Source organism: Anser brachyrhynchus (assembly GCF_964034855.1).
Source record: "Anser brachyrhynchus genome assembly, chromosome: 5".
Lineage (NCBI taxonomy): Eukaryota > Metazoa > Chordata > Aves > Anseriformes > Anatidae > Anser > Anser brachyrhynchus.
Window position 1 is genome coordinate 64,455,410 of NC_137699.1, and position 1,153,433 is coordinate 65,608,842.

Below are 1,153,433 nucleotides of genomic sequence, written 5' to 3' on the forward strand. Positions count from 1 at the left end.
GCTCGCACCAGGCTCGGCCTTGCTGTGCTGCTCCCCCAGCCCTGGTCCGTGGACACATGGCCCAATCCGGCATGAAGTCTCCTTGTAGGCCTCTGGCTGCCCTTTGCCTCGCTGGGGTGTCCTTGTGGCTTTGGGAGCAGTCCCCTGGCAGGGAGCAGAGGACAGCACCAAAACAGAACCTTGCTTTGGGGTTAGAGGTGACAGATGAGCTCGTGAGCCTTTTTGGTGATACGTGAAAGCTGGAGGGGAGCGTGCAGGCAGCCAGCAGGGACCTCCCTGGCGACACGCCTTCCCTCCCAGAGCAAAGCAGGGCCGGGGCTGATGGAGGCCTGGCCTCGGCAGCACCATGAGCGAGGGCAGCCGAGATCCACCTGGAAGAACTGCTGGCTGCCCTCCTTCTTGGCATATGTCTGATGTAAAACTGATTGAAATAAACACCAAGCGCTAACAGCACACAGCGAGAGGGGGGAGGAGACGGTGACCAGGGGACGCGTGGCACAGTGCTTGTTTCAGTCCCAGAGGGGGGCACAAGGGGCCCGTGAAGCCAAGCCCAGTGGGGACCAGCCCAGTACACAGTGCTCAGCCCCTGCCACCTGCCCATGGGGCCGCATCCTGCTTTGCTCCGCCACCCAGCGTCGATCCCCCAGGAGCAGCCCTCTCGCTGTTTGGTCTCGTAGAGAGCTATTTGGGACACTCAGCAAACCGGCTGTCAGGCAGCTCTGTCTGGGCGAGTTATTTTAATTCCTCCTTTTTCCTTCAGCAAGCTTCTATCTAGCATGATGGCCAGGTCTAGGTGTGCAGCTTGCCACCATCAAGCAGATCTTTGCAATAGTTGTAACATCAAGAACAAGATACTTCTAAAAAAAGCCGTGTCAGACGATACTATTCATATCATTTGGGCACTTAACCCACAGAGATTTAAGCGCCGGTTTAATTTCAGCCTCTGAGTTATTTCCACAAATTTCAGCCGCAGTGCTTTTGTGGGAAGGTTTACTGGGTGCTTGGCCTCCGCAGCACCGCAGCCCGAGCTTCCAAGGAAGCGTGCCAGTGATGTGCCAACAAAACGCTGCGTCCCCTCTGACGGCTGCTCCGCAGGGTACGGCAGCAGCCAGTTAACGATCTCAGGCTTGAAGATCAAATAATGCATCTGTGCGGTGATGATCTCGGAGTTAATCGTAGAAGGGCTGGAAACAGGGTAAGAAAGGACCACTCCTTTTGAGCTGTCCGACCCACAGCACAGCCGGCAAGGGACGTGAGGGAGGTCTGGCCCTCCTTCCTTCCAGCCCCAGCGAGATGGGGCAGGGCTGGGCCCCGAGCTGCTCCCACCAGGGCCTGCCATGAAGAAAACGTACGTCGTCCTCACAAGGTCACAACAGCTTCTGGAGCAGGCCCAGGTGCAGCGCTGGGAGTCTGTGGGCTGTAGGAGAAGGAAGACCAGGGGAGAAACAGCAGAAGGGGGGCAGAGCCCTGGGTGCAGGTCTGGGCTGGGCGGGCCAAAGCCCAGGAGTGGCAAAGCTAGTGCTTTGGGGACAGTTCTGCAGGCACATGGCAGCACGGAGAGGGCTGGAGGTTGGCTTCAGGTAGAGAAAAGAAAAAAGGCAACTGATGGCTGAATGTAATCTACTGAAGGCCACACTGCAAGTGCAACCTCTGCAGATCTACCGAGGCAGAATCCCCAAATTCTCCTTGCAATTGGAAGACAGGTAAAGAGGGCTCTCCACCCTCCGGCAGTGCCTGTGCTCCTGGATGGCCAGGCCTACTGAGCTGAGCCTCCCTGGGGTCTGCCAGGGAGGGACTCCCCTCATGCCCTGCCTCCTCATCACCGAGTGAGCCACGGCCAGGCCTTGGCAGTCCTTCACCTCCTCTGGGAGCCATGACCAGGCCTTGGCAGTCCTTCGCCTCCTCTGGGAGCCATGACCAGGCCTTGGCAGTCCTTCGCCTCCTCTGGGAGCCATGACCAGGCCTTGGCAGTCCTTCACCTCCTCTGGGAGCCACGGCCAGGCCTTGGCAGTCCTTCGCATCCTCTGGGTGAGTGGATCCTCCGCACCTGGAAGTCTTGGTGCAGGTGAAGCAGGAGGAAACCCACACTGTGTTGCGGCCATGTCCTGTAGCCAAGTACGAAGCTGCTTGGTGATGGTCTGCTGTTTGCTCCAGTGCGTCACCAGAGCAAGGAAGCTCTGGTGTCCTGCATAGAGCAACCTCTGCTGACGCCCACCTGGGAAGGGGCTGTACCCAAACAACCTGGCCTGAGGTGTGGGTGCGGCTGGAGGCTCCCCCTGCATTTGCCAGTGTTGCTGTCTGCCTGCCTTACCAGCAAAGCAACAACAACATGGATTTCAGTATGTGGCTACACACCAGGCTGGATCTCTGCAAGCCTCCCCAGCCTTCAACCAGCGCATGGAGAAGGGCTGCATCCTTCCCTCCTTCCACCTCCTGCCTTCTCACTGGGTGAGAAGAGGGAGCAACCCCTGCCAGAACCGAAATCTGGCATGGAACCGAAATCCGGCCCCTTGTGTCCGGCAGCATATTTCTAAATGATGGGTTGGACTGCTGTGAGAGCAGGATGGACGCTCTGGAGAGCAAGGCACTGGGTCATCTCAGAAGGGCAACACCAAGGAGCTCTGCCCCTGTCACCAGCAGCCAGGAGAGCCCCAAACACGCTGGAAGAGCCCAAGCATTGTTAACACTGTCCCACCTCATGCCAGTGGGGTCACAAGAAATCCTGACAGTGCAATTGCTTCTTCCAGAGCACATCACTTATTCCTGGCCTTGAGCACCAACCCTTAATTGATGCAGGCAGTGGAGGAAACAATGTAAGTGGACATGCCCAGATCACTGCGCTTCAAGACTGCAGGCTGAGCCCTGTTTTGCAGCTCATGGGTGTGTTAGTGTGACGGGGCAGATCCTGAACCTCCTTGCCCAGATTAAGCCTGGATTGCCTTGGGTTCTCCTGGTCTTGGTGCAATCTTTGTAGGGACCAAGCCAGAAGGAGAGAGCACAGAGGCAGCCACTTCCCAATGAGGCTTTGGCTTGCTCTGGTAAAGGGAGGCAAAGACAGACTTTCACCAGCACCCATGGGACCCCAAACTATACAGACATACTCAGGCAGCTGGAAAAGGTGCTGGGACCAGCGGAGTATCTCAGCGGCTTGATGGAGGCCAGGCACCAGCACTGGAGGGAGGTACAATGAGGTGGACAGAGGGCAGCAGCTGGGTGTGCTCAGCCTCCCCCTGGAACTTTGTCCCCTTTACACCCCCTCCCTGCGTTGCCTACAGGCACAGCAGGGTCTGGCACCCCCGGGCTGGTGACTGCCCCCCCCGTGCGCCTCGAGGACGCACGGAGCTGGGGAGTGCAGCGCTGCTGCTCCCGGGTCCCCAACGGTGGTGCGGAGCGGAGTGGGGCTGGGAGGATGCCCGGGGGTGCTCAGCCGGGGGGTGCCCAGCCGGGGGATGCCCAGCCGGGCGGTGCACAGCCCGGGGCTCTGCCCGGAGCCGGCGGGGGGTGCTCGGTGCCGCGGCCGTGCCATCCTTTCCCCCCCCTCTCCCGGTGCATCCCGGCGCGGGGCGCGCAGGCAGGGCGTGCTCAGGGCGCCCCGCACCGTCCGCACCGCGCAGCGGGGCCCCGCGGGGAGCGCCAGGAGCGCGGGGGCGCTCAGCCCCGCTCCGCACCGCCCCGCACCGCCCCGCACCGCCCCGCGCACCCCGGCTCCGAGCGGAGCGCCGCCCTGCGCGCCCGGCGGCGGCGGCGGCGGAGCGGCGGGGACCCGGGAGGCGGCGGCGGCGGCGGAGAAGGAGGAGGAGGAGGAGGAGGAGGCGGAGGAAGGCGCGCAGCAGCGAGCCACGCAGCTTTGACGTCGCCGGGCTGCGGCTCCCCGGCTCCGGCTGCCGGCACGTAGAGCACAACGTGACGGCCCCCGGCCGCCCTCCGCTCACACGCAGCGCTCCCGCACCCGCACCGCACCCCGCCATGGGCCCGGCCGCCGCTCCGCGGGCGCGCTGAGGGCTGCTGCGGGCGGGGAGAGGAGGAGAGCGGAGAGGAGCGGAGGAGAGGAGCGGAGAGGAGCGGAGCGGAGCGGAGCGGAGCAGGGCAGGAGCGCGGGGCGCAGCGCCCACCCCGCGCCCCATGCGGGCCCCGCGGCGCTGCGATGGCATCTGATGGCCGCGGGGCGCAGGCGGCTGCGGCGGCCCCGGGAGGCGCTCGGCGGCCCCGGGAGGCGGCGGCGGCCCCGGGAGGCGCCCTGAGGGGGCTGCCGCTCTGAGGGGGGGGCTCGCCCCGCGCCCCCCGCTGCGCAGGAGGAGGAGGAGGAGGAGGAGGAGGCGAGGCGGAGGAGGAGGAGAGGAGGAGGAGGAGGAGAGGAGGAGGAGGAGGAGGAGGACCGGAGCGGTGCCCGCCGCCTGCCCCCGCCGCCCTGCCTGCGCGGGCGTGCGCGGCTCGGCCGCAGCGGAGCGCGGGGCTCCGGCGGGCGCTGCTCGGCGCTGCCCCCCCCCCCCGCCCGGCGCCCCCCCCCCCCCCGGCGGGCTGGCTATGTGGATGCTCACGTGAAGATGGATGTGGCCATCGGGCTGCTGGGGCTGCTGACGGTTCTGCTGGAGGGCAGCTCCGGGCAGGGGGTGTACGGTGAGTGCGGGGCCGCGCCGTGACCTTGTCGCCGCGATCGTCGCCGAGATGGCGGGGGGGGGGGGGGGGGGAAGGGGGGAGCGGTCGGAGGGGTCTATGGGGCGGGGGGGGGGGTCCCCAGCGGCCGCGGGGGCGGCGGGGCCCCGCTGAGCGCCGCGGGAGGCGGCGGAGGCAGCGCCGTTGCCATGAGACGGCGGCACCGTGCGGCGAGAGCCGGGCCGGGGGCGCGGGGGTTTGGGGGGGGGGGGGGTCCGGGGGGGCGCCGCACTTGTTGGCGGCCAGGGCCAGGGGGCGAGCCGCAAACTTGCCGGTGCTCCGCCGGGTTGGGGGGGGGGGCCGCCCCCCCACCCCGCACCTTCCCGTTTTCCCCCCGGGCGGTGACTTGCAGATGGGGGGGGCGGGCTGCGCCGAGCCGGCCCGGGGCGCCCCCTGCCCCGCTTCCAGCGCCGGCCCGGGGGGGGGCGCAGCCGGGCTGGGAGGCTGCGGGGGTCTTGTGTGTATGTATGTATGTGTGTGTGTGTGTGTGTGTGTGTGTGTGTGTGTGTGTGTGCGTGCGTGCCCCCCCCCGACCCGCCGGGCTGGCCCCGTTTGGAGAAGCAGCGGGGATGGGGGCAGCGGGGGGAGCCGCTCGGTGCGCGGCCCCCAGCCCAGCCCCAGCCCCAGCCCCAGCCCCAGCCCCAGCCCAGCCCCGCGTTATGTAAGCGGCGGTGCGGGGCCGCGGGAGGCTCGGCGGTGCGGGGAGCCCACGGCTGCGGCTCTGAACGCACCGCGCGACGCCCGCACCCCCTGCCCGTGCGCCCCTCGCCGCGCCCAAACCCCTGCTGCCCACCCGGGTCGAGCCGTACTTTCTGCCCGCCCCCCTCCGCTTTATTTATTTATTTATTTATTTATTTATTATTTATTTATTTATTTTCCAAATTTCGGTGGGACTGAGGATGCCCGAGGGGCTGTATCACCGAGGGGCAGCTCGCGGCGCCGGGGCTCGCCGCCTCCCCCGGCACCCAGGCACAGGTTGTCGGAGGCGCTGGAACAGCGACTGCTGCCGCGGATAGCGGAGGGCTTGTTCGGGCAGCGCTGCTCCGGGGGGGGGGGGGGGGCTGCAGGAAAGGGGGCTCCTGCCCTAGGCTGGACGCCGGCCCCGAAGCCCAGCGGGGCCGTAGCGAGACTTTTCTTCGGCGTTGGTGCGTTTCCATCCCGCACGCCGCGGCGCCTTGCTTCGGTTGGGGACGGTGGCAGAAGGGCTGGTGGGAGGGCGGGGGGCAGCGCTGCGGGGTCGGGCGTTTGCGGCTGCACCGCGTTTGAAGCTGCTTCGCGTGAGTTTGTGTTCCCTCCGTGATCCCCACCAGGGCCGCTGTGATAAGGGGTGGTTGGAAGGTGGTGCCCCGAGGTGCGATAGCAAAAGCGAGCCCTGGCTTGGGAAAGGGAACGTGCTTAGTCCTCGTTGCTTTGGCAAAACAGGCTGGTGCTACCCGAGCAAGTGTCGCGTCCCTTATTGAAGACCCCAAGCCCTGAGGCTGTGTCTCAGCCGTGGGAGGAGCGGTGCCAGCTTTGGGCCCGGCTGGGATGCGCTGCCCACGCTCTGCCCGGCTGCTCCGGGGCTCCGCGAGCTGGGGCTGCCACTGTGGGAGGCGGGGAGCAGCCCTGGCACCGCTGTGTGCGCGTCCGCCCAGAGCAGCAGCCCTCGAGAGCTGGCTGGGGCCTTTCTGTATTGAAACGCAAACCCAAGGCACGCGTTTCTATCCCTAGCTCGTACAGAAATGGAATTAGCATCCCCCGATGTCCAGCTATACATCTCCCCGTAAACTTTCCTCTGTTGCTTCTGAGTAGTAAAGCTGTGATTGAAATTTGGCTGCTTTTACCGAGGAACCTGAGGGAGAATTTGACACACTGAAACCGGGAGCAGTGTCCCGAGGCTGCAGAGCAGGTCAGCGATGGAGCCAGGGCAGGCACAGCTCAGGCCACATCCTCTGCTCCTGCTTCTTCAGGGGCTGGGGGGGAGCAGAGCTGCTGAAATCCCCGGCGAGGCTTACAGCTCCTCAGCTCTGCTTCGCCCGGCTTGTTTTCTTGGCAAAATAAGCTTTAGAAAAGCCCAAGCGCTGTATGCACTTTTCCTCCCATTTAAATTATGCATGACTTGCATGGTTAATAAAGCAGAAAACATAAGTGTTCAGAACATGATGGTTATCCTTTCACCAAACTTCAAGTTACAAGAGAATAAATGCCTAAATGAGAAGGCCGACGTGGGCACAGAGTGTTTTTAAGCAGATAAGTGGCATCTCATCAAAGGTGTGGGAGTGCTGTGAGACTGGAGAGCAGATTTCCCCGGTGCCGAGCTGCCCTGGCTGGGAGCTCACCAGGTGCTGGGTTCAGATGCCGGCACGCGGTGTCCCCGGGGTCCCCGAGAGCTGCCACTGCCCCGGGGGGGTCCTGGGGAGCAGGATAGATCCTGCCAGCACTGCCGGAGTGACGGATTGGCACGGGGCCCTGCAGGGACTGATTGCTTCCCGCATCACAGCCGGCACCTTCTGACTCCGGGATGCTGCTCCCAAAGGCACGGGTCACCACAGTAATGGGGGAGCCGCCGCCGGGTGGCCCCCCCGAGCAGCCCCCTCTGCAGCACGGCTTCCCCTGGGCCCCCACCCCTTGCAGAGCTTTTTGTCATTTTTCCATGACTTTGCCTGCCTTCCTCCCCCGAGCAGGAAATGATGAGGGCAGGTTCTGTAAAACCCGGGCGTGTCGAAGTGTGGGCAGTGTCCGTCCGTCCGTGCACCCCTCGCTGTGCTCTGTCACAGCTCCTGGACTGGACAGGGCAGAACACCCCACCCGCAGGTGAGGATAGCATTAGGGGAGCTGTAAATGCCTCCTGGAGGCAAAAGATCCCACATGCAATGAGCATCCACGGTGCTCGGATGTGCCAGGAGCTCCCCGGGGCTCTGCCCCACATCGGGGTGTGGGGCACGGTGCTGGAAGGGGCCGTGGCTAGGGGAACGACCTGGCTTCTCCCTGCGAAGTAACGTGGAAGCATAGGTATTTATTACGTTAAATGTCAGGCAGGCTGTCCTGCTTCCTCGTGCCAATCTGGAGCTGTGATCCAGCGGCGTCGATTTTCAGGGCATTTGTGTTTTTTATAAGGAAGCAGGTTTGGGAACAGGGAAGCCGAAACCCAGAGCCGCGCCTTCCCTGCCCGCCGGCAGCTTGCTGCGGGTCTGAAGGGCTCCGCGGGTGCGTGGGGAGGGCGCACAGGGTCACACGGGGCCAGGGAAAGGTCTCCCGGCCCCTCCGGCTGCTGCTTCGTGATGAGGATGATTATTTGGTGGTGCGCTCGGCTCCCCGGGGGATTAGTGGCTGCTGGCTGCGGGGCGGGCACTGCCTGCACCGCTGCCGACCTCGCCTTTCCCTAACCCTCCCTGCTCCAACAAGTGGATTGGAAGGGTGAAAGAAGGGAGGGAGGGAGGGAAAAAAGAAAAAAAAAGAAAAAAAAAAGGAAAAAGCAGTTAGAGCAGGAGCATTTTCCCCGCTAGAAAGGACGGTTGGCCGGTCCTGCCGGCGAGGGCAGCGGCTGGGTCAGCAGCCCCAGATGTCACCAGCGGCGTGGGGACAGAGGGCATTTCCGCGGCGCTGCCCGGCTCAGCCGGCCGTGAATGGGGTCGTTGTGTGGGCCGCCCGAAGCCCGCACAATCCTGGACATTGTGCGAGGGAAGCGCGGCAGCCCCGGGAACAGGGGAGGAATTATGCGGTGCCGCAGGGGCCGGCGTTTCTGAGCAGCTGGGCGCTCCTGGCTGCCGGCTCCGGGAGGTTTTGCGGGAGCCAAGCGAGCGGTGAGAGCGTTAACTCTTCCCTGAGCCCCAGGGAGGCATCTCCTCCTCCCTCGCGCGCTGCAGATGTTTACGCTGGGATTTTGGGGCCGAGATGGGCTGGGAAGAACAGCGGAGCCAAGGCAAACCTCGGAGCTGGGGAGGCGTGGAAGTGGCCGTGCTTCCCTTGCCGGCGGCCGAGCGGTCGGGACTGAAGCTGTGCTCGCACGTCGTGGCCGTGCCACAGGTAAGGGGCTGGGCAGCATCCCGCAGTGCACGCCTGGGCCTCTGGGGCTCTGCTTTTGCCCTGGGATGCAACAAATTGGGGTCTAGGGGTGCGAATGGATAGAGGGGTAAAAATGGTCCATAGTAAACGCGTGCATTTAGATCGGCAATGGAGACTGAACCACACTGGGCCTGACTCCAGGTGTGTCCGGGTCTCCAGTGGAGAAATTTCCATCAGGTTTAGTGTGTCCCAGGACGTGTGACAGCCCTGAGTGTCCCCCCGGGCACACAGCGAGTTGTCTCTGTGCTGTGCTGGATGGCATCGCTGCCTCTCGCCCTCCCGGGAGCAGCTGGTGCTCTTGGCATATTTGGTCAGAACGTTACCTTTGAGTCCATGCGAGGGAGATTTGGAAGAAAGCTGGTGGCAAGGAAACAGTCTTTAAGCAAATAAAACAAACATTCTCCTGGCCCAGAAGAGCAAAATCCAGTTTAATTAGAAGCAGTAAGATGAAGTACTGGGGAGGAATGAAGCAGACGAATGATTAAAGCTCAGGTCAGTGCCGTTCAGCCTCCTCAACATTTTCTGGGTCCTCCTTTGGATGAGGGACGACCCGCTCTCTCCGCATGCATTGCGGTGCCAGCCTCTATAGGCACACATATGTACGTGCACCCTGCCTAAATACAGCAGCAAGCGGAGGGCGGTCACCCTGCTGCTCCCAGCCAGGGCTTTTCGGGAGGGAGGACGTCCTTGGGAGGCAGGCAGCAGACTGGCGGCCAAGCTGGGAGCTGCCTCCTCCCATCAGTGCTTCTCGCATCCCTGAAAGGCCGAAGGAGCACGTGGCTGCCTCGAACTTCGCCGTCCCGCATCGCTCTTGGCAGCATTCGGCTGGATGTTGGCACCCGTTTGCCCCCGTTGCTCCTTGCCAGCATCACTGGGTACTGGGAAGGTTTGTGGTGTGGAGAGCAGCGCCTGTGAGGAGGGACTGGAGCTGCTCCGGGCATTGAGACCGACTGAGGCAGTTAAAAAAGGAGATAAAGGAGATAAATGCACGGTGTAATTAGCTCAGGAAGGACGAGGCAGGCGTGGTGAAGCAGCTCCAAGCAGCCACCTAAGGTGCTGGAGGAGCCAGCTGCAATCATCTGAAGTTAGCAAAGCCCACAGTGGAAATAAAGCTTAGGGTTTTTAACAGCTGGGGTAATTAGCTGCTGGAGCAGCTCACCAAGAGATGTGCTGGGCTCCGTGGTGTTGAACGTCCTTAATGTACAGTCAGATGTTTCTTCTTAAACTGGTGAGCTTAATATAGGTGGGAATTGCTAAGGGGAATGTCAGGTCTGTGGATGTGTGGGAGGTCAACGCCGGTGAGAGCCGCTGCCTTTCCTGGCCCCGGGCTCTAGGAACCAGTTAATCTATTTTTAATATATCAAAGCAATGATCAGAGTAATATATGTTACTTAGCAAATGGCCTGGACTTTAATTATGTTATTAAGACGTTACATGATTAAAACACCGAGTACCCTTCAGAGAGCAGTGCATGAAACATGCTGGTGGGTAGCTCAGCGTGGGAAGGAGAGGGATGGGATCGGGGACGGGAGGGCCCCCTCCGCTCGCGCCTGTGCTGGTGACCCCTGCAGCACCGCTCTGCTCTCCCTGCGCTCTCTGCCTCTGTTTGGGGTGCTCGCCCCGATCCAGCCACGGCAGGCACTGTCCTGGAGGCAGCAGGCACTGTCCTGGAGGCTGCAGGCAGGTTTCTGCAGGCAGCCCCCGCGTGCCGGCGTGCCCCCGTGCTGCGGGCACCGCACCGCACATTGGGATTTCGTCTTCGGGTGTTTTTGTCCCTGGGGCCGGTGCCCATTTGCATGGCTGTGGGACATTTGTCATGGTTTCAGCTTCTTTATCGCAAAACGGCTCTGGCGTGGCTGTTTGCAGGCTGCGTAGCAAGTGTGGGAGCCCAGAGCGGCCGTACCCTGGCTATCGGTGTGTGCTTGCAGAAAGCTTGGTGTCACCCAGGTGGGACACGCTGGGGATGGCACCATCTCCATTTCAGCGTGAGCCGTTCCGAACTGGCGAGGTAAAAGCTGCCTGTCCTTGATGCGTCAGCCCGGGAGCCTTCAGCCCTCGGGAGGCAGCCAGGAAGGCTTTGCCATCACCTTGAACGCGAAGCTGCTGAGACTTTTATTGCTGGCATCGCTCCGCTGACTGGTTCTGGCTTGTGGGCTACAAGGGGTAGGGATCAGAGGGGGAGGGAGGTGAAAGCCCTGCACTGAGCCGACCAAGGAGCACCCATCCGGCTGTTCCAGCGGGGGTGCTGTGATGCTTAATTCAGGTCTGGGCACGGGCAGGAGCCGTGTCTGCTCCTCCTGCACTGGGCATGGTGCTGCTCTGCAGCACCGCTCCCGACGGCGTCCTTGCATCCACACAGCGGTGCTTGCTGTTAATTCCTGGGTTAATGTCCCACTTCCCTGTCTCATTTCTCAAAGCGGAGTTAAACCTTTTTGGTGCAATTCTTGTTTTATGAGTATTTGAGCCTGGGGAAGTTCAGTGTTGAACTTGAAAGTATTTCCCTACTAGCGAGATGACACGACATAAGACGTTACTGGAGCTATGATGCTTTGAAGTCCTTCGCAAGCAGTCTGGGAGGAGGGTTTTAGAAAAGTTGTTGATTTTAGGTATCTCCGTGCAATTTCTTGAGAAGTTTCTTTACTGCCTCCATGTCACGATGGTCAGTGCCTCCGCAGGAGTTAGGCAGCTTTGTTCCACCAGGGCTGCAGAAGACCCTGACCCTGCTGGGATGGGGACCTGGATGTCCACGTGGGGTGACTCCTTCCCTGGTCCACCCCTGCTTTCCTCAAATCTTTTTAGGTCTGGTGGGAGCCTGACAGGCTCCCAGGTCCCTCCTGCCACCGTCCCACTTTTTAAGCCGCCGTGATTGCATCTCCGTGGACTTGTGCTCTTGTTTTCTCCCGTGCCCGGAGTTGTCCTTTCCTGCTACACCCGCGATGATCTGCAGAGCTACCTTGACACAGTAGTACAATAACCTACTTCTGGGGAATAAAAATTCAGCTCAAGTGCTCCTTCTGCAGCGGCGTGTGGTCACCCTTCGTTCCCGGGATTGAGATTATGTGTTGGCTCAGCACAACTGCAAGGCTGTGGCAGCTGAAGTCGTTCTTTCCAATTGCTTGATCATTTACACACTGCTTCGCTCCAGCTCCAGCTCTTTGAACGCCGACCCGAGCATTTCACTAGCGTTGTACGCGGGTCGGTCGGAAAAGCACGTGCGGGGGTCGTGTGTTTCAGGTGGAACCGTGCCATCGGAGCAGCGTTTGGGGGCTCAGGAGGTCTGCTCCAACCCGTCCCCAAACCCCACCGTCGGGTCAGGCTGCTCAGGGCCCTGCCTGCTCCCGTTTTGAACATCTCTGCAGAGGCCCGTCCGCACCGCTCTGGGGCCTCGTCCCGCTGTTTGAGCAAGCCCCTTGTGAAACTGCTGTGCCCTGTACCCGGTAAGAAGCTCCCGTCCCGCAGCGTGGGCCTGTTGGTGTGGCCATTTTGCCGCGCAGCGCCGTGAAGGGGCCGGCTCGGCCTTCTTCGGGGCCATCCACGTGGCGTGTGGTGACAGCGAGTGGTGTCTGCGCCTTCCCTCCTGCAGGCTGGGTGTCCCGAGTCTTGCTGTCCGGGCTCCTGCTGCTGCAGCCCAGGACGTGGCAGGTTTTGTCACCACCGGGCCTTTTCTGTAGCGGTGCTTTCTCAGCCTGTCCTGTCCCGGGGGGTTCCTCTCTCCGAGCTGCATGGCTTTGCATTTGTCTGTGCTGAAATTCAGGAGGTTTTTCTCAGCCCGTTTCTCCAGCCTGTGGGGCTCCTGCTGCTTTTTATTTTTATTTATTTATTTATTTATTTTTCCCCATCCCTTCCCTGCGTGGCCAGGCCACGTCTCTGTGTTGTCCCCTCCTTCAGGGTGCCACCGTGCTCTGAACACCTCCCCTAGGAAGAGGTGACCCTCTGAGCACGAAGGGACAGAGCCCACGGGGCTGTGGCTCCTGCCCCATCCCTGGAAGCACAGCCTGTTCTGTTCTCCCAGCTCCCCAAGCTGGGAAAGGTGGAGGAAGGATGCCCGCTGCTCATGAACCCCATGAGGACAGCACATCTCAGAGCAGCTCGGGGGGCTCCTGGGGCCAGCAGCTGAGGAGCACAAGGGTGTTTCGATGGCAGGTTTTTCCCCTGAATGCCTGGCTCCGTAGTGCACCGCTGTCAAGCTGAAGATCCTTGTGAACGCACCCGCAGCACGATGGATGCTCTGACCGAATGTGCTTGGTGGGCGTGAAGCAACGGAGAGAACTGGGGCACTTTGCGTGCTGTGACTGGGCCAAGTCAGCTGTTTGGAAAGGTGAGCCAGACTGGTGGACTGGTTAAATGAATGTCATTGAGATAATGTCTGCAGCAACAATGCACACGCTTTGTCCAGCCCCTCCAGCCTTAACGGCCAGTCATCTTGTAAACGCAACCCCTTTAGGAAGACGGTTTGCAGTCCACGGTGGTATTTAATAAAAAAAGTGGCTAAGTACCTGAGAAAATAAAGGATTTACCTAAGAGTCATTTATTTCCTGGAGGGAAGGCTGAAGGAACTGGATGCTGCCTCCGGCTGCCCACCTGATTAGGGGCTGGTTTTCTGGAGGTGGAGGCACTCGGCTCTTCGGGGTGTTGGATTGGTTTTTTCTTTTTCCTTTTATTTTTAATTATGTTGATGGGATGCAAAGCACTAGGGCGGCATTGCTCTGCAAGGCTCAGTAGCTGTTCTGGCACAAGTTTTGCCCCAGCGTTCAGCCTCCTCAAGCGATGCAGTGAAGTCCCCCTTCCTTGCAAACCTGCTGCACTTCATCCAGCAGAGACACGAGATGCAGACATGGGGGAAACACCACGATTTGTGCAGCTGGCACCACACAGGCACTCAGTTGCCACTAACAGCTCGGTATTTCAGCGTTCCCCCCCCAAATCCCTGCCACTGGTGCTGGGGAGAACTTTGTGCATCAGCCACCTCCCTCAGCCTCCCCCCAGGTTTCGCAAAGCCTCGCTGTGAGCTGCCCAGGCACAAAGCTGCCAACGCAAAGCGGGTCGTGGGCCTGTTTCCAAGGGGCAGGTCTGCAGCCCCCCAGCTGTAATTAATTGTGGTCATTACTTAAAGCCAGGCTGCTTGTTGCTTTCTCTTCCTGTGGGGCTGAGAGCAGGCTTGGAGCGAGCTGGCAAAGCTTGGGTGCTGCGGTTGCTCTCCTCTTCCAAATGTGAGTTTTTCCTATTTTTTTCCTCTTCTTTCGTTAAAGTGACTACTTTCCTGTAGGGGAAGGAAAAGGCGCCGGGGGGCAGCTGGTGCGTTCCCAGCTGTGCTGTACGGGTGGGTAGAGACGTGGCTGGGAGGTGGCTTCTTTGTAGTGTGGCTTGGCCCTTCTGTGGGCCCTGGAGCAAAGCTCCTGGAGCTGCTTTGTGGGTCGGTGGAGGTGCCCTGGTCCCACCACTGGGCCTGTGCCTCCAGGTCTGATCTGCCCTGTGCTTCTGGGGGTTATCGTGTGTGGTGTTTGACTGAGCCCTGGCAAGGAGGAGGTGAAAATGATGCTTTAAGGAGAGGTGGCTCCCTGGGATGCTCCTGGTCTCACCTCGCTGAGCTTAGACCCAGAGCAAGGAGAAGTGTGCGTCTTCTGTAACTTCTGAGGGCTGTTGGAGCTACCCCAGGTGGTCTGTGTGTTTCCACAAAGTGGAAATGTGCCGGAGCTTGTTTTGACTTGTGGCTTTTTTTTTACCTGCACGAATGTTTTCACATCAAGCAGAAAGGAGTCCTGAAATAGGCATCTCACACCGAAAAACTTGAACTGTTTCACTTAGAAAATGTCAAAACATTTAAATGTTTTCCAATTATTCAAAAATGCTGTCAGGAATTTGTGGGATGTGTCAGGCTTTGGAATTTACATTTTTTGGTGAGGAAAAAGGTTTGTGTGGGGGATGGAGGAAGGAGCGTCCTACCTGAGCTTGCGTAGTGGTGAGCCACGGCTGGTGTGCTGTGTCCCATGTCTTAGGGCAATGGGAAACGAGCTGATCTCCAACCATATGCAAAAAAAAAAAAGTTTTTTTAAAGTAATTTCTCTTTTCTGAATGTCTGTACATGTACTGTTGTACTGACACACGAAGTGACCTATTTTAGATGAGTAATTCTCTTTTAACTACCAGGCTGCTCTTGCAGGTAGAGGTCAGATCTAATTCATGGCACCAGCTAAGTTTTGTGTAGCCCACAGGGTCCTGCTGTATTGCAACACCAATTAATTGATTATCGGTTAATCCACGGTACGTGGCTGTGAATGGTAATGGGGACGGTGGGTGAGCAAATGCTTTCAGTGACCCTTGGTGTTCAGGAGCTGGGCTGCCTGTGTCAGCAGAAAATGGGGCTGAAATGATCAGCGTGTACAAGTGATCGCTTCCCGTGTTCGTGGGGCATAACTTCACTCGTGTTGGCATTGCTGCCTTCTCTGTGACCATTCTGTGACCGTTCAGTGGTGCCTGCCCCAGCCAGGTGTGTCCATGCAGGATCTGCTTCGTCACCTGTGGTCAGCTGGGCCAGAGCTGTTCACCTGGGAGCTGTGAGTGCTTGTCTTCCTCTGGTGGGCAGAAGCTCTCACATTCCTAATTAGCTTAATGCATGTGTTTTGCCTTATAGGAAAGCTTAACTTTACCTCAGGCACCTGAACAAAGAAAGACTTCACCGTGGAGGCTAAATATACTCATAAAGGGAATGCTTTGTTGCCCACAGCTACTCCGTGCTCAAATAAGGAGAGTCCTCAAACTGCAGGGGCTTTTAAAATGTAAAACCAATACCCTGCAACTAAACTCTTACTAATGGGCTCTCCTCCCACCCAGCACTTGCGGGAGCCCCATGAGAGCCTTCTCCCTGGTGTAAAACAAGTTGGAAAGGAGGGAGTGGGTTGTCTGGGTATCCGTGCTGCAGGGGCTGTGGCGTGTTGTGGAAGGGGTGCACAAGCTGAGATCAAGTGTTAGAAATGAATGTGTTCAACTAAGGAAGACCTGTAAACCCATTTCTGTCTTGCTTATCAGGCAAGGTCTGGACTCCTTCACCCCCTGGGTGGTTCTGGATGCCTGTTGCAGCCGATGTTCTGGGCGTGTTGGTGCCTGTGCTCTGCCTGAGCTGCTCAGGTCGTGGTGGGTACGGGCAGGGAAGCCAGAGCTCGGTGCTCTGCTGGTGCGTGTGGATGGTGTTGTCTCCCTGGTGCTGGATGAGGCGGCTGGTGGACCCACAAAGGGAGCTGATGGGGACACGGTGATCTCTCACTCAGTGTGAAGCATGGCTGCACTGGTGTGGAGAGCAATTGTGGTTCTGGTGCAGGGAGCAGTGCTCAGATGGGCAGTTCTTGGGGGTGGTAAGTGCTGGGCCTGGGGCTGCACCTCAGCCCTTGTACTAGGCTGTATCCCCCCTGCCCCTGCTGCTAGAAGCACCCGGCAGCCTTGCTGTGCATCCCCCTGATGTCTCGGTGCGGTCACCTTTGGTCGATGTGCACCAAACCAGGAGGTGCTGTCCCTGGTCTGTGTAACTGCGTGGCTGCAGTGGGCTTGGAGCAGTGCTGACCTCCCCTCGGTGGTCTCCTCCTGCCTGGTATGGGGTGGCTGTGCAGGCAGGTGGGAGGCTGTGGTGATGGGGGCAGCTGGAGATGAATCTGGGGGTCAATCGCACTCCACTGTTGAGTTCCACAGCTGTAGCTAATACAGGAATAAATTAAATCCTAACAGTCAGGATTGGTGTTAAACCTGCTCCACAAACTGGCTATGCTGTGAAATATGGCCAGGCAGGGCCTTGTCTGGCACTGCCCCTATTTAAAGCCTAGCTTGTTCTTAGGGCCTTGTGTTTAAAAGGGGTTAAAAGTATCTTTAACTACTCCAGCCCCAGGAAGGGGGACAACTTAAGAGGCTGGACCAGACGATCTCCAGAGACCCCTTCCAGCCTTATCTGTTCTGTGGCTCTTCATCAGCACTGATCCCAATGGGAGCTGCAGTGCCTGCAAGGACAGCCCGGCTTTCCTGCTGCAGGAACCTGGATGTTTCTTCTTTTTCTGTTTCCTTCCTGTTTTTCTTCTGAAGTTGGCAAGTCCGGGTAATGTCCCTGTTCCAAGTGGAAGGCCAAGCAAAGCTAATGGAAGCGCATGTGTTGGCGTGTTCCCTAATGCAGTGTAGGATAAGAACTGAAAAAACTGGCTTTATTTCTTACCCTATCAAAACATTATGGTCAAAAGTGCCTTGGGAAACTAACTTTAGCCACATGCTGTTATGTACTCCTTGAGCAAGAACTGGGAAGCTGAAGTCTCCTTGTGAGTGTGCTTGTAGCTGCCACTGTCCCAGGGCAGCAGTGCTGAGCTGGTGCAGGGACACCTCTGCTGGGTGGGGAGGATAAGGCTTGGTGAGATAGTTTGTGTTGGTGTCAGCCAACCAGGTAGGGAAAAACTCATTTAAAAGCAGTAAATCTACTGGTGTGAAGTGCTCTGCTCCCACCAGGGCTCCGTAAGCTGGCATTCTGATGTAAAATCATGCGTTCCTAGAATTATTTGTCCATTTCAGAAGAGTGCTTTTCATGCTTTTTTCTTAATGTGAGATCCCTGGGAGCGTAGCTTAAGTGTTGGTGTGCTATCCCTAGGCTGGGAAACATGGCTCTGACATAGGTGTCTGTGTCAGTACTTGGATGTGCTCGCAGCACAGATCCTGCAGGGTTTGGTGCACAGGGGTGAGGCTGAGAGCCAGCTCGTGGTGTGGGGCTCTTCTTGCACACTTCCCGTCAAGTCTAAGAGGGGCCAAGGGCTGCACATTGAGGAATCCTGGTGTGGGCAGAACCCTCCAGGAGTTTTGCTTGTGTGCTTGGTTTCTTAGCCAAAATGGCCTCTCTCCCACACCTATGATCACTCACCAGTTGTTTTGCTTCTGTAGGAGTGACTGTGTGCTCCTTTCTTCTGGAGCTGTGTGCCTTGGTGGTGAGGGCTGCTCCCAGGTGAGCCCCTGTGTGGTGTAATGCTGCTCTTGGGTCCCTGCCTTCCAGGCATGTCTCGGGTGTTGGATGTTCCTTGCCCATGTTCTCTGGCTACGTATGCGATGCCATGGAAATCAGGAGTGTGTAAGAATGCGTGCCTGGGTCAGTCATACTACAGGTACATGGTTTGGCTGGTGGAGCAAGTGAAGTGTGGTAGATAACGTGGGTGATCTTGTGGGGTTTTTAGAGAAGTGACTTAAGCTCTTGCAGCCGTGGCTCCCTGATTTTTGGTAAACACAAGATGTTGATTAGAAAAGCTGTTGTGCTTATTTTGTGCACACAGAGGCTTACTATGGCCAGGTCTTATGTCCCTCACTGATTTCAAGGAGGTGGCTGTGTTGTGGAGGGAAGCATGCAGTGCCTGCCAGCTGTGGTCCCGCTGTGTAATGTGCTGGTGTTCAGCTCCTGGGGTTCATGCTGAGCCCAGGCAGAGCTTGGTGCTGCTGTGAGGACTGCAGACGAGAGGCCCCCATGTTACTTCAGCAAGACCTTACTCTTCTCTCTGCCTCCTGTCTTGGACGTATCTCAAACTCCGTCCTTGAGCTACCTGGTGGCCCTTTCTGTGTGCTCAGCACCAGAGGCTTAACCTGTGCTGCCCGAGGAGTTTGCTCGTGGTGTACCACCAGCACAGCATGCAGCTGAGATGCTGGTGTGCTAGAGAAGTTTTGAGTTTTAACTAGCTTGAAATCGCTGAAGGAAGAACAAAATCATATGCGGGATTAAGATCGCTTTGGCACTGATTTTTCTCAATTAAAATTTCAAGTTTACAGCTGCTCACTTATGGCAGGAAATGCATTTTACCACTTAAGAGCGTGGTTGTCATTAACTTCCTAATTGCAAGACTGTTATTACTCATTAAAATGTTAATAAAATCTACCTAAAGTGCTGGGGCTTAAAGCAAAACTCTTGAGAGCTGTGCAAACCTGGTGCTTTAATGGGTTGGACTCGTACTTGTGCCTGGACCTCAGGGCAGTGCTGTGGATGTGCCTGCAGAGGTGTCAGTCCTTGGGTGGCCCTGGGCAGGGGAAGCACCCTGTCCTGGAGAACTTGGGTGCCTGCAAGGAAGCCTGCTTACCTATCTAAAAGCCGCTTGGAGTGTGATGCACAGGTCAATGTAGGGTGGGAAGACCTTGAGAGAGATGGAAGTGGAGAGATGTGCAAGTAACAGGCTTTGGCAGGGGCAGAGAAACAGAGCTGTGCGTCTTTGAGGCAAACTTACTTGGCCTGCAGAGCCTTTAGGGTGGTGCTGTGCTGTTTGTGCATCGCCTGTCACAGTGGGATCACAGCTCCTGGCAGGATTTCCGGGTCTTTAGTGCAATGTAAATAATTAGCATGTCCTTATGAAACAGCCATGGTAGTATTTAGTGTGTGTGGGACAAAAAGCAGAAGTATTAATTAATGTAAGAAGCACTAAATGATCACCTTACTCTCTCAAAGCTGTGGCCATTGCAGGACATCTGACACCAGCAGCTCATTTTAGGGTGAATCCCATCAGCTCGGCTGCTCTGGCCCCATTCCTGTGGCTGGTGTAAGGAAAGGGGCAGGGACAGTGCAGCACCCTGCAGGGTGAGCCCTGGCTGTGGGTAACCCCTCAGCACCTTCAGGGTAGCTTTGAGAAGGTCCTAGGGAACACTTTCCACTGGCTGTATATTTAAAAAGATCAAAAAATTGGGAGGTTGGGAGTTATGGCAGGCTCTCGAGGCTTATCAGCCTGTCCTTTTTAAACAGGAAGGTGAAAATGAGGTTTGCAGAGGAAAGAAGTGGGAATCAAAGGAAGGATGGTGATGGCTTTCAGAATTGTCTTGGAGTATCTCCTAGATGCATCAAAGAAATGCAGAGCAAGTCCTCAAACTCTCAATGGAGTGAGAAGTGGGAAATGAGGGAGCAGTCTGGGCATCTGATTCAGGTGCTGGGGGGTTAGTGCTAAGCACATGCTCTAATTAGCTTATTGAAAAAGACTTTCTCATGCTCTTCCAGGGAAAAACGTGCTATGGACATGTGCTGACAGTGGAAAGGGCTCTGCTGAATTATTCTTTGCATTGGAAAAGCCCCTCTTTCAACTTATCTTCTGAGCATCTCTGTGAAAATGTTCTCTGTTGTGATTAGGGCAGTCTTGTGCCTTAGTGGTACGGTAATGTAATAATAAATCAGCATGGGCTGGGTAGAATATGGGGGATAAGGAAAGCAGTCCAGAAATGGCAATACTAAGCTTTAAGTTCTTGAAAGAGTTATGAAATGATGAAACCCAAATAAACCTAAATGTGAAGCTGTCATGTTGCACACCTCCAGGTATTGTGTTCCTCAGGGGATGAGCACATCTCTTATCCCTGCAATAGGGGGAGTTAACGTGGGTCAGGGGCGTCGATTCAGAGAAGTCATCTTCTTGGTTTGCTTGTATGTTTTCATTTTAAGATGAATCCTCAGGTTCATCTCTTCCTTAGTCTGAGGCTGTTTTCTGTGAGTATCAGCTCTTCTGCAAGCATTTCAGGGCTATTTCGTTGCATTGACTCATTTTGCTCTCTAGCCTGGCACAGGCTTACACTCCTATGCCATGCCCAGCTGAAATACCCCCTCGACTTCTCACCCTGCAGGAATTGCAGTGGTTTTTGGAAGAACCTGGTTCAGCCCTCTGACTTAAGAGAAAATTTAATTTTTCTTCCTGGTGCAGAGTTGCCAATGAAAGCTTTCAGGACAGAAATATGTCCTAACCTAGCAGGTAGTAGCAAATGTAGAGGCCTCCAGAGCATCATGATCTTCCTGGGAGCGTGCAAGGAGGCACAAACCAATGCAGTGCTTAGGTTTGGATGGAAAGCAGCACTTTGGGTTTTAGCACAGTTGTGGCTAGGTGATTTATTAGCTCAATGTCCTAGGAAAATGAGGCTTACTCAGCCATGCTGTCTGTTCCTCACCGCTGGCTCAGAGCTGGAAAGCTCTGACTCAGCTGGTGGTTGCCTCTAAGCACACAAACCTCAAAATGCCCAGTGCCCTCCTGCCCTGGGAACTCCTTCCTGCACAAGTACATGTGCACCTGGCTGCCTTGGATCTTAATGACAGTGACAGGTTGTAATAAAAAAGGCACTTGAATCTGTACTTCATCCGGAGACCATGGTTCATGGGAGCTGTGGGAGAAGCCCACTGCATGCTTGAATTGGCTGTGCTATTACAGTAGTTCTGGCTAGACCTGGTTTCACTAAAAGCTGTATTCCTTCTGCTGAAACTGAGTATGCTTTAAGTTGTCATCCCCACCTGCATGAGGGGATGGTCAGTGGTCTCATGTATTTTTTAGAAGCTACATGACTGAGTAAGAGTTATCACATTATGTGTAAGAGCTCTTAAAATGCCAGAATGACTTGACTAAAAAGTAAGTATAGGTGCTCCATTAAGAAATGTTGCCGTGGTTTGGTATTGTTGGTGAGGGTCTTGATGGAGGCAGAGGCACAGCAGGAGTTTCTCATGGCTCAGCCATGTTTTCTGCCCTGTCCAGCGTGCTGAAATACCTTGTTTGTCTTTAACCCAGATGTCTTCAGAGACCTTTCCAATGGTTCCTCACAAACAGCTGTTCTGGCTGAACTGAGGAGACCCGAATTACAGGGCAGGAGCGAAGATGCAGGTGGAAGCATCCCCACATGGGTCCCCTACCTTGCCCCCTGCAAAATGTGTTGCTACACCCTGTTACCTCTCCCTTACCGTCAGAAATAGTCACATGCAGTGCTTGGCCCTCTGTTGGTGCTCTGAGCTGGCTGTGGGTGGCAGCTCGGGTGCTGAGGGCTGCAGGGAGCACACCTGGGCACTTGCTCAGCACCACGGGCAGGATTTGTTCCCTGTGCCACCGCGGGGCTGTTCCAGATACAGGCCTGGGCAGGATGTGGCACAGAGCAATAAAGCAGCACCAGCACTGAGGGGAGCCGGAGCTGTTATTTTTGCCTCAGGCGCGTTGGTGGTTACTGCTGGTGAAGGGGGAGAAAGTGGTTTGTGGCCTAATTGAAAAGCGTGGCTCAGCGCCCTTCTGGAAACAAATAAGGGGGTTAACTTCCTGTGGAAAACACTTCTGGGTTTGCAGATATAAAGTAGCGAGAGCTCTGTCTCTGAGGCTTATTGTTAATTAGGGCTGTTGCAATGAGAGCCTCAGGCTGTGGAGGAAGCCAGGCCAGGGATTTACCTCATGTACACAGGGCGTTTGGGTGGGGTGCGGGTGCTTGGTGTCTGCTCAGCCCAGAGCCGGTCCCATGGGGCAGGCAGAGCAGGCCTCTGGGAGCAGCGCTGGGCCCGAGGGGCAGCACTTCAGGCTGCCTTTCCATGGCTCCCCATGCCACGTTCTCTGTTCATCTTGCTTATTTGGGTCACCCAGAAATTCACCTTGACCGAGCCAGCAGAGGTCTGTGCTGTGTTACTTGTGCCAGGCCTCACCTCGCGATTAACCCTGACGTTTCTGTGAGGCAGCCACCCTACTGGGCTACCACATGAACCCCTCAATACCCAGCAATACTGAAACTTGTAGAGCCGGTACAGGCATGAAAATGCCAGTCCCTGCACTACTACAGGGCTGGCACCGGACCATGTTCTTCCAGTGCTGGCCTAATGGCTGCGGGAGCTGGGGCTGTCCCCTGGGAGAGCAAAGGCAGCTGGCTCCCACCTCCTGTCCTCCCTGCAAGGGTCTGAAAGTCGCTGCTTGCTTCACCCAGCCATTGCAAGGCACATCTTGGGAGCCTCTACTCTGTTTGCACCATGTTTGGGGGTTAAGCTTAATCTAATAACAGCCCTGTCCTAAGTTATTAATACAAAAAATGTCCTTGAGACAAGTAATGCTGTGAAAGGTTTAAAAAAGTGTATTTTGATGGTCTATGACAAATGTGACTCAATCCATGGTGGAACTGAGGGATTAAAGCAAGGACCACGTGGTGCCTGTAATGAACAGTAACATTTATTTGGCTTTAGACTTCCCTGAACCCAAGTGGCACCTGTGGCAGTACTCATGTGCGCACCTTCTGTACTGCGCAGGCCACAAGGGATTAATTACTGGAGCAGGCACGAAGGCATCTTTGCAGGTCCTTTTCCTGCTCTCCCCCGCTTGTCCCTGCGCATGTGGAAAAGGAAGAAAAGCTTGCTGTGGAGCTGATGTGTGGATCTCCTCAGGCTGACCCCAAGGATCAGAGCCCTGCACTGGGGAGGCGGTGGATGTGGTACCTGCAGGGGTGCTGTGAAGCCATATTAAGTACACTGGGGCTGCCAGTGCCGAGTGAGCTCTCTCCCTGCTTGGCATCTCTGGCTACTCATCTGAGTCTGAGAGCCTGAATGAGCTTGGAATGGGTGCTGGGTCCGGCACAGAGCCCTGCTGCCGCACACCTTCACTTGCACTAGCAACAGTCCGTCTTCAGAGTCAGGGGAGCGCCTGCTCCCATTTGTCATGCATTTTTTTTGCAAGTGTATCCCAGTAGGCACAACTGATTGCTGCATTATAAATGTCTTGGCAAGCAATGCCGTAGTCCCTTTCTGTTGTGTAGCACAAGTCCTTGAAGACCTGGAGCAGGGAGAGCTGCACAATGTGCTGCCGCATGGGGCCCTTTTGTATGTAGATCCTCTTATTTGCTAATGGGATTTAGATTTAGACTTCCATCTAGCAAACCTGAACACTTGCCCTAAGGTAAAGCAGCCTTTTATACCTTGCAAAAGCAGTACATTAAATGAAGTGGCAAGCAGGTGGAGGCTTTACATACTGTGTTGTCTGTAGTGTCAATGCAGAGTACTGTAAAAATGGCATGTAGCCCTGCAGCAGGGACCGGCTTCTCCTTGAAAGGCTTCACTTAATCCGGTGACACTGGAAAACACGTTTTGTTCACTTGCAGCCTTCAAACTCGGCCTTAGTCTGTTCCTGCTCCTTGCTTCAAGGACTGAGGTGGGAGAGAAGCTACTTAGCTACTGAAGAGGAGCAGCATTCCCAGGAAGGTACTGACTGCTTGTACTGCTTGCTCAGCCTTGTGTCTAGGAGACTTACTCCTTCCCAAAATGCTGCCTGGTGAGCAGGCAGTGCCCCAAGTCCCTTGTACCTGCTCTCAGCCCAGTAAGATGAGCAGGGATCAGGTCCTGGCGGGGCTTGCTGAGCTGTCCCAGCATGTACCTGCCCCTGAGGAGCACTGGGAGGCTGCTGCTGTCTCTTGCTGCTGTTTTCCAGTGGCAAGTGGGCAGTGGGCTTTTCCTTGGGCTTTGCTAACTGAGGGTGGGATATGTATGGAGCAAGGCTCCTCCCTGTTCTTTCTCCATCTTATTGCACCAAATGTGTATCTACTTGCCTGAATTCCCTGGCAACAGTGGGCTGGGAAATCCTCACAGGTCCTCCATTTTCCCCAAGTTCTCAAACAATATTAAACCTAGAACCAAAAAAAAAAAAGGCAGCTTCTGGTGCCTGTAAGGCAAAGGGCAGTGTTACGTTGTCAGGGGTCCTCTGAACCTGTGTCCTTGTGAGCATTGCGTGGGCAGGCAGCAGTGGTGGTGAGCTGGAAGTCACAACATGACAGAGGAGTAAGGAGAGCTGAGGAGTAAGGCTAAATGTATACATGGTGTATGCAGTGTATGGAGAGTAACTGAGGCATTAGGTGTGTAGAACTGCATTGTTTGTGATGTAACTGGTGGTCGCACATGTAAAAGTTGGGTATGTATAGGATTGTGATGCTGAATGTTGGTTTGGAGGAGGTGCACCAGGACGTGGGGCTGTGCCCCCACTTAGTGCTGGAGGACACATGTCCCCCCGCAGCAAGAGGTGGGGGGCAGCACCCCAGGGACAGCACAGCTCGGCCTGCTGGCTGCAAAGGGCACCCCAGACATGCTTAGAGCATCCCCTGGGCTGGGGAGGCTGTGCAGTGATGTGCTGGCTGCATCTCTGGTATGGGTACAGTATGGAGGGAGGGGTGCTAATGTGCAAGGGCTCCTCACAAATGCGGTGGGGCTCCTTGCATCCTTATGAACTACATAGGGGTGTTGCCATAATGCCCTGAGCTGGACAGCTTAGGAGGAGGTTTTTCATGTGGGATCAAGCTCTGTATAAAGCTTAAAATGGGGAAAGGAGGCTGGAAACCTTGTTTCTGGTTTTCTGGGTTTTCACATTGAGAGTAGAATGGTTCGGTGTGGAGGGACCTTCAGGGATGTAGTGCAGTGGCCTGACCTCTTCAGGGCTAACCAAAAGTTAAAGGATGTTCTTGGGGGTGCTGTTCCCTTGTGCTCTGTCACTGGTTACCAGGGAGAGGAGACTTTTCCACCTTTTCCCTATCAGAAGAGACCTTTCTGATGAGCCTTTCAGAAGGAAAGGAGGGAGGATGGATTTTTCCCTTCTGAAAGACTTTTCAGGAATCCAGTGTTGTGTAAGGCTCTGTGCGATGTCTCATCTACTTCTCTGGGGCCTGGGGAGTCACAGGAGCCCTGCAGCTCTGCTCTTCATGTGTCAGGTGAGAGCTGTGAGAATCTTGTTAGGGTGCTTCATTAATTGTTTCCTCACTGACTTGTGGCATGGCAGAAGCTAGCCCTACACAGGCACATTATTTTTCCCCTGTATTCCTGGCAGTGGCAGCTAGGTTTTGTGGAGCTGTGACATGCTCCTTTATCACAGGGAAATAACTTTCATTTTGTGTGAATTGAATAAAAATGTGCGGGATGACATCATGCTGCTTAAGCAAATGGTAACAGGGAAAGTTGCACGAGTTCAGTGTGCTGGCTTTTTATAGTGCATGAATGAAATTGCTCACCAGAGCAGCTGCGAGTTGAAGACTGTTAACCATACATATTTCAGGTAGATCAGTTCTGAAAAGTCCTTTTTAAAGTCTCCAGGGAGAGAGCAAGAAAAAAGTCAAACCGAAGATTATTTTAAGGCACATTGTTTCTCGGTGAGGAGTGCAGGGCTCTGAAGCTCGGGAGACTGAACATTAAAATTACCCTCCTGTTACATAAGAGCTAAATAAAGAATACAATCAAGACTTTATAGGAAAATAGTTCAGATCATCAGGCGGCGTGTGAGTTACTTTGAGTTCTCACAGATCCTTGCCCGCCTCAACACAGCCTGGTTATTCCGGGTGCCTGTTCAGACCCCCTGCTCCCAGCGGGGCACCCGTCACCCTGTTGGAAAGCCACCTCTTTGTCCTGCCAGGGGCCCTCAGGAGCTTCTGCGGCTGCCAGCTTGTCTTTGGGGCTGTGGGTTTCCTTCAGCAGGGCTCCAGTGCCCCGGGCCCTGCCTGTGTTGGTGGTGCTGCTTTGGGCACAGCTGAGAGCCCCCCCGGGAGGGCTGCAGGTGGGGTTGTGGGCTCCTGTGGGTCTGCACCCCCAGCCCTACAGGGTCACCCACGGGTCCCAGCCCTTGGACCAGGGTCTGTGGTGGGGCCCGGATGCCTTCACCCAGAGGGGATGTCTGAGTTTGATACCTGGAGGTCAGGGCAGGGTGGGAGGCGTGCTGAACAGCTAGTGTGGCTGCTTTTCTGGCATCTCTCCTGGTGCTGTGTGGAGGTGCTGAGGCTGAAGGGCTTCAGACTGCTTTCTGTGATTGTTGCTCACGTATAACGATGGGATGTTGTGCCTGCGTGAGGGATCCCTTCCGTGCTATCGTGCAGCAGGTGGAGCAGAAGTTGTGACTTACCCCTGAACCAGGGCATGAACCAAGAATGGCCTGCCTTGGTCAGACCCGTGTCCTGTGTCATCCCTTCACGGGAGCTCTTGGCAGGTGGGAGAGGGCAAGCTCTGTTCTGGAAGCAGCACCTTCCCTGGGGGCTGCATACACATCCGTGCATTCAGGAGGCTGAAGTGAGCCTCTCCTCCTGCACGTCTTTGCAGTGCTTTTGAAGCGCTTTCTATTTCTGGCCTCCAAAATACTCTGAGAGCAGGCTGTACGACTTCATTGCGCGGCGTGAAGTAGCAGGCACACAATTTTGTTGCTGCCTCATAATTCTTGTGTTATGGAAAACAGCGCAAGCTCGCTCTGCCAAGTTCTCATGATATTAATGATTTTAAAAGACTCTGCTGCATCAGGTGAAGCTGAACGGAGGAACAACTTCTGGTGCTGCTGCTGGCGCTCTGCTTTGCAGTGTGCGCATAGCAGACCCGGTGCTGGTTCTTCCAGCAGGTGACAGAAGTGCTCGTGCAGCATACTGGGTGGTTTGCAGTCCTCTGTGTTTGAACGGGACTGTTCTTCAGCAAATCTGTGTTCTGGCAGGAAATTATGCATGGAGACCCATTGGGAGCAACTTGTGAAATCCTCTGATATCATTTCCAGTGCAATGTGAAGGCCTTAAAACGCGTGGTTGTTTGAGGAATTTCCCTGTGGTCAGAGTTGGAAAACCTGATAGGCAAAGTGATGCTCTTGGTACAGTTTTGTAGTTTATGGCATATTTCTGTTCTGGTTTTAAATGATCTATAAGGTTCTTTTGCTTTTTTAATTAGTTGTGTTCAGTCTCTTCATTTGAGGAAAGTAACGTGACTCCGAACTGCTCTCAGGCTTGGTGTCTGTGTGCATGTCCCACCTCTGAACCCAAATTCTGCAGTTGCTGATATTCTTTGCAAAGTGCTTTGAAACCCAGGCAGGAAAAAAAGAGTAGCTATAGCTGCTGCTAACTTCTAGGAATTTACTGAAGGGCTAGCAGTATTTTTCTCTTCTACTCAAGACCCTGTCAGCTCCATTTGAAAGGCTCGGGATGGTGGCGCAGATAGCATCGGGGCTTTCAGTTGCTTTTAAAGGAAATTTATGGTTCTCCTGATAGCACGGAAGAGCTTGACAATGTGACTCACGGGTTTGAAAAGCAATAACTTAAAATTTACTTCTAAGAGCTCTTGATGCATTGGCCCTTCCTGTGGGTTGAATACTGTCCGGGAAGCGTGGTATATCACATGCCCCCAGACCTGTCAGCTGGGACTTGATGGAGGTGGTGAGAGCTTGAGGTCAATGGAAATGACTGGGGGAAAAGCTGGAAATAAGAGCAAGGAGTAAGATCCCGAGAAGACTACAGAAGCAGGCACAGCACAGACCCTGCTCGGGCAGAGAGGGGTTGCTTGGCTCCTCCTTGGAGGTAAATGGATTTCAGGAAGGGCAGCGTGTGGGGAACCATGGGGAAGCAGCAGTGAGGTCAGGCTGGAGAGCTGATAAACTTGCTGAGTGAAATATTGGTCTCCAACACGGGTGGGGTATAAAAAGCCTGATGTTAGTGAATGAACAGAAAGTGCAAAAACAGCCCAAGTTTGACCCTTAATCCCTGGAAGCACCAGCACTATCTGGGATCTGAAAGATGGCAAAGGGCCTGCAAAGTACTCCGGGTGGGATGTGGTTGTCAGTAAGTGACTTGAGCTCTGAGGAGAGTCCACGACACTTACTGTGAGGCACAACATGCCAGCAGAAACCTGCTCTCCAGGGCCTCGCTGTGCAATGAGGATGCTCGTTGGGAACCCACTGTTAAGCCACTTGTCTCTTGAAACAAGGGGAGAGGGAGAGGAGATCCCTTCTCTGCCCCTGCCAGGAGGAGAGGGACATCTTGGTCTCACTGCACCTCCGTGTACCAGGCTGGCTCCTGCTCCCAAGCCCTTCCCAACGTGTGGTTTGCTGTCCTTAGGCACTTACCCAACACTGTGTCCTGCAGTGATCAAACCTGTGGTGCAGTCGTGCAAGTCCCCTGAGGAGAGGATGGAGTGCTGCTGTCAGCCCAGAGCAGCCTTCTGGCTCTTGAGTCAGGGTTTTTAGCTGCTGTGAAGGAAAAAAAGGCCGAGCCTACCAGTTTCTGCTTCGTGCGTTTGCTCTGTAAGACTCCTCTCCACACTGCGATGCGTTGTGGGCCTGTGCATTGGCAGTGGGCAAAGGTGCTGAATATTTTCCAGGAACCGTGGTATATCACATGCTCCACGTGGTCAGTGTGGCTTCTAGAGAGGTTTGAGGTGTAGCAGGGCAGGAAATGAGCACAGTGGGATGCAGGTGGGGAGACAAAGTTCAGCCCAAAGGAGAATGGGTTGCACAAGTGCATTACCCCAGCTCAGGTGCTTGGGTCCTTCACAACAGCATTTGGGCCCCACAGCCACTCTTGGTTTCCAGGCTCCATCACCAGCTGAGCTAGGTGTGCCCAGGAGTGCTGCTGGCATGGAGCAGCGTGGGTGACAACCCCCCTGTGCAGGTGAGGACCAAGGAATGTCCCCTGGTGATGCAGTGAATTGCCCAGCTGGTCCCTGCAGAGCTGCGCCAAAGCTTTGCCCGCAAAGATGCTGTGTCTGGGCTCGCTGTGCTCTCTGACCTGCTGAGCAGGAAAATGCAGCTTTGGGGTGTGATTTTGGTGTGGAAGCAATTATGCAATAAGCATTGAGACTGCTCTGGCAGCATTGCGTGGTTCCTCTAGCTCTAGTGCTGAAGAGAACTAATCAGAAAAGTAATTGTGACATTAAACGACCGGTGACGGAACTTATGTTTTCCCACCCACAAGCTTCTGTGGCTTTCCAAAGCCGCACTTCTCCTGAATATCTCAATGTGGGAGCTCTGATGCCATTTTTCAGCGTGTTATCTTCACTTTTTGAATCATTTCTAACTTTCAGGAGGGTACTGGCTTGTCTCCTGGCATATGGAATAAGTGGAGACATTTTGATAATCATGGGGGGCGGGGGGGATTATTTTCTTGAAATAGAAGTGTTGACATCTGCTTCAGAAAATAACAAATGTTCAACCAAAAACTCATTAAACACCCCTTGAGTGCAATGGCAAAACCATAATTGCACATCTCGCTTGACATCCTGAGCCTGCATGCAAGGATCACTAATTATTCCGTGGTTTTCCTTTTAGACGGGTGCCGCAGTAATGAATGGTTATCAAAAGGCTCCCATTGTTTTGTTTGAGGGGTTGATCCCAACAACCTTGCATTGCTGCTATGTGAAATGCTGCTGCTGTATTTGTGGAGATGCTGGTGGCTGCTTCAGCCCTGAAACAGGATGGTCGTGGGGCTGGTGTGAGTGCCCTAAAGGTATCAGCTGGGACTGGGGCACAAGCAGCTGCACCAATGCTTACAGCTATGGCAGTGTTTTCATTTATTTATATAAAATATGTAGCTTACCTACTAAAATACATAGCTGATATACCTAAAAGCATTAAAGCAAAAGGGTGAGAGGAAAACTCAGGAAACTTTGCCTTCATTTGGAGCTGGGCATCAGAACAGAGTTCAGCTCTCATTTTTTTCCCCATGAATAATTTATTCACACGAAAATTGCTCTTGGATATAGCTGCAGCTGAGAAATGGGAAAAGAATTTGGAATAGTACAAGAGTTCCCTCTTATTAAAAATGTTCTTTTTTTGCTGCAACTTTTATTTGGATTTTTCATATTTAATGGGGATTAAAGCAGAGCACAACAACATGAATATTTTGGGTCTGAGTAAATGGATCTGAAATTGTAGTGGTGGTGTTTCAACAACACCGAAGATCCAGCGGTGGTGATGACAAATACTGTTTCAGCTCAGCCCAGATCATTTTTTCCCAAGTTTGGCAAGTGAACCAAAAAGTCAATATTTGCCCAGCTCTAGAACTGGGTCAAAAAGATTAAATGATTTCTCTGACGTGCAGTTGGTGGCAGTGCTAGGAGCTGAACATGCACTGAGCACACCCAGCTCCTCCTGCGTAGCTAAACATTTATTTGTCTTGGTCCCTTGGATTGAAAGCTGAAAGTGGATGAGTTTTTTATGGCTGTATTAAATAATGCATTGACCACGTGTGTGTATACTCAAATCCTGGGTTTGTGTGAGGCTGTGGGTCAGAACAGGCACCTCCATCCCAGAGGTATTGGTGCCCAGCACCTGTGATGGGAAATGTGCTGGTGCATCCCCCCTGCTTATCTCTTACCTCATCTGCTCATTTCCATGGCTGTAATGCTTCTAGCTAAGTGCAGGGCTGTCTGTATGAATAACTTAGGGACTCTGCATCTTAATATTGCCTGATCCAAGTACGAGCTGTGGCAGCCTGGAAATGGGCGACCTTGTATTTGGCTTGGTGGGGGAAAACAGCACCGAGCTGTCGGGCCATTGAACAGACTTGTCTGCCTTGGTGGTCTGCACAGCGGCTTCGTAGGGGGCAGGAGGTGGCAGTTAAAATTAGGATCTTTAGGGACCGAACAGGGTAAGGCTGTGTCCATGTATCAGCGCTGCCCTAGCTGCTGGTTTGCTCAAAACCTGCACTATTCCTCTCGGATAACCCCATTTTGTCTTGCATCTAGGCAGGCTCTGCTAGGATGACATCTTCCCTATCTGGGACTTGTAAACAGGCTGTCTCTTAGGAAAAGATATTTTTGAGTGGTATTTTATGGGTTTAATTTGCACCGAGTGGCTTATGATAGCAGCAAAAATAAAACCCTCTCCCTCAGCTTGCAGAATAATGTAGATATGTGGATGTCAGCTTGGTCTGGTGCTTTCCCACCGTTTCTCAGCGGCAGACAGGACGTGGCCCAGCACTGCCTGCCCCCTGCATGTCACAACTGGGCCTGGGCGCTCTCGATGGGAGGCTGGGAGCCTTCACTTAGCACAGGTGTTGGCTGAAATGCCCCAAGTAATGTTGAATTACGTACACGTAAGCCATAAGGTGGGTCTGGTAAAAGCCTTATTGCTTAATGTGCCTTTATGTCTAAGCTGAGAGAAGTGCAGGTGTTTGTTTTCATCGTGGGTGCTGCTGGGTTGGCAGCTTGGTGGTGAGGGCCGGACGGTGTGCGCTGGAAGCAGCCGTACTGAGGGCTCCAGAAGGGGGAAACCCAATTCCCTTCTCTGCGTGTGAGTGTTTGGCCCTTCTCTGTGCAGTCTGAAGACTTCCGTGCCTGGAAGAAATAAAGCAAACAATTGTTCTCCTTCCGAGCTGGTGGCTTGGTTACGATAGAGGTGAAGAGTAGAGCCTGCCTGCTCCCTGAGCCACTGCTGCAACCTCCTGAGGCTACGCCTTCGCTTCTGGCTCTGTTGGGCTGTCTCATGCAATGCCTCGGGCTGGACCTTCTGCAGGTGGTTCAGAGCCCTGCTAAGAACCTCGTAGGTTCCTGGAGCTGCTCCTGCATCTCCTGTTGGCTCGGCAGAGCCCAGTGACAGGCACGCGTGTTTGGTATTCAGTGTTCGATTAGCAGTTGGAGTCCTTGCTTTTAAAGATGCTGGGATTTTTCAGACTTCTATTTTATTTTTGGCTGTGATAACAGTTGCTAAATATTATTGCTTTGACTTGTACTTCTGTGAGACATCAGTTCTCAGTATACATGGCAAACCACATACACAGTAAAAAAATTTTTGGCACTTTCAGAGACCCCAGACCTTATATTTGGGCTAACAGCAGCCTGTCCACAAACATGCTTAGACTGCAAGCGAGGCGAGTAGTGCTGGTTTGAGTGAATGCTCCTGTGTCCCCGCAGGTTATCTGTGCACATCCGCGGCCACTCCCTGTAATCTCATCTAATCTCTGCACATACAGAGTGGCATAAATTGAAATGATTGCCCAGCCTGTGACAAAGTCGGGATTTCCTCTAGAAATGAAAAATTAATTTCCATGGATTTTATGGTCTGCCGTTAAAACTGGCTCCAGCCTGTCGCGTGGGTGCCAGAAAGGCATCTTAAAGCTCTGAAATCAGCTTTCCAGAAACTCTCCTGCTCCGATGTAGGCTTTTGATATTAAATGCGGCCAGAGGTGGCCTCACTGCACAGCGTGTCCCGGCCCATAGTCCAGAAGGGTGATGCTGATGGTCCCCTAAGGAAGTGGGAGTCATCTCCTGCCAAGGCAGGGTTTGGGTTCTTTTCTGCTGTCTGTGCCCTTAGCGCTGTGGCCTTTTGGGCCCTGGGCAGGGCCCGGGCTCCCCCCAGCATCTTTCCGGGGTGGGGGAGCTGGAAATGGCTCTCCCAAGAGCTGCAAAGCTTCCTCCTGAAAGCCACAAAGTCTGCCCAAAAGGAGCACAGAAACCAATGTGCAGGCCTTGTAAAATTAGAATCAATCTGCACTGGTGGACGGATAATGGATTTTATATTTCAAAATGCAGGAGTAACATGTCTTGCCCATCCATCCATGTGAATACACTGAGCATGGCAAACCTGTTTGCTGGCCCAGCAGTTGCTTATAGCTGGGATAATGACAGGAGGTTCAGAATAATCTTGGCTGTTTGTTGCCACCTCTGCTTCCTCTGAGCCCTGGTGTGGGTTGGTGGCCACTGTTTGGGTGTGCTGGGGTGGGGGGGGGGAGCCTGATCTCATTTGGAAGCCTGGATGGCATATTGGAAATAAGTGGGGAGGAGGTGTGAGTGATTCCTGGACTTGTAATAGCCAGAAGCAGTCAGCATGAGGCATAAACCCTGTTCCCAGAGGGTTAATGGTAGGATGAGGGCTTTGGCTCGTTGCTGTGTGCTGTGCAGTGGAGCCCTGTGTGCTGGGTGGCTTCTGGTGCGGTCTCACCCCTGGGGCTAATGGGGAGCCCAGGCAGCCACGCAGCTGAACTCTTACAGTTGCACTGAAAAACCCAGAAACCAAAAGCAAAGCCCAAGCTGTAACTCAGACAGAAGTGGGAGGTTGACATCTTTCTGAGGCTGACTCAAAATTGCAAGTTTTTTTACATAACTCCAGACAACAACAAGCAAAAAGAAAAAAAACCAGCCTGCAAGTGCAGTCTTTCCATCTTTCCCTTAATGCACACTAATTTTTCCTCTAAGTGTGGCCTTTCCCCAGAGCTTATGTTGGTTGCTCCTTACATCTGGGATAAGGACAGCTTTAAAAGATGATGCTATGCAACCAGGCTGGGCTGGAAGGGGGAGCTGGGGGATGCCGTGGTGTTGGGGAATGCTGCCACGTGGCTGTGTTGGTGCGCCAGGAGCACTGACAGGGCCTGGGGAGCTGCAGGAGCCAGGCAGTGTGTGGGAGCATGTCCACGCGGTATGCAGCTCTGGCTACCAGGGGTCTGAAGGCTGGGGGTTGCTCATCTCTACTGCATTCAGCAGTAAGGTGCAGGAAGCTGAAAAATCCAGGTTATTAGATACAAGTTATTAGATCCATCTATATGAAGATGAGGGAGTTTTTCTATTCCTGTCATTCTTGGAAACAGCAGACAATTTTTGTTCAAATTTCCAGGAAGTGAAATGAAATTGGGTCTGGGAGAGACTGAATAAAAATGACTTGTGTGGATGCGTGTCATCGAAATCGTGTATATTTGTAAGTTGTAATTGTATAAAAATAAACACCAACCTGTTCATTATAAGCTATGTTTAGCAAGTATCTACACATCCATGCCTTATACAGCCATTAGGGAGTAGCCAGCCAGTGAAATGGTGAGAAAATGGAGGTGCAAGCACATGCCTCGTACGTACCTATAGATGCAACTTACATCATTTATTCGCACATTTACATACACTTAAGAAATATACTATCAAGGCCTCAGGAAGCTCTATGAGTCTCCGTAACACTTATCTGTTGTCTATTTTAAATACAGATTTGCATAGCTGAGTGCTGTGATTTAAATTGCAAATGGCAGATGCAGGAACAAAACCTGAGCTCTAAGAGCGTGCGAGGTGCATTTCAGCAGCATCAGCTTCGTGTTCCTGCCCCGTTGCGCTGAGCTCCAGCTGCCTGCGCCTCCTCTGCCTGCATCCCTTGCTGGCCTTCTGCAGGTTGCCCTTCGCACAACAACTTTCCAGCCCTGTGCTCATCTCCACTGCTCCTGCACTGGGAATATGTGGAACAGCAAAGGTTACCCTCCGAAGTTTGTCTCCCAAAATTTATGGAGTAGTGAAGCTGAATTAGACATGAGCCATAAAACTCTGGCATGGGATGGATGGATCAGCTCCAGTGTAAACTAAGGCTGGCTTAGTCAAACCGGCCATCTGCCTGCGCTGAATTCACCCGCTGGTGCCGCATGCTGCTGCTGCGCAGGGGCTGAGCTCTGCCTGGCTCAGATGGCTGCGAGGAGGACGTCTTCCTCCAAGCAGTCTTCTCCGTGGCTTTAACTTTTTCCATGGTGACCAAATTTTGTTCTCTAACTTGTTCTGGTGTCAGTGTGCTGGCCACAGCCTTCCCCCAAAGCTTAGCCTGCTAGGGCAATGGGTACTGGCTCCCCTTTCACATGGGGTTGGGTGGCTGCGGGGACGTGCTCGAAGCTCTGGAGCCAGCTCAGTGGGGATGTGCTGCTGCTGCTGGGGAGGGCTGGCTGGCTTCCTCGGGTGCGCTGAGCTCCGTGGTGCCTGTGGGTGGCTGCCTGTTTCTCATCTGCGGTGCTGAGCTGCCTCCTGCGCTGCTGGCAGAGGCACAGAACCCAGCCATGGCTTTGGTCCTCCCCGAGCATGTGTTCGCAGCTCTGGTGGCTGGTGCCATCCTCCAGCCGTGGCAGTGCTGCAGCCCTCAGTGCAGGTGGCAGTGGTTTAATGGTGTAGGGGGAGAGGATCCTTCTTGTTCGGGTGGTTTAAAGCTGCCTTGGCTCCTCCGTGCAGTGTGAGCGGGTGCCTGGGGATGTGCAGGAGGAGAAAGCTTCACAATGGGGGCATTTCTGTGTTTCTCTGTAGGAAGAGCACTGGAGAAACTTGGTCCTCACTGACCTGTGTCACCGCAGCAGGGCTGCTCTGGTTGTGCACCCCCTTCCCACTCTGGGCTGCGGGCTGCAGATGTTGGGCGCTCGTTTGCATTACAATGCCTGGTGGAGAAAGGGCTGGAGAAAATAATCCTCTAACCTTGAGCACGGGGGGCAACTCTAACGTTTTATTGGGTCACAAACCGATTCTAGTCTTATGGTTGCTTTCCCAGGTGAGATTTGCTCTGCTGGCACTTGAGCCTTGCGTTGCCCTCGGGGGGGGGGGGGGGGTGTCCTGGAGCTGGTGTTGGAGCCCATGAGTGGGGGAGCTGCTGGCTGCAGCCTCCCCCCCTGGGGGCGTCAGTGGAGCTGGTGGTGACGGGGCATGATGGGGCCTTGCTCAGAGCTGGGGTGTGTGGCTGGGTGCAGGGGTACAGCACCTGAACACCCCAGGACCTCCTGTCCAAAATCCCTCAAAGAGGGTGAGGGTGCAATGCAAGGCAGAATGACATTTGATTTGGGGAGATCATTTTAGTACTTCTTTGATGAAAAGCAGTGTACTGATGGCAATCTGAACCTGTTCCCTCTGTACAATAGCACCCAAATCCAATAGCTGCTCTCTTCAGGCTTTTCAACACCATGCTGACAACTGCAGATATGGGACACAGATGCCTTTGCTCATCTACAAATGCAAAATTTCAGCTGGAAGCATCTCTGGCATCCCTTGGTTGGCAGTGCCAAGCAGCACCAGAAGTTGGTGTTGGTGCAGGAGCAGACCTTGAGCAGAGGGTCCCAAGGACTCGCTCTTCCTGTTCAGAGCCCATATATTCAGGTTATTAACTATTCCATGCCTTTGCCATTCTTCTCAGCTTATGCTATGTAATTATTTTTGCTATAAAAATGTTTTGTTGTAGCGTTTGCAAACCTTCGGTCGCATCTCCTAATAACCCAAGCTTGAAGCTTTGCGCTTCACTCTGGTTTGAAGTGATAATAACATGTTTCTTCCCAAATGCGCTTTGTGTAACGAAGTTAGCGAAGTAGATATTTTACATTTGAAAGTATTTTCTTCTGGAGGCGAAGGGGAAAAAAATTAGACTGCATCTTTGTCCTTGACTTGTCCTCAAGTGTTACTGAAAAATGTTGTCAGTTCCACTGCGTGAGGATTGTTTTCAGGGAAATAAATGTTTCAGTGGTGGCATTATGTTCCCATTCGATACACCTCTCAGTCTGTAAGCTGCTGAAGGAAGAAACGGGGACGCTTCTATCTCATTTACAAAGCACAAAGCTGTTTCTAATGTGATGGGCTGTTACAGGGCTGGGGGTGGGATGGCTTTGTTCGGATCAGGTACTGAAGCCTCGATGTGCTCGGCTGCCTGGCTGCGGTGTCGGCAGAAGCGAAAGCAAGGCGGGTGGTGTGCTGGGGGCTTGCCCCAGCCCCATGTGGGCACCTCAGAGGTGGGAGATGCAGGCCCTGAGGGCTTCTCTTGCCTTCTGCCTCTGTTAACCTGCAACTTCACTGACGCTGTTTGCTGACAAATATACGTACGCTTGGCTTTTTTCAAGATCAGCACTCTGAGATGTTGTTGTCACCCAGCTCAGCACCGCCTGTGTGCTCGGTTCAGACCCGCTGGCACTGCTGATGCAGGCAGGTTTTCGCTGTGCCTCCACTGGCGGCGGCCTCGGCTGCCTGAGGAGCCCCTGGTGGAGCTGTGCTACCTCGGGGTGGCTGCAGAGCTCCGCAGGAAGGGCCCAGAGCTCTGCTGCAGGCCAGGTGAGGTCTGCTGGGACTACAGGTGAGAGAAAGCACTTGATTTTGATTAGGCTGAATGTTAGCTATGTGTTAAAGCCTGTTTATAACAAACAAGAAGGTCCTCAATGCAGTGAACTTTCAGGAAACCAGCACCCATCCAGAGCTTACTGCAGGCAGTGGAAGATTTCTGTGGGGTTAAGTATTTGAGGTTAATCTGCCCCCATCTAATTTTTTATCTCCATCTGAGCCTGCCAGCTGGGACTCCCTGGCACAGGTAACCTCTGTCCTGGCCAGCTGAGAACCTGGCCACCCAACATCTTCAGCTGGTCAGGTTGCCTTCCCTGCCTGGTCAGTGAAGGGATGCCTCCGAAGGCCTCCTCTAAAGGAATTTCCCACTGGAGACCTTCTTCAGCAGCACTTCTCCCTTTTTAAATTACCCAGATGAGGAACATCTTCATGAGCTACCAAAAATCGAAGTGCAAGTGAAGCGCAGGCTATGTATTATCCCCTTTGCTGTGGCCTGAAAAATCAGTTTGCTGCCCTAACTTGTGGGACCAGATGGCAATTTAGAAATACAGTAGGGCCACTTCTGGTAATTTGGCCAAATTTCAGTTTGGATCATTATATTCTGCTTACCTAAAATCTTCCTGTTGCTTTGTTTAACTTCAGCTGGCAGCCAAACCGCTCATCCTTGGCGGATGAGAAGGATGCCTCTGTCTGAGGGAGCAATACTGAAGTTTTAATCGCTTAATGTTCCATTGAGCAAAGTCAGAAGATTAATGAACGCTTGAGGTACAAACTGGGATTTGCTGCTCTTCAACAAAGGACAAAACAGATGCCAGTGGGCTAATGCAATGAGCGTGTGCTCTGTGTTTGTGGGGCTGCTTCTTTAGAAATTCCTGCCCTTTGTTAATGCAGTGGTATGATAAAACACAGCTTGATTTACTTTAACAGCAAATTAGTTAATGACCCAGGTTTTATTTTGGTTTGGATTTTGATTTGACAGAGTGCTAACCAATCATAATTCACAAGGGCATACATGTAGCAGGCTTTTTTCAAAGTCCACAAATCCCCTGGTCCTGACCTGCGTGAACAAATACTGCTGGGCCTGTTGATGAAGTCAGCTTTGGCCCAGAGTGGGTACACAGTGTGCCATAAAACTGTTTGCTGTTATTGCTAAATGTAATAAATTTCATAATCCAGAGAGTATATTTTAATTACCTCTGCGGTATCCCTTTTAGCTCGTGTCCATCTGATTGCATCCAGGTAGCAAATGCAGTTGTACCTCCTGGCGGCTGACAGGGGACAAAGTGCTTGGAAATGCAGTTCTCATCAGCCAGTGCTACCTGAGCTTGTTCATGGGACAGGAGTTAGCTTGTAATGCACAAGGATGCCCTTCTTCCTCCTACGTGTGAGGGTAGGGGATTGGGGAGGAGCGGTTACTGTACATAAAGAGCAAAACCGACTGCCCCAAACCGTGCTGCTCAGGGGCAGCCCTCGTCCCCAGAGCTCCTGAGCAGCTGCAGCTATCGATGGGCTCTGCCCTCAGGATGCTGCCTGAGCTTGGGTTTGCTCATTTCACTGAGGTATGGGGTGGCAGGAGGGGAAGGAGAGACGGATTTGGGGCAGTTCCAGCCACAAACGGGCTCAGTGTGACTTCTGTTCTTGTGGGAGGCGTTATCCACTTGTCTGCTGAGCTGTACCTGCGGGAGGTGACTTGTGTCTGTTGTGCATCATAAACATACCCATGAAGAGCAAATGTTTTGCCCCTCAAATAACTCGTGCAGCTCGGATCAAAGGTGTTTTGTGAATACCCTTCAGGGAGGGCAGATGCAGCCCACTGCCACCCGGTGTGCCCTAAGCACCGCTGTGTGCGTGCTTGGGCTGGCGCTGCATTCTGCAGGGATGGCAGCTGGGGCCCTTGGAGCTGCGCGGAGAGCTGTCCTGATGCTGCTCTGGCTGCTACAAATACCTGGGGAGCAGGGGGCGGCTGGAGGGGCTGTGGTCGCAGTGAGCAGGGCGACCAGCAGCGGTGTTGCTCCAGGAGCTGGCTGGCCATGCCTCCGCGGCTCCCACCCTTGAGCGGAGCCAGGATCGTGCCCCAGAGCTTGTACCCTGCGTGTCCTCCCCTGCTCCCCACAGCAACTGCTCCTCCACGGCACGATGGGGTGCCTTTGGGCTATTTTCACTTCTTTAAAATAACTTTAGCTCAGAGCAGAGGTGTGGATTTTTAATGATTTAGTGCCCTGTAATGGGTGTCCCTTAAGGAGACTTTCTGCAGGTAATTTCTCATATAGTTAATGGCTTTGCAAATAAGTCAGCCTGGGTTTGGGCTTGCCCTGAATTTGGGCCTTGGACAGGGTGCTGGAGATGGCAGAAGTGAGGAGCAATGGCAGTGCAGCATGGAGGTCACCTCTTTTGTTCGTGAGGTTATTTATGAAAAAATGAGCTTATTTAGTTTTCAGGGGAGCTTGGTGTTTGAGGTGAGCCGGGCTGGCGGTGCTGCTGTTGGAGACCAGTCCCTGTGGCTGGGGGTGCTGAGACTCAGGTCTCTGATGTCTGAAATGCCATCTTATGCTGGAAAAGGTGAAGTATTTCAGGAATGGCACCCGGCCAGCACAGACAAATATAGCATCGTGGTACTGTGGCACTGTTCGTCTGCATATGCCAAAATATTTTACGGAAGAAAATCAGTCACTTCCCCTCTTTGCAGAGGAGAAAATCGAGGTGGCAGTGTGTGTCCTGGGCTAGCGGCAGGTCAGAGCCGAGGCTGGGGCTGAGGCTGCTTTGCTCCCAGACAGGGTCATCTCTGAGGGACATCAAAACGTGTTGGACCTCAGCCTGGCATAGGCATTTTACCTGAATTAGGAGCTACAGCTTGTTGAGAATCTGATTTATTTTTCCCTTTTTTGATTTTCTTCTGCAAATCATTTTTTTGCCACTTTGGGAGGATTTTTAGCCTAGCTGGGGGGGCAGATGGAGTCAACTTACTGCTTCCCTGCAGAAGAAATACACCAAGCTTTGCTTGTACCTGGGAGAACTTTAATGACTTAATCATGAGATGAGCTTATGCCCATTAAACACATGTTTGAGGGCAAAGGATGGTTGTGTACTAGTTCTGTTTCTGTTTTAAATGAAAGCTATATAAAGGATGTTTTGTGGAATAATAAGGTTGCTAGAAGAATTGTCAAGGAAAAACGCATTTTCAATGTTTGAGTAAAATTTTAACGAATTTTAATTTAATGAATTAAATGAAATTTAATTTTTTGCTGGCGGTTTCAAATCCATTGCATGCCGAAACTGTGACAGAACCTCCTCAGGTGAGGAGTCCTTTGAGCAGGTCTCAGATTTAAACACATCAGTTTCCTTTCTTGCATTCCCCCCAAAGCATGACCAGTGCTAAATAATTTCTTCATTTTTCAGCCTCATAACTCCCTAGACAAGCTTGAGAAATGGGCCCACAGGAACCAAATGAGGCTCACCAAGTCCAAGCGCAAGGTGCTGCACCTGGGTTGGGGCCATCCCAGACGTGAGGACAGGCTGGGGGAAGAACTTCTTGGGAGCAGCAGCGTGGTGTCCCTGCCTCTGTGACATCCTTGCAGGGGGTTAGAGCTGGGGGATCTTTAAGGTCCTTTCCAACCCGAGCCATTCTGTGAACTCAGTTTGATTGTTGTGTTAATTTGGTGATTTGATCATTTAGAACTATTTAAATGTGTTGGTTTTTGTCTTGCTTATAACCACAATCGGATCATTGTTTTGTTGCATTAGCTTGGAATTGTGCTTGCTTGCTGTATATGTGCTTGTTCATCATTTCTTAAATAAAATCTATTAAAAGGAAACAAACAGGCTATTCTGTCAAATTGCAGTGTGGGTTACAACCTCCAGGGCACAGGCAACTTCGGCCAAGGAACCAGTAAGACGTTCAGCTGTTTCCCAAATAATGCTCGTGGGGCTGTCTCTATGATTTTTCTGCTGACCTCAGCCTCACTTCTGTGACCAAGCAGACCGGACAGGAACCAGCTCTGAGCCAGGAGCAGGGTGGTGGGGGGTGAGTGTGGGTGCTGGCTGAAGAGGAGCCACCTGCGTCTGTGGGACTCCAGTTAGTGCCTAGAAAATCATGGCCTGGGAGATGTGCCTGACGTGCTGCGTGAAAGCTCATGAGAAATCCTCTTGTATAGCTTCTATATAAAGCATTGAGCACCTGGGAAGATTACAGATGCTACTGGTTGTCCAGTTCTTGAGCACCGAGTCACATCTACTCTGAAGCAGTGGCTCAGCTGAACTTCACCATAAAACCTTCCAATGGCAGGGCAGCAGGCTTGGGTTTTCTCCACAGAGTTCTGGTCACATCAGATAGCTGAGAGCAGATGCAGAGTATGGGAGGGTGGTCTGCTGTCCATAAAATGGAATGGGTCAGCATCCCTTTAGTTGGCGGTGTCTGTAGCACCTGGACAGCATCCTCCGCAGCTGGCCATAGGACTAATGCACAGAGCATCTGCTAGAAGCACAGGATTTTCTCCTGACTTGATCCAAACTGTAATGTTGACAAATTAAGACTTACCCTTTTATGCAGAAGCCATGCATAACAATGAATGTTTTGAGTTGTAAATGAATATATACATTATCTGGAGAGCTGGTGGTGTGCTAGGTGCAGGAAGGTACTTGAATGATTTTATGGTTGTCATTCTTTGTAATTTTCTACTTGGTTATTAACGTGAGTGAAGCACATTTGTTCTGCTTGCTGATCTTTTTATTACGTCTCCACAAACGTACGCTACAAAATTAGCAGGGAGTCCAGCGCAGTTATTTTTGGTTTCTTTCTGACACAATTGGTCAAGGAAAACGAATAGCATTTCCCAATAAACTCTTGACGAAAGCAGAGGGCAACTCCTGCAGAAACCTGAACACTCATATTCCAGCAGTTCCTGGGAGCTGAGAATATTTCAGAATTACCAACTGGGGTACTTAAGTACTTAATTCCCATTAAACACATCAAATCAGTAGGTGTTACACCCCTTTACTTTAAAACTTAAACAACGTGGGTATGTTGTTTAAGCTGCAGCTGACACAACATACAAGCACGTTGCTAATAGGATTTGGAAAAGCAGATACCCAAACTGCTGATGGAGACTGGGCACGGTTTTTTAATTGAGTATGCACTCAGAACATCCCCTCAGAGCAGCTGTTTTGTGGAAAAAAATATATAGAAAAGGGATTTAATTACAGTGATAATGTCTCATTTGCGGAGGTGATGGAATAAATGGCATAGACTGCCCATAACTGCAGTTCTCCCCTGAGCTTCTCCATTACATCTCCTTTGCTACCTAGGGATGCTTTTTCTGTTTCTCTTGTGCTTTGGGATTATATATAGGACTAAAAAAGCACAAGATGAATGTCTGCATCTTTACCTTCAACGATTTCACCCATCATCCTCTGAGGGATGTTTCTGTGTTGTAATTTCCTTATGCATCTGCCAGGTGGTTTTTTACTTGACTTCTCTTGATTTTAATGACTGTTTGACTCCCACATCCCAGTCAGATTCTGTTATCTGTAAAATGCAGCTGCAGGCATGCTTTTTATATATAGTTATTTTTTATATATATATACACAGGCACATATATAGACACTTTTAATATGTGCTCTTAAGTCCTGTTCCAAATGAATTGCAATTGAGCTTTGATGTTTTCTCAGTCTGACAAGGAGTCAGCAGACATGCAATAAGAAAATATTTGTTGATGTTTGAAGATTATCTGCTGATATCTGAGCTGTGCTGATAGGTTGTGAGCACCCTGGTGGTGAATGTGCTCTGTTCCAGGTTTGTGTGTTGATGTCATCCACCATAAGGGAAAACTGGGATCCTTTTTCTGACAAAAGTGGGAATGAAGATATACTGCTAGACTGGCAGAAGTCAATAAAGGAACTCTATAGAGTGATTTATTTCAGCTGGGAAACTGGAATGGCAAGAGGTTGAAACATTGAGACTTCTCTCATGGAGTATAAATCAATCATCCCCTGTGGATGTGGGCACCAGCAAGGAGAGTCCCCTGGGCTCACCTGTACTGCTCTGTGGGTGTTGTCGTGTCCCTGCAGTGGGTATGTCACGTAACAGACACCCACAGTCCACCTTCTGCGTGTTGTGTACGTGCCAGTCATTGATTATTAGTATTATATAAATTTCTAAGTTCTTAGATTTGAACTGGTAACCTCCAGGTGTAGAAGTCCAGCATGCTGTAACAAAACGCAGGAGTCAAAATGCATGATAGCGGTAAAGATAGCGGTAAAGCCTGTGGTTTTGAGCAGTTCCTGGAAAAGCACGTGGGCAGTCTGACTTCCTTCAGCCCCTGGCATACTGAAGAGGGTGCTGGGGAGAGCATGAGGCCCTCACGATCATGCATCAGGTGAGGGTGCTAGCGGCCTTGGGTGGCCCAGTCAGATCTGTAGGTGCAGTTCACGTGGCCCTGATGGCCTTCAGGATGGCTGGGAAGTGAAAAGGAATGCGTTTGTCTAACGTTTCCTCCAGGAGCTATGCCTATAGGAGTCTGTCTCCTCACCATACAAGTGCACCACCACCACCCTGTATGGCTGTAACCATAAGCTGTCACCGAGGCTGTTCTGGAGATGTAGTGCTGTGAAATGAATAATCAGCTTTCGCTGAAGTCCCTGGGAAGAAAGAAGGGGGGAGCAAGGTGTTGTGCCTTGAGCACAGGACAGGGAGAAGCACAAGACAAACCTCGGAGGCTCCTGGCTCTTCTGTGGCAAAACGCAGAGGTTTGGGTTAAAGCCCAGAGCTAGGGAGAGAAGAGAACAACATCCTATAACCTCAAATTTTGTTTACTGTTTAAGACTCAAAGTTGAGCTTGGAGTTTTGGTGTGATTCAACTTTTTCATGATTGGCATGTTTGATTTAGATGCAGCAATACAACATCTCCACCCCATCGGCCATAGAGCGTAAGTAATAATGCACAGACAAGTGACCTCCTGCTGTCCTGATCTCGCAGCGGGTGGCTCCTGGGTGCCTGGAGGGGGACACAGGGCAGGTGGCAGCTGTCACCCCTCGGTCTGAGGTGTCACCCCTCGGTCCGAGGTGTCACCCCTTTCCATGGGCATCCTCGGAGTGCTGCCAGCAGCTGCCTGGTGCTGGGCTGCTGGGAGGAGAGGGGCTCGGGGTGCAACGGGGAAATGCACCCATGCGGCTCCTCTCAGGGCTGGTCTCTTCGCTAAATGCCGTCTGCTTCACACAGGCTGCGACTCACTTGTGCCTGATTATGTTCCCGAGTTACCCTTGAAATAGCTCTGCTTTAGTCATCCAAAATGTGAGTTACTGTTAGCGTTTTCTTCGGCGCTGCAGTAAAAGTGATTGCTCTTTCAAGCCTTGACTTAATCTGCATGCGTTCAGCTTGGGGTGGGGGAATCAGCGTGTCTAAGAAGTGTGGTGAAAGTTCTCAATTCCTGATTTCTTTGACCAGCTCGAAGTTGGCAGACTCCTGGTTCAGTTCCCCAGTCTTGGGGGCCTCACGTACCACGGACAGCCATCAATAATTTCAGCATCACGCTGCCATTTCCTGAGGGAGGCACTAGGCCGTAGGTCTGAACTAGTGTCCTCAGCTGAAATTCGCAGGCCTCTGTGTAGATGGAGAGAAGTTTGTTACATCCACAGAACAGTGAGTCCTCGTAAGTCACTTATTGTTGGCTCCTGAAAGGGTAGAGGCCACTGCGATAAGTAAAACTGTTGGTTTGATTGATATTTCTAGGTCCTTTTGTGTCACTGTTAGACTGTACATGGCCGTGTGTCCCACGCTGTGGTGGCTGGACTGGGCCTGTCGTGCGGCAGCAGTGGAGAGGACAGTGGTGGTTTTCAGGTGAGGGCAGCGGAGGTCTTCTGCTGTGTCTGACCTCAGATGTCTGTCACGCAGGTGCATGGCCTTTCACACGTGTCCTCCATCATGGCATAAGCTTTAGTTAGGAAGATATTTTGGGGTATTCTATGATAAGATGGGATTTGTTCATTTTTATGAAATCAGATAAGTCAGGCTCCAGTACAGTGTTTATCCTGTATAATTTTAAGCATGCTAGGAGGGTGATGTAGGGTATTTTGATTGATTTTGTTTTGAATTATTTCAAAACTCATTCTGAACTCTTTACCTGATTTTAAAAAGGAAGCACGTTTTTAATGGATTATTCCTAATAGAAACATTTTGACTTTGCTACTCAGAAATGAGGTTTTATTTCCTAACCCGTCTCTGTTTAGTATCTAGAAACGAAGAAAACCCCACATTTGCAAGTAAAGCCTCTCTGTCTGATCCATTTTTTCCCCTCTGGAAATTCTGCAGCTTCTCCCCTTTGCTCTGGCAGAGTTTGCTCAGCTGACAAGCATGAAGCCCATGTCCTGGCTCATGATCCCTCCTCCAGCATCGCTTCGTGCTCCTGCTTGCATTGTGCTGTGCAGACCAGCGTTGCTGTTATTTTAGGGAGAATGCACTTCACTTCGGGCCTTTGTAAGTGCAAGAAATCAGAGTGGGTCGGGGATATACTGCCTCTTGGTATGAGAACATGACACCTTCCCCACCCCCTCCCCACACTGAGTCCTGTTTTGGTGGAGGAGCGGTGACAACAGCAATTGGGGTCAGGGCTGTCATGCTGGCAGAAGTGCTCTGAATGCTGGAGAGAAGAGTGCTTTCCATGCCCTGCTCTCCCTCTCAGCTTTTCTGAGGGCTGCCAAAGAAAAATCTGCTTTCTGTGCTTTTTTCTCATGAGAGGAGCAAAGTCTGATGAAGATATAAGGCAAGAAAGAGGGTTGGGAGGAAGATCAGTCTCTAATTTGGTTGAACAGGGCTGCGTCATATATTTGATGTTAGAAAGGACTTTGGGAGTGGTGGTGAGCCTTCACAGAGCTGTGCCAGCATGTAGCATTATTGTTGCAAAAATGGGGAAATTGGAGGGTTTTGGGTGACCCTTGGGAAGAGGCCTCAGCTGGGGACACAGGGCTGCAGGTTCGGCTCACTTCTTGTTGGCCACATCCAAGGGCAAAGACAGCTCTGCAAGCTGCAGCATTTTTGGTGACAGTTTTGGTACGAAAAGAGTAAAAATAGTGTGTGACGCTTGGGAGCAAATGATGAGAGAAACTAAAATCAACATCAGTGATGTTGTGGGGCTAGCTAAAGTAGGCAGAAGCAAAGAAATTCAGAGGTAGCTGCTGTTCTTTGCTCTGCCTTTGCCTCCACATACAGGAGATGCACTTGGATGCTGGATGTAGTATGATACTGAACAGGGGAGATTTAAGGGCAGAAGAGCATCCTTGAACCTGAGCTGCCTTGTTTTTGTCAGATGCAGTTAAATCCTTAACAAGAATTTAACAGGCTTTTGTATTTAATTTCCTTTTCTCACTGGGGACAGGTATCAGTCTGTGTGACAGCAGCCCTTCTGCTGGAGCCCGGTTGGATGTGAAGCAGCTGCAAATTGCCCAAAATTGCAGATGTCAAAGGGATTTATTTTATACTGCTTTGTATATGTGGTACGAACAAGTCAATATTAATAAAAAATGGCATTCCCTGATAGCCAAGAAACCTGCTGCTGTCGGGCACCCCACTTTGTTAGGCACTGTGAACAGTTGTACATGTGCTGATGCTCTAAAATATGTTGTAGTGTCCCTCGTGTCTGGCTCCCAACAATCCTGTGTATCAGTAGCTTTGATTCGTCCTACTGGAGGGTAGGGAAGGGGGTTTCAAAACTCCTCCATCTAATGTAGTTCTGAGCAGCCATGGAGACCTGGCTTTGTAGTGAGATTGCCTCCAGGAGAATCAAGCGCTTCCCAAAGATGAGATCTCTGCTCATGAAGCTACACAGAAATCTGTTCTCTGGATGTTGGGTTCTTGTTCAGCCTGGTGCAGGCTCCTGGCCTTTTTTATTCTCCAAACCCTGGCAGTGGAAGGGGTCTCCTGTGAAGGCAACCAGCCCGTACCTGCTGATGGGTAGCCATGCTGCCTCGTGTGGGCTGAACCCCTGTGGCTGGGCAGCGATCCAGGAAGGCTGCCTGTAATTTTGGGACGAATGCTCTGGGTGTGTTTGTGCCTCTGGGGACAAACTCAGGTAGGAGCAGCAAATGTGAAGCTTTAATTGGAGGTCGTGAGGTTGCAACCTCTAAAGGCTGTGTCTAGCAGTGATGCTGTGAGTGCAGAGAGAAGCAACAAAGCCGGTGAAGGGACAGGAAAACAAGACTTAGTGACTGAGGGAATTGGTTGTTTAGTATGGAGAAGCAGAGGCTGAGGGGGGAGAACTCTGCAGTCTTCAGGGCTGCAAAGAGCCTAATCAGGGAGGCTGGGCAAACTTCAAGTGTCTTTACATACTAGAGGCCCAGTAAAGCTTGGTTTGAGGATTCAGGTGATGCTGTTCACAAGACATTCCAGGATCTTACTGCACTTGCTGCCTTTTGCTGTTGAACGGAAATAATACCAGGAGCCCCCTGTTGCTGTTTTTCTCCTCTTGCAGCAGAATGTTTGCCTTTAGCAGCAGTTAAAGGGGGGCTTAACCCTGCCCCCCGACATACGCTGCTGTGCTCTGGACAGCACTGGCTGGTGTATCACATCCACTAGAACAAAAAGTGATTCCCAGCAATATGACCCCAGGAAGCCAAACCAATCATTTTAATAGAACTCTTCAAGACACAAGCAAACTCCTGCTTGCACCTTTCTGATATGAGTCGTGTACATCTAGTGATAGCTGAGCAATTTTTAAACATGAACTATTTCCTACAAGGAGCTTTCAACATGAAAAGTAAAACAAATTACTCAAGTTCAGGTTACTTTCAGTAAATAGTAAGACAAAGGTAACATAGCAATTAAAAGCAAAATTTCTTGTTTCAAAGGGGAACGCATTCATTTTTCATGTCAAAATGAGCCTTTATTTTTAAGGAAACAAAGTAATCCCAGGAACAAAAGCAAAACATTCAGTCTGGGACTGTTGAACGCTTAATTTTGTCTGAAACTATTTTTACCACAGTCTATTTTGCTGAGAAGAGCAGACCAACTCGTTCCTGTGTCCCCAGTCCCTGCACGTGACAAACTGAAGCCAGCCCCAGCTATCCTGCTAGGTCTGTCAGTGGATGATGAAGCTTGCTACCAAAGGTCATCCCTTCTCTTGCTGCTCTAGGTCTTAATGCAGTTTTCTTCTTTGCCCTCAGACTATTCATGTTGTCCTTTTAATTTTCCTTCCTGTTCTTCATACGCTTGAAGATCCCTCTTTTGCTCAGCTGGAAGAGGCCTTGCACTTCCCATTTACTTTGTGGTGCTTTTGCACCAGGGCTGGGGGATCCCACAGTGCCTTGTCTAAACCCAGGAGGTGCTTTTATGTCTCTGGGAGATGGGTGGTAATAGGGCGAGAATGTCTCTGAAAGCGGGACAGACCTCCTTGTGTTTTGTGGTAGCTTTTTGTCTTTTTGTGAACTCATTGTAGAGGCAGTTTTCTGGCCAGGTTGTGGCCAGTTTGAGACTGAGCCAAGAAGGGCATCCAAGAACAAGGCTTGCTCCAAAATACTTTGAGATGTAAAAATATCCATGTACTTCATCGCAGTGATTAGCAGCCTGGTCCTGTGCCACTCGGACACTGGGTCGGCTAGCGCTGAACGGAGTGCTTCAATGCGTTACTTAGAACAGACAGCATTGTCTCCATTACTTATTACAAACAGCAGTTTTACTTGTAATTTCAAATTAAATTTTGGTTTGTTACATCAGACTTTTCATCATGCTAAATCACATTCTGGAAATTGTCTATTAGACTTCAAAGACATCTTTATTGGTTTACTCATAATCTTTTTTCTGGTGTGTGTGCAAAAAATGTTTCTTCAGTGTGGCCTGCCAGAAACTGCTGCTTCTTGTAGACATACAGAAGCATTTCTATGCATTGATTTGAATAAAAAAAATCCCTCTAACTTCCTTTAGGATATATAGAAACATAAGATAGTCTGTTAATAATATTTTTTTATAAATAGAAAGCTAAGGAAAACTCTAGGTATAGAACTTAAAAATATACATATTCTTTGAGGTTAGAGCAAGCACTTTGAATTGGGAGCTTTCACCTTTGGTCCCTTCTGCTGTGGGCTTACAGTAAGGTCTGTGTGCTTGGGATAAAATCCTGCTACAGCATGCTCCAGGAAGGGAGCTGTGCTCGCCAGCTAGGGAGCAGAGCTGGGCAGTGAGCACAAGTCCATGAATACCTTGGAGCAGCACAAGGTATTTTTACAGGCTGTAAAAAGCGGGGGGGGGGGGGGGGGGGACAACAAAACAAAATAAGGATTTCTGAACAGTTGCAACATGCTTGTAATAAAGCATATCTTCTACAAGAATTATCTAGGCTTTCAGTGTAAGTAAGCTGTTAAAAAGAAAAAAAGAGAAAAGACTTGCAAATAGGCTAATGTGACTCAAATGTGTTGTGTGTGATAGTCTGACAGTGCCAGCAGCCACCGGGTCGCTGTGGTGGAGCCAGGATGCAGCACCGAGTGTGAGGTGCCAGAGTGACAGGCGGTTCTTCCTTTATACCAAGTTAACAGTGTGCTTTGAATAAAATATTTCACAGAAATCTTGAACGATTCTGCAGGGAGGAGAATTTGACAGTTAATTTCCTTTTTTCCTGAGACATTTAAGAGTGTGGCTTCTCTTTTTTTTGTAAGCTTGTTTTGGGGGCCGCCTTTGCGTGTGCTGCTTCTGAAGCTTTTCCTCGTGATCACAAGTGCCAGGACTAGCTCTGTGCCGGCTGCTTGGAACTCGCTGTGTGTTCTTGGTGACTCCCACGTGGCTCTTGGGCTGCTGTCGGTAGCTGGGACCCAGCGTGGTGGGCTCCCGGGGGGGCCCTGTTCCAGCAGGGGGTTGTGAGCCCTGCGGCAGGGGCTTGCTGTGGTGTGCGTGTTACCTGGGGGCTGACCCCAGCAAACTCGGTGCGCAGCACTGTGAGACCCTTTATTAAGCACAAAACTGCAAACCTATTCACTTCAAATTGGCAATTGTATTTATAATACTAGATAACTAAAACCTGTGCACACAAATCAGACTATTTCACTCAGCAGTGGCATCACAGGGAGCTTGTATATCAAGTTTCATCTTCAGTATGATGCCAAAAAGCTTATTTTTCTGTGCTTGATTTTTTGATTAAAATGTTATTTCTTTGCACAAAGCCATCAACTTGCTAAGTCTTCTTAAAGTGATGACAAGTATGTAACACCAGTTGGTTGCTCCTTAGTCATGAGCCTTTTATAAGGCATTTGCCAACCCGGTGCGTAGTTCCACCTGAATCGATGTTTTGTAAACAAAATGAATTAGTTTTAAATAGTAATATTTGGCTAAGATATCTAAAATTGGGATGCTCTACTGGAGGAGGTCTCTGAAATAGCTTCCTGTATGTGTTTTATGATTGTTTTCAAGCCTGATACAAAACGTTGGGCTTCTCAAAAGGCCATCAATTTTTGGGTATCTCAGCAGAAGTCAGTGGTAGAGCTTCACCAAGGAAGCAATGGGTCTCTTGTAACTTCTGGGTTGTGGGAGCCCCCAGCACCTGTGAGAAACTCTTGGTCCTAATCGAGGCTTCTTAGAAGTGCCCCGAGGCCTGAAGAACCCCTCCACACCTGGCATGGAGGGCAGGGAGCTGGCAGCTCCGGGAGCAGCAGGAGGTGACCTGGTAGGCCTCGTGTCAGCAGCCCAGCACTGGGGAGAGGTGCTGTGCTCTCAGAGGTCCGTCTCCAGAGCCCAGAGCAGACATCTGCTGCTCCCCAGTGACTGCTGAGGGGTGCGGCCTCTGCTCCCTCCGCGATGGAGGCCTTCGTGGCTGTGAGGAGAGCCCGACCCGGCCTTTGGGTAGGGAGCAAGTTGCCTGTGGAAACCCTTACACCATGAGGGGAATGCGGTCGTGAATGTCCAGGGAAGAGCTTGCTTACATGCTTTCCTACCTGCTGTTTCTTTCCAGAGCTACGGCCTGGCAGATGGAGCCTGTATTAAGCCCCTGCCTCTCTGTTGCCTGGCTTGGAGGCAGCAAGGCAGCTGGCCCGCTCTCCATGTGTCCCTCTGCCTTTTGGCCACCCCACACAAACACACACTTGAACCTGGAGACCCATTCTAACCAACAGAAGAGGCTACCTCAGGGCTAAGGAAGACTTCTGGGACAACCCGCTGCTGTGTAAAGAGAAAACATGACCCCCATGTCAGCTGGGAAACTGTCAGCTCTCTTTTGGCAGCGACCAGGTGATGGATGTGCACGGCTCGGGGCTGCTGTGGCTGCGATGGTCTCAAGGTCAGCAAGGCTGGGACAGGGGCACTGCAGTGGGAGGAGGGCCAGGGGACAAGGCACGAGGACCTGGAGTTCAAGGCTTTGATAGTTTTGCTGCTTTTTTCACCTTGTGGTTTGGGGAGGTGTAATGGGTCCCTGGAAGTCTGTTCCAGCTGTGCTTTTGGTCTTTTTTTTTGGACAAGGAAGAAAAATGTTAGTATTACAGCAACAAGCAAAAGCTAGGTATGAGCTTTGCAGGGTGGTGCTGGTGCCCCTGCAGTGTGCTGGTGGCTCGTCTTCCCTGGCAGCACATAGAAGAGCATTGGAGGCTGTTGGTCTGGCAGGCGAGAACAAAATAATAATCATGGAAAGCTCTGTTAACCTGAAAGTTTTTTGACTGACATCACATGCGGCGGACTGCAATCCCTTCTGATATGCTCTGTATCTTAAAACAAGCAGAAAACCTTTATTTTTCCAGGAGGGCTTGAGTCCTTGAGACAGTGTGAAACACTGCGAAACCACTCTGCTCCTGATCTGATGTGAGCAATGTTGGAGTTCTCAGCTTGGCTCTGCTCTCCTGCCTGCATGTCTTTTCCTTGTGAAATGCGGGCTTTAGAGGCAGTAGGTGCCTCTTCTTGCCAAATCTTGCAGAAAAATCTTGTGTATTGAAAACTTGGTGGCATAATTTTGGCTTATGGGGTAGACGAGTCTCTCTGATATAAGAAATGGTGATTTTTTTCAGGGAAATACATTGTCTTCTGCACATATGTAGTTTTGGGGCGTAGAAAGGATTTGTGGTGATCTTCATTTAGTCCTAGCTGGAGTCACCCTGATGTTCCCAGGCAGTTGTCAGGGCTGGGAGCTCAGGGACCTCATGCATGCCTACCACACTGCTGAGATCAAAAACTAAAGAAGGAACAAGCAAGGTCTGGTCTAGTCTGGCTGATGAAAATGAGCTGGGTTCCCCATCCTGTGTCATCCTCCACTGGCATATACTTCAAAGGAGGAAAGTAGAGGTTCATGTGTCCTAGGGCTTTGCCTCCCCCCAGCTGCCAGGAGCCAATGTCTTGGTTAAACAATTGCAGATTCACAGTGATGGCTGCGGTACACTGGAGACAGGTATGCAAGGGGAATACTTTTGAAAGGTTTTCCAATATCCTCCTTCAACAATGATCAGCTTGATGTCATGGTGATGAGCAAGTGCCCAGAGTGTTGCAGAAAGTGCTTCTGTGCTTCCTTGCAAGAGAACCCTAGTAGTGTGCTGAATCACTGCATGAGAAGCAGCAGCTCTTCTCACCAGAAATAAGTGTAACGAGAAGTGTTACAGGATGAAAGAACCTTCCTCTGAGCAATAGGCAGAAGTCTTCATGTGATTCAGTCAGATGTGAAAATGGCATTACCAAAGAAGGGGGGAAAATACACATCCTACCAAACCCACTGAAGATGTTAAGGGAACTGTATCCAAAATTTTTGGGAAGAAAAATGTTTATTTTTGCCTTTACCTGTTGATTAAGTTTTTTGAGTGCAGGAAGAGTTGTGTTGAGAGCTGCATGGTGGGGTAGGCAAGGTGGTGAATTGCACCCCCTGCCTGTTTTAGAATGGGCAGTGGCCATGCGTTGCCCAGAAATGTGTGTGTGGGTGCCATCACCACTGACCTGCTGCAGTTTCAATGGGCTGGAGTAAATCCGGGTTCAGTCCCTGCATGAGTCCCCTGCTTATTGCTGAGGCACTGGCAGAGCACCTGTTGGATGGGAAGGGTGGTGGGGACGCCGCAGGGTGGGTGTGTGCTGTGGCACTTGCTGAAATTAGGGATGGACATCATGAGATAGGACCAGGGCTTGGGACCCAGCAGTGGGGAGTGCACGTGCTCACCATCTGCATCTTTCTCCGGTTCTGAATAGGAAGTAGTGGCAATTGCCCCAAAATGTGGTAATTGCAGAAATGACTTTGAATTCCAGTAAGCAAGGCAGGGGGTGGTCCCGTCTGCCCCCTAAAAATGCGTCGCGTCACCGAGTGCTTGTGGTCCTGAGAAGGCAGCAGGACAACTTCAGCCGATCCCATGGCTCGAGCAGTTGGCTCTGGGGGAGCGCCTCTCAGGAAGCGATCGGGGTGGCCTGGAGCCGCTTTAATTAGCTTCTCAGTGAAGAACTGAAGGTATTATAACCTGTTTTTAAATCATCTAAAAAGACAGCAGGTAGTAAATTTTGCAGTCTCTTGCACGTTTCAGTGGAAATTAGGAAGCTCTGGAGTCCAACCACCAGTGACTCGCAGAAGGCCAGCGCTTCCCTTCCGCTGTGCATTTTGCTCTGCCTCTCAGAGGTTCCCAGACAGACGGTGGGTGCCGCATGTGTCCCTCCCTGCCCTCCTCCCGCAGCATTTTGAGGGGCGGGTTTAGTAGCATTTACCAGGTTTTCCTGGGAAGGGGAAAAGTGCTGATGGAAGCCGGAGGAGAGGCGAGACACAGCGTCGGTTGGCTGAGGCGGCAGCAGCAGCACATCCCGCAGGTTTTGGTGCTGGATGGGCACCAGGGATTGTCCTTTGTGTGTGTCTGCCTGACTCAGCAGAGATCTTCAAGGGCTGGTCTGTCCCACTGACTCGCACCAGCTACCCCTTGGCAGCAGGACCTGTGTGCACGTGTGTGCGCGCGTGCCTGCAGGGCCTAGGATCATCTTAGAGAAGGCTTCTCTTAACATTGTTATGCCTCTTAAATAATGTTATCGCTCTGGAAATGGATTTAAGTCAAAGACTCACCCACCCCTCGGGGCTGCCTGCACCCGGAGGAGCACCCAGATCCCGACGGTGGCAGCACGGTGACTTGCCCCTCTGCTGGCAGCTGTTCTGGCAAAGGAATATTTTGTGACATTTCAATGCTTGTTCTTGTTGGCCCTCCTTGTGTGGTAGGCCGGACAGAGGATGGTGAATGAACCCTCAGGTTTAGCACCAGAGCAGTCCGTGGAAAGAACGAGCAGTACTGTTGTCCTGCCACACATCCCCTCTGCTGCAGCAAGGCAATGAAAGTGCTACACTGGGAATATTTCTCATTTAGGAAGCTGATAACAGGAGTTTGTGGCACAGGATAAGCTGCAGGCATCTGCTCTGCATCTCTGAGCTGCAGAAGGCGCGAGGGTGCAGAGCAGCTCTGGAAATAGTGAGCAAGGGAATTGCTGGAGCAGGTATTTTTACACCTGACACCTCAGCCTAGGCGGCTAGGAAAAATATGTTTTGGGTTAAATTTGTCAAGCCTCAGCAAATAACTCATTTCTCTCAACTCTGGAACAGGGCAAGTGTTTGAGGTGAGATGATTCTCTGAGTGCCCTTTCAGGTGAAGCTTTTCAGTGCTGCCTGGCTGAAGATTGGCACCCCACCGCTTTCCTATTGAAATTCAATCGGGAGAACCATGGGATGCCGGCACTTCTGTTCCTACCAGTGTCACCGGGCTGCCTTGTTTGCTGCGGGTTTGTTGCGGGGCCTGTGGGCTTGTCTTTGAAGCTATGGCAGAAAACTGCTGCTAGGGCCGTGCCTCCTCTGAAAGTGGTTCGTGGACTTTGGGGGCACGCGGGAGCGTGCAGATGTGTGGGGCTGTTCCTGGCTGGGCTGCAGGAGCAGCAGGGCATGTCCTGGCTCCCTTGGGGCTCATTGGGGCTCTGCTGAGCAGAGAACCTGGCTGGAGCTGATCCGAGATCATGGCCAGCAGTGAGATCCGATGTTGTTTACTCTGGGAAGGTTGTAACTGAGTAAGAGCCAAGTACACTGCGTTGTCTGCACTCGCATGCCTTTGTTACTGCTCTCTACTGGTATTGGTTACCCAAAGCTCCGTGTCTGGTGTGTCTGAGCCTGCTCTCAAGTCCTGCAAGTCCAAGAGGGCACAGCACGGCTGCGTACAGCAGCCCCTTCCCTGGGGAGGCTGCTGGCGTGGCTTCCCTCTTCAGCTTGAGGGCACCTCTAAACCAAGGGGCGGCTGTCGCACGGGAGCTGTGGACATACGGGTGACTCCGCAGATCCCACGAGTGCTCTGCTTCAGAGGTGAGCGAGGGCTGTGCCACCAGGCTGCAGGGCTGGGGGCAGCAGCTGGGCTGGCCGTGCTCCCAGTACCAGGAGCGGGGTGCCCCCCAAGCTGGGGCAGCTTGCACTGGGGCCAGCTTTTGGGTGGAAATAGGTGCTGAGCTTCCTGGCTCTGACCCGTTCTCAGGACTATTTTAACAAGTATTTTATAGTGCCATCACCGTTTGAATACTGAAACAGATAATTGCTTATCTGGATGTTGCAGATTTCTACTTCCATTAGCAGAAAGGAGCCTTTTATTAGCTCAACAATATAGGTTATTGCTCTTCTACCAGACAAACCGTACTGTGGTGAGTCTGTGTAGCAGTGCAGCCGTGTTCCTGGTGCCGATGGAGGTTACGTTTAACCCGTGGACACCCACGGACACGGACATTTAACCCATGGACATCACGTAATGCCCAGACATGGGCTGCAATATGTTGCAATGACTTCCTCATGCCAGGGAGCCACAGCAGCTGCTGTGTGCCTCTGCCTGATGTCCTTGGGTTCAGCTCCCTGTATGTACACACAGGTGTTCAGCAGCTTCTCCACAGTGCCCTGAGACCATGTGTGGGGGGAAAAAAAGGGAAATGAGAGGAGTCTGAGGTGCAGAGGACCCTGTGCATCCCCAAGGGGCTGGCTTTTGACTGGTGTTCTTGTGGTCAGCTGGATTGTAAGAGAAAAGTAATTCCCCAGCTGGTCCCAAGGGTGTAGATCAGGTGCAAGGCTGTAACTCATTCTGCAGCTTGCAACCACTTCTTCAGCAAGTTTCCTACCTGCATCTTCAGCTTCTCCAGGGTCACACTTGGAGCTGGCAGCCAGAAACTGGTGAACTCCTTGTCCATTGCATCAGGTGGCTGCTGGGGCACAGCTGTAGCAGACCAAAGGTGGGATGCTCCTGCTTGGGCCACTGCGGTCATCAGGTGAAATGCAAATCCATCACATGTAAGGTGGAACTTGAAGATCAAACATTTTTCCTCCCCCTGCATCCTGAAAAGGGGAATAATCATCTCAAACGTGTTCTTCCAGTAAATGTAGATTAGTTCATTATTTTTAGCCCCTTGAGACTTTTAAAGTTAATCTGTGGCTGACACAGTTTCTATTTTAACACAATTATTAAATGAAAGAAGCCGCTAGTTGTGAGTTAGAGCAGCTGTGTACCAAGGTTAATAGTCAATAACAAACTTTAACCAAACAGCCAGTTGTGGCTATATCAAAACAAATATTAATTATGCATGGAGATACTGCCACTTGACCTTTGTGATCTGCTTCATGAAAATGTGATTGAGTACAGAAGCATATGCACAATAATTTGCACCATGAAGCCTGGAACCTGCTATTTCTATCAAGAATTGTTCCTTTCCTGGAGCAATCTTCGATCCTTGAACTTGTCAGAGGGGTCCAGGATGGATTTGTAAAAACCAGTTCCCTTCGCAGCTGCAGTGCCTCAGTGATTTGAGCCACCACGCTTCTGTACAGGACAGCAACAAAGTTAGAGTGGTGTTTAAGGTATAGTTACACTGGGGTTGGAAAGATGCTATATGAGTAAACAAACGTGTTTTTGCACTCCTGCAACCTAGACCTTTTAAAGCACGTGTTTTTCATCACCATTTTGTTTTTTATCCTTGCCACAGTGGTCCCCAGGCTGGTGCTTTCAGAGTTGCGCAGCCCCCAGCAGGGCAGCGCCTTTGGGGTGGATGTGGGGGCCCCGCTGCCAAGTGAGGCGACAGTGGGGCACAGCCCGAAACCCAGCGCCGGGCGGGAGGACAGGGGCTGAGATGCTGCTGGTGGCACAACCAGGACACGCCGGGAGCACCTTCCTGGTGCAGAGGGCTCCTGGGGAAGAAGAGTTTTAAATGCCAGCTGTAACTTTTTTGTGTTTCTTAATAAAATCACAGCTTGGGGACCATTGCACCAGGGCTGAATACGGAAGCACCAGCAGGCTCCAGGTGGACATCTGCTGTGGAGATGCAGTGGCCCTGCCAAATCACCTTCTGTTTTGCAGAAAGGCTGTGCTGCTTGTGTTGTGCCTGGTATGAAACCCACCAAACCTGTGTGCGTTGCTGTATAACTTCCTTAAAAACAATTAACGAGGTCCTGATCTCATGTAAATGATCTCAACTTACTAGACTCCATGGATGAGCACCCAGAGGCCTCCTTAGCGTGATTTTGGTTGTGTGAGGCTTGGAGACTAAGGGCTTGAAACCTTTCTGGTATTGTGACCGCAGTGATTAATGTGTGTTCCTTTAAGAAGAGCTCTGAGCAGCTGAATTACGGTGTTCTGGAGCAGTGCTGTGAAGGGCTGTGCTGAGCTGTGCAGGTGTTTGCTGTAGCACAGTGACCTGGTTCAGAGGCATCCTGCTGCAGGATGGCAATGCTGGGAAGGCTTCCTGTGCTGCATTAGTCCTTTTACCCCAGGGGGAATTGTTAGAAATGCTTGCTGTGGGCTCGGCACTGAGTGCTGGCACCCCGGCTGGCGTGGGGAGCCTGTGGGTGCTGCTCCTTCCAGAGGTCGGGGGATGAAATCCGCTCTCCCTGCTGAAGGATGTGAGGCGGTGTTTTCAACTGATTTTAAGTATCATTTGGGATCGGTTTAATTTTGGCCTAAACTAGCATGCCTCATCAACATCAGAGCTGTAATAGTACTCATAAATCTTTTCCTGAAGAGGCCTCAAAGAGAAACTTATTCCTCTTGGCTCTGATTAAGGGCTTTCTGGCATGTGGGGACACAAATTGCTGTCAGGTGGCTGGGCTTGGGACTGGGGGTGGAGGGCACTGGCCCATGGAGCTGCATCTCCATCAGTGGCATCCTCACCACTGCATCCTCACCGTGAGCACAGATGTTGCTGCAGCCACTTTGATTTAGAAATCCCTCAGTGGGGAATGAGGGGATGAGGTTTTCAACCCCTTAAAGGTTCCCATTTCTCTTAGCCCTGCAGATGTAGGGAACAACTATAGTCATACTCAATGCTTTGTCCCTTGGCTGTGTATTTGTGTTCTCATTCTTGTGTCAGCAAGCACTGAGCCAGCGCCCTGGGTATCTCTGGGAACTGCTGCACCTTCCTGCACGTTGTGTGGAGCTGCATGCATGCTCCTGACAGCTGAAACCACACCTGGAAAAACACAGGCCATGGGAACAGTTCCTGACAGACTCAGGCATCAGCTCATACCACAGTTGGTGCTTGGCTCCTTCTGCACCAGTGCCATCCCCCTGCTTCAGCTTTCATGTTCCTGCTTTGCTCCACGGCCCCACAACTCGCCTTGGTGAAGAGCGAGGTCTTCGGGCAGCTCCTTTCCTCAGGGTTGCCCTAAGCACGGGTGTGCTGTGCAGTACCTTGTTGTACAGCCTTAATGTAGTGGCAATTTAGGATTGTCAAACTGCTGCCTTTGAAGGGCAGCGATGTGATTTACCCACTGAAGAGGAGCATGCTGCTGTTACCGAGCGGTGCTGAGGTCTTCACTTGGCCTGTTCCTGCTGCTGCCCTGCTTTGAGGCCTCACCGTGGTGCAACCTGCGCTTGGCTGCCTGCTTCCTTGGGCCTGGAGGGTTTTGCAGAGCACACCACCAAGGATTCACATTGCTGCATTTTTCCCTGGTTCTGCTCTGATTGCAAGGCTTATTTAAGCTTCTTGTGTATGTTATTTTGGGGTTCCAGTTCCCTCCTCCAAAGGAATTTGCAAGCCTGTTGCAGGTCTCTGTCTGCGTGGACCTGGCAGCAGGACTGTACTGATTTGTCTGGCCTGTTTGCTCTCTGCTTTGCCATTGGAGATGTGGCTGTTAATTAAAGATGCCCTCTGCCATCTGAGCAGATGTCTTGATCTCCTCCCCAGTGGTGGGGCTGAGCAGCAGCTCCCAGCACTGCCCAGGTCCTGATGTGGGGCAGGAGCGGGGCTTGCTGCGGCTGCTGCCTCTCTGCAGAATGAGAGGCTGGAAAACTCCCCTCGCACCCCATGCTAATGAGCATAATGAGCATTCAGATGTCTGAGTAATCCCAATCCCAGCTCTTGTTCTCTCTGGTGGAACAAACCCCAGCTTTCTTGTGCTGCTGCTGCTGGCCTGGAGCTGGGCCAGGGGCTGGGGGCTGCTCCCACCCCTGCATCCCATAATTGCTGCATTCACTGTGCCTGGTCTCATCCTGCTGGGGCTGCTCTGCGGCAGGGCAGGGCAGATCCTGCAATTGCACTTCTCTTGCTACTTCTCTCCCTGCTGCTTGCAGCTCTTCCTCTTCGTTTTGCGTGTCCTGTTGAAGAGGAACACAAACTGTTTTTTCCTCCTTCCAGTGTCCTCTTTTCTGTCCTGCATGGAACATTCTTCAACTTGGCTTTCTTAGCCATAAGCGGAATAAAACTTTTCTCCCTGCTTACCCCGTCACTTAGAATAACAGCATCCTCCTCGTGCTGTGCTAGCTTTGATTACGTGTATGGCATCGTGCTTGGGCCGGGCACGTGGCTTCTAATGGATATCTGTGAGACGTGCTTGTATGTGAGGAATAGCAAACTTGGCTCCTCATAAAGAAAAACAAAACAATTGCAATTTAAACTTGAGACAAAATCCAAAAAGAACAAGGGAGCTCACTCATGAGATCAAAAAAAAAAAATACCGGTACCCTAAATAATGATGCAGAAACCTCAAATACTGTGGATTGCAAAGCAAATTATTTTCTGCACAAAGAGCAATTCTTGTTCTCACTTCTCGCAATAAATCCCTGAAACATCAGTAAATCGATAGCATGGCGCTTGTATGAAGCAACAACGCTTTTTGTGAGATCAGCAATGGTGTGTCGGGGTGAGGGAGATGTAAAACAGGTCAGGAGCCACCGTGGCGTTAAACGTTCACAGGGGCATGTGGCTTTCAGTAGGTGGTGCCATGGATTCCTCTCCCCTGGAGCGAGGACGGAATGCTGAGAGGCTGGCCTGAAGCTGGTACTCCTTTTGATTAAAAAGCTTTGGTGTTTCTGTGACAAAGAAACGTCTGACTACGTAGTGGAATTGTACCGCGCATCCATTTAAAGCAAGACCTGCTCGGGTTTCTCCAGCTGTGCCGCACAGAGGATGCGGTCTCGCTTGGTATGCGGATCTCCCTGGAGGCCCAGCAGCACCGCTCCCTGGAGTTACGGGTATTTTAAAACGCAGGGAAGGGGAGCGCTGCTTGCTGCACGTGGGGGACCGCTCGGATCCCCGGCTAATCGTGGCGGTTTTGGATCCAGCGGTTTCTGATGGGAGCCGCAGAAGGGGCTGGTTCTCCATCAGCTGTGGCATCCCTGTGGGAGGTGGAATCGTTGGGAGAAATGCCCCAGCCAGCCTGTGCTGCTGCAGGAGCTGGGGCCGCGTGTTCGCTCGCCGCCTCTTCCATTTGTTTGCATCACGCAGCGCGATTTAAAGAGCGTGATCTTTCGTTTTGCGCACAGTCCCCGGTTGAAGACCTTTGGTTGCGCCTGGCATGAATACGTGCTGCACGAGGACAGTGCTGCTGGTGAGTACAAAGGAGAGGCAGTCTGAGTGCCGAAATTAACTCTGCTCAGCGAGATGGAGGGCAGGCAAGGGCAGAAAGGGCTGCTCGGATGGGGAGGCAGGGGGTTGAGAGAGGATGGGAAGAGGGAAGGGAAACCTCTCCTTGTCTGTGTGCTCTGAAGGGGATTTTGGAGCGTTCTGCATCCTATCCTGCACCACCGTCCCTGTGTATGGGGACGTCTCACCTTCCCCAGGGGCTGCAGGTTGGGGTTTCTGTGGCTGGGTCTGGCTCAGATGTGCCACGGCCCCATTGCCTGACCCCGTTCTGCAGCACATGTGCTTGCCTGGCCCCAAAGGGCAATGGTTAAGCGAGGTCACAGCGAGCACTGAGGGCAGTGTGAATGTGGCTCAGCATCAGGGCTCGGTAACTTCTTGAAGCACAGGATCCTGATGGTGTGTCAGGGCACCGGCTTGTCCTGGGACTTCCCATCCCTTGATGGGACGGTCTGCTTGGCAGCTCGGCTCGCCAGCCGGGGTTTGCTCACAGCTGCAGGTGAAGTGATGAGGAACATCCGTAGCAAATCAATGAACCACGTAGGAGCTATTTATGTGCCACCAGGATCTCAGAGCTGCTCCCATGCACTCCATCCTTTGGTGGGTGAGCAATAGATCAGTGGAACTAACCCTCATGGTCCCTACGTAGGAAGATGGTTTTGACTAAAGGGGTATGTTTTTTTTCCTGGTTAACTCACTACTCCTCGCTGTGTTCTAACTTCATTCCTGGGCACCCATCATTCCTCATTCTTGGGGTAAATTGGTCCGATATGTTGGTGATGAGTGCAGAAACAACTGTCTAGGGGCAGGCAGCACCTGGGTAGAAGCTGTTGATAGGAGAAAAGCTGTGGTCTGGAGAAACGGGTTGAGGAGCTGTGCAGATGGGGTCAGAAGAGCCCGTGGAAGTGACATGTGGGTGAAGCTCTTGCTGACAGATGTGTCGGCAGAGGGCACTACTAAAAAAGAAACACAATTGTGAAAATCAGAGGGTGGACTTGTTTGCAACCAGATGGAAATTTCAATAAGCCGTGGCAGTCCATCTGTCCGGCAGTGTTCACTTCAGCAGGAATTGGATCAGGTCACTGCTGGCCTTGCAGCTCTGCTAGAAGAAGCTGCACATCTCAAAGACGTACCAGAGCAGAGGTCTCGTTCCCTGGTGAGCTGCTGGCTTAGCATCCCCTGGGCTTCCACCTAGACACGGCAGCACGTTATAAAAGAATGCTGCTCTCCCTTAGAAACGTACCAAATTCTTGTGGTCTGCTCAGGTACATGAGGAATTCGAGGAGCTTGATCAAAGGTGACAGTTTTGTAGCTTCCTCTGAGGATGTTGAGACGAGACCTGTCAAACTAGAAGGTCACTGGAGGCACAGCTGATCACGCTCTGGCTCCTAAGAACTGGGTTATCCCAGAGGGCTGAAGTTGTCTTGGCACGCTGCTCGTTGGCATTATATCTTCAGATGCTCAAGGTGATAAGCCAGAAAATAGGAAATCTTCAGTGGAAGATAAATGAGATTGCAATGAAATTTAAATGAAAACAATTTTGGCAAAAGATGTCTGCGAATCCCTCAATATAATATGCAGCTCTCAGACTTAGGAGTCAATTTATTCTGAAAATATGGGAGTATAAGAAGTACATCCAAGCTTTAAATAAATAAATAAAGGAAATAATAAAGCATCCAATATGTGCTAGGAGGAAAAAATGGAAAAAATTGAAGGAACATTTGTTAACAGCTTCATTGCAGGTAATGCTAGGTAAACAGATAACAGCTTTTAGAAAGTGATACTAAGATCTTAAAGGAATGAGCAATTTGCACTGCAGAGCAACAAATTTTAATGGGTCCAGGAAAACCCAGCAGCATAAGGACATAATATTGAACTCTACCCATGAGTCCTTTTTTCTATCCCTGAAAACCACAGACGGTATCTAGATACAGACAAACAGATACAAAGCGCTCCTGTGCAGCCAACCCCTACTTCACCTCAGAACAGTTAACATTATCTGATATGTCTTGGCATCAAAGGAAAGAAGCAAGCAACCCATGGAGATGTAGATGGAGCTATAAGAAGCAGCAGCAGAAAAAAAAGGGTACAGACAAATTATTTCCCTTTTTGCAGAGAATAATTGAGCCTGGCCCTGTAGGAGACAGAGGTTATACCTGTAAAAGATGATGAAAAGCCAGGGTTGATGCTAACACCGCTGTTTCATACTTAGTGACCTAATCCATGATTGCAGCTGATTCGGGTCTCTTGGGATCACACAAATTACAGAAGCAAACCAGGAAACATCTCCCTGACCTGTGGAAGGGACTGCTTTCTCCCCGATCTGTAAGTTCACTTGATAATAGTTCTGTTAGGAAAAGGTTTATAAATGTCAGAAGGAAAATGTGAGCTGCTTCTTTCTGACAAGCACAAAGACTTTTAAAGGGATTCAGAACCGGCAGGACATGGGGGATTAAAATTAAGTCTAAAGAGGAAATAGTTGGGATCTCAATACAGAGCTGTGTATCGGCCCCTTTGGGCCATACTTACGGCATCAGAAATGCAGATACTCAACTGTGGGGAAACCCCAGTTAGCATGGTGAGGAGTGGCACCTCTGTCCTATGGAGGCTGTGGGTGCTGCTCGGGTAAAGGGAAGGGGCCAGGTGCGGCCATATCTTATTTTTCCTTTATGTTGCTCATGTTAAAATAATTGTTCCTTCTCTTTAGCGGGACACGGATCTCCCTTGAGCGTTTGCCAGTAAGATTTCCACTATCTCCAATTAAGCGCGTGTCCAGGTGTGAAGGGGTAAAGCCTTGACAGTAATCTCAGGCTACAGGGAGCACGTAGTTTCACTATGCTGATAGAGACAACTCGGCGTGTAGTTGGATACTTGAGAACTTGGAAGGTGCGTTATCAGTTGGTGCTTGATTTATTGATTGGCTACTCTGCACCTTGCTAATTGGAGACAACTGGCTTGTCAGCACTGCTAAACAAACATGGGGTCAAAGTCACTCGTCCTTCAAGGCAAAGATAAAGTTGCACTGTCAAGGGGTTTTGGTCCTTGACATTAAGGAAGTGAAGCTGGTAAAAGGCTTGCTCATAAATGATGGAAGAACCACTTTGCTAAGTGGGTAGCGATCAAAATGTACAGGGAGGGTTTTTTGAGAGATTGCTCAGGCTGTGCAGTCTCCTCCTTCCTTGGAGGTCTTCCAAAACTGCCCGGACACAGTCCTGGAAAACCTGCTCTGGGTGGCCCTGCTTGAGCAGGACTGGGCCAGGAGATGTCCAGAGGGTCCCTTCCAACCTCAACCGTTCTGTGCATTTGTCAGAAGTCACAAGATCCGTGTTTGCCTTATGATGGAGCATCTCGAGTTGTACTGACAGTAGTAGCAGTGTTCCTTGTGGGAGGCTGGGAAACTTTCCAGCCAGTCTCTGCAAAGGATACTTTTTTGATGGCTTTGTGGTGCTTATGGATCATTATTAGCTCCCTTAAATCCTTTTTTTTGTCAGAGTAGTGGTATAACAATCAAAATGATTTTGGTCCACTCAAAAGTTGGCAAATGGGAATCTTAAAACTGGAGCTGTGAAAATTAGGTCAAAATATGCAGTTTCATGTCAAATTCTGAAAGCAGAAAGACCGCTTTTCAGTCTTGAAGTAAATCAGGAATAATTTCACTTAAACTAGTGGGCTGACAGGTGCATGGAAATAATTCCACATAATATACACCGAAAATACGTGGTCTCCTGAGGCATTTTCTGAAGCATTTTCCCTTCAGCACCTTCCAGCTGCACATTGCTTTGGGTTCAATTTATTCAGTCTTAATGACTGACCTTCCCCACGCTGCTGATGGACTGTTTCCCTGCATCCCTCCAAGCTGAGCACTGCAGGCCTGTTTGTCACAACCGAACTTCTCTGCTCTGTGCTGGTGGAGCCCCCGTTCTGCTAATGAATCTTGGTTGTGTGGATTCAACTTTGTTCCACGTAAAACATAATAAATTAATATTACGTGGATAAGTGCCTAAGACTGTACTGACATAGCTACTTCTGGCTTAGGCACGTTACCAGACAACTGAGAAGTGCTGGTGGCAATAATTCTGTCTGGTCAGAGGATTGCTGGTCAGTCTGGGATCTATAATGAATTAGTTGTTGCGAGGGAGGTTTTTACTAGCGTTCAGAATGAGCAATCTAAGTGCGCTTAATTTTTGATCTAGGTCAGGCCTGGTTTGCAGAAGCCGGACAGTTCTCCCTGGGGAGCCGTGGTGGAGGTGGAACCAGACGTGCAGTCACTTCGTTAAGGGCCTGAAAGTTTTGGGACTGGGAGGTCCTACGTCGCCTGTCTATAATCACGTCCTCAGGGCATAACAGCATCCTGTTGGTCTTCTCTTTTCTCTTCTGTTTATCACGTACCTCCCTATTGCAGGATTAAGAGACTGAATTTCTTTTGACTCTTTATTGTTCCTATTTGTTTGCTTGCTGTTACAGCCACCTACAAGACACCACTCATTCCTGCCTCTCCTCCCCTTCCCTTCAGCGTTATTCTGGTGAAACAGCAGGTTTATATCTTAATGGAAGCTAAAGAATAATTATAGTTATGTAGTCTTGCGATGCTATTAAGTCATATGACAAAGGCAAAGAAATTCATAACAAAAACGTCAAGGGAGAAAAATCTGTCAGCTGCGTTTCTTAAACTGCCTTATCTGGTGTCACACAGTTTATTATTTATGTAAGACCAGAGCTGTGCCTGGCACTTCAAACATGAATGAAAAGACCCAGGTTATATTTAACATAAAACAGGGAGTGTGTGGATAGGCAGCAGTATGTACAGGGGAAAAACAGATGCCATTTTTCCTGAAGCAAAGGAAGGGGAACACACACACGCTTTTAGACTTTCTGGTGGATTTTGTTTTAAGACAGATCTGCAGGAGACCATTATTAAGGGCTTTGATTCTGTGCGTGTACCTTTAGACTAGGACTTGTATAGTGAGAGATGAGGAGTTCCTGAATTAGAGCCTGGGACCATTAGGCACGGAAGGGTCCGTCTGATGTCTATAAATATATCAGTGTGTCAATACGGAGTGGGAAAAAGCGCAGTCTAGGTAAAAAGGCAGCATCGGCACATGCACAAGTTGACCAGACTGGGTGTAGATAAATTTATGCTGGGACTTCCAGAGGTGCTGCCCAACCACCTCAGCCATGGGCTCTGGAAAGATACCCCAGTGGGTTTCAGGTGTCCCAGAAGCCTCAGGACTGCCCACGTGTCGTGTGGGACCTGCATGTGAAACCTCTGAAGGGTTTTGGTGTTGGACCAAGCAGTCGGTGTTGCTGCTGTATGCCGTAGGCTGATCCACCACCGCCGATCTGCTGTGAGGAGCAGTGACCGTGGCAAGATCTCGCCAACCCCATTTTAAATGTGAGCAGCTGGTGCAAAGCTAATCCTAAGAGAGGAGAGGCTTGTAGCCTTCAGACTACCATGCTGCCTTTTTTTCCTTCCTTTTTGTCCTTTTTTTCCTTTTCCATTACTTCTGTCTGCACATTTTTGAAATAGGAGAAGAGACTCCATCCTTTTCTCTTGGTGTGGGGCGCCCCCCTGTTCAGGATGGATTTAGTCCTTTGGAGCCTGGGCTCAGGCCCGTGCAGGAGCTCCCAAGGAGATGGGTTGCCTTTGGTCATGTCTCCTGATTTCAGGTTCCATCCCTTCCTCCTCAGGCGTGCTGCCAAGGAGAGATGGGGGCCTGGGGAAATAAGCCACTGATACGGTCATGTTCTGAGGTTTGTTTGAAGAGAAGTTCAAAATCCCTTCCTTTCTCAAAGAAATGCCCTAGACAACGTAACCTTCATTGAACTGGCATTGAATCAATCGAGGAAACATTAAAAACCAGGGTGAAGAAGCCGTTGATGTAGCTGATGAAGTTCCCTCAATACAGAGAGCCCTGAGGATCGATGCTGCGTTCGGATTGTGAGACTTGCCATTTTGTGCCATCTCTGAAATTCGCTGGCACCTCTTAATGGTGTCCGGTGGAAAGAAAAAAGAAATGCTGTTTCCATGAAGTGGTAGGCATTATGCTGTGGGTTTGCAAGCAGGTAGGACAAGTGACTGCCTGCTCGTACAGAGCAGAGGTGCAGTAAAAGCTTGTTTGTGTGTCCTTGGGAGCCAGTAGCTCCAAGAAAACCAGGCCTGTGTTGTTCACGTAACACTGTTTTCTGTTGTTTCACAAAATGGCTAGCTTCATTGTGAAACATCCTGTGGTACGTATGAGCAGGCTTGGGGGCAAGAGGAGGCAGAAATCATCTGTCAGAAACCACCAGGGATCCTGTGACAGAGCTCACATAATTTGGATCAAAGCTCGGGGACTGAGAGCAAGTAGCGGAGGTGTCTCGCCCCCCTCGGTCCTGCATCTGCAGCGTGGATCAGGCTGATGCCAGAGCCTGCGGCATCTTCTGATGCTTTTACTGATTTAATACTCTATCTTTCTAAAGTTACAAAAAAAAATTCTCGTCTGCCCTTGTCTTTGAAATAACTTTTCTCCCCTCTTCATTAATCAGGAAAGCTGTTACAGCTCTTGACAGCACTCTGGAGCAAAACAAAAAGGCCTAATTCACTAATAGGACCTAATGCATAGTTAAATTCTGCAGTGAGTCAGTCTATTTATCAAGACAATTCAACTTGAAAATTAGTCATCTAGAAAGATTTTGTTGGCGTTATGGAGTGGGCATATCTGCCTGGAAAAGGGGCGTAAGTGCTGCGAGGGCTTTGAGAAGAACAGTAACCTGACGCTTCTTGGTGAGATGGATTTATCTGAAAGTCAAGTCACTTTTCTGCTCAAACAGTTGAGGAGATCAAGGTGCGAAGTGTCCTCTGATATGTATTCAGATAAATTTCTCTCTGGTCCATGGGAAGAGCAAGGCATTCGCAGTGCCCAGGCAGTTTCCAGTGCTGCTGAAGCTCTCCTTGCAGCGTCCCTTTGGTAGCCCAGATTCTGGAAGGCTTCTGTCATTGCTGGTTAAAAAAGCACAGAATGTGTATTTTAGGTAATGTTTTGTGACAACTTTTTGTGTCCAAGTCTAGAGTTGCTTTCTGTATTGTTTAAACCCTTAAATTAAGTGTGCACGAGTGCTCTAGATCCATAAGAGGTCTCTGCCCGCACTGATGCAGACAGCCCAGGCTTTGCGTGCAGGCGCCTAGAGCAGGGGATGCTCTGAGGGGAGGGCATTCCTCGTGCTCTTGCAAAAGCAACAAAATGCCCAAGAATGGAGAAATAGCAGCTCTGTCTTCACCTGCTGGGAACCTCTGAGGAATGTCGTATTCCCCTGTGCCTCCAGAAAGTAGGGTTAAAAAATTTTGGTTAAAAAAAAAAAGGCTATTATTTTGTCTGCCCCACTGATGGACTCCATGCCAGCTGGAGACAGCTCAGCATGGAAGCTGATACTTGTATTGGGTGTGGTGTAAAGGACCGTAATGAGGTTTGCGTGAGTGCGGTTGGCATCCACCTGAGGGGGCTTCAAGATACAAGGGTGAGATGCGTGATGCAGGCTTCACAGGGCTGATAGAAGTCTGGTGAATGGTTAATATGCTGTGGTACTGTTACGACTCAGATATGGGGGCTTTCAGGAAGGAATTATCTGAAGGTTGAAGTCGATTCTGGCATGCAGTGACTACTTGTATGGCAGATGGGTACAAAAAAACACCCAGATGACCTTACAGCTCATCTTTATTCACGAGCATTTGAAAAAATGGTAGCTTGCATTTAATAGGGATGCTGCCCAGGTGAACGAAATGGTGTTACACGGTGATCCAGCTGGGATCTCTGCACCCAGCTCCCCAGCTGGGCTAGGCCAGAGCGGTTCCTCTGAAACAGCACTGAACTGATGCAGAGTGTGTGCTGGAGAAGTCATCTCCAGACCAATTGCTCGACTGCTTTATAATGGCCCAGGTGGTTGAGTTTGCCTGATACATCCCATTACAACATCTGAGTTTTGATAGCATGTAACTGAGTGACATTTTCAACTCTTCAGGCTTCAATTTTCCCTTTAGAGAGTCCTCCAAGGACTCAAGTTTTCAGTAATATTTCAGCTAATATGTTTCGGTCATTTGACAAAATGAGAGCAAGGAAAATGATGTCATTTTGTTCATCTTAAAAGATATTCTTACAGCCATTTTCCTGAGACAGCTCTCGTACCTCCAGGCTTCAGAGCAGTGCCGTGGTACTTAATGGAGGCGCATGAGGAATATGCTTTTCTTGTAAAAGATGCTTGTATTTGACCAAGTTACAAGCATCTGAAAATCTCAGTGTGATCAGGGGAGACTTATGAGAGATTTTTCCAATTCAAATCTAGAGAGAACAAGTGTTGGAAGAGTCATGGTGAGCCCATTGAGGATGAAGGGTAGGGTGGTAGGACCTGAGAAGAAGCTGGGAGGTGTTTGGAGGATGAGCCGATAAGGCACGGGCATTTGGAGCAAGGTTCCTGGCTATCTGTGAGCCAGGTACTGCAAAAACATGACGTTCGTCTTGGATTTGGGCCCAAAGGAGATGCACATCGGCACAGATGGGATTTGTTCAGAAGCACTTGGTTGTCTAATCTTTATTGATTTTTGAAGGAAAATTAGTTACTTGGATACATCTAGGTAAGTGTCTGCGCCTTTATGTGCCTTTAAAATTCCAGCTTTAATCTATCGCAGTGAGATGTTCTTACAAATAATATCAGGGATATTATAAAAAACATATCAGGGATATGAATACCTCTGTTGTGGAAAATAGGAGCGTGGAGAGGAAATACCAGCTAGGGCACAGGTGTGTGAAGGCAACATGGAGAAATGGGTGAGAAGTTCTCATTCCCTGAATGAGTGCTTGTGGAAGAGCAGCACGTGGGCATGTAATGGGAGGTTACTGTGATAGTTGTCCACAGCAACCAGGAGAAGCCAGCTCTTGCGTAATGCTCAGTTTGGAATAAGAACTCTTTTCTTCAAATGGATCCTGTTATTTTTGTTCACTTCTTTGGGGTGAATCTGAGAAAAGGATGGCCAAAGCCCAGGTATGAACTCCGTCTGAGTAAACGAGCCTTGGGATAGCATTCCAGCATTACAAAATAAACCATGTTACTGTTCAACAAGGCCCTGCCAAGCCCAGAGGAGGTAAACCCTGATGGATGGGCTCCTATGGGGCAGCTCCTTACGAAAGATGCCTGCTTGTGGTTGAGCTGGAGACATCCCTGAGCTGCTTGGGCCGTGCTGCCCCCCACTCAGATGATTTCTCCATCCAAATACTGTGCAACTGAATGCCAAAGGGCCAGGTTGAGGGGCGGACACAATGGGAACAGTAACGTGCCAGGTGCTTCTTGGAAGCTTCTGGGATTGCTGTAGCCCATGTGTTGGCTGCCTTCTCGCAGGCCTTGTTTTGTCAGCTCCAGCACTTCTTATTGTACGTTTCTGTTCTGGTTGTGTTCCTGATGGAGGATTAGGGCTGCTCTGTGCTAGATGCTGGATGAAGAGGTGATAATGGTCGGTGTCTTAGAGGCCCGATGAGCCATACGACCCAGAAGTAAAGCAATAGAGAGGCTGTGGGCTTTCTGCATGGGGTAACAGAAACCACGAGCCCAGTGCCCGCACTCCGCCTATCTCAGATTTGTTTAATTACACATTCCAGATACTTCTCTAACTTCTCTACTTTCCTTTTAATTATTGTTTCTACCAAGACTTCAAGTACCTGCACCTAAGAATAATTACATAGCAGCCCATTAGCTAATGCTCCCGCACTTTAAACACCATGAAAACTGCAATATAGCTGCTGCTTACCTGCAAGGCTGCTCGTTCTGCGATTTCCGTCTCTGGAAGACCATTACAAATCTGTTTGTTCCTCCTCTCCCCTTTCTCCTGTTGTTGTTGTGCTTTCTCGTTTTTCATCTGCATGGCTTTCTCTGTTGAAATGAAATCGTAATTGATGATCTGAGAAATGTTTTGGTAAAGTTAGGGCAGGATCAGGTGCGCTGCTGCCTTTGAGCATGGAGCAGACTCTGTGCTCCTGCACCTTGTTGCCTTGGGCTGAATGTCACCCATAGCAAATAATGAGAGAATAAATCTGGAAAGAAGACAATCTTCCCCTCCCCAAAAAGAAAACCCAACGTAATCAGTGTTTCTACTCTTCCCTCCACTCCTGTTGAACGTGCATGCTTTTACCTTTATCTCTGCGCCTCTGTGGCTTTATAGCAGTGCCCACCACTGAATTACCTGTGTACCTGGTTGAGCACTGTGTTTTTCTCTCCCAGAGCGTGAAATCTTTCAGCTTCCTTCCCTGCCCAGCCGTGATGCCTGCTTGCTGTTACGTTTACAGGGAAGCAGTTAAATGCAGGTGTGTAGATTCCAGACATGCTCAGCAGGGCGACCTACAATTTAATTTGTTTGAAGGAGGTATAAAACTTCTGGGATAAGCTTTGTTAATAGAAAGGTGCAATCATATCTTTAAAGGAAACACTTCTCCAAAAATCAATGTGATTGACCTCCTTTTCAGCTTTAATTAAGCCAAATCTTCCTTCGTGATAGCACACCAACCTGTTTCACTGCTTGCTGCAGACACAGGGGTTTAGCCAAAACCCTTCTATTGCAGCTGGAATATCTGATAAAGGCTCTCATCCAGTGTTATCTAGAGCAGCATGAGTCAGGAAGGTGCTTCCACTCCACAAGTTTTTACTTTTATTTTCTTTAAACAAATGCAGCTGCCTACAGGAGCAATATGTTGGCGGGCTTTGTAGCATTGGGATTTGGGCCAAAGCTGGAAAACCAGTCTGAGATATTTTTCCCTTGTAAAGCAATCAACTGAAGAGAACAAACTCTCCTTGAATAATTGCCATTGAGTGTGGAGTCATCATCGTAGGTGCACATGTCCTGGAACGCCGCTTCTCCTAGTGCAGAGGCCGAGTGCGTACCTTCAGGCAATTCTCCAGGCAAACTGGCAATTTTTATTGACCGTGGGTTATGAATTCCTGAAAGATGCGTTTCCCAAGAGTCTTGGAGAGTACTGCTTAAAGAGAAGTTAGCGTGCATTTACTCCGAGGCTCGGTAAGGGTTATAGGGGGGCTGCCTGGTACCACGCTTTGCTCAGCAGTGAAGAGCTGTGTTGGGCTGAAGTCTTCTGCTCTGTGGGGAAGGGGAATTTCAGGCTGTAAAACACGGCAGTGATGCAAGTTTAAACAAATGCTTGAAATCTGTGTGCTTGTGCAGGAATGGGATGTACTCAGGCTAGCAGTAGCTAATTTGGTTAAGTCTCAGAGAAACGCATGCAATAGTTCTTCCAGTTTCTCTGTATTTTATTGCAAAATGCTTGTGGGCCATTTTGCTAGAAGTTAGTTTTCAGTTTAAGGAAACTATATGTATTTACAGTGTGTGTGTGTATATAACACCCGTTACAGTACAGACGCTGTTGTTACATCCTCCACTGCTGTTGTTAATGGAGGGGACGAGCGATCCTCACCGTGCTGCAGCTGGAGCCGTGCCACCCTGGGCACTGCACCCAGTGGCTTTGGGGAGACTTCTGACCTCTAGCCGGTGGGTTACTTGGTCCTCTGCCAGATGAACCCAAACCAGTTTGGTTTCTCTGAGCGCTCGTGCATCCGAGTAGCTGGTGAATGCCAGGCTGTTTTAGCAAGAGCTCAGGAATCTCTTCTCAAACTGCGCGCCGGAGGCTGCCTGTCACAAGGGTACAGTGTTAGCTAATGTGTGGGGAATGGGAGATGTGATGGTAGAAAACACTTGGGAATATCTTTCTGGTAGTGTTCTAGTCTATATTTCACAAGAAACTTGATCGTTTGCACTTAGCCCAGTAGGAGAGCTTCCATAATTAGCGGCATGCCTGTTTTTCATATTTATATTTATTTCAAACTACAAAAATGTGTTTTGGAAGAAAAAAGCAGAAGAATAGCTGGCATCCTGAAGGGAAAGAAATCAATGTGAACCAGCCACTGAAGTAGGTCAGGTGCAGACTCCTGGGTGATCCCAGGTGTGTGTGAAGCTGGGAGGACTGGGGAGAGCCCAGCGAGCTGCAGCCCTCGGCTCGGGTAAGCCCCCGGCAGTCTCCTCCACCCGTGCCCTGCCTTGTGAGCAAGCTTCCAGGGTTGTGACCGATGTCCAGAATAGGAGACTGGTGGAAGGACCTCAGCCCAGGGCTGTCAGGGTTTTCAGGGCGCCCCTCGGGGCCTCAGGGCAGCCCCGTTCCCAGCAATGGTGCTGAGATGTGACCTGTGAGTATGCGGCGGAGTTTGGGGTCGAGGGGAAGGCCGGGTGATGAACAAGCCCCTGCTAGGGAAGAAGAAATGGTGAATTCTTAAAGTAATGACAGGTGCTGTTTATTTAGGAGATGACTGTGTGGAAGTGCAGCTGAATGTGAATTCCTGCCTGAGACCTGAGGGATGGCCGAGGTCATGCAACACATGTCGGCAGCTGCGGGGCGGCTGTCTGCAGGCTCTGCTAGCCCCACAACAACAGGATCGCTGTCAGATGCTTGTCTGTCATTCGCTGCAGTGACACAGCTCTCGGAAAGAAGAGAAGTAATTAAAACGTGACCTAAACCACCCTCAGGCTGCGTTAGCAGAGGCGTTATATGCTGGGGGATCTAAAGAACAGCTGAGATGCCCTGGAAAACAGGCTCAGGGTGCTGCCAGCTCTGCCTCCGTTCTCCATGGCTTGTGTTCCTTGAAGCAGCAAGGTGGGCAGGGCACGGGGACCATGGGGAGGGACTGGCACTGCAGGGGGTGTAGGAACGGGACCCATCCTTCTCAAGGTAACGCCTTCAGCAGTAACCCCAGGAGCTGGGTGACGTGGTGCGAGTCCCTCCTCGCATCCGTCAGCGTTCGGCTGCAAGGCTGCACGTGGGGAAAAGCAAAATTGTGCCTTGATTTGTGTAGCAAAACTGTTTCCGCAATCACTTTTTTTCAATGAAAGTTTCTGTTCTGCAGCCCCAGTCGCAGCACAATTGCACAGATGCCCGCAAAATCTCTGAATGTGCTTTTTCCTCAGTAAAAATAGTGGTGCCCTTCCTTTGCTCCTCTCTCAATTAGATACTACTTCGGAGAAAACAACAGACCAGCGCAGCAGAGCAGCAATGCTCAGTGTGAGCCCCCCTCCGCAGCTTCCTTACAGGAATGAAAGGTATTTCTTTATTAGAGACAGAAATCTCCAGCTTGCAGTGCTGTTCCTCCATAAAGCATGCTTTTGTCTTTTGAAAAATAGCTGCTCAGTGACACAGAGCTGAGGGGCTGCAACCCAGACCTGGCTGTTGTGACGCCTGGGAAGTTAAAGCTGCGGGAAGATTTGGCATTCAGGGCTGAGGGCTGTGGAGGATTGGAGGTGACACTGTCACTTACAGCCTTGTCCTCTGAAAAGTGAACAAAGCTATAGTCTTGCATGGCAAACATACCGGAGGGGGGTAATGAAACCATCTATTTGTTATTCAGAGCAGGGTCAGAGCTTTCTCTGCTTATTTAGGTCTCGTCTTGCTGGGGAGCAAGCTAATGCGTGCGCTAATGTAGAAATGTGCTGAAGCTCCGAACAGCATGAGAAAGGACAGGCTCAATGAATAGCTTATCAGTTGTCATTAAAGTTTGCTAATGTGGGAAACGGCGTGCTCACCGCACGTACCTCCCGTTATCCCGCACCTGCGGGCAGTGTCCCGGAAGCGAGGTTGTGACGGATGGGGGCTGTGTGCTGGGACGCTGCGAGGCAGGGGGCTGGCTGCAAGCTGGCTGTGCCCCGCTGCGTCTCTGGTGGCCTTATTTCAGCCTTAAATCACAAACCTCCCAGCTGTGCTTTTCCCTGCAGTAATACTGGTTAGCCATAATTCTGCCTCTTGGGTAGCTGGGCGAAGTCCCAGGCCCTGTGGTTAACTACCTATGAGCCTGGTTTTCCTTACTGATAGTATTCCTAACGGGGTCTTCTATCTTGTATCGCAGCCTGCATGCACCTCGCCCACTTGTACTGAGAATCTTTGAGGGGACCGCACGTGGTTTAGCCACAGGTAGGGCCGCCTGTGGTGAGATGGAGCTGGTCTTGCGCTAAATCTGCTCTCCTGCTGGCACTTGTCTGCTGACATCTGCCATCGCTAAATGCCAAAAGGGAGCTGAGCTTGTGGTGGGAGAAAAAGATGACTGGGAAGGCAAGGAGATGGGCTTTTTTTTTAAGCCTTTCTGTTCCTTGAGCTTGGCTGCTTCAGCTCAGCAAATTGCAAGGCGAGAGGAGATCCAGTGCTCGCAGCAGAAATGGCACTGAAGTGGTGGTGTAGACGTTTCAGCTGGAGGGCAACGCTTGCGTGAGAGCAAATCAATATAAAACAAAGCAGGAAGATGTTAGACTGCAATTAAGGAGGAGGCTTGTAATCAGGCTCTGGGGAAAAAAAAAAGGTGGTAGCATGGAGGTGAAAAACAGCTCTGAACTTGTATGATGTTTGTGTGCAGAAGGGGCTATGTATGGACACATCTGTAGCATTAACAGGTAGAGCCCAGGAGAGCGAGGTCCAAACAGCTTTTATTCCCATTGCCTTTGTATTTAGGTACTTGCACTGGAACTTGTCTTGTGCATCTGGTGTGCCCCAGTGTGGGTTTAGGCTTCTGCTCTTTCCAGCTCCAGCATTTCTGCTCAGAAGGCCCTAAACTGTGTCCTATATGAAGCTGCCAAGCCTGAGAGGCACTGCACATCAGCTCTCCCATTCCCCAGGAAGGGGATGCTGGGGTACTGCTGGTAGGTTTGAGTGTTCACAGTAATTCTGTCTCTCCTGTGTGCTCTTAGCTTGTGTTTCATTGGGAAACTTGTCTGGATTCCCATTGATCAGTGACTCCAGTTCTTTTACCCAAGTCTTCATCTGGAAAACTGTGAAGTTGCGCTGCTGTGAAATGAACCAAACAGGACATTGAAAGAGGATGTGTATGGTATTTTTAATGAGAACTGCCTTATTCCTGAGAGGAAAGGTTTTACCTTACTAGAGGAAAATACAAAGTCAGACTGTGTTTCTAGAGCCTCCCATGCAAGTCAGGTCATGAAAACCTGACCTCTGAGAGGTACATCTGTACCTCCTGGTCACCCATTGCTAATACACAGCTCAGAGTCCATTATGTTCAAAATAGCATCTTCTGGCATTAGCTTTAATCTCTGCTGTAGGGTAGATTTACTTTTGTTTGTACTTTTAACACAGCCTTCTCTAGCCCTGCCTGTTCCTCTACTTGAATTAGCCCCTAAATTAGTCTCATTCTCCTTTCCCTGGGAGTAGGATATTAAAGTTAGGAGATGGGGCTGAAGAGGCTGAGAAAAAGATTGGGTATTTTGCCTCCTGTGTCATTAGCTGGCCTTAGCAACAGGCTTGTAATCACCTGTTTTTTGTTTTTTTTCCTGCACCAGAAAGCAGCTGTAACCCTGCTGCTTTGTAGCCTGGCATCTGCTGATATCCACGAGGAAGCCCCTCCGACGAGGAGTGGTGCCGGTGCCTGCCCAGCGCGGAAACCTCGTGGGCACGCAGCAGGTCGGTGCGCTGGCAGGCACCTCGACTGCAGCCCCCCAGCACCAGCTCAGGGTTCGATCAGCAAACCAGGAGGTATTGCAGATAGTTCTCCTAAAACCCCGATTGCTCCCTGCTGTGCTGTTCCTTTGCTTTCAGCAGTTTCCCAGCTGCTGCTCCTCTTCGGCAGCATCGTTCCAAGCACTCCTGGGGCCCCTGCTTTATTTGCAGTAGAGGTTGTTTTGGCTTAAGTCGCCTGGAGGTTTGGGGGCATGCTAATAAAGCCTTGTGGGAGGTGGTCTCATTTTACTGCTTTGGTTATTGGTGCTCTGCTTAAAAGAATACCAACTCTCTGGTCTGCCAATGGAGATAAAATGAATTGAAAGGTCAACAGCAGCCTTGGTGTTCCCATTTCTGTCTGCAGAGATTTCTCTTGTAGAGAAAAGGCTGTGGTCTATTGTGTATTGCTTTGAGAAGTGCTGAGAGGGCTGTATTAGGAAGAGTGTAGAGAAAATGGTTTGACACACATGCATGCTCATGAGTTTGCTGGCATCTTGGAACAGGGAGGAACGAAGGCAGCTCCACGTGCTGGGGCATGTCTTGGCTGTTCGTCAAAAAGATGGTGCAAAGATTTTGGCCTTTTAGAAGTTTGTAAATGGCTTCTGTTATACGAATGATGAGCTGGAGCTTAGAATTTGTTTCTTTGGAGAAGATGAAGGGTTATGGAGAGTGAACACGGGGTGGTAACTGTGGTTATAGTGAGTGCACGTGGGGTGGTAACTGTGGCAGCTATGAAACGTCTGAAGCTAAGGACAAATCCCGAGTGCCCCCATATAGCTGAAGGTATCCTGGCTGCACAGCATGATTCTGCCTTCCACGCAGACGGGGGAGATGCAAGCATTGCACTGTGCTCCTTGTTTCTTCCATAACAGGGGGCTGAAAATGAGGAAATGGGTTTTCCAAGAAGCCCAAACTGAAGTCGGTGGGAGCTGCGTGTGCTCTGCACCTCTCATCTGTCTGGTATGACTTCTCACTCAGCCACTGTCTGGTCCTTCTGCAGGTTCAGAGCCCTTGGTGGGGTTCGGGTTGGTTGTAAGATTGCAACGAAGTGCCTGGGCTGAGCACTGCAACGTCCCCTGGAGACTCTCAGGTACTCTTAAACCTGTAACCAGCAGCAGCTCCCAAAATGACTCGTGTTGGAGCAGATCCACCAGCACCCTGCTCTCCGTGGCTGGGAAGCACACCGGCCACCAGTCTTCCCTTCCAGAGTACCCGCTCTGTTTCCTTCCCAAAGTCTGACCCCTTGGGGAGCACGGACCCGCAGCACTCAGAGCTGTACCTCCTGCATGTTGTGTGGGACATCGCTGCACAGCACGGACCCCAGCTGGAAATGGCTACTAACAGCAGAAAATCTCCCAGGGGGTTTAAACACGAAGGTGTGCAACAGCTGGAGCAGCCCCCGAGTGAGGAGTTCTCACCTTCCACCCTGCCGTAGTCCTGCCCTCACACCAGGACAGTCTCGCTGCTGTCTACTTGCCCATTTCTATGGCCGAGTTGTTTCTGAAGACGCTGTTAAAGAAGCAAATGACTACAAATTGTGCCCTTTGTGAGAGCAATGTAATTGCCTGGTTTGAGGCTACTTTGCTAGTCATCCGAGGGACTGAGGGTGGGAAATACAGCAAAGTACAGACCAAATTTCTCAGCCACGTATGGGTGGCATTTCAACGTAAGTGTAAATTGAATCTGAACTGAGCTGCATGAGGCAGGATGCATTTTTGTGACAGAAGTGGGCTAAGTGAATTTTAAGAATCAAAATGAGAGGAGAAAAACGTCTTGGGCATATGGTATTTGGATGATGGGCTAAAGCAAAAGGAAGGTTTCCAGGCAAACAGAGATGGTTATGTTGCTCTGTCACTGAGAACTTTCTGAGAAAGCCTTTCTACTCAGGAAAACATCAGTTGGGGAAGTTTTTGTGGTTTTCTCCAAGGCTTCACAGACCTCTTATTGAAACCGGGATTTGCTGAGCGATGTTTGTGTGTAGATCTAGAAGGCCAGTTGTGTTAGGTGAAGTGAATGCAGGTAGCTGAGCTAGCGTGCAAGAGCCACGAGCCTGTAGGTTGGGAATGTAGATTCTGGGTGTGGGAAGAGCATTACTAACTGAAGAAACCTCCCCCATGTTCCCCCAGAGCAGGTAGCACGGAGGTTGCAGAGGCTCCATCCTCAGACCTGGCGGCTTTGGAGCAGGGGCGCTGGGCCAGGTGGTCTGCAGGCGTGCTGCCAGCTTCAACCAGTCCGTGACCCAGGGGTCTATCCCCAGTTTGGTGAAAAGGGAAGGACAAGAGCCATGTGGTCTCCTTCATTTCCTTCTACCTTCTTGGCCTTCTTCCCTCCCAGTACGTGTGCTGCCACCCAAGCCGGGCAGCGCTTTCATTATAAGCTGGAAGGTGTCCCACGGAGAGACGCTGTTGGAGTAACTGACACAAAGGAGATATCAGCATAAAGAAACAAAGCATATATCTCTGCCAAGTGGGTTGCCAAGGCTGCAGGAACACAAAAAACGGGTGGCTTTATCCAATTTTTTTAGTGGCACAAAATAAATCAGAAGACAGAAATAAACAATTAAATGTGGATGAAAACATATACTGTGTGCCAGCGAGCAAAATGATACGTCAAGAAAAAATGTTGTGTGAATTCAAGCCCCTTGGAAAGTGTGAAACTGTTTTTGGGTAGCTGATCATTTGGTTTGCCTTATAGGATGGGAACAGAATGAGGAGCTAAGCTGCAGCTTTTGCATTTTCCCCACGATTTACAACAATGAGTGCCGGGGTGATGGCGTGCAGGCAGGCACAGCTGGGCTGGCATCGAGGCTTTTCCCCCGAGCGCAGGACCAAAGCCTTCCTTCAGCTCAGGGCACAGCGGTGTTAAAACTCCTTGCTACAGCTCCTTGTGTCCGAGCACAGATTCAAAGCGTGCCCTGAAGTCCCACATATTTTATCATCTTCCTGCGGCCTTCAGTGAGCCTCCCAAGCAATCGCAGGTACAATGCCACGTGGCTTCAGGGTGGGCTGTAACCCGATTAAAGGCAGCGGGCAGTCTGTGCCAGATACAACACTCCTTTAAGATCTATGAGAAGCAAGCAGCAACGTTGTACTCAATTTTGCATTAGTTCAATCTCCTTCCATCGTTGTCTCCTCCCTGCTTTCCTCAGCAAAGCGCAGCCGAAGCACACCTCGGTTTTCAGGGAGCTCTGCCTCTGCTCGCTGCTGCTTGCTGGTTTGACTCGGGCTGCGAGCTCTAAATCCTCTGTTTTCCTGCTTGGCAGAACTGGCTGCTCTGAAGACATTTAAATTTGGAAGCAATGCTAACAGTTGGCCTCAGTGTACCCAGTGATTAAAAAAAAAGTAAAATAATTATCTGGTGTTGTGGAAGAAGCCAAGCCGTAAGGAGGATGGGGGAGCATAACACAAACATGTTAGCATTCATTGTACTGTCTTGTTTCATGTTCAGGTAGCTGTGTAAAGTACTCTTGTTCATACAGAAATGTATCAAAAAAAAGAATCTCATGTAGCTTTTTGGGGGAAAAACATGAAATGTCTAAGCAGGAAGTTACTGCTGAAAATGCATTGCTGAAAAGTTGTGGTCTGTCTTCTGAGAGGTGACGCAGGCAGACTGCTAAACTTTGAAAATGCGAAATGCTCCATTTGAAAATGCAGCCTTGGATAAATACGAGGACGGTCTGAGCGCCCCAGCCCTACCTTGCAGCAGAGCGGAGCTGTCCTAGAGCACTCGCTGCGTATGCAGAGCCCTGGCACCTCCTGCAGGCTGGGCACTGCTCCTGGCAAGATTAGCTGGCAGATTAAGCTGCTTCCTGCCTTTTGGCATGGAAGCAGGAATACGCTGGGTACTTCACTCTCTCGAGATCAGAAGATTACCTTAATGCCGAATGCTGGAAGCAGGACAGATTGTTTTCTATCCAGCAAGTAGACTTGACCAAGGAACTGGTATTAAATCTAAACCCAGAGCCACACTGGCATTTTACCGTGAGCCTGCAGCTACTCATGTGTTTGTGCAAGCACGCGTGGATTTTGCATCAATATATATTGTATCACGATGCAATAACAAAGTGCACATGAATAAATGATTTATATTCCATATATATTCTTAATGCTGCATCATCTGATGCTTTCCCTTTATCTTTCCATTTCTTTTCTTTCAACCGCTGTTTTTCAAGACTTCTGTTTTTCTCAAGCTTTTTCTTGCTCCCTGGGATTTCTTTCTATGAGCCCTGCAGAAGTGCAGATCTTTGCCCAAATTTTGCACAAAGCATTCTCAGGGCGTTACTGAGCATTTGAGGAGTCTCATCGGCGTCTAGGAGATGGCTCCTCTGGCTTGCCCTTGGAAATGCTCCAGGAGAAGGCAGGCTTGATGTGCAAAGGGCAGCGTCAGAAGGGTTTCCAGCGATGATGGCAGGTCCCATGGCTCTGTGAGCTTTCTGCAGCTCAAAGCACGTGGACAGAGGAAGATTGAGATGCAGATCAGGAATAAACCATCCTGCGGCAGTTGTGGTTGGAGGTGGGAGAAGCAGGGGGGCAGTAAAACAGTGGCGGCTTCCAGCCTGAGGAAATGGCTCCTGCTTCCTCACAGGTTGTATCTGGGCACCGGCGGGGCAGGACTTTTATTGCTTTCAGGGCTTATTTGTTCATTTTGTTCATATATACATATATATGTACGTATACATATAGGATCAGGATGGTTTGACTTATCAAAAGATAATCCTGTAGATCAGTGCTAAGGTAAATTTGTTCTCTGTGGCTGTAAATTTTGGGGGCTTTTTTCAGAAATGCCAGTTCTCCATGTTAAAAAGAAAAAAAAAAAAAACCACTCAAATCACAGGTCTTTATGAGCTTCTAGGACCAAATGACTTTTGACATCTCCAGGAGTGCTTGCTTGTTTGTCTCCTACGAAACTTGAGGGCTACCACCCCCCATGTTACTTCTCAATGAGAAGTGGGGCCATTCTTCTTCCAGGGTGCTCTGCAGGAGCTTTCTCAGCACTGTGCAAAAACCAGTGTCAGTGCCAGCACCATGTCAAATTGTGCTATGGTAGTGATATTTTTTTGTCATTTTATGTGCACTAAAATTAAAAGAAAGTCCATAAATAAAGGGTTATGTAAGGTCTAATGACGTTATCTTTCTCATTTACCTTTGGCTTTATTCAGCATCTGTAGTGCTGCTGGGTTTTTATATGTCCGTGTGAATTTAAGTCAGGGCTGAACTTCATAAAATAAAATAATGGCCGAATGTTTAAAGGCACACGTGTGAAATGCACAATTACTTGTGGTTAGGGTGAAATAATTAATCTTTCCTGAAATGTGGGACAGCCTCTGTGGTATGGTGACTTTCCAAACAGCTGTTAATTGAGTGTTCACTTTATTCTTGAATTATTTCTCTTCTCAGTTCCTTCCTATCAGTGTGCAACCTTGTATTTTTTCAGGAAAAAGCGAGTTTTTTTTTCAGAGTGCAGTACTGGCTGTCAAAGTAGGTCTGACTTGAGGGTACAGGGTCAGAACTGTCTAAAATCAGGCCCCAAAACAAGCCGCCCTAGTTCCCTGTTTAGAGATGGAGCTGTGGTGGAGCAGCAGCTGGTCCTGAGGTTCTTTAGAAGTGGCGTTGGAGCCTGGTCTGGAAAGGATGCAGGAAAAGTTATCGGAGACCCAGCTTGGCCAGAGCTGCCTCCTGAGGGCCCTGCAGCGTCCATCCTGCAGCTGCTGTACGTGCAGGTGGAAGAGCAGCGGCTGCAGAAGGATGACTTGTGGCGTGGCGGTGTCTGTGCAACTCGGAGCACTTCTTCAGCGAGAACGTAGAAGGCTAACCGACAGCTGAGGACGTTCGTTGCACGCCTGTCCCCGTGTCAGTCCGTGGAGGAGAGGTGACCCACAGCCTGCTGTTGTGAGGCTTTGGCACAAACTGGAGCCCTTCACGCCTCGCACAAACGCACCACGCTCCCCGTGGAGCTCGGGCCGTGCTGCCTGTGCCGTGGAGGTCTGATGTGACCGCAGATCATCTGGATGCCAGTTGTTCCCCGTGCGCCTTCCCCTTGGAGAGACTGGAGACAGCTTCAGCTGACGTTCTTGGTGGGACGGAGCAGCGTTAGGAGAGCAACGGAAATGGTATGGAAGTTGAAATACAAGCCCCCCCAAATTGGTTATATTAGAAGGATGGATCTCAAGAGCTGGTTATTTTATGAATAAGAGGACTAAGCTGAAACTGTAGCCCAGTCCTCTTACAAGGCTTATCCTGACGTGCAGAGCTGCTCGGCTTCTTGATAAAGCACTGAATTGTAATGGCATCTGTATCCTGTAACTTTAGTGTACGTTTGCAACTGCTTCAGTGAGCATCTTGGGGGAGGCAGTAAACACACATAATTCACCACCACTTACGCTTGGACAGGAGGTATTGAAAAGTCGGGCCCCGAATTGGTCTGTCAAGTGCTGCTGCCAGAGCAGCAGTCAGGCCCTGACGTGTCCCCAGCAGAGGCTGGGGGGTGTCTGCCTCTGAAGTCAAATATTTGTTTTTATTTTTACTCTAGAGCTAAGCCAGATGCAGATTTGATAACAAACCACTAGTGCAGAGACCTGCTGGGGAAAAAAAAATCCTCTAATCCTCTTTTTAAAGCTAAGAGAAAACTTTCCAGGGTATGTGCTCTACAAACAAATGGGATGGCACGAAATGGTGCAGGTGTTACGGTGTCGTTAAATCTTCCCCACAAGCAAAGGGAGATCCTTGCTGAAGTACTACAAGAAGTCAATGCTTCGTTGTGTTTGAAGTTAGTGTTTTTACAGAGGCCTGTATTTTGGTTGTCTGAATCTGAAAGTGTGACCTGAACGGTGACACCTCTCTGCTTTTTTCGTGGCCTCAGCTAGGCCTGTGCTGTCTGCCTGCTTAAACACCGCCTCGGAGGGGGGAAAGGACTTCTTTTCATATGTGCTTCTCCTCACCCAAGGTATCTGAAGCGAAGTGAGCTCTGAGATGAGCGCCCCGCGGCCCCTCGGGGTGTCACGGAGCATTAGTCTTCCTGGACACCGTACCTGTGGAGCGGAGCTTAAAATAGGGCGAGGGCCAGGCTGCCTCCCGCCGCGTGGCGATGGGATGAGCGGGGAACGCAGCCCCTGGCTTCTCGTTGTGTTATTCACACAGGTCTGAGCAGCTCCGGCTCTGTTTGTCAGAATTTGGAAAGACAAAGACGCAAAGTCCAAGGGGAAGCTTTGGTGCTTTGGGAATTACACGGTGAAGGGGAATGAGGACATGGAAGGAGATTCAGGAACACTGGGGAGGCAGTACGAGAATAAAAAAGTCTGTGTGTGTCATTCAGGGTTAGGAGGAGCTGCAGGAACAAAGGGCAAATCGTCAGCAGATGTTCCTGGTTGATCTGGTAGCTTGGTTTTCTCTCATTTTTATAGTTGGACAATCTTTTGGGAGAGACTAGACATAGAATTGGTAAAAGCTGAAATTTGCCTTCCTGCTGTTTGCCCGAGCTCGTGGTCTTCTTGCACCCACCTGCCTGCACCCCACTCTGTCTCCCGGAACACCTCCCTGCAGACACGATTATCTCAGCCAGGTGTAAGGAACAGAAATCCTTACCCAGAGGGTTTCTCCCGATTCCTGAAAACAAGGCTTAAGCCTGCTTTCTCCTTCAGAGCTGAAGATGGCTTTGTGGGAGGTCTGAAATAAACTCTGAAATAAAAACCTCTGATGCTGGCCTTTACTTGGTTGATGGTCTTAAACCATTCTTACTACTGGGGTGCTACTATAGAAAATAAACACATTTAATTAGCCCAGAATTCAGCATATTTTTTTGTGTGCGTACTCTATCGTGCACATCTGGGATGGTCTGCACAGCTCCCTTGTGGTTTTGTAGGATGTAAGGAATAGAGATAGCCCAGGTTTGGCTGGAGAAGGTTACAAAATCCAGCACAACTGCTTGTTTTTCTCTTCCTGCACGGTCTGTGCCTCTCTGCTGTGCAGGAGTGCTAACCTCAGTGCTTTAGAAGCTGAAGACAAGCTGTGAAATAAACTATTTTTGCTCTCCATGCCAAGTCTCTAGGATCATCTAAAATAGGAGGCAGATAATTTTCTGCAATTATTAATCTAATGAGAAAGAACATTAATAGTTGAAATCTCTAAATGCTTTGTTTACCCTTCAGTTTCTCATGAATGCTGATTAGAAAAGATGTTTTTGGGGGTGTTTGGGAGAAAATCATTTTCCAGTGCTGATAATTTAATCCAGAGATTAAATTTGACCCACTTCTCTGCAAGCCATTATTTCATCTCAGGTATTTATAATCTAAAGCCCTTCCTCTATTGTGCTGTGTTTCAAATCCTTGGTGGATTATATGTAAATGTGACAGATGCATGGGGTGGAAAAGCTAAAAATGTATAATTTTTTTTTAACCTGCTGGGGCGTTTTACCTTTCTCAAATTAAGAGATTAGATAAGGAGAGCAGGTTCTGCTACTGACACGCTCGACAGGTGAGTATTTATTTATGGTAGTGCAGCTTCTTACGTGAGAGCCAGCACGTGCTGTGTGATGATGCTGGCAGGCCATGGGGCCAACGTTTGTTGAAGGTGCTCAGCACACCTTCAGCTGGCCCTAGCCATCGTGATGCTTTGGGGCACAGTGCGCTGCTAGGTATGTGTCTTACAGGGTATGTACAGCCTAGAAAGGATATTTGTTATTATGGAAAATGCCTAGGAAATGGTTAATGGGTCGTAATGGAAGAGTAAAGGAATAGAGTCCGGCTTGGTTTTAGCTAGCAAGTACTTAGAAAACTTAGAAATAGTCGCAAGAAAATTGTAAGCGATATTTTCCTGGAATGTTACTTTTGCCCAAGTATCATGAGTTTTATAAAGAAAATAGCAAAAAAAAAAAAAAAAATCATTTTTTAAAATTTTATTTCCTGTGACGTTATGAGTTTTGGAAACCAAATATGCTATTTCAGGTAAATACTGTCGTTTTAAAAAGTGCTTACGGGCCACTGTTTAATGTCTAAGCCCTCAAGAAACTGCGTTAGCAGTAATATGCAACACTTCTAAGAACAATATAGTCAAGATATAATCCTATAAATGCCACTAAAAGCCTTTTTTTGGGTAATATTCATTTTGTGTGAGACTGAAGAGTCATTTTACACTTCGAGTTTGACTTTGGGAGTATTAGAAAGATATATTTGATATTACAGCCATTTGAATAATGACAGGAAGGTGCACGCGTGTTTTTTTGTTCTATAGGATAACTTATTTCAATAAGATTTAAGCTATTTTTCGTTGTAAGAAGATGAACCACGTAAGAAAACAGCAGTCAGTGCCTGCTGTTCCTGGTGTCCATCCAGCTCATCCTCTGGAGAGATGAAGAGCAGTCCGTGCCTGCTGCTTTGCCCTGCTTGTCACTACGTCTGGCCCTGGCCCACAGCCCTCATTGCAAATAGCACAGTTTCGAAATGCTGTTTTCTGATGGTGCATAACCATTGCACGTGGTCTAACTTTTTGGCTGTGAATGAATCTATAAATACCCACACGTTATTTATACATAAAATAGAGCACAGGCTTGTATCCATGCACAAACAGAAGACATCTCTGGTTTTGAACCGCTGCTTACAGAACCGCCGCTTTCTCGGCTCTTCTGAACGGGCAGATAAGGTGTCGAAGAGTTTTTGAGTCTGAATGGGATCCCTGCGAGGTACAAGAAGCAGCACCTGCTGCTCTGAGCACTGGCAGAGCACACACGAGCAGCTCCGAGTGGCCGCCTGCGTCCAACGGAGCCGTGGCTGGGTGGGTGCTGGCAGGGCACCGCGCGGTGAGGGGGGGCCGCCCGAGATCCCTCCCCAGGTCTTAGCTGGGCTGGGTTGTTTTGTTTTATTTTTAAGCTTGTATCCTTCTTCTGCCTGTGTGTAATGTGCAACACTTTGCTTTATCCTTTGACGCGTGAGCTGTTTTGGTGCTACACGATCATACACATGTGCGGCCTTCATCTCACAGCTCCCTTGTTTTGTGGGTTTGATTCAGTTAACTGTTTTCTGACAATTTAGGGGTTCGTTTTTTCAAAGCTATGCTCTGGCTTCTCTGTAGATCTGTTTGAAGCTGTACAAGCACCCCTCATCCCAGCTTGCCCCCCATAGCTCGCTCCCCAGCAGAGGAGCAGCCCGGGAGCATGCCTCCGAGCACAGCCAACGCCTCGCCGTGCGAGTAGGGCACGTGGTTGTAACGCGGAAAGTAATAAAGCAGGAGAAAGGTAGGTTTAGATGAATTTCCTAATGCTGTTTTTTTTTTTTTTTTCAAACCAAAAATGAGTTTTTGCTGCAGGGCTGTGTGTATGGAACAGGGCCGGGTAGAGGTGAACCTCTTTGTGCAGCGTGGTATTTGGCTTAGAGCAAAAGTATTTCTATAAATCCATTGTTTTGGAACAGCACGATTATTATCCTTTTCTGCAAATTGTACAAGTTTTCGGTTTGCTTTCATTCTACAGATATTTCTTACTAAACATTATGACTAACTTATTGATAAAATTCTGTGTTTCTTGGAAAATACTGATTTTTTTGAAGGTGAAATCAAAGTTTGAGCATGTAGCTGTAGCGTGGCATTCGCTCGGTGCAGATGCACAGGTTAGGGGCATTATCCGTGGCATTTACCTGGCCACAGAGAAGCAGTCTTGTCACGCAAACCTGATTTCCTTCTTCCGCAGGGTTATGAATGTAACTAGCAAAGCTAAATTCACTGCGAGGCTGAACTCGGATTATTAGGAGTCGTTTGACCTAGAACTAAATATCACTCTAATTAAAAGCGATCCCTGCAGCCTACCGAAATGTGATGTACTGGGAGGCCAAAGGACTGGCAGTCAGCCTCTGTAGGTGCCCTCGTTGCTCTGCCCATGCTCAGTGGGTAAAACTACCCAAGGAAGCTGCTGCGCCAAAACCAGAGGGGGACGCAGACCATAAACTTTCAGGGAAGCAAATCAAAGTTTTCAGATTCACTGGCCTGGAAAGGGATGTGCTGACTCAGCTTTGTTTTACGTAACTGTAGCGTGTCACAGGCCTGGCTTTGGAGTGTAATGAGGTTCTTTTTTAAGATTTCAAGAAAATTAAATGGGAAGCTGTATATTTCCCCTAATATTTCCATTTTCAGTTGTCTGTAATCTCTCCTCCTTTCAAATAACGCTGGTATCCATGTGTTGAAGCGCAGGCTAGCCTTCTGGCCTGAATACGGGGCTTCACAAACAGGCATCCCCTTACCTGCAGACCTGGTGTTTCTTACAGCAGCGCATTGAAATGGCTTTCTGCATCCTTGTAGTAAAAGGCAAATATATTAGTAGAGGGGTCGCTAGTATTTGCTTAATGTATGGTGAACAGGGACCGCTCTGTGTGTGGGGATTTTCTTCAAACCCAGCAGAAGAGATGGAAGAAGCCACCGCTGAAGGTGTTCCTTCCTTGAGGCTCCTCCTTCCTTCGCTGGCTGTGGGGTTTGTGGATGTAACTGGGGCCAATACAATAATATTAATTATATATATTGATACATTAATATAATAGCAATATTAATTACTATCTGGTGGAAGGTGTCCCTGCCCGTGACCAGGGTTTGGAATTAGACCATCTTTAAGGTCTCTTCTAACCCAAACTGTTCTATCATTAATATATAATAATATACATAATTTTATATATCTTAATACTTTTATATAGTTTATATATAAAATAAATCTAAAGTTCAGGTCATGTAACACTTTCTTGCAGGACACTGACAAAGCCAGAGCAGAACAGGAGGAAGGTGTGACCGCTTGCACCCACAGAGGTACTTACAGGCAGGGGTCCCCTCCAGGGGCTGTTTGAAAAATAAGCAGTTCTGGTACAAATGGAAGCAGTGAGCAGGGCTGGTTGGAGCTCTCCTGTGAAGCAAAATGACTCTAAAATTATTTGCTTTTAGCGGGGTCTTCAAGGCAGACCTCGGTGCTTTTAAAGGCTGTTGGGGAAAGGGTGGGGAATGCTTGCAAAAACTGCCCTAAAGATTGGTCACCTACAGGTGTTGTGGGTGCACAGAGAAGTTGTTTGCATGTTGTGTCCTGCAGGAAGAGTTCCAGAGTCTGCTTAAAAAACAAAACAAAGGAAAAAAAAATGTTCAGAGCCACAGCTTAATTTGGTCATGCTCCCATTGACTTCAAGCCCCAAATGCTTAATGCGCATGTATTTCCTCTAAATAATCTTATGTGGGAAAAGCAAAACCAAGCCATCTCTGATAAACCTGAGATATTTAAATACCTGGGCAGATACTGGGGACCTCTTTAAAAATAAGCAAAACATTTCAGTCGTGTTTAATTTAAACATATTCAGCTTGAGAAATGTTCTTAGGGTAATCTGGTGCTCTGGAAGTTGCTCAGTTGTCAATAGCATTTTAAAATTACTTCTTGCTATTTGAAATAGGCCGAAATAGATAATCCCATTAGAAATGGTACCTTTTTGGTGTGAGTGCTATTTAAATGGGAGTAGTGCCCCCTTCTGAGGCTGGTGGCAGAGCAATATGGAAAATCCAGAAAGAAGGAATATGAGAATCCAGAAAAAAGGAGTATTTTCTTCTAAATTTGTGCTGGCAGTTGACCCTATCTGTCTGAACTGTAAATGGAGGTTGGATCCCAGCAGGATGGGAAGTCAGTAGTCAGGTTATGCCACGAGCAGAGCATTTCTGCACGTACCACTGGGCGGGAGCTGGGCCACTGCTGCCCTGTTTGCTAATGCTGTGCCTGGTCTCAGGCAGCAGTCTGATCTTCGGGAGGGTGCTACTGCAAATGTAATTTTTGTATCCATGGGAAATATCTATTGTTACCCTAACTCACCATCCAGATGCTATAACCACTCTAAATCCAAGTGTTTGTGATGAATTTCTCTGGACTGACTCCATAATGTGACCCCAGACCCTGGTGCAGGGGGGGCCACCAACACGGAGCCAGCTGCCCCTATAGACCCTGCCCTGATCAGAGTGTGGTGAGGTGTGGAGCGTGCTGAGCCCCTGCTGGGTGCTCTGAGATCTCTGTTCCAGAGACCTCATGGGCCCACGTCTTCCAGCTCCTAGAGACCGTCGGTGCTGACCCTCCCCAAGTTCAGGTGGCACATTTACCCCTAATAGCCCTCACTCGGACTTTCTTCCATTAATTTGATGCTACACGATAAGATGTGCATTAAAAAAACAATTCATCTAATACATCCCCCAAAAGCCCACAAGAAACAGTAATATATCAGTAAAATTTACTGAGGTAATAATTTGTGAAGCTCTTTATAGTCAATCTTGCATCTATTAATTATGTCAAGAATGTTTTCCCCTCGTATAAACCCTTATAACTTAGTCCTGCAAGAAACGCTTACGGAATCTGCTTCGCAGCCACGGTGCGGAATGACGTTACTCACTGCCTCCCATCACAGGCATGAAGGCATCGTTTGAGGTACAGGTTGGTATATTTGCCAGCAATAGTATTTTTGCTTAAAAGCTTGGAAAAGTACAATTACTGGTGATTAAAAAGGCCCAATAGCTCTTCTACAGGAATATTTTATTGATTAAAATGGCTAAATATTGCAATTTTTATATTTAATCTAATGAAGCATTAGATTAAAATTGGACACTGTAACCCCAAATCTTAATGTCCCTCTGTATAAAAGAAAGATTCTGTTTAGTACCAGTGTAAGTGCAAGGCAGCTTCATGCCGCTGAGAGCAGGCTGTAAGTCAGTGGAATTACTCCTGATTTATGCTGAGAGAACCTAGCTCAGTAATTCTTAACGATAAATTAATTGTATGCATTGTGCTTAAGCATACAAGCAAACATCTCTGTGATTAATTTGAATTTATGGTTCAGTAATACATTCAGAACATTATCATCTTTTCTCGTGATGGATCACCAGGATAAATTATCTCCTAGGTTTATATATGTGCATAGATATGTTTTGTTTGGATTGTGACAAGAAGCGGGATTAAACTCGGTTAAGTAATTGCACAGCAGGGTCCGGATTTGGAATGGGAGCGAAGTATCCCCTAGCATAAGTAAATAAGAGCCGTGCTACCCTTTGGAAATGGAAGTTTTATGTATGAGAGAGTAAAAAAAAAAAAAAAAATCAGGAATGACAGCTTATAAAAGTCAAAACAGTGTTTCTCTTCTATCCTGCCAAGTGAATGTAATCAGCCATCTTAGATGTTTTTTCCTTTTATTCCTTCTTTAAAGAGATGTAAATTTTTCTGTTGAATAAGAATTACCTTTGGAAGGGCGACAAAATACATTTCAACTTGCCACGATGGATAATAAGACCATTAGAGCAACAACAGAAAATCAGATTTAGGGTAACCTGCAGGCGAGCTGGGAGAGGCTCCAGGGGCGCGCGCCAAGCTGCCGCGGCCGGTGCCAGGCGGGAGGACGGGCCCTGCGGGAGGGCTCCGGCCCCTGGCGCGCCTTGGTGCGCACGCCGGGGAGGGCTGCTCGGAGGGGTGGGCTCTGGTCAGTAACGTATAACCCGGGGAGGATCAGGGGACGATAACGGTTGTGCTGATTCACCAAATCCAGTGTCATTGCAGGCAGCTTCTTCACAGAGCTGGCTTCGTCAACAGGCCGAGCTGCAGCCTGAAGGTTGTTGTTCTTCTGGCTCCGTTCCCGTTTCTGCCGTTGGGATGGGATTCCAGGACCTTCTGGGATGAGACCTTCCCATTTACTTCCTGAGCTAATTTCCAACTAATTTATTATAGTTTGTTCTTGCCCGGTGGAGGGAATTCCTCTTGGTATTCACCTCCTGTGCTAGTGGGCAATAACCCTATCCCTGCTCAGCTGTGGGTTGGGAAGCTCGACAAGTCGGAGCAGTCTTTACCTTTAAGATAGGCTGTCCCTTCTCTTGAGCATCCAGCTCAATTATTGTATCATATTATGTCTATTTAGTACCTGTTTTATAGCTTTTATCTCGGTCATTCTGGCTTCTAACTGGTTATCCTGAAGGATAAGGGTAATGTCAGGCATACGTTCTTGTTGACCTCTGGTAGAAACTGTGGGTTTTGTGCTTGTATTTTCTGCAAACAGTGGAAATTCCTAGCTGGGTCACTCAGAAATTTCACAGCAGTTGGATTATAATCCCTCTCTCCGTCAATAGTCCATGACAGTTGGGTTAGCTTTGGGATTATTGAAACGAAACACCAAAGCGAACTGAGCCAAAGTGAAAGATGTTTCAGAGAAGTTGTGGAAACTGGCAGGGAACAGTGCCACTGACCGGGGGCGGTGGTCTGAATATCATAAAGTAAATCCATCCCCCTTGGCGGTGGTGGGGAATCCAGTAACCATGTGGTGTTTCAAAGTATGTAGCACCTTGTGCGGTCGTTGTCAAACTTGATTGCCTCAAAGAAAATACGGAGATACATCAGCAATTCTTCACAATTTGATGGCATCGTTCCCACCCCATGCCACTTTCTACAGCACGTATATCAATATGAGGAATTAATGTTATTCAACTAAATTTTAATAACATGACCTTACTCTAATTCTGTTCTTTCATGAAAAGAAAGTTACTGGTTTTGCCAGGGGGAAAAAAAAAAAAAGCTTTAATATTACTAAGTCAATATTCTTATTTGCTTAAAGAGAAATTTCCTTGTTTTAGGTGAATATTCGATCTGTAGCTTTTGATTTCTTTTTTTTTTTTAATAATCCCAACACTTACCTTTGTGGTGGGGGGAAGGTGTTCCTCTGACGGAGTAAATGTTGGTTGGCTTCCCTCAGAGCTGGCTTGAAGGAAGGATGGCACCTCACGGGTGAGCAAAGCATCATTTCTGCACGCGGGTCCCCACCAGTGAGTAACTGTAGGGGCAAGAGCAAGGGTGGTTGAAAGCTGTGCTGCCTCCATTTTCTCCTTGTGGTTGTCTTCTGACAAAACAAATTAAGAGGAAGAAAAAAAGCACCGTTAGATTTGTATTCGTCAGCCTCATTTCAGCTGTTATTGTCTAATAAATTCCAACTGAGCTCTCATTCACAGATGTCACATTCTGTCTCGATGGCAGGTGATCTGACTATGGAGCACGCTTTATTTGTGACAGCTTTAACAGAAAAGACTAAAGGCTCCATTCATTGTTCCTGCACTCTTTCGTACGAAGCTGATTGCTTTTCTTCATTGAATTACCCTGCGTCTCTGGGTGAAATTCACAGCAGACACGATACAAGCCCTGGTTTCTCCGGAGCTGTGCCTGGTGGCACCTCCCTGGCGCAGCCGGTACGAGCGTGGTTCGAGAAGTGCTCGGAGGGAAGGCAGCGATGTGTAGCGCCGAGCAGCAGCCTGCTCCGTGGTGCTGCAAGCAGTGGGGCTGCCGAAGCTGCTGGGAGCTCTGTGAGGTCCTGGTTTACCTCCCACCCTCCTAATGATCCCTGAGAGAGGGTTATCAGCGTGTTGTCTGAAAGCGTAAACAGCGCTGGGTGAATAACTCTTGCAGTTAACTTTGTAATAACCAGCTCATTCACAAGGCCTGGTCTAGAGCCTATTGAAGTTAATGAGAGCCGTTCTGCTTGCTCTTCTTTTTCTGATTGCTAATTGTGTGTAAACAGCTTTCGGTCATCACAAGTTTGTTTATTTGAAATTATTTGCAGATTAATTTTGGTAATTCATTTCTCCTTGAGCATGCAGGGCATTCAGCGTTTGAAGCAGATGATTTCAGTCATTCACATTTGCAGCTTGCACCCGTGGTCTGCTCCTCTATCCTGCCTGAATTGAACTGTTGTGAATTTTCATTCACTTACTCAGAATTTTCTTTTCCTTCTGTTTGTGGCCAGGTTTATGGGATCTTTTGACCTGCTATGCTAAATCTGGTCAAAGCTCAGTCCTGCCCAGTGTGTCTCTTGTTTAAGCACCCACAGATGATCATCATCAACGAGCATGCAAAGCAAATGTAGGTTTCATATTCCTAAAAAACTGCAGCGTTACCAATGACTAACAGTTATCCTCTTTGCAGCATCAGGCAATGAGCATTGCTACATAGGGTGTGAGGTTCCCACTCCATGTAACGTGAGTGAAGAGCAGGCAATCTAGTTCAAGGCTTTTTAAAACTTTGTAAAGAATTTAAATATTTATCAATACGTATGTCTGCTTTATTTTAACATTATTCTGATATCAAACCGTGTTTTCTGGCTTCCCTTTCTCAAGTTCAAAGTGATGTGGAATAAACAAATGACACTGGGGATTCTGTTTTGTGCTATTCTAGTAAATATTTTGTGGGCCACAGTCATTTGAAGACAGGCAAACACTCAAATATTGATGCCAGTGAAAGGAGGAAGGGAGGGCTGAGCTGCTGGGTGGAAGCCCCCGTAGCACAGAGCGGAGCTGGAGGGCAGTGCTGTTCTTGCCATGGGGTACGGGGCCCAGCTGCTTGGCCCTCGTGGTCCCACCAGGGCTTTGCAGGACCCCGTGGAGCTGCACATGGAGGAGCCCCTTGCACAAGCGAGCTCTTCTGCTAAGGCACGTGCCTTGTGATTCTCAGCGGGGAGAGTGCTCTGGCTTGCAGAGCTGAGACGTGGGAAATTCTGCCACCGGCTTTGTAGCCAGAGCTGGTGGAGATCGTGGGTAACAGCCAGATGGAAGTTCTCTGGTGGACGCAGAAAGTTGTACTCCTGTAAATTTGCTTAACTCATCCTCAAAGGCAGTAATGGTCTAGCATTATGCAGCCCAAAGGGATTTCGTGCCATCTGGCTTCAGCTCATATCGAAGTATCTGGGCAGAAATCCTTCTAGACTGGGCTTGCCTATGCAAAGATGTACATCCTTATGCGTCATCTTATAAAATATGGATTTGGTGCTGGCGCCTGTACCATTCAGGTTTTTGAAGCTCTGTTTCTGAGGATAAGTTGAGTAGATTTCAGCAGTGACTTTGAGCATTTAGATGTCTGATGGGGAAGATGGGGTACAAACAGCTTCCAGGTACGCAGAATTGGTTCATAAACAGATCTGGTAGTATCAAGGTTGTCAGAAGAGAAACCCTGAACACACAAAGGTAAATATCGGCTATGCTGGCTGAAATACTGCTCAGAAGCACAATAGCATATTGCTGGATGGCTTCTGCAAGGTGAGGAGCGGAGGCATTGGAGAGCAGGGTCAGCCGGAGAGCAGGCTCCGTGTAGCGGCATTGCAGGACGAGGGATGGAAGGATGTGGGGCATCAGGGAAACGTAAGAAAGAGAAAGGACTCAGGTAATCTGGTATTTTAACAGAAAGAATGAATTTCCTGCTGTCAATAAGTACAAACAGAAATACTGTATCTGAGCATCTCAAGGTTTTTCTGTATTAACACCTAATATTTATGACTCCGGTCCTGAAGGGATCTATGCTCGTGCCGTATGTCACGTGCTGTTAATTGGCCTCCCTGCACCGAGGGAACTGAAACGAAGAAAGGCAGGAGTGGGAGCAGATCACAGCATAAGGACAGGTTGGCACCACGTTCGCACGTTTGTGCAGCCCGAGAACTGAGCTGTGCCATGGAAATCTGTCTTGCCTGGGTGGGAGTCAGGAGGCACTTTCCCAGCAGAGCAGGATGCAGCTCTGCAGCGCGTTGCAATGCTTGGAAAAATAAAACCCACGGAGATGGGGATCTTCCCTTTGTGAAGCTTTGATCCTGTAGCCGCTAGAAAGATGGAAAGACCGAGTTCTCTCCCTGCTGAGCCTTTCCTGAGGTCCCCCACTGTCTGTCTGGGGGAAGGCACGTGGACAGGCAGAGGGCAGAGTGGTTTTGGGGAGAGTTTGTCCTGCTGCTGCTGGCACGCTCCTTGGGATGGGCCTTGCCTCTTCCTGCCCACGCTACCAGCAAGGCTGTCCTGCTGCGGGATGTCATTTCTGTACTGTGCTGGGGTAACGTCCCTGCCAGCCCGGGGTGCCCGAGGACTGGCGTTAACAGTTTGATGGAGGAGGATTGCTTTTCTGAGAGCCTTTTTGAATGGCAACTTTATTGCAAATGTCAGGCGGGTTTTCCTTCTGGGGAGAAACACGGGCAAACACATGTTGAGATCACATTTGTTCATCATATTAAATTGTTCAGCGTTGCTGGGAAAATCAATACTGCCTTTTAATATAGAAAGCCCTGGACAAGTTGCCCCAGGTGAAAGTCCACGGAAAGGGTATTCCTTCGGAGAGGCGGCTGCCGGCAGGAACCAACGCAGGTTGTCTTCAGCTGGCGTGCAGAAGCTGCAGTTAAACAACCGGCGGCTTGATGGCTGAGTTTCCAGCTGCTCTGGCCAGTTTGGAGGCGTTGTGTCACCTCGGTTCTGCCTTTCAGCCTGCCTGGAACAGAACTGGGTCTGTTCACCCCAGGCTTTGGGCGTTGTAGGTCCTGTGGGAGAGCGGAGCCTGCAGAGCCACCTCCATCAGCCCCTTGGTTCTGGGTGGTTTCATGGTCTGAGCTTCCCAGGCACTGCGAATCTGAGCTTGGGAATCTCTTATATAACACTGTTATGTGATGTAGGAAGCTTCTGCATCACAAATACATCTTCCAGAATCTGAGCTGCTTTTTAGAATCTGAGTTGCTGGTTTGCAGCAGATGTCAGTCTGGACAATTTTTTTTTTTAATTTTTATTTTTAGTTTAAGAACAACTTCATTTAGTTTAGCTTAATTGATTCAGAGTTGAGTTCAGATGAACTACCGAAGTGTGGTTGTAGCCGCGTAGGTGCTTGGCACAGCTCAAAAGTCGATGCCTCTTCCCATCCCTTCCTTACCTGATTAATGGTCTCGCTGGAATATGGAGCATTTTCCAAAGCCTTTATTTTCATTTTATAGAAGGTTCATAAAAGCTGTGAGCCAGAAGCTGTGGACTGGATGCAGTCACTTTTCCATCTTGCTTTGGACAGGTTTGAGATGCTTCTTCCCCCGCTCCCTTAAGCGACAGCACGCGAGCGGCTCCCAGCTGAGCACCGGTGGTGATGCGGGGCAGGAGCGCGCTGCGGCCTCTTCCTGCCGGGGCCAGCTGCCAGGGGGATGTCTCGGGGGGGACCCTGCAATGTGCTTTAAAAGAACAACCACCTCCTGCTCTAGTCAGGTCTCATCTGAATACCAGCAAAACCATTAGTTTGTGGCGTGGTCTGCAACCGCAATCAGGCAGAGGACCCAAAGAGGGGCTTGCAGGTGGAGCAGGCCGAGTATCCTGTTGCCGTAAGCTGAGACCTCATTGAAATCCGATGGGAATGTACTCGTGGTGCAGGTGAACGGGGACTTTGTCCTGATGCTTATACTGCACGTACAAGGCTGTATTTCCTGCCTGTTTATGCCAGTTTTACTTCATTGGTGTTTATTTCCATTGTAAATCATGAAAGAGCAAGTCCTCTATTACTCGGTAATTTAAAATAGAGTATGTAGTATTGTCTGACCCTTACAGTAATTCTAACCTATTGCTTCGTCCCTGCTCTGTGTGCAAATAAAATGGTAAGGAGACGTTTATTAAAAAAAAAAAACAACCGAACAAAAAAACTTTGACTTAATTTTTTTGCTGTTAGTGTGGGCAGAAAATTCTGCTAAACAAAAATTTGCTAGAGCTGAATCTTTTCAGCTCGAGTTTCATTTAAATTAAACCAAAAAGGCTTTCCTTTTTTTTTCTTCTTTTTTTCCTCTTTGTCAGCAGAACTCTTTGATCTTCCCTACTTACATAAGCAACTTCCGAGCTGGGTTGGGGTGGGATCGGCGCGAAGGCTGCTCGTGCTCGCGTGCTGCCCTCGGCCCGGCCCTGTGGGTGCACCCGTAGGGACGTGCATGGCCCTCGGCCCGGGTGCTGTGAGCCCACCTGGGACAGCCCGCTCCCTCGGCCTCTCCTGTGAGCTCCTGGTCCTGGTCGGGGTTCAGCTCGTGGAGGACCAGCTGCCGAGTGTTTCAGCCTGGAGGTCTGCTTGTGCCGAGGTCTCCCAGAAGAACAGGGGCAAGGATCTCGTTTTGTTTCTCTGGGTTTGCGTGGGTCTTGAGTGGGGGCATCCAGTGCAAGGAGGAGTAGTTTCACCTTAGTATATGCACAGTGTGGGGGGATATACGTGTATTCAGTCTCCTAAGGTTTCCTCAATTTTATGAGGAACTCAAGTAGTCGCCAGTGGTGACGCATGAAGCAGTAGCAGTGAGGAGATGAAGGAACAAGAATGGATTATGGTTTCTGTGGATCTCGTTTGGATGCAGTTTTCTTACTCTGTGGTTGGAGCACGTGTGTTCTGGAGGCATCCACAGGACCCGTGTCACGGCGGGGGTCTCCGGCCCTGCCTGGCCCTCTCTGTCCCCCTGAGCCGCGCTGTCTGAAGGGTGTCAGCCTCTCCCCGCTGCAGAAAGCATGCCAGGAAAGTGATGGAGGCTGGCTGCCTTTGCCATGGGGTTTCTTTCGAGGCTTGGTACCAATGCAGCTAAACCTCATAGCATATTTAGGTTCTTAAGGTCTTGGCTCCCAGAGAGGAGTTGGGGTATGGAAATCCCTGGTTTCATTAAGCAGGGTTCCCCTGCTCCTTACCCAAGCCTTTCATCCTCGGACAGACCCTTGGCGTTGCTCCGAAGGGAAGCAAACCCCACAGCCCCCCTTATTTTTTGCCCCCTCTGCAGCTCTGTGCAAGGCGTGACCCGCCGGGACGTCCCCGTGTGCCGCCAGCTGGCGGCTCCCCCAGCGGGGCAGCAGCGCCCTTTGATGCATTATTTCACACCACGGTTTAACATCACTTGATCAAAGCCTTCGATGTTCCTCGAGCAACGTTTTAAACCTTGCTTTGCGTCTGCCTCTGTGTAGATCGGGTGCTCGCGTGTGTGCGGTGAGATGTGCAGCCCTTTGGATCTTGCTCTTAACATCAGACAGACGCTCAGGAAATCGGCTATAATTTAAGATATAAAGCTATGAAATGGTTTCATGACTTATGAGGACCTAGATAATGAGGAGGATATTAGGCTGCCATATTCGTTTTTTTAAGTTCGAAGAAGAATGTATGCGATCATTATTTTTTATTACAAACATTTTAAAGCATATGTGGATATTTTCATTACTGAGCGCTATCTTTAGCTCTTCCAATTAATTTCAGATTTCAGGAGTCCATATAATCTGACAGTTCGCTGTGCTGAGAAATGTATTAAGGACAGCTTATGATACACTAATTAGGAGTGCATTTAAATAGCCAATAATCTAATAGTTTTGAAGAAATCTGCTTATACTTTTTTCCATTTTCATCTTGTATTTCTCAAGCATTTTGTTTTCTGAGATCACAGCCACAGTCTAAGGGCAAGATTGTCAGCTGCTGTAAATCAAAGCACTCCCAGCCAAGTTGCTTCGGTGCTGCTGAGTTCCTCCAGCTGAGGATGCCGTCCCCAAAGCAGGGCCCTCCAGAACTCATCTGCTGCAGCTTCATGCTTCTTCTGTGAAGTTTTTCCACCGCCTGTGCATTGAAGTCGCTTCTGCAACCAGAATTTATTGCTTTGCCTGGGGAAATATGCAAAAAGAACTAGTAAACTCTTTTAACCAAGGCCTTGTTCACAAGAAAATACTTTGTGATAGATGTAAGGAGAGAGATGTGATGGAAACTACCATGCCTGTCACCAGAACCCGATTCCACTGGGAAGTTTCACATGGAGATACCAATTGGTATGTGACTCTGGAAATGATTTTGTGGTGATAAGATCCACATTAATAGCGTAATATAAAAGGATGCCGTCCGTATTTAGACAGCAAGAGAAGGGACTGGGCTGAAGATCTGGAAAAGCCTTCAGGTTTTCCCTGTGGCTGTTGCGGTGCTGGTGTCCTCAGAGGGATTCGCTCCCTCGCTGTTAGCGCCAGGTCTCTGTCCACACAAAAACCCTGGCAAGATGATGCTGCTTACCCGTAACTCATTTGCTGCAAATGTTTTAAGTTCTAGTTAAAAAGTAAGAAACGTTTTGATGGAATTCTTTAAGGGGGAAAAAATCAGTAAGCTGACAAAGTGTAAGGGTACTCGCAGTGTTTTGGATTTCTAAGTGAATTCAAAACTTTTATTTTGATGAAGGAAGGAAAGTTTAGAAAGCTTTTTGTTTTTCTGACACTCATATATATTTATTTATTTATTTATTTATTTTTCCTTCAGTGATGCTGAATGGTTTGCACTCAGGAGGAGGAACGAGGGGTCTGAAGTTGTGTATGACTGGGCTGAGTGACCAGAGGGGGAAATGCTGCGCGGCTGGGCTCCGCGGGCAGCCAGGCAGGACGAGAGGAGAGCACCCCTGCCTCCTGCGTCCGTCCACTCTGCTCCCCGTTAGGCGCACAGCTCCTGGCTGTCACTTACTGACCTTTGTTCCTCACCAGCTCAAATGTGAATCCTGTCCTCAGAAACCCTAAATCCTGCGTCTCAGTTTCTTTTTTTTTTTTTTTGCTTTCCGCATCTAAACTTGTCATCAGAGCGACTGCAAAGATTTTAAAGCAGAACAAACACAACTGCGCAGTGACTGAACATATGCAGCAGATATTTTTTTTTCCTCTTAAGAAACCCACACCCGGGAGGCATGGAGAAGTTACTCAGCTTCACCCTTTATAGGATCTGTCACTCTGCTTGGGCTGCATCTATCGGACATCTGGTGCTACAAGTAGACAACCTCATGAAAGAAATGGAAAATGTCCTTTTTCCATATGAGCTGAACCGAAGCTGGGGAGGGGACTGCTCGCAGGATTTGCAGACGCAGTCTGTAGTGAGGGCTGATGCTGGCTTCCCTCTGTTCATAAAGGACGGGGGCGTTGCTGCATGCTGCTCAGCAGAGCTCAGCTGTAAAAGGAGTTTTTAAACTTTTTGGTTTTGTTCTTTTAAGGTGCAGGAATGGGTAAAAGCATAAATTTCAATCTTACTGCAGAGGAGGTGTTTGAGTTTGTCGTGATGTTTTGGCACATAAGAGTTCATGAGTAACTTTCTAGTAATTTTTATGAATTATTTCTTCAAATAGTCTTTTGCAAATAGTCTAAACTGCTCTTGGGCCAAGACCTTTAGTGACAGTGAGTCTGAAAGAGTCGAGCAGTCCGAGCTGTGCGATGGTGGCTGCATTGCAGGTCATTACAGGCCGTAGACTTAAAGGTTTAAAAAATTGAGAGGTTTAAAATCGAGAGACAAAAGGTTTAAAAAATTGAGAAACGCTCAAAAAAATTGGGCGTTTAGGTATGTAACATACAGGAAAGCCACGTACCCAATGTGGCAGGGGGTATTACTGACAATACAGAAGCTGCAAGGAATACCCTCGTCTTTCCCTTATCTCCCTGCTTTTATTCCTATAGCCTGAGCCCCGATGCTGTAGTTTCACTGGGCTGAGCCTGTGGTGACTGAAGTAGAGCCGAGCTCTTCTGCCCGATAACGTTTTGCTGGCGTTCATCTGCACATGCCCACGCAGCAGAGTGGCTGGGGGCTCCTCCGAGCTGAGCGTTGGCCCCCTGCAAGTCGCTGTGAGATGGAGGCAGTGGATGCGGCGCTGCAGGAATGCGCTGCTGCTGCTACCGGGAGGGTTGTGTAACAGTCTGAGCAGCTCGGCACCGGTGATTAATTTTGGCTGGGAGAAATGAGATACGTTTCCCACTCTAAATGCTTTAACAGGCTTACGCAAATTTTGCATGAAAGGAGCGGTTCCATAATGAAACTTAATGGCTAATTGCACTCTGTTAATAAAATCGGAGATGTCATCAGCCACCGAAAAGGGACCGGTAAATCATATAAACAATAATACACAACCTAATGTTGCATGAGCACCAAGGTGGGAGTTTAATAATTTTCTTCGTTAATTTTTATTGATTTGTTGATCATTCATTGACTTTTATTGAAATAAATCAGAGAGGCTGACACCTAAGCGCTGACTTAACTCTGGGAACAAGCTGCACGTTCAGTGGCACGTTAATAGTGAGCTATCAGTTGGGCTTCCCGAGGAAAGGAGGCCTTCGGCGAGGTGATTTCTGTTTCTGCGGGTCTGTCTTTGAATTCGAGTCCCAGTTAGTATGTGAAGTCCTGGGCCAGTCTGAAGCACGTTTGATGGAGCAGCATCAGCCTCAGGCACTGCTGAGCTGCTGCGTCTTGTGCAAGGGGTGGCTGGGCTGGGAGGAGTGCCCTGACCGGGCTTCTGCCGGGAGAGCAGCAGGCACCAAGGAACCACAAGGCCGAGGAAGTAGGGACTGATGGACAGAGATGTTGGGAATCCTGCAGTACCAGGAGAGCTTCAGTCAGAGCTTGGCCCTGGGGGACAAGCCGCTGCAAACCGGGCTGCTTTAAACATCTGCTCCTTAGTTCCTTGTAGCTCCTCCACGCAGGCTTGTGGTGGGTCCAACAGTCCTGAGCCGCTGTCAGCTGAGACAGAAAGTGACAAGTGTCAAACAGCATCTGGGGAACTCGGCCCCTCTATTTCAAGCACTTCTCTGCATCTTGTCTTTGTGCCTGCGCAGCCAAAGGGAAGGAAGGAGAGCAGGTGCTCTCTTGCTGCCGCTTGCCTGGGCTGGTGGCACGCTTGGGCTGAAATTTGGAACCGCGCTGCTCTATGCTGCGAGGAGACAGGGTTTTCCCTGGGCTGCCTGGAAAGGCTTCCGAGCAGTCACAGCTTGGGGCTCCAGATTTTCTCCCTGGGAAGACGAGGCTCAGGGCTGGCAGGGCCCCAGTGCCGCTCGCCATGCAGGGACCCCAAGGGAGTGGGCGTGCTTAAGGGAAATCGCCTTGTCCACCCTGGAGGGATTGAAGCGGCTGTTACCGACGTGTTAAACGCTGCGTGGGGTTGGTACTGAGTGGGTGACCTGTGGGAGTTGGGCCAACGTGTTGGCACCTGAAGTGGGTGGTGGTGGTGGGTCCTTGGCCCGAGGGAGCAGTGCCTGGCTGACTCGGTGTCCCCAGGCAGGTGCCAGCCCTCTGGAGAGCTGCCCTATGTTAAATGTGCTTTTCCCCCCTTCTGTGCTTGTCTTCCAAGGAAACCCCAATACCATCGCTGGAGTGCAGAAGGTGGGGGCTCTGTGAGCTCTCGGTGACAAAATTACACCAAGGGCCAGTACAAGGCGCGCATGGAAAGGCACGGCGACGTGCCCATCTGCGCTCCCTTCTCAGAGCTGTCACTAATTTTAAACACTCTTTGGAGCTTGTTCAGCAGATGAGAACTGCAGCACATGGCTTACCTGCTGGATTTCTCCTCTCCACAGGCACGTTGTTTTCTCCCACCTGCTCCCATTTTGTGTCCCCCAGAAGCATTTTAATCCTGCTCCTGCTGTCAGGTTTCCTTGCTTTGCCCAGGGGAAACTCTGTCCCCTCTCTCAGGGAAGCTGAAAGAGTAGGTTGGTCAGGAATGAGGCTGTGCTTTGTTCCCTCCAGGAAAAGTCTGTGCTGCTGCTTCTAGTCCCTTGAGCTCAGCCTGCTCCTGGGTAGGCAATCTGGCACCCAGCTCGTGCAGCTCCGCAGCGCGATGGGCATGGATCAGTTCAGAGCAAACAGAGCCTCACAACAAAGCACGCAGGTGCCCTATAGACCGAGGCAGGGGCTGCTAAGCTCTGCGTATGCAGATTTCCTGAAAATCATTATAGTTATAAAAATACATGGTTTTGCTTAGTATGTTATACTAGTGAGAGAAACTCAACTTCCTTTATGCTTACCTTTAAGGGTGAAGGCTAAAACAACCCACTTAAACTCTATCAGTGGTACAGCTCGGGATGTGGAGGAGAAGCGCAGTCATGGACGTGCTGCTTGGAATGGGCTTGGGGATTTACGGTACAGGCTCCTGCCTGAAGTGGGACCGTTGGCAATGCTAGTTGAGAGCAGCAATGGCATGGCCTGGCCAAGGCTTCAGCCCCTGAGGGGGGCATTTCCACAGCCTGTCCGGCCCCTCTTCCCAGTTCCCACTCGCTTGCACACGCGAAACAAGCGTGCACAGAGCTCTGCTGTCTTTTTGCTGGCGTTGATGTATTCCTTGAGCAAGTAGAGATGGGCGCTTTCTGCCCGATGAGAAGTTCTCAACCAGAAACATTTCCAGAAGTCCCACCAGCAGAAACTACCACTTGTGACGTCCCCTTCCAGGCCATTTTGGGGAGCTGGTACCTTTGGTGGGGGGTTGCTGATGGTCAGGTAGCACCGCGAGCTCCTGGGCTTGCTGCGCTCGGGCACTGGGGAGCTCCTGGAGTACAGGAGGTGATAGAAAAATGAGTCACTTTCTGGGCTCTTACGCCAGCTGTATTTTTTTTAAACTGCATTACTCTTTCCTTACTGAAGCTAAAAGGAATGACACAAGTTGCGATAGTGCCTAGAATATACAAAACCTGGCGTAATAGGTTTCTTGCTTTATATAATGGAACATATTCCCGTCATTCAGCTGTTACTCCTACACCCAGTGTTTCAAAACAAAGATGTGAAAACTAGGTGTGAGACATTGAAGTACAGGAAACACCATTTTAATTCAAGAAGTCATATTTATCCTCCTGAAAGGAGATTTGTTTTCTTGGTAGTTGCTGCTCGCTGGGACAGATTTGTGCTATCTCACAAGAAATGCAAATTGTTGTTTAAAAGCTGTTTATTCTTGCTTAGCGCTATAGAGTGGCATTTTTTTGTTTGCATTCATGTTAAGGTTGTGCGTTTTCAAATTCCTCTTTCAACTGTCTTTCTTCAGTCAGCGAAGCCCTTCCTGAGGCCCGCGTTGCATTTAGGGAAACGTTCGTCCTGACGGCAGGGCTGAGCCAAGCCAGGACAGGCTCCCTTTGGGGAAACGTGATCCCTGCTCTTGGCAGTCGCGTGGGGTTGGTAGCACCTGCAGCACATCCCCCTGGTTTGGGGCATCCACAGAGGTATTTTTATTCCTTTTGCCTAGGTTGACTGATCAAGCATCGTGCATGGCTTTTAGAGGAGCAAGGGACCATGTTTGTCAGGGAGCGTAGTGATAGGACATGGAGCAATGGTTTTGAATTAAAAGAGGTGGGATTTACATTAGATGTAAGGAGGAAATTCTTCCCTATGAGGGCGGTGAGGCCCAGGCTGCCCCGAGGAGCTGTGGGTGCCCCATCCCAAGGCAGGCTGGATGCATTCTGCTGGGACAGACGGACTGATGCCTCCCTCAGCCAGTCCTCCCGGGCCGTCCCTTCCCCACAGCTGGTGGCTGAGGCAGCCAGCAGCTCCCACACAATCCCCATCCCGTGTCTTTGAGGTTAAGCCGTGCTCCGTGCCATTGAAATCTTTCCGTCCTTCTCCCACCGCCCACCCGCAGGTGGAGGAGGCCAGCTGCAGTCCTGCCGGTGAGGTGCCCTGGCTGGCCGCGTGGTGGCTGGGCATCGCTCTGCCAAGTGCCGGTGCTGCCAAGCTGTTTGCTGGTGGCCAGCCAGGACGGGATGAGCTCCAGCCTTAGCTGGCTCCAGGGAACCCGGGGCTTGGAGCTCGTCCACCCGCGCTCTGAGGACCTGCTCCTGGAGGTACGTACAGGCCTGCGGAGGAGCCAGCAAGTTTTGGTCTGCCAAGTCTTAGCGTTAAGTCAAAGTACAGACCTGGGGAAAGGCGTTTTAATGTTCTTACTGGATGCGAGCCCCAGTCTCGTTCTGCTCGGTTGTGCTCCATTGGTTCATCAGCAAATGGCCGGTTACAGATGGTCTGCGCTACGGACCTTGACGCGGCTTTGAGCAGCACATTGTGTGTGCGTGGCACTGAGCGATTAATAGGTCCCGGCACCTCTGTGGCACCTCTGTGCCCCAGAGGGCACGGATCTTCCTTCCCTCACTGCTCTGGCTGCAGAGGAGGTGGGAGGTGGAGGCTGGCTAATTCTCTGCTGTACCAGCAGCAAATGGAGCTTGAGCTGATAACAGCAGGGTAGGAGAAGGAATGTGGACGAGGGGAAGAAGGTCCAGAGTTGACCTCCTTTGATCATTCTTGGTCCTTGGCAAGGTCTGGTGCCTGCCTGGAGCTCCAGCCTCTGCTCTTGATCCCCTTCTGTCTGTAAGTGCAGTAATTATCACAACCTCAGCTTAATGAAACTTCCAGTTTCCTAACTGGAGCGCAGCCTTTGCCATGGTAGTGACGTGGTTTAGTGGAGGGCTTGTAAGTGTTAGGTCAGAGGTTGGACTCGGTGATCTTGAACGTCTCTTCCAGCCTAAATGATGCTGTGATTCTGTGTTGTTTTGGGACCCGTGGTTATTTTCTGTAGCGCTATACACGTGCAGTTTCTTTAGGGCTGACTCCATTTCTGTGGTGCTGTTTCTCTCAAACCGTCCTAACAGAGTTTTCTTGGTTAAATAGACATTTCTGAAAGATGCTTTGTCAAAGTATACAAATACGAGTAATCAGGATTCATCTTTAAGAGGTGATTTTTAATACATTTGATTTTCATGTGTATGTACCATTCACATTGGGTAAAGTCAACATATTGGCTGTTCTGAGCATGCAGTAATAAGTAAGACATGTTTACTGCTAGACGATAGTACTGTTGAAACAGGTCTGGCAATATCATCTGTTTTGTGATGCCAGGAACAACAAAGTGTTGCTTCAATTAAGCCCGTCACTTGCAGATCATTTCTCTTCTTATTTTGGAAGATTCGTTGAACCCACTGCTTGAAATCTGTAGGTTGCAAACTGCTCAAGAAGCAACTCAGGGAGGAGGATAGAGTGTGGGAAGGTTTCCCTCCACACTTGCCTTCACAGTTCCCCCCAAATCAGTGCGGTCTTGGAGTGATGCCACTTTTGTGAGCAAGAATGGAATCCACCTGGCGCGTTGTGAGCTAACCGAGACGTGGTGGTGGTGTCCTCCTCTGAGCGTGCTGGAATAAGAGGCTGGGAAATAAGAGATGACAAATGCAAGGGGCCACTGCTTTAACGTAGAAAGAGTGGAATGTGACGGAGGAAAAGTGGCCGCTGTGCTGAGCTTTAGTTGCCAGTGTAAGGATGTCAAGCAGAAGTAAGAATTGGAAGGCAGTGTGTCTCTGACATTTTATTTGCAGCCAGGACCCAGTTTAAAAACAAAACAACCCAAAAACTCCTCAGAAATCCCATCTGGAAGCCCTGTACCATTCTTAGTTCTGGCACTCAGGCAACTCAGTTTTAATTTCCAAGTTCAAGAGAGAGAGGCTGCTGCCACGAGTACGTCCCATGTGCTGCCTGGCCGAAGCAGAGTTGCCGACGTCGTCCTCAGACTTCTGGGAGAGGAGCCTCCAGCCAGGCGCCGTGGAGAAGAGCAGTCCGTCTGCTCGGATTGAATTAGCTGACCCCTTGAGGGGCGACAGAGGGAGCGAGAGTTCAGGCAGGAGATGAGTTCCTGCAAGAGCGTGGAGGAAATTATTCTTAATTCTTCGCCTGTGCAGAGACGCATGGTTGCAACCCCGCGGTAACCGTCGCATAGGTGGCCCTGTGCTCCTGCGGCAACGACAGCGGTGATGGTGCTGCGGGGAGGCCTGCCTGGTGGCTCGGCTCGGCTAAAAGGAGGAACAGTTACTGCAGGAGATGTGTGCGCATCGGGAGAAATGTTTTCTTCTCTGATATTCCAGGACGATCTGCAAAAATCCTGAATAAACGTTTAAGGCCAAGTAAGCGCTGGGCAAGAATTAGCTGTTGGATGGGCAGAGCTAGTCTATTACACATTTTAGGAATTATGCCCTTCTCTGAGTTTCGCAGAAAGCTTGCATTAAGAGATTTTTGTACAGAATGCTCCATATTTGTGCTCCCACAATTGACTGAAGGCTGAAGCAGCACCAGTGAGACTGGAACCCATCTGATTTGGGGCTGCTGCAAGGCACGGAGAGCCTCAGCGTTACCGTTCGTCCCAAATTTAAGTGTCTCTGGCCACAGTTACTCGCTGGTGAGCAGTTCCACGTCCATAAACAGGTTTGGTTGAGACCTTGCTGGAAAACAACAGCGAGAGAATTCTACTCTGAGCAATATCAGAACTCAGGCTCTTTAATCAGCAGCTCTTAATTATTTACTTCAGTCCTAGCAATGAGAAGTTCTTTGTGATTTGTGGAACTTGCAGGATTACTTAAAATGTAATTAAAAATGATACATGTGAAAGAGGAAACCCATAATGCTTCTGTTAGAAAAGTCTTTTTATCATGAGTAATCTGCTTTACCCCCTCCAGGAAAATATTTATCCCAGTCCTACGGCAGGATCCATGCAGCCACATCCCTGCGTGTGTGCAGAACTTGCTGGAGATCTGGGTGTGCTCCAGAGCTGGGACGTTAAATGGTCACTATATACGTGTGGAGGATGTCCTGCAGAGCATCAGGGCCAGCGTTAGTCCCCCAGTATGAGCTGCTGTTTTGTCAGCCCTGGCTGTGCCTAGGTGTAATTTGGTTATCCTGCCCATGGTTTTGCAGCGGTGCTTTGCATCATGAGCCTTTCCACGCAAAACCAATTAACAAGAAATTAACAGAGTGAAGTCCCCAGTGAATTTCATGCAGTTCTGCAGCATAATAAGGAGGAAATAATTTTTTATTTTTATTTTTAGAAAGAGAAGATTTAAAGTAACTGTAGATGTTCGCAACTCTCAAAATTGAGTTTTCCAATACTCATATCAGCTCTTAATTTTGCTAATTGCAAATAAAATGACTGGGAATCTCAGTGGTATTACCATGATGAATGTATTGCCCTGTGGCAATGGTTCTCATCAATGTAGAGTGTATTACTGCAGGTATCATGGGACTTGATGTGTCCTTTTCCAGCTGGAGGTTAGGTGATATTCACTTGGCGGATAAGTTTATTATCAGACCAGCTTTTTTTATGTTTAGAAGTGTAGTACTCTTTGTGGGAAATGGGAAATGTTAGACACCTAGCTTTAATTACATAAATATTCAGGGTATCAGCTGCATTCTTCATTTTGGGTCCTAGCTGAGATGAAGGCCAGGTACCTAATGCGGGAGGCCTTCCGCTAGAGGCTGCCTGCGTTGGTGCTGCTCTGTGCGGGGCCTTGCTCCGGTAAGGGGCATTAGAAATTGGTTGTGATGTTCCTGGTCTGCTCCGCATTGTGCTTAAAATATCATTTCTTTAGTATTTTCTAATAGCTTTATGGCTGCGTGTCACCTGCAGTACCCTTAGTAGAAAAGCGATAGCAGGGAGAGGTCCATAGTTTGAAAAGATGTGTCTATCAGTACGAAATACTTCCTACCTACTCTCACTTTATGCATGTGGTAGCATTTATCATGTATGTCCTGTTGCTGAGCTGGCCCTGATCTGTCCTTGCCCATCAGGCTTGCAAGAGAAGGATGAAGCCCACTTTTTTTTTTTTTCTCCTCTTGGATTGGACTGTTTTTGCCATGTTGCTTGATATTTGCCCATATCTCTGCGACTTAAACCACATTTCCAGAGTTCGGGAAGCCTTCTTGATTGATAGCACTACCATCAGAAGGCTCTGAGCTAATTAAATCACCCTGCCGCTTCCCAACACTACTGTCACAGACTGACCTAATTTTGACACTACAAAGCTTATCAGCAGAGTATCTATTGAGTTAGGGGAACCATAATGCTGTTTCTAGGAACAGATAGATTTTTTTCCCCTTACAACTCATTACAGTGCTGTTTATTGTTCCTCCTGGTGGGCAAGTATTAAAAACTTATGGTGTCTACCATATGGTCTCTGTCTGTTGGTATCTGTTTCTGGAACACTAGGTATGCTCTGGATGGGGATAGGGCCATGGTAATTCTCCAGACATGAATACAGGCTAAGATCTCCGTCTCTTTTAAAGGTTTCTTTCCTATGTAACATGATTTGGAATCATAACAATTTGTTGCATCCCACGAGCAAGCGTGCTGTGCTGCTGGTGGCAGCGAGCTGCCTGAGGCCACCTGAAGCTGGCAGCGCCCTGCTTTGTGCTGGGGACGTGCAGGGACAAACTCCTGCAAGGGTTTTGTCCCTATTTCTTTGTTGCTCTTGGTCTGGTGTGTGCATGTCCAGCGTTGTAGATCCAGGATGAATCCATAACTTGCCAAAACATGGAGGTGGCTGGGAGCATGTGAAAAAGGAGGAGGAGAAAGGCTTCGCGTTCTGCTTGTTGCTGAAAGACCAGGAAGGAAAGTGGGACAGGGAGCCCGGAGGGAAATGCATCATCAAGGGTGGGAAAGCAAATGATATAAAGTGAACGAAGGCAAGCAGACCAAGAGCCCTCTGGATCAGTGTTCAGCCACCACCCGTGGGCTCCCAGTCACCCCCAGCTTCCAGCAAAGCAGCAGTTTGGGGGCTCCCCGAGACAGTGCCGAAATGTCTCACCGATTCACCTCGCCGCGGAGGCCGGTCCCGTTTCCTGACGGTGAGGTCTGAGATTAAAACAATATTTTCCAATATGTGCCGCGATGACCATTTATTCATAAAATTCCAGCAGTTGAGCTTCTCCAGGAAATATACTGAAAATTTTGTGATTAAGGTCGGGAGAGGTGCTAGCACGTTGAACAAAAAGGCGGGCAGGGGCACTGCAGTCATCCGAGGTCTCCTGTTTGCACCACAGCAACAGAAACGTGCTGCCAGGCACAAAGCATCTCCTTTCTGTGCATTTTGCTAGCTCTCGCTTTTTATTTGCTTGGTTAGAAGAACACTTTTCTACTTGCTCCAATGCTTATTCAGAAAATAAATTTTATACTGCATGTTTCAGGTGGAAGTTGGCTGAGCTAACATTTCTCACAGCACCGGCTTTGTCCTTTTTTTTAATTTTATTAAATGTATCTAGATACCTGAGTATGTATTCAACTTCGGGAGTTTCTAATTTTGTCTTCACAGAAATTTTATGACACTTTTTTTTTTTTTCTTCCTGGCTCTTTACTGTCTGGGGAACCTGTTGCAAGTTGAAACCAAATTGCTTGTGTGGGCGTGTAAGTGTGTGCGGGAGAGATGGAAAGGGGGAATAAATTGAAATCGCTGGAAAAGAGCAGCTAATAATGGGGACCTACCCAACATCAATATATAATGAGACATGGAGAAAGGTCAGATTGGCACCATTTTTCATTTGGAAGAAGAACTCTCTCGGTGCCATACAACTTATTTGCAGCAAAAGCAAGGGGGTGTTCTTGGTTTGGTCGTTCAGCTTCTCCTTCCCACCTCCCGCTCAGCTCTGCGTCGTGCGCACGTAGCGCCAGGACAGCCGCGTGATGGATTCTTCCGTGCAATATTTACTGTGTATAATCACAAGACAAATTCTTCTAAAATGCCACAAACAAAATAAATGCCAAGTATATATTACTTTAATGTCTCGTCTGGTATTAAATCCTTGGAGGCATATTTCAGAAGCAGCTGTAATGAATATTCCCGTGGCATAGAGGAAGGTGACATTTCATAACGACTCAGTGTGTTCTGAACCATAGGACATTAAAACTTAAAGACGTAAGAATATTTTTGATTTTCCTTTATTCATTTGATCTCTTCTGAAAGAAAAGTATACTTTTGCCGTAGTCAGACCCAAGGGGATATCTTTTTTTGGTCTATATTGCCTTCCCGGTGGGTATGGGTATCCTAATGGATATGGAGCAGTGGCACAGACATTAAAACAAAGGACGCTCCAAATGTAATTTGAAGTAATATGAATATAATATGAATTAAAATGTAATATTAATGTAATATGAATTTAAAAGGCAGCAGGATGTTGGCATAATGTTGCTGACTCTTCTAATTTTATCACAAGTCTCACGATCCGTGCTGAACCTTGTTTTACCTTTCTGCTCATGGCTCTGCTTTCACGTTTCAGTATTTTACGATTTTTGTTGTGGGAGATTGTAAAAGCCCCCGCTGTGGACCAGGGCCCTGTTGTGCCATGGCTGTGTGCGGCAGGATGAGGAGGATGTTCCACGTCCTAGCGCACGGGATGCAGCTGGTGCCGGCTCTGCAGTAGGCTCTGAAGCACAATCCCCCGTTACAATGGCTCCAGGCACGTGGAGTGGGAGCAGCTCTCCTGGCACAGGGAAGACTGCCAACCGCTGGGCATCAGTGCTGCTGCTCTATCTAGGAAAATAAATTTAGACTCAGCGAAGTATTTTAAGGTCAGAGAACGACACAGGGGACTGACTCCTGACCCAGGACACTTCGGTCATTGCAGAGGGAGGGTCTGACGTCTGGTGGGTGACCAGGAGCACGGGGAAGCTTTCTGCTCCTGTGCTGGGTGAGCTCTGAGCGGTCCCCCCAGGCTGGGTCTGTGCTGCTCTGGCAGCCTTCTGGAGCTGTCGCTGTGTGCCCTTGGACTTGGGGGCACACCCGTGGTGCGGGAAGCACCCGTTCATTGCCTGCAAAAACTCTTCTGCCTGTGCCTGTGCTCTGCAGAGATGACAGGTTTCAGAAATGCTGAAGAGGTTAGCCTAGGCCAGCCTTACCAAAAAATGATCTAACTATGGTAGACTGAGATGGACAGGAGCAACGCGAGGTAGCTGGGAGTATCAGGCTTAGTCATAGTGGCCTGAAATAATTTTCTTCCTGTTCTGGAGCTGCCCTGATGCTGTCCTGCTCAGGATCCTGTGCCCGAGTCTCATTTTCTTCAGCTTCTGGAGAGCGAGGGTCAGAGATTTGAGTTACCCGCTGTCTTGCATCAAGCCTAGATGGGATTATGCCAATGGGGGCTTGGTGGGGTGCCGGAGCGATGCACCGCTGGGGTCCCGTGTGTGCCTGCCGCGGGTGTCAGGCGAGTGACTGCATGCCAAAGAGCCAGCAGGGCGGCGTGCTGGGCACCATGTGCAGCGCCGAGAGTGGCCCAGGGAGGCTGGAGCTGCGGTTCAGAGACCACGTGCGGAGTTTGCACCCACTGCCTGGTGGCGGGGGTGGCAAAGGGCACAGCGGAGGGGACATGTCTGTGGTCGGTCTGCTGAGGGGCTGGACGGGGCCAGGATCATGGGTGTAAAAGCACACGGTTGGTTTTCACGGCAGGAGCGTGCAGCTGGTGCGCGGGTGCTGGGGAGAAGCCCTGCCACCGGTGGCTCATGGCATCATTATTCCGGGTTGGTGCTTGCTCTGCTCTCTGGCTTTCTGTGGGTGGCTTCAGGGTTTGGTTAGGGCACCGGCATTTGTCCACCTTTACCAAGCAGGAGCAGCACATGGGCAAGGAGAGAGGGTGAAATGCCGGGCCTTCAAAACTTAGCAGAATCACAATTTCTCTCTTCTGCTGCTTAGCATTTGTTATTTCATTTGGCAGCAGGACAGTAACGGGATCTCGGCTTTCTTCTATTGATCCACACTCTGAAAAATATTAGAATTGGGAGTTTCATGTTTCAGAAATAAAGATAATCTTACAACCAGGAGACGTCCTTGGGAAAAATGCTAAAACAGAGCTGTAATTTGTACACGGAGTGTTAGGAACAGCATTGCTGTATTCATATGTGTACAACATGCAAACCAGCATACCTTGCTGTAGTTTGGTCTGTGTTTACAAGAAAATTAAAGTAAGGGGTCTGCAGGAACTTAAACTGCAAGCCCTGATCCCTCAGACAGCCACTGGATTTCAGGGTTGACTTAGAAAAGAAGCAGTACCAGCCCCACCGCTTCTCCTGCTTAACTTTAGTGGTTTAATTAAGGCATCTCATTTGCATAATGAGCGTGATAATACATTTAGAAAGATATATAATAAAAAGAACAATAACGGAGAGCTCTTTTGGAAATCGAAGCAAAAATAGCCCAACTGCAAATGAGCTCGTGAAGGCTTCGCCCAGGGGATCGCTGGCTGTTAATAAAACCCTGGCAACCTCCTCGGGCGCGGACGTGCGCTGGGGAGGCAGAGGCCTGTGCCGCGTGGTGGGGGTGCTGGGCTCCCACCCGCAGCTCCTGGCCAGGCCTCTGCTTCGTGGTCAGGGTGCTGGGCTCCGGCCAGGTCCCCGGGGGCCGGCGGTGCTCACCTGCTTTCTCTCTCTCTGGGTCTTGCAGCCCCCCCCACCGTGCGCATCGTGCACTCGGGCCTGGCGTGCAACATCGAGGAGGAGCGCTACTCGGAGCGGGTCTACACCATCCGCGAGGGCGAGACGCTGGAGCTGACCTGCCTGGTCACGGGCCATCCTCGGCCACAGGTGAGCCCCCGCCGCCGGTCCCTGCCTGTCCCGCAGCCTGCCCGGGCTGCCTCACCCGCTGCTCGGTGCTAGGCTGGAGCAGGGCTCGTCCGGGCTGTGGGTTGGGTGTTGGGGGGCTGCAGGAGAAGCATCAAGAGCTAAAAAGGTTACGGCCTTTTTTCTTTTAATTAATATCTGGGAACGTGTTAAACCCAGCAAACTGATGTTGTAACGCGGGGTCCCGGTGTGTGAGTGCTTGATATTTGTAGAGGTTGGTGGAAGGAAAGGAAATACAAACACGGGGGCAGGAACAGCTGAGCATAGATGGTGTGCACCGGAGCGAAGGGCTGGAGCTGGGGGGAGCTCGCCGTGCACCTGCATCGTGGCCATCGTCCGGACCATGGCATTGTGGTCCTGCAGAAAATGGAGGTTAATCAGAAAGCAACTACCTTTTCCCAGGCCTCACTGTTCTATAGCATCAAATTCAAAGCTAGAGAGTCTGGTCAACCTGTGGCACAGCTGCCTGGTGTCCCCCCATCACCGCCCCCCTCTTTGCCCTTGTGGGCACTTTGTGGGGTTATTTTATGTGAGGACCCTGGGCAAATGTAATGCTTAATTCACCTCTACTGTGCTTTTCTGTTTCCGTCTTTTCCTTCAGTCTTTTCCGTGAACCAAGCCTACTCTCTGCTCCCTTTGCTGCTGTGCCTTCTCATTTTGCTCTGCTGCTGAGCGAGCCCTGTTCTGAGAGCTGAGGGTGCACTGGTATTAGCTGGGAGAACCAAGTTTCATGGTGCACATTTTTGTGTGAGATTTTGAATGCTCGAATGCCTTGCAAGGGTTTTCCCTGTGCAGTGGCAAATTAAGCATCTCTGTTGCAACCCAAAGGACGGGGATGTTGAGCCCCAGCAGCAGGGAAATGCCGCTCGTCAGGGTGGGAGCTGGGGAAGGGGAATCCTCTGGAGACGAGTGGTGTTGCTCCAGGAAGCAGGGATGTGCTGATCCTCTGCCATGTGCTCCATAGCTGTTTCCATTTTAATGGGAAGATTTAAAAATAAAGGAGGTAAAAGTGCTTGCGGAAGTTGGGTGGGAGCACTTTCTTACAAAACAGAAGTTTTTTTACAGAGCTTTTTTCCAGCACCTCGCTCCCTTCACAACCCTCTGCCTTGAGGGGGTGGTCATGGTTAGGGAGCGAGGTGCTGCTCGGCGTGGGGAGGATGGGATCTGCCCAGGCTAAAGGATTGCTCCAGTCCCCTCTGAAACATTTGGCTTTCAGTGCCTTCGAGTTCTGTTGGATTCCTTCAGCCTGCCCAAACTTCTCTTATTCGGGCTTATTTAACTTCTTTTTTAGATGCGTAGCAGGTGCTTTTCCGTGGAGATAAATAGCACACTTATGTGCAGGCAGAAAAGACCAGAATAAAGGTAGATTGATATTTCAAGTGTGCTTCCTTGGAGAATGTTTCTTTCCCAGAGCATCTCCCCCGGCAAGGGGGAGCGCCTCGTGGAGCAGCAGACACCGAAGGCCCCTCTCCAGCCTGCAGGCCACAGGTGGCTTCAAAGCAAGCAGGGCCCTTATCTGTCAGTAAATGCTTTGGACCAGCCATGAAAGGTGCTGTCTTAAGCACTAACAAAGCTTATGATGCTGCTGCATCAAAAAAAAAATAAATGCAAAAAGCTGTACACCCAAAGCTTCTTATCAAGAAAGCAACCACATGGCTGCTTTTTCATAAAATCTCTATTTTCTCATCTGGGATTCAGGATAGAAAATTGATTTCTCTTCATTTTACCTGTTTATAGATTTTCTTCGTCATCCAGCACCTCAGTCGGCTCTCTTGTGCTCCCTTTCGTGTTACAGCTCTCTAAGACTTGCAATATTTTTTTTCAGATTAATTGCCTGAGAGCAGGGGGATAGTTTTGGTAGTCTCAGATGGGTGATTCTGCAGCAAAATACAGGAGGCTTGCCAGGGCTGCGTCTGAACATTAGCCTTTTTATCACCTTCCTATTAAATTTCCGTTCAATTTTAGTGCTCCAGAAAGTAACAACAACAACAAAAAAAGGCTGAGACACTATTGTTTCTTTGCATTGCTGTGTTTAAACTTTGGCACGCACCTTTATGGGTTCTGTAGCCCCTTGGATTCCCTTGGACTCGTTTCCCATAAAATCTGCCTGCTCTTAAACAAGCCCGTGATGAATCTCACCAATGTTTGTGTTGCTTTTGTCAATGGGGCTACTGGGGAAAAGCACCGATCAAGTTCAGGCAGGAGATGGGGATGGATGTAAAATCAGCACGCCGGAGCCCGCTGTTTCCAGCTGCCATAAAACTACTCTTACCTGTCAATAATTACTCCTGGGTATTTTAAATACAGCCAGTGTAAGGTATTTTTTTTATATTGCTTGTTGGATACATCCTGCTTTATGGGCCTGGATCTTCAGGGGAGCTCTGCAGCGTCTCCTTTGTGACCAAGAGGCAGCGGCTGGCTGGGAGGGATGGTGCAGCATTTATTCTTTAGCAGTCCTCTTTTATTTGAGCAGAATCGGTCTGGGAAACTTGACAAGATATAGTTTGATTATAGTTTGTAGAAATTATTTTCAAAATGATAAGTTACATTTTTATTTCATCAGACCCTAGGAAGTGAGGTAATAAAGCAGGTAATAATGTGTCTATTTTAAGAATACTCTTCAACTTGCGTGTGTTTCTCAGACTTTTTCAATTATTATTGGCAAACACAGAAACTCATTTGTTTTAAATGCTGTTAGTAAGCAACTCTGTGCCAGGCATTTATAAAATCCCCCATCAGTTTTCATCTACTCCTGTCAGGCTGTTGCTGTGAACGAGTATTAAACCCTCATGTGAATAGTAAATAAGGATCAAAAAAGTTATAAAGGAGTCTGAAGCAGTCCTCAGTGCAGCAGCAGGCTCCTTAGCCCAGCCTTGCCTCTTGGGCCCAGGGTGGGAGCACTGAGCTGCTCCACGCACCCTCGGGTGGGAGGATGTTTCTCTTCACCATCGGTGACGGGGAGCAAAAGACAGATGCTTCTCAGGGAAAATCTGGGCTGAGAAGGGAAGTGTCCCGAAGTGCGATGCTCTCAGTTGCTTTCAGCTGGTTTCTACAAGCAGCAGATGCAGTGACGCTGCACAGGATGGCTGCTAGAGGAGACGTGGCAGCACAAACACAGCGAGTGGAGAAGCTGAGCTGGGTAACCTGGTGCTGGGAGGAAGACCAAACTTTACCAAAGGTGCTTGAAAGCTCAACCGTCTCGTGGATTTGGCTCCCCATTGCTGGGGGGCGTCTGCCCAGCAGTTGTGCCCGTGCCATCAGGGCTTGGTCTTGCACATGCTTGTGGGCCTGCGAGGCAAAAACCGTGTGGTATGGAGAAAAGAGGAGAGAAAGCTTGTGAAGGGGTAAGGGTGTTGAGGTGAGATGGTCGGTTCATGGAGGAAGCTTCTTGTCCATCCTTTGGCAGAGAAAGCCAGGTGCTGGTGGAAGGAGAAGACAGAGGAGGAAGCTGAGGGGAGGGGAGACACCCCCTGTGTCACCCCGCGGGGTTACTCCTGGTGGAGAGGTCTTGTCTGAGGTTCCTTCAGGACCGCCACTGCATATGTGCACCGTGTGCAGTACCACTGCTAATACTGCCTCAAAGGCGTTGTTTTTGCCAGATGATTTGGACTGATTAATTGCCATCACCTGCTTTGCTCTTTTTCACCACCTGCCCGGGGCCCAGGAACATGCCCTGTGCTCAGTCTGTGCCCACCGCTGTCCACTGCTGCTCTTCACACTTCAGTGGCAGCTGGACAGGGACCACGGGGACTTCTTGCCTGAGATAAAGGCTGCTGGGTGTTGTGTGGAGCAGAAGCACCACGTCAGTGTGACAGGGACTCCTGGAGCAGGACCAGCACCTTTGCACCGGGCCAAGCAGCAACCTGGCGCACCTCAAGGTGCCTCCCGTGCGTGCCACCCGTTGTCCTGCCTGGTGTCTTCTGGTAGTGCTCAGGCCACTGCAGGCAGGGGCATTAAAGCTACATGGAGGTTGCCAAGTCCCGTCCTTAAACCCACGTGCAGTCCCCACTGCATGGAGATGGGAGGTGAATTTTGGGCTCCAGTCTGAACAAGCGTTGTTCTGGCTCACGAGCGGAGTGCCTGCTCCCGCCTGCTCCCAGTTCTGCTCCGCGAGGTACAGAAGCCAAGCAGCAGTGCTCGGACAAACCCACCACACTGAACGTAAGGCTTGTATCCGTAACAAGATTCCTTTAGGGTCCTCAAAGTGAAACTCCGGAACTGTCTTCTGCAAACCTCCAGGTCTAGGGACAGCATTTAACACTGGGTGCAAATGCTAAAGCAGAAAGTTCTGGTCCTGTTCAAAGCAGAGTTTGGTAACAGAGCATCTCAGAAACTAGAGGTTTGGAGCTACAGTCAACTACACCTGCAGTATTAGAGGGACTTTAAAATCATGCACTCTGCTTAACAAAGACTTTTTTTTTCTTGTTATTGGAACCAATTAGCATTATTCACCTTCTTTCCTGATCCTGAGCTCACAGTAGGTCTCCACAACTGCTGAGAGGCAGATTAAAAGCCAAGCATCTAATGGTTAGAAGAAGAAAATATGTGAACTTTCCTACTCTGGATCCCCTGAAGGTCTCAGCCAGATGGCAGGCAGGCAAGTGCCAGAGCTGGCGATGGGCTGAAGATGCCAGCACTACTTAGTGGATCTTCTCAAGAAGCCGAGCCTGGGGGAGGTTCAGCAGGACCCAGCTGAGCCCTCTGCCTGGCTGTAGAGGACGTCAGGCCTTCTCGCCTGACATTTGTCTTCTCGTTGCCTTCCTCTTGGCCCGAAAGGAGCGTGGCGACTGTGCGGCTTAGAGAGGTGCCTGTGGGTGAGCTTCCGACCGCTGCTGTAAATTGCTGGGAGCAGAGGTGTCTGCAAAGGCTGTGTGCTCGGCCATCGCAAGCACTGGCCACCTTTCTCCTCAACCCTCACCGTCCCGTGGACCGTCCCCAGGACTGCAGACCTTGCTGATGCTGGGGGACCGCTGTTACCAGCACAGTGCCCGTCTGGTTTTCCTTCCCACCGTGTTGCAGGTCCCCTTGGATACATAACGAGGGAAGACGAGTCTCTCAGAAGGCTGTAGATGTGGCTTTCATCTGTTTTGCAAGGTGGCCGCTGACCATCCAAGTCATCCAAGGGCTGGGAGGAGCAGCCCTATTTCTCTCCTTCGTGTCAGTGCTCCTGTGCGCTTTACGGGAGTGCACGGTTACTCCTTCTGTCTTTCCAGGCGTTGCTTTTACCTTTCCAACCAACCGATGTCGTTCTGTAGCGGGCTGACAGCTTGCGTGTGCCTCTGCCAGTGATGTGCCCCACGCCGGGGGGCAGTGCTGCTGCCCTGGGGGCTGTAACCCGTACGGTCGTGCCCGCTGCGCCTGCCCAGTGAGTGCACGGAACCCACACAGAGGTTTCTGAGGACCTTTTTGAAAGACCTTTTGAAAATACGCCTTCAGTTTACCCCGGTTTCCCACCTGCAGCATCCTCCGTACAGGTAGTTACAGGCAGGTGGAGATTCGGAGATGCGCACAGTGCTGGAGGCGCTAGGGGAAGCAGTTCTGTAATTTGGTTACATTTCTTCAGGTCTCATCAATATCAATGAGCCCACTGGAGAGAATAATAGAGGGCTGCAGTCAGCACTGCAGAGGGAGGGAATTACAGACGCTTGTGCACGGTGGTTCCCCAAAACATCGCCCGGCTCCTGCTCACCCTGACAGCTCTGAGCACCCCAGCACTCAGTGCGTGCCCACCGGTTATCTGTGCCGTGACTGCGCAGCGTTTGATACTGCTAGTCACAACCTGCAGCATTCTTATACACAGCGCTCATTACTTGATCTATTAAATGCACCATTAGTTGCCATAGAAACTAATTTTTCTTGATTAAGTTTTTAAAATGCCAGCAGCCACGCTCAGGTGAGGCTAATGGTGGGTGGGCAAATGCTATTTTGTCATCAGTTACTGTGTTCAGGATAGTACCCAGAGGTGGGTGGTTTCTTTAATTATTATTTTTATTATTATTATTATTTTTTTGTAACAGAATCCTGCAGTTCCCTTCCTGTTTGGGACGCGGGGCACTGTGAGCGATACGGCTGCGTGTCGGTGGGCTTGCTGGGGCTGTTTGTGTGTGCTGCAAGGCGAGGAGCCGCAGTTGATCCCCCCAGCCCCGTCCTTTCAGATGCCAGCCTAGGAACCGAGCTCTGTGCAGTGCTCGCCTGTCAGCTCTGCAGAGGCACCTGAGGCTGTGCTAAGGTTGCTTACCCCTGTGATGCAAGTAGAATATTTGCTGCTTTATCCAGCTGATAGCTGACATTTTATTTACTCCAGTGGGGCTTTCCCATATGTGGAGGGATGTGGCTTAGGCTCACCCTGCCCAGCGCCCCGTGGTCGGTGCAGCCCGTGCTGGGGGGGCAGCGACTGTGCCTGTCCCAGGGCAAGGAGGGACACGGGGCCGGGGAGGAAGCAGCACCTCCTGAAGGAGCAGGGGCTGCCTGTTAGTGGTTTTTTTTGTTTGTTTTTTGTTACTTAGTGATTTTTTCTGCGTCTTTCTGATCCGTGTGCTGTCAAACCTCGGCTTACGTGACCCCGTCACGTTCTGAGATGCACAATGTGCTGTGTGGGGGGAAGGGTCCCCGTGTCTGTTCCCCAGCCTGGGCTGGGGTTTTGGGGGCGGCTGGAGGCAGCGGCTGCTCCTGGGGGGTGGGAGGCACCCCACAGGCTCCTGCCCTATGGGGTCACCCATGTCTGCACCTGGGTCTCAGCGCGAGGGGTGCCCTAGGTGAGGCTGTCTCACAGGCCACCAGTGCTCCTGGCCCTGCTCGCCCTCCCTCTGCCTGCATCCGTGGGTATAGCTGTGCCGGGAGGGGAAGGGGAACCTTGGAAAGGGGCAGAAGCCGCGCAGGGCTTACTCTGTGAGCAGTTCAGTGTCGTGCCTTCCCTGCCACGCATAGCGGCTGGGTGAGACAGGCGTGCACGCCCTGCTCCCGGGGAGCTCGGGCATTTTTGCTGCGCAAGGTGTATTCGTGAGCACCGAGGTTCCTTCTGCAGCACCCTGGCCTCCAGGAAGAGCAGTGGTGGCTGCCAGGGGCCGTTCTCAGATCACGTGCAGGGTGTGGGTCCCTCGGGGCGAAGCCACATCCGGACTGGCTGGCTGTGCAGGGCTGGCCTGTCTCGCACCCATGCTGTCACAGCCGTTTTCCACAGTGGGCGGGTGACGGGGTTTGTATTGCAGGTCTGTACTGCAGACGAAGTAATCGATTGATTTTAATTATCCAGCACTGTGGTACAGTGGGGTTTGATTGAGCAAGCCTGTTGCTGAAGGAAGCAATAGGCAAGACAGGAGAACTGTGATATTTCAGGGCAGGGGATGTATTTTTTTTCCTCTCAAGCAAGGGGTAGGAATAAGCCAAACTTTGTGTTTATTCCCCCCCTCCAAAGACCAAATATTTTCCTTGCAGGTTATAAGCTGTTCCTTGTATATTCCTTGTTTGATTCCAAAAGCTGCTATTGCTGCAAAAAATAGCTCTTCAGTTGGCCCCAGCATCTGTGCAGAGGTTCACTGCACCCTTCACGCAGAGCAGCGCTGTCGGCGTGCCGGGCGCTCAGATAGCGACGCGCTCCGGTGCACGAGCACCTCTGTCCTGAGCAGCCCCGTGAAACGCCAAGGGGCTCCTGCTGGTTTGCCCTCCGATGTATTCCGGCTGTGGGGACGCTGTGATTTCTGTCCTAAATGTTTATTTCTCCTGTCAGAGCAGGGGAATGCTGTGGTGAGCACCGAGCGCGTGTGCAGTGCTCCACGGAGGTGTGGACTCAGGTGCGGCACTTCAGGAAGAAAGCATCAAATTAACCGGTCGTAGCATCAACGGCAAAAACGGCATGGAAATTTTAATCACGTTTCTTTTAGTGCTGAAGAATGATAGAAATACATGCCCTTCACAGCTAAACGTGAGGTTTATTGAGTCAAACGTTTAGGAGGGGGTTTTCAGCATAAAATGCAGGCTAATTTAGTCGTGAGTCAGGCTGGGTTTTGTCAGGTGTTCACTGAACATTTGTAAAGTCTTTCCGTGAACTGAGGAGTGTTGCATGAAATCATCATCAATTTCCCTAATAAGAGTGCAATTATTGTAATAATGATATGCAGAAGGCAATGGGAAAGCAGCTGTTCAGGGTAAGGAACCCCCTCCCCACAAATCGCTTTCTTTGGCCACATCAGCAGTTAGTTAATAAGAATTCCTACCAATTAAAACAGAAAAAGTAGTATCCACTTTGCCTCAAAGGAGCCTTTCATGTTTCACTTCCAGCCGATCAAAGAGAACATCACATGTTTTCCTTTTTTTCGTTTGTTTGTTTTCTGAAACGCTGCTCTTCACATTTTAATGGACGGAGAACCAGAAAACGTTAATTCTTTCTTTGCGCGCGCTAATAAGGTGAAGGTAGGATCCTGCTCTGAAACATTAGAGGAGGCTTCGCTCACCGCACTAAGTAATTGCTACGTCATGCATTTCAAATAATGGGGGTGTTCCCGTGAAGTGCCCCAGTTGCGTGCCTGCTGACGGAGCCGCCTGGCTGCTTGGCAAGCAAGAACTGTGCCTGGCGGAGCCGGGAGAAGGCGGCGGCAGCACCGCGCTCACCGACCTCCCGTGGGCAGCGGGAGTTTCAAAAGTTGCCTCAGCCTGCTGCTAAACTTCCTTGTTGATATCTTTGTGTTGTCTCAGTGCTAAATCTTGCAAAGCCTCAGCCGCGGGAGGAAAGTCTTTATTGATGATGGCTGGAAAACCTTGAAGCGGGAGCAGGCAGAGGCGGTGAAGTGAAAGGAGGGAGGTTCAGAGGTGCTGAGACCCAGCCGTTTCTGCTGACTGGGGCATCAACGGGGAAGGGTTTGTCTTCCTAAAAAAACAAGCTGGGAGAGAAAACAAACCACTTTCTCCAAATTATGCTTTGGACCTGAAGCCCTTGCCTAGAGCAATCTCACACTAAAAACTCAGTGAAGTCGTTGATCCCTGCTGGTGCCTGTGGACAGGAGAGTCACACAGAAAAGGGTGGGTGGAGTTGCCCTTGTAATGTGGGAGCTGTGCAGCCTCTTCTCCACCACGCCAAGGGGTGCAGAAGCGTTTGGTGGTGACAAGAAAGGCACAGCACCCTCACTGCCCCTGTGCACCCGGGCTCTGAGCCCCTGGGCTCGATGCTGCGGCAGCGCCTGCAGGCGGCGCGTGGCCTTCCCTGCGGGGCTGCGCTGCGCGCTCTCGTCCTCATGAAGACAACAATTGTTCCCTCTCTGGGAGTCCAGAAGCCTTCCCAGCTTCGTGGCAGGCCGTCCTTCTGAGCAGGCTTTCAACTTTAAATGGAGCTGCTTTTTGTTTTGTCTCGAGCTGGCTTTCCCCTGGAATGGAGCCTCCCTTGCTGCGGGCCTTGGCACCGGGAGGACCACCTGCTTCCACACGCAATTCTGCCAAACCTCTGACACCGGCACTTTCTGCTGGTGGGTTGTTAAAGTGGTTATTCACTCGGGTCTTGGGGCTGGGTCTTTGTTTTGAGAAAAATGTGACTCTTCTTCTTTCCTGTGTCTACATAAATGTTTGCCAAATGTCTGGCTATTCTTTTTTTGTTCCCACGAATTCACATCCAGACCTGAGGGCTTATTGTTCATTATTTTTTCTGCTTGTTTCATCCTTTACTGTGGCTAGTAATTATTAAAATGTAATCCTTTCTTGAATGACATCAATTTGATGTGGTAAATCAGTCGTATGCTGCAAACAGCACGTAGCCCCACTGAATATTTCGTGAATATGCCACAGGAAGAAATGTGTTTTAAAGCCATTCAACCTATCGTCTCCATGAAGCTGGATTAAAAGACATGTGGTTTGCAAGCTGATGAAGAAATTAAGCTCCTTGGTGGGTTTATTCTGAACAATTTGACCATTCGTATCTTGCAGATTCTCCTGGTTCCAGGAGGCTGCTGTCTCTTGACAAGAAATATGTTTGCAGGTTTCTAAAAAGGGCCTGGAACTGGTAGAGGAAAGAGGTCACTTTAAATCAAGATAAATGCAGCATCAGGGCAAGTGAAGTATAAATTTCAGTCACTCTCTCTTAGATGAGAATATTGAGCTTACGGCTGCTAAAGCACCAGCAATCACTGAAATGAGACTATCAGAGAATCACGCAGAGTTGGAAATGATATCCAGGCTGGTGATTTTTACCGTACCAGCTTCAGACTGACCCTTGTGGAAGCTTAAAAGCTGCCAAAAATCCCCTACAGAAAGTTTCTGAAGAACACAGAGCACGAATCTCCCATCGTCAGAATGAGAAGAGCAAAATTTTCCAGCTTACTGAAATATGAATGTTTCTCCTCTAAACGGATCGCCTCTTTCTTCTCTCCTTTCCTTGGGTCTTTCCCCCAGCCTGCTCTGCAACCATTGGTTTCTGGCTGTCCACCCTCAGCTTTTGTTTTCCTTTTTCTAAATGGCTCTCAAACAAAGGTAGGAAGTTGGCTGAAAGGATGGACAAATCGCCTTGGGAAGCTGCAGAAGTAGCTATTTTTTCCATGGCTGTTGAGCATACTAGTTTCATTGTCAAAAATGAGGCAGGTGGTTTTGGAATAAGGTCTGTTTCTGTGAGGTCTTGCTCACTGAAAAGCGGAGAAAGAATCTGTTTGTTGAACAAAGAGAGAATTTAGTAACCCGGGGGATCTGGCAGAGCGTGCAGATCTGCTGTGGCTGAAGCAGCAGCACGTTCTGGTAGCCGGTCTGTGGAAAGATAACTCCTAAAGAAACGCTTGAACATGATTTTTCTGGAGCAGAGGGGGAAATCGTTCCTGTTCCTTTGGATATCGTACAAGATGTGTTCTGTATCTGGGAATAAAACCTGGGAGCGGCGAGCTCCTGGTCTTTTCTCCCATAGCAGCCAGAAGTGTTCGTGGTTGGAGAAGGTGTTAGTTTTGCTGCCCATCTGAGTTCTTTCCCAGTAATGAAATATGTTTGACCCAAGAGTGCAGACACGTCGTGGTGCCCCCGAGGAGGCGCAGTGTGACTCCACGCTCACACTGGTGCCTTCTCTGCTCGACTCCAGCGTTTGGCTCTAGAGGCGATGCCCTTCAGGGGGACACTGCTGGAAGACCAGCCTGTACTTCTGTGACTGGCAGTTCGTTCCCTGAACATCCAAAGCTTAATTCCTCCTCAGAGCCTTTTCCTTATGTCCCTCTAAACTGAGTGCCTGTGTCTGGGTGCTCTGCGCAGTGCCAGCGAGCTTACCGGGGGGAGAAGCAGGCGCCTTGTGCCGAAGGATGCTCTGTAATCGTGGCCTGCTCCTCAGAGGAGCTGAAGAGCTGTTGTAGAGCTTCGTGCCCCCTCCCCAGCCTTTGTAGTCAGCTTAGGCACATGCATTTTTTGGGGGGGTTGTTGTTGTTTTTAAGAGACTGCTTTGTATCGTAATAAAGAAAAGAAATCTGAACCTGAAGAAGAGAAGCTGAACTTCAAATAAGCTTAACTGTTTAATCTGTGTGTAAATGTTTGCCTTTCCAGCCAAAAGCAATTACAAGAAGACTCAGCTGTCACTGTCCTAATTCATTTGGTATTTGCCAGGTACCAGGCCTCATACTGTACCGCAGGGTGCACAGCGTAAAAAAAGGTGGCAGCCACTGGGGGGGAACAAAACTAAAAATGTCATGGAGCTGTTAAGTGTGGCTACACCGATTAGGAAGCACCTTCCAGGTAATATTGCTAGACTTTGTATTAACCATCGTCAGAGCATTTCAGGTGCATGCGCAAGACTGTTCCTTGAAGCACCATGGAGCTCTTTGAACGGGAGGTGCCTGCAGCATTGATAACACCAAAATCTGGCACGATAGCAGGAAGGAGCTGCCATGGGGTATCTATCGTCAGTTGACATGCCGGCACCTTTCAAGTGCTAATTTAGATACAGAAAAGCTTAGACCAGAGATGCTGCACAAGACTGAACTTAATCACTTCAGGCAGGGCTGGGGTAGAAAAAGGAACTTCCACAATGGAGAGAATACGGAGATCGGGAAAAGGACGAAGGAATGGCACGTGAGGAAATGGGGGAGCGGAGGGGCAGGCGCTGAGCTCTGCTCTCTGGGGACAGCGACAGGACCCGAGGGAACGGCATGGGGCTGGGACAGGGGAGGGTCAGGCTGGGGGTTAGGGAAAGGTTCTGCACCCAGAGGTGGTCGGGCACTGGGCAGTGCTCTCAGACATGGGGTCTGATTTTTGGGTGGTGCTGTGTGGAGTTGGACTTGGCTGATCCCTGTGGGTCCCTTCTAATTTGGGATGTTCTGTGATTCTATAGTTGGTTGTCTTAGAGGTGGCTCAAAAGTACACAGCTTTAAAATTCCTTTCTAGGGTGCAAAAGCCATCCACCGAGACGAACAGGAACAACTTGTGTGCGTTTTGCTCTGTGCTGTCTCCGGTGCAGGCTGCTATTGTTCTGCGTAACAGCTTCATAATTAGGCACCAAAAAAAAGTGTTTCCCAGATTATTCTTGTTAGCATTTTTATTACAGAAGTTCTTCTACGCTGGGTGACTGCTCCTTCTTTCTGAGTGGGTTGACTCTTTCTACCTCTGCTTGGAAAGCAGAACCTTGGTGTAGTCTTGATAGGTCCTTGTAAATAATTACAGCAACATTACAGGCTGAATCCTCTTACTCTTGCAGATTTCAGGATCCAGGAGATAAAAATAACAAGTGAGTTTTTTTTTTCCTCCCTGTATGTCTATCAATCAAAATGATAAAGATATTTATGACTTGCACGTTTTAATGGTGTAATTAGATATAATTACATGTTCAAATGATTACACATATGAACACTAATTACATAATTGAAGACAATTATGCTAACTAGGTAAATACATAATTAACTAAAAATCTCTTGTAAAATCAAGGAAATTTGCACACGATCCAAAGAAAGTAAAATCACAATAAAAAACAAATAATAACCCTTCCAGGCTGACAACCCTGAGAGCCAGCCAGCCGTACAGTCAGAGAAGGCTTTGCCATGTAACTTTGGGTGGATGGCAGCTTAGTTCTGCTGCCTCCTCTGTTTTGTTGTTTCCTCGTAAAAAGATGTTGAAAATTAAAGCAACCCAAAAAGCTGTGCTATAATTGCTGTGGTTCTCTTGGTCTCTGGCAATGATTTTCTGAGCCCTTAGGGTAGCTTTTGGTGATTCATTGGGGTGTGGACTTTTTGGGGAGGAAATGTTTTATATTCATAATTGTGGTGGCTTAATATAGAAGGAAGGGAAAGCTCAGAGCTAATTGAGCTCAAAGCTTCTATTTTAATGCCGCAGTGCAACTTTAATAGACCAAGAACCACGCGCTCATGGTGGCAGCAGAGCCCTACTGGGGCTGCTGGGTGGGCTCATTGCAGCATCCCCACCAGCCTCCAGGCACCAGCTTGCCCTGCGCGCCCTTTCCAGCTCCAAAAGTGCATTAGGGCTTGAACAATAAACATGCAGTGCGATGTCCAAAGCCTCATTAAACTCCTCAGTGCAGAAGTGCTTTTGGGGATGGATCATGTCTGTGTACTGGGGAATGCTGAATAAATGGCTGTAGCACCTTTTCCTTGTGCTATCAACTTTTCCAGTTTTAAATACTCACTGGTTTGATGGTATCTTCCCTTTGGAAATCTCTGCTCATTGTTGCTTGATATTGGGGTGTTATCCTTAGCTTTTGCTGAACAAATTTGCTCCCTTACCCCTGTCCTTTTATTCTTCGTTGCAAGCTGAACTAGGTTCTTTTTTCAATTAATGTCTGTTCGCAGTTCTGTTGGTATGTGGGAACTGTTCCCGGATCCCTTTCCTTGGCACTTGTGGGAGTCATTTAAAGGTATGCCAAGAAAACTCAACTAGACATGAATGATGCTATTTGTGATTACTGGATTTTTGATCCATTTTCTCCTTGTTGGGTTCTGATTAGAAAATAAGACAAAATCTCAAAGTCAGTAGGATTCAAACACATGCTCGACTTCATTTCCCTGAGCAAAGGTCTTGCAGAAGCCTTATCAACTCTTCCAGGTGCAGGACTGCAGAGACTCAGTCCTTTCCTAATGTTGTTTAACGAATGTTTTTGAGACTCTTTCACTGGCTGAAGGAGACTTTGCCACTTCCTCATCCTATGAGACAAACACAAGTTATGTACACAGAATAGACATGGAAACACAGGTATTTTCTTGTGTCTGTCACTGGGGCTTTCAAACCGAAACCCAGGAACTTCCACGCTGGCTGAGCTGTCCCTTGTCCTGTCCTTGTCCAGCACCTAGGGTCTACGGGCAGGATGTGTTCAGTCTTCCAGCCTCTGGCAGTCTGATGGTTTGGGATTTCCTGATCGAAAGGTTGCAAACGATGACTGTCTTAACTAGGCATGGATACGTATAATTTCTGTGAGTGGATATCCTCTTTTCTTGAATCACTTTAGACCCCTGGCCTTTGTGCTGTCATGATGGTTAATAATTCGTGACTGCTACCCACGCACCAAAATGATAAGTTGGATGTGGAAAGAAAAATGTGTTCTTAAAAAAAAAAAATCCACTAAAAAAACCAAACTTGTTTGATAATTTCAGTCATTGCCTCCAATTTCTTATTTAATGAGAAATCATGGGCTTGATGCAGTATCTGTGGCTTTGCTCAGCATCTGCTGATCTTTTCTCCTCTTAAACTCTGTTGATAGCATTTCATACTAAGCCGTCTGCTCCACTGAGCTGCCAGCTCTCTCTTTTCAAGATTTCTTCTATTTTCCCTTCTCTCCCTGCTACCCACCTTTCTCCCAATTCTCCCACCTTTCAAATAAAATAAAATGTCATTTCCTTTCTTTGTCATCACAGCTAAAACAAGTCAAATCTCAGGATCTCACACTCAGTCTTAGCTCGATGAGTTTTCCAGGTGTCATTCAGCATGCGTGAGCGTTGGTTCCTGTGAAAAGAAAATGCGTTACGGCTAATGTTACTGGATCCTAGAGATTGTGGCTTAATTCAAAAAGCTGTCTGGAAATGAGGTGGGTGTTCATGTTTAATCTCAGAAGGATGCAATGCAGGCAGTGCTGTAGGAAACGCTGGTAAGGTCCAATGTGGTTGTAAAATTAGGACCTGCTGGTCATCAGCGTTTGGTATTTAGGCGGGATTTTCCTCAGTCTCTGCATGCACCAGGGCTACGTGTCGGTGGTGTTTGAAATACAGCACGACTTCCCTGGATTACAATTTATGAAGTTTTTAAAACGGGAACTAGTTTAAGTAAACAGACTGATATTGCATCGCAGGAAATCAATAACCTTGGTGCTATTTGCAGAAGACAATGCAGTGGAAAAAGAGCCATTTAGGCCCGGTGGTTTATGATGTTCAGTTAAGTGGATTTAATTTGCTAAAGCAGAGGTGGGCCAAAACCGTGCCTGGGTTGGCGCAGTAGTGGCTGGGGGCACTCCTGTTCCTGCAGACCCGAGCTGGGCTGGCGGAGGGGTGGCAGCGCCGTGCGTGCTCCCGCAGGAGGGGAATTGAGCACCCAGGACGCCGTGTGCTGAAACCCCGGGAGGCGCAGGCATGCTCTGGCTACAAGGCTGGCCGGCCGCTTCGCACACAGCAGGAAACGAGTGTGTTTTTCTGTCCTGTTGGCTCAGTCGTGCTGGAAGTATGTCGGTCTGTCTCGTGGCATTCTCCATCTGCACAGAAATAGCGTTCGATTGCAATTCTATTTTCGCCACGCGTGCAGCCGTGCTGGCGTCAGTAGCTGCTGCTTTTGTTTTCTTATTTGCATATATATTAATTTGTGACACTTGTCAGTCAGTTTCAAGGCTGCACGTCTGCCCAAAAATATCTCCCCTGATCATTGGCGCAGGCAGTAGTCAAGATTTGTATTACTGAAAGACGAGAAGAGAAACATTTCCTTCTGCCTTTATCGGTTTACTTGTAAGTCTGACAGCATCTGGGCTGCGCGCTGTAAAGCTGGCTCTCCTGGCTACCTGGGTTTCTCCCTGGGGTCTTGCAGGGAAGTAAAATGGACAGAGGTTAAGAGAAGAAGTGTAATAGTAATACCTGAAAGGATGGTTAAAAAAAGGGGGGGGGGGGAAAGCATCAATTTAAAAATGCCTGGATTTCCAGATGCCTTTGTCACTTTGAAATGCAATTCTGTTATGAAGACTGACTTTAAAGTAGAAAACCCCTGTTTCGTAGACAGTTTTCCCTTTCTCTGTTTAGACCCCAGTCTCCTGAGTTAATGACAAACATGTTTTTATGCCTTTTTGCTCTCGAGGGGGACGAGCAGTTCTGGGAACAGAGGGACTGGTGGCTTTTGGCTTCCCAGCACTTCCTCTGTCCCTAGACCTCCGTCCTCCACTAACAACCCCCACATCCCGTCCCCCTCTGGGCACCGGGAGCTGTGGGACATGTCACTTTGGGGCTGGCCTTGTGCCCATGCTCACTTGGGTGAAGCCCCTCACTGGGCTCCGAAAGGTCCTGCTGGGGAGACTAGCAGCCACCTAGCACTTAAGACTCTTTGCTTAAAAAGCTGGGCTAGAAGAAATTATTTAGGGTAAGGTTATAGGTTCCCATGTCTGTAGATGCTGTGAGGACGGTACACTGGTCCCAGTTGTGGCAGCTGAGCAGAAGTGCTGGGTGATGGAGGTCCAGCAGCAGGTGAAGTGGCTGGCGTGGGGCTACAGAGCTGGTTCCTGCCGGAGAACGGAGTTCACATCCCTGTGCTGAGACCCCAGCACTCCTGGAAGGGTCCTTGGGCACTGCTGACTTTGAGTGAAATGTCTTGGATAGAACATGCCTTGCATAAACACCTTAGGTTGGATGTGGGGGGATCTGTCTGATGCCATTACTGTCGGCTTGACTTTGCCTCTAATGGCGAAAACAGATCTGGTGTCAAAGTTCAGTCCCTCACGTATGTTCTCAAGATGTTGATTGCTTTTCCCTGACTTTTCACTTGATATTTAAAATGTCTGAGCTGATGTGGCACGCACTCTGGAGCACATTTCTGTGACTTTAATGAGTGCCGTGGCTTTCTCTGTACCCTTGCCTGTTCTTCAGCACCTTCCTGGCGGTCTGACCCTCAGAGTGGGGCCCTTGCCTTAGGCTGTATTCTGAGGGCAGTGGTAGCAGTTCCAGGTCGAGATAACGTAAACTCCTCATCCATCTGATTATTTCCTGCTTTGTAGCACCAGGTATCTCTCAGCTTTGCCGTCCAGCAGTTGGGAGCAGTGGTGGAGCTGGCACGGGGCAGGTGGCTGGGGGAGATCCCTGCTCCCTGCCCTCACGGACCCGGCTCCTTTCTCTGCAGCTCATCCAGGGACTGACCTCCAGACCGCCTGCCCTCTGCCCACAGCCTGCTTTGGTAGCTCCTGTGAGTTCGCTTACACCAGACTTTGGTTCGGAAAACCAAGTTTTGTTTGAAAACGAGGTCTGGGCCTAATTGAAAGTTGCCAAGTGTCTTGTGTTTATTTGCCTTCGAACCTTTGGGGAAGCACAGTGAATGAATTTCCGTGCATTGTAAGTTATGAGGCTGTATTTCTGGCTCTGGGTATTTAACATAGTATACCAGCGTTGGAAGGCCAGCATAAAAATTAATAACTGAGAATTCAAATGGGGCCGTCTGCCTCGTTCTGCCCTTAGATTATGTTCTTTATTATGAAGGTGAAGTTATATTTCATTTTGAAGCAAGTTAATGCTGCTGAATAAAAATCTTGAGAGAATAATGAAAAACATATCATTCACACATCTTTGGATCTTTTCATGAAACCCATTGAATAATTCATTTGATGGACAGTGAATAATTTCTCATCAGGAAGGCCTAACCGTGCAAGGCCCTTGTATGTCCTGCCACTGTTGACAATTTTAAGACGGTACCGACCTCAGTGGAAACAAGGCTCTGTGAAATTGATTGCACTCAGCCCTTCTCGGTTAATGCTAAAGGTGCTCCGTTGCCATGCAGGTTGGAAAAAGCTCCCTCTTTCAGTGAGATATTTATAGTAAAATGTACATTGATTATTCGGTATGAAAGTGCAAATTTTTTGAAGCAGTGAAAGCTCTTAAAATCATAAGGAAAAACATTATAGTCAAAGTAGGATAAATGGCTGCAATTAATCATTTACCAGGTTACTCAAAGATGTTCTGAGAAAGTATATCTAGATGTCTCCCCAGACACTACCTTTTCACAAAGAAACCCAGACTGCTATAGGATCTTGCTTTAGACAGCTCAAGCAGCATCTTATAGCTATCTATAGCACGTTGCTTTTACCAAGTAGTTGCAATATTCTTTTGTTCAGGATCCGCTCAATAATTTCCTATTAAATAGTTCACTTAAACTTTCTTCATTTATGTACAGTCAATCTTTAGGCTTTCAGCCTTTGAATGTAAGCCTTTGAATGTAAGCAATCCTTCCTCTACACATTAAAAGTCAGCATTCCTACTCTCGGTGTTGGGGCATGTTAGCTATGCTATACCTGGGTTTGGGTGTGACAACTTTGACATAAGCCTTTTCACAACAATGAAGTCAGCTTTGCTGCCTTGCAACTTGTAGCATTGGAACAACTGTGTCAAAAATGTCGTTTCTTTGAAAAATGTGATTTCTTTCGGCCTCTCTTTCCTTACCTTACTCCTCTGTGCAGGTCTGGAGTCCCCTGTCTGGGCTGTAGCACATCACTGCTGCCCTGTGGCCCGCCTGAAATGGGCCCTGCTCCTCAGTTCATGGGCGCTGAGCTGTGGTGCGGGAAGGCTCCGCAAATGCCTTTGCAGCATTTATGGTAGCATTTCTGCTTTCACCTCTGAGGGGAAAGGTGCAGCAAGTGTAACAGTGGGATCTTCTGTGCCAGAGCTTGGCTTTGCTGCCAGCTTTGGGCTTTATTGGGCGGCTATTCCTTCACATCTGGGAGCTTCCTATTAGTGCTAATAGCAATTAGAAATTAATTCAGACTGCTCAAGAGGTGTGTTATCCCATCGTTACACATATGATTTTTCTGTCCTCAGACTTAGCGGCAGCATTCCAACCTGCCGTTTTCCTCAGCGGCTGTTTGAGGCCTGTTGGCACCCTGTCCCACCACAGGCGGGTGGCTCGGCCTGCGGGGCCGGGAGGCGGTGGTGGTGTTAAACCATTGCTGGGGACGTTTCTCTGTGCGATGAGCTGAGTTTCTGTGCTGTTGGGGGAGCTGCATTTTGTTCCGTGTACCTGTGAGATGAATCGTTTCTGTACAGGAGGTCAGTTCATACAAAACTCCCAAGTTACACCGATGGGCCTTGGGAAGCTCCTGGGTAAGTTGGCTTCAGGTATAATATAGGAAATATCTGTCTTGCAGAAATGCAGGAAGTTCAGAGGTGAAGGGGTAGTTAGCCTACATATAGTTTTTCTCACATTATCAGATTTCAAGGTGTCTTCAGTTGTTCTCCACTCCTTGAGCATTGCAGGTTAGCATTTTAACGTCAGAAGCAGTCCTCAGTGCAGCCTCTAGTCACAGCATTGCCATGACTGCCATGGTTTGGGCTAAAGTAACCTATGGAAAACGTATGGAAATTCTTCTTGTAGGACCTGGTTGCTTATAATGTCATGGGTTTGGCACTTATGTTCTCTGTAATTAATAACCTCAATTTTTCCTGTGTTAGAAAATACTAGGAACTTACTTTTCCTCGTGTTATAGCAATTGAGCTGGAAAATAATTTCTTCTGTGATCTCAGGCACTGAATCAGAACTGATCACGTGCTGCATGTTAACAGTTGTTGTGATAGATGTTTTAGATGAGAAAAAAATCATGCTGCTTGATGTTAACCCAGTGAAGCGTTAGCGTGTATGTAAATATGAGCACCCAGGTTCTCCCCTGGAAGTCGCTGGTCACGTACCTGTTTCCTGTGGGCAGTGCTCAGCTTTTTCTCTGGTGTTGCCATGAACTTTGAGCAGTCCTGGTGCTTGATTTCCCCAGGTGTCTGCATCTCAGCTTCTGCAGATTTGAAGACATACATTTGGAAATCAAAGAATCTTCAGCCCTGTGTTTGGTTCCTCACTGCTTTCTGGCCCTGCCCAAGGCAGGGAGTTGTCGTTTCTGACAGGAAGGATGCGTGCTTGGGATCGGCTGTGGTGCCACTCTTAACATGGCGTGTAAGAAGTTTTGGACAATCAGCACCACTTTTACCTGAAGTCCTTTTCATGTCTGCTACTTCAGATATTGCCATATGAAACAAATAGGCAGAGAAGTTTTCATAGCACTGTAGCATACTGCTAGCCCATAGCGATGTCTATTCCAGTAAAGTGGGATGGTTTGTACCCTCTGTCTGGGCACGCTGCATCATGCTGCCCCTGTTTTACTATGAATCAAAACTCAACACCCCCCGCCCGTGTTATTTATCCGTATGTGTCGCTAATCCCGTAATTTAGGCATGCAGACGTGGTGAGGATGAGCTGGTGAATGCCTGGAAGATTTGCTGGAGTAAAAGTGGAGTCCTGCTGAGTAGTGGTGGGTTAGATCAGCACTGTGTCTCCTGCCTTGTGGGCCTGCTGCAGGGACAGCCGTGGTTTGCTTTAGGTGACCAGGGGCAGGACATCAGGGAGACCTGGGAGGTACAGATGTGGTCTGACTATCCCCAGAGTCATAAATTGTCCTTGCAGAAGTGTTTCCCCGGACACAAATGGGACAGCACCCATCCAAACCAGGTGCTGTTGGAGCAGCCTGGTGATTGATGGCCGTCATGCCAAGGACTTTGAGCAGTTCTGCGCAGAAACCGTGGAGCTGAACAAGTCAGAAGTAATCAAGCCTTTTGATGCCGAGCAAATTGCTCCTCCAATCTACACTGGCATAAACGTATAAATGCATAAACTAGACTCGCCTGCACGCAACCACCAGTAATCAGTACAGCCAGCTATTTAAGGCACAGGGCAGAGGGGAGGAAAAAAACCCTAAACTTTAAACGCTTCAAAAAAACTATTTCTCATGATTATCAAGAATCTGACTCTCAGGAGTTAGAAGAAATATGTTGGAAAGCAAAGACCCTCCAGTTCTGCATCTTGTTTCTCACCGATAACAGCTTTCTAGCCCTGTCCAAGGTAATCCAACTCTCAGGAGTCAGACTTGATGATCCTTGTGGGTCCTTTCCAAATTGGGGTAATCTGTGAGTCTAAATCACTCTCGGCTGTAAAACCTGTGCCATGTAAGTGTGGTACAAACCTCATCCCTGCTGCTCCCACGGTGGTGGCTGACATCTGCCTTGCAGTCATTTGGCTCTGCAACAGAAAGGAGGAGCTTGGTAGAAAAAAAGGGCAGTTTGGGGTTAAAGCATGTTCCATGTGCAGGGGGCTCATATCTCCACTGTGTAGATGGAAGAAGGTCAGGGAGTTTCATACACTGAAATCTGCTTCAGACAGTTTCTTTTAATTAAAGGGGCAGAAGTCACTTTCTCCTTCCCAGCCTAAAAAGGGCCGTCACATAATGTCCTCTCTGTTTATTGTGAAGGTGTGTGCTTCTTGCTTACAGTAGCTGCTGCCCCAACCATTGCTTTCCTGAGAACAAAATTAATCTGGTGAAAAAAAAGGCTGAAGGGATATTTTTTGCTCCTCTGGGGTTATTTTTAAGATGACTTTTTCCAAAGGCTCAGATATCTTTGGGCATGAAGAAATGCTGCACACATCCCAGTGAAGTTGTGCAAAGAGCTCTCTTACAGCTGTTGGCATACAAAGGAGGACTTTAATCTCAGACAGGGATTTGGGGATTTTAGCAGTGATCAGGAGATTCTCCTCATCCTTGTTTTCTCAGCAATGTCAGAGGGCAGTGACTGCAATCAACGGCAGTGCAGTGCAGTACGAGCCCCCAGCCCTGGCACTAGGTATATTTTAAGGCATGCATTTACTCACCCTTTCTGTGTTAGACATCAAGGTTGCAGTATATGAAAAAGACTGTTAAGACTTTGTTTTCCATCAGCTGTTTCCAAGGAAGAATGAAAAGATGCCTTGCTAAATCTATTGAAAATATTGAATGGTGACTTAAAAAGCAACCTCTAGTACTGCCAAAGCATCTCTGATTAAAACAGTGCTACCTTTGGGGCAAAGCGGTGTTTGAGCAGGTGCCTGCTGTGTATCGTGGCCTGGAAATCTCTCTCCTTTTAGGGTTACTTGTTGGAATATATATGTATGTGTGTATATATATATATACACATATATACATATGTATTTATATAAAGGATGATTCCCTTGCACTTGGTTCTGCAGCAGCACTGGCTGCTCCTCCCTTCACTCCCTGTGTCTAGCTGATGAAGGCAGTCACTCAGTATGTTCCAATCCAAACCCTAAAAAGACAGATATTTTTTTAGGAAATTGATGCTTGGTTGCCTTGATTGTAGTGCTGATTTTCTTTCTCTCTTTCTTTCTTTCCTTTTTTTAACCAAGAAAAATATTTTGTTTCAGAGTAAATAACTTTATAAATATTTTATTGTTTATTAATTAATATTTGCTAATTTAATGTATATATACAATAATACATATAAATGCTCTCTTGACAAAGACCATATTTAAAACGTGTTTCATTTTTTTAACGTCAAATGTGTTTTTCTTATCTGCTGCTTTCTTTTGGGGCAGGAGTAGTTGGTGGAAGCTGAGAAAAGTCAGGCACAATATTATTGAAGTATTTCAAATATGTATTTTTAGTCGAAAAATGTAAAGTCTGTGATTCCTACTCAAGTTGCAGGAAGGCTCAGTGAGAACATGGAAGCTGTACGGTGAAATATGGCTGAGTGTCCCAGGGCATCTGCTTAAGCCAGTAAAATACTGTCGAAGCTAGTGATGGTTCAGAGAACTTATGGGCATGTACAAATCAGACAAGTACATAGGTCATGGCATGACTAGATGGGTCATAACTTTGTCATTTTTTAAAGACTGAATAATTTTTAAATGAATTGCTCATAAATAGTCTTTGACTTACGCCTGTTTTACAAGAAAAGAGAAAAGGAAGGAGGGATTTGCTAACTAAAGACCAGGTTCATATGGCAGAGTAATGACAGCGGAGGGGTGGGATTTCCAGATCTGCAATAGTAACAGCGAGTGTCTGGGAAACTGCCTCCTCGGAAGCAAGTGAGTATCTGTGTGATGGATTATTGTGTATTAGTCATATTAGTTATTTGCGTATGCCATGGAGTGGTAGATGCAACTTTTCAATTAAAAGTTTGCATTATGAGTAGAAATGGCTTTGACTTCTTGGTGAAACAGCATTTATTGCCCTCCCGCATTATTCACACTGTGAGTAGACACATAGAGCACGCAGGGTTACTTCTGCACTGGAAACCAGGGGGTTCTGAGCAGAAGAGTAGGGTATGATTGTTAAACACTGATAAAATGCATCTGGATGAGCAGTTGTTTTGTGCCAACCTGTGTGAAAATATTGCACTATCTGAACTATGTAGACATTCACTTAATCTACTGCCTTTGAAAATACATTTTTTAATTTTATTATTTATTTTAAGATAATACAGAGGCTTTCTCAATCCTCTGCCATAAAGAAGCACAGATGCTTGTTTGGGATTTGAGGCCAATACCTGCCATAGGGTGTCCTATGAGCCCAGGGTCCCCCTTTGCCACCTCTCCCCGTGCTGAAAACAGGGGAATGGCGGTGCTGTGGCAGCAGTCGCCGTGAAGGTCATAGTGGTAAGCAGTGCTGAGGGCCTGGACAGCAGGTGCTTCGTCTCTAAGGATGGATTAGATAGATGGTCTCAGTCTCCTAAATTCACTAGAGGCCAGCCCAAAGCCTGCAGCGGAACCTGCAGTGGGTGAAACCACCGTGGACCTCTCCGTAAAAAGGTCTCGAGGCTCAGCCATCTGGCATTCCTGTGCTCGGCTGTTTGATTAATGCATTAGCATAGTGTCTGAGAGTCGTCTTCGGAGTTCATTCAATAAGTTACAATGCGGTATTGATCAGCGTGTTTTCATGTGTATGTTGAGTTAAAGCTAAGGTAAATAATGAAGTGAGTGAAATCAGACCAGTGACATTTCTGGGGAATATCTTTTAGGAGGAAATCGAGTCAACTATTCTTTTCATTCTTCAGGCATCTCTACATACACTCCAGAATGATTTACTTATTTATAATTACTCTTCCTGCCACTGAAACATACGTGTATTTGTATTTTTCAAGCTGAAAAGCCTACCTCTGTTTACAGCCAAACATGTTCCTGTTAAAATGCTTTCTAAAAAGGAGAAGATAACTACATCAATGCTAAAACTTTGGGGAGTGGAAGGCTTTTGTATTTATAAAAAAGATGAAAGTGATAGTACCTGAATAAATGCTTCTCTATATATTTAATAAATTACATAATTTTATCAGTTACATAGATGCTGATAATATAAAGCCTTATTTAGATTATATGGTCTATGACAGGACAAGCTGTATTCCACTTCTTGAAACGTTTTGTGTGACGGGAATGGGAGGAAGAGAGAAGTCTTGCCATTACTTTTTTTCCAGCTAAGAGTCAAACGGAGGTGTTTTTATAATTCTGATTACATATAGGGAAATACAGCATGCAAGAGATTCAGTGAGCATCTTAAATACTGTTTTATGATACTCAAGCATTTGAAAATATATGATGAAATTGTGTTCTGCAGCTCATGAAAACTGTTTGTTCCAAAATTATTCTGCAGCACATTTATATGGATTATTTAAAAAGCCCAAGAGCCAAGAGTTTATAATAGAAGTACAGACAGATTGGGACTGGTAAATATAGCAGTGCTAATAGCGTCTCTCTTGCATGCAGGCTGAGTGTTGTAATGTGGAGTTGAGCATATTTGCTTTATCCCAGAGCAGCAAAACCATGTGAGAGTTATACAGGTCACCTGGCAAGAGGGCAAAGCCACTCAGGCTTATGAATTTAGCAAGTCAGAAAGAGACGAAAACATTTCGGAATTATTATTTTTTAATTTCAGCCTCTGAAGCCCACACCTGCCTTCACTTCAAGGGGAGAAGAATTTACATAGGCTACGGCTGGTCATGATTTTTTTTTAATTTTGATGCCTTTTGTAGAAGACTTCTGTCCAGGAGAAGTTTCCGATGAGAGGAAGGCTGACCTCTTCCTCTTCAAGCTCCTGTGCAGGTTATGGGGTCCTGACCCCAGTCCTTGGGCCAGCACTGGCTACGATGCAACTTTAATGCCTGTGCACCCTGAGGGAATGCCCTCCCTCCAGCCAAGGCAACCCTGGCCACTGTCCGCCAAGGTGGACCAGACACCTTGGGGCCACCTTGGTATCCACATGGGCCACCCAACTTCGTGCACGCTCAGGAGGGCTGGAGGCACAGCGTGTCCAGCGTGGGTGCTTTGGAGGCTGCAACGCCTTGTACAAACTGGGCCAGTGTCAGCTCCAGGTGGCTTGGTAGGCAGCCTGCCTAGCAGATCCCATCAGAGCAGCGTGTAAATGTTTCTTGTATGATCATCTGATCATCTCTGGACAATCTTTGGGGACCACAGCTTGGGAACTAATAGCCAAATATTTATACTGTCTTGTGTCATTCTCATTTTTATGAATGATTGTAGAAGATTTGGCCTTCATCCTGGAACAGAATTAGCGGATGGGGGTGAGAAGAGACAGCTCTGAGAAGCTTCAGATGAGACATTAATTCATATTTATGCAAATATCCCATTTGTGGCCTCTATACGCGGGAAAAACCTACTGCTTAAAGCATAGGTTCTGGTCTGGAATCAAATATTGTTTGTCCTGGCCACCAAATCAGTGTGACCTGACAGAGCAGGAGGTACCTGGGGACTCTTTAGAGGTCTGGTGCACTGCACACGATAGCTTACTGCACCGAGTGCTACAGGCAGGGGCTCAGCGCATCCAGCCTGGGTGTTGGCACTGTCCGTATCCACCTAGCTGTCACCTCCCATCAGGTCTGTAAGCCTAACAAATGTAGCTGAAGGTGAGAATCGTTTGACAAAATGTGGGTACCACAGCAGTGCACAACCTAAATAAAGTGGGGTCTTTCAAATGAAGCCTTAAATTTGTTTCTGTGTATAAATGATCTGCCAGTGCTGATGGTTCCACATACTAATGTGGTTTGTCTGTAAGTTTATTTGCCATCTTCCTCTAATACAAATTATTTTTTTCTACTTCAATTCCTTTTTCCTATGACTCTTGACCCAGGCTTTTCTTCTATTCTAATTCCTTTGAAAAGACTCCCTTCCGCAGCAGCAGGGTGGTGGCGGTCTGAGCCTCAGCGGGAGGTGGAGGAGGAGGAATTCACTTTATTCCAGGGAGTTTCACCTGGGGCCTGTTTTTTGGTTAACATGACAAGTCACTGGTGTCTAATTTTTGCAGAGGGTTTGCATTCCCACTGGACGTAAAATGCAAAAGCCTTTCAGTCACTGCTGGTCAGCCCACATCACTGCCGGAAGCGGGGGGTTTAGCAGATTGGGTGGTGACAGTGGATATTATATTAGGCCCATTGCCTGGAGATTTCTTTACAGCCAAGTGTGTCCCTTGCAACCTTCTGGAATAGTTGAATTTTGCTTGTTCACTCAGTGGGGCTGTGCAGCATTTACCGAGTCAGTACCAGAGGGTCTTTGTGTTTCGCTGCGGGACCTGAGCCTCTTGTGCACGGCTGTGTTCGGAAGGCAGCTGTGGTTGTAGTGGGCTGGTGTGGGCACTTTGATGGCTCTGACATTGAAAAGCTCTCTTTAAAAGTCTTCACATTTCAAAAAAATAATTGTCAAAGAATTTGTAATTGCTGTAAAAGGCATTTAAGAAAACGTGAAGAAATAGGTGTTCGTCATTTGTGGTTTCAAGCGACTGCTTCAGATTGGATTTTATGGTTGCCAAGATAACCCATCAGCTGTTTCGAAGGTGCTTTCCAGTGTGCCCTCATCTTTCATGAATATGATTTCAGAAAAAACTATTTGTGTTCAGTGCAAGAGTACAGCAGGCTTTTTTGGTGAGCTTTCTTTGTTAACGGGGAATTTTTCTGCAGCCGTTCCAGCTGTGTCACTGAGGGCGGCTTGAGTTGTTCTCCCCATCTCTGCTAGTGGCATTTGCTTTGTGTGGTGTTTCCATCAAAAGTAATCAACTATTTCTAAGACAGGGTGATAAAGACAAGATTACAGTCTCAGGGCTCTTGGATGAAGTGTTTGATTGTAAGTGTGAGCTGTTCAGTTTTCCAGAGAGGTTCCCCAGGACCTCCAATGTAAAGCACTGGCTGCTGTGCGCACGGTTCCCAGGTCAGCGATGAGATCTAGACTCTGCTCTTTTTTCCAAATTGCAGACTTCAAGTAACAATCTTTTTTGGTGCTTGCTCAGATCAGGTGGACCAAAACAGCAGGAAGTGCCTCTGACAGATTTCAAGACTCGAGTGTCTTCAATGAAACCCTGAGGATAGCCAACATCCAGCGACACCAAGGAGGCCGCTACTACTGCAAGGCCGAGAACGGCTTGGGCTCGCCGGCCATAAAGTCCATACGGGTGGACGTGTACTGTAAGTAAACCGCTTGGGACCTTCTCACCATGCTCTTTTAGAAAGAAGTGACTAATTTTTCTGAAGTCTGGCCTAGAAACCAGAGAACTTCAGGGCAGATTCTGCAGCTTTTATGGTCAGAAGTCTTGTGGCCGCTCCCACTGAAGTCAGGTGGGGCTGCTCTTGTACAGACATATCTTAACAAACAAACAAATAAATCACAATGGTATGGTAAGAAAGAGGAAGCTGAGGTCCAACTCAGTCTGCCTCTATATCAGAGGAAGATTTGTCAGCAGCATGCATGGGGTGAAGATCTAGCACATAGCACAGCCCTTAATGTCGTGTATGTTGGCTGACCTTGCTGTCAAAACTAGTAAGAGAGCAAATACAGATGCTTTTTTGTTGCTTTGCTTTAATTGGTCACTAGGGCTGATAGAAAAATAGGAAACAAATGAAAACTTCATACTGCAATGAATGTATCCCATGTGCTTGAACAAAAGAAAATAAAAACGAAAAAAATGCCCACCTGACCTGCACAAACTCCAGGGTCAGATGAGGCACGGCTCCAGTTCATAGTCAGACAGCTTTTCACTATAGGTTTAATGGTAAACTTCACGTTTAACTGTAATTATGTGATTGGATTCAGCTGTGTGAAAGTGAAAAGATCTGAAAGCCCTCATGCAGCTGTGGTTTTGTGCACACTTCAAGTTAAGAGTCTAGTTAAAAGTCTGTTTGAAATACTTCAAGGTGGAAAATCTTTGCGATATGCGTTTGGAGACTCTCATATAAAGAAACATGTTCACATGCACACGCGTAGTTAAACTGAGTCCTTCAAAAAGAAGCTTGTCTGGTGACTAGATAAGCATTGGGCTTTTGTTTTTCCCAATATACCCTCTCTCTGTCGGATGAACTTCAAGATGTTTGCTACTTCAGAGACCCAACTGGTGGTGATTTCTGTGGTTCAGTTATGGGATGGTGGAGAAGGGCAGTTGCCTCTTGGGGGATTTTCTTGCCTTGCAGAAATTTTCATGAGGCTCCCTTAGCCTCATGATTTGCTTACCAAGCTGTAACTCATACTAGTGCCAAATTTCTACATCTTTTATAAACAATAACCAAATGAGTAATTGCTCATTAGGTTGTTGAAGTCCAATAAATACGCAGACAGACCTTGCTGACTGCATTCAAGCACACCAGGCAGAGCAGGTACAGCACTCGGCACTGGTAACAGGGCTGGCCTGAGGCTTGCAGTGTGGATGAGGAGGTGTTCAGGGCTCGGCGGGGTGCTTCGTGGTCCCACTGCTCTGGCTGACCCCGTCTTCAGGCTGCCTGGTGAGCCGCCACCTCCTCCAGGCACGCACAGCTGCTAAAAGTGTTCAGTAGGTTGGCTCCATGTAGCTGTTTGATTAAAGTCCTTAAGAACAAAAAAATTAAGTCTCTTCTGGATGGCGTTTAAGTACCTCTTTCTTGCCCCAGTGCCCATGGGTGAGATTGTCCTTCATCCTTAATTTTAGGTGTGGCTGTGAACTGGTGGTGGCAAGAAGCATGGTCTTGAGGCTGGGGTGCTGTGTGATCTGAACAGGAAGGGTTTAGAAAGGTTGTTTGGAAATTCTGGTTTTTCTCAGCTTAGATTGGGACTTCCTTCTGGTAGACATCTTTTTCCTCCCATCGTGTTTTGTTTAGCTATTAATCTGTGTTCTTGGATTTGCTGTCTGGGATTTATTATGTTTTTGTTGTTTTGTTTTGTTTTGAACATCATATGCTGCTTCTTAATGCACCTCAAATACAGATGTATTTCTGGAACATGACAGACTTCAGGTTCCAGCTGTGATTAAATCCTAGGTGATTTCCCATCATATGCAGGCTGATATTTCACCGGGTATTGTCATCTCTTAATGGTCAGATATTTGTAGGCAGGCATCGCTGGTGCAGTAAGCTCAAGGTACCGGTGTAGATTGGATCTAGCTGTGAAGAAGATAGGAGAGAAAACCCTGTACACCACAGAAGTCAGGCAAGTTAAAGCTCATAAGAAATCAAAGTATTGGAAAGTGCAGTGCTCCTGCTGAAATTTCCAAATAGCTTAAAATAATCATGTTTTATCAGTGGATATTTTGTTTTGATTTTCTGTTCATTTAAATACCTGCAGGAGGGAACCAAGAGGCCGGAGCCCTGGCACAGGCTGCCCAGAGGGGCTGGGGGCTCCTCGGGGACATCTCCAGCAGCCGCCTGGCCGTGGGGCTGGGCACCCTGCTCGGGGGCCCTGCTGGGGCTGGGGGGGCACCGGGGCACCCAGAGGTGCTCCAGCCCCAGTCGTGCGGTGATCGTGCAATGCTTTATAGACCGTACGTTGTGTCAGGGGCTCTCAGCAGGACTGTTGGGTGTGGGTGTGTTTTCTTGAATAATTGCCCGTGAGAAGCTTTTGCTTAGAGACCCTCCAAATGAACCAGAAAGGTCCAGAGTAGTCAGCCATTGTTTTGTATCAACATATCTTTTATTTTGTTGTTAATGAATGTTTAGCAGGATTATGTAGAGAGAGGCAATTTTCCTCGTGGATTTAGGTAACTTTCAAAAATAGACCTTTGAAACAAGACTATACTCACTTTTTGAACACAAAACTTCATCAATGGAGCAAGAAAAAATGCTTTTAATTTTGCGATAAAATCACAAAATCTCTTTAAGTAAACAAAATTTTTATTTCTGAAAAATCTATGGATGAAAAGTCGCCACAAAGAGAGAAAACCATATTATAGTTGTATTCCACATTAGTTTTGGATCCAAGAACACTTTTGAAGAGCTAATTTAAGTCTTCAGCCTCTAATTTAGGATTTGAAAAGGCGCTATATTTGTATAGCTTGGAAATGAATTGTTGAAAAAAAAATCCACAAAAAAGTCTTTGCCTCCTCATTCATCTCCATTACTGGTACGCTGGCTGGGTGGGAAATTTTAATATCCACACTGGGTTGGAAAATATCACTCTCCAGTAATTTCCTGGGTTTCATTTTCCCGTTAGCTCTGGCATTCAGCAGCACTGGTAACCCCGCTTGCTGCTGCTGCAGTAACTCATGGTACGGATAGAAATGGTGGCGGAGCCTGGCCTTGGTCAGTGTGAGGGGAGAGGGGAAGGTTACTTTATTTTTATGGACTTCTTGCAGTCTTGAAAATACTTTCAGGTTTGTTTTCACAGGAAGGCTCCATCAGAGGTCTGCCAGATGCTTTGCACAGATCTGCAAGTGTCGGGTGGCTTATCCGTTAAAGAAGTCTCAAAATATCGTTATCAATCACCAATGATTTCAGACTCCAACCAAACCTTCTGACCATTTGGTTTGTTGTATGGCTCCTCGGGCACTGGGGCCGCATTCCCAGTGTGCAGGGAGGTGCTGGCTGCAGAGCGGCCCCAGAAACCTGCCTGCAGTGGGGCACCAGCAGCTGGTGCTTGGACTCTTCCATGTGTTTTGGGTCTTACCCGTGACGTGCCTGGGAAATAAGGGCATAATAATGCCCATAATTCTGATTTACCGTTTTATAAAAACTATCCGGCTATTACTCTGAATTATATATGCTGCTTGAGGGCATTTCTTTTATTGCTGTTAGGCATTAAAAAACAAGAAACAACCCCCCCCAACATTTGATAACTACATTCACGGGTAAGGATCAGAAGTAAGGAGTTAAACTAAACACATACAATTGTTCTGAAAAATAGCTGGGGGTAGAATTCCTCTGCTGGACTGAAGGGAGAACATCTGCTTGGTGAAGAATGAGTAGTTCGCGTTGTTTACAGCCAAGCAGGCAACCGTGTGTCCCAGCGGGCTGGTTTTACTTGGTTCTCATCAGACATGCCTGCTAGATTGCTATATCTCAGAGAGCTCAAGGAACGTCCTACAGAGGCACCATTCCCATCGTGGTGCATTCAGTCGTGACACTGCTTTTAGTGACGTACCAAGGAAAGGGAGGAATTTTCTTGGCACTTCTGCAGGTGAAGGTGCTGGCACTGTGCCTACTTCATTTAAAGCTACCAAGAGTAACGCTAAACAAGGCTATGATCTCTTCTGTTCCTTTACCGTGCACAGATCTAAGTCAAACCTTCAAAAAATGGCAGTCCTGTTTGGTCTGCTGTCAAAATGTTTCAACGTTTAAAAGTGGAAGGAAGAAAAATGATGAATCCGAGTTGCCAAAGTTCTCATCTCATCTGCTGCTCTTGGAAACAGAGGAGCCCGTGCCTGTTCCTGGGCAGGCACAGAGCTTCCTTTGAACGCTTTCCAACTCCTCATCAACTTGGTTTTCTTTGCTAGTTTCTTCTAGAAAGATCTCCTTTCTGCTTTCTAGGCGGGGTGGGACTGGTAAATAAAAGAGTAACATTCACTTTCTTAGAAGACAACTTTCTATCCTTACCTTATCTGTCGAAGAAAAGAACATTTTGCTCTTCTGGCTTTGGCTGAAGATCCTCTTTTCTTGCTTCATGTTGAAAGCAAGGCACCTGCTCACCTCTGCAGTATATTCTCAGGAGGAAGGCGTCCATTCCTGCTTAGCCACCAGGAGAAGAAACTGCTGCAGACATCCAAGCTGTGTTCATCCTAGGCTTGAACTCTTTTTCTTCTTCTTTTTCTGGAAGTATCCCTTTAAAGTGTATCTTATCTTTCCTCTTTGAAGAAAAAGCTTTTGTACTTGACTCCTAGGAACATTTTTGCTTGAGTTTTGGAGGACACTTTCCCCTTTTATAAGGAAGGAAGCTTACTGTATAAATTAAGTCGTTTGATTTAAAGAAGCAGAGCTCTATCAGGGCTTTTATGCTTGTTCCTGAAGGACAATTTACCAGATTTTTAACAAAAAGGAAAAAAAAGTACTAATTGCTGCATTGAAAATGTATTTTTTTTAACCCTCTTACTTCACAGATCCTTGCTGGACACAAGGCCAGACTGCACAACCTGAGTAAAAGAAATTGAAAAGAATTTTAATTTATGTTGAAAGCTTTCTGAAATGAATTCGGAAGTCAGGATGAAGAATGTGTATCAAACAGATTCAGTGCACAGATATGGTGAGATTTTATTGTGCAGTATATGAGGGAGATACACTGGCAGTAAGCATTGCTTGTTGAGGAAGATCTGCAATTCCAGGATCAAGAGGTTGATCTGGGGCTTTAGGAGGAACAACCCTTACTTTTGTTCACAGATCCACTTAAATCCACTGCAGCTCTGTTTCCAGGACCCATCCCTTTACACCGGCTGAGTTAGATACGTGTTGGTGTGCGTGTAAACTCTCACTGTGCTTAATACGTGGGGTGGTCATAGGTATCTTGGGTCTCTGCTTACCATCTGAGAGGTTTCCCCCATTATTTCACCAGTTCAAATCTAACATTCCAGTTTTGTATGGTTTGCTCATGTGGCTTCTGCTTCTCTGACGGTTCTCAAGGTGTGTGGCCGCAGCAGTTGCTTGTGCTGTCCATCATCTCCATTGCCACAAGGAAGTTTTTATTGTAGACAAATTCAGTGTCTGCCCTAGGCTACCCATGAACATCACCAGACAGCCTCAAGACTTGTTAGCAAGGACCGGGGGTGCTCAGGAACATGTCCTAAGCTTGTGATGGCAGCGAGGATAAGATCAAAGCAAGATCAAGCCTTGGACTCAACTCCAGGCCCAGTCTTCATGCCCAGGATGCCTAGGGATCATCTCAATCTGAAGAGCACAGCTTTCAGAGGTGCATTTCCTTGCACCAGTGCTTGTCTGAGCCCAGAGGTTTTGTGTGACACAGCTCCTCCTGCGGCTGCAGCCGTCCCCCAGGGGTTTCTCTGCGGCCCCGCAGTCGGGGTGGCACCTCTGGGGCTGCAGGACTGAGACGTGCTCCGTGCTGACAGATTATTTCAGCAAACAGGGAGCATCACAGCTTCCCTGGCTTGGGACGACACAAAATGCTGCTGATAATGTGTGTCAAATGACACAAATATCAAACTGCTAATCTTCAGCATTGGAGTGCGTCTCCGAGTAGCGTGTGCCATCACAGCTCTGCGCCAGAAGTGTTATTCAGAGGGAGCGCGGGGCTGTAATTCAGAGCTCACGGCGCTGGCTTCCCTTCTCAGCCTGGAAGAAGGTATTTCAGGGAAACGCTGAGCTCTGTGCAGGGGGATGTAGTTGCATCGCCCTGTCTCTGTCATTAACGTTAATGGCAGTCATATTGCTCGGCCCCACACGCAGCAGTCCAGGTTCACCCCTAATTTCCTGCCCATGGCACAAATCTTGTTGTTAGCATGCAGAATCAAATTTTATGTCAATAATTATTTAATTCCTAACAATTTCTTTGCTGGGCCACTGCAGAAGTACTCTGCATCGTGCCCTAGCAGGTCACTACCAGAGCATTTGACGGAAAGCCTTAGCTTTGCTTTATTTCTTCCTTAATGGCATAGAGACACACACAGCTAGTATGATATGCTTATTTATGTAGAGCAAAACAGTCCAATTTATTCTTGTAAGGTCGTCTGCAGTGCTGTAGGAGTCAGAGGGGTGGGTGTGATGAAGGTAACCGAGGTGAGGGAGGTTACGAGAAGCTAATGAAGACGCAGGGCTGGGAACGGGGAAGGGACTTAACCGAAACTGCCAGCTGCTCCTCACGCCGCCCCTTGTGCTCCGTCCTTCAAGCCTTCCCTGTTCACCACGGTCCCAAGAAGCCAGAGAAACCGGATTTAAATTTGGTGAGATGAGGAGGAGGCGATGCTTTCTGCTGGAGTGCTATTTTTGTTCTGGATAAGATAATGATGTAGTCTTGTTGAATTACAAGGAGGCTGCCCTTCAATTCCCTCTTGCTACAGTGCTAGTATGTGGGCAAGTCCACCGGGCACCAGGAAGGAGAGAAAATGGGGAAACTTCTACAGAAAAATATCCAGAAGCAAGCTCTTTTACAGGAACTCTACTGAAGCAATTCCCGCATCAGTTCACAGGGGGGATTTGTAGCAAAACCCGTTGTATGCACACAGTGTCATTGGTGGTAAAAGCGAGTGTTGAAGATGGTGCTTTCTGGTGAGCCTTACAGTATGCCCTTATAATTGCCATGTTTGTCTTTTGGCATCCCATGTTTTCCAGTTTCTGTTGTATGAGTGTGCTAAAGAAATTGCTTTCACAAACCTGAGGCACTCCGCTTTCTCCATCCTAAATAACCCCCAGATTGTAAGTTATAGGCACTGGCAGCATCCCGTTCTCTAGATCTGCATGTTGTTGTTGCTGCTAGAATGCTTTTTAACGTGCAGAAATGTGCTTTTAGTGTGCAAAAAACTCACGTAGGGAGAAGAGATCATGCTTCCTGTAAAACAATAACACATGCATTCCTGTAAAGCAATAATACACACAGCTCTCCAAGACTTTGCAGAAAATCTGCAGTTGCCTCGGCTGTTTGGGGGGCTTTCAAACGTGGTCTCCTGCGCCTGCTCAGGGATCCCTGTTGCTGGCACAAGCGGCTGGCGCGGCACACGGTGGGCTCTGCAGCGGGGACGCTGCCCGCCGGGGCTTGGCTGGCACCTTCAGCCCACGCATTTGTGGAGCATCTCGTCTGCACTTTCCTCTGCAGATGTTTATATCAGTCTCCTGGTCACAGCAATTAAGATAAAATTCGGGGAATGAAAATATAGTTTGGCTGCTTCATTAGTTTCTGCGCTGCCTCTCTGACTTGTGTTTGCCTTGTTCTGGCTGCAATGAATCGTGTTCTTATTGCAGTGACATTTTTAATTTCCATCTCTGGTATCTGGTGATATTCATTGATATGTTGTTTGATCTTTCTTTCTGTCCTTTCATTTATTAGAAGCCCAGTGACATGCTTAAATCCTCATACACATGGTTGGATGACAGATCAGAAATAATGAATGCAAATTTTTTTTTAAAAAAAGGAGGAAAATTAATATAAGGCAATACCATCAGCATTGTCATATAAGGACAGCAAATATATTCATCTTTCATCACTTTTTTTGTATGATACAATAAAAGAAGATACTTGGAAATGAGATACACAAATGGAAAGCATTTAAAAGCTTTCCGATATTGATAATTTTAATCTTTCAACATGATAGAAATATAAATGTCATCTGTGGGGCTTTGCTTATGCCCGGTCTGAGGTCAAATTTGCGTGCTGTGATGCTGGGGCCTCTGGGGGGGCGGTGGGAGAGGGGCAGTGGCACAGTACTGGGGGTCTGGGCTTTGTCTGGTGCTGGATCTGCACAAGCCTCCTGACAGCTGAGGTATCTGACGGTGGAGGTATCTTCACCAGCCCCTGTTCACCTCCTACCTCGTAGGAAGCACGAAACAAAGACTTGGGTCCAATCCACACGCAATATGTGGATTTTGGAGCTGTGGACGTGTTCGGAAAGTGAGAGCAAGCTTCACTGTGAAGCAAGGCGAGGAGTGCTGCAGCCTGCTTCTGTCGAGCAGCTGCATCGCCACACTTGCACGCACAGTGCTCTTTGTGGGAGCAGCAGAGACGCTGCAGAAAGGTGGGTGGTGGTGTGGACCCGTCGGTGCTAAGGCACGTCGGGTGCTGGCAGGGCGGTTGGGGCTGTGCTGCTGCAACTCACCCAAGGAGGTGTCATTGGGGCATCAGGCAGCAAGCGGCCAGCCCTTTGCTTGGTCTCTGGGGCATGGTCGCAGCGGGGTTTCTGCACGGTGAGCAGCTCGTGTGAGCCAGGAGCAACTGTGAAAGCCGTGGGCAGACGTACTGGTGCCCAGCCTCACTACCTGCTGGTTTCTGCTCCCAGTCTTTTTGGCTTGGCAGCACCATTTTGAAACGCTCCTGCTCTAACAGACAAAAAGGCGTTGTGCAAGGTGCTTGGGCTCACTGAACCTGCTGCGGCCATGGATGCTCACCAACACCACAGGTACCTGTGCGGGCTGGCCACCACGCAACTGACCCAGCCACAGCTGGCATGGGAGCACGAGGGAGTGGTGGAGGAGGAAATCACTGACACCCAGTGCTGCTGAAGGATTTTTTTAATATATGTATGTATATAAATTAAATCATCCCCTTGGTGCAGAGTCACTGCTGCAGTGCTAGGGGGTGGCTGAGGACTCAAACCCCTTTCTGAGGACTTGGGCGGTGGCTGCAGCAACAGAGCGGTGTCAGCAGTCTTTGAGCACAAACCCAGGAGCAGGCCAAAGCGCAGGAGCACGGAGAGATGTGTCAGCTTGCCAGGACTGGGGCTAACATCACGCAAGAGCTCAGCACCTCTCATTTTAACTGGTGAGTAGTTAATCCATTTGGTACAGCCGCATAAACTGCCGACAGGGAGCTGGTGAGCTGAGGAGTCTCGTGTCACTCGCTGCGTTATTTGTGTCCTCGTGCATGGGACTCGAGATGGTGCTCACCCATAACTGCCACCAGCCCGTGGATCTTCTCACCACCACCTCTCTCAGTGCTGCTGTCTGGTGGGCCATGCTGGATGTTGGCATCTCAGGGAAATCATGGCTTTCCCTAAAACAAATTTGAAATGGGGAAGGTTTCTTCTCACTGTCGTTACTTTGGCCATTGCTTGTGCCTGCGTCTTCCATTCCCCTGGGAGAATCCGCCTGTCCCTCTCGATCTTGCTCATGAATCCTTGCTGGACAGTTGGATACAGAGGAGAGCTGCCTAATTATCGCCTGAGGAGGTACAAGATTGCAGCGGAGGATGCATCTGGGAGGCTGAAGGGCAGATGATGATATCTCACAAATAGATCAGAGGCCGCTTAGCGGTACTTGCCTGAAATTAGTTTCCTGCTATGTCTGTGCACGTTATCCATGAGGGTAGGGAAAAGCACCCAGGCAAGGGTGGGAGTGTTGCAGAATTTCAGTGAGAAATGAAAAAATCCATGATCTACCCTTTATTATCCAAAAAGCAGTTTGCCTGAGGCATACAAGAAGAAATGCCTTTTGTGAAGATTTGTCTTTTTTTTTTTTGTAATTTCAATGCACATGTAGACTTTAAGAAGTTTTCTGTAACTTTTTATCCTTTTTTCTTTCTTTTTTTTTTTTTTTTTCCCTGAAAAAGAACATGCCTGAAGATTGTACTTTTCTTTGCACAGGACCTGGTTCATTCTGCTTTCTATATAGCTGTCACCCATGCAGGTATAGAGGTTTCTGCTTCCCCTGGAAGGCAGTATGTTGTGTTTTCCAGTAATATGCTGTTGCTTGTTTCAATTGAGGTCTTGCTCCCTGGCATGGGAGAGCAGGCTGGGCTCCCTGCTGCGGGGTTCGGCTCTCGTGAAGTTGTTGTGAAACAAGATCTGGAATACATTTACATGGGAGCCAGGAGAGCTGACCCAAACCGGGCTGCCGCTGGGGTCTCCGAGGCCATCCCTGGTGGCGCTCATCGTGGCAGCTCAGACTGCTTGAGGTGCTACTGGTAGAAATCACGTTTGAACCTTTCCTGCTCAGCCTAGCAGTGAAAGATGTTTTCCTGATGGATACAAGAGGTAAGAAGCTGACAGTAAGCGTCTTTAGGAAGGTTAAGCAAAGCACAGCGTGGTGTCCGTGGACGTTATTGACCGTAGCGGGCTACGGCAGCAGCAAGGAAAAGCAAGGAAGGACGTAGCTGTGTATTGTGGAACAAGTGAGGCAGCTGTGCCATAAAATATTAATGCAAATGTGGAGCACTTACAGTAATTTCAATACCTTTTTACACCCCCAGCAGTCACACTATTCAGACTGAATTAAATAGCTTTGCAGTGACTGTTAAATGTTATCAGCTCCTTACTAGCTTGTGTGCATTTTTATTTTCTACTATGAAAATCTTTGTACAAGCAAAAGAAAAAAGAAAAAAGCAAGCCTGATGTTGTTCGTGCTGATGAAAGGTTGTATTTAATGCTTGTAAAATGCCAACAAAATACTTGCATGTTCAGAATTGAGCCAGAATGATAAAATGCTTTGCGTGCTTCATGCACTGCAAAATTCCTGATTCGTGGCACGCTTCTGATCAAACCCTTTATGGTAATTTTTTTTTTAAACTTACATAATTGTGCACATCTAATTTTTTCAGCTGTGTGGAAACCCCTGCTTTGCCCAGCCATGCAGTTTAACCTCTTGTTGCTCCTTTCATGCTTTGCCAGGCTCTGCACAATGGCCTGTTGCAACTTTCTGCTCATAACAAACACTTCTTCCTTTAAAACTTGGTGGGAAGTTGAAATACCAGGAAACAGCCCCAAGGCACAGCCCGAAAGCTGGCTGCTGCCCCAGGCACTGCGTCCCTTTGGGGTGTGTTTGAGCGGAGTCCCGAACAGAAAAGGAGGGAGATGTTTTGCCCCACGTGGTTCCGTTCTCCTTCTCTGAGTTTGTGCTCGTTTTTCTAAAAGCGTTTCGCTTCAGGGTGCTTGACAGAAAGTTGTTCCAAGTGTGCTAAGACCACGTTATTCAGAATGAGGGCAGCATTTAGATGGGTTTTTTTGTCCATTTCTGTAATGCAAATTGTCTATGTATCTTCTGTTTTCTGTTTGAAACATGCAATTGAAAATGCAGACCCCAACTGAGGTAGGTGGATATGGAGATCCCCCATCGGATGCTAATATGGGAGCTGCCTGGATGCTCCTGAGTGCTGGAACTTGCTGTGAACACTTAATGCTGGCCTGGGGAGATGGCACGGCAGGGTTGTTTGCGTGTGATTCTCACTGCCTTGTCCAGCCATTTCGGATCCCCTTGAGGCTGGAGGCCTGTGTCTGTGTGCTGCTCTGCAGGGCAGACAGAGCTGGTTAGTAGGGATGGAGGGAAAATGGTTATGGAGGGGAGGAGCCTCCCCAGAGTTTCTGAGATGGGAAAGCAGACGAGTACTATAGCCCAAGAACAAAGGTGGTGCAATCCCTGCAAGCCCCTGGGTCTCTGTGTGTGATTTTCTGGGCTTGTTACGTTTCCAGGAGGGCGCTGTTTGCAGGAACGGATTGCTGGTCTCGTTTTCTAAGAGCTGGGGACTCGCGCTGAGGAACGGCAGCTGGCAGTCAGGAGCCCCAGTAATGTGGCAGTCAGCGTCTGCATCCCACTGTAATAACAGAAGATGGAGTTTTCTGGGTGCTGGCAATGTAGAGCAAGCAGGAGCAATGCTCACATCTCCTGCACTTGGCTGCACCTGTGGGATGGAGCACGCGGTGAACGACACCTCTCCCGGCTCTGGTGGGAAGAGAGTGGGATCGGTACGAGTTTATCTGCGCTCCAGTACTTCTGTTGCCAGCCGTGCCCGGGGTGAGGCCTGCATTTTCCATCACCTGCTCGCTCAGGAAACACGAGCACCAGAGGAACACGAAACCGCGGCAGCTGCCGCGAGTGCCCTGGAGGCGCGCAGAGGAGCAGAGCGGTGGGATTTGGCTGACAAGCCAGACTCCAGGAAGGAAAGAAGAGAGAAGCAGCGGAGAGAAGCATTTCAGCAGGCTCTTGGAGTGCAGCCTCATTATTTCCTTTCATTGCCACAGCAAGCTGTTTCGGGTACTAATTGCAGCCCCATCAGCTGAGAAGACCACCGCGAGGCTTCGAGGTCCCGCTCCACCTGCCGTGCCTGGCAGCTCCGCTCACGGTCACCTTTTACAGGCCAGGGGCTGGGCTTCATCACAGCCCAATTTCCCGCTTCTCTTGTTTAAAAATCATTTAAAATGCAGCTGCTATTTTAAGCCTTGGCAGCCTGCTGATGGCCTGATCTGAAATGATGTTGGTTTGCCTAATAGCTTGGGATTTTTATGCAGTAGGTGTTGGGACTGCAGTGTCCCTAATAGCATATTTTAGAGTTCTGATGGATTTTTAAATAGCTTTCCAGTGTTAAGGCAGGCTTTCCTGTAATCTGCATTTTCCAGTAAAATAGGAGCCTGGTTACCTACTGATCCGTAGTTTTCAGGATATCTATTCATGCCCCTTCTTTTCCACTCTTTTTCACTATTTTTTGCCTTCATTACTCCATCAAGCTCCATTTCAGCCTGCACTGACAGAGACCCCTGTCAAAGTAAGCTTTGTTTAGAAAAAAAAATCTTTACTTAACCCTCTCTTTGAAATAAGGGAGAGTAAGGCCAGAGAGCAGCTATGGGTAAGCAAATGCGCCAAGGTATTAAGTGCTTTGTGGCTTGCTCACAGGATTTCGGGGGATGCTTTTTTTCCCCAGATCATTTTCAGTTCAGGCACACAAGTGTCAAGTAGGTCACTGGGGTACAATGTATAGGAAATTCTATTGCATGCAGGTTTCCAGAAAAAAATCCATTGCTGTTCACATTTCCTTTCCTTTCGTATTCACATTGCCTGTGTTTACTGAAAATGGGAACATGTGCTTCTGTGATGCCCTAACGCTGAGATGGGAAGGGGCACCACCCAGAACCTCTAATGGGAAGTAAGAGCGTGTGTAGTGTCCACATTTAATGTGTTCTGTTTTATCTTGCTCCAGTGTGCCGGAGGCACTTCTCATATATTAAACTGACAGTGGTTAGGGAAAAACTGTAACTCTGCATAACCAAAATTTCAACAGCTGATCTCAAATGGCTTCTCACTGCCTCTTGTGGTGGCCTGGATACTGCTTCCCACCCCGGAGTGCTGTCTTTCAGTACATTTCCATGCTTTAAGGCCTTCTTTGACCATTTGTTTTTTGCAAATCTGTAGGTGCAATTATGGTTTAGTTTGTAAAACATCAACAAAAATCCTGTATTGCTTTTGTGCTGGTGGGGCTCTGGGAGGCCTGCGGGAGTCTCAGCTGCAGGGCAGCTGGGAAAGCTATCTGAAACCAGAGCCAGGGCAGCCTGGGATTACCCGGCAGGATTTTGACACAGTGACCCATGATGACAATTTCATTAGTTAAAAACGGGTATGACCCCTTACTTGTGCTCTGGAGAGAGGTCTCCAGGAAACGGAGGTAGAAGGAGCTGGTTCCTACGGCCCCATTCCCCTCATGTTCAGCCTTGGCTCCGCTGCGCTCCCTCCTGGCGTGTTTGGCACTCACTGCCGGAGGTTGGTTGTTGAAATGGAGCAAGAGTGCCAGGCAGCTTTTCATGGTGGTGCCTCACGGGTTCGTTATGCGTGGTCTCCAGACCCTCTGGAGGCTGGCGTCCGTGCACGTCGAGGGGCACCAGGTGACACCAGACTGAGAAGGACCGCGGCTCTGGGAGGCGGCAGCTTGGCACTCGGAAATGGCCTGGACAGGTTTGAAGAGATCCAAAACACAGGCTGCAGTTGGGTAAGAAGACAATAGGATCTCCACTCTTACCTTTCGCAGAGGAAAATAGGCGGCAGTGGACTGCAGCAGGAGGGTCTGTGAGTTGCAGCGACTCTGAACGCAGCGATATTGTGCTTGGCAGGAGGCCTGGGGACGTTGCTGGTGTGGGGGAAGCAGCCCCATGGTGCTGGTGTGGCCTGGCCTGAGGGCAGGCCCAGGGGAGTGGGAAAGGCCGGAGGAGTGGCTGGTGGGCCGGGAAGGTTTCTGGTGAAGGAGTGAAATAATTTGTGAGGATCGCTCTGGGTGAAGAAGAGAAGCACAAGGAGGGGTAGGCAGAGTGCGGTTAGTAGGAGCCTTTGGATGGGCAAAAAAGAAGGGGAATATTTTTTCCAAGAGATCCCCAGAAGATAAGACAGGCAGATTGGCTTAAGTTGCAGTGAGAGATCTGGGTTAGACAGCAAGAAAAGCTGTCTGATGGCAGAGATGGACAGACAGGGGACAGGCAGGGCCCCGGGCAGAGCGCAGGAGCAGGCAGCATGGGCAGTGCCCGGCCTCCTCCGGACACCGGCGGGGGGGCCGGGGTGTGACGTGGTTTCCTCACAAGACCTTCAGTCCGAGGTGGCTTCTCTGCGAGTAGGAGAGCGCAGAAAGGCCATTGGAACACACATTAAGTAACTAAACTGGGAAAAAAATACATCCATCATATTGGTATTATGTTAAGTATTATTCTTTTTAAGAAATGTATCTCAAAAGAGTTGCAGATAGACTGCTGGTGTTAGTCTTTTTTTTTTTTCAGTGAAACAGCTGCTTTTCAAAGCAGAAAAATTCGAATCAACTCAGAGGCCACTTTATTTTTGCATACATTTGTCAATACTGAGAGGAATTTGCGTGTGTCGTTTAAGCTTGGACTTGAATTCTTATGTAGTTACAGTGCTGATTGTGTTCATGCTGGATCTGGGAAACCTGCTGAAATAAATTACCACAGAGTTGGGCCCACTGTGTTTATGGAACTGCACAGCCCAGCACCAGTGCAGTCTGCAAGGCTGAATGGCACGGGCTGATTTTAAATTAAACTGATGAAGATGAAATGTGTTAAAATATCCCAACAGAGGGCTTATTTGCCAGCTGTTTGATTGTTTTCCTCTGGCATTATCTGTGAAGCAATTACACATGAATAAAAACTTCTTGAGATGCTTTCAAGGAAATATTGACCACTAACATTTTAATTAAGGCACATTGAAGCAGAAACATTTGAATCAACAATATGGACAATAGCAAAGCAGGTTGGGTTTCAAAAAAGGAGGCTTGTTTACCACCCTCCTAATAACACATCCAGTCTGTACCCTTGACTGAAGTGTCACTGTAAGCTAGCTACATACATTCATTTTCCCCTCTTTGTCTTAAAAATAATAATAAAAATTGGAAGGAGAGACAATTTTGAAATAAGCTTAGCCAGTCATTTTCATCCATAAACAAAACGTGTCTGTGCATTGAACTGGTGCCTGGGTGCTCGTGGAGTGGCTTGGGATGGCTCTCAAGTGCGCCCACCTCCTCACTGGTCACAAGCTCAAGCTGGGGTCTCTGCCATCGCCTCGCTGTGCAGCATTTCTCTGGCACTGCTGCTGAAGGGAGGAGAGGTAAACTTGGTCTGCGTTCTGCTGGAGAGGGAAGGATGGGCACAACAGGGGTCTTGGGTGCATGTCCGAGGTGCTACTTCAGGCTGGTCCGTGCCTTTGCTTCGGTTTAGTCACAGCCCAGTAAACCTAAAGCCTTGGTCCTGGGTCTGGTGACTGTACTGAAGGGTTCAACAGGAAAATCAGCCCTTTACTGTGCAAGAAGGAGGATGTTTTTAATGCTCAGGAGTTGTCCTGTATCCACCTGTATTCCTCCTGAAAGCTGAATGCTGCTGCACACGGCAGGGTCACGGGGCTTGGCCTGGGGAATTTCATTGCCACTACATCTTACACTGATGTAGTTTGCCCCTCAAAAAGAAATATATCAGGAAGCCCTCAGGAAATTTTCTGCCCAGATGTTTTTTTCTAAGGTATATGTGTGATGGTGGGGAAGATAAATAGCCCTCATGCCTTCAGTCCTCTGTCGAAGTGCCGCTGAGCCTTGTGCTGCCCGTGCCTCACCCGGTGCCTGACTGCCCGGCCTGGCTGGCCGCACTCCCCCGGGGCTGGGTGACCCCATTTTGGTGAGGTGCTGCCCTCCCCTCCTGCAGCACCTCCAGGTTTGACTCCACAAGCCAAGGAGGGTGAAAGTGAAGCAAGTCTTGGATCAAGTACTTAGGCCTTCTGAATTAAATGGAGCAAGATGCTCTTCTAAGGTACGGTAGCATTTAGCTTCTCGGGTCACAGAAGATCTTTTGGAATTTACCCATGATAAACGTGGATATTTATAAAAGAAATCTTGAAGAGAATTTGGGACCTGCTGCTCACATGGGATGTTTCTCTTTCGTCAACAGGATCACGATGGTAAAGTTTTCTTGGGAGTGCTACAACCCCTGATCGTTTGTATGTGGTGGGATGTGCGCCCGGGTGCAAATGGCCTTGCCTGAGCCCCTGGCTCTCAGCAGCAGTGGGAAGGATCGGGCTCTTCAAGAGTGCAAGGAGTTCATCCTCCTGCAGACAGGGAGCACGGTTTGGTGGGTCGCACTCACCTGCCTTTCCCTGCTGTTGCGGCCCCAGCCTGCGTTAACCTGCGCGCGGTGCCGGCGCGGCCTGGAAAAGCCTCAGTGCGACAGCCTGTTAGCGTAAATGGCAGCTCAGCGTGTCGTGGATGGCATTTCCCTGCTTTTTTAATAACTCTACAGTAACTCTTATACTTAACAATTAGACACCTGGGTCTAAGAAGAGGAGTAATTTATGGTGCTTATACTTTTATGGAGTATTTAGAAGCAAAACAGCTGTTTATAGGCAATCTGCACTACCGCTGCTACTTGGCATGGCTTGCACCCTCCAGTGGGTTCAGCGAAGCAAGCATCGCTTCAGCTTAACTCTGTGTTGGAGAGATGGCAGCGTGCAAATGCAGGATTTGTTGTGGGGAGCTTAGGGGCATTAAGGAAAGAAGCAGTTTATTAACAGCACCTGGAGATCACCTTCCTGCTGGATAATTTATGCTGTAGCAGGAGCTCGGCTGGGTGGACAAGCCCCAAGGAGGCATGCTTTGCTGAAGGGTTCGTTTGCTACTTCTGGGAATTGGGGGGTTAGCTTTTTAGTAAGCAGCTCTCCAGAATAGACGAGACTTAAACCAGAGCTGGAGAGTCTTACAGCACTGGTCCCTTATTGAAATTTTTGCTGAAAATGGGCTTCTGGAGACATTGAGTAGAAGCGTGGAGTTAGCAGCACTGGCATGTAAACATCTCAAGGAAATCACTTCATAAAAGAGAGGCGGGGTATTTTTGTTCCTTTTTTGAAAGAAAGGACAGCTCTGGGCATGTGACAACGCTGCCCCTTTAAACACAGGAATTGCAAACTGCATCTTAAAGCTTCTTCAGTGGGTGCCATTTGAAATTCAGCCTACGTTTCCCCCCGTGCCTCTCCTTCAGTGTGTGCTGTTATCCACAGTATCTTCTTCCTTACTTGAGGAAATACTCCAGGGTGTCAATCATTTGGGAATAGCAAATGTTGAGCTTTAATAACCTACTTGAGGCTGTCCTCGGCGTGGAGATCAGCAAGGGGCTTGGAGTCCAATCAAAAGCATTCAACCACACCTGATTCTCATCTGCTTGTGATACGGGTGATTTGGTGATGACCTGATTTTTACAAGTATAGTCATTATTTTCTGGGCTAGACCGTCATTGAATTTAGCTTTTTAAATGAGCCATTATGCATTAGGTATGGGCAGCGTAGATAATAAAAAGCAGCTGAAAGTGATGATGTGTTTAGGGTTAATCAGTTAACTGGGATCTTCTGGAACCAAGCAGTGACCTTCCTTATTGCTTTTTTATGGGTTTTGTGGATAGGGAACACAGGCAAAATGCATAAGCCATCTTAAAATTACTTCTTTGGAAGTCTGGTCTAGAATATTAAGGAGTACGGGTGTTTTACAGGAAACATTAGCTTTGTTTGCATGACCACTTGATCTCTTACTTTGGTTAAAAAAATAAAAAAGGAACACTGTTATCAACATTTCTAATTTTGTTAAATAACATATATGAAAAATACTAGCCACGTGCTTGGGCTATGATTCTATTTATTTCCATAACTTAATTAAGGAGGAACTCAACACAAGCTGTCACCTTGAGGAAAGTCAATGCTAGTCAAAAACACTTTTTTCATAGGGTTGCTTTTTTAACCCTTATAACTCAATGAAATCGGTATATTGAAACTAAACTTTGGAATAATTCACCTGGCTGTGCATGTGAATTAACCCTTTATTAAAATGCATCCAGTGATACCTCTAAGTGCTGCTGCTTCAGCCTTTCCGCAAAGTGTTCTGTCGCCACCCTCACCTCCCACTCTTGAAGTTGTCAGTGGCTATACTTGCTCGTGCTACCGCACTCTCTCTCTCCTTAAACAGAAAAAGCTGAAGGAAACCTGAAATCCCATTGAAAATAATGCAACAGCTTCGTGAAGGTTCCGCTGCAGCCCATTGGTGTTTGCTGGACATTTTTAAGACTAATTACTATTCTCAAAGATTTTAAGCACATTTTTTGTTAGTTAATAGAGGAAAAATAAATCTAAAATACCTGATTAATTCTATGATTAGCTGACCTATTACTCAAAAGTATATCCAGGTCTGTATTTCTTTATTTTCAAGGATCTCTTGCAGATGGTCCCACAGAAAACTTCAGACATGGTACTGAGCAGCATGCATGTAGATGATTAGCTTTGGGCATGGGGCTCAGATAGGATGGTCACCAGGGATGCCTTCCAGCCTCAACTATTGTTTCTGACTTAACGCAGAGTATATATTGCACTTTGTAATCTATTATAAACTAGATTGAGCTGTAGATTGAGAAGAATGTGAGCTATCTTTGGAGATTTAAAATGATACCACGTGAAGCAAAGATCTTGTTGCTGTTTTTATACTGGATCAACAGCTTTCCTGTGTCTTTCTCTTCACCGATTACTCTGATCTCTCCAATTTCCTTGAATGGGAGGAAAATGAAAGGGCTGAGATACAGGGCAGAGCAGAATAATGAAAGCCAAACTCAGGTCACTTCTGCGAGGTACCCAAAAAATGTTATTCACAGCAGATCAAAGGGTTTATAGATAGCCTCCTGTCTTACACGTCTTGCATGTAGTAACATCAGCGGATCACACCTTAAGCAGCTGATGGACCAGATCCCCTGATTTTTGCATGGCATCAGAGAGGATCAGTCCTGTGACCTGGAGGGCTGGTGGGAGCATGACGTGTGCTATTCAGAGAGACAGACCATCTCTCAGGTTCACCCATGGAAATAAGAGGAATTGACATCGTGGCTTTCCATCTTCCCAGACATGTAATCACGCAGTACATCCATTGTCTGTGTAAGTGGAATGGGTGAAAGAAATAACTTTATAGTGCCTGCGTCCTTCCTGTCCTGAACAGGCAGAGATTGGGCATGCTAATGAAAATTTTCATTAAGTTTGATTCAGGAGTAAGTGAATGGAACTTGCTAAGTTCTAACTGTAAACCTCTTCCATGTACTGTACTTGCCTGTCAGGCACCTTTGCAAGCCTCCATGTGAAGCGTTTGCTCCATCCTGGCCTGCACCCTGCCTGGGGTTTATGTAAGCCTGGCCGAACTCACATGCAGAAAGCCCTAATAAAGATGCAATTGCTGTCTTCTTACCCAAAGGAGGCAGAGCAGAGCTGGAGCTGCTGCAGTTACTGTTGTTGTCACCGTACCCTTATCATCCGTGCTGGGGTGGTGGCACAGAGGAAGACAAATTAGGGCAGCACACCTTTTTCAAGGTAACCAGGCTGCTTCTGCTGATCTCACCATTTAAGGGAGCTCATGGCACGTGGAAATTGTTGCCTTGTGTGCTCAGGTGCAGCTCACCTTGCTCATCGAAGTGACCCTCTGGTTGTGTTAATTTGCCTGTTTCTGGCTCTGTGGGGTCAGAGCTCCCGGCCTGGTGCTTCGGTTGTGTGTGTACAAACCGATACCAAACGGTGGTGGTAGAGATAACAGCTGTAAGGAGAGCATGAATACAGATCTTTTTTCTTCAGCTTCAGTGAAGTCATTTGTCAACCACAAGGTCATTCCCTTTGGTTTCAAAACTCTTGCAAGGAAAAACTCAATTTCATTTTCTGAATGATCTTTGGCTAATTAGTATTGACTGGGTAGCTACATGTTAACAGACCAGCGTAGCTGGAGCTGCTAATGTCTGAGCTTGGACTTGTCCCTCTTTTTTTTTTTTTCTTTTTCTTTTTTCCTCTCTCTTCGAGCTATAAATGCACTTTGAAAGGATTAACATTCTTGGGAAGCAGTTTAGTAAATACTGCAAGCTGTTACAAACTGAGAAAAAATGGTTAAATATCAAATTTACCATCCTATGACTAGTCAAGCAGTCAAACATCTCAGAATAAGGTTCCAGATAAGTACTGGTTGGAATATAAGTTTTTCCTTAGTTTAAATCTCCATCCTCCGGTCTAATTTGCTTTACATGTGCCCATTTCCATGGGACATTAGCTGTTCCATGGCAGTTTCATAGCAAGGAACCACCTAATCTTTTATTCTCCCTTTGAAATTCTAGAATAATCTGGAAAAAAAGCCACAGGGTTTGTAGAGAGCAGCTGAAGACCCCTAAAGTTAGTTTGTCTTTGGCCAATATTAGTTTGGTAGGGCATCCCTGAAAGTCCCTTCCAACAGCTCATAGTTAAGTGATGGCACTCGGATCGATTTAGGCTCCGGTGCTGCTGGGGGTTCGTGTTGCACCACGGTAACCTTCCCTCTCATTGCCCTGCTCTCCTGCAGCTTTGGATTTCTGTTCTGCGGCGTCCAGAAAAACGAACCCCTTGGTGCAAGGGAGGAACCCTTGATACTATTGTGCGTGTTTTTTCTTTTTCTTTGCAAATCATAACTAAAACACTGAACAGCACAACTATTATCTTGATTTTCAGCTTTTTTATTTTGTTTAAAAAGATCGATCCTGGCTTTATAGAAGAATTTCCTATTCATCAAGTGAGTCCTAGTCTGTTCTGTAAACTCTGCAACGTTTGCACTGAACCTCTTGCTGTCTGTTCAACTCCTGGCGAGTGACAGAACAGCTTGGACCCAAAGCCTTGTCTCCCTCCCCTTCTCCGTAGCGTTTTACAATGCTGCCACTGCCCAGGAATGGAGCAGCAAAGTCACGATTTTCTTCATCAGCTTTAACAGCTGTGCAATAACTGCAAGGCTGCTGATGTGGCATAGCTTTGGGATATTTATGTACGTATTCCCTGGAAGAAATGAGATTCTCTTCGGGTCCATCCTGCACAAGTGCTGTGGCATTTCGGTGCTTCCCAGGACCGCGCTGAGGGATGTGACTGCCACGTGCAGTCTGCCTGCAGATCACCTGCACCAAATCAGCTGTCTGCAAGCCAGGGCTTGCTCTGCCACGCCTTCATTTGCAATCATTCCCTTACTAGAAGGCTCTGGTTTTAAGTGGCTGTGGATCTTGACTATAAATATGCTGCACTATTTGAATCTGCGGTTTGCTATCCTGAGCAGTGTGCTCGTTATCCAGAATTACAAACTGTTTCTTTTGTGTCTACTTGTTCCTTACAAAGTGAAGGATACAGGAAGGCATAAACCAAGAAGCAATAAGAACAAACATTCAAAATTATCAGATAATTCTATTAAAATTACAGCAATTTCAATAAAAGCAAGTGTAGCAGAAAGGAAATGCAAGGGGGGGAGCCTTTGGCTCCACAGAAGGTCTCTCAAACCCTCCTATTACCATTTGTCATTAGTCTGATTGCATCCCAGTGTGTTCCTGATACTTCTCTTTTTTTTTCTCTCCAGCAAATAACACATTTATCATGGGCTATTTACATGTTTGTAAGTGTAGGACTGCTGCCTGTTTACAGAAATTCAAACAAGCCTCACCAAACAAAATAGTGAGTGTGGTTCAATGGTAGGGCAGAAACTTGGTTTGTGGAAGCTCCCTGGGCAGCCAGCAGGAGCAGCTCAGAGTGCTAACCACTGATGCTTGCAAGTGATGTGGAAGACGTTGGTGCTGGTTTGTGCTGAGAACTTTGCGTGGCATTAGGGAAACCTCAGCAAGGATGGAAACGCGACCTCGAGGGACAGGCGCTGCACCAGCTGAAGGCCCCAGGAGCCCCAGGCACTCATCAGAGAGCAAAACCGACTGCAGAGCAGTAACGGTAATATTAATTCATTTGTTGATTTAAAAGCACGTGGTGTCATTAGGGCTCACTGGCTGCAAACCCATTTGTGCCACAGCATCTGCCAAACGCTGCCGCGTGAGCCCCTGCCACGGCCGCGGAGGCACGGAGCGCTGCGGTCTGCTGGAGGTGGCCGTGCCAGGCACCTGCTCCTCGGAGCCCACGTCAGGGAGAAAGGGCCCTACCTCATCCATCCAGAGCATCCGTGTTAGTGAGACGGGGCTAGCTGGTGGCAGCTTAACCAAAATAAACTCTTCAGGATAAATGACTGGAGGCTGAAAATGCTCCAGCCGCTGAGAGCTTTCTCATGATCCTGCCTGCACCTTGCCATTGCTTGCCCTCATCAGTTCATTGTAGGGCCCTTCTGAAATGTGGGATCGTTTGCAACAAGAGTCAGAGGCTGAGCGCTGTGGAGAGCTCCTGGCCTGGGCTGTCACCTGGTGCCAGCCTGCCTGGGACGAGGCTGGCTGACCAGAGCCGAGCTTTGGCCGGAGCTGAAGCCGATGTTGCATCGTGCTTTTGTCTGCGCTTCTGTTGAAGGTTTTGCTGGATTAGGGATGCTCTGAAAGGGGCAGTTTGTAAAAGATGCAGAAGTTGGATTATTTCTCAGTTAGGTTAACATGTGTACATGCACACGATCATGCCGGTTATTGGTGAACGCTGCCGTGAGAATAAATAAATTTTAGTTCTGTTACAGTACTGCCGCTATTCAGTTTGAGGATGTTTCAGCACAGAGAACCTACAGACGTAGTTTTAATTAAAAAGAGATAATTGATAGAAGAGGACAGATGGAAAACAAAGAATCACGGGAGCAGTGCTGGTCAGGTAGGAGCAGGAGTGGCTGCAGCACGCCCGCCTGCCTTGCTATTTCTGTGTGTGCCCAAAGACACGGACCTCTTGCAGTAAACACGCTATTATAGCTGACTAATATGTACTGACAACCTTGCTTGTGAAAATTAAGAAGTGGAGATTAAATAATCATGCATGCAGGAATGGAAATGCAAAATTTATATTAGGATCAGCCAAGGAAGATTTATATTTTCATGTTTAGCTCATTTCAATGATGTTTAATTAGCCCTGAATAGCTGCTGAGGAAGTACCTTGCGGAATTTGTTCAATATAATAATCCCGGCATCAGTATTTTTGAACCACGGAAAAAAAGCTTACAGTTAATTAGAGTATTAATTCTGTAGCATTACCTGGCTGCGTATGCAGATTTTGTTTTATTTTCATCCTTGAAAAAATCTAGCGAGAGTGCTGAAAGGTTATTTGAATGCCTTTTATGCTATTCCTTTTCTAAATTAAAACTGTCTCTAACACATGATAATAGCTGTAGTTAGATCAGTCTGAGATAAGTACATGTCAGATGAGGTTCAAGATAATTGATGCTGTAAATATCCCTCGAGTGGAAAGATAGACCACATTAATGGCTTGAACATTCAGTCTGTTTGCAGGAATCTGATTTGAGACTTAATAGAAATAGGCTGAGATTATACAAAGCGCTGAGTTTATGGCTTACGATGTCTTTCAAATTCGCTATTGCTATCTGTAAGTATTCTCCCTCTGCCAACTGCATGCATCTGGAAACTTCCCTGATGTATGGTTTCTTTTGTAAGCTCCTCCTCTGGAGGGTGAGGTTTTGTTGCTGTTCTAAAAAACCGTAATGTGGGTTGTTCTGTTATTACCAGAAATCTGCTCCTTTGTTTAATTTCTTTTACCTAAGGAACAAAATGCGTGGAGGAAAGCTCGCCCTTGGGAAGCTGTCCTGGGGAGTCGGCACCTGCAAGGTGACCAGGAGAGCTGCAGGAGGCACCTGAGCAGCTCCAGGTCCTCCACCTGCATAACCATGAATTATTTTGTATAAAAAGGGTAGCAAAACTAACGAATGAAAAAGCTTGGTTTCCTACAGATCCGCGTCCTTCCTCCCCACACCTCCATCTCCATTCCCTTTCTCTAGGAAACGCTGTTCCCCGTGGACTCCCCACGAGCTCCCTAATGATGGGCTGTGCAGAGGGCACCCATGGGTGCCTGGCTCCACGCCAGCTGGCCATGCCACGCTCACGGTGAGGTGTTTCTCTCAGCTACTCCGAGCCTTGCTCCACTGCCTGCTTCTCCCTATGTGCCTACCCCAATATTATGAAACATGCTGGAGGTTAATTATCTTTGGGATCTCAATCCCCACTCGAAATTTTGCTCAAAGAGGCTAAAAAGCTCAGAAGGTTTCAGGGAAAGGAGGTTTGGCAGATGGGCAGTCAAATGCAATTACCTCAGGAAGCAAATCTTAGCACCTCTTTGGGATTCAGCTGCATTTACATACGGTAATAACGTTTCGGTATTAATTTTTGCTGATGATGCAAAATTGATGGGCATCCTCAGTATGGAAAGAAGAAGACGTGGACTAGATGATCTCCTAAGGTCCCTCCCGAGGTGGATGGGATTTTTGCATGTACTCTGTACTCCTATAGCAGACAGGCTCTGGTGTTTCCTTCAAGTCATTGAAAAGGCTCCTCTTGTCTGGAGTCAGTTGTGGGCTCCAAACATTCTGGGCAGGTTCCTCTCCCTCTTCCTCTTTGCTGTAGGTTTGTTTGATTTGCCTCCAAGGATATTTTCCTGTGCCCTCCTTTCTTCATCATCCACTTCCCACTATTTATTTCCTCCAGTCCTGCTTTTCTTTTTTTTTTTTTTTTTTATTTCTCTTCTCCTAAAATGCATGTTTTGTGTTCTGTTCAAATAAAAATGGAAAAAAATGTAGGGTTGTCTTTAAGAATAGAGATTGCAAGGAAGTATGCAGAGCACTGCTGAGATTCCTAAACCGATGTTTTTTATGATAAAGAGTTTAAGGCTGGAAAATAAATGTGAACCTCAGAAGAGATTCCCACATATGCAGTGGGAACAAAATGACACTTCTGTTACATAGGTATGAACTGTCAGATATTTATAATTCTTTGGTTTAGCAAAATGTTTCTGTACCTGTTTCAGAACATATGAAATTCAGAGGAAGGCAGTAAAAGAGCAGTGGACTATTACCAGGAGCCCCTGCTTTCCAAGGGGCTGCTATTTGCACTCAGTGCTTCCAGGATGCAGTTTTTAACAGAGAGGTAAACTTTGTGAGTGGTCTTTGAAAGAGTTTTTCTAAAGCCGGCAGCTGGAGATGGATGCAGTCTAGAACTAGACCCTCCTAGCCCAGTTGATATTTATTACCTAAACAAATTTTAGCTTCCTTTCTTCAAAATAATGAAGGCACAAGCATTAATTCATTTTGAGATTATGCAGCCAATAATTACTTAACATATTAAAAAGTCATATTTGTGACAATTACTCCAAGTAATGGGTCATGCACGTCAGGAGGCCTTTAGCTTGAGCGTCTGTTTCTCCTGGCCTGGTTGGTAAATTGCTTTTTCTTCCATAATTTTCTGTTTCTTTAAAGGTACAGAGAGAATTAAAAAGCAAGGTTTCCTCTTTTAAAAACCAAATGGTTATTGCAGTTTTCCATCTCGAGCAATTGTATGTATTGGATACGAATTTGTGCTCCTTGGAGCAAAGTGTCCAACTCATGTTTATATGTTGCTCCAACTATGTTTATAGTTGAATCTTTGTTCAAAAAAAGGAAGGTTAATCACTGGGAAGCTAAAAATCCTGTAGCAGTCATACTTTGAGTTCTTACATAACTGATTTCCTGTTATCTACCTGTGCTTTCAATCCTTGTAGTGTAAGGGTGGCTTTAGCTGTTGTTTCTTACGTGCTTTGTGTGTGCATTTGGTTCATCAGCATCTTCCCCAGCCATGTCCTGCAGGATGGGGAACCGAATTGTGCCGACACGCGGGGATGGTCTAATGCAAGGGGAATGAAAGGATAGTGTAAATAACTCAATTTGTTGATTCAAACATGCTTGATTTAATAAAAATGTTAAGTAAATTTAAAAATTTACATTTTATAAGTAAAATGTTTGTAAGTTTTATACTTGTTTTTATAAGTACAAGGTCTTGATTCTTTTCCATACTGAATTTGGGTTTCCTTCTGTTTACAGCTCTTGCTGCTTGTTTTATATCTTACCAGTAGCCAAAAGAGCTCTTTTGTGCCTGCTGTTTTCCCACCAAGAGATGCTTACATCCTATAATAAAATTACCATTCAGTCTTCTTCCTGATAAATACATCTGTCTCTTTACATCTTTTACTGCAAGCCAAAGTAATGGGTACTTTCTCCAGTTCATAGGTACTTTTCTGCTGCTTTTCTCTTTGCCCTTTTATTTCTTAATGTTTCTTAGGATGGCTGACACCTGATTAGGATCCTGTTCTCAGGTCACCAATTCTCTATACAAAAGAAAATTGTATCCCTATATCTTCCTGCATGCAGTGAACCCAGCAGTCCCATCTATTTCAGGACTGTGCTGAGTGCGTATGTTTACTAGGTTTGATTCTTCTCACAGACCGTGCCAGGGTACAGTCTTGCAGTATTAGCCTTTATTATGGGTTCCTAGATGTATATTCTTCCATGTGAGCATCCCACTCTCATTATTTGCAAAAGCCACCAATCTTTATTTTGTGTAGGCCTGTGCATGTAGAAATTCAGTTTTGTAGCTGATGTTGCTTGTTTTCTGCTGCTTGTGCTAGAAATGCAAAACCCTCAGTGCCGATGTATCTGCTGTCCAGGGACTCCAGTGGTAATTTTGTCTCATAAATGCTGTACATTGGCTCAGTTTGGGGTCCTTGGATAAATAAAACCGGTGCTGCATTCTTGCAGGGCTGTGCATGCCATCCTTCTAGGGTCATCTGCACATGCTGGCATGAACAGTTCATCTAGCGGGCGTAGTTTATGCAAGTTTCATTGAGGTATATTTTTAATTTCATCAGAAGAATAATGTGTTTTCTCTATAAGACTCCATTAGCTAGTGTTCATTATATTTTTCCTCTCGGGTTCTTCGTGGCTGGACTCCAACCCTCAGCAGAGCATGGCAAGCAGAAATGGTCTCAGGCTGTGCAGGGTGCTGCTGACTGCTAAGGTCATTCTGTGTCTTGTTGTGTTGGAGGATGTTAGCACCCTTCCAGTCTTCTAGCATGTGTTTGATCTTCTCAAAATGCTATTGGAAGTCGATGTAAGCTCATCGGAGGTCTGCCAAGGTCACACTCTGGGTCTTTTTGGAGCAAGCAAGGAGGCTTGGCTTTCTTAGAGACTCTGGCCTTGTAAATGATGCTCACTTCCACTGTCGTAACTCTGCTGCACACGTAGTACAGCAATGCAGATGCGTAAGAAATCTCTTTTAAGGGGCTGGGGAAGGAAAAAATATCTCATGCAGAGCTCCGGGTAACTGAGCTCCCCTGTTTCTGGCATCCCGCCAGCTTGTTTGGAGCTCTGCTACCTGCTAATGGATGGCACGCACGACAGTTCATTACTCTTGCCACAAGTACGCAGGAATATACCCATTTGGTGCATTTTATGCATTTCCTGAGTCAGGTGTAACTGCTTTATATCATACAGTACTACCTAACACCACAAGCCTGAATACTTATTGATAAGTACTGATATGTTAGGTCAAAGAGGCTAAAGTAAGGAAAATAGGGGGAAGAACTTCATATTTTTATATTTCAGAATAACTTACAAGTTAGGCAGGTGGAATATATGCATCACTGTTGCCTCCTCTATGGGTGTCTTGATGAAGCAGTTTCAATCAGTTTACCAGAGGCGTGTTTTATTTATTATTATCTTGACTTCCAAATATCGCTTGCTTTGAAGACCTGAAGACAAAGGCAGCTAATTAACAAATGAAATCAGCAAGCCGTGTAGTCCCAGCAGCTGAAAAAAGATGGAATAGCAAATACAGGCTGTGATCCCGCTCCCATGGCTGTCCGTGTGAAACTCCCTGGAGCTCAGGTGAGGGCTGCAGGAGATGGTTGGTCTGCGTTTCCTGCCCACAGCCAGAACGATGCCTCCAGTGCTGTACAGTTCGGCATGCAATGGACATCAACAGCAGCTGCCACACTTCTGTGCACCTTCTACACCAAGGTCTCTGACAGTTGTGCTGCAATTCCTCGTGTGTTGAGATTAGGCCTATTCTGAACGTTTTATTCTGGGTTTTCGGTTTGGTTGAGAGCATAAGAATGTATGAAGGCAATTTTTCCAATACATCGTTGAGCATGCATTTGCCATCTGGGCTTCAGAAAGAGTTTGGTTCAATTCAAAGATTAAAGACTGAAAAATTGAACCTAATGGTGACATAAACCTCTGTGGAAAACATACTTCTGTAATTATTTTCATTTTGATTAATAGACTTTAACTGCATAACACCCATGACTTCAGTTTAATATGCAGAATTATTAGTCAGTTAACTCTTTATAAATTGATCAACCCCAAATGAAAACTTTAAGATTTTTTTTCCTTGTCAAGCACTTCAAAAATTCACCATGTTGAGCTTTCCAATGCTAAATCTTTCTCAGCTGCGTTAAGATCTCTGTCTCCGCCATGAACTCCTCTCTTTCCCAGGCAAATTGTGAGCAATATCTGAAGTCAATAGCTCCCCTACCCGACTGCAGAAGCCCTGATTGTTCAAATGCTTGTAGTGAAGAACGAACACCCACAGATACTTACACATATGCACAGAGATTTAAACAATGTATTCTAGCCTCTATTTGGAAATTTAAATATCAATTAGTAACAATTCAGTTGGACATTGAAGCTGGAGTTCTGGAGAGCTCCGACAAGTGGGCATTAATGCCACCGGGATCAGGTGACTTTAAAACAGCCCAAAGGCTATGAATTTGGCAGTTACCTGCCTCCATTGTAATAACTCCACAGAATGCCTTGGCAGTATTATAAAAAGCGTATTTTGTATTATGTTTGCAGCTCTCACACTGTCTGAGCAAAATACAGTCTTATATAACAACCTCCTAAAACATTCGTCTAACCCTGCACAGCAACAGGGCAGGCAGTTGAACGATCAGTGAAATCTCACAACAATTGCAAGCATTATTTTGTCTCCTATTAGTGCTTCTTTTGCTGTGATGCAGCTGTCAAGATCTTTCCAGCACTGCTGATGGAAAAATCAGTCATGTTCTGCAGTGCAAATTCTGTATTAATTGACCATTATGAAATGCTTTGGCAGAGGGCTTGCTACATTTGCGTTTCCAACTTCAACTTCTTTCAGCTTTCTTTATACTCCTGTCAAAGTCCATCCCCTGCCGTACTACAGGGCCATGTGGACAGAGGGTACCTGCTTTAGGGACCAGAGGGGGTTAATTCACATCAGCATGCACCCATTGCAAGAGAGCAGACAGCATGAGGAAGCGATGGCATCGCATCTCTTGGTATCTCAGAGTGATTTAGGTTGGAAAGGACCTCCAGTCCAACCCCCTACTCAAACCGGGGCCAACTCCGGGGCCAGTCAAGCTTCAAATGCCTCCATGGACGGGTACCCACAGTGTCTCTGGAGCCATGTCCAAGCACTTGTCTGATTGCACAGGGAATTTGCCTTCCCAGAACGGTTGAGGTTGGATGGGACCTCCAGCATCATCTAGTCCAACCCCCCTGCTCAAGCAGGGTCACCTAGAGCATGTTACTCAGGATCACATCCAGGTGGGTTTTGAATATCTTCAAAGAAGGAGACTCCATAACCTCTCTGGGCAGCCTGCTTCAGTGCTCCGTCACCTGAACCATGAAGAACTTCTTCCTTCTTACAGCGATGAAACCTCCTGTGGTTCAATTTGTACCCGTTGTCCCTTGTGCTATCAGTGGCCACCACTGAGAAGAGTTTGGCCCCGTCCTCTTAACATTGTCCCGTCAGGTAATTGTAGAGATTGATAAGATCCCCTCTCCATCTCCTCTTCTCTAGGTTAAACAGGCCCTGCTCATTTAGTCTTTCCTCGCAGAACGCATGCTCTAATCCTGTAATCGTCTTCATGGCTCTGTGCTGGACCCTCTTGAGAAGTTCTACGTCCCTCTTGTACCGGGGAGCCCACAGCCTTCACTTACAACCAGGAAGAATTTCTCTTGGTGCAACTTACTCATCATTTTTCTTTCTGCTCTGCACCTCTAAGAGGAATTTATCTGCTCTGGTCGTGTCGCAGTAGTCAGTCAAAGACAGACTTTAGATCGCTTTTTCACCTTTCCTTTTCGAGCCTGGCCAAACGCAGATCCTCAGCCTCTGTTTGTATGTCACCTGCTTCAGCCCCCAGTTGTCTTGGCGGCCTCCTCTGCGCTCACTCTCGTATGTCCGTGTCTTCTTCTTTGTAGAGATAGTCAAGACCTGGACACATTGCTCAGGACGTTGTCCCACAGGTGTGCATGGAGGGGCAGGATCACTTCCCTGGACATGCTGCTCTCTTGCTGTTGCAGCCTGGGAGGTGGCCTGCCTTCATGGGTGTAGAGACACCCACATCAGCTTTTCCACCAGGACCTCCCGGCCTCTTCTGCAGAGCTGTTTTCCGTCCAGTCAGCCTCATCCTGCCGTGTGTTGAGGTGTGGATTGCAGCCTTGCACTGTCAGGCTTCACAGCCACCTTGAAAACCCCATGTTTAGGCTTTAAGTGACTCAGTCTGTCTAGTCCCGAGTAACTTCATCAAAATGACACCGAGTCAAGACTTGAACCTCTGCATATTTCATCTAGGAGGATGCACCTTCATCCGAGGGGGAGAGATTCAAGGAGCTGTTCCACGGCTTAGGGCTGGAAGCCCTTTGCTAGCCACCATCCTTGTTTGGGGCATAAGGAGGTGCTTTAATAAGCAGACACTGCAAAGCATTCATGCGTGAAATGTTCTGTTGTTCATCAAAACGTAGGGAACAGGTGTTTGGGCCTAGGAATTGAAGCAAGCTAATTTCCTTCTTTGTATTTTCTATTGCATGAGTGGAAGATGGCGTTTCAGCAATCCCTTCCCTTTTCAAATGCTACTGTGATTTAAAATAACCTTTAAAACAAAAATGAAATCTCATTAGAAAATGCCATCCTAATTTGGAACAACAGTTTCATAATTTGTTTCTGTGATGTTAACTAAAATGTTTTGTAGGGTAGAATGAACGTAACATTTACTTAAAATCCATACACCATTATAAGGTATTATTACTTGAATTATTCCAAATTTTGGAATGTGTTTTGTTTCTAATTAATCAAGAGACTCTCAGGCTTTGTTCTTGTTATGCAAATCAAAATGTAAGCCTCTAAAGAATAATTTTAAGTGCAGACTGTTTTTCAATGTGGACATTTGAAACATGCTAATCTCTTCAAATTGTTAATGATGGGCTTCCTTTATTAATCTTTTTTTTTGTCTACCAGACCTCTAATTTTTCAAAACTATCAAAAATCTGAATGTTAAAAGAGCTGCTGCACTGATGGCCTGTCTGGCACAATATCCTCTGGTGGTTGCGGTTGCGTTCAGCTGGCACTTGGGGAAAGGACGTGGGAGCAAAATGCAGGTGATGCTTCCACCCCAACAACTGCCCTTGTTTTCAGCACCGTTGAAAAGGGACGGAGGGGTGGGTGCCTTCAGTCATGGCAGCGGTCCCGTTGGCGCTGGTGGTTATAAGGGTTGAGCACCCTGGTTCTGCATTTTGCTGAATTGTAGCCTCAAGTAAACCTGGTGAATTATACTTGGATAGGCACTCACCTGTATTCACCCTTGCAGAAATAGGGTTGCATTTGTGGATGAGTAATTAGTTAAGAACTGCTTAAGGTGTTACTTAGCCTTTATTTTGAGGAAAAAGCGCTGCTGGGGAGGTTCTGCAGGTGTTCCAGTCGAGGCTGAGTTGCATGTGGAAACACGCCGTAGCTGTGTGCCTGCAGGTGGGCTTGGTCCTCCTCTGTGGGTAACGGCACCGGTGCTGTGCTGTAACTGCTGGCTTTGGGCAGCAACCTGCGTTGGCTGCCAGCTTGCTGGGCGGTGGAACTCCTCCCGAAAGCTCGGTGAGGATCTGCTGACCCTGTTGGTTGGGGCCAAGTGTTTTTAGCTGGTGATGACAGCCGTTGTTGTTGTTGCTTTTTTTTCTTCTTGGGTGTAATCATTCCTTCAAACAAAGCTCATCGTAAACAACAGTAAACCCCCGCAAACAGGAATTTACTTGTGCCTGGTGGAATAAAGCCCAAATTAATTCATTAAGTGTACTCACATTCCAAGGGCTATCTCTATTTCTTCCCTATTTAAGATGAATGAGTTCTGTTGTGGGGATCTAATTTTCTCTGTGATGAAGCAGTGGGAGTAATTATATGATATCTGTATTTTAATCAAGAGAAGTGTGTTCCAAAGCCTAGGATGAATTTACCTGCCTGAAGTTAAATGCATGTAACTGAACGAAGGGAATGTGCGTTAAATTACTGTATTAAATTGCTGCTTTAAAGGAAAACAGATGCGTTCACATGATCGACATTCCAGTGGATCCTACCATTAGGATGCAAATGAGCCTGACTATTTATTATCAAAGCTTGATAAACTACTTTTTTTTCTAAGAGATGTTTAAATTAAAATCATACATAAAAAATCAGTAGTGGGGATGAAAACTAGGTGAAACCTAAATATTAATGGAAACATGTCAGAAATATGATTGATACTATCATAGTATCACGTGTATTGTAATAAGCCAGGGTGGTGAACAAAGATCCAGTTTTGCTAGGTGCCGTACGGATGAAAACAAACTCTAAAACTGGATTCTGCTCAGGAAGTTTTCAAACGTACATTTATGGGTTTTAGAGCTGCACTGCTTCTATTTTGCCATGACTTGTGTACAGGGCGGTACATGTGCTTCCCTGCTCACCGCTGGTGAATGGTAAGGATCGCGGTGTTGGTGGAGCCTGACTTTATCTCCGTTGTTTCTTCTGCCTCTCCAGATTTGGATGACCCGATAGTGACAGTCCACCAGAGCATCGGGGAAGCGAAGGAGCAGTTTTACTATGAGAGAACTGTGTTTCTCAGGTGCGTTGCCAACTCCAATCCGCCTGTTCGGTACAGCTGGAGACGCGGCCAGGAGGTACTGCTGCAAGGCTCTGATAAAGGAGTTGAGATCTACGAGCCCTTCTTTACACAGGTAGGAAATGAAGTTACAGTATTTATCCCTCCTTCAAGTGCTTGCACCAGGGACTTTGTAACTGGACGTAGAGCTTGTCTGTCTGCACATCCCTGCTGGGTTCGCGGGGTGCTTGGTGGGCATGCCCTCCAGAGAACCACAGCCTGGCACATCCACCCATGTAGTTTTTAAAGAGCTACTAATATAAAAGATGTCTTTTTATTTTTTGATAAAGAAATTTGGAAGTAGGAAGCTATGGGAAGATGCACAGTGAGTGCTGTCTGCAGGGGCCCCTTTGAAGTCATTTTGCTTGAGCCTGCAAGCCCAGTGCTCTGATTTGACTGCTATTTCCTAATCTTTTCCAATACAATGCAAAGTGATTCTGCACAGAAGTTACAGCCTAAAAAGCTTTTCATGAAGGCTAAACTCTAAGGCAACTCCCTGTTTTATTATTATTATTCCACCTTCCACATCTTTGAATATAAGGTTTTTGTTCCAGACTTACACACTTTAAAGATGATGTGGCAAAAATGGGAAGAAGTGCTTTTTATAAGTGTTCCTACTGTTACTCACAGCCACGAAAGCAGACTGCGCTATCAAAAGAGTCTGTCAGATTAGATCAGATTAATTTATTGTTAGCACACTTACACAGTCTCCGAATAAAAAGGTGACATATCCTATTGTCTATGGAGAAGTGTGTGTGATGGTACGAGAAAAAAAAAGAGAAAGAAGAAAAGAAAAAAAGAGAAGATGTTATTTTGGAAACTCTCAAGCAACAACAAGTAAAGACAAGTGAAAACTGCCTGGTAATTTGGTCTTCATAGCAGAAAGCAAGCTGCAAATTTCATAAATAATTTTCAGCTAATGATTTGAGAGCACCTTCAGTTTTTCTTATTATTGTGCTTGACAGCTTTATATTGCTACCATGGCTTGGTATTCTACTGAGAAATGTGTGCCTGGAACCTTGCAGAGATGAGAATTAGATTACATAGTCAAGTTATTGGTCTCCTAAAAGTGATGAAATTATTTTTAATTTAACGTGTATGGATTCAGTTTAGCAAATGTGTGGCTTGTTTCTTTGGATTCAAGTGTGTAAACGCAAGTATCCTTATGCTTTAATTAAAAAGCGAGGGACTCCCTTGAGGTGGTCCTTTTGGTCTTATAATATCTCAATATGGAAATGCTGATTAATACCTTTCCAATCATCTAACAAGAACATATCTAATAAAATGTGTCACAGGAAATTAGATTCAATATTAAAAAAAAAAAAAAAGATACCAAAAAAAGATACCTAGCTTACGGGGAGCGTTCTTCCTAGACCCTCTGTCTGGGCCCAATTAATCTGAATAAATCAGATTGTCATGTCGATAGTCCAAAGCTTATCCATAACCTTTTTATGTTTTTTGGAGGTCAGGTTGAATTAAGTATATCTTGTCTGTGTGCCTGCAAGGTCTGATATGTGTTTATAAGAGGAAAAGATGTAATTAAAGGTTTAAGAATCATAAATGTCTACTGCACGTCTCTGCAGAATTGGTTCTGCTTATGATATGGTAACAAATGGTAAGAGCTGGTGTGAAGAGGGATAGAGGGGATATATCTTCAGAGCACCAAGAGGTGAATTTGAGGTGACATTTGTTTGTTGGTTGCTTTAAAGATGGATTATCAATCTGAAAATCAAAAGAAATGTGAGGGAAAACAGTAGCACAAATAATTTTTCTAAGTTATTGTGCCCCAAAAGGCCAGTTTTTCTTTATGCTAGTTTCTTTGTTTTATCAAATCGCAGAAGTCACTTTAAAAACTGGGCAAATAAAAAAGAATTCTTGAACTTTAAGCACAGATTTTTTTTGATGAGTAAGGTAATGTCAGCTGCTTATTTTAGCTGCCATGAGGGGGTCGGGAAGGGGAAAGAACAAACGTGCAGTCTCATCTGTGGGAGTGTTTGAAATACTGAATTTTTCGAAACTGAAATCTTGATGCAGATTTTTTTCATAAGAGTTTGCATCATCCTCATTGCACATTGTAATTGCACAGTCTGAGCACAAGATTAAATTTGCTGTATTTACAATAATTATGCAATTAGACATAATTAGACTAATTATTCAAACCAATGAAGAAAATAGATATATATTTTTACAAATCTCTGCAATCTGGGAACATGATCCAGAATGCCATTGTGAGTTCAGCTCACAAGTTCCACGTGGAGTCCGCAGCTAAAGACCAAATCAGTGGGATGTAGCTGCTCTGTGTTTGAGTCTAATCCAGAACTTAATGGCTTTGGTATCTGCGTGTCCACTAACCAGGATCAGGCCCTTCTCCAGTCCAGATGAATCTCTTTTTAAAGTAGGATCTTTTTCTTTAGGAACACCCATTCAAGGCTTCAGCCGTGCAAACACTGAATCAGCATGAGCTTGATTTTAATCACATCATTTCTGTGGGACTGATTGTACATACAAAGCACTTCAGTTCCAATGCTCCAAACATCTACTGAGCTTGATTTAATGACTATTTCTTTTCTTTTCTTGCTAACTGTATCTTCTTCTCTTGTTTTTGTTCATTTGTTTTTGTTTTGTTTTGTTTTTGCTAGTGCTATGCGTGCATTTTCACAGGCGACCACATATTTCCCTATATGCGCTCATGATGTTATTAAAAAAGGCAATATGTTTCCCAAGCCGTGATGAAATTAGGAGTGGTAGCAGCTTTATAATAACATAATAATGAACATTTTTCATAGTTTCCTCTTTTGATGCCTTATGAGCTGGCTCAGTGTTTGCCTCCCAGGGCTGGGGTTGTGCCGCAGCCTGTCCCAAGCACAATACCTTTTTAGCTTATCAGCATAAACACAGGTGAAGACTTGAAAGTGGGCAGCTGGAGGAGGAGGTTGAAAATGCAGGGAAGTTTGTTATGTTAGTGCTAGGATGAATAATATGCATGTATAGCTAAATGGAGATGTATCTGATGTTTCTGCAGCCCTCCACTGTCGCTCTGTCATGTGCGATGCCCCGCTGTGCTCTGCTGTACTCACCTGCTTTCTTCTTGCCTTTTGTGCTCCGTGGCATCCCTGTGTGCTCAGTCTAAGAGGGGATGTTGTACCTAACAGTCCGTTCAGCTTTCTGTTACTGCTGTTGCTAACAATACTTCAAGATTTTGCATATGTATTTCAGCAACTTTTTCTCCCGAGTTCCCAGCTCTGCGGTGCCCATTTCACATAGAGCTGCTGTGGAAATCTCATGTTTGGACACTACAGTTTTCTCTTGATCACATCAGAAGGAACTCCTTCATTACACGTCCTATTCAGGTCCCTGCTCCATCATTTACACCCCTGGCTAAAAATAAAATCCATCAGGAGCTCATTTTCAAAGGAAAAGCAGCAGGATTTCTGTAGCTTATGATTCTTTTCATCAAGCAGATTGTACTTTACGACGTATTATCCAGAATAATGCTGTGACTTCAAAGACTGCCAAAACAATTTCCCCCCTTGCCACTCTCTTTTCTTCTGCCTTTAATATATAAGGTGGGCTATGGCTTTAGGCTATGCCAGCCACCATTCTTTCTGCTATTAAAAAAAAAAAAAAAAAAAAGAAAAAGGAAAAAAGGTTTTCTGGACCATTTCAACATCTTCTTACTAATTGGCCACATCTGCACCTCCCGCCTCCTGGAAGTCATCCTGAGTGCACCCTGCAGCTCTCCTCGCTCCTCTGCTTCAGGCTCTTCCTAATGCTGTCTCTTGCTCCTGCAGGGGGAAACGAAGATCCTGAAGCTGAAGAACCTCCGACCTCAGGACTACGCGAATTACAGCTGCATCGCCTCGGTGAGGAATGTCTGCAGCATTCCCGACAAGATGGTCTCCTTCCGACTCTCTAACAAAACAGGTGAGCCTCCAGCAGTGACTGTCCCTGCTCATTTAATGTTCCTTTGGTGGTCTTTTGGGTTGCATGGCTTAGTTGTGTCACTTACAATATGTGTCTGTATAGTAGGAGCTACTGCGGTTGGAACTATTTAGGACCAAGCTGTAGAAGTCAATTATTTCAGTTGTTTTTCCTTTTCTCAGCAAAGTTAAGATTTGAAGAAAATTTCGTTTATTGGTATCAATATTTATCACTTTCTAGGTTTTATATCACGATTTATATTTTCCTCCAGTGTCAGGAGGTTTTGTTGGTGTGAATAGACTTGACTTCAGAGAAGGGATTGCAGCGAGGTAAAAGGAAAGGGCTTCTCAACCAAGGCTGGCACAGAGTAGAACATTCCTTTACAAGTCCTCCAAACACTCTCAAATGCTTCTCGCAACATTTTGCTGGAAGCTACTTATTTGTAATCAACAAAACATTTTAGGAAAATAAATCAACCTTTTGATATTCTTACATTGGTTTAAACCATTGTTTTGATATATTGATTGATCTGATATATTCTTACAGTGAATGAAACATTGACTTCTTACATTGATTTAAATAAAAACATTTTTTTCAGATTTAATTGCTTCAAATGAAAATATTCAAGCAGTCAAGTGTTGAACTGCTTTGCAGCAGGTTACCTGGGCATTTATCTGTCTCTGACCAAGGTGTCTGCGTGTTATGGCATTTCTTGTGCCTTTGCTCTTTTCTTTGGACTTGGTCCTGGCTGAGCAAATGTCCAGTTGTGCATCTTCCTCTCTTCAGTGGTTGTGTCATTGTTGTGGATCTGGAGAGTCTCGCGCCAGCTGGTGATCGCAGGAAGTGGAAGCACACTTTTGAATGCTGGTTTCTGGCAGGATGGAAATTATAGATTTTGAATCTCTTAAAGGTTTTGCATCCAGGATCAGCAGATGATGTGTGTCTGAAGTGCTTTATAGACTTGAAGCCAAAGAGCAAAGTCCTTGGCTTAGGGTTTTAAGTAATTAGAGATTTCAGAGAAGTGTTTTCTGGAGAACTGTTCTGCAGGAAAGGATGTAACATTTGAAGACTTCAAGTTAGATTATGCTGGGCTGTGCCTTAATAGTGTGTGCCTCAAGGCACTGAAAACAGGTAGCAAATGAACAAAACAGTTGAGGTATTAACATGCTGAGTGCATCTAAGATGAACTATGAATTTTATTTGCACTTGCACATTTCACGTTATTTCTGCTCTCATGGATTTATTCTAAGGAGTTGCCTTCAGCCTTTTCTGAATTTCTGATTTGACAGCAGGGACTCCAGAACTGTGTTATGTACCGTTCCTGTGCACAACCCACTGCAAAGCAAATTAACAGCCCAGCATTAAAGCTGCCACTGGCAGTAAGGGAATTACAATCAGCTCCAATGGTACCTAGCAAAACGTATTGGAAGCACTCATTTTATTCTCCTACTAATTTTGCCAGGAAGAAAAAAAAAAAACAAAACATCAAAATGTGAGGTTTGGCTTTCTTTACTTGGACTGACTTCATACCAGGAGAGATATGAAATTTCATCTGCTGTGGAGTGGCATAGCTGATAGTTGAGAGCAACTTTCCTCTCCACACTAGTCATAACTTTTCCACTTTCTTGCATGAGAATGAAGGATGAGGGTTGTAACCTGCAGTCTGGTTGCTCAGCAGAAGTTGTAGGGCTCTTCTTTTTCCAGCTATAGAAGTTGTCTTGTCTAGTGCCTGCATATTGGCCATGACCATTATGTTCTCACAAGCAGGGCTCAGCCTCACTGAAGTATTTCCTTCACTCATTTGTAAGAGGGGATGATTTTATTGGTGGTGCCTGAGCAGTCTCTACCATGCTGGACCTCAGCTGCTACAGAAATTTGTTTACACTATGGTAATGGTGAAACTTGAAATAACATGGCCATTCCGAACTGAGTATAGGTGATCTTGATCTTATTTTGCCACAAAAATGAATTATTTCCACCTTGCAAATGTCATGCTTATTTTGGGAGAAAGTTTCTTCTCTGGGAGGTAGTAGCGGTACATTAACAGGAGGAGCTCTTCAGGAATAGTTGACAAGTAAATAAACCTGAAAATGCATATTCACACTTCTCGTGAAGAACCTCGTGGCAACTACCATCAAGAGCAAGATTAAATAGCTATAGTAATTACTGCAATAACTCATTAAAGATGATGACTGATATGTTGATGACTCTGGGACAGAACTTTCTCATTTGATATGACATCTGTTGTAGCTATTTGTTAGAACTTCACCTTGAGTAACTTCATAGAAGTTACGTAAATGATAAATGCAGAATAATCCAGCATAAATCCACCTTAATGAAAACCAGAACCCAAACCCGATACTCTGCTATAGAATAGTCCTAGCCTGTCCATCTGTTTTTAATTTAAGGCTGAAGGCACATTATGGAGATGTCTATATAATGGAAACAATAAGGACACAAACAGAAGCGTCTGTATGGTTTGCAAACATGCGTGATATTTCTGGTAATGGAGGTGACTCCAAGTGAGTTTAAGTTCAGCTACTAATTATGTGACGTCACAGTAAAATTGCTGGCAATTTCCTTGTTCTGCATTTACCGGGTCTGTGAGCAGAGCTGATGGGAGAGTTGTTGAACTTTAGTTGGCTGTTCTGTTTGAGAGAGGTGAGTAAGGAAGGTAGCTACGAATACAGCAGCTGTGGGTTTCCACCTTGTTTCGGCTGTGATTTGGCTCACTCAGTTCAGAATTCTGTTGCATGACGTGGAATTGCATTATTTGTCAAGCTCCCTTTGATTGACTGAGTTGAGGGTAAAGTTGGGAATGTCTTTCCTTGCCATGGATGCGTATTCCAGGTTGGGCTGCTCAGGGACATCGGCTGTCCCAGCAGGCAGATGGAGTTTGCGGGGGTCTGTGGACCATCTGCACAGAGCAGCTAACTCTTCGGGTGATGGACACGGTGGTGGGAGGCTGCGTGCTGCAGGGAGCACCTTGGCTCCCCACCGGCCCCGACTGATTGCCACGGCGTGCTTATGCGCGGCAGGATGTCGGCACGCTGCAAGGAGCGTTTGTCACATATGATGATTGTTGGCAGGCTGCGAGTGAGGAAGTGGCGCCCAACAGATGTGAAACAAAACCAACGTAGCAATTACTGTGTCCCGAGAAATTCTTAACACTTTTACGGTATCCTGCTACTACCCTAAGTGCTGTTTGCTTCCAGGCCACTGAGGCTTTCACAGATCAAGTCACCTGTTTAAACTTTTTGCTTGATAATCTTCCCGTAGTGTAAGAGAGTACGGTGTCAGAGATGCATGAACACATTTTGCCTGTTTCTTTCTCTGAAACGCTCGAGTGTCCCCACCCTCCCTTGCCAAGAACTGTAGGTGACATGGGGATGAATGTAGACATTCATTTCAAGGAAAGCATGCAAACCCGAGCGCTCTCCTGCTACTATTTATGCCACAGGCTCTTTCATACATCTATACTCCCGTTCACACACCAGAGTTAAGAGACTAATTTGAGGAACACCAGGCATGTCTTCGGGTGAGTAGTTGAGATTTCTGTTCAGTGCAGCCTGCTGGATTGTCCCTGTGACCTTTTTGTTTTCTGTGCTCACTCCGTCTTGCTGATTGTTTGATTGTGTGTCATGGCATCACCAGAATAACAATCAATTACTGCGATATAACCAACCCAAAGAAAACTTCCTGCCTACCTCTTGAATAATTAGAGAAGTAATTAAGCTGATGCCGTCAGATGAACACGTATTCATCAGTATACTTTGGACATGCTGTAGGTTTAAAGTGTTACACATAGGAATAATTAGGTACACTCACACCCCCTTCATTCAACAGCAGTGTCTTAATTACATCGGTTCTGCATGAGGATGTGGAGCCTTAGACACATCATCGTGTGCCTGTAGATACTGCCGGAGTTCGAGTGCGTCGGCATCGTTTTTCAGACACGTGGATTTCTTTGTTCCAGTGCAGACTGGTTTAAAATACAAAAATAAAATGGATGTTGTAATGAGAGAAGCTGAGATTATCTCAGAAGCATGTGACTATGCATATGCTGAAGCCCAAGAAGACAATTAGCACTAATATTGTACAGCAGCATGCAGAGGCACTTGTTGGGCCCAGACCCACTTTGTATCTAAAGACAGCTATTACTCTGCAAGAGTATTATCTAAATAGATGAGAAATTTGAAGGGAAGCAGAAACACTCCGAAATGATTCACCTGCTGTCAGATTGCTGGTGAGTGGCAGGAGCAGAAATAGAAGGCAAGATGTGAAGAAGAACAGCAAAGGGACTAATTTTGCAGCTCTCATTTGTTTTTAGTAGACTGAGTTCCTTTAAAATCAGCACATAGAAGTTAATTTGGGTAAGTTAATGCAAGAAGGAGTTCTTAAAAAAAATAGGAAGAAAAAGCAGAAAGGCAGCTGCTTTGCAACAAAATCAAGGGGTTATTCTGACAAGGAGGAGGAACCCTGACAACTTTCTCAGTGTATGTGCTTGAATTCAGGCTGTCGGAAGAGGAGCAGCTGCGAGAGTGGGTGTCACACTGAGTCATGACCTCCACACTTTCACAGTTTCTACGTTTCCAGTTTTTGTTGCCTCACTATGTTCCCTGCGTACCCAGGAAGACAGTCTGGCTGATCGGATTCTGGCTCCTACACCACCCTTGGGGCTTTTCTTGAGGTTGCTGCTGTCCCATCTCTCCCCTGAAGCCTCAGAGGGTTCTTGCAAGGTGCTGATGTGTCTCTTCCCCATTCAAGTTTTTGAGACATTCACGTGTCTCTTCCCCATTCAAGCTCTTAGAGCTCTTACTGTGTTTGTATTCCTGAAATCAGCGACATTTTCCCTCCAAATACTCCTCACAGTTTGGAACAGCAACAATCATGAAAAACAGCTGGCAGCAAATGTTTGTGGGGTGGGGGAGCACAGCGCTGCAGGTCCATTCTGCTCATAGGAATGGTTCCCTGGGACCTTTCTTATCACCTGCTCCCACTTACAGGTGGTTTGGGATCACCCCCGTGATTCCTTTGTCTACCTTTTCTTTCTCTTGCCTCTTTTGGGTAAAACCTTTGACGTGATCTCCTATAGTATCCTTATAGCCAGGCTGGTGAGAGGTGGATGATTAGTGGAAAATCGGAGGAGTCTTTGCGTTTGAAGGGTGGCATGGTGTCCAGCTGGTGGTCATTTACTCAAGTCCTCCCTTAGGGATCAAAACCGGAAACAACGTTGTACAATATTGTTATTAGTGACCAAAACAATGGGACCAAGTGCACTTTGAACCAGTTGTTGGATGATGCCAAGTCTGGGAGGGCGTGGGGCTAGAGAACATCACATATGGAAGAGTCTGAGGGATCAGGGTTTGTTCGGCTTGGGGAAAATGCTTGAAATTTGACCTTATAGGGCCTGGATAGCCTGGTGTGATCAGCATTGCTTGAAGCAGGAGTCAGAGCAGAGGCCTCCAGAAATCCCTTGTGATGGAGATGATCTATGGTTCTGTGAATAAAATAAGCACATTAAAAGGAAAAACTATGCTGTGGAAGTTGTAGCTTGAATTTAGCATTATCTCCTCTCCCCAGGACATCCCTGTCTGTGCAAGAACCAATGAAAGCCCAAAGGAGCCGTCACCCTGCCTGAGCCCTGCATTGGTACGGAGGCACTTGGTTTGATGATGCTCAGCAGGAGCAAGCACAACGTCCTTTAGAAATGTAGGGATTATATTAGTCCAAGCATTAATTATGCTCTATATCAAGCATGAATTATTGACAGATGATATTAAAATCTCTCTCCAGCTTGTATGTGACTCACTATTTAATCTATAGAGTGGGGAAAGGTGACTTGAAATACAGCAAACTCTGAATCTCGCATCGTAATGCTTGCATGTAATAGTAATTATGAATGGATCCTTTTAAGAGTGTTCATTGTTTCAAAGTGTTGAAGCATGATGCTTACCCATAAAACCAAACATCTAGCTTGAAAGGTTTATTTCAAACATCATTAGGATATGTAAAGAGTAGAAATAAATAGGCAGCTTTCAATATCAAAATTCTGGGCTTCCTATAATGTTTCTTCTAATTTGATTGAGTAAAAGCAAATAAAACATTGATCTTGAGCTACAAAGCAATTTCAGGGCCATTGATTCATTTGAAAATGTGTATTAGTTTGAATTAGACAGTTAAGGCTGTGTAGTACAGGTATCAGTACAGTATCATTAATGTTTAACGTTGAGGTTGATTTCTGGCAGCTTCTAACATAGAAATAATCCAAAACAGTAACTTTTTACCAAAAAGATGGGTATTTCAATATGTGATTTTTCAGTTGCATGACACAGTTCATTCACATAGCAGCAGAAGCTGGCACTCTGTCTGGGATTTGGTGGGAATCAAATTGAAAAAAGTTTAATTTACTTCTAATCCCTCCATTAAACAGTAGTCTGTCATGACAAATTTGCTTTGTTTCTCTTCATTCAGACAATACATCTTTAAGAGAATTATCTGACCTTAAAAAAATATTTCTCTTAGCATCCCCTGGCGTTCTAAAGATTGCTACAGTGACACATGGTCCTGCACTACAAAGGCCTGAAATCCTCGGATAAGAAATACAGCCAGCTGCATACTCAGAGCTGAATGCTGAAGGTAGATGGTATTAATGCTATAGTAAGAAGGAATAATAGAAAATAAAGCTGGTAATGACCCTAAGAGGTCATCTATTCCTATTCTTGATGGCAGAATGCACTGGATCTAAACCCTGTCCTACCAGTGTCTGTTGGACCTGTGTTGAGGAGCTGCCAGCAGCAGAGGTTTGGCATTATTGGCAGGCAGTCTGGCCCTGTGCTTGCACGTCCCAGCTGCTGAAAGCGTTATCGGATGTCCAGCCCAAACCTGCCTTTCCATAACTGCAGCCCATCACTCTGCTCCTGTCTGCTGTGGCATGGAGATTACCCTCTTCCTCCCCACAGCAATGTTTTGTGTACTGAAGGTGGTTATCTTGTCCTATCTCTTCTGTTGCGTAATGGACCGAGCTCCTTATTTTGTTCCCCATGAATAACATCCTCCGCGCCTCACACTGTTCCTGTTGATGTTCTCTGTCCACCTCCCTGGTGGAATTCAGTGTTTCAGGGCATGTAGGATGCTCTGCACCCAGCCTCATCAGCGTGGAGCTCGATGCAGGGCTCTTTTTGTACATTTCCCAGCAACGTTCCTCTTTATGCAGCTCCATACGATGGCTGCTGACTTGCTTATGGTGGATGGCAATCTGAACACAACACTGAGGGTCTTTTCTCTGCATCACCAGTTAGTCAATCACTCGTAATCCACTAATTGGATGATTGTTACTGTCGAAAGACAGGATTTGTCTCGCCTATCTAGCATGCTGAAAGCTTCAGTATCTGTACTGCGCTGGCTGTTCAAGGAGCACTATACTCAGTGGAGGGAAACATCTCCGAAGAGCAATTTGTCCCATCTATTTTTGGAGAGCAGGAACTGGGCTTTAGGGGTGCTTATGTCTCATCAAGATCCGTGACCTCGCATTGCACGCCTGACATTCCAGTGGTTTAAATTAGCAGAGATTTAAACCTACATTGGTTAAATGTAGGCTTGCATCTAAATATAGTGATGAAGGGGACAGTTTCATGAGCGGGTTAAGCTGATTTAACACTACTCTGCTGCTAAAGGGAGGATCCTGCCTTCCCTTCATACCCTCTTGATAAAATGTCCACAGAATGAATAGTTCATACAGTGTGGGAGCTGTGAGCTATTGTAGTTGTCTCCAGAGCGTAACCACCGAGGAAGTGCTCTGAATAGCAAACGTATCCGCCTCCCTTCCTCCCTGTTGGAGCTATCAATGCCACATCTGTGCGTGAACGGCAGCACGAGCAAAGTGCGAGTCATCAAAGTGCTGCTGCTGCTCGATGAAAAGCAGCCAGGCAAATTGGGAAGAAAGAAGATGAGTCATCAAAGCTGCGTCCCCATTGGTTAAAAAACAGAAGATTTCAGAAAAAGTTGGGGGAGGAAAAAAAAAAAAAAGCTATTTAGAATGGAAGGAGAGGAAAGGGTTACCTGCTCCCTCCCTGGGTCTGGCACTCCAGGCCAGCTTTTATTCACATATCTGCACCCAGGGGTGTTGTTATATCGGGTAAGGGCTGAGCCCAGCAGAAAATGGACCTCGCTAAATATAATCTGATTCTTTGCTTTATTTCTTTCCCGCAACTCTCCTTCCTGCTTCCCCTGCAACATCATAATTTTACATTCTTGATAGTATGTCTGTAACTGCATGTATAAAGTCAAAAAAAGTAATCTCTTCCCTTGAAAGTGCTAGAATTTTAAGGGGAATGATGAAATGAGAAAAATAGCAAGTAACAAAAAAATAAGATTGATCTGTATGCTGAAGAGGTGCCATATGTTTTATGTGTCTAAATGCAAAGTCGTTGAGAACTTGCAGGTTGTTAGAATGTTTTGCTACTCTTGCGCATGCAGATTGCCTGCAGCAGCTGAATGAGAAACTGCTGAAGTCCACAGCTCTAAGACCAGTCACTACTTGACACAACTTTATAAAACCACATTTTCACTGTGGGGATGACTGAGCACTTTCACAGCTTGCCCAGTGAGGTTGTGCAGTGTCCGTCCTTGCAGATCTTGAAAAGCTTGCTGGACACGGTCTTGGGCAACCTGCTCTGGGTGTCCCTGCTGGAGCAGAGAGCTTGGACCAAGTGGCCTCCAGAGGCCCTTCCAACCTGTGATTCTGTGATGAATTTCCATCCTACATCAGCAAGGAGCTCAGATTTACGTGTCTCTGCCTATTTTTCCCCCTTGACTTAGTTGAAGAACTCATTGCCAAGCCCAAGGTGAACCGACCCAAGAAGCCTTGCTTCTTCCTAGCGGAGTGTGGAGCTAAGTTTGCACAGGCTGAAAGTGCAGCTGAACTGCTGGCACGTGTAAGTGGATGTTTGCTTGACAGTTTGGCCCACTGGAGTATCTTATTCTGGCTGGGTCAATACACGCTGGCACGTTCTGCCAGCAGGATTTCTCTCATTTGGGAGACCAACAAGAGGAACTGTCAAACATAAGTCAGAAGATTATGGGTCTGTCGGTAAAAAGCAGGAAAGATAAAAGCAGAGAGGATGGGTGCATAAAAGCGGGTTTGGTTGGTTTTTTTTCTGAGAGGGTATTGATGAAAAGAAAGGACCTACAATATTGCAGCGTGCTGTGACAGTGTGGTCAATAAAAAGTGTATTTTTACCCAATAATTTAAAATCTTGACCTCAGCTGGGAATTAAATATATATATAGTTGAACTATACTGGGTAAGTAAATAAGAAATGATGCTCCTAGCACATTGGGGACCTCAGGTGTTCTCTCTTTTTGCTCTGACTTGCAAGGGACTGTTGGTAATGTGTATGTGTGTTATGAGCATATGCGTTGTATTCCTGCAGGAAATCAAGCCTGTAAATTAAACGGATGCACATGCACACATATATATGAGAAAGTGTAATTCAATTATGTTCTATTACTTTGGTTCTGCATATGGAATAATTCACAAAACTGGAGGAAATGATATCTTCTCATTTTTATTCATCATAGATGAGTGAGTTGTCAAGGACATAACTTTCTGCTCTACTTCGACATGGCTATTAAATTGTTAGTTTACTTTTGTATTTCCCAGTGATCCTCAGAGCCAACTGTGACACTTCCTCAGCTCTGTATACCCGCTCCAGATACATATATTTGCCTCATTGTAATTATAACACACCTTGGCATCAGATTTCTTCTGTGTGCTACATCAGCGTCAAATGTTTTTCTCCTCTCGGTGTAGACCTGTCTCAAATACCCAGCCCCGGCAGCAGTACAGACTTCTCTGCTTTCATGTTCAGTTAACATCAGTACTGGGTCAATAATTAGATGTTTCCAGTCTCTCTGCCAGTGATCCCATGGCGGCTCTCTTCAGTGTTGGAAACACTCTGCTGTAGAGCTAGGTTGTCATGTCAGAGGTGCTCAGTAGGCTGATGTTGTTAAGCACGTATATTAGGGTGCTAATGATAACTTAATGACTGCTAGCTTTGCGCTGGATCTGGCAAACTTTTGCTCAAGCCATTAATCAAAAGCAGTGCTTGCCGAGTGCTGTTTTATTACTCTGTGAGGATCGGTGTATGTCGTGGACACCTCTTGTAGTTAGTCTCTGTCTGCATGTCAACAGTGCCCAACTTGTCTTGTGTGCACATGTTAATACTAACCAAAAACAAATTGATTCAGTTCTGATTTTAATTCTCCACGGGACTGGTCTAGCTGGGCCTCGGTTTCTGCCCCGCTGTACTTGCAGTGGCGCTCTGTGACGCCCTGCCGTGCGCTGTGGCGTTCACAGCCAGGCTCTGCGGTGCTGTGAAGTACGCGGGGTGCAGAAGCAGTGCTTGCACGCGAAAGCCTCTGAACTGAAGTCCCTTTAAAAAGGCTGCAGCTGCAATATGAATAGGACCTGAGCGGCTTCCCTCGCCATGAGTAGTGCCTTGTTCTTCACAGGGAAGGGCTCGCAGCGGCACTGCGGCTCCCTTTGTGCCCTGGCAAACCAACCATGACTTGGAAATGTGGGACTGGCGCTCGGAAACCCCTGCTTCTAAAGCACGGCAAAGACGCAGAGCTCTTTTGAAAACGGAGCCGTTCTCATTACGGTGTCCAAATAGGATGTTTGGAAAGCTTGTTCCATGCGCTCCCCCGTGGAAATATTTACCAAAGCTTGCTATTGTTGCATTACAAAGTTTATTATTCCTATCAGAGAGTTGAAAGAAGGTTTCCGCTGGGCAGGTTGCCTGGCCGAGCCTGCGCTGGTGCCGGGATGAAGGCTCTGGCTGGGAGATGCTTTGCTTGCCACACCTGGCTGGCCCAGTGTTTGTCTCATGAGTGCGGATGGCTGGTGGTCCTCTAAGGGAGACCTAAGCCAGGGTGAAACCTTGGAAGTGGCTCTGGGCTGGTAACACACTCCACTTAGTAGGGACCGGTTTTTACGGGGACGTTTTTGCTGCATTAGAAATTCTGCACAAATTTGTGATTTCACACGTGAGCACCGTCGGTGTCTCCGCCGGTTTTGGTATTGGACAGTTGTGTTGGCCCCGATGCTGAACTTCCAAACCAGTGCTGGATATTGCTTAATTACACAAAACTGAGGAGGATATCAGCCCTGATCTGTGTGTCAGCATATCTCCATGACCCAAATGTGGTTTTGTGGTATGAAGGGATGGAGCTCTGGGGCTAGGAAGAAGGAGAAGAAAAATTTCAGACAGTTTGGAAAGATGAGCAAGAATGAGGATTAAAGTAGTAAATAAATGGCATAATGCATGATTAACCAAATTCAGTCATACAGCAGTGGAAAATAATAAAATACATCCCTAAATTAAACCTTCTAATGGAGTTTTGAGGGATCTCATCAAGATTTAAGCAGAAACTGAGGAACTTATTCCTAAGGCAGGAGGCAGCTGCTTCGCAGAGGGAACTTGTGGCTGGTGTAGTCAGGCATCTTTCCTTTTGATTGCACATCTACCTGCTGGGTTCTGGGGGCTTTGAAGCACTTCGATCTGAAAGTGCCTTTCATGTAAGAAGAGCCCTGTGTAAATGTGGCAAGCAGCCAAGTAGCCTGCTTGGTGAAACTAACTTTTTGCAAAACTTGTATAATAAAATGAAGATTGGAGGCATAAATCGCTGGCTTACTGGCATGGCAATATGCTTCTCTTCAAATGATCCCAGCCGAGACCATGTGGAAGCTTTTTAGTGAGGAGGTGAGGGTCTCCACCAGCCTCGACGCTTATCTCTTTGTGCCTATCTAAAACTGAACAGGCATGATGTCAGTACGGGCTCCAGCCTTGTGTCAGGAAAGCAGGGCGGTCTGTAGAAGTGGAAGGGAGCGTGGCTCACCCTCGTATTTCTGCTGCCACAGATGGTGTGGCTGCCGCTGGGTGAAACCACTTGTGCGCTGGAGGCTGAAGCGAAACTCCCCAAAGCAGCACCGAGAGCAAACACAGCTCCGGCATCTTTCAGGCTTGTGCCAGGAGCACACAACTGCACATAGCGGCTTTCTCAATCGTGTCATTTTAATATGAGTCAGATCTCTTGGAGAAGTCTTTATCTCCTCTTCCTTCTGACTCAGTTGCATGATTTCCTGCTATCTAAACAAATATCGCAGTTTGGGTTTGGGCTGGGGCTGCACCGTGGCTCTCCTGGCTGGGTTCAGTCATGCGAGATGCTTTACAAGCGCACAGGGTGCATAACCACGTGCAGAGCCCACTAGGATCACATCTCATTCTGTCCCTAACGAGAGCCGCTGAGAGACATTTCAGAAGAGTGTATAAAAGCAGTGCAACAGACAGATATGTGATAGTCTGTCCTCCTGCTTGACCAAAAAAAAAAAAAAAAAAAGCCCCGAAGCGTGAGTTTTAATAGTCCTTCAACAATATTTTGGTATAATCATCAACTATTATAATTGCTCTGGATCATCTTGTCATCTTTATAAATGCCTGCTCTATTTTTTAATCACGTTGGACTGAAAATGTAGCATGGCAATGAATTAAACAGTTCTGTTTTGTGCTGTATGCGTGTTTAGCCCCCAGAATTTACCAATAAATGAGACAAAAAAAAAAACATTTTAGAGAGAGGGTTATGCCAAAATTTCAGTCTCCTGAAGTGTGCAAGGATCTGAGAGGGTTTGCAGAAGCCCAGGATTGTCTTTTGGCAGTACTTCTTTCTGTCATGAAACTAGAACAGGGAGAGGTCCCACAGGGCAGCGAGCTCCATTTCCCCAGCCCAAAGCTGAGCTGATCCTAAACCTTTGGTCTAACAGATATTTGCTTGGGAAATCTGGGGGAGAGGGATGCGGTGGCAACCCTACGCAGCCCAGTTCAGGGCTTACTGTCCCTCCTGTTACATGTTTGTTTGTTTTGTTTTTTTCTGTGCCTTCACCGCTGCTGTCAGTGCCCCAGCTCTGCATTGCCCCTCTGTGGGAAGGGGCAGCTGCTTGCGGCTGTGTCGCTGCAGCATCCTGTGGGAGCAGGTGGAGGCGTTCCTGTGGTCTGGGAGGGGAAACACATCTGGGTGGAGTAATGCAGCAGAGCTACCCAGCGAAGAAGACCTGCAGAAAGCCTACATGCTGTTAATTAACCCAAGTTTATTAATACAGGTCATCCAGTGGGTGACTAAACCAGTGCTTTAGCCCTGTTCTTTTCCGCATCCACGTTTGGCACAAAAGCAGCTGCACGTTGACTCCCACCCCTGCCCGTCCCTGGCTGAAGGAGGAAAGGTCAGTGTTTGCTGCACCGAGAGCAGAAATGAGCTCTTGGAAATGGGAAGCGTTGGGCTGGCAGCAGCGCTCAGCACGGAGGGACACGGTCCAAGGGACCTCCAGGAGCCTTGCAGCCTCTCCATCCCCCAGCCGGAGTCTGGTAGCATGCGTGTGACATTCAGCCAGACCAAATTCTGTCACTGCTGCACCGCAAAGCTGAAAATAAGAGGTTCTGTGTTGTTGGTACGCTGCCATAAAGTGCTGATTGTCTGTAGGACTTCAAGCAAGGAAATATCAAAATAATAGATCATTGTTCCTGTGGTTTCATATTCTCTTTGCAATAGACATTTGACCCTTTATATGCTACAGTGAGTTTCATTTGCAGGAACCCTTAGTATCTCTTCTGAATTATTTAATATTCTCTGCTTTAAAGCAGGCTTTTCATGGTAGTCGTTGAACGTGTTGCTGGATTTTTGTTTGTGTTTGCCTGGTGGGGTAGGTTGTAGTTAAGTGAAATGTGTGGTGTAAGCAAGGAGAAATTGCTGTATGCAAACCATAATTTTCATGTACTTACTGTTTTGAGTGCTGTGATGAAAGGGATGTATCACAGCATTTTTATCAACATCAGCTGCTATCTTTGTCTCTCTACCTGAAGGATGGCAAAGGGCCCCCTTTCATCTGGAGGCTTATGAGGCTATTATGGTAAACAGCAGCACCAGGTTGGGTTGACATTGTTGGAGCTTTCATCTTTTGTTCGAAGTTTTGAAGCGTTATTTGTGGTTCTCTTGTTCCCCGTCTCAAGGCTGGATGTTCAGTGAGAGCAGAGAACAGCTTCTTGCCAGAGTTGTTAAAGAAAAGTCATTTACCAGGGTGGGGAGGGAAGGAGCAAGAGGGGCCAGCTGAGCTCTACCCAAGCCCCACGTTGGGTGACGACCCTGCAGGTCTGAGCTCGGCTCGAGCTGCACACCGGGTGCCTGGATCCCTGCCTCCGCCACTTTCTCCTGAACAAATACTGCTACAGCATGGCATAGGACGTGCCGCCCAGTCTCATATCTCTAATCCCCGAAGAGGAGTCCATCAGCTGGCGGATGCATCAGCTGATGGCAGAGATTCAGGTTGGGGGCTCACGCTCTGACACCTACACAGTTAGTGGCCGGTGCTGCTTGTTTGCTGACCATGTTTTTAGCCAAGCACCCAGCCTTGTTGCCTTTATGTCGGTTACACGAGCCCAGTAATTGACACTGGAAAGTGGCCGTGGGATCTTGAGCCTGGAGGAGCTGGAGGAGGAGGCTTTGCCCGTGGACCTCTGTGCTCCTGCTCTCCTGAAGTGTTTCCCTGGCTGGGGCATGGCCCGTTCCCGCTCTGCTGGGGGCGGGTGTAAAAGAAAGAAGTGCTTCCCCTTCGTGTGCTGCCGCTTGTGAATGCAGAGAGCCAGCTCCTCCTGGGCGAGTGCCCAGTAAAGAAAACTCTTATTTTGTAATCGACTTGTACTTGCCTTTAGTGATTATTATATGCTTTTAATATCAAAATAAGATTCACATATAAAGCAGAGCACACAGAAATATCTCTATAGTAACAGTGATCATATGTCATTTCCAGATGTAATATTTTTATTTCTTTTTATTTTTATTGTCACCTTTTCTGGTTTTCTTTCCCTAGATTTTACGCGAAATTTCCATCCTTCACCTTTACGCACACGTTTGCCTAGCGCTGCTGTTTTTCTGTGCTAGCAATGTGGGTGTAGGCTTTGGCTCATCCTTTATGCAGCTTGGAGTATTCCTTCAAGCAAAGTCCTAATCCGGTAAGGGTGGATCCCTCCATAGAAATTGCAGCTCAGCATCTAAAATGGAGTGCCCTGCCATGTCGCTTCCTACTGAGCATTTCTGTTGCTCCCCGTATGTGGTGTGCAGGTATTTCACGGAAAAGAAGAGGCAAGGAGAGAGAATTAAATTTAATCACCAGCTCCTCCCTTCTGAGAGCAGCGGTGTCTTGCCATTAGCCCATGCTGTGGTGTAGTTCAGCTGGCGCGGTGGTGGTGCTGCCCAAAGGCCCTCGGCCCCCTGCCCACTGCGTGGCAATTAGCGGGGGCCTAATTAGCCTGCACCTCTCCCACCTGCCAGCGAGGGAGGGGATGGAGCCAGGGCCGTGCTGTCTGCTGGGGCTGGGGCTGCCGGGCGCACAGCCCAAGCAGGATAAAAGGGTTCGAGCTGTGTTCTCCTGCTTCCAAGCGTGCCGGGGGTGTCCCATGGGGTGACCCCTGCCTCGGCAGACGCGACTCAAACTCTACAAATTCCTCTCAGTTCGCAGCCAGGTCCCAGGGAGTTCATCGGGGAGGCGGGCGGATTAAGAGGGCTGGTTTTCAATGGAGAGGATCTGACTTGAAGAGAACAACGTGGTTTCTGTGCCAAAGAAGATTGTTACTAATGCTTTTCTTCCAGGGTTGAAAATCCAGTGTGCTGGCACCTGTCCCATGCATTATACATTACTTCCCGAGCACGGCCGCGGGGCTGTCTGCACGTAAATCCTCGCCCGCTGTTTGACAGCGAGGGACAAGCAGGTGCCTGAGCAGGGTGCGGAGCAGGGGATGCGTGGAGCCAGGTGGAGCAGGAGGACGGGGAGCAGCCTTCTCGGAGGATGCGTGGTCCTCCTAGGAGCGCAGCAGCCGAAGCCTTTGCTGATCTTACTTGACTTGAGTGTGCTCGGCCGGACTGAGCAATGGCACAGGTATTGCCCCACTCCACCTTCCTTTTCCTCTTGTGTTTTGCAGCATCCCCTTCAATTAAGCTTCTTGTGGACGACCCGATAGTGGTGAACCCTGGGGAGGCGATCACCTTGGTCTGTGTGACAACAGGAGGGGAGCCAGCCCCCAGCCTGACGTGGGTGAGGTCTGCCGGCGTCCTGCCCGAGAAGACGGTCCTCAACGGCGGCACGCTGACGATACCTGCCATCACATCGGAAGATGCTGGCACATACAGTTGTGTCGCCAATAACAATGTTGGAAACCCTGCAAAAAAGTCCACCAACATCATTGTAAGAGGTAAGCTGAGCTGGCAAACCAGCAGCCTTTACGTTGGAGGGATAAATTGAACCCGAATCTGACGGGATGGCTGCATTCACATAGTGGCATCATACATTTCCAGACGTATTTCTGGTCAGTTCTAGTAATGCATGAAGTGAATTGGTGCTGGCTTCAGGTAGCCACTGGCTCTTGTGCTGGGTTCCAGCCCCCTGCTTGGGGCTGTGCCTGGGGTGAAGTGGTGCCTCTTTGTACCATGCAGATGCAGCAGCTCTCACTCAAATCAGGGACAAATGCTTGCCAAAGGACACCGTGTCGTTGCCCGTGAGTGGGAAGGCTTGCCCTTCCTCTGCACACACACTTTTAGCAGAGCCCTGAGAGCAGGGGCTGTGGCAGAGCTTCCCTTTAATGGGTCCTGGAGACATCATTTCCTACCTCATCCTTTTCTTCCTTCCCGTCAGCTGAGCATGTTACTGAAATTAAGGCTGTTGTGCATGCTGTGAATCTGCTGCCATCAGACGACAGCTCCCTGGGTAGGAGCTTCAGATTAGTATCTATGCTTTAATTATGCTAAATAGCAGGCTAAATGTCTGTCTTAGATAAAAGTAAGAGAAGAGTGCTTTCAGAGCAATTACTGCCAGGTGGAAAGAAACTCTCCCCACTTGTTTACCACTTTCTGGGTAACCCCAGGAACATGGCCAGTTGGTATGAAGGCGGAGTTCACTTGGCTGGTAGGCATCATCTGAGTGGATTAATCTACCTGAAGCAAACAGTTCATCTGAAACTAATTTTCTATAATCTAATCTATGAATGCTACTGAAACATAAACTCCCACGCTATAGGAACTTTAAATAATACCATGTGATTAATCATACTCAGGAGAAACTGCTGTATAAGGAGCCAGTGGTGTGAATGTTTTATGAGAGCCATAACCCCTGTTCAGTTCTTATTGCCCAACGTATTATGCTCTTCAGCAGGACGGTGAATTAGAAGCTATTTCTGTTCTGGGGGTCAGGGAGAGAGCATCACATCAGCTTAGGTCTGCAGGAGTTTATCAGAAGTCCACAGATTTATTTGTAATATTGTATTTCCATTTAAATTTTTGACATTTGGCTTAGGGGTTTTGTTGTCAAGAGGCAAAAGCAGTGTTGTTTCAAGAACACAGCATCAACATTAATTTGCTGTGATTTACAACGGTGATGAGGTTGTGATGGGAAGATGTGAGTGAAACACACGCTCAGAATAAGCAAAGGGAGAGGAAAGGCTTTGTGTGAAAGAAAATCTGAGTATTTTAATTGACCCAGCAGACAGCACCAGAGAGCCCAGAGGAAAAGCCAAGTCCCTAGCTCCCTGCAGATACAAATTCCATGAGTCATAGCATAATAATGATATGCCCTCACATTTTTATTTATAGAAGCCCATGCCTATGAGATGCCTAGGAGCTGCAAGATGTTGAACAAAATATCATTAAAACATTTGAGGAAGATTCTTTTTTTTCTTCTCTTCTGTGTGGCTGTTAATTCTGAGAAGCAACCACCACAAGGAACATCACCCCATCAAATCAGTGAAGTGCAGCCCCCCGGTACATGGCTGCATGCTGTGATTTTTCCCCTTCACTATTATTTCTGTTAAAGGGAAAGAATTGTCTTTAAAAAATCTTTTTACTCTGGCCTTATTTGAATTATTTTTACTAAAAGGGATGCGGAGTTTAGCAGTGAAATGTGAGAGAAATTTGCACCCAAGTTTGGATTTTACTTTGTGTATATGTTTCTTAGCATTTTGCCCGCAGCTCATTGCTTCTCTCTCTTTCATCTCTTTTTTTGTTGCTGTTTATCAGGATTTTCACACAGCAGCTGAGGAGAAAAGAGTATTTAGTTGAAATGGCAACTAAGCCTTGCAGGAGAAGCAGTTGGTAATTGGAGTTTGCAGCTTCTCTCAGGTTGGACTACCGATCCCAGGACTAGACAATAATCCCCTAATCTTACACAGATAGGAATGTAAAATTGTAAAAAGTGCCATCAGGGCTTGGATTAATTTGTTCCCCTTAAAACTTACTAAATTTCACCGTGCATTTATCCAAACATGCCTTTATTGTGTGTGCTTCATCCCATTGATGCTACCTTATCTTCCAGCAGCTCTTGATTTTTTTTAATTTTTTTTTTTTCTGGGCATTTTCTTGTCTTTGTGGCTGACTGCCCAAATTCGTAAATACCCACCACGCTTTCCTTTGAATCCAGTATGAATGATGCCATATGACTATCATACATTTAATAAAAGAAATCTAAAATCAGAGAGAATCCTTCAGAAAGAAATAAACATAAATACATAAGTGTCCAGGGTGCGAATAACTGGCTCCTGTGACTGCCATGCACTGCTCCAGCAGCAGTGGGATAGCAGGTGCCACTAGTGGTATTAATTTGCACCCTCTTAATATGCATAAGCATTTAATGTGTGATCTCTTTGGCTGTTACTCATTTTTCTCTTCTTCCAGTGAGCATTGGCATGGAAAATGTTCTGAAAGTAAAATAGACCAAAGCTGCCATTGCAGCAAGGAACCCATTTAGTCATAGACATCTTTGGATGTTGTTTTTTTCCTCTTTTTGCCTGTATATCTTACAAGGAACTGTAAGTCCTTCCAACAAAAACACGTTGCATGCTTGCTCGTTGGTTCACGTGAACGCAGGTCCCTTGCAAAACACCAGGCGTTGCACACATCTGCTGGGGAAGAGGCTCCCTCGTTCGCCACCTGCTCAGGCAGTCAAAGTACCACTTGCAGATGAAGTGAGGTACTTTATAGGTACCGCTTTCGTAAGCAAGTTGTGAGCCACAGTTGGCTTCCTTTGTCGCCATTCTGCTGAGCCATTGGGTCAGTGCCTTTCTCTTCCACCCATCAGATAATGTTAGCAAAAGTCTTGCTGAGATGAAGAGCAATGTGTGGAGTACCATCGTGTCATTTCTTAAGAGGCATAGATTTAATGTAATGTCTTCCATTTCCTCTGTTTGCTTTGAGCGGGAGCTCACCAGAGGCAGATAAACGACGTGGTGCATGGGGCTTTTCCAGCTGTCACAGCTGCCTCTGCAATGAGGCCACGTGTTGTTTACCTGGTGAAGTCCCCATCTAGTGAGAAAGTCTGCAAAACACAGCCATTTTGAAGAATGCCATTATCAGTTTAACTCTACCCAAAGTTATTGCAGAATACTCCATTCCATCAAATACGTTGTCATCTGTCAAGGTGTCCGGGTCAAAACAGAGAAGGAAGAAATACTACCTCATTTCAGCAGAGCTGGCTGCTCACCAATTCTAATTATGGAAGTTTCTCAGTATTTCCTTTAGATTAATGGGTTCTTTAGACGATTGCAAGTCTGCTAGCATTTGAGTGTTGGTGGGTATTCTCCTCAGTGGCATCTTCACTTCCTGCTCTCAGACTGATGAATAGAACAGCTTCCTTTACCATATTTCTAGACAAAACCATTACAAAGCAGAGGAAGCTCTAAGGGGATCTTGACTCCTCTCACTCAAGCGAGAAAAAGACTTTGCTTTTGGAGGTATTTCACTTCTTCAAAAATTTCTCTTAGGATCGTAGAAATTCTATTCTATTCTTCACTGCATATGTGAAGAAGATATCACAAGGCATTAGAGTAGAGAAAAGGTAATATTGACCTCATAATCTTTAAGACAGTGCATAAAACCACGATTGTCACAATACCATTCAGTTTTTGGGTGACAACTGAAAATGTCAAAAGAGGCAGGAATCAAGATAATCATATGCCAACGGCTTTTGGAAAATCGTACAGCTTCAACATGACTTGAATCAGTACTCAAAATTACGAGAACATGGAAGAAAAAATATTCCAAAGGCACTGTGAAGGGGAAAATGAAAAAAAAATAAAATCTCTCTATAAGTACCAGTACGGTACTGAAGAACTAAAGGCTTTTGCTAACAAAGGTTGTAAGGTGGCTCCTCCATCCAGGAAGAGAGCAAAAATGCTGGGTAGCATCTTTGAAGGACACCTATGCATCAAGTAGAAGCAGAGAGATGTCTTACAGGTCTTCAGATATGCAGCACTGATATTATTTGGAAGGGTGTCAATGTGCACAAGCTCAAATTTGTTGCCGCCTCAGCAAGTTCTTCCTTTACCTTCTTTAAAGAGACTCCTTTGTCTCTTCCGCTGCAACTGCAACTTATTTTAATGCCAGTTGACTCTGACTCTGTGACTTTTCCTTTCTGTGAAGTGGAAACATAATGTCTAGAGTTAATTTTTCAAAGGGGTGGGATTCCCTGTCAGTTTAAATATAAAATAATAATTTTAAGTGACCTATGCTCTACATTAACAGAAACGCTTTTGCTGAACAAAAAGCACTCTGGAGAAACACAATTTAAGGCTGAGATTGCTGGAAGTACCTATCTCATTATGTCTTGAAAAAAAAAAAAAAAGACCCAGATTGAGAAATAAATGATATTTTTCTTGCTTTTCTATTAGATTTAGCAGAAAAATATGCACTGAAATCTGGTATTTCTGGTGTCTATTCTTGTACTCCTGGTTTCTCTTCTGTTTGCCCACCACAGCTCTGTTTATCCCAGAGTTTTTTCTTTGGATTTTCCCTTCTTGGCTTAGAGCAATTGCGTGACATAAAGTCTAAAATGACGTCTGCGCGGTTATACATCAGCACCTTTGCTGTCACCCCTGGGAGATCCTCAGGTGCCGTTAATAACAGAAATGGGAGCAGGGCGCCCCACGGGCTGGTGGCCGGTGCCAGAACAGAGCTATTGCTCACAGGTTTTATGCAAAAGGTGGGATTTGGGTCTTGGCAGTGCATATAGACATATTAACGAGGGCATATTAAAGCATATTAACAGGGCGCTGTCCAAATGCCTCTTGAACACTGGCAGCCCTGGGGCACCAACCACCTCGCTAGGAAGCCTGTGCCAGTGTCTGACCATCCCCACGGTAAAGAAATGTTTCCTTATGCCCAGTCCGAACCTCCCCTGGTGCAGCTCTGTGCCATTCCCTCACGTCCCTGACTGCTTCCCCTCCCCAGGGAGCTGCAGAGAGCAAGGAGGTGGCCCCTGGGCCTCCTCTTCTCCAGGCTGGACAACCCAAGTGTCCCCAGCCTCTGTCCCTCCGGGGAGTCAGCAGCACCTCCCGGGTTGGTATCACCGGCAGGCTTGTGAGGATGCACTCCTCTCCTGCATCCAGATCGTGGATAACGTCGTTAAACACAACTGGCCTAGAACTGGGCCCCGGGGGACACCGCTGGTGACCATCCCCCAGCCGGGTATCGCCCCATTTACTACAACAAAACACTGCCAGCCAATTCTGATTCTTCAACCAAGAGATGTGCCCTGGGGTTGGAATCAGACAAGATTTTAGCCTAGAAAACCCGATCTCGTGGCACATCCCACGTGTTGCTACAGTCATAAGTTACTGGTGCGCTATCCTAAAAGTTTACAGCTCTGAGAATGAATGTGTGAAAAAGTCAGGCTTCAGAGTTTAATAAGTCCATTTATTTTTATTATCTGCAATAGTACTCTCAGGCATATGTGCTCTCTCCCAGGCTGGGCCGTATTGTGGACGAGTTCATAAAACGGTTCCATATAAAAATGTAGATGGTTTATTGATTCTTCTGCCCTTTCATTAGGACTTTTTGTGTGCAGAAATCTTATTTTTAAATAAGTTTGCTGCTCTGCCACATCCTGTGCTGCCTGTCAGGCACCACTTTTCTATGAAGGTACAAGAGTGATAGAAGTGACGTTGGTTTCATCTCTCTCCTTCTGGCCCTGGCAGTGGGGCTGCTCCAGGTGCCCGTGTTCTTTCTTCAGTAGAGAGCAAGGGAAAAGAGTTATCCTCACTGTCTCTTGGCTAGTAAATATGGACTGCTGATACACAGTAATTTCTTGTGCGTGGGTGTGGTGTTGTAGTTTAATATTGTATTAGACCTTGGCTGATTAATACATGATGAGGTCTGTGTAGTCTTAACAAAATCCGTATTTTGTTTTGACAGAAATAAGTGAGTTTTTCAAAATTTTGTCTCATCCTGAAGGGAAAGAGAGAAAAAAAAAAGGCACATTTTTTTTCTTCAATCTGACTTTTTGATGACCTTGAAATGCGTTTTAATGTACTTGCTTGTATCGCATCAGACAACTGTGAACGAGGCTGGTAGGTCTCTGACAAATAATTTTGGAAAGTTCTATAGGATCCTGATTCATTTTTTTGGGCATTGAACAGTGAAATAAAAGGGAAGCGTTGATGGGAAATGCATCCCGCCTTGGAACAAATCCAGGCTGTCATGAAGCCCTTCGGTAGAATAAAGCTCTCGGTGATGGGGACAAGGCAGTGCCGAAACCTTGGAACCTGGGCTTTGCTCTGGGTTTGCAGGAAAGGCAAGTACTGCGGGCTGGGTTTCATTTGCAGTGTGGGCAGAGAGAAGAGTGAAGATTTGCAATGGATTGCTTTTTGGCATCCAGGAAGGCTCAGCAAGGCTTTTTTTTTTATTATTATTTTTTATTTCATTTTTTGACAGCTTTGGCACAAGAACTAAACTTTATAAAGGCATTGGCCCTGGAAAACGCCCAGCTGTAATGTTCAGAGGATTTATAATTTGTTTGGCAAGTGCACAGCCCACTGGGGATTGTGTCAGCTTCTCTGAATTGTTTAATTTATATCCCAATTCTTCCCTGGCCTGCGATGAGACTTGCAAAGTTGCAGTTTGCCTGCGAGGTGGGCGGTCTGCGGGACGGGATAGCCCTGAGCGCACAGGTCGGGCTGTGACGGCACGCGGCTGTGCCTTGGCAGGCTCTAACACCATGTCATAGGAATGCTCTTGGTTTGTTTCGCTTTCTTCTGCTTGGGGTTTCAAATCCTCCCGAACGCCAGCTGCCAGTTTGTCACCGCTTTATCAATCGGCTCTGTAATGGTGTGACACCTCTGGGGCAGCTCCCAGGGGCCAGGAGTTTGTGCTGCCCCCATCCTCGGAGACCTTCCAGCTCTGAGCTCATCCATCCATCTGAGCCGTGCTTCGAGCAGGAGGATGGACTAGAGACCTCCTGAGCTGCCTCCTCACCTGAATATCTCTGGGGACCTGTACAGCTTTGGTCTACATCTCCTCTTGCTTCAAAAAGGAAAAGCAGTAAAAGAAACAGAAGCTAGTAACTGGAACACAGGTAAAAAAAGACATGGCATCTCCAAAATAATAAATCCTTTTCTTTTAAAAATTAAAAGCATTTATAAAAATAGAGACAAAACCTGAAATCTCTCCATTGTATTTGCATTTAAATTGGAAATGTGAATGCATCTGTTCTTGTAAGAGCCAAATAATTGCTTGATATTAAAAAGTTTGGAGATGCTCTAGTAGAAGACGCTTGACAACTTAATTGTTCTGATAGCTCCTGAAAGTTAAAGTTTTAAAAAAACTTTAAGCTAAAGCCATGTTGACAGAGGAAAAATAAGGTGTTGGTAAAATGCTGAGAATGTGTCTTTTTTTTTTTTTTTTAACAGAACTGTACTTCAGTCTTTCTTAGTATAGGAAGATAAATATAGGGAACATTCAGGCAGCATAATTTGGCCAAAATTATCTTGCAGAGTCTGAAATACCTTATTTAAGAAATTTGAATTTTGAGAAGAGAGGTCAGCATTGTTGCATACCCTGTAAAAGCTCTTTTCTGTACTCACGCTATTTTTTAAAGCTCTCCTTATGGCCCAAACAAGGTGCCCCTGCCTGCTCGCTCAGCAGGAATGGCTTCACCTGGGGAGAGTTCTCCTGTGTGAAAACATCAAACAGCACTCCTTGCAGCTAACGCAGGTGAGGCTAGCTCTCTGCAGAGCTTATGAGCGATTTTATTTGATGTTAGACTGTTTTTTTATTTTTTTTTTATTTTTTAGTTTTGAGTGAAATGTGCAGGCCTTCTTTCAGAATCAGGAAGTTTCCATATCTTGCTGAGATATGGACCCAGCAGTTGTGGGGTTGTACGGATGAACCATGAAGGTAAGGGAGTTTTCCCTGCTAGAGGAAAACTCAACCACCAGTGTGATGCTGACCTTGGCAGACCTGACGGTCCCCCGCCAGCCAAGACTGAATATGAATAATGGAGTACAAAATAGATGCAATTGCTGTGGAGGGAAGCTGGCAAGACTTTGAGTATTTTATTTCTAAAAAAGCTGCAGGCTGGTGCTGTGCAGAAAATGCTGAAGGATCTGCCCCATCCCCCTTCCTTTCAGCCAGTTTGGAATCTCTTTAGGAGGCAACGGGTGGAGCCCATGGTTAGAGAGACAGTTGTCGATCTAAGAGTTTCTAGGTCCTGTGAACTGGCAGAAGACAAAGCCAGTGTTGGTAGATTTATACCATATATATATATATATATATATATAATTTTTTCCTTTATCTTTTTTCCTGGGGCAAGCAGTTGTTTTTGTTAGCTTTGCTCTCAAGAATGACCAGGAGGAGTGACCTTTCTTTCTGCGAGTCACTGAAACGAGCACTGATTTGGTCCCTGTGGTGCAAGACCAGGCCATGTCTGCCATGAGTTATCTGAGACTCAGCTTAAAGACCCTGGGGAGAGGATGGCTCTTTGTGGGCGGCGGTGCAGGACGGTGTTCAAGATCTCCCAGAGACAAAAAGCTGGATGGAAAGAGGTGTCTGTTGCCGCACAATTATGCTTTATTTTTTTTAAAGGCAACGCTGGCATTGCGGTAGCTGAATGTCAGAATAGCACAAGAAATCAGAGGTGAAGAGTGGAAAGAGGAAACAGAAGGGCTTGTGGAAACCTGAGCATATCCGGAGGGAAAAGCTCAGCCACCAAAGGCTGCTGCTTGAGCAGCTCAATTTGCTGCCGGGGTGCTGTCTAATTAGAAGTGCTCAGCGCACAGTGACAGTGAGGAACTGCAGCTTTTCTCTTCCTCATCCATTATATTTAGTCGTCAGCAGATATACGAGCCTTTAACCATATATTTTAACCTTTCTTAATTGCATCTATTTTCTCCACTTGGCAGTGAGGTGGTTTGTAGAAACACAGCTGTGGCTGAGGATCCCATATCTTCTGAGACAGAGTTTGTTTCTTATGAGGTGGTGAGACTCCACTGCACAACTTCGTACAGCTTCAGACTGTTAAACGGTTCTGGCTTTTTCAGTGTCCTTTGCCCCTCTGTGGTGTAGAGGGGCACTGGAAGAGCCATGAATTGTTCATTACTGCCCCCGTTTCTGGTTTGTTAAATCTTAGGTTTGTTAGATTGTAGGTTGTGGACTCTCCCTGCCAGAATTTCAGAAACCACTTGGATGTGGTCCTGGGCAACCTGCTCTGGGTGTCCCTGATAGAGCTGGAGGATTGGACCCAGAGGTCCCTTCTAACCTAAGCCATTCTGTGGTGTTTTCTTTGTCTGATGACCAAAGAATGGCTTTACCCAAGGTAACCCTCGTTTTTGGTTTTAAAATTGTGTCATTTTAACCATATTGTACAATTCTTCTTTATTCAACTCTGAGTTTGGACTTAAATGTTTCTCTGCTCTTATTATTCCCCCAAATCCATTAATCTTACTGTCCTCGCTTTTTGGAAAATTGACTTCTTAAAGCACCAGCTGGACACAGAGGTTTTGTCCAACAAGCTTGCAATTTCAATAACTGAAGCCTGCTAGTAAAGGTTTGTATTCCTTATTGTCCAAAAGTTGTATTCTGCTCTAAACGCACAACCACCAACACATCATGAGGTCCATTTCATTAGACCAAATTTTCCTAGCCCTGACCTGACTACTTGCTCAAGGCCTTCATTGAAGCGAGGCATGAAGCTCGTGTTTATGTTGGGTTTTAGCTTTGTTCGACGTGAGGCAAAGCTGAGACATTGCTTTGCATCAGGGGTAGGTGTGGCTGTGATGGTCACAGCAGAATGGCATAGGCTTAAAAATGATTCAGTTTGCAGATGTTGTCTCCTGTTTGTTACTGAAATTTTTCATATATGGTTACATGCTCATAACAGCGCTGAGTATGATGGATGGGGGTCATCCATCAGAAAGAAGTGGAAGTGATTTTGTGCAAGACACTTCAGAGTAGGCTCCTCTGTGCACAGAATCAGTGTGCAGACTGAGCTGATGTGGCAACCTAGATTAACTTTCATTATGGAGAGCTGATATCCGCAAAGCTGATTTCAAGGAGTGTGTTTTTGGTCTTGTAGTTTAGAATTAGGCTAGAAAACCGTAATTCTGAATGCTTTCCTTTTTATGCTTTGAATCAGGACTTGAGTTTGCTTTCAAAAGTTTAGTTGTTTGGGGAAAAAATTTAAAAAATAGAAATAGTGTTTTCAGTGCTCCTTGTATGCACAATAATTTCAAAATGTATTTGAATGTGACAGAATGAAGTTTAACAGATTACAATGTGATATTCACCAGTGAGAAACAGCTTTTGGACAGTTGTTGAGCTGTCTCTACCCAGCTTAGCTGTTTGGTCATGCAGTTTAAGGCAATGTCCTGTAGAATACTAAAGACCATGAAACAATGCTGCCCGTGGCCAAAATGAACAGAAGGACTCTGTGCTTCTTTGGAGGTTATGGTAAGAACTTCCTTTTACTTTTATTGATTTGGTAGGGGTAGATGTGTTATTGAAGAAAGAAATATTAGAGAAAAATTTCCATGAGTCTATTTCTTCTGTGGGAATGACTTTTCATTTAGTAGAGGTTCATTTATGTCGAGCTTTCCATTTAAAAAACAAACCAGAGAATGCAGACTGTGCTGCAGTTTCCAAGGCGTAGTCAGGGTCCAGATTCCTTTGTTTCATATATATTTGTTCACTTAATCATTCAGACACACAAATCTGAGACCCATCCCAGTGGTGTAGATGTAGATGTTGGATGATAGCTTTGACAAATATGTATCTAAGAAAGCAGCCAGAGGTATTAATATTTATTGTTCACTTGAGTTGCAAGGGAGCGTGCTAGGATGGCTCCTATCTCACAGGACACCAGTGGTCCAGACCCCCGGTCAGCTGCTAATTACGTGGTCTCCCAACTTAAGCACGGATCTTTTTCCACCTGACAGAGAAGATCAGCATATTAGTCCAAGTTTGTGATTGCTTTGGAATTGGTTATTTGTATTGTAATACAACAAAGCTCAGGTCACAGAAACATTGCATCAGAGTAAGGTCGTAAGTTGAAATGTGCCATTTTCTCAGCTGTTTGGGGTCTGAAAGAGATTATTTCTGGGGAGGATAAATAATTCAGAATTACTGCAGGAAAACATCACTTCATTTACTATTATACATTAGTGTCTGCCTTTAACCACAGTGAGTCAAATTACTTTTTTTTTCCTTATTTCTCAGCAGTAAGATACCTAGTACTTTATAAAGATCATGCGTTAATGATGAGATCGACCAATACAGATCCAGGTGCTTACACCATTTATATTAAACACGTTAATTCTGTACGTTGAACTGTTGTGTTTAACCAAGTACTGTCTCTGTTCATTGCCAGAATTACAAAGCCATTGCCTTAAAGTTGGACAAGGGCAGGTAACTGTGTCTGTCACTGCCACAGCTCCATTCAAAATCAAACTGAGTTGCTCCTTGAGGGGAAGGAAGTTGAGTTTCTATTTTCCTCTGCAGAATCTGGGAACCAGCAGAGACTGAATATGTGAGCACTAAAGTGCAATGAGAAAAGTTGGCTTCTCAAGATGCCTTGACAGATTAGGGAAAAGGTTTAGGTTTACGAATGCATTTCACAAGTCTTTTAGGGACTATCTAAAATCTTTGTCATAAGGTTGTGAATCTTTTGAATTGCAGTCATATGAAAGCAGGATTGCTTTTCCCATCTGTAAGGCTCCAAGGAGATGAGGGGCCCGGTGTGATTGAAGCAAGAGCTGGCGATAAGGCTTGGCTTTCTTTACCCGCTGTCTGCCTCATATCTTTCTTTCAAGGACCAATGAATCATCCCAGTAATCATCTTTTGGTACAAAGATCACAGCAGTAACTTGTAGAGTTACATCTCAGTCTTTTAAAGCAAACAGCCAGTGTCTGGATTAACAGACTGGAGTTTCTAGAGAATGAAGCTGGGTTTGCAGCTCGCTTTCCAAACAAGCTGTTCCCCTGGTGCTTTTTGTGTCTTCCTGTCCTTTGTGGGGAAGCAGAAGCCGAGGCAAAAGGCTTAGTCCAGCACACAGAGGAGCCATGGAAGCGACCATCATTCACAGTGGTGAGCTTTGGGTCAGACCTTTGGCCTTTTTCTCACTGGCCTTAAAAATAAAGTGAAGAATTTTTCCAAGTAGCACAATCTATTTTTGCGCATGTGAGAGGGAAACATCAAAGGGTCAGTAACATCTGAGCACAGGAGAGGATTGCTGTGTTGCCTGACCCAGGGGATGCAGCTGAAATGCAGAACCCCGAGCAGTTTCAGAGGATCTCAGCAGTGAGTTGGATCTGGAGGTGCAGATATCGGCATTTGTTTGAAAAAATGCCAGCTCTGGGTGCTCAGAAACGAGTGGTGTACTGGGTACTGACTTCAGTAAACATCCAAATGTACTCGTGGTGCTTCAAGACCCAAGCAGGTCCTCACGTCTGCTTGACACGTTATCAGGAGACACTCCCATCTTGTTCACTGGGAAGAGTTTAAACCAAAAATTGCTTGCCAGCCTTAACGAAACGTGGAGGGGAACAGCGAGAATTAGTCAAAGCCACTTCTGGTCGGTGTGCCGAGACTGAACCTCGTGTGGAACCCAACTGTTCAGTCAAGGTTAAAATCAGTGATTTGCACCGTTCTGCTGCTTAATATTGCTGCACGCAGGCTGCACACAGACACAAACAGCAGCAAACGCAAAGCTGAGCGTTCCCCAGTGCCCCGTGTCAGCCTAGGAGGCAGTCAGTGGCCAACAGCTCTTCTGTCAAAGCCTGCAAATAGTGCAGCAGCTAATGTATTCAGGTACGGCGTTTGATGCTGTGCACATATCATGAAATGTGCATTTGCAAGATAGGAACGTTTTGATGGATTAATGGAGCATCTTGGGTTGATCGGGGTGGGGGTGGGGATATGGCTTAACCTGATGAATGCAAATAGGCCTTAGTTGAGATACCGAAATGAATTTTATTGCTTTGAAATGTAATTAATGAGGGAGGGCAAAGACAGTGAAGAGTTTTGTGAAGAGTTTGAGGATGAAAATTGTTTCATCTTTGTTTATTTGATCACATCATAGTTCCTTGGGGCCTCTTTGGAGAAAGACTGGCACTTTCCTGGGCACGTTCTGAGCCTCAAAGTGGAGTTACAGACCTATTTGCACATTTGCTGATGTTTTCTAGCCCTGTGTGTTGATTATGTTACGAAATCTCTGTCGGGATGCAGCTGTAGTTAGCATGCCTGCAGCATCACCTCCCACATTTTGCTGGTTAACCTTATCTCTCTTATTCATATATCTAACCCCGCATTTGTGACTGAAACCTTCCAGCAATGCTTCAAACATAACTGAGAATGCAGTGAAAACCTGGAGTCCAAGTCCGTTGTATGTTTTAATGTAGTTGATGTTATATAGGGAGATGCCTGCAAATTACAGTCCAAGAACCTACATAAGAGGAAAATCCAAACCTGTTCATTGACTACGAATGCAAACCCCTGTGGAGAATACAAACAGAAATGTGTTTTCTGTTACCTACTGGGCTTGTACCAGGCTCAGCTCAGGTGTTCCCAAGAGGTCAGTATATGATGCACAATATAAATTGATGAGGTCTGAAGTCTTTTTGGCAACCACATTCAGCTGGTGCAGATCTAAGACTCCACAGCATCCATCTGGAAGAAGCAGCTTTGGATTCCCAGGACTGCTGAAGGTGCGGTGACTCTGGAGGGGTCTGCTCACCCTGTGGCTTTTTTCCAAGGGCAACCCTGTTTGCTCTGGGCCTGGGGCTGGCTAACGGGGCCCTTCACTGCTGCAGTAACTTTTCATTCAAAGACAGGGTCATCCTGGCCCCTTCTGTCTCTGCCATCCAAGAGTACCCTGAACTCTGACTTACACAGTCCTCTTCTCCATCCCAGTGTACCTGAAAGTGGTTGATCCATTCGGAAGGGTTTCGGACCCGGTGGGTCAGGAAGCTTCCAGTATGCGGAGTGATTTGGAGTTTCACCAGTCTGGAGTAGGACATCCAGGTTCAATTTCCCCTTCCTAAGAAGGAGCTGTAGCTCCAAAGATGCAGTAGCACCGTGGCTGCTACGGCTGTTTTCAGGGCCTGGCGGGGAGGGAGGTTTGGCATTACCAGGAGGCAGTAGCAGTGCTGCACCTCGTGGTGCTTCCATCGTTGAAAATGAACGGTGGAACGGGCCTGCTGGGAATCCCTTTGAGAAGCACTCATTTTCAGTTGTTTCTGGCCCAAAAACTGAGCTACTTGGCACTACCATGTCTGGAGCTGTTCTGGCTGAATTCCCGGGTGCCTGTGCAGGGTCAGAGGGCTGTGGGCCCATCGTGGCACCACGCTGCTTCTGCTCCCCGTGCCCTCCGGCCCTGTGCCTGCAGCTGCCAGGTGCTGCTGGGCACCTGCGCTTGGCTTCCTGGTGACAGCTTCCAGATACGGATGGTGAATTTCACGTGCTTTGATGGCACGTCAGAAATTCCAGCATACACGGGTTAATTGTGGAGATCACTACGTTTGTTCTGGTGAGAAGTGAAATTAGGGACTTGCGGATGCGGGTTGTTAAACGATGCTGCTTAACTCTGTAAAGACACTCCATTGTAAAGTCAGATTTTCTGCCGTTTTTATTGGCATCAGAAGGAAATGCTGATTGCTGTGCAGGTTGTTGAGTCTTGGAGGATGCGGTTAGAAAAGCAGTGCTCTGACTTTCAGCTACAGGCGGTGTTACACAGTCAGATTGTTTGACGTGAGGAGCTCCTGGCTCTTCCTGATGAGCGTAGGGTGTATGTTGACGTGGCTTATGGGACTTTTTCCTCCAGTTCAGAATTTCTAGAAATTTCCTTAACTTTTTCCATGCAGTACACTGAGTCGTGGCCCTCCTCTAAACTCCTTGTATTTAGATGTACAAAAAATATTCAGGTTAGGTATGTGCTCTGCAGCAGTTCTTTGGTGTTTAGAGTTTGCTGTAATGAAGGGTCAATGAGTGTTAATGTGACTTTTCTATTAGACCTTGCTGATCCTTTACAGGAAGGAGAAACTGCAGCGAGGAGTGCATGAGCACCCAAAGCAAACAAGAAAAATCAGAAATAAAAATAGTTTGTTGAAGTTATTAGCAAATATTTCTGGTTGAAATGTGCTGTTCATCATGCCTAATATGAGTTGTTGTTTTTTTTCCAGTCTGCAAATTATTTGCATAATATATTTGCTGGATTTTGTGGATGTAAGCATTCTTTGTTCTTCTGTTTTCAAACAAAGAAGTTCAGTTTGTCTTCCAAAGTTATTTACCGTGACAGTTTCCAACTGTCATACAATGCGTGGTTCCTCCTCTTGAATCACAGTGTGTTAGTTCCCCGAGCCTGGGGAACGGGATGCAGCTTTTATAAGGGAGCGAGAGATGCGGAGTAAAGGCTAGTGCATTTTCTTGCAAATTTATTTTTGATACAATCTGTGCAATTTTCAAACTTCACAAATTCTCAAAAGCACATCAGCCACTTGGGTTTTTGAATGCACGGTTACATCTAAATAGCAGCAGTTAGGCAGACACGTTTCATGCCATACCTGATCATCACAGCCAGTGCAGAAGTCTCTTTGTTCTCTGATTGAGGGCTAGCTTCCTCAACAGAAGAAGTTCCTCACATCACGTGCAAGAGGGTGTCCACAGGTAGCCAGATGCTATGCTGGTTTTCCTGCGTTGAACAAAACAAGCCAACCAAACAAAAAAGAAACCACAACTAATTAATTAACTGTTAATTCCTTTCAGAGCTGTGGAAGTGCTAATTCAGCAAGGCATTTGTAAGCTCCAAAGAGTTGTTCTGTTCAAGGAGCTACTGAGCTAACAAAATTGAGTCTGAATTAGCGTTTTCACCACTTGCAGAGATGGAAGGAGCCAACACACCAGACTTTCTTCGCATGCTTGGTGCCTTGTACATCTGTTTGCGTTTGGTGCTGTTACGCTTCCTGCACGCAGCACGTGCAAACTGTGTATTACCCAAAGTATGGGATCCAGACACGGAAATTTTCAGCTTGTAGCCTTCACCATTTGTAACAACACCACACTTTACATTGGCTGTAAATGCATAAATACAGGAGAGTGCTGCTAGTATGTCCTGATCTCAGTCAAACACTTCTCACCTGGGGCACTGTCCATGGGAGGGCAGAGAGAGCAGGAGAGGAAAACAGGGCAACCTGGAAAACTTTTCGATAGACCATGAAGTCAGCACAATGAGAAGAAATTCTGGATTTAGACATTGGTCTTCCAGTACTTGTGTTCCACCTCGATACTTGCTTGTAACATTTCCAACTGTTATTTTGCTTGTGGGGCTTTCTGGTTGGAGACAGCATATAAACATGTACATAACAACATATACATGCATACATACTGAAGCACACATATATAGGGGGATAGGGGTCTTGGGATTACATAAGTAGCATTTTGTATTCAGTGCATCAAAACATATGTGTATTTGAAGAACTTAATGGCTGACTCTGAGGCACTCCTCCAAAAATAACTATTGAACCAGCTCTGCTTTATAGCAAACAATTTGCTGGTGTAAACGGTGATAGTTCTTAATAGCTTTATAGTCATTAAAAGGGTGACAAGAAAAATAAATAAGTGAGTAGCAGTATTATTTTGCTCTTGTATAGTAGATGAGGGGAATGCTAGTGAAAGATGCTTGTCTTGCCAGGACGATAGCGGGGAATTGTGTTCCCCGGGGAGGCTGTGCCCTAGGTTGGCATGGGGTCCTCAGCGCTGAACCTGCCTGTGAGATGGCCTCAAGAACCGTGCCTGCCTTAGGGCTCCCATCTGAAACGCTGAGACTGCCTCATTTCTGCTTTATGTGGGTTAGAGAATTAATTACATTCGTATGGTTAGCTTGAATAATCATGGATGGAAATAGAGGTCCTTGTAAGTGGTGATGATGTTCTCTGAGTTGCACGTGCAGCCTTCAGCCTCGGGTTGCTGCGGCGAGTACGGGATGGGCGTTCCTGTTCTGGCGAGACGCAGCCTGAGAAGCACGCCCGCGGTACTCACCATGGGCTCTCCCCTGAAGTTACATCCCAGAAGAGCATCTTTCTGCCTTTTGCCATTGACTGCCAGCTAGGACCTGAAGATGGACGCTCAGCCCTGTCACCTTTTGGAGCCGGCAGCAGTTTCAGCACCTGAACCAGCTGGTGCGGGCAGCAGCCCTGTGCTGCGCTGGGGTACGGCAGCCTGCCCCCGGGCAGCCGCAGGAGCAGAAGGAGCCCTCCAGGCTGCCCCGGGGGATGGCACGGCTGTGAGCCAGGGCAGGCTGTAGCCTCGGGCATGTGCTTACCTCTTCCCGTTTAACCAGCTGGCACAAAGCTGTTTTACATGGTCATGTTTGTTTCCAGATAGACTGGAGATGCTGCTGCTGGTTGTATTAGCGATGCCAGATGGACATCTCTATTTTCTCTGTGCTCCCATACCATAGGGGTGAAGAAGGGCTTATAAAGACATCCAGAAACAAAGATTCATGAATTATTTCAAGTCCCAATTTTTCATTTTGGAAATGACAAATATTTTAGCATTGTATGTTCTGTGATGATATTTGATTAAGATCTCATCCTACAAAAAAATAACCATGTGCTGAATGCGTGCACGGGAGTCTTTAGTGACTTCCTAACCATCATCTGTAGGTATAAAGTGACTCATGAACGTATGTCTTGGCAAAGTCTGAAGGTGCAAAATTGGTGCTTTATTAGACTAAACTGCTGGTTTTTTTTTTTTGTTTTGTTTTTGTTTTTTTTCATATTTCAGCCTTAAAAAAAGGACGTTTCTGGATCACCCCTGACCCATACCATAAAGACGACAATATCCAGATTGGGCGAGAGGTGAAAATCTCCTGCCAGGTGGAAGCCGTCCCTTCGGAAGAGCTGACGTTCAGCTGGTTCAAAAATGGACGCCCCTTGCGAAGCTCCGAACGGATGGTCATCACACAGACTGACCCCGACGTGTCGCCTGGCACCACGAACCTGGACATCATTGACTTGAAATTCACGGACTTTGGGACATACACGTGTGTGGCGTCTCTGAAAGGAGGCGGCATATCGGATATCAGCATTGATGTCAACATCTCCAGCAGTACAGGTAAGGAGGCGTTCTCTGATTTCGGTTTTAATTCTGTATAGCCAAGGGATGGCTTTGCTTGACCCATGGGAAAAAGAGGTGGATATGCAGAGCACTTCTTGTCGTGGGGATATTCAAGCAGGACCTAGGTCAGGGGCTGAGTTCTGTGATTAAAGGACAGAAACTGAGTAAGCGGCACGCGATGCTCTCTCCCAAGAGCACACTAAGGTCCAATTTACTCAGATATGCCTGCTCTTATTGTCAGAAAAATTATTGCTTCTAAAAAAGGACTTTGGCCTTTATTTTGGACTTTCAGGCATCCGGAGTCATGAAAAAATAGCTGGTAGGAAATTACAGGGAGAAGTAGGAGGGTGTTATGTTAACCGGGCTGAATCCATCCAGCTGCTCCCATCGAACAGCGAGTGCCAAGAACAGCGGAAGGAGCTCTCTTTTTTCTTAAAGATTACGCATTGCTTGGTGGTGAATCATGCTATTCCCAACAGGGAAAAAGTTTAAGATATCTATTATGCATATCTCCAGATCAGTGACTGAAACGTCTCTCTCTTGGATGAGCTAAAACCTTGGCTATTACCTTGACTGATAATAAATGTTTTGTTGTGGCTATCGAGTAGGAGTGTGTAACACAACACTAGTTGTCTGCTTTTCTTTATCACTTTGCTAATAGCTGGTTTGTAACCAATATATTTCTCAGACCCCCCACAGTTGAAATTAATTACTGAGGTAGTCCATGTTAAAATAATAAAATGAAAAACATTCTGAATGCTGGATTTTTTCCTGCCAAAAATTACTTGTAACCAAAAATAAGGGTTGCTGGTTGATTTCTACAGGGAAAAAACAACCGAGAAACTTCTGTTTTCAGAACACTATTTTATGTTAAAGCGCAGAGGCAGAGTGTTAGTATTACAGCTGCTATCCATCCTGTCTTTTATGTAAAGCATTGCTGTGCTTTTCTTCAGATTATGCATGTTATTCACTGGGGTAAGGCATGTGTTGTGTGCTGTTTAGAAGTGAGACAACAAAGAATGCATTGAAAAGCATTTTTATAGCATGGAAAGAAAATGTTTAATAGACATCTTCTGACCCCTTTTTACCAAACACATTCAAGTGTGTGCTTTCTACTTTCTCAGAGAGATTAATTGCACTCTATTTCATCAAACAATATATCCACGTTTCTATTTTCCAACTCTTACAGTATCAGTTATGCTTGACAAGTACATATCATGTCTAAACAATCTCTCACAACTGTCATGATAAATTACTGTTTAGATTTTAATACTTGAACCTGCCGCCCATCCTCAGTAAGATACTGGTGCTGGTAGGAGAAGTGGTTTGCTTGCTGGCGTTACATTTCAGTGAAGAGCTGGAACTGCAGTGTGCAGGGTTTCCTCAGGACCAACGAAGTTGCATAATTGCAAGCTGTCCTGTTTTGGTGCTGAGCAGAAAGCTTGGAAGACCTCGTTTACTCCATTTCTCCTCAGCTGACCTGTAGTTTACAAGTGTTTTGCATGCCCAGCTTTTTCAGTGGCATGTGATTGTGGTCCTTTTATGTGACAAATAACTGCGGTCCAAAACTATGCTATGGAGATTTAATTTAGCTCATATCCATCTCATGCTCAGTGATTACTTCTCCAAGTAAGCATAAAACTTGTGTGTATGTGCAAGCTGAGAGGTGCTCCTCCACATGGTGGCCTTGTAGTGGAGCAAGAGCTGCAGGGGTGTGTGGTCACAGGTCCTGCTTGAGCACCACGTTGCTTCTGACACGTGTCTGGGAGGTTTGCCTGCTGAAAGGTTTTCATTGAGAATATTACATACGATACGGAGCTGAGATAGCTTGACCTGTGATCGAGTTAGGGAACACGTAAGCAAAACGGACGTAGGTAGGTCCATGGGACTGGATAGGAGGTATCTAAGGGAGCTGAGCAGTGGCCCTTCAGGGCCACTTGATCATTTTGAAAGGTCATGGTGACTTAAAGACGTCCAACAGAGACTGGAAAAATGTACATTTTAGCCTGTCTTCACAAAGGCAAGACGAAGACCCAGGGAAGCACAGGGTGTCATCCCCACCTCAGTCCCTGGGAAGGTCAGGGAGCATGTCCTGAGACATGCAGAGAGTTGTGGTCATGGATGCAGAGTCCAATTTCGTGTGCATGTAAGTGAGCAAGCAGTCAGTGTTTACACAGCTCACACCTCTGCTGCGTTTCCCACCCTGAAACATAATGCAAACATATTTAAACCTCGAGAGACAGGAGGAAAAAAAAAAAAACAAACTCATTTAATTTAGTTTAGCTAGTCATTATTTTGTTATTTAATTGTTTATTTTGGATGTGGCTTATTTTTCAGACATCCTTGAATATTTTGCTTCTTTTTGCAAAAATTTATAAGTATAAATCAGAAGTATTTTTTCTTACTGCTCGACGACCCCTGAAATGTTCTTACCATGTTTCGTGGACTTTTAATTGACTTCCCAGCAGCTGTGCTGGAGCAGAGCAGGGAGTTGGGTGAGATCTGGGGAGGGCGATGCCCGTTGCAGCGCTCCAGGCTGGGGCTGCCTGGCGGAGGAGCAGCTCCGGGGGTCCCAGTAGGCAGTGGGGGGGATGTGAGCAGCACTGCTCCCTGCCAGCCATGGGGGCCAGTGGATACTGGGTCCGGTTTGGGGCCCCCGGTAACGGAAGGACTTCAGTAAACTGGAATGGGTCCAGCCGAGGCTGTGAAGATGGTCAGGGCTAGAGCCCTCAGCCTTTGGGGAACGACTTGGGGACCAGGACCTGCCCAGCCTGGAGAAGAGCCAGCCCTGGGGTACCTGACGGCAGCCGTGCCCTGCTGGTAAGGGAGGTGTTGAGGGAACGGAGCTGGGCTCTTTGCAGCAGTGGGGTGGGAAGGTCGGAGACAACGGGCAGGAGCTGGAATGGGAGGTTCAGAATGGATCTAAGGAGAACCTTCTTCCCTTTGAGGACAGCGAAGCATGAGACAACAGAGAGGTTGTGGGATCTCCATCCTGGAAGGCTTTGGAGACCTGACAAAGCAAGACCTGACCTTGCACCTGGACATGCTTTTTGCTGGTTTGTGGACTAGACACCTCCCGAGCTTCCGTCCCACCTCAGTTATCCCATGAAAACTAGGGGCAGAAACGCTAACCAGCAGGCTCACGGACAGGGGAACAGCCCGTCTCTTAGCTGGAAGGACCATTTTTTTCAGGCTTATTAATGCATATCTTGCTATCAGGTAAAGGACTGAGTAGCAAAGAGAGGATTGTTGTAGGGTAAGTGCCGAGTTTGCATGATGGATAGCGACTGCATGCAAAGTCTGCTGCCTGCTTGCTAGGGTGAAGTGGACAGCGATGTTTGTGCAGTCATGCATTTCCCATCTGGCAGAAAGTAACCGCCGTGTTATCTGTACTTGCTGGGGAGTCTTTGGGGAAATTGATGGGATTATTGGAAACATCCATTAGATGACGGTACCTGTAAGCCCTTCAAAATTTCCGTAGGCAGTGATGAATTATGTCAGCTCTTACACTCACTGTCCTGTAACACTCAAGAAAATCAGAAAAGGGGGGGAAAAACAGCATTTGGAATTCGCCTTGTTTAGCATCTTAAAAAATATTCTGCCTATCCGTGTGACTTCATTACCTGATTAAGTGGAAGCTGAAATAGTTTCAGTGTGCGTTTGAAGGTCATTGCTGATTCATCAGGAATCATTACTGCTGTGGTAATTATGAACATAAGGCCTAAGCACAAACACATTTTCCAAATGCCAGAACTTGCATGGACGTACTGAGTACTGTGCTGTGTGTCTGCTTTCTAGTCTCGCGAAGAACTGTCTCTCCCTGACATCCGCGAGTTCCTCCTGGAGCCACGAAGTCGGGCAGGGGAGGCTGCGTCACCTCCTGAGCAAGGAAGGAAGGAGGCAGCTGGGTCCCCTCTGCCTCCGGCAGGTTGGAAAGGGACATTTGGCTGTCCAAGGGAGCTGTCAGCCTCTTGGCGTGCTTGGTGTTACCCTTCTTTTAGCAGGAAGGTTTTCCCCTCTGATAGTTTGTACTTTCAGCAGGAAAGGCATATGAGTGCCTCGTATAAATGGACCTGAAGTAATCCCCTAGCAGTCTCCCGACTACATCGCTGTAAAGTAGGTCACTGAATAGTGGAAATGAAGACTCAAATGTTGTATCTTTCCCTGTAAAAGCCCTGTCATCCATAAAACCAACCCAGGGCAAATGTTACTGAGAGAAAGAATGGCTCTTCCGTGTGTGCATGTCATGGGAATCTAAGGGCTGTTAATACAGCAACAAAAACAAAAATAAAACACATAAAACGGTCCCAAGGTAACCAAAAAAGAGAGGTGGGTCAGAAGAGCCTGTTAGTCGTTGTATGTGATCTTTTTCTCTGCCTTAAATATCATATTAAAAGAAAGAAAAATAAGGCTTTAGGTCACGTATGGTGTGCTGTGTTCAGTGTGGGCTCTTAGTCTGTCTTCATCCCCCTAAATTCAGTATCAGTACAGTAGGAGATGTAACATCTGTCACTTCTGGCTTATTCTCTTCTCGCCATCCCCCTGGAGGCAGCACTGTGCAGTGAAGTGAGTTGTTCTTTCAGGGGGGTTATTTTACTTTATTCAAGGCTTCGCTGCTCAGCACTGCTGTTAGAAGGGCTGGATGGAGGAAATGGCTGATGCTTTTAGGCAGCAGGTAGCGGTGACCTTTCTCTTCCTAAGAGAATTCTTTCTGCTGTTTCAGTCCTACCCAGCGTGGGTACAATTAGATATTCGACGTGGTAAATCTGTCATCCCAATTCTTCGTCTCTGGGTGAATGTGAAGATGTGCAGAGTGCGTACCACCCTGGGTAGTCATGCCAAGAGACCGATTTTGTTTTGCATAAGTGCTTCCAGATAGGCAGAGTAATTCCTGGAGAACCGCTGTATATGAGGCCACGCATCTGCCCTGCAGCGCGGTGATTGGGGCTTCCCTGGTAAACTAATCGGCTGTTAAATAATGATTAATTAAGTGTCCAGGCTGATGCATTAGAACATGTGGCCTTAGTGAAGTGTGTGTCCTCTGGTCATCTTGCTCCTCCTCTGATGATACATAAAAGATCTTCATTTCAGTGCTAAATGTTTATTAAAATCAAAGTGCAGCCTCTTTGCATAATGAAAAATGCTTTCTGTGAGATAATTAGTGGTCCAATTAAGATATTTGTAAACCTTAAGCACTGTCCAGAGTGATCGTTCACGGGCAGCCCTGAGATATTTCAGGGGTACTACCAGCAAATAGGCAGACCTGGCATTATTGCAGCAAATTGATTGGTTTTGTGGGCCATTATCTTCGGAGTTTATCTTTGAAGGGAGTAGGTGAACAGAAGGGACAGATAAACGCCGGATTCTGTTAAAAAGCTTTTCTTTCATTGTTCTATTTTAGTACTTAATGTGCAGAGATTTTTCTCTTTAATCTCATCCCTGGGAGCCGCAGTCCCTTCCCGTAGCGCAACTTGCTGCACGGCCAGCCGAGCTCCTTGGCTGCGTGCTCCCGCGGGCTGCCTGCCGTGCTGCCGGCGTTTCCGAGCCTCGCGGTGCCAGCTCCCGGCTCCCCCGGGACACCCGATTTCTGTGGGATGTGCTCATCCACCGTGGACTCGCTCCAGCTCGGTTTCTGGAAGTAGGCGTCCTCCTCGGCGGCCGCACGTGGCAGAGTCTCCTCGCTCTCCTCCAGAGGTCAGCTCACCGCCTCGCCTTGCCTGTGGCTCACGGAGCTCCTCAGCACGACTCCCACGAGATCACTGAGAGCTAATTTTGGCTAATTTGCTGCTGGCTGGGTATGCTCTAGGCTTAAAGAGAGCCTCTTCAGAATCTGACTGCAGACTGAGGTGGTGCTTTAAGGTGTTAGAGATGTGCTGAGCTGAGTATTGATTCTGGAATTATTTTACTGTCTAAATAGATCTTTTGTGCAAGTGCCACCATGAAATCCGTGGTGGCTGCTCATGTCTTCACTTGCAATTGGAATTGGCTTGTGCCCAAGAAAGTGTGGGCCGTGGTACTTTCTCTTCTCCCTTGCATGGGTACAGGACAGCACACAGGCAACCGAAACAATGAGAAGAGAAAGCAACTTTGAAATCAAGGCACGATTTCCTTGCAGTTTGCCTTCCACATGAGTAACTGGTAGGTCCTCTTCCACTTTGCTCACCGCTGGAGAGCCTCTCAGCACGTGCTTCCTTCTTTTAAAAGAAATACGTGTCAGGGGCAGGCTGAGCACTTTTATTCTCTGTCCACAGAGATGTCCTGAGAATCTGAATAGCTGTCACTTGCTGCTCTGCAAAGGCTAAATGATCCTGCTCAAATACAGCTTGTGTACAGCTTGGTGTCCTGTAGCAAAGCTCAGGCTGTCCTTCGTACCCGCCTGCAAAACCCCTCCATCACACAAGGAGTGTGAATCGCGGGCAGGGACTGCAATGCATGTGTCTTGCAGAGGATGATTAATATTAGAGATTCAGACCTTCAAATTCATAAATATTAGAGAAGGAGGATATGCAAATAATTGCACCTTTATCTTCTAGCCAGTGTAGATTCTTCAATATTGGTTGTCCAGGCAGGTTTTAAATTACTTGAACAATGTGACTTCCAACACTTATTTTGAGAAATTATCTCCGAGTAATCCCCAGTATGGATTATTTCTTGATATGCAGCTCAAACCCTCCTTTGCTTTGCTTTATCCTGTAATTACTAGTTATTAGTCCATTTTAAGCAGCCCGATCACTCTAGCCCACAACTCCTACAAGCACAAGCAGCCACCACATCCCCGTCACTGCTTAGGCTGGCAGTCATCACTTCGGGGTTTCCCTTCTCCGTCCTGAGGCTCCCAAGGAAAGACAAAAATGAGGGTAACCCCTGCATCACCCGTGCCCGCTGTAACCCCAGTGAAGTGCTCAGTGACAGTCTGTCCTTCCCCAAGTCTGCCTCGGGTCATCTCTCCAAGGCCCTCCTGACCTTCTCACATTGTCTTCTGCACCTTCACATGGTTTCTTGTAAGCAAGTTCTGGCTTCTTCCTTCCCTTCTTTGTTGCTGCAGTCACAGGGCAGCTAATTAAGCTATCTGAAGGTTTAAAATAGGGGCAGTAACTGGGCTCATCAGGATGTCAGAGATCGAGATTAGACTACACCTAGATTTTATCTACCTGGAATACACAGTGAGTAAATATATTAAGTGTATACATTTTGGCTTTTTCTTTGAACAAGCTGCTTTGGTCCTGTCCCTGGGCTCCCATAGACGGTGACTGCTGGACCAAGGATCCGACAAAATTGCATTAGTACCACCACAGGTCAGACTGCAGGGTTTAGCCTGCTTTCCGATCCCTCGTTACAGGCAGCCAAATCTGCCTGGGGAGCAGTGAAAATTAAAAAAAAATGGAGAAAAAAAAGAAAAAAACGGGACAAGAATACAGCGATACTTCTGCCATCTGACCTTTGGTGAGTCAGCGACTTTCGGAGGCAAAGGTTGTCTGAGACCATTTTATTTAAAGGCCAAGAGGGGACATAGATCAGCAGTAGCTCTGATGTGTGTGCCTCTGCCCCTTCCAAAGGATACCGGTACGTGTTTTAAACTCAGTGGTACTTCAGAGTAACCAGCGCTTTTGTTTCTCAAGCGATAACCCTCTGCTTTAGGAAACAGGTTTAAGCGCTAAGAGCATTAACTTATTTAAGCCACTTGCTGCATGAATAAGGTGATGTTTGTTGTTTCAGATATCGGGTATAGCCAATTTATTATTCCGCGCAGGCAGGAACAGAATTGACCTTTATTTGCAGCAGGCTCTGGCTGGTGCTGCAGGAGACGTGCTGATGCCTCAGCCGAGGGCTGAGTCCCTGCCGGCCGCTGCTTGTGCCACAGCAGCACCTGCTGGGAGCGGGGTTTGGCACAGCCAGAGGCAGCCGGGCACCGCTGGCAGCCCCCAGCCCCTTGGTGGCACCTCTGCTGGCTCCTGCACCCTCGCTTGCACACCCGTCTCCTGCGCTTTTTGGCACCCCTCGCTCCTGCAGCTCCTGGCACCTCCCCGCTCCTGGGCCGTGGGCAGGGAAGCAACGCTGGACGTGATTATTTTCTCCTCTGGTCTCTACCTCTCACCATCTTTTTTATTTTTATTCCTTCCTTCTTTCTCTGTGGGCATTGCGTTGATGTGAGTTTCTTTTATGACTTTTTTTTATTTTTAGGCTTTATTGCTTGTGGGAAGCAGTCGTGCGTGGTCGGGCTGCCAGCGCCTGTCAGGCAGCAGGTGCTCAGCACGGCACCCCCCATTATTTTTTGACCCCGTAGATAATTTAAGCCAAATTTGACAGCGGAATAAAGACCTCAGACATAATTAAGTACCTGCAAGTTTGTGAAAATAAATAGGTGGGTATAAAAAGGGAAAGCCTACCAAACCCTGCGTGGAGGTTTGATGCCGTGCTTCCTCCTAATGAGGTGAGGCAGCAGGGGATCGGCAGGGGGGACCTGGGGCCACAGCGGTGCCGTGCGGCAGGGGAGCACCCCCGTGGGAGCTCAGTGTCCTGGGCACTGCCAGGCAAGTGCCGTACGTGAAAGCTGCAGCCGGGCTTCTGATTTACGGCACTGCCCCTGCGATGATTTGTTTTAATAGGTGGCCTTGCTTCGCCTCTCTCCTTCTTTGCTTCCAGTAACAAGAATGTTAACAAATACAGTAAACCATAACAGTCTGTTGGCTGGCTTATAACATGATGGCTGCTGATTGTGTTGCAAATGCCCCAGGAGGAGTCAGGTTATTCTGAGGTATCTTTCCGTGTTGGGTACTGATACAGCCTGCCTGCAAACCTCATGTTTGAGGTGGTAAAAAGGTACCACAGGTAAAAACCTGTGGTGTTTACCTTGGCAGCGTGCAGCTTTTGCAGTAGTCTTTTGCTCTCCAGAAAGGAAACTGCGTTGGAGAGGGTGAATGACTTGCTCACTGTTGCACAGGATCTTTTTTGCATGCATCGTGTTCCCCCCGCCCCAAAGACCCATGGCCTGCCATTCGCTCTCCTCCCTCTCAGAAGCCAGGAGCGATGTGTGACCACGTGAAACCATTTCTTCCTGGTGTCTTCTTTACATGAGTCATAGTTTGAGTGTCCAAACTTCTGAATTTCACCCGCCTCTACTTGTCAGCCTGTGTCCTGCATTTGGCAGGGTTCTGCAGCCAGAGCTCAAGGCCGTTGCCTTTCTACACCCATGCAGTGCAGCTGCGAGGGAGGCAAGTGTTTAGGAGCCCCCAGTTGCACTGACACACGTCTGCCCTCCTTCCTCTCTAGGTCCACCTCATGGACACCCTAAACCTGGCTATTTTCCTGCCCCAGGTCACTGTGACAAGCTTAGTGAATGAGTTTTTTAAACCAGAACGTTGTAGGTATTTGGGAAACAGCTCCTCGACCTATTTGTATCCCATTGCTGTTTCTGGGATTTGATCAGCTTCCACAGGTGAAGCTGGCTTTGCTGCCTCCTTTCTTTTTTACCTTCTGGTGTGCGTTGCCGTCAGAGGCAGTGTTCGCACAGGGGTGCTCGCTGTGCCAAGCCCTGCTCCTGGCCCGGCACCTGAGAAGAGAAGTTACAGCCCTTGCCCGGGTGTGTGATTTGAGGCTAAGACAGACTATGATTTTGTGTTGCAGACCCATTGCTCTTGTGGCAGTCTGGAACTTGCTGCCAGCATAACGCATCCAGAAACGGGCCTAGAAGGGCCTGGAGGGGCAGGGAGCAAGAGGAGAGCCAAGGAGGGGGCCTGCAGCATCCATACAACTGGGATGAGCTTTGCTCAAAGATCCAATCCCCGGGAGCAAAGTAAACGTTTTAGGGGCGGCCCGGACAGGACAGTGGGTATTTGGGCAGAATTGAGAAGCCACAAGCAGGTGAGCTGGGAAAAAAGTTCAGAAGGCGGCTCCTTGCGCCCTGCAGGGAGGCAGTACACAGTGTGCTTTCAGACCTCTTTAAACTGTACTTTCCTTCCCAGAACGGTGACTTTTTCCCAGAGTAGCCTGTGCATCAATTGCTTTAGAAAGTGGCCTTTCGGCATCTATTTGGTGTGCTCGCTTTCAGGAGGGAAGGCGGAGGCGCCCCCCCACAAGCACCCAGCCGATGCAGGCCCAGCACAAACACCGAGTACCTCAGCGCAGAAACGTGGGATGTAGAAATAAAGGTGAGGGAAGGGCAGGCTGGTGGGGAATCCCGGTCAGAACGGCTCGGAGAACCATAGCGCCTGTCCGAGAGCTGGCTGTGCTCATCGCGGGGTGAGCCCAAGCTGGCACAGCCAAGCAGCTCCAGCCCTTCTGCAGGGCCCGTGCCCAGGGGCCTTGCGCAGAAGCAGGTGGGAGCCCCACGGATGTATATTCACGTCGCCACCTCGATGCCCGGTACCGTGCGTGCTGACAGCTCCCAGACTTCTGCCTCCCACTTAACCCTGAGGAGTGCCGTCCCCAGCGGGGCACAGGCTGTGTCTGCACCACGTGGAGCCCAGCGAGGGAGCTGTATAGCTGGGCACATCGTGCTGTGCCTCCTCTTCTGGCAGCTGGCATGTGAGGGTCTGCAGGAAGGTCAAAGTTACTGCCACCAAGAATGATTCCAAAAGCTCCAGGACCCATTGTTTTTGTCCTGTCCCTCGCTGCCTTCATCATCCTCTTCCCTCTGTATTTTTTTCTGAGGCCTCTGCAAAGACTGCTTTCACGGCTTTGGACCTCCTTCGCTGGGGTTGGCCATCTTGTGTCCTGCAGCTCCTCCTCGCCAGCGGCATCTGCAAGGTGATCGCTCTCCAAGTGATCCGGGGCTCCTTGGGATCATAATAATCAAATAATGGATCTTGGGAATGTGGGAATGTTTTATTAAGCAGTTCTTTTATTCTTTCTTTTTTTTTTTTTAATATATATATATAAGATAATTTTTCCTTTACTCTCCTGTGGAAAACAGTTATTTCCACTAATGCATGTCCCATCAGATTCAGGTAGAGTTCTTAAAACCTTCAAAGCAGCTGAAAACAGCATTTTGAAGCCTACAAAAGTCTCTGATATAAACTCTGATTATTAGTGGCTTTGTCAGATGTGTTTCTCCAGCAGAGCTGTTTCTCGCTGGTACAAGTCTTTTATTTCTGTCTCTGGAGGCCTGAAAATCGCCGTTGGTTATTCTGCCTGCAGATGGGAGTCCTGGTGCAGGCTGCATTTTGTCAGCCCTGGCGTTCAGACAGGGTGCTCAAGGGCAGGACGGTGTGGGAGGCGATGCTCCCAGGAGGGGCTGGTTTTAAAACACATGGCTCTCCAAGTGACTCAGGACAGAAGACCTGTAAGAGTAGCCAGCTTTCAGAAGGCACAAAGGGAAATGGAGAGAAGGCAGTGTTCAAATCAGGCTTTTTCATATCTTCACCCCCCCATCCAAGCACCCACAGAGCCAAAGGCAGCGCGTGTGATCTGGAGGGCACGAACAGCTTCAGCGCCGGCACTTTGATTTGCGTTGTGCTAAAAGAGAGGAGGAAATTGGATACAAAACCAATATAGGTATGATGAGATGGTAACGATAATTGAACATGGCAAAACTGTTCTCATCAGGCCTGTGGAGCTTGCAGCACTCTGTAATTATTAAATGCAATCACCTAAAACCCAGCGGCAGAGGAGCCGCCTCTGAGGGGACCAACTGTGGGAACTCATTGGGATGCCCGGCGTGCAAACACTGGCTGCTTTGCAAGGGGTGACAAGCGATTTCTGTTCTGGTCGAGCTCCCTGCACTGCAGTGTCTCTCCTGTGGTGAGCAAGGCCTTCTCCTGGCTGCCAAGGGTTGGTCGTTCAAGGCCGGGAGTGGTAAATCAGTCGCTGGCGGCAATTAGGAAGCCTTGCTCTTGAGAGGCTGCCGGGGGTGGAAGGATGGATCCTTCGGCACGGCGGCGCCACGTGTTGTGCTCACAGAGTTACCTAACTCCTGTGGGATGCAGTTCTTCACATCTTCCTTCTGGGTTTGTTAAGGCAGATGTCTTAGGAAAAACACCGCTTTAACGAGCTTCCTGTGACAGAAACATGCCAACTGCCTTTTGCTTTCGGGCTGTGAATTCTGAGCTGGTTTCTGAATTGGCACGGCTCTTCCTCTGCCGTTATGAGCTGGGTAAAATCGGCAGCCAGGCTGTTAGAAAGAAGTGGTTTCAGTTGCAAATACCCATAAAAAGGAAAGCCGTAACTACTGGTGATAAAGGGCCGGTCTGCTGAGCACTGTTAGGGCATTTTGGCACGGGGGGCACACACGTGGTGGTGAGCGAGTTTCAGAGCTGGGGCAGTTAAATCTTACTTTACTTCAGGCAGCTGAGCACCTTGCCTCGTAAATATAGTAGGATTATAGTGGCTCCTGATATGTGCAATCGATGTGCATTGCTCTACGTGTATAAATGATTTCTTGATGTATGATTACAACTGCGTAAGCGAGAAAGCCATCTGATGCTTCCGTAACACTAATTGTCTGAACTGTCTCTTTTTCTCCTTTGAAGTCCCACCCAATTTGACTGTTCCTCAAGAAAAGTCCCCCCTGGTCACTCGGGAAGGGGACACGATCGAGCTGCAGTGCCAGGTGACGGGAAAGCCCAAGCCCATCATCCTGTGGTCCCGAGCCGACAAGGAGGTCGTGATGCCGGACGGGGCGATGCAGACGGAGAGCTACGATGGCATCCTGAGGATCGTGAACGTGTCCAGGGAGATGACGGGAACCTACAGGTGCCAGACCAGTCAGTACAACGGGTTTAATGTGAAACCCAGGGAAGCCTTGGTACAGCTCATCGTGCAGTGTGAGTAGACCCTTATTTTCTTTTCCTGTGGCTTTGCTGAGAAAAAGAAGTTGATTTATTTGTCCCCTAAGTAAACAGCAGCGAAAGTCTTATGGTTGTTACATTTTTGGTGCTGTGTTGTTTGGCTCTGCAGCTCCCTGAATTCATGGTTTTAATGTAAATACAGAAGTAAAAATGACATAGAAGTCCCATTTATACTAAAAAACCGTAGGGCCATGATTATTTCCCAATGCCTAGCGCTATATTTCTTGACACAGGAACGAGCACATGAGGTAGGAGGACATACTTCTAGAAATGTGGATCTGATACTGACCTCATTTGTTGGGAGTGTAAAACAAGGGGGAAAAAAGAGCAAGAGCTGTTCTGTCTTAGCTGATCTGCGTGCAGGTCTGCAGAGCTGCTTAAGACTCTAAATGTGAACTGTCAGCATCAGGAATGGGGGGGGAAAACTTAAGAGGAAATCAATTAATTTGGAAACGTTCAGTGTTTATTATTGGAAAATGAAAAGCCTGAGTTGATATGGCTTATGGGGAACAATGAGCTGTTGTTTGTTGCCGTGTAAAAGATGTTTACTTGCATTTGTCTGTGGAATTTTCAGTAGTTATATACTTGTGCAGCCTGCACTTGTTCCAGTTTCAGATGCCCAAATGTTATGGCAGATTTGCTTTAACAGCGCTCTGTGCTCAGCACAACTGACCTCGTTTGGGGCCTCCAGTGCTGAGGTACTGCAATATACGTAGTTATTGCTAGTAATCAACTGATTTGTTTTTTTCAAGGTCTGTTGTATAACAAAATATTAATGCACTTGATTACGTGTTGTGGTATCTGCCATGCTTTCATCGGAGCTGCTTACTGGTGCACGTTTAGCTTATCTTTTTGTCGGAGCACATCATCTCTTCTGTTTGTCTGTGCCGAGTCCGGCATGGCTGCAACATCCTGGTTCAGGCTGCTCGTGATGCTGGCTGCTGAAAGCTCCTTTGAGTAGTTCGGTTCATGTACCGATGCACATGTGGAGGGCATTCGTGTTAAAGTGAGGGCTCTGGGGGGAAAGCTCTGGAGGTAAATCTGCTCCAGCAGCTACAGACAGCAAAGCCACGAGCAGCGGCGTGGACAAGTCAGCTGCCCCATCCCCACTGCCTTCCTTTGCCACTCCTATGAGAGAACAGGGCTTTCTCCTCGCTGTCTTTAGGAGCATTATGAGTCAAGAGAAGCTCAGTAATTTTCAGCTTTGCTTTTTTTATTATTATTATTTTATCTGAAATCCTCAGAAGCTCAATTCAATGGAGGATACTGAACAGAAGCATTCAGAAGCACTCTTGACATGACTGTGTACAACAGCTGGGATGTGTCTCGTGGTTTGCCCTGGAAGGCTTTATTTCAAGTCTTTGAAAGTCATAGAAACTCTCCTGTTTATCCAGCAAGCTCTGCATCATTTATCCTGCTCCATTTCAAAGCTTTTAAGCAGATGCTATTATTTTCTTCAGCAAGGAGGTAATCGTGCATTTCATGTTAGAGGAAGGGACGGCTGGGTCTGGGTCCTGGGGACTGTTTCCCAGGATGCAGACCTCCCACCACCTCCTCCTCTTCAGGCCCTGAGCCAGGCCTCGGTGGACCCAGGGGACGACTGTTGCTGACTTCCAACAGCATCTGTCAGCTGGTGGATGCGGTGCTCGGGTTGCTGGTATTTTACTGCATTTTACTGGAGGAAGGAGCTCTGGCTTTATTTATTCTGAGCACTTGATTAGAAGCAACAGTTCCGGTATTCTGAAAGAAATGAGGGACAAATTGAAAATGGTTATAATAAATGGAAGCATAACAGGTATTTACATGAGAGTTTTCTTTAATCTGTCCTTGTTCAGATTCCTACATACTTTATTCAGATCCCAGTGAGTGACAATTTGGAGGCAAACGGACAAAGCAGATGTTGTGCAATGCTTTGATTATATTTCTTGTGGGAGAAAAGTATGTGTGTTCACATTGACTTCAGCATCATTTCCATAACTAGCATAGTATTTATTCGATTGTCATAAAAATCACTTTATTTTCAGTAATTTTATAGTATTTTTATATGCTTCTATTAGTTAGAAACAGGGAAAGATATTTAATGAAACATTTCCCTTTATATTCAACTCATTGATTTCAATTTGTGTATGGTACGTGGGTGTGTGAGCAGATGTGTTTGTGGACCTTTGTAGCTGCATACTGTCCCATCCTCTCTGGTGTAAGGAGAGTTTCTGCTGTGGGAGAAGGGCTTTCTTTCTAACCAGGGTGGCGTATCACTGTTCTGCTCCACAGGGCTAACCTCTCGGTAGAAATACTGCTCCCGGTCGGTTCAAACTTCAGAAAGATTGCTAAGGATAAATGCAAAGATAAAGATATTTTTAAATTTGACCCACTCTTAGTTCATCCTACCAATTTTAATAGGCAGAGTTTTGCTTTTTCTCTCTTCTCTCCTGTTTTGTTCCTCTCTCTTCCCCCGTTTCCCTTTAATACCATGCTGGGGCAACATGACGTTGGCATCCCAGACTGTGATTTTTCTACGAGAAATGGCTTTTTTCTCTGCCGTGTCATAGTTTGGCCTCAAGTCATGGTTAAAACATTTGATGTTTCCTGTTGGCCGTCAAATTATAAAAATTCTAATAGGGAAAAGCACACAAGAAACAAACAAAAGAAAACAAGAGGTAAAGGACAACGCAGCTCTCTTAGCCCCCGTCTGCTGGACAAGATGTGGTCGGTGTGCTGTGCAGTCCACTTCAAAATCTTTGTCACATCCTGAAGTGATTGTTCAACAGTAAAATACAGAAAAGGTGCTCAGTTTGAGGACTAATTGAGAAGGTTCACGAGAGGAATTTAATTGAAAATCATAATGATCCGGTTGTTAGGCACCTGTGCCCCCTGCATGGCTTTGGTGAGTGAAACACCCACAGAAGGCAGCGGAGCCTGTCCTAAGGAGGGTATCTGGGATGTTTTTTCTTGTCCAAGTTCCCCGTCTGTAAAATAGAGTTAACATTTTCCTACCCTAGAGGTTGCAGAGTTGAGATTCTGAGGACGCAGTAGTAATGAAAGACATGCCGTCCCTGACTTGATCAATAACTCCTGGATCTTTCGGTTATTGCTGTTATTGTCCTGTACTGCTTTCTCTCAGGTATGTTGTCACTCTCCCCAGGCTGTGGGGTTTGCTGAATTTGATCTTCATTGTTTGTTAGATTTTGTGAGTCCTGCTAGCTTTTCCGTGAGAGATTCATTAGGAACATGGAATACGGCACCAGGAGCAAGAAGAGCTAAGCCCAGAGGGGCGGGAGTGGATTTTTGTTGTTACTGCAATGTCCGCTGCCCACGAGGGAGTGGGAACAGCACAGCGGCGTTTGGTGCTGCAGGACGCTGCCTGCAGCAAAGTGCTCAGAGGTGGCCAAGGCTGCTCCAGACGGAGCTCTAGCTCCTGTTGAAGCTTGTGCCCGCTCTCAGGCGGCCCCACCAGGCGGGAGCCTTCCAGCCATGAGCCCAGGAAGGTCTCTGGGAGGTGGCTTCCGTGCCCTGAGTGGGACGGGCGAGGGGATGCTCCAGGCACGTGCTCCTCGGTGTGGCTGCTCCCAGCTCAGTTTGAGAAGGGCACGAAGGAACGAGCAGAAAGCAGGAGTTAGGTGCAGCGCTGGGGCTCGGAGCCCCGCGCCTGCCTGCAGCACTGACCATTTCCGTGTGTGCAAATTTAGATAAAATAAATAAATAAATAAATGCCTGCTGTTGGCAGACGGGATGCAATCCAGTAATAATTTAAATGCACCGCTTTTACTGCTGGAAGAAAACACTTGGGAAATAAAAATGCCATCAGGTACAATATAATCAAATGTTTACATCGTGTACCTTATCAAGTGATGATAGCAGGAAGGACAGAATCATTTTTCACAGTGGACATTGCTGCTTCTTGGGCTCGCGTTTTATATGCCGTGGTTTTACTTCGGTGCTACATAAAATATTGTTTATAATATAAACTGTTTTCCAAATGCATTGGTCTCCAAGTACTTGTAAAGCCTCTTAAAACATCAAATATATCTCCTGGTAACCTGGTTGGCAGAGCAGTCGACCACATTGTGATGCTCTGAATTTCCCTTTCAGTTTGGGTTCTGGTTTATGTATGTCATTCCTCCTCGGTAATAAATTCTGAGCAACTAATGAAATCACACTGAAGGGGAATGTCCTTCAGGGATTATATTTGAAATGGAACAGAGCTAATTAGCAAGAAATATGAGGCTGAATTATGATCTCAGGTGCATCATTCCAAATCTGGAGTGAATCAGTGGGGCATAAATTAGTTGTTCTGGTTTTACATCAGCAGGGACGGCTCAGAGTTGGGTCCTCTTTGTTTTGATTGTAGAAGTTATTTGCAGGTGAGGGTTGGAAAAATTGTTTTTATGCTTTAGGCAGGCAATTTCGCAGCTCAAAATTTGCCATATCTGTGGCTGTCTAAATATGTGCCTGATGAAATATGTATATGTAAATATATATTATATTAATAATGAAAAATATTTTTTATGGAAAACAAAAAAGAATTAAATGTTCTCCATCCCAAATAGAACTAGAAATAATGAGCTTAAAACTCACGGAGAGACGTGGAGATTTAGGAAGGGAACCATGAGAAGCTTTTTAAAAGACAGGGCAGCTGATGGTCACAGCCACCAGCCGGGAGACGTGCAGACGGGTCCATGGACGCCTTGCGGCCTTGGGAAGCCGGATAGGCAAAGCCCTGCAGGAGGCGGGGAAGGAAGGGGATGGGACTGGGGAAACGGCTCTGCTTTGGGGAAGTGCACGGCGAGCTTTAGCTCCAGGGAGCTGTGCCCCGTGTTACCAGGGCCACGGCAGCAGCTCACTACTTAGGAAGATTCTTGCATTCAAGTCCTTCATTCATATTGTTGGGCAGAGGTAAATGAGTTAAGGATGCTGTGTCACGAGTGAGAATCAGCACTGCAAGCCAAGCTTCCAGAGGGAAACCCTCTAGATTTTCAAGTTGGCCTATAAAATTTTGAAAATGTATTAAAAAGGGGGTTGTCAAGGAAATTCTGTAGGTGAGAAGCAACTGAGTAGGGACAATGTCTTTATTTTTGAATAACCACCGACACCTGTGTTTAAGCATGTTGAAATGACAAAGGAAATCCACATCTTATGTTTTACATTCATATTATTTACATATATACTTTATACTATACATTTATACTTTTTTTTTTCCCTTAATTCGTGATTGTACATTTGAGTAGAAGAAGCTGATTAATATTCAGGGCAAGTTTATATAGTCCAATATATTCCTAGACTGTTTGGTTTGTTACTTTCTGAAGTACTTCCTTTGCAGGTCACTGGCTAGTAGCTATCTCCATAGGTCGGGTTTGATTCTGATGGGAGACAGGACAAGCTAAAGGAGACTAGAATTGGACCTTGCTACTTACATCTTTCTGTGCCATTTTTAATGTTTTGGTTTTCTGCGTGTGTGGTTTTGTGGTTTTTGGTGCATGTTGCCTGTCTGCGCCTAAAAATTATCTGTCCTGTCATGGTACACGTTTAACGTATCAGATACGGCTAACACTGTCCTTACCATTAACCAGCCGGTAAGTCGGTACATTTTCCAGGTCCTTGGTTCTTAGACTAGAACATTTCCAGAGAACTCTCTTATGGAAAACTCTTTTTATATAAAACAATTGTCAATAACTCTTCGAGAAGGTTCTCAGTGAAAGATGATAGAGAACAATTTCAGCATAACACATAAGCAATTACGGCTTTGCGTGTAATTTATCTGAATGTTGCAAGGCAGGAAAAGTATGTGGAAATAATGGATGGCTTGATCAGCAAAGTGAAATACTGGGAGCTTTTTGACATTTAGCAAGGCCAAAGGCAATGACCTGGAGTGGTAATGAATATGCAAACACTGGCAACATGGAAATTGTAAATGCAAATGAGATCACTTGAATTTTCCCTTGTTTAATATTAAAGCTATATATAGAACCTCCTGAGATGTTCCTCCTTCTAAGAAATTCCAAAGGACAGAGCAGCAGTGAGTACCCCAGAAGTTAGAGCGTAAACATGGATGTTATTGGGAAAAAAAATGAATTACTCATTGATTCTTTTGAACAATTGGTCATGTAGAAGATGGTCTTATACACAAAGAATTTCGTAGGAGCGTCTGAGGGACACAACAACAAAAAGTTGTGTTTTTGTTTGTTTTTAAGAAAAGAGAATGAGAGGAGGAAGAGGGTTAGTTGTAAATATTGCATATCTAAATTTAGCATACATAGAATCAAAAAGGGGTGTCTTTGAATGCCCTACATCTCATGGATATGGCATCAAGGATCTGAGTAGTCAGACGGATAGTCTTGGGAGGACTTTAATCCTTTTAATCCATCAGTGCACAGTAGTTCTTTCAGGTCTGTTGACGGAAACTTGCTCTCTCTTAACCATGGTAGGTTTTTGCTGACACTGGCGTTATTGGTACTCCCAGCTGTTTTAAGTTAACCCCAGTAATGTAGGATGTCCCCCTGAAAGGCAGGAGAGGGAGGAACAGCATGAAGCAGAACAGCACCTGCGCTCCGTTAAGAGCCTTCAGCGTGCATAAGTGGTAGGCTGAAATGTGGTGGAGTCTGGGTGTGTTTAATGCTGATGGAAGAAGAAAGCTGTCCCCCCAGAGCACATGAGTGCTCTGCTCTTAAATGTCACCAAGCTGGGCAGGAACCATCCAGCAGGAATCATCCTTGGAAAGTCAGGGAACTCCTGTACGTGTCTTTGCCCTGTTGGACGCTGAGAGAGGCAGGCATCTTTCTGCGATGTTCCACCTTGCTTCTTCCCAACGTGGACTCTGGGGTTAGGACTGGTATTGGTTTTGTGATTCCTATGAGGACACACAAAACTGGAGCTTCCTTCCTAATCCTGCAGCAGCAAGGGCAGGGGGTGCTGCCTGACCAGGCAAGGTTGCCTTGCCTCGACAAGGCAAGCAGACGAGCAGCTGGTTCTGGTGGTGGTCCCCTCGCACAGACCCTGTTGCAGATAACAGGAGGGGGAAGCCGGCAGTGCCCACCTTCATTCCGATGTCAGCTTGCACAGCTGCCGGGCACGCAGCACCTCCCCGAAGAAATGACGGGCTTTCTGCTCCCTCCCCAGAATGTCTGTTTCTTAGGAGGGCTTTCTCGTGGGGTTTTGAGAGCAAGTGGGCTCAGCTGCATGGGGAGTGAACTGGGAGCTTTAGTGCCTGTGTGCGGTATTTGCAGGAGCAGTGAGGTTCTCTTCTGTCTTTGTATCGTGCATTGGGCCAGGTCCGATTCTGAAGGAGTTTTGTTGTGATATGAGGACAGAGAGAGCCCACCTCCACAATTAATAATGAATAGATAGGAAGGGCGGACATACACAGTGAGCTACAATGAAAACGGATTGAAGGAAATCTGTGAGTCTCTATGCTAGGACTTGTGGTCTTCAGTGAAATCATGAGAAATGGTCATGGGGAACAGGCGAACAGCAGAACAACGAATGTCACATATAGAAAATGCCACAAAGGTCAACAAATATTGCGAAAGGACTATAGCACCCACAGGAGGAGAGAAGGCAGGGAGGGCTCCCGAGCTCAGAGGGCAGTGCCAGGGCGCGCGTTGCCCTGCGCCCCCCAGCAGGGCCACGGCCTTCCCTGGGACCAGAGCGGGGACACACCTCCTGACACCAGGCACCACGTTTACAGGCAAATCTCCTTCTCACCCATTGTTTTCTAGGCCAAAAGTATTAATGGATTATACAATTGATTAAATGAATTCACGGAAGGAAAGCTACTAGGCACGCGCAACCCCAGCCTTGGGGCTGCCAGCCCGCAGGCGGCTGGAAGCAGGCTGTGCGTTGGGCGCTGCTCTCTGCCCTTCTGCTTTCCTCTTCTCTAAATGTTTGCTGCTGACCAGCAGCAAGTGGAGAAGAGTGCTCTAAGGGTTTTTTTTTGCTTTGATCTAATCTTAGGTTTTATCATGTCTTTAGCATCTTAAGCTATTTGCCTCCCTTGGTCCTCTTTACTGCTTTGTTAGTAATTTAGGACGCTCTCCAATAGCACTCTTGTTCTGTTTGTGAAAAGCGTTACACAAAGTTCAAGCACAAATATGTGCTTTCGCCAAATAAAATCCATAACAAAATCAACAACCAAGCAACAGAGAGGTGAAGCAGCATAATTCGGTTGCCCAATCAGCTTTTTTTTTTTTTTTGCCTTTTTTTTTCTGTTGGCTCTTTTTAACTGAAGAAGGTGCAAAGTAAATATACTCCTCTTTTTTTTTTTCTGTATAATTTAGGTGACTTATTCCCTTAATTAAATAAATCCGCATTTTAATTAAAACTATGATTGCAAAGTGAAGTATTTAAAGTTTAGGGTTTTTGGATTGATATATGTACCTAACTAATTTTGACTATGAATGCTGGTGTGTTAAATCAAGTATTTGGTTACATGATCATTTCTTTTGCTTGGTAAATAACTCCTCTAGTCTAACGTTTGAGTGTTTCTGGCTTTAACACTCTCATGACGTAAAGTCTTCCAAGGCAATTTACGTACTTAAGGACTGGTTGTTCCTTTCTGTGCATTCTCTTATGGCAGATTTTTTGTTATTATTATTCAGACGTTTTGTCCACTGCTGTTAAGTTGAAGTTTTGCAAATCATTTTGCCTGTGGAGAAAAAAATGGTGTCAGCAGGCACATTCCTTTCACTCAGCAGCAGGAACGAAATTAGACCTCAATTGTGCTGGTACATAATCAGTTTTTTTCGTGATGGAGCTAGTCCAGAGGATGCTGGACTCGCTACAGCAGTCACCGAGATGCTGTGAAAGCCAACGGGATCTTGGTTGCTGTGGGGCAGTGCTACTTTTTCAAAGAGCTTTCTTTGAGTCATTCCCATCAGGCTTTGGAAAAATCTGTGTTGAATGTTGTGTGTGAGATCTTCCTCTACTCTTCTCCTCCCGTCAAAAAATAAAAAATAATAAAAAAAAAAATGTTAGGAGTTAAATGACTGAGAACAGTAGGAGTTTTGCCAGCAGCATCAGTGAGTTAAAGGCTTCAAAGGAGAAGGGACATGTAGGTTGGACATCTGTGTCAGTGGCTTAGTAGGGTGTGGGTTTTACCCTCATGCTCCCTGCATGGCTCCCCAGCCCCACCACCTTCCTGGGGAGCCCCATTCTGCTGGTGCAGGGAGATGTAAATTGCACAAGCAGCAATGCACACACCTCTCTGACCTCAATTTCTTGCTGCGGGGACCACAGCCACCTGCGCTGGGCGTCTGTGCAGCCTGCCGGCAGCATTAGTAAGCTGCACAAGTTGCTTTTTGGGGAAAGTTTGTGATTGAAAATTCCCAGTAAAGGTATTTCTCATGCTCTCTTTCTTATATTCAGAAGCTTTCCACATAATAAAAGAGAAATTTCACACCTTTCATTTATTATTGGGTCGGTAAATAAAAATTCTTTAGAGTAAACAAAGAGGAGGCATACCATACTTTTTTTTTTTTTAGAGCAACTGTTATTTCTGAGTAGTCCAGGACCTTGAGAAGATACTCAATTACTCAAACCATTCACAATTAATACATATTTGTCACTTTTCCAGGGTCCTTTGTACCTATTTGCTCAGTCCATTCATACAGTTTCTTAGCAAGAAGGCTGTTTTTAGCCTCCCCCGTTTTAATCAACTGTTTCCCTCAAGGTATAGCTGCTTATTCAGATTTATTTCATCACTCATATTTATTATTGGCACAATTTCTCCTTTTGCTGTGTTAGCAACCACTAGTAGACTGGGTCTGTCCTCGTCCATCCTCCCCGACGGCAGTCCTCCCGTCCTGAAGCCTGGGCACAGCTGAGCCGCTCTCTGCCTGCCGCTGGGCGCAGCTTTGCTGTGCAGCCCTGGGCTTCCGTGGGAGGCAGGCACAGCAGTGCGGCACTGCTGATTCCCGTTCGGCTGGGGTCTGTTGCAAAGCCAAGGTGTTGTTTTGCAGACCTCCTTCCCACCCATCGCTTCTCCATGCTGGCTTTGTCACGCTCTTTTTCCTTGTCCAAGTACCCAGCCTGGACAGCGCCAGACACGACAGCTCCTGCCAGTGGCCTTCGCATCTGGTCACGAACCGTTGGTGAGGGCTCAGAGCTTGGCTGCCTGATGAGCTTTACAGCACCCTGTGCTCCTGGTTCCCCCCTGTACGGGGTCACGCTTCTCTGGCTCGTGTGGCAATGCCATGGCAAACAGCACCAGATGCCTAGCTCAGGCCAAGATGCAGGACATCAGCAATTTCTGCCCCCCCACCTCTCTCTTACACTCTCAAAGAAGGAAATCAGCTTACTTTGACATGATTTTCTGCTGACAAATCCCTCGTGACAGTTACTCATCTCCATGTTACCTTCCAGACACTCGCACATCAATGGATTGTTTGTTGCAGTGTTTGTGGGAACTGAAATGGAGCTGTCTGGGCCATAGCTTCCCAGCTCCTCCTCCCAGCCCCGTTTTCAAGGTAGGGGTTGGGTTTGTCATTGCATAGCTTTCTTGTACCTCCTGGTTCCCCCAGTTTTCTCTAGATGTTTCAGCGGTCCTTTCAGGCTCAAGCTTATTCAGGCCCTTCCAGTACGAATGTGCATGTAGTCTTTACATTCTCCTGAACTCAGTTCTTCCTGCTGGGGTGACTTACTTCTGACATCTGAGGAGAGTCAGCTCTTTTATAAAATCCTGATGTGCCAAGGCAATGAAAGAGTGTGATTCTTCTGTACCAAATGTTATTTGTATGACAGCTTGATTGAATTGTAAACCTCAAACAAAATAGTTGATCTTTCTAATTCACTGCAAAGAAAATGTTGATGTTGCAGAGTACCACCAGGAAAATGAGAGTAACCACAGAACTGACTTCATGTGTGCTTTTGTGTATGTCCTGCGTGCAGCCCTAGGCTGGCTTTTCACTTTCCAGATAGAGGTTATAGCCTCGATCCACTCTGATGCTGTTTTTCCTTTCATAAAAGGTAGTTGACTGCGATGTCAAGGTCAACTCAGTGGCAAGTTCTCTCTGTCCTATTCATTGCCTCAGCCTGATTTGAGGCTGTCGTAGCCTTTTGTCTTTAATCACATAGAGACTAAAATTCATTCCAGTCTTTCATGGAACCTGAAAGGCCCCAGTTTTGTGACTTCTCAGTCACTGACTGTCAAACAGCCAAGACACCTGGACTTGACCTTTCAGTTCCTGGAGGTGCTGATCATGGAAATTCTCACCATCTCCCTCCTTGCTCCTACCCTTCCTGTTTTGTTAGGCAATTTACAGGGATAAATTGCCTGAGGGTGAAGTTCAGCTTGTGGATGAGACCAGTTAATGTGCATTTTGTCATTTTAATCCTTAGTGTCTGACTGTATGGGCTGGAAATTCTCAAGAGATGTGTTGCGTTACAGCTTACAGCCCACACAACAGTTAGCCAACCAATTTCTTTTCCTAATTACTCGTGTAACAGACCTTTTCAAAGAAAACCACTCATTTTATTCACACAAATGCTCAAATGCTCTTTATTCAAATGATCTTGCTGCATTTTGAATACCAAAGCTCAACATGAAAGAGACCACGCTGGTGTGTGTTTTATTAATTGTATATTGTTTCAGCTTTGTTTGAAAAGCAAACTGTCTCCTGTTTGTATTGGATTGAAGGATAAAGAAGGCAACAGTACTTTATAATCTACTGAGACATCCCCAGAGGCCTCGTGTATTTTGGATGTATTTGATTCTAATATTGTCCCTGAATTTCTTTAGTGTATCCGTTGTTTAGTGCATCCACAATTATACTTGCATTTTTCTTTGGACCAGAAAATTTATATCAAAAAGAAGAAAGCAAAATAAATCCTGTCTTAAACAACAACAACAAAAACTTCATCTTATTAAATTTAATATCATCAACCTGGAATGAGTTTATTTTAAGCCATTTTCTGCTGTGCTGATGTGTACCTTTAAGACACAAAAACAGGTTTTAGACCTGTGACTAGCGGTGTTCCCCATGGGTCAGTGCTGGATCCAGTCTTGTTCAACATTTTCATCAATGACCTTGATGAGGGAATAGTGTCCGCCCTCAGCAAGTACGCCGCTGACACAAAGCTGGGAGGAGTGGCTGACACGCCAGAAGGCTGTGCTGCCATTCAGCGAGACCTGGACAGGCTGGAGAGATGGGCAGGAAGAAACCAAATGAGGTTTAACAAGAGCAAGTGTAGGGTCCTGCACCTGGGAAGGAACATCCAGATGTATCAGTACAGGCTGGGGGACGACCTGCTGGAGAGGAGCTCTGCGGAGAAGGACCTGGGGGTCCTGGTGGACGACAGGTTGACCATGAGCCACCAGTGGCCCTGGTAGCCAAGAAGGCCAATGGGATCCTGGCGTGCATTAAAAGGAGCGTGGCCAGCAGGTCAAGGGAGGTGATCCTCCCCCTCTACTCCGCTCTGGTCAGGCCTCACTTGGAGTACTGTGTCCAGTTCTGGGCTCCCCGGTACAAAAAAGACAGGGAACTCCTGGAGAGAGTCCAGCGGAGGGCCACAAAGATGATACGGGGCCTGGAGCATCTTCCCTATGAAGAAAGGCTGAGAGACCTGGGTCTGTTCAGCCTTGAGAATAGAAGACTGAGAGGGGATCTTATCAATGTGTATAAATACCTGAGGTGTGGGAGACAGAGGGATTTGGCCAACCTCTTTTCAGTGGTTTTTGGGGACGGGACAAGGGGCAATGGAAAAAAAATGGAGCCCAGGAAGTTCTGCACCAACATGCAAAAGAACTTCTTCACGGTGAAGGTGACGGAGCACTGGGACAGGCTGCCCAGGGAGGTTGTGGAGTCTCCTTCTCTGGAGATATTCAAGGCCCGTATGGACACCTACCTGTGTAGATTTCTGACTTGGATATTAATTAAGCAAGGTGTGATCAAATCTGTGACTCTCTTCAAAATATTACTTGGTTTGGTAATTTCTGATGTCACAATTTTGGATCCATCCAAGCATCCAATTTGCTGTCATACTTGTATTTGACCAGATTGAATTTGTTGATCAAAAAAATGAAGTGTAGGATCAGGAGCAAAAGCAGTCTTATCTTTTCTGGGCTCTGCACGCTGTCACCAGGACATGTCAGTTATGAGATGAAAAGTTTTTAGAAAGGTTGTTGGCCCTCTCCTTTGAAGTGATTCTCTTGCGTGCAGCTAGCAGTTGCTAAACCTTATGGAGCTCTAAGCCTAAGATCCTTCCATTGCTAATATTCCTCTTTTCTCTTTGACACACTTGGTCTAACCCATGAGAGTTTGATCCTGGATCAAAGCATCGATGTGTTACAGTGTGTAGGCAGCATGTAGACATCCTGACAGTGAAAAAGCCAACTGGAATAGGAACATTCATGTTAAATGTTACAAATAAATAAATGAGAAACATCTTCCCTGGTTCTGCCATTCATGCCATGTCATACAGTTACACAGAACATATCCATACATATCCAGTCATATCTCACTAATCCTCTATTCAAGCTCCTTCTCAGGAGCTCAGACAGCTTTGTTTCTGAAAATTGGTAATTAGCAGTTTATGTCTCCCGGATGCATTATTCATAATGATTGCCTAGACCCATCTCAAAACTTTGTGGCCCTTGGAATATTACTTAGTCTGGGACTGGTCCTTCAAAATGCCTCCTTGAAAAGAAATTTTGATAGTTGATTTTTTTTCTCCTTTTGTTAAGAGGGAATTAGCAGTTTATGGATACTCTAAGGGCCTTCTTGATTTTCTTTTCAAATCAAGAAGGGTTTCTCAAAAAAAAAAAAAAAAAGAAAGAAAAAAGAAATTATCCATGTCTGATATGTAATCAGTTCCTGTCAGACTAGAATTCAACAATGTATGCTTGCTGATTGCATCTAGCTAAAAAATGTCCCTCAAAGATCTCTGTATGCCAGTGCATGTATGTTCTCATAGCAAAAAATACCATCTTTTATCATGTGGCATACCCAAGGCCATATCTACGTGCACTTGCCCTGGGTGCTGTGCCATGCATTACAGTGCAGGATGAGTGCGTTTGGCACGCTGAGCTGGCATGCAGAGGCTGATGCTGTTGGCATTATAGGAGGTAGGAAAATGCCCAACTACCTGTCTCCATTTGCATTTTGAAGAAACGCTTTCTGTAATTTCCTTATGACTGATACATATGCAGTCTGATTTTGTCTTTCTTGTAAAAAAAAAAAAAAGTGGAAAAAAAAAGTGGGAAAAAAAGTATTTATATATATTATAGATCATAGAATCTATGATTCTTTATATATACACTCTTCTGCGTCTGGCTGCTGTATATCTGGATGCTATTGTTGTTCTTATTTTTCTCTCTCTATAAAACCTTTCTGTGTCTTGTAGGTAATTTTAACTAACTTATTGCTAGTGACAAAGAACCAAAAAGCTCAGGCATGCACATTACATTAAAATAATTGGACATACAGAATACAGAGACTTCATCTGTGTCCCCATTTGAAAACCACTGCAGAAGCTACATTGGGCATCAGCGAATCCATACAGAAGAGAGGAGAAGAAAGTGCAAGAGAAGCAGAGTTCATTAGTGCTGCTGCTTATGCAGTGACTTGCTTTGTCAGGGGGTTATTTTTAGGCTGAAGTCAAATTCTCAAGGGGTGTGGAGCAGCTTAGGCTTTCCACTGTAATGCAGATGAGTTGAGTGTATGCTGCTGGTGGTGTACCTTCGTGTTTCCAAAACTATTTTTGTGTCCAAAAGTAAGTCAATACTTGGAAATGGTCTTCAGTATTGGGTAAAGCTGTCTCAGGAAGGAAAAATCAGATGAGTGAGGTCAGTAAGGATGTGAAAGCAGAAATTACCAGAACAGGATTAAGGAAGCCTCACTTTCGGAGTTGAATCTTGCTTGGATGGGGGTTTGGGGTGTCCAGAATTCTGCAAGAACTGATTCATGAGGTCTCAGGTCCTGCAGCAAAGTTTTTTAACTTCTGACTGAGTCAGAAGCAGAAAATGGCAAAGGTAGTCACTATATTAAAGATTAAGTAAAATGAATATGATCCAAGCGAGAACAGGTTTGCACGCCTGACCTTGAGTTTATGCAAAACTTTCAAAGGAAAATCTAACTTAAGTGAGGAAGTTAAAGGAAAAGTAGGGTAAAACTGCAACATTGGCTTGACGAATATTAGTGATGTAAGAAGTGATGGTAAAATAACTGAATTTTGAGGTAAGGGAGATGTGCAATATCTATTTGCATTAACTCTGCAAAACTGTTTTATGTATTGGAAACTGTGATTTCAGTTATGTCTAACAAGTGACCAAAATGACTGGCTCAGAGAGAAACAGCAACAGATAGTGTTTGAAAGAGAAATATTACTCTGAAGGGGGGAGCTCCTCAAAAAGCAGCCCTGGGGACAATTACGTTTAACGTCTCAGTGATGGGGATGGCACAAAAGATGGGCATGTTTTGATGGATATTGCTGGTGCCGTGCAGTAAGGTCCACATGCCACAGGGCATTTCCAGGTACTCACTGAAGCTGTCCTGTGGTAGCCAGAAGCAATTTATCTGCACTGCTCTTGCACTTTGTCTGGGCTTTTATTTCTCATTCTCAAAAGTAAATTTGATCAAAGCCCAGCAGTAGACAAATGCCAAACTTGCATCATTCTCCTTTAACAGAAGTCTGCCTGCGAGGTATTGTTCATGAGGAGGAAAATAGAGTTACCATATAGAAAGGACCTTGGTGATTTCAGAAATGCAAGAAAGTTTTGTAGGTTAAAATGAAAGTTACTGTTCTTGGAGACCAAGACAGAGGTATTGCTTACATTGGTTGTTCGTTAGTGTTTGGAATGGATATAGAGGAGGGTTTGACGGGCTGCAGTAGTTAATCCAGAGATCAACAAAGTCTTGCTGGCACGGCAACCTGATCCTAGGGTGTGCTGGCAGGTATATACCCAGTGGAAAGAGAAGCATCTCTGATCCTGTCTGTAAGACAGCGTCAAGTCCTCATCTGTGTGTTTGAGTGTATGTTCGTGATGATTGGACTTGAAATGGAACATGTGCAAAGGAGGACTTGATGTTACAGGACAAGACTAAAATAATTTGTCAGGAAATACCAAGAGATGCAATTGCGCTGTGAATGTAGATAGCGGGGCTGACAGAAACGGAAAATAAGTGCTGAAAGCTATAAAATCCAATGTTGATGCAAGAAGATAGAGGTCTACCTATCGATCAAATGCATGAAGGTTTTTAATAATGACAGCAGTGAGATTTATCAGAGGGTTTGTACCTAGCTGACTATGATAGCTGGGCAGTGGATTGGTCAAACAAGATACTCTTGTGTTTGTGCATGCAGCACCTATTTGTGAAATTCTCACACGTGGTTACAGTCAGAAAGGACTACTGTTGGTGTGCACGAACACTGCAAGAAACCAGGGTTTCCTACAGAAGAGATCAGCAACACCAAAGACTTGGTTCCTTCTGCTTTGCTTCTGCAGTTGTGCAACACATTTGTGCATTGTAAAATGCATATAAAATCATAGAATCACAGGATCATAGAATATTGGAATTCCTGTATTGGAAGGGACCCACAAGGATCATCAAGTCCAACTCCTGGCTCCAAACAGGACCACCCAAAAATCAGACCATGTGTCCGAGAGCATTGTCCAAACACTCCTTGACCTCCGTCAGGCTCGGTGCCTTGACCACTGCCCTGGGCAGCCTGTGCCAGTGCCCGACCACCTCTGGGTGCAGAACCTTTCCCTAACCCCCAGCCTGACCCTCCCCTGTCCCAGCCCCATGCCGTCCCCTCGGGCCCTGTCGCTGTCCCCAGAGAGCAGAGCTCAGCGCCTGCCCCTCCGCTCCCCTCGTGAGGGAGCTGCAGGCCGCCATGAGGCCTCCCCTCGGCCTGCTCTGCTCGGGGCTGAACAAACCAGGGGACCTCGGCCCCTCCTCACACGTCTTGTCCTCCAGACCCTTCACCATTTTGAGATGGGACTTGTGAGTTACAGACCATGGAAGCTAGTCTGTATCTGCGTAATGGACTGGTGGTTTGGCTAACCCATATGTAGTGGGAAAGAGAGACAACACCTATGGGGTAAAGTGGTAGAAAAAAGGAAGAAACCACAGGGCATTCAGGAAGGACACGCCACTACGTTTTTCATAGCAATGAGGTAGAATAAACCCAGCAATGCTACTAACTATGCAGAGCTCCAATATACAGCTAACACAAGCCCTGGCGGAGTTCAGAAAGGAAATGAAAACAGAGAATAACATATTTCTTCAATAACCTTGAGAATTCAATTTTGGAGATAAAACAGAGCTTGATAAAATTGGTTGAGAGGCTAGATGAACTAGAACAGTAGAAGAAACAGCTAGAAGAAAGAGAATATCGATATATAGATTTACTGAAAACAAAAAGGCAATTATGTGTAAAACATTGGGAAAAAAAAAACTTGGAAGAAATAACATAAAATTTTATGGAATCCTAGGGGAGGAAGAAAACAATTAAATGTTGGACTTTATTCCCTTCTGCATAAAATTGCTGGACACAGGAGACAAATCTGGCTGCCCAAAACACAGCCTCAGAAACAGAGGCTATATTCTTTATTTATGCATTTGTTTATTTATTTGTGTATGTATTTGTTTATTCAAAATTGAATCTGAATACAAATCCTGGTCCAAGTTTCACAAGCAGAGCCCATTTCATTCAATAGGCAGTGTCTTATTAGCAGTCTTCCCGATGGGGATTAAATTATTCACAGCAATCATCCCTAGGAAAATACAAATGAACTCTTAAAAATATGTTCTCGTGCTGTTATATTAGTGCAGATCTTCTCACAGTGGTTTCATTTCAGAGCTAGTGTCTGTTTTAATGCTGGCCATTAAAGTGCAGATCATTTGGCCTCAGCCTCGTTTAAGACGTGGGATATTGTGTGCTTAGTGCTTTTTAGGAGCTTTTGGGCTCATTGCTCATGTGGGGCTTGCTCAGGGGTTGCCAGCAGGTGGAGGGAGGGCTGAGCCCTTCTGCTACCTCCTGTGTTAGGTGCTGGGGTTTGGGGTGATCATGCTCTGCTTTGGCAGCATCGCAGCTACCGTGTCATTTTTGGGGTCTGCAGGGAGGGAGTGACACACTGTGGTGTGAGCTGCGGCTGTACTGGGAGGATGCTGGTGGAGAAAAGGGGGGTGACTCATGCAGCAAGCTATACTAATGCAGTATTTGGATTTGAATGGTGTTTTTTGTTGTTGTTTCTCCTTGGCATCTGTTTTTTACCTGTCTCTTCCCAGTCTATTGACCCTGAGAGCCAAAGGTGGGTGGAAGGAGGAATCTCCTTTTTCCTCATGTCCCAGGTGCTGTTTGCTGGCCAGGTTGCAGATGCTTAGAGGAGGGGAGACCTGAAGGAGGCAGTATCCAGCAAACACTCTGGCCTTAACTTTGTGCAAGGACATTTTTCATCATGGGGAACAACCAAATAAGCCAACCCAAAGAGCTTACTGTACCGTCACCAAAAATTAATCCAGTGGTAAATACCTCCCAGCATTTGCACATGCGCCGAAATGGGGTGAAAGGATACGGGAGCCATGGGGGAAGGAGGAATGGGTCTCCCTTGTCTCTCACAGGAGGGAAGGCAGAGCTGGTGTGAGACTGATTGCTTTTAACAATCCTACCTCCTTCAGGGAGCAGGCTAAGGCAAAGGATTTTTAAAAATAAATGTGCGGAATTGTTTGAAGCCCATTTTTCAATCCATCTTTGAATCAGAGATACAGTAGGCACCGGCATACATAAATTTTCACCTACACCATTTATTCAGCTTGGTTTCTTTCGGATCTGATGCAGGACGGACCTGGTAGGCTCAGATTTGCATGTGAGGGGCTGGGGATGGTCATACTCAGCCCCCTGGGAGATCGGGGGCGGCTGGGTAGGGGCTGCGGGCACCAGCTGTGGCAGCAGTTTGCTGCACATGCTGTCGGGATCACCAGCGCTCCTCTCTCGGGGCTGCTACACCACGCTGCTGTCCCCAGTGAGCCTTGCTGCCTCCATCGGTGGGACCCTCTGTCAATGTTTCTTCATTTGAAATAGTTTATTCCCCTTTGAATCCCTGAGGTGAATAATGGAAAGGAGAACTTTGGGAGTTTTGTTGTGTTGGTGCTTTCTCTGGTGTCTGTATGTTCCAAAATAAATACACAGGTCAACAGCAGTGACCCGAATCCAGCAAATGGCTCTTTGTTGGGCAGACCTGCTAGATATACCACTCAGGACTGACTTATTTTCCTCTTGGTAGAAGTGATCCTTGATGGATACTGCAGGTTTTTAGGAATATCCAGTGTACGTATCCTGTCTGCATTTGCTTTGTTTTATTTTTAGGGAGCCTCACATTTCAGTAGAGGGGGTAGCAGATACATTTTCTGCAGTGCCCATTGTGTTTTCTTTCTCAATTGAATTATGGTATGTTCAAAATCACAAGCGGAGCTGTCATAGCCCCCAGCTCATTAGATGATCTAATATGATGTTTTCAGCGAGCTATCTTAACAAAGCAGACACTGTCTGTGGATTAAAGTGTCACAGAAGCTTTAGAAACTGATTTCTGTGCTGGATTTATTATTATTATTGTTTTGTGTTTTTGTTGTTACTGTTTTTCAATACAGTTCCAGGAAGTCCCAGCCCAAGCCATGGACTAATGGTCAGACTAATATTTTTAAGTCTGTGTTTTACAGAGTTCAGAGAAAGGATTTGATCTCATGCTAAAGTCCTTGTTCCTAGGGCACATTTCCTGACGGCTGTTTATACAAGTTATACACTTGTATATATGAGTGTTTATACAAGCAGGAACAAGCAGAAGCTCCTAGGATAGGATCTCAGCCCAGCAGCTTGCAGAACCTTGGCTTTTCCACTCCTGGTGTGTGCTTCCAGGCAGTGCCTGAGCCAAAATGGTTGTTTTGATAAGATCCTTTCAAAACAAGAAGAGCTATTCAAACCCAAATGGCTGGAGGTGGAAACAAGTGACTGACATCTTCTAAACCAAATTTTCAGAAATAAATGCCTAGATTTTGCTCTGAATTAGCATATAAGTATTAAAATGTTCTTAAAGCTTTGGGGGTCAAACTTGTTGTTTATTCGTGTGTTTCCCTAGGGCGTTATAACCTTAAAACTGTTAAAAGGCAACCATTCTGCAGTGTTTTTCATTCTGATATAGAGCAAAAAACAGCCTCAAAACATGGCATTTTTTCCGGATGGGAGCTGTTGTCTGCTGGGCAGGCCCATTAATTCGGCGCTATCTGCGAGGTCCAGCAGCCTGCACGGCAGCCTCGCCGAAAGCTGCCTAAGTGGCGTCACAAAGTTTTCTTTGTCCTTAAGAGAACGCAATTACATTAAGAAATTGCTTTGAGGAGTTAAACAGCAGTGAAATCTCGAGGTGACGATTTCCCCCCTTTCCGTAAATGCCGCCGTGGTAAGAATTAATTAGCGGGGACATTCCAGGAGTACGGAGATAACCGAACTGCTCCGTGCGAACCAAACCCAACCGTGCGGGGAGGAGCAGGGGCAGCACAGTGACAGGGTTCGCTCCGCCTTTGTGTCCCCATAGATGCCATGGGACTGAGGAGCTGCGGTTGGGAAACGGGGGGTCAGGAGAGCAGAAGAGGTGTAAGCTGGCTGTGGGTGGAGCAGGAGCTGCAGCCCTGGTCTGTCTTGGAGAGCTTGGGCATGGACTTTTGGTCTTGCCAACAAAGGCCGAGCAGTTATGGGCCTACATGAGAAAGTCTCTGGCTGTGAACTGAGGAGAAGCGAGGTGCAGGCAGGTAGAAAGGAAAGGAGGGGAAGGAGGGAAGGAAGGAAGGAAGGAAAAAGAAAGAAAGAAAAAGAAAGAAAGAAAGAAAGAAAGAAAAAGAAAGAAGGAAAGAAGGAAAGAAAGAAAGAAAGAAAGAAGTATACAGCTGAATTAAAAGTATGAGACAATTCCCAAGGAGGGAAACAAGCAGCACAGCTTCCATCGGGGGCATCTACAGCTTGTGTTTTCTTTATTAAAGTGGTGTGCTTATGGTAGGGTGTCAAGTCCGCCGTCGTGCCACATGCATCCTCCCGTGACTAACAAAGCCAAACTTGAAAGTCATTCTTTCTGTCAATGAGAACACCACTAAAATCCTGATTTATTTATTTACTTATTTATTTTAATTAATAGGATATGAACTTAATATCTTCCTTTCTGCCCTGCTTCTTTGACACTGGCTAATGGATTCAGCACTCCTGGCTGGGCTTCGTCCCTCTTGAACCCTCACCATCAACTATTTTATGCAGTTATTGATTGCAGCCCATCCTGGAGCAGTAATCTGGTTTACCACGGCAAATATCCACGTGTTAAAACCAATACATAAATTGGTATTGTTCATGGCACTTGCGAGAACTGAGCAAGTTTAAAAGTTGGTTTAAAGGCAGTTCTTTCCTCCACGTTGCCCAAAGGGGAAGCATTTCTCATGCTACCTGCTCTCTGTGGAAGGGCCACGTCATGCACACTGAGCCATCCAGACCTGTTCTGCGTCTTCCAGAGCAGGTGAAAAGAGTTGAGAGAAAGTGTTTAATTACAGAAGTAGTATGACTCCTGGTAGTCTGGTGCTCTATTCATACACAAAACATGAGTGGCTTTCCTAAAGGATGGACAGAGGCAGACACTGGCAGTCAGATGTAAGATACAGTGTGTGATGGGGAGGACAGCATCCATTTACTTTCAAGCTGGGGAATGACTTCAGCCCATCTTGTCCCTGGTGCTCATTCTTTTTTTCAGCACATCAATATTCTGGGCTGTTAGTAAGCAACTGCCGAGGCGCTTTGGTATCCATCTGCCGGGTCTGTAGAGCAGCAGGGAAGGAAACCAGCACGTGAACTGATGGTTTTGCTGGACTGAGGACAGACCCTGCCGTGCAGAGGATAGGTTTTAGCACTGATGCATGAGACCACAATTAGAAACATCTGCTGGGCTGCTTTGGCCCTTGCTGCAGGAGGTGCCCTCGGTTTCTCCTGTCCAGAGCTCTCTGCCATGCCCCAGTACGCTGCCGTTCGAGCGGTCTCCACTGTTCACTGGGGGTTGCTCCGGTATATCCCATAAGACCCAACAGGTCCCTGCTGCACATGCTGCTCTTCTGCATTCTCTTTATTTTTCAGTCACTTGTCCAGTGCTGGAGCAATGTAGGCAGCAATTACCCAGGTAGCACTGAATGTAGGGTTTGGATGGGGGAGGCAGATGTTTCACTACATCAGGAAGAAAATTGTAAATGTTGATACTCCCTTGAGGCTGGAAGTAGAAATGAATCCTGAATTTCCAGTGAAGGCACCAAAGAGCTTTGCCTCGGTAATAAATAAAAAAAATAAAGAAATCTGAACTAAATCTGCATGCTTATGGGAGGAAGTGATTTTCCCTTTCATCCTATAAAACTACGTCTGATGCCTTCATCTGCAATGGCATTTCCTCTTGTGTCCAAGGATTTTCACCCGTCACATACCTCCAGGAACAAGTGTGATCCACAAAGCAGATGGGATCTGGGGTACTTTTGAAGGAGTGAAAGAGGTTTGCTATGTCTTCTTCTGAAGAATTTCACTATATGAATATTTCCTGTACAACTGCTGCGACCCATGTAGGGTACGTTTTGGGGAGCCACCCTAAATATCAGTCCACAATGTGAGTCTGTGGAGCAGGAACTAACCTATTGTTTAATGCAGAGTCAAGTGGCATGACGGGAAGAGGCTGAGACCATCAGCACATAGCGCGTGCTTTGATCAGCACAGCCCAAATGCTCTGCACATGGCAAGAGGTGAAGGGATCACCAAAGCACCCTGAACAAGGCAGGTCAAAATATATTTGAGTATTTGCTGAGGTTCCTGAGCCATTTACATGATAGATCCTTGTCTCTCTCCCTACTTTACATGATGATTTTGATCTGTTTTCCACAATACGTTGATGTGATGGAGTGTAGGTGAGCTCTAGGTGGTTGCTGTTTTCACCCATTTTGAATATCGCAGGTGTAAATTACTATTTCTAAATGTGAAAGTCACAAATATAAAGCTGGGAAGTAGGGATGGGAGCTGTGCTCTTGCAAGTGAGAAACAGAGGGTGTTCAGGGTGCCCCTGGCCAATTCTCAAGGAATTTTGTTCCGCCAGCGTGTGGGAAAGTGATTCATTCGCCTTGTCCCTAAGATATGCTGCTGCAGTTAAATATCTTTCGGGCTCAGCAGTGCAATTCCCACAGTAGGATTGCAGAGATCAGATTTAAGCTTCTCTCCCATGAGCTATAGGCACCAAACACATTATTTCTCCACCTATTCCAATTTGTGTGCCACCATTTTAAGATTTACAAAACAGAGGGCAAACAATTCAAACGGAGTAAACGCACCCAAAGCTGGTCATTCTGCCTCAGCTGAGGGCACCTTGTCCTGCTCTTGTTGCTGAGGGCTTATTCTCCCCCTCTTGCTGTCTTCGTTGGCCATGAGGAATGGTCCAACGGAGAAATGGCTGCCTTGGCTCAGATTAGGCTTTCTTTATTAAACTCTGCTCTAATAAATTCCTTTTCTGAGCCCATCCTACAGGAGTATCTCTGAGCTGTTCTCTTCTGGCACTAATCTCTCACCAACTTATTTTCTTATACTTTCTTTTAAACTTTCCAAAAGTTGCCTTTGCAACCTGAAAGACAATTTGTCCTCTAGTTCAGAGCCTATTCCCTCTCATTTTCAGCGGCTGTAACCGTGTCCCAGGCTCAGACGGCTCCAGGGTTTGAATTCCTGACCTCGGAGTTTAAAAGCATTGACCTTGGCTGCTTAAGGAGCAGGGCCAGTTTAGTCAGCTTCAGCACGGTTCAGTCTCTGTTTGTTATATGTCCCAGCCTCTAAAGGAGATGAAAGCCAAACCTGGCCCAAAGGTACCAGCATAATGTGCCTTAATGCTGGGACATTCACCCGTGAAACCGCCCAAAGGCTCCCAAGGACAGAGCCGGCCTCGGCGCGTAAATAAATACATTTGCTTTCTTATGGGTAATTCTTTGCTGTAGTTCAACGAAAGAAAACCCTATTTGATTATAAAATGACCTTGTTCACAAGAGAAATAAAATGCTGAGGTGAAGAAACTGATATCTGTTTCCAGCCAAATAAAGGTTGCTGCAAACACTGAAACACTGTCTAGAGCAGCAGTAAAAAAAAAAAAAAGGGGGGGGGGGGATGGGGTTGTTTTAAGTCCATACACTTGTTTTATGTTCACATTTCTATATTTTCTGCTCTACCAGGAGCATCTATTTACCTCCCCTGTCCAGGTAAAAAATGCTTTTTATTGCCACCCATTGTGCAGAAACCTCCCCCAGGTGCTTATGGATGTACTCCGCTCCTCGCTTGGCGTGTCTGCTCTCTGCCTCCTCTCCTGGCGTGTCTTTTCAGATTTATCCCGGTTGCATTTTGTATTTGTGGAGTGCCAGCAAGGCAGCAGCATGGCTGGGGCGCTCCTGCCGCACGCTCCGGGGGTGAGGGGCGCCCTCGGCGGCTGTGCCTCGGCGCTGGGTGTGCGTGGTGCCATCGCCGTGGTTGTGGGACCTGGGCCTGCTGCTGGCTGGCTCTGATGGGATGCGCCTCCCGTGCCTCCAGCTGGAAAAATTGCAGAGATCTGTGTGAGCGGGCGGAGGAGCGAGGCACGGTGTTCAAAATGCACAGTTAAGTCTTTTAGTCAGGGCTCCCGTGCACTGCTGGCCTGGATGTCGCCGACTGATTGTGTTAATGCCGTATGTCAATAACTCAGCCCGATGGTAACGAGGAGCAGGGGATCCATCGCTTCCTCTCTTTGCTAGGCATTTGGTTATGTTTTGGTCTTCCTGTTAAAAACTGTGTCTTCTGCCTGCCTTGAATTTCCCATCTGCATATCTGGTCTGCTTGTTCCTGTTTCCCCTTCCCTTCCCGTGCATTTGAGCTCCCCCGTAGGACGCAGCATTTTCACACTGTGGGCGTGCTTACAGTGTGTGACCCCATCACTTCTTTATGTTTGCTTCAAGAAGCTAAACAGAGCAAACTCTTTGACTTTCTCCTTGGTAAGCCATTTTCTCTCTCCATCAGATTATTTTCTTGTCTCTTGCTCAGGCTCTCCACTTTTTAATGGCCTTTTAAGCACGTGGACAGTAGGAGCCATGCCGGCTGGTGTTGCTGGTGCTGCTCTCAGTGCTGCGCTCACCTCTTTTCTCCCACTGCCTCTTCCCCAGCTGCTCACTGCTGTGCTGGGAGCCCCTGAACTGCTTGCCCATGACGATTACTCCTTTCTCAATGTGACCTGCAGCTTTCAGAGGCACACGGAAACGTTCACTGGAGCAGCTCCAGTGTCAGACCAGTCACCACTGTTAGACCATGCCAGCCATGACTGCTTTGTTGTAATACTCACGTAATAATTGTGTGACGTGGCCTTTTCACCAAGGCAAGGCTCGTGACCTTCCTAGTCACAGATTAAACCACTCAGTACTAATATTCCTGGAAGTTAATTGTAATCAGCCCACGTACTACATCCCCAGTGACATCCCTCCGCAGTCCAGGTGTGTCCGTCAGCCGTGTGGGGCAACACTGGGGCTTTGACTGCAGAGGTGTGCAGTGTTAGGGTGTGCGTCCTGCAGGGATCTCTGCTTTCCGTTCAGGAGCTGGAAAAACTGCCCTGCCATGGGAGACTTGAGTAGCTCATCCTATTTAATTTAGTCAAGAAAATAAAATACGTGAATTAGTTGTATATGTAAACTTTTGAGTAGTCAGTTTCCGAAAGCAAGCAGAAGATCTCAAAATGAAATGTATTTTTTGAATCACTTGGGCGACTGAGATATGCTTATGGAGTCGGATTCATTGCCAGAAATCTCTATATTGAGCTGGGATGTCTTCTGAAAAAGTCTGTATCTTCCGGCACAGCACCGGGCTGTGGATCTGACACAGAAACGCTGGAGTTAAATTCTGGAGCCTGTCAGAGGCACGGGGTCACGGCAGCTACTTCTGATCGTCCCTTCTGTTGATAGACACCATGGACCTCAAACTGTATCCTGACAGTCTGTAGACTCAAGGGGTCCCAATATGTTTCACGCCTCTAAATATTTCACCCCCACAGGCAGCAGATGTGCTGATTTGTTAGCCACCGGAGTGACTCGGAAGCTGCCGGGGCCGTGCCTTGCGAGGGGGAACCCAGCGGGGCTCCCGCGGGGCGCCCGCGCAGCCAGCCGGGATTCAGCTCCACCACTGCGGTGCCACCTCTGCGCTAAGCCTCGCAAAGCAGTTAATATTCGCCCCGTTCTTGTGATTCTGGGTGTAGATGCCTCTGTATCATTCATTTCCTCTTTGTCAATATTAACTGATGTGTTAGTGATTAAGTTCAGCTAAGGCATTATTGCATCGTCATTAATCATGACTACATCTGTCATAGAAGTCATTAGAAAGAACCCGTCGCAGCTATTTTTATACCCCATTTAATTTTCATGCAGGGATCGCATTTTAATTCTTGCAATGTATCTTCACAATGATAAAAATTTGCATATCTTCATTCACTGAAGAGGATCTATTAGCGCAGGCACAAACAAAAACCCTGTTGCTACCACGGGGTTTCTGTAGGAACCGGATTCCAACGTCTACGTGTTTCTGCCTACACACATGTACTACATTAAAAGGAATCACTTCACAGGTAGAATTACTACCCTGGACAATTCTAATTTGTTGGAAATTAAACATAAGTGGTTGATTCTGGCTGCTACATGACATAAATTACTAGCAAATTGCTCTGTAAGATTTCATTATAAAGTACATGCTGTTGTGAATGATTTGCTGCTTTAGTCCCGAACTTTTATTTGTGTGCCAGTGCTTGAAGGACAATGGCAGAACTTAACTTTTGTTTAAAGCCACAAAAGTCTGGAATTGATGCTATTTACTTGTCTTACTTGACCTTTTAAATCTTCTTTTACTTTTATCCAAAAGCCAAGTGCAAGACACTTTTCAAAATGCACTTGTTGAAATGCATTAAGGCCTTGTATTAAAGCTGCACAGTATTTGTAGTAAACGCAAACCAAACTTGAATTAATGGAGCTTTTCCTCAGCTGGTGCAAAACGCTGAAGCGCTGCTGGCTTTTGCTGAGCAATAGCAGTGCTTAAATATAGCTCCTGTGAGAATAATAGTTCTGAAATGGGATGAGAGTTCCAAGGGGAAGAATTTATATTCATAAATTGTTAAGGCTAGAAAAAAACTTCATCGCTATCTTCATAAAAGTTCACTTGGCAAATCTTGTTTTAAATACCGTTCTGCTGTGCATGAAATAAGCCTGTGGCTAGCGAGTTGCACTGAAACTTGGAGGCTTTGCTCATCGCCCTAACATCACTGAGCCCCAGCCATTCTTCCAGTATCTGAGTGCAGGATAACTCAGACACCTCTCACGGGCACCTTTATATTTTTGAGACTTATCCAAAGCGCAGGAGCCATTTTTCCTACTCCATGTCCTGGTCCTTTGCTATCTCTTTCTTTGGCCCAGGGTGGTAAGGAGGAACTCAAGGGAGAAACAGAGCCACAATGGTCTGTCTGGTGAGATGGCCGCAGAGAGAATGGTAACAGACCTGGCATCACTGCTCTGAGCTCTCGGAGATATTTGGTCACAGAGGCAAAGCAGAAATAACCCGGTGCTACGCTGTCCCTTGGCTGTCCCTGGCATGGCAGCCTTGTGCTGGATTGGCCTCAAAGCCCGATGCTCTCGCTGTTACAGCAGCTTCCCAAGTTTTCTGTCCACCGTGGATCCTGAGCTGCTGGTAGGAGCTGGAGCTGGAGCTGCTGCTCCTGGCCCTGAGCAACCCCCTGGACTTCAGGCCTCCAGTAACGCAAGCAGCAAGGTCGGGGCGCATTCAACACGCTGCAGGCTGGAGAGACTGCGAAGCAAATCAATGCACCCGTTAGGTATGAGAGAAAGAGAACGAAGGGAGGCGCTGGGGCATGCAGGCCGTGCTGTGCACCCCGTGGGTCCCTGCAGAGCGTCGGGGTGCCCTGCGCCCACCCGCGAGGCTGCGGCACTGCTGGAGGCGGGTGGGCAGGGGCTGCCTGCCGCGGGGAGGGGGTGCTGTGTGCCGTGAGGGGTGAGGTGCTTACAGAGACAGGGCAGCCTTAAAACCCAGTTGGTTGTACGAGAGGGCGTGCGTCAGGACGGCTGTCTAAGCCTTGCCATCCCAAGGCTTTCTGGAGAATTTGTTGGCATTTCTGGCTTTGCGCGACGAGCTTTATCTACCAAAGGCAATCTGTTCTGCTGGGAGAATGGCTTTCTGCTTTTAATTTACTTTTGCTTACATAATGAGGCTAATAAAGAAGCACTGTTTTCCGCATCCAAGAGGAGTTCATTTTGTGGTCCTCTGAGGGAAGCAGCAAGAACTCGCTGCAGAAGCAGAAATTACCTTAGACGTGTCATTTGAAGCCAATGGTTTTGGTCGGGCTGTCTTTGGTAAGCAGTGCTGATCCCACTATGGGGTGTTGCAATGAAGCACCTTCATAATTTAGGTTCAGTACTAGGAAGAAGTGTTTCCAAAGGCTGTGGGTTCTGGTAGAAGCCTGGTTTTGTTGCAAGAACCGTAAGATCTTCTCCCATGAAAGACTTAGTCACCGGGAAATGACCTTTCTGCAGAAATGTGGTTTAAAGCAGGGTGCCTACCTGCTTATTATTTTGTCACCCGAGATTTCTGCTGAAGCATTTCTCCCCCCACCCCTTTTAATAGTGCTTGTTTATAGTGCCTGGTTATTTGGGGGTTTTGAGAATGAACAGCTGAACAACACCTAGCAGGGCTGCTCTTCCCTTTCAGTCATTAATATATATGTCATGTACCATCGTCGTCCTCCTTTATCTTAACCAGATTTACTCATTTTAATGCCACTTACCATGGCAGGCCTTTTCATGGCAAGGGAGCCGGGCTCCTCCAGCGCACGCTGCCCAGCACCACAGCCTCAGGCTGCTCTCGCTGCCTTCCCAGGCATTTTTTCCACTGATATGGGAAAAAGCAGGAAAAGTCTCCAGCTAGCGTCAGGTGTGAAATTAAGTGCCTACAGTGAAAGTAGGAATATATCTTTTTTTGGAGCTCTGAGGAGAAAGTTGCTCCTAATGAATGGAATGACACACCTTACCGAGCCAGGGAAAAGGGAAAAAGGTGCAAGAAACAGAGAGAGACCATGGGACTGCTGCTGAAATGATAATAACAGTTCCTGTGTCTAATCAGGCCGTTATGTTGGCGTTTTCTTTAAAGTCACATTGAATCTCTAGTTTCTCTCCAACCGAGGAGCTTGCATTCACTGAATAAATATCCGAGAGGCTGTGAAGAGATGTGAACGGGGACACATCGTTTCAGCAGCAGGGAAGGGGATGGTTTTATCAACAACCCTTTGGGTAGTGTGGGTCTGGCAGAAGGCGATGTGACGAGACCACCCCGAAACGCCGCGGAGTTACGCCGTGGTAGGACCCTGTTAGGTGATGGTAGGACCCTTTTAGGTCTGGCTTCGAGCTCATCTCCACGCACGTCAGCCCTTCGGTACCTGCGGGAAGTCTGCTCCGTGGAGAACAAGAGGCAGGCGGGGGAATCTTTCCCTCATGTCTGAACTTAAAATGAGTTTTCTGGGGTCTGACGGGTCTTCAGCGCGTTTTTTTCAGAAGCTGTGCCTCCACTTCTAAGCCACGTGTCCAAAGCTGGGGCACTCAGCTCCCGGTGCCTGCAGCCTGCCCAGCACCTCGGCCTCGTGAAACGGTGCCATCCAGCTTTTGTTCTGCACCGCCGCGTTGTGGTGGGATTGCAGTGTCTTTTATGGGTCCATAAAACACATGGAGACCAAGTGCATGGCTGGCAAAACTAAATACAGCACAGACCTGCCTGCAAAGCTGGCAGATTTTGTTTGTGTACAGTAACTTCTCGGCTTAAAATTGCTCCACAGCAAGCACAGAGCCATTCCCTTCCCATCTCTTGTCACCTGCCAGTTCTCTGCGAAAGGGCCACCAGTGCTGGCACCTGCTCTCCAGAGATGTCCTTGGTCCCGGGGAGGGGCAGGAGAAACTCTGGTGCCACGACTTGCCTGCACACAGCACCGAGGCAGGGACAAGCACACGTGGCTTAGGGAGATCTCCACTTGCGTTCTGAGTAGACTTGGCAAATGAAATAAAATGCCTTCAGTCAGTAACCTAACCGTACATGCATGCGGAGGAGGAAAGTGGTGGTGTTGCCAAAGAAATCACGGAGCCCATGCCTCTTAGGGCAGGTGCAGGACCCCTGTTAGATGCTTCCTGCTTGAAATCTTTAAAATGCGAAGGGTTGCTGTGGTATCATTCAAGATTTATTTTTTCAGACATTGCCATTTTTACTTCCTAAAATATAATGAATAGCAGCACAGCCCATAAAAGATCATCAGCCGAGTAGGCTTTGTTGAAAGACTGTGGATTATACCAGCTTCTTGGCTTTTTACAGAAACTCATCGTTATTCAACAGTCCCATTCTTGCGAGAGCTAGTCAAATAAAGCAAATAATGATTTGCAGATATGTGGGCAGATTAATGTTACAGCTTAACTCCTAAGTTATTTCGTGTTTGTTTACTCATTTGAATATTTTTCACTTGCAAAAGTTCCACGTGTTCTATCACAAATATTGAATCTTGTAAAACTCAGCGCCGCTGCGTGATCCTTGCTGCTCGCTCTGAAAATGCATTGTCCTGTCAAGGAGCCAAACCAGGACAGAGGCATCAGCCAGGAAAATCCCAGCCACTGTCTGCAACCAACAGATGCAACTGGAACCACAAAATCAGATTTGTCTAATTCTTGGGAGTGATGAGGAGGCTTCCATGAATGTAAATCCTTCTGCAAACCACCCGCTAACGTGCACTGCTGCAGCCGGTGCAAAAAAAAAGATAAAAATAAAAATAAATAAATAAAAGGAAAGGAAGAAAAAAATTTACAGCAAAATCTGCCTAACTCCAAGTCCACCTAATATGAAATTCAGCCCTTGTTAGACCTGAAATTTAGATTAGCTGGAAAGCTGCAAACTCCGTCTGAAGCTGAGCCTGGCCCACGCTGTCCCCTGCGTGGTGAGGTGTGAGAACCGATCTGCTCCCGCAGGCGAGGCAAGGCGAGGTGCACAGCCCTGCGTGCCAGGGGAGGAAAGCAGCTTGTGTCGTCTCCTGGCTTCATGCAGCTGCCGTCTGCACCCAGGAGGTGAGCTCGCTTCCCCCCACGCTAAGTGGAGCTAGCCAAACTCATCCGCACGCGGGTTTCTGTACTGATGTATTACCCGGCACGGCAAGACGTGGGTTTGGGGTGTCCCACCTCTGTCACAACCCAGTGGAAGACCTCAGCCCTCCTCTGGTTTTCCACCCTGTCTGTCCCTATCCTTTGAGCACCCCGTCACAGAGAGGGGTCTCAGCCTCCTTGCTCTTTGGAGTGCTGCAACAAATACTGCTCCCGAGCCTGTCTCACCAAGAAGTGCTGGAACACAATTGCTTTCCATCCAGCACCTCCTTGAAGCTTGCTTTAGGGTTTCCTGATGCTCTGGGGGAGTCATGGCTCACTAACACCTGAAACTCGGTTGTGCAGTTGGGCTTGACATCCCCTGTGAGATACCTCCTCCTGAACACTGGCCGGAAGTCAGGACAAGCTTGGGAAATGTCAGAGGTCCTTTTTTCTTGCTGGTTTTACCCTGTTACATCCTCTAGGATGTCAGACAAGTTTCCCGTGACACTGGTAGCAGTGCAGCTTCCCCACCACGCTCAGTTTTAGTATGGTAAAAGGAATATGGAAAGCACCTGGAGTGGTGCCTGCCAGTGCTTTGTGCCTCCTGCCACCTCTCCAGCTCTTGCAGAACGCCAGCTCGAGGTGCGTTGTCTGATTTATACTGCTAGGTGGCCTGGAGCACACAAACTGCAAGTTTTTTGCTGTGAGCATCTGTTGTTAGACCTGCTCCACAAGAGCATTCAAGTATTCGATTTCTTTTTTCCAAAGAAAACCACTATTGGTTTTACTAAGATCAGCTGAAGACTAATTAAAAACTGATGAGCTTTGGCTGATCTTGGCTAAGTAGAAAATAACAGTTTGATGGAAAATAAATCCTTAGGGAAAGTCAGTTTTCCATTCAGATGTGTTGAAGAGAGTTTTTGTTGACCACTAGCAGTAGAAACTGCTATAGAACATTAATTTTACAACAAATATGGGAAAAAAAAAAGATAGGTGATGTGTGCAGCAGAGTGTTTCTCTGGAAGGAGCTAGATTCAGAAGTTTTCCCATTTTGATATGTTATTTCCAACAAAGATGATTTTTCTACTTGAAATGTTTCACCCTTCTAATGAATTGCCATCGTTTTGTACTTAAATATTATTGTAGGAGTCTGGAGGGACTCACTGCGTCACCCTCAAACTGCACCTTGGGGCCGAGCGTTGCCCTTCCCTGGCCTCCTTCGCAGCGAGGAAATACCAAATCGGCCTCCCTGCCTCCAGAACTGCTGGAAAGGCGTTTGCTCAAAGGCTTAACCTATTTGTCAATTAAAGTGTCCTCTGCAGAAGTTCAGCTGCATTAGGACAAAAAGCTATTAAAAAAAAAAAAAAAAGCTAGGAAATGCAAGTAGATTTTTATTTGTCCGACCCTTTGTACAAGGGTAGGGCCGATAAATTTGGCAGTATGACCTAAAATAAATAGATCCAATTAACTTGGTGGCTGCAATGCAATCTTCAGCTTCCTCCTCCTGGCTCTCAGAGCGTGTGCGTGCTCAGGCGATGATGCACCTCCCGTTCTCCTGTTTCCAAAGCAATTACCACTTCTAAGCTGAATCTGGTAAGCACGGGGGATTGCCAGGCTCGGAGGAAAATATTTTTGCACTTGTTACTGCTGTCATACGTCATTTATGAGCATGTTAGCGGATAGTTGGGATCGCGGTTGTGGTGGTGCCACGACAGCCGTGTTACTCCGTGGAGCAGGTCCTGCCCTGCAGCGTGAACGTAACCGAGGCAGAGACATGGCGCTGGATGCGTTCGCCTGGGGAGATGGACCCAGCAGCACAGCGGGACTGCTGCCACGGTCAGCACGGGGCTTGGTGCACTCGCAGCCAAGTGGGTAGGATTTCAGTAGGATTCCAGTCATCCCCTTAGTTTTTTAACATATGTATTTATTTTTCAGAGTTTGAAAGTTGATTTATTTATTTTAAAATACTCCTATTTTCAGTTATTAGTCAGATCTTCTTGTAGAGAAAATATTCCTCAAGTAGTTCTGCCACTGACAAAGATGTTTCCTTTTACTTTTCCTTTTTATTTTTAAATAAATAATTTTTTAATATATTTTTATTAGTCTCACAACGAGAAAGGGATCTCTGAAAACTGCTTCAAAAGGATTTCTGGCACAAAAGACAGAAATTAAGCAAGAATTCTCAGTCAGATCTTCAGCTGACCATCTTCTTCTACCATCAGTAGTTGCATCTCTGATACAGTGGGTAGTTTTTGTGTGTTTTTTTTGTTTGTTTGTTTGTTTGTTTCCAGGGGTTTGTTGGTGTAGGGAAGATGCTGCCTATCCTAATAAGCTCTTACTATCAAAAATGTGATTCAGAAAGACACCTCATGGAATCACAGAATTGAATCATCGAATCATTAGGGTTGGAAAAGCCCTCCAGGATCACCTGGTCCAACCACCCCCTACCGCCAATATCAGCTACTGAACCACGTCCCTAAGCACCACGTCCAACCTCTCCTTGAACACCCCCAGGGATGGTGATGCTACCACGTCCCTGGGCAACCCATCCCAACGCCTGACTGCTCTTTCTGAGAAGAAACGGCTCCTTATTTCCAGCCTGAACCTCCCTCATTTACCACTGTTCCTCATGACTGCAGTGGTCCCAAGATAAAATACCTTGTCCCTCCGGTGCGTGGGAGTCTAATAAGCCCCTCTGGAAGCCTGGGCTGTGGCAGGTGCCGACGGCAAGCATGGTGTGTTGCAAGCTGGGTTTTGCTTCGAACAAAGCCTGGTCAGCAAGGGCCTGGCCAGGGTTTGGCCACTGCTTTGGGCCATGCTCCGTGCCAAAACGTGCCGGTTCCTGTGCCTGTGCTGGCTGCAATCCTGCGGTCTTTTCCCATACGCAAGCAGGAGCAGCCGGGATGCCCAGCAGCCACCTCCCAGCACCAGCACCACTCCCGCGGGAGCATGCTGAGGCTTGGTGTTCATCCCTTGGTCCAAACGGTTCAGGAAACTTCGGTGGTGTCACAGCTGGAAAGCAAATTTCCATGCAGATAGTGGCTTCCTTGGCATGCCACGGGTCTGTGCCCAGCACTGGTTTGGGAATGCACACCTTCAGGCTGGTTTTGCAATTCTGTTTTAATTCACATGTAGGAGTGCAAATGATTTTTTCCAAACATAACATTTTCATTTCGCTGAATTAAATCCATTACCTGAGGTTGTAATAGCCATCTCCCAGCTTCGGCTGGAAAATTGCTGTTGCCATTTTCACAGGGATCGCAACCATTACGTATGCACATGTCCTAAAGCTCTCTGGCCATCTGATCTTCTCGATGCCCTGGCCGTTAGGTTTCGCTCTGCCACCTCCACATTGAACTCAGGAGCTAAGTAAAACCACAGGTTAGACTATAGTGTATATTCCAGAAATATTATTTCTGGTCAAATTCATTGGAATTTTCTGTCTGGTTAATGGACAGACCCAGATCTGTCAGACGAGCATTGTGAGAAGTTTTCCATGGCATCAGATAAGTATATTCATGATTCTTTTTTGCCCAGCCCTTCAACATTTTTAGGATCTCTCATCTCCACAAAATTGAGCCTACGCTTTATGTCTTCATTTATTTAATGCATTTGCTTTCTGCAGGTCTGTGTGGGAATAAATGGAATATTACGTCAAGTAATCTCAATTCTGCCACCAAGCCCCACACTGGTCTGCTTTAAGCTGTACCACTATTTATTGTTCATAGGGATGATTGTTATTTTTTCAAATGGCTCGTATTTGATTTTTATCTATCCAGAAAAATACAGTGTTGGTTTAGCTTAAAAAAGTTACATGCTGGGTTTGAGATGCTCCATTATTCAGCTACTTCTGGAAGTTGTTGGAGGCATTTTCATGGAGATCATGCCCTGCCTGTGTAAAGGGATAACAGCGGCTGTAAATCATTCAGGAGTTATAAAGGCTGAATAATTTACCTGTCTAGTCTTGCGTAGTGCTTCCACCGTTCTCATATCTGAGAGCACTTTTATATGCTGCCGAGAAAGGACTGACCGCTGCAGGTGGATAATTATCCTTTGTTCCTCCCGCCCCAGATTGGCAGCACCACGAGAGGAGCAGGGCGCAGGACAGATGGGTGCGGGGTGCTCGGCATGGCACACGCCAGCAGGGTAGCGAACCTGGGTGTCAGAAGGGCTGAGGGCTGGCAGGGCAGGCACCAAGTGCTCTGATTTAGGTAGTCCTTGATGGGCCAAAGGCAAAGGCAATGCTGCGGAGGCTCCCAACAGAGCCGACGGGCAGCTGGAGGAGCTGCTCCCTCCCCTGCTTCCCAGGAGAGGGGCTCGGGGCCTGAGGACTCGGTGGTTTCACCGGGGGGTTGGTGGTTTCACCGGGGGGTTGGTGGTTTCACCGGGGGGTTGGTGGTTTCACCAAGCAGAGGCACAGCACAGCAGGGCAGGCAGGATGGGTGGTGCTGTGGCTGCCAGCTCCCAGCCACGCTGCGTGGCGTCTCCTTTGCCCCCGGGGAGATCGGTGGGCAGTGTTTTAGCAGAGCCGGGTCGAGAGCAGTTTGGTGGTCCCAGCTGAGCATTCATCCAAATCCCCCAAAAGCGAGCACTGCGCGAGCGGGTTTGCTCTCCAGCCCTTGACATCAGACTGGCGGCTTCTCCACGGTAGTCAGGAAGCTGATTTGAATTTATTTCTTGGTGTTGTTTTGTTTCCTGCCCTGTTAAATAAAACCAAGTCGGGACCTGGAAAGCTTAAAGCGCCATTTCATTTTAGCTTTCAATTGCATATGAAAATAATCCCCGGAACAGCTAGAGGCGCCCAGAAAGAACAGCTGGAGGATGGAGAGACGTGGGAATAACGACTGCGGAGGGGTGGAAATTGTGCAAGGCTTTGCCAGCATCATAATGAGCCCTGCAGTGCAGATGAATAGAGCGATCTTTCCCCAGCATGGCTCAGCATCCAGCGATCTGCTGGAGGCTGTGTTCCCACCACCGGCTCTAACAGCCGCTCGTAGGCGTATCGGCCCTGCCTGGGTCCGATCCTGCTCTGACTGCCTTCATGCCTTTAACTTCCAGTGCAAAGCATGGCAGTGAGCTGCCCGGATGGCTGCAGAGCTTTGCCTAGAGAAGTAGTTTCTGTTACTTGGCTAAACCTGCTGCACCAAAGGGGCTTCACCAGGCTTCACATATGCAACAAAACAGGACACCGGCTGAATTCCCAATGCTCTCGAGCCTTAGCACCAAGTCCGTGGAGCCTCTAGGAGCAGAGCTTCTCCGCGCAGCCTTGCCAGGGCAGTCTGCAGAGCTGTAAATCTACCACGAGCACACAGGCTTATTTTCTGCTTAGGTTCAGAACAAATGGTGCTGGAGAAGGGTAAAACCCATTAAAATATTTGACTAGGCATTATATATGATGTATTGACTCTGTTGGTCTATACAAGCACATTTCAGCTAGCAGACTTCCATGCATCTCATACTGATGTATTTACACATTTATTAATGAATCAGTGTTTGGTATAAAAGCACACAAGCCCCATTGCAAACAGCATAATGTGTAACATCTACTGTGTAATCTATGGAATACTTGCTGCCATGCCCAGATAACAGAATGCTGCCTCTGTTGGAAGTTAAAGAAATACCACAGACTTTTCCTGAGAGTAATCTTTGGAGCCTGGGAATAATATATCAGAGGCACGGGCGTAGACACAAAATAAAATTTAAAAAATTGACTGCTTAGTCCAGCCTTCATTACTAGGTACGATACAAATCCTTGCAAGTAACTTTCCCTCACAGGCAAGCACGCCCTCAATAGCTTAAAAAAATAAAAGAAAAGGAAGGAAGAAAGGCTGGCTTTTTAAGCCGGAATGACTCTGACTTTGCACCGCACATCCCTCAGGCGATGAAGTAATTTACAATATGTTTCAATCAGATATTGGAAGCGGCACTTGCTTAAATCGTCGCGGCTCCGCTGGCATTGTAAGCGCGCGGTGGCTGCAGCCTGCTCCAGCCCTGCTCCCGGGCTGGGACGGGCTGGTCTGCAGGCGAGGAGGACATGAGCAGTGCACGTATTTATTTGAAAGCTGTTCATCTTAATCAAAACGTGCCAGCTTTTTCTTTTCAGCAAAACGTTTACTTTTTACCCAGATCCAAATAAATACTGAAAAGCTGCTGATCTGATATATGAAACCCAGTAAGAGAAGCGGTGTTGGAGCCCGGCGACTGCTGCTGCAGGAAATTGTGAGCCACGGAAAAAGCTCAGTCCCGGTAGAGTGTTTCTATGCAGAGGCTAAGAAAAGGCTGATAACTTGTCTTTGGGTGGATTTGTTTTGTCGCTGTGTAATAAAAGACATGATGGGCATCACAGAGGCTTTTCCGGCCTCCCTGTCTGGGTTCGAGCGCTTCAGCAAGGAGCAGTGTCTCTCTGTCTTGGGGACAGACCGCGCAGAGGTGCTCCCACATCGCTTCCCCACGTCTGCCCCTGCCTCGTGTCCCTGCTCCCGTGGTCGCCCATCACCGCAGGCACCCTTCAGGGCTGGGTTCTCGCGCCCACAACACGAGGCCGGGTGAAGATTCCTTGCCCTGGGATAAGATGGTGCTACCTGAGCTGATTTCTCATTTTCTGGTCTTGTTCCCTCTGGTGCAAATCCTAGCCCAAGAGCATGTAAAGGTTGCTCCTTCTCTGTAGTGGACAGACACCATTGCTGGAATAGCATTCCTAGTGGGTGAGTTAAATAAAAAGTGGCCACCAAGGCGACAGAAACTGAAACAGAGGCATCAGGTTTTATTTATTCCTGTTCCTAGAGTTTGGAGAGAGAGACAAATTAATTTGCTTGCTTAGGCTAGAATACAAATTGGAGAAATGAAACTGGCAGGTGAAGTCTCTGCTCAAGGTCACGCCGTCTAAATAAATTCACTGAATTGCAGGTTTTCTCCTTAACACATCTTGCTGTACAGACCGTGCTATGATCCGCACCATGGAGAGCAGCTGTCCAGTCTGAAACAAACAAGCATCCGTGCTGCCATTTCTCTTGATAGCTGGGGAGACTTAATTTTCCGTTTTGTAATCCTTACGACATGAAAGTACTTGGGCTGAAAAATTCATTAAACTTTTATATAAAGCCAGTTTTAACTTCAGACTGTTTGCTTCCCAAAGATAATTGTTTAAGAGAATGAAGTGTACTCCCTTTGCGGATTTTCCATATATTTTTCAAAAACTAATACTGGAATTATGAAAGATAGGAATAAGTACAGCAAAGTAAATTAAATCAAATTGCCGAAGCCTTGGGGAAGAGCTAATGCAAATGAATTAAACACATACAAGTTCCAAACAGCTACGCAGTAAGTTTCCTTCTGAGTATCTTTATTCTCAGAAGAGATACCCAGGATGCTCCCACCTTCGCTAGCTGTGAAGTCACGATCTTGTAAAACCAAAAAAAAAAACCAAAAAACATAAAAATAAACTGTTAGCACTGCCTACAATCATATATTGTAGTTTTTATCCTTCCTTTCCTTTTCCATTAAAGTTATTACCTGTAAAAGTGTAACTCTGAAATGAGCAACCAAAGTTAATTTTCTTTTTCTGTCACTGGGTGTCATCTGCTCATGAATAGATGGAGAGTCTGTAGTTTAAAGACTGTTTTGACCTTAAAGGCAGGGGAAAGTTTTATTTAAAAGCTTTTTATAAGGCTAAAGTATCTTATGAGTAAATAAAGCAGGGGAGAAAGAAAGAGAGGACTGAATACCAATATGACAGAAGTCATTAAAGCAGAGCTGCCGTGGAGAGGTGAACAGAATTATTGTTCACTGAATAGGGTGCATCGAATGGAAATAGCAAAACAAATGAAAAGAGATGACATTATTATGAATTGTAGACAAGTTTTGAATGTTCAAACATGACAGAGGTTCCAAAAGCAATAGGAGAAAATGATAGCAAAATCATTCATTAAAAGCTATTTAACAGACACACAACTTTCAGAAAGTTCCTGTCCCCGAACTCCCCGGTGCTGGCTGTGCTCTGCCTCTTCCCCGGGATCAGCAGAGGATGCTGAGGCAGTCCTTGGATCAGAGAGTGTTTGACCACCCCTATGTTGTATTTATTTGTAGGATAATCTGCGTCTGGTTTGAAGGTGGTGAACATTTTACCGGCTTTTAAAAGAATATTATGTTGGCTCTGGGAGTAAAGGTAATAGGGCTGAAGAGATTTTGGGTATGGAAATCAGCATTATCACCACTGAAGCGGGAAGAAAACTTGGAGAGCCTAATTCTCCGGGAGGAGAAGGGACTGGACTGTAGTAAATATTGGGGAATTTGAGTAGTCATTTCTCTGGGATCTGTAAAATATCAAGATTCAGAAGATATTTGGAAAGAATAAGCAATAGTAAGGCAGAGTGGTTAGAGGGAAATCGAGGGAGAGTCCATGAACGGCAGGTTTGGCTTGATTAGCTGAATAGCTCTCCCTTGTAAGAAAGTTGAGATCTGGCACATCTTATTTCTGTAAAATAGCTCTTATCTTTAAGCCAACAATTCCCTGCAAAGCTCCTGCCGTGGGAAACTATTAGCGAAGCTGGATAAGGTGGAGGAATTGTAAAGCGAGGGCAGATGAAGGCACTATTGGGTCGTGTTGAAATGGCAAATGTCAGGCTGGAGAGAGAGGCTAGTGGAATTTCTCACGGATCGATCTTCCTTTGTATTCTTTATTCTGTACCTGGGCACAAAGAACAGTCACGCGCTGATGAAATTTTCTGATGACACAAAATCGGAGGGTATTACCAATGGGAAGAAGGCTTGCGGTACTGAAGATTTAGAATTTCGGTCTGTTATTTGCTGTTATCTGTAGCTGTACTGCAGCCCACGTACCAGCTAAGGATCTGGCCTAAGAATTACCCACACCCACGTGATACCTGACATGCAGTTTACCGCGTGAGCTGACCGCGTAAAACCACAAGAAGGGTCAGGCTGGGATCGACGGGGTTTGGGACTGGCAGTTTCCATATCACTATCTTCTTCATCAGCCGGGTGTTAACGGAGTGTCAGCTGGGGTGGTTGTCCTCAGGGCTGTTTGTCTGCCACTTCGTCACCCCGTACCAAGCTCTGTGTCCTGTCTCTGATGCTGTTCACCCCTTGTGCCTCTCTGCTCACTTTGGTCCAGAACTGTGGAATTGCTCTCCCAGTCATTCCACATACAGCTTAGATTATGTTACGAGATAAGTGGTAATTACTGTGGGGAGCTACAAGTACGGTAGCTGGATGTCGTGGGCTCTGAGCAGTGCTGTCTCCAAAGCTTACTTGAATCTCAAGCATTCTGTGTTCATCGGGACGTCTCCTCTAAGCGAGAGGTGATGAGCAGCAGTGCACGTGCAAGTGCGGTTTCTAAATTACAGGAGCTGAGGGAATCTGTTTACAGCGTCCATTATGTAGGGAATTAAGTATCAGGAGTCTGAAGGTTAGTGATATCTCTGGTGGAGATACCGATCAGTGAAGGACCTAAGGACAAGATGCTCTTGAAGCGATAACTGTAAGAGCTCTTTCTGAAGGGAGCGCCGCGTGAACTCTGTGCAGATCCTTCTCTTGCAGCGCTCATTGGGCATTTTACGTTTTCTGCCTGTGAGACACACCTTTTAACACGGATGCAAAGATCGCATGTATTTTACTGGCACAGGAAGCTTTCAGGATTTCTTCTTTTTCATAGGCTAAAAAGTGGGCCGTGTTTTTAAAGAGGCAAAATGTCATGTCGCTGCTTGCACCCACTTGCAGACGTGAGACGTGAGCGTGCTTCCCATGCACGTTGCCTGTTCGAATTAGCTGTGTGTGGTGGCTGTGGCTGGGATGGGGCTCACCTCTCCTTTGCTTATTTTTTTTTCTCTTTCTTTTCCCTTTAATTAAATTATCCTTGTCTCAACCCATGAGTCTTTTTCTTTCTCACCGTAGTTCTCCCCCCTCTCCCTTTGAGGAGGTGGAGTGAGAGAAGTGCTTGTGCTGGAGGTCAGCTGCCCAGCAGGGTGAAACCTCCACACCGTGCCAGCATTGTCCTCTGCAGGTTGCCCTTCTTTTTTTGCAATGATTAAGTTGTCGAAAGATAAATGAGATGGTGAAGTTAGGTTTTTGCATACACTGCATGGTATCTATATTTTATTTATTTTGTATTTTGCTAGAATCAAAAGTCTGTCAGAGTTTGTAACCACAAGTCTATATTATTTAAAATGCAGTTTAATTGAAGTCATGGGAAGATGGCCCGTTCTGTGCTTACTGGAACATCAAACCTACCACCTGAGTGGACAGCAGAGCTACCCATACGATTATATAGATCTGCTGAAGCCTGAAGGCAGCTGCTGAGGGAACTATGTTGCTTCAGCGATCCCTCTGCTCTCGCTGCAAAGTTGGATCCACCACTGAACACAGAATTACTGCCCTGAACCCAATGCCAGGGCAGTTGTTGCCTTGTACACTTTGCCTCCACTGAGTCAAGGTTTTTATTTCTTTTCCTCCCTCTTCTCCTGGCAGAAAGCCCCACGTCCCAGAGCTGGTGGCTCCCCTGTGAGGCTGAGCCTCGTGTGCACGCGCCTGGGACCTCCGAAGTGATGGCAGGGGTGAAGCAGCACAGTGTCTGCTGGACTGTTTGGGTTTCTCTTTAGGCACTCCGTAGAAAACATGAATAAGCAGAACACAGTGCCTTGGGTGCACACGTTGCTGTTACCTATTAAGTTTTGCATTGTCATTTCTGGGTTCCCCTCTTGTGAATGCGGTGCTGCAGCCTTCCCACAGTTAACACTGCTCCTCTCGCTAATACAAAGCTCCTGCCCCCCCCTCCTGTCTCCCGCAGACCCCCCCGCCGTGGAGCCGACCTTCCTGGAGATTCGGCAGGGCCAGGGCCGGAGCATCACCATGAGCTGCCGGGTGCTGAGGGCGTACCCGACGCGGGTGCTGACCTACGAGTGGCGGCTGGGCAGCAAGCTGCTGCGCACGGGCCAGTTCGACGTGCAGGACTCCACCGAGTACACCGTCAGCAGCCTCTCCCGCGACAGCTACGGCATCTACAACTGCAACATCATCAACGAGGCGGGTGCCGGCCGCTGCAGCTTCCTCGTCACAGGTAGGCTCGGCGGCATCGTGGTGCTGCAGCGCTGGCACGAGTGGGGGCCGTGGACTGAGTGCTCTGCGGCTTCGTGTGTTGTTGGGTGCTGCTGCTTCTGCTTCAACTCGTGCATTGCCTGAGATAAGTCTTTCAAAGCAGGTTCATAGCTGGAGGGCATCTGGTTTGGATTCCGGGGAGGTTGGTAACAAAATAGGAGATTTAGCTTATTTCGCTGGTTCAAGGATAACGTTTTTTACATGTGAAATGTAAATATCCTTCCTCTACGGGCATCTGTCAATATGCTTTTGAAATAGTCTTGAGAGAGTCATCAGGTAGCAAATTTCATCTGTTTGAAGTTTGCAATAAGGCATGAATTTCTTCTTCTCTGTTGGTACGCTCAGTGAGCAGGCAGACCCCAGTCCTGAGGAACTTCATGCAACCCAGGTACAGAAGGGTGTTGAAATGTGCTCCTTGCCTCAAAAAGCTAAAGTTCCGTGACCCTAATACACAAGATCACAGACTCGGGGCAGGTGTGCGGCCCCTGCCACGATCTACCCATGCACTGGATTTGGACATATTTTATGTCTTTTATCATCAATATCCCCTATTGGACCTGAAAGTTTAACTTGTTTTTTAGAAACACAGGTCTTAATTCTTCCTCTGTTGGATGTTAGTTTCCATGGCTTGAAGCCGCAGCTGCCTGGTCCTGCAAGCACCCCCTGCCTGCAGCAGGCACTGGGCCCAAGCTGAGGTCCTGCTGTAGCTGGAGCCACATCAGCTCGAGGCTCCCCATCCCTCTAGGCTCGTTGACCAGACTTTGTTTAGCATCACGGGAGGGAGAAAAGCTCTTACATGAGGCATCTCCTCCCAAGGTCTGAGGTGGGACAGGAACCCCTTGTTCATTTCCAGGCACCTGCTCAGCGTGGGCACTTTCCAGAGGCCGGCATGGGCAGCCCCAGCCTCCCTAGGGATGCCGGAGCAGTAGTCCCATTGCAGCGTAAAATCCCTCCCATCAGCTTCTTGGAAGGAATAGTAGGAAAAGAAGCCAACAAACAATGACTTCAGAATATGTAAAAGAGAGCTATCCTAGAAGAAAAGATGGCCCATCTCAGTAAGGATTTTATTCTTCTTTACTGACCTGGCTCCAGCTACAACCAGACCTGAGCACAGCTCCCTGAGCCCTGCGATTGTTTAGGGTGATGGGTGTTATTACCAGTTTCACTGCTAAAAGGGCAGCAGAAAGGTCATGGATTTAAGTGATGTGCCACAGGGTTCTTCAGCTCCCTGCCCCTGGGGAGTCTCTCAAACACCTCTCAGGGACCCTGCTCTGCTCAAGCCCTGGATGTCAGGGGAGAACCACTATACACATCTGTCCTGGGAGCAAAGAAAACATTCTTGATTCAGCTCCCCAGCATTTTTCAGTTAAACTTGGTTTTATTGGGGAAAAAAAAAAATTGTCCTGATTTAACGTGAATGCTTTTTTTCTCTTTTGGATGTAGTCGGTTGGCATCTTATTTGCAGGGATTACACCAGGGCCAGCAGTGTGCGGCACAACTGTGGTAGGAACAAGTAGAGCAAGTACCCGGTGACTGATGGCTCTACTTCTTTCTAAATGTAATCAAGCCTTTGGCTAAATTATCATTCAGAGCCTGCTTGGAGGTATTTTCACAGCCACCGGCTTCTCCAACTCTTTGGAGTTTAATCCAGAAGGTGGCTCTGAAGGAAACCAGAGAAAAAATCTTTTTCCTCAAACGAGTGAATGCAGTTCAATTTGCTGTTCATCACTCTTTGGACCCGATACTGTAGAAACCTATTCTAAGGCAATTATTTTGCCAAGACTGGGGCAATTTGAGTGGCTTTCTGTGATTTATTACCATGCCAAAGCAAGGCACATAACTGAAAATTAGTACTAAAATGGCTTTATGATACACTCTGTCTCTCATCCCTCCTGTGCTTTGCTCATTTTTAGTCCATACCATTATGCGAATTTATGCTGCGTCGTTGCGTTAAAGATGCTGAAAGTAACCCTTTGGGTTATGACTTCCGTGCTTTCCTCAGTCCTTTAAGGTTAAATCCCACACGCTCATATTTAGTAAATATATTCTCTGACACACGGAGTTGAAACTGCTCCCAGGGAACGGCAGCAAATGTGTTCTGCTCCCAAGTCTTATCAGGATAGATGAAACTAAAGCACTGGGGAATGGAGAAAGTGTAGAAGAAAAATGACGAAATGGTAAAAAGGAGGTTTACATTCACCGGGAATGTGATTACAGGAAAAAAATAGGGCACTTGTTTGACACACACACAGAGAAAAAAGCCAAATAAATAACCTGTGGCAGGAATCTGGCAGCAGTGGCGCACTTTGGGTGTAACCATGGGAGTCGTCGTAGCCCATTTTCCGCTGTTTTTATTTCCAGGTTTTCGTGTAGTAGCAGAGTGCTGCAATGCTTACGTTGCAAGGGCTGCGGAGAGGCATTGGTATGCTAAGAGAAGGCTTTTCAGCACAGAACTGAAAGCGCCTGCATGAAAAGATTTATGCCGGCCCTAGAATTTGCAAAACCTGTTTTTATTGCACTTGGATTCGGAGCCAAATTTGAGAAGATGCAAGCTAAATAAATCACATGTGGAAAAGGGAGTTGATTTATACCGGATGGGCCAACCTGAGGCAGATTTAACCTGCTACTGTCTTAAAAATAAATGAGAACATACAAGCAAAATTGTGGGAAAGCAAGGATGAGTTCACCCTGCTCGCAGCTCCACAATCTATGTGTTCTGTTCAGTGGTTGATGGGGCACATAATGCCCAAAGAGCGACAGAAAGAACATTTCAGTCAGTGTGTGATTAAAACCCTGCCAAGACTGGAAGCAAATTGAAAAGAAAAAAACCCTCGGATGCAGAAAATGTCATGAATGGCGCTGACTATTCGTAGGGCTTCGTGCCTGTGGAGGAAGGACCCGGGAGCAGGAGGGTGCTGGTGACGGAGGCAGTGTCACCTGCTGGATGCCGCACGGTGGGCACAGGACTTCTGTCCCCTGGGGAAGAGGAGTGTGGGAAGAGGCACGTTTTGGGATATAAAGCTGTCTTCACCTCCCCTGTGCTCTTCCCAGTGATGTAGTGGTGGGCTCCACCGCTCGGGGGCAGCCCTGGAGCCTGCCTGGGCCAGATCCTGCCCCTGGGCACCCCGGGGACACTTGTGGACGGGGACTTGGGCCTCCTCGAGCCAGGGGAGGCTGAACTCTTTATTTTCCAGACTCCTAAGCTCTCAAACACGCAGTGGTGTTGCTGGCGGAAGAGCTGGTTCTGCAGCAGGGGTCGTTTAGCAATACTCTGCGCACCCGGGGAGCTGTTTAGGATTAAGATTATCCATAATTGAAGTTACCTGACGAGTGTCAGCATCGCACTTTATCTTCAGCGGCTGATAACTTTGGCAAGCTTTAACCACTTGCACTGAAATCTGTCACGCTGCTGCCTGCCTCGGGCTGAATTGTTTACAAAAATTGCTGTCCAAAGAGTTGCTTTGAAGTACGGGAAGCAACATTTTGTTTCATCCAGGTTAAATTCTTGCAGCTGTTTAACTGCAGCTCAGCGTGTTTGAAAGGGCCAGAAACACACCCTTGTACGATCCTTCGCTCAGGTTGCATTGTGAAATATGCCTGTAGGTCTGGACTGACAGTGCTATATACGATATCCGTGATGCTGTCTAAATTAGGATTTATAGTGCTGGGTAGCACTAAAGAAAGCTGCTAATGTCATTGCATTGACATTGTTACTTTTAGGAACTGATTTCTGACCCCACAGTAGAGCTCCATCAGACTCATTTGCAAAGACAGTTTTGGATGCTTGTTTTGTGTTGTTCTGTTTTGGTTGCCCTTTGTTTTCCCCATTAAATGTTGCATTAATTAATGAGCCAATATTTAATTATTTACTTATCCAGTCCTACAGTCCTACTGCTCACTCTCAGTGCTTCTGGCCGACACTGATGTCGGGCCAGTCACGTAGGGTAGAACTGTCGGCTGCCAGCATGCCCACAGCTCTCCCTTCCTAGGGAGCATCCCTAGCGTGCTGACATTTCCTTGGAAACCACCGTCAGGGGCTCACGGGCCAGAAGCTCTTGCCGTTGTGTTATTGAGGCATGCAGCTTTTACCCACAACAGGGTCCAGCGTGGTGCCTTTGCCGTTTTGCAACCCTTTGGGGCCGCCCCTGTGCTCGGGTCGCCGCTGGGAGCTTTGCTGGTGTGAGCAGTGGTGAACGCTGCCGGTGCTGAGCTAAAGCACGCCGCGAGCAAAGCTGGGGCCGGCACCCTGCCCATATCCCCCAGCAGGGACACTGCGAGCTGGGGGTGTCCGCTCACGGATCCCCCATCTCCTGCCTCCCTTTCCCCCAGGCCACAGGGAACCTGAACGTGAACGGGCACTGACCCATCCCGTCTGCATGCCTGCGGCATCCGTTCCGGTAGGAGCTGCGTGGTTCCCAGGAGCCCCGTAGGGACATCCTCACTGGATGTGTGTGAGAGCTGGGAAGTTTCTGCCCTTGTGAGAGCTGGGAAGTTTCTGCCCTTGTGTTTCCTCTTTGCCGTCGGCACCACACGCGGTGCCGCTGGTCTCTGCGGCATCGTGCCGAAGTGGTATCAGCACTGCCGTCAGCCTTTCCTGAAAGGCAGGATACGCGAGGACATCATTCTAAATCAAATTGCAGGCACTTGGAATTGCAGGGTGTTGGGCTCTTCTCCGTGGCCCCATTAGCTGAATTAAACAGTGTTCTGCCGTGTAAAGTTTTATAGCTTCGCTAATCCTTTCTTGTTAAGGAAGGCCTTTGCTCTGAACTAAGGGACAGAAGTCTGTGTCGTTTGTAGCTTCCCATTTTATTTTTTTTTCTTAGAAATTCTTAGGGAATCATGAAGGAGCAAGGGATAGTTCCAGAGCTTATGTTTTAGGACACTGTCCTGTTTTACCTGCAGCACCAGCTCCTCACACGCCGTTTAAGGAGCAGTCCAGGGCACTCCATTACTCTAACCTAGGGACAAAACCAGGTCCCTGGCAGAAATACCTGCAAGTAAGGTTTTGACCCATTTGAGGTGTGTGCCATCCGTTTTATCCTAATTTCTGAATGAAAATATGGCCCAGAACTGAAGCAAACGCCCATGGCCTGAGTGCTTCTCCCTGCCAACGTCCTCCGTAAGTGCACGGGGACGCTGGCTGCGCGGCTGGCGCTGTGTGGTACATCAACGTCAGGTGCTGATGAAAAATGAAAACCAGAAAAATATTTTTCCTTTTCTCTCTTCCCATTCTACCACTGCTGAGTGTTTCTATATGAGTAATACTAAAGGCCATTTGGGACAAAAATGTGTGCTCCCCATTGGTAGTGTCCCTTTAGTTTCAAAACTCAAGGCAGGATGATCGGTGACAGTCACAGGCATGTTACCCGTGCTCTTTGAGGAAGCTGGCATGGGAGAGGCAAGTGCTGGAAATACGCTTGTTCTTTTCTTAGAATAACAAATATTCTCCTTGGTAGATACACTTCTGCTTCTCTTTTACACATCTCCCCCAGTGGGAATTAAGGAATTATATTTACTTTGTTCTTTTAAATATTTATCTTTTTTTTTTCTTTCTTTAATATGTGACATTTTTCCTCCAAACCACTTAGTGTTTTTATTTTTGGCAGGGTAAAACCCCGGCTTGACTGAAGCCTAAAGAAAACTGATCCACTTCGGTGGATTCAGAATTTCTCATCTAGAGTCAGCACCAGGGGGCTTGGGGGTTTTCATTTTTAAATCCAAATCTCCCCTGTTTATACCCTCTACATATCTGATACCGTGGTGTTTCCCCAATGTCTTCTTGTGCCTGTCCCCTGCGTCCCCGCTGCTCGAGCGAGTCCCCGCACGCACAGGTACGCGGGAGCCCTGCAGCAATGTGCTAGCGCCCGTTAGCAAGCTGCCATTAATTTTTAATCTCAAGATCTTCCCTTCAGTGTTGTCATTCCTCTTTGTTTATTTCGGCTTTTCTGTTTGTTTCCAAGTTTGGCTTCTGTCATTGTCTCACCCCGCTGAGCAGGGGCTCTCCTCGTGGCCGCAGCGCGGTGCTGGCAGAGCAGGTGCCCGCCGGCCGCCTGCCACGTTACCAGCGGGTTCAGTTCAGCCTTTTCTCTCCCGTAGAGCATCTCTTCGGCCCTTTATAGCCTTCTCGTCCAGATTAAGCCAGGGACACAGAATGGGGAGGACAGGAGGGGGCTGCAGAAGCTCACCCTCATCCCCCGGCTCTCACCACTCGCCCACGCCGCTCCCCACTGCGGTCTCACCGCCTGGCCCAGCCTGGCTTCAGAGCACAAATAACAGTCATGAGGTCAAAATGTCCAGACAAATATACCAACAGCACACTCAGACATCTCTTAAAATATCCCACTGTCAGGTCCTTGGATGGTCCTGTCCTCCCTGTACTACACTGCAGTTCTGTGCTCCATCTGCTCCCTACCTCAAAATCCTCTGGTTTGTCCTCTTAGATGGCTAGTCACATTAATTATTTGGCTAATTCATTATAACTTTGTAGATATTAATTTAAATAAGACAATTTCATGTCATTAAAGTCCAAACCGTCTTGGAGCTTGCACATGTTGCCTGGGGACTTTTCGGTAAATAAAGCGGTCTTTGGACTCTCATCCCCTGGCACACTCACATCTGATTTCGCGTGGCTTGGGAACATGCGGCACTAACCTACTTATTGCTTTTAGATACTTCATCTGCCTCGAGATTAGCCATGACATTTTCCTGAACTGCTGAGATACTTCTGGTAGTTTGGCCCTGGGTCGCTCAGCGGCGCGTTCCCGTCTGTCAGGAGGCACTCAGATACTTTGCTTTAATGGGCAATTTTCTGATGGTTATCCTTTTGAAATCTGCTGGAGTGCAAGGCTGAGGCTAAGGTCCGATTCCCTTTGCTCTTTATCATCTTCTCTTGGGTAGTGTTATTGAGAGCCTCGGATTGAATTTTCATCTCCTTACTGCTGATTTACAGCCTGAACAAAGATGCTATCACACTGATGTCTGTTTTTGAAAATTGCTTTTAAACCATGCAAAAGTAGAGAACAGTGCTTCCCCCCCCCCACCTTTTTTTTTTTTTCGTTTTTCTTTTCTTAACATTTCAGCATCAGCAAGACCAGCCGTCTTACTTTCCCGTTGTCTTCAGCAGGGTGCACGAGCGCTCGACAGCACCGGGAGGTGAAGCAGCTGCTGGTGCCCCAGCAGGGACTCCCTGGGGGACACCCGTGTAGCACCGGTTGGAGTTTTGCTGTGCTCTGCACGGGGTGAGCACACTGCTGTAGCGACTGCATCGCTGCCCAAGCCTTGTGCCTGGAGGAGAATCCCACGGACATGATCGTTTTTGATTACCACCCTGGTTTGGGATGTATCTGTTCCCCAGAAAGTAAATGTCCTTTTAGCAACACCGTAGTGACGGAGGGATGATTTCTTCCGTGGGCTTTGCAGAAGAGGAGAGCCCTGGGCATGGTCAAACCACGCCACTTCGGTGTGTGCCGACCTGGCAAGGTGGCAGCAGATCGCGGCTGTCTGCAGTGCAGCCGGGCTGGGTTACAGCAGCGGTGACAAAGGTTCAGCCTCTCCCCACATACTTAAAACAAGCATTTGTACCACTCTGTTCGGCTTGGTTATTACTTGAACTGGCCCAGTTCTTCCCTCTTGCCTTGCAGGGGCATTTGTGTCTTGGAGGAAAACTAAGAGCCAATGCTGCTCTGCTTTTATGCATGATTGAGGAGGAAGCTTTACTGAAAACTCACCTGTATTTAGTGGTGCCACTTTCTCCAGAAAACCAAATTAAAAAATCAAACCTGATTTAAAAAATTAAAAAAAAAAAAAAAAGACTAAAAAAAATCTGTGCTATTTTTCTGGGAAAATACTGTGTTAGCACAGCTAGAGAATTTCTGTCTGCTCTTTGAGGACTCCATGTAAATGAGCGTGTTGTCAAGAGCACGACTCATGGCTGATCTGCTAAAAAGGAATCAGTAATGTTGGGCAATCCCTAAATGCCGAATAAAGAGGGAGGATGTCAGGCAGAGCACGGCCCCTTCTCCTCGGCAGGGACCGAGGGCTTTGCCCAGGCTGCCCGGCGCCTGGCCAAGGGTCAGGCTGCACAGCCCTGCTGCTTGGGTCTAAAGGCTGTTGGTTTTCCAGAAGATGCTCTTTTCACAGGTGAAGCTACAGGAGCATTTTCACCATGAATATTTATTTCCCAGAGCCTGCACATCTTTCAGAAGGAAAAAAAAAATCAGTTTTTACAGTCAAAAAGAGCTACCTTTGATATTTGCCATCCTGAAAAACTTAAGATGCTAGTGAAAGAGAAACTTTTTTATTTTTTTAATATAATCCAACCAAGTCACTGTTTGGCACACAGCAGAAATGGCTTTTTAACAGAATTAAGAAGAAATGGGGGCCTTCAAAGATAAGTGAAGAGAGGTTAAACCCAGTAAAATGGAATATGTTTTCTGAAACGTTGCGTAGTTCAAAGAAAACCTAATCAAACTTCAAAACAGCTTCTTTAGCGCAGGAAAACATCAAGGCTTTTTTCCTCAACTGCAGAATTCGTGTCTGCACTAATCTAAATAATGTGTATGTGTCCAGCAATGAGGTCCCATTAAACCCTTTAACAAAGGGTATTTTTTCCCTCAATCAGTTTTGTGCCCCGTGAGACCACACGAGTGGCAGGGCCCTCTGGACACAGGAATGCACTTGCTGGAGTGGCTGGGGTTGGTATTTGGAAATTCAGCATGAAATATGCCGAAGGACTGTGGACAAAACATAGCTAAATTAAATACAGAGCTCGATCCAGGGCAGTCACCAGGTTGGTGGTTTCCTTGTAGGAAGGACGTGGCCATGGGCCCCCCTGCTGCGAGAAGCAAACCAGCCGTACGAGGGGCACACTGATTGCACTGAAACACACGGGTACAGAGGAGAAAATTACATCGCCTTCAGCCTGCCTTCTCCCCAAAGCCAACATGGAATTAATTGGTACAGGATTCTTTCTTTTTTAAGAGCAAAAGCTGAGGAAAAATATTTTTGTTTGATTTCAGTCAAAATTTGCTTTCCGTTTTCCATTAAAATCATAATCAATATCATAATCAAACTTATAACAACATTATTCACTTAATCCTTACAATGAATTATGTGCATCTCTTTTCCTTATTGCATCTTTTATCCTGCTCTGACTCCACTGCTGGCTTCTGTGGGGTGGTATCGTGGGGGGTGGAGACAGGAGGCGCCCCGAGAGCCCTCCGGCTGCGTTGCTCGCCCCGCAGAAAGCCCCGGGCTCCGCCGTGCCCCGACTGTGCCGCCCTTTGTCCCAGCAGCAGGGCAGGGTGCCAGATCTCGCTCTCCCTGAAGCCCTGCACAACGCTGATGGCATTTGCTGCTTCCCATAACGTGACCGTTTTCCTGTTTCCTTTCAGGTTGGATGTTGTGGTGCCAAAAAAGAAACAAAACTGTTTAAAATACCTTTTTTTTTTTTTTTAAGTATCAGAAAAAAAGGGTGGTAAAGATACTGCACTTGTGCTGAAGATTTCCCCCCAATGTAACAATATTGCCGTATAAAACCATTCCAAGCCTCTGACAGATTATGATTAATCAATGTAGGAGATTATCTCCATAGAGCAGAACTTTTTTGGCACTAAGAAGGTATTGATAAAACATCTTCAAGCCTGAGTGTGTCCCAGTATAGACAAGCCGTAAGAGCACGCACCATTAATGAGGCTGTGTTCTGTCCAAGTAAGGGATTTTATGTCCCTTCTGAAACCTTCAGACGATTTTTTACAGTTAGAACTGGAGAATTACTTTAAAAGTTGCATTTATGTATGAATATGCAGCGGAGTTGGCTAAATGCATGGTACCGGTGTTCCAGACTGCCAAAGTGACTGGGGTCAGCAACTCAAGGACAAGTTACACGCTTGAAACAGGCAGGGCACAGCGTGACACCGAAACGTGGCAAGGGAGAGGTAATAGAAAAAAAAAAAAGCAAGAGAGGGTTTAAGTTGGAGAGCCATGACCTAAAATCCTGTCTGAAGGCAGACTTCACCTCTGGATAATGCGCTTCGCTCTTCTTGAATAGAGCGCAGTCCTGAGCACTGCTGCAGCTCGGCTGTTTCAGAGGAGTAACAGACAGGTTAAATTAACTGAAATCCTCGAAGACCTTTCATCCACGCCATATCGCTGGCTTCCTCATGGCAGCAGGATGCAGCATCACTCTAACAGTCACCTGTTTTATTAAATCAGGAGCTCTCATCTCGGGGAGATGCTCCTGCCCATCATCCGGAGCACAAAATCCAAGCATAAACCGCCTGGTTTTGGAGCCCTGTTCCTTGAGTGCAGGGCGTTCCTTCCCGAGGCCAGGCGTAGCCGATCGTTTGCTCACAGGCAAGGTCCAGGGCTTTAGCTGAAAAAAAAATCAGTACCTGAGGATCCGTGCTTCTGGGGGGCTGGCTGTTGGCCCTCTGGGCCTGGCGGGGGCACCTGGGCCTCGCTGTGCTGCAGGCGAGCCACGTGAACACGTGCCGAGGCCTCTTCATTGTTGATATAAAATAGTATAGACATCTAATGTCGTCTTGCAAATTCACCTCGGTTCTGTTTCGCCGTAAAACAAAAGTGAGAATAATTTTGTGTGGAAGGGCAATGCAAAACACAGTGAAAAAAATACTGGTATGGTTACACCTCTTTCTGCATTAATTACACGGTGTAGCATGTAATATTATAATTACATTCAGCCAGTTAAATTCTGGGTCTGTGCAAGTCCCACTGAATAGACTGAAAATCCGTGGGGAGGCACTGTAACATCTTTCCTTTGCCACTTTTCCTTTTTGGGAGCCCCAGGTGCAGCAATGCCTTTGCATTTGGCTCATTCTCACTCAGGCTCATCTGGAATCACTTGCCTCTGTTTTAATCTCCAGGTCAACCCCTACCTTGTAATTCGTTTTCTAGGTGACTGGTCCTACCATTTTCTAACAGTACAATGACATCCAGTTCTTGCCAAGACTTTCTTTACAGATCTTTGAAGATGATGCAGGTTTATAAATGGAGAAGATTTGTTGCAACTCCATATTTTGAAAACATGTTAGCAGCTCATGGTCTCATTTCTGGAATCAGCTTTACTGATACCTGGTCTGAAAGTTGTGTTTCTTGAGTGGGCAGAACGTTATACAAGGTTGCTTTAACCTCATTGGGTTTGAAATCAATGATTTTGCATTTGCAAATGTTTTTTTTGTATTCTTGCTTTGTGAGCACACAGTTTCCTTTTGTGAGAGCTCCTGCACATACACAGAACTTATTTGGTGCTAATTGGCTACCAAGAAGGCTGTGCAATAATTCCAAACAATTTAACCAGTCCTGTTTCCTTCTGACTTCTGGGACCATATCGAAACCCAGAGTGGGACTGGAGTACCCAAGCTCCACTGCGTTGCATCGCACGCTCTGTGCTGCCAAGTCTTAGCCAGCAGTTCAGCCATGGTGTTAAAACTAATTCAATTAGGAGTGAAGGGGCATTAATGGAGTAATTACCGGGCTGCAATGCCCAAAGCAAGGGGAAGCCCTGTCTGCACACATGCCCTTGGGGAGTCCAGAGGTGGCCGTATTTTTGTCCTTGGCCATGGCAAGCGCAGCTCTGCTGTCTCTGTTGCTCTGGGGTGCAGCAGCTTGCCAAGCAGCGAGTCTTACGCAGGGGCCACGCATGAGCCAGTGCAAAGGTGCCCAAACCACTGCCAGACAGGACTGTTTCTTCCAAATCCTCCTCTCTTAGAAGGAATTAGTGTCCAAAACAGTGTCTGGAGCTAACTTGATCCACCCACTTCCTCTCTGCTTTAAAAGCAGACGGGCTTTGTGGTGTCAGATAAATGCGCCGTGATAGTATCACTTAGGTGCTCTTACAGAGATAGCAGTGATAGCGAGCTGGAACAGAGGTATGTTTGTTAACTGATGCCAGATTACACATGCAAGCCATTACATTATTTGCATTTTCATGCTTCTTTTTTTTTTTCGTGTCACTGTGTGCAGACGTGTTCATAACTGCTGTTCTACTGAGTTTTTTTCCTGCATGCAAATAGCTTATAATTTGCCAGGCCCGCTTACATCAAAGCTGCGGATGCCTGGATACAGCAGGGATGTGCAGGGCAGCAGCGACTGAGGGCAGAGGCACAAATTCAGCAGCGCTAGAAGCAGGCAGAGGCCGTCTCCATCTTGCAGACAAGTGCCTGTGCACAGCTGGGGAGCTGAGCACCCTCGGACCCATTTCTTCTGGGCTTTTGTACTGGTGGCTTTGTTACGATGGGCACAGGCGGGTGTGCTGCCTGCTGAGCTCCCCGCGTGCACCAGAGGTGTCCCAGGTGCTCTGCGGGTTGTGTGGGTGCTTTGCAGTTCTTGGCATTGGAAATAAGCACAGATACATACCATGGGCAGGATCCTTCGAGCTTGGGCAGAAAAGCTCTCAGTTTTGGTGAGCAGACATGAGTTTGAGGTAGGGCCTGGATGGGCTGAGCTCCGTTAGCAGCCGTGAGCTGTTAGATTTCAGGATGGAGAGAGCTGCCTTTTGGTATGGCAGAGTGAGTGGGTTGACTTACTGTTAGAATTAATTTATTTCCTCGTGAAGACATCCATACAAACTACCTCTAAATCCTCACTGTCTGTAGCACTGCTTCTCTAAGGAAGATTTGATTACAAGCTGACTATAAGTTATTAGCTTTCCAGTAAGTCTAAATGAATGTTACAGGCTATAAACTGACTGTATAAGTTATAATCTCTCATGTAAAGCTTAATGATGGTTGCAGTAACATTTTTATCTTTCTCAAGGACAGGAGAAAATTTCTTACTGTGTCACTGATTGCAATAGCCTCCTATCCCAGTTCCACGTCTCAAGTCAAACTGGCAGTGTGGTATTTTATTTCTGTTCCCCACCCAGTCTGTGTTTTCCAGCGTAGTCTGTTTTCCAGCATAGGAACAGTCATGGATGGTTGGGAACTTCAGGAAACAGTAGAAGACCATATGCCACTTTATATTCTTGCCTGTGTGGTCTTAAAATTCCTTCTGAAGTATCAGTGCCATTTAAAAAATTATTTGTCATTCATCTGCTGGGCACAGCAGGTATTTGATTTTAATTAAAGACCTTGGAGACCGTGGAGAATGTAACAGCGCTACTGAGCCCAGAGTGGCTCCGAAAAATGTGCAACAGGAAAGACAATTTCCAGAGCACACGGAGGATCGGTGTTGTTTTGTTTCCTGCTGAACTCGCTCCTGCTGGTGGGGAACGCGAATGAACAGGAGCTTTGCCAGCCCCCCGGCAGCACGTTGTGGCACTGCCCCAGAGCAACCCGCCCCGGGCAGGCTGAACAGCAGGCGTGCAGATAAGAAAGACAGTTCTCACTGTGCTCACAGGGGTTTTTGCCCATCTCCTGGTCCAAAGCCCATTAAAGGCAGTGGGTGCTGAGCCGGTGACTGCCTTCTTGACAATTAATTTCCCGACCCAGCTGAAGCAGGGTTGTGAAGTTTGGGATGTTTATTTCTCACAGGTCGGCAGTGTGGCAAGTGGTGCCAAACGTGACCTTTTACCAAAGGTGGCGAGGCGCTGTCGCTGGGTCTCCAGCATGCTTTTGCTGTCAGGTAGGAAGAGGCAAAAAACGACGTTAATTAATTACAATCTGAGGCCAAAGTCTCACCTTTAAGGAGCGGAGGGAGGGGCCATTGAGGTTCTCACAGTGGTGCGGATTTATTTATTTTTGATCCAAGACTTCCCTAGGGGAAGAAGAAGAGAAAGAAGTGAGTCACCCAAGAAGGGCAAGGAGGGTGAATGCAGCCGGGGGTTGCCCCATGGGACAGACTTCTGCCGGCACGTGCTGCTTGGTTTTAGGTGTGCTTCTGGGAGCTGCGGCTTGAAAGCTGCATTAGCTAGGCTGCCCAAAGAAGCAGGAAAACAGTGCAAGTCATTTTGCCAAGCAGCACTACCACTGCACCGAGTGTTTAGTCCCATGGGAAGAGAGGGGAGGTGCGGGAGAGCATCGTCCCCATGCTCATGGTGTTGGGAGCAGCGGGCACGTGGTCTTCTGTTCCTGCAGGAAGGAATTCCCCACAGCAGCAGCCTCACCCGCCTGCGTAGTGGGGATTATTTATTGCTAATGCTCTTCATTGGCTTTAGAACTACTCCACACTTAGATGCTCTTCAGGCCTCGCCTTCCTGCCCTCTCTGCCCCGTTCCTGTCAGACCAGCAGGTTTCTGTGTTAGTTTTCTCATACAAGGACAAATCCCTACTTCAGAGGTCAGCTGGAGCTGCAGGTACAGGTGGTAGCACCGAGACTCCCAGGCTCTGTATTTGCCTCCAAACAATACCTGTCCCTGGACGTGGCTCTTTAGGATGGCTAAGGGAAGGCCACATCTGTGCTTTTTGCCATCAATCCACAAGTTTTGGCCGTGCGATATCTCAGAGACGTTGTGCAGACAAAACTCTCTATGTAGTAGTACAAATGGAAAGATCTGAGGCTTTACAGAAGGTCCCAACTGAGAAATATTGTCCCCAGGTAAGTGATGTGAGGATGATGGTGGCTGCAAGCAGGGAAGAGGGCGTCTGTAGCTGCATCACTGGAGAAAGAAATCAGCCAAGCTTTTGGTTTTTAGCTTTAGGTTTTGGTTTTAGTTTTTAGTTTCATTAGGGAGAGACTGCCGTGGAAGAGAGGGATGTGAAGTGGTGTGACTTCTGGTGTGAAGCAGGTAGCGTATGAAATGCAGAATACAGAAGAAGACTGCAGAGGGAGCCTGTACATGGTGTGACAGAACAGAGGACCGCAGAAAGCCACAGCGGGGGCCGATCTGCAAAGCAGAATGGGCGCTCAGGAAGGGGGAAGTTGATTTTGTTAAAGCTGTCTTGAAATTTGAGGAGAAAAAGTGGAGGCAGCTGGTCACAGGCTGGTTTACATGTGACCTTGAATAGGAGGGGTTCCCACAGGGACTGAGGTGATTGGAAAATGTGTTTTCACTTCTAAGAGCAGTTTTGGGAAAAAAATAATGTATATATATATTTATATATCATAAAGAGACACTTTTCCAAATGTTGAAAGCCATTCCTTTGTGCTGTGCATCCTGAGCTGCTTGTGACTCAGGCACCTGTCGGGTTGGGATGGATGGGGACGGGCAGGAGGGGCAGTGGCAGTGGGAAATCCGAAATGGGGCTGTGGGGAGCGGGAGGGATGAGCCTGTGGTGGGGCACAAAGCAGCTGCAGGGGCTGCTGAGGGCGAGCAGGTCAGGAAGGTGAAGACGTATATTCCCTTTCATGTATGCAAATAATGAACAAAGTATCTCTTCTTTCTTATTGAAAATCCTTCATAAAATATATATCCTGCAATAAAACAGCACAGTAATGGGCAGCATTTTTCATAAACTTTGTTTCTTGTAGTGTTTTACACAGTTAAATATATTGTTTTGTTTAGGATTTATACTCTTCATGCATTTTAAAGATAGAAAGGTCTGGAGCTGAATTTGCCAGATGGGGAAGCATTTGTAAATCTCTGATTTTATTTTATTTTTCCCTAAACATTTATAGCTGCTGTTATAAAGTGCAAGACACCCTGATCATCGCTTATATTGAACTCCTTGTCATGTTAAGTTAAAGTGCATATGTGCTACCAATATGGAACAGAGATGGCAAAGATGCTGCATTCACAAACCGTCTAACGCCAAGCAAATTAGCAGAAATAGATATGAAGATAGGGGGAACATAAACAGACAACGCAAGGAAATGATTCCTTCAGTGCTGTCTGCGTGTCTACTAAAGCTGTCACTGCTACTGGTGCTGTGCCTGCACAGTTACTACTGTTTGTTTCTGCATGACAAGCCAGCATAAACACTAACCCGGCACTCTGAGACTCCATCTGGGGTATGTAGTCAGCTGCTATAATTAGGGAGAGAATGTCGTTGTTCATTTTATTGCCATTGCTTGAAATCAGTGGGTTGTGTTTGCATTCATTACAATTTAGATTTGCAATGCATGTTCTTGATTTCTTATTTTACTTTGGAAGGCATGTATTGGCAAGTGAAATAAAATAATTCGTTTGGGAGCTTATTTCATTTTTCTAAGGGATAAATGACCGAGTGAGGTGAAAACAGCCAGGGAAAGGTCTCCTGTGACCTGTCAAGGAATTTCTCTAGAAGGTACCAGCTCAGGACCCATGTAAGTGAGTGCATCAGTTCCCTTCTTAGGACAGCACTTTGGCTTTTGCTAAGATCTCAGTGATGCAGAGGGACGTAGCATGACTTCAGCAGTAAGCAGCGACAAAGAAGAGGCTTTTCTGTTCTCGTTTGTTTTCTATGAATCAGTTCCCTATTGTCTTCCATACTATTTTTGGCCTTATGCTAGCAGAGAGGTAGATAATATTTGAGATGTACTGCCTGGAGGAATTGAAATGCTGTGTGCAACAAGCTGCACAAGAAATGCTGGTGACTGCAAAAGGGCTCTGAGTGAGAGGGGCTGTTCCTGGGGAAGAGCTGTGCATTTGTTTGCCACGCTGGGACTGCTGACAGATGATGCTTGTTCCTCCTCCTGATCCAGCCTCGGATTCATTATGAAATAAGTAATTACTGAAACTAAGCATGTAACTTGATGACTCATATCCATCAGAAGTTAATGATGTTTTAACACTGTCTGTTACAGTAACTTCTTTAATATTGATTAGCTGCTGTCACCGAATCCATACATTAAAAAACATGCATGTCTTCTGCTGGTTTGGTCAGCGTGTATGTGTGCAGCTATTGCACATGGGTTGAAAAACTGAAGATTGTCTAGAAATATGGCTAAATGCATCAGTGCAGCTATGTTCTAGCGGTCTGCAACCTCTTCTGAATTAATGAGCTCCTGGGGAAATCCTGCTGTAACCCACACCGGGCTGGCAAGTAGGAGGAGGGGCCGAGGTCCCCTGGTTTGTTCAGCCCCGAGCAGAGCAGGCCGAGGGGAGGCCTCATGGCGGCCTGCAGCTCCCTCACGAGGGGAGCGGAGGGGCAGGCGCTGAGCTCTGCTCTCTGGGGACAGCGACAGGACCCGAGGGGACGGCATGGGGCTGGGACAGGGGAGGGTCAGGCTGGGGGTTAGGGAAAGGTTCTGCACCCAGAGGTGGTCGGGCACTGGGACAGGCCTCCCAGGGCACTGGTCACCGCACCGAGCCTGCCAGAGGTCAAGGAGTGTTTGGACAATGCTCTCAGACATGGGGTCTGATTTTTGGATGGTGCTGTGTGGAGCCAGGAGTGGGACTTGGTGATCCTTGTGACCCTGCGGGTCCCCTCCAAGTCGGGATATTCCATGGTTCTGTGACTCCAATCATTTCTGTGAGTCAAGCAGCAGTGCTTAGGGCTCTAAGTGATGATGGTGCTGGAGCTGCTGAGGTGTTTTTGCAGATTGCTTTGTGCCCTGTTCTCCAGCTCCGTCTCAGGGACGCTGCTGTTTGTCGTGGTGAGGATCCATGCTGCACTGCCCCCAGTACTGATGTGGCCTCAATAGAAGGTGGCTCAGATAACTGCTCAGTGCAGAGAGATACAGTCTGCAGGCAGCAAGTTTGTTTTCCCTATGAATATTCTAGTTTAAGTTTTCCCTAGATGGTTACCCATTATACGAAGAACACCTCAACTGAGTCAGTGCTCACACTCAATGCATCTTAGAAGTGAGTGTATTCTTGTCCCACCCAGATGTTTAGGAACAACTGCTCAGAAAGGGCCTTGAGATGTGTTCCTTTGTGCAACACTAATTAATCACAGTCACATCCTCAGATCAATACTTTTTGAGACCTGGTATCACATCTCCCTGAAGTCCCGTTTCAGACTTTCATACAATCTAATGCGTAGCAAGTTGTGGCCAAAGATATTATCCAGTGGCAGGGGACAGAGCAGGATACTGTCTTAGAAAGCCTGCCACCATCCATAGCTGCTGCCTGGAGGTGGCTCTGCAGGTAGGATATTCCCCTGGGTGCTATCTGCCTGGGATGAAGGAGAGATGCAATAACGCCCAGTAAAAAGCCATTTGGCCCCTTGAAAGTAGACACAAGAAGGAAAAACTGCTGTTCACCAGAAATAATCACAGCCCTCCACAGTGTTTCTGCACTTCGGAGGTTTCGGTAGGACTGGGATGCGCTCTTGAAATCCAGATGAAGGCGATGGTGAACAGGGTGCTGGGGCTTTTTTCTTCACCCTGTGCTAACCTGAGGAAGGAGGTGGCTAAAATCCTGACCCACCCAGTGCCCAGGAGGGCAGTTTGCTGTAACTGGTAACTGTCAGCTTCGTAGGCAGATGCATTCGGGTTGATGGAACAGCAGCAGCGAATGCAGCAGGATGTGTAATTGTGCTGGGTGGCCTCTGCCAGCGTGCTGGGGAGGAATTCACACTTCTTGTAGCCATGTAGCCTTCAAACACAAACAGTCGATCTGTTTGTGCATCGTTGTCTCACGCAGGTGCCAGCCCAGATGAGCAAAACCACACTCGGCATTACTGCTCCTTCCCCTGCTCCAGCCCTCTGCCATACACAGCCACAACCTGCTGTATTGTGCACATGCAACACACTCAGAAGGTAAAAAAAATAAAAGTTTTGTTAGTGGTGGGAAGGAAAACAAATATTATACTCTGCATTAAACTGTGCCGTGCCTCCTCTGCCTGGCAGAGCCCCAAGCATCACAGTTACTCGCACTCCAGCAGTGCGAGCACAGAGGGAGGGATTAATTAAAGCTAGTGCATGTTAATGGAGCTCTAAACCTGACTGCAGATTGCCTTAACAGACACAAAAAAGTGCAATGGCATAAACCTTCCTCCTTCGGGACCCCCAGGAACAGCGGGGCAGTGAGAGGCTGCCCTGCCCAGGGACGAGGCCCTCCTGGCTCTGCTGTGCAGAGCTCTCCTTAGGACCAAGGACGGTTCTCGCTGTTTTTCCCCAATATAACTCAATTGATGAAGATCTGGGGGTCCCTTCCTGGGCTGCAGGAGGCCAGTGTGCATCAAAATTGCATTCAGATGGTCAGTTTGTCACAGGTACGGCCAGTGAGCTGGAGCCTGGTGAGGTTTGGTCTCAGAGGCAGGCTGAGCCCTGCCTGCCTGTCCTGAAAAGTTGTAATAAATCCAGCTGCAAAGGCTGAAGGGAGCGAGGGGAGGGTGACTTCTGCTGCCCGTGCTTGAAAAGGGCAAATGATATGAGCCAGGCAAATGTTTCCTATACTCTGAACAAAACAAGGGCGGTTGCTTTTGGAAGTTCAGGCTGGTGTGACTGGAAGAAGAAGGGCAGATGGAGTTGGAGCTGGCAGCTCCAAGGGATGCCCAGATGGGCTATAAGCAGCAGCAACCCCACACTCTGCGTGCTTGAGACATCTCTGCTGTCAGGACATACATGATAGCCTCTGGCAAGCACAACCAGGGCTTGGAGCTGGCTGCTGAGCTAATCCATAATGCAGGTGGTTTCCTCTAGGTGACCTGCTGTCTCCACACACCCAAGTCATGCTGAGCCAGGGGCTGTTGCTAGCTCTGTCACACCCTTCATCATCACTTTATTTCTGTGGTGAGGGAGAATCTTTGCTGGATGACATCTGCTCTGGAAATGGAACAGTTGGATGGTGGTGGGTCTTGGTGACGTGAGCTCTTCCATGGCCAGGTACACTGCCTGCGTGCCTCGTAGCTCCTGCACCATCAAAAGCAACATCTGATTTCTGCACACGCTAAAACTCTGCCCAGCTTTCTTGTACTTCTGAAGTGTGCAAGTTAAGGACTTAATGTTGTGTTGTTAAATTTTCAGCATCTCCATTCACACCAGAAATCTCTTCTGTTAGGAGGGATTTAGAATAATGCAACTCTTCATGAGCCCTCATTATTTCTCAAAAGGTGACTATGTTGTTCAAGTGCCTGTATTGTGACAAGCGTCTAATTATGGATCCTTTTTGTAGACCCCCAGAGATGCCATTATGTCCACCTGCAGTAGAAGGGGGAAGATTATCATTTGCATTCAGCGTGAGGTTTTTTTCTATTATTTCCACTGCACATAAATAAGGAAAACAAATCTTACCAACCAGTGATCCTCTTTTCATTTATCTTACATTTCATTTTTGAAAGCAGCAGTTTAGCTTTGCTTCTTTTCCTTGGAGTATTGTTGCTTGCTACTTCAGCACTAACATATCTGCTCTAATCTGCTCTAATTGAATGTGCAGCCTCATTGGGCAATCTGGCTAAACTAGCTTGGCTAAAAGGGCCTTTCATCCTCTGGAAAGAAAGGCATGGCTGGAGAGGATAACACAGCCAAAGGTAAAAGATTACTCAGTAACCACAAGATATTGACAATCCTTTTCCTTTCTCTTTTCCCTTTTCTCAGTACCTTTCTGATGATTGAAGTTTTGAGACATCTAGGGCAAACGCTTCCCATCCATCTCTAATAATACCTTGTGTATTTTGGCATACACTCCTAATACCCGAATTTAAGGAGCTGAGTAGTGAATGCATACACCTTTCCTAGGTCTACATGAGCAGGCAACTCACATCTCCTGAGGCCATCCTGTGTCTTTCGTTGCATTTCATAATTACTTCCACTGGCAAAATCCCCACAGAAAAAGAACAGAGGTATGAGCTTTGGGATGTGGAAAGACCTCATTCTGCTTCTGGTTTTGTCTAATGCCAAGTCTCTTGTAGACCTTCATGGGAGGACACAATCTGCAAATGTTTCTGTTTTCCATGCTTCATCTCCTTTTTGCATTACTCAGGTGATAAAATGCCACATTTAACACAGCAGAACCTGGTTTGTGTTTGCCATGTCCTGTTCCCAACAGTGGTGCTCTCAAATCATAGAAAGTTCAAAGAAGGCAGAGCCATGCAGGACAAGGATGGACCTGTGCCATGAATGAGTCAGTTTTGACTTGGGGCTTTGATCCAGTTGTATCTGTCAGGACAAAAACTGGTGATTAATCAAGCTTCCTACAAGTCCAGCTGTTAAAACTTGTTTTGAGTCAATCCAAACTTTTTTTACTTTAAGAAACTGAAGCAACATTGTGGTGGTGGTGTGATGAGCTATAAAGAGATCAATGAAAAATGACTTAAAAAGCTAATGAGTGTCTCTCTGGAATGTGTGTGCTCTTTCACTTCTGAAACACGTTGTTCCTTTAGGCCAAATCCACTGAGAGTTCTGGGGTATGCTGTAACTGTGAATTTTAAGGAACCATTGTCCCCTCAAAGGTTTTTGGGGCAGCTCTAATTGCCCCTAACCCTACCAAGTCTTCTGGGAGCCTCTGTGGACTCCACTGACTTGCCTGTGCAGCGGTGCCCGGTGGTACAGGCTCAAGGATGGTGCCTGCAGCTCCAGCTGTGGCTCTAGCAAATCCTGTGTCTCTAACAGTTCCTGTGTTACATCTGCCACCCTGGTTAGACATCTCAGGTACCCCTGTGCACCTCAGATGCCACTACATGCCTATGGTTGGGCAACCAGATTGGGCACTCAGTGTCAGTTTTGCTGTTTTGCACAAATCACTCTTTATGGGACACCCTAGAGGCCACAAAGGTACTTTACCTGTGAAGGTGTCACTGGTATTCATGGGTTTAAAAGAAACTCAAATTTAATGAATTCAAATAATGTTTTGTCATATGTGTGGGGAATCGTGCTTAGGTTTTTCACCTTTATAAAGAAAGAAGGCTATAACAGTATTCGGTGAAATGCTCGTGGAACCAAGGATGCACTGTGAGATGTCATTTTCCCCTTTGTATCTGTTGTGCAGATTGGTACGTTCTGCTAAATAACAAACATAATGCTGTAAGTCTGCACATCTGCACTGTTACAAAAGATGGCTTATGTACATTTTCACTTGGGAGGTGGGAGAGGAGAAGATGCGATGAAGGCAGCAGTCGCTGGAAATATCCATCTTGTATTTCCCAGCTCACGGAAGTCATTCTGTATTATTTGTGCCAGGTACAGCAGCTGTCACTGAGTCTTTCCCTGCTCAGTGCAGTGCAGCCTGTTTTGATATCTCTATTTTAATCAGCTGGGCCATGAAAAATTAGTGCAGAGACGTGTTACATTGCTCCAGCTTGGCTTTGTTAGAAGCTCAGTGATTTTTTCCCCTTTCCTGCTCACACCTGGGCCAAGAATGCCATTGAGGAATCAGTCAATGATAAAGGCAAACCATTGCCATGAATCTTTTAAAAAAGAATAGAGGCTGATAATTCCAAAATATGTTTCTGGAAGAAGATGTTTAACAGAATGACTCAAAATGCAGGGAGATGAGGGCGGTTACAGGCCGGGTATCAACACTTGGCTCCAAAACTGCCTGTCTGATCATTTTGGTTTCTTTCTTTTCCCTTTTTTGTTGCTGTCTCCTGCAGGCAAAGCCTATGCCCCCGAGTTCTACTACGACACTTACAACCCCCTGTGGCAGAACAGACCCCGTGTTTACTCCTACAGCCTCCAGTGGACCCAGATGAACCCCGACGCTGTGGACCGCATCCTTGCCTATCGCCTAGGGATCAGGCAGGTGAGGAGAGAAATTGGTTCATGCGGGAAGTGCCTTTTGATGTGCTGACCTCTGTGAGGGCTGCCTGGCCTTATTTTACTTTATTCATTTTTGTTTATTTTATTTTACTTTATGTTATTTATTCATTTTCCTCCCTCTTTTCACGTTCTGTGAATCGGAGTTGTCTCTCCTCCTTCTGGAAGATCTGCTGCCGTCTTCCAGGAGTAGTCCTCTGCCGTGTGCAGATCCTGGAAACTAATTTGCGCGTTTCCAGTGTGAAACTCAGAGATTAAAAAGCAGTTCCTCAGGTTTGCAGAGGCTGCAGCTCAAGATACACTGGAAAGATTGCATAAAAGAAGCTTGCAATGAAATCAAACTTTTTTATCTTTATGTATCTATATATCTTATATTAGATCTTCCATGTAAATTAATACATACAGGAATAGCTGTAGCTTTGCTACCAAAACGTGTAGTGATCCTTGAGAACCGACATCTTCCTTGACCACATTAAAGCTGATCACAGATGGGTCTTTGTAGATTCGCTATGAACTTATCAGTGGGATTTGGCTCCCTTAAGGATGTGTGGGACCAACCTGCTTGCAGAGGAATTGATAGTCATCACCATTAATTCACCACTTCACAATTTTAAAAGAAAAATATCATCTCTTCTTTTAAAGTCATCACTACAAAGCTTGAGTTTTAATAGTCAATTAAATTGAAAGAACCAATTTGTGCATTGCTTAAACTCATTTACTAAATTGGAACACCTCTCCCTTACTCTGCTTCATGGGGCACCTAATGTTTGTTCACGCTTGCGCTTTCCTCCAGATAAGTCCATACAAAATCTCACAAGTCTATGCTCTGAAAAGCAAAAAATGTTGGTGCCATACCATTTATCCGTGATCCTGTCCAGGGTCTGTCCATGCGAAACTCTGCAGATATGCCAGACGCTGATGTTGCCAGCTTGATTTTGGGCATTGCTAGGCTTTCTCAATGAAAATATGCATTGTTTGAAATGATGCTTCTTGCTATGGATGCCTCCCTGGCCACCAAGCTCACCTCTGCATCGCCTGTTACCCACTGGGCTGCCAGCCTTTGGCAGAGCGAGGTGAGCACAGAGAGGAAGCCGTGCCGAGACGTGCTGTGCCGTGCCGTGCCGTGCCGTGCCATGTCACGCACGTCCCCAGCTCCCAGCCCGGGCCTGCTGCCATTAAATGAAGATGTTTCACTACACAGCTGGGACAATCCACCAGATATTGTTTGGGTCTTGTTTTGTACCCTCCTGTTGAGCTTGCCTTTCTTAAATAATACCTGAATTGATTGATTGAGAAAGTACACGTTTGGGTGTTCAATGCCTGAGATAATAGTCTGTGCGGGGAGAATAGAAAGCAGGGATTAAGACCAATTCTTGAAGATGTATACAGATATTGAAAATCTGAGTGCAGAACGTATTTTGTTATCCCACAGATCTCCTGCTGGGATGAGCTTAGCAAGCAGCAAACCAAATACCCAAGTTGAGCACATTGTTGATGCTGAGCGGATGGGGCTTTGCACGGTGCAGTGGTGGAGCTGGCTGGGACAGGTCCTGGAGCAGCTCTGACACCTGGCGGGTGCCGTCTCAGAGTCTGCTTCCGCCTGAATCTGACTCATTTGGAATGAAAATCAGTGACTTTTAATAAATATTTATGCAACTCTTTGCATCATTGGGTACAAATCAGTTCTGTTACTCCCGGTTCCCAAGAGGAATTATTAAATTTAAAAAAGAATTTGCTGAAGTAAAAAAAAAAATATATATATAATGAAATTAGTGACATTAGGTTTTTTAGCTTCTTCTTCTTTTTTTTTTTTTTTTTCCATTTCATTTTAACTTACTTTTAATTATCTATTTTTGGTGCTTAAAATTAGTAGTTACTTTAATTACCGCAACAATCCACTCTCAGGTTAATCAAAATATGTTCCTTTCCTCTGTCTGAAGCCACATTTAAAATTTGGGTAATTTAGAAACTAGTGAGCCATCCGGACACACGTCCATTACTGCAGTAATTCCTCCTAAAACACGGGTGATAATTAAAGTTGTTACCTCTTCTGACACCTGCCGCTACTTGTTACCAGCACATTGCCCTCTGAAACGTCTGCGTTTAGATAATTTATTTGAGTTAGCAGTGCATTTTTGACAGGGTTTTGCTATTCTTATTTGACTGCATTTCTAAATATTTTTATTTTCTAATGCATTGCAAACACTGCCGGTGGGCTACGTCAGGTTGGTGTGTTGGCGTCTGCTTGTGGTTAGCTGAATGGCATTGCCTTTATCTCATCAGTAAATTGTTTTTGTATTAAGAATGATAACATCTGAGTCCAAGCGCCTGTTTCTTTTTACCTGACTTGTATATCGCTGCTTCACTGAAGAAAGGATCCAGGCAGTATTTGGGGAATACTTGTAGGATCTGTGGGATTTTCGAGGGACTGGGATGGATGAGGTACAGAGCTGTGCTGTCTCCTGGCCAGTGGAGCCAGATGTGCTTGAGGGCCCCAGGCCCTATGAAAGCACACAGACAGCGGCTTTTACACTCACTCAACAAGGAAACTCTATGGCCGTTTAGTTGGTGCCTCATTTTTTAGCAGTTACTACGGTTGAGGTAAGGAGGATCAGAACCGTGCACGCCAGTCGGCGGCTGGATGCTGTGGCACCGCAGGTGGGGCAGATTCTGCAGCTCAGCGTCCTCAAAGCCAAGTAAAGCCCAGCACCGAGAGGCCACTGTCCATGGGCTGTGTCAACTGGAAAAGCAGACAAGAGCCTGTGCTTCTTAAAAAGTACTGTTACAGAAAGAATTCCCCAAATGCAACAACAGAAGACAAAAGAAAGCAAAGTGCTCTAAAATAATTGCTGCTCCTCCTGGATCCTCCCAGGAGGAGCATCCACCACACGCTGCCATGCCATCAGGACACACTCGACATAGAAACTGCCACTATCACTGTGTTTCGTGGGCAGTTTGTAGCTGTAAATAAAGACATGGGAGGAGACCTATAAAATTCTCTTAATGGAAGACATACAGGTACCTTAGCTCTGCACAGCTTGCCTGTCTTCCCCGCCTTGCTGGAGAGAGGCAAAGAGAACAAAATTATTTTCATCACATACCCTTCCCTGAGCTCAGCATGGCCCAGCTCCTTTGCTTCAGCTCTGTTCCCCTTGCTTTCTGCCCGTGTTGCACCTTTGGCACTGGAAGCTTCTCGCCAGTTTCTAGTTTCTGTTGCCAGCAAAATTTCTCAAAACTTTGCTCGTCTGAACTGGTCAAGGCAGAGACATCTCCACCTCTATAGTCCTGCTACATGCCAACCAGCAGAAATATCTTCCTGTTGTTATAATAAGCTACTAATTCCTAGCAGAACAATTTGTCTTTTTAATAAAGAAAGAACCTGGCTATGCCGTACTTCATTATCAGGCTTATTTGCCCTTTAAAATTTTAATTATTAAGCACATCCTTTGCATTGTTTTCTGCAACTGTCTGGCAAGTGCAAAAATGGATCTAAAGCACTCAGCATTGTATAAAAACTCTAATTTTCATAAAATGAAATTTTAAAATGTTAATGTTACAGACTTTGAGCTTTTTCCAGGCTGGCAGTGAAAGAGAACACATTCCTGAGCCTACAGGAGCACATCGTTCTAGTGCTTCAGAGCATCCCTAAAAATGTTCCCACTGGTGAAGGGGAAATTTGAACACAAATCTGAGCAGAAAAATAAGAGATGCATGGAGCATCAAAGCAGGTCCCTTTGAAATGCTCATTTATGATTACCGCAGTCTTGTATGAGAGTAGGTTGGAAATTGTGGATAGAGAAGGGCACGGTCAAGAGCAGTAGGTAAGAGCCTATGGTCACTTGTTGTCAAAGAACGTGGGCAATACATCTTGTGCTTGAAAATACAGATCTCACAGCAGAGGAAGAGCAAGTGAACGGAATTCATCTCAGCAATCCCGACTTAGTCATGGGGGGGTTTGAAGGTGATGGAGAGATGGGAGGGATAATCAAAAATCTTGGAATTACCTTGTAACTAGAAAAAGTTGAAATTGAGAGTTTGGGAAAATGATCTCACTTTACTGCATTGAAAAACCTCCAAAGAAATCAAACTTTGACTCCAGACTGCTCGCATGAAGTAGCTGCAGATTTCTCTCTGTTCCCAAGTCAAATTCACTCTGAGTGAATTACAATAAAAAGGGATGACGGCATAAACAAACCACCCACCTCACCTTCACTTGCATTTGAAACAAGCAAGTCTGGGAAGACTACTTCTTGTCAAGAAGCCTCCAGAAGCACTTTTTTTTTTTTTTTTTTTTTTTTAACTGTTACCTGCTCTACAGCTTCTTCCACAGGACCACGTCCATGCAGCAGTCACACAGTCTGGTTACTTTGAAGACCCCTGAAGGTCCCATCTGTCTGGTGCAGTCACCAAAATAAGTAGTAGTATATTAAAAATACAGGGATTTGGGCATCTTTGCATTCTGTGAGTACAGTGGCCAGCCACACAGCTGAGTGTGTGCAGTGGCTTAGGGCTCTGAGCTCCCTTTCTTCTTAGCGGTGCTCAGTAACCCAGCACAGCACAGCCCGCTGCACCTGTGGGACCGCTTCTCTTCTGATGGGGCTTTCTTTAATTTTCTTAATATCCCTGGAATAGGGCTACAAGGCTCCACCTCATCTGAGTCACCAGAACAGTGTTACACATTTCCGTCCGAGCCTGCATCCTGTCACATACCTTGTCACTAGCGGTAAAATACAGGCACGTCTCAGGCACAAGAAGATAATTTAATGGTAGGAAAGCACGACACGGAAGAAACTTGTTCAGCATTTTCAACAGAGGTTAAAGAAACGCCAAGGGAAACCGCAGTGCGAGCGCTAGGAAAGTTCTTTGAGAAAAGTACAGAGCTTGGTTTAATGCCAAATCAGGGAAACTAAGAAAGTCAAAATTGGGCGAGGATAGGTGCCATCAGGGGAAGAGGCAATCACAAGGAAAAATAAGTGTCATTTTTCTGCCTGTACAGTGAAAATGGAAATAGATGAATGGAAATCATGTATTTACTAAAATAACATACTTAGAATGAAAGCCACTTATGAGAAATTTATGTATTTTCGCAAACTCAAGGCCCCCACCTGATGGGTAATCGTTTTGCAAACGTTCCTTCTATCAGGATCGTGGTGCTGTCATCACGAAATCAATCTATTGCAGAGGGAAAGATGTTTGCAAGCTTGGTATTTTCTTTTGTTATGCTACAGAAAATTTACAGTAGCAGTACATCAAAATGTATATAAAAATTTGATTCCGAGCCATTCAAAAATAAGTACTCACATCTGTAGTAATTAATTTTAGCAGGGGAAGTGGGAGAGTTGAAAAGGCTAATTCAAATGTATATGGGAATATTTCTAATGTTTTCATGAAACATTTTAAGCATCCTTCTGCAGAGGGAAATAGCTGTTCTGAGGATTTCTTCACAGCGTGCATTTCCTTCAGGAAGTCTAAACGAGGCTTTGCTGTTCTCCTCCTGTATCTGCACTTGTGAAATTAGAGACAGAGAATTTAGCAAAAAAAGTAGTGCAACATTCAGAAGCACGATTCTTATTGATTTTCTTGGGGTTGGTAAATTGAATTAGAGAAGCAATGGTTGTTTTACAATTTTCAGTTTGCAATGCTGACGCTTGTTATGCTTGTTCTTCACAAAACCGAGGGTTGTCTTTCAAAACAGCAAGCTGAGGGCTCTCCTTTGAGATTTGTACCAAATTCTTTTAATTGTCATTTAAAAAATATGGCTAATTTTCCCAATTTTCTGAAAGATAAGGCAAATGCTTATGCATATTTTTTTGGGGGGGGGGGGGGGTGGAAAGTAATGTCTTATGAAGTCAGAGGTGGAAGTTAAACATATAAATACATCTTTTGCTGTCAGGTGCTGATGTTCTGACTCTGATCCCACGGTGTCCTAGCTGACAAAGATGCTCCTGTCTTTATCCACACTCCCTGTCTTGGGTGTTGAGCTGTGGGTCCCCAGAGCTGCCGGTGCGCTTGTGTTGGAGGTAGCTGGCTGTGTTTGCTAGCAGTGCAAACAGAAATCCCAGGCAGAATGTGGCCATTCTCATTACCACTAAATTTGCACCATAAAACAGAACTCCTTTTCCTCACAAAAAAACTTACAGCAAAATTTGATGTAGTCATTGGATCCACGCGATTGCTGCCTGCTGGGACTGCCTTGGTTGGGTTTTTGTTATCTAAGCAGACTGAAATAAACTCTTGCTATTTCATTACCAATTTTAATACCTAATTTGCATTAACTTTTTGGCCTGGGTTCCTAAACAAACAAGACCCAGAAGACTGTCCTGCCTGTATCTGTCCATCTGTCCTACTGTCACTCTCAGAGGTTGCTGAACCCAGCTCTTCATTTGGGTCAACTGTGATGGGGAGTAGAGGTGCAGCAGAGAAGGGCCCCACCAGTGCTCTGACAGCATGTGGATGGGTTAAGGAGAAAGATGCCATTATGGGAAATCTGAAGGGCAAGACCACATTAATCAAAAAACAGAAAAAACTTGTTAACGGGGCAGAGTGTATGAACTCTCTGACTTTGTAGCCAGGTCTGTGGAAGCCCCTGCTGAGCCACCTTATGTTTTTGGTGAATATCTCTAATCCCTCTCTTCAGGATGTCTCAGGCATGCCTATACTTCTCTCCCTGTATATTTATACATTGCAGGAGCCAGGGAGCTCCGTGGCCAAGTCTCCTTGACTTTTGCCAGCAACGTGCAAGCAGTAATTTCCTGAAGAACAAACCGTCCCTGGGCAGGAGGTGGTCACCACGCTCGTGTGCTCGAGGCAGTGACAGGAACGTAGCCTGAGGCTTTCACTGCACGTTTCGCTTCAGTGAAAAAGGGTAGAGACATGCTCGTACTCCGCACTGTGAGCTCTCACCCAGCATTGCCCGAGCCCATGGCGCTTTGGTCAGTGCATGGTTGTCACACTCGGTTCTCATTTACTCTGGCTCAGCAGGAAAATCTGCAGTATGAATTGATTACTGCTGACAAATGCAGTGCATCAGTCAAACTTCAGGAAAGATGCAGGAGAAAATGGATTGAATTGAAGAGCAATTTAGTGAGAGAATTACTCAAGCTAGAGGAATTTATTTCTGTAAACAAGTTACTTGCTTTTGACTACATTTAAACACTTGAGGTAGGGCAGAGGCTCCCTTTGCAGGTGTACCCATGCGTGCACAGACACACGGCTCTGGCTGTGAGGGGTGCAGTCAGCGCCGTGCGTGGCTGAGCAGCACGTTTCATCCTCAGCGTGCAGCCGAGGGGGTTTCTGCAAGTTGTTGAGCCAGGTGGGCACCCCTCCAGCACAAACTATACGTTACAGGATGTAATGCAAAAGCGTTTCAAAAAATACCTGTGACAACAGTGGTTCTGATAGGGTTGTTTTCATATGATGTCATACAGTGGCTCATAAATATTAAAGGATTTGCAAAATAGAGCAATGAAACTTTGAAAACTGAAGATCTACGCAAAAATCAAGTCATATGTCATCAGGCAAATGAATGACGAGTGAGAGTTGTGTCTGGCATGCAGTATCCTTTTCAACAAAGTAAAAGATAGCATAAATAACTGCAGCTATAACTTAGTACATGAAAGGGCCTGTGAGTGTTACAGACACTTAATTCTGATGAAGGAAGCATTTTCTTTAGTGAAGATAGTTTCAGATGCCTAGGAAAGGTTTTAAACTAGAAGAAGGTAGATTTAGATTAGATATAAGGAAGAAGTTCTTCCCTCAGAGGGAGGTGAAGCCCTGACACAGGGGGCTGGAACCGGGCGGGTTTTAAGGTCCCTTGGGCACCAGCCCCAGCCGCAGCATCCACACACACAGGAGGCACTCGAAGACCTCCACTCCCAAGATCACCAAGTGCCCCCAAATTAAATAATGCCAGAACTGAGCTCTCAGACCGGCTGCAGAAGTGTTTCTCACTGACTGAGCTTCACCTTTTTCCTTGTGGTAGCCTCACATGTGTCCTTACACCTTCTTGCTCCCCCACGTGCCAGGCCTGCCCTAAGAACACCCTCTGTGTTCTCCCCGTGTCGGCAGGACACGGCCCCACAGCCCTTATTTCGTGGGCTGCAATGAACCCCTTGGCACCGCTTCTCTCTGAGTTTAGGAAACCGAAACATAGAGAATGGTCAGAAATACTGCTGGTAGGGCTCGCCTTGGGAAAGGGGTTTTTACCTCTGCATATTTAAAGGCAGCATCTTGATTCACGCTTAGAGGTGCTTCACTGGAGTTGCATGGACAGCCTGAAATCTGGGTGTCCCATGTCACCGAGAGGGACACCGGGACCCTCACGCTGGGCTGTCCTGTGCAGTGTACCTGCAGACCCACCTGTGCCTTTGTGTGGTCCCCAGCGGATGGCTGAGGGGTCCCAGCTGCCTGCCGGACACTGGGGCATTTGGGGCTGTCTCCGTACCTCCCTGTCTCACACCGGAAATTCTGTCCTTGCAGAAACAGATGCATGCAATTTCAGGAGAAAAAATAAAAGGTTAAAACATAATTTTTACCAATAAAAATAGCAGTGCCATTAAGAAACCAAGCTGTTTCCTAGTCCACAATGATGTATTGTTTCTGTTGGCACAACTGAGACCAGGAAGGGTTTCTTTGTTTTTGTGAGGCCTGTGCAAATTTTATTTCCATTTGGAGAAAAGAGATGGTAAATGAGATTCATTCTTTTTTAAAGAACGTAGTTAGATTGGCAATTCCTTAAACAGACTTTGCTTGCTCCTAGATGAGGGACATTTAGCCAAATCACAATGTATTAGCTAGCATATGTACTAAGTAAGTGTTTTCCTCAAGTAATGTGCATTGCAGAAACTATATACTGCTGGGATGAGTGATCTGGCCCTAAAGACAACTGTTCCATCCATACTTTTGCTGTTAGAGAATTCTTTATTCTCTGAAACATACATATATTTAAATCGAATACAAACCATATTGCCATTCAATAAGCAAATCAGCACCCTACTGCAATGCGTCTGTGTTTTGGAGCTAATTTAAAACATCACAGTTACATTTTGAGAACTTCATTAAAAATCTAGTGGCTATTTCCTTTCCTCTCATGCAGCGATTGTCTTAAGTATTTAAGAAATGGTTTGTTGAAACGTTCTTATCTGACAGTTGAGCTGTTATTTTTTGGCAAAAAAAATCATTCTTACTTAAAAACTTAAGCAAAATCAGTATGTTCCCTTTCCTTGAAAATGCACATTGGCATCAAGCGCTTGTCTTATTGCATTATTACTCCTTGATCTATTTATGCAGAGATTCATGTAGGTTGCTTAAAATGCAGTCTTGTTTTTCCAGTTCATTTACCGAGACAACCTAGCGTGTTCACTGTGCTCGCTAAAGAGTAAAGCTCCAGCATGCCATGCTTTAAAAGGGTTGGGTTTGTCATCCTGATTGCAGCCACATTCATTGACTTGTCACTATGTAATTATTTTGTATGGAAAAAAAAAATGTCATTCATAAATAGCTTTTAGAAATCACAGGAAAATGAATTAGCTCACTAGTGACAGGAATGTGCTGTGTGCCGTTCAAGATCCAAGCAGGGAAGGTTGTGGCACGGTGGTATGCTCAGCTAAGTCGTTATCACTGAAATACGAAATTTGTCCTGGGATACTTTCCCGATCACGGAAATGCAGTTGTTCTTATAAGCGTAAAGTGTTTAGCTTAAACTTGGGGTCTAAATCCTGAAGCCACTTTGATAATTCTCTCTCTTGTTGCCCTGATAAAAGCAATGCTCTGGCTACGGCAGACAGACTGCTGTTTGACATGCAGAAGCACATCCCTGCTGCTGGCGGTAGCGCTGCTGGCAGCGCCCAGCTCGCCCCCGCTGCTGTGCCCTGCGCTCTGGTGGGTGAGAGCGGCAGCTCCTAGTGTGTGAACTTCTGGTTCGCTCTGTCACTGAGAGAGAACGGGAAACTTACCCTTAAAACCATCCTTAACGCGGTTTAATAATTAACGCGCCTTTTGTGAATGCCTAACAAAACGGGGATTAAAAATTGAAAACGTCTTTTGAGAGCTGCCTAGCAGTGGTGCAAGAGTAGGAAGGCCTGTGCCACTGGGGCGGGGAACAGGGCAGCTCTTGTTTAATCCCGTAGACTCGTGTGAATTCATCTGGGACTTAGCCAGTTTTCAAGTCTTAAAATGGATTCTGCTGGTTTATATCACACTTTGGCCTTTCTCTAAGGAGGGAGAGAAAGGTATGTAGTTGAATGCAGTGTCACCACATTCAAGGTTGTGTCTGATCTGAGTCCACACAGATGAGAAGTCCACACTGTGACCTTTTCCTAAGAGCAAGATAATGTGGGCTGCTTTCAGTCAACAGGTGCTTCAACACTTTCCGTTAAACTCTGAAATTGTGCCTTTACTTGAAGGACTTGCAGCGGTACACCCTTTAGAGGAGAGATGCAGTGGATTTACTGGCACCTCCGGAGGGTCCCTCACCCAGTGCGTGGGGGCAGCAGAGCCCCGTGACACTGCACTGCAAGAAGCGAGGACGAGCCTGAATTTGTTCTGCTGAGGCGGGAAGAAATTACTTAAACTCTGTGTCTGGCAAAGGCAGCAGGGCAGTTCTGCATTTTGCTGTAAACCCTTCTTTATTGCAGCGAGTGGACACTCGGCTCCATCTCCCACGTCCCTGCGCACTGAGGAATTCTGTCCCCTTGGGGCACTGCAGACCAGGATCTGCTCTGCCAGCAGACAGAATCCACCCTCAGTGGTACAAGCCAAGCATGGTAACACCTAAAAGGGTTAGCGAGGGTAGGGATGAAGATCGTGCTTTAGGGAGATCAGTGCTGGACATTACAATCCTGGGTGCATTTTTGTCACTAAGATCCACCAGAAGAAAGGTTGTTCATTTGAAAATGTTTTTTATATTTGTCTTGTTAGCAGTGCTCATATTTTCATTCGAGCTCTGGGTAACTTTTTTACAAGAAGAGTTCCAAAACAATAAGGAAAACAATACCCCAGACAGGCAGTTGGTATTAATTTATCTGAATAGAACAGAATAGAATAGAATACAATGCAGTGCAGTGCAATGCAGTAGTGTAGTTGGAAGGAACTTTCAAAGATCATCTAGTCCAACTGCCTGGCCACTTCAGGGCTGACCAGGAGAGAAAGCACATTAATGAGAACACTGACAGCCCTGGGGGATCAACCACCTCGCTAGGAAGCCTGTGCCAGTGTCTGACCACCCTCACAGTAAAGGAATGTTTCCTAATGCCCAGCCTGAGCTCCCCTGGCACAGCTCTGTGCCGTTCCCACGTTCTACCATTGGTGCCCAGGGAGCAGACACTCCTATTTTCTCTGCACTTGCCTTCCTCAGGGAGTTGCAGAGAGCAACGAGGCCACCTCTGAGCCGCCTTCTTTTCAGACAGGACACCCCGAGTGTCCCCAGCCTCTCCTCACAGGACGTGCCTCCCAGCCCTTTTACCGGCTTTGATGCCTTAAGCACCAGTCAGAAAGCACCAGGTCTGCTGCACTGCGCAGGTGAGCTTTGGTGCTGCCTGTGAGCTGAACAGAACCACTGGACCGCAGGGAAGGAAAGGTGGCAGCGGGGGTGCTGTGGGAGCTGTGGGTGATCTGGGAGCAGCGATTGCTGGTCCTGAAGCATCAATGGAGAATACAGCCAGCATCAGGTGCAGCCTCCCATCCACAAGACCCCATAGGCACTGTGAGTAGGGTTAGCTGATGCATACACTTGATTATTAATGCAGACTGGTAGTTGCTTGTTTGGTTTAAGTCATGGAGTGAGGATGTATTCAGATTAAAGAATAGTAAAACTGAAATGTGTGACACTGGCAGAGTAGCCATTTTGCTTCTGTGCAACTCAAAGACTATAAATCCTTCTGCATGTAGCAGGTATGGAAAAAGCAGTGCAGAGTATAAGGAGATTCCATTGCTCAGAGTCAGAGTTGCACACACAGATTCATAAAGAATTGAAAATCACACAGCGTTATTTGTAACTATCCCTCTCAGCACTCCAGTCGGAGGATGGGGACAAACAACCTTGTGTGTCTTTCCTCGTGGTGACTGCATAGTGTTGGTCACCCTCCACTGGCTTCTGAAGGTGCTGAGGTCTGCCAAGACGTTGTCTGCACACACGGAACATTTTTCCATCTCATTAATAGCTCTCTGGAGAATATTCTGACATTAATGTCTTTAAGCTTTGGATTTGGCTTTGGAATTGGCGACTCAGATTCTTCCAAGTTTTTGTATTTCAAAGCATCCTTCACGTGTCCCCGGTCAGACTCTGGAGCTGGCCAACACTCCAGTAGCTGCTTCCATTAAACGTGCAGTCATGAAGTGCAGTTCAGTAACAGGGAGGGTCTGAAGGTCATGAAATAAATTAGCAAACACAGAGCACAGCATACGCCGTGTTAGGAGCACAGAAAAAATCAGGATTTTTTGCTAAAAGGCCACGAAGCCCTACATGTTGAATTTCCTTGATGTTCTCCTGTATGTTTTCAAAGTGCGTACCAAAATGGTCCCAAAGGCCACTCAGCTTCTACGCAACAGAGAGTAACATCTGCCTGGATCAAACCCACATTGTGCACAGTGAACTTTTGGACCTTAACTTGAAGCTCTCGCTTCACTCAGCAAATGTTCCGCTTTGCCTGGGTGTGCCTGGCTGTAAATATTTTTGTGCTTTTCTATCGCAGCTCCGAAGTGGGTGGCAGCGGTGGCCTTGGCTGCAGCTCCGAGCAGCTCTCTGCTGGCAGGGTGCAGCTGCTCTGAGCAGTTCTGGTGCCATCGAGGCATCGCATGGAGGTGCTTCCTTTCCATGACCGGCCTTTCACTGAAGACAGGTCCAGGTAGATTTTTATAAATGAGACCTGTTAGTGTAACCCACGCTGCACAAATATTCAAGCAGCGATAAGCGAGTGCTTCCAAATCTCTGATATTTACCACCAGCAGGATGAAAGCAAGTGAAATAAGTGAGACTTTCCTGGAGAAGATGTGAAGTTCCCGTGGCTCCGATTTCCGTGCTTGGTGCACTGCTCCTCCGTGGGCAGTAGCCACGTCCCCTACACTGCTGCAGCCCAGGTGACCTAGAAAACCAAGGACTCCACTTTAAAGAAGACGTAAAAAGTTAGCCTGTACCTATATGCCCGAGACTAACTTGTTCAAGCTTGTTATATGAAAAATTAAGCTTCCTCCTTTTCCTTTGTTTTCAGTCTGCGGAAGACTGCAGTCCCAGTCGGTTGCTAATGAGCAAGTCCCTTCAGACTGCCCCGAGCAGGTCACTTCTCTGCCTTGCACATCTCCTTTGGTCACGATTTGGCTTTATTGTATTTTTAGCTTCTATTTTCATTCAGCAGCATGCAGGTTCAGACATATTCAAATATGTATTATATGCTCTCAGAGGGGGTTTCTGATGAAAGCTGAACAGGCACTGGCCGCAAAATGGAGCGTGAAATTTTCTGTCCATGCCATAACCCAGTTCTTTTACCCATACATGCACTGGTATGGATCCGATTTGCCGTAAAGGAGAAAGTGAATACAGGTAAGTTTTTATTGCCTTTCCGATCAAAGAAAGTTGCACCTAACAAATACAGTTTGTCCCTGCATGTAGGGTTATTAAAGGTAAAGAAACACTGAGAAAGACCTTCCAGCTCTGAATACTCTAAATTGCAGTTTAGTTAGCAAGGGGACCGAACTGGCCTAATTTAGATTTTAAAAGATGTTTTTATCATCAGTCATTTGTATCAAAAAAAAAAAAATTAAAACAGAAGGCAGTGTAATTAGCAAGTTTTTAATAGGCATTTGTGCTGTGTTTTGATTTTACTCCGTCAAAAATGACCTCTCCTATTTCCTGGGTTATCCTGTCTTTAAAACTTCAGCTGTAATGCGTAATTAAAGATAGCTTAATTGTTGGATCCTGTAGCTTCCAGACCTCTTGTACTATCTCTCCTTAAATTGTTCCCATTTGTTTCTCTTTCAAATACCAAGCCATAGTTTTGGATCATGGACAGCTGTTTCTGGCATCTGAACCACGCATCCATCAATTTTGTAGTCCGTGAAAAACACACTGCGTCTTTGGACTCCAAGTTCCTAATTAATAACAACTCAGGGACATTTAGTTCCTTAAAAAAAGAAAAGAATTTTTTTGTTGGTTGGTTTGTTTGTTTTGATGATTTTCTGTGTACCAAATATAGCCAATTACACAAAGATGTAAACACAAAATAAATAAAATGAAGGGCAGGAGAAATACAGAATGGTAATTTAAGGTAAAATAAATAAAATGAATGGCAGGAGGCGTACAGAATGGTAATTTTAGGTAAAGAAGGCCAATCACAAGCCCGGGTCATTACTGTTAGCTAGTGGGCTCAGCATGTCCCTGGCCCCAGCAGGCAAACCACACAGCGCTGGCCTCTTGGTCCCCCTTGCTGTGGCACTGGCTGGTGTCCGTGTTTGCAGGGGAGCAGGGAGCTGGTACAGACTCAGCACAGAAACAGATGTGGGGTTTTGACAGTTCCAGTGATCACGTGAAAATATTAGCAAAGAAGAGAGATGTCATCAATAGCAATATTACATGATGCACAGTGGAAAATCAAGTGATGATAAGTGTGGCAGAGCATGCATTGCAGCTGGCCTTGTTATTTTTGCCTGAATTACAGGTATTTGTCACCGTGAGTCATTTCAGGGCCGTAACTACCCTTTGAAATGAAGCTGGCACAGTTGCCACCTATCTGATAAGGTTTGTGTTGAAAATGAGATAGCTCTGATTACGTTGCTGGGCAAACGTGTTAAAGAAGAGTAACCACTGGATGTCTGCAGCAGATGAGGCAGACGCTGCGTGGAAGTGCTCCTCTGCAGCGTGCAGATGGGTAGCAGTATTTGCCCATCAACCAAGTATTTCCCGTTGCTCTTTTATATATGTGACTACTGAAGAAAACTCCTTTTTTTATCAAGAAAAATCAATTGTCAACGTTATTACAAATTGTAAAGAAATGACTTTAAGGACTGCAAGAGCTTTTTTATCGGAGTACGCAGTAGATTAATACACATTGCATTTGGTTGTCGTTAATTAAAGAGATGCTTGTCTGACTTTTTGAGTCAATAAAGAAATTTATGGCTGAAATCAATAGGCCAAGTACAATGGACTACAGATGTGTTTATTTTTTATAAACATAACTGTGCATATAGGCAATCAATATTTAATCATCCCATAGGATTAATTTCTCAGGAAATCTATATGTTCAAGTCTTTTAGAGAATATAGTGTTGGCTGGTTTCTCAATAGGAAACAAGGAATAAGTACCCTTTTATTGACAGCAGAGAGGAGAGGGTTTCAGCCTGTTGCAATAAAACGTTGCCACACTTTTACACCCTTTCTCTGATGTCAGGGAAATTCATTTTACTTTTCTGTTAGCTTTAGGGAACAAAGATTTCTAAATATTCTAAGGTAACCAAGATAAATGAAGAGTCCCTGTGAAGCCTTCTGTGCTCTGGATGGACTGAATGTAGGTGTGCTCTGCTAAATTAATTACAGGTTCTTTTACAGGCATTTACAAACCATTGGAAAACTGTTCTTTCAGTGTGGTCAAAGCAAATTCCCAAATGCATATTACATCCTTATCTTTGTAAGGATATAATAATTTGTCTCCTTCAAAAATTCCTTTTCAGTGAACCCCGATTCTTCCTAAGTTTAGAGCTCCAGACACACAAATTGACATCCAGGAAGGAGTTCTACAGGGATGTTTAGTTCTGTATTCTCTCTTTGAAGTGTGAATCTTCATGTTTTAATATAAAAAGGCACAGCCTGGACATTGGAGAGAGGCTGTACGCCCCACTCCAGTGTCTTTGCTCCATCAGTGGTGTTCGGTAGAGGGTTCCAATGAGGTGGGCGATGCCCAGGTGGCTCCTGCCCACTCGGGGGAGCTGCAGGAGATGCCCAGACCTCTGGAGGCAGAGGCATTGTTGCAGGAGCAGGGGCAGAGGGCCACGTTGTTCTTGGTGCTGGATGGCCCAACGCTGAGCGAGCAGGAGCTTGGGTGCTGCTCCAGGGGTCTGGCTTTGCAGAACTGCCCCGGCTTCATGCAGGGAGCTTGACCTGCCACGGAGGGATCTGCATCCTATATTTCAGAGGGTCTGGACTGTTTCAGCATTGGTGCCTCCATATCATACAGAGCTTCAGAACTGTTGTGCCAGCCCAGGGCACCACTGCTGTGAATTGGGAGGAGGGCTCCCCTCGAGGACGGCAAGGTGGGCGACCAGCCTGGTGTCCAGGGCTGGCACTGGTGTCCCTGGCCCTGGGAGGGATGTCCCCGGGCAGCCCCTTCACCCTCAGCCCCCCGCTGTCCCTGTTCTGCTCAGGGTTGAGCTGAACATCACGGGAGCTGTGTGGGTACGGGTTTTCTTTATTCATTTCTTCAGCAGCTGAGCTGAAAAATCAGGCAAGGGGATGTTTTGTGTCAAACCTAGTGACAATTTTGAGATGTTTGTGGAGGTTTTTTTTTTATGGTTTCCATGGTAAAAACAAGAATTAGAACAGAGACAGTGCTGATTGCAAGGCGAAAAGATGTGTGTTGCTTCCTATGGAGAAATACCAATATCCAGTACGGCTTAGGATGCATGGTACTGAAATGAAAAATCAAACTGTTTTCCTTTCAGAATGAATAAAGTAATAGAGTTGCTTTATTTGCTTTTGTGGGTAGTTGTAGAAAAGGGTGATAATCCAAAGCAGCAACTGAATTTGATATAAATTAATGACTAGCTTTAGTAATAGGAAACTTTAAAAATGTATTATTAATTATTAAAAATATTTGCTGAAGTATGTGTTTCAGTATCCCCATATCCGAAGGCTACGTGTAATAGGGAATATTTTTTATGGTAGACCTCTGTAAGGAGTCAGGAATACCTCAAAGCAACAGCTAGCTGACTTCAAACAACTGCCAGAGAGTCGGTGGTAGCTCACCCAACCTGTGGCACAGCACTGTTAGCACAGCATTCACACGTAATTGGCAGCCAACCTGTTGGCATGAAGCATGAAGCACAAGATGCTGATGATGTCTGTTCCAAGAAATGATTTTTTTTGTTCTGTTGTTTTTGTTGTTGATGTTATTTGTTCTTTTATTTTTAATGTTGAAAACTAGGTAATGTTCTGCAGAGTTTTATGTTCCTTTGATTCTTAATTTTTGTGAAGGGGACGGGCACAATCATGACATGATGTTTAGTGGTATGCAGCTCACAGCTGACATAGTGAATTGTTAAAAAAAGTCTTGCAGAGTTTAGAAAATTTAAATAATGTGTCTAAAAAATGTAGAAACATAAACCATTGCACATTTAAAATATAAAATCATTCTATCTGACTCACGAGGTAACTTAGTGAATTTACAGACGCTCACAAACAGCTGGGATGCGCTCCAGCCAAAGGCTTTCATTTTCTCCACCTCGAGCAGCAGCTTTTATCCGAGAGCACTTCCCAGTTCAACTGCACAAGACGTGGCGAGCATCCATCCATGCGGGGCAAGTGAGAAGGTTCATATGGGCAAATTCCCAATGCACTGCTTTAAAAACACAGTCTAAACCTTATCATAAGTATCCTTATTGTCTTCTCGGCAGCACACCCCTCGCCCTGCTCTCAAGGACAGCAGTCTCCTCGAGACAAGGCTTATCGATTGCTGGGAGGCTCCCTGGCAGCCCAGGGAGCCGCGCGGTGCATCATGCATCGGTCCCACTGCGGGAAAGGTCCGGACGCCCTTCCCCTTCATTTCTGCAATGTTTCATACAGTCTGTGCTGCGAGCACGTAGCGCGGGTCACAACTCAGTGGCTGCTGTGCCTCGCGTGGCCGAGGGGCAGAGCGGCATCCTGGCACCTTCACGCGCCTTTCCGTTCTCCGTACGTAAATTTGGCACCGCTCTCCTGGAGCACTCGGGTTTCGGTGGCTCCTGGAGGGTTTTTGTGGTCTGGGAAGGTGGGTGTGGGGGGTGTAAAACAAGGGCTGCTCATCGGCGGAGGGCAGCAGGAAGGTATCTGAGTGGCGTGAGCCTCCATGCCTGCCAGTGCTGGCTTTGTGGTCTGTGGGGTGTCAGAGTGACACACTGCGCAAAGCCCAGCTGGTACCCATGGCATGGCCTCATTCACAGGTAGCCAAAGAAGAAACAAGGAAAAAAACCTGAATTTCTGTTAAACTGCGCGCACCATGGGGTTCATTTTTTGTTGGTCAGTCCTTATGTACGAAGAGCTATCAGAGATCTGGCATCTGGCAGAACCTGTCAAATCCGAATGTTTCATGAGCTCCACTGGGATGATCTTATATAGATATAATATAAACGCACATATCTGCAGTATCTTTATTATCTTTAATCCCTCCTTGTAGTGTAGTGGCCCTGGGAAACCACTGGCAGAGGAAGGCTCCACCGTTCCAGGCTATGTACAAAGTTGTGGTGGATGTTTTATCAATATCGTGCCTTACCAACGGGGGTCTTTTAATGCTTTCAACAGGGAAGAGGCGATGCTAGCTGGGGAGACAGAGGGCTGGTGCTGCTTGGGCAGCTGGCAGCCCCCAGCTCCCCTGTCTCCCCCTGCCCCACGTGCTCATCCGAAAGCTTTCTGGTCTGGGTGCTGGGTGTCAGAGGCAGACTGCCGCCCTGTGCACGTGCAGAGTTTGTATTGAACAGATAAACTTTTCCTCACAGTAACTTGTTTTTACATTTTTAACCTCATCTGAGATTTTTTTCCCTAGCATTTCTCGTATGCATGGCTTAACCCCTGCGGGGCCAGCCATGAGGAGCCACCTGAGCCTGTAGCACGGCATACGGCATGTGCAAGAGCAGAAATAATGTCATAGATGTGCTCAGCATTGGTTTAACCCATCCCTGCGAAGGCTCAAATCGCAATAAGATGCACATTGACTTCAGTGGCACCAAAATGAGGACAAAGTTCCACATTCCCAACTTTCTCAAGGATTGCTCTTGCTTTTTGCTTCACGGTCTGGGTTTTATTTAATGGGCATATAATTGTACATGTGTGACATGGTATGATTATCCAAGAATTGACATCTCTTTCCCACTGCTATAAATTGAAAGCTTGAAGTCTCTTAATATTGCTGCAAATGTCATTTATTTGGATGAAATGTGGTAGATTTAGTACTAGATTTCAGTGATTTCAATGTGCGTTTTTATTGCATCTGCAAATTAAAGTTTTGGGATAAAAATTTTTCTGTTTTTAATAAGCGTGAATCTCTGCATTGATGAACATGGGATAACTAAGAATTTCCGGGCACTCACAGATACAGTGTGCTTAGTGAACTTCTCATTTTAGCCGAACTGCACTTGTACAGTTGTCTTGGGATGTGTGGTAAATATTTAATGATTTTTCCTTTGTTTCCTGGAGATAGTGTCTGTAATAAGCCTGAGTACCTGCAAGTAATATTGAAATGTCAAGTCACTCTGCTGCCCAAAATGTGCGTAATTTCTACTTGTCTATGAACCAGTCAACACAATTGCAGAGACAATGTGGCACTCGTCTTGTTATGCCTTCTTAATTAGGTATTTTTTTCATTTATTGGTAAAGGCATATAAATAAAAGAAACTATAGATTTTGATGCTGAAAGCACTGCAGTCTATACAGCACAGAAATCTGTGCTTTGGGTTTTTTTTTGTTTTCGTTTTTTGCTTGTTTGTTTGTTTAATAACACAGCCTCTTGTTTGCTCCTATTGTCTTTCATTGTTCTCTGAAATCCATCCATCTTTGAGACCACAAGGATTGCTGATAATTGTGCACTAGCCTATTTCTTTCTCACTCACCGAAAGTGGTAAGTGCTTGGAAATCAAACTGCATTTCAGTCCTCCGGAGTGCTTTCATTAGCTCCAAACTACGCCCCAAATGCCAGCCGTGGAGCCTCGCTGCCTGCAAGGGGAGGCAATGGGCGCCGGTGGAGCGGGGCCAGCAGCACATGGGCAGCTCTGGGCTCCAGGGCCCCCACCTCAGCCCGCTGTGTGCTGCCGCAGAAAGCACCTCTGGCACCATGCTCAGCCAGTTTTATTTTAAAATCATGGAGGAAACGAGGCTGCCAGGCATGGGGAGCCAATTTACTGCTCAGGCTTGAAGGGACAGCAGGACTCGTGGGGAGCTAGTAAGGTCAGCCTCTGGAAGGTGATGAAATGAGCTGAAATGAACAGCTTTTTAAAATTTTTTTATTTTTTTTTTTAGTATTTTAATTTATTTATTTACAGGGAAAAAAAAAAAAGCTTATTAAACATTTTAGGAAGTGGGTTTGAAACTTAGGGGCAGATTTGCAAAATACTTTAGGCTCCAAAAGATGGAAGAATTCAGCGAGTGTTTGAAAAATGTCTCAGCATCTGCCTGACAGTGGGAGTGCTAATGCACCGCCACAAACTGGGCTCTCGGTCCTTTGCTGCAGTCTCTGAGAAATGTCGGAAATCCCTGGGAACTGAATTAACGCCGTGCTTCCCTGCTGAGTGCTGCACGGTGCCGGCAGGCGTCGCGCTGCCCGAGGCTGGCGTGGGACCTGCGTGGCAGGGGAGGAGCTGATGCTGTGACAGTGGGAACGGCAGCAGGGTGGCCTCACTGATGGTTTGGCGGTCTGTGGTCTCCTCTCTCTTACAGAAGTGCCCGGTAGCAGGTTATTTCCAGGTTAGGTCCAGGTTCTTGCCGTAACTAATCCCCCTTGGTTGTTTGAAGGTTTGAGAAAACACCCGGGGCAGCACAGGTCTGCGGCTGCTCCCCTGCACTCCGACGGTGAAAACAGCATTTATCCCAACAGCTCTGACATTTCCATCCTTCTTTTGATTTTAGGCTGGACAACAACGTTGGTGGGAGCAGGAAATTACAGTGAATGGAAACATTCAAAAGGGAGAATTAATTACCTACAACCTCACTGAGCTGATCAAGCCAGAGGCATATGAAGTCCGACTAACGCCCATCACCAGATTTGGGGAGGGGGACTCAACCATTCGGGTCATCAAGTATAGTGGTAAGAAGATCTTTGTGTAAGAGGAAATGTGTTGTGGTGCCCTCCGTGGTGCCTTTAGTCTGCTGCTACAGCTGCACTGCGTTGCATAGTGTGTATGAATTGCCAGTCCAGCGATGAATTGCCAAAATCATATCAGTTTCTATAATATAAAAGTAAAAATATAACAAATTAATGTTATCTTCATGAAATTGGTCTTATTGAAGAGTTTATTCTTGCTCTGAACACTTGGTAGGGCAATGAGTTTTGAAAAAAAAAATCTACAAAACAAGTACTATTGTGAAGATGTCAAATTGGTGTTTTGATATTATCTAAATACTCTTTTTTTGTCAGAATCAGTATGTTTTGAGAAATGTCTATTTGAAAGTGAATGATTAAAAAGCAAAAAGACTATTCCTAGTCCAATGCAAGCAGAAAAGGGTGTCTCTATATTTTCCTCCAGAAGTTTTTCATGAGAAGGATTTATCCACTTCAACAGGAAAGATACAGTACTCCTTCCGTCCTTAGGAAATGGCCACAAGTCACTCCAGGGGAGGTTTAGGTTGGATATTAGGAAAAAAATCTTCACTGAAAGGGCTGTGAGGCATTGGAACAGGCTGCCCGGGGAAGTGGTTGAGTCACCATCCCTGGAGGTATTTAAAGAACATGTAGCTGTGGTGCTCAGGGATGCGGTGTGGTGGTACTCTCGGCAGTGTTAGGTTAACAGTTGGACTTGATTTTAACGGTGTTTTCTAACCTAAATGATTCTGTGATTCCATTCAGTCTCACGGCATTATGAGGAATTAATTCCTTGAGCTCTAAAAATAACTAAACATACCTTTCTGAGAGCAATTATTTAAGGAATAACTGAATTACTTTTTTGTTTCTCACTTGTAAAAATTACAATGGATGGACAAGACATACCTCAGAGAGAAGGTAGTTCTGTTGAAGACATCATTGTGCAGTAATGCAAGTATCAAGGGAACAAATTACATTAAACAACCTCAAATACAAATTCTAAATAACACAGTTGCACATTTCACTTAATGGCAGATCTGCTAACAATGATGATTGATGAATCTTAAGTTTTAGCTGTTGTAGTGAAGTGTTTGCTAAGAATGTTTCCCAAAGCTCATCTCGGCAAATGCTCAATTAAAACAACTTGTTTACTAAATCTATCTGCTGCAACTCCTATTGGACCTTTGCTCATCATTTGGACTCTTTACTCAAGTAAATGTCCATGTTCCAACTTTAGTGGAGGGAAGCTGGTCTCCCTGGGGCTTCCTGCATACACGAGGGAAAGACCCAGGGTCTTCTGGATGGTGTTCAGGAGCAGAAGCGTCATGCAGACATTTGGGATTTCAGCAATCCCAATCTCTGTGCTGGCTGTGATAGGTAGGCTTGCATCACTGCCCTCTCCTGTGTACCTTGAAATTTCTCCTGTGACTTAAATACTGATCAGTACCCCATCCACTGGACCAGCTCCTGCTAGGAATAAAAAAAAATAATAATAATAACATTTAGCTCGCTCAGTCACTTCTGCTCCTTTTTGGTGGCAGTTGTACACTGGTAAGTCTCAGGAGGTTGACTGAGGTCTTGGCCATATCTCACAACCACACTGAATTTGAGCTGTTAATGAAACATTATGTCGTTTGCATTTCTAGCCCCAGGCTGGCAGGAAGAACATTCCCGTGCAACATAAAAGGCATATTTTGTCTACCGTAGATTTTTTTCTGCTAGAATCTGCCATTAGCACAGATGTGAATAGCATCCCATCTCAAACATGCTGATGGGTGCCAAAGCAAAATCCAGCTGCCCAGAGAGAGGAAGCCATCACGTTGTGCCCACTTCTGGAGCAGTGCTCAGTGCTATGGCTCTGGTGTCGACAAAGTCACAGTGTAAGAAATCATGCGCCAGATGCTAAGCGATAGGACAAACCTAAAGTGACTTACCTTTGAAGAGGGGTTCCAGAATCGACGAGGCTTTGTGTGCTTCAAATATGCATTTTATCTCAGCATTCGTCCAATGACTATAGTGTCAGCAAGCTATTGCCAAGCTAATTTTAAGGATGTTATAGTTCCAGCTATAAAGTAATGATATCGCATACATTATTATTGTGCAAATCCAATAGTTATAATCTGAAATGCTGGAATCTTAGAAAAGCAGTTAATGGGCTAGCAGCATGCACAGCAGCAGGCCAGCATTGATGTAAGAAATAATTATAAACATTACCCAGAAAATAAAAGACATCATGTGAATGTTCGTTAAAAGGAGAATATAATTTTTTACAGTTTCTCCCATTACCGTTTCTTTTTTTTTTTTAAATTGAGACCTTAAGCAGGGAGAAAAACACTAGAATCTTCCTATCTTCATATTTTCAATGTAGTTTTAAGCTTGTGTGCGTGCAGTTTTGATCAATACTCCAGAAGCACACTGGACTTCAGCTATATCACCCCATGTTTCTCACCCCACTGCTTTAGGAATTTTTTTTTTTTTGAACATGTAACAGTTTCTTATCTCACAGTATTACTGACTTGCTGCATTGGAGGCACCAGTGGATATCATCCCATCAGAGCAGGTAACCCAGGACCACATCCAATTCCGTCTTAAATATCTCCAAGGACAGACACTCCACAATATCTCTGGGCAACCTGTGCCAGTGTCTGACCACCTTTAGTGTATATAAGCTTTTTGCTTGTTTTTAAAATGTAGGCTTGTATTGTATTGCTGGTTAGGATCCCCATTGCAAACATGCTTCTCCTTAATTTTTTAAACTTTAAGTAAGCTAATAGGATTTCACCCCATTTTAAAGTAACGCAGCCAGTGTGAAAAGCAGATCAGACACATGATAATTAGAGTTGCTAAAAATGGTATCAGTGTCTTTTGCCTTTGCTGAATGCATTCCCTTTTACACTTGAGCCTCATTTTTTTTGCACGTACAGGATGGATAGGCCATGCACTGCCTAAGAGTTATTTTGACAGCTGAAGTTTGTGTTTTGCAGTATGACAGTCATGGGTAGGTGCTGCCCAGAAATGATTTCTCAGACTACTAGTCTTAAAATGTGTAAGAATCAACTTGAAATTTCTAGTGTCTTGGTTGTGTTTGCTGCCTTACCAGAGAGGAGTTTTCTCCAGATTTCATCCAGAGGATGATTCATCCTTAAGACATGCCCGTATCTCTCCAGTGACTTTAGAGACATTCTTAGATGAGGTGTCTAACTTTCAGATAGCTCAAGTTAAGTCACATTAGTCCTACCTGTGAAGTCATTTTTACCTCCTGTGTAAGTCAGGCAGAGCACATCACATTTTAAATTAAAACCTGCAACTGGAGATTGACAAGGAAAATGCTAATATATAAAAATAAGAGCTTCCAGCGTGCTAGCCTGCTGGTAGCCATCTGAATGTCTGAAATAAGGAGACTATCAAAGTACTGTGAAAGTAGGAAAAATGTCAGTAATGAGCTCTTCGCAGTATACCTTGCCATCCCAAGCTAGAGCTGTAAATACAAGAGAAAAACTCCCTGGTGTCCAAACCCATTAATCAAAAACTTATACGTGGTGGAAGCGTTTCATAGGGAAGTTCCTTGCCTGCCATGAATTATTCTCTCCTCCACACACAGGAAGGACGGGAGAAAAGAACAATCATCACAGTTGGAGCGACATTGATAATTACAGCCAAACATCACTTGACAAATTCTTTAGTAGATGCATATGTTACTCTGCTAGTGAACACAGTCTGCCAAGTAAATACAAACAGGGCAGTTTAAGTAGCACTAATGAGTGTTTTGAAGGCTGTACAGAACAGATAAGTCTTGTAGTAACAGTTTAAATATAATCTCCATCACTTTACATAAATCTGTGTCAGCCTATTCGATACAAACAGGCAATAAAGTCCTCCAGCTACTCCGATCAAACCTCAGCACTCGCTGTTTCAGATATGCACTTGTGGTTTAATATTTTTAAATTTAACCAGTAGTAAACAAGCACATTAATCTCATTTCTATGAAAAAAGCCAAAAATCCAGCATTGCTACTATTGGTATGTGGAATCAGCCCCTCATGACAGTGGCAGATAGATGGTGGTTGCCAATCGCTTTGTCTTCCAGCCTGTTTTCATAGGTATTTAGAAACTTATTTTGTCATTATTGTCATTGCTATTTTAGTCATTATTGTTGTTGCTATTCTTATATTTCTGGAACCCGAGGGGAAAAAAAAAAGACAACAAATATGACATAAACGGAAGGATTTATGAGTTCATACAGATACAAATATGGGGCTGTTTTATAGGTAGTATGTTAGGTTAGTTGCTGTAATGGGAGGAAGAAAGACTTGTCCACATAGTGTCAATGTTTATAGCGAAGATTGTTTTCCACTATGCCGACCAAGTGCTTAGAGGTACGGACCCCTGATCTTGATTAAAGCTTTTAGGTTCTGGTTGTAATTACCATAAGCAGACAGTGTCCAGTGGTAGAAAACAACAGCTGAGCATCCAGCATGCTTCTACTGAACTCTAGCTTTATGCTTTTCATAGTATAGTTGGAAGCTATTTTCTTTAAAGGAGGGGCATAATGTCTCAGTCTCTGAACAAATTATGTGAACAAGAGTCTGTTGGGAAGGATCTCTGGAAAACGTAACTGTCCGTATAAATGCAGTTACACCCAACGGAAGGGCAGGCGTTAAGGAGGAACCATTCCAGCCACATTTTTCTGTTATCACCTGCACATATACAAATCTCAGAACAGTAAAATCATCCAACAAGCTGAAATTCCAGTGGGTTTTATTCCCTGAATGATGGGGAATAGTGAGGAAGACTAAGGGATAATCCGTCTTGGCTCTACCCAAGCTCAAATACTTTATGACACTTTGTTCTCCTCCTGAGGTTCTCCTCCAGCAAAACCTTCCCCCAGCGCAAGTGAGGACCAGCGGAGCAGGGCAGTGATAACCCTCTGAGGTGCAAAGACTTTCTAGACGATTCAGACTCAATCTTGGGAATTTACGCCATCAGTCATCCATTAATTTATGGCTAATTTAACCTGCTGTCTGTGTGTTGTGCACACGACAGCCTTACCTTGCAGCACAGAGACCTAGAGCCATTACACTTTGCCTTAGAGCAGCTCAGGGTATTACTGAGAGGAGTGGGCTTTCTGGTTTTTTGTTTTGTTTTGTTTTCCAGTTTATGATGTTAGATAAGTAAGTTCAGCCTAACTGCTTTAATTTGTTTTTCTGCTTTTGTCAATCAGTTTGAACTGCAGCTAGCTTGGCAAGAAGCCCTTTTTGCTCTGCTGTGAACAATCGGAATAGCGTGACTCAAGGTTACACACTGATGATAGTTTCCATAAAAGCCCGTACGTTTAGTTACAAAGCAAGCATCAGTAAATGTAGTTTCCAGCAATTTCAGCTAATTCCAAGTTCAATCACTCAAGAAGCTCACAAAATGAATGTTTCTTGGAGAATGAAAGGTAATTTGTTCGTAAAAGCTGTGAGGTTATCTAATATAATGTAATGACTAAGTTTCTTAAGAAAATTGCACTGGGACAAATCACTGTTCATTTGTTTTAGTGAAGCAAGATAAGATGGCAGAGTTGCTAATTTAGAGCTGTTTTAAAAACTTCAGATTGAATCTAGAGCTAAGTAGATAGAATCCATGGCTGGGGTCAGAAGCCAAGAGCTCATGACTCTAAACACGGCCTGGGAATGGCAGCAAGACATGGAGCAACCCTTACACGGAAATCTGGCATTACCAGATGTACACAGGATCTGGAGATAAAATTGAATTTAAATTTTTCTGTCAATAACATTCCACCTGTGGGCTTAGCATCCTGCTGTTTTCCACATGCATGAGGGCTTGTAGGAGAAGGGCTCTGTTTCCTAAGTCACCCATCCTCAAATTTACCTTTCTGCAAAGAGGTAGCACAGAACTGGAGACTTTCCTTTTTCCTTCAGACCTGATTAGCATTGTACAGATTATTCTGGACCTAACCTTTGGTAGCCAATCCCATATTTAAAATATCTGTAGGCGCAGTTGAGGTTTGACTTTCATCTTGTTTCATCCTCTGGCTGTTAGGTGAACATGAATTTAGAGGGTTCTGTGATTTTGCTGAGCATCTATCAAACAAGAGTGCAAGTTTTATCAGCTGTCCCAGAGATTCCCAGTAGTCCTGCCAGCTCACACAAGGCATTGCACAGACCCATAAAACAACAGACAGAAATAATATTTTTCAGCAATATTATCTCAAGGCTTCTCTGCAATGTTGGATTTTTTTTTTTTAATGCCTTCTGAGGTGAGGGGTGGGCATGGAGTGTCCCTGCCAAGGGGCAGGGAAGGGTCAGAGGTGGGATGTAAGGTGAGGGGGGAGCTGCTCTGCTGCTTCTGCTTCCCCAAGAGCACCTCCCCAGGGAGCAGCGGGCGGTGGGCTGGGGTCCTCCAGCGCGCGCTGCCTGTGCTGGTGGCCCATGAGGACACCGAAGGACTTCGCATTCCTTTGTCTCCTGAAATTTCTTTAAAATATATTCCCTGGTACAAAAGGTTTTATGAGGCAGAGGGCTTGCACGTCTTTCGCTTGTTTGTGTCTCTTGGCCTAATGAGATCAAACATCTTCTCACAAAATTACTGTGCTTGTTTCCTGCTGTTTAAAAAGAAAATTCTCATTTCTGAGAAGAATGCAAGTCCTGTCCGGTTCTGAAGACATCTTAAACTGAGGAATAGTACTTTTATTTAATAGAAGACTAGTTCATTATGTTACGTATTCATGATCATGATACGATCATGATACGATCATGATCATTGATAAAATCAACTGTTGAGTTAGGCCTGATGCAGAACCTTTGCTTCTGCCGAATTCATCCTTTCTGTAGTTGCTGGGTTCCTATACAAAGGCATCACCCTGGAGTTTTGCTGTGCAGCTGTCCTCTTCCTTACAGTACCTGTGCTAACAAGCTAGCTTAGGTGCTTAATTACAGCACCCCCAAGCTGCGGGTGCTAGTGATGGAGCACACACATCGTGGATGAGGGAGGCTTTTCTCACTGCAGCCACTGCCTTCAGCCTGTCACCGAGCTACAAAATGTGCTCAAAAAGGAAGGTATTGGTTTTGCTGGCTGTCTCAGCGTGGGACCCATAGTCCGGGGGAGGAGAATGATCTGTGGGAAATTTAGGATAATATGTGTGTTGATGAACTGCAATTTCCCCTTTGTACTAATTTTATTTTTTCTCTTGTCTTCCAGCTCCAGTAAATCCACACCTACGTAAGTATTTCTTTATCTTTTTTACATTTTTTTCCACATGAAGAACTGTCCTTGCGCTTGTTGTCCCTTGCAGTTAAAACGTAAATGCCAATGACTGCACTTTGGATTGTGCCCCACGGATTGCATTGTCCGCTTTAGTTGTGCATGCAGGCTGAGCCGGTGGCTGACGGTGCCATTCCTCTCCTTCTGCCGAGGTGCTAAAGAATCAGTAGATGGAGGGAGGAAAAATTATAGCTCCAGGTCATCTTTCTTTCACCCTACCCAAACAGTCCATCTAAAGGAAAAAAATAATATTCAAAAAATAAACTCCATTTCTGGGGCACAGCAGCTCAGTGTGTATGGGTGAAGGTGCAGTTTGGTCATAGAAGCAGCTAAATGCCTGACTGTTGGAGTACTCAGTAGGATCTGTGTCTGATCCTCGCCGGGCGTGTTAAAATGTTAAAAGAAAAGTAAGTTTCTGAAATTTTCCGAATTCATTTATCCTTGCATGAGAACTGCATTTGCACTTGCTGAGGTATTTCAGCTTGAGCAGTGGGGCTGGACCCGATGACCTCCCGAAGTCCCTTCCAACCTTCCCTGCTCCGTCATTCTGAACGAGTTATTTTGATACTTCCAGATGTAGTCAGGAGCTCATCCACAGCTTCAAAACAAAAAGAAGACTTTTTTTCATGCAGTGCATCCATGAATCATGGACCTCATTTGCACAGAGAAACGTGGAGACCAAAGGTGTGACGAGGGTGTGAAAGTGCTGAGACAAATTCACAGGAGGCAGCTCCACAGGCGTGATTGCAAGTGCAGACTCTAACTACATCCTCGCTAATGTGCTGCTGCTTGGGAGCACAGGGATATTGCAGGGGAGGAGTGACTCTTGGTACAGCTGGATCCCACACATTTAATCCACAGGCACCAAATCCCTACCGATATCGCAGACAGGAGACTGGGCTGGAGCTGCGGTGTGTGAAACTAACTTATTCCTTACAGTCTCCCCATCTGTCCACTTCGAGATTTATTTCCGTGATATGCACGTAGCAAGTGCGTATTTTGGCTGTGGGAACATACTCTGCCATTATTCTTGCTTTTAATCACATGTGCAAAAAATACTCTTGTAAAGGGAGTGGGCTAGCAGTTATTGCTGATATCGTGCAGCCACAGACAGGCAGGAAAGCAGCACTGGGCTGTGTGAGCATCCTCTCTGTCTCTCTCACACAGATAGCTAAGCCCTACTGTAAATTTTAAAATTATTTGCTGAAGATCTTGTGCGATGCATTAATAATTAATCAGGGCTCAATTCAAAGCTCACAGGAGCTGAAGGAACCAATCCCATTCTCTTAAATGAGCAGGAGATGATGCCCGTGCTAATTAATATATTAAATATATACTCTATGATGTTAAGAAAGAAAAGCATTGCAGTCCCAAGTGCTTCACGCTATGATCTTCCATGATTTTAAGATCTGAAATTGTCTCATTTTCAAAATGTCTCTGTTGCACACTGAAAAGCCACAGCTCTAGTAGGCACATGGCATAGTGCAGGTGGCATCCAAAGTGCCCTTGAGATAGAAACTGAGTTAGCTCAGGGGAGGGAGACTTCTGACAACCTGCCCACCATTTCCTTTGTCTGCTTGTTGGGTCTGCCTCTCTATGCGCTGCTGGTAATGGAAAGTTTGCCCACCAGGAGCTATCGTTCACCCAGTGTGATTTCCTTCAGATGACCAAAGAGATGGAAAAATCCTGAAGGCTTGCTTTTTTTCCCCAAAGACTTCTTGAGTGAAATCCTTTGAAGGGGAAGAAATCTGCAAATGGGTTCAAACCAGTAAGCTGGAGAAGAGAGGTTCTGTCTCCAATTACAAATCCAATCTCATCTTTATCCATGCTTTTTACAATCTCATTTTATTTCACTGAAAATACAGAATGAATGAGGATTTATATATATATTATATAACATAAATCAGATCGTTTCTTTTCTAAACCTATTGGGCTGAATTCTGATTCTATTTACACCTCCATGAATGAAGAGTAAGTGCTGTATTCACCTGGGACAAGATATCTGTATTGGAAACTGAAGTCACACCTTGCTGCTTAAATTCTGGAATAATCACATTGCATAGGGCAGTCATTTTAATGAGATTTCTGCAATACAAAAGCGAGTAGCGTTGAATGACTTAAACATTGAGATGTAGCCTTAGAACTGCATTTTACTTTGTAAGGTATAATATAAAACATTTACCGTAAACTTTTAAGAATTTCATATGAACTAGTGCAACTGGATGTTACACTTGAATACTGGAAGAGATTAGATGATAAAGAGTCATATTCAGCTTGAATTTTATGGAACACGAATTCCTGCCGCAATGAAGAGCCTTTCACCTGGAGAAGAGTTTCAGATTTTGCCCTAATTGGCAATAACATGAATAACCTGCGCTGGCATGTGCTTTGACAAAAATTCACCGCTGTTTTTAATGGTAATTGGTACTATCATTGGTGCTTTCAGCAACCCGCAGTGATCTGAGCAGTGTCATGAGCTGGAGCACCTATGGGTCCCTGGGGAAGAGCCGGCTGTTCCTCTTGCTCTTGGTGTGCCTCTTTAGTGAACAGGTCAGGACCATCCAGGTCTATTTAAATGCTCCTATTTCTTGCATAGGGAAAGTACCGAGCTAATCCTGGGGAACTATTTCCCATTTTTATTCATCTCTTATTTTTTATGAAGTGTTCAGTGACAAGAATATTTAGCACTAACCTTTTCCAGTGTATTGCAAATGGCAGAGTCCCGTGGGAAACCAGTGTTTTCATAACAGATAAATGGCAAACTTTTACTTGCCTTCCTTCATCTGGCCTGATTTTTTTTAATTTATTTTTTATTTTTTTTCACTCAAAGAAAAGGCTTTTGTTCTGCTGATGTGGAATTTCTTAATGAAGCTCTGAGGGCATGGTGTGACATGGAAATGCAGCTTTTAAGGTACTGGAGGGGCAGTGGTAGAAACTGCTGAATGGCTGGAAATGCTTTGTCTTTATCCACTTTGCTGCAGGACTGCATATGGTAGTCAGTGTTTTTGTCCTTCAGTTACTTTTTTGCCCTTTAATTCTATCTCACTGTGCAGAAACAGCACCTTTCGTGCTGTAGGAAGGGTGTGCGTAAGTGGAGGTGGAAGCCCAGTGTACAGAAGATAGCGTAAACCCAGCCATTCAGAGCTTGCAGCATGTAAAAGGCGTTGTTGGAGATGAGAGGCACAGCTGGCATTTTGCTCGGAGGGCTCCGCTCGTGTCCTTGCGTCTTTCAAGAGCTTCATCAGGGTCTTTGCACTCTCTTCCTGGTCTTCGGGACAAAGACGGAGGTGTCGCTCTACATCCATTCAAATGCTTCCCTCTTCAAGGATTTGGGATGCAATTTGGATGCACAGGTGTTCATTGTGGCCTTACTCTGTGATATGCTCATCTCTCAGGAAGAACCTCTCTTTGTATTTCTTCCCTGCAATGCTTACGGTGGTGCTTCTGTGTTGAATGATTTCGCCTATTGCCACTTCTACATCATTCAAAATTCGGGATTCAGAAGGCACTTCTTCCAGGATCAAACCATGGGGCAAGGTCCTGAAATTAGCTCCTCATCATGTTGATGGTTCTCAGTCGCTTTTGCCAGTTAAGGAATTGTGCCTCAGGAAATTAATTCTCCTGGAGGATCTAATAAAGATGATGGATTTATTGAGAAATCAAGTCAATCTGCTTGAGGTGCTAATGGGCACGGAAAGTTTCTGTGGACTGCATTTCCGTGATAGCCTGTTTTTATGGAGCAGTGGTTATGCTGACTGCTGTGGAGTAGGAAGTTTGTGTTGCTGTGTATCAGCAGAGTCAGAATGAGGAAGACTTGGAAAGCTCTCCTAATGCGCCTGGTGGTTTGGGTTGAATTTCCAAGCCTGCTTTTTCAGTCTGCAGTGTTGTATGATTTTAAACAAGCTTCAGAGCAGCATCCTTGCTTAGCAGTACATACCCAAGCTAAGCGCAGGTCCCTCTGTCTTTGCTGATTTGCAGTGAAGCTCCAGTGGCTTAAGTGGATTTATAGTTTACTGAAACCTCAAACCTGCAAACATTTATACACCTTCTCAATTTAACACAGATGAATAATCCCATGACGCCTGGTGTTAGAGTTCCTCATAACAATGAATATAAATTGCACCCCTATAAAGAAGGCTGTAGCTGACACAGTATGCAGACAGCTGCATTCTCCCTAGAGAAGAGAGATTTGCTCGTTTTCTCAGATAAATCAATTGCCTTTGCTGGAAGAGTAAACTCAGCAGGAACTGTTCATGTGCATAAAATTAAGCTTTTGCACATTTTTCTGCATGGGGCCTTATTCTGTTCGGAGATGAAAATTGAACCTTGAAGTTTTGATGTGTTTGGTTCCTAAATGTCTGATGATGGGACTTTCCCATCCCATCCTAACCTGGCAGGTAGGATCACTGGAATGCTGAGTCTTACAGACCTGTTTCACAACAGAGAGGGTCCCCGTAGTCCTGTCTGGGGTTCTTGGTGGGTTTTTGTTGATGTTGCTTTTTCTTTAGAAGCTTTTAGAACTTGTCCTCAAGACAACAGAGATCTTAGTGAACAGGCTAGGAGATGTCCTCAGGAGATGATACAGTCACCTGTCCTGCTTGTATAGGTTCAGACAGACCTAACCCTTCCTCCCAGACATTTCTCTAAATGATAATTATAATTCAGTGCTGAGGACTTGATGCTCATTCTGAGCAATTCATTCACTTTCCTTTTTTTAGAAAGATTTTCTAAAATCTTTCTACTCTAAATCACCTTTCCTCTCATTTTAGCCATTATTTGCTTTCCCATCCCTACCGAAAACTCAGAAAAATGTAAGAGAGGTCACTTGGAGGCCACGTTTTTCCTTTTGAAAGGTTGTCTCCCACTTTTCCTTAATGGCCCTAGCCAAAATAACCAACTTCTTACTTTTTTTCCCCATACTTCATATTTTATGGAAATGCTGTTTGTTCTTCCTAGCTTTTTAGAAATCCTAGCAGGGTAAGAAGAGACAATGTCTCTAAGAGCTATTACATACATCTGAATATGTGAGGAGAATCTAAACAATAAGACTTGAATATAATTTCAAGTAACACTAAGACAAATTGATGACTGATTCTTTATTTCTTATTGGGTTCACTTGAAAGAAAACACTCAACACTAGAGAATGATGTAAAAACAAATGTACATCTATTTCTGGTACTGTTAATGAGCATCATCCTACAACATGTCCATTCTAATTGACAAGTGCTTTGACAAACACACCTTTAATAGTTTCCGTCACTAAATTTCTGCTCGTTTGCTGTGTTGGCAGGAGAGTTCCACTGTGGCTTTGAGGACGGTAACATTTGCCTTTTCACTCAAGACGATACAGACAACTTTGACTGGACAAAGCAAAGCACTGCCACCAGAGACACAAAATATACCCCCAACACTGGGCCAAATGCAGATCGGACTGGCTCCAAGGAAGGTAAGCTCCAGAGGTGCGCCTGGTCCCAAAAGCTATGGCCGTTTTCCTAATCATACCGAGAATGCTCATACTTCAAGGACTTCTAAAATAAACTGCCAGTGCTGAGGCATGTGACTGTTCCCTAAGCAGAATTCACTAACAATGCCATTAAGCATCTTGTATTGTTTCTATTGTGCCATTTTCAAAGCGACTGCTTTCATGTTACAGTCTGGTGGGGAAATATTCTAGCACATCTTGAAATTTTCTTCTGTTTTATGTCCTTTAAATTCTAACTTGGACTCTCACAATGAGATTTTTTGCTCCATTTTTACTTTGGGTGTTGCTAATCATGTAATTTTCAATCTGCTACCCCTGTTAACAGAAGTGTGCCATCTTGACTGTAGTATATATTTTCATTTCAAAAGTCGGACATACTGTGCTGAATTTATCAAGTACTGCAATAACTCATGCTATTTCATCGTATGGCCCCTGCCCCTCTATTACCAACGGGGAAAAATCATACTGCTTTGTATTTGCTTGGTTGGATTAAGTAAAAACTCTCTCTGTTGTTGGCACAGACCAGATCAGAATAAATTAATATTGCCTCCTTGTGAGCTTTTGAACTGGAATTGACATGGGCATGTTCAAATGTTCATTGAAAGATTTCCATCAAAACTTTTTTACCTTATTTTGGGTGTCCTCCTTTCTCACTGTTTATGAGAACAAACTGCAACCTTGAGACTGAAGTCTGAACCCCATCATAAAGATTTTTTTCTTTTCTTGTGCATATACAATCTTGTATTGATTTTAAGTTGTTTATGAGAACTGACCTGCTAGCCCTGATTTTACTCTTTGTAGAAAACAACTTTGAAGCAGCTGTGGAAAACACATGGGCTTAATGCAGAACAAACATGGCCTGGAAACCATGGTGATGTCAGATGAATGTGAAAAATTAATCAAGATACCTGATAGTCCCGGTGTCTTCCTGCGTGTGTATGTGTTAGATTTTTAAGACTGCAACTTAACAATTTTCATTTGGACTTCCCCCAGGTTTCTACATGTACATCGAAACATCGCGCCCCAGGCTGGAAGGAGAAAAGGCCAGACTTGTCAGTCCCGTTTTCAGTGTTGCTCCAAAGAATCCTTACGGAGCTACGAACACAGCCTACTGTTTTAGCTTCTACTACCACATGTATGGACAGCACATAGGTAGGAGAAAGCCAATGGCCTTGTCTTTTCACTTTGGGAGAAATAGCAGCAGCAAAGTCCAGCTGTGTTAAAGGAAAACACAGGAGGACTACCGAAACCAGCTGCAACCAAGGCTGGCAGGAGAGGCTCCTGATAGCATCCTTATGGCCACAAAATGTTTTCCCACTAATCAGCATGCTAGCAGGAGCCCCGCTTAGGTTGACAAGAGCACGTCATGTACGCGTGGGGTGTTGAGCAGGGGAAATGTAAAGTGTGAAAAAATGGAGGTGATTCTTGCAAATCCTTTGCCTGGTTTTGAGTGTTTTGCCTGGTTACAGTGTTTTGACCCACTCCTTGCTAGATTTGGGGTGAAGCAGTTAGCAGCAGCCCTTTTGTGTGGGCAGCTGTAGCAGCACAGCCTGTGCCATGCGACAGGACGTGGCTCCGTCAGGGAAGTCCTGAGCAATTCGCTCAAAAGCTGGGGGAGTCTATCTTTGCAATAGGTATCTTTAGGTCTGTTTTTAGTCCTAGCTCTTTTAACACAGACATTTAATTACTTCACATAGTGTAAAAATAAAAGGTGTGGGAAAATATTAAACTATAAGCCAGAGCCAATTTTTCTAAATCCTCTAAATCCCTGTGGAGTTCTCGGTGCTTTACCAGTATGTTGAGAGGCTTTCCTGCGCCAATCTGACCTGACTTGATGTATTTTTATATATATTTTCAAGGGCAAGCACATCCTCATAGTGCATTCTGGTAGTCGCTTGGGGAAACCTTCGCCTGCCTGCAGGCAGGGTTCAGGTTATAAATAGAGCAGACACATTCACATAGTTTTGTTGGGTGTCTCTGCACCGCTGAGCGCTTGCACACAGCCCCCTGTGTAAGTTCTTCTCACTCTGCATTGCAATAGGAACTTGCCTGTGTGTTTGAAGGAACTGATGGAGCCGTGTCATGCTAAGTGAAAAAAAATATATAAAATGATCTGCTTCTGGTACAGGACAGTGAAGAGCAAAATTATGAACATCAGGGGTCAAAGATTTTTTCTGGAATACTTCTAAGTTCAGAAAAAGTATAAGAAAAACAGTCACTGACGCTGACACCTGCCCTCAGACAGTGACCTCTGCTGCAATTTTCTTCTTTTTCCTTAGCTACCTTTTCTGTAAGTGTATGACCTTAGCTTTTTTGCTGAAATTGCCCTTTTCTGTGTAATTACTTGAATTGATATTTATAATGTCATCTGACGAAGGAGCTGACCTACAGGTGAAGATGGTGGCAATGATGGTTAGTGATCAGTTACAAAGGACTTGTTCATGGAGATGTGGACACCTACTTGTCAAAAACCAGAATTGCTCAATATCACTTGTATTCTTTAACATCAAAAAATATAGACTATCATTTTAGCTAATGTTCAAAGTGATCTATTTTGAACAGCTTTGTACAAAACAAAGAAAAACAGTAAATTAATAGCATCAGCCACACGTTTAAATGCAGGCACATACAGGCTCACTAAATTCAACATTATAATTCCTCATAATGACCAAAAGTTATGAAGCACATGAAAATGCAAAATGCATCCAAGAAATAATTTATGAAATCAGCAAATATATATCATTCGATTCCCCAGATATGAACTCTATCACCTAAATTTTTATGAGGATAGTAAAAAACTGAAGAGAAAAGAAAAACCTCATGAGTGACGATATTCTTAGACATCAGTGATTTAAGCACATGGATATTTTAGGACTTGTCACATTGATGAGGTAACTGCTTGAATGAGTTTTTGAAGGTTTGTGGTCTTAGAAATTACTTTGGGTTAGGGAAAGGGTCATTATAGCACAATGATTTGCCCAGGCGAATCAAACTTAATCAGTGTTTCAGATGATGTATATTTGATAACCTTCATTTAGAAGATACATTTTCCATAGCAGCACATTGTTTAGTTTCTCTTTTAATATTTCTGCTGTTGAAAGTTATGTAGCTAAAGGTTTCTTTTTATTCTGGTGAAAGTTTGGCCTGTGGTTGATTCTGATCATATTTTGAACAGCTACTTTAAAGCTGAAAATTCATTTAAATGGCTTACTCTTCTGCACTCACCTTCAGTCTTCTTGTGCTCACCTTCTGACTGTGGAAATAATCTCTGCCCACAAATCTTTTGTGACCCCAAATATTTTGAATATACTGTATAACTCCATGTATTTCTACTCTAAATTCTCTTACTATTCTTCTGCATCATGCTGTCAAAAGAGGCTAAAATTTATTCCAAATGAACACGTCCAAAAGAACTTGACAAAGTTAGTGCTGCAATGAGGTCAAATAAATGAATAACCTCCAGCGGTTGCTTCCAACTGACATTGCACTATGCATCTGTTAAATATGTTTTCCATATCTGTGAGTCCAGATTAATTTCCAAGTGTCCAGAGGACCTGGGGTCTTGGTGGGCACCAAGCTGACCATTCATAATATATATATATACACACACACACACATATATATATATATATAAATATTTACTAACATATATTTATATGTATGTATGTTTACTATGAAAGTGGTCAAACCGGGCACAGATTGCCCAGCGAGGTTACTGATGATGATATCCTTGGTGATATCCAAAATTGGATTGGACACATTCCTGGGCATCTTGCTATAACTGATCAAGCAGGGGCTTGGAGGGGAGGGACGCTCTCCTCAGGCGCCTTCAACCTCAAAGTTCCTGTGATTCTATGTGAAAAATTTAATTGATAATGTTTTTTTCAGAGGAGCGCCATTTTATTAAGGATTAATCCCTCATGGATCATTCTAAATGTGACTACTAAAGCAGAGTGCCTTACCACGACCTTCGGTGCTGTTCTGGAGTTTGTAACCAACATACAGCAGGTTCTTCGCATCCCCATTTGGGAATGAGCCCTGCCAGAGGGGGCAGCTATGGGCTGCAATACGCGCTGCCAGCTCATTCATTTCTTCACAAGAGCAGGATAGGAGCTGCCAACTGAGACCTCATATATGATCTCTGTGCTGAAGTGTCTCTCTTTTGAATAACCTTGAGCTGCTGATTCTTGACCTGACTTCACTCAAAATTGGAATGTCTTGCAGGGGAATTTGGCTTAAATAAATTCTAGCCTATTCCTCCCTTGTACCTATGGACCAGCTGTTCAGAGAAGATACGAGGCCATTAACCTTTGTTTTTTCATCCATAGTGCTGAAGCATTGTTCAACAGACTTTGGTGCTGCAAGTCAGCATTTCCACTGGGTTGCTTTATTATCCCTTGTTAACAATATCTGTAAGGTTTCAAAGCAGTACTAGGGTTATTATTCCCACGTCTCAGGGGTAAAGTGCTTTGTTTCCAAAGCAGTGTCTGCTCATCAAAATGTTTCTGCATTTCCAGAAGGGATTTGAAGGATCCCAAATAAAATGGAGAAGCAGCCTGGAATGACTCTCTGTTGCGGGTGCAGACTGATTTTGGAGATTTAGGGGAAAAGATGCTTCATCCTCTGTTCTTAAAGGAGTGACCCCAGTGCCATCAATTTGAGAATATGGCTGTTGTATGACATTGAAAAAAAACAGCCTACCAGTTTAGCCGGCTCAGCTTCTCTGCCTGCTGTTCAGGTCTTCGGTGTCTCTGGAGAAGAGGCTGAAAACTTCTGTAGCAATCAGGAGAGGTACTTGGGAGGCTTTGCAGGAGCAGAGCACAGATCTGAGATTAGCACTGATGCTATAGCACAGCTCTGACGAGATAAACAGGGACCTACATCCCATGCCATGGTGGTTAAATTCAGAACGATAAAGTGTTTCTTTACCTGAAATAGATGTTTCTTGCTCACAAGTCAGACTTTAATTCCTGACAGATCTCACACAGCTAGCTCTGAGGGTGCTGACTGCCAAGGAAAGTGCTTGTGCTTTCCTGCACATGCTTCAAAAGGAGCAGATAGATTACTTCAAGCATAAAAAATAATAGAAAATCCCAATACTTGATTTACAGAAGAAAAAAAAAGCCATTGTTGGGGAACAAGAAAATGAAGTCACTGTTCTTGCTGTGTCTCTATGTTGAGACAGAAAGAGGTTGTAGCTCCATTAGAGTTGTCACTATCTTTTTTAAGCAATCTGTATTTCTGATTTTTCCATCTATGCCCCAAAATGGAGCATTCCTAATTGACACTCCTAGAACAGTCATTTTTCTTACCATTAGAGAGCCATCACAAAATGAGAGGCGAAGCCAAACGCGCTGTCAGAGCCCCCTGGGAACACCGTCTGTACCGTACCAATGAGCGCTCAAACTGCCGCCGCTGTGCTGCGGCCGGTGATGTCTCCGGGGCACCCTGCCCTCCCTTGGCAGGGCGCTGTCAGAAAATAAACTTCAGGCCTTGATTCACAGCTGCTATTCCTGCCTGCTGTGGCAGGCCCCTACTCACGAGTCCCTTCCTGACGCCTTTGTCTGGGATGGTTGTGTCGCTGCAGGTGAACTCCTACTAGGCACACCTCCGTGTGAGCCGCACAGCCAACCCATCCTCCTCCACAGCATCACTTTTGCAAAGGCATATAACTTCTCTGAAGCCTTACTGGCAGAAAATGATGCATTTCAAGGGAGGGCATTTGGTGCAGGTGTCACTAGTTGAGCTTTCAGCTGCATTTTGGGCAGGTGCAGGCATTTATCTGCCCACGAGGGACAGGCATGTGCCTACAAGCTAGCCCACATGCTGGGCAGTGGCTGAGTGAGGCTGGAGCAGGAATGGTTATTTCATGTTTTAAGTAAGACTGCTATCACCCTGCTATTAATTTCAAGAAATTATGTGCCACGGAGAGACTGAGTGTGCTGTGAACAATCTTAAATCTCTGTGAGCTCAGCAGTGATGGAATTACATGCTTTTCATGCCTAAATTACTTAGTTATTCCACACAGGCCTGCAGCATGCGCTGTATCAGCCTGCACAAATGGGTGAAATAATTACCAGCTATTCATCCCTTGTTTGATACTGGCATTGTTTTTTGTCTTTATGAAAAATAACTTTAAATATACTGCTATTTTGTAACTTCAGGTAATCTTGTCTAAGACTGCTTTTTCTCGTACCTTGGACCCAGCACTGTTGTTGAAGATACTTGGGGAGAAGCAAATGGGAAAGAAGGGAGAGCTGTGTTGGCTGAAAGGCTCAGACCTCACCCAAGAGCTGCTGTTTCAGAGGGGCTGAGGAGCTGCCTGCTGTAAGCAGCACAGCCCAGCCCTGCCACGTTATTGCTGGGTGGGCTGCAGGGCACCAGGAGAGGATCCTGAGCGTTTCCTTCCTGCAGACCCCGTCAGGTAGAGGCGTTTTTGATGTACCCAGTAGCATGCGTACAGGCAGAGACAGACCATCCCTGTTCCAAGCCGTGTCTCCTTTGTGCTGCTTCTTCACCCTTCCCTGCACTTGAAAACCGAGTGCTGCAGGAGGGCGATGCGGTGCCGCCCGGCCGCTCTGGCCAGCACCACTTCCCCACCTCGCTCAAAAAAGATGTATGGCCTCAGTCTGGGCACCCTGGTGAAATAGCCGTGATGAGAATATTTGCTGCTCCATTACCCGTTTAGCCTTATGTTCTTCAAGGCACTGAGCTCTGCTATTGCTAGAAATAAGAACTTTTTATTAGCAAGAGCTGAGTCACTGTGCAGCTGCCTCAGATCTGAGAAGTCTCATTGCAAATGTAATTTGTATCAGCTTCCCAGCTGCCAGTCCTAACACCCTAAAAAATGTGGTCCTGCGTGAACTTGGCTGAACATTCTTAAATGGAAGCAAACGTGGTGATTTACATCATACAGACACCGCTGCCCCACACACCTGCAAACAGAGTGGGGAGCAAGAGGGAACGAAATCTCCAAACCATGAGTGACTGAGCCCTGCTCGGTCACATCGGTGCTGGTGCACCAAGGCAGTCTGGTGTGTGTTCACGGTCCAAGGCCAAGAAGGGAGCCAGGGAGATGGGCACTGTGCAGGAAAGTGCTGAATGCAGGCAGCCTGCTCCCTCTTGCAGACAATGCCTGTGCTGGAGCCAGTAACTTAACGGTCAGCAGTGGGGAAAGACCCAGTGCTATGGTTTGTGTCTTTTTTCCAAGGTGAGGGACAGTTTTCCTGAGGTTATTTGAACTCAGAGGATTGTCTTGGATTGTCTTGCCCTTCAAAAATGGCGTAGTGTCCTTCATAATGGCAAAAAGGGCATAACATCTATTTCTGAGATAGATTTTCCAGGATCAATGGCACTCTATTATTTAAACCATGTACAAACAAGAAGTTGGGCAGTCTTTATAAGCAAGAACTTCTATTTTCTTTTCCTTTTCTTTTTTTTTTTTTTTTTTTTTTTTAATAAGGAAACTGCATTGCTTATTTATCTTTGGGTAAGGAGGCTATAAATGCACTAAAGCGCAGAAAACTCCATTTTGCCCACTCACCCCGGGAAGCCCCGCATCCTTCCCAAGCTGCTGGGAGCAAGAGGCACAGCTCTGCCTGCTAGGAGCCTCGGCTGGTTTCTGTGCCATCCTCTGCTGAGAGCTCAGTTGATCAACGCACGGTTTTCCTGAGTTTAAAAGTTTTCAAATACGAGCCAAGACCCCTTCCACACCCACTGCCATCCACTGCAGAGGTCTGTCCCAGGCTGCATGCTGCGGAAGGGCAGAGCCCCCCAGCACCCCTCTTTCTCCAGCCCAGCGTCTTGCTCCACCGCAGCCTGGCCAGCTCGGGTTCCTGCCTAACCACTCAAGTTCTTGCCCTCTCTTCCAGGAAGCCTGAACGTTTACCTGCGGTTGAAAGGACAGACCACGATAGAGAACCCATTGTGGTCTTCAAGTGGAAATAAGGGCCAGCATTGGAACCAAGCCCGCGTTAACATAAACCCCCCGACTTCGTTTCAGGTAAGGAACTGGCCTGTGCTTTGCTTCGTGGTGCACCAAGACCTCACACCAAAACTGGAGTATTTGGTTTGCTGTGGAGGGGGACATCACAAATGGGGCAGGCGTACGGTGACCCTTGCCTTCTGAGACAGGATTTCACAGCATCATTTCAGCTCTGAAAGCTGCTTTATGGACAGATAATTGCCTTCCTTGCTGCAAATAGGTGAGCACCACAGAGCTTAATAATGCACACTTCAATGGCAGAGCAGCAGCTATTTCCTAGGAGAGGAAATGCCGTTCGGTTTTTAGACAATGCTGTTAGCTGATGATACATGTATATATATATTTATTTATTTTAGATTAGCAACCGGAATATGAAATTTCTTCCTGCGAAAAAAATATTTAGGGTCTATGGTAATGTCTGTGTTAGAAGTCTCTTGGTATACTCATGTTCTCCACGAAAAAAGGAATGCTCCAGGCCTCTGCTGAGAGGGGCCGAAGCAGCAGTGCTGCCTGTACAGGGCAGCGCTGTGGCAGAGCTGCTCGCTTCATTCACTGCACGTTATGACAGGTTTCAGACGTCTCTGTTTGGGTTTGACAGTGAGATGCTGACAGACTGTTACAGGCAGCTCTCATTCACGAGCTGTTTGTAACTGGCACAGACCCAGAAGCAGGCTGCCACCAGCAGGCCCGCCTGTGTTTGGGACGTGGGTTGTGCACCACGATGCCTGGCTGCCCGGGTGCTCTGTCCCCTCTCTGGAGCACCCAGGTCCCCCCAGGGAAATGATGGCTTTGGGGAAAAGCAGACATTGCATGAGATTCAAAACTGCTATCTGAAACCTGCGGGTTGGGGTTCAGTGTAGGGGCAGCTGCTGCTCCTGACCCTTTGTTTTTATTTCCGTGCGCGAGAGGCAATGAGAGAAACGATTTGGCACAGGTGATGACAGAAGAATTGCATGGGAGGAAATTAGAGGAAAATTATTGGAGAGGGATATGCAAAGTGTAGCATGATGTGACGCTGGAGTTGAACAGTGATGGAACTGGGCAAGAAAAGCACAGAGGAGAGGATGAGTGCTGAAGAGCATGGCAGGGAGCTGCTCCGAGGGGGTAAAGGCAGGGCAAGTCCAAGCAGAACGAACAGTGAGGGAGAGAAAAATGATTTAGTATCTGAACATAATATCTGCAGTGGTGAGGGGAGAGAAGAGAGGGTCGGGGAAGCTGAAATGAAGTGTTTGCAGGTGTGTCCGTGGGGGATTCGTGAGACTTGAGAGGGGCTCTGGCAGCAGTAAGGGACGGGTGGGGGTGTCAGCGCTGGGCAGAGGGATGCCAAGGGTTTGGCACCAGCAATGAGGAGTGGAGGAGGGCAATAGGGTGCCAGCTGGGGGGCAGCTCATCAGCCCGGAGAGGAGGCACAGTTTGGAGGAGAGGCGAGCTGAGGTCTCTGCCAGGCGCAGGGCAGCCTGAGGCCCGAGCCTGCCGCTGGCCCTGGGGATGCGAGCGTCAGCCCTCGCAGGGGCCCTGGCTTTCAGAGAAATAAAGTCACTGGGGTCACTTCTGCTGCTGGCACACCTCCCCTCGTATTTCTTAAAGCCATGTTCACGGGTGCCACTACTGGTACAAAAAAAATGGCAGCTCCTCTTCTTGGCTGTTTTTCACCTTTCACGTTGTTTTTAAAGGCTTTGGCATAAAATAGATGTAAAGCCATGAAGCTCTGCACAAATATAACAAATAAATGTCAGGGTGGTGGGAATCTTAAATTACTTTTTTAACTGCCCTTGCATCACACAAACTTTATTTTCTATTTAGGAGTCTAAATAGGAAAGAATATAAACCTCCCAGTTAAATTTAAGGAGAGTGTATTGAAGTGAATCTTTGCAGTAAAACAGTACACTGACACAGAAATTAAAACTTTTTATTGATTAATTTGTATGGGGAAGTGCTGCCCAGACTTGTTTATACCTCCCCAGTCCTCATGGCAGATAACAAAGCTTCTGTCGTGAAGGGCTGAGAGCATTACAGCGCTTTGAGTCATTAGAAGCTCTGCATAAAAGCTATCTCAGTGCCAGCACCAGCTCAGGAGTTGGTGGAGGAGCCTCCACCGCACTGCCCCCAAGTGCTGCTGCTTCAACAAGGCTCTGCAGGTGTGTGCAGGACTGAGCATCCCTTCTCGTCCCACCCTGGCCGCTCACGTGAGGCCATTGGAAGGGGCCATCTCGCTAGCAATGGTGTGGTGGTGGTTATGATCGTGGTGGTCACCATTGCTGCCAAATTCCAACCTGGACCACTGAAATCTTCAGCCCCGTACAGGCAGTGAACTGGTGCCCAGAGGCAGCCTGTGGCTGTTGGGAGAAGTGACATCTGAGATGTGAACCTAAAGCTACACCCTTGCCATCATGCTGTCTGGATGGGGACATTCATGGGGCTCATCTCCACTTCTTCTTAGGAGATTTGCCAGGAAAGAAAAATCGATCTGAAATCATGTTGAAGAACAAGCTGAATCCCCCAAAGACTCTCGGGATAGTTCTGGGGGCACTGCAGGGATAATTTCCATTTCCCCAATAAGAGAGCAGAGCGGCCGTCGGTTTATTTGTAAGCCCCACCGTTCTTCTGCTAACTGCAGTATTTTTAACAACAGCTTTGTGAAGTCACAGACATGCAGATAATAGGTTTTGTGGGAGACTGATAGGAGATCCTGATCATCTGGCACCTCCTGCAAATAGCTGTGAACTGCGGGCTGGATGGTGCCTCATGCGCTGCCAATATTCATCTGCGGTGATTTGTTCGGAGCGTGTGGCCAAGCTGGCTAATAGCAAGCCATCTTTGAGGCCTATAAAACACACTGCCAACTGCAGATTTTAATTAAATGCTCACCGTTGTATTTGCATAGAATCGTTTTGTCTGGAAACAGTGTTTTTCATTGTCAGGAAAGATTCGACTTGAGACTCAGCTGCAGGTGATAAGCCTTCTGCCAAGGAGCAGGAGGGCAGGCTGTGCTTTGGGGGAGAGGAGGAGGCGCTCTCCTCTCGAGCTGAATACTCCCCCTTGTCAGAGGCAGAGTGGAAAAATTGTGAGATGGGTAATTACTTGAGACATTGTTTTCAGACATCAGGATAAATTATGGAAAAGCTCACTGTTTTCCCAATTACAGTTCCCTGTTGCACTAATATACACCTCATTACAGTAATTAACCTACAGCATTGCACTTCAGTGAAACACTGATGGAGTCACCTGCTCCAAACGCACCGCTTTCACATTTATTTAGTGCTTTCCGTGCAGACCTTGCCGCCTGCCTTAGGACACCCCAGGCAGGCTGTAAATACACGCCTTCATCTCGGCAGCTCTCTGCTGCGGGGTCAGGCACCTGCCGGCTACCCAGGATGGGATGGGTCGTGGCCCAGGCTGAGGGACGTGCTGAAGGGCAGGGAGGAGAGCTGCCGGTGCCATGCGATGTCTCGTGGCATCAGGCTCCATCGCCTCGTGCTGCTGGGCGATGCTCCTGCAGCCGGGCTGGCTCCAGGCAGAGCGGAGCCCCTCTGTGATTTGCAGGGGCATCTTCCTCCACCCCGAGAGTGTACTCATCATTTATAATGAAAGTTATTCATTTCAAACGAGCGGCTCTGCCTGAACTGTATTAATGAGCAAAGAAATGTCAGAAGCTGCCAGAAGAAGGGGCTTGGACCTGTGTCCTGCTGAAATCAACGGACGCAGAGAGAGCCCATCCGAGTGCCCCAGCCACCTCCCTAATGCAGTTAGTTCATTACCAAGTGTAATTTAAGCATTTTGCTCCAGATGGTATTAATATTTTTTGTCAAATTGGCTCCACCCCCAAGAGTTAATTTCTCCATTAGTGCCACAGCAAGCCCTTATAAAACTCATTGAATTTCATGCATATATTGTTGCAGATTAAAGTTTAAAAACTTTTCATCTGAGTTAACCAAACATATTTCAAAGGGCTGAGGGGGCGGGGGGAGGAAGGAAAGGAGAGAGAGTTGTGCAAATGGTGCTGCTTGGGAAATGCATTCCGCACGTAATTCCTTCATCTCTTTAGAATGGCTTTGAAGTTTGCTAGTGAATAAATTCCTTGCTTCACAGAATGGGTCCACTCCTCTGCAGAGCTAATTAAGCAGCAGCATGGCAGGACAGCATCACATCGTGTTTGGGAGAGGAAAGCAGACAACTTTGTTTCTTTAGTACGACAGCAATGTGCAACCAACCTTACAGCAAATATACTGCTCACCTTGCTACAAGGCGTGCGTGCCCGTACAGGCAGCATTTCCCTTCCCAGGTGTGCAGCTGGGGTTTCAGAGTAGGAATATTTGACAGAACATGACTCGTAGTCCCCTTAAAGCACAAGCATCCTTTTGGCAAAAGTCAAAGCCCCGAAGAGGAATGAAATCTCTACCCTGACCCTCCCTAAGACAAAATAATGTCCTACAAAAATGTAAATGCAAGACCATTCCTAGAAGGAATCAATGCTTCTGTGCACAAGTATGAGCCACTGAAAGGAGTAGGAGAGAGGTGGTGTGGCCACTAGCATCGGTTCCTGCCATGGCAGGAGATGTGGGAGGTTAAAATCCACCACAGCTGTCACAGGAGATCTCTGGGACCTTGGGGGTTACGAATCAAAGGCAGTCCCCCAACCCCTGAGGTAAATTGAATCCCTGTTAATGGATGAAGGAAGACCAGAACGACTCCCGAGAGGTTTCTCACCAGTTTTTTGTGGGCCAGGAAGCATCTCCCAAGGGGAAGGGTGCAGGGGAGGCAGCTCCCGTCCTTATGCAGGCAGAGAAGTGCCACCACAGCGTAGGTGGGGGAGCCTGGTGTGGGAAATGGGGGGACTGGCTGGGCCGTTTTTGAGAAGCAGAGGCCTCATTTTACTGTGGAGCTCTCCTGGCCCCTTGGTGTGTTTTCGCACAGTTTGGGGTCAAGGGGGGATGCTCAGTTCTTTGACATGGAGCAGGCGCTGTTCTTCAAACTGTGCCTCTGCCGTTTGCTTCAAGTGGCAGGAGATTCTGAGGAAAGCACCCTGAATCTCTTTAAATCTTTGCATTTAATCCCCTTTTTTTCCTTGCTGGGATTTGCATCCACCAGCAGTGCTGAGGTGCTGAGTGCACATACGTGTCAAAGCCTACCCTTAGTGTTTCCCATTGTTGGTGGCCTGAGTTGTCTGTTGTCTGAGATGTCCTTGGTGCATGAAGTGAGACCCTAATGAGAAGGAGAACCTCCAGAGCATCTCTTCCTCTCGTTTTGGCACAGAGACACCATGGAAGAAGACACCGAAGTATGTCGTGGTGGGAATTGTGAGCTCTGGTGTTTGCTCGCTGTCAGAGGCTGGAGGCAGAAGGCAATTCAAGAGCAGGAGACTCCTGTTTTTTCTTGCAGTCTGCAAATGCCCTATCACAAAACTGAATTTAGAGAACTAAGCATTTTCCTTGAGCTAAGCTCACATCCCGTGTTCACCTCACAAGGATGTGTGAGCTCAGTGGTCATTTTCTGCCCCATACAAAGTGTTTGCATTATTCCAAGCCCCTCGGTGCAGTTTAAAGCTGTGCAAAATGCAGCTATATGTTTTCTGCTTGTCGTGCTATCAGCAGTTTGTTCTTTATAATTTTTTGCAGCTCATATTTGAAGGGATCCGGGGCCCAGGCATTGAAGGTGACATTGCTATCGACGATGTATCAATTGTGGAAGGAGAGTGTATGAAATCCGACCAGCCGGCCAACAGTAAGTGGCTCTTCTACACGCTGGGGAGAGCAAATTGCTTCTTGAGCTGCAAAATTGAGGTATCTCTAAAATGGATGTCCTGCAGGAGAGCAAAATACTGTTGGGTTAAGTTGGAGAGGCTTACATTGAAAAGTTTTCCCTTCCATCTGCACAGCAGAGGAAGGAGCCCCTGGTGCAGGAGGGCCCCAAGTGCCTGGAGCATTTGAGGTGGCGTGGCCATCCAAGGGCTGCGCTTCTGGCAGCTTCGGATGGTTCCAGATGGACAGACAGACAAAGCAGTATTAGAAAAATGGTTAGGGGGTCGGAACAATGTGAAATTAATAAATGGAAGTATCACGATTGCCTGTGGACCTTCTTTCATCCCTCCACCCCCATGTCTGCATTATAACACAAACCTTTAATTCTACCTTTTTCCCCCTTTTTGTAGATTTACGATCAGGTGCTGTTGGGACATTAGCGCATATACGACTTATCGCAGTTATCATCCTCATGTCTGTCTTAAGTCATCAGAGGTGACCTTATCCTGGCAGAGGCTACAAAAGATTCACCAGGCACTGGCATGAAGAAAGAGTCTTTGTAAAATGGACATTTAAAAACAAACTACCAAAGATTCCTCCACTGACTGACTCAAAAGTTAAATAAATACATAATAAATAAAAAAAATTAAAAAGCACTGGGGACATAAAAGGCATCACGGGAGTGTAACTCACTATGAACCACGTGTGAGAACGAGATCTGGCCTAAGTAAGGAAGAGACCTTCAGGTGCTTTTGTGGTCAATAATGAATACAGCATCATCTGGTTGAACTCTCGGAAAAGAGCTATAGAAACCCTTGTCAAAGCACAAAGTCATGGCTGGTTTTGTTTCAAATGAATAGTTTGCTTGTTACCATGGAAACCTAATGGCCTGCCAAAAAAAAAAAAAAGGAAAAAAATGGAGAGAGAGAGGAAATAATAAAAATAAAACACAGAGAGAGAAACACCTCACTGTAAACAGGGTATGTGAAGAGCTGGCATTCATTTTCCCTTCAAGAAGGTTTTTAGCATAGAGTTAAATAAATGTAGGCCCTTTTGCCTTTGGCTGTCACCTCCCCTAGAGAATAACCCTAAATCAGAGCTGTTTTAAGACATTTATGTTTCATTTCTCATGGCTATGCTTGATAACTGTATGCTGTCTCCTTTTGCATGCATTACTATCCAGGATGTGCGACCTGGGCTTACATATTACACAGGCTTATCGGAGCTTGCTTGCGGCCACTCGAACACCCCTCTCCCCTCCCCAACTAAGTCATCTGTTCTAATGAAGTGAAGAAACCAAACCACCGTCTTTTATAAATTGCCATGGAAACCAAGTGCCTTCAATGAAACAAGCCTGATTTAAAAATATATATATAATAATAATAATTTCAACACAGAAGCTTGCACTGCTAAAATGTGGTTTGTGCAAACTATTTTCTAAACAAACTACGGAGCCTGGGTGTGCAGACTGCAGGCGAGGAAACGAAGCCGCTCCTGGAGATGGATGGACCTAAGCTGCTGCGTAAGCCCTTTCGGATGAGATATTTGTTGTTTAACCTTCCAGACAGCCATGGCCTTTCAGCTTATTATCCATTAGAAAATAGCTTCCGTTGGTCCTGGAAATGGGAGCAGCACTTTTGATTTGTTTGGTTTGTTTCAGGTTATCAGGTGGGTCAACCAGAGGAAAAGGTGGTTAAGATGCACTTAGCGCCGGTGGTCAGAGGCAGAAGGGGTTTTCCTGCCCTGACCTCGGCAGGCAAGGCTGTACGGGCCCGGGGCGCGCGTGGGGACGGCGGCGCGGGGGGACACGAGGCCACGGCCACACTCCACGGCTGTGGGGGCACAGCCTGGTGCTGGCGACGCGCGGGTGGCGCGGGGCCTCTGCCCGCGCGGGCAGGGAGGGGGGTCCTGGTGTTGTGGCGAAGTCTAAAATCCACTCTTGTGACAAAAGGAAAGCTGTGCACGCGGTGTTGCAGCTGCCCGAACACGTACCGTTAGCCAGCCGGTTTTCCACTGCATTGTAAATTTCCCTGACAGTTGGTTATGACAATTTGAAGACCTTTTTCCTTAAATTATCTCAGCTTTTAACTTCATTTAAAAGAAAAAAAAGACTTTTGTCTAAAGAAGAGTATTATTATCATAATTATTATAATTATTATTATTATTATTCTGTGTTCTCTCAACACCCTAGGATTAAAAAAAAACTGATATGCAAGTAATTGGAGTACAAACATGAAAACAAACAAACGAGTATAATATTTGCAAATATGAGTATAAAAAGCACAACGAGATGCAGTAAAACGTTGACAAGGCTTGATTTTTTTTATTCTGTAGAGAAATGTTTGTGCAAATTCAGTAATTCAACTGAAGAGATAATTTTACAGCTATGTTCAATAAAGCCTCTTTCCAGGTAAGGTATGCCGCGTGGTACGTGTGTTTGTTGAGCTATGTGCACGTGCGCCCCGGACGGGTGCGACTGGGATGATGTGGTTTTTTCCTCTGACAAACTGGTGCTGTCTGAAGATGTAATGGTCTGTACTGGTGGTGCTCAGGGGAAGGAGCTTTCTGAGGACGCTGTCAGAGCTGGTTTGTAGGTGTTTTGTGGTGTCTAATACCCGTGCTGCAGTGAAACAGCTGCTCGGAGGACAGTGGGAGCTCGGAGCTTGGTTGGACTGTGGGGTTTGACGCTGCAGGTGTTTGTAAATAAAAGAAATTTCCCACTGGAAGCACTGGATTTTAACTGTGGACCAGAGAACTGGGTCAGGTATGGTGAGACCCTGATGCAGATTTTCTCTTAGGAGGTCAGTGTGCCTTGTAATTCAGGATTTGTGGACATCAGACCTTCATGAGCATCCTCCTTGTGAAAGCCAAAGGACTGTGGTGTCATCCGAGAGACTCCTCTGTGGGCGTTTTTGGCGTGGCTGTCTCCGGAGGGGCCAGCTTTGCACACACGCTGCAAGACAGGCCGTGTCCGGAGCCCTGCCGGGAGGGAACGTCGCTTTTGCAGCACTTTCCCGTTACAGTTCCTGCTGCACCTCTGGCAGTCATCAGAGCTGGGCCCTGAGGCCCGTGGCCTGGCTCGAGCAGCAGCTGAGGAAGCTGTCTGTGGCAGGAGGTCACCACCACCGTGGGGCCAGGCCCCACCACGCCGGGCCTGGCCTGCGTCTCCTCACGCTCGCTGACGGCAAGGCTGCGGCTGGGTTCTGTGACACCCACTGCGCTGTCCTGATCGGGCGGAATGGGGAGCGTGGAAATAAAGAGTGGCCATCTGTCAGTCATTTTGAGGTAAAGCGTGAACCATTCTGTTCCCTTTAAAATGTTTTCCCTCAGATTTATCCCTCCCAAAAACCAGACTGAAAGTAAACTGAAATTTGGATGCCCGTTGTTCGGCGCAGGCCCGGAAAAGTGACTTTGAAGCTGCTGCTCCTGGCCAGGGACTCTGTGGGCAGGGAGGATTTGGGAACTGTGCTGCTATGCCTCATTCTTAGGCGGCCTGGAGATGGCCACTAAATTGGAGATTGTGTGTGTTGTGGAGATCACAAGCTAAAACTGCAAACTGAAATCCCTGTTTCCTCCTCATGTTTTGATTTTTCTTTCCTTGGTGGAGGACAAGGATGAATATTTGATGGAAGTTTTCAGCTGACAGCCAAACACCAAAGCTGTCTTTCAGAGCAGGATAGGCTGTTTTTTTCCAGAAAAAAGGACAAGTCTTTGTGTGACAGGAAATTTATTTGCCCTGCCTATTTCAGTTCTGTTCTGCTCACTTGGGTGCAGAAGAAGGTGCTAAGAAAGGCAGGCTTTTCTCCTTCAGATGTTGGTTCAGTAGTAGTGCTATCTTCCTTTACATTCCTAACATAAGGCACTGAAAAGACAGGTTTTACCTTGGGCCACGAGCAAGAAGTACAGACTGAGACAGATATTTGCTATTCTGGATTTGTATGTTCCTGACATATTTTTTTAATGGTTCCTTTGTGTGAAAGTGGACTTACAGCAACTACAACACCTGGCTGCTGGGATCAGCTGCCAGGCTTTTTAGGGAAGCGGCTGTGGGAGTCAGCTGGGTGTTCCCAAGGCAGAGGTAGGTGGACCCCACGACGAACTTTCCAATGTATTTTATTCTTTCTCAGGGTGATCTGGGAGAACAAGGACATTACTGGAGTATTCCCCTTTTGTCACCTCCAGCGAAGGCATGCAAGTTCATTTTTTTCACAAAGCATGCAGTTTGAATGGGAAATCCCACATAGAGTTGCCAAGTGCTTTGATCTCACTGTGCTACTTCTCCAGCCAGCCCCAGCTAAGCTTGGATCCTGGATGGGACATGAGGGAGGATAAAAGAACAGAGACTACAAGGGGGAAAACACATCACAAAACATTTTACAAATGTACAATTGATTTGAAGGCAAGGAGCAGCTCCTGGAGAGCCCATCAACGTGGTGATAACTTATGCGTATAAAAATAAAAGCATTAACTACTGGATAGTACAGAGAACAGGTTCTTTACACTGAGCTCACATCATGTCAGCCAGTTTTTGGAAATGATTATCTAAGTGTATGCTACTGTCAGGCCCACATAAATCCTTGGAAATGTAAAATCCCTTCATGAAATCAGAGGCTTTGGAGGAGGAACTGCCAGCTCAGCCAAGGAGATGGAGAGGCTACTGCCTGTTCCTAGGCAGAAATGTTGACCTCTGGGGATGCCAAAGCAGCTTCCTCCATGACACCAAACACTTGAATCTCTGCTGCATTCACCAATGTAAATATCATCATTTAGTCAGAGCAGCTCTTGGGGCAGTCAGAATCCCCAAACTTTAAAACAGAGCTGATCAGTTAAAACATCAGCTTTTTGTTCAATGTTGGTTTCTGTTTTACTGCCTTGTGAGGTCAGTAAAATTCCTTTGTAGTGAGCAGTTTAGTCAGAACAATTGGATTTATTTTTTTTTTCCCACCCTTGGTGGAAGAGGCCACACTGGTTTAATTTCTGGAGGATTTACTCACTAGTATCATGCATCAAAGGATAATTGAAACACTCTTCCTCCCCCAAAAGAACTGCTATCCATCAGAAGAATGGATTTCTAGAGCAGTTCAATAACAAAAGTAGTCTCCTATCATACACACTATCTGCCTGTATATAAAGAGGTTGGATGCCAGCTGGATTATTTCTTGTATTTTCCTAGAAAATAATAAAAACCTACAAATATATATATATTTCAGATTTTTTTTTGGAACCTGCACCACAGGCGCATGCTCCATCATTTATGGCTGCACCACCACAACGCAAGTCAGTCCCAGCAGCACAGAAGGAATTAAACTCATGTTCTAGCCACTGGGTTTTCCTTCATGCCAAGCATATCGCTGCCGCACAGCTCGTGCAGTCCTGCAGTCGAGGGATGTTTACTCTTCAGAAGTGTTAGGTCATTTTTTCTAAACCCCGATCCCAGCATCTCCCTGTAGCTCCCACAGGAACGCACCCCAGCACACAGAGGCAAGGAAAGCACCCTGCAGGACACAGAGTGGGGAGCGACATGCGGGGCACGCTTTCTCATCAGTCTTAAAAACCACTGAAAAGGTGGAAGGGGAATGATGCATTTGAGTTTTGCCCTCTACATTACTCATAAGGTCATGGCAACTCCCCACTGTTGGGAGGTTTGTGATCCCCACTTCTTGCTGCCAACATAAACGTGTTCATGGCCACTTTGGTGCCATATGTTCTTGGGTCAGCAGCATTATGTTTGTGGTGTTAAGCTCCTCTCACTCTGTACTCCCGACCACCTTCAGGTCCCCTTTTCATTGTTTTTGGCCAAGCTAAAATATTTCTATCTCTGGTGTAGAAAATATATATAGTTTAAAAAAATAAAAATAAAAAGAATAGGAGCTATCATTATCCCAAATACACGACACTTGGGGTAATACATCCTGATGTGACTTACTAAAACATGACAGTTCACCATTGTATCTGTCAGATTAGTTAGCCTGTATTACGAGTTTTATATTATGGGAAGGATGTTGTATTTTTTTCCCCAGAACACAATGTCCACAGCCTGTGAAGCAGGCATACAATTGATGTGAGCGCGTCTGGACAGCGGGTCTTCCAGAGGTTTCAGTGATGACACTAAGATTTTGCTTTAATAAAATAGCATCTTACCAAATTTCTCAGAGAAACAATTGTGATATAATGAGACTACTCGATTAAGGATAAACTGGTTGAGTCAGAGGCAGAAAGACACAATTTACTGGGGGGAGGGGGCAAGGGGGATGATTTCCTTCTACTGTCCAAAAATATTCAATTTCAGCAGTGAGCTCCCAATCAAATGAATATTGTGCAACTCACTGAGAGCAGCCCTAGTACTTTAATTATAAAATCTGTGGGAAACCTGACAAGAAACTGAAAAGTAAATAAGAAAATGTTTGCATTTCCTCTATAGATGTTTCTGTGCATCGTGGTAGCCTCACCTAACACGGTCTCTTCCAGCTGGCTCTTTGTATGACGTGGTCAGGTTTCCTCCTGTTGCATATGGCCTTATCAGAGCCTACCAAGGACCTATGACAGGTGACTTGCAACCGATTTCCTTCCATTTCTATTCTCTGTATATTTTTTTCTATTGCGAAGGAGACTTGAATGTTGGCAGGTGCTTGGACAAATGAATATTTATGTAGCTTTGCTCACAGTTAAGGTCACAGCTGACAACTGGAGAAATGTCACCACTGATGCCTCAAGACCCAGGATCTTTGCATGCCCCGAGTCTTCACTTTCTTCAGGCTAGAGGTTTGCAGTCCTCAGCCCATAAGGACAAAACAGGAACACTGCAACAACCATGACTGTAAAACCTATTGAGTGGTTTTTGACGGCTATGACCACAAAAGAGATTGAAGTAACACGTTTCTGTGAGTAAGATTTAGCAGCCTCAGCACCTTCTCAGGAAAGACCAGATGCGCTTCTGCTTGCACACTACCAACTGAAAATGGGAAAAAAAATCTCTGTGTTTGTGTAAATATTATATAAATAACTGTAATTGTATGTATTTAATGTATATATAATGATTATTACATTTTAACTATCTCAAGTATTGTATATAGCCAAACTTGGTCTCTTATTTTACTAGAACACCCACTGTAGATTTATTTTTTGTCATTGTTGTTAATGTATCTGGTTAAATTACAAACTGGTTTCACTTTTACCTCAAAGGGTATATGTTCTTTATGTATATTTTATAAAGAAAAAAAAAATCACTCAGTATTTTTGGTTACCTCTTCAATTGCCAGCAGTATTTTCTGCCTTTCCCTTTTTGGCTGTGTGCTGCCTTTGCTCCTGCCCCCCAGATCCACTGCAGGGAAGGGTGGAGGGTAGCTGGGAGGGACTGGGGCTGGTGGGCAATGTTACTTGCTCAATGCATCCCTGCCTTCCTGAAATAGGTAAGAAAGGAGGACTGTCCCTCCTCAACCCACCCCTCCTCCCCTTGCTTAATATTGAAAGGTTTTGATTAGACCACAAAAAGACTACGCCATCCTCTTCAGTTCTGAGGCCTTTCCTTTTGCTTGGTGCCAGCAGAGTCACAAGGTTTTGCCTGATTGTACAGACAGCTGAGGGTTGAAGTCCATTTCTTTGACCTTCCATAATGCCCAAACACTATCCCTGGGAAGCCAAACAAGAGAAACACGCATGAAGAGGTGTGCAAATCTCATGCCAGACCAAGTTATTTTAGAGCTGAGCCACTGTAAGAGCACTCCTCCCAAAGCTGACCGTGTGCTACAGATGTGAGGGGTGCATGTGGATACCCAAAGACAGAAAGTGTAACCCTGCCTTTGTGTAATGGGGTGGCGTGGCACAGCATCCCCAGATCCAGCCTGGACCTGACGGTATGATGAGTCCAGATGCAACAAGGTCAGTGGCACCATGGTATGATGTGGAGGATGCCCATGTGGACGTGGGGCTGACGTCCATTCTCTGCCACAGGCACGACCTCAGTGTTTCTATTTCTTGTCCAGCTTTGCTACTGAGGCTGCAGGCTAGGGCTGGAAGCCATCAAAAGCTGTGAGCACGCAAAACACGATCAGGCACACTTTTAATCAAGGGGTTTCCAGAGAACTGTAAGGTGAAGAATTAGAAGTGTTATTTGTTCCTAAAATACGGCGGTATTAGCACAATTAAGAACACGAATGCTCCAGGTTTCACTGACTAGCGACTAAATATTTTTTAAAGGCCTAAGTAGACCATTAAATTTCTCTGTTATTTGGTGTCCTGGTGCAAATCAAGGGCAAAATGCTGCTCTCTGATCTGACCGTGTTGTGTGTCCATGTCATGTTGCTGGAGAAATGAATGCACAAAGAGGAAATCATAAGTGGATGGGGAGCCCTCACTTGCGGTTCCTCCTGTGGCTATGTTGTGCTGGTCTATGTGGACATAAACTTTTTTACAACCTTTCAGAATTAAAAGTCTATTTTTATTGTAGGTGAAATGAGTAGGTAAAATTTCTGTACAATCTACAGAAATAAAAGCACATTTTGTTTCTCATTACATTTTGAAAATGCTGATATTTCTTTGACATTTTCAGGTGCCATGGTTGCCTCCATCATTTCGTTGATTAGATTTGTGACTGTCAGCTTTTAAGCACGCGTTCAAATTAATTCAAAAGGTAAAACTCAGAGTTTCCAGGCAAGTCTTGCTCTCCAGTGGCCTCCGCCTCAGAAGTGACAAACAGCAGCACACTGAAATTCACGGAATACAAAATGCTGGTCTCCTACTTTTCAGCTCAAAATTTGCACTATCCCATTGGACCTCACAACCTGAAACCCTTTTACGTGCCCTCATTCTGTCCATAGGATATCCTGTATTCACCCCAGTGAATACAGAAGGCCAAAGCACAGAAGGCCAAAGCACTTGCTTCACGTGATTTCAGACACACTGACCTGCTTCTTCTTCCTCTCGCGGTAATTATGTTTTAGACAGAAGATCCATATGGGGCCAAGAGATGATGCAAAGGCACTTACTCTGTAGTTTAGACACAGCCAGTACTATATATATTACTATTAGAAGCGTTGTACACAGCTAAGTAAGGTGCCCACTGGCAAACACAGGTGCTCTGTGTCCTTGCCTGCAATTGCCACCCTGTCTCCATCCTGCCTACGGGACTGAGACTTGGACCTCACCGTCTGCATCCCCCTTGGTTCCATACATTTTTTGTGGAGGCTAAGACTCATGCAAACACCTATGCAATAATACTTGATTTTGGCATTGTTTAGTACCAAAAACTTCAGTAAATGTGTGGCACAGATTTTACCAAACTTTCAGTTTGTGGAACCTTTGTATCTGTGGGACCTGGGCCTTTTCAGAGTAAAATTAGCAAGAACTGAGTGGCAAGCCTTGTCTGTAGGACAGACAGAGTGTCAGTCAATATTTACTCCTAACCAGCTGCTTATTCCTGTGGAGTTGCTGTATCTGGGCATGAGTGTTGCAGCACGCTGAGCTGCCAGGGCTGTCAGATCTTTGTCCCTGGGGAATATTTTTTATTCTTGTCAGAGGTTTTTTTTTAGTATGTTCTCTCTCTTTTTTTTTTTTTTTAATGAGAGGAGGACAGGTGATGTATTTGCAAGGATTAATCACAGTATCACAGTATCACAGATTTCTAGGTTGGAAGAGACCTCAAGATCATCGAGTCCAACCTCCGACCTAACACTAAGTACTCCACTAAATCATATCCCTAAGCTCTACATCTAAACGTCTTTTAAAGACCTCCAGGGATGGTGACTCCACCACCTCCCTGGGCAGCCCATTCCAATGCTTAATAACCCTTTCGGTAAAGAAGTTCTTCCTAACATCCAACCTAAAACTCCCCTGTTGCAACTTTCGCCCATTCCCCCTCGTCCTGTCACCAGGCACGTAGGAGAACAGACCAACCCCCACCTCTTTACAGCCTCCTTTAAGGTAACTGTAGAGAGCGATAAGGTCGCCCCTGAGCCTCCTCTTCTCCAGGCTGAACAAGCCCAGCTCCCTCAGCCGCTCCTCGTAAGACTTGTGTAATGTACTAGTGTAGTGGATCTTGGCCTTTCACAATTCCCATTGTTTGCTCCAATCCCACCAGAACACAATGCTTCTTTCATAATCATTAAATATAGAGTGAAAAATAATGAGGGGAAAAAAAAAAAAGCTACAAACATGATATTCTGATGAGGGACGTGAATCCCAATTTATTCTGGTTGCACCGACAGTGGCCTGATAACAGCAACAGGCTCAATCCTGCGATAGCTGAATTGAGGCAGGAGGTACATTAAGGAACAGCAACGACAAAGAGAAGAGAACTTATTTATTTATTTGTTTTACTTTTTTTTTTTTCCCAATCTCCTGGGATCACAGTGGTTACTGGGATCCAGTCCTTCCACTGGGGGGTTGAAGACTAGATTCCAAGGACAGGATCGGGCACAACCTAGTATTTATGCTGCTAACTTACTGCTAAGAAGGCACCCAAGTACTCTAGTGGCCAGATTGTCACCCCGAAGCTCCCTCCTGATGCCATGTCCCCTCCGGCAGACACGAGCTCAGGCACCCCGTCCCAGCTGTGCCATCTTTGCCATCTGCACAGAGAGGGGAAAAGCGGCCATGGCAGGGCTCAGAGAGGTTTTGGGCAGGGAGAGGTGAACTCAAGGCTCTTCAGCCTGCACTGGAGGCACTGAGAGAGAATGCGACTGCAAGTCTAGCGGGGCCTGGAAAAGCAGTGGGAATGAGTGCGCATTTTTCTCACAAGAGAAACAATTGCTTGGCCTTACAACAGCTTTTCTTTCCAAGTTTGTTTCTGTTTATAATCTGCAGAGATAAAAAGCCTTTCTGCAAGTAAAACCCACCCCACGTGGACGAAATGATTTTCAGAAGTCATGCTGAGTGTGGCAAGTCACTGGTCTCAGTGTGCAACGGGTTCGTGTGCTGGTACAACGTGGTCCTCCTGAGGCCCGGTCTGGCTGCCTCGTCCTGCATTTCCCAACTATTGCCTGGGAGATGCCCTGGTCAGGCACCCCCTGGTGTGAGATACCCTCCCCTTCCTGGCTTTTGATGAGCAAGGTAAACAGTAAGTACTGCAAATACAGCCCAGGGCTTGGACCTGAGCAGCCACACTTAGAAACATCTTCTGGAGCTCTCCTTGTGCTGATGAACTTCTGGTAACAGCCAGGCTCTGCCACCCTGTACCTCCTCCTTGATCCTCTGGTCATTATGATCTTGGTCAACTTCCCTTTGACGCTATTCTGATTCCCTTGAAACATCAGCAATGCTCTCTCGTGCCTTTACCTCACGTCAGTAACTTTCAAGAGACTCTTCCAAGGGGTTAATGTCCTGAGACTCACCTTTCCTTGCAGAAACTAGAAATATGGCAAACACAAACTCTGTTTTGTTTTAAAAGACAAAATGTTCAACACGTATTAATAAATCGTTAATTGCTAATAGGTGGTAATTGCATCCTGTGTGAAGGCACTGAGAGATCCTGACTGAGGCTTAAATGGCCTCTAACCCTCTTCCTAATTGCCATTACGGGCCCAGCCACTCACTCAGCAAGGGGCTTCCCAGTGCAAGTCCCATCCCCTGCTGGGTCTGAACGCAGACGAATGCTAATACAGAGCTAATGCAAGGGAGATTGACCACTTGAAAGAAAAGAAAGTATTTGATTTGATTAAAAATAAATAAATAAATAAATCAAGGGCTCTTTTTAATTAAAGAGACGTATTTAACAGGGTAACTGGCTGAAAGTGCAGCCTGACATTTTCTGTTCGATTCAGCATAGGGAACATCTGGGACATCTTCCCTTTGCGTGACGGGGAGCATGTGTCCCTGGGTGTGTGTACGATACTGAGCATAATGAGGCTGCCTGGTAGGACCGCTGGATGAGGCCTCGATGTCATTACTGCTACCAGCAGCAGCATCACAACGATGATAGCAGTGCTCTATGGGACGTGGGGGCTGTCAGGAATGAGGCAGCTGCTGTCTGCATGGGGTTTGTCTCTGGATAACAAACACTTAACCATATTTCATAAAAGGGAGGAAAATAAGAAGGTGCTGTGATTATTACCTGTCGTTGAGTCCTAGTGGCTAGAGACAGCTGTTGAAGTGGGGACTGGCTCCGTGGGCCTGGGTGCAGCTTGGGCTGGCGGGTGGCTGCAGGGCTCCCAGCTGTCTGCATGCCTCAGGTGAAAGCTCGCACAGCAGGAACTGGCTGTGAAAGCACCATTTTCAGAAAAAAAAAAAATGAAAAAAAAAAGTGCTTTGGATGATGCTAGAGGACCACGAGTCCCCACACATGGTAACACTGGCAAGGTTTTGAGTATTAGTGCTAGTGAGGCTGTCCAGTTTTGAAGGACTCCGTGTGTGCCTGTGAGGGTTTCCACGCTGGAGCTTTACCCATGCAGTCGGCTTTACCCATACTGAACAAGTGCAGATGTGCCTGGTCTAGGGCACGTGGCTTCAGGGTCTATCAGAAAGGAGGCTCATTTGCCTGCCTAGGCTTGCAGGACAATAGGACAAGGAAGAAACGTGGAGAACATGAAAAAATCTTTTATTAGCTTACAGTAATTCTTCCCTACTAAAATTAAAACTGATGCGAGTGATCAATCCCATCGTTTTTGTATTTTATTGGGAGCTTAAGCTGTTACCAGAGAACAAAGCTACCATTGTCTGACCCAGAAAATAGGGTGCTGCCATAACCAAGCAGTGAGCATCAGGTGTGTGCTTCTAAAAAACAGCAGAAGTATTTTGCTACCTTACATACAATACCCAATCCTTCCTGACCTCCTCCAGGGTCAGCACTGCCTCTGGCAGTGGTGAAAATCAAATATTTCCCATGCTCTTTCCTGCATTTGTGCTATCAGCCACTGAGAAAAACCTCATAACCTTTCCTGTTTTTTCTAGCAGGACTGCTGACTTTTATCATCACAAATTGGCGTTTAGTCTTTTTTTTTTTTTTTTTTAATACTGATAGCAAAGAGGGAAAAAAAAAGTGAATGTGTCCCTCAGTTGTTACATTTTTCTGAGTTACAAAAAGTGGATTAAATTTATTTTTAATGTAAGAAGAGGAAAAATGCATGACAGGGGCTGGACAAGCGTCCTTGCTTCCTTCAGAAAAGCTCCGTTTTCAGAAAACAAACCGGGGCTAAAGTTTGGCAGTCACTGGACGCAAAAGCCTCTGGTTACTGCACTTTTACACCAGTCCAGGAATACAGGTGTCGCTTTGATCATCGCTGTAGGGGTTTGTCAGGTGGGAGGGACCAAAGCAGCACCTTCCCTGCACTGCTGGGCCCATGGCTCTGGTGGGAACGATGGAGCTGCCTCCTCCTGACAGATATATGCCCCAGGGATGGAGCACTTGCAGATTTGAAATTGGACCAAAAACTGGCTCCGGGAAGACCTTCGTCTGAATAGGACCAATAACATCTGGCTATGTCAGTGGCAGAGCTGCTCGGGCTCTGTATGCTGTATTTGCTTGCTCTCATCTGAAGCAGCAGAGATTCCCCACAGCTGGAGGTAAGATGGACGGGGTGGCCGTGCTGCTCCTACTGGCCGTGACTGCTCTGTCTGGGTGACTTCTGGCCAGTCCTCGTTCGCATTCACGGGCTGAGCTGAGACATGTGCAGGTCATGCAGGAGTTTTTGACCAGGTGGAACTAACAGAGATTGTTTTGTTCTTCCCTGCCTTCCTCCACAGGGCAGGCTGGCAGGGTCAGCTCTTCGACTTGCTGCCCAGGCATCCACGGCGAGTTGGTCTCCTGTGGCACAGAACAACTTATCCTCTTCTAGAGAATGAAAGATTTCCATTTATTTACTGTCATGAGAGTGGATGTAGGGGTTTAAGCTTAATGGTCTGTGACATTCAGGTTATGATCCGAGTGATCTAAGAATTTCATCTGCAGTTAAAGCATATGAATTTTTTTCTTAGCGTAGACACTAGCTTCACAGCAGAGATATATTTTTCAAATGAGTAATCAGGCAGGATTTTACATTTGTTATGTGGTTAAAGGCAGAAACAGTGTCAGGGGACATATGGTCCTTTCCTGACAGTAACTCAGTCTTTCACAGACCTGTAAAATGAGGACCGACTTACAACTGCTCAGCGTTTCTAATGCCAGGATGCAAATCTCACAAATTCATCACCTTGCCCTGGGAATAGAGAGGTACATGGGACTGGTGTTTGTAGAACAGTCGGCACAATTTGTCTTTGTAGATAACAATATTTAAGTCACCTTGTGCGGAGAAGTTGTGATTGCATTTCATCCGTTTCCATGAGCTGCTGTCGTCTGATCAGTGTGTCTTAGCACAGCGTGGTGAAGCTGAGCATGTTAACACCATTCATGTATGTGACAGTGGCACCTTTGATGGCACCCGCCCCATCACTGTGTTCCTCCTGCTTCCATGTTGCAGGGATGTAAGGGCAGTGGGAAAGGCCTGGGAAGTCTGCATGCGAGGTCTGGCTGAGCTGGGGAGCTGGGGGCGAGAGCTGGATTTGATATCAGGACACAGCCCTGAAGTGATAGCCGACCTGATCCTCTTCAGATGAGCTGTGGTGTGCAGCCATAGTCCATGCCAGCAGGACTGTGATCCCTGCAGCACAACTAGAACCAATTCCTTCCAACAAATGCTTTTGTCTCATACTTCATCACTTCCCATCGCAATCTCTGCAGCGGAGAACCCAGATGAGGCCAAAGACATCCTCTCCCCTGATCTCATTTGGTCTGGTCAGTAAAAATCGCATGACGTGCCAGACCAAGAGGGTAAATCCAAAAGGCAGCCTGGCTGTGTCACCTCGTGCTGCAGCTGGAGCGGGGAGAGGGGCCTGCTCTGGCTCCTCTTGCGGCCGTGAGCGCAGCCAACGAGGCGCTGCGCGTCCTGCAGCGCAAAGGGGGAAAGACCAGGCACCTGGGAGCCCCGAGCCTCTGCCAGCACCCAGGGCACGTTCACACCGGGCAAGGGAATCACAGGGTTGGGCTCGTTTTGCAAACTTATTACACGATCCACAGACACGTTCCTTGGGACAATGATAATCTAGTCAGAGAAAGCTGAAGAAGCTGTAGCGCAGTACAAATTCCTTCCCTTTTATTAATTGAATCGAATTCTTCCTTTGCTGATATGCAGAAGACTATATTTGCTAACTTTGCCATTCCTAATGAAAATCTTCTCACATCTGGGACATGTATTATATACCCAGCTAGACTATTAAATGCATTTCCTCTATTATATAGATTTCTTTTTATTTAAGATGAAAAATTAATTGAACAACGAATCTTCCTGCTTCTACAGTTGCTGTAAGTAGTGACATTTAATTTAATTTCTAAAAGTACATGTTCCATTTCACTTTTTAAATGGCATATTTATTTTTCTAATAAACTTTAATTTTAGTCCCCTAAGGAGCATGATCACGTTGAGATCCAGACTAAATTCTGCATTTCCATTTAAATTGCAGACATTAGTCAGAATGTACTAGAATTATTGCTTCTTTTGCTTAACCTTAAAGGAGACAAGACTGTCATTTTCCTTTGCAGTTGATCTTCAGAGTTAGTGACTCTCACCACTAAAAAGTTGTGGTTTACTTCAGTTCCTGTTTTGTCCGATTCAAGTTGGAGTATCTTGCTATGGTTTTAACTTATGTTAAAAAGGTCATTACTATTCTATAGTCTCACTTATCATACCTGGGGCTCTCCTATTTCATCTTTATTTATTTATTTATTGAACAAACTATGTAAAACATCATTTTTAAAGACTTCACGAAAGGTGGCTTTGGTAAAATGAAATTATGCCACTGCTGAAATGCAAAGTGTCATGCAAGTATAAAAAGTGAGAAGGCCAAAGTCTCCAAGCTGGCGGATAATTTAGTGGCCATGAAATATTGAGGATTAAGTAAAGAATGTAGTTGCAACTGTCTGCCTGCTCCCCGCAAGACAGGTAGTTTATTCACCTCTAGCTGCTTGTAAGTGAAGCCAACATAGTTCTGAATGCCTGCATTATTAACGAGAAGAATTAAAATTATTTACAACTCTGTGTTTAAGAAACCATTCACCAGATAAAGCTGGGGTCTTTCCTATTGGCCTGTTTCTGAGCTCCATGAGTAGAAGCCATGGTAGGTCTATAACCAGGGGACAAGTATCTCAGCAGTAGGCCAGGTCTGTGCTGCTGCACCTTAAATTTTGGTTCATCTGGACTGGCTGTATTGAAGCTAGATGAAGGATTTCTGCCTGTACTTCTGAGTGCATTCAGACTTCTAAATAAAATCTTTGTTGATCAGACAGCTGAGGCTCTTTATGTACATATATAATAATTATATAGTAATAATAATAATAATAATAATAAAAAAACATATTATACATATCATAAAACATATAATTATATTCATAGTATACATCATAAATATATAACATATTATAATATGATATAATATGATATTATAATATTATAATATTATATATTATATATATTACATATTATAAAATATATAAGTTATATAATATAATATAATATAATATAATATAATATAATATAATATAATATAATATAATATAATATATACATAATATAATATAACATATAATATAAATATATAATTTATAATTATATAATATAAATAATAATATAATATAAAATATATACAATACTATATATTATATAGTATTATATAATATTATAATATGATATATTATAATATGATATATTATATTCTAATAATTATATATTATATAATTATTGTATATATAAAAATTACTTTTCCTGTATGACCTAGCTAAAAAGAAGCAAAAATATTGCCGAAGAGCAATATTTTCTTTCCAACAAATCATAAAGTGAAAGAGTCAGAAGATAAAATTGTGAATTTAACAGATAGCCAGCTAGTATCAGCTTCTAATGTTATTAAAAAGTCCTAACTTCAACAAAGCCCAATATACCCATTGCTCCTCAAATGAGAAGCTATATATTTATGAGTCAAAGCTAAAACTGATAATATATTTTATTGTTTAAATATAACTTTCTTTCCAAATAAGAACTGTGCACTTCTGCATGTTAGAAATCAGAGCCGTGTCTTTTCTTGTTCCATATCGTGTTACAAACTGGTGGAGATAGAGAAATAAATGCATTGTGGGTAACACAGGTATGTACAGAGTAGGACAAATCAGTTAAAAAAAAATTCTTATTAAGGTAATATACAAAAATATACAAGAACAATAAAGAAAATATTCCAACAATCTAAAAATGTCTCGGTAAGATACAAGTTTAAAAGTTAAACAACTCGTTTAACAGGGGAACCTTTTCAAAACCAATTGTACTAATTTTGAAACACGATTTTCACATTCAAAAAGCCATGAAAATCCTCCAGCTGAAAATAAGCATAAGAGAGCTTTCTAAAATATTATCAGCACCTGCAGAGTAACAATGAGAGCAACGGAAAATCAGAGAACTGAAATACAAACACTTGGCAATCAAGCAACAGGAACGGTAAAATGTCTGCTTCTCACAATGCCCATCATGCCTATGGGGCCGCAGGGGTTGGGGAGAGGATGGATGGATGGGTGAAAGTCTACGCCATGGTATCGAAACGGAAAGAGGGCAACTGAGAGCTTACTTGAAAAATAACTGGGAGTGACTATGTGGGTCTTTCTGCAGTAAGACTTTAGGGAACTGTATTTTGGATTTATTTATTTATTTATTTATTTTAAATTGTGCTGTGTATCTCCATCTGCAGCACAAACAAACTTGTCAGGGTAACTCACGATATTGAAAACATTTAAATGTGTCCCTTTTACCAGTCTGAATGACAGGGTCAGGGCTCCAAAAGTGCCCTAAGACAGAAATTTTGCCCTGGCAAAATGCTGTAAGTGAATTAATTGTGCTACAGATGGTTTGGATTGTCCTTGGGGTGCAACATCAAACGTTCATGGCAATCGCTTGTAAGTCCATGTGTGAGTGCTCAGTATGTACTGGTAACATTCGCTTTATTTACTAACAATTCGGTATAACAAGAGTGATACAGATGAATGCTACTTGGTAATTTAAGTAATCTTAAATTTCCTGGCTGATTTCTTAAGAATTCAGGGTATGATATTTTTTGTCCAAGGTGAAGTTAACCTAAAAAAGAATTTATCTTGAAATTAGTAATCTAGTACTCTCTGAATTCTGAAAGGCAATAACTTACATTTTATCTCCTTCTGACTATATTGTATTTGTGGATCTAGTTAACTTGATTTAGTCTTTAAAATTTAACTAACACCTTGGCAAAGTTATAAAACTGATGCTCATTTGTGCTATTGAAATACCAAATGGGAATAGTCTGCCCAGCACCAGAACACTTTAGTGTTTAAAATTTATTTAAAAATGAAGTAATCTGTATTTCTTTGAAAAGCCCAAGTGTACATTTCAGGCATAGATTACATTGAAAACAATATCAGTTGGTGTGACCTTTTGACTGGAACAGGTGGAAAATGGTATCTCTCTCTTCATCTTCCTTCAAGCTGCTCTTCAAGTCCCATCCTTCCTTGTCGCCAAAGAGAAGTTGAACCCATGAACAAAAGAGGAATGAGCTGCAGGCAAAAATTAGGTTCTTTGTATGACTTACCACATTCATTGTTAATAAAAAGGGCCTATCTATGTATCTGTGTATAATAGATGCACTTGCATATTCCAGCAGACATATAAATGTCATAGATTTTTCATTACATAGTTTTTCCATTCTATTTTTCAATTTTTTCTTATATCATTGTCAGGTTTTTGTTTGTTTGTTTGTTTTTTGTCATTTTTTTCCTGCTTACGCATACAAAATCTAATGTAACTCACTCTGGATGCGGAATAGCATGTCAGGAAATTTTACTAGTATAGGTAAGCCACATGCAGTGTAAATACGGGTTGAACTGTGATCAGACAGTTTGCTAAGAAGCTTTTTCTTGCTTTGAAAGGTCAGTGGACAATGTGACAACAGTGTGACACAAGCAAACACGATCAGCAATGCCATCCAACTTAACCAGGCTTCAAAAACTTTATTGCCTTGGATATGATCAGTCTGCTTTAACCTCTCCAGTGGTCAGCTCTTTCTTTGTTCTTTCCCTCTTGTCTCATCTCCCCATAGTGACTTTGTACTCATCTGCTGGTTTTATTTACAGTCATTCATTTTCTGGTGCCAGACAATGAATTGATTAGATTTTTTTTTTTTCTTCTGCCCAGTATCCTTGTTGACCTATAAGGGCAAAATGTTTTACTCCTTCATCTTTTAAATTTTTTTTAGTGGTACAACTTTATTTTGTCTGTACACTTTTATTCCCATGAGACGAACAGACAACACCTCCTGGTGTGTGGTCATCAGCATTGGTGATGGTATGGTGATGACTTAGCTGTGAACCTGGTGACAAATAACTGCACCAAAGGACGTGAAATGACAAGTTGAGGCCACGGCTGGTGTGCTGGGGCAGGTCTGGGCTCCCATGGACAAGAATGACAGGGAACTTGTGGAGCAAGTCAAGAAAAGGGCTGTGATGATGAAAAAGGGACAGGAGCATCTCTCCTATGAGAAGAGGCTGAGAGAGCTGGGATCAGCCTGGAGAAAAGAAGGCTCAGGAGGTTTTTGTCCCCTTATCCGTGTGTATAACTGCCGGAAGGGAGGGTGCAGAGATGGAGCCAGACAACGGGCACAGACTGAACACTTACAAATATTTCTGTTGTTGTTGTCGTTTTAACTGTGAGGACTTTTGAACACTGGCACGGGTTGCCCAGAGAGGTTGTGGCGTCTCCATCGGACAGGGGTCTGGAAAACCTGCTCTGCACTGCACAAGGTGACCTGCAGAGGTGCCTTCCAGCCTCTGCCACTCTGTGATTCTGTGAAACAGTTTATGCCAGACAAACTGATTGTCAGCCGTATATCTGGTACAGCCTAAACTATTTTCTCAACTAGAAATTGTTCTTGAAGCAATAGAATTTGCTGTTGTTATAGCTGATGTAAACTAAGGAAGCGATTAATTTCTTTTAAATTTAGCTAAAAAAAATCATTTGCTTACCTAGGCTTATCGTATCATTTGGGAGTGTGATCAGTGTTGCCAAAAAGAGCACTTAATTTTCTGGTTTGGACAGTTATGGCACCATGGGGTGAGCTGCCCAGAGGTGCCTGTCATTCCTGATACCCCGAGAGAGCCTGGACAGAAGCACAGGGCTCTGAAGGCAGCCTGAGCATCAGCTGGACTGGCCCGAAGGGGACGTCCCTGCACCCCGTGCTGTGCAGCAGCTCGGCAGGGGCTGCAGTCGGGAACGAGCCCTGGAGAAGCTGAACACTGCTAGACAAATCTCACACATTAGCTATTGCTCAATACATGCATTAATTAAAGCGCCTTAACTCCTGATTAATAACGATTTACTGGTGCAAGTAGGTAAATACTTTACGGAATCCTAATTGAGTTTGTAATAGCTGCCGTGAAGCATAAAATAGACCTGTGCTGGGTTCCCCATGTGAAAATGGGTCCGTGTGGATGCCAGTCTGTGCCGGCAAGCCACGTCCTCCGTTCGTGCTGTAACACCAAGGAGTTATTTATCAGCACGTTTTGGGTTTCTGTGATTTATCAAGTTCACTGTCACTAATGTTGATGCGATACTCTGGTGTTTGGGATAATTTCTGTATTCATTATTGAAGCTCCTTCTCCTCCTTTTTTTCACTTTCTTTCATCATTTATTTAATGAATTGGAATATTTAGATCTTTTACTCTGCAGTTATGTCACTGTAAGCTGACATTGCTGCCGCTTTAGCAGAGCTGCTAACCGTTATTCACCAAAATAACTATGGAAAAAACAGACATCCTTCTCTTTAATCTCTGAAAAAAAACTTTGTTTCCAATCACACTGCTCTATGAACTGTTCTCCTGTTTTCCTGACTACTGTTTGGCATGGGTTGAATCAGAAAGCTGGACATATCATTTAAAAATAACGACTCTAAACTGCTCTGTATTAAAGTCTTGTCTTCATGGGCAGTCTCCCTGGCAAGCTGGATTCATGCACTAGAGCATTTGCATACTCTGGAATATTTGCTAGGAAGAGCTTTCTAGAAAATAGCAGCCCAGGTTCTGTCCTGACTGGTGAACTGCCTCTACCTTGTCAAATGATACACACATGCCTACTGGACCTGGATGTAGTCCCTATTTATAGCTGTTGGACATAGGTCAAAACCCACTAAATTTGCTCATTATTGTCTTTGTTTTCAAAGAGACTGCATGGCTGCATCTCTTGGGCTTGGAGGGTTTTTTTTGTGGAAGTGTGGTGATCTTCTGCGTGGCATGCAAAGAACCTACAAAGTGGTTACATCTACTCTGGAAGTCTTTCCCCCCCCCCCCAACACACATTATTTTTGAAATACAGCACACTATTAGAGTGAAATATGTGAAATCAATGTTAAATTAATGAGAATTAAGTGAAATCCCCTAGTGATGTGCTTTGAGGTGGCTGTCTTCTTGAATATCCTTCCTTTGCTCAACACGGAGCTTTCCTATACTGAAATGACTGGCTCCCTGGTTTATTTGCCACTTCTCTGGGACAGTAAATTCTGTGTTCAGGCTGCCGGGATGATAGGTAGAACTTCATTTATGGAAAACCAATTCACTCTGTCCAAGAACTGGGATCACTAAGCTTTAAGGCCTACTTTTATGCTGAAGCTTTAAGATGCTGCTGTATAAAAGCCTTCAGGCTTAGCTCTGCTCTACTATTACTGCCGTAATGCCACATCGGTGACTGTATTTCCATGCCATTGCTTAGCGGTATCAGACCTACATCTCCTCTCCTGCTTTACGCTGTTCTGTTTTTCTTTTTAAAAGCCAACTGGAGAGCTCATATAGTAGTAGGCAGGTATAAATTGCTTCCCTTGTAATATATTTAATAATCTGAAGCTAAGGAGCAGTGTTAAAAAGGAGTGTGTTTAAATGCCAGTAAAAAATAAAAATATTCTGAAGCCTGTGGAAATTAACTCACCCAGTTATTGAAGAAGATCATTTAAATACCAGCTGGTAGGTAGAGGCCATCTCATTATCAGTGGCAAAAGACCACAGTCCTCAGTTGTATGATCATTTGGACTAAATTTATTGATATTGACTGATGTTTTTCACCACTGCGAAGACATGTCTAACCTGCCCAACTACCTGTATAAAGAGAATTCCTGAAACTGTAATATTTTACCCTTGAATATAACTCCATGTGTTGTTCACACTATACAGTATACAGTTGAGGGTCTGTGATTGCAACATGAACTACTGCCTTGCATCTAAAAATAATGATTTATTTTTGTACATATTGCGCTCTAAAAATAATGCTTTATTTAAAGTTAATATGTCATTAATATCAATGTGCCTTTGAGGGATGTGGCATATATATATATATGACATAGATATGGCATCTATCTATAGATGTATATATGCAAGGATACTGGGCAGATAACATATCAACAAGGATGCTGGGCAGATAACATAAATCGCAGATCTGTGATCACCTCAAAAATTATAAGTTATAGAGAGCTTAAAATATAGTAGGTCAAGAATATATATACATTTCTCATCTCTCCTCTGTTTTTTGAAGACCTGAAATGAAAAGCAAGAAATAGTTTCTTGCTTTTAACTTTATGTTGTCCTCAAATCAAACACATTTTCATTTCTTTGTTGCCACTGCTGCTTTGGCCTTCCCAGTTGCCAATGACTTTCAGAGTTAAACTGAGGGTCAAGGTAACTACCGATGTTATGTGAGATGTGGAAGGAGTTGCACACAGATGATAAAACGCTCCTGTGGGTTTGTCACAGCTAGCCTAGAGGGAAGAGCACCCTCTCCTCTCCCACTGCCAATGTGCCTGTAGAGGAGACATTACAGGAGCACCTGGGGGATGTACCTTTGCTCTTACCCCAGAGAGAACAGACAAGCTCTTGGAAGAACTGTTGGTTTGGCCAGTAACACTTTCATTACAGCCCAGACCACTACGCAGAAGCAATGGTGATGTTTTAACCTGCTTGAAGTGTTGTCTCTGCAGTCCTGCCCTCTTGGCACGCAGTGGAAAAACACCTGCTGTGTCCTGTGGGGACAGCACTGGGACATACACACCTTCAGAGGCAACAGCGCTGCTTTGACTGAAGAACACAGAAAATGAAAAAAGGGGAAAATACAATTTTCCATCACCAAATAGATTTTGTGGAAAGAAAACCATTCTCTCAACTTCAGATCCCCAAACCTAAAAGTACAAGAACTGTTTTACAAGACCACAATAAAGATTTATAAGGCCTAACATCCTGTCCTCAGTGGTGTCAGTGGGAAATAACAAAGAAAGAAATGAAAACAAGGGTCACACGTACTCCTGTTGCCTTAGAGCAGTCCCTGGAGAGCTACCAATAAGAGACTTTGAGTCAGGTATCTCTTTGCACTACAGCTCTCAATAGTCTTCTTTCATACATTTATGCAATTGCTTTTTGAGCCCATGTTAATAACAGCATCTACAGGAAAGGGATTTCACAGTTTACCTACACGGTGCATGAAGGAGAGCTCCTTCTGCTTGCGGGGGCTCTGTCTCCCATCTGACGCCACTTTGCTGTTTTGTTGGAAGTGATGGGAACAGTTATTCCCTGTGCACTGTCTTCAGGGCATTCCTGATTTCGTAGACATCTGCCATGTTCTTCCAGGATGAGTTTTGGCTATTTAATTATTCCTCATATGAAAGGCTGTTTATACCTTAAATCATCTTTGTTACTTTCTTTATGTGTTTTTCACTTCCCTTTCACCATGGAGGTCGATACCTTCCCCCTGCTCTTTCTACATGCCTCCACAGGAGTCTGGTGGCTTTACCTTGCTGGGCAGCTGAACTCCACCACATCTGCTCTCACTCCCCCTCCTTAGAAGAAGAGGAAACAGAAATGTTGTCCTGGAAGCAACAGAAAATTATTAATTAAAGGGCTCCAGAGATTTATCTCATCTTCTGCTGCTCTGAACAGCTTCAACATGAGAAACGGTTTCATGGAAGTGATGGAGCGTTTGTAGCGTGCCCCGAGTGTGGTGTCTGCAGTGACGCAGGTAACGCCTGCAGCCTGCAGGTCCCTCTCAGGATGCTTTGTGTCACCAGACATGCCATGCTGCCTTTCATGCAATGCTCGCACCAAAGGATGTGCTAAGCATTATTTGGCAGTTGCCCTTCCTGCTACTGGCTTTGCTCTCCCACTTGGCCATGCCCAGAACAGCCTTTTACATGTTTTCCAGTTTACCAGGTGACAGATCTGGTGGTGCACTGAGAGGTCCACTAAAAGTAAAAAGGAACTGAGCTGGGACAGAAAAATCCCTCTCCCACCACTACCCTGCTCCTCTGGTGTTTGCGGCAGGGCAACATGTCAACCATGGCAGTCTGGGTCACGCTCCCCAAATGGTAAAACACCATCTTTGATTTTTAGTTTTTAAATTTGAATTGATATCTATATGACATGTAATACATATACCCGTAATGAACCTGCAACATATCACAATGTAATATAATATAAAACAATACAATCTCCACTGCTGTAAAGGCGTCCTTTTTCAAATGACTGTGGCATGCAGGAATAGGTTTTAGAGAGCACTTGGGTATCTCCTGCCCATTGATGTCAGTCTCAGTTTTGGGACCCTGAAGCCATATGCAAAGGCAGGTTGTGCCTTTGTAAGAGGATGCACAGGAAGGATCTGGGATGGTCAGGAAAGGATCTCTCTTCACTACCATTTACTGAGACTTGGGGAACCAACTGGATCAAGCCTGTGTGTCCAGCAAGGCCCAAATCCTCATAACACCCCTAAAAATGCAATGCTACATTTTATGTGGATGCTGGTAGATCTGCCTACACCTTTCCATGCCCATTTCCTCACAAATATGGCTGTGAGGAACTTGGATCTTGTTATAGTCACTTCTGATCAGAATAAAGAGGAAACACTGGAGAAGCCTATGTCCAACCTGCTGTCATGGGGCTCACTTGTAAGCAAGGCCAGGGAGCTGAAGTGAAGGGAGGCTCTTCATGCCAACAGGGCAAAACCGTGAGAAGCGGATGCCTCTTGGTGCTGCCGAGCCTGCCTCTGATCGATGAGGAGCTCCTCTGGGGCTTAGGGCAACCTGATCTAATGGAAGATGTCCCTGGCCGTGTCAGGGGGGTGGAACTGGATGTTCTTTAAGGTCACTGTAAACCCAACCTGCTCTGTGATTCAAAGACCAACACGTCTCCCCAGCAGGTTTTGAAGCCTTTGCACTGCGCATGCTGGCACACGGGTTTGCTCCCTTCTGGTCAGCACTGACTGGTCTATTTAGCAGAAACCACATGGCCTTGCAGCAGCTAGCACTTTATATAAATGTGTGCATCAATAAATAAACAACCTTCTCCAGGAAGTTGCTTTTAAAAGCTCAAGATTTATGTATCTGAGCAGGATGTTTGTTACAGAGAATGATTTTAATGTGTTTTGGTGGAGCAGAGAAGCAGAATGCAAAGAGAGGTCTTGCATCAAGGACGCCCACAAAGCAGGATGCAAGCAGCATGCTAACATGACTGCATAGACCTGTGATTAATGGCATCAGTTAGCAGGTTGGGAGGGAGCAATAACATCTCTCTTGATTGTTTGGATATGTGAACAGGGAATGGAAGATGCAAATGAAACCTCGGGAGTGAGTTTAAAGAAACCCCTGGGTACAACCTACTGGAGGGGCTGCCCTCTACCAGGACTTGGTGGAAACATCTCCATGTCCCTGGGAAAGCCCAGCTTCATCTATACACAAGCACTGATAGCATGCACCAGCCCTGTAATCCCGATGACCTTGGTCCTCTTGCTGATGACACCCACCAAGCAGCGAAGGTGCAAGACAGGAGCCATTAGGTGTGCAGGAATCTTCAGTTTTGTTTCCACTGGGCACTATCGATTTCAATCTTCTTTATACACCTAGCATGAGGCTTTCATAATCTTTTCAAAACTTTGTAGTGAAGGCTCTGCTCAGATTTTGTATCTTCTTTCTTGCAACTTGAAATCTTATTCTTCCCAACCATATTTAATTTTTTTTTTTTCCCTTTGAATCTCTTCTGACAGTGAATTTCTTAGAAAAACTATGCACAATGCGGTAAAATACTTTCTTTTTAGGGCAAGCTATTTTTCAGGCTAGTTCAGTCTCTTCACATCTTTGTCAGGTACTCGCCGGAGCCGCACAGAAAACTAAAGTGACTGTTTGCCTACTTTCCAAAACTGGTGGCCATTCGTATTTTGCATTTACAAGGAATGAGACAGCTCCATCACAGAATCTCAGTTATATTTAAATATTTGTATTTTCATTAATTCACTTGTCTCTGAGTTGTTTCCCAAACAGAGCAGCAGTTCCCAAACAAAAAATCCATAATTTATAGTGAAGTGTTAGAATGCAAGTAGTATCTTTTCCTTTCCTTTAAATTCATTCAACATGTCTATTTTATTTTGAATTGATTCGTAAGAGTTCTTAGAAGACTTATATATAATTCATAAACAATTTCTATTTTTTATGTTCCTTAAGCTGGTTTGATTACTTCTTCCTTATCTTTGATTCTTTCCTCACTTTTTTTTTTTTTTTCCTGGCAAATGTAATGCTAGTTGCCATGGTAACTTCTGCTTTCTACTTTTTTTTAGATATTTTTCCCTCCCCTTTCCCTGCCTTCCCAGAAGAAACTGCTGGTCCATTTGAAGACCTCTCCCCTGCTCACCTCCTCACCGGCCGCACCGTTGCACTGGCCGCAAGAGATTTCCACAGAGAAACTGCAATGAAATTTCCCAGGCTCTCTGCAATCTTCGTAAGCCCCAGGGACACCCTCCAGCACACACAGGTACCACTGGCTCCTTGCAGCAGCTGCCTGCTGTGCACCTTGTGCTGCAGAGCCAGGAAGGAGAGAGGACAGATCCTGATGCTCCACCTGCATCCTCATCTCCATGCCCATGTCCATGTCCATGTCCATCTCTTTGCCCACTTCCATCTCTTTGCCCAGCTCTCAGGTTCACCCTCCCCATTGTCCAAAAGAAAAGAGAGAGGGAGAGAGAGGGAGAGGGAGAGAGAGGGAGAGAGAAAAAACAATAAATGAATAAATAACAAAAAAATACAGACCAACCAACGCCCGTAGCTGTATATATAACAGCTTTCCCATGGCCCACCATCCTAGTAGGCCCAAGCCTGCTCCCCTTGGAGAGCTGAACCACTCGGGTGAGAGGGTGGGCAAGGGCCCAAGTTTATAAACATGGGATTGAGAGGCCATCCTACATTTTTGAGCTGATTGAGGCAGTTCAGGGAAAGCTACGAGCTAGCACTGCCCTCTGTATCCTACAAGGCACTTCCAGCTTTTATTGCTGGGAAGTCTGTGCTTTGTAGCCGGGTCTGTGCTGGGATCCCCATGGCCACGGGAGAGGTATGAGGTGAGGGATATCTCCAGGTGCCCCTTAGCTCTCAGCTCCCTGCATCGTTCTGCAGCCTGTCGCAGGGTGACGGGAGGGTTTGGCAAACCTCCCCGATGCCTTTCTGCTCGGGCTGTGGTGAATGCACACAGCACTGGCCACAGCTCACGGTCACATCAGAGAGACAAGCAGTAGGATGGAAGTGAACATGTTGTTTGTGTGCCTGTTTTGCTGAAATATGCATTTAAACATAAGTAACAACTGCAAAGTGAGTGGAAGGAGCACAGGCAGGTTTATCATTTCATATGATTTTATAAATAACTCTGCAATATTCCCACTCCACAGCGCTCCTCACACCAGCTTGGATTCACCACCCTCCGCTTTTTAATCCTCCTTTGGGAAGCAAGCTGTGGCAGGGACGTATGGCACATGGAGCAGCTCCCCAAGGCGAAGGCAGGACTGACCCCTCCTGGTGCAAAGGGGTGCAAGAAGGTTCCCCCATGGGACCCACTGGGAGGGCTGGAGGAGGAGAAGGTCCCGTTCAGGGTGACATTTGCAGGAACTTTTTCCACTTTACTGGCTCTGCTCATGCACTGGGAAAACTGGGCAGCCTGGGAGTCCCCAGGTCTGCCTGCCCATCACAGCTACAGTCTTTGGCTGTTTTTTTTTTTAGACCACCGTATACAAATGTCTGTGGGTACAGCCCAGCCTCACCTGCTATCCCTGTCTGTGCTCACCAGAAATAACTGCTTCCCTGCAGGGGAATTACTGCCACTGCCCGTCTACTGCAGGGAAAAAACTGCATGGCTCACATAGCTTGAACCAGATCAGAGTTGAAGTGGTTTATTGACTTATTAACAACACTTAATTAGCTGGTAATCAGTGAACTGCACATTCGAGATCAATATCAGTAATGCCACAGGTAAGCCACAGTGCAAGACACTCACAAAATAGTGGTAAACACCTGCAAATTTCTCAACACGTCTATAATCCCAGTTATAATTACAAGTTGTAATTACACAGACACACACACGATGTGTGTACAAGCACCCTTGCCTGTGGCAGCTGATGGGAAAGCTGCTCTCTGTGACCTTGGAGAGGTCCTGGTGGCATCAGGGCTGCTTCTGCCCCCACCAAACCGGCTTTTGACTCTTTCCACTCCCAGGTCTCTTCCCACCGTTATAAATGTTCGTGCTTCTTTTCATGCTTCTCGGCTTCAGACGTCTTTTTGTGACCACTCACTCCCAGTTTAATCCAGGTGATGGTTCCTCCTTAAGACGGCTAGCTTCGGACAAGCGCTCTCTGGTTTAGCATTTCTGTCCCCCCTCAAGCGGCGTGCCACGTCCAACCAGCGTCAATCCTGCTCTGCAAAGCACTCGTACCTGCAGGGAGAGCCGAGGGAGGAAAGGGGTGTCCTGGTGACTATCGCTGGTGACAATCACACTCGTTTCTCCTCGGCAAAGTGAGCACAGACACACTCATCAGCATCTCAGGCCTGTGACTACAAGTCCCATATCGTTCGTGTGTCTCCATGGTGGCACGTTTCCATGAAGTCAGAGCAAGGCGAGTCCATTGGGAACTCCACCAATGCAGAGTTTGGTTTTCTTTTCACGGTACTGGTTTCAGGTGAGGTGTACCTGGTGAATGAAATTCTGTGGAACAGGGGCAGGGTTACGTCTTCTCTATTTATTGCTGCTGAAAAATTGCAACTAGGCTTGAAACAGAAATTTTCTCTTTCAGTTGAAAACCAAACCAAACCAAAACCCAAAGAAATAAAAACAGGAGAACCAAGAGCCAAATAAATGGTTCAAATATTGATGTGACCATAAAGTTTCCATGAGTCTTTGGTAGCAGCCATGGGGGAGAATGGCGAATGAAGTGCCTTTTTTCTCACATCAGAGAATCTCAAAACAGAATGCAACACCAAATAATCACACTCCACCTTTCTGTGTGTGTGAGGAATACCAAAATGTTTCAATCTGCATTACTAGCCCACAGAATTAGCGTATAAAGCCATTCACTCTGAAACAGATAATCTGCAGTATGACCTTGCTATTTCCTGCTTTAAGAGAGCAGGCTGAGGGCCAAGTTTTTTTTTTGTGTGTATTGTCTGCTGTTCTTTAACATACATAAATAATACATGTTCAGAAGGAAAAGAAAAGCTATTAGCAAACACAAAGACAGCACGAAGGGCCAATGATAAGTGCATAATTTATTCCTCCTTTTTCCTTCCAAACCAAAAAGAGATGGGGAAGAGAGGTTAATTTGCTCCAGTGTTTAGTTATTTACCTCAAGCATTCCACAACATGGGATTTACAAATATTTGTGCACTACTAACTTGCTATATCTAATTTATATACTGTTTAATATGTTACTGTTGTAGTGTCTCGTGACCCAGCTAAGCATCTGAGACAGGTCAAATGAGCAAGAATTCTGCTTTCTCACTTTGCTTCCTTATTTTTGGGGTTATTTCACTTGTTAAAGCAGCACCCTTTGCCACTAGTTCTGCAGTGAGAATATCTGCTTTATTGTAATTATTCCTATTACTCGTAATAATAATATTAGTAGCCCTTGCATGTCAGCAGCAGTGGAGGCTTTGTGGTGCCTCCAGCCCACGACAGCAGGAGGTCCCATCTGTCCCCAAGTGCCACCTGCTGCTGGCACCTCTGTCCCGAGGCAAAGCTGTGGCTGCTGCTCCCTCCTCTTCTCCGCTGCCATGTGTCCCCCTGCCCTCCGACAACACTTTGTGTGGCCGTACTGTGAACTCGATCACTAAAGAACTCTTCCTCACTAAACAGGGGTGTTTGCTTGCTTTTATCCAAGGTTTCTGTAAAATGCATGTAGCTGGCATACGGAACTTGTACAAGTACAATGCTACAGACCTGGAGAGATATTTCTAGGTCTCCTGAAATGGGTTTCTGGGTGTGCATATTTCTGCTTTAAAAGGCACCAAATCTGAAATTGTGAGAAAGCACAGTTTATTTTGGAACAGACATCTGGTGGCTGTTGTGTGATTTTATTTTCTCCAATTTAATTAATGCACTTTAATCTGGCTTCCTAAACAAGTAGTCCAGCTCAGGCATCAGCCCCCAAACTCCCCCATGTCTTCTTAACTTATTGTCAAATTTTTGGCCAGCTTCAAACAAATGTGACAGTGGTGTACAGGTATCAGTTGTGTTTCTACACTATTTGTGGAAACGTGTAGCCTGCTCACTCCTCACTATTACTAACTGAGCAAGGCTCGCTTTTTATTTCACCCACTATTAGACATCAGAGAGTGCCCTTGAGACCTTACACATACATTGCATCAAGCACAGCTTCAGCAGCTTGTGTTCAAAGGAGTATTTTTTCTTGTGCTCTGTGTTACTGGTTTCAATCAGGTGATCCCCCTCCTTGCGCATCAGCCAAGCAGGCAAGAGGTCTCTCTGCCCCAAAGGTAGAGCCTGCTGCTTTCCATCCAGCAGTTCTTGCTTTTCCATCCAGTTTTTCCATTTTCTTGGTTGATTGGGAGTCAAGCATGGTGTGGCGATGGTCCAGAGGTCCCTCTCTTGGCTCCTGCCCAGGCACCCGTGAGTGTGCACCACCTCTGAGCAGAGCAGAGTTGATGTGTCTGCAGTTTCTTTGTACTGAGATGCAGAAGAGGTAAGTTGCTTGTGGTTGACAGCAGTTATGGGAGTTTTAATTTGTATTCCAAGAGTGCAGAAAGAACCGGTATTTAGTGCTTTTCTGACAATGCCATCCACAATGCACTTACTCCTTCTTGCAGCAATTTCTTTTCTTCTACACTTCATTTTGTTTTGGAGGCTTGGGAAGAACTCTTTCTGCAGGAATAGAGGTGAAAATATTTCCCTACTAAAATGTTTCAGATTGACTGTTATTTCTCTTTCCTTCATTTAATTTCATTCCTTCAACCTCTTGTGCTTAAAAGTTAGCATTTATATGTGCCCACATAATTTAAAACCTTTCTTCCTCTTTCTAGATTCTGCCTGGGGACCAGCAGGTAGGTAGATTTGCCTCATTTCTTTCCCACTAATGCAAGACAAATGAATAGCTGCATATTAGAAATAACCCATATTGTACTCATCATAAAACATGCCCATCACAATGTGACAGAGAAGCCTAAGAAGCACTGGACTTCAGAGAAAGCTGGCATCAGCAAAATTATCCCACAGCACCATGTACTTCAGCAGTATCTGCAATAACAAAAATTTCAGCAAAAGGCTCAGTTGCTGGATAAAGATGCTGCAGCAAAGCAAGATGTAATGGAGAATTGCAAAGGACAGGAAATGTATGATTAACTGATCTCAAAAAAACAGGAACTCACCTACTTTATGATCAAATAGCGCAGTACATTTCCATGGACTTGTGCAGCTCACTTTAAAGTCAATATTAGATGATTTTACAAGGGAAGGAGGGAAAGAAGTAATCCATCACATGAAGAAATATGAAACTGCTGAAAATAGTTCTAAGGAAGAATGTGGTTATGTTCGAGTTTACTGTGAGTTCGTATCGAATTCATTCACAGTGGGCTTGTCAGGGTAAACGTCCTGGGAGGAACAGGCTGGAGCCTCCTGCCCACACCTCAAAGTCCGCCTCTGAAAGCTGACCTGCTGCACTCTGCACCTAGCTGCGGGGCTGAAACAGAGAGCTCTGAAAACAGAGGAAGGGCTGATGGCTGAAATAACAGACGTGTGGCTGGATACAAATTAGAGCTCCTTAAGCTTTCCAGGGAGCCAGTAAACCATGTAGATTGTTAAAGCACCAAGTGCCCTGTGTTTGGGTTGTTTTATTGGTAAGGTGAGATTGTGCATATTTGTACAAAACACTACTTTCAAATGCTGTACTTACAACTCATTGCAGGACCCGAAGGGGAGAGCTGGTGTAAACCAGCCCAGTCTGAACTATTATTTAGGGCAAGTGACCAGGCAACAGCAACCTTCAGGGCAGTGAGAAGACGGAAGGATCCTGCCCCCCTCTTCTGGTGGTCGAGGGTCCTCACTGCAGTCATCGCCCAGGGCATTGACCGAGAGGGTGGGAAACAGTCTGGAGGCAGGGAGGTTTTTGTGCACATTTGGTTTTTTGTCTGCAATAAGTAGGTGCTCAGGCAAAACAGTTTTCTTTGCGCACCTGTGGCTTTTTGCATGGTATTCCTCACCTCACCGCCAATACTTTGTAGGTGAAATGCAAGGGTTAGTGTCTTAAACCCGTGTGTCATTTTCAGAGATGCTGAGTTTCTGCTGCTTCCATGGAGCCTGGAGGGATGCTGTGGGTTTAACCCCTCTGCAAGGCACAGTAATTCCTCAGGTGCCCAACTTGCAATACCTTAGCTCTTCCTTCTAATATTGCAAGATAAACACAGGTCTAAACCTCACGCAGGGTTGGCATCGCTTGTGCAGGTGCTTTGAGTCGTAGTTATCTGGCGAGAAGTAAGAGGAAGGAGTTCACGATGACTGCAGCACTCCGTCACCAACGCTTCAGGAAGGAGTGGAAATGTGGCCTCTCCTAGATCTTCATGAAACCTTCCCAGCTGACAAGAAAAGAAAATTTAGTATTTTTAAAAGTAAGCTAAACAACTGCTATTTATATTTCAGTGTAAAACAGGACATTTCAAATGAAATGAAAAATTTACATAATTTTTGTTAAGTAATATAAAGTAGATCATTCTCTGTCAAAAGTGTGTTACAAGAAATCTCTTGGCTGAAACTGTTACGGTAGCTCAAGATACATAGTCCATGCTGTAATTTCACTCAAAATATACAGTAATCTTACAACACAACAATTGTGTTATTTTCCTTAGAAGAAAATAACACTGACATTTTGCCACGTGCCCTGGTGACATTCAGCATCTCATAGACTTGGGCTGAACAGAGAGTCTCACCAACCGTCTTGCATTGTTCAATTTTTATTATGCTCTTCAGCATTTTTGATTGGCATTAACAGCTTGACACTGTTAGGAGAGAAAGAGGAGCTTTTCATTGTCTGTAATTATGAAACAAGTAGATTTGATGCTGGATGAATCAATAATTCTATTTCAAGCAAATGCTCAAATTTGTAGTCTTTAATTCCAAGAAATATTACATGTATTCAGAGAAGGCATCATTAAATAAAAGTAGTCATAATTGCCTGCCTGTCTTAAAAAAAAAAATAAAAATAAATAAAAAAGGTTGACCTTGCATATAAATTTTCCCTCAAGGAATCCATTAGTCTTTTTTATGTTAGTTAGCACAGTTGGTAGTAATGATTCAGAGAATAAATGAACTAACAGCTTTATGCATGATCTGGGGTGACTGACCTGAAATGGCTGGGAAGAGTTCATATAAAAACCGGTGTGCTTCATTTGCTGTCAAATGCTGTTTCGACTTTTATGTGGCCTTTGTTGCTGGGCGTACAGATCCTCCAGTTCCTCGCTCAGGATGCCGAGGTGAGAAGAGACCTGTGCTGTTTGTTACCATGAGGGCGCTGCATGCAAGCTGCTGATCGCATGAGGGCTGCGTTTCGTGGATGAGCCGTGAGTATCTGCCTCCTCTGCTTTATCCCCACCAACGCAGCTTTCTGCATCGCTGGCACAGAGACTGCGGAAATGTTTTATTATTGCAAGATGTATTTCGCAAGGCAGATGTGGATTTAGGCACTGTATCAGATTCTGTCACTGCTTTATACTGCAGGAGGGACACTGGAGGTTGCACCCTGTGCCTGCACTGGTCAGCCAGGCAAGGCCCTTGCACGTGCCGGCTGCCTGCTCCCTGGCTGCCCGCATTACCCCTCCTGCCTTCTTGCTGCACAGCCTGTAGAAGTCTTTCCCAGGAGACCCACCTCTTTTGATTCTACTTTTAAAAACTGTTGATATCTTTCAAAATTATTTTCCTTCTTTTTTGATCAGCTCCAGTGCAGGGCTGTGTGTGCCCAGTCATATCTCTGTTTACTGGAGAGTACTCTTCTGCACGAATGCTCAAGCAGATATTGTGGAGACACGAGCCACAGCACAATCGCTGCATCCACATCCTTATCAGTCGACTCCTTCAAGGTCAAGATCTTGTCACAAGCTGAAAGAACTCATCAAAGCAACAGCTTTGAGGAGATAAACTGCTGCAGGTGTCATCCAGTTCATCAATGCAGTCCTTCAGGTTGTCTGACAGAGTTCCCAGAGCAATTGTCACTGCTTTGTCCTTTCCCTCCTTATTCTTTGTAACCCTCTTCTCCAGTAGTGGAGGTTACAGACTCTTTTCCTGTAATCTTTACCAGATGCTCATCCCAAGGAGAGAGATGTGCTGTAACGGAAGGTGTTTTGGTAGAAATGAGACCAAAACTTCTGAATCAACAAGATTCCCTTACGTGCACTGAACTGTCCTTTAAAAATGTTCAGTTTGCCCTTTCCTTATCCTAGGGCTGATTTTTTGGCACTGTAGGCTCTCATGTCCCAGCCTTATCAGGACAGTGCTGGTAACAGCCCCCCAGGGAAGAGCACCAGCTCCGAGCTGGACAGCCCTGGCCTGCTGTAGTTTCACCATGGGACATTGCATTTTCTGCATCCACCATTGCTTCCATCAGCACTGAAGGGACAATGTCCAACACACAGCCGGGCATTCTCGTGTGCAGAGAGCCTGGCTGTGCCTGTAAGCGGAGTGGGCAGCAGACGGTGGCCCCGCGTGGCACTGGGGCTGATTTGCCCTGGATTGCACAGGCCGAGGGATGTCGCTGCTTTCCAGCTGCAGCTGGCATCTCCGTGTGGCTGCACAAAGCAGTGGGTGGAAGAGGTGATAGTCCAGCTTTTCTCAGCACTGGGGTCATCACAGTAATTCCTTTCAGTACTTAGAGGTGGCTTACAAAAAAGTTGGAGAGTGGCTTTTTACTTTGGCAGCTAGCGATAGGACAAGAGGGGATGGTTTTTAAATTGAAAGAGGTGAGATTTAGTTTAGATGTTTGGAGGAAATTCTTCCCTCAGAGGGCAGTGAGGCCCTGGCGCAGGCTGCCCCGAGGAGCTGTGGCTGCCCCATCCCTGGCAGTGCCCAAGGCCAGGCTGGATGGGGCTGGGGGCAGCCTGGGCTGGGGGCAGGGGGCCCTGCCTGTGGCAGGGGCTGGCTATTTATTGTTACTGACATGCCTAACAAATATACTCCCATAAACCCTTATTTAGCAATTGTTCTTAATTTGCATTCATAATCCCTGCATTTAAATGTTATGAAACCTTTCCAGTTGAGTATTCACATTTGCACATCAGATCTGAATTCTTCAGGGCTTTTTTCTTCTCTATTATTGGTTTTCATCCACCCTAATAAGTAAAAGTCCAGTTTAGGGCACAGGTATTTCTGTGCTTTTGGCAGGATCACCCAGCTGTGCTCCAGCCTCATTTTAACTGAAAGACTTAGCTTTAGCGTTCAGCTGTAGCAGGGTCATGTGAATGGTGTTTCATTCTTGGGGCTTGCCCCGTCCAACACTGTTTGGTAATGCAAGAAATAAAAGCTTCTTTTTAATCCTAAAGGAGATTTTAAAATGTGGAGCTAAAACGTGCCTCCAGACCCCACACGTTTCTAACAAAGGAATCAGACATCATCCATGCTGGCACCGCTGGGTCTGCTTGGAGCGTGGAGCTAGCTCTGGCCAGGGCATCTGCTGGCCAGGGCCCTTCCTTTGCCTCCCTCAGCCCTGGCACAGCCCGAGCTTTGTGAAGGTTTACACACTTACCTCTGCCCCACCACCATCTCCAGGCCTTCTGAAATCACAGCAACTCCTCTGGAAGGAGATGTGCCCCATTAAATACAAAAATTGCTGAAGGAGGTTTTGAAACAAGGGTGATTGAATGATGATACTCACAGAAGCAGAGAGGCATACGGAGGAATGAAAGCAGATCATTTGCAGATTAGCAGTAAAACTTGTACACTTGAGGAATAGAGCAATACTCAGTCTGTCAGAGAGCTGAATTCTCTGCTAATTAAAAGTGTTAGACTTCAGCTGAATTCTCCCTATACCTCAAGCTCAAGGAGTCCTTATTGCAGCCTGTGCAGCATTCATGGCGCTCCAGCGTGCCGAGATGGGGGTAGCTGGGGGACGGGCACTGCTGAGCTTCAGCTGCTCAGCTTTCCTTCCCAGACTGCCCTGGGTAGTGCCTTGATCCTTACTGCTTTTGAATTTAGGTGTGTTACAAAAATTAAAGAGCATGAAAAAAGCCTACACGTACGTAGTCAACCTCAAATTCATGATGCTGAGGAAAAGAGGAAAATGACTCTTTAAGTAAAAGAAAAATGAAGTATGAAAGACCCAAATTCTTACAATAAGTAAGAACAAGTACAAGATGATATTTGGGTATAGTATATATAAAAAAATACATTTCTGGGTGAAATGAATAGAGAAGTTAATGGTTTGGTAAAAAAGAATTGTATTATCAAAACATTATCAGCAAATAAGTTACCTAATTGCCTTCTTAAATCACAGATGGAAGGGGTCTGTAATCTAAAAAATTTTAGATGAGTTTTTTCTTCCCCAAAATACAAGCCAATTAAATTATCTCAGAGATGATTAGATGTTGAGCATGACATGTTCAACAGAGGAGTTCCAAGGAAAGATTCAAAGTGAAAGAAAAGGCAAGAGCAAGTCGAAAACACATTTGCAATGAGCCTGCAATGACCTTTAGGAAACGTACATAACTGACTCTTTTGTGGGTCAGTGGACTCAGGAAGCTCCCAGCTGACAGATCCCTGGGGACAGGACAGGATGCAGGGGTGTGTCACCAGCTGTGTCTCTTCTCACAATCTTCCCTTGGCATTCACAGTGGGCCACAGCTGGCATCAGGACATTAGGCTTCATTCTGTCTTGCTGCTGATGTTCCTGTATTCCTCTAGAGTGCCTTCCTCTCCTGTCCATTATTCTGAGATACAGTTATATGTAAAAGGCTTTGAATTTGTCATGGCAGACTACAGAGCTTAGAAAATGAGTACAAGCAATTTAGAGCAATATTGCTAGGTTGGATATTGACAAAAGGCTAAAAATGATTAAGAAGCAGGGTGGATTACCTTCCCAATGGCAGAGATAATATCCTATCTCCGGCTATCTGGGAGATGCAGACACCAGAGAAGAGAACGGATTCCTGAGGCAATGGCCCGCAAAGGAAGATGTATCATGAGTACCAGGGAAAGTACAAAGTCCATTAGACCGTGCAAGGTCCCAGAGGAGCTGGTGTATGAAAGTTGGATGGATTTGCAATATTGACTTTCTTTCTCAACAAGAAAATGAATCATTGAATATTATTATTGAAGAGGAAATGACACAGAATAGAAACTTGTAATAAATCACTATCTGATTGGATTTACTGAAGCCAAAAAATTAACCATAGGAAAAAAATTGCTCGGTGCCACAGCTTAGACAGTAGATTCTCAGATGCACAGATTTTTCTTCTTTCCTTTCAGTGAGATATGCTCAGTCATAACTCATTTCTAAGGTGTCCACATCTCCCATTCATAAATTCTTGTCAGGCTCTGATATTAACTGCTGTGCTGAAAACATCCGCCCTCTCCCCAGTCTCCAGCTAAAGAGAAAGTTAGTAAAGAGGAAATTTTAGTGTCAGTTGAAATAACTTTGACCCAGAAATTACAGCACAGAGTGAGCTGTGAGCTTCCACTTACCAAAAATCTAGTCAGGTAAGGATTTTAAAGGCATAAAACACCTTTACTAGTAGATATCTCCTTAGTACTCTTTGCACATTACAGTGAAGAGATGCATTCACTTCTTTGTCAGATGTGTCTTTTCTTAAGGCTCACAGTACTTGTCCCACTCCTGCAAATGTAATGCTCTTATTCCACACTTCTGTAACCCTGAACAGCAGTGAGAAATCGATAGATTTTCCTCCAAATAGATTAACTGCCGAGGGGAGGGCTTGCAACACATTATAAGTGCTCAGTGACCTAAACCAATAGATCTTCCCCCAGCTGTAACAAGGTGCGTTATCAGCTTCTGATGAAAGCACACCTCCTTGGCTGGGCAGGTAGCAGGGTGCCTGTGAGAGGGTGGCAGCACTGGCATGCACATATTGGTGGAGAAGCCAGCTGTGTGTCATACTGGGCAAAGTTTATATGCAAAGATTGGGACAAAGTGGTTAATGGAATTTTTGATTCATCACCGACATCTAAGACTTTGTTTTGTTTGTTTCCACAATGGAAAAATATTTAAGAATATTGAGAATATTGAGAATATTGAGAATATTGAGAATATTGAGAAGAGAAGAGAAGAGAAGAGAAGAGAAGAGAAGAGAAGAGAAGAGAAGAGAAGAGAAGAGAAGAGAAGAGAAGAGAAGAGAAGAGAAGAGAAGAGAAGAGAAGAGAAGAGAAGAGAAGAGAAGAGAAGAGAAGAGAAGAGAAGAGAAGAGAAGAGAAGAGAAGAGAAGAGAAGAGAAGAGAAGAGAAGAGAAGAGAAGAGAAGAGAAGAGAAGAGAAGAGAAGAGAAGAGAAGAGAAGAGAAGAGAAGAGAAGAGAAGAGGACTGTTTTTCCCCAAAGGCCGCAATTGTTTTCAGGAAAGATAAAAGTGATAAAAGATGAGAGAGTCATGGGGCAGAGTTGCTGATGAAAAAACTCTAATACAGATCTCATTTCTCTCTGTGACACACTGCCTCCTCTATGAAATTATTTCTATATTTGCTCCCCATGTTCCCTGTTCGACCATTTAAAGATAAAGATTGCATTTTCCAGGTTTTATCATCATGGCTTTGCAGGTTTTTGTCTCCCACAAAGGATACATCTTCCCAGAGTTTAAGAGCTCTATATAATCTGTCAGGAGTATAATATAATGTGATTTCAACATGTCTACAGTTAACTTTATTAAGGCCAAGGATCTCCTTCCCCTTTTTAATAAGCTTTTTGGTCTCAGCCACGTGAACTTTCCTCTTGGGCAATTGTTTCCTCCTGGGAGATAGATGAGTAGGAAGGGTATATGTTACAACCAAAGGAGGCACTAAGGGAAGATTTCTATTTCATTCCTAAATCTCTCTCTCTCCACTTTTCATAGTGATCACTTGGTTTGATTGTAAGCAGTTCTAGTAAGTGCATTGTTGTCCCAGGTAGGATCAATAGAGATCCTGGAAATGTAGAAAATTTCTTAGTTATGCTGAACTTCAGCTGATAGTTCAACAGCCAAGAAAAAAATCTGAGATGATCACTGATTTATTTGGGACAGGGACAAGTGGACTGGGAGCTGAAGAGTTCTTGGAAGTAGCTAAATTTACACTTGAAGTCACCATGGTTAAGGTGGAGAGGAGACCTACAGTGTCCAGTCCTACACCACCTACACAGAAAACTGGGGGGACGTGAGGGAATATTGTGGAAGGGTGGACTGATGCAGAGGGGAAGCAACCAGAAGGGAAAAGAGAGGAGAAACATCACCATCTGTGACTGAGAGGAAAGAGAGTGTTATAGGTGGTGATGCAAGAGTACAAGCAGAGAAAGGTCACATCACTTTTTACCTTTATTTTCTGGCTGCACTGGGTAAGCCATGAGAATGAAGCACCATCAACATGACACTGCTACAGCTGAACATTAAAATGAAGACTTTCAGTTAAAACATGAAGCTGGAGCACAACTGGGTGATCCTGCCAAAACCACTGAAAACTCTGTGCCCTAAACTGGACTTATATTTATTAGGGTGGATGAAAACCAATAATAGAAAAGAAACAATATTTGAAGCATCCAGATCTGATGCACATATCTGAATACTAACAGCAGATTCCTTTCTCTAACCACTGTTTTCCAATACCTCAAGTTAGGTCTGAAACCTTAGATAATGTCTGATGATCTACTGCAGCAATGTCTTTTCTGACATTGCTTCTACTAACACTGTGTGAGGTTGTGTGATGAGCTGCAGCATTTTGTATCCTTGGTCCTCAGCGCCCAGATAATCTCTCTGTCAAGGATCTCAATTATTTCACAAGCAAACACTCTTTTCTGCCAGTGTGTGCTTTTGTCCCCTGCCAGGCAGCCCGGCACAGCAGGTCTCTGTGCTGGAGGAGACCACACAAAGAAATTCCCTTTCCATTGCAATATTATTCTCCTCTGATCTAGCAGATACTATTCTTAATGATTTATTAAGTGTGGACTCTAATAATTTTTGATCTGCCACTGTAGCTCTGCCAAGTTAATACTCAGGGCATTTTTTTATGAATTCAATCACTGGCTCCTTTTCTACCTGCAGATCTCTGGCTAGCAGAAGTCAGAGAGCTTGTTATAGATGCTCTGACGGACTTTCTGCAGTAGATATCTTTTGTTTGCATCGTGTCATGCATGAGCTTAAATCACGGTTGGTGTCAGTAGCTCAAGGCCACAGAGATTGCTAGTTTTACACATTTTAATGCTATTTTGCAGTAACTCTCTTCTAACCATGTAGTATCTGTACACAGAGCAGCACACACTGACTAGGAAATGTCATAATTCCCAGTTGGCAGTAAAACACTTTTTCACCTACAAAGGACGAGCACAGAAATTGCGGTCATGCTTTTTTCAAGCTGTGAAATCTTGACATATCCCATGTTTGCAGGCTTGCCACTTTGTACTGTATTCTGCTTTGCTCCATCTGACGTTCAGATCTCTTTCTCCCTTGCGTTTCTCAGCGTAGCACATGCAGTCCTGCAGGCAGCAAGCTGCCAGGACAAGCAGAACAGGGAGGATGGGGTGCTCTGGCACCAACCACACTCCTTGCCCAAAGCACATCCACAGCCTCCTGCCTCAGCACCATCCCTGGGCATCCTGAGGGTGCTCTTAACAGGAGGGTGGATAATAGCAGTGTGAGTGAAGATTTTAGAGGGTACTCAGCACACCATAAAATGTATTGCTCTCAAGGAGTGAATAATTGCACTTCTCCATGACCAGCATGCCTAATCACCGCCTGGAAGACTGGAATGTCACAGCCTAGCTCAATTGCAAATGCCGTTGGTTTACAAAACCAATGTATATTTTAAATACCCCAAAGGCAGCACCAGGCATGCTGCTGCAGCTCAGTGAATTAGCATTATTCATGTGTGCAGCACTCCTTACCTTGAGAATGTACTTATCCTTTGGTTTCATGGGGATATTTTTCTACTTTGTTTCTTTGTACAGCAGGTTCAGTCTCCAGCAGCATTCATGCTGAGCACTGACTCTCTCCTCCCTAACAATCATTTTGCTTTTCGGGAACGCACTGATCACTGTTAGCTTTGCTCTCCGCATGAACTCCAGCTGTTCTGCCCTGAAGGCAGCTTTAAACTGGGATACCTTTTCAAATCCATAGGACAGCGGCAGACTTCTGCAGCAGTGTCTGTTTTGGTAACCCCTCCGATCTCCCGCTATTGCAGTTTTCTTTGTTCCTTTCTCCATCACAGCACCAACAAATGGCTTGTTTATACCCATTTATTTTCATTCTCCTGATGTTTGTATAGTGATGTGTGTTCCTCCTCACCGCAGCTCCCAGTAAGGATTGCTGGTAAGGAATAAATTCATCTTTCCTCTCTGCTGCAAGCCGTGTCCTTGAGCTGAAGAAATAAAACCCGTGGTGAAGTGTTCTGCACTGCGCGAACCCCTAGCAAAGGGGCAAAGACAACCCTCGTGCTTTGTCATGGAGCAACGTGTCCCCCCAGCTGAAGCAGGTTTCAGGGAGGCAGGAGGTCTTTTTACAGCCCCCATGAGCGGTGCCTTCCTCTGCACAATGCCACGGTGGCTTCTCACGTTGCCATCTCGTCTGCGTGTCACTCCTGCTCGGATGTGAAGCTCAGCTAGTTGCTGTAGCTTTACGCACCTGATGGCATTTCTGCCCACCCAGCACATTCTCCTCACCATAAAGGCAAATGGGTTCCTCTGGGAGGAGTTAAATGAGTCCTGGAGCAACCTGCCCCTGCAACTGGTCAGTGCTGCTTGAGGAAATAACATGGCCAAATGCTGGGGAAAACTGCTAATATTTAAACTTACTTGCATCAGAAATTCTCTTGTTAAGGATGAAACTGACATAAATTGGCCTAGTGGTTTCATAATAGCAAATTGTAACAATAAAAAAATCATTAAAATCTTATTGGATATGTCTAGGGCCACTGGTGGGCGATTGCTTGTCTTATTAACCACATTAATATCCTTTATGCAACAAATTTCAATTTCATCTATGGTAATTCGTGCACGGCATACAAAGAAGATGATTAAACACTAAAAACAAAGTGTGTTTTTTTCAGAAGCAGCTACTTCACTGCATTTCCCACTTTGACAGTGGTGGGACTGGTGCTGGACAAAAGGACAAGCCTCACGTGCAGCATCCTTTGGTCTCCCAACCTGCTGCTGGGGAGCATCACCCAGAGCAGCATGGCCTCAGAAAATGATAGCTTTGGTAGGAAAACTGTACTATTCTCAGGTCTCATCCAAAACACAGCCACAGTTTCTACTTCAAAATAGATCTTTTTAACTGTGATGTAATGCTGCGCTGGGGAGAGATTTCCTTGTAAAGGAAAGTCAGTGCAGAGAAAATATAAATATATTTCTAGCTGGTTAATTTTTTTCAAAGTGCAGAGAATAGAATTTGAATACATTTAAATAACAGCCTATTAATTTATCCTTCTTTGACCTTCTTGTTCTATTATTTATCTAGTTTTAATGTTTCTTCCCTCTGTTTGCTGGCTAGTTTCAGAAGTCTACCTCATCTTGCACAGTGTATTCATCATTTTGGTTTGGGTCATTAATCCCTGCTTTTCCTTCAAAAGATAATACATGTTTAATGTCTGGGTAATGTAATAGGCAGTAAGACAGAAGTATTTGACACACTTCTGAAGGACGTTAGAATAATGCTCTTCCAAATTTATTTAGATATCTATATTTCATTTGCAAGATATTCAGTGGTCTTTCAATGATCTAATGGGTTTATATAGTCTACAATTATTTTGAGAATGGATATAAAACCACCTTCTTTAGGAAATAAGTCAATAGCTGGCAGAGAGGAATGAGAAAATGTATTTTTCTTATTATATTCCCTATTTATTTATCACAGGACATCCCACACATTCGTCAGTACCACCATGCTCTAGCTCTTTTCCAAGCTGGGAGAACCGGGGTTCCCTCTGGGCAGCACTCACACCTTGCTGCACGCAGCAGGCATCCTGCAGGCTGCAGACAAATAAGATATGTGCCAGGAGCGTGGTGGGGACAGTCTGTCACAGTGTGTATATAGATGCTGAATATACACATATACTGTATAACGTTACGGTGCATGAGCTCTGCTGTGAGCTTGGGTTTGAGTTCAGCAGCTCCGGTTCTCCCGGGAGGGATAGCGAAGACCTGCTTTAAACCAGACTGGGGAAAAAGATAACAATAGGAATGCTCTGCCCTCGGGCCGGTGGGTTGGAAGGGAGAAGCTGTGGTTCCTCCCGTGGTCCCCAGCAGATTGCCCGTGCTCTGAGCCCCCCAGAACAATACCACCCATGAAAGGTTGACTGGGACATTCGCACAGATCAGCAGACATCTGCCCTTACCGCCCCCTCAGCCAGGTGCGGAGGGAGTGCTGTGACCATCAGGATTAGGGCTGTTCTGGGAAAAGGTGGGAGCACGGTTTGTTCCTTACAGTGCAGCTGCACCAGCTTGAAAAACACACCAGAAAATGAGAATTCACTGGGACAGAAACATCTCTGACCACTGGTTGGCTGACCCTTGGAGGAGGAGGGAAGGGTGCTTCCTTTTGGGTCAGAATCATCCATGAAAAAACTGCTTAAATTTCCCCAAAGAGACCAATTGCCTCAATAAATGATTCAGGCTATGTCTGGGGTTGATAGCTAATTATTATTAAACATTCATGTTATTTTGCATTTAAGCAGCTTTTTATTTATTTATTTATTTTTAAATTTAGGTCCAGAACTGGATATTGCAGAACAGCCCTGTGTTTCAGGAACATGATAGTGGTGAATCTGTGTCTTCTCTCACAGAGCAGCAGCTAGTTCTCATCTGCATTGGGAAAAGAGAGAGAAAAATACATATTTTTTTGTGAAATACATTATGTTTTCTATCTTTTATCTTGGTTGGAAGAAAGATGTTTTCCAGCACTGGTGATGTACCTTGCTCCCAGGTGCGGTGGTGGCAGGGGACAGCAATGTCCATGTTAAATGTACAGACCTGAATGCCAAAGGGTAATTAGAAATATCATAAAAGTAATTTGGATGCTGAACTTGCTGGAAGTCCTGGGCATCTTAAAGAGCAATTATCATCATGATTATTTCTCCTAAGGAAAAAAAATACCTGGGCTGCAACAACCCCAAGCAGAGCTACAGGCTGGGAGATGAGTGGCTGGAAAGCTGCCTGGCCGAGAAGGACCTGGGAGTATTGGTGGATAGTCGGCTGAATATGAGCCAGCAGTGTGCTCAGGTGGCCAAGAGGGCCAACGGCATCCTGGCCTGTATAAGAAGCAGTGTGGCCAGCAGGTCGAGGGAAGTGATTGTGCCCCTGTACTGGGCTCTGGTGAGGCCGCACCTCGAGTACTGTGTTCAGTTTTGGGCCCCTCGCTACAGGAAGGACATGGACGTGCTCGAGCAAGTCCAGAGAAGGGCGACCAAGCTTGTGAGGGGTCTGGAGAACAAGTCTTACGAGGAGCGGCTGAGGGAGCTGGGCTTGTTCAGCCTGGAGAAGAGGAGGCTCAGGGGCGACCTCATCGCTCTCTACAGTTACCTGAAAGGAGGCTGTAGAGAGGTGGGGGTTGGTCTATTCTCCCACGTGCCTGGTGACAGGACGAGGGGGAATGGGCGAAAGTTGCGACAGGGGAGTTTTAGGTTGGATGTTAGGAAGTACTTCTTTACCGAAAGGGTTATTAAGCATTGGAACGGGCTGCCCAGGGAGGTGGTGGAGTCACCATCCCTGGAGGTCTTTAAAAGACATTTAGATGTAGAGCTTAGGGATATGGTTTAGTGGAGTACTTAGTGTTAGGTCGGAGGTTGGACTCGATGATCTTGAGGTCTCTTCCAACCTAGAGAAATCTGTGAATCTGTGAATCTGTGAAAACAACCATGAAGGGACAACAGCTCATCGATGTGAGTTCTCCACAGCTCTCCACTTTAGAAAAAGCCTGCAGCTAAATCTTTAAATCTGCTGCAGTGTTGTAACATGGCCACTATCATCGTCACTGTCCAAACAGTTTATAGCTTAGGGAAAACAGAAAACCGCCACACTAGTTCGTTTGTGGGAAGATCTGAGAAACAGCACCATGGCTGTGCCTGCCTGCCTTGGAGAGCCTGCTCCTGCACCTCTGCCTGCGTTGTCCCTGTGTGCCATACCGGGCAGCACGCTTCCTCTCACTCTGGTCCTGGAAAATAAATGTCCAGAAGCTCTGTGCTTGAGTGCAGGACCAGCCCATCAGTGCTCCCTGGCTGTGTGTTACGGAGCGAGGTGAAGCCAGCAGCTCTGCTCTTCTCCCAGCCCCTGCTGCAGAGCTCCCCTCCTTCCCTTCTGCCCCTTCCCACTGCCCATGTGCTGGCCTCCTCCTCATTAATGCGTCGGAAATCCTACAGATATGGGGCTGGAACATGTCTTGGGAATTTACCTTTGCTGTTTGGCATCTTGGGGAAGGTTTGGGACAGTGGCTGATCGCGTGTGTATTGCAAACCTTGGTGCCTGAGCAGCCCGGGTGAGGAAGTGTTCTGCACCGCCGCACCAGGGGAGGAAAGTCGTCCTAATCCAGCCCCTCAGTGCTGAAACTGTACTCCTCTAATATCCACCTGCCTTTATGCTGATAAATAAGTGATGAATGCAGCTGGCCTGCACACTTTTTTATTATTAAAAAAAAATAAAAAAAGGAAATACTTTTTACCAATTTTCTCCAGCATGTGTTGTATTTTCACTTGTATATAAAAACCCACAAAAACAACTGCGGGAATAATATTTGGCCTTACATAATGGAAATCAAAACAATTACCTGACTTGGTGACGTTTTTCAGAATTCATCTATTGAAGACAAACTGCTTCCATACTTTTCTTAACAAAACACTTCCTTGTTGAAATGGACATTTCTAAGAATAGCTTTGAGTGCGAAACAATCCATTTTTCCCTTTAAAATAATAGATTGAAATATATTCTACTAGTAATTCACACTCTAATGATGTTATCCTAATAATATTCTATTAATTAGGATATTACTTACCTGACCTGATAAGTATTTTTCACTTCTCTGGGGAAAACAGAGCAGTGTTACTGCATTTATTTACAGAGACAAAATGACCAAGCAAATTAGTAATAATATGAGAAATATCATAGTTTATTTCTGGCCACTTTCCGAATCACTTCCATACAATGTATAGTTTTTAATTATCTGCTTACCATAGGAGAGAGTTTGCAACCTTTTAATGATCAGAAAAAAAGCATTTTGCATTCATTTTCACTAACTGAGAGCAGACTGCCAGGGTTGCATTTTGGGGTACCCTTGGTCCCTGCCAGCAGTGTGCAGATCTCACTACTTGCACATCTGAGCAACTGCAGGGGAATTAGAGGTGGTGATGGCCATTAATGTTTGGTTATGTGGCTTTGTATAGGTGCCATTTATAGCTTCCATTTAGTCATCCCATTTTTAATCTGAAAGATATTTTAACTCAAAGATGTTCTATTAATAATGGCCCATGCTGAGCTGCTTGGTAGGAATGCTTAATTTAGATAGATAGATAGATAGATAGATAGATAGATAGATAGATAGATAGATGGATACCTATATATATACGTATCTCTATATATGACATTTGACTTTTCAGATAGGGCCAGCTTGAGCAAAAGATAAGAACAGGGCCTGATACAAATCTGAGGGTGCAGGCAGTGCTGCTGACACGCGGCAGGACTGCCAGAATCCCACCTCAACAGCTCCTCACTCTTGGCAGCTTTTTACTCACAAGAGTAGTTTACACCAAAAGGACTACAGAAGTGAGTAGTGAGAACAAGGAGATTGCAATGCAGGTGGGAAGAGGAGCAGGGTTAAAATATAAGGCAGCAATGTCTAATATTTGCCAGCTGGTGGCAAGGGTGGCTGCCAGCCCCCAGGGGCGGCAGGCAGGGCCTGGGCAGCAGGAGCAGAGAAGGGCTCGGAAGAGGAGAGGGGGCTCAGGGGCATCCACGGGTACGGATACTTGATGGGGGGCAGTAAGGCGATGGAGCTGGGCTCTTTGCAGTGGTGCCCAATGACAGGACAGGAGGCAATGGGCACAAACCAAAATAAATCAAAACAAACAACTACAAGAAAATTCACTTGAACATAATAAAAGACTTTTTTTTTTTTTTTTAATTGTGAGGTTGCTTGAACTCTGGAGCAGAGGGCCTGTAGAGTCTCTGTCCTTGGAGATGGTCAAAACTGGGCTGGACGCAGTGCTGAACAACTTGCTCCAGCTTCCAGCTGGCCCTGCTCCTGGTGGGGGGCTGGATGAGGTGGTCTCCAGAGCTGCCTCCAGGCTCAACAATTTTGTTCTTCAGTGTGATTCTGTGAAATGTGTTTTTTGTTTGTTTGTTTGTTGTTGTTGTTTGCTTGTTTGTTCTATTTTGTTTTTCCAAAATGTTTAGTGGGTTTATCTGTCTAACTTTTAAATCTGATAGCCTGTTAGTTTCTGTAGCTCCATTTTGGTCCACAGGAAGCATATCCATGCAGATGAAAGAGAATGTGGCTCTTGCAGGATTTATTAATCTGTCCATTTTACATTAACTACCTAGGCAAAATGATAGGCATTTCTTATTTGAAACTTGTTATAGAGAAACATATGGTCTTGTACATGAAGTGAGAATAATTTCAAGTTTTGAAATTCTATCTACACACCGACATGAATACCCAATAGCAGCAAAAGAAATTTGAAAGCAGTTTAGACTAAGCCTGGGTATAATAATCTGCAAATGAAATGCAAATTCCTCTCAGCAGGAGTGCAATATGCTGTTGTCTCAACAGGGGTACTATTTACTGTTGCTTTGGAAACATGAATAAGGGGAAGCATGGCCCATTGCTTAGATGGAGGGTAAAAAGCAGATCATACTGTTGTTCTTCCAAACCTGGCCTTCAGAAGTGGACTGTTTACCCTAACAGGATGCGATGTGCAGTAACTAATAGCAATTACATTCATACAGAACCCTATGGAAGCTTCTGTCCACGCTTGCACCTTTTTAACTCAGGAAAGAGGAAGAGAGTTGTGATTCATGATACAAAGGTCTGTCCACTCCTGGGTCTTTGTACTGTGAATCACAACTGCCTTCCTCTTTCCTGAGTTAAAATAATTTTAGATATACCCTCAATATACAGCTGATGAGTGAGGCTTAAATACCCCTACGTTTATTAGAGCTGAACTCTTGACATATGTTTGACGTCTTCCTGTTGCTGCTGGATTGCCAGTAAGCAGCCTGATAGCTCTTTCATCGACAAACCTTCAGCCCTCCATGCTTTGGTACACAGTGCTCTGCCTAGAAACTTTTCATACTGCCTTCTTTGTGGGTTAATATATACAAATTTCCTGTATCAAGATCTACAACCTGCAACAACTACATAGTAAAAAATGTAACTAGAACTGCCATCTGCAGCTTATGGTCAATAAAAAAGAAATTCTTGTACTCCATTTAATTAATATTTGTATCAAGAGAATTGTTACAGTCTAGGCAGCTGTTATTGTCCACACTCTCAATACTTTAAATGTTGATACCATTTGTCTCATATTCCAAAAATACTTCAGATACCAAAGTAATCATAAAGACTCTATTGCTGCTAATGTTCACTTTCATCGGTGCTCTACTTAATGTTTAAATGTGTGCTTTGTGTTACACGTGGTGGAAGGTGTTTCACCATTGATATCCATGACTCTGGGATTTCATGTGTTAATCGGAAGACATTTTTTATTTTTTTCAGCTATTTGGTAAGAAGAAGCACAGCATTTTCTCACTAAACGTTTTTGACTCAGAAGAGAGTACTGAGGCTATGCAGTGTATGCAGGGATTTCCCCTTTATTCCGACACCTGAACAGTGCTAGGTTTTAGCTGAGTTGTCAGGTCAGAGGCAACGGTGGAGGGCAAATAGTCCTGTTTTCCTTAACATGCTTTAATAATGTGAAGAGATACATTGACCTCCCTGGGCTGGCACAGTCACCTTTGGAAAGGGCTTTTCAGAAGTTATGATGGAAACTGAAAGGAATTGCCATTTATTACGGTGGCAAAGTCACAAATACAGAGAGTATGGATGGGACTGAGGTCTACTGCCTAGTGAAACAGAATACTTTGTGTTCAGTGTTCCAACGTTTTCATAAATAATTGGTTCACACATTCAGAGCAATCAGGCTCATTTCTTAAATGGCATTAATTGTCATTTCTTAACTGATCGGGCAGTAAAGCCAAAAGAATAGTTAACAACAAAAGACTGTAGGGAAATATGCTGTTTTAAGTATGTGGAGGATCTCCTAAAGTTAATTTCAATTTAATTTATTTTCTTTAATGAATGTGACTGCCAGAATGGAAATAGAGTGCAGTTTTCACCATTTTCTTTCTGAACCTCATAGGTACTATAAAAAATGACATTTTTCATTGTGCAATGCTTTGCGGAAGAGATTTTAAAATAAATAAGTGTGTTATGCTATCCAGTGTCATTAAATATCATAAATCATCAGGATTGCTGCTTGAGAACTCGAAGCAATAGGTAATATTCCATGAAGCTAATTTATAAAAGGCTATGAACTCTATTAGTCCCTTGTAAGTGACACCATTGACACAAAATATTTTGCATATAAGATAAACAAAAGAAAAATAGATGGTAAAGTGAGTTCAAAGACGTTTCAAAATGGCAAGGTTCACCATCGTGAGCCTGAATTTCATACTTCATAATTTATTTTCATTGATGCTAAATAGCAAATGTTTGCATATCTAATGTCAATAATTATTATTGCAATTCTACAGATGCCTTCACCAAGACAACCAGCTCCTCACAGGAGAGAGCAGAGCTGTACCAGGTAACACAGCCTCTGCTCTGAAGAGCTCATAGTCCCCGTGCTCCTGCCAGCCACAGGGTGGGAGAGCAAACACTGCTGTTGTCGTTACAGGGTCGGGAAGTTCATCCAAGTCACAGAAAGGACATTTTAAATAGAATTAAAATTAATATGTTTCTAATACTCAGACTAATATCAAAACCCAGGACCATCATTTCACATTTGATTTCAGAAACCTCAGATGTATAGAAGTTTAAGTTAACTAATAAGAATTCCTCCAAGCCAGAGACAATGGAGAATGCTGCCTTTTTGGTCAGTTGTAGAATAAGGAAGAAAGGCAGCGCTCCTGGGACTGACTGTGGACCAGGAGGAGTTTATTGCCAGTCAGATACATCTCTTTATTAATGTGGTAAAATTACTGAGGTGAAAGCCTGTGGCTGGAGTGTGAAAGCCTAGTAATAATAACAGCACTTAGTGAGGGTCCTGCTTGCAGGGAATGCTTCTTCCTAATCAAGTGCTTTGCTATCTCTTCATATGAGAATTCAGATGTTGTTTTAACAAACAGCAGCCTATTCTTTATGAAAATCACTTCCATGACCTGGTAGCAGTGCCTCTCTTTAGGGAAGCTGGAAATATTTCAAAATAGAGCATCCAGTGCGTTTCTCACCACCAAAAACTCAAGGCTCAGTGCTTACTGCTCTGCATGTTCATGCTGTGCTATGATGTGACGGGTTCTCTGCATTCCTCAGTGCACAGTGGGATTCCCACCTAAGGCAGGACAATGGGGAGTGTGACTGCAGCGCTGCAGGTGGGGGGACCCCAGCACAGGCTCTGCCTTCCCCAGCCAGCAGCAGCACTTCTGCTGGGAGCTGTGCTGACACAAGAAGTGTCCCAGTCCCCTGCAGCAGTGAAATGCATGGGGAATGCCAAAACGAAGGGGGTAGTGACTGCATCCAGTTCAGTAAAAATGCCTAGGTGCATTTAACTGTCCAAGGACAGATAAAAAAACAAAACAAAAGAAACAAACAAACATATGGACCAAAATTTGCATGTGAGAAGGCGGATTATTTCTTGAAAAATAACAGTAAGGTGAACTATTCTGTCTGTCATCCCTTTCTCAAGTGAAAGAAGCTTGTGTGGGAGGCAGGAAAGTAAACTAATAATGGAAGGAGTCTCTTCGGAAAAGCTGTAAAGGAGTTTGTTCGTGTATTCATTTGCAAATCACAGACACCTCACCCCTCGGACACCTTTAAGAGGCAGCACTTTTCCCTCTTCCTTTCAGTATTTTTCCTACCTGTTTCCCTGTGTCTTTCCTCTTCCCTGGGCTTTCCTGGCAGTGCTGACTGGGAGCCAGGACTCAACCTGGACCCAGCGTCGCTGTGAGGAGGATGCGAACAAGGGGCTGCCCAGATGTACCCATGTGGTGGAGCAGGAAGGGAGACAGCGTTCTGACAGATGTCTGTTCATGTCCGTTGGCCACCCCAAAAACACTCACCCACGAGTAGTGCGATGTTGTGCTTCCCCCTGGTATGACCCCTTTGTCACATCCATTGCCTGCTCTGTTAAGGCCAGACAACAGCAGTAGGCACAATCCCTGACAGCTCAGAATGAAGTAAGAAACTCTCTCCTTTGGACCACCAAGTGTCATGAAAAAACAGGGAACTTTAGTTAATATTCTTAACATTGAGACTCTAAGCAATGCTAATTGTTCCTCTGCATAACCACTCCATTTATTTTTATATATATATTTTTTTACAATTCTGTCGTGCCTGATTCACACTCCCTTGCATTTATTAGGCAATAATTTCCAACTTGTGCATTTCTTACCACATCCATCAGGGTAATCATGCAAACTGGTGGCTCTGTAGTTATAATCCTGCTCTCACTTTACAGCAATACTGTTACTGGAATGTATCTGTCTCCTTAATATCACCATTTCTACAAATATGGACAGCAATCTTCCCAAAAGCAGATAATCCCTATCAATGTAATGATAAGGCAGATTTTTCCAACTGCTTTAATAAATTATCAAAGTGCAAGGATATGGTCATTGGAATATAAACCTCAATGGGACCTCAGGAGTTCATCTTTTCTATTTCCCTGCTCTGAGACAAGTTCAAAAGCTTCTAAGCAATCCTCAGGATATTTTTGTCAAACATAAAAAAAAAAAAAATAATAATATCACAACTAACAATCATTTCACAGCCACGCATCAGAATGTCCCAGATTCTCCGCTTCATCATCCACATGTTAAGGAAAACATTTAAGAGTAAATCCAGGACAGCCCCTTGCAAGACACATTTCACATGCCCTAAAATAGAACAGTGATAACTAATCACTGGGTGTTCAGGCTGATGACCCGTCAGTATTCTGATGATTTGCATTCATCGTATTTCATTCATAGGAATATCAGGTGCAACTATGTAAAAAGGGCTGCTAGAGCAAAAATAGTGACTCCTTCCTCTCTCCAATTACTCTTCTGATAACAGAAAATTTGTTGGCTTGACACTATTGCCTTTGAGAAAATCACACTGGATGTTATATCATCTTACTCTTCCAACGCTTATAAATAGATTGCTAAACAATGTTTCAGTGTCCTTCTTTGCAGAGGTTATGCTGATAACTCTACAGTGCTGTCTCTCCTTATCTGTTGTCTTTTTAAGGACAGGTCCTGTATTTGTTCTTTTCTGTACTTTGAGGACCTTACCTGCCCTTTCTGAATTTTCCAGGGTATTCACTAACAGTTTAGAAAATGGTATATTTGATTCTCTGAATACTAAGATGGTTTTCACCAGGTCTCAATGAGTCAAATGTATATAACTCAGATAAATATTGTTGCACCAATTCTGCGTTGTGTTGTTGATAGCTATATTAATATTAATTCTCAAGAACAACTTATTAGTATTCATATTTTTACATAAAGACTGAGAAAAAAAAAAAAGCTCTATAAGCATTCAAGACTTCTGCTTGTTTTTCCATCTTGCCCATGAAATAACAAAACTACATTTTTCTGTCATTGTTTCTAGTGTCTTTCTGCCACTTTCTCCTATGTTCTTTCCAGCTGTAATTCTTTGTGTTCCTTATTTCTCCCATTTCTCTGCCTTTTTGTTTTCACTGTTGCTTTCTTCTTGTCCCAGGAATGTGAGGTGAATGACTGCTTGCACAGCTGCACACTTTCCAGACCTCGAGAGGCAGAGAGCTCAGACCTAGAAGTGTTCAGGAACCTGCTTGTCTTTTGGAGTGCAGAGGCTGTAGGTCCATGCCTCATTCATCCAGCATAGGCCTCCATCTCCACCTTCTCATGGAGGGTCTCACTAGGACAGGATCAACCTTCGCATAGGAGTCAGCTCTTTTAGAACAGGGATTTGGGTGCAATAATTGTGGTTTTCCTGGGCACTGAAATCAAAGTCGTTGCTGATACTGACTTTGCCTGGTCTATCAAAAATCTGTCATTTGACTGGCACAGTAAGAGGTGAAACTTTATTTCATTTTCTTCATCTCCTCAGAAAATTTTACTTAGTAAGATTGTGTATATCCTCTAAACAAAAAGGACTCTGTACATTGCTCTCAGCACCTTTCTTTACCCCTTCCTGTCTTTTCTTCCTCTATCAATTAATTAGAATATATAACTCCATTATACAATTCCAATAGTAAATATATCCTTGGGACACCACTGCTCCATTCCACAAATTCATTAAATTTGGCCTCAGAACCCCATTTGGCTTCTTATAGCCTCATCCAGACTGAACTCTCGAGGCAGATGCTTTTCTACTAGAGTGAGTCTGGCTAACAGCACTGCTCAACATACATTTTTATCTGAATGTGAAAGGATTCTCCAGCCAAACATACTTTAAATTCATATGAAGGGCTCAGTTACCAAGGATCCATTACATAAGTTAACTGAAGAAATACTCTTCCCATGGCCAGATTTTAAAATTCAGGCCTCCTAAGACCTAAGCTTAAGAGAGAGTTGTCATGCTACTAATATATAATTTAACCAAGAATCTGACTATTCCTTAGTAGTCTCAGTAATATTAGCAGTGACATTTTTTGCATAAATCTTCCCTACATTTTAATGCTCAGGAGAAGGTAGAGGAGTTATTATGTATAATATACCTTGTTTTGTATGTTTTAACATTTAAAGGATGAATATGATTCATACCCCTGAGGCATTCATCTATTAAAATGCCAGTGTAATGGATCTGAAAACTTTGGCAGGGAAAAGAATAGGAATTTTTTTCTTTCTTTGAGTGAGCGAGATTGTCCTTTCCTGAATATGATGGATCATCCAGGAGAGAAAATGGGAATTGATACCTAAGATTTGGCTTTGTTATTGTTAAGTGAAATTTATCATGCTCTGCAGCAGGAGAAATTATTGTATTTTTTCTCACAGTGCATTAAATGCAGCTGGTAATTTAGGAAAGGAGATATGAATTCTTCTGGAACTTGTAGGTGACTGATGACTGTGGTTCCTTCCAAGCTGAAAGAAGACTTAAATGTTGACAGTTGAGAATCCATAGACCTTCTTATACAACAAAAATATACTACCATAAAGCTTAGACAGGTTTTCATATTGTTTACATTTACATTTTGAAATTTTCTATATTACACGTTAATTTGTTGCCTCAGGTGTTGGTTTATCTGTGGAGCACAGTCCCTCTGCGGAGTACATGCTCCACCATGGAGCACCTCTCTTGCTCTGACCTTGCTGTCCTCTCCCTGCCAGTTTCTCCACTCCAGATAGCTCTTCTGACCCTTTCTTAAATATTTTTCAGAGGCACATATTGAAGAGGACTGGTCCTAAAATGGAGCCCTGGGGAACCCCACTAGTGAGAGGTCACCAGCCCGATGTAACCACATTTACAAGAACCCTCTGGGCCCAACCCATCAGCCAATTGTTCACCCATCTTATTATGCTTTTATCTAACTGTATTCTGGTCAGACAGTATCAAAAGCTTTACTGAATATTTGGTGCAGGAATAGAAACTTCCAGCCTGAAGTCCAAAATGGCCAAAGCTGACAATAAAGCTCCAAAGATTGATTAAAGTCTTACCATAGATCTTGGTCTAGAACTATCTTCAGGAAAAGATGAACAAAATAGTATAATTTAAAAAAAAAAAGAAAAAAGAAAAAAGCTTAATTTGTCACATCTAACTTTTCAGTCTGACAGGTCAAGGTCCTCAAGCCTCAGACATATTTGGCCCAAGTTGAATCTGATACCATTATTCCTAAAATAGAGGGAGGTGGGATAATATTTTTAATGGAAAAAAAAGGTAATTTAACAGCAAGTATTAACAAAGGAGATTGACAGTTGCTGAGAAGCAATGTGTGCATCATTTTAAATCTAACCATAGCATTAGCTCAGACAACAATCTGAATATTTCCCAGGCAGGCCTTGGTTACACAACAAGGTGGCCAACAAAATTAAATTTCTTCAACAGGAAGCAAGGAAAACAAATGAAAAAAACTTCAATATAATGAGGACTGTGAGACTACAAATAAGAAGTAATTAAGTAATTGCTAAGAGATGTCATTCTATGCAAAGTGAATATTCCTATAACTAACAATTCACTCCTCATTTATCCTCAGTTCTGTACGTTTTATTCTAAAATGTTTGTAATTGTCTATTTTGCCCCATTGATGCACAGACTGTCAATAAAATAGCAGATATTCATTCAGAGCATGTATGGTGCTACTGCTTTCATGTTTCAAATATACTGTGTAATTCAAGGATTTGAGAAAATGTAATTTTAAAAAAGGACTATTTAAGAAGATACATGATTACTTAAAACTGAACTTTAATATATTGTTCTATTTTCTTTTTACCCCTAGGATAACTTCAGTCTTTGTACTGTACTGTAATTTGGCACTGGGGAATGGAATGAGTAAAGATATAAGTTATTTAGTCATTCAGAACTACTAAATGAAAAATAATCACTTCAGACAAGGAAGGGACATTATTAACTGCTAATAACATATGCTCTTACAGATTATTATCATTCCAGCAACCTTTCCATTAATTCGTTTTGCTGACTATCTGGACAGAAAGTGAGTTCTGATTTTCTCCAAATTCATCAAAGTGCTCCTGGAGTAATCATTTCTCATTTACAGTTTGAGTGCTCCATTCAGCCAGCACATCTGTCATGACTGACACAAGGCTATGAAACCTTACAGCTCTCCATAAGGTATCTAAAAGCAAGGAGAACTACGCACCATGAGACACTCAAGGAGCTACAAGTCTATAAAAGTGCATTAACTCTTGCGCTGTCTTGTTGACAGAGACAATGTAGACCTCAACAGTTTTATTGCCTATGGCTTGGGTGTTCACTGTGATACTTGGGGCATATGTGACAAAATGGACAACAGAGAGTTTGGATAATCAAAATGTCTCTTCCAAAGCTTGGAGCAATCTTTCGCATGATTAGCCCCGCTAATTTAACACAGGGAATATTTATGAAACTTAGGAAATGTTCAAGGACATATATGCACACAAAATAAAATCCCACAAATGCACTGAGAGTGATGCAGGGTAAACTGCCCTTATAGGACACTATGGGAACGAGACTAGGTAACTGATAAGGGAAGCCAAATCGAGCAAGTAAGCAGCAGTGCCCAGTGGGCAATGGCAGCATTTCTTAAAAATCAAATATGAGGCTTTTGCCAGAGGTAGTTCACATGGAAAATGCAGACATATCCTGCCAGTATCTCTACTGTTGTAGCTGGAATTAGAGTTTTATCTTTGGCAGCAAGACAGATTTAAGATAGTATCTGCTAGAATCAAACACCTCAGATGAAATGATTGTTAATTATTAATTATTAATTATTTTCCATTATTGTCCTAATACTTTAAAGAGAGAGGTAGAAGTGATCCAAAGGAAAATAGTGCACTCAGCATGGTTAACAATGCAGAAGTTGTTTTCTGAGACTAGCAAGGTAGGTCTGAAAATGAAGGATTTAGACATATTTAGAGAAAGCAATCTGGTTTCACAGGAGACATATTTGGTCACATTCTGTTTTCTTCTTCAGCGTGTGTTTGTGTGTGCTAATGAAAATATGAAGGCAGCAGCGCTGGGTTTTTCAGAGGAGAGCTTTCCCTGCTCTGGTGTCTGTATCATCAGCAACACAAGAATCATTTGTGGACATGCAACAGCCAATATGCCTCCTTTTCCTCACAAGAAGTGGACAATCACTAGTCCACACAGTGTGCCTTGCCCAAAGAAGTAATAGTTTCTCTAGAATACCTTCTGAATTTCTTGTTCAGGGATCAAATATTCTTTTTATCTTGCAGTATCATGTGGCTAAAACAGAGTAACCCCACCTAGGGAAGAATGTGAGAAATGTATATTGAGTATGTGTTCACACTAGAGACATTACTTCTGTATCAGTGTTAGTATTAAATGAATATTCAATGCCAATGCAAACAAGAAGAGAGAAGATTTGGTGACTGAAATGGTCTGTTGTAGTTTGGAAATCTGAATATCTTCATTCATTTCTATCTTCAGATAAAGAAGAGAATGTCTGCTTTCCAGGAATGGGTAAAAGAACAACAAAACCTTGCAATACTGAGCAATGCTTGTAACAATCCTATATTTAGACAATAGTAATGGCCAAATATCAGACACAGGGTTTAGCCTGTTTCTTGTCTGTTCTGAAGAACTATGTTTTTCCTGAGCCACTTTTGCCAGACTATCTGTTTTCTGCAGATATCTGAAGGGTTTTGGATGACAATTATAGATTAGTAAAGAGGCAAGTTTCCTGCCTGGAAAGGGAAGCACTTTCCCTGGAAGTGCTCAAGGCCAGGCTGGATGGGGCTTTGGGCAACCTGGTCTGGTGGGAGATGTCCCTGCCCATGGTGGGGGTGGGGGGTGGGGGTGGAATTAGATGATCTTTAATGTCCCTTCCAGTCAAAACCGTTCTAAGATTCTATGAAAATAGCTATATGTGAATGTGCTTAGGAGAGCTGAAGAGGAGCTTTTAGTGATGCAATGCCACACAGATTGTCTTCAGGAAGTCCACATCTGCACAAAGACTCAGAGAGGGCATCCAGAGCTTTTTATCTTCTGTTTGACAAATCCATGGAGCAATACTCAATAAATAGATTAGTCAACTCAAGGTTAATACTTTCAAAGGCCTTATTGGAAGCGAACGATTGTGTGCTTGGGATATTCCAGCATTTTTCCTTGTCTACTTCTAATTCCCTAACGAAACTGCTGACATTAAAAGCTGTATTTTGGACAACTTTCAGGGGGACTCAGCAAAACTGTTTTAATGACTATCTCCTGCTTATGTATATACTGGAGACAGTAAATGTATCTGAGGCTGGAGACAAATGTATGAACATGGATCTTTGGGAATTGCACAGCACTTCACTAAAACGGGAATGAATGCTATTTTAATATATACATACATGTCTTATTTACCTTTTTAAGGTTTATTTCTAAATCAAAAGGAAGAGGATAAAATTACACAGTTAACTCAGTGAGAAGATGACTTCAGCAGAGATACTTAAAAGGGACACCAAGATCTCCAACCACAAGAAATGTGCTTTTTCCTTTATATACTTATGGGTTTTCTCACTCTTTTCTTAGGCTTCCTGAGGCTAGGCTTCTGTTTCAGTTCATTGTACTCTAAATTTGTAACCTTTCCTTATCACTCTTCCTTACTCATATTAGACAACAAATAAACAGCTGGCGTATAGAAAATAGATGGATAATTTTTACTGTTTCATGTTACTGCCTAAAGGAACCCAAATTTCTCCATCCAGCACACCAATGACCAGAGTGCCTCATAAATATAAAGGACAAAGTAGAAATAAGAGGAAAAAATAAAAAGCACAGGGAAAAGGCAGAATACAGGTCCCTTCAGTGTCTTAACTACATGTCAGTAGATAGTATGAGAGAACAGGAGGATAGTGTTACGTACATCATTTTTTTGTGATCAAAAGAGCAAAAGTGACAAAGCTGTGAGCCACAGTTCACCTTGGCTCTGTGGCTGGTGATCTCAGAGCCACCATGGTAGCTCTGATCATGCACCAGCACATGGAGAAATGAAGTTGGTAATGAAGTTGATCATGTTTCTATGGAGGCTGTTCGGCCTCCATCAAAATCACTGTGCAGTATCTCTTCGTCCTGCAGTGTGACCCCCTCAGAGTCTCATTTCAGCTCCTTGATCAGCACCAAAACATCTGCTTCAGAAAGCAGCTCTCCCTTTAAGTGACAGAATTGTGGACGGATGGATATGTCTGCAAACATTTTTGGTGTTTGACCTAGGTCTTCATAGCGGTGAAATCTTTCTACTAGGTTATACTTGTTCTTCACATCACTCTATCTTTTCCTGGTAAAGCTAAAGAGCAGTAAGTTCTGCTTTAAAGAAATACACAGCAGTATTAAAAACAAAACAAAACAAAACTACAGCAAAAACAACAACAACAACAAACAAAACAAACAAACAAAAAAACCCATAAAGCCATTAAGGAGGTGGCAATAATGTAACATACCGAAGCACTTCACAAAAATCATAAAAATAAGTCCTAGAAATCTTTGTGTCAATCAAATACAAACAGCTTATGCATTTCCATGAAAATACCAGCATAATTCAGCCTGAAAAAAAATAAATTGTTGCGATATTCTTACTTTGTGTTTTAAATAATTTATGCAATCAGAAATCTTCTTGCTGATTGATTTAACTAACTGATTATACATAAAATATGCTTTAAAAATCCTTCTAATTCTACTATTTCTTTAATTTGTGATTCAAAGAGAAATCCACATTTTATTCTGTTGCTTAAAGTGATAATTTAGTTATATCATTTTTTTAAAAAACAAAACAAAAAACATTTTTTTCTCTCTTTCTGATTGAAAAGTAAACATCACACATTCAAACTTTAGACTCTTTTTATACTATATGCCAAACATTTATTTACTAACAGTAGTAATATAATAATAAAAGCAGAATTTTTCTCTGTTATAAACTGTGTGTTAAAATTAAATGAAAATAAAAAATTCTGAACTGAAAAATGAAGATTGGCTAGAATAATATGTTTGAATGGGGTATACATTTTCAATAACCACCCAAGCTGATTAGTAAATGTGACCATTCCCCTTAAAGTCATTCTTTACTGAGTCAGGCAGCTGCTTGGCAAATACACAGCTTGATTCAGGTTGGTCATATGCACATAATACCCCAAAGCCAGGGATGCAGTACCATCAGCTGAAAGACTACAGCAATTAATCTCCATGAATCCATCAGCCCTTCATAGTAGGGCCAAATAAGGGCACAAGATGAGGACCAAAGCCACAGAAATTGCAAGTTGTCTCTCCTCAATGCAAAAGAGTGAAGAAATAGCAATCATATGATGGGGCAAAATTGGGTGTGAAGAGCACACTGAGATACTGAGATACTGTGGATGGAGAAACATCAAGGCCAAGAACAAATCATTCTGTTGAGTATGTTAGTAGGTACATAACAGCAAACTGTTCCTGCGGCCATGTAATTGTGAAAATGTACATCTGATTATGCAAGGAAGATTGAGATCTGTAATGCTGTTTTCCTAGTTCAGCCTATTTAAAAATTCCTTTAAAATTATTGGAACATATCATGAAACAAGGCAATGAGAAAGACTTAGGAGATGGTAAGGAAGTAATTAAGAGACAGTGTGGAATTTCCAGATCTTGTCACATTGATACAATTTCTTTCTATGATATTTTAATGGGCTCTGTGGATGGATAAGAGGTATCAACGTCTTATATTTTGATTTAGCAAGGGTTTTGACCTTGACTTTAATGTTATTTTTTCAATCAAGGCAAGGGAAGATGTTACAGGGGATATTATTGTACAAGTGAAAAAATGCTGGCAAAATAGACATTGGTTATCAAAGGTTTACACATAAAATGCAAAAACTCATTTACACTGGGATTTTGTCTGGTGTCACAGAAGAAAAAGTAAATAGCAGTACCACTTCAGTTTATCTATGGAATATCTTACTCTACTTTAACAACAGTTCTTGGATGTGTCCCATTTTAAGTTCCAGGAGGTTAGACCAGGTCTCCAACGTGATAGATTTTTGTGCTGTTTAATGTATACTGAGATTTTTACAGCTATGACACTACTCTGATATAATGACTGCTCAATAGTGTCTCATTAGAGTCTTGTTAGAAGTAGTTAAGAAAAACATAGATGATAAAAATACAACCAGTAGGAATTACATTAAAAAGTAATCTGATAGACTGTCTCCTGGGGAAAGTATGGTACCTTCTGCTCTGAAGAATAAATGCTTTAAAGTTCAAGTGGGCACACTTCACAAAGTAGCAATATGTCTTTTTTTTTTTCTGTATTTCTGGATTATCATTCTAACAGGTGCAGGTAAAATTGTGTCTGGTGACTTCTTTCCTCATAATATGAAAAAAAGGCAAAAAAAGACAAACAAACAAACAAACAAAAAAAACACCACTGATTATTCTGGAATAGGTACATCTCCCTGCCTTTTCCAGATCCTGGTAATAAAATATGATAAAGGTGATAAATTCCAGCTTTCACCAAGAAGGAAATTAGCTGTAAATGTTGGCCAAATGAGCAGGTTGGTTTTATTTCTGGAATCTAAATGTTTCTAGGCATTGTGTCTTCCATCAGGAAATGTTTTGTATCATCAACATCACCAGGAACAAAAGGAAACAACAGTGAATTGTGACTATAAACTCAGGCCAACACAAGTGACAGAAAATAAATAATACAATTTTATAACATTCAGTATCATTTCAGCAAATATTTGTCAGAAATATGTTTGAATAAAGTTGGAACTAACTAAAGTATAGCCAGCTTTCAAGATTACGAAAATAAAAACAAAACAAAACAAAACAAAACAAAACACGAGTTTCTTTTTAACCTGAATGATTATTTTCAAATTGCTGGTGTTTTTTTTAGGGCATTCATATGTCACAGTAAAATAAAAATACCAGAATACATTATTTTTTCTACCTGTGTGCCAAATGGTTACCTTTCCAATCATTATTAGATCCGGAGAGGAGAGGAGAGGAGAGGAGAGGAGAGGAGAGGAGAGGAGAGGAGAGGAGAGGAAAAGGGAAAAAGGAAAAAGGAAAAAGGAAAAAGGATAGACCAATTATTTCAACTTACGTTTGTATAAAAATAAAAAAGTGCTCAATCCACATGTTTAGGAAAAGCATTATAGTAGTAAGTTTAAAATATTTATGGAATTGGTTTTTGAATAATTGAAAATCCTTGTAACCATTCTAGTAGCATTTAAAGTAAAATGTGAATTCAAATGAAAAAAAAAGGATCAAAAAGGTGATCACTTTCATGCTATATTATAAAAGGCAGCATTTCTATTCTCTTTGTTGCAGAAGCACTTGCAAATCACTGAGTATGAAACAGTTGCATGAGTCTTTATACAAGCATACACTGAAACATAATATGATACCATATGAAGTTAAAGGATGATTATTAAAAACAGCACCAGTATTTATTCCCTCTTATCTTCAGCTGAAAGTTTTTTCTATTAGATAATACCATCTCTCATAAAAGCTAAAAAATTACACAATGACAGTTCTTTAAGGGCATCTGTATGTATGTTCACAAAAAAAGCTTTTAATGTGAAACTTGATAGACCATTTCAGGAGTTTAAAATCATTCTTTTTTCTTGTATCTAGGTAACAAGAGACTGTTTTCGTTTGTAACAGGATTTAGGAAATAATGAGTATTGTCATCAAATGGTCCTGTGCTCCAAAGTACTGTGTGAGGTGCTAGTGCTGTGTGTCATCTACAAGAAAAGCCATTAGTTTTAAGAACATGCAGATGTTTGCTTCTTTGGACAGTCATTGAAACAACTTTATTCGTTTCCTAGTAATGCCATATTTTTAAAAGTAATTGGTGATATCCTCAATTAAAACCAATAATAACTTTTTTTTTTTTTTTTTTTCCAAAACCACCATTTTTGCAAATCAGTTTCAATTCTGGTTCTTTTTTGGTACATTTTTTGGTGGATGTATAAAAGTCTTGTAAGACATTCTGCAAAAGCTGTAGTAGCTCACTAGCTATCATCCACCTGAGTACAGGAAAAAACAGTGTGCCCAGCAATTCATGAATTTTTAGGATGGATAAACTGATGAGGCATTCAGATGAAATTTCCTTTTTCCAGGTGACATACACTAGACCCAAAAAAGCAGAGTATTTCACTGGCTTGACAAGAAAGGGGTCAAAATGAGCCAAAATATCTCAGAGTGATTTTAAAGAAGATGCAGTGGCAGAAGCCTTCTAGTAGGTGCTCACACACACTCCCACGTCAAAAGTTCACAGCCAATAACAGCCATAATGTGACAGTTTAACCCCATTCATGCTGTGATGGACTGCACTGGTACATGGCAGTGATGTATCTGCATGCGTCTCTTCCTCCTCTTCCTGATTTGTTTCCTCCACTTTATATTGTAGAGGCCATGGGAAGAAGCTTCTGCCTGAACAAGTAAGAAATGCCAGAGCAAAATAAAATGAATTCCATTGTGTGATACTTGCTGGAAGGAGTTAATGTAAAAAGCCAAGATCACCAAGCGAAGGCGGGGGAAGCCCTTTTCCTCAATCTGGACACAAGAAGAGATGGGTGGTCACTTGGGATGTTCCCATAAGTCTGAAGCTCACTACTGAAGCTATCAGGGGCTCAGATATCTTTCCAAATGGTGAGGCATGCTCATATATACCACTTAACATCTGCAGAAGTATAAAAATAATGGCAGAGGGACACCACTGCAGGGCTGTAGGCTTAGGCTCACAAACCTTCACAATTCAGTGGGGACATCACAGGGCTTTTGCTATGCTGCATAAAGCATGACGTCCTCTGCATGCAGCCAGCTTCCTTCCCTCCTTACAACTTGCACAGCACATCTCAATACTTCAGTCACAGAAACCTGATGTCTTGGCTGATGTTAGCAAGATAAATATTGCAAGGGGGACCCCAGCTCAGAGTGGGATTTTGGTAGGGCAAAATTGAAGCAGTAAGAGATATTCCTCAGTAAGTCTGCTCTTAACGCACAGTCCTAGAAAGACCTTTATTTTCATGAAATTGCCTAATGGTTTCTTAAGCCCACATCAATTTTTAGCATTCTCAGTGTTCTGAGACAGTTGCATAAGAGCTATGCATTGTGTGAGGAAGTTCTGCTTTTCCTTTTTCCTGAACAGAGCATCTGCTGGTTTCACACTGCTACAGATTTTATGGCAAGATTAGTCGAAGCTGGTAGAAACAATGCATATGAAAGTGAAGTTCCGTAGCCTGTATTCCTGGTGCAGCATTGCCCTGGGAGCTGCTCTGCCACCGAGTGCATCCCTCCAGCCCAGCAGCCTGCCTGTGCCACCTTCGGATTCCCTCTGAATACAGATTTGCCCTTAACCTTTTGGCAGGAGCCATTGTAGCTAATGTTTCCCTGATTCACTTCCACCCCTCTGTGTGGCTCCCTAACAGGACAATATTTGCAGCATTTTGTGTCAGTGTTGGCTTTGTTCCTTGTCACCTCGGTGCACAGGGAAGTGACTGAACCCACGAGCCCCCCAGCCTCCCCGACAAGCCTCAGCACAATGAAAACAGTCACTTTAAACAAATCAAATCCAGCACCCTGCTGCCATCAGACAAGAGGACACCAGGTTCATCCATTCTCGTTGCTGTGTTCGTGACACACAGGTAGGACTCCTCTATTTTCTTTCAATCCCATAGAAATTGAATACAAAGCAAAACACAGGCTCTCCACTGTGCGTAGTATTCTGTTATAAATCAGATGGAGAAAAGTCTTCCCCTCCAGCTATGACAGCTGCAAGAATGTCTAGAATAGAGGGAGAAAGATTTTTAACACTTACTTCTCTTTTTTGCATCAGCTTGCCACAGTGCCTACCCATTCTGTGAGGGACGCAGGCCATGGCCTGGCTCTGCCCTGGGAACCAAGCCCAAGCCTGCCTGAAATGGCTGGAACCTTCTCACTGCTCGGCATGGAGTGCTCCTCCACCTTACATTAAACCTCTGTATTTAAAGGAAGGGAAATATTTGCAAGAGGAAAAATTAATGGCTTGATATGTATTGCATACACAAAAGAAAAAAGTCCACAAAAAGAAGAGTGTGTGCTAGTATGTGTATATGCTAGTGGTCAATGCAAATGATTCATTTACTGCAGATTAAAACAAAAATCTTCAAATGGAAAGGTGGGCTACTGGTTGAAGTTACTTATTTCCTAATACCATTTTCAGTTTCATGATTTTGGAATTATCTAGTTGAGAATATTTGGTTGAAAAATAATTAATCTTCTGCAGTCACAATGAACATTAACAGGACTCAGGATCCCCATATCACATTGAGAGCTGCCCAAGCCTATAGCACTTTTCCTGCTGTTGCTAAAACTGAAAAAATACAGCTTAATTCCCTTTCTCTTTCTAGGAAACTGAGAAGGAGTCTGCAGTGTAGATGAGAGAAGAGAGGGCTCCTTCATAAAATAGGATTACAAGAACTAAGACTCAGAATTTCTGAGCTATTTTCTATTATTCTATGTATGACTGAATGAATAAACTTTGCTTTGTAACTTAAAAGAATCCTTAGAAATTTCTTTTCAAACTTCGTAGTTCTTCAAATTTAGTTTTAAATGATTCCATTTTAACATAACCATGAAATTGAAGACTATCAAAATTCAAGTGGTTTTCCTTGGAATAGCCAGGAGCTCTCTTCTGCAATGTTGTTACAAAAAGCTATGAAAATTGTAAAAGAAAAATATATAAAGCCAAGGTTTCTGGATGTTAAGTTTTACAATATTTTCTCTAATAAAATATTGAAGGGAAAGGTCAAAGTTGTAGAAAAGAAAGTTCCTCACAGGTTTTAATGGAAATTGAAATGTGAATTTAGCATCATCATATAAGACCATGTGCTGTAAGAAACGGATAGGAAAACAACCATAATTAACACTTCTACACTTCTGAACAGAAGCTAGAAACTGGCTCTTACTTTCACAAAGTTGACTCTGAAATCTCTCAGGAAATTGATTTATTTATTTCTCAGTTCAAGAATAGGGGGAAAAAATATTAATTTATTTTTTAACCACTTAGCCCAAATAATGGCTTACAGACAGACCCTTAGAATCCCTTCACACCGTGAGTTATGCTTAATTTGTGTTCCACACTTCTCTGCTTGCAATACATTTTCCAAGCCATGCAGCAGATAAGCATCACTATACTGGCCAGCAGTAGAATAAATGCTGCACCATATGGATACCTAAACATAATGCCTTGGTTGGATTTTTTCATTTTTCCAAGATAAGTGGAGTGGGATCAAAAGAAATAGAATAGCTATGCAAGTATTTGCAAAGAGTATTCCTACAGTATTCCTTTGTATTCTGAATTGCATAGGAGAAAGACCAGATGTCATATCAACAGCTGAGGAATAGCTGGAGAGGAGGAAAAGCTGATTTTTTTGGTGGTGAATGAGAGGCAGAAGGAGAATGACAGTGAGTTACAGAAAAACCTGGGGGACAGTAGCACATCTGGGAGAACTGCATGGTTACATTGTAAGATGTGAAGGTTTGAAGTCTTATCTCCATGACAAATACGTGATCAGAAGAATGATTTTCTCCTTTTCACCAAAATAATATAATTCCACACTGCTTTTCCTGTTTCATGTATGTGTGTGGATCATTGTGATAACAGAAAGGCAAAGAAACCAGAGCAGCATATAAGGGCTTGCTCATCACTCATCAGGCACCAGCTGACCGTGCTGTGCATCGTCATACTTTCCTAGGCGAGGTTCTAATGCCTTTATGGGCACTGCATTTACTGCATCTCACCTTTGTTTGTCTATCCCTGTGTGTAATGGCAATATCGTGTGATCTATTAACAAAAACGATAGAGAAATTTCCATAATTAATAAGTGTAAAGGAAGACAGGTCACAACAATTCAGGACAGCAGATAATGGACTCCATGCTATTGAGGAGACAGTGCCTTCCTCGTGCCTTCCTGAGTTATGTATACACTTTCAGGTCATGTGTATTTATGTGGATATGTTCAGATGTGGAAGTCTGTACATAAATTCAGCCGCTACAGCCATCATCCCCACACTGGTGGTAATTATTCAAAAGGCACGTAGCTCTGGAGCACTCAGGTATGTTTTGTGGTGCATTTTCTTAGCACGTAAAAGACACTCCTGTTGCTCAGTCTGGTGGCATCACATAAATCACCGACAGACTAGCGATACATGCTGGAGAGGGGGGCAATACATCATCAGAAGGTTTGATGTGTCTGTAGTCCAAGCAATCTATGGCAGATAACTTCTGAAACCACGGCCCCGCGGCTGGCAGTTGTGTCACCCTGTGCTGCCCCAGAAGCAGCGCCTTGGTGGTTCTCAGGTCTTCAGCATGAGAAAGGCTGGGTGGCTTTGGCCAGCTCATGGCCCGTGGCCTGTGCTCTGGGTTTGGCTGTGAAATGGGCAGAAGCAGCCCTGATCCGGAGCGTTCACCCCAACAGCTCCGTCTCCTTTGCCCGAGAGCTCGCTGCAGTGACTGCTGACGCAGCGCTGCCCACCGAGCCAGGCGGCATGGGCTGGCCCCTCCAGGCTGACAGGAACCCCAGGGCTCTTCTGAAGTTAATCCCCTCCCAGCCGCTTGCTTGCTTCTGTCAGTGGTTGTTTATTAATCCCTGGAACAATATAACCAAGACACAGGTGAATTCTCCATTCTGGAGCTCTGGTTTCCCACCCCTGTTTCACGCTACCTGTGCTCATTCAGGGGAGCACAGATTCAGACCAGCTGTAGCAGCCTGTGCCAGGTGGAAGGACAAGCCATCAGACGTGAGCAGCCACCTCTGCTTTAAAGTTTGCACATCTGAATGAGGCCCAAGTGTCTTTGAAACTCTTGCTTTTGCTCCTGAGTCTGCCAGAGCTTCTTTTCTGCTTACTCCTGCCAGTATCTTGCTCTCTAGTGTTTGTCAACAAGATCCTAATCTATAATTCAATTTAACCACTTTGATTTTCTCTCTCAATGGACGGGCTGGTAAGAGACCGTGATGTATCTGAGACTGGACTAAAATGTAAATTAGCTTAACTGAATCTTTCCTTTTAATTAGAATAATTATTTTTCTGCACTTCCTACATTCATGAAGATATTCAGCCTATGGGTGAGTAAATTAAATTTAAGGGTATGTAATTCACATTGTATTTTTGTTGGACTCTGAGTCATAACTTATTTTTAATCTTAATTAGAAGTGCAGATCCTCTAATCAAGCAAAATGTGGCATAACAATTTAACACTTTGTGGGGCTGGCTGATAAATCCGGTGCTCAGGAAGCAGTGCTGTGATTCAGTGCAGTACAGCCCGGGCGAGAAGTTATCGCCCTCATCATCAGCAATGAATTTGTGGATCTCAGTGTGCCGGGTCGCAGAAAGCTGCCATCCCTGGGTAGTGGCAGCAGCTCAGCCTCTGAGGGTTGAGTTTTCGCTGCGGTGAGGGGTCACTGACTGAAGTAGACACAGCAACTTGCTAAGCTGGCTTTTACCTGTGAACTCTGTGCTGTGCACCCTCAGCAGAACCGACAGCGGTCACCACGCATTGCCAGCTTGCCCCAGCTTCTGAAAACAGCCAGCACAACAGAAAGCAGCTTGGACAATAGAACAATGTTCCTGTGAATAATATAATATTATGCCACAGTGGTAAATGGTGTGATCTGCACCGGCAGAGCTGCTTCATCAGAACTGTCTCACTGGGAGGTTCGCACTTCTCCAGGGTATTCCAGCATTTGGACTGTCACCTCAAGCCAGTTAATAAACTCAAATAAAGTGAAATTAACTTCTTTCTCTGTTAGTTTCTGGCAAATGGTGGAAGGGCCACTGTCCAGGCTGTTTTGTGTTCATTCAGTGCTCCCAACATTAAAGCAGAAGCTAAAGGCTGAGCTGGAACTTGGGTGCTCAGTGAGACATCATGGTTTGAAAATTCGTTTCATTTAGAAGGTGCTGGGTGTCAGTGCTTGGGTTTTGTTGGAGACATGACAGTCAGAACAGTGAAGGGGCAATACCCTAAAGATAAGGGTGACCATTTTGATTTCTGGGTAGATTTTCGGAAGATGGAAGGATACAGGACCAGAATATTAAGTAACTGGCTCTTCCTCAACACTCAGCAAAAGTAGACATTGGTCATGGGCAAACCAGCTCTTAGTACAATCAATAATACTCACGTTATCCTAATGCTGGACTCTCCACTTTAGCATCGCTAAGGAGCTCATTAAGTTATGACTTTTACAGGTGACTGCGGAGCTAGAGCTTGTGCTGAAACACCAATATTCTTTGGTCCTAATGACATACTTTAGTCCTAAGGCTATGTAGAAAGTATTTACCCTGCTGCTGATAAAGACAGTTTTGTGTTTTATTTTGCTGTCTGGATGCCATTTGCATCTCTGCATGGTCTTGATGAAGGTTGTAGAGTTGGTGAAACAAAGCTTGACCAAATTCCTGCAACAGCAAGCTAGAGAAAGGAAGACACTGTGTAAGCAAAGGACCAGGCAGAGTGGACATGTTGAGATCCCTCTGAAAATGTGAGCCCTAAAGGTGGCAAAGAGCAAAAGGAAAAGGGTAGGAATAAGCACTGTTCCAGCAGATAGGGTTTTGAAATTTATTAAGTAGTCTAGAAAAAATAATGTTAAAAAAAGTTTGTTTTGCTTTTTTGTTGTTCTTATTTCCATTTCCCATTCCCTATTGTGTCAGTAGAATAAAGGGAAGCAAATGGGAGAAAAGAGGAAAAATGAATATAAAAGACAAAAGAAAAGGGGATAAAAATGCCAAATAATAATAAAAAATGTTAATAAAGTATTCATGAAATGTTTTACAGTGCAATGGGGATAGAACTCTAATTTTCTTTTTTAACACAATAAAGAAAACTGATTTTGAAAATTTTAATTTTCTATGGTAACTCATTACAGGTGGTTTGTTTTTTCTCCAGCTCTTATCATACCCAAGAGAACATAATTCAGTTAGTAGAAAGAGTCAAGAATATTGAATCTCCCACCTGTTGAATAAAATGCAGATTTTGGACAATTACAACAGTAATCCATCTGTATCACTTACTGAACAATTGGGTCCTTTGGTAAAGAAGTATAATTTTCATGTAGTACAAATACAGTTCTTTCCCAAAACTACCTCAGAATGAGCATTTTGCAAGAGAACAGGTGGTTGCAGAAAACAAGGTTCAGTAAAGAATGACAGACATTACAGTGGATAAACTGAAGGGTAAAAAAAAAAAATAAAAATTTGGTAATAAAATTTAAAAATTGAATACTACTGAGTTCTTTCTGCATTTATATAGCTTAAATTCAGAATATATGTATATACATTGACCACCCTCAACAAGGGTCTTGTGAAATACAACAAAACAGAAATTAAAATAATAGAAACAGCACAGGTCAGGTATGGTAACATCTAGACGATGCACAGCAGTAAATGGAGCGTTGCCAGCTCCATTATTTGAGCAGTACTGCTCTGGGTACCCGTGGGGAAAATCTTCTGGCTAAGGTGAGAGATGAGGAAGCTGAATCCAGGTCATCAATAGCGCTCTGTGTGCAAGTGGGACTGCTAGATGGTGCCAACATGAAATCTCTTATTGCTTGTGACCTTTCTGTGATAGGAAGAAAAAAATGTTGTGATGTTTCAGGCTGAATGTAAAGCAAAACAGAGAAGTCTATTTTAGGATAAAAAAAAAAAAAAAAGATAAAGAATTTAAGGTAGATGATCAAAAGAAGAAAATAGCTATAAAAATAACATGTGTTAAGTTTCTATATTACAGAAGTACAAAGGTTGAAGATCACAGTGAATATATCCACAAAGGGCTGTAGCTGAAATGTTGCTAAGCAGCATCACAGTCTGTATCCCTCAAGTGGCATTTGAAATCAGGATCATCTCTACAAACTGCAAGAGAGCTTTCCTCCCTTCCCACCTTGCCAGCTCATTTTCATTCAGGGTGGCAGAGGCTACAAACTTTACAGCTTCCTTCTAAACTCAGCGTTTGAGCAAAGTGTTCCCCAGACTCCTGCCAATGTGCTCCGGCATCAGCAGAGGCGAGCTGCCGTGCTGGATGATGCCTGGTGACTGACTGATGACCTATTCACAGACAGAGCATCCTCCGGACGATTTATCCCAGCCGGTACTCGTTAATGAGAGAACTTGGGCAACAGCAAGAAGAAAAAAAAAAAAAAGCATAGTTTCATTACAAGAATCTGCACAAGTTATTTTAATTTGGAACTGAATTTGCATGAGAAGGGTGTGAACACCTGAGAGGTTTCAGTATGCAGATGCTTATGGGAGTTTTGAAGAAGAGCTTTCAGGCAGAGCTGGAAATTAATGTTTTAATACACTTAGAAGCTAATGCACAAAATACACACTAGACACATCACAGTGGTAGCTCTCAAACATCTTCTCTCACAGTCCCAGTTCTGGTATAACTCTCCTCCCATTAGCATCTCCAGAGTCATAACACTGAACTGGAAACCCTTGAAATAATATCTTTTGGTTTTCTTTGACTCTTTCAGTTTTCCAGTTGTTCATGTTCCTTGTAAAACTCATGCTGGGAAGTGAGTGATCCTGCAAAGGCTATAACCTTCTGCCAGCAGCTTCAGCAGGGACCATGGGGCAAGCGCTCCCAGACAGCCCCTGCTATGGCAGCATGTACCTGCTCCCACTTGTCTTCTCCTTGGTGCACAGGTGCACCGGGGAGCACATGTACACCCACCAGAGGTGCACATGTTCAGCTACTTTCATGTTATCCTTAAACCCTCTAGCACAGCAGCCTGTAGAGCATGCATGCTTGACAAAGACACTGAGCACACTGGAGGCATGCTCTTGGTCTTACCACCCCCGTGCTGCACTGTTCCACGCGGCCTTGTGCTGTGTGTACGTCTGTGCTGTGCCGGCTGTACCCCCACTACGGGAGGGGACATATCGGAGCAAGGATCATTCTGTACACATCCTCATATTTGTTCTATGCTGGTTGCATAGGGGACAAAATACTGGGCTCGGTGATTATTTGATCTGGCTCACCATGGCAGATCATATTTTAGTGAATGGGCAAAGTGGTCTCACAAATTCACAGCAAAGCATTAAGTACCCAAAATGCCTGGGGATGTCTGAAAGTATCCGAGAGGGACTGTGTGTAACCTAGTGAATACTTCCCAGTGATCCCAAGCCTGGGAAGACCTGCAACCAGTGTTCGAGCCACCATGGTAACTGGAGAGGATCCAACCCTGGCAGTGTGCAGCACTCTGCTGACATCTGGCAGGTCTCTGGTCCTGACAGGATGACACAGCTCCCCCAAAACACAGCATGAGCTGCTTCTGAGCTCCGTCTTTCCCCTCTGAGTTGCTTTGTATGCTGTCCTTCATCACATCTCGCCGTATAAAACATTAATCTATTGTGAGGAAAAAGAGATGCAGCCGCTCCAGTGGATGATTGCTTTGTTCAGGGCATGGATTTTACTGGGCTTCAGGTTCCTACAGGGAAAAGAAATGCCGTGTGAGGAGCACCTCACGAAAGACAGTGGAAAGCTGGCTGAAACGGCCAGCAACCTGAGGGATTTGTACAAGGACAACTGAGAGATGGTGCAGTATTTTTTCATCTGGCAACAAAATCCTTGAATGTTCCTCTTGAATATCACGCTGCAATGAAACAGGTGAAGAAGGAAGGGAATTACAGCGTTTCAAACTGTAAGGAAAGCAGACTAGAAGATTAACTAGGAGTCTGTAGTCAATCCCACTGGTAGAGCTTGCTTGCAGCTAATGCAGCTGTATTTACTTTATAGATCCAAAGCAGGGCGCTGGAAGCGCTATCTCGCAGCTCTGACCTCTGCCTCTGGCCCATGCAGAGCTGTCAACATCAGCTCGTACTGAAGTCATAATAACTGGGATTCCTCAGTCTTCACAGAATTGCATAGAAACAGCTTGTCAAAATTTAATTCATTGAATATCATGGCCTTACTATTGCAGTTTAACCCTCACCCCTGCAATAGCACATCACCAGGCTCTCCTAGAGAGAGCACACTATAAAAGAACAATATTTTATGTGCTTGTTTTATTTCTTTAAGCGTGTACTATCCATATGCTGTAGATGCTGTGAGGATAACGCAGAGACAAGAAAATTCATGTTCAGACATAACCAATATGTGGCAGTGAAACTCAGAATAATCCACTACCAGCAAAGCAGAAAACTGAATAATTTAATTCCCTTTTCATTTCTAACAACTCTACCCTATATTTGTATATATGGCACCAGGAAGTACAGGGAAATCATCCAGATCCTAGATTTCAACCCCTTGCTCTTTCCAGAGAAGTGCACCCTGATGGATAGGAAGGGAAGAACAAAACAGATCAATATTCAGCAGGCTGAATGAATGCTGCCGAAACACATGGCACATCCCGCGAGCTCGCAGACTCCCAAAGGGGTCGCAGCTCTCAGCAGGTGCCTGTGCCCCTGCTCACTGCCACCAGCAGCAAGCCCACTGCAGCTCCAGCCACTGCTGGGCGCACGGGGACAAAGTAAATGAGGTCACCGCAGAAACAAGGTTGTTCTCTGATATTTTGTGACCTTGCGGAAAGTTAAACATCAGCTCTGGAGAGCATAGTTGAAGAGTCTCAGTGCAGACACAGCTTGAGCTTGAACTCACTTCCCCCTCAAATTGCCAAAACATGATGGGAATGCTCAGCATGCAGCTGCCCTGCCGTGCACCTCCCTGGCTGCGCTGGGCTAGCTGGGGACGGTGCCCTGAGCAGATGTGGTGGGGTGCAGCAGGAATGGGTACAACCTGCTCCCCTCCTGCACAGGGAAACAGGTGAGTGTGCATCAGTGCGTATCAACTGCTTTCTACATTAAAAATAAATGATAAAAATAAAAATAAATAAACAAATAAATAAATGCAGCAAAGATCTTCCATCCTGTCGTCCTGGCTGCAGGTGAGAACTGCAGATGCTCAGGAAGAGTGTGTATGAGTGATTGCCCTGCCCCAAGACATTCTCCCCGCTGCCAGCAGTAAGCAGTTTAAGCTATTTCCAAATCAGCATTTTTAATATGCTCCAAAGAACCCACCCCCTGTGATTATGCCTAATCCTTTCTGAAAACATTTCTATTTCGGGCAACTTGCTTTGACAATAAGTCGTAATTTAATTATTTACTGCACATTTCCCTGTTTTCAGAAGTCTGCGTTTAGCTGAACTCAGCACAGTGGAGAAGCCAGGAGTCACCAGAAGACTTCAGCTTGGGAGCACAACTGTTTTTCTTTGTGTTCGAGGCATTTCACTCTGTTTGCCATTCATTGTGGCAGAGCTGCTGTGGCTTTTTGTGCTCACCTGTGAGTGTCTGGGCTTGGGAAAAATTTCCCTAGTAAAAGGTAAAAGTATTTTTGCTCCCAAGTGCGCTTTTCTCATTCTTGCTGTAAAATGTTGCTATAGAACAAAAAGGCTGATAAAGACACCATGGAATATTTGGTGTATACAATTTGTGCAGAGTGCAGATGTCTGTGGGGAGATGGGGAAGGACATCAAGCAGCCACTGCTATTTTGGCATGTCACCAGCCTGGACTCTCTCGGTCCCCTGAAATGAGGCAGCTACTGCTGATCCCTGGTCAGAAGGCCCTCCTGGGCAGTGAACTGGAACAAGGAGATTATCGTTCTCCACTGCTGGGGTCAGCTTTGGAGGGAGTGAGCCTGGGAAGGAGCATGGCCTCAGGCTCTGGGATCATGGCCAGGCCACCGAACGGCACCCCCGCAGCACTGCAGCCTCCAGCGGGACCTCGACATCCCGCCCATGAGCAGCTTGGAGTGAACCCAGCCGAGGGAGAGCCGTCTCTTCCACCAGCAGAAACACGTTTCAGCTGAATGCTCGGCTTGAAATCCACACAAGCCTGAAATCTAAGTGCTTGTCCATCAGTCTTCTGCTGTGGATTAAATTTGTATCTTTTAAATGAGCTGTGTTTAAGGAATAGAGATGAAATGGCACTAACAGCACAACATTTTCTGGCACTGTCTGCTGCTTTTCATTATAAAAATCTAGGTCAAGATTATTTTAAAAGTAGCTTTCCAAGTGAGAAGTATCAGTCAGACATAGAACATTTGCCTGAAAATAGCTAATATAAAATAGGCACGAAACTGCCAGATAAGCACAGGGTGCAAAAACATTGTTCCTGCTCTTGGTAATGTCTCAGCAGCTTCCTAGCACATAAAAACTAGCTGTAATCACACATTTTGCTTTACTTCTCTCTATCACACTGATGGCCAATTTATCCACAGCAGCGTATTTACAGGCCTGTTTACCGAATTGAAATTCTTCTCTAGAGCGGATGCTACATTGCCTCAGAGCGCAATAGGATTTAATTGAAGCAGCATGAGAGAGCTGATGAATGGGATGCTTGCAATGAAGGGACCGGAACTGGGACAGAATTTCAATGGAGAAGTTAAAATTCCACGTTAGCTATTCTTAGCAGGTAGCAGAGATGACTCAAGATCGTCTTCCAAGCATGTAGAGACGAGGCTGTTTACTACAAACTATTGACAGAAACCCTATTTCCAGTCATGCAGCAAAATTATCACAGTTTAATTTGGTTTTGAATGCTATTATACATGTATACATGCGATGCTCGTGATGCATGTATGACATACATTCAGGAGACAGAGAATACCAAGACCTTGTGTAAATCATGGAAGATCGGCAACACAAGGATTTTTTTGGTATGGCTTTTTTTCTTCTGTGCTCCAGACATACCAGCTTCTGCCCTGTGATTCTTTTCCTGAAGTCTGAGGATATCCATGCCATAGCTTAACCTGGGTGGCAGACTTTCTACTCCACCTGCAATATGTGCCTTATATGCCCCAGTGCCTTATGGAGAAAGTGCCTTAATATGCTCCCCAGTGCCTTATGGAAGAAGGGACACAACCAGAGACTTCACTGGCTTTGTGTTGTCTTCCCACACAACACAGAGATACAGAAAACCAGACACATTGATTTGAGGTCTTTACTCTTTAGCTTTATGGCAAAAATCTCTTTGGGCCATAAAAGAGCTATGCAGTATTTTCTGATAGCATCAGGAGTAAAGAGAAAAAACGTGCAGGGGTGAGCACGATGGAGCTGCAGCAAGGAGAGCAGGGTCAGGGTTAGGCACCCAGCTGCCCTGCCAGCTGCAGGTGCTGCCACAAGCACAGGAAGAGGTGCTCCTGGTGCACCTCAGCTGCCTCTTGCGTGGGGTCCTCCAGAGCTTCTTCAGCCACCGCTGGCCCAAGCTTTGTGTGATGCTTTGGATGCAATGCCCTGTAATGCAATGCCCATAAACCATCTGTGCTAACCTTTGGGACCAAATAACATGGAGCATGGGCATATGGTCCACTCAGAGCCCATTTGGTGAGATGTTCAGTTAAAAAAATAAAAATAAAATAAAAAAAAAAAAGGAGCACTCTGATGCTGCCCATCCCTTGGCAGAGCTTTTCTGTAGGCCCTGCTGTTTCATCAGGTGCCTGCTTTCAGAGCATCCCAGGTGGGCCTGGAGACCTCCCCTCGCAGCGTGGTTTCTGTGAGGGCTGTAGAACTGAGGCCACGGAGCTGCTCTGGTCTGAGACGAAATTATTTGCTAATCCTGTAGAAACATCCAGGCCAGACTGGAAGGGGTTTGCTCTGTTAACTTAGGCCCTGGATAGGACCACAGGAGCTTTCCTGAAGCCCTTCCTGCTCAGACACCTCCCACCCTGTGGCTGGATTGAACGTTCACTTGGGTAAGGTCTGCCCTGACGGAAGTGGAGACAGGTCTTGATGAGTCAAAGTTTTTGCTTCACTCTCAATGTTTAGGTAATTATGATCAATAGAAGACAATTTTCTTACTTATTCCTATTCTGGAAAATAGAAAAAAGAAAATGATTTTAAATAAGCATTAAAAACTAGTTGGGGTGTAGAGCCAAGAACAGTTAAAGACAGAAATGGATCGAAACATGGAAACTAATGGTTAAGAAATCTGAATTTCTCAGTTCTGCCTGCACTTTAATAACTTTTCTTGCAATTGATGCACCTCACTGTTTGTCTCTGAACACAGCTTTTCTGTTTGTTTTTTGGCTTTGTTTTGTTTTGTTTTTAAGGATCTATTTTAAAACATCTCTGTATTATTCTACCTATCTTACTAATGTGAAAAAAACTGCTCAGGGTGCACCTATTCTCATCAGATGAATAACAATCCTACATTATGTGACCATTCTGACTTTCTGTATTTATTATTGCCCATTGTGTATTTTTCTATCTAAAACATTTAGTACAAGTACTTATTCTGGAGCATGTGGTAGAGAAAAAGCTGATCTGTTTCGCTAAATGTTATTATGTGCAGTAGAAAAAAATCATTTTCACAGCTGAAGCTTGGTTTCATAAAAGAAAATTGGTCATTTTATTTATTTAATTTTTCTTCTCAGCAGTTACCAGAAATTTAAAATGACAAAATAATTTATAGTACAATAGACCCATTATTATGCTTCTGTAATAACTTGTGGCAGTGGGAAGTTTATGGAAATCTATGCTTTGAAGGTTTTTTTTTTTTTTTGTAATTGCAGAACATCAGAAATTATTTTGAATTTTGCCCACTGTGCTGTCTCAAAATATACTGGAAGTATCTGTGGATTGAATCAGAATGCTCAAAGACAAGCCAGAAAATGCTAATTAAAATTCAATAGTTTTTTCATTACCTTCACAAATGCAAATAATGTACTCTAAACACTTGCAAATAAGTGTTATTGATCCTTCTGAGTCAAAGCAGCTTCAGTGCTAATGGGACTCTTTGGTTGCCTTCCTACAGCTTAGAGACTACTTGTACTCGCTTATATCCAGCAGCCCTTAGGTGCCCAAGAACGGTGACTGTCCATGCCTCAGAAACCTTGCCAGTCTGAGGATGCGATTTTGCACAAAACTAAGGCTCAAAATATTTCTTATGTTTTACTATTTTCATTGAGGAAGGGGTGTGCTCCCCTGTGCATCACTCCACTGTAACAGAGCTGCGCTGCCACCGATTTTCCTCAAGAAAATCTAGAATTTAAAAAGTGCCTGGTTTTGAACAGACCACAGACTAAGATATTGGGAAAAAAAGAAAAAAAACACCACCACCACCAAAACAAACAAACGAAACAAAAAAAAAACAGAAAACTATTGCAAGGTTGAGGAGACTGAAAATTATTTTTCAATAAATGGAAAACAAAAATTTTTTCTCTTTCATATAAATATATATTGGGGAAATCAGTTAGAAACAGAAGATACAAAGTCAAGAACACTTCATTCTTGTGTTAGCTTGTTTGCCCCCCAATGGAAAAAAAATAATAAGATAAAATAAAAGTCAACATACCTCCTTGAATTACTTTAATTTCTATTAACCAATAGAAAGGAGGAAAACAGCCTACAGGAAACTGCTGATGTAAGCATACTTTCTCAGTTTTGCCCTGTCCATGGCTGAGGTTGGAAACCTTGTGTATTCACTCCTAAACCACCCATCCTGAAAAACTCTGGAGCAAACCCCACACTGGAGTGTGGCTGTGAACACGACACAACTGCATTTCCACTCATGCCCATGGAGTGCTTCCACTTAGCACCATATAATGCATATACCTGGGAACAGGTAGGGCTGCAGCCAAGTGCAGACGCATAGACGGCAGTTGTGGAACTTGAAGGACCCTGGTATTTCGAAATTTTACTCTTAATTGGATTCTGACACCCTTCCCAGTAGAAAAACACTGGGTAGGTAAGCAGATTTGTCCTGGTCACTGTGTGCCTTCAGGCGTCGGCTCAGGCTGCAAGGACAGACGGACACGGCTGTGGGACATGTCCCTACAGCTGACCCACATACACATGGTGCTGGCCGCCTCGTCTGGGCGATGGCAAACAACGAGAAGTGCTGGGTGAGCAAGGGCAGGGCCAGGAAAGGCCTAAAAGGAGTTATATGCAGGGTGCTCGCTTAGAGGCTGTTTGTAGCCCATCACCACCTGGAAGAGGGGGCCACCGCCTGGGAAGGAGGGGCTGGGCTCATCACAGATGCACCCTCCCAGCCTTTCCCACGGAGCTAGCTTTGTTGCAGCAGAGAAATATATAGGCTGTCTGAGTTAGTTACAAGTTGGACAAGTCAGGAGCGTCTGCGGAGAACTGCTGCTCGTTGAAGTGGAGTGCTAATGGGACCGGGAGCGATGCGTACACCTTGCTGCAGCTGCAGATGAACTGCTGCGTGTCAGCAAAGGCATTTATCCATCCCAGTGGTATTTTTTCAAACATGTAAAAGAAGCACGGAAACCTGGTAAGCTACAAAAGGCTGGGGGAAGACCAAAACAAGTCCTTACTAGTCACAAGAGAAGTCTCAGCAAGTCTGTGGGGGAAAAAAAAATCACAAATGGAAAGAAAATAGAGCTCTGAAATATTTGACAACTCAGATACAGTATATAAAGAGGTCTAAACCATGAAAACATTTATAGAAAAGGCTTGTCTTATGCTGCTGCCTTGAATTAATTTGCTTTAATTGATTGGAGAATTTTAGATTCCTGGTAGACATATGAAGTATTTAACAGCACTGTGCTGTACAGGAGATGTCAGAAAGTCTAAAATATGATTCTCCTCTGGTTCACAGTTCAGCTGATGCTCTAGGCTTCCATAAAAAACAATTTATTTTTTATTTTTTTGAATTAAAAAGTGTTCTGTCACTCTAAATTGCTTTCCTATGTGTTTTCATCTTGAAAAAAGCAGGTGGATACGAACAAGCCCAAACTTATTGTTATTTCATAGTAATTCCCACAAGTACGAGATTTGCAAGGTACCATTCAGAAAACATGCTGATGCTGGTGGGCAGGAGACCTGTGGGCAAAACTAGGCAGACTTTGAGAGAAGAGGCAGAGCTTTAATTTGAAACTAAAACATAGCTGGCACAAAGAAATCTCCATGCAACACCAGCTTAGTTCCCTTTACAGTTGATAATTCTCGTTTCAATGAACTAAACATCCTGGTTCAAAATTAGATCAATGAAATCTAAAAGGAAGTAACGGAATTTGAACAAAATGATTCTTTTAAAAATGTTTTCTGTCCTCCTAAAGCTATTTCCACATTGGATAATGTAGGATAGATATCAAGCTAATTAAGGAAAAAAGTTGTTCATTAGGCTCTACTCTCCAAACTAAAGCAAGGTAGTGTAACTATGGCTTCCAAAACTGCTAGTTTTAAAGTTTGTTATAGGTGTTGGTGCGTTTTTGGCAGCAGCAGGTGGCTTTGTGGTTGTTTGGATTTGTTTTTATTTTTAAGTAGTTATTTTGACCACCTACATTTAAAATTGAAACACACACTCCCGAGGGTCTGCCTACAGCACGAAGGGCTGACACGCACCCACTGCCAGCTCGAGCATCCTGACCTGTGCTGGAGGCTGAGCAGAGCCCTTGGGCCTGCCTCACCCCGCAGAGCAGCTGGGCAGGGGTGAGCAGCCTGGAGCTGAGGACGTGAAATAAACCCTTCTGAGCTGAGCAGCCAGGGCGAGCGGCAGCAGTGTCCCGGCTCCGGTGGAGATTTGACAACTCGTTCCACAAAAAGATGGAAATTCAGCTGTTTTCATGGGCGTTTCGCTCCCTAACACAGGGGGCTGTATTGGCTGCTCCAGGCTCCGTGCAGAGGTGCCGAGGCACGTGGAATCGCCCGTGTACCGAGCGGTGCCTGCGCCCTGCACAAGGTGACGCTTACTCAGATGTGCAAGGATGGAGCCAAACCCCTTAGCTCTTTTCCCCAAGTCTTTGTTTGAACTTGAACCATAAAGACAGCTACTCCTGCTTTAAAAACAAAAAGTGGATTGATGGATTTTAGACACTTTCACAGCTCAGTAACAGCTGAAACATTTTCCGAATCACAGTTTTGGACAGGAAGGGCTAAATTTTCCCTGAAAGCTCCTCGCAAGCTGATGGTTGGTCTGCAGATAGCCCAGGGGAGATACGCCACTTGCAGAGAACGCAGGGATGAATGCAGAATGCTTTAGGCTCTTGGGCTAACATTATGGTTTGCTATGACAAGTGTTTTACTGGATGAATGTCTGCTCTAGCCATCCTCAAAGGGAAGGAATAAACATAGAGAAGTACAAAAAGAGCACTTAGGTAAGGTAAGAAGTTATAATTCTTGACTGACTATCTAAAAAGAAAAAAAGAAAAAAAAAAAAAAAGAAAGGCAGTTTTCTTCCAAAGATACTGCACTCGAAGAGTATGGGTGGAAAATGAGACTTTTGCAAAAACATAAAAGCAGGTTTACAGCTCAGTGCTGAATGAGGGGTCAGAGCCCAAAGATCTCTGCCCTGCAGCACAGCCACGTGCTGAGGCACTCAGGGGTGCTCGGAGCCCAGCTGGAAAGCTGGGGCTAAAAGTGAAGTCAATAACAAAGGAGAAGCAATTCAAATGAGCAAAGCTTTGGGCTGTACGTGAGGGAAGCAGAACAAAGTGGCTCCAGGAATGATGGATTGCTCGGAAAAGCAACTTCAAGGCTCTATATGCCCTTGTAATAAACTAGCACAGCAAGAAACAATAAACACAATGAGCAGAATCAAACAGGACTGAAATTAAGACTGTTTCACCCCTCTGAACAGCCTGAGAAATGGCACCAGCCGGCAGCGAAGGGAGCGCTGGTCCTGCTGTGGGGCAGCTCAGCCCTCCCGGCGTGCCCCATCGTGGGCTGTATCGCAGGGGGCAGAGCTCTCGTGGCGCTGCCCCACTCCTCAGCACAGGGCTGAAAAAGCACCACTTGTGGCTTTGCAGGCTTCTCTTTTGCTGCCCGTCGTCTTTGAGTGCTTTATTCTTAGACGAAAAGCTCGGTGGCTGAACTGCTTATTCTGCAATCAGAGCACGTGCAAAGCATATTCCTCTCCCTTACCTCCACAGATTTATAGGACTGCATTTCTTCTTTAATTGAAAGTTCATTTTTCAGGGCGGATGCAGCACATGCAAGCCGGCCCTGGCAGCTCACAACCGGGAAGGCTCAGAGGGGTGGCAGTGGGCTCCCGGCCAGCTCCACGGACACTGGGCCTGGGGCAGGGGCACGAGAGCAGTGCAAGCAGTGCGAGCAGTGCGAGGCCACCCTGGAGCCTGCAGCAGCCTGTGCAAGTCGCCAGCCAAGCTAGCCAAAGGGCCTTGGCAGGCCGGCCTCGGTCCTCCGGCCCTGGCTAGTGCCCACCTCCTCCACCAAGTCCCGGCGAGTGCCGTGCATGGAGTCACTTCGCTGGCACCAGAAGTGGCCAGAGCACGGGGACAAGGGATGGAATTGCTCTTTAAGGACAGAGGCAGGTTAAAAACCAGCCCATCTGGTATGCAATTTAGAGAGAAGTGAGACTGGATTTGGTGCTTAGAGTAAGTACAAGGAGATGCCTGATCTTCCCTGTACTGGTCCACGGAAGCAACCCAGAGCCTCCGTGCACATAAACCTGCATAGCTGAATCAGCTCCGGCTGTGTGGGACATGTTTATGCCCTGCTCCACAGGTTTATGCCCTGCTGTTGCCCAAGAGCAGAGCACAGGCAGCCTCAGCCCGGCTAGGGCCTGCCCTTGTTTGGCTCCTTGCCCCAGCTGCAGTGACCCCCAGGAGCTCTTTGGTGCAGCTGGCAAGGCTACAAACGGAGTTTTTTTCCACGGAAACCCTCCAGCCCTCCCTTGCAGACATACAAGCCTGTCCTTTGCTGGGAGATATGCTGCAGCATGGAGCTGGGTCTGCTGAGTTCCTGCGGCTTATTCTGCTCAGTGTGCTGCCAGTAAGGAATAAGTAGGTTTTATAGTTGGAAATATTATGGGAACGCACTGGAATTAGCAGGGATGTGTTTGTTTCTCTCCCTCCCCTTCCTACTCAAGTAACTGTGTTGCAATATAAATGCATCCCTGCGAAACACTGGAAGTGTAAGAGGTGATGTACTGGCTCAGAGCAGCGGTTCACATCGTGCACTCGCCCATTTCGGATGGATGTCAAAAGGGAAACCTGTGGAAAAGAAGAACTGCTCCAGGTTACCATCCCACTTCTAACAGCTCTTTGAGAGGCAGAGACTTCCTTCCTTCCGTGCACTTGCCCATTTTCCCTTTCCAAACTGGCAATGAATTTGAGCTCTGGTAAAGGAAGCATGAATAAGTACTTCAGGGTTTCTGCAGACCTGATGCACGGGTTCTTAATGCGCTCCCTGCTCATTGCACACTGCTGTGTGCTCATCTCTACTTGCACATCAACGCTGGGGAAGAGGAGGGGTGAGGGGAAAGATTGATGACCCTGGGGCTGTAGCCAAAGAGCATCCCACGGGGATGGACAGGGAGATGATAGTGAACGACTCCGGCTTCTTCCTAACTGCCATGCGAAAATCTCCTTGTCTGGACAGACAGTGCTGATGCCAGCCACGTTTGCAGGGCAGTAACCCTGACTTTAAAATTCATACAGAGTCTGCTTGTCCATTGGCAGGTGAAAATGGTATTTGGACACACACAGGACAACCAGTGAAGCCATGGCTGTCCAGGGTGAAAGCTGCTGTAGGCCTGCACTGATTTCCCCTTGTTGCATATGGTGGAGAGCCTCCTCTGCATATCTGAGATCACAGGGCTGTTCAACAAGCTTCTTGTTTTCTCCCAACATTTTATACTGTCAAGAATGAGACCACATGAAAACAGAAAACTGACATGTTAACCTGTAGCAGCTCACTTTTAGCTCGTGTGTCGTCAGAGCATACTCTACGTCACCGAAGCGATTCATGGATTCATATGATCCATTCTTACGTGGTGCTGTGTTTTCAGGGGGTGTTCCCAAAGACCAGGGATTCCTACCCTCTGGATTACACACACGCAAGCAGCAGCCTCGCGTGCAGGCATGGCAGCCTGATGAGCACCGCAGAAACAGCAGCAAAGCCCTTTCAGTGCTATCCTGAGTAATGCAAAACTAGCTGGCATATCACTGGCTTTGGCATTTTCTAACTGCCGCAGCTATTTTAGCATTTACACAGCTAAAGAGCCACCTGAACCGTCAAGCTTGCGATGAGAAGCTCTGGCCCTGTGTGCTGCACCAGCCTGGGATGTGACGCCGGCGGTCCAGCACGATGCGTGGCACAGCCTGGTGCAGAAATCCTCTGGCAGACAGCGAGGCGTGCTGGCCTGGCACACCCCAGGCAGCCTCCGGAGCGGGTTGGCGAGGGAAAGCGACAGCGTGTCCTGCGGGACCTCAGAGCTCAGCCCTGCGCAGAAACCTGCTGGCAGGACTGCCCGGCAGCGCCGCTGCGTGCTGCTCACCCAAGTCAAGCTCTGCCGATGTGATCTCCTGAAGTCTGACTGCTGATTGCTAAAATAAATAAATAAATAAATAAATTATTACTTAAGAAAGAGAGCAAAAAATGGTGGTTCATTTGTGGAACGTTGTTCTTATTTCTTTGAAGAGATGCTGGTTCTGGAAAGCAGAGGTAAAGCTGCAAACAGCAGATTGGTCAGAATTTGATTCATAACTGCTTATTAGATTACTTTTAACCTTTATTCTTCAGCCATTTAATATTCTCTTCTCAAATGGACAACTCAGATTGAGTACTTATGTTAGTCATAATGTGCACTAACTTCAACGAGCAATTAAATTTGGACTTCTTTACCACATCTTTCCTTCCGTGTCACAGTGACTCATATTAAGACAGGAAACGGTGTAGGCAAGCTGGCTTTTTTTTTCCAACAGACATTTAATTTTCTACATTCCACATAGTGTAAAACAAAGCAAACTTACAAAAAGCTGGCATTTTCGTGCTGAATGTCCCAGTACTGTCTACCAAGCTATTCCAAATGCCTTAGGTTAGAGCAGACCTGCTCAGTTAATTGCAGCTGCAGCTCACTGGGTGAATTTATTGAGGTCCCCTGGGTGCAAGGCAGGCTGCTGGCTGTGGGTCTGCTGGGGCGGGCAGGCTTTGCATGCCCATCTGGGCACAGAAGAAGGGGCTCTCCTGGAAAGAACGGGGGAAACTTCATCGCCTGCCAGGGGGTCTGGGGAGCACCAGGGGGCTTTGTGTGGGAGAGGTGGTGCAGAGACCACAGCGGGGCTGAAGAAAATACAAACGTCCTGTTTCAGTTCCCAATGACTTGAAAGTAAATATCTCAATAACAGCATCTTATTTCTTTGGCGGAGGGTAAAATTCCCACAGACAACTTTGGGGAAACACTTTTTCATTCTACTGAAATGAAATGCCTGAAAAAAGCATTCAGTCAAGGAAAATTACTCTTTGCAGGTGTCATGAGCGGAGCATACGGAGGGAGTTAATCTTGAGGGGTGTTGTTTTAGTAGAACAAGAAGCATTAAACATTCTTGTTGTTTTGGAGCTCCCTGTACATTTTTTCAAAGCATATTGATGCATTCAAAGGAAGAAGGATGCAGTGATGGAAATGGTACTGTGTGTGTTTGTACAACCAACATCACAAGCCTGGATTTTGCTCTTTTACTCCAACTTTGGGTTGTGGTTCCTGGCAGCCTCCTGGGCTGTAGTGAGAGTGAGAACAGCACAAGCACTGTCCTCTTCCAAAGGGTAACAGGGCAAAATTTGTTTGGGCTAAGTTGGCATGGCAAAGTGTATTTTCCCCATAAGAAATCTGTTAAATAGAGCAAAAATAGTCATTATAATGAGCTTTTCTTTAGACTGTATTCTGATTGTTTAAGATGTGAAGAATTTTCCCTTGCACGTTATTTGCTTTTACCCCCATGCAGCTAATACTGTACTTAACAAAGCTGATACATAAACTACTTTGAATGGCTTTTCAGCTCTTAACACTGAGAACAACTTAATTAGGCATGGTGAATTCAAACGACCTTGTGGATCTTGTAATGCCTTGTGTAAGGCTATTGCCATCCTGTAGCAGCCACGTGTTCCTCAGTGCTCCGCTTTCTTTCACCTTTAATAGCCATGAGTATAATTTAATATAGAGTAGCTATGTAATAATCTAAGTGCAGGCTGTGACTTGTTCAGTACAGTGAGGTGATTATGCCTTGGACTGTAAGACTTTTTAATGTAAATATATGATTTAATTAAGAGATGTGGAAGGAGGAGGAAAAAAAAAAAACAGGAAAATGATACAACAACATCTGCACATCCACCCCTCCAAGCGAACATGATCTGTATGCATGTCCTGGCATGGGCAAGCCTTAGAAGTCTGTGGTCTGAGCAACCAAAAATATCACTGAAGTCCTGAAAAAACATGTTCTGGGAGGAGAACAAAGGAGGCTGAGGGGTCAGGGGTGTGTGGCCTCATGGCGAGCAAACGCGCAGCATGCCTGGGACACCCTCACTGCAGTGATGTGCCTTAGGACCAAGGTCTTCAATCTGGCTGATCTACTGCCAGTAGGAGGATGGAGATGGAAAGATATTGTAAGGTTACCTCAGAGATCCCAAACAGGTCTGTATTAGTTAGTTCGGATTTCATTAGATTCCTATACCGTGAGTCTTAGCTGGGGGGAGGAGGAATAAATTGTATAAATAGACTGTGGAAATCTGTATTAATGTGTGGTCTTAAGTCTCCAGATCAGTTATTCCCTTTTGGGAAAGGGAGCACTCCTCCTGATCCCTTGGGATCCCTTCCCAAGTCCCTGTGTCCTACATATAGCTCTTCTTCCACCAGGAATCATGTTGATCTGTGTGTGTGTGTGCTGCAACATCTCTCTAGCAAACAGTGGGGTTCATTCTAACTCCACATCGCTCCTCTGCATCGGGAAATTCCACTTTTTTATGTGACCTTCCAACTTTTCTGTCCTAAAAGCACACCACTGCCTTTGTCTTGGCTGGATTGCCTCGCTGTGATTCTTGGGCCATTTCTCCTGTTCGCAGCTTTGATCCTAACTTCAGACTGGTTGTAGTCCTTCACAGCTGCCACCCACAAACTGTGTAGGTGAGTTCTTTATTCCATGACACAAGTTCTTAAGGAAGTATTAAACAGACCTGAACCCAGGACAAAATCCTAAGGGAATTCATTTGAAATGTCCCCTGAGTTTGACAGCAAAACATCGATAGATGCTCAGACTAGCTCTGTGCTTACAGTATAGTGTTTTCATATACCCACCCTCTTCCCCCCCCCGTCTTTTTTCATATACCCACCCCCTTCCCCCCCAAAAAAACTTTTTAGTTTCTGAAAACACCCTGTGAGGCTGCATCAGATACATTAAAAACCACATCGCATTACCAGAGTAAAAATACAACATGTATGTTTTCACATATTCTGTCAGTTGAAAATGAGATTTAGGCCAAATAGGAGTCTTGAAAGAATACACCTTTATCAACATTACCTCCTTTTCTCTACAATAATTACCTCTATTGCTGTTCTGTGTCCTTGGCCAAGCAGTGACTTTTCTCCCTTGCTCCCCGTACAGGGAAGTCACCGAGCTGCATTTCGGCATCCATGGACAAGGCACTCGGGGGGTCTCACGCTGAGCCCCCAGCAGGGCCCACGCGATGCTGACTGTAGGTCACAGACACCAAGGCAGAAGAGATGTTGGATAATGTCACTGGTGTTTTCTCAGTGACATCCATCTGGAAGAAAAATGAACACGGTTGGGTGTGTGCCTTCCATAACTGCTTAGTAATGGTTTCCTCTCTATGTATCTAACACACCAATTCCTGCTGTGGGCGCGGGTACAACTTGGTTGAATAAACCTATTTCTCCAACGTAATTCCTACCCATGTTATTATGAATACAGAAATGAAGGCTAAACAGGCTAAACTAAGGATTCAGGAGATGTCATTGAACTCAAAAAAAAATCAAGAAAAAAAAGTCATTTGAAATCCCAGGCTGACGTGCATTTTGGCAAGACAAAATCTGAAGTGCTGGAATGTAATATATAAAATAGCACTAGAATATAAATCATGACAAAGCAATTAGTCTTGTTTCTAGTATGAAATGCAGTTTGCAGCATATTAAAATTCCGATGAGCTCCATCTGCTTAAACTATGCTTACTTATAATTTAATTACACAAGGTATCCATGCCTGAGTCATTAACAGCATTATGAATAATGTGATTCATTAGCAGTGGCCTACATGTGCTGTTTGTTTCTTTTTGTCCCTGAGATATATATCAGTTACTTACAAAGATTTATATTTTGACAATCTCCATCTGGGCTATTCTAATACAATTTTCCAGGACATATTTGTTCTATTTCAGTGAGTAAGGCATGTTGCAATCTTTCTCTGAGGTATGGGAACAGCTTTATAAGTGCTTAGACAGATGAGTAGTTCCACAGTGTCGGTGGAGTTGCATTTTCTCCAAATAGAACTGCTTTTTTACAACCACAAGCAATATTCTGCTGTGTTTCTGTTGGTAGTGTTTCAGTCAATATTTTGACTTTTTTTTTTTTTCTGTGTTGGGATGGTAACTTTGCAGGCAGGCAGCAAAATAAGTAAGTTGCATTTTTTTGTGGACAGGTAGTATTGAAAACTAGAAAAAAATCATATTTTTTTTAATGTAAAACATTTGGATAAAACAAGTAAAAAAGTCAATCTTTTCAATAAAATTTTACATAGTTCAAAGCCTTTCCTCTCCCACTGACATTCAGTTTGTATGGTTAGTATTTCTTTATAGAGTTATCTCTTCAAGTAATGTAAATGTAATCACATTAAGACCTCAAGGGTTTTTTATAGGAAAGCAGGGCAGCAGTTAACTGACTAATTAGAATAGTCGTCTGAGTGTGGTGACTGCTAACCAAAATGTAGTCATGGTGTTAGGGGCTGCTCTCATACATACGTAACATAAAACATCCAGCATTCCGTATATACCAAACCTTATCCAAGAAGGCAGATTTAGGCACCGGTAATAAGAAAACAGATGTTTTCCAGCAAGCATCACTGCATACTTACTCCATGTTACACTCTTACCCAGCCATTTATGTTGGCTCTGTTTGAGGGCAGGATGATGCACTCGGTGGAGTTCTGATCTGAACTGATTCAGCCAATAGAGTTTTACATACCTAACCTGATTCTCCTTTCCACTACTGATTAGAAACGAGATAACAAGCAAAAAGTTCATTTTCCAATGTATGACTGAATCGTGCACAGAGTTGATTCCCCACCAGGCAGGAATGACCGCTGGCATCCCTTCCGCTGCTTTTCACGATACCATGAATGTAGCTGCATATGCAGCATATGTCGCTCATCTCAAGGAAAACTTTTCAAGAGTGGTGATAAATAGCTGATCAGAAGAGATAAAATAGGCACAGTCAAGCCAGACTGATGCTCTCATAGTCTCTGCTACAGCTGAAAGCTACTTTCCGTGGGGACAGCAGAACTCATGGACCGACCCCATAATTTGTTCCGGAAGTTCCCTGTTTTGAGGAGAGATATTAGCAATATAAAAGCAGAATGGATCTCTCAGATCCTCATCAGTCTACAGTCTCAAGCAATTTCATGCCTATTAATCTTTAGATATACTTATTAACTTCCAGGGGAGGTCCCAGGCTGTCGCAGAGTCAGCCTGAGGATCACTGCAAGAGGTGATGTTGCTGCTAAACGGTTTCAGAATGAAACCTTTCGCTTTCTGGAAAATCCTACATATTAGAATTGGTGAGGAATTAAGGGGTGACAAATTAGGTCTGAATTGTTACAAATAATCTATTAAATATGAAACGCTACACTTCTTTCTTGCTAACATTCAGGTAGTTTTCTGATGATAGCTTGAAACAGTAGGGCCCTTTGGGGGAAAAAAAGCAAGTGAGCTTTCTGGGGGCTGTCACATGATGGACAGCGATGATTTGAACCCACAACCTCCCAGTTACTCTAAGGCAAGTGTGTTGGCCAGTCAGATGGTTTTGTTCGCCTGATGAACACAACATCCGCAAAGACATTCCTCCAAGAACAGTTCACGTGTACGTGCTTTGAGAAGCAATGGAGAGAATGCAATAAATATGGTAACTAGCAGGTGATGAGGAATCCAATGAAAATAAATTCAATACAGCTATGAAGACTAAATGAAAGTCTTAGTACGTATATAAATCTTCTGCTCTTTATTAAGTCCTGCAAAGATTTATTAAATTTTGTATGGCTTAAGAAATACAAAAGAACTGTAATAAAAAAGGAGAGGGGAGATTGCTTATAATTCACATTTTAATAATGGTCAAATGGGTTGATTATATCTTTTCAGATATGATGAATATTACAGAATATTATACAAACTAATATTTGTGGAAAATTTATGCAACTCATAGATGTTCAGGTTGTTCAACCTTAAACTATAAAAGTAAATCATTTTATAGCTTTAAATATCTTTGGCATCAAGGTTTCTACTTAAAAGCATATGATTTCAGCGTTATTTTTATCAGAATCTCTTGCTTTTTGTGTAACTTAGATTTAATTTATACAAATGAACTGTTATGGGCTGTATAAAGTTTTAATCTCTTCCCATACAGTGTAAGCATAACTCTGCTCTGTTTATTCCCAGAGTGTTAACCCAGGTCTGGAACCAGCTGTGAGCAATGGGCATCTGATAGCAGATCGGTGCAACGAGGGCTTCCACCTCAGCAAGAGAAGGTGATGTTGACTGAAGAGCCCCCTGAGAGAGGCCAAGGCAGTACACACACGGCAGCTCTTGCCATGAAGACCTCATCCAAAGAAGTCACATATGAGGAGACAGAAAAGGGCAATAACAACTTAAATAACCAGCCACAGTCACCTGAGGTGTAAGGTAAAGAGTGCACAAAAGGCACTGAAAACCCGTGGGTGGATAATGGTTACATCTGGTAGGTGTTTTGCTGGAAAACAACACCTGGCATACTACGGTACAGCAAGAGGCAATCTAGTTTTAGAAGGCACCATTCAACACTATAATCAACTTTGTGCACTAGAGCCACAGAAAAATAAGCTGTAAGGAAAAATGACTGCCTGGCAATGTCTTATCAAATTGAAAGAGAGCATCTATCAGTCTGATTGTTGTGTGCTTTAATTGTTTTACCAGGGGAAAAAAAAAAAAGAAAAAAGAAAAAAAGGAAGATACAGATTCTGCCTCAAGCATGAACTAAGTGGACACATTACTTCAGCTGGTCCCTTCGAGTTGCTCATGTATGCAGTCTTAGCCAGGACTTTGGAGGAACTCAGGTGAGCTTGCAGAGAGGGAGCTGGTCACCTTGCACGTCTTTCTTTGCTGGAGAGCAGGAACACACTTACCAAAAACACGTCAGGCTGACTGGTCTATGGTAATTCTCGTATCACCAAAACATGCTGACAACTTCAAACCTTCTTTACATCACATATAGTTCTGAACAAGAATGAAGTTATTAAAAATTCCTATTAACAAGAAAGTTTACAGGAGGACCAAGGGACCTCTGTAAAAGCAAGGGAAAATCAATAGATTAACTGAAAAAAGGATGGTGAAGTAGCTGGAAAGTGAAATTTTGGTGTTTGGAATATGCTTTCCATTGAAAATGCAACGCAAAATTTCTTTATCAAAGGGCACTTGTCATGGGAACTCAGACTGAGGACTCAACAGAGACTGAAGCCTCTCAGGAATCTATGAAAAAGAGTTAAATTCAAGAACAGTAAAGCCACAGGAGTAAGAGTTCTGAGGGTTCTGAAAAAAAAAATAAATGGTAAAATAAAAGGGATAATAGGAAATAAAGTCACATTTCTTTGCTCTGGTGAGATAAGATACACATGAGGACTACAATGCTAACTTCTTTAAAGAAATGACATGTAAAATAAGCTATGGATATTAGCATATTACACTAATATCACTGAATGCATATTGCAGAATTATCTCTGTCCACCACAGACAACTCCACATATAGTTATTGTTTAAATATTTTAGTTTTTTTTTTTTTCCCTGTAAGATCCGAAGGTCATTCATATTTGTTTCCTTCTCAGAAAAATGTGAAAAATAAAATGCAAAAGTAGGTCATTACTTAACTGCAATATTGACAGATGGATTTTCCAAGTGTGATTTCTAAATCTGAGTATATTTAAATGTGTGAGTTTGGCTAAAATGCATGCAGTAATATCTGTGTTTAACTGTATGTCCTTGTAATGTATATCACATATGAAGAAAATGAAGAGTTGATTTGTAAATCATTGAAAAATTACGTCTTTTTTTTTTTTCATACAAAGAGGTTTTGAATATATGAGTGTCCAGAAAATAAGCCACAAAATAAATAAATAAATAAAGTAAAATAAAATAAAATAAAATAAAAACCTTCATAGTGAGGTTAATAGTTAATTTGATCAACTTGTGAAGCATTTGCAGAGTTGGACTGATTTTCCCTGAATTTACAATTTACCATGAAAGATACTTGTAAAAGATTGTGCTCTCACGAATGGAGACAGGGATAAAGCTCCACTGATCACTTGCCTGGGTGGAATAACTTGGGAAAGAAAATACAAACTTGGTCTGAACAGGGGCTAACCTACACCAATATTTGTGATTCTGTGATTCTGTGAAAATCTTCTAGAGAGTTTATGGAGTAACGAGGATGACAGCAGCATCGGGGCTCAGTTTCCAGTGGTACTTTCAAGAAGCCCAGAGCTGGTTGTGCTGCAGTCTCCTCAGCTCCCGGAGGGGAGGCACGAGCCCTGGGTCCCCCCTGGCTGCCCACACAGGACACGTCCTGGTGCTGTTCTGTAGTTGTTGCCCTGATGGTACAGACTGTGCTTACTCCTGTTCAGTAAGTTCATCACAACGCAAGAGTTCATGTGACACCTGTGCTCTTGTTATTAGTGCCAACTGTTAATGAAATACAGAGAAGACACACCTCCGTTTTGCTGTTGGTGCTTGTGATCCCATACGAGCCTCAGAAACCACTTTTGTTCCATTGGTCTTCCACGCTTAAGCATAATTAACTTTTACAGTTGTCAATATTAATGTTTTCTTGTCCTCTCTGGCCTTCGCCCTCCTCCACAGACATTATCTGGGGTTTGCCATGACAGCCAAATATATTAGTTACATGGTTTATTCTGCCTTCTTGATTAAAATCTGTTGATTGAAAATCTTTACCCTGATAGAGTCAGAAAATGTGGTTGTTCTCTCCCTCCCCTACGGGAGCAAGGAAATTTACTAAATGCACTGTCAGAAACAACAGCTTTCCATGGCTTGTGTGACAGCTGAAAGCCAGCCAGCTCCTGGGGCTTGGCCACGGCTGAGCTCTGCGTGGCTGCTCCTGCCAAAAACGCCTCCTGGAGGTCCCAGCATCACCCCCGTGCTGATGCCCAGCCTCTGCCAGTAGCTGGCTGCCCAGCAGGGCCGGGACAGCTCTTTGTGGTGACTGTTTTAACCATTTGTTCAGAAATAAATAAATAAATCAAGCAGCATTTTCTGCTGGACGGATGGAGCACCAGCAATAACGCCACGTTCGCTGGAATTCCAGCTGGGCTTTGTAACACCCAGATGTGTGACAGATTGTCGGAGGACACCAAACCCTTTGTTGCCTTGGTGGAGTGGACAAATGTGTCTGGAAATGTCCAAACCAAGCTTTGTTTCGGCACTTTGGGAAGTGCTCCCTGTCCTGGATGCTGAAAACAGAGGAATAACGTGTCTAAGAAAGAGGCCAGGCTCACTCCAGGAGCAACACTCCTCACAGCCTGTAGGTACGCAACAGCTTCGCGATGTGGTCAACCACTGATGGAGGTTCATTACATCCTGCGGGCAGGCAGAGGAGAAATCTGGTCATAATGAAGCTGTTTTACTAAGACGAGAAGCTATTTTAGCCTTAGGCTTCTACTTGGCTTCTTTTCAGTTCATACAAAAAAATAAATCCCATCGCTATTAAGTATTTAAAATCAAATGTGGAAAGGAAAACGTTTTTGCTCATTGTTATTTTCAGGTTTATCTTTTCCTCCACAAGAGTTTGGAAACTAATACTGTTTAAATGTTATTCTTGGAATGAAAATTCATCCTTTAAAATGAAGCCCCGGTCAGCATCTATTATTCTGCGAGTCAGACAGCAGCTTCGTGAAGATTCATCCTGGACTAGTGCATGGAAACAGTGCAAGACTGGTGTGGAGGTTTCCAACTGAAATGCTGAATTTTCTCATTTATTATCTGTCGTGGTGGTGTTTTTCTTTTTCTTTTTTCTTTTTTTTTTTCCTTTTTTCTACTGTTATTACTGCTGATTGCAAAGATTTTTAATGCCTTCTTTGCAATCAGCACTCTTTCCTCCTTATTTATTTATTAATGCCCCAACCCGTATTTGTGATCTCAAAATTGCTCCCATGGTGACAAATGGGCAATGTCACAAAGAAGCTGATTGTAACATCACTGCATGGACAGGGCAGGAACTCAGGCTGAGCTAAATGGAAGAGCTTCTGTTTACCCACAAATATCCTGATACACAGTAATGAAGGCAAAGGAAATGTAGGCAATTCAAGAGGTGTCTTGAATAATGAATTATTTTTAATCTTCCAAATGTGGCAATGCTTTCTTTTCATGTGGAGGAAAAGGTGCTATGCAACGTGAGCTGTAATTCTGATGCAAAAATATTACTGAGAGGCAGAAAGATGCGAGGATTTCCATCTAGACTTGTATCCTGTGTCTTATTTGTGGGTACAAGACCCAAGGCCATTATCTTCTGGGCTGATGAAGCTTCAGGAGGATGGAGCTTCAGAGAACACACAGCGGGCATGTATGGGCAGATGCAACCTAAGGGCAAAGTTAGGGCAATCAGCCCCTCTGCCTTGTACTCAGAATTCCACAGCATCAAAATACAATTAAGTTCTCTCTGCATTACCCCTCTGGAGCCCTCTAAACACAGAAGGAGTACAGCCCTCTCAAGCAGGGTGAGGCTCCCCAGTGGTGGACCTCCCTGCGTCGCAGTTACAGGTTCTTCTGCATCACAGAAATGGAAACTGCAAGGTGAGCTGGAGCTAATTAAAAGACATTGATTTGCTCTAAAAATCCTATGGATGAAAATTGTAAAATTGTAAATGAAAATTGATTTTTTTTTTTATTTGTCACAGAATAAGCAGTAAAAGAAGAGGATTTTTAAATAGCTTTATGAGTGCGTAGGCTAAGGAACTGTTAAAAAAAAAAAAAGAAACAAAGAAAGATCTTTCTGTTCAGGACTGCAGGAAAACACAAACTGTAGCACATGAACATTTTTTAGATCCAGCACTTCTTTGGCACTGTAGCTATCCTGATCCCCAGCTTTCAAAACCCACTTCTCGCAAACATGCACCATGTCAAAGCAGCCAGTAGGCACATCTTTGTATTTCTCTAAAATATCTGAAATCAGTATATTTCAATATATCAATGCCTGACTACTACAAGCTGCTTTTGCAATAACTTCTTTTCTCCTTTTCAATTTCCTAGGAGGATTTACTCTCAGCTGCAGGGTGCTGAACCTGAGCATTTCCTTCCCATTTAAAGATGAAGGATCAAATCCTTAGTTATCAAATCCTTAGTATGAATGTTCAGGCTTATTCAGGGATTCACTCCATTTCCGCCAAGCTACAAAAGGGCTGTTACCAACACACCTCCATGGCAAAGGGTGGTATTCTGCAGGGAGTTTGCACAAAGAAGTGTGACTCAGTGGACACAGAAAAACGAGCTTGCAAGGGCCAAGGCAAATCCTGCAGCTGGCACTTTTAAAATATGAACCAACAAAGACAAGCCTCACGGGTTTGCCTGAAGAATTGAACGATGTTAGTTCATTGCTACTGAGGGAGGAAGGAAGATGAGTTACTCTTAGTAGAAAAAATAACTTAGAGCATTCTGCATAGAGGAATCACTTGTAGATGTTTTTTTTGTTTTTAAGTGTCCTCTCATTTTGACTCCCTCCTCCCCCATTAATGTCATATTCCATCAATTGAGTTTTGAGCTTTGTATCCCTGAGAAATCAGCAGCTATTGATCAGCAACATGATGACTGCCGGCACCCTACCTTGCAGTTTGCACCTTCTCCCAGCTGTGTTTACCCAGCTGATGTCCTGTGCTTGGCAGCATGCTTCTTTTGCTGCTCCACGAAAGCTGGCAAAGAAAAGTTGGCATGCTGGGAGAGCCTGGGAGATGCTGGGAGAGCCTGGGAGATGCTGGGAGATGCTGGGAGCTTTCAAGGTGGATGCAGTGCCAGAGCAACAGCAATGGAGGAGCACAGCACAGGGATGCAGTTATATGCCCAGTCATCAGCATCAAAACCTTGTGATCTGTTAAGTGCCTAATTACCTTATGCAGCATTCCTGAATCACTGGTTATAATCAGACAGAAATTACTTTCAAAAATCTTATTTATTTCTATTCCTTCATTAATATTCAAGATTACCAGGCTCTTTTTCTGGAACTTCTCGTTGCATCGTGGAAATCCCAGCGTCCTCCTTGTGGGCCACAATTTCCCCTCAGCAGCAGCACTGATGCAAATCTTTATCAACACCCATGAAAGGAACGGCGCTTCTAAAATTTTATACTGGTACAATTTTCCTTAATATCTTCTTTTGTAGATGGTGCTTTGTGTTTATGAAGCATCGGATAAAGCGTATAAATACCAAATTCAATGAGTTCTGCATAGTGAAGTGCTGCAAACGGGAACGGAACACGATGCCTCAAATGTTCCTGTTATGCCTAAGCCTGAAGGAACCATCTGTGCAAGCATGTAGGAGCGTAATGCTATCCATTCACAGTTCACATATTGGTGGAGACAGTCAGGCTGCACTGAATTCCTCTGAAGGAATCTTGCGAAGGAAATAATGGCCCAGCTTTGGAGAGCGGAGTTATCCTCATGAAAACCACACAAAATCTGCAAAATGATGGTTCTTCAGAAGCAGCCTTTCCACAAACCCCACTGTCCACAATGTGCACATCTACAACACCCCGAGGCAGCCTGTGACTCATGTTAGATGCCTTTATCCCTTCTGCCCTGCTGTCAGTCAGCTGGTGGGAAATTTAATAGTGGCCAATTCATTACCTTTTAGGCACCGAATTTCCCTCTGAAGCTCTGTTCCCCTCGTGAGTCACACCTCTCAGACTCCTGGGACTGCCTCTGCTTCAGGCTCCTTCCCTCTCCCCAGGCCCTAGAGCAAATATTGATCTTTCCTATCCTATTAACCTAGGCTGCTGATATTATTATGCATGGTTTACATTACGTTTATGCTTTGGAACAGAAGAGGAAAAGCTCTTGCTAAGTTTTTACCCACTGCAGATGTCCCTAGCCCATCCAGCATGGAGCAGAGGGCTGGTTCTGTCTAAAATAGCAAAGGCATATCTTAAGAATAAGACTCCTTATTCATCCAGGATATTGCCAGAGATCTTTTGTCTCTTGTAAAAGAACCCATCATACGTGATCTCCTCTTTAGTTCAATTTGTAGTTCAGCTTGACTTTTCCACTCTTACCGTGTACCAGTTCCCAAGGACAAGTCATGCATTCGGTCTCAGTACCTCCCACGCTGAGGATCAGCCCTGCCCTCCCTCTGTGCTGCAGTAATTGCTGCCTCCCCAAAGTTTCTCCATCACATTAATTTCTCTCAGGAGAATGCAAGCATTTTTTTTCAGCAGCTTTATTTCCTCAGTAATTTTCAGTTCATCAGCCCACTGTTGTGCCTTGACCTAGCAGAAAGCCCTCATTAGTCTGTCTTGCTCCCCTTTTCTCCCTCGTCTTGGGACAAGATGGCTGGCGTTGTCTTTGTAAACAACAGGCTTGGAATGTTAATTTCCATAGAAGGAGACAGTTAAATATTCATTTTGCAATTACTGTAACTGTGTCTTTCTCTAAGATCAGCATGTTGAAATAAAATTTGTTTTGCCATGTGTAATTACTCGACACCTGAAGAGCAGCTGGTGAGGTACTGTCTTGCCAGCATCACTCTTCAGGTTTGGAAGGGAGCATCACGTTTAAATTCACGGTGAGGCACTTCTGTGCCTTTTAAATGGGTAGTTGTTACAATATTTCTGCCGCAAGGGTAGTCTCAGACACAGCTCAAGTGTCAATATGGTCTTTATGGTCTATCTTTTATAGTCTACCTCTGAATTATTCTTCCTTCATTGAAGATATCAGCATGCTTCAATCTATTGCCTTATAACTATGCTGCAACTTCTTTGTGGTGTAAGAAGTGTAGAAATAGCAACTTGTTTCATGGTAAAGTAGATAAATAAATAGATCTGAAATAAACATAGTTGCCGAACTCTGGCATGGCTTTAGAAGAAACTTCTTCATCTCATTTGTCTGTTCTCTCAGTAAGGCATTAGACAACACCAATCAGAATTACATCACAAGGCACAGAGCTGGAGAGCAAACACGTGGGCTAAAGAGAACCTCATGAGCTAAAAATGTTTGTAAATTAGCACTGCCTTTCTGCAAAGGCTTAAAAATGAGAAAGTTCATCTTTAAGTGGCTTTCCGTTTTCTCTTGGCACATCCTTCATTCCTTTCTCGAGATTTCTTGCAATAATATTCTGAAATGAGGGTAGCCAATTTACATAAGTAAACCTATGGAAAGTTATCAAGATCTGTTTTTTATTTTCGTTCATACACGATGTCCTCACAGACTCTTCAGCTGTTACCCAGTAGGAACATACCCATTCACACACCATTATGGGAACTGCATTACCACCAAAGCAAATCTGAAGCTTGCAGATGATGACAGGAGGCTGGCCCTGATTCCGTCACAGCCGACCTTGTTATTTCCTCACTTCACCATGTTCCAAACTGTTCTCCATGACATTTCTCGTCCATGTTTATTTGGGCTTTGGCAGGTAACAAACTGGAAGTCAAACAAAATCACAAAATCAGTAACAGCTGAAACCGTGACCAGGACTGTATGAATCCATCTGCTGGAAACTCTGAGGCCACCAAATACTGTGATTACTTGGAGGGGGCCTTCTTTCCACATCTATGCTGCACCTGGGTTCTTTTCTTCAAATTAGTTATTAAAATAATGCTTCAGAGGATTAACTGGCTTTTGTACCCATCCGTTTAAGGCAGCTGGTGCTGGTTCTTAGCATACAATACGCAACTGAGCCAAATCCTATATTGCCCAGGCTTTGTTTTCTGTGTGGTTTCTGAATCCCTTAACTTTCCCTCTGACTGTAGGAAATAATTGACCAGCTGTTCTTCCATCAAATGAAACAATATAGGTTACAGCAAAAACAACAAAACTATTTTGGGTATAAAAGATGGCAGTTAGCACAGAGAAATCATTAAACACTCACTTTCCATTATGGCATGCATCCCTGTGTTTGTACCAGATTATTCAGTGTTTATGGTAATAGTATTATTGGTTCTAGATGTTCTTTTACACTCACAGAGATTATAAACCAAAAACTGTTGGAGAAACAGGTTAGAAAAAGGAGAACAATAAATTCAGGATTCAGCCACTATGTTATAACCATCTGGGTTTTGTCTTCCACGTACACCTTGGGGATGAGTCTGGGACCTGAGTCAGCGAAAGAAGGCACCATCCGATGGCCAAGTCATGACCTCTGACAGAGGGGTGTCTGTCATCCAATATGACTATCTTTTGTTCACCCTTTTAATTTTAATTTTTATTTTTTCTAAAATATTAGATTCTATAGAAATGGGCAAACCAAACCTTTGAATTGCTTATTAATACTTTTACATAAAACAGCTTTAAGACTCAGCACAGCTTTGGCTTGTGTTTGGGGGTTTTTGGAGAGTGCTGCTTGTCTGTAAAAAGCAAATTTGACACCCAGATTTCAGTGCTGGGCAGCAGAACAATGGCAGGAGGCTAGGAAAGGCCTCCTGGTCCCTACAATTTATTCTTAAAAAACAGGAGAGAATTAGAGATCAAAGGAAAGCAAACACAGCTCTGTCTAATCTTGATGCTTTTGTAAATTTTTCAGCTTCTGCCAAGCCCCCTTAGGACTCTCATTTGCTGTGGGAGTGAGAAACCTAAATAAATCTTTGAGCGTTTAATCTTCCTGTTCTATGGCAATGATTGTGTTCATCTCCACCACTTTCCCCCAAACTCTTTTGCTGCCTAAGCTGTAAAGGGTTCAGGGTGAGAATTCTTCTCACAGTGGGTAAGGTCTGCACTGATCATAAGTCTCTCTGAAACAACTGGAAGAGTGGACAGTGCTTTTGTGTGATTTACCTTGTCCTAAAGGGCATGCTTAAGATAGATGGAAAATGATTTTTTCTCTAGAAGTATCTTTCTTGTTCTGGTGAGTGTAGTTAGAAACTAGTTGTAAACTACATGCCTTAAATAAAGCCCAGTGGTATGAACCCACTATTTGCTTTCAAAAAAATTAGCATACATGCATACCTAGAGCCTGGCCTTCCCAGAGCTGCGGAGGGATGCCGGCCTCACCTCCCTTTGAGGAAATAGGATGCAGGTGCAGAGGGCTTTAGTTAAAATCGGGACACAGTGTGCAGATGCACAGTGCCACCTGCACCACATGAAGCCTGTGTAGGTGAGCACAAACTCGTCAGAGTATCAAAAGGGAGGTGAACGTGTTGTCCTTTCTGATAGCCCGCGTTTTGTCCAGGATCTGTCCCCACCAGCAACCTCCTCATGTACGTGGGGTTGGGAAAGTCAGAGAAACCCCCGCAAACTTAGAGGGTGAAATGATTTCATAACAGCAACTAGGGCTCTGTACGGGGTACCCAACGGGGCTGCTGCGCGGTGTTGAAAGTCACAATGGAGAGCATGTAGTGCAAAGCAGGGAAACAAATGTATGACAAGAACCTGTGGATTCGTTTGTTTTGCTCCAGGCAGCAATCTGAACCAAACCCTCCAGCATCCTAGGCATCTGGGCATCTCTCTGCCGGGCAGCCTCGGTGAGCTTGGCGTTTCCATACTGCACCTGACGGACAGCCCCGTGACCGTGCTGCGGGGAGCCGGCCGCAGCAGCCACGGCAGCACGAGTGGCTCTGCGGTCAGCCAGCCCATGTCCTGCTGCATGGCCACTGCTGGCTGGAAGGAATTCGCATCACGCTGAGCAATTAGCACTCTCACCAGCTGACAGGGCACAGCCCTGCCAGGGGCTCAGCACCAGCAAGGCGCCCGCCCCAGCCCCTGCTGCCCCTTCCCGTGCCAGCGTGCCCCGTGCAGTGCTGGCACAGAGACAGGACCACGTGTCACTCTGTACTGACTTCACATTAACGGTCTAGCCCAAAGACACACACCTATCAGTTATATATTACATGAGACATATAGCACAGCATTCCTGCAGGGTCTCCACACACCACATGCCCAGTACAGCTGTATTTATAGCAAAAAGGTTGTTCCTGCACCGAAGTGCTTTCAAGCTCAATAGTTATGACAGAAGCTGAGAGAAAAGAAGAATTATTACACCCATTTTCCCCTTTTAGAATTGACGTCTAAATAGACTAAATAATATGCCAGGCAGTCAGCAACAAAGCGCAAATCCTTCTGTCATTTACAGACCCGAAATGGGAGGTTGCCAGCATCCTCCTTTGAAACTAGTCCATTTGCAGAGTATGATTTGCTGTTTATTCCATGCACACTTTTTTGCCCAATATTTCTTTCTCTGCAACGTTGGAAAGCAGACCTCAGAAAGTGCCCCATCAGCACTTGGATAATGAAGGTCATGTCTTTTGCTGACTCCTGTTAGAAGGGTCCCTGGGTGCCATTTCAGTTACCGGCAGTTCAGTGAGCAGGCACGCTTTCCTTTTTCCCTTCTTATTTGGTTTCTCTTTTTTTTTTTTTTTTTTTTCCTGTTTTGCAGTGTTTCATAGTCCAAAGCACCTGATTAATTCAGTACCCTCTGCATAGCTCTCAGGCAGCTGTATGATTAGCCTCCAAATGCATTTTAAGCCGATATGTGCTGAACTGCTGTGGTCTTCCATAAATCCGTTCATGACTGTGAGAAGCAAGCATCCACTTAATAAGTACGGTCTCCATTAATCCTATGATCTCACAATGCCCCAACAATTCTTTCAGGAAAAAAAAGGTCACACCTTTACACCTTGGAGTTTCAATAATCAAATTATTTCTGCCTTCTCCACCCTTACCTTTGTGCAGAGGCACGAGTTGGTTTATCCTCATGTCACAGCCCCACTCCTGTCATCATGTATCAGGCAAATAGATTTCAGGCAGTCAAGATACGCGGGTGTTTGATCTACTAAACATGGTAAAACACGAGTAGTGACCCATCAGCAGATGTTTTATGAAAGGAGATGGTTCTTCGTGTCAGAGTGGCCACCTAAACCAGGCAGAAAAGGGAACCGAGGAAGAAGAGTGCAGCCGTGCTGTTGTGCTCAGTAAAGACCCAAATTAATGAGAGGACACAAAGGAAGGCAGTTAATATAGGCAACCTGCTCCCCTATCACTTCCGAAACACTTCCGTGGGAGCACTGAAATCTGCCAGCTGGACCCCTCCGGATGGCTTTGGGCACCGTAGCGTAGCGCTCAGTTACAGCTCTCAGCCAGACCACCGGCCACATCCGCAGCTGAGTGCAGCACAGCGATGTGGAGCACTCGTGTTTATAGGACAAAAGAAAAGCACATGATAAAGAACATACTCTCAGAAGTCCTGAAAAGCAATGCACCTTATATCCCATAAAGGCTGCAAAAAACCTTCAGAGAGCTGATGACTTAGCTGAAACCTGGTTTTGGACTGCGGCATCTCCCACGAGAGAGGTGTTTGCTGAGAGACCATTAGGAAAGACAGGAGAAGAACACAGCTTACAACAAAGCTTTCAAATGAGGATGAATGTGTTTATCAGTGGTCAGTGATGAACCTTTGATGTGCCTTGGAGGAGCAGAGATCTCATGCATAAAACATAATCGCCGCGCCGGGCCCTGATCTAGATTCTTCATTAATATGATGCATTTTGCATTTGCATCAAGGCATGACAAACCTGCTACTGCTTATTCCAAAACAGAAAAATTATCTTGCATCTAGTTTCCACGACTACTTTGCTCACAGCCTCCCTCATACCAAAACCATTTGATTAGAGTAAATAAAGTGATTCAAGAGAGATATAAAGTATTCATAAAGTGCACATAGAGAAACAAGGAGTGAAGATATGACAGATTTCAAATCTGGGAGAGGTACAGTTTTAGATTTTAAAAAGGCTTATATATTATTTGCAACATGTTAGTACTGCTAGACCCAAGTCACATTTGCTTTGTGCTGGGTTCTGTACCTACACAAGTGAAGTCAGAGATGACCTGAGAAGCTTATATTATAAACAGGTTAAAAATGCAAATAAAAAACAAAACAAAATGAAAGTGAACCCTGGTAAGGCTCCAGAATTCAGCTGCAAACTGAAACTCTATCCTCCAGAAACAGTCTTTCCATGATCTGAGGGTTCCTTGGTTTTGAGCCTATCTGATTGTCTTTCTTGATCTTTTCTGGAGACCTGGATATTATGCTGGTTAAATATTAATCCAAAACAGTACTCTGCCAACTAGCCAGCACAGATTATGTCTAATCATCAGTCTTATATTTTGGTTTTCTTTCAGACATTTTAATGAAAACAGCTCTGAGTTCTGGAGTTGTATTTACAAGCTGGCCAGGCAGTGGCTCATGTTTGGGATGAGCTGTCGTTCAGTTTGGCTTTGCTGTCTTCCAGCTTTCACTCTCCTCTCACGGATAGTTTCTTGTCCCTAAAGAATGCTTTATCAGCCCTCCAGCTGGGACCTTGGGACAGAAAAAGAGATCAGCCCCTCTTCAGTGATTCCTCGTAGGACTTTCACTCGAACCTTCCATGGGAACCAATGCTCTCAAGTGTTTGACCCAAGAGCTGCCTCTGAAGAGCTCAAAGTGCACATCTGCAGATGCTGCAGGTTATCTTCAGTATCCTTGAAGGGCAAATAGTGTGCACACATCCCATGTCTGTAGTGGCTTTCCAGCTCCCTTCCAGAGGAAAGTTGAATTTGCCCTTTTGATCTTTCTCATGCAACTACATCTAACTTGGCCATGGTCTCATGCCATGTGTTTGAGTGTCCTGTGTTGATGCTCCTGCAATTTAGGAAAGCTGAGGCAATAGGCTGAATGAACAAAATTTGCCTACTGGAACTGCCAAGGGCATTCTTTGAATCTCATCTTGTTATCCATCATAATCTTCCCAGGGTTGATGGCATTTATGGAAATTGTGTTTTGGTTTTTGTTTTGTTTTAATTGGGAAGTGTATTTCACAACTATGGACAGTGGGACAGATTACTGGATTCCTGTAGATTTATAAGGGAAGGAGAGAGATGGAAACATGGTAGGTGGAATTATAACAGATGCAGGAAGAAGACTGAGGACATACATGTTACTCTGTTATTCATTTGCTTTTTACAAGTATTTTATCACTTCTTTCTATGCATAGTGAGTGAACAGGTGTTAGAAGTAGGAAAGCACGCTGAGATGCTGCAACGGATGAGGAAGAAGCAAGAAACAAGCACATCCATCAAGAAATTAAAACTGTTTACAATGGAAAAAGTAAAATCCTGTCATTGTCTTTGTCTTGTCTAAGTGGCAGGGCATTCCCCTCTTGTGGGTATGTAGTTCTTTGTAGTCTAGCTCAGCAATCAGAATAAGAGAGATTTTTGGACATTTTCAGATGTTCTACAAGTAGGTTCCCTCCTGCTTTAATAAAAATAATCTATTTTGTCCTAGATAATGCTACTCTGATTTAAGTGGATGTCAAGCAAAAGAAGCTCTCCAAAAAAAATTACAGCAGAGATGTCTCTTTAATTTAAAATCTCTTATAAGGGAATTGAATCAAGTGAAAGAAAAAATGATCCTGAATTTCCCTGTTTCTTAGAGAAAGTTGTCAGTCTTACTAAGACATATCTTTTAGCTCTTCAGAAGAGGTCTGTGTCCTTTACAATAAAGTGGTATTTTTAAGTAGTCAACACTTCTGTTTACCTTGGGATACTCCCCTAAAACTACTGTTTTAGTAGTTTAAAATATACCACCAGAATCTAATATTTATCTAAACAATATTTACAACATAATGATTTCTTTGTGCTTGGGAGAATTACTCTTGATTTACTCTGATTGATTCTGATCCTGCTTTACATCTCATAATGTTAGAAATTGGTCTTTATTATTGGTAATTCTCCTGACAGTGTTGAGTTGATTCTTATTGCTGTTAACAGCCCAATGTGTAACATGTTAATGGTCCATGGCTTTGCCTTAGGAAGGCCGACTAACGAACCGGTTGTTTATGGCTGGTAATGATTGATTTGTCAGTGATTATATTGCTTAATTCAACAGCAGCATGAATCAAAGATGACACTTCTTTCTTTTTAGGCTGTCACTTAGCCTTTAGTGCTCTTCACAGTAATGGCTGTTGAAGGGTGTTTATTGTGATGGCCTCTCTCCACGTTCCCTTCCTACAGCACTGCCATAAACTATTTTTTAGTGCATGTGGCTATGGAAATAAACAGCTGATGATTGAATTGCACAGAGAAGGAGAAGGCCCCAGATATTAACCTCGCCATGATAGCCAGCTTGTACGTGGTGTTACTCATTCCTGGCGCTCAGCCACAGGGTCGGGTTCAACATGATGCCATATGTCAGCTGAGCCAGAAGAGCTGTCCACATGTGTGCATTTAGCCTGCAACAAACACACTAATTCAACCTCTATCGGGATGCAGTGAAGTAAGTTGAAACAAGCCAAATTACTCAACGGTGAAAGGCGCACCCATGAGCAGCTCCTGAGGCTCAGCTGATGTGCGCTGATACACTTAGCCTCAATAATTCAATCAGGCTTCCTAGAAGCCTGGATGTCAAAGCTGCTTTGCACAACTTAGTGAGTTCTATGAACTTTGGCAGCAACTTTGGGACTACAAAAGAGGTAAATTATGGGTTTATACTGTTTCAGTCTCTTTAAGAATCATTTAAGTGTTCATGAAGGTGTAAAGGGACCCCTGCGTAGCATCAGGTCTCAAAGCCAAAATAAGTCCTACCATAGGGAAAGTCATTCCTCCAAAATGCCCCCTCCAAAACTGCATGTTTGCCGCATGCAGAGCTGCTGCAGGAGGTAGCTTGGCAGCCCCAGCTGTTTGGGATGCTGGCACGCTCCTGCCCAGCTGCTCTGCAGACCGCAGCTCCTCCCTACCGCTCCATCTGCAGGTTTGGGACTGGAGGGGCAGCTGCAGCCCGTGCAGCCTTGTGCACAAGTGGTGTAGCCAGCATTGTTTCTGGCAGGCTGGGGTTTCTCTTCCCACGGCGCTCTCTGCTTGCCAGGCTGTAGACCAGTAGATCTCATTCCTGTAAGACATTGAGATTTGTAAGGGCACATTTCTGTTACTTCTTCATTTCCAAGTGTCTAAACTCATGGAAAAATAAGGATGTGTGAAGAGCAATAGCCCTCCAATCTTCTTGTCCTCCCAAATCCTCTTAGAAACATCTCCCCATGCACATTGTTTCTCCTACAGCTCTTGGTGACTCGTGGAGACCGTGCTGCAGGACATCTTCTGCCACTTGCTCTGGAAAGTGGGACAGTCTGGAGCATTTTGGGCTGCTGGATATGTTCTTGTGAGCCACATGGACGTGATGCACAACTTCACTTTGCTGCTTTCAAAAGGTTCTGCCTTCTGGACAGCATTACCAAAGTCTCATGACCAAATGTCATCAATTTTTCTCCACATGACTGAAGGCAAAGTGAAACAGCTTATTCACCTCTTTCATGAAAAAAATCCCATTTCTTTCCGATGTAGGCATATAAAAGGTATTGCCACCTACATCTCATCAAAATTTGAATTTTGAAATTCCTTTGCTGAGATCTACACAAAGATTTTTTCCAGTATTGTACAAGCCCAGATACATAGTTGGAAATTCTGTTCACCAAAATAGAGACCACAATATTACCATTTCAGTTAGACAGATTCAGTGATTCTTTTCTCTGCTGTCTCTAGACATATAATTGCAAAATGATTAATAGTACGGTAAAAAAGACACATTCTTCATTCCAAGGGTAGCATAACCACTAGTACTTCAAATGCACAAAACCGACAGGAAAAATGACAGAAAATAAAAATGCATCAGCTGTTATTACTTAACAGACCAATTTAACTGAAATGTTCATGAATTAGCCTGGATAGAATTGCTTTGGAGACAGCCTGTCTGTGAAATAAACCAATTTCTATTTTTTTTTTGCCAAAAATACTGTTGTGCCTGCTACACATACTTCCCCGTTTGATGCAACATAGAATATTTGCAAGAAAAAGTTAGTTTTGGAAACAATTTTTTAGCAATGATAACGTTGACCAGAGCTCTTTGATAAGATGACATTACTAGTGAAATCACTACTTTCTGAATAAATGTATAGCTGGAAGTGAAACATTACATTTTCCCACCTTTACTTTGTTCTTGTTTCAGCAGCACATGCCTTAGAAAACAAAGATACACATTTACAAGCCTCAGAGGCATCTGATGAATTCACACTTCTCTCCAACCTGTTTCCTAAATAAATATAACTGTAGACAACCTGAAAGCTCGGCTTATTCTTACACTTGGAGATGTGTCAGTCAGCCTCCCGAATATACCCCTTTGCTTTAAGATGAAGGAGATAGCTTACCTTTCTGTGTATATATACTTATATACAAAATATACTGGTTTTAAAATGTGTAATTATAGTGGCAATGCTGGGGATGAATTGATATGAACTGATGAAATGCTGTGGTCAAGGCACAAATGAGGGATTTTTCTTTCCTGAATGCAATTAAGATTGCTTAAATTCAGAGAACTTCTGTAAGAACACTACTTCAAGCTGCTTCACAAAACTTACTAGAATTATGGATGGAAACAAATACCTCACTTGCAGCTGTGCATTTTGGATATGAGGATTTGGACAGGGAGAGTGTTCAGGTGCTTCTTTAATGAGCTGTAAGCAAGCACGCACAACACCCAGGCTGAGTATGCCAAGAGAAAAAAATGATAGCAGACGTGTGCAGTGGCAAAGTCCTGTCTTGTTTTCTGCTCCACTTTCAGCTACATTTACTTCGCAGTGACATTGCCTGGAGCAACTTTTAAAATTTCGCCTCTCTTCTCATCGCCAGCCAAAGCCAAACTCTTGCAGAACTGCAGCTCAGCTCAGCTTGGCACTGAAGTGAATAATTCACCCTGCTATACACAGTGGTACCTAAAGAAAAAGTTTTTTTGAGTCCAGCTCTGAGCTGTGATTTATCAAAGTTAGCATCCTCTCCTGGATTACTCTGAATTACTTATGGGTGGATCTGTACCAACATCAATCTGAGGTCGCAGGAAGACGCCGTGTCCCATTTCAGCCATTCTAGCTTCAGAGAAGCCCACCCAACCTGCCCACAGCAAGTCCCACCTTTCTCTTTATGCTTCAAAGGCAGAGGGGGAAGGCAGGAATGAAAAGTGCTGAAAGTCAGTGGAATGAGGCTGCATAAAAGCAGAAGCAAAAGGAATGAGAAAACAAAATACAGTGTGCTGGAGATGTGCGAACCAGAGGGACCAGCAAAGAGAGAATGAAAGCTGGGGAGGCAGCGAGAGAGGAGAGAGGCAGAAAATCAGCAGAAAGGCAACCCAGGGGGAGCATAACCAGGATCTGAGCACATCCGTTCTGGCAGTGAGATCACACTGAGTTACCCAAGGTGTGAGAATAGTCCAGGCAAAAATACGTGGCAAAGACAAAGAACAGGAATGAGGAAAGCCCAAAGGATCTGCCCTGCTGCTATTTTAGGGAATAATAAGCCAAAAGGATGAAGTCCAAATCACATGGCCATGGTACATTGGGTCCATGATCCTTTTCTTTTTATTCAGGGCCATCTCCTTAATGGCCATAACCAGCCTTAAGAACCCATTTCAGCTCAGCCCAGGGCCATCGGCCCCTGCCTGAAATATGCTAGAGGGGTGCAGGTCTCCAGCGCAGCCAAAGCCAGTGTTGGTGCCCAAATCCATGCCCATGCCCAGTTGTGGACAATGCTGCTGCAGACCCTGGTCTGCAGACTGACTTCCCAGCTTGACCTTGCCTTTGTCCCACAAAGTCATCTGATGGGCTGAACTCTTGGTTAAACGCCACTTATTACCTTGTCTTTGCCTGACTGTCAGCAGGAGCTGTCGCTGTCACCATTCTGCCTGCCAGCCTCTGCAGTGGGACAAGCTCTGGCAGCTGAGGACATGCCCCGCTGCTTGCCCCATGCTCGGTTCACCACCTTTAGGGAGCAGCCAGCCCACGCTGCTCCCTGGCACTGATGAAGGAAACGTCTGGGAGCCGCTCACACAATCCCCTTTGGACTTGGGGTTTGACACTGTGAGCAAATCCGTTTGCTGTGGTGGGTCTATCACCTCTCTCTGCCTTCCTCCCCAGCTAACATGAGCTATAAGCCTGGACTCAAGAAAAGAGTAGAAAACAGAACATAAACCCACCTCTCCTGTACCAAAGTACCAAAATCAGCCTTTAAAAATCCCAGCAGATGGCACACACTAGTGTCACCAGGATCAGATGGACCTACCATTCATCTTGGATCTAAAGACTGTTGGGGGTTTTAAAGCTTTTGGCTACAAGTCTCTTCATCCTTCCCATTAAATCTCCTCCAATTTCCTGTTCAAGGATCTCTAAAAGGTTTCTTCCTGCTAAACCAGTTAACACGCACACATGGGCTGTGTTCAGAAGCATCCTTCCAAGCTGTGGCTCTGCCTCAGAGCAGCTCTGCAGAAGTGGCTTCTGTGCAGCTGAAGCAGCCTCTGCTCCCTGTGTGTGGAAGCTTGCCTGGATGGAAACTCTCCTCTGCATCTCAGAAAACAGCAACACAAAATGACGACACTAAAATAAGCTTTCATAGCTAATCATTTCACCTTCTCCTTCTCCAGCAGAACCTGAAAAAAAAAAAAAAAAAACAAAAATTTCTGAAGTCCAAGGAAGGTGGGCAAGCTCCCTTCAAGCCCCTACGGAATCTGAATGAAGAAACATGAGAGCAGATCCAACCCCTAACCCATTTTGAGTCTGTGACATTCACAGCAATTTAGTGACCATCATTTATAGTTGAGCGTCTATAGAAATGTCTGAAAAATTTGTGGAATTTCTATCACCATCAAAGGGGGGAGGGATAAAATCCGAGGGTAGGCTTATAGAGCTGTAAAAAAGGATGGTATTTGGCTATTAAAATACAAATTACTGTTAAATCCCATGTAAAAAGGGATAAAGCCAGGAATGCTAGAACTAGATCTAATCGGCAATATCTAACTAAAACTTATATGTAATGCTTCAATGGGCATTAGCAGAGATTTGAATTCAGCCTGGCATTCACCAGCTTTCATCAATGTATCCTTCTGCATATGCAGAGATACACATATATAAAAATACTGAATGTGCTCCGTGCACTCAGTAAGGAGGAAGAAGGCAAGGACATTAAACAATTCTAATCCATTACATTAGCTCAGGCAAACGAAGCTTTTGGTTTTGTATTTTTCTATGTAAATGAGACGGACGACAGATCAGATGCCTGGTTAAAGTGACCCTTGGGGAGGAATCGCTGCAGTGACAAGCTCTGGAATTGGGACACTGGAAGGACGGCTGCCCGGCTGGTAAAAGAACAGCCTGGTGGTACAAGAACAGCCCTGGTGAAGGTGCCTGAACTTCTGCACGCTGGGAGCACCACAAGTGTTTCTGAATCTTGGCTTCCTGTCTTCCTGATATTAATTTTATATAGCTTCATCTTTTTGGAGCTACACGGTGTGTTCTTAACAAAGCTGCCATTGTGTTTTTTTTTTTCATTTAAATCTATTAACTCAGTCTCGAAGCTGTTATTTCACTGTCACTCCTGTGTCAGCACACGGTGGGACCGTGCCACCAGGCAGGGCAAGGGAGGAGGAGGGATGAGTGAGAGTCGTGCTCGGAGCATGGGCACTAAACTACGAAACCAGGGCCATGGCTTCCCAAACACAGCACCCAAAATTAGGGGATGCTTCTTATTTGATCTCTTTGATCCTCTGTTTTTATGTCTGCAAAGCAGAGAGAAAATGTTTTCTTTCTTGCTTTGGCATTACTTCCAAAGCACGTCCACCAAGCTCTTTGATCCTGTAGCGAGAGATTGAACCCTTCCACCCCCAAGAAGCTTCGACTGATTGCAGCACCCCTAGGAGCCGTGACGCGTCAAGAGCTGGGCCTGAATTCTGCAGAGCAGCTGATTACTGAAGCCACGGGGTGTGTAAGGTGCAGAGTAAGCACTGCCACTTCCGTACCCTTCACAGGGTCTTTGGTGGGGGAAAGCAGTCCTTAAATGCTGTACCACAATGCATGGCCCGTGGGAAGAGCAAATGAAAACCCTTAATTCTGCCCCGTGCTTCCTGGGGGACTGAATCTGTGAACTTCTCCCGTGGCTTTTAAAATAGCTTTTGGGTTGTAAACATGCACATACACAATCAAAGGCTCCTAGTAACCTAGCCTGCCCTCTCCAAAAATAACATGTCCTTTATTTTCCATTATTTACAAGGAGCTTGCACCAGCTATCCTGCTCAGTGACTGAGCCCTGGCTCCCGAGATAGCCACTGCTTTGTTTTTCTGAGGCACAAAACCCCTGGGCTGCGGCAGGGAGAGTTACAGCCATTAGCCTGCGTCTTTGCAGAAACCCGACACAGAAAGCATTGGAGTTCCAAGTCTTATTGATTTTACCAAGCGACTTGAAACAACAATTAACCTTTCTAACTATGCGTCTTTCTTTAAAATGCATCTCAGTTGCTTTTCAAAGTTTACTTTTAAAAATTAATGAATCGATGCAATTTTACAGCTATTGACCAATTTAAAATGTCAAGGTTGTAGCAGGAGGGAACACTAAAGAGATGCAAATCCTGTTATGCAAGCTCCTGGGCACTGTTTGGTTGGACGCTTTGAGGACTCAGCTCTCAGCTATGGTTCTTGTCTCTTTATGTTTTATCTCCTTTAATACTCTTTAGTGAACTTAGTAGATGTCATATGCATTTATAACACCTTGGAAAACAGCCTGGCCTTATTTAGAAATGTGTGTGCTTATGTACATTTCCAGTCATGGAGATGAAAACTGTGACACGCAGCATTTATTATTTAAGCAGGGGCTCAGCACTTAGCTTCCACCGAGGGATACAAGCACGGCTATTTGGGGCTGAACACTACAAGCCCCTCAGCAAACTTGGAGCCCTACCAGGATTCAGCCTATACCCAGATCTCCCTCTTGGACAAGCTTTCTATTCCCCAGCCACATGTTAACGGTGTACCAGAATTTTCCTCTTCTTTTCTTTTTTAGTTTCCAAAATACGATAGGTACTTTACAGAGAGAAAATTAAGCACTACTCACCCTAAAGATATCTGATCGTTAGAGGAAGGGAGGAGCCAGCTCAGTATATTCATGTCAGTGTTAACAGTTGCTTTGTTTTGTTTTGGTGTGGTTTTTTTTCCTGTAGAGTTTGTAATTTCTGTCCACAGAATTCCTCTTTGCTGAGGCTGCCGAACAACTGGCGCAATTATCTGCTGATTAACACGGGACATGGGACAACGAGTCAGCTTGGGTTTCTAACCACCTAGACAGAACCAAAATGCCTAGATTACTGAAGGTTAGAAGCATCTATCCAGGTAGTTTTGATGCTAGCAAATAGCCTTATTTTAAGACTTAAAATTAGCTAAATTAGTTAAATTGCTGCTCAGTTCAGTGGTAGTTTGCTTAATTGAAAGCACAGAGAATGGACGGACATTCTCAGTGAAGTCTAGAGCTTCCAGCCTCAGGACAGCTCCCTGTGTTTGGGTTGGCTCCTGGGCAAGGCAGGGGTGGGGGAAAAAAAAGTAGAAGAAGAAAAAAAAAGCCCCCAAATTCCTCTCTCTATTGTAAGGAACGATACTCTCAAACAAGAAAATCAGGGATCTTACCTTCAGATATCTATGATTTTTTAACTGAATTAAAAACAAAACTAATACAGAAATAAACAGACCAAAAAAACAGCATCCAGTCCAACTACTTAGCCGTGAGGGAACCGAGCATCCTCAGTGAGCAAACACCTTTTAGAGACAGACCAAGCTCCCTATACAAGATGTGAAAAGCATTTTTTCTTTTAATTCCAAAGATGTGAGTCATGAGCCATGTGCGAGGGGCTTTGTCAGACCATGAACACAAATCTCTAACAGAGAACCAGCCAAACTTGAACTCCCATCTTAATCATTAGGCTATCTCAAATAAAATTTCCCCACAACATAAGCAAAACTACTATTTCAATAGAGACCAAGCAAAATATTTTCCCACAGGCTCATTCCCAAGCCCCAGGAATGAGAGGACCATCCCGCCTGAGGCATCAGCAGGCACTGGCCAGAGGCAGCGTGCTTCTGCCCGGTGGCTCCACAGCGCAAAGGGCACAGCTTCCACACGCTGCCCTGCGGCTCCTACAGAAACATCTGGCTGCCGCGTAAGATAAGCAAATGGAAAATTTCAGAATGGGAAAAAAAAAAAAAAAAGAAGTCAGCATGCATCTTAATAACAGGCTAAAGTGGCTTATAATTAGCTCATACTAAGCACTGATGAAGGAAAAATCTTAAAGAAAAAGGAAGACTGAATTTTAAATGAATTAAGGTGATAGTAATGATCTGCATTTACTTGTCCTATAGATTAGTTTGCTGACTACCTTTTTTTTTTTTTTTTCCTGGAGGGCCTTTTAATTATGCATAGAAATCTCATCAAATACAGATGAAGAAGGTCAGAACAATTAGTATAAAACAAACACTTCAGCATAATGCACCATAATGATTATTTTCGCAACAACCAGTTAGCAAGCTCCAAGAATGTTTGATGCATTTTAAACTAAGTCATTATCAGATATCCCAAAACTTATAATCATAACAGCACTTCAGCAGATCAGCCAGCCACGCTCCCTGTGCGAGGCCGTACCCCTTTAGCCGGCTGTTCCTGGGACTCCAAATCTGGTTCACGCTCTGAGGGGCCTCACTGAAGTAGCTGCAACTTGACAAAAGCTGGATTCAGGAAGGAGATATATAAGGATAAAGCAGGTTGGTACTAATATACACATTGAGTTTACTGTTGCTGTTATTCTGCGAGCTTTAGGAGGCGTCTCAAGTCCAGAAACTTCAGATTTACTTTTTTTTTTTTTTTTTTGAATTACAGCTGGTCACATAAAATTGTTCAGCAGAGGGTCTCTTCTCCTCCTGGAGGCAGGTATGTCCATGTATGTGGCAATGCAGTGCACTCTGAAGCGTCAATAGGGCACCTTAACAGGTAACAGAAAGAAGGAAAAATAGGAAGCAGGACTGAAAAAGAGATAAAAACCTTACATTTCAAGCTTTAACCTAAGCCCTAACTTCACCAGCTTTATGCTCAGCGTTGCTGGAGACAGGAACTCTCAGCTTGTGCTAATGAGAAAACATTTTTCTAAACGGTTTGCCAGGATGCAGGCTGTCAGCTTCTAGTTCACTTTTAAGGAACAGCCATGGCTATTTTACTACTGCCTGCCACACTCTCCAGCACAGTTAATGCAACGGCAGCTCCCTTTGTGTTTCCATGGGCCCACCGTCCCTCTCTGTGCATGGTCCCTGAAGCTTTGTGTTTGATGCCATCTTACCCTACAGCAGCTTCCTGTTCATGGGGAGCGCTCAGCAGACCCGTGATGACCAAGGAAGAAGCATGCACAGAGACAGCATGCAATAAAGGCTCAGAGAGAGGGTTTTGGAGACACTAGGCAGAACTGGGAAATGGATTCAAAACTCCTTAGCTCCAAGCAAGTTGTCATCTAACTTCGTGCCATGCTGAATTAAGGGCACGTAGACATGGGTACGGCTATGAAAACTGCCTCATTCCTTTCTGTCCAAGCATGGTTTCACTAAGCCAAAAAAACACCGGCAGCTCAGAGACATTTCCCACTGGCACACAAACTCCTCCTGACCTGAGTGCCACAGCCCACGGTGCTGCGTGCTCGGGGCTCAGGCACGCTATAAATAATTGGCATTTCCCCGGAGGACCCAAGGTGTGTTAGTGCCTGGATGCTTGAAGCCCTGGAGGCTTGAAGCCCTCTGCGTGGCTGACACAAGCTGCACACCACCGGTGCTGTGAGGTCGGCGGGTGCAGGGGGAGCAGGAGCTGCTGACCATCAGAGGGTACAAGGACGCTGGTCGGGAGGAAAACACCCCCTCGTACGGTGGCTTCCACTCCCCTACCAGAAGCACAGGACGTATTAGAGAGAGTTTAGGTATCTGAGAATAACAGTGGAAAATGTCACTGTGATTCGAAGTAAATGGGTGTTTGGCGATGCTAACACACTGTACATTATTAGTGCTACAGGAATGACCTTTTCTTACAGCTACGTTGAGAGCGAGATTGTGCCCCTAGGGTTTACTCTAAAGCATATTGGAGTTAATGGGAGTCTTTCTGTTAGCTGTAAGGGATTGTATTAGGTCTTCACAAACAGGACTGTGCGTTGAAAAGGGAGGAGGACAGGAGAGGGAGGGGAGGAGAGGAGAGGAGTGAGGACTTTTGTGTGGAGGCTTGCTGGACACAGCAGCACACCTGCATGCGCTGGGGTGTGCAGTCCCAGCCCAGCGGGCACCAGATGACCTGCCACCTCTCTGGGCCGTTCGTGGAAACGGCCGAGGTAATGGCTGATGCTGTCCGTGCATCTCTGGGAAGCTGCAGTTACCTCTGGCCACGTGTTCGTACCAGTTGCCCAGCTATGTATTGCTACCTGTGACTTTTTTCAGTTCATACAGTTTTAGAAAAGCTGGGAATTAATTTCTCATTGATTTATGCTACATTAATAGCAAGTCGCCACAGGAAATGCAAATAATTTTTTCAAATGGATGCTGTAAATCTCCTTAAGTTCATTGTTTAATTTTGGGAATGAGCTTACACTCTTGTTTATTACTGGTTCATTAGCCTATACCTAATTTTCATTAACTGCACGCAAACCAAGACACTGTGGTGACAGTTTCCTTAAATGAAAAGAACAAAGCGGCTTTCTATTCCTCTGCACAATACTCAAGAGGTGACCAGCCAAGAATACCTCCCTGCTGCCTGTCCGCTCTCCTGGGGCTCTGGTTCCCAGTTACCTTCACTGCTATCTCCCCTCTTCCTTGGGAGCTGGCTGCTTTCACCCCCTTTCTTCATCACCTTTTTCATCTCATGTCTTCTGCAGAGCTGCAAACGTGTCTCTGCTCATTTCTAGGTGGGCACTCTCTTTGTCTTGTCCTATTAGACACACACTTCACCTAGATCCTGTTGTCTGAATTCCCTCTTTGCTCAAATCCTGTATTGTCTCCTCTCTCTTGTCCTTCTGTACTCCTTCCATTCCCTCCTGAACTCCAGCTCGGTGTCAGGCTGCTGCTTCTCATCTCCACATCTCCTTGTGAGTGAGCAATAACGGGTAGCAATTCGCGTAGAACACCTGCCTGGTAGCCACTCCAAGGTAACGTACAGCCTCCAGCTTGGAAGACTCCTGTCCTTTTCACAACACACAGCACAAAGAGCACCTGGGGGACCTAAAGATGCCATTTCCACACCGAGCATAACGTCAGAGACAGGTAGGTCTGATGTCCCTGATGGATTTGCAGCTCAGTTAGACCCCAGGAAGAACATTAGTCAGTATCTCTCTTTTCACGAGTACAACATATTCCTACTGTCATAAATGCAGCGTAACTCTCGCGATTTCTGGTTTGTATTATTTGCAGTATGTATTCAACAATACTGATTTAGGACCTCCTTTATAACTCCTTGCTGTCAAGGAGAAGACCCCTACGAAGCTCAGTGGCAACCAGCCTGGAGGGTGCCACTGTAGCTCACAAAGCAGACACCCTGTCTGGGGACGGAGCTGTTCCCTGTGTACGGGCGGGCTGCATATTTCATAAATTCTCTTTCCTCTTGCTCTGATATCTTTCTGACCCAGAACTGACCCCTAAACCTTAATTGGTGGAAAATCAGTCACCTACATTACCTGCCTGGATGACTTGACACGACCAGCCATGTAACAAGCAGATTTTTATTAATACAAATAGCACTTAGAGCACAATCTGTCAGCTATGCAGATTGATAATGATTCTGACTTTGCAGAGAACTAATTATTTTTTCTCCTAAAACATTTACTGGCAGTAAATCTCACACAGCCAGCATCTGGCAGCTAGGAAAAATAACTTGTTTTTCAAGGGGTTTACTGGAGTTCCTCTGTCTTCATTACATCTATGTGAAGCAGTCATAGCCTACTGACTTTACATGTAAATATTCACGGAAATAGCATTAAATTCAAGATGCTGCTGACACAAGTGAGAGACCAGAGAGCTATACTGGTGAGTTCCTCCCTGGCGAATACACTTCAGTATCAGATTTACATCTTCAGGATTGGAACTTCTGTCCCTTCCTCTTCCTCCTTCTGCCTTCTCCCCCAGCATTCCCTTTCCTGAGTAACTTCATGTGAATAAGCTGAAATGCAACCACTCAAGAGTAAAACAAAATAAACCAGCCCCCTGCCCCCTGCTTTGTCTTATAACATATCAGATTGTTTTTATGCAAACATGTATGTAAAAGTCAGACTCATCTATTTGAGGACAAACTAGTGTGATATTCCTTTTCTTACTGATATAGAGACAGGTCAGCAAAAAATAAATACAAATGGATGGTGTGAGCTATACCAGCACAAGAGCATGGCGATCCCCAAGCCCCTCCAGTCATGCATTCACACCAGGTGCAGCTCACACCCATCTCTTCTTTGACAAAAATTCCTTTATATTTTCAGAATCCTCAATTCACTTTATCTTCACAGTCTTCTTCAGTGTTTGCTTTTAAGTGGCTTACTAAAGAGGTGTTAGATGTTCATACAGTATCTCACACAGCTGGAGTCTTTTCCAAAAGTCCAACTCCCAATAACCTAGTTATTATAAAAGCAATAATAAGGTTAAAAAATACAGAATAGTCTTCCGTATATTTCTGTAAATATGTTGTTTTATACAAATAACTCACTGTAATGGCTGTTATTTTCTCTACCAACAACTGTCATACAACTTCTCCACTACCCTGCCCAGTCATTCACATGTTCATATGTTTTTTAAGAGTACATGCACCATTTACTTGGACCTAGCATACTACCTCTTCTTTTTCCCCTGCTATCCTACCTTTTTTTTTTTATTCTATCATATTGAGAACCTTAACAAGAGGCCTCAATGTACCTGGTATGTCAGATAAAGTATGAGCCTTGTTTCAACAAAAAAGTATGGTTTGTTTTATATATTCTCATTAACTACAGACAAGTCTCCCCTGCCTCCAAATATGAATATTGGCAGAGCCCATCAAGTCTAGAGACTGAAGAATATGCCTGTTATATACTGAAGAATATGCCTCTGCAAACATAAAGATTATATGCATATATAAAACTAAACCAAGAAAGGAACTCAGTGGTAGTGTACCTGTTACATGGAGAGCCATCACCTAATAACTGCACTGTAAATGCAAACATTGTGCTAATTCAGAAGATGAGTTTTATAGACAAACTCAGTGGATTAACACTTTTATCATGTTCTTTTCTTTTACACTTGGCACGGCTTTTGTCTCCAAATTTCTTTTCAGCCATCTCGTTGCTTTGCTAGTTATTTTTGAAATACATTAAAAAGAATGCTGAAAGGAAAGGTGAGCAAAGGACACTGTCAGCTACCAAACTGTGCAATGAGGAGGTGATCAATACAGGTTTGGTCCACTTAATTTTCAGTCAACATAATGAGTACATTTGTTTTGCTGTTCTTTTAAGCTTTGTTGTCAAGGATACAACAATATCCCCTATGTCAGAAGATGAATCTACTATGAAGAACTACTTTTCATTGGCATTTACTCAATCAAACTTGACATAAAGGCAGCATCTATCCAATAATTTTTTACTTAAAGTAAAGTCATTAGTTATAATATCCAGCTCAACAACAAAAAACATAAATCTTTCTGAAAGCCAGCTGGAGTGACATTGAATGCTACTTATTTTTTGCCTGAAAAGGACAGACTGTATAGTGGTCATGCACTCACATATTCTCTTATGACTGAGGTGAAGGGTTCAAACTTGGTATACACAACAAGGGAGAGAATAAATGTGATAATCTATATGCATAGGGCCACCATAAATGCAGCTATTGAAGCACACAGCGAAGAGGGGGGAAGGTTATACCCAGCCTGCACGCAGCACCTCCATCATGCAGGCTGCATATCCAAATCCAAACACTCCTGTTCCATTAGCTACGTCCTGTAATGAGGCACATTATACAGCGTATCTTCCCAAATTGATGCATGCTATTGCAAGCCGCTTCTGCTTAAAAATACAAACCATCCGGTCTACGTGCTGTGCCCAGCACAATGCACTAAACACATATATCGGCTAAACACACGGCAGAGCTATAATCTTTCCGTCACTCACTGACCACTTGTTTGAAAATGAAAATACTACCTGCTCACTCCCTGCTCTCTTTTGGAGCTCAGATTGTGATCTAGGAAGATGTTTGCTGGCTAAGAGGCAGCTCGGGTAGCTTTTAACCCTCTTGCTCCAATAGATGATGGCACAGAGAGGCTGATACAGACTCACGATCTTTTTTCTCACCACAACATGGTTTTAGAGGCAGTCTCTCTCCACACCAGGAATGATTGAGATCTTTTCATTCTTAAGCATTACAGAAAAGCACTGACAGCAGAATGTATCAAAAATATATCTTGCTAGCCAACCCTGATTTTTTTTTTCAATAGACTTATCAAAGCAGATTCAAGAAATCTGTATTACATCTGGAGTGAAGTGGCAGATACTGTCTCAGAGAAATTCTACCTTGAAAACTAATTAAGTAGGCTTAGATAGAAGCACTTTCATGTGGGTTGGAAATTAATTGAAAGTCAGCATACAAAAGGTAATGATGAATATTAATATGCTGAATTGGTGGCAATATCAAATAGGGTGAGATTTTTATCTACCACTGTGGACCGGGAAATATTATAGAAAGATGTTAAAACCATGCGATTTCAATTAAGGAAAAAAAAAAAAAGGCAAACAGGCTAATACACACACGGCTCGGAAGGAAACACACTCAACAGAAGTGTGAACTTCTAAGTTGAGAAGAGATACAGACACCACGAGCAGCCACAACGCAGCAGCGGATGCTCAGTCAGCTCTGCCTACCCATGGCTCCGGCCTCTCCTTCCTTCGTGGCTGTGTGCTACCCACACAGATGAAAACAGAGCTGCTGCGAAGGATGCTGGCCACATCCCGTGCAGCCCTTGGGCACTGCGTCCACACCACAGCCAGGAGGCATGCAGATGCCTGATGAAACTTCAGTCTGTGTTGTGTTGTGGATGGGATGCAGCACGCTGCAGGCGGCTGGAGCTATCACTCCTTCATCTCCTTTGCCTTTTTCTTCAGTGTGATGCACCTGATTTCCAATAGAAAAATGACTAATACACATATAAATACATGTTATTCATGATAAAAGCCATAGGCAATTAATTTCCTTTGTTGAGAAGCTGGTAAGGAAAAAGCATGAGATTGAAACTACTTATGTTTCACTCAGATTTTTTTTTTTTTGCGTTACTTGACTCCTTGTACTCCTACATGCACGTATGTAACTTTCCTTTGAATGAGGGCCAGGACATCTATAAATTATGGTATGAAAAGAAGTTTTACCATTTTCCATTAAAAATACACAGGTCAGTGCAGAAACCCTCATCCCTCAGAGATAACTATGTAAAACACTTGAAATCATATCCTGGAAGACCTGGTAACACCGTGCTGGAGGGGCAGGTGATTTCTGACGGAGTTACCAGGTAATGGCAACACCAGGTATCAATTCATTTTGAGGAGTGTGGGCAATTTTCCCACCTATGGGTCGATGCATGGAGAACACACAGTGAGGCCTTGCCAGGACCACAGCTCCTGGCCAAGCCCTTCAGTGACACCTCACACATACAGATGTTCAATTTTCTATAAAGTGGATGGTGATGAACTCCCAAAGCTGTCACTGTAAATCTGTTACTTTTATGAGTAGATGCTGTGCAGTAGTCTCAGCTCTGCGTTCAGCAGCCCAACACCGCAGCAATTTTCACGGCATGGACCACAGCATGGTCTCTGGGAGGTGCTTGGACTGCCCACAGAAAGGAGGGCCAAAGGAGCACCACCTGCACAACCTTTCCCATCCAGAACCACTCTCAGGTGAGCTGAGCAGTGCTTGGACTTCTTTAATGAGCAATTTGGCCAAGCACTGCTCTTCAAGTACACGCTTACACGTCTGCTTGGGCAGAAGGACTGTTTTCTCACTCATTGAAAGCGCAGATGGAATAGCTAACCTGTTAGCAATCCTTTTCTGCTCTAAATCAAGCACACACATTGAGGGAAGGTTCAAGAAACACTCTATGGCCAGTGGCATACACAGCAAAGCCAGCCCCGAGACCCTTGCATCCATTTGGAAGTTGTTCCAGTAAATTGGGAAAGCAGTTTAGGGAATAATTAAGGATCAGACCAGTCTCCTTGGCAGAAGATGAGGGAATTAGACCAGGAATTAGAACAGACCCATAAGTTCTGTGAACTACTGAGACTTTTCTGTGTGCCAAGATTTGTAGAGGAAAAACATTCAGAGCTCAGAAACCTGCAACTGGGAAATAACATTTTTGCATCTTTAAGTTCGTGCTGGTACCATTACAGCTGAAAAGTAGCAGCTTATTCCAACAGCATGAATCACATCCAGCGGTCACTTATAATAAAAAGTGCTAGGCCTTAATCAAACAGACAAGGTCAGGGAGTTGGTAGAAGCTTAAAAATAATTATCTACGTCTGCTTGAAAACAGGAATGCTATTTCTCAGGGAAAAGAAAAAAAAAAAGAAAGAAAGAAAAGAAAGAAATGACAATAATAATAATTAAAAAAAAAAAACCCACGAAACAAAACAAAACTGCCATTTGTTTTTGTCTGGCCCCAGAGAGGACCTAGGTCTGCTGGAACTCCTCATCCAGCGTGGACGAGGCCCTCAGCTGCAAGGCAGAAACCTGGTGGCACATTCCCTGAATCTGCTGCAAACCAGTACCGGAGGTGGTGAGGGAGGAGCGGGAGCCTGCAGCCCAGCTCTGTAACCCACAGCACACACAGGTTCACTGCTGAGTTCTTCTTGCTGAGAGCCTGGCATTTTGCATGCCTCCGTTTGCTGATTACCCACATGATGGTACTCCAGCTTGCTTTGGCACACCTCTGGCATTTAATGTCTTTAAATATTGACAGATGGATTGTTGTCTCCTGCTACTCAGTGAAAGCTGGGAGCATAATGGTAAGCTGATTAAAAGAAGGGGGATCACCAGTTAAATCCATTTCTTCCTGACTTCTAAATGTGGATGCACCTTTTCATTGCTTAAGGGATATATTTTTGTAAAAGATCTGGCTCCTGAACTAGCAGTACAACAAACACTCCCTGGATGCTCTTGCAAGAAGCAGACTTTCTTGTTATTCTGCTTAAAGAGTTTTTCACCCTACTTATCCTGCTGTGTAAAAGGAACGCCTTTTTTTTTTTTTTTTGTCTCACCTTGCAAAAGAAAGAGCCAATTTTGTTCCTTCATTGGAAAAAAAAAAAAAAGAATAATAGACAAAGCCTGCTACTTAAAAGGAAAATTGTTTAGTGCCTCAGGGTCCAAACTTACAGCAAACCACGTTGTCCAAACCATTGCCTCTGCCCAGACTGGCTATTGATCTGAACAGACAAAAGGGAAGCGAGGGAACGGAGAAATAAAGAGGCTGTTTGAACCTCGCCCAGCAGGTAAGTGGCAGAGCTGGGAAGAGCAGCCAGCACTTCTGCCTCTGTAACGCTGTGCCTCGCTCACTAGACGAGATCAAGAGCCAGGGAAGATATTTCATCTGGGTTTTTAGAAGCTTTTATTGTTATGCCTCGGAAAATGCTAAGCAGTGGTGGGGCTGTGAGCCCAGAAGTACCGCTGAAATGACATCACAGCCTCAGAAGGGGGGAGGCAAGGAGAAAATTTGGGAGCTACACTTTTCTTTTCCTTCTCTCGTCACATGTTGATGTTATGCTTGCAGCTGATCATACTTTTCTGCTGTAAGTAAATGCGTTTTTGACCTTCTGGCACCTGCAGCTCCCTCACGAGGGGAGCGGAGGGGCAGGCGCTGAGCTCTGCTCTCTGGGGACAGCGACAGGGCCCGAGGGGACGGCATGGGGCTGGGACAGGGGAGGGTCAGGCTGGGGGTTAGGGAAAGGTTCTGCACCCAGAGGTGGTCGGGCACTGGGACAGGCCTCCCAGGGCACTGGTCACCGCACCGAGCCTGACAAAATTCCAGGAGCATTTGGACACCGCCCTCAGACACGTGGCCTGATTTTTGGGCGGTGCTGTGTACAGCCAGGAGCTGGACTCCATGATCCTTGTGGGTCCCTTCCAGCTCAGGCTATTCTGTGACTCTGTGATTCCATCTTGAGTGTAAATACATCTCAAAGCAGTCCTTTACATCTGTTGATCTCCACGGTGCTTATTAGGCCCCAAGGGCTGAGCTTGGCAAGCGTTTGTGCCCATTCTCACCTCCACCATGCGAGTCGCTGCAGCCAAGGGAATGCAGCCTTTGCATGGGCACAAGCACGAGCGTGTTCCTAACTGCTTGCTGGGTTGCTCAACTGCTAATTGACCCAATAAAAATGATCAAATAGAAATTTCCACTTTTTTAAAGACTGGAAGCTTACAGACTGCAGGTAAATGAAGATGGAAAACAAGTCAAGGGAAACCAAAATTAACATCAGTCTTCTAAGAAGATACCGGCATGAATATGTATGATACATTATAGATTTGACTGTTGAATGACCCGTAACTCATCAGAAGTAATGGCTTACACTGAGTAATGGAGGCTTCTCTTTCAAGATGAAGCATTAGTCACTTAAATGCCTTCCACATCATAATGCTAAAAAACCTTTTGGATATTTAACTTAAGTGCTGTTTTCTTTATGAGAATTTATAAAAAATCATTCCCAATTTAAATATGGCATAGCATTAGTCACAATAAATACTCCAAAACACATTTCCTTGCATTTTCTTTGGCTTTGCTGTCATCGCTTTGCAAGCATTTGGCTGTTACCTGTGCAAAGGGAAGGAAGAGTCTCATTCCCTCTTGTCTAGGAAAGAGACCAGGAATGAAGCAGGTTCCCCTGTGCAGGCAGAGCTTAGCCAAAGGAGCGAGAGCATTTTGAGGCCCGAGCCTCTGTGACACTGTTACAACCCAAATAATGCTCCGGGTGTTATTGCTTCGATGAGCCGGATGGTCTGGGCGCTTGTGGGCCTGCAGAGGGTGACTGAACAGCATCACGCTTTAAGAAGCAGCCACGTGCAGGTTTTGTCTTTCTGCTGTGCCTGAGCTAAAACCATGAAACCAGAACTTCACTGGTCATGCTGGGCAAGTCTTTGCAAAACAAAAGCCTGAATCAGGCAATCGCTAGAACAGATGATTCCTATGGATTCATTCAGCATTGGTAATTGGCCAAATCCAGAGCTGTATTTTCAGATCAAGAAGTATATAGGAATTTTGTCCATACAAGAACTTAATGAAATGTGCTGCATTTGTGTTTCTGGAAAGTTATGACCACCCTGTCCCACACAGTTTTCCTGAACAATTCAAGTTTTGTCCATTTAATTTAATGTTTGTCTTTCTCTTTGTCCCTTAACTTTAAACAAAGAAATCCATGTCACCGTGTCCATCTGCCACCCACCATTACCAGTGCCTCAAAGCAAATTCCATACTGCTCTTAGGCTGTCAGGGGAGGAAAACAGGCAGAGAGCTGGGGGGTCTCCTGCCTTCCCCGTGCTCCGTGCTTCTGATCTCTCAGCTGGAGAACCACGGATTTAACGATGATTTGATGAACGTGGCAGCTGGCGGAGCGGAGAGGTGGGATGGGGAGAAAGGCCGGCTTGGAGCACCATCTGAGCCTCCCTGGGCACGTGCCAGCAGCTCCAGAGTCTCCTCTGCCAGGAGGCTGCAGGCACAACGTGAAGAGGCAGAGCCATAAGGATTTTACACCCAGCCAGCTCAAATCCTCCTGAATTCTTCCCTTCTGAACCATTAGGCTAAAAGATATAAAAAGGCACTGTGTCACTGCTACAATTCACTAAGTAAAATTGATTTTGTAAAGGTAATTTTGCTAAGGAATTCACCAAAAATTGAAAAAAATGTCATTTGAGGTCAGCTTTTCTACTCAGGCTTGCAAAGCAGCACTGAAAAACCAAGCAGATAATGGTTTATGCTGCATTGTATTGCATTTGCTATTTGATGGTCTGGTAACATTTTAATAGTCTTGAATGAGCATTTAATTTAGATTTAATAGGGCAGCTTCTCTGTTGTAATTAAATATCAATTGATTGTTAAAAGAGCACTTGCTAGATTTAATATATAAGAGATAAACCTGGTTTGCTGTATAATTAACTCAGAACACAACAATAAAAGTGCAATTAAATTTCTAGAACACAGAACTTGTAAAAAAGTTTATCAAGTTGGTGGACATGAGAGGAATTAAATAAAAATGGTGTTAAAAAATGTGTTTAATAAGGATACTAGGATCTATTAATTAGCTTGGTTAACTATTGATGATTTTGACCTTTGATGTAGAGATTCCTTTGAGATGGAAATCAAACAATGAAAGTGACTGTTCCCACTGGGCATGCATGGTACCACCAGCCTGTTTTCTTCAAACAGGTATAGAAAAAATGTCAGACACCTAATGTAATTTTAATGTGTTTTTTTTTTTTCAGCATTAATAGTGAGTATTTATCTTATCTACACTTTAAAAATTCATCCTTTTAAATATTTAGCTTCACCATAATTTACAAATGGGTACTTAAATCCCATTCTGTTTTCCACATCTATGTTTTAGCCATTACTCCTGGAGATTTTTTAATAGGGTCAGTCTCTTAAAAATGGAGCAACCAAAAAGCCTGGCAGAGCAATGTTACTGACTATTAACCATGACGAGCCGTCCGTGTGCGGAGCATTAACCCTGCGTCAGAATCAGCCTCCATCCTACCAGCCACAGGAGAACAAAAACATAGAAGATGCAAGCATCACAGGAATCATCTCAAAGCATGCTTAACTGGCTGTCCATGTTCTGAGCTCCCATTACATATGCAAAGCTCCTTGCTACTAAATTATTTTCTCCTTACAAGACATTGACAAGATGCTCTTCACAACTCACACGCATCTTGCGGTGTGCCTGTACAGCAGTGACTGTGCCTGCAACGCACTTTCCTCTCCCAACATACGCTGCACACCAAAACTGAACAAAAACATGGCAGAATATCATAACTTCTATTTTGCAGAATATTCTAACCTCTATATAACTTCTGGGTCCCCCGGCAGAGGGAGCCCAACCCGTCACCTTCCATGTGTCCTCAGACATTTTGCTTCCGTTCAAATTCACGGAGACGAAGTTTTTTCAATAAAAGCCATTTCAAATCATGCAGTTGGCATCCCATTTTGGGATGCCTGCCACGAAGCCCTGTTGGTGTGCATCACAGGGCCTGAGCCCTCCCCATGACCGGACCCCATGGCTGCAGAGGAGCGGGGACAGGAGCTGGCTGTGTGTTTTGTAGGGATGCGGGGTGTCCGGAACCTCTGCCTGGCTCTCCATGGCCTTCAGAGATGGGACCTGCTGCCCCAGCTGAGCCACACTCAAAAGCTACCTTGTATCACGATGGCAAATCTCACAGATGCAGGTGTGGATGCACTGAAAACCACCATTGTTCTTTTTCTTCTTCTTCTTATTAGTAGTATTAATAATAACAATAATAATTTCATTTTCCTTGAAATTACCCATCAAAACCATTCTATGTATTTGACAAAAAAAGTAAAACCAAGATTGATTTTTAAGTCAGTCTTTCCTGAAAATGCCCAAGAGGGGTGTGCTTTATGCTGTTAAGACAGAATTGCTATTAAAATAAAACTGCTAATAGCAGGTAAGGCTTTAAGGGTGCTGGTGCGTTGTGTAAAGCAGGAAGAAAACCAAGATGGTGCTGAGGCCAGTGTGACGGGCAGAAGGACATTAATGATGGCTGTTGTCACAGCCCCCCAGGGGCTGGGATTTTGGGGAGCGGGTGGGACTTCTGATTAATTCACATTTTTTCCACTGAACGTGAGAGAAGCGCAGGTTAAAATACAACTCCAGTGCAAGGACCAGTGAGCCACGCTAAGTGCAGCGAGAACAGCCTCTTCAATCACGCTGTTTGCTTTTGTCCAGATAGCGCTTCTAGATGAGTCCAGGTAGAAATGGAGTGGAACATGATAAGTTTTCTCACAGCAGCCATGCCCAGGTCACAGAGCTCTGCTCTTATTTATGCTGCGGCGGTGGAACAACCCGCATTTACAGCACGGGGGAGCCAGCCTGGAGGACACGGATGGAAGCAGGCTTACCTGCATGCTGGCTTTTATTAGAGCTTGAAAAGCCAGCAAGCAGGGAGCCAGGAAGCAAATATTACCACGTAAGAGACAATGGCACACTTCAGACCGTGGTGAAAATAGAGGATTGAAATCGTCACAGGTTGGGCTCTGCTGGCACTGGCAGCTTTTGCTCCTCCGTACCTCTACGCTCCCAGTAAAGCTGGCCCTTAGGAATATTTGCGTGGCTGCTAAAGCATCCCCACACCTCAGCTCTCGGTAGTCTGGCACAGCTCCTGCCACAAGGAAGCTCTACATTGGATAAGGCTCCTGACTTCTACTTTAATATAAATATACAGAAAATCTTCATTAAAGGCAAAAATGTCCTACAGTATGTGCTCAAGACAGATGAAGAACTGAGAAATCTGTCTCAGTGGCTGGTGAGAAAAATCTGGCAACTAATTCCTGAAATTCACGGATAGCAGCCGCTAAATAATGGGGGGGGACGACACAACTGCTGCTGTAGGTGACTTGCTCTGCTCACATGGACAAGCTTTGAGTCCTAAATCACTTCCTAGTCCCAGACACACAATGCAAAACTGGAATGAAGCAAAGCACTCAACCGGAACCACTTTTAGCACAACAGCAAGAATATGCTTGGATGTTTTATATTTGATTTGAGGTCTAACTTGCATATCTTATTTCCCCCAAAAATGCTGGTGGAAAATTAGTACCAGCCTTCTGTAACTCACAGGCCAAGCAACACAATTTACCAATATGTAAATCTCACTTCCACATAGCTCAAAAATAGCAAAGCTTAAAGGCTTTGCGGCTGAGAACCAAACTGATCCAGCTCCCTGGAGAGTTAATGCAAAATCTCCCATTGACTTTTACAGGCATTAGAGCAGACCCTCAGCTGACTTTATAATCTACAAAGGGAAAATAATTGGGATTTCCAGAAAATTGGCTCAGCACAATTTTAACACTATAAATGTTTCTGCTTGGAAACAGTACAAATTGTATGTTTTTTTCCCAATCCAACGATAAAACAATTCCCATAATAAATACACTGTTAAAATGCTTTTTGGAGAAAGTCCCATCCTTGAAAGATGTTTTTGCTAGGGATATTTCTGAGGTGATGTTCTCATTTCAGAACACCTCATGTCTGCCCGAGCGCTAATTGCTCATATCATTACTTTCTAAGAGGCAGCATCTTTCTATCTCCTTCCTTGCCTCCTGCCAAAAATCTTCCCACACCTGTCTTTATAGCTAGTTTTTCTCACTCTGCCCCCCACTTTTATTATAGAAAGGAAGTAATTAAAAACAAAAATTTCCAGTATTAGCACAACAACAAGGATATAGATCAAGAATATAGCATCAAGAAATTCTAAGAATTAAGGTTGCTTTTGTAACGTATCCGGATCTCCTTCTTCACAGGAAGCAGCCACGGCTGAAGCCCAAGCTGTAGCCCCCTGCTCCCTCAGAGGGGGTCGAGGGGAGGGTGCAGGGTCATGGCCCTTGTCCCCTGACGGAAGGAGATGTACAGTCATCTGTTAAAGTGGAGTGACCAGATTGGCAATCCGAAATTTTAGTGAGAGAGGACTGGAAAAAGTCTCAGGTTTCAGAATACATGCAGGTATGGAAGTATGCTACCTTCACAGTGGATTTGTGCTAGTTTAGCAATTTTTCTGCATCAGCTTTTACTTACTGTCTTTATTTTTCAAGACAGAAGTATCATAATAGCCAGGATAACTTTTGTTGCTCATACCCTAGGAAAACCCTCTCTCTCACCACCCCCAAAAAATTAACTTCCTGTGAAAATGGGTTATTCACTTATTTGAATATCTTCATTTTAATATGGCAGCACATCCTCACTGAAGTATTACCTCAAACTGGCATTTTCCCTTTCTGAGTGAAGTTTGAAAACACACACGTGCAGGAAATCAGAGCCACGTGAAGCAGGTGGCAGCAGGGCGCTCCTGCTGCAGTTTTCCTCCCTCACCTTCTCCGCTTACAGCCCTGGAAGATTCTTGCAGGTGGAGAGCCACGTGCGCTTGGCTGGAGCCTCTCCACTAACAAGCGCCTTCATTAGCATGCACACTTCATCAGCAGAAAGCAAGCTTCCTTTTTTTTTTTTTTTTTTTCCTTGAAGGAAGAACAAACAAAAGCTTTATTATTCTCTGCATTGTCTGCAGAAGTCAGACAACTCTTTGGCTTCAATGAAGATCAAATATTAATGCCATATTCCAAGCAGGATTTTTGAAGCTATCAGCAGCTCATGCTTGTTGAAAACAGTGGCTAGAGAAAACTCTTCACAGCAAAGTCCTTTAAAGTGTGTGATGCTAGCAGATGAAAAACAGTAGGTTGTTGAATGTAATTTTTGAAGAAATTGAGCGAAGCCATGGTAGAGCAGCCAGAATTCCATGCCCAATAACGAGTGTGGAAGGCAGTGGGAGCAGCAGTGGACGGCAGTGGGAGAAGCAATTCATTTTCAAATAGGGAACTTCAGAAACGAGCAGGGAGGAGAGGCTGCGGTTTGCCTGGCCCTCGGGGTGTGCTGGCCGCAGGGCCCAGCTCACTTTTAGATGTAATCCCATCAACCAGGCACCGGCTTGAGACAGGCAAGGTGTGAGAAACAGCGACAGCACTGTCACCTCCTCTAGAACAACCCCTATCGATCTGCGAGCTTTGGGTGGAAGTAGTCATTGCCAGGAAATAACAATTCTTTTTTCTTTTCGTTTACATTTTTCCACTTCTTATTCTTTTCAAGTGAAGGTGGGTTCTTAGTTTGCTTATATTCACAGTGAGCCCGTGTCCCGATCCACCAGGGATCACAGGGCAGGCAGAGGAAGGAGGGACGAAGAGCATGACAGCAGGATGGCCCTCCTGCCCTGCAGAGGAGGCAGGCAGAGATTTCCTAGAGGACTGGGAGCACTGCCTTGCTTTCCTAAGGGTGTTTGTGTTGGCTCACCCCTCTAGCAGTAGGCCGCTCCCAGGCCAGCTAAGCACTGCCTCTCCTTGCTGAGAGGGGCAGCGTCCCACAGGGGTGTCCCTGCCACGTCAGGGGAGCTCTGACTGCTCCTGTAACAACTACCCCGACTGGAAGAGTATCACCTATGTCGGAGGCCATAAGGAGATGGAGATTTCTGCCTGCTTTTTTAAAAGAATAAGAAATAAAAATTCCAGCTGGGCTTTTCTGCTCATGTAAAGATTTGGGAGCATCAGGAGCATCCTTGTGAATTTCCAGAGGCTTGTGAGCCTAAACGCCTTGTGTGCCTGAATGCTCAAAATCTTTTCCAAAGCTGCTAGAGGAGTCCTGGTCACCCAGGTGTTCACTGCTCCATCTCACCCCCAGCCTGCCCATGTCAGATGCTGAAAATGCTTAGGAGCTATCATCAAAGGTGGTTAAAGCACAAGAACGATCATCCTGGGTCCGACCCAAGGTCCATCTGGGACCATCTTCCATCTGGGTCCATCTTCCTGCCCCTGAGCGTGGCCATGCCTACCCCAGCTTCTAGCTTGGCGATCTGCTGAGCAGGAGGTGTGACCAAAGCCACTACCTGTTCAAAAGACGTGAGCTTCCCTGCAGAACTGCTGGGGATAATAAAGACTGTTCAAACTCTTCGGAGAATGGTGTTATAATTTACAACAAAAGTACCCTCAAATCTTTCAAGAAGGGATCATGAACACTATGTGCATTCCCACTCAAAGCCAGACTGCTAGATGTATTCTGTTTCCAAAGACCACCACTTTCATTAGGTTGGCTACTAATTAAGGGTTTTTTTTTTTACCTTTTTTTTTTGATTTACAAACAGATTTCTTACTCCTACTCATTGTAGATCACAAAGAAAATGGAATGTGTTCTCCCTAAGTCCTTAACAATTCCTTTCAGCTCTGCAGCATCCGAGATCACAGAGAAATAAAGTAAGAACAAAGTTATAGCAGACGTAAATATTAGCGAGAGGCCGTACTTCATCTTGCTCATCTGTGGGGCTCCGGAGAGCAGAGCCATGGATATACTGCTCTCAGTCGTCAAAACCCTGCAACTGCACACACCTGCATATCAATTACCTGCGTGCTGCACTGCATCGCTGACAAGCGTGCAGTGACAAGGGAGGCAGATTAGACCCGTTTTAATTTTTCTTGTATCGTCTCCAAAAAGTTGCCATAAAATGTGAAGAAATGTGTGTTGCTATGGAACAGCTTAGGGACATCTGATGGCATTAACTCTTTAACAACCACTCCTACACAAAACTCTGCTGTGCTTTTATGCACAGGCAATCTGCCTTTTGTACTCCACTGACTATTTTGTTCCAAGGACATAGCTGGTGCAGCAGGAATTACAGCTTTGGCAGACCAAGAAGCAAATTAAATGTCCAGTTTCCACTTTAAAGCAATGCTGCTGTCTTTGGGATGACTCAATTGCTCTTCTTCACCATCCCCTCACTGTATTTGGGCTTATCCTTTTTCCACCCACGTGGTATTACACGAGCCTTGAAAGTGCTCAGTGTGTTTCTACAGCGTGGGATCCCTCATTTTTCCATGGCTCTTGGTATGGGCACTGGAGCACCCAGTCATCCCCGGGCTGACAAGGACGCTACGGGAATCGTGCTGAACAGCACAGGACAGGAGCTGTCCGCCTCCAAGCGCTGACAGTGCAGGCTGACCCTCAGTGAGAGAAACTGCCCCTGTTTCTTAGAGAAATAGTGAAATTAAGGGCCGCTGTCAAAAAGAAATACAATTTGTGGAGAACACGGGTATTTACATTTCACAAAGCGATTCCTAACACCCAGCGAGATGTCACTAACGTAACAGGGGGACCAAAGGTGTTCAGTTCCCTGTGCCTGATGTGCTGCCTCTGGCGTCCTCGTCTACAGCTGGCTTCCCAAGAAATGAAGGAGCCTGCCTTCCTCATGGACACGCACAGCCTGGGACCTCACCCCACCTCACAGGGCCAACCGGCTCAGCTCAGCACTGAGACATGGGGGGAAAGCCACAGCCCGGCCGGCAGCACTGCCAGGACTCCCCACTGCTAAGACATGCCCCGTGCTGGGAGCCCCTCCCTGGCGCCTTCCCCCCCTTCTCTCCTCCCCATGTAAAGACCTCAGGTGACTTCTGCCCGTGAAGGCTGCTCCAGAGGACAGGCTTCCAGAAATGAGAAATGCACATGGGACTCTTGGTGCCAGGACGAGCTGTGACACTGGGACCTGCTGGGGGCTGTGGGGCCACCACCGCCGCAGGGCCCTGGCTGCACGGTGACCCTGTCTGCACGGTGACCCTGTCATCTGCCACGGTCCCACCCGCAGAAGAGTCGGGTCTGCACGGCTGCGTTTCCAAATGTCCATTTGGAATCACAGAATCATAAAATATCCCAAGCTGGAAGGGACCCATAAGGATCATCAAGTCCAACTCCTGGAGGTAAGCCAAGGGGATGACGATGACCCGACATCTCCTCCCGGGGTCCCTGCGCTTTTTAACATCAATGTTTTATCCTCTTGGATCACGCTGAATCCAGAGGTCCCTCAGCACTCCACAATCCTTCAAATAACCAGTAGTGGGGAATGATGAACAGAGCACGAGCAAACAGAGAGACGCAAGGGGAACAGACGTCCTCCATGGCACCTTCCCTCTGTGAATTTCAGCGGATCTGCGGTCTCTAAAGTCTCTCTCCATCCCTGCATTAGCCTGGTAACTCATCCCCTCCCAGGAATGCAGGATCATATATACAGATATCAGAGAGGGAGAGAAGCAGAAGGAAGAGGAGAAAGACAGACTGCAGGTCTGCATCCAGCCCAACAGACATACTGAACACGTACCTGTGGTGCCAACTCCTCTGCCATCCTGGCACTAACATTAAGAAAGAAAAATCTGCCCCTTAGCAGCACGCATGAGCGCTTCAGTGACCTCACGATGACATTAATTTGTTGTGGCTTCTTAAAGAAGATTTCAATTATTGCAGATTTTTAATACCATTGGGGAAAACACAGAGGGCTGTCAGCATTGGCTGATCTGAAATGCGATGCAATTATCATCCAGCCTTAGTAAAGGATTTTAAATTAAAGACAACTTGGTCTGTAAATACTTTGTGTCTAGATTATTGTTCTCTTTTTCTAATGGCTTTTGGCATAGGCCTTGTCAGTGGTTTATTGTACAACCCTTTGGCTGTGACAGTGTCTTCTATGAATAAATCATACACTTCACTAAGCACCAGACGATGGCAAAATGCAACAGCAGATGAAATAAGCAATAAAGAACCATTACAGCTGCCTGTTCTCCTCTACAGGTTTACATCACCATCTGATTTAATTTCCTATTTGTAAAAGCACAGCTCACTGCAATGCCATTATGAAATAAAATCATAAATGTTCACGTGGGCACAAATGAAAAGTGAGGCACCTGCTCAGTTACGAGGTATTTACTCCCTCAGCAGTGTTGTTCAGCATCTATTTGTACGCTTGGGTCAGAAAGACACCGGAGGATTTACAGAGGATGAAATACCTTGGGCATAGTACTGCTACAACTGCAACGCGCCAGAGCCGTGTGTGTCCCGTGGCTGAGAGCGGCTTTCACCACCTGAGGGAAATGCAGTTAGCAGTGGGAGGGGATAGAAGAGGCAACACATCGATTTCTGTCCTGCAGGCAGTGGTGGCATTGAGCGTGCCTGGCTCTGGGGCTGGACATGCCAATGCTCTGCGATGCTCTGCTGCTACAGAGGAGCAGCTCTGCACGGAGCTCAGGGCCCCAGTGCGCCCTGAGAGCCCTGGGCAGCTGGGTCTCCTCTCCAGAGCATGCAGCAGTAAGGCTGCACCCCCTGCTCAGGGACGCAGGGGATGAGAAGAGCGATGTCAGGGCTATAATTCAGCCTTTTGTTCATCTACTGCCTCAACCATCCTTCTATCCTAACCCCTTCCTGAGACGTCAGGCCATGCACAGCTCATCCAAATCACAGCGAAGGCAAAGCTCTGGGGGATGTCACTGTGCTGGAAACAAAACCATCCGTGCCAGTGGTCGCAGCCATTCGGCAGTCCTGTTGTGGAAATGTGGTGCTTAGCAGAATTGATTTGGGTCTCCAGCTCTTTCTCCTGTTTCTCTTCCTAACCATGCTTCATAAACGGGAGTGGCTATAACAGTGTGGGTGTTTTTGCTGACTGCATTTGTTTCAGAGTGGCTCTGAGCAGATGTACCGTTACGGTATGCCACAGCCTGACACCGCTGTAAGTGGATGAAGTTTTACCAAGGAGAGGTACAACTGAAAAAAATCATCCATTTACTGAGCTAGAGCTCTGCATGCCTCTCCGGTGTGAAAATACCAACCATGACAGCCAGTTGTGTTCTCAAGGGAAAACGGTGGGGACAAATATGAGAAAATGGATCCCAGACCAAGCTGCGGGGCGGCAGACACTTGACTTTACTCCTGCCCGCAGAGCATCTGCCTGCCCATCAGGCAGTCAGCTCACACTGAAGCCAGAACAAACATCGGGATATGCACAGAAACCTGGACTTCTCTGGCCTTTGTCTGACACTGGAGAGAGACCTGGTGGGGAGAGGGACACAGAGGAAGGACAATGTCAGGGTAGGGATCTCTTCCCTGCCCCCAGGTAGCACCTGCTGAGCGGCTGCGACTTCCCCGAGCCAGCACTGCCTTGCCCGGGCTCCTCTTCCTCCCCACAACGAAGAAAAGTGTCCCAGAGGGAGCCTTGGACGACACACCTGGCTTTGTTAAAAAGACTGCAGTGCTGGTCAGGCCACTCAGTGAGAACAAGCATCTGCTGCCAGCCTCATGCAGCCCATTGCACACACACTCCCGGGTGACCGCACGCCCAGTATCTGCAGGGGAGGCTACCTGATTGCTGGAGACTGCTGCCAAGAAAGCGTTCCAGCAAAGCCCTGGAATAATATCTTTTCTCTACACACACAATATGGCAATGACACAGTCCGCAGCCATGCATTCCTGCTGCACTTTAATGCCTATCACTGCAGAGGCTGGTTTTTGACACCGCATCACTCCCTCTGCTTCACCAAAATCTTGGTTGTATGAGTATGTAAAATTACTAAAGAGCTCTGTATATGATTTCCTTGTAAACTCTCTGGTATGGTAAACGACAGCTCCAGCACTCGTCCAGGCAGTATTTCAGGTTTACAGTTAAAACCCAAGCACTGACCTTTCAAAATATAATTTTTCTCTAGTAAAGCTGAGATAGGGAGAAGTAAATGGAAAGCTTGTAGCTACATACTGATTTATATTTACCGCCAGCTTCTGTTAAACTACGGACATCCCAAGCTCTTCAGTTGCTGTAAATGGGGACAGTTTCACCAACATCCCCCTTCGGTGTCCAGCCCTGGCTGGGGTCAGCCCCCTGCTCCGTGGGAACAACACTGCACCTGCTATCACACCCACCTGGCTCAACAACACTTACCTTACACAAAAACACAATAAAAAGTCTTTTCCCTCTTTTAGTACTTACCTCTTCACTGTCTGGGTGAGCTGATGATGTTTCCAGCAAAGGCTGAAGGAGAGAAAAGCACGAGGCACTGCGGCGGCCGACCCCCTGCCGGTCCCCTCTGCGCCCACGCACTGTGAAGCAGAAGTGTCCTGGGCCCCCCGGCAGCTTTTTCTTCTATGCTTGCAGTACTCTGCTGTGCCCGTTGTTTTTCAGAGATCTGATCTACTTTTTACTTTCTGTACAACTCCTTTTCGCTCAGAGTCAATAAAAGATCTCATGGTTTAGCCATTGCGGTCTCTTTCTGCCCTTCTTATTGCTCCTCCGCATTGGGATGGATTGTACGAGTGTCCTTAATAACAATTTCTAAAGAACTGCCAACTTGCTTGAACTCCTTTCTTCATTTGCTCTTGTTTCCCAGAGGATCTCACCAGCCAGTTCTGAGTTTATTGGACTTTGCCGTGTAGAAGGTCATTGCTTTTGATGGTGGATTTTTGAAAAATTTGAGGGATTTTTTTTTTTTCAAATTTCTGCACTTTTTATCCTTCCACAGCCTTCCTAAGTATTGTGACTCTAAATTTCATGGCCATGCTCACAAGTTACTCTCCCCTGTCATGTTCTCTGTCAGTCTGTCTGCTGCTCTATATCAGAATCAGAAGCTCTCATATGTTTATCCATGTTGGGTATTTGAATATCAACTCTAGCCCCTTTTCCTGGATGGCTTTCGGCCAGTCCCCCAGGACAAGGAACATAAGTATGAGTTCAGGTTTCATGTAAACCATGGGACCTCCTCAGGGATTCACCAAGCAGCTCTTCATTTGCAGTAAGTGAACTTGCTGCTAGGGAACTAGCAGACAGGTTCAGAAATATCCCCCACCCCTAGAAATAAATAAATAAATTAATAAAAATACTTCCAGGGTCTCTTGAACATGTCTGAATGCAAAGTGTTTTCTCCAAACTCTCTGAAGACACTCCGTTTCTGACAAGATGGGGCACAGAAAGAGGCCAGGGACAATGGCAGCGAGCTGCAGGTATCCCCTGCCACCCTCCCCACAGCCTGCAGGGAAACAGAAACACCCTGCAGTGCTCGCCCACATGTGGGTAATAGCGGTGCAGATCCGTGTGAGCCTGAGGACCCCTCCATTAAACATTGATTTGTCAATATGGTGCAGAACTGAGAAGGGATTTTTGTTGCTTTTGAGAGCAGGCTGCCTAGCACCCGCGGTGTGGTTGAGTACCGAGCCACCCTGAGGATCTTCACAGCAAGCCCTTCCTCGCTTGTCACCAATAGCCCAGGAAAAACTGACAGCACATAGCATCAGCCAACGGGACAGTCTGCTGAGTGCCTGGGGCCACAGCCCAGGCCAGGTGTCAGAACCGCTCAGCACCTTTTCAGGTACAGAAGTGGGAAACGAATTCCTCTTGAAGTCAGCTCCCTCTTTTTTTGCATCATTTCCATGTAGGGTTTTTAAAATAAACACTGGTTGTGTGGCAAAGGGACAAATGGAAAAAGAAATTCACTGCTTCCCCCCTCCCACCATGCATCTATAGCTTTATTCCTTTTTCCACTAGACTGAAAAAATGAAACGTTCAGGGAGGAACAAAACAGAGATAGCAGCAGCAGATGAGGCACAGCCATGCTACTGACCTGATATATAGCCTTGGTTGAATCACTTTGTCTTTCTGAATGCTGCGTCCACCTGTGAAATGAAATGCCTGCTCTCTGCAGAGAGTCAGTGAGGCTGCATGAGTTATGGACGTGCAATGTGCAGTAAGCGCTATAAAGGTGCTCACCGACTCCCCGGGTGAATTATATTTAATTGGAGACATCAGGATGGGGCACCAAAATTTTAAAGAAAGGTTCCCACTAGAGAAATACTTCCAAATAGAAGTGATTACCCAGTGGTCTGGAGGGAGAGAAGAAGGATTCTTCCATGGCCGCATTTTAAAAATAGAGAAATGTTTTAAGGTTTATTTTATTGTTTCCAGAGCCACAGAAAAAACTCCATTCTCCAAAAAGCATTCCCCAACTTTTGAAGTGGCGCTCACGTTGCAGATAGGCAGCTGTAAATAGGCTAATTGCTTATCTCTGGGAGACAACCTTTAAAATGTTCCAAGCCTATGACTCTGCAATGGCTCTGATCAGTTGTAAAACAACCACAAATAAAAGAAAAAAAACTTAAACCTTGATGCATTTTCTGCTCTGGGTGCTAGAACACAAATGCACGTTAGGGGGTTTCTGCTCTTGGAAGATTGTGTCTTTTGTAATGTGCTTATAAATTTTTAAGATCATCTCATGTAGCTATGAAACACCAAACATGGGAAGTGCATTTGGCAGAAGCCTATGAATGTCAGCAAGATGTTAAGGATGATAAAATCAGTCACCTTTTTAGTGCCTGCTGTTAACTCCAAAAGCTTTATGTGCCGTAAGAGGTCAGGTATATTGGAAGAAATGTTTGGTTTCCATCTCAGTAGCAATTACAATGTTAAATCCCCTTTTAGATGTTGGAATCTGAGGACAGAAGGGAATTTATGTGATAGATGGCATCTCTTGCACAAAGTGGCATAAACCAGAAACCTGTATCTACTTTAAAGACACTGCATACAATTTACCGTCCTGTAATTATTGGTAAAGAAACACTTGTTTGGGAAGTCCTCAGAGCCACAGCTTTATAGCTTTATATTGGGTGAATACAGGGATCTCAGCCAGGACCTGAACTTTCCTTTTTCATTTTTATGTGTGATTTTAATTTGAAATTACAAATTAGATTAATTACTTGTATCAGAAGACCCCTATTTTGCTCTTGTTGCTTTCTAATCTCCCTTCTTCTTGTCTTCCTCTCTCTAGCTATCACCACTACCATTGCTGACCCCTGCCCCCTCCAAGCATCCCCATCCCCAGTCCCAGGTTTGCCCCGTGCCACCCCACAGGGCATGCCCCACAGGGGGCACCTAGGACACCAGAGTCACAGTCCTGTTGAGCACCTGTTGCTGGGTCTAAGCACACACTTACACACTGGTCCCGCATTGGTAAATTTGAACCTTTGCCTCCTCACCTGCCTCCCATCTTCTCCTTAACCCTGCTAACTCAGAGCTCCTTATTCATATTCTGAACTTACTCTTCTCTGCTCTCCATTTTTATTTATTTATTTTTTCCCCCCAGAAAATTCAGTAGGCGCAGACTATCAGCATCTTTAGGCACCTAATGACCTTCCCAAATCTGGCCCACAGTCACTTTATGCTTATATTTCCTGGAAAAAGCCCTTTCTATTGCATTTTTTCACCCTAGAGGTTTTTAACCAACTGAAGGACCTAAGACATCCAGCTTCCACAGGAGTCCAGGCCGGAATAATGTACACAGGCATCTGACATCCACCGTTACACCTCACACAGCTCCTGCTTCATATCGCCAAGCAGCCCAAGCCTACTCTTACCAAGGACAAATGTTTCCCAGGGAATTTAAGAAGCCAATTAGCTGGCTTTATCACCACCATTTAGTGGTTATGTGCTCTCTCTCTGGCCACGTTCCTTCCTATTAATAAGATGGAGGTGACCAGTTTTGAAGCGTACTCTGATTCATAAATCCTGCTCAGTAATGCCAAAGCTGCTGAATGCACAAAGTCTGATTTGGGAACTGCTTTTGTTATCGCAGGGAGAAAAGAGCCCCAGTTTAAGGTCAGCAAAATTTCTAAGGCTTCACCCATATTATCTTAGATGGACGAGGCATTACAGGGGCATTGCTTTCTGTCTTTATTACTGTCTGGCAACATCTGCAGCTGCAATTATCCCAGAGCTGCAGGAGGGGATGAACTCCATCCAGTGTCACCTACAATATCTGTCATCTTTTAGTCGTGCTGCCTGAATACACCTCTGTTGCAAGGAGCCTTCTCTGTAATACAGACTGATAGTGCAAAACCCTACCTTTTGATATGGGGTCTGTATTATTTGGTTATGCATTTTGCTCTGGATTTTTGCAAATTCCCATTAGCAAACACAAAAGACATTAAGTTTGCTTGACTAAACAAATGTTTGGCTCTGCAAAACCCACTGGTGCACATTACAAAGCTTTTTTTACCTTCCTATACACCCTGTCCATTAATACATTGAACCACAAGGATTCCAGGAAAGGGCTGGTATCTGGCAAGTTTCAGAAGGAACAGAGGCTGTAAAAGCTGTTCCCACTGCCCATTGTAGAACTAGTTGAGAAAAGATGAATGCATTAAAGATGGATGCATAAACCTTTATTTATTTATTTATAGTTTTTGTGTGTGTGTGCTGTTTTTGTTTTTATTTTTAAACCTGGTAAAGCTGCATGCAGCAGAGAAAACTACCATAGCTGAAAATTCTGGCTTAAGAGATGTTTTTCTAAATGCTAACTCAATAATCAGTTTGACCTCACCTCTGAATGCAGGAAGCAGTGAGGTCCTTGGGCAGCAGTCTGATTTTCTATTATTACTGAGAGGCTCTAGCTGTGATCAGGTACAGACTGTTGGAGTGCTGAGAGCACAACTGGTCAGGAGATGGCCTTGCTACAGGGATATCCCAGTCTCAGCGAAACAGAGAAGTGGTGAGAACAAGGCCACTAGCTGAGCATGGCGAGACTGGGCACACTGCTGAAGGTGCAGCCTGGTGCTGGGTCTTTTTGGCCACCAACTTGCCTGAGAGTGAGTCCCACGAATGGTCAGGTTGCACTGACTTCAGCTCTCACAGTCCTGCCAGCTGATGCTGACGTGGGTGATCACTTTGCTTGAGCTTCAGTGGGAGTCCCACGAACAGAGGACTTATAAAGTTGCGTTCCCAGGAATGTTTTTGTGATCCTAACGGGCTACTCACCCTATTGCCTATTCCCCCCAAGTACAGCGTACTCGGTATGTGCAAAATTAACAGAAATGTCACGCACTTCAATTAATTCAAACTTACATGAGCAATAAATACATCATTTGCATTATTACTAACATACAATTTAAGAGGCATGTTTGGATATGAATCTAACATGATAGCTTTAGTACGTTAATTAGATAATTGCTAAACATACTAATTGATTTTTAATTAGAGCGAAGCCTGCAGCAGAGCCAGGACTGGCAGACTTCTCTGTCATTAGAGAACAAAAGGAACTTCAGTAATGCTTCAGCATCCCCAGACTCAGACGTGTCCTGTTTTCTGTACCTTTTTCTCTAAGTCACTTCCAAACCCACCAAGGTTTCCCCATCTGCTGATTTTCTTACAGTTTTAAAGATTCTTGGTTAAAAGAGAAAAAGCTTTAAAAATAAAAAAAAATCCCAGGAGAAAGATGTTTAAACATGTTAGCTTGAATTCACTTTTCTGTCTATAAACAGTAAATTCGGGACCTAAGACAACCACCTCCACAGATTTGCCACCAGGAATAGATTTCAGTTTCCTTTTTGACTTAAGTTTTGCCACCTCCTCTGAGGCCATACTTACTCATCCCTTAGAAATCTTCTCCAGCTCCTGTGCACGAGCACAGCAGTCGGCCGCCAAGGAGCTGGAGGCCCAGTTCATCACACCAGCACCCACCAAATCCCCCCAGTTCAGGGCAGTGGCACTAAGGCACTGTCACTGCTACGCAGCCAAACATGGCTGGAGAGCTTTCCTCGTCATCTTTCAGAACAGTCTTCAGGACTGAAGACTTCATAGGATTCAAAGTGCACACCATCCTGTAAGCCGAAGAGGCAGAGAACCACGCTTGCTCCCTAGACTACAATCCCAGCCTCCAAGAAGCCCCCAGGGGGATGTTTCCGGGTTTGCATGCGATGTGGATCTCCACAGAAATCAATCAACTGCTGCCTGTTGGTAATAGTCTGCATTACTTACAAACCCCTTTTACTTGCCACCTTATACTGGAGGTCTGCCAGCACACCTCGGTGCCACCTTTGCCGTGGCTGTTGCCCCTGTGAGGTTTTTTGCAGGGACTGAGACCAAGGCCCTCAATCCACGCTCCTCGTGCATGAAATTTTCTCCTGGCCGCGCTGTTGCCTATGCAAGAAACACACCGATCTAAAACCAGCTTGGAGGCACTGCCTTTCGCATCGCTCTGTGTGCATTTTACCATGAGATGTCACATTATTTTCACCTGTACTTGTTCCACAGATCCCTGAAACGAGGGCATGAGGACAGCTTTAGAAATGAAGGCAGCTTCTGTTCTGCCAGTTTTTAGCAGGGATAGTATACAAGAGGGACCTGAAGCGGTACGTCTGTTCCACCACTTTCCTCTGTAACCCCTGCCTGTCCAAAACTGCAAAGCACACCTGAGTTAGCCTACCCATACTGTACAAATGGACAATTTCTCCTGTTCCCTTCTTATGAACAGAAGAGCTAGGTCGGAGAGCCAGCCGCTGCCTGAAGGTAACATCTCCACCAAAGTCCCTGGGACTGGCGAGTGGGCAGGAGAGCTGCTGTCAGCCCGGAGGCACTGGCAGGATCACGGCTTTAAGGGCTTCTAAGCTCAACTCCATCCCTGGCGAGGTGAGTCTGGATCTGCTCCACCCACAAGAACTGTCACAGAAAGGAGCTGACAGCAGCCTCCTCTATGTCTGCCTAACAACAGTCACTTGCTGATAGTCCCCGTCTGCCCTGGAGGCCCCGGCGGCCCTGCTCTCCTGGGCGAGGATGATCTCTTGTGTGTTTGGGACACTGACAGGAGATGTGCACACAGGGAGGCTCAAAGTCCAGGTGGAGATCAGTAACGAGTGGTGTTCCTCAGGGGTCAGTACTGGGACCGGTGCCGTTTAACGTCTGTCAGTGACATGGGCAGTAGGGCAGTGACATGGGCAGTGCACCCTTGGCGTGTTTGTAGATGATGACAAGCCGTGTGGTGTGGCCGACACACTGCATGGACGGGATGGCATCCTGAGGGACCTGGACAGGCCCGGGAGGTGGGCCTGTGTGAACCTCGAGAGGTTCAACGAGTCCAAGTGCAAGGCCCTGCATCCGGGCTGGGGCAATCCCAAGCACAAACACAGGCTGCGTGGGGAATGGATTGAGAGCAGCTCTGAGGGGGAATGGCTTTAGACTAAAAAGGGGTAGGTTCAGATTAGATGTTAGGAGGGAGTTCTCTCCTCAGAGGGCGGTGAGGCCTGGCGCAGGCTGCCCCCAGGAGCTGTGGCTGCCCCATCCCTGGCAGTGCCCAAGGCCAGGCTGGATGGGGCTGGGGGCAGGGGGCTGGGGGCAGGGGGCCCTGCACATGGCAGGGGGCTGGAGCCGGGTGGGCTGTGAGGTCCCTTCCAACCCAAAACATCCTGTGGTTCTGGGATTCTAGGAGAAGGGGTAGAGAATGAGAGAGCACGGGTGGAGGAAGGGGAAGAGAATTTGTTTGAACTTAAGGAGTTTCAGGGAAAAAATACATAAGGAATTTAATGCTATGTACTGAGACAGCTGCAAAGTTCTCTGACATGCCCCAAATCCGCATAGAGGAACTACATCTCTACAGAAAAATGTTGGTCTCTTCAAGATAAAAAATACCCAGTAGGAGCATCTCTGGATTCACAGAGCGCTCTCCACAGAGCTCAGAAGCTGCCAGACCAGCACCCACCCCACCCCAAATGGAGCTTAATTCAGTTCCCTGAAAACGTACTTGGGGCACTCCAGGCTAAATCCTACCTTCACCCTCCTTAGCCTGTGAATGAGTTTCGAGATTGCAGGAGGGGGGTTTTTCCTTCCGCAGCTCCATGTGCTGAACTATTTCAGCCCTGAGACCACAGCGGGACCAAACCCTGCATTCCCACCTATTTACTGCTCATCACCTGGACACTCACCAACACCGGAGTAGCCACAGGTTTGTTTTTCACCTGTGCAGACAAATTGCTGCTTGGGACACCCACCACCAAGGCTGACCAGCAGTACACCCATCACCAGAGCCAAACCCTTTGTTACGAAGATGTGCCACCTATTTTGTGTCCCTGCTGAGTGGCAGTTCCTGTGCTGATGCTCACAGATACTCAGTGATGGCTGCAGAGCTCACCTCTCCATGGGCGGAAGATCACGTCTTTGCTCAACTCAGTCCTACTTCAGGGAACTTGACCCCAAGCTGAGTTTTTTTGTTGTTGTTTTTTTTTTCTTTTTTTCAGATTATGCAGCTCGCTGCAGATTTCTAAGTGGCAGTGACACTTCCCAGCCAGTAAAGAAATCAGCCAGCAGAAGTACAGCTGCTTGCTGTCACCGTGCCCAATGCAGAGAACCGCATGCCTTGAGGTGTGTATCGCCCCAAGGCAAACACGGAGAGACGTAACGATTCTGCAGAAGGAGCCCTTCTTGCAGCTGCTGGAGTGGAGGAGAGCCCTGGTGTCTGAATTTCACCAGTGTGCTCAGGTCAGTTGTCTTACGGCACAGGAAGCCATCTGAGCACACACCTAATTTTCCTTTACAGATCTGACATGTCTGCACTCGTACGTGTTAGACCTAGAGGGATTATGACACTCTGCTACTGAAAAGCCACATGAAAGATTTTGGGAGGGTGGATTACTGTACACATTTGAGACTTTAAACGCATCTTAAAGTGTATTACTCCAATACTGCAGCCACATCTAAGAAGGCAAATTTCTGACAGCATATTAGCAGTCTATTTCTTTTACTTTCCTGCATAATTCTAAAAATTGTTTCCAGATGAAGCTCTCACATGCAAGAATCCAATATTACATGTTCTAGGTATGTTTTTCTCATTCTTACATAAAATAACTTCTTTTCAGTAAAATTTCGCCCACATGCCCTGGAGGATTATCCAGTGGAAATGCCAGGGATCAGTTTTCAGATTACGCCTTGCCTTTTATTAGGCTGCCAAAGCCCTCCACACCCACCCAAAATCCCAGCCTGTACATGCTCCAGCTCCTGTTCAGATGCAAAGATGAGCTGGTGCACATGCTTGAGATCAGATCTTTCCAGTCAGCCACCAAAACTGGCCTCAGACAAAATGATTCACCCAATCCAGGCTCAGAAAGGAAGAGGAGATGAGTGTGACTTTGGCAGGGAATTTAAAAGCTCGGTTCTGCCCTCTCTTTGCCACAGGGGCTGCAGGATCCTCTTGGAAAGAGCTTTTGCTAGAGGTGTCGGGGCTAGGTCATGGCATAGCCTGGAGTAAGTAGCAGTACCCCAGACTTCAATGGCCAGGAACGTAACTGGGCAGGGATGCTCCTCTATAGCTAAAACAGTGCCTGAAAACCTAAAAGCGAGCTTTTTGGATGACCTCCCAGACCCTGCCAGGATTCCTGCATTACTCCTTGCTGCTTTCCAACATCCATCCACACCTGGTTTTTGTTCTCACCACTGATGCTCCATCATGCCACTGTCCAGACACTTGTCTCACCCTCCTTGGGCCACAACTGAACATCTGTATTTATGAAAATACAAAGCCCTTATGAAAACAAACCCGTACTTATGAACGCAGCGAACTAAATCTGCAGAGACTGAAATGCTGCATTTTATCTGAAGCTATGGGGTCGATCAACAGAATGCAGGATGGAAAATGATGCTCCAAACTGCTCCCTGGAGCAGTTTGAACCTTTGAGAATCATCGCACAGCTGTTCAGCAAAAAACCACCACATATTTTATCCTCCCCTCTCCACCTCCCTCATAAACACCATTTACTAAAAGCTCATGTTTTGCTCCGTTCCCTCCAAGCCCGACATGCAGCATGTTTGATATTTCGATCTCTTTGGCCACCCATCGTTCCCAAGCCTCCCAACTCATCCTGCTACAGTTCAGCACCCTGAAGCCTGATCACATCCGCATTTCGCGTTGGCAGCTCCGTGCAGGTCACAGCTGCGACGGGCCACGAGGTGCTGTCCTGCGATGGTCCGTGACGTGCTGTCCTGCCGAGCCATCGCGCCAGGCCGCGTTGCGCGGGGTGAGCCGCTTCGCAAAGTCACAGGTAAAACTAGCAAGGCGGTTTGCAGCCAGGCACAGAGAAAGCAGTTTGCTGCGACTTGACGTGACAACAAATGACTTCTGCCATTTGCCAGCACTGCGTGCAAGCAGTGCCAGTGCTGGCAGCCCCCCTCCACGGAACTCGGCGGCTCTGGCACTGCAGAGAGCTCTGCGGCACAGGGCGGCTGCTTCTCACTCTGCGAGCAGGGCTGGGGGCAGCCAGATACCTTTCTTTATAGCAGCCGATGAACAAAAATAAACATTCATATCTCAGGAAGCCCAGGGGCAGCAGGGCAGCTGACTGGAGGAAGGATGAGCGAGGTACTGCAGCCGGGCTCTCCTGCAGCTCCCTTATGAAAAACAAGAGCAGCGTTCCCTGCCAGGGCAGCCAGGGGCTGGCAGACAAAGGGAATGTGAAGCATCTCACATCCCTATAAATGCACTTTTTGTTCTGAAAAATGATGAGTTGGAGCAGCAATCACACGGACAGCCTGTGCTTTACCTGCTGCACGGCAGGTAGAGATGCCACGGAGGAGAGAGTGAGGCTGAGCTGAGCTGCAGCGATTGCCTCTCCCCAGCCTGAGCTCTGCCCAGGGGGGAGAGGGGAAATTAAAACGTGGGACAGGGCGAGGGGGTGCTGACAGGGTTCCACAGTGCAGCTGAAACCATGAGACCATCGGCACTTCATGACAAGGAAAATGAGCTGTTTCAGAAGGCTTCATGCAAAAATGTTGTTTTTTCCAACTCAGGGGAAATCCTTTTGCCTTCTTTTATGGAAGACACTTACTCAACACCTGGCTTTGTATGTAGGAATGGTGTCATAGCAGGGCTTCTTTCTTGTTTTAATTTGTTTTGTTTGTCTTCTTCCAGCTTTTTTTTTTTTTTTCTTTAAGAACATTGCACTGCTTTTGGGAGCTTTCACAGTGACTAGACCAGATAGAGAGAGACACATCACATACCATGGAGGGGAACAGTGCTCCAGGAAATCACTGGCAATTCAGAACAGCCACCAAAAAAAATGAGGAAAAAGCACTCACGAGTACTTTATGTGAAATTCTGTCCCAGTATAGGCAAGGGGAGCTTTGGGCATCAGCTTCAACAAGTACGGGATTCCGCCTTCAGACTTTAAAAGCCAGCATGTGGATTACTAAACCTCTTGTACCACACACAAGGTTCTGTAAATCGCAGGCAACACTGCCTTTGCTGATGAATGAACTGCAGAAGAATTTATTGTGACAAGGTCTGAAACTCTGCCTGCCTGGCTGAGCCACCGAGGTCGCACACAGCTGGAGCTCTGAAGTGCCATCACCCCATCAAGTCGCTGCCAAATACCAAGAGGCAGGGGGAGAATTTGGCTATCTGGGGTGCACGGGCAGCGCTGTTTGAAAACAGGGAGATGATCCAGCACCTCGGGACATACCGAGGGGATCACGTGGAGAATTGCAAATGTACGGTTATGTGTTAACAGCAATCCAAAAGGAAACCACCTATACCTATACAACAACTTACTGCAACAGGAGAGGGACCCGAGATGCAGCATATGCAGGCACGGAGTGGCAAGGGGAGAGGCTGCTCATCACAGACCTCTCTGCCTAAGGAGAGAAATGAGCTTAACCACCATCTGGTGGAGATATTTAAAATTGGGCTGCACGAGGGGCTTCCCTCCTGCAGCTGCTGGAACAGGGGCTACTGGCCACAGAGCAGTTCATGCATCTGCCCCAGCCCTCTGCAGACAGACTGCCTGAAAATCCATAGATGCATTTTAAAAACATGCAAGATGATATCAGACCATTGTTGACAGCTCAGGAGAACATATCTCAAAAAAAAAAAAAGACTACTGTAAGTCCAGCAAACTGCAATTTTGCAGTCCTTCTTGTGGCTTCTCCAACTGCTTTCGGCTTTCTTTCTTTCTCTCTTTTTTTTTCCCCAACAACCTTACACTTTTCGTGCCAAGTTAGAGTGGGTTTTCATTAGCAAGGAAAAGGTTGATGTCAAAGACAATCAAAAGATTTCAAAGGAGAGCTACCAGCTGCATGCTATCAGCACACATCACGATGTAACACCAGTGCTGTGCACCTCCTTGCTGCTCCATGAGGCACCTCACACTTCTCCACCTGTGCTTCTTGACTAATTGACTGCTTCACCAGTGCCAGTTCACTAACTCAGTGCTTCCAGCATCATCCAGAAACAAGTAATGTGGTAACAGAGCCAGGCTTTAGCTGGGCATGTGGTGCATCTGCATGCAGGGTGCTTTACCTTGAGGAAACCACATGCTCAGGGATCTCTGATGAGCAGCAGATACAAATGTTCCAAGAAGCACGTCCTCAGCAGATGTGACAGCATGTGCGAGGGTCAGATGTCACACCACGGCTGTCTTTGGGCTCTTAGCACAGGAAAAACGAAAGAAGCAGGTGATCTACAGCAGGAGCTGCACCTTTACAGCTACAGATCCAAGCAGTGCGTAAGAGCAGAGTGACGGTGTGTGGATGAAATGGCACGCTGCTGTGTAGCCTGGCTCTGACACAAATCTACAATGCCTGGGTAAAATATATGCAGGTTGTCTCAGACGATCTCCTGAGGGGGAGGGATTCCCATCTGTTTTTCAGAAAACTGAACCAGAAAAGACTTCAAAATTGTAATTTTGTTTCAGCAGCAGCACATGGATTTCATTATGCAGCTTCTAGAGAGATTACTGACATTTCTGAATAGGTGCTGGCAGACGGATGTGTTGTTTGTTCATTATTTTCCAGCAGTCAGCTCTCAACTACTAGTATTAAAACGTGTTAAACATCGTACAGGCAAAGGGTATGGGAAATAGGTAAAGAGTTTGTAATTACACGAGAGCGTGCAGATTGCTAACCTGAGTCAGACAAAAGGCCCACCTCGCCCAGCGTTGCTTCTGGCAGTGGACAGCTGCGGACGGGCAGCAGAAGGGGGAGGCAAGCTGTGCTAGCCCTCGGCACGTCCTCGCTACCTCCGGCACTCCTCTCCGCCACCTTCCTTGGCCGGAGGCTGTACCTGCATCCTTACTCTTAATTAACGGCCACTAAAGCCTGTCCCACGGCATATGTCATTGCTATCACCGAATAGCAGTAGAAGACGGAGACACACGTACCTTCCTAGCTTAAAAAATAAGCCCTCCTGAGCTGGAGGGTTACAGCACATCAGTCAAACCCACCTGAAACGATTAAACCCTGACCAACTAGTGGGTCTCCAGAAGTGCTGGCAGCAGAGAGCTATCAAAGAGCTTTCTGGCAGCCTCCGCTAGACACCAGCATATGCTCTACGTTCATTAATGAACTGAAAATACACACAGAATAACAATCAATAAAATTAAACTACTTTTCCCTCTCCTTACACCTTGCCAGGAAGGCTGACAAAATGGCCGAGAGATTTCTTTCGGGCAGCATTGCTCACGTGGAGGCCCGTGCAGACGGAGGCCGGCTGTCTGAACGCAGCTGAGAACACAGGGAGACGGGCAAAGAGGAGGACGCCGGCACCCCTGCATGGCTGCAATCCATCCCCGACACACCTGGCTGAACTCGGTGTGCTCAGAGCGGCCAGGAAACACAACGCGGGTTCAGGTGGGAGGCCGGGGCCAGCGGGGAGGCCCGTGACAGTGGTGGGGGCCAAGAGCAGCACTCTGCAGCCCCTCCAGCACAGCTGGGGGGCACGGACACGCCGCGGATCTGGCTCACTGTCCTGCCGAGCCTCCAGCAGCTGCTCCGGGATGAGGGATGAAGCCTGAAGACACAGGGAGCAGCACCACCACAGGGTTTACGGCCTCTCTCTCTTGGAACAGAGAAAGGCTGGCCAAGGGACTGAAAAATTAACTCTCACTCGTATTTCCTAACACATTAGGCTTGCAAAGGTTAGTGCCAGGAGCTGGTAAGACTTCACATTTACCTCTTTAATGCTTATTTCTCTCTTTTTTTTTTTTTTTTTCCTGCAGCTATAACAAATGGCACCTGGGAGGAAAGAGGCCTGCTGGTCACTGCCTCCCATTTGTCACGGACACCCAGGAAGACGCAGAGTCAACGTGAGAGCTTGGTGCTGCGCAGAGCCACCAGACAGCTCACGCGATGGGCGACGGGTAAGTCTGTGATATGAGCACGGGGCAACAAAAGCCCATCAACGCATGGAACAGGGGAGACCAGAGAGATGCCTCAGGGGAGTCAGTTCTTTGGGCCAGTGATGTTCCTGGATAGGCTTAAATAGGTGAGGGGAAAAATTATTTTCTCTTGATAATCCTGACAGTGATGAAGCTGAGAATTCAATACTGACTACTGGTCTCGTGCTTTCATTTCTAAAAGGAGGTTGAAAAATTGGAGTGGAACAGAACTACAGAAATTACTCAAGGACTGGGAAAAATGCCATGTGCTGAGAGCTCGATGGAGAGAAAATGTGATTACACAGGATAAGCACCTCTACGGGGAGAAAAATGCCTGGTACGGCAGGACTCCCTGCCATCCTGAGGAAGGCAGAACAGGCAAACTAAAATGGGAAAACAGCCTGAATGCTTTGGAAGAGGTGGGAGCTGAGCACAAGCTTTACCAGGACTGATGGGCTCCCCACCTCCTCCACCCAGGACACGGTGTCTTCTCGGTGCCGACCCTTAAAGCTGGGAGCCCCGAGGCCCCGGGGTGCAGCCCTGAGACCCAGCGTGCCTCCTTCCCGACACCTCCAGATCTGTGGAGGTCAGCACATGGGGGACATGACGATGCCCCAAAGCAGCTGTGAAATGAGGCAGGGCTGGCTGCTGGACTGAGCAGAGGCTCTGCAGACGGAGCTGAGCTTTGCCTGGGCTGATTTATCCCAGTGAGAAGAAAATGTGCTGCTGGGAGCCGAGCTCAGCTATCTCCACACGGAATTATATTCTGATCTTCATCTCCCATCCCACACACCCAGTGAATTCGGAGCTGCAAGAACCAGAGAGGAGGAGACTGACAGTTCCACCATGGAAGTTGTGTCATTTCTTAGACTCTTTGCAAAGAAACTTTCTCTGATTACAACACTGACCCACCAGATGGAAAGGAAAAACCATCAGTTATTCAGGTACCAGCCGCAGCAACAAGCTGGGAAACCAGCCTGGGGGTAGCGTGGCTCCCTGCATTATGGAGGCACTCAGAGGCTGTAAAATACTCACCGATGATCAAATGTCATCAGTATTTTTCTTTCTGCAGCACTGACATTAATGCTGATACCCTATTTAACACACTCAGGCTCATTTCAGCCACAGCCCTGGTCTCAGACCGGCAGCGTGCCCACGGCTGCTGCGGGTGGGGAGCAGGGAAAGCCCACGAGGGGCAGCATCACCTCTGTGGGCGGCCTCCAAGGGCTTCTGTCTCTTTCTCTACCTGGATCTTTGCTGGGCTGGTGGGCTGCAGGAACAAACGTCTGTTACATATTGTGGATTAACTCTGCAGAGCATCACTGCTATCCTGGTTAGTAGCCAAAAAACAAAACAACAACAACAACAAAAAACCTGTTGGGCTGTCACAGGTTCATTTTATAGTTACACGTTAATTTTACACAAAATTATAGTTGTGAATTCTTTTGTGTCAATTAATCAGTTGATTTAAGCTTTTTTTTCAGTTTGTTTTGTTTGTTTGTTTTTGTTTTTCTCACAAATACGCATTTCTGCTCCTACAAACCTTAAGGCAAGAACTCGGGAAACGTTTTACTGTCTGAAGCTCAGTGGCTCTCCCGTATCTCCAGCTCACAGAAGAAAACTGCTGTGCCCAAGGTGACTTCTGTGCTGAACTTTTGGTGACACCCAGCAGTTGTGGGTGGGCAAAGGCCTTGAACAAATGTGAGCTGACTGCAGATTCAGCACGCGTACCTACACGCCTTCACAGACACAGTTTTCAGTGGGTGAATAGCCCTGATAGGCTTTTTTCCCCCTCTTGTTCTTCTCTTTTTCATTAGCATTTATTTGGCAGTACCCCCAAAACATAGTAAATTATTCATGCCTGAGAAAAAGACTAAGAAATAGCAAAATCCAGCTACCAGCGCACAACGTAGAAATGGAAGGCAAGGTTATTTATAGTGGCAATCCTGATTTTTTCCTTTTCTGCTTTCAGGAGCCAAAGCAACCCACAGCAGAGCTGCAATTGGCAGTACAGTGCAGCAGTGGGGGTTGGACATGCTCACAGTCCCGAGGAGGCTCTCCTCTTGTAGGGTTTTAAATGCACAAATTACATTTGTTAGGTGACAAAGCACGAGACGCAAGAACTTCCAGTAAAATAACAACAACAGCATCACAGCGATATAGAACGTGCACTACCAAGCACAATCCCAGCCCGTGCTTGCTGTGTCATCGTGCTACTCGAAACAAGTCGGTGGCTGCAGGGATGAGACCTGCGGGCAGGACGGGTCCTGTGCGGCCGTGCCTGTCCCTGCTGCGTTCCCCCGGGGCCACCACCACGAGAAACGCCGCCCCTTTGGTGAGCGATCTGGTTCACACCGGGGAGCAGCAGCGCTAATGTAAATAATTCACCACAGAAGGATTTTATGAGAGCTATAAAACAAGCTCCATTGTAAATGTTACAAATCTGTGAAGCTTTGCAGGCTCATCTAGCAGCCATGGCGCTGGCAGTCGGCAGCCCTCTCTCTTCCCTCACGAGCGAGAAGAAAAGCCAGGAGCTTGCTCAGGAGCTTGAGCAGGGCTGTCGGTGTAGGGTGAGCTACACCAGTGGTGCTGGGAGACTCCCTCCGTCCTGGGGCCACGGCCTCTGACAGCCAGTAACATCAGAAAATTATCTCTGCAAACTGGTGTAAGAGCTCACGAAGAGTGGAGTGCCAAAACTCCTGATATTAAAGGAGTCGTCATTTTTTTTTTTCAATTATTTGATGAAAACGTGAGAAAAGAGGTAACTTCTTTCCCTTTTACTCCTGTTCTGACAGGTAAAAGTTTGGTTTCATTAACCTTGGAAGACGCTTACCCCATTATCTCTCCAGCCATCTCCCCCAACGCTCCTAATACCACATTATAAATCAGGTTTTCATCATTCTGCCTTATCTAAAACGAAACTGCTACTGTCTGGAATACCCTTCTGTGGGGATGACTCTCTTACTCTTCAGAAAATGGATTCATTGGAAATATTTTTCCGTTTTGACAATTGATTTCTTATGTTTCAGCCTTAGGGTTCATTTTTAATTGGTGCAATTTTTCCATTTGTCAGCAATACTTCTCTAAATGTTTGTAAAACCTATTAATCTGTCAAGGGAAAAATAATGCTGTAATTTGTCTTTCTCATGTAATTCCTGTCATGTGAGATGTGGTTCTCTGGAACGGACAAGACTTTTAACAGAGAAATTACCTATAATAACTTCCTGTATTTTATGCTTTAAAAAAAAATAAAAATGTAAAGGAAGTAGTTGAATCCCCACAGTAGAGTTCTGCATAATCTTGTGGTTTTGGCAAGAGACCTTTGGGCAAAGCTTTCAGACAGAATCATACTGAAAATATGTCTATAAGCAACTTGACGAGGTAAAAATTGGGGCTTCTGAGAAAGAGATTCTTTAGTCAACCTCAGTGAAACAGCTTACCATTCAGGGACAGTTTCCTTCTGATCCTGATAGATAGCAATTAGCTTATTCAGTGGTACTTGGGGTTCATAAGCCTTCAGAAACTGGTTGAAATATCATTTTTTCTTTTAATCCTGCCAAGTGCTTAACCTCCCACAGCAGCTACTCAGATAATCCAAGCTGGTGCTCTGCAGCGCTGAACAAACACCTCCTCTTCATTTCTGAACCAGGTCTGAAACATTTAACAGCAAGTTCCTTGTGTTTGTTTTCTCCCTTCCCCACAAGGCTGAGGCTGTAGCTCCAAGATCATTATCACTGGATCCACGCACTACTACTTTATGCAGATACGGTTCTTTCAGACGGTACCTGCGATAGTGAAAACCAGCCCGCTTTCTGCTTTCTTGAAAGATTTATGAAGGCAGAAGGAAACAGAGGGTACACGATGCAGACACAAAGTTAAATATGTTTTAAGAAACTCACATCATGAGAGCTAGTTTATGTAAGATCAGCACATTTGCCTCTCGGGGCCACGACATTTTTCATCTGGTACCAAGTGTCCTAGAGCCAGACAAGAGCATGGTTTCACTCCCATCTCCCTGTCCGTAAAATACCAAACTCTGGCGTAACGTTAACAGCCCCAGGCTCAAGAAGAAGCTCTGCATAAAGCCCACTGGCGCTTTGCTGGACTGGAGCCTGTGCCAGGCCAGATACCCCCACAAAGAGAAAGCTCCTCTGAAGGCACCTCCGCGTCAAGAAGAGCTGGCTGGCCAGGGCTGCAGCACGGCTGGGAGCGTGGGGATGGCGCTGAGCTCCGCTGAACCAGGCTGGTGGCACCGGCACCGTTCTGGCAGGAGATTTTTATTTATCTGCAACACTTTGTCCCTCCACTGGGCACTGCTGTGCTTGACCTTCCCACACGTGGGAGCACTCGATGGCTTTAGTGAGGATCTCGTAACATTCATTTGCAATTCATTGCTAGCCATTGAAAAGATGAGGATCGATGGGCAGCGGGGAGGACGGAGGGCTGGAAAAGGCAGAAGAAGGAGAGAAAAGGAGGGTTAGAAAAACAACAGCAGGGCTCAGAAAAACTTGTGAGCACATCTCTGGACGGGAGGGATCTGTGTGAAAGACTGCTGGGGTCCAGGAGTCATGGGTGGACTCTGGGATGCTCATCAAAAGACTTTAGGACTTTGTGCTAATTGACGCCATTTATTAACTTGTGGTGCTTGACATGCTGTAGTAAAGGTCAATGTGCCTATTCATCCAGACCATGAATATTTGATCTTTGTCCAGTATTAATCCGTTGGTTCAAGATAAAATGTGTAGACAGATGATAGACTATAAATTGTGAAACAGTTAAAAAACAAATAATTAAGAAGTTGTATTCTATATCCGAATGTAGTGATTTAAAGTGTCACCAACACTTTCTCTCCTAATGTCCCTAGACCACAAATATTTGCAATACGGATGGAGGTTCAGCCTGCTGCTGGGGAATGCTGCCAAAAAGGCTGTTCAGCCTAATAGGAATATGGGGAATTTGGAAAAAAAAAATAACTTAAGAAGAAAGGGTGAAAGAAGTACCGGCTTTACATAACACTATGAGACAGGAAAGAAAATAACTATATATAATAGGGAAACTTGAGAAAATTTCTGATGTGCATATGATTTTCCTAATCCTACTCATTCAGGATTTTTCCACTTTCAAGAACCTGACTGCAGACCTGTGTTAAGAGAGTCAATAAACATTTTACTCTATATCTTTCTGGACTGAGAAGCGTTTGAGTTCATGTTACTTTTTTTTTTTTCTTCCTTTTCACATTTGGATACATAGCTTTAGCAGAAAGTGCCTCACGTCTCAGTTTTACCCCATCACGTCTGCTTTCCATATTAACCTTTTACAGAAGGCAGTGCTGCCACATGAGGAATCCTCTACCTCAGAGATGCCTTTGCAACATTACCTGATCCGAAGGCACAAAGAAAATGGGAACCTCTCTGTGGTCCCCTGGTGGATTTCAAAAAATTCACTGGGATATTGAGGAAATAAATCGTGTAGAGAAGAACACAGGCCTCTATGTTCCTAAAAGTTGACCAAACTGTTAGTTTTTATTTGCATGGCTTATGTTCAAGTTGCTACTTAATGGTACAGCTAGAAATGAGGAATAGCCTTTTCTATCAATTTATCAATCTAAGGAACAGGAAAAGAGCGTAGAGAATAATAATTAAAAAAAAAAAATGTTATTGTCTAAAGCCGAGAATTTCTGGTATTTTAAAATTTTTTTCTTGACCAAACTGAAATCTGCAGAATGGAGCAGGTAGCTGCATTCATGTAAGCTATTCCAACATTAGAAACAATCTGGGACTGATGCAACACTGAAGGCTGCCCTGATGTGACCAGCACACTGGATGGCTCAGGAAACTCTGTACCATTCTCTACAGCATTAATACTACTGCACAATAAAATCCTGTCATTGGAAAAGACATTTCAAAGAGCGTGAAAATCTTCCACCTAATAAGCAAGTTTATCTAAAAACAAAACAAAACAAAACACATTTTTGGAGGTTTAGTGAGTTCCTAAATCCATTTCTATCTCAGGGATCCTCCAAGTAGTACACAAAAGTTCATTGCCACTACTTAAAAAAAGTGTAATTCAAGAGTCATTCATTCACGTCTATGCCACATTGGGTGCAAAGTCCAACTTCAGTTGCTGTCAAAGGATGTTTGTTTCCTTCAAAATTTCTAACTGTCATTATTGTTACTGATTTTTAACATCTAAAATAGCAATTAAGGACATGGAAATTTTTTCATAGGATGGAAAATTACATATTAATTGTAGAATAATAATGGTGTTTACTGCCTATGGCACATAACACTAGAATTTCAAAGCATTGTGTTTACCAGTGTCAGATCAGGAAATAAATATGATAGTGGGGGGTCTGTTGGGCTCTATTTAACTCCCCAGATGCTGTGAATGCATCTAAATACCACTCTTGCCCCACAGCACCAGCTTTGTCCTGGCCTGGCCCAAGCCCCCCAGAGGCAGGGACAGCAGTTCGGTTTTGCGGCAGTCAGGGTTCACTGGGCCAGGAAGCTCAGCGAGTGCGGTGCCATTTCAGATGACAGCCCGATCTGGAAACGAAGAAAGATTAATTCATGCCAAAGGCAGAGTTGTGATACCTAAAATGGTCCTTTGAACAGGAATTATGGCACATTAACTCTCATTCTTAATTAACTACAGAATTCATACTGTCCGCTGTCATAAATGTAACTCGGCAGAGCCCCGGGAACTCCGGCTCACGACACGTGCTGGTTTTACAGCTTGATGGAGCTGCAGATGGCCTGCAGAAAAAAGTGACTTGGATTACTGAATGAAAGCAAGGTGCTGTCTCCACCCAGGGAGCAGGCGGGGAGAAGCACCCCACTGCTCCAACGCATTCTGGTCAATGCTGGTCAGCAGGGCTACAGCTGGGTCGGGTCCGACGCTGTGCAGATACCAGCAGGCTGGAGACCTGATTTGGGCAGTGCTTCCCCCTAGCAGTGAGCAGCCGTTCACATGAATGGACCCCGAAGTCCTCTTAAGCACGAACTGAGGAACCAAACCTCACCTTTTACACGCCCATGCCAGCACGAGGAGGAAACGCATTGATGCAATTGAGACAGGCAGAATATAAAGCTTCCCCCAAAACTGCTGCCTACTGAAGAGTTGTTCTGCTGCTACATTAACACCTTGCACGTAACCCATCTGAACAGAGCACCCCTCCTGAACACCAGTGCAGCCCTTGCTTCATGTGATACATAAAGCACAAATTGCAATGTGTCAGTATTTACGCCGCTCTGAAACGTCGGGTGAGGGTGTACCAGGACACTAAATGCAGCAGTGCACACCTTTCCCGGGCATGCCTCCTGGTGCGTGCAGTGTCTAAGGGTGGAAAAAGGGGCCGGATGTCCCGCTCGCTCCAGCAGCTGCCCCTGACCACTTCGCTGCCCACAGAGGCGGTGCAGCTGGTCTCCAGGGAGGTAACAGGAGAGGTTCTGAGATGTTTAGAAAGCCAAGGAGGAAGGTGTGTACTACAAATAGCAAGTCCTTCATCCTGGGCAAAGAGAAAGGAAGAAGTCAGCCTGGACTTACTCCTGCTTGAGCACAGCAGGAGAGGCAGAGGCTCCACACCGCCCCTGGTCCAGGCAGGGGTAATTGCACACGGCCGGTGCTTCATATTGCTTCTGAGGGAAAAGGGAGAGGCCGCTGCTGGTTTAATCCAAGCACGGAGGAGGAATATTCACGTTCACTTGCCAGAAGAGGCACCTTAACACTACTGATCCTTGCCACTGCAGGTCCTGTGAATGGGACTTGGTGGAGTCAGTCCTTCCAATGCAAGGGCCAAATCTGTTCGCTGAAGTAATGGTTTTGTTCGCGGCCTGTAGCTAGCTGTACAAGATCTCCTATGACTCCTTTTCCCTGCAGGGTGATATTTAAAAATGGAAACCGAGCCCTAAATGACACCATCTTTACTCCTGGCTTCTCATCAGAATAGGACATTTCATTTGAAGAACTGAGAAATTATAAAATTGTATCACACAGTGCAGAAAACAAATAAGAAATCAAAATAATCAATCTACAAGGTCTACATATTTTAAGACATTTCCATGTTTTCCCTACTATTGTACTCTAAAGAACAGCAGAAGGAAAAGTCAAACCCAGCCATCACACAGAAGCCTTGTAACACACATTGCACTGCATTGAGATGTGAAGATCATTTAAATTGATTTTGATATGTAACCTTATCTGCAGACAGATTAGGTTTGATTTATTTTCCATAGCAGAATGGAAGTAAAGTTCTTGAACACAGAAATTTCAAAAACAAGCAAACAAACAATAAAAACAAACAGAAAACAAAACCAGTGTATCCAGCACAGCTCCACTGGTGCCTGCAAATGCAGCCCTTAGTGGAGCTGTGTGTAACATGAAGGAAAAAATTGCTACGATTTTCTTGATAGTTGGACGTCAACCTCTGTTAGTGAAGGCCAGCAGGTCAGAAGGTCACATCCAAAAAACAGGCTTTACATCTAGCAAATTGGCATTGGTGCTGCAGTGTAGCAAGACCCATCAGAAGGTGTCTGACTTTTTCAGAGCAAGGATCCAACCTCTGGAGTTTGTTGCTCGTGGTCATATTTCTGTGTTCTGCTGAACTTGTGGCAAAGTACAGGATTTCCAGTTAATGCATCTCACAGAATCACAGATTTGTAGGGGTTGGAAGGGAATCCACATTTCCCTTTGTGGATCCCGATGTAAAGGGTGCCCACACCTTGTAATATATGGTATCTCGCACAAAATGGTATGACGTTAGTTTACAAGCATTTAACAGTACCTTCAGACTTCCGTATAGTATTTTAGTATTACAAATTCACTAAACAATTTCTCATGCCGATGTGTTGCTTCTCTTAAAAAATAAAAGGGATACATATCAGTAAGAGTGACTTATCTCTACTCTTCCATGAAATTACTTTTGCACAATATAGCATTTCCAAAAATACACTTAAAAGCAACGCATCGCGCGTGCAGGGACCACAGTTCAGTGGTTGCCCAGCGTGCAGCTTAAACGAGGAGCTGTGACTTTGCACCTCAGCTCCCGGCGCCTGGATCTGTACGTGGCACTGCCCTTGGTGCACTTCTGAAAATGACTGATTCCTGGGAAAATCTCTCTTCTTCCGCCACCTAACCAGCAGAATGCTAAACTGCAGCAGCATATCATGGGGCAAGGGCCACAACACAGCTTGAACACTGATGTAAATCTGATTCCAGTTTCTAGTTACAAGCACATAACTATTCATGCGGGTACCCAGGGCCTGCCACGGCTCTGTCACACTGCAGGCAAGTTTAACGTGAACGAGCTGATCACTTTTTCAAGCGCAATTCACAGCAGGTGACGCAGGTTGGTGGGTAACTTTGCCACAGTGACTGGCTAAGGAATTACTGACGGGTTTTCAGCCTAGACAAGACAACTGGATCACTCAGGCTGATCTCTTCGACGGCACAACACACCAAAGTTTATCCTGCTGCTTCTGTGCAGAGCCCGGGTTTGTGTTTGACCAAAACGTGTTCATGGGGTCTTCGGCAAGAACTCCATTCTTTTTTTACCACAACTTTTAATTATTTTTCCATGTGACTCATACCTGTTCCTTTTGATCAGTAGCACATTAGACCTTGATGACTCTTTTAAAATTTCTCCAGCACTGCAAACTTTAATTTATTTACTTGTTTTGTTAGTTTATAAACTGTTCATCCAAAATGTCCTCAATTGTTTTAGGTCTTTTGGGAGCAAACTATCAAGTCCTACCTATACAAAACTATTTTTTTTTTATTTGTAGGTATTGTGGAGCACTGAAAAGGACAATAACTTCTCATTAAATGAGTGCACCTGCTTCTCTCCAAGAAAAGCGCAGAAGCAGTTCACAAATATCAGCATTAGCAACCTTTCTGTCTCCATCTAGACAACACTGCTCTAAGGATTTCTTTTATCATGGTAAAGAGAAAGCAGAAGGCGGTTGGTCAAGGCCAGCAGAAGAGAGAGCATTAACCTGAGTGTACGCTGTAACAGGGAATACATGAGAAGGAACAGCTTCAAAGGCCTAAAAGCTGTGAAAACTCGCTCACTGTCCTGAAATACACAGATGTAAAAAGATGTGCTTTGAGGAGATGGGCAAGTTCACAAGGGCTCGCAGTCCGAGTACACAACGATAATAATGCATTGACAAGGCAACGCTCCAAAACGGTGTGCTGCCACCTGCATGGCCCGAGAGAGCACCACAGTCACCTCAAGGAACAGGGAATGCTTTTGCACCTCGTCCAGGAGCATGCGAGCCACGGACCTGTCCCCTCGGCACTGCAGGTGCTGCGTTCCCACTTCTTCTAGAAATAAGGTTGGTCCTGAGAGTGAACATCAAGCACAGGAGCTGACCTCTCTCTTTTGCTGTGCTTACTTTTTACCTTTTGGCTAGGCAGACATTATTGCAATAATAATAATAGCTACTTACAATTCTCTCCTAGCATCACCCCCCCAAAAAAAAACACAAAAACATTCCCAATAGACACTTCTCTTGTAGGGACTTTATAAATATATATATATATATATATGGGGCATATTTTGCTACTTTTTTTTAATAAACCTCAGTTTATCAAGATTCTATTTGCAGCATTTCTTTTCCTACTCTCTTTCAGAAATACAAAGTTATAAGGCTTTAACATCAGAGGCTCTGGTGGTCAAAAGCCACCTACAACTACGTGCAAGACTCTAGATTACACTCAGCTATTTAACACTGGAATTATTAACACACACACACCTTTGTGCAGTATCCTCCTCAGTTCCTCTCCGCTCGGTGTACAGGCATTAAAAGCAGTAAGAAGGATTCTGGAAATCCTTCCAGCCCCACGGTGCTGCTTCCCATCTATTCCCATCCCTTTGTTCAAATGGCCTCAGGGCCACAAAATTCTCTCAGTAATTCAAGGAAGTAAATGTTGATTTATGGTGAAGTATCTCCTGTGGCTCACTACCCTAGAGCAAAGGCACCATATTACTTATTCTGTTAAGCAAAATGAAGTTATTGCAAGGTAGCAGTGGAAAATTTACGTGTTTTTTTTTTTCTCTTTTTTTTTTTTTTTTTTCCTTTTAAGCACTGTTTTGTCCCTTGGTGCTCAGCAGCTCCTGAACTTTTTTGCTGTTTAGTACCTAAGGGCAAATGCCTGTTTACTCACAGGCTCCACACTGGGTCTCTAAACCACGGCGAGATTACGCAGGTTGCAGTTCCCCCAAAGAGCTGCAGTCTTTTGTAGGTGGAAACCACGACTTGGTTTGCATTTGTACGGCACTCAGCACAGTTGCTCCATTGGGCTCTGCTAATAGTGACTGCTGTCATTTGTGTCACAGCTTCCTGCAGCGATGAGGCACTGAACACACAGCCAGCAGAAGGGCGGCCAGCTGCGCTCGTGAGTGATACCAGAGCAGATGCACCCACTTCCACACGCGTCCATCACAAACCAGACTATCAGCAAAGCTACTGGCAGCCTCTGCATGCATCTCTGGTAACCTGATCAGCAACAGGTTGTTGTGGTTTAACCAGGACACAGGTTTAAAACAGAACAAAACAAAACTCTTGTGGAAATAAATAGATACTCAGCCGGTGACTTTCCCTGCCTGCAAGCACTCCATGGAACGAGCTGTGCACGAAACTGACAAAGCGCACAACTTTTTAATTTTCATAAGGAGTAGTGAAAATGTAAGGTAGTTGAAAAGCATTAATTTTCTGAAGCTTCAGAAACAGTCAAGCACTATTTGTAAGATCAAAAGCGTGACAGTGAACGAAGTACAATGGAGCATCGTTGTAAGAAGCGTTCTCATTGTGTTATGTTATGTTCTGGATCTCTGACACTAAATTTGTCTCTTCTCCATTGAAAATCTGCAAAGTTGCCAAACCACTAACTTTGAGGAACCCCTGACTTGCAAGAAATGTTTGATCATTATCTCTGACCCTAAGGCACCCATCCCTCTGTTGGGCTTTGAACAGGAAACTCAGAGGGGCTAACCTTCTCCTTCCTATAGATAAATTGATCTCTTTCTCTTAATTGCCACTCCTTCTTGAACTTTGGCTGGCCGTGCTTACAAGGCTTAGAAGCAGAACTTGGCAAGTTATTTGAATTACAAGGGTTCTTCTAATGTTTTCTTTATGCCTTTTCCTATTAATCTTTGTAACCTCCACTCAAATATTGCGGCACTGCAGGTATTAGGCAGCTTGACCTTTACAACTTCCCATTATTGACCAAAATATAACATTAACACAAAACGCCATTCTTTCATAGAAGAGCTATTTGCCTGGTTAATTGTGAAGAAATTATTCTGTTAAAATAAATGGCTGCAGGTGCTTGTTAGAAGAAAACTATTAGAAAATCCTAATTCATTTTCAAAAGAGTTACAGAATTATAATTTATGAAGGCAGCATTCTTTTAACTAGTTATAATGATGAAGTATTGTGTTCAGAGCTCGAATGATAAGATGCCTGAAGGGGTTCTTCCAATTACAAACAGATTATACGTGCAGCGTTAGAGCAATGCCACTTTATCTGGAGTAAAGGAAGATCAAATAAAGGCTATGAATGCCTCACCAATACAAAACACTGAAGCATTCAGGCTGATGATTAATAAAAGGTCCAAGTCTGAATTTGTAATTATGAGTGTCTAGTAAAACAACAAGAAAATTGAATGAAAACAGGTGTTTTCTCAGTGTACTTACTTGTACAAGATTGCAGTACTTTAGGGAAAGGACCGTATCTTTCCTAAGAGCCATCCTGTGTTTGCTACCACGGCACCAGATTCCAGAGAAAATCTACAGGTAACAGCCTGAATGTTACTGCTAGTGAATAATATTGTTACGGCAGGAATAAAGAGACAGCCCTCTTACCTGCCTCCTGGCATGCTTTCTCAAAGCTTTTACAAACTGCAGGCAGGCTTTCAGTTTTTGGAGAACTTCTGGTTTGTTTGCTTCCTTCTTGTGCTCCCTGGTGGGAGATGGGGCAGGACAACTGGTTCTCTCACCAAGGTTCTTGAACCACAGACAATCCCCCAAACCTGGCAGCCACCAGGGATGTGTTCAGGTAGAGATCTAGGAGAGGGGGCTGCCACAAGCTGGTTACAGCTACCTCTGCTGCAGCAGTGCTGTACACATATCAGTAAAATAGATGACTCCAGCAGTTTTCTGACCTGATACATCCCCGGTGGCTTACCAAGAGCATCAGTTTGCAAAACCTAGATACAAGCTGGGAAAAAGGCAAAAAACTTCAGACTTAAATCTTCATCTGTAATCATATGGTATCAGCTGGTCTGGTATGGCTAAGCCTCTAGAAGTGCATGAAATCTTGGTCAGCCAGCTACAGCAGGTGAGAATTACTTTTCTTTCCCATATGCGTGGGCTCCAAGAACAGAAGCAGACACCTGAGACCTCGCAATCCCCATAACATAGACAAGTACTTTCTGACCTTGAAACACTTTCAGTAAATCCACTGATATCCCTTATTCCCTGTATCCAGCATTGGCTAATAGAGTAGCAAATGTTAGGCACTGAAAGGTATTGACCATCAAGGGAGACTCGGGGGTTTGTCTGACCCCATCCCAGGTTACACGTGGGAGAGTGCCGATAAGGACACGGCACAGGCATTGTTAACCCCTCACACAGCACTTGTCTCTCTGTAGGGATTGCTTTGGAACACCAAACATATTGAAGGGAATTTCTTTTAACGGGTACACTAAATACTCAGAAATGGCATAATAAACAAGTCTGGTTCACAGAATTAAGCTGCTATAGTTTACAAGGACTGTGCAGCAACTGCACGTACTGGTGATTCAGAAGGGCAGGTAAATAATTACTGGCAGTCATGGTCTGTAATTCCTGCATGCATACAGCTCACAAACCCTTCCCATCTAAATTTGTCCTTTTCTTGTGTGCTAATTTCTTAGGAGATCTTGATATTTGAGCTTCATGAATATTAAAATCAGTTCTGCACTGAGCTGTAAGAGCTTTGTACAGCCTTTCGCTGCACTCTGCATGCCCTCAGTGAAAGGAGTTGCATTGCACTGCAGTTTATGATCTTGGCTGGGTGTGAGTCAATGAATGCACACTCAACTGTTCCCCTGTGCTTAATGAAGGTCGTAAAAGCCAGTGAGAGCTGTAATACATTCTTATTTGCATATCCAGGCTGAATAATCCTGTTCACTTGTGTGCCTTACTAGCCTATTGTACAGCTCATCAGGAGTACTAGAAGAGAGTTATTTTATTTGTCCAAAACTTGCACAATAAGAACAAAAATGATCCCTCAAGGCTTTTCCTTCCAATAATTAATCATTGTAAAAGACTGCATTGATAAATAAATAAATAGGTTTCACAGAGCTACTGTTCAAGGTCTTCTCCGCCAACTCATCCACTACCCAAGTCCTACTTCACCTTCTGAAGGTGAATGCTGAAGAATACACATTATGCACGTGCTATCTTTGTTTATCAGTCTCAGCACTGCTCAGGACATTCCTTTCCTCCAATTTACAAGCTGCCATGTTTCAGAGTCAAGTCTCCAAGAGCAGACATGAAGAAAAGAGCTGGCATATCGGCATCATAAAAACAGTAATGTTTTCTGTGGCCAGTCTGAACTGTATATATAGAATGCAACAGAAACAGAATAAGCAGAAAATAGCAGGAAATGGTATTAGTATTGGTTGTTTTCTTGTTTATTGTCTTTAAATACCTCCCAGCACAAGCTCAGGGTATAGCCTTGATTGTAATAGGCAATGCAGTAGCCACCTCCACTCAACAGAGAGAAAAATACAGAATGATCACTGCCCAGAGCAGCAAGGTCAAACACACAAAGTCTAGAAAGCACCCCCAAAGTATGCATTATCATCCCAAATAAATTAGGGCAATATCCTTTGTTAAAGGATTGTATGTTAGTAAAGCCCTAAATCTGTCTTCCAGAATTCCTTTCTCTACGTAATTCTAAAATAGTCAGTGAAAGCACGTAATTCCTCATTATTTCTACCAGGCCTTATCTTTGTGTTCATACCATTGTGGTGAGCGCAGTTCGGCACCGCTCGGCAACGTACAGCGCAGATCGCGTCAATGCAGAGCAAGTTTGAAAAGCTGCTAAGGTCAGAGTCTTGCAGTCATTTGCACCGTAATTACAGAACTCATGAGCCACACAGCACAGACACCACAGCATGGTCTGCTTAGGACTTCTGGGTAGGAGCATGCTGATTATGTACTATTAATAACAAAACGCACTGCGGACCTTTCACCGTAAGGAAGAGGCAGAGAAGAGCTGGGCACTGAAGACTAAGCAAAGACACTGACGATGGGCTCTTTGCCTTACCTGAACGCAACTTGGCAGCATGCATATCACTCAAAAGGGAATTCATTTTAAATTAGTCTGGACGGTACACAAACTCAGGGGGGACAGGATGAAGCCCAGGCTAAAAGCCTGTCTCTGCTACAGCTTCATCTCTCAGGTCAAATTCAAACGTGAACCAGCTTCCAGAGCCAGGAGGACCCCGAACAGGCAGAACCGAGATGATCCATAGCTAAAGCCAGAAGCCTTCCCAGTAGGCTGGGAGCCAGGCATTAGAATTCCTCAGACAGATATCATTGTCAGACCTCTCATGTAAGCCAGAAGAAAATACCAGAGAAGCCGCACTCTAACCAGAAATGAGAATTTCATGCTTGTTGAACGTTTTGCAGATAACTTCCCACGGTAAAGTCGGTAAATCAGAGAGAGGCTGATGAAAGTCTTCCTATAATGCATCGAGATTTACTAATAGAAACCTGTAGCTCTATCCTTGTCCCATTTACGTTAACACACTTCCTATAGCGTTTGCACAAGGACATCGCTTGAGGCCAGCTGAAGATACAAACCACCATGCCCAGTGCAGGATCAGCATCGGCTCACACGGAGTGCCTGTCTCATCCCTCCCTCTCCGTTAACCACGTACAACAAATAAAACGAAGCTGATCTGGGGCCAGTGAGAGGACAGATGACTTGAGCTGAATTTGAACCAGGCCAAACGAGGCACCAGCTGCAGTGGAGCTGATGCACAGAGCAGCAATGCCAACACAGGCAGCTTTCCCACTCCTGCTATGACTGATGGCAAAGAGAATGACACTGGAGAGCAAACAGCAAATGTCCAGATGATTTAAGAGGGTCTGAACTACAGAACACTAAATAAATATATTCTTTACTGAATCCTTCTTGTTTTATGTAGCTGTGGTGCTACATCACCTCATCAGCTCCCAGAACAATAATATGTCTAAGAAACATGTGGTTGTATCAATAAGGAAGAGGAAGATAGAGGACGATTAAATGGAAATCTTTAAATTCTAAACACTGTAATTTATGTTGACACATGCGTAGTGGGATGTGGGCAGTATTTTTTTTAATGGGAGAAAAACTGGAGAAGACGCAGGAAAGCGCCACCAAAATAATTCAAAGGTTAAAGAAAATACTTTATATGAAGACATTTAAAGAATTCACTGTTTCTGTTCACCGAAAAAGGAAAAACAAGAGGGAACGGTGGGGATGTGGGGCAGGACACCTCTGGCCCGAGTCCCACGGGGCCCCACCTGCAGGCAGGGACTGTCAGCCCTGGGCTCGCTGCGGCACCGCTGCCTGCCGGCGGGCACGACCCCCACTCGCTGAATTAAAATTCTGTGCGGTCTCTCTGAAACTACAGAAATTTATCTCAGGCCTTTGTGCCAAGTTGAAAGAGTCAGGGGAAAAAAGGTTATGGGTTGGTCCGTGGCCGGGAGTATACATTTCCAAATCAGCCTGGTTTTAGTATTCCAGCCTCACCCCTGCTTTAGTGCAAAATGACCAGACCGAAACCACACGCCCAAAGGTTAAAGGCAGGCAGGTAATCCAGGAACTAAAAATAAAAAGATGTGAAAGCCCGTGCATAAGGGAGTATTAGCAGCTACCATAAATGATACAGATATGCAAGCAGATGCAGATAAGGGACAAAAAGAAGAAATAACAAGTTTTGAAAGATAAATTGAGATTTATCCGAGTATTATTTCATATGGCTCTGTCTCCCTGATAAATCCACAGGGGGTGATGATTCATTTTCAAAGCCTTGCTTGAGGATTTAGCTATGTGATTCCCATTAACACCACAGCTAAATCCCTCCACACCATTTCTGAAGTCTAGCACCAGACGTAGGCACGGAGTGACAAAACAGTTGCAAGATACAATCAAGGGGCAGTGAGAGCCAGGAGTTACCAAACGCTATCTGTAAGGACTGAAAACATCTTTTTATATAAGTGAATTGCAAAAATATAAGCAGCAAATGAGAAAGGATTGTGGAAGATGGTTAATAGCTGACTGTGTGAGAACGGCACATTAAGGTGTGGGACAGGCCACCAGGAATGCTAGGGGAAGATAATTTTGCAAGACTTGTCTCTCCTAAAAGACACAATTAATTATTTATGTTGGATTTACATGCAGGCACTAACCAGAGTATGGAAATCAAGCACTAATAAAGAGATGGAGAACCGTCTTTGCACGTCAATGTGCTTCTGTGTCCATTGCCTGAGCCACCAGGACTGTGCTGCTCGTGTGCCCATCACACGTCGCCGTTAAAGTGAGTAAATATTGGTTAATGACACCAACACTGTCACTCACAGCCTGCACGAAGCAGACAGCAGGCATGGAGGGTCAGAGGCATCTACCAGCAGATCTGCTGCTGATCCCAAATCACGTTCACGCTCCCTAAACTATGACCAGACTTGAAAGTAAAACTTGCCTTATATTTTCTTCTTTCTTTTTCAAATTACAGATTGAGTGAATGATGTTTCCTTGACACGTGCCTGTTTCATCAGAACTTTCTTTGAGATAGTCTCACCTCAAAAATTCAACAATGATGTCAGGTTTCTTTCAATTTCAAACATTTCAGAAATATTATTTCTAAGATATTAAAACTCAGAATTCATAGTAAAAAATTTTCAACTTTAAAATATTTCAGTTTTCTGAAACTGGCATTTCTAGTAATTACCAATTTCTTATTATTTATTTTTTAATGAAACAGAAAAAAGTATTCTTAAAAAAAAAACCACTTCTGCTTGAAGTCTTCGTTTCATAAAATGCATTCTTTGCTGAAACAAATGAGATTTTGTGATGTCATCTATACTGTAATGCCACAAGAAGAACTAGCGAAGAGCAAAACTGGAGAGGTGAATGCAAGAATGATGAGAGAAATTTAATTAGACGTGAAAATGTTAATGAGAAGTTGTGTATAATACATGAAAAAAGGATGCAGTCTTCCATAAGAGACATTTCATCAAAGATTTTGTTGCTGTCTAATTATAAAAGTAATTAAAATGGTGTTTGTATGAAGCCCCTATGTGGAGGAGAGAACAATAGGATACAGAGAAGGATAAATGGATAAGACTTTAAAGAAGAGGCATTAATCAGAAAGTGAGGGTAAGGGATCTCCCTTGTTATAATGAATTTTAGTGAATTGCTGCACCATTTCAAACCAGGCTTTTGCACTGGGAAGAAATGTTTAACTCCTTGCTTGCATTTTGGAGGTTAATCTATTATAATTTATTCTCTGAAATAGCTGCAGCTATAGAGGAAAAAAATAGATTGCATTAAACAGCTAAAGTCTATCCAGTCTCTGCCAGAAAAAAAGAAAATGAAGAAGAAAAAAAAGATAAATTTGGAAGAGTTGTAGATGACTAAGAAGATGTAGAGATACTCGGAGGTGGCCTGGAAAATTCAATTGCTATTCTCCCGAGGTCCACCAGCTGGTTTATCAGCCTGAGCGACGTCCTCACCGCTGCAAGGTGACCCCGCCGTGAGCTCCTCTGGGCTCTGCCAGCCCGCAGTTCCCTCTGCGCTGGGTGTTTCAGCCCCTTATCAGAGCAGTCTTCACTCCTAATCGCTCCTGGGTCACATCCTCGGCTGGAGAAACTCCAGGAGCACAAAAAGCTTCCATTTTCACAAGCGGGGCAGCCACCTGTAGCTTGAATTTGGAGGTGACTGACTGCTACCTGGCACGGGTGCAGCGAGGGCCCCTGGGTGACGCACAAGGGTGGTGGTGCTCCTTCGGACACTGCTGGTCATGGACAGCCACGGGCACTCCTGATCGTTCCCCATTGCATAGGGTCAAAATTCAGCTCACGGAACGTGGCTGCACTTCTGTTGTGGAATGGAGAGAAGCTGTGTGAAAGTGTAACTTTTTTCCCTCTCTAGATGGAAGACAAAAACGCCTGTGCTGAAAATGCATTTATCACACCACTGCTGTATGGCTCCCCAAACGGAGCGAAAGCATGGGGTTGGAGGTGAGCCAGCCCGAGCCCTGCTTCACACGGGTTTCCCCAGGAAGGGAGAGGGGAAACTCAACCAACCCTGGCATTTGCAGACAGAACGCATTTACTTCCCTCACTCTGATAAGCTCCTTAAAGGTTTTCCAAAGATAAAAACATATTTAAGTGAACATAATCATAATGCATGTCTAGCAAACAGTCCTACAGCAAATCAGCGTGTCAGATGAGGTGAAAATGCCCGTCCCTTAAAACCCCAAACTGTTAATCCGATCAAAGGTACTCAATTCACAGCCCTAAACCTGAAAAGAGAAAGGCAGTGAAAATCACTTTTGAAAAATCACAACAGGTAAGACCATTAGCAGAGAGGAGTCAGAAAGGTGGCTTTTGAAGAGGGGGAGCAGGGTCCTGGGTGGCCAACAAGCCTCCTGCAAGGCTCCAAGCTCCAGTGTCTGCCACAGGAGCGATACGGATGGACTGGGAGCCACCAGCTTGTGGGTAGGACAGAGCACGCAGTGACGGCACAGGGAACCAAGCTGGGTGACAGGCTGCTTTTGTCACCTGAACAGACAGACCCACGTCATTCTGCATTTAACAACAACGTTTGGCTTTGCTTTAAGCGAAAAGGCAGTCAAAAATTTTATAAGAAGGGGAGAATTATAGAGATATTAGGAGAGATATATAATATCTCTCAAAGGGGAGAATTATCGCCAGACAGGAGTAGCAGAAGAAAGGAGCAGCAGGTGAAAAACGTTTATGTTGAGGTGTGCTACAGAGAGCCATTTTCTGTAGCTGTGTTTTCATATTTCAAAAGTCCTAAAAAAGAGCCTCGTGAAGCAAAAGAACATTGAGGGCACAAACACGGGGTTTGCCCAGGGGCCCTGTGGTGTTTAAGCGTGCCCCGCTGGAGAGGAGCCTCGGTGACTGCCCTGCACCACGGCAAGGTGCTTGTCCAGCCAAACCGACCGCCAGCACAAACCATCACACCTTCTGGTGCCGTGTTAATGCGGAGCAGCTAAAGGTCTGACCTCCGGGAGTCGCTGGGAAGGGTTTGCCCGCACCTCCAGCTGCCCAGCACTGCTAACGTGCTGCCGTGCCGTTCCTAGCAGAGCAGGGAAAAGGCAGAGTTCTCCCCAGCAAAAAATACATGGAAAAGAACCAAGCAAATGCTGCTTTCATTAAAATGCTCAAAAGCATAAAAATATTTTCCTCTGTCAAACCTGAAAACCTTCAGACGTTCAGATGAGAAATGCTGGTAAAACCATGTTATGTGCCCGCCAAGTTATTTAGGAAGGGTTAAATGACCTTCATCGACTGCTTTGTCATTGTGAACCTGAAATATGTATTACAGATCAAAGAAACCCTTCAGCCTAGCCCTGCCCACCCTATCTCCATCCCTGACCAGCCGAGTCCTCTGCAGCTACTCAGAAGTATGGCTTTTCCTGCAAGGTTGACAACTGCAGGTCAAGCAATAGATAAAGGTGGGAGTGAAAAATTCATTCCAGGTATGACTGGAGCAAACTGCACGTCAGAAAAACCTCTGGATTTAATTCCATCCAACAGCTCCTGGGATGCACGTGCTGCCTGATGCCCTGTTTTCTGCGTATGTTGCTCTCAGTATCCACTTTTTAACTTCCCTTTCAACACCTCCTTCCTACAGCACCTCGCACAATGGGACCCAGACAGTCAAACCTAGAGGTAGTGCCGTGACGTCCTGATGAAGATACCATCAAAGACACAAGGATGGCACTTGCTTGACCTGTTCCTCGGCTCCCGAGCCACACTGCCAGGAGCACATCCATCCCCTCAGCCTCTTCAAAACCTCCTTGGTAGCTCTCCCCAGCAGGGATGCCACAGCTCGTGCTGGTGATGGGCATGCTGTCTGTGGTGTGGGATGTACAGGCTTTACTGACTGCCTTCTACACTGCAAAAAAAAAGTATTTTTGAATCTTAACTTTTTTTCCTTTCTTTCTCAAACCTCTCAATTCCTGTGTGAAAAAAAAAAAAAAAAAAGGATCTGGCTTTTATTTCATAGCACTAGGGAATTTCATAATACACTGCAGTCATACATAAAGTCATGAAAAAGGAAACAGCTTCCCACTGCAACTAAAATGCCTCGATGCAGCACATATTCTAAACAGAGAAAACACTACCGGGCAGGACTTTTTATCTTCTAAATGTCCCTGCCATTTTAAAGGGATTTATTTATTAATGTCTATTATGAGCACAAAAATAATACACAAGCACAGCATTCGTCCATATTTTATAAAATAAGGAAAAAATAGTCACTGCAGAAGAAGCCACCATGAATTCAGCTTAAGCATGGAACCGAAATGTCTGAGAGCTTTGGTAGGTAAGAAAAAGACAATCAGGACAATAGTAAAGGTACACAGAGCCTGCTGCTAAACTGTCATCCTCTTTTTCAGAGCAGGCATACTTTTTTTCTGAGTGCAAGGAAATAATATGAGATACTTAGCTCCAAATTTTGTTTTGACACTTTTCTGTTGGTTTCTAAAACTGGCCAGCTGCTGCTTTTCCTCACGTAAGCTGTCCCACGCTGGATATGGATTTACACTGGGAAATCCACAGGCCAGAGGTCACTTTTGCCCGGTGCTCTGCTGCATGAACAAAACATATAACACCACCTGTCCTTTAACATTTTTGTTCTTTCCCCCAGTTTCATCCCAAGCCTGGGTATGAAATTTATGATGTTACATTGGATGATAACAGGAAATTTTAGAGCAGAGTCTTTTTCTCCTTTAATAGTATTTCTCTCTTTCTAGCTTTCCTCCTGGTCTTGTTTGTTCTCCCTGAGCCCATTTACTTTTTGTCCTTTGCAGAAGGCAGTCCCAAAACATGTCAAAGCATCATTGTGGCCAATGTTTTTGCTTCTGGCAGCTCTGAGCACCCGGAGGCTGTGCTCGGATGCAGAGCAGGAGCTCTGAGCTCCAGGAAAGAGGTGCTTACTCATTTCACCCACCTCCAGAAACTGCCATCTGCAAGCATAAGTATCCTGAGACTGGTGTCTAAAGCATAACAGCTTCACAGCTCCCTCAATTAAGTTTCTGGTGGAACACAGGTGATAAAATTTCACGTGGTGATGCTGAGGGAGATGATGGAAGAGGAAGCTGATAGATCTGGTGATCCCTGTCAGAGAGGAGAAACTCAAAAGATTTCCAAGGATAAAGGCAGTAGGTGGTGGTTGATGAGCGAAGGATGAAGAAAATGTCACGGAAATGTCTATGCTATGAGTAGGACAGCACAAGGACTGCCTGTAAGCAGAGGTCCAAGAGCTTTATTAAAACAGCAAGAAAAGCCAACGGGAAGGAGGGAGGAGGAGGGTGGGTGGCTGGAGCATGAAATGGGAAAGAAATTGCATAGGTGTTCAGAAGTAAAGGAGAAGGTGAAAAGTGGAGGAAAACAGTAGAAATAGGAGAGCAGCTCATCGCCACTAATGCTATCATGTGTGCAAACATGTTCCATTTCCCTGGTTTTAGGAAGCACATGTGTCTGTGGATCGGGCAGCCGAGGTCCGGCTCTGTTGAGCCCAAGCTTGACCAGTTATGAGACATGGCTCTGATGTGGCTGCCCACAGCAGCCAGGCTGAACTGTGTGACCCAGCAAGTCTTTTTCTGATCCTTTTCCTGGTCCTATTCCTCTGTTTCTTTTGAACGTTTCCCAGCTGTGTGGTTGACTGTCACACCTTCACCACTACCCTTTGAACTCTCCAGGACTTGGTTGCTTCTCTGCTTCTGGAGTTATTTTCTCATCCTTCAAAGTTATAAAAACTTTCAAACTAAATATGAAAAATTAAAGGAGATGAGAAAATTATGCCAAACCTGACTTGAAAAGACCTCTTTTTCCTAAGAAAACAAGAATTGAAGTTCTCTTACCATTTGTTTTTAACAGATAGGCATTGCATTCTCATGTACTGAGAATGCTAGAATTACTGAGATGCTTTGAAACACTAAAACCTTTTACAATTCATGTGAATCATATTTTTAACATAAATTTTGTCTTAGAAATCACTGGCAGACATTAAATCATTTTGGACACCGCAATTATAAACAGATTAATATTCACTCAAAATGAGTCTCCTATCAATAAGAAACAAACTAAGGTTGCATCATAAGGACCAGAATAAAAATGCAGTTGCAGATTGCACAGTGAAGTATTTAAATAAATCTTTCTAAGGCCTGGTATTTCTTTGTGCAGCCCTACAGCTCTTAGGAGAGATTGGGCTATTTAAATGAGCATACATTGAAGAGAGAGTGAAAGCCAAGCAACTGGGCTTTATTTTAAGAAATTAATTTTATTTTGTCTCTCATTCCCAGGATCAAAATCATGGAGTATAGAATTATCTTATATACTGGAGAAGGTTAGGAATGGCCTTTTTATTTTTTCTTCGAAGCCAGGAAACACAATGTTTTACCCAGGAAAGATTTATACCTAAGTAACGTAGGAAAAAAAAAAAAAAAAAACACCGGACGAAAAACCATTATGCAGGTTGCAGTGCAGGACATTGGGTGTTACTATGAACCTCAAGCTGAACATGAATCAGAAATGTCATTTTATTGCAGAAAAAAAACAAACAGGCCCTAAAATGTTTTATCTGCATTAGACTGCAAATTCAGAGAAGTGATCTTCCGTGCCCTTCTGTATTGAAGTACTGCACACAGTTTACACCAGTGCCTTTACTGTGGATATGGATGGTTGGGGGTGAGGCCAAAAAATGGTGATGGACATAGTCAGAAAATAACCACAAATCAGAAAAAAATAAAATAAAATAAAAAACACGTATGACCTACAAGGAGTGACGGAACAAACTAGGATTTGTAAACCAAGACAGGAGAAGATAGATTTGTACAGACAGTAGTTTTCAAGGTCATGAAAGGCTGTTGCGTGCTCTCTCACTATAGGGCAAGGAGTCATATGCCTAAATGCCAGGAAGGATGGCTTAAATTAATTCCCCCCAAAATTACATTCTAACACAAGGGCTACTGAAATCCAGGAAGTCATTACTTGGGAAGCTTCAGATTCACCATCCCTGGAGACTTTATGAAGAAATCCATGTTTCTGCCAGAAAACACCGACGTGCGGAACATCGTTATCTAGTATAGCAGCCAGACTAGAGACTTCTCCAGGCCTCTTCCAGTCCCATACATGAGCATCAGGTTGTACATAAACAGAGAAAAGAAGACTAAGAAGTGAGGTAGGCACAAGGAAATCCTCAGTGTACAATATATTCTGAACAAAATATTCCCTTTCTTATTTCTTTCCTTCCCTAATTCCATCCGTTCTTAGAGGTTTCCAGTAACATTACAGTGCTGGGTACCCCAAAGGCATACAGCCTAGCCTGCCCAGTCCATTTAAAAGCTCTATTCATACCCATGTAAAGAAAGTTTCCTCAGTGCTAAATGGGAGAAATAGTCCGATACCCAGTAGATATCTCAACTGACATAGGCCAAAAGAGAGCTGCCCACATTGTTTTTCTAAAGTTAAAGCTAAAACACAAAATTAAAGATTGTGATTACATGAGATGGGCAAAGATGTCTGATAGTAAGGGAGCATTTTACTTCAATAATAAACATTTATAGGCATCGGGCAGTCTTGGTTCAGCACCACTGTGGATATATAATTTTTATAATTTATAAACCATCAAAAAACTTGCCAAAAACAACCAAGACACATTCTTTTACACAAAGTATACTTTTCATAAGTTAGTTCTAGGTGTTCCCGCATTTGTGTTTAAGGATCAGTAACATAAAATAGGGTTTTAGTCATTCGTGAAAATTTCACTGGGTTACTGCAGCATACTAATCATTTCTAACATTTCTATGAGAATAGCAACAGCAAGAGGAGCATAGAGGAAAGACTGGCTTATCAATCTAATAGCTCACGCCTGCTGTCAGTTTATCACTCTTTGAAATATTAGCAAACAATTCCAATTATCACCAAGAAAAGTATTTCTGCCTTTGTCCTGCTCCACCTGTAGGCTAAAACTAATTAATGCGACACAGCAAGAAAAATATATCACAATAAATGATCGGGCTTTCTCTGCACTAACTATACGTTCTCCTGGCTCAGCCAGGATTCAAAGACCGCTCACAAATGTCCACAGGCCAGTCTGAGTTGGTAGAAAGGATGAAGCTGTCAGAGAGGTGAAAGATGAGTTGTGCTTAGTGCAAGAGAAATTAAAATGAGAAGAGCTGAGCAGTATGCAGGTGATGGATGTCAGCGGGGATATGGAAGGCTGTTCGCAGTCAAAGTGCAAAGAGGTAAAAAACCAATTAGCACATTAACTTCTTCCTGAACTGAACCCCACCTCTCGGAGGCTTTGCTCTCCTGCTCAGACCATTCTACCTAACTCCATGCTGGATCAGCCCAGTGGGCTCCCCAGCCCCCCGAACCCTCAGTACTGTGTCACGTAAAGTGCCTGAAAACCCTTGTTGGCTTTGTGAAAGAAATACTGAATTTATTTAGACAACCTCTCTGTATTGTTCTCGTCTCTTGACTGAAAATGAGAGTGCAGATTCTAACCTGAGTATGGAAGGATGCTCACTGAGCACACCCAGACAGCGCCTACACAGGAACTGGAAAAGTCAAAGTGATTTACGTTTTAGCAGTCAAGGTGTCAAGGCCAGACTCTCCGGGAGATCAGTTCTCTGAAAAATTGAACGTGCTCCACAAAAGATGAATCACAGCATGCAAATACGTGGATCACATCCCATCCTATCCGCCAATGCTGGCTCTGCCTTTCCTAGCTTTGCTACAGATATTTCCATTTCACACAAAAGAAACAAAGAGCAAGCAAAGATTTTCCATGCCCAGGCTGAATTCTCTGCTCTTTACACGGTCAATGGATATAGGCACCCAGTAAGCAACTCTCTCCAAATTCCTCTCTGGAGAATTACAGGTGATCCTGACAGTTAACGCCAAAGGTAAGGGGTAGAGCTTTGGAAAGATGAATCTAGGTAAGTTTTATTTCCATATAAGATGCTACATACAAATTCTGCTCAGATTTGCATTGGAAGAAATCCCACAAGCTCCAACAAGAAGATAATTTCTTCTCTATATTTTAAAAGAAGTTACAAGGATTTAAATCATTTAACTTGACAACTTCCTTCAAAAACATCAGCCTATCACTGTACCATAGCTCTGCTACCACCACATCCCTAGCCAGCAGCTGCCAGTACCGGTTCTGTTTCCACCAGAAGAACGTGGACTTACCCAGACATATGCAGATGCAAACTTCTGAATTCATGTGAATCAACTGGCCTGTTTGAAACCCAGGGAGGAACACGGTGCACAGTCACTTAAAAATAGATGTGGGGATGGTTTTATTTGATCTGAGATCTAGCACAAGCCTCTCCTCTGATTAAGAATAAAGTTAAAATCAATCCCTTTCCTAGGCAATGAGAAAGTTTGACCCATTTATCCCTCATCTGAAAAAGGTAAAATCGCATCTGCAATAGTGAAACCAGAAAATTCCATTAGTCCATTTCCTAATTAGATTTGTAATCAGGTTATACTGTCTAAAAGAGGTTTATTTGGTCAAAAAGGAAGCCTGAACTTTCTGAACTCAAAGGAACTATGATTTCATTGTGGATAATTCCAGGAAAAAAAAAAAAAGAAAAAAAAAAGTTTTTAAAAAAAAGGTATTAAAAGGAATGAGACAGGGTAGTTCAGGGTAGTTGAGGTATTGGCACAGGAAACTGCTATCCTGACCAAATGTTTTCTTCCCTGTGCTTCTTTTTGAATACTTTTTGAATACTTTTGAATACTTCCCCACTACATTCTTTCACAGGGATCTGCAACCTGTAAGTCACCATCACGGTACTGTGGCTTCCAACAACCAGCGTCCCCCCCCGCTCCTTTTTTTAAACAGACCTTGTAGCATTATCTGAAGGGATAGCATCTGGTAAATCCCAGAACATTATATTTGCCTTCTGTCATTCACTTCCAAACAAACTGCTTCAGGTATCACCCCTTCCAACCTTCCAGGTATTTTGTAGAGGAAAAGCCATGCCTTCCCTCTGGCAGATTCAATGCAAATAAGCTAGAAGAGCGCCTTCATTTTTATTTCTGTTCAAAACAAAGCAATCTCAGTCAAATCAATGTAGACCTCTTACTCTGATGAACAAAATATAATGCTTCATCTTTCATAAGATAGCTTATTACATAATTAATTTAATATTAATGAACTTTATTTCATGCAGAGTTTCACAGGGTTTTCTATTTAGTAACTGCATTAGGCTTATGGAACCTCCTAGAAAAATAAAACTTTGAAATTAACCAAAAGTATAATAGAATTTACAAGTGGAACTTAATTACGGCAAGCTATTTTTTTATGCTTTGCAAACCAAGTTAATACTTCAATGTCATTGTTTTATAAAAATAAATCATAAACTCTATAGAAATCATTAAAATACATGCAATTACAATCCTCAAGACAGCACTAGAGGAAAATAGAGCACGAAACAGAACTGTAGTTATATTCTTTTCCGTCCCAAAGCTCCATATAGCATTTCTTCCACTTTATCTCCAATTTAATAGGCAATAGTTGCTTACCATATTGTAAACACATATTAGCCCTCATAACAATCGGAGGCCTAATCCAGTACATCTTTAAAAACCAGAACAATTTAACAACATCTAGAACAACTAGAACAACTTCAGCACAGTAAATTCCTTACCACTGAATTCAAACTTCTTTTGTAAAAGACGCATAAAGAACTGCTTCCACGAATCTGCTGGAATCACCTCCAGTACCTACTACACAAGGCCAAGGTACATCAGATGACCTTGGACGATTCCTTTATCTTTCAAACCTAAGCACTGCTGGGCTGGCTGAGGGTGTCCCCTCTTCCTCACCCACACCTCCTCGAATTACTGTGCCACTATGCACGTAAATATCCTCATGTGTTTTAGCGTTCAGGAGATGCTCCAGATAACCGCATACCAGAAGAAGAAATGAAAGGAATTTTTCTGGGAATTATCTATCCCCAAAGGCCTTGCCTTTGTCTTCAGCCAGTTTCACTCTACGAAGGCTCCATATTCAGCAAACTGATGTATATGTAAAGGTCTAGCTAAACAGTCTTAGGTAGAAAATCCAAGGACTGAGAAAATTAATTCCACTCAGGACACCAGTATGTGAAATGAAGTTTTGGATGAAATTGTTGGAGACCAGATCCATCCAACCACACAGCCTTATCTATCTTTGTACTTAGTTTTAAGTTCTAAGATATCCCCTGATAACTGTGAGATTGTTTGTGGTTCAAAAAAGGTTCTTCACTTTCAAAAAGATTCCATAAATCATGACACCTGATAAATATTTAATTTTATTTTTTTGTCTGGAATCTTGAGCCTGTTTCTTGTTTTCATATAGCTTACCACTAATCGTGGTGGGGGACAAATCTGCACATGCACACACACGCACCACAGATGAACGGAGAAAGTTGTCTTATACTGTCCTGCTCTTCCCAGCATGGTATTCAGTGACAATTCCCAACATACCTGAGCCATTCTTACAAAAGTGTGATCTTACCTAAAGCACAGAAGTAAATCGAACAGACAAAATTCTAGATATGTTATTAGCAGTCAAATAACAAACCAAATACCCTGTTGGTTGAGTAATGTATTTAGAAGTAGCATTTGAATCCACTGTATCCTCAAAGTCCCTGCTTAATTAGACGACTGACCGGATGCGATGGCTACGCTGCCTGCATAACCACCGGGTTTTCAGGGAGTTTGGTTTTGTTGTTTTCAAACAACGTTCAGCCAGGCTCTCAAAAACATAAGTGCATAAACAATCAGTTTTGTAATTAAATATCTACCCAGAAAGACTGCAGCAGAAGTGGAACGAGGTCCTCCGGCACACCCTGACAAAGACCATAGGACAGTGGGGCTTCAGCAGGACAGAGGTGCTGGAGCCCAGGACTGAAATACCCCCTCCGCCAGTTGCCTTCCCAAGGAATTGCGAAGGCCCAGGGGTCCCTCCTCGTGTGAAAGGAGGGCATCTGCACTCAGGTCCTTGGTCACCTAAACCTCTGCTTTGGCAGTCCCCAAAGCACGGCTCTGCTTCCATCCCTAGGTGATCTAGGAACTGGGTCAGTCACCTGGCTCCCCAAAGCCTGCCCACGCCTGCCAGGTTGTGAAGGACCTGACCCCAGCAGAGACACTGATGGGTACAAGAGGGTCTGCCTGCTCACAACAAACCCAGGCAGTGTCACAGCATCTGTCACTCCAGCCCACACTGGCTATGAAGATCATGGTCTGGAAGCTCTGTATGAGATGAGGGCAGCCCCAGGTTTAGCCACCAGGGTTATTGCCCCTTTTTTCCACCTTCTCATATTCTCTTTTAATCACTTTCAGCATCTCTGCCCCAACATGGAAAACTCCTTTAGGTGGGAGCAGCAGACGGCTGTGACATACCAAGCTACAACTCCTGCCAGCCCTGCTACATCTCCCTCCTCCACAGAGGTGAATTTTCCCAAAGCCAGACACCTATTTTGCTTTTGTGCTTAAGTCAGACTGTAAAACAAAAAGTAATCCCACAAATAAAACCCTATAGCCACTGTGTGCAGCCGTGCTGCAGTGCTAGAAATGTAAGAGATGCAAATCGAGGTCAATGCTGCATCAGGACGACCAAGGCTCCTTAGAGCCAACCTCCTTTACCCTTTTGCATCGCCGTGTTGGCTCGACACCACTTCAGGCTCCTGGAGCCCTTCACAGTCGCCAAGACAAAAGCCTCCAGCAACACACAACAAAAGCTTTCCCCTGGAAGTAAGCTAAGCAGAAAACTTCCTGGGTTCACTGCTTGGCACTCTTTGCACCATACGTCAGTGCTTTCACTTTCCTACATCGCTCATCACTACTTCAGGAAGGTGCTTTGCTGGGCAGCATCTTCCCTGCCCGGTCTTACTCTTCACGCAAACTTCACATGCTCATTTTGGTTTCCTTGCTGCTGCTCTGGTGACAGCAGAAAAGGTGCAGCAACCAGCCTCGTGGGCTGAGCTAGCAGGCAGCAGGCACAGAGCCTCTGTAGGTTCAATAGCAACCCATGGCTCTTCTGTAGAGAACAGGGGGAAGAGAGCTAAAATTCAAGTGTCATGAATCCCTGCAGATCATCACAAGCTTCTGCACTGTGTTAGCATTGAGAAACTAAGTGTAATAGTCAACAGATCTCGGAGCTGGAGAAATGTCTTGCTTAGAATAGGGATGCCAGCACCAGGGCAGGAGATGAGACACTAAAGCACATACATCTACATGATAGTTTCTGATATTTAGTAACAATGCATATAACTGTAGGGAAATATTGAACCATATTACAGTGAAACTTAACTCACATGCACACTATAAGTCTTTTAACATGGGAAGGTCTCTGCACAAGCCACAGAGTCACAAAATTCCGGCCAGAAAGGACTTCTAGAGATCTCTGGTTCAGCCCTCACTCAAATCAGGGCCAACTTTGAAGTTGGATCTAATCTGAAAATTAGGTCAGGTTGCTCAGGGCCTCGTTCAGCTGAGTTTTGATTTCTAAGACTGGAGATCAAACATCGTCTCTGTACCCCTGGGTGTCCACTGCCATAGTGGATTTTATTCTCCTAATATCTAATTAGCACTTCTCAAAACCTGTGTCCACTGCATCTCATCCCATCACTGTGTACCTCTGAGAATCAGTGCACCAAGACCCCCAGGTCCTTCTCTGCAGGTCTGCTTTCCAGCTGGCCAGCCCGTGCTGGTGCCCGGGGTTATCCCACCCAGGGACAGGGCTGCGCTTCCCTTGGTTGAGCCCCATCGGGCTCCTGGCATCTCATTTCTCCGGTGCGTCCACATCTCCTGAGAGTCAGCCCTACTCCTCCATTTGAGGGGGTCTTGACTTACAATACTTCCTACAATAATACTCACAGAATGTGCGTGTATCCTTTCTCTTCTCCTATCATTTTCTTCCTCCCGTTGTTGGTTCTTCCTACGTTTGGCAGAACAGCTCACAGCCAGTGTTGTTGGCGAACACTATTCAACTGTCCTTGCGTTGCAGAGACCTTCCCCCAAGATCCTTCCCTGCACCCCCACGCAGCAGGGCAGATGCAATTTCATCAAGCTTTTGGGACGCAGCAGAACCGGCAGCCATGTGCTAGCTCTTGGAAGCGGATGGGAAAGAAGTCCCCGCAATCAGTGAACGCGAAGCAGCGGAGCACTTTCGTCCTCCCTCCCAGCTCTGTGAGCGGCTGTGCCACCGTGCTGGGCGCGTGCCCGGCCAGCAGCAGGCCACTCGCCTGGCACCGGGCAGCTCCAGCAAGCAACGAGCACCAGGAGGGCTGTGGTGACACCCAGCAGGAGCGGCTGTCTGGCAACTACAGCTGATAATCGCCAAACCAGCTGATGGAGAAAATGCTTTGTGATATCCCTAATGAGTCCAAAATTATGTGTTTGCCCAAGGTGTGAAAAAGCAGCAATAACGGCTGTGTTCATTAGCACGCTTTTACCGTGTCTGCAGTTATTTTCTTGGGAGGTGGACAGTGAGCAGAGAGCAAGGGCAAGCAGTGGGCAGGATGGGTGGGAGAAAGCCATGGAATTATTTATGTGGCAGTGGTCAGCTGCGTGAAATTTGCATTCAACTAAGCAATTACAGGCAGACGATAATGCTGCAGAGAGCACAGCCTGGCAAAGAGCTTAGAGCTGAACAGAATTTTCAAAAGCAGAGGTTGCAGACAGTGGTACGCATCCTCCTGTGGACTGGGCTTCCTTGCAACAAGCACCTGTAGGGTCCAACTGTGTGGGACCTCAGTCTACCAAAACCAGGGGTGAAGCAGCAGATGTCACCTCAGTCTTTCAGTAGGAGAGCTGAAATGGCATGAGGAACAGAGCAATGTGCTAAGGAGATTTCTTCTAGCCATTTTCTCCTATCCCCTCCTTGTTCTACCAGGAAAAGCCCACAAACTACGATCTGCTGCTAACTGGAAAGCTCCTCAGCCATCTTACATTGCTGTTCACAAAGAGAAATCCTGTTTCAACTTGATTCATCGTTCATCAGAAATGGAAAGGGTTACTTGGGACCAGTTTGACATACATGCCAGCTCTTGCCGTGTCACCTGAACACAACCCCCATTACACGGTGAAACAGCAGCCTCTTAGGCTGACCGCAGCATACAACAGATCACACAGGCACGTGTATGACAAGTAGGGACAGCCCTTACAAACAGGAGTAAAATAAATGAATTTCTCTTTCCAGAAAGAGAGCAGTACAAATCCCTTCTTGCTCAGGAAAGTGACCTATGGGTGGTACCCCACTGCGTCAGACTGAGTAACTCAGAGCCAGCTAGCAGTCTGCAACTCTGAAAAACATCCCTCGCTCCTTATCAACTTCTTACTTTAAATAGAATACAAAGTAAAATGGCTTCAGTTTAAATTTTTCCTTTGCTTCTCTAGCAGCATGCACTTTTCCTAAAGGCACATCATTAGATCAGACTACTTCAGCCAAAGGCATTATAGCCTTTGAACTAACTCTTCGCGGAGCAAGAATATTCATTACAGCTTTGCACAGTGCCTATCCTCAGCATATCCTAGGCTTGCTTTGGAAACCTACAGACTACAGTAAAACAAACAGAAGAGACAGAAGAATGGCAAATAAGTTACAATAATGACTCTGCCTACAGTAAATAGCTTCCCAGAATTACTCTTGAGGCAAAATTCATTAAATTCGAACAAGCTCAGAACCTGAATCAGTTGCTCACATAAAGGTGTTTAGTGCTTTTTGAGGCACCCTAGTCTGCCAGAAACCTCTGTGGGATATGGTAGAGACATCTAGAGACATCTGCCCTGCAGCCCAGGCCGGGTACCCCAGGGCAGCTCAAAGCAGCTCGTGTTCAGACACCCCTCCTGTCAGACACTCACTGCTCTTCTGTCCCTGAAACGTATCCTTCTCCCCACTTCCTCTCTCTTCGTAGTGCAGTGCTCCTCCTTTAATGGTTGGACAAATGCTCAGCATGTATCCTGTTCTATTTCATCCACGTTTTTGTAGTCTCCTCTTTAGCTCTGTGCTGGTGTCGGTTTCCAAGGCAGAGGAGCAACCACCAGCCCTTCAGACCCTGTCCCTGCAAGGTCACTGCCAGCAGGGACGTGTCAACACAGTTCCCATGCTAAGCCCTATCCTCTTCCTCACTACCAAATTTTATTACTGCAACATTTTGATTCTACTGCACCGAGAACTAAATTTTAAAATGAAACCACAATTATTTATATCCTTGATGAGCCCATTTAAGGCCAGGCTAGATGAGGCCCTGGGTGATCTGATCTAGCGGGTGGCGTCCCTGCCTCAGGGGGTTGGAACGGGGTGGTCTCTAAGGTCCCTCCAACTCGAGCCATTCTATAAATTCTATGATTCTATGCCTAGAAGTACTTGTTCTGTGCAAAAAGAAAATAAATAGTTTTTATACTATGATTCAAGTACGTGTTTCAGAGGTGCTCAAAGGATGTTTTAAAACATCTTGTGAATCAGGGAGACCCATGTTTGCCTGCTGATCTCCAAAACGTCGCTGCAGTATAGGGAAGAGTGGAGCAATACATCTATTACATGAATGTTTCTTGGAAAACACTAGAGCAAATCACCGAGGAGCCAACAGAAATGTCTAACAGTTTAAAAGAGCTGATAGGGCACAGGCAGCTCATATTTGCCAAAACCAGAGACAAGCTAACTGATCTGATTTCCTCTGCTACCATGGCAATGAGCCTTGTGGTCAGAGGAATAGAGAACATTTCATTATTTTAGAGAGACTTTTGACAATACCTCTCACGACAGCAACTACTTCCTCCTTCACCAAAGTAGTCTGGGAGAGGAGTCCTTGAGCACTGTTAAACTGGCAGAGGAAGGGAAGCAAAGAAATAATTTTCCCAATTTTTGTGATTCCATATACTGCTTTCCTAAATGAGCTAGATGAAAGAATAAAAAGGACATCTACAAGATATGTGGAAGACAAGAAGGCAGGACGTATCAAAAATGTTTTGTAGAACAGGAGCAAAATTTCAGTCACACTGGCAATTCAGAGAAAGCACACATACATTAAAAAAAAGAAAAAAGAAAAGAATCTTGGGGTGAAATCCCACAAGAGAAAGTGCAAAAACTCTATGTGTAGGTAAAAAGCAAATACACAGAAGAAAGAGGCTTGAGAACATTTGGTTAGCTGGCCACAGTGCTAGAAATGATTGTGGGGAGAGAGATCAAATAAATCACAAAGGAAAAGGAAATATCATGGTGAGCGTTATTAATTGGACTGCTGGATAGCAAACACTGGAGGCAAGCCCCCGGTTCTGTGCAGACCTGGGGAGGCCTGGAGAACACACTCCTCTCATTAGCATTGCTCTTTAAAAATCCAAACTAATTGGAAAGTGTCAAGTGGTGGAAAGGCGACAGATTTATTGAATGCAAATCCTGAGGTGAGAGGGGAGAAGTAAGAGAACGCTGAAAGGAAACAGAGCGCCAACATGTAAAACACCCCGGTTAGAAGAAGGGCCATCAGCTCCTCTCTGTACCCCCCAGCTTGTAGATAAAAAGTAATTGAAAAAAATTCATAGAAGATTTAAAGGCAATAATGGCAAGAAGTTTCTAACTAAAAGGTAGTAAAACACTGGAACAGCTGCTTCGGGACAATGTAATTCCCCTTCATTACAGGTTTTACCGTCTTTTAGCATGTCTCAGGAAGGTCTGAGTCACTCCGGCAGCTGCCTCTAAGGACCATCAATGCCTGCGCGTCCACAGCCACGAAGTGCCACCGGCACAGCGCTGCCACGCGCCCGCCTCGGCTGCAGTCACGGAGGCAGAAACACAAAGTGCAGAGACGTTCCTTGTCCTTAACCGGCAGCTAGGCTGTCCCAGCCCCGTGCTTTAATTGCTATCCTGCCCTGAGTCCCCCCGATAATCCTAGCGCAGACCTTTCGGCCAACTCATTTCAACTCATTGCAACTCGTTTTAGTCATTTCAAGAGGTATACGTCATGAAGGACAGCAGTAATAAACTCCTTCTCACTATGCACGTACATATTTGTAACCGCGTATGTGGGAGGTTACAGTATTTACATCGTTTAAATAAATAAATAAATAAAAACAAGTTAACAGAAGAGTGGGAAGAGGTATTTCTTTTGCTTTAAACTGTAAATAAAAATCTCAATGTACAAAATGTCAAGAATTTTTTAAAAAGTTTCTAAGGAAACTTTTGATGAATGAAGTCCTGAACAAAGCCTACAACGAGGGCATGGGTTTTATTTGTTTTTACCAGTTTGAACTGGGTGTGTATGAGAAATCTCTTTACTAAATTCAGGCATATGGAAAAGCGATACTACATCATAGTCTTTCCTGTATGCAGCTGTTATTTGCAAAACAGCGAAATACCAAGCATTTATGAGGTTGAGTTTTTTCACTCTTCTGACAGCAATACATTAAAACTATATTTCGTTTTTACTGTTGACTTCATTTTTACCTATACAGTAGATATAAAATGAATTATTTGTGCATTAATAAGCCAGCACAGGCTAATTGTTTGTATGGTTTGCGAAAAAAAATCTATGGTGTTTTTTTCCAATACAGTTTGAAATAAATAAATAAATAAGGAAGAAAAGTGCAAGGCTCCTGTGATTTTGAAGTTTGTACCATTATTTAAAATACAAAAGCAATGAGATAACATATAGTAGGAATCCTGTTACCTGAACTATTGTTTTATTACAGCAGGGACAATGATTTTACTTCCGTATCTACAGTAACAGCATAGAATTGTCTTTATTGTAAGGCTTAATTCTGAGAGACTAATGGGTGCTGCTAAAGCTCCAACGTTAATTTGGTCAGGTCATTTGACTGCCAAAATGACTGCCTTTGCCAGGCACTGCGCTCCTGCCCAGACCTTGCATGCACAGCAAGTTTCACTGGTGTAAAGGAGATCATTTTTAATATTGATTTTTTTTTTCAAACCCATCTGACCTCTGTAATGGTTGAATCAATTCACAACTGGGTGGCTCATATCAATACAGCGGGCAAATTAAGGCAGCATCAATAAGCCAGCACTAAATCCCTTCACGAATGGGCACGTGAGTGCTGCAGCCGCACAACTAAACCTGTTGGGCACCCTTCGAAGCAGTGCAATTTCTGACAGGGCAAGCCAGGAGCCGTTCTGCAACTGCTCCCTCCTCTTCCCCGCTAAACCCACGCCGGCACAGCTCAGACACTTTCCCTGGTCCCCCAAAATCACGCGGCATGACACCCAACTGCACGAGCTCCACAGAAACCAAAGCTGCTCTGTAATGCCAGGGGACCGGCTCCACGTTAACACTCGCTGGGCCCCGTGCCCCAGGACCAACACAATTTAAATCTAGCAAAAGGCTCCGTGTTCCCGGCCCAATGCTCTGAAATTGATACAGAGTACCATCGCTGGGAAAAGGGACGTGGTGACCTTTCAAAAACCAGGGAAAAAAAAATCTAATCTAAATAAGAAAGAAAGGTTGTACCTACAATCTTCTAAGTATGATAGAGACAAGCATATAAATCCAGCTGACCAGGGAGAGGCAATTAGAGTGATGGATTGCAGCCAATTCAATAGAGATGTGAAATACTGAGACAACTCTCAAATACAAATTATTACACAAAATTACCCTTAGCCCGCTCAAACTTTTCAGAAAATTAGTCGTTCACATCACCAGCGTATTTGGACCATATGCCAGCATGTTTTTTCCACCCTAGCACCAGCCAAGCACGGTGGGGTCGTTCCACAGCCCGGGGCTTCCCCACGCGGCCCGGCAGAGCTCCTCTCCCTGCCTCCCGCCGGCACCGCGGGTGGGAAGTAGCTACATGGGATTATTTTACTACTCCTAGGGACTCCACAAGATTTCCTAGGAGAGGAAAAGGGGAGAGAAAGAATACTTGTTTCTGTGGGCATTCTGGGCACTACGCACCATGGTAAACGACAAAGCCTGGGGAACGTGATCAGCCCTGGCACAGTCATACAGCCTGGCCTTGGGAAGGTCTCTTCTGTATGCCTAGCTTTTCCAGTGAGAGCACTGGATATGTCCTTTGCAATATGGCAATGTTTTATTTTTATCTAAAGTTTTTCCATCTGAATACCACAACAGCAAAGGAAACAACAACAGGCTAATCTTTGCAGGACACCCATGATGTTCCGCAGGGTACCCAAAAGCACAGAAAGCTCCTACTCGGAGCCAGTGGACCAAGTGCCTCCTTTCTCCCAGGAAATTCCACATGACCCTGTGCTAGGGAGCAGACACGGTATGGCTGATGCTTACAGAAACCATCAGCCCTGCTGTATATACACAGCAACCGTGGCTGCATGATGGGAGCATTGCTGTTTGCAACCTAGAATGAGGAATAGGCCAGCCTGGCCTGAAAGTTTGGGAGTGTCTGGTGTGTGCTGTAGCCCCCAAAATTCTTTGCCACATTCGCTTTCCATGCTTTATGAAGGAAAGAATATTTAGTAATTAAGAGAGGTGTTTATACGACAGCAGTAATGCAGATGGATGGTACCTGTGGTGGGAGACTCAAGATGCCACCTAAATTGCTTCCAGCTGCTATCTTTCAGTGGAGGATAAGACTATTTTTTTATTTTTTTTTTTAAATTAAGATGGTGAAGAACCAGAAGTACCAAGCTAAACAGGAGAAGTCACTGAGGGATGAGGTCCTCGTGCCCTCTCACCTCCTCCAGGCAGGTGCTCTTCCCTCTGTGCAGATCCAGCACAAGCACGAAGAGCAGCAGGAAGCTTTGACAGAGGACCCAGTGCAAGACCAATGTGCAAATGAATTCAAGTGTGTGCCCTCCACAGCACAGGGTCTGAGGAATGGCCCTCCTCCTCCAACGGTGTGATCCACTCCTCCTAAAGCATGCAGTTACATTGCTTTGAGCTGCAGTAAGAGCGATGGCTGAAGACTGATCCAGGTGGTTCGATTGTTAGGAAAAAGCCCCAGGAGGAGAGGCCAAGCTGTGCACGAGGTGCAGCCACGTCCTCTTCCCGTTACAGTAAGGTACTCAATGCTGGGCTGTCAGCCCCACAGGACAGCAAGACGGGATGTCCTTCCTCAGCAGGGTGCAGGCAACAACCACGGTGGCAGAGCCACTTCAATGTCCCTGTTCATAGCAGCGTCCTCCTCACCCTTTTCTTTTTCTTTCCTGTTTTTTGTTGTTTTGATTTGGTTTTGCCACTGGAGCCGAGCACACATTTGCAAGCTGCAGTCCTGTGAATTCTACCCACGCGTCTCTGTTGGTTTAATTTCAGTTAAGCAGCACGTTTTGCTAACACCATAATGAAAGGGATTTTAAAATAGATCCTGGTAATAACTCTAACATCAATTTTCTGACACCAGATCAGAAGGCTTTCGATTTAAAGCATTCCCACATGATATTTGTCAGGAAATCTGGAGTGTTATTTTCTCAATACCGGTAGATAGCAAGTTTTTCCTTTTTAATACAGTTCCACCTGGCACACTGCAGCCACATAGTCATTACAAACCTGATCCAAAATGAAGTGAGGGAAACAGAAATTCTCAGAAATTTCAGCAGGCTGCGGGTAAAGCTTTACATCTCAATCAGATTCAGAGATCTGTTCAGATATCTTTCCCTTCCTAGCCCACTGCAGTCTCAGATATGGTCCTTGCTGTCTCACCATTCTGTAGACCAAGATCTCTCTTATATTGTCCTAAGTAGATTTTCCGTGTTTTTCCTGAACTTTCAGTGTTTTCAGCAGCAAATTTGCACGCTTTACTTCATACATTGCATAGCATTAAGCAAACATGACTACAAATTTGTTCATATTTTTCTCATTTTGAAATGTAAATAATTGTATATAATTTAATTTAGCCAAATCTTAATTGCTCAACAGTGGTGACTGCATGTTGAAGTGCTTTGTCATTTCCCCAAATTCTTGCTCATTTGATTGATTTGGACTAAACAAAATGGTCCCATGGAACAGTTTCTTAGATCAACATAGTTCTAAGAGTCAGATTTATAATCCGAATGCTGAAATCTGAAAGTTCAAATTCCTAGGAAGTTTCTGGACACTTTCTTTTTTTTTCAGCTGACCCTGGGAAGTAAGCAGTCATTTCCTTGAGCTGGGTATCCTCAAGCAGGTGTACACATTTAAGCATAGAAAATGAAAGGCTTCCAGGGCAAGGTTCCTGTGAAGGTCTCCAGGCCACCCTTGCTCAGACGAGGTTGCTTGGGATCTTACCCTGTCATTTTGAAAATTTTCAGGGATGGGGATTGCACAGCCTCCCTGGGCAACTCAAGGTGAGGAGGTTTTTCCTCACATCCAGCTGGAATTTCCCTTGCTACACCTTTTCTTTTTACTGTTCACCTTGGAGAAGAGTCTGGCTCCACCTTCCGCACCATTCAGCTTTAAGCAGGGCAGTCAGATCTCTTCAAATTGTCGAGCTATGATAAAGGAATGTCCATGTCGTCCCCAGACTTGATGAGGGTGCTCCCCATTATATCCATGTCACTGATGAGGATGTACTGATGGGCCACTACGTTCCTATCAGTAGTTAACCTTTCAGAGATGCAGCTCATAACTGGTTTCTACTTAGACTTAAATCACTGGGCAGTAGCCTCTGAGTCCAACAACACCTGGAAAATTTAAGTCAATTTAGGTTAATTTGGGCACTACATGAGGGAGGTTCTCAGGGAGCCATAATCAGTCATGTGTTAAGCAATCTTTGCAACAGACTTCTGGATTGTTTTCTTGGACTTTGGTGCATAAATTCTGATAAAATAATATTTTAGTAAGCTAAGTAAGTTCTCTAGTCCTCACAGCTCAGGTCATAATTCCACTGACACTTCAATTTGTTGACCTCCACATAAATAACATCAATAAAGCAACGGGACTTTTACACCAAAAGAGCTCATAAGTGAGCACGAGTCAACGGACTTCCCGAGAACATTCTTGATGATAAGCTCAAGCAAGTTGAGTAGTTATAAAGAGTGATTTCAGTAAGAAGTTTTGCAAGAAAATCTTAGAGGAACATATTTTTAAAATGATTTCCGTAGGTCCTGTAAATAGTCTATACAATACCACAATAGATACAATTCTCCTAAGTTTGTCAGATTTCGAATATTTATTTGTTGACAACTGCTGTATTGGATAATAAAACTTGATTATGCCCCTGCTATTGTCAACTACAGAGAGTAAATCAGGTGTTTATTCAAGACAATATCTCTGTTATGCTTGGTGTGCTATCATAGAAGGTATTTAGAAAGACCAGTATGTTTTGTTGAAAAAAGGAGGATGAACGCATTTGATTAAGTGGGAAAGTACTTTCAGAGGAAGAAGAAATATTAAGTTCCAAAGGGATCTACAATCCAGAACAGAAAGCTGAACAAAAGTGAGGTGGTTAGGAGCACGAAACCAATGAAATTCATTATATGAAAAGCATAGTTCATTTCTAAGAGTCTTATTGGAACCAGTACAGCCTTTGAGACAAAATAAAAGAATAAACCAAATTGTTGGAACAGGCTGCCAAGTGGTAGCATCTTCAGGACAAAGCAGTATTTCTTTCTGTTTACTCTGTCTTAGCCAAAAGCAAGCTACTGGTTCTGATACAGAGCTTCATATGCAAAATGTCACAAGACGGCATTTTTCAGGAGTCATAGTAGGTGATCTAATTGGTCCTTCCAACTTCACACCTAATTTGTTCTACGTCCTGCCATGCACATAAGATGGTAGTTCCTTAGCAAAAATTCATGGAGCTCAGAACAGCAAATGAAAGATATCAAGAAAAACAAAACCTAAGCTAAACACAGAGGGAAAAAAAAACAACAAAAAAAGTATCCAAATAAACTCCACAGACTGTCAACAGATAAAGCCAGAATGTCTGAAGTCAAATTTTCATAGGAAAGGTTTTATAGTGAATAAAAAAAAAATTCACTAATTTTAACAGGCACCCACTGTTCAAAATACTGACAAAATACTGTTCAAAAAAGTACTTCAGGACTTTCTTAAACATAAATCAGATTAACTTTGGAAAAGAATGATTTCATTTTTGGTTAACATATCCAAGACACTGGTACAGAAAGGAAAACACCCTTCTGTTATACAGGTACTACACAAGCATGGAGAAAGCTTTTAGTACAGCCATAGACCTGTCTGTATGTTGGGTTCTCCAGCTAAATATGTTTTTAAGACAAGGACCTACAATCTTGAATTCATTCCTGTTAAATAGAGGTATTGTGGAGTTTGCATTTTGTATCCTTACTCAAAATGGTCTTTACTATACATTCATCACAGGAAAACTCATTGGGAGTTTATTGGTGGGGTTAAGCTAAGTAAGGTCTTCAAAGCAACAAATACTAATAGTCCCTTGCAGTTCAGGAATGAAAAAAACACCATGTGAAGAAGAGTCTACAGAAAAAAATTCATGCAGAAGTAACAATACGCTAGCTGTAGCTCAGTAAGCAAGACCTAAGACTGAGATGCAGAGCTCTATACCGACCAATCAGTAAAATCACTAACATTTCCACTAAAATATTGTTTTGGTCTAATGAAGACAAAAATCAATAACAAAAGCAGTTAGAGTAGCAATAGTAGCGGTAGAGTAGTAGCAACATTACTAATAATTTTAGATGAAACCAAATAATTAATTTTATTTGTGCTTAAAGTATCTTCAAAAAAGTAAAATGAACTTTGCATTTTACATAATGCATTTTACAGAATTCTAAAAATAATAGTTTTGTTTTGAAAGACTTGAAATTGAGTTTATGTCTTAAGGGAAAGTATTTTCTTTCCTTTTGGACTACATTAAACTTAGATTCAGGCTTAGATGTGACAGAATCTATCAAAAAAAAACACGTGCTAGACAGAAGAAAACAATTTGGAATGCATAACTTGAGCTGTCTCCAAATGTTAGAGATCATAAACTGTCTGGATTTCGTTCAAGAGATTATAACGAACTAGTAGTTAACCTGGGTATATTTAAAAATGAAACCTGAGGATTATGAGAGTTCAAATGGGCATGGTGGAAGCCATTTACACAACAGTTAATTACAGGGAGAATATTTGATAACGCACCTCCAGAATTTCCCTCTCTCTGAGGGAGAGTAATTTTCCAGTAATCTTTGCAGACACTGAGCAATAGGTAACCCAGGAAAACCAGCTGACATTTTAATCCTGTATTTGCTGCAAATGACATAATAACCTAAATAAAAGCTTCATCCACAAGGAGCAGTTTTGAAGGCTGCTATGACAGCACTAATATCAAGGAGAGCTGCAGTCTGCCAAGGATAGGAATCTAAATATTGTCGTAAAAGCCCGCAATAGACTGGGATGGAGCAGCAATAAAGCAGTATGCTGTCTTGTGCTCCCAGATTAAAGAGTCACTACAACACAGGGTGCACCCTTTCTGTTCTTCTATTGCTTTCCATATCCTCTTTCAATGTCTGCTTTTAATCCCACAAAATAAATATTCCACTTTGGCAACAATTTGTTCTTCTTGCTTCCAGAAGGAAGCAACAGATCCAGTTGTCTGAAAGGAGTGCTCTCCTTGCTAAGCAACCACTCCCCAGCAAGAATCAGGTCACTAATGTCACCACTCTGCAAAGCATCCTTTCTTCACGGCTACTCTTATTTGATTTCACCATTAACTCCTAAAAATATGAATTGCTAATTTCTAACCAATTCAATTGCACTTTTTTTTTCTTCCGCCTTTTGTCATATCACTTCTCCTGCTCCTGCTCCCAGCAGTCTTGGGTGGTGTTTAGGATGGACCTGCAAATGGTCCAATTCCTACCCTTTCAGCCAGGATTTTCAGTGAGCTGCAGCATGCTTTAGGAGATGCAGGTCATCAACTTCAGCAATGGCTTTCCCAGTAAAGGCATGTTTCCCAACCTGCTATAAACCAATAAAACACTTCCTAAAAAATGGAAACCTAATTCAAGGATTAAGTATTTCTTTGGCTACCTCCATAACGCCACTTGAAATGGCTCATTACTGCAAGGGCCACATTTGCCATTAACCTGGTGAGAAGAACCTGTCAAGGAAGTTAATTTTGAAGTAATGTGTAATGACCTTTGGAGCTACCTTTGAATCACTTAAAGAATAAGTGAGCAGGAAGAAATCAGTGATCTTCCAGCATGCTGACAGCCTGTTCACACTTAAGAAATACTTGGGATTACTTTCTGGCATGCCTAGAAAAATAAAGCAGGTTTCTGGCAGTTCTGTGCTCTTCACAGACACAATAAAGCACCATTAGAAGTGCTCAATATAACTTGAAAAGCTTTACATCCTCATCTGGATATAGTCTTCTGACAGTCAAGCACTAATCTCTTTTCAATACTTTGAAAAGGTTTCAGGGTATATTTGAGCTACAAACGATGCAGAACGCATCCTTAAGGGTGATAAAGTGCTTGTTGTGCATTACAGCTTAATAACAACAATACAATATTGGTGATTTATTTTGATCTGAGGACTAGTGGATGCACTCTTTTATCAAGTTCATTACTGTAATAGCTGCTTACCTTCCAACAGTACACTAAACAATGGGATTGATTATTTTCATATTCCGTCCCCAAAGATGCAAGTAGTAGCAGTATCATGCTTTATTTCAGAAGAATGTTTCAGTGATCCAGGCCACTGTGCCCCTGCCGATGAGAAGTAAGTCTCTAAACCAGACTTCACATTCTGCAGAAAGTCAGAGGCAAAATCTCAAGGCAGGCTGTTAGGCACTGGTAGGAGCTGTGAGCTCTGCCAGTAGACAGGGCCAGACATCTCTTTTCCTATATTCACATAGACTGAAAGCTTTGCCTCTAGAACCATGAGAAACCAGTGAGGAATTCAGCAGGGAATTCAAAAGCACAAAACAACTGTTTAAGATTTTACTTATTTTGAGCATGAGACTTCAAAGAGGAAGTATGAAATACGTTGAATGCTTCCTCTTGTAGGATGGATTTCTTTATCCATGAGCTCAAGCATCGCCTGTAGTACTGGGGTTTTGAATTTGTTAAAGGACAGGCAGGTCGCACCAGCCCTATAGTACTGACACTCAAGCCAGTCAACTTAAAGGCTACCCTGATGGAGAATGACACCAGCCTGGGATAATTGTAGAAAACCAGAAGCAATCTGACCAAGTATCAATGCAACTTATCAATGCCACTAAAAATGATTAGGTACCTCCTTCCAAGAGATACCCAGACATTTCTAGAATATTTTCCTTGACCATGGTACTTTAAACCGGGAGAGAGAGCCAGACTACATACTTTGGAGAACTAAGAATGAATTTCATCCCTCTTTCTGATGGTAATACAACATTTGTCAGCAATTTCCCTCTTCCAAAGTTATGCAGTTGTCCAGATAAAACTGCATCTTGATTGTCAAGCATTAGATGTAAGGTTGATTGTGTACATGCAAAGATCTTCGGAGAGCTCCTCTTTGAGAGACTATGCAAACGGCGGCTGTCTCAAATCAAAACATCCAGCTGAAGCATCTTCTGTCAGTAAGACAGATGAATAATTGAAAGATAACTGGAGAAGAATGCATAGATTTTGTTAGGAAAGTTTTGTCATAATTCTTGTTACCAGAAGTAGAAATAACATGCACTGGATTCACAGGTTTTGCCTCAACTCTCCAAGGTGTCCAGAATTTCTCAATGAACAAATGTACAAACTGTGGGGATACAGAACATAGCCACTCTCTGTAAGATTCAACCTATGCATTTTCCACTACACTAAGACTTTTTGCTTTTTTCTTAGTACATGGGGTTTTTAATACTTTTAATCAGGTGTAGACTGCAAGATAGCTGTAGGAATATGCGAATGGAAGAGACCTCTAAATCAACGACTCCAGGCCTCATCCATTACTATACTATAAGATCAGCTTCACCAATTTACCACAATCCTTCTTAAACCTAGTCAGTTTTCGGTCCCATAAACAATATCTGGAAACTCTTCTAGAATTTTACTGCTCAGAGAGCAAGAAAAATTTGCTCAACCTTTCAGTCTAAATGCATTAAAAGTTGAGCTCTACCCTTCTGATCTTGAATGAGTAACTTCTGTTTTAAGTTATTCTTTCCCTTCCTTGTGTTTGGCTGACAAGGCAATACCATATTCCCCTGCAGCTCTTGTTCCATCTTGTAATAAAGCTCTATTAAAAAATAAGAGACAAAGACAATATTTGGACTGAAACATTCAATTCTGAGCTTGTGCATGCAGCTAAAAATGATGCACAAAGTGCTGGTGAAACTGTAGTGAAGGAATGCATGCAGGCAAGAAACCATGGGTACACATGTTGCCTGGTTCTGCCTCAAAGTTAAACCTGGTCTTCTTCTATTCATGGTCTCAAACATCTGCAGCTTACCAGCATCACTCTGGTGTACTGAAAGCAGCAGTTCCCTCAGGTTCAAACCCACCCAGGGGCCATTTTCCCTGAGGCTGTGCGTGTGTGGAATTTCTCTCACTTGGCTGACCTTGCAGGTGACCAAGAATTGATTAAAATTGGTAGCAGACTTATCCAAAGACAGAAATGTTAGCACCTATGGGACTTTAGAATTGTTCTGTAAGTCTTTCAATGGCTCCTAATCTTTGCGTAGCACAACTTTACATGGTGATAAGGATGTGAAGAGAAAGGTACATATTTAATAAACCAAGATATCATTTGATCATAAAATTGTCACTTAGAGAGAAGGGAGCTAGCAGAAGATGAAAACCCTTTCCCCATTCCTGCCACAAGTCCTCCATGGAGGCCACAGCTGAACAGGCAGAAAAATTTAACTTCTAATATCAATATGAAGGTCTTATTAAAAAGAAAAAACACACACTAAAAAAAATAAAAATAATTCCAGCAATAATTGACAGTTTGCAATAAGAAAAATTCCAACAAAACCTTAGAGAAAATAATTCACTAAGAGAGCCATTAAACATTGGAACAGGGCCCAAAAAAAAAAAAGTTATCTTCATCCTTGCAGACTTTCAAAAACTGATGGGACAAGGTCCTCAGCAACCTGATCCTCTTTGAAGTTAGTCTGGCTTTGAACAAGACATTGTATTGAAGATCTCTAGATGTACCTTACAATGGTTCTGCAGAAAATGAAAAATATGTATGTATGGGTGCCATAAACCATATATGATTCCTCTTACTCTCCTCTCTAAATTTTCCTTGGCATCACTGTTTATTGACACCTCAAAAATGTGTACCTCCCACCGCCCACGGTCTCTGCCCATACCTTTAGGATATTGATAGTACAGTAAACCACAGCTAGGAGGATGCTCAACAGCAGCATAATCGGTGATTTTACTATATCTAGATTTTGTGTTTGGAATACTAAAACCTCTGCAGGTACTGAATTACATAAAAGGCATGCATCGATGAGATTAGAGAAAAAGGGTGCAGAAATGCATGTGAAATTCACGGCTATACATGAAAGCAGAACTTAGTCTACGCGCGTACTATAACCTTCTGAAGGATTTTTCTTTTGACTTAATGTTTTGAACCATGAAGAAAATTTGCTACAGAAAAGTTACTTGCCTATACAAGGTGAATTTTATATAACAAATGTTTGATTTTTTTAAATTATTCTATATATCACATGCTCCCAGCATTTAGTGAATTTTAGCCATTTTTTTCCATATGGCATTATGAATACATCTCTACAATGTAATTCCCACTGCAACCATGAAATCAGATTTAATGTGTTTTGACCAGCATTTCCCTGTTCTTAAATGTTACATCAAGACTCCCAGTTCTACACGCTTAAAACTAGGGGCACCAGGGTTGGCTGGCAGAAGCAGTGCATTGGGTCTATAACTATATAAAGGAAGGCAAAACAAATATTCAAGGTACCAAACAGGCTTTGATTACAGACATTTTCCTGGCCAGGTTGATGATACTTCAAGACTGATTTTACTGCATATGATGATCCTTTTTCCTTTACTTACTAACACTAGCTTTCATTACTTCTCGAGTTTGGAGCTAAGTGAGAAGAAAACTGCCACCGTCTCTTCTTGTAAAGAGCTATTGAATTCTCTTCCCTTTTCTCAAGTCTCTCCTCGCAAAATAATCGAGCAGGCAACATTTTGGTGGCCATTTCTTTTTCCTGGTGACCTGACAACTGTGACTCCTTCCTTTTATATTTTCAATCATATTTCAAACATATCAGGATATTCGATTTCCTTGATGCCCCCAAGGTTCAACCATATTTTTCAACACAGCATTTCCCCCACCTTGAAGTCCACAATATACCTCCCGCACTGAGTGATTCACACAAGAAAGCAACTGTGCTGAGCCACTGAAAAGAGATTTCTCAGCAGTTACATTATGCATTTTTTAAATCAATAATGCTGACCATATAAGTGGTTATGAATTGCAAGCAATCCTTCTTTATTTTATAATCATCCCTAGTATTCTACCTAGTAATACTAATACCTAGTATTCAGAGTACTTGCTAACCTCAGCAAATTACCTATTTATGCTTAGCTTTTAGCATTTTTTCTACCTCATTACCAGTGTTAATTTCACCCCTTTTCTACACCATTATATTCTCATAAATTTCTGAGTTATTCTAAGTAATTACATTATGTATTTAGGCAGTCAGACTTTTTCAGTCTAAAACAGCCTTTTTTTTCCTAATACGATCCATGTGCTTGAAATGTATTGATTGTTTTTCCTAGAACTCACGTATCTTCTGTGGTTTTGGGGTTTCTCTTTTTTTTTTTTTTTTGCTGAGGACTTTATTTTGTACGTTCCAAAGGGAGCATTTATAACTGTCTGCGTGTAAGACATGCAATTTGTACCATACACAGACAACAAACAGCGCCCATACTTCCATTTGAATTTCCAGCAATGGAGCATGGCGTATTGGCATGTACCAACCCATTAAATGAGGTACTGCAAATGACATTAGATATCATTAGACAAGATCTGGAAGAGAGAGCAGACAGTGAGCTTACAAGGTTGCAGGGAATTTATTCAAGATAATGAAATTATTTTTGTTTGTGAAGATTTGAGGGGCAATAAAATGGTGGATGAAATTCAGAATCTGTCATTACAAAAATGCATACGAGGAATAAAAGCCTGTAACTTTCTTACACAACAATGGGTATTAAATTAGCCATTACTCCAGGAGAAAGACTGTGAGACTGCAGAGGCATTGTAGAAAGTTGTTCAAAAACATAGCTCAAAACCCAGAAGCAGTAAAAAAACCACAACTAGAATATCAAAAAAGGACCAAAGAATGGAAAGAAAAAAATAAAATGCAATGCCCACAACCTGAGCTCTTCCTTCAGTGGTGGCCAACCCTCTTCATTAAAACGTAATACACCTTAAATCAGGGGGAGTGAAGAAGACTGAAAGAGCTACAGGATGAGAGACTAAATAGATCCCTTAAGGGGGTGAAAGAGGAAAATGTGGATGATGATATGGCAGAAACCATTACAATCTTAATAGATGTGCATAGATTGAATAAGGAACAATTATTCCTTGTTCTTCCAAACAGAGCAACTAAGCACATATATCGAAATTACCAGGTGGTTCTAAAATTGACATTAAAACCAACAGAAAACAGAATTTTCTTGTGACCACAGATGTATGAAGGTTATGGAATCATACATACTGGGAAGGTCAGAACTTGGAAAATGGAAAATAAATTATTGCACGACACATCAATTCAGGAATATACAGCAGGATAAATACAACGCAAATTTCTAATTATCAGTAGATTGGTTCTGATTCAGTACCATATACGTTAGTGCTCAGTGCCACTTGAGACAGCTTAGAGTAGAGCCCTGCCTGGCCTTCAGCTCTTGCTCTGTAAGGACAGAGGTAGTCTGTCACCCTTGGATCAGCTAATCCCAGGCAGGTGTCTTGGATATCCTTGCCTGCCATGCATGGGACAACAAATCCTACCTTACAAGGTAGGACCAGTGGAAAGATGGCTCCATTCTTACTTATTATTTACAGTTTTTCTTAGGCAATAGTGATTGTTTGCTCCTGAAAACAAGATGGTTCAATGACGGAGATTTTTGGAGCAGCATAACTTAAAATTTATTTTCTTTTGTAAAAAAAAAAAAAAAAAAAAACAAAAAAAAAAACAAACTTTGAGAAGGAAATACAAGAATGTAAATGTAAATATAATTTATATCAGATTAAATGATTTTATGTTACTTCTATTGTATATGAAATGAGAAATATGTAATGACCTCTCAGTCACTTCCATTACAATAACAAAAAAAGTAGTAACAGTTGGTAATGAGCATACTTTCCTACGTAATGCAGGACGCCTAAGTTCATCTCATACAGGAATTACATATAAGCAATGGACAGGTACCGTCAAAGTTGATGATCGCCAGACACCTAATTCCACCACGGCCTTTAGTTCACAGGAGACTACTCATTCTGCATTGTTCTCATTTCTTCCAGTTCTGCGATCTCATTTGTTCTGAATTTGTTGAGCCACAAGTTTCACAGCTACGGCAATAACTCAGATTAGCTCTATCTTACCTAACTACCACGATTGTAAAACCTGCTGTGCAAAACTGTCTCGAGCATCTTCAGACTATAAATATTATTCTTAACTGTCATATCCAGTGGCACATTAATTGATTTATATTTCAAAAGGATCAGTAAGCCATGGATTGGATACCCCCTAGTTTCTCTCCCTTCATTCTTGCTTTCCCTCTGCAACATTTTTTTTTCCATCCCTCCATTGTACCCTGCAGCAAAAGAAGCCTAAATTAGCTACACCACTGCCTGGTATCCAGACACTAATTTTAAGTGCCATGGCAGAACACAGACATTAGCTAATTAGTACAGTTGATTTTAACCCACTGTAAATAACTCTAAAGTAAAATATTTAACTATGCCATAACAAAACGCTTTTGATCTTAATCACTCAGTGCCCATGCATGCTATGCAGCAGGATAGCCACACATCAAAGCAGCAATAACAATAATTTTATATTCATAACAATTTTTCCAGCAGTGTAATACTTAATAGAGATTTTTAATTTATTGTAAATAAATGGCGCATGAAATACTTTTTATGCCTGAAACACTACATGTAAAATTGCATGGTTAAAAAATAATCTAATTTTACTTTTACAGATTCTAAATATTTTAAGTCCAATGTGCATCATTAAGCAATATCAATGATACCTCTCATTTTCCAGTGAATGGCTTTTAGAAGAGAACTTCTCCCATCCAGTGTTGTACAGTACCCCGTTATCTAATATACAAGCAGCCTGGTCTCACTGCTGTTTGTAGCTTTATGTAGAAACCCTGGATTTTAAAATAATCTGACACAGACTTCTACTCACAGCAGGTCCCCACTAACATTGCACTGCAAAATCTAGACCCATCTACTGTCCCTCCTCCTCCTTTGGGTCTTTCTTAAAAGAAGTGTGGCTTGGCTGCAGAAACTCCAAGGGCCATAGCAAGAAGCCAGAGCATCCCTCACGGTCCAGGATGTGGACTTCTGACTTTTTTTGTTGTTTAAACTTTAACACAGTTAACAAAAGGTAACGGGAACTACAGAGGGAAAATGGATTTTTAACAGTTTCCTTCCTACCTGCTAGCGGGCTCAGGACCACTAGCAGTCACTGGCGTGACTAAAATGAGTAATTCGCCTTGCCAGCAGACAGAATACAGACAAGGTGCTGGGCCCAGTAGGGGGGCTTCTCCAGAAACAAACCCACAAGGTTCAGTCAGCAAGCAACCACACACAGCACCGCACCAGCACCTGGTCCAGCAGAGTTTATCCTCACTTCCTCCAGAGGAATACAAACACTCCACAAGGACGAAAACCAGAAAGAGTCAAAGCCAGAGTCCACCCAGCTCAGGCAAGTCTCCGATGTTGGCCATGGGAGATCCCCTCAGACACTGCTTGTTCTCAGATTCTTGTACGTGAATTCATATAATCCCTTTTAGGCTTCCGTCTGCGGGTTGTGCCATTCCCAAGCACCTCTTACACATTGTCTGTCCACACCAATTCCCTTCCCGACTTCCCCGTTTTACTAACAGCTTGAGCATCCCTTGAAGGGTGCTCTTCAAATGCTTTTTCTAGACATGTGAATTCCCTTTTACATTTGACCTGCTATGATTTGCGGGCTTTTCATACCTCAGCAATTCTGAAAGGAGACAACTCATAAACTTCCAAGATCAAAACTCATTTCCCCAGACTTTGCAATGGCATAACTCTGTCGGTAAAAGTGGAGTGGGATCAACAGAAGAATTGCCAGGATCTTTCTGTCTGAAGCCAACGTAACACGTGCGTGATGTAGCAAGAGAGCAGAGACCACTCAAGATGTCACTTATTAGTGCTGCTTTTCTGCTTCCGTCAGCTTGGTGGTCCTGTGTATTTCCTTCCACATTAGCCCACACTGATGAGGTACGACAGTATCTTACCTTGGAAACATCACTGCTGCTCTGAGAAAGCTGCGCTCGCCATTTCCGACAGAAATCACCTAACACACACATAGGGTTCGTCTTCTCATTCTTACGGTTACAGAAAATGCTGCCCATCATTAAAATTTCAATACAGACGAGATACTTTTAGGCATTTGTAACTTGACTGAACCAGATGCACCCGGGTGTCCGTAAAAAATTTCTGGGCAGCGCCCATGCAAGAGAAGGAGCTTAGATAAGGAAGAATCGATGCCACTTTGAAAGTGTTAGAATGAAGTATTGATATTTTAAGTCTACATTAACACTAATGGCAAAACTATAAATCATGGACAGGCTTAATAAAAAGAATCCTGTCTCGTGACTGCTCAGAAGAGGTCTTGGATTGATTTTTGGCATCAGTCAGGTAATTCTGAGATCAATAGGACACAAAATCCACCTATTTGCTTATTAGTAGCAGAATTAGATTTTGTCACACAAAGGCTCACTTCTTATAAAGCCTGCTTCAAGTGTAAAGAACATGCATCTTCTAGCTATGAAATTGAATGTTAATTGTTTGATATAAAATTAAGATTAAATTACAGCCCTCTTAAACTTCTATACGCTCATACTTCAATGCAACCAAATGAATAATTAAATTGATAAAAATGTAAACTGAAAATTGCAAAGATTTTAAAAATTAATGCATAACCTTAACAGTTCATACTGCAACTCCCAAATACAACTGCAGACTGACATAAGAGAAACAGTTTCTGCCAGCTAAGACTGCTCTGATATTGGCTGCTGACAGTTGCAAAAAAGGCTGTGCTTATTTGTAAACCAACTAAGTTATGGAGCAATTCCTCATGAGATTTTTGAGTTGACCTGGAAAAGATGCGTGGCAACAAAAATGAAAAACAACGCAGAAGATTGCATTTTAGATGTCACCCAAACAAGGGTTAGATTGGACTAATGTGGTCCACGTATGTTCCAGCAAACACGTTCAGATGTACCGAATCCGGTCCTTTATCATTGTGTGTTTTGCCTTTTTTTTTTTTGTGCCAAAGCCTCTAGAGTGTGCATGTATACAACAAGAGAATGAGCAGCTGTGACGACTTCTGATTTCATTACATAAAACATGACTCTCACAAGGCTTTCAAATCAAGATGGCACAAGGCACCCCTTCAGTGAGCACAGAACCCAGCAGATGTTACTTCTGATCAGCAGTGGTCTTCTCTATCTGTAGGAATTTGAGACTTTGGGACAGGTTACTACTGCGGGCTTCAGTTGGGTAAAATGTAGACATCACAGTTACTGTGAGCATGTCTGCTGAAGGAGCACAAGCTGGATGGCACACACCAATCGCACCAAACCTATTCTCACTTGTCTCTTTGACAGAGCCTACAGAGATGAGATTGCTGCCCAACGCTTGCCATTCAAAATCCTGCACTTTCTCAGTGAACTTACAACATGCTTTTGCATACAAATTGATTAATAGCTCTTGTTCATATACAGAAATTAAACAAAAGTTAAAATAGAGAAACACACTAGGAAAGTGCTATGAAAGCACTTAGGTTACCAAAATTTCTATCACTGTCTGTATTACTACGACTGAGATATGGAAATTGTTCATAATGTTGCTGGGAGCAGAACATTTCTGAAAATGATGAGAGTTTTATGGTACTAAAGAACAACTATTTGGTCATTCTCAACTGATGGGAGCTTCATAGCTAACTCTACACATTGCCATACGCTGTTGAAGTGAGCTCTGTCTAATGACCCCAGTTGCTACTTTTACTCTGAAAGGGTAGGAAAATGGACAATTCCCAAACTATAATAAATTCTTACAAACCCTTTTCTTATCCTTTACTGAATGCCACACACACACACACAAATCCCTCATGCCCTCATTTTTGCCAGATTTATGCAACCCATCTGTTCTGCTAAACTGTTTCTAGTTTTTAAAGCCAAAGTAATTGCTTTTTTTGCCTCCATGTACTTTATGCATATTTATGATAATTTTCCTTTTTCTAGCCAAATACTCTCTTTTCTACAGAACCAATCATTACTAATCAGAACGCCCAAATTGCACGAAGTAGCCAGACGACCTCCAATGGGCAGAACATCTCTCCTTTCAAGCAAGCTGCGACACAGAAGTCAAAAGAAAGAATCAAAATCCTAGGCATCTGATGATTTGAGGTCCCTCATGGAGGAGGTATAGCTGTGCACGAGCACAGCGGGTGAAGAATTCATAGCAAGTGTTCAGCGCAGCCTAAATACTCTCATCCCCAGTGCAGGGGAAGAACTGGAGAAGCTGGAAGGAATGTAGCAGTAGGTTGTGCTGTGAGTGTGACATGCTGGCAAGTCCAGGGTACGAATAGAAATGTGACACATCTACAGAAAGCTAAAGAGCCCCAGCGAAGCCTTGAGGAAGGAGAGAGACTTCCTTTGCCCTGGGAAATCTGACCTCCCCATTTTCTACATCCAGTGACGCTGCTTTGAATTGGGGTGGGTGCTGAATTCTGCCCCTCACCAGCAGTGCCAAGGTGTAAGCTTTTAAAACACCTGTGAGGAGATGCTGGTTTTGTTTCCTCTCTTGGCAACATAAGCCAGTCTTTGGAAGGATTTGAATTTTATATTAGTGACCTTTCAGTTTATGGAAAGACAGATCAGATTATAGCACATAATTCAAACACATTGAGATAATTGTGACTGGTGAACTGAGAGCACACAGAAGGAATCCATAAATTACAATTCTGAGATAGTGATCAAGGAAGACAGGATGAGAGTACTTGCAGGAGACTCTGGGAACACTGCCACCTAATAATACAAGAGCTTAAGTTTTCTTTTAGAATAATTTTAGAAATGTTTTAGAAAACATCTATCTTTTCCTCAGTCTTCAAGATATTTCCATTCCACGTACAAAAAAAAAAGCTCTGTTAGACCTGTGAGAAAGCCAAGGAGAGCATTTTGGGAGAGTCAAGAAAGCTATTAACAGTATCCAAAGTTTACTGACATTTCCAGCCGCACAAGTATTTCAGCAAATATCAAGGCACAACTTTGGGGATTCTGCTGCAGTACCCTGGCAATAAAGAGAGGCATTTTGTGTCAGATTCTCACCCCAAAGGAAGATGCTATTTACTGTGTTCAGACAAATTCCCAGAAGTTTCCCAGCATTTTGATGTTTCAATAATTGCCTCCCATTAGCACTATTCCTAAACTATCAGCATCTAGGCAAGGTACAGCCTGGAGACAGAGACCAGTCACAGAACAAGCAACCCAAACCCAGCTGGAGAACACACATCGTGAAACAGCAGCTGAAGCCTAGGCTTCTACAGAGACTCAGATTAACGCAGTAGGAAAGTATTTGTGCTGTTCTGACTGCTCTCAGTCACAGGAGAAGAATACAGCTGATTAAAGTAGCAACTACTGCAAATCACTTTCAAAATTATAAGTGCTTGGCCCTACTGCTTGTCAGCCTTCAGCTGTTCAGCCACGAGAAGGCCGATTACCCACTGGTGTCCTCTAGTCCTCGATGGATATCATGTCCCAGAGCAGCTGAATCCGTCTCTGTCACATGCGTTTGACAAAAGCTGGTGACTATGTATGACAATAACGGTGCCATAGCTAATCCAACAAAATGGATTTTTAAATGTTTTATAATCCATGCCTTAAAATGCACTGCCTGTGAATGTTTACATAGCAGTTGCTGAAAGTGTATTCTTACTTATTAGCATGTTGAGCATTTAAAAAAAAATCTTTGACTGCAGAAAAGCAATTAAAAAATGGTTCTTAAATGTTGGTTTCTGAATTGTTACAGGACATATTTCACAGCAAACAGGAGAAACAGGTGAAAACTATATGAAATGGAGCATTAAGGGAAACACACTCCTGGATTTTAAACATTACAGTGCAAATTGGAGAGACCTTTGGAAAGCATCATCTGGTGCATGAGTTACAGGAAAAGTGACTTAGAGCTGTCATTGCATTAAAAGACTGTCCTCCACGGTCACAATGATTTATGGGTGCACAACCCTGACACACATACTGGAAAAGAAAAATTACACAGGTTTTCCTGCTTGAGCTGCTAACTAGCACCAAGCTTCTGTTATGCATGAGGACATGCAGCGGCCGTCAGAACACTAGGATGAGCTTCCAGCCTACGAAAATGGAAATCAATCAGATTAGGAACAAAGAACGCATATTTCTGACCTGTAAATGGTTCATCACTGAATGCAGAAACAGCCCTGCCACCAGCAGAAGCTGGTGTGGGACCCCAGAACCCTGTGGGACAGAGCCCACCTGACAAGCTGCGGTTTTGCAGCTTTGTGAGGTACCGTGGGAGAAAACTAGAGTGATGTGTCCTTGTTTAAGCGATGAGATGTAAACAAAGAGAACTCCATTAATCTCAGAAAGAGAAGTCTGGCAGTGACGTTTTTTTGGTTCCTTTTTTTTTTTTTTTTCCTCCCTACTGCTCCTATCACCTTGTTGACTGAGTTGCACGTTTCCATCAGCTTGCCAACTGCTGCACTTCACGTTCAGAGCTGGTCTAGCTGAAAACCTCTCAAAGCAGCAGCTATTCAAATACCTCGCTGTCCAGGTTGGTTCCTTACAAGGAACGTGTTCCCTCCTAAAATCTCCTTCCTGTGGTAAATCATTTCAGCTGTGTACTCTCTAAACATAAGGTGAGTGTTTCAATTCTTTCATTACAAATTTTCAATCATTTCTGCAGCCCTTTTATTAGTTTTCTTTTGGTTATTCTTAACCTGCATACTAGAGAAAGTGCATCTTCCTATCTTCATTTCCTTGCTACCTGCACTGCAATCAAAACGAATGGATTAAGAATTCCCAGAAAAACAAAAACAAAACTAAACCACCAAAAAAAAAAAAAGACAAGAGAAGAGAAGGACACAGGAAAGACATGGACTAGAATTTCAGAATCTTGAAATTAAATTACTGAAAGGAATTATTCAGACTATGACATTACGTGGAATTAATCACATGATTGCACTAAGGCTTAATTGAGCCATTAGGAAAATATGCTCATTGAAGAGAAAGAACTGGAGAGAATGGTAGAAGAAGTATCGCTTGTTAACAGCAGGAGGTACATCAACGTTAACATTCTGATACAGGTGGCTACCAGGACTAGAAGAACCAGATGTGACTGAGAACTTCCCAAACGCTGAATGAAGAGTTTCCCACCCCTAACTTTATGTTCTGGAGGTGGATCTTCACATGCTAGAAGCGCACATCAGCAGGCTGTGTGCTTATTATCAATGCAGATAAAAGATATGTTCTCAGTGCCAAGCCTTCAGTGCCATCCCACAACAACTTAATTCCCCTGTATTTTGATATGCAATGCCATAACCCCTCTACTCCAGATGGAAGACTTCAAAGAGCCATTGAACATGCAGGCCTACAGAACTAATGGAAAATATTCCCCCCAAAATCTCATGATAGGTTAATAACTTTCTTTCCTCCAACTGGGACCATCTCAACAAATTACTGATCCACAAAGCATGGATAATTATACTGATACCAATTAACAGCAGGTAACAAATCTCCAATGCAGTAAGTAAAAGTAAATCTAGTCTGTATTAAGCTGATGAAAATGGAGTTTATAAATTTGTGTTAGAAAAGCAAAACTGTACAGCTCCTTCTGGAATGTCTTACTGGGGGGCAACAAGCCTTGGGTAACCAGAGGTTCCTGGTGACCACGGGAGTCATCAGAAGTCATTGGCAGGCACGTAACAGATCTCTGGCTGCTGTTTGTAAGTGACAACCAAGAGCAAAGTCCTCGAGGAGTTCTCCGGCTATTAAAAAAAATAATAATTCTTTTGCTTTGACTTTTAATATGCCATGGCACATAGGACCATCACAGACCTCTGCTGTTTAAGCCATCCAGATGTGCAACTGCCATTAAACTTCAGCAAAAGGAGTGCGTGTCCAGCCCGCCTGAGGGGACCAGCAAATGCCCCAGGGAGGACAAGCAAGTGAGAATGAAAGAAGAGCGCTGTGAAAAGATCTGCACACACTTCTCCAGGCTGGCCCACCTCTGTCCGTGTGACCTGAGCATGACTGGAAAACCAGGCTGAGAAGGAAGTTCATCGGTCGTGTCATCCAGCCTGAAGCACGCTGATAGGAACAGAACAGCAAAGAACAGACACAGCAGGGCTGTTGCTATCCGCAGCACTAAGCGCATTCAAGGAATTCTCACTTTCAAAGAAGTTTTTCACCAAAAGTCACAACTAGCTGCAAACTAACCGCAAAGAAGAGGTGCTCTCGGGGCACTGGGTGGGCTCTGCTCACTCCTGCATCCTGGTGGTAGCAGTGCCATTGAACCAGAAAATCCTGGAGCTCCAGGGCAGACCCAGCACACCTGGCACTCCTCTGGCCGGGTGGCAGCTGGGGCACCGCGCTGATTGTGCCAGAGATTGTTTGCAGATGTCTGGTAAATTAATCAATGCCTGGGCTTCTCCTGAGCTTCTACCCACTACAATAAATCTGGATATCAGGTTGACAGAGTCCAGCGATACTTGTGATGGCTTTAAATTAAGTACCTGGAACACCAACAGAATATGGATAAAGTAGCGAGCATTTTAGAAGTGAATGTACACTCTAATCTAAAACAAACTTTCAAAGCCTTGTTTGGGTGAAAAAATGTGGCTGTCTAGCACGGTGCAAAGTTTGGTTGGGTTTGTTCTTTTTGGCAAGCCCAGTGTAGCTGAGACCAGTCTGCTCCTGCTCACCTAAGCAGCTGGAAGCAGTCCAGGTGTCTCTAAATTAGGCTTCAGCCTAGAAAAGGGGCACTCTGCTGCACGCTATTCCAGGTGCTGAATTAAACTTTTCAGTTATCATAGCCCAAAGCATGATGATCCCCACAGGGTCCCAAGGATGCTTTGGGACAGCGTTGTTCTACACATTTGCAGAACATGAAGTCTTCTCTACACTCGAACAATGAAAATCAATACATTTCTAATTGCCACCTTATGTCTACCACACTACACTAAAAAAATCCTTTAATTAGTTTCTTCCAGGAATACATGGGTCATTTAGGTAATTAAATCCAATCTCTCTTGTAAAGGATACTATGCCATCAAATCCCATTTACAAGCTCATTGTGCTCCACCTTACGACCACCAGCATTCACCTTCTCACTGAAGGACTTTGCTGTCATGGTTGCTAAAAACCATTTGGTTATTCAGGCTTGGATCTCAGTCAGAGAAGGGCCTACGAGCATCGAGACACATCACCTTCGTGCCTTCTGCTTCCAAGGCTGTTGGTATAAAAATTATTCTTATAGAACCTCAAATCAAAATGCATATAGGTGAACGGCACAGAGATAGCCCCTCATATAAATCTGAGGGACAAAACACACCTTGAATCTTCATGAAGTCCAGAAAAATCCCCTAAGTCATCAGCATGGAAATTTTCCAGTTATAGCACTGGAAACATGTTACAAAGGTCACAAAAGATTTCCAAGTATCACCTAATGCAAAACTATCATTAGGATAGGAACAAGGTCTTCAGGTCACTCAAGGTAATAAAAAAGACCACCCCTTAGTCAGTAATTAATTTTTCCTCGCAAAAAGATCGTAATGTGAACACTGAAGTCAACATTTTCAGATAGGGATATCAAGCTTTTTCTGTAAAATAAGGCTTTTTCTCCCCACAGTTTTCACCGTTCTGGAAGAACAAATCTTTTTGAAGACAGAAATGCAAATACTTCCAGATTACCACAATTAGAAATCCTAGCTTCCATCCAAAGTAAATTTTAAATTAAATGGAGATATTACTGCAACAGAAGTTACACCGGTGAGACTCGCTCCTTCATAACCTTCACATGTATGTTTGTTTCATGGTAAGTTTTTTACTGATTTGGTAAAAAAATAAAGTGCTGCAAGCTGTACAGCATGAGGAAAAAAAACCAACGTCTCACAGAAAGGATGTTTGCTTTACAGGTGAGCACAACATCAGAATATCGAGTCAACGCACACCCCTACCACGGGGATCTCTCAGGGCCTTGCTGCTCCACTTGGGTGCCCTGGGGGCGCTCACAACCCGAGCCCTGCAGTGGGATGTGCGTGTGCCTGCTCTGGTCTGCAAACTGAGCCATGCTGGTGCTGCACCCGGCCTGAGGCCTGCCAAGGAGCCAAACAGACGATCCCAGTGCCGCCCTCACCCAGCTCGGCACCACGACTGATCTCGACCAGGTTGGGTCGGTCACTGCCTCGTTTTGCTCCCCGCTTAGGAAACAATCCTGGAAAAGTCCAGCATGACACCTTCCCCTTCTGCAGGCACCTTGTCTCACGCACAGCCGCCGGCACACAGCAGCATCAGCCACAGCTCGGGGCAGGCGAGCTCAGCGCTGCCTCAGCACCAGCTGCTGCACGGGCTTAAAAAACCCCAAACCAAGCACATTTAGGAGACTCACAGCCCAGAAAGCAAGTAAAAACAGAACTCGAAGTTATTAACAACATTCTAAATTTCACAATTGAAGGTAATTTCATGGATTTTTGGACCTGACTCAGGGTTTTTTAAATGCCTGGAGCCAGCTATACCACAGCTGTGGAGGAATCAATATTAAAAAAGCCCAGGTCCTCCAAACTCAGAGCATCAATAGATACTTACTTCGCTCTGTAAATTACCCAAACTAACAGGCTGCTCTCTGGTAGTTACACATTTGCTCTTGTGTTAAGATCTGTGCAAAGTTAAGGCGGCTGCATGGCCATAAGGCAACGCGGCCGTGTCCCCTGCACCCCGACGGACAGACCGTGCCGTGAAGGCACCTGGGCAGCACGCAGAGCTTGCAGCCGTCGCTTGCATTCTGCCCTGCGAGCACCTTCACCATCACGTAAAACGCCCCTCGAAGTACAGCCAACAGGACAGTCAGTCATTTTGCTGTTATCTGCTATCCCAAGTAATTTGATGAGGTTTCGTCATCTAATTAATGCAGTTTATACCCCATTTGCTGCAAAACAGCTCAGCAAGTTAGTATATATATATAATTATCATTTAAAGTCATACAACCATATTCAGGACGAAATGAGAGTTTATCATTCCTCATGTCTCCCACATAAGGGACTTGATTCTTTATGCTCTAGGAAACATTAATTAACATCTACGGGCTTTGCACCTGGCTAGTAAAGCCACGAGTCAGGATTTGGAGGATTTAGGAGAGAAGAGCTGGGCAGTGGCACCTTCCAAGCATGCAGATGTGAGCACTGGAAGCGGAACCAACAAGCAGGAGACAGACATCCCACAGGCATTTTGCAGGGGGTGTTCCTCAAGACCAAGGCTTGTTTCCCCCAGCCCAAGCAATCCAGGTTTCCCCACCCCTACCTCACCCAGCTCGTAACCTCTGAGATCTGCCAGCACCACCAGCCACCACTGAAAGCAACTGCTCTGTCGCTGTGTTTTTGAGAAAAATCTGGGCTGTACCCAAGCCAGCAACACCCTTAGCACCACGGCAAAACGTCTTCACATCCACCCGCTTCCCTCTCCACCTCCTCTGCTCTTGCCGGAGATACAGCAGCCCCTGCAGCAGGCTGCCCGACAGCCCCCATCTGCGTGGAGCCAAAGGAGATGCGTTCAGCCTTCCCTGTGCTCTGATGTTCAGGCCTCGCAGCAGCTTTTCAAAGAGCACTGCAAAAGCCTAAAAAAAGAGTAAGTGCTTGCAGAACATTGCTGGGAAATATTTTGATGTTTTCTACTCACTTTCACTTGCCGTAAGTTTTCCATTTTATTTATTTTGCACCACTATAGGAAAATCTGGGCACCAAGATATGCAACAGCCACACTTTTCCAGTTTTAACTGGGGGCAATTTCAGCTAACCCTTGATCCATTTAGATGTTGCTGTCCCAGTGATACTGTTCTTTCAAATGTGCAGCAAAGCATGGTAGCCTTCCCAGGTGCGCTAGCTTCCAAAGAAGGTATTTTATACATGTTAATTATGAGATTTTCACAAAAGATCTTTATACCATAAATTAAGTGGAGCTGAATTTTAGCAGAGATCAAAAGTGTTGCTACTCTGATTTTTCCCCTCAAGCCAGTTTAAAATAAATAAGTGATCATCCCTCCATAAGAAACATACAGCCGGGATCTTTAGTCGCCTGGTCTGATTTTAAATATATGTATATATATATGTGCACGTGTGTGTGTATATATATATATGTATATATAAATATAGACATTAAGCATGATTTTGTATTTCTATTTAGCCCTTTGATTTACCAGGAAAGCTGTTTTGTTATTCCCCCAGCACTAGAGGAAAGCCAGATTTTATAGAAATAGTTCTTGGCAGAACTTTTTGTGAATTTCTTTCAGTGAAAGATTGCCTCTGCTGTACAGGTGAGACTTCTCTGCCATCTCTTTCTTCTTTGGGTAAGCAAAGAGACAAGTAGACAGGATCCATCCAGCAGTACTTTTTGACCCCAGATTCCTCTGCATTTTTTTCTTAACATTGTTTTTATGATATTTCAGTAGATGGCTTTTAGTCCCCCCACCCTCCTGTCTCCTCCTCTCTCCCGCTGCCACCTGACCCCTCGCAAACCCCCTCGCCCCCCGGCCGGTTCTTTTCACGATAAAGGCACATTAAACAGACCTGGCACTGAGCACGCTGCAGCTTATCATTGCTGCAACTGAAATGCCAGGAAGTTAAAAGCACAGGCAGCAGTCACACGTGCTTTCAGAGCTCAGCTGCTTGTAGGAATTCAGAGGGCTGTGGGCTTTTTTTTCCTCCCCCAACTACATTTTTAAAACAAATGAAAAAAACTCTCTACCCTGTCTCTGCTTCAATTCCCAGAGGAACACGCTGAGCAGAAATTAAGGTGCTGTGAGGGGTTTCTGGTCCAGGTGCTGCAGGAGGCTGTTTTCTGCCCTGCGTTAGGTATCGCTCCACCTGCAGGACCCCACCCTCAGGGGAAAGGGGCTCCTCAGGCGTCAGAAGACCCCAAGTGCTTTTGACAAATGGGTATTATGCGTGTTCTCTCTCACACACCCGATTTTAGCGTTACAAAGCCACCAAGAGCAAAACCCCCATAGCTTACACCACCCACTACAGAGGGCTGGTGCAGCCTTTCTCCCCAGGGAGTGCTGGAGGAGCAAAGCCCCGCACTGGGACCAGACGCACTCACAGCCCACGGAGAGCTCTTTGCCCCCAGGGGGGCTCAGAGGCCAGAGGCTGCAGCCTGCCCCCCCCCCCCTGCGGTGAGCACAGCTCGGCTGAGCAGCGCGCTGGTGTTGGGGTGGCCGGTTTGGGCTTTCCTTCCCCAACAAAAGCAATTTATCAACACTTTCCCCTGATTTCTGGCAGGCAAGTCCTGCAATCACACAATCACACCAGGTGAAAATTCTGCCTATCGTAATTCTTAAAACTGATTTTTTTTTTTTTTATTGCCATAATTATCAAAATGCAATTTTAAGCCAAGAGCTTGGTAACGGTTAGGACCAGAAGGATGCAGCACCAGCATCCAGCCCAGGGAAAGCTGAAGACTCTTCAGCCCCCTGCCACCTTTAACAGAAGCTGAATTACACCTTGGGTTAGGGGTAAGGTGCCCGGCTAGGGCACAGCCCCCCGAGCCCCTCAGCCATGCTCGTGCCACACCAGGTTGGTGGCTGCGTGCCCGAGCGCAGCAGAGGGCGAGGTGACTGTGCCATCTAGCTGCAGCTGCTGCGAGGCTTCCGCGCACAGCGCGTCCACCGCTCTGCAGATAGACACCACAGCGTTTATTTCATCCGTGCCACGCTGGGCATTGACGCACGCAAAGGAGGTTAGTTTGGCCAAGAGGCACGTTGCTACTAAGAACCTATCAAGCATATAGGTGATAGGAATAGTTATTCTCCTTTTATTTACAGTTTTCTTCTACTACGAGCTTAGCTAGCATTAAGATTGTCACTTTACGTTTCCTGTTTCCACGCTGTTTTATGTCTGTTCATTTAAATCTCCCTCTCAACAACATATATTACGCCCCCCCCATTTGTCTGATGGCTCCGCTCCTCCTGGTCCTGCATTGCCCTGCACTACTCCCAGGCAGCTGCAGCACCCTTCAGTGCACAGCAGTTGATTTTACAAGATGTGGGAAGGGCGACAGGGCATAGCTCATAACTTCAGCAGCAAACGCAGGCTTCGAAATGAAAATGTGAAGGCATGGGGTTTGATTCATCAGCAGCAAGGATTATTTTAATGATGCAGAAACAAACTAAATATATTTTTAATTTCATATTTTAATTTGTCAAGAGTATCTCAGCGGCTTTTAAATGAGATTTAAAGTGCATTTTATTCCGCCAGGAATAAATTCAGTGACTGGCTAAAATTAGATTAGTGGCTCCAGTGCCTAATTAGCAATCGGTTTGGAGGCTGCATTGTGGAACATTCTGGGCCATATCTCATTAACCCCTCTTTAAATAACCTTCTCTGTCGATATATGACTTTTGCAAAAGGAGGGCAGGATTTGGGAGCCAGGCACAAGTACAGGGGACACTGACTTGGTTTATAGCTGGAAACTGAGGCAGGCCATCCACTTTAGGGCTGGACCCACCAGGAGCTGGGCTGGGGGCAGGCAGCAGGGCACTGGGCTTTGTCCTGTGCTGGCACGGAGCAGGAGCAACGTCCTTCAAAAGCCCGGGTGAGACAGCCCTATGCACATCAAATGGCACCGGCCCCAGGGGAACGAGGACTGAGTGAGCCTTCCTCCCATGTCCTCAGTTGTCCCTAACAGCTCGTTAGTGGTACGGCCAACACATCCTACCCCCAACGCGGTAGTTCAGCATCTACCACACGTTCCTGATTAACGCTTGCCAAAGAACAAGTTCCTGCCTCTGGCAAGACGATTCTCAGGAATACCCAGGAATAGGAAAAATTGACAGCAGTTGCTGGATGCTTGATTGCTGTAATGGCACATCATCGGCTTTGAGAGACAGCTAGGCATTTGTTGCCATCATAACAAAGAGTCAGATATCATCCAACCTGTGAGCTCCCCTTCTCATTTTTCCTTATGTTCTATTCCTATGCAGCCATTCATTTCTCATTTACATTTTTTTAAACAGTACGATTTCCAAAATTAAATCAAACTTTTTACAGTCCTCTTTTCCACGTATCTTTTATTGTTTTTATTACCATGACTGGGCTGGCTTTGGCTTATTTTTCATCACGGAGCATTTTACAGCATCTCAGGAGCACTCTTGTTTTTCAATTTCCTCCTCATTAATAGATACATAATCACCACACCATAGTGTGCCAAGCTCCTTTTTGTTGTTGTTGCTCTTTTTGTTGTTGTTGTTCTTGATTTTTGTTTTGTTTTTAATAAGCCTATAATCAAAATATATAATTTTTTTTTGGCAAAAGATATCTAATCTGGTGTCTCCTGATGGCTGGGTGAACTTGGCAGGAGAAGCAAAAGACCATCTGGAGAGGGGAAGGAACCACAAGACAGTATAACAATGTTCGAGCTCATAATTTCACCCAGTTCTAAATACTTTTTCTTCATATGTCATTTTATGAAGATGAAGATGCTGATTCTACTACAGAAGTGCTTTAATGGTTAGGGGAGGTTAGAGAAGTGAAAAATGTGACAATTATTTCAAGCATTTTAGTACTACATGTTGTATTTCCACATCCTACCAAGGGCAGTAGTAAAACTGAGTTAACAAAGTTTTTGTTTTTGTGTAAAAACATGAAAGTAAACAACAACAGCAGGCTGAACGAAGTACCACCTCACAAAAATAACCTTTTCAGGTCAAATCAAATCCCATGAATGCAGAAGCATTTTGGATGTGATTCAAAGGAACAGACCAGCAAACCCAAGGAGAGACATGCTGAAATTTTTAAGAACATCACAGTATCAAAAGAATTCAAAAATAACTGAAGCTTTTAAACGCACTTCAGCTACCCATAAGGAGTTTAAAATACACACAAAACTGACATCCTACCTCATCCAAGGAGAAGCTAGAACTAGATATTCATGAGCATCCAAGCTACTAACTTCTTTTGAAAGCCTGGATGTGTATTTCAGAAGTAGAAGCTGAATTCTCCTAAAAAAAATTTGCTCCCCCCAAAAGCACAGCAACATTTTTTTTCCCCCGATTTCTGCATTCTCAGTGGCTTAATTTACACAAGAATGTGAAAGCAATTCAAAAGGACCCGGACATCTCCCAAGCACCAACATGCATTTAAGGGACACCCCAAGGACAGGGTGTCCTTCCTCCCCGGTTTGCCCTGGCTCCAGGTTACTCCAAGGCAGTGCTGAGAGACCCAGTGCAGTTCGTCATCTCCCTCACTTCGCGGGCCTCGGATGTTATGATTTTCTTATGATTTTCCACAGACGGGTTGCGCTGAGCCTCCGCTCACTGCCATCTCCCAGAAGGTCCAACATCCCTCTTTGCTGCCCGTCGTCACCTGCATGCCTGCACTGAACCACAAGACTTAGCTGAGCCGTAGCTCGCCACCAAGAACCTGCATTTATCCAACTCTAGTTCATGTATAACACACGCCACCAACTAGTGCAGCTGGGACTAATATAAAGCCCATCAACACTGCTATTTCATCTCAGCTCAACCTTCTTCCACACTGCTCACGCCGTCCTCTGAAGGATGCGCTGTCCCTTGCGAGGCCCAGCATAGTTAGCTGCTTTCTTCCCCCACTGAGAGCTGCAAAATCCGTGCTTGTTCTGCGTCTTCCCTTTTCCTCCTGCAGAGAGCCACCCGTGAGCTTCCTTCGCTCCTGTTCTCTGCAATAGCGCCTGGGGCAGTGTTTTCCAGCGCAGCTGCTCACCTCCCCACGAGCACAGCCTGCAGCACTCGTGGATTCCAGATACGAGGAGGGCCTCAGAGCAAAGTTCTTCCTTGGAAATAAATCTGACTTCAGCCCACACAACAGCAGTGTCTGCTCTCCGCCTGTTCAGAGGAGACGCGCAGTGCGACCAAGTCCTTGCCCTTGCACCAACGCAAACGTTGCATTACAGCAAGGACAAACATGTTGGATTTTGTGTCTTGCTTTTGGGGGGTGGTGGTGGGGTATTTCTCCTTGAACAAGCCAGAACACGTAGTGACTGTTGGGTTTTTCCTCCCCAGAACTCAGTACCGCTGATTAAAGAATTCTTACAAGTTCAAATTGCTGCCTTTTTTTTTTTTAAACAGACTGTTCTGTTTACTATCATCTCCTTCACTGCAGCAGCTACAGCACAAAAATTAACGTTAACTTGGATTACGCTAGCTGGCTTTCACCTTGTTGTACATAAGATAGCATGCCCAGTTGCCTAGAGCTTCTGCAGCACCTGGATGAAAGTGACACCAGAAATAAAAAGGACTCAGGTATTTCTTTAAAATAGGCATACATCATATGCCATCAGTTCAACCATGAAACATCTGTAAGAGCTTTGGCTTCCCCTGCTTTATTGCAATAGGACAGGAGCACAGCAGGAAACGTACGAAGTCGCTCCAGCCTCTGGCAGAAGCGTAGCAGCAAGGTGGGCGTCCATCCTGACTGGGGTAAGTGGAAAAAATAATGAGCACAGACCTCTCTACAATTATGGTGAAATGCATTTTTGTTGTAACCATGAAAACCCATAGAAAAAAAGTTTATAAATAAAAATTATATATATTTTTTTAGATCAATTGCAAAATATAAGCAAAATTTCAGGAACACCCTTCCTTTGTCAGGTCACTAATCTGCTTTCTAGCAAAGCAACAACTGATTTGTTTTGCTTGTGCCTAGAAGAGGCAGAAAGCTTAATTAGACCAACAAGCATAACTGGAAGAGGTAGACAAGCTTTCAGATACACAAATACTCTGCCACAAGTGCCATCCATGCTGCACAGATGGTGGGATCAATTCTTCCAGGCATAACTTGAAGTTCCTTGATCAGAATTTGAAGGAGATGGAGAACTACGGCTGAATAGAGGGAATGTAGGGATATACTAACCCTTGCAGGATTATAAGTAGCTTGCAAAAGGTGGGATGTGAGAAGAATGATAATGAAGTCCTCTTTTACTGTTTTCCTCCAATATCATGTCCATACATCAACAGAACTATCTTATACTCAAGTTGAGGCTACAGAATATACCAATGCTGGTAAACTTTTTCCTAGACCATCTATTGACACAAACACAACCCATCTCAGGTGTGAGCGTATGGTCCCAATTCTGCAGAATTAGCCAGAGCACAAAAGTGGGGGGTTTTGCAAAGTCCATGCTGGTTGTAAAAACGGCACCCTTAAAGGAAAGGCAACACCCGATCCTGCACAGGAGGCAGAAGGCAAAAGCTTTTAAAATTATTTAAAGCGGCTGTGAGTTTATATGGGGCTACTGCTTTCTTCCACACAGGAGGCCCTCTGCATCAGGCAGCACAAATCTGAAGCCTCGTTTATTGCACCATTGACCCATGGCCCCAGAACAAACTATGCCCAACCCAAATGGACGGGTGTCGTTTTTAGGACAAGATGCCAAAAGTCTCCTCCATTCCTTCTTGTCTTGTCCCCAGAGGACTGTTTTCCTGCAGACCCTGGCTCTCTCGCCAGCGTGATCACCTGCAGGATGACACCTCTCACACTGGTATCCGACACTGCCAGAAGTGCTGGATTACAAGCAGGATTGCTGCAGGCTCAGCCCAGATTCTAGCCTGTAAATTAATGACTGCAAAGCTCTCCCCTCAGAAAGCTTTTAAGCCATGCAGAACCCAGGCGCCTTTAAATATACCTGAAAATTCCCATAGAAAGCTATCATAAGAGCCATTTCCTAATGGTTTTCTATCATTACAGCAATTTTCTTCTACAGCATTTTCCATAAACCAACTGCAGCAGCACTGTATGCAATTAGTTGGATGAACAACAAAACAAAAACCAAAACAACTCTGCAAAACACAGCTTCGCTCTTCCCCAGCATCACAGTGCAAAAAGGTTGACTGCCAGCTGGGGCGAAATCAGCGGGTGATGAACAACGCTGTGCTGTGCTGGAACAGGTGGTTTATGCCTCGGATCAATCTGCATGTCTAGCAGGGACACTGCACATGCTGGAGCTGCAGCAGCTATAACCTTAGCTCTCTCTAACGGTATAGTTAGTGTATATTAACACGCTTCCCTAGCTCCCTTTGTTCAGCCTGCTCCCACACTCGTATCACACTGATGCAGGATGGATTGACAGAGAGAGAAGGCAACTGCATTGTTCCCAGTAATCCCATTGAAGGGGCTCAAGTTGCATCAGCTTGGCCCAAGAGACCTCGTTAGTTGCTATTCTGTAATCCCTCTCTTGGCAGTAATCAACTTTAGAATTAAAAAAAAACACATATCATCAAGCCATTTATTATAAATCTTGATGCTATAAAACCCAGCCTGGGAAGGATCCTGCTCCAGTTCTGCTCCCTAGCTTTTCTGGCACGTTTAGAGTACCTCCCAGGCTCTGCTGCTACTCGTACAGCCCGTCTGAACACAGCAACGACTTATTCCACATGAAAACAGAGGGTCCCTTCATCTCTGCTGCCCGTGTAATGGTCTCCTCAGTAAGGAAGAGTACTTACCCAGTACCTTTGAGCACGACCTCCTCCACATGGGAGTTGTGCGCACTGCGCCACCGCAGGAATTTTTGGGAAGCGAGTGAATGAGACCTCTCACCTAGCCTGAGCTACAAAGCCTTTCACATCCTACTGGAGATCCTTATTAGAGCTCCCTTTACAACCCACGGGCTAAACCCTCCGAAGGCAGGTGCCCCCATCCCAAGGGCCCTCCATCAGCCGCTCTAAAGGAGGACAGCCACAGAGGAGGCGTTTTGGAAAGCATTTAGGAAAGGCCCTAAGGATGTCCCTGTTACCTTGCATTAATGGGACCCCCCCTCAGGCACAGAGGGAGGCTGAGGCCAGGCACTGGCCGAGCTTAAGCCCCGTATTAGCTGTTGGCAGCTTAAGGCCAGTAAGGCGAATCCCAGACAGATCAGGGAGGTGAGAGCACACAACAGCCGCACCAAGGGCCCTGCCTGAAATCATAATCCTTCGCATGACAGACAGTGCTTACTGCAGAAAGAATAAATACTCTGCTGACCTGCCCGGCTGGCAGCGATGGCAGAGCATTCAAAACCTCCGGGACACAGCCACCTCCTCAGCTGTTCCAGCTTTGGGACAAGGGAATCGACCCCTGTAAGCTTCCTGCCTACCCCCAGCGTGTAGGAGCTAAGCCTTCAGAGATATTAAGCTGTACTGCTAATGACAGCTTCGATACCACAGCACGTTTTAAATGGAAAAGCCTGGGATGAAAACATCCAAAAACCAGAGCTCCTTCACACCAGGGTACAAAGTATATTGTATATTTGAATACTGGTGTGCCGTTCATCTGTATCAGAAACCCATGTTAGCATTCGCAGTGTTTACATGAAGAAATTTGCAGTTTTTAACCTATAATACATACAAATCTATAGAATTTAGAGTATTTTTCGTCTCCTTGTTCCAAGGAAATAATGGTGGTACGTTACAATAAAAGTAAAGCAATAACTTCTATCACTAGCACAAATCATGGCAGGTTCTCATAACAACTCTAGCAGTGTCATCTCTGACATTGTTTTTAGGAAAAACAGCTATGTATTCATACACAGGAACACCCGTGCCTTTGCACATTACGTCTGATCTGAGTCACATCGCCACGTGTAACCAAGCAGCCCCGTAACCCAGCATCGCCATAAGCTTAGTAACAGGTTTGTAAGGCCTCAGGGTGAGCCGTCAGGCTGCTCTGCCTAACCTTGCAGCTTGGTTTTCCTTAGAAAAACTGCTGTTATGGCCACACGAACCGAGCAGGTGTCTGCCCGCAGCTCATTTGTTTTGCTCTGTACAGTACAAGCATAGCTTCATACAAATAGCAGTAACAAGCAGTTTTTCTATGTACAATGAAGTATTTACAACTGCCACACAGCACAGAGAAATACAGACCTGGTACGACAGCAGCCAAGCAGTGAGAAGGGGGGACCTGGGATGTGGCATAGCGGGGCGCAGGTGGCAAGAGATGGGCAGAGGCTAGTAGGGAAGACCCCTGGCTACAAGCCACTCACCCACAGCCGGTTAAAGAAATGCAGACCTAGAGCTGCACAAAGCAGGTTTTCAGGGTAACGCACTTTTTCTTTATTCTCATTTTCTTTAGAGCCACCATAAATTGGGATGTGATGTGGAGTAGAGGACCCATGAAGAAAGAGATACAAAAGCATGTTAGTAAACATGTAAAGATGATTCCAGGTGGGTCCTGGTGCAACCACCTGCATAGACATTGCATTCCTCTCGGCAAAGGACCCTCGGTGGGGAGGCTCACCAAGAGGTCCCACAGCCACCCCCTGCGTGAGACAGGGCAGCCAGGAGCAAAATGCACACACACAGTTTCTACCCTTTTGGGTGGCAAGTATTTTAAATGCACTATTCTGTAAATATTTCCTGGACAGATGTATCTCTCTTTCCCGTAATAAATATATCTGATGCTACCAATCTGTTGATTCTTGAATTAGACTGTTAAGACTTCAACTGTATGAACAACAAAATTTGGACTTTCCTCAAGATTGAGTTTAATAAGTGCACAAAGGCCATCGAGAAGGGCTTTAAAATATGCAGCATTGTGCCAGTAAATGGCCTAAAGCACATAAAAGCAAAGGTTTTCATGCAGTAATTGGTACGTCCCATTTAGCACACTTTAAGAAGCACAGTGAGGGACTGGATTATCACAGCCTCGGAGAGCTGATCCTCTAACGATCAGGCCAACCCAGGGCCATACATTGCTTTCTACTTCCTAATAAAGAGTTACAGAACTGAAGTGTTTCACAGCACTGCTGTACTTCGGCAGAAACTGAGGATTTGTGAGTTCAGGAACTAATTTCTGAAGGTCAGAAGTGGCCTAATTGATTTGCATGTTCTCAGTAAGAGGAAGAAAAACCTCACTGACAGCTTGTGGACCAGGCATGGCAGCTGCAAGTCACGTCCTTGTGTCTGTTTTCTGTTCTTTCCTTCCCCTTTTATCTTAGCACATATTGGATAGATTTGGTCTGATAGTTGAAAAGGACTTCTGATACATGCAATCAGGACAGCGTATGAGAAGACATAACACTGAAAGTCAAGTGCCAATATTGTTGTGAATTCCAGCAAAAACTCTAGAATTCTTTCATTCACTGACTACATCTAACGTGTCCATGAAAGCAGACCAAGAGTAACAAAAGTTCAGTTTCAAAAAAATAATCTAGGTGACTGACATGTCTAAAGGAATATATGCCAACATTGAAAAGTGTTTTTAAGTTCATCAAAAAGACAGAAAAATACTTCTCTACCAAAAAAAGCCTTTAAAGTCCACATATAAATTTAAAATAAATTAGAGTTTGCAAATATCATCAGAAGAGTGAGGCTGTAAAAGAAAGGAAGGGCTCGAGCACCAACAAATCTCTTCACCAACGCTAACTTCATGAACACTGAGAAAACTTCAGTGTGTACATATTGCTCCAAAAAGCATCAGTTCCCTCTCACATACAGATATGTAGTAAGAATAAATAAGAAAAGCATATACTAATCCATATCCACTTCTATTTGCACCAAAAATAGTCTCACAAAAAAAAAATCATAAAACTACAGAATACTGGAATCAAGCAACACAGCACTACAAGTCCTTGTTATTTAAAATAGGGTTAAAATAAAGATCTGAACTAGGAAGTGCTGTACAACTAGCTGTACCACCACGTTTAGCGGCCTGTTAGAGATCTTTCTATATTAAGAAATTTATTTCTATTATTTTATGTCAAATATCAAAGCTAAAATAATACAAAATGCTTTTAAAATGTTCGTTCTCCCTTAAGTTACATAATAACGTAGAAAGTGATAACAAAGGAGGTAAATAAAAGGATAGCCTTAAGAATTACATCTTAAATTCCAAGCAAAGAAAAACCATATTCATATATGAATTAATAAATAAATGTTTACTCTTTATACTGAATATTCAGGTTCATTAGTGATTGAGATTTAGGAAATTAAAAGAAGTATTTTTAAAACATACTGTAGTCTGATTTGTTACTTTTCTCTTACACTGTAAAGGAAATCATTGCCCAAAAAACCTTTCAAGACAGAAAAAAAATCTTCACAGAATATAATTCATAACAAAATTAAAGGGATTTGGAAACTCAGTTTGGTTTGGAGGGGGAAAAAGTTCATAAGTATTTTTGATGAGAGAAAGGAAGAATTACACAGAGAAATAGAATGAGACCTCCAAGTTGTTTTCTTTCTTTATAGAACTTTTAATCTTATTTTGAATTTATACCGATAGATAGGAATCTGATTTAACATAATAGGCCAGGAAAAAAATACTTGTAATAAAGAGTGTATCTCTTTTTATACACTTTTATGCTATCTTAATTTGCAGTCTTCCAGACAGATACCATTTGACAACCTGCTGGACTCTATCTGTATCTGTTCATAAATAACACCCCTTACTGATCTGTTTTATTCTTTAACTTGCTGTAAAGGTATAGGGAAAAAAATATTTCGATATCTTCTTAAGGAGTATAACAGTCCTGCAACGCTTTCAATGTGGAAATGTTTCACTCTATCACTGCCAGCTAAGCTTTAATATTTAATTTTATTTTTTTTAATTTCAAACTTTAATTCCCTCCCAAGAAGTATTTACTTGCAGCACACCTGGTGCAAAACAAAACTGCATCCCCACAGGTGTGAGAAACAGCAGCTGAGCTCAGTGAGACGTGCGTGACATCTTTGCTCCCAGCACAGTACTTATCAGAATCTAACTAAGCTGGCAAACAAAAAAAGGCCCCAAAACTACAGTAGCAGACAGGAGGACACAACTCAAGCAGGCTGACTTGTAATTACATTTTTTGAATATTAGCAGGTTGTGACTACCCAAGTCCCTGGACCCCACCACGAAGCACACTGATCTGGTTTCACAGCTCCTGCCTGGGACCCCTCAGCCTTACAGCCGCACCTCCGTGTCGGCTCGAGGGTTGTGCCCACTGCCATTAACAACTCACTTCCCGAACCAAGCAAGGCTGACAATAGGGACTGCAGCTGACTATTCCCAACACACAGGAGGAGGAACAAAGCAGCTTTAAGGGACGCCAGCTGTGAGGGTTCCAGCTGCACCCCATGCGCCTGCTGGGCCTTCCTGGGAATGGTGCTGCTTGCTGCTGCGCCGCTGGAGACCACGCCGGAGGTGACTTCTTTGTGGTGACCAGACCCTGGTACCTGCAAGGATTTGTTTTTAAATCACAGCCCACCATAAGCAGATCTCATCTTTTTTCCAAGGACAGGACATCAGCAGGACACTATCCTTTCTTCACTATCCTGAGAAGATCTTTTCTTGAACCATAATTAATCCCTCATGCAAACAAAAGTGAATAAGATTCCTGTAGTGGGCACGCAGTGGATAAAAAGACTTAAGATCTAAGCAAGCAAGTCTAGGAAGACTCAAGAGTAAATGTAAATTGATCCAAGAGACACTCTAAGACGTGCCCTTACACATTAATCATCCCCAGTCATCCCAGATCACCTGGAGCTCTGTGGGCCATTCCCAGATGTTTTACCGAGTTTCTGTCTGTCAAAGGCAGAATACAGAGAGGACACGCCACGGTGTGGAAGTGAAAGGCAACACAGGAGATAGAAAGGCCTCCTAACTTAGGTGTCTTGTAAGGTTCCAGTGAATAATGGTGTAAGAAAACAGCTGGGAAGAGAAAAGGAATGCAGGAACCAAACACAGTAGAGTTGGAGATTGTACAGTCTGCACAGGTGGTGGTCTTCAGGGGACACGAGAGGCTATCCATGCCAAGGTTCTTTTTCTATGAGGACACGATCTGAAACACCAACTGTGGGACGTTGTTCGGGAGCAGACCCATCTCTGGGAAGGGCCATTTAGAAGGAAGATGAGGGTGATGCACAATATCCCAGAGGGCACAACGCCAGTATCAGCAATCCCCTCTGTGGAGTTAACACTTCCCCCCTGGCATTGGGCTGAGGAGTCGAGCACCTCCCACCCGGAGCCATTCTGGAACAGTTCTCCAAGTCTAAAGAAAGTTGGTAGATAACCACCCTATTTAGAGCCTTTACTTTGTTACACTACCAGTGACTTTTCATGGTTCAGTGAAGCAGCTCTACCTACACTTAAGATCTTATTGACTGAAATATACACCTTATTTCCCTGAAGTGCTCTGCTGAGTCCATACACTGCCTGCTCGATAGTCATGTCTCTTTTTGGAAGAGTTACACATGCCAGATCAGCACACAATCTGCACATCACAAGCTTAATTAATAGAGTTAAACCAACACTGCTTTGAAAGGACACAGAAAAGAAAGGGGGGGGAAACACTGGGCCTCAGTTTCCTCCATGAGGTCTTGCAGTTGTTGATTAGCCAGTTCATGTTTGTAGATTAATGAACCTGAATTAATGAAATTAATATGAATTAATGAAAGGCCTGCTGATAAAAATAGGCACCACGATCTTGATTACCAGGATGAGTACCAGCAGTGGCTCCCTGCTCTGCAGGAGAGCAAGGTGCAGAGACGGGTGGTGTCCTCAGCACCACAGGCTCACGTCTGCCACGCCAGGGTGGAGCTGGAAAACGAAGAGCTGAAACCAAGTGACCTCCCGCACTACAACTCTGGGGTGCAGTTACGCTTCTGCACTTTGCTCTGCTTACCTCCGGACATAGGACTCCCTGCTGCTCCCGAGTGACTTTTACCCTCGAATTGTCACGGGCTGCAGAATTTGAGTATGGCACAAGGTCAAACAAGGCACTGCTGGGAAGCACTGCTATATGGTTATCGTAAGTCACACTTACAAAACCACTGATGTGAATTTAATCAGCATAGATGATGTTCTTATATCCTCCTGAGGATGTGCAGCATATAGATTCTGGAAAAGCAATAGCTACATTTTTCATTTCTGTTCATTTTAGCTAAAAAATATTCAAACTCTGTTGCAGCATAACTTTCAGAGCAAGCTTCAGTCACTTATGAAGACAGAGCACCCATTAGGCTTACTCAATAACTCTCCTGTTTTGCACTGGTAGTGATCTAACAACATTTATTTGATCAGATAATCTACCGAACGGATTTTTTTCTTTGTGGATCTGCTTTTCTTTTTAGAAATGCAGTTCTCGTGAGCACCATTGATTAGTAATTACCTATGCAACCTATAGAGATAAACCTGAGGAGAGGAAACTAAGCGATTAACTCCAAGTGCTCTTTTGCACATAAATGAATTTGAAGGCAAGTGAGAATAAAGCTAGGATTTTAAAAGGTCAAGCCTGGAGAGATTGTTGATTTTTGGACAGCCACCACAACCTTCTGCTCAGCCAGGCTACGGAAGAAGGCTACCTCGGCACTTTCTGAGGAAGTTGAATAAAGTTCACTACCTTTTCTAAAGAGCAAAAGGATGCAGGAGTTTGCTGAAGCTTGCTGCTCTTTATACTTTATTATTGACTTCCTGACATAAAATGGTAGGCTCTTAGCTAGTGTCAACGCTCATTCTTCTTGCATTCAAATATCCTCCGCCCTTTTTATTTTGTCAAATTATAGCTAACTTTTTCTTTCTCCCCCACCCGAAAATGTCTCCAACGGTGCCCTGCTATAGGGTTCCATTACAAAATTCGGGTCCGTGCCCACTTGAGCAGGCAGTTTCACAAAGAGAAGACAGGGCTGTTTTGCATGCAGCCAAATCCCCAGGCTCCTTTCCCATGCCGCAGAGGAGGAATAGCACACCAGCTCAGGACCACCCCTGCAGGCCTTATATTCTGCAGGTTTTAAGTTTCAGTGGGAGCCACAGAAAAAACGTTGTACAGTCCTCACCTTTTCAAGCTCTCTGAACGACCACGCTCCAGTGCTATTTGCCTTCTCCAGAGGCTACAAACAGGAAACAAGCTCCTCTTTCAAGATGTTTAAGCTTTAAGACATAGATTTCCAGAGAGTTTTATGGAGCATTAATCACATAACTTCCACTCTATTTAAGCAGAGTTAAAGAGCCAACCCTCCCCTGACTCTGGCCAAGCAGTCGAGGTGATTATTACACTCCATGAACTCTTCTCGGTTTGAAGAATCTCTCCTTTCTCAAGTGTATTTAATTATAACTCCTACTTTCCAAATGTTTGTATCTTGTGAGTTTTCTGCCTCACCACCCTGGAAGGTGCTCGTGGCTCCGGTGAGTAGGACCACCTCGCACAAGCTCACACCAGCTTTGCCTGTTGATGGCCGGGTCCAGAACCACCTCCCAGCAGTAACACCCAGGTCACAAGGAGCCACTACAGTTTTTCCTCACACCCACAGGCCCTGAACGGCTGAAGCTCAGCCCCGGAACAGATCAGCCGGTGCTGGGAGCATTACTGCTGCTCGGGCTCCCTCCCCGCCTACCCCAGCTAAACAGCCTACACTTCGGAGCATTGCTTTATCCCAGAGCGAGCCAAGCTGTTAGCTCTGCACAGATGGGTAACCACCTCTGAGAAGAGACCTACCCAAAGTCAAGGAGGATCTGGGTGGTAGCAGAGTCAGAATCGGCAGAGAGGCCCCTTCATATGCCTTCGAATAGCTTAGGTTAATCATTTTCCTTCATTCAGGATGGACTTGCTTTCAAAATACCAGAGGCTTACAGGTACAAATGCCAGCAGAAGAGCCTACCCCTACACAGTAACAGCAATCCCAGGCAGTGGTTGCCCAGGGAAGGAGGCACATTTAAAGTTTTATACCCCCTCTGCAGCTTGCATGCCTTGTCATCTCTTACTTAACACTTACATCACTTAGGGCAGGAGCTGCCCTCCTCACAGCACGACAAAGCTCTAATTGGGATATTTTTTGATCATCTCCTCAAGGAAAGGAAGAAATGTTGGAAGCCTTCAGTCACACCCCTCAATCTGTGGCAGGAGCAACAGGAGCAAACTAAAGCTATGAAAATTAGTATTGAGCAAGTGTTTACGGGCATGATTTAGTCCCAAGTCCCTGCTGTATGCCAACATGACACTACAGGCCTGAGGTGGCAGTGCTACACCATAAAGAGTAAACGCAGGGAGAGGTTTTACATCTCTGGGACAGGAAGATTGAGCTCCAGCAAAAAGGAGACAACTCAGATCAAAAGATCAAATGCAGTCCTTTAAGTGATTTCCTGGTGGAGCACCTCGGTATTTTCCCCAGAGACAGTCATCCCTGGTCACCCTTCAGCACTCCTTGGTCATCCTTCATTTCCCCACGTACACCAACCAGAACACTGTAATCATTTCAATGCAACTTCTACCAATATTTCTTTCTATTATTCAAAATTTTTAGGGACCACAAACAGTATTAGAAAGGCTGAAAAAGGTGATCTTTGTCAGAACCTATTGCAGTTTGCCCATCACAGTTCTGCAGCTGGTGGCACAGAGGAAGCAGCGGTCCATCATCAGGTAGGGAAGACCCAGGGCCCCCTGCATCTTTCCAGCCTTCCTCTTGACACCAGGTATATCAACAGGTAGATTCAACTGCCCACCCTTAAATGCTGCAGAGTAATATAAAACAAAAATTTCTCCTGCACAAAAAAAAAGAATGGTACAGCTGCTCCCTTCATACCTCCTTCTGCTCCCACCTTCTTTGAAGCCTTCCCCACCTGAACTCACAGCCAGTTTTTGAAGTTATTTTCCTTCCTGAGTCTGCTTTTTCTCTACCCGGAACCAAAGACTTTTAGAGAGGCTGGACATCTTCCCACACATGGTCTGTTGTTATAGCACACGTAAATAGATTTTATGTAACCGAGACATTTGAATGAGTTGCTCCTCCTGGCAATTAAGGCATAATCCAGTAATGATCTTCCTAATATACTGCTGTTTCTAAATACTTATGAACAGCATATGGATTTATCAGTTAAGCACACAATAACACAGCTTTCAAGAAATGGGAAAGGAAAGAAATTCAAAGCCAGTGAAGCTGGTTCCAATGCTTGTTGAAACAAGGGAAGATAAATTTGAGTACCATGTAAAGTCCCACCAGAAATCAAGAGACAATTTGGAATTGTGTGGTTTTTTTATGCATATACATGCCAGCATGCCGGGGGCATCAGAGCTGAGTTCGAGAACAAACTATGAAATCCAGCAGGAATTATGGCTGTTTGAATAAAGTGCTTGATAGTGCGGTTTTCCTGTAAGATCAGTAAACAGCATTTGAGTGAAGGTATAAACAACATGTTGACTTTACAGTGGGCGCATAAAAAAAACACACAAAAACCTAAGGCAAGAGAGAAATGAGGAAAATACTGAAGAGTGCAGATGGGTAGAGCAGATGCAGTTGTTTTGGCACCGGACTCTGGCAGGCATGTTCCGCCCTGGAGGTAACGCTGTGGCAGCTGTAGGGAGATCAGGACTCACATCTGGCTGCTCAGACCCATTGCGTTCCTGCCCTGTGGCGGGTGCAGAAGATGCAGCAGCCACATGAAACATCTCCGCACTGCCCAGTCCGCTTGCTCTGCAGCCTCTTAGTACAAACACCTTGCTATGAAAGTGCAGGAAACGTGCCTACACGTGGGCAGATGAATTTCATAGTGTTATTCAGTCCAGATTTGAAGGATCGGGTAAAAAGGACAATCTCTGAGGTCACGGCTCAGAGATTTCAAGTTTTAATGGAAGCAGAAATCCCAGCAAGTTTTTGCTTTCAGTGGTTACAGCCACAACACCAGTGGTGCATGAAAATGGCAGAGAGATGCTCACAAAGTTCCCATCCCGAAGCTCCTGCTCATCCCTCCCTCAATCAGGCATCACTCCCACGCATGGAGGTACAGTGGCGACAGCTACAGGTTACCCCCGGATGCTATGAAATGCTAGGAATGCTATTAAAGCATTACTTCTCCATCACACTGACCACTGCCCATTTAAAACCATACAGAAACTGTGCTCATCATTTCCTTGTAGAGCTTGAGCAGCTCTTCAGTGATTTGCAAAGCAGGAGGTTACAGCAGAGGACGTCATACCCAGGTTCAGGGTTTCAGTGATGGGCTGGTATTTTCTGTTCTTGAGAAGGCCGATGGCCCAACAGGGCGCCCCTCACCTCCACTCCTGTCCTGCCACTTGTTAGCGTGAACTGCATCAGCCACAGGCCCAGGACTTGTGTTACACACAAGCATTTCACAGTTTCTGGATGGAAAAAGTGTAGACTTACATTGGAGCTCTTCATTACAAAGTAATAAAAACTAGAATCTCCATGCAATTTTCCAATCCAGTAAGCATTATGGGATAACTTACCAACATCTCCTATTGATGCTTAGAAATTCCTGAGGTACCGCATTGAGAAAAAAGTTAATAAAACATCTGGGAAACCCAATCAGAACTGGAAAGGACAGTAAAATACTTAGTCCCAACTGACAGCATGAAGTCACACCAAGCATTGCACAAGCAACAGCCACCCAGCCAATGCAGCTATAGTGGGCTGGAGGCCTTCAGGTCTGAACAACTAATTACAGTGGAAAAACAGAAGTATTTTCAGTTCTCACAACGTAGATCGAGTTCAAGAAACTCATTCATTGATAATGTTTTCTCATCATGTTAATTAATATCTGATTGAATTCCCTAATATTACAGTATTGTTAACATATTAAAAAAAGGTATATTTTTGTAGGCTCCTTCGCATCAGGCAGGAATGTAATTATCCCTTATCTTTCAACACAGCCAAACCCAGTAAATACAATTACAAAAATTTATGTTCACTGGAGTATAAAAAAAAAATAAGTCATAAAATTAATATTGTATTTATCCTCTTCCTTTTAGTAGTTATTAAAATGCACCAGTGATTTCTCAACTATGCCTTTTTACGGCTATTTTTTGATTGACTTAATTTTTGCTTTGCTTTCCTTCTTGTTTACAAAGTTTTTCACATCCTCAGAATTACGCATTATTCTGGACATAACAGCCTGCTTTCTGTTCTCCTTGATAACAAAAGCTTGAATCAGCTGCTGAAAAATTGTTTACTACTAAAGAAGGTGGGAAAAGCTCTAACTTCCTTTCAGTTAGTTTACATTATTCTCATCCCTCTCACTCCCAGCCCCCTAAAATCAGTCTTGTCTTAGATAGAAAACCAACGATTGCTTCCCAGTCCCTTGCCGTAGATCTTTGCCCCATAGGTCTCTCATACTCTTCTGTTGTCTTTTAGCAGGCTGACATTTGTTGCCCAGCCTATTTTTGCAGTGGCCTCCGCACCGCCTCAGCCAGCCCTGCCAACAGTCCACAGAGTGCCCCCTGCTCCGCTCCAGCACACTAGGGAAGGGGCTCCTCGGCCACTCAAAGCTCCAAGGCTTATAGCTAGTGGAGAGCCCAAAGGAGAGGAAACAACTCTTGAATTCTCCCCTAAGGCGGCCTTGCTGTTGGAAACCATTGAAACCTCTCTACTCTGAGGTTTGATCGTTATCTTTCAACCAAGCCCAAAGTCTTGGAAAACAGCTCGAAATGCAGAAACAGAGGCAGAATCACAAGCAGTTCGGAGAATATTGCATTGGAGGGGATTATTTGCTACACCAGGTCCTCTGTCACACAGCCACCCTCAGTCACGTCAGCACTACTAAGCACCCCAACAAGCCATCCCTTCACCGAGATGCCTCCACATGGATCCCGTTTGTGTGCTTGGTTTGAGCATTTGGAAACTGCACAAGGGATGTTCTCAGAGGAACATTTTAAAGTTGATAATGCACCTTTATGAAGTTTTCAAGTGTTACCTAGTTAGTCAAGTATTAAATGAATGCCTCCATTTCATCTCTGTGTTTACAGAACATAAACCCCAGCAGAATGGCATTTTTCAGGCTGCCAGGTCTGACTCGGAGAGAAGTGTAACACCATGACAAAGCAGCAGTCTTCATTGCAATTCCCTTTCCTCCTCTGGTTTCCTGATGTTCTTTTTGCAAAAGAAGAAAAGATAGTTTATTACATGCAAACTAATAAAATTGCTGTTTCTGGGTTTTTCTTCATGATTCTGTTTGAACATCTTGCACTTAAAAACACTTCAGACTACAGAGGTGTGGTTAGAAGACAGCAAATGGTATAAGACCAGCAGCTGCACCCGAGCAGGGTACACAAACCTTCTTGTTGTCAACCTCTCTGAGCTTTAATACCTATGAACTAAAAAAAATGAGTTCAATATCAGATTTTTGTTATTTCACAGAAAAAGTGCAGCTGGAAGGAGCAGTACAACACCAAACAAAATGATCAGAAAGCTCTGTTTTTACTTCAATTTTTCTGGAGAAGTTCCTCTTATCTGCTCACCTCAAACAGCACCAGCCCAGCCCATCCAAAGCCCTGCTGGGAACCAGGCAGCACAGCTTCCTCTGGGCTGAACGGACGCAAGATCTGTACAGAATTCTTCTCTCCGGACCTGCTTTAGTTGTTCCCAGGCTTTTCCAGACACACGGCATCCGCTACTGGGGGGCAGGAGAAGCAAGTGCCAGAGCCTCCAGGACAAGCACCAGCAGTTGGATGTACCAGGATGGCATCATGGGACAACACGGTCTTATAAGATTAAATAACTAAGATTTAATATTACTCCTGAGCCCATAGTTCTATAGCAAGCACCAGTGGGGGGGGATTTAAAACTTCTGGCACCAAAATAAACGTTATGAGCTCAAGGAGCGCAGCACGAACCGAGTGCTGCAGCAGGAGCTGTCCCCGCCTGTGCCTAGTCCTTGACCTGTCAGAGCACGGGGATCGGTGTCAGCCTCAGCTAAATGCAGGCCCAGCAGATAAGAAATGACAAATGCAGATTGTTTTCTCCCTGACAGACTCATCAGTTCCCAGTGAGTTAGAGGCACAGGGAGGAACAGCCTTTTCTAGCTGAAGTGTGCTGTGAGTGATGGGGATGCCACGAGCAGGCTGATGGGTTTGCGTCTGAGGCTGTGCGCTAAAACCACAGAAAGCCTGCGAAAAGAGGAGTCTGGCAGATGCAGGGGTCTCCTCAAATGCCTTCCTCACAGGTCCCCAGAGGCAGCCCCATTCCCCTTCTCTCTCCTCCTGAGATCACCCCCCCCACCACCCTGACGTTTGACGTGCCCACCAACACGACACCCGTGGTGGCAGCTCCTCCCCGTCGCCACCCCTGCAGAGGGTCCCCCCCACTGTCACCACCAGCCTCAGCCACGCCAAAGGCTTGATTGCGCCCAGTAGTCTCATCTCCTCCCTAATAAGCTTTGCCAGGAAGCACACTGCATTTCTAGAGGGGAGCTGGTGGGCAAGGAGACAGATACCCTTCAGGCAGGGAAGTTTCCAGCTCCATCTAGGGCTCCTGCTATCACGCAGTCAGGGTCTGAGGAAACACAGCCCAGAGATTTGACTTGGGCCATACAGTTATCACCCAATCCCAGCGCCGTACCTGGGCAGCTCCCAAGGACGTTACTCACTTTTTTTTTTAAACTTACTTTTCTGATTTACCAGCCACACCGACAATTTGTCAATTCTGCACTGCTGCGTCAAGCTCTTCCTGTCTAAAGGAAGGCTCGCTGCCACACTCTTATTTGTTCAGGAATTATTACAGACAAAACATCGAGACTGCCCAAAACAAAGTTCTGGTTTGAGCAGCTGAGGTGCCGCACACAAGTTGCTTCCATAATGATCACCGAACAATAACCTTTTAATTTACTCCCCTGTAAGCCTACCTATTTTTCTCCTGCTCCCTGCAGTCCAGTAGTACGCTTTGTTCATAACCTGGCTTACGCTTCTACAACTGCTATGACAGCCAGGTGTCCCTTTTCTTTATTCTTGTTAAAGCTCACCCAGTTCCATTATCTTTTTATTTTTGGGGGGGGTGGGTGGGTAAATTCATGAGCAAGATGTTTCTCACAAGGGAAGATGACATTAACAGCCCTTTGAGACAGACTTTAATTGTCAGCAAAGATGGAAAGAAATAGTTATACAAGAATGATTGATGTACTTTCTTAATTAAAATCGGCTGTAGTCAGAACACTGAAAAAGCGTGCCACTAGAAACCTGTACATTATGCAAAACCAGCATCCAGGTACACGCATGTTGCAAGCTCCTCAGGTCTCATTTTTTCCCTGCCTCCTGGAGAGAAACAGGCAAATACCAAGTGTCGGTACTTTCACTGGGGTGGCAGCACGCCACCCCGATCTGTGCAAGCACAGAGCAACTCAGCGGGCAGCCACAGAACAGCTGGAGCACCTCTGGGTGCCCTGTGCCCCCCCAGCCCCAGCAGGGCCCCCGAGCAGGGTGCCCAGCCCCACGGCCAGGCGGCTGCTGGAGATGTCCCCGAGGAGCCCCCAGCCCCTCTGGGCAGCCAGCATGAGATGGAAGTCTGACCAGGCCCGGTAAGCTCAGTCAAATTTGTGTCATTTTCCCTCTTTCTACCTATAATTACACTTCCCTAAAAAGAAGTATGAAGCCTTGAGTCTTGGATAATAAAGTCGTTTGGAAAGCCTGTAGCTATACTGATGCATTTTCTTGCCCCTCCTGAAATGGAGGTACCATATCAATAGCCCTTCAAGATCACAGCTCCATTCCTGTATTATCGTCAAAACATCCAAAGAGTTTATAAAAACTTCTACTGAGCTTATTACTGATTTGCAAATTCCTTCAGAAATTTGGAGAGGAGATGACCAGACTGTCCAGGAACAGACACATTAAGGTCCTTGTTTGTTTTTTCTCTCACCCCATTATCCCTGAAAGACTACTGATTCTTCTCTCAGTTTATCACCTAAACCTGCCAAGGAATTTTATTTTATTAATCCCGTCTGATTTGCCATAAACATACTGCACAGCGCCTAGATGGGTAGGCTACAAGTGATCTTAACCAATAAAGGTAAAAGCACTACTTACCCAAGGTACTTTAAAGAAGTCATTTACAAGCTAGACATAACCCAGCAATGCTCTAAATAAAACAAAGAGCCTCATTGCGTGAAATAGTCCTGAGGCTGGGGCAGAAATAAACAAACTAAGGCTCTGAAATATATGTATGAATGTAAAGCAAGTCTTTACATTCATCCGCATTAGCTTAGGCGCATCTTAATTCTAGCCAGCATTGACCTGCTTAGCAGCAAGTACTGGCTGGCACGGAGCTAGCGCCAGGCACCCAGCACCCGCCGTACAAATAGCATTTCTACGTCCTGTGTGAAGGATCCCCTGGCAGCACTGCTGCGGAGATCAGTGGTGCTGAGGTTAGGGAAGGCACCACGCCGCCCCACGCCCTGCACCTCTCTCCTCTGGCTGCACAAGATGAACAGGTACACATGCACCAGATACCAACGTGCCCGATGCGTTTATTGAAAATGCAGTGCCACACGGATGTTCCGCGAAGATACGTGTAGTTCTCTCGCATCATCTCCCTGAAGGTACCCAAACCCCTACTTCTAAGAATCACTACGAGCACGATGGTGTCTGTTGTCCCCACTCACAGCCTCGGGAACACCATCAGCTTGCAAATATGCTGGTCGCACATCTGCAATGCGAACACAGGAGTTGCAAGCCCACAACTTTGCTGTCACTCTGCTTTTGTTCTGCGTTGCAAGACGTCCCTGAAGAATTTCCAGAATTTGGACTCACACAAACTCTCCTTCATGTAGTTCATTCTTCTGAAGTCTTCCTTGAGTTTCATGAGGTTTAACAGAAGCTGAATTTGTTCAAACATTCCTAGTCACTGCATAAAAGACTTTTTGCTCCAAAATAGTTTTGTTTTTTCTTAAATAATTCTTAAGCAGAGAGCCTTTAAACTTAAGCAGACCTCAAAGAGGAAGCTGTCTCTTTATTTTAGTAGTCCTTAGAGAATCTGTTTTCATCTTTGAGATTCACAAAACTTGTTTCAGCATTGCTAGATAAGCAGTTAATTCCCCAATTAATATAAATTTATATGCAACTGGGTTCTTATTTGGATAAGCAATTATACTGAAGTTCTTTGATTCCAAATTAGTACAAAAAATACCCTGGCATAGAGAAATTATTCCAGTGGTTTTTATTTAGGAAACTATCTGCATGTGCACAAGAATTCCGTAACATGAGCGCGAGTCTCAAGCGATTAGCATGTTTCAAGAATTCCCCATGCAGGTTTTCAATGGATGTTTCCCCTTTGTTTCCCTAAAGGCTTCAGAAAATACCCACCTTCATGAGATCGCCTGCTAGAGCGAGCAGATGAGCCCAGCACCTGGGGGAAACGGCCCTTGCCCTGGCAGGCACCGCGTCTGCTCGGAGCCGAGGCGCCCAAACAGAGCCGGGGCTCTGCCTGCTCTCCCCCCGCCGCACGGCTCGGCCCAGCCCCAGAAGCGCCAGCACCCACCGTCGGCTCTGAGGGCCAGCGCTCCCCGTTGGGTCACAGGACCGGAGCCCATCCCAAGACACCGTAAATTCAACGGCGTTGTAAAGAAGGCAAGGAGGGTTACCCCAGACGCTTAAGCTGCTGATGCCAAAATACTCCTGCAGCTGCCACAGGCAGGCCGCCTCAGAGAGGAGAGAAATACAACATGCGTCTGGGCTTTTGGTCACTTTTATACACCACAGGGTCGGGCTTCCGTGTATACCTACTAGCCCAGCAGCACTGCCAGAAGAGAAGAGACAGAAGTGGAACAGCAGTTACTGCTGCTGTCGGCTCTCTTCCATTCATTGCACAGGAAGCAAACGTGCCCCAAACGTGCCGGCTGAGCTGCAGCCACCAGCACCAGGCACTGGGGCGTACCCAGGCGCATTCGAGCACTGCTCAGTTTCAGCCTCAGCTCCCTAAGAGCAGTCACTTTCCTCACCCCTGAATCATCCGCCCAGATCCCTCAAAGTGACTCCTGTGGAGGGAGGGAAGAGCAGCTCTGCAGTTCCTTGGGGCTGGCTGTAAGGGGAGGAAGGCACCCTGCTGCCCGCCCGGTTCTGGCCATCCCGTGCCCAAAGGCGCACTGCCCGGAGCAGACCAGCCCTCCTTGGAGTTTTAAACTCCCGTTCTTTATTGGCTCGTTTTCATTTCATTCTGCCATACCTCACTTGTGAGACGAGGATACACCTGTAGCAAATTCACCTCAGTGGCAGCTAAGTAGTACGTCAAATTTCCACCAAATTAGCAGCTAACCAGCCAAAACTAGGCAGTGAGGACAGGCCACAGCAGTGAGAGGTGATGGCTTTATAACCTACATAACATCCCCTACTCTATGAGGTCATCTGCCCAACATCAGCTTCAGTGAGAACTGAAGTTTAATCCCATCTAAGTAGCCAAAGCACAGCTCTCACGTTGCCTGGGTTTTATCAGAGCAGGGACAAGCTGCAGTGCATAGCAGAGACGCAAGCCTGGCTGCTGCAGCCCGCGAGCCATGCACCCAGCAGCACCCAACCCCTCACAGATTTCACTGGAAACACAGGGACCGCTCTTCAGCCAAAGTCTCACAAATTCAGCCTGTTTCACCATTTTTTAAGTATTTGCTGCCAACACGACAGCTGCACTGACCAGACAGCAGAAGGCACCACCGTCCTCTTGCTCTGGGCACAGCTCACAAAAGCAGCGCTGCAACACGACCAGACCATCACGTGCATCGGTGAGCAGCACCCCATAACCATGCACAGCTCCCCAGCACCTCCTGCCGCAGACACGAGTCTGGGCTTCACCTCCTCAAAGCCTCAGAGCTGCTGCTTTCCTACTGGGGGGTTAAACTTGTGTTTTATACATGGATTGACTGCACGGACTACGCTTTTCCTAAAAAGATGTGCGTACTGGTGGTAGGCAGTAAGTCGGCAGCTGCAGCGATTCTCTCTGAGGTCTGCCTGCCTATACCTCAGTGCCACCTCCGGCCACAGCATGACGTGGGTCTGCGATGCTGCCAAACCAGAGGTGCGTCTGCCTTGCTCGAGCCTTTATGCCATCCCCGACCCTTCAGGAGCTGCACTTCTGCACCACGTGCAGTCTGTGTGAGCGCTGGAAATAACACCTACTTTTGCCCCAAAACAGAAAGTGGAGAGAAGTGCTATTTCAGCAGCTTCCTCCGCAGATCAGAGGATGCTTCTTCACTCGCTGCAAGCAGTTTTTTCATATATTATGGGTACTTTGGCACATTTAAGACCTGGATTGCAACTTGTATACCTAACTGTCCCAGCTGAAAGTTCCCCCTTAGAGGGAAGCTTTTTATTTTAGCCAAACAAACCCTGAAGAGAATAAATTTTTCCCAGTTTCAGTCCACGTCTGAAGCATCCAGATATTTGTTATAACACACCCCATTTTATTCACATCAGGATTATACGTACCTCCTCTACTAAGAGAGGTGTGTAACATGTCAATGAGCTCCTTTAGAGAGCCAGAAACAAGGTAAACTTCTTAGATGTTAGGTCAGGAAAATGGGAGAGAATAGTCTAAATAAGCATCACTGGCCTGTTGTAACTGCTCAGCAAATAAATCAGTTTGTTGTTTCTGCTTTCTGAATCAGAAAGCAAGATTACCAGCTATATAGAATGAAAAACTATTATTGTTTTCAATTGTTTTCAATCTTTAAAGCACAAAGGCCACAGAGATGTAATCGCAGCCAGAAAAGATCACAGTTCAAAAGGAAATATTTTTTACTGGAAATAATCAGGAAAAATGTTGGTCATGGTAGGAATTGAAGACAGTTAATTTTCACTCAAATTGACACAATTTTGTTTACACACACACACACACACAAATAAATGCAAAGTCTGGTTATCAAAAAAGCACATTCCAACCTTTGGGGGTCTCATTCAATTGTGTACGAGCTGATGCTGGTTTGGGGGGGGAGCAGCCAGTTCTGCTGTGCTGTAGGAAGTACTCCTGCATCCTAGACACATCGCCTTGCTAGAGCAAACAGGACTGAGCTCTGTCATGCATCTTCAGTACATTAGTGTACACGGTCCGGTGGCAATTGTGCACATAAGGTAAAGCCAGCGTACAGGAAAATAACAACCGCAATGCAAGGATTTTAAACTGAGATAGCTGGCATTCATCGGGGAAGGCTGATTGTTTAACAGCTTTTGACTAAGAGGAAAGCACTGAAGGAAACCTTGGCCGTATTGACAAGGCAAAGCCCATGGTTACACCAAATGAAACTTTTGAAAAAATGAATATTCAGGTTCTGGGTATTGACTAACCCAACGCATTGTTTTTAAAATGTCAACAGCTTTCATTTCCATGAGACATAATCAGGTTGTCATGAAATTAAACTTTTCCCTCAGTAAAGCGAAGAACAAAGGAAATTAATAGAGGCTGATATTGTTAATCAATAATCCTATCTTCTTACTAAAGTAGATTGCATTCATTTCTATAAAATAGAGGTTTTACGTTTTATTACTGGGCTCCATTTCCAAATAGCAGCAAGGTGAAGATACACCTTTCATTTTCAAACACACCGCGACTCTGGAGCCAAAGGAGGACTCATGCCATAGATCAGGAACATGGGCCACTTTGCCCTTGCTCATTTTTCCAGCCAGAAGACAACCATCACTACTCAGGTGCCATTTAAATGCAACCAAGCAACTACAAAGGAAAACCAGGAGAGCACACTTGCTTTTGTCGGCAATAAGTTCTGCTTTTACTTTTTCAAAAAGTGAAAATTGTTCGAAGTGAAAATATTGTTCGAAAAGATAAGATGTTTACAGTTTATTTTGGTTTAAGGTGTTTTTGGTGCCGACGATACCCCGCACTGCTGGGGGCACCAGTGTGAGCACAGGCAGAGGAAAGCCTCATGCCCACTCCAGCCCGATGCAGCATGCAGCAGCCACGCACCGCTTAGCACCCACGCGTGAGCCTCCTGCTTTTCAGGGACAGCCAAGCACCTGGAGCGTAGGGAGGACACGAGGACTGGGCACGGATGCATAAAACTTTATTTTGTCCTAGGAGAGCCAGGCTGCCAATGCATAGGTGGCCACCAAGGAGACAGCTTAGAGCTCTCCAGGTGGCTGCCACCTCCTTGCTCGCGAGCCTTGAGGGGACAGGAGCAGGTGAGAGCAACACGCGCCCCCCAGATAAGCAGGGGCCACCTTCTGCAGAGCCAGCTCCTGCAGCACCCACACAGAGCAGCTGGAACAGCACCAGAGACCCACAGCTGTGCCAAATGCTGCTGCAGTGTTTGGGTGAGCAGCATTGCCTCTCCGTGCTCTTTGGGAGAGTACCATCCCACAGTGCTGGGGAGTGCTGGCGGTCACTCGGCTCACCGCCGCTACCTCGCAGTTAGATGTGCAGACCAACATCCTCCTCCTCAGCTGTCCTCCGCAGACGGCAGGCTGGGTGTACCGCCGCCTCATCCCTCCCTTTTGGGCACCGACACGGTACGGGGATGGGTCACCCAGGGGTGGGGGCTGTAGCGCACTGACTGCAGAAACATCCAAACATAAGCTGCAGGTCCAGCAGTCGGCCAAGTCGGGTGGCTCAGAGCCCTGCTGCCACCGCCACCATGAAAGGAGCCGGTGAGGAAGATGAGAGCAGGTGGGGCTGCCCTGCATAACGGCCCCAAAATCCCCCCACCTGGCGGGGATGAGCACTGCAGCACAGCTGTGGCCAAGCTGCTGGTGCTCAGGGCAAGGCACACACAGGGGGGACACGCTTACCACTGGGGAAGCCGCTGTCAGGGTTGGGATGGCTTTAGGCCACTGGCCATTAGCACACCATTTTCTGCAGCTTTAAGGAACTTCAGCTACTAGGATCCCAGAGCCTTTGTGGAGCCAGGCAGGTAACTGCTACACACATCTAAACAACCACGCAAGCATCAATTTGCTTTACTTAAGCCAGAAGAGCTAACACTTCTGCTCTTATTGAGAAGTCCTTTTTAAAGGCCATGCCTAGAAGAGCACTGTGGATACAGGGGCAGAAGGTTTAACAGGAGACAGGACGTACAATGCCCCCCCCCCACACACAGTAGCTTTCATGCATCTAATTCATGCAAAGGATCTCTCCATCTACGCACACAAATATACACGCAGACAGTGCTAATTTGACACAAGGCAGCCTCCCCTTGCCAAGTGCACCTTGTTAGCACAGACATGTCCAGCCTACACAAGTTTTTAAGCTGCCAAGCCAGTCCTAATTTCTGCACACATGCCAACAGCGCATTAAATGGCATAAGTAACATCTGTCAGGCGTGGCTCACTCTCTCATCCTTACCCTGAGTCAGAGTGGAAGAAAGCACAGGGAATTATTTTCTTTCTACCAATACAGAAACAGCACACATACACCCTGCCGTGAGCTGGCGTCCGAGGCAAGGACAGGGACCTCTGCTCTGGGCCTCTCTGGCTGCTGGCTCAGGAAGATGTCTCTGTTCCCCTGGGACACCGGAGGCTCCATCTTCACCTTCACAGTGGTAAATCCCCAGCGTAGAGTTACCAGCTATATAACATTTAACCCTCGGTCCTTTTTACGCTTCAGCAGAAGGGAGCCCTGGAAATAAGGGCAGAAGCCCTGAATGTTGCTTAGTACCACGAAGGTATCGCACAGCAAGGGTGAAAGCGGTGTGCTGGGCACACAAACATCTTCAGGCCATAGGGCCAGACCTCCTGGTTGGGGCCACGGTCCAGCAGCAACCAGAAGTGCATACACAGGGCAGAATAAGGAGCAATGCACAATAGTTCTCCCGACCAGCGTGCCACCCTCCCCTTCTTTCCAGCTCAGCTGGTTTCCTAAAGGGATTTGTCCGGTTAGAAACAAGCTGGGGGCTTGTTCTGTCAGCGCGCCCCACGCTACCTGCGAGAGCAGGGCATCTGAAAGCCTGCCTGCAAGGGCAGGGCTTCTCTTAAAAGTCCCCAGCTTTGGAAAAGTACAAAACTACGCAGTTTTGCTGCTGGCACCACAAAGGCTTCTTGTGGATCTTTTATGGCAAATTACTCCCTGGAGGAGAAGCAAACAACCGCTGCCTCCATTTAAGTCAAGACCGCCCCTCACCTACTGCAACTTGATTTGCAATAAGAAAGTATTCTCTTAAATTATATTTATAAGTACCAAAATTACCATCTCATTCCAAGCTCAAGTGCACAAACAGTTGGCCAGCTCATTGCCTTCTCCACAGCCCCAGCACTGAGCAAACCCACAGCTGCAAGCTCCAGCCAATTACCCTCAGCAAGATGACAGTGCTGCTCCTCTGAAATGCTCAGTGCCATTCCTTCTAGGAGATGGGAAAGAAAAAAAAAAGCCTCTCTTCCCCCCATCTCAGCACCATGCTTTCCTACTGAATTATTAAATTATAATACATTTTCACTCCGCTGAAGTTATTATTAGAAGGAGACTTATCTCATGAAGTGAGCAGTCAGTCCCAGGGCTGCTGTACGCTACAGGCTCATCTGATTAACATTTTGAGATCCTACATTAAAAAAAGAAAGCACAGAATATAATGTTTCTAGATGCCTCTCTTTAATTCCAGAGAAAGAGAGCTGTAACACCCAAACGGCATTTAATCTGGCACTAAAAACTTCAACACACAATACCCTCAACAGCAAGGAGCAAGTTCTCGGGGAGCTCAGCCTCCCCTCATTAAATCCAGCCGTTCCTTTTTCCCCAACACATAAACACATTGAGGAAAGCTGAAATGCCAGAGAAAAGGCAGTAAAAACCTAAACCAGAAATAAAAATAAGAAATGCAAGCAGCACAGCACTTACCAGCTCCTCCAGCCACACACCCACCTCACGGCCCCACACCACGATTATAAGGATCCCCCGATGAGAACTGCCGACACCTGTTTTCATCGTGCCCTCACAGTGATTTCAAGCACAGCCCCACACAGCCACTGGGTGCTGCCCCCGGCATGGGGCTCCCCCGGGCACCAGCTGGGTGCTGCAGGCAGCTCAGCACCCTCCGGGCACGCAGGAGCCCAGCTGGGGCAGCCGGCACCAAGTATTTTAATGGCTGTGAACGCACCCACTACAGGTGGGTTTGTTCCATGTGTACTCTTGGCACTTCTGACTTTGTTTCCCTCCTTCGGATGGGAACACACGGCAGCAGAATCCCCAGCAAGAGGCACCTCCTGATTTACACTCAAATAGAAGATTGCTGGTAAAAACAGGTTATGGCAATTTGGCAGTTCGGAAAAATAAAGCTATGAGGAAGGTAACCCACACTCGCAGTGGATTATCGTAGAATAAAATGACAGTGCCCCAGCCCCTGAGAAGGCACTGAGCCCTTGAGGAAGGCTGAGAACCCAACTGGTATCACATCCACCCCCAACGCTGCATGTGGGCAGGGGGCTGCGCTCCCCCCACGCTGCGGGCAGCTTCCCAGCACTGCACCCGGGACACAGCTGTCTGTCCTCAGGAGTAAAAGGCCCACCGACACCAAAAAAGTTCAGGCTCCTTAGCCACCTCCCTAACCACAGCTACAGCTCTGCTTCTGTTCCTTAAATGCCTCGATTTGCATAAAACTGTCTGCAAACAATTAAAGTTAATTAAGATAATTTATCACTTGAAAGTAAAGCATCTTATCAGCAGGTATCAGACTGTAAAGCAAACAAAAAATTCGCTGTAGGAAAACAGTCAGGTCCTTGTTACCATGTTAGATATCAAGTGACAAAAATAATTTCTTTATGATACTTTGTTTGGTCTGGGTGTTATGTTTTCAAAGTAATTAACTGCAATTAGCTAATTATCCTCTATAGTAACTTCATTTGTGACACTACACTGTAGTATTGACTCGCTCACACTTTGGCAGCCTTCCTGCATATAAATTGCGATTAAAAAAAACTTTTGGTAACAGCCCAAAGTGCCCTGTGAGCAGAAACGGGATGTTAGAGAGAGCTCCTGAGAGACAGCTCCGACCGCACGCGCGGCAGCGCTGGTTCCGCCCCCAAAAAGTGGAAAAGAAAAGCAAAATATTTTAGTCCACGGCACAGCCGGGCTGCACTGCGTCCTGCCATCCCTGGGACGTGCCTCCTCCGTGCTGCGGCCTGCAAGGTGTCAGCACCTCGCCTCTTCCCTTGGTGTGCTGCCTCTGGGGGGTTCCTGGCAGACCCTGGCACACGCGGTGCTGCCGAGAGCTCCCTGTGCACAACGCCTCCCTTTGGCTTTTTTTTTTTTTTTCCATCCAGGGCACTCGTATGTAAAAATGGCCTCATAATCAACCCCCGCGCCACTCGCAGCAGTCATCCATGCCATGTGTGAGCGAGAAGGACGGTAATGGAGTCACCCACTTCTGCAAAGTGAACCCTGAGGACTTGTTTAATACGACAACAATCATCGAGTGACAGAAACCGCACTTGATTTTGCATTTCTGAGATTAGTTTCATGTTAGCGTTCCCAAAGACATTAACCCATCACGTAAACCAATGTAATGCTGCACAAAAACTGCTAAAAGGCAACCAGGAACGGTAATTTTAAGATTAATTTTAAACAAATCCCGGAAGTGCCATGGGAAAGGGGAAATCAGTAAGTGTTCACAGCATTCGCAGCAGCCCCCACGCCATCACACGCTGCGTGCCTGCGTCCAAAACTGCTGCCCAGGGGACTCCCTCGGGGCCCAGAGGTCAGTGGCAGGAACAGGTCATCCCCCCAAAAAGGGCCCTTCCCCCTGCCACAAGGGCCTTACAGACGGGCAGGGATGTCTCCAGGGAGGAGAGGCAGCGGGCCAAACACCCTACGGTGTGTGTGGTGCAGGGCAGAGCCCACCCCAAAACCCCACAGGCCTCACAGAGCCCCCGCAGCCTGCCCCCAAGTCCCTGTGTGGAGCCCTAACACATTGCACACCACCAAACACATCCCCACGCCAAACGGGCTGTCATGGCCCAGCCAGTGCCGCCATCACCTGTGGTGTGTGAATTACTGCATCAACCCTGGGTGAGGTTTTTGTGGGTTTTTGTTTGGTTGGTTTTTTCTTCTTTTCCAAGAAGACAAAAGAAGAGGAAATTTCAGGTTGCAGTGAGCTGCATATACAGGCCGTTTTCATTCAGCTGAACACGAATGAAATTTGTAAAAGGGTATTAAACTGAAGGTGATGACAAAGCTGGAAATGCGCCCTTCATTAGGCCCAGTCACGGAAAGAAGAAACGTTTAATTAAACAGTGCCCCAGCGCAGGAGGGCAGCTGCACTCCCAGGGCAACCACCCGGGTGCTCCACCTGGGCCGGCCCCACGAGGCCACCGGTACCGCACCGAGGTGCGGATCCGTGCCAGGAGGGGACGGGGCCTTCCAGCGGGCAAACCAATTCCTGACAGCAGTGCACAGGCACGGCTAACGGGACAGTAACACATCACCTGCAGCTGCTCAGAGACTCCACGCGCAGCAGTACGGTGCTGAGACAGGTTTGGTTGTCACTCTGATCCTTTCTTGCAAGATTAGCTGGGGAAAACAGGCACGTTTCCTGACCCCAGCAATTAAGCATGACTCAGGGTCCACCCAGAGACAACCGGGCCCGTTTCTGGGAGGAACTTCGCATCGGCTTCCTCCGGAGCTGCGGCTGCGTGGCCCCGGTACAGCTCAGGTGCTGGGCAGAGGCTCCGCGGGCCGACAGCAAATGGCTCTGCTGCTGCCGGAGGAGCGGGCGCCTGCTTGCATATGGGACTGGGCATTAAGCAAAGACAAAAATAATCTTTAAATGGCAAGAGGGTAAAAATATTTTTTTACTTCCCTTCAAAACAAACAAAAACCTCCTCACAGTTTATGTTTCCTGACTTACCTGCATTTCCCAGCTAACGGCAGTTTAATGGACGTGTTACTAACACAACCGAGCTCCAACTCCTTACTGTGGCTTATGGCTTCCCATTCAGCTGTTCTGAATTGTAATTGTGAAATGCACACACCACCCCCCTTTCCAATTTAATTTAAAAGCAGACAACATTAAAGCCACAGATCTTATTTTTAAAGACAGCTTGCAGTTCAATCTATTGAGAAACACCGTTGTTTTGTTTACTTTTTAACAGGGGTCATCACCTTCTCTGCTGTTGTTTCAAGGTTGACAGTGATTTAAACTTGGTGTATTTTTACAACTCGCACCTAATCCAGGGTATAAATCATTCTGAAGGACATTTATTCCTGCCTGTCACTTCCCAGGAAGATGCTATTAAAGCTGAGCTCAGTACAATGTGCAATTCAAAAATTTGTTGCTGATGACTTCAACATGCATTACATTTTCATTAGCTACAGAGAGAGGCAGCGGCAGGGAGGAATGCCAGCCGATTCATCTGAGTAAATGATAATTGCTTTCCCCTCATTTAAGAGCATGTCACTGCTTTTTCTTCATTAATAAAAGGACATCTGCATTTTAACAGCACCCCGTGTTTTGACAGAGACCAAGCCGGTTGGGCTCACTGGATACACATGCAGAAGTGCAGAGATCCCGCTCCCCTCCCCAGATCACCTCCACCCTCTGCCCGTGATTTCAGCGGCCGCCTCAGACACGCGTGAGCTCAGGCTCTCAAAGGCAATGACTGGCGCAGGGTGCCTACGCCTGTGGGCACGCGTGGCACACAGCGCTGCTGCCTGGCACCTGACTCAGGGTAAGCCAAAGGAACTTGACCACATCTCATCCCAAAACAGAACATCACAGGGAATGAACTCCTCTGTTTTAAACTGGTCCTCAAAGCCTGCGGAGAAACCCTGTGTCCCCTGATCTCCAACAGGGCTTGGGATCCCACCCCTGAGACGTGGAGGGGACTGATGCAGTGAGAATCGTCAGCTCCTTTAGACGTCTTTGAAATGAGCAGTAAGGCCACAGCGGGCTCAGAAGAGCGTCACCGTGGGGGCATCACTGCCATACACCAGTGAAGAGTTTAGCCTGGCTGCCAATTCTGTTATCACCTTTTACATCTTTGTGAGCTTGGCAGTGGCGACGTTCTCCAGGGAATAATAATGATAATAGTAATAGAGTTAAAGAAAGCAAAAGGCAAACATTTCAGTTAATTAGCAGACCACTGTTCAATTTGCCAGATGCAGTGCAGCCCTCGCTCTGCAGACTCATCAAGTGCAGGCCAAGCCTTAATGTGACACCCAACAGCTACTTCTTGACATGCCCGAATCCATGAAATGAAATGCCAGTGGAGGGATTTCTTACATTATTTTTAAGAGATCAAAGCAAGAATTCCTTCAACAAATCCCATTAATAACCACTTTGAAACTGTAGCCTGCAAAGCCCATTAAATCCAGAAAGATATATTTAAAGGAAAAACTAGAAGTATTTGAACTTTGCAGTGTCTGAGAGGCCACTTTAATTGAACTGCAAACAGAGCATTTCTAATCCAGCCCAGAATAGAAAAGAGAGCAGAAAGGACATGCACAAAGAGAAGGAAATAACTAGCAGGAGGGCAGGCGGTGCAAGGGCCCCGGAGCCCCGCAGAAGGACGGGTTCGCAGAGGTGCAGACCGCAGCGCAGCGGCACATCGCTGCCACTCAGGCATCTTTCATAGCTGCTGCAAGCTGGGGATTGGACCTCTGAAGGTCTCTGCGTGTCCCTGTGCTGTGGCCACCAGGCGGTGACCAGAAAGGGGACGTGGCCAGCCCGTGCTGTCCCCACCGAATGCTCAGACACTGACCCGGCCCTCCATGAGCCCCGGCCAGACCCTGGCCTGTGGCAGCAGGAGGTGACCGGCACCACGTCCATCCCCACACTGTGGGGCTGCAGCAGAGCACTGCCTGCCGATCCAGAGCCTGCTGCAGGGCACCGAGGCGTGCCCGAGGCTCTGGGAGCCGGCAGGCCCCTCGCATGTCTGGAGGCAGGACCTGGGCAGCTTGCCCTGCATGGGGCCCTGCCCCTGGGCAAAGCAGCTGCAGAGGTGCTGAAAAGCAGGCGCCTCCCAGCAACGCCTTCCATTTCCACAGATCTTCCCAACACACTGAAGCGCCTTGGCAGCCGGTGTTCGCTCCCTGCGTGGATCACAGCTCAGAGAGAACCTGAAGCTGCTCCTCCCGGGGCTGCAGGCTCGGGGCTGCCTGCGGGGCCGCAGGCCGGGTACCGCTGTGCGCCGGGCAGCTGTGACAGTGAATCCATGGCCGAACAAACACCCCAGTGGGCTGCGGGCTGGAGGAACTGCAAGGACCTGCTCCAGCCACAGCCCTGCTCAGTTCTCAGGCACTGCTCCCACCAACGGAGAGACTCTCAGCTTTCCTCTTTCACAGCACAATGCTTGGTTGTTTCTACAGACTGTGATAGTTTTCATATTTTTAAAGAGATAACTAAAAATACAGGATCAACTATTACCAAACCCAGTTATCCTTCCTATATTGTTTTTCTCCTGGCCATTCCAATCAATGTAATTTCTGTGAAAATAATGATTCATTTGCTTCTTGCAATTCTGCAAGTACGGAGCGGCGCCACTTAATACAATTACAATGGGTTAAAACCCGAATGAGAGGAGAAACAGAGCATGGTAACTGTCTCCTCTGAAAGGGAAGAGTGCATACATTTAGGGAGGGCTGCAGAACACAAATGAATAACAGTACTTTGATGCCTATCTGTTACACACTGGCTCAGAGTTGTAATGTTGTATAAGCAGAATGCATTAGCTCCTCAGCACTAATGCCGTAATGAACAGATCCATGCTGATAATGTACATATGAATCCAGAAGTTGCCTCTTCAGATAGGTAGTGTCATCAAAACAGCACTTCACAGAAAATTCCTAATATCCTCCTTGATTGTACCACGCTGCTGACTAAATGAGGTGAGACGAGGGCTGGTGCCACCGCTCCTGGCTGCGCCGCAGCCTCTGCCACCAGCACATGGGGACGGGAGATGCCCCGACAGGGCCTGAGGATGCCCTGGCTGCAGGCAGGGGAGTCTAAGATGGAGACGAAGATGGAGCCTACCTGGTTTCAGCTTCTTGCACTGGCATCCCAAAGCCTTTTATTCATGGAGGCATTCACCTCTGCTTGCAATGTGACCTCCTCCTCACCGGCACGAAGGCCGCACCACGCTGCGGAAAGTAAATCCCTTCCTCGTGCGGAGGGGATGCCAAACCCCCAGAGACCAAAGCACTGCTTTGGAGAGAGAGCGTCCTTCAGAGAACCCCAGCGATGGTGCTGGCTCTCCCCATGGCTGCAGAGGGCAGCTGCCCACCGCTGGTCCCTGCCCATGTGCGGTGACAGGGAGGGGACACTGCCTCCCCTGGGAGAGCGCTGCCGCCGTGGCAGGAACAGGCACAGCAAGGGGCTTGGCAAAAGCCTCGGGACTTGGCAGCAAGAAGCTATCTCCCCCCACATTCTTCACCACTCTTTAGGACAAGCTCCCAGGAAGAAAATAAGGACGTGTCCCTCAGGAGAAAAGCAGGCGGTAACGCTGGTGGTGCCCTGCTAGGTCCTGCTTGCCGGGCTTCTCCAGCGAGCGGAGTTGTGGGACTTCTCTACGTGCCGTACCGTGAGTAATGGCCTCTTCTTCCAGGAAAGACTTTTCTGCTGGAGCAGCAAAATAAAACCAAACAAATAGACAAAACAATGCTTAAACACTAATTAAGGAATAGTCACGTGCTATTGCCCCCGTGAGTCCCTGCTAAGATGGCTAACGCACTTCCACAGCTGTGCTGGGCCAGTTTAATACCTTCCTGCCATCCTGCTGCAATAGAGGACCTCTTGATCTCCCTTCATTCGGGTGATATTGCTGAATTTATTTATGCTATTTTTTTATATTTTCCAGGTGAGAGGTAAAAAGTGGGAGATCTTTCTCAAATCCCCCCGCTGATGCTTGCAATGGCAGGATGTGAGGCACACGAGGTTTTGCAGTGCTGTGAGGCGTTTTGTGAAGCCTGTGGTTTGCTTTGCACACAGTGCAGTTGGTCAGCTAGCAGCCTCGAGAGCCTGCCTCCGCCACTCTTAGGAAATGGCCTTTGATAGGAAATTGCTGGGCTCAGTCAAAAGCCCCCTGCACTATGGATTTCCACTTTCATTGGAAAAGTATGGCTGTGAAATGCAGAACAAGAGGCCCAGCATGAGAGGATCACAGAAGCCCATCCCACGTCTAGCCCCGGCATTACCAGTTGCACTTCAGAGCATAAGCTGTGCCATTATCATTCAGACTAAAAAATAACTTTACCATTCAAGAAGCTCCACAGCGCGTGCTCTGCTTGGTGCATTACCATACCCCAGCATCGCTGATGAGTTCTTTATGCATTCCATTTACAAAATATAATTATTTCAAGAGCTGATAGTGAAGCTATCCATCAAACCATTAATGCTGCTCTGCTCCCTAATGAATCAATCCTTGAAATCCACATGCTTCTCTCCTTATGTAATTTTAAGTAAGGGCTATACTGAACTTTCGCATTATTAAATGTACTATGGAGACAGCTCTAGTAAATGATTCTCTGGATAGTCCTGGAAGTACTTGCTAGATATTCCCTACTGTAAACTTCCACTGAAACTCTAAAGACTTTGGGGAAAATCATTAAAAACCACATTTGATTCACAATTTCCAAAGTGGATGTCTTTCCAATTCCCCATATCAGAAAAAGCCTCTTGACTCTACTGAATAATGACAGATGACATGCTCTACCCAGTATTTATAATTAAGTGCAAATGTCAGTGCATGAGAGAAAATAAAAATGGACAAAGGAGATGAGAATGTCTTGGTCTGTGACTGCCACTGCATTTCTACACCCACCAGTGTGTTAAAGCTTTGAGGTTAGAGAAAGACACAGATCTTCTGCTAACATTCTGGAAAGTCATTTTAGGTGCAAAGTAGAAATAAAATAAGCTACAGAGCTTGAATTATTTATGAAAATAGTAAGTACAAGTCCTTGTACATATATGAAAGAGAAAGTGGGAATGCACGTATTATAATAATTTGCCTCCATAATACCAATTACATTGGTGCAATTAAATGTACACCCAAAATGCTACACAGCAACAGATGTGTCTAGGAGAGGTGCTAGCAAATGCTAACTTCAGTGGGGTTTTAACTTTAAGTGGTCAATATGGAATGCCATAGGAAGGCTTTGGAATCAAATATCATTAAAGCTTAAACAAAGACTTTAGAAGATGCACAAACAAGCAGACAAGCAGCTGTCCTGGAGGTGCTGCATTCACGCTAATGAAGCCAGGAATGTGCAGAGCATCCTCCAGTGAGAGCACTTGGGTGTGCAGCTGATGGGACGGGTGAGCACCCACTTTGCCTCTAACTGTTTTTACACATCACTCCTCATAGCCCATCCTACACAGGGGAGCACAGCACCTGAATGCTGAGGCACTGGGGAGAAGGAAAAGCCAGTCCCCCATGCAGACCCTGGGGATGGTGCTGCAGGGTGGGGTGCCAGCATCAGCCTCCAGCGGGGCGCACCACGAGGGCAAAAGCAGAAGTAAAAATGCAAGGCCAGGATTAGCGCCGGGTGAGAGACTGCAACATCTGCGAGCCACAGGAATTCACTGATGGAGGAGTGAAGCAATTCCCGCTGGATTTGCAGTCCTGCAAATGAGTTGCAGTTTAGACCCACTGGGATTTCTTCCAGCACAGGAGGCAATGCTGCCTCTCCCCTCCCGGGAGCTGCGGTCTCCTGGCAGAAGAAAGGAGGTGGCACAAAAACCCACACGCCAGGAGCGCGCCTGGCCCAACGCAGGTGTACATCACGCCGTGTCAGCCCTGGGACAATGTGTGCCAGCAGAGCTCAGGCGCTACAGGAGGAGGTTTCTGGAGAAAGCGTACACTAACAGGTCTCTTTGTCACAATCATAGTTCCTTTTCCTCTGTCTGTCACAATGAGATGAGCCACTAATGTCTGAAGGACGTCGAGATAACCAGCATAGTTCCCAATCCATCCGCAGCCAGAGCGGGTGTTCATCGCAGCCCAGCACGCGTGACAGAGGACAGGCGCCTGCCAGCCAAAATGAAACGTGAGTTATGGGAACAAAACAGAAGCTGTATGGCATCCTCTCTTGATGCTTCTCACAGACAGCGAGCCAGGGCAGGCTGCTGAGACCAGATAACGTGGACGTGGTCAAACTTCCCAGTGTGGGAGATGAAGGTAAAGCAAAACCAGAACAGCTCCTGAAGTGCTTGAGTTGGGAATGGCAGACAGAAAACGTGGACTGTGATAAAGACAGGAAAATCTTTCAGACATCACCTCTGAAAACCAGAGATGCTTCGTGCTTCCCGTGAGTCCGCCAGAGCCCGCCCCTCTGCTGCTTGCCCTGCAGAGCGCCCTCGAACACGCTCAGTGCCAGTGCGTGGAGCCAGGCCCAGGATCTGCACACCAGGCAGGCACAGCGCTGGGAGGAAGGAGGTGAGCGAGAGGCTGATACCTCCCTGTTAGTGACAACTGCAGTACAGACGCTCTGGAATAGAAATTAGAGGATTTGCATGCCAAATGTAGACAAGGTATAGAGGAAATCAAATAATTAGTGGTGGGAATCTAACAAAGTATGAGTATCAATTTTAGTCTACAGTCTCATCGCGCATTTATATAGCTAACAAACGCAATTGGGAAATGTCAGAAGACGCCGTGACTGAGGAGGTTTCAGCTGGTATTGCCTGCACCCTAGACCAGCTCCGTGCTGTGCTGCAGGTCAGCACGGCTGAACATTTACCAGCTAAAACCCTTACATTTAGCCAGGCTCAGACAACAAAAAGGATCCAAATGGCTGGGAGTGAGCAGGATCGCAAATGAAAACTCCAGCTGCAAAGAACGGGAGCTGGAGAGGGAGAGAGATGAAAGCTCCTATTCAGCCACATCCTCTCCACGAGGAACACGCTGCAATTTATCGAAGCAGCCATGGGTCATTTCAGTACCGCACATTTTAAACCAAACTACCTCAAATATTGCACGTGAACCTCTAGGTTCTGAATTCAATAAATAAATATGGGAAGTACAACAAAATAAACAAAAGTCTTCTTTGTGAGAGAAATCGGTGATACATTTTCAGGCATCACTGCCTATTTCTCACTATGCCAGAAAAGAAAAAAGGGTCACTTAGAGACTAGGCTGTAGTACAATTCAGAAGCAATGTGTTATTTGTTTTCCTTCTCATTCTTCTCTTTTACATCTCCTCTCCTGTGGCTGTAACAGATGCAGAGAGTTCATCTGACATAGCACCAGATGGCATTAATTTATTGCAAAACTGTTTTCTTTTCTAGAAAGACTTTGTTGATGTCCCTCACAACTTCAGTCAAGTTCACTTCATTAAATCAGCTCTGTGTATTAAAATCTGGTCTCCGGACATAATGGCCCACCACAAGGAGCTCTTAGATTCAGAGACTTTGTTTTAACAGCAAATGATTAAACACAGTCGTGGGGCTGGATCTGCAACGTGATCTTGAACGGCGTTAGGCAGAACTCTGATTCCTGCCAATTTGTCTCAGGTTCTGCAAAAAACTTACTTTCCTTAATAGAGGGAGAAAATTAGAAGTTGGCCACCCTCCAGCTTTTCTACCACCTGCAGGGAAAAAAAGCACATTTCTCCACTGTCTTTTTCCGGGCAGCATCCTCTGACTTTTGCCTTTGTTTTGCAGGTTCAGTGCTGAGCCAGGGAAAACCTCGCCCAGCTGAGCAGGGCTCGTCACACTACATGGGCGCTTGTGGAAGATCGGGGTTGGCACATCTCCAAACCGCACAAACAGCAAACTTCGAGCCCTTGGCACTCACATGGAAAAAGCAATGGCCTAAGAGTGTCAGAGGTGACCAGGTGAGCAAGCAGGTGAGGGCAGGAGCGTGAGCCGGTGCCAGCTGCACCGGTAACGCAGGGATGCACAATTGCAGTTGATTTTTGCTACTGCAGTTTCAGCTTCAGAAGACATTTTTGGGCTGCAGATGTTACAGGATAACATGGTGAGGATACAAGCTACAAGAAAGGAAATGAATGGTCTTATTGAACCAAACTGCAAATATCAAGAGAGATTAGTGAAGAGATTTACAGTCATCTAGGTGAAAAATTGTGAGAAAAATGATCTCACGTTCTGGCTGGAAAAAAAAAAAAAAAAAGGAAAAAAAAAAGTTGATTAACTCTTTTTTCACCATATTTAATGTAAATACAGATTTTTATTTATTTATTTATTTATTTAACCAGGTGAGAGAAGGGTCCATTGAAATTCCTTGTCAGCAAACATCTCCCTCCAATACCTTTTTGGGACCCGAACAGCAGGTGGGGCAGGGTCTGGCTGGGGTTTCCTCACTCACTCCCACCCCCTGGGTAAAACTCCCTCAGAAACCTTTGCTGGGGCTCCTTCCTCGAGGCAGCTCAGTGGGTGCAACACCGACGATCCACGCCGCGCAGAGCCAGTGCAGACTTTGATTCAGGTTCCCAAGAAGCTGGTGCCAGCCAGCAGCAGCCCAGGACGCACACTTTCAGCAAGGCCCACGTTCTCCTATCAGCCCTGAAAACACAGATGGCATCGTCTATGCCAGGATGTGCCGGGCCCCAAACACTGCAGATGTTCGGCACAGCACATCCCGGTACCGAGCCCTGCCGACACCACAGGCAGCCTCTGGCAGCACTTGCAGGGCTGCTGCTGATGTTGCTGGTGGACTGGGTCCTGCTATTCTGCCATGGATGTGATGTCAAGGACGTCAAGGATGTGATGCCAATAAGCACACCGCCTAGCACCAGTGTCGCCATCCTCTTACGGACGACACGCCTTTATGAGAGATGGTCTATCAAGGAAAAGTAAATACGAAAAAAGGCAGATAGGAGTTTTGGCTCAGGAAACTCCTCAATTGCAGATGTCTGGTAGCACGATTAGTGGAAATGTCACCTGAATTTGTTTGTATTTCTTCTCCAGGTCACTGTGGGAGCGAGGACGCTGGGAGGGCTGGAAGTGGTCTCAAATACACGTGGTCTCAGGCTCTGGTGACAGCCGTGCACAACGTTGCAACAGGTATGCTATTGAATCACTGCCAAGTGACAGTTCTGTGTTTGTTCATTTCTAAATAGGCCTTGAAAATCCAGTGTAATTTGCTCTACAGCAATATCCAAACTGTACATTTGACTCCAGAAGAGAAGTCCCCTGTGACTCGAGAGCGCGGCACCGCAGCCAGCCCAAAGCAATTATCAGCTTCTCAAAATAGATGCCAGAAAGGACTGTGCCAGCTGAGTTAGCAGAAACTCTGAACTGAATCCTACCAGATCCAAATTACTCGTGTAGCATGTTGCAAACGCTCTGAAGCCAAATGGCAGATTCCCTCTGGCTTACAAAAAATTCACTGAAATATACCCCTTGTTAATTTGTTGGCAAAATATTGCAAACTTGACAAATACCATGGGGCAGAAGTCAAACATTGCATATCATGTGATTTTTTTAAGGTATTAAATTTTCAAGAGAACAGCCTTTCTCATAACCATAGAGATTAAAAAGATGGTGAATATTTTGCTATAATTGGTCTTATTCCTATCTGTACTGCATTTATGAATAATATTAATTCACACACAATTTAAGCCATATGGTGGAAACAAAATTAAAAAGTTACAAAAAGAAAATTAGTTGTTGAGATGTTCTGCGTGTCTAGGAATTTTTCTTGTTAGGTTTCAAGTTATAAATCTTTCTACCTTTAAATGAATGCAAATACAGTGGTTGTTTTTTTTTGTTTGTTTGTTGTTTTTTTTAAGGTGAACAACTAATTCTTTATTGTCCCAGCACAAGAACAGCCGCTAACATCACTACAAGCCTCAGCTGGGGAGAGGGATTTGCTGGCCCGGGTGCACCAGTTCAGCCTTCACAGAACGGCCAAGGCTGGCAGAGAGCCCTGGAGATGACCCTGTCCACCAGCAGGGTCACCTAGAACAGGGTTATATGTTATATGTTATATGGGTTATATGTTATATGCCACAAGGGTTACATGTGGGTACAGATATAGCCCTGGTATCTCACTGGTGACTTTATCGTCCTTTAGAACCACAGCAGCCCATCTGAAGAGGATGGGAAAATGGCAGCAGAGTTTCTCCTGCCCTTGGGTGTGCCGGCACACCTCGGTGAATGCCCGGGCAGCCTACAAATGGGGTTAAGCTGTACTCTGACTAACTCCTCAAGAGAGGACTTCTCCCCTTCAGTCTAGATGAACATCAACAGAAATCTCGTCTGGGTTTGCTTGCTTCCTACACCTACTTAAGGGAAATTTCCTCTTGCTGTTGTCATCTACTGTGTAACATTAATTGTACTCAAAAGGGCATTTTGGAAAACAGACCTAACCAAGTTTAGGGAACTCAATTCTCTTTGTGTTCCTTTAAGTTGAATTAAATGAGACTAGTGTGGTTTAAAAGTTCTTGAGCAATACAATTAAAGCCATTACCACTCAGTAGTTCTGCAATATTGACTTCACAACTGAAATACAATTGGTTTTCTTGGGACTAATGGAAATTCCTGCATTTCTAACAGGAGACATTTAGCAGAGACATATGCTTTTTAGATGTTCTCTCTCATTTGCAAATACTGTAAGGTACTTATTCCGCGAGGGTAATGCGGCTTGCACCATAGCACAGCTGGTTTTCCTGGTATTTGTCCAGCAATGCCTCTCACGGACCCATTTGTGACTTTGCCGAGCTTTCTCACTGCCTGCTGCTTAAAAGCTCCAGGAGGTTTAATAATAGATAACAACTCATGTAGCATTAGCATGATTAAACACTCAAGCAAAGATTACCCAACTTTAAATGACCAGATGTCTAAATTCAGAAGGGACGATTCTAATTTTTTAAGCTCATCAGACTGACTTCTCCAAGCATCCATTTTGTCTCACTTTTCCACTAGGGCTTGCCTTCGACTTGGCAGCTGTTCTGTTTTGCCTCTAGGTGCCCTGCCGTAAAACATAACGCACTCCTCGGCTCCAGCTTTACCCGTTAGCAAGTCTGGTTTGCAGAAATGCTCAGAAGTCCCAGGTGAGATCGAAGTACCTTGTCCTGGTGACTTCTCACGCGTTCCTGTACTCATGAATGTTCAGGTAAGCAGTGCTCATCTGATTTGTCCCTTTCTCACCCCAAAGAGTGGATGTGTTCCCAGGGCACGATGCCACAGGGTGCGGGGATAACAATAATAAGTAATAATAATACACCCCCTTGCTGGGGAGCCCTCCACTGCTGCAGGAACTCAGCATCTCCAGAATGTTAAATTGTCTGCTTTTATTCCCTACCTAGGCACAAACAGAGGATCTTTTGGTAAAATGAAATGTCAGTAAATTCAGGAAACGTAACAGGAAGTTACCTCACCCTACGTGAAATTGCTACCACACAGGTCATCCCAATGTAGCTCCTTTTTTTTTTTTTTTTTTTTTTAATGGGTAGGTAATTTCCAGCCCACTCCTATAATTTCCATTTTCCCAACCATCAGCCATCAGTCCCATTTCAGGGCAACGCTGCTCACCAGCTGCACAGAAGAGACTTTCCCCCTAACATGTAATTTTGGTCCTGGTGACCACAGGGGGGTCTCTGGCAGAACTCGCGGGCTTTTGATGAAGGAGGTATTGAACAAAACAATAGGAAGCCAAAATCACAATGCTAAATCACAGGAAATTATCATGGTTACAAAGTAAATGTCAGACAGTATTTGCTGGGAGCTTTGTTAATATAAATAAACCTTTCAAGGCAATATGGGCTAATCAGATACTACTCTTACCAGGTGACTGCAGAGCAACTCAATACGTGTGATCTAGAGTTTTACATAAAAGACACAAGAAAAGCCTGCTGTTTTACACGCTGTCACAACGAACAAAGGGAGTACTCAGAAGCCGAGTGGATTTTGCTTTGCATTTTTTGATTCACTAAAAAAACCAGCTGCAAATCTCTGCTGGAATGAACCAGCGCCACTCACACAGCTCCAGGACCCGGACCCAAAGAGCCATCGCCATCATGAGGCAGATCCAGCCCTGCTGTCCTTCCTGCCTGACTTCATAAACCAGAAAGCCTGAACAACGAATGCGCGTTCTTTTGGTTACCCTCATGATCTGCCAGGCTGCACTTAGTGTTTTTCATGTCCTTCTCCCCTTCCCAGAAACACAGGGTTAATGCCTGCTCCAGAATGCACTTGAATGCCAAGCCTGAGACTTGCTTAACCCCATGGGGAGAAAGTTCTGCAGAAATACGGTGTGTCTCACTCCTGGGTTATGTCGTTTCAATCCAGAATCACCATGCTCTCCACTGAAAGAACTGTGGAAAAAAGGTCAGCAAAAGTAGCCCTTCTCCCTGGCAAATCAGGCTGGCAGCAGGAATACAGGAGCTAACTGCAGGGCACGTTTCTCATCAGTGGTGACACGGACCAGAAGAGAACCTCACACCCAATATGTGAAGCTTATTAAACACATAATTTTTGTTTTGGGGGGATGTTTTTAATGGCTCATACTGCACCTCGGCGAAAGAGATTTTCTCGCACCGAGCAGCTGGGCGCGTGCCCAAGTGGAAGCAGAGCGCTGCCTGCTGCTGTTTGGTTTGCAGCACAGCAAATACACGGTGTTTTAACGCATTTGCAGAACTAAGCATGATCCTAGTCCCTGTACCTCTGTCCACACCTGACAAGCTGAACACTGCCAAAACACAGGTGCGAGAACTGATCCATGTGCATCTCGGTGACCACCTGCGTTGTCTCAGGACAGCTAGCGGACAGCCTGAGGGGGACAGAGGCTGGCGCAGAGCCCAGCCCAGGACGGGGTGGCAGGCCAGCCTGGGAGAGCAGACACAGCGCTTCCCAACGAAGCAAGGAGGCAAACTTGAGAAGCTAAAGGTGGAAATCCCAACGCTCGAGGACTGCCAGGTCAGCGTAACTGCAATTCCTTAACCAGCACAACCAACCTCTTCGTGAACGGGCCAGGCAAGGCACGTCCACCACAGCTTACCTTGAACCTCCCGGTCTCCTGCTGGGACCACATGGGCTGATTAATTTCAACCAAATTGAATCGAAGGGGAAATTGATGAATGTGCGGAGGTTCCCAATGCTTTTGCAGGTGCTTTTCATGGTGCAGGTGCGTTTTTGAAGGCAGCCTTTCCATGGCTTCCCATGGAACTGAGCTGCTGGTTCTATGATTCTATGATTCTTTTCAACCAAAAAATGAGAGTTAGACTTCAGAATAGAGCATGCTTATTTTGGAGTCTCTGTACCGTTACTACAGTGAGAGATTTTGTGTCTTTTTGCCACACCTCCAGTAAAGTATGGAGATTCAGCAAAGGTTTTTTATCAGTTTCGATCAAAGCAGTACACCGAGATACCAGCAAAGCAATTTCCTGCATTTCTGCAGCATCACCAGGACTCCATGAAGACGTGGGTCTCTGTTCCAAGTATTCCTAATGAAATATGGAACCAAAAGGTAAATGTATGCTCCTCACGTGAGCCTGATGGTTCTCACAGAGAGGTGAAGATCCCCTCAAAGAGCACCTGCGGAGAGCACTGTGCTGTCAGCACAGGGTGACTGCATCTCACAGAGCACGGCTAGGATGGGAAGAGGAAAAAGGTGTCAAGTAAAGCCATGAACAGGGCAATTTATCTCTTCTCTATCTATCCCCCCCTCCCATGCTCCTCTTTAGGCTCACATTTCTTCACAAGCAATTAATTCCTGTGATATGTCATTTTAACAACTGCTCACACTTTTAAAGAACATTTTTCAGTGAAAAGAAGCCCATCAAAAAACTCTTTTTAAAAAATGGTTGCACATGAAAATGGAAAATATTTTATTTTTTTCTCATGATCTTTTAACTGATTTTCAGTTCTTTATAAGGAAATGAATTGTGACCCCCATTTATTCAAGTCAGTGGGGTTTTCATACAGAATTTGACAGACATGACTGGGCTTTGAGTCTAACGGAGGAGAATTCTGTTGTTTAACATAAACTGTGCATTAAAGTTTAAGCAACTACACTTAGATTTCCATATTGTTGGAGAAGTATGTACGTGCGTTTCAGACTTGGCATTCAAAGGGCACTCGTCCCATACTACGCTCCAGGAAGCCGAAGAAATGTAAACGCAATTCTTGGAGATGGGAGCTTTTAGATATTGGAGTTTTCCATCAATTTAATATCTCAACAGGCTTTGTCAGGGATTCAGTTGAAAATCACATATTGGGAAGGAGGAAGATTACCATGCCAAACTTAAGTATGCAATACCACACTACCAGCTTGAAACATTACTGATTACTTAATTTTTTGCTCAGTAAAACTACATAAAGCAGCACAACAGTAGGTCAGATGATTCAAATTAGATGTTAAAAAATGCTGTTCTCTTAGGCAATTGAAGGCACTGGAGTGTAAAACAAGACGGTATTTGTTTGAACCGAGGAAGAGGGAATTCTGTGATTTTCCATTATGGTGCATCTCTGCAGACAGAGCGGCTGCCTGCCCCGGCCCGCGCACACACTTTGTCTTCCAAGCGCTCCGGCTCGTGACAACTCACAATAACTCTCCCAGATCAGTTTTTAAAATTTTCATGCATGAAGTAACACAGCTCGAAAGCATTTATTTCTCACCTGCCAGTTAGGCTACATTACATACAACCACAATTATAACTTGGAATTGAGATAGGTCCCCTTTACACACACATTAACATTTGTTCTTTTCCATTACGTGGGTAAGCACTTGGACTCTGCTACACCAAAATCCACGCTGTGACTTTGCTAATACGCTTTACTGCTCTGACAATTTAAATGACCTTGAAGTTTCCTTCTATTAACCATGAATGACATAAATCTTCTATTACACACAAAAATAAAAGACAAATACCATGATGCCTTGTTTCTTTCGTATTCCGTACATCACCTATGGCAAGGGGATTGAAAATTGACTAAAGGATCAGAGTTATTTGGAGTAAGCCCCTTTGAAGCTATTTTCTGAACACAGAGGAAGTTTTTGTGTGAACTTTTCCTAGCTCTTGCTCCTGGTCAAGTGCAGCAAGGTTTCCTACTACACTTCAGAATTGCCCATTTTCCTGTTGTGTGATCACTCGTTCAAAAACCAGTCTTACAAATCTTCAGGGGCCCAAGATCACTGAGTTCAATGCAAAGCAGAAAAGCCGAAAAGCTCAATTCCCTGGAAAATGCTGCACTCCGTGCTGCCAGGTGCTGAAGGCAGTGAAGGCACCAGCGGCCTCCTGCCGACACAGGGGCATGGGCTGGGACGCTCCCGCACCGTCCGGAGCCTAACGGAAAGCAGAGGTTTGGGGAGACGTGTGTATGACGTGAGGGATGGGACGGAAATCTAAGCAAAAGCTGCAGGGACTACAGGCAGGGTGACAGCGCCCTGGCACTCCTGGGGCAGGTGGAGGTGAGAGGACAACTCACGGGGAGAAATGATGCCAGAAGCTCCTCGTGGGTGCTGTGCCGCTGTCCTAACAAAGCTCAGATGTGCATTGCGCCTATAATAAATTTTCCATTTTTGTCCTTGCCCTGGAGAAGCAGGTCTGGAACCATCAGTGTTGTGGCTGTTCCTGTAGGTGCATCCCAACTGACTGACCCAAAGTGGCTCGTGATTTCTGGGGTTTAGTTACCTGGACACCATGGTAGCTGAAAATAAACTACTTTGAAAATGAAAGACATGGAGATCGACTCTAATTAAATGTAGCTAATGCCAATGTGCATCATCCCAAGAGCTGGATCAGGGCATTTTTCTGCTATGGCCTGCCTAAAAAGTAAGCCTCGGACCCAGCAGGGATCACACCACACCTAAGAGATTTTCCACTGTGAGCTGCTGCAAGCCATCGCTGTCTTCACATGAAGTCTGGACAGCATTTTTCAAACACAGGCTAAAGCCAATAATGAGTTCAGCATGTAATTATTTTTTTCAGTCAGTCTGTGGTTCATATTCTTTGAGGAATTTACTTAATGAAGAGCTTCTGAGGGGTTTTGTAGCTACAGAATGAACTTTGTTAATGGTCAATAACTACCAAAGGAGCCAATTAATTATGGGTTTAAAAAAACTCATCCGTGTTGACCGTATTCAGTGACATCTGCAAATTCAAAAGCTTTAATACTGAAATATTAAAATATTAAATATTAAAATACTGCTTCATATACCTTTTTCTTCAGGCCAAGGCAGTCAATGGGGAGGAAAGTTGTTACCGCTGAGGACCAGAGATTTCACAGGACACCTGAACTCACAGCTCCTGTACGGACCCCAAGCTGCTGCCCAGCTCTGTGGCAAACACCCTGCGAAGTGCCCCTCCTGTCCCAGCTGTGCACCACCCTCACCCAGCTGCAATATCCTCCTGTTTCTGAGGTCTCAGACCCTTCCTCCTGATCCCTTTTACACCCCAGCTGATGCCTCCCAGCCCTGTCCCACCTGCAGTTAGTTTTGGTTTGTGCTTTTTGGTTTTTTTCCCCTTTTCTAAGGGACGTATTTTGAGTATTGCATGAGGAATTGGTTTAGAGTTCAACCCTTCTCCTAATGCAAAGTGACAAGATTGACTGATACGTATAAACTCCCTGGTGAAAGATGACACTAGATGATGCCAGAAGCTAAGCTGTAATAAATGCGCAACTGTGCAAATCATACTAATTTTAGGGACCTCTGGATAAATGTGCAGGTCTCGTGGATGCTAGAAAGAAAGTCCTCACTGTGCTGGTTCTCGTCCTCTCTACAAACATCAATCCTCTCCTTTGTTCTCTGATGACCACCGCACCCTGCCTGTGTATAAATATTTCATCTTGAAAGTCATTTCCTTGTGCCCTGTATCACACGGTAAGGCAGCTGAACAACAGACAGACCGAGAGAAGCAATTTAACAGGGGGTAGCATCTCTTGGTGGATTTGAAAAGAAGATCACAATCGCCTGGTGAAATAAGGAAAGCAAATTGACTGCAGGACTACAGGGGACTGCAGGGGAAATCTCGGAGCGTTGCAAGTCTAACGGGCTTATCCCCAAATGTAACTGGGGCGGTTTCAAGGGGCTGCCCCAGCAGTGCCTTCAGTGGCAGCGCTCACTAATCGCCGGCAGCGCCAGGTGCCCGCTGCCCAGCTCGGCCCCTCTGACCTCCCGGCACGCGCGACAAAGTCATAAAAGCTGAAACTCTCGGAAAGCTGCGGCCGTTCTCCAAACGTGTGAAGGGGAAGTACAAAGGAGAACACGAACCACAACCTATCACACAACACGTTTCAGATGAATCTCAACCCACCGTGGCCAACTGTAACCTCGGCGTGCAAAATCACCTCCCTTTAGTGCTGCTGGAAACGCACGCACACGTGCTGTGATAAAATAGGGGAGCTTTATCTCTAAATGCAGACAACAAAAAGCACTCTGATAAGAGCAAAGAATTTGTTTACTTCTAATGGATTTCTGCCACTGCAAAGAGAAATAAATGTCCTGTCTACTTAATATATATATATATACCTACATTATCTATGGTATTAATCTGAGGAAGAGAAAACTGCCCAATAAGAAGCTATAGCGTTTATTTAAACTTCACAGTATTTTCAAAGAGGTACGTGCATGTTCACAGACCATATAGCAAGTTTAAGGGGGTTTTAATCACTTTCAATCTTCTATGATTCTGAAATATTATTTGAGGACATTTGCTATCCATTTGGATAAAAACCAAACCAGAGCCTTACAATACTGTTACTTACTGTAAAGGCAGTAGCTGGGTCGAACCAAAAGATTACAGACTTTAGGAAGCTTTAACCTTGGTAAATCAGATCCTGGGACTCCTTTCCAAGCAGTGCCCAGTTGGATGATCAATTCTTATATGAGAACTCAATGTGAAACGCATCCGAAGCAGTAGCAAGACACCTTTAAAGATACATCTTTGCCAATTATCTGAAAGGTGAGCTACCTGCAGAAAGACTTGACAGGTGCTAATCTGCTACACAAAGACCTGTAAGAATATTTAACATGGAAATCTATCGCCTACAAGATTTCTCAGGGAAATAGCTGCATTGGTACAGGGGACAGGACTGATTAAAAACTGGGAAAGGACGTCTGGTAAAGGTTCACAGACGTGGGAGGAGAGAGGAATTGGCTGCTGGTGCCGGGATATCCACAGAGAGGACTGACATGTGCAGTCTGTGCAGCAAAATTAATGGTCTCTCCTACAGGTCAACGAGACCTGTAAGTCAGGGTAGGTAAGGGACCCAAACCCCTGCTTTCACTGAGACAAAATTCTGCAGAACTTCAGTGACTTTAATCATCAGCCACTGCTTACAGCCTAAATAAAGTTTATAGCTTCACGTTACTCTGACCCCAGCCTTAGGTACACGCTGTAGATTAACGGCATACATAATACAGTTGTTGTGATGGCCGCTGAACACTCACAATGATTTCCGTGGGAATCAATAAAATAAAGCAGCCCTCAGTTGGAGTGAATGGGAACCTTAATCAGGGAGGAAAGCCTTCATAGCAAGCTACATGGAAAAATACATTTCAAAGGCCAAAGGATCAGTAAGGAGATGGGTACGGCAGTGGGGGAAGGATTGAGTGCTCAGCCAAGAATGACTGCAACATGATGGATTTAGCCGAAACACACCTGGATCTCAGAAATGAGTAGGGCTGAACGACTGGTTATAGAGATTGGCTAAAGTGCACCACTTTGGGCTTAGAAGGAGCAACTCATATGTCAGAGCTGGAGATAACGGAGATGAACTATTTATTAGGGCAGTGTGGGACAGATTGAAAATTGCCAACAGTCATGGTAACAACCTCCATCACAGAAGAGGATGACAGACCATCAGCGAGGCCAGGGAGAGGGAGGAGATAAACCAAATGAAAAAGGTGTCTGTGGCAGAAGAATGCTACTGTTAACTGGGAGCCGTAGCTGCTCGGCTGTGAACTGCCACCTCTGGGTGCGCGGAGCGGCAAGGGCGCTCAGACGTGGCCATCCGCCCGTCTGTCACCCCCAGCTTTTGACTAGTTTGGACAAAACACAAAGGGGCAATAGGAAAACCAAAGGTACACAGTCCAGGCACGTTCACTGGAAATCACTGGCTGAAGAAGACAGAGCTCACAGAGACCTTCCCTCCCCAAAGATGGAGGATGGAAAAACGCACTCATTACATTGGCAGCTGCCAGAAGGCCAATTAAAACAACACGGGCCAGCTAATCAGCACCTGGGGCCCTGCGAGCAGCCTGGGACTCGTGCTCCCTCTTGCCCAGAGCCTGCCAAAGGACATGGATGAAGCTGGGGCCCCGCAGCAAGGGGACCTCGTGGAACAAGGAGCACAGGGCAGCCAGGCACCGTGGTCCGCAGGACTTGTTCCCATTCCTGAAACCCCTCCAGGGGCAGGGGACGTGCTACAGGAATCATTTGCTTTTTACTTCTATCGCTGACCAGCTCGGTGTTGGGAAGGATGCCCAACACCATCACACCTGGATCGTCCTCTTTCTTAAAGCACTGTGACTACAGCAATTTAACGTACTGAGCAATCACATCCCTTGGAATACGGAGTTAGTCAGAATTTGCCAAAAGAATAGTTGATGTGATCTTCAGGCGGTTCTCAAAGGAGAATATCTGGGGAGCAGGAAGGGACACACCAGCAGCGTGGACGTCGGCTTCTGCAGGCAGCTCCTGGCTGCGGCGGGCTCCCTGCGGGTGCCGGCTGGGGAGGCACGTGCGGTCCCACCCTGTCTGTCTTTCAGAGCCCTGCCTAGGGACGACTTGACATTTCGGAGCTCCCGCCCCTCCCCGTGACACTGCTCACTGGCAACTGTCACATAAAGGGATCCTGCTTAAGATTCAGGTTTAGTAATTGAGTCATGTTGAGAAAACCTCAGGGTGCCTGTAAGATTTAAATTCGGGAAAACCATCAATGTCAGCCCATCAAACTGTTTACAACAAAAACAGTCTACCTCAAATGGCAAATGAATTGTTTTATCTCCTTTGTCAGGGGCTTGCTGCATATAATTTAACACGACAAAGCACAGCGCTGGACTTGGAGAATAATAAAAACAGATGGAGCACTTTCTCATTTATGTGACCTTTTTGTTCCTTGACTTGAATCAGGCTGTAAATTAACTGCACTAAGTAACTAGTGCTCCCTATACACACCTGCTCACTCTCCTAAACACATGCAACCTTTCCTGCTAGGCTGTTTAGCTTAATGGTATCTCTCTGACATCAGACAGCTGTGACTTGGTGCTGACGGTGCTACGTAAACTGTGCTAATGGAACCTCGAGGCAACCTTGAGCAACAAACAGCAACCTTGAACATCAAGCAGACAAATAAAAACCAGGCTATGGCTGTTACGGTTGCAGAGGAAGCCTTGAAAATGTGAGCAGAGTGATCCTGGGTCTCTTGCTCTCTTTGTCTGAACTCCCCATTGACAGGAGAGCTGATGCGGGCAAAGGATGGATACGAGCAGAGCCGGTGGTGTGGACCTGAACGTGACGATCAGCACCACTGAGGATGAAAATTCTGCCGCTGGATGGAGATTTGCCACTTGTTACAACCTGCCAGAAACCTTTCCGATGTTTTCAGGACCAAAGGGATAAACACTTGTTGGGGATCAAGGAAAACATCTCATTCTGACAATCTCGAAACACTGATGTCTTTCTTATTGTGCCACTCAGGATGAAAAGTCGCTTTGAAGTCAAAACATTTTGACACTTCTGGAGCACACTGGGATGCTCTGTCAGTCTCAAATGTGTTTTCGTTTACAGGTAATGCATTTCCTGATACGATACTCTTCCAAAGTTTTTTCCAAAGAGCTGTAGCTTTTAGTGCTATCCTTTTACAAAGTCTCCACAAAAGCTCTACAACACTTTTATACTTCCATCCAACTGTGCAGCTCTCATTTGAAGTTTTTAAATGGATGCACTTAGGAAACTAAACTTTTTATATCTCCTTATTCATTAACAGCAGAAGACTGATCTTTCGTCTTGGCTCGGTTTGGTTCCTTTGTGTGTGATCTGCGTGAGCTGGAGTCTGGCTGGCCAGGGCACCAGTTACCTAATCCAATTAGTGCAATCCAATTACCACATTATGTTCCTCCTGTCCTTGCCATGGACCTCATGTCTACATACAACTTGAAAGACACCCTTGAAAGCTTAGCACGAATTAGTTCGCATATTAATATAGCGCCTGGATCTGCCTAGATCCCTCCGCATGATTACCGCCTTTGTGCCTTTACAGCGAGGTTTCTGAGAAGGGCAAAAGCAAAGCACAATTACACCAAGTGTGTGGATGAAAACTGAGCTGTACTGCCTCACTTCACTTTCTGCACAGGACGCGCGCGGCCTGAGTGCCCTGAGTAACAAACACACAGCGCTGGAAGAAAGGAAGCTTGGATTTGGACCGCAAGGAGCAGCAGCGAGGCCACCAGATCCCAGCAGCAAGAAGCCCAGGACAGATTACCAAACTCCACGCAGTGCACGCAGCCTGATTACCCGCCAGGGACCAACCCCTTATCACAAACCAACAATCAAACAGCAGGACCCCGTGCCAGCAAAGCATGACGGAAAACCACTTGTTAAAGGAATAACACCGGGAGACGGGAGCCCCCCCCTCTGCTCCATGCCGAAAGCCATTCCGTGAGGGACCACCTGCAGGAGCACCCGCTGTCACAAATACCGTACAGAGAACCACACCATTCTCTAGAAAGGACAGGAGCCCTACACCCGGGGAATCCTTTATGCGGTCCCACTCTGCTCCAGCGCCCCCCTCGTGCCCAAGCACTGGTGCTGAAGTCGCAGCCCCCGGTTCTCCAGGCGCTGCAGGGAGTCAGGACCCGCCGGACGAGGGCAGGCAGCCCCGTGGGATAACCTGTTACGGCGTCATGGACTGAGGAGAGGGGTGCAAGATCTGCTCTGTCTGAACGTTTTGTGGATGGGTCGGCCGCTGGAGAGAAGCTTTAAATGCCACAGACCTTTGGGGTGCTGGTAAAGACTTAAAGGTTATCGCAACAATTTTTGTAGAGATGCTACGAAACACAGAATTCATTTTGGACCAGTAAACCAAGAATTGCCTGATTAACATTTGTTGATTACAATATAACATGATTACAGCTCCTATACAACACTGCAATATACTCCACGAAACAGCAGGAGACCGTAAATGAACACCTGGTAATCAGGAATGAGATTCCACAGCAATAAACGCCGTGCAGCCGGGTCCTGGTCCCGAGCTTACAGGAACCGGGGGAGAAGGGGCTTTTGCTTTCCGTGAGCTTGCGACCAGGTCTCCATTAGCTCATAACGGCGGCATTTAATCGCGCATTTCACACTGTTCTTTGTAACTGGTTTTGTTCATTTAGAGCTCTGATACTAACAGCATAAACAACATCCATTAATAAGAAAACAAATGAGTTGCCAGCACTGTAGGGATTTCAATGAATTTTAAATTTTCAAAACAATATCTCTCAGTCCATAAGAATTACAGTAGCAAATCAATTTGCCTTGACTCTGGGTATCCATTTATTTGGCTTCTTCTAATAAAATGAGCACCAAGTGTTTATTATTCTAACGGTTTATTTACACCCCTTCTCACAAAGTTATACGTGGGGGCTGAGAGGGAACACTGTTAGGAGCCCGGACAGGTATTTGGTGAGGCTGGAGCTGCCCGAGGAGGGCAGAGGAATTAGCAGCAGCTTCCACACAGTGCCAGCAGCACTGGCCTTGCTCGTTTTTCGGCTCCTCTGAACCCCCACCTGCCCCGGCAGAGGGGATGCTGCTGGTACTCACTAGCAGCAGCGCATTAGCGCTTTCTGCCTGTACCCCGCCACCCCTGCCCCAGATATGCCGCACTGTGACCAGCCAGCCGTCAGGCAGGAGAAATGGGCGCCCTCCCGCTGCTCCTATTTGCATCCAAGCCGCGCGCCGCGGGGGCCGCGGGCAGCAGGAGCGCTCGGCTCGCCCCGCTGCACAGCCCCGCTCCCAACAAGCGGTGCCTGCTACAGAACGGGGCCACGTTCGTCCCCGATGTCACTTTGCTCACTGCGGGAGGATCGCACCGAGACTGGTTTGGGCCCATTACCGCCCTTAACATTCCCCAGCCCCCTATTTCTTTTCACTGAGCGCTGCTCTAAGTGGGAGCACAAAACTGCAGCTGGGCTTTGTTCAAGACTTATGATGGCCATGACACAGACTTATTTGGGCTCTGCTGAAGGCGCAGAAATAAGAAAATAAGTAAAATCTGCGCTTTTCTAGATCCACCATCACCGTGTTTTGCACATCAGGCTTACTCCTAAAGATTTAATTTTATACACAGTGGTTTAATCTGGAGCTGAAACCTGTTCTGAAAATAATAATAATAATAATAATAATAATAATAATAATAATAATAATAATAATCTGAATGCATTAGAAATCAGTGACCTGTTCTAGGTAGAAAGAGAGAGAGATGAAAAAGTGTTTTTTTGTTTGCGTACAATGGTTGGAAGACATTACATTACATTAAGCATCTACTCTAAGTACTTTTTTATTAGGTTGTTAAAAAAGGAAGAAGTTCCCAAACACTTCCAAGTCATAACTGATTACTGGAAAATATTTTTTGGAAAATTCACAACTATGCAGGTAACCTGCTGCTAGAAGCCGGCACACCGGGGACATCAAGTTGAGCCTTCTAAAGGTTGGCAATGAATTTGGGGATTTTTAAGTAAAGGCTATTTTTTCCTTCAACACTAAGCCATAAAACATTTCTTGGCAATGGTTTGCGCAGTGCAGGATGTTGGAAAGGAAAAAGAAGAGAATTAAGATCAAGTCATCCTGTGAGCAAAGGAAATCTAAGGTAAGCTCTCAGCACACACTTTCTCATAAGACAACATTTGATCCTTCTCCCCCTCGTCAAGTTTGGCTGAAATATCCAGAAGATTTAACATCTGGAGACAAGCTACATTTCCACAGATGTCCTGTTTCCTTAGAGATTTGGGCTAAAATCAACAGAAAATGAAGCAACCATGGGCAGACAGTCTAGTGCTAGACTGGCAGTGACAGGTTGTTGGTGACACTTTGTACTTGTAATACAGTATTTAAATCAATTTTTAAAAAGCAATTTTTCCTTATTTAAGGCCAAATACATGTATGAAACTATTTGACTTTGATTTTTCTATAATTTAGCTATAATTTTTCTATAATTTTGCTAGAGTAGAAAAATGGAAAGAGAAAACAGCGTTTGAAGGTATTTAAAGCACAGCATGATAAGCAGCTAATCCGAACAGAAATGGCAGATGTTTTTCCTGTGTCCAACAAGCGTAATTGCCCAAAAATTAGGGAACAAACTCCGGGGTGCAGCTGATGGGAGCGTGAGGAGGACGGGCAGACGGCACGGACACGGCACGGGCAGCCCCCCCAGCACCTCCGTCCGTGCCGCGAGCCCCCGGCCACGGGGGCCACCGCCAGCCGAGGGCCTCTTCCAGCCATTCCTCCAGAGCACAGGAGCAAACGTCCCAGTTTCCCTGGAGGTAGGGATGGGCAGTTAAAATCCTTTGGCTTCTACAGTTTAATTTTTCCACCTGATTAGCCAACAGGAGCAATCAGAGCTGTGCTTGTGCATTTTTTTCTTTGCAAGGATGCGCGGGTGAAACTCATGGGAACCGAGTCAGTCGTCTGCCCCAGCCTCACCCTTTAAGAGCCTCTTCCAATTTCTGCTTCATGCTCTGTTTTCTGCTCAGAGTGATGATGTGCAAAAAAATCCCTAAACGTCACCTGTGTTTTCTAAAATGTGGTCGTACAACACAGCTCTGCAGCAACAACAGCATGCAGCTTAGATCGTACTGCCAATATAAATCAATGGTGGTAGTCCCGGTTATCTGGAAATGAGATAAACAAGTGAATTTCAAGCACAGCACTTCTCCTCCAGAGGGCACATCGCCAAATGGACATTTGCCTTTCCCCAGAGCCCCCCTGCAGCTTTCGGGGTGCCTGCAGGACCACCGCCGAGCCCAAGCACCCCCCCAGCTCCAGCTCCTGCCTCCCGGTACAGCACACACCGTACACAAAGCCACTCTGCTTCCAAAATCTGAATTTCTGTCGCAGCGCTGAGGAGAAGGATGCCTGATTACAGAAGGCAGGGGAGGGCTGAAATACAGCCGGACGGTGCCCATTTCACACCGCCCGCAGACTGCGCCGATATGTCAACGCCAGCCAATGTCGATATCCCTCGTAAAACGCTCCCTGGAGACGGAGTCAGGTTCAGCACTGTACCACAGAGCCGAGATGAAGACGCGGGAGTCCTGGGATTGATCGCTCAGAGGAAGCGCGAGGTGCCGGCAGCCTCCTGCCCGGAGGACACTTGGTTAGAGCGAGCCCTCCCCAGAGCAGCCGCCAGCACTCAAACACCAGCCTCCACTCGGGGCCCAGCGCGAGAAGCTGGAGTCAAAGAACTGCAGGCAGAGGGACTGAACGGAAACCAGAATCCAGAGAACAAATGCGACTTTGCAGGCTCACCAGCTTTAAACCGCAAAAGGGTCGGTGCAGAGAGGTGCAAAACCTCCTTGGGAGCGGTGCAGTCAATGCCAAACCGTGGCCTAAGGCTTCCTGAGGAAGATTCACGGCCTTCAGTACCCGGTTCAGACAGGTCAGGCCAACTAGTGCACTTAGACCCCTCCAAACACTCGCAGAGGAGGCTGTCAGGTCCCAGAGGTGGAGCTGGCCCGTCCGGAGCACGGCACAACGGCTGGCGCAGCGCGAGCACGGGGGCTCGGCACGGGGGGCTCCCCTCCCACCCGCTGCAGGCTCCGGCCCGCCCTGCCCCTCCTCCTCCCTCTGCCACTCGCTGACAAACCCCCAAAGGTGCCAGAAGAGTTACTTTGGGTTGGATTACCGCAATCCCAGCAAACTCCCTTTGGGCCCTCGCTTGCACATGGGTTGTGTCGGGGAAGGGAGCAGGAGCACGCCATCGGAATTGCTTGGCAAAGCTCCGAAGCCTTTGCACACCCAGCTGGAGTCAGAGGGCAGCTAGTGGCAAACACGTGGCGCTTCTGAGAAACAGACATGGGCTACATTAAACTGAACGCTAACAAAATTCAGGCTTGAGTTTATTTCTAGAGTCTCCCTGAGCTGTTTTTATAACCTGGGTTTTTAAAGATTTACGTATATTTATTGCATATGTCATAAAAACTCTTTCAAAAGAGAGATTCATTTCAAAATCACAATTTTGCTCCACATTTGCGCACATAAGCATTAAGTATTTTATCACTAAAATGAAAATTCAATGAAAACTTCATTCCCAAACCAGGAAGCATCTGCAAGCAAGAGTCTAGGTATTTCTCCAGAGCTCTTGACTTCTGAATCTAAGAACGACTCTAAATCAATTCAGAGTCCTAAAAGGACTTCATTTCATAACTTCTGTGCCTGTGTACCACAGCCCTGAGCTCTTCAGCCTCAGTCATGCCCATTAATCAAAGATATTTAGTTTATCTATAATCTCAGGTGGTCAAGACACTGCCGGCACTCTGGTGATTTGTGCACAGATCGCACATGCTCCTGCGACCCTTCGCGAGGCTTTACAATACTGTTTACTTAGGCTTCAGCAACTCACAACATGAATCATCATCTCCGTGTTTGAGCTGTTTGCCTGCATTTCCTCTGTCCATAATCAATGTCACTGACGGCACCAGGCCTCCAGCTGGTGTTCTCCGCATTGAACACCCGCCTATTTAAGGATCCCATCATCTCCTTCTTTCGTGTCACGGGGTGGTCGGTGGCAGACAACATTTTATGCTCTGGCTGGGAGGACAACTGGGAAGACTCAAGACCTGAGAAGTGGCAAAGAAACCCAGCACTTCTGCAGTCAACCAAAGCACACAGTCTAGGGGTTTGGTTGGTGGGTTTTGTTTTTTTTGTTGTTTTGTTTTGTTTTTGTTTTCTTGTATTCTGTCCTGCAGAGACTTTATGATTACTCTTTCAGGCAATGCTGCCCTTAACCTATAACAAATACAATTCTAGCTGAACGCATGTTTGCTCTTTGTATAAAGAGAAGTCACGAAGAAACCTTAAGCCATTTCTGAGATGATCCATTAACTGACTGCTAATCAGGGGCCTGAAAAAACGAAGAATGTGCTATAATGAATTCCAACAGCATTGCCAGGATTATTGGTTTCAAAGTTCTGTGAGGGAGGGGAAAGAGACAATAATCTATTTTTCCTCTGCGGCAGCACTCCCAGGCAAAGCACCCTGGCTTTCACCTACTGCTCCTCTTCGTTCTGCCGTGCCTGCCGCCTCCGGCTGCTCAGCAGCTAATCCTGCACTGAATCCTCCTGCCCAGGTGGGGTTTGGCCGCTGCCGCCCCAGTTGCCCTGGAGGACAGCAGAAGGAGCGCAGAGGCCGGGCTGAGGCTCCCGCGGGGAGGACAGCAGAGGGCTGGGAGCTCCCGGCCCCAAGAGGCATGAGGGCATGCCAGGAGGGCAGCGGGCAGGGGGGGCTCTGCGGATCCTCCCTGCCAGCAGCGCAGCCTCTCCGGAGGAGCTGCAGCATGGAGTGGGGCTTGTTTTCCTTGCAGCCCCGTGTGACTTAATCGCTTTCAAGTGTTTGCTGCAGCCACATTAAAGGCCCGAGCTCTTTTCGAAATTGCTTATGTTCAAGAGGAAAATAGTACCAATCACCGCGGCACGGGAGTGCTCCTGTGATCACACGTGGATCTGGCTGCTTCACAGCCCTTCAGCTCACACCGATGCAAAAGGCACAGCAACTGGTGCCTATCACCCCTGAAAGCCTCCAGCCTGCTGTGTAATGGATCTGCACGAGAGCCTGCCTTCAGGTTCACCCCAGACTACTGAAAGGGGGCCCCCGCTGAAGCAGTTACAGCAGGCAGAACAGCACGCATCACTGTTTTCAGAGGGGATTTCGTCCTGAAGTCAGGCAGGCTCCTCGCAGCACACCAGGAGCCTGGGGGCAGCCAGTTTGGCCACGCTTCTCGGTGCTCTGAGCTGGAGCACGACCAGGTCCCCCTCCTCCCCCAGCCACTAAGAGATCTGCAGGGTCAAAACAAAAGCTCGCCTGAGGCTCAGAGAGAAATTTGCTGAAGGCAGGTGGCTCCTTTGGGTTCTGAGCACAAACCCCTTCATTGAGTAACTACGATAACTACTTGCCTGTGAACAAATACAGCAGAGATAGCTACAATAACCTGTAACTAAAAAGCCATAATTTCCTTCTTATACTTAGATGTATTTGCTCTTCTCATCATCTCAGTCACTGCTTGAAACTCAGCAGGTTACAAAATCCAGTTCTGAGGCTCTGCTCAGCTGATAATGCCTGCTAACAAAGGGCTTTTTGATTTCACCTCTCTGCAGGCACGACCTGGTGCCAAGCCAGACCTTCTTGTACCACCGATTTCTTTTCAGCCCTTTGATTCTTGACTACCCGTCAGCAAGGAGGCACGAACAGTGTCTGCAGTCTTCTGCTGTTTTACAACAGAGAGCACCGAGCACCTTTGACAGTTCTGAATGGCATTAGCACCGTAACATTGCTGCGTGAAGCCTTGCTCCAGCAGCTCTGCTACAGGAGATGAGCACAGCATTGCCCCGCCACGCACCCGGGCACAAACCCAGGGTGCACACAGGCCTCCGGCGGGCACGGCGGCTCCAGGGGCTCCCAGAGCAGAGCACAGCTCAGCCCCTGCTAAGGCACCTCTCGTGCTCAGTGAGGTTGGCACAAGCTGATCCCAGCAGCTTGTTCCCCCAGCTCATACAAACGCACCTGCTTGGAAGAATCTGCTGCTCTTGATTTAGTAACACAGCGTTTGGAGACTGTTTTGACATCTTCAGTGGTTTGCAGTAATTCTGGTCTTTTCAGTGAAGTACACCCCCTCTCCATCTCGTTCTGTGCTCGGATGATGCAGATGCCCGTATTTCACTTCTTGAACTCTTCTAACAGTCACAAGGCACGGCGTACCCGAGACACAGCTTCAGCGGCTTTCAGTTCTGCTCGTTTTATTACCTGCAGGAAATCTTAAAAGACATTTCTTCTCTTGACATATATCAATAAATTAGTTCTTTCTACAAGGACAAAAGCAAAATCCCTGTTTCCTCTGGGCCAGCCAAAGTTTTGACCTCCAACAGCTATTCAACAGGTAACCCTTATTCTTGGAGCTTTTTAAGGATCACCAAAATTGTCCTTACTTGTGCTGGAGATCGTTCTCACCGACACGGTTTGTCACAGCTTTGACACCTCTCTGGCCTTTCCCACCATCAGGAAGATCAAACAGAATTGTGTTTGTGGCCTTAGCACAGAGCAGCGACCAGCAGAATTGCCCGTCACGTGTCTGAAGCGCAGCACTGCAGACTTTAAGCACTCAGCTTTCTTCTGCCGCACACACGTAAAAGGACGTGCACTGAGTTTGCCAATAAACAGGCAGTTAGTTCCTCAGGGGCACTCACCACTAGTCACTATTCACCTCTCCCTCCCATGGGAGCACGCTGACCTGTTCCCCGGCAGCTGGACCATACGTGACTTCACTCTCGTCCCCAAACAAATTTCTGGCAGAACGAGAGAACCCCCAAGGCCTTCTGCACGCTGCAGGTTTTTGAGCTAGAGGGGCCATTTTGTGTTACTGTGGCTCTGGAGCTCATTACAGGTTACTTTGTCCCAGTGCCTTACGCAATTTGCAAGCCACATTTTTAATTCAATACAAGCTTTTGGTCTTTTCTCTAAAATGGGACCTTTGTTAAACACCAGTGTGGGTGCCCATGGATTTTCACGTGCCGTGCAACAACCATTTCATGATAAACTGACTGGTGGATTCCCCAGCTGGTCCTCCCCAGACAGTGACGCCATTGCTGCTTTTCCTCCTTCGTGTTCCTCTTCTTCACACAGTCAGCACGGATTTGCAAAGGGGAAATCACACTTCAGTGGTGTGCTGCAGAGCCCCGTACTGCGGTGGTCCAAGGTAAAAATTAGAAGAGCTGTCAACGAACAGAGCTTCCAGCTAAGGAACAGCCCTTCCCTTCCACGACAAAAATCTCCACCGAGGTTTTCCGTGTCCAGTTTCCCAGTCCAAGCTTTGCCAAGCTCCATACAGAGGAAAATCAGCCTCCCAGTCCTGCTGCAATTTCTGTGCCTTGTTACACACAGCAAAAAGTAATCCTAAGGCATTATGCTAATTGACTTGGAAATATTAAACTGTCCCCCACTGTGCACACACATCTTTGTCTCGTCTCTGCTGAGCACGGGGAGCTTCCAGCCGGCCTGTTTCACATCTGGTGGCGGTGCAGAAAGGAGGCTGACATCTCCTGGTCCTCAAGCCAATGACACCCCTCACTGAGCAGGGCCAAGCGAGAAGGGGGTGATGCTTTTGTGCAGGGCGAAACCAAAGCACCAGCACCGCACGGAAAACCCACTGTGGAGGAGCACAGAGACGGGACGAGACTGCCGGGAGTGGGAGGAAGCAAAGAAACCCTGCTCACATCTGCGTGGTGCACCGGGGCAGCGTGGGTGCCCCTCCAGCCAAACCCCAGCCTTCGGGCAGCACAACCTCAAACTGCTGTGCAGCTGCTGGCCCCACGGCCTGTGCTGGGGGAGCTGCCGTGGAGCACATCTGCATTTCCCAAACACAGGCGACGTCGTCTGCTTACATGCTTCATCGGGGGAAACGCTGTCCAGTTTGGTGCAACGGGGAAGAAAAGGCCTGAAGAGAGGAACAAGTCTGACCTAAAACGGAGCTGAGAGTTTGATTGAGTCTTCTGACAGGAACCATTAGGAGAGGAGCAGACTAAAGCAGTATGTGGAGGCTGCATCTTTCCATATGCCACAGGCCATAATTACTTCCCCAAAATACATGCTCAATGTATTTCTTGTTATCCAACAGCAAAGACCATAACAGCACATCACGGGGAGCATGGCTTTCCTGGGTGGACTGGGATCAAATGCCCTCCCCAGCTCCACGGGGGCTTTAGATTGGGCATTTTACATCTGCGTCGATTGTATCTTAATGTTCATTAACATAAACAAACCTCAGATTTTTAATGCACTTGATCTTTTGCTGAAGTCTAAAATGTGGTTCTGCGTGCATTTCAGGCACAGGACCTTGTCCAGCCAGCATAAAACTCCAAATTAAAAGATAGAGCAAGATTTGAGGAAAGAGACATAAAAACCTCACGAAATGGTCCTGTTAAAATATGCTGATCCTCTTCAGGCAGTGGCTGGTAGAAAGACAGGGTGTTTTTTATTTTAACATTAGACAAACAAATTCCTTTCCCTCTGCCCTTCAGGTCACAGATTCAATTTAGTATTCTTATCCTTCTGCATCCACAGGGGAGAATAATTGACTCACTGAGTGAGTGAATGGACTACATAAGCATATAATTTGTTAATTTTTAGCCCATTATCTACTAGTGATGATAAGAGCTAGCTGGAACTTGCAGTTGATATAGAATTCGGAAGGCAAACACTTTTTAAAATAGGCTGTTAAATGATTAACTTAAAACACACATTTAAGCCACTAATTACAATAATGCAAAACTTTTGACTATCATGCAGAACAGTCACCAAGGAAAGCCTACTTCCATTTAACAGTGGAGACAGAAGAACCAACATCACTTAGTATTACCTTGTATAATAGCGATATTCAGGGGTGCTCACTTACGAGTCTTTTGGGGGAAAAAATGGGGCAGAAGAAAGCAGCAGGTAGCATTAGACTTTTTCTATGGCCATCACTTCCCTCTCCCTTTCCCTCCCTCTTTTTACTGACACAAAGGCTACCAGTGAGCAGATAACTGCCAGGCTTTCCCACGCCAGCCCTTCACAGCCCGGCGGTGCCGGCGGTGCTGGGGACGAGCCGGATGGTGCGGGGTGCTGTGCGGCCAGGAAGGGCGAGCACACGGTGTGTCGGCAGCAGGCAGGCAGCCAGCAGGACCGGGAAGGGGCTGCTCCGGTCGGAGACTGCACCCCTGCCCGATGCTCTGCTCCCCCGGGGCATTGCCCACGGAAAGCCGGAGCTGCTCCGCAGGGCGCTGCCGCCGCACCGCTGCCTTGCTGGACCCGACGCGCGCGGTGCAGGGGGTTTTAGCCAGGCTGCAAAATGCGAACCATATTATTTTTGGATCAGTAAAACAATTATTAACACTTGAAAACGAGCTGCAATCTATTCAGTTATAATTTCTAGTTTCACTGTCAATGAGCTAATTTAAATTTTAAAAAAGTTTGCAGCTCCCTAATTAAATTTGCTGAAAGCTTTTCTCTTATCAGAAACACAACAACTGGAGTAATTCAGCTTTGGCAGTTGCCCACATATAACAACCTCCCGTATGTTAAACCCAAGAGTTATGGCTCTATAACAGCAACACTCAATGCATCTCAGTGCTTAGCTTAAACCACGGCTGACCAAAACATGTTCCTCTGCACACTTCCTATTTACAGCAGTTTGCACATCATTTTCGCCGAAGTTTTATGATACCGCAGTAAAACTGACAAGCATTAAATGAAGTCTCTGTTTTTATGCAAGCTCACCAGGTCCTCCACCAAATGCTCGGTTTTAATTGTACTTTATTATGAGTAACGCTGTGAATAGATCCTCATCAAAAACTCGAGTGTGCAAAGGGTGGCACACTGACACAGAGATGTCGAAGCCCTGACCTCAGAGGAAGGAGGAAGTGGTCAGCTGGCACCGGGTGCTACCAGGGCTCCGACCATGGCTAGCAGGGGCAGGCACAGGCCAAGCGCGGCTCCCCCTGCCCCGGTTAATGCTGGGAGCAGAGATTTGGCTGCAGCAGGACCCGAGCTGGCTGCACCTTGCCAGGAAGCTGCATCCCAGCGCAGCCGGGCACGGCTCAGTACCTCGGTGGCACCATGCTGATGCCCTCCCAGCCGCAGGGTGCAGAGCCCCAGGTGCCAGGATGCTCCTCACTGTCTGCACAAACGCTGCTGGATCTCAGACAGCCCAGGGTCCCCGTACCGAGCCACTGCCCAACACCCTAGTGAGGCCGAGCAGGAGCTACCACAGCTCCGGGGCTGATGCTGTGCCCACGGGACACACGGTCACTCAACCCTTGTGGTTCGGCCTGGGGAGGAAAGGCCCCATGCCGCCACGCACCCCTCCACGAGCCCCAAGGCTCCCCAGCACACCCGGCTTGGGACTGGCACTCGAGTCCTTCTCCAAAAGCGGGGCGTCAGGGGGGCTTGGAGTTCAGGCGGCTGCATTTAGGAGGCAAAAAGTGAAGACTGGCAAATTGCATGTTAGAAATTTGCTAGCAAGAGACGAATAAATTTTTTATGAACCCAGCCTTCATTAAGTCCAATGCGCGCATCGCAGATCAGTTTGCAAACAGCTCTCTCCATCTGATTGTGCCCCCCTTCGCTCGAGGAGGCCCGCCGTAACGCGCTGAATCCATATGCATGCGTCTTCACAAAGAGAAACATAATTTGCCTTTGCAGTTTGCTGGGCTCAGTGTTCCTACTTGCTGGTCCTCAGGTGCTAAATAAAATCTACAAGAAATCAGAGAAGGCAGCATCTAAGTTTATAGCCCCGGCGCTGTGGCAGGTTACTGCTCCGTTACACCAAGTGCCTGGAGGAAGCATTTGCACCCAGTTTAAGAACAACAAATAATAACACAAGCAATCAAGTTGACAGCGGAATTTTTATACAGAAATACAGTTGCTTAAGCACTTTAAATATAATGATAGCTTGGGTTAGCAGGTGCTCTTTAATACCGAACTTCACTCAGAAAGAGGCTATTAGCTTCCACTTTAATTTTTAGGTGGCAACTTGTGTTCCCTCAGCATTGTTCCCCGGCAGCACAGGAATTATGGCTGAAACACGCGGCCCCACCACGCGTCTCGGCCACGACAGACAGCCTGGCACTGTGGGCGGGTGTACAGCGCTCACTTGGGGAGACACCAGCCACTGCCCAGCCCTCCCACACCAAACCTCAGCACTACACAGAGCTCAGGAATTACGGAGGGTTGTTTTGAGCAGCCCTACCATAACCCACTGCAGCGGCTCTGCACGGTCATCCCCAGCACGGGGAAAATTGCCCAGCAGCAGCAGCAGCAGCAGCAGCAGCAGTCCAGCTGCTGACCCCCCTCTGCCCCGCGGCTGCAGGTCAGCCTGGCACAGCAGAAGCCGCTCTGAGGTCATTTCTGAGGATGTCTTGGGGAAAAGGACTAATGATGCAGAAGGACTTTACAACGCTCCTTGCACTCCACCAGGCCTCAGCTCTCCTGGCAGTACGTGAGAAACGCACGCAGCCATCCTTTGAACTTTGACGCCTTTGGCAGGTGCTGCAGAAAGCTTCCCCCAGGAGTCCATACACCAGGCAGCATCTCATCCTTGCTCACTTCATTTTTTTTCTCTTGAGTGCTCTCTCCAAGTCACAGCTCTTCAGGTCCACCCACACAGCAGGACTACCAGCACGGTTCTCGTCTCGTTGCTGTGACATCCTGCTCGGGACCTTGACAGACGCAAACTCGGCCTACTAAAACTGCAGCAAGCCCACTTCCCCACACTCTCCCGTCCCTCACCTCGCCATCACGAGCAGCAGCGGAGCGGTGCTGAGCGCTGCTGACCTCACAGCTCCTCCATCTGCTCCCACCCCCAGCCAAGCCATTCACGTTGGAAAACCGCCTTCTGCCTACACAGACCCAAGGAGTCAAAATTTATACTAATAACAGTAAATACTCACGGGACTTGCAGAGCCAAAACCCAAAATGCGAAAGGAGTTGAAAAAGAGCCTGAGAAGACCCCAGGAGCCTGTTTTGTGGTGCCACGAGGAAACGGATTTCCTTTCCCCAAGGGATTTGGCCTCACGGTGACGGCACAGCCCGCAGCTGAGGCAGCGGTGCCGGGCCCGTCCCTCCCCGTGCCACAGGACCACGCAGCACTGCCGTCAGGCTGGGGGAGGCCAGCCCCCGCTCACAGCTAATCACACCCGAACCAAGGCCAGGCTAAGCGTCTCCCACCCCGACCTTCCCCCAGGGGCAGCGCGGCGGCACGAGGGCAGGGACAAACACGGGCCTGGGTGCGCGCTGCGGCCTCGGGGACGGGCTCCTCGGAGCGAGCGGGGTTTAGCTTGGGTTTCTCTACGGTATTTCACAAAGAAATGCAGGAGACAGGAAGCGTGTGGTTTTTGTTCTCTTCCTAAAGCACCCTGGAGCATCGTATCTCAGCTCCTGATCAAAATCAAACGACAGCTTGGGCTCTTTTGCGAAACTTTTCTGTAGATCTCGATCCTTAGATGCTTAGCAGAGCACATCACAAATTATTAATAAGTGAATTACATTTCCCCATGCCCTTTTATTAGACTGCTCATCAGAGCCCAACCTTCAAAGCCCAGCAAAGTGCAATGCTTGAAAAGGGACGGGTTATTTATGTGGCTATATAAGTCTTGTCATCAATGACAGCTTAAAGGCAGCGAGCGTACCTACAGCTAGTCTCACAGACAGAGCTTGAATTAGTCCAGACAGCAGCAATAACATCTCTAATTATGGAATGAGGTAAATAATTCATTGAACTTCTTTCAAACAGAAAGTGGAAACAAAACGCTCCCTTTCTGGGGAGCTCGCCGGCAGCACAGCAAGCGCAGGAGACAGGCCTGGCAGGGGGCACCGCGCCGCCCGCACCCACCTGGGGCTCCAGGCCAGGGACCGAAGGCAAAAGCTGCCGAGGCCGGCGGGTGTTCCCCTGCTCCCCAGGTGCCTCTCTCCCCTTCCACATGAGGTACAAAAGGTTGGACAGACTGAGATGTCGGGAAACCCATCCCGTGGAAGTTTTCTGCCGGGACTGTCTTACCCAGGCTGAACTCCCCGGGGAACACAATGTCCTGCCCTTTGCCCAGTGAGGCGCTGGATTAAAGAAATCTCGTTAGCGTCATTACATATTCAGCAGCCTAGCTGTTATAAAAGACCATAGTAATTAGTCCTGGTTTTCACCTCTCTGATTACAGGTCTCCTCGTGAAAAAGACAAAGAAGAGGTTCCCAAAACGCAATCGGAGCACGCGTGCAGCGCGCTGTACCTCCCCCAGCCAGGCCCATCGCTCCTTCTATCTCATTACTCCGAGTAGTAGATGCACATGTTAATAGCTTTGTGGAGCAATTTATGAAGAATAATAGACTGTTTAACTGCGGCAGAGCAATTGAAATGCAAGCTTTGAACCTCTGCAATGATTCTACTGTACGCAGAGTGAAAATTAAAGGTTCGTTGTTACAGAGGAAACGATGATAAGACACACTGTTCACGTGGTTATTGACGGCCCCACCACTGACAAACAGGCTGTTAAAATGAACGTGGAGGGGTCTGCAGCGGGGTGAGGTGAGTTGCGGGTGACCCACTGGCAGAGGTCAGTGACACCCAGGACAGGCAGGCAGGCAGGCTGCAGTTCCTCACCATCCATCACCTCCCGTTGGAAAACGCCACGTTTATCCGTGTAAGTGCACTTTCAGTAATGCAGACATCAATTGCACACACTTGTTTTTCCCTCAAACCTTACAGAAAAAAAAACAAGTGCACAAACAGCAGCATTTATAGATCTTTCTGAGTACGAAGTGTGTCTGTTGGGGTTTCCACGGCCACACACAATCAAAAACCAGGTTTGCGGGGCTTTTCCAGTCCACAGCAAACCACCCTGAAACATAAGGCGCTAGCTTCCACTGATGGCCATCGGTTCCACTACGAGCTGGGCAGCTCTGTTTCATCTCCGCTTTCTTCTTTTCGATTTGCCTGCAGAATTTTTAGTTTCCCATCTAGTTAATACCTCAACATGTGAGATGCTTTAGTGGATGCGGTTTGACTTAAAACAATTACAGCTTCCCAGTTTAAGCGAAAATGCCTCTGCCCCGCTCCCCCCAGCCACCCACCGACGCATTTCCCAGGGGAACCCCGAGCTCCCCGCGGTGCCGGGGGCTGCCTCCCCGCGGGAGCACCCGTCGCAGCAGGGCTCCCGTCTCCCACCTGCTGACTGGAGTTTCCAAGCACACTTCACAGTCCGCAGTTTCTATTCCCTAACTTCAGGCATCTGCCCGGGTGTCCATTACTTCTAATTTCTGAAAATTCATTTCAGATATGAAACATTCGACTCACAAAATGACAAAAACAGTTCTCGATTATACATATATACTTTTAAAACCAGCATTTTCTGATGAAAAACATTCTACTGCATGTTGTCTGATCAACTCTACATGCTAATCCGTTTTCCTAGCACATCACATGTCCATCCAGCAACTCTTCACGCTGTTTTTTTCCACCCTCAGTTAAATGCAGTGAATGGAATATGAGGCCCCATTTTACAGTGACATTTTACTGCCAGCTTTCTAGTAAACTCTTCCTCATCTTTGACGTGCTCACCAACCTTTCCTTAAAAAATGCCTCTGCTTGCTTTCTGTTCCTCCCGTAACGTCACCTCTTTCAGTCTCCTGTTCACAGCACAAACCACTGCCAGGCACCGAGAGGGTGAGTCAGGATTTCTGTCTCTCATCTTCTGTGACCAAAACAATGACAAAATATTTTGCCTTTTCTCAGTATGATAAGTTTGTGCTTTTCCTACGCTCATGTTCGTGAGCCAAAGGGACAATCTGGAGCTGCAGTTTTTTCCTGACATGCACACATATGTCTCGCTAGGCGTTTGATGCCCTAACCTTGCTCCCTGGTTTCGGGCGTCTGTGCTGGTTTTGCTCAGGATGAAATCACGGTGCTCGGTGGGGGCAGAGAGACGGCTCCTCGGCGCATCCACGGCTGGGAGGCTGCCCTCCACCGCCCCCGGGCAGAACATGGTGACGGCCCCGTCACTCCAAACGTGGCGCTTCTGCTTTATTTTAGCATCACTGACATTTAAAATCCCCGTGCAGTCACGATGTAAATTCAAATTGGAGGTCATTCAGGGCTTACTCTGAATACTTGCGGTACTTCACATCTGTTATCTCTACAAATTCAATAAATGCAGTAAAATAAAGGAGGCACATTTATGAGAAATTCTGATGCAACTGATCAAATTAATATTTAACCCCATTGTACAAAAATTAGAGATATACATACAGATTGCAAGGTTAATTGCATTTCACAAGTAGGCCTCCTCTGCGAGCAGCGCAGTATGTACATTGCTAGAAATGTGCCTGACTGATTATCATCAAACCCAATATTTTTCTCGACTTCACCTTCTAACTACAGTTGGCTTATTAAATATTTTGTACATTCATTTATGCAGCAAGCACCTGGCATCCGCTTAGTGTAACACAAAGGCTGCATTTTCTAATAAGATTATAGATTGCGTTATGGTTCTAGAGCACTGTAAATCTGCGGGCAAAAAGAAGCGGGCACACACTTAGCGGCAGAAGTAGAAGCGGTCCATATATCACAGAAAAAAACCAGAGCAGGTTCCCCTCGCACATCCGCAGTGATGACTGCGGGTCTGGCCCAACGTCGTGGCTGAGAGCTGCCCCGCAGCCCGATGCTGCGGCTCACACGGCGCAGGGCTGACCCCGCGGCGGTGAGGACCGGGCTCACTGCGCCTTCGGGGCTCCTTGGCCACGTTTACCCCTCTGTCACTCTCCCTCCTCTCCCTCTTTTTCACTTTAGGCACTTTCCTCTTTCTTTCGTGTTCAGTTCGGTAGGAGGTCCGGATTTCTGCTCCTTTATTAGCACTGGCACAATGAAAATGTTTTCCTTTCTGATGTGAGCCTTCTGCCCGCATCGCAGGGAAGGTGCTGATTAAATCGCCCCCCCTCCCCAAAACCCTGTCGAAAGGAACGTCAACAAACAAACCCAGAGAGCGGCAGTGTGCAGGTGGATACCGAGTTACGGGGATTAACCGCAGAGGGAAATAAATTGGGATTCTCACTGAGGTCTGCAAGTCTACAGCAGGCAAACCACGTGGAAACACCAAGCGCCCCCTGTAAGGCCCAGTCTCCTCTCCCAGCCACACCAGGCATTTCCACACGGGATGGGAATTGGCCTTTTCGAGGCAGACCTGACCTGGTGTAGCCTTCACCGAGCAGCAGGGCTCTTCCCAGCCCAGGGCACAAGGACATGGGGAAAGCTCGGGGCATGGTGGTGCCTCTGAGGCTTAGAAATCAAAAGACACCAGCCAGGCAAAAGTAGATTACATCAGTTGTGCTGATCAGAGAAACTTATTCTTCCTAGCAGACTTATCTGTATCCGTTTTTTCTCTGAAACACTTGATCATAAGGACAACTAAGAAATGGAAATGGAAATTTTCGAGAAAAATTGTGGAAGCTGGTTGAAAACAAAAATCTAATTCATAATTCATTTGTGGAAGTCTCATCTGAACAAGTTTTCCAACACTATTCAAGCTGGTTGAATAATTCAAAGAAATACCAATTTATTCAATCAAAACGATGGCAAAATTTGGGAAATCTGATTTTCCTCCGCATCCCTGGGTTTGCATTAGCATGAGTGACAGCAGATTTGTGTCAGTGTCAAGGAAAATGAATCAAGGCAAATAGACACGGAAAACTAAACAGAATTCAAACCAGCCCCATAAACTACACTGAAATACAAATATAGAAACCCCAAAATATGGAAAACAAAAGCACTGCACCATAAACCTTCAAAACAGCTGCGGGATCAAGCTGCTTTTTGCCTGAAGAGACGGAAATGGAACAACTCAGTTTCTGAAGCTCGTGGTTCTTTACATTTTGCAGATTCAGCCTTCTGCCTAATTTTTACCAGTATTTTGCTTATTATCATCATAATCTCAGAGAAGCTGTATTAGCAATTTACTGCTTCAAGTAAAAGAAGGAAAGTGTTTAATAAAGGAGGTCGCCAACACTTCTTAATGCGCTCAATAATCCTGCAAAGCAAATACAAAACATCACCATCCTGAACTGCGGCTGAAGGACTGCAGGTGACAACAGAAACTGCAAGACCAAAACAAACTGAAATTCAGTTCCCTGAACTCCAGCTAGCAAACATATTCCTCGAAACAGCAGGGGTGAAAGCTTTGCACAGGAAGAGGATTTCAGAGGAGCCTGGTTAGATGAGAAAATATTTGATGCTGACAGGGCTGGCAGGGAAATCCAGAACTCCACTGTAGAAGGGGCTGCTTTCCGTGCTTTGGGAGAGATAGAAAAGCTGAAAAATATACGGGGTGGCTGTCTGAAAGAGGCAGGGATCTAGCACTGCCAAATAACGTGCAATATTAAATGTGTCATGACAAATAGACACTGAGAACTGCTAGAAAAGTCAGGCATGTCCAAACAACATGGAGCAGTGCCCCGGAACTGACTCTGGGAGCACAGGACTCGAGCTCCTCTAATCTGCCATTGTCTGTGAAAACAAAAGAAAAGAAAAAAAAAAAAAAGGAAAAAGAGGGAGGACAATCTTTTTTCTGACTTAAAATAAACAAACCATAACTTCATGTCAGAAGATGTACTCTACCCGTCAGTCTAACAGGTAATGGAGCCGCAGCCCTGCCCGTTCATCACCCGCTCCCATCCATCCGTGTGGGAGCAGCCTCTGAGTCCGCCGTCCTCACACCTTGTCCTTAGGAGCCCGTGGCAGAGAGGTTTTTACATCTCACCTTGTAGGAGCACATACATCCACATCACAACCGCGTCCTTCAACCACAAACTCCCCGGAGGCAGGAGCGTCTGACTGCGTGCTGTGAATGTGCCGGGCACACTTGGGGCACTGTAATAACACCAACAAATTAATGCTTGCAAGGTGTGAAAGCTGTCACTGTGCAGGCACTGGAGAAGTCCAAAGGCACGCTATTACTGCGAGCATGGGTCTCAGCACACGGCCACACAGTGCAGCTATTTGGGCAGAAAAGACGAAGAGAGAAAAAATAAATAAAATAAAATAAAATAAAATAAAATAAAATAAAATAAAATAAAATAAAATAAAATAAAATAAAATAAAATAAAATAAAATAAAATAAAATAAAATAAAATAAAATAAAATAAAATAAAATAAAATAAAATAAAATAAAATAAAATAATAAAATAAAATAAAATAAAATAAAATACTTTAAAATAGTTCATGTTGCCAGAGCTGCTCCCACAAAGCAATGCCACATGCTAGATCTGCAATGCCACACGCTAAACCTACCAAGTGAGGTTTGCTGTTCTGCCAGTGCTGCAGCAGTCTGCATTTGTTGCCGCGTGTGGTTTGCGAGCTGGGGCTGACGAGGCTGAGCCAGACGGGAGCCGGGCTCACAAGGCTGCTCCTGTGCAACCCCAGCGTGTGCCATGAGTTACCACCACAAGCGCAGTGCAGCTAGCTCGGGCTGGAGATGTCAGCAGGATGCAGCTGGTGGTTCCTGATAAGTACTCGAGTACCGCCAGGCAACAGAAGCTGCTTTTCAAGGTTACCCACCCTGTCAGGCCCCTTAAGTCAGGCACAGAAAAGCACAAAGCAAAAGAAAACCCGCGCAGAAGTCAGATTTCGGAGCATGCCCCAAGCGCTGGGCAGGACCGTGGGTTGTCAGTGGTCCCATGCATCTCCAGGGGAGCAGCTGAGCAGAGGCAGCACGTCCCTCCCGGAGTACTGGAAGCAGAATGCAGCCCTTCTCTCTGCTGGCTTGAAAAAAAGGCAAGAAGTTGGTTCCCGTTAGAAAACGCATAGCGGAATTTTCCAATTCAGTGGAAAAACAGAAAATCCAGGTCAGTTCAGACTTGATTTTGCTTGAAGGGTAAATTGGAAAACAATTCACCCCTCCATTTATGCTGTACAGGAGCTGGAGATGTTCGCCTGCCACTGGCAGCCCAGGAGCGGAGTTGCAGCGGGCAGGAGCGCTGCTGGCTGCCCCGTGCCCCGCGGGGCTGGGGCCTCCTGCGGCTCCCCCTGCTCCGCGTCCTGGGGCTGGGGCACAGCAAAGCCCCCGCCTGGCGTTGTGCCTCGTGATGCTCCGCCAGCACAACCAAAGGGAAAGCTGGCCGAGCAACGTTTCACAGAAATATCATTTCCAACATTAATGCCTCTTCAAACAAGTTTAAAAGTCCCCCAGAGGTGGGTTGGTTTTGTGTTTGTTTGTTTTTATTCCGGTAGCTGAAAGCCAGTGACTGCGCAAAGGGAAATGGCTCGTTCTGTTTCCCTCACCCACCAGTAGGGTACAGGCAAAGAAGCAGAGAAGAGCTGTGCCATGCTTCATTGCTCCGAGTTCCTCGAGTGCTCGTGAGATACCTCTGTCTCAGAGAACACAAGCGCTTTTTACTCCCTTAATGTCACCCCACATTTGGCACCCAGTATTTGGGAACTGCAATGTTTATTTGCCCTGCTTATGTTGCCCAGCAGAGCTGTGGCCAGCCCCCATACCCCAGGGGATGCCTGCTGAGCACACCCTGACCTGCGCGGGGGCTGCGGCACGGGCAGGGGACGACGGCAGGCCTGGCGGCACGCTGAGTGTCTGCCAGAGACCGAGAACGCTCCCACCTTGTCTGCTCCCGTCTCACAAATCCAGCACTAACAACGTTTTCGCCATGCTTTCCCATGCCTCCCCCTTTCTAAGGCTACCTGCTGTCCCCTCCCGTCCGCACCAGAGAGCAGACAAACTGCTGTGGGGAACGAGGACGGTGACGGCGTACCTAAAAGACAGGGGCAACTCCAGCAGGGCGAGGGTGGAGGAAACTCCTGCACACACCTGGCACCACGGCAGCGACGTGTCAGGTTTCCTGCATCGTCTGGCACCGAAGCTGCCGTTTCTGCCTCACACGCATCCTTTCAAGCTCACCGTACAGCCCCCGGTGATTTAGTATCAGCACTTACGCACTCAAGGGGGAGAAAGCAGCATATAATTAAAATCAAACTTTTATCAGTTGAAAATGACAACTAATCCTTTAGCTAGAATAATACTTGTAACATTTAATTGTCAAAAATATATATTTCCAACAACTTCTGTGCTCCAAATCAGCTTACTGTCCAAAGGGTACGTGATCCTGATGCACTATGAAAAGGCAGAATAAAGGGGTTGGTACTCAGAGCTGGTTGGAAGCTGCTACTAAATTACATGAGCTTTGTGATTGAGGAGCAGGTGCCTTTCTGTCACCATTTCAGAGCACAGTCAGTGTACTTAAAAGGAATCATTCAGGTGCCTTTCACAGTGCTGAACCTGCTTCAGCAGAGTGTGAATGATGAAGGCATGCTATAAATTAAAAACTACTTCCTCAAACTTCCCTGCTAGCTTTTTTTTTTTTTTTAATTTAAAGGAAAACCATCAAAACAAACAAAACCAAACTACTTGAATTACTCAGGATTACGTGCCAATAGCTGCCAGAAAGCAAATGCTGCATGACCTGTAGCCCGGGGGAGGACGTAGCATTAGGACACTAATGGCTGCAAGATGCAAATTGCTGCCATGAAGTGAGTTGCTGTGACCGTTTTGACCCAAAGCTATTACAGGTTGTAAAAAGGTTGGTTTGTTTGTTTCCAAAGCCATCACTGAGCTTCCCTTCCCTTCCCTCCCCTTCCCTTCCCATCACACTCCCAGGAGATGGATGGTCCCTGGAAGGACTTAGAGAAGAGATGAAGCTGACAGCACAACGTGCCTTTAGCATATGCTGCTGCACCAGATCTCTTTCCTTGCAGTGGTGTCATGATATGTTGGCTGTGCTTACCAAGCACATGTGCACGCATTGGTGCTAAAACCAAGCAAAAAGATAACCCAGAAATACCTGACTCCAGTAAAACCCAGCTTAGGCTGGTGCCGCGCTCAGAGATATCAGCCCCTAGTTTGGCACTGGCGGGCCCGCCTGCTCAAGCAAGTGCCAGTCTGGGGACTCTGGGAAATCCAAAACTCCAGACTGATAAAGAGAGAAGAAAAGCTTTACAGTTGTGCTAGCAGTGTCCTTCCCTCGATCCAAAGGGCTTTTGATTAGTTATTAGATTAATTTCCTCATTCCGCTCTAACTACAATGGATGGAGATTAATTTATTAAAGGTTTTGTATTAACCAAAGAGTCTTAAAAACTATTGATGAAAAAAGACTTTGAGGGCAATTCCTAATGAGAGCTTGTGCCATCTCTAAACTTCTATTGAACTTCCAGATTTCCTTTGAAGAAGCAAAGTGTTTTAAAAAGTTTCCTAAGGTGACATAAAACTTTCTATTTTATGTATTTTACAATAAACCATATTTTTCTGCTGAACCCATGTAGAGATCTAAAACTATCAAGCAACAAGTCTGCCTATTAAAGCCCCTGCCTTTTGTTGGCTATTTCACTTGCATTAACTAGGAAATTGCCCAGCCCCATTGTCGGTAAGATAAATGTGTTCTCGCTGGAAAATGTTAGCGGATTTTAATAGCGGGTTCCACCTCATAATTTCTTGTTTCTTTCTAGATACATCGTAATGGTATCTGCTTTGAAGTTCTTATCTTGCTTTATCTTTTCTTCTTTAAGAAGCAATTTCTTGTTATTTCTTGTGCTGGAACTAGCCTTTATGTAGAAGTCTGAAAGCACAAAGAACAAAAGTGTCCAGCCTTGCAGAACTGTTAGCACGCGTCTCATAGAAACGTCTGCAGTTTTTCAGAACCAGTGGAAGCGTGTAACTGCCCTTCAGGTCTCCCCGGACTGCCGGTGCATCGTGCAGCCTACCCCTAGAATGACACCTCGGGTTGGTGCTCAGCCTCTCTGGGCCCAGCCCTGAGGAGGACGGGGAACTCTGGACGCGAAGCATCTGTAGCTGTACACACCGTCTGCATGGTGCTGAAGACACCGTCAAGCAGCTGTTGGAGAGGAAAAAGCCAGACCCAAATGTACCAAAGGGGAAATCTCAGGCGTCCTCATTTTTACAGCAGAAATACAAAATTTCACAAAGCCGTTGTGCCACCATTTTGCAGTGAGAAGCACCGCGGAGCCTGGTGCCCGTACAGCCTGCCAGCGCCCCGGCAGGATACAGCTGCTGTCCCGCCTGGGTCCCCGGGGACCAGCCCAGGGCACCACCAGCCCTCGCAGGGTGGCAGGGGAAGAGAGCTCAGCAGCACGGAGCAAAGGGATCAGGCCCCTCAGATTCCCACGACCTCCTCCAGGCACACAAAGCAGAGAAGCCCTACCAAGAGCCCTACTAAGAGCCCTAAGAAGGAGGTGCATTAAGAAGGGCATCCCATGGCCTGGGCTGTTCCCAGGCACCTTAGGAAGGTAACCAAGGAAGGTAAGAAATGCAACAGCAAAGGCTGTTTTAACTCTTCCGGCAATGAAAAACATATTCGAAGAGGGAAATGACAGGTGGGTTACAGAACTGCCATGCCAGTATTAGCTGCTAATATAAGTATTAAGAAAACATGACTTCCATAAAATATTTAGGATAGAACATATAAATATTTATTAATTTTAATCAAAGAGAATGAGAAAGTTGTTCTGGCTTCAACTTTTGGGAACCAAAACAAGTTTGGCCTGACAACTGCTACTTGCTTGCTTTTCAGAAAGGAAATAAAAAGTCTGGGGAAGCAGAAACCTTCCACGGGACATAGCTGGGGAACCAGTACCAGATACAGGCTTGAGATGCCAACAGCAACTGAAGTCAGCTTGTCCAGATTTGACTGGACACAGTCCTGGGCAGCTGTCCAGGGGACTGGACTAGGTCATATCAAGAAATTCCCTCCAACCTTCTGTGATAAAGGGATTAGAAAATAGCCACGCACTCTGCTAGCTAATAGAAGTGTGTACCTTTGTTGGTATACGTCACATATGTATATGTCTACCAGTATATATACTGAGTGGACTCTGACATACCTATACAGGATCACAAGAGGGAGTCAATCATCCTTATCCCTCTACTTATGTTACCTGGATGCCAAGTTCACACAAGATGTTTGGGCCTCTAATTCCTTTTGTACTCACTTCCCAAAATAAAACCTGCCTGTGAAACTTCAGTTTCCTGCTGGCACAAACCGTGGCAGGATGGGTAGCGCCTCCAGGAAAAAGCAAGATGAGAGCTGTGCCCTTGAGGGTGTCTCTGAAGCACAATCCCTCCAAAATAAAACCTATCTGATGCAGGTTATGCCCTCCTTGCTCAGGGCTGTGCTGCACGTCAAAGTCTCATTCGACACAACTGAGAAGGTCTCCCAGTCCTGATCTTACGGACAGCTCTGTATTTGTGCCTCGAGTCTTCAGTCAGCCACTGACACATGACCTCAGGTGCTCTGTGAAGAGAAGGTCGGGCACAGTGTATGATTATTAACTAGCTACGGCAAGGAAGACGCACGCATCAATAACTGGTGTATCACAGCTGCCACTGAGCATGGTCTGCTGGGAGGCTCCGGCACAGGGGAATTCCCCCCAGGGAGAATTCCCTGTGCTCTGGCCACTGGGTAGGGCTTGTTTCTTTCATTCATCTTTTGTCTGTGTTTTCCACTTGGACCATGCTCTCCCCCACATTCTCCTTTTAAGCCATGCAACGTATTTTATTTGGTACGTAGCATAAAAGAAGAGATAGCAATTGCTGCAATAGCTCGGCAGAGCGGAGCAGGGTTCACACATCCCACTTGCATTTCCAAGGGGCAAACAGAAATGTACCCACATGCGAATCAGATTGGGCAATTTCACTCCCTGCAAGTAAACAAAATTACTTATTCTTAAAAATCAAAAGGTAATCACTCTCTTTTCAAATTGTGTGAAAAGACGGAGACTGGATCTCCATTCCTGAGACACGAATCAAACCCAGACTAAATTTAATGATGTTAACAGTCATCTTCAGCTTTCATAATCATTCAAAGGGCTTCTGCTGAATTTATTTGATCTCAGGCTTTTTGCTCACATTTCAGCAGTATTTTAGAGAGCCTATAATGTCTGAGAGGCTTCATGTTCTGAAAAGGGAAGGAATCACAAGACTAATATTACTATTTATTACTTTTTTCAACTCAGTCAAACTTAAATTACATGCACAAAACTTCGGGATGATAGAAGGCACATAAACGCCCATATTTAGTATTTTGATTAGTCACAGAAGAAAGCAAATCATGAGCTTGTCTATAGAAGTTGCCAAGCTGCTGACAAAGTCCTTCAGAAATAATGCTGGACGATAATGAAGTCTAGTTTATGAATGAAGTTTGTGTCAAGGTAGGACAGCATCCCTTCAGCATTATAAACAGCGCTTTGATGAAAGTTTCATAAATTGTTTAATTTTTCTCTTTTATCTTCTCTCACCCTCCCCTCCCCAAACACTATCCTTCTTCAGAGCAGCCTCCACAGAGGAACAGCTGGGTCGGGAGACGGGAGAAGCCTCCTGAAGATGACAGGCGGGGGGTTCTCACTGCTCTCTTGGAGGAAAGACACCTCAGTTATGGATATCAGATATAAGCAGAGGAGCAACCAGCCTAGACCCTGTCACACGTACGCTCCTAGAGACAAAGGCAGCTGAAATACAATCAGTATTTTCGTTTGGACAGGAATGGATGACCAGAAACTATTGCCCTGTACAGGATGCCTCCAGGCTCTGGTGGAACAGGTCAGCTCCCTAAGCAGTACTGAGTATATCACATGGTAATTATGACCATGGACCGCAGAGAGAGGACACTGGGAACCTAGTTGTTCTCGGCTAATGTTTATTTTTAAATGGAGCTGTATTACCAGAAAAGATTAAAACCTTTCCTAGCTCCATAAATCCTCCAGCCCCGTGACTCAAGAAGCTGCCTGGGAAAGGGAAGTTCACAGTCATTCACTCCCATTGCCCAGTGGTGGTCTTCATCCCACGTACCCCTTTCCTCCAGGAACTCAACTTCAGGCCCATCCCTCTGCCCTGTGCCACAGGCCCACCTTCAGCACCTCCTTTTCTCTTCCCGTTTCCTGGAAATGTGCCCTTGCCTTCACTTTTAGGTCCGAGGCCCCACCAGGCTGAGCCCGGGGGCTGCTGGCTCCACGCGCACGGCGGGGCTGCGCTGCAGGGGCCTCTGGTCTCTCACGCTGATTCCTCTCCCAGCAAGCCAGTAGTTGTTGATGTCAGAATGACACGCAGATATCACCCACTTTTATTTAGAGAATTACTAAATTGCTGCAATCTCTAGGTTCTCCCTTATCGTGTTGGTTCAGCTCGTGCCTGCTCCGCGCAGTTGCTGCCTTTGTATTGCCTTTGTTCAAATTTGCATTCAGACAACAAGCCAAGGAACGTGCACCTCGCCTCTGCATCGCCTGACATATTTCTCTGGATAGCTGGCAGCAGCTCAAGCAGCCCTTCTTGTAGGGAAGGGAAACCACCGAGAGGATCACTGCGTTCCCGGAGCAATGCTGGATTTTTGTCTTTGTTGTGTCTCGTACCGCGCTGGAACACTGCTGGGTGTTCAGCAAATAAATAAATCAACAGATCCGGACAGAGAAGCCAGATAAAGGCTGCAGAGAAAGGTCCCTGATTTGCACGTTGAGTCTGTTCATTGATCATCTGTGGTAAATCCTGGCTACAGACAGCAGAAAATACAGGGACTGCTTTCTTGGACATACCTCTTCGTTTCAATGTTTGCTTCAAAGCGTTCAGGCGCAGCCGGCCCGCGGGAGGGCAGGGCCGAGGCTGTCAGCACGGAGACCGAGGCTTGCAAAGAGCCACCGCAGCAAGCAGCAGAGAGCCCTGTCTGAGCCATGAAAGGGGGAGGTGTGTAAGCCCTTCCCTTTCCCCATCACAGGCTCCCGCTTCCTCTTCCCAGCTAAAGCTAAGAAGGAAAAAATGCACTTTAAGAGAATGGCTCCTTTGAAACGAGGCAGAACACGGTTACAGGGGGATGAAGACGAAGCCTTGTGATAAGGCCACGGGCAGCAAGAGCAGTGATGCTGGGAACAACGGAAATTTCACAGGTGTTAGAGCTGAACTGCAGTACAGGCAGCAGGGCGAAAAGGTGCCAGGGCTTTAGGGGGAATTTTTCTTCCCATTATTTTAGTGATACCAGGGAGAGGTGAGAGACACAGAAATAATCAAGAATACCCTGACTGAAAAGGGAAAACACAAACGTGCACAACAATTGTGTCGTCTGTGCTTCCCCACAATCAGGCGGTATCTTCTGCTGAGCTGCCTCTCCAGCAAGGCTCTCCCACCCCACTGGGTGCGCACAGGGGCAGTGGCAGGCTGCGGGCAGACACGTCACTGCCTTTAAGAGGGCGGCACCTGCAGGGACACATCACGTGCAGCCCTCCCGAGGCCTTCACAGTCGTTAAAGCTCAACACAAAGATTGACTTTTTTGTTCAGGGCATAAGTGTAGTGGGGAACGCGCCCACCAGCAGGCAGGAGAGGTGCCGCAGGGGGTGACGGTGAGCTGTGGCAGAGCAGTGACACGCGCGGCCCCGCCGCTGTCCCCACTGCCCCGCGCCCCGAGGGGCTGCCCGAGGGCAGGGGCTGCTGCGAGCCGAGGGAGAGCAGCTTGTCCCTCCGTGTCCTGCCCCAGCTGAGGAGCAGCACCGGCAACCTGCGAGAGCAGTTAATTGGGGTAATGCAATTAAATGATTAAACAAATTAAACAAGACACAGCTGCTCTACAGGCCAGCTCCAAGGTGCCAAGTTTCAATTCTAATCAACCGGGCATTATTCTCTTTAAGTGATCCTTCGCATGACATCTCAACAGGCACTGCAGGAGTATCACATCTCACTCTTTTTTTCCCTAAATGTTCTCCAGATGCATTCTGGTCTTTTTTAAAAAACTATCACCAAGTAATATGTGCTATCATCTATATAGAAAGCAAAGAATAAGTGAAGTACTGAACACCTTTACTGCCCTGAAAACATCTAGGTGTCTCTCCAGCACAGTGCTCCCTGCTGCAGGATCTCTGACACCTTTTTCCCAGGTGTGGTGTGAGAGTCACACAGCGGCTCACCACATTAAGCTCAGTGCCCACCATGGAAACATGTACAGCAAAATACTGGGGGGACTCAAAGAGGAACCAGAGCACAGCCCTGATTTGGGGGCACACGCAGAAACTGGCAGTGTCCTGCTGGTGTGCTCGGGATCTGGGCAGGGGCAGAGCCAGCTCTGGCCGGGGTGGGAGGGGAGAAGTGGGATCAGACTGGAGCTGCTGCTCTTCCCTTCCAGTGACAGATTACTCTCATTTGAAAGCTTATTAGAGCAAAACTCATTTGTACTGATGATCCTTCCCAGGAGCTACAGCAGTGTGCTAAGCAGTCCTTTAACTAGAGAAGGAGCTGTGTTGAAGATGCTTTCTGGCTCACATTTGTTTCTTCTCCTAATGGTTAAATGCTGCCAACTGGAGCAGACAGAGTCGCCTCCTTGCCTGAGTACTTCAGTAACGTGCAACCAGCTACTCTACCTCAACGACCAAAGTTGCCGCTGAAGAAGCCTGCTCGGAAGCGTTTCATTTCAGCCAGAAGCTCGGAGCGGGTGGAGGCGGCAGGCACTGGGCTCACTTCCCTGGCCGGCCCGGCGCTGTCATCGAGGCAAAACACCGGGACACACGCTCCGGCAGGAATCGTGCATTTCACACCACATCCACCAGCTACTGTCCATGGTATCTGTGATAATCCTGACGGCTTTGTCCCCCTCGCACAGAAGCAGGTTTAATCATAACAGCAGTGGTGCTAATAGCACTGCCATTGCTGCATGATTCCCTGACCACGTACCAAGCTCACTGTGCAGCAGTACCGTCTTCATTCTGGATGCCAATTAGTTCCAAAGATGACAATTAAACATCTTTACACAGAGTTATGCAAACGCCAAAGCAAACTCCTCCCCGTACACCGGGCCCATTACACTTTAGGTTCCTGTGCTGCAGCACACAACAGCGACGTGTGCCCACCTCGTGTGACCCCAGCTGCAAACAGCTGCCACCGGCCGAGCCAGCCCAGGTTAGCCAAGACCTAACTTCTCTGTGCAATTTTTGGATGCCATCTGAATCAATCACAGGCGTTAGAACTTGGAAAGACTGAGAGATCACCCCATGTGTACCTCCACCCCACCACAGGATCAACCCCATCAGTAGGTATGCCCACGGTGACACTCGTGTTTTACATTGTGTGCCAGCTGTCCGTACAGCACCAACTCGATCAGGGACAGGGCTTTTCACACGTACTGCATTGCTTCCCTGTCATTTACCGTATGCCCTGCTCAGCCAGGAGCTGGAAGAACGGCAGTAATAAAGCTGTTTGTTGCCTCAACTCTTCGTGTCACCAGTGTCTTGCTCGGGCATGCAAATATTCATTAACTAGAGCTCCATTATATCAAAAGCCAAGATGTCTCAAAGCAGCTGCTTTCACGTTCTCTTGCTCCTGCCCCCAACAGCCAGTGTTGTCCTCTTCTTCCCCCGGCCCTTCACTGCTGACCTCTGCAAGGACGAGACATTAAAGAAGCTCCCCCCAGAGCGGCCCTGAAGATTTTCGGGGTGGCCTATGTTTCTGAAACACAATCAGACAGTATACGTTGCTGATCAGTCATACATGGACTGACAGAATAAGGAAAAACCTCACCCGATCCCCGAAGAGAGGGCCGAGAGCCATCCCTGGAAACAAGGGGCACAGCCTTGGTGGGAACACACAAAACCTCCGGGGTCAGAGCTCAGCCTCTGCGGGAGGCCCGGACGTCAGCTTGATCTCCAGAACTCGTGCCCAGCCTTGGGTGGGAACGTGTGGCAGAAGGGCTGCTGCTCGTCACGGAGAGCCCAGGAGAAAATCCCCGCCTGGTTTTTGCCACGTCCCGATCCCGTGTGGGAGGCTGGGGAGACAGCACCCGGCAAACCGCAGCCTGGTGCCTGACGCTGGGAACGCAGCAAGGTGTCCTTGCTAACATCTGCCTGCTACCTGCTGCTGTGGCTGCAGGAGGCTGTGGTGGAAGTACTTCTTGGCTTACCTACGGCTTGTATAAAACCACTATTTTGCTATTCATTGAGAGTACAAATAAATGATGCACGGCTGTGCTTCTCTGTGGTTTTTTTTTTGTTGTTGTTGTTTTTTTCTCTCTAATTTGGACTTGAAAAGTTGAAAAATTAAAAAGTTTTACACATAAATTTAACTGGATATTTAATCCTCTTTGCAAGCTTGTGTATAGGTTTCATAGCTTAAGGCTCTGGCACATAATTAACATGCCCTACTCCCATCACGGTTTTCTCTCAGAAAAGATTCTGGAAGTTATCAGAAAACACCTTCTCTAATTTTGGTATGCAAAATTCTAATTACAGTATGAATTTTTTATTTCTTAATTCTTTACCGTTTTTGTTCGCCCTCTGGGTACTGAAATATAATTAATTCTGCTTTACTTTTTCTAATAGATTTATGTGTATTATCATATATATTAAATTTTCAGTTCTGTAACTTTTTTCATTTTTATTGCTTCCCACACTGATGATGTTCACTTCATTAAAAACATGTAATCCCTGAGCTGCGATCAAGACATAATTGCTCATTTCTGTATTATAACAACACGCATGTTCTTCATATTTTATTAGTGAAACTCCCTGTTACGCTTGTGCGACTTGGAGTCACCTTCCCGACTGCACGTGGATCCCAAGCTAGGCCCTTACAGCACCGCTGAGACCCGTTCACATGCACTGAAGGCAGCCGGCGGCACGCTCGGAGGACACGATAAAATGCTGCTTTTCCCCCCAGCCTCCTGCACGGTTCTGCACAGAGAGCCCCCAGCTGTGGCACAAGGCAGCTGCCCACCGGGAAGCAGGGGAGCCGCACGCAGCGGGACAGGTTGCGGCACCGAGCCAAGGCAGCGGCGGCTCCACGTGAGGCCCTGCGGCTCGTGGAGGGGAAAACTTAACGCTTCTGCACAGACAGTAGGCTGGGTCCTTCAGGCCCATAATTCTGCTTCTCACATGTAGTCCGGCTCCTCAGAGGTAAAATTACTGCTCCTAGGCATGCTCAGCCACGCGTCACTTCCCAGACAAAGAATTGTTGAAAAAATACTAAAGTTTTGCTGAAATGTTTAGCAGAATAGAGCAATTCCTTTCAATGGAAATGGAAGAAAATGGTAGGGTCCAAAATTTATTCCCCTCTTCCCTCCCATTTGTTTTTCCCTTTTTGAGAAAATCCCCTAAAACGTTTCACATCATTTATTTTCAAACTGAAACATGCAGTTTCCCAGTTCAAAAGATTTTTTGTTCACATCTCGAGGTAATTAAAGCCACAAAATAGATTCAAAACAGGAAAAAAAAAAAAAAAAAGAGCAAACAGATTAACTGATCTTCACCACTACTTATTATTATTATCATATTAATTTGCTGGTAGTAGAGATATTTAAGATATTGACAATTCAGCTGGGAACAGTGAAGTATTTCAGGTTATTTAAGCATTTTCAACTGTTCAACTTTTTTTTTTTTTTCTAGGGTGAAATCATTTTTCTGATCTCAGAAACTGCCTCCACTTCTGAACGGGCGCTCACTGCATGGAAAAGACGCTGACCTCCTCAATTCCACTAACTTTGCACTGTGCCTCATTTGCTGGTGACTTGTCTTGGAAATTGTATTATTCATATCACCGTTATTTTTATTTCAGCCTTTTCTAAGCACTTAAAAAATAGGAAAAAAAAATCCAGTACAGATAGAGAACAAAGCCAAAATTGTTTTAGCAGTTCACCTAAAGCCACACAGTGTGTTGTTACTAAGGGGGGACAAGGGACGCTGTAGATGATGCTTTTCTCTTAAGCACCGGTTATTTGGAATGCTAACAAACGTTACAAAGCGGATGGTAGCACCAGTAAGCACGTCTTATCTGTCCCTGCTGCAAAGCCATCATCCCCACACTAAACAATAAAATAAAATATTGCGTGCGGCCCTGGCTCAACTCAAATCGTTAAGGTATTTGCCTCACCTTGACACAAATGCTGTTCAGGCAGCCTCACAGCTTGCTATAACATGTCCACAATTCAGAAAATTAAAATGCTTCCTCATATGGAGCTAATCACCTGTATTAACATTACTCACAGTGAATTTTAGTGTTGTGTTAGAAATACCAGGTTCCTGCCCAGCCTTTTAATATCCTGTTTCTTGGTCTGATGTACAACAGAAACTGTTGTTAGCAATTACCTCCTACTTGTAGCAAGCTGTCAGAAATAACAGGGAAAAGCTGGAATAGTCATTTCGGCAAGATGTCAGCTCTCATTGAAAATCTCAGGTCAAATCGGAGATGCGTCTGCTGACAGAAACGACAAAACACAGCGCCGGGGGCAGGAGGCCAAACTCTGCCTTTGGGGAAGGAGGGGGTGCGGCCAGGTGATGGCCTGCCAGCCCCCTGCTCCTGCCTCACCCCGGCCACCACCACCTCCGCCGCCCAGCACCCGCTGACCGACACGCTTCTGTAGCTCCCTCGGCCTGCCCAGCAGCCTGGCAGAGACCCCGGAGAGGGAAATCCACCCTAACTGGTCCTTACTGGTTGCTGCTTCTTGACACGGCACGACAAAGGTATAACAGTGAAAAATTACCACGAACGCAGGATGCTGATACAAAAAATGAATGCTTGCCGCCTAGCAGCGTGGTGACAGGCACTGTTTTACGCTGTACTCAGACACAGGCCCGGCCACCTGGCGAGAGGCCTTCAACACGCCGCTCGGAGCGATGCCTGTCACCGGGCACAGCCAGCCCTTCGCTGGCTGGAACAGGCCGTGCCTCTGGGATGAGCAAGGGGTTGCCTCCTAATCAACATTTACAAATCTACACAGGTACACATCTATTTATGCAATACCTACACAGGATTTCCACTCCGTTGGAAGCAGTGCCAGCAGGTGGAACCAGCCTCTCCCCCCAGACGGGGAGCCAGACATCTCCCTCAGACAGAGGGGCTGCCGTCGGACGGAGACGCTCTATGAAACACAAAGAGTTATTATGAATCCAACTGCTAAAGCCAAGAGGAGTCTCACCTTATATCTCACTCCAAAACAAATAGGTAGGAACTTAACTTCTTCTTCCTCCAGATAGGAACAAAGACTAGAAATTGAAAACCCGTCTGCCTTTCCAGTGGATGATTACAAACGGCTTCGGCTTTGCCTGCCATTTTGACCTTCACAGATATTAAGAAAACTGAACAAACACAACGGTGGCTCTACCCTTTTTATAGGATAACTACCTCTCCTACCACCCACTGTGTCCCGTCAAAACATCTCACAAGATCCTACGCAATATGGAAATCAGCCATTATGCTGATTTTATAAACATCAGCAAAATAAATAGGCCCAGAAAACGAAAAATATTATTAACATGACCCTGCAGCTTTACAGAATTACACGTGATTTTGGAAAGGGCTGTGGACTGCTTAATCATGTGGCAAAAAAGCGCCATTCAAAATAATTTTTACTTTCTTTCAAAAAATAACAAAAAAAGCATAGATTAAAAACAGCCCAAGCACATGAAATGTGCATACCATTAGGCCAAACTTTCATTTTAGCTGAAACTTTACTACTTTTGCTTTAGAGGGGAAAAAAAAAAAAGTCTCTGACAGCCTCCTGGATGATATTAAAGATGGTCCTGCGGTCAGATATAGAAAATCTCACTGCAGGGGCTGATTGCCTCTAGGTCCCTCTCTCTGGCGTGGTGTCAAGACCTCTCTCCAAGTCCAAATGACAGACCCAACAGTGTCATGGCTCATTGCAGCCTCTCGGGAAATGACAGTGGAGGCAGCTGTCCTCCCGGGCCCAGTTTTAACTTGTCCTTCTTCCCAGCTCAACAAATAAAGATACCCCTTGAGCAGAAGAAATTAGGGAAGAGAGGGATTTCTGTACTGAATAATTTCATCAACACATTATTTCACCTGGCAGCTACTCTACGAGGGCACTGCTGCTTTCCAGGTGTACGAATCTCTAGTTTGTCAGTGAAGGTTGCAGTATGGCCCTTTATTTTTTAAATCGTTTCTCTTTCTCTCTCTCTTGTTCTCTCTCAGACTTGAATATGCTACACGATGTCCTGTATGTTCGTCTGCATAGGCAAGACAACTCGGCACAACACTGTGTCAAAGACAAGTAGTGGCACTCAGCAAAAGGCATGCAGCAGCAGTGTGTCCTGAGCCAGCAATGACACCCATAACACGAACCACACACGCTGGGGTTATTCTAGGAGATTACAGTATTTTATTTAAACTCAGTAATTCTAATCTGTGTTCCTACAAGGCACAGATAAACGCTGATGTTCTGTTAAAACAATACTGATAGTTCAGTTGTTTGCTTAGAAAATCCCTGAAATCACAAAGTCGATTGTATAAATCCACACCCAGCAAACCAGACTACTGTGTAGTAAAGAGAAAAGAAAAAGGGTTTCAGAGACAAAACCAGGAGAGTTTTCTTGGTTCCCCTCCAGCTGCAAGAGCCCGTGTTTGGTGGCGGTGCTGCTGAGGGACCCAAAGAGGCAGCACAATGCTGTGCTTCACACCCAGGCACGCCTTCGAACCCAGCAGGACACGTTATGTGATTCCTCGCCTCCGCTTTGCTCCTTTCCAGGAACAAGCTGTGCTGAGCACACGCTGCAAAGGGGCTGCCTCCCACCTCACAGCCTATTCTGAAGGAATTGACCTTCTAACGTAGCCAGCCTAATGGATCGGCCCAAACCCAAGACGAAATATGACAAATATCAGGCCCTTCTGTCCCCAGCTGAAAACATCAACAAACAAACAAACAAACCTGTTAAGATAAAGAGAATGAAGCCAGACTGGAACAAGGCATTCGGGTTTCTGGGTAATCTGGTAATACCTGAGCCAAAGCGGAGGCGTTAAACAGGAGTCCCTTTGGGAATATATGACATTTCTGGCGAAAAACATACAAACAGAAATATGGTTTTCAACATAGTTTGAAAAGAAGTTCTGAAAACTTTTCTGTTGGCAAAAGAAGATGTGCCTACAGGTGCAGGGGGTGGCACCACTGCTAAACCCAGGCCAGAGAGCTCCCAGCTGGGGGATGGCTGGGCCCCAGCAGCAGCGCTGCAGGCAGCGACACGGGCGGAGATGGGCACGAGGCTGCGCCGCTCCCCTGCCATCCCCACAGAGCCCTCCTGCCCCCAGCTCCAGCCGGGAAGGCAGAGGTGGGGAACGTGGGCCCCGGGGGTAAGAAAGGAGAGCAGAGAGGGGAAGGGTGCTGCACGTCCTCGCGTGCTGAAACCCCGACACCTCGTCACCTGGGGCTGCTTCCGCATCAAATTTGACTGTAGAGAAAATGAAGGTTACTTCTAAACTGCAGCAGGGGTACTGAGGTGCACTGTGCCAGGGCATTAGCACGTGACAGCCTGCCTTTAAAAAATCTCTATCTTGCTTACCCAAAAGCGACCGTTTTGCTTTACAGCTGCATCCTCGCGGCAGTGAGGAGCAGAGGTTTGAGGTGGAGCTGTCGGCCTCGGGGAGAAGAGAGGCACAAATAACCTCAGTCATTCAAGTCAGTGGCTGCAGCCGTCGTGGGGCTCCCGAGCTGCACGGAGCTCCAAAGCCACCATTTGTAAGCACCAGGAAGTGACAGGTTGGATCTGAACAGCCCAAACCTATGAACACCTCAGCAGAGGAGGAAATATTCCAGCGGGAGGAAGATGCAGGCAGAAAGGTTGTACAAGCGCAGCGAGAACAAAACCTCCCACTGCAGTGCAAAAGCAGGAGGAGCCGCAGAACAAGGCAGCACGTACACTAGGGCAAGGTGATGATCTGAGATTTATTTGAATATTAATTTCTCAGAAGACTTGTGAGCCTGTGGTTGTCGTGTTAACTCACTACTGTGTAGATACAAAGCAAAAAATACTGTTTGCAACTGAAAAGATGCCTCAGGCCCTTGCGTGACATTAACCCTGCAGATTTTGGTATGTGGCTTCCCAATAACACGTGGTCCAGGAGTGAACAGAGCTGCAAAATCAAACTGCCTGGAGAGGGGAAGAGAGGGAAACCCCACTGGAGACCGGGCTCTGGAAACGCGGGAGGCATTGGGACATCACAGCTACACTCCCCTTGCTGCGTGCACGGGGTTTGCTTCTGGCACAGAAGCCCCGGGAACATCTGGTATTTTTACGGCTTCTGGGCTCCAGCAGCCAGGGTGAGCAGCAGAGCTGCGCTACACAAGCTTCGGTGCCGCACTCTGTAGGAAGATGTTAGTTATAACATGTAAGGGCAACATCGGTAGGGAAAGGTGGAAGTTTTGGCAAGTTTATAAAATACCTTGGGCTGAGGAGTCAGCCTTACCACCTTCAGGCTGTAAGAGCCTTTGATCAGACACTAGGTAAAGGCTCAAGCAAACTTGAAACAAGACACAGCATTAATCTCACAAACACTGGAAGATCGCAGGAAAAAGTCTATGATGATCCATAAGGAAAGGCAGGCAGTGCCTGAGCATGGGGCAAAGGAAAAAACATCTCAGAATAGCACTCAGAGATCAAAAGGAAAGTCTCCAAGAGCATTTGAAGCATCGGTTGGCAGCTACTCAGAAGAGTAGCTGAAACATTTGCAATGAGAAAGCTTGCAGTGGGTTACACAGCCCGCTAAGAGCGTGTAAGCACCAGCAGCATTTGCAATGTGGCAGAGCTGGACAGGGATGCAGAAATCAACACTGAGCCTGCTTCAGCTCTACTAACACTGAACGTCTCACCGCTGGGCAAGCAGGTAACCTTCATTCTTTGCATAGGCAACTACTTAACAGTGTAAAGATAAAGCTGGAAAAGTTAAAGCTGTAACAGCCATCAAAACTACGTCACACGCTTGGTTTTACCAAGGAGGAGGATGCGTTACAAGCCTCCTAAAGCTCGCTTCCCTGGAAATCATAGAGCAAGGTAATGCATTTACTGGTCCCTGAAGCACCCCCGTGTACCTTCTCCTGTGCACATACACAAAATCGCCAGGTGCATTCTTTCGAGGCGTTTCCCACCATTGCAGAGGCAGGGCAACGGGCACGCAGTGATGCCATCCGCTGGCCGTGGCTCCCTGCACAGCCGGGCGTGCAGCGAGGCAAAGCAGACACGGTCTGTGCAAACTCAGCACCCCTCTGAAAGTCACTGCACCTCCAGCGGAGCTTCGGGTTTGTGTCCCCTACCTAGGGTGTTTCACCAGAGGACACGGAGCAGCAACTGGATACTTGCTGTGCTGCCTCGAGGAAAAGCCGAGGCTGAGACGGGCCCAGCCGGAGGCTCCGACCTGCCCCGCTCAGAGGCAGAGCTGCCGGAGGAAAGCTGCCCAAGGCATGAGCTCCACGTACAATCTGCCTCATCTCCAACCCTGTGCAGCAAACCGCACGCTGCTGGGACATCGCTGCTGCCAGGAGGAGCTGGGCCATACTGCCCTCCCTTCCCATCACAGCCAGAGAGACACGGAAATCACCAGGCCAGCCCCAAACCCCTAATTTGCAAACTACAGAACGCCCGGTGGGTCTTCGTGACTGCAAAACGTGTTCTAACACTAAAAAAGTCTGCCGGTGCCCAGACATCGCGTGGGCTGGGGCTGGCAGAGCGGGCGCTGAGGGATGAAGTCCTGCAGATAGCAACTAGGGTGACGAGCACAAAGCAGTCACCGCCGTCTGCTCCAAGGCCCTGCTGCTGAACTCAGACTGAGCTCGGCTTGTCTAAAAGTGCCAGCACCGCGGTTCCCGGGGGTTACAGAATTACAACACAAACATCAAAAAAGGTTTAAAAGAAGTGAAGGTAAATTAAGGATTGAAAAACGCAAAGCAAGGGATCTAAGCCATTTTATAGTGGCCCCAGCAGAAGTAGAAGCTGTCAAAGCTTGCTCTATGGGCCAGAAGCACTAGTCAAACACAGCAGAAAGGGCTGTGCTGGTGGCTTGGGAAGAAGGCGGCGCGGATTTGCTTGTGTTGGCTGGGAACATGGAAGCAATGGGACCTACCTTCAGCCCTGCACTGCCCGGGAGCACGAACAGCTCAGCGATTTCCAGATGAGGACATCACTCAGTGTATTTTCCCCAGGAATCTATTCTAGCGTTGATTTGAAATCTGTGATATTACTATGCACTATTTTTTTTAAAGCTTTTTAATCCACTACCCTTAAATGTCCTCCTTGCAGCCCGGAGCTGAGCCCTGCTACACCTGTCACTCACGGCAGGGGAAAGCGGTCAGTGTGGCAGATCTTTGAGCACACCGATCAAATACTGAGCCTACATTTCTTTCCCGTTGAACCTGCAGTTATTGGGTACGCTGCAGTGAGCCAGGTGTAGCACGTTATTTTCCCTGCTGCCTTTTAGCCTAATCTCACGTTTTCAAAGTGCTGCCCTGGGATTTAGCCACACATTTGCACCTGGCCTTAATGAGGGTAGTGAAAGCGGTGAGGCTCCCAGCTAACCTGTCCCGCCGGAGGGTCCGTGTGCCCCCTGCTCTGCGGGACGCAGCCCGCACACCGCACCACGCAGGCGTCACCCACAGACGGGCCCACGTCTCCCCGGGGGCCAGCAGTCCGGGCAGGGTGGGTGGTTCGGGTGCTGTGCTGACAGGGCTGCTCCCTGCTGGGAGATGGAGAAGCAAACACAGAAAAAACAGACTTGGGTCTATGCCGGCCCCTTCGCTGCCAGCCTCTCCGGCTCAGCCTCACCGGCATCTGTCGTTCTTGCCGCAGAGCCCTCCCGGCAGCAGCTCTCGGTCAGGAGCAGCCCCACGCCTGCGCCTCCTGGTCCGCCGACTGCCTGGTTTGTGCCGTCATGAAAGGGGATTCTGATAAGCCGCAGCACAGCGACTGCTCTGCTGACCCCAAACCCCTTCCAACCTTTTCTTTCTTCCCCCTTCCCACCGCTAGCCACCTCTGAGAGGGACCCCATATAAAAATGGCAAACAATTATCATTAATCGCCAACTGAATGAGAATCCATTACAGTCTGATACCTCAAAGCAAAGCCCTGCACAGGTGAAGAGAGGAGATGGTGCGTAAGTAAGGCTAACACCAGGAATCCCGTTTTCCAACAGGGGAGTTTTGGGTACTTTTGTATTTAGCTCAGCGCTCTGCTGGTGGCCAGCCCGTGCGGCAGGCAGCTACGTGCCACTTCAGCCATAGCAAAGCACGACGTGGGGAGGTGGCACGCGCTGATGCTTCAGCTTGCACCAGCAAAGCACCGGGCAGCTTACCGGCCTGAGGCAGGAGGCAGGGTCTCTCGCTCCTTCTGCACCTCTCCTGGCATCCTGACAGCCTGGGGGGATCTTCTGGGGAGGCACTTTCTAAAAACACGCCACAATAGCAACGTAAATGCATCCAATAAGGTAAACTGCCTGGGCAGCAAGAGCAGAGCACACAGACCCCTGCCAAGTCACACAGGCACGGAGAATGGGAGGAGAACAGTTTGTCCAACTCCACATGGGAGTTAGACAATGACACTTCAAATGCTTCTTTTTCCTTTTTATGTTTATCCCTACGGTCATCTCCAGTGAAATGCTCAGAAATTCTCCATAGGCACTAATAACCATTACGCAAGGAGCTGAAGCTGCACGCTCCTCCAGATCTCCTTCTCCACACCTCCAGGGAACACGGGAACGTCCTCAGGTCACACCTTCTCACTGAAAGGGCCTCACAAACACAGAGCCGTGCTCTCCCACACAAGGAGAGATCGATTTGCAAGCGTGACTTCTCCTCGCATCTTGAACCCGGCTGTCCCAAAAGCAAGAGCCTCCGTATTCATTTCAGCCAGCCGGTGACTGCCAAAGCCCCGTGCCAAACCCCACGTTTCCGTGATGAAGAGGATGGCAGAGGGAAAACCAGTTTCTGTCTCCCCACCTCAGTGTTAGGCGGTGGGGCCTGCGGAGGCGGTGGGGTTGCACCAGCCTGACACCGCTTTAAAACACACTGAGCCTCCCCCTTCGCAGACTCAGCCGGTTGTTTTGTTTGTAGTTTTCAGAAAATGTGTGTTCGAAACATTTTGCCTGCAGTACTCTGCTGGCAGATTGACGGTTGTAGCTACGGCCAACACAGGCATGTGCTCTAAATAAGGCTCTCGAGGCGGGTAGCCCTCTGGCTGCGAGCAATGTCCCTGCTGATACACCGAGGACCAACGGAGGTATTTCACACACAAAGCGATGCCGGGATCAGGCATGGCACGGCAGAGGCTGGAGATATTTACTGGGTGAAAGACAACTCCACGGCGCCTGCCAAACTCTGAAGCAGCAGACTCTGAATTCTTGAACACCCAAACTGAAACGGCCACCTGCACTGCAGCACGGGTGAAAGCACAGCGCTGGCGGGGCGATGAGCGCCTCTCAGCACGTAGCACATGAGGCTACTGCGTGAACCGGTGACCAAGGTTTTCTGGTAGACCATCCTTACCCAGAAAGGCTAATGAAAAGCTAAGGATAGTTCTGTAATTAACTGCTTAATATTCCAAATATAATTTGGGGGTCAAATGCTCTTATGTTGTTAGATTAGCATATTATCAAATAGCTGCGAAAGTAGCGTGCGGGTTCACGTGTCCCTCAATCACACGGAGAATCAGAATAAAATTCTAACACAAATTTAACTTGTATGTATTCCCTCTGGGCCCGCTTTTAATCTCTTTTGCTAGATTTAGTGATTTAAGTCCGGCTTCACCATTTTAGAAAGCGTTATGGTGGTAGCAGCACCCTTGCCTGTCTTCACTCACGTGTGAACTTTGCCAAACAGTGTCTGGACAGGCTGAGCTTCTCCTCTCTGAGCTTTTCTTTATTGATGACTTTTAACCATAACAGGCTTGCTATTAGCAGTTTCTGAGTTATTATATATGTTATTAAAGTGTTATTGCCCAACATAAGATGCTTTATGGCAGGACTTTTATAGCACCTAGCTATTTCCTCCTGGAAAACCTCAAATTTGCCAAATTGTAGGTCTCTGGGGACAAGAAAAAATGCTTGCCCTTCAGTTCAGCTGCGTGACATGCTGTCCCCAGGCTCCCCAGTCCTACAGCCACACACTGGTGTCCTCCCCACGCTTCCCTGGGCGCTCGCCCATCCCTATGGGTCTGTGGGACGAGCACGGGCACGGGCTCGCGGGTGGCTCTGTGGAGCAGCGCCGAGGGCAGGCGAAGCAAAGCAGCTCCGAGCCCCTTGCCTAGCGAGCGCTGGGCAGCCTGGGCACACGGCGAGGGGAAAAGCAGCCCCGTCTGCGGAACTGCTGCTTCTGTGTGCCAACAAGAGTCATACAACCTCACAGAAACACCTAGAGATTAAATCGGGGTTTTACACGATGTGATTTAATTCTGGCCATTTATTTCTGTTTATCCTTGCTAGCATTAATTTGATTTAATTCTTGCTCCTCTGAGCTTGAATTTGTCAGTGCCACTAATGCACCTGTAACGTGGCTCTGTGCAGGTCCCGGACGATGCCATAACCAAGTCCAACTGAAAACACTCACACGAGTATCCAAATTCTTCCGGACCCACTACAAACAGCCCAGAAATCTAATGAACTTGTGAAAAACACAGTATAGGTAATTGGTTAATTAAAACATTGTGCATTTCACACTGCATGGCAGGATGTTGGCCACAGGAAACACGACGCTGAGCTCCAGAAATTAATGGAGTTAGGAGGGAGCAATCTATAACATCTGACTGACAGACCGAGGCACACCTTATTTATTAACAGGATCTATACTGAAACGGGGGCCGGCGTGCTGATGGAGAGCTTCATTAAAAAATAGTGTCAGTCTTACATTATCTAAATTACACTTGGATCCATACTTAATTGCATTGGATTAGCCCAAACAGGAGTCCCCTCTCAGGAAATAATGAGCTTCACACCTGACACTGAAAGAGATGGGGATGAATTCCAGAGTGCTTTGACTCTTAATCAGGCAATTATAATTTCTTCTTGCTCCAAAATTAATTGAAAAAAGAAAACAGCTACAACATTCAGACACTTTTACGATAAAAACAGATTCGTGGCCACTTGTAAAAGCCGAGTGATCCATACAAATAGAGGTTTCCTGAGCCTGTCAGAGACCGGTCCCGGCCAATTCCTCTTCCCAGAGTGATAAGAAGAGGGCTCCCCTCCAGCAGCGTGGGTCAGGTACGGATGCCTGAGACACATCAGACACATCCGAACTGTTTCTACAAGGCAAGCTGGAAAGCCTGGCAAAATTAGCTGTTTTTCCTTGTATTTCTTCCAAGAAAAAACAAAGTCTTTCAGCCGCCACTGAGTCACCTTGCCCACACAAAGCCACTGATGCCCCAGGCAGGCGCAGGACGAGGGCACCACTGGTGTCGAGCTGCGAGGTCAGAGCCCATCACCCCCAGCACGTCCCGGAGCACGGAGAGGTTTGAGCAGGGCACTAACAGCCCCGTCCTCTCTGTACCGGCTCTCACCTTTCAGCAGAAGCACCAGCCAACAGAGAAGCAAGTACCGCCTGAATTCTAGCCTCCTTGCAGACTTTCTTGCAGGTTGCAGGAACACCTAGGAAAAAGCTCAGCTTCCTTGAAGGCACTGGCTTGGTGCCCGCTGAAGGAACCGCTTTGAAGAGCTGCAGCCGAGGGAGGCTTTGTACCTGACCTCACAAGTGCTGCCCCACACTTTCTGAGGTTGTTCTGCTGCTTACCCTAAACACAACCCTCTTTTGGCCAGCGCACCTACCCTCTGTGTACTCAGCGCTTCCACCAGATCACCACAACTGCATCCTGACAAAGCTTGCCCCATTCAGAAATTCATGAAACAAGTCTGAGATGGGAGGCGAAGCAAAGCAAAGCTCTTCTGCATCTCCTCACGGGTCAAATGTGTCAGTGCATCTGCCCCTCCGGCACGTCCGTGAATCCTCGACTGAGCCAGGGGATCACAGAAGCTTTATTTTTATTTTGTTAAGACCAAACAGGGTTTTTTTGCTCAATGAATGACAGGCAAACCCACTGAGAAGACGATATACGCCCTACATCTGCTGATTCATTCTGTATGTGCACTCATTAATGGCTTCTTAAATCTACAGAGACACAGCAAGGTGAATGTAGCACAGAAGTAATTTTTTCCCCCCTGATTAATGCCCTCATCTAGTGTGACACCAGAGCCCCATTGATCTCTGCAATCACTGGGAGAAAGCTCAGCAAAGGATAACCCTCCTCTTTACTTAAATTACAATAATTGCTTTAATTAAGAAGCATTGGGAGAGCCTTACTGCCTGCTCGCTCCGCGCCGCACAGGAGGGGTGTGGGGGTGACGGGGCCTCTCCCGGCTCAGGGCTCCACAAAGCAGAGCCAAAACCAGGGCACGCTCCCCTCAAGGGGCTGGGCACCTTACCTGGGCTTACTCGTGGTACGAAAAATGGGTGAGAACGACAAAACTGTGAAATCCAAAGCAAGGTCACCCCCTCTTCCCCCTCCTGCAGCTGGCAGCGCTGCCCCCGGCACGCCGCACAGACCCCCCTGCAGGAGGGAAGGACGGCGGGCAGCTCTGCTCCATGCCTGCCATGCTGGGGCTGCAGACGCTGCCTTGGCCTTGCTTAGTGGTTTCCCCAAAACAGCAATTAATAGGAGATATTTGTAGCACCAGTAACGCGTTATTACTCCAGGGCATGGGCAGAGTACGCTGCTTTCTGCTCCTCACCACAATGGCCAACCCTCCCAGAAGAGTGAGGCAGTCTGCCACGTACAGAGAACATCCGTAAGCCCTCATCCACCCCCCACAAAGTGACAGAAACCAGAAGAAAAGAGAAACGGGAGGCTCCGAGGCACGGAGCTCCCCGGAGCCGGCGGGAATGGCACGCAGTGAGCGGCCGCCTTTCGCACCGGGTGGCACTTCCCAAGTCCTGCCCTGAAATAGGCGCTCGCAGCGCCCAGCCTTGGCAGCCGCCAGACGTGCGGTAAGCGACAAAACGCGCCGGGAAGGCACTGAATCACACCGTCATCAAAAAGAGGACACTAAATCTAGCCCGGTCTATGCCTGAGGTGCACTCCATGGTGCAGTAAACATGCCAGTGTCAGAGCGTGGTTCTTTAGGGTTTTGTTGTTGCTGTTGTTTTTAGGCAGGCTCGTGTGTAGTGGCGCTGTGTGAGAAGCGGTCGGGTTGCTGTCGGGTAGCTCACAGGATTTTAGTGACATTAAGGTGCTTTGAAGAATGATATACCCAGGTATAGCTGGTTAATAGAGGAGAATGATTTACACACACACACACACAAGTTATTGAAAGTTCTTTCCAGCTGTACTCTGAGCAGGGGAAGCCACTTTTGGAAAACACCCGGAGCTGCCTCTTGAGCTCCTGGAGCACCCCACGGACATCGCTACCGCCCAGCCCCAGTGCAGCTCTGGAGCAGCTCCGAGGCCCGTGGCCACGCTCAGCGGGTGACAGTGACACCAAGCCGTGTCCAACCCCCCTGCCGCGACACTCCTCGTGGCCAGGGAAAGCTGCAGAGCAGAGCACGGGAAGACTGGGACGTCCCACGTACAGGAAAAGCTGCCACAGGCTTCCAGGGGCCCTCCAGTTCTGAGCAGCCTCAAACTGCAGCTCTCGGAGGTTAACCACAGGCTGCCGTACGCTCCCTCTGAAAGGCAGCCTTTTAGCAGGAGTAGGTCGTGACCACACGATTAGCAGATTTTTGTTACAAGATGTTATTATTAAGGCCTATTAGCTAACACCAGCATTTCACCCCAACTTGCAGCGCTCACTCGTGCCCTCAGTACTCAGCATTTGTGCAGCCAGGCCGTTAGGCACTCACGCACCGTGGACGCAGAGCAGGCACGGCCAAAGCAGCACCCGAGCACGAGCCGGGCAGCCTAAAGCACAGCACGGGTGTCCACCACCGACAGCCCTGCCAAGGGAGCGGGAGTGGCGGAGGAAGCGCTGCTACCAACAGCCCCCTTCTCATCAGGCACTGCGCTGCAACCCTCCTGAGCTCGTCACTGCTGAACCGCTGGTGTTTGTCGTTTGTTCTGTGTTTCTTTAAGAGCCATGCTGCTAATGACGCCCATGGCTGCGCTGCAGCGGGCAGGGAGCAGCCTGAGCCCCTCTTCCCAAGTCTCAGAGCAGAGCCGCCCCCACCGCCCCTCTCACGGGCACCGGCGTGCCTCGGTGTCCAAGTCCGATGGAAACTGCAGAGCTGACTCCCAGAAGGGAGGGCTAGGACAGCTGCAGTAGCCATGCCCTGAGCACTGTGACCACCCAAGGTCTTTCTCTGCAAGGTTTCAGCCACTGCAGCACCAGGGGAACACAGCACTACCCGAAACCCGACGTCCCGGTTGGGAGCAGAGGGCAGCAGGCCCGGCACGCAGCGCCAGGCACACAGGGCTGCTGCTCGCGGCACTGCCTGCCGGTCTGCAGGACCCGCCGAGCCACAGCACTCACCACTGTTCACCTTCCTCCTCACCGGGGCAGCACGGAGAAGGAGGACATTATGTTTCCTTTAGGGGAAGAGAAGGATCGCAAAGGCCCCGCTGCCAAACACTGCCGCCGGGGCACGGGAAGTCCTCGGTGTCCCACACGGGCACGCAGCCACCGTGCTCAGGGCTGCGGGGAAGAATAAGCCCAGAGACTTGGGCTTTTTCTAACTCTGGACAGAAGAGTGGGTTTGTCCCTTCCTTCCTGGTGCACTTTGTGTGCGCTCGTGCTCTACAAAGCCCATACACGTGCACTACAACCTACCGGGTGTTTTATTTGCCATCTCAGACACCGCTGCGTGGCAGGGGCTGGCAACCACTTCCCTCTGCAAAATGCAGTCACTGGTGCAAAGCAGAAATATTCATAAGAACTTTTCTCTGAGTGACATGCAGAGCTTTATCTGAAAGATTTATGTGAATAATAGCAGTTTTGAGTTACATTAATTAAAGGAAATGAGATTGGTTCCCACTTTCAGGTGTGCTGAAATATATAGACAAAACATTCTGACAGCTCCTACTGAAGGAAAACCAGTAGCATGCAAAGGCATCTTACAGACACGGGCCATCGTCGTGGTCCCTTATTAACTCATCTTCTAATACAGCCACCCGAGACGGGTCTCGCAAGTGGAACAACCCCCCAACATCGCCATGTTTCACTCTGGGGACAGTGCTGTCAGGGACTGGCAGAACAGCCCTGGGTGCTGCTCCCATAGCAGATGCGCAGAGAGCAGCAGCACAGAGAGGCGAGGGGAGCGCGGCGAGGGGACGGGAGGAGCAGCCGCTGCGGCGCGAGGGAAGCGCCGTTTGCCGGGGTGCTCCGGAGTCAGGCTCACGTCCTGAAAGGCTGCTGTAAACCATAAATCTGCAGATGTGCGATGGAAAAGATGACCTATTAGTAAACCTCTCAAATATAGATAGCCTCCCAGGAGACAGGGTTGTACATTATTCACAGAAATAACCCTGACAGCACAAAGATTTGTAGAGCATTTCAATTGCCCTGAGATAATTAAGAATTTGTTCAGTGAAGAAAACTAAAAACCTAAAAATCACAGCGGCTGAACAAATTATTCCAAAATCTGCCTCATTTATTTCATGGTGATGTAGATTTGCAGAAAATTAACATAAGATGCAACTTCAGTAGCTTATGTTAAGCTGAGAAATGCAATAAACCAGAGAACAACACCGTGCATCTCCTAGAGTATCTTTTCGTAGGAGACCACAGCACCTCACCTCTGCAGTAAGCCAGCCTTGAATGAACCTTTGCCTGATTTTTGGAACACCTCTTGAAAAACTACCTGTGTTCAGTTCACTGTAATTACAGCACAGCTTTGGTAGTAACTGTACTCGGTGTATATTCAGTCTGCAGTTTTCATTTCCAATCTCTCCAACTGGGGATAGGATGGACCACATTTAATATCACCAAAACCCTCCTGGTTAAAACGTGGCTTTGGATAACAAGCTCACCCCTTGTAAAGCAGACCTACAAACAGCAGAAACACATAATGGTTTTCAACAAAATCCAACCCCCTTTTATTAGTACAACTAAAGTTTACTATTCCCAGACCAGAAAGGGAAACAGCCTGCCCAACACGTCTCTAAAGGCGAGATGAATTTCAGTGCTGAGGCCCAGCACGTGGCTCCGTTACCTACTGGGGAATGGATACTGTGCAAAACAGAAGTGAACAGTAAAAGTGCCACTGCGGAGAGAAGGTGTGAGCTGAAAGCTAAACGTGGGAGGACAGAAAGCATAAGCAGTTTAGATTTATTTCTTTAATGCACACCACTGAGTTCTTTATCTGCTTCAGTCCTAAACCTCCAACGACTTACCTGACAGAGTATTACATACAGCCCTTACTTCTGGCGAAAGAAAAATAACTGCTCTGCAATAGGCAGTCATATAACCGGGAGTGGGAAGGAGCAAAAGCACACAAGGAAGTTGTTTAAATCAGGTGGAATTAGTCCACTTGATCACATATCAAGTTGATTGATTATTGATTCCTCTTAGCTCCATGCCTGTACTAACGTATTCTTCATACTACAAAACTCCCCTCCAAATCAAACGATCCTTTGCCAGAGGATGTCCTACCCAGGGCTCAGTCATGTTCCTACTTAACTAACGTGCAGCTGCAGTCCTACTGCTGCATTCCTGAGAGCTAATGCTGCTGTTAGTGGTACATCCAACGCCTCTCAGTTTCACAACACTCCTCCTTTTAGCCACAACAGGACTGACATCTGGCTCATACCTTCATGCAATTTGTATGGACTGCGTGACGATCCACAGATCTCTGCTTTATAAGTATCTTCCAAGAAAGCAGAGCATGTACTACTTTTGCTGGAGGTGGTTGTTTTCTTTAACAAAAGAAGCTGATATTTCAGCTTTCTACAACAGCATAGCCTTACCTATCTGGCGTACGTGCAGCAGATCGTCGAAGGCAATCTGATGGTGTTTCCAGCCACCTCCACCCTGCAGATGGGAAAGGAAGGGAATTAAATTCATATAGCAACTCAAAATAAAAACAAGCCAAATGTGGGGCATGCCCCTCAGGAACATGCCAGGGAAGAGCACTGTCATCTTCACACTTGATGCTTTTCTTTTTTTCTGTATGAAATTTCTTTTTTTTTTTTTTTCAAAGTACCATTTTCAAATACCCTGTAAACGAGGACATCCTATTAAATTGTTGTGGCATTAAATCAGTAGCACCATGGCTTCTTAGGCTAGGAGACCTAAAAAAGGTATTTCTGACTTTAAGTGAACTCAGTTCATTTAAATGCAATACTGCTCATTCAGACTTTGCCTTTGAATCACACAAAGCGCCCGTCACCTCCATGCTCTGCTGCTGTCCAGGGCAGGGCAACACAGGAGGACTCCCAGCCCTCCCAGAACAGGCTCACAGAACAGCTGAGGTGGGAAGGGACCTCTGAAATCACCCAGTCCAACCCCCCTGCCGAGCAGGATCGCCTAGAGCACCTTGCGCAGGATGGCATTCAGGCGGGGTTTGGATATCTCCAGAGAAGGAGACTGCACAGCCTCCCTGGGCAGCCTGCCCCAGTGCTCCGTCACCTCCCAGTACAGAAGTGCCCCCTCATACTGAGCAGGAACCTCCTGGGCTTCAGTTTGTGCCCGTTGCCTCTCATCCTGTCGCTGGGCACAACTGAAAAGAGACCGGCTCCATCCTCTCCACACCCTCCCCTCAGACATTCACACACACTGATGGGGTCGACATTGACGCGGTCGACCTCCCAGGCTCTCCGACACCAGCTCTCTTTCTGGCGGTGTCACACGCGCCGCGGTGGCCGTGCAGACCTCGTGTCCGGGTGCTGGGGATCGATGATGACCGCCAGAGCGTGCAGCCGGAGGTTGTGCACCGTGCCCCACTGCAGGCCACGGCCTTGCTGCCCCGCGCCTGCCGCCCTTCCCCGTCACCGTTAGCGCTGCCGCTGCGCCGACCTTTGTGTGACTGACATTTGGGGAATCGGCAGAGCCGCAAGCTCCAGTAAATCTTGTCAGAATTAATGCAAAAGTAGACGCACTCATTAACATCCCCCCCAAATAAGGGCTGGCTGGCCACGGTGTCGTTACAGAGACACCATTTATCGTCACTGGCTGGGATGCGAAGCTGGAAGGTGAGCGATGTGGCGGCACGGGGGGATCGATGCCGGCGCTGCCTGGGTGGAGGTGGCTGCCTCGTGCAGCCGTGCCCAGCCAGGCCGGGTGTCGGGCTGCCAGAAGAACTGCCTGAAATGAAAGATCCCGGCACCTGAACCTCTGAAGTCTGATCCTCCGAGCCACTGGGACCTCTGCCCACATGTTGGTACACAAATCTGTCGTGTGTGTTAAAACACGGAACTCTCCAGAAGGGTTCAGCGAGGCACCGCAGTGTGCCACAGCCTCACCACCAATCCCTCCGCCAGCCCCAGGTGGTTTCAAGGCTCCCGTTATTACGCTAACGATGCCTTCCCTTGTTGCGCTCTCAGGTGGAGGCACACAGAGAGTCTGTCAGAAGCAGCCATAATTAGGGGTCCGCGGGGTGCTGCGGGGACACAGGCAGCCCGCTGAGCTCTCCCGAGGACGTCGCCCCACTGGGCCCATTTCGGACGCGGCCCCGCACAGGCCTGCGGCTCGGCCCGGCTGCTCCCGCTGCCCCGGGCCAAGGGGCTCAGCAAACTGAAACCGCGCTGAGGCCCAGTGCCTCGGCTGCCTCGCTGGTGCCACCTAATCGTTCACACGCTGTAGGTGAACCAGCTAATTGCCTCGGCCCCGTTCCCACCTGTAAATGGGGCGATGCTTCTGCTCCTCAGCAGGACGCTGCAAACCCAAAGTCCCCGGCTTGGAGAAGCAGGCTGTGGGAGGAGAGCAACGCCGGCACCTAACCGACAGCCTACAGCTGTGGGGGGGAACAGACAAACACGAGGCAGTCTGTGCTGCTGTTTGAAGCTCCTACAGCAAGGGTACCTTTGTCATGCCCTCCTCCTAAGGGAACAGACGGGTCTGGGTTAGGGTTACCGTATCGTTTCCTTCAAAGAGATAAACACGGCTTGGGGCTGCTTGCTCAAAAAGGTGCAAGGGCTCTCCTGCCCCCGGCGCAGTCCCCTCCTCGGAGATGTGATGAGGGTAGTGGGAGGCAAGCTAGGAGAAAGAAACCATGTTGGTGCTTACCAGCGTGCCCCTGCAGCGCACATTACGTGCCCCGATTAAAGTACAAAATAACACGGAGTTAACTGCCTTGCACAGTACCCAGTAAATGTGGGCAACGAGACCCTGTGCTCGCTGGTCAAGGGCTTGGCACAAAACCGCCCCTCACACTGAAGCTTGTGTCGCAGGGCATGGATTGGCAGTTATCCCTGGTTATGCCCTGAATAAATTACTTTTGAATGCAGCTGCAACAGAAGCATTACTGTACCGCAGAGGATATAACGTAGCCCAACAGCACTCATTTTCTGCATGAGTTTTTACGTGGGCACTTCGGCACTGCTGAGACACCTCTAAGACTACACCAGCTACAAAAACATAAATAGAGCTGTAAGGTTGAAGCAGTGATGTATGCACGATGTCACTGGTAAAACAACCGTTTGTGTTACGTCCAGGCCTTTCAGCTACTTGTCAGAGAGACCAGAGATCTTAACCTTTGATTCAAAGCACTCAGAATAACCCCAGAATGGACCAACAAACCCAAGCTTCACAAGCATTAAACTCGTGCATCAGTTTCAAACCCTACCAAGAACTCCCACGGGATTCCTCCATGCTGAAGCCACCGCGTCGCCTCCTGAAGCTGCTGCCAGCACCGCCTGCAGCTACGGAACCACTCCGCTGGACCCACTCCAGAAAGCCCAGTCCCTTCTGCAGTAAGTCTCAGACCGACGACTTCTGGCAGTTTTCTCACCCGAGAAGAACCCCGCTTTCCCAGTTACCAGCAGGCTGAGAGCCGAGGTTCATTCCGCCTCGCACTCACAGTGAGCTAAGTGGCAATAAGGCCTCCTCGTACAACACAGAGCAGACCAGCAGGACCGCGTCTCTCAAGCCATGCTCTGACTCTCTCTCTCGAGATATTTGCAGACCTACGACCTGGCACGTGTCCTGGGGTCCCCCACCGGCCGAAGGCTAGCTGAGTTAAGGAGCAGCTGCTCTGTGTGTACGCACAGCAGCTCAGTCAGGAGGAAAGAGAGAAAACAGCGGGGCAGGGGAGACTACTCGCAGGAGAGGAGCAATGAATGAGAGGTTTGCTTCCTGACGGCTGCAGCACAACAAGCCCAGGTGCTGCAGGAACACGAGCAGCACGCTAAGGCACGCACAGAACCCAGACGGCTGCTGCAGGGCACACAAGGGTGCTGGGGTCCCTGCAAAGTAGGGAGGGTGGGGTAATGCTCCCTGCTAAACAACTCCTTCCAACACCTCTTCCTAAGTGTTTTCATAAACCCTTGGACAATGCAAACAAAGAGCAGAAGGAGATAACGCTCCTGCTGGCAAGTGAAATCCCTGCTGGAGAAAAATCGCAGAGCAAAATGGCTGTCAGGCAGACACTTGAGCTTCTTTATTTAATGTAACTAAATAATTTAATGAATAAATCTAGTTTCACAAAGCAGAATTCCCCGGGGTTTTCAGGCATCAATTAAACACTACAAAGAATCAAAATGACCAATTGAATTCCTGAAGCAAGTAAATCCCTGGGAAATTCAACACCTCCTGAAAAAAGCCCTTAGCAACTAGCACTTGATACTGGAGAAACTGAAATTAGACATCAAAATTCATAGTAAGTGCCTAAATGAGGCTGAGGTCAGCTCCTTAACTAATTTACTCATTAACATTCATCTGTCAGGCCCAGTCTGGAGAGCTGAGGCTGCACTACAAGCCTCTCCCATTGCTTTTCCCATCCAATTCTGCTGAAGCCTTAGCTGGTTTCCACAGGTGTAGATAGCTATCAGGAAAGGTGATGTGCCTGGATATATCCATCCTCAATAAGTGCTCTGGGAGAGCCTTCAGGATATTTTACTAATTCATTAATGAAAAAAAAAAAAAAAAAAAAAAAGAAAAGATTTCATTGCAGCCCCTCTGAGGCCCTCTCGCATGAAGAGCAAGTCAGTGGTGGTGCGGAGCAGAGCTGCACGCCGATAACCAAAGGTGAAGTGCTGTCAGGTAGAAAACTTCCTGTGAAAAAGATGAAAACTAATTTCAGTCCTGTATTTTCATGACAAAAATATAACCTCGGAGCAGTATTCAGAGGAGAAGATGCGTGATTCTGAGAGGAAGAACACGAGGCAGGCTGCTCGGGGCAGGGAGCGGCGGGTGCCAAAGCCCCGCGGTGCTGGTCCCCCTGGCTCATCGGCATGCACGCACGGTGACCACACTGAAAAAGGAAGATATAGCCGATTTGTGCTAAAAGCGCGGAAGATCAGCACTATAAATAGTTCAGTACGGCGGGGGATGCTTGTTGCCAGACGTGCCGGGGGCTGCAGATGAAGGTGACGGGGTTTGGGATGCCACCCGGGCAGTGACTGGCATGGTGCAGGGGGAAGCAAGGTTTTGCTGTCACTGGAATAAAGAAAGCCGAGGGGGTTATCCCGATGTAACTCTGCAAGTCTTGTGGCGACAAAAGGTGCTGAGTAGCTGCCCCAAGCACCTCTGCTGTGAGGGCTGCTGGAGACAGCACTGCAGGGACATCTGCTCACCCAGGGCAAAAGCTAGAGCGCCTGGTTCCCTGTGGGTCCTGCATGAAGCACGCTGTCTAGGGCCAGCTCTTCCCACCTTAAACACCAAGCCTCAAAGGCAATCCAGAACCCCTCCGTCTTAGTGCAACGCGCAGCCTGCCAGCAGACAGAGCTGATTGTGCAAATTCCTCCCGTGTCACTGGGCTGCAGTGTGTTCATCAGCCCGCCGTGGGAACGTGCAACAGCACCTCGCACTCTGAGAGCGGGGCAGGAGCTGTAACTGTGCAACGGGATCATTCTCGCTGTCTGTATTTAGGAGGAATGCAGGCACATTCTCCTTGTCCCACGGCACAGAAGTGGATGGGGAAGATGCCCTGGCTAGAGGCAGCTGGCCAAGAGACCTGAGGGGGATCCACCAGGGACGGGACGGTGCCAGCACCGTGCTGCCGAGCCCAGGGACCAGCAGCCCGGGGCGTTTCCCTCCAGTAACGCTGAGCCCGGCGACGTTCTTCGTCCACGGCCTTGGGCAGCCACTTTGGCTGCTCACGCGATCACTTCTGTAAGCATCCGCTCCTGTAAGAGGTCATACCCTGCTTTTTCTTAAATTCATGGCCATTCCCAGAGAGCAGCCGGGCAGGAGGCAGAAAGCAGACGCGGAGCCGCAGCGCTCGCAGAGAGGGCCGAGCAGACCCCGTTGCTCTGCGCTGTTCTCCTCCAGCGGGGAGGGTTCGTTGCCAGCCATTTTCCAGGATTTAATCTCTTCTTGCTTCCCATGGTAGACTAGAAACCAAATAATGCTGAACAAAATGGTGAAAGCTATCCCGAGTTTCGCCTTGGTGCCAAAGAACTGAATACAAAGACTAAATCAAGGTGGCTCCCGCTCCCTCGCCTCGCCTCACCTCCAAAGGGCAGGATGGAAGGGAATTAATTATTAATTCCACCTCCTCCTGTTTCCAGCACTTCAGGAGGTTATTCCCAGCAAGGGAGCACTAGGTTTTAAATCTGCTTCCAAAAAATCTTCAGCTGTCAAATTCCTCAAAAAGACGTGTTAAGAGGGAAAACTTCCCAGGAAAGCAAGTGAAAGCTTTTTAGTGAAGAGACAGAATATATTTATTTTTCAATAATAAAGCCCTAAAACAGTGACAAAGCCACAAGGGTCAGAAGAAAGTTAGTGTTCCTCCATTAAAAAGAGCAACGCTTCTTTGAAGTCTCTGAAGAAGCAGCTAGGCAGGCGTGCCTCTTTCCAGGCAATTCTATGCAATGAATTTTTAAATCTGTCACTGAAATCGCAGACAGAAGCAACAACTAACCTTTTGGATGTACAATGATTTTAAAGCAAAATGCCAAATCCACATGTATTAATATTAACTCACATCACAGATCAAACAAGGCTGTACAAGAGTACTAACTGTACGGCTGTTTCTGTAGGTACTCAAAGGAAGAAAAGAAAAGAGAGGTACTCTCAGGGTAAGATAAGAGGACGCTGGTTTCCCCAGTATAAATTATTTCCCTTTATTTAAAGCGTTTCCTACCAGCAGCAGATTCGTGAATTAACCCCTTGGTGTACACCTGCCCTTCAGTTCATCAGCCAAAGGACCTTGTGCCCAGACACCTTTGGAGCCTGAGCAGCTCAACGTTGTTATCCGTGGGCAGAGGGCGAGGGCGCCCGCACCACCGCCGCCTCCGCGGTGCTGTCGGTAGCACACTGCCTGCGGGCATCCCTGCCCCAAGGCACGCCCCAACACAGCCCCGCTGCTTCCCAAGGAGCCACCCTGCACAGCGCGGCGCCGGATTTCGAAAGCCGCATGCATCAGGACCATCCCTCGGCAGCTGAGAAAGACCAGAAGAGAGAAGCGGTGTTCGTGGAGACCCTCCCGCCCTGTAACAGGGCACCTGCAGCGGGGTGAGGACGGAGGACCTGAGGTTGATGGGGCTGGTTCCATGGGGATGGGACACGGGACTGCAAGCCAGGCTGTGGAGAGATGTGCCAGCAGTCGAGCTGCAGGTTAGCTCTCGTTTGTTGGAAAAAATGACCCTGGGCAACCCTCAGTATCCGAGAACTAAGTCCTGGCGCAGCGCAGAGCACCGCTCCTTCATCTTGTTCTTTTCCTCCTCCATCCTGTTTGCTATTTTACACTGAGACTGAAGATCTTCCCCAAAACGGATTGCCATTTTCGTTATTTGTACAGAACTGGAGCAGCGGGGTCCTCATCCATCACTGAGCTTCCTGAGCGCTAAAGACTTAGAAGCAGGGAGCAGCAGCACCGCCACCACGCCGCCTTTTTAATGAGGAAGGAAAGAACATAACTCACAGCCAGCACTTCAGCCTTCACAGCATGAGGCAGGAAGAGGGGCACCCTCCCTCCCGTCCATCCCAGCCCCCTTCCATTTCCCCACTCCCCAAAATCAAAGCTGACTTCGGAGTCGCGAAGCTCTGAAGCCTCACCCCTGAAGGGCAAGGAAGCGAAGCCCAGGCTCGCGGAGGCAGCTCTGCCCGGAGACTTCCAGCTACATCGTCTGCCCCAGGGTCTGTGTTTTGGCCTCTCAATGAGCATTTGCAGATCATGACTCCTGGAAGGGATTTCATGAGCATTTCCACAGCTATTAGAGGTGTAAAATGGCCACTGTTGCGGTGCTAACCCAGCCCATGACAGCAGCATTTGCTGCCTGCACCAGGCAGGTACAGCTGCAAATAACACTGAGAAACCAGCGCGGCTGAGATGCTGCAGCAAGGAAGGATACAGCAGAAACAGGTTAAAAATGAGGTTCTGATGCGCCACTGAAAACCAAGTAATAAACTAAACTCCGAAACGAATTGGTTGTGAAGAGAGACATTTCACTGTGTCACCTAGGTTATGTAAATAGATCTGGCCGCGCTTGCCTTCAGAGTTGTGTGAACATCAGGACCCTTGCTGCGAGGAAGCTGTGACACCGAGATGCTCAGAGCACACACCGCTATTTGCTTTAATCCATCAGCACCGCCAGCGTGGGCTATCGAATCCTCCTGGGCGCTAGTCTGAACGGTCTGAGGTTGCCAGAGCACACTTACAGAACCTCTCACTGGCACAGAGGGCCAGAAGCGGTGGAGGATCCGGGAACATCCAGACACCAAGAACTGGATCATGTAAGGTCCTGAGCACAGCGCCCAGACTGCGGCGCCCCATGCAGCGAGTCGGGGGAAGAGGAGAGGCCACCAGACGAAGGGGGACTTTGTTGCATGGCACGTGGGGTGCTCCGCCGGGCTGGAGGGCCCTGGGGTCTGCTGCACGGGCTCTGTGCATTGGGAAGCCACAAAATCGAGGACTGCAGGGAGCACACAGGCATCCACATCCTCCCCGCTGTCCGTCCAGGCTAATCACGCCCTGGGTCACAGGCGAAGGATGCTCACATGGGAGCAGTTCTACTCTTACAGCACTGCTACAACCCACTTGAGAGTTTTTCACCCCAAACAAAGCAGAGCAAGGGAGCTGCTGGGTGGCTTGGGGGCCTCTGCACTTTCAGGACTTCTGTATGAGGATTTTTGGCCACTTCTGCCTTTCAATTTTTGAATTCAAACAAATCTCTTCAGAGAACACGCGAGGGTACTGATTTTTCTTTTGGCTAGAGAGATGGACCACTCGCCTGTTGAGCCAAAAAATGGGGAAGCCGACTCCAGGCAGGCCTGGTGCAAACTGACTTGAAGGGACCAACAGCGCGACTCCCCCACTGGTGTGTGACTGCTGGAGCAGCTCCTGCCCAGACCTACCAGCTCCACCACACAGTTCTTGCCGTTCACTGGGTTCCACTGCAGTTCAGTACAACACCCGATTGGTTCTCAGGCTTCTCTCCTATTAAACTAAGGGGAAAAAAATCTTACCGAGGACCAAGTAGCCTCCAAATTACCTTGACTGGCTCCACAATAACCCTTGTCTGAACTGGTAACACAAAAACCTCACAGTTGCAGGCAACACAGGAACCTTGGCCTAACTCAGAGTCTGCAAACTTCCCGTTTGCACCAGAGAAACCCCGATAACCCCGACATTTCCAGACTTTTGCCATGAGATATGAGACTGGTTTTATAGTTAAACAAACCAGTAAAAAACACCAACCACAAAACCCACAAAGTGGTAAATGTTCCACAGCCTGCACGTTTTTACGTATTCACAAAATGCCTGATCTCAGAGCCGTCACCGCGCTCACTGGCATTCATAAAAAGTAAGGCAATATTATTCAGATGGGAATGAGAATAAAATAGCAACTGTGAATGTCGGCTAAGTTAGCTGAAACATTAACGCTGCCATTATGGCTGGGATGGTAATATCAGGAGCACAGGCTGGACTACAGACCCGTTGGTTACCTGTGCAGGAACCATCGTCCCGTGCACCATGGCACTCCAGACCTGGCAGGGCATTTACCCGACGCGTCCAGACCCCACAAAGAGCACTGCTTCCCGCCTGCCAGCCGGGTGCGCGGCTGCCTGCAGGTGAGGCGAGAGCCGCTCCGAGCAACTTTCCTCCCCTGGGGGTCTGGACGAGGACGTTTTGCTCCCTCCTCCCAACTTCAGTTGAGCAGAGGCTGCCCTTGAGGAGCAGCCGGGCGCACGGCCACGCTGTGGCAACGTGCAACGTTGAACCCCGTGGGACGCCCTCCGAGCCGGCCTATCGTGGTCGGGTGGCAGGGGCCTGGAGAGGGAGCTCTGCAGACTCGGTCCCACAGAGCTCACCCCGCAGGCCTGCTCAGGCCCGTTGCCTCGGGCAAACTGCAGGAGTACAGCTCTCCTGCAAGGTCCCGTGCTGCAGCGTTACGCGAGCAGCCAGCCCAGGTGTCAGCCCGCTCTGCAGAGCTGGGGAGCGCTCCTCCGCCAGCAAATCCCTCAGCACGTTGGCCATCCTAGGAGGAAAGCACTCAGTGACTGAGTGGATTTATCTGGAAAGTTTTGAATCGCATACGATTGAATTTACCTTTTCCTGAAATGGGAGCTCTTCCATCGTACTCCAATCATTACGGAGAGCTCAGAACTCCTCCTTGCTCCTGAGGACATCTATGGGCAGAGGCAGCACAAGAGCGACCTCTGTATCACACAGGGGTGAAATTCAAAAAATAATCTGCTCAATGTCAAGTCCCAGTGAGTTCAGTCGGCTTTGGACCTGAGACCTGGCACAAGACCTTGTGCCCCTTCGATCCTTTTAAATTAAGGGAGCACTGAGGACTACCGTGAGACACAGAAGGGTCCCCAGTGGGATGCCGAACACCTGAAAGAAGAGAAGGCAGCGCTTGTTTTGTCGTATGATTTTAAACAGCACGCATGCCAGATGCCAAGAGCACGGCGATTGCCTGGATGAACTGATTGCTCTTCTCAACCCAACAAAACCGGGCAACCATCTCCCCACGGGGGGATCAGCCTTCAGGGATGGAGACATCAGGACCAGAGCAGAAGGCAGCACCGTGCCAGCAGGATGCTTGCAAGACCCAGCGCAGGAGACGGAGCAGTGGATGACAGCTGACCTGGCAGCACCTCCAGGAGCCCTCTTTCAACGTTCACACCGTGGGGCCGTGGCTCACAGCCTCCATCACACCGTGGTGTGACAGCCCTGGTGCCCGCAGCTGACGCTTCCAATATTTGCAAGTGAAAAGCTGGCATATGTACAAAAATCCAAGACCTAGCCTGCCTGCGTAAGTGATTTCAATAAGTAATGTACTGTAAGAGAGAAATCCAACAGACTGCGATGTTTAATTTATTAACCTTGTTTCCACTGGGAGCAGATATGAAACCAATCACTGCCTGATTCATTTTGTCTGGTTTTATCAGTCCACCAGCACACGGTGCAGAATTCCAGGCAGTGTGAGGAGGTGCCACCAATTCCTTGGCGGCGCGATCCCGCAGTCCGTCCTGCCGCACGGCCCCCCCTGCCCAGCCACAGCCGTGCCAGCAGTGTCCCAGAGAAACCATCCGCTGTCACACAGCCGTAACTCGGGGCCGCAGCTTCCCGGGGATGTGGTGGGGGTGCAGCGCAAGGGATCCCCACCAGCCATACTGGTGCAGGGCAGCGGGGAAGCCCGCCTTGGTGGTACTCCTAGAACAGAGCCCGCAGCTGGGGATAGGAGCGACTGAGTTGAACATTCCTGTAGATTGTTTTGTCAAAATGAAGAAGAAAATTTTATTACCTGTCAGTGGGATTTGCCCACGCTCCTGCTTGCTCTCCCAGAAGGGAAGAAGGGAAAGATTCACAGCATTTAACTTCCGATGCAAGCTGCTGCTGTTTGGGTGAGGCTTTGGGCCCTCGGCTCACCGGGCGGCTACTGCAAAGAGCCGGGCTCCTGTCACACTGCAAGTACCAACAAAAATGTTCTACATCATCCCATCAAGATTCCTATTTCTACTTTACTGCGGGGAGGCTGGCCACCTGTACTTTTTCCCAAACTAGTTAATCCTTGCAGGCTTGTACCGGACAGTCTGCCCTGGGCATCACCCCAGAAGCAGTCCCGGGAAGGCAGTGAGATGAGACATTTCTCACCACGAGCATTAAAACACGATGGAAGGCAAACGGGGGGAAGAGGACGGAGGTCCAAGTGAGGCCAACGATGTGGGGCAGCTGGGACGACGGATGGCTGCAGACGGGTCAGGCTGCAGGTGTTCTCTGCCACCAGGCAGGGCATGTCCCCACCACAGTCATGGCCCCGGTCTCTCTCTGCAGCCTGAGCAGAGCTCACCAGCGACTGAACTAAAGCCCAGAGTAACACAAAGCACGGCTGGCCTGTCCTGGCGCCAATGAAGTCTACAGGAGCCTAGCACAGACTTTACCTTACACAGTCCTGATTTTTCCTGTGGTTTTTTCCAATTTACCTGGCACCACTGGCCCCGAGGAGCAGCTCTGAATAACAGCAATAGCTATTTCTACATTTCTTTCCACAGCAGATGCCTATTTATTAAGATAGAAGCTCTCAAATCATCTTCTGAAGGTTAAAACTTGCAAAACAACAATCGCTCGAAGTTGCTGGTGCCTTCTATAATCTTCTCTCTTCACTTCAAAAGAACCCTTTTCCCTTTATGACAATTAAGCTCCCAGTGTTTCCAGCTAGCACAAACCCTTTAACACAGACTCCTTTACAAGCAAGACTCACCAGTAAGCGAGCATTAATACGTCACCTTGTACACAGAGCAAAATCAATCTTTTTTAAAAAAAATTGGCAGACAAACCGGACCAAACGGCACAGAGCTAAGCGTCACACAGAAAGACAGGGCTCGCACCTGAACAGCCGGGAACTGAAGCTGTCTTTCAAATCCCAGCTTCAGCGCGGAGCTCCGCGAGTAACCAAGCACTTCGCGGCCCTCTCCTGCGGTACCCTCCTCTGCCACTCCGAAACACGAGCAGTGAACGAAAGATGCTGCGGACGAGGTCAAGCTCTAGGGCAATTTGGAAATCGAGCAAACCGTCACACCTCATTCTGCAGCACTTGACTACCTCCAAATCCCACTGTCGTACAACAAAATCATTCATGTAAGCTACGGGCTGAGCTTAGCAGAAAGGATGCTCTGCACTTCCCGACTCCTCCGGGAGCATGGGTTACCTTTAAAAATTCCCCTCGTTACCCGGGAAGGCTGGGTGGCTAATTGCCCCCACACCTCAGGCTGAACGATACGGATGCAGTAAGCGTGCGAGAGAGCGTGCCAGGACCTGCTCACGGCTCTTTTGCAAACCCAACCCAATGGAAACCAAAAAATGCAGCACTCTGGAGAAAATTCCTTTTCAGAAATGAAGAAAACCACTCGAGGAAGAGGTGTCAGGGTTACCAGGGAGCACTGGCTGCATTAAGCAGGACTTGTAGCTTTCTGACAGACTCTGCATTTGATAAAATCTTTTTGGTCAGTAAAAGATCTGTCATAATAACTTAAAAAAAAAAAATGCTCCTGAAATGTGTGGTATAACTTTGTACGACAAACAATGAGCGATGTTTGCTTGGGACTTGATTCACAGCTCTGTTTTTCTTTTCATCTGAAAGCATTTGCCAGGTGGAAGAATACAAAACGAGGGAAGGCGAAAAGGTTTACCAAGCATGACTCTATTCCTGGTTTTGGATTGGATATTCAGAAGTAAAGCCATCTCAGACCACATCAGAAATCATCTGCTCCAGCAATGCACTTGGTTCTTTTAAGAACTTCCCAATACCCTAAAGAAACCTACAGCTTTACTCTGCTTTTCCCTAGGTCGGCTTTTTCCTATTGCCTCTCTTCCCTACCACTCGTGCCACCTGCCCTCCCCGCAGGTCGCCTGTCGGACGCCTCTGAACTGAGGCTAACAGCAGCCAGCAGGTATGACGGGCTGCAGAAGTCACATGGGGAGCCGGAAACATGTGCTTTGTGTTTATAAAACCATACGGAGCATTTCACAATTCATTGCTATTTAATATTGCTAATTCATGACTCATGCCATTACTTACTTTTATCGCCCCGTGTATTGTCGCAGCGATGGCAGGCACGGCGGATGGATGGATACCAGAGGACAATGAAGGATGGGGCTGTGAGACCTGGAGCACTCTGACAAGCACGCGAAGAAAGCAGATTAGCAGGAGTCAAGAAGCAGTGTCAGAGAAGCCAAACTTCAAGACAATCAAGATGAAACTAATGAGGGTCTCCCCACTGCCAAGAACAGCTCCAAAGGATAGGGCTGCGGACTCGAGCAGGGCGGCTGAGATCACCACGCTCCGCTCAGCAGCTGGCATCAACGAGCCGCAGCGCTCAGGACCACAGTCGAGAGAGGCAGCCGGTGCGGGCTGCGTGTGCGGGACACAGTCGGCACAGCTCATGGCATCCTCGGGGAATGGACTGGCAGGTTCAGAGCTCCAGCTCCAGCAGTGAAGGTCAGTGCTTGAAAGAGCACTACCTCCAAGCAACGACATCAGAAAGAGCAAAGAACAGCATGAGATCACTCTGCTGGCTTGCAACAGCTCTGCGGAAGGCACATGCATGGCAAGGGACTTGTCAAAGGGCCTTAAAGCGTAATCTCCCTGACCTGCAAATGGCATTGCGAAAGTCAGCCGAGGGACTCTGCAAGCGGCCCTGAGGGAGTTTAGCTGGAGAGTGTTGCAGGATAGAAAAGGAGGCAGGAACACGGCCAGACAAATGACTGATCCAAGACTGAACAGAGTTTACATAAAAAGAATTTAAGAAACATTTTCTACTTGACCGTCAAGAAATCCTCCCAGGCCCTCACCCACCACCACCATCTCCCTTGGAGCTGGGTCTACCCGAGCGTGGCTGCCCCGGCTCCGAGCCAGCAGGACGGGTGGCACTTGCCTTTAGACGCAGAGAGCCCAGGGTAACTCCCGGCAGGGATGACTTTAATAGACTTCTGGAGATCAGGACAAGCCTCTTCAATCCAAGTATTTTCTCCCTCAGTAGTCCCCACACCCAGTCCATGGGGCTGTCAGCAAGAGACACCCAACGCTGCTTTCAGTGTCTGGCTTCTTCGTACTGAGAGGACAAAATCTGGCATTGCCAGGAGCAACGTCGTCTACACGGTGCTGCTTCTGATGGCCCGGTAAAGTGTAGGGACTGCTGCTCCATCCTGTGCTGGGCTGCAGATGCCATTTATGCTCTGTGTTTAAACAGGAGCAGCCACCAATGTTGCCAAGGGTCAGAGGAGGTTCAAGAGGTTCAGGAAAATGGACCATGTATCATGAGCTTGGTTAAAAATCTACTTTTTTATCCTGATCCATTACCTACCAGCAACTCATTCACTCTGTGCAGACTGGCTTACACCCAGGAGTGCCCTCAAAATTCAAGTATCTACGCCAAAGCCACATTACTTGCTCCCCCTCTTGACAACGTGGGACATCCCCAACATACAGATCAGGTGGGGAAGTTTCAAACTCCTGGTACTTTATTTCCTAAAGTTCAAGGAAAGGTCTTTAGAGTTTTTTTTCTCATCCATCTGTAATCATAACTTGAATTTTAACTTATACAACTAAACGCAACTATTGAGGCATGCAAACAGGAATTATGAAATCTAGGTTCTCCTATTTCTCTTTCAAGCTCTCATTAATTTATGGATATTCAGAAGTTTCGTATATAACAGGAAGGCATTTGTCATGGGTTTCTTTTAACTGCAAGATCAAAACAAAACAAGAAATCTTTAGGTTACAAAAACACTGCACAAGATGGACAGAATATGTAGTAAGAAAGCCCGTCATCACTTCCCGGCCTAAAATAAGAAGAAACAGCAAGTGATTGACAGCAAACTACAGTCAACAGAGAAAAAAAAAATCTCCATACATTATGATTCATTTTTTCCTTTGTTGACTACAGTTTACTGTCAATCATATACAGCTTTTCTTTATTTGGGGTAGGGAAAAAGGTTGCTGTCTCCTTCTTCGCTAGCAAGCTGTCTGTTTTCTTGCGTGCGCTTTCTACCCAAGGTATTTAAATGTTCTCATCTTGTACTTAACAGAAATGTATAATAAACCTCCCAATTACCTTCTACCCTTTTAAATGTCAAACCAATCAAAAGGTTGAAAGGGGAAAATTAAAGCCTATTTTCAGAAGAGCACACTTACTAATGTATTACTGACCTTCAAGAGAAGAGTAAGATAATGCAGCCTCTGCTCAGTACGTATCCTGGCTCCAGCCCACAGGATGGATTCAGAAATGCAGGGTCCATTGCCAAGACTAATCTTGGAAAATGTAATCCAATTTACTCTAGGTATCCTCCTAAAAACGTGGTATCTGGTGGGTTCTGGTTTCAGTATTCTCTCTGTGACTTTGATTAGCTGCAAGGTAATTTTGACTGTGAGAGGCAACAGCTGAACAGAAACCAGGTTCATGATCAGAAGAGCTGCTTGTGATGTTTATAAAGACAGCACCATTTGGAATTCGTCTGTCTCCTGATTTGTGACGGGGCCCAAACCCTGACGGCCGTGCTGGAGCAGCCCTGGGCAGCCCACCGTGCCCCCGGCCCGCCAGCAGCAGCCCTGTGCTCAGAGGGCACCGCTGGGGCCTCCTGCGGGAGGCTGAGCCTCGCGCCATGCGGAGGCACCAGAGCGGCTGCCTGGTTAACACAGAACCGATCGCCAGGGCACAAAAAGCTGGCCAAACTCCTAAATTTTGGCACTTCGATCTGCTGAGAACAGGACCCATAATAGATGAATATAGGAAGTTTGGTCATTTTGCCTCCAGGCTGGGGGAAACTTGAGGGTTTACCTTTTTTCCAGCTGGATTTACCAGCTGGAAGCACGCGTGCTGGCTGCCTGCAGCACCGTGCACGACTCAGCAAGAGGCGAACCTGAACGGAACTGAAGCGCGCACAGCTGCCGGTGCAAAACTCTGCCGAGCAAGGCGTAATGATATCTTGCTCCCAGTCTGGTACGAGGGGGATCAGGACCTTCTACTAATAAACTTTTTAAAGCCTATTTATGCACATTAGAACAAGAGAGCAAAAGTACCTGGGGGAAGGCAAACTTTTCAGTGGACACAGCCCCAACAAAAGCCAAACCAAAGCCAGGGCCCGAGTGTTCAACGTGCAAATTACTAATCTGTCAACTCTTTGCAACGTGCCATCGCTCCGAATACGTGCATGTGCTTTGGCTGTAAGAATCGGTGGTGAATTTTCCCTACGTGGTGGCTCAGCAGCCTGCAGCCTCCCACGAAGCCCCAGCACACCCCCCGGTAGGAGCCGGGTGCCCGCACCATGCATGGCCTCCCCCTGTCTCCCAGGGACCTTCCCCATCGGCCCCCTCCTGGCTCAGGGAAGCGCTGAGCTGAGCTGCCCCGGGAGGCTGAGCTGTCACCGGGAGCGCTGCAGGATCTGCCATGTGGCTCCTCGGGCTCTGCAGTCAAAATCTGCACGTGTTCAGATCAAGAAAAATACTTGTCTAGAGAGAAAAGCCATACAGAAAAACAGTGCGTTCTTAGAGCTTACATTTACCCATGTTTTACTCTGTGCATATGTGATTCTTTGTATGGCAAATCCTGTGTTTTCAAGCCCATCACAACTTGTAATGTCTTTGTGCAGTGATATTTCAATACGACAGAGCAGGATCCTGGTCCGGTGGGCCAGAGAGTGGTAGGTACGGCCTGAAATCTGGGGTTCCTGTAAGCTTCTGCCACATTATTTCCTTCCCCACATGGCACTGAATACTGTAGATGAACACACTCGTGAGACCCATGAAAGAACCCCATCGCCATCACGCAGAACATCTTACAAAAGCCAGCCTGTTCGTGGTAGACCTCGCATCCATTCTCCACATTCAGGAGTGCCCTATTAACTCTTGTATTTGCCCTTTTTAACTCTTCAAGCCCAAATCATGTGTTTTCTTACTTGTCTTCCATTCAAGCCTGCTTTCCTCAGATATGAACATGCATTAACTCTGCTGAGACTGAGGAAGACGCTAAATGTTATAATTGTTGCTAAGTACAACAGTATCACTGACGATACATTAATTCTGGCACCATAAAAATTGTGTTTGCTTGGCTTTTATAGACACCCAGAACATAAATGTCACCACAGGGCACTGTGCACACGATCAGTGGGCTCGGACGGCTATAGGAGAGCACAGGCTGTTCCTCTGCGTGGATAATACCAGCTATAATGCTGCAGCCCTGAGAGATTTATGATGCTGTGGCAGCTCCCGGCTCCCTGCCTTGGAGGGCGTGCTGCTCTTTACAGTGTTTGCTGCTGCCTTTGGAATATATTCGTCCTTCTGGAGACCGGGGACAGACGTTTGGATTTACACATTCCCAGATGAATCTGAATTTGGAATTTGGATGCAAACTCTCAAACCTAACCTCGTGAGAAACCCTCTCTGCACAGGTCTGAACTTTGAATTCAAATCCTTTAAAACAACCGAAGTTCAAGCACGGAAGCAGAGCCTGTTCGCACCGAGATGGGTGCAGAAAGGTTAATTGCTGGGGAGAAAAACAAGCTGTCAGAGCCGATTTCAGGAGCCAATGTGGCAGGAAAAGAGAGTGGACAGCAAGAGAGCTCTGTTAAACCAGGCTTTGCTGCCACTTATGATTAGAAGTGTCAATATTAGTATTAGACAAAACCATCTCATTATGTGTGCTTTCAGTTACCTCCCACCTACCGCTGACAGGTGAGAACCCTCGTCACGGGATCACAGCCAGGCTGCTCAGAAATCTGCCACTTGGGCTGGGAGAGGGGCCAAAGCCCTCGGTCCTGTCCTTCTCTCTGGTCTCCCGGACAGGAGAACTGCTCTGCTGATGCTGCATGGTAGTGCACAGCCATGGCTGAAGTGAAGGTAAAAGCCGAGAAAGCTCCCTGTGCGGATGAACCTCCTGCAGACAACAAGGTGATGAACTCCCAGAACATGCTGAAACTGAAACTGAAGAGTAAACTATTTAAATGGCCCATTCCTCACAGCTATTCATCTCCCACGGGATTAAACTCAGTCAGTTGTTTCCTCAAAGTGGCAATTTTTGTTTTACAAAGAAAAGGCAGCCCCATCAACTCCTTGCCGGGGGTTTTGCGTGTGATTATGAGCATCTGAGGCAGGGACGGACATTATCCACCTGGAAGAAAAGCGCTGTGCTACCCCAGAAAGACTGCTGTGGTGCCCAGATCAGGGTGTGAGCTCCCTGCAGCCCGGTGAGCACATTTTCTCTACCTTCCTATGGCACTTACAAGAGCCAGCAGCCACAGAGACAATCATGCAGCCCAGTAAATTTACACGAACGTAAAGAGATTTTGTTTTTCTTGCTGCCCTGGCTCCTAGAATTTATTAATATGGCACTAGATGTCCCCAAGAATAGCGCCTGCCAAGTCTGTTCCTACTCTCTAAAACTGCACTATAAATCACATGCCAGGAGAACATCCTGAATGCTGATGACTGGAAGATATGGCAATGATGAGGGTTGCCAGGAAGAATAACTTATTTTTCTCCCTCAGTCCAGGCAGAAGTGTTCAAACACACCACAGCCACTGTCCTGCTCGACTGCTGCTCTGAACGAGCCGGAATACCTTTATAGGAGCAATCATCAGCTGAGCGCCAGTGTTGTTAGCACAATTAACGAAGGGATGGTTCATTGGCTTACAGCCCAAGGTCTAACGGTGTGGTAACAAGAAGGGCCTTAGTTAAGGCAGTTTCTTCCATTAGAGCACGATAAAACTATGATTAGTTCTATATTCAGATTAATAGAGGAAAATCATGTCCAGTTGCTATAAACCTTCACTGCCGTGTTACTCACTTGTTTGTTTGCTGCCACTGGAGCATTTCTTAAATGGGGCTGTTGCCTGCAATTTAGCCTCTCAGGCCACAACGCAGTTAATTAATCCTGTCCCTGGGAAGCATTTGGGCTGGGAGCAGACGGGTGATTCGGGCTGCCCACGAGGAGGCACCCACCAGCTCCACCAGCGCAGCCCGTGCCAGCCCAGCAGGTCCCAGCACCGCAGGCTCCTGCCCGGGGAGATGGGCACCACCACTGGAAGCGGCCAGAGGCCAGGTCTGCGCTGAGCGATCACCTGGGTGCTGCCGGGAGCGCTCTGCCCACCTGGTGCTGGGCAGGAAACAGTGGAAAAGCTGCCTAAGGAAAGATTATCCCACTTTGACTTGTGTTGTCTGATGACATGGTTGGGAAAAATGTAACGCATTTCTGTGAAAGAAGGCAGAGTGAAGGAGCACATACTGGGAGAAGTACAATACTGGGACTCATGTGGATATAAATTAGTCATGAGCTAATTTAGACTGTGAATGACAAGAAAGCCCCCAGGCCCTGCGGGAAGGGAGCTGGGAATCAAACAGCTGGGAGACGCGTCGGCAGGCCCACGGTCACAGCTCCGCAACAGGGCAGCGGAAATGCCAGGGAGAGAAATGCAAGCTTGGGTCACAGGTCCTGAGGAGTCCAACGCACTCAGAAAGCAGGTAAAGGCTGTAAGGTGCCTTAACTGTGATGTCTGTGTTGGATGCGTTAATCTGATGCTTCAGGGCTTCTACACGCTGCTGGAACAGGCCTGGGACAACTTTTTCCTTTAATGAACAATTTCTTTGCTTCCTTTTCGTCTGAACTCAAAGCATTAGAAGCTGGACAGCACCTGAGACAGCACTCAGTATCAGGAAAGCTTCAGGAGCCTGCTGTCTCAAGAGCTCTTGCTTGGGTAAATCCTCCCCTAGAAACAGAAGCGCCCCATCTCCATGCATGACTTTCCTCATCGCACTGCACCACGGCAAGAGGTGGAACTCCTGCCTGGAGCTTTCAGCGCTCGTGTCCAACCCCAGGTGAGGACCGGCTGCCTTTCAGCCATTTCAGCAAGTCCTGTGGATATCATGGAGACGAGCTCAAGAGAGGATCCTCACACTGCCCTTGGCTGAGTGGCCTTGCTCCACGCTGGAGCAGGCATTCCTTCTCTGGAAAGGTCCTCCCCCCCTCTGCAGCCTGCTCCAGAAAGCACAAGGGGACAGCCCAGCAGCAGCAAAAAGCAGCTCCCCATGCCCACGCTGAACCCGCGTGGGGAAGAAGGAGCCGCAGGCAGAGGCAAAGTGCTCGGCGACACCGGGACAGCAGCGCACAGCTAAGGTGCAGTCGGGGACAGCAGGAGGGGAGGACAAGCCAGCAGCTTGCTCAGCGACAGCTGAGGCGATGTGCAAAACACAAACGCCACTGATAACACTGTTAACAGGTGTGCAGGACGTCAGCACGGGGACAGGGAGCGCCCCAAGGCCCGGCCGCAGGGCAGAGGGGCTGGTGATGGGCGCGCTGCAGCAGCGGGACTGCAAGCATGGCACAGCCTCGCCAGGCCTCCACAGCTCCTATGGCAACCTCTCACCTCTCCAGGAAATTTCTCAGCACTCCAGCTAATTTCTCTGAGTAACAAGCGCGGCTCTCCCACACACCGTATTAAGGAGCACTGCACCCATTTTAAACGCTTACTTTTTTTTTTTTTTTTTTCCCAGTGATGCTGTTAGCGCTGGAGCATTTGCAGAGAACAAAACATGAAGAAAAGCCAAAAGCCTTCAAAGCAGAGGCTGTGCCCCTGTGCCCTGTCCTGGGCCGCGCGGTGCCGCAGCCCCGAGCAGGCCGCAGCAGGCCGCAGCAGGCCGCAGCAGGCTGTGCCACAGCAGGCCGCAGCAGGCCGAGCCCTGGCTATCAGAGGACCACGAGTGCCACCTGCAGCACAGCGCTCGGCCAGGCAGAAACGCCAGCAGGAGACAGAAGGAAAATAAACCAGAAGTCCCAGCTCTTTTCTGGGGTCTGGTTTTCTCCGCGGCTGCTGGGAAGCCTCTCTGCAGCGACTGTGTCACCTGTGGAAGTGAGAACCCGCAAGCGCATTTTCTCAGTCTGAGTGAACTGAACAGAAAAACCATCTCTCAAAATCACGCCAGCTAACCTGGTAAACCAGTTCCTTTCAGGATTCTGCCTTCAGAGATTAATGTCTCAAAGTTTAACACCCCCCACCAGTGTTATAGCTCAGAGCCTCTCAGTGTCTGTTAGTGTACGAGAAGATCCTGGCACCAGTTCCAGTCCAGTAATCCCAGGGTGACAGCAGAGGAGCCTCAATACACAAATACACCGGCAGGGGAAGGGCTCCGGTGCTCACCTGGCCAAGCTGCAGCCCAGTACGCCCTGATGAAGTGGCACAAACTGCTGAGGTTCATCCAACACTGATCCCAAGAAACTCTGTGCACCGTAGCCCACCTGCGTGGGCACAGTGATGGGGACAGAGCGATGAGGTGGCTCCAGATGGGAAGGGGAAAAATCTATTTAGCAGCTCCCACTGAACAGAAGAAAGCATGAGCAGGCAGGACAGCAGGGGACAGCTGTGCACAGTGTGTGTGACACGCACACCCCTAACCTCTGAACCAGCCACGCTGCACTGCGAGCAGCGGGTTGGAGAACACAGAAACTCCACTGCTCCTTGAAATATCTAGAACTATCACTGTAAAACCATACGTAGCATTCCCTTCCACCTGCATTTCAAAGCCACAGGTGCTTACTTCAGCACGCAAATACACGAAGCTCTGCTACAAGGTGCAGATGGTTTCTGTGCTTGCAGAACAATGCTGTGCCATACAGCCATCTTCTCAGCACAGGCTGTCCCAGGCGGCCCTAAACCTATGTATGTCCCCTGCCTTCTGTGAGAAGGGACGGGCCTGTGCCTTCTAGGGACATTTGGAAATGTCTTGGGATGAGACACAGAGGTCACACCTGCATACCCAAAGCAGTTTCTCTGCCAAGGTGCAGAAAAGATCTACAGAGGATAAAGATCTCTACCCCTTACCATTCTATAATGAGCCCAAGCCCCTGTGCCACGGCCAAGGGACACGCAGCAGGCTGTGGTGAAGGTCCTGCCGGCGTGCCACAGCCTCTCCTGCAGCCCTGCTCTGCGGGAACACACAAGAAATAATTTTGAGACAATAGACATTCTCCAAAGAGGACCGTCCTGATGAACCACCATCTGCCAGTGAGTAAAGCAGTTTTCTGAAACCATTTCCAACAGCTCAATTTAAACACACAATAACTGGGGACTCCCAGAGGGAAGGCTGCAAGGTACCTTGGGTAGGAGGCATTACTGCCACCGCGGAATGGAAATGTCAGGTAATTAAACCCTCTACTGCTTAACAAAGAGAAGTACGTGAAGAACCAGCTGCTTGAAGGTAAAGCCAGAAGTGTTCAAATCACACAAGGCACATATTTTTAACAACCAGGATGATTAGAATAAACCATCAATGGAAAGGTGATTTCTCTGTTTCTTGACTTCCTCAAAGCACGTCTGGATGTCTTTCAGGAAAGGTGCTTTACCAACAAACAAGTTATCGGGCTCCATGCAGGGAGCAAATTCAATTGTCTGTGATTGTGGGGAGATCACATTAAATAATCTAATTTTCCCCTGGCTACGGAGTATACCAGCCTGGAAAATGTATTAGCTGCAACACAATACGAAGGCAACTTTCAAGTACTTCTAGCTAATAGGAAAAAAGAAAAAAATCCCTGTCTGTACACTGCAGCTCACGCCACCAGCACTTGCAGACACTGTTTGTGTTACACAGGTCTCTGCTAACCTCGCGGAGCCAGCTCGTGCTTTCTCCTGAGGGACCAACGAGCTCCCAGGAAGCAGAAGGCTGGCACACCGAGAAGTCTCCTTGGCATCACGCATCCTCCCTCTGCCAAGCCCGAAGAGGGAGCACCCAGCCCAGCCTAGCGGGCACGGCTTCCGCAGACCAAGCACACCCCCGGCAGCCTCCGGCCCTGCAGCTCTGCCGGCACCCAGCTGCACAGAGCCCAGCCACTCCTCGCAGGGAGGCTGATTCCCAATAAAGGATTTCAGCGTCGTTACTATTGCATTTTACTGCTTTTTAATGATCCATTAACCACAATAACAATGATACAGAAACATTTACTAAAGAGTTTGTGAACTATTTCATTATTTCCTGGGGCACGTAGCTCTTCATCTGTAGATTGTTTCTCTTTTAGGCTTTGTCTAGATTTGTGGCAACACTCCAACTGTTCCATGTCATCCCCCATAATCCTGAGATTTCCAGCACTTAAAATAAACTCTTCCTGACCCAGCAGTTCTGCAACATCCAAACATCTTTTAAATGGTAGGTAGTTCTGGAGGCTGCTTTGCCTGAGTCTCACATTTGTCAGGCTGAAGCAGAACAGCAGTGAAATCCCCTTTCAAGTCTTGGTGGCAGTCAAGCCTGCCACCTGGGCGAGATACAGGCCTTCCGACCTTTATTCAGGTAGCAGTATCATCTTGGTATTTCAGGTTCACCACGGCACTGGGTGCTGCAGGCAGCCTGAAGAGCACCTTCTGCTGGTGGTCACGGAAGGCAGCGACTGGAGAAGGTCACGGGGCAGGGAGGAACCTGGCACGGAGATGCCGACGGTCGGGCAATGTCAGGGCAGGAAAGGCTCCTGCTCCTGGGACCGGACCGTGGGCACGAGGAGTCCTCGAACCGCCACCCATCGCCCTACCCTGTGCCCCCGCTCAGGCCGGGCCTGCGGCAGGAACACGGCATCTCCAGAGGGCTCACCCTGGGCACTTCGCTGCCGGAGACCTCGGTAGATGTGGGTGGGGAAGGCTCGTGCGCGGCCTGCCTGCCACGGCGAGGACAGGGCGCGTTCCTCGGAGCGTGACGCTCTGCTTGAGGGCCAAGCAAAGCTCAGTTAATGTGTTTGTCGCGCTCATCCTTCCTGTCCAAACTAAGCTGGTGGGATGAATGCAATCTATGCAAGAAGTTTTACTGAAGTGACAGGGATTTTTTAATCCCTGTTGATTTGTTGTGAAACAGGGAGCTTCTGTGGAGAAGTGGATTATTTCCCCAAATCTCTCCTGCCCTTCAGTTAAATCTTTTCTTGGAGGAAAAAAAAAAAAAAAGACAGTCATTCAGCCTTTTTCTTGAAAAAGGAAAGATTTAACCCTTACAGCTTTGAAAGTTCCGAGCAGCGGAGGTGTCCCCGCATTGCACTGTCTGGTCAGTCTGTCCCAAAGTGCCAGCTCTTTCCTGATGACAACTGGGTTTCCCGAGCACAGGTGCTGGGGAGAAGCTCCTGCCAAGGATCCCGGTTCTGCCGTGTGTGCCTTCCCTTTGGAACAAGGAGCCCTGGGGGGAAGGCGCTGCCCCACACCAGCCCACCTAGGTGAAAGGCAGAGGGGTCACCGCGCACGTGTCTCAGTTATAAACGCCTCAACGACCAGAAATATGCCGTAAAACACAAGAGAGGGTTGGGTTTTGCTAAAGGACAATTCTTGGCTGTTTAAGCCAGTTTTATTTAAATTCATAAATTACCATTTTCCCAGAAAAAATTAATTTCAGAGAAAGCAAAGCTTATTTTAATGGCAAATCCTAAAATCTTTCCAAATCTCTAAAGCAATATTTATCTGGTTGGAATAATAAAATGATAATTACTTAACTTCTGCCATTCCTGGAATTAAAATTTTGTTACGTTTGTCTTCTGAATCACTTAATTGATCCTCATATGAATTAGAATTATACCCGCTCACAAAAGCCACAGACTAATTGAATAGTTAACCAAGTGTTCAACAAAACTTCACACCTTTATATTGTACCTGTTAAAACTACTTAATTAGATTTTGTTCTTTGCTTAAATAGCTGTAAGTGGAGACCGCTGGGTTTCACTTCTCATTTCACTTTATTCTCCAAACACATTAGCACAATTCCATTTATCAGATTTCTCTGCATGTTTTCCCGCAGAGGCTGCCTGCATCAGCTGGAAGGGGCCAGGAAGCACTTCTGGGGGCTTAGCGGCGAGCTCCGCTGCGGCCACACAGCCCGCACAGGCACGGGCCGCGCACACCCAGCTCAGCACAACGCTTCAGGGACTGCGCAGCCCCTGCTCAAGCTGCTGGTGTAAGCGCAGAGTCCTGCTGAATCACAGCTCTGCACATCTGCACCCTCGAGAACCGCAGTGCTTTTATTTCCTTGGGCTCTTTCAAGACCTTGCCTCCTGTCCTTCACACCCGCAACTCAGACATCCTTGCTCTGTTTTATTCAGCTTTCAGCCCCTTATTGTACGATATTCCCCTCCCACCTTTCTCGTGTGTTTCCCCGGCAGGACAGCTGCGTGCTGCATCGGGCACCCTCGCTGCCCCACCGTGGCACGGGGACACGGACACAGCAGGTGCCTTCTGCACCCGCAGCTTGCAGGTCTCTGCAGACGCGGGCAGACGCGCTCCCATCCGACGCTCCCTGACAATAAAACTAAGAACTTGCCCCTAAAACCCACCCGTTTGAACCACAGCGCAGACCACGCGATCACTCGTCTTGAACACGAGCGTCCCTTGGTGCAGCGTGCGACAGGGAGAGGGCTCAGAGGTCTGCTCGGCTGGGTCAGGGCCCCCTCGGGAGCCTTGTCCCCCGGGAGAAGCAGAGGGCGAGGCGCAGAGCGGCCTGGCCAGGCAGGAGCAGCCCCCGGAGCAGGGACGGCCGGGGGCTGAGGCTCGCTCTCGGTGCCTCTGGTTATTGTTATTAGTTACCACCCCTCCTCTTTTGCTTTTGTCATTCAGCCACAGCGTAACTGGTGTGGCAGGCCCAGAGCGATCGTCTCTTTGGTGAGACGATTACAAATCCACTTCCCCCGCAGCGGCGTGCAGGCGCTGCTCGCGTTAGGTATAAAAATTTTACTCCGCGTACTAAAGTTGTTGCACACGGCAGCGATTTTTCAAACATAAACATCTCGGCCACTTTAAAGATATTTCTGTCCAAAGACCAAGCAGCATTTGGTCATGCTGCGAAGTGCATGCCAGGAAAATATACATTTTAATTAAGCTTTAAAAAATAGTCAAGTACGCTTTTAAAGCAGTTTTTGAAACTTGACACGTATTGATGGCTTTAGCCTTTCCAAAAGCCCATTGTGCAAACAACGTGCGCGCAGTATAATTAATTTTGCATCTCCCGAGCCCAACGGGTACGGAAATGGCTGCTTCAGAGGGAAGGAGCTAGCACAGGAGCAGGGGCAGGCTTCACCCGTGCCCTGGACGCGGAGGCAGCCCCAGGCACGCTGGGCACTGCCGGCGTTCAGGGGGCAGGAGCAGCTCGCCTGCCGGCCACGGCCCGGGAGCAGCAGCAGCAGCACAGCCTGGGACGTGCCAAGTCGGCACGGGGCAGCTTGCTGCTGCCTCCCTCGTAGCAGAGGGCGTGCAGGGCTGTGCTGCGGGAGGGCAGCGCGGGCCCCGCGCCCCGGCTGTTCGGCTGCACGGGAGCGTGCACAAAAGCCGAGCCCAGCGAAGACGTGAGTTTGGAGGGAATAAATTAAAGTGCTCTCGGTAGTTGTGTGGATCTGCTCACGGACGAGTATTCTAGTGCTCTAACTTCATGTTTAGCTTAATCCTCCAAATCCATATTTCAACCTTTTATCTTCTTATTTTCTCATGCCTCCTTTGCTGTTTATTCTTCCACGGATTTCGCAAAGGCGCTCAGCCGTGGTCATTACAAAACCTTGCGCTGAAGGCTCCTCAGAGCTTTGTAACAACGCGAGCAAAGCTGAAGACGACATTTAGGACAACCCGTTGCCCTGGATAAGAACGCTCTGTGGACACATCCTGTCCCCTCGCCAAGCCCAACCTTTACTCCCCCTCTGGCACCAAGCAAAGCTTGTTCTTTTGGGTCAGTGAATTCACCAGTTGCGCAGACAAAGGCTAACATTAGCCACCATTTTAGTGATTTTGGAAATTGTTGGCCATATTTCAATAAACTTTTCCCTTTCTTTCAATGCAGGCAAGAAAAAATGTTCTGTATTAACCATGCAAGTCATTTTGGGAAAAAATAATAACAATAATACAGTCTGCTCTGCCAGCTGAACAGCCCCCAAGCCCAATCTGATCCCGTCAGCTGGGGCTGCCTTGCTCTCTGCCCTGCTGCCAAGCTTGATCTTTAGTTTCTCATAGAAAAAGGAGTTTCTTGCTTACCGGTAAACTCACCCCGGCTGTAAACTGAGACAATTTTGAAGAACTCCAGCTGTTTGGAGCTGCTACCTGTAAGTCCTGGATGCTGCTCCCCGGGAGTTCAAGAGCAAACCCTGCTGCTAAGCCCAGGTTCGGTGTGGGAGATGCTAAGAGCCGTGCCCGGGGATCACGTCCTGGTAGCCATGCGTGCTGTGCCAGCAGTGGGGACATGAGAACCCCACGCTCCTCCAGCCCCAGTTGGTCTTGAAATCCTAAATTATCCTCAGCCTCAACAGAGGGAATTGTCAGACCTGCCACAAATCAGCGCCGCAGAGCACCTCCTCCTGACACCTGAGCACGCAGGCAGTTTCCCAGCTGAAGGCAGAAAAACAATTAGCTCCAGAAGCTTTACCTTCCCAGGCAGAAGTATCCTTGGCTTCTTCCTCAGTGACACAGGTAAGTGGCTTTACACACAGCAGCATGTGTTGGTGACAGTACCAGTAACCGACACAATGTGGGAACACCTGGTCAGAGCCTGTGAGCGCCCAAGAGATGAACCGGGTCATGGGGACAGAGAATCAAAGCCAAGGAGTACATCAGTTTTCTGATTTTATAACCTCGCCTCAAGGCCCACTAAGTTGATGTCTTCTTCCACTGATTTGCAGTGATTTTTATTTTTTTTAAATCAATGCTGGAAACAACATACTTTTGCGAGGTGTGATTGTACATCCCAGGTACCTAAACACAAGCCTCCATAGAATAGGTTTCCTCCTAATATGAGCAATAAAACAAGTTGTGTACAATAAAACAAGATCACTAGATGCTACCTGTCTTTGCTATTATCAAATGGATTTGCAAATAAAACACTGATATCAGCTCGGGAATCCATTATTTGGTAACATCCTAGCAGCTTCCCCGCACTTCAAAACCATCCCTTTGTGAAAGTCATGAAGAATTACATTATCCTATAAACCGCAGAAAATAACGTTGGCTATTCCCCCAAGAACGGGACGTTTCCTGTGCAGGAAGCAAGGTTGTCGGGGCCTAACCTGAAATCGAATTTCAGCCCGACTGAAACCACCGAGTCCAAACCCTTGCTTTAAAACCAGCGGCAGCCCCAGCAGGGCCCCGTGCCCGCAGGCTGGGTGCTGGGCAGGGTGCCTCCGGGGAGGAGGGCACCTGGGGAAAAGAGCAGTGGCAGGGTCTATAGGATACAGGGCGCCTTTTTGTTTCGGGTCAGAGCTTACAAGTGTCACGGCTTGCGGCACTGCTGCCCGATGGCTACCTGGGGGCACACAGGTGTCACCGGTGCAGCAAGGCCAGAGGCAGGAGCGCCCTGCCTTCCTGCGCTCCCTGCTGGGGAAGCCCTCTCTCCTGGCCAGGTGCTTTATATCTAAATCTAGGTGGCACAGCATGCTTTCTGCTGCTCTAAGCTAGCAAAGACAAATATGCTGAGTGTATAATATGTTTGATATGGGATAACATGTAAAAAGGCTTTGCATCGGTATTGGAAGTATTTCTTTCCCTAAGTACTTTTATAGCAATTGCCTAATGTTTTTTGGCTGAATTCAAAAGAAGAAATAACGGCTGGGAAGAACTGGCACAGGCAAATTTCTAGTTGGCTTCAAGTTGGAGTTGGCTTCGCCACCTCCATCTGCCAAAGCCATCCCTCTCCCACATGCTCTCTTTCCCTGCTCTCCTACCAAGAAGTTCTCCCGAAGAGGCCGCAGGAGCTGCTCGGCACGCCACAGAGCGCTGCAAGCCCCGTGGCTGCGAACCTGTCTCTCAACAGCAGCCGAAGTTTTCTCTCCAAGGTGCCAGGTGGTTGTGCTCTTTTTACAGCTGTCAGGCCTCGCGTACACAGACACCCGCATCTCCCACGTCCCAGACACTCTGCACCCTACCTTTGGGCTGCACCTTGGCAGCCAGCTGGGCGGAGGAGCAGCAGGCTGGGGAAAGCGCGTCCCAGCGTCTGAATTTGCAGGCCAGTGCTGGGGAACTGCCCGTGCCTGCAGCTCCACGGCTGCAACAGAAAGTACCGCTGGGCATAGGGGCGAGAGGCCCCCTCGCCCGTTCCCCCGGCTGGGGCAGAAGCAGCCGGGTGCGAGCCGCTCCTCACACCCTCACGCACCTCCTGCTGCCCGCCCCAGGAGCGACGAGGACGGCAGCTGCCTGCAGGCACCCTGCTCCGGGCTCCTTCTCTGCCCCCGCAGCCCCAGCTCCAGCAGAACAGATCGGCCCTGACGATGCACGTAGCATTTTAAAATACACGTTTCCAAAAAAGCCACACGAAAGGGGCAATAAATCACGCCACCGATTTGTTAGAAGTCTGATTTACGCTTCAGTGCATTCGGTGGATTATTTTTAGAGGAAGCTAACAGTCAAGACCTGCAACCACTTAAAACTTTTTATTGGCTAAACCAATGACCTGCCAACATTAAGCACAAGGTATTTAACAGCATTAACCACCCCATTATCCATTTCTTCACTTATCATGTTCTCTCGTATATAGAGTTTTATTGTGCTTTTGCCTCCAGCTCCATTAAGTGCTGGTGGAAGCAGTCTTTTAGAAGATGGAAAATACTGGGCTGCTAAGGGCAGAGGCAAAAGGAGCCCAGATTATATTTAACTCACTTCCAAATTTGTCATTTAAACAGCCAAGAACAATAATTTCGAGCCACGATACGCCCATCATTTTAATTTGGGGTTCATTTAAGCTACGTGCACATAAGATAATTCCCAGGCTTTCCTTCGCATTATCACACAAATGCATTGCCGAGCCAGCGCTGAAGGGCTATTAGAGCAGGCGCCCTGAACTTTGCTGTAATTTACCGGAGCGATAATTAAACTCAATCTCACAGCATTAACTTGCTCTCCGTGATGCAAACTAAATTCTGAAAATAGAATTTCTCTTTAACAAAATAATTGTAAAAAGCTTGAAAAGGGCTTTACCAGTAAAGCTGGCATGCCTTTGCCCTCACCCCTCAGACAGCAGCAACGGTCTCACGCTCCTCAGCCCCAAACGGCAGGCTGGGGAGAGCCCCCGCACTTCTCCCGGATCTGCTCGGAGCAATGCAGGGCTTACCCCACAGGTACGCACAGCCCCCGTCTCCCTCCGGTACCCAGGGGAAGCTGCCCCTGAAAAGCAGAGCCGCGCTTTGACCCTCGGCGTCAGCAATCCCCCGGTCACTGCCTCGTAGGGAACTCTTAATAAAAGCACAGCTCCAATTCCGGAGAGATCCCACAAGTTTTTGGAAGAGCCGGGTGGATGTTGTCACACACTGAAGCATTTCTTGACGCCGCGTGCTGCCAGCAGCAGATGCACACGCGGCTCCGATAGATGTCGGAGGCTACGGGCATCAATCACCGCTTCTACCAACGTGCCGGTAGCTTTTATTGAAATGAAGCCTTTGATCACATTAAAACTTTTCTCCTTATGTGGATCATTTTTTAATTAAATTTAAAATAAGGTAATTGCCCACTTCAGTTGTTAGGATTCTCTGGGGAACACTTACAATAATAACCATGATTATCTAACACGGGGATTGCCATATGCAGCGTTCCAGATTGATCCACAATAGGGAACATTAAAAAACCAAAATCCAAGGAGAGATTAGTACTCCTTTGCCAATTTAACATCTTAAAATGACTATTTAGAAACTTTTAAAGGGGTAATGAGACATGTGTACTATGGCTGGTGAAACAGAAACTAATGGAAATTGTTAGATGGGAGAAGGAGAAAGTAATCTGGTAGAGGCACGGGGACCAGACTCAGCCAGTAGGCAGGCCGGATACCACAGCACCGGTTTCTGGCTCTCGTCTCCTCCTAAAATCGTCCCACCAGATAGCAGCAGCTGGGTCTTTCTGAGGCCTCCTAGAAGTGAGTATTCCAGTGACAGCCGGAGGCGCAGGACTGACCTGCGGTCTGCAGTGCCCGTGCAACCGGGCTGCTGCGTGCCCGGACCAGCCAAACCCCGCTTTATCAGGGTGGTGCAGAGGAGAGAGAACAACCGGCTCTGCCTCTGTTCCTCGCCCTAACCTGCTTTCCAGAAGATGCACACTATAAGCTGGCTCAGTTATTTATTTCCTTGCTATTGTCAGTGATGTTGCACATGCAATCAGTCCGTAGCGTCAGCACTGATGGCACGGAATATCCCAAAAAGCAGAATGAACAGTACCAAGCCTGAGAGCAACTAGTTAAAAATCAACAGTATATGCGGTCTCTCATTTCTTTGGTGAATATCCTAGTTTGTTGTTCACATTACCATGACACTAACAGAGAAACAGCGGGGCTAGAGAGCCCTAGCTCTGGACATGGGCGTTTTTGGCAGCAAGAAGCACAAATACAATTGCTTTTCTCAGTTTCCTGACATGTAACACTTGTGGAGACAGCGCCTCCAAGTTACAAGAAGTACACAGGCCTGCTTCACGTTACCACGTGCAGTGCCTGCTCTACACCGGCATCACCCCACGGAAGCTGGCAGCGAGTAACCGTGATCCTGCAGAGATCGCAGTGCGTAACGCCCGCCCTCGTACGTGCTGAGCAGCACGCCCCGTTCCGTTTGGTGTCCACGTGCCCACTCTGCAGTGTGAAACATCCTCCTCGCCAGCTCCACTACGGAGTGCCTCACGTGGAAGGGCTTCCCACCAGCGGGGTGAGGCACCCTCACCCTCACACCTGGCCCAACACAAACGGGCGCGTGCCCACTTTTCCTGGGCCCTGACAAGCGAGAAGGGAGCGCTCACACCGAAAGGCGTCTGAAACACGGGGGCAGGTTCCTCGGAGGGAGCTCGTCTGGGCCCCGGACGTTTTCTCTGCTCGTCTTGCTAACCCCGGAGGTTTCCATCCCTAATAGACGGGCTTATGCAGATAGCATCAAGCTGCAAGGAAAGAGCCTGTACGAGATTCAGAGAAGCAATTCTTCCTGCTCCTAATCCTGCCAGCCCCAACTGCAGATAAAAGCCGGCAGTTTCAATTGGAAGGGATTTAGTTATTACTCTAGCATGTAGGAAAAAAAAAAAGAAGAAAAAAACCAGCAGAGCACTGTCCTAGCAGGGGGATGCACACTTTGATTGTGACTCGTGGGGACTTCAGAGAGGTAAGGGAAGTTAATCCCATCCAGACTTCTCCAGAGCTGCGCTTTACATTACAGCACGGGGCTGCTAACCGTGCCCAGAGCAGAACAGAAGCGAGCTGTGCCGGTTCCAGGAACAACTAAACAGGCGAGTCCTCACCCTGGGCTAGAGCAAGGCAGCCAATAAACGCCCAAGGGCACCACCTCTGAGCCTCTCGCCATACAAAAGAGGTGTGAGGTAGGAGGATGGTATGCCCGAAACCGTTAAAACCCTGGAGGCCGGCAGAGAACCCAACACCATCAGGCACCCAGCCCTGCTGCTGGATCAGAACAAAGCACAAACACTAGGACACAGTGCGAGGCATTAGAAACCACTAGAAAGAAAGGATTTTTACAACTAATTAATGATGTTTATCTTGCAAACAGGAGCACCTTTGCCGTGTATGCACAGAGTGCTTCGGCTGATGTGAGAGCGGGGTAGCAACACGCCGCACAGCCAGAGACAGCAGCTCCTCTTGCCATCGCTGCACCGGAGGGAATTGCTTAATGAAGAGGTCTCTCCTTCTCCAAACAGGCGGGTGTTGAACAACAGTCCCTCTGAAATCAGTGACACTTCCTGGGGATATTAAATGAAATGTTTGTGTTTGTGCCTTTGGAGCCCAAGCACACAAACACTTTACGCCATCTAAGAGTTGTATTAATATGGAGATCATTGTGGAAAGCACTAGGGGATGTTGTGATTTTATTACATCTAACATATGGAAAACATTTTATTATAGGAGACACAACATAATCATTATAATTGAATACTATCAAATGAAAATTCCCACATGTGTCTGAAAACTGCACCACTGTAATTACAAAGAGAAACCAAGAGCACTAAAAACAAGGGGCTGGCAAAAATTGGTTTGCTCCATTTTGTTCGCTTTGCAACTGGGGCAGCGTTGCCTCAGCAAGGTAAGGTCTTGCTGAAAAGGCAGTTCAATACTCTAGCAAGGGAGCAGAAAGTGCTTTACATGAGGAGGAATTTTATTTTTTATACTCCAGGTATGCAAGATAACAAGTGGCCCACCAAAACCTTGCTCTTGGAACGAAACTTTACTCCGATCGAGGCCTTACTCTGCAACGACCTTACAGAGAGCTCTTCTATCTTTGCTCTACTCATTCGATCAAAACGATACAAAAAATGAGCCGTGGCAGGTTAGGATCAAAGGCCTGTTCTAGCATTAATTCTGTGAAGTGTGTGTATCCCGGGTTCCCAGCCCAGCAGTGCTGCACCCGCAGCGCACAGCACCGCAGAGCAGAGCTGCGCACTGGGCGCTGCGGCAGGAGGGTGCAGCAGAATCCCGCTGGCCGCCCGCCTGCAGCCCCGCACGGCCCTGCAGCAGCTCCTCTCCCTCCTGGGCATGCCAGCGGCAGGACTGGTACGGCAGCGAGCAAAAAAATAGGGGAATCAGGGGAAATGCAGCTGCATGAGCGCTCCCTGACAGAGTCGGCAGCCCAGCTCAAGCGAAGAGCGGGCGCGAAGCTAAGTGGCACCGAGGCAGGCAGCACGTGGCCGTGGCTGCACCCCGTGCGAAGACAGGGAAGAAGAAAGCTCCTGTGGAACAGAAATTGGCCGTCTAGGAGAAAGGAGGCAGCTGCCCAGACCACGAAGCAGCCGCTCGAAGCTGGCAGTTTCCTTCTCTCCAGATGGGTAGCACTCACGGCAGAACAGGACACCAGGTTCGCAGAAGCGGGCGATTCAGGAGCAATCCCCGAGCTGGGTCCCGGGAGCTGGCAGGCAGGAGAGCAGCGGCCAGCGATCCCCCGCGGCGTGGCTGTGCCCACGTCGGCGTACGGGCTCGGCGGCCATCCCCCGGCATCTCCCATGCAGGTGGGTCCTGCCCGGCTGCTGGGGCCGGGGGAAGCATCGGGACCCCGCTGCCCACGGGGCGGCCGCTGCCTGCGGCACGGCTCCCACGAGGCGCCTGGCACCCGGCGGCAGTCAGCGGCACGCTACGCTCCTGAGCGTCAGTGGAGATACAAACTGCACTTCAGTTCTGCTGCTCCTCATTGCTGCTTGCAGAAAGCATAAATAATTAATTGCAGGAGAGGACTGTCATTCAGCCTGGCTTCTGCTCCACCTGAAGTAAAAAAAATGACCACTTTGAAGACAAAACATCGGCAGGCACTTAATCTTTATGCTGCACTTCTGTCTCTTCACCTGCTTTAAAAGATCTGCTTCTTAATGGAACCATGTAATTATGTTTGAAGAGCATCAGGCATCTTAACGAAGGGCGATTTACCAGTGGTGAGAGGACGCTCCCCAGCGTGACCCTGGAAGAGGAAGGGGATGCCACCGAGTGGCTCAGGAAATGAACAGCAACAAGGGCAGATCCTAGAAGGTCTCAGAACACTGCCAAGACTGAGCCACTTCCCAAACAACTTCAAGATCATTTTTAAAGAACACAGAAATGCTTTTTTAAAACAAACAAACAAACTTACAGCAAAATCATCAAGACCTGGAGGGGCACAGGGAGTTTGATTAAAAATCTCATCATCTCCAACAGCTTTGTGAACTCGCACAGAGCAGCAGTGACAGGATCAAGCAGGGCTTCTTCCAACCCTTCTCGGCAGAAAAGGTCATTACCAAACCTTCCGGCCCTTTCTCAGCAGAAAGGTTCATCACCAAAGAAGAAAGTTCCCCGGCAGCTCATGAGCGTGCACACCCACACTCACTTCTGCTACGCGCAGTACTGCGGTGACGCTAACAGATCACACCCGAGAACCTCGCTGGGATGGCACTGCTCCGAAGGGCTTGCGGGCTCTGACACAGCAGCCAGAAATGCCCCCGCAGACCCCTAGGAGCCGCGCAGCGCTGCCTGTGCCACGGGGGGTGACGGGGAACGGCAGGGCGACGTGCAGCACTGCGGCACCGCCGCTTCCTGTGCTGCTCTGCTGGGCACTTCGCTGCTCGGAGCAGAGCTGTGGGCTGGCACAAGAACTATTTCCAGGACTTGGGAGTTAATTTGCAGCTTCCTATTCACCGTATCTTCCTTGCGGCCGTCCGTCCAAGGAGGCACACTTCGCTTTGGTGTGTCACCCCAAGGAAGAACGCACCGGTGTGGTTTTGTGCTCGAGACAACATATAGAAATCTGACTTTTACGCACAGAGTTTGCAGGCTCAAATCTCAAAATTGACCACAGCTAAAATAAAAAGCTGGAGGCTCACACGCTGATTTCCACTGCTGTGACTAACACTCAAATGCCCGCTTGTCTTGCTGGGACATGCCCTGTGGGATGCTTGTCCAAGGAAAGAGCTTGGCAGGGGGCCGACTGCTTGCCTGGCCGTCCTCTCACTGCGAGCACGTCTCCAAGGAGGCAGGGCTGATGGTGGCCGGGGGGGCTGCTCAGGTCTGCGGGAACACACCGCGTGCGGGGAGCGTGAGCGCGGCCGTCCTGGCAGCAAGGAGACACACCTGCAAGGGGTCAGCGGGTCCAAAGCCGAGGTGCAGTTCTCCAGAAAGCCTCCAAAGAAACCCAAGACAATAATGATCGACCAAAGTAAAGCCACAGCTCCGTTTTATTTTTGGGGTGGAGGGAGAATCTGCAAACTTAAAAGGAAAGAAAAAGATTCCAAATAACAACAGCAGAAGTGCTGATGATCTGCCACGACCTGTAAAACATGGGATGGTTGGAGTTAATTTATTCCTTCTTCTGCCTCTAACCTGCAGGGAAATTACAGCCTCAGACTATCTGAACTACCACAAATAAATTACACGTTTATTTTAATTCCTTTGAAGATTCCCTCTGACAAATTGTATAGGTATAAATAATCTCGGAAGTGTTTCAGGAAGATAAACAGTCATGTTTTAATAATCGTAATTCACAAACCAAACTTGACACTTGGGTTTAAATGGAAATGCAGCATCATTCTGCCCCAGGAGGGGAAGCTAGGACATGAGAGCATCGTGCTGATCCTCCCCCAAGCATGCTGGGTTCGGACAGGTGCCCGGTGTGCAGCACGTCCCCTGAGACGCCTGCACACAACTTACACGAGAAGTCCCCACACGAGGCTCTCCAGGCAGCTCTCCCTCGTGCCCGTGCCTTTGCAGCTGAGCTCATGGGGAAGACCACCACGGGGTGGCCTGCACAACCTCATGTCAGAGCCAGCTTGCCAGAAACGAACAACTCACCAACGCGACTGGAGCGGCTCAAGGCACCTCTTGGGAAATGCCACCCCGTCCCCAAACATGGCCCCTCTGCCGTTGCCTCACTGGTGATGCCAAAGCCTCTGAGAGTGAGACAGAAAAGCAGAGACGGCAACTCCCTCTGCGGCCTCCAGCCCTCCTTTGTGTGTGGAAGGGGAGATGCCAAGTAGCACAGCTACTGCAGCAGTGCCGTGGCATTGCCCCCCGGACCAGGAACAAGGCTCCCCAAACAAGACCACCCTGGCAAACAAGGGACTGAGTCCCTCAAAATCCAGTCCTGCAGCAAAGGTGGCTCTCCCGGATGGGTACGTGCCGTCTGTTACCCGGAGAGGGGGGGTGCTGCAAAGCAATCTAGGCAGTCCTGCCGTCCTGCCTGCCTTCCCCCTCTCCCTCACAAAGCCCCCTCCTCGTTATATACTTGGAGGAAGACGGGAATAGACCCGACCACTGCAAACATGCACAACCCACGCACCAGAGGCAGTAGGAGCAGGGTGTGGGCAGAGGCACCTGCCCCCTGCTGTACCAAGGCACTGCTCCCAAACAGACCAGTACCTGCAGGAGCTGAAGGTGCTTGGTAATATGCGAGAGACGCAGCCTTACAAGGCCGGGGGGCTGACATCTGTTCCTGGCAGAAACCAGCAGTTTTTAGCATCAGTTCTCCTTTGCCTTTGTTTCATGGCACAGTCAAAATTTCTCCCTTCTGCCTCCGAACACCTTCTTAATGGTTCTGTGATTCTGAAGAGCTGAAATCAACCTTATGTTGAGCAAGGAATAATTACCCAGGGTGCTAACAATCAGGCCTCACCTTTACAAAAACAAAAAAAACCGTTCACCTTTCACTGGCAATGAAGTCAATTTACCAAAGGACTGATTTTTACCGGCAGTTACTAAATCTAAGACACATGGTATTACATAACTCAGTTGCCTTTTATTTCTGCTTCTTAAGCCATCAAGTGACAGAAGGGGCAATGAAAACAGCAGAAAAGAAAAAGCTCCACCAAGGCCATAATGGTCCATTAGGCAAAATTTTAAACCAACTTGTCTTCGGCTCTCCATCGCTCAAATGCGATTCTACTCCTTCCCTTCAGGCTGCTATTAACACTTTTATAATAAGTAACTAAAATAAAACTCAAGTGAATAAACATGCTTGAGGCGTTTTGTTATTTCTGCAATTAGAGAAAAACTGCCACAGCGAAGCTAAAAGCATTTGGGAGACGATATTGAAGGCGACGCTCCCCGTAACTACAGCACTCCTCGCGCTGCTCTTGGCACCGCCGCGAGGGAGCTGGGCCTCGGCCGCGGGGAGCAGGGCCGGGACACGGCCGCGCCGTGCGGTTCGGGAGGGAGGAGGGCCTCCAGCCTGTCGCAGCTCGTGTTGGCAGGAATATTTAAAAATTGCCACGCAGTTTAAAAAGAAATTGGGACTCGTTTTTGACCCTCGGAAGACGGGTATTGCTCCGGCGCGGAGCGGTCCCGATGGGGCGGCAGCCCAGCAGTCCCGCTGCCCCGGGGCGCTGGACTCCTCTCCGTAAAATACCCCCCAGTAAACCCCATCTGTCGGGTCGGCTCGAGTCCTGCCTCCTCTTACTGCCGGCACGTCTTTGGTGAGCCACACGAGGACAGCGCGGGAGCCGCTCTGACACGGTGCCCACCAGCCCACGTCCTTGTCACCCCTCGGCGGCAATGTCCTGCTGTCGGAGCTCGGAGCTCACCCTGGGGAATTTGCTTACGTGCCCACAGGGCATCGAGCTCAGCACTGCGGGTAACTCCTAGATTAACTCGGAAATTATTCGTTCCAGCAAAACGCTGAGGGAATTCCTTCTGGGAAGAAATGATGGCACAAAAGGGAAGTAACAGGCACCCAGGCTCTACAAAAAAAAACAAACAATTTTTCTCCTGTGACTGACTAACATGCTTTTGGATAACAAGAGGCAGCAAATGTCTTTTATTTTGAGTTCAGTAATGCTTATGGGGCTCTTTTACATGACATTTCAGAGCAAGCCAGGGAAACACGGCCGGGATAGAGCAGAGAAGAGGGAGGAAGCGAGTGCACTGCGAGTGCATGGCAGTATGTGTTAGCAGTTCCCAGTCACTGGGGGGAAGGCAAACACCGAACAGCGATGCTGGCGCAGGGTGTGCTCAGGGAGGGCTGTGGCAGCCTGTCCTCTTCAGCGTCGGTCCTCCCCCCGTGGCACACCCGTGCAGAAGGCTCTGCCCAGCCGGCCAGAACCCAGCCCGGGCCCCGCAGAGCAGGGCAGCGCCTCGGGGAAGCACTGCTGGAGCACGACGTCTCAGCCAGGTTCAGCTCGATGCCACTCCAGCTGCTTTGCACCCTGCCATTAGGGTGCAGACTGCAGGCTAACTGCCTCAGGGACTGGGGGCCACCCCGAGGAAGATCCCAAACACATCACTGCATCTGTAAAACATCCCCTGCCTTCGGCCGCCTACCTCTCCTTTGACAGCATTAAAACAGCGGGGTACTTCTCCGGCCTTTGGCACTGCCTTGTCACTTGTGCCTGGGAGCACTTGATTTTCCACCAGAAAGTTTGGCCACCTTGTCCGAAACTCTTCCAGAAGCAGACATGGCCCAGGTGTGGTCACTGATGTGCGCAGCGGGCTTTGTGCTCGTTTCTGTTTTCAGGAAGACAAGACACGCAGGAGCAGTTGAGTCTTCAAATTCCTAACATATGTTGATGATGGACTCTGATTGCCTCTGTGGTAATTTGGGTTGTTCTTGCATTTTATGGGCTTTGCATAAATTTCCTTACAGCAAAATGCTGCCTGGGACATTAAAGGGCTGCTCCTTCTCTTTTTTTTTCAGATTCAGATCTTGAGTTCTTAGGTTTTGTCTTCTTCTTCCTTTGCCCTTAGCAAATCAGACGCATTTTCAATTTCGACAGTAATTTCTCTTCAGAGAAGAAAATAATTGATCAGGAAGCCATTTGCAAACGCATCTCAAAGAGAGTGTAATCTGAATGGGAATATCTAAGCGCATGGAAGCAGAATTGCAAAAATTTACTGATAATAACTTCGGTGTCCCCAGGGCAGCTACGATGCGGTTTGGTACGAGCCGGTCCCCGTGCCGGGTGCCCCGCGGGCCGCAGGCAGACAGCCCCGGGTGGTGCAGACGTGGAACGGATTTGGCCATCGTACCGCAGGAGCGGGGAAGTAAAAGTGGTGCTCTTGAGGCACTTGCTAATTCCTTAGCAACCTCCCTCCCGCGGCGAATGCAATCCATGGCAGGATCCAGACAAGACCTGTTTATTCGCATGCCGAAATGTCACTGCAGCAGAGGGGTATGGTGAAAGCCTCCAGCAGTCCCTGTGACTGCGATGCTCCAGGCTGGGGGCACTGCAGAAATTAGTGGAATTAGCAGGCAGACCGTCAGGCGGGCTGGCTCGGGGGGCTCAGCGGGGAGAGCTGGCGGAGGGGCAGGGCACGGCTTTGTCCCCGCAGCAGAGGCTTGCTGCACAGCCAGGCCCGCTGTAAGCTGTCCCACACGGCAGCGAGGCTGCGAGCTGCCCCCAACACCCCAAGTCCCCCCAGGAGCCCAGCCTCGGGGCACTGCCCGCTGCTTGTACTGCTCTGCCTCTCGCTAACCCCGCAGCTCCCGGAGCAGAGCGCAGGGCACGGCCCTCCTGCACCCGGGGTGCTCTCAGGGAGACGCTGCCTACCCCTGCTCCTCTTTACTTTCGCCCTGCCTTGCCAGCAGGATCCCTCCTGCCCAGCTCCCTGTCCCCAGGAGCTGCTGGGATGAGGGCAGCGTGTTGGCTTCCCCTGATGTCCATTCTCGTTGTCACCCACCGGGTGTCACCCACCGGGCCGGCAGCTGGCGGAGCTGTCCTGATGCAAGCAGCTCGGCCGCAGCGGCAGGAGCTCAGTCCCGGGAGCCAGGCGCCCAGCTCGTGCTGCCGCACCATCCTGAGCTGTCTCCTGACTGCAAGCCTCAAAAGAGAGGCTCAGGAATTTCAGTTGTGAAAAGCACTTTTTCAGGAGATGACTCGGTGGAGCTGAGCCTGCATCTGGGAGTTATCAGCGCGGCCGCAGCTCACCCACCAGCTGCCGACCCGTGCGCAGACAGGGGCTCCTCGCTCTCACTGGGAAAACGGGAGCAGGAGGAGAACCGAGCTGAATGCCAGGGACAAAGACACAGTCAGGAGTAAATGTGTCAGTGGCTGCAAAAAGCAAATTAGATAAATCCACAGGAGAAAAATCCCTTAAAGATTGTTAAGCACAAAGCTACCGTGGCTGATTCAGAAGGTCCCAAAGCCACAGCCGGCTGGAGGTGAAGAGAAAGCACGGCAAAATTGTCATTGCAGGCCCGCCCTGCTGCTGCATGCTTCCCCCAGCACCCCCCGACACAGCCACCGTGGGAGCTGGTACCCGGGGCTGTGCAGCCCTGGGCAGTGCTGGGCAGCGCGGCGCCATGCTGCCTGCAGGCAATGGGGACGTGGAGCTGTCCTGCTGCCCGTCTGCTGGCCAGCACAAACAGAGAGAGCAGCACTTGGTGTGCTGGAAGATGAAGGACCACTTTGAACACCTTAACTGCACACATTGCATTTAATGCTGTGGGCTGAGGGACATAATCTGCCCATGATCCACACAAAAGCTGTTTTATAAATCAGTTTCCAGCGATGAAAGCCACGTACTGATAATAAATGCATTATTTTTTAGTATTAATGTACTACAGCACTTTAATCCAAAATACATATTTTTTGTCACGTAGAAATGAAATCGTTATCGCTCCTTGCAGTGGTAAAGCATCATTTTAGCACGATGCATGTGAAATGCTCTCTGCATTTTTCTCCTTACAGTGTTTTGCTGTCAGATAGGTTACTTACAACACGGTTCCTTCAGATATTGCTGAAAAGTACGCAGATAATATACGGATTCCTATTCAATCACTCAAAAATTCATTCAATACAAAAGGCTAGTCACACTCTAGGCTTTGAGCCTACGTATATATTATCAGACCATTTGCATGAATTGTGACTCGATCAGGCTGTAGATAATACGCACAGAGACCGTGTTTGCAGAATGCCAATAGCTAACTTAAATCTTCTGAACACCAAACTTTTCTTCTTTTCCAGCAGCAGCTCTGAGAATGACGCCAGTGCCTGTCACCTCTGGGTTTGAACTAAGTAGGCTGAGGCAAAAACTGATGCAAAGAGGTTTAAAAACGTCACGTGAGACCGTGAAGAAAAGAGACAGGATGAAGAACCGAGACTCCTCTTCCTACCCAACGCTATTCAATGCCCCTCACAACCAGCCGGCGTGGTTCACCGTGCCCATGGCAGCACAGCGGCCAGGTTAAAGCGTGTGTCACGGGATTTCATGATTCCTCTAGACGACCAGGGGAGTGTACCTTGTCTCTACCCTCCGTTACAACCAGCTTTGCTTCGCCGCCTGTTTCAAACCGTCTCCCACGAACAGCGGTGCATTAGGCATGGAAAGTCCTCTCAGTCAGCAACCGAAGGCGCTGCTCTGTTGGCTGTAAGGTGCTGGAGAGCAAAGGTCCAGCACGGGCACTCAGCGCCTGCTTCCTGCGGCAGGACGCCGCATGCTGAGCCCTAAGGGGCGGCTCAGGGGAAGAAGCAAGGTGTGCGGTTCCAGGCGCAGAAGGAGCGGCGCCGGGCTGTGCTGGCGGGGACTCCGCGCATTGCCTCACGGCCCCAGGTTTGCAGGCAAGTCACTAACAGGTGTTCCTGGCTGCAGCACAAGCACAGCGTTACGGTCTCACGGGATGTGACATATTAGCTGGCACATTTTACTTGGTGTGTCACACCCTCACTTCTGGGGGCTAACAAATGAAACCACAGCTGTCATCCACCCAAATTTAAAACAAGTCAGTCAGTGACCCTCGCACCCAAGCTGACGAGTCATTCCCCCACCTGAGGGCACTGTGTGAGCTCTCAGTTTCCAGCCCTCTGCTGTCATCCTTGCCTTCACTTATTTTTCGGTTCTGGCCTGGCAAAGCCCCCTCCACCCACCCCAGCCACCTGGGGGCTGCCCCCATGCGCTGTGAGGCCAGCGGTGCTCACAAGCCCAGTGACCAGGGAGCTGCTCACAAACCCAGTGACCACGGAGGTGCTCACAAGCCCAGTGACCAGGGAGCTGCTCACAAGCCCAGTGGGCTCCTGCTCGCTGTGGGGGTGCTGCACCGTGGCAGATGGATGAGGATGAACACGGGGGCTGTACAGACCCAGCCCAGGAGGCACTGTTGCTGGCTAGAAATGCCTGATAAGAAGACAAAGAGAAGATGCAGATAGGCTTTCCTTGGAGGCCATAGTGATGGGATGATAGAATCATCTAGGTTGGAAAAGACCTTCAGGATCAAGTCTAACCATCCACCTGACTACTGAGTCCTGTCACAAGACATGTCCCACATTGCCACATCCACACACCCCATATACCTCCAGGGGTGAGGACACCACCCCTTCCCTGAGCAGCCCATTCCAATGCTTGATGACCCTCCCTGTGAATAAATTGTTCCTGCTGTCCAATCTAAACCTCCCCTGGTGCACCCGGAGACCCATCACTTGTCACCTGAGAAAAGAGACTGACACCCTCCTCGCTGCAGCCTCCTTTCAGGTAGCTGCAGAGAGTGATGAGGTCTCTCCTCAGCCTCCATTTCTCCAGACAAAACAACCCCAATTCCCTCAACTGACCCTCGTGTGCCTTGTTTTCCAGTCCCTTTGCCAGTTTCCTTCCTCTTCTCTGCACACACTTCAGCAGCTCAATGTCCTTCTTGTAGTGAGGGGCCCCAAACTGAACACAACACGTGAGGTGTGGTCTCACCAGTCCTGCCTACGAGGGCACGGTGACCTTCCCTAGTCCTGCTGGCCACACCATTTCTGAGGCAGGATGGGACAAGAGGCAACGGGCACAAGCTGGAATATGGGAAATTACAATTAGATGTTATGAACAACAACAACAAAATGCCATGAGAGCGATTTAATACTGAACAGGTTGCCCAGAGAGGCTGTTGAATCTCTGTCCGTGTTCAAGGCTCCCCGGGACCCAGCCCTGAGCAGTCTGTGGCAATCAGAAAGGTTCTGGGCAAGGGCTGGGCCAGGTGGCCTCCGGAGGTACCCCTGACCCTGCAGGAGGATGCTGTCCTTGAAAGGCTCTGCTTCTCCAAAGGACTGCAAGAATACATGTTAATTTAGAAGGGTAAGGGGGGCTGCTAATTCTGTGGGGCTCTTATTAAGGGAATGTAATGCGCAGAGCACAGATTGCTGCCTGGAAACAGGCTCGCCACGCTTGTTGTTAGTTATCTGCTTCTCTGCTTGCGTTTCTGTCCTGTTGACTGATGCTCTGAACCCACCTGTGGAACAGTCAGATCTCTCTGTAAGTGAAGGCAACGGAGAAGTTCCAATGCTTTTAATAAATCCATTTCAAACTGTATCCACGGAATATGATATGGTTGCAGATGAAAACCCTGCACTGTGTTTTCCATTTCAAACACATGTTCTCAGTAAGAAAAGAAACTCCTGTATATTTTAATAGTGCAGCTCCTCAAGAACTCATGCTGCCAAGTAAATTGCTACTAGGTTGTTCAGCAGCATCAAAAAGACCTTCAGAGAGACTACTTAGCAAATAGCCTTGCCTATGAGAGCAGAAAGATTTGGCAATGTTTAATCTGTGTCCTGCTTTTTTAGGGGTGGGTAATAATAAATCAAATAAATCAAAGAAGGTATTTTACCTGGAAAGCAGGAGAGAGAAGGTGCTGCCTGCTCTGCACCTTCATTATTTGTCTTTCGCTTCAAAGCATACAGCCAGCTGAAAGCTCCGAAAGCGACGCCTAATGATGCCCCTTCATCAGCAGGGTAATCATGCTGTGGCTGTGTTACACCACTCTCTCCAGAATATTAATGGAGTGAGGACATTGCAGACTGATGCGCAACAAGGGTTTAAAATCCCCCCCCCAAAAGGTTTCCCAGTACATTTTGTCTTGTGCTGTGTCACTCTGCTATCAGGGCTGAGAACAGCAGAAGGCAGGCACTCGCGTGCTGTTCGCGGGCAGCTGAGAAGCAGCGCGCGGGCAGCTGAGAAGCAGCACACGGGCAGTGTCTCCTCCCTGCTGCACCTCCTTTCTTCAAAGAGCCACACGTGAGGAATTAAAATACCGTGTTAAAAAGCAACATGTTTTTGACCTCCAGAACTGCCCTCAGACTCAGGCAGGCTTCAGGCTGCCCTGAGAGGTGCTCAGAAGCCAGAGGCATGAGCTTCAGCCACGCGGAGTCCCAACGCACACACTCCTCAGCCACTGCGAGCTGTGGCCAGCCCCGCACACAGCATCACACCCTCAGAGCAGCCAGCCCGGCACAGCCCCTGGCAAACCGCACGGATCCAGGGCAGGGCTGTCCTATGGCCCCCGGCACACAGGGACTTCTCCTCCAGGAGCCTCAGGTGCCTTGGGCTGTGTTCGGCGGGCCTGGGGGTACGCAGTATGGAGGAGGAGCAGCCCTGGATTTGCAGGTGGGCTCAGACCCCACGTGCGTGCAGCTGCAGCACAGGAGTCAGAGACTGTTTGCAATTCACCTACCTCAGCCCAGGGCTGCTGCTGCCACAAGGCAACAAGGACGAGCCTTGGTGACACAAACACGGAAACTGAGACAAACTCCTGGCTGCTTTTTTCTAATGGAAGGCTGTATTCAAAAACAGCTTTCAGGAAAATGATTGTTTGAAGCTGAAACTGCTTATTCAAAAGCCTCGTCACTCCAGCTGAACACGTCATGCAAAATACTTGTGATCACAAACGTCACTCTTGTACCCCGGCCCAGGCAATAATGCCACCCCCCTCTATACACCGCTCCCCAAGGCAGTCTGCACGCACTGCGCTGTCCCCCACAGGCAGGGATGCCATGAAATCCCAACCAGAGGGACGCACGAGGCGTCACCAGAGATCAGCCCATCCCAAACACTGCTCTTGTCAGCGCGACATGACACCCCTGACAGCATCTCTAGCCCAGTCCTTCATGGGACGAACACAGAGTGGTGTTTCTTCACCAGGTGGAAAAGGCCGAGAGGCCCATCCCTGCAGGGCAGTGCCATGGTACCCCCTGCCTGGGGAAAGCACTGGCACCAGCATCCGCAGGAGGAGCTGACACGTCTTATCCCTCCCTCTTAATGCAAGTGGAAGAAGCAACTGCTGTCAGTCCTCTCGGGGGCTGCTTTACCGCTGTTATTCGTGGCATTATCCTGGCCAGGTGGTGCTCGGCTCTGAGCAGGACATGACACAGACTGTTCTCGCCACCTGGTGCTGCTGACGGTAATTGCATGAGATCAGTTATGGGATCCCCTATTCTGCTTCCCCCGCCTTCTCAAGGAAGTGGCACGTGGAGCTGGACTACTTTAACTGCCATCAGCAGAATGAGATGGCAAAAGGTCCTGGAGTCCTGTTCAGTGCCGAACAGGAACAACGCCAATGGTAACACCGCAATACGCAGCCTTCAGAGAAGGCAGAAGATAGCTGCTGTTTCTTCCACAAGCACCTGCATGGCAAAGCAGGTGGGCTGGGATGTGGGGCTTGCCGCAGATGCATTCCCTAGGCTGGGTAACCTACTTGTTTATCCCGGCCAGCCTGCTCGTGTGCTGGACGCTTTGTATCGGCAGGGCTGGCAGGCCTCCCCGGCACCAGTGCTGTTCCAGCATCCTGCAGGCTTTGTGGAAAGCTGTCCTCGCTCCAGGGAAAGGCAGCCTGCAGTTGGCCATGAAAAACCACAAAGTGCTTTCAGGGTACCTGGCTGTGGGGCCAGGGGCAGGCGGGCCGAAAAGCAGTGCCGGGAGCAGCCCTGAGAGGGGCCTTTGTTCCCTGCCGTTAACGCTACTGCCGCTGACAGGAAAGAAACAGCAACCACGAGGGCAAAATCAGCTTCTGGAGCAATTCCATTTGAAATTAATTACATAAGTTATGTAATGAGAAAAGATTAGCTAAATCAGATTCCCGTGTGAACTCGGAACGCAGACAGCATGACCGCAGTCTGCGCCTTGACCACGCGCCCGCTCTGCATTAGCGCTCTCCATCACTGCACACAGGATCTCACGTGGTGTATTTGGTGACTGAAGTGCTTCAAGTTTTAAACAACGATAAACTGAGGGCTGCAGCACTAGCTCTTTCCCTCAAGTTAAGCTCCTGCCAGGGTACCCGGCAGCACCTCCTCAGCACCCCGACCACCCGCGCCAGCCCCAGCAGAGCCCTAGCGTAACACGGGGGCAGCGCCATCCCGAGCTGCCAGCCACATCCCGAGCTGACCTTGGGCTGCTTCTGAAGAAAATGAATTAGCTTGCAGAGGTAGTCAAGTGGAAAGCTGAAACTATCATTTTCCAAAGATATTCAAGGTAAAAAGCCTCAGGAACAATCTTTTGTCAGTTCCTGAGACTTGATTAACTGCCTTAATTCCACATGATTAATGGCTTTCAAATCCCAGAAGACCCAAGTCTCTGTACACGTCTTATTACTGGAGTGTCTTTAAAAGCCTTGCTCCAAGAATCCTACGAGCTGCTTGAGTGCTTGAGAGCCTCAGCCCCCGGTTCCCCAACAGGCCCTGCAACACGGTGCCCTCCTTGTGCTCACCTGGCATGCCTGGAGAAGGATCGGCGTCCTCCCGTCCCACCCACTTCACGCACGACGGGGACGCAGAGAGGTCACTCTTCACATCAGCTGGGACGAGCTGTCTCCCTACGAGGGCTGGACAGGGGCTGTTGCACCTGCTGAAGTCCCAAAGGGAAATATGTCCGCTGGAAGAATTTTAGGGCACCTCCTTCTCTTCCTTTCTCCAGTGGGAACAACTCTAGAGTGCATGAAAGGTGCTCAGAGTATGTCTGCAGCTCTGGGTCCCTCTGAGCGTTATCAGGTCCTTCAGTGGCCTTGGTCGGGGCACTGATGTGCTGGCACTCCAATCCTGCTGACGTTGCTCCTTAGAACCACAAACGATGCCTTGGGTCTCACCCTCGACACTTGTTCAAGAGACCTGTGACACAGAGCAGAGGGTGGAAAGAAACCTTAGGAAAATGATCAAAATCCTACTGAACAGTTAGCAAAACACCCCTGATTAAGGCTGCAGTTCATGTGTGCAATAATAAGGCCAGCCAAAACCAATTTCGTTCTCTTCTGTGATCACTAGCAGATGATCCCACGGGGTCAGCAGTGATGGAGGCCCAGGGAAGATCTTTCAGTCTTGCAAATTAAAGTGGTGACCAAAATGCAAACAGAAAGAGAAGAACAAGAAAAGAAGGAAAGAAGCGTTGCCTCATCACCTCATATTACTTGCCACATCAGCATGCGTTCTCACAGTGAACAACGCCTGTTTCTCAGCTCACGGTACGTATGGCGATGTTGAACATTGTGACTGATTATTCCAAACAAAGTCAAATTAATAGATTGAATGAGTATGAAGTGGGTAAGTACATACGAACCACACAAGCCTTATACAAGACATCAGGAAAACACTGGTAGCTGAATCATTAATTATATGTCAAAGGTTAAAGCAGTAGAGCCTCCAGCAAGAATGCACAGTATTTTATGCAGCACAAGGTCCGTAATGGATAAAAAATTCATCCCATTTCTGCCCTTGTTAATAGAATGCAAGAACTGTGCATCTACAGGATCTATAAATAAAGTACCAAGGCTGACTTGCTTCTACTGTACTTAATGGTAGGAAATTGCATAAAGGAGTTGCTCAGGCAGTCAGTGACCTTGAGAAGTTTATGTGAAGAGAATACATACGGGGTGATTGTGCTCTCCTGAGGTGGGCCTCTGAGCAAGGCTATGGCATCAAATATACAGCAGAGCTGCAATTTTCTGATTTGTATTATGGAAAGTCAGAATGTAGCTCACATGAACTGAACTGAATTATACATGGATTGGATTTTTATTTTTACTTATTTGTATTTATACAGAAAGCAAAAGCGCTGCACGGATCAATAGAGTGAAACAAAACCTGGCTCTGTGGAAACAACTATTGACCTTTATTGGGCACCCACTCTTACATTTATTTATTTGTATCATTTCCTGTTAAATACCTCAGAGCTTTCGCTATTAAATGAATCACTGCTGACTACAGCAAGGGGCAAATAGTTTTGTTTAACACACAAGCAGCAGCTCATCTCTACAGCGCTCACTGCTTTGGGCGCTCGCTAGGCCTTCCCCCTCAGCCCATGCACACGTGCGAATCGCCCTTCTGCTCCCTCAGCTCTGCCCGTGACAGAGATCTGTACGTGGATCTAAATGTCTCAGCTGCGTTGCATGACTTCAGTAAAGGCTGTACCACAACAGACGTTGCATTCCCTGGTTCGTTCAGAGAGCAGCATTTCGGTGACCGCCACGTGCAGACAGCAGATCTAATTAAAGCTGTTTGAAGAAGTTGCAGAGATCTGTGCAGAGGCTGAAAAGGTCGCAGGGCTGTGCCTGTCGAGGGGACAACTGAATTTATTTTTCCCACAAACACAGCAACTGTTAAAGAAACTTCACTAAGGTCATAAATCAGGTGTTGAAATTTGAGAATACGTAATGGTCAGGTCTAACTCACCTGGCCCCCTGCTGCGTGTGTAATTGCTGACGGATTGGTACCACAGGATCCTGGAATAACTGCGGCTGAAAAGGACTCCGGTGCAACCTCCTGCTGAGAGCAGGATCAGCCGTGAGGCTGGACCAGGTTGGTCAGGGCGTTATTCAGCCAGCCCTTGAAAACCTTAAAGGATGGGGACAGCACAACATCTCTGGGCAATCTGTTCCTGTGCTGGACTGTCCTCACGGGAGGACAGCCTGTTAACCACCGGCACCCCTGGAGCTCAGGCATCTGACCAGGCTTTCACTCAACTGTTTGTCCACCCACTTAGACTGTAACTTCCCAACTTGGAAACGAGTACTGTGAAACAGAAGAAGGTTGTGTCAAAACCACTGCTGAAGCCAAGGTAAATACCAGCTGCAGCACTCCTCTCGTCTGCAAACCCAGTCACTTGATCACAGAAGGTAATCAGGTTGGTCAGGCAGAACGTCGCCTTCTTCATGCGCACAGAAGTGGGCTTCAGGATGATTTGCTCCGTGATTTTCCCAAGGATAGTTTCCTGGATTGTTCTTGTAGCCTTTTTGAAGCTGGTTATAACAACCATCTTCAGCTGCCAGGTGACTCCCCTGCTCACCGTGACGTTTCAAAGAGGATAAAGAACAGCCTTACAAGGATATCACCCAGTTCTCTCAGCACTTTCAGACGCATCCCATCTCATCCCATGGACTTGTGTGGATCAAGTTTTCATAAAAACAATCCCTGAATAGATCCTTAACCACTGCTGGTGTTTTTTCTCCTCCTTGAACACCTTCACTGGGCACAGAGACACAGGAGACCTTGCTGGTAAAGACAGAAGCAAAGAAGGCGCTGAGTACCTCAGCCTCATTGTCTGCTGTCACTGCATCACCCACCCCGCTCAGCAACTGGCTCACCCGTTCCTTAGCCTGCCTGTTACTGCTAATCTAGAGGTAGAAGCTCTACTTGTTGCTCTTGACATTCCTTGCAAGTCTCAACTCCAGCTGCCATTTGGTTTCCTGATACCATCCCTACGTGCCCAGGCAAGATCTCCAAATTTCTCCTTCGTAGCCCGTCCCTGCTTCCACCTCCTGTGTACAACCTTTTGCACAGGAGCTCCATCCTGACTTCCCTGCTTAGCCAAGCTCGTCTTTTCTCCTGATGCCTCTGCTTCTCTTCTTGCTTATAGGGGTGGACAGGTCTTGTGCTTGAAGGGTGCTGTCCTGTAAGGCTGAGCAGAGTGGGTCTGCATTCAACAGTGTCTTCAGTGTTCATAAAAAATTATCTTTAACAACATTATCACATCGGTTTTTGCACGGGGTTGAGACCCTGGAGTGGCAAAACACCTAGGAGTCTATGTTGTTACACTGTGCCCATCTCAAGTCCTAGGGATGCAGTTTTGCTAAAATGCAAACCAGAAAATCATAGGAACACAAACCAGAGTTGAAAGAGCGTGGACTCTAAAACACCATTGTCTCGGCAATTCCCAGACATAAAGCCAAAAAGCCCTTGCTCTCTGCTGGCTTTCCAAACTGCCTGGGGTTTGCAGGTCAAATTACGTTTTTCTTTACTCACATATCTGCAGGAAATGATGACTGCGAGTCAAAATCTGCTCTGTTTCACAAGCAGATTCTTAGTAGCCTTTGGAGACCCCAGTGGAAGCTGACACAACACCTATTCTCCATTGCCTGCTCCAGAAACTTTATTTCCATCTGCCTTCTGCCCAGCCATGTATTAGAAAACAGTAACCGCCAGCTCCTTCTGTTGTTCCTACAAGGGGAACGTTACTCATCAGCAGGGAAATGGCACTCTGTGGACATCCAGAAAAATAAAGCTGCTTTCCCCCTGAAGGCTGTTGCTGACTGCAGCAGTGCCTGCAGGCTCTCTGAATTAGTCACAGCAATAACTCGGGCTCCTGCAAGGAGATGCGGTAATCCCCCGCTGTTACAGAGCACTGTCTAATTTTGGAATGTCAGCCCCAATGCAACATCTATCTCTTAAAACTAGCAAGACAAATGCTAACCCTTGGGCTTGCTGAGACTCATTCCATTTCATCTGAAGTGAAACTGGAATGCCCAACATACTTTGCAGTAGCCAGGAAAAGAAGCATTTCAATGTTTCCAAGTATAAACTGAAGTTTCCCGAACAAGTGGAAGACAAAGACGTGCCCAAATAATGAATGACAAGAGGAAGACAGCCGGTGTGACTTGGTGGAGATGGGTAGCAACACGTGCTGCCACTGGTTTAGCTGACTTTGGGATGGTCACCCTTGTACCCCTATCTGAGCCTCCTCTTCTAAAAGACACAGAAAACAAGGATCAGTGGCACTGGACTCAGTTGCAGTGTGCTGTGTGAATTACTGATAGCAAGTACTGTACAGATTCTGGTATCTGTATTACAGGGCTCTTCCAACAACAAATCAGTTACTATGTCGTGTCATTGCCAAACTCATTCTTTTCCCAGGCAACGTATATCCTCCTGAGGCAGAAATGACTGTCTGTTCACAGCTCACAGTTATCACATGCTTTCTATGTTCATTTCGCTTCTTTCTGATCCTTGCACTACTACGAGTTTTATTGCCAGTTCAAATTAAATTACTTTTACAGTGTGTATTTATCTTTCTGCCTTTTAATATAACAATTTGGAAACCTACTGCATGGGTAAAACAATAATTCTGGTTTTTCTTTATGGCAACGGAACAAGTTCTTTGCCTTTCTTTTCTCAGGGAGAACAGTCAGCAAGGGCAGCACCCCAGCTTGCAGAAGAATGTATTTTTTTACATGCTGATTGCACAGAAAACTATTCAGCAGCTGAGCACTTCCAAGCTGTCATTTTGTCACACTACTGTCTGTTAATTACATTTATAAGTCCTTGTACGTGGGGGAGGGGGATGGTAGATATTGAGTATCAGGTGATATTTACCTTGTCTCCCCCATAGTTAGCAAAGAGGATATTGCTTATCTCATCGTAACTTCATGACCTACGGCATAGGTTGGTGAAACAATCCTCAGTAGTGTTAGTTATCACTAACACGGTGCGCTGGACTCTTCCTTTAATCTTTCCTATAACCCAAACCATAAAAAGGCTGCTGAATGCCCGTCCAGGAACTCAGTCTTTCTGTCCAGACGAGCACAAACTTTGCTGCCAACATGAAGAGTTTCCGCATTGCTCTCTCTTTGCTCTTCCCTCTCCCCACTTTAAGTACAGCCAAGCCTCTTTATTTTCTACTGTTTGTAGAGCTGTTTCCCAGTCCTAAGGTATAAACACACTTCTGATATTCTGATTATTTCCTACTGATATCCCAAATGATCTGGGAAGAGAGTACACACTGAGATGAGAAGAACTTAGGGAGGAAACAACCTCCTTATCATGCCGCGTGTCACTAAGAATAAAGACCTTGGAAGAAAAGGCATCGTGTATGCAGCTTAGGCGACATTGCTTTCACTAGTGTGCCAGCATCAGGCGGAGGCATTGCGATGAAGATTGGTTCGCTTTGCTGAGGAAACAATAAGAAAAGTTGACAAGAGATCTTGGGGAAATTCCAGTCAGTCCCTTCACGTGTTGTTTCAAACTGGCTCTGTGTCCTCAGGAGCAGTGCACAGGGCGGAATGGTTCAGGTGTGCAGTTCATATGAGCCTTAACTCTGGCAGCCTAACAAAATAAATGAACAAAAAGGAATAACAAAATAAACAAAAAAGATAAACAAAACGGAAGGAACTTGTCCCATCATCATTATTTCATCCCAAAGCATGTTCACTGTCATCCCTGCCCTGATTCAGCTCCGAGTTCTGTGGCACTGAAGGCTGTAGACACACCAAGAAAGACAGTCTCCATGAAAAAGAGTAAGGAAAGTGTTTTTGCCTTCTTTTCACAGAGAGAACTAATGCAGACAGTGAGGAATCAACCAAAGGACACTTGTTTTTATGCATTAGGTTCCTGCTTCTGCCTTAGAGGACTGCAGACATGTGCAGAGCAAGCACCAAACTCCCCGTCCGCTCTCAGATGAAGTCCTGCCAGTTCAGGGAACTGAGTCCAAAATTCAGACGTCCCCACACTGCACTCACTGCAGCCCCAACCTCCCCCCTCTTCCCATCTGCTATGCTCCTGAGGACACAGAACCACTTTAAAAAAAAAAAAAAAAAGTAAATGGGCTGTTTTGACTTTCCTGTCTAACAATCCCTCGCAAAGAACAAGTCAGAAAACATTCCCTCCAGGCCCAGGAATTTTGGTGGACAGAGAAATATTCCTCCAGTCGGTCCTTGTGTGATGACACCTGGGACAGCAGAGCTGCTGCGGCCGCAGGAACTGGGATGTGCCCTGGCAGGTGCTGGAGAGCACCCCTCGCTGCGGCTCCCCGGCTGCATTCTCTGGCGGACGGGTGCCCGAGGGCGGTGAGGACATGGGTCGGGTCCCAAGCGGCCACCGAGCACTGGAACACAGCAGGGTCGGTCGCCTCACCTCCCAGCCACCGGATCTCATGAGTACGTTGTTGTAAGAGAGCAGCCTCTGGCAGCTCCCTTTCCCTGATGGCTCTAAAATAGCAACAGCATTTAGCAAAGCAAACTTCAGCTTAGAGCGTCATTAATGTGAGGCTGCCATGAGGAGATTCTTAGGAGGATTGGTAACATTCACCGGTGTTAAATCCTGCTGGCAGAGCACTGTGAAATAGGATAAAAATAGACCAAATCTGGTGGCAGCCAGCATCGCCTGTGCAGAGCGTTTCTGCCTGCAGCCTGCGTGCTGGGGCTGGCAGCGGGACAGGGTGGCTTATTTCTGTCTCCCCAGCTCTGTTTCTACTGGTTTTTCTGTTTTAAGGGAAGGTTGCAAATGAAAGCTGAGTGAGGACATGGGAAAAGGAGGTGAAATTGAGATTTCAGGGTTTCTCAAAGCAATGATTTCAGATGAAAGCATGTACCACGGAGTTGCAACGTTCTGAAGTCCCTCGCAGCTGCAAGGAAGGTTGCTGTTTGCCCAATTTAACTCGTAAACCCAGAGGAAAGAGATCTTGCGAGAGATGTTCTCCTCTCAGTAGGAAGACACATAGATTTTGATCTGTCAGCATCTGTATCAATCAAATGATAGTTCATGCCTTAATTTTGCCAGAAGAGATGACTCTGAGTAACTGAAAGGGCAGCAACAGGCAAATTCTAACAAAGCAAATTCGAGACATTACCACTCATCGCTTCCTAAAATAGAAACTATCCATTCTACAGCATCTAAAAGACTAAAATTTCAGAAACACTTTTTATATCTTTTGCTAATTCTTAAAAAGAAACCAGAGAATAATTCAATACCTTTCTATAGTTAGTCTAATATTTGAATTTGCTCCTTGCCTTGTTTTGATTATCTACCTACAGACAGAGCTGTCTGTGTCTAAAAAGAGGATGAGAACCAAGAACACTCGAAAAATAAACAAACAAAAGCACCAGGTGACGGGATAGACAGGTCTGGAAAGGCACTGCAGGCTGCTCTGCAAGGAACTTCTTTACTGAACTTCTTTACCGAAAGGGTTGTTAGGCATTGGAATGGGCTGCCCAGGGAAGTGGTTGAGTCACCATCCCTGGAGGTCTTTAAGAGACGTTTAGATGTAGCCCTTAGTGATATGGTTTAGTGGGGGACTTGTTAGTGTTAGGGCAGAGATTGGACGGGGTGATCTTGGAGGTCTATTCCAACCTAGATGGTTCTGTGATTCTGTGATTCTGTGAACTTACCCGCGACCGAAAGTGTGTCCTTTGTACACTCCCCCACACCTGTGCTGTAGAAGAGCACTGTGCTGTGGCCGCCCACATCTACATCACATTTTCCCTGCCTCAGAATGCTCAGCCTCAGACTAACGCTTGGCTTAGACACGTGCTGCGCAGAATAAACCCCAAATCAACCCAATAACGGTACTACGTTGTTCTGCTAAGTATGAGACAGCCTGACTATAGCCATCCGTAACGTACCTGGCTCTACAAGGTGTTCGTAATTAACCAGAATGTATCTTGTTCGCATTTGCAGAGAAAGTCAAATGTTAAAAAAGACTAATTCCTGCAGAGTATTTCCTTAGTAAATAATCATCATCATCATAAATGGATGCAGCAACAGAGGTCTTGTTTGGTATTAATGCTGCTCATGTGGAACTCAGACCAGGACACAAAGGTTTTCCTGTTCCAAACAGCTTTCAGCTGTGCCCAATTTGCCAACATCCTGCGCTTCATTTCACTAAGCAATAAATCCAGACCAAAGCATGCAGATACGTTGCCAAGTCACCATTTCTGTCATTATTAGGTAGAAAGTTAGCTTTACACCCTTAGCTAAACTGGACCACCAAAAACCATGACCAGTAAACTGAGTGCCATGAAAAATTCATGAGTCCTTTCCATCACCTCTGCCCTGAGTGCCTTCACAGGCACTGCCAGGAGAGAGGCACGGTCCCTTTTACGTGGCTCGGACTTGCAGAGACCTCCTCCCCCCACCCATGCCACGGGAAGGCACACGACATCTGCATCGCAACGAGGTGCTAGGCAGGAGCTCGCTGGGCAACCCAGCCCTGAACAGAAGCCTGACATAAGACATTCACTGCATGACACTGGCCAAGAAACCTGTCTAAGCTGAGCTCTGGGAGTACAGCGCTATGTTAACATCTTCTTGACAGTGTGCACTTCTTGTTTACCCATTCCAGTTTTAAATAGCACTATACTACCAAATCCCTTCTTAGCTTTTGGTGATGTGGAACTTGTATAGAGGGTGTAAAAATAATTCTAAGATATTCAGAAAAACCCAGACTAGTTCTGAGCAAACTTCTCAACAGAGCAAATTAACCCCAAACGAGGGCTAACACCAGCTCTCCTCTGCTCCCTGACAAGCTAACGGTCCCCAGGGACAGCAGAGACAGCGGTGGGACCTCGTCGCATCCCAGGGGCTTGGCAGCTCCCGAGGCTGTGGGACGGCCTCAGGCCTCGCGGTGTCAGGGCAGCCGGTTCTCCCCGAGCGCTCCCCGGCTCTCTCCTCCTCGCTCCCTTCTGCAGCATGGAAGACCTGTCGTGTAAAAGTCGGCCGCGATCCATGGTCCAACAGATTAATTTAGAGCAGAATGAGGGCAAGAAAAAACAGTAGCTGAAAGTAAATTTCATCCCAAATGGACTGATGAACCTCACCTTCACAAACGAAGAGGCAGGCTGTTCCTGTCAGAACTGGCTGCCTCCTGCGGTATCTTAATGACTTATTTAATTGCCATTATCGTTACTATATGAGGAGAAGGGGGGCAGAGGGGAGAGCAAGAGGAATTCATTTGAAGTTTATAATAATGCCTACTCCCTGTCATGCCGCATTAATGTTCTGCCAGGCAAGCAAAAAACTGTGATGTTGTACAATCAGATTTAATTAAATTCAAGGAAAGAAATGTGTCATTTTCTATCAGAAATGGGAAGATTTTTTACATTTGTACCTAAAAAGCAGGAATGCTTACCCTGACAAATGGTCTGCTAGCGCCACACATATTTAACACGAGCAGAGCGCTGGTGTTGCACTGATAGCACCAGCTGGCATTCCCGAACCCCATCTCTCTGCACAGGAACCTACCTCACGTTGCCATTAGAAACATGAAAATAATCCGTCTTTTTCTACCCAGCAGTTTTTTACTGGAAATGAAACCTTCCTGCTTCAGAACAGATTGGGCTACTTAGGTCTTGGCAAAGAAAGTATCGTATCTCTGCTACAGGAGGGAAAATCCTGCTGGAAGGGAAAGAAGAGTGATGCTAACCGGCTGAATGAACAGGACGTGCAAGCACGATGATCCTGCGAAACCTGTGAGAACACGAGTCAAACATCAGCATGCGTGGCCGTGGCTGGCACATGTCGAGGAGACAAGGGGTTGCGAGACCTGTGTCAAGCAACAGCTCAAAGCAAGACGTATGAGGAGACCATTTGCCCACGTGCTGCCCAGAACGGCGCAGGGGAACACTTTCTAGAGGAGAAAGGCAGCTAATGGCATGTCCCCAAAGGGCTGAATTAGGTTTGAGAGCTTGTAAGTTCTTCTAACTCTTTACAACTTTAGGGGAGTAGAAGCCTGAAACGTCTTTAAATTGTAACATGGGGTTACACGGGGAAAAGGTTAATACCCACCGCTACGGAATCATAACGGTGGCGGCACTGCAAGGATTCATCACTGCTGCTACAGAATTTTAATTCCCTCAGATACTCCGTTACTGATCGTTTCTCTGTGCCGTATCAGTGGCAAGCTATCTGTATAACTCTGGGACCAAACCAAATAATAATAATAATAATAATAAATATTTACATTTGCTCCACAGAGCTGCTTCATGCAAAGCAGCCTGCCAGGGAGCATATTAATGCATTCATTTTAAATAGGCTTGTTTGTACTGGTTCCTTGCAGGAATTTGTTCTTTCTCCCTTTCCTTTAAACGGCACATTGGAATTAGTATGCCATTGTGCAGATCAAGGCCATTTGCACAAATATAAAATATTCAATTAATAAGGCTGGAATATTTAATCATGATATTGAAATACTTAGGATTGCATTAACATTTATTATTCTTTAGGAAGGAAGGATTTCCAGCACTCTGCCTGCAACTGTTCTATAATTGCTCTTTGGAGCTTGATGTGGGTTTTTGGTCTCTTTCCTAAACCAATGTTAAAAGGCACTATTAATGCAGATTAAGCTAAATTTCAGAAGCACTAGAGTAATACTCCAAGAGAGAGTGTAATTACTAGCTCTTGATTTGAAAAACTGGGAGAAACATTTTTTTTCTGTTTCCAATTAGCAGAGCAAAGATGTCAGAGAGTTATGCAGGAGTCAGCCGAATCCATTCCTGGCTTAGGCCACGATGAAGAGAAGCCAAGCACTGCACATCTCAATCTGAGTGGGATTGTACCAGGCTGGTAACTCCCGAGGGAGACAGACATTTGGATAGCAGTAAGTAACTCCTTCTTCAGGGTTTCAGACATCTATGCCACTGTCAGCCACTTGTCATATCAGTTTGCTGCATTTCATCCCGTACTTCAGGGGACAAAGAGAAGTAGGGAAATACCCAGATTCTCCAGGCACACAACCACTTTATCGTCCCACATGTCTGTTCCAAGTAGCTGAATAACTGGTCACTATCTAATCAGGCAAGGCAGCCAACAAAGACGGCCCTGCCCCACCGTCATGGTTTAGGTCACCAAACAGAAGGCGTCAGCGACACGAGTGGTTTCATTTGTGTGAGACAAGATTGGCCTGCCACAAGTCCAGTGATCAGCCCTGCCTAGTGCAGGTCATTTGCCAGCGTGGGTAATGCAGAGGGAGATTTATCCACCTCCTCCCCCGTCCCTGCCCCACTCCCCCTCGGCACGATCCTTTTCCCACAAAAGCCCAGGATTTTGCCTGGGAGGTTTCTTGGGGGCCAGCCAAGGACTCCCTTTCAAAGAAGAGAATCGTGAGAGGGATTTGTGTTACCTGAGGTTACATGCAGTACCTAGGGTTATGTGTGGAAATGCAACATTATCCCTGAACCCATCCAAAGGTTGATTCTGAAGGTTCTGGAGAGTCCCAGCTGCTGCTGGGGCCACGTTCTGGTAAGGATGCTCACTGGCCTGGAGGAAGGTCCCAGCCCCTCCTAGGACTGGGCCCAATTGTTGTGCTATAGCCCACAGTTGCCGTCATTCACAGAGTATGGTCGAGCCACCTTGTCCGGGCTCTGCACTGACACCGTGTTTGGCACGTGCACAAAACCAGCAAAGAACAAAACCCACGTGAGAAGAACTCAGAGGTCGCTCTGACTGGAAGTGGCTTCAGAGCCCAACTCCCTCCTCCACTTGGGAGAGGAGATCCTCCTGCACAACGGGCCTGGAAGCTGGGTTTCCCTCTTGGCAGGCAAACACTGACGTATTATTATTTAGCTGCTCTCACATGGCTTTCCCAAAGAACTTCAACCCTGGGCTGCTCCTGTACTGGACAGAGCAGTGAAGAAAAGGTTGGAAGACCTAAGAAGCAAACCCACATGCACGCACCTCATGCCTGTGGGACTTCTTAGACAAAGCTACGCTGAACCCCAACAGCACTTACCTGAAGAGGTGCGCAGAGGCCTCCCCTTCCTAACCGTAGCGCTCCAAAAGTCCTTCAACAGGCTGATGGCTGATTCCCTCATCTAACTTTAGTAAGCGACTGAGTGGGATTTAAGAGTTCTCCTGCTGCCTGATGGCAAAACTGACTCTAGACTCATACAACTGGACTGGGAGGAGTTTCTGCCAAGCCGCAAGGCAGTGAAATACAATCAGAAGTGAGAGATATTACAGATAGTGTAAAATACCTTTTTTAGAAAAAAAAATTAAACAGATCTTGTTAGTACCAGTAAGGCTGAAAAAACACACTCAATGTGTATCTTCACCAGAGAGACAATGAAACAAAAACTGGCAATATTTCAGCCTTGGTATTGGAAAAAATAAGAGCATGTCAAAGGAAAGCTTGAGACAACAAAGAACCACTGGTTTCATCCTAATGAAAAGGTCCCTAAGTATGGCTCCTGATTTCACAGGTTTTAGTCAAAGAAGCAAATTTGAGAAAACTGGACTGGGGAGTTGTTCATAGCCATAGGCGAGATGAAAGTCTGCAGATGCTAGAACTCCTAATACAGCAAGCTGAAAACCAAGTAGGGCTATTTATAAGAATGAGCCTCTTCAAGAAAGGGTAGTGGGAATACAGCATCTATAATTACCACTTTGAAAACAGGTGGAAAAAATATAGACCACCTGATGTCTTAGAAGGCATACAGGGAAATACGAGGAAATGTCAGAATTGTCAAAAAACAAGTTGGTTTAGAGCTTGCAAATGTCAGAAAAACAACAACAAACACACCAAACACATCAGAGACCTGGGACTGGCCTGAGACGGGGCAATTCTCACAGCCGGCCCAGCAGCAGGAAGGAATGGCCGACTGGTCTCGAAGCTCTCTGGCCACATCAACATACCAGTGCCAGGCCCAACCTTTTAAACCAAACACTTCAGCAGGATTCGTTAGTTTGGGGAGCAGTGACACTCTGCATCTGTCACCAGGCCAGCAAGGAGGAACCAACGCTACCCAGCCCTGCCTCGAGCAGGGCGGCTGGAGCAGGCGCTGCAGACATCCCCTCTGGCCTCAGCCACCCCAGGCACTTCACTGCTCGCTGAGACTGCACCAGACCGGGCTGCCCCAGGCAAGCTGTCACAGAAACATGCCGCATTTTCCTAGGAAAGCCGACCTTCCTGCATGGACAGGCTGCGCTTTTTTATTTTTTTTTCAGGAAACTGAAAAAGTAAGAAATTTGGAAACCTTGAGTGTGGTTTGGACCTAAAACGGGTTGTATGTGCCCTCCAACCTGAAAAAATGTTCTTTCCCAAGCAAATTCAAGTGCAAGGCAATTCATTTGGCAAACATCCAAAGGACTTGTAAAATGATGTACAAAGGACTTGTAAAATGATGTACAAAAAAATGGTAACACCGATCTTAAATTGTTTTAAGTGCTCACCAATGAATAATGTGTAGGTAGACAACGTCTACTCTGCTAATGGCTTTGTAATTTGTGTTGTTAAGAGCAAGCATTAGTGTGTCCAAAGATTCCTGCATTATTGCTAGCTTAAAATGTCTCCTCTCTTAAGTGACAAAAATAGAAAGCAGCACCGAAGGACTTATCCCTCGGACAGAACAGCCATTGCCTTCCCTTTTAACTCACCATGCGTACGTAGCTGAACATTTACAGTTAACGTCCGTAACTATCAAAGCCATTCCACTTTGCCATTATTTAAAAGCAGATGCATATGCTTTGCAGACTTTAGGTCGCCGAAGCACTTTGCCTTTAATTAAAGTCACTCCCATTTAGTACATGCCTTTGGCAGGTGTCCCTAGAGGACAGCCTGGAACGGTACCAGAGGAAGGGGAACGTCCGCACCCATCCACGCAAGCCCCAGCTGCCCGCAGAGCACAGCACAAGAGGTGAATTTACCCACAGCACGCCACGCCGGGGTCCCCGATGCAAAGAGGGATCCAGTTGCTGTGTACACGGGAAGGGGACACACACTTCAACCTGTCCGGTGACGAGGTGAAGCCTACCTCATGACGTGCTGCAGTTCGGCAGGTCCGCTCTGCACCTGTTTTCCATGCCAATGAAAAAAGCTTTTCCCGTGCCCAGAGCTCCCGCGGCGCAGCCCATGCCCGCTGCCTGGCTCCCTGCCCCCCCAGCAGCAACACCAAGCCCGTTTCTTTGACCATCAGCTTTATGTGCGACATGCTGTTAGCTGCCTGGACCTCACAACTTTACCTGCAATCACACCAACACGCTTCTTGATTTCTCTCTCTCTCTCTCTTTTTTTTTTTTTCTTTCCCCAGATGTATCTGTCAAGGCCACCTTGTCCCCTGGCTCCAAGGGGCTGTGCTGGCCCACACCTCCCAAACCACAAAACTTATTCTGCTTACAACTTAGTCTTGCCTGCTCCCTGCCACGTTCACCTTCAGCCCTTTTGCTAGCCCTTGCTGACTCCCCAGACACATCCCCACCACGTGTGCGTGCAGGTACAGAGAGAATGAGGTGCCTGGAGCCACGCTGCGGCAGCAGGGGCTGTAACGGCAAGGCCCCAGGGCTGTCGCAGTTCTAGGAAGAGTCGGATCAATGACTGAGAGTTCATCAAAGAGCCAGGGGAACCATGAAAGAATTTAGAAGTTTGCCTCAGAGTAAGAGATTTCAGGACTTGATCTTATCAAATGGGATTAAGGAGAAACCTGATCACAGCCTGTACGAATGCGCACATGAACAAAACTGCACAGCAAACTCTCCCACGTACCAGGGCTGGAAGGACCATCACCTGCACCGGACAGACAGCGACACTGTGTGACGGGAACTGCCTCTTTCTGCCCTCACAGTCGACATAAAAATACAGACCGTTTTCCAAAGCCTGAAACAAGACCATTTCAGGACCTAATTAACAGGAAAATTCTCCTGTGGGGACCAAGCAGCTGCTGGAGCAGCAGACCCACAGACGTGGTGGAGCCAAGAATACGAGCACTGTCCCACAGGTCAGTTTGAAGTTGACTGGATGCATGTCGGAATAGATTCGTGCAGCTGCTCCTTCCCCCAAAGCACCTTCCACCTGCAACCTTTTTGGGTAGATACTTCTCAGGTGGAAAGTCCTGATTTTAAAGCACATAAAACCGTGCCATAACTGTAATTTCTTCTCAGATCTCTGTAGTCTAAGTAGTGCCCTGGCCTACGCAGCTAATGAGAAGAGAAGTGCACCTCAGGACTGGTTCTGGGCAGGCAGACCGGCCTGTGCCTGCAGAGCACACCGAGGCAGCAGCACCGCGCGCTTCCCTCGCCGTGTGTTCCCTACCTGAGCACTACAAGCTGAGCGAGGGCACTGCCCTGCGCTGAGCTCTGCGCTGCCCACAGTCGTTCCGTCCTGCCTCCCTTAACACAGCGCCCTACGACCTGGGGCTGTCACAGTCTCAGACCGGCCTCTCAAGCTGACCTGCTGCTGCTCTTGTTTGACTCAAATAGGCTGGAAAACCTTTGGGGCAGGAATTCACCTGCTGACCTTTGCTGTTCAGCTCTGGGCTCAAATCAGGGCCGTGGCCTCACCTTTAGTACAAAGAACACAAGAACCAAAGGTCTGTGTAGCTCAGCACCCCGGCTCTGATGCTGGCCTAGGCAGACATGCTGGGAAAAAAAAGAAGAAAGCAGGACAAACACTGAGGGGTCTGCCCACAACACCGTCCTAGTTTGCATCCTTTTGGGTCAGGGCATAAGTTTTGACATATTTGGTGCCTCTGGGGTGATTTCCACTAATGGAAATATTCCAGTGCAAAAACCACATTGCTAGGAAATTAATAATAATGAAAAATTCAGTTCCTGTAAGAAAGCCCCACTTACAAGGCACAGGAATTTTTAAACTCGTATGTTACTTTTGTGTAACTTTGTGTGAGATCCCGGGACAGGTTATGACGCTGTGAACCCATCTCGCCGCTCAGGGAAATAACATCAAATTCTATAACCACAGGACCACACTGGGGACCGGACCACAGGATGCCTCAAAGCCTGAGGCTGTCGGGGCCTGGCCTCGCTCTCCGCCCCAGCCCCGGGCCCGACCCCTGGAAGGCCCTCTCGCTGCCCGTGCAGCCCCGCTGTGCTTTGAACCCTTCTCTGCCTCGTGCCCAGCTGCAAGCAGCTTGCTGCTGAACGTGGTGCGGTCTTCCTGGAAACAAAGGCACACACAGGTGAAAAGGTGAAGCTGCTTACTGCCTCCACTGCTATTAGAAAAGCATACGCTACTGGATTTATTCATGACCCCAGAAGCAGGTGTCACTGGAAGACAACCAGCCTTCGGTACCACACGGTGCCCTGTCCCAGGAGGACGGCTGACTGCCTGGCACTAACCAGCGGCACGGCTGAGCCCAGGCACAGGCACACACAGCTGCTGCAAAGCAACCGCACCTCGGGGAACAGCACCAGAGACTTGGCTCACTCCTTAACCCATGTTTTTTGTAATCCCTTAAAAGCTAACGTTTAGTAAGGGACACCCTCACTTATTCTAATTAAGATGCTGCACCAATACTTCGTCTTTCGGGTGTGGCAAGACTGCAGGAGGACCAAGGATGTGTCGCTCCCAGCTACACAATGGCTGTTTTGGGATTTCAGCTTACCTTATCATGTCACTATTTACTGAAAGAAAGAAGGTTACTCCATTATTCCTGCTGCTGCTGAACACCGAATGGCACAGGTCCCCAGAAGCATATGCAAAGTCTCCCCAAACTCTGCCTCGGTTCAATACCCAAACCCGTGGGCATCGTTAGAGCACCGGTGGCTCAGGCTGTACCTGTGCTGCGGGCGGGGGAAGAGATTGCAACATGGGGAGCACTTACACTAACTCAGCAAGCACAGGTAACAACCACTAGGAAACTAACTCCGTCGCTCCTCCCCATTCTGGCTCACCAGCTTGTTTTGCTGTATGTGCATGCACCGAGTGACAGAGCTGAGCTCCACTGCACCGTGTTGTTTCGCTCTCACCCTCTGCATGCGCAGTGCTGTGCCTCACGGGGACCCAAAACCAAAGAGGCACACAAAGCAGAGCCTTAAACAAAATGAAACAATTGCAGAAAATTACCTCAGACATCTGGGAAACCACCCTGCAGTGCAGCACTAGCTGTGGTGAAGGACAGAGCGGTGAAGCGGTGGCTGCCCGCACAGCCACTACTGCTACTGGTGCGGAGGAAAAGCCTTGGAGCGTGGGGATCCCACTGTGCTGGGAGCCATACAAAAGCAGAGACAGCTCCTTCCCACTACAATTATTTTCAAATGATAATAAACTTGGCAATAAATGAGCATTTTAAATCATGAGGCTGAACTAGTGCCTCCTGCAGTGTTCCCAACGCCCCTCGGGGCACACAACGTTGTCACCAGGACCCTCTCACAGTACTGCCATCAGCCACAGTCTGTGCCGAGGCAGAACCACATTTTGCCCTAAGTCAAAGACCAGGCTGTGAACGCGGATACCATGGCTAGTTTGTGTGCAGCGGCGCTCCTAACAGCGGCACAGCTTTATCCAGAGATGCACACGGTTCATTAACCTCATTAATTCAAGGGGTGTGACTGTAGTGATTTGTTTTGCCTTCCTCTGGAAGAGCCAGAGCAGCTGGACTGCACCTTGTCCTGTTTTCTTCTGTCACTTGTTCTTCGTTTTGGCCTAAGTGATAGGGCAGCACCCAAGTGTTTGGGAGGAATAAGCTACTGTCTGCAATAAGATCGGAGGGGCCTCGTGAACAGGGCAATGAGCGTACCCCCCAGGCGGCCAGTCCCCTCAGGGCGCGGGTTATGGACTCACCAGGAAAAGCAGACCTGCCTGGCAGCTATCACTGAGGACGCAGTGGGGCTGTGACCACCTGAGCACTCCAGGGGGAATTCATTCCTGCAGTGAAGAGGGGAACGGAGCAGTGAGAAGGCTCATATAGAGCCAAGCTGCCATGGATCCTTGACACGGAGAGGAAAACTAAAGCCAGGGATGTTTGGAAGAAGTTTGCAGGGCCAGAGAGATTTGTATCAGGGCAGTATGATCCACAGGAAAGCAAACACACAGGCCTAAAGCATTGGGGAAACTGCAACAAACAAGGGAAGCAAACTGAGGAAGACCTCGTCCCTCTACATTCAAGGCAGAAGGGACTGCTGTCCAAGGAGCCAGGGACGTGAGAAGCACAGTGAGACAGTCCCAGTCATTGCCTCGCTGAGGGCTGCCAGGCCCCATGACAGCACACACGACAGACAAAAACCCTCTAAACTCGGGAGATCCCAAGGGCTGAAAATAACCAGAAGCTAGGAGAATACACTTGCTAGTTCTCTCTTCCCGCGTATCTGGCTGCTACTAGAGAAAAAAAAAAAAAAAAGTATGTGGCATCTGCCCAGGGGGGAGGGAGCTTTAGCACGTAATGCCAAGAGCAGGAGAGCAGATCCGCTGGGGACAGGGTGGTGACAAAGGCGAGGAAGGCTGCGAACCCCCAAAAGAGAGCAGTGAGTGGATGTTTACCCAGTGCAAAGACAAGATGTGCAGAGCACAGTTCTGTCAAGGGTATGAAAATAAGCCTCAGTGAAGCAGCATCAGGAGTTTGGGCAGGAATCACAGTATTCTACACGAGAGCAATTGAAAACAAAATAATGTCTGGGTTGTTTAAACATATTTTAGTACAGTCACAAACCTGCATGACTCCAGAGTCCTCTGAAAAGATAGTGCCATTAGATATAAGGGAAACTATCCAAATGCAAAAAGTCCTACAAAATAAAATAAAAATAAATGGAAAATAGGAAAATCAATGGGAATTACTCTAAGTGATCACTTATGAAATACACAAGAAAGATAAGGAAAATAGCAGACGGTGAAAATAAAGAAACCAATAAGGGAAAGGACAAGGATGTTTTAAAAGAACAATAATGGGGGAAATTATTGTAATAGCTTACAGCCATTACTGAGAATGGATTCTATAACTATGAGTGTTAGAGAAAGCGTTCAACAAATATTTATCTTCTGTGCTTGTAAGGACAGTGAATGGGGTATTCACTTTTTACAGTAATAATGAAAGACTTTCTACTCAACAATGACTGTTTAACTAAGCAGATTATTAAGCAACCACAAGCAAAGTTAATCACAGGCAATTTTCTAGAAACTTCAAAGCAATTTTTTGTGAGAGGTTTAAAAAGCGATTCTTTGACTAACTACTTCTGTGTTTAGCAAGCCTCAGCATCCTCAGGAAATCACAGAGGAGGGGAAGCCTGGAGAAGCAGAAGGCTGTATGGGTTGGAAGGGGCAAGCAGGACGGCCCGGGAAGCTCCAGAGCGGTGCATCTGGTAGCCCTGGCAGGCCAGGTGAGACAGGCTGAGGGTGATGGAGTCAGGGTTAATTAACAGAATGGTGTGAAGTTAACTGAATTCTATAAAAGTCGGACCTGAATGAGCTAAATGCCTTATAGAAGCATCTTGCGCCAGAACTGCGATTATTCACCAACCTGGAAGTTCTCAGATCAAGCACCTCAGGACACGCAGAGAAAGGCGCACCAGCAAGGACACGAGATTCCCACCACGTCTGTGCAAGCCAGGGGCTGACCTCGTTAGAGGAGAGCTGAGAACAGCTCTGATCATCTGCTTCAAAACAACAGACAGACCCGTCCAGAAGCAGAGGCAAAGTGACACGGCTCAGTGCTTCCAGCTGAGACAAATGCTGAGACAAACGGTGACTGCTCCCTAGAGACACACGAGCAAGAGAGTAACAGTGAAAGAGAGAATTCGGTAAGCTAAAGTGCAGGGCCAGTGCACGAACCAAGAGTTATAAATTAGCTATGAATAAATTCACACTGGACACAAGAAGGCAGCACCTAATCACTACAGAGGGAGTGCTGAGGGCTACACTCCAGGAGCAACAGGAATAATGAGCAACTAGTTACCAAATGAGCCCAGCTTATGGAATCAATGGGACAGGGCTGAAAGCACCTCTCCAGCAGTCCCGTGCAGCCCACGTTCCTACAGAAAGGTCATGGCTCATCCCACGTGGGGATAACAACTCGTCAGCTGGAGTGTCTGAGGGGTGAACGCTGGGTCCACAGGCAGGAGAACCGGGGCTGGGGGGACTGCTACTGCCAGCACGCAGCACTGGAGACCAAGGGTTCAACCTCTGTGTGGCGTCTGGAAAAGCCACAGGAAGATGTGACACCTGGAAGGCCTGCCTTGTGTGGGGAGATGAGAGCTTTTCTCAGTTCGTTTTACAGAGGGAAGGGATGTGAGCTATTCACCACCTGCACGGGGTAAAAGCTTCTGGTATCAGGCTGCTCTGCATTCCAGCGGAGAAATGCATGGCCTAATGCAGGGGCTGGGAACGAAAGGCAACCAATTTCAGACAAGAAGTAAAGCACAGTTCTAGCACCGAGGGTAGCGAGTATCAGAACAACAGACCAAGTGTGGTCGGTCTCTTAACCAGGCTACAGAAAGTGCTGAGCTGTCCTGCAAGCCGATGGGCCTGACTGGAACTGACAGTAATACACAGAAATAGGAATTTCTTGGCCTGCAAACTTCAGACTCGGTGGCCATTACGCTTTTCTCTCGTCCTGGGATCTGTGAGAGCGGGTGTAGCCAGCAGCAGAGCAGTGCGGCGCGATGGCACAGCTTCCAGACCCCAAGGCAAGCTTAGCTGTCCTCCAGACAACGCTTTTTCCCTTGCTCATGCCCGTGTCTCTAGAAGCACAGAGGAGGCACGGTTCGGTGCAGCAGGCTGCCAGCAGAGCACAGGGCTGCGTTCAGCAGAGCCGGGTGCAGCACCGAAGGCAGCTCCTGGCATCTGTGGGCATGGGGCCGGGAGCCCGCAGCCCCACACAGCCCCTCCCGGGCACCCTGCGGCAGCGCCCGGCCCCGCAGGCAGCGGGAGAAAGGCTCGGTGCACATGGGGATCCCGGGAGGCTTGGCGAGCCCGGGGAGGCCTGAAAGAAATGCCGGGCACGTAGGGGCTGATCCCCACAGCTCAGCTGGTTCTGCCTCTTCACCACAGGACCATTTGCGACAAAATCCGGTTGCAAAAGGTTTGTGAGGTAGATCATCTCTAAGCAACAAAATACTTCAAGGGCTTTTTTTTATACCTTACTTACGCAAAATGTAACATCGGCCAAAGAAACAGCTATTTTTTATGCATTATTCAAATGTATCTTTGTCAAACAAGTTATGAAGTAACCCCTTTTGAGCTTAAAACAAATATTGTTAATTACAGCATTCATTTTATTCCTTTTATATGCTTAGTGAAATTAGCACATTAGTGGCTTAGTACTGTAGCTGAAGACACTTAAATCATTTGTGGGGTTTCAATGCACCAAACAAAACTGGATCAGAGTCCATATTGGATTTATTTTTTTCATGGACCAAGACGGGACCAATGCTGCTGCCTCACTGCTTTCCTCAAGCCCACCCCATCCACCCCGTCTCGCCTTCTGCAGGCTGCCATGCCTTTAAAGCACTCCCAGAGGCCAGGAATGCCTGCCTTAACCAGTCCTGATCCAAACTGTACTTATATGTGATGTACCAACAGAACTACAGAAATAAAACAAGTATGCTCTCGCATTCCTGAGGAAGCGTTCTCCCCTGACCCTGATTTGCTGAGCAGACACCTTGAAACAAGAGTATTTACGGGGTTTTAGAGCTCTTTAGCTTATCTGTGTCGTGTAATCACAGCTATCCTTAGTACTCCTCTAGAGGTCACGTTTGTTCCTCCATCAGTATTCCTGTGATGTCGCACCAGAGAGACCCAGGGAGGTGATATACACCCGCACGTAACACCAAGGAGTACAACCGCCTGGTAAAGGCAATTTCCAGGCTATGGCAGAAACATGTTTCTGATCTCAGCGTGACCCTGCTATGAAATCAGTCCACACTACCGCTCGGCTCTGAGATTCGTGAAACGGATATTCCTCCTGGAGCAAGACAAGACCAGTATGGGGCTGTAAATGCCCCAGCAGGGCCAAGCTCCCTGCTGGGCACGTGCAGGGGGGAATTCACCTCATCTCACTTCAGCTGCCTGCAGCACGGACTTTTGCACCTGCACTGCTCACCTCTCCTCACCCAGTGGAAAGAAACAGGTATTCAGATACCTGCTTTCACACGGCTTCATGGATTACTTTGATTGCCTCTCCCGCAGCTGTAAAGGAAACCTAGGGCAAGAAGCTCAGCGGGTGTCTCACTGACTTCTACCTGCAGGGACAGTCACAGCCTGAGAAAGCTCGTGCCCTCAGGAGACAAAAGATACAGGTGAACAAAAAGGGGGAAGGTTTGCACTTGCAGTGGAAAGGGAACGAGGTTTTGTAAAAGCAAGTGTTGGTGGGAAAAGGTGTGAAAGAATGAAACGGTGAAGCAATGCAAACAAATTGTCCTATCAATAGAGGAAGGAACGTGCTACGACCGTTGTGCCAACCACAGCAGTACAACCCTGATACTGAAGGGAAAACAGCTGGATTAGAAGTTAGACCCCACGGGTGGACAAAACGGGAAAATAAATTCATCCCGTGCACCACAGGTGCCCTGTGACTCCTAAAAAAATAAGTGTCAGGAAGGGAAAAAGGTAGAGGACATAAGTGAATGGTACTGAGAAGAGGGGCACGGCCTACATCATCTGAGAACAGCCAGACAGAGCTCTCTGACCTCTGCTGCGCTCCACAGAGCGACCTGCAAGGGACGCGGAGCTCTTCTTCCACCTGCCCTTCTGCATTCCCCACTCCCACGTACCTCCTCACCTTTTTCCTTCTATTTCAGCTTTTCTCTTGATCCTGAGACCAGCTGCACTATGCAGCATTAACAGAACATGGCAAGAGGGCACCATCAGCTTTCGTCAGCCTGGGATTTCTTGCCTTAGAGAGGAAGCAAAGCACAGGAGCCAGGAGCACCCCACATCAGGGAGGTAAGAATCTCAGTCCCCAGCTGTCACGGCTGAGCTGCAGGCTTAGAGCCTTCAGCTGTGACTGAGGAGTTGCCCTGCTTTCTCAGAGTATCACAGAGCTGTCATTCTTACATCTTTTTATCCCTCTGTACATAGTTGTTTTGTCAGTCCTGAAAGGTAATTATCACTGGAAACAGAATTAAACAGAACCAACTCCTTTCTTCCCTGCCAAGAATTACTTAATAGATGAAATGGTTTCTGCAAATAACCTTGCTCAGAGGAATGAGAATTTGGTATATTTGAAAGTTGACTGCATTTCTGTTCCAGTCCATTTCTGAGAAAGCTGTTCAGTCCTCTCTTTTCTGTATCTCACTCAGCTGCATCCTAGCTCTTCTCCACTTTTTCAGGTCTTTCCTGTGATGACAAAGGAAAACATCTCAAAATCCTGAGCCTGTCACTCAGATACACAGCCTGTGGATGTACGAGACAGTCAAAGTGCTCCGTGCGCCACTCGGCTCAGTGTGTCCCCAGTCTGTGGTTTGCCTCTTTCCTTTCTCCTCAGTGTTGTGTGTTTTTGTTCCTGGCCAGCCCACTGACCCTGTAGCAGTCCTTCTGGCTCCTTGTCTTGATGCTTACCTTAAATGACAGGTTCTTCAGTCTCTTGACATTCAACCCAGGGTCCTGATCACGCTGCCTTTGATGCACCATGCCTTTAGGTCCTCCAGCTTCGTCTTGCTCAGACCTCACGTCTTAATTTTGCCCTTGGCTATCTTTGGCCTCTGTCTTCAAACCTCTTCCTGCTCGGTCCCTGATCTTTGATTCCCATCGCACACAGCTCAGCTGGGATTCCTTATCAGGCCTCCTATTTCCTCCGGAGTTGCAGGATATCTCACTGGCTTTATGGAACCAGTAAGCCAATCCCAGCCTGTCCTCCATGACTAAAAGCAAGTCTTCCAGGAAAATGTGGTTCAGTTTCAAGTTTTCTTTTGAGCTTCCTGAAAGTGAAGCAAGCTATAACAAAAGAACAGGGGCTATTAAGAGAATCTCATTAAAAAACAGATTGTTCGGTGAAATAACAATGAAAAGTACGTGAATGGTTAGTTACTAAGAGAAACAGACCTGGCACAGCGATGGGTGATATGGATAAGCCAAGAATAAACAAGAATACAAATAAAAGCCCTAGAGAAAAGCATATGGCTCTGAGCACTATTGCTAAATCAGCTGAAGAAGAGTTCACAGAAATCCAATTAGCAAGGACAAAAGCAGGAATAGCCGGCCAGAATGCCAATCAATATATGAAACAGCCAGCATGAAGATGGAATGTATTAAACACGTCCAGCCACAAAGTGAAACACCAGCAAGCAAAAGAAAAGCATACACATGGTAAGGACACAAAGCGTTGGTTACAAGCACAGAGGGACAAAAAAGCTCTGACATGCTTAAACAAGGAATCCAGTAGCAGGAGCACAGGGCAAAAGCCGTACAAGGCACACAGGACTTGCACACACGGCAGCACGAACTCTGGTTCTACGTGCAGTTGTAGTGGGTGAGACTGTGCGGTACTGCCTTACACACCTTGGGCAGCTCCTTCACCCCATGCCCAGCCTGTGACAGGAAGAACTTTTTGGTCTGTTCTCCCAAGCAACAAGCGACAGGACCAGAGGAAATGGCCTCAAGTTGTACCGGGGAGGTTCAGGTTGGATAGCAGGAAAAATTTCTTGACTGAAAGGGCTGTGAGGCACTGGAACAGGCTGCCCAGGGAGGTGGCTGAGTCACCACCCCGGAGGTATTAACAAGACGTGTGGGTGCGGTACTTACCGACATGGTGTAGTGCTACACTTGGCAGTGTGAGCGGTTGCACTTGATGATCTTAGACATCTTTTCTAACCTAAGTGATTCTATGATTTTATGATCCTAGGGTGACTTTACCAGGCAACTCCCGTGCAGTCCCAGAGCACTCCTCTGAGCTCTTCACATCCCCGTGTCTGAGGGAGCTGGCCCCCAGGCCCTACAGCAGGCCAGGCCTCTCTTCAAGCTCCCCATGAAGATACCTGAGACAACCCTATGCCAGCCTCACTGTCCCAAGGGCTGCTCTGACATGCACCAGTAGACTGAGATTTTTCCAAGTGTTACTAATTCATTTTGTTGCTCCCACACAGCTTTCCTCCAGAAGCAAATCCTCGTCGCCACAGACACAGCGGCCGGGCTGCAACGTGACGCCTGCACCTCCCAGGCTGGGTACTCTTACAGCAGGGGCACAGCCTGAGCAGCCCGTCTCTTCGCAGGAGGGAGGCACAGACCTTTGCTCACAGCGCAGCGAGACAGACTCCCAGCGGCACGAATTAATATCACCTTCGCAGCTCTCGTTGACAATCTTCCCAGCAGCTCCAGAACCGGACCAGTAGCTTTAAACCTGATTCTCGATTTTGAAAAATGAGCAAAGTACCACTTCAGTCAGCGCTCCAACAGCTCCATCTGTCTTCCCTGAAGGGTTTGGAACAAAAGCAATTTTTCTGAAAATCTTACTTTTTAAAAAGGTAAACCCAAATGGTCTGGTGGTATGGCCAAATGATGACAAACGTTGCCAACACTCAGTCTAGAAAGCCCTCTGAGAATGCAATATAAAACCAGACCCACTTCTTCTTTCTTTTTTTATGATTTTATCATGTGCATCTACTGAAGAATATTCTAAAGAACATGCTAGGACACTGGTTAGCTCTGGTTATATCATTCAAGTTTTCAGTTCATTATATGCCTGAATATCTCTTCAGTCGTGAATGAAGCTGGAATAAAAAGTAAATCTTTCACAGCAAAAAAGTTTCACTAATATATTTGCATTCTAATCAGAATTACTAAATAATCATGAACATGATAAATGCAAATGAATTCACTGTTAATAAAAAAGAGCAAAACTCACGCACCAAATAATGAACTCCATACATCCACTGCTGAACAGTAGCCTGCAAAGTCCCCTTGCAGTGTCCGCCGAGAAATTTACCGCAGTCAGAACCTCACAGTAAGTTTCACTTACCGTAAGTTGACATACTGATCTGAAACGCCTGCAATTGCTTTATTAAACCGGTGTTCATACAGTAACCTCACTTGCTAGTTTATGTGAAACGGAGGAAAAGCTCACACAGACACAGGCTGACATGCTGCAGCAGGCCAAGATCTCGGTAACTACCAGCAGCAGGCTGCCTTGCAGCCTGGTCTCCGCTTGTCCAACGTTTCGCTTCAGACGGTCCCTGGCAGGTATTGCAGCCCCGGAGGACACGCCTGGAAGACCAATGCGAAAAACTTTGGCAGAGGGTGTTCAGAGCCTAACCCGAAACGTAGCGGGGTGCCAGATCTCACAGCGCTGCGGATTCCGACTCAGAGCCATTACCTCATGACAGGGGAGGTTCACACCGGGAGTTAGGAAACATTGCTTTACCGGGGGTGGTCAGACACCGGCACAGGCTTCCCAGCGAGGTGGTTGGTGCCCCAGGGCTGTCAGTGCTCGACAGGCATCTGACAGTGCCCTCATTAACATGCTTTATCTTCTGGTCAGCCCCGAAGAGGTCAGGCAGTGGCACTCGATGGTCTCTGAGGGTCCCTTCCAACTGCACTACGCTAACCTCACCTTTCATGGCACATGTCTATCCCAGATCTGACTTCAGAGAACACTCAGATTTTACCTAAAGGTAGGCCTGTAAATTAGGATGACATTTCACCAAAGAAATAGAAGGTGCAAAGAAAGTTCCTTCAAAAGGTTTTCTTCACATCCTCTTCCCACTGCTTTTAATTTCAGAGTCAGACCCAATTCAACGTGACTATGCACACTACATTTAATTGAAATCTCAAGTAATTACACTTAGGAAGAATACTGATTAAGTGCCGTACAATTAGTATTCATCACGGAAGCTGTGATACTATGAATATGAGACCACATTTCCAGATTCTTTTTCTTAGAAACTGTTTTCAGGAGCCAGCACAGTGTGGAGTGGAACTGCTGAAGATGTAAATCTCACTTTCTATCGAAAAACACCATTAGAAGAAGGAACCATTGTGAAAACATAAGAAGAGAGAAACTGTAAGAATTATGGGGCTACTGGAAACTCTGAATTTTAACAACAGATTATTTTTTAAGAGTGGGAAAAACACTAGAAAAGCAGTGGAGCTGAAGGCCAGGACTGTAGAGGAAGATGCTGTGCAGACAAACCTGGCCATGGAGAGGTGCCCGGAGGTACGTTTTCTGAAAGGAAGGTGCTCAGATCATCACACTGGATTCTGGCCAACTGGAGCAGCTTTGACACATCAAGTTTTGTTTCAGAGAAAACCACAGGGAAAACTTGGAATCAAATACCAAAAAAACCCAAAATGGTATAGCCAAATCTTGGTGGTGGGAAGGACACAGAGAGGCTTTGGAAAACTATTCCAAATAAGTACAGGTCCTGCACCGAACATGAAGCCTACGCCAAGAACTCCTGCACGCACAGCCCTAGAGAGACTCACAAGACGGCACAGAGGAGCAGGCACAGATTGCTCCGGGGCAAGCACGACTGAGTTCACGTGCAGTGCCTGAACCACAGAACTGCCTGCACGTACCCTCACCCCACCCCTTTAACACAAGAGCAGCTACAATTGTTCCACAGGATACAAGCATGGTTTTAGGAAGCAAATTATTCACCGTGATTTGATGTGCCAGTTTTTAAGAACTGTTTGTGCCTGCTTATAAAGCCATTGCTTTTCCAAACAAACCATATCCAAGCATCTCAAACATCACAGGTATTATATCCCACCCCTATGGAAAATCTCAAAGGTACACTGGAAACCACAGACCAACAAACCTCAGTTACGCATAGACTATTTCTCCTTTGCGAGAATAACCCAGCTTATTTCAATAAAAAATGGGCATTACAGCCCCTGCGAACATTACCAACCTCAGCATGAATAAGAGATGAGAGAGCCAGAACTGGCTCAAATGTTTTAATGTAAATCCCTAAAGGCTTCTGAAAAACTCTTTACAAAAAGCAATGAAGGGGCCATAGTTATTAAACGCAGTAATCACTCTCTTGTACTAAAAAGTAGGTCCAGATTCAAAACACATTAGTTATTTTCCGCAAAGTCAGATGATTGAGGAGCGGACACGTGTACACACCATGACTTGTTGCAGCCTCCGACCCTCTAGTTGGTTCTGCACTTCACAACCAGCCATTGCCTTTTCATTTGCATTTTGCTGAGAATTACAATTCTTCCTAGTTTTTCTGTCATGCAATTATGTTGATATCCCCAAATCACAGCCTCCTTTTTCCACTCCCTCTCCCCTCCCTCTGAGCTGTTGGCTGAGAACATAAATAGTATCAAACCATTCTGAAGAGGAGAGGAAAAAGAATAAAAAAAATATGGTCTGCAGTCAGCCACCTACTGTTACCTAAAGAAGAGTGTGGTTGTGTTTTGTCAGCAACAACCGGTGCTGTCTCTCAGAAGTGTTTGTACAGCAAATCAATATTTGCTTACTGCTCAAGCTGGCAGGCATACAGACTCGCAAAAGATGTTTCAGCTTTTTAGGTTCATAAGCCACGCGTTCCTGTGAAGAGCTATTCACTTACCAATTATTCCCACGCTCTTGTCCTGATGGAACATCAGAACTTTTCTGAAAAATCAACATATATATTGGAAAACTGGGCAATTCCACACCGTACTGGATTGAACTTTTGAAAAAAATGAAAAAGCAAATGTATCAGACATTTTGTAAGCAGCTGCACTTAAAAAAAAAAACAGATCAGATTGATCCGGTAACAAAGCTTGGAATGGCTTCTTAAATCTGGGTCACGCTTCCCAAAATGACAAGCAAGCCCTTGCAGAAGCCCCATTTTAACCAGGCTAAATGTGATCCTGTCAAAAGTTACGCTGCTGGGAAGTGCAGCGTTCAGAGCCTTAGGAGCAAGCAGTCTGTTTATTTGGTGACAAGCCAGCTAGCGGAAACTGCTTAACTTTCTTGTTTTCCTGCAAAGAAACAGTAATGTTATGCACACCCAGACAAATATATTCACTGTGCTGGAAAGCATTCAGGAGATCACAAACTTGTATGACAGAGTCCTCGCAACAGCTTAAAACCTACTCACATGCACGTTCTTCAGAACTCATCTAAAGACATCCTTCGAGGCTGATGGGAACTCCGTCAGGCTGTCAGCAGTGGCACTGGTGGGGAAAAAAAGGTAGAAGAAATGTTCTGTCAGCTAGCTATAACCTCACTGCTTCAAGACTGGTACATAGAGTAGGAGCACTGGGACAGCAAGCGACATTACTCGTGCACTGAAGGATGGGGGGAGAAGAAAACAAGGTATTGCCCTCATTTACCAAAAGGAGCCTCCTGGCCAACAGCATGAGGGCCACCAAATTTCTTGGGGTTTACACCGGTATATTGCAGTTAGAGCAAGGGCAAGTAAAGAAGCCCACTGGTGCACTTCACTTAATCAATGCCAAATTTCATCTGAAACTTCAAATCTGATGTGATTTAGTCAATTTATAGCGAGGCCTTCATCTAGGAAGTCTGACCGATATTCAAATTAACTGACTGTTAGTACGAGACATAAAGAGGGTCCAGTTATCTTTAAGAGCTCAAGAACCAGAAATGTTCTTAAAATTATTTTTGAGAGCTTGAAATAAAAATAAATAAATAAATGATCAAAGAGCATCACCAGAGAGCCATCTCCAGTTGCAGACTTCCAACTGCATCCCACCCGAGACACTTAACACGTGCCCCGCTCCCAGCAGGAGAGGTCCACGTCCTCCTGAAAATTAAGGCCAGCAATGGCTCTCATGTTCTGATACCCAAGGACAGGAACAAGTGAAAATCACCTGGTGCTTTGGCAAATCTTGGTCCAGAACTACTTCGGCTGTGTAAAATACGCTGTGGACGCCCCATCTCTGGAGGGGTTCACGACCAGGTTGGACGAGGCCCTGAGCAACCTGATCCAGAGGGTGCTGTCCCTGCCCGTGGCAGGGGGTTGGCAGCGGGCGGTCTGTGATCCCTCCCAACCCCAGCCGCCCCGTGAGGCCCTGTTCTGTAGAGGAGCGTCACGCTGCTCTGGTTCGGTACCACAGCTGGCCGCAGCAAGGCCTCATCCTGCCGATCACAGCGTGTGCAATGTCGCACAGACGTTGCGGTCAGAGTACTCCGCGGCTTGTAGGGACTGTTCAGAGTACCAAAGCAGCATGGAAAAACAGCACCGTGCCGCTACGAGGAACCGGATTTCGACGCTCGTGCCCTGCAGGTGCGGCAGGGAGGGATTCACCTCAGCCACCGCCACACGGAACCGGGTCGGGTGTGAGGGGCAGGCGGCCCGGCGCTCCTCGCTCTGCGTGCCTCTTCGGGATCCCAGCACTGCGAGGCCTGGGAGCAGAGCCCCGCTGTTGGCTGGGGCTGAGGAGAGGATTCACTCCTTCAGCCCAGCGATACCAGAGCCGGGCACGTGCCGAGCCGCCCTGCGTAGTCCCGCTGGCCTCTTACGGTTATGAAGCCAAACGGGCACATTTTTACTCGGGCTGGGTGTTAATTTGGGGTGGTGTCGGCAGGGCCGGCCTGTCGGTGAGCTTTGCGGGAAGGCCGGCCGGGAGGCAGGGCTCCGTGTGGGACAGGCTCCCTGCCTTCAGGCGGCGAAGCGCAAGGCGCCGCAGACCTCTCCTCACGCACCGGGGCACGCGCAGGGGCTGTGGGCGAGCCTGAGCAGCACCAACGCCTCGAGGGGCTTCGCGGCGCCGTGTGGGCGTGAACAGGGGGCCCCGAGGGCCCGGGGCCGCTGCGCTATCACCGGCTGTAACTCGGATCAGCCAGCGACGTTTCCCGTCAACCAAGCCCCCGCCTTCTGCCCCCTCCCTCTCACGGGAGCCCCGCCTGCGGCCACCGGAGCCCCGCGGGGTGCCGCCCCCCCGCCGCCGGTCGGCCCGAACCACTGCCTCGCCTCAGGGGGGGGAGAGCCACAGCCCCCCCCCCCGCCCTCACTTCCCGCCGCCCGGTGACGCCACGCGCCCTGCCGCCAATCGGCGCGCGGCGCTCCCAGCTTAAACCTGCCGGGCGCGCGCGGGCGGCCTGAAGGCGGCGGGACGGGTGAGGCGGCACCGAGGGAGGGGGGGGGGGACGCCGCCGGTCGTGAGGGGCCGTGAGGCGCTGAGGGGCCGCGAGGCGCTGAGGGGCCGCCGCCGCCGCCATGCTCGCTGCGGCCACCCCCGGGAGCCGCGTTGCGGAGCCGGCGCCGTTCCGCGGGGTGCCGCTGCGGGCCGTGCCGCTGAGCAGCCTCCCCGCGGGCACGCTGACGCCCCTGAAGGAGCTCCTGGCGCGGGGCCGCGCCGCCCCGCCGCCGCCCCGCTGCGAGCCTCCCCCGGCGGCGTGCCGAGAGCTGAAGCGGCGGGCGGGCGGGCCGCCGGGCCGCGAGTCCCCGGCTAAGGTGTTCCAGCGGATGAAGGCCGGGGCCCCGCGCCCCCAGCCCGGCCCCGCCGCCGACCCCATCCTCACCCCCGCGGCGCTGCACGGCGGGCGGCGGGGCCCGCACCGGCAGCTGGAGGGGGCAGCGGCCCCGCGGGCAGGTACCGGGACGGGACCGGGAGGGGGGCGGGGTGGAGCAGGCGGCTCGTGGCCGGGCCCCGCTCCGCCCGCGGGTGGCCCCGGCAGCGCCCCGAGGAGCGGGGGGCAGCGCGCCCTGAGGGGGAAGCCGCGGGGCGCTGAGCCGGGCACCGCTGCTGGGCCCCCGTCGGTGCCCCCGAGCTGGGTGCGGGGCAGGCACGGCCGGGCTGGTGCCCCGCGTCCCGCAGCTGCCCCTCCGGGAAGGCAACGGGTAGCTCCGTGACTCCAGTCTCTAGAGCAGCGTGCCCTCGGTGGTGCCCCGGTGCTCTCGTGGTCCGCTCATCCCAAGCGGAAGACCAGCCGGAACGCTCTCCGGCCTGTCAGAAGGGCATCATGCCGTGCTTCATCAGCTGTCGGCATTCCCTTGCGCGTTGTTGTACCCCACCCGCCTCCTGTACCACGCTCCTGCCCCGTTATTTAACCCGGGGGGGTTAAGACCCCCCTGCTTTGTCTCATTTAAGGCATGGCTGCAGGCAGCTGGGCTGAGCGCTCGCTCTGTCTTATCTAGCCAGCGGCATGGGCAGCTGCGAGCCAGCTGTCATTGGCGGGTTATCAACTCTGTTCCCAAAGAACCTGCTGTCACGGAGGTGAGAGTGCCCGAGTTTACAGTTAGACATTAAAAAGCCACAAAAAGGCTTGGGGCACATCCATGACGTGTACGTTTCCCTGAGGGATTCCCTGAGGGATTCCCTGAGGGATTTCAGATGCAGCTGAGGCAATATCTAACCCCAAAATGGAAGGCTTGTGTTGCCCATCCAGCTTGGGGAACAGCAAATTGTTGTCTACTGGCGGCTGGTGTATTTTGCTTCACCTCCACGTGAAAATGCTTTTCTACCTCAAATTCAAAGATCTTTTCTGTATTACTTCTAGAATTGCCTTGCGCTTGGATTCCTCAGAACCAAACCGTGAAAACGCTGTCTGTAGACCCTCTTGTGTTAGAATCCCCTCATAAATTCTTCTTGCGAGTGAAGCAGAAATTGCAGCAGCAGCGGAAAGGTACTTGGTATTGCTCTTAGAACACTTCAAAAACTTCCTGGGCTTCAGGGTTTCTGGTTTTGCTTGTAATCCCTCTCATGCTTTGGCAGAGTATTGTAAGGTATCACTCTCTGTAGTCTGTGCACAGAGGAAAGTGGCCCAAGAAACCTACAAATCGGTCTTCTCAGGGCTGGAGACGGCATTCCACTTGTAAACTGTGGGTTAGGGCACTGGCTTCTGATCTTGAAGCTCAGCATCATTACTCTTGTGTGTGTGTACTGTTTCATTTCGAGCTCCTGGTGTTGTGGTTAAGAGTCCATTACAGACTAGGTGTGCCACTTTGGCACTTGAGTTTAAATTCCTGTGTATTTTTTTCCCCTGTGTTGTTTCTTATTAGTGACCCTGAATATACTTCTGTCCTATAATTCTGTTCCTTAAAAACATGAAGAAAATAATGCATGGCAAAGACTTAATGTTGTTCAACTTCAAAACAGCACTCAATTTATCTGAAAGCTCAAAAACCAGTGCTGGTAGCTCCCAGTAAAACAGCAGCATGGCTAGAAATCAAGGTCTTGAAGTTTGGAAAGAAGGAAATATTTGAGGTTTTTGTGAATAACAGGGACTTTTGCTTTACAAGGAGGATTCATTGAAGTAAAGACAGGAAGAATGGTAAATACGTGCTGCTAATAGATATGTAGTATACACTGACTTGGTTTGGGGGGAAAGTGGGGTGGTTATAAGCTGATCTCGCGGTGAGGGAAAGCTAGTCCAAGTCAATTCAGAGCAAGGTTTGCTGTTCTGTTAGCAAGCACAATCCTAGTTTTGGAACTCTAGTGCAGATCGTTAGAACCTACTCACTAAAAATAGAACTAACTGTACCAAGTTTTATTAATTAATCCTCATATCACTGATTGCTTTTTTTTTAATGGGCAGATACAACATCTTCAAACCCGATCAAGCAAAACATTTCTCCTTCCACAACTGCAGAAAAGCCATTGGTCAAACCCGCTTTCGGTGAGCCAGTCACAAATGCTCCTACAGAGTGTGTGGTCCCTGATAAGGATGATCAGGACGACTTCCTCGTGGAATCACTGGATGCCGATGATGAAATGTCTCAAAATACAATGACCAGCTCTGTGAATGTCTATTCTGCCCCTTTTAAGCCTGGGGACCCGTTAGAAGACAGCTGTGGAGGCAGAGAAGCAAACTGTTATGAACTTCGTCAAGAAAAAGGGCAGCTGCAGCCAAGTGATCAGCAAGCTGCTCATAGAGTAAAGACACTGGAGACTAATTCTCAAAAGCCCTCACAGTGCTTATGCAGTATTATGCTCTCTACTCCCGAAGTCCACATACCAAGGAATCAGAATCAGAAAGACTCTAAGGGCCCTCTGGATAAACCTCATTCGGGTCAACTTGCTGCCAAGGCGAGCAACGAGGTGGGAGAACTTACTGCTTTAGAGCTCCCAACAGGCTAAAACCTCCCATGGGCTGCTTGTGGTTTGTCGCTGGGATTCTGTTTTTTCTTGTCAAAAGCAATGAGCACTCAGATTAAGCTATGATTTTATTAGATTCTGTGCTGGCTGTGGCTGGGGTGGGGCTTGCCTTCCCCGCAGCAGCCCCCGCTGTGCTGCGCTGTGCAGGCGGAGCTGGAACAGCACAAACGTGCCCCCGGTGTCCCGGCTCTGCGAGCCCCCAGGGCTGAGCTGGGCAGGGGACCCAAACAGCCCCAAGGGATGAAACGGACCCTACGGCGTGATGCTCTGCAGTGAGAGCTGGGCAAGGGGGGCTCTCGTGAGGACGTCTGTCCTCCCAAACAACCACTGCGCTTATCCTGCTTCCCAGGATGTGGCTGAACATTGCTCATCGATGGGAAGTAGAGAATAATTGTTCTCACCTTTTGGTTCTGCATGGCCTTTGCCTGTTTTTTTTCTTTTTCTTTAATTAAACCGCTCCTCTTTTCAATCTGTGAGCCTTCTTTCCCCATATTTTTTCCCCCTCCTCTTTTGAGGAGGGGGAGTGAGAGAGCGGCATGGTGGAGGTTAGCTATCAGTGTGAAACCACCACAGATTGTGTTGGTAAACATTCTTCCCTCAAAAAGACTTTTTTTTCCCAGACTCCAAGGTGAAAATGTGTTGGTTTTTTTTGTATAAAAGGCAACCTTTTCTTTTAGTATTTGCAAGCTACTCTACTTAAAGACTTCTGTGTCATCACTTAAGTTTGTTCATTGCCATATGCTGGTATGATGGACATGAAACAAATCGCAGGCTGGTCCAGCTCCTGGCTGTCTAGGCAAAACCAAGGAGGAGGAGAGCTGTTTCCTCGCTGTAGGCGAGGGGAGGTCCTAAAGTTACCCGAAGCTCTCTAGGTGACTGGTGAAAATCTCTGCTTTCTTGCCAGAACATCCAAACTAACGTTACGTGAGGCAGGAACCTTTTCCTAGCAGACCAGCCTGCAGATACTGTTTTCACTTCAATAAGTGTTTGGTAGTACTTGCAGCTTTCTGATTATATCTCAAGTAAAGCAGCGTGCTGTGATGGGTGCCGCGTTCCTCAGGGACTGGCCTAGGAGGCCGGCGGAGGCACACCTCCCCAGTCAGCCTGCAGCTGCCCACTGCTTGGGCGTTGGATTCCAGCTTGATCATGCTGCTATGTTCATGTGTTTAATGACCGCTTTCGTTTTTTTCTTGTCTGGAAGATGGTGCTGAAATAGATTCTCAAGATATACAGGAGTTAATTTCTGTTTTGCCAATGCCTTGGTAATGTTACACATCCTAGTCTAATTTAAAAATGATGACATCTATTTTTTTTGTGACAGAAAAAAATCTGCCTAACCAGTTGGAGCATTAGAGTGATCAATGGTAACACTGCAATATGCGTTGAAGGAAAACGGAAGTAAGAAAAGATTTTGTGACTTAAATGCAATGTAAAACATGGCGGTGGGCTTTCGGCATGTGAGCTGAAAAGGCTATAGCGTCCTTTGCCTAGCGGGGTAGCTGTAGCTTTGAGACTTGTGCTCTCAGAGTACCTTGGTACCTGTTGAATCGGTTCCGCACCCTTGTGTGGCTGTCTTCCCCTCTCCCCGGGAGCATGGCAGCACGGCCCTCAGCTCGTCCCCTAACCTGTGTAGTGACAGCTGGCACTCGCGCTTCCTGTCCTTCGTTACTAGCAACACGTTCAGGTTTTGTGTTGGTGTGGATCCAGTATATGTTGCTTGCCCACAGGGTACTTGATCTGCTCTACAGACCCTGTGAACGGACTCCTGTCTGTCCTATTTTGTGGCAAGTTATATAGCTAAACACTTGCGCTGTCGTCTTGGGTTTGTCCTTAATACTGTTTTATAGCTTAACCCGTTGCTTACTGCTACTACAGAAGTATGTTTTAAAAAATGTAGATTTTTTTTTGTGAATGCTTGGATCTGTTTTTTGTATCTGCACATATTGGGGTTCCTTCTTCAGTTGTTCTTGTTGTTAAATAGGGTTTATTTAGGGTCTTTAAATAGGTCAGAAATAAATACAATATTCCTGGAGAGAATATGCATTTGACCTGTACGATAGTACTTCGTGAACTTGCGTGACGGTATCGCTGCAGCAGTGAGCTTAATGGAGTCCTTTCGTCCGTTTTGTTTCTGCAATCTAATGTCAGACTCGTTCTGTGACTAACGTTTGCAGCAGTTGATGTGCTCCTTTTGTCTCCTGTCCAACTATTAAATTAGCCCAGAAAGCCTTCCAAGCTAAGGAAGACGCTGGTAGGATGTGCTAGGTTTCCTTTATCACTCATAAAGTGCGTACCACTGTTAGTCTGATATGGAATATCAGTATTCCTGCTTGAAATTCCTTTTTTGAAAACAATGTTTTATTTCTGTTCTTCATGTTATCTGTCTTTTCTTAGAGATATGAAAGACCTGTCTTGGCATAGTAATGCAATTACGGAACGTGTAGCAAACAACCAAGTTAAGACATCATCTGGCAATATCTACCTGCTCCAGGGGCACATAGATTCCGCTTTGATGAGAAAAGAAGGTAAGAAGATGATCCTTAACGTAACATTACAATCTGAGAAGGTCCTCTAGATTTACGACTGCTTCCTGAGAAGTTGCTGCTGCAGTGAATGTTTTGCATTATCCTGCGAGCTGGGCTCAGCTGCATTCAGTACGTACCGGAAGGTGACTCCAGCTTCAGATGTCCAAATATTATCGAATGATAATCGTAGCTGGCATTTTTAGGTTGCTGCAGGTGTGGAGAGGGCTTTTGGAGTATGAGATTGACTAATGGGTATGCTCTTTCAGAGAAACCATTTCTTGCCAAGATTGCCTTTTTGTAATTTTGGTCTACGTCTTTGCATTTAAATAACGCTAAGACATTGAAATAAGGATTTTTTTTATACGCTGTTGAAATGACTGTGGTGTTCACATCCTATTTGTGGCTTACTGGTCTGTGATGGAGCAGTAGCTCCACAAAGCTCCATGGAATTTCAGTTTGAAGACAGACTAATTATGGAGTCAGTGCTTTATAATCTAGAAAATTGAACCGTTTTTAGGGTCTAAGTGGTAGGTTATACCGAATCCAGCAGAACTTCTTGCTTCATAGTGCTTTGAAGCACATGGGATTTTAAAGGAAAATAAAGTTGCACACTAAGTTAGGTTAGGCTAGGCTTTGTTCTAGGCTTCACACACATCCTCTGTCGTGGCGACTAGTACATGAAACGAGGAAATGAGCTACTGTGTAAGCAGGCAGAAGCACCTCTAGGAAGATAAAACTCGTCTGTGGCATGGATGGAATGCATGCTTGCCTTAGCCCAGGTGTGCCCTGTGTGTATGACCGTGCCCTTTTTAATAGGGCAGATTGGCACACTTTGCTTTCTCAGGCCCAGCACAAGACATCCAAAGATATGTCTGTGGCTTTGTTTAATCTTTTTTCTTCTTGTTTGCAGTACTGGAATGCATTTTGATAAATACCTGACTTGGCTGTTCTGACTTGGATTTGTGTCTAGTTACACTGCAAAATAAATACTTCTTTAAAAAAAAAGTTCTGAGAAGTGACAGCAGGAGACCTCTCTTCTGAGCAGGGTGCCTCAAGTATTACAGAGGTTTCCTCATCCTAAGAGTTAATGGAATGTGCTGGGTTAGTTCCTCTGATCCTATGGGCTTAGCACTAACGGCAGAGCATCCTTCTTTCTCGGCTTCCTCCTCCCCCCTCAACACACACATGGAGGGAAGAAAAGCTGTTGTAGGCTTGGTATGGATAATACCCTGGAAGTACCTTGAACAGATTCAGTGTTGACACACGAGTCAAAAGAGAGCTTAAAGACAAGCTCATGTAAGTAGCAAGAAGAAAGGCTGCATCTGAAGTCTGACCTGAGGATTTCCTTCAAGCTGGGAATGCTGGGGCTGCCAGCAGTGGCACCGGCAGTCTGGGGCAAAGCTGCACCAGTACGTAACTGCTTGCCCCGGGAGCCCAGCTGGCTGTGTGAACTGCAAGTTACTTTTGTTAACAATGTCAGTGCTCTGTCAGTAAGAGCACTGCCTAAGCACTCACCTATTTACTAAGTTAACTTACTAAGTTACTACCTATTTACTGCCTAAGCACCTACCTTAGTGCTCAGTAGCAGTTAACTTGAATGCTGGGAGTGAGCAGAACAACAAAAAAAAATGCTTCTGTCTGTAAAACCCATAGGTTTTGCCCATGAACATCTTGAATACTTAACCTAATTCCACCTCATTCCTTCTCTTCCACCACCCCAACCCCCTTGCCCCGCAAAATCCCAACAGTCTCCTTTCAAAAACAATACAGAATACAGCAGAACATGAGGAGAAAATGGGAATGTTATTAAGGAGCCTTCACAGGGCAAAGGACAAAATGAGCTAAGGGTTTTCAGCCTGCAAAACAGAAAGGTTTTGAAGAGGTGTGTAAGAGGTTAATGAAAGAACAAAGGGAGTGGAGATAGGAAATAAAGATCACTTGTGTGAAGTTTCCTACAGTAACAGAGTAAAGGAAATTAAAGAAACCTAGGAGAGGGGAAATTAAAATAAATAAATAAATCTCATACCATGTGCATCTCAGGTGGGAATCCCTGCACAGGGTCTTGTGGATGCTGAAGTTTTACATGAGTTCAGCTGGAGACTGAGCCATTTCCTGGCAGACAAATTCCCTAGGGGTTTTTCAGTACATAGATATCAGTGTTGATTTCTGAGCTGGAGGGTGGGAGACTGCACAGGGAAGTATTCCTGGGTAGTTCCCTGGCTCTTCTTTGGCCACTACTGTTGGGATCCTTTCCCTGATAGGGGCCAGATGGGCCTTTCGTTGGGCACTAAATAAACTCACAAAAGGGTGCCTTTATAGTTTCCCATCCTAAAGGAGCTCAATTATTGGAACTTTGTTGGCAAAAGCTGATTTTAACGGTCTTTCAGCTCCCAAGATCAGTAGCTAATGGTTGGGATACTTTATTTATTTATTTTTACCCCTGTGCTTTCTAGGAAAGATACTGCTCCCAACAACTTCACATAAATAGGCTACTGTTTAACCTTGTTTTTAATCACATGTTGCAGATCCTTCTTATGGCAGTCCATGGCTAGCGGTGTCACTGTGGGAGGATGAACGCTGCTCTGTTTTTAGAGAAGTACAAGCTCAGTGTTGTGCTCCTGCACAGGCTGCAGCCTTTCAGCGAGAAGGCTATGTGATAGTCGTAGAATCACAGAGTACCTGAGCTGGAAGGGACCCACAAGGATCATCGAATCCAATTCCCAGGTCCCCCAGGGACTAACCAAAAAAAAATCAGACCATGTGTCTGAGAGCGGTGTCCAAACACTCCTTGACCTCCGTCAGGCTCGGCACGGTGACCACTGCCCTGGGCAGCCTGTGCCAGTGCCCGACCACCTCTGGGTGCAGAACCTTTCCCTAACCCCCAGCCTGACCCTCCCCTGTCTCAGCCCCATGCCGTTCCCTCGGGTCCTGTCGCTGTCCCCAGAGAGCAGAGCTCAGCGCCTGCCCCTCCGCTCCCCTCGTGAGGGAGCTGCAGGCCGCCATGAGGCCTCCCCTCGGCCTGCTCTGCTCAGGGCTGAACAATCCAGGGGACCTCAGCCGCTCCTCATATACCTCTTACTCTAGACCCTGTGTCATCTTTGTTGCCCTCCTTTGGACACACTCTAACAGCTTACTATCATACTGTGATGCCCCAAACTGCACACAGTGCTCAAGCTGAGGCCGCGGCAGAGCAGAGCAGGACAATCCCTTCCCCAGCCTGCTGGCAGTGCTGGGCCTGATGCACCCCAGGGTACGGTTGGCCCTCCTGGCCACCAGGACATACTGCTGGCTCGTGTTCAGCTTGCTGTTAATTGAAACCCCCAGATCCCTTTGTGCAGGGCAGGATCCAGCACTTGCTCATGGTGTTGGTGATTGCCCAGCCCTCTGATTTGTCAAGATCTCTCTGCGGGGCCTCTCTACTCCTGCATTCGAGTCATTTATGAAAACATTAAAGAGAACTGGCCTTAAAATGGAGCCCTGCAGAACCCCAGTTGCTGTTACTAACCTAAGATTTTACTGGGGCCCTAAAGCCTCGTGTTCTCTGGGGCACTCATAGCAGCCACAGGGAAGCCACGTGCCAGTCTGGCATAGCTGAGCTGGGGAAAGCTTACGTTCCTGGTTCCCAGGAAGCTAGAATGATGTCTCCAGGTACTGATATCTGTATTTAATGACCCCGTTGGCTCACTTTTCCATGAAGCGCGCAGTTCTCTTAAACCAGGGAAATCTGTCTCTAGTATTTAAAGCTGCAGTGAGCTTCTGAGGTGCTTACAAAACTGTGCTTGTACTGGATGTTATTTGTTCCTTTTCTGATTAAAAGCATTGCCTGGCTATTGTTAATGCTACTTTTCTTTCTAACAGGATTTCCTTATCGCTTCATCAAAAGATTTACATATGGGTTTTCCAACAAATGGAAGGAATACGTTGAGGAGTTACTTGAGGAAAGAAGGAGGTAACTACTTTGGAGATTCTGTATCACTGCAAAGCTCTTAAGCATTACTTGATTTTTAAGAACATTATACTAGCAGAGGATAAAAGATTGCAGATGCAGGTATGAAGACTATGATCCAGGCAAATTCTGGTCACCAGGTTGGAAGAATACCCTTTTACTAATCTTCATTGTACTGGTTTGGTTTTGTTCCACTCAGTTACGTAGTCTTAGGATCAACACAAGCGCAGGGCTTCACTGATTCAGTGGCTTGAATGGTGTCAGTATGGGTAGAGCTGCACTATGCCGTTGGGTTTTTGCTGGGGTGGGGAGAAGCTTCAAGACTACGTAAGTTAATGCGTTGTTAAAGGTCAACTGCTTTGGGTGTTTATTTTATTTTTTTTTCCTTAAACTCTAAATCATTAGGAAAGAACGCAAACAAAGTATTGGTGAGAGTGAAAGTGAAGAGAGTGACTCGGTGGTGGGTTTGGATGTGTTGAAAAACGCAAAAGACCCAGCAAGACATGTAAAGAAATCTGAAACGAGAAACGCTACTTATGAAGTATCACCAAAGAATGATGAAAACACTTGTGGGTATTTATAATGCTATTCTCTAGAAAAGAAAAAAAAAAAAGAAAGCTGTTTCCCCAGCAAAAGATACCTGCTTGTTTTCCTCCTTGTTAATTTGTCTGTAGGTAAGAGGTAACTAATTGGGTGAAGGGTTTTTTTTGTTTACGTTCACTTGAACTTCAGTAATCAAGAGCACTGACTAACATGTTGTTTGGTTTGCTGAGGCACAAAAAGGAGGTGCTGTTCAGATGCTGTTCTGAGGAAGAACCCTGGGAAAAAGAGCGGGAGTCTACTCTGGTCTGTAGTAGCTGAAAGGAATGGCTCCAGAGCTGTTTATTCTGACAGCAAACTTGAGTTATTTTTTTCCAGCTGCTATATTGCATATCGTACTCTCTTTGGGATATAATCTCTCCATCGAGGCTCTGTCCTTGGGATTCCTCCCCTGCATTGCTGTCCCCCCTCTTTTTTGGCTGCCTTAGTTGTAACTCCTCCTTTGAATCTGTTCCTAGAGCAGGTTTACTTTATGGCATCTTTAATGTTTTTGCCTCAGTTGGACAGAACGGGTTGTAGAAAAATTCCTTACATTTTCTTTGTTTCCAAAGGAAATGGTTGTGGCGCCATAACCCAATGATCAACGTGTTTTGTCCTTGCCAACCTTGCTTTACCTTGCAAGCCTAGCTTCATTAGGGACACTAATAGCTTTGGGTTTTTTATTTTGCCTTCTTTTTAATATCTTGTCATAGGCTCCAGCAGGGCTTTGGCCAAATCTCATTGGACTATTTGTTAATACTGTAATCAGATTTTCTTGCTAATACTGTTAAACCTGTTTTTTTCTCTCATTACAATCAGGATTTTTTCAGTGTGACACCTTTTCTTTATTGTTCTAATCCCCTGTATGACTTTTAGATTATTCATAGCCTGTAAACAAAGTAAAACTAAAAAGTTCACAGCGGTGTAGACTATAAAGCATGAAAATTATTGCTTCAGTCTTGTTAAAGTATGCTTACTTGTAACCTGAACCCTTTAAAAGAACATCCTTACTTTGTGGTAAGTTTCCTGTTTTCCATGTATTTCATGCAAATGAACAGGTTTAACTAAATTATTGCTCCTGTGCCTGTGAAGTGTGCAATGGTGAGTTTTCAGTACAAAATATTTACGGAAATACTGAAATTTCTTGTTTTTCTTGTAGATGTAGTACCAAGACACAGTTCCATATTGAACGACACAAATGGAGTTTACACTCGTAGCGGCCGTCTTGTTAAACCACCGTTAAATTTCTGGTGTGGGCAACGTGAGTTTGTCGATCAGGAATTAAATGTTACTATAGAAAAAGGAGGAGTAGATTATTTGAGCATAGTAAGTGTCTTTTGCATATTGTTACACATTTCTTTGAATTGAATTATTATTGAATAACCTTGGATATGTATTTAACTGACGGAACCAGTCCAGCTCCAGTAAGTACCTGAAGAAGCAGGACATTTTGAAAACATTATAAAAATGTAAAAAAAAAAAAAAAAAAAAAAAGTCTTAATCTTTGAATTATCAGATAGTTGTTGTCTGTGAAGTGGGGATAGTGGGGAATTACTTCTGAAAAACAAAGTGTCTCGAAAGATCAGGAAATAGGCACAGGTGGGTCACTGAGTTTCCTAAGCAAACGCTTCCCATAACGTTGTAACGCGCAGTCCCTGTGCCATGTTTAGTCACACAAGGGGTCTCAGTGCTGCAGGCAAGTTTTTGTGTTATCGCTGCTGTTGTCAGCTTTCCCATTTATGGGTTTCACATTTGTTAGGACTAGATATTTCCTCATTTCTTATATCGTGATCTGTCCAGATGACCCCTCTCTTGATTGGGGTGGGCTGTTTTTATTTATTGTGACGCTTCACCAACTCTGATAATATTTTGATAATGGGAGTGAAGTTTGTGTGAAGGAAGGCAGTGCTCTTTGCAGCAGCTGTCTTTTTCTTAAGACAAAGTGGCCATATGGAATGGGGAGTGTACTAAAACTTGTCATCAGCACCAGCAGTGCAGAGCTGTGTGTGATTTACCATAAACTCAAGCAGTTGTAGATCTTGAGATTTTAACCCGATTTTTGGAGTATTTAGAGGGAGTCTGGCTAAGTTGCTTTGGTCACATGCACTTGTGCTCATCAAACAGTACTTAATAGACAGAAGGGGCAGTGTAGGTGTCTTAAATCTACCCACCGTGTAAACATTTGGCTTTTTCAGAGCTGACATCAGTAGGCTTGATAAGTAAACTCTAGCAGAAGTTTAGATTAAATTGTTTTATTTTGAAGTTGTATAGTGCTGAAAAACCCAAAAGGACGAAGAAAAAGGATGCAACGAAGGCAGTGGAAGAAAAATCAAAAAGCAAAGATAAAGGTAAAAAAAAAAAAAAAAAGATGGGTTTTGGTTTTTTGTTTAAGTTACTGACTGGAATCGATGGATTATGTGTTGGGTGCTGGAGCAATGTGGTGATGTCAGGTTAATGCAATATATTTATTTAAATCTTCTAACGATCATTTGCTTCTTCTATGAAGAATTATCAGAGTAGCATTAATGCCTAGTTTTACAGCTCAAAATGTTTTAAAACTTTAACTACATGAAGGGAATGTGCAGATTTCTTTCCAGAAGTTGAAATGAAAGGATTATGATGATTGTTTTTTTTGAAGTTCCTGATCTCTCAACATGGCTATTACGTGCAACTTAAGGTAATCGACCAGTCCAGCTTTTGGTCTGGCTTTGCTTTTCAAGCTGGTTGAATTCGATGAAATGAAATGCCTACATAGGTACACACACAAAAAAGTACTGACGGTTTTAAAGCCTTTATTTTTAATAAAATTTGGGAAACGATAGCGCCCTGAAATCAATCTCAATATAAAGCAGAAGCTTCTCTTAAAAACAGCAGTAATGTTTTTTACAGAAACTATTAGTACTGCAGATAAAGCTTTTGGGATGTGAATGTTTGCTTGATCTCAGTCGTAGCATTTTAGTAATATTTTCTGTTTCCTATTTGATTCTCTATCTGCTCAATACTTTAACATTCTCTCTTGTAGCCTTGATAATCCTAATTCTTCTAGTAGTCTGGAGGCATTCTGTCATGGGAGCAAACTGGGCAGGAACTGGAGGTCTCCTTTGCATGCGGAATCCTACCTGCTGCTGGCTGTACTCCCTCTGAGCAGAGGAAGGGGCATTTGCTCAAGATGAATTCTCTGCTTAGAACTGGTTTCATGCCACGTGCTCTTTGTACAAGCTGTGTGTAAAGGTATTTTCACAGCTTCTTGACTGCAGTGCCCAGGAGCGGCCTGCCTGCTGGGAGGCAGCGTCCTGCCTTTTTATCACGTAGCCTCGTGTTCCTGCAGAATTTCATCGTGAATACGTAGGAATGTATGCATCAGGGCAGAAGGCCTTTACTTAATCTGTCTGAGAGATATTTACAGGAAAGGAGGTAGTGATCCCAGGAAGCTTTGCTAAGGTGCTGGTTTTACTCGGTCAGGTTTGGTAAAGTTCCCTGAAAAGCAGAAGTGATTTTGCAGTTACCATCGGGCAGGTCTTTGGAAGTGGGTTGCAGATTACCTGTGCTTACACGTCTCTTAAATGGTGGAGGGCCAGCACAGAGTGTGGGCTGATGTTTCTTAGCATCATTAATTTCTTGCTCCTTAAGAGCATGAAATTAATGAAAGAGCATCTGGAATGTTCCAGAGGGAAACTGTTTAAATTAGTTTTGTGTTCCAACATGACCATTTGACGGAGTATCCCCTTGTCCTGAAGGACTGCAGTGTTCTGGTAGCTGGGGGAAAAGCTTCTGCAGAGCATGGGGAGCTCACGCTGGAGACGTGCTGCTTGTGCCCTCCTGCAGACTACACTCGGCATAACAGAAAGGAGTCTGCAGATCTTAACGAGTGCAGGAAGCGTTGCATCCTGCAGCAAGCTAGTCTTGCTCGTCTGAGAGTATGGTAATGATTTGCATTGCAATGGGTGATATACTGACATCATCTCTTTCAGGGAAAAACAGTCAAAAAGGAGTAAGTTCCAAAAAAGAAACAAAGTCCACTGGAAGCAAAGAAGCCAGGCGCTTTATTTCAGATGATGATGAAAGTGATCGTGCAACTGAGACTAATAAAATTAAAAGACAGGTTTCTGTTGAGGCGACTTGCTTAAATACTGAAGGTAGGAACAAGTACAACTGTAACAGCAGAACCATGAGAAAGGAAGAGACTACAAGTCGGCAGGCTTACACGTACTCTTTAAGGTCAGCCAGACGACTTTGTCAAGACAAGCCTTTAACAGTAGAATCCTCAAGCCAAGATGAGGAAGAATCCAGTGAAGATGTCCCATTGTTTATCAAAAGGAAAACTAGACCTTTAGTGCAAAAAGAGACTCAAAACTCCAAATCTTCCTCTCACTGTAAAAACGTACAGGACGGTGCAAATAAGGTGCCATGTGAACAAAGGGAAGTTAAACGCTCTACTGCTGCTGCCTCCCATGATGTGCAGCTGAGGCAAAGGGTGCCTGAGTACACTGACAATTCTTCTGATTTCCTTGAAGGAAAAACATCTAGTGAGTCCAGTACTTCAGTCCATCAGTCTGAGGCAATGAGGACAAGAAGCAGAACCAATGTTCCAAAGTATGTGTTTGAACTTGACACTAAGTTTGAAAACAAAGATAGGGAATTTCACATAAAAGAGAAGAAATCAAAAGCATCCAATAAGAAACCAAACTCTAATGCTTTTCCTACTGCCAAGTCTTCAGCAGCAAAATCGAGAGAACCCGAGAAGGAAAAGGTGCAGAAGTCTCACGGATTTTTTCCAAGGACAACTGATGTCTGGTCTGAAAAGGAATTACAAAAGCTGCACAGGCAAGTGGTTCCCTTGTCTTCACAGGGCAAAATTTCCTTCTGGCATCAGGAGGCATAACATACTGGAGTGGTTTGGATGGTCTATGAATTTGCATTTTTCAGATTTTTGGTTTTGAGAGTCAGTTTCTTTCAGCTTATTTTAAGGGTTTCCTATATGCTTTAATTTCCTTTTACAAAATACATTTTGTTAACAAATTGAAAAATAGTAAAATAAAGGAGACCCCGTAAGTTTTCTAGAATAACTGTAATGTGTGGGCCTAGAGCAGCCCCTACCACAGTATAAAGTGAGAGGAACACAGCAGCTAGAATTTTGTGATTCACTACTCCTCTACCTGCTTCCCAAATACACGTACTTACTTTTTTTGTGTGATAGATATTTCTTTGAATAAAACTGAAAAAACGTGAGTTGGTAAATAATATTGTTAAAGTATTCACATTTATGATTTGTCCAGTAAAGAGATATATTCTCTTGCCCAATGGAATAAAATATTACAGACGTGCTTATGTATTTAAGTTTTGTGTAGGGGAGAATAATCACAAGAATGTTAAATTAACGCACAATCCAATGACTTAAACTGGCTACTAGGCAGCGTTTAATATCTAATTGGGTTATAAAATAACCGTGTTTCATTTTGCTTTTCTTAGATTAAAAGCCTGAAAAAAAAGGTATGAGTTAGTGTCTTGGGGCAGGGGGGAAAGCTGCTGGAAATAAGGATGAAATATATCTTGTAACTGATCCATTAGCATAAAGTATTCCAATAAAGTTGTGCGTGTTTCAAAGTGTCTGGATGACATCAGAGACAAGATTCTTTACATCCAGTGCGCAGTGCCACTCCTAGGAAGGGAAGGACAGTCTCAGGGCAGGTCACTGGGCAGTTTTGCGCAGACTGTTCGGCATGAAGAAGGTTGTGGTTTTGTTCCCTCGGCAGGGCGGTTGCTTCATTTCCAAAGCACAAGAATGGTTTCTGGGTGGAGGTAGCGATGGCGGTGGGGTCTCGTTCTGCTGAAGAATGCCATCAGAAATACACGGAGGAACAACAGGCAAAAGCTTCCAAAAGACACGCCACAAAGACCACCACTTCAGGAAAACCAGAACAGAAAGGTACCGACCTCTTGGCTCAGAGTATAATTTTGTTTTTACCTAATTTTAAGTTCAGTGTTCGTTTTGCAATAGGAGAGGCAGACACAAGCACACACATACCTAATACGTGAGCAGTAAGGAGATTCCATCTTTTAGCGTTTGGACCAGAGTCCTGTAGTGAAGGAGGTTAACTTCTACTGTACAAAGGTTTGTTGTAGAGCTAGAAGGATGTCGTAAATGACTGCGGCAGTGACAAGAAGAAAAAGGACAGTTTAGAGTTTTTGAGTTCCTGTTGTGGCAGGCAGGCTTAACCTTTGCCAGCTAAGAGAAAATAGCTATTCACATCTTAACGGGCTGCTGGACGCCTGGTGGGTGGTAAACTGCTTGTACAGCTCTCTGCCCAAACAGGATAATGGGGTACTTGAATGCACCTGGGACAAAGCGCAGTAAGAACAACCAAATAGTCCTCTTGTGTTTGGCAGTTGCATGCCTGTTACTGTTTTCTGTCCACTTTGGAATCAGCAATTTGTGTTTAAGGATAACAAGTGTGCCTGGGGTGAAAGGCACAAGAAGCTCATAAAATCATAGAATATCCGAGTGGTGAAGGGCCCCACAAGGGTCATCGAGTCCAACTTCTGGGTCCCAAAGGACCAACCAAAAATAAAAGAAAATCAGACCACGTGTCTGAGGGCGGTGTCCAAACGCTTCTTGAACTCCGGCAGCTCGGTGCCTGTCCCAGTGCCCGACCACCTCTGGGTGCAGAACCTTTCCCCACCACCCAGCCTGACCCTCCCCTGAAGTGTATGAAATATCCAAGCATGTTTCCAAGCTCAATCCAGTCACTGAAGAGAAGGTTATAACGACTTCAGTGCTTAGATGAGGAATGCTTGATAGTAACTCCTGTAGCCGACAAAAACATCCATCGCTCAGCCGCTGGAGGCTGAAGCTTTAGGTCTTGCGCCGCAGTGGGTGAGATGGCTCCGGTGCTGCTTCTCGGTGCTTAAACTTGTGCAGCGCTCTCTGTTTAGTGAAAGCACTGACAGAGTTTCTCTGTTTGAATGAGGAGATTCACGTTACCCAGTCTCTGAAGTTCCTGCAGGAGTGCTTGAGGCCAGTTGTGCAGCCTCCGGTCTGGAGACCGGACCGGGTGGTCATGGCAGGTTTCCCTGCCCTTAAAGTCAGTGGATTGTGACTTTGTGAAGGCTTGAAAAAAGCAGGCTGAGTTCATTGCAGAACAATCCGCTTTCTTTTTACTTGACTGTTTCTTTGAAGCATTTGGGGCAGTTGCCAAATTCTTGTGAGAATCTACTGGACATCAGTTCAGTAGTAAATCGTATTCAGCTTTGATAGTGATACTATTTTTCTCAAGCATTTTGGAGCATAGGTAGAAACCACCTCATGTTGGCTGACGTTGGCTCTGTGCTGCGTAATACTTAGCAAAGGATTCTGCTTGGCAGCTAGGAGCTGTTCCTTGGCTTTCTCTCAGAAGGTGAGCATATCCTGTTACAGATGAATCTCAGCACAGATGATAACATATTATTTTGTTCTTCTGAAAATCTCAACTGTGGATTTATTTTTAATTTTTCTTTACTTGACCGTCTGCGTAAGCAGCCGTTTTAGCTTTGGAGTGTCTGAAGATTAGGAGATTGGGAAGGTGCTCTTCTAAACTTGCCCAGAGAGTAACCTGTGGTGGAAAGTAGGGGACTGGAATTACAAGCGCCAGTGGCAGTGACAAAACAGATGTATTAGAGAACACAGCAGGAGTTCTGAGTGGTTAATATTGGCAAAGGACAGCACCGTGTGCACTGCGGTCTCAGATGAGCATTCCACAAAGCCTCTGTCGAGGACGCCAGCTGGTTTCCACCTGTCTGTGCAGCAGAGCCTTTGTGTTTGAGTACTTGATGCTTCTTGATGTGGTGTTAATTCGTAGTGTGTTTTGTCTTTGAAACGCAGGTGCATGGATAACTCTGTTAAATCATGATACACGACACTTGCGATGGCTGCATAAGGCTCTAGAGTAAGTTTCTGATCCAGATGTAGCAGAGCAATTCTGTTTGAAAGTTGTACAGAAATCCAAAGGATCACAAAGAGGCTATAAGAAACTTCCTCAAAAGAGAGGGCTTTATCTCTAGCATTGATTACAGTTAGCTAATTTTAAAACCATGCTACATAACAAATGGCTTAGAAAAATTAATACTTTGATTCACGCAGATAAGAAAGAACCAGTTACGATAACTGCCAAAGTGGGAACCTTCAAAAGAAAACAGCAGATGAGAGATTTCCTGGACCATTTGCCAAAGGACAACCATGATGATGTTTTCACTGCAACACCCTTTCAAAACAGAAGAGTAAAGGTAAATCTGGGAGAACGCCACAAATACTGATGTTTTCTGGTTCTGTTTCAAGGCTGTGCTCCAAGTCTGCTGGCTCCGTGCCAGCAACAAACTCTTCCCTGTGTTTTTGGGAGAGGAGGTTTCTCTACTGGACTCCTTACTGGAGCCCTGTGCTTGCTGGCAGTGAGGATGCGTGGAGCAGGACTCGTGCAGCTGAGCGGTGCTGCTGAAGGCACGAGCACTGCCGGTCTGCAGCACGCGTGGCCTTGCCCTCTCGGTGCTGCAGAGCGATGCCGCCCTTCTGGGGGATGCTCCTTTGATCCTTACGCTGTGGAAACGCATAAGGGCCCTTCCTGAAGTCAGATGGATACTTCACAGGAAGTTTTTGCTTTCCCTCCCCTCAGCACATCTCAAATTTAAAACCAGTTTCCTCTCGATGCTGTCTGTCTGTGGGAGTTCTGTCACCCTCTCGCCCTGCCCCTTGCTTTTTGTTGTTTTCTCTCTCCCTCCTGTTTGGGTGGAGGAGGTGCCAGGTTTCCTTGGTTAGGCTCATTTTCAGTAACCAAAGCACAACAGCGCATCCTGTATGTTAAGACTTTCCTCATTTCAGTCTTCTCGTTTTTAAAGAAAAACCACTCATTTATCAAGATAACTTCATTTATGTATTTATACACACCTGTAGAGAATTTTTAACGTATATTTCAGGATGTGTCTTCTTGCTGTCTGACCGGACTAGCTCCACCTATTAACACTGGGTCCTTGGCTCCTGCAGGGACTCCAAACAGCACCTGTATGTATTTTGATATATTTGTTCTTTTCTGGTGTGTTTTTTTGTAGCAACACTTTATTTCTTATTCTGGCACACATCCAAAAGTAGAGCAACACCCTGGCTCACGGAAAAGTCCTAGTTTAAGCACTGGTAACTTCATTGCTTTCCATAGAGTGCGGTGTGTCCTGGAGATGTCCCCATGACTAATACATACAATTTGGCTGCGGAATAATCAGTGCATCCATGTCCAAGCCATCCTCTTTTGCAAAGGGATTCCCCTGGAGACTGCCATTTGGTAGAATAAAATTTCAGCCGGTCATGAAAAGCATTCTCCATAATTTTTTCTTTTTCTGGATTCAAATAATTTTACTTAGCGTGCGCTGTGCAAAAGAAACTAGCCTCCTGTTGTGGCTTACGGTGAGAGGTACCCCTCCAGAGGGAAATCCTTGTTTAGGAGTCACGAGGGGAACTCTCCTCCATGAACTAGTCAAGCCCCTCCCTGAAGCCAGCAGACTTCACACATCTCCAGTTTCATGCGGCAAGCTTGGGAGCTGAATTTGCTGTGTGAATAATCATCGTTTGTTCTGCATCTGCTGACTTTGTCCCCCTCTCCTCATGGGGAGGAGACGGCGCACAGCTGCCCTCATGCCCGTCACCTTTCCCCTAGGGCCCACTGCTGTTTCTTGTGTGGAAGTTAGTCTGTGCTTTTGAACGTTTGTGTTGCTCCTCTCTGAACCTTTCCATTGCTCCTCTCTCTCTTCAAAATGGAAGGACCACAAGTTCACCGAGTAATCCTGAAATCTTCCTCCTGAGTAGTAATGGTCAACTCTGAACTTGTAATAGTAATCAGATTTTTTTTTGATGTGTAGTAGCAGCCAAAAGAAGGCCAACAAAATGTTGGGCATCCACAGGAGTATTAAAAGCAAGACCAAGCCATCACTTGGCTGCTATGTGGAGTCCTTGCATGCCTGCTTTCTGTGTGCCGTGTGGAGGGACATGTGGATTCGGGAAAAGCAGCTGAAGTGAGCAAGGGGATGGAGTGCCTGCCTGTGGAGAGAATGAAAGTCTGGGACTCCTCACTGTGGGGAAGAGGGATACAGCCGAGGTTCGCGGCATCACGAATGGGCTGTTTGCGGTGGCCACTCAGAAAGAACCCCAAGACGCCTCTTAAGAGGACTGCAAAAAAGGGCAGGTCATTGATTGCTCTGTTGTGGCTTTGTAGTTGCCAATGTTCCTGGGAAGCCAAGAGGATGACGATGATGACTTTGCACTTACCGACAACCCAATCACACCTTCCTCGGCTGTCTTCCCTCTGGCGAAAACCCCTCAGTGTGAGCACATAAGCCCTGGCATGCTGGGACCTATCAACAGGTAGGAACTCTTACTGCTGTTCCTCTGCTAACGCTTCCCTTTCTCATCTTCCCAGGGATAGTTTTGTGTCTTCTGAGAAAGTTCACTTCCCCTCCAGACGTGCAGATTAAATGCTGCAGTCCTTTAGGTGTTTGTTTGGGGAAAGCTCTTGCATTTGACCGTGTGTGCAGTTTGAGCTACTCAGCTAAGTATGGACAACTAAAACGTTGCCCGCTGCCTGTTCTTTTACTCTTGGAGAAGGTGATGGTTTGGGGCTTCAGCCTCGGTAGAGGTCCCTCTGCTCATTCTGAGTCTTAAACCTGTTAACCCAACTGCTTCAGGCTTTACTAAAACAAATTTGAAATAGGTGGCATTTTTATCTAATGGAAGAGAAATGAACATCTGTGAAGATAACAAATTTTTTTGTCTGATATTTGCATTAAGACTTTATAGCATGTCCTCTAATTAAACACTTCTGCACTGAGTCATACTCCCAGAGCTCGTTATAATGAATTGACCAACAACTGTTTTTAACGACCGTGCTAATTTTCTGTCTCGATTAGAACTGTATGTATAACGGCTGTGGCTGTATCCCGCTGATACCCTGAGCAGAGCGCACCAGTGACACTAACTTGCTTGGTGGCCTTCACAGGAACGATTACGACAGGCACGTGTTCAGAATGCAGAACGCGCAGGGCAGGAGAGACACCTGGGACAAAGTGAAGAAGAAGCCGGTAACGCTGCTTCCTGCGCATCGCCCCGCTCCCCTGTAGCAGTGCCGAGTTCTGCTGAGCAGCAGGCAAAGGAATCCCTGGATCACAGAGGAGTCTGTGTACTGACAGAAAGCAGGAACCCTCCCCTGATTCATGCCCAAATTCTGGTTTGAATCTACATATATTTTGGAGAAAAGTTACTTTTATTATTATTTAAAATGTCTTTGTTCAGGACTTGTCACTGCTTTTGAATTCTGGACCTTTCAGATTCGTTAAGTTCCTGTTATTTTTTCCTGTAGAGCGGGAGCGGGAAACAAGGCTCCTTACCTTGCACCCTGAATTTATGTATTTATTCCTTTGGTATCCTTGGTTTGCTAATTCTGGCTTTTCCATGAACAACTGAGATCCCAGAAGCAGAAAAACATCACTAGTTCAGTGTAACGTTTTATGGTAGTTAAGTAGTTTAAATCTAGAGTGAAAATGTAGCACAGCAGTAGGGCAACTTTATTCTGATGGAATATTGAGTTTGCCTGTTCCTTTTTTCCCTCCCCCCCCCATGATGTTTCACATTCTCCTTGTGCTGATGCTGTAACTGCTGCTTGAGTGGAGACTTTTTCCTTTTTGCCAGGCTGGAGCCGCACTTGGTACACCAGCGTCAAGCAGAACCAAGTTTACTTTCGATAAAAGTAAGTAGTTTTGTTTCTCCTCCTTCGTGTCAGGCTCACTCACTTTCACGTTGCCACTGGCTCGTGGCTGTTAGCATCTTAGCTTTGGACCTTCTGGAACTGCTTTTTCAGCACAGGCACACACATTAATAATCTCCTCCCTGTTTTTCTTATTGCAGAAGTGTATCAGACCTCTGTTGTGGGGAAGCTCTTCATGCCCGAGGCAGCAGATTCATCAGATGAAGAGGAGGAAGATACTTATTTTTCTGTTTAATGCACTTTGGAGGTTTTATTAGTTCCACATTTGTAAACCTCTTGTACAGAAAGTCAAAACGAAGGGCTTTAGCCACCCCTCTGGCATGGTGTTCTTGTGGCCCTATGTTAGAGTCCGCTTTGGAAAACTCAGCCTGCAGCGTTTCTGCGGTTAAAATACGTTCTTGCTGCCAGGTCAGCAGTGAGGGTGGCAATTTTTCATGTGTACAAAGTGGAACTTTCTTGCCCAGGAACCTTCCTTCCTTTGTCCTGTTTTTCCTTGCGAAGGGGGAAGGGAGAAATGTAGTCTGATACCAATTATTTACAAATTTTGATGGGTTCATTTTAAGAAAAATACTCTTTTAGAAATATGACTGTAAAGTAACTTTAAAACAGCACTGTTTGTAACTAATCAGAAGTGCCTTTTACTTTGCTCTCCTGATAAATTGAATTTTTTACATTAATGTAATAAAGAAGATGCCAAGTGTCTGGCAGCAGTTTATGAATACGTAGGAAAGCACCTGCCTGAAATGTGTAGGCACGGTCATGTGAGCATTCTGCTTTTCTTTTAAAATGACGATTCCTGCCCCCTACAAGCAATTCTAAATATTTTTAGTGGTAGTACAGAAGAAAAAAGCTTTGAGCATATGTTTCCTCTGAACGGTAGGTAGGGGAAAAAAAATCATTTGTTGTCCTTCTGCACAGGAACGTCCCCTCCAGGCTGTCACCTGAGTGTTTCTGAACGCTGAAGCGCAGGGGAAGTACAGGCTCCGTCCTCAGGCCCCATGCCTGGCTCGCTGATGCTGGGTGTTACTTTCCTCCTGCTTCTTATGGGGAAAACCCTGACAACACAGGCAGTGAAAAACCCTCAAACATTACGAAATAAGCTTGAAAGACTTCTGGTTGGCTTAAGCCACTCTGAAAGCTTATGCTGAGCTGTGTTAGGCTCTTTCCTTTTACCTTCAGTAGAGGATGAGAGCCTCGCCCAGGCACCTGGGGGCCTGGAGCCGGCGCACTCTGGGGGCTGAGCTGGGCACAGGCCAAGGTGGTTTGGCCTCTGCTGTGAGGCTGAACGGCGAGCACGGTAATTTCTGCAAAGGTAAATGCAGCTAAGAGAACTTTGCCTGAATTTCTACCATAATTTAGTCATACAGCCTTCATCTAAGCAGTGAACACCATTGACCTGTGGGCCTCGCCCTTACCCACTTCAGGTCTTCGCAGGCACGGGCCTGCATTACAGCAGGGAGTGGCACTGGGAAACTGCTTGGTGGGAGAAAAACAAAAAACAAAACAAAAAAAACAAAAACAAACAAAAAAAGACAACCTGGAGAGGAAGGAAGCTCTGTAAAAGGAAGCAAGGCTAAGGGGCTGCAGCTTACCTTACCCCTTTTCAGCCTAGAGGCGTTGCAGGACCTTCTAGTACGTGTGGCCAGGTCCCCTGCGTCGCCTGGCTTCAAAGGCAAAGGAGGGTGATGCCAGCTCTGTGCTGAGGCGTTTAGCCTTGGCCCACCTCCTCTTTGGCCCTCCAAAGCAACACCACGCGTGCACGCTGCCTCACCTGTAAGCAGCCTTGCTTTGCCTAGCTGGGCCTCGAAGGGTGGGGGGGGGTTGGGTGTTTTTTTCCCAGCTAGGCACCGCTGGCTGCCAGCCGGCCCCTTTCTCTGCACAGACACTGCCCCGCTATTCCGGCCTCACACAGCCCAGAACGTATTAAGCAAGCGGACTTACTGCTATTAAGGAAGCCCCTTGATTCCCTGCAGGCTTCGTCATGAATGCAAACGAGGATGGCTCCAGAAGGGAACGGGAAGGATTACAAAAAGGCTATTTCCAAGTAGCCACGGCGTGGCAGCAGCAGGCTGCGTGTGCTGCACAGCCTGTGCAGGAGGCTGAACGCGGGAGCTCCGCAGGGTGAGCGGGCGGCTGCCTGTGCCCATCGGGTGGCTCCTTGTGCCCTTCCTGCTGCAGCCTCCCCGAGGGCAGGAGGCGAGGAGGCGGCAGCAGCTGCAGGGCAGGGCCGAAAAGCTGCAATTATTTTAAAAGGCGTTTTGTTATGATCATGAGCAGCAAACAAAACCCAGCCCTGCCCCCAGAGCCACTGGCCTTGCTTTGCCCGCACCCTGTGCTGCCTCCTGGCACCGCCGCAGCCGTGGCCGCTGGGCAGGAGGCCCGGGGAGGGGCCCAGCAAGGACGGAGCCTTGCGTTAAGGCACACAGAAACAGAAGCGGGCCTCGTATGCCAAAAGCCCCGGCACGTCTGTGAGGATTTATTTACATATTTACAGTGACTCAAAAACTCAGTAAAGTGCAATTGAAATAAAACAGCCTGAGGCTCTCAGAAGCCCCCTTTCTCACTCCTCAGCTCCTGGCAGGCGCGTGGCTTTTCCCCCTGGCGCAGAGGTTCTCGGGCAGCATCTGCACGTCAAACCCGTGGTGCAGGTAGCGGAAGATCTCCTCTGCCTTCTGCCGGCTGACCTGGGCGCCGGCGGCGATGTCCAGCGGGGAGCTGTAAGACAGCACAGCGAGGGCACCTCACCGGCAGCTCTTCCCACGCCAGGTGGGGAAACTGCCAGTGGGTGAGGTGTGTCTGGCATGAGCGCTGCAGCAGGAAAGCCAGGACTGCTGCTGGGGCCCTTCCTGGGTTTCTGAAGGATCCCAGGAGACCCCAGCAAGCCCCAGGACTGCTGCAGGGAAACCGGGAAAGGAAATGGAGGTAGGAGGGACAGAGGAAGCAGAGCCTGTGTCATAGCCCCAGTGCGCTCAGCTTGGAGAGACAGAAGTGCATCAAGAGCAGGGCAGGGCTGATGCGGAGACAGGACGGCTCCGGGGGAGCTCTGGGAGTGCGGTGCAGGGAGGCTCGCCCGGCCCAGCACGAGGGCTGGGACAAGGCACAGGACTGAAGGGAAAGGCAGGCCTCGAACTTGCCACGAATTTTTGCTGTTACCTGTTGATCATCTTCTTCACAGAGCCAAAGTGGTGGCACAGGTTGAGAGCAGCCAAATAGCTGATGTTGGGAATGCTCAAGTAGAAGTTGAGCAGTTCCTGTCTGCGACCCTCCACTTCCACTGGCACGCTGATAGCGGCATTTTTTCGTTGCTCCACCAGAGCCAGGTCTTTCAGCAGACTGGCAGTTTCCTCCTGGCAAGAGCTAAAAAGAATTCGGACCCCAGCCTGGACCAGGGCTGAGAGCACGCCATCATAGTACTGCGTCCTCTGGAAAAACCTCGATGTTTCTCCTGCAGTCACAAAAAAGATAAATCTCACTGAGTTGTCTGTAAGTCCTAAATCACTGTGCGAAAAAGCGACATGAACCATTTACAAAGGAAATCAGCTCAAAGAACCCCTGCTTTGAGAATTCACAAAAAAACAGGGTGATGGAAAACTTCTCAAGGAAAGGAGGTTGGAGGAGTTGTGGGAGCAGGGTTTACCTGGTTATCTGAGAGGCAGAGTTTAGGAACTAACAGTGAAAATGTAAGTTAGATACAGAGATCCTTGGGCCAGAGGACTGAGAGGAACACGTACATGACGTGTGATGAGCAGGACAGGCCAAAAAAAGCAGAAGAGGTTTTGTAAAGCTACAAAAGAAAGAACTTGAACTCTGTCGGGTAAGAAATGAGCAGCATTCTAGAAACAGTGTAATGAGAAAAACTGGAGAAAAATGATGAAAATGAATGGCAGCAGTGGTGGAAAAAGGCAACCCAGACACAATCCACTTATCTACAGCCACCGCACACAAACACCCTCCCTGAGGACCAGCAATTTCAGTGTCCAATTCTATCATTGCTTTCATATCTGAACTATCAATAACTTAATTTCTGTCACAAAACCAAAGCTCCATCTGCAGCAGTTCCATTTCAGTCCTGACGTTTTACCTCCTGGCACACCTGTAATTTAATCGAAGCTGTGAGCAGTACTTTCATCATCTGTGCGGCAGGTGCAAGAGCTCGCAATTTTTACAAATGGCACCGGGAATAGACAGCGATAGTAAAATCCTTTGGCTGCCTAATTTGGATCTTACGTGTAGAACAAACTGCTCATCAAACTGTAGAGACTAATTAAAGAAGTAAGTCTTGAATTTTCCATGAGCGTTCGGTCAGGTCAGGAAGGATTAGAAAGGCGTCTCTGAGACTCGACACCGTGCTCTGTGACAGAGGGAACAGCTCTGAAGTAACTCTTTGTAGAAGTGCTCTCTTGTCTTTTTCTAGAAACCGATTCCATTCAGCTGCTTATCTTCTGCTTAGTCCAGCAGCAGCTATTGCAGCTTTCAATCCTTACATTTCAAGGCAGATTTAACACTGAGCGTGGTGCGTTCAGGCCAGCCACTGCTCTCGCTGGTTCTACAATGGGAGAACTTCTCTACAACTTACAGACACCACTCACTAAGTTACTGCTACAAAAAGTATTTTTTCTTGATTCCTCCGTTATTTTATTGCCAAGCGTACATAAGATCATGCTGGTTCCTTTATTCTGCTCTTCTCACCTGCTTCATAGAAATCTGTCTTGAAGTTGTTGGTTTTTTTTGCACGTTATTAAGGTCAGTTATTAACGTTTGAGTTAATAAGCTTTTCCCTGTTTCAGTAATTAGTAAGTAATGTATCCCTATGGATTCAGTTCTGCATCTCTGCCTATATTAACTGCTCAAAAGCAAAACAAATTGTAACGTTCAGCTTGTGACCTCATTAATATAATACTCCTACAGAGGCTAAAAACAAGGTTTTCAATCTAATTTCGGTCCTGTGTTATTCACAAAGCCAGAGTGGCCATGGACGCCTTGGACAGAGAGCAGCGTGCCCCCTGCCACAACCCTCCCTGGGAACACCTACCTGCTTTAACCCTGTCCTTCTCCACAATCACACAAATCCTCTCAAACATGTTCTGCAAGCGCTGGATCCGCTGGGCGACTTTATTCCTGTTGACAGAGTTCAGCAATTCTGACTGAAATTTCCTTTCCACTGCCATGCGGTTGCTCACGATGTAATCGCTGCTGCTCAGGGAGCAAACCTGCACCTTCACCCCGTGAACGGCCTTCAAGGAAGAAATGACATCTGCTCCAGAGGAGATCTCACGGCTGTCCACCAGAATGCACAGCGAAGCTTTTTTCTCCAGAGCGTCATGTGGAAACAGACCCGCGGCTGAGGAGGGTTTTGTGGAAGCAGAACAAGATGTAACTGAAGTGTTCCTGCAGGTATTCTTCAAGGAATTCTCCGCCTGTAAATGCTGAAAATCACACAGTATTTCTGAGATTGTGCAGAAGTGTAAGGCCAAAGAATGTCATGCCACTAAAAGATACACTTCCCAACACTGATGCTTAACAGATACACTTTGTACCATGGATTTTTGAAAAATCCAATGAATAAAATCTTTAAAAAATGTATGTTTTGATGTTGCAAAACATAAATAATTTCAGACTAAGACTTTAATCCTCCACAAAGAAAATCTCCCCAATTAGTTAAGCCTTGAAATATTTAGAAGTTTGTGTGACAAAAGCACGCGGCCTTCACTAGCACAAATTGAACAAAAGACAAATAACGTAGATGACAGAAGTCAGGCAGGAAAGCACAAGAGGCTGGGAATCCAACCTCAGACTGTCTTAATTTAGGACAGAGAACAGTATTTTATAACTGCTATTTGAAATAGCTCCATGTTCCTTCATGATCATCAGACTCAGGACAGCATCTAATCCCCAATTTTTATTTATCGACTGCTAAGACCCCCTCCAAGTTACCTGTGGGTACAAAAGCTCCCAATACCAGAGGGAGATAATGTAAAGCAGGACAAATGGAACAGAGCTACCCCTTCATCACCAGGAGCACACTCACTCTTGCTGTTCTGTTGCTGACAGCCCTCAAAATAACACTACAGCAGGACAGGTTCCCCCCACGTCAGACTCTTGAGCAAAAGGTGAGGTGAGAGGAAGGTCCTTGCTGTGAACCACCACCCACCTCAGCGGGAGCCTGGAGATCCTCCTTCCCTGAATCAGAACTGGCAGCAGCTGGTGAGGGGCGCCTGGTCCTGACTTCACGTCCTGGCTGAAAATCCAGCATTTCAGATACCGAAGCCTTCAAGCCTAGCAGTATCTCACTCTTTTTATCCACAGGCTGATGAACACTATTTTCCCCGGTGACATTTTTATGCTGCACAGAAGAGACTGAAGGCAATGACTTGGGTAACTCAGCATTTTCCTGTTCTGTCCTGAAACAATCTGTTTTCACGGGCTTTTCATTACTGACACTTGTTTCTTCCCCACTGGAATCACTGAGAACAATGATCCGGGATGGCTTCTTCTTTTGCCCTGGGATAGAGCAGTTCTGTTCCTTTTTGGCCAGGTTTAATTTTTTCCTACAGCGAGTGAGGTATTGTTGTCTTCCACTAGTAAAACTCTCATTGTTTAAGAGATCAAAATTAACGCACACTTCCTCCTCACTGGATTCACTTTTTCTGCAAGTTTCCTCTTCCTCCTCTCCAACACAGAAGCTATCTTCTGCGTAAGTCTCATCTTGCTCAGGAATCTGTGGGGGGAAAAAAACCAAATCCAGTAAGTTCAGAAACAATGTAATGACTTTGCTCTTCCTCTCAGCAGATGCTTCTTATTTATCCAGCCCATCCCATGCATAGGCACTGCAGGACCCCGGGCTTCTTACACCTCACCAACCCTGCCCAGCTGAAGACGCTCTGCAGTTCCTGAGCTACTTCCTTGGAGGGCCTGGCTCTGGGGCCCTCCATACTCACGTGTCTGGCAGTACACACACTGAGATTTCAATCAGGCCAATGGTTTATCACTCGAAAGCTTGTAAAAGGAATATTAATTGTAATATCACAATAGAAGCAAGACTTGCTAGCTGATAATCCTACCAAAGAGGTTTGTATTACAGACAGGAAGATCTTTGGGTGTCTCTCTGCACAGGGTTGAAAGACTCTGAAACGCCATGCCTGCACACTCAGGACATGTTGCAGTCATGAACGAAAAACAGGCAGATTCGGCAAACCAATTATAGTACCACCTAGATAACATGAACTCTGCAGCATACACACAAGACTTGCTGACAGAAGCCCTTTATGGTGGTGCCTTTATGACTTTTAAAATGAAATGTAAGTTCAAGCTTCTTGTTTTCAGCAACACCCTGTCTCAGAAGAAACAACAAAACTGACATAATAAGGCCACGCTGCTTGGAAATTGGATTGCATGTGTTCTTATCTGCTTGCAAATAATCAGTGTGCACAAGTTGAATTTGTGCATTAACAACAAAGTAACTTATCCTTTTCATCAAATAGAGACCTCTATTTTATTGAGCTGAAGGCACTATAAAAACAGGAATATAGGATACAGAAAGAAAACTCGAGACAGTGGGGTGATAATGATAAGGAACCATCCTGAGATTCTGTTTTTCCAGTTCATTGATTTATTTGGTCTCTATGAAGTAGAAGAAAAATTAAAGGCTAAATAATTAAAAAATACTGTACAAATTATTTGTGTTGTGCAATGCATGAAGAATGCAGAGTAAAACAGAACCAAAAAGACAGATCTTGTAGGAAATATCTTATCTGAGTGCTGTGCAGTGTTCACACGGAGGGTGAACACAGCCAACTGTGAAAGAAGCTAAACTAAGCCGGGAGCAGCCAGAATGAGTTCACAGTTTGAAAGAAGTCGTTATGATAATCCAGCAACGTTTCACTGGCACTTCTATGAATACAGAGAATTGGTGCATAAATGGTAGTGTACGCCAGAGGGCAAGAGCTTAGGTAAAGACCTGCTCTGGAGTCATTCCTGCTCAGCAGTTACCCCATGGGGCAGCGGCACAACTTGGTGTCCGGGGACCACGTGAAGGCTCAGACTCCAGTAGCACCGAGGACTGTCGGACAGCAAGAGGCACCCCAGCAGAGAGAGCTCAGTAGCAGCAAGAAGCACAGCTGAGAGAACAGAGCATGCTACTTGGCCTGGCTGAAATCTTAGTGCACGTGCATTGCCAGACACCTCGTACGCTCCCAAAATACAAGTTTGGAAACATCTATGAGAGAATAAAGTAGCGTGCTTTACTGTCATGCACAAACGGAATTTCACAAGGACAGCCATCATTTCGTTTCATACCTGTGAGAAGATCGCCGTGCTGTTGAAGTCACGATGAACCATTTTGAATCTATTCCCAAGAGCTGGACTATGCACAGATTTCAGGTAAACTCCTCTCATCTCAGAGTCTGAATTAAAAAAAGAAAATAGAATGAGAGAATACAGTATTATTAAGGATACATTTATCTTTCATTATTATTAAATCATGTTTTCCATGAGCAATTCCTTTACAGTCTTCCAAATTTGACATCTCTATACACCTCTGAATATCGCAAAGAAAAGGAGTAACTCTACCCAGCTTGCAATTAGGAAGAGCCGACACGTAAAGGGTTTCTCAGCAGGCAGAGCTCTGGCTGCTCATAGCAGGGAGAAGGGCTATGGTAGCCACAGCAAACTCAAATCAATTTGTTATCCACGTGGCAAGTCTTTCCCAAAACAGACACAACTGATTTCAGAATCTGTATGAGACAGGTGTGGGGATTTCAGACTTTCCACGGGGAAGTAAAATCCTCAGCAACACCTGGGAATCTCTTAAATGGTATTAAGATGATTCCACCATGCAAATATCCCAGGAAAATCAAGGCTTATAAGCACAGGAATAAGAAAATCTTGGCCAAAAAAGAGCTTTACCTTCTTAGCTCTGTCAGTGTCAGCACTGTAATTTATCTTTAAAATTCATATTGATATTTCACATCAAATTTTAGGTCTCTTTGTATGAAAAGACCTGAAAGCTTCAGAAATTTCTAAGTGAAATGGAAAATTCTGTTTCCCTTCAGTCATATTGGTGTATGAGGGGTTGGCTGATTTGTAGTCAGAGGAGAACGCTAGCCTCCATGGTCCTCAGAGAATTCATTCCAGCTTGCGCAAAGCTATTGCACTGCAGAGACTCCAGTGAAGATTTACTACATAAGAAAACCAGGGGAATACAAATAGAAGAGGTACAACAGATGGAAAGCACCTGATTTACTCGAGCTGAGGAGATTACTACTAATTGGCTGACACAGAGCAACTGACTGAATGGCTGTGCCTATCACACACCGCTTGCTATACAGCACCTTATCTTAAAATCAAAAAACCTTTCATCCCTCACCATTTAACACTTGCGTGACCTCTGCATCATCATTCAGGAACTGACGAAGTGACGAGTTCAGCTCGTTCTCTGTATTGTCACTCTCATCAGATGAAACACAATCTGCATCTTGCTGGGACAGCTCAGCTTCTTCATCTAAAAACTGTCTTGCTGCATTCTAAAAAAGGAAAAAAACATCCAAATGAATTTTAGCTAGACTCATTAATTAATGTCATAATTAACTAATGTTACGTATGAAAACTCTGATTAAATCAGTTCACGCATTCAGGACACCAGCTGCTCAGATCAACTCTGCGGCTCCCAGCACAAGAAGGACATGGACATGCTAGATCAAGTCCAGAGGAGGCCACAAGGATGCTCAGAGGGCTGGAGCCCCTCTGCTACAGGCTGAGGGAGCTGGGGGTGTTCGGCCTGGAGAGGGGAAGGCTCCGGGGAGACCTCACAGCGGGCTGCCAGTGCCTGAAGGGGCTGCAGGAAACCTGGAGAGGGACTCTGGGTCAGGGGGTGTGGTGACAGGGCAAGGGGGAATGGCTTTAAACTAAAAAATGGTTGATTTAGATTAGATATTAGGAAGAAATTCTTCCCTCAGAGGGTGGTGAGGCCCTGGTGCAGGCTGCCCCGAGGAGCTGTGGCTGCCCCATCCCTGGCAGTGCCCAAGGCCAGGCTGGATGGGGCTGGGGGCAGGGGGCTGGGGGCAGGGGGCCCTGCACATGGCAGGGGCTGGGATTAGATGGGCTGTGAGGTCCCTGCCAACCCAAACCAGCCTGTGGTTCTGTGATCACTGATACTAAGCTTCTGTCTGAAGTAAGAATCCATCACACAGGAAGGTGATGTACAGAGCACGATGTTTAAGGAACTACATGCCAGCACACAAAGACCTGTCCCACCACCACCGCTGGTGAAGCTGGACTCCATCCCCAAGTGGTGCCAGAGGTACTCACACTGTAACGCTGTTAGCACCGACCTAGTGGCACAGGCAGAACTAAGCTACCCAACACCATCAGGTGATTTGTAACTTATAAATCCTGTTTCACTCCTATCAGCTAGGAGTTCTTCACAAAAAGCTGTTTTGATTTAGAAGTGCCGGATTACTCTGAACTAAAGACTGTTGGAAACTTCAGATGCAGACTTCATGCTGCTTTGAACTTTTCTGATTTAAGATTAATAGTTTGGTAAATTTGTTAGACAGTGAAACTCATCCTTGAAAAAATGCTCTTTCATGGATGATGAGGCACTTCACTCTTGAACTTCAGCATAGGAGGCGTGCTATAAATGTAGATGCTGTGTTCCATAGTAACAGGCAACAAAACATTGAGAAGAATGTAGAGAACAAGGAAACTATCCAGAGCAATGTTTTGTCAGAGATGCTTTTTTTAAGCTCACTTTTTCTCTTAAAATTTCAGCTAAAACTGCTATCATAAAACCTGGAAAAAAATCAGTATGTATCTCATTTTCCCCAGAAGAATGATTGTTTGCCTTCAGAATATTTTGAATGAATACTGTACGTTTTGTTTTAGCACACAGATGTGCTACGATAAGAGATCTCTCGGATTTTTTTTTCAAGTCCTTGCTTTTAACTTACTTCTTTACAACAAGTAGTAAGCCTGACTGACAGGTATTATTAACAGTTCCTTTTCTAGAAGAGTTTTGATTATTATAAAATGCATTGGAGGTCACCTGCTTACAGGAAAGACCTCTCAGTGCTACTGCCAATTAGTCTTAATCCTTCTTACTGGTGGAAGACTATGCAGAAGACAAACCCTGCAGCACAAATAGCACTATGACACCAGAAACTAATAGCCAGGAGTCTTGTCACACTTAGGAAACGAATAGTTATCAGGTTTTTCGATTGCCTATTGACTCTTGTTCAGTGCCAGCTGGCTATTTGGGTCACCCTGGACTTCCCACAATCTCAGTTAATTGCAGATCACTGCTGCACTTACAGCTCCGTTATCTGCAGCTGCGACAGAACACCTAACTGGGGGTGGACTGATCACAGTGACTGTGATGTCCTGGATCTTCTGTGAATCTGGAAATCTGACACGTTCATCACTATGAATGTTTATGTAAGATAATAGGTGAAGGCAGAGTAGAATTTCTTAAGTCTACAGGTAACATACTCTCTTTTCATGAACCTTTTGATCTCACGTCAAGAAAACATTTAAATAAAATAGAGAAACAGATTGTTAATCTCCCTAACTCTTTTTCATTCCAAAATATAAAGTACTGATACTACAGGAAAGACTCCGTGCTGAGGGTTATCTTTAAAACAAAGCTGCAACAGGGGAATTTCAGACTAGATATTATGAAAAATTTCTTTACCATGAGAGTGATCAAACCCTGGAATAGGCTTTCTGGAGAGGTGGCTGATACCCCGGGCTGTCAGTGTTCAGGAGGCATCTGGACAATGCCCTCATTTACATGCTTTAACTTCGCGTCAGCCCTGAGGAGGTCAGGCAGGTGGACTTGATCTTTGTAGGTCCCTTCCAACTGAACTATTCTACTTTTAATTCTAATTCTAATATTAAAAATATGCAACATAATGTGCCCTGGAGTCCACATTACTGTAGTTGTGGAAACATATCTATGCATATTTAAGAGCTTTTCAACTTAATATGAATGTATGATAGTGGCCCGGCATCTTGTCCACAAGTTCCCAATGCAGCGACAGATTAAAGGGTAAAATACCAACTTAATACTTAAGCTTTGGGGTAGGGGGAGTATTGCTGTCTTAGGACGTTCAAAACTGAAACCATTAGAGCAGGTGATATATTCATATGATATAAAGTCCTAACAGCGTAAGTTCTGGAAAAGTGCCTGAGCTAGGATGCCTAATCTTTGAGTATCTCCTTACTTGTAACGTAAAATCTTATTTTGTTTCAGAACATTATTACACAGGGACCTGCAGACTACTCTGAAGGTCACGTAATGGATGTGAGAATTAAAATCATTAGCCAGTGTTTCAAGATTTCATCCCTTAAGTCTGCAACAAACCTGTATGAAATAGCTATGACCTAAACAATGACTTAAAAATAACTGCTCCACTGCATACCTACCACAAAATAGTTGTACCATGAGATCCTATGTAAGGCTGTAAAATATATAAACACACAAGCTCTAGAATGAATGTCTCCAACACAGTCTACTTTTGTCTTTTGGTTGTGAAACCATTGTTGTAATTTTCATATTTTTTTAATAATTTAAATGCAGACAAGTTAGGAAACATTTTGTTCATTCTTGCAGTTTGAACACAAAATAGACTCTCACTAATTCTCCCTCTGTCTCTTTTAGTTCAGTTTGGTGCTGCTCATGTCCAAACAAGCATTTTTGGAGGTGTTCAAGGCCAGGCTGGACGAGTCCCTGGGCAACCTGATCTAGTGGGTAGCACCCCTGCCCATAGCAGGGAGGTGGAACTACATGGTCTTTAAGGATCCTTCTAACCCAAACCACCCTATGATTCTATGCCTTTTCTGAACTAGATTTTGTTGTGTTGCAAACATGTACACTTATATATGTACATACATAATACATTACAACTTCAGTTCAAACTGCTGCACGTGTAAGCTTCAAAGTATTAAGAGAGATGTGAAATTCCATACCTTGCATGTAAAATCACTCTTAACCTTTTGACGTTTTGCACTTCTTTGCTGTTTCTTGTTATGTGCTGCTGAGCTGCTATTTGTGGTCCTACTTGAGTTCTTGTGAAAATCCAAGCTGTCATCACTGGACACATCTGACTAGAGGAACATTTCACAAACTCTTCAATAAATAAGGCTAAAGCAAGCAACATTATAATTACACAGTCATCCTTCAACATCTGTTTTTTTCTTAAGTAACACCCAATTTTTGTGATTGATTTGATATGGCAAAATGATGGAATACAGCTAAGCATTTTATCAAAGTCCAAAATTGCACCTCTTCAGAAAAGAACAGAAAAACACATTATTGGGAAGAAAAATCAGGCTAAATGTGGCGTGAACATTTTTTGATTCAAAGCTTTGAGGAAGAAAGGTTATTTTACTGCCTTTCACAAAGACAGTGGCTCTGCTCTCTTCCCTATAGCAATAATTCAGTCTCAAACAACACCTACAAACACATCTTAGGATATCTTGGGGATAAACTGAAGGAAGAAAAAAAATTACGTTCTAATACGTCTTTGGTCAGATGGCATAAAGTATTTTTAATACGAACACTTGCCTACCACCTGAAAAAAGAGTGAATGTTTAAAAATATCCTCCATAAACAAGTTCATGTTATTTTCCTTCTTCATTACCAAAGCTCTTACTAACCATGTTAAGCGGGTGTCGACGTTTTCTGATGGCATGAATCGGTGATTCAAAATCACTATCATTCGTAACCTATGTAAACAGAAATAAGAATACATACAAAGAGGATTTTTGGTTTGATGTTTGACTTTCTTGCTTTTTTGCTTCTCTTGTCTTTTATTTTCTCTATTAAGACTCACATCAGGAGACTTCAAAACATTTTTTTTTCTGTTTTTCCTCTGGAAAACAATCTCTTCTTCACTTTCACTGCTGGTTCCTACAGAAAAATAATAAGCAACATTCACAAGGATGTGTATTGTTCACAGTACAATATTGCTATAACTGAACAATCAAAACCTCTCTCTCTTATAAAAGTACCTACAAAGGAGATTACTTATTGATTTTTGTGGCAAATATTGCTCTCTTTAGCCTTGTTAATCAAAATAAATAATCTCCAGTTGAGATGTACAATAAATCCTACTTTCCTGGAGGTTCTCTGAGCGGAAATGATTACCCCAGGCAGTACAGATACAGAAAAAGAGAGGTGAAAAATGAAAAATGAAGAATGAAAAATGGAGAAGCCCTTAAAATTTGAGTAAGTGTTACACTTCTGGAAACATTTTGTAACACATATGCCTTTGGATGCCTGAAACAAAACCAGAACTCATCAAAAACTCCTCTTCTTAATTCAGTTTTTCAAACAACTGCAGCCTTTTCTGTTTTTCCAAAGGACTGCCTTTGCTGAAATATAACGTATGAATATATGACAACGGGAGCCAATGTGATCTATAAGTGACATATGAGTGGAGAATGACGTGGATTGACTGACAACAAATTATGAAAAATACATTTTTTAATAATACACCGTTCCTAAAACAGAAAAGGACAGAAAGGGAGACAGAAGGGCGTAGTGTGGTGTTGGTGGTATCAGTGCGGTGCTGGTGGTACAGAGGTGAGCATAGCACCTTCCAGGCACTTGGCCCGCCTTCGCTCCTCGGCCAACGAATGCAGTTACAGTGTAGTGCTGGTGAACGGGGTGAGATCCAGCTGGTGACCGGTCACCAGTGGTGTTCCCCAGGGGTCGGTGTTGGGGCCCATCCTCTTTGATATCTTTATTGATGACTTGGACAAGGGGATTGGGTGCACCCTCAGTAAGTTTTCAGGTGACACCAAGCTGGGGGGAAGTGTTGATCTACCAGAGGGTAGGGAGGCCCTGCAGAGGGACCTGGACAGGACGGGTCGATGGGCAGAGGACAATGGGATGAGGTTCAACATGGCTCAGTGCTGGGTCCTGCACTTTGGCCACAACAACCCCATGCAGTGCTACAGGCTTGGGGCAGAGTGGCTGGAAAGCTGTGCAGGGGAAAAGGATCTGGGGGTGCTGGTTGATGCTCGCCTGAACATGGGCCGGCAGTGTGCCCAGGTGGTCAAGGAGGCCAACGGCATCCTGGTTGTGTCAGGAATAGTGCAGCCAGCAGGGCCAGGGAGGTGATCGTCCCCCTGTACTCTGCTCTGGTGAGGCCGCACCTTGAGTGCTGTGTTCAGCTTTGGGCCCCTCACTACAAGAAGGACATCAAGGCCCTGGAGCGTGTCCAGAGAAGGGCTACGAAGCTGGTGAAGGGCCTGGAGCACAAGTCCTGTGAGGAGCGGCTGAGGGAACTGGGGGTGTTCAGTCTGGAGAAGAGGAGGCTCAGGGCAGACCTTATCGCTCTCTGCAACTACCTGAAAGGAAGGTGTGGGGAGCTGGGGGTCGGCCTCTTCTCACAGGTAACTAGTGATAGGACCAGAGGGAATGGCCCCAGGCTGTGCCAGGGGAGGTTCAGGTGGGAAATGAGGAGACATTTCTTCTCAGAAAGAGCAGTCAGGCGTTGGGACGGGTTGCCCAGGAAGGTGGTGGCGTCACCATCCCTGGGGGTGCTCAAGGAAAGGTTGGACGTGGTGCTTAGGGACATGGGTTAGTGGTGACATTGGTGGTGGGGGGATGGTTGGACCAGATGATCTTGGAGGTCTCTTCCAACCTTAATAATTCTACGATGCTGAAATTTCCAAATAAAAATAGAATAGATCCTACAAACAGCTGATGTTTTCAAGACAATCCAGGTCTGTGCAGAAGTTATAACCAGAAAATGTTAAGCACTAGTTAGCTGTCATGCAACTAAACTAAAAGAAATCCGTCTGTATAGATTCTATTCCTCCAGAACAATGATAGAAAAATATGAAGGCGTGGTGGGTGGACTCAGGGATTGAAGTGCAACGGATCTGGATGATTATGAATAAGCCATTGAGAGGATTAAGAAAGGGCTTTAAAGGCAGCTGTAGCTCACACAATTATGTCTCACATGGTTGCACTCTTAGCGCTTGTGGAGAGATATCAGGGGGTTAATTCAGATTGCTTTCTCCAATATGTATGCATGCGGTTCAGCCTCAGATGGCTAAGCTAGAATGCATGGTATATTGCAGGAAGCTGAGATTCTGGAAAGCCACCTCATTGAGCTACCTTCTAGTATTAAAACCACTATTCTCTTTTCCTCACATCATAGCCACCTAAGTCAAAATACCTAGCTGAAGATGCAAAAGATACTGAATTCAACATTATTGACTAAAACATGAAGGTATTAATTAACAGTACCGCTGCATTCCCTACCTTCAGCAGGACACACACGTGAAGTACGAATATTGGTATCTTCCAGGTGTGCAGATCTTCCTAAAGGGGAATCAAGTGCATCCAAGGCCGAACTCTCAAAGTTCTGTCCACGTGAGCTTGTACCTACTTTATCTGTAGGATGAACACCTGGAATGTTCTCCATGACACTAGAGAAAACATTCACAGGAATTCTTTTGATAGCTTCAATATTCCTAACCCTTCTATATGGGGTAGAAAGGGAAGAAGCCAAGGCTTCGGGTGATCCGCTTCCCATTCTGTTCCCTGACTTTGAGACAGGCCCTGCAGGGGTTGCATCCCCAGCCACTTCTGCATGACTCACGTTACTACGCTGGAATGGCAGTGGTGTGGAGATGTTTCTTCTCTCAAGGCTTTTGCAATCCCATTTTGGCAATGTTTGAAATCTGCAGCGATCATTTAGTATTTTTTCTTTATCTTCAGTGACATCTGTGTGACTCTGTGAGGCAACATTTAATTCTGGGGTATTGTTCGTATTCATTTCATCTTCCAAGATTTCATTCTCACATTCTTCAATGGAAAATCCCAGATCAAAGTTAACAGAAAACAGTTCTTGAGAAGAGTCATAAAGATCGTTATTACCCAGACTCTGCTCAGTCACACTAATATCAGCCACCATTTCCGTGGTTGTGATTTTACTGCTTACTTGCTGTTCCTTGCAGGTTTTGTCACCAGTCATACAGCACTCCCGCGAGGGAAGCCACTCAGAGCCTTGCACTGCAGCCGACGTGATAACATTCCCACCTGAACCTGACATGACAGAAGGCTCATTATTCACAGATGAAATTTCAGTATTTGTTTCATAAATGTGTTCATCTTCAAATAAATGTATACTCTCCTCTTCATCAATAGTCACACTTCTCTTGTTCATTTCAAGGCATTCTTTATCTTCTTGAACCAAAGATTTACTTGAAGAGTTATTTACCAGAGTGTAATTTATTGTTAGATTTTTCTTTTCAATTTCTGTCAATTCTTCATTGTCAAACATGCTATCAAAGCTGTCACTCCAGTGAAGCCCCTCGGCTTTGTCAGCAGCAGTCTGCAAAGGTGATACAGTTTTTGAAAAGCAGGTATTTACAGAAGCACACAAGTCATTGGTGGCTTTCAGTTCAGGATTTTCAGAGGGCAGGAGTGAATGATCAACTTCCGACGAAGCAGGAAAGTCTTTGTCCTGCAGTCTCTCTGAATAACTATTGGAAATAGCTTTTTGAAAAGGGCGTATTGTTTCTTCACTTCTCACCATTTTTTCAAAATCATAAAGTTTATTCAAAGGGGGAGGAGACTGTGATAAAAGCCTTTCCACACAGGAAAATACTCCTTCCAACCAAGAAGACTCTTCAGATGACCTCACAGGCACAAACAAATCCAAGTATGATTCAGGAAGATAAAATAAGTCAGAGGACACAGGTGATTTCTCAGCCGTGAAGCTACTGCAGCCCAAATCCGCATGGTTCCTCCCCAGTGAACAACAGGCTTTACCTACAGTTTCGTATTCCTTTATTGCTGCACTTTCATGAATTGTGGTACTTTCACTGTTGTCACATAAGTCAATACATTCATTTAAGTCGAATGTCACCTTCTCTATTTCCTCATCCTTTTGATTGTCCTGGTCAGTGTATTCAACCAGAGTGAGCCTCCCTGCTGAGTAAGACTCAGAAGCATTTAAATCTGTAGACAACACAGGCACTTCCGAATTCAGCCCCGAAGTTTTTTTGGGAATCTTTGTGGTTATTTTAAATATGGAAAATAATTCACTCTCGTTATCCTTTACATCAGGTAGAAATGGTTTTACTTTTGATCTGTGCGCCGTGTCTTTTCTGGATGAATGTACTTTCTGATCAAATGTGGAGCTGGTCATGGAAAGAAGACTTTTATTCCTTTGAACATTAACATCTTCGATACGTAAGTGAGGCTGAAGCTCCAGCTCATAGCTGCAATCTCCCTGGTGAAAAACACAGTGTAATATTGATTATAAATACATAACATTTGCAAGGACTTGCCATGAGGATATTTAAAATAAGTGGCAAAGTTTTTTTCTAGTCCCCAGCATTATCAGAAAGAAAAAAAAAAAAAAAAAGGAAGTGCTTTGCATTTAAGGTCACAGCTTTCAAACGAAATGTTTCCTGGCTGCTTAGCTGCAAATCCATGCTTGGGTAGTCACACCTCAATGTTTTAGAAAGACCAAAAAATACCGTGCATAAATATCAATTGTATTTAACAGAGCTGCAATGCTCAGCACTCACCACTGTGCCTCCATGCCATTCTCAGAGCATTAACAATAAGCAACTCGTTGCTAACAAACTGGGCAAGGTGTTGTCTCCCCAGCCTAATACTAGTAGGCTCTAGTTCTGGGAGGACTAGGAAATTGAGAAAGGTGGTAGGAGCGGAAGAAAACCTTATTCAAGGAGCGTGTGAGCCTAGAGTTCTCTGTTCTCTTTGTACTACTGTTCATAATTCGTCTCTTGCCATTGATGCCATTGCACATTAAGAACTTCTCACTTACATACTCTGAACATTAATTTTTCCACAGATGCTTACTAATCTTCTGTTTGTAAATGCACTGACCTAGGCAACCAACTCTTTAAAAAACACGGCTGAAAAAAGAACAGTAGGCTTTGACATCACCCCCAGCTAAGGGAGCTAAGAGAGTCCTTCTCACTCTCTCCTTAAAATTAAGTTTGCAAAATTAAGCATGCAATCTCTAAAAGAAACAGTAAAGACCAAATGAAGCTCTGATAGCAATGGTTTGAAATGCTCTTTCAAAGTTCAAATCTGCTTCACAAATTAAAACAAAACAATTAAAAAAAAAAACGAACAACTACAAATGGAGAAATAAGATCAAAACAGAAGGTACAACTATTTTCTGACAGTTCAGTCAGATGAATCTCCAGATGCCTTAATCCCTGCAATAAAACAAGGTACCTTTACACTGGATGACAAAACTGACCGTTACAATAAGAGGTAAGAAGTAACATTCTCCAAAGTCTTCCCAGATACAAGCTGCAAATGAACAAGGTCCTTGCAGTCATAAACTCCTGAACCCTCCTCATCGTCCCAAGAGAATATTATTAGAGAAGGTCTACTTCAGCTTGTGCAGGTCATGATGATGTTCACTATTCAAACTCCCACATCTCTATCTTCCAGCTGCAGGTATTAGCCATTTAAGCAATGCACAGGCTCTTCTCCCATGGACATAAACCCTGGTCTCCATTCGCAGACAACATGACTTTCTCTTTCTCCAACAACCGGGCTCTGCCCATTTGAGCAGTTAGGAAAGTTTCCAGAGCTGTTTAAGAGATGACTCTGACACACCAACTGCTTGCTAAAGCTGGGACCCCTGGGACCACTTCGGGAACTCTTCCAAAAGAGATTGTGAAGAAATTGGACTTGCTGATCTTAAAGGTCTTTTCCAACCCAAATGATTCGATGATTCTAAAAGTTACACCGTCAGAGCTGCCACAGGCGGCATACCTGGAGCTGCTGTTAAACTGACTTCTACTGCCTGGCTCCCCACAGGAGCCAGAGAAGTCAATTGTGGAAAACAAGGTTTGAAAAGTACTCTGTAGTCACTCTGCCTGTCCCACTGCACAAGGCAGAAAGATCAATAGCTACATTTACTGCTGGTTGGTTTATCCAGCAGTATTCCCAAAAATAGCCACTGCTGAGGTTCCAAGCTGCCTTCCATGCACTTGAAAACTGATCCCATCCTAACACAGCTTTGGATACTCTCTGGACCCAGTACATAAGGCATACTATCTGGAAGTAAGAGTATTTTTTTCACTCTCAAACACTTAATAATAAATCAGTATTTATTATTTTAGATTTTAACACTAACTTCACAAAGAGGCCACAGAAAGGATCATATGCAGAATAACAAAGGACGAATCAGCGTACAGCTGTTTTGGGGTCGGGGCACAGCTGGTTACAAGTCCTGTTTACAGCAATGACATCTGTGTCTCAGTGACATAGTGCACAATTTCTGTAAGGTCAGCACAGGAGAATGAGTAGAGCAGGGGGAAGAAGCTCAATTGCTGGAGATTCATTTGTAAAGAGCCACAGAACAGCCAGTCCATTTGTCACCACAAAAGATGTTACTCAGTTGCTGCACACCTCCTGCCTGTGCTTAGGCTATCTGTTCATGAACGAGGATATCCGAAGGAACTAGAAGTTAGGATTTCTCACAAAGAGCAGAAAAGGAGATCCCCAGACTACAGATGCTGACTTACAAGAAGTCTTAATGTCAAAACAGTGAAGACACAATTAATATGAAAGGGTTTGAAGATGATTTTGATATTGTAGGTCCGAAATGATTATTTTCACTCAAGTTCAGCCAAAAAAAAGAACCAAGATATGGAAGTCTCCAGATAAAATCAAAGAAGAGCAGTAACAAACAACAAGCAACGAGACCTGGTCAAATTAACTTTACATATGTTCTCTGAGGAGTTTACGTATTTGGTTGACAGGGTAACGGTGCTGATAATTATATGTTTTAGATTTATGTAAGTAATGACTGAATGCTGCACAATATTTTGATTAAAGTATCCAAGCATTGTAAAACCACAACATATATTAATTGGATTAAAGATTGATAAGCTGCCAAACCACTAAACTATATTGAAACAGAAGTAGGTGATGTTCTTCTCTGCCCAATGCACTTCTAAGCGATGTAGCTCAGACCATTGTAGGCCCTACAATGTTCCATATTTTTTAAGTAACCCGAAGTAAAACAACCTAAACAGTAATTAAAGCTGCAGGAAAAGATGAGGGTTCTAAGTAGGCAAAATGGTAATTCAGATCACAACTGGACCGGAGGTAAACCAGTTAAGAGCAAATCATTTAAATGTTAACACGATGAAACAAAGAGTTACACGTTTAGGAGTAGTAACAAGTAAAAGGACAGTATCACGTCATCCAAAGGACCTAAAGAAATTCATAAACAAAATTCCTGAATTGATAATGGTTGGTATGCAATCTCTTGCTTACATATGTGGGGATCTAGAAGGTGGCAAATGTGATGCCATTTTTTTAATGGTCAGGGATAGATTTGGGAAGCTATAGGTTGCTAACCGTATACTGAATAAATTAGTAGAAGCTCTAACAGTTAATATAGTTTCTGGATGAGTCTTCTTCAGAGGAGTCAATATTACTTTTGAAAACAAAAACAAACAAACAAACAAAACAACCAACCTTATAAACCCATATAGACCACTAGATTTCTTTGAAGTGACCAACAAGCAAAAAAGTTGGGATGCTCTCATGCACACAGTCTTCCTGTTTTCCAAAGGTTTCCAAAAAAAGTCCCTGCTGAAATCTTTAAAACCACCAGCAGAGACCAAAACAGGCAAATTTCTTGCATGGATAAGTAATTGTACAAGTACAAGACAGAAAGTTGGAGTGAAGAGCTGTTGCAGTGAAGAACTTTATTAGGCCACTGCTTATACCCATGCTTCCACTGTAACTTGAACACTACGCGTAGGTCTAGTCCCCCTTCTCAAAAATGGTTTTGTAGAACTGGCAAAGTTCGGAGAACAGAAGCAAGAATAAACAGTCATTTCCATATAAGCTACTAGAAAGGCCTCTGTCTTCAGGGCTCAGACCCCACCTCATCTATTCTTGATAGGCTTTAAAAATAGCCAAGATATAGAAAAAATCATTTTTGTACTTAAATTTGTATGTTACAAGAGTTCCATCCTTTACTAGAAGCCCAATGTATGTTCAGCACAACTATACCAACAAGAAAACAACCAGCCATATCTAAAAATCTTATCTAGCTGTATTTACATTTATGCAGATTTATTCTCTAAAATTTCCTGGCTAGCCAATGTATGTAAGCACAGCAATTAAAGGAAAAAACAAAGAGGGAGAAAAAAAGCCATCTAGCAGAACTGCTGTGTGTCAGGACGGCAGTCCGGAAGATGAATTTCGCATCTAGGACAAACGCTGGTAACCTAATTCCAGGCTTACACGGAGTTATATAACTGCTCTACTTCAACTTAGTTCAACTTCGTCGTTCAAAACACTTTCTCCCAGCAAGTCTAGTTAATACTGACAGAGTGAGAGGACAAAGCTGCAATTATCGCAACGCAGCTGGGATATGTACAACTTGTAGAATCTTAAATTTGCTGTTCAGCTCTTTCGTAGACCAGTGAGCTCCAGCATGTAGCAGCTAGTCAGCAAATAGGTCATGCACGAGCAGAAACAGGCACCTCACTGATGTTGTTATACTAAACCAATAACCCTGCTTAGAGTACTGATTCAGTACAACAAGCAATAGGTTTCTTAATACAGAACATAAAAAGGAAAAAGGAAACTTAAGATATTAAAACCTTCATTATTATTATATATCTGTATGTTTTCCAGCACTTAAATTTAAATGTATTGCTAATGTCAAAGTTAAAATTAACTCATTAACTACTTCAGATGTGCATTTTCTAGTAAGACTGATGTCTGCCCAAACCATAGTGATATTTATTTTGATATTTTAAAATGAAAAGATAAGTCAATAAGCAGACATGATATAGATGTTAACAATTACAACTTCTCTAACTGAACCCTTTCTTACAACTGAAGCAAAAGCAGCATGAACAACCGGCATTGAAGTCTGCTCTGACACCAGACAGAAAAAACTATTTTCAGAACTGCTTTCAGTTAGATCTAGGGAAGAAAGGCTTTTGGATTTTTCACTTTCATACTGAGTGTTAAATCCTGACGAGTAAACACTGCCAATGTAGTCACACGGGTGTCTTCTCTGGTTAGCTTATGGTTTAGGGTGAATACCAGTAATAATTACAACAACAAGGCTGGTGGTTTTCCCACTGCGTTTTTCACAAGCAGGTAGAGCAGATATCAAAGCAGCAGATTGCAATCTACTTGAATGACAAGAGGTTACACATTTATCCTCACAGGTAATCATTTGATCCCTTAATACTCAAGGGAAAACCCCTTCCTCCTCATGTGGAAGACCCTTTCATGTATTCTGAGACACAAAACCATGCCTCGAATGCTCTCAGCCACGACCATTCTCCCCTCACTCCCCACACATCTCATGGTTTACAAACATTTCTTAGGATATAATTATTGCTTTGAATTTAATGGATATTTTAACACACTCACTGAGGAAGATAAAGCACACCTCAAAGAGATGCATTCATTTTTAATGGAAGACTTCTGGAGGACAGAGGAATCAGTCTGGAGTTCTCCTCCAAATCCTTTCACTCCTACCAAAAGAGCTTCTGCCTTTCGGGAATCCTGCACAGATGCTTGGCAAACTGAGCTGTACATAATAAAATACTGTGTTCCTCTCCCTTTTTTAGGCCATTTACAGATAGGTTAAACAATTTTGATGCCTATGTGATTTCACTGATAACGTCTCTGCCATCTGAGTGCTGGGCATACCTTTTAGGAACTGGTTAATCAACAGAATTATCAATCCCTCCTATTCCATGAGCGAGCAGTCTCTGGAAGAGACTGCAGGAAGAAATGCTGTCAAAAACTATTTTTGGAAGTTCAAGTTTATTATATGCACCAAATGGTCCTTAAAAATATCCTTAGTTGATTCATCAGAGGAGCCCAATGGACATAGAAACCATGACTTCCCTCTACAAAAGCTGTGATATTTCTCCTCCTGACGATAACATTATTGATGTATCCAGCAGTGCTGGTGCTGTTCAGGTTTCAGGCAGCTTCCCTGGAATCAGTCAGCCACAAACTCCCCCTCTTGCAGCCACGCAAACCCCTTCTGCAAACCCAAAGTCAGTCTGACCCCTCGCACTCCTGCAACACCCGTGCTGAGCTAAGGGCTGGGAACTCTTGATGGGACACCATCTGCTCCTGTTTGGTACCAACTGGCTACTATTCATTTATCTGCTTATACTTATTTTATTGGCATCCGAGAGAGCATGGATAGATCAGAGCTGACATTTACTAGTTGACTTCCTTATATCAACGTGCTGCCACCCCCACCCCCAAACCTCATCAAATAAAACAATGAAACAGAAGAGCAAAAATGAACAGTACCAAAACCTACAAATCAAGAGCTCTGGCACGTGCTCTGCTACTGTCCTGACAGCAGGGAGGGAGATCAGGAGTGCGCCCGCAGTAATAAAAACTCACAAAAGGCAGGCAGAGAGCTGTACAACGGTGTTATGAACATCGTACCACAGAATGCCCCCAAAGCCGCTCCTGTCTGCAGATTTAAGCTGACAGCCATATATCTATCACATGCTTTGCATTTACTTGCTTTCCATAAGCTGCAGCGTTACGCCATGTTTTCCAGAAAACTGAGACCATGTAAGTTAGGAGGAACAAGTATTTCTGGCTGGTATGCCTGGACCTGAGGAGACTTTCCGGCAGCAGCGAACAGTACCAGCGAGTCGCCCCTAAACACAGCAGGCACGTTACCTCAGATTAACCCAGCTAAGCCCTTCCAGGTGCCACACAACCCGCTCAGTCCCCTTGTCCCTTTCACACGGGTGACAGCCCAGCATCCTTTGCCTAATCGCTCTGCTGGGTTCTCACTGCGCACACAAAACCCTACAGGACCATTAAACACAAAGCACCTGCAATTAAAGGTTTGGACCCCCTAAACGAGGTCTTAATTATAGCTCAGGCTCAAACCACTTGGCAACAAGATCAGAGGACTCAATAGGGCACAAGGAAACTCTTTTAATTAGGGAGCGGAGATCTGCGGCCCTGCGGGCTCTCCCCGGCAGCCCTGCTGTCTGCGAGCAGAGCGAACACGCGCCCAGCCTCACCCCGGGGCGCGCGTTCCCCTCGGGTGTCTCTGCAGTGCACACACGCGGGGACCCCTCTGCAGAGCTTCTGCTTGGGAATGCCAGGGCAGGGTGCTTGCCTTACCCGTTCTCTGCGGTGTAAGACAGCTTTGGCGCCCCGACAGTGGAGAGTCACCCACAGCTCAAACCAAGAGTTCCGGAAACTTCTGAGGGTACGCCACGGACCCCGCAACCGAACGTCACGTGCGGTCTGTTTTTGTTGCTGGCTGGCAAGAAGTGCTGCACATCTCAGACCAGGTTCTTAACCAGAGACATAGGATTGCCAACAGGGCCTACAAAGCTACCCTTTTCACTGCCCTTATTTGAATGTTTTTAACTTTGATTCAGTATGTCCTGGTAAAAAGTCAGTAGGAATCACCGTACCCCCCCCAGACATGTTTGATTTAACCTCACAATCAGGAGAGTATCTTCAGGTTCTTTGGAAATTCAGGGTATTCCAGGGGAATCTTGCCCTTGGTCCGGCACTTCACCTCATGAATCTCCGGCTGGTTTGGGCTGGAAGGGACCTTACCCTAAAGACCCCTCTCAATCCCACTGTCCCCGCCACCGACAGCGCTGTTAATCAGCGTTACCAGGTGCCAAGCTGCTCTGACTGAGCTTCCGATTGCCAGGTTTGGAGCGGGAAATGGAGACTCATGGTAATAGTCCCACATGTGACAACTTTTAAAAGTCATTACCAATTGCCTACCTCCCAGAAAAAAATGCACTTCCGCTTCAGCATTTCCTGTTACAAACCCTCAGAATCTTGGTCAAATGCAATTTCAATAAAAACGATTACTTTGCCCTGACCTTGTTTCCAAAGAGTACGGTTTAATTTTCAAAAATGCTTAAAAGCTATTGAATTATTTTGCATAAGGACAACTTGATTTGTTACCACGTTACACAAAAATCCATGCTTGTAGTTAGTAGAAAATCCAACCCCATCTGCCCGGTCCTCGTTGCTGTAGCGATAAAGCCACGCAGGCATTAAGGGCTTTTCTGCGGAGGGTGTGCCTGTTGCAGGGCTCCTATCTGGGATTTCTTTTTTTGTTTGCTTTCAAATATGCCAAATTTTTCTCTGAGTTATTAAAAGCACATAAATGCAATACAGATAGAATTATTCCAAACATTTTCACTTCTATTTAAAAATATCTGAGCCTTTCAATCAAATTTTTATTAATCAAATCAAATTGATCAAATCAAATTAATCAAATATTAATTTAATCAAATCTTATGCAAAACACAACTGCATAGGAGATTTCTTGGAAACATTAATGAATGAATAAAAGGAAAAGAAAACTACAGTGCTGAATTCCTGAGCAGTCTTCCACAACAGCAAATACCCATAAAGAACGCACACACACACCCTCAGCTGGCTGGTGTTATTACTAATCTCTGAATGAGATTCTTCCCAAGAAATAATTAGTGCATCAGAAATTTCCAGATCATTGGGTTATTCATATTAAAATAACAGTTTGGCTGGTTTTATACTTTATCCCTAAGTAAGAAAATAATCAATAAAACAGTGGTTTGAAGTTCAATATCCTGGCTATTTAAGGAAATAGCTTTGACTTGCATCTGCCTCTATCCCTCTGCTATTAAGGACTGTAAATGAACGTCAGACAGATTAGCAGTGATATATTTGGCTATAGAATATTTATAGTAGGAACTTGGATGCACATTACACACAGAGCCTGCAAAAACCTGTGAATCACTGATAAAACAGTATTGTTTCTATCCACTCATTTTCATACCGGACAAACACGTTAGGCAGATTTTTTACAAGCTTAACTTCTGTTACAGGTTGATTTCCCAGAGGCTGATGTAATACCCCCTTATCCTCTCCTCATGCTTATTAATAGCATCTGCAACAATTTCAAAACACACCCAAATACTAAAGTAAGGTGAAACTTAGGAAAATTTCTATTTGCTACAGCAAAAATCTTCACCAAGAATGCCTAGGTCAAAGTAGTGTAGAAAACAGCAAGCTGGAATTAAGACTAGCCAGACTGGTGTGCTTATGTCGAGTACACGCAGCGTGTCTGCGGACACGTTAACCCAGGCACCGCACGAGCACGTTGTGCTGGTGCAGGAGGCACTGCTGCTGAGAGCAGCACGCTTGTCCCCGCACTGCCTGTGCCTTCAGCAAGCACGGTGCATCCCAGGGGTCTCACTGTGAAGGGGAACAGGGCACTAAAGAGGGCTGAAATCAAACCTGGCAGAAAAGCATTATTTTGAACCTCACAGTTTTCCCGATCTCATGCTTAACTGAAGTGCTCGTGGAAGTACAGTGGCAGAAAAGTGCATGGGGCTGGCATTTGACAGCCCTGCGCTTGCCAACACACGCAGCTCTTTTGGCAGGTGCAATGTTGCCCAGCACAGCCAGTCACACGTCGACAGGACCAGAATCAGGAACACAGCCAAGACACATACCCGCCTGTAAAAACATGCCTTAATAGCAATGCAGAAATTCAAAACATTGCCTACAAATCTGAATTTCGTTTATTGTGCTCTACTTAGGCATTTTTAATTAATATTTTCTTCTACAAAAAAAAATATTTTCTTCTACAAACAAAGATTCTACAGCAACAATAAAAACAGTGGAGCAGTTTCTACTTGCAAAGTAAATTAACCCTGCCTCCCTGCACGTCTGGCTATAGGCAACATGGCACAATCAGTTTTTGGCACAGCTTGCTTAATTTTTGAAAGATCCTGACATGTACAATTTTATATGCAATCATGTCAGGAATGATGCAAAATACTCTATCATAAGGAAAATCTAAATGTGTGAAGTTAAAATGCTACATTAATCTTATATTTATTCCAGTTTTAAATTTAGAGTACAAACTTCAAATCAAACTAGCAAATACAAGTTTTTAAAGGAATATCCCAACAAGCACACAAAACATACAGGGATGAAGAATTCAAGGCTGCCCTTTACGAAGATGTTACCTGGCTACATGGGCAGGAAAAGCGCAGCAGACGTTGTTTACCTTGACTTTAGTGAGGCTTTTGACACAATCTTACAGCTAACCGTGTGAGATACAGTTTGATCAAAGGACGAGGACTGGTATGAAGTCCAGCCAGTGGCTAGTTGCTAGGAGTCCTTCTCAGAGGTTTTTGCTATTTAACATTTCTATTACTGACCTTGACTGCAGGTGCCGAGTGCACCTTCGGTAGGTCTGCAGATGATGCCAGGAGAGGGGAAGCAGGTGACACACTTTAGGACAGGGTCAACAGGATGACAGAAACCTCAAGACAGAAAAATGAGACAGCAGTGTGCCCTTGTGGCAACGAAGACGGACGCATCCAGGCTCCATTGGTAAGACTTGCCAGCAGGGCAAGGGAAGTGATTATTCTCCTCTGCTGAGCACCTGGGGCACCCGATAGGGAGCATTTGGTCCAGTTTTAGTCCCCCAGTACAAGAAATACCTCATCAGATTGAAGCAAGTCCAGCCACGCCACCAAGACTGTCAGAGGGCTGGACCACATTAGGTACAAGGCAACAAGTTCCTTGTGCCAAAGGAACTCAGCCTTGAGAAGAGAAGAATCATAACTCCGCCTTCAGTTATCTATTGAAAGAAGTATACAGAAAGGCTCTTTGGTCTGATTTGCTGTAGGGTTGTACCCTCTTTCCTCTGCATGCATTTTCTGAGGCACCAGAACTGAAGCTGTACGAAGACTGAACTAGGACAAGACTGGTACTAAGGAAAACAAAACAACCTCCTGCAAACTCACACATCCTCTCAGGCTAGCAGTATGGCAGATTGTTCTCTTTCAAATTGCAGGGCAGCAAGTTTGTTCTGGTGTAATCCTCCTGATGAGTAAGGACTGCCACAACTCAGTGACTGGTCCAAGGCGATTTCACTGTAAACAGAACATACAGCCTGCACGTCCCTTATCTTTGGTGAAGGTCAGTGGGAACATAGCCTGTCTTGGGAAGACTGTTACTGCTTCTCAGAGAAGTCAAAGCTGACTTAAGAAAATTAAGAAAATATAATAAAACTTTAATGCAAGAAATCATTGTCAATAATGACAAAATAAATTAAAACATTGCATCTTTGTTTTTGTGAAAAAAAAATATGATGAAGCTTTGAAGTCCTTGAACCTTGACAATTTGGTGTAGATATAACAAACAGACCAAGAACCACTTATGTTTGAAAAACTGGGTGCCAGTGCTGATTACAGCTTCTGCCTTGTGAACCCTGCCAGATATAGTCAGAGTTACAGCAAGCACTTTGTTTTTCTGTATAAGAATTCAACAGGGTGGAGCAATGTGTCATGTTGTAACCTCTCATATTCAGTGGAGTCACTGGAAGGTGTTTTCAGCATGCCAATGGCATCCAGTTATGCACTTCTCCTCTAACTGGTGAGAAAGTTCAGCACCTCCACCTATGACTAGTTAAGACAGATCAGAGAAAGCTGGCTGAAAATCAATCCAGAGCATGCCTGAAATGCTGAGCTAGGAAGAAGGTGAATGAGACAACAGGCAGTCCCACTCTTTCGGAAGCAAGAACATTATTTACAAGACATCATGATTAGGCTGACATTTAGCTGTTAAATTAGAAACAGTGGAAGCCAACTGTTTATCACTTGTTATCAATGAACAGCAATACCCCTTCCTTTCTGACACAGATCTTCCAGCACTTTCCAAGAATGTGAAAAGGCTCTATTCGCAGATTCTCTGCTGCACTGCCATGTCTTGTACACGGGACTGATCTGAAACACTTGGGAGAGAGAGCTTGTGTGCCACGATGGCACAGGGCAGCGTGATTTCTGAGCAAACACTGCACACAAGGCAGCACCATGCCCCGTGCCTATGCCTATGCTATGCCATCATCATGCTAAGCAACATCTAAGGTGATGGCCATAAAGCTATCGTGTTGGGCCCTGCTTGATGAGGGAACATCCTCTCTGTTCACTGTTGAGTAGACAGTAGAGGCGGTAGGGCTGGGCTGTCTCGTCCCAGTGAGGGACAACAGGCAGACACATCTCTATTAAAAGTTTTCTAAAAGCAAGTGTTAGATACTGTGCTTTGCTTACAATTTTCTGCATCTATTTTGGGGGAATACTGACGACTCACTTGGCAACTAACCAGTTTGCTCTGTAGATTATTTTATAGGTGCCAGGTGTTAGTTTAGCATCTACCACAACTCTGAAGACACTTGGGAACCTGAACAGCCTTCTGGTAGCAGTACACTTTCAGTAAGGGAACTTAAGTCACAAATGCTTCAAATGTCTGATTGGGTGGTGGGGAGTGAAGTCCTCCATCAGAAAAAGAATTCTAAACTTTTTAACGGTTTCTTTGTCTCTTGAATTCCTTCAGCTCTGTACACCTGAACACCCCTGTGAAATCCTCTCTCTCTGGCAACATGTTATTGACCCAAGCCAGAGAACACAGACTCTCAAAGAAGTCAAGAACGCCATTGTCCTGTGATGGAGAAGCTTATCCTAGCTCTAAAAGTCTATTTACAACTTTCTATTAATACACTTTCCAACAAGGAGTACAACTACAATGTCTATTCTCTCCCTTGGTTAGTCTAGTTATTCAGGAAACTCTGGCAGCTTAGCAACAGATTCTGATGACCTAGAAAACTTCAACACAAGAAAAAGCAGTATGTATAGAACTGGAGGGAAAACGGTAAGTGTTTTTAAACAACTTCTGTGGTGAAGATTAAGAATTATATAACACCAGTGGGAGACATTTTTGAAACAAAATTAAATGCACATTATCCATTTCTTAATGAATAACATAGCCCCACACAAACATTTCCCCACTTTTTATTTCAACTAACCAGACAGAATTAGAGCACTCATTATTTTTTAAGTATTCTAACTGTGCATTAAATACATGGGCATGCTTACAGACAGACAAATGTAAATACCTCACCTGTTCATGTCTCATCTGTTCTATCATTTCCATAACACTAATAAAATGGTAACAACGAACTGAGTGGTCAACCATACTTGTAGGAAAAGGACGATTCTGCCAAATTCTCCACTCAGACATGGAAAGTTTATGAGTTCCCTCCTCTTCAGGCTTCTGCAGTTTAAAATTAAGATTAGCAAGGAGATTTTAGTTAAGAAATTGTTCAGCAAAACCAATTCCTACCTCTCTGTCAGGGACAATAAACACCCTGAATGTAGGACAGTATCTGAACATTATCACAAATGTTTAAGTCCAGTCTAAAACAAAGAATAAAAAATACAGGCTGTGTTGTCAGTACTGTTCATGAAATACAGGTTGTTTTAAGTAGTAAAATGGCATAAAAACTCCATTTTTTTTCCCCTCTGGATCAGAAAAGAGCTTGTAAAACTTGAATTTTCTATCAGTGACACTTTTATAGTTATATAAACAAGGTAATGAAAAGCTGTGATACAATACCATCATGAATACAGCATCCTGCCTGAAATTCTTAGAAGCAGAAGAAAAACTTATTGGATACTGGGAGATTTTTTCTTTCTATTTTTAATAGATGGACCTAACCTCAAAAACGTATTTCAAACATCTAATTCCTAAATTCTTAACTTCAAAAACTTGTGTGTAATTCTCTAAATTGCATTTTTAAGATAGACATCCTTCAAATTCATAGTTAACTTTGTCACCCAGTGTTCCCATTAAACTACATGTCAAAGAAAACATTAAATTTAGGTTAAACTCACTGATGTTTCTTCCAGGTTTTCTAAGGTTTCAAAGTGAATATGAGGCAGTATCGGTTCCTTTGCTCCATCACTTTCTTTAAGCCTGTAAAGTCTGTCCCATATTTCAAATTCCTCAGCTGACAAAGACCAATTCTCATGACAGTGCTTTGGGTCTGTTGGGGAGGAAAGAAGGGGAAAATATTATCTACTTCAAGGAAAAGGACATATAGAAGAAGAAGAAAAAAACCAACTTTGTGTAGTATCAGTCAGAAGAAACGTACTTTCTTTCTGCCACAACCAGAACCAGATATAGAGAATCTGCTGTCAGAAACAAAATACCAAAACAAAGTTGCACGTGCTATAATTTGGGCACATCTATTTATTAAGTGATTGCTTTGGGGAAGGCCTCATATAAAGAAGCATTGACAGATACGAATAGAGAGATTTCAATTCAACCTATCAGACACCAATAGGCCCTGAAGACAATTTAGCAAATAGGGAAAGCATCGGGCTTGGATTTGTAAATGTAATCCTCAGGGGAGACCAGGGGGAATGAACTACAAATAAGTTGTGGGTTTTTTTGGTTGGTCGGTTGGTGGTTTTTTGTTTGTTTGCTTGTTTGTTTGTTTTCATTTTTGTTTTTAAGCTATTCTTTAAGTACTGGAAAGTAACATTATTTTGTTACGTCAAAAATATTTCTTAGTCATTTCTTGAATCAATCTCTTTTCCATTTTAAAATACTAAGGGCATGTAGATGAATAGGAGGACAGAAACAAAAGCATTATGAAAATTTTGAAGGAGCAGGGAAAATAAAAGGAGAGCTCATTGGTTTTATTTAGACTTATAACACCGAATGGTGAGTATGGGGAATCCGTGAGCATCGATGCTAGATAAAAACAAAATAAGTGCTCATACGGCAGTTCACTGAAGAAAAGGCCCTGGTGCTGCATGGCTCTGCGCGAGCAAGCTCCAGTGACACTGAGGAAATTGAGTAACTTTGTCCATCTGACAGCAAGCCCTGACACAACCGCCACACGCTTTGCCAGCTGTGTGCAACAAAAATGCCAGATCCCTCAAAACAGCCACCAGTGCAAATAGCAAAGGAACATCCAAAGCATCACTGTTAAGAGCAGCTAACATGTGATTGCCTTCAGCCTGGATGTACGAAGCTTGGAGAAAAATAATTAAGTTAATTTGACAATCGCTCTGAGACGGGATTTGGGATGAATATGCGGCCAACACCCTATTCTGACTTAATGACATGTAAGAGGAATCAGCCTGTATCTCTGAATCCTCTCACATTACAGTTTCCAAACACTGCATCTCCAGGGACGACGTGACAATGTTTGCGAGAGACTCAAATACAGATCCCTGAAAGTTCTGAGTACAAGGTTCAATTCCTGCTAACTCCTTCACAGCTGGAAAAATCTAACCAACAGTGAAGTTTTTTTAAGACTATGGTGAAAAAAAAAAAAAGAAACGAACAAAAAGAAGATATTATTGCTACTGGAATATTTTTGACCCGAGTCTAGGAGTTGTTACACTTATTTATAGCTAACACACAGGTCAGGGACTCAGTAGAAGAGGAAGAGAGACCTGAAGAGAAAAGAAAATTTAAAACATCTGTAAGAAAAGTATATCTCGTGGCCTTTCTTGTTGTTTATAAGAAGAGTTTAGTGTTAAGTCGGCTCTAGCAGGAACTATCCAGCACCCATACACCAAGACAGTGTATTTCAGTCTTGAATTAGCGGGGAGCTCTCGAGATTGCTACCTGGACAAGGCATAAAGGAAAGGCCAGGAAGTGTACTCAGTTGTAGTCAAAAACTAATGCCCTTGGCCAGTCCAAAGAGACTTCCACTGCCTCAGTTAAGACATATCTTCATACCCAACAAGTAAGAAAGACGGTCTGCCAAGCGACCAAGATGGCATTTTCAAAGAGCAATTTGCTAGACAGGAAAAAGCAGACACCAGCAAAAAACGTCAGAGGCAAACAGATCCATTTTGGGATCTCTCTTGCTCTTGAAGGTGGTTATCAAGGCAGCGTACCAGAACTTTCCCTGACAGTCCAGGTGATGAACATGCCATCCAGACACGCCAAAGGAAACAGTGAGAACAACAGATGACTTCAGTTCTCCAAGCTACAGATCCAGAGGAAAACTTGTATTGGGTTTCCGTGGCAAGGTTTGGTAGCAGGGGCTGCAGGGGCTGTGAGCAGAGCCCAGCAGCTGCCCCACATCAGAGCAGGGCCAGCTCCAGCCCAAAGGGCCCCGCTGCTGGCCAGAGCCAAGCCATGGGTGAGGTTGCTTGGGCCTCTGGGAGAGCAGATTTAAGGAAGCGGGGAAAAAAAAACCTGCTGGGCAACAGGAGCTGGGAGAGTGAGGAGTGAGAAGCAGCCCGGCAGCCCCCAAGGAGGTTGGTAGTTCTCATTGCTCTACCTTGATATCAGTAGAATCACAGCCTCACAGGATGGCCGAGGTGGGAAGGGACCTCTGACGATCACCTAGTCCAACCCCTGCCCAGCAGGATCAGACAACAAATTACATTACTCTCCCTACTCTGAGTCCGTTTTGCCAGTGACAGTAACGTGAATGATCTCCCTGGCCTTATCTCTACCCTTGAGCCCTTCCCATCCTATTTTCTCCCCTTTTCTTTTGAGGAGGGAAGTGAGAGAGCGGCTGTGGTGGAGCTCAGCTGCCCAGCAGGGTAAAACCACCACACAACTCCTCCTAACAAAGGCAAGAGGATCCCTCCGACACCATCAGGTGATTGTACTGTCCAACATTACACAGGCATGAAGGCATCCAACAGCTTGCAAAATGCAGTAACACATACTTCCCGAAGCTCTGGGCTCAATAACTGAGCTATTAGGTTTCTGTTCCTGAGTAGAACAAATATTGTGGGCTGTCAGGACAATGGCCTCTGTACTTGACCAAACACAACAGGTCTCCCCAGGAGAGGAGAGTGGAAGGGAGTCCCCTCGGCTTGTAAAGAAGAGCAATGTGGACCAGCAGGCGACAGGTTAATGCCTAACTTACCAGTTGCTCAACTTTTCCCTTCTCCAGAAACAACGATTCCATGCAATATGGGGAAAGGCCTGACCATCTGCCCCGAATACTCGGCTATGTCAGGATAAAGGAGGAAAGCAGGAGCTGAAGCCTACTTTCAAACTTTTTTCTTCTATAAAGCCTGGTTGCTGTTAAACAGAGGGAAAGTGAAGCAGGCTGAAGGCAATTGCCTTAAAGCAAACTATTGCACAAGTTATCACTTCTACTTTTTCTACTGCAACCCTCTCCATTCTTGTTCTACTCATCGTAGATGAGCACACATTTCTAAGCAGTGACAGACCGACATTTCACATGCAATGAAGTCTGACTAAAATGGAGAGAAACAGGGACGCAGACAAATAGGACTCTGTCAGCATGTATGTAAAATACAATTTCAGACTTAAGGGCTGGCAAAAAACAAAGGGACAAACCAGAACTTTGTTTTTAATGTTCACGGATTCTAAATTCATTCACCCATTCTTCACAAAAGGAAAAAGCTTGTCACCAAGAGTTCTGCAGAGCACTCTGGAATAAGAGCTTGCTACAGCCAAGGGCGAGCTGCCCCAGGAAACGGGCGTCTATTTGCACTAATGGGGAACCCTTACAGCTGAACAGAACAGCACCAACTCTGCAAATTACGAGGTGCTTCGTTTTTCACACAAAGCCGCAATTCAGAGATTACTAGAACTCTCTGTGTGGATGAAGAAGAATTCCCAAAACTAAAAGCGAATTTAATAATAGTGTTGCTGCTGTGGCCAGGTTATAACTGATATTCACGCTCCCACCAACACCACAAGCAGCTGTTTTGGGCATGCATTCAAGGAGCTGCGACCAGTATTTTGGAGAGGCCACGTCACTGGCTGAAAAAAATAATGCAACTTAGGTGTAACTGAAAGATGTTTAAACAAACAAACAACAACCAACTTACTAGGTTTAGGTAACCTTATTAGGCAAAGGTAAAACACTTTAAAAATAGTATATACATAGAAGAAAGCAATTGAATTTTCAGAAGCAAAACACCAGATGTTGTCTGAATCAGACGAAGACAGCTCTCTACTGAGAAAAGCAGAGCAAGACAAGGCTCACGTAAGACACATGCCAAGTGTTACATTCTTGGTGCAGCACACAAAATGGTGACTTTCTACTAAACCAGTACTGTCAGGGCAAGAAATCTGAACTTAGGGAACTAAAGCACCCATGCATAAACACCTCCCTGATTCACTGCTTTTTTCAAAGACAACAAACATTGAAAACAGCAATTTTTCTGCGGTATTTCTGCTGAAAGCAGCGTAAATGATTATGTACGTTTAATTCAAATAGGAGATGAACTGAAAAAATTTATCAGGCATCCAAAGGCCTTTCCACAACTGTATTGAAAAGCATGGGCAACTGGAAGGGCATCAAAAAAACACAGAGGTCTAAAGACTAAAGAAGGCATATTTTAGGTATACTTTAGAAAGACAATAAAAGAACATTGCATGGTTATGATAAAAATGGCAATTAAGGAAATAATGTGAAATTCTAAAATCAAACAAAAAGCACAGCTAGATACAACTCAGAGACTGATACAATCCGGAAGCGGGGAGAGGCAGACTAGTTGAGAAGAATCAGGGGAAGAAGTCATCACAAAATGAGATTTTACCTGGACAAATACAACATAAAAAGAAGAGCAAAAGAAATTATTGATACCTTAAAATGACATTCAGCTACTAGGAAAAACAAGGTATGGAAAGAGCACATTTTAAGGCATGTTAGCTATTATGTGCCGTGACTATTGTGGCTTTATATCTCTCACAGAACAGGGATATTGGCAGAGAACTTGGAAATATCATATTAAAGATGATTATCTGGATCTTTTAGCACTTTCATCTTTTCAATGATCATGTGGGATAAACAGTAATTTAAAAACAAAAGACAAGCGAAAAAAAAAAAAAAACCTTGAGCTATCTCCAAAGATACCTGTTCAGAAATGCTACCCTCAATGAGTCCAAGCCATTTGCTTTGGGTGTGAACTTATTCTTTCCTCTGTTTTTTTTTTGTTTTGCTTTGTTTTGTTTTAACTGCACTTACTCACACAGAATCATAGGCAGGGCTGGGGTTGGAAGGGACCTTTAGATCATCCAGTTCCAACCCCCTGCCATGGGCAGGGATGCCACCCACTAGATCAGGTTGCCCAGGGCCTCATCCAACCTGGCCTTGAACACCTCCAGGGATGGGGCATCCACAGCTTCTCTGGGCAACCTGTGCCAGTGCCTCACCGCCCTCAGAATGCTCCTCAGTTTTAGCAAATTCTTCAAAAAAGATAGAGAAAGAGAAAGGAATCTCAAAAATGAGACGAAACAATGTAAGCAGACTGCAGGCTAATGGGAGTTTTGTTGTTGCTGCACTCTGTGCAGAGGAAGTCATACAGCTGAAGCACATGCTTTGGTTAGGTGACAGGGTAAGACAAGAATAACGTGTCCTTCTGGTACTCACAGAGAGTAACTTTATGAGAGGTTTTACAATGGAAGGACAGTGTAAAATTACTAGAAGCTAAATCAAATTAAGAAAAGGAAATATTTAAATTTAGCTAGGAAAGGAGGAGAATGCTTGAAATTACTACGATACTTCTGCCTGTGATACTTCAGTTTCTGAGCGCACATTCTGCCACGGACAAATCTGAAGATCAACTGAACCTCAAGAACAAATGAAAAGCAAGAAAATATAAATAAGAACACATAAAGCTTATTCATTATGGCTACCTTCTTCAATTTTGTAACATGGAAGGGAGCACTGAAATTAGAACAAGAAAATGCAAAAATTAAAGAACTTTCTCTTCTTTTTGAGACTTATCTTGAATATCAGGCACTTGCTTCATACAGTAACGAACGGGACCTTAACACATAAGCCTGGTGCTCAATATGACAAAAGCGTCAGCAATTTGCACTGATGTAACACCGGCTTCCAAGACAGGCAGTCAATCACATTCAGCTTCAGCAACTGATAGATCACCACATACGCCATGTACTTCAATGTGGCAGCGGCTAACCTATTTCACACAAAAGGAACCTGGTAATCACAGCCTCTGAAGTGCTATTCCCTCAGCAGGAAACGCGTTCAAATGTATTACCTGCTTTGTGCACTTCAAGCCTCTCATTTCTGTTTTCTAGGACAGACTTACAAACATTCTAAAATGATTTTTTTAATTCTATGTTTTGCCCCACTTTTTTTTCTCGCAAGTTGTGTCTTTTTATACCACCCTTGCTTTTCCTTACTTGGCACCTCCTGGGTTGCGTGCAAAACCCAGATAAGCAAGCCTTAGAGCGGCGTACTGGAAAAACGTTACGATCGGGAGCACCATCACAGCCGTACCACGGTTACGTCTGCAGCACATGCCTACTTAGAAAGAAGTTAGGCTGAGGATGGCATGTACAGACTGATTGACTCATACTAATCCTTCTCCAGTACATTTCTACCCTGCAAAATGGGAAATAGCATGAACTGATTTGCAGCTTAACGGGAAAGGGATCTTTTCTGCATGATTTTGTGCTTTGCTTCCCCTCTTCTCTGTTCAGGCTTTAGTTTGCCCTGGATGGTGTTTAGAAAGAGATCAGAGGTAGATTGTGATAGTAAGAAGTTCTGTGTTCAGAAGAGTTTAAAAACACTAACCTTTAAGTCTAATTACTCAGACACTGGACTATGAAGCTTCTGAAATTTTTTTAGGAGCTTCTTCCTTCCAAGCAGTTGCTGTTGGTTTTTGAAGTACTGAAAGCACTTAACAAATGAGATTGTGATTGATTTCCAAGTATTTGTAAAATTTAGCCTTTTCTTCCTGTTTTATAAGCTCATTCCAGTGCTACCTAAGTGAACACGCTAAGGAGCCATTTCTCTTTTTTAAGATTTATTTTTCTCCAAAAGCGTGTGCAATAAATCAAGGAATCACAGAGTATTTGAGGCTGGAAGGGACCTCTGGAGGTCATCTGGTCCCAATATCCTACTCTTGCTTTCTCCTTTTTTCCCCTCAAAATCCTTCAGTTTTCAAGCATCTCTGTTTTATTTTAACTTCCAACAGTATGAAAGACACATTTCTTGTATTAATACAAGAACCATGCCTAGGTGTTTTAGCTAAAAAACAAATCTAGTATAGAATTAACACTAAAAATTTAGTGACAAGTATGCCAGCTGACAGGCATATCAGAAGTCTTCAGAAGGCATTAACATTGGCCTCTTCTGTTTGTTGCTGGAGTTTCTGACCCTCAGTCATTGTCTCTATGGGAAGCTCTATGGGGAACAATGAAACAAATGTCTGAAATGAAGTACAGATATTGAAGGACAGGACTGTGATTTCAGGATGTTAAAGGAAAAGAATGCAGAATCAAAGCAGCAGCCAGCTCGATATCACAGTTTAAAAATTAAAGCTGTCAGAAGGACACTTTTGCTAGAGACCCAAACTCATGTGAGAGCGAAGATTTGATATGCTGTAATATAACGACATGAGATAGCAGCTTACAGAGCGCTTACAGAAACACCATAATCCTCTTACCGGTGACACAGGAAAAGAGAGCAGATTTATTTTGGAGGGAAGTACATCTTCTCCCTCTGGAAGGCATTCCTGAATTGTTTGGTTCATATTCTTCAGCAGTAATAAACATTTTATGCAACTCTGGATTTATGCCTTCTGGAATCATACGTGGGCTATGCTGGTAAAAATGAAGCATTTTGTTTCCTGAAATAGCTTTCTGGATGCTCCTTTTGTTACACTGGCTTTGATTGTAAGTCTGTAAAAGAAAGGAAAAGTCATATGTTGCTGAACTGCTTTTTCCACATGACTTGATGATAAGCAAAAGAACGCCTGACTGTCTGTGGGGTTTTTCATTATGTTTTGTTCTGTCATGCACTTTTTTTCTTCCCATACACAAATAAAACAAAATATGATGCAAGGGCCAGAGAACTCATCATATGCCCTATTCTGTGGACATGGTCAGTTAGATCAACAAAACGGCTTGTTCAAGTTCTTGAACTGCAAGTTTAAGACTTGCAGTATGCCTCCACATTATGGTAACCAATTACAGAGCAGAAAGGAGCAAAAGGATATAGAGGAAAACAATAAAGTAGTAAAGTTGCACTGAAAATCTGATCATGATTACATTAAGAATAGCTTCTAAGTTCTTTTTTTTTTCCCATTTTACAAAGCTTCCGAACTAACATCTCTAAGTCAATTGAAATTTGAATGATCATTTTGTGCCTATGTAAAACATTCAAAGCAAATGCAATAAAAAGCAAAGAGGTACTAAAGAACAGAGATTGTTCTTTATGTTGCAAACATGCCTTAAAAATCCCTAAAATAAATAACACAAAATAAAAACTTAATATCCAGATTTTTCTATTCCATAAGTAAATCAGAAGTAGGCATGACACTTGAGAGAAAAAGAAACATGGCCCTTGCCTGGAGGAACTTACAATCTGCAATAGATATAGGGATGATGTAAATTAGATTACATCAGGAAGAAAGGAGGTCAAACATATTAAGGTATAAGGTTATTTGTTAACATCATACATGCCTCAAGTCCTTTTAATTACACCTCATTTTTGTTGTGCAACAGAGAAACCAAGATGATAGAGAAACTACAGAAAGAAACTAGTCCCCGCTCTGCACATTTCTTGTCTTTATACATTTCCCTGGGTCTCTGCTGCAGGTCACTAATGGAGACAACACGCCAAGTTAAGCAGACTGAGTGCTCTGAGTATGCCAAGCATGGCAGCTAAATTCTTGTGACAGATGATCTTTGGGAAGCACGACTTGAAGAGGTAGACACAAGAAGATGCTCTCTGAATAGAACTGGAAGAGGTTAAGGGAGAACTTTATTAAACTGCCTTACAGACATTCCAATAAAGACTTTTTTTTTTTTTTTTAATCCTAGCACAGGTAAAAAGTCTTTTTATAGAACAAATTTTCTATTAATAATTTCATTGCCTTACAGAATGGTTACTTTAGTGTTGCTAATCAGTATGGTTCCTTTTGCTGTGTTTCACAGGCAGTGTCAGCTTGGCCTGGCAGAAGTCTGAGAGGCCTTGAGATCCTCAAGAACTCCTGAGCCCTCACCTTTGTATCGGTTTAAATCTGCAGCTAGAAGCTCCCTTCCAGGCTAATGCACGTTGAGCTGAGCTGTGACAAGACGTTGAAAAAAAAAACAAGCAAAACATGACATGCCTGGGAACACAAGGAAAAAGGCAAAACATTTGAGGGGAACCCAAGGGACTAACACAGCACAAGCAGTCAGGTGGCATGAGTCAGCCTGGTGGATGGCAGCGAGCTTCCACGGGGAACCCAACCTGGGGGGGAACGTGTGGGGAGATGGGGGCAGGAGCAAGTCACGACGGCTTCTGTAACAAAAATTCTTGTCAAACTCAACATTTCCAGACCTATGTTTTCCAATTTCTCCCAACAAATCTTGAACAGCTTTATAATTGACTTTGGCAGGATTCTTTTGACACGCATTTAGAATTAAATTCCTACTACTTACAAATTTAAACCACAGGCACCACATTGATGGGAATAAATCAAATAGTAAGACTCTGCAATCTTGGGTTTACAATTAGCTTACACAGATCTCAGACTCCACTGTTACAAAACCTGACCAAACTGAGAATCAATCTAGCCAGTAAACAAAACCAAAACCAACAAAGAACAAATCAATTTTCCACCAAAACAATGCAGCACACCCTAAAAATGCCTTGCATTCAAAATGGGGTTGCATGATGAAAATGTAAAGATGCAGTATCATATTATACTGCAAGCAATCTAACCAAAGAAGGATGTCAAAGGGATTGCCGTGCATCCTCCCACCTAACACTACCCTGTCATCTTCTTTGGATCTCATCCAGCAGTTGCGCAGCTGCAGGGTGAAGCTGGTCAGTGTGCTGGTACAGCTGAAGATCAGTTCCCCCATCTTGCGACTCACAGCTTAGCTTTCCCCTGCTACATTTGTTTCCCAAGGGGCAGCCTGCGCTCAGAGAAGATTAATTATACTCTGAGTTGAGTGCTGAGGTTCAGGAATTTAGCAAAAGTAGATTTCCACTTAAGCTGATCTCTTCAGACCTCACACGCAAGCCTGCTACCACTAAGTACTTGTCTGAAAGCACAGTGTCGTCAGCAGTTCAGAGAGAGACACTTACAGCCCTCCACGCAGAGCTTCATTCCTATCTCTTCCACAGATTGTTCCATAACCTTGGCAAAAAAATGCTTTTTTCTGCATCTCAGTTTATCATTAACAAAATAAGCACTATTAACAACAAAGCTTGAAGTTCTCAACATGGAAGAAATACACATTTTCTTTTGGACATAGTGGGCTACTATACTTTCCTGTGGACTGTTAAGATGTTGCTAAGAGCACTCATGATTGCCACAATTTCTAATGCACAGTATACAGTTTTCTGGAACACAGTAAACAAGTTTTGCTGTTTTCCCAGCAAGAAGAAAGCTTCACACTCACCCGCTCCTCCCGCCCTTCGGCGAGGATGACAACAATCCTGCCTTGCCGCCTGCGCCCCGTTCTGCCCATTCTCTGAACAAGGCGAATTGGGCTTTTCTGAGCATCAAAGCAGATGATGAGGTCAACTTCACCAATGTCTAAGCCTTCTTCTCCAACACACGTAGAGACGAGAGTGTTATACCCACCTTCACGAAAGCGTTTTACCACCTGATTAAGAATAGATTTAACGAGTTAGCTAGAAAGCCTCATATACACACTTTGCATTTTTTTCTAGGTGTATCTGGAAGTTGAAAAAGAAATAAACTTACATTTTAAACCTACAAAACACAGACAGTCTTTCTAAATTTGTCAACTACTTCATCATGATCAACTAGCATGCACTAATGTTATCAATATGACACTTCAATTATAAAAGAAACTGGAAAAAGCATGTCTCATCTGACTCCAACCACGGCATACTTCTAAAACTGATCTTCCCAACTTTACAGTATTTTTTTTACATTGCTGAATCAAAATTCAAGGATGTATCTTATTTTTTCTATCTATAAGAAAAAAAATCCCCAAAGCAAGTAAGTATTTAAATATTTTCATAGATTTTCAAATATATACCAGTTAGCATGTCTTAATATAATATAAATGGATAAACTGTTTCTATTTATGCATCCTGTTTAGCGAGTATAACTTTGGATACTCTGAAAGCAATTGAACTACATATTTATTAACTACACTTGAAATTTCAGTCACTGACATACTACCTATATTAATACCTATATAATGATTTATACTATTAATATTCCTTGTAGCTATTCTTAATACAAGATTTATCTTCTCTCTACCTCAAGCTGTTCCTTTTGTGTGAAGCCTTTTGTGCTCTTTCCCGTGGAGTGGCCAACAAACGTCATTACTCTAACCACTGGATTGAAGCGGGAAAGCATTTCTGCAATTTCTTGCACACTATCCCGAAATGATGAGAAGATCATCACTCTGGTATCCACAGTGTTCACAGCCGTACTTTCAGTCGGGGTTTGATCTGTTTAGGTTAAAAAGGTCAGAAAATACATGATTGTAAAACAATTGCCGAAAGAATGTGAGGACAGGTCATCCCACAAGTTACACATTCACAGCTCTCACCTGACTTAACAATTAGAAGATTTTATTCAAGTATATGGCATTTTGTTTTTTAAAAAATCTAAACATATATGTATATATATATATATAAATAGTAGAGAAAAGTGGTAATTATGAGCCCCTCAGCTTATTCAGACAAACCTTTTCACTCCCAGAAAATGCTCCTAGATATACCCGCTCAAACAATTCCTCTCTGGAATCAAAGCAGCATTCAAATTTTGGAGAATTTACACCAGCTGTAGTGAGAATGTCTTATACCTGAGGTACTATTATTCATGTTACTTTGAAAAGCTCAGGTTTGATGGCAAGTGTCTTGAAATAATGTGTTAAGATGACTTCTTTCAAAGAGGGTTTGAGGTGAATTTTGAATATTACTGAAGTGGACAGAGTAAGACAGACAGTGATATGTAGCAATAAAAAGCGGTGCTAGCATTAGTATAACATAGAGCATGGTGGAGTAAAAGGGATATATAACAGCTTTTTGTGATTCACTACGGGAAGTCATGTCTAGTTCTACAGCTCAACATCCCCATGACAGCACAAATGTTCAGAATCTTCCCTTATTACCATAATCTGGTGCTTCTGAATGATCTGTTGCACAAATGTTTGTCTCTCTCATTTCAATGCAAAGATCATAGAATCATGGAGTGGTTTGGGTTGGAAGGGACCTTAGAGAGCCCCTAGTTCCAGCCCCCTGCCATGCCCAGGGCCCCCTGCCCCCAGCCCAGGCTGCCCCCAGCCCCATCCAGCCTGGCCTTGGGCACTGCCAGGGATGGGGCAGCCACAGCTCCTCGGGGCAGCCTGCGCCAGGGCCTCACCGCCCGCAGAGGGAAGGATTTCTTCTTAATATCTAATCTAAATCTACCCTTTTTTATTGTAAAACCATTCCCCCTTGTCCTATCCCAACACTCCCTGTGAAAGAGTCCCTCCCCAGCTTTCCTGTAGGCCCCCCAGTGAGGTTAACTATTACTTCAAAGACAAGGCAAAAAGCACTGCATTGATAGCAAGGTGTCTTTGAACAACAGAATGTTTTTTACGTTACATTGTGACAGAATTTGTCTTCTGGATACTCATTTATACATATATATACATATATATATATATAAAAATTACTGCGAGGTACGATGTAAAAGCCTAGTATCTTAAAAATGCAATCTCTAAAGGATATTGTGAATTACTGAAATCAGCGCGGCCTGCCTGTATTACCAAGACACAGTGCCCAGATGTGGTGGTAAGTGTGCATACACATCTTTCTGGCCAACTATCGGAAATCACAGTTTAGTTTTCAGTCGTGTGTATCCACATGCAGAAATGTTTTCGGCAGCTTAAATCAAAGTAATCTTAAGTATCTCAAGAGCAGAAACAAAACCAATCATTTCCAAATTTCATTTTAAAAAAAAATTCTCAGGTGGATTATGAAGATTGCTGCCTCTGGTCAAAACAAACTTCACTCCTGATGTGGACAACCAAGGAGGTTAGACAAGTTGATATCCAGTGGTCCCTTCCAGCCAGTCCAAATTATTCTGATTCCTCCTGTACCGTTTCAGTACACTGCAGGTGATATGGGGGCCATCTGTCAGGTACAGCAACCTGTCCCAGTGAAGGCCTAGAACTGAAATGGTGCATATGATGCAGTACTTTTAACTAGAAACCAGACTACTGCAACACTGATAGAATGTGTTCTGTATAGTTTGCCAGCCTGAGCAAATTGACAGGCTATGCATTCTAGAGTAAGTGCAGGTTGGATATATCCTACTTACATGAGTTCGTATTTTTCTCCTCCACTAACTTAATTACCAGCAACGTTGTTCTGTATCTGTTTTTAGCATAATCCCATGACTTGAACACTGATAACATTCAATAGCATCCGTCCTTGTATTGCAACACAATTTATGTGCTGCCACTGCCTCCTTCACTTATCCAAAACCAGACAGAGAAAATTCAAGACACTAGCAGCCCATAATCAATCTAATAGGTAATCTAGGTACGGAAGATTAGCTGGGAGAAGCTCATTATGCTGAGCCAACGCTTCTTTAGAGCTGGCCAGAATGTCTTCTTGAACTTACCTGAACTGTGGTGCATGCATCTCACAAGGCAGGGGCAACAGCGATATGAATGAGAAGCTCAGACTAAGCCTGGTTGCTTCATTACTCAGAAACAAATCAGAGAGTTTGCACAGGCAACTTGGCACTACTCCTCTAAGTCCTCATAGGAGAGATTTCACTTCAAAGGGAGGAATAAGAGCTAGTGTTGTTCCTGACACGGCCAATGACATATTATTGATACAATCCTTTCCTTCTCAAATGCAGGACTTCTCAGTGAAAATGTTTTGCTGAAGCAGTGACTGGTTTTAAAAATTAAACAGGCATGACCACAGCAATTTATGAAACTGAGTAGTTCAGTAATGCTTAATTGGAATGAAGCAGTTGGGTTCAGGAGTTTTGCTTGCTCCTATTGTTTCCCTAGAGATATTATGCACTTGAACAAGCTTCCTGAAACAAATGCTGAATATATCTTCTACTGCTCACATAATGATTTACGCTTATATTTCACAGCCTTCTGATGGAGCAAAGATACATGCAATTATGTTTGGAATCATGGTAAATACTCAAATTTATCTGTTTTATTGACAGACTCATGACAAATTCTTGTCTGGAGGAGGGAGAAATCAGGACACGGGTGTGTACCCTATTGAATTAGAGTCCAAAACCAGAATTTAGGGTGTAGCTACTTGTGTACATGTGGATTTAGAGTGTACTTCCAAGAAAAGTAAGGGTAGAAATACAGGTTTGGAGTATTGCTCAGAAGGTATCATCACAGTGAACAACATGGCAAATAAATAAAATCACAGTGTCAGCTGCCCAGTGGATTTGCGTTGGAGATGTATAAGCTTGTGATCAGACTGTGAATTGTAAAGGGCTTTCTGGCCTTGCATTAGAAACAAAGATTTCAGGATCGGTTGTTTGTACTTGCTTTAAATTTAACTACATGCACCCGGAGAACTGGTTCCAGGACACTGCTTTGTATTCCCCACGGCCTTGCTATGCCTGTTAGTGACCAGGATAAGGGCAGTTAGAGGAACCAGGAGCAAGGAATGACAGCAAGACAACCTAACGCACCTGGCTCAAGATAAAGACTACACATGTTACCATAGCTCGCCCATTTTGCTATATAATATCATGTATTTCTTCCTGCACAGTCACTGTAATTTTGTACTTACAATAGTAAAGATTTATGGTTGATGCCTACTAAATTCTGAGGTTCATGCACACACACACAAACCACAAAATCAAAGCAGCTGAACACTAATTACCTGTTAGCAATATTAAGACATACATCTGACTAACATTGCAAGGAAAAATATATATGATGGGATTCATATGACAGTAAAATCCAAGCTAACACAAGAAGATGGAAGAGTATTAAACACAAAACTTTGTGAAAGTAACTCCAGCGCAGAATATAGAACCTGAAAAGAAAAGGCAATAGCAAATAGCAAAAGATGTTACAGGAAACCATAGAGGCACTGAGGGAAGCAGGGAGAACAGATAGAAGTATGGAAAGGACAGCAAAAAAATCACAAAAAAAATAAAGCAATTTGATAAAATGAATTTGGAGCAATTTGATAAAATGAATTTGGACGTATTACGAACAAACAGAAAGAGAAATGAGGAAACTTAATGTTGCCTACTAGAAAAGTAAATGTAATTTCCAGTGTATTCTGAGAACCCAGTATCTAAGACAGAAAAAAAAAAGAAAAAAAAAAAGAACTTAAGAGCCGGTCAGAAATTACTGGGGCTTCACAGAGGAAAAAGACACAAACAAACATGGAAAAAGTAAAGAAGCAGCAAAACAAATTATCGTTATTGATGTCATTATTCCCCAAACAACAATTGAATCAAGAAGCTGAAACTTCCTAAAACCAGAGAGGTTCGAATGATGCAGAGTATTTTGCTTCACAATCTCATGCTACAGCATGGCATATTTTTGTTTCCCCTTTCGGTCAAGACGAAAAAGAATGAGGAAGAGATCAATGCAGTAGAAGGTTTCCCATTTCAATTTGATGCCTCTGTGTTTGTCATTCTTAGCAACAGGCTGGATACTCGACTTGTCTACACAGTCTTCATGTATTTTAAAAGAGAGAAGGAAGTGAATTTAACAATAAAGCTGACTACCATATAGAAGAGATGGAACATAGGGAGGAGTGAAAACATATGTTTTGAACATCATTAAAAAAAATGTCCACATTTATGTGAAAAGAAAAAACAAAAACAAAAACAAAACTTGTAGCTTGTAGAAAATTGTAGTATTTTCCCCCCATGCCTATATGCATATACAAAAATGATAAAAAGTATGGAATAAAAAAATCATTAGTGGCAGCGAACTTAAATATTTTCTCCATTCTCAAAACCTGATCATAGAATTGACAGTAAAGAAGCACTTGAACAAATTAGAACATAAATCAGTAGGCTCTTTTACTCATTTTCATTAACAGTTCCAACTGGTCACTACTTTTTCTTTGAATTGTTGGTACTTACCAGAACATTTCATCTTCCAGGATTTGAAGTGTTCTATTACTATTTCCTCCAATTTCCTTAATTTTGGATGACTATAAATAAATTCCTTTTTATTTTCAAATACTGAAAAAGACATAAAGCAGTTAAAGATACAAGTCATGTTGCAACAAGTATAAAGATTCACTGATTTTTTTTTCTCCCATCATAATTCTCTAAGTTAGGCATAAAAATTCCTGATGGTAGTTCTAATTACATTCACCTAAGCAAAAACCTCAGTGAAATACTTACAGAAGCATATCTGTTAAAGCCAGTTTATGAAAACATGCTGTTACTTTTGTTAGTCACATTGTTGAAAGTATGCAGTCAAATAATACTATTTTAACCTTTCATTTTAAATCAAATTAAAAACTTCAGAGATACAAAACTCATTTGAAGGTAGCTAAAACCACTGAAAGATGATAAATACAAAAAATAAAGAGTCTGAGGAAAACAATCTTGAATAAAGAATATTAGCCAGGTGTATCAAAATGCATGGCTTCTCCATCTACAAGCTATGCAGAAGTATTTGCTGTTTCATTTAAACAGAAAGTGAATATTCTGTCCCTAAAGGGGAAATACTGACCTGTTCTACTCTTGCAAAGATTTCCATTTGCTGAAGTCTGATGTGTGTCTGAAAACATGTCTCTGAGCTGCTGGTACAGCTTCATGAAGTCCTCATTACGACCAAGTTCATTCTTCGTACGAGTAAACCCTTTGTAAAAAGTTTAAATACCTTAGCATTCAATCTCCATAGTGAATCTAATTTTTGCTATCCAAAAGATCAGCTTCTCAAAACTTGTAAGCTCTTTTAAAGAGCTACAAGGTACATGGTAGCTTTAGAAAATGTACCAAACAATGTTTAGATCAATATTTTCTCAAGGAAGATTCCTTTACAGATTTTAAAGATGAAAACTATTTGTATAAACCTAAGCCTGGGTCCCATAGGTAAACCGAAAGGTTCTACATCAACCATTTAAGCAATAGAAAAGCCATCCAATGCAGGAATTCTGCCAAGTACTCAAAGAAAAGGGAACCTAACCAAAAAGCTAAAATTAACAAGGTTCTTGAATGATTTTTTGACAATACAGAAAATAATTTCGTTCTACTCAAGCCAGAGACCAAACGTACCAGAACCAGTACAGAAAATCTATTTATTCATCTGTCAGCTTTCAATAGCAGACGTGAATTTAAAGAATCTGAGAAACTAAGGAATACATGAAGGTGCTCAGGTCTAATGAGAGCTCTATACCCTCAGAAATGTAAAAATCTGTGCAAGCAGAAGTAGTAAACTGTAGAAATGCCAGATGCATAAAATTCACAAGAAATTATTAGGACAGGCAAACTATAAATATATATTCTATAGATATTCTATAATATGCAGCATGTACTGTACACTTTTGGTTCTGACACTGGACAAAACAGTGACATTTTAATTAAGCAGAGCTTTTAGGCAAAGTTGTTTTTTAAGCTACCCTCAGTCACACCACAGCCAAGTGACATACATGCAAACCAAAATGAAGCAAGAAACATCAGAGCCACACCACAGTGTATTCTGAACAGCTGAAACATTCCCCTCCCACATCCAGTGTTCAAAAGAAACCTGCAGTTCGACTGACATTGCCAAGTGGAAATTTCTCCCCTCAAAAAGCTGTCAGTACCAAACCAGCTCTACAAGACAGCAATGACAACCCAACAGGTCTAAAAATGACTGGAGAATTACAAAAGCCTCACGATATTCAGTGGCAGAATTAAGAAAAATAAAGTGAGGCCAGAAAAGAAAATATTACTGCATCATTGTATGAGGTCATTACATACCCACATCTGGAACAGTGCACAAAGTTCCCATCATCTCATTCAAGAAAATGAAAAAAGTACAGAAAAAGACAATAACAGTTACAGCTTCCTTAGTGAGAAGAAGTCGCATAGCTGGGATAGAAATTCTAGTGTGATGTATCTAAATTTGTAATAATCTGGCAAAGATGCTTAAATCTCATGCATACATTTACACTATTTTTGCTATAGGGGGGAGCTAAATAATGGAGGAATTGCTTTGCAAGACCAAACAATTGCTTCAGAAGACCAAACAATTTCTTCGATTAACTGCTTAATTGTTTTTCCCTGTCTCTTCTAAGATATTACTGCCACTTACTCTGTGTTCTGTTTGTTCCTTATTTTGTCAAAACTGCTGCCATACAGACACATTTGCTTTCCCAAATACACTCTGTCTGTAACACTGAGTTAACATTATTTCCAATAGGAATGAAGGGAAACCAAGTACCAATTATGTTTGCAATCCACTCATTATATTAACTCTTTTGTGCAAAACTAGCCAGACAGATGAAGAAAATTAAATGAGGAGGAGTGGGGACAAAAGGAAGGATGTTTCTGAAGCCATTTCACCTTTTGTTCCATCCATAATTCCACAAAGGTAGATAAATAATGACCGCAATCCCATTTGCAGCAGCAGCTCATAACCGTGATATAAACTGATACAGAGTGCAAAATCTCCTTCAATTATGCCTTGTTGTATCCCCTGTGAAAACAAAACAGATCATCACTAAGTTAGGGAGATGATAAGCAGCAGGAACCGTGCTGCAACTCTCATGACTAAATCAAGCTTATTGTCTGAGAAACAGAGCCGAAGAAGGAACTGATGCACATCACGTAGTCTGTCTATCAAAATCTTCAGGAAACTGGTTACAGAATTCTTAACCATCAGTGAAGGGAATCTTTTTCCACCTTGCAAGCTACCTCAAAAATACTTATCTTCTAAGATTAGCTCATTACTTTCCATTATAGCAGCATTCAAAGTTTGTCAGCTGACCCATCCCTCAGGATTTGGCAAAGAGAGAGATTTCTGCCACATCTACACAGGTGACAGAATTTAAGTCAGGAAAATTGTCTTGTCTGCTGTGAAGTGCATTTTCCAGTGTCTTCTTTAAGGTACACTGACTTTTTTAAGGCAATATTTAAGTTTAACAAATTTGAACACTCCATGACAAAAAAAACTCCAAGACCCTCTAAGAGAAATAGGTACGCTAATGTAGTTTTGAGGGGAAAGTGTAATTCTGGCCATCGTTAAGTACACTGAAAATTCTCAAAACAATTTCAGTTTGGAAAAGAAGTTCTTCACTTTTTCATTAACTCTCCTTTATCAGCAACAAGAAATGCAGAACAAGTAGGCATATTTTATTCCAAGGCTTAAACAGAATGATACAATGAAAACCTAACTTAACATATATCAAAAAAGTTTGTAAATTATGAAGTATCACTATTTATTCACTACTTTAATAACATGAAATACGACATTTACCATGTTTTGTGAGGAAGGGTTTTTTCTATACTGATCTCTTGCTAGAATTATCTGGTACTTTGTGAGGCTGGGAATATCCCGCCTTGCCAAAACTCCCATCTTAATCAGGCGGCCAGCAAATGTTTCTAGCACCTGTGAACAGAACACAGAATATGTAAGAGATGTCAAGGTCAGAACATTTAGCCCCTTAAAATAACTTTGTTTTTACATATCTTGCACAATGGAACACAAGTTGCTCATTTATTTTACTTGAAATGTAGATTTTTTCAAAACGGGCAGTACTGATTTCTGAATAATTCGTTACTGTACCAGACGATGAGCTGGTGCTCTGCCTCACCATCAGGTTCTCTGCTACCGGCACGGAGCACCAGCTGATTTACAGATTTTTTTTCTCAGAGCAGAGCTATTACAACTTGGTTCCCTATAGATTTGTGCCCCCCATGTTATATACAGACAAACACCGTCCTGCCACCAAGGTAACCCTACATCCATCAAATAACTGAGAAGTGGAAACACACACGGTGCTTTTGTAATGGCCCACGTACTGATGTGGTCGAAGGGAAACCGAGCATGACAGGTAATGAGCTCTCGAGTTCATGCTGCAGCTCACTCGCGTACTGGTAACTGACTTCCATGCCTTCTCAACCTCCAGTACACTTGTAGGCACACGTGTATCTCCGTGATGTCCAAATCAGTGCAGCGAATGACCAGCCAGAGGTTTGAGTCATGCGAGTGGAAGGGGTGGCAGTGGGAGAAGTGAGCAGCGAGCGATGAGCACCACGCGGCCGGGCCCCATCTCCCTCAGCCAGAAGACAATTTGTTTTTGTACGTCACATGTACCTGCTTTCCACAGCGGTGAAACAAGGGAACTGACCTGCACTAATTCATCTTAATCCTGTTTTTCCTCTTTGTTTCTCAGCCTCAGGTGGTCGGGATTTTTTTTTTCACAGACTTAGTTTTGCTTGAGCGCTAACTCTGTAGTAATTGGAGTAATCAGATTTGTTCTACAAAAACGCCTTACAATCTGTTGGCCCACTTGGCGAGCAGTACCAAACCCACCACTACAGCACAATAACAAGCTTCTCCAAAGGCAGCCCTGACTTAGTTTGACAGCAGATAGCTCCCGATAGCTGCTCACATGCATACGGTGCTTCCCGAAGCCTCCAGGCGTTTCGTCCCCAGCCCCGCTGAGCTGCGGCGTAACAAGCCCCTTACCGCGCACCGCTGTTCTTTCAGCCTACTGAAAATCAAGCGCAAGTGAGCCAATAAAAACAGGTCTAAGTTTCAGGCTTCACACAATATGATACATCTTCAGCTTCTGAAGACAAAATGCCCTAGCACGAAAAGAAAAGCAATTTTAAAAATGCAATGCATGTTAAAACACTAAGTAACAACACTGTTTGTGAGAACCTCCTCGTGCAGTCAGTGTGCATGCACTCGTGCTGGGTTTTTAGAGCCTGCTTAGATGCACAAATATTATTAAAGACCACAGTCTGTTCATACCCCATACCCCAGCGGCAGCTTAGTTTAACTCCTTCTCTCTGCTTGCTTTGATTGTTTGTATAGTTTTGTACCGCTTTAGCTTCTTACTCTGTGTACGGTGCCTACATGGCACGAAGCAGTAAATCCAGAGAAAATGGGGTGGGAACGACTGCCACCATCAGTTACGGTTGTCCTAATCCCCAAGAGAGTCAAAAAAAAACGCACAGAGAACTTTGAAAGGGTGAAGGAAAAACCATGAAAGCAACAGCTAAATTGAGAAGCCAATGCACCGGGGAATTTCCATGCTGCGGGCTCCATGCCTGCAGACCTTTCAAAAACAACTCGCTGGAGTCGGCCTGCTAAGCAGATTATAACAGATAAAGGCTGCTGAGAAATAATAGAAATGAAGCCTAAATTCTGCACACTCTGGTGCACCCCGGGTCGCTCTGGGCCTTCAGACGGGGCACCAAGCCTCACTCCGCGTGCCACGTGCAGCCGAGGAGAACGCGGCCCAGGCGGGAGGGAGCAGGCGACGTCGCGAGCGCACAGTGGCAAATATTTGCCATAGTGGCAAAAATATTTGCCACAGTAGCAAAAAGAAAATAGTACAGGGAAAAGAGACATCTTCCTGCTTATTTTTCCCCAGGGTTTCTTGATTTTCATAAGACACCCAGATGAGAGATTCTGCTCATCCTTTCTGAGCTGGTTCATGGGTTACACTCACCATATCCATCTCTAAAGGACTTTTGTACTGAATTGACAAGCTAAGACCAACTGTAAAACTACAGTGTTGTCAAGAATTTCTGAAGGGAAGGGAAGGGAAGGGAAGGGAAGGGAAGGGAAGGGAAGGGAAGGGAAGGGAAGGGAAGGGAAGGGAAGGGAAGGGAAGGGAAGGGAAGGGAAGGGAAGGGAAGGGAAGGGAAGGGAAGGGAAGGGAAGGGAAGGGAAGGGAAGGGAAGGGAAGGGAAGGGAAGGGAAGGGAAGGGAAGGGAAGGGAAGGGAAGGGAAGGGAAGGGAAGGGAAGGGAAGGGAAGGGAAGGGAAGGGAAGGGAAGGGAAGGGAAGGGAAGGGAAGGGAAGGGAAGGGAAGGGAAGGGAAGGGAAAAAAAAATGTTTTTTTCTAAGTATGGTCAAAAGCATACATCAAGCCAAGTCTAAACACACAAGAAACCATCTTCTCTGACTTGATTTAGTCTTAAGAGTTTAAATTCAAAACATTGTCTTTTACCAGATTGTTGTTACTGTTTTTAAATCTGGCCTGTATTTGATGAGCCACTTTACAAGGAGAAAGGCAGAAATGTCCGTGCCAGCTCATAAGAAAACACACTTAAAACAAAAAATGTTTACCCAGCAAGGGATAACTGTGTTTTCGGTTTTAATGGGATACCACTGAAACAGCACTTTTCCCTCCCATCAAATCCTACACAGTGCAGTGATGAGGACACTTGAGGAGCTTAAGATCAAGCTTAAACTATGTCTCGAATAGTGGAAATGGGGTCGGTCTCTGAACTAAAAAATGTTTCTCTATAAAACAAAATTAATGCTTTCATTAAAAAGTAAAGCCCACATAAGTATAAGATCTCAGCACTAGTTCATTATTTCCTACTTTTGTTGCATAACTTTTTTTAATTTCCATTACTTGTATTTTTATGTTTCATCTCTTGACCTAGTTTATAACATGTAAGAAAATTATATTGTCACTGTTTGCTCAGCGTACACCCCTGTCTGATTTAATCACCTTCTGCAAAACAAACCAAGGAAGACTATTATGAAAGACAGCAGGATCCAGTCACCTGGAGCTTGAAAACTAATAGGGAACAGTAAACATAACCTACTTAGAAGGGATACAGAAACAAGCACTACTCAGAGTGATTACATTTATCTTGTCTCCATACCTTTATTTTAATTAAAAAGAAAATACTTTTAATTAAAAAGAAAATACTCCTGGAAAGTCTCCTCAACCTTTCCAAAACATTCACATGTTACATTACCTGTTTAAAAACAGAACTGTAGAACTCATTTAAATGATTTTTTACTAGGACTGATGACTTCTTCTAGCTTGCTAAATGCAGTTTAAAGAGCTGGCAGATTTACTACCAATCTATTAAGGACAGCTGGTAAAGCTGTCCCACTAAACTTGCCAAGAACATAAAGGTTTTTGCTGAACAGGATACCTTCCCCAGCAAATCACATTGCTTTCCGAATCTTATACCTGAAGTTGGCATAAGGCCTCCAGTTTGGGGCTACAGCATGCACTGGGGACCACCACGTGCACTGTAAGTTGAACTGAGAAGGCAAAGAGCTGTTCACTGTTTCAGCTACATCTTGCTAAAAACTGCTATTAATTTGTTTTCTCCTTGCACAGTAAAAAACAAAGACTCTTAGCAAACAATCTTGCCTCATTATTTCACTGCAGATTTGCAAACATTCTTTGCCACATGGGAAAAAATGAATTTCATCGCCTGTGCATAAATAACATTTGCATTGCATTTCTTACAAAGAAGCGAACGGGTGATTTGAGAGAAACCAGACTAAGCAATCTGCATCTTCTCAAAACAAGGACAGAAAAGGTCTACTTGTATTTATTCCCTCACATCTACAGGCATCTCCAAGTGCCAGGAAGTTCTCCACAGCTCTCCAGACTTCGACAGACAGACCTCACGAGTTTTATACAGTCGCGTTGTACCTGAGCAGAGATGCCATTTTGCTTCCTCTCCTTCCCCTGCTTTCCCACCTCGCCCAGCTCCAGCACATTCCATACACAATATGCCACACACCGCTCCCAAACATGCTGTGGTAAACGCAGAATTGATGTGCGAGGCCATGAGACTGCATTGTGTGACGGAGAGTTAACATCACGCCTACGGCTGTGCGGGGACGTTAGCATGGCCCACACCAACACACTGCTTTCATTTAACACACAACCACTGAAACCAGAAGCAGCTCCAGAACACAAATCCAGGCTTTTGTTGTTGCTGTGCACCACACAGACGTCATATTGTTCCCACTCTCTGCTCCAGATTAACAATTTTTCAACACGGAGAGTGACGAAAGGAAGAAGGAAAAGATGAGACTTGTCGCAGGCTCAGACCCTACAGTCCGTAGCTGGAAACCAACTTCAACAAGTGTATTTATCCTAAGTCTTCAGGAAAGTGTTGTGATTGCACTGTCTTGGAGGAGAACAAAATGACTTTGCAGGAAGGCATGAAGGCAAAAAGGGCCTTCTGCAACTTTAGGAAAGAGCAGCCCCAGTGAACGTTAGCTGAAGATCTCGAACAGTCATTGCTTCATTTTAGGAATGAAACTAAAAAGGGCTGTGGTTTAACAACGTGCGTTACCTCAAGAAGTGTAAGCATGGTACCCTAACATTCCCCCAAAATAACTTCCAGGAGGAAGGCCCAGGAACGAACTGTGTTCAGTCTCTGCCTGCCATACCTCATGTTTGAGTGAAAGAGTCCTGAGACTCCACCAGAGCAGAAAGGCCTCGGAGCCCCGCAGAGGCCAGGGAGCCAGTCAGTCCCGCAGCTGCAGCAGCGTCTCCCGAAGCACCAGGGCAGCTCACATGCACCCTTTTTGCTGACTGTAAAGAAACTTTAGGTACACAGAGTACATAAACTCTACGTACAGAGTGAGAACAGGTCATTGTAACATCCGATGAAACCTCTCAAAACAGTACAGAGCATGGAAGGAAAGAAGATAGAGGACAATTACTAGCACATGCACCAAAAAACAAGTGGATTTACGACAGAGAACATGGGTGAGAAAGGCATCAGGAGCCACTACTAGTGCTCAATTTGGGTTATTCTCTCTGTACAGCTTCAGAGTTGCAATTACAGACAAATGAGCTCTAAATGCAAGGGAGAAGAGTGCCATTTTGTGTAAGCTTTGCACTGACATATTCTTATCTTCCCAAAAATGAAAATACAACAATGATGACACAGAGGGGTACAGTGTTTCTAAGAGAATCGTTTAAGTCTCTGAAAATAATACTGATCAACACAGTAATCGTCTTGGCTCCTCTGGGAATTTCCTTGTCAATTTAATATTGATTCATTCAAACACTTTGTGGTCTTGCCATTCTCCAGGAATGTGTTACATATTTAACACATACTATTTTTCCTTGGAAGCTGGTATTATTCACAAAAAAGATACACTATTTTGTTGTCTTTTAATGCCTTGTTATTCTATGACAGCATTTCTCACTTCTTAAAAGTTACAAAAAAGGCCTACAGACTTTACTTGTCAATTAATTTCACTGAGAACATTTTTCCTGTTACTTGAGAATTTATAAAAAGAAATGGCATTTCTATATAAATCTGCAGTTCAACAAGAGTCAATGTCGTCACTTCGCCACGTGACAAAACGAAGCATCTGACTGCAGATGCTTTGTATCCTCAATTTGCAAGGCTGAATATTTGTTTCTTTTTTCTATTCAGAGATATAACCTGCCAGGAAAGCACCAAGAACACAGCACTAACAAAATCATATTCTGCCAAGAGTGACTGCTTATTAGCCAGCAGTTATACACAAACTTAACAAGCTGAGGGAAAAAAACAAATACAAAAAAATCAGCCTTGTTCAACTCCAGGAATAGTCAAGTACTCTAGCAGTGTCTAGACACAGAGCATCATACATTTTCAGTGCTCTATCAAAGGCAGCACTTTTTACGTAAGTACTAAGCATATCACAAAACAAAAACCATGAGCAGTTATCTGTGATGGCTGATCTTTAAAACAGGATCTTAAACTCCTACCAGCCTCTTTCCTACAGCAGCTATTTATTCTCTAAATAATACTTGACCAAAAGAGTTGCAATTGTTAAATCGTTGCAATTGTTAATTCTGTTAAAAAGTGTCAGAATCGTTTCTGCAGGATAGGCAGAGGAGGCCTCTATGCATTGACTCCAGAAGTCAGTTCTTAAGAATAACGTTCCCCAGAAGAAATCACCAAGAGCCAGGATGCCCTCACTTAGCAGTAGTAATCCAACTTCCCAAATTATGTGGAAAGTTCTTTACCCAAACAACTGCAGTCAGTGTTTGCACTGTACTTAAGTCTCATCTGAGACATTACCTGTGATGTGATCAATTCATACCGTGACTTTTTTCACGATACCTACCCACAGCCATGTAGCTGCCCCACGAAGGAAGTTCAGTAGCATCTTTGTGAGGGAATTCTGATAACGGCCATAAAATGCAGTCCACTTCAGCAGGTTCTCAACGAGGCTTGCACTTCTGCATACTAGGTAGTTGACCATGAAATCAAATCATCAAGCACACAATCAAAATACTTAAGCAAGCATCATCTCCAAGCATTTGTCAAGGATGTAGGTGAATTTCAGACCAGCAAGGAGTCTGTGATGCCAATATGCTGCCTACGAATAAGAGGCCAAACAACCTCACAGGGGAACCATCTGCCTCATTTACTTACTCACTTTACTTAACCTAAGGCAATTAATAGTTTGTTGGCACACCAAGACGAGCCCCTGGGATTAGAAAAGTGAGCCTGGGAGACACTTACTGGTCAGACACGGCGGTGTGTGTGTGAGGAATCAGGTGCCACATCACAGTCAGCACTTACATCCCTAATCCTTGTTTTCCTCCTCTTGCAGGCATCTCAGCGGTGTATAGGTGCAATCTATTTTCCTACTGAAAATTCTGAATCCTGGAGGCTTTCCTCTGCTGCCTGAGAAAAATGGACCACCACGCTTATTTCTCTTAAAGACAACTAGAAACAGAGCCGCATGCTCCGGGGGGACCCCAGATTCAGTCAGATCCTGCCCCACGACAGCCTTCCACAAACAGGGCTGCTCACATCCCCCTTCTCCCAAAGGCTTTCCTCAGCAATGCCAAAATTACACAGCTGCCAACTTCCAAAGCTGGGCCTTCGAGAACAAAATGACCCACAGGGTTTGCACGCCCGGCTGGAGTCTGTTCCGAGAGACCTTGCGGCCGGTCCTGAGCGAAGTGAAAGATCTGCCTTTCGGGCATGGCTTACGAGATAAAGTCACAATAAGGAAGGACCGACAGGAGATGAAGAGCAGCGGGGAGGAAAAAAAAAAAAAGAAAAAAGAAAAAAAGCCACCGCTCAGAGCCCAAGTGGCTCCCCACACACACCTGGAGCCCGCCCCCGCCCCGCCCCGCCCCGCCCAGCCCTCATAAAGCGCCGCGCCGGCGGCAGCGCCCGCAGCCCGGCTCGGCTCGGCTCGGCCCGGTTCTGCACGGCGCGGCCGGGCCCAGCACAGCCCGGTTCTGCTCGGCTCGGCACGATGGAGACGGGCGGGTGCCGGATGAGCGGCGCGGAGCCGGGCGGCCCGGCCGTGATCACGCTGGAGGAGCTGGACGGCATGGCGGAGGAGAGCCCCGACTCGGCGTACCACAGCAACGGCAGCAGCCTGGAGGAGGAGGCGGCCGAGCGGATGGAGGACGAGGAGCAGGAGCGGCTGCTCAGCTACTGGCAGAGCGTGGGCAGGGGGCACCAGGTGGACGTGCCCCGCGGTAAGAGCCGGCCGGGGGGGGGGGGTAAAGGGGTGGCTCTGAACCCCCCCCTGCGGCCATCCCACAGATAGGGGCGGTTTGGGGCTTTATGCTGGAAGTGGAAGGTTGCAGGGAGTAAACAAATAACGGGATTGACCTTGCCTTTTGACAGTAAGCCTCCCCGGCTTATCTTATTAAGAAGTGGCTTATTTTCAATTTGGAGAAGGACGGGAGAATCCAAAAGGCTGTAGCAGGTCCTGTTGCTCGCAGCAAGCAGCGCAGGGTAAGGGCAGGCTCACCGCAGTCAGGACCGCGACGCCTCAGTGCTGCCCGTGTTCTGAGCGGCACAGATGCTGAGGAGCTCTGCCTCTCCTAAATCCTCCGCACAGAGGATGGAAAGCACAAAAGCCTTGCACAGACTGCCTCAGGCACTGTCTAAATGAATTCCCTGATCCTTAAACTCCTCCTAGATTCCAACACAGCAGAAAGGCAACAGCCTCACTTTCTGCCTCCTTTTCAAGCCACGTCTGGAAGTCCCACTTTATCCTTCTAATGCCTTCACAAGGAAGACCAATGACCCTTTGGGTACTAAGAGGAGGCCCAGCAAGCTCAGTCTGAACAGCGTTCACTGGCTAGCCTCCATGGGGGTGTCTGAATGTGCAGCACCAGACACAGTCCTGCCGCTCCAACACTTGCTCCTGGTCACAGCATCAAGTCTGGCAGCCTCCTGCCCTGCAGGGGCACAAAGAAAGGGAGTGGGTGACAAGAGAGGGTCCCTGTCTAAGGCATTAATCAAGGCCTGAACACCCAGATGTGAAATGCTCCCTTATGAGGAGCTCTGTATAGAAGGAACAAGATTCCTTCCTACAAAATGATGTAGAAGTGTCAATGCCTTCTTTCACTAAGATCTATTATGCAGGAGATCAGGTTTGGCAAATCTGTCAAAAGTAGTGTTTTACCACATTGTGGTTGCAATATAATAAAAGGCTTCCTTTGTAGTGTTAGAGTAGGTGTTACAAAAATCAAAATGCAAGACTTCCCTCAGTGAAGTCAAGATATGTCAAGAGAGGATTGCACCTCAACTAGAAGTAAGAGCTCATCAGCTCTGTATCTATTTACGATCTATTTACAGTGTAGGTTAACCTAATATACATGTGTTAGTAATCAGTCAGCCTCGGACATCCACAGAGGAAATGCAGATGACATCCTGGGAGGAGAATTCCTTCGTTTCACCAGGGAGCACGCAGGATCTCATGACCAGTGTGCCCCATCCAAGCAGCTGCTGGCACTGGAGCCCTGCTGCAGGAAAGCACAAGAGCTTTACTTGGCTGTTTGCTGCCACAGTGCTAGCTGTGGACACAGAGCGTTTGAGATCCCAACAACAGCTTGCGTATTTCCTATAGTCTAGTGGAAAAGTCTGTGAAGTCAGGGCAATGCCCCGCTATGACAATAGTTCTGGGCTGCCACAAGCTTTGACACCTGTCTTGCTCTATGGGGACAATATGCCTCTCAAAAAGATACCTTGCTAGTAGGTTTTGTTAGTACCTTTCAAGAGTAACAGGAGCACTACGAGTCTTCTAAAAACAACAGATTTAGTGAGATTCGAACACTTCTATGACTGGCATAGCGATTTATCACAATTAACAAGACTGTAATCCTGTAAGCTGACTGTCTGGCCAGCAGCAAACCTTGCAACCAAAAGGTAAACAAAAACTGAAAGTATAGGATGGTATAATCTAACCTTCTTGGCTTGAGAACTCCATGTTACCTACCTACACTCAGCAGAAGTCATACTTCAGTAGTTACTTTAAATTTCTCATTAATAACTTCAATACAAGATTAACAAGCAAGCTTGGGAAGGTTGCTACTCATCAAAACCATCCACTTGCTAAAGCATAGTTTCCAAAAGGTGCCCAGTGTACAAAGCAGCACGCTCTGAGGTCAAGTACCTTGGACCCACACCAAAATCTAGGTCTTGAATTGCACGTGACTTTGCCATTGGTTCAAATATGCTTCCCTTGCTGAGGTTACAGCACGTAAGGGGTAGCATGGCTCTGTTGGTACAGAGGCTGCAGGATGGTTAGAGCCAGGACAGGACTGTGCTGTGGCTGGGCTGTCCCGGCCACGCAGCCTCCCCCACCTCATGCATAGCCTCACAAGCCTGCTTGTGAGCAGCTCCAAGGTGCGTGGCACGGGTCTCGTGCTTCTTTTCAGCGTGAAGACTGGTTCCTTGCGGTACAAAGGCTGCCTCCTAAACTCAGAAGCCTGGTGCGCATGCACGCGGTTTGAGGGCACAGCTGACGAGTTCATCCCACTTCAGTGACACAGCAGGTCTGATCAGACACAAATTAAGTTGTGCAACACTTCAAATACTGTTCAGTCTTTCTGCTATGTACAAGTCTTGTCAAGCGTGCATTATCTATGTAGATTTATTTGTAAAGATTTGCCTCTTTCATAATACCTACTCATAGGCAGGTATACAAATATTTCAAAACTGAAATTTACAATTAGTAGTTTTTAAAATTTAATTAAAGTAAGCCTTTACCTAGATATACTGCTACAACTCATTATCATCTTGCCTCATTTTTTCACACCAGTATTTAAGTTTGCGAGTTTGGACTGACAGAGGGTATGTACATCAAGCAACTCACTTGCTTTGAGCTGTATAATCTAAATATTGTGCAGGCTAAAACATTTATTATCCATGGTATACTGCCATGCCTGACAGGCAGAGATTCATGCACTGAAGAATAAAATTCCAGAACTCTCCTTTGCATTAACACGGGAAAAAAATATCTGACCACATTTATCAGCAAAGGGATCAAAATAGAGCTAACATTTCTAGAGCCTTAAAATGTTTCCAAATTCCTCGGTACTCTGGAAGTTCAGTGCTGGAAATCTCATCTACTGTTTTTCTCCTAGCATCCGAAGAGATCAATTGTAAATGTCATTACTTATATTTTAAATTTATTTCCCAGTGACATTTAAAAAAAAAGCTTAAAATTAACTGAAGTGTATCTTTCTACCCTTTATTAAAAGGATCTTTACTATTCCAAATAGTCTTAAAGCTAAACCCCCTGCACTGGATGCCAGGAGATGTAGGTTTGATTCCCAGCTCAGCTACAGATTTACGAGTGACCTAGGCTAAGTTAATTCTCCTGCATCTTAATTCTCTCCTCTCAAAGATGAATAATACTGTTCCCTCCCTCCCCCCATCATCCTGTCTTTTCTGCTTAAGACTTTGAGGCGCTTGAAACACAGAAGAGAAGGGATCTTATTTCAGCTGAAATATACAGTCCTTTGGAACATGTCTGATACACAGCATGAAGTGGCATGGCAGAAATTCACAAACGTTTTCAAACACTGTACAGAAAAATCAAGTTTCTAAACCTCCATCACAGTGCACAAATGCTTGCATTACTTCAAGTTTGACATGCAAAGGACCAGCTATTTTGGAAGAGAGGTTCTCTATTGCTAGGACTAGCCTTATAACCAGAGTTTCTAAGCCTTTCTGCTAGGAGCCAACTTCTAGGCGGGCTTTTTGTATGAACTACAGTTAGAGCAGTTGTTGAGGCAACCGTAGTTGCATCTACACCTAATCCAACTGTATTTAAACTAGAAAAGCATGGGAGAACAGGAGTACAAGAATATGCTAGTACTGAATAGGCAAGTATAATACACTTGCTCCTTCTATCCCCTTGAGCTTGGCTGGGAAGCGTGATGATTGCTGCAGACTGGGCCGTTACTTATGTCTGCATCTGGAAATCAGGAATAGGTTCACTATAGAATCTCTTACAAAACGTGAGAATCATTCAAAGAGCTGCAGCACGTTTCAGTTGCATTTCTGTACTGAGCATGCTTAGAGCTCTTCAACACTATCTCGTATTAACGCTCCCTTCACATCATCTGCTGCCATAACGCCAGAGCTCAGATCAGAAGCAATGGCATTAGACCGTACTTTGGGTCCTTCTTGGTCCAAAGGGCAAGAAGAAAAGGGCGAACATGAAGAGCATGCAAAACACAGTGTCCCTGTTAGTCAAATATACTTGGTATGTTCTGTTTAACCTTTACTAGTGCTTTATGGTAAGGACTCATTTGAGAACATTGAACCCCTGTGTTTCTTTCAGTCAGGTGTAATGTCATCTGATAGAAAGAACACAAATTATGAAGCTAGCTTTACTCTACTCCCACCTTGTGAAGTTGTTTCATTTTTGCAAGATTGTTCGGTCAACAGTATTCTGCCCCTTCCAAACTTAAACAAACTTTCATCTAATGTGCCTGGCATCCAATCAGAGACAGCCCATACGGATAAAAATTCTGCACCAGAAAGAAATAGTGTCAAGATAACACACAAAAAAGATCTTTTCTATTTGCTTTGTTAAAATCACATCCCCTCAAGATACATTTTTTCACTGAAGTACGCATTGAGGAATTGTTTACTCACCTTATACTTCTTTAACTTAATAGGACACTCTTCTTCCCCCTCATTTATAGTTTCAGCATTTTTAATGGAAGTATAAACATCTACTTACACTAATACACAACTACATGATAATTTAGGGTGTAAGGAGCCTCTGGAGCTCTGCAGTCTAACTCCTTGTTAAAAGCAGAGCTAGTTTCCAAGTTAGGCTTCTACCTGTCAGCTTTGAAGTCGCTCGGGGCCTCATCAAGCTGACACTTTCCCAAGGACAGAGGCCCCTCAACATCTTGGGCCCCTGTCCTGGTGTTTGATCACTGGCACTTGAAATACATCATCAGAATTTTCCACGGCAATTCAGGTCGCAACTCGGTCCATTTCACATGGCAACTTGGTCTCTCTCTCTCTCTCCATATGTATATATACACACACACGCTTCTGTGAGGTGGTGGAGAGCACACCTCCGCCTCCCCCTCTCCGTCCGGAGCCCATCGGGTTCCCTCAGCACCCTTCCCTGCCGCGTTCTCCCCTCATCATCTCGGAGGCCCTCTGCTGAATTACCTCAAGTTCCTCACTGTCATTCCTCTACCACGAAGCCCCAGACCAGGCCCCACGGGTGAAAGGCAGCCCCAGGAGCCACCTCCCTCACCCTGCTGCCCGCTCCTTGGCCAGCACCCCCGGGGCCTTTGCTGAGAAGTCTCCTTCCGACAGTACAAACGAGAGGTAACGGTCTCTTCTTAATGAAATCAGTTGTTTGCCTTCTATTTTTAAAGTTGTTCTGCCCTGTGAAGTCTTACTAGAAGGGCTCGCATTTAAAAAGAAAAGGCATCGCTGGGTAAATGTAAAGACGCAGAGCTTCAGTGTGCACACAGGGGCCGGAGCATCCACGAGCAGCACTGCAACGTGCGTAGCACCAAAGGCTGGGGCTAACTATCAGACGAAATGTCTTTTGGAAGTGACAGCTTCCACGGCAGTACTTCCTTGAACCTGTGAGCAAGAGCAGCCGACGCAATTTACTTCTTCATGTGGATACACATGAATCCGGCGTTGGAAGGGATGCCAGAACTGGCAGTACTCCTGCACAGAGCCGCACAAGTGGGCATCGACAAAAGCCCTTTCAAGAGACGCACGTATAATTGGAATATAGAGGGGGTGGGAGAGCAAGACCTGTTCTGAACAGTACAGAGACCAAAGCCAGTCAGCCATGCCTGCTAATATTGAAAAGCAAACTAAACTTGTTAAAAGCACACAGTCCACAGAAGTTTAACTAAGAGAAAGCAGAATGAAACATTTCATTCCTGTTTCTACAGCTTCACAGCTAACTTGGAAATGCGTTATTTTATTGTAGACATGGCAGAGCCAATTCAGCAGCTGACTAGAAATAACAGTCCCCAGGAGAGACAGACCATCCCGTTTACTCTGATCCAGCGCAAAGAAAAGGTACCGATGTCCTTCCCTTTTCAGCTTCTAACGGTGTTTTCAGTATTCATACCTAGATTTCAAAGCTGTGTTCCTTTATAAAAGTAATTCATCCACTTATAGTACTAAAAATCCTAAGTGGATATACCCCTTATAGCTGGATAACTGCATTTCTTTTTTAACATCTCACTGTTTTTTTCATGTATCTGTGAAGTTTTCTGTTTTTGTAAGCTAGAAACTAGCAGGAATGTCAGAAGACAGTCAAGAATGGCAGTCTTGGTGACATTTTTGAATTAATTTAACAAAACCCCCTCATATTTTGACATTTGAAATAAAGCCCCATTTTCTTCATCTAAACCAATGCACTTTTTTTTTTTTTTTTTTACAATCGCGTTCATTCAACCTTAGGAAAGAGTACTTGGAGGAGATTATTATCTGAATTTAAAACCAAAGTTGTAGCTTTGTATCATGGGTCATTACAAAGAGAACATCAATTTGCAAATCCATCTCATAGAAACCATCTTATCCTCTAATAAAACCTTCAATGTCCAGCAATTTTTTTACAGTTCAGGAAGTTTGCACACAGGTATCTAACCTTAAATAAATGACAAAGAAATCTTTACTAACCACGTCGGAAGATTTCCATCCCATTTGTTTTAAACAGATCCATATAATTCAGGTTTATAAATATCACTATTTGATTGAATGTATTTCATCTGAACAGTTTGGGACTCCTAACTATTATTGTTGTAATTAAATGCTCAAAAGCAGTTTCTCTGTAGTGTTGTAGTAACTAAATATTTAATATTGCAAGGTCAAAAGTTATCAGTTCCTTATTTTGAAGGAGAACTACCTGTAGGTCTGCTGAAACAGATTTTGGTCCAAGATCATTAGTATATTCCTCCTGGGTTTATGTGAGAAAGGACTGACGTTTACATGTTCCTTTCAAAATCATTTCACTGACAGTCAAAAAAAGATGCAGTTTTTATTTTATTCATGTAAGATGCATTCATTGCATTGGTTTTGTTTATCTACTTCTTATATGCCAACTTGGACCTTGAAACAAATTGCATGTGAACTATGTAGCAAACAAAACACTTAAGGTATAGCTGACGCTGAGAGTTAAAACAACTTCTCGTGCTTGCTATTCTCCTGTTCATAAAGAAATCAACTTCTGTAGGTGCATGTTCTAATCAAAGTACTGAATATTGTATGACTTTTGTTTGCTTGTGGTATTTGTTTTTTTTTCTTTTTTTTTTTTATTTAACTTAAAACACAGAATTATTATCTGATTGTGTTTGCAGCTTGGAGACCTGCTTTATGAAAAACGTCAGTATGGAAAAGCCAAGTGGGCTTGTATAAAAATGAAAGAAAAACAGTATGAACAGAGCATTTGTCTTGGATTCATGAAGCTTATGAGGTACATTTGTGAGCAGAATTCCTCAGGTAATTAGTACCACAATTCTTCATTACAGTGAAAACATTACATTTATGCACTAGCCCCTCCTAATTAGGAGGATACTTTTATTAGTTGTTTCTGTCTGTATCACCATCTTCCTGTAATATGGCCTTTCCAGTATAATGTAAACTAAATGCTGTTCCCTCTACATACGTGCTAGAAGGGAACGTCTGAAGGTACATGATCACTGAACTGACTTCCAGGGGCATCCTGGCCACTGCAACTGCTTGGAAACTGGCTCTGGCTATTTTTCTAGACTGTCGGCTATGAATAAGTCTTTTGCTACAGCACTCAGTGGTGTAGTTGTCACAGAAGTGCCTCAGTCACTTATTCACAGTTTAACACCGAGAGCCCGTAGTATTACACTTGCCTCACGTTAGCTCATGGTACTCAACTTGTGCGTGTCTGAATGGACACCAAAAATTGGTGTGGTTGAAGAGTATTTTCCACAAACATAATCCCATTTTAACTCAAAAACACTAAAAGGATAGCAAATCCACCATGTCCTTGATAGCTTTTCATTTTTACCATTCTCCAGATGATTAAGAAGTACTTATAATAGCCAATGTTTTGTTCTGTAATACCACATGCTGTAATCAAGCCAAGACTTAATTTCCTTTCCAAGAAACTAAAAACATTCTCTTAAAAGTTTTCCCTTAATCAGGTGTTCCCCCCCACCCCCAAATTCTGTTAACATTTTAAATATTGTTTAAAAGTTATTTTGGCTGCAGAACAGCAGTTTTGTTTTCAAACCATATACAGAAGCAGATTTCTCACTCCTAATAATCACTGCTATCTGCACAGTAAAAACCACAAGCTTTATTTACTGCACAAATAAAGCAACATGTTTGTTAACAGTAAATCCTAAATGAATTCACAATGCAGCCCCCTTGTCTTGCTTACATTCTTTGCTCCCAAATATTTAAAATGTGAGACAAGGGCAGTTCACAAAAACACAACCCTCTTAAGGTGGAGGTAAGAAGTTACGTCAAACCATTCGCCATACGTAGAGACAGGAGAGCTTGACAACTACCACATTTTAGACACACATGCAAACATATTTGCACACAGAGGTTTTATATATGTATGTATGTATACACGTACACGCAGACAGATACATACAAATTACAAGGCACAATAAAATGTTGCTTCCTACTTGGAATACAGAAATCCATTTTCTGAAGTATGCTGAATTCCTTCTAATAATGACAAATCTTTCTTCTCAGTGGTACTCACTTTATATAATTCAGTATGAGTTCAGAAATCAAGTATGGTATGAAGACCTCCTTTTGCACTTTCTAAAAGTCACGTTTGTCTCCTCAGGGCTGTACCTGGGGATAACAATACCCATTGTGACCATAGTACACACGAATGAATCTCAGTCGGAGATGACGCAGTCGGTGACGGTAGCGTACTACCTGCCCGAAGTGCTGCAGGACCAGCCACCTCATCCCTTTGACTCTGACATAATCATTGAAGAATGGCCGTCTACTATTGTTTATAGTAGGTAAGAAACATTTTCATTCTTTTCTAGTAAAAACGTAAAAAGAAGCAGTTTTCAGCGTAGGCATGATGCATATATTAAACCAACCTCTAAAACCTAACAAACTCAAAACCTGATTTTCAGTACCTGTTGAAAGCTGCCTGCTTTATGAAACTAGGGTATTCAGAAAATAATGCACATGTAAATATAAGATACAACAGCATCTCAAAACACACTATATTCTGTATCGCTGGCAACAAACTATCTAACACGTCACTGAAAATGCTGACTTAAGAACAAACTGTTACCTGTTTGAGACCAACCACGGTCAGGTAGCGCCATTTGTGAATCATGACTGAGCTTAGAACAGAAGGCACACCTAGGCTTGGGAAAAACTGGATTTTAAAAAGAACTTGATATGAAGTTGATTGTTACAGGAGCTTCAGAGGAATCACCAATGAAGACTCTATCATGAGAGAAATAAACCTGTTGGCGGAAATTCTGGAGAGCCCAGAGTTATGTTTGCAGGATACGTTCATCATTGCAGGATATACAAACCCAGCTGCTGCTAATCGACACAATGAGATCTGGTTCCTCCAGAGACCGTAGCCGCCCGTTTCTGATGCTTGTCTGTTACAAGAATCAGCTCTGATTTACTGGCAGAATTTTACATGTGAATTGTGTGAGACTAGATGTCAAACCCCTGAGGAAATACAAAAACGTGGCTTTTAGCCAGCTTAGCGAGGCAATCACTCCAACTTAATAAGCAAACAGAGCTAACATGTGAAACCAGTTCTAAATAATTCTTGCGGAGATTTTAGCACTATAAAAATGAGAAAGATTAGTTCACCTTATCTTCCCCCTTTCCCCCCAAGATAAGGGACGCAGAGCCCTCTCCCCTCACCCACTTATTAGCATCTCTGATCTGCTGGGGCTTGGGACTGTCCTAATGGAGCTCCTGCAGCCCCTGTCCTGGCTTGCTCTGGGCACCTAGGGCTGCACCAGCTACAAAAAGGCACTGCTGGGGCTTTCGATGGGACACGCATTAAAACCAATTCACACGTGCAGACTGTGCTTCAGAAAAAAGAATGTTCAGGTCTTTATTTCTGAAGAGAATTACCAGATTTAGACCACTGGGATTAAACCAAGGATCAAGACGAGGCCAATACTGACCGGTTTTGTTCTTATCTCTGGTGGAGCAGAGATTCCCAATGCTTAATGCATTACCTCACCAAGCACTCAACCAAAGTACTTTAGACCTTGAGAAGAGACCAAGGCAGCAGGACAGTGCTTAGGCTCACTGACCTTTTGGTAGAAGAGTTACAGCTCACCTTAATCACCCACTCGCAGTAATCCCACGACTAAATGTGTCAGTCCCAAATAGAAAGCGGTTAATTTCAGCTCCAGCTTTCTGAACACTTATCTTAAATCTTTACTTCAACAGCAGTGTTTTTAACATTCAGCAATCTGTTCACTACTTTTTACATTCTTACAGCAGTGCTACACTGCCGAAGTTAGAAATGCTACCAGTATTTCACGAAGCACAGAACCACACAAACTAAACATACAGCCCCTGACGCTCACCTGGCCCGGCCCTCTGCCGGAAGGGCCAGCGCCGATGGGGCTGCTCAGGGCCTCGTGCAGCCCAGCATACAGCACCTCCTGGGACGAGGATCCCCCAGCCCCTCTGGGCCCTGTTCCAGTATTTGACCACCCTCACTGTGAGAATTTCTCTTCCTAATTCCTAACTTCCCGTGCTGCAGCTTGTTTCTTTGCCTCTACCCACGTGGTGATTCTCGGGGCAGCCTGCCCACGCAGCGCGCTAGGATTCGAAGCCCAGCCCGCGCAGCTCTGACGCCCCGGCTCTGAGCAGCACGCAGGCTTTGCTACGTACCACAGTTAGGGAGCACCCAACGCACTTTAGAGTCGAGTTAGCCAACAGGTTTGCCCTCAGAAATCCCTTCCATGTCTCCCCTTAGAGATACGATAGTAGAGTTTAATCTTAATCTCAGTAAATGACTTTTTGTATAAAATTTAATGGAGTATATCCCCAGAGTCATGTATCAACTACAATGTTCAGGCTTTAAGTTGAGCTTTTGTGTTCTCCAGTTGCAACACACAACAACCAGAGCCGCTGTCTGGGCGCTTACGGTAGCGTTAATTGGCAAACAGAGGGCATTTATGCAGTGCTGCTGAATAAACGTACAGGCCCCAAGACCTTTAAGCCTCCTGTTTCCGCAGGGCTCTGTGCACAGCACTGACTTTTCGTTAACCCAGGACCGTGCAGCAGGGTCCTGGGGGGCGGCTGGGAGCTGCTGATCGCCCTTCAGCGTGACCATGGTGCCCTCCGGTGGCTGCTGCCTGCAGAGACGGGGGAGATGCAAGTGGGGGAAATATGTATAGAGAGAAAAGCCTTACTTTGAACCGACAGTGCTGGGGGACCTCACCCCCTTCTCAATCTCTGGTTTCCCCAGCTATTCGGACAGCCTGCCCCAGCACAGCCAGGTGTATTGCCACAAACAGACTGTGCTTAGAGGGAGAGGGAGGGCGGGGGCAGTTGGAGGGGCAAAACCTCAAAAAAGCCGTGGGTTTGGGGTCCTCCTCGTTCCAGCCAGAGAGCTACCGAGCCCGGAGTGTGCCCCGAGCTGCCAGGTGACAGTACGAGTTCTTGTGCCAGGGGCCGCCCCAGCTGGGGGCACTGTCTGATGAGCCAGGTTAAATGCACGTCCAAGCATCTCTTACCCAACAGGACGAGGTGGTGAAGATGCCTCTCGTATCTTTTACTGCTCTCAGCTTGTTCAAGGTACAGGATCACAACCAGGGGGTAAAAATCCGACTTGCTTTTCAATATGTGGAATTGTGTCCTGTTTCAGTACCCCTAATGTTAGGGACCAGCTAGAGTAGGCATTTTAGCTTTGCCTTTTATTGTTAACATCTTGCATTGTTGGAACTGCCAGCCAGTATTAAAGTGGAAGATAAAAAAATAATGGAAAATAAGAAAAACTTTTCTAAAGCCGACTTGCATTGAAGGTCCAGAGAAGCATTAATGACAGGTTTTGTTTTGCCCACTCCTCCCTTCCCCCCTCCCCCCCAATTTTTATATAGGGGCAAATAAAAACAGATTCTCAACTCTCACAAGATTTTATATCAAATGAAAGAGGCTTCTGCAATTTGATTGCTTTTGCTGGTTATAGAAATTATTTTAGTACAAATGTAAAACATCTACTGGAAGCAGTTCAATTCTCTCACCAGAAAGTATCAGTTTTTAAATGTAAAATTATGTACAAAGTCTATTGAAAAAGTGTTTGCTATATGGCATGTCTCTTTCCATAGAGAATCTTCACCTAAATACTTCTGCAGCTCAGTTACTTGTGGGTTTGTAATAGAAACACGCTTGTTACTAAAGCATAAACCCAAGGTATTTCTCGGAATGTGCTGATACCCTAACCACAGCAAGCGCTCAGTGTTGTTTTATGTGAAACTGTGAATTCCAGATAGTGCTTATTTTGGCTTATGTTAGGCTGCTTCTGCTGCTGAGAAAGAACCAATTAATCTGATGTTTGAGGATACACTTTATGGCTGTGGAACACGACCAGCTTCTGCAAACAGCCCTCACCAAGTACTGCGTTTTGTCATTGACACAATAAAGTTTGCCTAATAGTTACGCCCATGAATGCCAAGGAAATGTTACAGTTACTAAAAGAGATCATTTTAGAAAGTTTGAAAACCTGATGTCAAACATAATTACCTAACTCCTGTTATTGGAGTAGGTATTTTATTACCCACCTGTGGCTCTGCTTTGTAAGCCATTAATTAAAGGATTTCCATTTTTAATTTGAAGTATTTGATTTCTACTATTCAAAAGAGATAATAAAACAGAACTCAAACATACTTTGAAAGATTAAATGCTATAGCCTTAACAGATAAACATTGTCTTGCATACCATGTATTTTTCAAACAAGCATTAGTGCCTAAAAAGTTTATTCCAGCTATTGTGATACTCAGGTCCTTGCTTATTGTATGTATGCAAATATAAGCATAAATATAATTTTTCTGGCATTGCTGAGTTGTGCAGCTTTACACTGCCCTTTATTTTCACTTATATGTTGTCTTGTTTACTGTTGCTGTTTGTCAAAATTAAAGATAATGACTTTATTGTGCAAAGAGTATACTTGGGTTTCACTTTTTGTATCATATAAAAAATTATTTCTATTTGTTAACATTTACTTCAGAATTCTGTGTTTCGTGATCTCTTTATTTCTATTTTTCCTCTGAATGGAAACAACATTAGTCCGAAGGTACTGTTCTGATTTTACAGAAGACATTTAAGCCCTGAATTTGCCTCGGTTGCTGTAAGACCCAAAAGACTTAAATAACCCTCACAAAACATACATCTTTGAAACAAACACACAAAAAGCCCATACACCTGGAGCTACGCATCTATATGCTGTAGCCAGCAGTCTGCTGGCGAGCTCATTCCCCATTGCAGAAGCCCCCTGCAGCCGCCTTTTGTAAACACCCAGCGTCGCCTCCCACGGCTCGGGGTAGGAGCGGTTTCAGGACCAGCTGCAGAGCAGCAGCACTAACGCAGCGTAACGTACCTATGTGGGGTCTCCTCCTAAATCCTGATGCCGTTCAGAACGGACTCCACGACCGACTCTTTTGGGGGGCTAAAAGGACCACACAACCGAACACGTACTTGTCGCACCTCGGGGGCTGCCCTCACAGGATCTGATCTCGAGGTGCTGGGGAGCCAAAGCGCAGGGACCACCTCAGGGACGTGGCCGAGGCCCTCGGCCTCCCGCAGGTTACTGGGGCCGCCCGAGGCCCGGCCCTCCTGAGGCCTGGCAGCCGGCGCTGCTCTGGAAGGAGGCTGCAGGAGAGCCACCACCGTCCTTCTGCCACCCCCGTCCTTCCGCTGCCTGGGCCAGCGCTGTGCGTACCAGAGGTCCCTTCTCATCAGAGCACCAATACAAGGGCAAACAGCAGATCAAAGAGAGGAAATGGAAACCACCGAAGCCACGCTGACAGCCATCGATCGATTGAAGTCAGCGAAGGTCTGTCTGTACTCCTCAGTTACCCCAGATCAGCCAAACCCATGTTTATTGCAGCTTACATCTAAAGCCAAACACCTCAAACTACGCCACTGAGACCAACGCGAGCATCCATATTCATTCACAAATCCATCTTAAAGTTCCTTCTAGCCTGTCACTGGAACTTCTTCAGTTAAACACACTCCCATGCCATTTGTTTGAAAACAGCAGATCTAAAAAAGCCAACTTAATTTAGGAAATCAACGCGCAAATTTGCCTTTCATGGTCTTCACTACAGCAAAATCATTAAACTTTAACCAAAAACATACTCTAAGGCCAACAGTTGGATATCAACTAACTCCATTTATTTTTATGTCTCTTACTAAAAAGCAAACATACATTTTGAACTCATCAAAATGGTATCTTATATAATACTATTTGCCTACTGCTGCCCTGTATTTGGATATTACCTACTGGTTAAGAACAGACAAACAAGATGTTCTGCATTTCCCACCGCCAGCTTCTCTCCCCCCAAACTTCCCCACCAAAAAACAAAAACAAATAAGCCCACACAAGGGGAACGAAGCACACTTACAGATGGGTTGAAGCTCTAAAGACCATTGTTAATCAGATAAAATGTTTGAGTCGATATACAACTTTCATAAGGCTGGCAATAACCTAGCCAACACTTCTTACCCTCCCAATAAATACTAAATTCCAGCCAAAGGAAGAAGCCCTCAGTTCATGTCTCATGCCAATTTGCAAGGACTCCTGAAGGAGGATGAGACAACTAATTCAGAGCTGCTTAGGCTGTTGCAAGCTAACAGGTGTCAGTGGTGCAAAGCGAAGCAGCAGCTATTGTAGTTGACGCTACAGACAAAGTTAACTACATAGGAAGTTATTACTGTTATAAGTTACTGCTAGTCTAGGCAGCGATGTTCAAATCGGAAGGTGGGTGTGTATATATATGTATACACACACACATAAATGGACAGTGTCACTGAATGTATGTGTAACGATAAAGAAATGAAACAACTCACCTGGATGTAGGCATTCTGAACTTCTACCAGTTCTTCACCAAGTGGAACGACGATTTTTTCCACTTGTCGCTCATGAGAATAGGGTTGAATTTCCGGAGAATCTTCAGTACATAGCTCTATCTGAGCAATGAGCAAGTTGGAGATAACCTGCTGCACAGCCTGTTTGACAACCCACAAAAAAGGACCATATTGCTTGTTAACACGCCAATGATGAAATGAACGTCACAGAAAAGTAACTATTTTAACATATTTTATGTAACATATTTTAACAGCCCCTGAATATAATACGAAGGAAAACGTACTTAGTATCTACGAATGAAAAACTGAAGACTCTCCACTTAAAGATCTTAAGTAGCATACAAAGAACCAACGCAGTGAGCTCATGAATGCAAAACTGCACGAGGGCTGCAGCGACAGAACTCTCCCTTCAGGCCTGGGCACAGCCAGGAAGCCAACGCACTAATAATGCTGCAACAGCTGAGACCTCCAGCAGCTACGGGACACGGCAGGGTGGCCATGGCACCAAGTCGACACACCATGGGCACCATGACAGAGCCACAGCCCCTGCCACACACCACCCCACAAGAGGAACACGCACTTTAGATCATGCTGATCAGCACAAAGAGAGGCTTAGAATACTTGAGTTTAAAAAGGGTTTCTCCATTTACCTCCTCTTTAACAATAAGCTTCACGAGCACTACACAACTCTCTTGACAAAAGTAAAGCCTAATATCTTGAAAAGCTCCATAAGATAATTAAACAACATCGCTTTTCCTTAAACTGAATTTGGACGTCCATCTGCCTTAGACTGAAAACCTCAGCTGTACTTCTATCTACCCAATAAACTACACCTGAATAGAATACAAAAGCCATTTTGCATTAAGAGTGTGCTCTTTTTGGTTCAGGTAGGTCTGTATTCTCAAAAAAAAAATACTTCCTTTGAGAAAGGACAGGAAATAAATAGTATAGAGTCTATAGCAGCAAAAAGGCAAACACTGAGCAACTAATGGATTTTGAAGTGACTCAGTTTTTACCTGGAATTCTCCTAGACTTCAATATCCTGCACAGTATTCCAACTGTTATCAGTTCTACGGAAACTGTATTATTCAACCCATGAAAGTAATTTCACTTGCCTTTGTGTCACTGCCCGGTGTAGCACTGAGGGCCAAGATCCGAAACTGATTCGTGTATTTGGTTAGTTCCTTGACAACCTAGGAATTGGTAAATTTCATGTTAGCATTCTTAAAGATTACTTGCTTATACAAAGTATGCTGACAAAAATACCTACTACGTAGAAAAAACTCAACAAAGCATCCTAAAAAGAATATTTCTAAACTCAAATGGAAGCCAGAAGGTGTTCAGTTTATAAAGATTTTATCCATGAACATGTAATCTCGATTAAGTGTATTACACTAATCCCACTCAGCAGAGCAACCTTGGTAAATTATTAAATGATTTTTCAGTTGATTTAACAAAACAACAGTACAGTAACCCAAGTGAGCTCCCCCACGTTTTTCTGACACAGCACATCCCTCCACTTCAGATCTAGTCAAACTTGGCACAGAAGCGCCAGAGGACAGCTGCGAACAGGAACACACCTGAAAAGCACGCTTTATGGCTTCAGTTGGGAAAATATTTGGAAACAAAAAAGTTACAGTTTTGTTCAGACATTAATAGTACTCCCATCTCACCTTGTCAAGTTTTAATGCAGGTTGAACTAAAAGCAATGTGCAGATGGCACAGAGCACTGCTTGATTTCTGCTCATCTTGCAGACCAAGAGAAGGAACTAAAGGAAAATCTCTGAGCAGCAACGGCCACACTTTGTGGAGAACGTAAGTGAATTTGGGGGGGTTTCCGCAGCCACAGATCAGGAGCGGGGCTCGGGCCTTCGGCGTTACCTGGCAGTAGGCGTGATTCCCCAGCGCTTTGTGGGCTTCGTCGATGACCAGACACTTGATGTCGCCAGAAGGGCAGCTCCCGCGGGAGAGGTCGTTCACCATTACCTGAGGCGTGAGGAAGAAGACCCTCTTGGTGGCCCACAGGTCCCGCCGGCTGAGGGCCTGGGTTCCCCCTGCAAGGGAAGGCGGTGGCGTTACCGAGCCCCGCCGGCCCCGAGCCGAGCCGCGGCAGCCCCCGCGCGGCGGCACCCACCCGTCATCTCGGCCATGTGCCGGGCCGGGATGCCCATCAGGCGGGCGCAGGCCTCCATCTGCTGGGCCACCAGCGGCTTGGTGGGGGCGAGGAAGAGCACCTTGCCCGAGGGGAACCAGCGGTAGAAGTTGTACATGACGACGGCGGCCACGAAGGTCTTGCCGAGCCCGGTGGGCAGGCAGAGCAGCGTGTTGGCCAGCAGGGCAGCGCGGGCCACGCGCAGCTGGTAGCCGCGCACCGGCACGTTCGTGGGGTAGATCCACAGCGCGCCCGCCGCCGCGCAGAACCCGGCGGCCGACGGGGCCGGGGCCGGGGCCGGGGCCGGGGCCGGGGCCGGGTCCGCCGCCGCCGCGGCCGCCGCCAGCAGCAGGTCGTCGGCCTCCTCCTCGGCCTCAGCCTCGGCCGCCGCCGCCACCCCGGGCTCCGGCTCGGCCGCCGCCTTCGTGGCGGGCAGCCGCCAGGCCCGGGGCAGCAGCCCCTGCCGCCCGCCGCTCATCCCGCCGCCGGCCGCCCGCCGCCCATGGCCGCGCCGCCGCTCCGAGGGGCCCGCGGGAGGCGCGGGGCGGCCCCGGGGCGGGGCCGGGGCCGGGGCGGGGCGGGCGCTGCGCGGGGCGGGCGCTGCGGGAAGATGGCGGCGGCGGCGGCGCCGGCGCAGCCCTGGAGCGCGGAGGAGCTGCGGAGCGAGGCGCTGCCCAAGAAGGACATCATCAAGTTCCTGCAGCAGCACGCGGCGCAGGCGGTACGGGCGGCGGCGGGCCCCGCTCCCCTTCTCCCCTTCTCCCCTTCTCCCGGCCCGGCCCGGCCCCGCCGCTCACGGCCGTGTCTTGCAGTTCCTGGCCGAGCACCGGCTGCTGGGGCAGGTGAAGAACGTGGCCAAGACGGCGAACAAGGAGCAGCTGATCGCGGCCTACACGCAGCTCTTCCACACGCAGGTGGGGCCGGGGGTGGCGGTGGGGCCGTGCCGGGCCGTGCCGGGCCGTGCCGGGCCGTGCCGTGCCGGGCCGTGCCGGGCCGTACCGGGCCGTGCCGGGCCGTACCGGGCCGTACCGGGCCGTGCCGGGCCGTACCGGGCTGTACCGGGCCGTACCGGGCCGTGCCGGGCCGTACCGGGCCGTGGCGGGCCCTGACGCCGCCGCCCCCCGCAGCGCTTTCGGGGCACGGACGGCGCGGAGCCGGCGGCGGAGCAGGCGAAGCCGGCCAAGGCGGAGGAGGCCAAGGAGAGAGCGGCGAAGCCCGAGGAGGCCCGGGAGGAGGTCGGTGCCGGGGGGTGGGCAGGGGCCGGCCCGGCCCGGCTCGGCTCGGCTCAGCAGCCCCGCAGCGCTGCGGCACAGCCGGGCCGGGCTGGGCTCCTGCAGCAGCCCTGACTGCGTGCCCGTGAACCCAGGGGCCGCCGAAGTACACCAAGTCCGTTCTGAAGAAGGGCGACAAAACCAACTTCCCGAAGAAGGGGGACACCGTGCACTGCTGGTACACGGGGAAGCTCCAGGACGGAACAGTCTTCGACACCAACGTTCAAACAGGTGAGGCCGTGTGCGTGCTGGGCGCTGGGCTTTCGCTCCAGGCGTTCAGGGGAGAGCAGCTGGATTCATCCAGCAGTCGCGGTCGGCCTGGCCGGACTCCAGAAGCACGGCTTTTGCTGTCACCTCGCTGCCGGGCCGTCCCTGCACCCGCTGCGGTCAGATTTTCCATGAGGGAAGGCAGGGCGTTATTTTAGGGCTGGCGGCTGCAACATGATACTGCTGCGTCTTACCAGACCTCGAGTTTCGCATTCTCCAGGCCACGAATAATACGAAATGCGAGGACTCAATAAGCCCAGAAATTACTTCGGAGGAAGGACGGGTGCTGCTCAGGGAGATGCCCTTATCTACGGAACTCGGGCAGCAGCAACGAGTTGGTTTCCCTAAATATACGCTAATTGGTGTATTTCTGTAATAAGCCCCCAAGTGTGGAGACACTGGAGCGACAGTGGTTTGAAGTAGTCTCTTCTGCAATATTTACTGCAGAGAAGTACGTTAGTAATTCTCTGACTTTTTGATCAGAGGATTCATGCACACGAAGTCTGAACTGCTAGAAACTGTCTTCCAGCAGCGGTGTTCAACACCGAGAGGAACAGCAGGGCTGTCATTCACATACTGTCTGTCATTCATCCTGCTTGTTTTAAAATCTTTCTACAGCATTGAAAGCAAAATTGGTTCCCTAATGACTTTCATTTGTTTGTTCAATTCAGTAATACATTTGTGACCTCTGAAATCTCGTCATTCTGAAATTACTATTACAGGTTCAGTGGATCCGTACCTGAAAGATGTTTGTCAGCTTTAGCTCCTGGTGCAATGTGATCATTTAATAATGCTTTTAGTGCACAGCGCTAAATTTTTCCCCTAAATACCTGTTAGTGTGCTAAAAGTAATATAATAAGAGTAGGTATCTATGTAAAGCGTGATCATAACAGTCAGTTTTAACAGAAGTGTTGTGTGTGTTGGAGTGATGTTAAAGCAAGTGAAAATGCTACTTTCTTTCAGGTTCAAAGAAGAAAAAAGCTGCCAAGCCTTTAAGTTTCAAAGTTGGCGTAGGAAAAGTTATCAGAGGCGTAAGTAAATCATTAATGACTCCCTCAGAATCCAAAAAGAGTTTTCAGTCTGCAGGGTTTATGACTGCGATGCAGGTTTCGAGCTGTTGTTTCTTGACGAGGTAAAAAGGCACGTTGGAAGCTTTTATGTCAGCAGGATGTAATATTTATTCGTTATGGATGCATCCATCCATCTGCAGTGTCACTGCTCTCGTTAAGTGGTGTGTAGTTTAACGACTGCATGTTCCCCAGGACACGTACAGCCTCTTGCTGTCTCTGTGTCGTGCTCTGCACAATAGGCGAGATTATCGGGTTCCCGGGGCTCTCTGCTGGATGCATTGTGTGCTTCAGTCAGTCAGAAGGTGGGGTTTTGTCAGCATCTCTTTTTATTTGCCTCAGTGCTCCCTCACCTATAGTTCAGTTCATCCATTAACTGAGCTGTATGCTGAAGACCCAAATTCTAGTTCCATCGTGTACCGAACTGAGCTGCAGTTCTGGTGCTGTAATTCCTCTGCTGTATCCAGCACTGGCTGTTAGGGTAACGGAGGCAGAATCTGCGTGAGGGGAATACCCAGGCAGACTGAAAGCACCAAGTAGAAGAGTTCAGTGTTCTGCGCATCCACCTGCTTGTGTAAATCTTAAAGTCACAGAAACTGGTGTAAACCTGGCGCGTCGGGGAGATACCAGCGTATGCACAAAGCACATGTGGGGCTCGACTCCTGCTGCTGCTGAGCTCGTGGTGATATTTATCGGTGGCTGCCTGCACAAGATAAGAATACAAGAAGGATCTTATGCCTACCTGACTTGTTTCTGTATAGTCATGCACATGCCCCTCCGTGCTGCTGCTTTGTAGAAAGGCAGCCTCATGGGCGCCACTGGGCGGGGGAGAATGGCCTTGGGCACGTGGCCAGTACTGCAGAAGTCAGTACTGCAGAAGTCGTTGCCTGGGTTCTTCTTTAGTATCGTGGCTTAACACTCCTGTGTTGTGTGTGGGTGCCAGATAGGCTCCTCAGGCAGTCACAAGGCGGGCGTAGCAGCTGTTGGTTGTGAAGTGTGATACGATGCTAAACTGATCAGCAGCTTGGGGCAGTGTGAGTGGGAGTCTTGAAGAGGGACAAGCACTGAAGTAAAATTAGGCGTTGGGTCAGCCTTAAATAAGCACTAATCCGCTTCGTAGTGAAATGTGCTCTGAAACTGGATGCTTACATTGAAACAAGCACGTTGATTTCATCCGTTCAGTAGGTTCTGTACAACGTAAAAGCGTGAACCTCAGCTGTGGTGTATGGTCCAGGCTGGTGCGAGAGCAGGGAACATCAGCTAAGGGTAAATGTTTCCTCACGTGGAAAGAGTGGGACTGCCCCAGTGTACACCTTGGGGTGGACGAACGTGCCCAAACGAATTATGTGTTATTGCACGGGTCTTCACAGGAACAAGGTGAAAAAAGCATCTAAAATGTTTGGGTTTTTTTTTTAGTGCTTGAAGACTTCGGTTTTGTGTTTGTCTTTGTTTTGTTTTTAGTGGGATGAAGCTCTCTTGACGATGAGTAAAGGAGAGAAGGCTCAACTGGAAATCGAACCTGAGTGGGCGTACGGCAAGAAAGGGCAGCCTGATGCAAAGTATCCTTTCACAATCGCGTACTGACTGCTGTCTTAAGTAACTTGGAAACCCTTGGCAGAACGATGCGCTTTGCAGACAGGGATAAAATGGGGAAGCATTCACTCGCTGCTTATAGCAGGCTTAGAGTAACACAGTAAGTGTAGTGAGGTGATGGAGCCAACTGCCCCTTTGGAAGAAAACCTCCTGTACAGACAACTGCATAGCAGGTGATAGAGAAGGTAACTGGCTATTGTTTTTTGCCTTGTTTTTATTGTAGCTGCTTCGGAATGCTTCCTCCTGCAGCACAAACGGAGATGCTAACGAGTGTAGTTGTGAGGTGACAGGCAAAGTTATCAGCTGCTACTGAATAAAAAGCAGTTGAAGCTTGTCTGGAAGCAGCAGTTCTGGGAAACAACTGAAGGAGTGGTCCTACAGAACACTTTTTTACCAACCCTTCCTGGTGTTTATTAGGAACAAGGAAAAGGATTATTCCCTCTTCCTCTAACCTTACGTCCTGGTAATTTAAAGTGTTGTCTAAATGTCTAAAGCAACCTTCCACCTCCCCCCACCCCCCCCAAAAAAAAAAAAACTTTCTCCCCACTGTAGTACGCCTTCAGACAATCTGACCTCTCGGGAAGACAAGTGACTTTGTCCCAAAAACAGAGCCAGCACTCAGGCAGTTAAGGTAAAACTCAGCTGTTCGTCTTAAGAATTGGAATAATGAGCAGTGTGCTTTAATAAAGGTGTGTCTGCAGAGCTGGTTCTGAACGGTCTGTGAGCCTCCTGCCGAACACCGGCAGTGGCTACATGCTTAATCCACGACGTTAACATAGGTCAGGGAGACGCACGGAGCAGGTGGTAAATCGCTTAGCATGGCTTTATAAACATGGCTGGGCAGTGTTTCTCTTTCGTAAAGCTTCCTTAACTTGTGCCAACAGGATTCCACCAAATGCAAAACTTTTCTTTGAAGTGGAATTGGTGGATATTGAATGAAGCGGAGATTTGCTTTGCTGCTGGGAATCCATTTGAGCAAGAAAGCTTCTGACAGCTGCAGTTCTGCTCTCGTAACTTCAGGATATAACTACAACTGTGGCCTTGTATTGAAATCAAGTTTGTTCCCCCCCAACTGCTGTACAGTAACATACCACTAAAGAAACCATTGTTTATACTTGCTACTGATTTTACTTTTGTGTACGCTTACCTTAAAACTATTTAGTATGGGGGGAACGGGGTGCGTGAGTCTCAAGTAAAACTGCTGAAGGAGGAGACCCATCCTGAACTGCCATGACTGGTTTTATCGATCCTTCTAATACTCAGTGATATTTTACTGGAGTGTATTTACCTCGGCACCACGCTCAAGTCAAAGCAATGTGTTTCAGCTTTATCCTTTGTGCAGCTGTTAGGTTTTACAACAGCACTCACCAACGGTATTAGTTCATCTAAAATAGTAGCAGGGAAGAGGAAGGTGACTCTTTAAGTGATGCTATACATAATTCTTAAATACACATGAGATTTCTCCTTTAAATACATTTTGAAGTGTCAGGCACGATACCAGCCCCTTCCTAAAAGAGAACTATGTCTGCCTCAAAGTTCCTGAGGTGTTTCTATACTAAAAGTACAGATTTTTTTTAAACAAGACAGCTGTAGAACCTGTAGAGTTTGGACGTCTTAATGTGACTAAAGAAACCCAAGAAAGCTCCAAGAATTACTGAATTCCTTGCTTTTATTACGAAAATGAGAATGATCACTTTGATCAAATGAAAAAAGTTTGCTCACATTGTGTACATGAAAAACTCTAGATACAAAAAAATCATCCCAAACACAGTTTGTGCTTCTTAAAAAAAGAATGCAACATCATTTTGCACTGCATTTTAATTTTTGACCCCCCACACAGAATAGAAAATACATATCACAGCTTTCAAAGGCTGCCATATTAAGCTGAAGAGTTTGTTATAACACTACAAACAAAGTAGTCTTAGATTTGCTCACTGGGGCATAGAAAAAGATCTCACGGTGGAAGCAGGTTATGAAGATTTGCTTGGGAAGGAGCAGAACAGGTCAAAGGACAGCCTTGCCCCTGAACTGGCAGCCAGCCGAGACCTGCTTGTTTCCTATAGCAGCCGCTGGGGCTAACAGAAATCAGAAATGCTTTTAGAAAAAAGGAAAGATCCAGATTTACTGATCGAATCTGTGCCATTGTATTGGGCTTAGGTGGCAAGATTTTGCTAGCGGGGGGCTGCAGGGGTTGCTCCAAGTCAGATAAAAGCCAGTGCCAGCTAAAGCTGAGTCACTGAGCACCAGCTGCGCTGCTGTGACAACGTATTTAAGGCTAAAACACACCGCACAGCAGCTGCGGGAGGAGCGAGAGAAAAATGTGTGAAACACCTCTGCGGGCCCCATGGTTACTGAGGGAGAGGGCAGGAGGTGCTCCAGGTGCCACAGCAGCTCCCCTGCCGCCCAAGGGGGGCCCTGGCAAAGCAGACGCTGCTGCAGCCTGCGGAGGATCTCGTGCCACAGCAGGTGGATGGGACCCAGAGCCCACAGCCCCTGGGGGACCCCTGCTGGAGCAGCCTGCTCCTGAAGGACTGCACCCACCCCGGGGTACAGGCGCGTGCTGGAGAAGGTCCGGGTGAACTGCAGCCCCCAGGGAGGGCTTGCGGGGCAGCACCTGGTGAAGGACCGCACCCCATGGGAGGGACCCCCCCACACTTGATCAGGGGAAGATCACAAGGAGGAAGCAGCAGCAGAGAAGCAGCATTGTGACTGCAAGCCCTATTTGCCAGCCCCCTCTGCCACGTGGCGTGGGAGAAGGTAGAATTGAGATCAAAGTTGAACCTGGGAAGAAGGGGAATCAGGACAGTGGTTTTAGTTTGATTTTAGTTCTCATTGCCCTGCTCTGAATTAATGAATTAATTTCCCCATGCTGAGTCTGCTTTGCCCATGGTGGTAATTGGCAAGCAAGTTCCCTGTCCTTACCTCAACCCGCAGCTTCTTATTAAATCATATCTGCTCCCCCTGGCCTGCTGAGGAAGGAGAATGAAAGCACAGCTGGGTGGGCACCTAGCAGTCAGCCAAGGTCAACCCACCCCAGGAATCAGAATGAGACTCAAAAAAAATCTTCAGATAGCTCCATAAGTTAGTGCAGGGAATTAAAAAAAAATGCATTTATAGTAAACTAGAATTGTACAGAGATACCATTTATCAGTTATCAGCACACAAATCTTGCTTCACACATACCCTGTGAACATCAGCTCATTTTACATGCAAAAGAAAAAAAAAGCAAGTATTACAACAGTTCTTTAACATCCCTAATTTAGAAAAATATATTTTACTCTTTCTTCGTTGAAACTGCACAGTGAACTTCATCCACTCTTCTGATCAAGTTGAAGGAGAATAATACTGTCCATAATTCCACGCGTTCTGGTAATTGTACTAGAAAAAGACAATGATAATGGAAGTCAGAACAGCCGTGTTCCTGGAAGGATATCTGGTTAAGCTATCTAGCATTCCTGAAAGACACATCTGAGTTCACCCCTTTGTAATTTTAATAACAGACCAGCCACCGTGGTCATACAAGTGTCAACATGCTCCGTGTCACATCCACAACAATCGGGTCTCGATACCTTTTGTTTGAGGCTTTGCATGCATCCTGCATCTCAATCTGATGTAAAGCGTGGAACAACTCGGGGGGTTCCCCTTCAATATAAGGCCTGCAAGCTCTGAACCACCTTACAAAATCTACTGGAAATCAGTTTTGTTACTGAGGCAAAACTGAAGTGTGGTTTAGATGCAAGTTAATGATCAGATTTTTAACAAAGGCCAGTGCAGGAGCAGATACTGTTGCCTGTAATGTTTTTAATTGCTTAAGCAGCATGCATTTAGAAAGTCTTCAAATACAGGACAGGTCAAAGTGAACATCTTGTGCCTCAAACCCCCCTCTTTGGTAACTGCCCCACAGCTCTTCCTCATCATTTCCATTTCAACAGAAGGGAAGGAGCAGAAGATAACGAAAGCATACAGCTGTCAGTGTCAACTCTTACAGCAAACCCCACAAGCAAGCAGAGCCAAGCGTCCTGACACTAATCCCTTTAAATCTATCAGTTTGTAGCTAGCAGAAACCATCACTGAGATAGTTCCCATGGTCTCACAGCAACCGGCTGCACCCCCATCTCAGCTGAGCTTAGGTATTTAGCAGCATAACCCCTACTGAGACATTACAGCAACCACTGGCTGGAGAAAGTAACTGAGAACACAGTAAGTTGGTAACCCAAGGTGACGTTCCTGGGCAAAAGGCTGCAGCACAGAACACGCTATTGGCCCCTGCCTGCAATATCCTTCACCCACACCTCCCTTCACATAAAGAGCTCGCCACCAAGCTGCTAGCATTGCTCCACGCTAGACAGAAATCTTTTACGCTTCTATAATAGAAAGAAAAGCAAGCAACTAAAACGAGCTAAGGTTTTGTTCCAACTGTTCCCTGCCAAGTGACACGTGGACACAGATAAAGAACAGTGACTGGGAAAACAACCATTTGCATATATTCAGAACACGTGTTAAAAGAAGTAACCAAAGCATGTACCTACCTGATACCAGGCGTTATAGTTATACGCTGCCTGATTGACCTGCATGTCCCCATCCATCATCTGTGCCGATGCCATAGTCGGGTCGTCTGTGAGCATCTTTTTCTCGTCTGGCTCTTCTGACCTGCAAAGTTATTAAACACTTGTAAATGGTATGCTGGATTAAAGTTTTAAAAATGCCTGCATAAGAAATACTATAATGGATAAGGGTAAGGACTGTTTTCCAAGTTGGCATCCTGTCCAAACAGAGTAACGGAATACGATTCAGAAAAAGTTGGTGGTACGCGGTGCTCAGAACAACAGTCCGCTTTTGGAATTACACTGGTGCTCAAACTGAGACACCACCAGCATGCATCTCCTTAGAGATTTAGTTATTTTTAACAGTATTTAGTTTTTCCTGCGATACATAATTAAAAAGTTAACTTCCAATAAATGTTTCCAAATGTAAGCCAGTAGTATAGCCCCGGCATATACTTTTAAGTGATTAAAAAGTTATTTTGTTCTAACAGTAGGTTTTAAGCTAATATATATTTCACAGGCTAAACAAACAAAAAACACAGCCTCTGAGATTGTTCTCTGAAATATTTCTCAAGCATTTACATGCTGTCTGTCAGACATTTCAGTGGAGTACATGTTGCAGCTACCAGTAGTGCATAACCTATCGAGTTGGTGTATAACCTCAGGTGAGCAGACTTCCTACCCGTTCTCCGCTCTTCTTTTTAAAGAATCCTGCTCCTTCAGAAGTGCTTGATGTTCATCATAGGCATCCAAAAGCCTGAAGAAGACAAAGGAAAAAAAAAGCACTTTGCTCACCACTTCCATGTTAATGTTTTAAATATAAGCAACCATTTTAAGAGGTCTAGTTCAAAATGTAAAAATACTAAAACATTCTAAACCAAATTCAATAGTAATCTGTATTTTTTTCAGTGATTCACAATGGGGAGAGGAAAACAAAACATAAAAAAGTAATTTGGAGGGGAGATTCCACAATGCACAGTAAAGATTTTCTTTTTAGAAGTGTTAGCTCAAAAATTCCCAACTTTTTGCTTAACTTTCAGCATGCTTCACACAGTTCTTTATAAATGAACTTTATAGAGAAGTTTTAGACAACTTGTTTGTGATACAGCTGCTCCTTCCAGTGATTAAATTACTTCACCTAAGCATTGATGCCATCCATAATAGGAGCACTGATATTTAGAAAGCTGCACTTCTTTAAATACTGGAAATGAGTATTACACAAAATTAAAACAATTCTGACGTTGTACCCACTGCTTTTTCCCAAACAGTGTGGAAAGAACAAGTATATCTAACACAGAACAAGAGTTACATTATTCACGTACTAAGTATAACCATATATTGCTGAGTGAAAGCGTAAGACTTACATTTCCTAATTGAAATTCAAACGAATAGCTAAATATAAAGTTCATTTGCTGCATAAAACAGTTCACAAGATATCAATTGAAAAATGCTTCTATCTATCAATATTGCTCTTAGTGAAAAGAGTTTCTTGTACATATTCTGCCCCTCTCATATTATTTGAAGCTTAAAACTTCATTTTGTTTGGACTGTTTAGGACTCCAAAGTTGCATTGCCCAGCTGTCACGCAAGTTTGAGCGTTCAGAGTCAACATTACGTTAGAACTATTTTTAAAAACATACAAAGCAGAAAAACTAACTCACGGTTAAACTTTCCAAGTTAATTAGCTGCAAAATGTAAATAAAAACAAAGACTTATTTCACATTAGAGAATATTAAGATGAAAAAAGGCTATTAGCAATAGAAGTGCAAATCTCACTTAAATATCTGATCCTCCCATGTAAGTGTACAGCATTGTTAACACTTCTAAACGTAGAGAAATACCAAAAAATGCAGTTTTGGAAAAAAGAAGCAGTGACTCACAGGGTACAGAAATATATATTACACCTATGTCACAGAACACTTCACTTTCTCTTTAAGAGGCATCCCCCTTTAAAGTAAGAAGTTACAGGCAACAGGATTTGGCACTATAAGGCATTAGGTATTTCAGAAAAAAAGGGATAATTTTCTGAAAAGAGATTTCTACTTCAAGATAGTCAAGATAGGACTTTGGTTTAGAAAAACACCTCCACCTCAGAGAGCTGATGACAAAAAAACCACAACACTTTACGGATGCAGCTAATGCTACCTCTTCCCTACTACTTTTACAACCACTCTTTTTGGTGACCTTAATTTGGCCACTGCACAGATTATATCTTACTTGTTTACATCAGAACCAAAGTCTTCAAGAAATTCCACTTTTCTCTGAGAAAACGTAATCCTCATTTTTATAGACAATTCACCATTAACAGCTTTATCAAAACAGCTCAAGATGTTTTCTTCGTTTTGCTTGAGATCACCGCTGTACTCCATTTCAAGTAAGTTGAGATACAGTTTTGTATTTTCCTGTGGGAAAAAAGAGTATTGGAAGCTGTAGATGCGTCATATTAGATATTTAACACTGAATGCATGTCTACTGGATGTGGTCTGGAACATAAGCATATGCTAAAACAGTTAATATAAACATCTTGTTCTTATATTGGTCATCTCTGACCTGGTTTATTTCACAAATAAAACAGAAGTCAGCTAACACTACAAAAACAGATGTGACGTTGAGTTAACAGATAGGACTGGAGCGTTATACAAAAATGCTTCAAGAACACTACCTACATGGTCAATTTTGTTTGCCTTGAGATACGAACACTGTCATAACTGTTTATGATTCTAAAGAGGAAAAATGAAGGTATGAAGCAAGTTATGCATCTGATTAAAGAGACAACTTGCAAATTTCCAGAGTTGAAAGCTGTAAATATGGCAACATCAGTTTAGAGGGACTGGTGTCTCCATGCAGTAATGAAACATTACATACAGCCAAAATACCTGTCATCATTGTTGCCGTATTTATTAAAGCGGTTCAGAAAGAAAAAAAAAAATACAAGTTTGCTGTATTAAAAACAAAAACAAGGAGGAAACACATACTTTGTCAATTTCTATGGCTTCTGACAGCACTTTTCTTGCCTTTGGAAGATTTTTCTGTACTTTGAAGAGGTGCCGAGCTAATTTGATGGAATAAAATGACGATTCACTAACTGACTTAGCGTTCCTAATGGCTTCTTCAAGCAGGTGTTCAGCTTCTTCCATGTTTCCATGTCTGCGTTCTAAGCTTACTCTTCGCAAGCGAACCATAGCTAGACCTAGAATACATTCTTCAAATGTTTTCAAGATTCTTCTTGCTTCATCGATGTTGCCTAAAACACCAGTGAAGATGCCTTAAAATATGACACATTCAACAGCTTCTTCAGAACAGAATCCCTCCCAGGAAAAACCTTGCTCTTACCCTGCTGTTCCTCAAAGGCAGCCCACAGCATGTGAACCATTGGTTTCTTGGGAAGATGTATTGTGCAAGCCCTGCTGTAGACATGCCTCACTCCTTCAATACTATGATTCTCCATGTATTTGGCATACTATAGTTGAAAACAGAGCAGAGATTGAATAATATTACAGCTTATATTTGTCTTTAAATACATGACAGAACGATAAAATTCTTTTGTTTAAACCCATTCAGCACCTTTATTGAACCACTAGACTAGTTTCTGTAAGGAAGGACGTAGAGAGGCAACGAAGTTGGCATATGCAGCAGTCAAATCTGGTTGCAAGCAGACCATCTCCTAATGCAACAGATATAGTTATATATGAACAACATTCAACAAGAGTACAAAAGGTTAGTCACTAGATCAATGTATGCAGTCGGTAAGAGATCAGTGGTAAACCACTTCCCTTACCTTAATCCAGAAGTCCTCATAGAGGGCACATGAAATAACACATCTTTCAAAGAGGACCACAACTCGCTCATGAGTTCCATTTTCTATCTCAAATTCTAAGTACTCTTTCCAGTTTTTCAGCTGAGCTTTCTCCAGAGGTTTTACATGAAAGTAAGGCCTCTTTATCTGCAAGAGTGACAGGTTGGCAACGTATGACTAATAAGCATGCAACCAAATGGGTTAAAAAATAACCCCACACCATTCAAGTAATGCCACTGAAATAAGCAGGACTTCGGAGTGTTACTTCATCACCTATTCAAGTCAGCCAAGTGGGATAATCCCACTTAACTGGGAAACGCTGCTGAGTTACATTACACCAATACTTTGTTTACCTATAAAGCTTTTTGAGTGCAAGTGTTCAAAGAATTTGAAGAAGAACAAGACAGATAATTACTCCCTTGCACACCTACCGTTATAACGTAACAATGACATTATAAACAACAAGTATTGTCCACATACAAATATACAACCAAAGTACTTACCATTGTACTAGTGCACATCCTACAAATTAAGTTCCAAATTTGGTTGAGAAACACGGCAAGGAAAGACAGAGCATCGGATTGAACTTCGTATGAAATATTTACATCAGGCTGATTATTTAATAGCTAGCAAGATTGCATTTTTACTCCTGACAGGAGGAGTTCTGTTGGACAGAGTTCAGAAGGGCAAATTTAAACACTGCTTTGAACTCAACATAGCAAAACATCCTTCCAGAGATCTTTTGCTTTTCTTCTCTTCAGTTTTAATTTTACCTCATTATTTCTCTCCTGTACATTGCTACCCCAGAGATATCCATTCAAGTCTCTGGAGAAATTTGATAATTAAGCAGAAACATTCAATCCTTCACGACCACCCAAAACTTAGAGCCCGTCATCCCATTCACGCTCCTTACTGAGCTCCGCTATGGAATCCAGTAAGGTCTTTGTCTTGATAAATTCACAGATACATTGGCACCGCTAAAATAGTAGTAAAGAAGGTCTAAGTGGCCTCCATCACTGCTACCCGACTTCAACCATGTATCTACCTCATTTCTGTCCATTGTAAAGACCTGTATAACTTTGGTTTCCACTCTTTATAGATCCAACATGTTGGTATCTATAGAGCAGATACACTTTTAGTAGAGCAGTTATAGATTCTGGCCAAGAGCAATACAGAAAACCTATCAGAAACAGGTTATTCTACGGCATGTCTGCAGTTGTAGCATTCTTCAAATCTTCAATAATCTGTAGCTTACTGTTCCCTGATCCTGCGAGTACAACAGCTATACTCACATAACCGTTCTACACATCAGCATATTTGAGCCTCACCTCCTCTAGGGACATGTTTGGTATCCTTTGCTTCCTTCTAGGACAGGTACCTGGTACACAAGTGATCCTGCAACACGCAGAACTGGTAACAACAGCACTTCAGGCTGTTGTGTAACAAGAAAGGGGAGATCACTTGAGCCTGACTTTGTGCTAGGACTGGCTACGGTGCTGTATTTTGAGTTCCTTTGGCTTATAAGGTATCTTGCCTACTCTAACAAAGCACAATAGGCAACGTAAGAACAGGTCTGAGATCACGCAGACTATTAAAGAACCTCTGAGATCTGTCCCAACTGTTCAATACATCATACTCTTTGAAAAGATGATAAACTTAAGACAAGAACAAAATGTTACGCAATAACATGTTTGCCAGATTGAGAATTAAAAACTCAGGCTGCTTTTAAAAAGTAATTAAGCTTAATTCTACATAGAAAATATTTTGATAAACAAATGATTGGCTTAATTACTTCTAACATGTTATATATGGGAGCTGCAGGTTATGATGGCTACTTCTGGAAAACAAAGCTAACTGATTTCAGACTTGAAGGCAATCAAAAAATACATACGCAAACATAAACGTCATTCTCCTTTTAGGACATGCCTACCTTTTCAATTAAAGAAGGGAGGAAGGTAGCAACTCCAGTTATTTTGTAATACTCCAGATGCATACTGAGTGGCATAGCGTTTCATACATGTATATTTAAAGACTACTCAGTAAAACAACATTACACCATCTTGCCTCTCTCCAAATACTGTTTGCAGGCTGTTACATCCTCAGATGACAGAGTTGACCTGACAAGCTGCTTTTTGATAAGAAGAATGGCACAGAAGTAAAGCCAGACTTTTGTTCAAAGCCCCACAGTTTAAACTGTAAGGCCTAACTGTTAATCAAAATTCCTAATTCCCAGTCTTATGTTCAGAACTCTCACACACGCTGCCTCACATAGAAAAAAAAATGAACTTACCCCTTCCTCGAATGTCCACCTCTTACTGACTTCATGTTCATTGTGATTGAACATTTCTTGATGAATCTCAATGATTCTGTGCCTCATGTTTTCTATTTCAGTGATTAGCTAAAACACAATTGTTAAAAAAAAAATGTAACAGGTAGATACCACAGTGCACTTTAAGATAACAGTAATATAGGCAAAGTAGCACGGATGCACTAAATGCTATACGAAACAGCTTGGGAAGGGAGGGGGGTGTTGCCCCGATGATACCTTGGCTCTTAGCGCAACCCAATTGAATTTGTTTTCTGTGTGAAGTTTTGGTCTCATCTTAACGATGATGAACTCCATTTCTTTGACACCTATGAAAATGCTGGAAGCATATGCTCTACAGACAAAGAGCAGTGATATGCAAAAAACTATGTGAACATATCTGCTACAAACATACCAGATTGTCTGCAAATATATACTTCTCTTAGCCACAGATCAGGGCAAGGAAACCCAACGAACTCTCTCTGCACGTGTACCTTGGCAGGGTCAGTTATATCTTCAGTACCGGAGGGCAGATCATCTCCAGGTGACACATCCTCCCCACTGTGGCCATTCGCAGATGCTAGTTCTCTGCGCAGCTGAACAAACTGCTCAGAAGTTAGAAGTTCTCGTGGCAAATTGTTTTGTACATGGTCTTTAAACCTAAAAGAGTTAGAAACAAGTCAACACAAATTTGACGTTTTATGTTTTAATACTCTCCATAACCAGAACAAACAATAAACCCTGCTGGGATTCTGTATTACTTTATCAATCGAGCAGAAATGAGCATGCAACTTGTGACAACATGTGCACAAAACAAACCTCCCACTATTTATCAGATATTCAGAAGCTTTACATCTGAAAGAGAAATTAAAGGACAATGAAATTCAGTGGTGAAAACAGACCACTTAGATCTGCAGAAATTATAAGGAAGACTGCTGTACAATTTAACTAGAGCTACCGGATTCCTTCCTCTTAACCTCTCCGTACGACTGTAGAATTCTACTATCTAACACTTAACCAAGTATTTCTATTTGGGTTTCAACAAAATTAATGTTTAACCACAAGTGAGCAGTGCATGAGGAAGTAAGTTTTAAAAATTGCTCTTAGGCTTTTTCAAAGACATCCCCACTTCTCACTGACATTTCCAATGCCTTCCTTTATTCCGCAGCAGAATTTGTGATTTAATGTAAAGCCACATTCTGAAAAAGTGTATCAGTACTTAAAAGTTCGTCAAAGTGTATGAGTAAATAAACGAATATATAAAGCTAAGCAACTATTTTAAGCTGTTCTTAATAAATATTTTCACATTTACACAAATAGGTTTGCGTGTGCTTGAGAAATTCATGGCATTAGCTACCCTTTTGTTTTCTCTTTACCTTTGGAAGTGATGACTGTAGAGCTGTGTTGGAATTCCAAGGATGCGATCGTATATGGATGTAACTTCCCTCAGGTTTCCCTGCTCATTTTCCCAGTTTATATACATTTCCCATAGTCTGTCAGAACGGAAATCTGTCCCAGCAGCTAAGACTGCGTGTTCATAGGCTCTGAAAAGTAATTTACAGTTGACTCTGGATGCGGTGACAGAACAAGGAAGAAGAGTTCTGGCTTTTATTTATTTAGAGATTTTACTTAGAGATTCTAAGTGTCCTCATTTACTTGCAACCCAAAAATTCATTATTTAAATTCTTCAGTGTCTTCTAGATATCTATCACAAGATCTGTAGAGATTCAGAGAGTTCACACCTATCCTTTTTTCTCCAGTGCTATTATAATAGAACAAAAAAAGATAACAGAAAAAAGCCAAAATACAAGACACTAAGAAAATACAGTCTTTAGCACTTAGATCCTGTAAAGAAGCTTCTAAAACTGTTTAACAGACGAAAGACACACATTGGTCATGCGACTGGCTGCCTCAGTTTAATTTCAGGTCAAACTGTAGTGCAACCGCTTACTCAACCAGGACCATTACCAGCAGATGAGGTGAGACATTCTAGAATCACCAAGAAATGAAATTTAAAAACTTCTATGGAGAACCTGTTCCAGCACTGCATACCACCCTAGAGCCTCACAGAGCATTTCTAAGGTGTAGTCTGAAGTTCACAACTTGCACCACGTTGTATTGTCTACCACTACTTAATGGAATTTAGCTCCATAAACTCTTAAAACTCCTTAAAATAACTACAGGCTGTTATCAGGCAGCCCCTTAGCATAACTGGATTAAGGTGTTTAAGCTACGTAACTATCTGTATGTGCTTCTTGTACCACTTGGGCTGCTTTCAACTTACCCTCGAATCGTATTGTTAGTTTCAGGATCATCAGGGTCCAAGGTGTCTTTTAGGAAGTTTATATAATGTATCCAAAGGTCGACACTAAGAGGAATTGCCTGAAGCCCTCTGCGATAAACCTATGAAGAGAACACGAACTGTACTTCAAATACTTACTGGTGTCCTAAGAGAGAGGCAACACTGTGTTATCCGGTGAACCTTAGAAATACTAATTACTGGAATTTTGTTTAAATAATCTACCATTACCATTCGGGTGGAGGTTGGATAGAACATGGCAATGTTCTGATCTCCACGTGCAGAGTCTTGATCTTCAAAGCGCAGCGGTCCCTGCATTCTGACCAGGTTGTGTGGGCAGGCTTTGGGGTACAGACCATAGGGCACAGACCCATTAGAGCATCATTGACAGCGTCTGACCAAAAATGCAATAAGATGTAGCAATTGTGACCAGCAAACCAACTATATTGCTTTGAAAATGAGTAATAAATGTAAGTGACAGAAAAGCCCTGCCCTACTTGTTAAGCTGCAGTGTAATACAGAGGCTTGCACTGCAAAGCTTGACAAACTGTAGAGGTTTAACGCACCTGCCAACAAAGAGAAAAAACATTAGCTACAAATGCCACAGAAGTGACAAGTGCAAACAAAATCCCTACAAACCTGACCACGCATGGCAGGTACTGGCAGCCAAATGACTTGCAGCGCGTTAGTCATTATTTGGCCAACAGGACCAACGGCAACAGCTTCGTCCAGCTACCTACGTACCTCATCGGACTGTTTAATGTTGTCGTGTCGCTTTTCGAGGTCCGCATACTTTTTCCAATATCCATAGCAGTATGGATAATGTGTGAAAAACTTGTCAAATGCTTTCCTGGCAGCCGGTAGGTGGTTCTGCAAGAAACACACAATAGAAGTGATAAGTTATCTCCAACATACAGCCTGAACAACAGAACAAGCATCTAGCTAGCATCTTGTCCAGCAACGACAGCTGCAGGCAGCCCAGGCAGCCGTACAACGCAGTACGCCACCTCAGGGCCAGATCAAGAGAAGTGTAAGAACGGGACAAAAACAATGAAGCTTCCTCAGCAGCCTTTTCCTAGCCACAAAGTTCACAGCTTTGAGACTTCCTTAGACAGAATCATTTTCCTGTTACAGCCTTGCACAATTTTTGTTTTTCACAAATTTACGTGGGCTCAAAAAGCAACAAAATTTCTGTATTCACATATCCTGCAGCGAGAAGTCCCCCATGTTGTGTGAAAAGCTATTTGTTCTTTTCTGCACGTGGTTAAGAAGAATCAAATGAAAACAACAGATGGGAGGTCACATAGAGCTAATTCTAACTAAAAGCTGAGAAGGGTGATGCAAAACTCTAGTGTGATTAACATGTTTTTAGTAATAGTGAATGTACCCAAGTGCCTAGCTTTCAAAAAGCTAGCGAGAATTTTCTGTTTGCATTATAGCTGATTATTTACTACCAAAATCTAATTGCAAAGAGTTATCTCTAATAAAGAACAAGTTTTAGCACGCAGGTTCACCTTTAGAATCTAGAACAAAGTTCTTGTAAGTGTAAAAAAAACCCCACATTATTAACATTTGCAAAACAATTATTGTTTTAACACTGCCTTAAGAATTGTTGCTCTTATTTTGTGATCTCTGCTGACAACACTGGTAACAGTGACTGTCTTAAAACTGTATGTATGAAAGCCTGACATACGGTTCTAGATTCCTTACTGGAATAACAGCTGTCTTAAAGCAGTACGTATCAAAGCCTGATTTACTGCTCTAGATTTGTTACTGGAATATCTGTTAGTTAATTTGGTTTTGTTTGGTTATTTCTGGAAGACTAAGGAAAAAGTGGACGCGTACTAACCTCTTGCTCTACGTACTGTAGTAGATATACCCATCCTGTGAAATCCTGGGGATTGTCCTCTACTACTTTCCAGAACTTGTCAAAATCTGGAGGGAAGCCAGCCTCAATATCAGTTGTCTGTAAGCTTTCAATATTTGGAATTTCACCCTCTTCTTGTGCGTTCTCTTCATTCAAATCAGGGGAACTATCAGGTGATTGTTCCATCTCAGTTACACTCATAATTTCTGTACTGAAGTCCATATGCTGTTCTTCTGTTGCCGTTTCAGTGCCATTGCCTGTGCTGTCATTGCTTACAGTTGTCGTCTTCTCCTCCTCTGTACTAGCTGAGTTCTCCATGGCTGAGATTGAAGATGTCCTGTAGTACTACCCTACAGAAATAAAAATATTCAACATTCCAGCAGGGAAGATTCAAGTAGAAGTGAGATATCAGCCCATGCAGTCATTAATTCAGCTACACCACTAGCAAAAAAAGGCTTCGAGAGCTGTAGCTGTCCTAACTCATAGGGAGGGGATGGGGGAAGCATTTATTCCTAATAGACATTACTTAAATCAGAAAGCTGCCCACCCTCTCTAATGGCTGCAAAGAGAGGATCAGTCAAGCTACAAATAAAGTTCTCGGTGTATTAAGATGTATCCCATTTTGTTATTTTAAAAACATTGAATTCAGATTGATCTTTCTCTTGTTCTAATACCAGAGTGTGGAAGATTCAAAAAAAAAAACCTAAAACATTAACAAAAATAGGGATTTTACCTGACCAGCCAGAAGCAAGTTTCTAGTTAAACTAGGAACATGAGCGTGAATGGATTCCTAGATTAGATTGCAGAAGGTAACACTTGAGCACAGTTTCCTGATTCTCAGCCATTCAAGAGTCTCCCACGTGCTTCACGCATTCCTGTGTTTCATCATATCTGCTTCACTCATGAGTCTCATTCACAGCTAAAACAAAAGTTTGTACCCATCGTATGTTTTAACGCACACACACGCAAGTCTTTGTGGATTTTCCAAGTAACTATCACAAGTTACTATCAAGGTATAAAAGCAAGCCAATACAGTTTTCCTGGGCGAGCCTGTTCGTAGTTCTAAAACAGAGAAGGCTAACAGAACTGTCCTTACGCATACAAGAGTTTTAAGACCTAAGTTTATTCTGAGATGTGACAGATGTTCTCCACTTCTGGCTGATTGGGGTGATGCATTTCAGCTCAAAAAACAACTCCTCCAACTCCAGCTACGTCCAAGAATTAGAAGAAGGAAAATGGGAAGAAGAAATAAAAAAAGAAGAGTGCGAAGCAGCACGGAGGTGCGCACACACACGCACGCACGGACACTACGTTCCAAGCACAACCTTCAGGTTTCTTTGGCAGTTTGCTTCCACCCGAGCGCCTTCTGGAACGGCCCGAGGGAAGGGCGGCAGCGCGGTTCTCACCCCCTAACGGCGGCTCTGCCCTCGGGAGCGGCCGGGAGGCCAGGGCACGCAGCGCAGGGGCGGCCCCGTGCGAGAGGCACCGAACTGCTGCCGATTGCCGCGGCCAACAGCCGCGCCCGCCGGTACCCGCGGGCAGCCCCGCACGGCCCCGCTGCCCCCCCGCGCCTCCCGCAGGCCGGGCCGGGCCCCGCACGTGGCAGCGCCCCGGAGGGGACGTCCTCCCCCCCCCGCCCCGCCCGGGGCCAGAGGCGGCGCCGCCGGGCGGCCCCCACAGCGCCCGCCGCCAGGCGCGGCCCCGCGCCCCGCCCCGCGCAGCCCTCACGGCGCCGGGCCGGGCCAGGCCAGGCCAGGCCAGGCCAAACCGGGCCGGGCCGCCCACCTCGCTCGGTATGGCCCCGGCCCAGCCCCACGGCGCAAGGCCCGCGCTGCACATCCCGTCCCCGTCCCCAACCCTGTCCCCGGTCCCGGTCCCGTCCCCGCGCCCCCGTCCCGCACCTGCCGCGGTGCCGCCGTGCTGCGGCCTCCTCGCGCTCCGCCGGCCACTGGAAGAGCGCGCGGCCCGCGCCTGCGCGTTAGGGCCCGCGCCTGCCGCTGCGCCGGCGCCTTGGGGCCCCGCGCCTGCGCACTGAGCCCCGCTCCCTTCGGCACCGCGCCTGCGCACTGGGCAAAGCCCCGCGCCGCCTCCCGCCCGCCCGCCCGCCCGCCAAATGGCGGCGCCCCCCTCACACGTCCCCATCCCGCCCCCCCTCCCTCCTTCCCCCGCGGGTGCCAGGCGCAGCGCTGAGGTCCGCCACGGGCCTTTATTGCCGCCCGCCCCGCGCTGCCCCGTGCTGAGGCAAAGCCGCCGGCCCCGCGCGGGCAGCCCGGGGCCGCTCCGCCCGTCCCCTGCCGTGGTCCGTCCCGTCCCGTCCCGTCCCGTCCCGTCCCGTCCCGCGTCCCGGCGCCTCAGGCCGCCAGCTCCAGGCACTCCTCCAGGCTCCTCCTGACGTGCGGGGGCTGCGCGGCGGCGTGCGCCAGCAGGCTGGGCCCCATGTGTGCGAACAGGGCCCTGGACAGCTTGGCCGTGGCCGTCCGAATGCTGCCCCCGGCCCCCGGCGCGGAGCCGCCGCTGGTCGCCGCGCCCAGGAGGTGCCAGAGCACGGCCAAAACCTTCTGCTCCACGGCCTGGGGCTTCCGCGGGTACAGCTCCGCGACGAGATCTGCGCGACAGGAACAGCGCGTCAGCAGCTGCTGAAAGCTCTTCTAAAAACACAGTTCAGAAGCGACCCCCCTGCTCTGAGAGATGTTTAAAAGCACCGAGTGACAAACCGGCGTCTCCTCAGAGTGCCTGACACAGGAGTGCTGCACACAAAAACCTGTCCCTTTTCCAGCAGAACGAGTGGCCCTAACTGGGCCGGCTCTCCCTACAGGCACCTCTTCAGTCTTCTCTCAAAAATTTACACAACTGTTGATGATTTTAATTCTCTACTAGAAATAAACATGCTGTGCACTCGTACGGCATTTGGTATTTTATGGTTCTCCTCCATCTCAGAAATACCCAGTAGGTGTTTGAATTTAAGGAACAAAGTAACCTTACACTACAAATGTATGTGTATTCGATGAAGCATTTTCTCTCCTTGGACAATTACATCATGAATTCACTATTTAATTGGCACATACTTGCCTTTGTGCTAGGATGTGTGTGGACTCTTCTGACATACATAATACAAGCTATTCAAAAAAATCCCAACAAGAGATAAACCGTTTAAAGGTTAGGTGATTAATAATTTCTGAAAGTATGCATTTAGGATCATTTCAATAATAGACCATCCACTGTAATGTTTAGTTCAATTTTATTACTATTACACAGCAAACTACTCTTAAAGAACACCTAGTTCAAGCTTACCTCCCATGAAGACATCTCTTGTTCACTTAAAACATCAAAGGAAAGTTCAACACTACTGCTAGTAATAATCCCCAATATTAAAATATCTATGTACATTCTAAAAAACTTGTCTTTGAACTTCAGACACCTGCTTAGGAAGCAGACCATCACAAAGTCTGCCATCTCTGTGGTGCCTCTAGCTCAGCTTGCGCCTTGTCTCCTTTATGACTGAACACCAAGAAGTATTACCAAACCCCTGGGGCAATGAGAACAAAACCAACTATGAAAAGTAAAAAGGTACAGCAGTAAAATTGTGCAGCTGGTAGGAGACAGCCTTAGGGAACAGAAAAAAGCAGTTATTCTTCCTGACAGGAGTACAGGGGAGTGAGTGCTGAGAGAGGAAACAGGACTTGCAGCATGGACTTGGCTCTACGCAGACACAAATGGTCGCTCACAGGGCAGAGGGGGACCTGTGGGGACCCAAGTCACAACACAATACAATACAAAGCTGCTCAGCTTCCAACAGAATGAAACACCACAAAACAACCCTTTTTCTCTTTGGTTCCGTTCTGTATTAAAGTTATGATAAGCTTAAGCTGTTTACACCTCTTCTGGGGGAGTATCTGAATATAATCTTTTATTTTGTCAGTAATAGCTTCAATTTGCTTTAGAAGGGGGTGAAATTTGAAAACTGGTGCATTGTTAACACTCACAATCTACTGTGGCAGATATACAGCCACCACCACCCTACAATGAATTTGCATAATTAGGATGGTACACAAACAAACGAACATGCAGAGCAAAACTTCACCTTACCAGCAAGCTTTTCTGTGATGTCTTGTTTTGCTTTTCCATGCAGAAACTGGGCTTTTGTGCAGAATGGTTGGAGAAGCAAGTAGTTGTCTAAATTCAAAGAACAAAACACATTAAGAATTGGAAACAGAAAATTGAACACACTGGAAATTAATACAATATTGAAAAATGTAAATAAGAACCTTACTTGTGATGTATTAACTACAAAAATCAAAACAATGTATTTCAGGGGATACAAGCCTAAAAGATTCCCTTAATAAGCCCTAACTCCTCCTAGTCTGGTAAAATGTAGCATTTTCATTTACTGAAAATACTAACATCCTGCTCCAAAGCTAAAACAGATGAAGACGGAAAATAGCTGTGGCATACACAAATCGCTAAGAGTCTAGTTCTTTGGCCTGCTCAAGAGATTCAGCAGTCTGACACGCTTCTGGATGATGAGACATCTGCTATGCAAATACAACAAAACCACCTATACACTTGAGACAAGTCCAGCTAGCTGCATTTCTCTATTGAAATATGAAGATGACTTGTGTGCTTTAAAATGTGTGAGAATAAAACCAGTGATGCATTACACAATGTAACGATTCAATGAAAATTATTGGAAAGAACAACTCTTTAAACTAAAAATGTAATTAATGCAATTAAAACTCTTTAAAATTAAGAGGGAGGAAATTACCTAAGTGTTGACATAGAGCCTGAATAACATTTGTGGCAGCTGCATAAATCCCTGGATTTTTGGAGTTTAGGTTGTTGTCTACCATTGCAGGAACTAACATGTTGATCACCGGAGATAAATTGTCTTTCAGCAATGGAATCATCTTGTACATTGTCTCCAAAGCAACCTGATTTACTTTACTGTTTGAGTCATGTAAGCGAGGCTTGAAAGCATCAAAGATCTGAAAAAGCATCCAAACAACATTCGTCTGAATTAATTAATACTTGAGGTGGACATTATGTTTCCTGCTTTTTTGTTACACTTCAATTGTCCATCTTAGCAAAAGATGGCTCTGATATGCAAATACTTGGGATTATTTTTTGAGCAAATAAACCAACACTCACTATTTTTATATTGTGTACGACTGAAGTGTATCCAATGTTATCTGTACTTCAGTCGTTTCTATACAATGTAAGAGGCATACTATCTGTAACTTTCAGTATGACTGAAACTTTGTGCAAGCATTTTTAACAAGACATAGTTTTATTTAGCAAAAAGAATGTCCAGTAGTATCTTTGAAATATGTTTAATTTCTGCCTTCTATAGCACATAGTGACAGTTATTATAATTATTATATAAACTCTGTATTATAAACCCTAAGTGTTACTACAACATATGCAATAACATGCTAGTGTGGTGTTTTTTTTTCCCTTTCAGAGGCATTAGGATTAGATATCCTTCACATAGAGGATCTAGTCTGAACCTCCTAAAATTTGTTCATACTGTGTCTATCTCCTGTTAATTCCTAGATCAAGCTCAGTTTTAAACTTCACCTCTTTTCAAAAGGAATTTGATCTTCAAGATTTCAGTAACATCCACAGTTAAAATACTACAAAGTTTCACAGCAGTATTTCATAGATTCATAGAAAACTGCATTGTTAAGAGACAATCTTGTTTTCGCTTTCATTGTGTCTATCCTCAATTTACAACTGTTGGACCTCATCATAGTATTTCTCTCCTAAAGAACCTCTTTAAAGACAGGCTCTTTTTAAAGATACTTAGCTTAAACTGTTGTATCACAGTAAAGACCCTTCCCCACCTTCTCCTAGATACACAAACCAGACAGAACTTGCAACTGTCTGTGAGACGGTTACAGTTTCTCAGATCTGGGGATCTTGCTCTCTTTATAACCTGTTCTAGTATTTTGATATTTTCTCCGCAGAGGCATGAAAGACTGTGCACAATATTCAGAAAATACCTCCATGTGCGCTATCTCTAAGTGAACCTCTTTCACCTTCTTCTTCCTTTTACTTCCTTTACTACCTTTGTAGCTTACATATCTCCTCTTTAAGCATGCCTGACCCTTTCCTCAAGGTTTTCCTGTTCATCAGACATTCTGATTGAAAGAGGAAACCATGATTTTTAGCAGAAAACTGTGACAGAACTTTAAAAACCTTTGAAGTTAAAGGTTTTTGTACAGTTACCTTCACAATGTTTGCAACAACGAAGTCTTGATTGTTCTTTGTATCTGATAACAGCTGATTAATTCCATTTATTCGATCACGGAAGTCTTTTGCATTCAATAAACCTATAATGTCTTTAACATACTCTTCACTTTCTATTGAATTACGAGGAGCTGCTTTTCTTGTAACTTCACGGGCTTCTGTAGTCTCTCTAAGGAAAAGGAACAGGTTGCTCAGTGAACACAAGTTGAAAGAGGAGTCTTTAATCTCAGACATTCTCTTTCCACATAAGTGCAAATATCAAAAGTAAACAGAAAATCTTGTGATGAACAGGGTTTACTTTACACATAATTTGTTTTTTGTTGTTGTTGTTGTTTCAAAAAAAACATCTGCTAGCAACTGTAGTTCCTGAAGTCTTAGTATACGTGTCACTCTAAATGCATGTAAGCGTATCACCCAGGAAATGCAGCAGCCCTGTGCTTCCTCATGGTTCTGTACAACAGCAGCAGGGTTTGACCTTCCCTTACACATCAACATGTCAAAAAAAAAAAGTTAATATAGTTCGATTCTTCCTTCTCAAGTACGTCAAACACTGATCCCAGCCTGAGGGGCACCTAAGCAACCTGCTGTGCTGTAGTGGAAATTTAAGAACTCTTCACAGAGGATTCTGAGACAAAGCACCTGATCTTATTAGACAGTCATGAAAAGGATTATGAAATCTGTGGAATCACTTTCCTGCCTAAGTAAGCACCCATAAAGTATCTGCAGTAGAAGGCTGAAATTCAATGGAAGTGCAATGATGAGGTTTCAGATCTAAGCAGGAACAAATTACTTAACCAGTAACTGATGCTGGAGGAATTTCATCAGTGTTGGAAGTTCTTCAGAAAGACTGTAATGTGAAGGAGAAGCACTGTTGTGTGTCCCTGAATAAATTAAGCAGGAGTTCAAATGTTTCAGAAGTTAAATGATGAAGAATTTAAAGTGTTGCAGCTTGACCAAACGGACAGAAAAACTCTCCCATTCTGTTAAATGAGCTTTTCTAAGGAAAGCTTGATGAATCCAATCTATGTGAATTTCAGATAAGTAACCACAAGTATTCACAAGTGTCCATCTGTACTCACAGACCAGTCCGGGTGGATTCACTACCTCATTCTTAATTCACTAAGAGAAGTCTTTGATGGAAAAAGGAATAAGCATCCTTCTTGCATTTTCAAGTTCAAACCGATTAGCTCTGTGAGCAGGCCAGATGGCATCAATTCTTGTCCTACCAGTGTATCACAGGCCCTTAACCGTACCCGAATTAAAAAGAGTCTTTGGCAGAATGCAGCAAGTAGTACATCTAAGAAAATGGACGTGTAGTTTTACATGCCAAAGCATAAATATACTATCAAGCCTGGAACTGATTATTATTTTGAATAGTAGATGGTGTGTGAAAGAACTCTGTTTGTGACAGATACACCTTCTTAAACCTGGAGGCAGTTACAGACCCTACGAACTCTATATTCTCGAGTACAGACTTTCTGGCCTGGTTTCATTTTTTCTGTTTCTTTGTTCAGTTCAACAGAAAACCTATCAGAAGACAAAACAGAAAATAAAAGATGGAGAGAGTCTGCTGTAAAATCTTCATCATCCGCAGTTAGGATTTAACTAAATCCTTAGTTTCCAGGCAAGTGCACAAACAGACAATTTTTACTGCAGCTAGTACGAGGCATGTTGTTTGTATGGAGTTTGGACGGCAACATCCTGAGCTGATGGTGACACGGATCTACCATGAATTCCAAGTGTTTTCTGTATTGTGTGCATTTTCAGAGGCAGTCAATAAACAAATTAACTTCAAAATGCACAAAGCCATTTTAATATAAGCAATTATCCTATTTAAAAGAGTTTATTGTGACATGTTTTTTTTTTCCATTTTCTTCAGGAATGTTTAACCCTGTTGTGAATGTTTGCATACTCTCTTCTTGTTGTGAGACTGTTCTCCTGGCGGCCAGCTACTAACAGGTTAAAACACTCAGGGAGATCATTACCTGTCAGTGATGCTGAGAGCATCTCTGGAAGTAGATGATGACCTTGAATGCCCAACAATACTAGTATGAGACCGTCTTCCTTTTGCTGAGGGTGTGTCTAATGGCATCTCCCCCAAACCCTGCACAAAGATGAAACCGTTCATTAATATGGCTGGTATATTCTGCAGCGCTGGAGACTCTTTAGAGGCAAGTCTGAGGCATGCAAAGTATAGTAGCAAAGTACAGTTGATCCAGTGTATCTGTAAGGATTAATGATTCTATGATTCTGTGATTAAAGGCATGCACAGGTCAGGTAACAAGCACCACCTTGCTACGCTGTATTCACACGGTTACTTCTCTTCCTCTGAATACACTCCTCCCATTCTCTGTAGGTTCAATGTCCATACTTAACAATCACTAGTACAAGTTTACGTTTCTCACCCGTTAAACTAAGAGCTTTCCACATACCTTTTGACGTAGATTGCTAACAAATTCCTTAATGTAAGGCAAATCCTTGGCTGGCACATACTTTTCAAGTGTTTTATCAAAATCGGGATGATTCATCATACTGAAAAGCATCTTTCGACCATAATACCTGCAGGGCAACAGACCACGACGTATATATCTGTAAACACTGATTTGTTCTGTAAGTCTCTTGGACAATTAGACACATGCAATTTCAAAATACAGAAGCACAGGAAGATTGCTGTGTTTGTAACCAGACACCCCTTTCATCCTCCCACAAAGAAACTATGGTCAACAATCATTACTCGATCAACAACTGAGCAAATTAAAGAACAAGAACAGTCTCCTATTTCAGTGTTGAAGTATCGGCTGTCTTTAAGCCCTGCCAGTCAGACAGCATGGATCCTAGTGCTGGAATTCCCTACATGGCCTATGTAGTGCGTGGTGCCAGAACGAGTATGTCCTTTGATCCCTTCTTCCTACTGCCAAGACGGGCAGGGCTGCAGGAGGCTTTCGGGTAATTCCCATCACATATTATCTTAACAGTCATTCTCTGCCGCTGCTGAATGACACCCACTGGGCTATGCAGAAGTTTCAGCCACTTCAAGCGTGCTTATCTTAATTATTAACTGTACTAACCTTGTTTGCTGTGAACTATCCAGTGCAAACCTGGCTATTGCAGGGAAAATCCTATCAGTGACAACTTTGGTTCCAGCCAGCATCCACTCCGGTCCCATACGTTCTACAATATCCGACATGTGCTGGGCTGTGCATCTCCTCACCGCCGCATGCAGATGGCTAAAGAGAACACAACTGCTTAGTAAAAACTCCTCACAGTAGTTCAGTAACAGTATTTATGTGCTCTACCAAATATGATCTACAAGTATTCTTTTTTATTCTTTATCACAATCTACGACTAGTGAAATACTGCGGAATACTGCAGCCTTTGAATTAATAAACTGGTAATTTTCTTCTTTTAGAATTTACTTTCTATTTTTTCTTAAAAATAATTGTGAAATACTCTAGAAAGCTCACCACAAGTTCTTTCCATCAACTTTACAAAAAACAAATCCCTGTGCTCAGAAACAAACCCCGTATCTTTTATATCAATTTAAAATTAATTAAACCAGTATTCTACTGACTTCAAAAAATCTTGCAGAAGTCTGTTGAATGAAGTCATTAAATAACTATGTTAATGAAAATCAGAGAAGGCCTGGAATTAATTTTCAAACCCATTCAGCAAACTAATCGTGTATATAAATTCTGCAGTACCTGCTGATCCCACATGTTTTCAGAGCATGCAATTCTGGAGATCCAGAGTTTTCCAATTTTATTGTCATGTTTGGATTTTAGGGGCAGTTTTACTGCATGATAAATGAGGCATCTGCATGGCTCATCATTCAAAAGGAAAAACAAGTTTAAAGGAGGGAGCTAAGGAAAAGAATTGATTTGGTAAGCCACACTAGTGCCTCCCCAGCTTTTCAGACTAACATGAACACCCGGCATTCTTCCTGAATGGCTGTGTTTTGTTTTAGCAGGATTTTATTTTTCTGTGGTTCCGTAGATTATCATGGCCTCATCAGACATAAAGATATCTCTAGATTAGGTTGCACAAAGTAGCTTCAATTTGCACAAAGACTAACTGGGTCTATTAAAACTGCAAAATGTGACAACTCAGAATACAGTTGAGGCTGCAAAAGCTACCCAGTTGCTTGGCAGCTACCATGCTAAGCTCTGTGCTACGCCCTGAGCTGCTACTGAGCTACCTACTTTCAGTCTAGCTTTGGCTAGAGTTCAGTACCTGCTGTTAGGTCTGTGTGGCAGCCACAGGTCTCATGAGCTTGGGAGAAGGGAAACAGTAACAGACTACCTCCTACTGTATGTACTGGCAGGAAAACAAGAACTATGAAGTTTAAAGACTTCACTGAACAAAACCATGTAAGTCCCCATTCCCCACAAATGCCTGCTGCTCATGCAAAATAGGAAATTTTGTTGTATGCATATCAGACCCTGAATTAAGCATAATTTATACACATAAGAAACACGATGTTAAAAATTCTTGTCCTGGAATCATGATCATGAGTCAAGAATCTATTCCTTGAGGTGAGTTTACAGCAGTCGTCCAGCATCTTTAGAACAGTATCTCATAAAAGCAAACAAAAATGTTTTTAATTATTCTTATTCTTGTTGGTAACAACAAAACAACTTTGTAGGTGAAGAAGACTCAGTATATAGATCTACTCAGGGTCGCAAGCATAATACTTATGATCACAGTAGGTTTGAAATGTATTTAGGAGAAAACATGTAAATTTTAAAAGGTCTTACGAATCATAAAAAGCAGGTAATGCATACCTGTTAACTTGAATACTGAAGTAATGAATACAAGAAAAGTGTAGGACAAATTTAGAACATGCATCTTTTCTGTAATTATGCAGTTGTATCAATCACAACCTGTCCATTCTGTCCTGAGGACACGTATCATTTTTCTCCCAAATTTCCACTTTGCAAGATAATTGTCATAATCATTGCTACAGTCTCTAGAGATGATAGCTCCATATATGACACGTGGGCTTTGTTGCTAATATGGCCAGAGTTTCCTGAAGCCAGTATTAGAGAATTTGTAACTCACAGTGCTATTTAGGCCATCCACTGATGTGTCATGCATTAAAGACATACTGTACTCCATGATTCAGTCACTGTTTTCACCAAAGGCTTCTTAGCTGTGAAGAAATTAATCCCTGCTTCAAATGCTATATTCAGACTCAGAGTTCAGATCATTCTGATGCCTTATGTATCTGAACATGTATCTGAGTACACAAAGTGGAGGGTTCAAATTTTTACAGGTCTCATAAGGATAGTCAGTGCGTTTGAATCTGCCACTGAAAATACGGAGATCAGATTTCACCAATTATGATCATGAGTATTGCTTAGCCCAGGATTTATGAAAAAGCGATGGGAGTACCTAAACAGGTAATGGCTGGACTATTTCATACGACTTCTGAGATAAAGCAATGCACAATCACTGTCTGCTGCTCTTAAATTCCCAGAAATGACTACATGCAGGCACGTTTCTTAAATAATTTAAATCTCAAGGCTGATATTTGCCTTTCAGTTTAAAGTTCACATAATTGAAGTATGGTTTTCACTGGCTTTCAGGAGACACAATCAATACATTCCAGAACAACCAGCTTCCCAGGAAACAAAACAGGAAACAAACTACGTTTGGAATAGCAGTTCTGAATTCAGACTCACTCTCAGGATTTCTAGCTATGCAGTAAATCTAAGGATTGATTTATAATGCAGAATCTAAAATATTTAATGGAAAGAATAGGTTACAAGAAATTCTTACCTACCTAAGTGATGACAGGTACAAGAGAGATTAAATACAAGTAGGTATACAGCTAGTATACTGAAATGCCTAATGGCTTGATTAAGTATTTCTATTACAAGCAATGAGGATATAAAAAGAACAAAGCAACATACTTAACAGGTAAAGTGAAAGACAAGAATTTAACTTCTAACATAGCATGAAGTAAGCTGGAGGTTAGGATCAAACCATGAAACCAGAAATGGAAGCTTGTCATGTTCGAAGCAGACAAGAAAAAAACGGTCACCGTCACTGCAAAGGAAACTGAGATGCAGACAAAAAAAGACTATTAACCAGCTAAGTCTAGAGAAGAACATGAAATCAGCCAAGATGGTTGCAGCTCGAGAATTTTAAGCCGTAGATCAGGTTTCTAAAGAAAAATTAGTGCTGAAGGACTGAAGAAGACAGGCATTTGATCGCAGAACAAAAGGCAAATGAGAATGCCAGGTGAGCTTTATTAGAGAAAGACAAATAGCAGTTTCTTAAGAATATTATCTTAACATTGAATAAAATTACTGAAGACTTGCAAAACCACTGGAAAACATACCAAGCTCCAAAACTGACAGCCAACTTTTTAGTTAATGTAGAGAAACAAACATGGGGATTACATTTTACTTTTATGATAACAAACATTGCCGTGGGCAGAAGCTTTGCACAGCTGACTTACTATATTTTCTGTTATATTTGGATTTTTTAATGACTATAATTGATATATTTAATCTATTCACAAGTTATTTCTTTATAAAGTCTTTGTAATTATTACCTTTGCCCTCCATTTATAAGAGAACAAAGTGCACGTGCTGGAGTCACATTATTAACCATAGCCTTCAGTGCTTTGTCTACCTCTTCCCTTATAAATGTGTTGGATTCACCAGCTTTGTGCAAAAGGACTTTTACTGTATTATCTAGTTCTTGATCCATGCTCTTTTTCAGGTGGGTGAACAAATCCCCTAAACAGACCACAGCAGCTCGAGAAACACCTGAGCGTAAATTCTTGACCTGCACACAGGAAAAACCCAAACAAACAATGAATAATGTTTATAAAATATATTTAGAAATAAGTAAATCTTAATGTTTCCCTTTCTAAGTATTAAATAACTTTATAAGCAACTGAGAAATACATTTCTAATGTGATTTACAATGTGCAAGAATAAAAATACATACACACAAAAATATTTGAAAATTACGATGTAAATTTTTTCAGTCTCTTAGCAAATCAAATAAACTGTTGGAATCTGAAGTATGAGAGCTGCTTTGCTGAACTACAAAGTCATCCCCTTGAGACTGTCCAACAGAGGAAAACTAATCACAGGTTAACATACCATTTCACTTTAGTGTATCTTAGAGCTATAAAATACATATAAACACATATAGCCAGTGAAATGTTCTGCTAGTAAAATTTAACCTCTTGAGCCACAGCCAGACTTGTTTCATGTAGCTTTACAGTCAGAATAGCTGCATGGTAGGCAGACAAACATCTAACAAAGTTCAGACCTTCAATCTTCTTCTCCCTATGTAAAGAAAACATTTAAAATCAAAACACTTGCAAATTTCTCATTAAAAGAAACAAACAAAAACAACAACAACAACAAACAGAATTCTAAGGAACCAAATAGCAAACAAATGAGATTGTAAAACAAAGCAATAACATAACATGGGAAATTCTTTCAAAGTCGGTCTACCTTTTAATGTATTTGTAGGACTATTTTAAGATAATATTCTCTAAATTCTACCCTTTAATTCTGTCCACAGCTTGCAGTATGGCAGTTAAAGGATTACTTTCCTTCCCAAAGTAAAAAAAGAAATGGCATTGTTACCCCATTCTGTCTGTTAGAGAAGTAGTGAAGCCTTATATTGCACAAGAAATGACAAGAAGGTATTTTAAAGGTTTCTGAAAGCTTGGATATTAGGCCTCAATTTATAGCATTGACAGCTTAATTTAGATTTGGACTAAAAAAACACTTTCTTTTCTTTTCTTTTCTCATATATCAATTGCAACCCTTCTTCATTTTTGATGTTATCTTCATTTTGCTATATTTTTAAAAGTAAGATATGAAAATAAATGCCTTACACATTACGTTCAGGTTGTAGATAGATGTTTGTACTTACCAGTCATCATCAGCTAAAAGTACCAGGGCTTCTGTCAGTGCCGTTTCTGGTTTTGAAAAGGGCTGCAGTTCTGATGGATCCATTATTTCTGGACTATGAGTGACTGATGGGGTCCGGTCTTTATAGCGTCCTCGTGGCCCAAGAGAAATTTCATCTGCAAAGTCACGAAACATATCAAATAATTAGTATAATCTCAAAAAGACAATTCATTCAAAGAAAGGAAATAAAAAAAAGTTTGAGGTATATTTAGATTGCTGCTACTAGTGACCAGGTTTTCAAAAAGACAGTTTTCCCAGTTACATCCCCAATCATTCGGTACACATGAATACTTTTATTTTTTTTATACAACTATCACTTTACAAAGTCATAAGCACAAATGTAGTAGTGAGTTTTTTAAACGTAAAAACAGATGTACAACTTGCTAAAGCACAGCGCAGTAAGACATAGTATAGTAAAACTTAAAGAGCCACTTGAGAAATTCTGAAGAATTTTCTGACCATCATCAGTATAAATGTCTATTCTGAAAAGATTTCTACGGTGTTATTTTAAAGGCATCTGAGTGACAAAACATATCCAGAAATGTTTTTCTTGGAGAGAGAAGGAGTTGGAAGAGAAGCAATTTGTCATTAATACATTACATCATTTAAGTTTTTAAGCAAAGAAAAAACCCTCTCATGTTGCAAACACCTTCCTAACAGATTTTAGATGAAAAATGTTTCAAGGGGGCAGTGATGAAATCAAATCCTCTTCACACCTACCCCTAAAGTAGTAATTTTCCAGATCATCTCAGGAGAATCGATCGTACAAATAAGTCATATTAAACCTGATTATATTTTGGAACTCTCCTACTCCGCATATCCAAATATTTTAACAGTCTTTACATTTACTTTAATGTAACAGCTTACCAGAATCTAGCAAGGCTGAACATTTAGTTTTCTTCAAACTGGACGTTCTTTTTAATGAAGGATTCAAGGCAACATTTTCTAATGACAACGATACATTTCTTGATGATGCTAATATATCCCCACAGAGATTTAACTCTAAAAAATAAAAGGAAATGTCCAAATCACAACAACAAATCAGAAAATAGGAAAATAACCCTAGTGTTTTCAATCCGAGTTTGTTTTTTGACATTTTTATTAATTACAGTGTTTCAAATGTTTCCTACAAGTACTTTACTCTCCACCATTTGTATTATAATGCAAATGACTAAAAATAAACTGCTGTGTAAAATTAATTCTAGCAATACCTTACGTCATAGTACACAGTCATTTTTAGTAATTATCATAGAATTTCAATTTCAACTTCAGCAGCATTTAATAGCATTTTATTTAAGACAAAAACTAATGCTCACTTTCTGTTGTCGTTTTCTCTGGTTCATTTAGTTTAAGTCTTTCCCAAGATTTTTCTTCCTTTTCTTCAAGGTCTTTGACTTCCTGATGTTCTTTGTGATTTTGTTCTTTTCCTTCTTTTTTCTTCTGCCACATCTTATCCTGGACAGATTTTGACAAGGCCACTTTTATCTGCAGAAAATAATGCACCCATTACAATATGCAATATAATAGAATGCATAAACTACCCAATAGCTTATTACCCAGTTCTTGGTATTGTCTAAGGTAAGCATGGACAACTTCTATTTTTGCCATCATTTTACAGAGTAAAAGAAAATCGTTCACATGAATATTAAATTCAATCCTGAAAAGAGCTGAATGCGCTTTCTGCATGATAAGTAGCTCTATGGGCAAAGTCAAGCAACATTCCGTGTTTAAAGTTTTAAGGGAAATAATCTTTTTTCTCTAAAATATCTGAATAGTTAGAGAACTAAGGTCTACAAGAAAAGGTCTTCCATTTCTCTGGCAGCCTTGTGTAGTTTTCTAAAAATTTAAGTAACAAATACACAGTCTGGGCTAACTCACATTTAAGCACACAGGCTTTTTAAAGCAATGGCCTTTAGCAGTGCTACCTGATCCTTTTCTCTTGTATGTTTAAGATGCCCACAGTTTCCCATTAAATCTTAATAACATTTAATACATTTGAATTCGATCTCTCCAAGTATTCCTATATTCAGTGGCAAATAGAAAATTTAAACATTTTGTCATTAACTTAAAGCTTTAATCATGTTAAAATGTTATTTTATATGCTTTCAGATAGACTTGTGATTGCCATTTCATTTTTTTTTAATTTATGTCACTACTTCATTAGACAAATCTTGTTCCATGTTATAACAAATGAAACCGTACTATGGGACAGATATCCCAGACACTACGTTTTACAAGTCCTATTAATGGAGCTAGACTAACACTACAAACGTTCATCCAGAAAACAAGACATGATCAAAGGCAGCCAGGTCCTCCTCCTACATTTCTATGTGCTTTGGGAGTGAGAGAAGAGGACATTTTCCATCTCCGCTCCATCCTGCAGCCCTTCTCCCAGAGACTTCAAGTTAGGTGGGAAGCTTCTGACACAGCAATTTGCCACTATAAAATGTCCAGGTTGAACCAGAAGAAAAAGCAGGGGGAAGCACATTGGTGGCTACAGCCTCATTTCATACATGTGGGGAGCCTTAGTGCCTAAGTGCACTAAAATAGGTTTAACTCAGACCATTAGCCTACAGAATTAGGCAGGAAGTGATTTTTTTTTTCAGTCATTGCATCCCCAGTGGATACAGAGGTACCTACACAAAGAAGAACAGCTTCCATAAGAGAGACAAAAGATTTTAAAGTCTAGTTGTTAATCATTCATCCAGAATATCAAAAACACAGTTAAATGCCCTGCTCCAATCCCTCGAAAGCGGGCCTTGAGCAATTACTGAGCTGCTAGAAAATATTGGTGGATCTGTACAGTGTTTAAAGAGATCCTCTTTTTTTTTTTTTAATTCTAAAATATCACTGAATTACAGAAACACTTGATGCAGTTCACGTGACTTGGTATCAACAGTATTGGTAGTTGGTGCCATTTGTAATAGCCCGTTTGAGATGTGAACACAAGTTCCCTAGTGACTATGCCAGCCAAGAAGTTCAGATTTATTTCCTGTGGCGTTACCAATCAACAAATGACATCACACTGCTGCCTCATTTAAACTGCACGGACATGCTGCAAGAAGTCACGTTACAATTTTTATTTAAAATTAGATAGAAAAATAACACTGAATGACAAGAAACGTTTTAGGTTTAATATAAAATTCTGCAAACATCAGAAAAAAGCAAATGTGCTTTCATTGCTGTTTGCAAAATGGTTAAATAAGCAGTCAGAGCAAAAATCTGCACACAGTCAACCAGATGTTCACGAATGTGTTCTCATTGTTAATCCAGATTTAGTCTTCACCACATAATGGAACTCAATCAGTAACAGGATAAAAGGATTTAGGCTGGACCAGATGATCTTAGATGTCTTTTCCAACCCGATAGATTCTATGATTTGTATTCTGCTGCACGTCACCTGAGCTATGAATTGATGCATTTTAACTGAACTCATTTACCATACCATAGAGTCCAAAATTGTATTCACCCGTATTGATACGTATTAAAAGAGGAAGCGAGACAGTAAAATAGTCCTGAAATCTTACCTCTTTCTCATTTTCAGCGTGGAAATGAGAAGCACTGCTATGCTGGATGCTTCTCCTACAGATCCCTGAGGATGGCTCAGTCTCCTGTTTGACAGATTGGTCGTCTCCATTCTCTGCACATGTTATGGACTGGCTATGTGTTTGAGCAGAAGAAGGACTTCCAAAAACACCTGAAAAGCATACTGGGTTGTGCCCTTACCAAAGTAATTATTTTATTCATCCTAACTGAGCAAAAACTAAAGCAAAACAAAATTAATTCCATTAAATAAAACCATTGCTGTTGTCCTATTAGTGCCAATTTCCCCCCAGAGGTAATCTTACCTTATTCTCCCATGCAGGATGGATGCACGTACATGAGTGCACACTAGGCTAGAAGTGAAAACTAACCTTCACAATCTGCTTCCATTCTTTCTTGTTGGAATGGAATTGCACAACCTAGTAAGTGCAAACCTTTCGAGCATAACTCTTTTACTTCCATTTAAACTGAAGACAGTTAACAATCTAAAATGTTTTAGGGAATCTATTTCTCTTTTTCCCTCTTCAGAAAGTACATTTTCCCTCATTTTAAAAATATGAGATATGGGAGCTAAGTTTGTTTTTTTTTATACCAACGATTTTACCAACCTTTACCAACGATTACGACTGCATCTTCAGACAAGACACTTGGCGAAATGAAATCTAGGTCGTTCATCTGTTGAAAACCAGATGTTGACCCTGCAAAAACTAAAAAAAGGAAAAAAAAATCACCCACTGTACATTAGGTAGTTTACCCTTCGGTACATGTTTCATTCTTCTAAAATGTCATCATTCACTGATATCTGAATTTATTATTTTCAAGAATCAGTTTATTTTCAAGTTACTGAAGTTAACAGGATTCACTGAACATCAGTCACCTCAAAATATTGAAAAGCATATAGTAAAAAGGATTTCTGCCAAAAGACAGTGAAGAAAACCAAAGTTTCTAAACAGAGGTTAAATCCTTTAAATCAACTGGTTCCACTGGGGAAAACAAGGAAAAAAAAAAAAAGTTTGAACTCACTTATTGGAAGTATAGAACTGTTTCTTAATTAATTCAGCACAACTTAATCAAAACAGAATTTGCTAAAATATTTTTTCCAAGCAGCACTTAATGTTGTTTCCCATATAACTATCAGCTCCTCAGATTCTTCACTGAAGTGGATGGGATATTATGTATACATATTTATTGGCTACACTAATTGCAAATAAAAAGTGATGATTTGTGACAAAGATCACCATTTGTTTTTGCTATTTAACCTGAATAATCTGAAATTTCTAAACAGAAAAGATGGTTTAGGAACGCGTGACTGCATTCTAGAAAGTGCATAAATAAAATGACTGGGCCACTGAAAAATCTCAGTTGAGGAACGTTCGGTTAAAGTGACAGCCCTATGCTTACATCCACAGCTGCTGTTAAATCTCTAACCGTTGTAGGCACCAGGCACACAGAACCTGGAAGAGCCCTCTACCAGGCGAGTGTGCAGCTCAAGCATTTGGGGCTCTTGAAAGGTCTGTTATACTTTCTGCCCTCATCTCACTATTTAATTTGCCAAAAATAATTTCAGGCAAGATTATGACAGGTGCCTCTTTACCTTACAAAGTATCTGATTCTGTGGTTTTGGTTTTGGAGCTCTCCTTTTTATGCTTTATGAGAAAAAACATCAAGTGAAAAGGTTTCTCTTGAATGTGTTATTTTGTCCTCACACAAAGACTGTCATTGGCATCTGAATGTTCCAAGTTTTGAAAACTGTCAAAATTGGTGTTTTGGGGGTTTTCTTGAATACAATCTTGAGACTTCATAAGCTATTTTCTCTTAGACCATAACTAAAAGTGCATCAAATGCTGAATCCTCTTTGGAACCTACCCACATATCAGGACCTTCTGTCCTAAACTCAGGTTCCAGCTTGAAAAATTTATGAATTTTCATTTCACGGTTGTCATAGGTTAAGCAGGTAATGACAAGAAAAACTGAAGGGGGGTGGTTTAACAAATCTGATCATATACTCTACTTGGACTGCTCAGCTTTAAATGTTTCACACAAAGTAGCACTTCGCCATTTCTATAGAACCTTGAGAACAGACAATTCTATCTATTTAATGTTGATATGTGGAAAATTGGTAGTTAATTTTTTATTTGCCACAAAAACGTAGTTACCTGATGTCTATTTTAGCCACTGGGAGATCTGAACAAGAGGGAGCAAAACAATGTGCTCCTAAAGCTTCCACATTTTAGTTTTGATGGTCAAAAAAAAAAAAAAAAAAACCTCTATTCTAACAAGCTTATATTTGCAAAATACATCTAGTAGCTCTAGTATGTTCTGACTATTGAAATGACACAGTTAAATGTGAAATATAAAGTATACTGACTCAAGTTCCTTAATTTTACCAGCAAACAACAGAGCAACTTAAAAACACAAACTTTTAGAGCTCTTTATGTAGTAAGATTGAAATAATATCTTGGCCCTTTTTTCATGGTTTGTACTATCTCTCAATTTTTAGTTTTAATTTAACTTGCACTCTGATTTTAATTAATGACCAAAAAAACCCTACCAAAATCATTAGAGTAAGTATAAAAACTAGAGTATAGAAAAACACATTAAACACCTTGAAATGCATTTTCTATAAAAGCTTCTCTAAAAGTTTTTAAAAAAAGCTACACATGGCCTCATTTTTTTTGCCATAAACAAGAGCTCTGATGAACAGTAATATAGCAAACTCACAAACCTTTTGAATGCCTAAAATTTCTTTGTTGTTCCATATTTTGACTTTTAAAAACAGTTCGTGACACTTCTTTTTGCTTCTTGTCCTCATAATCTCCACATCCATTGCCACAGTTCAGACGTTGGCCGACTATGCTAACTTTAGAAGTCCCTTTATCATCAAATGCTAGCCATGGAAAAGGAAAAAAATCAAGGATTAAAAACAAACTTGAAGTATACTTCTGGTATACTACAGGATTCTCAGAAAGTTACATTTTCAGAGACTCTCAGACTTTTTTTATGCATACAGTATGAGCATTTTGACAAAGATGCTCAGGCTCTGTTCATCTTATACATGCAAAGTTTTTCAACTGCAGATAAACCCAAGTTTCAAACCAAACTCAAAGCCTGAAAAATTGTTTTTCTTTTAAAGTCTTTAAAATATGAACAATGAATATTAATTCATTACTGAAAGCAAAACTAAGTCATAAGTGAACTGAGTGAAAATACTAAAATACTATCTAAAAACACAAGAAATCCTTCCATTTACATAAGCTAGAAGTCATGAAACACATTTTTATGTTACAATCATTATCGATCGAAACCGAGCATTCAATGCATGACTGATGCAACTTGGTAATCCCAGCAAGTGGCGTGCTCCAGGCTTCTTCCTTAGCGAGGAACAGCCAGTGTGCGCTTCTGCTCCCTGTGGCCAGACTCGCTGCGGCTGGCCTGGAGGCACCGATGTATTTTCCTGTTTATGCCCATCTGTCTTGAAGTCTTAACCTGGTGGCTGTCAGTGTCAACCTGACTGTGCCCACGTGGGATCAAGAGCCCTACTGAAATCCTTAAAAGGTCTCCTCTGTTCCCTTTTCAGCTAAGAACCTGGACTGGAACAGACTGCTACGTTCTGACAGGGGACGGAAACCAAAGGGAACGTTATGTTGTGGGGTCCTTGGTAGTAAGGCTCTTCCAGCAAGGAGAACTACAGAATGTGCCCTAAGATCTGGGCTGCCGTGAGGTGCTCTGGAAAATGACGGCTAGGTCCCCGTAAGGTCCAAGAACTCAGTCCAGTGTAGGGCCACAAAGATGATGAAGTGACTGGAAGACCTCTCCTGTGAGGAACAACGGGGAGATGGGACTGTTTAGCCTAGACAAGAAAGGGCTCAAGGGGGATCCCAGCAATGTCCATGACCACCTGCAGGAGGGAGCCGAGAGGCCGGAGCCAGGCTCAGAGGCCGCGGGCCCAGCACAGAGCCCCGGCGGCTCCCCCTGCCCCTCAGGCAGCGCTGCTGGGCCGGGTGGGTGCCGGAGCCCTGGCACAGGCTGCCCAGAGGGGCCGGGGGCTCCTCGGGGACAGCTCCAGCAGCCGCCTGGCCGTGGGGCTGGGCACCCTGCTCGGGGGCCCTGCTGGGGCTGGGGGGGCACAGGGGCACCCAGAGGTGCTCCAGCCCCAGCCACGTGTGACGCTGTGATTCTGTGAACTCCTTCACCATGAATTTCTGCACTGCCCCCATAAAGTCTCATTGTCACAGTGTTTCACATATCAAAATTAAGACCTGGTATGTCAGGACTGCACCACTACTTGCTTTGAGTATTTGGTACAACAGCACCCTCTGGCCTCTGAAACTGTCAAGGGCCCGGGGAAAGATGTGGTGCAGGCCTGACAGCAGGCAGACAGGTTTTCAAGGTGTCAACTGCTGAAATGTGCACAAGCTTAAATGTTACAGAAAAGATTTGGGAAGTAAGAAACATCTAAGAGATGTCACTCTTTCTACTATAACAAATCTAAGAGAAGGTGATAAAATTCATCACAGAGAAACACCTGAAGCAGTATGAGATCAACTGGAAAAAAAATTAAAGATATGTGAGGGTTGAAAAAGTTTCCAGAAGAACAGAGAAGAGTTAAGTAAGTTAAAAAAGTTAAAAAGAATTAAGAGTTAAGTAAGTGTTACACTCTTAAAAAATATATATTGAAGGAAGAGCCAGGAAACAACTGATGATATGCTGGGGCAATCATATGCTGGGGCTTCCAGAAAGGTGCCAGGGCAAATAATGGATTTGGAAGTACCCATCAGAAAACACTGTGATCAGAGAAATCTGCTCTCCTTTTATGACACAGCAGCAGACCTCGTGGGCAGGAAAGAAGGTAGAGATGCCATATGTCATCCTAGACATATGTGTTCGGAGTAGTTACCGAGAGCTTCATTCTACAAATGGAGATACATATAAAGCAGGGTTCTGCTGCAGTCTGTTTTGAACCGTGTATTATCCAGTATTTTGCCCAAGCAGGCTGTGTGTATGCCAAATTCAAACAAAGGACAGCAAGTGGGAAAAATTGACACATGCTTGAGGACAGGATCTGAATTCAAGAAGCTGATGATAAAGTAGAATAAGGATCCAAGAAGAACCAGTATGCAATTCAAAAGAAGTACAAGATTGTACAGGTAGGAAAGGACTAATTTTGCATGTTGTACAACAACATAACCATAACTATCTTGCCTAAGTTTTCTAGACTTCCTCTGCAATCAACAGAGAGATACGTCCGGGGACAGCTTTTCACACATTAAAGTAGATGTCTTACATGGGCCAGACAAATCACTCTCTGTAGAAGCATCCCTCCCTCCCCTCTCATGAATATTTACGCTAGAAGGCAAAACAAATGTCTGCACTTCAGAGCACTTCCATTAGGCAAGATGAACCCCAGCTATAGGTACAAATAATCAGACATATAAAGACAGGGTGGGAATTAAGTGGAGAACAGATAAACATTATACAGTGATATACATGAAGGTACATGAAATAGTCTTTACACTCCTTTCAACAGTAAGTGCATAACAGGTATTGTACAGATACTGCATTTCAGGAAAGAGGTAGATCTGTTGAAAACAGCTTAGCTGATGGCAGTTAAAAAGTCCAGAAAGTTTGAACTAAGAAGGAAAGCTAGAAAAAAATGGGAGTTAATCAGAGGACAGAAGACAAAAGGGAGGAATAAAAAAGGAATAATCTTCTGATACATAAAAGGTAGTTGCTTGAATCAAGAAAATATTCCAATTCTTTGAATTAAAATCAAAAAGTAAAGAGATTAAATTACAGCAAGGTAGATCTAGGTTCAATATTATGAAAAAAACAAAAAAAAAACCCTTTCACCTGATGAGAACAGTTAAATGCCAACCTGATTTTTAGAAATTCTCCAAGTTCCTGTGTAAAAAATTGAGCTTTTTGAGATTTGACCTGTGAGATGGACCAAGCCCATCTATCTTCCAGTAGTGGAAGCAAAGGACTCTTCTTTACCAGTTAACTGTACGTGTATTATGATGTTGACCTTATCAGTAAAGCATGTTGTCAGCTCTTCACAGGAGGTCCATTCCAGCTGATTCCAGCTGTCTATTCCAGCTGATTAACTTGTTCAGTACGTAAAATAAATGTGTTGCTCATTATTTTACACCAAACGTCAATTTCTCACAGAAGCTCTTTCATATAATGAATATCATTAACCACAATACGTATTACTACGTACGTGCAGTATTTGCTTTCTGACTTAAGCTGTTACTTGACAAACCTACTTTCTAATTTATCCCAAGAAAAAGGAGTGGCTTTATTTAAAATGAGGAGCAATTACTTAAATTAATGAAAAAGGATCATCAATATCAGTCTTGACTATTATTCATTGATTATGATGGTTTTGTGAATTCAGGCCTTTAAGATGCCCTCCTATCTCAATCACACAAAGCTTTGTAAGCTTCCTGGAAAAAATCACGGCTGCTGAGGCTGAAGGAGGGTGCATCAGAGCAGTCACAGAATCACAGAATCGTAGGGGTTGGAAGGGACCTCAAGAGATCATCGGGTCCAACCCCCCTGCCAAAGCAGGTTCCCTAGAGCAGGTTGCCCAGGTAGTCACTGGGAAAAAAGGTCAGAAAAGAACTTTGTGGACATGGCTCCCACTGTTCCTTTTCTCTAAGGAAATATCTCCTTCTACTTGAACCAAAATTGATTAAACATACAAAATCATAAACAATTGATTTCTGCCCTTGACAGAAATCTGTAGTTACCTGTTGTTCACTATAAGCATAAAATTGAACAGCATCACTTAACTTCAATTTCCTACCAGGAAATTAACTGCTTGCAACCTTTTGACCCTTCCCACTCTTATCTGTTGGTGTCCAAGGAATTTTCGAGCAATACAGTTTTGAATTTTGAAGTGCAGGTACTCACATGCACTGTTTGCATTAACACATTTTATCTTGACGTAGTAAAGAAGAAACCTTAAGCTCCTCCTTTCCTTCTGTACCACAGTATAATCTCATCTTGACCAAATAGTGTCTAGCAATTACCTTTTCTTAACTGCTTAAGGGACACGAGCTCATTGAACAAATAAGAACACTCAAAGTCAAATCAACTGATTATTCTGTCACATCAGTGAAGCAGGATATATACATTCATAAGCACAGTGAAATACCTGTGCTTGAGTTATGTTCTGCCACATTTGCGTCTCTGTTTCTTGCTGAAGATACTCTTGCAGGCTGCGATTTACTGCCAAGCAGTGGAAAGGTGTCTGACCTGTTACAATACAAAACACATTTTGTAAATACAATTCTACACACTAGTCAGAGCCCAACTAAATAATACTTTCTAGCAAAGACATCAATAGATTTCAGTTTTTCCTCCCCAGTGTACCTCGTGGACAAATATTTCCAGAACACTTCTGCAAGTGCTCACACTGAGTAGAAAAAGAAAATGAATTCAGCAGAAATAATTTGATGAGCAGGTCCATTATAAAGAACAGCATAAAGACAACCTTAAAAGTAATCTTTACACTACGACTACAATGAGCATAAATTCAAAAAGCTAAGGAATCATCTGGCCTAGGGGACTGATAGTGCTGGTTCCAATCTGGCAAAGAACGGCAAACAACAGTGACCAAATCCACTAGCCTTTGGCTATCAGAAATGAGCTGTTTTCAGCTCAGTTTCTAGCAGACAGATATTCACCAGGAAAATGCTGTTACCTACAGCATTATCTTCACACATTTTTCTTAAAATGATGCATTTGAATATTAAAAATGATTCATCCAAGTACTCTGAACTGTTAAATACTGCGCTTACCTACATAATAATCACAGGGAAACAGCAGCTCTTCCACTTTCTGCTAGTACCGAAACGCACACAACCAGAAGACTGGCATACTTCCGAAATATCACTAATACAAGTATCATGCTCCCACTGCTCACAGTAGTTTACCAGTGGCTGCACCGATACTCCTAAAAGCAAATACGTAGAAGAAGCCTACATTTTTGTTGCCCAACTACCCTGATTTTGGGGACAGACAATGCCAATTTCCAACGCTGGAAAACTAGCATCTGAAATACACTGTCTGAACATTTGCTGAACATTCCAAGGCTTCCAAAGTCTTCTGGGATATATTTTGTCACATCTACAAATTCATTCTCCCTGCCAGACATCACCTTTGTTACTACTTCAGAATCCCCATTTCTGTGAATCCTGTAAAACATTAAGCTTATGAGTGACTGAAAAATGAGAACGGTATGTTGTACAGAACGTGTACTTAGAGGTGCTCTAGCTAAAATCTTGCCTGGAAGAACATCACATACAGAATTTTATAGTTTTGACTTTTTAGGTATTCTAGCATTACCATGTGCTATTTTAAAAACTGTGTTTTGGCAGTAATGCATATAGGGAAGTTAAGCATACATAGTTTAGTTCTGAGACTTCACAGCTGTAAAAACCCTCAGATTCTGAATCATTCCAGTCTGCCTCCATCTCAATAATCTTTATGGTTTATATACCCTCTTTTTTTTTTTTAATTTCTGTTTTATATATCCTCCTTTTCCTATCCTATTCACAAAAATAAAACGTATCTTAAGATCAGAGCTACAAGTAGCTTTATCATGGGATCCTAGAGCAGAAAGGGGGAATCTGTACTGCAGACTTTGAGAAGTTTCTCAGACTTTTTTATTTCATTGTAAAATAGTTTATAAAATGGAAACAGTTCATGATTTGCAATAACAAGAAAAACCTACACAGTTTTCCTCTTATTGAAAAACAAAACCAAAACAAAACAAAACAAAGCAACAACAATATTCCTGCTTCAACGTCCAGGCTGCAACAAGCAAACTTTATCCGTCCTCTTAACTCATTCTCCTTCTTACTCGTTTGTTTAGGCTATGGTTCACATAACTTCTATGGCAGGCTGAAGTCTTAATAAAATATTTACTACCACTGCCAGGACTTTACCAACTGCAGTGTGTTACTATGACTGCACCATGCAACTCTTTAAAATTAAAAGCCAGTGCGAACCAGAATAATATAATTAACCAGTTATTGTATAAAGCAATGCATTTTTAGGTAGAAAAGTAATTCGCAGATAAAAATCAAGCTATTAAGCAAAGCAGTCTCATATAAAAAATGAATTACAGATTTCACCCCTGTTAATATTTAACTAACACCAGCAGAGACTGTGTGAGAATTTCAAAGCAGAGTTAACATACAAGTTCCACTCACATTATTCTCTTTCTCTGAGGAACCGTGGATATAGGAGATGTCAAAGACTCCTGGCTGTAAACTCCGCTTTCGCTACAGGAGCCCACACTTGGCGAGGAAGCATGGGAAGGGGAATCCCCAGACAGGTCAAGTTTAAGAGCAGAATCAGGACTTTCAAGATCTGAAATGTTGCTGCTTAGCTTTGCCCTCTTCTTAGCTGCGCTATTTCGTAGAGATCTAAGTGAACTTTGCATCTAAATGGGATTAAAAAAAAAAAAAGCTTTTAATCACTGCATAGGTAAAAAGCTTTTTGAAGCAAAAAAGAAGTGTGGTTCTGAATGTCAATTCAAGTCCATGGTAGTTCACTGCACGTGGCCCTAGCGGGCAATGTGACTGAACATTTAGGTACGTTATGCGGCATTGTAAAGATCCCTGTCATTGTTTTACTTCACAAGATTTAGTATTTTTCAAACATCAGACACCCGAGCAGCAGAGGGAGCTACAGGATGCCTGAGCAGTACCGGGCACAGCGGCAGGACTCAGCACAGGCTCCCTGCCTACACGAGGGGATCACTGGGCAGCCCACGGGGCTGGGGAACAGCGGTGCGGGACACAGCTCCGCTCACTGCAGATTATTTAACGGACCAGTAAAGGGAAATGTGGGGATGAGTCTCTTTGACAAGGCTCATGGGCCATGTAAGGAAAAGATTTTTGAAGGTATTAAATATCTCACGTATTTACTAAGTCACCACTTGACTGGCACACTCAGAACACTGCCACTGAATACACGTTGGGCACAAATTACTACTAGCGGATTTCCTCTTACAGGGGGACCTTTGGAGCCTAATGCCAAATGCGTCTGTGCTATATAAAACAGGTGCAGGCGGCATCACATCCATCCTGCTTCGCATCAGTTTTTCTCATTTTACACCAGGAAAAAATAACTGAATTCTAAGAGAGCTGGTACATGCTGAGTACCAAAGACAGCCCACTTAACCAAGCCAGGAGGCTGAGGAAACTCCAAGCCCAAAGAACCCTCCAGCAATGAAGTTTTTAGTTCTAACAGATGAAAGGATTATTATTTAAAGCTGAGGTGAAATTTAAAATTAAGTCAAGATAATGAGAACAAAAGCTGTACGAAGGCCTGCAGTTCTGTCTCAGTGCTACACTAACTGAAAGCGTTATGATCTGGCTCTGAGGAAAAGAAGTGAAATTAAGATGCCTGGAACAAAGACAGGACTTGGGCTTCAGTGTTGGTACTTTAAAGTACCAGGGGCTTTAGTTAGTGGCCTTTAGGTGTTGGGCTTTAGTTAGTGTCTGCTGAACACTCAACAGTGTCCCACTGAAGACCTGCACTGATCATAGTGTCAAAAATTTAATTCAGAAATGTTTATTATTTTCTGGCACTTGTTTTTTTTTGTTTGTTTGTTTTTTTAAGTTTATAATCTATCAGTTGGAAAAGTGTGTTAAAACACATTTAAACAAACCTCTTCTTGGTCCACTTCCTCGCCATCAAGAGTTAGCTCTGAAAGATCAGCTGCAAGCTTCCTGCCCCCTTCATTCACCCACACGTCCTCACACTCTTCGTTCTTCCACTTTGTCACACTTAACTCAATCTTATCGGGCAGCGGGCTGGCGAGCCGCGGTATGGGGGGGACGGGTCTGGTCCCATTGAGGCCTCGGCGGGAAGCTGGATGTCTCACCAAGGTGGGCTTCAGCTGCAGAGGGGAGTGTTTCTCCTGCAAATTGTCCCCTGGATAAGACAGAACCGGGCGTCAGTCCTCTGGAGAGACGGCAGGAACACAGCACTGACCAGAATAAACTTCATGCCTCATTTCTTTGTGGTACAGGGAAACCCCTTTGAAAATGAGGTGAGCTACGTTAAAAAATATGCTAATGCACTTAATTGAATTTACTATTATAAATACATTTCAAGAACATTCAGTTTAGCTGAGTGTGTGCAAATTTTTACAACAAGAACACACAAACAGCCTTATGAGTCAGACAACAAGCTTGTCCCCTAACAAGGTGAGAAATGGACGCCTGGGAGTATTTGGACAGGATTTAGGGACATGCAGAGGCTGGACACTAGCTGACATGCTGTCCTGGTTCGTATGTCCACTTTCTTTACCAAGAAATTCTTAGTTTTGGCTTCTACAGCAGCCTGCAGTCATCAGTTCCACAATGAGCATTAAAAAAGTACTTTCTTTTATTTAAAACCTGATGTCACTGAACCCCCTTCACGTATGCATGTATACTTGTATTCACGTGTATGAATATGTACACACATACACACACGAAAATAAATTTCTCACACAAACTAAATACTGATTCCTTGTCCAACTTATTTTTATACCATTCAAATTTGAAAAACTGTCAACATTGCTCTAATCAGCTAAATTATTTAAGTACTTGTGACTAAATAAGCTTAAAACTATTTCAGGTTAACTGATGTGTACATGAGGTCTTCAAAGACGGAAGAAATCAGACCATAAACAGCATCCTGTGCCATCAACTGTCAGTGTAAACTGGGATGAAATCAGCATAGACTCCACTAGCTGGAGATGTAGCTGTTTGTAACCAGAATTTAAAGAGCTATTCTGAGTACCAGAAATTTGACACATCAGTTCCCAAATGCAAATAAAGAGGTAAAAAGGCAAAATGCAGTGAGCAATATTTTCTTGTACATGTGTTATTCTGAGCATTAAAAGTAGCAGGCCTTCCTGTATGGGTTTCCCTTAAAAGTGCTACATTTTGGGATCTGTTTTTCTTTTAGTTTGATGGTAAACTTTTCACTGATGATGTCAGTGAACAGGAATACTCCTGGTTTCCTAATAGGGAAAGCACAGCTGCTGCATGTTTTTTATCCCACATATTTAAAAGGCAAAAGGAATGAAACATTTCAGTACTTCAAACTACCAATATGCAAAGACGCTGCTTTTAAAAAGAAGCCTCCAGTGATATGACTAGACTAGAGCAGGTATAAAAGCCACACACTTCTAATTACAATCGGGGCGTTGCATGAGTCCCAATTTACCTGGCACTGCAGGCTTTCTGACTACTGCTTGAAGTCACTCAACATGCAAACCTGCAGTCGATTCTCAGTATATTGACAACATTCCTACCTGTATTGTCTCCGGACTTTTGACTACGAAGGTGCTTCTGAGAACTAGGCTTCGGCAGTCCTTCAAAGCTTTTAAGAGGCCAGGAGTTTGAGAAGTTCATGGTATTATCTTGTGACTTTTTCGGAGAGTCAGCTGGCGGGGAGACGTGCTTGGGGCTGGTCCTGGGTGATGACAGAGGGTAGGACGGCAGAATGAAGGCCCCCTGGCTCGCATTAGGACCTTGGAAGGACAACGTATGTTCTGCTTGATTGCAAAAACTTCTCTGGGTCTTGCTGGAAAAATTTAGGCTGGCACAGACTGAGCAAAGAAAATGAGAATGGTATTTGAGGTAATTACCCTCTTTGACAGATGTTACAATAATAATTTATAATGAAATAATACACTCTCTGCACAATCAAACTTGAAAGTCAGCATTTTACCCAAGCAGTCATGTAAAAATCAGCTAACTTCATGCTGCAGATTGCATCCTCCCTCAAAATATCAATTTCCTTTTTTGTGCATTTGATCAACCAAGTTTGAACCTAAGCTGTTTTGCAGACATGTTTTAAGAATTGTATTTTTAAAAAAGAATCATTCAAGTAGATAGAACACAGCTCTGCTGCTTGCTGCTCTGTATTCCACGTCTGCATTGCATAACATTTACAAACACAACTTTCAAAATTCAGCGATACAAGAGCACAAATAAACACAAATGTTATAAATGTTACTTCCTTTAAAATAAAACCCCAAAATTACATTTCCTAGAAATTGGTAGATCAAAAATGGAAAGATGAAGATAGATTTAGAACAAGACTGTTCTAATTCTTTTCCATGAAATGCAAATACTGACCTCAAAAATATCAGGAAGAGAACTGTTCCCCACATACACTCATGCTTTTACCCATGGCAAGTGAGTAAGAGAACAAGTTTTAACAACGTTCCTGACAGCTTCTGGAAAGCTCATTTTAAGCTGGACGATTCCAGCAACCTCGCCAAGAGTACAGCCCCACAAACAACTCCATTGGCACAAGAATGGGGAAGCACAGCCCGAGAGTGAGAACAAGTGACGGTGAGGTTGGTTTGGGGAACCTATTAATGATCTGCACCACTCCAAAGAAGACCATTCAGTTACGCCTTTAGTTATTGCTACAGCACAAACATGTCAGTTACAATCAGATAGCTCCAAGGTCTCTGTCTTCTGTGCCTGCTGCTTTCCCAGGCTGCAGCATCCCAGCACTCCCTGGCTGTCCCAGGGCAGTGACACCGAGAAAACCAAGTCCGGTGTGGGTGGTGCTGCTGGAGAAAGGCTCAGGTAACAAGAATTGCTGGCACAGAATCTGTTTGCAGAGAGTAAATCAGCAAGTATGGTCAAAGTACTTGACAGCCTTCTGAAGACCGAGGGGAAGAGAACAGAAGATCGGCCTTGTAGTTAGAGGCAAGCAGCGTACAGAAATTTTCTCCTGTCTTTCCATTAGCAGAACACAGTATGCAGAGCCCATAAGTGGTGAGAAGCACACTCAGCGAATGAAGTTCCTGCACATCTTGCAAGAAGGCTGTCAGCCTGTCACTCGTCCAACAGCCGGAGCCAGCTGGACCCCTCCGAGCAGCTTTGTCCACAATTTGGTACCTCTGCCATCCATTCCTCCGGACAGGGAGTTTATTCCTTCACTAAACACTCACCTGGTCATTTTACTGTTATTACAACTTAGGAACAGCCAATTTTCTGCATGCTGCAGGTCCTGACTTACCCCAGCCTACACCTGCAGGGTTAAGGCACACTTTTGAAACTAGCAGCAAAAATCGCCTGACGTGGCGGTGCCCTGGAAACCTGCCTAGTAAAAACTGTACAGAGACCGCCAGCCAGGTGTCAGCTGCTTGTGGGCTTCAGGGGCAAGCAGAGCAATGACAATGAGAACCAAACGCTCTGCGTGTACCAACATGGTGTCCCTGCTGCACCCAGCGGAACTAAGCCGACTGTGCTCACTCCTACCAAGACACTTCCAGCCACCAACCTCTGCTGCCCTGCATGCCTTACAGAGGACCGAAAGAGGAACACTGACTCGTGTCAGAGGGGCCAGGCTCAGACCTGGCCTTTGTTGTTCAGCAGGCTGGACTGATCTGATCTATGCTATTAGCAGAACTTAAAAAAAAAAAAAAAAAAAAACCATAAATTTTCCGAAAAAGTTCAGTTTCTGTTACAGTACCACATTTTATATAGCACTGTGACACAGTCAGGTATCAAAGGGTTGCAAATAACCACAAATGAAAACCACTAAACAGGAGTAAGGCACAAATGTGTTTGCATAGGGACAGTACAACATTTTGATACCCGTTTTTATTTAAGGCAGCACAGAAGAGACATTTCCAAAGTGACATGCACTGACTTATGATACAGTTAAAATCCATATACCTTTGTCTTGCTGACAGTTATTTAATCCTAAAAACTGTAAATCAGAGTCCACACTACCACTCTTCCCATGTGTCTGTGTGCATCCAAGTGTTCCACATTTCCCTGAAATATGCGGCTGATGAGAGCCCATAGCACCTTTCAAAAGAAAAACACAAATAACTAGATAAATACTTTACATACAGTGTTTAACAAAACATATACAACAATATGTAACAGGGAAGGAAGACACTGTCTAACTTGCAGTGTAAAACCTAACTAGTCACTAAGTTCTGAATTGAGAAGTTTCTAAGCTACCCCATAACACTGCTCGTAGGCACAAACGAGAAAAATGGCTGGCTGTTCTGCAGGGCACTCTTCCAACTGTGAGAGCTGGAGGGGCTCACAAACAAACAAAAAACACAGAACAATCACCTCTTTAAATATATGACAATAGAAGGAGGGCAACACCTTAAACCCCCAAAATACAGTGAATTTCTTTAGTGTGGTATCACCCCTTGCATAACAAGTGAGTGAACTTTGCATTCCACATGTCAGTGCTCCTCAAACAACGCTGGGCACATAACCTCCTGCCAAGGGAAGAGAATAGATCAGGTCTGGTCTTGCCCAGTCTCTTCATATGCCTTTCGGCTATCAAAATACAAATCACTGCTACGCATGAATTAAGTGTAGCACTACACCTACAGTCTTCTACAGAGCTGTCTTTCAATACCATGACATTTCACATCCTTTAAAACAATCTTCAAAGCTCACTCTTCAGACAGCTTTCTACTGTAGCTGTTTACACAATCGAAAAAACAAAACAACAAAAAAGTAAATCTATGTTAGATATGAATGGTTCAGGTCTTCTGAAGAGCCTACCACACGTAAGTATGACCTTCCGAACATGTTGTCTGGTTTAGGGTTTGGTGTTTAATAACCTGCAGTCACTGTCAACTGATTCTTGAGAAGTGCTATTCTAGCCAACAGTGTATTCTTGCTGAAAAGTCAGTAAAATTCTCTCTTTGTGATTTCTTCTTTATCTGTGATTCAAATTGTATTTTACAGCGTGAAAAAAAAATGGCTGAATTACTTTGTTGCTGATCTACATGACACTTCTTTTTCCTAATTTTGCAAGAGCAGCGGGAAGCTCTGCATTTCAGGTATATCCCGAGCCCTCTTGTTCAGCTCGTCTGGTCACAAAACCACGCTATTGCTGTCTGATCTCACTGTGAAATAACACAGCGCTACCTGCAAAAGAGGCTGGCCCATAAACTCGACTGGAGCCATCTAATCCAGAGCAGATCTGTGTGCACAGCACGGCTGCTTGCAGGTGCAGCGCGCTTCAGGAGCACGACTGGGACTTCTGCAGCGTGCTGCAGCTGGAGGCAGAGCCCTGTGCCTGTTACTCAAATCTTCAGAGTAAATGAAAATAAATAACAAACCCAATAATCAGCAGATGATTAACCATATCATGAAGCTATAAATTTATGCTCAGGTTCTTATAAATCCGTTTCATAAATGGCAGATCAAACATGCATCTCTGTCAATACTTACCAGCACAAACGGAAGAATGCTCAGAGTTAAAATCTATACTATTCTGAAACAAATTCCTCGGCGGCCTTTTTCTACTAAAAAATAACTCCTCACTGACTGGCATTCCTTGAGAGGGCCTTAACTTTGGAGAATGAAGAAAGTCATTGGATGGAGAGAACTGCGGGAGAAAGGAAAATAAAGAAACAAAGGTGCGTGTGAACAGGACGCTTGGCTCTTTGCTTTACGAACAGAACTGCTACCACCACCCCTGGAGCAGAGCCCCCCGCTCGCTCCTGCTCGGCTGGGGGCTGTGGCCCCAGAAGGGGCCGAAATGAGAGCCCCCGGGCAGAAGGGGCCAAAATGAGAGCCCCTGGGCAGAAGGCCCCTCGGGTGCCAGCACGGCCCTGCCGCCCGGCCCTGCTGCCCGGCACGCGCTGCTGAGGGGCGCAGGCCGCGTGCCGAAGGCCACCCCGATCCCCTGCGCCCAGCTCGGGCGGCCCGCGGCCCTGGTGCTCAGGCCGGGCACCCCGAGGCTAAACGCACGGCTTCAGAGCCTCAGCTGCTGGTTATGTGCGGCTTGAGGCCCCGTTTCCGAGGCAAAGCAGGTCAGTGACAGACGTAGCCCAGATGGCAAAAGACTGTCTGAGCTACAGCCATGTGTACTGCGCTGCACCTGAATACTGCAAGCTGTGAACCTGGTGGAAGCGTCCATCCAGACCTGCTGGTTAGGATTTACAAAAATAAGTCTATACCAAAAATGTACGCTACGCACACAGAGACAATGACAGCAAAATAAAACGGAAAAAGAAGAGTGAGAAACAATCACCTAAATCCAAAACGTTACCTAAGTTTAAAAAAAAAAAAGTGTCCAATTCTGTCTTCACACATTAAACAGTCCCACCTAACCCTTTATTAAAAGATAAAAAAAAATGAGATACAAAGCCTCTCACTGTCATGAAAGCAAACGCAAAGCTTTGCTGCAGCATGGCCAAGTCAACAGCTCAAAACTTCAGGTTACCCGCGCACAAAGGCTGGCAGAATTGTTTATAAAACTTAGAAGTCAGCCTTGACCCCATGGCTCAGCAATACAAACTACCAAGGGTTCCTCTGTCAACACAAGGTAGTTAAGTTTTAAATGCAAAACATTTGGATGAACATTTGATTTTCCCAGCTACCCAATACTTTAAGTGTTTGAAAGCCTTTAGTCAGTTTCCAGTTGTCACTCTAATACAGGTTGACACTTCACATTCAAGAAAAAAAAAGGTAAACAGAGAGTTAACAAAATAAATATTAACATTTTGATTTACATTAAGCTATGTAACTTTTTAAATAGGCAATGTCTGTCTGAGTTGTGAGGAAAGCATGCTTCAGGTTCAGTCTGAAGGCTGCATTTCATAATATCAGCACCTTGCAATCAGAACCAATCATAGTTAAAGGAAAACTCTGAATAATACACTTAGGAAAGAAAAGATCAAGCTTTGGAGGTTTCTTGTTCTCTGATTTAATTATTAAAATCGGTAATCAAAATCATTTCCAGGCTATATTAACTCCGTTCTCCCCTTTCGCAGCCAAGGCTCCACACAGAGGTCAGGCCAGAAATCTGAACCGAAATGTAAGTGTTTATTCAGGACCAGACAGAACAGCGTCACGGCACGCCTAAAAGCCCCACTCAATATTCCCTCGGTGTGAACAGAGACGTTACAGTCTAACGTACACGTAGTACATTCACTTAAAAAAAAAAGAAGTGCTCTTTTTAGATTTTACTGAAGGTCTCAGTTCACCCTAAAGATGGTTTCTGAAACCGGGGACTCAACGCAAGCTCTCGCCCTATGAAACTGTGACTGCCGACGAGCCCCTAAGTCCTCGCTCCGCAGCCTGGCCCCGCCACCTGCCCGCGCTGCAGTGTCCCATGAACCTGCCCTGTGGAAGGGCTCCTGACAGGGCCAGCAGGGCCGCCAGCACCCCGCGGGGCCGCCCGCACCCCATGGGGCCACCCACACCCCACAGGGCCGCCAGCACCCCGCGGGGCCCTGTCAGGCCCATCGGAGGGCCCATCAGCTGCGAGCGCTGCAGGCACGCTGGGGGACCCCGGGGAGCTGACCGGGTCACCGCGTCCCGAGAGTTAAATGGCTTAGTCAGCTCAACAGCAGCTAGGCGTTCGAATTTCATCTCTGATGGGGCTTAATCTGATAATGTGTTTAATATTTCCATGGGGTTTCTCAAAAGCATGACAAAGTAAAACAGGGCCAGGTGTAACACTTGAAGAGGCAGGGTGATGACATGCACACAGCATGGCTGTGAGCGTGCTCTAACTGTTTTTACGTGATTACAGCACTTACTTTGTCACACAATATCCTAAGAATAGAATTTTTATGGTGATGGAACGTGGACAAAAGTCTCTGAATTTCAACAAAATCACATAAAAGCCAGAAGAAATCAAATCTCCATCCCCTACCGATGAGACTCCTCTGGAAAACACAGCCTCCACAACTCCAACTTTTAGGTTACTTATTTCTAATTCTGCTCCCTCTCGTAGTGCCTCCTCCCTTAAAAACGGAAGAAATAACTCAGACGTGGTACCTGTTAGCAGTAAATAAATAAGCAAAGCAGCGATTTGGCTGTATTTCCAGTCTGCTCTTTAAAAACCCGACCGGCTCACAAAGGCCCAGCTGTTCATCTCCGCGCCGGCTGCCAAGGCGCACGGCCGCAGGGACACCACCCTCCAGCTCACACCGCATCGCTGTTCCTGGGGGATCTTTGCGGTTAGCAAACACGGCAAAAATCCGGTCTTGGTGACAAAATGGCATGCCCTGACCTACTGGTACGCGCTGCTCTGCGTGTGCTCCAGGGCCATCGGCACAGCGACTCGGGGTCCCTGGTCTGGCACGTGTTAGGCAACCCCACCAAAATGCTCAGAAGCTCAAAACTTTTTATACACCTTCCTCCCTCAAAGACAGTGCTTACGCAGGACCTTGCTTTTTAATTGGGTTTCTGAGATCAGACTCTGACGTGAAATGCTCAGTGAACTAAAAGCTCAGTTTAAAGCTTGCAGTGAGGGAAGGCTTCAGCAGCCGAGACACAAAAACTGATCGGTCTGGACCCCGCTTTCAATGGGAGAGCGCAGCCAGAACGCAGCCGGTGGGACGTGCCTTAGTGAGACCAGAGCCCGAAACGTGAAGCTTCGGAGAGGACAAGAAAGAAGTTCTGACAGCTGGACGTACGCTGAGGACAATCACAGCGAGAGGAACGGTAACACTCGACGCTGCGCTGTCCTTTTGTCAGCTGGGTCTGCTGAAGGGCACCAGTTTTACTTTGACAGCGAGACACAGCGGCCACGTGGGCTAAGTGATTTGCTTCAGGTTAGCACAAGTCGGGACAAAAGAGGAGACGAACTCAGAATCACTTTGGTCGGGAAGGATTTAATTTCCACTCGGACCACCGCTGTCGGAAAATATTTGAACCCGCCCAGCAGAAGGCCCAGCACTGCCAAGCGGCCGGTCCCCCGGTCCCCTGTCTGTTGAGCAGCTGTACGGGGCGAGACGAAAGGCCCACCTGGTCGGATACCAGCAGCCACCAACACCACACACCCAGGCATGCGTTAACATTAGCACGAACACACAGCAGCGCTTCCCCAAAACACTCTCCCAGCCTCCAGAAAAATCACGGCTCATCTCCCAGAGACTGACACCTCAGACAAAATTCCACATGTACAGCCAAACTGTGAAGCTACACGAAAAGAGCTCACGGACGGTTTATACCAAGGCTTAAAACTTCAGCAAAATGTTCAAATGCTGTTGCTGCTCCACCCAAGGGCACTGCTGTCAGCTGTGGGTGCAGTGACCCACAGCAGATATTTTTTAGGTATCTTAGATATTATTTAGATATATTATTTGGATAGCAGATAGTTTTTACAGGGAAAAACTGCAAGGCAGCTTTTATCCTGCAGTAATTCCGTATTACATGCAGCACACTCAGTCTGCAGGGCAAACGGGAACACGCACCTACCAGACACCGCTGAGGAACTCCCAGCGCAGCGTTAGCTTATCTGGGGCAACTAGTTTTAATTCCTGCTGTCAGCAGGGCAGTAGCATTTAGTCTTTTAAATAGCACTTTCGTACCTAGAACTGTCAAGAGTGTTTCTGTTCTGATAATTTGCTTAAACTGGGATTATAAAAGATTAGAGTTTAAAAGGGAATAGAGGGATTGCCAACGCCATCCTGACCTCATGTGTGTGACCTCTCAGGAATGGCATGACAAGCTGGGAAACCATTTGCGAATGTAACATGTTTGGATACATTTGGTTAATTTCAATTTCTGAAAGCCAGCACCCAGAAGACCAGTAAGTAGATCATGCTGAGCCCTACAGAAAACAACCTAAACATTTCCTTCAGAATGGGATCTGGTTTGCTTCAGACTGGAACTGTTCACATCTTCCGAAGACCAAGGAATTGGAGCAGACATAATACATCGGTGTCTCCAGAAAGAGAATATTCACTTTGACAGATCCAGAGAACTTTAACCACTGAATGTACAGATAACATTCCTCATCCCAAGCCTGGCTCTGCCTGCTCACCATTAGAAATGAACAGGACCCTTCTGAAGTACAAAGGAAATAATTCACGAGGCTAAGCTCTTTACTACCACCCTGTTTTGCCAACTATTTCCCATCTCTAGCAAGCAAAGGGCTCCAGTGGTGCTGTTACAGGGCTCCTGTAGGTATACGCTTCAGAATCTAAACTTAGAGGTGCTAAAAACAAAAACAAAACAGATACAACTTTATTGATTTAGCTAGGAACCAGAGAAGCTTCAGCCTGCTGCGTGAGCTGCGTGGTGCCAGCAATTACCTCTGCCCAACCTAAGGACTAGGAGGTCAGGGGCCTCCTAAAATTTGGGTTTAGAAGCGGGCAGAGTTGAAGGGCCCAGTCTGGCCCGCAGCTGCGACAGATGTGTGCAGCTGCCAAGAATGAGAAACAGAAACACAGGTAATTATGCTTCATTTGATGAATTTGGGTTTTGCTCTCAGAAAGGAAAACGAAAAGCTGAGGTTGTAGGAGCAGCTACTAGGCTGTAAGCCTTACGTTCCACCACATAGAGCGCCACGGCGTGAAGTCAGGCTGTGCGGCCACAGCACACCAGCTGTCAAGTAACAAGACTCACAGATAAAGCAGGCTGGTATAAATGTTTTATTTAATGCCCTTTTTCACAGCGCTGTGGCGTGTCCCCCAGCAGTGCCACGTCCTGTAAGTGCACCCCACGGCCAGGCACTGCTGGGCGATGTTACCAGTGCGGCACAGCTCCCGGCACAGCTCTGTGCCTGCCGGAGTCGCAGCGAGGCGGCCGCACCACCCTGGGTGACCACCCAGCCTCTTCCCTCGGGCCTTTGGTGGCACTCTGTGGCTCCCAAAGGGACAGCCGGAGGGGCTGCCTTCCCCAGGAAGGCCCTGCGGCATTCAGCTATCACATTTTGCTGTGCTGTTCCGTCACAGGCCGGGAGAAGGCTCACCTCCTGGCGCAGAACCAGGGCATTCCCTGAGGCTGAGGTGCCGGCAGCTGAAGCGTCTGCGGCTCCCGAGCTGCTCGCTAGCGGGCCTGTAAGGCTGCACACAACTGCAGTCTCGTGCAAACTCAGCAAACTGAGAGGAGCCCTGCTCTTGCACCTCTGGCACTGAACTAATCCCACTAGCTCGTGGTACCTGCGGCTGGCGATCCCGACAGGCGGCCGCGTGTTCCTGCGCTCACACCTCGGCTCAGCACGGTGCAGACACGTGCAGGAGAGCTGCAAGCCCTACGGGGTTGTGTGGGCAGCAGACCGCAGTCAGGTTGTCTGTGTGAATCCTGCCAGCATCGCTGACACCCCCAAGTTCGCAGTGGGTATGAAACAAACACACTTCCAGAGCACTTCCGAGGTTACAGGGAAGCGTTTCATCCACAAACCCATTTAACATCACCCACAGAAGCCGCATTCAGACACAGCCTCAGAGGCAACGTGCTTTATCTACCTTACAGTTCCAGTACACATTAACCTACACATTTAACTCCCTATCTTATCTGATCAGCAAAGTCTAGACGCGGCCTTGGACAATCGCTGCGTCACCTGACTTTAAAAATACAAGTAGAAAAACAGCTTTAAAGATTAAGCTAATTTCATGCATTCTTTCAGCCACAGAATGACTCTAAAAGTTAATTTTTAAACAAATTCATCTCAAAGGAATGTCTGAATTAATAATTAATTTTTTTTTTTACATTTACTTGAACAAGTCAAGTACGCACGTTTTATGCATGACATACCCTACTAAAAGCAGGCAGTAATGAAGAGACACGGGGCTGCCTTTCTATCTCTTTGCTTGTTAAATGCCCTGGGGTAAAGAACTTTATTTATACAGCTTTTGCAATCTCTTTCCGTTAACAAGAAAAACCTTCAAGTACAGGAAACACTGTCCAAGTTCGCTAGTCCCAGTGTGTCTTAAGTGAAAACACAGCTCACCTATTTGTAACGGAGAGAGACATGCCATGGGATAAACGTCATTTTGTGGCACGGGCGTAAATAAACAAGCACCGTCAAGAAGCCAGCAAATATTGTAGGAAAATACCAGAAAGCCAGATCGGATGACAATCCCCTGCCCTGGAGAGTTTCACAATCTGTTCAGACAGATTAACAGCAGGGTAAGATTGGTAAATGATCGGGATGTGAAGACAGGGAAACAAAGCTGTCAGCCTGCAGCGATCAGAGAAGTATCGCAGTACTCAAACCACTGCGCTGCTTAAGCTTCCGTCGCAGTAAATGGAGATTTAGCCATTGGGACTCAATAAAGTTTTGAAAACAGTTCATGTCGTCTTAAGTTAAGTCCTTGGCCACAAAGACAGCCCTCCAGATTCTACTCATTGCACCTTCTCCATTGACAATGGGGCTGCTTAAGCAATTACGGTGTAGGTAACTACAATGGATCCCCACTCTGTTTTTCCCCCTTACGCAGGACGAAGACCAGCATCTGGTTAACCTTCGAACAAAAAGCCTCCCTCACAGAACTCGTCTGCAAACAAGGCCGTTCGCTGTCTCCGCGCAGAGGGCGAAGATGCGGCAGCTACGTCAAATCATGCCTGTCCCTTTCAGAGGCGCACCGTTACAGCCAGACCTTCTCTGCACAGGTGTCAGGGTACGAGGGAATCCTAGAACTTGACAATCTGCGCGCCACCAGTACTTCTGAGGGGCAGGCAGGTGCCGCCAGCACCACTCAAACAACTGCTACTGGAGAGAGCTGCATGACGGTTAAGGCAGCCTCCTCAGGCTGAGCTGGCACAGGACAGTACAGAGAAGCAAAGCTACTCCTTGAGCCACGTTCTGCTCACATTTGTCTTAGAGTGTCTTGGAAGAGCTTTGCAGGCGGGCAGCCGTTAATCCACTGAAAATTTTTTAACATCACAGCTCCCACAAGCCCGTTGAAGGGTAATTGTAAAACCAGAAGCCTGCCGGTTGTACACTCTTCTACCTGTCTGCTGGCAAAGAAGCAGTTTGCATTTTCACAGGGACTGAACCAAGTTTTTCAGTTTTTCCGCTGAATGCAGAACGTTAGCTGCGGCACTGCATTGATTTCCGGAACTCCAGGAACAACACCCTGACGTTTTTGACTCCAGGTGAACCGCTGCCTCGAAAGCAAGCTGGTAAGGCTGCGATTCGGCAGCATGTTCCTTTACGTCCAAGTCAAAAGTGGCAACTTCCCAATGCTATCAAACACGACATCAACCATTATTCTTGTCAGTACTTACCTGCATGCAAGCACAAAGCTATGTGGAGAGGAGTTACACTTCAATGTAAAAGGAATTCAGGTTAACTGGAGGGTTCTGGTTATTCAGGCGTCTTTCAAGTAAGTGCCAAAGCAGCACTAACATGTTTCCTTTGGCAGAGGGCAACAGATGAAGTCTTCAAATTCTGACACCTCACAGTTATCGATCTGCTTTCTACCAACTTAAATATGTAAGAAAACAACATAAAATGGAAGTGAGAAGCAAACAGAGCAAGTCAGAAAGCAGAGGGAAGAGACAAGAACAAACAGCATCCGTAAGAGGCACAGGATGTCTTAGAAAAAGTCATTAGATGCAAAAACCCCACCTCATTAAAAAGGAATAAATACGGTACAGGACAAACAACATTTCCTCCCTGCAGAAGTACTTGTGTTTCCTCCTACTACACGGCAGCAGCGAAAGCAAAGTGAGAGTGGTTAATCTCATGGCTTAAGACCCCGACACGCAGCAGAGGAACACAGGCTCAGGACAGTAACCTGCACTGACGTTCACGAGCAGTTCCTTGGTTAGAGTTTAAAAACCAAAGAAAGGCTGAAACCGATTCAGGTCTAATTCTGCAAAACGAGCTGGCACCACGTTAAGTTCTACATCTATTCGTAGGGATGGACAAGGTGAAATATTCGGCGTTGCACACAAGGATGTAAGAATAAAGATGACCCCAAAAGGAAGGTGTAAATTTTACGTTGAAGTATTTGCATGACGTTCCACAACCGAACAAACAGTTCTCCAAGGAGGAAAGAAAAGAAACTCTCGGCACAAAAAGATCTGCAGTCACACAGACAAATCTGGGGGTGAAGAAGAGAGGAGCCCAGTGGCTGCCAAACTCGGGAAGCTGATCTGAAGACCTTTGTTTTTTTCCTGTCCGGCTGTGCACACCGGAGGTGACTCCTCTCACCCGAGAGCTTCCCGCCGTGCGGGTGACTTGCCCCTTGAAGCTACGCTATGAACAAAGCCAACCCCCCACGTGCGCCCTTCGCACTCCGGGTCCCTGGCAGCTGGACTGGTTTCCATCCCGGCAGTACGGGATGGGGCGTACATCCACGAAAACCCCACTACGGCTACAAAAATTCACTGGGTCTAAGAAGTTTTCTTGTAGCAGCGTCGAGGATGTTACCCCGCAAACAGACCACCTCACCGGCCCTGGCCTGAAGCCTCGAACACGTGGCTACTTCCCCGCTCAAACTCAAGCCCACACCATTCCTGACGTCCTTCACGTACGCAGCAAAACACAAAACAAAAATTAATCGCTTTCCCTCCCTCCCTTCCTCCCTCCAGGGGTGGAAACTTTGGGCACTCCTCCCAGTTTACACAGATAAATACAACCGCACGTGCAAAAAGATTTAAAAAGGTCAGACCCGTTCCCCAGGAGCCAGCGTGGGCTCGAGAGCGCTGAGCTGGGCAGCGAGCCTCCCGCCCCTGCGAGCTGCTGCCGGGAGAGGTGCTGCCTGCGCCGGCTTGCTTTTGGTCCCGCTGCACCCAACGACACACATACACTCCTTCCAGGTTTTTACGGTACAATGATGTTAGCTCACATCCCTTCATTAAGGGACTTCATTAAAGCTCGCCCTTCACGCAGGAACAACGTTTATCACTGCTCATGATCTCATTCATGACAGGAACAAGTTACTAAGCAACTAAGAATTAAATTCTGAATACGTAAACATGGCAGCGAGGACATCTACTCATGCCAACTTCCAATTTCCAAAAAGAGCCTCTTGTTCAGTGATAGAGTTCAAGTAATTCTAGAGCAACTCCTCTGCTGGAGGCCCAGTAATGCTGAATTAAACCTGTGCAGCTAAAGAAAACAGCACACGCCCCAGCTCTTACGCGTGGGGATACGGAAACCAGATGTCACAGAGCAGAACCGCTGCCCAAGTAAAAGGGACTTGAACGGTTTCTCAGAGGTTCCTTCCAGGTGCGGATGCCAACAGGGTCAGCAAGCGTTAAAACCAAAACCTGGGTCAGTCAGAATTACTGTTTCGGTCTCACCTACGTTTTTCCTGGTCGATTCAGCCGGAGGAGCAGGAGCTGCAGGCACAAGTGGCAGACCGCGAGCTGTATTACAGGCACGCTGCCAAACGGCACCAGCTTCGGTCGCAGTCCGGCTCTGCGTCCCGGAACGCCACCGGGCGCTCCCATGCACAAGTACGCAGAGCTCTGAAATGGTCTCCCCAGCCTTACTCCCTGTGGTTCTGCTGGCTTTTGTCAGAAACAGGTCATAAGAAGTGCCTTGCCAGAAGTGCCTTGCTGAGTCCGGTTAATTTCAAAACCAAGTATTTCTGTAAGTGGCAAGCTGTCTGGTTCCTCCTAGCACTAAGTCTGACATACAAAGTTCTCAGAATTGATTTTCCCGATAAGCGTATTTAGCTCTAGAGATCCTTGAGCATAAATTAGCAGAGTCAGGCCTAGCTCAGAAATACCTGCCATTTAGTAAACCTTTGAAAACTGTCAAATGCTCCCCTGGACACCCCTCAGAATGAAGATGCCCGGGGGCAGGCAGTACGTACCTGCTCCACGCCCTTCGTGGAGGTCATCATGCCTCCTGAGCCGCCCTCCTTGTCTGCAGCGCGCTCGCTTTCCCAAGGCAGTTTGTTTTTCCCTTTACCCGCGCTCAGGACTCTTCTCGGACTCACTCCCTGGTCAGCGGGCGAGCCGGAGGTTTGCGGGGCGTCCCTCGCGTGGTACCCGCAGTAACTGTGTGCACTCTGCGTCCTGCCGCCCGCCAACAGCCAGTCCGTGTCCGCTCCCTGCGGCAAGCCGGAGGCCCTGCTGTGGCCGGCCGAAGGCAGGGGCACGGCGTACTCCACGAAGCCTTCCTCCGCCAGCCTCGGCAGGGCCTTTCTGGCCAGCCGCGCCTGCACGGCGTGCATCACCCCGTCCCCATCGGCCTCCAGTTCCACCGCGTCGACGGCCCGGAAGAGAAGGGCGGTGTTGCCGGGGCCCATGGCCGCCGCCAGCGCCGCGAAGGCTTCCAGGGCGGCGTGCCGGACCCTGCGCTTGCCGTCCACCAGCGCCGGAGCCAGGCCGAAGGCCAGCTCGGCCAAGTCCAGGTCCTCGCCGGGGTAGGTGAGCAGGGCCGCGATGCAGACGTTCACCACCTCCTCGCGCACCCTGGAGTTCCGGTGCCGCAGGTGCTCCCGCCGCAGCAGCAGCCCCAGCACGGGCCGGGGCCCGGCGGCCTCCATGAGGCGCAGGAGGAGGCGGCGGTGCTCCCGCCGGATCGGCAGCTTGGCGTCGCCCAGCACCTTGGCGGCCGCCGCGACGAGGGGCGCCAGGAAGGCGGGCAGGCGGGCGGCCAGGCGCAGGGCCAGCAGGCGGACGGCCTGCAGCGCCCCCAGCACCACCCTGAAGTTGGGGTCGTCCAGCAGCGCGCACAGCAGGCCCAGCAGCCCCAGCAGGCTGCCGGCGGGCGCCGAGGCCAGCGCCCCCTGCTCGGCGGCCCCCAGCAGCCGCTTCAGCTCCTCCACGGCCCGCGCGCGGCCGCGGTAGTCCCGCTGCTCCAGCAGCCGCCCGTGCAGCTCCGCCGGCAGCAGCCCGAAGCGCAGCGGGGCCGCCCCGGGGGGCGCCGCCTCCTCAGGGGGCCGCGGCTGCAGCGGCCGGGACGGGACGGGGCCGGCATCGGGGCCGGGATCGGGCTCGGGGCCGGGATCCGCCGCCGAGGGGCCGGGGCTGGGATCGGAGCCGGGCTCCGGGCCGGGCTCGGGGCCGGCTGCGGGCCGTGCGGCGCCGCGGCGCCTCCCCGGCGGGGCCTCCCCGCGCGCCCCCTCCCGCGGGCGCCGGGCGCCGTCCCCCGCCGGGCCGCGCGGCGGCTGCTGCATGGCGCGGGCGGGCGGCGGCGGCGGCGCCCATGGGCGGCCCGGCTCGGGGCGCGCACCCGGCAACGCCCCGCCCACACGCCGCCGTCGCCAGGGCCCCGCAGCAACGCGCGTGCGTGGAGCCGCCCACTGAGCCCCGGGGGGGGAGCAACACACACGCACACACACACACACACACACACGCACAGGGACCGCTTCTTCTCCCTCACGGCCGCAGGACCTCACCGCGAACGAACGGAGACGTCGCGGCGGGGAGGGCAGCGGGGAGCGGCGGGACCGGGACCGGGGCCCGTCTGTGCTCCCCCCCCCCCCGGCCTGCCACAGGTGGTGCCGCCCGGCCGCGGGGGACTGTGGGAGCGCGGCGCCCCTCCGCCCCCCCCCCCCCCCCCCCTCCCTCCGCCCGCGGCTGGCGGCGCGCGGAAGTGACGGAGCGGGGCCGAGGGCAGGCGCGGCAGGGCGCGACAGGCCGCGGGCACCCGCAGCGCCCGCAGGTGACGGGGGGAGGGACGGGACGGGGCTGTCGCGATGTCGCTGTCGCGGTGCTGCCCCCGCGGCCCAGAGGCTGAGGCGGCGGGGCCGGGCCGGGCCGGGGCAGCCCCGCAGCCGCACCGGGGGGGGCCGGGGGCGGCCTCTGCCGGCGGGGGGCTGGGCCGGGAGCGGGGGGAGCGGCGCCGGGGGAGGCTCCGGCGGGAGGCGAGGGGCCGTGTCCGCGTGACGGGCGGCCGGGCGCTGGGACGGGTTGCCCGGGGCGGTGGGGGAGGCCCCGACCCCGTCCCCGGGGGTGCGCAAGGAGGGGGCCGGGCGCGGTGCCTGGGGACGGGGTCCGGTGGGGGACGGGGACGGGGGGTTGGGGCCTGGAGGGCGCCTCCAAGCCCAGCGGTGCTGTGGTCCTGTGAGATGCGGGGCGTAGGCGAGCGGTGCCCTGCAGCAGGCACGTCAGCTGCGACGGCAGGCACCGCTACCGAGTCTGCACGGGCAGTTTTGTGCCCCTGAAACGATTTACGCGTTTATTTACACCAGTTCTTACAGGCTTTGCGGCTGATCTCCGAACATTCATTTTTTTTCCACGCGTTCTTACCTTGCCTTGTGGTATTTCTGCCTGCGTGTATAGGGAAGTTACGAACCGAGCGTGAGCACAAAAAATATCCTCCAGCCGCTGAACAGCTTTTAGCATAACTTGTGGTGCAGGAGTGCTGTTACATGGCAAACACTGGTATGGGCATCGCTGCCCTTCACAAATATTCCCCAAAGGCTCCCTCTTAGATGTAAGTTTATTTCCTCGAGTACAGGGCTGTAGTCGCAGAAGGATGAGCTCACTTTCCTCTTAATGGGGAAAGTTTTTCCATCTCTAGCTCCAAGTCTTCACTTCTTTGTCAGTGCTGTTATGTTCTGTATTTAAATGTTGGCAGCCAATTCTGTTCGTTCAGACGAAGCACTCTGTAAGTGGGCTCCTTGCAAATGAGGTGCCAGTTAAGGAGCTGTAAACATGATGAACTTCTTAATAATAAAATAAAAGAAGCGAGATTTTGACGTTTGTGCGGTCATTTAGCAATCAGGAATTAACCCAGCTGCTCAGCTCGGAAGCGGGGTGGTGGCAGGGCTCCCCGCAGAGCAGCAGCTCTGCCCCCCGAGGTCCCGGCACGCTCACGCCCTCCCAGCGCTGCGGCGGGGTGCTGAGTGGGGGGCGCTGAGTGGGGGGCGCAGCGCTTCTGCAGCTGGGGGAGGTGGCAGCACCGCTGGAGCTGTACCCGTGCTGGAATCGCAGCGGGTACCGCGGCGCTGGCAGGTGTCGGAGGCAAACTCAGACTTTGTGGGAGAAGTGCTGGGCTTCGTGGGGCTGAGGGTGGCAGTGCGTTTCCCTCTCCCTGCCCTTACCAACACTGCCTGGGTGGCTGCGATGCCACGCGGCCCGCAGGGGAGGTGGCGGTACCAGGGCACCCACCCTGCCCTCTGGGGGCACCGCTGCCGGCCCCTGGCTCAGCCCCTGGGCAGCTCTCGCCTCAGCAGAAGCCACCCACGGGAGGAGGCAAGGGTCCCCCTTCTCCAGAGCGCAGTAACCTCTCCCCCCCCTCCTGCAGCCCAGGCGCTCAGAGCAAGGCACCGCTGGGTGCTGGGTGGGAAGGGGCGGTGGGGAAGTGCTCAGAGGGAGGCAGGGCCTGGCTGCGCCACAGCAGCGCTGCGCGGGGCTCGAGGAGGAGCGGCAGCTGGGTTCAGAAGTTGGGAAACTTTGCCTCAGATAAGCCCGTTCTTTATTTGTCTCTGCTTTTCTTCCGGTCTCCGTACAGTTCCCTGGAATAGCCGATGTAGAACCCTCGCGTGCACCCTGTGCTCCAGGTAATACACGTTGTGTTCCGGGTGGAGAAAGAAGTTTGTGTATTTTTTAGTAAGAGCTTAATATAGCATCCACTATGAATAAACCTGTGATTGTCTTGGATTTAAAGCTTATGAAAAAGCGTAGAGCATAAGGACTCGAGAAGTAAATTGGAAAGCAATATACTAATTTAGATAAAGCATAAATGGAAAAATATTTCTTAAATGTTATGTGCAGCATGTCTAAGTAACGTGAGTAATGAAAGTGCTGAAAGCAAAACCCTGAGTAATGCTTTAAAAATCCTGTTTCTCACAGATGGACCAGTCGTCTCCAACCTACATGCTTGCCAACTTAACCCACTTGCATTCTGAGCAGCTTCTGCAAGGCTTGAACCTCCTTCGCCAGCATCACGAGCTGTGTGACATTATCCTTCGAGTTGGCGATGTCAAGATTCATGCCCACAAAGTGGTGCTCGCCAGCATCAGCCCCTATTTCAAGGCCATGTTCACGGGGAACCTTTCCGAGAAGGAGAATTCAGAGGTAGAGTTCCAGTGCATCGACGAGGCAGCCCTGCAGGCCATCGTGGAGTACGCCTACACGGGGACTGTGTTCATCTCGCAGGACACCGTGGAGTCACTTCTTCCAGCCGCAAACCTTCTCCAAATCAAGCTGGTGGTGAAGGAGTGCTGCGCCTTTCTCGAGAGCCAGCTTGACCCCGGCAACTGCATCGGGATTTCCCGGTTTGCGGAGACCTATGGGTGCCACGACCTCTACCTGGCCGCTAACAAGTACATTTGTCAGAACTTCGAAGAGGTTTGTCAGACCGAAGAATTTTTTGAGCTTTCGCATTCTGAGTTGGACGAAATCGTTTCCAATGACTGCCTGAACGTGGTGACGGAAGAAACGGTTTTTTATGCACTGGAGGCCTGGATCAAGTACGACGTGCAGGAGCGGCAGAAGTACCTGGCGCAGCTGCTGCACTGCGTCCGCCTGCCACTGCTGAGCGTCAAGTTCCTCACGCGGCTGTACGAAGCGAACCATCTCATCCGCGATGACCACACCTGCAAGCACCTGCTGAACGAGGCCCTCAAGTATCACTTCATGCCTGAGCACAGGCTTTCCCACCAGACCATGCTGATGACGCGGCCCCGCTGTGCCCCTAAGGTTCTTTGTGCTGTGGGAGGAAAAGCCGGGCTGTTTGCCTGCCTGGAGAGGTAAGGAGTGGTAAAGCCGTTGCGGCGACTGAGTGTCGTGGTGCTCACGCACGTTTATCGTCTCCCTGGTCAGGATTAAGACGCGTTGGAGAGCTGTAGCTCGCAGGGCTGCGGTCACTGCTTTCCTTACAAGAACTCAAGTAGTTGTTTTTTGAACAAGGGCAAGCGATGAATTTAACACGCTTCTTGATTTTGTGAGTAGTCTGCAGAGGTACGGGTTCGGTTGGTGCCTAAAAAACAGACAGTTAGAAAATCTTCTCTCTTTCATTCTGGTGGTTGAGAATTTCATAATGGGTATGGCTGTTTTCAGTTTGTACGCTACTTCTAACTCAGGAGCCCTTGGAATTAAAACAGACTTAATCAGAAAAAAGCTAAGAAGTAATTCTTAATGTTTCTGTTGGAGTGAATAAAGTCAGCCCTCTGCTATTCCTCAGCCGTTTCTTGCACAGGTTCTTAAACGACGGTGTCAGTATTACATGCTGATGTGGATTGGAATACTTTGTTGGTCTGGTTTTAGCAAAAGTGCTCCTCACGATTGTTAGCTTCATGTTAATGCATACAAAAATTTGTCTTCCTTTATTTATGTGTTACTTGTATTAATCTCTCCAACTGATGCTTCAGTTCATACTTCCGTTGGCAGTTGTTCTAGAAGTACAAAAAAAGGCCACAGATTGGCTAAAAATAGTTCCTAATAATTTAGGTCCCTGAGCTTCCCACAGCTAAAAGTGGGAGTGGGAAACTGTAATTCCGCTACTCTGATTTTGATTTTCATTTGTACTTGCAAGAAGGCTGGGTTTTTTTGCTCACTGTCGGCCACTGCTTCATGATAACGGTGCTAAATATATTCTGAGTAATTCTGTTCTTTTTTAACGGGGCCGCTGCTTTCGAGAGCTAGCCTGGTTGCATTCGGTCCCTGCTGCTGGGTTCTTAGTCAGTGGCTTTCACCTCTCCAGCAGCTTCATTTTCCTGTATGATGTTAGTGATTTCAGCAGATGGACTAGGTTCTGTCTGTGACAGATCCTATCTATCACTAGATTCTGTCAGTGATAGCCCAGAGCCACCATATTGTAAAACTGAGTATAATCATCAGAAAGTGGAAATACACGGTATTTTGGAAACAAGTATTTCTGCACATGTAAGAAGCGTATTTACAAATCTGCAAACTTCCTAAACGGGTTTGTGATCAGACGTGGTTATCCCTCTCTTGTTCTCCTTTTCTGTCTCCCATCTCTGTGGCTGCTCAGAGCTGTTGGGTGTTTCTTGTTTCCAGTTTACCCCCTAGAACCCTTTGGTTTGTATGTTTAGCTTGCCCTCCCCACAGCCTGTCTCCAAAAGCTGCTGAGGCATCAGCGCTCTGTTGTCTTCCCTCACGTTGTCCGTGATGCTGTCGTACCTTCTCCTCAGTCCGCTTGTTCTGTACTTTCAAATTCACCTTTTCAGGTCTTGGACTCGGTGCCATGGCTACCCACCACGTTGCTGCGCAGCACTTCACTCAGTGAGGCCCTTAGTTTTTGCTCTCTAGACCAGTGAACAGCGTTCGATTCAGCTTACATTCAGGCTGATGGAAGAAACAGCAAACGTTGGATGAGAAATACGGAGCACACGCTTAGGACTACCTTCCTCGTTGCTTATTTACACGTAACAGAGCTTCAGAAAGTTGGGTTTGCTCATGCAATCTTTCTTCTTTTCCATTTCAGTGTTGAAATGTATTTTCCCCAGAACGACTCCTGGATAGGCCTGGCACCTCTTAGCATTCCCCGCTACGAGTTTGGAATATGCGTCCTAGACCAGAAAATCTATGTGGTAGGAGGGATCGCAACCCACGTGTGTCAAGGCATCAGCTATCGGAAGCACGAGAACTCAGTGGAGTGCTGGGACCCCGACACGAACACTTGGACGTCTCTCGAAAGGATGTTTGAGAGCCGCAGCACTCTGGGGGTGGTGGTCCTGGCGGGAGAGCTCTATGCCCTCGGTGGCTACGACGGGCAGTCCTACCTGCGGACTGTAGAGAAATACATTCCCAAGGTGAAGGAGTGGCAGCTCGTGGCCCCCATGAACAAGACGCGGAGTTGTTTTGCTGCGGCCGTCCTGGACGGAATGATCTACGCCATTGGGGGCTATGGGCCTGCCCACATGAACAGGTACGTGCCTCTCACATGCGTAGCCTGATGCCGTAAGCTGTTGAGCAGCAGCACGCGCTCTTTAAGCGTGTGTTAAGTTAAAATCAAACAGCAGCCAGCTAAAACTGTTCTGAGAGAAATCAGCGTGAGCCCACGGTGGGCCTCAGTAAGCCACTGTCTGTAGCGCCAGCCCGGTAACTCGGCTGGGAGATCTCTGCTGAGGTGTATCCGTGTGTCCCCGCTCAGCGCCGTACTTACTCAGGAATCCCTAAGGAGGGCAAACGACGAGGCGGGAGGCGTGGGTGCGTGCTGCCGAGCAGGCAGTGCAAGCTCCTGACCCTGTCCATGCCCCAGCTGGTCACCGCAGCAGAGCCGGGGGTGTGCTGTGCTCAGGCCCCCGGGTGCTGTGCTTGTACCTGCGTCCCCTCAGGAGCACCTCTCGGGGCCTGCTGTGTGACAGCTCCGTGCTGGTGCTGCGCCCGCGCCTCCGCCCGCAGCGTAGCAGGACGCGGGTTGCCCGTCACATCGAAAGCGCTGTGCAGAAACGAATGGGGTTTTCTGCATGCTTGATGTCCCCTGTATTTGCAGGGACGTTTCCTGATACCGGCGTGTTCTTTACTCAGTCTGTTCCACGTTTCTTCGTACGGGTAGGCCGGGGCATTTAGTTATGCAAAGAAGTGACTTGTGCTCTTCGTTACAAACGGGAACAGATCAGCCATGTGTTCCTTCGGGAAGCAAACGGACACGCTACAGGCCGAAAGAGCTGAAGAAAGTGAAAATGAAAATCTTGCTTATAAGGTTGGGTGCACCGATTATTCAACAGCGTGCTATAACAACATTGCACTAATCATTAATTGTACTCATTCTTCATATTTTATACCCTTTGTGTAAAACAGTTTGGGAATCAAAGAATTGCTTCCAAAACAGGAAAGTGTAACCAAGTAGTTTTCACTTGGAAAATGAAAAGTGTTCTAAATTACTGAAATGCACAATACCAACAGGCTAAATTGTTTGGTACAATTGTGGCAAGATCTGAAGAAGCTCAGTATGCCTTGGTTCTGGTGTTATGTATCACTGACTGGCTGGGGCTGGAGGCAGCTCCGGGTGCCTCTGGCCCAGCCCCAGCAGGGCCCCCCAAGCAGGGTGCCCAGCCCCACGGCCAGGCGGCTGCTGGAGATGTCCCCAAGGAGCCCCCAGCCCCTCTGGGCAGCCTGTGCCAGGGCTCCGGTGCCTGTATACAGCTCATATTTCAAATTATGGACTGTAGCAGCAGTTTAAATACTCAATAGACAAGGAAACTGGTGGTTTTACCCTGCTGGGCAGCTAAACTCCACCACAAGTGCTCTCTCAGTTCCCCCACACACACCCTTCTCAGAAGAGAGGGAGAAGAAAGTATGCTGGAAAGAAAAAGGCTCGTGGGTTGAGATACGGTTAAGTCAACTAAAGGGGAAAGAAGGAAGAGCAGGCGGGGGGAACAAGCAAAGGCTGTGCAGAAGCAGAGAAAGGAAAAAATGATTACTCTCTTCTTTCCATCGATGAGCGATGTTCAGCCGCATCCTGGGAAGCAGGATAAGTGCAGTGGTTGTTTGGGAGGACAGACGTCCTCACGAGAGCCCCCCTTGCCCAGCTCTCACTGCAGAGCATCACGCCGTAGGGTCCGTTTCATCCCTTGGGGCTGTTCGGGTCCCCTGCCCAGCTCAGCCCTGGGGGCTCGCAGAGCCGGGACACCGGGGGCACGTCCGTGCTGCTCCAGCTCCGCCTGCACAGCGCAGCACGGCGGGGGGGCTGCTGCGGGGAGGGCGAGCCCCATCCCAGCCACAGCCAGCACAGAAACCGTCTCAAAAACGTTTTCTGTTGACTTGGGATTTCTTCACGTGGAAGTTGGCCCGGAACAAGCGGCACCCGTAGGTGCGTGCCCTCCTGGTGCTGCACAGAGCTATCGACGTCGCTAGCAAGGTTAAACAAAGCAGAACCAGCAGCAGCGGAGAGCCCGTGTACCAGGAGCTCCCGCGGGACCTCTGGGTGTGATGCTCGGGGGAAGGTAACTGAGCCCTTGCTCAGGACAGGGGTTCCCCAGGGATGAATGCTCTGTGCGTTCAGGCCTTTGAAGGGCAACCTCAGCGGCCTCCTTTCGGGAAACGCAGAGCTTAGCGGCGGGGTAACGGGAAATGTCTTGGTCGGGCTGGTGCCTTCAGAGGGGAAGGCTCCTCCCAGCGTTAAGGTTCTGCAGTAGCCTTACTCTGTGCTGCATCTTCTCTCCCTCAGTCAAAAAGGAATTGCCAAGAGCTCCTGCAGAGTTACTAAATTAATGGATATTTCATTAATCGCCTTTTTAAATTTAATTTACTGTTTATTCAATAATTTTGTTTTTATTGACTATTCAGTGGTGCAAGTAATGTGGCGTGCTGCACAGTCACAAGGCTCACACAAGCCCTAGCATTAAAAGAAAGGTGATTGCTGTGTAATTAAGCACCTTTTCTCCTTCTCTTTAGCGCTTCTGACTTTGTTCTCCTCTTTTCCACCCCCATTGTCCTACTGAAGCTGTGCCATGGACAGGGGACAGCTGTGGACAAGGAGCGGCTCAGTGACCGACCGTCTGTATAGCTGCAGCGATTATTAAAATTATGCTGATAGCTTCCATTTTATCCTGAAGGCCCCTTCTGTCCACAGTGTTTGATCAGCAGCCTCTTTACTGCTTTTGCTGAGGGATTTGCTCTCCACGTTTTTTTCCTGTTATTTTCCAGGCGTGCCTCAGGGAAGCGTTTGGTGTGTGGTGATAGCCGACCGTACGCTTCAGACCTGCGTTCTGTTCGGTTTTCCATGAGTTTCTTTCTCATACACAGCAGCAGTCCTCTTTTGGAAGAGCTTTCTGTTCCGAGCCCAGTGTTGAAAAATCTTTCTTTATTTCGATTCGTAACCTGAAGATGCCTGGTAGGGGCCTGAGAACATGGGAGGGGTGGATGGATGATGTCAGGATGTTGAAGTGATTTTTGGCAACACCTTCTGGGGAGCCTCCAGCTGCACGAGCTCCGTGTTGTGGAGGGACTCTCGAGGTGTTACCGCTGGGTTCAGTGTTTTATCTGCCAGCCTTGGGCAGTACGAAGCGACAGAGCTGCAGGTTTTTCCATCAGCTCAAGCACTTTTGCTGTGTGTTACGTTGTTCTGGTCTGCCATCGCACTGGGTGAATCTGACAGATGTAGATTTCTCGTGCGGTAAAACTCTTGCGTCACTGAAATGCAAGCCTCACAGGCTGTTTTTGTATTTGCAGCATGGAGCGCTACGATCCAAGTAAAAACTCCTGGGAAACGGTAGCTTCGATGGCTGATAAGCGAATAAACTTTGGCGTTGGCGTCATGCTGGGCTTCATTTTCGTAGTGGGAGGGCACAACGGAGTGTCTCACCTCTCGAGCATTGAGAGATACGACCCGCACCAGAACCAGTGGACGGTGTGTCAGCCCATGAAGGAGCCCAGAACAGGTAGGGGCGCGCAGCGCTCGGCACTTATCGCCGTGCCCGTGCGGGGTAAGCTGCTGCTTGGCCTGGTAGAAGCTGCAGCAAGTTAGGGTTGCAGGGACGTGTCTGCAGAGCGTTGTTCATCGTCAGGTTGGGCCAAAGGTCACGCCATCAGTTCTGTGAAAGAAGAAGTATTTAATAATGAAGCATAATGTGAGAATAAAGTCCAGTCTCCTTTTGTTAACGCTGAGCTGTACCAAAAACATCGTGAAATGGTATTTCTGCTCTGTCCTCTTTTTCCATTAATTTTGACTGAATTTCAGCAGTCCTGTGGTTACTGTTTTATTGTGTCTGCTTCGATGTTGAGACTCAGTAGTGTATCTTCTCTGCTGCCTGCCTGAGAAGGGGTACTGCTTTGCCTTTAGGAAAGGGCGCAAGACGAGCGGGAAGGGAGGTTAACATCTGAGCACAGAGGGGCGCTTCGTCTGCACCCACTTTCTTTAGAGACTGCCCAAAGAAGGAGAGGCTGGGAGAACTTGGCCATTGTGCCTTGAGAAGAGGTGGCGGGGGGGGGGGGGGGGGGGGGGGTTCAATTAGGAACAAAAATACCGTTCACTCGTGCACCTGATGGTCACCTTCCTCTTTTTTTCCATAGGAGTTGGCGCAGCTGTAATCGACAACTACCTTTATGTAGTGGGAGGCCATTCAGGGTCATCCTACCTGAACACCGTGCAGAAGTACGATCCCATCTCGGACACCTGGCTGGACTCCGCGGGCATGATGTATTGTCGGTGCAATTTCGGTTTGACTGCACTTTGATGGGAAGCGGGGCTTCACACGGACCTGATGCAAAGGTGGAACTTGATCTGCTTGAAAATAAACCCTGCTGCTGGAGACCGTACGCTGCGTTTTCAGGCGTTGGAAAATGGGTGGAATGTGGTGAAGTTGCGGTTGGAACAAGGAATGATTTGTTTTACTCCGGTTTTTGGCCTCTGTTACTTTAGTGGCACGGGCAGAAGGAACTGAAAGCTTATAGCCGGCTGGGTTTGGATAGCATCTTGTTGATGGCAGTGAATTTTAGAGAGTGTACTGTACACGCCTAGGATATGGTTAGAAAACTTACTGTATATCTAACCCTTTCACTTTCTAGAGCTTTTCTCTCTTCCTCCTGCCTACTAAGAAACATGAAGTTTACTGTGCTTGGCGTGAGAGATGTGTGAGTGTGGTGTGTGACTGGATGTTTGCTGATAGCTGTCTGGTTGTGTCTTCATATTAAGAAAATGCCAGTGCTTCATAATTTTTTTATGAACAGTAACTAAAGGGCTGCCTTGTTTCTGTATCTCAAGGTTTGTAAATAATAAATGCCATAGTATGTTGCCTGTACACTCTCCTTTGTTACCCGTTTACTGATAGGAGGGCTGGGATGATAAATTAGTAACTACTTAAATTTAGAAGGCAAATTTATATTGCCTTTTCCCAGAATTTTGGGATCTGATAAAGACATCTTACGTTTTCAAACTTTCCCTTTTTTTGTGGATAAACGAGTCCTAGAGTCAGTAACTTAATCTTGCTGATCTGCTGTGTGTTTTCAGTTGTTATGCAAAGAAAAATTGCAGCAGAAATGCATCGGAAAATGTCACAGCAGCATTCATAGCATGATGTAAAATAACTGCTCGGAAACGAATCTGTCCCATCCTTCTCCAAAGTGCACCTGCACCCGTGTCCATGCTCCGTGTAACTTCCTTTTCTAACAGAATGTATGATTGCTTTCTCAGCGTGTTCAGATATAAAAATGGTGCTAAATGTAGGACTCAACGATAAGGCTGTTACTCACGTTAGTGCAGTATGCATAAAGCATGATTGTTTCGATTCTCCTCGCGTTTTTGTTTATTTGCTTGATGCATTTGTGCCTATGAAATCTGTCAAGAATAACACAATGTACTGAATGAGCTCTACATTTGTTATTTTTTTTCAGAAGATCTCTGTTTATTGTTCCTGTTCTGACAAATACACAGCTCTGGAAGGAACAGTGAGATCCCCCCTCGGGTTCGTCAGCCTTGCCTTTACCACAAGTTGCAGTGAAGTGGCACAGGGCACGGTTACTTACCCTGAGCGTGTCCTGCGTGACGGGGCTTCGAAGGTTGGTTCCTGAGACTACCCAGAACCTCAGGAAGTAATAACTTTGTGCTAGCCCTAAACTTTGTGAAAATGTGGGCGGATAAATAGGAAGTGATGCTGTGGGTTATAACCATTATTTAAAGTAAAGGACTGAGTAAATATTAATTTTAGCTAATTCAGCATGTTTTAGTTTGTCTTCTGATTTTAACTAGGAATCATAATTACCTTGAGTTTTCGTTTTGATGTCTTTGTGTGTATTGCCAGACCTGGTACTTAAGAATTTTTTTTGCCTTGAGTAACTTTTTTGCTCTTGTTTTAACATGTTAAATTAATGTTTGTTTCCCCTTGTTTTCCAAGCCCATATAGTATTATTTTTGAAGGTGCAATAATATTTGAAATAGTTGCTTTAAAAGCCATTTCTTTATAAGTATGCTAAGTGGACGTTTTCTGAGTATACCTAATTTATTTTTAAGTTCCTGCAAAGCTAATTGTAGCCAGTCAAACAGCAGTGTTCTTTGTTCTTCCATAAGCTGACATGCAGACTTTAAGCAGCCGAGGAGACGAGGCTGTTTTCACCATAAGGCGTTACTCACGGATAACAGGTGTTTGCACAAATTAGAAAATCCTGCGCGTGTTCATCAAGTTTGGTAGAGTTAAGCAGGACTTCAAAAGCAAATAAAATTGACAGCTTCAAAGTTTTCAGTGCAGTTTACCTGACCCACTAAGGATTCTAGCTGTATAGCAATAATAGCGTGATTTAGTTATTCCAGTGAATCTTGTCATAGGACACAAGGAGCTACACTGTACGATGCGTGTCGGGGGGGGTGAGGAGGGAGGGGAGTGGTTGGGGGTTGGTGGTTAATGGAGATGTTTCAGCCTGCGGAGATTGCCTCCTCGTTTCTGTTCAGGTAAATGCACAAGCTGAATGTTTACATGTGCGGTTTTACTCCCCGTTGACAGTGTCCCAGATGCCATTGCTTATCATATTTTCCAGTATACACCAAAAGATAAAGATAGATTAATGTTAAATGAGAATTTCCTTACTTAAAAGTCAAGCTTAAGCCTTGAAGTGGTAGGAGGCTTCCCGCGCAGCTCGGTACGTGCTGCGCCATCAGAGTCTGACCGCAGCACGATTCCGTGAACGACGATGTCTGCGCGTCTTCGGCGGTGTTGGTCAGTGAGGTTTCCAGTTAGCAGAAAGTGGTGCAAGGTGGAGAAATTGTTTTGACATCATCAGAACAAAACAAGCAGGGTGATGTTACGGGCTATTCACTGTTTGTGTGACCATCTTTCATTTCTGGAAGTCAGAACACTTCGTTACAAATGGTTTGTTACGTTTACCTGGGCAGTAGCAATATGAAGTTAGGTCATAGCGACTGACCCCGAGTTGTGCCGTGGGGTTTTGCTAAATTTTAACATGGCAGGCATAAACAATTTTTTCTTACGCAGCCTTGGGATTAAGCATGGGGAGGATACCCGATGAAATAGACTGCTGTTATTAGACGAGCTGTTTAGCTAGAAATGGATCGAATGGTGTATGAAATTAGGGAGAGCATCAGTTCAAGCCATGGCATCTTCCTTTTCTGTTCTGGGTGCTTGTTGTCCTGTTCACTGAAGTGCTTGGTTATGGGAAGATCAGACCCAACAACTTGTTTAAATCTGCATTTACAGTACAGTACTCTTATTGCAATGTCTGTCTTGCAGTTTAAAAACTAAGGACCTTCAAATAAGATGTCATACAACTATAAATTATCATCCAGTTCTATTTCTTAATCACTCAAAATGATCTGTAAAGCACTTTAAAACAGGCATGAGTTTGTATGTGTACACATAGTTCCTGAATTTCTGCTTTTTTAATTCAGATAGCCATCCGTAAGCTTCTTGACTGCTCGGCCCGGTAGTCTCCCCTCCTAGGGACGCTTTTCTTTCAGGAAGCCTACCTGGAATCTTTTGAAGGGGCAACTTTGTCCAAACACATTACAAACGGTTAACTTTTACTGGGAGATAGCATGTTCCTTTTGTGAAGTCGCCATCTGTAAGTCCCCATTCATTGTATGAAACAATGCAAAATGTCCAAGCTTGCCTTAAATTCTTGATATTTAACTGAAACGCAAAGAACTGGATGATAATTCCTATTTTTTTGCCTTATGCGCTGTGCTGTATTTTAAACCCAAGGATAACTATAATTTTTAGCAGGATTTAATAATTGTACAGAGAATACCAAATTGTACTCGGACTTACCAGAGTGCTTTGGTTGGGAGTACAAACTGATGTACGTAGTCTTGTGTACGTGGAGTGTTTTTATGTGCACACCTTTTTTAGCAGCGACGTTCTGGTTTTGTTACTGTTTACACAGGTGGTATTTGAGTTCAACGGGAAATACGTGTGACTTGCATCCTTCTTCTTTACCGGTGTTCGCAGTGTGTTCGCTACCGTGATAATGCTCTGTAACTGTTGTAACTACTTCATTGAATGTGAAACGATTTAGTAAATAAACCTGGAGAAAAGCTTGCTTTTACACTTTTGTTGGGGGGGAGGGGGTTACAAGATGCCTTGTAGCTTTTATCCTTTCTAATGTGGTGGGCTCCTTGAGCAGCGAGGACACCTGGGCGCAGAGGGGCAGCGGCGCCTGAGGGGCTGGCACCCTGCGGGCTGGGCTGGGCTGCTGGGGCCTGGCCCCTGGCTGTTAGACACTCTGGGAAGAGGATTTTAGGTTGTGCCTTGCTGTTCTCCAGCTGTCCCTGTAGCCAGAGGCATGGTGCCCCTGCTGGATCAGTAACCAGCAAAGGAGCCCACAAAGCTGCCTGTCCCTGCCTCCTTTGGCAGAAGGACATGCCCCAGAAAGCTCCTGCGCCAACCCCAGGACCCAGCATCAGAGGGACTGTGCAGGGGCGTCTGCGTGGGCTCAGAGGGGCTGCAGGTCAGTAACTTCAGCTTGCATCGGACAGCTCCTCGTGTGTGTTCTGGTGGCCACCTCACGTCAGGAGGTGGTTTACACGGAGTACCACCAAGCACCCCTCTCCGTTAGAAATGTAAGATTGGGTGACTGACGTTGAATTACATGCTTGCTGGCTTTACCTCAATACAGCGGGGGTCTCGGGGCCAGCTCGCGGCGGGGCGAAGGTGCACGGCAGCTGGTGACCCAGCAGGGGCAACGAGGGGGGACAAGGAGAACGGAAAGTCCGGCATTTCCAGGGCTTAGTTCCTCAGAAGAGGTGGAACAGGATTTAACCAGGGTGGGAACAGTGCCCCTTGGTTCTACATGGGAAAAGAAAAGATGCAGTTGTTTTTCTTTTTTTTTTCCTCACCCAGGCACACAGCAGGCTGTGTTCTAAGGCTGTGCTCATAGAAATTCAAGTCCTGTGCATTCTGAAGTAGAAAAATGATATTGCTCTGCTGAAGGACGGTGATGCTACTTGAGAGTTGGAGTTAAGTGCATGCTTGAGTGCTCTATTTAATTGGAGATGAAATTCAAATACCAATAGCTTTAAGCTGCAAATTTCGATACATATTTTAGTCCTAAAACCTCCAGGCTCCAGAGCAGTTGTTGAGCCCATTATGAACGTCGGGATGCACCAGGTATTTAATTCTGATGTGGACCTGGGTTTGCACTGCCGAGTTCCCCCACACTTGTTGAACAACAGAGTGAAGAGCCCCAGTTCTGCACCACTAACTGGTACGCTTTAAAGATCCTGGTATGTAAACTGAACCCAGCGGCCTGTGCCTATCGACTGCATTGCAGGAAGCAAGGGGACGAGGAGAGAAGGTTTGGAAGCCTTATTTAATTTCCCTCCCTGTCTCCGGAGGGCTGCACTGTGCCGGCCCTCAAGTCAGCGGGGCAGTGGCTGCCCGCGAGCGAGCGCTGTGGTGAGGCACCAGGCTGGGCTGCCTGCTGGCATCACCACGGGCAGAGCGGGGGCATCCCGTGGCCGCGGCCAGCCTGGGGACAAGAGGGGCTGGGAGTCTGCTGGGACAGACAGATGTGGGGGTCACAGGGTGCTGGAAGCCCTGACCCAGCAGCTCTGCGTGCCCTCGGCTGGAGGCAGGCACAGGGCGGTCCCGAGCGCCTGACGGCCCTGCCCCAGGGGGGCTGTGGGGCAGCAGGAGGATGTTCAGCTCCTCTGTCCCCAGCTCCGTCAGGGAAAGCAGAAAGTGAGAAGGAAATCGGACAGAGCTGGGAAATTGCCCCCCTGCCTTGGCAAGGGGCTTGTGTTGCTCAAGGGCCACGCTGGCTTCAGGGACAGGAGGGCTGCCTGGTCCCCACCGGGGGTGGGAGAACACAAAGCGCTGTGAACTTGCCTTGATTCACCTGCTGCTGGCAGCCGTGGCCGAAGCTGCTCCGGTGGTGCACGTCCCTGCACGTCTGGTTTAATTCATTGTGTTTGGAAAGACCAGAGAAAACAAGTGCGTTTCCCCCAAGGAATGGGCTTTTAAATGCTGCTTTCAGGAGAAGAAAAAAAAAAAAGGCATCTTCTTTATTTGTTTGTTTTCAATCACGAGCTGTTTGCTGCTGCTGCTGCCTGGCCACGGGGCAAGGCAGAGGTACAATTTCCATGGCTCCCACTTCTCTGTGCTTTCCAAACCCCCACCTGCTATTCATGACCCCTTTGACACAAGCGTTTTGAGAAACCCCAGACACAAGCGACCCGCAGGCAGAGTGCATGGGAAGATGTCTCTGCTGCAGGGCTGAAGGCGCCGTCCCCAGCCAAAGCTGCTTTTGGGAGTCCAGCCACGCTCCCAGGCCCATTGGCACCAGCGGTGCGCCCTTCAGCATCATTTCATCTCTGCTGGTCCAGGGCACAGAGGCTGCGAACAAGAATCTCCTAAATATGTCATCCCTGCTTTTAATTCATTCCCATGGGATGCTGTAAATCCAAGTTAATACCTGGAGATATGCAGGCGCATACACAATGTATGTGTCAAGCTCTCTCTGCTGTACTGTTTATTTTAAATCCTGAATTGTCCTAAATGAAAAAGCACTTTACTTACTTGTGCAGATTAATTTAGAGAGCTGGAGATGATAATATTTTATAAATTTAGCATGAATTTCCCAAAGGGTTTGCAGTTATTCAAATTAAACTAATTCCATTCAGGAATAGTACCCAACTAGGAAACTTTTTTTTTTTTTTCCCTTCAAAGTGCCGGCCGAGCTCAGCAAGAAAGAGGTAACATGATGAAGGAAAGGAAATGGTGGTGAAATCCCAGCGGAGGGGAGGCTCCATACATCGATGGCACCCAGCTGGTGGGGAGAAGCCTGGGTCCCGCTCCCCAGCCACGTGAGAAGGGGGCGAGGGGGCAGGATGCATCCATCTCTGGTTGTCAGACCCTGCCAGGTTTGCGCCGAAGGAAACCCCCTTATTTCAGCTCTTCCTGAAAGCCGAGCTGAGTGCACCCAGAAGCCAGGCCCCAGGTTTGCCATGAACTCTGCTGGTTCGGTTCGCTCACCCCAGCGGGCGGTGGGGAGGGCGAGGCAGGGCTGGCGCTGTGCTGCGGGGGCACGCTGCGCACGGACGTGGTTGGGATTTGCTGGATTTACATGGAGGTCACGCAGGCGCTGGAGCAAACGCCGGCCTTGATGCCTCTCCAGGGGAGGCAGCAGCGGTGTCTGTGCCCGTTCTGCGCCTTTGGGGTGCGCTTTCTGCTCACGAGGCTCCACAGGGCACCTCTGGGCGAGTGCCGGGCTGCTGGCAGTGCTGCTCTCATCAGCAGGAGCTGCGCACCTCCACGACAGCACGGGGAGGATGGAGAAAGAGGAGAAGAGAATGAGTATTTGCAAGAGGCCTTTAATTACCGTGCATCACTGCAGCATTTAAACCACTTGTCCTGCCTTTGATAAGACGAACAATGTGCCGCCGTCAGATATTAGCATTCGAGCCGGGTAGCGGGATGGCAGGGCTCCGGCAGCGGGAGCAAAGCAGCAGGCAGCGCGTCCGGGCAGCTCCAGAGCACAGCCCCGGCTGGTGGCAGGGAGAGGGGCAATTCCCAGGTGCCCGCACCGACTGCCCTGCGCTCCCAGCAAAGCTGCGCTGCCTCCATCCTGTGCGTGGGGCGAGGACGAGGAGCCGGGCTGGGAGGGATCAGACCCTGCCCCACGCCTCTCGCCTGCCCCACACCTTCCTTCTGCCCCACATTGCTGCCCCGGCTGCCCCCCAGGCTCTGGCCGCTGCTCCCCCGTCCCCTCTGCTCCCAGCCCTGTCGGGGCGACATTGAGGTCTCTCGGTTGGGCTGGATTTGTCTCCAACAAATTTGTCTCCAACGTTTCCATTCCTCTGGATTCCTTCTCTTGGCCCAGCTGGGGAGCTAATTGCTGTAACGCGATGTGAGGCCCGAAGTCGGTGCCATCGCTGCTGCCCGTCTCTGCTCCCGGGTACGACAGGGTAGGACAGGGTACACAGGGACCTCCCCGCAGTGAGAGGACGCCCATGGCAAAGTGGGAGAAAGAACAGAGCCAGTTGAAAATACATTTATCCCCGTGCCCTCCATCCCACGTCCCGCACAGGGCAGTGTGCGGGCACGGCTGGGCGCAGCGCATCCACCAGGAGCTCGGGGCCAGGCCCGCAGCTCCTGCAGGACTGAAGTGACTGAAAAGGGGGTCAGGGGGCCAAGACTCATCTTATTTTTGGTGGGGGTAGGGGTGAGCTTGGAGAAAGCCGTGCCTGGGCCGCGCTGTGCCACCTGGAGCCGAGCGGCAAGGCGGCTCCCCGGCCCCGTGGGAGGTGGGACGTGGGGGCTGCGACAGGACCTGTGGCAGAGGCAGGAGAGCCCCAAAGGGGAGCAGACCGTAGAATCATGGAAGCATTCATGTTGGAAAAGGCCTCTGAGACCATCCCGTCCAACCTTTAACCCAGCAGTGACAAGTCCTCGCTGAACCATGCCCCTCAGTTGTACACCCGGGTTTCCTGAAGGCCTGCAGGGACAGGGGCTCCCCCGCTTCCCTGGGCGGGTTGCTGGCAGAGCACGGCACGTGGGAGGAAAGCCAGGCCCTGTGCCTGGAAATGCGAACATGCCCAGAGGTTTCAGACCCAGTTTTGCTGCTTGCTGCAGTCACTTCAGCCCCGTGGGGCTTGCTCTGGATTGCTCGTGGCACTGCGTGCTCGCCAAGCTGGCGTCCCAGGTGACGGAGGGTGGATCACAGAGGACGGCTGGGGCAGCCAGAGGCAGCACTTCTGGAGGCAGAGACTGGGATTAATGGGAAGTAATTCCTGGGACGGGCTTAAATGGGCTGGTGACTTTTCATTCTTTTGAGTGTTTTGCTTTCTTAACAGTATTTTTGTAAGATTACATCTGCTTGCTGCTGTTTCCCCCACTGACAGATCCTCAGCCTCAGTAATGCGATTTCCACCGCAGGCAGGTGAAGGATCCCGAGGCCTGTGTGGCAGTCCCCAGCGCCCCGTTCCCGCAGACATACCTGCCCTCTCTGGTTGTGCTGGCCCATGCTGGGGTTTCTCCAGGCGCCTCTGGATCCTCTGTAGTCGAGCACCGAGCTGCAGGGGTTAAACCAGTCAGCGGCAGGTTTCCCACCCAAACTGCGGCCGCTGATTTCATTGCTGGGATTTTTACTGCCCGAAAGCTGTTTTCCACGGCCACACAAGCACTCTGGATGTGCAGCTGCGCAGCGAGCGGGGACAGCTGCAGATGCTCCCTTCCTGTTCCCACCATTTCCATGGGGCCTGGTGCCCCCGGCACCCCACGGAGCCACCCAGCCCCTGCCAGGGGCACGCTCACGGCTGGCACCGGGGCAGCACAAAGCTGGAGTCACCACGAATCTCTGAGGATGATGAAGTCTGGCTAGTGCTGTGCTAACGAAAAGCTGTCAGGACGCTATGGAGTCAAAAAGCCCACAGTTCCCCCGAGAGGTACCAGGGTATCTGGTTTTCTGTCTCTTTCTTCCTCCTGATGGCTTCTTTCTTCCTAGGGACATCCCCTGTTATCTGCATTCAGATTACTGCGGGATAAAAAAAGATCTCGTTGGCTTAATTGCAAGTGACAGACCTTATCACATGGTGTCATCCTGCATTTCCAAGAGGAAAAAGAGGAATAGAGTGAGAAAATGAAAAAAGAATTATATACATATTTTTGTGCTCCCCGGAGACGCTGGAGCCGGGACATGGGGTGACGTGTGGGACGTGGGGTGATGTGTGAGATGTGCGGCAGGCACCGGGCTCAGCGCCTGCCTCCGGCCCCCTGCCGAATTCAGACCGGGAGAGCCCAGGAGGGGTCTGGTGGTGCTGGGGTGGGGGAAGAGCAAACCTCCTCTCCCCTGTGCTGGTCCCCAGGGATGCCGTGGGGGTACAAGGCCAGCGTCCCCCTGCTCTGGAGCCTGCTGCCCTCCTGGACCCAGCAGCAGAGCTCAGCATGGCGCTGCAGCAGCTTTGGGACCGGGTCACTGCCCCGGGGCGTGCATGCGGTATGGGATGCAGGGGAGAGGACTTCGGGGTTCTGCAGGATTTGCTGTGGGGAACGAGGGTAGGGAAAGGGGCGGTGAGGTGGGGAGGAACAAGTGTGGGAGCGGGGCTGTGGGTGTGAGCAGCGATCCAGCCCGAGCGGCAGTGAGGAGGTGCAGAGATGGGGGTGTCCGTGCCTGTGCTTGCATCTACGTGCGCACGGATTTTGAAGGTGCTTCTGCAGAGGTAAGACAATTCAATGACTTTTCCAAAGTCACCTCAGTGAGCAAGTTTGGAATTTGAACACAACTTTCTGCTCAGAGGACAAAGGCAGCACGTGGCGGTGTCCTCCGGCAGCCCCACTGTCCCTCGGGTGCCAAGGGATATCGACTTTGAAGACGCGAGATGCCAGAAAATAGTTTTATTGATAATCCCAACTCCGTCAGCACAGTGGAACATTTCCCCCAGCAAATTGCTTCTGTGCTTACTTTTGATGTGAATCTGATGATAGAAAACATGTTATTCTGCAGAAAGAAAGGTAAAAAAATAATCTAACTTGGAGAATATGTTTTTTATTTGCTTAAAGAGATAGAGCCTCACTCAGCAGAGAACTGAACTAAGGGTGAAAACATTAGACAGAGAAGAAGGTCACACAGCAAACAGGAGCCTTCTCCCCCTCCTGCAAGAGTCCAAAAGCTCAGAAGAAAGCTGCCCATGTGGGGCGGCCCTGTGCTGCTGCCAGCCCCCTCACCCTGCAGGCTGTGACATTCGGGTCCTGCTGCCGTGGCGGTGGAAGCCCCAGCAGCAGCCCCTGGCTGCACGAGGAGCACCCAAAGAGACCTGGGAGGCTTTGGGGTGCTTTCTGACACCCCCTGGGAGAACGCAGGGCATTACGCTAGAAAAGTGTGCTGTGCTGGAATCACGCTGGGGTTTTCCTTCTGGGTATGGAGGAGTCTGTACGTGGTGTTTCCATGTGGGAGGAAGCCCAGATTTCAGCTCTTCTGCCATTACTTCTCTGCTGTTTTCAAAGGGTGCATCAGTGCAGAAGTGGATGGGGTGGTGGTGGCACCGATGGCTCCCACAGGGAGCTGTCTGCACAGTGCCACGGGAGCGGACACCACGTCCCACTGGTGGGCGGCAGCGGGCGGCTTCCCCACAGCCCCGCAGGGCTGTTCGCTCACTGATGGGGTTGTCACGGCTTTAATGCAATTCGGACAAAAGGATTTTAAGCTCTGAAGGGATCTTACATGTATCCCTGTGACATTTGACATGCTAATCTTATGGAAATAGATTAATTACAAATGCTATTTCTGTAGGCTTAACTTGCTATCATAAGGTTATTGCTAAAGGATAAAAGCTGCTGAGATTGTGCTGAATAATAATGCAAGCCACAGGATTCCTCTGTGCGATCAAGCAGCGAATTACAGGTCACGCCGGAGGGACAGGGCAGGCTTCAGGGGGGAGCTGCAGCTGTCCCAGGCCCCAGCGCGTCAAACAATTTCTAGCAGCTGGGAAGCAGCAGCCAGCCGGTGTGCGGGGCCCGTCCTGCCCACAACACAGCAGCACGGGCAGCAGCGGGCTCCCACGGGGTGCCGGCCTCGCGCCAGGTCAGATGCTGGCCCCAGGAGCCTGGTGCTGGGTCCGTGGGGGTGTCCCCAGGTGCCAGGGCAGGAGGTGGGCACGAGGACGGAGCAGGCTTCAACTGAAGTCAAGGGCGTGGGCGTCCGGTACCTGCAAGTTCCCTTTGCCGCTTCCTCCCTCCCTCTCTGATTGTGGGTTTAATCCTGGGGAGGAGACGCTGGCAGATGGGTACTAGCGCTGGCTCCTCAGCCCAGCAGGCGATGGATTTGCTTGTCGCCGCCCCCATCTCAGCAGCGTGTCGCCTTGGGAATCGCCACGTGCGGGAGGCTGTGGGGCATGTGAAGACGGGGTGGGTACGGCGGGGAGCAGGCGGCGCGATGTGGCGCTGCTGTGACGAGGCTGCTGCCGTCCTCCTGTGCCAGGGGACCCCCAGCAGCCCCCAGCCCCAGGCACTGGCGGGCGGCCTCGGCATCACCCCGGTGCCCGGTGCCCGGTGTGCAGGGGCTGCCGGCTGCCCGGCCCCGCTGCCCGGCCCAGCGCCGTGCTGTGCGCTTGGGGCCCAGTTCAGCAGGGGACGGGGCACCCGTCACGGGGAGATGGAAGCAAAACGCCGTGCCCGAGAGCTGCCATGTCACCAGGCCTCCGTGGCTCGGTGCTGCTGCTATCCAGGCAGAGGAAGGCTGCTGCTCTGTCGGGAGATCCGGCTCTGAACCGCTCTCGGCCACCGACGCTGCGCCCCGCGCTCAGGGCGCGGAAGGGCCGTGAGGGAACGAGCTCCTGAACCCCCGTTCGGGCTGCGGCTGGCGGTGGTGCCAGAGCCCCCTGTGCTGCCGGCCGAACGAGCGGGGGGGGGCTCCCCACGGCCACCCACCGCCCCGCCGGGGCCCCGAGGCGGGCTTTGTGCCGGGCCGCCCCGGCCCGGAGCCCGCAGGCCGCTGGAGGCGGTCGGGGAGGCCGGCGGGTGGCAGCAGAGCTCCACAGCAGCGCCAGCGGCGCGGTTCAGCCGGGCGGGGGGCTCCCAGCGGCCGGGCAGGGACGGGGAGCCTCCGCTGCGCCCGGCCGGCAGCGCCCCTTGGCCGGGGGAGCAGGGCCGGGGGGAGCCCCCGGGGCTGCCCCACAAACCCCGGCCCCTGCACCCAGCGGGCAGGCTGCCGGGCCGGCCCCGCGTCTGAGCACCGCAAGTACTAACACAGCAAGCAGGGTGTGAGATGAGGAGATTTTCTACGGCGTGTGGCTCCGTGTCTTCGTAAACAGCACTGGGAGGAAGGCTGGCTGCCATTTGGGGTGATGGCACTCGCAGGAAGCTACAGAGCGCGCGGCTGGCTGCGGCCTGCCTGGGGCTTGCACCGGTGCCCACAGGCAGACAGAAATCCCCGGCTAACCGGGCGAGCTGCGATTCAGCTGGCGGCACCCCGGTGGCACACGGCTGCTGTGCCCGGCGCCCAGAAACCTGGAGAAAACCGGGAGCCCAGCGGGGCTTGGGCACAGGCCCTGCCCTTCCCTCGGCCCCAGCCCCGGTGCTCGGTGCTGCTGGCGCCAGGAGCGAGAGCACCGGTTTCGGTCTGAAAACCAACACCGTTACCAAGGCACGCTTGTTTGTGTAGCTAAAAAGCCAAAGTAATGGAGGAGGACCTCATTTGGCAGGAAGGATGCTATTAATTTCAAAGAAGGTTGTAACAAGAGTAGGAAAAATCACCATTTCCAGCAGTAATAATTACAGATGCTGGATTTTTCTCCATCTGAAGATTTTAATGACTTCTAAAACACAATTGATTTTTTTTTTTCCCCAGAAATCTGAAGCCTGGAAAGATCTTTTTCCCCAGTCTTCCATTTCCTTAGAAAAAACCTGTAGGACACAAAGTGAGATGTTTGTGGGGGACCCGCCACACCTGGGGACCCAGCTGCGTGCCCAGGATGGGTGGCTCTGGCTCGCACGTGCCTTTGTTTCAGGGACCAGCAGTACACGGATAACGTCACCTGTTTGGGCAGGGGACGTGCACGGAGCTGCCGGGGGACGTGCCCACCGCTGGGCAGAGCTGTGGCACGCAGTGCTGCTGGGTGCCGCGGTACAGCACCAAACGTCTTGCTGGGGAGGGCTTTGGCCATGTTCCGCCTGAGTTAAACCTGCCCTTGCCCATCCAAGGCCGGCCGCGCTCTCCCACTGCCCTGCCGCCCCGGGCTGCGGTACAGCGATGGGCACTGGCGAGTTATGGTGCATTGGACCAAATTTTATGATGTTTGCAAGTCAAAAAAAAACGAGGCCACGCATCCTCCCAGAAGCGCTGAAAGCATGACTCACGGTCCTCCGCAGCGCTTGGTCGTTAGCAATTTAAAAGCAGATGATTAATCAGGAATGTTTTCCATATCCATGCTCTCAGGAGCCGCCCCCCCGGCGGGAAGGCTGTGCCCCGCTGGGCAGCCCAGGCGTGACGTGGGGAGGTGTGGGGACGTGCTGGGGTGTCCCCGGGGCTCCCCGCTCCCCCATCACTCCCCATCTGTGGGGCGCCCGGGGAGCTGGGGCTGGGGGCTGCGGTGGCTGCAGGGTGCGTGGGGAGGTGTGAGGGGCAGGAGCTGGGACGTGAGCGCCGAGATGCCCGGAGATGCCCGGAGCCGGGAAGTGATGGGCCCTGGCCACCGGGAGCATCCTGTGCACAGGGAAATCTCATCGTTTATCCCTGGGAAGCTGAGGTTTTGTTCAAGGAAAAGCACGTAGCGCGTGATGAGCTCAGTATTTCCAGTTGCCCGCTAATGAAGGACTGACTGATAGCAGAAAACACCGAGGCAGAGGCATTGCTATCGGTGTGACATTTCAGCCCTATTAGCCAGATTAAAAACGAGACGCATGGTGCAGCCGAATGCATCTGTGCCAGAAGCTCGGGGCATAACCTCACCTGGGAGCGGGGGTAAGCAGCGGGCGGCGGGGAGGACGCGGGGAGGAGGGGGTCGGGCTGTCCCGGATGCCGATGTCTGCTGTGCTCGTGTCTTCAGGCGGCAAGATGTTTCCCACCTCACCTGTGCTCAGGATGGACTTCTTAAAAGCAGGGCTAATGATGATCAAGGAGGACAAGTGCTTCAAAAGCAGCTACTGCAGAGGGCCCGTGAGCTGTGCCAGCCCCTCCGACTGTCTGCCGCCCTCGCTGGGGAGGGTTCCTTCCTGCTTTTCCTCTCCAGGGGCGTCAGTCGCTGCAGGCACCATGCGTCAGGGCTGGGGCACCAGCCTTGCTGGAAGCCCCCGAGCCACGGGCTGGCAGGGCACAGGTAGCTCTGACTCCGTCTGGAATCAGGATTTGATCACAAACAAATCGGTTCCTTCATTGCTTTTCCACGGGAGCCAGGTTTACAAGATCATGTATATTAATAAACTCAGATCTCTCTAAAATGTAATTACAAAACCTCACTTCTGATTCGTTTTGTGCAATGTAATTTGACATTCTCAGAGCAGAAGCATTGTTAAGAATAGCACATTTCAGGAACAAGGGTGAAAAACTTCCAATGTCCTCTGACAGCTGACAGCTTCTCCACCAGGCCACACACGGGTGCTGCCCAAATTCAGAGTGGTGAGGGCAGCCTTCTGCCCCAGCGAGGTGAATGATCATATTTTGAGTCACGAAGCCAGCAAGGCCCAGCCAGCTCCAAGGCACATTTATTTCTGGGTGTCCAGACTTTCCTCCATCCCTCCAGCCTGTCGAAATGGCTCAGTAAAATGTCCCGAGGTTGTGCCAGAAAACTGGCACTTTCTCCCCGAAAGCTCCCACCCAGCCCCAGGCTTTGCCGTGCTTATGCAAAGAGGAGCATTGCTCACATGAAGATGCTCTTGTGACTTACCTAAATCATCAGAGATATTTGTTTCCTCAACTGAGAAACAAATAGCTCACAGGGGATCAAACTGAAGAGAGATTTTTTTTTTCTAATTTCCTGCATATTTCCTACAGAAAAGACAGAAACAGTGACACTGATTACTTGTTACATCATTAATATTTAACAGCTTGCCATAATAAAATATTTAAACTCAAATATATTGATTTTAGCACTTTAATACAGTTGCAGCACAAACAGGATTAGCAAGGTCTCATATGCAGCACTTTAATTAAATCCATAAAGCACACTTTTTTAATAAACTTGCACGCGAAGCTTAATTTCAAGCAAATGCCTGCAGGCAGGCAGGAGGGAGGCTGTGCAGGACCGCGGGTGCGGAGTGACCCCAGTGTGTCCCAGGTCTTGCTTTCCTGTTCGCACTCCTTTTCTCCCATCCATCTCCTGCTCTGCTCCTGTTTTTAAAATATTTAAGGAGCGCTTGTTTGCGATGTCAGTCCCTCTCTCGGGAGGCTCCTCAGGTAACCGGTTTGATTGGCACAGGATTTGAAGCCAGTTACAGGTTTTTGAGGGTTTCGTGGGAAATGCTTGGTTTCTGTGGGAAGGGAAGGTGAAAACAGCAGCTGCTGAGTCCCAGGGGCTTTGATGAGAAATGGGTGGTGGTGACACTTGTTGGGGAAACCAACCACAGAAAATAATTAAATAGTGTTTCTGGAGGAGAAGCCCTGTTGTGGTCTTCGACCAAAAGGCTCGATAGTGACCCTTCTGCTTCAAACTTGTTGAAAGAAGAATTAAATGTTGAAACGAAACCCCGGCAGCTCAGCCCTGGTGCGCTGTGCCCTGTCTGTGGGCGCCCTGCTGCGTGCCGGGGTGCCCAGGGGTGGTCACCGGGCAGTCGGCCCGCAGTCTGGGCAACTCGTCTTTTTTTGTGAGCTATCGGTAAGAGAAGACCAACATATTGTTTCTGTATTGCTGTGCTATCGTGTAAGCAACGCACACACACGTTCACGTACACGTGTAGCTGCAGAGTCACGTCATGGCTTGGCAGAAGACGCAGCAGCCCCGTGCCCCGGCCGCTGCCAGGTCACACTGTGGCTGTGCCCACGCGGCGCAGATTGGGGCAGCGCCGCCGGCACCTTACCTTGGGAGCAGCTCATGCACGCAGAGAGCTGGGGAACCTCACCCAGAGCTTTTCCAGGCTGACTAATGGGAAGAGCAGCGATGCGGCCCAACGTGGGCTGCGCACGGGGCAGGTGATGCTGGCAGCACGTAGCCCTGGCTCTGGGCCTGGAGGTGCTCCTGGGGAGGGATGGGAAGTTTGTCTGGCTGCAGGACCGAAGGAGTTTCCCTCCTTGAGCGTGACCTAAAAACCAGCTTGTGCCCTTGGCTGGAGCTCCCAGGATGCTGGGGTTTTATTTCAGCATTTTCTGGTCTAACCATGGGAGGACATCACCAGCCAGCCCTTCTGAATGCCACTAATCTCTTCCCATATTGCATCTTCATATCATTAGAAAAATTACCTTCTGGCATAACTAAGTGGATTGGCCTCTACATGGAGGCCCCTGCCGAGTCCCTAGGCCATTTGAGATAAGTTAGCACATTTGATTTCTGCTTCATTTTGCAGTGCTTAGCTTTGTGCAACAGCCAGCTGGGAGAAAAATAATAAAGGGAAACAGAGAGAGGAAGCAAAACCTTATTGTCACTGTTCATTGAGTTGCTACGACTTATTTTTACTATCAGAATTATGTTTCTGTTGGTTTCCTTCCCTTCTGCCTCCAGCCAGCCGTGTGGGGGCCTGCTCGCACGGATTGCTCGTGGTATTTATCACGGTGAATCAGTGACCTGCCCAAACCCTGTCTTCCAAAGGGGCTCAGGTCACACGTGCCGGAGGGACCTGTCCCCGTGCATGCAGCTCTGCCCATCTTGCAGGCTCGGTGCTGGCAGAGCCATCCTGCTTCCCCGTATCCACCGTGCAAATGAACCTAAAACCGAGCCCCTTGAAACAGTGTGTGCCCAGCGTGCACAGGCCTGGGCAGGCAGCCTGGGCGGGCAGGGGGTGGCACTGCCTGAAAAATGCAGATTGGAGCTGTTGGTCAGGAAGCTTACTGCAGAAATTGGACCTGCTCTGAACTAGCAATCTGTATTTAGCTGTATTTAGAGAAGTGTGCAAATGGCTTTATTTGGGAATATACAAAGATGTCTGTTTAAAAAAAAAAAAAGAAAAAGAAAAGAATAGCAACTGTACAACTTCACATTTTTAGTCTTGCTCTTGCCAAGAGCGTCTTCTGGTTTAATGTGATCATTTATAATCTGAAGGCAGAAGTCTCATACAATTTGATTTACAAGAAACAAGTCAGAAATAAATTTTATGAAGCTGGAGAGCTGTGAAATGTCAAACGCAAATGAATTGACTGGAATGAAAGGTGGCCTGGGACTTGTGACCAGTACCTGTGTGTCCCTGGGGCTGGTCCCAAAGGCTGCTCAAGGCTGAATCAATTAGTGGTGCCGAGCCGTGCAGGTACCAGACAGTGCTACCGGCACGTAGTATCTCCTTTGTTATCATCTGCTGAATCAGGACAAGTGAAACGGAGATATATGAACCAGGAGGCACCTTCTCATCTGATATCTGTGGGATTAGTTTAAAGATAATTAAGTGTTTCACATGAAGTGCAGCTTTTGAGATTCACAAACCCTCTCCCTATGCAACTGAGGAAAGCAAACTGCAACCTATTTATCACAAGCCAGCTTTAAATTAAGTGCGGGGAAGAGCACAAGGAGGGTTCGATGAATGTTTCCCTTTCATATTCTAAGCTTTTATTTCTGCAGGTCCTTTCAGTATCGAGTTTTGATGAAGTACGGGGCCATCTTCTGCATATGTCTTTAGGCAAGTCATGCTCACCATGGCCATGCTCCACGGAGGGTCTGAGGAAATATGCAAAATAAATGTTATGAAATGAACATGATTAAATTTTCTGACAGTGGTTGCCATGATGTTCAGAAGTGCATGAAATGAATGAGAATTGTTCATTGTTTTGTTATCTATGCCAGGTTGCCAAGGAGGAAGAAAAAAAAAAAGATTTCCTGAAAATTAAAATAATTTTTCAATAGGTTAGATAAATATCAGTACTCTTGAAGAGGTGTTTGGGCAGGCAGAAGCAATATATCAATTATAACACCGGAAAGCTTACCGGCACGGGGCGCGGGGCCGGGCCGATCTCCGTCAGCCTTTGTGGCAGCTCCCTGCCCTTCGGCCACGGGTCCGCCCGGGCGCCTCGCCGCGGTTCTGGGGTGTTTCCTTCCCATGAAGAGCCGGCCAAACCCCAAGTGCGTTAAAACTGAAAGTGAGTTTTGAATGCGGCCCAATATTTTGCGTGCAATACTGGATCGTTTGCAGTTTGCCTGAAAGCAGAGAAGTAGCTCCTGACTGCACTGGAAGTAAGGAGACGGTAACGCCGGGATCCGTCCTTTATTCTGGGAGGACGCTGAGCTAGCTGGGCTAGCTGTCCTCATGCGTCAAATGGGAGGCCCGAAACGTCCCGAGTGCCGCGCTGGGTGCGTGTGTGGGACCGGCACGAGGGGCACCGGCTGTGGGCACGGCCAGGAGGGGACCGGCCCCGTCTGTGGGGCGCTGCGGGAGGGCCGGGGCAGGCAGCGGCCAGCCAGGCACCGGGCCCTGCGGGCTGCCGGCCCGGCCTGCAGGTATCTGGCGGCCTCCTCATTTCTCATCACTGAACGGAACCCGGCAGTGGGCAGCGCGTGCCTTTTCCACGTGCAGGTTTTAGTGGTCACCGAACGCTTGCTTGCTAGGACGTGGATAAACCTCACCCGGCCCCTCTCTGACTCCGTTAGGGTGACTCCCACAAGCCCAGCAAGAGAACCAAACCCCAGCAGGCCTGGCATGGAGCAAAGAGGGTTTACGCCGACCTGCTGCAGCTCATAGACTCTTCTCAAAACAGTTGTTGAAACTGAGACGCGTCTCCATTGTGTGTGCTCCCTGGGGCAGGCTGAGGAGAAGGCCCCGCTGCGGCTGGGAGCAGTTTGTTTTGCACGGGGGGCCCTGATGTGTCTGTACGACCTCCTGCTGTGCTGCAGGCTGTTGTTAATGGGCGTGTTTGTTCGTTGTGGCTATGACAGTGCTCAACATTTTTTAACGACTCCTATAAAAGATTTAAGGGAAATGGAGAAAGGGAAAGTATATTGGACTCAGACGCAAATATCAAGCCTTGAAGATTTCCAATATTGTTTTCCCTTCTGAAGGGAAATTGTGGTGAAGCTTCCTCTCTTGTTCACTGTGGTTTGCAAAGACTCTGAATCTGCTCCTTTCTCCTCTGTTTCTTGGTGCACAGATTCATCTCACAGCCACAATTCAAGGCCATTTACCTTTTCTTTGCCCTCTGCTTTGCACTCTGCGAGTGTCTCCAGCAGCCCCGGGCCAGGTGGGGCTCACTGCTAATAAATCTTTAATTCCCACTCCCCTGTGACCTAGGGATCTGCTTTCCTCTGCTTTCACTAGGATGCTACTCCATCTATGCAGATTTGCAGTGAGCTCTTGTTCTCATTTGTAGCTTGCCAATAGCAAGGGGATTTGTGTAAATAGGTCATATATCACAAATAGATCTGTGCTGGGAAGCAGAAGCTTTTAAGGTTATGGAAATTTTTTCTGATGCCTCTCCATGTAATTGTTTGTGGTGGTTTGCGCTGCAGCAGGAGAGGGAGGTGAGCAGGACGGCTGAGGTCCAGGGAAATCAGGCAGGTTGTCCACCAGAAGCTTTGTGTGTCTGGCTTTTGGGAGCTTTGCTGCTCTGGGGTTGTCACTGTGGGCATCCCCCCGTCTCAGGTGTCCCACATGCCGCATGGTCACACTGGTCCTGCCCCGAGCCCGCACATACCTTTTCTGTCTGCAGCTGTGGAGCATCCCCAGCCTCACTGCCCGTGCCTCTGGGGCAGAGCACCCAGCGCTGGGTGTGACGGATCCACAGCTGGGCTCCCACAGCACCTGCAAGCCCCATACCCACCTCGTGTGAGCCTGCAGAAGAGGTGTCTGGGGACGCGCTGGGTGCTGTTGTCTCTGACACTGCACGTCTGCGGGCTCGGTTCACAGCTGGCACCTCTGTGGAGTGCACCGAGCAGCAGCGCCCGAGACCTCTCCAGGATTTCACAAGCAGGGGCTCGCTGAGCACCACGGGATCCCCAGGAGCTGCAGACGGGTGCCCGCGTTGTAGCTGCAGGAAGGGAGACGTCGTGTTCAGAAAATAACCAGAACTTATTTCAGGCGGACACATCCCTCACCTTTTAAGAGATGAATGGTTTGTTTTCACTGGAGTGATGCTGTTTTTAAAGTGGAGTATCCAGCTAACAAGTTCTGAAAAGCTTGAGCTAGTTCCTGTCTTCCAGTGTGATACTTGAGCATTTGTGAAAAAAGCTTAACTTGCAAAGTTACACTGACATTGTAATGCTTGCATATCTAATAAACCATGGCTTCTTTAAGTGAAAAGTAGAGATTTTCATGGAATGCTACCCTTTTCATTACTGCATACATCTTAGATTTAATTTGGCATGGGACGCATCAACCTTGGCTTTTGGAGACAAGGTTAGAATCTGCAGAGCATGAAAATGAGTTCCTCTAAACACTTTTTTTTTTTTTTTTGTCATTTGCTACTCTACTGGGTGCAGGCTTTGAAAGAACGCAAGAACAGGAGTTACATTTTACATAGTCTGGCATGAAATTATTACAGGAGCTGCATTTCCTTTTCTTCAACGGAAACCATCTTTTTTTTTTTTTTTTTTCCCCAAGAAGAAAGAGCAATTGGGGCCATAGAGGAAAGCTGCAGCTAGTGTGCATACATTTTACTGAACACATTTTGAAATATTCTCTTGTTCTGGAGAGCCTACAAAAACCTTCTGCTCCTCTTTGGAAAATTTGATTTCCTTATTGTTGCCAGATTATTGCTAAAAGGAGACGTTAAAAAAATGTCAAGGCTTTTGGGTTAAACTGCCTCTTTGGTCGAGTCTGTTTTGGGCATTTTGCTGCTCTCTGTCCTGTTGGGGCTGGGGGGAGCACAGGGTCCTCTGAAAGCCCCTGCGGCAGCACGGGCAGAGGGGAAGGCAGAGATGGCAAAAAAAAAGGAAAACAAATAAAGATGGATATGAAACAAAAGGCTTTGGTCTGTGGAAAGAAAATAAAGCATCAGTGCTGGCACGCTGCTCCCACCCCTCCATCTGGCGCCGGGAGCTGCTGAGCAGTGCCATGGGGTGGGAAGGCGCCGCGGCTGCCACTGCTCCTGCGGAGGTGGCACTGGCTGGCCAGGGCCGGGCTTCTCCTTGCCATGGCCCTAAGCGAGCAGGAGAGAGCTGTGGGGCTGTCGGACCCCGCACGGCCCCGTTCCTGCGTGCGGCACCGCGCCTCCGGCCTCCAGCTCCCGGAGCGCCCGGGCTGCCCTCGTGCGCAGCCGCAGCTGCTAACGGCGGGGGGGCAGGTGGGAAAACTTTTGGAAGTGGGGGGGGTCGGACAGCTAGGGTAAATTGGTTGCTTTTTTACATGCCGATTTTACTCCATTAGCTTTTAATGAAGAGAGACTGCCTTGTGCCCATCTCATCATTAAATTCGACTTTGACTGAAATTGCCGGCATCCCCTTCTGGCAGAGAGGGACCACGCTGTGAGGCTCCGTTTTCAGACCTCAGAAGCTCGGGGCAGAGGAACTCACGCCCGATATGGAGCTGATTTCTTCTGAAGACCACCAGCTTTTGCATGCCTTCTCCCTGAGTGTCTTGGGGTGGCTGAACCTGCTCTGGTGCTGCTGGAGGCCTTTGTGTTGACTCCAACGGCCCTTTGAATCAGACTGAAAGGATGGATCGTCTCAGTTTTCCAAATGGCAAACCTCAGAACAGAGATAGATTTGCCCTACTCATGGAAAAAACAGGGAGCTGTGTTTTTCAAACCAAACTGGGGAATTTTCTCAATCCCAGAAAAGCGTTAAATGCTCTCTTGTGGAAGTAACAGTTCACGTATCGTGGTGCTCAAGCTGCCTGGGAAACCACATCTCCTTCCCCAGTGCTCTCCAAGGTACAGCCATGCGGAGCATGAAGCCACAACCCTCCTCACCCCTGTCCCCATCCCTGTCCCCCAGGGGCTGCAGGAGACAAGCAGCCGCTCCTGACGGATGGCTCCCATGCCACCCCAGCATGAGCACACAGCATCGTGAAATACAGCATCTCAGCTACATTTTTTCCTCCAAAAAGCCATTTTCTAGGGGCGTGTAGAGGCCATTGCATTTCTAGGGTGAGATCCCGAGCTGCTTCGTGGGTTTGGTGACAAAGTGTGTCACCAGGTTGGGCATGGATCACCAGTGATTACAGACAGCGCGCTCACACCGCGCTGCTTTACTAGGGCTAATGAACTAAAGTGTTTATTTCATGCTCCATTTCCACAACTAAATGGCTGTAATATATAATGTGATTATTCCAGCCTTTCTTCAGCTGCACTCTTATGGCCGTAAGAAACGTGAAAAGTATCATTATCGGGAGAAAAGTGTTGCTCGTGTATTTTTGTATGCAGATCATTACGTGTTAAATCAGAACATTTACATGCTGTGAAAACAAGTAAACTGAGCTAAAAAATATCTAAAATTACTAATACTTTATACTGACATTTTAGTAATTTGCAGCAATCTTTTGGGCCTATAATTAATGGATGTTTTGCCCGCTCTTGAAAGTCTTAATGCAATTTAGTCCTCATTTTGTCATGTCACACCTTTCAAAGGTTGATATTTTCCTGTATGATTTGTGGCCGTGTTGCAGACTCTAAATATTGCTGCTGTAGATGTGTACCTGCCAAATTGCTTGTGTTCACTGTAACAGATTTATTGCAAGACCACCCAGAAAACCAACAGGTTCTACATGAGTGATAGCTGCAGTTTTTCTGCATTATAACTCAAGTTTTGGGGCAAAATTTTGGGATCACTGTTATTTTCATCCTAGTATCAAAATGCCAGATCTTTTCTCTCTGAATTTAATTTTTGTTTCAACATTTCTTGCACTTATATTTTAACAATCCTTTCCTGTCACAAAATGATTAGATTTTGCCTAAAAGGGGAATCAGATTACTCAGAAACAAAATTCAAGTTGTTTCACTTGCCCAACGCTGACAACTCCATTTCCCCTCAAGCAGAGGCTGAGGCTTGTCCATCACCTGGGGGTGCTGCCTGGCGAGAGGGCTTACGCAGCCACCCCGTGCCTCATGTGAGCAAGATGAAAACCGACAGATGTAATTATGTCAGGCTAAAAAGCCCCCTACAAAGAAATCTTGCTTAGAGATTGCAAAGCCAGGCGTTGCATGCCAAAGCCCAGACAGGGCTTGAAGAGATGCAACGAAATGCACATTCATCTCCTAGACAATTATCATCATAATAATATTTTGATACAGTAATCAGGAAAATAATGCAAACTTCATTTTCCACAGAAATGGCTCAGGATGGATAAAGCTTCCTAAATGCCAGAGCCAAGAGGCTGGTGGGGGGGGTACCGGGTGTCCACCCGTGGCTGTTTGCAAGAACAGGTTAGAAAATGTCTGGCAGGGGTGATCTTTCCTCAGTGCCATGGGTTGGATTAAATAATCTCTTGAAAATGTTTTAAAGATTTATATTTCTAGATTCTTAATTGCACAAAATGTCTGCAAGTGAACAAAATTTCGTAGAAAATGGTTTTCCACTTCCACCCATCAGTAATCATTACACTCAGAGGAATGTGTTGTCAAATGGCAGATGGCATATTATTCTAGAAATAATTGATCAACATATGCTTACTTTATACATAAAGACTACGTTTGAAATATTTAGGAATTATTTCATGTATGTATAAAGAAATACTATTTTCAAAAGGCTCAGCTCCCAGAGGGCACAATTAGCAGATTCAGATATATAGGTGCAAATCAAAGTTTTGTGTCTCCACCTGATTTCCACTCCTTTGAGTTGTGACTGTGTTGTGAAAGAATTTCCGTTTGTACTGAGCAATTATTTTGGGTTAGAAAAAAATTCCTGATCCTTGTATGTTATTTGTATTCCATCTGCTCCTAAAATTCGGGTACTGTACTGCTGCGGGAGGACTTGAAGCCCAGACAGGGCGGATGGTCAGAAGGCGGTGGACCTAGGCTGTCTAAAACGACGTCGGTGTCCCTGGGGTGGACACACGAGGACGATGCAGGTCAGCAAGGCGAGGAGAGGCATCAGCCGAGGGGCTGCAACTCCAAATTTCTGCCTACATTTGAATTGCAGCTGTGAATTGTTCCTGGCCCTTGTTTGTCAGCTTCTGAAATTGAGAGTACTGAATGTATTTTAAAGAAAATACATCAGGAACACGGAGATCTGAAGAACCTCCCCCAGGGGTATATTTAAGTCCCAGTTTAGGGCTAGGCACGGCTTCCCCCAGCACCGCCCCGTGTGGCCCACCGCAGCGACCCCCGGGGTGGGAGCAGGGCCGTGGCCCTAGGCGCACTGTGCCTGCGGCCGTGCTGACCCCATGGGACCCTGGTGGCTCTGCGCTGAGGGCTGCTGGCTTCTGCTGGTTCGCCGGTAAACATCAGGAGGGTCACAGCCATGGTCGGACTCCTCGCTGTAGCAAGTTTCAGCTCCATGTCAGAGATGCACACCCAAAAGGTGACGTGTCCTTCTGCCCACCCTGCCTGCGAGTGCCAGAGCTGGCAGCCACGTGCTGCCTCTGCCTTCTTTACGTCTGAGTATCCGAGGGTTTGGTTTCTGTCACTTGCAACATGCATCAGGCAAAAGCCGTTTGTCAGCGACAGGAATGCAAACCTTCATAAACAACCCAAACCTCCTGGTTTCGTGCGGTGCACTCGCAGGAGCACGCCCTGTGCTGTGCAAACCCCAGGGGAAGCAGCGGAGCTGCGTACATGCTCTCGGCTCAAGGCATGGCTGGTTTGCAGTCGCTCTGCCTTGCCGTTCTTCGTACAGGTTAAAATATGCCAGTGCCTTGGAAGAGGTCTGTTGGCACGTGTCCTTCTAACACCTCTGCCAAGGAAAGTCTGGATAAATGCAGTCCCCCTTGGCCACCAGCTCTTCTGTTCTGGACAGCCCTCTCACATGGCTCCAACACACTTCTTCACTCGGTTTCTTTGTTTGGTGGGACCAAGCGTACATCCCCAGCATGACCACAGCAACGTCCTTTTTTCTGCTGTAGCCACCAGCTACAGGTTTGCAGCTGGGAGGAGCGAAGTGTCTGACTTCTGCTGTGTATCTCTAGCAACACATTGCACTTTTCCTTGGGCCCCACATAATCCCCTACGCGTATCGGCAATGCGAATATGCCTGGAGAAAGTGACTTTCTTTGCTCTAGGTTATATAGCCAAATGTTTCCTTCTAATTACAATACATCGTGGAATCTATAAACTACATGCTCTATATCAGGTATCATAAAAACCTCTGCGTTTTACAGTTTTCTCTCTGAAGTGCCTTTTCTACCAGGCATTTAAACGGGTACCTCCCCTGCACAGGAGCGATTGCCTTTGCACGCAGGAGACTCCCCCTGCGCAGCAACCTTTTGGGGAGCAGTGTGACTCCAGGCTCTGGTTACAAGCACGGTGGAGTTTTCTGCAGGTCCTGCAGGGAGCCTCGTCCTGCCGTAATGCTTTTGGTTATCTCCTGGTTCTCAGGTGGTTTAAATGTAGAGGAAGCTTCCCGTTGTGTCTGCCATGATATGGTCAGTTGTGGAAGCACCTGGTTTCTGGGAAGAAGGCTAGAAGTCCAAGCCCGGCTCAGGCAGAATCTATTTTTGCATACTGAAACAAATCATTGAATTTCATATTTTTTGCATGTGACATTTTTCACTCAAAAACCTGGCAATTGCTCATGTTGGAAAACTAGGATTCGCTATAGACTGGAAAGCAAAATTGTTGAATACACTAAAAATCATCAAAGTTCAGGAAAATATGTTATTTTCATTCTTAATGGGTAAGTGCAGTTGACACAGCCTGAATTTCAGAGAGAAGGATAACCATATCGACAGTAGCAATGGTTTCTGTAGGAAACTTGTATGGGAACAACCATACCGCAGATAATATCCTTTGTTGGATATTTTCTAGCAAAAAAATGTATAGGAAAAGACTACAACAGCAACAATGGAATTAAGAGATCTTTCCTCCAGCATTTCTTCACAGCTGCTTGGAGTTTAAGAGTGGTTATATCATGTTTAATATCCGTCGGTGGATCTATTCTTCATGGATTTGTCTAGGCCTTTTGAAATTACCTATAATTTGGTTTCTGCAGTGTTCTGTGGGGGCGTGGATTCCACAACTTAATTATGTACTATGTGATTAACTCCTCCTTACGCTTTATTTTAGGCTTAATGCCTAATAACTGCACAAGATAACCTACACCCCGTCTAACGAAGAACTGCTCCTACTCTGTGCCTCCCCAGGCCCGGAGCCGTCCCTCTGCTCTGCCATTCCCCATCCCCACAGCGTTTCTTTTCCAGGCTGCCAAGCGTGGCTCTGCGCAGAGCCTTGCAGGGGAGCGCTGCCCTGCTTCTGGGCGGCTCTGCCGTGCTTTTCAGTACCCCTGCTCCCGCTACCTCCCCTCGGGGTGGGAGCACCGGCCCCTGCCCGTGTTCTGGCTTCTTCTCCTCCAGAGCTGCCCTCCGAGGAGCACCCACTGCTCCTGGCCCGTGCCCGGGCACCAGCAGAGGGTTCAGGGGCCGGCTCCCGGGGCTCCCCAGCTCCTTCCCAGGCAGGATCGGCTGATGGGGGCTCAGCGTGTTTCTGCTGTTTTTCCCATGGGCACTACTTGGGTTTAGCAACACCGGTTTAGCAATGTCAAGCCATTCTGCGCTCTGAAGCACGTTGATAATGAACTGCAGTTTTGACAGTGATAACCAAGTCGCTTTAGCAAATGCTGCACCTTTGCACTTCTCCTTTCCTGGAGCACCGCAGGCGGTAGTGAAGGGCTTGCCCCCCTGCAGGTGACCCCCGCAGGCTGTCCCCGTGTAACGCCCACCGCTCTGCCCCCCGCCTGCTTTCCCCTGGTAGGTGCCCCCCCAGCACAGCCATTCCTTTTGCCCTACCATAAGCCCATTTCTTCAGAGCCCTCGGTGGAAAACCTGTGCAGTGCCCCCGGCGCTACGCTGCACCACCCATCCTCGTGCACAGGGACATCGGCTTCTTGAAGGGACCCCAACAGACCCTTGAGGCATGACCCGGCTCTAGAAAAGCTGTGCTGGCTGCTTTACCATAGCAACACGAACCTACTCATTTTAGTCCTTTTTTTTTTTTAACCATTTATTTCATTGTGTTTGTTCACTTTTCCTATCTTCCTTATTTGGCCGGCAGTTCATCCAGTGTCCCCGTATGTTGTCGACGGAGGGAAGACACAAACGCTCAATATGAGTGTTAAGTATGCTTCAGCTTTAATGGATAGCTCAATTGTCTTTTATCGTGTACAGGATAATTAGCTCATACATATTGCAAAAGCCAAGCTCCTTATTGGTAAGCGTCATCTACTGCCCTATCTGTTAGTTCCGCATTCTTCTATCCGCTAGTTCCCATTTCTAATCTAACTATAACTCCCAGGGCAGTATGCCCTCTATTATCATTGTTTCTAATTGCCTGGGATTTCTCACAAGAGTTCCCAGACAAGCCTTGCGTACGTGTCTTTGCTCTTGTTTCTCTAGACCAGCTGGGTGCGGTAATCCGCCATTTCCTTATCTTGCAGCTGCATGATATCAATGTGATTACGCGCAGCGAGCCAGTCCTCAACAATTCCCCCGTTTTTATTTTGAACCAAAAGCTTTCTATAGATTTTTCTATCAATCACCGCACACACTGCAATAAGCAAGGTACAATAAGCAACAGGGTCAAAAATCTCATGCAGAACTACGATTGTAAAGTAGTGTGCCTACTAGAATCTACATCAGTCAACAAGCCACTAAGCGCTAGGAATGTTGCTTCGCAGCGATACTGCTTCTTACTCACACAGCACAATCACACAATCACACAATCATGCAGAGAGGCCTCTTGCACTTCTCATTCATACCACAAGACAATATCACTTAAAATAATTTGTGTGCAGCTTCAGGAGGTCCTTGTCTGCTCCCGTGGTGAGCGGCTGAGAGTGGAGACCCCTCCGAGGAAAAATGCTCGGGGTGCACCTAGGGGCGTCCGTTCCACAGTCGATCCCACAGCCGAGCAGAGCGGCTCCTGGCGCAAGGAAGGATGCTATTATAGTTTGTATAATGACAGCAAAGAGATGCATTGCAATAAGGAGCACGTGTGGCATTGACCCCTTTTTTTTTTTTTTTTTTTTTTTTTTTTTTTTTTTTTTTTTTATATTTTTTTTTTTTTTTTTTTTTTTTTTTTTTTTTTATAAAGTCTGATGCTCTACCGACTGAGCTATCCGGGCAATTACACCTTACACATGCTATGACTGTTGCTAGAAAAACCCTACTAGTTAACTGCTCGAGCCTTTTTATTAGGCAACTAAATACTACTCGCGCCGCTACTATAATTAGGACAATTATTAGCAGTAAGCGTAGCCCTTCTTTTATCAGACCCAATATTCAACCCCCCATGTTCCCAAACCAATTTGCAAACAGTTCATCAAGCCAATTATCTTGGACCACTATCTTCTTGGTGTGGTCTCTCAGCCATTTCAGTTGCTCGTGGATTGACTCGCCATGGTCCGAGAGATTAAAACAGCACATTCCTTCGAGCTCTTCACACCCGTGGCCCTGTGCCAGCAGTAGAAAATCAATCGCCGCTCTGTTCTGTAATACAGCGTGTCGCAGGCTGTCCAGGTCCTGGGCCATTTCTGTGAGTATCTGCGTAGTCACATTTAATGTTTTCACCACTGTACTTCAAATCTACATTTTACAAAGTGACCAGCAAGTGTGCCACATTAACTGACCAACCTCTGAGATTTTACCTTTCATACCAGTGTCTTCTTGGGCTCTTTTAATTAAACACGTTTCTCATTCAAGTGAATTGAAATGCTTCAGTTGGTTTTATTCTCAGGAGCCTCATAAAAACAAAGATATTGCACCCTCTTTGTTCAGTTATTCAATGTTTGTCTCTTTCACAGCAAATAATTACTTCATTGAAGTTAAAACTTCCAAACATAACCTACTAATAGTCTCCAATTTCAGCTCAGATCACTCGTTGAAAATACTCTGCTAAATACAGATAACTTACAATAACTTTAACAGTTAATTGTCCATAACAAACACCATGGTTTTTCTCCAGACCAATGCTCAAATTTTAAGACCACCCTTTAATATTTCTTTGTACAGGTGAAAAACAGTCTTCAATTTTCTAGTCTTGTTTTAAATATAAAAGTTGGAAGGGACATTCAAGTTTCAAGTCTCCACCCTTTTTTTTTTTCTCTCAACTGTCCAGTGCAGGAAAAAATTCTCACAAAATTTCACAGACCTAAAATGTGCAAGCTAGTTTCTCTCCCCCCTTTTTTTTTTTTTTTTTTTTTCAAATGTCACATTTGCTTGTTTTACAGCCCAACAAGCTAGTTTCCCTAGACTAGCCATAGCATGAGCCACAGCCACTCCAGGCACAAGTGCCGCTGAAAAGAACCTTTCAGCAGGACCCCAGAGTTCGACCTGGTCATCGCAGTCACTCCCCAAAGTTTTTGAGACTGCGTCTCGTCCGTCGTTTCCATTGTTGAGTAATGTTTCGCAATTCTTGACTGTGTAGGTCAGGGGCAAACAAAGTCAAGCGTCCCAAATAGCATGGCCCACCGTGTGCATTTGCTGGAATCCCCTGCCAGGCTCGATCTCCACAGATCAGGAATATACCAGGTGGTAAGGCCTTAGCAGTTTGCCTTGGCCATGTGCTTGACTCGTTCCCGTATGCCCCCATGGTGGTGTTGGTGGTGTCGTTGTACCCGCAATAGCTGCTATTAGCTTCGAACCCCCTTGTGTGAGAGGTCACATTCTGTCTCAATCCCATTGTCAACATCGCCATTCCTCCCGTCGATCCAAACGCTCTCGATCCTCGTGATTGATTATGTAGTGGGGGAACATTTTCAGTCAAGTGTGGCAAAGGCACCAATTGAGCCAATCGAGTTCCCTTCGGTATATGTAGCGGAGGGAACATGGCTGATACCATGATTTGTATCTCCCCAGTAAAGTCCTTATCAATAAGTCCTGTTAACACTAAAGCCCCATTTAATGTCGCCGATGACCTTCCAATCAGAAGTGCTCCAACAGGCTCATTATTAATTTTTACAGGTCCCATAACGCCTGTTTTCACCCCAACAGGCTTATTGTCCATCAAAGTCACATTTACTGCGGTTGCCAAGTCCAATCCCCAGGCTCCCTCTGGTGGCTGGTTGGAGGTGAAAGGATTCGTCTCGGTTGGAGTCTCCGCAGCTGCCGCCGCTGTTGAGGGAAAAGCCGCTTTTTGTGTCATCGCAGGGCGGCGGTTCCCGCTGGTCTTCCGGTTTCCCTGGGTCTTCCGCCGGCAAGCGGTTTCATTATGCGTATTAGATCGGCAAGAGGGACACCACACATTAGCCGTCCCACATTGCCTCTTCATATGACCCGCGATGCCACACCGATAGCAGCGTAGTGCAGGTCTTCTCGACGAGTGAGGTCCTTTTCCACTTTGCAGGGGGGCAAGGGCGGCGAATACCTGCGACTGACTAGCCTGCAGTCCCTGAGTAATCCTTTCCCCTACCCCCAAAAGCTCATGCAGCGTGACCCCGTATAATGGATCTCCGGGCTGACGTTGCACCGCAACTTCCTCCTGACAAGCTGATTGCCAATGGGCATTAAACAGCAGGATCTGATGCTGCGTCAGTATTAGTTTCATGATATTACGAATGTCGCCGGGGAGCAACACGTTAGTGGACCACAGATAGTCTAACATCTGTTTCGTTGGCTCCCCACGTATTCCTGACTCATTTACCGTGGCACGCAATTGGGTCAGTATTTTCCAGTCCAGATTTGTCATAGTAACAGTTATCTGGCCCTGGGCGTCTGGTGGAGAATACACCACGGGGAAGGCGCCTACAAGCTCTGTCGCTGCCCCCACATCACCTTCACGTAACGCCTCCCCTGCTATTTTCGCCCAGAGTCCTGCTCTCTCCGACCCCCCTGATTCAAGTCGCATATCTTTCAAAAATGGATTCTTATGTCTCCCCTCGCCTGCCGCCTCTCCCTCGGGAGTTTCCAGGGGTAGAGGAGGCGCACTGGGTTGTGCTCCCTCCTCCCCTCCCCCGGGGGCCGGGGGTAGAGGAGGCGCACTGGGTTGTGCTCCCTCCTCCCCTCCCCCGGGGGCTTTCATAGTGAATTGCCGGACTGATGGAGGGAGGGGGTACGGATTGGTCTCTTCATCTGCCCTCATCGTTTTGCGCAGCCGTTGTGTCGCAGCGGCTGCCACTTTCTGCTCTACCCGATATATCGTTAAAGCGTTCGTAACAGCCCGCCATGGTTTTGCCAGCTTCTTAGCTGTCTTATTCTCACTAATCATTTCCTCAAACAATATATCACCAAACTTACGCCACTCATCCTCCTCAAACAATGTGTCAGGGTTAACAAAGCAGCCCTTCGCCACCCCATAGGCCACTAACCCCTGTAATTCTTTATGACAATCTATATCTGGCGTCTTACGCTTTTCTAAAAAGCACTTAAGTAAATCAATTGCCGCCTGTTTCTCCATGCTTACTCACGGTGCCGTTGCCCCCGTGCAAAGCGTGTCTTACGCTTTTCTAAAAAGCACTTAAGTAAATTAATTGCCGCTTGTTTCTCCATGCTTACTCACGGTGCCGTTGCCCCCGTAGAAAGCTTCCGTTCGCGGCGTTCCGGCGGGACCCGCTATGGGTTCGTCCCGGGCGCTCTTCCCGAGTCGCCTTCTGCTCGCCCCAATCTTATGTTCCGCGGATTCCGGGTTACGTAGTCAGAACCGGCTTTCCCCTTGTACTCCGTCGCCTAATACCGGCTTACTCGTTCAGGGTTCTCGTCCAGCAAGGCCTGTTCGGGCGCCATTTGTTGTCGACGGAGGGAAGACACAAACGCTCAATATGAGTGTTAAGTATGCTTCAGCTTTAATGGATAGCTCAATTGTCTTTTATCGTGTACAGGATAATTAGCTCATACATATTGCAAAAGCCAAGCTCCTTATTGGTAAGCGTCATCTACTGCCCTATCTGTTAGTTCCGCATTCTTCTATCCGCTAGTTCCCATTTCTAATCTAACTATAACTCCCAGGGCAGTATGCCCTCTATTATCATTGTTTCTAATTGCCTGGGATTTCTCACAAGAGTTCCCAGACAAGCCTTGCGTACGTGTCTTTGCTCTTGTTTCTCTAGACCAGCTGGGTGCGGTAATCCGCCATTTCCTTATCTTGCAGCTGCATGATATCAATGTGATTACGCGCAGCGAGCCAGTCCTCAACACCCGTATAATTTGTCCTACGTCACCTATTGCAGTAGTGAAATTTTGTAACTCAGTTGAATTCCCTTTTCTAATTGTGAACGCCTTTTGAGCATTGGGCTGGTTCCTTTGCAACGTGAGATGTGCAATTGCTCTAACAGAGAACTCGCTCTTATTTAAAGCCCAGCTCAATACCTGTTGGGGATTTCTAATTGAAGAGCCTCAGGCCTTCACTGAGGTTAGAATTAGGTCAGAAGGTATTTTCTCAAACTGTTTCAAGGTAAAAGCAGTCAGCTTATTTCTGCCCACTTTTTTCATACGCAAGTGGTACAGCTTCACGAGCATAATGCGCAGCTCGAATGTGGCCTTCTACACTACAGTTGTAATTGGATTTGCAAATCCAATTACAGTGGTTTATGGGAAGCACAACTTGAGCACAGATTTCTCTTTTTCATCATTTTTCCACTTTTCATCCCCCACATCCCAGAGCCTGAGACGGCTGGATGATAGATACAAGCAGAAGGAGTGGGCGTATGGCAACGCGCTGCACCGGGATGTTAACTCGTGCAGGAGCGCGGTGGTTGCTGCACGTAGGCTTCATCAGGCAACCGAAACATTGAAGCCAGAGCAAACTGAAAGTGGGGTAGCAAAGCATTTATCAGACTTCTTCCCATGAGGGCAGGTGACACTTTGCAAGCCCACACCTTTCTGCAGGCAGACACCTGAGTAGTCTGGCGTTCCTGCGGCACCCTGTCCCGGGGACCGCTGCCGTGAACACCACACAACTGCCTCTGTGCCCGTGAGCACATCCTGGAGCACAGAAACCTGTCTTCAGGGGTAACTTCCATCCTGGGCTGGCCACAGAAACAGGGGCTGCCGATTTTTCTCACTCCAAGGTGGTGGCCCCACCAGCTCCACTGGAGATGACCTTGGTGGCCAAAGTCCAGAAACGTACATAAGTCAGAAACACGGCCCCGGGACGGCTGGGGGCACACACCTGGGGGCACCCACCCTTGGGTATCTTCCAACCACACGAGCCCATTCCATTGCAGTAAGACTGAAATTCTTTAGTGTTTTTGTTACAGACAAAACTGCTGGAAACAGCATGCCCGTGACCGATGGAAACGTGAAACCTCCTGCTAAAATTCATTTTTTGTGTGCTCTGAGCAATGGATGGGTGGGAACAAACCTGGTGCCTAACCCCTATGGCACTCGCTGGCCTCAGGCAGTAAACAGCTGTTTGGCTATATTTTTGTTTCAGTACAAATATCGGTGTCTTCCTTTTCCTTCTGCAGAGTGTTACGGGGATGCCTGCTGTGGCCCTGGGCTGCGCTGAGGTTTGTGCTGAGCCTGTGCCTGGGGCTCAGCAGCTCCTCGTGCAGAGTTAATACCGCGGCGTTACGCCAAGAACTAGGTTCCTATCATATTGAGGAATCTTTTTTGCTCATCGGGGTTGGTGCAGCTTATTGCAAAGATCTGAAGGCTTGATTTACGAGTTCTCTTGCAGGTTTTCATACTGTTTAATTGAAATTAAAATAATGATCAAAATCTTGGCATGATATGATATGATACGATACAATATGTGATATGATATGATATGATGCAACATAGCATAAAGAAGATATTCCACATGCAAACCTAAAACTGTTTTCAGATGCTTTATAGTATGTGTTAGGTAAAAATCCCAAACCTAACCAAACCAAAACAGCCAAACAACCTCAAAAAGGCCCTGCCTTATCCTTGCAGGTGTGTGTTTCTCCTGTGCTTATTGGAGAGAGAACCCAAGTGGCTACTTCAAGCATTAAAATTTATTTTCTTGGCATAACTTGAAAGCAGGAAATTATTGTAATTTTGAGAGCTTTTACCTTGGAGTTATTCTGTAAGTAGGTCAGAAAACTTGATATTGTGTTTGGCCTACTTTTACAGAACAAAATCTCAAATTGATTATTTATTTTTTTATGCATATGTATCCATATATATGTATATATATATATTTTTAGCTCTCATCTGAGACAGCCGATAGTAGTAACTCAAACAGAAAGAGAGAAGAAGATGGACTAATTCCAGGTTTAATTCATTACCTATAGGAAGCAAACCCAAGCCCAGGACTGCAGTCCCCAGCAAAAGCACTTCCCAGAACTCCATAGCCGAGGAGTAGAGATTTAGTGCTCTGCAAACACAAACTCATTCCCACAAAATGTCAAACAAGAAGATGATCTCTGTCCCCAAAGGACTGCTTCTGAAAGCTAAAACGAGAGACACAGGATAAATACATGAGAAGACAGTGCAAAAACACAGTTCAGCACGGCAAGCTGTGCCCTGAGCACACCCTGAGCTGCAGAGCTGGGCGCAGGAGGAGGGAAGGGCAGCCTTGCGTTGGCTCTAGCTTTGCCATCTGCATACGTATATGGTCTTTAGTTATGTTGTCATGCAATCTTTTTGTCTTACCCTGATTCTTTCATTGCATCACCTGGATAACAACTCAGCATTCCCGTTCTCCCAGGCTTTTCTGAAAGCAGTAAAAAAATGGCTATGACCAATCCTCCACAGCAGTTTGAGTCCCTCATGGAATACTAGAGTCTTGCAAAAGAAAAAGAAAACTGCACAATTTTCTCCAAAAGCGTTTTTGGAAGCATTTAATCTTCCATACGCTCCCATTCAAGCTGTAAACCCATGGTGTAGGTACTGATTTACCACAAGAGGCAAGATACCCCTGTGGTGTTTCTCAGATGACCCCTGCATGAACAAACATAACTAAATCTTGATTCTAGAAAATCAAGGAAATCTAGGAAAGAAAAATAATTTGCTGCAAGAAAATTCAAAGTGCCAAAGAATTTTGTGAGATTAAGAAGAGAAGTATTGACTACAACCCTTTTCCTCTCCTAATGATAGGTTTTTCCTGACCTTCTTAGGTATAGGGCTGGTCCACAGCTTTGGTGGCTTACAGCAAACAGTCAGATGGGAAACTGTGTGGTGCTTTGGGCTTTTTTTTAAATTTATTTTTATTTTTTTTTTTCTGCATGGTGCTTTGGGCTTTTTATAGATCCACAGGAAAGAGCAAGGACGCGGTGACACTTGCATGGCACCAACGCGTGGCACTTGGCTCCTCTGGGAGCACCTCCGCCGGTGCGCTTTCCCCAGGCCGTGGGCAGAGCTGCGGGTTTTCCAGCTTCCTGCCGGGCACACACATCGCAGCAGCTACAGCCCAGAGTTTTTGCTTCTGCACCTTAGAACAAGTTTTCATTTTGCTTCCTTGGGCGTTTTTCTTTTCAGTGATTCAGTTTTGCTTTGTTTATTCACTAAAAAATCTTTTTTTAACCAGTGACTCTGTTACACCTCTATGTGTACGTGCTGACTTGGAACCAATAAAAGCTTGGTTATGTGCTGCGGACCAGGAGTGTGGGTTTGTTTGTGCTGAGATTTGGGTGGAAATCTGTTTCTGTACTTCTTTTATCCACATTACTTTATTTCTTGTCTCGCTGCCATAAAAGATATTATATGCTGCATGAGCAGTAATGTTTAGCAGCTACGGAGCAAGTTAAGAGGGAATTTTGGCAACATGTGCAGCACAAATGAGGCACCCAGTTCACCTACGTCTCTGTGGGCAGCCACAGCGTTCTTTTTTTTCTTATGCTGTGTGTGTAAGAGTGCTGCCTGTTAGGCAGCTGTACCGGCTTACAGGCTTAACCCTGACCCTAACCCTGGCCCCAGCCTGGTTTACAGGCTTACAGCTGCTAAGGAGCGGTGCTGGATTACAGCCCCCTGTCGTGCCGGGTGAGAAGCCATCCCTGCCCAAACACTGCGAGCGGACTTTTCTCCGGAACGAGACGAGCAACACAAACAAGCCAAGCGAGGAGCTGACGGGTTTTAAAACCTGAGTTAGTTTTGCAACTAAACGTAAACGAGAAACCCGTCTGTCCCCAGCCGCCCCCTGCGCTGACCCGGGGGTCTGTCCCTGCTGCGGCGGGGCCGCTTGGTGACCTCACAGCGGGTGCCCCCCGGAACCCTCCCGCCCCACACCACCACCGGCGGCCGCCCCGCGCCATGGGGCCGCCCCGCGCCCCCCACCGCGCCTGAGGGACCCCCGGCCCCGGGGGGACCCCAGGAGGGGCTGCCCCACGCCGTCACCCCAGGCCCCAGGCCTGGAGCAGGGGGACACTGGCGGCACTGGGGTAGATGCGGTGCGCAGCTGACCCCGACGGCCATCGTCACCGCCGAGCAAGGACACGCCAAGGCAGCGGGGCGAGAGGACAGCTGGGCTCAGTGGGCCTGCGCTGGGCTGGAAGGGGATGCTGGCCACGGCGGCAGAGCAGGAGGTGCCAGGGGGCAAGGCGGGGAGCAGCCAGGACCCCCCGGCCCCACCGGCGGCAGCAGGGGACCCCCAGGAGGGCCTGGCCTGCGCCGGCCATGGGGCGGACGAGGAGGAGGCCCGCGAGAGCCCGCAGGCAGGGCTAGAGTCGAGCACAAAGGCACCATCAGAAAGCCTGGAGTCCCTCGGTCAAAAATCTGACAGCGGCATCGATATTGGAAACAAACTGGTAAATGGGGCTGAAAAGGAAATTTCAGATAAACGTCCTGAAACGGCTGCAGCAGAGGGGCAGGCACCTCAGAGCGGCAGCGAGCAGGCGCAGGGGCAGGAGCACCAGCACACCCAGGGCCCAGCACCTGCGGGTGACAGCCCGGAGCCAGCGGCACGAGAAGCCCAGGGAAGGCGAGGTTCACAGGGCGGCCCGGATGACGGGGTTCAGCAGGCCGGCAGCAGCACCGGTGTTTCTAAGGAGAAGGAACTCATGGGGGAGGCTGCCCGGCTGGAGGAGGGGGCTGAGGAGGCGTGTGGAGCCAGCCTGGAGGCCAGCAGCCTCCGAGGCCAGGAGTCCTGGCACAGCACCCAGAGGGTCTCCAGAGAGGCCAGCTGGCAGTCCCTGGGGGCAGCCTCCTGCCGCAGCGCCCAGGAGGGGCTGGGGGGGGACCAAGCTTCCTGGCAGCAGCGGTGCCCGTCGCCGCTCAGCGCTGACTCCAACGAGCAGCTGGAGCAAGTGCGAAACGCAACGTACCAGGCCGAGGAGGGAGCGACCTGGATAAGCAAACGAACGAGCAGACAAGTGACGAACAAGAGCCAGCAGACGAGCGCTGTGTGGAGCAGGAAGTCTCTGGCTGAGATCCTGAAGTCCCCCACCCAGAAATCCAAGAGCATCATCGATGCAGAGAAGCAGTCGTTAAAGCGGGCTGAAAAAGAAACTTGGGATAAATGTTCTGAAACGGCTGCAGCAGAGGGGCAGCCCACAAGGCAGGCATCGCAGCGCGGCAGGCAGCAGGAAGGGGCCCAGGGGTCACGGCAGCACAGCGAGCAGGAGGCACGGCGCGGCAGCCAGCAGGCACCGCAGCAGGCACCGCCTGGCACCCAGCAGCCTGTACCAAAGGGATCACAGCAACCTGAGGAACACAGAGAGGGATCTGCACTGGCCTCTGAGAGCAGACTGATCCTGGAGCTTGAGCTGCAGGCTGGCAATCTGCAGGGAATAGAACTTGTTGTGGAGGAAAACGAACAGAGCCATGTGTTCTTTATAGGCTTGACTGAAACAGCTCAGCAGAAATACAATATTCTTTCACCGAGCGGAGAGAATTTGTTGTGCAGTATAGCAAGTAAAATAAGGAGTCATGGTGAGCAAACAAGTGACAATTGGATGAAAAAAAATCTGGAAACAGCAGAAAAAGTGCTGTTCCAGCGTTCCACTTCTGCTCTGGAGGATGCTCAGGTGACTTACAACCACATGTCTGTTGAAGGAGAGATGGGGACGAGCAAAATGGGGAAAATCCTGGTCATCTCTGATGAGCAAACAGGTGACACTGTAATTCAGGCAATTCATGAAACAACTCAGCCGCCTGGAAGTCAGCAGTCCCAGCACAGCCATGAGGCCGGCAGGGAAGTGCTGGCTGATGTCCCCGAGATGTGTGCTGGAGCAGGTGCAGAAGTGCTGCAGGTGATGACATACCAGTCCTGGGACAGTGGCCAGGAGAGCAGAAGTGCAGAGATGGCCTCGGGGCTCGTGCTCGCCTATGACATCCCCAACGACATGCAGAGCGTGGCCTTACCCAGAGAAACGGTCAGTGAGGCTCAGCAGACACACAGTGTTATTTCTCTAGACGAAGGTTCCTGGATCAAGAGGAGAACAGGCAAATTACTGAAGAACAAAAGCCAACAGACGAGTGTCGCTGCTCTTCAGGAAAGCAGTGCCACTGCACAGGAGTGAAGGGGACCAGGGTCCTCCTGCGGCGGGGTGGGAGCTGGACGCTGATGGCAGTGGGGCGAGAGGGCGCTGACACCAGGCTGACCCGGCCGCCGGGACCCCAAGAACACCAAGGGCAACCTTCCCCTGGCAGGCAGTGATGGAGGAAATCCCTGAGTCGGCCACTCCTGCAGGGTGGCAGGGCCTGAAGAGCGGCACCTTCTGCACAGCGCTGCGGGGACTCAGCACCGGGGCACCCAGCACCAAAGACCTGACATCTACTTGGCCAGCGAAGAGCTGGGCAACAAAAATTTGTAGCCTGAAAAGAAAGGACAACATGAATCATTCCCTCCGGTATGCAGAAAGCCTTTTCTTTACCCACCCAGCCGGGAGGAGAGGAGTGCTTGTTGACATGCAGGCAGCAGGCTGGGAGCAGGGGAAGGGAGGAGATGACAGCACTTCCCCCTCAGCCCCAGCTGCTCCCTCTCCCGTGGCCCTGCCGGGGCAGCCGACCCACACTTGTGCCTCTGGTTTTGTAGCAGTGCTGCCCGCAGAGCAACACAGCAGCTCAGCTTGGGCTGCGGTGCTGGTACAAAGAGCATCAGTATGTCAGCGTGCTTATTCCTGGTTAACAGCTTTCTCTTGGTATGCTTTAGGAAGAGAGGAGACTTGTACCTTCTGGCTTTAAAGCACTCGTGAGAGGTTTCAAGCACTGCCTGTTGCTGTGCACATCTGTACACACCGAAACCGTCATCTGGGACATGAAAAGCAAGGGAAGAGAGGTGGAACCAGAAAATAACAGCAAAGGAAATCTTGAGCTGAAAGGTGTCAAAAGGAATACAAAACACATAAAAGAGAAAAGCAGTAAGAAAAAGAAAACCGGTCCTGTGTAGTCACTGAAGTTTTGCTCATTACCTCTGTCTGGGAGCCAAAGGCCTCAGGGCACGGCACACGTTTGCTCTGTGGAGGCGGCTGGGCTTGCACGCAGCAGCCCCGTGCCCGCATGGTTTGTGCTGCATAAAAGGCTCTGCCTATGTCCACTACCCGAGTTGCAGGCTCCTTGGCTCCTGAAATGGCCCCGCTTGGGAAAACTTGTCTTTCAACTGTACCTTTTTAATTTTTCCACCTATAAACGGGGACAACAGTGCTTTCCTTCATAGGTTTGTAGTGCAGGACCTAGGGGGAAGGGAAGGTCAGCACAGCCAGCAATTGGTAATGTGCCCCGAAGCAAAGACCTGCTGGCCACATCTCCTGCCAAAACCAGAGCAGAAGGGCAATAGTGAGCTAGACTTGCACATGGGAGGGCCCAGGTGAAAGGTCCCTGTCTGCTGGTCACCCCCACACTGCCCGCCCCGCTCATGCTGGCTGGGAGACGCTGACGGGTTTCCTACTGCTTGCTCCGGTTTCCCCAGCACATCTTTATCTGCAGGCTTGCAGCATTAAGTATCTTTCCAAAGCACCAGCCCCCAACTTCTTATGATGATGAGAGCTTTTCACCTTGAAACACTCACTTTAAAAGGTTGTTCTAAATGTAGAGTAATCCCTTGGCTTGTAGCATCAAGCTTTAAAATACAAATCCTAAAGACTTGGATTCCAGGAAGAAAACAGGAAGTCCCAAGAGTTGCTATTGCTTTTTCAGACCCATGCCTTCAAGCCAATTTTGTGAGTATTGGCAGCCTTTTGACTTCATTCCACACATTTAGGTACGGCAGAACTACATCTGACTTTATTTCTAAAGGGCGACATAGTGCTTTTGGTCTCCTTCACTGAACTTGTATTTTTTATGTTTTATGGATTTTAAAGGAAATTTACAGCAGCACTGAGCTATTACTTTTTGAAGTGGGGGATTCAGGGAGAAGTGAGCATAAAAGTATAGTTTGTGTTGGAAATCTGAATCCTACTTTAAAATGCAACTCCACGTTGGGGCTGTTTAGCCTGGAGAAGAGAAGGCTCCGGGGTGACCTCACTGCGGCTTTTCAGTGCTTAAAGGGGGCTAATAAAAAAGATGGAGAGCAGCTTTTTGCTCAGTCAGATAACGACAGGACAAGGGGGCATGGTTTTGAATTAAAACAGGGGAGAAGCACTGCAAGCAGCTGGTTGAAGGGGCAGGAGGTGCAGCTCCACCTGGAGCCGGACACATTTCTGCCAGCCTAGCCACAAAGATGCAAGGGGAGGAAGCCCCGGGGGCTGTGCTTCCTGCGGGCCGGGGGTGCTCCCTCCGGCTGCCTGTGCTGGCTGCCGGCCTGTGCCGATGGCCAAGTGTTCGGGGCAGAAGGCCGGGCTGTCCCATCACATCTGTTTTGCACTACTGAAGCTGATGTGACCGTAATGGCAGGGGAGGTGGGCTCGCGTTGAGCTCTTTGTCGGCTGGGGCTCTCCAAGTTCATCACTTCCAGAGTTAGGCTCTCCGGACAGCTCCCTGCAGACATCTTTCTTTGGGAAGGAAACATCGTCTGCTAGTTTTCTCTGCGGTCACTGGAAAACATATTTTAATAGGACCACTTAGTTGTTATCAGCTTACTGCTCTGTGCCTTATCTCATACGCACAATGACTTTGATCAGTCTTTAGGAAGGCTTTTATCTAGGTAAGTCGCCAGAACTCTAGGTCAATCTCCCACATGGTTTCAGGTAGACTTAGGAAAATGCACGCTAACAGCAATTTCATATCAAAGCAGCTCGGGGATTTTGTCAATGAAGTGCTGCAAAGGTTGCTGTGGATCAATTTTCTTTGGACTTCTGTCATGTTTTGTGCTGTGAAAATGGGATTTGGGGGAACGGCTCGCTACTGGCAGGGGAGGCTGAAATGCCTGAGCCACGAGGAGCTCCCGCAGCAGCTGCAGGCGAGGGGCATGGAGAAAGAGGCTGGGGAGCCGGGGGCTCGCGCTGCTGGCTCTCGCTGCCGCGCTGGTGCTGGGGAGGCGGCGGTGCTGCGGGGGCACCGGGCTCTGCGGGGGCACCGGGCTCTGCGGGGGCACCGGGCTCTGCTGCCCACCTTCCTCGTGCCCTCGGAGGAGCAGGCGTGTGGGGCTGGTGTCATTGCTTCCCGGGGGGATAGGGAGAGATTTGGCCGTCCTCTGGGAGGCACACAGCGTTCTGTGGGGGAGAAAACAGCTCTGCAGGCTCTTTCTAGACTCAGAATAAGAGGAAATAGTCTGACCAGCCGTCGCCGAGAGCGATGAACATGCGGCGTTGCCTGCTGGAAAGGAGCTGGAGGCAGCACAGCCTGCCATCCTGGGCCTCCCCAGCGCCAGTTCGCTCCTGGCCCTGCTAAACTCTGACCTCAAACCTGGGCTGAGTTGCAAAGTCTCTTGAAATGGGGAGCCAGGACGGATGAGAGGTTTGTTTGTTATTGTGTGAAGTCTACTCTTGCCTAGGAGACAAACAAAAGGTGGCTTAGCTTTATATTTTTGAGAACGTGAAGTGGTTCGTGTGGCTGTCATTACGACGCGCTTTGAAACGCTCACGTGGGGGATGCCGGGGAAGAGCTTCTGTTCCTCCTCAGCTGCTGAAGCAACGCGGTACAAATGCTGAGGTCTGTGTTCACCAGAATTCATACCTTTGTTATGGACGTCCAGTTTTATTTCTCTGCCGTGGCTCACAAAGCAGATTGAGGAAGGTTTCCAAAGGCACGGTGACGAGGCAGCCGCTGTTTCTGCTCCCCCAGCCCCTCCTGATGGCAGCGCTATCTCCGTGCTTCGGCACGCTCAGCCCCTTCGCCTCCTGCCCCTGCGTGAAGTTGCCTTCGGATGGGGACGTTCTGCTGTGTGCAAGCACATTTGTGCAGACGTGACTACCCCACAGCCTAGACAATGAGAGGAAACAGCCACGGGATATATCAGGAGGGCTGCAGCTTTAGGTAAGAGCAGCACCGACTGCCGTCTGTTTACTGACAGATCTCTCGTTTTATAAATAACTGAAAAATTTTAAACTAAACTTCTTTGAAAACATCGTTTTTAACATCCCCATTTCATAGGTTTCAGCTGTCAAGTTGCTCTGAAACAAAGGCACCAGCTGCCCTCAGGTGGCACGGCAGGGTGACAGCCAGCGTGGCACAGCTCGCACGTGTCCCGTGCCCTCCTGCAGGCAGCCGTGTGAGCAGGGAGCTGCGAGCGCTCAAACTCCTGCTGGGTTGGCCACATACATGAAATATAAAAAATTGCTCCTAAGCAGCAAAGGGAGCCATGAGCTGGCTCTGGCTCTGAAAAATGTCCTACATTTGTCTGGGATGAGGAGGGGACGCAGCCTGTGCTGGGAGGGGACTGATCGGTGGCGGCTGAGCGGCCGCGTGCTGCAAAGAGCCCCTGCTCCCCGGCTGGGATGTCTCCTGCTGGCAGTCAGAGCAAGGAGCTCAGGCTGAACCAAGTAAGGAGCGATGGATTAAAGTATCCACGGAATTAGTGCTTTGCACCTGGCAGCTGAAATGTGATATTTGGCAACGCGGCAGCCTTTGCTTGGAGGGCCCTCTTGCAGCTGAAATCTAGGCACACTCCAGCTTCTGTTGACATGGCAGTGGGAGTCACAGAGTTATTTACTGGGATTTTTACAAAAGTAAGAAGGCTGCATCGCGTCAGCTGGGTATCACAGGGACAAAACACACAGGATGGCAGACCCTGCTCCCCTCTCTGCCTACAAGCACCATTTGAAAACACCCTGCCTTTTTTGAGCATCCCTGCCGTTCCCTCTGCAGACCTGAGCCACGCGTCTAACACGGGTGGGGAGAGGTGGCTGCTGGAGCATGCTCCAAGTTCTCTGGCACCGGGCTGTTTCTCAGCTGCTCCTCCTGCTGAGAGTGAGAGCTGTGTGCTCGATGAGCCCCGAGCTGAGTCCTAACACTGGCATGGATGGAGTGCACGTGCACTCAGGCTTCAGAAGGGTGCACCTGGTAATTCTGCTGGTAAGCGCCCGGGTTAGTGTGAGGAGTGGTGTTTAAGTGGCTCGATATGGTTAGAATGGCATGATAGTACCCCTGCGGAATGGCTTTTTGAAAATTCCCTTTTAATTTTCTGAAATTGCAACGGTTAAATGTTTCTGGAGGGCTGCTCATTTTATTAAATACAGCTGCTGTAATAGCCAATGGTCTTGTACCAAACAACGTGAACAAAAAAAAGCAACCTACATGCTAGTGATTAGAGCAGAAATTCTGCGCTTGTTCTTCTCCTTACTCGTGCTCAGGAGAATGTTGCTTGACAAGAGGTAACAAGCTGTGTGTGAAAGCAGGCGTGACGGGCCCTTGGAAGCGCGTGCTGCAGGGAGGCGCCTCGGAGCCCTGTCCTGCGGAACGGGGAGCTCAGTGTGGCTTCTCGGTGGCCTGCAGGTAAATGAATGCAGAAACCACTCCTGCTGCAGGTGAAGGGGTTACCTGTGCAGGTGGGGGCAAAACGTGCAGCAAGGGGATGCAGCCTGGAAGAAGAGGGTGCGGGTAAGAAAGAGCAGGGGGGGGCAGGTAAAATCTCTCTCCCTTCAGGTCTCAAGCTGTAATTTCTATTTTGGAGAGGAATGGAGTAGGACTGGGGCACAGGGAAAGGTGGGAGTACCTGCACGTGGGCAGAGCGCTGTGGCTCATGGAAAACAGGTGCCCTTAGAGAGGAAAAGCCACAGGAGGGTGGTTTGAGTCTGTAGCTCTTCCATTTGTCTGTGTAAATCCATCTGGGGATCTAATTCACAGGATACCAAGAAGGTGAAATAGATATTTTACTGGTCTGCTACAGTTACTTAAATTAAAGAATAAGAATTTAGCACTGTTTTGGTGGGGCAACTGTTTTTTTTTTTTTATTTTTCTCCATCATACGTTCACCGGATATTCAAAGGGATGGGAGCAATCTCTTCATGTTTCCTTGGACAACGGGGCTCATTTCACTGCTAGGCAAAGCTTCCCATGTTTGTAGGAAAATAACAAACAATTTGTTTTGCAGAGCAAGGTTTTATAGTTGTTTGTTGTAATTGGCACGTGAAGATGTGACAGAAAGGCATCCAACTTTTGCCAATTTGTCTGGCTCCGGCAGTTTCTCCTGCGAACTGATTGCTGGCAAAGTGCAGTGTTGCTTTCATTAGCTACCTCTGAACTTTTCTGGATGGAAGTGAGAAAGCAATCACTGTGTGTGCTGGGGGCAGGGCAAGGCAGGAGTTTTGTTTTCTTTTCATAATATTTCAGGTGATAGCCCAGACGTGAGGGTGGGAATTACTTTTTTCCCCTCCTATTTCTGAACACAGACTGAATGCAAGATCCCGGAGGCACAGCGGCCCCTAATCCAGCACAGCCTCTTGCGCTGCAACGAGGTTGGGGAAAGGCCTCAGCTCCCGGGGATGCTGGGCAAGGCTCTGGCGCAGTGGGAAGAAGGACTGTGATGCTCCTAGGAGACAGCCCACGAGCTGTCCAACCGAGGGGTGGTGTTGCCGTGCCAAGGGCTGCGCGTTGGGCACAGGAGGTCCCGCGGCATGAACCCCCTGAGGAGCGGCACGCGAAGCCCCGGGAGCTGCGTGTCCCCCGGCTGGAGCCCTCTGTCCCTGTTGTGTCCCCCTGCGACACGGTGATTTGCTGTTTGTAAGACCTGGCTTTGGGGCGTGCATGCGAAATGCTCAGCGGAGAGGCGAAAGGATGTCTGTCATGGGCAGGTTCGTGGAGCTGTGCCCGTGGCCAGGGGCTGGAGGTGTGGCTGGCCCCATCGCTCCGAGGATCTCCTGCAGGGGCAGCTCCTGCTGGGCTCTTCCCATCCCTGCTGTTGATCCTCCACCTCTAGAAGATGTCAGCCTGGATTAATAAAAAGCACAGCCTGAAACCGAGGTGGGAACCCTTTCTTTGGTTTACAGTAGCTCTTCCAGACTGTATTTTTCATACACTGATTTTGGTCCCCCATGAGCTGCAGATTGCTGCCTGCCGTCAGCCTGTGCTCGATGCCTGCCTGGCCCCTTCCTGCCCTCGCCCTCTTCCCCCTGTGCCCTCCAGCACAGCCTCTGTTTTTGGGCCAGGTTGGACCTTCTGCACGGCAGGCGTTGAGGAAAGGGGACAGGAGAGGTCTGGAGCTCCGTGCTGACGGTTGCAGGCTGCCGGGAGCGCTCCCACTCCTTGTGCAGTAATTAGTTCAGCATTTCCTTATGCTCACAACTGCGAACCATATGCTCAGCACTGCTGTATAACGAGCAGCATTCCCAGCTCAGCAAACCGCTGCAGAGCTTCAGAAGGGTGGATGCAGTGCCCAACCCCAGCGCGCTGCTGCCTGCGTGGGCACTGCAGCGAGCGGTGCCCCTCAGTCCCTCTGTCCCAGCCCCTCCGGCCATCCCGGCGGGGCTCTGCCCCAGCTGCTGCTCCTCCTGCGCTCCCTGGGGCTCCCGGGGCGATGTACTGCCGCCGAGTGCCCGGGGCACAGCAGCTCAGGTGCTGAGCGAGGGGCAGAGCTCGAGGACTGGCGGCAGGGGCTGGGAAGAAAAGCTGCACCTGAATCCTGTGACCCGGAACCCAGAAGTCTGCTGCCGAGCTTCAACAACGTGATGCTTACAGCCTTCTTACTGATGTGCCAGCGAAAAACGTTTTGTCTACGACTCGCTGCTCTGCAGATCGTGCTGCCTTGCTCAGGACCCCCGCTCCCACGGGTGGCACTGCCGTGCGAGCGGTGCACAGCAAGTGGCTGGGCACGGGTGCCAGGGGCTTGTAGGCAAAGCGCTGCCCCTGGGCTGGGGCTCGTGCCAAAGGCACCCACCTCTTGCTGCCCGAATCATGTTGTCTGCAGCCATCAGTGCCTCACCCTGTGCTGTGTGACAGCCACTGCGTGCTGCACGCACGCCCATCGCTTGTCTGGTGATTGCCATCACACTGTGCAGACCCAGGGGTGGTTCTGTGGGTCTGAGCGGCCACAGCTCTGTGCAGCCACATACTGTCCTGTGGCAGAAAGCTGGGCTGCCCCTGGGAGGCTGGGGACAGCTCTCAAAGGGAAAAAACATCCTTTTGAAATCACATTTTGAATCCAGAAAGAGCTAGGGAACTGAAAGCACGTGGTGGAAGCTGCTTTGCCCTGGCTGCCATGTGGGTGCAGATAACCCAGCTGTGCCTGCCGCCAGCATCACGAAGGATGTCGTTGCGTGGGGACGAGGTGCTGCAGCGGCTTTGCTGGAGTATCAGGCACAAACACGCTCTCCGGCACACAGCATGAGTGCTTTTGAATATATTTTTGTCTTGAAAAGATGACTGGTTGTGGTCTCTGCTGTAAGAATCTCTGAGCTCTTTAAAAATAAAAAGCCATTACATAATGTTTTATTAAGAGCGCATCAAAGTGTTTGGCAAGTAATAAATTACATGTCACGGTGCTGCCATGATGCAGTCACTGAGATAAAGGTTCACAGATAGCTTCAGCTGCCTTCAAAGCTTTGTTTTCCATCGGCCCCTTGGAGCTGCAGGTCCCCTGGCTCTGCTGCACAACATTTTGCTAGCAGGAGAGGGTAAGCTAGTAAGAAGCAGGATGAAATTCACTGTTCTGAGTGCAGTCTGGGGGTCACTTCACTGAAGTTTTTTCAGAAAAGTGATGGTTTCAGGAAAGGCCTTGTTGCTTTTTAGAAGCTGGATAGGGTTGTGCTTGCTAGTTCATGCTGGTCATCCTCACCAGGGCTGTGTTCTTCTGTAGTAAAATTTATTACTAACACAAACACCTGATGGCTGGGCTCTGCTCCACTGAGCAAGCGTGGGTGGTGGGAAAACAGCGGCTGCTCCCGCAGGGGGACTGGCAGACACATCTGTCACTCTTCCACTTGGGAGGTTCTTTGAGGAATACTTCGCTTATCTGGGTTATAACTGGCTGTAATTATGGGTGCGTACAAGTGTAAGATAATAAATACCCATTAACCTCCTCCTTGGGAAGATACAAATGCAGCTGGCAGGCAGGGGCAGGCTGAAAGGCAGCGGTCTCCCTGAGGTCTCGTGGTGGGACCCAAACTGGTGGGATCGCTGCTGCAGTGCTGCTGTGATGAACTGTCCTTCCCCCGAGCTTTCTTTCCAGATAGCAAAGCTAACAAAAATCCCGAAAGCTTACAAGGGACAGATATGTAAATATCTTTATCAGTTGCTTCTGACCCCATATTCCTAGGGGTGAGGACAAGCAGAGCTGTACCCGCTCCCTCCGTGCTGTGCCGTGGGTGCCGTTTGTTGTCATCGTGGCAAATTCAGCTGCAGTCTCATCTGCAATAACTGGCTGAATGCTGAAGGGAAAAGGAAGCTGAGTGTCTTTGGCATTTTAGAATAATGTGCCTTTTTTCATCTTGCCTAATTTAATGTGTGGTTCAGATGTTCCTGTCTGAGAGCTGTGATAGATCTTGCCTGTAGTGTGTAAGTGCTATACGGTCTGCGTTGCTCAGAGAGTAGCTTGTAGCTATTCATGCCTTGAAATAAAATATGAGGATGTTTAAATTCTCCCCTTTACATTTTGCACAGCAGTTATTAGTGAAACCAATGTATTTTTTGGCAGTCTTTGCTATTACTTTGTGACTATTTGTGTTTAACTAATAGCCTTTCTTTTCCCCCAAATTTCTCCTCGTATTCGGAGGCTTCAACAATACTCAAAACAGCAGTTTGCTATAATGGCATGGCCTCATTAGGTTGATACATTTGAACATACATACTAATAAGGCTGTCATAAGGAGAAGGATACTTTATTTTGTTCTTCCCTGGGGTTGCCACTTGAAATAAGACCAATTGCCAATGGTGTGCGGTGCATTTCACCACAAGGAAGAAGGAGGCAAAGGCACCGAGGGCTTCATCGGGCTCCGGAGAAGCTGCATGCTTGCATGAGCAACGCTTCTCCCCCGTCTACCTATCTCACCATTTGCTCTGCATAGAAATGAATTTCACAGGTAGCACTTCTAAATTCATAATTAACTCCAAGTCCATAATTTCCAAGTGTGGGTAGATGAACTGCTGCTCAGCTCAGTGAGCACTAAAAATAGAGCTGCAGAGAAACCCCATGCCAGCTCACGAGCTTGGTTACATTAAATGTTTAATTAACAAAATTTTACTGCATTACTTATGGCTGTTTCTTCAATATATTGCTGTGTTTCATGAATGATACTGAGAAGTCTGCACTTGTTTTGTCATGTTTGTCATAAAGCTTAAATGAGTTTTTTTTTTTTTGTAGAACAGACGACATTGAGGGTTTTCTTTCCCTTTTTTTAGTAATGGGCTCTGGAGAAGGTTTTTCTTTCTTTCTCATTATAATGGAGCCTTCTATTTCTTTTGAGGCATTGGCTGTATAAATCTAAAAGCTCTCATAATGCCTCATTTCAGCTTTAATAGTCATCCTGATTTTTTTGTTTGGAAAATACAAGCAACGTGGAATTGCAATTACAGTACAGACGCGTGAGCAGCGTACCAAGCCGCCCGTCCCTCGGGAAGCCGCCGGGCTGCACGGCGCAGAGCCCGGCCGGGGGCTCCTGCCCGGGTCACAGCTCCTCACCCCCGCAGAGCCCCACGTGGCGCTGGCTCGGACATCAGCTGCAGCCCTTTTCCTTCCCAAGGCAGGCTTTGGGTTGCTCTTTTGGATATGTGCAGAGCCAAACGAGAGGAAAAAATGCAGTTTGGTTGTGTTTGGGTGAACTCTAGAACTCTATCTGTGTGAGCCTTTTGAAGTCTTGTCCTCTGATTTTTTTATTTTTGTATTTTTTTTCCCCTGAAGCTGTAGAGGACTCCTGCTTATACCTGAAGGACAATTCTTCATTAACAGTAGATATGCCCTCAAGAAAGGCTGACCCTAACAAATTAGAAGCAGTCTGCAGCAGGTCTGTCAGTTTTGGCTTCTTCTCCATTTGTTTCCCAAGCTTTTCGGTGGCTGCCTGCTCCCTGCCGACAGCCCCAGCTACGAGGCTGGCAACCAAGCAGGGCGTTTTGTACAAAAAGAAGTTCTGCCACTGCTGTTGATCCTTCCTCTAATGGGTTTTCATTTGCAGGTAAGAGCTTGAAATTCCCTGCATGACAGGCTAAGAGCTGTGTTCATTGTTGAAGACAGAGATGCATTTCTGCCTTCTCTATGCATTCCCCACGGACGGGAATTTTTCTCCCTATGGCAACAATTTCAGCTCAACGCACCCGCTGGGTGGTTTGGGGGCACTCTGAAGCACCCATTCCATTACTCATTCTGCAGAATTCAATTCAAAGCATTTGTTTTAATTAGATCTTTTTTATTTAATTATTTTTTTTTTTAATTAGATCAATTGGCATAAGAAATGGAAGAAATAGGAACATTTTTGGCATCAGTGAAATAGATGACGTCCTTCTGCAGCCCGCCTCTCCTGTATGATAAAAATGACTATGTGCTCTGCTTTCCATGGGACTTTGACCTCAAATGCAGTGCAGCTTCAGTGGGGACTTACCTTGACGCACAACAATCAATGTACATATATTTTAATTACTTAATTTCTGGCAGCATTATGTACTGTTAAAAACCTTCTTTGGCCACGTTATTTTCCTTCTGATAGGCGTTGTGATATTGATCTTCACCCTGAGCCGAAGCCGCTCTTTGCTCAGCCACGAGGCTGGCTGCTCCTGTGATGGGGCAGGCCGGGCAGTGGTGCTCAGGGGGCAGCCCCGTGCTCCTGCCCCTGCCGTGCTGCAGGCCTGCTTGCCCCACACTGCTCGTGCAGTGCCTGGGGGATGTGGCCGGGACTGGGCTCATCCCGACCCACTCGTCCCTGCCGGTGCTCCCGGGGTGCCGACAAGCGGGACCCCTGTCCCCGAGCAGCTTGCGGGTGCTGCGCTTGCAGCCGGACCTGTCCCCAGTCTGTGTACAGCCATAAACTGCTCACAATAAGCCCACTAACACAGTTTTGCCATTTGTAAGCGGCGTTTCCAAAACCAGCCCCAACCCAGCCCTAAGGCATGGCATGCCACCTTGCCACGGCGCTCCCTCGTCGTGCGGGAGGGAGACGGGGCCCTGGGGGTGCACAGGAGTGCCCACCGTGACTCCCCTAGGGGCACTCAGGTGCTTTGTAGGTGAAGTGCAGAGCCTGCTTTCCCGGCGAGCCTTCAAACAGCTGTTAGCTTTAACAGGGCTAAAACCTGCTGCAGTTTGGAGCCGTCTCTCCCAGCCGCAGAGGCTGCGAGGAGCGGGGAGCCAGGCTGCCGGCTCCTGCTGCGGCGGGCAGGTAAGCTCAGGGCCGGGAGAAAACACATCGAGCTCATTAATCACTGCTCTGAAAGGTGAACCTGGTTCTGGTGTGCTCTTCAGTCCTGCTGCTGTTTAGGAATACAAATCATGATGGTTAGCAGTTTCCATCTTCAAAACCCTTTATGGACATGAACAAATCCATCCTCACGGCACGGCCTGAGCAGTGCCCGGAGCACTCCCAGGTGCTGGCGAGGTGGTGGCAGCCGCGCTCCCCTTCCTGTCGGGAAACCAGCCCTGGTCTCTGAATTAACTGCAGGTGGCAGGAGTGTGACAAACTCGGTTTTAGGGTGAGTTTCTGATTGCTTTGTGTGGCCAAGGAGGTAAATATTGCTGAAGCAGTTGTGCACAGAAATGCCAGATGCAATGTTTCACCTCAAACCGCGAGGACTACAGGGGCAGCAGTGCTTGGCCTCTAAAGATGTGCTGCTTTTCGCCACAATACTGCCAAATACGCGATGTGCTGTCTGTCCGTGCCAGGATGGTGTCTGACTGCCCAGCACACAGCGCGGGGCAGCTGCGGGGCACTGAGACCCCCGGTTCCCGTTGCCCCTTTGGCCGGGCACCGAGCAGGGCGCGGGGGGGAATCACCACCCGCAGCCCCCCGCGCCTGAAGGAGTCCTCCCGATGTGGGGGCGCAGCATCTCCCATGTGAGAGGCATTTGGGTGGTGCGGGTGTTGATGAAAAACATCTTCTATTATCTCATGTTGCTCATTTTAAGGTAGATGTTGCCTTACACTAGCACGCCGCACTATAATGTGCGGCAGGTATTGCAAGTTGTGTGACAGATGCATTTTGCAACAGGGTTGATTCCTACAAGCTCGCAAAACCATTAATCCGTCATCGCTACAAGGGAGCTGAGATATGCTCTCCTTTCTCTGTGCTCAGAGGATCAGAGGATGCTGATTTATTTATTTTTGGCCTTTTTCCAACTGCTTTAAATCCCTGTGGTATGAAGAGAAAATCTACTTCGTTCTCTTCCTACTTGTGCAGCATGTTCGGAAGTGGCGCGCAGGGGTCTTATTTCCCGGTGCTGAGACCGCCACACACAAGTGCCCCTGTCCCGGTGGCTGTTCCGTGGCTCGGACAACTTTCTGCCCCGAGGACCAGCAAAGCCCTTGGGCCAGGAACCCATGGAGATGGGTGAGTGCCTGATCACAGGCAGAAACACCTCGTCTAGAATGTCGGTCCTAGGCTGTATTTTTATCCACTTTATAGAAACTGCAAGTGGTTTTTTGAGCTATCTGACGATTAGAGGCTGATCTCAGCAGCTGGGCTCCTGCCTGGGCTCCTGGCCATCCCACCAGGTGCTGGGCGAGGTGCAGCCACACGCCTCTAGGTGCATGCGGCGAGCTGGTCCCTCTGCCTGACAGGGGTGGGCAGAGTAATTCACATCTCTAATCTCTTGTTAACCTCTTGAAAAATGAGTGATGAGGGAAAACTGAAAGATGGGGGAAGCAAGGAGAGTCAGCAGCCGATTCCATTTTATTTATTTATTTATTTATTTTCCTGGAGCATCCCTGAATGTTCTTGCCATAAAAGCAGCCCTGAGCAGTGATGCTGTGTACTTAGAGGAATCACCCTGTCTGCCCATGTCACCCCTTCCCAGCCCCGTTGTGCCGGCAGGACAGGGCATGGTGAGTCCTGCTCTCACCCCTGGGGACACGAGCCCCTCGGGCTGTGCGTGAGCGCCGGGTGCCACCCGTCACACCGCTCCCTGATAACGCGCTGCAAGGCAACAGGGGCGTGAGACAGACAAACAGAAGGTTACAGAAGTCCAGGTAGGTGACATTCGTTGGTCTTTCCTTGTCGAGCGATGCAGTGACTCCATCACAGAAGGCCACCAGGTTGGTCAGGCACAACTTGCCCTTGGTGAAGCCGTGCTGGCTGTCTCGGACCCTGGCTTGTCCTGCACGTGCCTTGACATTTCTTCCAGGAGGATCTGTTCCATGATCTTCGCAGGCACAGAGGTGAGGTTCACTGGTCTGTAGCTCCTGGGTCCTCCTTTCCACCTCTTTTAAAGATGGGAGTGACGTTTCCCTTTTTCCAGCCACAGGTACCTCACCCGACTGCCAGGACTCTTCAAACAGGATGGAGAGAGGCTTGGCAACTCCGTCGGCTCCCTCAGGACCGTGGGATGCATGGCATCAGGCCCCATGGACTCGTACCTGTTCGGTTTCATCGGGTGGTCTCGAACTTGCTCCTCGCTTACAGTGGGAAGGACTTTGCCCCCTCAGCCCCTGCCTGGAGGTTCTGGACTCAAGAGACGTGGCAAGCCTGGCTGGCAGCGAACAACTTGTTGAGCACCTCAGCCCTCTCCGTGTCTGTTTTATTTACTGCCCTGTTCTGCGCTCTCTTGTTACAGCAGGCGCGAGGACCAACGCCTCCAGCCCCTGCTGCCTCCCTCCTGGGCCTCCAGGCACAGGGGTGGCCTTGGTGCTGGGTCCCTTTTCCCGGGGCTGGCAGTGGGGGCTTTCAGCCTGGGGCAGCTTCTTTTCTATGATAGTATTTTTTTTCTGTGATTTGGTGTGGGTTTTATTCAAGGCTTGCTTTGGTAATATGTTTACAGATTACTATTTTAAAGACTCTCAGCTTGGCTCCTTGTACTTATTTTGTTTTATACACACATGTATTCTGCAGATAACACAGAGGAATTCAGCTCGTTTCATTAAAAGTGAAGGGAAGGAGCCTCGGAGAGGCACAATCTGCACTCAGAAGTAATGAACTTGCTGCGAGCGAGGACAGCTTGTTCTCTCCCCAGTTATTTATTTACTTGCTTGTTTGCACGACGGCAGATGGATATCGGTGTGCGCTGGGCTTGCTTTGCAGTGGAGGTGCGGAAGCTAAACCGCTGCTAAACTATCTGAAAGCAGTTCAAATGAAGAACTTCTCCCCTGATAAGAGGCTAAAAGTATGGCTTAATTAGATGAGCAAAGTAGGAACTGGAGGAGGAGGATGTGGCTGCCTCAGAGAAATGCACTGAGGGCTAAACCCCAGGGAGAGAAAAGCAATATTTAACCTAAAGGACAGTGCTGGCACAGGGACAAATGGATTTAAAATTTCCATGAATAAGTTTAGGCTGGAAAGTAGAAGAAAGTTTCTGCCATTCAGAAGAATAAATTATAGAATAGCTCCCTATAGAAGAAGAGGAAAAAAAAAAGTATTTTCTTTTAAGTTAAATTTTATGTCTTTATGAAAATTAGCATGTGGTATGATCCCATGGAAATATTAAATGTTCTAGGTAAGTCTTTGCACAGGAGATTGACTAAGCATTTGCCATCAAGGATCGGGGGTCCTAAAGAAATACAATACATCACAATTACCCTATATACTCTAGGTTAACAACATTTTCCCAATATGTTATTTTAGCATGAAATTATTTTCAAAAGTATCTTGGAGTACAGCTAAAGTGTGTTCAGTACTCTTTCTTCTTCCTGTGCTTACTTTCACATACATGTACTTTATTCTTTGATTAATAAATTTACTTTGCTATCCGTACACAGTGGAAGTACCCTATTAAAAAAGACTGAATATTTAACTGAAGTTTAAACTTGTCATTCAATGATCTGATAAAAAATGTCATAAGTTATTCAAATTCCAAATTAAATCCCTGGGCAAACATTTCAAAAGAAGTTGCTGATTTGTCAATGTGTACCACTTTATTTGTTGGAAATTTTCAATAGCTAAATCATAGTGCTTCTGCAAAAAACACTAAATCGACAAGTTGATAAGGATGGTCTGATGTCCTGAATATTGAGTTATTTCCCAGTGTTCCATTTTTGTTGGTCTGAAATTGTCTCTACCTACCCTCTAAAAATCCATTTTTATTGTGATGGGATTTTATGTTCATATAATTTTGCAGGTTATTTACTGTGAATGAGAAAAGAATGAGTTTTAAAGAGATGTGATGGATAAATGATGCATACCTCTCCAGCTTGCTATTTTTCTTTTAGTTATAAGTAATATATTCATTCCTTCTTATAAGGCGAAGAAAATTATACAGTAAGAGACAAACCCCAGGAGCACCTCTCTGGGAACCCCTCCGTGCAGCAGCAGCTACGGGCAGGAGGAACACCGGGGCTTCTGCAGTCATGCCTGGTCCACGCTCATGTCTCCCGCTTGCAATTTCATAGTGGTAAAATATTTGCTTTCCAGCTTAGAGGAAGGGAACGGAGATCCACTGCTGTTAACTGCAGAAGTTAAATAAGGATCTCCTTTTAAGTCAGAGCCAAGTTTTAAAATGCTGCAGAAGCCCAGTAAATGGTGGTGGATTGGCTTTTCTGACCCACCGCTCACCAGCTCCTTTTATCTGCTCAGGCTCACACGTCCTAGATCAAGGAGGCAATTTCCTTTACAACAGCCTGGGATGCACAAGCCTCAATACACCAGCAGTCATCTTAGTTTTCGGGATCAGTGGACTACAAAGAGAAAAGAAAGAGAACAATTTAATAACATTTCTTTTCCATAGGCAGCTAAGTCTGGGCACGCAGTCTCTCCCTCTGCTTTCTCTTCCTTAGCATGCACTGCTTATCCCACCAGATGCAGGAAAGCCCCTGAACTAAAACGTAAGTCCAAATAGGAAAGAAGCGAGAGGAAGTCTAAAAAGAGAAAAACCCTTTTCACCCCCTCTAAAATTCATACGAAATGTGTTCAAAGCAATCCACTGGCATCTAGGTTGCTGTATTGTTAGGAGGCTGCATACCACCCCGGAGTCCCTCTTATTTCTAGTCTGTATGTTACACAGCTAAAAAGGCTCTGCATGACAAAAAAGGAGTGTGAAAAAACTGCTTTCAGGCTTAAAAAAAAAAAACAACTCGTTTTCTGTTCAGCTTGCTATGGCACTGAACAGCTTCCCCCCCCCCCCCCCCCCTTTTTTTTTGCTGTGACAGCAAAACCCACCTTGTCGGTACTTTTTCTCTCTGGGAGTTAATATTCCAGTCCTGCAGCTCCCTGCAGCAGGCAAGCCTCACGCATTCCCCACGCCTCGTGGAAGGACCTATCCAGGCGGGGAAGGCACGCGCCGCCTGCCAGCCCTTCGCCCCAGCCCGTGCTGTTAGCTTTCCACCCCACGTTCCCCTGCCGTGGCCCGGCGGCGGGCACATCTGCAGGGCACAGCTGGAGCGCTGCCCGTCCCCAGGGCTCGGAGCCGAGCCGCTCGTGCCGGCTCTCCTGAGCCTGCTGCCACTGCACGGCTGCGCCCTGGGTGCTGCAGCCGCAGCCGGGCCTGGGGGAGCACCCCCGCGTGTCGCTGCTCCCAGGCATGCAGGATGGCAAGTGCTGAGCAAAGCTCTGGTGGTGTCCCATGGGTGTTATTCTTACCGTGCTTGACATTTATGCACTTTTCCTCTTTTGATGTTGCTTCTGTACAGGAGGTGCTGCTTTGGGCAGTATGAGAGCTTAAGGAAAGCCTCATCCTCCTTCCACAGAAGTGGATTCAAAGCACCAGTTTGTGCATCTTCTCAATACAGGAGATGTATTAACAGATATTTAATTTCCTCTCTTACCAGATAACCTGTGTTTTCCCAGTGCTTGCAGAGGGGTGGTTTAGAAGGGGGACATGGCAAGGACCGCAGCCGCCTGGCTGGCTGCAGGCACCAGCTGCGCTGTGGTGCTGGCGCTGCCGTGTGCCGCCGCTCCTGAGCCGCACCGGCACTCCCACCGGCTCTCCCCAACGTGCAGAAACCCACCGATTCTCAATTGCCTCAGCAAAGTACGAATCAAAGTAATCAAGACAGCAGTAAATAGAAAATTGATTTCAGATTTGCCTGCTTTGGGGCTGCCGCGTTTCACTTCCCACAAGTGGGAGCAGGAGCCCCTGAGGGCCGGATGCCACGGGACGCCGGGGGGAGGCAGGACCCCATCCGCCTCCCAGCCAGCTGCTGGGAGAGGGCAGCCACCCCCCGAAACAGCGATGTGAAGGGAAATGCGGTGACTTGGATGCTTCAAGTAGCAATACTTCTCACAGCAAATAGGGCCAAAGCAGCAGCTTTGCGCCTGCAGAGTGACGGGGTGACGCACAGGTCCCCTGATGCCCGTGGTCACAAAGCCTGCCCAGCACGGGGATGGTCGCAGGGCCGAGAGCCAAGCGTGAGCCCGTCCCTTGCAGGCTGCAACCCCCAGCGCCGTGCTGCGCGTTGTGTTGTGCACTGCTTTCCTAAGGACCTGCCGAACAAACTGAGCGCAATGAGAAACATTTTAAACAACTTACTGCACTTCTAATAGCACGTGGCATGAAAAACAGCCTGTTCCGTGAGTAGATACAGGCAGTTAAGGGAGAGACATATTTTCATTTTAATGTGCACTCTTCTCAAGGTGAGTTAATAGAGGCTTTTTATAATGACCTAAATAAAACCTCGATTTCTCATGCCTGTAAGCACTCTGTATTCTTTCTAATTCATTCAGGTTTGTACTGGGGAAATCAGCTGAACCACGAACCAAACACTTTGCAGAGCATTCTCCCGTAATTTCCCCACAAACAGGGAGATGTTTGTACAGTGTGAAATGAGGCAAACTGGAATAGCAGTAACGGCTTGATAAGAAGTTCCTAAGTATTCTCTGCCTTATCTCTGCTATTAGCTAATTTGAGACTGGGCGGTTGCCATGGCGATGTGGAAGCAGGCGGCGGGATCGATGCTGGCTGGGACACGGACGGGGAGAGGACAGAGCACGGGGGCATGGGGCTTTTCTGCCCGCTGCCAGCCCGCGGCCACACGCACGCGGTGGCTGGGCACGTGCCCCTCTAATCGAGGGCGGGTGCCTCCCGCGCAGGTGTGCCCTGCCCCTGGTCCGGCTGGGGCTGCGGGGACGGAGGCAGAGCATCCTCGGCGGAGGCCTCGTGCGCCGTGGCAGAAAGCCGATAGCCTGCAGCTGCACGTCTTTTAATTGCTCCTTGGGTAAACGCCCGGAGTCTGGGGGCTCGCTCCCAATAAGTCCAGATTTTCTCCATTTAGCGAATCTCATCCCAATGGTCTCTTCTAAAGCTCACGATTTCCACCCGTGGAGCCACAGGTAAGTGCATCTGCTGTCTTAATGAAAGTACAAACCACAGAAACAATCCCTTCTGGATGAAGAAGAGCCTCTGAGCAGCAGAGCATGCTCTGCTGGCGGAAATATCTAGAATATTGTTTGTAACAGGCAAAGAAATGGAAAAAAAAGTGAGGAAGAGACAGCACAGCAAACAGTAAATCTGCAGCGTGGAGGGCAGGCTGGCTGAGCCCTGGCAGAGCTTGAGGGCTTATCTCACCCAGGGATGCAGTCCGAAAGCTTCTCCGAGAGCTCACAGAAAGGAGATGGCTTTATTTTGTGTGTGAGGGAGGCTGCGGTCTGCAGGAGGTGCCGCTGGTGTTGGTCTGTCAGGGATTCAGTAACAAGCTATCTTCATCAAGCTGAAACCTCTGCAAGGTCACAGGAGAAGTTTTCATCCAGCGTAACAAAATAGACATTTTTCTAGGTACAGAAGTTGAGCTAAGCTTCTCACTTTGAGAACCAACAAGAAGCGTTGGCTTTGACCTGGGAAACATCCTATGAGTCTCCACTGACGCATTCCCAGTTCTAATAGGCAGGAAAGCTGCATGCTGGAGAGGATGTCCAGTTCAACAGAGTTAAGAAATAACCTCATCCTTGTCCCAAGTACCTACATGAGTGTGGGAGTGCTAACAGCACAGAGTGTTTCCGCCTAGCAGACAAGTGCCTAATGAGATCTGGTGCCTGAAGCTGAAATGAGACAAACTGAGCTCAGAAACAAGAAATCACTGCAGGTCATGAAGTACTGGGACATCTTAACAAGAGCTGAAATGGATTGTCCATCACTGGAAATTAATAAAATCAGGATTGGATGCTTTCTCAAAAGCTACGTGAGAATTAATTGAAGGGAGTTGTATGGTTTGAGTTATCTGTGTTCCCCTGGGCACTGTAAGTCAGGCGTTTTTACCCCACTACAAAATAGCCTGCACGTGCCTCAGAGACCCATGGAGTGCCTCTGGTGCTGGGTCGGGGTGAGGGAGGGGGTGTAAACAGTGGGATAGGGACTGTGGGGCTGGATGTGGTCGTCTGGGTGCCTCAGTGCTCCTGCGTGAGCAAGATGTGGTGGGGGACAGGGGACGGCCAGGGCAGCGACGTGAGCAGGCGGAGGGGCAGCGGCGGTGCTGAGCAGCCCCAGGGGGGGTGCAGGTGGGCAGAGCCCTGGCAGCAAGGAGGGGCAGGCATCACCTCCACCTGCTCTGCTGTGTCCTGGATCAAGCAGAGCAGTTTCTTATGCACTGATATGGCTCAAAGAAAGACGCAGCAGAAAGGAAAGAACAGATGGAAACGGCAGTCTAGGAGGTGTGAAACCCCGTGGTGTCTGGGCATCTAGCTGGGGCCATGGCCTCCTCAGCACCTCCCCCATCACTTTGCTAGTGAAAACGTATGCTTTTTCTCATTATCAGTGCAGCATGAAATGATGAAATGAAGCAGGGCTGGACGTTCAGGTGGAAGGAGCACACCTCGCTCCTGTGCCCACTGCAGGCACAGTGGGAGAGGGGCAGGGCTCGGAGCTGGCATCTGAGCAGCACCCAGACGTCACCGCCGAGCCAGGCACCGCGCCTTCATTACCTGCAATTATCACAGCAGCTTTTCACAGAATCAAAGGCTTCTCCCGGTAAGTACATTGCTGTTGATTTGGTGTCATTAGGCTGTGTTTCAGATGAACTCATTTTAAAGCAGCCCAGGAAGGTTTTGATATTCATCCCGAGGAGGCACCGAGATAGTGAAGGCACTTGCTGACTCAGCTAATTTCTGCTCTCTGCTTTAATCCAGCGCACAGATAAATTATAGGAGGCCTTTGAAATATCTCTCATCCCTGCTAATTGATATGCCTCTCGGATGGCTCTGTGCTTGAGTTTCGCTAATAAGCCAGATACGACCAAGCTCCCTCGCACGAAGGCAGGTAACCTGCCCAGCAGATGCCGAGAGGAGCACGGCCGATGGGCACAGGGACGGGATCGCAGCCGAGGCTCTGCCGGGCTGGGGCTGCAGCGCCTCGGGGCAGCATCCACTCCAAAAACATCGGCTCAAAAGTATTTTTTTTCCCTCTAAAATATTTCTGCAGTTGTTTAAAAAGGGAGCTGGAAGACCGGGTGGAACATCATGGCTGAAACCCTTCCTCCAGCTTGCCCGTGGCCCCTGTGCCGGGGCTGCTGCGGGGGCGAGGGGTGGCTGCAGGAGCTGCTGCCCGGGGAGGGGGCACATGGCTGGGACAGGGATGGCTGCTGGAACTGTTATTCAGGCTTAATTTTATTTTTAAACTGTTCTCCTGGAAGTGGGAGTAAAAAACCTAGGTTGTCTTCATGGCAGGAATCATTCAATGGAGTCAAGAGCGTCACTGAGCGTGGTGATGCTCAGTGTCCTCCCAGGCTGCAGGGTGGCTGTGGGGCAGCAGCGTTGGCCCGGGGGACAGCAGGGAGATGTGGGGTGAGGCTGAGCCGTGGCGGTGGCTGTCCTCCCCCAGAGCATCCCTGGGACGCGTGGGTCCTGCCCTCCCCTGGGGCTGGGGCTCAGAGCAAAGCCCGTCCCCACCACTCCTGCCCGACCGCTTCCAGCGAGACGTTGCTTCTTCCAACTGGACATTTTTGCATCACTTGAGAGCACCAGGAGATTACAGAATGTCCTTTCCTCTTCAAGGTTTTTTAATTAACATTTCTATTATCGAGCTTAATTAGAACATCTCTGGCTTCCATCTGCTTTTCTCTGTTACAGCCTGCTGAAGACACTTTGGTATGACACGATGCATCATATCATGAGGAATAATAAATGAACATCGTTGTGCTCAGATTACACAGCGTGAGCTGAAAGATCAGGCCGTGAGGTCGAGAGGTGACTGCTCATTCTTTTAGCTCCTGGCTTATTTCTGGGTTAGAGTAAAGCTGTGATTGTTTCTGATACTGAAATTATGTGTGCTGTGAGTATTGAGCCAACCAAGCACTGTGAGGAGAGATGCGAGAGATGCTCAGTTGTCCTCTCACTGCTTGTCTGGTCGTCAAACGTGCACGAATCTCATCAATTTGTGAATGTTTGCTAGCAACATCTGTGGGTTGTATTTACATTGGGAAATCTGGTGTTTTTCTCCGCAGCAGCATGGTTTAGGAGAGAGCAAGAGCATCCTTCTCTCCATTTCTGGCACCCCCTGCACAGCCAAGACCACCCCCCCCCACCTCACGGGCATCTGCCAGCTCTGCTCTCCCCGCGGTGCCTCAGGTACCAGGCGCACGGCTGCTCTGGGTCTGTCTGCAGTCATCAGCTTTTCTGAAACCTCTGCTAAAAAGTTCTGGGGAACCTTAGCAAGGGGTGGTGGTGTCAAAAATCCAATACAGAGGCAGGCTGTGTGAGCACAAGCCCCTCAGCAGCGCTAGGGCTGCACGGCAGTGTCAGGGGGTGCGCAGGGACAGACTGGGGCTCCGGCGCCCTCCCTCCTGCAAAGTGCCTTGTCACCGACTGCACCACCTGCAGAGTCAGTTTTGTGGCAACATCAGCTGCTTCTAAGAGCTTTTCTGTTTCCGTTTCCTGCTTGTGTAACACTGGGGAAAGGTGGCACAGAGAGCTTCTCCCTGTCCTCCCCTGGGAACAGCCCTGCAGGAGCACTGCTGAGGTCAGGCGGGCCAGGTTAGGCTGGCTCAGGTGTCACCATCACCTTCTGGTGGGGGTTTTATCAAGCCACAACCTGCTGAATCCCACACTTTTTCACCAGAAGTGCTCTGGGGGTGTTTGTTCTCTGCCCCCCTGGAGCAATGTATCACGAATGCTTCCAGCAGGCTGTAGTGGCAGGGCTGTGTTAATGCAAGCCCAAGACCCGCGAGCACACCCCTTTCCTCTTCATACTGCAAGCGCTTCCCTGTTTTTGCTGGTGTAGGAATTTATAGCTATGTTCTTGTAAAACATGATAGTTTGGAAATGTAGCCCTTCCTTTGCTGGAGGTGGATTTCTGTGTTTGTATGCAGCACGTGAGTGTGCCCGTATGTAAGTACTGAATCTAATGGCCCCTAAGTAAGCATTTCCTAATTCCTTGCAGCTTGCTGTCAGGGCCCATTGTTTGATACACTGGGTTTAATTGATGATCTCTCACACAAAACGTTTTTTCTCCCTCGCAAACCATAAGTTGCATATCTCTGTTCACTTGCAGAATCTCTCAGCCAAGACAAATGACCCGAGGCGAGGAGGGCAGGCCGTGGTTTCACCGCCCGCCGCCTCCTGGTGTGGAGGGGGCTCGGGGGGAGCTGGGGCCTCACTGCTCCCCTTGGTGACGCCGGGGACATCCCCTTGGGACATCGAGCTGACCGTGGCTGATGCAGCGGCTACGCAAACCACCACTTCTCCTGCTCTGAATATTGCGCTGCCAAACATCTACTTGTTGAGATTGTCTCCTGATAATTCCTTCTGTGTGTATCTTCAGCAGTTCTGTATCTTTTGCGTAATTTGTTATAGCAGTAGCGATAATCTATACAGATAAGAGTTCTCTTATCATTAGGAATCATCCTTCAAGGCAAATGAAACGACACCCCGTGGAGGTGAGCTGAAACCCAAGCTCCAGAGGAAGGACTTACTGTGGGCTGCCAAAACTTTACGGAATGAACCAAACCCACGCTTCCTGGGCACGAGGGAGAACTGGGGTTTGGGTCTGGGTTTCACATCTCCATCTAATAACTGATTTTTATCATGAGCTGTGAAATAACCAGCTGGGGAGGTGGGCAGCATCTGCTTGGAGCTGCTGGTGGGACCTTTGGCCTGAAACATGTCTCCTGAAGGTTATCCTGCTGGGTCTGCGGTGCCTGTAATTCACACCGTGCTTTCTAAGCAAAACACTGCGCTGCTCGCCCACTGGGTGCATGCGTCCTCTCCCATGGTATGTGGAGCTGGGCAGGAGGAGAGGGGGATTTTGGTTGCGAGGTCTTTGCCTCTGCAAAACCACTTGTGTGACAGCGAGGCAAGGGCTGGGCTGGGCGGTCAAGTCACCCAGTAGCTTGGGGGGAGAGTACGGGAGGCTGGTGCTCCACGCTGCACCGCGCTCCATGCGCGTCCTTCAGCCATCTGTCTGCGCTCTGGCACCAGCAGAAACCAAGGGAGGTATTTCTTTTCTCTTTGGCAGAAATTAATACGCTTAGCAGCGATATCGAATATTCAGTACAGCAAGACAAGGGAAGCACCTTTACACAAGATAAAGCTGTAGCAATAGATGACAAAGATAAGTACAGCGCAGAAGATATTTCTTATTAAAGAGTTGGCCCGCATGATTTGTTTCCTGCATTAGTGATGACGCATGGCTCCTATTCACATTAATAGGCAACCATAAAGTATTTTTGTCAGCTGAGTTTTACCCGGAGTTAAATAAAATATTATAGTTTATGACAGATTTAACAACAGGCTTCAACTTTACAGCATCCTGTTGCTCTTCTATAGCAGACTGAACATATGCTTTTTTTTAAACGCCTCTAACATATTGCATAAGCAATCACATTGTTGTGATAGCGTGACTTTTTAGCTTGATTACACTACAAGATGAGCTTTTAAGCTTTTATGAGAATGCCATAAAAGTCAGCAGCGAGATGAAACGCCGAAACAGAAAGCAAATGCCGGTCCTTGCTGAACGTTACCGGAGACCAGCTGCGAGCTGCTAAGCTCACCACGGCCGTGTCGGACGCGGGGCACAGGGCCCGGTGTGGCGCATCGCCGCCGTGCGCGCGGGGGCTCGGCCACGAGCTGCACGATGCTTGCACCACGGGGGTCACGCTGCTGGCAGGCCCGCTTTCGCTCGGCCTCTCGCAGGGCTTGGCAGGAAAGAAAAATTACAGCCCCTGAATGAGGCTGTCAGGGGAGCGGGGATAAATTAGCCAGCGTTCCCTTCTGGCTTTGAGTCTGTAAGGTAAACTAATATTCTTCAGTTCCGTGTTTTAAGTGCCTACAAAGGGCTCGATGTGTCATCTTCTAAGGAGCGAGCCCCGCGAAGGCCACAGGGGTGATCCTGGGTGTGAGCAGGGGCACAGCTCTCCCCTGGGAGCTCCCAGGGGCAAGGCACCGTCCCCAGGTGGCATTGCAGTGACTGGATTTCCCTAACGGTGTCTGTAGCTGCACGAAGTACTTGGGACACAATTAAAGCACACATAAATAGCGTGCAGGAGAGAAACATTGCGATGTGCTGTTTGCTATGCTGTTGTTTTTCCAGATTTCAGAAACATGCCCTACAGACTGTTTTGATGGAAGCCCCGAACCGCTCTTTCCCTCTGTGCCAGGGCCAACATTGTTCTGCCTTTTCACTTCTCAGAAGCCTTCAGATATGTCAAAATCACATTGATGAATTGCTGCAAAATTTTGAAGCCCAGCATAATTTGCGGTTAACATACTTCCTATTAATGTTTCCTACCCTCGCATTTCAAGTGGAACATTAAAGTTTATGGAGTTCAGAAACAAACTGTTTAATTGCTGGACACAGGATATATTTTGATCTCTTTCAAGAAAAGAAAATGAGTGAAAGCTCTGCTTCATTTGCAATTGAAATTAATAAGATCAAAGCAAAAATTGGCATATTTAAGCAGCATTAATTCAAAGGAACATTGCTAACAGCTTCTGCTCCCTCCTTTTAGAATATTCCTTTCAAAATATTTAAGGAGCATTAGGCATTTTATTTTTTCACATTCCCTCTTCTGATATTATTTACTGGTATTGTATGACTCTGATTCCAGGATCCTGAGACATAGGAAATAAAGCAATAGTAACAAACAGCAATGGCTAAAGAAAAGAGGTTGATGGTTGGATGATAAGGTAAAAAAAAAAATTAAAAAAAAATAGTTAAGTGTTGAAAAAACAGATGTTATAGAAAGGAAGGATCCTGATCCTTCCTAATGAGCTGGAATCACAACAGAAATGATCTAAAATGCACAAAAAAATATCAAACTAACCAAAGATATGACACTAAATATTACAGCAGCAATATAAATCAAGGGGAATAGAAATCCTCACCAGCAGAGAGTTACTGGTGTAGGGACTTTTCAGAAAAGCTAAAATGAATCTTGCGTTGGAGGGAATGTGCATGCAGTAATGAAGGAAACATTTTAAGAAAACAAGAAGAGAGGAAAAGGAGAAAAAAAGACAAGAGCTCATTTATTGTTAAGAATTGATTCAAATGAGAGTGGATAAAGTGATTCTGCGAAGTAACACAGCAACCTGCTCTGTGCCTCAGGGGTGGGTTCGGAGGTGGGTGAAAGAACCCACATTTATCACCCTCCGATGGCTAAGGGAGAATCAAATCAGTAGAAGAGACTTTATCTTCCCAGAGATAAATAAGACAAAAAAAGTTGCAGCAATAATGGCAAGTCAATAATACTTCAGAGCATAGTAGTCAAATGATTTATTTACCTTGCAGTAAGCTGATCAATAGGAGATAATGATATTTTGAGTGTTTGGGTAAGCAAGGAGAAGAGCATTACAAAAATTGGTGTCTTTGAAAAAAAACATGAACGGAACACTTGTAAGTCACTTCACTTTAAATTACTGCATATTTGAAAGAATTAAAAGGTTGGCTGGAGCTATGCTGTCAATGGAGAGACTCAGCTTTGAATTTCAAAGGGACAAACTGAAGAATTCAGTGGGTTTGCTAGTAAAGTTAGGTGGCTTGAAGAACTCAGCTGAATGTGGATAAAAAAAAAAGGTTTGAGTCCACAGTGCCAAAATTATGTGAAACTGGGTCCCAAGGTAACAAATGCAAATCTACCTAAGAAAGGGATTAGGGATAAGCAGCATCTTCAGTGAATGAAGGGAAGAGCCAATGATCAAAAGCAGCATTTCTGAGGTCAGGAAACTCAGAGAGAAATGACAGGTTCCTCAAGACAGGCTCAGCTGCATCTCACAAGGGATAGAAAACACTAAGTGTTGATATAAATAAAAAAGTCATTAACATAAAAAGGAATAAAAGAAGAAGTGGAGATTCTGTGTGTGGAGGGTGGACAGAATTTAAAGGTAATTTGCACATTGCCCCAAACAAAGTATATATATTACCTTCATTTTCAATAAGGATGATTTATGTTAAACATAGGGACTAAGGCAATAAAACAGTTGCTACTGTACCAGATGGGATATTATGACTTAAATTGGAGAAGATGGATAATAATGAAAAGCCATAATATGACCAAGGAGATGAATAATTGCCTAAAGGAGAGATGAAAAACATAGTGTTAGTGGGAGTTGTAGGCTGGAGGGAGTTGCCAGTGGATTTTCTGAAAGACAAGAGTAGGGACCAATTTTATTTAATATTTTCATTAGCAATGTCAGAACAAAACCCAGAAATATGCCATGGGAATGTGTCTGTAATGCTGAACTGGGAAGCATCAATACAGCTCTTCTTAGAGAGGAAGAGATGGATGATCTTCAGCACTGGAATAGCAGAAATGGGACAAAATGTACTAGCATCTTAAGAAGTAATAAGAAACACAGACTTAAACTAGAAATCCATCAACCGGGGGGATAAAATGGACATACTGGTAGACCACAAAATAGGCAGGGGTTGGGTCTGGGGAGGCATGTCAGCCCCGCGCCTGGGGGAGCCCCCCGAGCCCAACATCCCCCCGGGACGCCAGGGACGGGCCCTCCAGGCACAGAGCTCTGTCGGTGCCGGACAGCCCCCAGCCCAGGCACTTACCAGCTCCTCTGCCGGGAGCTTTTCCCCGTGCTTCGTGCTGGGAAACACCAGCTCGCCTAATGGCTTGATGTTTGTCTTACATAGAATATTGATCTTTATTCTCCGCGTTTCCTCAGGTGGGTGACTAGCAGCTTTCCAAACTGGGTAGCATTTATTCTCCTTATCTCCACAAGACTCCGTGTCTCTTATCCTCACTGCAAATTAGAGCTTTCTCTCCTACCCTCATGTGGTCATTTGTTATAGTGGCCAGTCCTCGTCCCTCATCTGTCCTGAGGATCTGGAGTGCATCAGGCACTGAACCTGGTGCTGGAGTTTCATGCTAGACACAGCTCCGAAATGGGGCAAATTCCTGCTCTTTGCAGAGGCTCTCAGAAGTGACTGATGTGGCTGCCAAATCTCCCTCAGCCTTACACATCTGAGTACAGCACAGCTGAAAGGTCTTATTCTGCACAGTCTAGTCTGGGCATCTCTTTTCCTTGTCCAACACAAAAATTCACCTCTGCACATATTTTTCATGTATTTAAGTATGGAAGCAGAATCTGGTGAACAGAAATCTGTTGATTTCTGGTGCCTTTATTGCAGCTGCAGGTACCCTCCTGCGAGCAGGCTCACAACACGTGCTTGGTGTTTGGTTAAGAAGCTTTTCTGCAGCTATTGTCTGCCTCTACTTGCGGGGTAATTACCAAGCGCTGCACTCAGTCAGTGTCTCAGTTATCTTTCCACTTGTGTGAATTAGCAAGGAAATCTATGAACAGTAATTGCTGACTTCATCGCCTTCTACCCTTGGGTTTCCAGCCCGGTCTGAGAGGTTATGCCAGTATTAGCACCCCTTTGGCTTCTTTTGTGGGTTGGGAAGAGGCAACATTTGTCACCACGGGTGGCACTGCCGGCCCTGGAAATAAAGATGCCCACGTCCCATACCCCCTGACACAGGCTGAGCTTGACTCGTCTGCGCTGGGGCAGCTGGTGCTGCCTGCTGAAGACGGCAGCGCGTCCCCTCCGGGTGCTGTTGCCGTGGGGCAGATCTCTGTGCACGGGGCCTGCCAAAAGGCACCCGGTGCCTCCCCCCCACCCTGGACAACCTCACTTTCGAGGTGCTGTGCCAGAAGCCACAAGCCTGGCGTACTCATGGTGCTGCTGGCTGCAGGCAGAGCCACCAGGGTGTCTGGGAGCTGGGGTGGATCCCACCACGGCACCCCCAGTATTTATATTTTTAGCGAAAATTGGGGTGCGCTCCGCTGCGGCACTGGGCCTGGCAGCAGCATGGCCGGAGCTGCTCTGTGCAGGCACAGCACCACCATCCTCACCACGGCAGTGGCAAAGCCAGCCGGAAAACTTCAAGTTTATTAACAACCACAGGTGAAAACTCTGATTAAAGAAATACGATCTCCAGCAAGGGCGGTGTGAGGAGCAGCCACAGGTTCTGGAACAATAACAAATGCAAAACAGGGTCCCCAAAGAAAATGCCTGAAACGATAATCCTGCCTGGTACACATTCTTTGTGGGGATTTGAAAGTAGGTCTGGGTTTTGTTGATATGACAATATCAATCAATCTAATTAGATCTTTTTGCATAATCACATAACATTTGCATAAAAAGTATAGCCAGCCCAGGAGACAGCTAAGAAAAACAAGGGCTGAGGGAAAAACAAAAACTTTTGAATTATAGCTATTTTTTAAAGACTGAGTCAGCTATGCTGGAAAAACTTTTACAAGTTGCAGAACCCGAGTGTCTGGAGTCTAGATCTGAAAGAATGAAGAACAGAAAGTGCCTTTTAAGAATTCAAATAGGAAGAGAAGTCCTGAAAACTTCAAAAGCTTCTCCGTGCTCCTGCGGAAGGACCTAGCTGAGCAATTTCTGGCAGCATGCTTGCATATTGAAAAATGAGAATTTAATTAGGATTTTTAGCCTGATCTTTCAAATTCTCTGAAGAAGTCAGAGAAAAACACTGTTGGATAGAAGCAGAGAGCCTGAGCTGGGCTTTGCTTCGCCTTTTGTGCTTCATGCACGTTGAGCTGTGCTGACACGCAGGACGGAGGGCGCTAGCAGCAGCCCACCTTGCCGCATCGCTTCCCCTGGTGCTCTCCAGCCTTGCAGATCTTGCTGCGTTATTGGGAAAACACCTGGGGGGTTCTCAGAAACCTCCTGAAGGCCTGCACGCTGCTGGAAGTCGCTCTGCAGGCACGCCGGGGCTCGGCACGGCCGCAGGGTGCAGCTCCACGTCCCGCTCCCCGCGGGGCAGCCGGGCAAGCAGCCCTGTCCCACACTCGGCTTTCCCTGTCCCACACCCGTGTGTGGGGACGGCGGGAGGATTGACTCCTGGCAGCGAGCTGGGTGATGGTACTGAAACCTTTGCAGGCCGGTGTTCAAGTGTAAATATGTGCCTCTCAAACAGGGGCTTTTGTTAAGAGAAAAATTTAATTCGTTTTCCTTAAGAGGGTGTGTATTTGGCAAGTGACCTAGATTTTGATTAATGAAGTGAATAGCATATTTTTCTTCTAGCTGGAAGCTAGGGTTATTTTTGTTTTTCTCTTTAATCCTGAAAATGGGTTAGCCTTTAGGTGGATATACAGACTCAAAAATACCAATCTGATTGTACAATGGGGTTACAGCTTAAGGAATTTAAGCATTTGTATGAATGTTTTTTTTTCTTTTTGCCTGCACAAGGCAGATAATTTGTGACAAAAGGACCAGAGGCAGAGGCTAGCCTGCATATGCATCAACATCTGCTGGGGGCCTCCAGGTGTGACTTCTGTGCTGTGTCCCCGTGTGGGCAGGTGGCAGGCGGGCAGTATGGGGGTGTCTGAGCCAGCGGCCACCCGAGGGCCTCCCCGCGCACTGCCGGGCATGCAGCTTCGGCCTCCCCGCGGTTACAGCAGCGGGGTGGGGAGATGGGTGCTGGCAGGGACCACTTGGGCCTATGGTCACTGCGTGTGCAGTTCCTAACTGAGCAAACAGCAGCGAGCAAACTGCCGGAGCCGCCAGGCCGCGGGGCCTGCAGGCTCGCCGTCCTCCAGGCAGCCACCCCCAGGCTGCCCCCGCACAGGGACAGGGTGCCAGGGCTGGGGACACGGCTGCCATTGAGTCACAGCCTTGAACCTCGCTTCTCACAGGGTTCCTCGTGCCTCATCCCACCATTTCTTCACCCATCCTCTCCGGCCCACCCCAACTGCGTGGAGCTTTGGGCTCAGCAGCTCAGCAGACGGGTCCCTGCCATGGGGGACACAATCCCCTGCTCGAGCACGTCCCCCGCGAGGGCCTGAAAAGGCTCTAAAAAGCAACAGGCCGAGGGTGGCTGATGTTTGGGTGCTGAGGCAGCAAGTCTGTGATACAGGCACCAAAAGGTTCCTTTAAGTACCACAGGGAAGTTCTTTACTCCTGACTTTTACTACAATGTGATTGAATCTCACACATTTACTGTTCACGGCTGGAAATAAAGGGTGCTGGGGGAGGCTGCAGTGCGAGCTCGGTACAAATCAAGGGAGATGTTTGCTTGGTAACCTAACTCAGGAGCATTAAACAGCTTCTGATTTCTTTTTTTTTTCATTTTCGTAAAAAAGCAAGGGAGGTGATGGCATGTTCTCATATTGGAGGGAATTCTAAAGGTCTCCAACAACAGCTGCACGGAAGCTGGGGATGCTGCGTGCAACAAACACAGCGTCCCCTGAGAGCATGCTACGGGCAGCAGCGTCGTCCTTGGGGCTGAGAGCCCCTGGCAGGGGCATCTGACAGAGTTGAGGGCTTGCTCCTAGGAAGACCCCCAAAAAGTGTGGAGGGAAAAAGCAGCACCTGCTCCCCAAGGCCCCACACTAGCTTTCTGCTTGCTTTGGTGCACAGTGTGTGGGGCTGGTGGCAATAACAGCAACCCTGAGCCCCCAGCATGGGGCAGCTCAGTGTGTGTGTGGTGCTCCTGGCTTCCAATTGCCCTGGGCTGCCCCACCTGGGCTCCACCACTGGCCCCAGCTGAGGTCCCACCCACCTTGCCCATGAGCTGAGCTCCATTTAAGCTGCAGCCTGGGCCCCTCACCTGTTTGGAGACCTGCTGTAGGTGTGCCTGCTCTCTGATGGAACCCAGACCTGCGTGGCCCTGTCTTTTTGCCACCCTGGGCTCCAGACCTGGCTGGTCACCTTGCCTTGGCTGCTGATGCCCTAGGGCTGCCAGCCCTCATTGCGGTGCTGCTGGGTGTACAGGTTGGTGAGAGTCCTGCTTGTGCTGTGGTTGCTATAAGCCCCTGGTTCCTGACCCTGTTCTGTCTGAGGTGTGTTTCACTGAGAAGCTCTTGTTTTTTGGTTTATTGTTAGTCCAGCTGGTAGCTTGAATACTCTTGTACATGCTACTGAAAGATGGTGGAGAAAAAAGCATTTGGTCTTTTTGGGAAATTTTGGTCAGCTCTCATGAAATCTTTGTTGCAAAAGCCTACTTGTAATTTGGCATCTTTTTGTGTAGTCCAATTAAACTTTTATGATAAAAGCCCTCTTTCTGTGGTGCCACAAATAACTTGATAGCAGCTGTGATCCCTTGGGTGATATAAGTCTCCTTCTGGTTCCTGTGTCCCCTTGGCTTCACTGCTGATGGGGAGAAAAACACTTTTGTGAGAGACAAGGCAAGGAGCCTGGGGTTGGGCTTTGGGGGTACAGTGCTGGTTTGCATATACACAACACCCAGCTGGCTTTCTGTGCTGGTACAGTTCTTACTGCTCCAGTTCAATGGAGTTCTTGAAACCTGTCTTCTAGGTGTAAGAAACTGAGGTCTGCAGACCTCCAGGGCTTGACACAACCAAACACCTCTATTTGGAGGGGACACTGCTCCTTGCTGTGGTGCTCAGCCTGCTCCTGGTTGTGAGGGTTTTGCCTGGGGCTGCAAATAGCCCTGGCAGCTGCTTTTGTTGCAAGGATTTCATTAGGACCTGTTTTCCCAATAGCTTTAAAATAAAGGGGATAAAATGCCTCTGCCCAGCACTCTGGACTATGCTGTGCTGGCACCTGTGCCCCCCAGGTGTTGCTGCAGAGCAGCTGCTGAGCTGCCCAGGCAATGCTATGCTGCTCGTGGCGTGCTTCCTGTGGCTGGGACAGGCACGCGTGGTTTTCTCGCTCTTCTTTTTCATCTGCTGCTTTTTAGGTCCAGAAGTAGGACAGAACACAGCTTTTCCTGACTCCGCTGGTGGGTGTTTCCAGCAGGCTGACAGCTAGGATAATTTTTCTGTTACCTGTGTCTTGATGCAAATTGGAGCTGCAAGCCCAGAAGGGGCGAGGCTCCCTGGCGAGGGAGCAGCCTTTAAAGAAGACTTCTGATAGCAGGGCTGGGCTGGTGACTAGCTCATCCACGCTCTCACTCGTCTCCGGGCCCTGGAGCAGGGAAGAAGACTGGAAAAACTGTGACATGAGCACTGAGAGCATGCAGCACTGAGAGCTGCGGGGGTTCTTCTGAACTTCAAGACTCAGAAAATGCCTGGGAAAAAATATGCCTGTGTGCATGGAGGTGAAAATCTTTTCCCTCCTGAGCATCCAGCATCACTGGTGTTTTATTTGGCGCTTTCTTTATGTAATGCACTTGGCACAGTGCTCTCTTGCTTCCCCATGGAGCTGGTGCTCACACGAGGACGTGGCCAATGGTGTTCTGCTCCTGAAAAGTGTGAGTATGGAGCTGGGATAAATCTGTGCCCAGTGTTAGTGGTCCTGTGGGGTTGGGTGTCTCTGCACAGAAATGGAGAAAATGCCACAGAAATGGGCATTGTAAAGTGCTGCAAATCCCCAAATGTTAGGCTTTGGCAGTCCATCATCCAGTGTTCAGGGAAATGAGCTGACTTCTGGGACTATAGATAGAACTCTTACAGAACTGTTAATAATTAACTATGCTATATTATTTACAGCATTTTTTACTCACCACACTTCAGAAATACTTGGCTGGAAGTAAAAGTACTCTTGGTGTGACTAAAGTTGTACTGGAGCTGGTGTGGGTGCACTTGCTGCAGCCCACCGAGTTTCCTGGTGGCACTTGACCTCTTTGAGCTGTGAAGTCATTTGGGAAAGTAGTTGTCAGGTTTCAGAGCTGTGCAGTGAACTCTGGCGCTTGGACTGCTCTTCAGAGGGCTTCTTCTGCTGACTCACATGTGATGAGGCCAATGCACTGGCTGGGCAATTGCACTGGAGCAAGAACTATTTTAAAACTGGGTGAACTTGGTGGTGTAGCTGGCCATCTCAGTGCTTTCTGACTGTTGCTTCTACTGCTGGCTCTTCCCAGGAGACCGAATACTTAAATGAGTATTTAATTATGGATGTTCCTACAAGGTCACGATGCAGAACTCCGCAGCCTCCAGGCGAAGGCAGGAGGCCCCAGCCTTTCAGCAACACCTCTGGGAGACGCGAGCAGCCAGCAGCTCGCAGCCAGCTCCCCAGGGCTGGTGGGAGGATGCTGCCACTGCTGTTTCCAAGGGCTCTGAATATACATCATGGAGCCCACCAGCCATGTTCAGGATTTATACGGGTTCAGCAGCTCTTTCCAGAGTTCAGGGAGCAGAAATGATGCGTTCAAAGCCTTTTAAAGTGGTTCTCAGGTGGGGATTATGGCTGCTTTTCTCTGCCCTGCCAAGGGAATGCTGGATGCGGCTGCTTGTCAGGATGCTGAGCTGTTTAAGGTAAAAGCCATTTCCAGCCCTGTGCTGTGACTGCGGAGGTAATTGTGGAGGAAGAGTTTGTCAGGCAGGAGAGGCTTTGGCTGCCTGAACTGGAGAGCTTGTCTAGCATCGGCTGCAGGAGCGTGGATCTGCCCCCTCCTTGGCACAGACCCTTCCTCTCCTTTGGAGGTTGGGACCAGCAGGCAGAAATCATGCAAAACCCCTCAGTGTGTGGGGAAGCGTGGTGTCCGCCTGCCTGGCGCGTGCTCACCACTGAGCTGCTGCAGGAAGCTTTTGTCATATAGACTGATGAAAGTAATTGCTGATATAGCTCATATAATGTCACCGCTCATCTTGTAGCTTGTAACTTACCTGGCTCCCCGTGCCTCCTGCCTGTGACGGTCCTCCTCCGCCTCGCTGCGAGCGCTGTGTCCTCTGCTCTGTGTGCTGTGGCTCAGCTGTGCCACGTCTCATGCCAGGATTTTTCTTCTTACTGCTTTTAACCCAAATGAGGAGGGTTGAAAGGAAAAAGTGGGGCCTTGGCAATTTGACGGAGCTGCAGGTGGCTCCCCGGTGTGACGTTAGACACTTGTGTTTTCCCTGTGCCTGGCCAAAGCAAGGCAGGAGATGGGGGGGGACGTGAGCCAGACACCCAGCGGTCCCCCCTGCCAGGGGACATCCCTGTGGGGTTCTGGGTTTCCTTCTCCCAGCTCCTCCAGTTGGGTGCTGCCCTGATTGCTGGTGCAGTTTGGATAGAGAACTGGTTTTAGGTTCCTTATCTCAGTGAGTAACGAACAAGAACCTGTTAATGGAAAGGAGAGACACTTGTCATAACGGGCTGCTTCTGCACCCCTGGGTTGTACAAAAAGCCCCCCACGGAGGACCTGAAGGCCACTAGAGCACCTTTACTTTCCAGGTTGGGGACCTATATTTGGAAATACTTTCTTTGGCCGCATTTTTAGGCATACAAAACTCTTGTCCTTACAGCTTGCTACGTAATGTAATTCCAGCTGTCTTCAAAGAGATTTTAGCTGTAATGGAAATGAGGAAATAAATTGCCAATTTTATGCATTTTGTTTTTTATTACTGCCAAAGACTAGATGGAATAACTTGTATCATGACATTACCCATATGCTGTGTGGTCACTGCTGACCTCAAGTCTATATAGATAATAGGTGTTATAAAATTCCAAAAGTACTTTACAGTCTTATTATATTCCTCTAACAGGAATATTTCAAACTTCACAGTAATAAGTGTTTGGTTTTAAGTATTACTTTCTTTAATGGCAAATGTTTTTATAACTAAGGTCCGGGATAAAGCTACACTGTTGAGAAAGTGCTGGTACATGAATTTCCACAGAAGACCTTTAGGGTATTCTTTCTCTTTTAAAAAAAAGTCATTCCAGGGAGCTGAAATCTTATTTTAGACAGCAAGTAGAGGAGTGACCCTGCAGCAGATGGCACAAGAACACGCTGCCTGCTGCTGAAGATTTACAGCGCATCCAAAGCACAGCAACAGAAAATGTTTGTAGCTGTCTCTGATTTAAGCTTGATGTGTTGTCTCTGAACTTTTCTAGACTTCAACGCTTTTTGTTTCACAGCATTTGAAACAAATAGCTGTAATAATCTCTCATGAAGGAGACAGTAGAACTGCCACAAGGCATTTAGGTGGGCTGGAGAAATGGTCATTAACGCTAAAGGTCCTTGGTGTTAAACGAGGCCTTCAATCTGTATTTCTTGAACCCAGGGAGTGACCTGACAGACTTATCATTGGGTTTCTGCTTTGTCGGGGCAGGAGGAAGGAGGCTGTGTCTTTCCTTGCCCCCTTTTTCCTCCCCCCAGCATGCTATCAAATGCAGTGCAAGGCAGAGGTGGTGGTCAGCATGCTGAATGAGGGGATTTAAGTAAGGTCGGTGGTCACCGGCCCTGGCCTGCGAGTGTCCAGCCCTGCTTGAGCTTGGTCAGTGCTAAATGCCACAAGCTGCCCTGGTGCTTCCCCCTTGGTGTCTGGAGTAAGGAGGGAATGGTTGAGACGAAGAACAGACAGTCTGATGTGAGATGGTTTGATTGTGAGCTGGATGCAGTTATAAGAGTGGTCTAGCAAAGTAGACCCACAACCGAGAAGATTGCTTTATTTTTAGATATTACAAACTTTTGAAGGCAGCGAGGGGCCATGCACCCTGCCTGCAGTCCAGGAGCACATTCACCCTCCCTGAGCAATGATACCGCGTTTCCTTGTATTAGCTTACCTTTGATGTGTTCTTCGCTAAAATGCTCTTGGTTTTTTAGTGAGAAATAGGTTCAGACAAGCTGCAGTGCGGAGGTGCAGTGGCACCATGTGAGCAAGCTCCACCCCAGCCGAGGGAGCACTGGGGCTGGCGGCTGGGCACGTGCCCAGCTGTGCTGTGCAGCTGGCACCTGAGACCTTCCAGCTGCATCAATTTTTTTCAGATATTCTGAAAGTTTTACCCAGAGTTCTTTTCCATTAATAAAAATGGAGGGGAATACGTGGCAGGAGGTTAAATGTTTCAAATCACGACCAAAGTGGTGTGAAAAATTCCCTGTGTTGCTCAAAGGTGACACTATTTCTGCAGAGAGTCACTGCAGCCACTAACCTATTTGAGCTCAGATATTTGCAATCATATTTTTTAATTAAAAAAAACTAAGTTGAGAGGATTACATGACTTAGGGGAAAAAAAAGCACTAGAGCTAGAGTATTAAGTCATTATTATTAAAAAAAAAAATGAAGTATCGGTTAGAACTGCGAAGTCTGGTGGGGAAGAAGAAAGGGTGATGGTGTATATAATGTATTTTTTTGAAGGAAAAAAAAAGCATCCTTGGTATCATCACTCCAGCCTAACTGTTTTCAAGTGCATATATTTTTGATTTAGCTGTTTACATATCTTTTTTTTGGCAGATTTAGCCATGTGCCATGAAAACACACTGGGCACTGCCCTCCTGCTCCCAGCTGCACCACTCAAAGCAGCGGCCGGCTCCAGTGCTGGGGCCCGGGGCGGATCGCTCCCTCCTCTGCCTGCACCCATGGGGTGAGGTTCCTGCTGCCTTCGCTGTGCTGGCGGGAGGGGGGGGCTTTTAAAACAACCCCCTAAGGACACGGCTGCGCTCCAAATGCAGAGCCTCTCTGGTCTCCCGGCGATGGTCTCTGCAGAGCCTGGCGGCCGCTCCTCTCCTGGTGAGCACCCACAGCCGGCCTCCTCCTGCAGACCTGCACCAGCGAGCGTCTCCTGCTCCTGCCCAGCTGCTTGCTGGTGCTCCTCGAGGAGTTGTGGGGGGGTTCCTGTTAAAACATGGTCAGGTTGAGTGACCCCAAAGCATGAGAAATGGAAGAAAAACCACCACCTGATCAGTGGTGCACCTGGAACCTTATAGCACTGAATTTTTGAGGAGTACGACAAGAATTTGACTAAGAGCACTCGACAAAGAGTCCGGTTTGAAGCCCTGCCGCAGCGCTTGTCTGCTCTGGAGAGTGGCACTGGGGGTCAGTGGTGCCGCAGGAGGGTTTTGTGCTCCTGTTAGCAGATCACAGGGACTTGGAAAAAGCTGCTGGGACTACACTAGGGACTGTTCTATAATTTGTCAGCCGGTGGCTGGTGGTGGCTAAAGCTGTCCTGCCCAAGCTCACCAGAGGCCCGGCTGGCCACGAAGATGCACTGAGAACCCGCCTGCTGCTGCTCCGGGAGAGTGTTCTGTGGTCAACGAATGTACAGCTGCAACTTGACTTTTAAAATTTTTTCTTCCTGTTGCTCCCCGTTTTAAGGAGGAAGACTACATTTTCGATTTTGCAATGTAGATATTTTATTGACTCAAGAGCCAGTGCTGGGAATAGCCAACATCTGTGTGTGTCCATCATACACCTTGGTGTATTCCCACATGAGATTCCCACAGGAGAAATTTTGCAATGTGGAAAAATGGAGTATAAAATAGACTGGGAGCTCAGCAGAATTGAGCCTAAACAAGCTGCTCTACAGGTAGGTGGCTAAAACATTAAGTTCAGTCAAGCTTATCACGTTAGCCCTTACTGTTGTCTGGGTTAGTACGCTGTTATGTCCCCATTTATGTGTTTCTTAAGATGTGTACATACATATATTGTGAGTTAGTTTCAAGATAAATTAGCATAAACTGAAAAACTGTGGCTTCAGGCAAATAGAGAGCTAGGGAAATATTTAGAATAACTAAACAGTGCAAATAGCACGAATATGATGAGAATTAACAAACTTTCTGCATACCAAAGCAAACATATTATCTTACTAATGAGGCATAAGCACCAAATCCTGTCTGCATGTACTTACATGCATGTGTCCATGAAGGTTCACAGGGTGCTTATTAGGAGCCATTTCTTCTCAGAAAGAGCAGTCAGGCGTTGGGACGGGTTGCCCAGGGAGGTGGTGGCGTCACCATCCCTGGGGGTGTTCAAGGAAAGGTTGGACGTGGTGTTTAGGGACGTGGTTTAGTGGGTGATGGTGGTGGTAGGGGGACGGTTGGACCAGATGATCTTGGAGGGCTTTTCTAACCCGAATGATTCTATGTTCATACAGGTTCATGGGGCCATGACAGCCTTGGGTCAGAACCCCCTGCTGTTTCAACCACACTTCCCTGGCGTAGCTCCGCGTGGGGCCTGGGCCCTGGGCTGGCGCGTACCCGGGGTAGGGGATGCCAGGGATGGGCACGGGGCAGCTCCACACGGGGGCCTGGGGTGAGGAACGTGCCGCAGGGCTGGGCCGAGGCAGCAGGTACCAGCCTTGCAGTGCCCTGCCCGCTCGGCCGGGGGCAGCTCGCTGCAGGCCAGGCCGGCGCTGGGATCGGCGGCAGCGCCTTGCTGCAGTGCTTACGGTCCTCGCTGGTACGCACCGTACCTGGCTTCCCTCCTGAAGCTTCCCGTGCCCCTCTCCTGCCTCTCTCTGAGCACAGAACAGTTCGTCCCCAGGGCTGCCTCTTGCACTGCCTGCGTGCGTTTAGGGCACTTTCTCCAGCAAACTCTTCTCCAGCTGCTTCCTGCACCATCCGCGGGTTCTCCTCATCCGGTTGAAATGAGGGCACTGAGGAGCTAAATGCTACTTGTCTCTACCCCCGTAGAGAGTAAAATTGCCTTTTTCATGTTTGCTGCTTCTCTCTTCTTGTTGTCTTTGAGAGCCCTTGTTAAGCCACGATGTCTTAATGTTGGGAAAGAAATTGGCCCAGGAAATGGAAGGTCTTCACAGCAGAGGCCAGGGCCCCCATGTGCAAGGACAGACAGGTACCTGTGGTTTCAGGCTTTGACAACAGAGCCTCAGGGTGATTAATTCTGTGGGAAAGATTAACAAAGTCTTTTACAAAATATTTATAGAGAAGAACAAGGTTTTAAAATCATATTCTTTACAGATGGAAAAGGTTTCGGAGAAGAATACAGGATGAAGAGTAATGGCTTTAAACTAAGACAGGAGATTTAAGGAATACATGTAAGGAAGAAATTCTTCCCTCAGCGGGCGGTGAGGCCCTGGCGCAGGCTGCCCCAGGAGCTGTGGCTGCCCCATCCCTGGGGGTGCCCAAGGCCAGGCTGGATGGGGCTGGGGGCAGGGGGCTGGGGGCAGGGGGCCCTGCCCATGGCAGGGGGCTGGAGCCGGGTGGGCTCTGAGGTCCCTTCCAACCCAAACCATCCTGTGGTTCTGTGGTCTCAGGCTGTTGAAGAAGACAGCCTAACTGAGATGGGCTGGCTGCCTGACCTTCGTGCTGGCGTTGAAGTCCACTCCTGTTTCCCCAAAGCTGAACACAGACTGCCATGGCAGAGATGACTGCTGGCAGTCAGAGGATGAATTGTTCCCTTGATTATCTGTATCTTTATTTTTCAAACAGTCAGTTATTTGGCCTCTTCCCAGAGCAGGACAATTGCAGTAACTAACCACATGGAGCACTCAGAATCAGAAGATATGTTCCAGGTTTGTGTGACGAACAGTGAGGCACTGTTATTTGTGTCACAGATTCAAGGCAACAAATTTGCATTTTCCTGTTCTTCGTAAATACAGTAGAAAAATAGGAAAAAAAAATGGAGAGGGGAAAAGAAACCAAACAGGATGTGGAAGCAGACTGAGGCACACATCACCTGCAGCACTGCAGACAGTGATGCTGTGGGAAATGCCTCTCCTCCCCAGCTGGATGAAGACCCACCTAATGCCACATTAGGTTTTGAGGTTTCAGGCTCTAACAGGATATGCAACTGTGATGCTAAAACTAATCCTCTCCAGCTGTCCTTCTGCTGGTGTCACTACCTGCTAACAACCATGAGAGCTTGCATAGAGCAGGGCAGCTTAGTGCTTTTTTCCTCTACCAATTAAATTAACATCTTTGACATCTCAGCTTTTGGCAGTGGTTTTTGGTCTCATGATTTTTGTTTACTGCATGCCATTGCGGTACAGCTCAGCCGCTGCTTTTGCGATCAAACTTTCAGCTCACTGTTAAATTTGACCTTTTTTGGAGTTGTGGTGTCTGTGGGTGAGCTCCCAGCCTTGGCAGTGCAGGCTCTGGCAGCTCGCCCCACTGGTGGCTCTGTGGGCAGGTGGGGGGCTCAGGCCCCGCATTTCTATGGGGCAGGAACTGTGAGACCAAGTGGGGTTGCTTTGGGGGTTTTGGAAGCTCGGGGAGCTGCTGGGAGGGTCTGGGCTCCTTCCGAGAGCCTGCACAGTGGACAACCTGGCTTATCTTGGGCTGTCCCAAAGTCCTCCCTCAAATCCCATGTCTAGTCACAGCCCTGCTGTCTCAGTAATCCTTGGGGACGCTTCTTAATTTCTGTTTGATTTTGGTTTTAGGCTGGAGCCCTGCCACAGCTGCTGGAATTACATATTTGGAAAGTGCAGCAGAAAAATTGACATTGAATGTTTGAGAGGGAAGCAGATGTATCTCCTTCATTAAGGAAAGAGATGATTCAAAGGTGGGTAATACATTTAAATAACAATTGAAAGGAAGCACTGCCAAAACAGCGGGAGACCTTTGGGTGAAATTATACGTGGAAAAATGTTTCCTGCCTGAAAGTGCAGATCTGCGTGAGTGGTCAGGGCTGGGTGCTGCAGGGAGCCCAAGGGCACCAGACAGCTTAACCCCCAGAAATAACTTCTGCATATAGATTTTTCAGTTCTATATTGTTCCATTGAAGTTAATGATAATCGAGAATTTCTTTTTTCTGCTTAATGTACATTGGCCTCTCCACTCATTAAACCCAAAATCACACCACATCATTTAAAATTGTATCCAGAAATGATTTCCTCTCTCTGCTAAAGTCTCTGCTGAATGTCCACTATGTAGATCTGAAATTCAATTACCTCTCCCTGGCAGCTGGGGAGATGAGGGCTGGAGAGAGAGGAAGCATTTTGTTCAAATTTATTGTGGAACTAAATCAATCTCCATATGAAAAGACTTATATCTTAGTTGATGTAGGCTGTTTTCAGCCCAGTATCAATAAATTGTAGGTCAATAAATGGAAAGCACCGAGCTGCTTTTTGGCCAAGCTCTGCCTTCTCTGAACCCCCTCCATTTCTGGTTTTCAGCACCATTGTTGCATAGGTTCAAATTTTTCTTTCTTGGCCTGAAATATCTCACCTACCAGTGCTGACCGAGCAGTTCCATTTCTGGAATCTGTGTTTGCTTTAAGGGATGGACTCGGGAATTTGAGGCTGTGCTTGTGGACGATGGAGTGAGCATGGGGAAGGTGAGAAGTGGCTGTGCGTGGTCGCTGCTGCTGGGGATGTGTGCGCTTCTCCCCGCACTGGCACCGAACTTCGAGCCCTTGCCATGGGGACCACCCCAGCCCAAGAATGAACAGTTTACCAGGCTTTCTGCCCCCAGCCACGGTGGTGGCAAGGCAGTGGAAGGCCTTTCTTGTGCCCCCAGCCCCAGGGGTACATGACCGAGGGGTTTGGGAGTGCCTCGGCCTGTGAGGGGCCTGCTCCTGCACTCCCCTACACGCACAGACGATCAAAGACACATTCAGGCAAGCAGCGCCATGCTGACATCTGTTTCTCTGTAATAATCCTGTGCTATGTAATAATAAACCCGCTGCACTCCAAATCCACCAGGAAGAAAGCCGCTTATTAATGCAGACAAGTGCACAGTCATTGCCTTGTTCCTCTCTGCAGAACTTTAAGTGTTTTGAAGCCTGTCTCATCAGCTGTTGAGGAGCAGACAGATTTGCATCCCTCGGCTTTCTGGCAGCGAGGCAGGGCAGCTCCTCCGCTGAGCACAGCCCGCAGGAGAACCTAGTGGGGGATGTAAGGCTTTAACCTGGGCCAACCGCTCGGTTAGCTTGAACTAGTGGGACGCTTTAGTGTATCAATAGTGAGTTTTTGGAGTGCATCTCCTACTTGGTATGTGTGAAATAATGCACACAAGTCTGCTCAACCTAGTGAATAATTTATCATGGGCAGTTCAAGTGTGGGGCCAGGGCCTCCCACTCCCTATGCCCCCGCACCGGGACATGGAACAGCTCAGATGGGGCTCTCCTTTAAGGCCTTTCAGGTATTTTTAAGGTGCTGGTTGTCACCAAAGGTGCCAGGGAATGGCTGGGCTCGGGGCCAGCTCCGGCTGCCTGCCCAGCATGGAGGTGTTGGTGCACGTGGGAGATGCTGAAGTTTAATGGCTCGGGTTGTTAAATGCTGCCCTGGGAAGGGGGAAGAGCGGCCATCCCAGAGTTCTCTGTATTTTTTTCTCCTTAAGGCTTCAGAAACACGTTTGCCTGTAAAACTGCTCTGAGTTATGAAATCTGAACTCTCCATCAGACCAGAAGTCTGGGGCTCCTTTAACAAAACAAACCCCACAAACAAATGACAAAGCACCTGGAGAGGGTTTTGTTCTTTCTGAGGGTTTTGATCGGGAGCGCTGGAGCAGGGGCCCCTCATGCCTGGCAGGACCCCGTGGAGCGAGCAGCGCGCTGAGTGCTTGTCACTGCTTCGCCGACCATGCGGTGGGAACCTGCAGGAGAAAGGTGGGGGGGTGAGGTGGGGATGTGGTACTGGGGTCCTGCTGTGCCCACCTGGCTGGCAGGGGGTACCCATCCTGCTCCCACTCAAGGCAGATGCAGGGGGAGGCAGTGCTGGAGGCGGCTGACAGCTGGAGGATGCTGTAAGAGCTGTCCTGGGTGACGGCAGAGCCCTCTGGTAAGATAAAAACGCTGTGTGGCAGGAGCTGAGAGATCACAAGTGCAGCACAAATTCTACTTCTGCATGCAGGGCTTTCTTAAAATCGAGGCTTAAAGGCAGAAACACGGATCTGCAGTTCCCTTTGCAGGTCTCCCTGGGTTTATCCCATTTAACCTTAAATTAGACTGAAGAATTGTGCCTTCTGCCCTCCTGGGGCATCATCCAGGAGCAGTCCTGGGCTGCTGCTGGCAGGAGGCGGCTCCCTGCAGAGGGACCTGTCCCCAGCCTGGTGCTGGTGGTCCTGCGGCACTGCCTGCTCCATCTGAGTTTGCTTCAGGTGGGCACTGCTGTGCTGGTACCCGAGCACCCAGACCTCTTCGCCCAGCTCGCCAAGGCATCCAAAAAACACATTGTGGGTCGATTTCCAGGAATTAATGAACTTTTCCATGGTTTAACCAAATAGCTATGATGCATGTGCTAAAATCTGAGGTCCTTATTTTTAGTGTAAGTGGTAAGGAAAGGAAGCAATAGTGCCGGAAAATTACTTTTAGGGTATTGCTAAAATTTCCCCTTTTTATGAAAACCTGTGAATGTGCCAAAGGGCAAAGATGGAGCAACCCCAGTGTCTGCACTCAGACAATGAAGAATGGAACAGTCTGGAAATTACTGTCTGCATTACATTTCAGACAATTGCTAAATAAATTAAAGAGTTTAGAGAATAATGTAAATTATGTGGGGGGAAATAAATATCCCTTGCATGCGCACTAAGCCTGTGCTAGAAAGCTGTAGCAGCACTAAGTGGATTTGTAGTGACTTTCTTCTAATGAAGTGAATTAGAGAAAAGCTGTTGAAGTCATTGGTGTTACTTTGATAAATCTGGTGTCCCTGAGAGCTTCGGGCAGGGTGATATATTGCATGTCTGTCAGACGGCTGGCCTGTCTCACCCCGAATCGCGGGCTGCTGAAGGTCCCGTTGGCCAAGGTTGGTGCTGGTGTGCTGGGAAGGTGCATCAAAGCTCCTCCAGAAAGTGAAGCATTCCTGTTTAGAAGAAACCTTGGATTTTTGATGTAATCATTTTTAATGCATTTGTACATTAAAATGCATGCCCTATCCTCTGAGGCAGTTGTGCGGTCAGTGTCACCCGCTGCCCTCTGGCGTTCCCGTAAGTGCGGTAGGTGTGACTTTTCTCTGGAAAAAGAGAGTTGCAAAGGAATACTCCTTCATCCTCAAGGATGGAAAAAAATGCTTAAAAATAGTGGCCAAAGAAATAGCTAAAGGAAGTGGTTTAAAGTAGCATTTTTGTTGTTATAGATGGGTCTGGAAAAAGCTCTTCAGCCAGATGCTAAATCTCCAATTCAACATGATGGGGTGAGGCTGCACAGGACTGGATTCAGGCACTAGCTCTGATACGGGCCCTTGGGTTACCTCACTGGAGAGAGGATTTCTCAAGTCCCACGGGTCATGCCAGTAAGCCTAATTTTCCCTTTCCTTTTCCTTTATTTTTTTTCTCACATGGACTTGATATCCTTCATTTTTCTTAGCAAGTTGTAAATCATGGAGACTTCTGTCTCATTTTGGCCAGATGCATCTGGCCAGGGTACAGAGCCCTTCATGGGGTGGCTCCCCTGTGGGCATCCCGAATAGCCATCTCTGCTGGGAGTGTCTTTCACGTGTTCAGGAGGAAACCAGTGGTCTGTTTGCTGTGGGAAATGTTTGCTGAAATCTAACAGACCTTGCTAGCTGTACATGGTTTCAAACATTCTGTCCTGCTAATAACAAAATGCAGGCAAGTTAAAAATGTAAAAATGGCCTGCACATATGGCTGTGCTAGTACAAAAAGACAAGCAGCTTGTAACATATGACACGGATGCTGTTTTATTTTATTGTAGAGAAATGAAACTTTTTCTAAATAGAAAGAGGGATGAATCATTCTTGTTGGATTCATCATAGTCATTTATGTTCCAAATACTTACCTTCCCCACCGTGGCTGCCTCAGGTTACATCAGGAATGTAAAGGTTTTAAATGCCATTTTGTTGTCAGCTACTTGTTTTATTTTAAAAATAGCCCTAGATGTCCTTACTATTCTGTGTAGGTGAATGGAAAACTGCAAATTCTGTGGCTGATTATGCAGATTGCTGTGACCTGATGAAAGCTGATTGTCTCGCTGCAGCAGCAGAACGGAGCAGGAAGGTTTGGAGTATTGCAATGCACGAGGAAGGATCCTGGGTGCACGTTACTGAGCAAGCATGACAGGAGCAGGTCTGGCAGTTGAATCTCTGATTCGTTTCTCTTAAATCAGTGATTTTTTTTTGACTAACCTTGGCGAATTTCCATTCCTTATTTTGCCTGTCCTGGTGATCATGCGCCTTGGGACCGTGATTTCTGTGGGCTCTGTGCACAGTGCTGAGGGCTGCGGGTACCCACAAGGACTCTGCCCACTCCCTGTGGTGCTTCTCGAATGGCCGCTGCGTGACAGCATTTCCTTGCTGTTAGGTGTAGGACAATAGCAAACCTTTCAAACAGAGGCTGGTCACTATTCCAGCATGCCTGGAAGTGACGTGACATCTCTGTGGCCTGAGAGCTGAGTGACAAGGGCAGATCTGCGTGTGGGCTTGTGTCGCCGGCAGGGACTGACCTGGGCACGTTTGCAGATGGCAAAGCAAAGCCTACGTGGCCCACCTTGGCAGGGCTTGGGGAAGCACTGAGGTGGGATAAAGGGTACCGAGGAGCAGCAGCACGTATAGGAAACACCACCTGGAGTTGCTGGGGAGGAAGGCACACCCCAGGCAGCTCAACATCAATGTCCGTGGTGGGCGGTGAAAGAAGGGAAGAGCAACTGACAAATTAAATGGGATGGAAAATCTGATTAACGCGTATCTTTTCATGAAATAACTTCTTACTGGTTTCAGAAGCACAGCAGATTACAGACAGCTGTTGCAGTAAATTGTCTCAAATGACTAAATGCAGAACCACGGGGAGGGCTGATGCAGGGCGTGCGGGGGCTGCAGGACGGGCTGGTGCGGCATGGGGGCACGGGGGTGCGTGGGGAGCCGTGGCACAAATGGGAAAGGCTGGAGAGGATCCGTGATGCTTTAAGCCAGTGTGACCTGGCCTCTAACGGCGTTTGTCCTGCAGTGGTGTGCTGGGCTCAGAGAGCAGCTGGCAGCCAGGCAGTGGGCCCTGCTGCACGGGCACGGAGCGCAGCGCGGGGCTGCGGGCTGACACCTTTCCCTCTTAGAGCCACGCACTCAGGTGGGCTCTCTCTGGACAGTCTTGCTCCACCAGGTATTCGCTGCCATTTATTACTGTCTTTTTGATATGTGTCCTGCAATTCAGATGTGTATATAATGGGGATGATATACAGTTGTACTTCAGACTGAATGCGAGCCATCTGTCAAAAACAAAAGCTAAATTCTGTGTAATAAAAGCCACAAAATGATTGATATTTCACATTAAAGGGAGAGCTGAAAAAAGCAATTTTGTTTATGGGCAAACCTGTGTCTGGCACATTTTTCATGTCATATAAAGATGGAAATCTCACCTTATGGCTATAGATTGCAGCTATATTTCAGTCTTTATAATTGTGGACAGATATGCATGTGCTTCCACATAGAGAGAGAATTCTCCGTGTATCATTGATAATGAGTCCATCTGAACACACCTTTTGCTGCTTCCTGAAGGTGCAGTATTTCCCATTTGCTGCCCTGAGAAGAATGTGCTTCTCCAGATAGACCAGTAATTTGATTGGTATGTGGAACTTCTTGCTACTGTCAGCTTACTTCTAATCAGTTCTGGGTATTTACAGATCCAGGAGACGGAGGCTAAGAAGGGAGCAGCTGTGCTGGGGAAGGGACAGGGGCAGCAGGTCATACATCCCCACCTTATGTCAGAGCGTACATGTGAAGTACTAAAGAGACAGCTCTGAGTACCTCTGAGTTGTGCAAAAGCTTTAATTATTGACTAGAGTGTTTTGTAAACATTTTTTACGTGAAACCACAAAGCTACCCTGGAGCTGTCTGAGGGGCATCATCTCTGGAAGATGTGCCCACGTGTCCAGGGAGCCTCGGGCTGACTTCTGCATTGAACGGACAGCAGTCCTGGCAGGTCCCTGCTGCTTGTCGCAGCACCCTCTGCATGTTTCTGCACCTCCTCATAAAGGGTGGCTGTGCTCTGACCCCACAGCTCCTCCTTGGGTGGCTCTGGCCTGGTGATAGGGCTGGAGTAAGGTTTCCTTACCTGCGGTGCAGGGCCAACGCATTCATCAGGCAGGAGGGGAGGTGGATGCACTTCTCCTGCCCCTGAGCAACCGGCGCAGCCCTGGTAGGTTTGGATAGCATGTCTCTGCCTGGTTGCCACACGCAGCTGCTCCATGGGGCGTCCCACAGCCAGCACATCTGCTCTCCTGGCAGCCTGGCTGGGGTCAGAGCATGCTGAAGTCAGCCCCGCTTGCGGCAGGGTTGGCCTAGGTTGGGCCTCCAGAGCTCCCTTCCCACCTGCGCTACAATATACCTTCGGTTTAAGCATGTTGCTTTCTCCTCCCTATCACCATCAGATAAAAACTCTAATGGCCACCCTTGTAAAAGTCAGCCAGCAAATACTGTCATAGAAGGAGTCATGTAAAATAAAATATTAAATATTTTTTTCCCAAAAAGAAGAAAAAAGGGAAATAATAAAGGCCAGAGATTGTAAGAATCGATACAAGTTTCAGAAAGCTATATTAGAAATATATTAGAGCTGTTTTGTATCCATGAGCAGCAAGGTGAAGATTTTAAGCATGAGGGTTCTTATAAATATGTTTAGCAGTTTGAAGGCTTTTTTTGATCTCTTTATAAGTGTAAACAGTGTGATTGGAAGTTCAGAAACCCAGTTTGTTCTGGAAAAGATGATTCGATCTTCAGCAGGGAACCAGCCAGGAGACTGATCAGGAATGTGATGGTATGTGAATCTGTACAGTGGTTGCATTGGCATCGTGGTGCAAGTTAGATGTTGCTAGAATACTTCAAGTGTTTTCTAAAAATCTTCTGTGCAGACCAAGATGGGCAAAACGTTCCTTTTGATGGCCAGTCCCGCTGACTGTGCAGAAGAAAAATACTTTATTTTTTCCTCCTTGGTTTCAAGGGACATGCCTTCCATGTTCTGATATTAACCCATCCCCAAATCCTTTTATTTTCTTTGCCCAGTTGTTTCAAACTTACTTCTTGTTAATGCTTTCCAAGAAAATTAAGTCACCTCTCTCTTACAACAACATTATGAAACCAAACCACAACTGTCCTGCACAGCAGCAGTATGCAAGCAGCACTGCGCTTCAACAGCTGAACTCTGGATTTGTATGTGAGCAGCTTAGCAATGGGAATATATATCATAAGTAGGATTTTCATGTCTTCAGTGATATTAAACAAAAGACTGTTTCCAGGTGACCCTTACCTACTTCATAAGCAAGTCTCACTTTCTCTCACCTCTCTCCCTGTTCCCACAGAAGCGCTGTGTTAGCAAGGCACTGCGGCAGGAGGAGCGCTTTGTGATGAGGTGCAAGGTTTGATCTCTTCAGATTCACAAAGAGCTTGGTGAGAGAAAGTCCCTCTTCCCAGCACAAAATGCTAACCTTACAGGAGGAAACACAAGCCCTGCTGTGCCGTGGGTGGTGTGTGGCATGCACGTGCTTGAGTTGGGCTTGCTGGTGGGATGCAGCTGGGGCCCCAGCTCCTGCTGTGCACGTGGGGTCATGGCCACTGGGGCTGGGGGCACAGAGCATGGGACGTGGAAATTCCCATGGACCCCTCTACTGGGTCCATTGGATTTGGAATCCAGCCCCTCTATTTGTTTTCAAATGTAAGTTGTTTTTTTTTCCATGCTGACACCTCTCCTGGAACTCACCAAACTGAAAATCTATTTTTATTTCTTTTGCTATTGAAGTTTAAAGAGGGAAATCCTGACCTTGTTCCAGCACATCCCGTTACCTAACTGGACATGCTTTGGCAGCCAGGGTGCTGCGCTTAGTGACCAGGCCAGCAGTAGGAAATATTCCACCTCTCTTCAGGATTACAGCCTCCCAGACCAGGAAGAAATGATACTTTAACTGGGTAAGAGTGAGAGAAAAATAATGAGATGAACATGCCTGGAATTTACATTTAATTGAAATCCAACTGAAATTATTTCCCCATTTGTCTAGATGTGCTCTGGTCATTTTTTCAGCCATTGGATGTTTTCTCAGTGGTGACTCTAACACAAAGCACATTGAAGCTCAGCAGTGCTGCTCTGGCTGAATGGTTTTGCCACCAAAGAATGAAGATGTCTTTGGACTTTGTGACATTAAGCAAAAACAAAGGACATGTTTTGGGGTTTGAAGTTTTGATATGTGAAGTTTTTCACTCAAACCATATGCTTTGAGGTTTAGTTCTTTGGACATCTGTACAAAAAGCTGCATCATTTCTGGAACTCAGTTTTCAAAGTGGTTGCCTTAGTTTTGATGGAAAAAAAACAACCAAACAAAAATCCCCAAAGCTACAAGTTTTATTGTAAAGGACTCTGTGGCAGATCCTACTGGGACCAGCTGATGTCTGTGGGGTGCTACACAGGGCCACTTTAATATCAAGAAGCCAGTGAAAGCACCTGCACTCTTCTGAAATTTTATTTAATCTCGAGGATGTTTCACACCATGTCTGTGTGCTCTCCCCACGCGCTGTGATGCTCTGAGCGGCGGGGGCAGCCCAAGGCGATGCCACCAGCAGTGGGGCGAGAGGTGGCTGCTGGGGCACATCCTGCCGGGCACAGCCATGCTCACAGCCTCGTTCAGGCTGCCGGCTGCTTGTGTATGCACGAGGCAATGCGACCTGCACAGTGCACGTCTCCCACCCAGGCTTCTGCTCCCGATGCGGTGCAGGGACTGATTTGACTAGCTTGATCACAGAGCGAGTTCCCAGGGGAGGATAAAACCTGTCAGAGCAGTCAGGAGACTGACTTACAAAGCAAACAATTGCAGTTTTAAATCTGAAGTCAAGAGATTGATCGACAAGGAGGACAGTTTCCAAATGCTGACCCTGTGAGCTCCCGGCGGGGTTGTGGGCTGCCCCAGGGCTGGGCACTTGGTGGCGATGGCAGCCAGTGACAGCCCTGCCCTATGCAGGATGTGTCACCGCTGTGCCCGGCCACCGGGCAGCCCCTGCGGCATCTGCTGTGCTTCTAGGAAATGATGGCTTTCAGAAAAATGGAGTTTTCTGCTCCCTGGAGGCATTAAGCATGCAAATACAAAGCTGCCTCTGGGGTCTTGTAGACTGTGTTTCTGCCTGCTGTTGTTTCCCCTGTTTCTTGCTCTCAGCAGGGGAAATATGTGCACTCAGGCAGAAGCAGGGCCCTGCAAAGTCACCATGCTCCTGTTTAAGCTTGTCACCCAGACACACGTGGAAGCAGTTGCTGCTTGAAGCCTGGGGATGAATTTGTGCATCCAGTGGGGCCATGCTGAAATGTTTTGGGAGCACCATTGCCCGCTGCTGCTCTCCTCATGCTGGGCTGGGGACATGAACCCCTGTCACTGCCGGTGCCACCGGTATCCCTGTGGCACTGGCGCTGGTGAGCTGCAGTGCCATGGGCAAGGTGGATGCTCCTGCAGGCAAAACCACTTTCTGATCATTGCACACAAGTGTGCTAAGAAGAATGGGGGGCTGCTCGTGCTTCCCTGTTAAAGATATGGCCATGATTTGGGGTGGAAAAGAGAACACTGAACTTCCCTGTACCTTCAGGAAAGATGTGCCTCCTTCCCCTTCAAGTAATGTAATCACCAGCTTATTGGTTTTATTAAAGTAATTCCAGTTTTGAGCTGAAGAACAGCAACTTGTATAGTTTTCACTCAACTAAGAATGGAAAACAGACACAATGGGGAGAGATACTGCCAGCAAAAGTGTTTAATGTTAATGCTTTATTTCAGTAATAACTTCTTATTGTTAGTGAAATAGTGTGAAATAAGTCAAGATGAGATGATATTTTTTGTAGCTTGAAAATGGATGACCACAGGCAATGGATTGCACGGAGCTGTGCAGTGCAGCACGATGCTAAACGCTGCCGTGCCAAAGTTGTGTGCAATTAAGTACTTATCAAACGCTACCACGGAAGAAAAATGAACTCTGTGTGCTGCTAATAACTGCTCGAGGGGAGTGAGAGAGCTCAGCTCTGGGAGCTGATGGGGCCGGAGGGGGCAATCTGGCTGTGCCGGCAGCAGGCAGTGCCCCTACATGCAGCCCCCTCCTGCTGTGCCGCACAGCCGCTAGCCCAAACGTGCACGGAGAGCCGAGGGCACCTGCTAAGCTGATTGCCAGCCTTCTGCATGTACCTTTATTCAGACAGAGCGAGGAGCAGTCTGAGAACAGGAGACGGATTTGCTCTCTGCACGTCCTCTCCATCCATAAGCTTTTGCTGCCCAGCCTCCCAGAAGAGTGAGTGCAGAGCCCTGGCTGCGAGGGCCTCGGGCTGTGGCGAGGAGGTGGGCACAGACATTTCGGCGAGGGAGAGGTGCCGTTCTGTCCGTGGGCTGCAGCGTGTTTTCCTGGCTCGTGCCAGACGCAGCTGAGGCGGGACCATATTGTCTGTCGCGCCTGTGGCAGCTTTCTGTCGCACGTGGGAAGCTCTGCCAACCACTTCTATTTTCGTTGCCCAGGCAAACCAGTCTCTGCATTCACAGGACAGTTTCCATGACAAAGGAGGCAGCTCTGTAGCACTGCAAATATTTGTTTTATGGCCATGTGCTCGCTGAGGGCCGTGGGCCTTCCCCTCTGATCAGCACCGGGTGCCAGCGGGGCGTGGGGCCGCCATGTCGGAGCCTCGGCCTAGTGGCGTGGCTGTCTGCTTCGTAACAGCCAGCGCCGCGTCTAATCAAAACAGAGTCTGGAGCGTAAATATTTTACTCACAGAAAATTGTCAGACCAGGCTTAGCAAATGCTGCTGGAAATCTATGAGCTTTAAATAACTTCCACATGTGAATACAGGCCCTATTTATTAGTAGAAAAAAGCGATTAATGCTTTTGGTCAACACATCTAATTCAGTCTTACGCATCCCATCTGTCACCAAGTCACTCTGAGATTGTTAAATGCGTGAGCAGTGGCATTTCATACATTTTAAATGCAGTCTGTGGGAAGTGTTTGCAAATTCGAGCTGTGGAGATAACAGGAGGAGGCGAGGCAGTGCCCCCGGCCCCGCTCACTTGTCTGGGCCGTACGCGGCTGGGACGCTGCCCCACCGGGTGCTTGGGGCAGGGGCTGCGTGCTCCGCTAACAGCTCCCCGAGGAGATGTGTGGCAGCGAGGGATGGGAGAGATGCGAGTTACACGGGGTGCTGCAGGGCTTGGAGCGCAGGGGGCAACTGGGGGGTCCCCGCTGGGCCCTGGGGTGCCTGGGGGCATGGGGCAGCACCCTGGGGTGAGCTGGGAGCAAGCACCGGGGATGGCAGGAGTGAGTGAAAACGTTTGGAGGGAGGTCTAGAAATTGGCTAGCTAGGAGTGAGGTGGAATTGAAGGCAAATGCTCTTGTTTATTCAGTCATTCATTTAATTATTTTTATTCTTTGGTGGAATGCAGTTTGTTTAGGGATGTTTTCAAAGATTCATTTGATGCCCTCATTTTTTTAAAATTTTTTATTTTCCTTATAGAAACAATCCAGAATACCTCAGATTTGGAAAAATACTCATTATCATAATGTCCTGCAGTGCTTTTCTAATTAGTAGTCAATGTTAGTTCAAGACCGTAACTATCCTGGCAGGACTAAATCACATTTTCACTATAGCTAAACATGTATTTAGCAAGTGAATTTTAAATCTTTATCTGCAGTGCCTTCTCTGTCATAATCTTTATACATCTAGTTTTGTAATAAATTAGAACTGGGATAGCTGTGGAGTGAAATCCAGCGGCAGCTGTATCTCAGTTCAGATTTGCATGCCCCTTGGGTGTTTTGCTTCACCAGGAGTTCTTTTTCAAAGCCTTTTCTGAATTGAAAATTAAAAAAAAAAAAAAAAGGAGATGAGACAAGAGCACATCTCCTTTGTGCAGTGTGTGCTTTCATACCCTAATCGTTCCATAGATAAAACATTAGGCTGGCTCCCTGATGCCACAGCCTAAGATCAGTCCAAAATATTCAAAGATACCATATGTCTGAGACATGAATTGTTTCCTTTAACTTAAAATGCAGAAACTCTGGCAAAGTAAGAGCAGGTCAGGCAGCCACAACCTCATGGGATGGCGAGGGGCGTCTTGTGGCAGGAAGACAGCTCCAGGTAGAAGATGGGGCAGATTCCTGCTGCTTCCCTGTGGGTGGTGGGCTCCCAGGGCTGGTTTCCCACAGCTGAATTGCCGAGGTGGGATTTGGGTTTCCTCTCCAAGGAGCACCCAGCAGAGACGCCTCGGCTGTGGTTCCTCTGCCACTGGGGGAAGCAACGCTGGGCCCGGAGCTGCTGCAGGGAAGCGTGGGCTGAGCTGGGCACCGGGAGCAGTGCCCGGGTTCCCAGCACAGGCGGAGATCCTACAGCCTGGGTTTGCAGCTCTGTGCAACAGCAGCGTCTGTTTGGTGGTGTGGTACGGGGGGAGAGCGGCTGGCACAGCGCTTTGCTTTCCGCAGCTGGTAAGGACACGCTCTGCTAGGGCTGGTGCCTGGTGCTTATGGCTGTCACGGAGAATTTCACTGCGTGGTTGGTACAGCTGGTTGTCTGATCACTAGTCCAAAGAAACCCTGAGGTTTCTTTTTTCACTTTTTATAATTTGCTCCCTTTTTTTTTTTTTTTCTGGGCCTAGATGTCATATAAATGGGATTAAAAAAAAAAAAAGATGAAGTTACTAGCCTGAACAGTTGCGTGCTATTAGTATTCAGTATCTCTTCATGACACTTCAGTATAATAACTACTGCTGGGGACGTGACCAACATCAAAAAATTAGAATTTTGTTGCACACAGAAATATTCACAAGGCTGAGGTGCTTTTTTTAGTCTGAGAGGTTTCTTGCCTAGGCTTTGGGGCAGGAACTTGGAGAGGTTCATGTCTGCCCTCCCCCATGGACTGGGAGCTCGAAGGCTTTTGACACCGCAGAGGATTCCCTGGGCAGCAGCGTGCCGGTGGCTCCCGTCCCCCCGGCCAGGAGACGGCCCCTGCAGTAGGGCGGGTGGGCGCGGGTCTGGCCTGGGAAGGGGCCAGGAGAGCAGGGAGGAGCCCTAGCCTCACTGTCCTGTAGCCTGTGTTAGCGCTACCGACCTCTCATTCTGTTCTGTGTATCAAACATTTGGACAGCATCACAGAGATTTTGTGAAGCTACTTGTGAAGTGGTCCCTGAGATGTATTCAAAAAACTTACCATTTTTTTGGGGGTGTGTAAATAGTTCAGTTTTAATCTGGAAATAGCAATAATTTGTAGCATTTTGTAGTTATTTGCCGTAAATATTTTCAGCATAAATTAGTTTAGAAACAGGATTATAGAACATGATCAAAATTAAATGCATGATTGCTACAAAAGCCTCCCTGCTAGATGTAATAATCCAGCTCTGGATTTGCGATGTGCATGTGCCCAGCAATAGAAAAGAAGGGACTTGTTCTTCCATGAGTGTTTTGGCTTTTCCTTATGGCTCCAGTGCAAATAAATTTGAACTGAACTGATCAGTGGGGAAAGGAAGGAGAACCCTAAAATGAAGTAGGAGGAAATAAACTGGTTCAGGTAATGTTAGGCAGAAACATCTCCTCTGAGTCTGAGTGGCTTTGAACCTTTAGAGGTTAGAAAAACATCCACGATGTATCCCATTATCTGCTTCTCTCGCTTTCCTTTCCAGCCTGTCTTTTAAAGAGTTTGCCGTGAAATGACAGCAGCAAGCACAAATGTCTGGTAACAAGGCCCATCATAAACATGAAGGCAAGAAAGTGTCTCCAAGAATAAGATTTCCAGATTCCTTGCATCTCTCTGAAGTCCGTGAAGGGATTTGATTCTGCCTTCTGGTCTCAGCCAGAAGCTGGTAGCTCCTTGGAAGATAAGCCTGCACTTTCATTTCTGATCAGACGCGCTCTGCTCCGCGGCTGCCTGGAGCCCGGGCAGCCCCTGGGGGAGGCTCGGCGGCTGCGGGGCAGCAGCTCAGGACCCCCTGCACGGCTCCCCGTGGCCTGGGCACGAGCTCGTTACCTGCAGACCTTGGTGTCGGGCAAGGAGGGGGCATGCCTTCTGTGTGAGTAAAGCCAAGCGTGTAACACTGCTAAGGCTAATATCTGAGGTCTACTCGTTTTTAGTTTGTATCTAATTGCTACAGAGACAAAGAACGGTGCCGCAGTTAAACTGTTATGTTTTCCTCCTGCTGCTCTGGGTGCTGAGGTCCCACTGGTGTCACACAAGGGCCAGACCTTTGCTGGGAGGAACACAATGTGCTTTGCGTGGGTGCACATCTGTCATTGCCACGTGGGGACGGCGGCTGTGCCTCTGGGTCTTGGCGTTTTGTTGGTCACAAAAGGAAGCATCTACGTTTCTGTAAACAGGCCCTTGGCATGGCTGGCTGTGGGCTATTTCCTGGCGGTTGTCCTCATGGGGGACCCTCCTGGGAAGGGTGAAGAAGCCATGTCCCAGGGTCCGCAAAACCAGCCTCAGCCCTCAGAACATACAGCCCTTGCACATCATATCTGACAGTTTCCTGGTGGCTCTAAGGAAGCTGTGATGCAGTCATCAATGCACCTTGTAAAAACTGCCAGTACCTTCATACATCTATGTACCCTTCTCTTTAAAGCAAAACCAAAAAAATCACCACAGCTTTCATAAGGTGACTGAAGAAGGAATTCAGCGAATTATGGGTTCTTCTCAAGCTGCTTTTTGACTACATTTCATAACTGTTTCTAATGTTAAATCATAGTTCTCCTAGCATAAAATATATTGTTATTTACAGGAGAAAAAAAGAAGTAACATAGACTTGTGGTCTTTTTGTTAATGAAATGAATGAATGAATGGCTTGTAGTCTCATGAAGCTATTACAAAAGGTAGCGGAAACAGTACTGTGAAAAGCACGTATGTATTCCAGCCTGCTGCACACCCACAAGTATTTTATAATAATGTGAGGAGAAGAGGCTGGGGCAGGAACGAGCCAGCTGGGGACTTCTCTAGCTTTGTGAAGCTAAACTGACTAGAATGAGGCACCTTTCACGAGGATGGAGCATTTGTTTCTGTTAATTGGGTAGAGGCAGTATAAGGATGTGTTCATTGTTGGACTTGGACGTGTACAGCCTGAATGTTGCAGATTTTTTGCCATTAGTCAGGGGAATGACAGTTGTAATAACACCCATTTTTACTAAGATACTTGTAAAATCCCTGAGACACTGCTGATAATGACTTCTTCTTAATAAGGGAGAGATGAAAAGTGAATAAATAGAATTAAGTATCCTACATGAATATGTGACCACATATAGATTTAACTGAGTATAGAAGGGAAACAATTAGAGATATAAAGGAGCAACTCAGAACTTCCTCCAAAGAGACATTTGTACCAAGGGTTCATCCTGCTGCCTTGCAAGATCAAATGCTTATCCAAATGAGAGACAACAAACTGGTAGGAAGCAAAACTGAACCTGGCTTCATAGTTTTGGCCACATAACTTTGTGACTTCTTGAAATAGTTTTACATGATCAGGTAGCTGTAAACCTAAAAAAAACAGTAGGAAAACTGAGTCAGGATCAATTCTGCTTTGAAATCTTTGGAGCATTGTTTGATAAATATTTGTTGTGGGTTTTATAATATACACGTTTTATTGAAACAAAGATCTGATTTGTCTCTGTCTAGTCCCAAATTTACACTCTTTCAGAATATTACTCTTCGGGGAATTTGAATCTTTTCATGTTTCATTCTAATTAAAGATTAAAACAAACACCAAGATCTTCCAGAAAAACGTGCCTCGGCCCCATCTGTGAGATAACTGCTGTGAGCTCAGCGCACCACACAGAATGAGCCCTGGTCACCGGGACCCTTACACAGCATTTCGTCGTGGAATTGATGGACACTGGTAGAATGGTTGAAACATTTCAGCAACCAGGCTGGGAGGGTAATTCTCAATATGATCAGAAAAAAGTAAAGTAAAACAGTAGGCTGTGACTGAAACTCATGCAGATGGAAAAAGCTTTACATAGGCTTCTGTGGTTTAGAAGAGACTCCACTTTAGTAAAAGAGTATATAGCCTCTGTAAAGCATGGGGGATCAGTTGTTCAGGCTGGAAGTTCTGCTGTTTGTACTTCATCAGATAAACCTTAAGAAAGGGCTAGCAGATGTTCTCAAGGGCTAGTAGATGTTCCCAGAACAGACTATCATTGATGCAACCACACCCTGCGGAGAGCAGCCACTGCTGGACAAAAACAAGTGCACTGAAGTCCCGGTTTAGGATGTCCAAACTACAGTGAGCCTTTTGCAAAGCTCATCTATAAGGATGAGCATCATCTGAGGTGGCTGAAGTGTGGTGTCCGCTGTGGGTGACTGTTCAGCACGATCGTGTGGGCTGCATGAGCCATGCACTAAACCCAGACATACTTAGCCCCAGCGATGCCTATCAGGGAGCACCCATCTCCCACCTTTCTAGGCAGAGTGCCCATGTTGGAGTGGGTGGAACAAATCTCCCTTTTTCAGTTCCTCTGCATCTGGCTGGACTGGCGCTTTCACCAGCAGCTTGAAGGGCTTGAATCCCTTCTCAAGCCTTAATTCTAGACCTGAGTTGCTCTAAAAACCTTTTTAGGTGTTTCAGCTCCTCTTTTTGTTTATATTTTTCCCCCATGTTCTTTTTCTCCTTTAATGACTTCCTCAAAGCAGATGGTCTTCAAACTCTCTCTCTTTCAAGAGATATATTCTGTCATCTAAAAGAGAATTTTTCTCATCTGAAGAGTGTTCAAGAAGACTTTATTGCTTTGGGGAGGAAAATATACCCAGAAAATGCACACTTTGCAGGGACTTTAATCCTCAGGCCTGCAGCAAGAAGAAGAGGCTGTGGTTGCTAATATTTATGAAGCTGTCCCATTTTTCTGCCTTAGATCTGAGAAATATTGAATTTTGGGGATCTATATCTGTGTTCAATCCAGACTCCTTCTGGACAGGAGTCTTTGGATATGAGTCTTTTGGTCATGTCTGTGGTAACAAAAGGGAACTTTTCCTCTCTTGGGTGGCACAAGAAAGTAGCTTCTGCATCTCTGTTCCCTCCTTACTTCTGATCTTCCAGCCTGAAGTAGTTTGACGTGTCCTGAGAGGATCTGGGCATGAAAGCAAAATCCTTGTGTCAACTCCTCCACGCCTTGTGGACTGAAGGGAGTTGGGCTTCTTCATCAAAGTCTTCCTCATTTTGAGATCATTCTCACACCTCCAAGCCTGCCTGCCCCACCAGGTGGGACATGTGCTGGTACAAGTCTCAGTTTCTCTCCTCCAGTGCAATAGCAAGGCCAAAGGATGTCCTCTTTCCTTCCACCTCGACCTTGCCCTTTTCGCAATGGGATCAGTGCATCCTCTGACAGGAGCATGCCCCTCTTTCTCAGTGTCCTTGGCCGTTCTGGAGGCAGAGCTCCAAGCCCAACAGGTGTGCCTGAAACCTGAGTCAAGAGGCCTTTTGTTCACCATCCCATCTTCCTGCCTCAAGAAGCTGCCAGAAACTGTTTTCTTCTTGGTCTGAAGATGAAGACTGCAAAGTCTCGTTGTCAGAGGGTCTTAGGGTTTCTACCAGCCTCTGCAAGGAAGGTGAGCGCCCAGCCCCGCTGCAGCGTGCACCACGTCCTCCTCTCAGTGACAGTCGCTGCGCCTGCCTCTCCACCTTGCCTCTCTTCAAGCCCAGCCACCCATAGCCAGACGGGTTTCCCTGAGGCATCCCTGCCTTTTGTCGGGCTCCTGTTCAGCAAGTGGCTCACTCTGCCAGATTCTGGTATCGGGCACAGTTTTTCTTCTTTCACACATGAATTAGTTAATACTTACACCATCTTCAGATGGTTTGTCTACTAATGAGATCAGCAAGGAATACACAAGGGAGGATGCTCAGAGAAAGAAACAGTTGCACACTTCCAGCATATATTTACGTCTTTTAGTTTGATGTGTGCATCTCTGATTTCACCAGGAAAATTGCAAAAGCACCCTTAGATAATTTGACATTAGGGAACCCTGATGACGTCGTTTTTCAATGCACAGTCTCCAGATGCATGTCTTGTTGACTGCAACGGTGTAGATTGCTTCTTATAATCCAGTCCATCATTTTGATGAGCTCCAAACAGCCCTGGGAGATGTCAGTCTGCTCTCCTGTGCTTTCATTCCTCTCTCAGCAGCCATTTCAACATATTTTTTAATTGTGCAGGCATGCCAAGATGCAATATGTGCTTTACAATCCTGTCTGCTGAGTACTGCAGCTGCCCCCAGCTTCTCTGCCTCTTGCCTTTCCAACCCTTTTCTAGGGCCAATCTCAGAATAATCTGCCAGAGCTCTTACTGCTGTACACTCAGGGAATTTGTCCTTCAGTAGTGGAAAATGCTCAAGAACTCGTGGGAAAACACATTGTGGACTGGTAAGAAAACGCTGCCTGTGAAGCCCCTGCTGTTTCCTGAGAAACACAGGCAACCTTATGGTGGTACTGGGGCCGACCCCAGCCTTGTTTTTCCCCAGTGGTGTTTCAGATCCAGCAAACAGCTGCAGCACAGTTCCCTTCCAAGTTATGCCTCTTATCAGGACAGCAGCAATAGCAGGTGCCGGCACAGCGAGATGGGCACAAGCTCAGATCCTCTTGTGCCTCGAGGCGGTTCGTCTGCTAAGAAGGCTTGTTAACATGCAGACGTCTTGGAAGCGTGAGCTGGCTGGGAAGCACGCTTTGTGTCAGCAGCTTCGTGTTCAGGTGGAGGCTGACATTGCCAATATGGTGCTTTACACGTACACTGCGCAGCGAGCGGGGTAACCTGCAGCAGATCCATTTGCTGCCTGGTTCCATTTCAAAAGCTTTAAATGGCTTGGCAGACAAGTTGAACTGTGTTAGGTAGTTAAATTGCACGTGGGAGAACTGAGGTGATAATCTAAGGGTAATTCCTGCAATTTGGGTTTTAATTTAATGTTGATATCTGTACAGCCCAGCGGACCAAGAAGGTTTCATGCTGACATCAGGCTGACTTCAGGCTGGAGGATCTAGTAATCCTTTCAGAGGAGGTTGAGAAGATCCATCAATCTTTTTGTCCTATCCCTTTCATTGCAAGTGTGTTGTAGAAGGTAAGTCAGAGTTCATTCTATATCAAATCTTTAGTTGTCTGCAAGGATCAAGAACAGGGTGGCTTCAGGACCAGAACCTTTTCTCAGATCTAGACACCAGGAAGAGGCTCTTCACCGAGAGGGTGGTCGCACACTGGAACAGGCTCCCCAGGGAAGCAGTCACTGCACCAAGCCTATCTGAATTTAAGAAGCGTTTGGACTGTGCACTCAGTCACATGGTCTAAACTTTTGGGTAGACCTGTGCGGTGCCAGGAGTTGGACTTGATGATCCTTATGGGTCCCTTCCAACTCGGGATATTCTATGATTCTATGATCCTGTGTCTTGGTTTTGGTACTCAGTTTCTGCTCAGCATTCATCACATCATGGTGCTTGTGTTGTTCTCAGGGTTAGAGTGGACTGCTCTTTACCACCAAGAGACACTCTATTTCATTGATTAATCTTCTAGCCTTCTGCAACATCTTTCTGGGAATTGAGATGCTCCCGCATGAAATGTCCTGAGGATGTGTGTTTGGAAGGGGAATGCAACCTTAACTGCAGTGCACAAAATACAAAGGAAATGTTAATAGTTATATCGCCTGGAGCCTATTTGTATATTCACAGTGGACTGGGGATATTTTCTTGCAGCCTGGCGCTTCTCAGTGCACGTGTCTGAATTCCTGGTACGTGTCTTCTCTGTGCTCGCCCATTTGTCTCTCTGACATGACAGCTATGGAAGTTCCTGGATCCATGTATATTTTGGGTGAATCTCACTGCACGTGAAGTCATCTGTCATTTCACTTAATCTGTTTGATAAAGAAGCATTGTCCTTACTTGCATCCGGCAATGAGCAGAAGCTGTTACTAATCTCTATTAAGTGAACTGCTGGCTGTAACTGCATCAGAATATTTTAATCCATCTTCCTGGAAAATATAATCTGTGATCACTCTGGGTTTGCCAGTTTTCGTGAATGCAGAAGTTTCTTATCTGCTCACTGTGGTATTTAAATTCAACCCAACCCTCCTCTGACTGCTTCAGCAATAGGTTTTGCATGCAACAATAAGCTTCACTCAGAAAACAAATGATACAACTATGAGAAAAAAATGTGAAAATAGGTTTCTAAATGCGTATGCACAACTACTTATGTCAAAAGAGTTTATCAGTTTGTCCAATCATTTCAGCAAGTACCACATAGCTTATCTTCAGCTAGATAGCAGAGCATATATTTCAAATACTCATCTAGGGCATAACAATTGGTAAGCTGTTGTTAAAAACACATTTTCCCATGATCATGGATATTCATTGAGCAGACAGACTAGCGTCACTGGGTTGCTTGGTATAAACTGGTTGCTCTAATAGGTATGATTATGTATGTATATATGCACAGTTTGATAATAGGACTGAAATGTTTGTGTTGTGATTGAACGACTTTTTTCCTGTTTAAATATTGCCAGATGGTTTCTTCTGGTCAGTGATAGCTGTAACTTCTGAAGGTTAAAGTGAAGTTATGTTTTTCTTGAGAAGGAAGAAATTTAACTTTCATTTGAAAAACTGTGTGGCTGTGGAAAGCCTACTTGGGATCTGGGAAGAGAAACTTAACTTGGAGGGGAGTTTTAGTGATATAAGGTACTGGAAATTAAAGAAGTCGGATTATCAGCTCTACTGCTGTTCCTATGAATATAAACCTGTATGTTTTCTGCACTTCCAAAAGCCCAAAGCTTTCTTTTGTACTTCATACAAAAGCAAAAGATAGTATAGAAGATTATAAAAACAGAGATCTTAATTACTTGAGAGTCCTGTCTGCTTACTGATGCATAAAAAGTTCTTATTGAGGATTTATATCTTAGTCATGCCAGTTTAGTTTTATTTTATATCATGTTTTCCTACAATAATTGCATTCCGAGGAGTTTTCTGCATGGCATTCTGTCCCCTATTCTCAAATATCACTGCCTAAAAATCAGTAAATAATCTAAAAAAACAAGTCATCTGCTTGTAATTTAACCTGATATAATGGTGTAAGACTGCTGATCATATATCCATGGAAATCTTCTGTGGGTTAGACCAGTAGCACAGATTAGGAGTCATGGTGATCGCTGGATAACATCAATGTCCCTCTTGTAAATGTATCTCATATTTCCTGTTTCTTCTGACTCAGGTGTTAATCTCAAGATGGGGACTTGCAGTCCCATGTTTGTAATCCTTGTTTCCAACCATGTAACATCTACAAAAACAGCTTTGATGAAAGAGAGGCATCTGAGCCACTCTGGCGCGCTCCAAGCATGGGGCAGGACTGACAAGTCTCCCTGGGAAAGGAGCCGAGGCAGAGAGCACCTGCAGCATCTCCTGGGGAGGAGCCCTCCTGGGGCTGGGGGATGCTCTGCTCTTTGTAGTTACCCCTGCAAAGTGCTAAATGAATTGGGATGCTTGAACTGGGTTTTGGAGGGTCAGAAATTGGAGGTTTTTTTTGTTTTGTTTTGTTTTTTACAAAATCATTACCTACCCCTTGGATGGGGCATTGGCCTGTCACTGTGTTAGCAGCACTGACTAATCACAGTGTGGATGCCTTCCAATTATTAGATTCCTGAATCCCAGAAGTGCTTTCTGTGCCAGTTTTTAGGAGTGCATTTAAATGCATTTATTGCCATCGGTTCTGTTAAGTGCTCTGCTGGCTGCTTTTTGTGAAAGCAAGAACAGCACTGGTCATTTTGCTGTGTTTTGGTTGTGGTAAAGGCCCCTACGTTTAGCGAGTGAAGCTTTTCATTAGGCTGTTACGGGAATATTGTGAAAAAGATGTTATTTGCTAGCTGACCTGCCTCGCTGAGAGGAATAGGAGGTAAATGTGAAATGAAAGGAAACAAGCCGCAGCGTGAATCCTTATAGCTGTGCCTTCCGCACACCAGCTGCTCATGACAGCCGTGGTCTGGGAAGGGGTTTCATTTCTTAGCACTTGTGTAGCTATTGCTCTACTGCAGATCTGTGGTTCCAACACCGGGGATTTTGTGGTAGGTCTCCATCGGCATCTCGGGAGTGCAGGCCGTACCAGACCTGGTCAGACACAGCTGGCTGAGCCCTGCTCTGGCAGCATCCCGCGGCAGATGCTGCTAAATCTGTAGCTCAGGGGCTTCTGGAGCATGGCAACATTTTTGTCTTTTAAAGTTTTTGGTAGGTTCCTCTTTAGTGAGTTTATATTACACTATACATATACATAGCTGTCATATATATATATATGTGTCATATATATATATATATGTCATATATGTCATATATGTCATATATGTCATATGCATAGCTGTCATATATTATCATATATACATAGCTGTCTTGGAACCTAATTGGCTTTCTGACCCAAAGTAAGTGCTTGTTGTCCAGCTCCTAGCAGCCTGCTCTACCACAGCCCTCCCTCGTGGATACAGACACAAACGGATACGAGCGGCCCATTTCCCCAGTGGGACGTGTTTGTGGACATCCAAGGGATTCTCCAGCATCGAGGCAGATCAGGTCAGTTGGAATCGGCCCTGCCCCGCTATGTGCGATGTGTGCTTCTGACAAAGGGATCCTCCAGGTGGTGACCTTGTGTCGGGGCAAGGGGATGCGAACTCCTGGATGAGCAGAAGCGGCTTCCAAAGGACAGGATGAGCAAGCGTTATGTTTGTCTGGGACGGGAAGGGATGGGGCAAGTGGTGACCTTCAGAAGGAGTGCGAGGGGCTTTCTGAAGGTGACAGATCACAAGCCCTCCACGCGGGGCACACAGGCTGCTGCCAGGCCTGTGTGGCTGCTGCCAGACTGCAGGTCCTCACCCAGGGCTGGGTGTGTGCGGGACACCAGCCTCCTGCCTGCCCCTGGGTGCACGTGTCAGCTCCTGGACAATGCTGTTAGCTCCTCTGTGAAGGCTTCTGAGTCCAACCTGCTCTTCCAAGGGGTGGAGGTGCTGGGTGGGAGAAACGTCATTACTGCAGCTCTACTGCGCTGCTCGCCTGTGTCTGTAGGAAAGGGCCCCTCGTGTCCCCTCAGGTCAGGACGTTCTGCTGCTCAAGCTGAAGAAGCAAGTTTCCTTGCCCCAGACCAGTGGGGCTTGAACGTATCAGTGGGTGGGAACCCCAAAAGGGGTTGTACCTGGGTGGCAGAGCTGGAGCCTCTGGTTGTGTCATGCGGGTCTGCATCACTTGGTGTTTTCCTCCAAATTTCGTGATAAATTCCTGAATCACCCATTCCGAGAAGGCCACCGAGTTTAAATCCCTGGGAGTTCGATGCTGGAGTACTTTGAATACAGGCAGGTGAGAGGGCTCAGTAGGGCTGGTGATGCTCAGAGCCATGCTGAGACTCACATCTCTTCCGAGAAGTTTCAGTTGCTAATTGTTTGCTAAATATTCTAATTCATTTATAAATCACGTTGCCATGGTAACCATAATTTCTATGCATTACGAATATCAGACACCTCTCGAATCAATTTGTTTTCCCTTGTTGCCATAGCGACAGACATTTTGTCAGAATTATTTAGGTAGAGAGAAATTTGGAGACTTTTGCAGAGCCAGAGCTGCAGGAGGAGCCCTGCAGGGAGCCCAGCCTCGCCCCGGGCCGCTCCTCTCCTCCCGTTCCTTGCTGCCCTGCTGCTGCTGCGTGTGGTCCCCAGCACCAACCAAGTGTTCGCAGGCTTGCAGGCAAGCTGCCCCCTCAGCTACCACCCCATTTTCATCCTCCCCACTTCCACACTCAAGCATGTCGCCCATCCACCCCAACCGTTGCCTGTCGCCCAGCCTGGCTTGGGGCCTCGTCCCGCCTGGCAGCTTGCAGAGCCTTTCGTCTCTGCGGTCTCTGATGGTTCCTTCATGGAGATCTGCCCCTCTGCTCCTGCCTCAGCCTTCCTGACCCCTGCTTTTTAGAGCAATGTCTAATAAATCAGGTTGAGATGTCTCCTACAAGTGTTTACCTGGTGTAGCCACCAGTGGTGCAGACGAAGCGTGCTTTGAAAAGTCTCAGCATTTCACTTAATTGCCTAAGGGGCAGCGGAGGTCTTTGGAAGCTCTGGCTGGCTGTATCTTTCATATAATCTATTTTTTGTCCAGAGCTGGTGTTGCTTCACAGTGGTATTTCAATGAATATCTCCCCACTCAACCTTTCAAATCATTTTGGGGCACTCCGCCTTCTCTGCTCAGCTCAGCTGATCGGCTGTCAGGATCCACCTTTATGAGCGAGGCGGGCTCTTAAACATTGCTGCTGCAGCCGCTGTTACTCTTAGTTCTTAGGACTGTGTGAAATGCTTGGAGAGCAAGAAAAGTCACACACACACACACACACACACACACAAATGTCTAAGCACTGATGGTTTAGATCACCCACATAGTCCAAATTCCTTGAATCTTTCATACGGAGAACAGTAACGTCATGCCATAGATGATGTGGACCTCATCCCATAGAATCTATCCGCCTTTGGCAATCTAGGAAATAAAAAATATTTGAAGGGATCTGTTATTGAACATGTGAGTGCTCAAATTGTAGGTGAGCTTTGGAAAATATTAATCTTCTGAACAAGAGTTAGGGATTTCTGCTGCAGGCTCAGAGGCTCCAGCAGCAGCCCAGGGCCATGCTCCTGTGTGCTGTGTTTCTGCTGCCACTGGATATTTGTGCTCACTCCCCAGGCTGCAATCAGAGAACCTGTTATCTCCCTGCAAAATAATATGCAATGCTTCTTGTATTGGAAATGTCCAGGCAGAGGAACCAGAACACTGGAGCAGCAAGTTGACGTCTGGCACACTGACTGAGGAAATCACCTAGCAGCAGACAAATGTTCCTCTGCAGCAGCTGTTTCATAAATCCACCCATCCACTCTGTATGTACATGCCTGCACAGTGCCTGTGGGTGTAATCCTGGACTTCAGAGCAATGCTGCTGAATGTATGGGTATCAGCAAGTTAGGAGGGAACATCTCCTGAAGATAACATATTTTTCCATATAGAAGATAATCAGAAAATACAACGTTGTGCTCTTCCAGAATAAATCCCAGGGAGCAGTTAGATTTACAGGAACTGTTCAGGTTGCTCTCCGTTTCCCTGCTGCCATGGCTTCACCTGCTCGCTTCCCTCCACTTGGTGGTAGCATTTTCTCTGTCTTCCCTACTCTTTGCCAGTGTTTGGGTAGCAGTAGATGTGTGCAAGAAGACAGCTCCTTATTAAAGGTATGATTGAAGTTGCATGAGAATTTACTTTTCCTCTGTGGTGCAGTGAAGTTTAACAACAAGGTCCTTCCTGGTCTGGGTTTTCTGGGTTTTCTGGATTTTTATTTTCATTGAAAACCCTTTCTTCTGATGTGGAGAAATTCACAAGCTCTGCTTTGTCCTCTGGTGGGCTTGATGCCCTGCATAGACCTGATGCTGAGGCAGGTGATGGTGGAGGACCAGCACTCTCTCTGTCTCAAATCCAATTAAAATTCAGTCTGAAATGCCATTTGAATTATTGTAGCATTTTGTAAGGGCGTGCTTGGTGGTGGGACTTGCTGTTTGTCCTCCCCAGGAAGGTGCAGCTTCATCAGGTGGAGGTGTCCCCATGACCTATCCTAGCAATGTCTTCTCAGTTCTCTTTTCTTCTGGCTAGGGGCACTGTGGTGAAGGACTTGTAGCTGTGAGTGATGGCACAGCATTTCTGAAGAGCCATTTCCTTCTGAGGTGCGAGGCACACGTCTCTGCTCTGCAGCGCGAGGCAGGAGGTGCAGGAGCACAGCACGGAGAGCCCCCTGCCTGGTGGGCTCTGTGCTGGGCATGGGGTGGGGGCCTCGTCCCTGCTGCCGGAGGGGAGCGGTGCTGGGGTCTTCCTTGCTACTGAGGAGACAGAGGCTGCTCTGAGGGGCTGATCGCCGCGTAGCCAAGCAGGACGGGCAGGGGATCGGTCCTGCAGACAGACGCCCAGGAGGTGCTGCAGGAGGAGCGCGAGGCAGCCCAGGCAGGGCCGTGCGGAGGCAAGGCTCAGCACCGAACGTGCAGCTGCTTCAGATCAGGACGGCAAGAAGTGATGTCACTGCTGGCTTTATTTTTTGTTCTAGCTATTAAAAATCTACACAAACGCTCCACCTTGATAATGGGCTGAACTTATTTTGCTATTATTACTTTTGGCTGTCATTAACCTTTTGAGTTCTGAGCGAAACTGCAGTCGAACACAGTGAGGTCCGTTGTGCCAAAGCACTTGCTTCTGTTTCTGTGCTGCACAGGTACATCTCATTTTCTACAGAGAAAAATTGCAGCACCACCTGCTGTAAATGAAATTATTGTAACATTTATTTTTTTTATTTTTTATTTTAAATGGAAGTGTGCCATTTATAAATAGCTTATCTGAGCAGCATTTACCGCTGTTCTCTTTCCTAACAGCAGCAGGCTTCCAATCACTGGCAACTCATGGTTATTAAAACATAGTAAATTGGATTGCAAGGTAAAAACTCTCATTCTTTTCTAAGGGATTGATTGCCACAGGGGCTGCTTGAATTGTGAAGCTAAAAGGGAAGCAAACTTTTTCATCTCCCAGTTTCTCAAGGACACCGACAACCCGGATTCTGTTTGTTTTGTGTTGTGCCACGCTGTGAAAGCACCTCTGGGACCGTTACTTGTGTGTTTTGCCCAGAGATCGGGCGGGACAGGAGAAGAGCAGAGGACTCAGCACACACCAGCGATGTCTGCCGTGCCGTCCCACAGGCTGCGGACTTTTGCTGGCGGCGCTTTTGCTGAGCAGGGTGCGGGGAGGCTGCGGCTCTGCCCGCTGCGGTCCGTGCCACCGGGCTGCAGCAGGCTCTGCCACCTGAGAAGGGCTCTCGTGGGTGCGAAGGTCAGCCCTCTGCTTAGGGTTAGCCGCGAGGGAGAGGAGTGTCGTGATCACGGTAACTCTTTAATGCCTGTGAGAGCTCGGCAGAAATATTGGCTGGAAGGCTGTGGGGGACAGAGGTTTGTGGTGGTGCTGAAATTGTCCTCATCTCTCCCCCCAGGGCTTCTGGGGCTCCCTCCTGCCTGGAAAAGGCTGAACGCTGCCTGAGGCCATGGCGATGGGTGCATGCCCCTGCAGACGCTTCCTGCCACTCAGTCGTAGCAGACCTGATTTGCTTCTAAGTTTGTTTTTCCCTTCTGGGGGCTTGGAGCAGCCTCGGGGTGCAGCCTCCCAGCGGCTGGGGCAGCGGGAGGCAGAGGCAGTGCCTCCCTGTGCCACCCCGCGCTGGGGGACAGGGGACATCCGTGCGGGATGTCCTGCTGCCAGCACGGAGCTCAGCGGGGAGCTGCGGGGAAGCCAAAGCCCTGTGTCGGTGCACAGCGGCGTGTCGCCAGGGCGGGTTGGACACTGCAGGCTTTATGATGGCTTTATAATTACAAGGGCTACCCGTTCTGATGCCGTGCATTAGAAATCATTATCTAGGATGAGGAATAAACCTCTTAACAGATTACTGTTGCAAAATGTATGATACTTGGCTTTCTTGGAAGCAGCCAACTTCGGTCTCTGTCAAGAACAGTGTAATTACTGTAATGAGCTTTTGGCAGGTTTTTTTTGGAAGTGTGGTTCTTTTTATTCTTATTTTGGGAAAGCAAAACAAATAGGTGACTCTGGCAAAGGGGGGTCTGCTCCGAGCCGCTGGCCCCCACCTGTCCCAATGCCCACGTGCACAGAAAGGGGAGTGGGTTTTGTGAGCGCCTTGCTAACGACAGCTTTTCTTTCAAAGTGGCGTCTCAGACTGCAAGCAGCTGTTTTGGAGAACTCAACCTTGACAATGCATCTGTTCTGACAGTGTTGGATGCAGCGAAGCCAGGGGGAGGGTGCTTTTCACATCAGTCGTCTCAAGTGCTGGAATTTCAAAGTGAAAATAAAGCGAGGGGCAGGAGGGATGGGGCTGCTGAGGCAGCAAAGCTGGGTTGGTGGGGCAGTTGGATAGAAGCATGCCGGGTCACAGGACAGCATGGGAGGAGGTAGAGCTGGGCGAGGGAAGGCCACATGTGCACCATGCCCCCCCGACAGGCTGCCGGTCCCCCCGGTGAGCGCGCTGTCCCCGCTGGTGCCACGTCCCGCGCTCTGTGCGCTCACCCTGCCCGCGCATCCTCCTGCCGGTAGCCGCGGTGGGACCAAAGCACCACAGGGCTCGGGGTCCTCATGGGCACTGTGGGGGCTTCACGGCCAGCTGGTGCTCTGGCCGTCATCAGCGGTGCTGGCCTTTGGGCCAGAAGTGCTCAAAGCCAGGGGTGCGCTCCTCCGGGAGCCCCACTTGGGAGCCCCAGCCTGCAGCAGCCAGCTCCCAGCCCGTGGTGAGGATGGCAGCGGCCGAACTGGGAATTAGGGGAGAAACAGGCAGAGGACGTTGGCCGTGACCACATAAACCTCAGCTGGCAAAAGCCAAAGTGCTCGTTTTGCTTTCGGCCTGTCAGCACAGAGCCCTGTGGCACCCATGGGGAAGGGGCTGGGGTCTGGGGACCGGAGGCAGGCACGGCTCCTCTGCCAGCCCCAGCCCCTTTGCCTGCGGAGGGCATCCCACCTCGCATCTCCAGCCAGCCTGAGGAACGGTCACAAGCAGATGGACTCTTTTCTTCTTCCCTGTCAGTTGATGAATTTATGATTTATGAATATATTCGTGTTATATGACTGGCTCTGCAGCCCTCCGAGGAATATTCATAATAAAAGAAGATTGACAGAAAATAAGGAAGGCAAAAGCCTTTCTAGCAGCTAATGTTATTTTGCTCACGCTGCCAGCTCGGTTTTCACAACAGCAAAAGTTTTGCTTCTGAAGTGCACAACGGGTGCTGGCGGGAAGGCAGCTGAAGCCTCCCAGCTGGAGCAGAGCGTGTCCCCCGGTGTGGCACAGGGACGCCCCAGGGGCTCCCAGCCACAGGATCTGAGATCTGGGAGGATCCCCAGCGTGCAGTTGTTTCCCTATCATTGCTGTTCCTGCTGTGCCCTTGGGGTGCAGGTGGGGGCACGGCCCCGGGGGCCTTGGCTCTGCGTGGTCCTGAGCTACGGGCTCCGGGTCCCGCTGCAGGTCTGCAGGCTGGCAGCGGCATGTCCTCCCCTTCAGGGCTTCTGTCACTTACCAGTAATGTCTCCAGATTACTGTTAAGGGGAGGCTGCAAATTCAGGTAGCTGGGTAACCCTGCAGCGCTGAGTATTGGGGCAGGAAGAAGTAGTGCCGAGACAATGATTTGTTCTTGGTTTGCATGTTTTTGAGACCTTGGGAGCTTGACTTTTTTACCTGCTAGCACATGCCAGTGCTTCTATTCACCTGATGAAGGGTAGCTCCAGCAATTACGCCCTAGGAACATTTCCCAAGTGAAAAAAACATTCTTTTGTTTGTGTAACAGACTTGAAAACAAAGCGATTGCAGGCGACTCCGAGTGTAAGAAAGGCCTGTTTTGCTCGCTACTGTCAGCTTTACTTAAATCTTCGAAGCAATTGTTTTGCATTTAAGTATATTCTAATAGCTGTCTGTATTGCTGCCTGTGAAAACCTAATTTCTGTGACAAATCATTTTCCTGTTCAGTGTGTTAGGTGAGAAGATTCCACCTTGCTCAAACTGAACTGCCTCTGCGTTAACAAAACTACTCACAGAGCTGCCGCAATTGCTACTGGCATTCGAGTCATGCGTACAGGCTGGTTTCCCTGGGCTGCCTCGAAATTACTTCCCTCTGCAGCCCGTGGCTCCTTCTGCAAACTCCGTGTGTTTTGCAGCTCCTTTTGGCAGTGCTTGCACCTGCTCTGAAGCACAGGCGACATGGGAACAGGTCGGTGGTGCTGGTTTTCTGCAGGACCTGGCTTTGTTCTGCTGGGTCCAGACCTTTCGCAGATGTAGCACCTGAACTAGCACCCTGATGCTGTGGGGGTCTATTTCCACCTCTGCTGCCCCCCCATCCTCCGGGCTGGGTCACACCGAGTTTCCGTGTCCCCCGTGCTTTCCGTACCCGGGTACGGTGCAGTGCGATGCTCTCCCTGGTCCCAGTGGGGGCCGGGTGTGCTGCCAGCAGCTGGGAGGACCCGCTCACGGGCTCTCCCTGATCCTGTTCGCTTCGGCTACTGCAGCTTTACAGAACAGATTGTGGTCCGGTGGGGGAAAAAAACGTACTTTTCAGAAAACCGAACCAGACTTTGTCTTCAAAATACAAATAAGAGGTGAACCCACTTGGAAAAACTCAAACTGTGCAAATTACGGGTGGTGGAGGGAGCAGGCGTGACTGCTGTTGGGCTCAGGCTGCTCGGTCCGTTGCTTCGAGGCTGCCCAGGCTGCAGCAGGAGCCAGGAGCGGGGCTGCCCGCGGGGGCGGCTGGCAGAGGGAGGGGTAAGGGGGAGAATGGGAAAGGGACAAAGTGGGAAAAACAACCAAAAGGGGGGGAATGTAGGTTGGGGGGGTGGTGGCGGCGTTAGAAAAATGCATAGAATAAAGCAAGAAAAAAGTTAGATCCCTCTTGGGAATGTGACTAATTTGGCTTCCCCCCATGGCAGGGTGGTTTGCAGCCAGCGCTGGGCAGTGCAATGAGAGCAGGGGCTGCCAGGGAAGCTGGCGCATGCCAGGGCTCAGGGGTAGCTGCGGATCTCTCTGGCTTGCCTGGTCCCCAGGTGGCTCCTCGGAGCAAGGTGGGTGACGGGGAGGTTTCCTGGGGCTGCGGGGAGCTGGGTGCCATGGCTGGAGCACCCTCAAGCAGCACAGCCTGCTCGCTGTCTCCAGAAAATCTCATTTACCAGGGTGTGCACGAGGTGCAGGAGGGGAGGCCAGGCCCACAGGCTGTGGGTCCAGCCCCAGGGCCCCGGGCAGCGCTGCCCTGAGGGCTGGTGAGCAGTGCTGGAGGTGCTTCGAGTTGCATCGTATGCACTGTGCTGTCTTTTCTTCTTTGCCTGATGTGCTCTAGCCAGCACTAAGTGCCAGGTGCCTTCTGCTGCCCAGGCACCGGCAGGAGCAGGGTGCGGGGTGGGGGGGAGGTCGCGCTGCATGGTCCCGAGGGCAGGCTGTGACAGGGAGAGGTGACAGCAGATCATCTCGGGTTTGAATAACTTCAGGAGCTGTAATGCATATGGATGCTGCTTGTTTGAGGGATGGATATGGAAATTTAAGCCATGATCCAGGCCCTCAGTGACCTCTCCTCGTCTTCGTATTTTTGTGCCCTCAGGAGCCTGAGATGCATCTGCTCCCGCCTATGAATTGCACTTGCTCTTCCCCATCCTCTCCTCTCCCAGCAGTGGTGTTGTGAAGATTTCTTCTTTGTGTCCCCTCCGACAAAATGCCATTAAGCATCTTCGCAGCCATGCCCAGGAAAGCAGCACCAGGATTTCACGGCTCACAGGGGTGCAGCTGGTGGAGTTGGTGCCGCCAGGCTGGATGCCTGGTTTGGGATAGGGGCCAGAGCTCTAATGGTGTGGTACTAATGGACGGCTGGGGCAAGTTACCAAGGCTCACATTCCCCTAAACCCACTGTTTTTGTGTCTTGGTGCTTGGAGAAGCCCAGAAGAGCCCCCTGAGGCTGCACCTTCAGCGCTTGCCCTCAGTGCTTACAGCAGTCCTTGGGATTTGGGAGTGTGTGGGTGCAGCGGGGTCAGGCTCTGAGCACCTAGTTCCTGTGCTAGTGGATAGCTTTGAACCTTTCCACCTTTGTACGTGTCTGAAACCCTGTTTTCTGATGTCTGTAATGGAACAATAATGGTTTTCATTTCTTTACCTCTTCTAATACAAACTTCTGTCTGATTCTCCAAGCATCAGTAATATTGAAACAGTTTTCCACAATACAGCTATCTTAATCATTGCGCTCAGATCATCTTCAGTAACCTACAGGAGGGAAACAGGCTCTCTAGCACATGGAAAGGTTAAGAAATAATGCTTGGTCACCTTTGCAAAGCAATTTGAGCTCTATATATGAAATTATAAGTACCATTTGAGAGCTATGCATTATTAGCCATCTCTTATCTCCAATTGACCTTTCCTGGTCAGTTTAACACCCAGTCAGAAGAAATCAGGACCTGCATTTTACACTAACTTGGCAGCGTGCCTGCAGCATCTATTAGTATGTCCCACAAGTGCCAATTACCTCATCATACACCATTAAGGTCAGCGTTGGAGAGCAGGAGTAAACCCAGGGTAAAGCGGTGCGGGACCGGCTTTGTCTGATCGATGGCGTCCGACTGCAGATACCAGGAGAGCGAAGGCCCAGCGCACGGCGATGCCCCTTGTCAAGGAGCTGCCCAGCTCCCAGAGAGGCGTTTTGCTTTCCTGGCTCTGGCTCAGTGACCGCTGTTGGCCGGTCCCCGCACGTCCCGGCACGGCACCGCTCTCCTCCCCTCTCACCCTTCCCTCCATGTGGTCGGAGTGGGTGTCGCTGGCTGGTGACTACACGCAAGTCCAGCAGTTCAGGTGCCATGGAACATCCTTCATAGCCCGATGTTTTGTGGCTCTTCTGTTATTAGAGACCCCTGATTGCCCCCAGCGCAGGCGCAGCCTTGCAGCTCCCGCACACCGGCCTCATTCCAGACCCTCTGCAACTGCAGCCGCTCCCGCTGCGATCAGGACCCGCTGCTTCAGCGAAATCAGGAGGCGAATCCTGGAGATCTCACGGATGCTAACGTCCCCTGAGCCCAGCCCCTGGGGGCCGCCCAGATGAGGTTGCCCCTGGCTGGGCACAGGGATCTTGGAGGCTGCCTTTGAGCCCATGAAAAAACTTATAAAAGGTGTTCACCCCAGAGGCTCTACCTAGCCCTGGGCTAAAGAAAAAGTCTTGTTCTTTGCTTTTCAGACGCAGATTTATTTCCCTGACCCACTCTGGCCTCTTGCCCCGGCAGTGCTGACCCCGGCAGTTCCCAGCTGGGGCTCCGGGGTGACGGCACGCGTGGGGCGGGCGTTCACGGGGTGCTGCTGGAGCAGTCTCACCCCGTGTGTTGTGCCTGTCCCTCCCCTGCTGCTCTGGGGTGGCTTGGGACTGAGCCTGCTGCGGGGAAAGTCCTTTATTTAGGTGGGGTTCTTTCTCACCGAGGCCAATTCCCTGATGCGTGAGGCTGGGGGAAGCAAGGGGCCATAAATCACTCTGCCACGAGTCACAGCCTTCAAAAACCTCCTGCCTGCTTCAGCCGAGTGCCTTCGGTAGCTCCTGGGCCCACGCTGACCTTTCCCAAAATCCAGCTCACTCTGACCTTTCCAGAGGGAAACAAAAGTCACAAAAATTTCCTTTCTCTGTAGCCTCCTCATCCCACTGAACTTTAAGGGAGTAATTGTTATTGAATAATGAGTAACTCAACTTCAAATCATTTTATTCTGTTTCGATGTTCATGTCAGTTCCTGTTTTGATAGCCATGCGATGGACAATTGAAACAAGGAACTTGCAAGAGATATTTTAATATTTTAATAATTCCATTAAAATATCTCTTATGAAAATTTTTCAAGCACACTGCTGCCTGAAGTAAAGATGAGGAGGAGATTGGAGGGGTGGGGGTGGCCGGTCGAGGCTCGCTCCCCTCCGGAGTTACCTGTCACAAAAGCAATGTGTGGGGACAGAGGGGAATCTACGTGCAATGAGGGGTTTGTGTGCACTGCACAGGGCTGTGCACAGCACATGGTGCTGTGTGGAGAAAGAGGAGCGATACCGATATTTCCAGTATTGGGCTGGAAGAAGCTCAGCCAAAAATCATGGGCTAATCTTGCTTGTGCTTCCTCTTCCAAGGAGAGTTTCGCTTCTGCCCTGCCTGGTGGGCTGACCCTTCTGGTTCAGCTGGACTTCTGGTTGAGCAAGCAGAATTTGTAGCAAACAGCGTGAGAACAAGTCCTGGAAAAAAAAACAGCGTGCAGGACTGGGGCAGCCCCGGCCTGAAGTGACCCAGCTGACATGATTCCCAGGCCAAGGCTCTAGGGGCACATCCTGGCACCTCTGCACAGCTGTACCTGGCAGGGCGCTCGGTGTACGTGGGCTTGCTTTTGGGCCAGTCTGAGTGACTGGCACCAGGAGACCTGGCCTTGGACACATGAGCATGTTGTTCCCCTCTCTTACGAGAGGTTTCAGAGAGTCACAGAAAGGCGGAGGATGGAAGGGACCTTAAAGACCACCCCGTTCCAACCCCCTGCCACGGGCAGGGATGCCACCCACTAGATCAGGTTGCCCAGGGCCTCATCCAACCTGGCCTTAGCACCTCCAGGGATGGGGCATCCACAGCTTCTCTGGGCAGCCTGTGCCGGTGCCTCACCACCCTCTGAGGGAAGAATTTCCTCCTAGCCTCTAATCTAAATCTCCCCTCTTTTAGTTTAAAACCATTCCCCCTTGTCCTGTCATTATCTGCCTGAGCAAAACGTTGCTCTCCATCTTTTTACAAGTCCCCTTTACGTACTGAAAAGCTGCAATGAGGTCACCCCAGGGCCTTCTCTTCTTCAGGCTGAACATCCCCAGCTCTTTCAGCCTTTCTTCATAGCAGAGGTGCTCCAACCCTCTATCTGTGGCCCTCCTCTGGACCCGCTCTAACAGCCCCACATCCTCCTTGTGCCCCAGACCTGGATGCGGGGCTCCAGGTGGGGCCTCAGGAGGGCAGAGCAGAGGGGCACAATCCCCTCCCTCCCCTGCTGCCCACCCCTCTTTGAATGCAGCCCGGGTTTAGGTGTTTCTTCTCTTGGTTTCCCTTGGTTTTGTGCCAGCTTTGAATAAGACTTGTTCTAATAAACTTTCAAGCTGCACGTGTTTTAGGGAAATTTCACCTATGTGTCATTCTGGTGAAAAAATGCTGCAATGCTCCATGTCCAGAGAGGAGAGAGAGGAATAAGCACTGGGGTGTGGTGGGAAAGCCTCTGGTAAGATGCCTGGAGAAGCAAAGGAAAAAAGCCAGGGGCCACAGGAGTCAGCTGGTTCTGATGTGTCATACCCATTGGTCCAAAAAGAGCCAACCCCCCCCCCCCAAAAAAAGTGGAGATGCTTGTAGGAGAGACCCTCCTTCTGTGTCTGGCAGAGACATTCAGTCCTGAGAATCAGCCTCCCCACTTGTCTCCTGGGGGTATCCAGCCTAATTTAATCTTTCACCATGAAAATTGTATTTTGTCTGCAAGTAGGAGACATCTTGGCCACTTTCCACAATTGTATGTGGAGACATTTACTTCATTCTGGTGTGCAAGGAAACATTTAAAACATTGAGTTTTAACAAACAAAGCCATATTTTCCATCCATGAGATTTACAGCCATCTCTCCTCCCCTTGGTGGCCAGGAGATATTATCCAGCGAGGAATGCATCTTCCTTTGGACTTCTCATTCTTTGTCCTTCTGCCCGTAAGAAGCATCGTGCAAACCTCCCGTCAGTCCCACTATATACAGCTTATGAGAGCAAGGCCAGATGTGACAGGAGTCAACTGCTTTGGTTGCCCAAAGCAGCTCTTCCTCCTAGGCAAAGCATAGCAGCTGCATTTGCACATTTCTGCAGCAAAACGTCCAGCCGATGCATGTAACCTGCCAGGTTATTTTGGTATTTCTGGCATTTATAGACCGAGCTCTGCCTCGTGTGTGCTCTGAATGTTGTGTGAATGCTTGCAAGAAAGGAAAAGAGCTGTGGTGCTCTGAGACCAATAAACTGATTATCCAAATTAAGAAGAATGCAACTGGGATACATGCGGTTACAGAACGATGTCTCCAAGCGTCTGGAGAGTCAATAACAACATATCTCAGTGGCTTTGCCTGGGCCCTGCAAGAGGAGGTGGAGATTAACTTCAGTGCCTTGAAAGATGTGTCTCATCCCCTGCATCCTCAATGTGAGTGGGAGTAACACGAGCAAGGGAGTCCCCCCAGGAGCGATGTCCCTTTGTGCTCCCGCTCCAAGAGCAGGAGTGACGGACAAGGAGCCGTGGTGCTCTGCGGTCCGCGTGGCTGCTAGCAGGAAATCCGCAGCGCGGATGACGTATGGACAGATCAAAAAGGGCTTCGATCTGCCACATCAGCTGCTTGACACATCGTAAGCCTCTTATCCTTTGGAAAGAGTGCAAAAGCCGTGCTTCTTGCCTGTCTCTTCTGCCTTGCCTTCCTGTCAGTATCTTCTCATGACAGAAGCACTCCACAGCTCTGCCTGCACTCGCCCCAAATTCTGTAATTTCTTCTAATTGGTAATGTTTTGGGGTGATGTTAATAGCATGTATTTGAAAAAGGAATGGCTCGAAAGAGAACTGTTCTCCTGGTAGACACCCCACTCAGTACCCCATAAATAACGGGGAGGCAAAATCTCATCACAGCCTGGTTGTGCTGGGAACCGCCCTTCTGGCTACATTGTGCTATAAGAAGCTGGTAATTTACCATTACTACCCTAATGAAATATTTAACCAGATTTATCAATGTGACTTCATTAGTCAGTGCGCTCCTCAGCCTGGATCTGGCGCCATGGCTTCCTTGCCCTTTTGTAACGTGCTTTGGAAAACTTGATTTATTTATCTCCAGCATCTCCTCCGTTCTATCTGCGTTGCTACAGCTGGACTACAAAACCTGTCGCTCATTGATCAGCTTCAGGGGAAAGCATTTACAAGAGCTGGCTGGAGAGGAACCAGGGTGTGATTAGACTGTAATCAGGGGTGCTTCGTTTCTTCTTTAGCAAGCCCCAGACTGGCTGCTGTAACGAGCCCTCGCTGTGCGAGCTGTCTGCCTCCCTTCTGCTTGGAGGCAGGCAGAGAGGCGAGGGCTGCGCAGCATCGGAGAGGACTGGGGGCTGTGGGCAGCGGGAGTGCACCCTCACTTCAGGGGGGATGTTTGTCTATTTCCTGACCTTTCTTAGAGCAAAATGTGCTGTGAGAGCTGCTGGGCAGCCTGCCTCAGCCTCCTGGGCTGGGGGCTTGGTGTCGGGTTTGGTCGGGTCACACCCCGGCACGCTGCGATAGCTGTCCTTTTGTAGGAGGTGTAGGTATGAACAAAATGGACAGAATGGGGGGCCTGTGGCAGAGAGAGGGTTTTTGCTGATTCCCTATGAAAGTCAAAACTCAAACCCAAAGAAAAATCACAGAATTCCGCGATTCTGTGAAAAGTATTTATTTATTTATTTATTTGACCCCCATCCCCCAATCCTTGAAGCAACGTTGGTGCCTGCCTGGCACAGTCGGTGTGTAAGGTGTAAGGCTTCTTTTCATGGTGAAGGTAAATAATTGATTAACCACATGAAGTGGAAGGATGATTGCAGGGCTGCTGCTTTCAGCACTGCCATACACACTGTGTTGTTCTCTCTGGTTTCCCTCTACATGTCAGCAGCGTTTCCCCTCTGCAGGCCCTTGGGCTCCGGTGTCCCGCAGATCCTTCCCGCCAGGACTGCACCCTGCGGCAGCAGCAGCATGCAGCGCACCCACCTTTTCTTGTTGCCAAAATGTTGCTTTGCAAGGCCCCCCCAGGGGTGGAGGCCCCTCACCAGCCCCATCCTGGTGCGCAGGGCTGGAGGGGCCGGGCTCTGCGGGCTGCACCGTGGTGTCTTCTCCTCTACGCGCAGAATCGATTTCCTTGGTTCATTTTACTGCTGCGTGTCAGGGATAAGCATACGCAATATACGACTCCAGCTACCGCTTTCTTGGCAACTAGTAATTTGAAGTTTTACTATACGTTATATTACACACTACAAAGTCATTGACTTCCTCTGGCTGATCTCAAATGCACTTAAATCATGGATGAATGAACATATTTTTCAAAGATAAGCCCAGAGCAAATGAATTGGATTTATTTTTAATGCTGACTTGTTTCTAATGCCCAGTGACACATGAACAAACGATTGCCATCAGTTGTCCTCTTTCTCTGTAGGATATTGCTTTCGGCAGGATAATATCAGTGCATTTAGTGCTATAAATCATGCCTCTGGCTTGATATTTCTTCCTTAAGGAAAGGGCTGAGATTCATCCTCCAGAAGATAGATCAAACTTTCCTTCTTGTCATGGTACCATTGAAGTCAACAGCAAAACTCATGTGATTTGTCTGATTCAAGGACATCGCTGCCCTGACGTATCTCCATTGACTGATCTCACCAGCCACTGGGTGAAGGCAGGGAGAGGATGCGGACGGGTTGGCGGGGTCCCTGAGCCCCCCTGGGGCTGGGCACCAAGCACCCAGTGTGTCTGTGACTGGAGCACAGGGTGTAGGCTACCTGCTTACTGCTGTCTGTGAAAGGTGTCCTGTACTTCTGGTCATCCCCTGGGGCTCTTCAGATCTGCTGCACCCTTCTGCAGCTGAGGGACAGTGACAAGCAGCTAATGCCGTATTCAATGGTCAGGGCACCGCTGCTTTGCTCAGTGGCTTAATAATGTTTTCTGGCTTTCTTTCCTATTCCCTTCCTACATTTTTAGAATACTTCTGTGGCTTTATTTGATTTCTGCTAAGCATGGAGTTAATATTTTTCACAGGCCTTTCTTATAACACCTAATATCTTCCAGGGAAGATTGTTATATCTTTGCAGAGGAAAGTTGAGCATTTTGTTAGATCCTCATGTGAAAGCTAAGAAAAGAACATTTCCCTGTGCTATTTAGAGTGGTGAGCAAACTATGTTAAAATACAGTGAAAAGATTCCCAAGAGCCACCCCAAGTACAACTTAAAATTAGCGTGCTTAAGGACTCTGATGCATCCCTCAGCTGTCCGTGCTTTCCAAGGAAAATAAGAAATTCTCCCTGCAGGTAGTGGGGGACAGGTTTCCTACGATGTGCCATCAGCAACTCCACTGCGTGTTCATTGCATTTTGGGTTACACCTCTGGAAAGAGGTAAAAAGGCCCCAGCATGATACCAGAGTGTGGGTGCTGTGGGATACAGAAGCATCAAGGTGCGCTCTCAGTCCTGAGGCTCTGGCACGTGAAAGAGGAGGCAGACACCAGAAAGTTGCCCCAGTCACAGCTCTGGAAGCTTGGTCGGGCCCCAACCTCTGGCAGCTGACGAAGGCAGATGCGCTTCATTTGTCATGCTGGAAGGAGAGGTGTTGGGTGCTCCTGCCCGGGGGCAGCCAGGTTCTGTGTGTGCACGATGCCCGGCAGCAGCGCCGGTGTGTGAGCCCGCGGAGCGTGGCAGAACGTGGCAGGGACAGATCTCAGCATGGGCAGCAGCTTGTGGAGACTTTTGCAGCTGCAGCCAAGGTATTGTACACATCATTTAGAGGCATCTCTCTCTCTTTCTCTCCTTTTCTTTTTTTTTTTTCTTTAGTAGAGAGCCTGTTTTTTGACATTTAGGCACATTGTGCCATATGTTGTTTTTCACGGTGTAATGATGTGAGGCACCTTAATGATGAAATACTGGCATCCTTCCCAAGAGGTGAAGCAAAAGAAGCCTGCTCTTGCTCATGAGAGTCTTTGCAAACCCTGTGGACGGGCTGCCACGGGGATCTGGGTGCTAACAGGCACCTTTGGCGCCCGAGGGCTGGGGCCATGCACGTTTCCCTCCTGGCAATGAGGGGGAGCTGAGCTCCACACCCCGTGCCAGCACTGGGGCAGGTCTGACCCCCCATGCCCACCCCAATGGTGCCAGGGGCCCTTCGTTTTTCTATATATCATGACAACATTATTATAATGGCTTTTTAAATACCCTTCAGAATATATGCTAGAGATCCAAGGAGCTATTAATAGAAAGCATTTTAAATCTCTCTAGTATTGTTTATGGCAGCCTCTTGTGAATTTGCAATGAAACGATAACTCTGCTGGGGAAATCAATTATGCCAAGCAGTTTGTTACATCATTTTTCAGTGTATTAATTTTAATTTCAACAGAGAAAAAGCCACAGCGAACCCATCCATCATGTTTGAATGAGATGGTGTACGCTGGCCTCTCGGGGCTCCTCCAGCTCTGTAGTCGCTGTTATCAATAAAGGGGAAGGAGAAATGTTGGGTAATTTCCAAATATGAGAAACTGTTACAAATAGGAGTGAACCAATTATTATAGCTCAGGTTTAGTCTCCACACTGGGGATACAGCATGCGTTTGGCTTTAACTGAACAAAATAAAACAGATAACTATTTCAGTAGACTTGCACATACAAGTGTTTTAACATCAGGGCAAGAGGTCTTCTGGTTTGATGCTTTTTCATTTGCTGCAACCAGATTTAGAAACTCCTGCCTTTGTTGAGCTACAGTATATCATTCCGGGGTTTAAATTCATAGGATTATAAACTTTTTCTAAAGAAAAGTCACTTAAAATGTACAGTTGACTTCATAACTATTTTTCTTTCACCTTGCACAGGATAGCTGTTATGCTTGTCTCTGACACTGGATTTGGTACATTTAAAAAAATAAAACACTAAAATGAAAGAAGCACTATTATTTTGAAACCTTGTATAGCCCAGCTTCAATGTCCTGGACAAGTAGGATAAAGGCAATTCTTTGGGCTAGTGCAAATATTATGACTAGTTTAGTCCTTAAACTAATCCCACGACTCTCTTGTGTTCTTCCTGACCTGGAGAAAAATCTTACTGGAACTTTTAATACTGAAACAAGGATTCTATTGTTCTCTATTTTTTGTCACTGTGGTCATCACTTTCCTGTCTTTTGTTCCCCTTCTTTATGTTATGTTTTTATGTCCCCCAACAACTCTGTCAGTACTAATATGGAAGAAGGGGTGACAATAGAAGTTGGAAAAAAACTTGGAAAATTGAAGTTATTTTTTTTATTAAGGTCTATGATTTTATAGTGTGAAAAAAGGAAGAACAAACTGTAACATTAATCTGATATCAGGAACACACACACACAAAAAAAAAAACTAATTTGAAATGTATTTCTTAGCCCATTCTATCTATTTCTAGCTCTGCTTCTGTGTTGTTTGTTTGTTTTGTTTTGTTTTGTTTTATTTTGGTGAATTTCTCCCATCCTCATCTGCACTGGTGCATAAAATCACAGTGGCCAAGAGCAGCCACGGGCCGAGAGTCAGTCTGGCCTCAATGAAAAGCCCTTCGTCACCAGCTGATGGTGGCCAATTTTACCTTTCACGTTACTCGCTGAGCTTATTGCTGGAGTCTCTGGAGCATCTGAAGTGATCCCCTGGGCCTGCTGCATTCAGTAATGCTGGGATATGTCTGCAGTCTCCCTTTATTCAATTTCCTGGTAAAAGTAAAAGGAATCACAGTCAAAATTCAGTTTAATTCTAATAGGAAGAAAACCCGTCAAGTGTTGGGTGCGCTTGCAGCACGTGGTGCTGAGCCCTGCACAGCTGCAGGAGGGACGGGCACGAGGGCAGGAGGACGCTGGTGCCCCGCAGGGCTGCCCGGACGGCTGCTCCCCGCTGCCCTGGCTCAGCACCAGCTCGTTTCCCTGCATCGCCCGGGGGTCTGACACTGGGAGCTGTACCTGAGCTCGCACACCAGCTCGGTTTTACGGCTTTATGCAGCTGCTGTGCGAGGCAGTGCCCTACCACCTTAGAAAGTTTCCTGGAGAAATGATGCCCCGGGAAGGCAGTGTTTGGGACACGCTCCCAGGGAACCGCACGGGTGTTGTTGCGGGCAACTGGGCCCACAGGATGCCCTTGGGCATGCCAGGAAAGGCGTCTGTTCATGTACGTGATGGGGCCAGATACTGCCACTGTGGGGTGCAGCACTGGTCCTGGGAGGCTCTTCGGTGGCCACCAAGTCTCACCCTTCTCTTCCTGCCCCCTGGCCAGGGCTGACTGGAAGTGCTGTGCCCTTCTGAACCTCCCCTCCTGTGGTTCCTCCCTGCACCTTTCTCTCTGGCCTCCCCCTGCCTATGACATACCTGTTTTATCAGATTGCTCGGTGACTTTTCTTACCTCTCCCTCTTCCCCTACCTCGTGGCCCAGCCCAGCGGGTGTGCTGGCCACAGCGCCCAGCAGCACCGAGATGTCAGCTCATGGTGTGGGGCCAGGCCCTGCCTGGGGCCCAGCCACGGTGCCGTCCTGCAGGCCGTGCCCAGCCCGGAGGAGGTCCCGCCGGGCTGAGGTAGGTTGTCTCTGTGACTAATTATGCATAATTATTGAGGAGTGGGTGCATTAATCATGCTTTGTGCTGCCTCCTTTATTCCTCTGTACAGCATTATCTGCAGGAAACCAGAGCGTCGCTGGGGGAGCGGGCACTGCTGTGGCACGTGGGAGCAGCGTGAGACGGCGCGTGCCCCCTTCTGCCTGCGCTCCCTGCCTGCAGCACCTCCTGGCCTGCCCCAGGAGGGGAAGGAAGGGGAAGGAGAGTCTGGCCCAGCAGGAGACAACAGCATCACGGTGAGGTGACGCGGGAAGCCAGCACATGGGGCACACTCATCCAACTTGCAGCCCATTAAACGTGCAAACACAAATGACCGCATCCTTTCAAGAATCTTACGTGTCTCTGTATATGGGTTTGTGGAATACACGAATAAACCATGCATTTTTAGCTAATGTTACACATGTGTGTGTATACATACATACACAAGTCATATATATTTATAAAATCTTCAGCCCAATGCTCAATAATCAAATGTTTTTTTTTTCTATGTAGTGAAAACATAACTACTTTTTGTGACGCACAGATCAAATGCAAAGTTATTCAGGTTAATCAAAATTACAGCTGAATGTTAAGTGTTGCAGAAGGCTCTTATGGCACTGAATATATGTGAAATAAAATGGCTGATGAAATTTCATTTAACAATGAACAGTGGTGCCCATGAGAGAAAAATAACCTTCATTGTACATCTGCAAGGATGGGTTCTGGCTAATATTATGCAGTAAGGCAATCTTTCCTGCATAGAAAAATACACCCTTTCCTTGCAAGCTGCTGATGCCAGCACATCTGTAACAACTCCCCAAATCCCTGCAGATCCCTGTCTGCTGGGAGTACAATGCCATCCCATTTCCCGGGACCTCCCAAACATGCATTCTCATCCTCACACATAAATCATCTGCTGCTGGTCTCTGCCTTGATGCTATGTTAAAGGTTTGAGGCTGTGCGGTGTTTTTGCAGAAGTTTCTTTGTGATTTGTTTTGTTCAGACGTGTGGAAGCCTCTCAGCCCGAATTCAAGTTGGTTATTGCTCCTCTCCATAGGGATCTGCAGTGGGACGTGGTCAGTGGGATGGAGCAGGAGCCTGGCAACCCTCGGTGCTGCCCAGTGCTGCTGGGGCTGGGGGCCGCGGGCAGGGTTGGGGGTGCCCTGGGAGCCCCCAGCACTGGCAGGGATGGACAAAGGCACGGCCACCAGCGGCTTGCAGGTCTAGGTAGTGCACGGCTTGTGCTGGCGTGAGCTTAATGGGAGGACAAAGGAAGTCATTAGCTACCGCGTGCAGCAGAAGCCTGATAAAATCGTGGCCACGTGCCGTGGTGTGCGGCACTCGGAGATGTGCCTGCGTAGCTCGGCTGGTTTATGGAGAGCTGGCGCTTGGCAGCTCCTCTGTCATTGCTCCTGCACCCTGTTGCGAAGGAAAGCGGCGGCTTTCTGCAGGTGCTCGTGAGTAGTTTGTTATCCGGGTGACATTTAATGCTTTGTACCTTTTACAGCAGAGGTCTGTTTAGCAAACAGATACATAAAGAATGAGTGTTGGGAAAATTCATGGGCACAAAGTACAATTGCAAACAGGCTTTATCACAGGGATGTCCACAGCACATTGTTTCTTGCTTATTAACTACTCCTGTTGCTTGCAAATACGTGGTGCAATAAAGCTGAGAGTTACTGGCTTGTTGTAAACACCAATCTCTTAAGAAGCCTCCAGTGTGCGCAGTCACTGAGGTATTTAGCTCCACTTGAGCCATGGTTTGCACGTGGCCACGCGCAGCACAGCAGCAGGCCTGGCGAGGCGGCACAAGGCACACGTAGCCTGCCTGGCGGGTGGCTCTGCTCCTCCACGCAGCTTCTCTTCTTGCCACAGAGAAGTGTTTCACCTAGCCATTTATTCAAGCATAATGCGCTTTTATGGACTTTTATTTCTTAACTGTTGTAAACTTGCAGCAGATTTTATGGTCTTGAATTTATACTGCTCCAGTTGGATAGCTTAATCCCAGGGGGAAACACTTCACTTGGAAATTCAGGCTTTTTATGTCATCGCAAAACCTGTGGTGGCACGTGTAAGTGGTGAGGGTGGGTACAGATTAGGGACGCTCTGGTCTTCGTGCTGGTTGTGCTTGTGCTCTGCACACGGGTTAATGACAGGATGGCTTGCCCTCGGGTGCCACAAGACCTGGACGTGTTAGCAGCTTGTGCTCCACTCGGCCGGCACAGCGCCAGGCACGGCCACGTGCCTCCGAGGCTCGGGGGGCCCCAGGGTCCCTGCCAAGGCGATGCCACACAGCAAGGCAGAGCGTGGGCAGGTAGTTCTGGCCCTGCTTTTCCTCCGTGGGACTGGGGGCCTGGGGGCTGCGGTGTCCCTGAGCTGGCTCAGCTCGGCAGCCGTGTCTGACAGCACCTCCCTGTGGGAGCGGCATGCAGACAGAAGGGTCTCCTCGCAGAGACACCAGCTTCAAATAAAAAAAGCGGTGGGAGCAGAGCGCAGTCAAGCACCACAAAACCTGCGCGAAGGTCTCCAGTGCTGGGCACTTGCAGGCCGGGCGCCATGGAGGCACCGAACCTCCCCTGGCTGCAGCCTGGCCTGTGCTCCACGCTGGCCCCCGAGCAGGGCGCAGGCAGCTGCAGGGACGGGGCAGGGCACACAGCTTGAATGCCAACTGAAGTCACAGCAGGTTTTTTTTTTTTCCAAACAGGCATTTTTAGATGCCAGAAATGTGGCATTTTTCTCTCTGTGCCCACTGAAGTGTATGGGAACACTCACAAGTTGCGCTGTCCTTCGGCATCAGGGCCTGGTCCCTTGGGAACTCTTTCAGCGCATCGCTTGACCTCTTAGTGGAAAAAGATTATCAGCAATAGACTGGGGCCTTGATTTCTCTGCAGTCATTTAAGGTCAATTTGATGCATGTAAGGACCCTGGTGGCTTGAGGAGTAAATCCACTCTCTTGTTTGCTCTTCCTTTAAAGTATTTAAACATCCCAAGGAAACCAAGCGAGCAGGGTTTCTTATGGGGTTTTCAGACCGCTGCAGGCTGTGGGTTGCTGCCTGAACCCTGGGCGCACGACCTTGCCTCTGCTCCACCTGGACCCAGGGCCACAGGCAGAGCAGGGGCAGATTTTTCTCCACATCCGCCGTGTGTCTTTAGCCTGTCATCACTTTGGCTTTCCCGTAACACCAATGATGGCAAAACCGAGCAGCCAGAGACATAGTGGGATATCCATAAAACCTGCGTGAGTGCTTTATGAGCTCTGCCATGCAATGGATGGAAACCGCTGAAAAATTTATTCAATGGTACGTACGTGAGAGCTTTTTCTGCATGAAGTTGTGAGCTGTGGGGACCTTGGGGAACACAGCACTTCCCATGAAGCTGCTGCAGTGCTTGCAAGAGCCCCTGAGGCTGCAAGGAGCCGTGGCGCTGGGATGGGTCACGCAGGTGCTCGGCCGGGGCCTCTGCTCTCCCTCCTGCTGCTGCAGGAAGCCTCAGCATTTACAACTCGCTTTAGCTACTAGCAGCTGCAGAGCTGGGAGCTAATTACAAGTGTGCTTTTATAAGACAGCCACAGCCTGCAGCTAGGGCTCAGTTTATATTGTCATCCTTGCCGAAAACACTGTCCTTGTACTCCCCCTCCAAATTATTTTCATGCTGATGAATGTGCTATCTAGTTTCTGATCATTTCAGGGAACGTGTTGCTAAAATAGCAGTGATTATGCTGGAGAACCTGCTTGATAACGGAGGGCCGCTACACTGATAGTTTTGAGCTTCAGCCCTGGGAATAACCTGGCGACTGTTGGAAGAGGAGCGGAGCTTCTCTCCTTGCCACGTTCGGAATTAAACCCGCCGTGAGAGCTGCCTAAGTATGTTGCAGCAGGGCTGGGGCTGGAAGGGCAGCCCCGCATTTATCACAACTCAGGGTAACAGCACAGTGGCTGTGGCAGGGCTGTGCCAGCCGCTGCCCCGCGCTCCCTGAGCACAGTTCAGGGGTGAGATGGCTGTGATTCGGCTGCTCGATATGCCCGAAAACCCAGTCACGGTCTGACCTGACAGAACCGGCCACAGGCACACAACGAGCAGTCTCAGGATGCTAACAATAATAATCTTAATTTAAAAAAGAAGAGGCAAAGGTATGGGTGACACAATAGTGCCCTTGAACTGGTTCTGTTCAGGCTGCTGCTGGCTGCTGGCTGGCTGCTGGCTGCTGGCTGGTTCTGTTCAGGTTTGTTGCTAAATTGTTATTAAGTTGAGCTCTTTTTGGTACTTTGTTTTATTAGCATTTGTTAAAAAAAAAATCCATTATGCAAGGTTCTTTCAACATACGTATTATTTCATCCAGGTGTCTGGAACAACAACTCATTCAAATACATATTTAGACAGCCTTTTGAATGGTATTATTTGTCTGAAAATAATATACAACGTTGGATAAATAATGTGTGCTTATTTCAAAGCATATATTGTTATTTCCACCAACAGACAGCTGCTTTTACCAATTAAATAAATAAATAGTTTTGACAGCTCCCGAGGAGGATGCCAGCCTATTTCTGTACTTTTTCTTCAGAAGATTTTGAGCTGCCACAGCAAGGGCAGCGAAGGAAATCCCTGTAATTGCCCGACCAGCACAGGAGGCCAAGGGCCCGGGGACTGCAGACATGTGCAGGCACAGAGGGCAAGCCCACGTCTCCTGATAGGGGAGGAGGTGGCAGTGAGGTGACAGCCAGCACACTTCAGTCATTTTCACAAACGCACCTATTGTCTGGCTGCATGGAGAAACAAGGTCCCTGCTGAAGATTTCTTCCCGATCAGTATTGTTTAATTGCACGTTGGTCAAGACTTTGGGTTTTTACCTGTCAATCTCTCGTTCTTTTAGGGCCAGTTGCTACCCTGGCTGTTGCTGGGATGATGCTTGGGAGCTTATATATCATAAATACAGAAAGAAAAAAAAAAGAGAGGAAAGAAAAGACAATGGCTTGGAGCAACGCTTGCCAGCCCACAGAAGACAGCCCTGACTAACTTCGTCAGGCGAGGCTTCGTGTGGGTTTTTCCCTCTGCAAAAGGGTGGGGAGAACAAGCAAAGCACACCGCTGCTTATCGAGCGATGGGGCAGCACTGGGGAGCGGGGCTGGGCACGGTGCTGTGCGCGGGGTCCCTGCTGGGGGCAGGAGGCAGGGGCACCCCGCACTGGTGGCACCGCGCACAGCCTCCCTGAGGGAGGGAGGCCAGGGGAGGAACAGTTGTGCAAGGAAGTGTGTGAAAGAGGTGACAAAAAGCGTGAGCTGTACGGTGCACCGTTACCCACCTTTGCATCAATGGGGCTTGATACAACGACAAGTTGGTGAAGCTGAGTGTTCATTAGGATTTCAGGTGGCTTAAGGTCTCTGTGGGTAGAGTCCGAGCCCAGGAATACTAAGCGGAATAAAAATGGTGCAGGCCCTTTTGCTTCAAAGTATTAGCTGTACACAAATGTATGGTCAGCTAGGAGGAAAATACAATAGACAATTCCTTTAATAGCTACTCTACCTTTTCTTTCTTTTTTTTTCCTTCTTTTTTTTTTTTTTCCTGGATTATAAATCACTTTGGAGACATGGTATTACCTGCTGGATTTATATCCAGCTGAACTAGTATTGTGGATAATTCATTGTTTAATTTAATTTAATTTTATTTTATTTTATTTTATTTTATTTTATTTTACTTTATTTTACTTTATTTTATTATTTTATTTATTTTTTTTCCTGAGAATTTTAGTTTTTAACTCCATCTGTCTCTACCTATACATTTCTTGCTTCTACCCATCACCACAGCAGTTGAGTACCTTTCAAATAAAAATGATACTTATAGCAGGCTTTTTAGCAGAGTTCAGGTTTGTCGCTGATTTTTCATCTTAACTGGACTCCAGCGGCCTTGGAGCAGAGCGGATTCTTGTTTGCTTTGCTTTGCGAGTGAGGGGTGAGCACAGGGGGATGCGGGTGCCGGCTCCCTGACCCGGCACCTTCGTGCTCCACGCGCTCTCCTCCCTGAGCCAGGGCTGCTGGCAAGCACCTGCAGTCCAGGGGGCCAGAACCTGGGCTGCTCCCTAGACCAGGCCTCGGATGCTCCACGTGAGGTTTCGGTTCGTTCTCGGGTGGCTCTGGGTGGAGGTGATTCCCACCCTGCCGCGGGGAGCAGCGCCCTGTCCCAGCACCGAGGTGTGCTACTCCCACAGCAGTGCCTGCAGGCTTGGCACGTCGCCTCCTGGAAACCGGGGAGCAAGTGTGCTAATTCAGGGCAAAAATGAGTGTTCAGGAGACCAGCTCCTGTTTGGGTTACGGAGGAGTTTCAAAGAGGGACAACGTGCAAACACTCATCTGAGTACAAATTCTCCCTTTTACACTGAGCTAAAAGAGAGGCAGTGTCTTTGGCCAAAACCCAGGGGTTGTGCAATGAAAACATCTTCAGCTTTATAATAAAGTTATGGCAATCAAGGTACATATTCTAATCTCCTTTTCATTGTTTGCTCAAATATTAAGCAAAAGCAAGCAAGGTGAAAGAACAGCAGTGCCAACGCTTGTGTATTTTGCTTAGTTACATGCTGCTTTGCCAATTTTTTGAAATTTGATTTTATTGATTGTTTCCCAGCTGGTGTTTTATCAATGCCCGGACCAACGGGACCGACCTCTCTGCCTGTAAAGCCCAGGCGTGTGCGCAGGGAAGCCCTCCCGTGGGCACAGCCCCAGGCTCCGCTCCCCCCTGCCAGCCCCCCCGGGCAGCCCGGAGCCTTGCTTGTCCCAGCCTCGCCTCGGCCGGCAGACGGAGCTACGCGAAGTTTTGTGATTCAGTTTCGTGCCTGAGTTCTAGTCGCTGAACTCATGATTCCAACTAAATTTCCTTAGTTTGCCAATTTGCTTCTTGAAATCGCAGCTTTTCCGTAATAATGTGATTCTTTGAGGTATTTTATTGCTGTAACGGCATGACAGAGATTCCTCCAAGTGCCCAGCCCTGGCTGAGCGCTGGGAGCTCTCCCCAGCAGCAAAAGGCTCCTCATTAAAGTGCTCTTGTAATTCTTCCCCGATGAGACTCGTACCCGGGCCGATTCCACTCGATGCAGGCTGCTCTTTATAATTTCCCCACAGACAACGACCTTGTTAGCCCTGTTCTGCCCCAGCAGCTCTCCTCCTGCCTGGCGGTGCAGAGCACACCGCAGCCCTTGGCCTCGCCTGTTCCCGCTCGTGCCGTGCTGGAGCGTTCTGCTGGCGACGGGCGAATCGGGGTAACGCCGATGGGACGTGCGCGGTGGTGCACGGCTCCCACTGCTCAGGAATGCTCCGTCCTAATTACGGGGCCTGCAGCGCTGCTCGAGCGGGATCAGTATCTCCTTTTCCCTTCTCAGTTTGGGATCCGCAGACACAAGCCTGGCAGCAGCGCCCTGCCCTGTCTGCCTGCGGGTTGCTCTGTCCGCAGTCACAGCCGGGACCCGGCGTCCCCACCAGGAGCCCTGCACCGTGCTCGTGCTTGTGCCTCAGGCCCCACGGAACAGGAAGGATGCTCCGAGTACTTCCACCCTGTCGTGTTATTCATCACCCGTAGTCCTTCACTGCGACCGCACTCCTGCGGTCTCACACGGGAATATTTATATATATTTAATAATTATATATATATATATTTAATAATTATTTATTCATATAAATATTTATATATATCTATATATTTAATAATTTTTATATATATAATTATATATAATGTAACATAGCATAATATATTGTAGCATATATATTATGTAATCTATATGAAACATATAATATATATATATTATATGATATAAAACCCTAGCTGGTGTGAGTTTTGACTCAGCTCAGAAGTGTTTCTTCACAGCGCCGCTGCGATGATAACATGTCCAATTGTCTCTGCGCTTCTTCCTAGAGAAATCCCCGCAGCACCAACAGCGCAGGGCAGGCTCCTCTGCGAGCAGCAGCACAGCCTGTGCGGAACGCAGCCACCAGCGCAAAATCTGCGAATCTGGGGCAAGGCAAATTGAGATGAACCGGCTTGCGCTGTGGTGGTGTTCGCTGGTGTTAACTGGGGACGAGGCGGCTCAAGCAGAGAGAAGCCAGGCTCGGGCGGTCCCCAGGGCTCTGTGCTCGGCTGCCCCCAGCCCCGCAGAGGCGTGCAGGCACGGGGCAGCACAGTGCCTGGGGAGGCACAGCTCACTGACAGCTCTCACCGACGCCCAACCCAAACGTGAGGTTTGTCTTGTGTATATAGGATATATCACAGAATCGCAGTAGTGATTATATAGTGATATATAGTACGTGTGTTGGACATATTGTAAAATAAATCATATGTACTATATAAATCATATATATATATTTTTCCTATTGAACTGATGTAAAATTGAAATTTCTCAAATTCCCATAGAGTATAAACATTGTAAGAAGAAGAACATCGGCAATATCAAAGTGTTTTCCTTTGATCACAATAAAATGTTTGTATTTTTTAAAAGCAGTCTTCAAAGTGTTTCAAGCTATCAAATAAATCCAATAAAATGTCTGCTGAATGCTCATGATTGTTCCAGCAATGGTATCCTGAATCACCACATTGACAGTGAAATGTTGTTTAATGTTTCGAAGGAATGTATTTTACGTATGTGAATTTTTTAAAAAGGGAGTTTTCTGATTGAATGGAATGGATAGAAGTCAATTTTTTCAGCAGAAAACAAGGTACTTACACCCATATAAATATATGCATTTACATAGCTAACCAAAAACTGAGGCTGCAATTTTTTTATATATATAACATCTAATATGTGTATCTAATGTATCTAAAATATGTATCAGTTTTATATATTGTATATAACATATTCAACACATATATAAATATATAAAATGTATAAGTACTGATTTTGCATTATTATGCATATTTGCTTTATATATATGTGTTTCTAGGTAAGAAGAAATATATATATAAGGAAAAAGATATTAGAATACATGTTTTCAAGAAAATTATCTAGTTGTCTATGTGTTAAAAATATACATAATAAAGTGTATATAACAAAATAACATTCATATACATAAAGATAGTAAGATAAATAATATACATGTGCATTATTTATTTATTTACAGATTTTTATTACTAGTTTAAGTTTAACAATCACATCAGTGATGTGTGTTGGTTTTTCCAGGTGGTGCTCTGGCCCCCAGGCCAGTTGTGACCCCGATTTGCGGATGAGCCAAGTGAGAGTGCAGCGGGCAGAGAGGGAAGCGCTGGATGTGACCTGCAGCAGCCATCGCGGGAGACAGATAATGCGATTCTCCTCAGCCTCAGACCTGCAGACAGCCACTCGGTTAAGCCTTTAAAATCCCTCACAAGTTCTGAAATAAGTTTCTGAAGTTCATCTTTCCTATGCAGCTTCTATAACGTGAAAAGATTTGGGAGCTTTAATGGTGAATAAGAGTTAATATGTTACAGTAAGTCTAACTGGCATTTTGTGATGGAGTGCCAGTCTCCAACAGAAAAACCTAGAAATGAAGCAAAGCAAACCCAGGGCTTGGCTTCCTGCCTTTCCCTTTCTGTCATTTCCCCAGAAGCTGGTGACTGTTTCTCCTGGATGGAGTTAAATGCATAAGTAAAATTAACTAAGCATTGAAAAAAAAAAAAAAAGTGGTAACAGCAGAGACTAGAAGGAGACAAAGAAAAGGCTTTCAGATCCTCTGAAAATAAACACAACAGATATCAAGACTGTAACGAGCAGCATATCAAACCGTTATCTTTTTTAGTGTAAAAGCTGCCTAATGTTGGAAAACCATGGAAACGACAATCGAGGAGACAACCACGTCCTCAGATTTGCAGCAGAGAAAAGGGGGAGCAGCGACACGCGGCTGGTGCTGTTCAGTAAGGGGAGGCATTTTGTTCAACGCTGCCCGACATCTGGGCACCACGCTGAGGGGCACTGGCCGACGGCGAGGGGCAGCAGGAGCAGGGGCCAGACCAGGCTGGGGGCTCCCGGCAGGCGCTGCAGGCCGGCCCCGGGGCACACGTGTGGGGAGCTGGCCCCTGGTGCCAACAGCCCCTGCTGGGGATCCACCACGGAGAAAGCGGCCGCGAGCTCCCTTTGAGACAACAGCTCTTGCTCTTGCTGAATGGCATCGAAATACCAAGCCCCAAAGCTTCAAAATATTGATGGCGTTATTAAAACGGGACCTTTAATTTTGCATTAAGATCATTTTTAGCGTTGGAATTCTGGAATTTAATTATGTATGAGCCCCAGCCGCAGTGCTTCTCTGAAATTAGTTAGCATTTATACTTCTACACTTAACGTGTAATTTAGCCTCTTGCATAAAAGGGCTAAATGGTGCTAACATTGTGGGTAGCTGCAGCCATCCCTTTAAAACAAACATGCAGACATTGTGCTCCCAAGAAATTGTGGAGAGCTACAAAGACAACTAGTGAGCGAGTTTGGGAAGCTGATCCTAAGGAAAGCTGCAGTGAACAGCCGACTTATACTGATATAAACCCTAAATGATTGTTCTGTGTTGGGTGGGCAGGCACCGACTTCTTGTATGGCCAACACGGGGCATTGTACACCAGAAACGTGCTGCTGGAGCCCTCCCAGGTGCTCCTCAGCCTTCTGCCCACGTGTGACCGGAGTCATCAATAAACCAACAGTCCTCTGGCCATGGAGGATTGAAGTTCTCAGAGAGATAACTCACAATTTTAACGAACTTTTCTGTATTTCACAATGCGTTAACATTACAATGGGAAAAGCAGTAAGGTCAGTGTCACAAGAGGAGCTGGGAGAAGCTCTTCCCTGCCTCTTGGTGAGGTTCTTCTGGGGGGTCTGCGGAGAGATGATCTCCCCGACCTCCGGCACCAAGCACGGCCAGGCTGGAAGCTGTCCTGCAGCACGAGGCCACGCACGCTGCCTGCCTGCCTGCCTGCCCCCAGACGGGGCTCTCCTGCCCGTTCCCACAGCCACTGCCTGCCAGCACTGCCATTCCTGTGGCCGTCCCTGTCCCCATCCCCGTCCCCGTCCCTGTCCAGCCCCACCACACCCACGCATCCCCACGGGAGCTCAGCAAAGGCAGAGCCCTGCTGCGCATCCCTCGCTCGGCTGCTGGCTCCCTAAATGCAGGTGACAGCACACAGGGACCGCCACTGCGTGCTTGTGGCTGTGGTGGAAACTCCTTGGCTGAGCCGCCCCCCCAAGTGTGCCCTGCACATCTCAGCCACCCCCTGCCTCCTTGCTGCAGTCCCGAACCTCTGAGTCCCTCGGTGCCACCACCATCTGCCAGACCTTCGCTTAACCTTGCCAGTCCTCTTCTCCCTGCCTTTTTTTTTTTTTTTTTGTCAGGTTAACAAGATAAACTTTGATTTTAAACTATTCAAACATTGCCTTGATTGATTTTTATGTTTTTATGCTAAGTATCTCTTACACCTGTGGCATTTTTGGAATAATTACATTTCTGGTATTTTAACAAATAGTTGCAAATTAAAGGAGAGCATGCTGAAGTCAGAACAGATGGGCTGAATAAATTTATTGATTTGGGAAGAATACCAAAAGAAATAACCTCTTTTTTTTAGGGCAAGGAGGAAGAGACAAGACAAGTAAAATTAAAAGAACAGTTCAGTTATCTTCCAAAAAAATGCCATGAACTCAGTAGTGGCTGATGGGCTGCAGCTGTGAGAAGAGAGAGGCAAGAGAAAGCCAGATGGGGATAATATATACCACAAAGGCAGTGTAAGCATACACAGCGTGGACATAACGTGGTACACACACACGTAAATGAAAGCCCAATGGATAAATGGGTGTGCACGTTACAAAGCGAACTGACCTGGGCTGCAAATTCTAGTGAAGCCATGAAGCCCAGAGGCTGGGGTGAAACGAGCTCGCGTTGCACTTTCCACAGCTGTGTGCAATTGCGGGGGCTATTTACCTCCCTCTGGGGGCAGGAGCAGCCCCCTAGAGCTGAGCAGTCGGTGATTTCGGAGGAGGCAGCAGCTTGGTGTGCAGCCGTCTGGGTGCAGCAGAGCCTCTCCTGCAGCTCTGTTTGTCAACACAAGTGTGGCTGGAGCTCTGCTGCTGTGTCCCATGTGGTGGGGTGGTCCCCAGAGACCCCCTGTGATGGGGGTGGCCCCTCAGGACCCTTGGCTGGTACAGGTGAGCTCAGTTCCTGTGCTGGAGTGCTGACTTTGTGCTCCTCCAAGCGCTGCTGCGTTTTGTTTTGCAGTGTCACACCTTTGTATCTTTCCCTTGGCAGCTGCTACATGATCCGTGGCTTTTAGACTAAGGCCGAGGGAAATTTCCTTTTCAGTTTTATGTGTCAGTTCCTGCGCTGCTCTTGTTCTTCGGCTCATGCACCACTTCACTGCCTCGATATCTTTCTGTTCCTGTACTTCCAGGCAGCATCAGTGTCCCAAGTACCATGCACAAGATTGGCAAAACAATTAGTGTGTATTAGGGAAAATTGTCTCTGTTCAGCCTTTCCAACACACTGGGGAACGAGGACTTTTGGAAGTTTGTGAGTTCATCACCTGTGGCAAACTGCTGTTTTCCTTCTGTGTGTAGGCTGGGGAACCAACTGCTGCTGGATGTTTTTTTCACAGTTAGCAAAGTTCTAAAGCATCCTTTGCATGCAGCTGTTTCTATGGGAGTCAAACCTCCCAGCTGCATGCTGCCGTCCTATCTGTAACGGTCAGGAGACCTGTCAGGGTGGTGCTGAGGTCTCAGTGCGCAGTGTGGGAACGTCTCCCCATAGTTCATTTCAAATTTAAGGCCCTATGGGGCTATTTCCTGATCTCAAAAATCAAGACTTGGTGCATTTCTGTAGGACAGACGTTCAGAGAGGAAATCAATGTTTTCAGCTCCTCTTTCTTTCCTTGTTCACTTTGGTCATTTGTTGTTGATTTGAAATGCTTTGCTTGGACTGACAGAGCGAAGCACTCCTTCAACTTAGTTGAGATTGGGGAAGCTGTCTGAAAATAGTTTCCCTTGCAGGTCTCTCTGGCATTTATTACATAGAATTGCAGACATTAAATCAACAGAACTACTGCAATGCTCCAGCCAAACTGGTAGCTGGATCTATGCATTAATTTTCAAGTTCATTAGAGAGCTGCTTAAATCTGGAACAGATGAGGTTAGAAAAGAAATGAAAAAATGCATTATGGGTATCATGAAAAATATCTCTTAAATGCTGTTATTTAAGCATTTTTTGCTAGAGTGTAGTAGCAGATTGCCAATGGACATAGATGGATTAAAAAAAAAGCTACAAAACAGGTTACGAATTTGAAAAGAGCACACTTTCTTTCCATTATACTCTCAGAAAGAAAATGGAATGGCTTTTTTTCTAGCTAAAAATGATAAGGTGTGCAGATTGTTCACGGTTTTGTCTAATATGTTCAATTAGAATATAATTAACTATTTTCTGTAGTCTGGTTTTAGAAACGTGCAAGTACATACTGTGGTGGGTGGCTGTGTATGTAGTTGCATTAAAAGAAGGATGTGCATATGGAGAAGGTGCTAGAGAAATTATTTGAAGGTCAAGGTTGCTTTTTGCATAGTGGAAGCTGAAGCACCGTGGTCACTTAACACTGAAGAAGATTAAATGATTTCTGCATAGAATGTTTTCGGACAACAAGCCAGTTCAGATGTGAGCGCAAGTTTCAAGGATGGGTTACCTGTCCTGCCAAGTAGAGAGATTCAGGAACTCTTTGTTTTTAAACATAATATTCACCTTTTTTACAAGCTGACATTCTGCGGATTCAGATTCCTGTATTAACAGATTAGCAATACAGAAAGGGCTACTGTGACCAGGGGGCTTGGTCTTCTGCATAGCCTGCAACACTTGCTGCTCTTTTGGCAGAAGTCATTTTGGGAGGACTGCTGCAGGTGGGTCAGGCAGACCTGGCATGGGCTCAGTTATTCAGGTGTTAGAGCCTGACGTGGGCAGGATGCACGCAGCCACACAATGCTGTCACCACCCTCGTGCAGCCTGGTGAACATTGCTGGGTTGTGATGGAGCAGAGTGCTGGCACCTGCTTGCGGGGCGTTCCTCACACCGACTCTGGCAGCTTTAAGCGCTGCTTTACCACCTAATCCTGCCTGCTGCTTCCCAAATTGGTGGATGTGTGCTATGCTGAGCCCAACAAGGCAATGCTGGGTGCAGTCATGGTGGTCGGTCTCCCTGCCCCCTTCCTGCCCTCCCAGCTGGGCCGGGGCCTGCGCAGGGCCCAGGCCTGTGTGCGCTCCACTCACAGCGCTGGGCTGCTCTGGCCTCTGTTGGGCAAACACTCCTCAAGTTTATGTAAATCTGTATTATATATTCAGTATGAACTAGTGATGTACTGATGTAGCTGTGACTGACGTATTACAGTTGGAAAACTATTTTGTTTGTGGTGATCACTTCAGTATTGCAGAAAAGGCAACATCAGTGATAAGACTCTGGCTACACAAACGTAAGGGAACCCTTAATCTTCTGAGCTGCCCTAATATATTTTTATATGTTTAAACAATTTTTGTCTAGCTTGCTAGTTCCAGAAGATAAATTTTATGACTATGCTACTATATGACCTTTTTTTGAGTTTCATATTCTGAAAACTTTTGGGGGGGGAGTGAAAACAGAAATCATGGAAAAAAATGAAGAAAAAGAGCCCTTAGTGAGGTAACTAGTGACTGGGTTGCAGTGAAGTGCCTTGGGAATGAGCACTGGTGCTTACACCCGGGTTGCTGTGGTTATGATGTGCAAGATTGGCTTTGTTCATCCCAAATGTCAGGAGCACCGAGTGCTGTCCTATGACTTCACAGCTCACCTATTTCCATCGTTTTGGAACAGCAAAGTAAATCAAATTTGAGCTGAGAGGAATAATAGCTCCATGGGCCAAGCAGGGAGATCTCACCGTACACTTGCCCGAGGAGACTATGCCAGGTAGGAAATCTCTAAAATTGAGTTAAAGCCTTCAGGCCCCTCCCAGGGGTTTCTGAGGCTTCAGTGTCTCTGACCACCCTTATGGGAAACGCAGCAGGTGCTGGCTTGCAGGCACAGCCCGTGTCCAGCTGACAATAAAGCACAGCACAAGGCCTGTCTGTCTGTCCTGTCCTGTGAAATAAGTGGGCCTGGGCTGTGTAGTCCCACCCGCACAGTTACAAAACGCTGCCCTGTCAGAAAATTTGACAGAGCAATTGGATAAAATAAGGAAAAAAAGGCAAGGAAAAAACTCAATGCATCCACTGACAAGAAGACTCATTCTGAGAATTTGCCCACAGATCCCACTCCCTTCACAGAGCCCTGGCCTGCCCTGGCCCCCTGCCGTGGGCTCCTGGACCCGTGTGTGGGATCGGCCGCCTGAGACTGCGGGGCTGAACGTGAAAACCCTGAGCCACTGATCGTTCACAGGGACGTTCACTGAGGCACTGTGATAAATTGTTAGTGGAGCATTTAATGGTCCCTAGGAGGGAAAGCTTCAGCGCTACTGGGTCACTTCTGCTTAAGCTATGGCAGTCTTTCACTTGCAGATATTTTTTGGGGAAAAAAAAGTTCATTTCTAAAGGCATTTTTTCATCATCTTTTGCTCATTAAGTTGTTCAGGAAAAATTAACTAATGAGATTATTTGCCAGAAAAATTGTCCAGCTGGTGCTCTTGAATGCTAGTCTGTGCTTCTGGCTGATACCATATTGTTAACGGCTCAGAGATGGCATTAAACACCACCTCTTTCCCAGCAGTGCGCAGGGCTCCTGCTGAGCTTCTCCTCCTGAGATCTTTCCTTATTTTTTTATTTTATTTTTTTAAATCTAAGCATGGGGCTTGTGCCTCCCTTCCCAATAATGGCCACGCGGATGTCTCTGTGCATCTGAGAGGAACATATGGTTCGGCATTCTGGGCACAACCGTGGAGCCCTCCTGGAGGGAAGGCAACATCTGCCAGCTCCTGTAGCCTGTAAGCAAACCTACGGAGGCAGAGCTGTCAATGTCACGTCAAAGTGGCAAATTTACGTCCTGGGGCAAGAGACTTCCCTCGTGGCAGGCTGTTCACTTGATTCAGGTCTAAATCATTGTGCTCCCACCCAGCAGTGCTCTGCAGTCCATAGTCTTAATGCTGATATTTAGAAGGAAATTGGAGCCCATCAATGGGAAACTGGCTGGTCTGGAGTCCCACCAGGCTTGCCTTAACCTGGGAAGACCTAAAGTCTCCCCCTGTGTCTGTTGAGATCTCATGGCAGCTACAGATATCCAGACAAACAAACCAAAAAAAGGCTTCCAATTCTTACAGGAAGGATCATGCATTTGTATTAAATGGCTTAAGAGGACACTTTGCATTGAAGTTCCTGCCTGATGCGAGGGCAGAAGTTGCATATCCTGCTGTAGGTGATCAAGTGTGGCTGTAACTCCACTCAGCAGTGTGACACAATCTGGAGAATTATTTATCCCAGCAAATATGAGCCAAAAAAAAAAAATCATTTAGGGAGGTATTAGTAGAAGACTTCTATGAGGATTTGAATATCATTAGGTGGCTCTGACGTACCTTAATCTTAGCATGCTGCAAATAATTTTGGGAACTAGACTTTTTTTAAAAAAAAAAAGCAAATGGGAGAATTATAGAACAGTAGTGATAATAGGAGGCTTAGAAAGTATTATGGATGAGGAAAGGTCAGAATAATTTTTCCTATCAAATTTCTGGACTGGTGGCTTATGACGTGCACCCGAAGAACTCTGTGGACTTTCCTTCCTTGGAGGGTTTTGGAGAAAAAGCATGTGTCTGCAGAAGGTGGCGGTGGGTAACGCAATGTCCTGAGCTGTGGCAGGGGTTTGGCCGGGGGTCGGGGGGTTGTCAGATGCCTCTGAATTATGGGAATAGGGAGGTTTGTGTCCCCCTGCCCCCCACTGAACAAACCCAGAATTTTGCTTGCAAAGGTTGAAGGTAACATGGTGTTCAATAGTCAGAATGAAAAGGAAGAGTGAAATCTTAAATTTCAGTTGTTTTAACCTAAACTCCATTTTAAACCTAAGAATCTTGGAAGATTTATTAACTTAAATTATTATGCCTCTGATAAAAGGAAATGCTCCAATTTATCAAATGAGGAAACATACAACAGAAGTGGAATAGATAAATACATTTTACTAGCATAGATTTTTATGGAATTTACTTTAAACAATTAAAAGTTTTTATTTTAGTAGTTACACGTACACTGATTTACATTTTAGACAGCATGAATTTTAATGATCTCCTTTGAATTTCATTTAATGCCTTTGAGATTGACAATAAGATATCAACCTATATTTCCTCGTTTATCATTTTCAAATAGTTTTTCCCACTGCTTGTAGTTTGCTTCAGAAAGCTGATTCCACAGCCCGATTCCGAAGTTCATTAACACTATCGAGGATTTGTGTGGGGATGGCAGAGAGAATCTAAAGTCCATGCAGAAAAATCTGCCTTTCAAACAATAATTAACTTCGTCTCTTGTTCAGTTCAGAGTTTATCAGCAAGGTTAGGATGAACTGTTTTAAAATGTATTTTTGAAAGACTTGTGGCATCGTTATCAAACCCTTGATGACATCTAACGAATTACGTGTTGCTCTGCCTCTCCCTGGGACTGCAGGAGGTTTGCTGGAGGTGGAAGGGAAGGAGCAGGCCATAATTTTTTTCAAAATTTGGGATTTATGAGAGGCTTTTGAAGTCAGGTTCCTGCTCTGCCCTACATGTCTCCTGGCACAGGGTGCTTCCTGGGCACGTGCCTCTGCACCGGTGCTTTTCTTGTCCTCTGGGGCCAGACTGCTCCTGCCTGGTTATTGCCCAGGGCAAGGGGAGCACGAAATGTCATGGGTAGGCAGAATTAATACCGACATTTAAAATTGTCATGGAAGTTTGTATCAGAAATAAGTCAGGATTAGCTAACGAGCCCATACAAGTCAGGACACATCATGAACTGGGGGGGCTGTCTTTGCATACCTTGATATTTCTGACTGAAGTAATAAAACTGCTGTGAAGGCTGGAGGGTTTGTGGAAACCCCAGTTGCTTCTGCTGGGGCTTGCCTTGTCTTCAGTGGGGCCAGTGAGGGGAACACCACAACTGTCCTCTGCCCATAGGGATCTGCATGGGCTGAAGTGAGCCCCCCAGCTGGCTGGGCACCTCAGCTGTGCTGTCGACAAGGAGGGGGCTGGAAGCAGCACGGCGTCTTCAGCAGCTGCCAGCAGGAGCTGGGTGATGTGCTGCTTGTGCCACGGGGGCTGCTTGCATCACAGGAGGAGGTGGGTAGAGAGAGTCCCGGGGAGGAGGAGAGGCTGCCGAGGTGGGAAGGGTAATTTGGGGCCCAGGAGTAGGTGCTCCGTGAAGCTCACGGGTGGCACTGGAGGGCAAGGGCCAGATGAGGCTGTGTGGAGGGGCTGCTCACTCTGCAGCTTGGCCAGCCCAGCATCTGATGGGCTTGGACGTCCCTAGGGAGGTGGGCTCTCACCCGGGGTGGCTGGGGCAGCCGGCATCACAGCGGCTCACCAGCTGGCTCTGGCAACAGTGGCTGTAGCATGGGGATCCCCAGCAGTAACTCTTCCGTGGAAATATCAATAATACACTAGAAAACACTGCTGAATGTTCTGCTATACATACATATTTTGCTAAGACTGAATCTGTGCATTTAGTTTTTGTTTTGCAGCTGCTGGGTATGTGACAGAAGAATGATTGTTAAATTGAGAATTTCATTGTTTCAATGAAAATGCGCGTAGCATGGAGTTAAGTACTTCCCTGGAAAGCAATATTTCTGTATTTTCTAGGACCCCATGGAGATCTTAATGATACATTAAGCACTTTAAGTGGAAGCCATAACAAGTTACCAGAGTAGGTGTTTAGGTAGTGGGACAGAGTTTAGGAAACTTAAAAATCACTTGCCAGTTCTGCTGCAAACTTCTGTAAGAACACATAACTATTTATTTCGTAGCTTGCTCTTTTCAGAAAAGCAATGACAGTTTCCTTTCTCTCACTTTGATTATCATTCCTTCGCAGATTTTAACTAGTGACATCACTGATGGATGGTTTTCTCTGCAGATGATGTAGATGATTGTAGATAGAGCAACCTATATGGCTTTTACTATATTTTCCAAATATTGTTTCTTTAGAAGAGAGGATAGATTAACTACAAGTCTCGTTGAACCATCAGGATTTTTACACCGAATCACGGGCATGTGCTTTAGAAGGTATGTACAATCAAAAAGCTAACTTCTTAGATTTCTTTCAAAGGGTTTTCATAATAACTTATATTTAAGCATTTAACAAGAAGGAAATTGCAGTTGAGGTCGGCAGGGGCTTCTGCAGAGGCTCAGGCCCTGCCTGGTGCGGCCCAGGGGCTGGTGGCTGCCTTTGCTCCCAGGGCACGCTGCTGGTAATGGTTAAACCTGGTGCCACCAGGATGTTCTGCCTCCTCTGCAGAGCTGCTTTCCAGATGCCAGAGATTTTTTCTGCCCAAGGACAGTCCTTTGAACTCCACCAGGTTCCTGTCGGCCCACTTTTCCAGATGTCCGAGGTGCTGCCTGGGGCAGCGTGGTGCCCTGCCCTGGGGTGTACGTGGGTGATGTGGGGCAGGGGTCCCCGTGGGGCAGAAGAGCCCACGCAGCCTCTGCAGGTGGCAGGGTTTGGCACAGCAGCACAACTCCTTGGTGGAAAACTATCCCAATATCTCATGTACTAGTAACTGTTCTGGTTTTTGTGGTGCCCATTACTGAACTCAGCAGCACATCTTACTCGGTTATGGCTTTTTCCTTTTAACACTTTCTTATTGGTAAGAAAGCTAAGAGCAGAGCCCAGGCTTTGTGAGTCAATGAGTGATGCACAGAGGAGCAGTAACCGAACATGTTCAGGTGTGATGTGAAGGCCGGTCGGAGCCAGGCTATCGAACTGCATGCCCAGCAGAAAGGGGGAGAGGGAAGAGAGCATGCGTTGCTGGTTTGCCACACTCCTGAGAGCTGGAATGTGTGTTGAATCAAAATGCTGTTGTGAAGGGAAAGGCACAATTTTGTCCGTGGTATATGAGCCAGAAGGGACTGCTTCCATCACGTCCTCACTGTGGGTTATACATGAGCAGAAGGCAAAAAACTTTAAAGGTATTAAGAGCATTAGCTTGAGCAGATGTAGGGAGACATCTCCCTACTCCTCCTCCCCGTAGTGATCTATGAAATCAGTCCCCTGGGTGTGTTGTAACCAGATGTGGAAACATTTCCTTTTGAATTTATTTCAGCTGTATTAGCAAGGAAGCTTTAATCCGGCCTTGCTTATCCTTTGCTTCTCGTTCTGGTGGAGCCGTTGTAGATGTCACACAGCCACCCCTACCGCCTCCTGGGTTAAATGCAGGGAAGACTGAAGCTGCCTCAGGTACTCCTCTGCACTGCCCTAGTGGCTGCTGACTTGGGCAACGCACAGGTCTAGGAGATGGCCTAGGGCGTGATCCTGCCGTGCCCCTACAGCCCACCGCTCTGATATTGAGTGGAGCATCATGAGGAAGGCTCAGAGGCGGGGGAGGCTGTTCTGTGTTCACAGAGGAGGAACTCAGCATTCCTCCTGCCTGTCACCTCCTGGCAGCTCGTAGGCAAAGGCTACCTCTGTCAAGAGCACAGGAGAGGCTGTAGGCGTGGTTTCAAAGCTACAGACATCTTGGATGCAAGTGTGCGCGGAGCCAGGAGACCCCTGATGGTGTCTGCCTCTGGCTGCGGTCCCCAGAGCCTCGGCTGGAGCCACAGCGCCAGGCTTGGAGGGGTCACAGGAGGGGGGTCCCCGGGGAGGACGCCCCCACCTCGGAGCCTCCATTCAGTCGGAGCAGGCGGTGATGGTGTTGGGATCGCTCGTGGGTTCTGGCACCCTGCTTTCAAGGCAGTGGAGCTGCAGGGGATTTGGTGAGAGCCAGGCTTTGCTTTTACCTTTACTTCCACACCTGCAGGGCTCCCAGCAAGCCAGTGAAAACAGTGTCAGCTCCCTGCAGCTATGCAGGAGACGGGGACTCTGCAGGGATGTGAGGTCTCTGAGGAACGTGGCTCCTAGTGACAGGGATGCTTGAAGTGCCTGTGGGAGTTACGGCACCGGTTTCCATGCAGACTTTCAAGACCACTTAGGTGCTTTTTAAAATTTGCTGCTAAAGGGTTAAATTGTTTAAAATTTCAAGGGACTTCAGTGAAAACCTACATATATGGGGGAAGGTTAAATTTTTCTTCTATAACTCATCCATGGTAATTAAGCATAGAAAATTTCAAGCCTAGATGAGATTTTATATACCAAATATAGCAAAGTAGACTATTTTTATTTTAAAAGGAAAGACAACTTCCAAGAACTTCACCTTTAAATCACTCATCCACAGTATTGCTCAAACATCTGCCTGCCTTATGAACAGTCAAAATCTGTACAAAGGTGTCAATTATACCTGGATTTACCATCAAGTGGGAACAACTTTTTTTTCCTCCAAAGATTTTGATGTTGCGATGTGTCTAAATACTGTCTTAGATAGAATCCTTCAGTTGGAAGGGACCTACAGAGATTGAGTCCCATTGCCTGACCTCTTCAGGGCTAACCAAAAGTTAAAGCGTGTTATTGAGGGCATTATCAAAAGGAAAGTATGGCTTCAGCTCACTGGTGGGAAAAGCAAAAGCATGGCTTAAAAGACTTAAACCTGGTTTCTGTCCAAAAGGTTTTAAGTAGCAGTGAGACAATTGTACCTCTGACTAAATAGTGTTGATGGTAATTATCTTGGTAATTGCGGCAGAAATGTACAAAATGGGAAGGGAAAAAAAAATCACAAACTGAGATGATTTCTGCAGTAAAGGTTCCCTACTGGAAAATTGTGAGTGGGAATGGATGCTTCACTTGTGCTTTTTTACCTTCTTCCAGTGAAGCACGTAGCCTTGTGTCACTTGGACATTACTGACCACGTCTTCTACTTGCCTCCTGGGCACAGCTTGAATGAAAATGTTGGGTCTTCAGGTGCTGTTTCTCAAGGCCTGGCTACTCTGTGATCACAGGTGGGGAAGTGTTGCAGGTTTTCTCCTTTATTTACTTTTGCAGTTGGCTGGCCTAGAAGGCCACGGGCTGTAGGCATCACCCATCCAACAGAAGTGCAACCGCCAAGGCTGACGCAGGGCTTGGGCACAGCCTTGCTTTGCAGTGAGTTGAGTAACAATCCCCATGTCTCTCGCCAGGCTGTGGATGTCTGCCTTCTCCCAGGAGGCACAGAAATGTAAGCGTCTTCTGAAGCTTAACAGATCTGCATGTGGGAGCCGCTACAGTGCGGTGTCTCAGCCATATCATTAAATGCTGGTATCTTTTACTCAAGTGCACAGTTCCCCCTTTTCCTGCATTGCTTAAATGCAGTTATCAGGGATAAATGATAATAAAATAGCTTCCCCAAACTAACCACATGTCAGTTCTGAGACAGGAAAATAACTAATTAGAGCCCAAGCATTGCTGCTTAATGCTAACATACCAAATATGAATTTTAAACTCTCAAATAGTGATTTCTGTAATGTCATCAAGCGCAAAATAATTACGTGTGGGGGTGCAGATTCAGTTATGCCTTGCTGTATCAGGAGGACGCTTCTGCAGGGCAGTTTGCTGGGCAAAGAGTGGGAAATATCCCCAGTGCGTGTCCCTCTGGCTCCTGCACACCCGGCAGCCCCGCTGGCAGTCCCCAGCATCCCCTGGCTGCGGGCTGGCTTCTGCTCCCTGACCCCTGCAGCAAGGCGCAGGCGCCACTGAAGGGATGCCCAGCAGGGCCTTGGTGTCCTGGGGACCCATTCCTGCCCGGCCTCTGTAGGGCAGCAGTGCTGGGGCTGGGGCAGCCCAGGTGTTATTACCTAAAGAGCTTTTCTAGTGCGCTGCTTTGCTGCAGCTGGAGGGTTTCTCCTTGCCACAGGCTGCTTCTTGAAGTGCATCCTTGAAAAGGTGAAGATCTGCAGGGCCATTAGCTGAAAAGAAGTGTTGGTAAAATATAGACTTTTCAGCATGTTTTATACACGTTCAAGGGGAGAATGGACAAGTTGTCACAAGAGCTTCGCTGAGAGGCTGCTGAAAAGATGAGACTGTGCTTAAAACTGCAGGGCTAGGAGAAATATCAAACGGGCATCCACGTTCTTGTGATGCTCAGAAGAAACCCATATAATCATACAATTAGCAACTGCAAATTTCTTCATGTGAGAAGGGGGATAAAGATTAAAGGGATTTGGTTACTCTTATTCTTTTTTCATTTTTGGGGGGGTTGATGGTTCAGGGCCATATCCTGGTCTAGTTATTGTTAGCTACCATACCAGCAATTAAATGAAGGAAAGTGATTTCGCATGTCAAGAGGCACTTGCTATCTTGATGTAGTCTTTGGTCTTAATGTGACGGCTGCCCTTGTCAAAAGTCAATGCAAACACAGTTCTGAGTAGATGAGGAAGTAATTGATGTATTGGTAATGAATTAAATTAATTTTCACAAAATGAGCTGATGGCAGGATTTCCATAAATTATTGTGGCTTTGCGGTGGACCTGCTGCTATGGCACAGATGAACTGTTTCCTTGCTGCTGAGCTGAAAATGAGTGTTGGCAGACAAAAAGAACCAGCTTTATTTCAAGAATAATACTAAATACTAATATATTAAAAGGGTTCTGAAAATATTTTAAGAAAATGCTTTACGAAACGGCTTAGGAAAGGTGCTGATAGGTGACTCCTAAAAAAAAAAAACCAAACAAACAAAAAAAAAACAAACTCATGGTTTAATTAATATATATTGAGATCCAGTTACCTGGTTCTGCTAAGTAGCTCTGCTGCAGTCAATAAGATTATTTGCATGACTAAGGACAGCAGAAGTATTTTCTCTATTTGAACAACAAAAGTAATGCTAGGCAAATATTTAGCTTATGATCATAGTCCACATATTAAATTTACCATATAAATATTTGATTTTTTTGTTCTTTAGTCAGTTCTAAAAAGTATATGTAGTAGTACGATGGTTTTGGAAGGGGAGAAGTAATTGTGGGTCAGACAAAGAACTTAGTTTTGTTTCTAGCTTCGTATCTTTTATTTGTGAGATTTTTTTATTTTTGTAAATAAAGGGTTTTCTGGAATTTTATGCATCCTCTAAAAACAACTTTTGTTTCTTGATAAAATGTTTGAATGCAATGCGTAGGATACTTCCAGGCGGTTACTGGAAGTCAGGCAAAACTCTACAGAGGAGCTCCCGAAGCCGCCCTATGCCCATGCGCGGGGCTCGGAGGCAGGCGGTGAGAGCAGCGAGGTGCCGGGCCCGCGGGGCTGCCGCGTTCCTCACTGCTGCTCGTCCCGGGGGCAGGAGGAGGCCGCGTGGGCCTCTTCCTCTGAGAGCTGGGCCAGCGGGAGCCTTTTTCTCTGGCTCTTCCCTTGCCGGAGAAATGCGTTGGAGACGCACTGAGGCTCCATTCGCTTTGAAGGAGCGCTCCCAGCCCTGTTCTGGGAGGACAGGGCCGGGCAATGTGCGGTGGCGTGGGGCTGCGGCTGCGGGGCCAAGCAGATGGGGCTGAGGTGCGCGTGGGGTGGCAGCAGAAATGGCCCACCAGAGCTCCGGAAGTATTTTTCAAATGTGTTGGCTAGTGGAGCAGGAGCCATTCACTTCTTACAGTCCTAGAATATAACTGACTTTATTTGTGCGCCAGTTTTGTTACTGTTCCTGAACCACCAGCAAGAGCTTTCCTCCCATTACTGCACGGATAAGTGAGACCAAAATCTCTGCGCTCTCCTGTCTCTCAGGAGAAGAGCAAAAGCAGTCAGTAAATCCAGGAAACTCAGCTTTATTTAGGTCACTGACTGTTGGAGAAGGTTTTAAAATTAATATTACAAGCCTGAAGTTTATTCTTTTCCCTCCCTAAAGCGGAAGACCCTGAATAGATGCATGGCTGCTCCATCTGAATGCAGATGGGAACAGAAAAGACCCTCAGGAATGCCTCTCCAGGGAGAGGTGTGGGCACGCTGGCTTATTTCAGGCACTGTTGGGGTCCTTGCTAATGCACCCCCTGGTCTCACTGTGGTGGAGATACCCGTGTGAGCTGGGGGGTCTGGTGCGGGCACCACCACCTCTGCTCTCCCGCCTCCCCAGTGCCCAGGGGGGTGGGATTCGGGGACAAACTCATCTTGCTGCTCTTCCCCTGCTCTGCTGATGCTTTGCATTTGGCAGCACAGAGCTGGGATGTATGAACACTGGAAGTCTGTGGGCAATTCAACTGGTCAGAAGATTCTAGAGAGGGGAAAAAAAAAAGAAACTGAAAAACTTTTGCTTTGCTTTTGTTTCATGCGCATCGTGAGCTTGCTGATATCACTGTTGTGCAGCCTGGGGAAGTGAAAGCAGCAGCCAGCTGGGGACTGCTGGCTGAGTTAACCTACTGAGGTTATCCATGAAAAACATGACAAACTTTTGGGGAGGTGCAAGAGGAATTTTTAACATTATCTTTTGAAAATTTTTCAATAGCATATCTTCACTCAGACCATTTATGCTATGCCAAATCTGCTTAATTTCATTGTTATAACATTTAAATATACAGTGGTCATGTTAGCTGAAAATAACATTGAAACTGAAACAATTTCCAATGTTTTGATATCCTCTAATACCACCCCCCCTAACCGTTTGTCTTGTAGGAGACTTCTGAAATGAACCTTTCCTTTCTCATTTAAATTCCTTTTTTTTATTCCTTGCTGGTCTTTTCAGGATTTCCCTTGGAACTGAAATTTCAAACCACAGCTGGCTCTGCTAAAAATACACTTGTTAATATATTTAAATGAAATCTGAATTTTTTATATTCTCAGTTGTCTCTGGGAGCAGGGTTTTTTCCATAAAACATCAAATATTGGGAGAAATGGAGACTGTAGGGGCTGCTCCAGCACTTCCACCGCTCGTGTTGGGTTGGGAGCAGGGGCTGCTGTGTGAGCCCGTGCGGGGAGCTCCAGCCAGCCGGTGGGTGCTGAGCCACGTTCACGAAGAGGCTGAGCACAGCACGGTCCTGGGGTCAGGGTGGTCAGGGTAGAAGGGGGAGGTGGGAAGCCATATGGGTTTTGCCATGGAGCCCGTCCAGGTGCTGTGGGATTGCTGAGCCCCGGAGGGCCAGGGCAGGGCTCCTCCAGCCCGCTGGGAGCTGCTCCTGCGGCCGTGGGGCCTCCCCCCAGCACGGCCCGCCTGCTGTCCTGAGGCGGTGAGGGCAGCCCCTGCATTCGTGAGCACTCACACCGACGGGTCTGTGCTCGAGCAGCTCCGTGTTCGATGCGTTGGCTCTCGTGCAGTTCTGGGTCTGTCAGTGAAGGTAAAAGAGAAAGCCAAGGCCTGTGCCCTGAGGCAGCCAGCCCCAGATTTTGGGGGTGAGATCGAGCCGGGGGGCAGCTCCTCTGTATCTCCCCCTGGAGCTGGCACAGTGGTTAAGGGACTGAGCAGAGAGGGAAACAAAACCCCCCAAATGTGCATTGAGCGCTCTGGCCGGGCACAGATAGATGTGCGACGTTAGCAGCAGCTCCCCAGGAAATTACTGCAGGGTTTTAATGCAGATGCATCTCTTGATCCTAAAAGCCGGCAGAATTCTATGCGACTGTCACTTGACACAGGATATCTTACCATTCAGATTTTCATGAATAAAGAGCAGCTGAGGCCGGCGCAAGTAGAAGACTTCTTCAGTAAGAGATGGTACCGAGTGCGCTTTTTTATGTATTCTGCAGCCGAACCTTGCTGTCGTACCCCGGACCTTCTCAGGTCACACTCAGTGACACCTGCGCCTGCCTGGTGCCTGCCTGCAGTGGAGGTGCCACGTTGCACGGTCCTGCCCTGCCGCATCAGCTCAGGTGCCATGTCCCTGGCTGTCATCAGGCACGGCCAGCGCCAGGAGCAGTCGCAGCGGTGTCCCCACACAGAGCGGCTCCCTCCCCCAGCGGTGAGGAGCTCTTTGATGGCTTTCCCCTTTGCCTGCTGCCAGCTAATAAAGTGCTTGATGGTCACTGCTGTCCGTGCAGCACAAGCATCTCCCTTTCTCTATGGCAGAGTTTGTTCTTTAAAATGACTTCAGTGTGGCAGTGTTTTGCAGCGGGGCCTGTTGGACGGGACACGGACCATACTGTGAGATTAGCTTGTTTAAAAAATACACAGCCAAAAGGAGAGGCGCCTCTGAGCAGCCAGAACGGCTCACGTATGCGTGAGGGAAGGCGGTGCTTGGAAGGCTGTGGGGTCGCAGCAGCGGCCTGAAGGCGAGCTCCCAGTACTGAAAGGGCAAAGGGTGGCCGTGGCTGCCGGAGCTGCAAGCGAGGAATGTGGGGCTGGAAGAGGGCCTGAGACAAAACATCGCAGCCTCAAAGAACTGATCCCCAGTGTGGGCAGCCACACAAAGGTTTGCTTGTTGACCACACCAAGCATCTTTCTTCTGCTTGGAGCTCCAGACAATGGCCTTTTACCAAAGGTGCTCACAACCGATGTGAATGCTGAGGCCTGTGATCGCAGCGGGGCACAAGCCTGTAGGTGCTGCCTTTGCTGTGTTTCATGACAATGGAGCAGGAATAAAGCTTTTGTTTTAAATAGGGAATGGCAAGATTATAAATGCTTCAGTTTAATGTGCTAGCATGACATGAATGTCAAATGCACTTAATATTTAGGCAAGTTAAGAAAATGCTATTAAACTTTTTCAAGTATGATGTCAATAAACTGGTATGAATACGTCAATGTTTACACACACAGCTCTATTAAATGATTATTATTGTGAGCACACTTTCTACCAGTCAGATGAAGGAATATATGCCATTAAAAAGTTAACTCTAATTTCCAATGTAAGATTGTCATTAAATTACTGTAAATTAAAATGGGACTCCCTCAGGATTTTAAAGAGATTGTATATCAGAGGGAAGACACTGCAGCAAATAAAACCTGCATCTGTTTAGCCAATATCATCAGGCTCTTAAAATTGAAATACACTGACATAATTCTTCATAGTTTCTCTTTCTGTGAAATATTTTACACTTTGTGTGTGTAGTAAGAAATCATCAGGCAACAGAAATCATTAGACAACAGAGTCTAACAGAGTCTAGAAAGGACAGCAGTTATTTCTGGACGTGTTTGAGTACTCCCAGAGCTGTCCTGAGCAAGCACATGCGGGGATGAGTCCTGCAGGGCTGGGCTGTGGGATGGGGAGACCCAGAGAGGAGGTGGCTGGGGGGACACAGGGCTGCCTGTGGTGGGGCTGATCTGGTGTTTTTCAAGGCCTCCGCATATTTTAGATACAGCGGGGTGAGACAGAACTCAGCTAAAAGCTTTTCCTGTGCTGTAACTTGCTGGGAGTGCGTTGGCCTGGTGCTGCAAACTCCTCCCAGAAGTTTTCTGTTCCCTGGGTTCTGGGGATGGTTGTACCGTGGCTGTGAACATCACAGATAGCATAGCAGGGAGAATGAATGTATTTTTATCTTGGCTGAGCACACTTTCTGTACTGATTGGGAATGTATTGCCTGACTTCAGCTGGAAATGGCAAATACATCAGAAGTGAAAGGCAAATTCATCTGTGTATAACTTATGTCAGAGCTGCCATTGATGTGACAAACCCAAGTTATGCCAGACAAGCACAGTTGGACTGGAGTAAAATCTTCCGCTTTATGATGCTCCAGAAATTTGGCAAGGAATTAAGTAAGCACTGTCTTTCCAGCAAAGGTCTAAATATTTCAGTGGGTTGCGGTTCCCAAGACCGGGATCGTGATTAGGCATGTGGCTGGCCAGGACTTGCGTTGGGCTGATGGAAATTCTGTCAAGCTGTGAGAAGGCAGTGCCATTAGGCAGAGGCTGGAGATGAAATGTTTTAATTAGCAAACTCCATCTCCTGCCATTCTGCCCTCAAATTCTTATCAACGTGAGCAGCTGGGATGCGGTGCTAAACCTGAGGACTGACCTTACATGCAGAAACACTTGTCATGTAGCTCCACAACACCTGGGGCTTGGGAGCAATGTTTGTGTGCAATTTTTCCGTGTGTTTCAGTGCCCCCCAAGGGAAATGGTCCTTCCCTTCCCCTTTTCTCCATCCTCTGTTCTTGGTGGAACCCAGAGGACCACGGAGACAGTGGGGTCAGGCTGTTGTGCCCTGTCTTATAGCATGGGAGTACTCCCAAATGGGGCACGGCTCCTGAAGGTCACCTAAGGACCAGCCTGCGGGGGCTGTTGCCAGCAGGGTTTTGGGAGGCTGAGCTAGACTGCCTCAGTCAGCGTGGGCCTCAGCGAGCCGAGGAGGAGAACAGGACCGTGGTGTGAGCTGGGGAGGATGCAGGGCACTCAGAGGTGTGCTCAGAGCCTTCCCCATTCAACACTGGAACTTGCCACCTCTGGCAGTGTCGGTTGCTGGGTCACTCCAAAAGGCCACAAACACCCAGCCATGCCTTGCCTGTCCCCAGGAGGAAGTGGCATCTCCAGATCACAGATGGCATCCTAGAAAAGCCTTCAAATTCAGAAGTGCTGAGGGGACAGGACCAGGAGGATACAGCATGTATATGTATGGGGGTCCTGGGGAACGCAGCAGTTCCTCCAGGAGCAGGAGGACCTGTGGAAGTTCATCTTTCCCACCCCTCCATCCGATGGGCAGCAGTCTGGCCGTGCTGGTCCAGGCTCTGACCCCGTTAGCGGAGACACTTTCCTTGGCCTGGGGGTGGTCCCGCTGTGCTGGAGCGGGGCTGGATTTGTAGTGCAGCTCTCAACTAGAGGCAGTAAAAATGAATAATGAATCAGCTTCTTGGAAGACTGCATGTGGAGTCAGAGACTTCTGAGATCACAGCAGAAATCTGTAAAGTAAGTCTCATTTTCCTGCAGTGTCTGGACCTAATTGGAGAGGGGGGTCAGGTACAACTGAGTTAGGAGGGTAAATTTTGAATATACAACTCTGTAATTGCTGTACTCCCATCGCCTGAGACATTATCAGAACTCAGCGGTGGAATTACATCCTTATTAATTTACACAGCTGTGTGTGGGAGATGGGACGATCGCCTTTCTTTGGGGCGCTCGGAGGAGTCCTGACCAGGTGTGCTATGGTCATTCTCCAGCAGCGGAGCGTGCATATCAGGAACACGCACAGTCTCCTGTCCAGCTTCAGAGGTGTTTCTATTTCTGGCTGCGGTCTCGGTCTTGAATGTAGAAGATAACAGTGGAACTCATTAAAATTAGAGTGGGTTTCAAGGGCCTTTAATGATATCTTTGTAACACACTGTAAACAGTTTCTGTAGGATTTTTGAAACGTTGCATCAGAGTTGGTGGAAATGCATCATTCCTTCACTCTTCCAGTCAGCAAACAACTGGAAGGAGGTGGGGGAGAAGGGACCTGTGGTCACATCCATGGAGGTCCCCACAGTGCCTCCAGTAAGAAAGCATTTGTAGGGCCACTGAAGCTGTGAGGCATCTCTGTGACAGCAGGGCAGGGTGCTGCGTGTCACCAAGGCGTGCTCCAGGCCGGTGCAGCTCAGCTCAGCCATGGCCCTGCCGGGAGCAGCCGGGGCCGCAGGGCTTCGCTCCCGGCCAGCGAAGGAGCTGCGCGGGCAGCCCGCAGCACCGGGACGCAAAGCCTGCGGGGGGGAGGCCTGCCCAGTGCTTGGGACTGCTCATACTGGAAAAAGAGCCTTTTCTACTTGAAACGCAAACCTAGCTGCTGCGTTTGGAAAGCAGACGCGAGGAAGCAAGGCAGTAACATACCTTATTAGCCACCTGTATTTGGGCTGACCCCCCAGGCTTGCTAGATCTAGGATCCGAGGCTGTGGGCAGGCTGTGCCCGGTGCTGGAGCTGGGAGCACTGGTGTGCCTGAACCTGCCTCCTGGTGAGGGCTCCACACGGCAAACACCTCCTGCGGGACTTCTGCAACCTGTCGCTCTGATAACTGAATTGATTAAGATGTCGATTGATTAGCTGCCTGCTAATGAAGTGTTGGCTGATGCCACAGCAACTTCTGATACTCTGAGCTTTTCTCAAGCACTGGTGTCCCAGGCAGCTCTGTCAGACAGCTCATACCTGCCACCCAAATGCACCTTTGCTGGGAGAAGCGATGTCAAACTTCCTTAAAGACTACACAGTACCTGCCACCTGGGTGGAAAAAAGTAAAATATGACTGCAGAGCATCATAAATGGGCATCTCCAAGTGCAGGGTTTCACAGCTGCAGCCTCCAGCCCCCGTAAGACAGCTCAGGGCTAACCCGGACAGTTGCTTTGTCACAGCTTGTGATTTGCGTAGCGTTTGCATTTGTTGGTTGGAAGAAATGTGCAGGTTGCTTGTCTCTGGTGTGCAAGGAGCTCAGACGTACCAAAAATGCCTGACTGGCATGTGGTCAGCTGTGCTTGCATCAGCCTTGTCTGGTGGAGCTTGTGGCATCCCTGCTGTGATCCCTGTGCTCCAGGGGCGCTGGCACCTCCAGCGACAGGCAGGTAATGCAGTGTTCTTCCCAGTGGGACAGGAGGCTCCAGATACAGCCTTTTTTGCTTTTGTTTATTTTTTTTTAATGTTTTAGAGATGAGTGGGTTGATCTACCCATTAAATATCCTCACATACACATTGTGTATGAGAAATGAATTCTCCCTGCATAGTTAATGGTGGAATTAGAAACCAGCTTCTTGAAGGCACGAATGAGGAATGGCCTAATTTTTTTCCCCCTTGCAGAAGTTAAAAATGGAAATAGAAGCTATTGTACATTTTTTCCCAATTATGAATGTTCAAGCTGTTTACAAAGCAAGATGACAACAAACTTACTTTCCATTTAATGAGCTAAAGATAACTGTAATCGGTATGAGTCAGCATGTAGAGCCACTAAAACAAGAGTATTGCACCTGCGTTTTTAACGGTCTACAATATGGTGGCCTTAAGGCTGTCTTTCCTTGCCTTTTTACAGGTTCCTGGGCATCAGCCTGATAATGCAGTATCTCTGTCCAACAGAACTTGCAATTGCTGATATAAGTCCCACAGAATCACTGGATGTGATGTGGTGCTCAAAGCGTACGGTTTTGCTGCAAAAGGATGGATATGAGTCTGCATCTAGAGAATGGGCGCGAGACCAAGTTCCACTTGCTGCATAACAAGTGGGATTACTGAACTATTTCTACTGTTAATGTTTCTATGTTATATGAAGTGTTGAAAGCCTGCATGATTCAAACTTTGACATCTTTAGAAGACACGTTAGTGACAAAATGAAAAGGTCTTTAAGTTTGTTTTTGTTTTTCTTCAGAGATTAATTTACTTTAAAGCATGCTTGCATGAGGACCACCACAACCGTGATAGTCGAAAGGACTACTTGCATTCACTCTGTGTTTGCCAGCTTTGGTCTGGGCCATGGAGCAGTGAAGGGCTCAGCGGGGGGCTCGCCCTGCTGGTGCAGCTGGGGGGGAGCTGCCCTGCAGCACGGCGGTGCCGGTGGATCTGCTGCGGCACCCGGCCGAGCTGGGATGAGGGATGAGCTCGCAATGAGCACCGCAAAGGGACTAATTAAGGTGAGCAATTTTCCTTTGTTTCCATTCTTCACGGGAGCATAATTGGAAGGCAGAGGCGCTTTTGCTTGGAGAAGGATTAATTTTAACTGATAAATGCCCTGGTTGCAAATAATTTTCTGTAGACTACTGCAGTGACATTATTCAGCGAGAAGACTGCTCAGACTGCAGCCCAGCAGAACACTTACAAGTGAATTTGAGTTTCAACTTCTGAGTAGTTCCAATTAACAAGAAGCACTTAAGGTTAGCAGATCTGAAGAAGCTTCTCGGATCAGTCTCTCTGTTAACTTCCCTGGGCCCGTCCACAAAAGCCCCGTCCTCCTGCAGGGAACGCGAGGAGTACCGATAGCGGTGTGAAGGCCCTGGCTGCTGCAGAAGCGGCATCAAAACCCCAGGCACGGTGCTCCTCAATGTCCCTGCAGCGTGCTCCTCTCGATACGTAACAAAACCCCCAGGGCCTGGCTGTCTGGACCCGCTTGTGAACAGAGCGGCAGCAGCCCGTCGTGCGGAGGGAAGCTGTCCTCCCCGCCGCCCCTCGGCAGCGTGCCGGTGGGCCCGCGGCCCTGGGGAGGCCTGGCGCGGCCAGCAGGCCTGGCACGCTCGTGAAGTGGCACAGAAAGGTTGGGGTGACGGCGAGCCCTCCTCGGCACTGTGCCATGGAGGCGAGGCAGCGGGGTGAGCCCTGGCACAGCGGGGCCGCGGCCCTGGGCATGCACTGCTCCGGCCCCACGTCTGGAACAAGGGGTGGGAACAGACACGGTGCTGGGACTGCTCCTCGTCGCCTGCGAGGTGGAGTCTTCAGGTATATTACTGGGGTTTGCGGGAAACATTTATTTGATTTTTTTTTAATGCACAAAAGGAAAAACATTTTGTTATTTTACTACTTGAAAGATTAGGACTAGTCCTTAAGAAGTCAGCGGTTGCTTTATGATCTGGTTCTGATTTATCCAACTTGTTTTCCAAGAGCAGGGTTCATGTGGATAACTAGTAGCCTTGGGGTTTGTAGCCTTCCTTCCCCCTAAACAGAAGTCACATAGACTTTCCTTCCCAACAAAGTTGGTTGGTGATGCACAAAGTGTTTGAAAAAAAATCTTAATACCCTGCGATGCATTCACAGGGTGGAGCTGCCTTCACATGGGGTGGTGTGTCCCTAAGCTTGTCTGAAGCAACAACAAGGTCAAAAATTAACATGCTGAAACTTCCAGTATTGGAGCAACAAAGGAAGCAGATTTGTGTAAAAGGAGAAATGAGCTAATTCTGTGCCGCAAGGACTGGAAATGCTGCATGTTTCTTGTAAGAACAAATACTGAAAATGCTTAACATTACCAGGCTTCCACGTATTATACAATTTCTCAGTAATAGCAGAGAATTTTGAGTAACAATACACAGTGACCAATCACGCAGAGAACTGTGGCTGATGCTTAAAAAAAAAATTAAAGAAAGAAAAAAGAATTTGTAGAGAAAGGGGCAGTAGGGGACAGAAGTCCTTCTCTCACTTAAAACAATTTTTCTGGAATCACTGAAAGTGACTTAAACTACAGGTTTCTGCAGCTCAGAAAAAGGTGCACAGAAACGTCATTGCTTGCCATGCAGATAGAAAAAATAAAATAAAATGAAAAAACCAACCAGCCAACCAATGCCCAAGATACGGATTTCTAGTCAGACATAGCTATCCAACACAAACTTCCAAGAAAAAAAAAGGTTTTCTTCTTTCTGGCTTTAGCTATATATTTTTTTCTCTCTCAACATGCGAAGTTCAAGGAAAAAGCTGTCTCCTACAGTTGTCCCTATAAGCATTGTGCACAATTTGAGACTGACTTGGCTGAAGGTGTGTGTTTGACAGAAAGGCACAGTTGTAATTTTTCAGGCCTAGCTAGGGATGCCAAATAAATCTATATCTTCTTGACAATTACATCTTTACAACAGCTTTGGAAAGAACAGCTAAAAAGTGAACTTATTGACAAGCTTTCTTATTAGAGGAAGGTCCTTTGGCAAGCCCTACGAAGGCAGCATTTCATGATGGATCTCTCAGAAGCAGCCGGTGTGGGAGGCCAGTTAGAAATAGCTTTTTACTGACAAACTTTTATTTTAGAGGAAATTTTTCTAACAAAGCCTTAGCTTGAGTCATTTTACAGTGGATCTGTAAAAACACATATATGAAGTAAAAGTAATTTTTGCTTGAGTCAAACCACAAAGTAAACTGGTTTCAATGCTTGTGCTGATGGCATCTGTTAACAAAGGGGCCTATTTGCAGGAGCTGGCTGATGTGAACACATACTGTGCATTTTTTCATTTCTGAGAGCAGCAAGGAATGGCAGGATATGGAAAACCGATAGCAGCAAATTGTAATGTCAGTGCTTTTGCCAGAATGCTGCCCCTTTCCCTGGGTGTGAATGAGGGTCTGCGTGGGGCTTGTCTGAAACTGCAACGGCTCCTTGGAAATGAATGACTGCTGCAAGGGAAGGATGGCTGGGAGAGAGAACAGCACTTACTAATAACTCCTAGGAGTAACACTACAAGCCAAACGGGAAGCATTTCTAAAGTCAAATATGAGATTAATTAACGTTATGTGTGATCTGGTTACACAGGAGAGCTAAAGCCTCTGATTGTACTGCTTGTTCCACACTCATAACTCCCCCACAGCTGAGCTGTCAGAGAGGACGAGTGTAGCTTAATTTGGTTTGCTATTTAGGACGTCTATATATAAACTTAAAACAGGAATATAGGATGTGACCCTGGGGGGAACCCTTATCCACTCCTCCTCTATTTGGCCTACTTCTGGTAATTATTTTTTTCAAGTAGGTGCTTATTCATGAAGCTCAGCGCTCATCTTATAATGAGTGTCTGTAAATTCTGCCAAAATGCATTTTCTGGTGTTTTGTTACAGGGATCTTTAAAGCTGAGCAGACAGCTCTTACCTGCCAGCAGTGTAAAAAAGCGGTTCCTGTATCAAGTGCTTTCCAACTTGCTGCAGTGTGATCAGGACCCTGCTAGGGATGGAGCCCTCTTGCTGTCCTTCTGGGCGACGTCCTGCACGCCCGCACGGTGGCTGTGGTTGCCGTCAGCCCCAGTGGTGTTCCTTCACAGCCTTAGCAACTTAGCAGGACTGAGCTGGCCAAACAAGGAGGGAGTTCACCTGCCCAGAGGAGCTTGCAGAAATCACAGTCTCTGAGTTCTGCGGAAAACAAAACAAAAAAGAGTGAGATCAATTCAGTGCTGGGAGAGAAGAAGCTGGCAGGACTCAATAGTGAACACCACCCAGTAGCTGGCCTGCTGGGTGCAATAATATTGAAGCAGAAATCAAAGTAACTCTTGCAGAAGCTGTGAGCAATAGATGAGCTGTCTAAATAGTGCAGCACTGGGAGGACAAAGAGTGCTCAGAATGAGAGGCAGGGGAAAATACAGGGAGGGAGGCCTATTCTTTTGAGCAGGGGGCAATTAAATCTCCTGGTGGAACGTGAACATCCAGCTCGGGATGCAAATGCAACCAAACATGCAGTGGGGTTGATCAGAGATTAAAAGAAAGCATGAGAATTCGGCCTTGCAAACGTTGCGCTGGCCCCGCTAGCTGCCAGGGTGCGGACCCCTCGTCTCAGCTGCCAGCCAGACAGGGGTGCCCGCCGGAGGGGGCCCCTCCAAACCAGCCTACGGCCGGGCAAAGCAGGTCGTGCTGCTGGGCGGGGATGCCACATTTTGGAAAAAAGAGCAAAAGATGGAGCTGATTATATCCATTTGCCTCACAGCATTTCTGTGTATTGAAATCCCATACCTAAACAGGAAAATCACAGTCTAGTTCTGATCTTTTGACCAGAATGATATCTGGATTGCAAAATGCTAAAGAGGATTAGAGAGCTTGCACGGATCTGAAAGAGGTAATAAAAGATTTCACTTATTCATCAGTGTCACGCAGAGGCTACGTTTTCAGATATAATGAAAAAATGCTATTTGTTGGAGTAGACAAAACAGAAAAGCAACTGCAATTTAGTCATGAGCAGCATGAAGATGGGGTTATAGGCAAAGCTATCAAAGATCCATATTGTAATGGAGATCATAGCCAACCTAAAACATTCTTGTAAAAGGCAGCAAGCCAAAAATATATATGATAGTAATACTTAACTTGAGAAGGAGAGCTGCATATAATGGAATATGGTAATTGAAGAATCAGATAATGCAGCAAAACCACTTGCAGAAAAGAGCTCACTTGGGATGCAGTGGGTGAGAGGCTCCGAGTGCCTCGTGCCCATCGTGAGCACCCCGAGGACATCCCCTCTCACATCTCTCCCTCCAGCTCTACCCCCATGACAGCCCCTGTATTTCAAGAGGAAACCGAAGGTGAAAAGGCAATCTCCAAAAAGTTCTCGTCCTTCATAAAGGAGAAAATACAAAAGAGAACGTGCACAAGCTAATTAGATTTGCCTCTATCAGGGCTCAAAAACTTTCTGAGGAGAGAAAAGCCTGGTACCTCATAGTAAATCTCTTTATGGGTGATCAGAATTGAGGTGTGTCGGAAACTTGTTGAGGCCAATAGTAAGTTAAAGCACAGGAGGGAAACAAGGCCACTGCAGGAAAGCTTGATGAACTCTTTGTGACAGGTGCTCTCCGAGAGGCGAGCGCTCAGCCCTGGAGCTGCTCTTTGCAGACAGTGAGTCTGAGGCCGCCGTGCCCAGAGGTCCTCTGAAAGACCTTTGAGAGGACGCTGATAAGTGCAGCCAGTAAGGAGGGCTGGATGGCGTTCCCCCAGGAGCTGAAGGAACCAAGGTGCAGCATGTTCTAACACTAGGAACTGGTCTGTAATCTATTGCTTATGTCAGTCTTGATGCAGAGAACAGAAAAGATCTGATGGAAGATTTTTAAAGAAGGATGGCAAAGATGATCCTGGAAGTCAAAGACCAGTGAGTCTGATTTCTGCATCGGCAATTCAACAGCAATGGTGATGAAGAACAGAAGACCAGACTTCCCCAAAATTATGAAATTCTCCTGACTACTAGAGAGAGAGATAAAACACATCTCTTGCCCATATGTTAATAACTTGTTTGCAGCACTCAGAATGCTGAGGGATGCCTTTCCTTTACAGAAAGAGTTTCCTTCCACCACATCAATTCTTTTTGTGTATCTTCAGATCCAGATCTTTCTGATTTCTCCATCTTCCCTGCTGTGGAAATATAGATAGCTGTCTTGTTTTAATGCATTACACACAGGAGCCTACAAAACAGGGAGGTAAATGTCCTTTCAAATATCACTTTCAATCTTGGATTAGATAAACCTAAGTGTTTACATTCTTGTGTATTGATTTTCAACAGGCTTCTTGTGAGTCTCATCTGAGGTCATTTGGGCCACGTCCCAGCTCTTGCCCACTTCATGCCCTTGGATTACTGATAAACCACTTTCCTGACATTTTTGGTAGGTTTTAGTGCTGATCTGATCCAGTTTAGCAAGAATGCAGGTGTTATGCCTTTTGTGCCCAGTACTTGCTCACTGGGACACTCTGGTCCCTGTCACTAGATGGGTCCATAGGCTTCAGTTAAACGTCACATGGAGAAAGCTGCTGCTTTACTGAATGCTTGTTTGGAGGTCAGGTGAGTTGGTGTGGTGTTCATCATTTGGTTTCCTATTGTTGCCTTCTCAAAGATAATGAAGTGTTGTTGCAGTTCCGAATATGCCTGCGTTAATTTCTGCCTGGTCAAAGATTGCTTTTCTTTGGGGGGGTGTGGGCAGTCCAGTTTAACTAAGGCAGATTTTAGTTTTGTGCTTGTCGTCAGTCTCTTTTAAACATGGCTTTTCTTCAGCCCCATGCTAACAACACGAGACCTGTTTTATCCTAACTTCCATTTGTCTGTTACCCTTCACAAGAGTTGGTAGCTGCAGAGCAGGTTCTACTGTTTCCTTGTGGTTCTTTTTCCTTCTTTCTTTTTTTTTTTTTTTTAAACCCCCTTCTGTTTAGCCTCTGATTTTGCCGTTTTTGTTTGTTTCCCCCCTGGAAAAATGTGTCAACCCTGTTCCCAGCGTGCCTGTGGTGATGGAGATCAGAGTGCAGGTGGGGCTGGGTACCACGACTCAGCATGGTCTGCTCGTTCTCCAGCTGGATTCTCTTCTGCACAGGACACCTGGAAGTGACAGTTCCCCCTGTTTCTCTGCAGCACCCAAATTACCTAGAGAACAATTACATACTTTTCCTGTGCAAAGTCTTAGGTCTCATTTAAAAATATATATATTTTTTCCTCCCCTTGTGGTGTTATTCCTCAGTGATTTATTTATCTTCCATGTCCTGCTTTCTCTGTTGCTCATCTTCTGCATTTCCCCATCCATTTGGAGGGGTGTACCCCATGCCTGCAGTACCAATAACTCCTCGCAGGTTACAAGTTAGGAAGCTTCCTCTGCTTTGTGTGGGAGTATTTCCCGTTTCCTTTTGTTCTGCTTACTCACGGCATTTCCCCTGCGTTTTGCTCAGTCAAATGTGCCTCCTTCCTTGTGTCTTGCCGCACTGATTTTTTTTCTTTGTCTTTCTTTCTCTCAGCAGCTTTTGGTGTGGCAGCAAAACCAGTAATATGTGATTGTGGCACCCATGGCTCCCATTTTCCTGGCTGATCTCCAACCAGTTTGCCCCTTTCCTAACCATGAGCAGGCATTGCAGTAAGGTATCAAAGCACTGACAGGGCATCGGGCCGGGGTGGCTCAACCTCTGAGCAGGGCGGGCTGCTCCACAGGGTCTTAACATCTCCTTGATGTGCGTGGGGATGCTCAGAGTTATCCAGTGCTGCCCCACTGTTGGAGACGGGAACTGGAGCATAACCAGCTCACAAGGTGAGCATCTGCTGGCTCAAGATCTTTTCAGGATCTATTTTGCCTTTTCTCCAGTATAGGATGCGGTGTGGTCTGAGAAAGTCCCTGCTGCAAAAGCTGCCAGCCTGTATGATTTTTCAGGTGCATCTCTGAAATATTGCTGCTCTTGGGAGCTTTCGCTGCTTCATGTTTGCAGCTCCCTGTCTGTGCTATTTTGAGAAGTTCAGATGACCGCTGCTGGTACTAGACATCTGTATACTTGGCAGTATTTAGATCCGTTTTCATCTGTGCCTGGCAAAGAGCGCTGCAGCTATCCCTGTGCCGAAGGCAGAGGCTGCCTGTGGAGTCGGGCCCCCCTGCCCCAGCTGTCCCAGGCAGGGGGTGGCAGGGCAGAGTCTGGCCCTCGGTAGGAGGGGTGGCGAGAGCTTCACCACAGGCTACAGCACCTCAGGCCCAAAGGGTTTTTAAAGTCACCGAGGTGTTGTTTCCTTCAGGAATGCCAGCTAAAATGGTTTGCAAGGCTAATATCCGCTTTTAAAAGTGACTTTGGCACCAAGGCTTTTTTTTTAACCTCTCCTATGGAGGCAGGCTGAGGGAGCTGGGAGGTGTTTGGCCTGGAGAAGGGAAGGCGCCGGGGAGACCTCACAGCGGCCTGCCAGTGCCTGAAGGGGCTGCAGGAAAGCTGGGGAGGGACTCTGTGTCAGAGGGTACAGTGATAGGACAAGGACAGTAAAAAGGGTACGTTCAGATTAGACATTAGGAAGAAGTTCTTCCCTCAGAGGGCGGTGAGGCCCTGGCGCAGGCTGCCCCGAGGAGCTGTGGCTGCCCCATCCCTGGCAGTGCCCAAGGCCAGGCTGGATGGGGCTGGGGGCAGGGGGCCCTGCCCATGGCAGGGGGCTGGAGCCGGGTGGGCTGTGAGGTCCCTTCCAACCTGAGCCACTCTGTGATTCTATGAAATTGGCTTGTAAGCACCTGTAAATCCTTAGCCTGCGTTTCCCCTTGTTGGGAAGCTGTTCGCAGAGAGGAGCGCTGAGCAGATCCCCAGCCCTGTGTAAGGCGAGCATCTGGGCAGGGACGTCCTGTGCACAGCTCCCACCTGGAGCCCTCTGAGAAACCCTGCCTCCCAGCCAGGACAGTGCTTGAAGGATAATCAGCTAATTAGGACTTCAAATGATGGGCAATCTGCTCCATATTAGGTGAGCTGCTTTACTGCTTAATTAACTTTATTCCTACTCTGGCTTTGTTCAGTTTCACCTTCCAGCCTTTGGCTCTCATTATGACATTTTTTTTGCTAAGTTAAAGAGCTGTCTGGTCTCAGAATCACTTCCCCATGATGATACTAAAGACTGCAATGAAGCCGGCTGTTACTCTTCCTTTGGATAAATTATGGAGGTCAAGTGCCTGTAGCCTCTCGCTCTGCACAAAACTGGCAGCGCAGGCTTTGAATCACTCTGGGGAGTCTCTGAGCTTTGTCCGATCGCTGTCTGGTGGCCGGAGATGGGTGTGTGGTGTTGGTGCAGCCCCCCCAACCCTGATCACATCCCTCCACTGCCTTGCAGCCCCATGTCCCGCCTGACGGGCGCCGGTGGTTGGCACTCGCCGTAGTGCTTCGCTTCTTCCGAGGATCGCAGCTCCCTGGAAAAGCAGTGTCGTGAATAAACATCATGAATAATTTTCCGAGAAAAGCATAACTTTATCACTGACTGTAAGGAGAGGGGCAGGATGAGCACACTGATTAGAATATTTATGCAAACCAGTCTTGATGAGATCCATCTTGACAAAATAGTCACAGGTCGATCCATTTTAATTTCGTGTAAATGCCATGTTTTGCAGAGCAGCTCAGTGCAGTTAATTGCAGGCACTGACCTGCGTCCTTTGGCTGTGCAAAGCCCCTCCCCGACTGGAGGGTGCAAGGGTCCCTTCCCTTCACAGGAGCAGCCCGATGACAGTGCCAGCCCTCAGACTCGGTGGCATCGGGTGTGACAGTTGTCCTCATCAGGCTTCAGAAAGCTTTTCTGACAACAGTGCTTGGGCTTGTGCCTCCGGTGGGCATGGGGACATGGTGGAAGATTGGTTCATTCTGTCCTCTGACGGGCTGCCATCACTTCGGGTTACTTCTAGCCTTTGGCTCACCCAACCCTGTGAGGTCGGCAGGCACATTTGGGTTGTGCTAGTCAGGGATGGCCCTCAACGAAGGCCTGAGAAGCTCTGGGCAGATGCGGTGTCCGCGGGACGGAGCAGTGCGGTGGCAGAGCTGCGGTGCTGGGCTGCCTCGGTGGCCGTTTCCCTCCTTGTGCCATGGTGCCAGTGGCCAGCACCGGGCTGGCGTCGGCTTTGGAAAAGCAGTTCAGTGCATCCTCCTGCAGGCAGAGCCCCTGCTTTGGTTCTCCAAGCATAAATGCAGGTTACGTACACAAGTGCATTTTAATAAAATTAATCATGAACACATGAGTAGGTGTTGGCTGGGTGAGGAACAGACGTAACTGGCAGGGACTGGGCAGGCTGAGCGCTTCGGCGGCTGTCTGCGCCAGCCGTGTCTGTCACCGTCTGCTGTCCTGAGAGGAGCAGACATGGTTGCTGTTCCTGCCACGCGTGTGGTGAGGGGGATTCCTTTCTGCAAGGAAAGGCCCTTGAGTAGCACAAAGGGGCAGCCCTGAATGGTGCCTGCTTTTCAACTGCTCTTCTGTGGTTTTGGATATTTTTTTCCTAAAACCAACAAACAAAGCCAAAAAAACAATATAAAAACTACTGTAAATTTTTAGACCTGTTTTGTCCTTGGTTTCAAGAAAATCTTGTATTTAGGATTAGAGCTGATTATATGTTTTAGGGAGAATAATCATTTTATTGCCTTGACTTTGTCACCTTTTTGATTAAATTATACTTATTTTTTTGCTCTCCTTGATTTATTTTCTTTCTATTCTTTGGACCTATTCTTAGGTTGTTGTTGTTCTGAGTAATACATAGAGCACTTCATATTCTGGTAGTGCCAGGGGTCCCAATCAAGGTCAAGGTCTGACAATGAGAGAAAATCCATGGTTTGAGCAATCTGCAGATAAAGATATGAAGAAAAGCAATTTTAATTTGGAAGTACACAAGAGCAGTGAGCATGAAAGGTGATTGCCTCTGCATTTCGGGTACTCAGTCACTGGAGCTAAGCACACAGAAACAAATACGGACAGGTGACTACTTGTGAGAGGGGCAGCAGGATGGAGGTGATGAACTGCCCGTGTCACCGCTGGCCGCTGCAGTGCTCCTCGCGCTCGCTGCCGTCGGTTCCGTGCCTTGGCAGGACAGCGGTGCAGGCCGTCACCAAACACAGGCAGCTCCCATCTGCTGGCAGAAGCCCACCTCTGCACCAGCCCAACCTTGCCTTTGGTTCAGGAATTCCCTGCCCTGCGGACCACAGGAGGTGCAGGAGGGGCGGTTTCTCCGAAGGCTTCCCCTTGCAGCCCTGAAGCCCGTGGAGCCGTCCGCTTCTCATCTCCAGGGCCGCTCCTCTGGCCCTGCCAGCAGGAGAGAGCAGCTTGCGAGCCCAGTCTGCTGGTGGTGCCTCTGCAATTTCTGCCGTGTACATGTTTATGAAAGCAGCGTATTCCTGGTCCTTGTAACGTATGCTTTAAATGGGCACAGTAATAGAGAAATGGCCAACAAGCGAGACACAATATAAATAGCTGAGCAGATCTGCAAGGAAAAAAAAAAAAAGATATATATACCTTGTTTTCTCTCCAAAATAAATCAGCTGAGAAAATGCTGAGTCAAAGACCACTTTTAGCAAGCATCCTTATTTCTGTTCAAGAGATATATTGCTTGTATGTTAATTGGGCCTCTAATTGTTCTCTCTGTGCTGCTGTGTCTGCCTTTCGAATTCTGCTGGTTGCGCTGCCTGCCAGTGCTTTGCCTTTTTAAGCCTTTCTTTTAATAGCAGATAAAAAAGGCTTAAAGCGTTCAATGTGTCCAGAAGAGCTATGCTGTGCACCAGCAGCTGACCACTCCGTCACAGGCAGGGTTTCCAGCCCGTTTTGGGACATTCTTCTGTCAGGTGTTTGGAATTATCATTCTGTGTTACCTTCCATCACGGTTTTACAGAGATAGAAAAGATCATTAATTTCAGTGTGGCACTAGGATTCCCCATACATCTTTAGCTATATACTGAAGCAGAATAGAGCTTGGCAGGAATTTAGTTCCATGCTAATTAAGATTAAAAGTGGAAGTGGTCCATTACAGGGAAAGCAACCCTTAATGAAAATCTAGGAGGAGTTGTGAATGCAGGCAAAAGATCATTTTCCTTCAGGAACCAGAAGAAATGCAGTGCATGCCTAACAGCACGTCACTTTTTCTGTGTGATATCTATGACTAATCTTGGAAATGAGACCTACGTGCACAGGACTTGCCGGTCAGTCCACTGTGTGCAGCCTGGGTTGACAATTTTGTGTGTTCTTTGGCTTCTCAGATCCTCTAGAGATTTTCACAGCAAACTCAAGGTGTTGGTTTTGGGGTGGCGGGAAGTGTAGCAGCAGACTTAGCAGAAGGTTGCACGATTCATCTCCCAGAAAAAAAAATATGGAGTTTAAGCTCAAAGAAGGTAAATAGGGGTTTATCTTGGTTGGAAGTGTTGGTTTAAGTCTCCACGGGTAGCTGACCAGCTGAAGTTTGCTCCAGCTCTCCACTGAATGTTGGCTGTGGTTGGATATGGTTTGTGCTAAATGGAGAGGCTTTCTGCTGTGCTGTCTTTGATATTAAGCGCAGTATGGATCTCTCTGTTGGGCCTAATTTTGCCTGTCATACACACCTTCATGTGGCTAGAGAGAGAGGGAAGCAGTGGAGGTAACTCCTGGATGGCGCTGCCTGGCAGGTCTTGCCTCCAGAAGCAGGATTTTCAGTGGCATGGCCTTGGGAGCTCAAAGTATGTGACAACCATGCTAAAACCAGGGGAACTGTGTGTGAGGGTCTCTGCAGAAGTTGTTCATAGGATGTTTGGGATTATCTCAAAGACGAAAGGAAATCTGTTTGCAGTGTGATTCAGAGAGATGAGGAGGAAAGAGATCGGTGCGTTTAGACAAGGCACTTGGACTTCTCAGAGGAATGGAGAAGGCTGATGGGTTGTGGTTGGTTGCTGCGGTGTGTGCTATACCATCAGCTGTGTCCGTCTTTCTGTGAGTATCCAAATTGCAATAAGAAAAGGCTATGCACCAGTCCTATGGTCTCTGAAGTTAGACACGGTTTCTTTGTTGTGTACTGTGCTCTGTTTGAGCTCAAAGTGAATTTGCAAAGATCTAGTTAAGCAAGGTAGGTTTCCATAAAAACAAATCTGTGCTTTCAAGTGAAGTCACATTCTGGAGAGCAGGATCTATTTTTCTGCCTCCGTAAATTTCTGGATTCATTTACCCCTTGCAAACGAAGCCCTTTGTGTCTCCCAGCAGGCACCGGAGGCATGGCCGGGTTGCTCCAGAAGAGCTCACCCAGCTCCTGAGAGCTGCAGCGCAGGCGGGCCCCACGCCGCTGCCCCAGCCGAGGAGTCTTTCCCCGGTCCTGTTGTTACTGGTTCCCAGTTAACCACGGCATCAAGCACTGCCTTTGCAGCTGTCTGAGGGCTGGATTTCGGTGTGTGCCCTCCTCACCGGGGCAGCCGGGTATTTATTTCTTTCTTCACTCTGGAAGGGCGCTTGGCAGGAAGCCCGCGGCCCCAGGTGCTGCGGGGAGGCAGGGACCGGCAGCTGCTGTCATTGCCAGCCTTGCTGAGACCATTCCCTGGTGTCGTGGTCCCGGGGTGCTTTTGTTCCCCTTGGCCTTCAGCTGCCTCGGTCTGAGGGTTTTGCAACAGCAGGCGGTGCTCCAGGAGGGCAGGACCCCAAAACCAACACCTCAAAGTCACGCTTCTGTTATCGTACCTGTCTGCAGCTTCTGCAAGGAGTTACGCCAGATTTCCTCTGTGATGGGTCACCTACCTGCGGATTCAGGCTTCTCCGGTGTTCAAGAAAACTCATCAACAAAAATAGAAAATGCAGCTTTCACCTTCCCACAGACCTGGTGCAGCAAAGAAACTGTTCTCACAGGCGCTTTAGGATATTTTCTGCTGGGAATATTTTGTTCCAAGCTGCACAAGAGTGCTCCACTGAAGAACAAATCATGTTATTAGACTTGCACTTTAATCTTCCCTTTGGGAACACAGAGCTTCCTAATGTAATCTTGATGGTACCAAAAAGCATTATTATAATTTTAATGCACATAACAAATTACCATTGTCCCCTATTTGCAAAGGTGAAGGAAGATATCTTTCATGCATACGCTAGAATGAACGTAGGAAATTCTGTTCTTGTTTATCCTTGCTCAGATATAGCCTCGCTGCAGTGAAACCTGTTTTTTAAAGTAGATGTTCTCTGGATGATCACCCCAAAGCATCAACTTAAAATATGTCCCTACAGGTTAATTGGGGTGCATCATCCTGGACTGCAGCACACAGGCAGCTCACGCGGTGTTCCCCGGCGGTGCTGAGCAGCCCCACCTGCACCGAACCGAGCCCACCTGGGTGCTGCTGCTCTGATCCTGCCCTGCCCGCCGAGCACCCGCCTGCCTCCGCTTCCCCTCCCTGCTGGCAGGAAGCCGTGGGACTGGGAGATCCAAAGCCTCTGCTGCCCCCTTGGCCCCACAGAGCCCGGCCCCAAGCTGCTGGGTGCCGGCCGCACCGCGGTGCGGGGCTGTTTGTGGCCATGGCGCTGTGTGGGAAGGGCGCTGGAGCAGGACGGGGGCAGCAGGGGTTCTGCTTCTCCCTTGGGACGACTGCAAATGGTCACAGTGTGGCAAAACCTCCAGGAGGAGGTTGTTCATGGGCAGATGATGGTAACCCACACCACCCACACCCCAAGGCGTAAGTTATTTTCATATTGTAGGTCCATGAGGAACAAATGAGAGGAAAGGATGCCCAGGAACTCCTTCTATCAGTACAGAAATACCTCACCGAGAGAGGAAAATGTCTGTACTTTACATGATATTATTCCGTGCAGTTACCATAAACATCACGTAATCTCTGGTGGGTACGTAAAGAAGTACCTTGTAAAAGGTCTGGCTTTGAAAATGTGCTGACGTACAGCTCCTGCGCGGCTGAGGCAGCAGTCCAGCTGGGGACCGGCGTGGAGCTTTGCTTCTCGTTCCACCTTTTTTAGGCTATGTTTATGGTGAATCTAAGCTGCAGGACAGTTACCTGGAAAGCTCTGTGCACTATTTCTATTTTTAAAGGCTCATATAACTGCACTAAACATGCTGGATTTTAGCTTTTGTTGCTTTGCTGTCCTTAGACATTCTCTGTGAAAACTGGCATGCGTAAGGGAAGGAGTGGAAAGAGAGAGGGCCCAGGTGGGTTCGTGCTGCCATCAGATCTATGCAACCTCTTTCAGTTAACATGACAAAATTGTGCCGTGTTCTACCAGGAGCCAAAGGAAAGGGAAGGACAAAAATGCCTAAATTATTGAACTACAAAAGGATGGGTAAGTGCATGCTGAGGCTTACTCGTGCTCACTCCTCTTTCTTCAATAATGTCTATGCAGAAGGAGGGGAGAAGAAAGCAATGGTCAAACTATGTTGTGCAAATAATTCACACTCCTATCAAGAAATGGATGGGAATTTTATAAAGATCCAGCTATGAAATATGACCTTATTTAGTCTTGATTTTGGCAGTATCTGCCACCTTCAAGTGGGAAATCTACATATTCAGCTACGACTTCGGTATTCAGATTTGTTCAAGCTTTTTTAATGAGCAAAGTCCCCAAAACCAAATGTCCTGTCAAAGAGATGCTTTTTGTAGAAAATTACAGGTGGCCTTTTTTTTTTTTTTTTTAAGAAAATATGTATCACAAAGCTTCCCCCCCCACCCCAGTGCCCTACATATGAGATATGCTTTGGGATGGGAATTTGAAATGTGGAGTAGCTCCAACCTGAAGTGAGGGATGTTCACAGAGAGCGTAACAGGTAGTTTCTCAGCTGAAGACATTTTAAAGCAAATATAAATGTTCTGTAAGTTATGCACTATTTCAAGCAGCCTGTGATTTTAAAAGCTTATATGGTCCAGAAAATTGTCTATTTGTGGTCCTGTGATTTATTAACCTACAGTTACAGCAGACTGAGGATATTTGTGGGTCAGTTCTGGATATCTCTTGGTATCCTGGAGAGCATCTCCCTCCTTGTCTGTCGTTGCTGGGAGGAAGAGGAACGTGCTCCCCATGCACGATGGGAGGAAAGGGGCCCGCAGAGACATGCTTTCTGGAGTGTCCCGTAGGTTGTGAAATACGTCCTGTAGGTTGTGAAATCCCTTGTTCTGCATTGCTGTAGTTGCTGCTGCCTGGACAGACAAAGCCTGGTTAGAAACGTCGTGGAGCAGATGGGGAGCACAGTGCCCCTCAGGTGAGGATGCTCAGACCTGGTGCTGTGCAGGAGCCACGGTTAAAGCTAGCACGTGGCCACCAGCAGAGGTGCCTACCGGCTCCCTTGCATGCAGGCAGGGACAGGACCTTGCCATTGCTCCTCATCCTCGGGGCGTTGTCTGTCTTCCTGGGTGACATCCACAGAAAGAGTGTGCAGAGGGTCGATGGAGAGAGGCGAGCTCGTCCGTGAAACGATGCAGCAGACAGCCTGGCTGCGGGTGCTCTGGACCCCCTGGAAGCAGGCTGCTGGTTTTACACCCGCGGAGGAAGGCAGGGCTTGCCAGGAGGCAGCTTCAGGCACCCACAGGGATCTGGTGCTGAGCGCGACACACGGGCCGTGGCACGGCGATGCTGGGAAGGTTGTCTCGTGCCCTCATCTGTGAGAAGCCAACCCAGCACTTCAGAGCCCTGGTTGGAGTGAAGCAACATTTACGTGAAAGAAAGTTTTGCAAAATAACACTTGTTCAGAAAATTGCTAATGCAGGACAAAGTGGGCCAGCGACTGCCACCTTCAGTGAGCTCTCGCAGCGATACCTCCAGGTCAGGCGATGTTCAGGTGACACACAAGCACGAGCATCCAGCATCACTTGCTGCTGGGAAATGGCAGAGGAGCCGTATGCAGCTTATCTGCCCCGTGCAGGTACGTAAGCACAGCGCGCTGTACGACTGAGCTGAGCAGGGATCGCAATGCCGAAATGCACCGACTCGACCCGGTCTTGCATGGTGCGGTACTACAAAGGTACTCCTGTAATGTATCAGTGAAGTACCCTAGCATGGATTAAAAGTTGCCATAAGGCAGAGCTCAGAAACAAAAGTTTTCAAGGGGGAAACATGTCAGTGAGGGATAATTCTCGGATCGTTACCCATTTTAGGGTTGTTCTGCATTTCGTTTGCCCACCTGGAAGCACACAAACGACATCAGGCAATGAAGGGGAAGTGAGCAAGCTTGCGTGCAGGTATCATGCTGCAGCGAGCTTCAGGAGATCAGCCGGTCCTCTGCCACCTGCGGCAGGGTTAGGTATAATTAAGCCGCGTTTGTCAGATACCAAAACGTGTCAAGTCTGTCTCAAAATTCACAAACGAGAGGTATTCCGCCCCCTCCCTAATTAAGTTCTTCCAGCGTGCAGCTTCAAGGTAATTAAAGCTTTTCCCTAGCAGCCAGCGCGGGCCCCTTCGCGCTGCCCCCGCCGCTCGCCACCTCGCCTCGCGCTGCCCCCTGTGCTCTGTGCGGCCCCGGCGGGCTCCAGCACCCCGGTGTGACCGCAGTCCCCATCCCGTGTGGCTCGGGGCCGTCCCCAAATACGTGTGAGGTGCAGGGCCCGCTCCCAAGTGCAGCGGGCGTGCCAGCAGCCCTGGGGAGAGCCGCAGCACTTCTTGGCACATCTGATGCGCCGTGCCGGCTTCTGCAGGTCCCAGTATATTACTTCGGTGACAGGATGACATTATTAACTCATGTTCGGTTTGTTTTCAGCTGTCATTGTAGCTTCTTTTTTCAATTCTGCTGCCTAGCAGGCGATCCCTATTCTGGTATCTGAATATTTGTTTTTCTCTTATTTGTATGTGCACTTGTCTCTATTGAATTTTGTCTCTTTGATTTCAGACCATTTTCCAATTTATCAAGATCACTTTGAATTCTAATCCTACCCACCAAAGCACTTGTAATCATTCCTATACTGATGTCACTCACAGGTTCCTCACTTGTGTTGCTTAAGTCATTAATATTTAATAGAAGCACAGCCAGTAGGGCCCCTGCTCAATGGTATTCAGTGTGTCTTTCACCAGGAGACTGTTTGTAGCAGATCTTTGGGTGTTTTTGGGTTTCTAATCTGTTCTCACAACCAATTGTTAATGATATAGAAAATGCTTTGATTAACTCAGTATTTCGTGATGAGTTTACATCACTGACAGTAATCTCGAGCTGTTTTCTCTGACGTCTTTCTCCTACTTGATCCTGGGCTGCCATCCGCCTGAAACAAATACTGTAGTCTTGGTCCCAGACATAAAACACATCCAGGCTTTTCTGTGGCAGTCGATGTGCTGCTGCTGTTAATGAATGACTTTATACTTTTCCCCCCACGCTATTTGTAATTCCGGCACCTCAGCCTTTGCATTTTGGGTTCCTCCTTGTCATCCTCAGCTGGCATCCCTGCGTTCGCAGCCCACGTGCCCCCGAGGTGACTGCACGAAGTATAGAGGTGAAGGACGGCAGCGAGGCGAGAGGCACTGCGGTGCGTCCCAGCACAATGCAGGCTTTGCCTGGCACAGCTGGGGCAGCGGGGCGGCGGTGGCAGTGCACACAGGTGTGTCCCACAGCAGGACACCGGCACCAGGCCACGGCGGTGCCACCATGGTACCACGTGCCGAGACGCGGCGTCGGGCAGGGGGGTTCCCCGCGTGGGCACCCTCGCTCCACGCCCATGGGAAGGGTTTGTTTCTTTTTTCCCTTTGCACATAATCCACCAACATTTCTGACTGTTGCAGGGCTTCCTTTCACAGCTGGTCATGAAATTGTAAGATAAGCCTTTAAAAAGCAATGTTTAACCCACATTCAGCGTCGATAGTTGAAATCGGGTTATTTTCATAGAAACCACCTCGTGCTTCCCCCGAGGCTTTCCAGCCCCTAAGTTAGAGACGTGCACGTGCAGCAGCACGAGCCGCAGCCCCTGCTCTGTCGGATGATGCTCATTGCACCTGGCAGAGTGTGCAGTTCCTCTCTCAGACACGAGTCCAACTCTCCAGTATTTCTTTTTATGCTGGACTGAAAAGGAAACTCCTGCTTCCCAAGCGTGTGGGGAATTTTTTCAAGATCTTTGCATCAGAAGCAGCGCACTGTTCAGTGATGGATGAAGTTTAAATGTTAAAGCATGAATTAAACGTGACCACCCTAAAAGTTGAATCTAATTAAAATTTAAGCAGTTGAAATTAAGCTCTTTACTGATGCAACAAGAAGCTAGTGTTACTCTTCTTAGCATTCCCATCTAAATGTGCCAGTTACTCCCACATTATCCACCCCGACACCCTCCCTTATGCTGTGGGGCTAGCTGTGTGTTCGGTGTCTTTCTCCCAGCCAGGTCTTTTCCGTCGTCTCGGCAAGTCGTGTGGCTGGCAGCCGCCTCTCCTGCTGCTGCGGTGGCAGCCTGGTCTTTATTCATCTCCCTGCCTCCTGCGAGCCGTGCAGCAGAGACCAGAAGAGCATGCCTCGCCGCTGCCTCCTGAAGCCGCAGGCACGGGCAGGGCTCAGCCCCGCTGCGGCGCTCCCCGGCCGAGGGTTAGCGCGGCATTGCCCTACGCACAAAACCCTGAGAGAGACGTGGGAGAAGGTTTTGCACGAAATGCAGAGTGTGTTTTAATTATCTGTCGGTGCTGGGCTGTTGGTTCCACACGCTGTGTGCTGACATCAGTGCAGCAAATCCCCACAGCCGGCACCCGAGTTTATTGAGGAGTGCGGTGGTTGGCTCTGATAGCAAAGGTGAATCTGCAGAGAGGTGAAAACTAATCAGTTTTATAACATTCACCTGGGAACGTTAACTAATTTTAGGATGGGTATTTTGCAGAATAAAATGAATAGCTAATGACTTTGCTATTTTAATTACTTTAGGAAAGGTTGCCCGGTAGGTTATCTAACGGAGTTTGCCTGGTTAGGTGAACGTTGCAGCTGAGCTGGGAGAAGTGTTATTATTGCCATCTATCACAAAGTGCACGTGGGGTGACAGGGCAGTCCGTACCCCAGCTTTCATTAACTGCATTTCAGCGCAGCTGAGCCAGCCCCAGCATTATGAGTAACGCCTTCATCTTCAGTGGGGCTGTGAGATCCTCTCCGTGATGCAAAGTACGGACGAGAGAGGCTGGGCTTTGTCGGCAGTCCCCTCAGGTTGTGGACTGCGGCTGTGCAGGGTACGTGCTGTTCTGCTTAGTTCCGATGGCTTTGGGTGCTGCTTGTCCTGCAGGGCAGGAAACTGAAACGTGTGCGTAGTGCCCAGGAAGGAGGTCTTTAAAATCCCTGGAGGTCTTTAAGAGACGTTTAGATGTAGAGCTCAGTGATATGGGTTAGTGGAGGACTTGGTTGGACTGGGTGATCTTGGAGGTCTCTTCCAACCTAGATGGTTCTGTGATTCTGTGAGAGGGCCTTGGCGTGGCTGGAAACTGAAGTTTAAATTCACTCTTCCTTTCTTCCTTTTTTTCCTTTCTTTCTTCTCGTGATGGCACCAAGGCTGTGCTTGGCTCCACAAGACAACAGCGAAGGTGGCTGTGCTGGTGCTGGAGGCTGGGAGGCACCTCAGACATGCTTTTGTACAGCAAAGCTGCTTGTATGTTAGCAATTCACACCCAGTCAGGGGGGTTCCCTGCCAGTGCAATGGTATTCATTTCTAAAATTACTTATGGGACTATTGGAAGCGCAACTTTCACAGCTAGCTTCTAGCTTTTTCCCAGGCTCAGTCACTTTTTAAGTAACAACATCAGTTTGTTTCAGTATGCTTCTGGTCAGCATTCATCTAAGATGACAGCAAAAGGTGATTTTTTTTGTAGTCTATTTCAATTTTTCTCAAGAATTTCAGACAAGTTAAGAACTTCAAGGGAACACTTTATTATGAGAAGCTGGAAGTTAACTCTACAGAAATAAAGTTTAATGGGCTTAAGGCCAGTCTTTTGACATTTTCTGCCTAACTCATAGCTCTGTGCCATGGCCTTTACTCAACTCCCTTGACAAAAGCATTCTAAATAACTCTGGTATGGATTTGCTGCCAATAGCTATTATTTTATCAATTTGGGGGTGTTATTTAACACAGAAAGGGAAATGAAAAATAGGCTTCGTTTTTATCTTTTGGGGAAGGAGGTCATGTTTTGAAAAATTTTGATTTGTGCTTGCCATGAGGTATTTTTACTTCAAAGTCAATAATGCTGGGATGCTTCTGCAGTCTGGAGAGCCATCCTCCTTGCTTTTTCTCCAAAGCATTTAAAATGTGACAGTCTGGATTTGTGTAATTATGCTGCAGCACTGTTAGACTGTACTTTTTACACTTAATCTTATAATCTTATATTGGACACAAGTGAAATTCGGAGTAGATGCAAGCACCTGTTGTCACTGCCGTATTTATAGGCATGTATATACACAGGCGGGCTGGGGAGCCATCGCCTCCCTGAGAGCTGCAGCCCCTGGGGCCGCAGTGTCCCTAGTGGGGCTGGGGCGGTGGGGGGAAGAAAGGGAGGTGTAGCTGGGGGTGCTCAGAGGAAAGAGGCAGGCAGAGGGGGAGAGGCTCAGCATCCTTCCAAAAGGCCCACCAATATGGCATGCGGCCAGTCCTGGGTTTGTCCAGGAGCAAACAGAAATGCGAGCACCTAGAGGCTTCCACGCAAGCCGCAACAAAGGCCGATACGCTCTGGGGCAGCAGGTTTCATGAGGATGAGCCCTTTTCCGAAACCAGCCCTTAGAAGCGCGTGCAGACCTCTGTGATCTGAGGTCCCCGGTCCCGTCACGAGCCCCTGGCTGCCATCACAGCTGCGGGTGCTGGCTGCCCAAGCACACGCGCACAGCCCTGTCCCCACAGGCAGGAGATGCTCGCGGTCTCCTTTACACAACGTCTGCCTGACGAAGCCAGTGGAAATCAGCGCAGTGAAGCGCCAGAGGGGAGCACGTGTGGTATGCCTTGTGCATCCCCAAAAGCTGCCAGCCTAAGCCACTGACCTACTTGGGCAGATTTTTGGAGTTTCATACCTTGAAATATTTATGATTAAATACTTGCTCTGCATCCCTTCCTCCTCTCCCTGCTGCCTGCGCCGTGCTTGTCTGCGTGCTTCACCGTGCTGACGGCTCTCCCGCATCGCAAATCCCCTTGTCTGTTTGATCTGATGTGCTACAGCTGCTTTGCCTGGCGTCGAGCTGTGAGGTGATAAACATCCCTATAAGCTTCCATTAAACTCACCCGCTCCATGAAACCCGCTATCTAAATAGGGCTCCGTATCCACCTGAGCTGTGCAAAGCTCCGAGAGCCCCTTCAGCGGGTAAGAAATCCGTAGTGAGCGCTTTCCCACTCGGGTCAGGTCGGCACCAGGCGGGCGCGGGGCTGGAGGCGACGCAGCCCTGCGGCAGGGCTCTGCTGCCCGCGGCTCCGCGGGGCCGTGTGTGTGCGCTCTGACCCGGGCTGCGCTCCCAAGGAGCTCCCCGTGCCCACTGGCACCCGGCCCGCAGCCCCCTGGCATCCCTCCTGCGGCAAGGGGAGGGGAAGGGAGGTTTCCCACCCCGAGGGAAGGGCCTGGGCTCCTGGCGGTCTGCGTGCCCACAGAGGCGAGATTAAACGGCGCTGCGATGGCAGAAGACCCCAGGGCCAGCAGTCCTCGCGGTGTGGAGCCCTGGCACGCACCGAGCTTGGCGCTCACGGCACCTGCCTGCGGCTGCCCAGCCAGGGGAAGGAATATTTATGTGATTCATGTGAACCAGGCATGGAAACGGCAAAAAAGGGACCTTCACGGGACCCAGCCGCCAAGCGCGCCTGTTGGCCACACATAGTGCGGTGTGCGGCAGTGCTGCCTGCCCCAACGGCCCGGCACAGCCCTGATTGTGTGACTGTGTGTGTGTGTGTGACTGTGTGTGTGTGTGTGACTGCGTGTGTGTGTGTGTGCACATGCGTGCGCCCCGGCCCCAGGCACCCGGGGGGTCTCTCGCGCCCACCAGGGGAGGGGGGCAGTGCTGGCGCGGTGGCTGGGCTTTCTGAAGTGACTGGAATCTCTTTGGACAGGAAAATTCACAGTTTAGATTTACTAATAGCTAATATTTAACATTTTTTGGGGAAAAAATAAGCTTTTCCCACTCTTTAATGTATTAGATCAAAGCTTGCTCATTTTAACTACTCCCTTGATCTTGCATTTTGTCCTTTCGGCTTCAGAGGCAGATTACACAGGCACAGTTCCTGCTCTGGCTTTGAACTCCACCCCGACGCCTCTTGACCGGGATGACAGCACTTGTACAGAGGTGCCCTTGGAGCAGCCCCCCCTTTCCTCAGGGCGATACCCAGCAGAGAGCTGCTGTGGCTGGGAGCCTGCAGCTCCGTGCACCACGTCAGGACGTGGGGATGTAAAAACAAAAGGCAGGGGTTAGCACCTGCTGATGTCCTCTCCGCAGCTGCGTCAGGCTGTGCTTTCTGTCCTGCTCTGTGCTGCTCCAACCAACAGCGCCCGCAGCTGCACGCCGGTGCTGAGCGTGCCGGCACAGCACCACTGCTCAGCACGGGCTCGGGTGCTGGGAGGGGACCCTGCCGGGGTGGGGTGGGCTCAGGGTGCCAGTGCTCGGAGCACCTGGTGGGCAGCACCGCTCCGTCCAGCCTCCACGGCTTTCTCTTGATCCCTTTTACTTCCCTTTTTTTTTGTTTGCTTCACGTAAGCTGCAGGTGCAGGAGCACGTAGGCAATGGGTCGGCACTGCTGAGAGCTCGCCAGGGCTGTGCTCAGGGGTCTCGCTGCAGCACCAGCAGCAGCAGCTCCACGGTCGGGAGCTTGTGTGGGAGGCACCGCAGCCAGCTGCAGAGCCACTGGCTGGCTGGACACTGCAAAGTGCGTCATGGAGGCTAACAACGAAGTATTATTGTCCTCGTCTTCCAAAGGATGCCCTTGTCAGTGTGGGCACCTTGGATGGTAGGAAGGCAAAAATTCATGAGGAGAATGATCAAAGAGCCGTAAGGGCTGATGGGCTTGGCGCTGTGATGAGATCAAATGTTACAGATCAAGGCACCCGTCAGAGAGCCGTGTTCGGGGGAAGCAGCTGTCATCACATCGCTCGTCTGCTCCCTGTGCAGATGCTAAATCCAAGAGACAGCACCAGTATCCGCATCCCTCGTCAGGCACTGCCGGGGCTGTGCCAGGCTGTATCCCTCCGATCAGCCCGAGCACCGAGCCCCTGCGCCTGCCCTGGGCACGTGGCAGGGCATCACCTCCTCCCCTGTCACTGCATTCCCAGAGCCGCAGTGCTGATGCCACGGGGAAGACTTTGAACAGAGGATGTGCTAAGTCTGCCCCTGCAGCTGCACTAACACCTGGTTATCTCCCTAAAGCCACTGCCCCCCACCCCAGCTGTGGCTGGGTTCACCAACTTGTTTTTTCTTCTCTGCTGCCTAGTAAGGTGGAGGAATGCAGGGCAGGCAAGACCCTGGGATGTCTGCATAGGTCCTAGAAGCAGCTTCCTCGCCCAGACCCATCATTGCTCTGAGAGCAGCCTGCCCCTCCAGCCACCGAAATAAGGCTCTGCTCCTTCCAGCCCTGTGCTCGGGAAGGGGCAGGCAGCAGTTTGCACTGGCAGGCTTAGAGTTGTTAGGTGAATGCTTGCACAGAAGAGGTCTATTATTCCTTGAAAGTATCCAAATCTGCTCCATGGACTATCTGTCCCTGTCCTGCTGGAGCCAGCCTCCCTCTGCCTGGGCTCAGCCCTGCGCAGCTGGGCAGCCGCAGGGGTAGTTTGTGCTCAGCCCACATGGGAGCAGCGTGCACCGACTGCTCCAGCCCGTTAGCACAGGACTTTGCACAGCTTGATTAGCTCTAATGAATCAGAGCAGGGCCTGGGTGCATCCCCTGCTAGTGGCTGCACAGGTGTAGGGCGTCATGGCCTTGCATGCACATGGGATGCTGCTGTGCGCTGAGGTTGCTTCCCAGGGACAATGATGCTTCCTCTCTGCCAGCACCCTGGGCACTGGCATTTTACCGACACATTTACTGCAAGGGCAAACTCTGCCTCATCTGCACACTACATCTTTTTTCTTTTTCTCCAGGTTTCTGAGGCAGGCTTGACTCAGCACATTTGTCAATGTCCTGTGACTCCGAATCCATCTTTTTTTTCCCAAAGAGGAGCTGGAGAGGCCAGCCCTCCACCCGCAGTCTGTGCGTGCCCCCAGAAGGGCGCGAGGCCGCTGCTGTCCTCCTGCCCCACACGTCCCCAGAGCCGAGGCACTGCCACCGCGTGGCTCCGTGCCGCTCGCCTGGCACTGCAGCCACGCCACATGAGGATGGGCATCCTCCTCTGCCAGCACCTCTCCCACTGCTGGAGTCGGCACAGATTTCTTTCCTGACACCAGATCTCTTATTTAATCATGCAATATATTTGCCAGTGTACCATTAAGCGTAGATTTGTATATCCTTAAATTAAATTTAGCTACTAGGGCTGAGTTATTTCCTTCCTGATTACCCAGTTGTATGAAACAATAGCCATTAATCTCTCTCCCTTTTGCTGGTGTGCTACTTTTAGAATTTACCGTGCTGAGGGCTTGGAAGAACAGAGCAAACACTTTCATTCTCCTGTAAAAGGATTTCAACATGCCCTTCTCCTGCTTTGTACTCAACCTCTGCAGACTAAAAAGCCCCTTTTCTACAGTTAATTTCTCCTTCACTCTTATCTGCCACTCTGACTTTCATGTGAGTTGATTGAAAATATGGTGCTAAATGCAGCTCTTTCATTTGAACTAATGCAAATTATGCCAAGTCCCAGTGTGTGAATATAAACTTGTTACCATCGTGAAGGAGGGGGCATGATCGTGGTGGGGTGATACTGCTGCAGAGGGGAGAGAAAATAGGAAAGGCTGTTATCCAGTGGAGGTTGTTGGAAGCGGATTTTCTTTTCCCAGGTCTGCGCGCTGCTAGTGGGGAAAAATAACTGTGTAAATTAAGAAAACAGAGACTAGTTTGAGTGGCGAAGCTGTCTTTTCTGCAGTCTGCAGATGGGAAAGCAGCACGGTGCTGGTGCATGGCTGGGTCTGGGATGCATGTGCCAGAGGTGGGTCCCGGCACGCTGGGCACCGCGTCCCCGTGGGTACCCGGCGAGCTCAGGGGCAGCCCTGGGCACCTGGAGGGGCGTGTGGCTGCTTCACGGGCAGCGAGGACGTCTCGGGGAGGGCTAGGGTCTGATGCAGTCTGCTGCTTCAGCCTAGTCTGTGTAGGACATCCGTGGCCTCCCCCTGCACTGTTAATTGCAGTGTTCCCACCAGCAGGTCTGGCAGCACCGGTAAAAGCCCTGGGGTGTGGGAACAGCCCTCAGACCAGGCGCTGCCTTGACCCAAGTGCCTGTTCTGGTGGCAGTCACGGTTTCTCTGCGGCGCTTCCTGTGCTCTACCCCTGGGAAAGGGCTGGTGGGTTAAAGGCGTGCGAGTCACTAAGGGCCCTCCCGGCAGAGCTGACACCCCTGTGTCAGGTGTGTTGGCACTTCTTGCGGCACAGGAGGTGCCCACCTGCCCCCGTGTCACTGTCAGATCCCTCAGAGACCTGCAGCTTCCCAGCCCCGACAGCAGAAAGTCTCAAAAAAAGGCAGAAACAGCCGATGTGAAATAGGACTCAAACAGCTGGATGCTTGGGCTGTGTACGTTGTAATCGAACAGGCTGGGTTGTACTGGTAGTTAATCCAAGGAACGCCACTGACATTTCTGCTTTCATCAAGATGCGCTTTATTGCAAACCTTTATTTACTGCCTCCCCCGGGGCACCCGGCAGCCTTGTGCCCCCACCTGCAGGCACCCTCGGCCCCCAGCACTACCCGTGCAGGCTGGACGGGGGGCTCCTAGCAAAACTCCAGGCTTCTCGCCAGCTTTGCCTTTCCCGAGCCCGTTGCCATGGCTGCGGCGCGGAGCCCGAGCTCTGCGGCTGGCGGCGACCTGCGCTGGTCGCTGGTGCCGGGCCCGGCCCGGAGCTTTCCCCCGGCCCCCTCCCGGCATGGCTCCCCGGGCCGGGGCACACCTTGCCCTGCGCCCCGCCGGCCTGCGGGAGGCCGTGGTGGTCCCTGCAGGCCCCGGGGGGCCGTGGTGGTCCGTGTAGGGCCCGGGGGGGGGGGCCGTGGTGGTCCCTGCAGGCCCCGGGGGGCGCGGGGTTGGGCCCTGCTGGGCAGGATGGGGCCTGTGGGGCTGGCGAACAAACGCCCGGAGCTGTGGGGAGATGCGGGTGGCAGAGCCAGTGCCTTTCAGCACATTCACGCAAATGGCAGTCTGTACAAAATATTCCCTCTTCGGTGCAGGGAAGCAGCTTTTTCTGTTGGTTTTTCTTCTCTCCCCCTTTGCCCACCTTGTCCCCAGTGCTAAAGCGATGCCGTCGCCACAGGACTTCTGCTGCTTGAAGCCGCTCTAAAGCACAGGAGCAGAGCCGTGGGTTTCCTTCATCGCCTGCCAGGAACCACCGCTATCTTCTGAGGCGATTTTGGAAGAGGGGGAGCTGGGGAGGAGAGCAATTAAGTTCCAAAAAATCTGAAGCATGATTTCTTTTTCAGTTTCTCTTTAAATGAAAGGGTTTTACATGTAAAAGGAATTCAAATGGCGTTGTTTGCCTGCTGTTTTGTTTGTCTGTTATGAGAAGAAAAGCTCACCAAGTTGGGCAGAAAGCGGTTTGGAAATGCAGCCCTACTTTTTTCCTACAAAAGGAAACAAGCACACAAAAGGCAAAATGAGCCCAGCAGAAACCACGACCTGCTGCTCCCCAGTCCCCCCCACCTGCCCCCGCCTGCCACCACAGACTTGTGCTATTCACCCTCTGCCAGCTCCGGGGCTTGGCAGAGGCGGCCGTGGGCAGGTTTAAGTCACAAACCAGCGCAAGAAGAGGCAGCAGAAACCCTCCCAGTGAAAGAAGCAATACTTTTCATTAAACCCACACAGGAGTGCCCAACAGGAGCAGAGCCAGTGTGAGGGAGCGCCTCAAGATACCCGTGAATCTCACCCTGCCTGCGCTCTCTCAGTTGGCACAGGCTCCCCAAATATTTTGACATTTCCGCATAACAATTCCTTGAACATTTGGCATTGTAGAAAGTCTGCTTTCTTATGCCTTACTCTCTTGGGCTTGCGTGAAAGTGGATGCAAAGTATGAACATTTTTTGCTGACAGAGCCCCCATTTTCCAATGGCTCTGTGGGGTGCATCACAGCATTATGGACAAAAAATTGCTATCATAGAAAATTCTACATCTGGATAGGGCACAGATCTGAAAGACTTGCCGTGGAGAGTTTGCAGTGTGAATATCAGCTCTCACACTGGCATCAGAAGCAGGTCACTGTGACTGTGCCCTTATGTTTGCTTTCCAAACATAATAAAAATGAAAATACTGGTTTTATAGGGGCAAAATGGTAATTTCAAACTTTAGAGCTTCTTTTTCCATTAAAAAAATCTTTACTGAAATGGATTTATATTCTCTAATACTTTTGGGTTCAATGAATTTTCAGTTTCAAATGGAAAAAAAAAATGTTTATCTGAGTCTCCTGACCTTCCTAGTGGTTCCAGACCATTATTAGTGGTGAGCCTGGCAATCAGCTTCCCTTTGGGTGTGAAACTCCTCAGAAGTTATCAGATGAAAGAATTAGAAATTATTTTCCAAGATTCGTGACAGGGTTGTGACAGGGATCTTTGAATTCTGCCATGCAAGCTCTTTGTATATTATTATGACATACTGACATAGAGTGAGGTGGAGATTTATGCTTTTTAAACGATATTCACATGCGTCTCAGATCAGCAGTTCCACAATAGCTCTATAATGTCATGCAGAATAAGGGAAGCTACAAGAAAGGAAACAAATGGAAAAATAAATAGGAATAAGATACAGTCAGATAAAATATGGAGGGCCCAGAAAATAAGAATAATAATAATAAGAGGTTGAAAAAGCTTATGTTGCAAAACGGAATTGTAGCAGGGAAGTTGCATGGAAATATTAAAGTCAGTCAGCCTGAAGGTCCTGAAGAAGGGCAGTGCCGGGTGGCTGTTAGGTGTCCTACTGCCGGTGACTGCAGGAGAGGTGGACAAGGCCACCATGCACAATAGGGTGGGGAGTGGGGACAGAAGACATGTAACAGAAAAGCCAAGGGAATCAACGCACGAGCGCTTTGCTCCAGCTGTGATCGAGCAGACTGAAGTGTGACCCGGAGCTCTATCAATGAGCATCCCAGAGGACTGCACCCAGCAATGCCTCCTGCACCACGAGGCTATGCGTCAGAAAGGTGTGCCCTCTTCATTTGGTAGTATCATTTAAGTGCCATGAAACCACTAAGCAGGTATCCACGTGTTCTAACGCAGACAGCAATAATGGAATATATTGTGGGAAGGGCCATCATTCTTCCAATTTATTCTGTTACAGTAGTCTTTGGACTGAATCATGGTTGTGAAACTACTCCCTGCCCATATATTATCTTATAGTTAATGTATAGGGTGCATCTGTTTGGGTTAGGATGACGGACTAGGGACAGTTCATTTCTGCAGCCCTTGCTCCTGTAACCAAGTCACCGTTTTATCACTTGTGCAGAAGCCAGCAGGCAGACACTGTGGAACGAGCGCAGCAGCTTCAATCGCTGCTCTCTGCAGTCACGGCTCCCCTTAAAATGACAAAATGGTGCTCAGGAAAGGTGGCGAGATTGGATCCTGAGCAAGATCCCCTGCAAGGAGCTGTCAGAGAAACTCAGGCTTGACCTGACCCTCACCTTGCTCCCTTTGCTGGCGTCTCCCTGGTGTGATGGGTTGCTGCTGGGCTGCTGTATTACGGCCACCGCAAAGCTGCTGCATCAACACCATGCGTATCCTGGGCACGAGGACGGGCACTGTGGAAGGGGCGCGAGCCAAGCAGCAGCTTCCTGCAGTCCTCTGCCTCCCACCAGCCCAAGCCTTACTGCGGGCTCGGCACCTCCGTGCTCTCGGTAGGGACTGCCAGGCTGCTGCTGGTGAGCGATAGTGCTGCCGAAACCGAGCGCGGAGGCAGCGGTTTGCCTGGTGCACGCTCCTGGACTGGGACTGCGGGATAAATGCACAGAATGCAATGTCTTCTGACAGGCAGGGGCAGGTGAGAGGGATTGAATGGTCTTGTCTAGGTTCAAACTCTATAAATCTAAGAAATGGTAGAGAACAGCTGCCCTGGATAGGGGCCGGTAATTTAAAGCTCAGTTATGTATTGTCAGCTGTAATTCCCAGTGGAGATGTCTGAACCTTGCTGTTTGCCCTTGCTGCGCGTGAGAAGATCGCCAGGCGTGCAGCGTGAGCTGGCTCCTGCAGCCAGGTCCAAGCCGAGGAGATGAAGGCTGAGGGGAAGTCCTGGCTCAGGTCAGGCGCAAAACGTTAAAACCCATAAAATGTTTCTCAGGTTGGAAAGTTCTGCCAGAGCAACCAAATATCTGCAAGCCTGGGGTTAGTCCTGGGATGCGGCCAGCGGTGGCACGTCCTGCAGCCCCAGCAGGGTGGGCAGAGCCCCGGTACCCTCCTGCCTGGTCCCGTGCGTGAGCAGCCACCAAGGTGGGCCCACGGGGCTGGGTAGGGAAGGGACACCTGAAGTGCCCAGCACACACACCCCTAGGCAGAAGTAGCCCAAAACAAAACCTTCCTGCCGAGCCTGGCAATATAGAGAGCTTTGTCCTAGGGAGCAAGTAAGACTGTTGCCAAATCCATCAACCTAGAAAAAAATCCTGAATTTGGGGAAACTTTTTTTTGGTTAGATAAGCATTTAGCAGGCACTTTTCAACTAGGTCTACCTTTAATCTTGTAGGATGTCAACAGTGCTGTTCTTGGTCAGGTAATTCCTTGCCATTACAAAAAAATTCAAAATATTTTGCAGACATCTTATTCTCAGTCTTTCTCTCACATAGATAGGTAAACACGTTTTTACAAATAATGGTATGGATTCTTCTTATTCCAAGAGAAAAAAAAAAAAAAAAAGGAAAACAGAATTTAGGTTGGATTTAATTGTTTTTAAGGTCTGATTTCTTGGAAGCATTTCTATTGCAACATGCAGTGGGTTGTTCCAAATTCCTGGTATCGTATTGATGGCTGCAGGTTGGTTGGGATTTTGTATGTCAGACAAATGAAGCTGAATTCATAGTCTGAAAACAGTTACCAATAGAGTAACAGAACTGACAGTGAAATCTGCCTTCCTTATCTAGCATGCAGTAATAGGGTTTACCACCTGGCATTGATTTAATTTCAGAGGTGTTAATTGTTTGGGGGGAGGAATGGGGGGAAGCTGAGTGCCACCCACACGTGGATCTGCAGCACCCACTGCAGCTAAGAGCTGAGTACAAACCTGTGAGCGAAGAGGAAACGTACAGCACTGCACCTGTACCTCGGCAAGAAATCTCAGCCGGAGTGTTTTAATGAAACAGGTACTCCTTCCAGTAAAGACTTGCTGTGTTTTTCCATTGAGCTAATTGCTGTTAATGCAAAGTACATGACATTGCCAAACCAGAGTTATTTGGAAAATTTTCTTTAGAGGAGTGTTTTTTCACACGTGCTGTTTCATTGCTAACGGATTTTGGAGAGCTCAGTAGATAGTTAGGGAACATATGTGCCTTCTATTTCCTCTTCCTTGCCATGAATTTAATTTTCAGGCTGTAAATGCATTTTTCTTCTTTTGTTACTATGTTGCAGAACGTCTCTTTCCTAGAGAGAATTAGCGAGGAGTGTGGCATTAAATGGCAGGAAATTTCAGATTGGTTATTTGATCATTTACTTTCTGTGCCCGTCCTCCCTGCTTGTTTTTCACCCTTTGCTTATTTGAGTTATATTATTAACTCTTGCATGCAAGGAGCTCTGAAATCTAATCCAAGGAAAGGCTGAATTCTTGGAGATCACCTGGTCCAGCTACCCTGCAAACGGTCTCATAAACTGCACCTCAGGCTTCTGTTCTGATCGGTGCTTTTCTTGCCTTTTATTCATTTTATTTTATTTTTTTCTCCATAAATCTTCCAAGAAATCTATTTCAGTGCTTCAGTCTTCTGCTTCGTAAGCTATTTTTCCTAATATTTGACCTAAACTTATCCTGCTACAGCGCTGTCTGTTAGTTCTTGTTCTGTCTCTAACTGAACCCAGAGAACAGCACCCAGTGAGGCTGGCGGCAGCTCTGAGCTCACCTGGCCCAACCCTTGCTCCAGCAGGGCCACCTCGAGCAGACCAGGACCGTGTCCAGTGGGGTTTGGACATCTCCGGTGATGGAGACTCCAAACTCTCTGAGCAACCCGCCCGTGTTTTGGTCTTCTTTCTACAGATTATTATCTATTTAGTGACTATCACCGTGTTTATTTTTGTTCTCTCTCCCTCTTAAAAAACACCATTTTCTTATGAAGCATGGTGCCAAAAAACAAAAAAAAAAGCATGTATATTACAGGCCTCCTTGCTGGTTGTGCATCCCATTGACGTTTGCCTCCCGTGTACTGGAATGACACGGGTGACTCGGGTCGTAATTGCAGGCAACCCCCAGACCTTTCTCCATACATCTATATGGAGCTACTTCTACTTTTTCTGGGCAGGATTAATGCCTGTTGGATTTCATCCTGATTTCCATTTAATTTCTCTAACATGGTAGAATCACCTTGAAGTCTAATCGTGTTTTCCAACACGTCTACATCCCTTTCCAGTTAGGAATCACCTGGAGGAGGGGCGGGAATACTCTGCAGCGGGCAGCCCTTTGCTGGTAATGTTGATTAGCACCAGGCTGAGGGGGCTCACGTGGGATCCCACCAGATACACCTTTCCATTTCTGATGCTGAGCTACCAGATCTGCTGGTATGATGGCAACGTAGCCAGCTCTTATGCAGTTTATCAGAAGTATGCAAGTATGTTACTCATCTCCTTGGTATCTTCTGGGGATTTGCCAATATGTGGTCTGATTACTTGTTTTTGGGAGCTGAAACTACCCAAGGAGCACCACATAGGATGTGGAAGATGAGTAGTGGTTTGCCCTTCTGAAGTTTTTTCAGTCCAGTTCTTACTCCGGAATTTCTCGGAGGTAGCAGGAGAGCGTCCTGAAATTAGTCAGCCAGTTCCGTAAGAACTTGAGGAAAATTTTGTCACTCCAGCTCATCTGAAAACATTTAACTTCTGTACCCTGCGCTTTTCTGTTGTAACTGAGTTATTACTGTTGTGTCAACGGTGCTAATCACATTACATGCCTGATTACAATTGTCCTTTTGCTGAAGAGCGAAGCCAAACAATAGCAAAGAAGGATTAAACAGTTTGGCCTTTCAGTACTACCTGCCGGGAGCTTTTCTGCCTCCTTTCCCCATCTCCTTCCCAGTTGTTCTCTTGCTGCCAGAGCCATTCCCAGTGCCTCCTTGCTTCTGCACACCCCTTGCTGCATTTGCCCCTAGGGGCCTTGTTCTCCCGATTTTGTGCCTAAGCGCTCGTGCCGTTTTGTCAGTGCTTGTCCTTGGTGCCAGCAGAACTAGTTTCTGCCTTCTCTGCCCTTCCACGTTGTGCCCGTGGATCTGTCCTGCTTTATGCAAGCGGCCCTCTGTCTTTCTTTTGCATTGGAGTGGTTTGCGTTTATGCCATCAGCATTACCTCTAAGAAATGGCCATCTCTTAACTGCGTTTCCCTCTGGTTCTCCAAACTGATTTGCGTGAGTCCTGAGATTGCTGTCACCACCGTTTTTAGGCAGGCTCTCTTTCCATCTCCATCTTCATGCCGTCTGCCGCTGTGGACAGCGTGCTCTCTAGCTTTGGGACCCTGCCTGGCAGCTCCACTGAAAAATGCAGCAATAGCACCAGAAGTAATTATTTGGAAGTAATTTAACTTACAGATAATGCCAGGCCACAAATTTAGCTTGAAGCAACTCTAATGGACAAATGTCACATAGCTTAGCATAATCTGACGGTAGGTAGGATAAGGGCACACCTACCCCACGCTAGCTGGGTGCTGCTGCCCTGAAATAGCATAAATGCCTCTCTGTTTAGGGACCTGGCACCCTGAGCTCAGAGCCTCCTCTTCCCGTGACAGGCCTGCATGCTTTAATTAGCACTCTGGATTAATGATCCAGGCTTCTGAATCCAAAGGGTTACAAGGTTTGCTTTAATTATTCCTGCTTGCAGTCTTATCTGTATTAAAGAGGAGAGGAAAAAAAAAAAAAGTAATTACTTCACTAATAAGTTAGCCTTTTTCACAGGGCCCTTTGCTTCCACTACCGGTGTCTGCCTCCGCAGAGGCTGCCTGCTGGCCTGGGGTGGCCTCAGAGATGGCGTTAAGGAAGCACCCCAAAACCAGCGTGGGTTTATTTGGGACAGATGCTGGGGGGGCATCTTGTGCAGAGTGAGCTAAAAACCTGCCTCTTTGGTCAACTAGTAGCTAAACCACCAGATTGCCCGTGAGGTTCCTTTCTTCTAACTTGTGTGAACAGCGAGCCTCCTCGTACGGGGTGTCGATGCAGGGGCAGGGGGGTGGGGGTGCTTGGGAGTGTTAAAGGCAACCAAGCCGGCTATCAGAAAAGCATTACACTGATTCCCGTGCCAGGCTTTAGAAAACAGTCATTAGAAAAATATATTTGCATCTCTCGGTAAAGTAACTGCAAGTGTCACTGTTTAAAATAGCGCAGGTGGGAGCTGGCTTGGTGTAGAGCACTTCCCCTGGCTGGAAAACAAGCGGGCACCTCTCCAGTCGCTGGCACTATCCAGGGAGAGAAGTATTACAATTTATTATCAGAGAGTAAACACCGTTAGCATGACCTTTAGAGACATTTTAAAGGAAAAATATATATGGTGTAGAATTTGGAGGTCCTCTCTCAGAAATACCCAGCTTGCAGCTCTCTTCTCAGGATGTCGTGGGGAAGCCAAATAATTCCTTCAGATGACGAAGGCAGAATAAAGAGCACCTTGCCCTGACCACTCTCCATCTCTAGGTACCTTTATCAGCACCACAGAGGATGCAGCAGTTCAGTCGGATGGACCTGGAAAACGGGCACAGAGGCTTAGAAGTTTTTGTGAAGTTTTTTCGTTATCTCCTGTGAACGTCACATGTGAGCCAAGAGCACGGGAGAGGGACAGAAGCCCTTTGGGATGTCAGTAAATGCCCTGAAGAAGCGGTTGTGTAGCTTCTGTTTTAGCATCGCGTGCGGTCTGCAGACGTGGAAGGGGGAAGCTGGGTGAAGCGGACACCCGGTGATCTGGGGGCACGAAGCCGTGTGCCCAGCTCGGCAGTGCTGATGGGCGCTCGCAGCAGCCTCCCCACGGGGCCGCGCACCTTTTGGGAGAACCCCACAGCTCCCCAGAGCAGCGGCCCCCGGCTGGCGCCACCCGTGCCGTGTCACCCTAAGGAGCAGTGCCGCAGCCCGGCGCCACCTCTGTTCTCGCGGTGCAGCCGTGGTGGCTCACAGGGATGGTGCTGAGAACAAGCAGGGGCAGGGAAAGGAGGCGGAGGCAAAGCGGTGATCCACTGAGGTCAGCTCGCTACAAATGAGCCCAGCTTGTCCGCTTGCTACCAGTGGTTCTTTGCTGGAAATTAAGCGTTTTTAACAATGCCAAGGTAAAATCATGACTGCCCGCAGATACCTGCAGATTCCAACTTGCCATGAGACCAATTAGCACAGGGACTTGAAAGGGCTTTGTTACCGAGCTGAGAGCTTCTGCTGTGCCAGATAGCGTTTGCTGGAGAAATTACTTACAATATGTGTGTATGTGTAATATGCTGGCCTGTAAGGCACGTGTGCGTGTGTGAAGCTCACTCCCAAGCGAGGAGGCAGCAGCACAGCCCCGGGCCACCCCCCGAGAGGACACCAGTGCGAGTGGTCATTAGACCCGTGAGACGCCAGGCTCTCCTCGGCACCTCTGAGGATGGCTTTGTGTCAGATCATTTAGTGTTTCCCAAGTGATGTATGTCAGTGTAACGAATCAGGTTTTGGTGTAATTGCAGCGTTTGTTGTGTGCCAGATGCTCCACAGGAAGGGCTGGCATTGCCAAGGATTTCATTGAGTCGTAACCTGTAATTTGCAGAGAGGTTGATGGTCCCTTGACCAAAAGCGTCTGACGAACTCCAGTGCCACATGCACGGCATTTCGGTGTGGGAGGAATCCCACACGGGAAGGCCAGCACCAGCCGCAGGGGTGGCGTCCCAGCCCGGTGCTGTGCCTCGCGGAGCAGGGGGCTGCCAGCGGTGCTGCTGCTCTGGGCCGGTGAGGGGTGGTGGGGATGGGGCCTGGGGGCCGACGCAGGGCGTCCCAGCACCTTTTCCCCTGCTTGCCTGCAGCAGGGTGGTCACGGGTCGGACAAGCTCCCTCCCGTGTGGATCCCTGATGTCCCGTGCGTGCTGTGCTTTGATGCAAAAGCTCCTCTTTTGGGCCTGAAAGATGACGTTTTGGTTTGCCTTCATTTTGGAGGTTTGTGTTCTTTAACCACGCAGGTGTCAGAGGTCACAGGTGTGCAGAGAACACGTCCCCGGGGAGAGAGGTCTCACACACAGCTCTTGCAGGGACCTCCTGGTAGCAGCCCTGCAGGGGCAGACCGTGTCTCGTGTTGCTGTCAATCTCCCGCTGGTTTTCTTGTGCTTTTTTTTCCCCGTGTTCATTAAGAGATTCTTGTAAAGGGAGGACAGGAAAGTCAGCATGCAGAGAAGTTTTACTGTGTTTTAACGCCATGCAGACGGGTGAAGGTGGGGGGAAGGACCAGCACCGCTCCCAGCCCTGGCAGGACACACAGCACCGCAGCCCCGGGGTGGGCAGCGGGGGCTCCAGGAGACCCGCAGGTACGCGGCTGGTGCTGTACCTCGTGCACGGGTTGGGTGCACTCGCTTGTCTGCAAGTGTATGTGCTCGGCTTCCCACTGGGCTTCCCAGGCGTGTTTTGGTGTGATAAGGAGTATGCCTAAGAGATTTATTTTCTTTAGTGAAAGCGAAATTGGAGATCTGAGGGATGAAAAGTGGGTGGCACCCACTGCAGAGGTAAAAGTAAAGAGCAGGAAGGACACAGGGAGCAAGAGAAAAAAGCTTTAGACATCCCTTCTTGATGGGACCTGCCAATTCTGAGTTTCTCCCTGGAGCCTGTGAGCCAGCTGAGGGGACCTGTTCTCCCTGAAGTGTCTGTATGAGGCTTCCCGACGCGTTCTTATATGTTCAGACCTTTGACTTCCCCGTGTCATTTTATCTCCCGGAGGTGAAACTCGTGACCCGAAGCTGTTAAATGGGAGCAGCCCGGACCAAGCCGCTGCAGGTGCGGCATCCTTGCCTGGCTGAGGAGGGCACCGTGCCCGCGGTGCCGGGCGCAGGGTGGCCAAGGAGGGAGCTGGGGGCTGCACGGGGCGGGCGCCTGCCCCTCACTTGCTGCTCATCGCTTGTCTTCAAAGGGAACCTGCCTGCAAGTCGAGCCACAAAGTTACTGCTGTAGTACTTCTTTCCACACATTAAAAGCCATCAAAAGAGCAACCGGTTGCATCCTAACGGAGGAGCTGATATGCGGTTGCTTCAGTCCCTCCAGCTTTCTGTTCGTGGGCAGCGCTCACAAAAAGCCTCTTGCTTGCCTGATGGGTCTCGGTAGGGTTGTTAATCACTGTCAACAGCTCTGATCGTGCAAAGCCACCGCGCTCTTGGATGCACCGTGTAATTCTGGACCACATATATATCCCCCTTGCTGCTTGTGCCTATATTTAAAACAACTCTAACTTTTGTCAGCTGCAGAGCTTTTTGATCTTATTTTTGCTTTAGCTGTGTGACACAGTGAAATCATAACAGAAAAAATTTGTTGTTGTGTTCAGTGATTGTCTCCCATGAAACAGCCCAGTTATCTCACAGTGGCACATTTTAACATACATGAAATCGGGCATTTTTCAGAGCCCTGCAAAGACTTGTTTTTGGCAGACAAGCTCTGTCAAAAGACTTCACTGAAGCAAGAAAGTCTTGTAAAGAGGAGTTCCTTTAAACTGGTTTCTTGATAGCTAATCGATTGTTAATGTTGTATCCTGCATGACAGTGAGGAAAAATAATACATGTGATGTCTTGTGAGTTTTCTTTATAAGAAGGTAAATAGCAAAATGAGATCACGATACTCTTATTTTTAAGAAGAAATAAAGAAGAGGAAGGGCAGTAGTTTACTAGATAAAAGCTGAGGCATCTGGGCCCGCATTAGGGTAATTTTGTCCAAATTCCTCAGATGCAGAAAAACTTGATTAAGCTGGTATGTGTTTCAAGTGCAGCACTGGATCTGTGGCTCCGGTTTGGTAGGTGCGAAGCCTATGGATAAATAAGTATGGGTCTATTAATAGTGCACTGTAAAAGAGAGCAATATTTAAGTGGAGAAGGAGATGGAGGGAGCTGATTTTGATGGAAGGGTGGGTGGAAAAGTGCCTGGGCAGCCATAGCTGAAGGTTTTACTGGGGCGTGGGGGTTTACTAGCAATGAAACGCAAGCACTCAGGTACAGAAACGGAGCAGACGTGTGAAGGACGCAGCTGAGGACTCTGGCTGTCACCTCGGCAGTGCGCGGACACCTCCCTCACGTGCGGTACACGGGATGCTCCTTGGCGTGCGCGACCCTTCCCCGTCCCGCGACGGCTTGCCCTGGCCGTGGCCTCCCCCGCGTGTGGCCGGGGCCGCCCCGCTGCGCTGTGGGTGCACGCTGGCCGCGGGGCAGCGAGGACGGGCAGGAGGCTGGATGCCCACGCCATCCCCACGCAGAGGCAGGGCTGAGGCTTGCCGGAGGTCCCCGGCCTCCTGTGGCGGCACCCCGCACCCCGTGGCACCTTCCTGTGCCCTGCTTTGAGCAGCTCCCCATCGCCCTCGGCTGTGGCACCGCTCAGCCTCCAGCCTCTGACCTTCTGCGACTTTGCAGGGCAGCAGCTGGACCTGCCCTCCCCACGGAAAAGCTTCTTTCCAAGTTTCGTGTAAGCTTCCATCTTTTTCTTAAGGCCCAAACCGAGCATTACAAAATTACTTTTTTATAGCACGGCAAAACCAGACCAGGGAGTGTGGGAATGCGCAGGCTCACACCAGCATCTTTCAGGCCTTGCAGCAAAGGCTTATGAGAAGCTAATCCCAGCCTGCCTTCCCTGCATCGGGAGCTGAACTCCTTGCTCCCAGCGGATCTCGGAGTACTCTGACAAAATTAAACAGATGATGCTTGATGTTGCAAATGCCTTATTGAAGGCAGTTCCTTAGCAAAAGCAAGGCAGGGATAGCACAAAGCCTTCCATCCATCAGGGACCTTCTGTGGAGAAATGACTGGCATGTTGTACATCTCATCTTATTTTTCATTTAAGATCTTACTTTATGGTCAGAGTGAACGATTACGTGTGCTGTTTTGTTAACTAGAATGATCACCCTGCGACTTCAGGGTTACACTAACTGCGTCGGCTCAGCACTCGGTACTGCTCTCCATTTCACCACGGCATGCACAACAAGTCATTGTGACAGGAAATGTGGAGTTACAGAGAAAAAGTGAAATTGGGAATGCATTTTGGTAGCCATGCTTTAAGGAGCCTTGGCTACCCACTAAGATATGGAGGTGAGACTGATAGAAATGTGCAGAAATTAATAGGTAGATTAAAATATCTTCCATGGCAGCCAGGTGAACCTGGAGAAAGGGCGATGAAAATGCTGGCAGGCCACCACCATGCTTTTGGGATTCATTCTGATGATATTATGAAGCTCGGGGTGCCCAGTGCACCCACAGCTCATGGCTCTTGTGCCTTGCCCTTGGGAACCAGGCAGCCTGCTGCAGGGATGGGGCACGAAGGCATGAGGTGCTTTATCGGGTACAGCCCTACACCACAGCGGTTTCCTCGTTTCTTTGAAGTATTTTGAATTTTGCAGCTCAGCCACGTCTGCATGATAAAATGTAGGGTCTGGCTCTGAGCAGCAGTGAAGATAAGGGCAAATACCCACATTTCGTTCTTTCATCTTTATCTCCCCTACAAAAGTTACGTGCATCTAACGGTGATGTTAAAATTCATAATTCTCTGCTTTCGTCTGGAAAGATGTTTCACTAAGTATAAGCCCTTGGCAAAATATCATTGCAATAAGTAAAAAAGAAAAAATACACACACAAAAACACCCTTACTCTTAAATCTTCTTCCGCGTTCCTCATTCAGGTTTTGTAACTAGACACTGAGACGTGTTATATGTGGGATTTCATAGTCTGCGTTGTTCTCCTGAAGTTTCCTCCCCACGCAGCCCTCCCCGTGTATCCCCAAAGGCAGTTGCCGTTCTTTGGGTCGGAAACGGCCGGGGCCCACGGCCAGCCTGCCGCAGAGCCCCCCGCAGCGCAGGGCTGCCCTGCGGCCCCCTCGCAAGGGCTGAGGACGGAGCTGCCCCTTGGGAGCCAGGGGAAGCACGGCGGGGACGCCAGGCTGCGTGAGGGGCAGGGCCGGAGCTGGACCCCTCGTGAAGGGCTTGGAGAAAGCGTCGGCTGTCCCCAGGAGGAGCTGAGCCTGAGACGAGTGTGCCCTGGTGGCTCTGCGGGGACAGGGCCCTGCCCCGCGCTGCTGCTGCAGCCCCTCGCGGTGCTTTCCTTGCAGACCTCCCTGCGGTGCGTTTTGTGTGCTTGTTCTCACAGGAGCAAAGCTTTATGAAAGTGCCGTTTCTCTCCCAAAACATGAACCTGAAGGGCGCCCTCATCTCCATCAGCCTGCCCGCTTTTCTCCTCTCCCTGATCCCACCAGGAGTCTTTCTCCGTAGCTCTTCTGTTCGGGTTTCCCTCTCAAGTGTTGATGAGAGCAGCGGTACGCCAAATCCTGGACGAAGCTGTAGTCACGTCTTGTGAGATGGCACGCGTACGCTGCACTGTTACTGGTTACCGCTCGAGCTTTGCTGCTAGAAGAAAATCTTGCCCATCCTGCCCAACGCCCGGCTTTTTGATCTTTGAGGATGCCTCTCGCTGGTGGCTCGTCTGTGTCCTGCAGTTAATTAGTTTGCCTTCGTTTCTGCATGTCAGACCAAAAAATTCCATGGTTTTGGAAGAAATTCTTGTTATATGGTCCAGCACTTTTGACTGTAGACTTTCAACTAGAATATCATCTCACCCCACATTTTATTCAAGTAGTTCATGTCTGCCATGCTGGAGCAAACTTTTACTCTTCTAAAAATCAAACTAATGGTTCCACATATGTTTTTTGTTAACAATTTCTTTTTTCCTCTTGAACACTTCTATGTATGTATTGACATACCGAAGCTAGACATACGTATAAGTAATGGTATAAGAGTCAGCAATGCTCTCAATTTTTATTTATTTTTTAACTTCCTTTTTAAAAAAAATCAAGTAGAAACCATATACTTTATTACAGTATTTTCCTCTGATTAGTTCCTACAAATGGTGCTGTCAGGAGCAGTCAGCTAACAGGAGCATGAATCTTCTCAGCCATCAAAACAAACAGCAGTTGTTATGAGCCCAGGACAATTTAAATATAATTTAATAATGGCACCTAAATCCATACGTGTCAGGTGGCCTGACACCAGGATCCCACGAAATAACGAGCTTGCGGAGGCAGCCGGTGCAGCAGAGTGCCGCTTCGTTCTCCCCGCTAATTGCATCCAGCGCTGCCAGCTCGGTAGCTTGAAACGCGCTGACCTTTCTGAAAGGCTTCGGAGCTGCCCCGCGCTGAGTGACTGAGTCTTTTGTTTTCCTTGCTCACTTCACTCCCTCTGCTTCGTTAGGCAGGCACTGGAGAGACAGGTTAATAAAAGGCAAGATTTAGATCAGTCACTATGTAACAGTGCAGAAAACCAAAAATCAATCAGCTGGCCATTCAGGTAATTCCCAACCACAAATTTCATACTCTGCGGGGCTGGGGAAGTGTGTGCACTCTCCTGCTAATTGCACGTAGGTCAGGTGCATGTTCAGTGCTGCAAACAAAACTCCATGCCTAGCATCTTGTTGCCTTTTTCTGCTCCTGCCTCACCTTCTGATGCGGACGATCAGGTTGAGGGAATGGTTAAGTATGGTGAGAAACCATGAAATTATGTCAGGCTCGCTCCCACCTTGGAAGCCCCATTAGAACCATTGTACAATTTATATTGGTTGTGCCAGTGTAATATTTAGAAATAACGTCCTTCAGTGCTCTCATTATCTAGGCTACAATTGCAACCACCTAAAGCCTTGGGTTGCTCTTGTCCAGGTGCATGTGGTATTTGTCTGCTAGCAGATCAGTCGCGGAGCCTGCCCTGCCTGTCTGACGTTGTCACCAGCAGCCGGAGCGGCCCTTGCCTGGCGGTGAGCAAGAGGAAGGGGGCTCAGCCTGCTCTCCAGGGGCACCCTGCTCTCCGGGTGGCTCCGTGCAGTTCCGGAGCCCTGTGGTCCCAGCCTTGCAGCCACCGGTTTGCAGCAGGGGCCCACTGGGAGTTTCTCTCCGGGGAGAGGAGTTGGTGAGCTGGAGGCGGCAGGCAGGGAGGGCACTGTCCTTGGGAGGTATTCCTGCGGTGCTGCTCCCCAGTCTCTGGGTGAGCAGGTGGTGGGCCAGGCACTACTCACTGCTGGAGTCCCTGCCCGGCTGCCACGAATACGAGCCCTTCTCGGAGCAGAAAGTCACAGAGGGCTTCCCTGCTGCACACAGTTCTAAGCTGAACCCCCACCGGTGTCACAGTCTGGCAGGTACTGTCCTTGAGTGTGCTGGAAATGAATTCTTGGAGGTGCAAGGTTTTATTCTCACTGTAGATCTGTCAACTAATGAGCTATGTGCAGTCAAACCAAAACCCAAACTGTTGTTTTAACGTAAAGCAGCATGCCCAGCTTAGCCCCCATGGGAATACAAACAGCGCTGGGCAGATGTGTGCACGTATTCCTGTGCCTTGTTATGTCCAGGAAATGCTGAGGTGAGCTTTCCACCATTTGGTGTAATTCTTGTAATTTGCTCCATACCCTCCGTGTCTTTCACTGACATCAGTGTTCACACCACTGATGCTCATGCAGTGCTTTGCAAGTACGTGGCAGAGGCCAGGGGGATTTTCACCGCTTCTGATGTGCGCCATGTGGGAGACACCCTTTCACTGGGTAAAGCAAAAATAAAGGTCATGGAAAGACTGCGGCATATATGTGAATGCAATTTATGGATCTCCCTGTTTCTGAGGTGCATGTTCAGATCTATCTGAACATAATATGGTGATTTGTGTTTAGAATAATCTACTGTTCCTCTCACGGGCTCCCTTAAGCACAACTATTTATAGGAAATGAAAAGAAAATGTTGTATCTGCTACACTTCTATCAGTGAGGAATTAATTAAATGGCAAGGTGCACCTCCAGGAGAATTATGTTTTATTATTTCTCAGGATTCCGTTATTAAAAATAAGAAGCAAAAGCTATTAGTATTAGATTTATTTTGTATTAAATTTGCTGTTCAAAAAACTGTTCAGAAAGCCCATAAAGACTAATAGGCAATTTTAAGGCAACTTGATAACTGAAGTGTGAAAGGCTGAAATGCCCAAAAGGTCAGATGCCTTCGAGATTTGATTTTCTATCCAGTAAAAGCCTTAATGAATACTTTAATTATATGACATATTATAACGCATTGGCTCAATGAATCCAAGGAATTTAGCAACTGCTGTTTTCCTGGATAATTCATTTGAAAATAAGTTGAATTGTTAAAATAATCGTTAACTACTTCAAAAGGTTTCCGCTGGCACTCTCATGGTCCATAGAACTAAATTATAAACCCAAACTTCAGCCGGCTACAAGTACTTAATTGGATTATATTTTTGTAAGTTTGCTCTTTCCTCTTTGATAACGAGACCATGATGGACACAAATAAGCTCTGGAGCTGAAGTTGGCCAACTGATCAATTACAAACGGTTCACGCAGCACGCTGCAGGCTTTGCTCCTGGCTGTGGGGCAGTGTCACCGTTGTGTCCTCGCCGCCCCCCAGTCACATCCCGCCCCTCGGCCTGTGGGTCCCCGCGCAGGGTCTGCACGTGCTCCCATCCCCGTGTGCCTCGGTACCGTGCCGCTGGTGCACGCCTGCTCCTGCTGCCTCTAAGTGCTGCAGGGCAGGGAGGGCTTGTGCTAGTCCCTGTGCTCCCCCAGGAGAAAGCAGCGATAGCTGCAGGGTGCTGCACCGCTCTTGGAAAGCCACTGCAAACTCCTGGCTAGTTGAACCAGCCCTTGCCGAAGACACTGTGCCCAGTGGGACTGCTCCTCCATAATGCAGGAGCTCTTCTTCTAAATATTACTATGCATGTTAAATTAATTTTAAATATTAATTAGAATTATTGTATTTTAAAAATTAAAGTTACCGTACTGGTTTCTGCTACTCCAGCATCCGAGCACGTCGCAGTGCTTTTTGGATTTTCTCAGCCTTCCTATGAGGAAACAGTTCTTACTGTGGGGGTGGAAAACGTCACTGTGATGAGGCTAAGATCCTTGAAGGCATTAAGGCCGCTGATTTTAAGGTGATTTCAGGAAGCATTAGACACCAAAGACCTTCTGAGGAACTTGACTGAGTGACGGCACCAAGCCTGGCATGACGCCTGTGCAGGGCCCCTGCCATGCCTCTTCCATTTTGTGATTTTTACGCACCTGAGGCGTGGCCCAAGTGTCAGTAACACCTGGGGAGATGTTCAGTGCCTCCATCGCCTGGGTGAACGTGTGTAGTTGTAGCTGGAAAAGGATTTCCCAGAACACTCTCTGTAGGCATATAAACAGCACTCAGATGAGTGTTTTCCTCTTTGTTAATAACACAGCTTTATTTGTAACTCCTTTTCCCAGTCATTGGCGCACAGAGCAAGAAGTGATAGGAGGAGTGAGGAATATGTCCAAAAAGCTCTTGAAATCTGGGGGATGAATGCAGTGTAGCCATCAGTACCAGGGATTTTCACAGCCTCCCCCTGAGAGCTGCAGTGGTGTAACTTCTGCTGCATAGTGTCATTGTTCTGCATGGAAATATCAGTCTATTTTTCACTTGAACAAGCAGGCACAAAGGAGCGCCATCTGACATAATTTATTTGGGCTTTCAAAATGTCTTCAGCCAAGTCCCAGAACACAGAGTAGGAATAAATGGCCATTTGACTATGGCAAAAGGTTAACAGTAGGGTGTCCAGAGATTTCCACCTGGGGACTCTTGCTGCCTGGCATACTAATTAACGATGTGTGGAAGGGAACGATTACTGACGTGCTACATTTGCAGATGATAGAATTATTTAGATCAGCCAGTGCTCTGGTCTGAAGGGACACTAATGAAGCAAGGTGATCAACAAGATGATAGCAAATAAAAGCCAACACTGTGAGATACAACTTATGTAGGACAGAATAATTTGGAAAACTCATATGTCTGGAACTAACAGCAGACACATGACTCGTTAAAAACATTGCTTGGAAGGCGCCATTGGAGGTCACCCCGTGCAGGCCTCCTCTTGCAGCACCACAGCAGGTGAGCCATGGCTCCATCTCGGTGAGCTTGGCAGTGCCAAGGATGGCAGCTCTGGGTGCCTCGTCGGTGCCCACCGTGACCGGGTGCAACGCTTCCCTAGAGCCTTCCAGGCTGCAGCATTTAGCTGCTGTTCCTTGTTTAACCACTGGCCTTACCAAAGGGGCTCCATCACCTTTGCAGGCACCCTCAGTGGCGGCGGGCTGCTGGTGGATGCACAGGGCACTGCTGGAGGGGACGGGTGCCCGCTGGAGGTGCTGGGCGCCTGCTGGAGGCGATGGGCGCTCTGCCCCTGGCCGCGCGTGCAGCCATCGGCTGCAGTCTGGCATCTCTCAGCAGCTGCCTTCTCGTTGACTGAAGAACGTCTTGTCAGACCCAGGTCAAATTTCATTAAAAAATTTGACAAGATCAAGCTTTCTTTTAGTAGATCTCATAGGCGCTGTTCACTGGAAATGTTTTGACACAAACAGCCTTTTCTGTTCGCGTTTCTAACGGCTGCCTCGAGTTACCCTGGCCGTGCGCTGCCCGCCTGTGCGCGCAGTCATGAAAGCACGAGGGGTGCCCCAACTCCTGAACAACTTATGCATGTTGGCACAAGTCACTTACTCGTTTTATCCTCAGGAATGAACACCGGCCTGCTGCAAGCGGCATGCTCAGCAGCCCTTGCCCTGGGGACCAGCTCCAAGCAGGCACATCTGGCCGGGAGCTGAGCTCATCCCGGGCTCACCCGGCCGCTTGGTGCTGGGCAGTGGAGCTGCCGTCCCCGCTGTCCCCATTGTCCCTGTTGTCCCCGTTGTCCCCATTGTCCCCGTTGTCCCCGCTGTCCCCGTCCCAGCCAGCTGCCCCGCCAGCCCCAGCCCCGCGCAGCGGGGACGCGGCGCCTGCCCAGCTCCTTCCCTGCCCCTTCAGGGGCTGAGTCCTGTGCCGTGGGAGTAACGGTAAGCGACATAGTTGGAATCCAGAAATTAATGTGGCTGGTGTTAAATCGCGTGGGAGTTCTGCAGCGGGTTTAAAGGTGATCAGACAGCAGGCGTGGTGCGCTGAATATTGATTTTTCTGTATGACAAGAACTATTTTTGTATACTCGGCTGTCAAATAAACAACCTACAATACAAATTAAGGGGGCATGTCCAATAAATCCCATGTTTATAAAATAGCTGGATTCTACAGGGCAGATTAATTATGGATGGCAATTAATTTGAGCTGCAAACAGCTAAAATCATGAATATTTTAGTGGAAGTCCACCTACAGCACCAGCCCTGGAAATTACATCTTACGTTCCAGTGCTTGCTTTTATTCTGAAAACATTGCTTCCATTTGCGATTGGAAGCAACAACTTATAAACACTGCAATAATCATACAGCACCACACGCTTTCTGCTTTTCTGTATGCCAGATGAGTCATCCCCGTTATTTTGTATTACTGTGTTATCAGAATGGATCTCATGATATGATTATAATGCATGTAAAGCTTAGCAAGGAAATACTATATAAATTTTTAATATAATTTTCTATTCAATGCTCATGTTTTGTAGTGCACAGAGGCAAATTATTTTAACTAGTTTGTGCCAGAGTGCATAGTTGCTGTTTGAATTGCTTTATTTCCATCATCCAAAACTCAGTGTGATGAGACAACACTTAATACATAATTTTATGAATACTTTGCCACGTACATAACATGTGAAAATTGTCTATAGTATATAATTGTTTATTTTTCTATTTGATTTTTTTATTTCATCCTGCTGATTGCCAAATGATACACGATTTTCATAGAAATTCAGCATTTTCCATTGCATCTTTCGTCAAACACAGAAGCGAAATACCAGCCCTCTATCTCTTCATGTGCTCTGTGTGTCTGAAGGTCAAAGGTGCTTCAGAGAGGTGACTTTTTTTTTCCAAAACACAGCAGCACAATGGTCAGGATTTACTGAAATCATACTACTTTTTCATATTTTCCTATTTTTGAATTAACTTGTAAATTGGAGAATTTGAATGCCTGGGGAAGGAAGGGTTTGCTAGCAGTATCCAGAATTCATTTTATGGGAACAGCTCCCCCTCCCCAGCCCATCCGTGCCATTTCTGCGGGCTGCAGCGGACGGACATTCCCACCCCCAGGGAGCTCGGGCAGCCTGCAGGGAGGGTCAAGCAGTGACCCGCTGAGCACGGTGTTATAAAGAGCAAATTCATAATGGGAGAAAACACCGAGAACGTTCTAGAATGACGCCCGATCCCGGGGCAGTCCATGTCACCGAGCTGCAAGGCAATTAGGAGCACTGCGCCGAGGTAAGTTGGCTCTGCGGGGACCTGCAGCAGTAGGTACTGTTAGAGAGAACAGTAAATGTGACGTTTTTGTTCTGTTTCCTGAGAATTTGTGGCTTTCCGCTGACTTGTCATCTGTAAGAAAAAAGCACAAAAAGAAATTGCCAAGGTACGGAGTGGTCTAGCCTGACTCCGGTGTTAATTAAGAGGAGGCTTCTCTCAACAAGGGAAGCCGCTGGTATTGGAGTAACAAATTCAGTGAACCTTGAGGGAAAGCACAGCAAAGCTCTCAGCTGGGAAATAACCCCCGTCTGTTCCCAAATTCTCTGGCAATGCTTATTTATCCCAGTTTGAGCCAAAGTGTCAGCACTGGGAGTGGAGGGGATGCGGGGAAGCGAGGGCCCAGGGCAGCCGACAGGGAGGGGGGATTTCCCCCAGGGCAGCAGGGCTCCCCAGGGCTGCCTTAGGGCAAATGCAACAGAAAAGCCTGCAAGAGCTGGCTGAGCTTCACATACAGCCGACTGAGGGCTGGGATGGGTTTTAAAAGCAGGACATGGGTGAAGGGAGGTTTGTCATGCCTCGGGCACCACAGAGAGGGCAACGCAGATCAGAAAACAGCTGCAGTGGTAAAGCCCTCAGGGTTACTTTTACAGTAAGCTGGCTAAATCAGAGGGATCCGTAGGTATCCTGCCCCGGGAAGGACCGAGGAGAACACACAGCTGCAGCCATGCGGCTCTGCCTTTTGGAGGCTGTAGTTGTGTGTCCTACATGATCAAGCAGGCTGGCATAATTAACTTGGCGTTAATCACACCCCTTTTCCATGCTCACAGCGTAACTTGGGAAGGGAAAAAGTACAACTTGTGAATATTTATGATTGTTATTTACAATGACAGCACCTGTTATGAAAACACAACAGCATAAACGAGTTTCAGAGGCTGCTTTATTCTTGTACCAGACGCTGTGACTTGGCAAGTCTTCCGCACAAACAGAGGCATGAGAGGTGATATAAATAGTAGGAGCAAAGGTCAGACTGACTGCTCCCATACCCATCAAACGATTACCATTTTAGAGAAGACATCTGAAGTCTCCTGTGCTTAGTTTTCAGCCCTGTCTGTAAGTGACCAAAGGAGGATAGGGAGAGCTGTGTTTCTTTCCTGTGGTATATAGACAAGTGCCCAGGAACCTGGCCGCAGCCGTGCTGCCCTCATATTCTGATTATTTTTCATGGAGGGCTTTCTCTCTCAAGTGAGAAATTAGTGGTTTGGTATCACAAGGGGCAAGTAAAGGACATCTAAGGCAGTGTAGATCATAATCTGGATTTAAAAAAGGAAGCTGGCTTTGTTAACAGTAATTTAAATCAGATCCTGAACACTTACATGAGAAGAAAAGCTTTGCGTGTGAAAGATTCACATGCCCATCTCTTTCAGCTGTAGAGTAAGAAAGCCTTTTCAGATTTTCTGCTTGAAGCAGATTAGATGAGATTTAATATTCTTGATTTATTTGTTTACGTATTTATTTGCTTTTTAAACCTAAGGGTAAAAAACATGAGCGGATTTTAAGTTCTTTCATCTCCAGGAACAGTAATTTCATTTCAAACCTTGCTTATATAACACAAAGCAGCAAGATTGTGATTCCCTTTTCCATTTAAATAGCCTTCAATATTTATTGCATCAAGTTCAAAAACTCGATCCTGCAGCTTGACACACAGCAAATCAGTCAGCTACAAAGCCAGAAGGAACTTCTGCTTGATACCAGCCACAAAGCTCCCTGAATTAATTTCTATTTCAACTAGCAAACGTCTCAGAAAAAAAAAAAAAAAAAGTCAGTTTTTGATTTTTTTGGATTACCACTGGCATTGAGTCTACCTGACACTCATAGGTTTTATTGAGGTGACAAATGTATTTGAAGAGAAAACAAAGGAGTCCTCCTCCCTTGCTTTCGCAGCCAGGTGTCTGCGGGCTGCCAGCACCCCGACGAGCTGCCCCTTGCGTGCGCAGCTCCCTGCCCTGGGACCCGCTCCTGTCTGCCGACCTCCTTCCCGAGCTACAGCCACAGGACCTGACACCCTGCACCGGGGATAAGTGCAGAAGCTTGCCCCCTGGGTCTCGGTTCCTCTCTGTCTATACTCACAACATTTGCTTCAGCTTTGGTGGCCAAGGTGCTGGCTGGAAGCTGGTGCAGATGGTCACCTGCTGGGGGCCTGAAGTCACGCTCGGAGCCACGATGTGCACAATGAAACCTCCCACCTCCAGGAGCGGCCTTTGTTCCTGCACCTGTAGTTTTAAAATCAGTTTTTTTTGTTGTTGTCTTTACACTTAAATTCATCATTTTCATCTGCCAAGCTGATCAACAAGCCAGAGAGCTCTGTTGTCCTGTCTTCCTCATCTGCATCGCCCTAGTCTTTGTGCCATCTGCAGGCTTTATACGGTGTGGTTTTATGTTTCTTCCCAGGCCATTGATCGAAATGCTTTACAACCTGGCCTGAAGACCAGATCCTTTGGTACCCCATTAGCGCTGCAACAGCGCACAGACCCCAAAGTCGCAGTGCCGCTCTGAGATCCACCAGCCGGTTTTAAGCCCACGTAAACCGTGCCGTGTCGCAGTGTTGTTCTGCTGTCTTACTTGCACACGCTGCCGAAATCAGGAAAGCAACGTTTTGCTTCCTACAGTAAAATCCAGCGGACCGGGTTAATCTTTCCTGCAGGAAATGTCTGCAGCTGAGGTAAGGAAGCCTCAAGTTTCAAATGTGCCCCTTTGTATTGAAGATAAAGAGAGGTGGGGAGGGACCTGAAGGAATTAGGACTGGAGTCTGCAAGGAAGACAGAACTGCTGTGCGTTTTTGCTGATATTTCAGGAAAACAAGTTGCTTTTGCTGTGTTGAGGACTTTTGCATTTGTATGCAGAAGAAAAAGACCCAGTTAATGCCTAAATCACTATACTAAGTCATTCACATAATAATATATTTATGCACTATCTATATTATGTATTTCTGACATATTTAGCATAAACGTGTTTTAGGAATTTGCTAAAAGATGAAAATGTGTTGAAGTAAATATTTTTTCAGTAATTTTCACATATAGAATAGAAACCTCAGGCATCTCAGTAACCTTAAGACAATTCCTTTTCCAAGTCAGAAACCCCGAGTATTGAGATTAACATTCAGGTGGCCACACAGGCACCAGAGATTTAACACTCCAATTAATATAAACCGGAGACTGACATTTGAAATAGGTTTTTCTTAACACTGCCAAAATATAAATCTCTGCTTAAGTGCTAATAGTTTGTGATTTATTATTTAGTGTTATTGATGTCTGTTTCTTATACTGCCCAATAGAAAAACAATATTTCCTGCTGAAATCTGGACTGAGAATCTTGCTAAGAAGAGTTTGAAGTAAATTTGTGCAAATAATGTAGGGTTTTGTTCAGTGCCTGGAAGAATTGTTTCAGGTGAAAAATTGTGCAGGTTCCCTCCATCCCTCTTTATCTGTTTCCTTTCTTTCTCTCTCTCTCACAAAGATCTCCTTAAAAAATCTTTTTTTGGCTCAAAAACCCCTTCAACTTTCCATACATTTTAATGGTTTTAAAATTAAATATTCTAAACCAAATATATATGTACATATATTTACTGTATTAAATATCAGAGGATAAAGTGTTTTTTTTTTCCCACCTCTTTGACCTTGGTCATCCTCTGAATTTTCCCTGTCTCCTGAATGAGAGATTGCAGCCTCCCCTGTGGTCTGCCCAGCGCACGTTCCCGAGATGCTGGTGCTGGTGGTGCTGGTGGTGCTGGTGGTGCTGGTGGTGCTGCTGGTGGTGCTGGTGGTGCTGGTGGTGCTGGTGGTGCTGGTGGTGCTGGTGCTGGTGGTGCTGCTGGTGGTGCTGGTGGTGCTGGTGCTGGTGGTGCTGCTGGTGCTGCTGGTGCTGGTGGTGCTGCTGGTGGCGGGGCTGTGGCAGCGTGCCGTGGTGGGAGCGCACGGGGCCCTCACGTGTGCGGTGCCACCAGCCCACCCGTCGCGCGGTGAGCGGGGGGATGCTGGGCCCGGCTGTGCCGTGTGGCAGCGGCACCACCACATCGCTCACCGGCGCACCAGGACACCACGAGCGCTCTGCGGACGAGCAGATCCGTAGTGCAGAGCGAGGGGTGGGAAAGGCGCTGTCCTGGGGAACAGGAGGCCCCGTGGCAGCTTGCGAGCAAACCGCGAGCATCATCCGCTGATGCCCAGTGGCCTCCCTTGTCTGAGGAAAGGACTTTTCTTCGGAAGCAGCCGTGCTTTGCGTGGCAGCACCTTCTGCCATTTTTTCATACAGAAATACCAATCTTTGACGTTTTTTCAAACTCCTCCATCTCGTCCTGAGGCTCCATGTCTGCCTCCCCCCGCGGCATGCAGGCCTGCTTCACCGCAGCAGGGCGGGCGCAGCGCCCTGGGCCTCGTGGCCTGCTCCGGCGGCGTCACCCCCCTCAGCCCCGCCGCCAGCGCTGCCTCCGTGCCCGTAGCTCGCTGCCGCGGATGGGCCCCGGCTGAACGCCCACCGGCAACCAGGCCCCGTGTGTTGTCCCCCCTGCCCTGCTCGTGGCCCGGTGGGAGGGCTTCTGTTCGCTTCATTTCCGCAGCATGGGGCTGTCCTAGCCCGGGGGGCTACCCCGGACACGTGCCCATAGCGGCCGAAGGAGGCGAGGGGAAGAGACGTGTCCTGGCCGACGGTCTGTGGGGGAAGCATGGCAGACTTAGCTTAGGAGCAGGAGGAGAAATGGTTTGAGAGGCCGGGCGCAGGCACGGCTTTCTGCTCCCGAGCAGGAGCTGAAGGCTGCAAAGCCTCCATTACCTCTTAGGGCTGCGGTTAATGCAGCATTTATATTTACTTCCCCAATGTCAGAAGCATGACCAAACCCTTGAAAAGTGCCAGCCAGACAATTGTCTGGGGTACGATTATAAAAATAATTAAATAGGACCTATTCCTTTTTAATTAGATTGCATCAGAGCTTCTTCTGCTTCAGAAAAGATGATTCGGTTCAATTAGCTTTATTCTCAGATGTGAAGCATTCTAACATACTATTTTTTTTCCTTTGCTAAATTAATTTAATTAAAAACACTATTTTTTGTGAAACAGGGTACTGTAGCTTCAAGAAATGAATATTCATATGCAGAGTACTTGGGAAAAAAAGCAATGAAAATAATTTTGATAAGTAAACCTCAAACTGAATATCTCTATTGTTGCTCTTGCCCTGAGGTTATATTTTTAATTGCATGTAATAAATATAACTTTATTAATTAGAAATTATCTGGAAAGGAAAGAGACTTTTTTTTTTCTTCATTCTTTTTGGTATGCAGAGGCTTATAATAAAATTACTGTTCCTAGCAGTAGGTACATCTAATCTACCTTTACTTTTGTGCTCTTAGGCTGGCAACAAAGTCAAGAATATATATATTTTTTCTTGCTTGTAGGTGTTTTTTTTGGTTTGTTTGTTTTTGGTTTTTTTTCCTGAGATTTGGAGAAGCAGGTTTTTAGCCCTTAGCTGAAAGAAATTGGGGAAGTTTCTTGTGTGACTATTTCTTAGGGAGATTTTTTTTCCCCCAGGCCTGTGATGGGAATTCACTTGCTAAGGAAACCAATGTGTCCATAATTTATATTCCTTTTTTCTTTGCATCAGATGTTTGTCTTATTTCTTGCAATGCCATGATATTACTTTTCTATTCTGCAAAATGTCTTTCATAGGCTAAATACTAACTTGGGGGTATTGATAGGATTTAAGATTGAGGATGTAGGCATAAGACATAAGAAGAAGGGAAATATTAAGGCAAGGCATCTTTTTGTCCTTTCCTGACACTCTTTAATTTAAATGAGAAAAGGAAAATCTGTTGATTTCAGATATCTTCACTGAAGCACTTTTTTTTTTTTCTTTACATGACAGGTTGAATTGTCCCACAGGTAATAAGACTGAGATGTTTCAATTATTTTTGCCTAGATTTCACAGTAAGAGTAAGAAAACCTTCCCATAGTTTGGGCTGTGTCCCCTTAGGAGCTTCTGAGCAGCAGCTCCCCTGCGCCGCGGCACGGCCCCCCTGCCCTTCTGGGGGGCTTCTGGTGGGACCCGCTGGGTGCCCGTGGTGCTGGCAGCAGGGGAGACCAGAGCCGGGAGGGCTCAGTCCGCGCGGGATGGTCAGGGCTTTCACAGCTGGAGGTCCGGTGGCTCCCTGTCCTTCTCTGAGGCTCAGCCAAGCATTAATGGGGGGTGAATAAGTTGGTTTGATTTCTGCCCGTCTCCAGCTGCTTCATCTCTCCATTTGCCAGCATGAAAGAGGTGCTTCCAAGGCAGAATAATTTGTAGAGGTTTCTTTCATCCTAACAATGCCAACAAATTCATTTCCCATCATATCGTGTACACTTTAATTTTCATATACACGTTTCTTGACCAAGAATCTAGGCGTTTTCTTTCATGCTCATTTGTAAAGAAAAACAACTTACTCAGTGTTATCAAAACTGATGGTGCTGGTAAACAGCAAATGATTTTGTGGAAAGTGAAGAAAAGCAAACAAGTATAATAAAGTATAACATTTTTTCCCCTTTCCTTCTGGTCTGGTTCCTTGACCCAGTTCATGCTCTGGCCACACAGGCAGCCAAGCCAAGGACAGGGAGAGGGGCATGGAAACAGGAGCAGGTGTGGCTGCAGAAGGGAAGCTTCGAGCTGAAAGCACAGCGGCCCTGCAGGGGCTGGAGGAGCGGGGTGAGCTGGTCCCGGGGGATCTTTCCACAAATGGCCTGGTTACTCCCAGCAGATCTCATCACTGCTGTTAATCTAAAGCTGTGTTTCTATCTAAGCCCCGAGACATGAGTATGCGTCTTTCTCTCCTACTTGTTAAACCTGTGTTACAAATACTGACAGAGGAAGAAAGTGTCTTTGATTTGCAAGCAAAGCAAAAATCTCCACCTGGGTTTAAGAGGGATGAAAAAAAAAATAGAAAAAGGCAAAAGTAGAATATAGGGAAAAGTTCAAATCTGTAGCTGGGAAATCAAAACAGGGAAGCTCTCTGTGTCATGAGGAATGGGTGGGCAGTGGGGTTAAGCAGGATGAGGAGGGATTCTCTCTGAATAAATAAACTTCCAGCAATGTGATTGGACTGCTCTTAGGCAAAGACCCAATACACTGGGATTCAGGGAGGCTGGAAGTCCTAAATGTGTACTCATGCTCTGTGTGTGGAAAGAAACAGGATGATTTATTCATATCTTACTGTGATAATGAAATACTTTCTATTCCTTTTGTAATTGGGGGGGATGTTAAAGAGCAACTGGTAACCATTTCTGAATCAGCAGGACAACTCACTTTGCATCTAAGATCATTAAAAAAATGGCCAGGAGTCCCCAGGAGCCGTTAACCTCTTGGGTTTGTCTGCCTGCTATTTTTAACAAATTATGAAGCATTAGGAAAAGTCTGTGGGAACAGAGAGCTAACATTGTGCTAGTATTTCAAAAAGGCTTTGGGATGTCCTGAAGTGCCCGTGAGTCTGATGTGATCCCTGGTAATGGATTATGGCAAGTCTGACATATGACTATCTAATGCATGCTCAGGTGATATCTTATCTTTGATTATTTAGTAAAATATGTTATGATGTAATCAATGCCAAATCACAAGATTACAGCATAATTATTGCCAATCAACTTCGCAGAAAGAGTTTTCCTAGTTTGCTTCTGTTTTGGATGCTATCTCACATTCACTTGCTAAAGGCAGCTGAAGAATCTAAAAGTGCCCAAGAGGTTTGTGCTGGTCCCACTGCAGTGTGCAGGGCCACCTTAATGCAGTCTGAGTGGACAAAAATAGCAAATAAGCAACAAATACATTTAAGCAGTTGCCTATTTTGCAGAAAGTTTCTCCTGTGTTCTTCCAGGGACCTGTCCTTTGCCCAGGACTAATCAGCACCTTTACCAAGAACATAAACCTGATGCAAAAAGTTCTATTTTGCTAAGAGTTTAAGAGAATGCAGCATTAGGCAGTATCTTTCACCTATGACTTGTATTCCACGTGGAGGCAATAGGAGGGAAATTACAGCTAGACGAGTGTGACCTGCTGTGGTCCACAGCAGAGCTGGAAGGAGAATTTAGGTTTCCTGCTCTGGAGGCTGGAGTTGGCCCTAAACCATGGGCACTTCCAGGACAGCCAGGGGATGCTGGTTTAGCTGTTGGTTGAACCGCAGAGATTACCTGAGGGAGAAATTTTGCTTCCACAGATATAACAGGTCCACCGTGACTCCTGAGGAGCTATGAAGGGACAGAGAACTGAGCGATACGTTTGCTCATGTGTTTACTGGATTTGCTGTCAGACCTGTCACGCTGGGGGCCCCACATGCGGATTGTCTCCGTGCTCCGTGTCAGCTGTGCGGGCACATATTTCTTTACCAGATTCTTACTCAGATTTGCAGAACGGGGTCTCAATGACTTGTCAGGGAAGCAGTTGGGGACTGACAGACAGCGTGGGTAGAAGGATGTGCTGCATGACCCTGGATGGCAGGAGGTAACACAGCCACGCACCCCCCCATGGGGCACGCAAAGGCTGAGCCACTCATGGCACCCACAGATGGAGAGTTAGGGATAACTTTGGCCAGCAGCGTGGGGCTGCTAGCTGTGCCCGTGTGGCTGGGGCTGCAGTGGGGCTGCAGGTCCGATGCCCTTCAGCACAGGGATGCCTGGGGGCCTGTGTGCCACTGGGGAGGTGATGCTGCAGGCGGCCGGGCATTGCCTGGGATGTCCTGGGAAATAACAATGCCCTGGCCCAGGGGGCCTTTTAATGGATTTTACCTTTGTAGGAAATTGCTAAAAGCACTGCAAAAATGCACGATGAAGATAACAGTGGAGCAAGGGAATTGCAGTGAAGCCAGATCTCAATCCAGCATGAAAGAGGTTGTGTTCTCTAAGGCTGTGTAGGGACTTGCATTTCTCATCATGCTTAACCTCTTGAAAATGTTGGCTGAGCTGAACTTAGTGCTGACCAGAGATACCCAGGTGCTTTAAGGTGTTACCACTGCTTCCTTGTAGAGCGTCATGGAATCTTTCATGTTTCCTGCCATAGCCATCTAAAACGAAGAGGATTTTGGGAGCGTTTTCTGAGTCAAAGATATGATCTCTCAAGATCTTAGCAAAGAAGTGAGAAACTTTTAGGCTAGATAAAAGACCTAGTTAAAAATAAGAACAGTAAAAAAAAAATATTAAACAATGCTTAAATGAAAATAAAGGGCCCTTTAAAAAGCTCCCAAGGTCTGGCAGCACCACTGCAGATACCAGTCGCTCCTGAGCAGACAACAGTCATTGAGATCCTGGCATGGGTGATACGTCAATATTTACTAAGGGAATGTTCCCTCGGGAGTACCAAAACCTTTTTAAAAGGCACATTTTTTACTGGAGCTTTTAAAATATCGCTGATGAAAAACTAATGGAAGTGTGAATGTCAGCCTTTCGCAGCCGAAGGGCACAGTCCCCCGTGCACATTAGCTTTCCCTCAGATGCGTGGTGCGTGGAGCAGCGGCACAGCTTTCAGATGCAGGAGCTCACCGAGACCCTGGCAGTGAAGCTGTTGGGTGCCTGTGTTAGATTTGCCTCCATTATCGTGCGATAAAACGGGACCTGGAGGCAGAAATGGGTTTGCAGCTGTGCACCGCAGCGGTGAAGCCTGACGAGGGGCGGCAGCAGCAGCAGCAGCGCCGTGGTGCCGGGACCTCAGCCCCTCCTTTGCAGCCAGAGCTGACCAGGGCTGCCTCTTGGTGTCTGCCAGCCGCCAGGTGATGGGGAGCGTTACTTACTCAGCCCATTAAGGCAGGGATATCTTAAGAATAAGATACTAAGCATGTAAGTAGTCATTATTCTCTCTCTATATTTTTTTTCATATGAATCATCATTAGACCAAAGCAGCAGGAACGAAGCTCCTTAAGGGACCCCTTTGCCCCACAGCTCACCTGCCTGCTGCAGGAAGGCGCTCCAGGGAAGCTCAGTGCCTTTTGGTGGCAAAACCACAAACTGAAATGAAGGCGAAGGAAACCTGCTCTGAGGCCTCCTGCGAGACACAGCCGGGGCACGGCCGTGCTGCACAGCACAGGTCGGGGATTTCGGCCGTGGCCGGTGCGTCTGGGGGGCACTCTTCTGTGAGCCCACGCTCATGGCATGGGCATGGCACAAACCTCCCCCAAACTGGGCATTTTTGGTGGGTGCTCGCATTGAGGTGATGAAGCATAAGAGCCTGCCTGAAGCGGGGACAGCCCAGGAGAGCCGTTCTCTGCCCCTTCTCTGGCACCTCGCAGTACCGAGGCTGCCTTCGGGGTGGCTGGGAGAGCTGGGGCACTCCTGATGTCGGCAAGAGCTGGCGGTGCTCAGGGACCATGGCATGGTGCCGACCCCGCTGCCCCAGCCTCTCACTGCCAACACACTCCCTAAGGCCCGGTATAAAGCCTTGTCCTCGTTCCTGTAGATAATGTATGCAAGAAACAGCCACGCCCTTTCGCAAAAGTTGCTTTTTGCCTTTCTTTTCTACAATACCAGCGTAATTCTGAAGGCTCTGTCAGGTCTTGCTGTCTGTGCAGCTCTGCAGAGGTTAGGGGAGAGAAAAACTTCTGGATTTTGTGTCAGGGATGCAGGGATCAGGGAGGGATCGGAAGGTTCAAAGACGTAACAGTGGGCAAGGATTTCCAATAACATCCTTTCATGCTTGGTTAGAGTGAGACTCCAGTCATGGTTATTACATATAATTATGTAACTGTAATTGCTTTTCTTACAATAGTATTAAATTAAATTCATAAAATGTCAAGGTCCTTTGCATTAAAGCACCATTCAGCAACCGTTTCAATGGCTATTCCTTTCAGCCCTTTCACTTTCAGGCGACTGATGGCAGTTGTTTGTCCAGCTGCTCTCGGGGATCATCAGGGTAACACAACACCTCACCAGCGTGCCTGCGGACATCACTCCATGGGTTTTGGAAACGGGAACTGAAACACTCTGCCACAGCTGTCACACCTTTCCCTCGCCTGCTGCAGGTGCTCGTGGAGAGGCGATGTGGTTAGAAATGAAGGCGCTGCCTTCAGGCAGTGCACCCACCACCGATAAGCAGCATGCAGCCAGGGCTGGCGTGTCCGTCCTTCTGGTCACCCAGCAGTGAGGGAGGGACGGGGAGGTTTCTGGAGCAGCTGGGAGCGTGGTCAGGGAGGTCTGCTTGCTGGGACCCAGTGCCCTGAGACAGCACTGGTGAGCTGAAGGGCCGCTTTCTTTAGTGAGAGTTCACTGATGTCAACCAAAAGTTAGATGTTGCTTTTCCATTGCTTCAGGTTTTTGCAAGCTGCACAGCAACCATGATGGGTAAAAGCAATCCCCATGAAATGCAACGATATATCTAAACCTAGATTTAAAAGATGTGTAAATAGCTTGGCAAAACCATAATTTTCCTGAGCAAGCACTTATGCAAAAATGACAGATGGCCCCGGTGGCCCCATGCACATACAGGTGCAGGCGGTCAGCTAACTCTTTTTCACATCTTTTGTTAGAGCTGTTCAGTAGCTCACTGAATTTTTCAGCCGAGTTTTTCCTATCTTGGATGTTCAGGTCCTAAAGCATCGCGTCATGAAGGTGCATCGGACACCTGAAGTACGCTGGCAATAAAAAAAAAAAAAAAAGAGCCAGGCACGCTTGCTGGCAGCAGGGTGCAGAGTCCCTGCCTGCAGCGCTGGCGTGGCGGAAGGGCTGGCCGTGCTCCGAAGGCTGGCTGAAGGCTGGCCGTGCTCCCGAAGGCTGGCTGAAGGCTGGCCAAAGGCTGGCCATGCTCCGAAGGCTGGCTGCGCTCCCGAAGGCTGCCCATGCCGGCTGGCTGCGTGGAACGCGCTTCCCCGCGGCTCTGGGAGCGGTGGGACGCGCAGCACCTGGGGAGGCTGTTTAATAAGCTCTGCCTGCTGCCGCCTGCCCACCGTTGTTCCTGATTAAGTCTTCAAGTGTAAAGTAATGTGAGGTGAGGGAGCGCAGTCCCATGAAATTACCTTTCCATTAAATTCCTTGTCATAAATGAAAGGGAAGGTGTTTAATTCAAAGCAAAGGTGAATGAGATAAATTTACTATAAATCCCTTCTGAGCTGCCCCTTTGCTGAAGTTTTGTGCTTGCAGCAGCACGTTATGTGCCCTGTAGCACCGAAGGCTTTTGATCTGGCAGGTCAATACTTCTTTCCCTTTGAGCCGATGCTACAATGAATTGCTTCATCTTCCTCGCTGGGAATGCACTCATCCCATTGAACTGGCCTCCCACAAAAACTCCCACTATTGATCTAATTTATGAATGAGGTCCTTGATTAAATTACCATTGATGGATACTGCATGTCGAGCAGAGGCAAATGCCAGGAGGATTATTAGAGGGGGGGGTTCTGAATTACTGAACGACTTTTATTGTGTTTGAAGCCAACTCTGCACTCATTAACTGGGAGCAGGGACTGGGGCTGGTGACACCGGGGAGCTGGGAGGTCCCTGTGGCACCCGCCACAAGCTGGAGGCTTGTCTGGGTGCTTCTACCTCTAGCGCTCTGCGGACATCTCTTTCTGGTGGCTCTTTGCTGGGAGAAGTGACGCCTCCCTGCTCTCTGCCCGGGGAATGGCTTTTCCCTGTCCCCAGCAGCAGCCTCAGCTGTGGAGTTTCCCTGGTTCATCGGGGGTGCTCTGCAAAATCCCGCCTTGCTGGGGCTGCAGCACACCAGGAAGAAGCGGGGCAGCTCAGGAGACGTTACTGATCCAGAGATACGGCTGAAATGTTTGTGCCCCAGATACCACTGAGCTGCTTCATGACGCTCTGCCTTGCCCCATCCTACAGGTCGTCATGGCCCCAGTTCACACAATCCATTTGTAAAACAGAAGGGTGCCAGAGACTCCCAGCAAAGTCTCGATGGCTCTTGATGTGCACTTCTCCCCCCTTCTTGCTGTTCTGTAAGAGGGAAATCAGGGGGCTGTGCGCGCAGTGTGGGGAAGCCCCCCCATGGGGCTGGTGCCGGGGGACACAGACGGTGCTGCCATGGGCTCTGCCACCAGCAGAGCTGCCGTGGGATGTGCACAGCTTTGCAGGCAGATGTTGCTCACCAGCCTCGGCTCTCACCTGCCGCTCCCAGCACCCGCCTTTGCCCCGTGTATTCGGCACATTCGGTACGGATCGCTGCCAGGGCAGCATTTGCCTGGTCATTCTCCTTACAGGCTCTGCTGTTGCACCAAAGCCACCGGGCGTTGTTCTGCCTGTGGCAGAAAGCATGTTGCTAAGTTAGTTCTTTTACACCAGAATATTAAATACCATCAGAATATTAAATATTTGCATTTGAAGATAATGTTCTGCCATTTAGAATGAAGAATGCAGTATGTGTACGTGCGTTCATACTGCGAGATGAACAGCTGGAAAAGGGCATACAAATATGATTGTATCTGTGAAGTCACGGATGTGTGGGAGATCTCTATGTTTTATTCTATTCCTGTACTGCAGGTGTTGGTTAGATGATCCTTTACAGTGATTTGAAAAGGCAGGTGGGCAGTTTGGGTTGAGGTTCAGCGATTTTTTTTGCAAATTCTTACTTGCTGTGTGACTCTAGGCAAATAACCTAATTTTTTTGTGAATCTATTTTACACCTATAAAGAGGAGATAATATCTTTAAATGGTGATGGTAACTTTCTGCAAGCAAGTGTGACTGTTATGAGGCTGAATAGTGATAAAACACCCCAACACTACAGTATCTGAGAGACGTGTGGTATTGAAATCCTATAAATATTTAAATGAAGCATATATTGGCACAGGCGTAAACAGATAAAAGTTCGTACTGTGCACACAAAGCATAATCCTGTGGGATTCATTTTAGTAGGTTTCATCAGACCGAAGACAAGTTAATAGCTTTATAGCAGATTTCATGAAAAGGTAAGTCAAGGGTACACATACGTCCAAGTGACTGGAGCATCCCTGTTTTCCTGGATGACACAGGGCTGCTTCCAGCACGTGGGAAGAGTTGGAAGAAATCCCTGCTTCGAGGGAAAGCTGCAGGATCTTAGCGTTGAGCCTGGTGTTTAGGGACAGGTCTGAATCCTCTGCTCGTCTCCTCTCTCCACATCCCCCCAGGCTGGGCTCCTGCTGCAAAGTGCCTCTAAGTCACATGCGGGGTTTCTGCCACTCCTAGCGGTTTTGAACTGCACAGATGGAACATCTGCGTCCCTACAGTTACACATACATGCCTGTGCACACACAGGCACGCACACACTTGCCCCTTTTATCCCGAGCTCTTCCAGCCTCTTGGACATGACCCTTTCTTCCACTCCTGCTCCATGTGTACCAAATTTTGATGCTGCTGATTTGCTTTTTTCTGTGACTACAGTGGTAAATGTAGTGACGATGAGAAGAAATATCTCACGTGTAACATGAGCTGCAAGCAGATTAATCACCACCCTAACAACAAGAAACCTAACCGAAGCAGGGCATCAAAAATGACATTTCTTCTCCAAAAGCTGTTCACTGCATGTGGAAAATAAAAACCCTCCTGGTGTTATGCAGAAAAGGGGAAAATGGATACGTTAGAGCAAAAGACAGAAAAGGTGAGGGAACAAAGGTCAGCCAACTGCCGAAAAGCAGAAGGTCGGGTAGTGTGCCAGAAGTCAGAGGGTTTCACAGCAGAAACTACCGGCTGGCGTAGCCAGGAGGAACGAGGCACCGCCTGGGTAATGAGGTGCACGTCTCTTTTCCTTTCTCTGGCAGCAAAGTAAGATGCTTTTTGTCTTGGCTTGTTACAGGAAAAGATTAAATACACTGGTAATCACAGAATACAGTGGAAGCAATTGTAAGCTGAAGAATATGAGGGAAAAGTAAATGAGAAAAGAGAAAAAGATACGATGTGAATAATAAATGAAACGAATACAAATAGCTAAGTAGGCAGCAAATTAGGATATAATTATACCATTTTAAATAAAGATAGTAAGAAAAGTTCAAGCAATTGGCATAAAAGTTCATGTTTGATTGCGATGCTCTTTTCTGCCCCTAAAAGACGTAAAACTTTGCACTAAGGGAAACTCTGGAATAATTTTTATAGCTCTCACAAAGTCATGAGTAGGACTGTGGCTTATTACAGCTCAGTGTAGTTACTGAAACTATCTCCCCCAATTCTTAATTCATGATCAGGGTTATTACTTGTATTTGTAAACCTTTACCAGGTCTATAACAGATTTTGAAGAGAAGTGTTATCCCACACGAATTTGATATGTTATACATATATGGAAAAAAATATGAAGAAAGGTAGTGGCTGAGAGACCAAATAGACAGACAGCATTTATCATTATTATTGATGCCTTAGAATTAGTATAGTTCAGTTGGAAGGGACCTACAAAGATCATTGAGTGCCTGACCACTTCAGGGCTAACCAAAAGTAAGCATATTATAAAAAGCATTATCCAAATGCCTCTTGAATACTGTTAGACGAGAACCATCAATGGTCAATAATGATTTAACACATTTAGCATCACATAGTACAGGTTTCTGTCCAGTCAAGTTTCAGATCTTAAAGCTGTTAGCTGTAAATTAAGTTATCATATGGAGAAAGCACGCAGCAAAAATATATATGGGGAACAATATACCAGCTAACTTGTTAGCAAGTTGTGTTCTCCTTTACCAATAAGTAGCTGTCAGCAGCCTGACAAAAATGCTCTGAAAATAAGAAATTTACAGCAGGAATAAATGGAAATGAAAATACCTCAGGGCACTAAGAAATTCAAACTGTGAAAAAGAAATGTGTAAAGTTTAACCACCACTGTGGGGCACTTACACTGTGACAGCCTCTGCTTATTTGCCTGCGCAATGTGGAAGTGAAGCAGAAAATTCAGGGGTGGGCGTGGAGGATCAGAGGGGACACAGCAGAGCCTGGGGACAGCACCACAGAGCTGTGTGGGCGAAGGGGACGCTGCTGATAGGGAAGTTCAGTTTCGGGCATGCGATGGGCAGGCATATGAGCAAGAGCTGCTCCACATGGCAACAGCCAGCCCTTGGGAAGGGCTTCCATACAGAGTACAAAAATCCTTGGTAAGCCCCTGCTCTACATCTTCTGTTCCCTTGTTATTGTAGGGTGACCATATCAAGCACTCGCCTGACGGGCTGGAACCTGCAGCCCAGCACAACACTGATGAACCCTAATTACACTTTGCAGTAAAGGAGATTGGTAGGTTTTGTATTTAATCATTGTATACCGTCTGGCAAAATCTGATAAAGTGCTTCAGAAGAGCTGACAGCAAACAACTTTTTAGTGTGAGCTGAATGAGAGCGAACAAGAAGTTCATTTTTCCAGAAGGTGGGGGTACCCTGCAGCGCCGTGGGGTCGGGGGGGAGCACTGGGTCATTGCACCAAGGGGCCAAGGAGGTTCCAGCGACGGGGCAGCCATGGCCTTGTCCTCGTGTCCAGGAGCACAGGCTGGGGCTCTGGTGTGGGTGCACATTCATCACCTCCAGAATTACAGCCTTGCAGTGTCACAAAGCAAACAGATGCCAGGGAGTGGCTTCACAGCCTGGACACATCTCGGTCTTTCGTATGTATCTCATTAGTTTTGAACAGGGGCTCACAAAAATCTAACTCCTATCACTAAAGCTACAGACAGGATCCAGGCATGAACATTCAGGTGAAATGCTGGGTCTTGTGCATTACAAGGAGGCAATTTTACGTGACTGGACTTTGCTTTCATTGCAATTTAATGTTCTCAAACACTTTGAAAAGTGCCTGGCGTATAAATTGCTTTCACCTCACAGACAAGTTTTCTAAGAAAATGAAATACATGTGTCTGGCTCTCTGTGCACGTGTGTTGTCAAGTCTACTGAGCAGCAGTAGACAGATTTTCCAAAGAGAAGAAGGAAGAAAATTATTTGGGAAAATTTCCCAGTGTGAGCCCAGCAGAAAGCTGCTCTGTTAGCCCAGCCAGCTGGCTAGCGTGCATTACTCTGGACTAGTCACCAAATATACACAAATTGGAAAGAAATAGGCTCCATTAAAACCTCTCCTCACAAAGGGGAAGTGCTTGTTTTTTGCCTGACACTTTGGAGTAAGAAACTAAATGCAACTTGAAAAGAGTTTTCTGAGGCCAGCAGTGGCAGAGTGAGAGGGCTGGGGCTCCCAGCACACGTGGGGCTGGTGAGCAGAGGGCACCCGCTGGCCCCGTAGCAGGCACCTCACCTGCTTTGGCACCAGTTTTTCCTAAAGCAGCCCCTCTAAAGGTGATAACATTGATATCACTGTTACCACATATTTGACTTTGCTTGCTTTGCTGCTGCAGATTTATGCAGAAACTTTGGCAAGAGAAACAATGGCTCTGTTCACTGTTCCTCTGAGACCTGGGGACATGCTCAGGCTCTGTTTCGGGTATGAAAGCCACCACTTGGTCCAAGGGAACCGCATGAACTCTTAGGGGAGGTGATGAGCTGCCGTTCGGTGGAGCAGTGAGCTCACCCGCATACACCGAGGAGGCCCAGGGAAATGATGGGAGGAGGCCTAGCGCCACGAGGAGCCTGCACGGCTGCTCCCAGGCCCGTCGGAGGAGAGCAGCAGCCCACCACAGCCCATCTCCCAGTCCCAGAGGTCACAGAGGAACGGTAGTGGGTAGGGGAGCCCACAGAATGAAGTGCTGAGGGACCAGCACCCTCCCTGCACCCCGGGAGGCCCCAGCAGAGCCATCAGCCCTGTTGTACTGATGGAGGCCCATCAAGGTGAGCAGCAGTATGCTCCAGTGCCTGCCAGGAGTGGATGAGCCGATCCTGTGCTGAAGAAAGGTTTAATTTGGCCAGATCGTGAGTAAGGTAAGTGCTGGTTTGTTTGCTAACCCTTTTCTGTGGCAATCTCCAGGTCACTCTGCCTCTCCCATGCCCGCTTTGTGCTTGCAGTGCGGGTGCTCTGTGGTGCAGGAGGTCCATGTGCTCAGGATGCTTTGAGGGAGCAGCGGGTGGGCAAAGCAGAGAAGTAAATGTTGTTCTGCACGTAGTGGGGAAACCCCGATGTCCCAAGAATGTTTCCTAGGCATGCTTAGGCTGTAAAAGTACCAACTGTTTGGCTTCATGTACGTGGCAGTACTGAGGGTTATTTGTGTGTGGCACCTTCAGAAGTCTGGTTGCCAGTGCTCTCACTAAGTCCATATTATGTGGTTATGCCCACCCCACAACTCACCAGAAACAGAATCACAGAATCATCTAGGTTGGAAGAGACCTCCAAGATCACCCAGTCCAACCAAACTATGTCCTTGGTGGCAACACAGTGAAATATGTACCCTGCTGAAGAATACAGCAGCACTCAGAATGGTCAGATTGTGTGCTAATACCTACAAAATCTCAAAGGAAAGCTGGCAGTTTGTGTCTATTAGTGGTTTAAATAGGCTCAGATTTGCTAATACAAATGAAAATGACAATAGCTAGCAATACTGTGGCAGTAAAATTTGCAGATTTTTAATTTCATTGTAGATTAAAGTGAACTGGGACTCAATCTGTGTGTTTGAAAAATGACATACTTCATAAATATTTAGTGTGTCAGACTGGCTAGTGCAGATGTGTCATAATAAAATTTGAACAAAATTGGTCTTCCTCCAGCCATTAATAACTTCCAAGCAAGTCACAGTATCACAGTAATGAAAATTGATCAGTGCCAAATGACTAAACTGTAAATGGCAGCCAGCAACTTGATCCTGTTTGTCCAAGCCTGGATGAGGCACTGGTTGAGGCCAAAGCTGGATCCCTGGAAAAGCCTCTGCAGGAGTCGGAGTGCTGCTGGGCGTCTGGTGCCAGTGCACAGGGGCTGCTGGGTGCCATTGGGTGCGTGGGTGCCATTGGGTGCGTGGGTGCAGTTGGTGCGTGGGTGCAGTTGGTGCGTGGGAGCTGCTGGATTCAAGGTGCGGTTGGGTGCACAGCAGAGGCCAGGCTGAAGGGCAGGCGGGCGTTGCGTTGCCTTTGCCGCTGGGGAGCAGGAGGCTCCCGCACGGGCGGCAGCCAGGGTCTGTGCGGCAGCGCGGCTTTGAACATCCAGCTGGTGGGTGGTGATGGTTTTCTCTCCCATATTCGGAATCAATTCTGAGTACTGCATTCCATGGGAGAAATAGGCAAGCAAACAGAAGTATTTTCAGTTCTCCCAAGTTGATTATAGGACAGTTTTGCATAGAAAGAAATGGCACTTTATTCTCATGTCTAGATTTAATAGACATGGACCAGTAACCATGTTAAAGGGGATGTGCTTATACTGCATAATCATTTTCAGACATACAGTTTTTAAAATTTTAGATAAATTACTATTTTTCTAATGCACATCCCTCTAATATTTTTCTGCCTCTTTCTGAAATGTTTGTTAACATATGAGAAACTTCAGACATATGCTTTATTTTTCTTACATCTTTTTCTCTTTTTGAAATCTACCATCTTGTCTTGTGCAAAACTTATGTTATCAGGTATATGATGTGTCTTCGGTATGCAGTATGGGTTTGCTTCAAAACTCTCTGAAGTTAATGGGAGAATTTCCACTGACAGCAGTACATCTGAAATGAAGACAGAGCTATGTCTGGAGACATGGAAGTGCTCTAAAGTCTAATTTCAAAGTCTAATACCACATAGGAAGTCTTCAGGAACTCAGATTTCATCTGGCAGATGTGTGACCTATACAGAACGCTTGCAGCCATCATGCTCTATGGTCTCCCAAATGTCCTCTGATCTGCCTCATATTTCAGTTGATGCTTCCTCCCAGAAGTCTTAGGCAAGAAGATGTCTTAACACAGTAACAAAAATTTGAGTCTACTTTGCATTATATCATAGAAGTATCCTATAGGGCTAAGACACAGTGCACAACGTCCTGGACACCTGCTTTTTGTCCTGTTACAGACAGTTGGGCTGTTGGATCTGTGGTTTGACCCGGTATAGCCTTTCTTGCAGTAATAAATACAGTTTTTCTTCACATGGCAAAAATGTCATGGATATTTTTCTAAGGAAAAATATTACAAAGAGTATATGGGAGCAACAGGTTTGTGTGTCCATACCAGCAGGGACACATGGAGCATTAACTGAGGGAAAATCTTGCCAGGTTCTCTGCAGTAGCCCTCAGTTCTCAGTAGCTATATAATTATTAAAAAATTAAAATACATCTGTGAAAGCGCAGCCACATTTTAACTCAATAGGTGGGACAATCCAGGCACATCCAACAAACTTTTCTCATCCCTCCGCACCCTGACCTTCTCCTAGACCATCTCTCTGTCACTCCCTGTGCTGAGAGCAGCTCTGAAGGCTTTTCTTGATGTCTCAAGCAGAGGAGCAACCTGCTGAGAGTCCTTTGGCCATCTTTGTCCTAGGATAGGTAGGTTTCAGTACCTAGCAGGTTTTTCAGAACAGCCAGACTGGATCAGCTGGTTTTGCAGTTATTCCAAAGGCAGAGAAACACTTCAGGTTCAGTACAGTCCCAAAAGGAGATTATTTCTGCTGAGAATGACCGAATAATGGGAGAATAATCAAAGCTAATAGCTGTTTGGTTGCTGAAGTGTACTTCGGTGGTAGGAGTCTGTGATCCATGTGATTGCTGGGGAGTGTGGCTCCACAGCACAGCCAGACGGCGCTGGCACACGTCTTCGCGCCGAGCCAGCCTGGGCCCTCTCGGCTGCATCTCCTGCTTGAGCTCTGAAACCTGTTGCTCGAATCCAGCCTGAGTGTTGGGTCCCTGCACTGCCAAGTTTCCAACCACAGTTCTAAGTCCAGCCCAGTGCTCTGCCGTGCGCTTCAGGGCTTCATTCTGAGGAGATGCTAAGGACACTAAAAGTCAGTAGCAGAAAAGAGGAGAAAATGGATGAAATTATGCATTAGTAAACAGATTATATGGCTATGCTGTCCTTGAATTTTAAACAGAGACGTATAATTCAGTCAGGTTCAAAACGGAGTAAACTCTGACCCTGTTCCTTGGTAGGAAGCCACCAAGAGCAGCGGCCTCACAGCCCACCTGGCTCCAGCCCCCTGCCATGGGCAGAGCCCCCTGCCCCCAGCCCCATCCAGCCTGGCCTTGGGCACCCCCAGGGATGGGGCAGCCACAGCTCCTCGGGGCAGCCTGCGCCAGGGCCTCACCGCCTGCGGAGGGAAGGATTTCTTCTTTACATCTAATCTAAACCTACCCTCTTTCAGTGTCAAGCCATTACTCCTTGTCCTATCACTACACCCCCTGACAGAGACCCTCCCCAGATATTCCGTAGGCCCCCTTTAGGTCTGGAAGGCCACTGTAAGGTCTCGGAGGAGACTTTCCAATCAAAATTGGAAGATGAGTTTTAGAAAGATGTGCTTTTGGAAAGAAATTTTCTGGATGCTTGCTTGAAATCATCTCTGCATATCTGTTTCATCAAATTTAGGGACAGAGGAATGTAATTTCGTATTTCTGTAGGACTTTTTTATATATCTTTAAAAATATGGAGATGAAAAAATACCGTAATGTTTCCAATTGACTAAAGACCATGCATGAACAGTTTTTGTCTGTATGGGGGCAAGAACACTCAGGATGACTGAGAGGCTTGTCAGAAGACAAGATACTGGCAGGATGACATCTGTGGTCAGTGCCCAAACCTTCTCCCTGCTGTAGTAAATGCAATCAGTTGGTGAGGGTCAGAGTAAAGGACACCTGATTAAAATTCTCACAACATCTGTAAGGATTCGTCTGCAGGGATTCCTCACATATTTCATGACCCTTCCACTTCAAGGACAGTTTTCTTCTGAGAAGGCAGTTAGAAATCTGCAACCTACAACTTGAAATGAAGATTAACTGGAGTGTGTTTTGAACGGCAGCCTCCCACAGACCATTTATTGTTGATTATGATGCTTCCAAATGGCGACGGGCTTGAATTTAGAGAAACAAGATGGCACTGACAGATGCAAACCGTTGCTTTTGGCAGCTGGAAGCTGAGCAGATGAGAGGAATGGCATTTTGCTGCGGAGCTGGAAAACTTGGCAGCAGCTCAGGCTTTAAAAGCCACCACTGTCTCTGGGTGCATGGTTTATAGTCTTCACAGATCGTCGGGCTTCCTAATGGGAAGAGGCTTGAAATTTGGAAAGAAGTGGCAAAACAGTGGTGATGTTCCCTTGCTGGTCTCCTTGTAGAAGGAGGTGGCAAAGCCAGGGCTCTCCCAGTGAAAGCACCGCCGGGGACCCCAGGCCCTGCCGCAGAGGTGAGAGCAGGGCCGGAGGAGGCACGGCTGGCAGCGCGGTGGGAGGTGAGACCTCGGTGCCACGGCCGCGTCGGGCAGCGGCGGAGCGGGGAGCAGATGTCCACGTCTCTTCCTTCTTCTGGGGACATAACCACAACTCGGTTACAGCAGCGCTGTGGAAAAAAATTATTTTAAGCAAACATGAATGTAAAAAGCATTACTTTGTGTGCTTGAGATATATTTGGGGCAATATTTCAAACAACAGCATTTTTTTATTAGCATTTAGAGGCTCATCAAATTTGTGGGCTGCCCCAGGCCAGGCAGTGACTGATGCTGTGCTGGGCAGCCAGTGAGTGGTGTGGGAGCTTTTGCCAAGCTCTTGCTCCGTCGGTGAGGACCAGGCAGAGACCCTGAGGGTCAGCCACCTCCCTGCGCCCCACAGTGCCCCAGACCACAGGGCCTTTTTTTTTTTATTGCTAGTGTTATTTAGACTTCAAAGGAAGTAAAAAGCTGCACTTGTACCTACACTTGGGAAAAAAGAAGGATACACTTTTTGAGGCCTGAACTGTGTAAGCCATTTGTAACTAGATTATGTGGTTCGCTGTTAATTTTCATTAACAGTCTGTAAGCTCATTTTCTTTTTGGAGAAATCTTGCGAGACTGGCAGTCAAACACCAAAGGCACCAAACAGTATAGCTACAAGTATTGTCTGGCTTATTGTATCAAACCTATTTCTTGGTAGTGTTGTCCAAGCATTATATTTGTTTTTTGTGGAAATGCTAAATAAATAGGTTATCTAAAAAAACCACCACCAACAGCAAAATAAAACATTTCTTTTTGAAATGTTTTGTTTTATAAAATGTGATTTTTTAAACAGTTTTATTTACTGTGTGTTCATGTGCATCTGTGCTTGGTTTTCACTTACTGCAAATCTCATAAATTAATGAATATGCAGCTTTCTGCCTCATTTAGAAGTAACAAGGGCTTTCTATTGAATATGTAAACTGAATCTTTATCATTTAAAATAAATAGGTTCCAATGGTTCTGGTTTCCCTGTCCACTATCCTGCTAAGAAACAGCCTTGCACCTCAGCTCTTCTTTCCTCAAATAGTCTTTTGAAGAAATAAGAAGCGATACCTAATGGGGAGTTTGCTGCACTGTTACAGAACGTGATAGCACCAAAAAGGTGTGAAATCCAAGATCATTTTCTGGTTGTTATGTATTAAATTAGAGTAAAGCTTCCCAAGGTGAAAAGAACCTCTCTCCATTACCAGACTCTTGGCTGTAAAACGTGTAGGTTACATCTCATTATCACTTAAGAATTAGAACCTCAAGGTCATGAATAACAAAATATCTGCCACGACCCTCCACGGAATTGGCTTATTAAGTTAGCTGAGGATATGTGTAATTTTCTATCATTTTTGTGACCTTCACAGATTAAGGTCAGCACAATGCATATCAACAGAGCACATACGTTCAGGGCCCTGAGCAAGGGAAGAGACTAGGGGCATTTCACTTGGCTGCTGACTTTTGCAGGCTGTGGACACTTCTGGTGCTTCCTCGACTGTGCCTTGGGGGTGCTCCGTGTGCTGTGGCCGTGTGGGAGGCAGCCGGACAGGCACGGGGGTGCCTCCTCGCTGGGCGCAGCGTGGGCTGCTGTGGGACAGCCCAACCACAGCCGTAAGTGCCTGCCGCAAAACCAATGGCCCCCAGACTGCAGGGGCTTCTGCAATGCAAGAGGCAACGGTGCAGGAAAGGAAGCCTCAATTTCCCCCTTAGAGTTAAATAATATTTCTTTGCATAAGATTTGTTTTCAAGTTTTCTGTGTGTGTGTGTTTGTTTTTATCCCAATAACATATGGTACAGTGGATGTTGCCTAACTGCTGTGAGTAATTTAGCAGCGAGTAGGTGATATTATAAAATACGTACCTTGGCAAATGTGCAAGTCCTTTTAGCAAAATTGATAAGGGAGCAATACCAAAGAGCAGAATGGAGAAGACACTGAAATATGAAAATCCTTTTCTACACCACAATTGTAATTCACTTGTATGCTGTGCAATAATAGGCTTAGTGACCGGTGCTTGCGATATAAAGGTTTAATAAATTATCCAACTGCTTGCTGTAGCCTCTTCTCCAGGCTGCCATCCAGTGAGTTGCAATCGTGCCAAATTGTACATCGGTGCCAGAGTCAGGATTGTGAATATTCCAGTGATTTAGAGGTTTAAGCAACTTAGAAGCTTAACAGACATGGACAGTTAAGGCAATTTCATGGGGAGGTAGCTTTTCAAGTTTTTATCCTGCACTTCCTGCTCTAACTAAAAATGTGCCTGATTTCCTTCGTGATCCCTGAATGAAAGAAGAAAATTCAAAGGCCTTAGCTTTCAGGCAAAAGCTCAGAGGCTCAGTTGTATTATAATTAGATTTATATCCTATTGACCATTTTGTTTTCCCAGGAGGTTTGTTTGTGAGAAAAAGTGTGAGAGATGTGGGCTGTGCCTGGCATCTCCCGCTCGCCCACAGCTCTGTGCACGAGCTGTTGAGAAGCTCAAGATCCCAAGCAAATTCAGTGCCTAATTTGTCATTTCCAGCCTGAGTGCCTAAGTTTCAGCTGCGTCTGCGGAGAGAGTCAGAGATGGAAATCCCCGTTGGTCTGCCCCGAGCCCTGCCTCGAGCCCAGCTCCCTGGCCTGGCTGGAAATGTGGGGTGCTGGAGCTGGCAGGGCCCGGGCAGGCTTCATGGGGGGACGTGGGACACCCCGTCACTGAGGTCCCACCACTGCAGAGGGGAGGGATGTGCTGATTGCCCCACAGAAACCCCCAGGTACAGCCCTGTGCCATGAGAAGCTGGAGTGGGAAGGAGAAGTGAAGAGCGAGGGTGCCCTGATTTCCTGGTTGGCACCGAACACCTCGCTAGGCTTTTGTTTTTAAAAATGCCAGGTTTTCTTTGGAAATCCAGCACGAACAAACATTCTTACTGAGCAAGAAAATTAAAACATAGCTTTTCCAACATATTTGTACCTTGTGCGCGATTGGTTATTACCACATAGATCTCCTGTATTTGCTGATTTCCATGTTTGTCTCTCCCAGTACCAACAGCGATTTTAGCCTGCCTGCTCTCTCTGTCCATTTACAACATGAACAGCTCCAGTGAGCCACCTCCTGCCCACTGAGCTGAGCGTGGCCAGGCCTGGTGTTTCCAAACAAACTCTCTCTCTTCAGTGCAGGATAGCGCTCAGACTTGGAAACTGCCCCAGCTCCTGGCAAGGGCAAGCTGCAAAACCCCTTTTAAGGGGTTTTAACCCCTTTTAAGGTGTTCAAGGGAAATTGACACTCTTAAGCTTAACATGTATTCTTTTGATCACCAACATCATTTTTAAAGTAGGAAAACTTGTGGAGATGTGCCTGGAAATCAATTTTTCTGTTTTGCTGACCTTTGTCCCCTACTTCAGCTACAGAAGCAAATTAAATGTGTGCCTGGGGTGCTGCTGCCCGAGGGGTGAACCGAAGGCTGCGAGATGTGGCTGGGCGCTGAGGTCTCCTCTGCCCCTTCCCCTCCGCTCTCCACCGGTCTCCCCCTGCTTGCTGCGTGCTGCCAGGTCTCAGGCACGGCACAGCAGCCTTCCCAGAAAGAGAAAACACTGAGCAGTAAAACCACACTCTGGGCAGCATCTATTTGCGTTGCTGGCCCATCCCCGCTGCCAAAGCTACTCGGGAAATGGAGCTGCTGCGGGATCGTTTGTTGGCGTAAGCAGCACTCTTGATGAGGTTTTGATAGCTGTGGTCCAGGCTCTGTACCCAACATATAATTTATCCCAAAAAGGGGCTTTGCAGATGGCGTTGCAGTATAAACAGACAATAATTTGCAACTGCAGTCATATCGGCTTGGAGGAGAACCGAAGGGGCTTTTCCCACTCCTGCTGCAATGAGTCGCAAAACTGATGGGTCAGTTTGGGGTGCAGAGAATGGGGGCAGGGGAACGGAGAGCATGCTGTGCAGCTGGTCTGCCGGCAAGCCTTCCTCGGGCGAGTGTCATGGTTTGGCTGCGTGTTTTGTTTGTGCTGCTGTATGGCTGCAGCGTGGACCGAACAGTGTGGCTTTTCTTTCAACAAGAATTTGTAACACGATGTCAGAATGAAAGGAGTGAAAACAGAGAAAGATCTGAAAAGTGAGAAAATCTATGTTAAAGAAGAATATTTCCTTTTTTTGTCCTTAGTGCACGGCATTACCCAAACTGAATCCGGAAGCAATGCAGAGCTGTGCCCCGGGCAGGCTCTCTCTGGCTCACACGGCGCTTCCAGGCTGCACAAGCTCGGTGTCCTGCCCTGGCAGTGTGGTGTTTGCACAGGCCCATCCTCCCCACCTTGTTTTAGGTGGTTTTTCTGCTGCAGGTAATGCCCATTCCACAAATGATTTTGTCACATGAAGTGTTTTTTCCTCCCGGATGTTAGTGAAGGTATTGCAGCAGTGCTTCTGATACTGGACACTGCAGGGCCCTGAGAGGAGCACAGGTGCTGGTGAGGTCCAACTGATGTTTGCTTCTTCATATATTGGCTACTTGCATATTAATCCAGTGTGGTTTTGTGTTTTTGTTGTTGTTATTTTGTTGTTATATTGTTGTTTGGTTGTTTTTTTCTTTCCCTGAGAATGCCTGTATTTTTAATGTGAATAATAAATATTTTTAAGTCAAATACCTTGAAAATTTGATTCATGATACCTCTATTCTATTATTTTATATTAACTAGACTTGAGCAGAATTTTTTTTTCTTGGTCTGCAGTGAGAGAGGAAAGGTGGGTGCTCCTCTGGAGGAGTCAGCAGCTCTCCTGACACCGAGCGGCTGGGTAGCGCCCGTGGTTGTGGATAAAGGGAGCGGCCTGCCGAGTGCCATGGCAAAATACAGGACTTCTCTGAGAAAATGTTTGACTTTGCGTGAGTGGTGGCATGACCTAGGACCAGGCTGAAAGACGCTGGCCGTGCTGGAACAGCGCTCTGCTGGGCATCCTGCCCCATCCAGCAGCGTGCTGCCGCCCGTCCTGCCTGGCCCCCGGGGAGGGCACAAACGGCCCGCGGCTCCCTCTGCTGCTATGCAGATCAGCATTCACCAGTACCTACCATGTCTACATTCTTCACGAAATAAAATTGCTCCCTGGCCAGCCTTTATTACGAGCAAGCCTTGACTCTTGAGTTCTCATTCTACGGACTTCAATGAATCTCATTTTGGTGAAGTAAATTCTGCAAAACATATGATTTTCCTTGTCAAACCAAAGTGTGCAAATGTGAGATTTTGATGTTAGAGTTTTAGACCAAAACACATTTTGATTGGGTAAATTTTAAAATACTGTCATTTATCAAACGTTTTTTCTCAGTTTCGAAGGAGGTGAAAAACAGTGATTGATACATGGTTGGAAGCTGCTCCTTCAATCTTCACTGGCCTGTCATTAAAAAAAATTGCAGCTCAGTCCATGGCCTATGCATTTTTCTTCTGTGAAATTTTGCAAGGTCAAAGGATTGTCAACGTAACATCAATATCAGCAATCTATTATACTGCATCTTGTGAACAAGTTCAGAAATAACAAGTTTGCTGCTAGCATGGTAATACCAGCTTTCATCTGTCATTTATCAGGAGCAGGAATTGATAAAAAAGAAAGTATATTGCGAGTGCTGCTACTGTGTTGTTTTCTTGTTTGGTTTTGTTTTGTTTTGTTGTTTTAAAGCTGTCACTTATGTCTTCTTCAGCAATACAGCTGCTGCCAGTAGGAGGCTTGGAAATGTTAATTTTTAATTTATAAATATTCTCAGTTTAGCTTCAGGGTACACCAGGGAGTATTTTATGGGGTCATTAATTCTTGTCTTGAATGTGATGTGTTGGTTTCTTCATTCCCTTGGGGCACTTTATTAATAGTCCCATGAAACATGCCTTGAAGTATCTAACAGCAATTAGAACATGTCCCTTTGTTCCTAAATTAATCTTTCTAATTCTCTTTTAAAAACAATTTGCTGAAGAACCCTACATTTAGAAGAGGGTTTGTGCACAAGCTGCAAATGCTTCCTGAAGATGCCCTCAGGACTGAGGGTCTGTGGGTTAGGGATGATTTCCCCTACAGTCGGCCACTTTAATCACCAAAACTGACCAGCAAAATAATCTTTTGATTCCCTTCCACCAGCCTTCCCATCCCCGCAATCAGCTCCTCTGGGTGGTATCAAATTTGTTGAAATATTTTCCTTTTGTAGCTATACAAGGTAGAAAACTTTAGGCTTAAGGAGTTTGTTTGAGATAAATAAATCATGCTGTAGGGGTGCAACAAAATGCCCGTGCAGGGAACATATCACGTGGATAAGGGAGAGCATTAGGTCTCTGCACACACAGAATAGAAAGTGCAACTTCTTTGCTAAACACTGTGTTTTGGCTACTAATGAAGTGCAAGTTTAGACAGTAGTAGTAACATAATCATGGTAGTATATTAGTAAGTGTGATGTGCTTTTAACAGAAGTCATTTGTGTGATTCTTAGGAGACAGATGACATGGTAGGCAATGGGACAGACATGCTGTGCAATAAAACTGCAAATGAAGCAAATGGGGTATGGATGGTATGTCTAAATCGGTGGGTTTGGGAGGAGTTCCCTAAGTGATTGAAATGCTAATTCCACCTCTTAATTTCAGTTTAAAGTAATCTGCAGCTCTGATAGTTTTAGTGTGATTGATCCAAATCAGTCTAGCAGAGTTAGCAGGTCGTAATTAGGCTCCATCTAATCTTAACGCAATCTGATGATCATCACCTGCAGGAGGGCTGATGGCCCTTCAAAGGAGGCAGCCCAGGAGGCTCCTGCTCCTTCCTAGCAGGGTGCTGGTGGCTCCTGAGAGCTCCTAGCCGTGTGGTGAGTAAGAAAGTTAATGCATAACGCGGGTAGGTGTTTCAAGGGGATGGATTTATGTTCAGGTTCTGATTTCCATTCATTCTCTCTTTTAGATACTTAAGAGGATGGCAATGGAGTTGCCATAGTAGAAGCGTGACTACTTTATTTGCTTTAATGTGTTTTTGAGAGCTAGACTGGAGAAGGAAGCATAAAGGGAAGCGTAAGCACAGGTGAGAATAAGAAGCTGATAGGAATAAAGGCTGTATGCTCTCCTCTTGTAACAGAGCTTGAACACGTGCACAAGTCACCTCCTGATTTCAGGCTGTGATGTGAGACTTACAGAAGAGCAGGCAGCTTGCAGCAGCAGCTCTCTGTAAGAGAGTGGAGGTGGAGATGTGGCTCTGTGCTGTGCGGGCTTAAACCTGCACCTGTAGGCTCACAGCTCCCCAGCTAGCTCAATGTACTAGTGTTTTGCAGGTAGCTTCCAACCCAAGCTTTCCTTGATCTGAAGGTGAGCTGCCTTGTGGGCACAGTGTTTAGTGCTGCAGCCTCTGCTCCGTTTCCAGCAGCCCGGTCTCTGTGCCAGGCAGTGGGTAGGTAGCTGATGGGCACGGGGCAGAATGCCCACGTGGCTCCTGATGTGACACTTAAGATCACAGGTTGTGGTGTGCCCTGCATACAGCAAATACACTTCATGGTAGTTAATCCTCTTACGGTGACAGCAGAGATAATATATGTATGTATATATATATATTTAACTTCTGCAGAAGTCACTTAGTTGCGTGAAGCTAGGAATGTTACTGGTGCTCTCCTCAGGGCTCTGCAGACTCAGCCTATTACTCTTCAAGCTCTTTGAGTCTGTCTTTGGTTCATGTCTATTGTCACTTAAACTAGCTGAAAACATGTGAACTGAGCAGTGTTTCCTCTTCTGGTTTAAGTAATCATATCTGCCGTATGAAAACCTATGTGATCAACTGAACTTCTGTGGAATTGCTGGTGTATGTTGATCTGTATATGAGTGTTATAATTACAGACTAAATATTTTCACAGTTTAAGTACCAATATCCTGGATTTAAACTTGCACTCTGAAGATATTTTTTGTTATTGCTCTTTTTGTTTTACTCTTTTCTTAATCTGATGCCTCTGGTTCATGTTATCGTTCTTGCTATTGACTTGTTTGCCTCTTTCCGAAGGCAATCAATTGTAAGTGGAAAGACAGTGAATGTTTGTGCTCCCTCCAGAGAGAGGTTTTCAGTCCATGTGGGGAGTTTTTTATTTGCAGGGTGCTTTTTCTCTTTAAAACAGCGTAATCTTCATCGTGCTGATATTGATGTGCTTCTTAATAAGGTTAAAAGTGATACAGAGCAAAGCAGTAAGTGCATTGACTCAGCATAGCTACCTGCCTGAGTTGCTTATATGTTTAAGCTGCTGTTGTTGATGTGGTCTTAAAAAAAAAAAGAAAAAAAACCTTGAAGTTAATATTAGGACTTACTAAGGCTTAAATACCGTGTAAGAAGGTGTTTTTAAAAAACTACACAGCCTATATGAAGCTATTTTGTAACTCAGCAAGCTAGTAATATTTTTCATATGTTTGAGGGACAAAGTCACTACTCTATGCAGCCTTTAGGGATGTGGATGTGTTGCCAGGCTGTCAGTGTAAAAGGAATGAGTAGGCATGAGTATTGCATGTGATGACACTACAATAATCTTGGAAAAGACAAGTACTATGGAGTCCCTGTAGGTGACATCTTGGACTGACAAAATTAATAGTGCTGCAGCTGTACTCCCAGACTTTCTGTGAGACGGGTGCCATCCAGATCTGTCGCGTGAGGCTGGGAAGATGCAGAAATGTGGGAGGGGGCTTTCCTGGGAGGGCTCAGGTCTCTCCTACAGGCTCAGTGAATGTCTCAGCGGGATGAGGTGTAAAGATAAAAACTACAAAAGCACTAAATTGTGTTTTCTGAGGGTTAATTTTAAAACAAGACAAGTTGGTACCTGGGACCTGGACAAGGGAAGGGGAGAGAGAGTCTGGTTGAAGAAGCATTTGGCATACAAGATAGTAGTAGTCATGATATAGGGAGGTGTGGCAGGCAGGAGGAGGCTGTAAGGCCAATATATCCAGACAGAGGTCAAAAAAAATAGGATATCAGAAGAAAATTGTGGTAACTGTCTCTTTTATTGTCTATTTTCTTCAAGAGCAACCAAAAAGCAAGGAGCCTGTGAGCAGCCTGCTGCTGCTTTGCAAATTCCCATTAGGAGCTTAGATAAGCTATGTGCCAAAACTCAGTACGAAAAAGCAAGGGAATCTTCCAGGGCTCAGGGGAGAAGGCAAGGAAGTGATTGCAAGCAAAAGTTTATTTATATATATTTAAATGAAGCTTTCTCAAAAACGAGGCCAGGCAAACACGGCAGGTTAGATGTGAATAGGTGACTTAGAGGCCTAGGAAAGTTTTCTTACGGGTGGAGGTACCAAGGCACTGGTGAAACTGCTCTGGGGCATCCCATACCCACTGAGCAGCAAGGCTGTGACAGGGTCCCTGTGTGGTCAGCTGGGGCCAGCTGCCTTGGTGAGCGTGGTGGATGCAGAGAAGGCCTTCAGCAGAGCCTGCGCTGCGGGCCCTGGGGCGCTCCTCAAACCCGGGCTTGTGGGAGGCAGAGGGGAAGGCTGCTCCCCCCGGGGGCATGGAGCCAGGGGATGAAGGCAGGCGGTGTTAGCGGCAGGGCTGGCCTGGCAAGGTCGGCCTTCCGAGAGGCCTGCCTGGAGGAGCACACGGTGCCTTCGTGCCACGTGGAGCTCTAAGGCTCACTAAAATAGTATTTTCAGTGTTGTGTCGGGGTGGTTGAGGGGCTGCTTGCTGGGTTTTGTGAAGGAACCTCTCCAGATCTGCAGTTACAGTCTGTGGTATCCTCTGGGAAGGATGCATTGGCACGAATGAGGCAAATCCAGTTTTATCTTTGTTTTGGCTTCTCTAAGACTTTCTTTCACCAAGAGGGAAGGCATTGGCATGCGTGTGTCTCTATGCCTTGCAACTTGCCTTGAGGCAAAGGGGCTGACAGATCGTTAGCTGAAGTGGCTATTTCCCTTGTTACAATTCCTCTATCAGCTTTGTAGTGACTGGTCCTCTTGCTATTACAGTGAGAACAAAACATGCCTTCGTTTTCACCTTTCTTCAACAGAAGCTAAAAAGGGTCAAACCAGCATGGACAAGTATTCTTGTGATATGTGCTGTCTGGGAAGAAATGGTCCTAGGAAACTTGCCTTAAGGTGCTTTTCTTTTCCTGAAATTTACTGTGCCTTTTCCAGAAGGAGGATGGAGCTAGCTGTTTAAATGCCCCCGGTCAGCACTCTGACGTTACAGGGTTTTCTTTTGCACAGCTCTAAAAAAGAAAAATCCAGCCTGTGCGGCTGTGCTGGCCCACGTCCCTGCTGTTAGCAGGGCGTGCTGCTCTCCTGGTTAGGGAACAGCAAGGAGCTGCATCCTGTGTTTGCCAGTCATTGATGGAGGATATTTTTCTAAGCTGGAAGGAAAAAGGCTGTGTGCAGCACTGCTGGTGAACAAAGATACTGTCCTGAGGACGCTGTATAAATGAGATGATTTGTCCTTAACTTGATTCTGTGCTGCTCTGCTGTGAGGTGGAGACCCATTCCTTGGCTTAGTTTATAATGTTTTTAGTTTCAAAACAGCTCTTTAATCCGCTTTTCTCTGTAAAGTGCCGAAAAGGAAAGGACAGGAGGCACAGCTAGGTTGAGTTACAGCAATGACAATGTTACAGCCACTTCGCTTGAACCCTGCCACGGCTCCTGGTGAGCTCTGGGGAAAGGCACCAGGTCACCTGCCCATTGGTTAAATGTAGTTCAGAGCATTGTTTGGTGACTTGTTAGCATTGTATCTTTGACACAGCAGCCTAAGAAAGACATATGTAAAAGAAGGAGCAAAGCTGGCACAACGTCTGGATTCTGTACTTCCAAATCCTGCGAGCTCCCTTTCTCTCCTCCCTTTCCCAGAACACCTGCTGTGAGGATGGAAGAAGCAATTAACTTATTTCCATTTCCATTGCTAATCTTCATGCTTTGCCAGAGTTGTACCTCCTTGTCTGAGTGGTCTGACACTTTTACAGCCTATTTTCTTCCTGTCTGCTCTGATTTCTGATTATTTGACCATAACAAGGAGAGACTGCTCCTCCTGTGTATAGCTCTGGGCCCATGGTGTTCTGGCCATGAATGAATTTCCCTGTTCCTGCCAGGGACTCTTTGCTGCTCTTATCTAAAACTGTCTTTGTCAGTATGTTCCCGCGAGTACCATAACAGAAGGAACCTTTAGATCCATGATCTGATATCTCTGGCCAGTCACCAAGAGATATGTTGATGCTGGAAAATCCTGTAGGGAAGGGAATGTGGTTGCCTTCATTTGGAAGCTTGTTAAATATGTATATAGGCCCTGAAAAATGGGGTAATTTCAACAGAAATGTCTATCTGAATTTCCCCTTGGGGCTTGCAGGCCATAACGAGTGAGGAGTGTTGGGCTCTGCATGGGCTGTGCACTACATCTGGCCGTGAAAGTGGCCTCTTGAAACATCAGCAAGTTTCTAGAGTACAGCATGGTCAGGGATGAGACCAGAGAGCTTTCTCTGTGTACTAATACCACACATCAATCCAAGTTCCACAAGAGGATCTGGTAGCAGGATGCCCTGACCTGCTCCTGAGACACCACTGGGTGCTGCTCTCATCTGAAACCTAATCAGTCATGCGAGTGTGCAAACTCGTGGGGAAACCACCACCGAGTGCCCTAGTGAGTTCACACAAACAGAAATGATCTAACCTCCCTACCAGAGTAATAGCTGTGATACTAAGGAGATGTGACTCAGCAGGGGGCTAGTGATTAAGAACAAATTAATAGGTGGTATGAATAAAACAAGCTGTAAGAGCCTGTTTTCTTTAGCAATTAAGATATACTGGGTGAAAAGTACAACTGAAAATTGCTACTTTTGGCAACTGCCTGACTTCATTGAAAAAATAGGTGTTTACATGCCCTGTAAGGAGGAAGCAGAAAGTGAACAGGTAAAAGCAGAGTGTTTGAGTCCTGTGTTATGCTGGGTAAGATATCAAAAGCATAAGTGGAGAACAAATCCTGTATCAGACATCTGATCATCATCAGGCGTGCTTTTAGGATTATTTTTGTAGTCCTCTGGAAATGGTGCTAAACCTTCCCAGGCAATGGGCACCTGATGCTGTGCCGGCTCCTCCCCCAGGGACTGAATCCCATCCCTTCCCAAAGTCCTGGCTCCCATCGCTGCTCCGGAGGAGGCAGCCCTGTGCTCTGTGCTGCCTGCACCAGGGGCTGATGCCATTGGCAGCACCAGGTGGTACCTGCGTTACCCTGCAGCTCCAGGCTAGTGTCTGTCCCAGGGGTTTTGGCAACTCGGAGCAGCCCAAAGGCCATCTGAGCAGCCTTAGTCAGCAGAAAGGCAGCTCCAGACCAGGCTGGATGTCTGCTGCCCTGACACCAGCTGCTTTCTGCAAAGAGCCCAGCAAGCCCAGCACGGGCCTTCCCTGCTCTGCTGCTGCCTGCCCTGCTAAGGCAGCCTGGGAGCAAAGGCTCTTGTGCTCCTTAATGGGCTCTGCAAATCAGCAGGGCATGGGTTATAGATTTCCTGTAGCCAAAATGTATCGGAGGGACTGAGAGTAGTGTCTGCAACTGGACAGTGCTTCTAAATCTGCCCCCGGCCTCTGCCTGCTGTGCAGGAGGAGCAGCACAAACACCGCTCACTGACATCTTGGGGTGAGGCTTTGGCTGCCCCATGCACGGACCTGATGGGGATGTGGGGGTGCTCAGCCGGGGGCTGGCCCCAGGCTCCCTGTGGCAGGGCTTCTTACCTCGCACTGTGATGTTGTGCTTTCAGGCATTACAGCTGGACCCCTTTCACTCCTGCCCCAGGCAATATTCCCCTCTTTAGAGGTGTTTTGGGGATTTTCTGCTTTCTGTTCTGTTTTTTTTCCTTCTCTCCAGGCTGTTCTGTAAATAAACCTGTTGTTTCAAGATCATATGGAGTGTCTGTAATAGTCAGGTGATCTTAATCTTCTATAGCTGACCTTAACTATCACTCACTGCATGCCTCCAAAGAGTACAGGTCTTTGCACTATTTTGCTCTTAGCTTGCTCCAAACTTCAAATAGGAGAATTTGTAACAATTTTATGGCGTCATGTTAATCACTTCTGTCTTCTCGCTGGCTTTTGTAAAGCTGTAGTCACTGCACATGATTCAAAAGATGTTAGTTTTATTACTAAACTTATATGGAAATAGATGTGAAAAATTGCATGTGCTGTTCATGCTGATTTAAGGGCTCCTAAGTGGTGAGATTCTGTTTTGCCATTGCATGAGATGCAGCTCTGTTAGAGCTATAATAATAGAATGAGTTATCAAGGAGTGCTTTTCCCTTTATAGGTTACCTAGCTGATAAAGCTATATAAATCTTCTGACTGAAAGACTTGGGCACATCTCATCCTTCATGGGATGTGATCTCCAGTATCCTGCCTTGCGCCAATTCCTCTCTTCTGCCACCAGTGCAAATCTGAATCAGTGCCACTTGGTATACCAGCATTAGTCTGTTTCGGCATGACTTAGCTGGTATTTCTCTCCTGAGAGCCAGAGCAGAGCCTGGCAGACAGCCTGCTGTCCCTGACCAGCTGGAAGCACTGTGCCTGCTGCTGGGTGCCCGTGGTGTGCACACCCCGAGTCATACTGCTCCCTGGGGAGCCTGCTAGTGCCAGTCGTGTTTTGTGCTGGAGTATTAAATATGCTGCAGTGGACATCAGAAGTCTTTTTTTTCCTCCCCCTCATGCAACCAGTTGTGTCCCTGGAAGGAGGAGGAGAGCAGGGTAAGGCTGCTGAGCAGATGTAGCTGACCGAGTGGGATGTCTGTCAAGGGATTAGCGGAGATGTGCTCCCAGGTCTGCGCTGTGAAAGCAGGAGGATTATGTACAAGTGCAGAAATGTCCCCCTGCATCACTGAAACGTATGCATTCTGAACTAAGCGCTGCTGAGTGACTGCGTGTGCATGTAGCATGTGAATAAAGTAATTATGCAAGTGCATGATGTGTGGTAGCCAATAGTATGGGATCTCAGGTTTTTATAAAGGGCAGAAAATAACTGGATTTTCGGCTTCAGGTAGCAGGATGCTGTACTCCATGGCCCTCAGTACAGGTAATGTGGATATGAGATGTTCCAAATAAAGATACCCAAGCAATGTATTTGGTCTTGAGTCAATCTGTTGCTGGAAGTAGGTGGATGTCTCCAGGTCCCTGCTTTGTATGAGAAGCAGTCTGGAGCAGTCAATGCTCACTGGTCAAAGCTAATAGCTGATGCTGTAGCTCTGATCAATACTGGGCAGTAAAAGATGTATCCTAACAAGAAACTCACCTGGTTATGCTCAAAGGTGTTAATTTGATCCTCTTACATGAGGGAATCTGTGGTTAATATTCTGATTCATATTAAGGAGAAAATCACTTCATTTTATGATGCTGATGAGCTGCATCATGAAGGCCTTTGCCAGAAGATATTGCCTTGTGATTTTAATGCCTGTGCCTTGAGCCTCAGCAGCACACAGAATCATCAAAAGGTTTGGGTTGGAAGGGACCTCACAGCCCACCTGGCTCCAGCCCCATGCCATGGGCAGGGCCCCCTGCCCCCAGCCCCCTGCCCCCAGCCCCATCCAGCCTGGCCTTGGGCACTGCCAGGGATGGGGCAGCCAGTGTCAGGGCCTCCTCATGCTCAGAGTAAAGAATTTCTTCCTAATATCTAATCTAAATGTACTTTTTTTAGTCTAAAAGCCTTCTCCCTTGTCCCATCACTACACCCCCTGACAGAGTCCCTCCCCAGCTTTCCTATAGCCCCCTTTAGGTCCTGGTCAGGCTGCTGTAAGGTCACCCTGGAGTCTTCTCTTCCCCAGGCTGAACAACCCCAACTCCCTCTGGCTCCTCCTAGGAGATGTGGTCCAGCCCTTGAAAATGGGTGGTGGGAGCTTGTGAGCTTGGGGGTTGTGTGGTGCTGGGCAGGGGAGCTCTCCTGGAGAAACAGTGATCAGGGAGGGAAATGCCAGAGTGCTGCAGAACGAAGCTGCCTGCTTTCAGCAGCAGTAACAGCCCAACAAGGCACAACTCAGTGGAATGACTCCATGATGAAGCAGTAAAAATACAGAACAACCAGGAAGGATCCAGCTGACCAGAGTCCCTCCCTGCCTTGCCTCCGAGACAAGCATTGTCTTTCCAGCACAACATGGAGCAAATCCAATCTTGTAGAAGTCCGAGGCAGAGTGGTCATTCTGACACAACCGGACTCATCCTTCATCTTTCAGCTTTTAAAAAGGCACTGAAAGAAATGTGTAACTTCATGTGATGCTCCTTGCCCCGGTTTGTTTCAGCTGAGATGTAGGCTCTCTTGTGCTGGGAGCTGAAGTCAGCTTCTGGTCTTACAAAGATGAAGACAAGCTGTGCGTTATGTGATATTGCAAGAACTTGAAAGTTTCCCATGTGTTGTTAAGATCCAGATTAAAATCAGTTTTCTAGTCTGAGAAACTACAACTTATTCATTTCTAACATTGACAGTCCCAATTAATAAATTTACTGCTGGTGAAAAAGGGCTTTTCGGTATCATACACAGACTGCTCATTCTGAATTTCACATGAAGATGCTTTTATATTTTCTGTGCACATTTATTTTAATTTTAGTGCCTTAAAGATACTCCTTGTAGGATGTTTGCTATACAAATACTGGTCCTCTCTGCACCTCACCATGCAACAGTGTCACTTGGTGTGGAGCACCAGCACCACGCTGCCCCCAGCTCAGCACCTCACCTGGTCTCTCACTTGCCTGCAGCACCTGGGTCAGTTCAGCCATCAGCTGTGTGCTGCCCTGTACTTAAATCCAAACCAGCACCAACACCTGGGGTGGGGGCTTGTTCTCCTACAGGCTTACCGCCTTGAAAGGGCGGTGTAAGGGTGCTGCTCCCACTGACCTGGCAGCTAAATGTGCGGATGACACTGAAGTGGGAGGAGTGATGAGAGGTCACAGAGGCCTGGCAGAGGGATCTGGACGGACCAGAGGGCTGGGCAGTCACCAGCAATCTGAGGTTTAACAAGAGCAAGTGCTGGATTCCTCACCAGGGTTGGGGCAGCCCTGGCTGTGCGCACAGGTTGGGGGATGAGAGGCTGGGGAGCAGCCCCGCAGAAAGGGATCTGGTTGATGGCAAGCTGAACGTGAGCCAGCAGTGTGCCCTGGCAGCCAAAAAAGCTAACTGTACCATGTGGTGCATCACGTACAGCATTTCATTGCTCTACAGCACTCGTAATTTTTATTACTATGAGGTGTCCTACCAGCACACTTAGTAGAATAAATTATTTGCAGTGTTAACCTCTGCTCTGCAGCAGTAAATAGCAGTATCGGTGCCCTCCCACCCCAACAGCTACCATTGTTCATCCTTAAGGATGTTCTTGGGAGAAGCAATTCATCTGCAAGGTAGAAAGAGAAGCTACCATGCATCACAGCTGTCGTAAAATGCAAACGCTTTCTCCAGATTTGCCACAATACGGGAGTTAAGCATGGCCTTATCAATAGCTTACCTTGCTGTAAATCAGGACTTCAGTGTGTAAGGTTTTATTGAACTGTTGAAGTCTTCAGTGTGCCAAGTATGGAGCTCAGCATTTCTCTGTCAACTGGTGGCACAGTGTTGTACTTCAGTCAGCCCTTTATCATTATTTGGGACTATATTTGGGACAACCCAAATGTAACCTCTCTATATCTTTTTTGTAAGTGGAAATAGTTGGCAATACCTAACCTCATATAAGTCATGGCAAGAATTTGGTATCTTTGTGCCTGGAGCATTGTTCTGGGTCACATATTGGTATTCCAGACTTCAGTATTACAATGAAAGAGTTAAAGAATGGATTATTTATTTTTTTTTGCAAGACTTCTCAATAGCTAGAGCAGCCTTAGGCATTTTCTAACTTAACATCAGTGTCTTTTATTTTTAAAAGCATCTTTACGGTGATTACTTCTGTATTACTTTAGTTCTTTGTGTCATATTTTTGAATTTAATGTGTTTAAAAGCAAGTTACCTGAGAGCAGAAGTGAGCTTAAATGCAAGGGAGTGGGTGTCTCTTCCCACTCTGTGTGCGAAGCTCCCCGGGACAGCGGCTCTGTCCTGGGCCGGGTCTGCCTTGGACCAAGTATTCCTTGTTTCCAGACATGCTGCTCCCAAACATCCAGAAGCAGATCAAGTTCCCAAATCTATCTGTACCATGCAGTTGTCTTTGAAACTCAGTGATGTGCTGCCTCCTTTGAAATGTTCCAGCCTTAACTTCCTTGTGATGGCATTTTTGTGGCATTATTGTTCCTGCCTTAATTTAATCTTCACTTGCTAGTCTTCCTTTTAAAAAGCAACATGTAAAACTGCATAAGGAGTCTTTGCTGCTTGCCTTCATTATCCTTCATTTCTTAAATTGTGGCAGCTCCCACTGTCTCTTCTGTAAGCACTATAAGCATCTGTCAGTGTTACCATTAGAAAAATCCCATTTTCCCTTGGCTTTGTAAGTTAGCTATGTATACCCAGTCTGGATGGAAACTTGCTCATGTTTTAGCTCCCCTGGAGTGATTGCTTTCTTTTCCTTGTGGACATTAAAGTAAAGGCATTCCATCATTCTTGAATTTGATTTTTTTTCCCCTTCTGGTTCTTTAGCTTATTTGCTTCATTATATGTATTCTGCTCTGTGCTTAGTGATTTTTTTTTAGGAAGAGCAATGAATGTTAGAGGCAACTGTGCTGTTCTGTAGACAGAGTAATTTAACAAAAAAAAAAACACACCCTTCCCCTACAGATTCACGTCTGACAAATTTCAGTGTCAATTGGCCTCAATTTCTACAGATTTATGCATTTATTAATCTATTGACTGCAAAAGCTTCACACGTTGTTTTCTGAAGGAATGGTTGCTTCACAGATTACACTATTGAACAAATTACAGTATTGAACAATAACGGCTAAAACAGTAAAAGACCTTTTAGTGAGACCACCATGACCTCTGTCATTCTACAAATGGATGGGCGAGAAAAATAAAACTGACTGAAAATTGAAATGATTGCAGAAATCAGCTTTTTGCACAGATTTTTTGTAGCCAACTCTTTTGGATCGGGCCCCGTGCCCGACGTGGCAGCTCGGAGCCTCAGCACCCGGCGCTGTGCCGTGCGGTGGGACCCCCGCGGGTGCGGGCACGGCTGTAGCTGCTGCTCTGCGGTGCGATCCGTCCCGCAGGGACTGGAGCTGGCAACCAGGCACCACCCCGCAGTCAGTCCCCCGGGTGCCTTGCCCTGGCGCCCCTCCAGCGCTGGGGCTTTGCCCCTGGAGAGGGTGCGGGGCGCTGCTGCCAGCCCCGGCCAGCAGGACCCCCAGCGCTGCCCGGGGTGAGCTCTGTGTGCCCCTGCGCCCTGCTAGGAAGCAAGATGGAAAGGCCTTCATCTCGGGTTGTTTCCTGAGTCACTCGTAATGTCTCGCCTCTGCAGCGGACAGGTGGTGAGCCTTTTGGCTCTGAAGCCGCAAAAACAAGCGGTTCCTGCTCCTCGGCTTGCAGCACGGGGCTGGTTCCCACACCAGCCTCCTCTGCTGAGCCTCTGTTTTGTGCCTGAGGCTTAAACGTTCTGGGCCAGCTGCTGTAATGTGTGGTCTCGCTAATGTTTCTAATGTAATATTTATAATAACCTGCACAGCAAAGAGAGACCATGGACCCTAACAGCTGCTGTTTCCCTTCCATTTTTCCTGTCTGTTTGCTTCTGGCAAGGCAAAAAATGGGGAGAAGTGGGAGTCCTGCCAATGATGCTTCGTCTTGCTGTTCAAAACATGGGTTCACTCTCTGTGCTAATCTGTTCGCTGCAGCCTTCCTAATAGTCTTTATATGGAATTATTATGCACTGGCAAATAACCCAACCTGATGAATGTTGGTATTTAGCAGGGCAAGAATTCAAGCTAAATCGGTTTTGGGAACAAAATCTGTCTCTGCATAATGTCAGGTCTGCCCTGATAATGCAGTTTTGTGTTTTTATTTCGGTGCTGCTCAGCCCTCTGAAGTGCGTCATGCCCGCAGGCAGCGGCTGCTCTGATCACTTCTGCTTCTCTCTAGGTATAGCAGCAGCATTTGTCAGGCACGCAGACAAAACTGGGCTTTCTCTGTTCAATATGCAGTTTGCACTGGTAGTTAATGGCTGAAAATAAAGCTATTACAGCTGACCTTATGGACACAGCTTTGTCTCTGCACCACAGCCAGGAATCAGCCGTGTAACTGCAGTCCCAAGAAAGCTCCCACTGAAGTAGCCCCGATGAAGTGGCTGAATGATGATGCTAAGGAAATGTATAAAATGCCATCTGAATTGTAAATACTTCGTGCAACGAAATGAGAGCCTTCTTGGGGAGCTCAGCTTCTTCCCGGGGATGCTCCGTATGGCCAGTGATTGGCACAGGAGGAATTTGGGTTTGTGCACCAAATCCATGTGTGTGTTGGGGCCTCCAAGGTGCTCATCTGTCTGCCCCATGCTTCTGAAAACTTTACTTTGAAGGCCTGTAGTACAGATAGCAGGGAGAAAGAAACTGTTAAAGCATATACGTATATTAAGTGATGGTTTCATTTTAAGGTTCATTTATCATTTCCCTTGCAGTTGAAGCAGGCTTTTACAGGGAAAACCCCTGCTTGATAGTCTTAGATGGTATTAAAAATGGTTTCCTATTTCAAGAAGAGAAGAACAGCTCCCTGATAAGCTGATTATTAAATCTGATCCTATTTCCTTGAGGACTGAACAAGACAAATATATTGGGGACATATTGAGGGGGGGGAGGTTAGCGTCTATTATCCTCCAACCAAATCAGGATATATCTTCCCCGGTTTCACCACAAGTGGAGGAAGATGCTTCAGTACTGGTCTGCTTCTGAAAGGCGTTGAAGTCACAGGAGTGATGCACAGGAAACAGCCGTGCTGCAGCAGCTCCATAACTCGCGTTTTCTTGAGTGATAGAGAGGAGAGGGAATGAAAGGAGCAAAGACAAGCTGAGAAAGGAAGGTGCCATGCTCACGTGTTCCACCTGAAGCAGAGACGCCGTCCTCGCTGTCACTGGTACCCGTGCACCGAGCCAGCAGGACGCTGGGTTCCTCCTGCTCTCCAGGCAGAACAGCAAAATCCATTTCTCTGCTTTTGTCAGCCCTTTTGGGGGCATGCTGCTTCAAATCTCCTGCCTTTTAACCTCAGCTGGCCATTAAATGACCTTCTGCAAAGAACCAGGTTAGGTTTCTGTTAGTTTGGCTGGTGGGAGCTATAAACGGCAGCACCTGGAGCTGCTTCCCAGGCTCTGGACCAGAACGAGTGTCACCGCCTCGTCCCAAGGTGGCAATGTGCTAAAGGTCCTGGGCACCCTCCGTTCTTCCCCAGGGAGAGATGTCAGAGCGTTATTCAGGGTATAAATAACACATCATTATATCCTTGCTGACATCTTTGAAATTGGGCTGTGGTGTCTGAGGATTTAGCATCCAAATCTGAGTTGAGCCATTGGCACGTAGACAGATTTCCTGCTCAAGAGGAGCAGAGCTAACATGTCCATGCAAATTAGTGAAAACCAGAATTAAAAAACGATTAAGTTACTTAGGAGCAGAACTGCTTGTGGAGGTGTTTGCCATACCCCCGGGCTGGTTATGGTGCAGGGCTGCTCGCAGCCTGGGTGCCTCATTCACACGGGTACCACTAAAAATCAGAGTCTGGCAGCGGATCGCCAGCCTTCAGGTGGTTTTGTCCTTCGAATAATGTTACAAAAGTAACAACAACAGAAAATTTCCACGTACATTTGATATGATATCTCCCTCTTAGTAAGAGCTACTTAGAAATATGTCTGCAGCAGCTTGTTAGAGCAGCTATAAATAATGCAGCAGTGTTGCAGAAATGTCTGTTAATGTTACTTTATTTACTGGAGGTGCACTTTCTCCCTGAGATATGGAATATTTTCGTAACTCTTGAATTCCCCAGATGCTGCTGTGTGGACTACGACACAGACAGAACACATGCCATAGCACAGGTCAAGCTACAGCTCAGCCGACGTGTGGCCTGGGGCTCCTCTGACTGTACACACCATGCTTTTCCTTGTAATTATCTTGTCATGATAATTCCCCTTAATTATCTTGCCATAATAATTTCAATAGGTGAATTAATGCAGAATAGTCACTGTGCAGCACGAGTAATTCCAACAGCTTTGTGTTCTTTGTCAGTGTTTCTGCTGACAGATCAGAATCCCTTTGCTCCCACAAAGAGCACTTCCATGCTAATCTAATAAGTGCCCAATTTTTCTTATGTTCTGTGTTTCTGTAGCACAAAGGAAGAAGGCCATAGCACAAGGTGTGCAGGATGAGTGGCGTATTTGTTACTCCCCTCTGTGAGCAGGCCTGGAAATGCTGCAGGAAATGAAACTTTGCTGCTATAATGGACCAGAGAAGTTCTGCAAACTTTTGCTGTAACAATTTGCTGCTACTGTGTAGTAAAGTCTGTGATTTAAAGTCTCTTGGATACATTTTTTTTCAGGGGGGAAAAAAAGTCGGAATGCTTCTTGTCTGTATGAAAACTTAAAGGAGTTAAGATGCACGCAGAACAACCTGGGTTTAACAAAACAAAGCACTCTGACAGCGATATTTGTTGTGTTGGTGGCACAACGGGAGCTTTAATTTGGTCTCTTCCCAGTTGCGTCCAGAGAGGGAGGGAGAGACCGGGGCTGGGGGGTGAAATGCCTTTTTCTGCCTGGCTGCTGAGCACCTTCCCCCTGCCCCGGGGTGCGTGGGGCTGGGGGTGCTGTGCCCGCGGGTCCTGCAGCTTCCCCCCTTGCTGCGCGCAGAGCTGCGGCATCCCGCGGTGATGCTAATTCTCTGGGACAGAGGAGAAAAGACCTGTCTCTTTCTGATCTCGTTAGCTGAGAAGTGAATCTCGGGCTTGTTAGCCGGTGCTGCAGTGCGGTCTGCGTTCCTCCATCAATCAGGAGGCTGCATTTTGGCATCCTCAACAGAGCCCAAGAACCTTTTAAATACAGACGACCTACATACGGCCCCACCATGGTCTGAATCAATAACTTTAATCTGTTTTTTCGAAGCTGGCTGATTTAGGTAGGCAGAGTCTCATGCACAAACTGTCGGTGAAAGCTATTATGGCCACCCATAATAGCCAGGGGTGTTTTATGGTGGCTGTGTGCAGGCGCTGACAGAGGAGCTATCAATTCCTCATGTGCTGCCCCGTGCCTCTTTACTGCATCCTTTGCCTTATCTTGCTCTGCAAGTCTTCCGAGCTGCAAGGCTGCCTTGTTGATGCTGTTCTCCAAAGCTGATAAAGCTCTGAAGGTAATGAAGTGCCCTGGTTTCTGCCAGAAATGGGGAGAGGGAAATAAAGCCTTGCAGATGGTCTTAATGCTTAAACAGACTTGCCTTATCCTGGTAAATAAATGCCTGCTCTCCTGTAAGAGCAGCTGTGCGTCACACCTGAGCTGTGGCCAGTGCTCTCCCAGGCAGCTGCTGTTTGTTGTATCGGACTGCTGTGAGCAGAAATGTCACCCTTCTCTTGGCTTTTTCCAAAATGTGGGGTTTCGGTGCTCCCTCCCCTCCTCAAGGGTAGAATGCTTTCTCTCTGAATCCCAGACAGAGCATTAAAAATTCATGGCTCATGGCATTCTGTTGTAAAGCTGATAGTTACAATGACATTTATTCTGAAGCACAACAGCTCTGGGCTTCTAGGAGGAGAAAAGTTGGGAAAAGAATAAGTGGCTGGTGAAACGTCACTTTGACCCATGCAAGGAAAAAGTAAGGTGTTTATTTATAACAAACATCCAGAGAAAGCTTTAAATCATTTTTGATTGATTAGCCTGTGGAAAAACACTGTTTTGATTCGGTTTCACTTTTATCCATACACGGACACTTGCTGAGGCTGGATATGAGCACAGGGCTGTGCCCCACTGAAGCTGTGGGTTTCTCTGTTGGGCACGGATTCTGATGTCCATGACTGTTACCCTGGTCTCAGGCTGAGTGAAGCCCGTCTGACGTGTGGCTGGCAGCAGAGCTCTGGGAAGCGTGCTGTTCTGCTACTCCTGGTCGAGTTTTTGTGCCTGGTGGAGGCGCGAGCACCACGCTACCCCGTGCAGGGCTTGCACTTGCTGCCACGCTGCGGAGGTGTCCGTCAGCACATCAGGCATTCCTTGCTCAAAGAGTTCCCCCTCCCAGAACCAGGGTGACTCTTGGACTGCACCTCCTGCTGGCTTTGTTTGCTTTTTTTTTTACTAATGGATTTTTGTCAGGCTGTTGTTCTGCATTTCAGTGAGACCTTCGGGGCTGAGGAGGCTTGGAGCAGGGGCATGCAGATGAGTGCAGGATGGAAAGTGGCTGGCAGGGAGGGATCATCTGGAGCACCTCCAAACCCCCTGATCGCACAAAGGGTACCTCTAAGTGAGGATGACCGAAGCCGTGCCGTAGGAGTCTCCTGTATTTGGATTTAGGTAGGCACACATCTATACCTTCAGACTTCATTCCTGTCTTTCTCTAGTAGTGGTTTTGTGCCAACTCTCCTTGTCTGAGAGGCACTGAATGCCACCAGCAGCTGGACTTGTGTGCAGGAGCCCCCTGGGGCAGGAGGAGCCGAGCCCTGCAGGGACAGGAGCGTGGGGAGACCCATGTGGGTGCAGGAGGGGGCACGTCCCCAGCTGCAGGCACGGTGTGGGTGCTCCTGGACCCTCCCTGCCACCAGCATCCTGCGGTCAGCACTGGTCCTGTGTCCCCTGGGCACGCTGTGGCCAAAGCAATACTGCACTTGTGATGTGTTTGATGGTCTGTGATGACAGGTGCACGACCGACTTTTTCTTTACCACTCTCACGATCAGCAGGTTAAGTATGGAGAACTGAAACTCTGGACAGGTTTGTCGCCTGCAGCGTGGTGATAAACCATGGAGACGTCGTGGGTGACTGCTTCCCGAGGCAGTGGTTTGGTGGTGGTGCTTTTGTGAATGCTGCCCCTGCCCCATCCCTACGTGATATTAATGTGTACTAGCTGCTCAAACTTAAGGTGTCTCCAGATTTGGTCAGCTGCTAATAAAAAACAAATCTATATATAATTTTGCACCCAAAGTGCAAATGGACGCTTTCATTTTCTGGATAGAGGTAATCTCAAGATATAATGCAACCATTTATCCTACTGTAAATGAGAACGTTACAGAAATATTCTCAGCATTTGTATATGACTTGATAGTGGTCTTAGATGATGTGAATGCAAGTTGTCATCTGATGAGATGCCGCAAAGTGTTGCAAAGCAATCTTGAGCAGCTTTTCTTAATTTCTTGGTCTTGCGCATTCTGGCAGAATTTGCTTCTTAATTTGGAATTGCAGATGGGAATGTCCTGTCCTTCCCTCCTGGGGCTTGCTTTTAACCAGCTCTGGCAACAGCTCAGGAAAAGCTCAGCATTGCGTTCCATTCATTGTGTTTTAATGGCCACACAATTACAATTGTGCAACAATTGTTCATTTTTCAGTTTTTATTTTAATTCATGCATGTTGAAACAGAGCACCAAAAGTCAACGAGGATGGTTTTTGCACTTGCAGATATGTGGCTGTAGGGAGAGGGCACTTGCAGACATCGCACTCGGCTCCTGTAGCATCTACAAATGATGCAGTTTATACTTAACAGGAACATACTCCAGCATGCTAAGGCCAATTACTTAATTAGGAAACTAAGGCGTGTGCACACTACCTGCGAGGCACAGACCTTGCAGGGGGCCTTGCAGCGCCCAGGGCTGGGCTGGCTGCGTGGCAGAGGGCACAGGGGTGCCCTGAGCAGCTGCAGGGCTGGCGTCCCGTCCCGCCTCTGGTAACTGTGCCTGCAAGCGTAACTTCTTGTTGCTGGTAATCCACTCCCTTCTGCTGGCATGTGCTTATTGAGCGTTTTGTGTTGCTCGTCTTCAATCACTGCTAGAAGCTATAGCCTGAAAGATAGGCTGTTATTATTGAGTCACCATCCGGGTGGTTTTGGGGGAGCTTTTTCTTTCCATTTTTGTGACTTCGGAAAGTTCCTATATGCTTTTTTCCTCCATTTGCCCACACATGAAATGGATATAATACTTACCTGTCTAACAATGTTGTGAAGCTTTTATTTATATAAAGAGATGGTTTTAATACCTTAGGATCAAGGTACAATTCAATCCTAAATGCAGTGTTGTATTTCCACCTTCAAGCAGTTTTGCAGCCCTGCTGTTCCTTCAAGCTTACCACTACAGTAGAGATGAGCAGGGGTGCAGCGATGAGCAGTGGTCTTGTCCCTGTCCTTGTCCCATCTCTGAAGATAAGCCTTGGAGCTCCATCTATTTTCACTTCTATCTCCACTCCTATCAGAAGATAGCCAGGAATAACCCCCTTAAAATTAGTCACAGTAAAAATGGCGAAGTGTAGACACGAACCAAGAATACACGAGTAACAGTAATTCAAATTATTTTTTAGTTTCTATAGAGATGTTTGGACTGGGAAAGTAAGCAGCCACGGCACAAAACATGCAGGTCGGGGGTAAACGATGTTGCTATTACTAAAAGCACATTCTGTATCTTGCTTTTTTTAGAAGGGCTAAAGATCAAAACTTTATGAAGATTTTATTTTTGTAAATGGGCTAAAGAAAAAAGATGTTATGCTTTTTATAGCAGAATAAGAAAACTAAAAGCAATGGTATTAAAACTTGACATCTCGATCCTGAGCCATTATCCATTCATGTCAATGGAAAATCCGTAATGCCTTAAACATCAACCTCACTGACCACGGGATTCAGGAATATATAGTCACCCCTATTTATACTCTTGTTTCTTCACTAGAAGCAATGGTGGAAAAGCATTTCTTTATTAAAAACAAACAACAACAAAATCATCTACAGTGGTTTCTAAGCAACAAAGTACAGGAAAAAAGCAAGTATTTTCTATTTCCTTTTATGCTCATTTTTAACGATATTAAACAAGCTGGTTTTTCCCAACACTGGTGAGGACGCAGTGTGCAAATCAGTGTTAATTCCTCCTTGCAATCTGCAGCTCCTCAGAGTGTTTGATTAAAAAGATACCAACTTCTCTGGACCTTCAAAGGATTAGAGGAAAGTGCTGGAATACGGCTAATTTAGCCTCGTGCATTCAACAATAGATCAAGAAAACGTTCAGCAAGTCCTGGGAATACAGCTCTGGGTTATTTACAGACTAATCATGAACGAAGCAGGGGAAGCCACTAATGAACAGCGTGCTTAAACTGAGTGGAACTGTACAAGGAGGCAGCAGCCACTGCCTTTGAGGTAAAAGCCTACAGGTCACGGCTGTTTAAAGATTAAGCACCTTCACCACCTTGTTATTGCTCACAGTGCTTATCTGAGAACAGGGAAATCCTTCTGCAAGTGCTGGGATTGGTGCATAATCTTGACATTGCTGGATAGACAAAACAGAAGACTTTCAGTCTATTTAAATGAGGGGTTAGATTTTAAGAGCTGAATAAGGTCTGACTGCTGCAATATCCCGTTTCAGGAGTGGTTGGTAATGGGGCTGAAGGAAGAGGATAATAGTAGTGTACCTACGGTCCTTCCCCTGTACAGTCTTCTCAGTTCCTGGTCGAGCACATGCATTTCACTATTTTTTTCAATGTAATAAGTTAAACCTGTGTTGAATTTTCGAGTTTTCTTTTCCATGCCGTTAATGACTTCAAACACAGAAATCTTGCCCCAAATGCCCAAATCAGGAGTGAGTATGTACCAAGAGTCGTCATGCGCTGCTGTTCTCCGTGAATTCCCGCTGCGCCCAGGGGCACAGCACAGCCCTCTGCTGCTGCCCGGGGTCCCGCTCGTGTGCTGCCTGTCGTGCTCCTCGGGGGGCTCCATCGTGCTCCTCGGGGGGCTCTGACCAGCGCCTCCTCATGCAGGTGCTCGGGCAGCAGCGGCTTTTGCTGCTCCTCACTCTGCTTGTAGGGTGAGGGGCTGCGGTGCACCCCCTGCTCGTGGTGCCTTGCAGGTGCCCTCCCACAGATGAGCATTAGTTTTCACTGTGATAACATAAAATAGAGAAATGTTGGTGATGGATTTTCTTGGGAGGGTAACAATGTGATCACATTCATCATGCAGGCGAGGGTCTCCTTTCCCGCCACCTTCCTTGTTTTTAGGGTGCCTGAGTGCACGGAGCAGAGCGGACTAAAGAGCCTTTCTTACACCTGCAGAAGAGATTTATGTGGGGTGGTTTCCTGCTAAAATATTTTGCTGCTTTGAAAGTTTATTTGTACAAAACTGAGGAAAATGCCTCATCTCCATTTGCAAGGGCAGGTTTGCCTCTGACAGAGGCCTGGAGCTCAGGGCTGCACATCACCACGGGCTGGAGAGGAGCTCTGGAGGGCCTTGGCCCAGCTGCCTGCTGGAGCAGAGCCAGCTGTGTCTTTCTTGTACCTGTATATTACTCCTCTCATGGTGACTATTTTTTATTTTTATTTTTTTACTCTGGGATTTTGCTGTGCTGGTGTCTCTTGCCCTACCCATGCAACCCTCTAGCCTTGGTCCTGCAAGGTGATCTTCATTGGCTCTGTGGCTATAAAATGTGCCTTATCTCCATGCCTCCTACAAGGTATTAACTCACCTGCCCCTCTTAGGCGATGACTCTGCCATCTATTAACTAGATTAATTTCCCTTCAAAGCGATCCAGATATCCCCCAGCTCTGGCTGTGCACTGCTCTGCTCTGGCAGAGTTCCCAGCTCCCCAGTGTGTTGTGTTTTAGGGGCTGCCCACGTGTTACACGGATGGGCGCTTCCTTTGCACTCCCAACCACGTCTGTGCCCCAGCCCCAGCAGCACACACACTTGCTCATCCTGGCTTTTGCTCTCTCGCAGTGGGAATGGTGCCCGGACACCGCTCGTCTTTTCATGCAGGAAATTTCCAAGGCTTGCGTGGCTTCCACACTTCACAAATAAATCCACTAAGACTTCTCACTTCCAGAAATGGCAGCTGGCTGCCTGGGACAGTTATTTATAGTAACAGAGTTAAATCAGAACAAAATGTGTTTTTGTTTTTATTTGTAACACTGTGAACAGCGTGATAACAATGCCAACCAGCAAGCATTAGCTTGTAGAATGATCCAGAAGTGTACTGGTTTGTTACGGGAGCGAGCCTAGGCCATGGGGCCTGGCTGTCCCCTGGGGAACGCTGCAGCCCTCAGCAGGTGCAGGGAACACCTGGAGGCTCCTCAAGGTGCTCTGGACCCCAAAGCTTTGAGTTTCCTACGTGCTGGTGGAGATATTCTTTAACCCTTCATCAAAACAGAAGTTAGCTATAGATTTATTTATTTTTTCCCGTGATATTTAGT

General features: G+C 46.7%; 8 protein-coding genes and 10 long non-coding RNA genes across 42 annotated transcripts; 11 read left to right on the forward strand and 7 right to left on the reverse strand.

The window, feature by feature from the left end:
- Positions 1-13,841: 13,841 nt before the first annotated feature.
- Positions 13,842-338,137, forward strand: MDGA2 (MAM domain containing glycosylphosphatidylinositol anchor 2). Of its 4 annotated transcripts, none has more exons than XM_080592726.1 (18): positions 13,842-13,907; positions 50,888-51,211; positions 112,970-113,109; positions 140,363-140,537; positions 173,753-173,949; positions 177,665-177,797; positions 193,822-194,091; positions 211,932-212,261; positions 224,732-225,025; positions 266,993-267,262; positions 289,593-289,741; positions 310,549-310,726; positions 317,923-317,943; positions 323,276-323,431; positions 324,461-324,619; positions 331,339-331,469; positions 337,067-337,172; positions 337,600-338,137. In XM_080592726.1, the coding sequence occupies exons 2-18, from the start codon at positions 51,166-51,168 to the stop codon at positions 337,686-337,688; spliced, it is 2,844 nt and encodes a 947-aa protein (XP_080448852.1). In that variant the 5' UTR covers positions 13,842-13,907; positions 50,888-51,165; the 3' UTR covers positions 337,689-338,137. The 4 variants fall into 4 exon arrangements, with proteins under 4 accessions (XP_080448852.1, XP_080448853.1, XP_080448854.1 ...); XM_080592727.1 differs by lacking the exon at positions 13,842-13,907 and adding an exon at positions 43,873-43,888; XM_080592728.1 differs by lacking the exons at positions 13,842-13,907; positions 50,888-51,211 and adding an exon at positions 98,426-98,797.
- On the forward strand, positions 60,708-81,066 carry LOC308195391. The gene is made up of 2 exons (XR_013951454.1): positions 60,708-63,057; positions 78,371-81,066. It is a non-coding gene; the product is annotated as an uncharacterized lncRNA (long non-coding RNA).
- Positions 251,051-266,982, reverse strand: LOC308195392. Its single transcript, XR_013951455.1, has 2 exons — positions 256,700-266,982; positions 251,051-256,323 (listed from the first exon to the last, which is right to left on the reverse strand). It is a non-coding gene; the product is annotated as an uncharacterized lncRNA (long non-coding RNA).
- A 76,222-nt stretch (positions 338,138-414,359) lies between the features above and the next one.
- LOC308195914 lies at positions 414,360-729,110 on the reverse strand. 7 transcript variants are annotated; one of them, XR_013951923.1, is made up of 10 exons: positions 728,175-729,110; positions 727,439-727,514; positions 698,485-698,881; positions 651,561-651,624; positions 451,108-451,444; positions 449,533-449,702; positions 446,716-447,079; positions 424,725-436,071; positions 421,418-423,017; positions 414,360-420,402 (listed from the first exon to the last, which is right to left on the reverse strand). It is a non-coding gene; the product is annotated as an uncharacterized lncRNA (long non-coding RNA). The 7 variants fall into 7 exon arrangements; XR_013951922.1 differs by lacking the exon at positions 421,418-423,017; XR_013951921.1 differs by lacking the exon at positions 451,108-451,444 and having other exon boundaries at positions 414,360-423,017; positions 449,533-449,705.
- LOC308195913 lies at positions 551,281-622,859 on the reverse strand. 3 transcript variants are annotated; one of them, XR_013951916.1, is made up of 4 exons: positions 616,774-622,859; positions 582,102-615,577; positions 581,680-581,986; positions 551,281-553,495 (listed from the first exon to the last, which is right to left on the reverse strand). It is a non-coding gene; the product is annotated as an uncharacterized lncRNA (long non-coding RNA). The 3 variants fall into 3 exon arrangements; XR_013951914.1 differs by lacking the exon at positions 581,680-581,986; XR_013951915.1 differs by lacking the exon at positions 581,680-581,986 and having other exon boundaries at positions 551,281-553,875.
- On the forward strand, positions 553,756-581,673 carry LOC308195919. Its single transcript, XR_013951937.1, has 3 exons — positions 553,756-553,885; positions 579,101-580,384; positions 580,519-581,673. It is a non-coding gene; the product is annotated as an uncharacterized lncRNA (long non-coding RNA).
- On the reverse strand, positions 655,678-682,699 carry LOC308195918. Its single transcript, XR_013951936.1, has 2 exons — positions 678,662-682,699; positions 655,678-660,138 (listed from the first exon to the last, which is right to left on the reverse strand). It is a non-coding gene; the product is annotated as an uncharacterized lncRNA (long non-coding RNA).
- Positions 729,111-729,424: 314 nt separating the features above from the next.
- On the forward strand, positions 729,425-753,514 carry MIS18BP1 (MIS18 binding protein 1). 3 transcript variants are annotated; one of them, XM_080594125.1, is made up of 16 exons: positions 729,426-729,899; positions 730,807-730,932; positions 731,845-732,347; positions 733,726-733,802; positions 734,799-734,929; positions 738,788-738,878; positions 739,281-739,444; positions 740,614-740,780; positions 741,718-741,802; positions 743,426-744,278; positions 745,208-745,380; positions 747,571-747,713; positions 749,684-749,832; positions 750,464-750,545; positions 751,153-751,210; positions 751,369-753,514. In XM_080594125.1, exons 1-16 carry the CDS (start codon positions 729,524-729,526, stop codon positions 751,461-751,463), a joined length of 3,273 nt encoding a protein of 1,090 aa, XP_080450251.1. In that variant the 5' UTR covers positions 729,426-729,523; the 3' UTR covers positions 751,464-753,514. The 3 variants fall into 3 exon arrangements, 2 of the variants coding, with proteins under 2 accessions (XP_080450252.1, XP_080450251.1); XR_013951911.1 differs by lacking the exon at positions 751,369-753,514 and having other exon boundaries at positions 729,425-729,899; positions 750,464-750,691; XM_080594126.1 differs by lacking the exons at positions 749,684-749,832; positions 750,464-750,545; positions 751,153-751,210; positions 751,369-753,514 and adding an exon at positions 747,313-747,376 and having other exon boundaries at positions 729,425-729,899; positions 747,571-747,705.
- A 155-nt stretch (positions 753,515-753,669) lies between these two features.
- Positions 753,670-827,958, reverse strand: FANCM (FA complementation group M). Of its 2 annotated transcripts, XM_080594121.1 has the most exons (23): positions 827,420-827,958; positions 827,167-827,339; positions 826,401-826,478; positions 825,268-825,426; positions 802,464-802,595; positions 801,551-801,683; positions 799,734-799,862; positions 799,133-799,234; positions 794,303-794,496; positions 793,467-793,673; positions 790,517-790,751; positions 782,972-783,123; positions 782,199-782,351; positions 767,502-769,479; positions 765,058-765,134; positions 764,882-764,950; positions 764,192-764,329; positions 760,593-760,749; positions 759,524-759,630; positions 757,380-757,946; positions 756,261-756,654; positions 754,382-754,673; positions 753,670-753,943 (listed from the first exon to the last, which is right to left on the reverse strand). In XM_080594121.1, exons 1-23 carry the CDS (start codon positions 827,913-827,915, stop codon positions 753,796-753,798), a joined length of 6,270 nt encoding a protein of 2,089 aa, XP_080450247.1. In that variant the 5' UTR covers positions 827,916-827,958; the 3' UTR covers positions 753,670-753,795. The 2 variants fall into 2 exon arrangements, with proteins under 2 accessions (XP_080450247.1, XP_080450246.1); XM_080594120.1 differs by lacking the exons at positions 825,268-825,426; positions 826,401-826,478; positions 827,167-827,339; positions 827,420-827,958 and adding an exon at positions 809,060-809,440.
- On the forward strand, positions 810,069-823,358 carry LOC308195910 (heme-binding protein 2-like). The gene is made up of 5 exons (XM_080594137.1): positions 810,069-810,437; positions 816,182-816,273; positions 817,557-817,698; positions 819,035-819,218; positions 819,632-823,358. The coding sequence occupies exons 1-5, from the start codon at positions 810,209-810,211 to the stop codon at positions 819,801-819,803; spliced, it is 819 nt and encodes a 272-aa protein (XP_080450263.1). The 5' UTR covers positions 810,069-810,208; the 3' UTR covers positions 819,804-823,358.
- A 25-nt stretch (positions 827,959-827,983) lies between the features above and the next one.
- On the forward strand, positions 827,984-832,754 carry FKBP3 (FKBP prolyl isomerase 3). The gene is made up of 7 exons (XM_080594138.1): positions 827,984-828,158; positions 828,250-828,351; positions 828,565-828,672; positions 828,804-828,939; positions 829,939-830,006; positions 831,504-831,601; positions 832,520-832,754. The coding sequence occupies exons 1-7, from the start codon at positions 828,048-828,050 to the stop codon at positions 832,572-832,574; spliced, it is 678 nt and encodes a 225-aa protein (XP_080450264.1). The 5' UTR covers positions 827,984-828,047; the 3' UTR covers positions 832,575-832,754.
- LOC308195921 lies at positions 831,613-832,470 on the forward strand. The gene is made up of 2 exons (XR_013951939.1): positions 831,613-831,735; positions 831,859-832,470. It is a non-coding gene; the product is annotated as an uncharacterized lncRNA (long non-coding RNA).
- A 532-nt stretch (positions 832,755-833,286) lies between the features above and the next one.
- PRPF39 (pre-mRNA processing factor 39) lies at positions 833,287-848,504 on the reverse strand. 6 transcript variants are annotated; one of them, XM_080594129.1, is made up of 15 exons: positions 848,348-848,399; positions 846,429-846,796; positions 845,324-845,449; positions 844,811-845,145; positions 844,565-844,683; positions 843,657-843,824; positions 842,775-842,940; positions 842,266-842,373; positions 839,958-840,122; positions 839,513-839,639; positions 839,155-839,423; positions 838,397-838,581; positions 836,862-836,936; positions 836,165-836,285; positions 833,287-835,013 (listed from the first exon to the last, which is right to left on the reverse strand). In XM_080594129.1, the coding sequence occupies exons 4-15, from the start codon at positions 844,895-844,897 to the stop codon at positions 834,960-834,962; spliced, it is 1,644 nt and encodes a 547-aa protein (XP_080450255.1). In that variant the 5' UTR covers positions 844,898-845,145; positions 845,324-845,449; positions 846,429-846,796; positions 848,348-848,399; the 3' UTR covers positions 833,287-834,959. The 6 variants fall into 6 exon arrangements, with proteins under 6 accessions (XP_080450255.1, XP_080450253.1, XP_080450254.1 ...); XM_080594127.1 differs by lacking the exon at positions 844,811-845,145 and having other exon boundaries at positions 848,348-848,504; XM_080594128.1 differs by lacking the exons at positions 844,811-845,145; positions 848,348-848,399 and adding an exon at positions 847,180-847,755.
- Positions 848,505-848,637: 133 nt separating this feature from the next.
- On the reverse strand, positions 848,638-892,037 carry TOGARAM1 (TOG array regulator of axonemal microtubules 1). Of its 2 annotated transcripts, none has more exons than XM_080594123.1 (22): positions 890,712-892,037; positions 880,426-880,582; positions 878,893-879,027; positions 876,504-876,800; positions 874,866-875,131; positions 873,400-873,632; positions 871,338-871,438; positions 866,904-867,065; positions 864,787-864,885; positions 864,163-864,332; positions 861,952-862,120; positions 861,503-861,637; positions 860,598-860,751; positions 859,894-859,999; positions 859,252-859,487; positions 855,761-855,919; positions 855,125-855,251; positions 854,678-854,796; positions 852,672-852,861; positions 851,209-851,428; positions 850,533-850,619; positions 848,638-849,051 (listed from the first exon to the last, which is right to left on the reverse strand). In XM_080594123.1, exons 1-22 carry the CDS (start codon positions 892,020-892,022, stop codon positions 848,798-848,800), a joined length of 4,887 nt encoding a protein of 1,628 aa, XP_080450249.1. In that variant the 5' UTR covers positions 892,023-892,037; the 3' UTR covers positions 848,638-848,797. The 2 variants fall into 2 exon arrangements, with proteins under 2 accessions (XP_080450249.1, XP_080450250.1); XM_080594124.1 differs by lacking the exon at positions 848,638-849,051 and adding an exon at positions 849,668-850,186.
- Positions 892,038-892,392: 355 nt separating this feature from the next.
- On the forward strand, positions 892,393-905,743 carry KLHL28 (kelch like family member 28). Its single transcript, XM_080594133.1, has 6 exons — positions 892,393-892,510; positions 894,305-894,353; positions 894,646-895,544; positions 897,242-897,685; positions 900,934-901,142; positions 901,774-905,743. Exons 3-6 carry the CDS (start codon positions 894,646-894,648, stop codon positions 901,935-901,937), a joined length of 1,716 nt encoding a protein of 571 aa, XP_080450259.1. The 5' UTR covers positions 892,393-892,510; positions 894,305-894,353; the 3' UTR covers positions 901,938-905,743.
- A 54,763-nt stretch (positions 905,744-960,506) lies between these two features.
- LOC308196038 lies at positions 960,507-966,591 on the forward strand. Its single transcript, XR_013952037.1, has 3 exons — positions 960,507-961,403; positions 962,501-962,617; positions 963,921-966,591. It is a non-coding gene; the product is annotated as an uncharacterized lncRNA (long non-coding RNA).
- A 5,882-nt stretch (positions 966,592-972,473) lies between these two features.
- On the forward strand, positions 972,474-987,729 carry LOC308195628. Of its 5 annotated transcripts, none has more exons than XR_013951681.1 (7): positions 972,474-972,685; positions 978,818-979,028; positions 979,596-979,690; positions 981,840-981,961; positions 982,679-982,735; positions 985,473-985,628; positions 986,255-987,729. It is a non-coding gene; the product is annotated as an uncharacterized lncRNA (long non-coding RNA). The 5 variants fall into 5 exon arrangements; XR_013951682.1 differs by having other exon boundaries at positions 972,474-972,617; positions 979,596-980,293; XR_013951683.1 differs by having other exon boundaries at positions 972,474-972,617.
- Positions 987,730-1,083,951: 96,222 nt separating this feature from the next.
- LOC308195920 lies at positions 1,083,952-1,091,590 on the forward strand. The gene is made up of 2 exons (XR_013951938.1): positions 1,083,952-1,086,847; positions 1,090,354-1,091,590. It is a non-coding gene; the product is annotated as an uncharacterized lncRNA (long non-coding RNA).
- The last annotated feature ends 61,843 nt before the right edge of the window (positions 1,091,591-1,153,433 follow it).

Bases quoted from the DNA above. Each gene is read 5' to 3' on its own strand.
- FANCM (XM_080594121.1), bottom strand. From the start codon at position 827,915: ATGAGCGGCGGGCGGCAGGGGCTGCTGCCCCGGGCCTGGCGGCTGCCC. The intron at 799,235-799,733 runs GTCAGTATTTCC...TGTCTTTTTCAG, and splicing joins TCTTTGCAAGAGTAGAACAG to TATTTGAAAATAAAAAGGAA. The intron at 783,124-790,516 runs GTAAGAGGATTA...CCTCCCCAACAG, and splicing joins TCTCTTTTCCTGTGTCACCG to ACCCAAAGCACTGTCATGAG.
- KLHL28 (XM_080594133.1), top strand. From the start codon at position 894,646: ATGGACCAGTCGTCTCCAACCTACATGCTTGCCAACTTAACCCACTTG. The intron at 897,686-900,933 runs GTACGTGCCTCT...TTGTATTTGCAG, and splicing joins GGGCCTGCCCACATGAACAG to CATGGAGCGCTACGATCCAA. The intron at 901,143-901,773 runs GTAGGGGCGCGC...TTTTTTCCATAG, and splicing joins CATGAAGGAGCCCAGAACAG to GAGTTGGCGCAGCTGTAATC.
- PRPF39 (XM_080594127.1), bottom strand. From the start codon at position 846,764: ATGGAGAACTCAGCTAGTACAGAGGAGGAGAAGACGACAACTGTAAGC. The intron at 843,825-844,564 runs GTAAGTTGAAAG...ATTACTTTTCAG, and splicing joins ACTAACAATACGATTCGAGG to AGCCTATGAACACGCAGTCT. The intron at 838,582-839,154 runs GTATGTGTTTCC...TTTTTCCCACAG, and splicing joins AAGCCATAGAAATTGACAAA to GAAAATACAAAACTGTATCT.
- MIS18BP1 (XM_080594125.1), top strand. From the start codon at position 729,524: ATGCTCGCTGCGGCCACCCCCGGGAGCCGCGTTGCGGAGCCGGCGCCG. The intron at 738,879-739,280 runs GTAACTACTTTG...CTAAATCATTAG, and splicing joins TTACTTGAGGAAAGAAGGAG to GAAAGAACGCAAACAAAGTA. The intron at 741,803-743,425 runs GTAAAAAAAAAA...CATCTCTTTCAG, and splicing joins ATCAAAAAGCAAAGATAAAG to GGAAAAACAGTCAAAAAGGA.
- LOC308195910 (XM_080594137.1), top strand. From the start codon at position 810,209: ATGGAGACGGGCGGGTGCCGGATGAGCGGCGCGGAGCCGGGCGGCCCG. The intron at 810,438-816,181 runs GTAAGAGCCGGC...ATTTTATTGTAG, and splicing joins CCAGGTGGACGTGCCCCGCG to ACATGGCAGAGCCAATTCAG. The intron at 819,219-819,631 runs GTAAGAAACATT...TGATTGTTACAG, and splicing joins TCTACTATTGTTTATAGTAG to GAGCTTCAGAGGAATCACCA.
- FKBP3 (XM_080594138.1), top strand. From the start codon at position 828,048: ATGGCGGCGGCGGCGGCGCCGGCGCAGCCCTGGAGCGCGGAGGAGCTG. The intron at 828,352-828,564 runs GTGGGGCCGGGG...CGCCCCCCGCAG, and splicing joins CGCAGCTCTTCCACACGCAG to CGCTTTCGGGGCACGGACGG. The intron at 830,007-831,503 runs GTAAGTAAATCA...TTTTGTTTTTAG, and splicing joins TAGGAAAAGTTATCAGAGGC to TGGGATGAAGCTCTCTTGAC.
- TOGARAM1 (XM_080594123.1), bottom strand. From the start codon at position 892,022: ATGCAGCAGCCGCCGCGCGGCCCGGCGGGGGACGGCGCCCGGCGCCCG. The intron at 859,488-859,893 runs GTTAAATTTTAC...TCCTGTGTGCAG, and splicing joins GTCTGGCTGTGGCTCAAGAG to GTCAAGAATTTACGCTCAGG. The intron at 855,252-855,760 runs GTTAGTACAGTT...GTTGCCCTGCAG, and splicing joins GATAGTTCACAGCAAACAAG to GTATTATGGTCGAAAGATGC.
- MDGA2 (XM_080592726.1), top strand. From the start codon at position 51,166: ATGGATGTGCACGGCTCGGGGCTGCTGTGGCTGCGATGGTCTCAAG. The intron at 140,538-173,752 runs GTAAGTAAACCG...CTGCCTCTCCAG, and splicing joins CATACGGGTGGACGTGTACT to ATTTGGATGACCCGATAGTG. The intron at 337,173-337,599 runs GTAAGTGGCTCT...CCCTTTTTGTAG, and splicing joins ATCCGACCAGCCGGCCAACA to ATTTACGATCAGGTGCTGTT.